This window comes from Camelus bactrianus, chromosome X (genome assembly GCF_048773025.1).
Source record: "Camelus bactrianus isolate YW-2024 breed Bactrian camel chromosome X, ASM4877302v1, whole genome shotgun sequence".
Classification (NCBI taxonomy): domain Eukaryota; kingdom Metazoa; phylum Chordata; class Mammalia; order Artiodactyla; family Camelidae; genus Camelus; species Camelus bactrianus.
The window spans coordinates 98,836,380-99,989,812 of NC_133575.1; the positions used below are offsets into that span (position 1 = coordinate 98,836,380).

The window sequence follows — 1,153,433 nt, forward strand, 5'->3', positions numbered from 1 at the left end:
AGAATTGAACAACCAGGTAGAAATGAACAAATTTTTGAATCATACAACCTGACAAGACTGAATCAACATGAAACAGATATTATCCACAATCACTAGTAGTGAAACTGATTATGTAATTAAAACAAAAACAAAAACAACAAAACTTCAGCATACAGAAATCCAGGGCCAGAGTTTCAAAGGGAAAAGTATGAACAAATTAAGTTTATACCTATCTTTCTAAAACTATTGCAAAAAAAAAAAATGCAAGGGCACAGAACACACCCACCTTGATTCTATGAGGACACCATTACTCTGACATCAAAATCAGACAAAAAACTACAAAAGGAGACTATTACAAGCCACTAACATTGATGAGAATAGATGCAAAAATACTCAACAAAATAGCAAACTGAATCTAACAGTATATAAAAAGGATCATAATACCAAAACCAGGCAAAGACACTACCAAAAAAGAGAATTATAGGCCAATATCACTGATGAACATATATGTCAAAATCCTCACCAAAATATTAGCAAATAGAATCCAACAACACATAAAAAAGATTATACATCATGACCAAATGGGGTTCATCCCAGGGACACAAGGGTGGTTCAACATATGCAAATCAATCAATGTAATACATCACATCAACAAGAGAAAGGACAAAAACCACATGATCATCTCAATAGATGCAGAAAAAGCATTTGATAAAATTCAACACCCATTTATGAGAAAAACTCTCACCAAAGTGGATATAGAGGGAACATATCTCAACAAAATAAAAGCTATATATGACAGACCTACATCCTATTCAAAATAGTCTTGGAAGTCCTAGCCACAGCAATCAGGCAAGAGAGAGAAATAAAAAGGATCCAAATTGGAAAAGAAGAGATAAAAGCATCACTATATGCCAACGACATGTTACTATATATAGAAAACCCTAAAAGGTCCACACAAAAACTACGAGAGCTGATCGAAGAATTCAGCAAGGTAGCGGGTTACAAGATTAACGTTCAAAAATCAGTTGCATTTCTTTACACTAATGATGAATCAACAGAAAAAGAAAGTAAAGAAACAATCCCCTTTAAAATAGCACCCAAAGTAATAAATACCTAGGAATAAATCTAACCAAGGAGGTGAAAGAATTATACACAGGAAACTATAAACCACTGATGAAAGAAATTAAAGAAGACTTTAAAAAATGAAAAGATATCCCATGCTCTTGGATTGGAAGAATCAATATTGTTAAAATGGTCACACTGCCCAAGGCAATCTACAGATTTAATGCAATCCCTATCAAATTACCCAGGACATATTTCACAGAACTAGAACAAATCATAATAAAATTTATATGGAACCATCAAAGACCTAGAATTGCCAAAGCATTACTGAAGAAAAAGAAAGAGGCTGGAGGAATCACTCTCCCAGACTTCAGACAATACTATAGAGCTACAGTCATCAAGACAGCATGGTATTGGTACAAAAACAGACATATAGACCAATGGAACCGAATAGAGAGCCCAGAAATGAACCCACAAACTTTTGGTCAACTCATCTTCGAGAAAGGAGGCAAGAATATACAATGGAATAAAGATAGTCTCTTCAGCAAATGGTGTTGGGAAAACTGGACAGCAGCATGTAAAGCAATGAAGCTAGAACACTCCCTTACACCATACACAAAAATCAACTCAAGATAAATCAAAGACTTAAACATAAGACAAGATACAATAAGTCTCCTAGAAGAAAATACAGGCAAAACATTATCTGACATACAACTCAAAAATGTTCTCCTAGAACAGTCTACTCAAGCAATAGAAATAAAAGCAAGAATAAACAAATGGAACCTAATGAAACTTACAAGCTTCTACACAGCAAAGGAAACCATAAGTAAAACAAAAAGACAACCAACGGAATGGGAGAAAATTTTTGCAAATGAAACTGACAAAGGCTTGATCCCCAGAATATATAAGCAGCTCATATGACTCAATAAGAAACAACCAAACAACCCAATCCAAAAATGGGCAAAAGACCTAAACAAGCAATTCTCCAAGGAAGACATACAAGTGATCAATAGGCACATGAAAAAGTGCTCAATATCACTAATTATCAGAGAGATGCAAATCAGAACTACAATGAGGTATCACCTCACACCAGTCAGAATGGCCGTCATTCAAAAATCCACAAATGACAAATGCTGGAGAGGCTGTGGAGAAAGGGGAACCCTCCTACACTGCTGGTGGGAATGCAGTTTGGTGCAGCCACTGTGGAAAACAGTATGGAGATTCCTCAAAAGACTAGGAATAGACTTACCGTATGACCCAGGAATCCCACTCCTGGGCATATATCCAGAAGGAACCCTACTTCAGGATGACACCTGCACCCCAGTGTTCATAGCATCACTATTTACAATAACCAAGACATGGAAACAGCCTAAATGTCCATCAACAGATGACTGAATAAAGAAGAGGTGGTATATTTATACAATGGAATACTACTCAGCCATAAAAACTGACAACATAATGTCATTCGCAGCAACATGGATGGACCTGGAGAATGTCATTCAAAGTGAAGTAAGCCAGAAAGAAAAAGAAAAATACCATATGACAATGCTCATATGTGGAATCTAAAAAAAACAAAAACAAAAACAAACAAACAAAGCATAAATACAAAACAGAAATAGACTAATACACATAGAATACAAACTTGTGGTTGCCAAGGAGGTGGAGGGTGGGAAGAGGTAGACTGGGATTTCAAAACTGTAGAACAGATAAACAAGATTATACTGTATAGCACAGGGAAATATATACAAGATCTTATGGTGGCTCACAGAGAAAAAAATGTGACAATGAATATATATATGTTCATGTATAACTGAAAAATTGTGCTCTACACTAGAATTTGATACAACATGGTAAAATGATTATAAATCAATAAAAAATATTTTTAAAAAAAGGATAATACACCATGGTCAATGGGATTTATTCCATGGACACAAAGATGGTTTAATATTTGGAAACTGATCAATGTGATATACCACATAAACAAAAGGAAGGACAAAATCACATAATTATCTCAATAGATGCAGAAAATGCATTTCACAAAATTCAACATCCATTTGTGATTAAAAACTCTCAAAGTTGGTAAATAGGGAACATATCTCAACATAATAAAGGTCATTTATGACAAAATAATAGCTAACATCTTTTGTACTCCGTTTATGGGATTGTAAATGCGACAACTACTATGAAAACAGTATAGAGATTCCTCAAAAAACTAAAAATGAAACTAGCATGTAATTCAGCAATTCCATTTCTGGGTATATATTTGTAAAAAATAAAAACACTAATTCTAAAAGATATGTGCCCCCCAATGTTCAAAGAAGCACTACTGGCAATAGCCAAGATATGGAAGAAACCCAAGTGTCCTTTACCAGATGAGTGGATAAAGAAGTAGTAGCATATATATAATGAAATATTACTAAGCCATAAAAATGAGATTTTACCATTTGCAGCAATGTGTATAGACCTAGAGAATATTCTTACAGAAATAAGTCAGACAGAAATACAACTATTGTTTGATAAAAAATAAACGAATGTATACAGCAAAACAGAAATTGACTCAAAGATACAGAAAACAAACTAGTTCTTACCAGTGTGGAGAGGGAGGGTGAAGGGGAAAGACAAGAGAATGGGATTAAGAATTACAAACTGCTATGTATAAAATAGATAAGCAACAAGTATATATTGGACATCACAGGGTCATAGACATTATTTCATAACAAATTTTAATGGAATATAATCTGCAAAAATACTGAATCATCATGCTGTACACCTAAAACTGATATTGTAAATCAGCTATACCTCAATTTTAAAAAAAGATATACAAAGCCATGTTTTATAAAAGTAAAATATAACAAAACAAAGTATAATATTTATAAACAAAAAATATACCAAACTGAATGAAGAGTCCAGAAATATACCATGTATAGATGTTAACATGAAATGATAAAACTGGCAGCATCAATCTGTGTGTACATGATAGAGTATTTGATAAGTTATTTAGTAGACAATATGGGAAAATTAATCAAATCTTGGAGATATCTATTATTTTAACCATTTGAGTAACTTTTTTAACTTTTTATTTTGAAATAATTTGATAATTACATAAAAGTTTCAAAAAGTGTACAGAGAATTCTCATATTTGTTTTAGATGTACAGCATAGTGATTCAGTATTGTTATAAAATATACTCCAGTAAAAATTATTACAAGATGATGACCATAATTCCCCACACTATATAATACATCTCACACACACTGAGAACCAGGAAAAAGCAGTAATTGGAAGGAGCCAGGGTAATACCTACTTGCTGAACTTAGAAAGTCTCTTGGAAAAGCAGCTGGCAAATGGGACTCACCATGGTGACATAAAGTTGGCAGCAGCCATTTTTGAGAGGTCATTCTACGACAATGGCTTTGGTGCTGGTAAGCACCATTTTAGAATTCTTCCTCTAGCTTATTAGCACCAGGATTAGGAGCCATCTACCAGCTGATCTGAGCAGTTCTGGTACACATCAGGCCAAGCGTCTAGCTGGGTTGGGACACCCCTACCTAACAGTGAATCCAGGACCTACAAGACTCTGCATCCAAAGACTCTGAAACACAATTTCATACACCAGTGGGGAAGTACAAGCCCGAGGACAGTCTAGACTCTAGCCCTGCCCACCAGCAGGCATATACCAGCCCTGGAAATATTGCAAGAGCAAAGCCAGTGATGCCAAGATCCAACCTATCTACCAGTAAGCCAGCAGCATTCCAGGATTCCCAGAGGACTGAATTTGTGCATCAGCAGGCAGATATCAGCTCTGGCATATCTTCTGCCTAGGAACGAGCCACCCCAGGATATAACTGGAACCATCTACAGGCTACCACCAGAGTCAAGATATCCTGGAAGCTGCAGCCAGCCAAGTCAGGAATTGGCCCCACCGACGAGCAGGCCAACATGAGACTCATGACACTGTGTGTCATAGTCCCATGCATCAGGAGACCAATAATAATTCCAGGAACCCCAGCCCTGCAAACAAATGCCTCGTGATGGAGCCCAGGCAACCAGCAGACTGACATCAGGACTGGAATGGCCCCATGTATCAGGGTCCATCAGCAGCAACACAAGTTAGGGCCTGATAACAAACAGCATTGGAGGCCAGGCATACGTACCAGCATTTCCAAAGTACTCAGCCAGCAACAACAAAGGACCTATATAGCCCACATAGAGGACATCCCTAGAGCATATAGCTCTGTTGAACAGAGATGAGTATGCTTTGGACCCCACAGGTTGTTTCCTACATAAGGCTACTTCTCTAATATCATAAAATATAACCTATCAAACACACAAAAATAAAAACAGCAAATTGGGTAAAATGAGATGACCAAGAAATATGTCCAAAACAAACAAACATGATAAAATCTCAGAACAAGAGCTACATAAAGTGAAGATAATCAATCTATCTAATAGTTTAAGATAATGATCATAAAAATGATCAAAGAACTCAGGAGAATGGATTGATACAGTGAGATTAGCAAAGAATTAGAAATTTAAATAAAAAGCAAACACAGACAAAGAATATAGTAACTGAAATTTAAAAATATACTACAAGAAATCAACAGTAGATTAGATGATAAAGAGGAACAGATAAGTAAGGTAGAAGATAGAGTAGCAGAAATCATTGACGCTAAACAGAAAATGGAGTAACTAACAAAAAGCAATGAGGACAATTTAAGAGACTTCTGAGACAACATCAAGCATCCTAACATTCACATTAGAGGGATTCCAGGAGGAGGAGAGAGAGAAAGGGTCAGAAAACATATTTGCAAACATATTTGATGACAAAACTGAAAACTTCACTAACCTGGGAGAAAAAAACAGACATCCAGATCCAGGAAGAAAAAGGATCAACCGAAAGAGGATCACATCAAGACACAATGTAATTAGAATGGAAAAAAATTAAAGATAAAGAGACGATATTAAAAGCAGTAAGGGAAAAGCAACCGGTTATGTATAAGGGAGCACCCATAAGGCTATCAGCTGACTTTTCTGCAGAAACTTTGCAGACCAGAAGGGGGTAAGACAATATATTTAAAATGATAAAAGGGGAAAATATACAACCAAAAATACTCAACCCAGCAAGGTATTCATTCAGATTTAACTGAAAGATGAAAAATTTTTACAGACAAGCAAAAGTTAAGAGTTCAGTACAACCAAATCAGCTTTACAAGAAGAGTTAAAGGAAACTCTCTAAGTGAAAAACAAAAGGCCATTAACTAGAAAAATGAAAACTATGAAAGAAAAAAAATCTCATTTGTAAAGGCAAATTATGAAAGGAAAAATCTTGTTTTAAAACAAGCACATATAAAAATTGTAGGAAGGTTAAAAGACAAAAGCAGTAAAATGATCTAAATCAGTAATAAGTAGTTAAGGGAAAAACAAAATAATATAAAATGTCATGTGAATGACAAAAACAGTGAATGATAGGGGAGGGAGTGAAAATGTAGGGTTGTTAAAATACATTTGAACTTAAGAGATCAGCAACTAAAAATAAACACACACACACTGCGGTGGGGGGGGTTGCTATCTATAATGACTCAGGAAGCTAAAAAATCTCAAATGAACAACCTAATCTTATATCTAAAGTATCTAGAGAAAAAGGCCAAAAATCAAAACCCAAAAGTAGTAGACTAAAAGAAGTAATAAAAATCAAAGCAGAAATAAATAGACTAAAAAATAGAAAAGATCAATGAAACTAAGACATTGTTATTCAAAAAGATTTTTAAAAAACTGATAAACCTTTAGACAGACCCATCAAGGAAAATAGACAGAGGGCCCAAATCAAAATCAGTAATGAAAAAGAAGTTAACAAGTGATACCACAGAAATACAAAGGATCATAAGAGTACCAGGACAAATCATATCCCAATCAATTGGACAACCTAGAAGACAGGTATGAATTCATATATACAATCTCCCAAGACTGAATTGTAAAGAAATAGAAAATATGAAGAGAAAAATTACCAGTGATGAAATTGAATCAGTACTAAAAAATTGCAACAAACCAATGTCCAGAATCAGAAAGCTTCACAGGTGAATTCTATCAAACATTTACAGAACTGTTTATATCTGTCCTTCACAATTACAAAAAATTGAAGAGGAAAGAATGCTTCTGACATCATTTTACAAAGCCAATATCGCCCTGATACCAAAACCAAAGATAACACAAAAATAATAAATTACACTCCAATATCACTGATAAACATAAATGGAAAAATTCTCAACAAAATATTAGCAAATAGAATTCAATAATACATTAAAAGGCTCATACATCACAATCAAGTATGATTTATCTAAGAATGCAAGGTTAATTCAGCATGCAATATACCACATTAAAAAACTGAAGAATTAAAATCATATGATCATCTCAATAGATGCAGAAAAATGCTGACAATATTTAATATCCATTTATGATAAAGCTCTCAACAATCTAGGTATATGAAAACTAAAATCTCTACATAATAAAGGCCACATATGACAAGCCACAGCTAATGTTATATTTAAGGGTTAAAAACATGAAAGAATTTCCTGTAAGATCGGGGAAAAGAAGAGGATGCTGACTCTTACCACTTTTATTCAAAATAGTATTAGGAATTCCTACCCACAGCCATCAGACAAGAACAAGAAATAAAAAGTATCCAAATTAGAAAGGAAGAAACAAAACTGGCACTGTTCACAGATTACATGATACAAAACATACAAAATCCTACAAATGGCACCAAAAAAGTACTAAACATCAAGTAATTTGGTAAATATGCAGGATACAAAATTAATATACAGAAATATGTTGTTCTTGTATACACTAAAAACAAACTATCAGAAAAGGAATTTAAGAAAATAATCTCCTTTACAACTGCATCAAAAAGAATAAAATAACTCAACTACGAGGTAAAAGACCTATACTCTCAAAACTATTCCACAATGATGAAAGAAACTGAAGACAATGCTGATGGACTGGAAGAATTAATATTGTTAAAAATCAACATAGTACCCAAGGCAATCCACAAAGTCAAAGTAATCCTAATCAAAACACCAATTTCATCTTTCACAGAATCAGAATGAATAATTCTAAAATTTGTATTGAATCACAAAAGACCCTGAATAGCCAAAACAATAGTGAGAAAGATGAAGCTGGAGCTATAACACTATATGATTTGAAACTGTATTACAAACCTATAGTCATCAAAACACCATGGTGCTGGCACAAATGGAGACACATAGTTCAATGGAACAAAATAAAGAATCTGTTGTCCAACCTCAAACCTGTCAGAATGACTGTTATCAAAAAGACAACAAATAACAAGTATTGGCAAAGATGAGGAGAGAAAAAAATGTGACAATGAATATATATATGTTCATGTATAACTGAAAAATTGTGCTCTACATTGGAATTTGACACAACATTGTAAAAGGATTATAAATCAATAAAAAATGTTATATTGTTCAAAAAAAAAAAGATGAGGAGAGAAATGAACATCTGTGCACCATTGGTGGGAATGTAAATTGGTACAGCCAATATGGAAAACAATATGGTGGTCCCTGAAAAAATTCAAAGTAGAACTTATATTTCATCCAGCAACTCCACTCCTACTTATTTATCTGAAGAAAACAAAAACACCAATATAAAATATATATGCACCAATATGCTCACTACCTTACAATAGCTAAGATATAGAAGGAAGTCCCCGTCAATAGATGGATTGTTTCCAAAAAAACGCATTACATATATGCAATGGAATGTTACTCAGCCATAATAAAAATGAAACTTGCCATTAGTGACAATGTGAATGAAACTAGAGGGTATTATGCTACATGAAGTAATTCGGATAAAGACAAATACTATATGATTTCACTTATATCTGGAATCTAAAAACACAAATGAACAAATAAAACAGAAAGGGAAGTCATAGATACGGACAACAAAGACTTGGCTGCTAGGGGGTGGTGTGGGGAGACAAATAGATGAGGGACATTAAGAGGTACAAACTTCTAGTTACACAATAAAGGAGTAAAGGGTATGAAATGTACAGTGTTGAGAATATGGCCAATACTAATGTCATACCTCTGTATGGTGACAGATGGCAACTGTAAGACTTATCTGTAGTGATCATTTTGAAATGTATAAAAAATATCAAATCACTATGTTGTGCACCAGGAAATAACATAGTATTGTATGCCATATATAATACTTCAAATTAAGCCAAAAATTTTATAGGAAAATAGATCAGGTGTGCAATTACCAGAGGTGAGGTGTAGGGGCAGAGGGAATTGGATAAAGTTAGTCAAAAGCTACAAACTTCCAGTAATAAGATAAGTACTACAGATGTAAAGTGCAACATGATAAATGTAATTAACATTTTTCTACGTTATATATGAAAGTTTTCAAGAGAGTAGCCTTAAGAGTTCTCAACCCAAGGAAAGATTTTTTTCTATTGCATTAAATTTATATCTGTATGAGATGATAGATATTCACTAAATTTATAGTGGTAAACATCTCATGATTTATGTAAGTCTAATAATTATGCTATATACTTTAAACTTCAATGGTGTATGTCAATTATGTTTCAATAAGAGTGGAAGAAAAAAGAAAAATGAACAAATAAATATGTTTGGTTTAAAACTTATGAAACAATTTGCTTGATCAAATGCTTCACTTTTCAATTTTTGTGTCAAAAAGACTCAAATTGGTCTGTGAACCAAAGAGACATATTAAATTTTCACTGTTTTCAAAAATTACTTTGAGGTGACAAATTACTATATTTGGTTTATAGAACCATAAATACCACCACTATCATTAAAATTTATCATAATTGATGACAGTGATTACTGAAATTTTCCCTTCATATTTGATCTTAACTAATAAATTTTCCTGACAAATCCAGTCTGTTTATTCCCCCATTCTTCACTTTATTTTCACTTAAATACAAATAACATATATAATTTCATTTTACACAAGTTTCTTCATTTTTACTCTAGCTAGAATTACTGAGTCCATCAACATTATAATTACCCGATGAGATTAAGAAAGTATCTATTTTCATTTAATTTTGTTGAATAAACCCAAAAAAAGACCTCTATTCTTTTCTGTAGACTGTATGCTTAACTCTAGAATAACCATCTCATGAATGAATGTGATAAAAAGCAAAGAAATATGTATGTAACCACCTTGGAAATAATAACTACCTGTCCATTTTGTAAACTGTACTTTCCTTAAAGAAAATGATTTTTAAAAAATAAAATAAAAAATAGAGAAGATATCAAATGAGACTGTTATACAATTATTGTTGAAATTGTCCATCATAAAATAGAAGAAGATGTTTTAAAGATGCTTGCAATTTAACTGCATTTCTATTTTGTTTCCTTGACTTGTTGAGTGATCTGTTCCATAATGTGCTTTTATAATTGAGGTAGATGAAAAGTGAAATTGATAAAAAGGCATAATGGTTTCTCTTTTTATTGGGTGCTTCTGTTCAGAATTTTATGTAGTCTTCCTGCAGAATGTTAAAATTCAAAGAAGATTTTGCAGATGGTATTTAAAATGCTTTTTCTCTAAGTTGTTTCAGTCCACGGTATTATGTTCAATGTCTTAGAAGAAATAATTAGTCTTAAGAAGCAGGATGATCTTGAGATAGGTTGGGTTTATTTTTTTCTAGCTTGAATAAATAGAACATAAATGGACATTTTAGAAGTAATTTACATACCTTCAGTTATAATCAAATACTTTATTCATTCCCTAGAAATGTGGATGAAATTCCTCACAAGTAATTTTGAACCATAAAAAATGGTTCCTCAAATAATAAGCAGCTCGGTTTTAGAGATTTCCAAGAGGGACATCTTAATGATATTTCAGGTTAGTTATATCACATAATGTTTCCACACCTGTCTTGAAGAAACCTGGGCTGCTATACTCAATCAAATAAACCCTTAAAATTTGGTCATATTCCCTCCTATTTTATAATTATTAACCCATAAAACATAAAGAAGTACATAAATAATCAGACAAATTAAACAGATAAATAAGTATAAATTAGAGCCTCCTTAAACTTGGTCTTGTAACCCATACATTCTGGACATGGAATATGTCAAAATATTCAAAACACAGGGAAATATATACAAGATCTTTTGGTAGCTCATAGCGAAAAAAAATTTGACAATGAATATATGTTCATGTATAACTGAAAAATTGTGCTCTATACTAGAATTTGACACAACACTGTAAAATGACTATAACCCAATAAAAAAACTATAACATTAACAACTTAAATAAATAAATAAGTAACTTAATTTAAATTTATAGATAGAAAAGAAAAAAGAAAGCAACAAAGAAAGCAAGCAAGCAAGCAAGAAAATGATAGCTAGATTGGACGGATGGTTGGGTATATACAAATATTAAGAGAAAATACTGCCTTAAAATATAAAAGGTATAGAGTACCATAGCTCCCTACTGAAGTCTTTTGAGGATCTTGATTAAATAATTCAAACTAAATTGCTTCAGACATGATGCAATTCAATGAGAGTGAGAAGAATAATATTGTGGCCTCTGATGTTAATAGGAAAACTTTCAAGCATAGGTAAATCAAGTTCATTTGATGATTTCTTCTGTCCATGACATATACTTAGTTCCTACAGTGAGCTCAGAGTCAGAGTAAGTGCTCTGGATGGAACATAATATAAGCGAAAGCCTTATTCTGGTCCCTAAGGCACCTTTATTACTTAGAGAAGCAACATCAGACATGCATATACACATAATACCAACATATGCTTTAAACATGACTAGACAAAGCTTATTAATCAATCTACGAAAAAATATGAGAAAACATTACCTTCTAAAATTCCTATCCATTAAAATACTTATTCTCATAATATTTATTATTCTTCTTAAAGGAGGTACAAACAATATTTTAGAAAAAAGTAGAAATAACAGAGGTATGAAAGAAAATGCTGATTTTTTAGATTTTATACTGTAGGAAATTGATTTTTCCTATATTATCCTCTTCTTTTGCCCTTTTCTCTTCTAATGAATTTGTCACTATAAAATTGATTTCAAACATTAATATCTATTTACTTGGCCAAATCTTATTATATCATCTTGGCTTTGATTTTAATTATTACAAAGTAGCATTTGATAATCTTCTGGTGGAAAAAAAAAAAAACTACTCTGAGCCTGATTGATTGTTAGGTTATGGTGCTGAGTGAGGTGGTTTTAAATATTTGTTAAGTGCTTTATGATGAATAACTGTTAAATACAGTTTTGAGAATACTGGTTTTTAAACCCAATCATGCTGTTAAAAAAAGAGAAAGAAGCAAAAGAGTAAGCTAATTGTACGATGTGGCTAAAAGAAGCTAATCTATTCTTAACCTTAATTCATAAGTGACAGCAAAATTAAATGGAGACAATCATGAATCACAGGAGGATGAGAGTTGGGTAACTAATTGGCCTATTTTCCATGCTGTCAGAATCCTCTCAAGCAATTTTCTTCAATTATAACTGCAAATCAGCATGCTATTTCCTCCACATGAACTATCCATTGCCTGAGGACTAACTAGGTATCCTGGGATAACTCATGATGAATTGTTAGAGACCATTTTCCACTAGTGAATCATTACAGGGAGTTCGCAGTGAAATACTAGAATAAAAACCCTCTAAAAGTCCAGGTGAAGAAATCCACAAAAAATGCATTACATGTAAAAGGCTGACTGCCCTGCTCATCAACAAGAAATTGACCAATCTGCTAGCAAACTCTGTGAAACAAACAAACAAAAAAAAGCAGAACAGAAGTCAAAATATTGCCGCCATATACTTAACTCTCTGTGGGATAACTCTGTCTCCCTGTGTACCAAATAAATGGTATGTTGGCCAGAGAATGCTGGTAGTTTCACATTGGATCGCACATTTTTTCCTGTAATTTTAATTCAGTCAACTCTGGTACTCAGAGTGACTTATACCCTCTCATGTATTACCCAGGTATATGGGTTCCTATGATATAGAACCTTGTCTTCTACACATCAACATCACTATCATGTTCTGCTAGAAGTGAAAAACAGAACTTTTGTTTCAGGTTGTCACTTTAAAAAACACATACACATATTAATTAGCCAAATGCTCTGAATCTAAACTTCATATTCCTTTTATGCACATAAGTCAGGTATGTGACAGGTGGACAGGTTTCAAGAACTATCAGGGAAGTGACTATATCATCTATGGCAAACTGTAGTTGCAAAATAAAAAAATTAAATGTTTTGAGAGAACGATAAAAGTATAGGCTAATTATTTTTATAATAGCCCTTTTGGGTTTAGGAGTCTAAAGTGTCATCCAATATATGAAAATCCAATCAATAAGAAGACATTAGCATGATATCATATCTATTATATTATGCCATCATGTAGTTTAATTGGAGTTAGTTAACTCTTACTATAATGATATTACAAGTGTATTTTTAGCTCTTCCTTCAAAGCATTTATTAGGGGATTTTGTACAAAGTATTTAATAAATATTGTTGAAGAAAGATTTTTAAAGCATAGACTTATTAGGTATGACACAGAAATTTACAGGTAAAAGGGTGGGAAGGTACATGATGAAAGTAAACTCTTGGCATTTATATGACTGCTCTTTGGAAATGACATTGCCTTAAAAGTCAATAACTTTTTAGACATCTGAAGCAAGAGTTAAGGAGAAAAGAACACATTTTTAGTCTGTTAAGAATCTTGTAGATGTCTAAAAATAGAACTTGAAAAATGTAAACACATCATGCATTACTGAAACGAAGTAGATTGAAGTCTCTTAAGATCTATTCAACACCTCAATAAATGCACACTTATTCTTTAGTTTAGTTAGGTTTTGTTCTGAGATTGGTTTAACTATTACCAAAGGAAATCTGCATATCTACAACTATGAGGTTATTGGTGGCAGAATTCATTACCTTTTGGCTTCATAGTTTTTTTTTTCTCTAAAGGAGATATCTACATTTTCTTTTTAATTTTAATTTTATTTTCTATTTATTTGGGGGGGGGTTGGTTTATTTATTTATTTTTGGAGGAGGTACTGGGGATTGAACCCAGGACCTTGTGCATGCTAAGCATGTGCTCTACCACTTGAGCTATACCCTCCCTTCATAGAGTTTTATGTTGTCAAGAATGCTTTTCAATAATTGGACACCACATTCAAAAGAATTTAATTCAACCAGAGTATCAAAACTTGACACTTTTAAAACAACAGAGCCAAGCTTTTTTCTTGTGAGTTAGTCAAACTCAAACCATGTATATAATAACTGGTTCTACATAGGACATTGAGAATATTGATTATTTTTGGAATTGCAGTTATACTAAAATTGTATGATCTAATACTCAGGAATCTTTCCTAGATTTTAAACTTTGAGGAGGCAGAGTCTTTCCTTGATTTGTTTGCCTCATACCAAAGTTCTAAGATACCTATTAACATAGTGTTTTCTCAATAAATATGTGTTGAATGAATGCTTGAATGAGTCATTAATACAGAAACAAAATGCCAAGATGAAAAAGCTTCATAAGAGTGACATCAGCATCATGGCAGCATGAGATGCTTTCTTTGGCTCCCCTCGTCAGTCTACAAGTAGTAAAACACCCAAAACTCAATAAATCTTCCACTGCCCAACACACCAGGATGCCAGAGAGATCCATTCATCTGAACATCTGAAAGTGGATGGATTGGAAAACACAAAAGTGGAGGAACGTCGGGAAAAGTGGAGACCGTGCCCAAATATGGGCACCCCAGCAGCAGTGGCTCAGTGTACAAACTGAGAGAATATGGTAACAGTAGCAAAAACAGTGCACATGATTCCAGCACGCCAGCTACCGGAGCACCCAGGATCACAGGGAACTTGGCAGCTGTAACAGCAGGGCTCATGATTCTTATTCCTCCAGCTGCAATGGAACTTGCAGCTCTGGCCCCCCTGCGCATAGCAGTGGCATTTGTGACCTAACAAACCTGGATGCAGCAAAGGAGCCATGACCCAGAGTCCCCTCCATTACTCTCCCCCTGCCACAGCAGTGGTGCTCTCAACATAGGCAAACCTGAACACAGCAGAGGTGCTCACCACCCTGGTGCCCCAGCAGCAATGCCAATGACAGCAATGGCACCAGCAGCCGAACAGACACGAGTAGTGACGACATCTCTGGCAGAGACAGAGGAGAGTGGAAAGTGCCGGTTCTCAAAAACAGTCAGAGGCAGCTAAAAGAAACCAAAAATTAGTACAATAGCACCACCAACTAAAAAACAAAAGAAAGGCCTCAAATTACCAATCTGGTAAATTGCTAGAATTAAAGCAAACAAAGCTTTGACTAAATGAGAAAGGTATTTCCTAATTTAAATGCAGCAGCAGAGAAACAACACATTAAGCACCATGAAAAACCAGAGTAACATGGAATCACAAAAGAAAATGACAGTTCTGCAGAAACTGAACTTAAAAGTCCTAGAAGATTGTGATCTAAATGATAGAGAATTCAAAACAGCTATCATAAGGAAACTCAACAACCAATAACAAAACCCAGAAAGCCAGTTCAATGAGCTCAAGAATAAAACTAATGAAGAGACAGAATACTTTACCAAAGGGATTAAATCTCAAAAAAAAAATTATTCAGCTAAAGAACTCAATAAATGAGATAAAGAATGCATTAGAAGTGGGGGCGGGGGTCTAGCTCAGTGGTAGAGTGCATGACTAGCATGCATGACGTCCTAGGTTCAATCTCCAGAACCTCCACTAAAAAAAATAAATAAACCTAACTACCCCCCCTCAAAAAAAGAATGCATTAGAAAGTATTCAAAATACAGCATACCGTGTAGAAGACATAATTAGTAAGTCTAAAGACAGAAATCTAGAAATGATTATGGCAGAAGCAGAGAGAGAACTAAGATTTTTAAAAACTTAGAAATACAAGAACTATCAAACTCCACAAGAAAGAGCTACCTAAGGGAGGGTAAAGGGTGTACCACAAAAAGAAGAGAGACAAAGGGGCAGACAGAGCTTATTTAAAGAAAAAACAGCTGAGAACTTCCCAAACCTCAGGAAGGAAATGAATATAAAAGTTCACAAAGCTAAGAAAACACCTAATTATCTCAGCACAAAATAGATCTCCAAAACACACAAAGCAAAAACTGTCAAAAGTCAAGGACAAATTTGTAAAGGCAGACAGGGAAAAAAGAAAGTAAAGTATAAAGGAACCGCCATTAGGCTATAAGCAGATTTCTCAGCAGAAACTCACCAGTCCAGGAGAGAGTGGAATGACATTCTCAAAATATTGAGGTAAAAACTGTGAGCTAAGAGGATGCTATTCAACAAAATTATCATTCAGTACTGAAGGAGAAATAAAGGCTTTCCAAGAAAAAAGCTGAGGGACTTCATCATCACTATACCTGATTTATAAGAAATGTTGAAACAACTTATTCTAACTGAAATGAAAAGGCAAAAGCACACAAAACATTGAGTTAGGTGAAAAACAGAAGCACAAAATTTCAAATCTGTATTAAAACAGGTAAAAGAAATTATAGCAAAAAGGTTAAGTATAAAAAAGTATTAAAAATAACAATACATACTTCAGTTAGGTAACAAAGCCACAACATGAAAGGAATAATCTGTGACAATAAGAACATAAAAAGGGAAGAGGAGAAGGACAGAACCTGTATAAGCAATGAAAATAACATTCTATCAACAAGAAAAAAAAGGTTATTTTATCCATGCGATATTTTATACAAACTTCAGGGTAAACATACAACATAAATCAAGAGCAGAGACAAGGAATATTAAAAAAAGAAGAAACTGAGAAAAAAAAATCACAGAAAACCACCAAACTGAAGTGTCAAATAGAAATATAAGGAAAAGAAACAATGGAGATATAGAATGACCAGAAAACAAAAGATAAAATGGCAATACTAAGTCATTATCTATCACCAATCATCCTAAATATAAAACGATTGAATTTACCAATCAAAAGACACAGAGTGGCTGGATTGACTTTTTTCTTTTGTAACGACCCACCTGTGCTGTCTCCAAGAAACTGACCTCAGCTCAAAAGACAAATATGGCTGAAAAATGAAGGGAAGAATGATGATTCTCCAAAGAAAAGGCAGCCAAAACAAAGTGGGTATATTCATACTCATATAAAACAAAATAGACATCAAGCCAAAAAGCTAACAAGAGACAAAGATGGACTTTATGTAATGATAAAGGGGGGCAATATATGAAGAAAGCATAATATGTACACACACAAATACACACACACACACACCCCTAGCATAGAAGCACCAAAATAAAGTAAGTATTAACATTTACAGAACAAAGGGGAGAAATTGGCAGCAACACATTAATAAAGGACTTTAACAACCCACTTAAATCAATGGCTAGATCATCAAGACAGAAGGTCAACATGGAAATAGCAACCCTGAAGGAAACATTAGACCAAATAAACAATACATACATACAGAACATTTTATCTAAAAGCAACAGAATATACTATCTTCTCAAGTGCACATGCAACATTCTCAAGAATGGACTATGTATTGAGACACAAAACAAATCTCAAAAAGTTTAAGATTAAGACGATATCAAACATCTTTTCTGACCAAAATGGTATGAGACTAGAAATCAACTACAAGAATAAACCTATAAAAAACACTAATGTGTGGAGATCAAATCACTAATGTGTGGTGACTAAACAACATGTCCCTGAATAATTGTTGAGTCAACAAAGAAATCAAAGGAGAAATCAATAAATACCTGATGCACAATGAAAATAAGACATACCCAAATCTATGGGATTTAACCAAAATAGTACTAAGAGGGAAGTTTAAATCAATACAGTCTTGCCTCAAGATGCAAGAAAAGGTTCAAATAAACAATCTGACCTTACACCTTAAGGAACTACAAAAAGAAGAACAAACAAATCCCAATTTCAATAAAGGAAGAAAATAGTAAAAATCAGAGTAGAAATATATAGAGACCTAAAAGGCAATAGAATAGACCAATGAAACTAAAACGTTGCTCTTTGAAAAGATAAGCGAAAAATAACAAACCATTAGTTAGATTCATGAAGAAGAAAAAGGGAGAATGTTCAAATATGTAAAATCAGAAACAAAACAAGATAGGTTACACCAGATACCAGAGAAACATAAAGGATTAAAAGAGAATACTATGATCCACTATACTCCAGCAAACTGGACAACCTAGAAAAAACAGATAAGTTTTTAAAATCATATAGACTTTCAAGATTGAATCATAAAGAAATAAATCTGAATAGATTGATCACTAGTAAGGATACTGAAACAGTAATTAAAAAGCTTCGCAAAAACATAAAGTCTGGGACCCTACGCCTTCACTGATGAATTTTATCAAATATTCAAAGACTTAATACTTCTTATTTTCAAACTCTTCAACAAAAGTGAAGAGGATGCAATGCCACCAAATGAATTTTATGAAGACAACAATGCCATGATAACAAAAAAGGGCAAGATGAAGACACACAAAAAAAGAAAATTATAGGCCAATAACTCTAGTGAACATAGATGGAAACATCCTCAACAAAGTATTAGCAAACCAAATACAAGAACATATTATTAAATTATCAATAAATCCCATTATCAAGTGGGACTTATTCAAAGGATGCTAGGATGATTTAACACCTGCAAATCAACCTAATACACCACATTAAAAAACTAAAGGATAAGACTAATACGATCATTTCAATAAATGCAGAAAAGTATTTAAGAAGATTAAAAATCGATTATGATAAAAACTCTAAATAAAATGAACACAAAAGGAATATACCACAATTTTAAGAAAGGCGTAAATGAAAATCGCATGTCTAATATCATAGTCAATGGTGAAAAATTTAAAGCTATCCTTCCAAGATCAGGAGTAAGACAGTGATACTCAATCTTGCCACTCTTATTCAGCATCTTATTAGAAGTATGAGCCACAGCATTTAGGCAAGAAAAAGAAAAAGGCCATCCAAATTAGAAAGGAAGAAGTGAAACATCACTATTTGAGGATGATATGATTTTTGTATATAGAACACCCTAAAGACTCCACAAAAATGCTATTGGAAATAATAAATACATACAATAAAGTCTCAAGGTACAAAATCAATATACAAAAATCTGTTGGATTTCTATATACTAAGAGGAAACTAGCAGAGAAAGAAACTAAGAAAACAATCCCATTCATAACTGAAATTTAAAGAATAAAGTGTCTAGGAATAAATTTAACCAAAGAATTAAAAGATCTGTACACTGGAAACTACAAGGCATTGAATAAAGAATTTGAAGACACAAAGAAATGGAAAGATATTCCATGATCATGGATTGAAAGAAGTAACATTGTTTAAATATCCATATTACCTAAAGCAATCTACAGATTAAATATAATCCCTATCAAAATCCAAAAAACATTTTCCACAAAAATAGAACAAAAAAATCCTAAAATTTGTTGAGAACCACAAAAGAAAACAAGTAGACAATGCAATCCTGAGAAAAAGAACAAAGCTGGAGGCATCACACTCCCTAATTTCAAATTATGCTACAAAGCTATAGTAATCTAAATAGCATGTTACTGGTAAGAAAAGAGAAACTCAGATAAATGGATCAGAACTGAGAGCCCAGAAAGAAGCCTATATATATAAGTTATTAGGATGATCAAAATCAAAACCACAACAAATTATCACCCTCCCTATTTAAAATGGCTATTATCAAAAAGACAAGAAATAATGTGTCAATAAGGATGTGGAGAAAATGAACCCTTAAACTCTGTTATTGGGAATATAAATTGATGCATCCACTATGGAGAAAACAATATGGAGATTTAAAAAAAATAGAACTACCATATGATCCAGTTATTTCACTTTTGGGTATTTATCTGAAGAATATGAAAATGATAACTTGAAGATATATGCAACTCTATGTTCATCACAGCATAATTTACAATTTTCAAGATATGGAAACAACCTATGTGCCCACCGATGGATAAATGGGTAAAGGCAACAATGGGGTATAATACGTACACACACAATGGAATATTACGCTAAGACCACTCACCCCCACGCCCCCAAAAAGGCCATGAAATCTTGTCATTTGCAACGACATGTATAGAAATTTAGGATGTTATGCTAAGTGAAGTAAGTCAGAGAAATACAAATACTGTATGACTTCACCCATGTGGAATATATATTTAAAAAGCACCAAATAATCAAATAAACAAAACAAAACAAAACAAAAATATATAGATACAGAGAACATATTGGTGGTTACCAGAGGGGCAGGGTGTGGGGAGGACTAAATGGGTAAAAGAGGTCACCTGTAAGGTGATAAATGTAAACTAGATTTTTGGTGCTGTAGTGTGACAGAACTCAAATTGTAATGCTGTACAAATGAAACTTATCTAATCTTAAAAACCAATCAGTGTTACCTCAATTAAAAAACAACTTCATAAAAAAGTAAAAAGTTATGCTAGTTTTCAAACTTGAAACTTATCTATGAACCATTGTAGGATAATATAACTTAAGAAATGTTAATTACTTCTGAGAAAGACTTGAATTTCTAATAGTGTCACAAGTAACTTGTATTTATATATACACACAGAGATGTTCACACTACACTGTCACATTGTAGGGAATTTGCATATTTTATTACCTGTGTTTGAAAGTGTGTGCATTATAAACAGCTTTTTAAGGTTATTTGAATGATAAACTCATTCAGCATTGTTTCCACCTCATTTAAGAAAGACAATGCTAATTAAGTTAACCATGTGTTTTTTTTCCCTTAACTCAATAGTATTTCTATTAATAATTTTGTAAAAGTTATAAATGTCAACTTCTACATGAATGGTAGTGACAAATTAAGTAGGGAATAATTTAACTCACTCAAAACTTAAAAAATCTTAAGATTATTTCTTTGAAGTTGACTAAACATAAAAGACAAAGTTACTGGCATATTCTGGCAATAATATTTAATTATTCTTAACAGGACAAGTTTTTAAGGTTCAGGCAAATGGAAGCATTTTCCATGTACAACTTCTGTTTGAATTCTATGACTGATAAACTTAAGGATTTGTGTTGTTGTTGTTGTTTTTCTTGTCTGTGATCTTTCTCATGAAAGACGTTTTTGTGTATATCAATATCAAAATGTCATGACTAATACTGCCACTTATTCTTCTACTAGTACAACTAAAGTACATTTTGTTAATATCACAAGATCGATTGACATGTACATCTGGTACTTTATGTGGGTAACCACATAACCTGAAAAAAATATTTGAAGATTTTATTGATAAGCCTAGGTGGATATGAATAACAAAGCTGCCAACTTGAAGGGGATAGTAAAAAATGTAATACTAAGCTCAGCCTAAGATCCTTCCTGAAATGTTTGTTATCACGTTAAGAAGCATGAGATAAGCGACAGCTCTACAAAAGAAGAAAATTCTTCTATTACTACTAAAAATAAAGCAATGCCAAATCTTCTACTCCAAGCCTCTTTTTCCCTAGAGGACAGCTATTTTTATAAATCCCAATGTGTTCTACATGAACTTCTGGGAAGTTTACTTATCAATTATTACTGACTGTGCCTAAATCAGTTAACTATTAACAAGCAGAGTAGTTAAATTCAAAGCATTAAATCAAAGTCAAAATGTATATATATAAATTGTGATTAATAATTCAATAAAATGTAATAGAAACAAAAATAGATAATAATCATAATTCATTCATGTATTTCTATTTCTAAAAGCACTACTATTAATATTTTGAGTGCTTACTATGTACCAGGTTCTGTGAACACTATATGGATTATCTCATCTTAAAATCATACTATTATCTCCATTTTACAGATAAGGAAATTGTCAGATGTTGCAGCGTTCCAGTTGATATAAAAAGAAATTGTGAAAAAGCATACATTAGAAGTAGTAACCAAAATTTATTTTTCTTTGGTGGGACACAATTGTAAAGCCTCCGTTATCATAATAAATTGCTAATAAATTATGCTTAAATATTCTTTAACAAATGGAAATTGTGTATGAAAAATATTGCCAGCCATATCAGTAAACAAAGAATGCTGTGGCCATCAAGTCATCAGCTGCTACTGCCACTCCCCTGACAGTGAGCAGAGGGAACTCACAATGTAGACAAACAGGCAGCCTAGGCTCTGCAGCCACCCCCAAAGGTACCCCCTGAGGGAACCCAGGATGGGAAAGAACAGGATACTGGCCCTAGATACCTAGGTCCTTATCAAAGGAATGATTTAAATGAGCCCAGACCTTTGCGCCTTCCCATACACAGAGAAGTGCTCAATTCCTTAACTTGAGATCTCTGGCTTTCTTTAATTAACAGTAGTAATCTTTTGATGTTCCAACTTTCTGTTCTTTGTTGTGAAAATTCACATATCCTGGCTTCTACCTTGCCACTTTTAAACAGCCTCTTGGAGTGATCTGAGATGCTCTGTCCTGGGCTCAAGTCCTAAGAAAATCTGCTAAATAAAACATAATTCTCAACTTTTAATTTAGGTTGTGCATTTTATTTCTGGCAACAGAATTAAAACATCAACAAAAACTATTGGCTTGAAAGGTATTTAACTGGCCATGTTTCACATTTCTGAGCTATTAGATCATATTAAATGTATGATTTATCAGCTATTACTGGATACAAAGGAGGTGCAAATCCATATTTATAGGGGATGACCTAGACCATGAATGACTAAGAATTAGAGACTAGAAAGGTAGAAGGTAATGAGCAACAGTAAATTAAGGACGTCCAGACAAATAGGAAAATAGGAAATTTACATATGAAAGGTCCAGCAGTCTAGAAACAAACACAACAAATTAGGGCCTTTTAGTTTTTCAAGGAGTCAAATGTTAAACATTTTCAGGTATGTGGGCTCTTCTAGAAATCTAACAACAGGTAATGGCTACCCAAACATTAAAGAGCCTGGTATGGAGGTAAATATTTATAGAAAATTGGAAGCACCAAGGAGCAAGAAAGAATCCAAGTTCCTGGACAACATGGATATCAAGGCGTAAGGAACAAATCAGAAACTCAAATACCAAAACTAAACAAGAAGGTGGTTATTTGATTACAAGAAAGATACAAGAGCCAAATTTTGGGAATAGAGCATCGGTTCAAAATTGGACCAGTGGAAAGTTGGCTCGGTGGTAAGTAAGCTGATAATGGAGGAAACCTTGGTCTTTTGATTTCCCCTACTCTAGGGTCAGATTGTTTCTAAACCTATGAAGGTTTGAGCTTGGATATAATGGAAAACAATAGTGATGTCTGGAGATTCCAGGAACAAAGAATCTAACTCAATACTACAGAGTGAACTAAAATGAAAGGATAAAAATCAGGAAATATGTTTTACAATCACTTTTTCTTCTGAAAACTAAACATAAGTTATCTGTAGTATACGCTTATCTACACGTTTTTTAATATGACTAAGAGGGAAGTAGATTAATGTTATTTTTCTGAGCATTTTCTGATTGATGAACACGATACCAGATTTTTTGAAATGCTATCATAATTTTTAGTCAGACATTATGTCCACTAGATAGCTTCATAATGATTTAAAATAAAATTTAAGAATTTAAGCTTTAAAGAATATAACAAAAAATAATTTCACTAACCAATTTTAAAAAATAAAACTGAACTGAGCAAATCTAGACCTATCAATCATGTTAATGTGTGGAAACACATTTTCTTCTACTCTTTTTAGTTTAGGCTCCAACACTAGGCAGTGGATTATAGAGAGACTAGAACTGATTAGCAAGAGTGACAATCCTAATGCTAAACCAGCCTAGCCAGGTCATTACAACGAAAATTGATTTGTAAAAATATTCTACCAACAAGAGATGCTACATTGTAGTAAATACATTACTACTATACTACTGTAACCTCAATGTTTATGTTATTTTGACTTCTAAATTAATTTGTGTTGGGGGTGAATTTTTGTATACTTTAGGAGTATGATTTTAGAATATGGTGTATTTAATGATATAGTTCCTGGATATAATAATATTCTGTCCTGGAAATTTTAACCAAAATCAAAAATGTCCATAAATAAAATAATTGAAATTATTTACCTCTAGACTATACAACATATTCAGAATCCAGTAAGGGATCATTAAATAAGATATGTTCAGAGTATACAAGATCTACCTCAGTAAATGTTTGGCTGTGAAAATGTTTTAATAGTGCTATGTAAATTTTAAAAATAATTTTGTACCAAAATATTTGGTTTTGTGGCTCTAGCGCTCACAGAGGGCTGATACTGATTGAGCACTGATTCATCATTAGGAACTTCTAAGATGCAGAGAAGTAAGATATTTAAAGTTGGAGGACTCCCTTCCGACACTGCAATTGGGATGCTACTTCTATCAGATCAAGGATACAAAAACACGTGTGCGTAATGATAGCTACACAGGGTAGCAATTCCATTTTTTCTAAAAAAATCTATAAATGGGATCACCTTTTATTACTCTTTTGACTTGAGGTGAACTTGAAGTAGACTTGACATTTATATCTATTCAGGTCAGACACACTTAACTCTACATGGTGCAATTCCAAGAGTCCCTCAGGAAATGCTGCTCAGTCTTAATGAATGCATAGACTTGCTTTATGTTTTCCCAAAGTCAAGCAAGGCTCAGTTCAAGCTTGGCTAATATTCAGGTTCGGAGAGCAGAGAAACATGAGATGACTGTGAATATATTAATCAAAAATGCAGAGCACTGCAAGTATTAAGAAAATAAGAAAAGAGATAGTAGGTTGCCACTTCAAAAATTGTCACGGGCATCTATTCAACATGTCGCACACAGACCTAGCTAATGCTTAAGCAGCCCTCATAGTTCACAAGAACTCATCAAGGCAAGCTTAAATGTGAGAAAATTCTGTAATACAATTTACCCAGGGATCAGAAATATTAAGTTACTTCACTTCATAGACCCTTCTTTGTGAAGTGAAGACCTGGATTTTGAGTGATTTGAGAAACCAAATTTGAAGAGGGCACAACAGAGTCACTTAAGTACCGAGAACAATATTTACACAATACAAAGATTTATTATTATTTAGATCAAGCCATTTATTCCAACTCTATAAAGCTTAATAGACATAGAGAAGTTTAGTGCCACAGAGCCTGAGAGGAACTGGCAGACTGACAATTATAATTTTTCAGTCTGGAAAACTTCTGTCAAAATATATCAGAGTGTCAGCCCTGGTTTAGTAACAATGTGAAAACATATTCAGTTGGCCATTAAGACATCTAAATTAATCAATTTTAATTTTTAAAAAATTTAACCTAATATTTGAATCTCTTGCAAAAGCAAGAAGCATGCATTATTGAATTGAACAAAATATACTGCATATCTACTATGTACTGAGTGCTGCAGGAGGTACAAAAGAATTAAAACATACTCTCTTTCCTCAAAATTTTTAAATTTATTACAGAAAATCAATATGTTCACCAGTGCACAGCTAACTAATGAAGAAAGGAGTTAAGTGCTTAGTTGAAATATATGTTCTAATAAAACAGCCTACTAGCATCCAGTTTGTTGATTAATTATAAAGGTACCTCTCCTTAAATGAAGTTTAGAAGTTTTGAATCTTGTAGGATTTTCCTCTTTATTTCCCATACTAGTTTTTCCAGACACTGAGAAAAACGTTTATTTACAATCAGAGAAATGATGCTATGATTTTTATGTTTCACACTGGTGGGGAGTTTCACTACAATACTAAAAGAGAAACAGAAGATAACTAAAAATAGAGAAACACACAATATACTATAATTTCTTTAGTTAGACTTGTTGCTTATGTAGTGTATTGACTGAGGCTATTTTTTTTTATTTAGTTAGTAAATACTTACACAGTTCTTATTCTGTGTCAGTCGCTATTGCTACAGCACCGTCTCTTGCTCTGCCTTTCAAATGAACAATGCTTTCAAGTTACTTCTCTGCTCACTGGTGTATTACTAGTGTATTACTCCACTCTTTCCTGTACAACTGTTCTAAGGACTCTAGTCCTTTTCTCTGCTGCCCTCAATAAAGTACATCTATTTAAAGGATTTTCGGGTGGTGGTATGCAAATACATGATAACCAAAGGAAGAGGTAGCTAATGTGTTTAATCACGTACTTACTCTAACAGCTGCTCTTCTTAGAGGCACTGGGTTAGATTCAGGCACTTTACTAGTTACTCTGTTGTCTCATTTAATACCCACTACAACACTGAGAGAGACATGCATTCTCACTTCACGTATGTGGAAACTGAGACTCAAAAAATTAAGATAACGTTACTAAGAATTGATACTTGAACCAAGGCATCTCTGACTCCAAAGCCTGTGCTTTTTCCACCCCAAAGATATTCTGTCCTAATCCTGAGCTGGAAAAGACCTGGTATGTATGCTTCCACTCCTCTCTCCCATGTCCTTGGTAGTCACTGCTGAATAGTCACAATCCCTTTCAGCACAGTGTGCTAGCTGCCTCTGTGAAACAGACTGAAATTGACATGGGAGATGACATAGTTTCATCATCGTTGCCATAATCCAAATGCGAAAATTTTCTCATTTTATACGTTTAAATGCTTTTAAATACTTCTATTAAATGATAGTCTATCCACAACTGTTTACAGGTAACACTCAATTGAGGCTGATGAAAGAGAAAAAGAGGACAGAAAGGGGATCAGAGCTCAAGTTTTAGCACTATGGCAGATTTTCCAAGAAAGAAATTTTATAGGGTTAAAAATAAGCTAAAACAAGTATTTTTTCCTACATCTAGATCAGCAATATTCTTTGCTGAACAAAATTGAAAGACAATTTTAATCTTAGGGTGATGATGCATAATTAAACACATAAATGTCAAATTCAGAAATAACCTCAAATTCAACCATAAAATGTATATTTTAGAATAATTATCTCAGTGCTAAGACATAAAAATGTAAGAAAAGTGTGAGAGCCACCTGTTCCTTTCTTTCCCCACTTAAACAGCAAACATGACTTTCAGTCAAATCAATATATTCCTTTAAATGAACTCAAATGCTCTAATGCACTTTGAGTAGCTGCTTTGCTGCTTTTTAGCATTAAATGCATTTCTAGGACTCCGTATCATAGAACAGGCATGTATATGGATTTTTTGTTATTTGTTTATATTATATTTTTATTAACTTTTAATTTATAACAATTAAATCAGTAGGGAATATAAAAATTTAAACTTATTGGGGATCAGTATATATTATACTGAAAAATACACGTTAATTTATTTTTCAATTGTAAGATGTAGCAATACGGTGACAGCATGTACATTTTTTTCTGTACAGTATTCTTGCCAAAATTGCCACAAGAATATTCCAATAATTTAATTTAGAACATTTTCTTGTAGATGTGTAATAGTAAAAGCAGCCTTCTTGACAACATTTCTGTTGGAGTGGTACAGAAACCAAATTTGTATCACTGACAAATAATAGTAACAATTACAAAAACAGCAGTGACATTCTGATATTTACATGCTAGTTTTTAGTTGATGAAGCACTCCACTTACATGTTGCTCATTTAGTCTTCACAATAACCAGGAGATTACTCATAGTGTATCTCAGTGATTCTCACTTCAGAACTATGATTCAGTGGACCTAAATTTTACATACTCATCTACAAGTAACTGCAAAGGAGTATTGCTACCCAGAGTTCTGGTCTACTCAGACCAGCAGAGTGAGCATCACTGGGGAGCTTGTAAGAAATGCAGAAACATAGGCCCCACTCCAGACTACTGAATAGAAATTTGCATCTTATCAAGATTTCGCCCAGTGATTCATACGTACATTAAAGTTTGAGCAGCACTACTCTAACCACACTTTGAAGGTAGGTTTGGTTATCTTCACACTGATGCTTGGTGTCCTTATCTGCAGATTAGCAAGCTTTCAGTCAAAGGTCTCTGCTAGCATTATCATTCATTTATGTAACAAATGTGATTTTTTGTTTGTTTTTAACTGAATACTCACTTCAAACCATAGACTCTGTTAGGTGTGCTCTATAAGATGGCAATGAAGAAATACGCAGTCCCTGCCTTTACAGAGTTCATAATCTACCGCAGGGTTTACAGCCATCATCATCGTTATTGTTAGTATCGTTATTATTAAAGCCAGATATTAAAAGGATGTAATGGAAATAGACTGAGAGGAGGAGGACCAAATGCTTTCAGCCAGCAGTGTCACACAAGCAAAGGCAAGGAAAAGTTAGCATATTAGTTTGGCTCCCAAGAGAGAGGGGTCATGGCAAAAGGTACCTCCAGCAGAGGAAGAGTATGAGAGGGGAATGAGGAGAAGGACAAGAAATCAATACATGTCTTGAAGTACGTAAGTCATTTTCACAAAGTCATACAGAGTTCTCTTTTGATACAGAAAACATTTTGCGTTGGATATAAGAGACAATAGGGAAAATAACACGTGTGAATTCTCTCTAGCTCCTGCCTCAACATTTTCTTACTTCTGGCTTCACTGGGGCTGTGTGCCCAGGGCTTACTGACTTTTGAAGGCTTCAGAAACAAGTTCTATCCTGCTGTGGTTATAAGAGGACCGACTGCACGTGAATCAGATTTCACTTCCCAGAAACTAAGTCTCTCTTACATGAATGTATGAATGCCAGAATCTCTCTCTCTCTCTCACACACACACACACACGCACACGCTTGACCTAATGCTGGAGGGATGAAAAGGCATTCTTGGACTGAATTTCTGCCTGCCGCAGAGTACACACCAGGAACCCACTGCTTGTATTGACAAATCTCTTAATTAGAAGATAGGATTCACTCTCAATTAGAGAAACAGATTGAGGTGTTTCCTTTAAAGATAAAGCCATTGAAACGTATGGAGAAGTTCGGTAGTGAAAAAGGCAATTAGGCATATCACCTGGAGCCTCCTTGCATTTGCAGGCGTGAATGCACAAACAAAACAATTACTCCACTCAAGAGGTACTTCACCGTGGCTCTGAGAGGGAAGAGGATGAATCAGTACTGATGAGTATTTAACAAATGTCCTCTGAGATTAATCCCCACACACAAAAAAGGGAATCACTCCAAGCCACACTACTTTAGTATACTTTTCCTGAAACCCCACTGAATTTCTGTAAAGGAAGATGAAGATCATACTTAGAATGCATGCAGGAACAAGCACTTTTTTATTTAAGAATTTACTATATTTTAAAATATCTCCTGTTTTACTTAGGTAGCCAGCTGAATTTTGTGTCATTTCATTCATTCATTCATTCATTCATTCATTCATTCATTATTCATTCAATGAGTAGCATCTATAGTATACACAACTCTATAATCACATTCAAATGTGTGAAAGAGTAATTCACTGTCCTCTAAGGTTCATTAGAAAGACATTTGCTAAGACATTTCATCAGATAATGAAAGAGAAAAATTAAGTTCATGGGTTAGAACACACGTAATGGAAAGTTGGGGCATGTGTGTGCATGTGTGCACACACACAAGAGAAGTCCCAGTATGAGAAAAATTAGAACATGTAGAATACTTAGCAATATGTTGGAGATGAATTGAAAAGGGTGCAGACTTTGAATTTGGTCACTTTTAGAACAAAAGTCACTTAAAATCTAAAAATCCAACTATAAAATTAGACCTTTTCTGTCTATATGATGTCAATTGTACAACTTGGTATTTTCATTAAATTTGATGGGTTATCCTAGTGCACAATCATTTTTTTTTACTTCCTCTGATTGGTACTAATACATATTTTCATCCATAGGTTACTCATTATATAAGTAATCCTTGTATGTAGGCAAAATATGCCCTCAGAAGATCTACAAAGATCTGCTGCCCAGAATAAATAATTCTTCAAATGTTTTTTTGCTGTCTGATATTACAAGAGAAGAAACTCTTTTACTGAATAAGAAGAAATAAGGTTTAAAATTGCAATCGAAAAAGAAAGAGAACACAGAAGTTTAAATATATTCTTATGTCCAAATGAAGCGAACACTAGAACCTGGAGATTTCACCCATGACCCATCTTGTTGGGGAGGATGTCCACGCTGAGTGGCTTGGGGGCGCCTTATGACTTAGTAAACCTTAGAAATGTGGTCCAAATTCCAGGGGCTACAACAAACTACAATATTTTCCTCTGTTCATTAGACATGACAAAAATATTGTCAAAGTAGTTTCAATTAAACAATTTGTCAAATATATGGTTTGCTTGATTTAAAATTTTTACTCTATTCCTTATTAGGCATTATAGATAGGCATATAGATAGTCATCTATAAGAAAGAATAAATCAAATGTCCTAGATATTTAATAAGCATATTGCAGTCATGAAGAGAGAAATCAACTCATTTGACAGTTTGTTGACTCTTTTGATACATACTAGAATTTAAAAATAAATGTCAGAGAAGTTTCTACATGTATGACTATCTACTATGATCAACAAACAGTTGTCAAAAAGTACCAGACAACCAAGAAAGTTTACTTTTACTTTGCATTTCCATTTAATGTAGGCAACACAACTCATACTTTTGTGTTGAAAATATGTCCTGCTGATATTTACAAGATGCCTCGCTATTAAAAAATCAGTTTTTCCTATTTCATGATTGCGAATCCCAGACTCAAGAGAGTCCCTTGATGGGTGCTTATTAACATCAGATTTACAACTTACTCTCCAATCAAAAGAAAAAGTTCGACTTTTTTTCCTCCAGGGGAAAACACTAACTTTAACAAAGTTTTGTGAACTCATGCCATCCATATTTATTCCTTCTTTTGCAACTATGATTCAGCTGGAGATGTATAAGACATCAATTTTCAGTAGCACATAAACAATCTTTACACTGCTTTAGACTTAATTTTATTTTCCTCAATTGATTTGAGCTGTTATAATCTGAACTCTAAGCATAGCCATCTGACTTTGAAGCTCTAGATTTTGCACAATGTGCTCACCCCAAAGGTACTGTTGTCGAAAAACACATTGGTAATAAATTACGGGGAGTTCGATGCAACCCATCCTCACTACAGGAAGTTCAATACAAAGAACTTATTACTAGTGATGTGTCAGGGACAAAATCTTTGGCCCAAACAACAGAAAAGAATTGTCTCCTTTTCCAGTCTCATTTTTTATTATTTATACTTTATGCTCCAACATTTCCAATTTCCTTGTGTCTCCTTATACACATCACAAGGATGCCTGATTTAGGCTCTCCTTAGCACTGTCCTCTCTGAAAACTCGTTCTTTGAAGAACCTACTTAGCCATTAACACATGGCTCTTACCTTAGCTCTTTCAGGAAGCCTTTCTCCCTCCTTTAATCATTTCTTCCACCTCCACCTAGGCTGACTGAATTCTCACACCTCTGGTTCTCTTAGCCCTAGGTATGCATATATCATTTTAAGAGTGTATCACCTTAAGCACGTAAGGCTAAAATAATGGAGAGTCAAAAAGAAGCTTTGAAAAACATCTTCCTTAAGAGGATGTCCCACTGAAAACAAACATAAATCATCCCAGGAGCCACCCACCGGATTTTTCTTTATTCATCAAGCATGATTAAAGTATTTTTTTCTCAAGGTCTGTTTCAATCATATCACTTGCCAAATGCATGATTTGCTAGAATTGAAAATTTCACTCTGTTGTTTACTAATAGAGGCAGGCATTTAGAAACAAAGGTGTACTGAACTCTCTGAGATGCCTAAGGTTGGGTGAAGAGAAGAAAGGCTTGACACACACAGTAGCTTCCATAAGTAGATTGGGGGGGAAAGGAGCAGCGAGTCACATCAAATAGCAAAACAACCGTGTTGTTCTCTTTTGGGAGCCTAACGAACCACACCAGTAGTTGGAAGGAGAGGGACAGTGATAGTAAATAATACAGAAATCTCTGGGAAGAAGACAATTCCCACTGATCTCCTAACCCCAAGTCTCCAAGCTGGTCTCCTTCTCTCCAGGTACCTAGAGTACCAGGTGGCATTCATACATGAGTTCATGGGTCGCTACCCCTCTGGTGATCCTGCAGTCCTCGTGGTTGCAGTCATCTCCCTTTGTGACTAGTGATGACATTTACGAAGCAACTAGGGTAGAGAATGTGGTAAAGAAATATTTGCTTTTTCATCCTCTCTTTACATAGTCTCAATGTTATGGGGAGTCTAAAATTGCCTCTCTGCAAAATAAGGTTTTAAGATTAACTGAGGCAAACAAACAAAGATAAAACGACTCCCAAAGCCTCAGGCTCTTCTTGGCTTTTCTGTCTCAGGAACCACCTCTGGTGCCACCTTGTTTCTCAGCCTCAGCTCCTCATGTTCAGATTGCACCTCTGGCGCCATCTTTTTCCTTCCCTTCTATGTGACCTAGGCCTCCATCACATATACCCTCAAATGCCCCATTCTAACTCTCCCATCAAACTTCTCCCTTTCTCGGAAACTCTCCCACCCGCATTTCCTCTGAACTTGTCAGAACATTTCACTTAAAAATGAAGTCCTCTTAAGGATCCAGAAGTTGAACACTTAATTTATTTTACGCCCTGGACCAAAGCTGAACTGTGAGCCATAGTAAAAGATTCTCCCAAAGCATCCAAAGTTCCTCACCAAATTGCCAAGGAATTTACTACAGTCGTCTAAACTTACCAGCCTGGTTTCTCTGACTTACATCAGCTGGTTTATACGCTTGTTGCTGCAGACCAGGCTCAGCATTAGATGAAAATCACTTGTTGGAAAATCCTGAAAAGTCTTTAGGATTACAACTGGGAGACTGACCCACTAACTTACTATATGAACTGGTTCCAGCAATCACTAAGTGACTTCATCAAGAAATTCCTAAGGCTTTTCCAAAGCTTCTTGATTGGAAAAAACTGGTATGACATTACAACTCCTTTTGATGTTTTTGTGGAAGCGTGTATACCTAAGGCTACTTTGGCCCAAACAGTTGAATTATACACGTTTTACACAGGCTGGTATTTCAGCCAAGGGAAAAACTGTCAATATTTATACTGATAGTAGATAACGCATCTGCAGTAGCTCAGGATTTTGGAGTGTTGTGGAAGCAACGTAGCTTCCTTTCTTCCAGGGGAACTAAAATTTGAAATGGCCCCTGTGCTCAGAAATCACTGAATGCAATACATTTACCTGCCACTTTAGCTATTACTAAGCTTCTGATACAGGCTAAACTTGACTCTCCGGAAGCTGAAGGAAATCAACTTGCTGATATTTCTTCAAGGAATCCTGCCCTTAAAAGACAAACAGCAGACAGACCTCTGTCATGGTCCAAAGGGATATTTCTCGAAATGATAATTTTGAAAAACTGGCTACAGAGGCACAACACTTGGCTTCAGTAAAAGAAAAACAAGATTAGAAATTCAAGAATTGTTGGTTTGATTTAAAGAAAAAAAAAGAAAACAAACCCTGGTTTGGGGCAAATGACAACCCAGTTCTACTGGCGAATCTAAAATTCCCATTCCTCACCATTGTACAAGCATGTACTGGTCTACTGACAAAACGATAGTGTTCATGAACCAATATTCGTGAGAAAATATTAACAAGGCTGCAAAAAGTGTCTACCTTACTAGTTCCACTTGTGTAAAGACCAACCCAGGGAAGCCTGTTCACACTACTTCCAGACATTTTGAAACTGCCTAAAATGGACCACTCGAGGTCTAACAAATGGTCTTCATATAACTTCCTCCATCTCATGGATGCAAATGTGTTTTATTCATGGTCTGTATATTTTTTTTACAGTGGACTGAAGCCTTCCCTTGCAGACAGGCTACTGCCTTTTCTGCGGCTAAAATCCTTTTGAGAAAGATTATTCCTACCTGAGGAACTCCTATTGAACTTCATAGAGATCAAGGAAGCCATCTACCTGGCCAGGCACTTTGTTCAGTCTGTGCTTTTTGGCCAGTGTTACCACTTTCATCGTACTTACCATCCTCATTCCACAGGCTTAATCAAACGCACTAACATCATTTTTAAGGCTCAACTGGCAAAATTTGTAGAGGCTCTCCATAAACCTTGGCCACAAGCACTGCTGTTGCTCCTTCTGGATCTCAGACTCACCCCTTTTTGGAATTTGAAAATTGCACCTCTTATGGAGTGATGGAAGTATTAGCTATCTTGACTGTGGATTAGTTTCATTGGTGTGTACATCTACCAAAATTAATCAAATTGTACATCTGAATTACGTGTAGTTTACTATACAGGAACTATACCACAATAAAGGTGTTTTTTAAAACGCTGCTTTCTTTTATGATATTTTCATCACTTTACTCCATCCTACCAAAATTTCAGAAATATCACAGAAATTTCAACCTACTTTTATGAGACCAATTAGGAGTTCTGTGAATAAATACTGACAAAAGCTGCCGCTAATAGGCTATCCTCAAAAAGTCAGAGTATGAAAAGGGATATACAATACACCTCTCCAACAACTGATTGAAAATTAAATGATTCAGGTAGGAAATCTGGTGAGTTGCAGATAACTAACTCGAATAATTATTGTTACACATCCAAGTCAACAAAATTTTATTTAACCCAAAATCTGTAGCCATGCAAGTGGCAAAACTTGGGGTGAAATATAAAAGGGAAGCATAATATGTCACCCTTGACTAGAAGAGCCTCCAATCTCATTTGACTGACAACATTGAGAAATATGAAACAATTAGAAAACAAAAGAAGATAGTATGAATTCAAATGCCAGACTGAGGGCTGCAAGTAATTAACTATTTTGACACTAGCCGGCCCCATAAAACCATTTATCTACACTCCATCTTTAAATTGTTCAAGCCAAAGGTTTCTCCTTAAATAATCTTGTCATATCTTCACTAGGATCTCATATAAACAAAGATGATAAATTAACATGGTTCCCCTAACCATACATGGAATAACTTATCAAGAAATAATTTAAAACAAAGAAAACTTATACCAAGAAAGGAAATTGTATTATATATAAAACGCTGTCAGTTCCACGAGTGGAGATATGCGGTGGCATGATCTAAATATATCCAACACCCCAGATGTCTAAAACCAAGCCAACAAACCTTCACCCCCATTTTCTTGGCCACTCAGAAAACATTTCTAAACTTCAACCATAAATAATTCTCGTTGTTTGATGTGATCAATAATTGATACCTTTTTTCCACTACTGATTTGTAAAGCAATTGAGGGCTACGGGAGCAGTAAGGCAGCTTTAGAACTAAATGTCAGCATTATTATTGATGGAGCGACTGAAGAACTTGCATTCGGTTTTTCTCAAAGGTGGAATTCTTAATCCTGAACCCTAGTAACAGACAGAGTGTGGTAAAATGCTGGCCTCTCCCTTCAGGGAAATAGCCGGGCCTTGAAGGTAACTGAGCGAAATGACTGTTCTCTGCAGAGAGACTGAGCTGAAGGAGAAAGGGAGAGGGTGCTGACATCCTCATGCCCGGTTCTTTCTCTTGAGTTTACCACTGGGACAATTAACTCTTCATCCTTTGAGAGAGGGATTCAATAAAGGAAAGAACAGAAAAGCCAGGAGTTTCCTAATTAATGCTCTTACACATAGACATTCAGGATGAAAGAGATGTTTCAGATGCTTCCTGCTCTTCTCCTTTCCTTGTAACATATACTTTCAAGCAAATGCTGTTCCATGAAAAGGTAGTGCAACAGACAGAGAGTATTAGTAATGATAAAGATCTCAGGCTCAGGAAGCAAACACAGAAAGGTATGAGTTCCAGCTCTGCAACTTACTAGCTATGTGACAGGATGCAAGTTAATCAGAAATCAGAGTATAATTGTAACACATAATCTACAGAGTTATTTTGTGAGGATTCTATTAGTCAATCCATATAAAGCACCTAGTAGACAGACATGTGACAAAATACTCAATGATACTAATTTCAAAGAATAAATGATTTCAGTATAGAATGATTAAAAGGATGTTTGAAAGCTTCCCCTGTCTATGTAACCCAGCCTGGTATTCTGCCATATTTCCCTAAAGTTATTACTGTAAGAATAACTTTATTATTAAATTGAGGTTTGGAGGTCTACAGAAGACCAATTTGCAAATTTAACCCTTGGAAAAGATAACCCAGAAGTCCATGACATCACATGATCACAATAGTGTGGTTTCACTGGTTACTCTGCTAGTAGAGAGTAGGGCTCTAACAGGGTAGGGCATGAATTACATCAGATTTTGATAAGAAAGAGGTGTAAGTAAGTGTGGACAGCAAGCCTGGTTGGAAATAGTCTAAGAACAGGGATCAGGAAGATGAAAAATACACAACTTATTTTTTTCATCATTATGTTTTAGGCTATTCTAAAATACACGAGAGACATGTGTGTCTAACGCAACTGGTTCTCCCAGGAGTAATTTGCAAGAGGTAACAGTGTCTCTTCCAGCAGAAGTATTTCTTAACAGCCTACTGGAGACCAGCCCCTAATTATGTCTTCAGATACAACTTTCAATGGTTTTCTTACGTCCTCTTGTATATGACCATTCAGTTCTCAAAAATCTGTAAAATCCCGGTCCTGTGACATAACTGTATTCAATTAACTGATTCTAAACACACTTACCTGATTTCCACTGATACGCTTCTACTTTGCTTAGCTGTTTAGGAACAGACTGAGTTTGACTGTACAGAAGTAAAACCAGAGCTCGCATAAAAGACATTAGAATTCAACCTACAAGTTTCCTATTCCCTAATGTACTTCTTTTCTTATTTAATTACTAGCTCCTGGCTGTTCACTTTTTCACCTAGTTTCCATTAGCTCCAACTTGTCCAAATAGCTCTTCGAAAAGAAATGCAGTTATTGTTAAATATAGATTTGAGAAAGCACATATTTAATAGTCATTTTTAATTGCCAACCCATTTTGTTTCTGATCTCTCTCTGATATAATCATAAAGGCTTCCCATTATCTGTGCCCCTTTATAATCTGACTGCTTTTGTGAGCATGAATTCATTTCACTTTTCTGCTGCCTTTATCTCTTTCCCAAAATTCTTAACTGTTGCAGCAGACTTTTATTTTATTCCACTTTCCTTTTCTCCTCCTGTTTCCAGAACAGATTTTTCTTTACCTGGAGATCTTTGAACAGTCCTCTGGGAGGCTGCAGTGAATTCGTCTTGCTCTTTACAATTCCTCTGAAAAAGAAAAATACAATCTGTTGTGCTTTAATTATAATTTCCCTTAGGATATGCTATTCTTCCATAGTCAGGAAGCTTAACACTTCTTCCGAGCAAACCAGATTCACTCAATTGCTTGCTTCCTCCAAACCTTAAAGCATGCTACAGTCTGAAATTCCATTTCTAACCCAATTTAAGTGGTCCTGGTCACTGGTTTCCTGCTGACTGAGTTTCCCACATTTCCAATCGATTTCCCAGGTTAAAATTGGTTTTCTTCACAGCCAAGAATTGACTAAGATCCATTAACTTGACTGCATTTGTTACTCATATATCTAGATATATTCTGCTTTTTCAAATTCAAATGACTCGGAGAGAGGTAGGTCTCTATTAGTAAAGTCTGGATAAAAGAACAGTTTAACCACGGTGGTTTCACTTTTAACTTGTATTAAAAAGAATACATCTGTAAAATAACTCTTAAGAAATGTCCCTACAATATTTTGTCAAATAGAGGTCATTCTTGAACTATTTGAAATGAATAGGGTAAGAATGATAAACACTGTCTTGAAAAATTAAAAATTTCAAAACTGCTAAAAAAAAAGTATGTTTTCTTAATTAAAGCAGGTAGAGGTTATCTTTCCAAAATATATAATATATATTTATATAATACTGAATACACATATATTTGAAATATAGATACACACATATTCTTTAAACCTTTAAACCTTGGTTAATTTTTAAAATTCCTACCTATTCTTCAGATCTCAGGGGAAAAAACGACCTCTTTTATTATAACCTCACCATGAGAGCAATTGGTGGTTCTCTCTTCTGTGGTCCTTTGGCACTAATGAATACCTGTGAAATTGTACTTATGATACTGTATTGGAATTATTTAGTCACAGCTGGCTGTAATCTCCGTAAGGGCAAAGACCATCTCCCATGTACATTTCTATGAGTATTACTCCACCTCTAGAGTCTGGCATGCTAACTGACATGTAGTAGCTCTTCAGCATAAATCAAAACAAAATCTCCACATTCACTGCTTCAATTTTCAGTCTAAATTGGTAAAATCAGAAAGGAGTAAGTAACTTTAGATGTCCCAAAAGAGTAAAACCACAGCTGTTATCCCAACCATCTTACTGGATCCAACACAGGCTGTCTACTGTTGGGGGAAAGGAAGAGAAGTGAATTTGAGCTCCTCAGTCTTTGCCACGACTCTGATGATGCATCTTTATGAAGCCATCATCTTCTAGTCTGAGGTCAATATAATATAACCGACCAAAAGGAACACACTTTGGGAGAAACCGTAAGGTTTTGTAGAAAACATTTGTCCAAGTTTCCTCATATCATAGGTTTCTTTCTATACTATGTCCTAATATCAGGAGACTGTAAGTGGCACACACACACACACATACTTCCTAAACTAATAATTATAAGAGACTGAGTCTTTGGGTGATGCATTTCCTTCAGTGAGGCAGGAACAAAGAAACGGTTAGACAGCAACTTAGGTAAAATCTCGCACCTCTACTCCCAATTTGGGTTTTTAGATAAACATATGCTCGATATGAGCTAGGAACTTGATGAAACTTCAGAAAATTAGGTTGTTTCAATAAACGTAAAGCTTTCTATCTAAGGACGGTCTAATTCCCACATGCAACTGGTAATCAGGCTGGATCGACACAGTATTAGAAGATCATCGACAAACTAAAGAATCAAAGGAGGCCATCCAGGATGGTGAGAGGTCTGGGGAAAAAAATGTCAAATGTAGAACATTTGAGAAAAGCCTTGATAGGAAAAGATAGGGACAGGAAGTGGGTTTACGTCGTCTGTTTAACAGTAAAATCTTATAGGCAAACATGAGTAACATTAACTTAACTTTTCTTCTATTGATTTTCAAAGAACAAAGAGGAACAATGAATAGAATTCTGGGTGTGTATTATGTGCCAGGCACTTCACATATATCCTCTCATTTAATACTCATAGCAAACCAATGAGTGATACACTAAGATTATCCCCATTTTCAATAGGAGTAAATGAAGAGTCAGAAAATTAAGTCACATGCCCAAGGGCATATATCTAAGACGGGGCAGAGATGGGAGTCTAGATCTGTCAGAATCAAGGGCAACTGCTCCGATTATATCCTGTTGCCTTCTGGATCAATGGTACTTAGAACTCTGTAACAACAGTTTAAAATAATGAACTCACCATTGCTGAAAGTGTTATGGTCACATGTCTGTATCTGACATGGCTGCTCTAGAGGGAGCACATTGTAATGGAGCAATGAATGTCAATGTATGCTCTGTAAAACCATAAGAATTCTATGGATCCATATGAAGGCTGCCATGCTCTAAGCTAAGTGAGGGGCTGCGGCTCAGAGATGTGCACATCCTCCCTTCTCGCAATCAGAGCCATTCTACTTTCATCTGAAGCCCAGCATTACTGCATCTTTACTACGCACTGGCCACTGTTTTAAAAACCTCACACGTATTAATCCATTTAATCTCTACAACAGCACTTTAAGGTAGGTGCCAATATTTTCCCTATTATATGGATGGCAAAAAACCAAAACAACAAGAACTGAGTCATGGAGAAGCGAACGTCTAACAAGGTGATACAAATTGCATAGGTGGGAGAGCTGGGATTTGAAAACAGGCTGTCTGGTATAAGAGCATTCACTCCTTAATAAATCAGCCTCTCAATTTCATTAGAAATAAACTTCTTTGAAAGAATTTTTATGAACAAAAAGTAATATAAATTAAAACTGTGTTGAAAATTACATCCTCTGGAGTTCTCTTTAGAATTCTAAAAGTCTGATTTCAAGTGTCATTGGCTAAGTAACAGTCTTCTAGGTTGAGCTAGGAACCCCCTATAAATCTTTCTACCCAACTAAGGCACTGGCTACAATCTCTGACTCTAAACTTGAATGTTGCCTTGGCTTTTCTAAGCCATCACTTTCAGGGTTTGACCCTGCTGGTATCTGCAAACTAAAAAGTTACCATGGCCTGACTTGGTCTCCTGGTTCCACAATTTATTTCCTGGTTCACAGGGCTTGGCTCTAAGCCATGGTGTTTTTATACACTAAAGCTGGCTGGCTGGCTGGCTGGTCCACTGATCCAGCCTAGTTTGAGCACAAACTGGGATTAAGGTTCATCGGACACAGCTGATGAACTGGGGGTGAGCCTGAGAAGCCTCCTTGGTGAGGACTCTTACTTGGAAAAGAAGGAGCCATGCAAGAGTGATGAGCCGACCCCAGTAAGAAAGCCCCAGTCACCAGAGCAGAGACGAACAGTCACTGTGCACCATGGTTGTCCACCATTCAGATTTGTCTCCTGGCCAAGACAACCACGGACTCATGACTCAGTGCTGTGGAGAACAGGAGAGAGGCACATAAAAACTCAAGAGCACTGGTTCATGGAGAACTGTGTAAAACATCTGGATGCCAGCTACACCACCCCCCCAGCATAGATCGTGGAGTCTCTGGAATTGCTCTAAAAATAACAGTTGTCTTCTTTACCCAAGATCTAAACCATTTGAAGAAAAAAGGACAACCACTGAAAATCAAAGACATCTTTGTGATTGAAAAGTTTAAGTGGGAAGAGATAACTTTGTGTGAAAGCCAAAATGAACTTCCAGAACCCTTCCCTGCCCCAGTCTAAAACCTGTAACAACCGACTTGAGGGCATATTTCAGTTTATCATATACATAATTGCATGTATGGGTTGCTGCCACCCACTGGTCTTGGAGAAAAAGAACACATTCCCCATGCTTAGAATTTTGTGATGTTCATCTGTAAATTATTCTCTTGCAGAGTAGACTATAACATAAAAAAAGGAAAGACAGATTTGCTACAGCACACTGTGGCACCTTCAGTGCCCAAAGTTTGTTAAAACCTAAGTCTCCAACTGAATACCCCATGACCAGCAAGAGACGGGGGAGTCCACTGAAGCAACAGTACCCTCTAAAGGTGTATTTCCTCACTCAGAGAGACAAGGTAAGTGACTGACATAAAAGCAACCAAGAGTGACTAAAATTGGATTATCATTGCTTCTTCTGTTCAGATGCTGGAGATATTTGGGGAACAGCAGGTAACTAAGTGTGCATAGTACTTAAAAATTATTCACTCCATTAATATAGCTGATGTCCCAATTTATACAAAGGGTCACCCGATACACTCATTTGTTTCTATCTGTAGATTGATGAAAAGGTATGTATCTTAAGGAGAGAGAAAATGCCATATTTATGAAACTCCAGATACTAGTCACACATGTAACTAGATTGTAAAGACATTGAATAAAAAAACATTGCTAACAATGTTTATATAACTGATGTAACAATGCTGATCTAAAACAATGTTTGATATAGTGTTCCAATGAATGAACTACTCAGCTACAGACTAGTCATTTCCCCTGAACCATATTGAAACAAACAATATTTAATTCAGTAAGGTTAAGAGAAGTCTTACAGTCATAGCCTCTATATCTTCCCTTCAAATTTTGCACTTATCATTAGTATTACTATGCATACTGACTCTTTAATCTCCTGCAATTTTACACTTATAAAATAAAACAAGAAGATCCAAGGACAGAGAACACAGACTTGCCAGTTAAAACAAGCAGCCAAGTGAAAGACATGTAACTCTAGGGAGCATAGGATAATTATTGCCTAAGATCAGAGATTCTTGATAAATTGACTTTTTGAATGTGCTGCAGCATAAATTGGATGAACACTGCCTTGAAAATTAAAGATTAAAATTGGACTGAAAGCTTTTCCTAGAAGCTTACACCCAGAGAAGATGCAATCATCAAGAGGTAGTAAATAGCCACCTCTATACTTTCAAAGACTTCAATAACTTTCCTCCAATAGCTACAGTACCATAAGGGGTATCTTTACTCATGAATGCAAAGCTTCTTTAAACAGAATTTAAAATCTTAATTAAAAATGAAATAAAAATATTGAAACTATACGGTAAACCGAAGAAACAAATTATGTAACGATTGAGAAATAATCATTTGTACTTGACGAAATAGTGTATAGGTGTATATAATTTGTCACAATAAATTTAGATTTTTCAAGACACACATTATAATACTTAGAAAAAAACAGTTTCATTAGGTCAAGGCAATAAAGAAAAAAGGCTGACTTGTAGATAAAATTTGTAATTTTTTTTAGCTTCCACATAAGTGATATCATATGATATTTGTCTTTCTTTGTCTGACTTACTTCCCATAATATGGTAATCTTTAGTTCCATCTTTATTTACAAACCAGAGATAGTCTCACAGACATAGAAAACAAACTGGTTACCAGCATGGAAAGGGGGTGGGAGGGATAGATCAGGAGTTTGGGATTAATAGCTACACCCTACTATATATAAAATAAATAATAAGTAACTACTGCATAGCACAGGGAACTATATTAAATATCTTGTAATAAGCTGTAATGGAAAATAATCTGAAAACATATATATGTATAACTGAATCTCTTTGCTGTGCACCTAAAACTAACATTGTAAATCAACTACATCAGTAAAAAAAAAAAAAAAAAAAAAAAGAATTAAAAAAAGAAAAGTGGGTGAATCTCAGCTAGAACAGAAAGCTTTGTAGTGTTTTAAGTTGCCTTATTCATGTAACCCCCTCATGGCAGCGGTGAAAACAGGAACCGTCATGGTGGAAAGCAGCAACTAGAGGCAATAGAAAAGGTTAGATTATCCTTCAAAGATAAATTTCCCACTAACCGTCATTATCTGATTTGGAGGGTGATTCCCTAGAAGACACCACTCACAAGTCTGTCTTTATTATGCCAGATTTGGAGCTTGCCCAATGAGAACAGCCTTTTTCCCCGGCGAGTTCATCAGAGTAAATCTTCAGAGGCAATTGTTGAACATCTCAGCTGCCCGAGGTAGTAAATAAGAGATGGAACAAACACTATGCTATCCTAAAAGCTCAAAAGGAAAAGGTGGGGAATGAGACGTGCATAGGAGGTTTTAAAAGCTCACACATATTCCTAGGTACCTAGAGGGATACACACATGCCTAGGGCTGTGCACACGTGTGGGGCTGTACATGTGTTCAAGAAAGACTTAAGAAGGTACTAAGATCTTACTTCTGACCTTGAGATTCTGCGCAATCAGGAAGGGAAGGCCATGACAGAGTTATAAACTGCCTGGCTAAGCGTTAAAAATGTACACCAATGCACAGAGACCTTTGGCAAAGACTGGGAGACATATAGGTTCTGGGCTTTTAAGGAACTCTCAGTCTGATTATTAGATGACCACTAAGCAAACTGTGTAGAGCCTTCAGTAGCCATAGACAACAAAGAATAAAAACTTTACAGAATAAACTTAGAAAAGACTCTCAATGAAAATATTCATCACAGCAATATGGGGTTCACTTCAGGTTTCCCTAATCATAATATATCCTTCTTGAATTCTGAAAGAAATCAATTTAACTTCTTAATGTTTATATAAAAGTAGGGATGCTAGGGTTGAAAGAAGAATGTATGATTTCTTCCCCAAATCACCGATCCCAGTGACTAAATTATACCTTAATAGAAATGGCGGTTCATTCTCCCAGAAACACACACCCACAACAATTTGCAACCAATATATCCTCCTGTACACGTGTCTGCATAAATTATCTTTATTCACAGTATAACAATTAGAAACACATATAGGTTATACCTACTGAAACATGTATGTAGTATTACTACAGATTTATCTGTGACACATATTTTCATTGGTATCTAAAATAAATGAATTATTCACTAATATCATTCACCCTTTTTTAACTGTTTTATCACCCCCAAACCATCTCTAAGATTTTTACTCGAAAGGACTACGTATTAAATTTTATTATTAATTTTGCTTCCCCCATAGGACTTAGTCCCCATAGTGCTTAGTACATTACTAATATGTAACATTAAATAAAAATTAGTTGGTGATTAATCATATAATCTTCTTACTCAAACGTCGGAACTACCAATCACAATAGAATACGTCAAGACAGGTTTATTGTATGAATATAACAGACAATCTTACAGACATCGAAGGATTGAACCCAACATACTATTTGGCCAGGTGGGACTGAAACTGGAAAGTCAGGAGCTTAAACTACTTTTCCTGTCTCTCATGGCCCATAAGTTTTCTCATCTCTATTCCTATCTGTGAATATACTTAATTCTCCTATTTTTCTTTGCTGATTTACTTTTGCCTTATGCTCATGGATCTCTGATCCTCCCTACTTCCAACCTTAATATGGCGTAGACTTGTTCAGGAGTTAACTGGACAAAATTTCACATGGCTGTTTTCTTTAAGCACACTTTGCGTAACTGTCCTACTCTCTCAGTGCCTCAGCTCCAGACTCTAAGGGAAAATACATATTAGCTGATAGGACCACTTTGGGTCAAGTGTCTGTCTCTAATCCAGTCAGCTAATGGCCAGTTAAAGGTGGAGCAAACACTTGCAGCAATTTTTGTGTAATATATTAATAAATTTATTGTATCTAAAATATTACATACGCATATATCCTAAGTCAGGTAACTGTCACAGAATCATTGCACCTTAGCATCAAGAGAACGTCCTAATTTTTTAATTAGAGAACCAAAGATTAGTGATGTTATAGGACTTGCTGAAGTTCATGTACTTGTCAATGTAAAGTTCAAGTAGCACAGCTATGACTGAAACCCAGGTCACTTGACTCTTGATCAATATTTTTTTCTGCTGTAGCTCACTATACTAAAATACAGTATGAATGGCCAGTCTGAATTAATAAAATATTTTGAGGCAAATCCAGCACCAGGATTTCAAATAAGCACAACATCATTAATAAGTCTATATGAGTATTGAATAGTCAGTTCCTCGGGACCAGCTTCAATGTACAGATAAAAATTTACCATGATTAGTACAACAAATTCTGACTGCAAATAAGTACTTTAAAATTTTTCTAAAGAAACATTTTACTAAGCAGTGTAAATAGTCCCTTTCTAATCTTTCTCACTGTATTCATTTGCCTAGAAAACCCTTTAATTTCCCCAATTATAGAGAGAAAGTAACATCCTGCACAATCTCCGAATAAATGGTTGGAAATGCTAGGATCCAAGTTAATGAATTTTAACTGTTTATCTGATAAGATATTGTGGCACAATGCAATTCTAAAACTATGGAAGGCAAATGGATTGATATGCTGCAAACACAGGCTGTTATCTGTGTAGAAACAATAAAATAATAATGTACCAGGGAGCAGCATGCAGTTAAAGCAAGCATAAAACAGATGTGCAATAAGTATGCATCAATGGCATTAAGACCATAATGTTGATATATTTACATTTCCAATAAATTATGCCTTCAAATATCCAGTTGTTCTGCATGTGACCAGCATGGTTTGCAAGTAGAAAATAGACTTTTGTTTTGGTATCATCTCTCTTTCTGCGGAGATCATGCTAAGTCTCGCAATGAAATGACAGGGATTTCTCATACAGCTTACTGCCATTTCCTGTGCTTCGGGACTGGAAGCCCTGTTTGAGGGACACAACTCAAAGTCAGCTAGATAAGAAGCCAATAGTAGTCTTTTTTCTTCTATAATCAATCATCTCACGCTATGGCAGGGCAAGTAGCTCTTTTGTCATCAAGAATAAAATGAGAGAAAACAAGATGCTTCCCCATCCAGCAGACCGATGGCATCATTAAATAACCCAACCTTGGATTTATTAATGCTATGAAAATATAGTTTACGAATTAGGATTACTGTGTATGAAAATTGTAAAATGGGATATTCTGGAAGTAAGGACATAGGTGTTTCTCTGTTAACTGACATGAGAGAAAAGGACATTAGAAGTATCAGTGTTACGAAGCTGAAACATAAGATGGAGGGTGGATAGAGATTGTACCCAGAGGAAAGTTATTTGAATTGTCAAGTAAGAGCCAGCATCTATAAAGGCTGGAGAGCCAGTCTACACAGAACATGGATTGAGAGGCCTTAAAAGGGAGATGGGGAAGATAGGATCCTCATTAAAGTTGGAGATTCCCAACCGGGACAAACAAGTGCAAGTATCAATAAATTTTTCATGGCTTTACACATAGACAATGCCTCTGAACAAGCTATTTCAAAATGAGAGAGTTCCACTGACTACCATTCCATAAGAACTGTATCTAGTCTTTACTTATCTACCAAAAGTGTCAAGAGTTGTCCACGAATGTTCTGCAGTGACAAGAAGCCAGCACTAATTACTTTCTCTCCCTCTCCCTCTCTATTCTCCACCCCCATCTCTATCTCTACTCTCCTTCATTTTTTTCCCCACAGGGACCTGGGGCTGGGGAACAAACAAAAAAGCACTTGGAGACTGGAGAGTTTCAACTCAAACTCAGCGTATTCTTTAATCTCAGTTTTGTTCCTAACTACTCTAAGAGTAAAATACTCTAGCCCACGCTACTTAAGTAATCTTAATTGATATTCTGATACTCTACTCCAAAGCAATACAATTAGGGACTGGTATATATTCTTTGATAATGAAACAGAAACAACAAAGAAGTTAGAGCTAATAGTTCACAGTCTAATCTGGGGAGAAAAATTAAGAATATTTGAAAAGCTTAAAGAATACTAAGAAATGCAAACTAATACAGCTGAAAGGAAATGCAAATACAAGGGCTTCAGAGACTAGAATACAAAGATTACAGATGGGGGGCGAGGGGGGAGTAAAGAGTGGAGCAGCAATAGGTCACTGCTCATCAGGCAACGTTCATACTTGCATCCAGATCTAGACTTGCAAGAGATAGTTTGTCGTTATTCAGGGACAGAGATGAGCAAGTCTGGAAGACGTATTTTTTTTTAATTCTTACTTTTGATGCAATTAACCAAGTTATTCAGGATAGGCAAGGTTTTTGTAAAAATTCTCTGGGCAACTGCCTCTCTTTATTTTCTCTCTGAAGCTTTGGTCTGGATATGTTACAGATTAACTTGGTCTAATATTCCCTGTGCCCCTTTCTTATTGATGAGAGTTGTTTTTCAATCTGACCCCTAAAGCATTCTAGAAGGATGGAGTCAAATGAGAGTACCATCTTCTTGATAAGCCATTATCCTGAACTTCACAAGCCGAGTAATGAGCAGGTGAATGAAGAGTACAATGCTCACTTCTCAGGCCTTTCCTTGTTTAGCCATCCCCCCAACCCCCACCCCTTCTCCTTGACATACACACTTTTCTCCTAAAAAGCAAGGCAGATCACTGATCTCTAACTTGTTTTTTTTTTTTTAATTCTTTTCCTGTTCTAAATCAGGTATGGGGAGACAGAAAGAGAAACAGCACAAGAGACTAGAAAATTTGTGATATTTAGCACATTCATGGACCAAAAAAAAAACAAGAAAGAAAAAAAAAACCCTTTATATAATCCTTTTGCTCATCTTTCTCAAAGGCTTTAATTAAGGATACAAAAGGCAAGGCAGATATTTTTTCTTACTTCTTATAAGAACCTGAGCTTTGATCTTCCTCTGACAGGCCAGCCCTAAAGGCATTAACTCAAAAAAAGTCAGAAAAGAGACTGGGGTCAGAAATAAAACACCTACTTGGGACTCCTGTCTCCCTTCTGTGTAAGCTTTTTCTTTCACAGAGTTATTACTCAGCACAGCTATAGAGAAAGTTTTTATTACAAACTGACTTGAGCCAATTTGATCATGAACAACTCTCAGTTTCTTTTCTGTAGATAAGGGCTGTCACTAAGGAAGTCTGAGCTAAGGTTTAGCTACTTTCTCCAACCCTTACTTCCAGGTTATAATGAAACCAAGTATAAGAGCAAATTCTGCCACATATACATTAATTAAAAACTCCTTACCAAGTAGACAGAAATTGACCACAGATCTGTTCTGGAAGCTCTATAAAGGCTTAGCTCTCTGTCATTTTAGGTGCTCCTATCACTACCTTGCATGAAAGAAAACTTACAGCAGATCCAACACTATTCTAGAGGCATAATTTTTTTGTCTATAGTCAATATCAGGCAACTGAAAATCCTCTAGAACCAAGGTAGCAGCTGTCCAAACTGTATGAAACCAACTTGACAGTAATGACTCACTGGATTCTACAACACTTTCATCAAACCTAGAGAGAAACTCTGACATACTTCAGCCAATATTCGTATCTGTATCTTGAATACCTTTCATTTCTCCAGCAAGAGCCCATTTCTAACAATCCGTCATGCTAATTAACTACTAATGAATTTCACCAACAAAAGCTGATTTCTGACATTCTGGATGATATTTAGAATAAGCACTTGGAAAGTCTGGCTCAGGAGTCTAGACTTTCTGAATCTAGTTGACAACCTCTGGAGTGTGGATTAGTCCTGACTTAAATGGTCATTGTGGATCTTTTATTTGAACAGACAACTGCCTCCCACATTGATATTCAAGCTGAATAATATATATATAATATCATATGACCTATGTTGAGGTATAACATATATTATAAAACTCCCAGCATTTAGCTGTCAGAGGAATAGTATACTAGGTTAAAAACTGCACAGTTACCCACTCTGGTAAATGAAAGGGAATTTCCTGATTGTTTAGAGGATGAACTCAGGACTCAATGTGAGTGGGGTTTGGGCGTGTGAACCCTGAGATCCCTTCAAACCTACAATTTTAGTGTAAATTCATTGCTTTGTAACTGCATTTAGGGTTATGTTGTCAGAAATCTTTCAGTGGCTCTGGAGAGATATGACCACAAATATTTTCTAAAGCAGGCTCTCCTGCTCCACTTCCAGTAGGGCGAGTGTGAGTTTTCCTTGTAGTGGCAGGCACAGGTATATAATGGTGCAAAAGATACTGGGTTCTGGTTGTTGTTGCTAATAGAAATAACTTTCTACTTTATAATCTTCTTATACAGCAATATGTACACTTTTTTGAATTAATGAATAAGCATTAGGGCACCTCAAGAGAAAGAAAGAAGTTTTAGAGAAATAGATTTCAATTTGCTTGGCCATCAGCTTCTGAATAACTCAACAATTTTTATTTAAATAAATGAGGATTTCCAAATATAGTTGGCCAAGGGCAGTATCCAACAGAAAAAATAAAATCAACTTGCTATTTTGGGGGTAAGGGGAGAAAAATCATGAAAACAACCACAATAAGGTAAGCAGCACTGTTAAACAGTGTTACAAAAGGTAAGCTCTTAAGAAGGCTTTCCTCTGAATATCTCAGCATCTTGATTGCCTCTCGAGATTGCTGCTGAGCTGGGCCACTTGTGTGTAGGTCTAGATGGTATATAACTGCGCAATGTCTAGATGATATGATTTGAAGAATGTCAGTAAAGACGTCCATGATGAACAATCTCTCCCCATTGGACTGCTCTTAGTACTTGAAATTTGGAATTTTCCGCACTAATCATTACCTTGAGTCAAGGCTCTGAAAGCCCCAGCGCAAATGCACACATGCTTTGTAGGAAAGCAAACGCTTAAAAGCCTTGTCAGTCACTGACATCCATTTGGACCTCCTTTAGTTTCTCAGGAAGCTGCCACTCAGTAACTCAGAGGCATGACCCAGATGGATGGGAATCTCAGGAATAGAGGGGAGTTGGACTGAGGATAAGAGAAGGAACAGGCAGATTCTACAGTAGAAACATTCAGCGGGAACTCTATGAGGATCATTACAAGGGCGTAGAGCAAAGGAGAGAACGTGAAACAAAAAAAAAAAAAAAGGAAGTCTGTCTAACTTGGCGACTTGAACATTTTACCAAAGACCAATCCTGTGACCAAGAATACAGTATGTGTTACCCCAATGGAGGATAATTAAGTCCGTATAGTGCACAAAGCTTGGTCCTGTTTCACATTTGCAATAAAAGTTTCCTGAAGGGTAAGACAGGAGAGAGCATGCAGAAAGCCTGGGAAAAACTAGAGCCCCTGTTTTCTTCCTTTTTCAACAAGAACAGGCTACTAATTAAGGTGTCCACACTAATTGCAGACTCACAATTCTCTGTGAATGTTATTTCTTTAGAGTGACCATAAGTTGTGAATCAAGCTTTGGTACAGAATTTCTGTTTAAAATCTCCATGCATCTTCCTAATGTGTCATCTGACATTTGTTATTACTTGGCTGTGGACTGGCTTTGAATAACTTATGAAATATTTATGACAGCGAGGGCTGTGGGAATCCTATGAACAAAGCATATACATGCAGCTAAAGATTACGGACCATAAGTGATGTGGCAAAATCAGTACTCAGCCTCCATTTTCCATTTGTTCATTTCTAAGTGTGCTCGATTCATGTCTTTCATTCCCAAGTTGCACTGTTTAAAGACATTTGCTTACCATTCATAGAATGGCAAGTTGAAATAAACTCGGGATTTTTATTAGAAATTGTGTAAATTTACTATCCTGAACCAGAGAAACTTAGGCCATTTGGACCCAAGAAATTTTTTGGAGTTTCCCTTCTGTGATTGACAGCAGATGTCAAAATGGGGGAGAACTGAATCTCAGACTAGAAGCTGGCAAACAGGCCTGAAGAGGAGAGGAAGAGTGCAATAAAGAATATAATTAGGATTCCAGAATCAGGATAGGAGGATATGGATGTTCTGTCTTGAAAACACTAAATGTAATGTGCACCCCAAGCCACCAGCAGGGCTATGAGCTATTTCAGGCCTTCAAAATCATCTTGACATTGATGTAAGATTATATGCCAACACGTGGGAAAACTGGAGTTCAATCCTAATTTCTCATGTGCCAGGATCTGTGCTTTTTATTATTATTATTATGCTGCAGCTGTTACATCATAAGACTGCTATTTTCAGCAAGGAGAGAGCAGAAGCCCATAGGTAAAGCTAGCTAACCCTTCCTTCGTGCCCGTTCTTGGTGACTGAAGAGTCTTCTGTGACAGCGCCTACACCACTTTCTTGTTCTACCCTGCTGGCGCCTAGTCTGGGTCACTTGGTACAACCACCATCTGCAAGTACAAGAAACTCTGAGCTCACTTGCTTAAAAGAAATAGGGGCTTATTACTTTCAAAAAACAAAAGGTCTGGGAGTATGTTGTTACTAGTACAAGTGACTGATGCTGGTTCGATACTTCAGCGATGTCAAGGACACCGTTCCTGAAATGTTATTAGCATTTCTCTCAGGACCACAAGATGGTTGCTTTATTGATCAAGGTTCTCCAGAGGCAAAACCACTTCCAGATTCTCCAGACAATGCAGCGTCATAATGAGGGCATGGGAACTAAAAGCAGTCGGAGAAAACATACACGGGGCAACTGAAGGGTCCTTGAGTCAAACCTCATCCTTCTGTAATTTTACAAAGATTCAGGTTTGCTATTAAAATATAATGGAATTGGAAATCTGAAGCTCATGTAAGTGCCTTGTTTTGCCTTTCAGGGATACTTTAAAAACTAGAGTCTAGAAAAGATTTCCTGTTGCCCTGGAGAGGCAATAGCAAGCTGGAAGGAACGGGGCAATTTACTTCCTGAATTTTGAGTGATAAAAATCACGTACTTTTGGCAGACAATTGGCCAAAGGCCTCTTTCAAATGTCAACAACAACCCTCATTGATACTGAGAAAGTATAGTTTCTGTCTTTAAATATACAGGTCAGGCAAGAAAGCGGAATATTACAAATTTCCACCATGCTCATTTAGAAGTAAGAACTTGTCAAATGTACTTCAGTGCATCTGGTGTGGTATTAACTAAAGCACAGTTAAACAGAGCAGAGAGCAGCAGGTGAATGTAGGAATGGGATCTTAACAATTAACATCCACAGGCACACACATATTCAGGAGATGCCTTGTCACCAACGGATTACAGAGTCATACAGTGCAAGTATACACAGAATGATTTCTAGATTCAGTAATTAGGATCCAGCAAAACAGGGAGCTCCATTAATCAGAAAAGCTAATATACCCTCATTTTGTGTTGAGGAAAGCAAATAAGACAGCATCACCTGGAGTCAAGTTAATCATCTCCTTTTTCTATATTTTTTGGTATCTTAAGAGGATGTGCTGAGTATGCTGCTAACCGCAGAGGATTCAGACATGAAAGGCAGGATGTGCCCTCAGGCAGCCCACAGTCTAGTGGACCAGGGATCTCCCTTTTTCATTTCCTGCATCAGCTCTGACAAATATGTCTGTAGCCCCTAGATGCTTCTTGTCATTGAAATAGGTTTAAATGTAAAGGACATAGTATGATATTTTTGTCATTCACAGGTACAAGGCAGTTATCTTCCCACGAGTTCTCATCTAACTCTAACTTTTATACTTGAACATAACTTCTATTGTTTAAAACAATAAAGCTCTTGATTTAAAACAGCCATACCTTGGGTTATTTTTGTCTACAAGAGAGCAAGTTCTCCCCTAGTTAAAAAAAATTTTTTTTAGAGACCTGATCTAATTGTCCCCTATCACCTACAGAATGAAGTCCAATCTCCTGAGTGTGTTATTAAACACCTTCCACGATGTGTTTTCGGTCTTACTTTGCTAGCTAATCTCTCGAGGACCTTACACTATATCCGAGCTGAGTCACTGTATAACCCTGCTGGAAAGCAAAGTGGGGTCTAACTTCATTGGCCACTGGCTCCCATCCTGTGTGAAAGCCCTATTTATTGCAAATGCAGTGAGGTTCAAGATCTTACCTTGGGCCAAGGAGGCAAGAGGCAAGACGTGAAGGAGAGGACGAGGCTGGTTGGAGAACAAACAAGCAATCTACTTGGGGAAGGAGAGAGACACAGGCCATGACCCATGTCACCAGCCTTATCCAATCTCCCTGGATCTGGCCAGTGAAACATGTGCCAAGTGCTGGGATAGTCTTATCATTACTGCTCTTGTCCTGGAAAAACCTTGACAACTATCCTTCGAGTGCTGCCAAACTGTAGCCAGGGCCTTGACGGATTTCAATTGTTCAACCAGATCCCTAGCAGGTTAGCCGAACAGGCCGGTCCTTGTCCTTCCTTTAATCTGTCAAAAATGGAAATCCACATTTTACACAGTCAAGGTTTTCCGGGGACACCACTCATTTTGTATTATAAATTTGTCATTTCCTTTCCATGAACAAACACACCCATAATTTTCTCATATTACTGGCTGTCCTCAAACTATCTCCTGTTTATAATGCCCTCGTTAGAATTGTTTCAGTACAGTCTCAAATGTCTCTCTCTTTTTTTTTTAAAGACCAGGTATTAAATCTTAGGCTTTGTGAGCCATATGGTCTGTGTCATAACTACTCAACTCTGCTGTCAGCATGAAAGTAACCACAGACAATCCCTAAATGAAGGAGCATGGCTGTGTTCCAATAAAACCTTATTTACAAAAACAAACAGTGGGCCATATTTGACCCCCAGGACCACAGTTTGTCCACCCTTAGTCTTAGCTGTTTCCTTCCCTAGTGCTCTAGCCAGAATTAATACGTCTCCTTTGAAATGCACAGAACTTTGCAGAGGCCTTTCTGACAACAGTTATCAAAGTCTCCCTTGTAGTTCTTTGTTCCTTTTATTTTTCCTCCCCTCTGAATTGAAAAATCCTTTATCAGTGTTATTAGGTGCTAAATAAGCTATCGAATCCAACAAAGAAACACTGAAGAATACTCTTATTTTTATCTAGTAACTTGTAGTATACAAGAAAAAAAATTCTCTCAATCCTGTGGAGTAGTCTTGGAGACCTTGGAGATGCCTAGTTTGTGAAATATTTGGTTTACTCCTGTTCCTTATTTAACTACTGATTTTTAGCTGGAAATATGGCTGACTGTAATCATGACTATAATTTTCAGTTTCCCTTTAAGATAGATGTGGCTATGTGACCATCTTCTGGCTACAAGGATACAAAAACGAGCATCATGTGCAACTTGTGAGAACTGTCCTTAAAGGCAGTGGGCTTGTCCGCCTTACCCCACTGACTTGGACAGCTGTCTGGGCTCCAGTGATAAAAAGTTCCCATTGACGAAAGCAGGACAGAAGCAAGAAGGAGCCCAAGTCTTTCGTGAGCACGTAGCTGACATACCAACCCGAGACCTTTGAGTTTCTTACACAGAAAAGAAAGAAACTGTATTTTATTTAAGCCACTTATATTTGGACTATTGATGGCCAGACTCGGTCCTTAATGCCATGAGTATCAGCTCTCTCAATGCAATCAAAGTTATGGCCTAGTTCTGAGTCACTTCCCAGGGTCAGAGGTCTTCCTGGGCTGGCCCCACTGATTGTGCAGTTCTTCACAATGACAGGAGAGCAAGAACGAGGAAACCTGTCACTTTGACACACTCCTTCCTCGCTTCAGTTACGTCCAGCACTCAGTGCACCCTGGCTCCAATTGAGTCACTGTTGGCATGATATTTCGTCTTGTTAGTTGCTGCTCATTTCTCTCTAAATAGTTCCACTGGGTACGTAGAAGGCCTCAACTAGCTATTTTTTCTGTACCCCTATTCTTTGAGTGTTCCAAATCCTGAGTCATAAACAGTAAGTGAATAATATACACGTATATATGGGATATGGAAAGAGAGTAGGCTACCCTCCACATTCCCTCTGCCTTCTTCTTCAACAATCATATCCCTGACAACTACCTTTTTTTTTTTTTTTTTCCAGAAAGGGTATAGTTATCTGGGTGACTAAATTACCAGCTTGGTTGGCTTCTATTCTCCCTCCTCTTAAGGCTCTTCCCTCCCTCTTTTCACCTGAACAGCTAATGAACTCTGAAAGGATTCAGCTATTGGCATTTTATAACTGCTATCCATCCTAGAATTTTCAAAGCTCCTTCTTGCCTGAGATTATCTTGAAGGGGCCTGAACTCGTCTATTTCTTCAGAACACTTAGCACATTTTCAACATAAGAAAACTGATGGGGTTTAACACATGTTTTCTTCACAGAATATGTGAGAAAGTCATTCCCGCTTGCGTATTTGTCCCTTTGTATTTTTTCCTTCTCCTTCCCTTAGCCCATCTGTCCTGCCAGGGAATGTAAACACTTAAAAGGCACTGGGAGGTCCCCTATATAAAGAAATCAGAATTTTTTTGTTTTAGTAAACTAGAACATCCTTTCAATATTATGAATGATTGATACAAGTTTCTCTGTTTCATCAGTTGGATTTTATCCTATTGGTTAGAAATTTCCACCTACATTTTTCCCATATGTTGATCTCTTACTTGCTTTTCTTGCTTTCAGTTAGAGGAAACAAAGTATGCAGCATCAATGTTCCATGTTTCAAAATTTCTCTGCGCTGATTGAATTGCTCGTAGGAAATCCATAAAAGATTACCAACACAAGTAATAAACAAAGATATTAATGATACCAAGTAAACGAAGGGCCCATGAATTCAAAGGGTGTGCATGTGAGCACATAAAATCTAATCAAACTTGAACTATCTGGACATAATGAATTATATATGTATTATAGTTGAAATAATCCAAAACCAGAAAACTATGTACCTGCTTTGGATTCTAACTTAATATTCAATACTGTTTACTGGAAGAGAAAGATAGTCATTAACAGACTGATGTGTCTTCAACAAGTCAATGACCACTTAAAGAAGCCAGTTTGCTTACAGGATGAAGACAATGTTTTAGAAAGCTGAAGATTTCATTTTTAACAGTGTCTAAAAACAACAAACACTGCTTCCTACAGTATGCCCAAACTAACTTGGATAAAACCTGAGACTCTAATAATCTCTAGAGTGTCAGCAAATCTTCTAGTCCTATACTATAATATGTTCAAAAAGGGTTATCTGGTATTTTTACTATCATTACTATTGCAATTATTATTTGTGGTAATAATTCTTTTTTGGTAGCTCCTGGATGAAGTTTAGAACATTAAAGGACAATTTACAAAAACCTTTCACAATCATTGCCTCATACAAAAATCCTATAACCTAACTCGACAAGAACTCTCAACACACTTTGAGTCTTGGGTCTACTTTCTGCTTCCTGGATGACCAGTAACTCCAACCAGGACATTTCACACATAATTCTGCCATCAGCTTATATGATAAGCTTGGCCCCAAGCACAGGTATTTTTGAAAAGCACCTCAGGTGATTTTTTAATGTGCAGCCCTTATATATGTCTGCTCCACCAATCTTCATATGTTATTTTATCTCTAACCAGTTTATGTTCTAATGTGGCTGTTAGAGATCCAGACATTGCACCCACATTCAGAGGGAGGATTTTGTTTTTAAATCAGGGGGAGAGGTACTCTGCCTACCTATTTGACCCTTGTTTCGGGAACCTTCCCAGAAATTTTTCCCAATAAATTGTATATCCTTACCACTTTTTAGAACTTTATCATATGGCTACAAAAAGTATCTGAATAGATCAGGCGACTGCATTACAGAGATCCAAAATGAATAGCAAACACCAATAGAACTGTAATCTCATAAATTGCCTAAGGCAATTTTGCTCATTTGTGGGTCGCTCTCTTCCACATGGAGAATCCAGGCTCCTTCCATCTTCTACTGCTGTCATTCCCTAAAGCCTCATCGGCAATATTGCATCTGGCATGTGGAAAGGGATAAAGAATGTGGGTGGAGAGATCTTATTAAAAGCCTCAGCCGAGAACTGGGAGGCATCCTTTCCACTCACGTTCCCTCGCTTAGAACTCAGTCAATATGACAAACACTAATGGAACAGGAGGCTGGAACATGGAGTCCAGTTGTGTGCCCGAGAAGAAAAGGAAGTGGATTTTTGATGAATCATCTCTTACACTCTAGGAATTATAATCTTATAGCTGAATATATGATGATACCTAATAATTTAAGAGTTTTGTTGGTAAAGAAGATGGGAAGAATGGATGTAGGATAGGTCTCTGCTACCTTGCTTTCTTTTTTATTTCCAGGATACAGTATAGAATTGCTAGCTCATCTTACAATTGTAAGAAAAGATATGAAGCAGAAGTGAGATGACCTGGATTCTCATCAAGGGTTTATATTAATACTGAAATGTCTGATCAGGAAAATGTCACTTCAACATTGTTTTTAATTTCCTTATCTGTAAACTAGGAGTAGTTGCCCCTACTTGACCTATATCTGAGAAGTGTTGTGATAATCCAATGAGAATATGGGTGTTAAAATATCTAAAAAAGACAAAGCAAGCATATGACCATCAGAGACGATGCTTTCCTCTTTAGGCTATTAATGTAAGTGGAAAGTATCTCAGAGTCTAGAAGGCAAGATAGAAATCAGGGAGGGAGAATACAGTGAAGATCTATGAAAACTGACTCAAGCTTCAAACCAGAAAAAGAGCCAACAAGGTAGCTTGTCACTGCAGAACTGTAACTCAAAATAAAGGAACCAAACTGCCACTTGGTTTCACAACAGCATGTTGGTTTGTGACATAAACGGTTGTCTCTGTAGCATAAAATGGATGGTCCTGAACACAGGTAAAAGATTGGAAATGCAGAGTGGCAACTAAGGTGACAAGACAAAGTTATTCCAAAAGGCTAGAATGCAACATATGACTTAGCCTCAGGTCACAGCTGAAAAGGGCAGAGATGTCATATTTGGGCAAGGTAAGTGAGAGAACCACGGTGGTGCTCCTTCCCTCCTACAAAGTGCAGTTACACTTCTGGAGCGAAAAGGTGTTGTTCCTTTCTTGGACTGATAACCTCATTCGAGTATCCCACAGAGAGCAATTTACACCTCTTTTGGGGGAGGTAAGAGGCAGTATCTGTACAGGAGTGAAAGGAATGACAGCCAGAGGAGGGGAAGAGATGAGGAAGGTGACTTGAAAAGTCAACCCGTTCCTCTCAGAGTCAATCGTCCAGTTACAGAGTTATGATGGTGTTCGCTGCCCAGGATACAGACAGGTGTATACTGAGGAGCTCGAGGGAGATCCGGCATAAGGCAGCAGAGCTGAGGGAGCTGTGGAAAAGGTTATAGTGAGCGTTCATCCCTTGATGCACCATATTCATCACTCACTTTCCCAAACCAAAATCTACTTGTATAAAAGGGTTAGATTTTCTTCTTGGTCTCTGCAGACAAAATATATCTTCTCAGGAGCATAGAAAGATCCACTAATACATAACCCATATTTCATACTTCCTTTCCATCCCCACTCCCAAATGCAGAGAAGTCTAGCTCAATGCTACGTAAAGGACAGGTACTTACTGAAAGCCTACTTAACTCTACAACACACCAGGTTCTTCTAGGGGTCAGTGGCCTCATGACAATCAGGCTCCAATTGATTACTTCCCCCAAACTCATAATCTACTTGGCATCTGGCTGTGCAGATTCCAGTGACCACCACAACATCTACTAAATCAGAATTGTAGGATGGGTAAAGGACTTGATTTCTACATTTTAAACCCCTTTGGTAGTCCTGATGTATCCCAAAGTGCATAAAACAGGGGTTGTTAATCTGGGGTGCAGAGCAGAACCGTCTGGAAAGCACTTAATTTTTTAAATGTAAACATCCTTATCTTAGGCATTCTGATTCAGGAGATCTGAAATGAAATTGAGGGATTGTGTTTTGTAACTCTGTTACCACTGGTTAAGAAACTTCTCAACACCCTTACTGTCATTCTCCCACTACACTTCCTTCAGCTAGAATCCAAAATCTTCCCTCCATAATTTTATCACTAATCAGGCCCCACAAGGCCTCAGGCTCCCCAGGCACCATCGCTACATCCACAACCCCAGGGAAAAAGAATCAGGCTCAGCGATGCATAATTTGATGATCTACATTGTTTAAAATTGACAACAGTTTTGATCATCTCACAAGGAAGTGGGAGGAGGGGGCTTAAGCAGGGTTCCTTGTAATACATTTGTTGATCAGACTATAGCCCAGGCATATTCATTCCAACAGTTTGTTTGAAGTTTATGCATCTCCTGATGCAAATATGTAATTTGTGCCACTGGTGATGGGAATTGCAGCCTTTCAAAGAGGGGCCTTGTAATGATGGCTCGGGAGAGTATATTGACAACACAAATGTTAGCACAATTATGTACAATCTCCATCTGCTCCCTAGCCTGATGTGTTTAGGTATGCTATTTATATCACAAGAGCATCTGCAGTCACATATTTGGGGAGGCTGCTGTAGAAGAAGTTTCTATCAGGTCTCTTTAACTGGGAACATGGCAAGTTTGGCCTTTATTCGATAGTAGAGCACTGTAATCAAAGTTCTGTTTTCCTGTCATTGTTTCTAACGCTGATCATGGGCAAAACCAGGACACCAAAGTTCGCCACATGCAATCAGGATGGGATGTTGACTTTTCTGCCCCACCCTGCTCTACTGAAATTAATAATAGATGGCACTGACCACCTACCATGTGCCATGCATTTTTCAAGTGTTTTTATGAACACTTCCATTTTCATTTCACTCTCACAATATTGTAACGTAGATACAATATTACCATTATCTTAACCAACCACATTTTATAGGCGAGGAAACTGAAGCACAGAGTTTAATTTTCTCTTAATCACTGACACACTAGACTTCAACTCCAGCCATCTAGATTCACAGACAGTGCTATTAATTGCCACGGTATACTTCATCCTAAGGAAACCTGCTATAGTGAAAACAGAATGTGCTTTCAAATCAGGCTGGAACATACTTCCATCACTTACAAAATGGAAGACATTGGGCAAGTTACCTAACCTCTTGGAGCCTCAATTATTTCATCTGCAAAATGAGGATAACAAGATTATAGTTGAGTTACATTGTATCTGTACATTTAACTTAGAAGCTAACTTTAATAACCTAGCATCTCAATCACCCCGAGGTACAATTGTCCTATCTTCTGTAATCCTCATACCACACAAATTTGATAACACATACTAAAATTATGGAAACCTACCATAAAAATGGTGTAAAGTAAAAGGTGGAGACCATCAGCCACACTTTAAATTCTCTACTCATCCTCCATCCTTTTCTAAGGATCGGCTAACTATTTCTAAGGTAGTATGGTTTGCATGTTTTTAGCACCAGCATGTAATGTTTCCTTTTGTTTTTCTTCTTTCACTTAGTTTAGGTCAGGGACTCTCAGATTAAGTGTGCATAAGAATTACCATCCAGTGGTACATATACAAAACAATGAATACTTTTCTTTATGAGTAATTTAAGGGATTTTGATGGATGATTTTAAAAATCTTCCTATATTTGTGCAAAGTACAAATACTCAAGTACCCAATATCTCTCTCCCTATTTCAGAGATGTTTTGAAGACTAACTGATATAATAACATGTCCTGAGTAAATAACATAGTGCCTGACATATAGTAGACATTAAAAATGTCTAAAATATCTATGTGAGTATGAATAGAGTGCAGAATAAATTCATCATAGCATCATCGTTTAATTGTTCAAGATGAGAGGTCTAGGGAAAGATTCCCTGGGTTTACTTTATCTCCCTCTCACTAGCTATCTTCTGCATAAAAATTAATAATAATAACAGTCTTATATGATTGAAAGAATGAGGCGACCTTGTATTTGGAAATATTTAGACTAGGACCTGGCACAGCATAAATGCTAATTACTATCACTATTTATTCAAGAAGGGAATTTCTCCACTAGCTATTGAAAAAAGTTATAGCAAGAGATTGTGGGAAGAAAAGAGAGAGAAGTCATTATCAGATGATAGTAGGCACAGAGGACAGACTAATTAAGGTGGAAATAGCCTGAGTGGCTAGAGTCAGGGGTACCACTGAGTATAAGGACAGGAATTCATTCACTACATCCAGGTTCTTTAGAGACAAGTCCCTCTGTACGTGTCAGAATTGTGTGTAGCTCAGAGCAGACCAATTTGTAGCAGCTTTCTAGGTACTCAAGATTTCCGGTTTCAATTAGCTTAGCGATATTGCATCTTGCAGTCAATAGCTGTAATAGCACCTGTTTTCTTTCTAACTAGGATATAAAAACATCATTTTCTATCTTGCATGTTTATTGGAACCTCTCTGGTGTGCGACAAATAACTGCCATAAAGCCTCTGAGGTTGAAGACTGCCTTCCTTTCTCTTATGCACCCTTAAATGGGAAAAAAATAGATGTTCCAAGTTTAGCTTTAGATATAATATGCAATATAGCAATTTAATAGTCTGAATTTAAATAATTGAATGTATTTACAAGAGCTATTTTTTGCTGCTGGAATAATCTTTGTGAAGTTCAAAATATGAAGTACTAACACTAAACACCGTTAGTGTGTTAGGTCTCTCCTTCCTAAGAACCATTGTGGGCACAAAAATTCAGGTCATTTCTGTGATGACAAAAGGAGCAAAGCACAACGTCTTCGCATTTTGCTATGGAAAGTATGAAAGTCAGACCACATACAAATAAAGAGGAAAACAGCTGCTGTTGGAGCAACTGATTGCAAACTGTAGTATCACTAAACAATTTGCGCCCAGAGTGTTAATTGCATGGCCAGCTTTTACACTGGAAGTATAAATTATCTATCAGAGCCCTACCCTCAAAGAATTCACAGTATACTTGATGAGATATAATATTTAAGACAAGGATCACAATGCAGGATAGCATATATTCAAGTACCAGGTGGTGTGGCAGGGATGTACAGGGGCCATAGAAATTCAGAAAAGTGAAAGATCATTTAGAGTTGAGAGAGTTCAGGAAAGTCACATGGCAGACGACACTGAAGGGTTAGTATTTTGTGTGATAATTTATCAACCGTATAGTTTAACGAGAAAATTCTTGGTTATTTTTATCCCCACTGAAGAAAGAGAAGAGAGTCTTCAAGATCTAAGGTCTCTCTAATTCTAGAGAAGGGAAAGATTCAATTTTGTATTTTAGAGCAAATGAGGAGAAGTTGACATCCTGAAGATAAGCTCATTTGGGTGAGGAAGCCCCACAGAGGGAATGACAAGTTATTGACTGTTATGGACTGAAATGTGTCCCCTACCCACCAAAACTCATATGCTGAATTCCCAATGGCCAGTATCTCAGAGTATCACTGAACTTGGAGACGAGGTCTTGAAAATGGTGATTAAGTTAAAATGAGGTCTTTAGGATGTACCCTAATCCAATATGACTGGTGGACTTATAAGAAGAGGAGATTACGACACAGACATGTACAAAAGGAAGATTATGTGAGGATGCTGGGAGAAGACCGTCATCTATAAGCCAAGTAGAGAGGTCTCAGAAGAAACAACCCTACTGACATGTTGACTGCAGAGTTCTAACCTCCAGAAGTGTGGGAAAATAAATTTCTGTTGTTAAAGTCAACCAGTCTGTGGTACTTTGTTAAGGCCACCCAAGCAAGTAATACAGTGATTAAAAACACTGTTACAGAACTCACAATTCCTGCTACGGACTTCTTTTGTGCCAGGTGGGCTCACTCATACGTCTGCAGTTGCTCACAGCGGAAGCTGGATGAGTTAGGATGACCGCACTCACTCATCTAGATGTAGGTCTACAGCCTTTTGGCTATGATACCTACTTTTCCTCCATATGGCCTCTTCATTCTTCAGAAGACTGACTTGGGCTTCTTTACATGGTGAAGTGCTTGGTGCCAAGAGCCACAAGAAAGAACCAGCTCCAAAGTTTAAGTACTTTTCAGGCCTTGTGCTAGGGTCACATTTGCAAAGATCACATTAGCTGATGTAGCGCACATAATCAAGCCCAGATCTGAAGTGGCAGAGGAAATGACTCAACCGCTTGATGAAAATAACATCAGAGTTACTGTGCCAGGGGGCACATGTAGAAGGATGAGAAGAATGTCTGGCCAATTCGGGGATTTAGCACAAAGAGAACAGTCATTTGCTGTTTCAAAGGTTTAAGGGAAACAGGCTCATGTCCTTCTGCACCTAGATCACTAGAGACTGGTACAAGGACTGAACTGGAAGTAGAGGAGACTACGAGGGAAGTGGAGAGTGTGTGTGTGTGTGTGTGTGTGTGTGCATGTGTGTGAGCTGTGTGTGTGTGTATAGGGAAGAGAAAACAGCTGTAGGAAAAGAGCACCCAACAACTTGAGCAGAAAAGATGGTGCTAGCATATCACCTTAAACACAGGACCAAGAGGTTTACATTTGATCTAGTTTTGTTGCCCATTTGGCTTACAAGAGAAGTAAAATAAAGTATTATTTAGGGAAGATGGAAAAAAGTCAAGAATCTGGGTATTCTTAGGAGTGTCATGAAATTTTCATTAAAAGATCAAAAATAAAATTTCTCTTAATTCTCATTAATATAAAACAATAACATCTGCTATTTGGCAGCCGCAGGCCGGCGTGGGAGACACGGCATGAATTTAGATGCACGATAATAGAGCTTTGCTGGATCAGAATTCTTACCCAGCAGCAGTGCATTCAGTCTTGGATGTAATCATTCCATGGGGGTCATTTATTCAGTGCCCACTATGTGCCTAGGTATGTGTTAGTTTTTCTGTCAATCATGCAGCATAATTTAGTGGAAATCTGAGGGCTCAAAGACACAGAGGATTGATGTCTGGTCTTCTCTCTCTTGCATACTAGCTATGACATATGGACTCTGTTATTGATATTTTTATACTTCAGATTTCTCCTATGAAAATTAGAGAGATTATAACACTATATCTCACAGGCTGTTGTGATTAATAAATAAAAAGATATACATAAAGCACTCAGCATGGGCACTACTGATAGTTGGTACTTCCTAGTGTTAAGCTATACACAGAATAGAACAGTATCTCTCCTCACTTTTCTCACTCTCCCTGCCTGGGCCCAGGCACACAGAAATCCTCATATTAGCAATCACTACAGGAATTCAGACCGAGCGAAGTGCTCAAATGGACAAGGACAACTCAGATTTTTTTTTTTTTCATTTTCCATGGAAGGAGAGAGTTAAGAAAGAAGTTGCTTGGAAATATGTTTCTTCTCCCCCACAAAAAGGTTTTTGAGACCTCTTTTCAAAAACAATTCAGTCTGTGTCCTTGAGACAGTTAATGAGATATGCTAATTTGGGATAAATACGTCTGCTATGAATTCTAGATAAGAAAACATCTGCTTGACTCACTTTCGTTGTTTTCTAAGGAGGAAGTCAAGGTCTGAAGACAATAAGATATAAGGTATAAGACAGTGCCAAGAAGAAAACAATTTAAAACAATAATTATTTCTCAAGGCAAGCTCTAGAAGAAATAATGATTATATCACACATCAAGCAAAGAAAGATGACTCCTGAATTTCCAGTAATGAGACCCAGGAAACGCAGACAAAGGGGTTAAAAATGCCCTAACAACAAACAGTTAATTAGAACTGGAAAAGATCATGCTTGCCTGAATCAAACCATTGTAACCGAAGGGAGGGTACCTGTTTGTAACCAAGGTACATGGCCCAAATTTAATTTTCTCATCACTGGGAAATATTTCACAGAACCATGAGATAATTTTTGTTTTAGTTTTGTTTTCTCTTTCTCTCTCTATACACACACACAGAAATCCATTTCTCTGGAGAACCCTGATTAATACACTACCTTGCTTTTAGCTCCTATTTGCCTGATACATCTTTTCATCATTTTATTTTCAACTTTTTTCTATTATTTTAATTGTGTCTCTTATAGACAATGTGTTGTTGGTTTTGAAAAATCAGTTGAAGAATGTGTCTTTACATTGGTAAGTTTAGCCTACTTATATTTATTGCAAATAATGTTGTACTAGACATTTTCCTCATTTTTTCCATTTTCCTTTGTTAGTATTCTATTTTCCTTTATTTCGAGTTTTTTTTTATTTTAACTATTGATATTTTAATTTCACATACTTGTTCCTAATGATCTTCATGTTTCTACTTTATAATATTAATAGTCTCCTTTACTGCTTTGAGGATATTTATTATTCTTATTATAAACTCTTGGTTCCTTTCTTCCAATAATTCTTCCTTGTGTGGTATGTTTTCTTCACTTATTTGTCTTCCTATTATGGTATTTTTACTCCTCAGGTGTCTAGTTATTTTGGCCTTTGAATTCTTTATCCCACAGAGATATAATCTACTCTGTCTGGTTATGTGTACTGGGGAAGGGCCAAATTCCAAGTAAGTTTGTATCCCATCTGTTGCATTAAATGATAGTGAATATGTGCCAAGAAAGAGTGCCTACCCCAGGCACAACAGAACCATTATTAAACATATCTAGCGGCTGTCACTTCACTACACAACCACTCCAGTTTTGAGAACAAGCAATGCTAAAAGTGGCAATCTCCTGAGTCTAGGATCCGTGAGCTCTGAATTTTGTGGGTAATAGGGTGAAGGAATGAATGCCCTACACTGACTGGTCAGTCTGCACTTGTTCATACCAACTTCTTACATACACTGCCCTGACATTAACTCATGGGCACCAGAAGACTCTGGGCTGTTACTGCCAAATTCTATGGCAAAAGATAGGCAATGATCAGTCTAAGGCGATGCAGAGAAGAGGTAAGAGGATACAAAAGCTCTCACTCAAAACATCCCCTCACTGTTGTACCTGGCTAATCTATGAGGCAGGCTGAAATAATCTACACACACAGACACAGACACATACAGAGTTCCTGACAAATTTTGGCCTTCCCAGAGCTTCTTATATCTTTTCTATTAATAGCTCCAATCCATCTTCCTTATTTGTTTTTGTGTTTCTAGAAAATGGAAACCCAGAGCTCTGTTAGTTCACAATTCTTTCAGGAATTACACGTTGTCATTCTCAAATGTCACCTCACGGTGATGTGCACACTATAGGAAAACTTTGATGGAGTAGGAAGATGCTAATAAGCTCACCTCCTCTCACTAGCAGACCCAAATCTCAGCTATCTGAAGAACAATAACCCACGTACAAGAACAGAACCTAGCAGAACAGAACTACAATTAAAGATACAAAGAAGGAACTGAAACAAGATGTTTCGACGGGAAGGACTTGGGATTTAATCAGATCCCATAACCCTTAGGCAGACAACCTGCAAACTGGAGAATATATTGCAGAGGTAAACCCACAGGAGTCAGAGTTCCAGGCCCTATGTCAGACTCCCCACCCAAGGGGTCCAGCATGGGTAAGATGAGTCCCAGGAACACCTGGGTATGAAGGCCACTGGGGCTTGATTTCTGGAACTCCAAAGTACTGGGGAGAATAGAGACTAAACACTTAAAGGGCACACACAAAATCTCGTGCACACCGGGACAAAAGCAGTAATTTGATAGTAGCCTGAAACAGACCTACTTGCTGGTCTTGGAGAGTCTTCTACGGAGGTAGAGGCAGCTGTGTATCATCCTCGGGACATAGATTGGTGGCAGACATATTTGGGAACATTCAACTGCGTGAACACTGCTGCTTCTGATGGCTGACATCTCAACTCATCCCTAACAAGACCTGGCCCAACCGAACAGCCTATAGGTACCAGTCCCTGAGGTGCCTCAGGCCAAACAACTAACTGCCCAGGGACACAGCCCCACCCATCAACAAACAGGCCACCTAAGGATTTCCTGAGCTCTATACAGGGCCTTGTAAACCATTGAGCCAAGACCCAGCTCCAGCCACCAGTGGGCAGGCATAAGCCCCTACCACCAAGAAGCCTGGACAAGCCTCTAGACCAGCCTCAATGACCTGAGGAAGACACCATAATCAAAAAAATTACAGCCTGCAAATGGAGTCCATAACACAGGCCAGACCCTACCTCGGGAGTAGCTGGGCCCTGTCCCTGCCTACTAGAATAATTTTCAGGACACTTTGGGCCCCACACATAACTTTGGCAGGAAACAATCCCCCGCTACCAACAGTCTGACAAACTCTGGGATTACTGGGCCCTGCAGTCAGATTCTAGTGCCAGAAGTCCAGCACTAACCCCAGAATCTGCCTTAACTTACCAGAGGGTGGACAACAGCCCCAGAGTCTCTGGACCTTCATTCCAATCACCAGTGAGCTAGCACTAGCCCTAGGGACATGTAAGATTCAACAACCAGCCACCTCATGACCAAGTTCCACTAAACAGAGCTGGCAGCATCTCCACAAGGTGGACGGCCTGGCAACTAACCAGACTAGGGTCTATCCAAGCCAACCACACTGCCGACATAGAGAACCCAACACAACAGCCCTCTTCGGGTGAACCCTTAGAGCCTATAGCTTGGGTGACAAGATGGGAGTGCACTACTGGGACACAGAGGACATCTACTACAGAAGGCCACCTCCTCAAGGTTGAGAAATGTAATTAACCTGCCACATACATAAAAATGTAAGTAGCAACTTAGACAAAATGATGGGGCAGAACAATATGTTCCAGTAGAAGGAACACGGTAAAACCCTAGAATAACTAAGTGAAGTGGAGATAGGCAATGTACCTGAGAAAGAGCTCAGAGTAATACTCAAAAACATGATTAAAGAACTTGGGAGGAGAATGCATGGGTGCACAGAGTGAGAAGTTATGTTATTAAAAAGGAGTTTGAAAATAAAAAGGACAATCAGAGATGAAGAATACAATAACTAAAATGAAAAATACACTAGAAGGAATCAAGAGTAGACTAAATTATACAGAGAAATGGATCAGTGAGACAGAAGACAGAGGAGTGGAAATTACTAACATTGAACAGAAAAAATTAAAAGAAATATGAGGACAGTACAAGAGACCTTGGGGATAATGCCAAATTCCTTAATATTAGCGAGATAGTGGTCCAAGAAAGAGAGAGAGAAAGGGCCTGATAAAATATTTGAAGAGATAATAGCTGAAAACTTCCCTAACCTGGGAAAGGAAACAGTCACCAAAGTCCAGAGTCCTGTACAGGATTAACCAAAAAAGAAACACACCAAGACACATGGTAATAAAAATTACAGAAATTAAAGATAAAGGGAGAATTTTAGAAGCAGGAAGGGAGAAGCAACAAATAGCACAAAAGGCAACTCCCATAAGGCTATCAGCTGATTTTCGAGGAGAAACACTGTAGGCCATAAGGGAGTGGCACAACATATTTAAAGTGATAAAAGGGAAAATTCTACAACCAAGAATAATCTACATAGCAAAGCTCTCATTCAGATTTGATGGAGAAATTAAAAGCTTTACAGACAAGCAAAGCTAAAAGAATTCAGCAACATCAAATCAGTAAAAGTAAGAATAAAGGTAAGAAATCATCCCCACCCAAAGCTAGTAGGGAGGTTAAAAGATGTAAGTAGTAAAATAATATGTATACACAATAATCAGTTGTGGGATACATAAAACAATTAGATGTAAAATATGATATCAAAGAGTAATCATGAGGGGAATAGAGTACAAATGCAGAGTTTTTTAAATGTATTTGAAATTAAGAGATCAGCAACTTAAAACAATCATTCATATATATAGATATATAGATATAGATACAGATACAGATACAGATATAGATATAGCTATAGCTATAGATATAGATATAGATAGAGCGTGCTAAACAAAACCCTAATGGTAACTGCAAGCCAAAAATCTATAACAGATATACAAACAAAAAAAGAAAAAGGAATCCAAACATAACACTATACTTAGTCATCAAATCTCAAGAGAGGAGAACAAATGATGAAAGGTGGGAAAAAAAAAAACCCTACAAAGACACATCCAAATCAATGAACAAAATGGCAATCAGATCATACTGGTTGATAATTAACTTAAATGTAAATTGAATAAAAGATCCAGACAAAAGACACAGACCAGATAAATGGATTAAAAAAAAAAAGACCTGTATATTTGCAGCCTAGAAGAGACCCTCTTCAGATCCAGAGAAACATACAAACTGAAAGTGAGGGGATAGAAAAAAGGTATTCCATGCAAATGGAAATCAAAATAAAACAGGAGTAGCAATACTTATAAGACATAATAGACCTAAAAATAAAGACTATTACAAGAGACAAAGAAGGACACTACATAATGATCAACGGATCAATCCAAGAAGAAGATATAACAATCGTGAATACAGATGCATCCAACATAGGAGCACCTAAATATAGAAGGCAAATATTAATAGACATAAAAGAAGAAAGTAACAGTAAGACAAAAATAGTAGGAGACTTTAACACTCCATTGCATCAATGGACAGATCATCCAGACAGAAAATCAAAAAGAAAAAGGCCATAAATAACACTTTAGACTAAATGGACTTAATTGATATTTATATAACATTCCATCTGAAAGCAGCAAAATAGGTATTCTTTTCAGGCACACATGAAACATTCTCCAGGACAGATCACATGCTAGGAAACACAACAAGCCTCAGTAAATTTAATAAAATTGAAATCATGTCAAGCATTTTTTCTGAACACAACACTATAAAACTAGAAGTCAATGAGAAGGGAAAAAACCAAAAAACAAACAAACAAAAAAATATCCAAACAAACAAACAAACAAAAACCCCAAAACATACACACACGGAGGTTAAAAAATATGCTACTAAACTACCAATGGGTTGATGAACAAATCAAAGAGGAAATAAAAAAATACATAGAGACAAAGTAAAATGGAAACATGATGATCCAAATCCTATGGGACATAGCCAAAGCAGGACTAAGAGAGAACTTTACAGTGATACAAGCTTCCCTCAGGAAACAAGAAATACTCAAATAAACAAACATTACACATAAATGAACTAGAGAAAGAAGAACAAACAAAAATCAAAGTCATTAGAAGGAAAGTAATCATAAGTATCAAAGCAGAAATAAATGAAAAGAGACTAAGAAACAAACAATAGAAAAGATCAATAAAACTAAAGGCTGCTGGGGAGGGTATAACTCAGTGATAGAGTCCATTCCTATCATGCACAATGTCCTGGGTTTAATAGCAGTACCTCCATTAAAAAATAAATAAGTAAATAAACCTTATTACCTCCCCCCCAATATAAATGAATAAATAACTAAAACTAAAGGATGGTTCTTTGAAAAGATAAACAAAATTGGTAAACCTCTGGCCAAAACTCATCAAGAAAAAAGGGAGAGGACAGAAATAAACTGAGAAATGAAAAGGGAGAAGTTACAACTGACACCACAGAAATACAAAAGAAAAAGAAAAAAAGAGAGAGAGACTACTATAAGCAACTATACATCAATAAAATGGACAACATAGAAAAAAATGGACACATTCTTAGAAAGGTAAAATCTCCTAAGACTAAACCAGGAAGAAATAGAAAATATGAACACCAATTACCAGTACATAAAGTGAATCAGGAATTTTAAAACTGAACACACACAAGTCCAGAAGCTTATCACTTCACAGGTGAATTCTACCAAACATTTAGAGAAGAGTTAACACCTGTCCTCTGAAATTACTCCAAAATTGTAGAGGAAGGCACACTTCTAAATTCATTCTATGAGGGCACCATAACCCTGATACCAAAACTAGACAAAGATATCACAAAAAAAAGAAAATTGCAGGCCAGCATCACTAATGAATGTAGATGTAAAAATCCTCAACAAATTACTAGCAATGTGAATCCAACAATACATTAAAATGATCATACATCGTGATCAACTAGGATTTAACCAAGGAATGCAAGGATTTTCCAATATCCACAAATCAATGTGATAAATCACATTAACAAATTGAAGAAAATCAATGATTATCTCAATAGATGCAAAAAAAGCTTTTGATGAAACTCAATATCCATTTATGATTAAAACTTTGAGAAAGTGGGCATACAAGGAACATACCTTAAAATAATAAAGGCCATATATAACAAACACACAATTAACATTATACTGAAAGGTGAATAACTGAAAGCATTTCCTCTAAGATCAGGAACAAGACAAGGATGCACACTCTCACCACTTTAATTCAACAGATTTGGAAGTCCTAGCCACAGCAATCAGAGAAGAAAAAGAAATAAAAGGAATACAAATTGTAATGGAGGAAGTGAAACTGTCAAACTTTATTCCCAGATATCACGTCTTCTTCAATTGTATTTATTGCAAATTTATTTAACCATATTGTATCTTTTTTAAAACCAAATCTGTGCTTTATTTTGATAAAAAGAGGGTCTTCTTGATTTTATTGTAGTCAAATTTATCTGTGTTTTCCTTTATGGACAGAGCTTTTAATATCTTTAAAAGTTCCTTTAATGAGGTATTCAAATATTCTCTTCCATCATCTTCAAAATATTTTTAGTTTTGCATTCCATATTTAATTTTTGTATAGTATATACTATAATCCTAGAGGTTAGGATCCATTTTCGTATTTTCCTATCACATGGATAACCAAAACTCTTTCATTTATTCACTGAGCTGCAGTTTCAACAATGTCATAAAGCATATCTATTCTATTCCACTGGTTTGTCTATCAGAGAAAATACCACATGATCTTCATGAATATATTTGATAATATGTCTTGATACCATATGGTATAAGTCCCTTACACATTTTTCTTCTTCAGGAATGTCTTGGTTATTCTTTGCCCTTTGTTTTTACATATATGTTTTAGAATCTTTTTGTCAGCTTCTCAAAAAACCTTCAGGTAATTTTGACTGGGATATCACTGCATTTATAAATGATTGTTGGGAACCTGGCAAGTTTACAATATGGAGTCTTCCTTCCCAAGAACATGATACATTTATCTATTTCTTTTCATCATCAAGATGACAATATTTTGGTAAGGACTCCTTGATCGCCCTCTTCATTCTTTCAATTTTACACAGATTTTCTATCAACTACTGGTCTTCAGTGTACAGAATTAACCTTCGTTTAGTTTTGAACCTTAGAGTTCTGTTTGTATGCCTTACTCCTCTATCCCCCCAAAATTAATCAAAGACAATTAGTAAAAGATGAATATTATAATATTCCAGTTCTCTTTTTTATATTTCAATGTTATTACTTAAAGCAGTTAGGTGTTTTCTTTAAACGCACTTGAAAATGAATTATCTCTGAACCAGTGCCTACTGCTCATTCTGGTGTGAGGCCCACTCTCAGAGACAGAGAAGGCAGAAAAATGATAAGAACTAAGTCATTTTTACTTTGTTTCTGTCAACTTCCAGCATCAGATCCTCCTTGCTCTGCTCTTACTTGAGGCATAAATTTTAAAGCCCTTTTATTAATCTTAGCCATTTGTGTAAGCCCACATTCACTCTGAATCTTAGTCTTTCTGCTTCTAGTCTTATACATCATGCTATTAATATAATACTTCTTGGTTATTTAGCTTTTTCTTCTTCATTTGAATTGCTTATGTTTATAATTACACCTTTGGGTATTTTCCCCACTAAGTCTCATCCTTCTTGGTTGCAGAAAATGGGAGTCAGATATATATTTTCCTTGAACATTTTAACTGTACTTTTCTATATTTAGGGTTCATATCACAGCATCCTGCATCAGAAGCAGATGTTCAGCGTTTGAGTGGAGCAGAATGAAGGACTGTCTCAAGGAGAGAGTAGTCAGAACTGCAGTTGCAGGCCAGAGACTGCGGACCCAGGATAGTGATGTACCTGGGAATGAAAGAACTTGATCACAGAAAAAGCTGCCTTTATTCTCAATTTTGCTTCAGGCTGCCCTGATGGGAAAATCTCCTTCTAAAACTATACCCTCACTAAAGAATGCATCCAGTTACTTGGGTTTAAACTATATCATGGGAAATTGTCATGTCAGATTGTTTTCCTAAGTAGAGCTACATGCTTCAATTCAGATTGTAGAGGTAGCTCTGTAGTCTAACGCTGTCAGGCAGTAGCCTCTGGCTATCCTGACAATTTGGATCGCAGAACCACATCGACATTCTGAAAAGAAGTAAGAAAATGCATTCCCGTTCTCTTTTCTTAGCTATCTAAAATGCTACTTCAGGTAGATAGGAAGTTCAGGTCTCCACACTCCAGTGCTGGTTCCTCAGCATCCTTTTCTCCTTCTGCATATAGAAGTACTGCTTATTTTGACCTAATCTGATTTGCTGTATTCCAGAAAATATACTATTAGTAAGATTCATTCATGGGATGAGATGCCAGAAAATAAAAGGAAATCGTACTATTTTTCTTTCCATGAGGTCTCATCTCATTTCACATTTTCAGAGTGCGAAACTCAATTCACTGTACCTTCCACACTTCTGTCTACATTTTGCCTGATCTTGTCTCCTTCATTAGTATTCCCTCTATTGTAATTTGAAGAGAGAATACAAGTAAATAGGATACTGAAGCCAAAAAAAACAGTGGAAGCAAGAAGATGCTGTAGGATTGAGAGTAACTGAGGAAGGCTAGAACTATTCATTCACTACCTGTTTCATCTCAGTTTTTATTGTTATCAGGAGTTTTCAAACTTTGTTCCAAAGATATCCCAAACCCTAGGCAGAGTCTTAGAGTCCCAATACCTGAAAAAAAAATACTGGAGTTCCAATATCTCTGTGGTTTTAATTTTAAAAATGATAGAAATTTGTTTATTCATTTAATAACAATATATTGTGTACCTATAATACATCAGGCACGATTGTGGAGATAACGTGAAGAGTAACAAGGACCTGGATCAGTGATCCACGATAATTATTCCAAACTGCTTAAAATACTGCTCATTTCTACTGACTCCTAAAAAAAAAAAAAAAAAGGACACCCACTTTGACTCAGATCATGTATGAACTGAGGGCACATTCCTGCTATGGCATTTGGATAACTAAATGTCTGAGTCATAGGTCTGGAAGTAATCCAACTAGTTCCCTATACCTAGGATTACAACTCATATATGCTTGTTTCAGGTCAAAAGCTCTCGGGTTCTGTGATTTTCACTTAACTCTAATTGATGCTATTGAAATTTTCATCTTCATAGTGCAAAATTAACACAGTAGGGCCCCTTTATAAATCTGGTGTCTGGAAACAATATAAGTATTAGTCTTATAAGTTATTCAAATTCAGAATGTTGCCTGTGGAGAGACATGATTGAACCTACCCACTAATGATAATAGATATTATTATATTATTATTATTATTATTATTATTATTATTATTATTATTATTATTATTATTATATAATGGTGTTATAAATTTTTAAAGATCAATTTTGAAAATTAAATAATTCTTTTTTCCTGAACTATAGTTGATTTTTAAGAATATACTAGTTTCAGGTGTACAACATAGTAGTTCAATATTTTATAGATTATACCCCACTTAAGGTTATCATAAAATATTGGCTTTATTTTCTGTGCTGTAGCCCCTTTTGAGATATCTAAATATATATTTTAAAACTTGATAGGATCTTCGGCACCAAAAATTTAGTGAATAATTCAAAGCATCTATTATGTCATGACATCACTTACATGGTGAGGTGATCTTTCACTTCTATTTTAAAAAAGTAACCCGAGGATATATATTTGTTCCCCTCTGCTGTATCAGTCAATCAGAGAACTGGTATCTTTCCATATGCAGAAATAATACATTGTCATTGCTGTAGCTGAAAATATTAAAATTTAAATTACATTCTACCCTGCTGTCAAGATTGTATTAACCAAACTTAAATATACAAAAAAATGACAGTACAATAAAATACACAGTATGATAAATCACTAAGCTTCTCTTTTTCATGTATGTGGAGAGAGGGCTGAATTAAGGGCTTGAATCTCCCTGCTCAAACTTGTCTCAACGTCCTAACATTTGTAGTAAAGGGAGGGGGAATTTAAATTAGCACCCAATTCTTCCCTTAGAATACATTTCTTGCCCAGACAGAAGTTTTCTTCACAGTAGCACTGAAATCAATTTAAAATTTATATTCACCATAGGCCAAATTGGGTGTGGGAACGGGGTGGGTACAAAACAATTTAATTGAACAGTAGTTCTAAGAGCCGAATATCCAGAGTCACACTGATTAAGGGACTGGAATTGGATCTAGGTGTTCAGAGGTGTATTTTCTCCAAAACCAGAAATACAGCAGCAAAGGCTAACTCACTTCCCTTCCACTCATAATCATAATGGGAAATTTTAAAGTACATCATGGCAGATCAGTAATGTCTATGAAACCTGGTAAATTGGCACTGTTCCTCACAAGCCAAATAAAATATCACTTTCATGCCTACGAAGGTAAAATACTTTCCTTAATATATTCAAAACATATTTAAGGAGAACCTGCTATGTGTGTGGTACTGATCTATTTGCCAAGAGAGCATATATAAATAACACTGAAAAATACCATAATCACCACAGTTCACAACTCATATTATGCTTACTATGGGCATTCTGATAGGTGGCTTATATGTAATCTTTCATTTTATTCTCATAGTGGGCTTACAATTATTACTATTATTTTAACAACGAGGCACATGGACTGGCTGAAGTGAGTGATTTTCTCACAGGTACAGATGCAGTAAGTAGTAAACCTGAGATTTAAAACCAGGCAGTCTACTTCAGAGTCCACACTCTCAAGGAATTTATAGTCTAGCTGGAGGAGAGAGACATTAAAACATAAGTAAATGCATTAATCAACAAGACTGTATCAGCTAACAATAACTGTTATAAAGGAAATAAAAGAGGACAATGAATTAAAGATTGGCCAGTGAGTATCATATGATATGTCTTTGCTGACTTACTTCACTTAATATGATAATCTCTAGGTCCATCCATGTTGGTGCAAATAGTATTATCTTATTCTCTTTTTATGGCTGAATAGTATTCCATTGTATATACACCTCATCTTCTTTCTTCACTCATCTGCCGATGGACATTTAGGTTGTTTCTAGCATTATTAAATGAAGTAAGTCAGACAGAAAAAGACAAATATCATATAATATCACTTAAATGTAGAATCTTAAAGAGAGATACAAATTTTATTTACAAACCAGAAATAGACTCACGGACATAGAAAACAAACTGTGATTACCAGAGGGGGAAGGGGTGGGGGAGGGACAGATTAAGAGTTTTGAATTAACAAATGCAGACTATTATATATAAAATAGATAAACAATAAGGACCTACTGCATAGCACAGGGAAGCATATTCAGTTTCTTGAAATAACTTATAATGGAAAAGAATCTGAAAAAAAGTATATGTATATATATGTATAATTGAATTGCTTTGCTCTACACCTGAAACTAGCATTGTAAATCGAATACATTTCAATAAAAAATAAGAATTAAAAGAAAAAGATTGGCCATGGGAAGTAATATTAGGTAGGCTGGTGAGAGAAGATATACTTTGCATTCAACAAATATTAACTGAGCATAGACAACGTGCCAAATAGTACTCTAAAGCTCAGGGATCCATGGTGAAAAACCAGACAAAGTTCTTAAGCCCCTGGAGCTTAGATTATGATATAAGAGACCATTATTAAGTTATCCCCGCTAAAACATACAATTATAAATATTCTCAGTTTAGGTTGTAAGTGTTAGAAAGGAGATATAAAGGAGTAGAATGAATGATGATAACAAAAGGAGTTGATTAGAGAGGAAGTGGACAAGTAAAGCTGCTCTGAACAAGTTCCACCGAAGATGGCATCCTAAAGAATTAATGACACTTACCCAGATCAGGAGGAGACCATTCCACAAGAAGGGGAAAGCATACGTGAAGTCACTAAGGTGTGATCGAGCTTGATGCTTTCAAGGAACTTAAAGAAAGCCATTACGAATAAGTCATAGAAATTAAGGAAAGAATTATGAGTGGTGCCAAAAGATCACGAGGCTGCAGTGTAGACAAACAATTGGAAAGAGGAAGTTTAGAATTAGGAAGACCCAGTTAGGAAAGCATTCCTGTAATCCAGCCTGGAATTTCTCTGGCTCTCATTTAAAATCAAGTGTAGGTTGGGCCTTGGTCGCTCCACACTGCAGTGCTTAGAAGAGGTTCAAAATAGGGGAACTCTAGTACTTCAGAGCATGGAAGAGAAAAACCAAGCTTAAATGTCAGAGAATATTTTATTAACTATTATATTCCCGTGCTTGGAACACAGCAGATACTCAGTGATTGTTTGGAGAAGTGAGTGAAACCGAACAAGCCTAGAAAATGTGAATGAACAATTATTCGCCAGACTAAAATACAAGGTCGAAGGAGATTCCTCACCCTACACTGAATCATAAAAAAGTTGCTCTACCTGTTTCTCAACCTTTCCAGTGCGGAAGAATCACCTGGGGAATCTTGTTAAAAATACAGATTCCTGTTCAAGAGTTTGGGGAAGAGGACCTTCAGTTCTGTAGTTCTTACAAGCTCCCAAGTGATGCCCACTTGTCAATCCTCTGAGCACACAGTAAGCAGCATTTAACAAGGGCTCACGTGATTCATATTCCTGTTAAAGTTTGAGAATTACTGGTCTCAATGACCTCTAATTAGGCTCCTTTTCAACCCTTGGATTTGATCATTCTAGTAAGTATTTTTAGAGAAAATGAATAAAAACTAATTAAATTATTTTTTGCCAAACAAAAGAGCTAAAAACAAAAGCTAGTGCAAGATGAATTTAGGAAAACTCAAAGAATGTCAGATTCACACACAAGGGTTGTTACGAGAAGCTGGAGAGACTCTACCTAACCTCACTGGGGCAGAAATAAAACACGCAGCACAACTCCAAGGGTGAACTGTTTGTTTTGTCTCCTGTTCACCTACGACGACTCCTTTAAATGCATGACACAGCTCTCTGCTCTCCACCTGTCAGGTGCTGAGCCAGACTTCCCTGTGGCCCCAATTCTGCTGCAGTCACTGGTGGCTAGGTTGTGACCCAGGGAGGCAGCCAGATGGGGACAACTGTCACTCATCTGCATAAAATCAGCCTCCAGTGTCTAAGAAGAAGGCAGACATCTATCTTCCACCTCTGGGATCAAGCAAAGCCATCCATTTTCTGTTCTACAGAATGGTGTGCTCTAAAGGGTCTTGTCCTTTGGTTACTTTATTTCCCTTGAATACTGCCTTGATGTTAACCTAAAATTGGTTTCACCATCAATAAAGCTGACCTGAAAATATAGTTCTTCCTAGTTTCAAATAGCATTTTTATGTGTTCCTTTGTGTCTAGTAAGAGCAGGGGACAGAGAGAGAGTAGAAGTACTTTTCAGAATATATAGTGTGGTCCAAAGTAGTCTGTAGCTATGACCCCTCCCCCTCCCGGATCTGTTATCACTGTTAACTGTTACTCAGTTACATCCACCGTTTCCCTTCCAGGGAGAGTTCACAGCCTAGCACGTGAGTAAGGTCCTCCTGCCTTGCATATTGTCAAGCTCCTAACATAATCAGCTTTTCAATGACCACTTCCTAACAGGAGACACCCAGAACAGTAATTCGCCAACTTTGCAGTACATTAGAATCATAGGAAATATTTTTAAACATCTCAATACCCAGGTCACACTCAGAACATCAGAATTTCTGGGAGCAGTTCCACCCAGACAACAGTATAATGTAAAGATCTGCAAATGATCCCAGCGTGTGGGCAGACACGTTGGAGAGGCATTGGTGAGTGTCTTATTCCTTTCTTAAGAAATGCCTATACCTTTTAACTGTGGCTATTTGGAAACAAAGCTTTTAGATGAATTTTTTAAAAATTACATCTGTGGTCACTGTAATGGGGAAGAAGCAGGGGAAAAGAGATAGCCTTAGAACTCTGGTTCTCAGCTGGGGGTAATCTTGTGTTCCAGGGACATGTGCCAATATCTGGAGATGTTTTTATTACAGCTGGGGAGGTGTGTGGTACTACTGGCATCTAATGGATTGAGTTCAGGATACTGCTAAATATTGACCCAGAATGTCAATACTGTCAAAGTTGAGAAATCCTGCTTTAGACAGGCACAGGCTAGTGGTGCCCCACAAATCCCACCTCTTGGACATGTGCCAACATGATGTAAAATTAGTGCGTGCCATGACCAGAATGGCCAAAAGCCATCCAAATGGACTACATTGGCTTGACTTTAGAGGTATTTCTAATGTTCATTATATTTTTATCACAACCCATCTCGTTTATGTATGCCTATGTGTGTATGTATGTGTGTTATGTGTGTGTGTGAGAGAGAGAGAGAAAGAGAGAGAGGGAGGAGATTCTCAGTGATTTAGCTAAAACAGTGTAACAGTGGTATTTGGAATGGGCAGGAGAACCTGCCACTGATTTGAGATCTCATTTCTATTAACAAAATAGAATTTGTGGAAAGATGAGTGAGGTACCTCTCTCTTAATTCTCTCTCGTTTCTTTGTTGAAATGTTAGTGGCAGATTATATAACTCCCACCAGGCTACAAATAAGCTACACTCAAAAAGTGATGGATATGAGCACGTGAGCTGTCATGTAATAAAGATAAAGATTTCTTTCTCTGAAGATATATAGCTTCATGGAGAGACACAGTCTGCCTGAACTCATGCAATTATTATGAACATTCTGTAAGTGATAAAAAAAAAAAAACCCAGGCCTGTAATCAGCTTTATAAATGAGTGCCTGGCAGTTCCTAATAACTAATGCACACTGCATGCAAGGAAACTCTCTTGAGGCATGGTTCCTGGAATCAGATATTCAGTATTAATTACCAGGGAAATTTTCTTAAGCGGGAAATGGAAAATTACAGACTCAAAGATCTAAATATATTATCACTGTATATACATGGCTCGCTTAGATGGAGACATGGTCACCACAATATTGTGTAGCCACTGGCCACAAGCAAAAGCCCTCCCTCAACACCTCAATGCCTGTATGCAGTAGGTGAAGATGGAGTGGCCATGGAGAAAAATGACAAAACTGGGGAGCACAGAAAGAGGCAAGGGGAAGTGCCAAACTCTAAATTTACGTCTCACAGTTTTCCCAAGAGCTGGCCCTAGATATAGCTTATAGTTTACAGTTAACATTTATTATTTCTCTATGCTATTAACTGTGTGAAGCACGTTACATGCACTGTCTCACAATGACTCTGTGAGAAAGGTATTATTATACCCATTTTACCAATAAAGAAAACAGAAATTTGGGTATGCCGAAGGACTAGCCCAAGATTTTATTGTCATAGGGTGATCGAATTGTTCCTTTAACCTAAGTCTGACTCCAAAATCCATGTGCATAACAACTGTGCTATACTGGTACAATAAAAAATTAAGCAATGCTTGGGAATCATAGAATTCTAGAACTGGAAGGAAACTTAGAGATAAAATACTTTAGTCTCCCTTTATTAATAAAAAGACACCAGTGTCCAGAGGGGTAGGGTGATTTGACTAAGGACACACAACTCTAATTACTCCTTCTACTGTTCCAGCCTCTTCCAGTTAAGTGTATGTTCCTTAGAATGATCTAGTATCTGGCCCCCAAATAGATAATCTGGCAACCGGAACTAGGTACTAAGAGAGATAGAGGGAACAAAGATCGTATTATTTCCAGTGTCAAGGAGCTTCCAGTAGAATTTCAACAAAGAAACCCTTCCTTGTGTTTTGGTCATTTTATAATACTGCTAAATAAGGCAAGTCCATGTAACTAACATAAACTGCGTTTATAAACACAGAAAGAAAATGGAGGAATACTGTGATCAGAGCCAAGAGATAAGAAGGCACGTTGCCTAGAAGAGGTGGATGTATCTCCTTCACTTGAAGCCTCTAGGTGATAACAGGAAAGAATGTGCCACATCCAAAGTCACCTCCAGATATGTGACGTTAGGCATGAGGATGTTAGTGAGATATGGAGGGTCACACTTATTCATTAACAGGCTATACATCCCAGGACAAATCATTTTACCTCCATGTCTTGGTCCCTTTGTAGTGCATGTCGAGTTTATCATACTTAATGGACCTTACAAGGTCTCTGCCAGGATTGCAAGTAAATGTTTGCTATGAACTTGGAACAGCAAGAACCAATGTTGAATTCAACATACAAAACACTGTAATTACATGGAGGTGATTGACTGCTTTTTGAAAAGTTTTTATTAATCCTGTTTTTAAATTCTAAATATTACTACAGTGCATTAATGTTACACTTTTTTCAACTGCAAAGTATAAAATTTATTTATTGATTTTCTAGGACAAAAAGTTTACATAGTTCTCACTAAAAATAGACTTTATGTTGGATAAGGCTTTGGGTTAACCACGCAATTTTGAGGATCTTGTAACTCCAGATTCTATGAGTGAATTTTTACATATTATCCTGCCTTACCCATGCAAACTACAGTTGTTCCTCAATATCCTCAGGTTCCAGGACCTGTACAGATACCAAAATTCCTGGATCTTTAAGTCCCAAAGTCAGCCTTCTGTATTCAGATTCTGCATCTGTGAATTTAACCAACCACAGATCATAAACAGTATGTTTTTTTTAAAATCTTCTTATAAATGGACCCACACATTTCAAAGCCTTGTTATAAGGGTCAGCTGTGTGTGTGTGTGTGTGTGTGTGTGTGTGTGTGTGTGTGTGTGTGTGTGTGTGTGTATCGTGGAATCAGAAAGAAATCAAAGATTTGAAAATCACTTTGTTAGGAAAACAGATATTTGACTATAAGTCAAAGATTGTGCATTTTAAATACAACCATTTTGTGCCTTTCCCTCAAGTTGTAAGCACATTAATTTTTAACCTTAAAACAAGAAAGGAATTCATAAAAAATGCTTGTTTCCCAGGGTTGTGGGGTCTGTCTTCCAGTGGTCTTCTATGTGGAAGCCATTCCTCATTTTCTCAAACCTTAGGGAAAGAACATTCAATCCCTTAATAGACTTTTACCAGGTTGAGACCAGAGAACAGTGACAATTGGGATGAGAAGGTCTAGGGAGAACCATGATTATATTGTCAGAAAAGACACCAGAGAGGAAATGGTCAAGGTGAACGTACCACTAAATTGGGAGTGTGCCATTATGGTCAGTGGTATTAGAAAAAAAAAAAAAGGTTAATTACTCCAATCCGTAATCCAGAGTAGGGTTCCTTGGGAGTCAAGGAGACCTAAAATTATCCTTACAGTCAGGAAATAAAAAGAAAAGACAGCTTTTATGCACAGATAAAAAGAACAGTATGAGAAGGAGGCACAGTGTAGTGTAGACAAGTAGTTCCATCATACCGTGCGGAAACCAAGCCTACTGTGAATGAGAAGACGGAACCAAGGCGAAATCGTAACAGAAAGAGGACTCACAGTCTCTCTGGCTTTTTACAAAAGGCATGTCTCCACTGAGCAATACAAATGCAAAGAGACAGATGTATCTGAAAAATAAGTGTAAGGACAGCCGCAGCTACAACAATAGAAACAGCTGTACTTAAAGCAGAATCCTTGGTGCATTTCAAACTGGATTAAAGTGGGCACAAAGGGAGGTTGAGAGGCCCCCTACAGTGAACATCCTTCTTGAGCCATTATTTTTCAGATGCTAGACTCAGAAGACAACATCTTTAAGATCATAAGAGACACATCCAGTTTCTTAGAGACTTAACTTTAAAAGAAGCCCCACAGAGCAAAGAAGGTTTCTTTAATAAAAGGTGCTGACGCCACTGGTTGACTATTTGTTGCAAAATATGAACTTAGTTCTCACCACCTCAAGCCTCACAACAAAACTGTTTCCAGATGGATTAAAGAGTGAATCACAAATATTAAACCATAAGAGGACTAGAAGAAAACGTGAGTAAATAATTAGCTGGTTTTTCAGTGGTGAAATCTTGCTAAGCATCAAGGCAAAGGCAGAAATAAAAAGGAAAAATTTTTATATTTAAATACAAAAAATTTTCAACAAGCTGGGAGGCGTTTCCACTGTAGATTACAAAGGGCTAATTCTTCTTAATATATGCAAAACTTTAAGAATAATTAAGAAAGTGATAAATACCTAATAATGAACTAAATCAGGGGTTGGCAAACTATGACCCATGAACCAAATCTGGCCCACTGCCTGTTTCTGTGAGTAATGTTTTCCGGAACCCAGCCATGCCTATTCAGTTTTACATTATGTAATGGCTACTTCTGCACCACAATGGCAGAGTTCACTACTTGAGATCCAGACACCATACGGCCACAAAGCCTAAAATGTTAACTATTTGGCCCTTTACAACAAAAGCTTGCCAATTCCCGAACTAAAGAGATAAACAGAATTCACAGGACGAGAAAGACAAGTGACCAATCTTTTTCTAAATGTAATTTTTGATCCACTAGTCATCAAAAAATGCAAATCATAAAAATAGACACCAGGCACTATTGGTAAGGTTCTGGAAAATGTGTGTTCTCAGGCACCATTGAGCGGAATATAAATATGTAAGCTCTTTCTGGGAGATACTACAACAGTATGGAACAAAGGCTTTTTGCAAATGATCATAACCCTTGGACACGGTAATCCTAGAGCTAGCATTTTGTACTGAGGAAATAAGAGATGCACACATATCCATGCATAAGGATATTCCTGTAAAAATTAATACTAGTGCAAAACTGAAAATGATATTTTAGAAGAATATTTTAATGACACAGGATAATATTCACAATATGATTTTAAATGGAAGGGGAAAAAAGTCCAGAAATAGCGAATCCAGCTTAATCTCACACCTTGTGTTCTGCTGCAGATCACACATATCTGGTCTCATATGACAGCTAGTGGGGTGAACTGACCAGAAGTACATTACACGGGAGAATGAAGAACCTCCTTAAACAGAACTCATTAAGGGAAGAAGTTACGTGGAATACGTGTGGCCAAAAATGACAACATGACCTAAAAAAAGACCTCTGTCACAACAAGACCTCTGTGAGTCTCCATTCTCCACCATAAAATGGTACCAGGAAAGCCTTCTTTGCCCCATTCACCAGTTTATCAATCTCAGTTAAGATGCTTTATATTGAAATGCTTTGAAAACCACCAAGTGAATTATCCAAATAGGTCGGTCTTATTAGTTGAGGTGATCAGAGGCAATTCCCCAGGAATTGCCTAGTGTTTTCTTCAACAGCGGCAAATACTACTGCAATTAATTTGACCGAGATGAAGATTTTTGATACTGTTTCAGGTGGAACAGGGTTTCCTCACAAAGGGCTTAGTTTTTAATTTCCACTAAGGTTGAAAGGCAAGCGCCTAAGAACAGCAAGGCTTCTGATGTAGCCCAGTTAATGCTGCAGTGTTTTATTACCTCCATTTGTTATAATACTGCTTTTATTAATATAGTCATCTCCATGACTCATGCTACCGTACCAGCCACATGCGCCTGCGTTTAAAATTAACTTCTACAAGCCTTTCATTTTCACAGGAGTCTTGCATCTTTTTTTTTCTATGCTTAATTGGACGACACACATCCCACTGCCACCACCCCCTCCTGCTTACCTCAGTGCAGAAAGCAAACATCCTGATTCTTTGCCTTAACTATCAGGATAGTTTGGGGAAGCAGTAATGAAAATAACTTAGCACTCACTGTTAAGCTATTTTTGTGTATCCAGAATGTACCTGTTGAAAGTTGTCAAGCTTCAGAATGATGGAAAAAACATAAAAGTGATTCTCTTACTCTTTTCTTCTATGTCACCACCATTTTTTCTCTGAGCCATGCTCCAAATATGGGGAATACATTCAACTCTAAAATTCCCTATATCCTCATCAAGTAGTATGATTTTTACCCCTTGTCTCTCATGTTCCACTGCTATCATTTTAGTCCACTGGTTCTCAAATTTCAGCATGCACAGATAACAAGGCCCTACCCCTAGTTTCTGATTTAGTAGCTCTGGGAGGAGGCCCGATCATTTATATGATTAAAAAATCCCAGATGGCACTGATGCTGTAGTCTGGGGACCACAATTTGGGAACATTATCCTAATCTACTCCTTCTAAATGACTTTAATACCTTCTAACATTTATTCCTCCTCCAATCTGCTGGGCATGCCTACTCTGCACAGAAGAGGATGGTGGTCACAAAACATGCTCTGGAGTCAGAATGAACTGGGTTTGAATCTTTATTTACTATGTGACCATGCAAAAATTAATGTCTTTGAACCTCAATCCCCTCATCTGAAAAAATGCTGGCTGATGATAGTACGTATGTAATAATATTACTCTGAAGATTAAGTGAGATAATTAATACAAAGCACTCAGCACAATTCTTACTACATTGTACGAGATTAGTAAATCAAAGGTATGATCACTGTTTACCAAAGAACAAGTCTTAAAACATCTCTATACCAATAATAGCTCTACAGTAGTCAGCAACTGAAAATGGTTTTGACCAAGCAAGGCTACTGAAAATCCTAATGAAATAATAGAAGACATGCACAAAGACTTTGTGTAAAGGTGTGTACTGTCGAGGTAGGTATAATAGTACAAACTGGAAAGACATGACCAATGCCATTCAAGTTCTCAAATAAATTATAGAGCATTAGTAACAAAGAAATGCTATGCAACCATTAACAAAGAGAAGGAGTGTAGCAGAGTCTAGGCATGCAAGCAAGGCTGGGAAGCATGGCTGCATGGACTTAAATACCAGCTGCCCTACTGAATCGTTCTGTGACCCTGGATAAGATAAAGCAAACTCAAGTGCACCTGCTCCTAGTCTCATCTTAACTTCACACTCCTCTGGAGTATTTGGTATTTTATTTCTGAGATTAAACCATTGCCTTGTATCCCATTGCTGATAACAGGGTCTTTGTTGTATTCCTTGGCCCAAAGCCCCTTCCTTGACCCTTCCCCCGAGTAATTCATGACTTAGGGCACCTTGTTTTCCTCTTGGAAATCCTTTCCTTCCCGCAAACTAGAGTCTCTTTTTTCAGCTCTGGATTTGTTACCTATTGTTGTCTAGCAAACTACCGCAAATTTAGCAGCATAAAACAACACATGTTGCTATCTTATACTTTCCATGGGTCAGGAGGCCAGGCAAGCTTATCTAATTCCTCAGTTGAGAGTCTTACAAGGCTATAATCAAGAATTTGATGAGCCTGCATTCTTGTCTGTAGTCTCAATTAGGTTGTTGGTACAATTAGATTCCATTTCTCTGTAGGATGGACGGCCCTGGCTTTTTCTGGCTGGAAAATTTTCTGGTTGGATTTTTCTCAGCTGGAGGTTTCCCTCAGGTTCAGGAAAACTCTGTTTTTAGAGACCACCCACAATTTCTTGTCATATGGAATTGCTTTAACCTGGCTACTTACTTCATCAAGTTGGCAAGGAGAATCTCACTCCAGTCAGCTAAGAGAGTCTTATATAATGTTATATAATCAAGGAGTGACCATACATCCCTTCTGCCATATTCTGTTGGTTAGAGGAAAGTCACAGGTCTCACCCACACTCAAGGAGTGGCATCTACTCAAAAGTGTGAACACCAGGGGTAGGATATCATTGGGGTCAACTTAGGGTCTATTTGCCACAAGTACACACCAAGAAGCTGACAACCCGATGCCTGCTCACAGATTAGCTTGATGTAGACTATTTGCCCAGTTGAATATTACATGGCCCTTAATTTCCTGTATTCCACCTGACTATCCATTGGGATGCCCCATTTCCCTCCCCCATTTATTTTGAAAAAGTTCAAACTTATGCAAAATTTGAAGGAATATTACAGTGAACACCTGCATAATACCCTTCATCCAGGTTCTCCAATGGTTACCACTTTACTACATTCTCTCTCTTTCTTTCCCTCTCTCACATACGTATGTCATTAAAAAGTATACATGCATACACTTTTTGATGAGCCGTTTGAAAGTATATTGCAGGAATCATGACCCATTACCCCTAATTAAGCATTCATCTCCTAAGAACAAGGACATCCTCTTACATAGCTATATTATAATCCCACTTAACAAATTTAACATTCATAAATGATCTAATATACTGTCTATATTCAAATATTTCAATTATTCCAATAACATCCTTCATAGTGCTTTCCCTTCAGGATTCAATTCATGATCACGTTTTTAGTTATCATGCTTCTTTACTTTCCATTAATCTAGAATATTCTTCCAAATTTGTGCACACGCACATGCGTGTGTGTGTGTATCCTTGATGTCAATGACAATTAGGAGGATTATGAGCCAGTTGATTTGTAGAATGTCCCACACTATATGTTTCTCTCTGTCTCATCACAAGTGGATTCAGGTTAAACATTTTGGCAAGAATATCACACAGGTGCTATTGTACTTCTCAGTGCATCTTATTTGGAACCACCTAATATTACTTTCTTCCATACTGATGTTGACAGTATTCACTGAGTTAGGAAATGGTTTCTCTCATTTTCTTCAATGTAAAAGCATCTTTTTTTCTTTTTTTTTTAATTGAGAATAATCTTTGAGACAATGTAATATCCTGCTCCTTAAAAACTTTTCACCTTAGGGTTTTAGTATCATTGATGATCCTCACCAAACCAGTTATTAAATTGCCGATTAAAAAATGGAAACTTTTGAATCTTATCTTCCTTCTGTGTTTATGAGTTGGTATTCTTCCATAAAGAAATATATTTCTCTTCTCTCCACACTACCTTTTTTTGTGTGAATGTTCTTATGAAGTCATGGATTTTTTAATTTAATATATTATAAATCATTACTATCACTTTTTATGATCAAGTTTTCCCAAACTTGGGCATTGAGAGCCTCGTTATGCTGGCATCTACATTCTTTTTCATAGCCTCTCAATTTTTGAGAACTTTCTTACTTTCAGTCACTAGATGTTGGTCCCAAGCTCGCTTTGTACTTTGCCTTGAATTAGATATTTCTTCAAGGATCACCGAATCTGTGGCAACTGATACTTAGAAATGAATATCTGACTGCTACAGGTGCTCATTACTACTTGAGGGGATACCCCATCATTACGTACAAGATTTCCCTGCCACCAACTCTGCTTCTGTGTTCATATCTATGCCTGCTCACTAGGCCTCCATGGCTATACATGGCTCCATCTTCCTTCTTACATTCTTGTTTAGTACTGGCCAGCCACACCCATTTCTCTTATTCCTTAAACATGACTATATATTTCCCATATCAGAGAAACATGCTGGTTCCTCTAACTGTAGTCCCATTTCCCAGCAGGGCTGGCTTATTCTTATCATCCATGCCTTAGATGGAACATCACCTTGTCAGAGAAGCCTTGACCATCCAATATAAATTAGGGCTTCCCAATCAGTCTATCTCATCAGCCTATTTATTTTCATCACAGTCCTTTTCACAATATATAATAATAATCCTTCTTTAATGTTTTAACTGTGTGATTTCCCGCACTACTATGTAGGGTCCTTGAGAACAGAGTCTTCATTTGCCTTGTTCTCTGTTCTATCCCCAGCAAATAAAAGTGTTTCAAAAATAAAAGGTGTTGAGTAAAACATACTAAAGAAATACATGAAAAAACTCAATCAAAATAAATAGTGAGGGTGGAGGTGGAGTTAAGAACCACTGCTGGGTCAAAACTCTGTAAACTGTTGTCAGCAACGATATTCAAATTTGCTCAGTTATTCCTTTTTATTTCTTTAAATTCAAGGATGTTTTGCAATTTCTACATTAGTTTGGAGGAAAGAACACCACAGCACAGGTATGACAATTTACATAGTTGGTATCATGCAATATTATGTTCATAACAGGTATAAAGATAGTCTTCAGCTCTTTGGGAAGTTGGAGAAGCTTCTACACTCTGGTGTGTGTCACCACCTAAACACGTGGATGGTAGGTGAATGGGGCAGGTAGCAGGGGCTATTACAGTGAAGGTCATTAGGGTCAGGTGGGCCTTTTGCCAACTTAAAAAAAATGTATCATGTAAATACTTATGACTACAATCTAGCATCCAGTGCAGTCCTATCCTATAATCAGGGGGACCCATTCTCTTTTTGAAAGCTGTTAACTCTATAGCTAATAGGCAACCTGCTTGGGGACAGAGTCCCTTATGACTATTCTTTCAATCAAATTCATTCAGTATGTGTTTAGGAACACCTTCCAAAATAAATTTACCCCGGTGAAAATTAAAAAACAGGAGAAAACAGGGAGGAAAAGACTGACAACACATTTCTTAGATTTTAAGACATTCACATTTGAGGATAAATAGAAACATCACCAGGAGAAATGTATGTAGTAGGGACTTCAATATTATAGTGATATAGATTTATATCTCATTTATATATTTATGTACCATTTATTCTGAACAATCCCACAGGATGAATACTATTATTAGCTCTTCACAAAGGGGGATACAGAGTCAGGGCCATTAATTGTTTTTCCAGAACTTCCCTCAAAGCTAATTTGCACAGCCATGATTCCCATCAGTCTGTTTTGTGTCAAAGTCTGTGCTTTTTCAAATATATTATATTGCCTCAACAAGGGGTAGCAGAGTATCTCTTAAGGTGGAGGAAAACAGAATTAAAAGGGAAAAAAAAGGATTTTAACTTTCTAAGACAAATGCTCTCTTTCTTCAGGATTTCCCAGAAAAGAGACATAGGCCATCGCTTGTATATCCTGACACAGTTTTGCCATTGATTGGCTCTAAACTTGTCAAACTCATCCACAAAATGTGTTTACCATAATGAATTTTTTCTTGATTCCACTTTGAATCTCAAGGATTGAGAACAGTAAAGTAAGTCAAACTTTCTTCTAATATGATGAGAGAACAACACAGAACTCTGCAGAAAGAGAGACTGTCTAAGACCCATCCAGAATTTAGTTGCTGAAGTAGCACAAAGACCTCGCTATGGTTTCCTTTCCTGTAACAATAGCATGGCCCCAAGAACGAGGTTTCAGTGAGACCCTGGAGGGTACTATAATTTCATTAAATTATGTTTTATTATCTTATAACTTTCTAACCTTCACAAATAAAATTTCATTTCTAGCTGAAACTTGATGTCATTCTTTTCTGGCTGGAATGGGAAGATTTGGGGAATGGGTGAAAGAAATTTATTGAGTTGTTAAAAATATATGATCCAGGTCTTGTCTAGTTTTCACGTCCCTGGCTCATAAACACAGTTGCTCTCTTTCATGCTTCATTTCTGTCAATCACTGTGACAGGCAGAGCAGAATTCCCTTCTTCTGCCTTCTCAAACAAAAGCAAAATAAACAAAGTAATATTTTGATGTAGAACATCAGGATTTTGGTGAAGGTGAACTATTTTCCAATTCCAGTCCACCTTGAGACCTGCTGTCAGGTTGGGGGTAGTGGGGACTGCAAAGGTAGTCCCTGGCAGGGCCAGTGCGGAGGGAAGCCTGAGGTTGGGCGTTCATCTGAGCCGTTGGGGAATGTGAAAGAGCGAAGACCTGACGCAGTATGTGGGGCACAAATGCCTCTGCTTAGTGTGCTTGGCTCTTCCTCCCACATGTGGATTCAGAAAACTGAGAAGGAACCTGGCGGAAATGTTTATGCTTTGAGTATAGGTTCACAAAATCTAAAGGAATCCAAGGTGACACAACATAAAGACCTACCAGGCATAACTTTATGACTCAGTATTGTCAAGTCTTATCTAGCGTGTTCTGGTTTTTTTTTTTTCACTGAAGTACAGTCAGTCGATTTACAATGTTGTGTTAATTTCTGGTGCTCAGCATAGTGATTCGAATATATATTTCTTTTAGTATTCTTTTCATGATACACCATTACAAGGTATTAAATATAGTTCCCTGTGCTATAAAGTAGGACCTTGATGTTTATCTATTATATATATAGTATATATAGTAGTTAGTATCGGCAAATCCCAAACTCCCAAATTCCCCCTCCCCATCCCTTTTCCCACTGGTAACGATATGGTTGTTTCCTATGTCTGTGAGTCTGTCTCTGTTTTGTAACTAAGTTCATTTTTGTGTCCTTTTTAAAGATTCTACCTATAAGTGATATCATACGGTAATCTTCTTTCTCTTTCTGGCTTACTTCACTTAGAATGATGATCTCCAGGTCCATCCATGTTGCTTCAAGTGGCCTTATTTCACTCTTTTCTATGGCTGAGTAGTACTCAATTTTATATAAATACACACACACATACACACATACATATATATACACATACCCCACAACTTCTTTATTCAGTGATCTGTCAATGGGTATTTATGTTGCTTCCATGTCTTGGCTATTGTAAATAGTGCTAGTGGTACTTTTGTAGGAGCTGTTTTGAATTTTTGGAGGGTAAAATGTAAGAAACTTTATTACTCATAAATATAAACCTTGTTGGAAAGACTACATGATAGAGAATGAGCAAACAAATGGGGAGATACAGGCTGGTGGGAAAGCGTTTGTACCTTCTCAGAATGTCGGCTCAATGTAGGAGAGCTACCTTGGACAGTTTACTATCGAACCCAGCCCTGTCATGACCAGAGTGTATAAGTTACACCTTTCTGGCATAAATTCAGTAGGTAGATTAATATAGTCCTCAACTCATTGGTACATAAGACCCGAATCTAAAAAGCCAGCTGTGCATTCGATAATTCATGTCATAATCACAAAGATAGTGAGAAAGTTGTATTTTCATAAATACATAACCTCCTCCCTGATCCCTGGATCAACACTTTCACCAGATTTCCTCAAAACCTACATAATACATAGCAAAAATAAATTAGAGGTCAAAAGAAACCAAAGAAAGAGAAACCAAGGACACAAGTTTAACCATGTATATATACACCTAGAAGTCAATGGAGATTCTGGACATACACAAGTGTAACGCAAACCACAATGCATAGTGTTCAAAAACTGGAAACAAGTTGTTGAGTTCAAATCTTAGTTCTACTACATACTAGTTCTATGACTTTGAGCAAGTTACTTCACCTCTCTGGGCCTTCATCTCCTGATCTGTAAAGCCTTATAGAGTTATAAGGCTGAAATAAATCAACAGTGCAAAATGGTTACAACAGGTCCTGATATATAGTGAGTGCTAGGTAAGTGCTAGGTAAGTGCTATTATTCTAAGCTACAGGTCTCCATCTGCCCAGTCTTCCATATGTAACGGGCACAAAGAGATTATGGGCAAGTGAGTCTCTATTTTCAATTAGGTTTTGCCATAATTTGCATGCAAAGAAACAAAAATGACAGGCCAGCCCCTTAAACAAGCTGTTCCCCTCTATCTCAGACAATATGATTTATCTTCCCCTCTTCTTTGCTCATCTCCTTTCCTTCTAGTAATTTAAACGATTTAACTGATCATGCATTTCTCAAGGGAAAGGAAAAGTGTCCATTCAACCTGTAACACATGAAAGCAGAGTACAGTCTTGTAAGGCCAGGACGGACACCCAGTGCTCTGAAGAAGATTTCCATGATTCTCTTCATGGCCACCGCCCACGGTGATCTCTACGTTTCTTGAACTTACATAACAATGCATTGTGAATCATATCCCTAGCACTAAAAATTAGTAAAATCATCTCATGATTTTGACTGTGAGACTTGCCTACTTGCCCAACAGGATTATAAGGATTTTTAGGGCTAGGAATATTGTTCCATTTTGTCATACCTTCTGTAATAGCTACCACAGGGCTAGGCATGGTATAGGAGCTTCAGAGCTCTTGTTTAATGACTGACTGATTGACAACTCATTAAATTTTCCCCAATTCACTCAACAAACCATCTACCCTTAACATATTAATCCCACTGGAGGCAAAATTTGAAGTTCAGGGAAAAAAATAACAGCACAGTCTCGCCATTCTAGAAAAATGTAATTTGCCAACTTTCTAAAGTTTTCTTTTCTTCCCAAACCAGCAGATTATGAAATATAATTTCCCAGAGAAATGTGCCATTTCCTTCATTAGCAACAGGCAAGAAGATCTTGGTAGAAATATTACAAACTATAGAGATGCTATCGTTTTGTACAAGGGAAAATACTAGAATTAAGCATTATTTTAGCCAAAGTAGAGAATCTACAAAAGCTGAGTATTATGAGGAAAAAAGAAAGCAGAGGATGTCTCTTCAGTGAGATAATCAAATAAAGATCAACTTATTTCCCCCGACTCCTTCTTGGTACTGTGTCAACTGCCTAGGCTAGTTGATTACTCTTTTGCATCATTTCTGTTCAAGGGCTATGGGTAGAGTCTCAAATAGCCAGAGACAGATATGGACAGCAAAAAAGGAAAAGGTAACAATAATTTACAAACAGCATATCCTACATTTTATGGTAGAAACACCTTCATATGGGAGGAGGGTAAGGCTTTGAAGTGCATGCATCTGGAAAATGCACTTTAAAATACCTAATATAACTAAATCACATTCTAGATATTTCCATTCACACTGTGCTAGACTGCTGACCATTTTGAAATGATTCCTTTTTATCTCTTTAAGGATCAATAATATGTTCTTTGTCTTCGTTTTCTTTCTGGAATTAAAGTTGAACAATTGCCACAATTTAGAAAGAAAGAGATCGAATCACAGACAGAAGATCTGATTTACACAGATACTGTCAAAAGCAAATTAAAAGTGTTCTTGGTCTTTCAGTTTGAAACACAATGCATCTACTCACCTTTCTTCTTGTCAGACTGTCTTTGCTCAGGATTTCCAAGATGCTATAATCCTGAGAGTCATTCTCTTCTCTCCTCCATTCCTTATGGTAATCTAGAATAACAGCAAAAAAAATACACTAAACCACGGAGGAAAAATGAAATATCACACTGATTCATTCAACAAATGTTTAGTGAGAACCTACTATCTGCTAAGCACTGTTACAAATAAAACAATGAACAAGAAAAACATAGTCCTTATCCAAAGAGAGCTCAAAGTTCTGTAAGAGACAAGAGACTCAACAGTTACACACTAGTGTGGGTGCAGAGATGGGAAAAACGCAGGGTGCTCAAGAGGGACATCCAACTCATAACCCAAATGAGGGAAGGTACACGGGCAGGGATCAAAACACCCTCCCAGAAAATATAACATCTGAAGAGAAGAACTGAAGCACAGGTAGGAATTGATCAAATTACAGTCAGAATAGGGTCAAGCGGGAATGATTCAGATAGAGAAAATAGAATGTGTAAAAGGACCAAAGGAAGAGAGAATAATTCATTCAAGAATCTGAAGTATGTTTAATACATTTGTTCCATAAAAGGCTGGTACAACAGTGAGAGATAAGGGATGAAACTGGAGAGGTAAACATTTAACTCCTGAATCTTACCATGGCTAGTTTGTTTCCAGGTTTTGAGGGGCATATCACCAATTCTTTTCATTATGTTGCAATATCAGTACTTGAGCCACAAAACCCTAGCACACCCTTCAACATCATCTTGCCTAGGTTTATTAATTTCCTATCTTGCAGAATTCCTTCATGCAAAGAGCAAAATGTCAGAATTCAACATCGAAGAATAACTTTGGACATGTTGATCAGTTTCAAGGAGAGAGATTCCCAGTTTATAAAAGAATTAGCCCTCTTAGTTCCTGGTTCTGTACTGAATGAAGTAAGTGTCCCCTTTTGAGGGAGTTGAACATCAAGGATGACTTTGTATTTCAAGAGAAGCCTCGCTACAAAACATACGGGTATGTGGCTTTATTCTGAAAGGCACATCTGTATAAGCAACATGCAATCTAACCTAAGAGGCCAAAAAAACGTTATATCCAAAAAGCAACAAGGAAGTCATTACCTCACAACCAGCATTTGACAAAGCTAAATAGTTGAATAAGAGCAATGGAGAGATGACATAAAAATGACCTCTGTTAATGAAATGACAAGAACCATAAAAATAGCAAATTTCCCAGCCCTCAGCTCTTAGACGCCTGAAGTCTCTGAATATTTTTTTTTCTTGAAAAATCTAGGAATATTTCATTCTTTTCATGGAGAAAAATTTCAGAGCAGATTTCCATGTCAATCGGATAGAAACAACATTAGCATATACTGAGCAACTGTGATGTGCGAGGCTCTTTAGTAAGCATAGGAAAAGCAGATCTTGGCCTACGTACCTTCCACTTTAACGATGATACGAGTACAACCATGTTCACCATCAATTTATCATGAATTCTTTTAGTTTTCTCTTAAAAGGTAATCATGGGAGAAAAAAAAGGAGCAATGTGGTTAGTAGGAGAAATGGGACAATTACTTTCCATTTTCCAGATTGCATTTCACATAAATATTAGTATTCCAGGAAAGATTTAATTGATATCAGATTTACAAAGAAAGGAAAGGTGAGTTTAAAAAACTTGAACAAATCTCCTTTTTTACAGAATTTCTTAGAACATTTTATCTACGAATATAAACTATGAATCTCCAAGAAAAGAATATCAGATGCAATTTTCCTCAAAGGTATTTGTCCTTGTTTTTATAGAATTCCTCCCAAATAGAGTCTATAAAGCACAATGCTAATAAAATACCAGGAGTTATTTATTTTCAGAAGCTATGGGCTTCAGGAGGTTAAAAAAAAAAAAAGTAACATACCAAGTGTTTTTAGTGTTCGCTAATATAAATAAATGCCATACTTCAAGTACCCCACCTCAGTAATGAAATCTTCTTTCCTTAAGGCCTTGGGCCCAAATTAATCTTTTGAATCTCTCAGGTGTCATAGCTTTCTTTAGCTGTACTCCAATATAATATACCCAGCATCGTGTGCTGGAGAAATCATGAGCAGTAGATACAGAATCAACAGAGTTTTAGTCCTAGCTAGGAAATATGAGCAAATAACAGTGTCCTTGAACTTCAGTTCCTCCAACTATGAAATAAAGGCAACACTACTAGCTAAAATGAATTGACTTATGTGGGAATTGTAAAATGTTATATAATTATGCTGTAGGTATGTGTGTGTTGTGTATATATATATGTATATGTATATATATATACACAACACACACACACACATATATATGAGAGAAAGTCAGAAGGACAGAATATTACAGAGGACAACTACATATTCACACTTTGACTCAACATAATTCTGGTTACTTTGTTGTTTAAAATATTTTTGATGATAAATAGCACCAATATATATTTAAATGTTTAAAGTAGCATGATTATACCCAGAAGACATATTACACAATATTAGTATTTTTCTATGCTTTACAATGGCTTTGTTCATAAGATTTCCTCTCTTCCTCCTCTACCATGCTCAGTCTGCTGGAATTACGCTGGAAATGTGAGGATTTAAGTGTTTCACTTTGCTTTTTACTTTGCTGTCTATACAAATGAAAAATAGTATACTTCATGACGAATCCGACGATTCATTTCAACAATTTGCAAAATCCTGCATCTACAGTAATTCCTTGCATATACTTACCTTGAGAGTTACACATAGCAAGTCAGTAAATCCAAAATTCATCAGGATTACAGCAAGTAATAGTTGATTTTTAAAACCTAAGAGTCAGCCATGATGCAAGTTTCTCAAGGTGACTCAACAGTCAAGGCAAGGGAACAAAACTCAGAACTCTAATTTCCCATCCTGCCTCCCTCCGATTGTCCAGGCACCCTCCTTAACACAATCAGGTTTCACCTACAAGAATACTGGTTAATATCTCCTGGTGCTAAAATGGAATTGGGAGGCTTGAAAATGGAAATTGGTTACTTAATTCACTGTGAATCAATGTCTCTGTTGATAATGCATCTGTCAATGTAAGTATCAGGGATCCAGCTGGGTACCGGTGCATAGCTCCTCAGTCACTGTCTCAGGATATCCTTGTGACATTAGGGAAAAGATCAGATTTTCAATCAGGCTTCAGCTGTGCTGCCCTTTTTTCAGCACACATTAAAATGCACTTAGAGTGACCTCCCTACAAGGGACAAAGAGGTAAAAGTGTTCTTGAAAGAGTATTGAAAGAGTCAGGGACCATTCTAAAGAATAAATGTGAACAATAAATACTGGATGCTGATGATAGGCTCACAGACTGCTTAGACATTCAGTGTGCGCTTTGAAAAAACATCCTAAAATATATAGGTGGTGTGTACACACTGTTGAGTATGTATGCTTGCTGAGAAGGAAAAAACTGTCCCTAAGAATAATTTATAAGTTACTAAAGTGAATCATGGGCTACATGCAATTAAGATGTGAGAGAATTCTGTGAGGACAGGAACCGTGTCTTCCACATCTCTGAATCACTATTATTTAGCATGGTACCTGGACTGGAGTAAGTACTTGTTAAATGTTCATTGGACGAATGAATAAATCAATGAATGCACACAAAAGTAAATCACAAATACATATATTCAGGTAAATGATGTTCTTAGAAATTGTCCAACAGTTTTATCCCTTAGCCTCTGAGTTATTATTTCGGGATAATGCATTCCTCTTTATACACTGTCACATTAGAATATATGCAGAGCTCATAGGAATAGAGAAAGAAATCAGATTTCACTCAATATACGAGAATTTGGTACAAAGGTTTGCTTGTGCAAATATACTCAATTGGTACTCATCCAATGTTTGAGTAATGGGACATTCAAATAAAGTGAAAAGTCCAGGAGAGACTGGAAATCACATCTGCCATTTCTATGCACCTACTATATTCCACATGTGGTATCTATGCTTTATTGATTTAATTTCATTTAATGTTTTCAACAACCGAGTGACGTAGGGATTACATTCTGTATTAAGGAAGCTAAGGCTTAACAACAGTAAAATAACTTATCAGCGATCATAGAATAGGCAGTAAATCAATGATTTTATTGCATGTCTAATATTATAACTCGAAACCTTCTACACTGACTCTAGCCACCACCACTTTCCATCACACACACACACACACACACACACACACACACACACACACACACACACACACACACCACTGCAAATAGGATAAAGAAAAGCAAGATTTCTTCACAATTCATCCTCCTCCTTCTACTCTTTCAACTTCCCATGCATACTCTGTTCTGGCCACAACTTACTTGTCTTTTTCCTGAGAAATGCCATCTATTTGGATACATCTTTCTGACCTTTTGTTCATGATATTCCCCCAGATGAACTCCCTTCTTTCTGTTCTTTGCTTAGCATTATTCCAGATATTATCAGGTCCATTTGCAGTATCACTACCAGTCAGTGCCCTAAAATCTTTGTCCAAACTGATAGTACAGATGGCCCTTACCACAATGTAATATAAATGTAAGTAGTATAATATCTAGGAAAAGACATTATACATGGGATACAAACTGCTAAGCTGGAAAAACCAGCAATCTCGCTTTGATGACTTAAAAGGCACTTTAGTATCTCACTGCTGCATAATTACAGGGCAGTGTAAACGCTCATATTCTGGGGATAGTAGTATAATTAAGCCCTCATGTTTTAAAGCCATAGAGAGCAAAGTTGAAAATGCTAGCTCCATCAATTATTCACATGGATCTTGGGAAATTCACTCTAATTCACTGTCTTTCCATCTGTAAGATGGGATTTGATAATAGTTTCACTATCAATAGCTGTTCTGAATATCCAAAAAGATAATCTCTGCAGTATTTGCACGCAATAGATATTAGTTAGTAAGTTCTAGATGTTCACAGGTGCTGATCAATTGAGAAGCTGTACTATTAATTACCTGATCAATAAAAGTTTACATTGCAGATTAAGCTAAGTTGGGAACAGACATAGGCCAACAGCACATTCTCTCCATATTGACTGTAAACTAAGATTGTGCCCATATACAGAGGCCTATAAAAGGCAACTAGCAGCTAGTACCATGGGAATTCCTGAAACATTTCAGAAATATTCCTATCAGGAAGTCGATCTCCCCATGACAGCCATAAGGTGAGATGACATGGCGACTAGAATGAATATCAGCTAGGTCAACACCACAGGTAAACAGTGGTCTGCAGTCTTGACTTGTACTTCAGCCTAGTGGGGCAGGATGCCACAAGCTCCAACATACTGTTTGGACCAGACAGTCAGGAAATTAAAGAGTAATTTTAAGAGCTGCTTCAATAAGTTCATGGCTTAGAAACTTTGGGTTGTTCCACCTGGTCGAATGTTTGGCAGACAAGGTTAACTGGACTGCTGTCACATTAGAATCTAGTGAGCTATGTCATTGGCCATATATTGAAAATAATCCATTTGTAAATGGGCCAGCTGATCAGAAAATATAAAAATAATAATATTTTGGCTACGATGTGGACAAAAGGGAACACTTGTACACTATTGGTGAGAATGTAAATTGGTGCAAACAATATGGAGTTTCCTTAAAGAACTAAAAACAAAACCACCATAAAATCCAGCAATTGCATTCCAGGAGATTCTGGAAAAAAATGAAAGCACTAAATAGAAAACATGTGCACCCCAATGTTCACAGCAGTGTTATTTATTATAGCTAAGGTATGAAAGTGACCCAGCTGTCCATTAACAGAAAAATGGATAAAGAAGATTTGGTATATATACATATATACACACACATATACACACAATGGAATACTACTCAGCCATAAAAAAGAATTAAAATTTTCCATTTGCAACACTGATAGACCCAGAGAATATTAGCCTTAGGGAATAAGTCAGACAGAGAAAGACAAATACTGTATGATATCACATATGTCAAATCTAAAAAAATAAAATAAGTCAAATTTATATGCACAACATAAATAGGCTCAGATATATAACACATATTCCCAGATATATTCTATCTTCTACCTGCATCCTGAGTCATAAATCACCATTAAAATTTATCATTTATGTGAGTAACTTGTTAACTTTCTATTTCTTTCATTGTATTGTAAGCTCCAAGAGGGCCAATGACCATGTATATTTTGTTTATTGCACTGTCCTTAGCACTTACCTCAAATTCTGACACAGTAGGTACCTAATGAATATTTGGTGAATGCACTGATTCAATCAATATTCCCCTTGGCAGGGTCACACATGATTTTATGGCCTATTGCCAATTCCAAACTTCACACTGAGGGTCACTTCCACAAACTTCACATAAGTTTAGTAATCACAATCTTGAATCCTTATGGAGCATGTGGTAGAAATAAGTGAAGTGGCCCTGGTGTAAAACCAACTGAGAGTAGTCGGGATTATAGAGATATAGAGTGCATGCAGTGTCTAAAGACATTAAAAACTACTGGACTGGTCAAATGAAACACAATCACTGGGTTAACAGTTTGCGACCATTCTTTTGGCTCAATGAAGACATGCTGTCACCCGATACTGGAAACTTTCTATCATCCCCTGAAATCAACTGTCACATAGAAATAGGCAATTAGCCAAAGAGAACAATTTGCTACAAGGAATTCTTAGATATAGCTGTCAAGGTGTATTCATTTATACTATCACCATAGAATGAAATTAGGTGAAAATCTTTGAGTGGGTCCTAAAAAACAGAGAGAATAAAATTGAATGAAACAACAACAGGATGTCAGCCATAAGGCTATCAATTTTATTCCCCTGAGTAATTTTCCTCTAAAATTGTAATGATCTATGAAACTGAGTCACTTAAAAGTAAATAAACCAGAAACAAACAAATAAAAGAGGAGAAAATGTGAGAAAATCTGTAACACAGAATTGTGTATTTTCAATGAAAATGTATAGTATATTGTATCTGTAAAATATATTCTAAATGGCAGAGAGTAATGGAAAGGGAACAAAATAAAATCAGGGAAGATTTCATGATGACTAACATATTACTTAACTTAAAACTGTGATGGAGAAAAGTAATTATTAAAAGTATCTAATTTCACTGTGTGCCTGTTATAGTCTAGAAACCATTCTAAATACGTAACTTGCTATTATAGCTCACTTACTCCTCCCAGGGCTGGAGAAGTAGATGATATTATTATTATTATTATTATTATTATTATTATTATTATTATTATTATTATTATTATTATTATTATTATTATTATTACCACCTCATTCTTTAAAAAATAGGGGCACAGTAAATTTACAAAACTTTTCAAAAGTCACTTAACTAGTAAAGAGCACAGCTGGGACTCAAAGACAGGTTTTCCTGATTTAAAATCCTAAAGCTAAATCAACTAATTCCCCAATATTTTAATAACCAGACTAATGTATCATATACATACATACTACACACACACACACACACACACACACACACGCACACGCACACACATATTTATATCGAATCCTACAAAATGATATAGCAGATTTAGGAGAAATAATTTAAAAATCTACATATAAAGGAAGGATTTATAGAGTAACTCTATACTTATGTGTAACTTTTTATTGTCATAGAGAGAGGAAAACTCCTATTAATATCTGTAGAAACAAATCAACAAGAAAAAAAAATAAATAAAAAACAGCTTACCTAAAAATTAAATCAAACATAGCTTTTATTTTTAATATCTTCCCTAACATTAAAGGCTGGGAATCAATGAACAATGACTATGGAGTTTTGAGGAAAAATAAAATAGCAACAAAATTCTATACCCAGCCCAGCTATTATACACCTATAAGAGTAGCAGAAATACAGATATTCAGATATTCAAGGATGAGCGTATACAGCATAATTACTCTACATAAAAAGAATAACTTCAATAAATCAAGATATGAGTCAAAATTATGAATTTGAGAGTGGGGGTTATGCTACAAAATAAATAGTAATTAAAGAACAGGAAAATGTAGAGTATAAATAATTGTTAACAGAAGTATGAAATGTTTAAAACTTTTGTTATTATGAGAGTGAGATTTATAATGCATCTTTTGAAACTTGAGCTTGAAGTCCCCAAATTCCCTCAAATGCTCAGACCCTTCCCAAGACCCTGGAATGAAGGTCCCTAGCAACGTGTTCACCAAGTCCTATGTTTTTGAAAAAAGAAGCAAAAATAAGCTATTTTACCTATGACTAGTTTCTACCTCAACATCTGCTTTGTTAAATTCCCCCTTGTGTAAAGGTCATTGGAGTAAACATGGGAATTCTGGGAATTCATTTAAAGGAAAAGTGAGTTGGGAATATATTTTGTTTTGGTTTATTGGGATATATATATACTTTATATTATAAATAAAATACACAGGATATGCACATATATTACAATACTTTACATACACATATACACAATAGTGTTCACAGTTACTTCTATGTATAATGTTTAGAAGCCATTCCAGCGTAGGAAGGGCTTCCAGGCAGGCTTCTGGTGCCTACTGTGCCTTGGTGTCCGGGCATGACGGAGCAGTATGCATGACCATGTAAATATGTCCATGCCCTCCAGCATCTGGCCTGAGCAGTATGTGAGCAGAGGAGGAGAAGCAAGTTTTCAAATGCATGGACCTAGATGCTAGCCTGTGGAAAATTACTCCAAATCTTATGGGTCATATAGGAAAGAAATTTAACAGAAGTTTTCTGAAATTTGACCTCACATCTTAGAAATTATGTGACCTTACAAATAATCAGTTTTGATGCTCAAAATCATCCTAAATTACTATTTTTAAAAACCCCATCAACGATGCTACAGGAAAGATGAAATTACCTTTATAGCCTCTTGGATAAAAGTAAAAAAAAAACAAAAAACAAAAAAAAAACTCTTGGGTCATTTCTCATTGGTCAAAGAGTATCTGGCTAAAACATGATGAAAAAATAAATCACAGATATCTGCAAGGCAAAGGGTATGCACAATTCTATTGTTGGATATTGTTCAACCATCTTTCAAAGATTATACAACCCTATCAATTGTGAATGACAAACTATTTACAGTTTTGAATCTTCAACAAAATTATAGACAAAATATCTAATTTTAAATATTCATATTAATTAGGACTATATTATAATACAGGTTATCCAGCTAATGCTTTTTTTATCTGTGAATTATTAGTTCAAGTCATCTATGCTTTTTTATTTTGATCCTTTAAGCTATCACAATAAAAGTAGAATATATAACTTCTAACTCCTTAAATGTAAAGCAACCAAGGAAAAGATTAGATTATCAAGTGAGAGAAAAAACAAAGAAAAAATCAGGCAGTATTAAAAGAGAGAAATCAAACCAAATATACCAGCAGTTAATAAAATAATCCATATATAAAAGATAGTGACTTTTATATATGTCCTAAAAAGAAACTATCTTTTACAGGATACATTGAGAACAAAATTATTCATCTGAAGGAACGCTTGAAGAAGCTGAAGAATTTTAAGCAAAGGAATAATGTAATCAAATAACAATTTGATATGACTAAACTAAGATCATTTAAAATCCAGTGACAGTAGATGGAACAAAACAGACTGTGTATACATACATAAAAACATCAAATCTTTGGAAATTTCTTCTAAGATAAATGTGGCAATTATAATCAGCAGGGTAAGAGCATATCTATAATTCTCAATGGGACATTTTTTATATTTTGGGCAGGACATTTCCTCTTTATGCAGCATTATACCATATATTGCAGGATATTTGGCATCCTTGGTCTCTAGGTTCTAAAGTTCAGTAACACTTCCCAGTCATTTTGCCATAGAAAAAAAGTCTATACACATTTACAAATGTATCTTAGAGAAGAGATATTGCTTTTAATTGAGTATCAGTGGTATAAAAATGGTATGGGAAAAACTGGCTACCCATCTATAAGAAGAAAGTTAAAAATAAAATTAGGTATTTCAAAAATAATTTCATATTAGACATGGAAACAACCTAAATGTCCATTGAAAGGCGAATGGATAAAGAAGATATGAGATACATAGATATAGATATAGATATATGAAATATTACTCAGCCATAAAAAAGAATGAAACAATTCCATTTTGAGAAACATGGATGGACCAAGAGATTATCATATTAAGTGAAGTAAGTCACACAAATATCATATCACTTATATGTGTAATCTTAAAAAATGATAAAAGTGAACTTACACCTACTATATAGCAAAGGGAATTATATTAAATATCTTGGAATAACCTATAATGGAATAAATCTGAAAAAGCCTATATATATATTATATATATAAAACTGGATCACTTTGCTGTATACCTGAAACTAAGACAAAACTATAAATCAAATATACATCAATAAAAAATTAATAAAGCTTTAAAAAATTTTATACGGATTAAAGATTTAACATTAAAAAGTGACATCTACTGGAAAAGTATTTTGAATGATTATTGATCTTGAGGTCTGGTATCACGACCACAATGGGTCTAATTATAAAGACAACCACTCATAGGTCTTTATCGGCTATTAACACTAAAAAATCCTAAACAACCTTTATATGTGAATGACAAACTGGGGAAGCATTTTCAACATAGACCCAACATAAAGAGTTGGTATCCTTAAATTATAATAATCTTACTTTAAATAACTTAAAAGTATGCCAGAATTTTTAAAAAATAGTTTGAGAATGCAAACAGCAAGCATAAGAAAAATATTCCCCTCACAAGTAGTCAAGTAAATATAAATTAAACCATGTTTAATCAACTGACAAAGATTAAAAATAATAACAATACCTAGAGCCAGGGTGGGGACAGGAAAATTGGCATGCTCATACACTGCTGATGACATATTCTGAAATATGTAACAAACGCCTCAAAATTTGTATGTTATTTCAGTAAGAATTTTTACTCCTTGGACCTTATCCTACAGAGATAATCAGACGTTCATAGATACAATGTGATCATCATAGCATTGCCTATGTAGGAACTCAGGTTATAGGTTATAAAACAAACAGACCCGGACATCTACGGCATGAATAACACAGACGTTGGTGTTTTCCTTATGTAAGGAGTGCAGGGCTGGCTCAGCATACTTCTAATCTCATAGTTTTGATCTCTGGATGTAAGGCTACTACTGTTCCAGTTCTCATCACCTTCCAGCCAAGAGTAAAGATGGAAAGGCCAAGGAAGCACTGAGCATCAATTCATTTTTAGGGACAGAACTAGGAAGTGGAACACACCACTGCCACACATGTGCTATCCGCTAGAAGCACACAGCGAGAGTTGTAAAGGAGGGCGGAAAATGTAGTTTGAAGTTGGGCAGCCATAGATCAAGCTAAATTTTTGAGTTCAATTCATAAGTCAGAGAAGAATGGAGGCTGATCTATACCTATCAGTCTCTGACACAGTGAAATACTATAAACAGCCAAAATGTCCAAGATTTTGAAAGCAGGCAGACAGATAGCTGTGTGTCAGTGTGATGGAATATTCTATAACCATTAAAATTAATGCTGTGGAAGAATACTTAATTACCTGGGTAAAAGGTCCTTGCTAAATTCTTGTCCAATTGCCTTACAACACAGCAGACAAAGAATCTGACAAGAGCAAAGTGCCTTTAAGTAGTCCAAGTTCATATCTGACAATTTTGTTGAGGACTTAAACTTGAGTCAGGCTTCAGCACATACTTGGGCTTTATTCATCTGAACTACTTACCTACCCTCTGCTACATTTTTGTGTGTTCCCATTTGTGGACAATCCAACTCAGTGCTTCCATAGCAGGGTTTGATGCAATAATGACTCCTTTTGATTGAGTGCTTAAAGGAGACCATTCAGAAAGTCAGCATTTTCCCATCATTAAGGCCTTTGTTCGGCAAACACACCCAGTAGGTAGATACTAGAATCATCCTCATTTTTGCTCACAGATTAGGTAACTGCAGCTCAGAAAGGTAAAACCTGCCCAAAGGAAACAGCTAATAAGTGGCAAAACCAAGGTTAAAATTTTTCTCTCCTAAGCCTGTTCTCTATACCATTGCATTACTTTTTGCCTGAGAGAACACGCTTCACCGAAAATTTTTATGTAAACATACAATATTAAGTCAATTCATTATCTACACAGATAAATATTTTAAGGAAGGTACATGTATCGGAGACAAGGGAAGAAACCTCACATGATGCAGTCCAAGGCCGAATTTTGCCCAGATGGCTTCTCCCTCCCACTAATGCTGATGGGTGAAGTTTGGCACTAATTATTTAATAAGAAGAGGCTGAAGGGAATTTCTACTTCTTATTTCATTTGCACAGAGTACTATACCCCAGTGAAAAGATAATTACTTAACAAAGGGGAAAACATGTCTTTAAGAAAAATTATAACTGGAAGTACTTGGAAATACAAATTCTTCATGCATCATCAGTATCACACAATCTTGACTATAAAAGAATGAGAGAAAGTCATATAAAGGCGACCACATCATATGGCAGCATTGCCCAAGTCTGGAAAAAAGAAAAGAAAATCATGCTTGTCTTATATACACTGCCCTCCCCGATGAAACTCACCACAATCTCCAACCCTAAGCAATGTACAAGAAAAGAAGTTGACCATGAACACAATTCTGTATCTTAGCTATTGTGATTTTCTGAGTGGAATCTCTTCTTCTCTATCTGACAGGGAAATGAATGAAACTTGTAAGAATGAAAAATGAAATGTGATTGAATAAGGGAACTTTCATGAAAGAAAATTTCATTTGTTTTAAGACCCATAAATACAGGCAGACACAATGAAATATGAACATAAGGTAAGAATCCAGCTTACTCTGTGAAGCTCTAATGCTGGCACACTTCAGCAACCACATGTCCTCATGGGGCTTGAATATTACCAATCACACCTTCCTTGGGTAATACCTAAAGGCACCAATATCGCTACCAACATTTTAATGCATTTCTTCTGTGTCCCATTTGTTCAGGACTGTGTTCTCTGTGAATGGAGGCCCATGAGTTCATAGATTATGCTATCACAAATAACCTACTTGCCTTTAAGCAGTGGACTCCTGGAGAGGGTGATTTATTCCACTGCAAGAGGATCTAACAGGAATTTCAAGCATCATGGCGGACTGGTGAGTTCCATTGTATCAACTACAATGCCGAAGAAAGGTTCAGCCTGTTCCCTCCTCCCCCTTCTTCTTCTTCTGCATAGCATACATGGGTTTACATGAACAAAATTTCAATTTGTGTTCAATGTTGAAAACTTGGAAAATGTAAAAAGGCTAATGGAGAAATTAAAACTAACACAATCATCTAAGTATTTAATATTTAGGGTATGTACTTGATCTTTTGTTCCAAAAATGTCTGTCTACTTAAATGTTTATACAAAACTATAACTATTAACTATGTATTGTTTTATAAACTGGTTTATTTCAATTAAGAGTACACAGGTGTGTTTTCCTGGATGTTAAGTTTTTCTACAGAATAAATTTTAATAGCTTTACTCTATTTTTCCCCTTCTCCAAATCAATCAGCTTTATTAGCATTTGCACCACCACATCTACAAGGTGCACTGGTTTGTGGCCATCCTGTTTATACTGTTTGACGTTGTAGCATTTCAATTGTCACTTCTTAGAAAAGGGACCTTCTTACTGTATTTTATTCTTAGAATTCTATCTGGCAAAGATAACTGGCTTGAGTAGTAGAAAGGTTTCTGCTGTCATTAAACCTTTATAAAATCATAATACAGACCGAATGAAAATTAATATTTTATCTTTAAGTGCAGCTTTAGAATCTTCAGTTTCCACATTAATAAAAATAGACATGGCCACAAATTATCTGTGCTAGAGTGACCCTTATATATTTTGCAGTCTGACTCACTAAATGTCTGAATTGGATTGCAAACCAACCAAGGCTGCATAAAGTACACTATCTTTCCCAAAGTTATACAACATGTTAGGATCAGAGCTGAGACTTGAACCCAATATTCCTGACTCCCTAAAATTCAGTGCTATTCCAGCATATCACACTGATATGTTGTAACCATGGGCTCTGGGTTTTAGAGGGAATTAAAAAGCACTGAATGCTTTTTGTCCTGGTCTAGTCTATGAGACTGCTGAAAAAAATGACCTACTTCAATCTCCTACTTCTCTAAATGGCAATAAGAACCAAAACCATTCATCCACACATCACCCTGCTACTATGGGCATAAAAATGGCCTTGTGACATTACAGCTGACCACAGAAATGCTAAGGATCAAACAGACTACCATGAAAAATTGTACACCAACAAATTTGAAAACCTAGAAGAAATGGAAAAATTCCTAGTAACATACAACCTATCCAGACTGAAACTTAAAGAAATAAAATATCTGAATAAACCAATTACTAGTAAGGAGATTGAATCACTAATCAAAAACCTTTCAACAAAAAAAGTTCAGGACCAGATGGCTTAGTTTGTAAATTCTATCAAACATTTAAAGTAGAATAAATGCCATCTTTCCCAAACTCTTCCAAAAAACAAGAGCAAGGAGTACTTCCAAGTTCATTTTATGAGGGAGCCAGTATTACCTTGATACCAAAACCAAACAAGGATATTACAACAAAAGAACATGACAGGCCAACATCCCTGATGAATACAGATGCAAAAAGCCTGAATAAAATATTAGTAAAGCAAGTTCAACAACATAAAAAGGATCACACACCATGATCAAGTAGGATTTATTCCAGGGATGCAAGAATGATCCAACATCTACAAATCAATCAATGTGACACTCCACATTAACCAAATGAAGAATAAACATCCTATGATAGTCTTAACAGATGCAGAAAAAGCATTTGACAAAATTCTATATCCACTTATGATAAAAACTCTTAATAAAATGGACATAGAAAGAACATACCTCATCATAATAAAGGTCAGATATGAAAAACCCCAAATTAACATCATTCTCAATGATCTGAAAATTGAAAGCAATCCCTCCAAGATCAGGAACAAGACAAGGATGCTCATCCTTGACATTCTTATTCAACATAGTATTGGAACTATTAGGTACAGCACTTAGGCAAGGAAAAGAAAGAAAAGGCATCCACATCAGAGAGGAAGAAATAAAACTGTTTCTATTTTAAGATGACATGACCTTATATATAGAAAACCCCACAAACTCCACCAAAAATTATTAGAAGGAATAAACGCATTCAGTAAATTTGCAAAATATAAAATCAACATACAAAAATTAGTTGTGCTTCTATACACTAATAACAATCAGAAAGGGAAATTAAGAAAGCAATCCTGTTTACAATTGAATAAAAATAACCTATGAATAAATTTAACCAGGGATGTGAAAGACCTGTACACTGACATTTATAAGACACATATGAAAGAAATTTAAGACACAAATAAATGGAAAGTTTATAAGTTGATGGATTGAAAGAATTAATATTGTTCAAATGTCCATACTACCCAAAGCAATGTACAGAATCAATGCAATCCCTGTCAAAATTCCAATGACATTTTTCATACAAATAGAAGCAACCATCCAAAAATTTACATGGAACAACAAAAGACCCCAAAGAACCAGAGCAATACGGAGAAATAACAAATGTGGAGGCATCATACTTCCTGATTTCAAACTATAATGCAAAGCTTTACTAATCAAAACAGTATGGTTGCATAAAAGTAGACATAGATAAATGGAACAGAATATAGAGCCCAGAAATATATGGCAAATTAATTTATCAGAAGAGACAACATTATATAATGGGGGAAAGATAGTCTCTTCAACAAATAGTGTTGGGAAAACTGGACAGGTACATGCAAAAGAATGAAACTGGATCTCTATCTTATACCATACGCAAAAATCAACTCAAAATGGATTAAAGACTTGAATGTAAGACCTCAAACAATAAAACTCATAGAGGAAAACATAGGGGGTAAGCTACATGACACTGGTCTTGACAATAAATTGTTTATTTGATTTGACACCAAAAGCAAAGGCAACAAATCAAAAATAAACAAGTGTGAGTATATCAAATGAAAAAGCACCTGCACAAAAAAGGAAACACTCAACAAAATGAAAAGGTAACCTATAGAATGGGAGAAAATATTTCCAAGTCATAAGTTTGACAATAGTTCAATATCCAAAATATATAAAGAACTCAAACAACTCAATAGCAAAAACAAACAAAACAACAATTTGATTAAAAGTGGAAGGAACTGAATAGATTATCTTTCCAAAGAAGATATACAAATGACCAACAGGTACAATAAAAGGTTCCCAACATCCAATCAACAGGGAAATGCAAATCCAAACCACCATGAGATATCACCTCACACCTGTTAGTATGGCTTTTATCAAAAATGCAAGAAATAACAAGTATTGGTGTGCATGTAAAGAAAAGGGAACCATTGTGTACTCTAAGAGGGAACGAAAATTGGTGCAGCCACTATGGAAGACTGTTATGAGACTCTTCAAATAATTTAAAGTAGTACCCCTATATGATCCAACAACCCTACTTCTGGATATTTTCTGAAGGAAACAAAGTAACAATTTTGGAAAAGATATTTGCACTCCCATGCTCCTTGAAGCATTATTTACAATAGCCCAATGAATGAATGGATAATGAAAATGTGGTACACAGACACAGACACAGACACACAGACACACACACATGAATATTATTCATCCAAAAAAAAATGAAGAAAATCCTGGCATTTCCAAAACTATGGGTGGAACTTTAGGGCATTATGATAAGTGAAATAAGTCAAAGAGAAAGACAAATACAGTATGGTACCACTTATATGTGGAATCTGAAAAAAATCAAATTCTTAGATACAGAATTCAGATTGGTATTTGCCAGAGGTGGGGTGCTCTAAAATGAGAAAAGGTGGTCAAAAGGTACAAACTCCCACTTGTAAGACAATTTGCCATAGCTACACTAGGCAGACATTAAAAAGAAACAAAAACAAGAAAAACAATGAGGTATCTAGGAACAAAAAAGAATTATAGAAAATACAAAGGAAATACAAAGCAAGTTTCTATAGTCTTTCTGAAGTAAAAAAAAAATATATATATATACATATATATATTATATATTTATATTTATATGTATATATATATATATATTTTTTTTTTTTTTTTGCTATCCACCATCTTGATTAAGATTTCCTTACCCTTCTGGGAATGTTCTGCTCAAACAAATGGTTAGATTGTTTATTATAGCAACTTCCTGAAGGATTCATCAACTATTCAGTGGAAAATGCTCTTAGATTCCTTGAATCCCTCACCTTAAAATATTCAATCTTCTGTTTTCACCCATCTTAGACTATTGCATCATGGTCCTTACCCATTCCTAATCAATTTCCCACATTGAAAGACCCGCCTTAAGTCAACTTCTCAATAAATTCTGACCTTCCCTTCATGCCATCTGAGACACTTCTTAAGCCTTGTAGAGGTGATGTTCACCCTTGCTGAGGGAAACAATAAAATCAGGAACATCATCAACAGATTATACTGGTGGTTTGGGGGAGCTAGCTCTTCAATGCAACTTTAGAGCTACAGACAGGACGTCAGGACATCTTTTCATCAAGGGTTATTTCAGTAAAGCTCTTACTGTCACCACACAGCCTCTGCATGGGGCATTGGGGGGAAGCACGCTAATGCAGCACTGTCATCAGGATTCCAGGGGAAGCTCGCTGCACAGAGCTGTTGTTCCGGTTTCTGTCGGATGGGACATTTTTTAAGGAATGAAGAATTGTATTTCAACTTGCCCAGAATGACACTAGCAAGAGGAAAATAGGCAATCTTTATCCTGAGCAATAGACTAAAAGGTATAAAGAACTGGGAAAGGAGCAAACAAATGCTTCTCTCTGTGGCAAGCCAGTGCCAGAGAATGTTCATTCTCTGACACCTCACCTATGGGACCAGAGCTGAGGAAAAGCAGTGAGGCCATTTTGGAGTCCTTGACTCTTCCAGAGACACAGAAATCAGATACATTATTCTGGGTTAGGCTGTTGTTACCAGTATACTGAGTTCTTACCTGTCTCCAGGATATTGAGCACATTTAGCACATTCTAATGCCAGTAATTGTTCTCTTGGTTGAAAATCAAAGCCTATGAAAGGCTGCAGAAGTAGGGATAAGGGTGAGTCAGGTGAGTCTTAGTGGTGAAGAGGGATAAGGATGAACTTTTTTGGCCAGACAATCAGCTGTGGAAAACAGATGCCAGAGAATTCTGTTAAGGTGATGTGTTTTTCTTTCTCCACCCATCTCCCACCTCCAATGAAGGAATTCCTCGGGAGAGGGGAAATATGACAGTGTGAAGGAATGAATGAGTCTGTCTTGGTGCTCCACAGGTGGGGAACAGCTTGTTAGCTCCTCAACTTCATCACCTAGAGCATCATCTAAGTTGTCATTTCATTTCCCTTTTCCTCATACAACACACACACACACAAACACACAGAAACACATACTGAAAATAGAGACTAGCTGGCTTCACCAATCTTTCTCTGCAGACTACGAACTTCACAGTATCTCTGCAGGCCCCTATTCATACATTTTCTATAGCCAATCTTAGAAGACAATTTGAGGAGATGAGCATCTCATTGGGCCCAACTCTCAACTGGAAATTGGTGCAGTACCTAACTCATATAATTGGTGTAAACATTCCAGAAGACAACATATGCAAGTCCCATAATGCACAGACACAAAATCGGTGTTTGAAAAAGAGTAGTCCCACCTCACTGACCAACTCTCAAGAATGTGGGCCGAAAACCATTTTCACAAAATGATTAAAGGTATTAGTTATGCACTGCAGCTTGAGCAGAATCATGCTTTTCATCGGAGTGTAGAACTTGTTCGGAACAGGTAATCATCCCCCTGGCAAAATACAAGGAATCCTGGAAGAATTAGCAACTTGAGTCATTCTAATGACATCACAATCTATCCCGGGGGATGAGCACTGAACTTGTCATTTTGAAAAGCAGCAGAGCTCACTCATAATATTTCCTGAATCATGAGGAGAGAAAACTTATCTTCAAAGTATCCAAAATAAGATAGCAAAATATCTTATCAAATCTCACCATACTTTTCCCTTCCTAACTTCCTTCCTTCTCTACCAAGTGACAAAGTGTAGCTAGGCATCGCCAAGAACTCTTGCCTCCCTTCCTTCAAAAAAAAAAAAAATCCCTAATATTATTTTTAAAACATAGCTTTAAACGAAAAGATTGAAAATAACTCTGAATCAGAAGTAAGGACATATATTCTCACCTCTAAATTAACAATGTTTTAACAGATTTTACTTATTTGGGATTTAAATAAAGCAGCAACATTTAAAAAATCATCTGTCCTCTGCTGTTTGGTGCCAAGCTTGAGCCTTATGGGATTTCAAACAGTTGAACTAGTAAACCTAGGGAAAACACCGTTTCTGATGGAAACAATGGCAGATCCTTTACCCTAACACTACCAGGAGCACCGAGCTCTGCGGCAGGTGATGTTTCACCTTAGGAAGGGCCAAGATTTCTAGGTCTGTGTCTCTTTGAGGGATGGGGATGGGGAGGTGTGAACAGTAATTCAAATGCATTAATCCTGTGAGGGAACGCTTTTAAAAGGAGAAACCTGCTAGGAAACATTTTTTCCAAGTGCTACCTGAAGAGAAGGCACCGCACACCACTGCTCTCTCTTGCCTCTCTCGTTCTAATTTCCTAACCATCCCTCCCTTCCCGACTCCTCACCTGTCCTGCAGTCCTCAGAGAGAATCCAGTAAGCTGGGGGGAGGGGAGGGCTAACATATTTTAAAATCTGTTCGTAAGGCTGAAATGATGAGCATGATTAAGTCCCCAGGTTCCCCCTTCCTCCTCCCTGCTGCCTCATTTTACATAGTCTTTCTAATAGTAATTAGATCATTTGAGAATTGAATCGTCCAATTCCTAACCAAGGTCTGTTCACAGAGCTAATTCCCAGGACAAAAGAAAGGTTTTTCTCTTCCATGTGATTTTTCAACAATCACTGATAGTCAGCCTTGACAGCAGTTAGAAAATCTTGGTGTAGCCTGAATATTCCTATTGATTAGCTGATACATGGCCTGAGAGTTGGCTGGGCTGATTGCTTTATCACTAAAGCATTCAAGAAGTTCAGATTAGTTAGGCATCCTTGTAAACTCCCATTTATCCAAAACTCAAACCCCCAGAAAGTTCAAAGAGTCAGCATTATTTCCAGGTATTGTACAAAGGAAGAAACAACAAGGCAGGAGTCAAGAAGGCCTTCTGAATCACCACCACTTCCCTCTGTCTCTTCCTCCTCCCTTTCTTACAACAGGCTTTAACTGAGGACTTCCTATGTCTCTGAACACTGGACTAGGTTCTGGGGATAGAAAGATCCGTAAGATATGGCCCCTGTCCTTGAGGAGCCTGCAGTTTAATAAGGAACCTGACATGCAAAAAGGCAACTACAATACGGTGAATTAAGTGCAGTGACAGAAAGGTGGCAGTACGAAGGAGATGGCATCCTTTTGCCCAACTGAACTATTAATGGTGTTTGAGTGGATTCCAATCCTTGGAAAATAGGTGATCAATGTACCCTAGAAGACTGAACACTGGCGTGGGACCTAGCTGTGTCTGAGTTCCCAGTCTGATGCTAATATAAATGAGCTGTGCAAACCTGGCAATCACCATTTCTGAACGTCACTCATTATTTCTGAGCTTTTCTTTTTCTTTTTTTTTTTTTAATATGAAAGTACTAGTACTTACCTCACATGCACTGTCTTCTTAGTTTCCCATAAGGGCAATAGTATTCGTCTCTATTTCACAAAAGAAGAATTCACAGTCCAGAAAAATTGAGCAACTAGCCTAAGGACACCCACAGCTTGTTCATGGCAGGTTGGCTGCTGCCAACTCCAATGCTCTTTCCCTGCCTTTCTTGATCTAAAATATACAGGTCACTAAATTACACTGATTATGAAGGAAATAGACATCATTTTAGTAAGGTTTTCGATCCTGAAAGGTGAAAGAAATGGGATTTGTCAGTTGTTGAGAGTATCTCATAAAACAGAATCCTACCGCCAAGCACACACTCTCCCACTGCACACACAATCCCTGATTCTTCCTGCTAATTAAAGTGGTAATACGTTTAGCATGGTCTTTATGACTTTTAAGCAGAACTTTCAGCTCTACCTTTGGTCTCTAAGTCCAGACAGTGCACACAGCCAGTTAGCCAGTGGTTTTGGCAGGCAGTCGCTCCAGCCACGCATTGTTCACTTTCTTTCTCTCTGCTGGCAGGAAGTGAATGGGAGACACCTGAGGTTTCTTTGATCCCCTTGTCTCCTAATGGCTATTTGACACGTAGGCCTGCTCTGGCTCAAGTTAGCAGCTGAGTGCCTACTTGCAAAGTCAAAAGTCAGGGGGGGAAAAAACTACCTTAATAATTTTGATGAACAGTACTTCCTAAACTTAAAAAAAAATTTATTTAAAAAACTCCATTGAAAATGTGCTGATATCAGAAGCCAGGGAGTATCTTCATACTAGTAAAATGATGGCAATAGTTTTAGGTTAGTGAACTGGAATGAGGAACACCTGCCTTGCCTCTGATGCTCCTGGCATTTGGGAATAGTGATAAATGACTGGAGGTTATTAGACATGTCCTGCAAAATGGTGCTGAGTTGGAACTTGAAGTTTGTCATTTGCAAAAGGGAACGGACTTCCCCAATTGGACCTAATTATGACAGCCATGATAAATAGCCTTTCCCTGTTGGCATGTTTATTTCTCAGGAACCTGAACAAGGAAATTGGCTTTACGCATTTCTGTGGATGGGAAGAATTACCATTTTTATCATTCCTTATAACAAATTTATCACCTGATAATCTGAAGGCACAATCAAATTGCAAACACAGATGACTTCCTAAGCATTTGGTGTCTGTTCAGCAAGAAGAATGGTTCTCAGAAAGGGAAAGGGAAGTTTCTCTTCCTTTATATTCATAATGACCCTGCGCTAGGTAAACCTCTCTCCAGCACTCAAATCTTTGCCTTATAATTGACAACTTCCTATTTGCCAATAGGGTTCTTCAGGACACATATGGATGGGGAGAAAGTGGAAAACTTTCAATTTTTAACCAGTTTTTCTCCATTTGGTTACATAAACATGCCAGTTAATTTCTCAGTGATCTCGGGCTTTTCATTCCCATTTACTGATGGAGAAAACATGAAATTCTTGGAGATGACTGCTCAACATAGCAACAAATTATCTGACACTCTAGTCTTGGCTACGGTGCATAGCTTATTGTTAATGATATCAATAGTTAGATAGATTGATAAATAACATTTAATACTGAATAGATAGACCAAATACTATGCTAATATTTTGGCTCAAGAGCCCTATGAGGTAGGTCTAATTCCCATTTCATAGAGTAGAAAAGAGAGGCCAGGAAGGGGTACTATTTTTGGTAATTCATATTTTAGTATCATTAGACTTTAATATTATGTTCATTTATTAAATTGATTTTTGAAATTAGTTTTTAAATACCCAGGATGAGTTCTGGAGCCTGATTTTAACATGTCTTCACTGACATAAGAATTATCTGAGGTTGGGCCCAATTTCACAGTTTTGTTGTTTGGCAGTGTTTGGTCTAGAATTTTCGAAGTCCCAAGGCTATACAGACCAAGAATAACATGAATAGTGAATCTTAGTCATTTCCACAGTATATTTTGACATATTTGGAATTGAACTCCCTGTGATACAGAAATGTTGATACACCAAGATCCAGCAGGAATTGGATCCAGAGAGGATACGATCTGGCATTGTACCTGCCCACTAGGGGAAGATAGGAAGATGAAGGAGGCTAAGATGACAACAGAAATTAAGACTGTGAATCAAGGCATGTTATTTCCAAGGCAAGGGAATTTTCACCAGTGTGATACAGAAAAATAGAAGTATGTCATATTCAAAATAGAGTGAAGGGGGAGGGTATAGCTCAGCGGTAGAGCACGTGCTTAAAACATACACAAGATCCTGGGTTCAATCCCCAGTGCCTCCATTAGAAAATAAAGCTAATCACACCCCTCACAAATAAATAAAAAAATCTTTCAAAAAGAGTGAAATTTCCAAGTGGTAGTCTTCTTTGTTGATGTTGCACGAACACGTATTGGGTACCTTGATATTCTTGTTAATGGTGCCCTTGATAGAGATGCAGTTTCTAGATGGGCAGTTTCCAAGTTCAATGTTTTAGCCAAATCTCATTCAGTGTAAAGGAACAGGAAGCCATGAAATGTAACTCAAGTATAAACCACCCTTTAGAAGTTAAATAAAGGAATAGCCTTCTGAGAACAAGGGTGTGTAGTGAGGGTAGGTGGTGAGGGCAGCAGTAAGCATTAACTTGGTGAACTACATGAGGATTCGTTGGTCAAAACCAGGAGGAAGCCTGTGAAAGGCTCTAAGTATATAATGCCAACATAAACTTAATCCTCCTCTCACCAGGAGCAGAGTTCGGGATCGCTTGTTAGGGACAGCAAATAGACAGTGCATGTGTTCTCTCCTCCAAGGCCCATGACAGCCATCAGTAATTGATCACAGCACCACAGAAGTCTTCTCCGAAGTGTTCCAAGTAGTTATTGCTAATAATTGCATGTTGGAATGGGATGAAATCATTTCCCATGACTGGCTTAAGTATTTCCTGTATTTCATCTTGACAATGAAATACAATACTAAAGGTGCAGAAATCAGTGAACCCAGCTCTTCAAAAGCTGACTCATGTAAAAACACTACAAATGAGGTGAGCAGGTTAAGACAGTAGAAAACATCATATGTGTGTTTGGGTATGTCTCTCTGCACTCTTCCAACTCATACCCACCCACCACAGAAATCAGCACGGCATGTACAGGAACTAGCACACCACTTGGAATCAAGCACCTGTAGATGGAAATCCAGATTCCACAATTTACAAGCCTTAGGCGAGTTATTTAAATGTTTAAGTGTCAGAAATTCATCTGTAAAATGAGGCTATTCAGATCGACAGGACCAGAGTGACAAGATGATTAAATTATCCAATATATGTGAAAGCTTGGTACCTAGCACATGGTCAGTTCCTGATAAATACTAAACAAGGAAGAAGTGCAGAGTAAAATGATTTGAAAACTGTCAGGCAAACCCCAAATGTTCATGATCACCATTCATTCTCTGAATTCTCGTGAGCACCCAGGAGATTATATAAAAAACAAATTTTTATAAAGCAGCATAAAGTCCAGAAAAGGCAAATCACAGGATGATGTGATCTTGGCCCAAGTCCAGTTCTAAATCTAGGGAAAAGCCAGGAGTTGTGAATCCCACTTGACATTTACGAGTGGTGCCTGTGATCCCTGGATTTAACTCTGGCCTGGCCTGGAAACGACTCTACCTTGCCTCTGGGATTTCCTGGAAAGTGATTATTTTAGACTGTCAGGGATCGCCAACAGATCCGGAGGTCATACAAGTAGCACCCTTCACTAATGAGGCAGAGAAACACTGCAGGTCTCCACCTCGCCTCCACTACCCTCCACTGGCAGAAATAAAACACAGACCAAATTCCACATTTTAGCTTCAACTAGGTGGCGCCTAGAGGCTCAGTGTCGTACAATCACTTTTAGAATATAACCTAAAATTGTACTTTCCCAGACACATTTCTCAGGTCTCTTGCAGGATCACAAGGTCAAAACCACATTTTCCCCCCTTAAAGGTACCTGGAAAGTCTTTTTTGCCTTGTGTCCCAAAGGGAAAATAAAGAGCTTCCTAGCATACAGCTGTAATAATTGGGAATCCTTCAATGCTCTGCAGAGACTAATCTGACAGCATACCTTGTTTGCATCAAAAAGCATCACATTAGTCAAAGCCTCAGCTATTTGCAATGCAGTTCAGTGCTTTCTTCTTTATCTGAATAGGCCCATCTTGCATGCCAAACAACCCTTGATTTTTCATGGTTTTGGAGGAAAGTCACAAAATTTCTAAAAGGGGAAATTGTATAAACACATTCACATCTGGCTCTGGGATGTATGATATTTATACAGATTTTTTTTTTCCTTTGCTGCAGCTTTACCTTCTGGGATTTTGCTTGGATTAATAATAAAATTAGTACATTTGCTAATGAGAATCATGGGGTTATAAGACTCCGAATGCTGGATCTGGGGCATTCTAAATTGGCAGCAGCTAATCCATAAAGTGAACACCACACATGGAAGCAGTTGAGAGGTAACATTATTCACAAGAGGAGGTGCGGAAGATAATAAGCCTTCCGTCTACTGCAAATAATTTTCTATCCCTCACTTTGGGGTTCTCAAAAAGACTCTTCATTTCAATGCCATTAATTTTTGAGAACACTTCTTGCCCTCTCTCCTGCTCAGTCCTATCGGGAACCAGGGAGCCTCTGCCAAGGCTCTCTGCTCGTTCTTTTCTCTGAAAGCTTCTGCCTGCCTTACTCTACCCTCTTAACAGCTCCGTTCAACTGGCCCTTCCAAGTGAGACAAATGACCTCAGAAAATGTTGAGAGAGTTGCCGAATAAGACACCGAAGACCCAAAGCCATGTGAAGTGAAGACTTAATGGCTAAGCTTCACACAATGGCTGCACTCCAGCCATCCAGAGAAACAGCCTCTTGGTCAACACTTCTACACAGAACAGATTTTAGCCCCTTCCTCATTCTAACTGGCTGCAAGAATGCCTTCCAAATCCACTCACGGCATCCCTAGGCACTGCCCTCACAGCACCCAGAGCAAAGACAGGACATCGGATCTTACCCAGGTCGTTGCCTTTTACCCCAGGAGCTCCTTCAACTAAGTACAATTCAACTTCATGAAATGCCTGTCTTAAAGTAGAGCTTAAGTGGACCATGGGATTTCTCTCCTTCTGCACCACATCCCAGGCTCCCAGCCCCTTTTTCTTCTCAAACCGTAGAGGCTACTGGGATTTTCTCTCTCTGGAAAAAAAAAAAAAATGAATAGGCTAGTAAAAGATCTAGTCTTCCGGACAGTGATCTGAGGAATGTGGGGAGAGTGACTCTGTAGGCTATGTCATCAGTGCTCGAATGGGGCCTAGCTTTGACTAAGTGCTGGGCAACTCCTCACACATCTCAAAGGACAATGTTAAGTCAGAAACAGTCAGGCTCTTCTCCTTTATAAACTGCCTCCATTTGAGCCCCAGAGATCAGACACGGGCATTTTTCATGGTTCATATACCACTTGTATCTCATCAACAGCTGATGAAGAAGATTGGAAATTCCTATTTAGGTTAGGGCAGAATTGGAGCTCAGGGCTTGAACACATGAATAGTGAAGGAATATACAGAGCCAATGTGGGCAGGGAGCAGGAGGAAACTGTGCCAGATTCGTTTCCATTGTCCCTCTTGTCATTCTCTTCTGACTGTTCTCATGCTACTTGTATCTTTTGTCCTTACACAGATGCAGGGTTTCCTGCAGTGCCGCCCTCGTGCCCTCCACTGAATCTCATTTCCCATGCTGCCCAGCATCTTTTCCCAGCTACTTTCAAGTGCTGGGACAGCTTTCACTTCACAGCTGTGCAGGCCTAGATTACAAGTCAGCAACTGGGAAAGAGGTCAAAGTTCACCCTCACACATAACCATAACCCATCAGGTTCACACTGGGCCTCCTGCTATTTCTTCACCTTTATATATGTAACTGCATGAATGTTTGTATGTCTGAGTCTGTCCTATATCCTCAACTGGAGGAAACTTAGTAGAGTAAGGTGATATAATTCAGTGGATAAAAACATGGGCTTTGGAGTCAGATAGACAAGGATTTGTGTTCTGGTTCTAGAATTTTCTAGCCACGCAACAGTGGGCAAGTTACTTAAACTCCTCTCTGAAAATAGAGAAACGAATAGTGCCCCATACTGCTGTTTTGAGGATTAAATGTGATGATGCATGTAAGGGGTCCAGAATTATACTTCATTTATAGAAGTAGCTAAACTAAGCTATTCAAAGGTAAAAACCTGATTTATTATAGAAGATTTCTTCCCAAGCTCAATCCCATATATCCTGTAATGAAGAGCAGTCATGATAGATTCCAGAAGATTGAACTGGAAAGGGCCCTAGAGATCGGGCTGCCTGAGCCTCTCATTTCTCTTATTAGGAACCTGACAGGCAGAGCTAGAACAGACTTGCCCGAGGTCATTTTGGAAGAATGTGGCATACCCAGCATTGCAACTCAGGACTCATTATCCCCCTTTCTTTTGTTCCGGTTTGTCTCAGTGATACAATTTCCAGAACGCTTTTCTGCATTAGCTTTTCCAACACAGTCTGGTGGGAAAAGGGAGTGACATACCGAGCTCTGGCTGATAGAGACCAAAAGCACAGGGGGCTGGCAAAAGAAAGGCAAACACCCCAATGCTCTGCATGGTAGAAGCCTGCACGGTTACTGGAGAACAAAGATGAACATACGTGTGCACATCACACAGATGACATCACAGGGAAACGCACACTCGACAGAAGAACACTGGCCAGGCAAGGGAACAAAACGCTGCGAGTTGTAGTGCAATCTGAGTTCATGAGGGCTGAGTGGACTAATTCAAACAAACAAACAAACAAACTTCAAGGCTGAACAGAGGATGACATTCTGGAAAGAAATGAAGACTAAACTCTTGCATTAACTCTGCTAAAATATCTTTCCAAGCATTTTAGAATAATAGGAGCAGCAGAGGACACTGCCCTTGTCCTCCTACCAGAATCTCTTTTAGCCCCTAGAGCTCCATTTACAAGGAAGACCACCTTGGATCTAAATCTTGGTTTCTGTGTCCTCCAAAGGCAAAGACTTTCCACACCTGCCAGGCTCTCCTGCAGCCTCCTCAGTCATCAGACCACACATTTACCACAAGAGGCCAATGCCAGAGAAGGTTTTGACAGAAGCCATTTAGTTAAAGTGCACTTTCAGCTGCCAAAAATACAAGGCAAACTACCCTGGCCAAGTTCACACTCCTTGGGATGATCGCCGGCCCCAGGCCCCAGGCCCCAGCTCTCCCATAGAGGGGTCAGACTGACCCCTGCTGCAGGCAGCTTAATGGAGAACAGACAGCAGATTTCAGTAATGGATCAGTTCCTCTCCTCAGCATGCCCGATCTATAATGAAAATGAATTACTGTGTTTTAGTTCACTCAGAATAACCAAGTATGGATTAGTCTTTGATTCTAACTTTGCAGATGCACAAATCCTATTGTCTAAGGCTTTAGCAGGACACTGTAATGTTTCAGGGCCGGATGTGGGAAAGGAAGGTGTGCATAGATTAGCCAAATGTCCATTTATTCACTGACACGGCAGGATTCAAATAATAGATCTTCAAAAACAATATGCCCTAGTCAGTCTCCTTCTCAGATGCGAACTTCCCTTCACAGGCACTAGAAGAGTGTTCTCAGCAATGCAGAGCTGCAGAATAAGCAAGGTGTCTCTGCAGGTCTCCGCATCCCTCATTAGTGTCCTGCCCCCACGTCACAGCACTCACCATGCCTGGAGCCCAGGCCTCCCCACTGCATGCCACAGCCCAATCTCTTTTACTTTTTTAATAAATCCAACCAACATGTACTGAATGGCTACTGAGGGGAATCTCAAGTGTTATCCATTATTTGCACTTCCAGGGAGAATGCATATTATAGAATCTGAGACAAGATACACAACTGGGAAGCCAGGCAGAGACCAGATTATAAAAAGTCTGGTACACTATTATTTGAAAGTGCTTAGACATTATCATTTACGAAGTGGGTATCTTTTCGAGGTTTTAATATAGGAAACTCATTGTCAGGTTTAGAATAACTGTGATGAAGATAGTGAAGATGACAAAGTTGACATTCAGTATCATCGTTTGTTGCAAAGGGTAGTCCGGAACCAAAGCCAGAGTTCCTGGAGAAGGAGGGTCAATTTTCAAACTCAAGCCAAATCAAATATCAAGGCCACAGATTGAAAAAATGTAGAAACTATTACAAAATCAAGCCAAAAAGATGTCACTCATTGGCCTAAAGTGAGCTTCCCTGGCCCTCCATTCTAGTAAGGGTAGTTCAATCCAATCCTGGGGGTGTGGTTGGATTACACATCCTGAATGATTTGCAGAAGGCTTCCTTCCTACTTAGGAGGTGGAGAAGCAAGGAAAAAAAGACATGAGAAGAAAAAAATGAGAAAGTTTCAAACAGTTTGATAGACAAGAAAATACTTGAGAATGCCTGCACTCGTATAAGCATCCCAGCCACTCTTCCAGCCTTGACTGACAGAGAGGCACTTTGACCACTAGACAGAGCCTGGAAAAAATGACTTCAGATTATAGAACTGTCCCATTTCAATTCTTTCCCAATTATTCGAACTTCCTTTCTACAAAAGTGTGAGAGAGCAATAGGCCTGAGTAAGGCTTATTATAAACAAATCTCTGTATCTATTTACTTCCACAAATAAGGAGCATATGAAACCACTGAACTTTCACCATTGTGATTTACGATGTATTCCAGAGGATTGAGTTATAGTCGTAGATCTTCACAGTGATTTTTTATTACTCTCTCTACATGTAAGTAGTGTCAGAGTCAATCATGAATGTGAGAAGTTTAGGTAACTATTAGTCTGCTGAACTGCTGTAACAAAACATCACAAACGGGGTGCCTTAAACAACCAAAAATTTTTATCTACCGGTCCTGGAGGCTAGAAGCCTGAGGTGAAGGTGTTGGCAGAGTTGTTTCCTTCTGAGGGATGTATGAAAGGATCTGTTCCGGACCTTTCTCGCAGCTTCTGGTGGTTTGATAACAATATTCGGTGTTGCTTGGCTTGTGGCTGTATTACCCCAATCTATCTTCAGGCTCACACAGCCTTCTCCCTGCGTGCATGTCTGTCTCTATGTCCAAATTTGATTTTTTTTTTTTTTTAGTTAGACACAGTCACATTGGATTAGTGCACACTCTGCTGGCCTTATCTTCACTTGATCATCTGCAAATATCCTAGTTCTAAGGTCACACCTGCAGGTACTGAATGTTACAGAGCGTCAACCTCTTTCAGGAGGACACAATTCTACCCATGACAGCAATCGGCAACGTGTTTTCTTACCTTACTCCTTCAGAGGTGCCAGTTACTATGTTACATACTCTGCATATATTCTCACATATAAATCCCGCAACAACTCTCCCAGGTTAGCGTTATTACTCGGGTTGTAGGGTAGGCCAGAGTGTAAGCTGACCCACTGGGTCAGATGAGGGAATGGCAACTAAATGCGAGAACAAGGCAAGTGCTGTTTGTTCAACAATTAAGCAGGTAGTGATTTTTTAGAATGACTGTAACATATGAAGTATGTCCACAATTTGGAAGTCAATCCACAGACGAAGTACAAGGGCAACCCAAGTGCCACAAGTAAAAAATTCAAACACACTCTTACTTCAAGATCCAAATACATCTTCATACTTGTGACCAGTGGAAGCATGAGCACCGCTGAGTCTCAGGTGAAATCCTGACTCGTAGATGAGATGACAGGAAAACGAGGGTTCAGAGAGCAGCAGCCTGAGCAACTGAAGAGACCTGGGTCTCACCTATTAAACTTGATGTGCTCCTGAAATGGAGGCTGTCTTTGATATTCATTTCACATTCGCTTTACATACATACATAAACACCCCCCCAATCAATCAATAAGCAGGCAGACAAGCAGACACTATGTGTATAGGACATACACAAGTGGGACAGAATTGCACCGTGGGCGAGTGCACGGTGTCTGGAGCCAGATTTGCCTGTGTTTCTATCCAGGCTACAACACTCCCTTGTGCTCATACTTCCACTTAGATATGTCACAACATCCCTGAGACTTGTTTTCCTTATCTATAAAATGGGGACAAATTACAGTACCTTTCTCATGGAGTTTTAATGAGGATTAAATGACTTACTATATTTAAAGTACTTACAAAATTCACAATACATAGCAAGCATTCAGTAAGTACTATTATCTCAAATATGCAAAGTACATAGATTCAAATAAACACAAATATAGTGGATAGGGGAGCCCTGATATCCCTAGAGACTGTCACATATTCCAAACTGGTGAATTTACCTTTTATAATTTCCCTTTGAAAATGGTACAAAGTAAAGCTTGAGATTCTTTATGATCCCATAACAACACGGCCATAATCATTTCTAAAGCTGTGAAAATACATTTGGCCACTGAAATCAACTCTCTTATTTTGTAGTATTAACTGAGAACTAACCTGAATCTACAAATCTGAACCAAAAGTGATGAGGAAGATCAGCTCATATACTCGTCTGAGATTCCTGCACAGTACAGGAAATGCAAATCCAAGCCCATCTGTCCCATCCACTGGAAACATATCTCACTTGAAATTGAGAAGCAAATCATAACTTCATTCTTTCCTCACAGTCTGTCCCATGATTCAGTAACTCAAGGGCTGACGACCTAGTACATATTATCTTTTGGAAGCAACCAGAGTGCATTTTCTCTCCATCCTCACATCATTACTATTTTTCTGTCTACAGAGACTCCCAGAAAACACTTAGTTAGTCCCCACAAGTAAAATGTTATAGGCAAGCATGAAAACAAGACAAGATTAAAATGATAAGTAAAGAACATAGAAATCCAACCCAACTAATTATGGAGGTTACTGATAAAGACATCAGAAACAGTAATCAAAGTCATGAATGAAGAAAAATTTTCTGTGTTTTTTAAAAAAAGGCAATGAAAAGAGGCCTGAACTGAGACATAACCTACCCAAAACAAATTTGCATTAGAGAATGAAAAAAAAAATCCTACAAGTATGCACATTATAAAATATACTGGTTATCTATAAAGCTAAAAAATTTAAGCTAGCTTTAAACATCTCAGGCATAACACACTATACTTCAAAAGGCAATGAATGAAGCGAAATCAACAGGATCATGAGGGGAAATATTGTGAACTAAGAATTATATACTAAGCATAATTGCCTTTTTTTTTTTAATTGTCTTTCACCTATAGAGGAACAGAGTCTTTCAGGTAGTCAAAGACTCAGACACTACAAAGGCTCAATTGTACTATCATATATAAACCTTATAATAAACACTTGGACTATATATAAACAATGGATGAATATTTATGACTCAAAAACAGGGAAGTTATAATATAAAAAGAATAATTCCTTGACTACCATAGTCAAAGACTCAGGAGCCTAACATTAACAATAGCAACACACGAAATTATGGTAGAACATGGTACTAACTGGAAAAAGACCTGTGTGGGAATCCAAACTACATCACTGTTATTTGATTGCAGAGGTCAGTAATCTGGCTCAAACTATATTTGCATTCATATCCATATTTATATTTATATTAAATAAGCTTAATCTAGTTTGAGCTGTATTTCTGTCCCTGTAACTTGTGTAAGTCTTTGTTTCTTCTTTTATAAAATAAAGATAAACAACCTAAATGTCCAGTGACAGACGACCGGAAAAAGAAGTTGTGGTGTGTATGTATGTATGTGTATGTATACATATTTACATACACACATACACACAAACAATAGAATACTACTCAGCCATAAAAAAATAAAACAAAACCATTTGCAGCAACACAGATGGACCTGGAGATTGTCAAACTAGTGAAATAAGCCAGAAAGAGAAAGAAAACTACCATGTATCACTTATATGTGGAATCTTAAAAAATGACACAAATGAACTTATTTACAAAACAAAGACAGACTCATAGATACAGAAAACAAATGTATGGTTACCAGGCGGGGAAGAGGGTGGGAAGGGATAAACTGGGAGTTTGAGATTTGCAGATACCAATTATTATATATAAAATAGATAAACAACAAATTTCTACAGTATAGCACAAGGAACTATATTCAATATCTTGTAGTAACCTATAATGAAAAAGAACATGAAAAGGAATATATGTATGTATATGTATGACTGAAACATTATGCTGTATACCAAAAATTGAGGAAACGTTGTAAACTCACTATACTTCAATTACAGAAGGAAACAAAATTTTTTTAAGTAGAATAAAGATAACAGCCATGACAATATCTGTATCATAGGTTTACAGTGAGGAAAATAAAAAATTTAAGCATATAAGCAAAATGCAGTTTTAAGAAAGCACCATAATTCAGCCAGAATGCTTGATTGCAAATTCTCTAGCAAAATCTAGAGGGGAAAAAAACATGGTTTGTACTGTATCCTTTTGAAAGGGTATTATTCATGTCATTTCGTCCCTTCCTTATCTACAGTTATTAGTTAAAACAACATGCCACATAAGATGGCATAGTCCTGGCTATGCCTCTTAAATAACTCCTAGATTTCTCCAAATGTTTAATGTACCTCGTTATTCTACAGAAATACCGACCTTCTGCCTGATTTACAAGATCCTTCAAATATCAAAACACTTTGTATATCCACTGTTATTTCTGACTACCCATACTAAATCTCTATCCTAGCCTTTGTTCCTTATACATAGATCATGCCCTATCTGGATGAGAATATATATTAAATGCAATTCTCTTGATCTAGACCGTCTAATTCATTCTCTACTCCTAAGCTATACTCTGTTCCCATATAAATTCCACCTTTGCTATGACAAATTTCCCAATTTTCTACATTTTTAGAAAATCAGAAAATTTGAATATTTTAAATTGATCATTTGAATAATGCAATCATAGTTTCAGCTTAGTCATACACAAATTGTCATAGTCCTAATACAAATAGAGCAGAGTCATAATACAAATTGATTGTGTTACATTTTTTTTCCTACACCATTCATTGTATTGTGTGTATTTGTATCACATCCCCAAATAAACTGTAACTTCTTGGGGAAGAAAAACATGTTCTTCATGAAAAACTGTTAATGATGTAGGAAAATGCTTATTATTTGGTGTTGAATGAAAAAAGCAGTATAAAAATTGTATATACAGTGTGATCTCTACTACATGAAAAATAGAAGTAAGAAAGGAAGCAAATATGCTAAAGTAATGACAACGTTTCCCTCTGGGTGGTGGAATTATAGGTGACTGCTGCGTTCTGCCTTAAACTTGCCGATTTTAATTTTTTCATACGGATGCATAATTTTATGCTCAGGAAAAAATGCTTAATGTTACACACATTTTAATTATTCATCCAAATTTTACTCATGGTGAAGATCTGTTCAAGCAGACGCTTTAGTGTTTCCTCTAACAGTTGCATCATAAACATGTTTGAATGGCTGCCTGGTTTTCTCTCAAATCACATTTCTACCGAGAATCACATGTTTCCTATGCATATATTCAAACCTCAAATTAGCCATCTATATTGGTTAGGGTGCTTGTGATTTATGGTGAGAAATAAACCTGAATAAAAAGGTATCTTAACAACATAGCCTATTGATTGGTTCAGTGAACAGAAATATCCAACATATGGCTGACTTTGACAGAGTTTGATCAAGAAATTCAAGACATCGTCCGGGTTTCAGCTCTGTGGTCACACAAGTCTCTCTTTCTGTCTTCCTCCTCCCTCAAGCTTTGTTCTCAAGCTAGCTCTCCTCATGGTGCCAAAAATGGCTGCAAGAATTCTAAACCATGCATTCTCAAAGAGTATTCAGACCAGTGGAGAAGAGAAAAATCTTTGACCCAGGTGATATTCTCAGCAAAACTACTGAGGTTCATTATGATTGGATTGGATCACATTATGTGCCTACCCATGACCCACTTTTTAAGTGAATGCCGTATACTGATTTGTTTAGGCCAATCTGGACCCACTGGAAGCTAGATGTAGAATGAATCCCATGTAAATCACATGGCTGAGGACAAGTGAGAACTGAGGAGAGGGTAAATTCTAAAGGAAATCCGGAGTACAGTTGACCCTTGAACAACGTGGGAGTTAGGGGCACATACCCTCAGCACAAAGTTCCATGCTCAACTTACAGCTGGCCACCCATATATGCAGTTCCTCCGTGTTGGAGTTTCTGTATCTAACCATGGTGCAGTACTACAGTATTTACCATTGAAAAAAATCCACATGTAAGCGAAGTCCACAGTTCAAACCCTTGTTGTTCAAGGGTCAACTGTACTGTTATACAAAAGAGGAGAGACTCAATACTGGAGAGCAAAACCAAGGCCATTTTTTAAGCGTTCAGTACTTTTTACCTCTCTCTTGAAGAACACTTTACTTGTTGGAGCACTGGCTGAAACAATTTCAGGAGAGAAATCCTCTTAGTTCCACATAGAGTATAGAGGGTGAATTAGTCACATCATATATTGAAGTATCATAGGTTCTGATGCTTTATTCTTTACCAACAAAATCTATTGTCCAACTCAGAACTCCCACTTACTTCCCTTTTTTCCATGTATCTCCAGCAATAGCTGGAAAAAATGTGTTTTTTTCACATAAAACAATTTTTTTTATGAAATCTAATTGGCACTGATGACTATGCCATTCATTAATTAAGGATTCTCTCACGTATACTTGCCTTGCAGTACATGTGATTTAAATTTTGCATTAGTAAGATTTTGAAAATCACTACAAGTAATGATTTGTTGGATTACCCATGAAGAATATCCCAAACTGTGAACATTTGAATCATCTACTGTATGTTAGATTAAATCACAGCAAATCACCAATATTTGACTATTTTTGACTTACAACAAAGGTAATTTCATTCGGCTCAGAATAAAACACACACATACACATGTGCACCCTGGTAATTAGGAGTATAGTTACACATCTTGGAAAACTATAAAGGCCATTTTGATCATCTGATTACTTCATATTTTATGCTATGACTGATGTGAAAGGCAAGAAAAAAACACGTTTACGGCTCTACAGAGGAAATGATACAGTGCAATCCTTTTCATAAAAAAGCACCCGATAAGCAAACTTTACTGTTTTTCTACTTGGTCTTATCTTCCCCTAAATTCAAATCTGCCAAAGCACTTCTTGTGGTTTCTTTTCAGTACACTCACTGAGTGACCCTAAATGACCTCTGCTAACACCCTCAATTTCCTTCCTTGTCAAAGCAGATAGGCAGTCAGCAGCTGACGACTGGGTGACTTTATGACCCCAACAACAGAATGACAAATCTAGTTTTCTGAGAATGGGTAAGCTGACAGAAATGAATCATTCACATCTGTGCACTAGAAACAAACAGAGAAACTACCAACACATGCCCCCAAACTGTTCAGCTACTAATGATCTAAACAGAATTTGACCTGAAATGGAAAGACATATCCCACCAAGTAACTTTTTACATATTTTGTCTGAAAAAAAAATTCTACAGCAGAAATCTTTATTGACTCCTTAGCTGGTTTTGTTTTGCAGTGATCCAATTTCTCCCAGCCCTTCTTTTCCCTTAGAATTGAGGCTGACTAATTAGTGGTAAATAGGGACAAAAGAATTTACTTGGAAAATCGTTTGACAAGTACAGGAATCGAATGATCTATAGATAAAAACTAGTGTTTTCCTTGCTTTTTCAACATCTCAAACAACCACAAATTTTAGTAAGTGGCCTTCCTCTCACAGCAGTCCAAAAGAACAAGACCTTCTCCACATTGTTACCATGATGAAGCCTCTGCTTAGAGTAGCTGTGATCCCAGAGGAGTGTGACAGTGAGGATGGACACCAATCAGGAAATGTCATCTTGAGAAACTTCACTGATCACATGATGCCTTCTAGCACTGAAGAAATAGGCAATGGAGAATTTGGCATCCTATTCAGAGTTCACAGATGACTAGCTAGGCTGGTCTCCTTTTCCTCACGGAAAATATTTCAGAGCCCTGTTTTAGTTCCTCATCCTCTCTGCCATTACCCAAATCACCCACATAGCATAGTTAGCAGCCCGGACATTATCTAGAGAGATGAAAGTCCACACCACAAATGCAACACAGATTCAATTTAAGTGATATTTGAACGAAGGCAGAGCTGTGGCTGATATTCTGAAGTAAACAACATGAAATATTCACAGGGAGAGGGTAAAGAGCTGATTACCATTCTCTTTTGCTTTCTTGGGGTAGAACCACTGAAAATCTATGACTAGAATTATGTTTAATTAAAATTAAGGCATCTTTGAAAATTACTTCCTCTGGAGACTAGACACTTTAAGAAACTGATTAATGTCTAAATTAGGTTTTTTTTTACAACTCCAGGTGTTATAGACAGTTTACAAAGTTGATTGATGCAAAGAAGACCATTATGTATGATTTTCAACATGTGTAAGGCACGGGCAAAGATGTAAACATATGAAGGAAATTTGACAGGAAGGATTTTATTCTACTTTATCAAAACAAACAGGAAAACTGACTCAGAAAAAAATCACAATTGTCACGGAAGAATAAAGCTAGATCACAGTATCTCTCTCCCTAAATGAACAAATGAACAGAAGAAATTGTATAGCAGCACCTATATGGATAAAATAGTAATAATTTCTATAATAAAAACAATTTCTGTTATATGCTTTGAAAAGTAGTAGCCAAAGAGGGAAAAAAACATTACAGTGTAGTTCTGTGGTGCTCCTATAAACTCTATTTTGCGGAAAGGTAGCAGATCAGCAAGATCCAGAGTATTCTGATGAATAAATTCCAAATCTGGACAAAAGTAGATTGACAAATCCGAAAGAACAGTTGCAAAATATTCCAGAATAGGAGTTCATACATACCATAATCAAAAATTCACCACAGGTGAGAAAACCTGACATTTTTCAGGGTTCCAAAACGAATTGTAGGATTGAGTCAAAGTTCAAGCATATTCTGATAAAAAATACAATATATTCTCCAAGTTGGTGGACTGAGTCCAGAGATAGGACCTCTTATTCAATCTTTGAAGAAACAGCAGAATCCAGTCCATCCACAGAAAGGTCTATCCATGAGCAATGGAGCTCTTCCCTTCTACCCAAAATATACTTGGGAGATAAAGAAAAACAAGATCCAAACACAGTAGGAAGAAAATAAAAGAAATTTCATCTACCTTACATAAGACTAAATGAAGGATCTGTACAGAGATTACACATGTTAAGCATGACCAATAAGCACTATGAAAAGGAACTGCATGGCAGCTAGGAAACCTACTAAAAATAATACACAGAAGGAATATAGCAAGTGTAGCACAGAGTGTTAGTGCTCCACTAAGATCACGCCAAATCCTTTCTTACACATTTTTTGGTGTCCTTTGCTTTGATGTAACTTTGTTTCTAACAACCACCATCTAAGGCTTTTTCTCAGGGGTCTGCCCTTTGAGCTACTGGGGTCCAATTTGCCTCTAGTCCAGCAGACATGGAAGCGCCCCAGAATGTATTGATCTCTCTCCCTCTACCCCAATCAGTTTGGGCTTAGCCAATGGCTGATGGGTGAAAAGAGTATGAAAGTTCTTCTTGAGTTGGTTTCAGGGAACTGAGCTGTAATGTACATTCTAGAACCTAACTGCATCAATAGGCTGAATACACTCTCTACAAGGTTTTGCCTAAGACACATCTTTGTGAAGTTTCTAACCTTCACACTCTTCATTCCCCTGGGATTTCCCCAGGAGTACTTCCTGCTTTAATGAATTACAAACCCAGGAATCCTCCCTCTCATGGGCTGCTGCTGAAGAATCCAACTTAAGACATGAAATTAGGATTGAATATTCCAATGAAAGGAAGAACATTCCCTGTGTGTACGTCATGCTATGGAAGAGTTTAATAACAATACGATTTCAGTAAAATAAGGTCTCAGAGACAAAAAAATAAAACACCACATTGAGATGACAAGTGAGATTACTGTGATAATACAGCTAACTGAGGATCAAAGCAATACCATTACAGAACTAATGAACAATAATAGTCACAAAACAGACTAGTTATGGGTTAAAATCTAATTACTGAGAAAGAGAAAGTACCCGAAATAATTACAGAGAATGCAGGAAAAAAGATAAATAATAAAGCAATTAGAGAACAGATTTTGGGTGAGTTTGTATGTGTGTGCATTAGGCAAAGACAATCCAGTAAGAGATCCTAATAAATATATATACATATATATGTATATACATATATTTATAAATTTACCAGAAAATTTCTCAGAAGAAAGAACTTACTCTGCAGAATATAGAACATCTTGTTTCACAAAAAAATTGATATAGAAAATTGACATGGAGACTCAAATCAAAGCATACTCTGGTCGAGTCACTGATTTTACACATTAATAAAAAATATTAATGCATTTAAGTTTTATGCAGACAATGTGTAAGAGGAAAGATTTTGTGCATACCAGAATTCTCCAATGCCAGAAGACAGTAAGACAATATCTACCAAGTTCTATGTGAAGTCAAGGGTCATCCAGATAGATGATACCTAGTCAAGTTGCCCTGCAGAATAAAGGCCACAGAATGTCTTCTGCAAGCAAGAACACAGAGACTAAAGCAACTATTAGCTTTTTCTTGACAATTACCTGAGGAAAAACTCTGGTTAAATAAAGATAAATCAGATAAACTGCCCCAAGAATGTAGACATTGTGGTAAAAGGGCTACTAATGTAAATTAAATAAAGTAAATCATAGAACTACGACAAAACCACTAAGGGAATTATACTGTTAAGCTTTTAAGGATATTTGATTTTAGAAAACTTGGTTGAATCATATAGGCACATTAATCAAGGCAACAAACTTGTCTGGGAGCAGGATATGGACAGAATCCCATTCATAATGACTGATGTTGAAAATTTAATCACAATAACATTACGGTGTTTCCATGCTTACGTAACCAGTAGAGAATCATTTTGCCAGTACTGATTCCTTCAATTCACTGAATGCCATAGGTGATCTTATCGTCTAGTACAGGGAATGGACAAGATTTTCCCCCCCAAAACTATACATAATCTTTGTTACCCTGGCCTTTATTTTCAACTGATCATGTAGACGTTCAATAAATACTGGTTTATTCTTCCACCACCACCTCCTCCCCACTTTGTCAAAAAATAATTTTAATAGTTATTTTGCGACCAAAATGTCAATAGGCTCTTTTCTATATATCATCTCCTTTCATATGTGCAATAATCCTACAATTTACAGATAAAACAGAGGTTCAGAGACATAAAGTGAGGAAGAGCCAAGAATCTCGATTTAAATCTAATTCTTTCCATTATGAAACATTCTGCCCTCTTTGAAGCTCCTGGTGTTAAGCTCTGAATGCAAAGGACCTATTGCAAGTGCTTTCCTACCCTATCAATTCGCCTCCTATAAATTCGCCAGTGCCCCAACAATTAAACTCTATGAATTCAGAATTTCAACTACATGTTAAGTGACCTTATGCTTTGCCCAAGTGTATTAGAGATGCCAATGGAGCCGTGCCAAGGTATAGAAAAGGGGGAGTAAAATGAGATGGCCACAGAAATTTCAGTGTTATTATAGCAAGTCAACTATGCACCTTTGCCCTCTCCTCACTCCAACCTAAGGTTCTATGAAGGTAAAATTAACAAGATAGGTAGAAATTTAGGAAGTCAGCTCCTATGTGTGTGATTGTGGAGCTTAATAATTGTGTGTGTGTGTGTGTGTGTGTGTGTGTGTGTGTGTGAGGAGAGAGAGAGAAGAGAGAGAGAGAGAGAGAGAGAGAGAGAGAGAGAGAGAGAGAGAGAGAGGGAGGGAGAGAGGGAGAGGGAGAGATGCATTTGTTTTGCAGGCAGAGAATGATTTAATGTATTTTTCCATCTGGCTGTATTTTTCATTCAAGATTTCCCTTAATCACCAGGTAGGAGCTGTTCTGATTAAATGGGCTATTCTTGTCAATTATATGTCACAAATACCAAACCCCAGATTGCTCAGGATTGCTGCTAGTGTGACAATGACACCTATCACAAAGGCAGTAGCAATCCTGTTTTTCCTCCCCCGGAAAGTTCAGAATTGAGACAAGACGACACAGAAAAGAAATGCAGACCCACTTAAGCTGCAGCCAGAGAAGAGAAAAAGTCATTCTGCTCTAATTAACTCTTCTTCACCCCATCAGGACTGAGAATAGTATTTTCTCAGCCTTTCACTGTAACTGAGGCGTGAGAAGGTGACACAAGCCTATTCACCTCCTCTGGAGAAGAAAGAGCCAGGATTAGAACATTACAGCCCAATATCGCAACCTAGGAAACAGGCCAGAGCCTGCAGCTAAGAGCCCAGAGGAGACTGGTGTCTGAAATTTAATCTATTGAGTCAGAAACATTTCCTGCCATATTGTCTCCATCCTCCAATTTGTCACAAGCATGGCGTAAGTCAGCAGAAAATACCCCAACCTCACTGCTGCCTGCAAAGTGTCATGGCAGAGTGAGTGAGCATGTGTATAGCGCTCAATTCTGGGGAACAGTGGAAGATTTATTTGTTGTAAAATATCCCTTCTCCCACTCCCGAGAGCCTGGAGGCCTGCAATTAACACCCTCCAAAGAAACATTTACCAGTCCTTCAAGTCAACTGCAAGTCCCCCAGGTTAAGACATTCTGTGACCTAAGATGGGTGACATCCCATTGAACTAAACTAGCTAAAGAAACTAAATTGTCTCTCATGTGGCAGAGAGAACCCCAAAGGACTCTTTGGTCAATGACAGAATTAGCCTAAGACAATGTCCAAAATATGGCACCCTGTCTAGGCCTTGAGGGACACCACAAGGCGATCCCTGGAGTTCAGGCATCAGTATGAGAGCCCTGGGCTAGTACCAGCAGGATGAAGGGGGAAAAGGCAAAACCCTGCCAGTAACTAAGAGGACACTGACAAGAAAGGTATCTTTTTGCCTGTCTGTGATGAGAGGTAAAGTAAGTTACATAAAAAACTGAAAGATACAGAAATTGTTGGTACATGTTAAACGTGGAGAAGACAAAGAAACCAGAAGGTACTTGGAAAAATCTTAACACAGCTTTAGTCTGATTTAACCTACAGAGAGTATGTTAAATGAATATGCTCCCCTGGGTTCCAGGCTTCTGGAGTCATTTTGAATCCCTGTAAAGAGGCACAACTTAGAAGTGAATCCCATATGAATATCCTTAAACTGAAAGGGTTCCAAAAGTATTCTTGGGATGGTATTAAGATTTAGAGGCTATGATGAGCACTACTATGTTGATATAAATGAGACTCTAGCTCAATTGTGAAGGACAGGATATGTATTTACAATTGTTAAACTACTCAGGTTAGTCTGTGAGAAATGACCGGCAATGAGAAAGGTATCTGAAGACTAAGTATGGGTAAATGGCTTGATTTTCAAAAGCAGAAAAATGTTGGATTCTGGAACAAAAATCCAGAGAGATAAATTTTGATTTCCAGCAAAATTCAAGAATGGGTTAATAAGCAGATGACTCAGAGGCATTTATGAAAGCAGCAAATGTGGGGTCTCTAAAAATTCATGTTCAGTTCTTTTTACTGTAGTGTTACTTAGCTGGCAGATTTGCTGGCAGATTTGATGAATGCTACAATTAGAGTTCATGGAGATTTCAGAAAAGAATGTAGTAACTCTGGCAACTACACAGAACGAGGCTGACTGGATTCAGCTAAGTACATACTTACAAAGTTGGATGACCATTGCCAGAGTGTGTACCCTAAAGAATAAATCAGTGGCAACGGAGATGAACAGGTTTCTGGTAATTCTTTACTTCTGCTTGTTACAGAGAAAAAACAGGGACAGGGACAGCCCTGCTTATTATTTAACTCCTCTTCATTCAGAGAGTTAGTAAGCATATACATAAGTCTTATCCTACAAAACAGACTTTGTTATACACTGGTTATTATTCTGAAGGTATCTATTTCCACAAGGAGCCCAGAGTCCAAGGTGAGTGATGGACACAGGCACTAGGAGCGTGTTTTGCCTGAGGACTGGACACACTGCCTCAGCTTGCAGACATAGCCCTGAGTGGAGGCAGAACCTACACGATACTGATGAGTTCCAGATAGGAGCACCATTGCTTCAGTGCCTATCAGTATGAGTACAAAAATCACCCCTGAACTCCTTCATATTTGAGCTTGAGTTTTTGTTTGCTTCTTTTCTTTCTTTTTTTTTAATTTCCGAAATCCTTACAACTCATTACCACTTAGATGACAATCCTGCAATGACAGATACTAAACAGAAGTTTTGATAGGGGAAGCATTACACACTGTGGAAGAAGGTAAAAGTACAGGGGATCAGAAGCAAGAATGCAGATTGCAGAATAAGGACACACACCAGTCTTTGACTCACATCTCAGTTCACGGTTGGTACTCAATATACATGTGATGGATGAATGAGTGAATGCATGAATGAATGGGCAGACAAGATGGAAGAGTGCATACCTGTTTGTAACATGCTGTCTATATGTAGTGATACCTCCATTTACCAAACCCCAACAAGTATTTAAATTGTCAAAAAGATAGAAATTCTAAAACGTTAATTTTAGGAGTTACTGAAATTTAGTATCAGTTATTTTCAGTATTTAATTCAGTTAATTCAGTATTAATTCATCCCGGCAAATTTAACCAAGAAGGTTTTCCCTGTTTTTTTATTTCCATTTTCTGCAGTTGGAACGCTTTCCCAAAGCTCTATCTCCATTCTGATGCAAGGTGTCCTGCTAGTCTCACTTCATGAAAACTACCCGGCACAAAATAACAGAACGGCAGAATCAGAATAGCATTTAATCCACTTCAGTTTCTACGTAGGTTCCTGGTTTCCATCATGTAACTCTTTACCATCATGCATTTATGTGCTAAGGGTTATTATATCTAATTGTCTATTGAGGGTAAACACATGTAATCATATAATTACAATGTGTAGTATGTAATTATGATGTATAATTACGTAAATATCACCAGAATGGTGTTATAAAGACCTTCAGAGAACTGTTGGAAGGAGACAAGTTTTAGTCTCTGGCAGCTGTGAATACTCAGTTTCAAGGTGTATGTGCCTGTATGCGTATGTGCGGGCAGGCATATGTGCTAACGTGGGGATGTCAGAGGATCACAGAGTTCAATATCATCTAGATTGGAGACTAGAATAAGGGCAAGCAGAACTGACTGCTTCTGAGGGGTTTTCCACTATGGTTTCAAATCTCCATCTTCTTGGAACATGTTAAACATGCAGTTAGCTAGCACTGAGCCAGTTTAAATGTATGTGAAGGATTGTACCCAAGGCAGGCATATATATGGATGATTCAGAAAATAATTAAACACTTTTGAAAATTAAATATTCAGTAATTATGTAATATATGAACATATAGCCAAACTAATTTATTAAAAAATCTATCACAATTATTTTTATAATCTTGCAAATGCTCAATATTTATTCTTTATTACACACGCACACATTCAGTCTTATAGTAATTTATCCCAGACTGTCATGGTAAGGACAGCAGCCAGGTTGTGTTTTTTGATTTCCTCAAGCCTTCAAGAAAGAGGTGGTACAAAACACAAAGTTCTGAACATACCGCTACAAGAAAAGATTCCCATAGCATGGTAACTGGGGATCTGGGCGGCGAATGCTTTCGAGGTAAGTCAAACCTGTGAACACTATACCTAATCTAATGTCATGTTAGATTTTTATTAGGGGACCTCCAGACTTATTTTGGAAATAAAACAGAGATTCAACCTTCTGGAAGTGAAGTTAATAGAGATACCCTTTTAACATCTTCATCCGATATAGGATTCCTATCAAACTGTCTGTACAAAAGATAATAGAGCAAATCTCATGTGTGAGAGATAGCACAGATGTTAACTTTTGACAACTCTTAAATGTGTCATGCTGGTTTCTACTGTCTGATTATGGTGGTTCACTTTTTCACTTCAGTAAAATGTAGCCTCTTGAATTTGAAGTAATATGCAAAACTGATTCATTTCCATATAACTGAAAACTGCAAAAGTCGTATCACATTGCCTCATCTGCCTCCATTACGATCTTTGCCAGATGTAAAGGCCTGTTTAATTTTTAGCAATTTATGGAAAATATGGCAAACCAATGGCTGAGAGATGCCTGGTTCCCTGCTAGCTTTTCCTGGGACTGCTGATGGTGACAACGATGTGATTGACTACTATCTCAGACACACCAGACCACTCTGTGCTAATGCCCTTTCCAGATGCAGGTTTTGCAAGCCATCTGTTTGGAGCAGCAGTAAACATTGTTAAGACCTACAGTGGTTTGTTGCGTAGTACATAAAATGATCTCTGCACTATAGACATAGAACCAACTTCAGCAAGCACTAACTCACAAAATTGGCAGATGTACGTATATCTCTATAATTTCATGCATATTACATGTTAATATATCGTCTAGTGACTAAGAAATAAATCTATCAAATTTACAATTCTTTATGTATCACCCTGTATTTTTTAAAGCTCCACAGAATATTCTGATGGGTAGACGAGGGTTTAGAGGCAGCCTATAAGCAAGACTGTCCATACGTCCACAGTTTGAAGGGAATTCAGACTTCACAGAAAGTTGACTTTATTTGCTTTCATCTGCCAATATGATATTTCCACAATTATATTCACTTGGTAAGAGCCTTTCTGGAGATTTGTGTATTTTAAATAGATTAAGCTGTCTTTTATTCAAAAAAAAGTAACAGGTAATGAAATTTACATATCCTTTTACCTGATTAATCTGTCAATAGTCATTTTCTTATAAGGACCACAGAACCCTGATGGGATAACATGAAAGGTAGATGGGTTTGATTTTCCTTAACTATTATTTATGGAGCAACTATTCTCTGCCAGATACTATGCTGGGCTTGTGGAGGGAAATACTTACGATTAATCAGTATGGCCTTTGCTAAGAAAGGAGCTCACAATCTAATTTGGGAGGCCTACTTGCCTGACAAACTGTTTTGATGGGTAGGGAGAGAAACGAGGATCTCTGGAAACAGAAACATAGCTGGCAGGGTTACTGCCAATTCCCTCAGTGAACTGCTGAAGGAGATGGTCCTCAAAACAAAGAGACCCCTAACAGACTCAACAAAAATGAAGCTTCTGTTCCTGAGTTAAGACTACATTATTTTCAAGACTTCAGCATGCTCTGCCTCGTATCTGCTGAGAAAGGCAGATATATTTCATCCCTTGCCCAATTTCCTGGAAAAATATTCAACTGAAGAAGAAAAAGATAACAACTTGTTGACACTGATAAGAGAAGGCTCCTGGCCTGGAAGACCTGACATGACCATTTATGGTGCTGTAGTGACTTCTCTACTTGTTCATGCTCACAGTTAGACGCAGCAAGCTGTTGATTTCATACTTGAACGAGATGCAACTAAATTTCTTGTTGCTTCTGTGGATAAGGAATTTTGATGAACAATCAAAGGCTCAAACAAAAAAATCAACATGGAATTTGAAAAGTATCTTAAGAAGAGAGTGACATCACAAAGATGGCAGAGTAGGAGACCCCAGCCTGTCACCCAACAAATATAAACACTTAGCCAGCTATCCACGAACAAAAATAGCTCTCTGAAAGAGTTCTACAGTCTAAATAAGAAACTTCAGCAATACAGTGGAACAAAAACCCAGGAATAACTGCACAAACTGGGTAGGAAAAATCGCTTCACATTGACTACATCACTCCATGCCGAAGACCAGCATCACACAACTATATGAGGGAACTCCTCAGCTCAAAAGAGTTCCCCTCACTAGGCAAGGCAGAACAGTATGAGAGATTAGCTTCCACAGCTTTCTGAGGCACCAGGTGAAGGACGTGCTTTAGTTCACTTGACCAAGACACTAACAAAGCTGGGCTGTACAGAGACAGCTAGACATGAGAGAGAAAAACAGGGGCTACCAAGATCAGCTACACAGTGGGAACAACTAGGGTACCCAGGGGCCTGCTCTGCAGACAACCCTAGCAGGATTCACCAATGGTCCACACAGCCACCACAGACCCCCTGCAGAATTCACTGGTTCTTGTTCCACAAGTATTCATATCTGCTGACTCCAGCTGCCTGAGTCCCTCACTACTACCTTCCCACACTCTACCCCCAAGAGAGTTCAGACATCTACAGCAATGCGAGCTCAAGATACCAGCCTAGAACTCCAGAGCTGAGCCCCACCACCATGCCCTGACTTGGTGGAAGTCCCACCCTCATGTACTTGCATTCTACTGTCCTGACGCCTGTCACCTGCTTCTACTGCGGCATGCACACCCACAGTGAGATCTGAGAGCTGCAGAAATACAAGTCAATAAATAACCAAGGTCCCTGAGCTGCTTGGGGGCCCAAATTCGGCCCAATCTCCTGTCACTGGCCTGCATCACTAGGCTCACTTGCAATTACCTCCAAGAAGTCCACCTCCGTTCCCTGAGTCCAGTCCCCATCACAGGCTACCACTGCTGTGTGAACACCCACACGGATACCCTGCAGCCACAGGAGTGCACACTGACAGTGAGGCATCCCACAGCGGGCTTGTGGGCCCGGATCTGGCACTGTCTTATATCGCTGACCTGCACCACTGGGCTCATCTGTGGCTATCTGCTCCATCTGTGCACCTGCACACTTCGAGTCTGAGTCCTAACACAAGCCTCCACTGTCATGTGCATAACTGCAAAGAGACTGTGCAGCTACATGAGTGCGAGCCAACAATCAAGACCCCCACAGCCATGTGTAGGCCCAGATCCAGCTCTGTCCCGTAAATGGCCTGTATCACAGAGCTCACCTGCTGCTAGCCTTTCCAACTGTACACCTGCATTCCACTAGTCTGACTCCAGACACTGGCCTCCACTAGCCTGTACCCATGGGGAGAACTAGCAGGAACTGTACTGCACGGTGACAATTCTAGCCCCTGCATCTGTCAGTATCTACAGTTGGCCCTGACCCTTAAAGCTTTCCCTGGCCCCAACCACTACATATGTGTTTGCAAAAGCCACTGTCACTATACAGGCACTAGCAGCTGGCTCTCACAGCCAACCATATGCCCATCACTTAATCGAAGTGCCATCGATGCCTGCCATGGTCCCTAGCCATTGAACCTGAAGTCATTACTGAAAAAGTACACTACCGTTATAGCCTCTGTGAACCCCCTGCAGTGCTTGCCAGAGACCACACAGTCGTCGATGTTATGGACCTCCATTGTCCATAAAGGTAATGGAGTCAACAAGTAATCATGGACCTGGTGCCACCATATATCCCCAACATTTGGTGCCCTGCATCACTGTACCCACAGTCATTGACTATATAAGCATGCCCTCATTCACAGGTCTTCACTTATCAAACTCAGTCCATCATGTCTGGAAGAGTAGATGGCTCCTTCAAATGCTCAGTCATCTACACAAGGCTACAGGAATCATAAAGAACCAGTAAAATATGGCTCCAACAAAGGGATACAATAAACTTCCAATTACTCATCCCAAATAAATGAACGTACAGGAATTTCCAAGCAAAGGATTCAAAATAATCATTCTAGAGACACTCAGAGATAAAAGAGAATACAGATAAACAATTTAATGCAATTAGGAAAATAATACAAGAACCAAATGATAAGTTCAATAAAGATGTAGAAAACAAAAAAACAAAACTCCACAAGAATAGAAATTTTGGAGCAGAAGAATACAATTACTGGTCTTAAGAATTCAATAGAGTTTCAAGAGGAGACTGGACCAAGCAGAAGAAAGAATTGGTGATCTCAAAGACAAATTATTTGAAAATATCCAGTCAAAGGAGAAAAAAAAATGAAAAGGAATGAAAAAAGTCCATGGGACTTAAGGGGCACTATAAAAGGAAACTGTCTACTTATTGATAATTGGAGTCCCAGAAGGAAAAGAGAGAGAAACGAACAGTAGGCTTATTTAAACAAAGAAGGGCTGAAAAACTCCCAACCTGGGGAGAAATTTGGACATTCAAGTTCAGAAAGCTAACAAACTACACCAAGATTTCAACATAAAACAATCTTATCCAAGACACATTATTTTAAAACTACTCAAAATCAAATCAAAGAGACAACTTTAAAATCAACAAGAGAGAAAATTTTTCTCATAAAAGGGAACCCCCATGAGATTTTAAGTGAATTACTCAGCAGAATCCTTACAAGTGAAGAAGAAAGTCATGATATATTCAAAATGCTGGAAGAAAAAAATGCCAAGAATACTTTATCCAGCAAAATTTTCCTTGAGATATGAAGGTGAGACAAGGGCTTTCTGTAACAAACAAATACTGAGGGAGTGCATAAACACAAGACCTGCCTTACAAGAAATGTTAAAATGACTTCTTCAAGATCAAATAAAAAGATGCTAACTACTAACAAAAAAGTATACAAAAGTATAAAACACACTGGTAAAAGTAGGTATATAGTCAGATTCAAAATATTCTAATACCGTAATATGATATATTACAACTTAACTGTAGTATAAAGATTAAATGACAAAAATATTAAAATAAACTATAGTTAAAATAATTTATTAATGGATACAAAATTTAACGTGATGTAAGTTGTGTTACCAAAAACATAACATGATTGAGGGAGTAAAAGGGTAGTTTTTTTAATGTAATTAGAATTAATTTATTGTCAGCTTAAAACAAACTGTTATACCTATAAGATGTTTCACATAAAGCACAGGGTAACCTCAAAACAAGAACATATATGAGATATATACAAGATTAAAAGAAAGAATCAAAGTGTATCACTATGTAAAATCATCAGTTCACAAGAAAAGACAGCAAGAGATAAAGAAAGGAACAAAGGAATTAAAAAACAGCCACAAAAAAAGAATTAACAAGATGGCAATAGTAAATCTTTACCAACAGTAATAACTTTAAATTTACTGGATTAAATGATTTAACCCAAAGTCACAGAGTGGATGAATGGACTTAAAAACAAGCTCTAACTGCATGCTGTCTACAGGACGCAGTTTTAAGCACACAGGTAGGCTCAAAGTGAAGGGATGGAAAAACATTCCACACAAATGGAAACCAAAATAGAGCAGAGGTACCTATACTTACATCAGACAAGACAAAGTCAAAAACTGTAACAAGACTCAAAGGAGGTTATTATACAGTTGACCCTTGAACAACACAGGGGTTCGTCTACATACTTAACAGTTGTCCTTCCATATCTGCAGTTCTTCCACATCCAGGAATTCAACCAACCAAAGACTGAGTAGTACTATAGCATTGATGATTGAAAAAATCCCCATATAAGTGGATTTGTGCAGTTCAAACTCACATTACTCAAGGGTCAAATGTATAATGATAAAAGGATCGATTCATCAAGAGGGTATAAGAATTTTATTATGCATCCAATATTGGAGAACATAAATGTATTAAGCAAATACTAACAGATTTGAAGGGAAAAACAGACAACAATACAATAATAATAGTGGACTTCAATATCCCTCTTTCAATAACGGATAGATCATCAAGAAAGAAAATCAATAAGGAAACATTAGACTGAAATTATACTTTAGACCAAATAAACCTAACAGACATGTACAGCACATTCACTTCAACAGCTGCAGAATACACATTCTTCTCAGGAATGTATGGAACATTCTTCAGAATGGATCAATTCTTATGTCACAAAACAAATGTTTGCAAATTGTAAAAGATTTAAATGATATCATGTACCTTTTCCAACCACAATGGTATAAGGTATGAGACTACTAATCAGCAAGAGGAGGAATACTGGAAAATTCAAAAATATTTGGAAATTAAACACCACACTCCTGAAACCAGTGGGTCAAAGATGAAATCAAAAGGGAAAGCAAAAATATCTTGAAATAAATAAAAATGGAAACATAACACATCAAAACTTACAGGATGCAGCAAAAGCAATGCAGAGGGATGATTGTAGCAATAAATGCCTACATTAACGAAAAAGGAAAATATCAAATAAACTGCACGCCATATGATCCCACTACCATATGATTGAGCAATCACCTCATGGGTTTATATCCAGAGGAAATGAAATCAAGATCCCTAAGATATATCTATACTCCTTGTTCATTCTGAAGTATCATTAAAACGAAGTTAATTAATGTATCTATCACCTCACGTATTTACCGTTTTCTTTATTTCTTTTTCTTTCCTTGGGCTGAAGGCAGTTGAGTTACCCTCTTAGCAAATTTCAAGAGTACAAAACAGTATTATCAACTAAATTCACCATGTTATACATTAGATCTCCAGAGCTTACTCATTATGAAACTTTGTACCCCTTGACTAATATCTCAGTATTTCCCATTCCCCCAAGTCCCTGGAAACCACCATTCCACTCTCTGATTCTATGAGCATGACCAATTTAGATTCCGCATATAAGTGAGATCATGTAGTATCTGTCTTTCTTTCTCTGGCTTATTTATCATAATGTCCACTTATTTCACATACCATAATGCCCCCAGGACCATACTAGTTATAAAAATGGCAGGATTTCCTTATTCTCAGGCTGGGTAATATTCCATTTTATACAGATAGAGATATAGGTATCATATATTCTTTGCCCATTGACCTGTAGATGCATATTTGGGCTATTCACATATTATGACTATTGTGAATAGAGCTGCAATAAACATAGGAGTACAGATACCTCGTGGAGATTCTGATTTAATTTCCTTTCAATAAATATACAAAGTGGGATGTTGAATTACACGGTAGCTTAATTTCCATTTTTTTGAGCAACCTTCATACTATTTTCCACAATGGCTTTGCCAATTTACATACTGATCAATAGCACGCGAGAGCTTCCCTTTCCCCAAACCATTGCCAACACTTGTTATCTTTCATCTTATTGATAACAGCAATGAAATAACAGGTGTGAAATCATATCTCATTATGGTTTTGATTTGCATTTCCCTCAAGTTTAGTGATTCTGACCATGTTTTCATTTACTTACTGGCCATTTTTATCTCTTCTTTGTAAAAATGGCTACTCAGTTCCTTTGCCCATTTTTAATTAGGTTATTTATTTTCTTGCTATTGAGATATACGAGTCCCTTATATATTTTGGATATTAGCTGCTATTCAGATACATGTTTGGTAAATATTTTCTCTCATTACACAGGTTTTTTTTTTTTCACTCTGGTGATTGTTTCCCTTCCTTTGATGTCCAAAAGTTCTTACTCCACAGTGCAGCTCAACACTAGGAAAAGGCCTGCGGTGGCTGAGGGGAGTGCCCAGCTGTGAAAGATGTAGCTGGTTCAAACCCTGAATGGTATGTGAATGGAGTGAGGGTGTTCCTTACTGGCACCTATAGAGTTAATGTATCGGGAGTGGTCCAGGGCTCTGAATGGGGCTGGGATCACCACATTGTACTCCCTGAACCATATGAAGTGAATGCTCTGACCCCTTTTACTCCAGTACTTCTCTTCTCTGGGCCAAAGATACATAAGCAGGAAAGGAGAAGAGCACGTACTGAGAGGGAATAGAGCCAGCCTGAACCAAAACCTCAGGGCTACTGCTACAGCAACTTGGGACTTACCCCGACCCCTATTAGGGTAGTGTTGACCACTGAGCAGGGAAGAAGCACCAGCTAAAAACTGGCTCTGACCAAGTTGCTGTTTCTACAGTCCAAACTTCTGGCAAGGTGATAGCTGCCAGAACACCTTACAGAAACACAACTCAATCACATCAAATCTAGCTCTCCCACCAAAGCCACTGGGTGCTCACAGGCTATATAAGGATGCTCCCACAAAAGATAGGCTTCCCAGACAGGAATTGGTAACTGTTTCACCTACTTTCATAGAGATAGGAAGGTCAACAAAATGAGAAGACAGAGGAATTTATTCCAAATGAACGAACAAAACAAAACTCCTGAAAAACAGCTAATAAAACAAAAATAAATCATTTACCAGAAAAAGAGTTCAAAGCATAATTATTAAGAATGCTATCTGAATTAAGATAAGAATAAATAGACACAATGAAACTATGAACAAGAAATTAGAAGAAAAATGAATGAGAATTGAAGAATACAGAACTGAAATGAAAAACAAGTGAGAAAAAATGAATAGCACACTGGGTAATACGGAAGAATGTACAAATGATCTGGAAAATAGAATAAGGGAAATCACCCATTCAGTACAGGAAAAAAAAAAACAATTTTAAACAATTAACAGTTCAAGGGACCTCTGGGACAATGTCAAGTGAAACATTATTTGCATTACAGGGGACCTAGAAGGAGATCAGAAGGAGAGAAAGGAGTTGAAAGAATATTTGTTGAACTTCTGGATGAAAATTTCCTAAACCTGAAAAAGAAAACAAATACCCAGATACAGGAAGCACAGGGAGTCCCATACAACGTAAACACAAAGAGACTCACACCAATTATGATATTTTTACATATCAAAATTAAAATGGTAAAAGTTAAAGAGGAAATTCAAAACGCAGAAAGAGAGAAACAGAAAGTCACATACAAAGGAACCCCCATAAGGCTATCACCTAAATCTCCTGAAGAAGCTTTGCAAGATAAAAGATAGTGCCATAATATATTTAAAATGCAGGAAGGGGAAAAAAATCTGCAATCCACAACAATCAATGCAGCAAAATTAGCACTTAGAATTAATATGAGATAATTTCCCAAACAAGCAAAATTGAAAAGAATTAATTAATACAAAACCAATCCTAAAAGAAATAATACAGGGTCTTCTCTAAGGTAAAAAAAAAAAAAAAAAAAAAAAGGCTACAAAAAGAAAAATCTATACTAAAGGAAAAATACCACTAATACAGGCAAATGTATGGTACAGACTATGGATCAATCACTTAAATAAGCTACTATAAAGACCAAAAGACAAAACATGGTAAAAATCAACTATAACTATAATAAAACAATGAAGAGATAAACATGAAGACATAACATAAAATATGACATGAAAACACAAAATATGGTAGAAGAGAATAAAAAGCTTAAGATCATATAGAAACCGTTGGAGCTTAAATGACTACCAGTTTAAATATGTAGATATACTTATAGGTAAACATTTTAAGAATGTTATGGTACCCCTAATCAAAAACCTACCATAAATATACAAAAACTGGAGACAAAGGAACACAAGCATACCAATAAAAAGTATCATCAAACCACAAGGGAAGAAACTAGAAGAAAAAGAGAACTGCAAAAGCAACCAGAAAATAAGTGACAAAACAGTATTAATTATATACATATCAATAATGACTTTAAATATCAATGGACTAAATTATCCAATCAAAAGACATAGGGTAGCTGGTTGCATAAAAAAAAAAATCAAGTCCCATCGACATGCTGATTATAAAAGACTTACTTCATAGCTTAAGACACACAAAGGCTGAAACTGAGAGCATGGAAAAAGATATTTTATGCAAATAGAAAGAAGAAAATTGGCGTAGTAACACTAAATCAGACAAAATAGACTTTTAAATAAAGGACATAACAAAAGACAAAGAAGGGCATTATATAATGATAAAGGTACCCAAATAAGAAAAGGATATGCCACTCATTAACACATTTTCACATAATATAGGAGTACCTAAATATATAAATCAAATATTGACTGACATGAAGGGAGAAATAGACAACAATACAAGACTATTGGAAATTTTAACTTTCCAATTACACCAATAGACAGATCATCAAGAAAGAACATTAATAAGGACAGAGCAGACTTAAAGGACACATTCAACCAGTTGATTTAAAAGATATCTACAGGTTATTCCATACAAAAATAGCAAAATGTATGTATTTTTCAAATGCACATGTACGTTCTCCAAGATAGATCACAGGCTAGGCCAAAAAATATGTCTTAATAAAATTGACAGAAGTAATATCAATAATTTTTCCAACCACAATGATATAAAACTAGAAAGTACAGAAATGAAAATGAGAAAAACACAAATACATGGAGACTAGACAACATTCTACCAAAACCACCAATGGATCAATTAAGAAATCAAAGAGACAACCAGAAAATACCTCAAAAGGAATGAAAATTGAAACAGAAACTTACAAAAATCTATGGAATGCAGCAAAAGCAGCTATAAGAGGGAGGCTCATAATGAACCACAAGAAACAAGAAAAATTGCAAACAATCTAACCTAACACCTGAAGAAATTAGAAAAATAAGATACTTTTCGACAGTATCGTCAATAAGCGGTTTTCAAAAAAAAAAAAGCTACACCTAAAAAATGAAATTAAAGCATTTCCTCACATTATATACAAAAATAAACTCAAAATGGATTAAAGACCTAAAAGACTGAAAAGTGAACATCCCATAGAAGAAAACATAGCCAGAATATTCTGACAAAAATCATTGTAATATTTTTGCATCAGTCTTCTACAGCAAAGGAAACAAAAGAAAAAATAAACAAATGTGATCTAATTCAACTTAAAAGCTTTTGCACAGCAAAACAAACCATTGACAAAAAAAAAAAAGGCAATCTAAGGAGTGAGAAAATATTTACAAATGATATGACCTGTAAGGGGTTAATACCACAAATATATAAACAGCTTATAAAATTAAATACCAAAAAATAAATGATCCCCATTACAAAATTGTCAGACGGCTTGAACATTTTTCCAGATTTACAGATGGCTAACACACACATGAAAAGGTGTTCAACATCACAAATCATCAGAGAAATGCAAATCAACATCACAAAGACAAATTACCTCTCACCTGTCAGAATAGCTATCATTTAGAAGTATATAAATAACAAATGTTGGCAAGATGTGGGGAAAAGGGAACCCTACTCGCTGTTGGTGGGAATGAAAAGAGCCACAATGGAAAACAGTATGGAGCCTCCTCCAAAAATTAAATTAGAAATACCATGTGATCTAGCAATTCCACTCCTGGGTATATATTGAAGAAAATTAAAACAATAATTCCAAAAGAAACATACACCCCAGTTTTTATGGCAGCACTGTTTACAATAGTCAAGACATGGAAGCAACTTAATTGTCCACCAACAGACAAAAGGTAGATGTGGTATTTATACTGGAATACTCATCTGTCATAAAAAAGAATGAAATGTTGCCATTTGGAACAACATGGATGGCCTTAGAGGGTTTTATGCTTAGTGAACTAAGTCAGAAAGAGAAAGACACTCTGTGTTTTCACATATATGTGATACTAAAAAATAAACAAATGGATATAATAAAACAAAAACAGACTTTCAGATATGAAGAACAGACTAGTGGTTACCAATGTGCCGAGGAAATGAGGCAGGGACAAGATGGGAGTAGGAGATTAAGTGGTACAAACTAGTATGTATAACATAAATAATCTAGAAGGATATGCTGTGCAGCACATGAAACATAGCCAATATGTAATAATTCTGAATGAAGTATAATCTATAAAAATTTTTAGTTATACGTGAACATACACATATTCATTGTCACATTTGTTTTCACTGTGAGCTACCACAAGATCTTGTATATATTTCTCTGTGCTATACAGTATAATCTTGTTTATCTATTCTACGTATGCCTGTCAGTATCTTCAAATTTCGAACTCCCAGTCTGTCCCTTCCCATCCCCCTCCCCCCGGCAACCACAAGTTTGTATTCTATGTCTATGAGTCTGTTTCTGTTTTGTATTTATGTTCTTCTTTTTTTTAGATTCCACATATGAGTGATCTCATATGGTATTTTTCTCTCTCTTTCTGGCTTACTTCACTTAGAATGAAATTCTCCAGGGACATCCATGTGGCTGCAAATGGTGTTATGTTGTCGTTTTTTATGGCTGAATAGTATTCCATTGTATAAATATACCAGCTCTTCTTTATCCAGTCATCTGTCGATGGACATTTAGGCTGGTTCCATGTCTTGGCTATTGTAAATAGTGCTGCTATGAACATTGGGGTGCAGGTGTCTTTTTGAAGTAGGATTCCTTCTGGATATATGCTCAGGAGTGGGATTACTGTAAACATTTTTTTAAATACTTAAAAAAATCTTTTAATCACCATACAGTACACCTGAAACTAATATTATGGTGTAAATCAATAATACTTGAATAATGAAATTATAATAAACATTCTTGCTATGTTTCAAAGTGATTATGCTATTTAATAGTATCACCAGCAAAGTATGAGAGGTCTAGTTGCTACTCATCCTCTGGAGAGTTGGACTGGCCAGGAATTGCTTTTTCATTTTGGCCATTTAAAATAATCTACTAGTTTTTTGTGTGGTTTGATTTGCAATTTCCCTAGTAAGTAATAATCTTAAGCACCTTTTTCTGTGCTTATTGCCATTTCTATACATTTGTTTTTTGCCCCAAATAAACTGCCTACCAGCATTCCTTTTTCTGAGGTTCTGTTTTTCCAAATATTTATTTGCTTCTACTTTGCTTTCTTTGTGTTTAAGTAATATGCATTGTATGATTTCAATTAACATTTATTTAGATATATTTTATAGGCCAGAATATGATACATGTTGGTTAACAGTTCTTGTGCTCCTGGAGAAAAACTTGTATTCCATTGCTTCTTAGTCAGTTTTTCTCTATCAATTAACATAAATTGATTGCTAATACTGCTCCAGTATAATACATTCTGCTGATTTTCTGCCTGAACGTTCTACCGAATGTGACTTTGTTATTTACATGGTATAATTTGTTCTACCCTTTTCCTTTATAACTATCTACATCTTTATATTTATGGTTGGTTTCTTATAAACAATATAATTTGATACATCATTTAATTCATATGTTTAGACAATTTACATTTAGTATAATTATATAGTTGGATTATGATCTACTGTCTTTTCCTTCTGTTGTTTCTTTTTTACTGTTTTGCTCGCGACTTTTGGATTTATTGAATATTTTACATAATTCTTTTTTATCCCCCAACACCACTGAAGGAAGCCTTTTCCTGTCATCAGCTCTACTCTATTTCTCAAGAGCACCTCTATGTGATGGATATGTTAATTAGTGTGAGTGTGGTAATTATTTAACAATGTATACATATATCAAAATATCATGATTCATACCTTAAATATATACAATTTCATCTGTCATATATGTATATTTCAAAGCAGCTAGTGTAGCTAAAATAGTCATCATGGGTAATTGTGACTATTCATTAAATGAGAGGATACAAAACTTGGCCCTGGACACACGGTGACCTAATCAAAACAAAGTCACATCCTTAGTTCAGGCTAACTTTTCCCATTACTATGGTACACATTAACAACTACAGTTGGCTGAGTTACCAGGACAGAGGCAACGTATATGGTTTTGATGATGAAATACATATATACCCGACTGTTGACTGAGGGATGCAGCTCAGACATAGCTACACTGAACTGTTAAGACTGACTACAGCTTTAAATAGGCCCCATATAAGGAAATCCTACTGAATACTCCTCCATCAAACATTCTTGGTGGACATTTCATAAAAATAAAATATTAGTTAAGTGTTCTTCAGTCTTTTGAAGATTAAAAGATACTTTTATTGAAACTTTTTTGAGCTTCACTAACTTTCCGTGCTTTGTTCATGCTATTTCAGTTAGAACAACTCAGTAAGGCTCCACTTTTGAATTTATAACAAGGCCTAGGGATAAAGTAAAGGCCTAGTGCAGAGAGTGACCTACATTGTACATAAAAAAAAAAATTAGTGACCTTTTCATGTGGTCTAGAATATTTCTTTATCCTGACCAAACTCCCGTTTAGTTTCACCTAATCTTAGAATCATTTAAAAAGGAGAAAGATTAAATGACTGTCTTAATTGCTTAGGAAGTAAAACTTCAGTACAAATGATAATAGAAACTCCTGGACAACAATAGTAAAAGTTATCATTTAGTCAAGCTGTCAAATTTATTTAAACTTACCAAATTCAATAATTTTTCACCTAATACATTGTGCTCAGAATTTTCATAATTGTTGGAGGAATAAATAAATAGACTAGACAACGTCCTGAACTAGCTTATCCAATTGTATGAAACAAGACACATGCAGAGGAAAAGAGAAAGAATAATGTAATAAAGCTTGTGCTGTCAAGATATTAGATACTAGGATGTTCCAAAAATATAAAGGATGCTCTAAGGACTAATCAGCTATTACAGAGGTTCACTGGCAAACTTGGCATATACATCTCTTTTGTTTAGTAAGAAGAGTGTCATTTTTGTTTTAGTTTTATTTGGAGTCTACCTTTAATATTAAAACATTCTAAGACATATAAATTGTAATGATAATAAAATTAATTCCAACAAACTTTCACCTAGATTCACCAAAAGTTAAAATTTTACCCACTGGCACTCACATGCTCACATGTATTTTCTCTACTCCACCACAGGATTATCTCCCAAGTACAATAGTATTCTTTTACTCTAAAGTGTAATTTATCAAATTTAGACAATGTAACTTGATACACAATCATCATTTAATATAAGCTATACATTCACATATTGTCAATATTTCCCTTTATAGCAGTTTTAAAAAAATCAACTATCCAATCTAAAATCATGTATTAGATAACCTTTCCATACCCCTTTGGTCCAATTTAAAGTAGAAAAGATCCTCAATTTCTGGTTATCTTTCACAACAGTTAAACATTTAAATTGTCCACACAAGTTTCTTTTTAATGAATTTGGGTCTTCGGTTTCATTTTGCCACAGATCTCCATAATGAGTGACGCAGGGTTACCATCATAGTCTATATGAATTCATGAATACCACATGAATTAAACTGGGAGAGTCAAACTTTTAAATTAACTTTTTGGCCAATGGAAATATTGAAGTTTGAGTCACAATTATGGAAGCTTTCTTGGTCGAAATAGGATGGTTTTGAGAAACGACTAAGGACATCCAAGGTTTGTAAAGATTTGTCATTGTAGATGAACACAGTATACACAGGAGGTAGTCAGAAGAATCCTGCAAGTGTGCTTGATTAGTCAAAGGAACAAGTTACCTATACGTATGATCTGCATATTGTATTTTCATTGTTTAAATCAATATTGAAATAGCATTATCTCTGAAATTTACCTTAATCAAGACATAGAAACAGAATTTCTATAGGTAACTATAAAAATCAATTCAGATATAAAGACAACAGGAAACAGCAAACTATTAAATAACTTTGACTATGGACATAGTGTAGTAACAAGGACCACACTTAACTGCTCAACATAAGTAATAAAAAAACTGGACGAAGTAACTCAAACATCGGTTTTCACACTTTTGACAATGAACAGCATTGACCTAGGATTCCTGAGTGAAGGGAAGCAAAGTGAGCCCCACAAGAGATCCACCTTTCAATTTGGAGACAATTTCTACAATAAGGGTATAGAATAGAGAATCCAAACAGGGCTCGGTGGCCTCATTGAGATGAAGAGATGGAGTATAGAGTTCAGAGATAACTGAGGAGGGTGCAAATTATAAGGCAGAATTCAGGATAAGCAAGAGCTACGCAGAATAAAAGCTTCAAACATCTATATAGCACTGACTTCCAAATGTATAATGCAGACCCTTTGTGGCTTGGTAGAAAACCACTAGAAAGATGCAAGCTAAGCAATACCTAGAGTTCACAGAAGTGATGAAAAATTTAAGGTCCAACCAGTCAGAGCAGAGAGATGTTCATGATCCCACGGATATTCACTGGAAACCCCAGAAGAATAACTCCTTTGTAATACAGTTTAACCATTCCCTGAAGTAAAGGTTACACTAGAATTCCTTTAGAAACTATTAAAAACAGGTTTGGGGGCATCAAATTGATCTGCAGCTTATCTTGTATCAAAACAAAACCCAACATCTTTCACAGAGAATATAAAAGTCAAACAGTCCACAATGTAACATTTACAGTGCCCAGTATCCCAATAAAGAAAATGATTAGACATGTCAAGATATAAGAAAAAAATGACCCATATATTCAAGATGTCAAATTTCCACAAATGCATGTATGTTTTTAATGCATTTTTAATAAAAATCCTAGCAACATTTTTGGAAATGGAGAAAAGCTGACTTGAAAATTTATTTGGAAAGGCACAGGCACAGGAATAGCAAAAGAAATTTTTAAAAAGAATATAGTTGGAGAGCTCACTATCTGCTATTAAGATGTAAAAAATGCACTATGATAATCAAGATACTATGATCCTGGAGAATAATATACATACTGATAAAAGGAATAGAAGAGAATCTAGAAATGGACCGACACAATTGTTTTTTTTTACTGAGGAAACCTTGGTTTACTAACAATATGTAAGTTTCATGTGTACAGCATTATATTTCTACTTACTGTATAAACTAAAGTGTGCTACCCAATAATAGTTTATCTTGCTTCCATCAACACACAGTTGACTGTCTTTACCCATTTCGCCCTCCTCTCAAAACCCTTCCCCTTTGGTAGCCACTGTTAAAAGTCTCTGTACCTAAGCATTTGTATTTATCTTGTTTGATTTTTTTAATATTCCACATAAGAGTGGAACTATCTGGTAATTATCTTTTCCTTCTGACTTATTTCAGATATGATAATACCATAAAGGTCCATTCATGTTGTCAAAAATGGCAAAATTTTATTTTATTTTTTACAGTTGAGGAGTATTTCAGTATATGCGTGTGTGTATGTGTGTGCACACGCAACACCTTATCCTCTCACCCACTGACTGGACAATTAGTGTGTTTGTATTATCTTGGATATTGTAAATAATGCTGCAATGAACATAAGCATGTGTATATCTTTTTGATTTAGTGTTTTGATATTATTCAGATAAATTCTCCAAAGTATAAAAGCTAGCTCACGTATTTCCACTGATAATTTTTAAAGGAATTTCCATTATGTTTTCCATAGTGGGTACATCAATTTAAATCCCAAGCAACAGTGCACAGGGATACCCTTTTCTCCAAATCCATGCCAAAACTTGCTGTTCGTGGTCTTTTTGATGATAGCCACTCTGACAGTTGTGAGATAACTCATCGTGGTTTTAGTCTTGATTTGCATTTGCCCAATAATTATTGATGTTGAACATCTTGTGATGTGCCTGTTGTCCATCTGTATGTCTTCTATAGAAAAATTTCTTTTCAACTCCTCTGCCAGATTTTTAATCAGGTTGTTTCGGGTTTTCTCGGTGTTGAGTTGTATGAGTTAATTACATATTTTAGATTGGATATATGATTTGCAAACATCTTCTCCCATTTAGTGGGGTGCTCTTTGTTTTGTTCATGGTTTCCTTGCTGTACAAAAACATTTAAGTTTGATGTAGTCCTGTTTATTTTTGTTTTTCTTTTGTTCCCCTTGTCTCAAGAAATATAACCAGAAAGAAATTGCTAAGACAGATGAAAAATGGTACTGTACGTTTTCTTCTAGGAATATTATGATTTCAGGTCTTGCATTCAAGTCTTTAATCCATTTATGCTTGATGTTTGTGTATGGTCTAATAGCGATCTAGATTCATTCTTTTTCACGTGACTATCCATATTTCCTAACACTATTTATCCTTTGTAGAGAGTATCCTTTCTCCATTATACGTTTTTTCCTTACTGGTTATAAATTAATTGTTGATACATATTTGAGTTTACTTCTGGGCTGTCAGTACTGTTCCATTGACCTGCATGTCTGTTTTTCTGCCATTACCAAGTGCTATAATTTCAAATGACGGACTCTGATAACGCTACCTCTTTTCCCCTCAGGATTACTTTAGCTATTCAGAATCTTCTGTGGTTCCGTATACATTTTAGAGGTTTTTTGTTCTGTTTTTGTGGGAAATGTCATTGAGATTTTGATAGAGACTGCATTGAATCTGCAGATTGCTTTAGGTAATATCAACATTTTGACAATTTTAATTCAATTCATGAGCATGTAATATCTTTCAATTGCTTTGTGTTTTCTTTATTTTTAACACTGTCTTATAGTTTTCAGCACACAGGCCTTTCATCTCTTGGGTTAAATGTATTCCTAGGTAATTTATTCTTTTTGTTGCAATTGTAAGTGGCATTGATTACTTAATGTCTCTTTCTGTTACAGTGTTGTTAATGTATAAAACACAACACATTTTTGTACATTGATTTTGTACCTTGCAACTTCACTATATTCATTATGTCTAAGATTTTTGGTGGAGTCCTCAGGGTTTTCTATATATAAAATCACATCACCTGGAAACAGTGACAGTTTAATTCTTCCTTGCCAGTTTGCCTTATATTTCTTTTTCTACCCTATTTTCTCTGGCTAGGACTTCCAATACTATGCTAAATAAGAGCGGCAAGAGTGGGCATCCTTCTCTTGTTCTTGAACTTAGAAGAATAGAAATCAGTTTTTCACCACTGATTATGATGTTAGCTGTGAATTTGTCATTTATGGTTTTTATTATGTTGAGGTACATTCATTCTTACACATTTTATTGAGAGTTTTTATCATAATTAGGTGTTGAATCTTGCCAAATCCATTTTCTGCATCATTTGAGATGATCACACAATTTTTATCTTTTGTTAACGTGGTATATGGCATTGATTGATCTGTGAATGCTGAACCATACTTGCATCCTGGAATAAGTGACTACTGACCATGGTGTCTGACTGTTTAATGTGTTGTTGTATTTGGGTTGCTGGCATTTTGTTGAGAATTTTTGCATCTATGTTCGTCAGAGACATTGGCTTGTAATTTTCCTTTTTGTGTTGCCCCTGTCTATTTTGGTATTGGAGTGATGCTGGCCTCGAAAAGTGAGTTAGGAAATGTTTCCTCTTCTTCATTGCTTCGAAAGAGGTTGAGAAGGGTAAGTACTAAATAATCTGTGAATATTTCACTGAATTCACCATTGAAGCCATCTGGTCATGGACTTTTGTATTTGGGGAGTGATTTTTTAAATTTTATTTATTATGATTATTTATTATGATTATTTATTATTATTATTATTATTATTATTATTATTATTATTATTATTATTATTATTAATTTCCATCTCCTTACCAGTGATCAATCTATTCAGATTTTCTATTTCTTTGTGATTCAGTCTTAAAAGGTTGTATGATTCTCAGAACTTATCCATTTATTCTAGGTTCCCAGTTTGTTGGTATATAGCTGTTGATATTATTTTCTTATAATCCTTTGTATTTCAGATGTATTCATTGTAGTCTCTTTCATTTCTGATTTTACTTGATTCTTTTTCTCTTGTCTTAGTAAATTTAGCTAATGGTTTTCCAATTTTATCTTTTCAAAGAATTGTTTTAGTTAATTCAATCCTTTCTATTTTCTTTTAAGTTTCTGTTTCATTTATTTCTACTCTGATTTTTACAATATTTTTTCCTTCTACTAATGTTGGACTTTGTTTTTCTCTTTATAATTCCTTTAGGTATAAGGTCAGATGGTTCATGATTTTCCCTTTTTTTAATAGTCATTTTACAATGTTGTGTCAAATTCCAGTGTAGAGCACAATTTTTTAGTTATACATGAACATACATATATTCATTGTCACATTTTTTTTTTGCTGTGAGCTTCCACAAGATCTTGTATACATTTCCCTGTGCTATATAGTATAATCTTGTTTATCTATTCTACATATGCCTGTCAGTATCTACAAATTTTGAACTTCCTGTCTATCCCTTCCCACTGCCCTCCCCCTTGTCAACCACAAGTTTGTATTCTATGTCTGTGATTATATTTCTGTTTTGTATTTATGTTTTTTATTTTGTTTTGATTCCACACATCAGTGATCTCATATGGTATTTTTCTTTTTCCAGCTTACTTCACTTAGAATGGCATTCTTCAGGAACATCCATGTTGCTGCAAATGGTGTTAGGTTGTCGGTTTTTATGGCTGAATAGTATCCCATTGTATAGTAGACCACATTTTCTTTGTCCAGTCATCTGTCGATGGACATTTAGGCTGTCTCCATGTGTTGGCTATTATAAATAGTGCTGCTATGAACATTGGGGTGCAGATGTCTTTTTGAAGTAGGGTTCCTTCTGGACATATGCCCAGGAGCGGGATTCCTGGGTCATGTGGTAAGTCTGTTCCTAGTATTTTAAGGAATCTCCATACTGTTTTCCACAGTGGCTGCACCAAACTGCATTTCCACCAGCAGTGTAGGAGGGTTCCCTTTTCTCCACAACCTCTCCAGAATTTGTCATTTGTGGACTTTTGAATGATGGCCATTCTGACTGATGTGAGGTGATACCTCATTGTAGTTTTGATTTGCATTTCTCTGATAATTAGTGATATTGAGCATTTTTCATGTGCCTATTGATCATTTGTATTTCTTCTTTGGAGAATTGCTTGTTTAGATCTTCTGCCCATTTTTGGATTGAGTTTTTTGGTTGTTTCTTATTATGTAGTATGAGCTGCTTATATATTCTGGAGATCAAGCCTTTGTCAGTTTTACCGTTTGCAGAAAATTTTATCCCATTCTGTAGGTTGTTGTTCTATTTTACTTATGGTTTCCTTTGCTGTGCAGAAGCTTGTAAGTTTCATTAGGTCCCATTTGTTTATTCTTGCTTTTATTTCTATTACTTGAATAGACTGCAGCTGGAAGGACAGGGTATCAGGCCCCATTGCTTTATTGTTGCCAGGTTCCCTGTGGCTATGAGCACCACTGCATCAAGGAGGCTGGAGTTGTCTGTGCTACCTCCCCGGCTGCTGCCAAGATTTTGGGGGCTGTGGTTCAGCTGCCATGACTAGGAGGATGGGGTAATAGGCACTGCATCCACTATTCCCCTGGTTCCGTCTCCTGTGTATGTTGCAGTCCACCCAACTTTAGATGTACAGATGTGTGGAACTCTCCAACATTTGGGTGTGTTGGGCAGAGGAACATTTGTTGAGTAATGTATATTTTACTGGTTGCAGAGTGAAAGGGAGAGACAAAGGCAACTTCTCTTCCCACCATGATGCTTATGTCAGTCCCTCATCAACTGATTTTTGACACACGTGCAAAGCCAATTCAATAAAGAAGGGATTGTCTTTTTAAAGGAGAGTTCGAAATTTGTAGATACTGACAGGCATACGTAGAATAGATAAACAAGATGATACTGTATAGCACAGGGAAATATATACAAGATCTTGTGGTAGCTCACAGTGAAAGAAAATATGACAATGAATATATGTATGTTCATGTATCACTGAAAAATTGTGCTGTACTCTGGAAATCGACACAACATTGTAAACTGACTATAACTCAATAAAAAAAGTCAAATAATAATAATAATAAAATTTAAAACAGTTCAACATTTTGGGGAGAGAGAAATGAACCTCAACATGAACTTCTACATACATTTGAAAAATAATATATTAGTATCTGAGTCATGCTCTTTCATCAATCTGTAACATACAGTCTGTGCACAGATTAATGTATACTCTGCAATCATTCTGAATGGTCTGAGATTGACAATCACTGAATTTAAAGAACATTAAATCTAGTAGCAGCAAGTAATGAGTTAGACATGCTATTTCATCAATTTACAGGCACTTCTGATGATACACGTATTTCCTTCTGAAAAATTCATGCTACTGTACCACCAGGGACCTAGATTAGTAGAGAGGAGGGGTCTGGCTCAGAGAAGACACATTCTCACTTCTAAAAAATAAAGAGCTAAAAGTTAGTTTAATTATTTTAAGTTTTAATTCAAATGGCAGCAAGAATTTTTCTTTCTCTAATGTAAAACATACTGAGTGTGTACTATGTGCTGAGGCTTCCTAGCATAAATATTAGAAACAAGGCACAGATATTGGTAAGTTTACATGGCTATCACACCAAAATTGAAAATTTTTTTGTACCTATACATCTTTTAACTCCTGTTTACCTGAACATTCCTTTCATGATTTCTAAAATCAAGGAACGTTGGTTGAACATTGCATAATTGTGAAGGCAAAATTTGTATTAAGTACAGAAACCACTGTTTCATTCATCAGGATTGTTCCCAGAGTGATTGATGACTTTACAAAGCATCCAATTCCATTGTTAAACAAGTCAGGTAATTATCAAGTCTTTAACCTCTGAAAATTTTCTTCTACTATCTACTTGGGACTAAATTATAACCAATGGCTATCTATGAATTCTGCACTTCTCTAATTTTGCCATGGCACAGATGAGAACAATGCAGTCAGAAAATAAAGTGGAATAAAAGAAGGGGAAAAAGCAAAATAAAGTGATGTTACATATTTGGTTCAGGAGGGAATTAAGAACAAAAATATTTAGTTAAATTAAATATTTGGCATAATGAAAATTAAACTCCTAAGAAAGGCATTGAGGACACTCCAAGATTGTAAATCCATCTCCTTCCCTTTCATCCCAGCATTTGCCACTATATACTCTAGTCTACCACTCATTCACATTTATCTTTCCACTCATGTGACTTGCTAACGTAATTTTCTCTGCATGACATGCCTTTCTCTAATTTCTGCATACCTAAATTCAATTCACTCTACAAGGCCTAGTTTAAATGCTTTCGGATTCATGGAATCCTCCAGATTAAACAAACAGAAGTATCTTCACATTTCCCTGCATTCTCCCCCACATTCCTTTATATGTACCTCCTCCACAGCACATAGAAAATTTTATGGTATATCACAGGCACACGTGCATGTTATTTGGTCTTTCCTGTCAGAAGTTTTTAGGATGAACACCATTTTTTCCCTTTGTTTTGATCCACAACTACAATGAGTTAAAGTAATCACTTGTCTCATTTGAAGGAAAACTGTCATCATGAGTTCAGGGTTCATACCAAATGTGCCTTTGTATACTCAACAGTGCCTTGCCTATAGTCCTGCCTACAATATATATTCAAAAAAGTTTTCTTGAGTGAATCAATGAAATGAGTAAGTTAACTTTGTGAATTGACTCCACTAACAATATACCCCTTATGATTACTCACTGATTCTTGAAACTTCTTGGAGACTTTCTCTCCAAGTTAGGGCAGACTACTTTCTGATTAACATATCTTCCTGTCAACAACAAATAGAAAAGAAAAAATGATAAATAATCTATTTGAAGAGACTGAAAAATTATTATGACAATAAAGATTTGAGGGTCTAAAATTCCAAGGAAAAAATAAGAACAAAGAGTTGAATCCAAAATTAAATTCCACTTTTCCCTTTGTGGTACTTGCCACTTTTTTATAAACAGGAACACACTAGTAAATGAAACAGAATTCAGTGGTTGGCAGGTTGCAGAGATATACTAAGCTTTCAAAAACCCCATGGAATAAGAGAGCTACAAAAAATAGTGTTCACACCCTGTCAAGGAAGAACAGTCTTAGAAGGCATGCCTGTCATACACTGAGACCCCTACAAGGCTGGCTACTCTCTAGTAATAAGGAAAAATCAGAACCAGTCTAGCACTCACAAGGAATGAAATACATTTTTAAAATATGCTCAATTCTAGACTTGATTAAGGTGATCTTGCCCTTCCTTAATTATCCAAGTAAAAGTAAATCATCTCTGAAGGAAGAAAATACTTGCCATACTCTTAAATTATGGCAACAATTGTAATACAAAAATTATTACATTAAATACAAAACACTAGGCATATCAAGAAAGGATAAAATGATCAAAAAAAGTAATAAAAAGAGGAGAAAGTAACACAGAAGAGATATAATTTAGAAACAAAAGCTATGTATCTTTTAAAAGTATGTGAAAAGCTAGAGAAGTTTAACAGAAAACTGTAGTTAAGAAAGAATTAAATGTAAAATATAAAACTGAGAAATTTGAATTTATTTACAGAAAAGAGACAGACTCACAGACATAGAAAACAAACTTATTGTTACCAGGGAGGGGGAAGTAGGAAGGAAGAGATAAATTAGGAGTTTGAAATTTGCAGATACAAACCACTATATATAAAATAAATAAGTTTCTACTGTATAGCACAGGGAACTATATTCAATATCTTATAGTAACTTATGGTTAAAAAGAATACGAAAACGAACACATGTATGCTCCTATATGACTGAAGTATTGTGCTGTACACCAGAAATTGACACAATATTGTAAACTGACTATACTTCAGTAAAAATAATAAACTAAATTTTAAAAAATTACACATTCAATGAATGGGTCTAGTCTCAGAGCAGAAAAGAACCAACTAAAAGGATAAGTAGTGAACTGGGAAATAACTCAGTAGATATGATCCCATATATCAGAATCACAAAGAGAGAAAGAAAGATTAAAGGTATAGAAGAGAAAATAATGGATGTAATGGACACAGAGAAAAGAGCTAAAAAGTGTAGTCAGAGAGCAAAAGGGAGAGAGAATAGGGCAGAATAAATATTTCAACATATACTAAAGAAGAATTTTGCCAGTTTTGTTACAAATCACAAGCAGAAAAAATATAATAAAAACAACATGTTGCCACTGCACAGACTAAAGACAATGAGAAAAATATTAAAACAGAATAAAAAACCACATAGCTTTCAAGAAAGCAACAATAAGATTTATAACTACCTTCTCAAAGTAACCAAGGTAAAGCAGAAGATAATAGAATGAAACATCAAATCTAGGAATGTATACCTAGTGAAAATATCTTATTCAGATGAAAGTGAAATGGATAAACTTTCTGAATACCAAAACTGAGAAAATTTTTCAGATAATTTGTAGGCCATGCCGAAAGAAATTTTAAAAATATAGACACTTAATAATGATAAAGGACCCTCCCTATGCATAAAAAAGATGTAACAATCCCAAAATGTTAGTGCCCAATTCTTTATATAAAGAAAAAATATACAGAACAAAAAGTGATAGATATCACAATCAAAGAGAAAGATTTCTAACCTTTCTTAATGACTAATAAAAGCAGCACAAAATCAATAGTAACGTATAAGATGTAAGTACTATGATTGAATATCTTGACCTAATTGGCATATTAAACAGCACTACACCCAGCAACTGAAAAACACTCATTTTACTCAAATATAAAATAAATATTAATCAAAATTGAATAGGCTGGGCTGTATCAGAAATCTCAATATTTTTCAAATTACTGAAATCACACGAAAACATGTACTATGGCCACAGTGTAATGAAGCTGAGAATAAACAACAAATGACAACAGAAAAACAATAAAAATTAAGCAACACACTTCTCAATATCCCATGTGCTGAAAAAGAAATCACAATGAAAATTGTTCCATGAAAATTGAACTGTTTTGAATAAATAATAAATACATCAAATCTTGTAAGATACCTTTAAGGCCATGCTTAGGGGAAAATTTATCATCTTAAAATATTGTTAAAAAGAAGGAAGCCTAAAAATCAATTCACTATCTCAAAAAGATAGTAAAAGAACAGCAACACAAATGGAAACCAAGTAGTAGGAAGGAAAGAATGAAGATAAAAGCAGAATTTAATGAAACAGAAAACAAACATACAAGGGAGAGGATCAACAAACCAAAAGTCGATTTTTAAAAAACATTAATAAAATTGATAAACACTGGTAAGGCTTTTGAAGAAAAAGAAAAAAAAGTACAAATAACCAATATCAGAGCATGAGGATAGTAAAAAAAAAAAAAAAAAGATTACAAAATGATTTCAGTGGTTTTTAAATGCCCACAAATTCTTTGATACTTCTACCTTGAAGAAGAATGTTCAAATCCTCCTCCGATTAGGTGTGGACTGGACTTATTGACTCAAATTTACCAAAGAGAATGAAGGGGAAGTGTCGGTGTGCAACTTTGGAGAATAGATCACAAAGGTACTTCAGTTTCCCACTTCTTCTCTATCTTGAATTACTTGGTCTGGAGGAAGATAGATGCCAAGTCATAAAGACACTCACCTATGCAGAAGCTAGGAACTGGGGCTTCCAGTCAACAGCCAGTGAGGAAATGATACTTCCTGCCAACAGCCATGTGAGTGAGCCCTCTTGGAAGTGGATCCTCCAGCGGGAGTCAGGCCTTAAGATGACTGCAGCCCCAGCTGATGTATTGACTGCAACCTCATGAAGACACCTTAAGCCAGGAACACCCAGAAACACTGCTCCCAGGAATGTGACCATCTGAAACGATAAATAATAAATTTGTGTGTTTTAAGATGCTAACTTTTGGGGTAATTTATTATGCAATGATAAGTAACTAAAACAAGGGTATAAAAACATTGATAAAAATTGCAAAATAAGTGAAATTTTACATTAAAATTAACATTTAAAAACTTAATATTGGCACAAGAATAAATATTTGAAAAATCTTAATAAACATTAAGGAAACTAAACCTGTAATGACATTTCAAAGATCAAGTCAAAAAACATCCAGGAGGAGATGAATTCAGAAGTGAACTCTTTCAAAAATTAAGGAAAAAAAGTATCCATTCATAAATATTTCTAAGGAATTAAATAAAAACTATTTCTCAACTGGTCTTATTAGACAACAATTACTGAGATACCAAAACCTGGAACAAATTTTAACAGAAGGAAAAAATATGTGGATTCTTTTTGATGAGCACATATGCAAATTACCTAAACAAAATATTAGCAAACTGAATCTAAGAATTTTAACAAAGCATGCTATAACAAGATAAACTGGTTTTACCCTAGAATACTTGTTTAGTTAATATGAAAAAGTCAAGCAATGTAATTCTTCACTGTAACAAAAGAAGAAAAATTATATGATCATGTCAGTAGATAATGAATAAACATATTATACAACTCAACATCCATTCACAACAATAATTTTGAAAGACATTTAACAAAGTGACAGAAGGGAACATTTAAAATTGTTCAGATATATAAAAATAAAGAAAAATTCATATTTAATAGTAAAATATTGAAAAATTAATTAAGCTAAACTAGAATTGAGAATAAGATAAGGATACCTATTATGACTAAGGACATGCAAAATTATGCTTGAGTTCTAAGACAATATAGGAAGTTTTTTAAAAAAGTGTAAGTGCCAAGGAAGAAGAAACAACACTGTTAATATTCTTAGGCAACATGAGTGGGTACATAGAAAATCCAAAATAGCCTATAGCTAGAAAATTAGAATTAATAACTAAGTGTAGTCAATTCACCAGATACAGCATCAATTTATTAAAAGAAACATTGTATTTCTACATATTAGAAATAAGACATTAGAAAATATAATTTTTAGAAGGTATCATTCTGTTTTTATAAAAATTTACAAATAGATAGCATTCATGATACCATCAAACATATCAAATACCTAAGGATAAATCTTTTAAAATGCACGATACTTCAACACAGAAAACTACATACCAATATTGAATGATATCAGAGAATCTTAAATAAAAGGAGAAATATACCAGAGTCATGGATTAGAAGACTCCATATTTTAAACACAACAATTACGTGTAAATAATGTTATGTTTTAAATGAAATCCCCATCAAAGCCAAGCCTAGCAGGTTTTTGGGTTGTGGAACTTGGCAAGTTGGTTCTGACAGTTTCATATAAAGGCAAAGGACCAAGAATAACTGAGACCATTTTTAAAAAAAAACGAAAATTGGAGAACTTATATTACAAGATATTAAAACTCATCAAATGACCATATTTAAGACAAAGGGTTCTCTATAAATGCAGAAAAAGAGAAAACTCACAGTAGAAAATCCAGAAACAGATCCACATAAAGTAATCTGATTTATGTCAAAGGCAAGATGACACATCATTAACTGGATAGATGACAGACTTTCCAAATAAGTGGAAGGGATCAATTGGTCATATATATGAAAAACTGAATATTGACTTTTATCTCATACTATACAAAAATTAATTCTAGATAGATTGTTCATATAAATCTTAGAGGTAAAATAGCAAAATCTTTAGAGTGTAACACAGGACAGAATCTTCAAGAGTTTAATTATCAGATATATTCTAAATAGGAAACATAAAACATCAAGGAAACATTGATAATCTGGACTTTATTAACACTAAGAATATCTGTCATTAAAAAAAAGCATCAATAAAGTGAAAATGCTACCCAGTGTATGAAGAAAGATTTTAAAATTCATTTATCTTATTAAATACTCATACACAAAATACATAAAAACTCCTACAATGCAATATGTAAAAACTGGACAACCCAATAGAAAAGTGAGCACATGAATGGCTGGTGAAAAGATGAGAGACACTCACATTCATTAATTAGGAAGGAAACACAAATTAAAACCCCAAAGAGATACCATTAAACACATATATCAAAATGGCTCTAACTAAAATCTGCTATGACAATATCTCAAATGATTAAAAACAGAATTACCATACGATCCAGCAATTCTGCTTCTAGGGATATACGCAAAAGAACCAAAAGTGGGAACTCAGATATCTGTGCATTCATAGCAGCCTTATTCAGAATAGCCAAAAGTAGAAACAACCCAAATGTCCAGTGACGGATGAAAGGATAGACAAAATGTGGTGTGTACATGCAATGGAATATTAAAAAGGAATGAATCCTTAAAAAGGAATGAAATTCTAATACATGCTACAATATGGATGAACTTTTAAAACACTATGCTAAGTGAATTAAGCCAGACACAAAAGGACATGTCCTTTTGTGGATTCTATTTATGAGAACTATCTGGAATAGTCAAATTTATACCAATAGAAAGGAGAATAGTGGTTAGCAGGAGCTAGCAGGAGAGGGGGCTGTGGAGATACGGTTTGAAAAGCAAAGAGTTTCAGTTTGGGATGATGAAAATACTCTGTGTATGGATAGTAATGATGGTTGCAAAACAATAAGAAAGTATTTAATGCCACTGAATTGTACACTTAAAATGGCTACAATGGTAAATGATATACATATTAAATTTAAAAAAAATTTTTAAAAAGACGTCAAATACAAAATGTTGGGGAGAATGTACATCAACTGGCATGCTCATATACTGCTTGTGGGAATATGAGTTGACACAAGCACTTTGGAAAAATGTTTGCAATATTTATGAAAGCTGAACATAGGCATTCTCTATAAAGAATTATAGGGTTATCACCAACATAAACCAATTCCTGCTGTCTACACTAAGATGCATGTATCTCACACACAGTATTGAACAAAACAGTATATATCACATTATTCCATTTATATAAAGTTGAAAAATAAGCAAAATTTATCTATGACATTAGAAATCAGGAAATCAAGCTACTGGTTACCATGGGGTGGAGGGGAAGGAGTGACTATGAGAAGGCATGAGTGGTCTTCGGTGCTGGAAATATTCTGTTTCTTGATCTGATACTGGTTACTTTCAGAAAATTCATGGAGCTCTATGCTTACACGTCATGCACTTTTCTGTTTCTATGATGCACTTCAATAAAAGTGTTTCTTAAAAATCAATCATCTGGCATTCTGAACATTCTAAAATGTAATCTGAACATTTCCTTTCATCTACCCAATCATGTAACAGAACAAAGGAGGCTTTCTAGAATTCTTTCCTCAATGGAAACGGTTGAAATAAGCCAAGGCAAAATCACTTGAAAACCAATCTATTTTCTAACTTTGGAGCAAGTAGCAGATTTTACATGCCTGTGGACTTAGCCACTCACATTTGACCTTAAGCAGTATCACAAGGACATCTTGTCTCAGCAGGCAATAAACTATCAAATTTTTATGCTATACGTTTGTGATGAAGCTAAATTCAGTCAGTCACAAAATAAATCTGGTGTGTGTGTGTGTGTGTGTGTGTGTGTGTGTGTGTGTGTGTGTGTGTGTTGGGATATGGGGCAGGACATTCAGCAACGAGGAAACAAAACCACTTTAATTCTCCCAGTTTAGATAAAGGCTTACAACATCCTTCAGGGTTAACAGTGAGGACAGGGCATTTATTTTTTAAACATCAAACAACAGAAATTTTGTATGATCAAAGAAAATGATTGGACCTCAATCCAATTAAATCTCTTTTGCTTTTCTACAAACTTTTGTTTAGAAAAATTTAAATCTCTTTTGCTTTTCTACGAACTTTTGTTTAGAAAAATGACAAGTATTTCTACAAAATTCAGGCTTTGTATTTCAGAGTTATCCTCATCGTAAATTAAATGATCACATGGCCTTCTTTGTAGCCTAAACTCTCTTGAAGAATCAAGAAAAACCAAATCAAAGAGGAGTGAATAAACTTTTTAAAAGGTGAGGAGTACAAAAATCAAGAGAGGAAAAGCAGGGAATAAAGGTAAGAACAATGAAGAGAACCAGTCAAGAGGAAAAGAGGAGAAATTAGGAGAAGAAAGAGGACACTCAGTGAAGAGGAAAAAGAGAAAGGAAATAAACAATCAAAGCAGTGGGAAAAGAACAAAATAAAGGAGACCAGTGGGAAGTAAACAGACAGAAATCTGGATGTCAAATAAGACAAACACAGAATAAACTGAAAAGTAAAATTCCAAATCACAAAGTTTTTCACACTTTACAAAGGAATTGTCATAAAAAAAATTAGCGATTCCAACACGTCCATCCCCACTACGAAACACAAAGCTGTATGCCCACTGCACTCTTCCACTTATGCTACAAATAAGAAACCAGTAAGGCACTCAAGAATTAGACATGAATAACTCTCACAATCTGAGCTCACAATACATTCTTAAGGTACGAACGATACACTAACAACTCACAATGTCTTCCTTCTGAAACCAGCAAATCCACGTATCTAAGAGTAATGGCAAAAGAGATAAGCACAAAAACATTACAATAGGTTAAGTTCCTTCAAAAAGAGCTTCAAATTTTGAAAGGAAAGAAGAAAAGGGGGACTTTTACCTCTCTGCCTTTCATTTGAGTTCACTTCCACTATCTCATTTTGTATTAAGAAAATTCAGTTTAGAATGTGAAGTCCCAACCCCTGAACAAACGTAAAGAAGTCATTATTGGCCTTACAAAAGTGATTTTCCTGTTTACAAAGTAATTCATAGGAAAATTCTTTAAACTGTGAATTTAAGCGTTGGTTTACAGATTATTAACTGCTTTGCAGGGAGGCTGAGAGCTAAAACTTAGTCAGTATCCTGTGAAGACCAATTCAAAATACGGATAAATGACTATAGAAATAACAATGAAAATCAACAGTAAAAAAAAAAAGAATAGAATTAACCAAAATGTTGCAAATGTCGTTTCAAAAACATGGGAATAAAATAACAAGGCAAGCTGCTGTAATCCATCGCTATGGGAGAAGAGCAGAAAAGGGAGAAGGGAGGAGTCATGACGTGGCAAGGGAGAAAGAAAGAGACCAAGTTAGAAGTTTTAGAGAAAGAAAATATATCACAGTGCTACAGACTTCTTTCAGCTCTTCATTCTCTCTCTCAGGGCTGGCATTTTTTGTAACTGCAGTGAAAGATCTTAACCAGTCCCACAGATACCCTTACTCTTAGGTGAAATTTGGTGTGTGGGAAACAATTCAGTAAAGTTCAAGTGAAACCACAAAATAGACTTGGTCTTCACTAATGTATTAGACATTTCTTGTTACTTTTTTTTATTTTAATTATAGTTGATTTACAATGTTGTGTTACTTTCTGTCATATAAAATAATGATTCAGTCATAATTATACATCTTCTTTTTCATATTATTATTATAAGTTATTATAAGATAGTGAATATTTTGTAATAACTTATGGTGAAAAAGAATATGGAAACAAATATAAGTATGTTCATGTATGACTGAAGCATTATGCTGTACACCAGAAATTGACACAATATTGTAAACTGACTAGACTTCAATAAAAATATATTAAAATATATTGAATATAGTTCCTGGTTCTATATACTTCAGGAATTTTAACCTTTGTCACAGCCTCAGCTACCATCAGGACAAATTATTCCAGGTGGATTGTGACTTACTCCACGTGGGTAAACCCGGTAACACCTATCCTGTTTTTCTGGGGCGTCACAATTTTTACCAGGGTATGAGAAATTAGAGATCTTTTCAGAACAGAACTCCAAAGTGCAGGAGGAATTAAGGCCCCGCTGGCTTAACTTAGACCAATGGAAGCTAGGTGCTGGAAGATGAATCATTTCCCATTATGTCCCTACATCTACTGTCAAGAGAGGTACTTGCTGACACAGCTTCTCAGAAGACAGTCCAAGGAACCCAAAAAAGCTCTTGGTATCAAGTGGTGAGTGACCAGCTTCGCCCTTGTAATGGCTCACCCTCCTTCCTTGTCTCACCTTATCCCTCACCCCTTCTCCCTGAGATTGCACTCCCTAATTAAGAATCTGCTTCACGCTCTGCTTTCTGAAGAACCCAGCCTAAGATGGCACTCAAAAATACTAAGATTCTTTGGGATTATATACTTAGGAAGCACAACACACAAAGTGAGGAAAACAAGAGCCCCAGAGCGGCCCACCACTGAAGCGAAACTAAGACTCTCTTCATTGATACTTCTCCCTGATCTCAAATGCTACGTTTAAAATTTTAACTGGTACAACTAATTGAGGAAATTAATCCACAATTTACTTCTCACTGTGTAAAATAGTTATTCAACTAAGAAACTCAAGATTGGTACTACATATGAAACATATGCAAAGCATCTCTTTTGATTTTTTTTTCCATTATGTGCTCCCCTTTCTTAAAGCCACTTGACTACAAGAACCGCACCCTTGATACATTCCTGCCTTATTCCTAGTGACTTTATCTCCATCTTAGTTTTAGCAACATCAGCCTAAGGCACTGTCTTGCATTTGCAGGACCTTAGAAAACAAAAGTCTTCCTTCAGAGTCCTAAATTTGTGTCTGCATCCCTGCTACCAGACTTCCTGATGCCTACCTGCGTGGGGAATTCTCTGACTATCAACTACTTTGAGATTCTTGGGCATGATGCTTGATCAATTTTTAGGATATCTCTATTACTTCATGTTAGAGAGCTTGCTTGTGATTGTGACCTGCTATCTACTCATCAGTAACATGTTGAATTGAGCCAGTCTGTTTTAGCTCCTCCCTCTCTGGCGCAATTCCAGCTGGAGTCATTGATATCTTATGTCTACATCTCATATCTGTCCGTATCTTGAACTAGTCCTGGCCTATGAAAACAATATATGAACTTTCGGAAACACAGAATCTATCACACACATAGTCAGCCTTGAATGTCCATCTATTCTCAAAATTTCAGTTTTCCCTTGCTTCCCTCAGAGTTGGTCAAACCCAGACAACTGGACTTCTGCTTAATTTTTATCATCTACTTCTCTTTTTTTGTATATATTTTTTTTATTCAAGTCTAGTCAGTTTACAATGTGTCAATTTCTGGTGTAGAGCATAATGCTTCAGTCATACATGAACATACTTATATTTGTTTCCATATTCTTTTTCCCCATAAGTTATTATATGACATTGAATATAGTTCCCTGTGCTATACAGTATAAACTTGTTGTTTATCTCTTTTATATATAGTAGTTATTATTTGCAAATGGGGAGTTCGAGATTATCACCTATCTAAAGTCTCCATGAGGACAGGATATTTCAACCTACCTGGGCTGGCCGTACACATACATATTACTAGGAACCATAAAAGCATTTCCAATCTTGGTGTATCACCTGCTCCCTGGATTCTACATGCAATGCCCTATCCACCAGGATGAAATACTTTCAAGACTAATACCTTTTAAAAACAAGCCCATATTCTCCACATCTCTTCGAATACTGTATTATACTGCCCAGTTTCCCTTGCATTGATCAGCCTCAAGAGTCACATTTTCCCAGTGTCTTTCCCCCACTAGTCACAGCTTCCTCAGTCTTTGGTAGTCTGTCCCAGCATGCATCTTGGATCTGCCTGAACTGTGACAAATGGAGCTGAATCATACATCAAGTAAGCACACAAGCTACTACAGGGTCTTCAAGAACTTGGTTTCTAGGAACTGAGGTAAAACATTTTACTCACCTTCTCTACATTTGTGATATTATTTATTCTTAGCTGATAATCCTTCAGCTTTACCTATTTTGGGAGTGGGGGCAATTAAGTATTTATTTATTTATTTATTTATTTATTTATTTATTTAATAGAGGTACTGAGGATTGAACCCAGGATCTCAGGCATGCTAAGCACGTACTCTGCCACTGAGCTATATCCTCCCCGCCAACCCTGGCTCCAGCTTTGTATTCCAGCTTTGTATTTTTAAACTGAAGAAATTACTTCTTTTTAGGATGCCCATCTATGCAAATCCTCAATTTCTTATCTTCACATTTACTTTCTCTGGATATTCTCTAGGTATCTAATGTTTTCCTTACCTAAGTGAAACAAACTTTGATAGATAATCAGGCGAGATATTTGATGGAGTAAGCTATAGTATGAGGATGCTAGTGAGACAATAAATGAGATGCCAGGAGACAGGACTCAAACTCTAATATCATCTTTCATAGATACATCCTAGGAACCATTGTGTATAGCAGTCAGAGTTGAAAGTAAAGGGTAAAGAAATAAAAGCTTCTCAAATTCATACAGGAAGGCCAGTCTGTACGGGGCTAACCTAGTTGCTCTTTTTTTCTTTTGTACCCTCCTAGCTAAGCTCAATACAATGGATGTCAACTTGAAATAACTATAATTATGATTAGCCTGGAATTAGAGGTAACCCCAAAGTTACAATCTCACACAGCAACATGAAGCTGAATGGAAGGCTTCAAACAAACTTCCTCAGAAAAGACTTCATTAATACATTTTCTTTACTGAAAAATCTTGAGTACAAACATTTGCAAATGATTTCATGTTGTCAATGCTGAGAATGGCAATGCTGAGAATGGCTCCAGTTTGTGTGATTCTCCTATCTTGACTCTTGTGTATTCTTTTTGAAAACTACCTACATCAAGGAGATATGGAAAAAGGAAGGTGAAGAAGAATGAGAAATCCTTTTATGAAACATTGTGAAATGAAGCACTTAACATAAAATAAAATATAGACTTTTTAAAGAGGTAAGTCCACATGTGCTCATACCAAATAAAAGTCAATTTTAAGAGAATTAAGAGAAAAATCTTGACTCCACGAAATGCAAGACACAGACTTGTAAAACCAAATAGGATGTACATTTAAAGAATACTTGCTCATTGACCCAATAAGAATAGAAACAATAACAATGATAGATGATGATGTACACTTTTGTACATTTGTTCTTACCAACATTCAGTGCAGCTCTACAACAGTGTCTACCTATGGTCTCTATCCTTTGGTGATGAACATTTCTCTGCATAACCCAACAAGACCATTCACTAGCCAATTGACAGGCCCATTTCCCACTGATTTTCTTTAAGATATGTATTCCTGCTAATGCTAAATGGAAAATGAAGCCAATCCTCAATAGTTAAGTTAATAATGATCACTAATCTTTCAAACAACATAAGAGAATTAGCAATAGTACAGAATGTTTACTGAAATAAAATCTAAATCCCTTAGCATGAAATTCAAAGCTATGGGGCCCACATGTTCTCAATTTCACTAACCACTTCCAATTATCTGTATTTTATTCAATTCAAGGTATACTGCTATCTCTCCTCAAGCAAACCTCTGTCATACCTACCTCCAGGACTTTATTCATGATAATTCCACTTCGTACAATGTCCTCCTCCTATGGCTACCGATCAAAATCATATCTGTCCTTCAAAGTTGGTTCAAATGCTGTCTCCTCCATAAAGACTTTCATAAATGTTTGACCTTGAAGAGCTCTTGATCATCTATAAATTCTGGAAGCATTCAATATGTATCATTATAGGTAGGCTGAGTACATCTTCACTTCTCTACGTGAGAAATTCCTGTTGTACTGATATATCTAATATCAGTGCTCCCTGTACTCTCAAATGCAATCTAGTTTAGACATTACATTATGTGACAAACATAACTGTATTACTGTAGTATTCATTATACTGTTCTATTTTTTATATTTCTATGTAAATTTCATTCCCTATACTACATTGTAAACCTCTTTGCGAACAGAAACCATAGGCACTTGAGGCTAGCTCTTTTCATTTGGTTTAAGATGTATTTATTGAGTTAATCAATGGAAGAGCAGCTGATTTTTTTCCCTTAATGAGGTCCTAAGTCATCAAATATTTAAAGACATATCTTGAAGAACAATGACTAGGCATTATTAAATTGATGCTAATAATGAAAAACTCAGAATCTTAATTATAACCAATCACAGATCCAAGATAATTTATCCACTGCTTGAAGGTTGAATTAGAGTGTTACATGGGTCCCTCTGAGCTCTTATACTTGATGATTATGACAAGCAGATATGGAAGTGATATACCTTCTTCTTCAGGCTCTAATATGCCTTCACACCTTCAACTGACTCAAATGATGACCTTGGAGTAATTCTATGCTTTTCTTCCAGAAAGAGAATTACACCAGGAAGAAGGACAGAACTCCTCCTGCCCAATGCTTCGTATATTTAGGGAGTAATGGAATGGTTTTCATAAAAAATAAAAAGCTAACATCTTGCTTTTAATTTTCTTCCATATCATATTTAATTCTCCCCACATCCTAACAAGTCAGATAAATCTAATAAGGTTTACTCTGTTAAAATAAATTAACCACAGTAAAAGCTTATCGTGTACATAGTAAAAAAAAAATTCATCCACACGAGTGTCACCACAGTTTCCAGTTTTAGAAAAGCAGATATTAATCCAGATTCAAGCAGTAATTCTCATAGATAACTAAATTACCTAGGAAATACAAAACAGACCTAATTCTTCAAGTGGAGCTACAAAATAACCGGTTCAAATGGATTTTTCAGATCTCTGCTGCTCCTGTTTTCAGGTTTGTGACTTGAAAGCCAAAAGGGAAAAGGATAAGGGGAAAGTCAATTTGCACCATTTACCATGCTCAGGTTCGGTTTCCTTTCACCCCCTTTTCCTTTATATAGCAATCTCTACAGCAAGTGGAGATCAGGAAACCCTAATTTTCTTTGGCCTCATCCTTTATATCACTTTTCTCGTATTCAGTGAGGCAGTGTTTGATAAGAGTGTCAAATTAGTAGAAAGCCTGAGGTCTAGCAATTTGACAATGACATAACTGTCACAATGGGTCTACTTTCGGCATATACCAGGCATAATTAGAATCAAATATCTACCTCTTACCATTTCCCTTGGTTTCACCCAACTCTGAAAGCTATCAGGCCATTAACGCATATCAATTAGTAATGATTTTCCCCAGGCCCCAGCAGCTAGTGAAGCCTACATTTAAAGGTGATCCCAGCAGTCAAAATTTTAATGTGTACAATTCAAAACTATCTACTTGGATACACAGAACAGTATCATCTGAAAAACTCCACTTCCTTAATATTTTATACTGCAGCCATTAAAAAATATATCACCCTTTTGGATGAATGTCCAATGAACATCTTCATACCTATTAAGAAATATTAATTATATAAAGGTTTGGAAAACATACAAATCATTTAAAGTAGAAATAGGATATGCAATAGCCAGGAAGAACTAATGTTATTACTTTTGTGGCCAGTTGAACACATTCTTAGTATAATTGTTTTCAACTGAGACTTCATGACCCAGAAAAAATTACTTCCTTTGGGATTTGACAGGTGGGGGCAGAAAAGACACACAGGAGATATTACAATTTCAGTATATTTTAAATAGTCACATTAGATATTAGTCAAGTTTTAATCAACTAAGTCAAATACACTCTAATATACAATGTTTGAGAAGCAATCTTTTACAGATTTCACTGGGTAACAGCCCTGTTTCCTAGCGAAATTACAGCATGAAAACTGAGTTGATTTCTATCTGAAACAAAACAAAAATAAAAAAAGAAAGAAAGAAAGGACTTATGCTGATTTCACGGTCTTATGTACAGACTGCCTTCAACACAAATATACATGTATGATGGTATTCTTTGCCATAAATTGGAGGTATGTTGAAAGTCTAACCAAATTAGTTAGGGATATTGGTGGTCAATAGGGATAGGCCTACTCCTGGGAAGGTCTATGGGCAAGGAATTAAGGCCAAAAAGAATCTTCCTCACTGAACTACTTCAGGAGCTAAAATTACATATAAATTTAATATCTCAAAATGATTAATTTAGAGGTCCAAATTATGGCATAAATATTGCATATAATGAGGGGTGTGTTCAGTTCAAGTAAACAATCTGATTAGTTGGGTAAAAGCATTACACTAATTTGGTAAGAAACAAACTGAATTAAGTCTGATAATGAGGTCAAGGAAGCTAGGAGACTGATCTTCTTTGGGTTCTTATATTTTGCAAAAGCTTTAAGCAAGGCTACCTTTGGGAAACTGAACTTGAGATGTATGGTTCTGGAAGGGGACTGGTGGTGTTTCTTTCCAGGAGCCTCTTCAATTAATTGGGATTCCCCCAAAGAAACAGAAGCAATATGATGAGTTTATAGAGAAAAAGATTTATTATAAGGAATAGCTCTCATGATTGTGGAGGCTGGCAAGTCCCAAGGGCTATAGAGTGGCTCCTGACAACACTCTAAGAGATGATGGCTTAGTCCAAGTCTGACTCTGAAGGCCTGGGAACCAGGAAAGCCAATGGGGCACTTCTAGACTGAAGGCCGGCAGACCCAAACCCAGGAAGAGCTGATGTTTCAGTTCTGGTTCAAAGGCTGGAAAAGAGCCTATGTTCCAAGTTTGAAAGCTATCAGGCAGGAAGAATTCTCATTTACTTGGGGGAAGGTTAGCTTTATTGTTCTATTCAGGCCTTCTTCAGACTGAATGAGAGCAATCTGATCTACTCACTTTACCAATTTAAATGTTATATTCGCCTAAGAATACACTCATATAAATGTCTAGAATAATCTTACGACTGACTATCTGGCCACTGCATGCATCTATCTAATTGACACATAAAACTAATGCCACAGTCCTTTTCCCAAAGATATAGATTATGTTAACAAAGCAATATGAAATGGAAGAAATGGAGAAAATGGAAGGGAACTGACGCTGGGTAGATACAAATGCATGGTTGAAAAATGATAAAGAAGCACTTTTATGTAAAAAATTACTAACTATATTTCATCCCTGGGTCTGGGGGATAGGAAGCATGAGACTATAAGCTCAAGGATAGTTGCGGCTTTATCTATTTTTTGATCACTATATTCTCAGTGCCTAATAATATACACCATTAAATAATTCTTCATTGACCCATTGAATACATGAATGAAAGTTCAAAAACTTTACAGAAGCTAGAAAAAGAGCACAAAACTTCATAAACATCAGAGAAGCTGAGTTGAGATCAGAAATTCAGATGAAGCTAGAGACATAAAAGTTCAATCTGGTAAAAAAATGTCCAGAGAATTTGGGACAGTGTCTCTACTGAGGACAAATATTGCTGTATAAACAGTAGCACACATAAGAACTTAACTGAAAAATAATGAATTACTAATGACTCTAGGACAGAAAATTTCTGCTCTCCATTTTTATGTTACTGAGGCTGTTTTTTATATTTGCATATTTTTTCCCGCTGAGGTTACCTCCTTTAATACTAACGCTCTTACTAGAGCAACTACCTTTTATCATACTATCAAGACACTCAGCTGAAGTTTCTTTCATCATGAAAAACTGAATTTATCCTCAAGCACCTAGTCTACCCACGAGCACATGAATGGTTGCCAGGTATTATAACTTTCCATTCTGGCATCCCACTGCCATCTAGACTCAAGGCTACTTTCTGTATATATCTTGAGCTGCTGACTTGGACATTTTTCAGGAGGTTAAAAGGTTCAGAAAGTGTTTTGTAGGGATTCAAGCAAGAGTCTGGAAAACATTTTTCCCCACTCAGTGATAAAAACTAAAATGTACATTTCCTTGTTAAAAAAAAAAAAAAGGATGGCATCCATCTATCCAGTCATTCATTCAAAAAGTACTGAGAAACTATTACGTGCTGGGTAGTTTTCTAGGCACAAGGGAGAGGGTGGTGAGTCACACAGAAGATATCTGCTCCAGTGAATCTTATATTCCAATACTACATCAATCTAGAAACAAAACAAGTTATTTATTTTAGGCCAGAGGGCTAAACTGTATACATTCAACAATCCAACTTGAGAGAGCACGTTGACCCAGCAGAGCTAGTGAAAATAGTCAGCCATTCTTAGTAGCTTTATTCCCATTCCAATATCCCAAATGCCTTTTTCATTTGTTATCATAAATTATGGTTTATAATTTAGATCTCCTATTCTATATTTGGCCACAATCACCAGTAGACAAACCACGGGCTTCCCACACCAATGCATAAATTTCTAACTGGAACATAAGTTGATTCCACCCTGATCTTTTCAAATGCTTTTGACTCCACCCACTCCAAAGAGGTCTTATTTCTATACTGAGTAACATAATACAGAAAGAAAAAATACAGATGGATTAAAAAGACAAAATCCAAAAAAAAAGTGATTTAAATAAAATATGTGATGATGCTGTGAGGTGCTATAAAGTTTTTATTGCCACTTGTTTGGGAAGACCAGCATAACTTATGTTAGTGCTGCCACTTATAAGTAATGTGGTCACCACAAACTCACTGCAGTAAAACCTTCAAACATCTCCACCACCACATATTATACACGTACGCATACACCAGTAATTTAGTAACTTTTCCAGCTGCCTTCCTATGTGAAATACTTTATTTCTTGATGCCCCTTCTTAATGGGACAAATTCATTTTTAGCACAGCGTGTGGCTGATTAAACATAGAGCTCTAATCATTTTTTAAATACGGTTCCAACAATTAATTCACCACATCTGACACTAAATGTCTACCTCAATAAATACTTTAGATGAATCTTCCCTATGTTAACCACTGCTAAGTAAGTTGATGTTTTCTCCAATCCTGGTGAATAAAGATAAGGTTCACCTTAACTGAGTCACTTGGACCTGTTGCCTCAATGTTGCACACTATGTGAATCATGGAAGATCACAGTGTTGAAGGGCCTTAGATTTTAACTAGTAATTGTTCAACTATGTTTTAGTGAGCCTATGGACTGATAGATGGTTTATACAGGATTGAAGAAATGTAGCTTTAAGGAGAACAGCTCGATTTTAATCCTTTCTATACATGGGAGTTTGACACAAGAAGTTATTTGAATAAAAATTTATGCTATGAAAATGTACGCAGAAACACAAACATATAAACAACCTACCTAGAAAATTACTGATGTGGACAAGTATTACCACTCTCTGTTTGAAAGATGAGAAAATAGATCCCTGAAAAGGTTAAGTGATAAACACACATTCACACAGCCATTGAGCACAATGAGCATGAGGGTAGTTAGTCTCTGGTACATCCTACGATACAACAATAAATTACATAATTGTGATTAAAATCATGTATGGTATCAGTAATGTTGGCGTTGGGCCCAGTATCATATGTGAGATAAAATATATTGGACATAATGTATTTCACTAGTGAGAGCACATTTTGATTTCATTCGTTTTCCTGAGTAAAGACAAGGGTAGATACTAAAACAGAAATATTCCAACTTAGAACTTTCAGAAAAACATGGCATCTCTGGGAATGAAAGAAGGAATATAAAATACAGGAGGCAGTACAGCAGAGTAAGAGGACATGGAACCTATCTCCCCCCATGAACACATACAAAATACATCTGCATGTGGAACACTTCTCATCAAGAAATAACAGGAAACTGACAAAAGGAATCCTAAACAATCAAGGATTTAAAAAAGAAACACCCATAATTCAAATGGATGGGACAAAAGCATCAGGTCAGAATGTGTGCTCTGGAGATGGGGCTAAGTGGGAAAAAGACACTGCATAGGCAGACAACCTGGGAGACAAGCCACAGACTGGGCATACCAGTTCTGGAGTCCTATGCATAGGAAACAAGTCACTTTAGCTGCTTAGAAAACAGCTGAGAAAGATGGAAATGCTGGAGAAGTCTAGACTCCATCCATGAAGAGTGCGTGGGTGCAGGCTTACCCTGAGCAGGGCAGAGAGAGGTCTGCCTTAGCTGCTATAACCTCATAGCACTCCCTAGTCTGACCAAATGAAAACTCCAGAACAGCTCACTCAACATCACAGGTTAGCACTAGATCTAGGGCATCCAGGACCAAGGAAAAGACTCGACCTAGGGAGAAAGAGGTAACGTGGGGACCCGGATCACAACCCAGGTAGGGCAGCAGCAGTCATTGTTTGTGCTTCCTCAAGCAGATCCCCCAGAAGCAGCCCACACTTCTGAGGGTAGCATGGCTGTTGGAACTCCCACAACAACCCAGCTGCATGCCCCAGCCCAAGGCAATGAACAATCCAGCCCTGATCATTTCCACTTCACAGTCTAGCATTAGACCTGGGGCTGCCATGGCAGGGAAAAGAGGCAGCCTTGAGTTACATCTGAGCAGAGCCATAGACACCTTCAAAGCAGGACATCAGAACTCTGTAAGTGCCCAAGCCCCACTTACTGCAGCACTCCTGTCCTTTGGGGCAAAGATAACACTGAGGGGAGAAGGAGAGACACACAGTTAAATGGAACAGAGCCAGTTGGAGCCTGACACTCAGGACTTCTGCTCCAGCAACTTGAAAGCAGATCCCATTCCAGATAGGAGAGTGATGGCCACTGACCAGAGAGGAAATCCCACTTCACATCCTGAGGGGGCTCTAACTCCTCCATCACCAGCCACACCCACTACCAACTGGATACCTACCAGCACACCCTGAGGAAATACGTGGCTGGCGTCCACGTCAAATCCAGCCCTACCAACAAATGCATTCGGCACATGCAGACTACACAGGGACACCCCACGTAAGAACACCCTGTCAGGACCAAAATAGGTAACTATTTAACATACATTCAGAGAGAGAGAGAGAAACAAGTAAAATGAAAAGAAGAATTGCCATTAATTGAAAGAGAGGAAAACCCTGAAAAAATTAAATAAAAATAAACAATTAACCAGATAAAGAATTCAAAACATCAGTAATAAAAATATTAACAGAATGAGGTAAGAAAATTGATCTAAACACAGATCATTTTAACAAGGAACAAGAAAATATATGGAAGCCCCAATCAAAAACAGAAAATTCAGTATCTGAGATAAAAAGCACTCTAGAAGCAATTAAGAGCAGAATAAATGACTCAGAAGAATGTCATGAGAGATCTGGAAGATAGAATAATGCAAATTACCCAATCAGAAGAGCAGACAGAAATACAAAGGAAATAAAATGAGTGCAAGATGAAGAATCCCAGAGATAACATCAAATGTATCAAAATTTGCTTTAGAGGCATTCCAGAAAGAGATGAAAGAAAGTAATGAAAAATTTTTGCTAATAAATTATGGCTGAAAACATCCCAAACCTAAACAGTGAAAAAGATATCCAGGCACAGAAAGGATAGAGCACCCTAAACAAAATGAAGCCAAAAAGACCCACAACAAGAAATATCATAATTAAAAGGACAGAAGTTTAACATAAAGAGAGAATTCTAAAGGCAGCAAGATAAAACAAAGAATCATACACAGGAATCACAATAAGGCTATCATCTGATTAACCTGCAGAAACTTTGCAGGCCAGAAGGGAATAGAACAACATATTCAAAGTGCTGAGAGGGAAGAACCTGAAAACTAGGATATTCTACAAAGCAACAGTCATTTAGAAAGAAGGAGAGATAAGAACTTCTCAGACAAGCAAAATCTAAAAGAATGTAGCAATAATAAAACCTACCATAAAAGAAATATTGAAGGGTCATCTCTAAATGGAAAAGTAACTATCTGAAGGAAAGGGAAGATCTCAGTAGGAAAGGAAAATATATAGTAAGGACTGAAGGTCACATAAATAGGCCAGTATAAAGATTAAAAGATAAAATAATTATAAAAGCAACTATAATTACAATAAAATGTAAGAGATAAGCATGAAGATGTAAAATATGACATCAAAAAATAAAGTGTGGGGGAGGGGAGTAAAACTGTAGAAGGATTAGACTGTGTTTGAACTTATATGACTATAAGTTTAAATCAATTAAATATGATTATGGGTCAATACACAGGAAACCCACAGTAACCACAAATCAAATATTAAAAATATGTAAACAAAAACCACAAAGAAAGGATCCCAAACATACTACTATAAAAATTTTCAAAAAACAGTGGATGAAACAAAAAGAAATGAAGAGGAAAAACTACAAAAATGACTAGAAAATAAGTAATAAAATGACAATAAGGACATATCTATCAGTAATTGGGTTGAATGCCAATGGAATCAATGCTCCAATCAAAAATCTACAATAGCTGATTGATTTAAAAAAGAAGACCCTTTAATATGCTACCTACAAGAGATTCACTTAAGTGCAAGAGACACAGACTGAAAGTGAGAAGATGGAAAAAGTATTTTATGCAAATGGAAACAACAAGATATTAGGGTTAGCATACTCAGATAAGACAAACAGACTTTAAAAGAATGACTAACAAAAGACAAAGAAGAGCATTATACAATGATAAAGGGTTCAAAAGGAAAAAACAAAAAAGGATATTATACTTCCTGATATATATGCAACCAACATAGGAACACCTAAAAAGATAAAGAACATACTGACAGAAAAAAGCAAGAAACCGACAATACAATAAAAATAGGAGACTAACACCCATTAATATCAATGGACAAATAATCCAAATAAAAGATCAATAAAACAACAGTGGTCAAAATAACACAATAGACCAGTTGTACTTAATAGATATTCACGGGACATTATAACCAAAAACAGCAGAATACACATTCTTTTCCAGGGCACATGAAACATTTTCCAAGATAAATCACATACTCATTCACAAAACATGCCTCAACCAATTTAAGGAGATGGAAATCATATCAATTTTTTCCAACGGAAACAACATAAAACTAGAAATCAACTACAGAAAGAAAAAATGGGAAAAGGATGAGGATGTGGAGACTAAACAACATGCTACTTAAAAACAGATCAATGGTAAAAACCAAAGAGGAAATCAGAAAATGCCTACAGACAAATGAAAATGGAAATATAACATTTCAAAATACATGAAATGCAGCAAAACCTGTTCTATAAGGGAAGTTCATAACGATACAGGCTTTTTTCAAGAAAGAAGAAAAATCTCAAACAATTTAACCTATCATCTCAAAGAACTGGAAAAAGAAAAGCAAACAAAGGCCAAAGTCAGCATAAAGAAGGAAGTAATAAAAATCAGAGGAAATAAATGAAATAGAGATAAAAAGAAACAATAGAAAAGATAATGAAACCAAGAGCTGTTTTTTTCAAAAGATAAACAAAATTAATAAACCTTTAGCTTGGTTTACGAAGAATAAGAGAGGATCAAAATAAAGGTGAAAAAATGAAAGAGGAGAAGTAACAACTAATACCTTAGAAACATTAAAAAAAAATCATAAGAGAATACTAAAAAATTGGACAACCTAGAAAAAATGAATAAATTTCTAGAAACATAAAATTTTCCACAACTGAGTCAAGAAGAAACAGACAATTTGAACAAACTAATCACTAGAAATGAAATAGAATCTGTAATATAAAAGAAAACCTCACAGATGAACTCTATCAACCATATACACATAGAAGAACTAAAAACTATGCTTCTTAAACTAATTCAAAAAACTAAACAGGAGGAAAAAATCCCATGTTCATTCTACAAGGCCACAATTACCCTGATACCAAAAATTAAACAAAGACACTACAAAGAAGGAAATTACAAGCCACTGTACTTGATGAATATAGATGCAAAACTCCTCAACAAAATATTCACAAACTGAATCCAACAATACACAAAAAGGATCATACACCATGAACAAGCTGGGTTTATTCCAGGTCACAAACATAATTGAACATTCACAAATCAATCAATGTGATGCACCACATTAACAAAAAAGAAAGACAGAGATCACATGATCATCTAATTATGTGCAGAAAAATATTTCACAAAACTCAACACCCATTCACGATAAAAACTTTAACCAAAGTGGGTAGACAGAACATATCTCCATATTATACAGGTAATATTTGACAAACCCGCAGCCAACATAATGCTCAATGATGAAAAGCTGAAAGCCTTCCTACTAAATTTCGGAGCAAGACAAAGATGCCCACTTTCGCCAATCTTTTCAAAATAGTATTGGAAGTCCTAGCCACAGCAGTAAGACAAGAAAAAGAAATAAAAGTTATCCCAATAGGAAGGGAAGAGGTAAAAATCTCACGATGAAACAGAACATTCAGGAAATAAACCCACACTGACAGTCAATTAATCTACAACAAAGGAGGCATGAATGCATGATGGAGAAAACATGGTCTCTTCAAAAAGTGGTGATGTGAAAACTAGACAGCCACATGTAAAACAATGAAATTACAACATCCCCTCACACCATATAAAAATAAACTCAAAATTATTTAAAGATATAAATGTAAGAATGGAAACTATAAAACTTCTAGAAGAGAATATAGGCCCAATACTCTTTGACATAACTTGTAGGCATATTTTCATGGAGAAGTCTTCCAAGGCAAAAGAAATTAAAGCAAAAATAAACAAATGGAACCTAATTAAACATAAAAGGTTTTGCACAGCAAAGGAAACAACTGAGAAACTAAAAAGACAATCTATAGTTATGGAAAAAATTTTTCAAATAATACAACCAAAAAGGGGTTCATATTTAAAATATACAAAACAGCATATACTACTTAGTATCAAAAAAACAAACCACGCAATCAAAAAATGGGCAGGAGACCTAAATAGTTTTTTGAAAGAAGACATACAAAGGGGCAACAAGCACACAGAAAAACGCTCAATATCACTGAAGATTAGAGAAATATAAATCAAAACCACAATGAGCTATCAACTCGTACCTCTCAGAACAGCAATCATCAAAAATTCAACAATTAATAAATGTTGGAGAGGATGTGAAGAAAAGGAAACCCTTGTACACTGTTGGTGGGAATATAAATTGCTGCAAGTGCCATGGAAAATAGTAAGAAGGTTCCCTAAAATATGAAAAACAGAACTACCATAATATCCAGCTTTCCCCATCCTGAGTATATATCTGAAAAAAATGAAAACACTAATTTGAAAAGATACATACAACCCAATTTTCATAGCAGCACTATTTACAATAGCAAAGACATGGAAGCAATCCAAGTGTCCATCAACAGATGATTGGATTAAGATATGGCATATACATACATACATACACACAAACTGGAATATTACTCGGCCATAAAAAAGCATAAAATACTCTTGTTTGCAGCAACACAGATAGACCTGGAGAATATTATGCTTAGTGAAGTAAGTCAAAGACAAATACTGTATGATATCCCTTATATGTAGAATCTAAAAAAGTACTACAAATAAATGTATATATAAAACAGAAACAGACTCACACATACAGAAAACAAATGTGGTTAAAAAATGGCAGTGGGAACAAGGGAAAGACAAATTAGAAGTAGGAAGTTATCAGATACAAACTGCTATGTATAAAATAGGTAACCAATGAAGATATACAATATAGCACAGAATTATAGGAATTATCTGGTAACAACCTATAATGGAGTGTAATCTGCAAGGATGCTGAATCTCTATGCTGTACATCTGAATGTAACATAATGTTGTAAATCAACTCTACTTCAATAAGAAAGGAATAAATGTAAAAATGACCATATTTAAATACATTACTGCCCAAACTGTCCAATTTCCTAACCATAATATGGCTTGAAGACAAGTCCTTTCATAAACCCCTAACTCCCACATATGCCACTTGTCAAGAGAAAAATCTATCTTTTGCACATTTACCTTTCTCTTTTATTTGATTGTTGAACCCCAAATTAACTAAGAGTGTAGAACCTGCTTGATCTCACTTGAACATGTCTACTCAGAAGATCATTGTAAGTGACTGCAGAGAGAATAATTCTCACAGAAACTATTTCCCTGCCAATATGCAGAGTTGACTCTGCAGGGGAATTTTACTCTTAAAAATGCATTTTCATAAGGTGACACATAGATTGATATTAGCTACTAGGATTATATTATCTCATTGTAGGAAAACACCTACATCTTACTATATATGAAGATAAAGTAAGCTGCACTATATAAAAGCATGTTAATAAGGGAATATATTTGAACATAGGCTACATTCAATGACGGTCACCTTTCAGTTTTTTTCCTCAAAAACATAGGCATCTATGTAAATACGGTCAATAGGTGCCATAGCACAGAGTCCAGGCTGAGCCTTCTATAAGAATCTCAAGGCTATTAGCTTATAAGAATTATTTTCAATTTATCCGATTTTGTAACCTAGCTCCATAAGGTGTATTCACTATTGCTCTGACCTTGACATCTGGTTGCCTTATCTCTCTGGTGATATTGTCCAAGTGCTCAGTGGCCCCAACCAAAATGAGCAATCAGCCTCTAATCTTTTTCTCAATTCTTTTACTTCTATCCCTAGGATGAACTGAGCCCTAGGCTACGTGCTTAGAGAATCAGTTGCCATCCCCTTTTATTCAGAAATTGCAAGGGTAACCTGGATTTTGATAAACTATCCGGTTTAGCTGTCCACACCAATCAAAATCACAACTGGGAAACATCTACACAAATTGAGTCCAAAAGCTCTAGAACGGGCTGATTATAGGTCCTCCTTATACATAAAACTACTTCTTCAGTCTCATTAATATCTGGGTTTTTTTTTTCAGTTTATACAACAGGGAAAGAACACATTAAAGATATAAAGTATTGAAAAAAGTTTTGAAAAAATAGCGAATCGTAGAACTGCGGGTCATTAACGGAGGTTGAGATTGTTAGAGGAATAGCCCAGCTGTGTGATCTTTAAAGGTAAAGGAGAATGACCTTTCTGCTCTACTTGAAAGACATCCTGGCCTATTTCCATCAGAAGTATATCCTAGACTTGACAGGAAGGAGGGCAGGTGGGAAGGTCTCATTTTGTTTGTTTCCTTTGTATAACTAGAACCCTGAAAGGATTTCTATCTTAATATTATACTAAAACTACATAAACTGAAATAATTTTTTTCTTTGAACATCTAAGACAGGGATAAAAAAGGGTTAGATAGGTTAACAAATATATCCATAATGCTGAAGACTATTTCAAAATTTATTAAATGGGCCAAAATTGAAACCTCACCGGTGATCTGATGGGAATGTAAAATTCACCCAACTAACTGAAAAATATTGGCCTGTATTAGTAACCAAGCAGATGGAAATCTTGGCTCTGAAAGCCTTTGGTTCAATCTGCATGTTGGAGAGAGTGTGCACACAAGACAGTTCATCATCCATACAATAGGCTGTAAATTATTTGCATGACATCTTCTTTGCATTAGATGCCATGGGCCTGTAACAGGTTAGAGTAATATATAGACCATTTAAGTGACAACAGTCATAAGTTACAGATGGAAAGCTCTATTTTGACCAGCCACTGTGCTCCCTCTTATCCCAATTTTCAATATGAAAAATCACCACTGAATACCAAAAATGCCTTCTTGGAACATCAGCTCTGATCTGAGGGATTTGTCATGTTGTAGCTCATCCACTTCAAAAGCACTTCATTCATTTGTTCCATATTACCAAGACTGAGATTTCACTGAATAATTGATGGAAAGAGAAAACTATGAGCCACCTGATACTCAGTAATTATGGTTTTGATACTACCTTTGTGAAAACGAATGACAGTATTAGCCAATAAGCACACAACCTAAATGATTTAAGAGGCAATTTATCAAAAGGACTGTCTATATTCCTACTGACATTTAAGGATCAAGGCACTGACCTTTCAGTGCTGATCACTGAAGCAGCTTTAAGTTATACAAACGTGGAAAAGGGAATGCATCTTCAAAGCAGTATGTGAGTGAGTGTGTTTGTGTGTGTGCACGTGCGTGTGTGTGTGTATGTGTGTATGACTATCATCACAGTACTTTACAATGTTTATGATCTTAGGCAAGAACAGATAAGGAATTTAGAGAAAACTACAAAAAATAAAATAGCATTTATTCTGTTTATTGTTGTGTAGCAAGTTATGTGTATGGAGCTAGTCTTTTAATAGTCTTATCAATTTTGTAAAGTAAATATTATAATCATGATAATCCCCTCCATCTACATTGCTAATTCCCAAACTGGTATTTAATCTTCCTGTACTTGGATTAACTCAAGATGTGCAATTGATCATTTCAGCTTCTATTACATCGAGTGTAGATGACAAAAACATGTGGCTGGTCAGGAAGTACCAGCACTGTATTTTCCATCAAGCAAGTAAGAGAGGCATAGACGTAGGGAGGCAATGTATGGGTTGTGTTCAGGGAGATTCACTAAGGTGGAGAGCAGCTGGCAGGTCGTAAACGGCTAGGTAATCAGACAAGATTCAGAGTCCAGAAAGTTAAAAGGGTCAAAAAAATCAACGTTAATGAGCAGATTTGAACTTTAACACAAGAAAGAGATGATTTGCTCTCTGTCCTGTTTTATACTTCCTCATGGATGTTAAGAGCCCTGAGCCCGTTAACTAGTCATCATCTCCAGAATGAAGCCAGATCGGTTTATTTGAACTCTGCCTCGAACAAACTGAGGCCGATGTACTAAAATCTGAGCATGGTATCATGTAACTGTACCTTTTAACACCACCTCTCCCCATCCCCACTCCTACTCTGGCTGGCACATTGTGATTCGGCAGTAACTTCCTCCCTCTCTTTTCCTTCTTTAATCTTACTAAGGCATTCAGGAGAAGTAGAAAGTGTCTCCTCTAAATTCAAGAGCTTTAACATCTAAATGAAGGGGAAAAGTATGGGTAAATTAAATCAGTAAAAGTATATGAAGAAACTTATACAGTGCCATGTAAGATAAATGTACATAAGCGCTAATGAACAAAAAGAGTGATCACAGACACTTGTTAAACAACATATTCTACTAAAGGGCATGTTTTGAGTATCATGAATTTCTAAATGGCTAAAATGAATTCATTAGGTAGTTTTCTCTCTGTCAGCAGGTGTCAGTATATGTAGTTTAACTACATCTATTGTACTGTTAAATAATCCTTCCAATCACAAGCTCTTAGTGAGTCAACACATTTTTACAATCATCAGTGAGGTTCACAAAAAATATACTTTGGGCAGAGAGAAAAGGAGAGTTATTAAGAGATAAGGATGAAGTACCTAAAAGCAACCTATGGAAAGAAAAAATAATTATAAATTATACCTGATAAGGTGTTAATATGTAAAATATAGAAAAACTCAGACCACCCAAAGCAAAACAAACAAACAAAAAACAAAAATAAAAAACTAAAACCAAAAAAGCCCCATAATAATCCAAATTTAAAAATGAGGGAAAAAATACCTGAAGTGACACTTTACCAAAGACGTTATTCAAAGGGCCAAAAAGTTCATGAAAGATGCTCAATATCACAAATCATCAGGGAGACTCAAATCAAAACTACCTCATGCCTGATAGAATAGCTATCATCAGAAAGACAAGAGGTAACAAATGCTGACAAGGACGTGGAGAAAACGGAAGCTTTGTGCACTGCTGGTGGGAATGTATATTAGCACAACCACTATGGGAAATAGCGTGGAGGTTTCTTTAAAAATACAGCTACTATATGATTCAGCAACTCCACTTCTGGGTATATATCTGGAGGAAAGGAAAGCACTATGTGGAAGAGACTCATGCACCCCCGTGTTCATTTCAGCATTATTCACAATAGCCAAGACATGGAACAATGTAACTATCCATCAATAAATGAATGGATAAATAAAACGTGAGACAGGTATAGATGTAGATGCACATACATATACACAATGGAATACTATTCAACCAGAAAAACAAGGAAGCTGTCATTTGCAAAACACTGATGAACCTGAAGAATATTATGGTAAGTGAAAAAATTCATAAAGAGAAATACAAATAGAGTGTGATCTCACTTATAGGGAGAATCTAATATTTAAAAAAAAACATAGATGAAGAGATTAGATTTTTGGTTGCCAGAGGCAGGGGGTAGAGAGTAGGGGAACTGGAGGAAGGTGGCCAAAAGGTATAAACTTCTGGTTAGAAGATAAATAAGTACCATGGATGCAATGTACAATATGATGACTATAGCTAATAATGCTACATGATATATTTGAAAGTTGCTAAGGGAGTAAATCATAAAAGTTCTCATCAAACATAAAACAAATTTTGTAAGTATACGAGGCAATACATGTTAAATGAACTTGTGATAATCATTTTACAACATATATGTATGTCAAGTCATTATGCTGTACACCTTAAACTTACACAATCTTGTATGTCAATTGTATCTCAATAAAACTTGAAAAAAATAAATTGTCCTCCGGAGAGGTTAAAAAAACAGACTGTGAGAACACCCACTTATCCAGAAATAGTCTCTACGCTTAGCAGTATACATAGTCATTATTATTTTTGACCCATGATATACTTAGCAGACTTCCATCTAACATCACAAAGTCATGACAGCCGAATCAATTCAAGATAGGTTCACTTTTACTGTTGCTTGCCTGGAGGTTGCAGTCTCCTACCCAGATGATCCATATTGGATTGTCACCTTCATCTTTTTCAGTGACAGGGATGAACTCACCTTGAGCTGATGGATCTGAAAATACTGAGGCTCTCCAACAGGAGAGGAACATTGCAGAGCTGATCACTGAAGCAGCTTTAAGTTATACAAACGTGGGAAAGGGAATGCATCTTCAAAGTACTATGTGAGTGTGTGTGTTTGTGTGCGTGCATGTTCAACAGTAAAATCATTTTCACATTGATTTCAGCAACCATTGGTTTTCCTAAAGTTGACCTACACCCTATTTTTCCCATTGAAATCCAAAACACCTCCATGGTTCTATCAGCTTAACTGACCTCATTCGTTTTTCTTTTTAGTTGCTTTTTTCCCCTCACAGAGGAAATCAGACTTAACTGCTTTAGAACACAATTAAGAACATACTTGTCTAATGGATAGTCACACTCAAAATTGTGCATTCAGTTATCCTTTACATACACTGAATTGAACAGGTTTAGCAATTGCATATGTAGTACTTATTTCTGTATATGTTATACATGTACACATATATCCACATATAAGTCCATGTGTTTGTGTGTGTGTGTGTGTGTGTGTGTGTGTGTGCGCGCGCGCGCGTGTATGTATTTTTTTCCCTTCAGGCATACTCACAAGTTTCTCAAAATCTTATCTGTGTACCAAAAATAAAATTTCTAAGCCAATGTTAAGGTACTCTTATATGCCAAATTAAAAATATGATTTTAGAAAAGAAATGCACAAATACATGTTCTGAAGTGTCTCTATTAGAGAAGTACAAAATTTTATATGCTACATAAAAGGGAAAATTATTTCCCAAGAAATTTTTCTCTTTGGGTATATATATCTAATCCGTATATCTAAGGTTAGTTTTCATCCAATCAATGAACCTAGACCTTCAGTTCAGGCCTAAACTTTTCCTTTGATCGCATCTGAAAAACACCAAGAGCAAAGCAGGTCCTCAGGGAAGCAGAAGATGTATCTGCAAAGAACTCTCTCTTTGTAGGGATGCAAGGAGAAGTGTCCGTGTAACCAACTGCTACTGTTTGTGCCCATCAGTTCGAAACAAGCATTTTGAAAACTTGCCAAGATGACCCAAATGACCAATATGATCAGATATCCAGAAAAAGAAAAACAGGTAACCTTACAGACATTAGAGCTGCAGCCTGCTTGTACTGAATACGGGCTCAGTCCTTTCCTAGTGGTTGGTATTAAACTACTTCCCCTTAAAAAAAAATTGCTTCTTTGCTCACAGTTTTATCAACCCAGCCAGAGTGCTTCGGAAGAGTGAAGAAAGCAAGTCAGAATTGCAGGGGAATTCACAGAAGATTCTGGTTGCATAGGCAGTAGATTTTACATAATCTGTTTTATCTCTACCAAAAATACACTTCAGAATCCCCAGATTGTTCTGCTTTCCTTACAATTTTTAATTTGGCAAAAATCAAACTATGAACTCTTGGTTTGGCCACTGTTGCTTTGACCAGTTGGGTCACTTTAATAAATTAAGGCTCTGGAAAGGAACGTTATGCTTTGGAGAGTTTGTGAAGGATTAATTGCTATGAATCCCACAATAACAAACAATTCAATTTATCACTGCATGGGTGAAGGGTATGGAACTGAAGTGCCCACGTGACTATCCACTCATATGGAGATAGCACATCTCAGGTCACGATAAAAATAGACTGGGAAAAAAACTGGCCATGCCTCACTGAGATTTCACATGCGAAAGGGCTGTGTACACAACTGGATGTGGATGAATACGTTTAAACAGAAGAATAATGAGCCACTGCTGCTGAAGCTGAAGGTGCCCAGGGGACATCTTGCATAGACCAAGCTGATAAATTTCTACTGGTAAAAATACATCTATCTTGCACCCATCTATATGTGAAGTTGTTTGGAATTCTGCATCGAGCAGTAAAACTTGATGCAATCTTAGGATACCTGCATTTTCCAACATGCCGTACTAAGGAGTCAACCAGGAAAACTGTATTTTTCATATAAATTCAAACAAATTTAACTAAATTAATCTTACCTCACCATATCTTCTGTTTCCAGTTTTATGTTCATACTAAGAGAAGTCAGAGTTCCTATCCTAGAATATCTTAGAGAATACTTAAATATTACTAGTCCGTAAGCTCCTTGAGAGCAGAGATCAAGGCTTATTGATATCTTTTGTGCCCAGTGCCTTAATTGTGGATTGAAGTGAAGTAGGTGATTATTAATGGATGCTGAATAAATGGACGAAGAAGGTGTAGGTATGACTTAATATGACCAATACTATACTGGATAATTAGGTACTAGGATGCACAGGATAGAAAAAAGGGTAAGAAATATGAGCCTATTTATAAAGGTCAAAGATGGTTGTACCAACAGACGGCTGTAAGTTTAAGCTTTGGAATATTCTGAGAACTTATCAGATTGATTTGCTAAATTCAGAAGAAACCCCCATTGAACTCAGAAAATAACCCCACTGAAGCAGTGCGAACTGTCCAAATGCACCCTGTTTAAAAAAATAAGCTATTTCCTTTCTTTCCTCTCTGTTTCAGTGCAGGATCAAGAAGTGACAGAGGGACATGGAAAGAGAGATCACTGACCCTGCGTCATCTGAGTCAAGTATGCAGCCAGGCCTGACTTACTCCAAAGCCACTTAGTCTTAAACCAATCTACATTCTGTCCTCCACAGATGTTCCTACTGAATTGGTTTAGGGGTCAGGTAACCAACATGGCAGCTTGGACAGAGAAGTGCTAGCTGCTGCTCTAATAATTCGAACAGGGCTAATCCTGCTCTTTTCAATCCACTTTTTAACAGTGCATGCCCTTCCCTCTACCAGTTCTCTTCCTTTTCAAAGGCAGAGGGCATGTGGATATGACTCACTACCTGGGCTGTAACGATAAGGCAAAGTCCAGCCTGTGTGCATTTGTACCCATTTCTACTTGGCACTTGAGATAAATCTCCTTACTTTCATCTCAGAGAGTGACATTACTCGCTTTATTTCAGCTGCTAGAAAGGATGAAAGCTCTTCCAGCAAAGATGTGCCTTTGAGCTACTAAAAAGTAAATGATTGATATAGAGTATAAATCTTCATTCTTCTGAGACAGATTTGTCTTTGAGACGGGGGAGAGAGACAGAGACAAAGAGAGGGAAAAAAAGGGAAGAAAGGGAGGAAGGGGAAGAAAGGAGGGAGGGAGGGAGGGAGGGGAAAGCTATCCTTTGGGCAAAAAGCACTGAGGTCTCTTTTAGAAGTTAAAGTTATTTTATAGATACAACATGACATGAAAGAGTTCAATACAAGCAGAGACTAAATATATCACTCAAACTTTGTGTTCCTGCCAAAATTCAGGAGTTCCAGAATTCTATCCCAATTTAAATTTTGTATATTGTAAAACCAGGCTCCTGATATATTTAAGTACGTTTTTATGGTTCATTAATATTTACTGGAGGGGGTTCTTTTAAAATGCATATTCTGATAATGGGTACAAATCTGTATGAGAGGATTTGTTGGGGGGTAAAATGTTGAGATGGCTGTCCAGCCAGGTATGCCCTCCTGGCTCCTATTCCAAGCTGCAATGGGCTTTTAGGGATTTACACGTTCACCAAATACTCAGATGTTGCATTTCATACTTTACTCCACCTGCTAAAACTGACATTTGCTTGAAAATCACTTGTGCACTAAGGGAAAAACGTCCTTTTACTCAACTCCCTGATTCGCTCTGCTCTATCAGGAATTTGGATGCAAGTAGAGACAACAGTCCATGAAAAGCACATATCAAGCACTGCATGGAAGGGGGAATTTCAACTCTAAAGAGTGAGATGCTGGTGACTAAAATGGCTGAGAAAACTACATCTGTCTGGCCAAATTTCTCCAACGTGACCAATAAGAAAAAGACAAGCTAGACATTTTAGATGAGGTAAACAGTTATTTTAGTGTTTCATCAAATAGGAGACTTTTCTTGTGAATTTAACTTGTATCTAACTAACCTCCTTAGAATCCTTCAATGGTTTAGCTCTATCTATTGCTTCACAACAAATTATGTCAAAAAGATGTCAGAATTTTCTGCCTTAAAACAACCACCATGATATCACATCTCAAGAATGCAGGCAGGACTAGGCTAGGTGATTCCGCTGCTTCAAGTAAGCGGTGTCAACTAAGGTCATTCAATGGTATTTATCATGTGGGTAGACTTTGTATGACGTGAAATGGCTTCATTCATACATCTGGTACCTTGGTACGGATATTTGGAAAGTTAAAGTCACCTAGAACTATCAAGTGAAGCACCTACACTTGGACTCTCCAGCATGGCATGCTCAAAGTAGTTAGAGCTTGTGCATTGTGCTTGAAGGTTTCCTGAGAGTGTATTTAAAGAGACAAGAAGTGGAAGCTGACAGTTTCTTCTGGGCTCAGCTTAGAAACTGACATACCATCATTTTTTCCATACTCTTCTGGTTAAGAAGTCAGAACTGGTTGAGATTCAGGAGAAGATGGCATAGACTTGACCTCTCAGTGGGAGGAGCATCAAATCATTGATGACTATCTTCAACCCATCATAGGTTCTTCAAGGCTCTCAGGGTAAATGGAGGCTATACAGTGAATAAAGACCAAGAGCTCTAGGCTAAACTAATTTTCTTTGAATTCTAGGTCTATCCCTTAATGATCTTGGGCAGTTATGTAATCTCTCTGAGCTTCAGTTTCTACATGTGTAAAACAGCTATGATAATACTGGATTGTGTGGTTGTGAAGATTAAATTAGATAATGCATATAAAGTACATATAACAATAAAACGTATATAACAGTAACTTACTAGCACACAGTAAATCTCAATAAATACCAGCTATTATTTACAAAATCCAAACTTCTTAGCTTAGCTGACAAGACCATTCATTACCTGACTTCTGCTTTCTTCTCAAGCCTCATATACTGTAATACCTCACAGGCACCCTCAACCCAACCCAGCCACACTCAACAGTTGTCCTCTGAACATGCCCAGATCTTATACCTCCATGCCACTGCACATGGAGCCCTGTCTGCCTAGGTGAATAATCTTCTCTTCCTACTCCTTTTCCTGGTTAACTCCTACTGCTCTTTTAAAAAGCCAGATTATAAATTACTACCTCCATGTCACTGAATCTTAACCTCCAGTCTGGATTAGGTATCCCTGCTCTGTGTTCCCATAACATTCTGTGCACACCTTTTTAAAAGAATTTATCACTATATTATATGTGCCCACTTATTATGCCATACACTAAACTTGTATTTCCTATAGGCAGACATTCTACCTAACCTCTCTGAATCTGGGGCTTTTAGCAAAGTCCCTAAAACCTAGTAGGAATTCAGTAATTTTCTGTGAAATAGAGAAAGATGGTTAAAATAAGAATTGATTTACAGATAAATCAAGATAAATAACAGCCTTATCCCCATAAACCAGTATTCAACAACACAACAGTTATGGAAAATGAAGCACACCTAAGAGAAGAATTAAACTTCACTGACTTTTATCATCAAGAACTCAACAGCCATGAAGATGCATCGACTAGGTAACTGAATGTAGTGTACTCACATAAAGCTGGAGGGGAGGGGGAGGCACAATTGAGTTTGTCAAAAAAATCAGTCTAGTTCATTTCAATTATTTTCCAAACTGTATTTGAGAAATGAATCTTCTATATTAAAGACCAATCAAATTTCCATAATGGTCCCTGTATTAAAAGTTCTGCTGTTTTACTAGAAAGCAAGCCTCAGTTCAGAAAGACTAAGAGGTAAATGGAAAGTGATGTGGGTCTAACAAATCATCCTGTAAGCCAAGGGGTATCTCTGTGGCTCTGCCTCACAATGAACATTTCCTGCTTCCCTGGAGACAAATACAGCTTTTTACCATCAATGTGTGAAAAATTCATCATGTTGTGTGCATTATTTCTTGGTACGGATTTTTTTCTTAATTTCTAGTGTCAAAAGTAACCTGATGGATTAAATTACCTCACTTTCTCTGACACCCTGCATCTATTTCATTGACAAATTCTGTCAGCTTTGTCTTGGAAATAACACAATATGACTTCGCACCACCTCTACTTCTGCCATGCTGGCCAAGCTGTCATAACCTCTTCCGGGATTAGTATAGAAGTCTCCTAACAGCTCTGTCTGCTTCTATCCTCGCCCTGAAACAGTCTATCTACGATTTGATTCCATCTTCAAACAATTTTGTTACGGTAGAGATCATCTCTTTCCTTTACTAAAGAGAAGACATACATACACAGGGAAGAATGCGTCCTGGGTTATCCATGTAACGGTATAGAGCCGCAACTGGAAGGCAGATCTCCTATCACCAAAGTCTATCTTCTTTCCCTTACACCAACACACTGTCTAGTAGTAAAACTAGAGCCAAATCATATTTTCCATTTTATAAAATCTACTTTTTCATTTGGATAGGCCCACTAGGAAATTTGGACATTAATGTGAGAAAACTCACATTAGTATTCAAATATCCCAAAGACACCTACCTAAATAGTTCACCATCAGAGGCAATTTTATTCTTATAAATTGGCCCAGTTGAATGGCCTTTACCTTGTGAAATCCTAGAGATCAGTGTTTTATTATTGTTTTTGTTTGTTTGCATTTTTAGCAATGAAACCCTATTATCTTTCTAATAAAACCTTATACAGAATCCCCCGTTATAATGAACATATAAAAAGAGAGCATTTTTTAAAAAGAATAAAGGAGGAAGTGTCCAGAGATTCAAGTCCGTGGTTATCTACTCAGCCCGACCCCCCACCTCCCCAGTTAGTCCCTGAGGTGTCTACACAGAATCTCAGGCTCCAGGGGAATCCAGTTTGAGAACATCTTCTATACAAGACTGATGGCATTCAGTGTGATCCCCAGACCAGCACCATCTGCATCACCTGGGAGCTGGTTAAAAATGCAGAAACTTGGGTCCAAATCTGCATTTTCACAAGGTTCTCTCTAGTGATTCATATATGCGTTCAAGTTTGAGAAGACCTGCAATCTAGACTCTTGAAAAGGTCTTCTAGTCAAGATTTTAATGTGGTTCTACTAACATAAGGTCAGACTCCAGAAACTGAGCAGAGTAAAATATATATCCAGACACCTAGCCAGATGTTTTATGTTGCTTCTGTGTATTCTTCTGTATGGCAAACACAGCCTACGTCTGGATTCATCCTTATCCATAGTAGACCAGGCAGTCACCTCTGGGGGGGGGGGGTGAGTTGATGGGTACTAGAAAGGTATCTCAACCTCATGTTTCTCTCCTACTAGCTTTATCACAACTACAAGAAAGCTTACTTTATTCACTTCCATGAGTGAAGGACAGTGAGAATGTAGTTTTCAGAAATTTATTACACTGGTGATAACAGGTCATCAACAAACTTAGCCCAAATACATTCAGGATGAAGCAGGCCTTAGAGCGATGAGTTGCACAGGCAGATGAGAAAAGGGCCACATTACAACCAAGTGAAATACCATTGGATGTTCAGGAAGGGATGAGGGAGAGGGAAAGAGAAACACAGCACTCAAGGCACACCTGATCTCCTTAATCAAGCTGCCTACCACAGGCTCTGCCTGGGTCCTACACTCAGCCCTTAGACCGTTCACCCCAACTTACACAACGGTGAAGGAAGCAAATCAATCCACGCCGAGTGACATCATGGCTGATGACAGGAAGTGATAGTAAGGCTGGAAAAATCAGTGCCTTTATTCCTACCCAGAGAAAAGAGTGGTTTTGCTTCCACTCATCACTGTCTATGCACTCATCTTTATTAAATACCTCTATTTTATCTTCTAAGGAAATGGTAATGCATTTCACCATTGAGACATTCCAACATGGCACTACAAGGAGGCTTCATAAAAGGAATATAATGCCAAGGTCCATAGCACTTTTTCCACTATGCTTGCAACAGGTGCAATGCTTACTGGGCTCAAATCGTTAAGGGTTCCATTGTCAGAGAGAAATGTTAAACTGAGGATTTATTCAAATACTTCAAGCCAAAACAGGCCTTCACCTGAAAGGTCTAGGAAATAGAAGCAATTGAAATGTTTTGACTTGGAGAGTCCAGATAATGAACTCGGTTCATCTCTTTCATTTTCCCAGTGTAGACCTGGTCTGATTAATCCACTAGCCGTAAAATCACAAATTATCCAGATTAAGTCTATAACCTTTGAATAAGCTTTTGTAGTACTGGTATCAAAATGCGTCATGGCACACAGGCCAGCATGATTTAAGTAGATATATTCTTGACACCAGTGTCTAAATATTCCAGAAATGCCAACCTAAATGTTTTATTGGCAAAGGCAATTTTATTGTTATAAATTGGTCCAATTGAATGGCTTTTGCCTTAAGAAAGACTTGAGATGGTGTGTCTTGTAATTCAAAGCAGACTTAGAAGAGAGGCAAATGTATCTTAATAATGGCAGACTCCTTTTTCCTTCTTTTAAGAGCCAGGAAAAACCTGTGCTGCTAGGAAAACTATCATTTGCAGGTATGGTAGATTAACTAGCCTCTAAAGCTTAATTCCCAGGGCATGTAGGAAGGAAATAATCCCCAGTTCTCCCTGTTAGGAAGACTGAACCGGAGTCTGAGAGAGAAGCCTGAAAGTTTAAGGGTGGCAAAATACAGTAAGGAACAGCAGGACAAAACATTGTCACCCTGTGAAGAATGCAGGGTTTTTTAGGGAGCGGGGCAGGATACAAATCTAAGGGATGAGAACGAAGGGACTATGTGGATGGAAGGGGACGTGACTACAGAGATCCTCCTCTTCAGACACCCAAGCCTGGATAGAACTACCCTTACTTGGCACAAGAAACTACTAGGTTAGAGTTCCAACCTCTGTTCCTTGAAACTAAGCTATTGTTCTAAGATCTATCTGACACTTTATAAAGAACCTGTGACTATACATTTTTTATAGGCCAACACATTCGGTCTGGGGGAGACTGGTGGAGCAAGAAGTACTCAGGGAAGAATGTAAACACTGAGCAATAATCTTGCAGGAGCTCTACAGAGAGGGCTGAGGGAGCATCAAACTGCGTATAGATCATTGAGTACGGTCATCCATGGCCATTAACATCTGTGGATAGGTTCATGGGCCAGTGGTGGCAGAGAACCTTCCCCCATCCCTACACACACACAGGGCTTCAGGTTTCTCATCTTTAACATGAAGACCCAAAGGTGATGATAATAATAATAATAAGAGTTAACATTTATTGAGCCCTTATGTGAAAGTATCATTTGTATTGATTATTTTATAAGCATTAATTATTCTCCTTCTGGAAACAATTTTATGACCATGCACGATTTGTGATCTGTCCTGTAGAGATGAGAGAATAAATGATTTACACAAAATGCCACCTGGGTAAAAAGTATTGGAGCTGAACAACACAAGAACTATTAGAGCTAATAAAAGAATTCAGCAAGGTATCAGGATACAAGATTAACACACAGAAATCAGTGGCATTTCTTTACACAAACAATGAAATATCAGAAAAGGAAAGAAAAGAAACAACTCCTTTTAAAACTACATCCAAAAAATAAAATAAAATACTTAGGAATAAATCTGGCCAGGGAAGTGAAAGACTTATATGCAGAGAACTACAAAACACTCACTAAGGAAATTAAAGATGAGCTAAAGAAATGGAAAGATATCCCATGTTCTTATTGGAAGAAATAACATTGTTAAAATGGCCACACTATCCAAAGCAATCTACAGATTAATGTGATCCCTATCAAATTAACCAGGACACTTTTCACAGAACTAAAACAAATAATCCTAAAATTTATATGGAATCACCAAAGACACAGAATTGCCAAAGCATTACTGAAGAAAAAGAATGAAGCTGGAGGAATAACCCTCCCAGACTGCAGATAATACTACAGAGCTACAGTAATGAAAACAGCATAGTATTGGTACAAAAACAGACATATGGATCAATGCAACAGAATACAGAGCCCAGAAATAAACCCACAAACTTTTGGTCAATTAATCACTGATGAAGGAGGCAAGAACATACAATGGAGCAAAGACAGCCTCTTCAGCAAATGGTGTTGGGAAAACTGGACAGCAGCAATGTAAATCAGTGAAGTTAGAATACCCCCTCACGCCATACACAAAAATAAACTCAGAATGGCTTAAGGACTTAAAAATGAGACAAGACACGATAAATCTCCTAGAACAAAACATAGACAAAACATAATCACACATACGTGTCTGCAATGTTCTCCTAGAGCAGTCTATCCAAGCAATAGAAGAAAAAGCAAAAATAAAACAAATGGGACCTAATTAAACTTATAGGCTTTTGCACAGCAAAGGAAACCATAAGCAAAATAAAACAACAACGTACGGATAGAGAGAAAATATTTGCAAACAATGAGACTGACAAGGGCTTAATCTCCAGAATACATAAACAGCTCATACAACTTAAAAAAACAAACAACCCAATCGAAAAGAGGACATAAGACCTAAATAAGCAATTCTTCAAAGAGGACATACAAATGGCCAATAGGCACATGAAAAAATGCTCAATATCACTAATTATCAGAGAAATGCAAATCAAATCTATGATGAGGTGTCACCTCACACCACTCAGAATGGGCATCATTCAAAAATCCACAAACAATGTATGTTGGAGAGGCTGTGGAGAAAAGGGAACCCTTCTACACTGCTGGTAGAAATGTAGTTTGGTGTAGCCGTTATGGAAAACAGTATAGAGATTCCTCAAAAGACTGAAAATAGACTTACCTTATTATCCAGCAATCCCACTCCTGGGCATATATGCAGAGGAAATCTTAATTCAAAAAGGTACAGGCACCCAAATGTTCATAGCAGCACTATTTACAATAGCCAAGACATGGAAACAACCTAAATGTCCATGAACAGGTGACTGGATAAAGAAGCTGTGGTATATTTATACAATGGAATACTACTCAGCCACAAAAAAGAATAAAATAATGCCATTTGCAGCAACATGGATGGACCTGGAGATCATCATTCAAAGTGAAGTAAGCCAGAAAGAGAAAGAAAAATACCACATGATAGCACTCATATGTGTAATCTAAAAAAAAAAAAAAAAAAGACAAATTTATTCACAAAACAGAAACAGACTCACAGACACAGAAAACAAACTTATGCTTAGTGGGGGGGGGGGAGAAAGGGAGTGGGAAGGGATAAATTGGGAGTTTGAAATTGCAGTTACTAACTAATATATATATAAAAAATAGATAAGCATCAAGCTTCTACTGCATAAAAAATGATATACAATATCTGGTAGTAATTCATGGTGAAAAAGAATATGAAAACAAATATATGTATATTCTTATATGACTGAAGCATGCTGCTGTACATCAGAAATGGACACATTGTAAACTGACTATACTTCAATAAAAAATATATATAAATTTTTTAAAAGTATTGGAGCTGAGATTCAAAGACAGATGTTTAAAATGCCAAAGGATATGGGTGTTATACACTGATATGATGCTTGCTGCTTCATCGAGGTCTAAGAATGATGCTTTCCTACCTCCTCACCCTACTCTTCTTCTAGACCTTCTCTTCTACTAAACTTGCTCTTCAAACTCGCCATTATGTATGATCTGATGCCAACTCATTCTTCTAACCGTCATGTCAGGGCTTCTTTCTCCAAAGCCACACGTTACATTTGGCAGAGCCAGGCCTTAAAGCTCAGTATTCTGACTCCTAGGCCAGAAATACTTAGTCTATCTACTATACTTTCTGAGCAGGTAAAATCCCGGAGTTTCCTTTTGATCAGCCATGACATAACTTATGTAATCACAGAAGGAATAATAGGCAACACTTGTAGAGATCTTATTGTTACGTCTGGAACTATTCTAACTACTTTACAAGTATTAACTCCCTTAATTGCCACTAAAATCTTATAGGGTAGATACTGCTATACCCAATTTTACTGATGTGGAAACTGAGGTACACACACAGGTTAAGTAAATTCACCCAGCTTACAATAGAGTTAAGATTTGAACTAAGGCAGGCGAATTTCACCATTCTCTGGTCCTAACCACTAAACTACCTCATAAACCAAATATCAAATTAAAGATGTCTATGTTTTGACTTTCATATCTGTTTTACATAGCTCCGTCTCCCAGAAATATACAGATTCACCGAGAAGAAACACACTACATTACTATCAGAGGGTTCAAATTTTATACTGGGGAATAAGAGAACCAACGAAAAGCACTAACTCCTCTATATAAAGTGAAGATGAACTTCTAATCCTGCCACTCCACAATGGGGCTTGACGTCTCTTTCCCAGGGGACATCTGCGTACTGTCAGATACTCACAAGCTGTGCAACAGAATCACAAAATTGACTGTGACTGTGCCCTGGGGACAGTTCCAACCCTTAGAGTGCACACTGACAAGAATAGACCAGTCTCCCACTATAGAACTGAGCTGTTTTAAGAATCTACATGCCCTAGGGGGGTGTCTTCAAGTCTTCATAAGGAAGATGGATTTGGGATGAAAGAGGATGAAGAAGAGGGATCAAATGAGCGAGAAGTTAGGATTAAATATCCAAATCCCTGCACCATCCAGACCAAGTTTATTCCTCTACACACCACATAAATGAACACACACACACGGACATACAAACACCCTGAAAATCACAATTCAGAAGGAGAGGAACTTAAACAACAAACTCAATTATATTAGCCATTACTCCAATTTCCTTTTCACTTTAAATTAGTTTTACCTCCAAAACTCCCATAGTCTGTGTGTTCTTATAATAGCAGGACACTGCCCTGAACAGGACCTGACAGTGCTCCTGGGAGACCCAAACACCTCCAGGAAACAGACAAGTTATTTGAAACACTGTTTACCACAGATAATTTATGTGACTATGGACAAGTCATTTAATCTCCATAAATTTAATTGTATTCTTCTGAAAATGGCAGGGGGCAACTGACTCCGTGATACATGTATCAAATGGTTAAATAAGTGCTTGACACATAGTGGGTTCTCAATATTTTTTAAATGAACAAGCAAATGAATGAACAAACTAGTTCAAAAAGATAGTTTTAATCACAGAAAAAAATACCTTGATCTTAATTTTTTTTCCTGTGTACCCACAAAAAAGACTTTGATCTTATCTCCTAACAAGGTAATTCTATATAAAGTCAGGCCTTCCATAAGCAGAGAATTGAGCCGATTACCCGAGATCCACAATAATACAGTTTTAGCTCTCTACAGTGTTTTACCAAAAGAAGAGCCTACATACCCTGATCTTGTGACATACGTATTGGAAAAGATACCCACCACCTTGTAGTCTCTGATTATCTGATTCACACCCCTTGTTTTATCTGCTTCTATTATGACAATGCTGCCACCTTTTGAAATAAGATGCTCATCAGATTAACTAGAAAACACCTATAAGTCATTGAACTGTTCCCACTTTTACTTTGAGACAAGATCTCACAGTTTTGGTTTCATTTTATGGGAAGGGGTATAAAGCATGAGAAGTGAGAAGAGATGGAAAGATTATAATAAAAACTCATTTCTGTAATCCAAGGGTTTGCAACCAGTGACCCATGGACCAAATTTGGACTGCAATCTGTGTATGGTATGCAAGCTAAGAATGTTTTTTTATATTATCACATGGTTAACAATTCTTTTAGAGGCTATTTGATAACATGCAAAAATTATATGTACTTTCTGTCACTGCTTTCATGCTGTAATGTCAGAGTTCAGTAGTTGTGCCAGAGACCAAATGGCCCACAAAGCCTAGAATACATTACCCGGACCTTTACAGAAAAAGTTTGTGGACCCCTGATCTATTCTCTACAGAGGACCTTTTCAGAAGTAACAGTTTGGAGGTCCATTACTGACAGAAGTCTGTGAATTTGTCTTCCGCAGACCAGAAGTCTTCTTCAAAAGTGATGTGTCTGCGATTTCTGAGTTGAAGAACAAGATCAAGCATGATAAATAATGTACGAGGATGCTGTCTCCCAATATGAAGGAGTAGGGAGTGGGCTTTTTTTGTTTGTTTGTTTAACTTTCTTCTACTAGCAGCAGAGCCTAGACCATTTCACATTTGACTCACAAACACGTATTACCAGTTTCAGAGGGGATCGCTACCCTAGAACTTCTTTGAAGAACTCTTCATCTATGGTGTCCTGAAGCATCCGAGCTCTGTGCCTACATAATTCCTATCTGGCCTCAACATCAGTGACTAAAGCTGATATCCACAGGAAAGCACATCTCTATAAAAAGGTAAAAACAAGCCAAGGTTTATAAACACTAGGGTTTCTGACAGTGGGGAATTATAGAAAATGCAAAAATGTCTCCCTCTTTGAGGAGATACATGTCCCAAAACTTGCCTGCAAGGCACAATTCTATATAAAGGATGTAATACTTTTCCATTGATTTTCATTGTAAAATTGATTATGAGTTTCTTTGGGAAACAATTTGTTTCCAGGCACAATCAAATTGCTATTTTAAAAAGTAACACGTTTTTTAATGACAATATTAGAAGGGAATAATCTTTGTTTCTAATAAACTTTTAATAATGAATTTTGCACAAAATGCCTGATACAAATAAACATACAACAAGCAGGTTGTTCATAGTTTGGTTTCAATGGCTTCAAGCAAAAATAATAATGATTAAGCAAAAAGAACAAGTCGACCAAAAATTTCCTCCGCTTTGAGAATATCTTCTAAACAACATTTACAGCAAAATACATAGTACCTCCTTTTTACCAGAGAAAGGCTTTATAGAAGCTTCGAGAATTTAAGGCTGGCCAAGGTAATACACGTTGAAGGAAAGACCAGACACTAAATTTGCTACAGAAGCAATGATTTCCAATAATGACCTAAAGGACGCAATGGTGCTAAATGAAATAACTGTAAAGATACTTATAAAACACACAAAAGAAAGACTTCAAATAAATTTTAGGTCCCCGATGTAGAGAATTTATAAAAGCATAAACTTTGGCATGTTGGCTTTCAATATAAAATTGTATCCATTTATATCTCAAGGAAGTTATGTATGAAAAGCACTTGTTTGGGAAATAGTCTAGAACAGGGTTAAGAATGTAAAGCCAGATGGCCTGGTTTTACATCCCAGCTCCTCCACTTGCAATCTATATGACCTAGGGCAATTTACAAAATGTATTCGTGCTTAAATTTCCTCATCTGTAAAATGGTGACTATAATAATTAGACTACCAAGCAGGGAAATTCTAAGGATTAAATACAAGACGTACAACAGCACTGAGCACATCACAGGCATTCTGTAAATGCTGTCTCCTCCACCTCCTCCTCTTCTACCTTGTCTTCCTGCTCCTACTTCTACCACAATTCCTCATCATCATCATCCATATAAAATTCCTGGAAGACTGTGTCTTAGTATGGATTCTTGTGGGTACTTCCCCCAAGTACCTAGGTATACATTTGTCATATGGTATACCCTGGTCTGGATTTGCTATAAAACACCTGTTGCTCCACAACACACCTGAACTCAAAGGGATATATTACTTACATGATGCTTACTCCATCTCTTACTTACAGAAGTAGTTTGGAAACCACTGGAGTTATATATTTCTGATTTCAAAATTTCCCCTGTCTCAAACCCCAAATTCACAGCTCTCAACAGGGCTTCTGAAAAAATCCCACAGAGGACTGTTATAACAGCTGGGTAGCCAGGTAAGTTTTGGAGCTTGCATACGTGTCCCCTAAGTCATGGTCACCAGCCAACATAGCATCCTGTTACTACTAAAGATCCTGCAATAACCAATTTTCTCACTATATTACATGTTAATCCTCTGATAAAGTTTCATTTTCTCACAAATGAGATATAATCTTGTATATAATTGTTTAAAATGAACACAGTTGCCGATTTTCTTAAAAGAGATTTGTAGTTGATTTCATTCTTCTACCAGGTGCCATACACTATACTGACTGCTGAGGGGAGAGCAGGGAAGGAATGAGATATAATCTGCAATTATGCTTTTGTTTCATTTTCACTTATTCATTCAGGAAGTATTTATTCACTTCTTCCAAGTACACACTGGAGATACAAGTGCCCCAAATAAACAACATGTAAAAGCCAAACAAATCATTAGCCCTGTCATCTGGGATATTACCATTTACTACTTAACATTTTTTTTTAAATGGTAAAACGAATGCCTTTAACCAATCACTTATTCTCGTGATTACTATGTAGTAACAACGTAACACACTAGCAATGAAACTGGATTTAGAACACCGCCCTCCTATTGCCAAATTCCAAGCACTCCTGGCTCAGACTAAATCCAAATTCAAAATTCAGCATCTCATTTCTAATATCTGACATTAACATTCTATCAAATCCATTTTTTAGCCAAACCCATTTTTAACATGCAATCATTTAAGATAGTGTATCTCAAGCACAAAATTAATTGATTCTATTAAATTGTTTTTTTAATTTAGACTAGACCACAAGGGAATTTTTCCTCTGTTCTATTATTAATGATGCACATTTTAGATCACATCCTCTTTTAAAAATGAGTAATTATGTTATTACACTGTGTTTTCCTTTGTTTCTCAACAGTTACAGTGTGTTTTGACACTCAGAAACTCATGAATTCAAGTAATTGTATGAGATAAAAATATTTAAAACTTGAAGCTGAGACGAATAAATAGCTGAACACTGTATTGTAAATTGTAGATTACACAGTCAATAGTTTTGAAGCTGAATTTTAGTACTACCTTTCAAATAGTCTCCTCGTGTTCACATCTCTTTTACGGCCCAATCTATTATACACACCACTACAAGATTATTCACTGAAATCCCTAAAATGCCACTTCTGTCTCCTCACCTCAAAAATGCAGGTGGCTTCCCACTGCCTAAAAAGGCCAAATACAAACTCCTGGGGTAAGGGAGTGGGGAGAAATCATGGTGGGGTGGAGCAGGAGGAGGCTGAGTTCACCTCCCCCTGGGAACATATCCAAAATACAGCAATTCACACTGAAAACAACCTGGATACTGGAAGAAGACTCTTGTACAACCAGGGCTGTGAAAAAAGACCCACACAAAGTTAGGCAGAAAAGGGAGAGAACTGATCAGGTTGAGAACTGGGCTCCCAGGAAGAGACACAGGAGGAGGGAGATTACAGGGTCTGGGAGACCCACCCTGGGGAGTGAACAGTGCGAACCACATAATGGACACTCCAGCCCTGGGGTTGGACAATGGGAAGATGACTTCCTTTTCCCAGTATGAAGACCAGTGTGACTAGTGTGAGAAACCTAGTCTCCACTGGTGAAGAGCACACACACACTTGCTTGTTACCAAAAGGAGTTGGCAGAAGCAGATTGGAACTGCCCGGATCTCTGGCTTGTTTACCACAACCACCCCAGCCCCTGCCCTAAGCCGTACCCCTCCTCCAGCACCTCTGGCTCTGAGGCAGCCCCACACGAGGGTGAATGCTGTTCCTGATGAGGAGTGTGTGCCAGCTGTGGGCACGGAGCCGGCTCAGACCCGGCACCACATCTAAACGAGGGAGTACAGCCATTACGGGTGCTGGTGGTGGCATCACATTGGCAGCAGTCTGGGACTGTGACCGATGTGCACAGTGCACCCCAGCACATCCCTGGCCCATGCCAAGTGCTGGCTCTGGCACCTCTTACTCCACGGTGCAGATCAACACTAAGGTGAAGGAGACTATTGCCAAGAAGAGGGCACAGTTGTGATGGACACAGCTGGCTCTGACCCGGCACTACATCTGAACGGTGCATGGGCAGCCGTCACCAGTGCTGGCAGAAGCAGCACTTTGGAACTCTGACTGGCATGCCAAAATGGTCTGAGAATGATTAAGAATGTGCCCCAACCCATGACAATTGCCTGCTCTGGCCCCTCTTGCTCCATGGTGAAGCTCCCTCCTAGGATCAAGAGTGACATTACCAAGGAAGGTGTGCAGCTGTGTGGTGCTGGAGCCAACCTGGACATGGCATAACATCTGAAAATACTGGGGTGACTACTGCTGGTCCCTTGTTGAGATGGCAGATCAGAAGTAGTCTGGAACTCAACCTGGCACGTAGGGACATCCAATCATGTGTCCTAGCCCGCAATGGGCTCCCACTCTGGTACCTCTTGTTCTGCTCCCCTCTGAGGCAAAGGTGCCAATGCTGGTGGGGAGAGTACACACTTAGAAGGAATGGAATCAACTTGGACCTAATCCTCAGGGCTTCTACTCCAACACCATGAGATTAGACCCTGTACCCACTAGACCAATGTCAGGCACTGAGCAGAGGAAAATCCCCAGCTCACACCTTCTCTGGCTCTAGCATCTCCACCTCCAGCCCCACTTTCCACCAAGGTGATGGCTGATAGCACACTCCTCGGAAGACATAACTATGTTCACTTCACATCCAGCTCACTCATAAAAGCAACTGGGGACACACAGACTGCACAGGGATGCTCTCACAAAAGGACACTGTTTCAAGATCGAGATTGGTAACTGTTTCACCTAATTTCATACCAACAGAGAAAGTTAAACAAAATGAAAATACAGAGGACTTTGTTTCAAATATAACAAGAAAAAATGGAAAAAAAACTAATGAAACACATAAGTAATTTACCAGATGAAGTATTCAAAGTAACACGAATGCTAACAGAACTTGGGGAAAGAACAGATGAGCTCAGAATTTTAACAGGGATCCAAGAAATGTGAAAACAGAACCATTCAGAACTGAAGAATACAATAATATAAATGAAAAATACACTAGAAGTAACTAACAGCAGTTTAGGTAATACAAAAGAATGCAACAGTGACGTCGAAGATAGAATAATGGAAGCCACCCAATCAGAACATCAAAAATGAATGAATGAATGAATGAGGATAATTCAAGGGACATCTGCAAGAAAATCAAGGGCACTAACATTCACATTATATAGGTCCCACAAGAAGAGAGACAGAAAGGGGTTACAAAGGTATTTGATGTAATTAAAGCTGAAAACTTCCTAAAGAAGAAAACATACTTCCAGGTGTATGAAGCACAGAGAGTTACAAACAAGATGAAGCCAAAGAGACCAAAATTAAGACATATAATTAATGTGAAAAAAGTGAAAGAGAGGATTCGAAGGGCAGCAAGACAAAAACAGAGTCACATATAATGGAATGCCTATAAAGCATCAGTTCATTTTTCTTCAAAAACTTTGCAGGCCATAAAGAAGAGTGATAGTAGCCTTAAATCACTGCAAGGGAAAAACATGCAATCTAGGCAACTTTACTAAGAAAGATTATCATTCATTATCTGAATTGAAGGAGAGAGAAAGAACTTCTCAGATTACTAAAAACTAAGAGTTCACCAAAAATAAACCAACCCTAAAAGTAATATTAAAGAGTCTTCTCTCAGTAAAAAAGAAAAGGCTACAACAATAAGAATTCATAGGAAAGGAAAAATCCCACTAGTAAAGGGAAATATATATTAAAGACTGTGAATCAACCACTAACATAAGCTACTATGAAGATAAAAGGACAAAAAATTGTAAAATCACCTATAACTACAATAAACAGTGAAGGTATAAACATGAAGATGTAAAATATGATGAAATATGGGGAAGGGGAGTAAAAAATTCCAAAATTTTAGAATGTGTTTGGAGTTAAATAAATTCCAGTTTAAAACAAGAAGATATAGTTATAGTTCAACATATATGAATCCCATGGTGACCACAAATCAAAAAACCTATAATAGATACACAAAAACTAGAGATAAAGGACCACAAGCATTTTACTAAAGAAAAATATCCAACTACAAGGGAAGAAAGTAAAAGAAGAAAAGAACAGAGAAAAATTACAAAAACAACCAGAAAACAAGAAAATGGCACTAAGTATATATTTATCAATAATCACTTAAAATGTTAATGGACTAAAAGCTCCAATCAGGAGACATAATGTGGTTAATGATGAGGAAAAAAAAAAACAAAAAACAAAAAACCAAGACCAATCTAGATGCTACAAACAAGAGACTCACTTCATAGCTAAAGATACATACAGACTGAAACTCTAAGGATATAAAAATCTATTTTATGCAAATGGAAATGACAAAGTGGGCTAGCAGTACTTGTATCAGATAAAATAGAATTTGAAACAATATCTGTAAGAAAATAAAAACAAGGGTATTATATAATGATAAAGGGATAAACACAAGTAAAGGATATAACATTCATTAACCTGTATGCACCTAATATAGCAGAAGCTAAATATATAAAGCAAATATTAACAGACATACAAGGAGAAATTCACAATAATACAATAATAGCCAGGGACTTTAACAACCCATTGACACCTATGGACAGAAACCCAGACAGAAAACCAATAAGGAAAACAGTTGTCTTAAATGACACACTAGACCAATTGTTCTCAACAAATAGCTACAGAATATTCCATCCAGAAACAGCATAATATACCTTTGACAAGTGCACAAATAATGTACACCAGGATACATCACACAATGGGACACAAAACTAGTTTCAGTAAATTTAAGACGATAGATATTATATCAGGCATTTTTTCCAAACACAAAAGGATGAAACTAGAAATTAGTTACAGGAAGAAAAATGGGAAACGCATAAATGTGGAGAGTAGACAACACACTACTAAAAATGAAACAGTCAATGAACAAATCAAAAAAGCAATCAGAAAATATGTTCAGACAAATGAAAATAAAAATACAACTTTCCAAAACCTATGGGATGCAGCAAAAGTAGTTCTGAGATGAAATCTATAGTGATAATGGCGGAGCTCAAGAAACAAGCAAAGTCTCAAATAAACAACCTAACCGACCATTTATATGAATGAGGGGGAAAAAAGACAAACAAAGCCCAAATTCAGCTCAAGGAAAGAAATAAAAAAGATCAGAGAGAAAATAAATTAAAAAATAGAGGCTAAAAAACCAGAAAGGATCAATGAAACCAAGTTTTTTGAAAATATACCTAAAATTTCTAAGTCAACAGCCAGGCTCATCAAAAAAAAAAAAAAAAAAAAAAAAAAAAAACTAAGAGGACTCAAACAAAATAAGAAATGAAAGAAGAGAAATTACAAGAAATATCACAAAGATATAAAAATCATAACTATATTATGAACAGTTATATGCCAATAAATGAGACAACATAGAAGAAATGGATAAATTTCTAGAAACATACATTCTTCCAAGACTGAATCAGCAAGATTTAGGCAATCTGAACAGACTAATAATTAATAGTTAAATTTAATTTGTAATTAACAACCTCCTAGCAAACAAAATCCCAGGACCAGATCTACACAAGAATATACAAATTTAAAAAGAAAAGCTAATACATACCCTTCACAAAACTATTCCAAAATCTGAAGAGGGTACAAGATTCCCACATTCATTCTATGCGGCCACCACTACACTACACCAAAGCCAGAAAAAGAAATATAAAAAAATTGCATTATAGGCCACTATCTTTAATGAATATAGATTCAAAAATCTTCAACAAAATATTAGCAAATTGCATGCAACAATATATAAAAAGGACCATACACCAAGACCACGCAGGAATTAGGCTAGGGTCACAAGGAAGGTTTAATATTCACAAACTGATCAAAGCAATACACCACATTGTCAAAAGAAACAATAAAAATCATATAATCATCTGATGAGGTGCAAAAATGCATCTGACAAAATTCATCAAATAGTCATGATGAAAATTCTCATCAAAGTTGGAGTATGGGGAACATAGCTCAAAGAAATAAAAGCCATTTCTAAAAATCCACAGCTAATGTCATACACAACAGTGAAAAGCTGAAAACTTTCCTCTAAATAAGGAACAAAACAAGGATGCCCATTCTCGCTATTTCTATTTAACGTAGTACTGCAAGTCCTAGACACAGTAATCAGACAAGAAAAAGAAATAAGAGGAATTCAAACTGGAAAGGAAGACGAGGACAAGGCCAAGATGGCGGAGTAGTAGGATGCACATAGCTCACCCTCTCCCACAAATACACCAAGACTCACATCCACGGACCCACTCAGCCAACCAGAGCACCTGCAGAACTCTGACAGAACACTGTCCTCTTCAAAAGACAAAGGCGCCAAAAATCTGGTAGGAGAAAGGAAAAAAAGAAAGACGAAAAGGCAAAACAGTGCAGGACCGGTCCCGCGGGAAGGGAGCAGCAAAGGAGAGCTGGCGCTAGCTCGCTGGGTCTCCCCTCTCCAACCGAGAGGCCAGCGGGAAGGAGGGGGAGCCTCCAAGGCTCGGATCTGCCCCCAGCACCCCTTGACCTGCAGAACTAAGTTAAACGGGCACAGAGGGTCCCTGCGACACCCAGCCCGAGACCCGAGCTGGGAGCTGGGGGCCAGGACAGGCTGCCCGAGCCGGGTGGAGGACGGGACGGCTGCACCGAGGGACTGCACGGTGCTGCGCAACGTGGAAGAGTGGGTGCACAGGGCAGAACAACCTGGGCCCTCCATGAAACAGCACGGCTGATGTGCCCGGGGGATAAGGGTGCGTACCTCCATCTCTGAAAACCCACGGAAGGTTTTCGGCTAGGAGAGGCAGGGCTCAGGCGCACCGCCAGGACAAACAAGGAGCTGAGTTTGGACATGGAGGAGGGGGCGGGGAGCGGCTGTTCCACCGTCTTCCCTGGCCCGCCTGCGGAGCGCCGACCTGGGGTGGAGCGCAAGGTGCAGCGAAATGCTCTGGACAGAGCTGCGGAGCGACCAGCGCCAGGAGACAGCGGGTGCCCCCCCGCCCCCGCCTTCCCAGCAGGAAGGCTGTACTGGGAGGGGGTGCGATATGCTTGCCAACAGGCACTGGGAGCAGCACAGAGGAGGGCACCAACGCGGGGTGAGGGGAGCCCTCTGGAAACAGCAAGGTGAGCCTCCAAAACAGGATGAAGACAGAAAGACTTCACATTAAGAGCATACAGTCTCCAGGAGAACACCCCCTGCCCCCACCTTTTTTGATCTGTTTTTACCTGTTGTATTTTCTATTACCTTTTTAATTTTTACTTTTTAAACACTTATATATTCTCCCAGTTTTAATCCCTTTTAAATTTTTCTTTTAAAATAATATTATTATTTTTAAAAATCTACATCATGTCACTTTTCTCTTGGTTTTGATCTCCTGTTATTGATTATACACAGGTTTCAAATATATTTTTTTCCTCTCTTCTCCATTTTTAAAGGTTTTTAAGAGACATCTCAACCCGACTGCTATTCTGCTTCAACTTGCTCTTCAATTATTCATTATACACTGTTTTCAAACCCTTTTTTTTCCCTTTTTCAGAATTCTCTCTTTATGATAACTTTTTTATCTGTCCTATTTTTTCTTATCTTTTTAATTTCCACTTTCTAAATAACTATATATGCTTCTAGTTTTAATTCCTTTTTAAATTTTTCTTTCTAAACAATTGTATATGCTTCTAGTTTTAATTCCTTTAAAATTTTTCTTTTAAAGTAGTTATATTATTATTTTTTAAAAAATCCACCTGATTTCATTTTCATTTCTTTTGGATTTGATCTCGCGTTTTTGATTATAAACAGGTTTCAAATATCATTTTTGAACTTTTTTCTTCTTTTTAAAAGGGTTTTTATTAAAAAGATGTCTCAACTCGAATGCTAGTCTGATTCAAAATGCTCTTCTGTAACTGATTATACACGGTCTTCAAACCTTTTCTTCCTCCCTTCTCTTAAAATTATCTCTTTATTTTAACTTTTTTATATGTTGTATTTTCTATTACCTTTTTAATTTCTACTTTCTAAGCAAATGTATATGCTTCTAGTTTTCATTCCTTTTTTAAATTTTTCTTTTAAAGTAGTTATATTATTATTTTTTTTAAATCTACCTGATTTCATTTCTTTTGGTTTTGATCTCCTGTTACTGATTATAAATAGGTTTCAAATACCGTTTTTTGATCTTTTTTCCTGTTTTCTTTTAAGAGTTTTTGAAAAACAGGTCTCAACTCGAATGCAAGTATGATTCAAATTGTGTTTTTATAATTGATTACACACTGTTTTCAAACCTTTTTTTAAACACCCTTCTTTTAAAATTCTCTTTCTCTCTCTTTTTCTTATGTTTTAAGTTTTATTCCTACATAGGCATTAGATAAATAAATAAACTCCTTTAAGGACCACAATAGCTAACTGATACTCCATAAGCCACAGTGCCAGAGAGATACGAGCAAGATGAAGTAGAGAAACGATTCCTAATTAAAAGAACAAGAGAAATCCCCTGAAAGACCGATCAATGGAATAGACATCAACAGCCTACTAGATCAAGATTTCAAAAAAGGACGGATCAAAGTATTGAAGGAAATATAAGAGATAGTGTTTAGAGATATAAAATATGTCAAAAATTAAATCGAAGCTATAAAGAAGAGCCAATAAGAACTGGTAAAATCACTGGCTGACATGAGAACGGATCTAAAGGCTGTGCAAAGCACACTAGATAATGCATAGGAACGAATTAGTGACCTAGAAGACAGGACAACAGAAATCACTGAATCAGAACAACTGCAATATAAACAAATAAAAACAAATAAAAGCAACATAAGGGACCTATTGGATAATATAAACCGTGCCAATCTTCGCATAATAGGGGTCCCATAAGGGGTGAAAGATCAAAGGGGATTGAAAAGGTTTTTGAAGAAATCATGACTGAAAACTTCCCAAACTTAAATAAGGAATCAGATATCCAAGTACTGGAAGTTCAAAGGGTCCCAAACATGAAGAACCCAAGCAGACCCACACCAAGACATACCATAATCAAGATGGCCAGAGTCAAGGATAAACAAATGATCCTAAAGGCAGCAAGAGGAAAGCAAAGAGTGAATTACACGGGAACCCCCATAAGGCTCTCAGCTGATTTCTCTACACAAACACTATAGGACAGAAGGGAGTGGCAAGATATATTCAAAGTCCTGAATGAAAAAAAGATCTAGCCTTGGATACTTTATCCAGCAAGGCTATCCTTTAGGATAGGAGAGATAAAGAATTTCACAGACAAGAAAAAACTAAAAGAGCTTAGCAACACTAAACCCACGCTAAAAGAAATATTGATAGGTCTACTATAAATAGAAAAGCAGCAGGATGCTACAGAAATGAGAAACTCATAACTGGAAAGGTGATAACTCATGAATTACAAATAAAATAAACATGAAATTGTAAAAGAAGACATAAAAATCATTAAGAGTGGGAGAGGGAAGCAAGAAAATATAGAGTATTTTTTTTCTTTCTTTTTAAAATTTTTTGTTCTCAGTAGGATGGGTTCAAGATATAGTAACAGGCTAACAGACTTACAGAAAAGGGTAACTACAAGCCAAAAACTTACAAGGGAGTCACAAAAACTAAATGAAATCCATGATAATACAAAGGAAAATTACCAAACCACAAAAGTAAGAAGAAAGGAACAAAAAGGAAATACCAAATCAACTGCAAAGATAAGTTCAAAATGGCAATAAACACACATCTATCATCAATTACTGTAAATGTTAATAGACTAAATGCTCCAGTCAAAAGACACAGAGTGGCAGACTGGATAATAAAACAAGAACCTTCAATATGCTGCATACAAGAAGCCCACTTTAGGGAGAAGGACACATACAGATTGAGAGTGAAAGGGTGGAAAGGGATATTCCATGCAAATGGAAAAGCCAAAAAAGCAGGTGTTGCAGTACTGATTTCAGACAAAATAGACTTTAAAACAAAGGCCATAAAGAAAGATAAAGAAGGACATGTAATAATGATTAAAGGAGTGATACAGGATGAGGATATTACACTCAATAATATATATGCACCCAATATAGGAGCACCTAAGTACATAAAACAATTGCTAACAGAGATAAAGGGGGATATTGATGGGAATACAATCATACTTGGAGATTTTAACACTGCATTAACATCACTAGACAGATCTTCCAGACAGAAAATAAATAAGGCAACAGAGAAATTAAATAATACATTAGAAAAATTAGATTTGGTGGATATTTTCAGAGCATTACACCACCCCCCCCCATAGGATATACATTCATTTCAAGTGCACATGGAACATTTTCTAGGATTGCTCATGTACTTGGGCACCAAAGAAACCTCAACAATTATAAGATACAAACTATCTCAAGCATCTTTACTGACCACGATGCAATGAAACTAGAAATCAACAACAGAGAAACAAAGGAGAACAAAATGAAAGCATGGAGATTAAACAATATGCTATTAAAAAACCAATGGGTCAATGAGGAAATCAAAGCTGAAATTAAAAAATACCTTGAGACAAATGATAATGAAAGCACAACCACTCAAAACCTATGGGACACAGCAAAGGCAGTGCTAAGAGGGAAGTTTATAGCGATACAGGCCTTTCTCAAAAAAGAAGAACAATCTCAAATAAACAATTTAACCCACCAACTAAAAGAACTAGAAAAAGAAGAACAAAAAACCCCAAAAGGCAGCAGAAGTAAGGCAATTATAAAGATTAGGGAGGAAATAAGTAAAATAGATTTAAAAAACCATAGAAAAAAATCACTCAAAGCCAAAAGCTGGTTTTTTGAGAAAGTAAATAAAATTGACAAACCTCTGGCCAAACTCACAAAGAAGAAAAAAGAGAGCACAAATTAGCAAAATAAGAGAGGAAAATGGAGAAATTGCAGCAAATAAAACAGAAATACAGAATATCATATGAGAATATTACGAAAAACTATACGGAACCAAACTGGATAACCTAGAGGAGATGGACAAGTTTCTGGAAACATACAGTCCACCAAGACTGAACCAAGAAGAAACTGACCATTTGAACAAACCGATCACTAGAAATGAAATCGAATTAGCAATACAAAACCTTCCTACAAATACAAGTGCAGGACCAGATGGCTTCACGGGGGAATTCTACCAAACATACAAAGAAGAACTCATACCAGTCCTTCTAAAACTCTTCCAGGAGATTGAAAAGGAGGGAATACTCCCAAACTCATTCTATGAAGCCACCATCACCCTGACACCAAAACCAGGCAAAGGCACTACCAAAAAAGAGAATTATAGGCCAATATCACTGATGAACATAGACGCCAAAATCCTCACCAAAATATTAGCAAATAGAATCCAACAACACATAAAAAAGATTATACATCATGACCAAGTGGGGTTCATCCCAGGGGCACAAGGGTGGTTCAACATATGCAAATCAATCAATGTAATACATCACACCAACAAGAGAAAGGACAAAAATGACATGATCATCTCAGTCGATGCAGAAAAAGAATTTGATGGAATTCAACACCCATTTATGACAAAAACTCTCACCAAAGTGGGTATAGAGGGAACATATCTCAACATAATAAAAGCTATATATGACAAACCTACAGCCAGCATAGTACTCAATGGTGAAAAACTCAAAAGCTTCCCACTAAAAGCTGGGACAAGACAAGGATGCCCACTATCACCACTCCCATTCAACATAGTCTTGGAAGTCCTAGCCACAGCAATCAGGCAAGAGAGAGAAATAAAAGGGATCCAAATTGGAAAAGACGAGCTGAAAGTCTCACTATATGCCAACGACATGTTACTATATATAAAAAACCCTAGAAGGTCCACACAAAAACTACTAGAGCTGATCAAAGAATTCAGCAAGGTAGCAGGTTATAAGATTAACGTTCAAAAATCAGTTGCATTTCTTTACACTAACGAGGAATCAACAGAAAAAGAAAGTAAAGAAACAATCCCCTTTAAAATAGCACCCAAAGTAATAAAATACCTAGGAATAAATCTAACCAAAGACGTGAAAGAATTATACACAGAAAACTATAAACCAGTGATGAAGGAAATTAAAGAAGACTTTAAAAAATGGAAAGATACCCATGCTCTTGGATTGGAAGAATCAATATGGTTAAAATGGTCACACTGCCCAAGGCAATCTACAGATTTGATGCAATCCCTATCAAATTACCCAGGACATATTTCACAGAACTAGAACAAATCATAGTAAAATTTATATGGAACCATCAAAGACCTAGAATTGCCAAAGCATTACTGAAGAGAAAGAAAGAGGCTGGAGGAATCACTCTCCCAGACTTCAGACAATACTATAGAGCTACAGTCATCAGGAGAGCATGGTATTGGCACAAAAACAGACATATAGACCAATGGAACAGAATAGAGAGCCCAGAAATGAACCCACAAACTTTTGGTCAACTAATCTTTGACAAAGGAGGCAAGAATATACAGTGGAATAAAGACAGTCTCTTCAGCAAATGGTGTTGGGAAAACTGGACAGCAACATGTAAATATATGAAGCTAGAACACTCCCTTACACCACACACAAAAATAAACTCCAAATGGATCAAAGACTTAAACATAAGACAAGATACAATAAACCTCCTAGAGGAAAATACAGACAAAAGATTATCTGACATACATCTCAAACATGTTCTCCTAGAAGAGTCTATTCAAGCAATAGAAATAAAAGCAAGAATAAACAAATGGGACCTAATGAAACTTACAAGCTTCTGCACCGCAAAGGAAACCAGAAGTAAAACAAAAAGACAACCTACGAAATGGGAGAAAATTTTTGCCAATGAAACCAACAAAGGCTTGATCTCCAGAATATATAAGCAGCTCATACAACTTAATAAGAAAAAAATAAACAACCCAATCCAAAAGTGGGCAGAAGACCTAAACAAGCAATTCTCCAAGGAAGACATACAAATGATCAATAGGCACATGAAAAAGTGCTCAATATCACTAATTATCAGAGAAATGCAAATCAAAACTACAATGAGGTATCACCTCACACCAGTCAGAATGGCCATCATTCAAAAATCCACAAATAACAAATGCTGGAGAGGCTGTGGAGAAAAGGGAACCCTCCTACACTGCTGGTGGGAATGCAGTTTGGTGCAGCCACTGTGGAAAACAGTATGGACATTCCTCAAAAGACTAGGAAGAGACTTACCATATGACCCAGGAATCCCACTCCTGGGCATATATCCAGAAGGAACCCTACTTCAGGATGACACCTGCACCCCAATGTTCACAGCAGCACTATTTACAATAGCCAAAACACGGAGACAGCCTAAATGTCCATCAATAGATGACTGGATAAAGAAGATGTGGTATATTTATACAACAGAATACTACTCAGCCATAAAAACCGACAACATAATGCCATTTGCAGCAACATGGATGCTCCTGGAGAATGTCATTCTAAGTGAAGTAAGCCAGAAAGAGAAAGAAAAATACCATATGAGATCGCTCATATGTGGAATCTAAAAAACAAAAACAAACAAAGCATAAATACAAAACAGAAACAGACCCATAGACATAGAATACAAACTTGTGGTTGCCAAGGGGGTGGAAGGTGGGAAGGGATAGACAGGATTTCAAAATTGTAGAATAGATAACAAGATTATACTGTATAGCACAGGGAAATATATACCAGATCTTACGGTAGCTCACAGAGAAAAAAATGTGACAATGAATATATATATGTATATGTTCATGTATAACTGAAAAATTGTGCTCTACACTGGAATTTGACGTAACATTGTAAAATGATTATAAATCAATAGAAAAGTTTAAAAAAATTGGAAAGGAAGAGGTAAAACAGTATCTATTGGCAGATGACATGATACTATGTATGCAAAAGCCTAAAGTCTCCAACAAAAAAACAGCGCAACTAATAAATGAATTCAGGGAAGTTGCAAAATGCAAAGCGATTATCAAAAATCTATTGCCTTTGTATACCTTAATAATGAACTATTAGAAAAAAAAAAGCAAGGAAACAATCTCATTTAAAATGGCATCCAAGAAAAAAAAAAACACCTAGGAATAAACTTAACCAAGCAAGTAAAAACCTGTACTCTGAGAACTATAAAACATGAAAGAAGGAAACTGAAGATACAAAGAAATGGAAAGATACCCTGTTTTCATGGATTGGTAGAATTAATATTATTAAAATGGATATACTACCCAAAGCAATCTACATATTTCACGAAATCCCTATCAAAACATCCATTATATTTTTCATAGAACTAGAACAAATAATCCTGAAACTTACATGGAATCATGAGACATCTCGAATAGCCCAATCTTGGGAAGAAGAAAGCTGGAGGTATCACGCTCCCTGTCTTCATATTGTACTACATAGCTACAGTATTCAAAACAGTGTAATACTAGCCCAAAAAATGACACATGTATCAATGGCACCAAATAGAGAGCTCAGAAATAAATCCATGTACTTATGATCAATCAATTACATAAAGGAGGCAAGAATCTACAATGAAGAAAAGATATTCTCTTTAATAAGTGGTGCCAAGCTAACTGGACAGCTACATGTAAATGAATGGACTTAGAACATTTTCTCACACCCCTTACAAACTAAACTCACAATAGATTAAAGACCTAAATTTAAGTCCTGAAACTATAAAATTCCTTGAAGAAAACATAGGCAAATCATCCTTGAACATACATTGTAGCAATATTTTTTGTTTCAGTCTCTTAAGGCAAAGAAAACAAAAGCAAAAATAAACAAACAAGATGTAAAACAACTTAAAAGCTTTGCACAGTCAAGGAAACCACTGACAAAATGAAAACCTGAGGAATGGAAGAAAATATTTCCAAATTATTTGACCAATAAAGGGTTAATATTCAAAATATATAAACAAATTATACATCTCAATATCAAAAAAATTAAAAAAACAATTAAAAATGGACTTAACACCTGAAGAGATATTTTTTCCAAAGAGGATATACAGTTGGACACAGGCATATGAAAAGATGCTCAACATCTGTAATCACTAGAGAAAGGCAAATCAGAACCTGAATGTTATATCACCTTGCACCTATCAAAATGGCTATCACCAAAAAGTCTATAAATAATAAATGTTAGCAGGGATGTGAAGAAAAAGGGAACCTAGTGCACTGTTGATGGAAATGTAAACTAGTTTAGTACAGCCAGAATGCAAAAGAGCATGGTGGTTCCTCAAAAAACTAAAAATAGAACTATCATAAGATCCTGCAATTCCACTCCTGGGTATCTATTTTAAAAAAAATGAAAACAGTAATTTAAACAGATGAATGAATGCATCCCAATGTTCATAGCAGCATTATTTTCAGTAGCCAAGATATAAAAGCAAGCTAAGTGCCCCTCAACAGATGAAATGGATAAAAAAAGATTATATATATACATATATATACATATATATATATATACATATATATACATATATATAATTTTTTACACACACACACACACACACACACAGTGTAATACTACTCAGCCATAAAAAAGAATGAAAATGTGTCATTTTCAACAAAATGGATTGACCTGAAGAGTATTATGCTTAGTGTATTAAGAGAAAGACAAATACTGTTTGTTATCACTTATATGTGGAAACTATAAAGTAAAACAACCAGATGAATATAAACAAACAAAAACAGACTCACAGGTATAAAGAACAAATTAGTAGTTATCTGTGAGAAGGAAGTGGGGGCAAGACAGGAGTAAACCACTAAGTATAAAATAACTGAGCTACAAGGATATATTGTACAGTACAGAGAATATTACCAATATTTGATACTAACTTTAAATAGACTATCATCTAAAAAATACTGAATCAGTGTACTGTATACCTGACAGGATAAAAATATAATCTTGAAAATCAACTATACTTAAAAAAAAAAAAAAACCCCACAATGCTGAGGTGGAATTCTGAATCTTCTATGATTTTATTATGTTTTTATTAGTCTTGAACAAGTTACCATGCTCCTCAGTTTTGCTTTTGTTGTTATGTTTTATTTTGTTTTTCCTGAATTAATGTCTTTTATGATTGAATATGGGCAAAGAAATTGGAAAAGGTATAGTCTTCCTCCAAACACCTTTTTTCCGATTTGGAGATGTGTGTGCGTGCATATGTATATTATATATATGTGCATATGTATGTATATAAAATGCCTGGTTTACCACTTACTACATGGTCTAGTGATATAAATACAGATTCTCAAAGCCTTCATTGGGGTTTATTATGTGGAAGGCAAACAACAGTCAACCGAATAAGCTAGACTAGCTGTGAGATCTTTTCTTTAAAACCTCCTATATCCATGTCATGAACTGGGCAATTTTCCACTAAGTTTAAACAGGTTTTCCAAGAGTCCAGGTTACCATCCACACACACCACAAATTTTACAATATATAGTAACCAATCCTGTAAGTCACTGAAAAAGAACAGAACATAAATGTCACTTTATGCTCTCAGGGAATTTCTGCGTAAGTGCACCTTTTGACAACAGTGTGGGAAATAAAGTATACCTCTATTTTCTTTCAAGTCCAGATTTCTGTCATTCTATTCTCCACATAATCTAAATCAAAGTAAATATTTAATGTAAAAGATTCAATCCCCCAACATTGACCAATCTTTTTTGAGAACTTTAATATGTTTAATTTTGTCACCCTAATAGGTGTCAGAAAATAAAAACAAATAAAAATGCCATTATGTAACTTCTAATGGGCCAGGAATACTTTTTCTTCAGTAGCAGGCTGTCATGTGATTATTAATAATTTTATACTTTAACAAAAAATAAGCAAATGCCAATTGGGAAAATCAGAAGACCAATGAGGAAAATACCACCACTCATTCACTACGGTTTGGTTAGATGAATTTGTTACAGATGTGACTTTATTCCACAATATCTGCATTTAAAGAATGTCTTGCTTCATCACATTTTAAAATTATGCAATCTGCCCAAATGGTCCATTAACCATGGTGTTCATCATTTTGGTGACATGTCCCCCAACCCTCACAGGATTATGCCAGAATCCCATGCTTATGTGTTGACTTGAAACTGAGGGGTGATACAAAAGTCCATAGTACATAATAGCTATCATCTTTCAGTCTTATCTTAAGGAACACAATTCTGCTGTTAAGGAGACCAGCCATGTTAATTCAGTCATTTGCTGTGATGGATTCAGCTTGCTTCCTATGATAGTCTGCTTAACTGGCCAAAGTCCATGACACATACGGTCAAGCCTCTACAGTCCCATTCTGTAGTAATTATACCTCTAAAGGTCTGTGAGCAAGTAGATTCCTTTTTCTTTGCTCCTGGAAACCTTAAAGACACCTCTCAGACTTAGGAAAGCTTTCCACTAAAGCTCCACTCTCAGAGCTAATCCACTTCTTCCATATACTGGAATTTCCCCTCTTAAACAATCCTTCCAGAAAATAATGTTTCTGAAAATCAAATGGCCCGGATGGTGGTCACCATCTGCATTTCTGGAAACTACCTCTTTCGTAAACACAAAATGCAAGAGTCCTCCACTCTCAACACTGGCCTGACAAAACCGCCAAATTTTGGCTCTTTTTTCAGGATAGGGAAAGAAAAAAATGTCCATCTCAGTAAGAATAATATAGAAGTCAGTATCATAATACATTATTCTGTCACATATAAGTCACTGAATGTCATGGAGAAAAATACAACTCAGTTTAACATCTACTGCATGGAAGAAAAAATTTACAAATGTATGTATTATGGTTTAGCATATGCTTCTATTCTCAAAGTTGTTTTTACTATTATTGTTGTTAAAGTAAGAAAGATCCTGACTTGATTGGAGCAATTAATTTTAAAAATTACTTACTTTACTTTTATATCAAAAGGGGCAAACTCAACAAATATGTGTATTTCCTAACACCTGATAAGTCTGAAAATATTAGTTGCACAACTATATAATTAGTTTTAGGACTAGAAGTATAATCAGGAGCTTTAAATTTCTTGTAAATTTCTTGCACGCACCAGAGCCTAATCTTGAAAGTTCAAACAGCTCTGTACATACGTGCATATCTATCAATGGACTTGGGTCAGTGAATATGGCAAGAATGTTTACATTTGAAAGTCAGATGTGAAAAATGAGGTTCTAAATGTTTCAGTGCCCCGTATCTATTACTTAATCTTTGAAAAATTAAAATTATACTCCCTTTAAATTTGTCAACTAGAGCAAGGCAGCACTTTTAACAAATTTTATCATACACAAAAGTTCTCTTCCGTTAAATTATGCCAACATCGCCATCACAAAAATTACGACCTGGAGACAAGATGTCAGCCAAAGCAACCTTACAAGTGAAAGTGTGTTTTGCTGTTCTGACATACTGTCAGCTTGCGCATTCAGGGTAGCAAATTCTGCTTAGCACTGTCCATAAATGGTGGAAACTAATTATGATCCATAATTGTATTTGAGGTGATAAAACCCAAGTCCTCAAAATCAAAGGAAATGGCTTAAAGGGTGAGGTGAACAGGTCAAACCAAAAATGCAAACTAGACCAATGCAGCCTCTTCCCACCTGGGAAGATATTAAGCCTAAAGGGCTGAGCTCTGCAAGTTTCATGTACATTTCAGCAAGGCAAGACAATGGGGCATCAAGAATTCCTCAGTTGGAGATTGAAGTCTCCCAGTTCAAACAAAGCTCTGAAGCCACACAGCCAATTGCAGGACATCTGAAGAGACAAAGATGAAGAGAATCAAAGGAGTGGCTGAGTCCTAGTTTCAGATATTTCATTGTGAGAAAAGGGAAGAGAAGTAGGCCAATTACATAAGGAATGCTCATACTCACTTTCAAGCTCTGTCTCCAACTCATGCTTGTTCTTTTTCTCTTTGTTAGAATACCACACTGTATTATCCTGAAGGAAAGGAGCACAGGCTATTCAACTACAAACGTCCTGGACAAGACTCATTTATATTCTTTGACTTTCCCCAGGCAACTTGGCCATGGTCAGCATTCCAGAAGCAGATACAGGGCTCAAAAGCAATAGGTGAGAAGGAATAGCTAAGGGCAAGAACAGTTTGATTATTTTGAGATGTTAAAACACAGCAGGGACTTCCTCTTGGCATGGTAAGAGCCTACAAAGATGGCATGTCTGTTCAATTTTAACTTTCACAACCTAGAAAAGAGAGACAGAGTCTAGATAGGTTCAAAATGAAGAAAAAAGATAATTAAAGAAATGGATATGGGACATGTGAGATGAGAAATGATTATACACAAAAAACAGGCTACCAAGTTAACCTTTTGGATAGAATAAAGAAATCAATGAAATTGCTAGGGTGACTAATTTTATTAAAGGAAATAATTAGCTGTTTTAGGCAGGTATATATTCCAATTCATATAATTACAGCCAAAGTGAAGGCATCTCTTCTATAATGCTGTATTTTCCAAAATGCATTTCATAGTACAGTTTCTCAAAATCCTCTGAATTGCTGGTTAAAAAAATATATACTGTGAGACTCCTTCCCAAACCCTCGAACTGGAATCTCCGGAAATTGGGTGGAAAGAAGTCAGGATTTTTAATACCAATAATCATCATTATTTGTCATTTTCATTGGGCTGACATTTGCTCTGATGGTGCCTTGAATCCAGGTACTAGCAGCACATAGTACTATCAGTCACTATATTCTTCACTGCCATTCATTCTCAATAAATTCATAACAAAAGTTTCACTTAATAATCTCCCTGGTCAAGCAATAAAATTATTGATTTTATTAAATATTGAACCTTGAGTATGTGTCTTTTAAATACTCCATGGGACAAAATGCACAATCTGCATAAAGCACTTCTGACGTGCCGAAGTATAACGGTTGTCACAAGGAAAAGCATTTGTTTTACTGTTTGAGTTGCAAGCCCAACTAGCTCCTTTTCTCATTGGACACTATTTTCACCTGGAAGATGAACTATGATTATTCAGACTTGTTTATTTCTTGAGAAATTAATAAACTGAGACTGTCACTTCAAGGAAAACAAGAGACAGTATTTGTTGCCAATGATATTATTCTAGCTTTCAAGGGAAAATTTAAATTTTATGAAGTGTGTATCTGCAAATGTGAGCATGGCAGTTTCCTACTCTTAAATACTGTTCTAATAAGATCAGTGGATATCAATAAACATTATTGTTAATACTGTATAATAAAATATGTCCACATTCAGAAGACCTGTATAACTCAGTGAATTAAAATATTCCAAATGAACAATAAATGATATTATAAAATCATGCAGGAGGAAAAGGTCCCACTCTGAGTGCAGAATAAACCATAGAATGTTAATGAGACAGGGTATGTGATATGATAACTAACCTGTAAAAAATTCCCTCTCATTGATGACACAAACAGATGGAAAAGCAAAGCATGTCCTTGGATTTAAAGTATCAATATTATTAAAATGACTATAATATCCAAGCAATCTAAAGATTCAATGCAATCCCTAAAATAATACCAATGATACTGTTCACAGAACTAGAAAAAAATAATTTTAAAATTTGTATGGAAACACAAAAGACCCTAAATACCCAAAACAATCTTGAGAAAGAGGAAAAGAGCTGTAAGAATCATGCTCCCTGACTTCAGACTATTCTACAACACTACAGGAATCAAAACAGTGTGTCATCGGCACAAAAAAAGACTCATTGATCAATAGAACAGAAGAGAGAGCTCAGAAATAAAGCCACATTCTTATGGTCAATTAATCTATGACAAAGGAGGCAAGAATATACAAAGGAAAAAAGACAGTCTGTTCAATAACTGGTGTGGTAAAACAGGACAGCTATATGTAAAAGAATGAAATTAGAACAGTCTCTAACACTATATACAAAAATAAACTCAAAATGCTCAAAATGGATTAAAGATCTAAACCTAACACTGGATACTCTAAAAATTCTAGAGTAAAACACAGATAGAAGAAACTGTGATATAAATCATAGCAATATTTTTTAGATCCATCTCTAAGTAAAGGAAATAAAAGCAAAAATAAAAGCTTTTGCACATTAAAGGAAACCATCAATAAAATGAAAAACCAACCTACTAAATGGGAGAAAATATTTTCAAATGATATGACCAATAAGGAATTAACATCCAACGCATATAAACATCTCATAAATCATCACAAAAACTCAATTGAAAAATGGGCAGTAGAATTGAATAAACATTTTTCCAAAGTTGAAATGCAGATGGCCAACAAGCACAAGAAAGTACGCTCAACATCACTAACCAGGGAAATGCAAACAGAAACCACAGTAAGATATCGCACCATACCAGTCAGAATGATAATCATCAAAAAGAACAAAAATAACAAATATTGGCAAGAATGTGAAAAACTGTAACCCCTGAACAATGTTGGTGGGATTGTAAATTGGTGCAGCTACAATGGAAAACAGTATGGAGATTCCCACAAAACTAAAAGCAGAACTACCATATGACCCTGCAATTCCACTCCTGGGCATATAACCGAAAAAACCAAAAACACTAATCTGAAAAAACGCCAGGACCCCAATGTTGACAGCAGTATTATTTACAACTGCCAATATGTTCACAGCAGTATTATTTACAACTGCCAATATGGAGAAGCAACCTAAGTGTTCATCAACAGATGACGGGACAAAGAAGATGAGGTATTATATACACACAATGGAATACTACTAACCCATAAGAACAACATTTTGCCATTTGCAGCAACATGGATATACGTGGAGTACATTATACTAAGTGAAATGAGTCAGACAGAGAAAGACAAATACTGTATGATATAATTTCTATGTGGAATCTAAAAACTCCAACAAGCTAGTGAATACAACAAAAAAGCAGAAGACTCACAGAGAACAAACTAGTGTCTATGAGTGGGGTAGGGGAGGGGCAATATAGGGGTGGAGTGTAGGGAGGTACAAACTACTGGATGTAAGACAGGCTCAAGGATGTATTGTACAACGTGTGGAATATAGCCAATATTTTGTGATAACTAAATTGAAAGCAACACTTAAAAATTGTATTAAAATAAATCAAAATGTTAAAAATACATTGCATACAATAAATTTACACATTATATGACAACTATATCTCAATTAAATTATGACTGTATAACCCCCAAATAAATTTAAATTTAAAAAATTAATACCTTTTGAATATCTAAGAATATCACCAATCATCTATAAAGACTATAAACTGTTCCCTCTCTTTCCAACTATGTCTCTGAGTGAGGCTGGATTTGTTTTCCCTATACTTCAAACAAAATAACATACTGCCACAGATTACATGGAGAAAAACATATGACTGCATAGCTGCCTTCTGATACACCACATATTAAAGAGAATTGCAAGGGGAAAAATCTGCATTATTTTACTTTACTGTTTTGGAAAATAAGATTAGTTTTCATAAAACTATGTTATTTAGGTAATTATGCAATGCATAATAACTTAGGAGGGGTCATCATAATTTTTTAAGAGTATAAAAGGATCATAAAACCAAAGCTTGAGAGCTGCCTCTCTAGGTAATTCTGATTCTCAATTACATTTGAAAATCATTAGTCTAATGCTAAAGCTATGAACACATGGAAATGTTTTAATAAGAGTATTGGTGTAAGCCCTTACCATCTAGTCTTCACCAGCATGTAATTCTTCAGAGATATTTGTAAAGTTTAGTCACAGATCTCCTCAAAGTAAGGTGGAGGAGGAGTCGATGGGAACCCTCAAGATTCCTCCCAGTTGTCTTAATCTCAATCAATTCATCTGAAATAGCTTCACTCTATATTTAGTTTCAATGTATTTTTAAACACTTATCAACAAGAAATTTATTCAAAGTAAATTATATATCTTGATCATGTTTCACAATCAAATAAATATAAACCCTCCTGTATACAGGAACTTTTAAGAACTGCTTGGTAGACACAAACACTATATTTGAATTTCATTTTACGCTGGTTTCTGCAGAGTTGCTTAATTATACAGCTAGCCAGTCAACAGGGGTTCAGGGTAGATAAAAGCTCTGCTGAGAAATAAGAGAGAAAAACACTCATTGGATACCAACTCTATGCCAGCCTCTCTGCCAGGCATGTGTTTCTTTCCTCCTAGGGCGATAAAGTCTAGTGAGCAAAAGATGTTTCCAGAATCTTCCCTCTGACTATCTGTTCTGTTGTTAAATCTGTTCCTATAGTTGACACAGAAATCCGGGAACAAGCTAACTTTTAAAATTTAGGAACCATCACTCCCACTGTATTATACGGCTGCTAGGACTTTTCTTTCTCTTCCCCTGCACACAGTAAACCCTGGTACCGCAATTAACTTCGTTATGGCACAATATGGTTGTAGGATAAATTGGCAAATCTAAATCAAAACAAGTTTATATCAAGATTATGAAGCCCTGCTGCATGGTGACTAAAATCATAGGTTTTTGATCAGAGCCAAATTTGAATCATCTCTTCCACTTAGTATACAGGTGGGTCCCCCTAATAATCATACCTGGCTCACTCTTCTGACCAACAAACGAGATATTCATCTAAAGCATATAGAACACTGTTTAGCATAAAGTGCCCAGTAAATGACAGCACTCCTGTGTTTCTTTTTTTTTAAAAAAAAAAAACTAACTTACTGTAAATATCTTTGCTTTAACACATAAACTCTGACAGATCACCATACATTATTCATTTTATCTTTCAGAGAATAGCAGTTAAAATCTTTCAGTTTTTGCCTCCCATACCTCTGAAATACATGCAACCAAGTTACACATTTTAGTGTCTGGAAATTGGTAAAATACATTCATGATCTGAAAACCACACCAAGACCAAGAAGGCATACTGTGTGTGATTTTGCCTTTTCACAGATGAAGAAATAGGGAGCTCAGAAAAATTAAATGACGTAGCTAAGGTCATACAGGTAGTAAATAATGGAATCACAAGTCAAACCCACCTCTGTCTGATGCTGCCGCCATGTTGTTTTAATCTTTAACTGACAAGGATCAATAAAGCTCAGAATAATGGCGGGTACTCCTGAAAAGACCATTCATCAAAGGAAACATCAAAGAGCAATTCAATTTGATTCACTAGTGCAGACACACTGGGCAACAATGTAGATTTAGACAGTCTAAAACTGAATGTCAGTAAAAAGAGAAACAAAATTGTTTCCACTAGTTTTTAGACAATTAACAAGGAAATAATTTGAATTCCTCCATTTTCCATCATTTTGTTTGGTCGAGGCTGTGCCCCATGTTTCTCCCCGGACTGTGAAAGAAGCTCTAAGAAAGAACAGGGAAGTATCGAACTTGATGCAGTGCGACAATCACAGAAGCACTTTAATCAGGAGGCACTTTGAACTTTTATCCTGAAAAGCTGAGAAAAAACGTTGAGTTGTGTGATTGGTGTAAACAACCTTTGATTTTGTAGGGCCCTAAGAAGCCATTTGAGATCCTTTCATGGAGGATGAAGTAAGAGGTAGGCAGTAATTGCTTTGGCATCCTTCAGGAAAAGTCAATAATGAGTATGAGTGAAGGGTCAAGGAAAAAATAACAGACCCACGCTGGGGGTTATCAGAGAATGCAAAAATCAGACTAAAGAGAATTTGATCAATTGTAAAGTGGAGGATTGCTCTTTGTCTCCTTGGCAGTGATTAGGGAAAAGCGATGCATCTTACAAATAAGGAAAGAGCCAAAGTGACAGTAATATCATAGAATACCCAACTCCAGGATAGATTTATCTTCTAAGAAGTACAATAAAGCTTCAGTAAGTGAGATGCTAAGGGACTGGTGTGTTGTAGCTAATTAAATTGCTGTGCAAGTGAAGCTTGATCTGAGGTTTCCTTTAATCAATCCTGGCTAGTGAACATATTTGAACCTGTCTTTGCTAAGGAAGGCTGGTGCAAAGCCTTAGGGCTGTCATACTGTATGCCACTGCCCAAAGTCCAAGCCTATGGAAAATGGGATTTTCACCTCCAAGTATTTTTGTCATATACAAATCGAATTTATTAGTATTACTTTGTTCGATCTTTCTACTTCTCTTCTTTTCTCTCTCTCAGTCTGTGTCAAATTCACCATGTCTTGTCCAGTCAACCTCATGTATCTTTCTCACTTTCTGAATATCTGCCCCCATCCATTCTATTCCCATGACCACCTCCTCCTTTCTCTCCTGGTCTAAAACAATAGGCAACTATTTCTTCTTCGTTCTTCTTAACTACTCTAGTCCAGCCTCCATACTGCACCAGAGGTATCTCTCTAAGCTGCAAATAAAGCCATGACTTGTTGCATTTGAAGATTCTTCAGTAACTCTCCATTGTCATCCAGAGACAGTCTAAATGCCTTAACCTGACACACATTCTGAATGATCTAGCTTTCTGCCTGCTGGCCCAACTGCCTTTTCTGCCACCGTCCAGGTCTAAATGTGTACTACAGTCCTACTGAACGACCTGCAGTTCTTACTGTATTATATGCCTTTTCCCCTTATATTTCTCCTCTGCCTAGAGTGCCCTGGGCCCCTTTTGTACCCCTTCACTAGGCCTACTTTTGTTAATACTTCAAAATTAACTTCTTACGTCACCACCTCAGGACCCCTTCCCTGATATCCCCATAGTCGTCTGTCCTATGCATTCCGTAACATCCCATGCTTGGGTCCACACTCAAAACATTGCATTGAAATTATTCATTGATCTACCTGTCTGACTCTAATTTGAATGCAAGGACTGTGTCCTTTGTCAGTATGCCCTGTGCCTACTACTAAGTTTATGAATGAATAAATTAACTTACTCAATACTTGCTTGATACGGAATTGTTTCCAGCTACCTATCATTTTCTCCTAAACCAGAAGCATCACTAAAATATCCCAATTAATTAAATAGTGCACTTAACTGCACTCTAGCGTTTGAGGTTTTAATGTGATTTTTCCATGAAAATATCTTCATCTAGGGACAGAGATATTCTCTAACTTAGACTCGACATTTTAACCAAGCAGTGACTAGTTTAACCACTAAGCAAGCCAAAGAAATATGTGAAAATATACTCATTGCAGTCTCAACCACAAATGCCAGCACATTTAGAAAAACTTCTCTAAGGAGAAAAAGTCCTACCTGTTATACTATCTTGTCCTTTCCTTCAGCTTTAAGTCTGTCTGTTGATCTGGAGTTATGGTTCAACAAAGCAGAAGTCACGTCTGTTGTACGAGTCACTGAGATCAAGTATAGCCCATGTTACAATGGGTAGAAAACAATAAAATCCTAACCTGTTGTAACCAGGGGGAAATGCCAAACAATCTTCACTAAGGGACGCTATGGCTTCCAAGCTTTGGACATTACAACTTAGATCCACTGTGGAAGTTAGTTTCTCCACCACAATAAGTGGACAATTTAAAACACTTTCCATCTTCACAGTGCAGACAGGGGCAGCTTCATAGAAAACACCAAATACTCACAGGAGAGAAATAGAAAGCCAAAGGGCCAAAGAAACATACAAGGAATGATTCCCAATGTAATATATAACACACAAGAGGCATTTCAGAGAGGATCCATGGTTTAAAAGGAATAAAATTGATCAGTACTCTGAACTGAAAATGATTTTTGGAGCAAGAGTTTAATCAGAGGCTAAAATAGGGGGCCCTAGTATAGAACACCCCCAGGGCAGAGCAGCACAGGGCAAGAACAGCTTCAGGCACTCTGACAAACATCAGAAGAACTTGGACAACTCCAGAATTTAAAAAATGTGGATCAGATGAGAACATAGAAATGTTTGTACCTTCAAATGGCTAAAGCCTTAAAAAAATTCCTTCTACAGGGAAATTATTCATATCAGAGAACTACCTCTTATCATTTACAGAATATTGTATGTACACAGAATGCTGTATGCAAAATTTCCACTTAGGAAATTGTCATCCCATTGTGTTTACTTACTCCAGCTAAACTTTCTGTCATCTCCTAAAGTTCTGTGCTAAAGAAACCCCGTAGAATTTTTTAAGGAGAGTTATCTAGGACGGTCAAACCCACTTGACTATTGCAATCAAGGTTCTGGCATCCAGAGTAGCTGACAAGTTAAGCAACACCCTTACACAAAAAGACTTTAACAATGGTTTGCACGCCTGGGTATGCTACGCATTTCACAAGTATGTTACTGACACTTGAGACACAGGACAAATAGGTAACAAGACTATGTCATATCTGAGAGGAAAAGCAACCCTTCCTAATACTTGCACTAGATAAGATGTCTTTTTCTTCACTTGCACTGCAATTATTTTTGGAGAGATTTTGAGAAGCCTCTAGGATAAAGAAGAGAAAAGAGGGTAAACATCTTGGGACCCTAGCTGATAAAAGAAATAGGTTTTCATCTATGTGACAGTAATATGGACTTCAGAGAACACATTTGTTTTTAATCCTAAATCACTCAACTGACTCTGGGCCTTTATTCAATATCATAATAATCACCTTACATAATCATGTTTTCCTTTCCTACTCTATTAGCACCATCCAAGGGAAGGAAATAAGATTCATCTAAAGGTGTTATACAATCTGTACACAATTGTGAATTCCTTTCAATATGTTGCGACAGATGAGGTACAAAACATCTCTGCTCTATCCAACCTCATTTTCAGAAAAATGGTTGTGAAATTAAATATGACAGGGGGAAAGAAAGAAAGAAAAGACAGGTAATTACTAAGCAGACTCTTGGATTTCTGTGCTCATGGAAAAAAAAAACAAGAAATCAAGAGAAGTAAAAAGTCATTTCTCAATGACCAGGAAAGAGGATCTGTTCTGAAAAGTATTTAGAAATAAGACTGGGGGATAATAGGAGGTCCTTCCATTTCTACTTTGCTTCACAATTTGTAACATTCAATGGATTGACAACCCCTTTATATTTTATTCCCAGTCCACTCTTTCCCATCAGTGTATGTGTACCATGAAAGGTATACCTAAGATCTCCTACATAGATCATAATGTTTTGAGTTTTCTCCATTTCTCCAGAGATAACAATGGATATAATGCAGAAAGAAATGTGTGGTGCACATATACGTTCACCTGTTTGCATATTCTTGATCCCACTTGTCTTCTCTTAAATGAACTCATCTTCTAAACACCAAATACTTTGTTCTAAGCTCTTCTAAGTTTGCAATAGTATAGACGTAGTTGCCCACTCCCTTCTATAAATGTTCACATCCCAGCAGAGTATCATGTCATCTTCAATCTCCTTCCAATTCACTGACAACTAATCCTCTTCATTCACATAGTTTTCTCTCTATTCCACTATTTCGGTTATTGTCAATCTCATTTACCTCATCATTTGAAATTGACACTTTGAAGACAGCTTTGACTCCATCCTCTAATCCATCTATAATACACATGATTCATTCAATCCAACCAACAATTCTAACAAGATGCTTCTCTCTCCAATTTGTTCCTTATGCCTCCTTTCCACTGTCACCTATCTAGTCTTCACATTATGTATCTAGTCTTCGCAACATTATCAGATTATCTTAATAACCTTCTATTTGCTTTTCTTATTTCACAGAAAGGATCATTTAGTTCAACCTCCACTTCTGCATTTTTTTTTCAGCAAATGAGAAATCTGAGCCCCAAAGAGGATAAGGGCTCAAAATGCCACAGCTAATCATAATCAGAATCAAGGGTAAAAGTCAGATTTCCTAACGCTTAGTCAAGGTTGGTTGGGTTTTTGTTTTTACCATGACATCATGCATCTCTGGCCCTACACCAACTGCAGAACATCCTGCATGAAACTGCCTACCTAATCCATCTTAGACTTTCATTTTCATTAAACTATTCCACCTTTCAAAACCTTTGTATGGTATCCTATTTCTCATTAAACCAATCTACCCTGCTTAGCATTGAAATTCTATCTCAAACCCACTTTCTCAAAAAAAAATTTTCTGTGAATTCTTGCTTCACATGCATTGGCTCTAATTGGTGAATAATAATAGGGAGTCACACATTTACTGGCAACATAAATGACGGTGACCTGTTGAGATGGATGCAAACTCTCATAGTAGTCCTTTCATTGTGTCTTCAAAAAATCCCAGCCCTATTTCAGGCCCACTTCCATTAGAAGGATCAGTCTTCTATAAGTTGCTATTTTCCAAGAAAGTAATATGAATGTTCTTTAAGTTTTAAATCTCTATTAAGGAAACTTGAAGCAGCATTCAGAGGCTGAAAGAAAACAGACTTGGAGTCAAGTATACCACTGAAAAGAACAGCAATGCCATATCCTTGCAAATCATTACCTCTAAAGCTAACAGAATAAATCAATTAAGAAAAGAGATGAGAAATGTCGGAGGTAGCCAGTCACAGAGTATCTTAACAAGAATAGAACTATTAATGCCCTGAAACTCACAGTTCTCACCTAGCCAAAGAGGCCTTTGAGGAGGGGCCAGGAGCAGTGAGTAGAAGGAGGCATAAGAGATAAAGGTACAACAGAAATTGACACGTTGTAATTGACTATGCTTCAATTAAAAAAAGGAATAAAGTAAGGTGAAAATTGGTGACAAGGCATAGGAATGAAGGAACAAGTAAGAGGGTTCTGAATCTAAATGGCCGAAGGATGCCTACCAACTTCCCAAACGAATGAATGCACGTAAAGGACAATAGCAGTAGCACTGCTGTGTATGGACGACTTCACATTGTAAAAGATACTTTTCTATGAAGTATCTCATCCTATTATCACAACAATTCTGTGAGGCAGTATTTGTTATTCGTTTATTAGAAATGAAAAGAAAAATGGAGGTTGTGAGTAGGTAACCTCTCTGAGGACACACAGCTTGAGCAAGGGTTTAAAGCTCATCTTGATTTGTCATTAGCAATGCTAGAAACATGTGTAATTACTTGTTCTGTGACTGCCTTCTTACTAGCTTTTACATCCCATGAGGGCAGGAACCACATCTGTCTTGTTCACCATGATATCTCCAGTGCTTAGTACAGTGTCTGCCCCAAGGCAGGCTGTTTAAAAATCTTTGCTGAGTAAATGAAAGAACAAACATGCGTTGAAGGTTTCTTCATAGAAAATAAATTATGAAGCACAATTTCAGTTTGAAAACCCCACCTAAGATTTGCGGTGACTTCATATTAGCAATAGAAATATATTGAAGATCCATTAATGTCGAGTTATTCATTGCCCTTACTAAAATCTCAAAGAAAATTTAATTTAAAAAATAATTCAATTGACAAACCACACTGTGTTCTGACTCAAGACAAATACCATTTGGTATGTAAAACAATACTGGCATGAGATTCAGAGTTATTTCCTGTTCCCTCAAATAAGTGATGTTACTCAGATGACTGTTCTCATAATTAATATTTTCTGTGAGTGAGTTCCATTTTCTTGGATTATGAATATACTTTATTCCATATTATCTATCTCCACTGTAACTTAGGTTAACTCTTTCGTGTTATATAATACCAGTGTTTGTTATTTTGTGATGACTGCAAAAATTCATAATGTAATTAAAAATCGTAACAAATATTCGGCCTGAAGAAATGCAAGTTGTCTGACAATAATGAAATTATACTAATTTTTATTAAGGTAAGGATTGGAGGAATCAATTTTAAATTCACAAAGAAAATGCTTCATAGATTGTACATGCAAGAAATTTAGGAAAGAAATTAACATGGGGCTTAAATTTATTTCCCCTTTACCCACAGCCCTTCTCTTGCATTTCTGGTGTTTCAAATCAGCCTGGGACTTAGTGTCACCAAGGAACTGAGCAAACTGGACCAAGCCCTGGAGTACTAGTCTCACTCCACAACCCCATGGTGCTTGAAAGAGTGAGTTTTAAAGAAAAAGGAATTAGAACTTGACTGTAACTCATTGCCCAGAAGGCCAAAATATAAATCAGTTAGAAAGGGCTTAGATAAATTTATGAATGAAGAGTCCATAGAGGGGAAAGGGAAACCAAAGAGGAAGGATTACAATCTCAGACCTTAAAATGGGAAAGGATCTCAGGAGAGCATCTGCTCCAGCTGCCTGCCCCTCAGGCAGGTAAATATAAATCCCCACTTTGCTGATGAGGTAACTGAAACTTAAGGAATCTCTTGCCCAAACCACACAGCCAGTCAAAACAAAAAGGACTTAGAAACCAGGATTCTTGAATCAAGGGGCAGCATACATTTTACTGTCCTGCCATACTGCTTCCCCCTCAATGAGATCCAAAGTGTGTCCTGATGCTGGGCTGAATCAGCCAGTGGTTTTATCTTTGGAGATTTTCATTTTGCTTTGGACCCTTTATCCAGTCATCTTTGTATTCATGTACCATGGCAACCTTAAAACAGGAGTTGTATCTTTCATAATTACCTTACTTTAACTAATACCATTTGATCTATACTCTAAATCTTATTTCTTCTGACAGATGCAATTTCATCAAAAATTAAAACTGAATTCCTGGTATATTAAAAGACTTCCAAGATTCATACAATGTTTAAATATCTGTATTCCGGGCTATAAATTCAGGCTGGACAACTGTTTGGAGTTTGTTATAATGATGTATCGTGAACATTTCAGTTTCAATTAGCAAGGAGAAAAAAATGCACTAGCATTGCCTATATACAGAATATTTTCCTTTGTATGCATTCCACATGAATGGACGTTGATTAGTACAAAGATACAACTTGCAGTCCAGAAGGCAATGTGGTAGAGTCAAGTGTCATAGAATTTGAGGACAACCTTTCCAATATAACCTAGTTTGTGATTTGGGACAAGTCATTTCATCTTTCTAAAACTCTGTTCAATAATGTAAAACTATAAAGGGATTGTAATATTTTCCTCCTTCCCAGCATGAAAATATGCTTCATAAACTGGGAAGTACTATACAAATGTGAAGAAATACTATTATCAGGGTATAACCCCCCAAACATACTCTCTCTTTTTATATATATAAATATGACTCTAATATGCATTTTTCTTTAAACTTTCTCTATATATAATATATGACTCCATTTACCAATTGAATTTTCACAACAGAAGTCTATATAGGGTTGGTCCTTGAGACTTAATGATAAATAAGTTAATCTTGCTTTTTGCAAACCCATATAGATACCTAGTATTCTCAGGCTGTTCCCAACTGCCAAGACTCACCTCTGAAGACCAAGGAACCTAGGACTGTCTTCTCACTACCCTCTCTCCATCTCACGTTCAGGAGTCTCTCTCTCCTTTCATTCATAAACCTTCCTGTTTTACAACCCCTTCTCCAGGGCCTTTCTCTCTGCTTTCCAAGGACAATGGAATAGTACCTAACAGGTATCTGCTCTGCATTACCGATGGCTAATAATGAGTCTCCATCCCATTTGCAGTAGTTTCTCCATTGCTCCAGGCCTCCTAGATAGAGGATACTTTATGCCAAAGCAGTGACTTGGAATAAAGGAGTTTCAGACACTGAGGCAGAGTGACTACAAGATACCTTGGAGCCAGGAGTATTTTATAGTATCCCATATCACAGCCCAAAGATATGTCCTGAGCAAAGTCTATTCTCATAAACACTTCTGACTTCCACGCAACACTACAGGCATCAAATAATGTCAACTGTCTATTAGTCCCATGAAGAGCCACTTTAAAGTGAATACTGAGGGTATACCTTGACATCACCTATTGTTTCTCTTATATACGAAGGCATTTGCTACTTAGGAGGTAACTCAAAAGCTATATGTTTAAGTTACTATTGCTACAAAACCAACTATCCCAAAACTTAATGGCATGAAATAGTGTGAATTTTACTGTATCTCGTGAGTTCTGTAGGTCAGGAATTCAGTGAGGACACAGTTGAGTGATTCTCTGCTCCAGGTGTATCATCTGAGGTCACTTAGTGGTACTCAGTGGGAAGATTGCAGCCTCATGGGACCAAGATGACTGCACTTATGTATCTTGCGTTTTGTCAGAATCTAGAGGCTGTGCTGAACTGGGACCGACAAGCGGAGCACCAAAAATGGAATCTGCAGCATTGTGGACTCAGGGTGGTGAGACTTCTTACATGGCAGCAGACTTTCCCTAGACTGAGTGTCCCCAAAAACTATAAGGAAGCTACATTGCCTCTTAAGATCTAGACTCAGAAGTCACATATTAAAGAAGTTATAAGCCAACCTGATTCAAGGGAAGGAGACATAGATTCTTCCCTCCCATATCAGGAATAGCAGTAAAGATGCTTGAGATAATTTCTATCTTCTTAAAATTGTTGAGGCTTCTTTGGTGCCCAAGTACATGATCAATCCTGGGAAATGTTCCATGTGCACTTGAAAAGAATGTATATCCTATTTTTGGGGGGTATAACACTCTGAAAATATCCACCAAATCTAATTTTTCTATTGTATTATTTAATTTCTCTGTTGCCTTATTTAGTCTCGAAGATCTGTCTAGTGATGTTAATGTGGAGTTAAAATCTCCGACAATGATTGTATTCCCATCATTATCCCCCTTTATCTCTGTTAGTAACTGTTTTATGTACTTAGGTGCTCCTATATTGGGTGCGTATATATTAATGAGTGTAATAGCCTCATCTTGTATTACTCCTTTAATCATTATAAAATGTCCTTCTTTATCTTTCTTTATGGCCTTTGTTTTAAAGTCTATTTTGTCTGAAATCAGTACTGCTACACCTGCTTTTTTGGCTTTTCCGTTTGCATGGAAAATCCTTTTCCATTCTTTCACTCTCAATCTATATGTGTCCTTCTCCCTAAAGTGGGTCTCTTGTATGCAGCATATTGAAGGTTCTTGCTTTATTATCCAGTCTGCCACTCTATGTCTTTTGACTGGAGGATTTAGTCCATTAACATTTACAGTAATTAATGATAGATGCGTGTTTATTGCCATTTTGAACTTATCTTTGCAGTTGATTTGGTATTTCCTCTTTGTTCCTTTCTTCTTCCTTTTGTGGTTCGGTAATTTTCCTTTGTATTATCATGGATTTCATTTAGTTTTTGTGACTCCCTTGTAAGTTTCTGGCTTGTGGTTACCCTTTTTTATAAGTCTATTAGCCCATTATTATAACTGTTTTTATTAAACAGATAGTAATATGAATAGCAAAGAATTTGGAACCATTTGGAGCCATAATGCACTCTTTGGATAAGAATTATTTCTATTCCTGATGAATGCAAAATATACTCAACTCCTCCCAATACTCCTTAAGTGTTGTATCCAATCTAGGCATCGGGCTGAGGTGTAAAGTCCAGGACTTTGTCATCTTAATCAGGTCCAAGCAAAGAGGAGGCTCCTGGGATTCAGTTCCTCAGACATGGGTCCTTTCAATGTGAAAATCTATGAAAGGAGACAAGTTACCTTCCACTCAATGAAAAACAGTGTGCAGACATAATAGGAACAGATACTTCCATTTAAAGAGATGGGGGTATGAAGCACATAGCAATTCTAGGTTCAAGAGAATTCTGAAATCCAGAATCTCCATACACTTTCTTTATTAGGGTCCATTTTACTCCCTGTCTCTTGACTCCACTCCCTAGAGTCTTGGTTCTGCCCTGAGTCACCCTTCCTTTTTCATAAACAGTAACCTATGTTTGGAGCTGAGTAGTTTTCTCAGTGGATTTATTTCCTGATCATAGATGTTTTACATCCAAGGCTCTCTTTTAATTTTATATTTTCTCTGTCCCTTTCAGTCCAAGCTGATATAATTGTTTCCAAAACTTTGCTAACTTCGTATTTATTGATTTCTTATCCATTCCATTAGACAGAAGTCATACCCCCAAATTGCTTCATGATAAGCCTTTCAAATATGTTGTGCTCTCTGTGAAGCTGAATCCTTGGAAAGCCTTTTGTCTGTCTTAAAGGGTCTGATGCCAAGCCTTAAGTCTTTTCTAAGATTTAACAAAGAGCTTTAAGGCCGCACCCTTAGCTTCGCGTTTTGCCCCAAAAGTGTATTTCTTGGATTTAATCTTTGCCTTGAAGTCCTTTCTTAGTATGAGAATCTTCTACTGGTATCGACTGGAGATGAGAAATAGTTTTATTTTTGAATCCATTAAGTTCTGGCTCTATTGTATGTCTTCTAAATACTTCTTGAGAACTAAAGAACTCTTTTTTCAGTTTATTTCTATTTATACTGTATGACAGACAACTAAAAGGAACCACTTGATACCCTCAACACTCTGCATGGAAATCTCTTTAGCCAGAATCATCATTTCAGGTATGTTTCTATTTGTTTTGTTAAACTTTCTGCCACTGCATACTAACATGTCTCCTTTCCTCTAGCTTCCAACAGCGTTTTCCTTTAAGCTCTAGCATCCTCCTGAGGCACAGCAAAGCTTCCCTAACAGTCTCCTCAATGTCCTTCTAGTTTCCATCTGCTGCCTGGACCCAAAAACATGCTACGGGTTTTCAGTGTTATTCCATTACCCTAGTACTAAGATCTCTTCTAGTTACTACTACTGCCTACCACACTCTGTAAAACAAAGTTTCTTAAAACAACAGCCATTCTATTATATCTCATGGATCCTGTAGGTGAGAAACTTGGACAAGCCTGGCTGAACAATACTTCTGCTTCCCAAGGCATCAAATGGGCTTATTCAGTGGTACTAAGCAGGTATATGGGGTGGGCTACAGGGTCGAAGACAGCTTTACCCTTTCACTCACACACCTGTGCCTTGTGGAGATGTCTGGAAGGCCGGATTCAACTGATACCAGAGCACCAACGTTCTTACAAGGCTTGCCTCAGAGTGTTCCAGGAGAAACGGGCAGAGCTAGGTTGCTTTTCAAATGCAGCCTCCAAGGCCATATAGCATACCTTCCTTTCACCACGCTCCGCTGTTCAGAGCAGTCACAAGGCCATCCAGACTCAATGGAAGGAAAGCTAGTTCCCAGGTCTCCATGTGAGGAAGGCCAAAGAATCTGTGGCCATGTTTTAAAACTACCATATTCTATAATCCGTTACACTCCTTTCAGATTGGTAAAGATGGTAATAATAACCGTGAGATAGTATTGAAAATTCCTTATATTCCAGACACTAGTCTAAATACATGCATTGTCTCATTTAATCTATACAAAACCTCTATGAGATGAAAAGTGCTGCTCTCCCAATTTCAGATGAGGAAACTGAAGGACAAAGAGGATAAACAACTTGTCCAAGATCCCCCACTTTATAGCTGACAACACCAATTAGCAAGATACACTTAGATATACTTAGATCAACCTATACAGCTTATGCCTTCCTTCATGTAATTTCATGCCAAGAGATCATTGATATACAGTGTGCTTGCAAATTACATCAAAATGTAAATCAGGATGAAAATTTAATAACTTTCCCTCATAACCAAGCAATATTCTGTTACTGTAACAAATGAGAAAATGAAAGAAAAAAGTGAGATATTACAGTGACTGGAAATAAATGTGAAGAATTTATCACTTTATATGCTTCAGGATGGTAGAGGAAGAGTTTAGGGACACTGATATTATTAGTCAGGTTTCATTTATTTATAAAAAGACAAAGTAAAGTAATGGAATGTCAATAACTGTAAATTCTAAGAAGAATTTATATGAGGATAGTTGATATAGTTTTTAATTACTCAAAATGATAATTGGAAGAATTAAAGTCTCCAATAGTGCCAACACCTAGAGAAAATCACTTTAAATATTTTGGCGCATATTTATCCAATCATTACAAACTATACACAGACACACACACACGAACACACACAAACTCATTCTAGATACTGTTTCTAACCTGTATTTGTCACTTAACAATATGCATGAACATATTTTCCCATTTTCAATACTATTTGTACTGGTGTCAGAGTATTTGTACATGATGCCCCATTAATACTGAACATTTAGAATTTTTCAGTATAAATAATGCTTACGTGAACATTCTTTCAACTTGAATCTTCATCCACATAGCCATGATTATTTGATTAGCATAAATTCCTCAAAGTAGAATCACATGGGAAAATGATATGCAAGTTTTCCAAGTTTTATATCATATAAAAGCAAATTATAAATAATTAGTGTCTATATATACACATATATGAGTGTGTATCTGTTTGCACACACACACACACGCATGTAGAGAGAAAGAGGGGGAGAGAGAGAGAGAGAGAGAAAGAAAAGCAATTTCCTCAAAGTTTCCTGTTTTACCTTTTGGAGGACTCAAATTATTCGCATGTCACACTGCTTCAAGTTAGGTACATGCAATGTTGGCCTTTGACTCTCAGAAAGGGCTTCCCCATGGGAAAGGCAAGCCTTGAAGAAAAGAGGCCTTAATAAAATAAGACCCCAAAACTAGAGAGCTCTGTGTCCAGATCTACTGCCTTGTCGTAAAATAATTGGCTCATTAACTAGCCAGCCTGGCCTAGTCCCATTATCAAAGGCAAATCGGAGAATAGGCTGTGGGATCACATACTCTCCCGACATACCAATTATTCTCTGGATACAGTGCTGTGAAGACAGTGTACTTTGATACTGGGGAAATGTTAAGTGCACTTTAGGCCCTATGCTGTGATCTAGGCACATACAAACAATGGGAAGGGATACAGGATATGATAAAGGGAGGTGGCACTGAGAGGCACGGCACAAAAAAGGAAGAGGAACAAGAACTTATTAAGGCCAGGACAAAGGTTTGGGCCCTCTCTTTTTATCTGTGTAATTTTTGAGTTCATTTGAGTGGGTTTCAAGAGAGGGTCATTGGTGATCTGAAGGGACACAAATTCTATGCTTAGGGAGATAATTGCCATCAAGGAAACTACCTCTGTCAGTAAGCAGGATCTTCTACCTTGCATCCCCAAATGCCACTCACCGCTTACCACCTTGCACCCCAAGTCAGAACTGGAAAATGATGACAAAGAAACGATACAAAGGCAATGGACTTACAGGGCTGCATACCTAAAGAACCCTCCTCTTTCGGCCACAGAGCCTGCTGTCTGAGGCACATGGAAGGCAGTAGACAAAATCAGATTAAAGGAGAAGTGAGCAGGGAATTGCCCTGACACTCACTTATAAGAGATGCTCAAATATAAATGGAATACATTGACTAGTGTAAACTCTTCATACCCCAAAAAGTTAGATAAGAACTTTAGGTGGAATTTAGGAAACGAAACCAAAATCTTCATCCATCCTTTTCTACAGATCTATCCCTGTTGAGTGACTGTGTCAATCGAGTCATACAACTAGTACGACTCAGTTAAAACAGAAATATTGGTCTTCAGACTTCTATTCCAGGGCTCTTTTCACTGCACTGTGTGGGTTCTCTAAAACAACATACATTTGTTATCAAGTTATCTTTCAAACCACCAAGTGGAGAATGAATGGGAAAGGTTTTATTTTGTTATCCCCACTGTCTTATTTTCCAACATACACACTTGATTTGAACTTTTGAAGTAAATCATTCTCTTTACATCACACCCTGACAAACACAAGGAACCCCTGAATTCTTTCTTTGCAGTCATACCCTTCCTATGTTACATGTTATCAGTACATCTTTAGTTATGCCTTGTTTTATCCTTTGTCGGGAAAGTACAGACTTTGGAGTCAGATATCAGTTCAAATTCTACCTAAATAAAATGTGTTTCATCCATGCAGTAGAATATTATGTATTCTTTACAAATTATGATGTAGCTACCTCCTAGAAATCTATGAACTGATATGGAAGAGCATATATAATATATTGTACAAGGAAAGGCAGATATCACATCAATGTACATAGTATGTTATGATTTGCATTTTGAAATATATGCATGAATATTATATACAGAGAGAGGACAATTGCTGAAAGAACAGATGCCAAAATATGAACAGTTGTCAGTTTGGGCGACAAAAGTAGGAGCAGCATTAATTAATTTTCCTTTCACATGTCTGTTTTGTATATCTATGTGTGTCACTATCATGATTTACTTGTATAAACTGTTTTAATTCTAAAACCGTTTTAAATTACCAATCCTGCCCTTGTTCTAGAAGAAATATGATTTCTACTCAGAAGGTTCCTGACAGATGTTATCACTCCACAGTTTCTTATCTGAAGCCCGAATGGGAATATTAGGTCCACTGTTGTTAACTGAAGGCAGTCACATGCCAAGACAATTAAAGCATTTCTTAGCTCTACAAATAATAAACTGCTCATCTGTTGAAAGAACAATTGCCCATCAAGATCTGAAGGTTGAGACCTCTTTTGCTGTCTTAGTCCTAATCTTAGGTTGTCTATTATTTTGTCATTTTCCTAAATTATTGCTAGGATATAAGTTCAATTACAACTATCTTATATTTTTAGATCATTTCTATCCATGTTTTCTGAATGACCACATTTCCCCTCACCCCATCTGGCCACAAATATCCTCCTCTGACACCTGTGAGCATCATTATTCAGTTATCTCCCCATCATTCCATTTTCTTGGTAGAAAGACCAATTTCTTTCGGGATATGGGTATGACTCCACTTGATAGCTTTGTCTGGCCTCTGGCCTTCTAGATATAGAGTGAGAGCCCTGGCCGATAGAGTCTGATTATTTTGGTGACCCCAGAAGTATCAACCACTTTGTAGCTACTGAGGAAACCCTATCCACATTTCTCATCAGGGAGGTTCCAGGTTATAGATGCCTGCACGTGTCCCCAGTGGCTCCAGTGGCTCTCAGCAGAACACTGATAGGATCCAGGACACACTGTGTGCCTGGTTTTATACACAGTCCCCATGGCAGGTTGTTTGTCTGAGTCTGAACTCCAGCCCAGGCAGACGTCCACATTAATATGGAGAATAATAGAGTTCTCCGAGGTCCGTCTCTGCCTATGTTTTTCTCAATCTGTCTCTAACTCCATCTGTCTCTCTTAGTTTGATTCTCTTTTCGGTCTGTGACTGCGCCAGTGTGGTTTTTCTCTTTGATTCTGTCTTTCTCTCAAGCACGCTGTCTTAGACTGTGTCTCAAAGGATGCAGAAAGAATTTCTGGGAGTCAAGCCTCTGAGAAATGGAGCTCCGAGAGTGTTCAGAGGCTTTGATTGATTCCCTTTCTCCACCTTGGTGCTCCCTGTGTTATTCGTTTCTCTTGCTCAGAAACCTGTTTGCACTGCGTGGGAAGGCTTGTGCCCGGATGGCTGTTACTCAGCGAACATGGGTCCTCAGCTCTTTCCCAATTGCAGCCTCCAGCACCCTCTTCCAGGAGCTCTAAGCCAGACAGGGCACGTGGCACTTCAGCATCAACAACAGGCCACTCACAGATGAGAAAGCAACATACACAGACATTATCCTCCCTCTGGAGAAAAGGTCTGAGCTTCCAAAAGGTCAGTAAAGTCCATCTCTAAAAGCAGAAACATAATAGTGCCCTTTCAAGAGCTCCTCTCAACAAATGTTCTGCATCTGTTTGCTACAGAGAAGGGATAAGTGGCTACAGAAATAGTTATTTCGAAAGATGTAGGCACTGGCCCTGGATTTGGAAAGACTGCAGTAAAGAGAATAATTCTGCATAGAGAAAGCAACGGGGGAAGGTATGCTATTTACATGTAAGCTAGCAACTGCTTTTAAGTGATTATAATGGCAAGGCATAGCCCTTTAAATAGTAAAATTACTGGCATTAACCACCACCACCAAAATGCCATCTGCCTCACTAGGTTTGGACAGGGAACAAGTAAGAATGTATATTATCATGATGTATTATCTGGTAAAGTAGAATACAAATAAAAAGCTATATCACACAGGATAAAATCCACATATAATGTAGGGCTTACTATGAACCAGGTAGTGTTTTAGATGCTTTAATTTCATTCAGTCATCTCACTCACCCTACGAGATGGCTATTGTGATCATTTGTTTTAAAAAGATGTTCAGGGTCAGAGAGGATAAGTAGCTGGCTCAATGTCAATTATCTACTAAGTGGCAGAATTCTCTGGTATATAGATTTGAAGATGAAAATGTTACTGTGTATCTCTGTCACAAGCAGGGAGAAAGCAAAATGTGGCTGAGGTGGAGAACAATGCTCCAATTTCTTTGTTCTTCCTCTTCCAGACATTAGGCCCTACTTCTCAATCTTCTAAGCCCTTTCCCCTTCTAGCATCTATTTGGGTAACCTGCATTCACCTTATATGCAAAGCAATCCATCCATCCAATTCTTGCCTTCTCTGAGCACCCACAAACCAATAACCTCACTGTCGCATAAACACTTAAGACTGTTTCACAAGCAGCATCTCTTAGCATCAATGGTACAGCAGTCAACTATGAGCATGAAGAGTAAGCTGTTTTCACTGAAATAAGGCTCACTTTGCAAAGACTTGACCATTTGCTCCAGCTAAGGTTAACTGACTTCCACAAAGAAACAGACAAAAAAAAACAACAACAAAAAAAAAAAAAAAACACCTTGCTAATTCCTGCTTTAAGATTTTAAGAAGTCTCTTCTTCGTTTTTATCTATAATTTAAGCTCTTCTTCTTTCAGTTCAAGCCCTTATCTGCCTCAAACATACATCATAATGCATCTCTTTCATGAAGCATCTCAGATTAACCCATACAAATTCTGACCATTCTTCTTGCTCTTCCTTTAGGATCAAGTTTTTGTAAAGTTATTTTGCTCTCACAACAATGGTTTCAGAGTTGTCCTCAAGCTGCTTTATTTCTATCTGTTGAGTGTCCCTTAACTCCATGGTGTACTGGCTCCTACCTAGAGATAAGGATCACATATAATGGAAATGGCATTAAACTTGGTATCTAGACTAGAATCTGAAAGATCAATGTGGTAACAAACCATGGGACCCTTTGCACCTCAATTTGCCCATCTGTTAAGTAAAGAATTATATGTTCTCTAAGGTCTTCAAGGCTTCTTTCAGCTTCAGAATTCTATTCTATTAGATTTTCTAACTTCGTGGTGCTCTTCCCACTAAAGTACCCAAGTTATTCTTTCTTTCCTAGTAGGATGAGATACAGTCATAGTTCATGGAAGGAGATCTGTGTAAGTGGTAACACTGTCTGAAAGCGAAAAAGAAATGTCAAGATCATGAGGGAATGTATCAAGGCATAAGGCATTTAGTATATAATTATTTTATGAACTATGAAATGTTTTCAGGCAAAATCCAGACAATAGCTTAAAGACTATTCAGCATTTACTGAGTACCTATGTGTCCAAGTTCAGATCTTCTATAGCACTGGACAAAACATGGTACCTGACCTCAAATAACATATATTCTAATGGGGAAGGGTGGGGACAATTGTATTCAAATAAATTCAACCACACGTTTCACCTGACAGTGTTCAGTGCTATGTAGAAAAATGCAGGAAGCTGGAGGTACTGATTATGGAGGGGATACAGTTTTAAACATGGATTTAAGAACAGCTTCAATGAGAGAATGAGATTCGAGCAAAGACCTGAAGGAGATGAGAAAGAGAGTCACGTAGATATTTGGGGGAATATGTTCCAAGCAAAGAAGAAAGCAAATGCAAGTCCCTGAGGAGCATGCCTGCCATGTCTGAGAAACAGCAAATGACACGGCAGGATGACTGGAGTGGAGTGACTGAGGGAGACTGGGAGAGGAAGTGAGAGAGATCACTAGGGCTTGATGATGAAGAGTCTTACAAGGCTATGTAAGCACTTTAGGGTTTGCTCTGAAAGAAAGGTCATTAGAAGATGTTCAGCATTGGAAAGTCAAAATCTAATTGAGGCTTAAGCAGTCACTCTGGTTCCTGTATTGAGAAAAACTGGTGGGAGGTGGGAGCAAGGGCAAACGTAGAGACTTATTTGAAGGCTACTGTAATCATTAAGAAGAGAGAAAGCACTGATTTGGACCAGTTCAGTAGACGTGGAGGTGATGAGAACTATTCAAATTCTGGGTATATTTTGAAGGTAGAGCCAGCAAGATTTCCTAATTGTTTGAGATGTCAATTGGAGGTTTCCTGCCCAAGGACAGATCTGGAAAACCCAGGAGAAGAACAATAGTAAAACGACAGAAATACTAGAATAGGAATTATTGCTAACACATAGCATTTACTACCTACTAGGCACTATCCTAAGTGCTCTATGAGCATAAATTCATGTCATCCACATAAAAATCATATGAGATACGTACTGCTTTAATCTCAGTTTTATAGGTAAGGAAACTGAGGCATAAACAATCTCCCTAAGGTCACACAGCTGGTATATGGTACAGCTTGAATTCAAATCCATGCAGTCTGATTTCAGAGTCCATGCTCTTAAACTCAATGATAAATTCTTTACTACAGTTCACAACACAGCACAAATACAGGTGCATGTAAGGAAAGACATTCCCTATTGCCTACTATGTTAGAAAAATATTTTCAATTGAGGACTTAACTTTTCATTGCCCTTGCCACAGACTTCAGTGTCCTCTTAGTAATGTACCTTCTTTTTAAGCTACAAGCGTTATCAATACAACCGGCCAGGCCATGCCAAATGGCACATTGAATAAATAATGTCCTTTGGAAACATTTGAATTGTTCCGGTGTATATTTAGAGAAAGCAATGAAATATAGCTAACCATTCTGGAAGAAACATTACTATTTCATGTAACAAGTTTTCCTTCATATTCTGTAGGAAATCTCCAAGGCCTTTTCAGATTTACCAATTCTTTGGGCACCTTCTGCAGTAGATGTAAGCAACTATACTCCTATTATATAACTGGGAAGCTGAGTGTTCTAAAGTTAACTGGCTGGTCCATGGCTAGGATGAAAAGAGATGAGACCCATGACCCAAAGAAGTCATAAATGTGGTCCAAGAAACCACATGCAAAAAGACAAGAGAAGGTAGGAAGAGTATGACTTAGCATCACATGTGATACTCCTCCCAGTATGATCAGTATGAGTCAGCATTGATCAAGGACCACCAGTCTAACCTAATACAGTCTAACCAGCAGTATTAAACGTACGGTATTTAAGGAAATTATACGGCTGGTCCATTATCCTCTGGTCAGATCACACTTGTAGTATTTCATTGACTTCTGGCTACCACTCCTTCCGAAGGCTGTGTACCAACTGGGAATGTGTTCAGGAGAGGGAGATCAGGATAGAAGCCCTTGAAATCTAGTGAGATAATCATGACTCTAATAGCTACCACTTATTAAGCACTTATCATGTACTCTGCTTAATACTTTAAACATATTATCTCATTTAGTCCTCACGACAGTTCTTTGAGCAAGGCTACTCTCTAAGGCTCAGAGATGTTAGATAACAATGTCCAAGCTCAAACAGTCAATAAGATGTGGTGCCAATACTTTAATCAATGTCTGGATGATTCCAATATACCATGTTGGAATTTATAGAGGAAAAAAAGAGCGTCTGTCACGTGCCAAAACTTTACACAAATTGTATCACTGAATCCTCAGAACAGCTGTATGAGGTATCTTGTTACTATCTCTATTCGACAGATAAGGAAACAGAAGCTCAGAGTCGTTATAAACTTGCCCAAGGACACATGGCTAGGAAGTGGCATAAGCAAAGTATACGATGAAGAACAGTTGGAGACATTATGGACGTTTACCTAGAAAAAGCAAATACTGGAATAGCATTTCAAGATGGAAGTTTGGCAACAATAACTTTGAAAATTACTGGTAGCTTTCAAATTTGGAATTCTAAGATCAACCCATTGTGCTGTGTACATGACTCATTTCCATCACTATGTATGCATATATGTATTCATTTGACAAATGATGTTTCCACAAATGCATGCTGGCAACTCTGCTCTGCACTGGGAATGTAGGAGTACACAAGACACATAAGGTACCCGCTTGTAGGAAACTTGCATTGTTAGTCTGCATTTTCTGATTTTACCCTCTACCATCCTATGTTTTTCAGCTCTTTGAAAACTCAATTTCACCTAAGAAGTCACTTTCCTCTCTCCAGGAATCTTCAGTAATAGGTTCACTGCTCCACCATGCACACAAACACAAACTAGTAGCATGCATTTATTCTTCTTGTATTCGATTACTTTGTCATTGTTGTTATTGGTAGTGAGTTATTTCCTCTCCTTCATTCATCTGCATATTTATCCACTGATTATTTACTGAGCACTTATTACAGGCCAAATAGTATCATAGGGGCTGGGGATGCAACGGTGGTAAAGAATGACGCTACAATATTACTCTGCCTTCTCAGCTTTATTGATTTACTTCTATCTTTTGTCCTACCTTCCACACTTCTTACCTAGCTAGCTGCTTCTGATGCACCGATATGGAACACTTTAGGTGCTCCCAGAGCACTCTGAAATCTACTGACCTAGTTAAACCACCCGTCCAGTGCAGAAGTCCCATATGCTAAATCTCAGGCAGCTGGTCACCCAGGTTTAACTAGGATTTACACAGTAACGATGAATTTACTACTTCTCACAACAGTCTGTTCTAATGTCACAAAGTCTTTTTCAGACTGAATTTAGCTCCGTCTCATTCTGGTTTTCATTTATTGGTCCTAGTTCTGCCTAACTCAGTTCCAAAGAAAAGGTTAAATCCTGTACAGCATCCTTTCAAATATTTGGAGACATCTATTGAGTCTCCCATTTGCCTCCTCTTCTTGAGGTTAAATGTCCCCATATCCTAAATTAAAATGCTTTCTAACCTTCTTAAATACCTTAAACAGCCTTCTCCAGACACTATCAACTTTGGCAATATTTCTCAATGTATAATTTATTTTGTTTTATTTGTTCATTAAAAAAAGAGTATATACCCAGCTAACACCGTCCTTGAGTACTGTATGACTCACATTCTAATAACAAATCTACAGTTAAACATTTTAAGGAATTCTACTTCATGCTAATTACAGGACTGAAATTTTTTCTAAGAAGCATTTTGGGTGTTGTACGGTAAAAGTTAGAGGCCAGAAGAGCAAATGGCGTTGCAGCATGAGTCTAAGATGGGATTCTGACATACCGTGTCATGCTTGGGAGGCTGGTGGCCTACTTACTTGAGGGCCCGAGAAATCTCCTCGGAGAGATGTTTTTCCCAAGTGAGGAAGTAACCAGGCCCAACCAACTGACCAGAGAAGCAAAGAGTGGATGAATGTGAGTACAACTGTGGTGCGCTTCTTGACCCGGTCCACGTTCAGTTCATGTTTGACACTAAGGGAGAACACGTCAAAACCGAACTGTTATGCTAAGATGTCTGTGACATGTTGGGACATCAGCATCGGTACTCGGGTATGCCTATAATTTAAGGGAGCACTGAAGGGAAAGTGGGGATCAGTTTGTACTTGGCAATGAAACACAGTGCATCATTGATATCTTAGGGGTTCCGGTTCATCAGTTGTGACAGAAGACAGTGCTACCTGACAGACAAGGCAGTAACTGGCAGGGGGGAGAGTGCTGTAACAACCTGGGGATGCATAATACATGTTTAGTGGTAATTGCTGGTAGGTGACGATCAGCAATGGCAAACTTATTCAAGACTACACATCAAAGGCCTGGGGAGTTCCCAACACTATCTTAGCGGTGACGTTGGAGGGGATATGGAGAGTCTATGTCATCAATTTGGCAAGAATTAGTGAAATTTATGCTATGATTTTTGATGCAACTCAAATTATCCCCATAGGCTATTCTTAGAAGTAAAAACGAATAAAATGTTCATAGTGAACCATGCTTACTAACCAAAGTATATCAGTATAATCTGCACTGCATCCTTTCAAAACATCAAGCCCAAGAACCACCCATGAATCTCCTTCTTTAATAGGTAGGTTCTAGCAATCTGTATCTTGAAAAAGCTCCTCCTACAAATGTGTTGAACATCTCTAAATAAAAACCAGTGATATAGAGCAGGTATTATCAACCTTTTGTAGGGGAAAAGGACTAGATAGTAAATATTTTGGTTTTGTGGGTCACAATCTCTGTTGCAATTGCTCAACTACACTGTCACAGTGATAAAGCAGCCAAAGACAACATGTAAATAAGAGCATGACTGCATTCCAATAAAACTTTATTTACAAAAACAGGCAAACAACCCATGGGCCATAGTTTGTTTGCTGAGCCCTGCTATACATGAATGATAATTAAATTAATGGAAGGTCCTGCATGCCAAATTGACCAGTGCAGCTTAGATACAACACATAATTAGAATTCACTGGAAGTACTGGGCGGAGGAAAGTGATAGCACTAAGACAGCCTGAATGACACTGTTGGTATTTTTTTCTTGCTCACGAGTCTGAAAGGAAAAACCTCACATATTCCCAGAAGTTTAGAACTAAGCTTTCTGGCCACATTCCAAATGTGAAACTCCAGGAAAATAGCTTTGGGACCAATAAACTGAAGTTGTAGTGAACACAGTGTTCCAAGACAAGAGGCAGGCAGATCATATAAACCAGTTCAAGAAGAGTTTCAATAATTCAGCAAGGGTCATCTCTCAAATGGGTTATAAAGGGAAATGTGTGTTGTTTAGGAGATCCCTTAACTTAGAGGATGATGTCAGGAAGGACAGGAAGGTCTACCCCCAAGACACCTTTGGTTTGGGGGTCCAAGATCTTATAATTCTACTCAGAAGGAAAGTGAGACTTCTTTACAGGCGCTTAGGCAAGGATGCTGATTGGATCAAAATTTTCCCTAACTGACAGATTCTGGCTAAATCGTCAGCTCTTGAACAATGGTAAAATCCTCTAAGGCCCATTCCAGCTCTAAAATTCTATGATTCCATTATGCATTCTCCTTTCATATCCATCCTATGGGACCTCTTCATCTACCAACAGGAAGGCACCACAATGTGATACAACTGGGAAACAGTGGAGAAAATGCCCCTCTGCAAACCCCTCTTTTCCTTAAGGAAAAAGTGCCAAGCACATGGCTATGGCCTCACTGGGCTGCTTCGTTGCTCTTCTCCTCCCTCTCCTGTACAGCACTTGAAGAACATAAGGGATTATATGAAGTAAGGTCCGAATGTATTACTAAGTCAATGACTAGATCCCGTATCAAGGGCGACTTGGTTGTAAGCTACTCACCTCGGGGGTAAATACCCTGTTGGCACAATAAATCCCACATCACTCGATCCTATTTTTGAATTTGTCCCCTTTCTAACTGAACTGGTCACGAACGCATCATTTCTGCCTATGGGTTCCCCATTAAGGCTGTTGAACAACTGTCATTATTTGGGGGAGGGAGCAACAAAGGGCTTAAATGACTTTCTTAAAAAGGAAACTTTGAATAGACTACACTGTATAGCACAGGGAAATATACACAAAATGTTATGATAACTCACAGAGAAAAAAATGTGACAATGAGTGTGTATATGTCCATGAATAACTGAAAAATTTTGCTGAACACTGGAATTTGACACAACATTGTAAAATGATTATAAATCAATAAAAAATGTTTAAAAAAAAAAGGAAACTTTGAAGAGTAATTGTGCTTTTCCCCCCTCCCAGCTATTACTTTTCTGCTTTTAAATCTTCATGTCTCATCTGGATGAGCACCTTATCACTAGCCAACAGGGGAAGGTGGTGTTTGTATTTGTATTTGCATTTATATGGCATTTTCACCCAGCATATCTCATGCTGCTGACAGACCAATGAATCACAGGCCTGTAGCCCCCTTTCTACAGGCATCATGGGGGCAGCCAACTTCCACATGTTCTACAGTAGCACGCTAATTAATCTTTCCTAATTTTAATTCATAAAGAAGATGCTGTGGCCAAGGAAGCCTGAAAGAGTATGGATGCATGGTTGGCTGTTTCTCCCGACACTCAGGAAGTTAGAAAGATGAGGAGAGCATCACACAAGTAACCACGATTCCGCATAGTCTGTTCTTTGCTGACATGGTTACCTGCAGGCTCCTAGGCTGGATGGGTCATTGCAGCTTTGAGATTACTTTAGACATCTGTCTTTTCGAAGCTGGTAGCAGAAGGGACCCACAATTAACCTACAGAATCATCCAAGGAACTGAGTTTGGGTATTGAGTTTGGGTATCATATCTGTTCCTCTTTAGAAACAGCTGTCATTCAACAAATATTCATGCCCTTTTTTCTAAAAGGCCAAGTTTAAGGCTCTATGTCATTAGGAAGGTGCTACTGGTGATGGAAGGTCATTTTGGAATTCATTCTATGGAAATGTGGACCATCTAAGAACTTGGAGGTGGGCATTAGGAACTTACTGCTCAAAATAGACATCCTTACAACAGAAGATCAACTTCCCCTATCTCACAGAGCCCCATTCTTTCCCAAATTATCCCAAGTGCCCTGTCAGAGGTTACACACCGAGCTGGATTGCACAGGCTGACTGGCACAACATTTACTGTGTTCCTGGATAGGCTAAACTGCAAGCACCCCTCAAACACAAGAATTATGTACAAACAGAAGCTCCCTTCCCCACAACATTGACTCTCTCTTGGCTTTCCTAGGGGAGGTAGCCTGGGAATTCTTTTGAAACTGCCAACAAGCTGTAGCCTTGCAGTAATTAAGGAGCTAGTGAACTTGATCTTTATGGCAAATCCCGCAGGTTTTCACTATCCAGAAAGGACATAATGTTACAGCATTTAGTAAAATGAGTAATTAGCTGCACATGGTGTAAACATCAAGGCCACTCTTGACCTCCGTTACTCCCTCCACTGCCTTGCTGCAGATGTCCTGCCTGGAGGCTCTACTGAGGATGCTTGAGTAAAACACAACCTAGGTACAAAGCCAGCAGGGTGAAGCCAAGAAACTCCTCAGGCCAGGTACAGTGGTGGCTCTCCCGCCTACTACACAGATAAAAATCAGCCACAGAGGCTGCACAAGACATTTACATTAGGGTCCATGATAGGAAAACAAATGGTTGGCTGAGATAATGGGGACTTGTGTGGTATGCTGAATTCCTCAGTCTTTATTTTAGCCAATTAAAATTAATTCCTTCAGCCTCCCAGCCCGGAAATCCCAAGTTCCCAGACATGTCAAGTTGCGGTTCAATTTCGAGACAGAGGCAATTCCTCAAGAAACCCCAGCCTGACACAATCAAATAAGCCTTGTCAAAGTCCACCTAATCAAAAACCCCTCACTTAATCACATCAGCTTCTTGAGCTCAAACTAGACAGATTCCCATCAGGGGATGGGAGCTCTCAGTCAATGCAGCCTGTTATTCAAATGGTCTGAGCTGCAGCTCTCCTGAACAGCATCCAGGTTATAGGAAATCAGCTGCAACTAATTAAAACCGGTGTTCTGCTCCCCACACCCACGACCCAGCCCCTCCTCATGATCAGGCAAAGATCCGAGCTCTGCTCCAATCATGGCAGTGCATCAGGAACCTGGACCAGACAGTTAATGAGATCATGGAAGCCAGAAAGTCAGCAAGTAAAAGCAAAGGTAAATTCTGCGACGGGGGAAGGGAGCTGAGAGAAAGGCATGGCTCAGTGAGACACCTTCAGGAAACATCTTCTAGATTCACGAGCTATTTAGCACATTGGCAAACTTGATCTCAATAGCACTGATGTCTCTTCACATCTCCAACATCTGCCACTCCCTCAAACCATTTGCTTTATTGAACCGAGGCCATCCTCAGTAACAGGATTAGGTTATACAGTGGTTCATCATAACTCGAATTCAAATTGACCACTCAGGAGTCGTTTACAGCAGACTGCTGAAATACAGAGGTGAGGAAGTTTAGGTCATGTTAAATACAGTGGAGTGACAGTTTGTGTGTGATGGGTTCTGGCAGTAAACAGTGGGTATTTAAATCTTGTCTCCAACAGTCACTGGCTGTGTGTTCTTAAACCATTCTCCTTCATCTCTGAGCCAGTTTCTTCATGTACAAAATGGAGATAATGGAAAACAGTTCATGGAAACTGCTTTCAATTTTATCTTGAAATAGTAAATGGGATATACATTTTAAGTTGGTGGAGAGAGAGAAGGAATCCAGCACAGTGGGTTATGTAGAAAGCATTCAACAAATGCTAGTTTTCTAAACCTTTATGTTTTCTGGAAAAATCACTCAAAGCTCACATCCTATTCATATTGGATACACGGTAACTCCTTGTAGAAGGTACAGAAGTACTTGTGAATCCATAGTGTATCTGTTTACTGTCTGTCTCTCCTAAAATACTATCCATTCCATGAGAGCAGGCACTTGGTTTTGTTCACTGCTGTATATCCCCTATTCTTCAAGCAGAATGAAAGCCCAAAACTGCTCAATATGTTGAGTAAATGATAAATCCAGTTGCTGGCATCCCCGTTCTACACAAAACCTATCTTCATGAAAACCTATCTTCATGAAAACCGTGTGTAAATTAAAATATGTACTAAATATTTCTTAATACATGGGAGGCTCCCTATGGGAGAGCCTTTGCTTTTATTCACTCATTTAGCAAATATTTACCGGGCACCTGTGACATGCCAGGTGCCGTGCTGGGCACAGGAAGTAACAGTGAAAAAATACATGTGTATTCATTGCCTGCATGGAGTTTAAAATGTAATGGGAAGTCTACAGTTTTAAAAACAACCCTGAATAGTATGAGAATCTATTTGGAATATTTCAATCATTGTATGTTTACTTTAAACAGAACCAAGCGGCATTAAAATGATCACAACCAATGACGCATAGTGCTTGCCTTTGACATTTAGGTCTGAGTTAACTAGTCCTGACTCATTCAGTTCAACTTCCAATATGTTTGAAAGAGCCTGTCTTGACACATATGAACTCTCACTGCCCCACTTGCTCTTTGCACCTGAGAATTTCCCTGGTGCATTATTCACTCTCTGTCTGTTTTTTCTGGTCTTACAAGAAGACATACTCCTTCCTCAATGCACACAGCGCCATTGGCTGTATTGGCCTGTATTAGTTTCTTACTGCTTCTGCAACAAGTTACCATACAGTTAGTAGCTTAAACAATACAAAATTATTATCTTGCCGTTCTGCAGGTCAGAAGTGTCACACTGGTCTCCCTAGGTGAAAAATCAAAGTGTTGGCAGGGCTGTATTCCACTCTAAACGATCCCAGGGAAAATCTGTTTCCTTGTCTTTTCCAGCTTCTCCAAGCCACCTGCACGCCTGCTTTGGCGCTTGCCCCCCTTCCTCCATTTTCAAAGCCAGCAGGGTATCATCTCCACAAGTTCTTCTGACTCTGACACACTGCCTTCTTCATCACATCTTCCTCTCACTCTTTTAAGGCTCCTTGTGATTATATTGGGCTCACCCAGATAATCCAGGATAATCTTCATGTCAAACTGTGCAGCTTAATTATGTAGTAGTGAAGAACAAATCTGACTTCATATTAGATCTGCTCCTTTGGCTCTAACCCTGGGCTCTGTTTCCTGAGCTTAGTCATGCAGGCTCTGCACCTTTTGTGAAAGAATGTTGCCTAGAGCCTGCAATATACATGGTAGCCTATTCTCAAGGCTCTGAGCTTTATGAGTATAACACTTTCCCATTCATATAAACATAACAAATTGCAGAAGAGACAATAACATGTCTTGTTGGAGGTTTACAAGGACATCATGACCAGACCTATGTGGACAGCTATAAGAACAAAGGATTCTGACACCAAGAAGTTTGCAACAACCTACCACACCCCGTCGTCTTTTTAGTATAAAAGGAGCCTGAATTCTGACTTGGGTAAGATGGTTCTCTAGGACATCAGTCTCCCATCTTCCTGGTCTGCTGGCTTTCCAAATAAAGTCATTATTCTTTGCCCCAGTACCTCTCCCTATTGGTACCTATTGGTCTGTCGTGCAGCGAGCAGTACGAGTTTGGAGTCGGTTAACAATCACATCTGCAAGGTCCTTTTTGCCAAGTAAGGAAACACACTCACAAGTTCCAGGAATGCGGATGTGAACACTTTGTTTCTTACCTTTGACATTTGAATTTTAAAAGTACTCATAACTTCACTCAATAAAAATAACCCTTCTTTGGGCCATTCTGCCCCTTGAGTCCTATTTCTCATACACTTCAACTACCATCATCTTGAAAGAAAAAGTTATACTTGCTTGTCACTAATTTCTCAACCTCAGTTCCCTGTTTTCTTCTCCCCACTTCTCATCCTACTTATTTTCCACTTCTTCTTCAGCTTTTTCATTCGCTTTTATCTTCTATAAACATGTGCAGGGCCTCAGTCCTAGGCCCTCTCCTCTTCCATCTACATGCTTACTTCCACACAAGATATGGTATATACCAAAGCTGCACCTACCCACCTTGACTCACTCAGCAAATATTCATGGAACACCTACTTCACTGTGCTACGCAGTTCTGTTGATATTGGAGAGAGATGGTCTCCAAGTGTTCAGTCCAGTTCTAATGGATTATGAATCAATTCACGTCTCTCCATCCCCACTGCCACAGCCATCACTTGGCCAACTAAAGCACCCATATGGCTAGTTCCCCAGCATTCTCCATTGCCCTAATCAAGTCCATTTCACATCCAGCGCCAAAAGTGATTTTTCAAAAATGAAATCATGATTTAACTTTCGTGCTTCAAAACTGTTCAAGGGTTGCCCATTATCCTCAAGATCATCTTCAGATCCCTTAGTTTGGCAAAAAAAAAAAAAAAAAGCCTTTCACAGTCTAGGGCCTGCTTTTCTTTGCAGCTTATTTTATCACCTTTGCCTCCCCTTGTGGTCTACACTCCAACCCTGAACAATTAAGTTCTGTTCTCTAAAAAAGCTCAAAGCCTCTGCACGTTCTCCTGCCCCTCTTCCCCGCATCCCTAATATAACTTTCTTTTCACTCTGTCTTCCTAACTCTCTCACACACACTGCTGGTTCCTTGCAGCTTCTCCTAGAGGGGTTTCTTTATTTAGAAGCCTTCCCTGAATACCCAGGAGTAGGTAAGGTATCCCTCTTCTAAGGACTTCCTATTAATAGCAATGATAACATGATATGATTAACATGGAAATAGATATATATTTTCTGCCTCATTCCCTAGTTTCACACATGCGTTCTAACCATCATTATCTGCCCAGTAGCTAGCATTATGCTGAGTAAAATACGGTACATGCTCAGTAAAGATTTGTTGGATGAATGAATGAATGAATGGGTAAATTCAATTATGACACAGAACAAAGGCCTCACTAGAGTGTCAGAATAGAATGAGACTATTTCCAACTACCCAATCTCTATTCTCCCTCGTGTACCACTATGAGGTCATTTCTATCTTTCTCTCCCAGAGTCCATGCTAGGATTGAAGAGGAACAGAGTCTGCTACTATGTCAAGTGGGAAATCCTACAGGAACCCACCCTGACTGACCTCGTACCCCAAATCCCCACATTTTCATTATCATTAACTCATTACACGCTGATGAGACAGGAGTTCCAATTCCAATTTCAGTTGTAGTTGCACCAGGGTAGAGAATCTGTCAAATCATCTGTAGTTGTGGACATCATCATGAGAACTGCTTTACCACAGGATCACAGTGAATAAAACAGAGCTCCTGTAGGATGAAACATCAGCCAGTACAATTCGACATGAGAATCTGGGGTAGCAAGTGCAAAATATTGAGACCTGGGAGGAGGGCAGAGCTTAGGAAAAGACAGCCCTACAGTAGCCAGGATTCTGAAGGTTGTTAGGTTCTTGGGATTAACCTGGGAAGCAAAATGCTGCTTCAAGGGAATGAGTTGGGCCAAAAAGCCAAACACGTCTCCAGCCTTGGTGCTAAGAAAACAAAATTCAAGATGGTATGGCTTTCAAGAGTACAAAGGGGAGAGAGAAAAGGTGCTGATCTTTTTTGGAGATTTCAAACGGACGGTGTATTTGAACAAAATGGAATTATTATTTATCTTCAATTTAGCCTTCACAATTAATAAATCTTATTCAAAGCCCTAGAGATTAAATAATTATTTGAATCCAGATATATTTAAAAAATACAAAATCAGCTCATTGGTAATGAAAATAATTATAAGTCACTGGAGGAAGATGAGAGATGTGACCTTTTAATTAAAGATTAGCAGTCTCTGGCAAGTGTGCTAAAATCATAAAGGCAACATGACCTTTAAATATCTTCCCTAAGGCTGTAAATGGGGTAACTTGTGAGTGTAAGAGTGTGTGTAATTATATACACACACATAATAAAATGGACCGTCGCACATAATTTAAAGATACACTGATACACCCAAATGTGGAAAAACAATCATGATTCTCAATACTGTTAAGGTAAAAAAGAAATTGAACATCTATTTTGTTTTAATATTTTCTAAAAAATGGGCTGTGCAGAAAGGTCATTTATATCATCTTCATAAACACTAGGCAAATTTACAATATAAAATATCTATCCAGTTTTTAAAATGTATTTTAAAATATTATTGTTTCTGCTATTTTTTTTCCATTTAAATCAAGATGAAATCAACTAGCTATCTTATTTAGAGTTCATATGTTAGCAAGGAGCAAAAAGTCAATGAAACTTGCTAAGACAAAAAAGGATGCTGGAATTTACTAGAATATAGGAATATGTCAGAGACCCTAGGTAAGGGAGTACAGGCAGGTTTCATGAGGACCTGGGACCAGAAACAGTAACAAAGATACACTTAATCTTTTTTTCTTTGGAGCCAGATGGTGTCTTGTCTCTTTTTTTTTTTTAACTGAAGTCAGTTACAATGTGTCAATTTCTGGTGTACAGCAACAGACTTGCAGACATAGTAAACAATCTTGTCTCCTCTTAATCTCTGTCTAACCCTTTTTCTCTCCATCATCTCAGGTTGCTATTAGACTGGGTGACTTAAGTAATATTTACTTTTCATTGTTCTGGAGGCTATGCAGTCCAAGATCAAGGTACTGGAAGAAATGGTTCCCAGTGAGGGCTCTCTTCCTCACTTGCAGACATCTGCCTTCTTACTGTGTTCTTACATAGTTTAGAGCACAAGCATACTCTGGTCTCTTCCGCTTCCTATAAGGATACTAAATTTCATCACGGGTTCACCCTCATGTTTTAATTAGACAACCTAATTATGTCTTAAAGGCTCTACTTCCAAATTCCCTGACATTGGAGGTTAGGTTATGAACATGTGAATTTGGGGGAAACAAAATATGTAGTCCATTATATAAAACCCTCCGCCTCTCTCTCATTCTCACTCTCTCTGTCTCTCACTCTCTCTCATTCTCTTCCTCCTGGCTTTCCCTGTTCCATGTGCATACAACCAAAACAAGGCTACTCTAGCCTCAGCCACATATGATGCCCTAGTTTGTGCAAAAAAGATTAGTTGGAATCTCTGGTCCTGATTCCAATTTTCCAGGAAAATCTATTTAACTCAATCAGCCTGTCCTCTGTAGACTTCAGTAGGTATCATGTGGGGTGTCAGCCAGGCCATACATATACCATTCTCAAAAAACTGTTCTGGAGATGAGCACCTGCACCTTGGTTTATGTTAATCCCTGGGCTCAGCTGGCTGGGAAAGATCTGGATCTCTGAGCCAAAGGACGCACTGTAACATTTAAAGTTATAGTTTCTATTTATAAGCATATTGCCTAGAAGGAAATAATCAATCTTTCAAAAAATGATAGAAACCTGCTATCTGGAGTCATGATCATTTAATTAGGAAGTATTCATTTCATTCCAGGATACAACAAAATAGAATGCCAGTCACAGAGGTGAGAAAAAGGAAACTTTGCCAGACACTAATTCAAAATTCTATATCCAATTGAAGCAAGAGATTGTCGACCTCAACTGTAGGAGGAAAAATATCTGCAATACTTATATGAAAACTTAAAATTTTTCCACGATGACTAGAAGTTACACCTGCTTCCAATGGTGGTCTGACATTAATCTAACACCCTCCTCTGAAAGGCCAGAGGTGTGATTCAGATATCATTTAATTAATCCATAAAATAACTCTCTCTGAAAGAAAAGAAACAGCATCTAGTTGCCTAACTTTAAAGACAGAAATCGAACTTGGCATGCTACTGAAATTCTACACAATAATCCAATTACTGTCATCAGACCTGTTTAAAGAAATCTGTTTTCTGGCATGGTCAACAGATGTGGTTAATCTAAGATTCAACTTCATTGTCACCATTCTGCATGAGACAACTTTCAAAGACTAAGAAGAGAAAATATATTCTATACTGAAATAAGACAGAAAAGAGCTTGAACTCTCTTTTGATGATTCAGAAGGCACTTCATGAAGCCAAAAGGTCTCAGGGCTAACGTGGTGAACATCAGTTCTCTTTGAATAGCAACTGTGGAAAGGGAGCAGTTAATGGAGAGTTATTGGTGATAGGAAGCCAGGTAAATCGGCTTTTAGTTATGCAGTGAAATATGGCCATTAAAATATTCTATATGTATTTTTAACTTGTTTTGCAGGAGGCTGCATTCTTGAGGATTTTGTTCCAAACTAGATGGTATACAGCAATTCAGAAATCCCCAGAGGTTAAAGAACAAAGGACTATAAAGAAAAATGTGTGCCTTGTAAGCAGTGTTCTCAGTAATTTGTTTAAGTTGTGAGCAGACAGCCATGCTATATCAGCAACAAACTATGAAGACTGAGCCGACATATAGAGAGATCACTGCTGTAATCCAATAAAACTTGTAACAAAGTTGTCATCAAATGGACATCAAATGACCTATGTAATTATTACTATGCTACATGGAAACTCATACTTTAAAAAAAAAACATACAGTTACTGAATATTCACTCTGTACTAAATGCCACGCAGAATGTTACGAGTACAAAGACAAGTAAGATACTATCCCTGTCCTCCAGGAGCTCAAAGTCCACAGGGAGAAGACAAAATGATAAAACAATTTAGAGGTACTGGGGTACAAATATGCATACTGTGTTTTGAAAGCCCGATCTGGTCTTGGGGATGTGGAGCTAAGTCTTTCTGGAGGAGGTGATACAGAAGTTGATTCTTCATGGAGAGGCAGGAGCGCACCAGAAAAAGGATGGGGGTCCAGTCAACACAAACTATAGAAGCACAGACACAGGGGCAGAGAAAGCACTGCAGAATGTATGTGAGGAAAAGGCAAGCTGCTCCTCACCAGAGAAGGATGAAGTGTGAAGCGGCAATATGGAATGAAAATGAGGAAGCACGAGATCAAGAGAGTACTAATGAACAGAGCGTGATGACAATGCCTTTGTCAATTTCTCTTGGTAAATTTAGCTCTTTCACATCATTGGAGACATTTTATCCTGGCCTCACTTAGTCATCATCCTCACTACACAAAAAGATTTTAGCCCTTAACTTCTGAGTTTCCCCTGCAACGAACTGGTCTTCCCTTTTGTTTCAGGGTCAACTTCCCTGTGCTTCACACATTAATGGCCAAAGCACCTGGCTTCTCTCCTCCCCTGGCCCTGAAACCTCAAGGGACCCAGTCAAATAACCTGGATGCAAGATGTCCTGAGGCACCTGAAATGAGGGCCCTGCGAGATTATATAAGTCACTCAAGGTTTGACAAACAAAATGTGGAACAATTCAAATCCAGGTTATTCTATTGTTAAAGTTGAAACATTATAAAATCTAGTGGCCTAGCAAGTGGTGGGGAAAGGGGCAACTATAGGAAGCAACTCATTATTTGACCATGATCCCTATGGATAAAGGAGCTCCCTTCAAGCATAGCAAGAGAGAAGTGTTTGAAGTCTTTCGGGGACGAAGGAAAAGCCTCCTTAGCCCCCAAATACCCTTAATGCCACACTTGAACTGGAAGGAAGACAGTAAATTTACTCTGCTGCTGAAGACTTAAAATTTAGTGTTTGTACACAGACAGGGGTTTGAATCCCAGCTCCCCTTCAAACAAGCTGTGAAATTTTGGGGCAACCTTTCTGAGTCAGGGTTTCAGTGTCTGTAGACTGAATGCTATAATAACCACATCATCATGCAAGTCTATCATGAGATTCAAATTAGAATACACAGGAAAAGCATCTATCACAGAGTCTGGCCAAGAAAAATGCTCAAATTGAAAAAATATATGTAACCATGTTCTCTGTCACTAGTATCCTCAAAACCCTCACTCCTGTATCTTTCACATGTGCTTCAACCAAACTCCAAAATTAAATTGTTTATTAAGATTATTCAAACGTGTGTTTACCCTTTTTCCCCTCCTGGGGAGCTGAACATTGCTGGGGAAACTTCTATGAATATCATGATGGGGTATTTTACATGAACCCTTGCTGTCCCACCTTCAGTGGACTTTCAGAGCCTATTAACAATGCTTGTATTTTCACCAGTCCAGCTTAGCTGGAGAATTTTTCAAGGAACCTACACCAAAGGTATTTCCACTTTTCTCAGGTCCCTCAAGCTTTCAGCAGATGAGCTCTTCTATCTACTTTTCTGAGGAGGGTGGGAAACGTTTCATATGAATTCTTTCAGCTCTCAGTGATCCAACCACAAATGTCCCCTATACTTTTACCATTATTTCCTTTCATTCTTGCTTTGTGTTTCAAAGGGAGAAGCGTCCACCTCTTTGAAGACTAATCCTTCGATTTCTGCTGTCCCTTTCTACTGGCTTCCTCTAATACCTTACTCTGTGAGTCCAGTCCTTCTGTCTCTCACATTTTCAATCTCACTTCTTTGCACTGATCCCTTCTCTTTGGCCTGCAAACCTATTCAAATCTTCCGTTAATTAAAACATCCCAGCATCCAGCAAAGTGCTTTGGAAATAGACAATCAATGGATATTTATGAACGCATCAAACTGCTGGTGAAAAATCCCCGGCATGAAAAAACTATAGCATCAGTCTCATTTTCTTCGCTCCAAGTCATAGTTCAAAGAGCAGTTACAGCCAGTTCTTTTCCTTTATGCCCAATTCCCATTCACTACTCAAACTACTCTAATCTGATTTGTGGCCTCGCTTCTCCACAGATATTGCTGTGACCAAGTTACCAATAAATGACCTGTCACCACGTCCAGTGTCATTCCCAGGTGCAATTCTATTCAACTTCAGGGCACATTTATCACCTCCTCTCCTCTGTGAATAGTAGCCTTCCCTAATGGCTTCTGGGATATGCATACATCCATTTGGCCAGCATTTCCTGTGCAACTATTATGTTGAGACAGAATAATGAATACAACAAAGCTCCTGCCTTCAAGGAACAGACAGGCCTATAACTGTGAGCTTATCCCATGATCAAGTATCCTTCATTATTCATGTTCTAATATCCTTCAGGAGCTCTTCTCCCTCCTCCTACCTCCTCAATACAGGAGGACTTCCACAAGGAAATGTCCTCAGTCTTCCTGTCTCACACCTAGAACTCCATTTTTAGAGATGCCACCAGTCCTATAGAGTCATTGGTCACAGCTATAACAGTATCTCCTAAATCCGTATTTTTCCCTCTGAATTTTCTCCTGAGACTCACACTACATGCATGTCCAGCTGTGTCCCAAACACCTCCATCTGAATATACAAGTAACGACTAAGCTCTGCACACCCCAATCTTTTCTCCTCACCTATCTCCTCCAATAAACTGCTCCTGTGATTCCAAATCTGCTTTATAAATTACTCTTCTCTCAATCATCAGAACTGACATACTGGTATCATCTTTAAATCCTCCTTCCCCTTCATGTATCAATTCGAGTGAGTCACTAAAATTTGGTAGACCTTCTTCCTCCTGTCTTTTACTCTGTTCACCCTTCCATCTTTTCTGCCGGTGTACCTGTTCAGGGCATCATCACACGTCACCTAAACAATTAGTCAGTTCTTTAATGTTTCCCATCCTTCAGCCTCCTCCACTTCAACCAAACATTCAGAATCCCATTAGACTAACCTTCCAAAATTAGAGCTTCTCATTTTAAAAACAACTGATGTATTAATGTTCCGTAAAGGGGAAATTTATTAAATTTTTCTGCTAATAATAAAAAGTCTCGGTATCATTTCAAATAACATGCTATTCATTTACTCTACATTCTGGCCACATGAAACTGCTCACTGTGCTTGGAACATGTTCTACACTTTGCTTTTAGTACATCTTTCCCTTGTAGTTCCTTCTGCTCATAATGTGCTTCTTCAATATTTTTATTTCCTGGGTAATAAACTTTCAAGTCCCAATTAAAAACCTGCTAAAAATAACCCTCTTTCCATATATTCCTGTTATAGTCTGAATTTTGTCTATTGCATGCTTTATACTGTTGTCTCTGAGTTATCTTAGAGCCTGCCTTTCATTTCTTCCATTTCAATCTTAAGTGGTTAATTTCCTGAGGATGGGCCCAAGACCTATCAGCCTTTCTGTCTGCCACATCTAGCCCAGTTGGTACCCTGCAGGCAGCAGAGGCTCAATAGCCATTGATTTGAATTGACATGAACTACAAACACCACCTGGCAGAAAAATCATCCTCACAGGAATGCAGTGAAAGTAAAGTGATCAAATTATTTCCTGGTTAATTAAGAGAGGAGGGTAGAAAGCAGCAAGGGGCTGAAAACTTGAAGGAGAAGAGTGCTTCACAGGGCAGAGAGCTCGAAACGGGAAGGCTGATGCTTCCCAGAAAAACTCACTGACTGCATGGATGTGTCCCCTGCCCGCCTCACCTTATTTTCACTTCAACTGACAAACAAGGATTAGCGGACCAAAGGTACTTGCTGCCCTGGCCAGGAAAGCTCATGTGTATCTTAAACTGATCACTGAGGCACAACTGAAATCCATACCCGTTGGTCTTCCAAATCAGAATTTATGCCGCTCACCACCAAGGTAAATTGTGACGATATGATCACTATTATAAAGTGACTTCAATGTCTTTGATAAATGACCCATAATCCTGTGTCCAAATGCATGCAGTTTTTCCAGTGTAGCCATATTCCAGAAGTGCCCTGTGCAAATCAAACTTACATACAATGAACCACACTTGAACCCTACTTGCCACTACCACACCACCCTCTCTGCCAGCCTTAAAGCTACTGCACACTACAGGATTCAGACAGTACAACTCTGCCCAAGACAGAAGGCTCTTTTCTGTGTCCCGATAAAATACACACCATTCCTACCCTCCTAGCTTACAACTTAAAGAACTGCGTGGTCCTCCCCTGCCCTGTATCACATTATCAGAACACCAGAAAAGGTCAAAAACACGGTACAGTCCTCTTAGACACTTGCCAAGCTGCACCTCAGATCATAGGATCCAAGTGGAACCTTTGTACATATTGACATCTATCCATTTAACAAATATTCATCTAGTGCCTAATGTCAGCCTGGCACTGGGCTAGGCAGTGGGGGTCCTGGGTAGACATGGTCCTTGCCCTCATGGACTTAGTGATGTGTAACTAAAATAACTCATGTAATTAAAGCAGATAAATGTATTCCTATGTCTTTATATTATTCATAAAATAACCATTTATTTATTGATTAAACAGATGCCCACTATGTACCAAGCACTGGACAAAGGGCCAATTTACCTTTTAGAAGGGAGACAAAGGAGGTAACTCAGACCCTCAGCAACTACCTATCACTCCAGTTTTCCACTCCGATTAGCAGCTTTCAGTTATTCCACCTCAACACCCAGTTTTAGACTGCGAGCTCTCCCTTCGTAGAACATCTGTCAATGCTCAGAAGCTCTGAATCGTATCTGCTACCGACTTACTTGTTTGAATGTCTCTGACCCCTGGTTCCTAACTAGTTAGCTAACATCCCCCCATTTGCTTTCCTCTGTTCTTCTAAGTCCTAAGGATCACCTAATACGCCAGTATTTGACAAGGCCATGACCTTGCTCCTAGATTTCGCTCTCCAATGGTTCTATATCTGATTCTTGTGTGATTACCTTCCTACTCAGAACTTGTCCAACCCTTCTCTTCTCTTTCGTGACTATCCCAAACTTGGATTTTTTCAGCTAGTTCTGACCTGTAGTCAGCCTTGAAGTCTGATACCCTGGTGACCCTGGGGCCCTTAAGAAAGGACCTTGGCTTCTTTCCTGGGGTACCCAATGTGCTGCCACCATTTCTCTCACTTATTTCATGCTCAGGCCTCTTTTCGCTAGGAACAAGGTGCATGTATATGAAATGTATAGGAAATGCAGGTCGCTACCTACTTAAATTGGTTCAAGGAACTTCTACAGCTATGGAAGACCTTTCAGTGCTATTCTCTTCTGTATCAAACTCCTGAGCCTTTTTTTTTTTTTTAACATTTTTTATTGATTTATAATCATTTTACAATGTTGTGTCAAATTCCAGTGTTCAGCACAATTTTTCAGTTATTCATGGACATATACACACTCATTGTCACATTTTTTTCTCTGTGAGTTATCATAACATTTTGTGTATATTTCCCTGTGCTATACAGTGTAGTCTATTCTACAATTTTGAAATCCCAGTCTATCCCTTCCCACCCTCCACCCCCCTGGTAACCACAAGTCTGTATTGTCTGCCTGTGAGTCTATTTCTGTCCTTTATTTACGCTTTGTTTTTTTTTTGTTTGTTTGTTTTTGTTTTTGTTTTTTAGATTCCACATATGAGCGATCTCATATGGTATTTTTCTTTCTCTTTCTGGCTTACTTCACTTAGAATGACATTCTCCAGGAGCATCCATGTTGCTGCAAATGGCATTATGTTGTCGGTTTTTATGGCTGAGTAGTATTCCATTGTATAAATATACCACCTCTTCTTTATCCAGTCACCTGTTGATGGACATTTAGGCTGTTTCCATGTTTTGGCTATTGTAAATAGTGCTGCTATGAACATTGGGGTGCAGGTGTCATCCTGAAGTACTGAGCCATTTTTTAATCTACATTTTAAAGCTTTTTTTTTTTTGAGGGGGAGGTAATTAGGTTTATTTATTTACTTATTTTTAGAGGTACTAAGGATTGAACCCAGGACCTCATGCATGCTAAGTAAGCATGTGCTGTACCACTGAGCTAAACCCCACCCCTCACCCCTCAATGAGCCATTTTCAAGCTATAACTCAAAGGCAAGGAGCTATGTCTGAAAGTTTGCTTATAAGGCACTCTGCAGTCGCAAAGCTCTCTGCCATTAATATGTTTATCAGCTTAAGTCTGGATTCTTGTTACGGTCAAATTTGTATATTTTCATAGAACTGTAAAATACCAGGTTGATTTACATAAGGATTCTAGGATATTCTAGAGACCTGTGGATGGTAATTTTGTCACATTCTCTACATAAAATTTAAGATAATCCTCTAGAAGGCTGTAACCAAAGGAATGCTACAACACCTAAGGCCAAACAAGAGCTCATACCAAGCAAAGGGGATCTAGCCCCAACAAGGGGTCTCAAGGCACTGTCGACTGTCTCAAGGCACTGTCGCACTCTCTTAAGAATCAGAGCCCTGACTGGTATCCCTGATAAGACTTCTCCGAACAACTCTAAGGAACAGTAGTTGGGCGGCCTTACAAGTTGTAGCAGTTAAAGAATACAGCCCACTGAAGGGCGGCCGCACAGCGGAGCGCCGCAGAGTCACCATTTCAGGTGAGAGCAGGCTCAGGAACACAGTAGGGTGGTCCGAAGAGAGACTAGAGTGAACTCTAGACAGTTCTGGAATGAGAAGAAGGGACTGCACTTCCGAGAGAAGTTCCTTAACACTCAGACTAGGATGTTTGGGGACCAGCGTTTTCTCCTCAATAAAGAGGACATTCCACCTCTGAGAAGCTACATCCTGCCATTAGGTACCCTGTCGGGGAGGTGAGCCAAGACACAGACACTCAGTATGGACATAAAGAACATGACATGATGTTCCTAAGTTCCAGAGGGAAGACACAGGGTAATGGGAAATCCCGGTACGCCAAAGGTACCAAAGGAAGAAATCAAGTAAAATAACACAATAAGAACCCAGTTTCCACTTTGGAGGTAGACTTCCCAATGATCATCAGTTTGGTAGGACCACTAATACACTTGGTCCTGGGAGAGAAGTCGAGGCAATGCACTTTCCCATCTTACTCAAACATCTTATAACATCCCCATCAAATCTCTGAAAACCACAAAGCAGTAAGTCATTTTGTCGTAAAGTTGTAATACTGTGAAAAATCTTTCCAACGGCTGTGATCAACAAGTCCTTTGCCTTCCTTTAGCAAGTTCAGATTCTGAAATATTGACAAGGGGAGCTGGGGGAGGAAGGCTGCAGTCGAGGGGAAGAAAGAAAACGATTTCCTCTCCCAAGTCTCCGCGAGCCAGGCTTTACCCACCTAACCCTGAAGTCAAAGAAAGCATTTCCACATACTTTCCCACATTTGTTTCCCCTCCCCAGTCTCCCAGAGGCTCTTCAGTCTCAAACGGGAGATAATCTTCAGATCAATGCGGGCTGATGTCAAACTCTTACTAAGCCATGTTTTCCCAGCTGGGGGTAAATTCCGCTTGCCTGGAAGTAAAACTTCCTAATTAGAAATGTCAAGTCTCTGTCTAAACAGCGAGGAAGGAACCAAGAGTGGGAAGTATGAGGCTGTAACAATTTTTTTTTAATTAACTCTTCCTTGACTCTGAATTTCAAAGCTTTTGGGCAGTGAAACTTGTAGCGTTGAACTTTGGGCTGATTTTCATTCATTTTCTACTGGATGGGGCTTGGGGGCTGCAGGAGTGTGGGACAACAGAAAAGGGGTAGGCAGCTAGGAAAGCCCTGAACAATTGCCTCTTGAGTAGCCTGAGAAGACAGTGAAAACTCCTCTGTCCTAGATTACTGTCAATTCCATTCTTACTACACTGACTCTGCATCTCCAAATTTCTTACTTCTCTGCCTAAAACCATGGAAGAAGGTCCATCAAAAAGGTAGAAAAATATCTGGGAATGGAAATGAACTGTCATTATTTGACATTAACACCTTCCTCCAAAAGTTTTTTTCATAGCAGCATAGGAAAGTATGGAGGAAATGAAAGAGAAGGTATTAAAGTATCATCTCATCTCACTGAATAGACATTTTTCCAAAGAAGACATATACAGATGGCCAATAGGCACATGAAAAGATGCTCAACCTCATTATTCACCAGAGAAATGCAAATTAAAGCCACAGTGGGATATCACCTGACACCTTTCAGAATGTCTATAATTAGAAAGAACAAAAATAACAAATGTTGGCAAGGATGTGGAGAAAAGGGAACCCTTGCACCCTGTTGGTGGGAATGTAAATTGGTTCAGCCACTATAGAAAGCAGTATGGAGGTTTCTCAAAAACTTCAAAATGGAGCTACCATATTACCCAGCAATTCCACTCCTATGTGTATACCTGGAAAAACCAGACACTAATTCAAAAAGATACATATACCTCAGTGTGTTAATAGCAGCATTCCTTACAACTGCCAAGATATGGAAGCAACCTGAGTCTCTATCAATAGATGAAGGGATAAAGATGTAGTATATATTCATACAAAGGAATATTACTCAGTCATAAAAATGAAATCTGGCCATGTCCAGCAACACGGATGGACTTGGGGGGCATTACGCTAAGCTAAGTAAGTCAGACAGACGAAGACAAATACTGTATGATATCACTTATATGTGCAATCTAAAAACTACAACAAACTAGGAAAAATAACAGTTGATGCATAGAGAGAACAAACTAGTGATTACCAGAAGAGGTGGTGAGGAGAGGAGCAATATGGAGTTGGGGGGGTACAAACTATTGGGTGTAAGACAGGCTACAAGGATGTATTTTGACAACATGGGGAATAGACCCAATATTTTGTAGTAACTATAAATGGAATGAAACCTTTATAAATTGTTTAAAATATCAAAAAATAAAAACTAAAATCAACTTGAAAAAACATCACGTCATCTCATTCTTGAGGTTGGAGGAAATACTGGAAGAGGAGACAGAGTGACACAATTTGATTATATCCCCCTCTAGTACAAAAAAGGGTGTGTGGAGCTAGCAACTGGCCTGTTAGCTTGTATAGTTCCCAGGATGGTTAAGAAAGAGTTGGTAGCATTTCTCAGATTCAGAAAGTGGAGAACTTCTCTTCTCCCAATGCATCTCACTTCTCCAAGTGGTTCTGAGCCCATGTCAGACTGTGATTTTTTTATGGGTTCAATTACCAGCTGGCTTTTAGCATCTAAGTTGTTTGCACATGGGGCTTTCAAAATTATAGGTCAAGCTGAAACTGATGAGTCTTTTTCTCCCCCTAAATGCTAAAGAAAGTTTGCCTCATATTTTATGTTTTTCCAGATATAAAGGAGAGCTTGCCAGGTGGCATATTCAGGTTCTAATTGGGAGCTGGGTAACATTTATCATAATTAGCTCTGTCCCCAGTGCCAGTCTCAAGCAGCTTTCCTGTTGCGTTTCTGGCCGAGGCAGGCATGCCAAGCAGAAGGGGAGGCCACCCGCCATCATGGAGCCTCAGTCTATGCCAGGTCCATCTCATCTGCTAAGAAACATGGAAACCTACAAGATGTTCAGTGCATGACAGGAACCTCACGTACCACTGCTTGGGTTTAATGGGGCACCATGTCCAGTTCCCTCATATCAGTAATACTGCATTTTTTGTTGAAGAAGAGGGTATACTTCAGAACCACAATGGCTAATTGCTTTCTTCCTTTAATGTCACTGTATCAATACTGTCCTTAAATATGTCGTTTTCTTTTAAAATGTGTTCATAAGAATGAAGCTTTCACATGGCACACACTGAGGACTTTTCACATGCAAAGAAGTCAGTGAGAAAAAAAAAAAAAGCCTGCAGTCAACGAGCAGCAGAAGCCAGGAACCTAAGAGTGATTGAAGACTCAGAATCCAGGCGTACTTGGACCCCGGGGCTGGACTACAGACTTAGGCAACAACACTAATCACTGAAAATAAAATTCATGTCTCTTAGAGGTGTCGTCAGAGGCAGGAAATATCTGTAGAGAAAAATTTGAGGCAAGTCTCTCTAAAACAGCTACCCTGGACCATTTTCATCAAAGGAAAAGTGACTTTGCACTTTTCTTCAGGTGACAGAGCTCTGCGAATGACTATGCCCAAGGCTGGGACAGGGACAGCTTGAGCGCTGTTGCTGGGATGATTTATTCCAGTATCTGGCCGGCCGCTGGCCAGGAGACGAATGGCCTATCTCCTACGTCCTTCACGTCACCTAAGCCCTGGTCGAAACAGAGAACTTAGGAAGGCAAAGCTCGCAGCCAGAGTCACGTAGTTTTTTTTTTCCCCCTTAAATTAAATACTGGACTTTTGAGTTCACGACATTCCTTATTTAGTCTGTGTTTTGAAAAGGGCTTCTTTACTAGTTTTGCTTTCTGACCCTGAATGCTGGCAGTATTAGCATTCCCCCATTCTAGACTAAAAACATTTCCTAGCAGTATCTTGCATTTTCCCACACTTATCAAAGTAAACCAGCAATTAGATGGCAACCCTCTGCATGTCGCCCTGCTTGGAGATAGCCGGTGGGCTCGGCTTAGAATTACAAAAGCTTTTTGGCATCAGACCTCTGGACGTGATTCAGATCAAAGTCTCCAAGGGGCCTTTCTCTGATAAATGGTCCCAAATAGCCAAAATCAGTATTTTACTTATATTTTGATGGGTACTGATTGCTGGAAGTTGTTTGAAATTATAAATGATAAATATTGAAGCATTTGAGAGGGAAGTAAATACACGCTGTGTGGTTCTGCTCAATGATACGCTGTTCACACTTAACTGTAAGCCAAGGGGCAATAGCACCATTTAGTCCCTGGAACTTGAAGAAGTTTCCTTTTAACTTTCATTTACCTTTTGATGATGATCTGTGGGCTGAATGAAGCATGTGAGTTGGAAGTTGCTCAGCATAGGATGTGATAATCCAATTTCAAATGAATTTGTATCCATTCCTAGAAAACCCATATTCTCTCCTTATTCTCTAGAATATAATTTTTTATTATTGTAATACACACACTCCTTTCTAATTTTATACTTTGTATCCGTTAAAGGGCTACAAAGGGACCAGAAAGTTTATTCCAAAAAAACTAGCAAATGAAAGATGAAAGAATGATCAGATCAGGACTTCGCTTTAGGCTCACAGTGAGCAAGAAACAGCACCATCACCAGGTATGGTACACAGGGATGGGACCAGCACTTTGCAGTGTGCAATGTTTGTCTTTGTCCCCATCTCCTATTTCCAGATGTCCCACTGTGGCCAGTCCTATAGGGTCTTCTTCTTAGCAGACTACTGACTGATACTGGCTGAAAACATACTCCTCTAAACACTATTAACATTTTCATAGGAAACGGAAATGAATCTCTAAAAGTGAAATGTCAGGGAATATGACAAGCCCTAAATCTAAGTCTTCATCCTTTTCTAGCAATTGTGAAATTGTGTCCACTAGGCTGAAAACTATTCTACCTACTCAACAGGTTAGGTGCATGCAGAGTTATGCCTTGCCAAGTATCCAGAACCTGACTAAGCATGCAAGTTACACAAATTCCTACCTATCTACATAGCGATGATGTTGTGAGATAGACTGAGAAGTCCCCAAACACAGAATTATTACCAACAAGATTCATATACTAAATTGCATGAAGTTACAAAAATTTTTTTGAAAGTCTAACTTCAACCTTAAGTTCTCAAACTTTCCTTATTCAGTATCACACTATCACCTGGAGGGCTTGTTAAAACAGAGTTCTTTATTTAAAACTTCTTTTAAAAAGACAATATACAATGGAATACTACTCAGCCAAAAAGAAGAATAAAATAATGCCATTTGCAGCAACATGGATAGACCTGGAGATTACCATTCTAACTGAATAAATCAGAAAGAGAACACAAAGTACATACTATATCACTTATATGTGGAATCTGGAAAAAAAAAAAAAGGATACAAGTGAACTTATCTACAAAAAAGAAACAGACTCACAGAGATAGAGAACAAACTTATAGTTACCAGGGGGTAAAGGGTGTGGGAAGGGATAAATTGGGAATTCAAAATTTGTACCTCCTGGGGAGTGATGGAAATGTTAGCTATCTGGACTGTGGTGGTGGTTTCAGTGGTATCTATCAAAATTCATCAAATTGTACATCTGAAATATGTATAGTTTATTGTACAGAAATCATACCACAATAAAAGTGTTTTTAAAAACACAGATAGCTGGACTATACTTCTAGGATTTCTCATTTAGTAGGTCTGTGGTGGGGCCCCCAAACTTTGATTCCTATCAAGCTTTCAGATAATGGTGATACTGCCTTTGTGAACCAGGCCCCACTCTTTGAGAACAACTGGTCTACCTCAACAGAATGCAACTCACTCTAGGAAACATAACCCATGCCATCATTTCTCCCTTATTGGTATTGAATTAATAAACTGAACTTCCTAACCAGAGGAACTTGGGAAAGCACACAAATGTCTGGTTCCTGATAGAGAATGAAGGGGGAGAGGGAAAGAGGGAGAGGATGCTTTAGGGAATAGAGAGGAGGGAGAGGAGAGGAGAGGAGAAACTGCAGTGTTACAAATTTCATTGCTACCAGAATTCTTCCAAGGATCAACCTGGTCCAACACAACCCAATTTCTGAGAATAGGATTTTCTCATGGGATATCAAGTTGAGCCAATAATTATTCAATGCCTACTACATGCTAGGCATGGTAGGACTGAGTTCAAAGAAGTCTGTTCTTCTACCTCATTTCAAAATCAGAAGCAGAACTCAGCAGGGAAAAGTTTTCATTTAAATGTAGGAGATAATTAATGTATTAAGAGGACATGGTGTTAGCCATTCACAATTCATGCCATTTAGGGATTAAATGAGTGAACAAGTGCAGACAAAAGAGAGAAATAACATAGGTTTGCTTTTTTTTTTTTTTTTGGCTGCAAGTTATCCTCGTCAGGGCACTTAAGGTAGGATAGGCTAGTATGCTAGCCTATAACTAGCTGCAATAACAAATAATCCTCAACTCTCAGCTGCTTTCAACAACAAAGGTTTATTTATATTTCACTAATGAAAAATGTGTTATACGCCCAGGTGACTCTCCAGGGTAGCTGTTTTCTATGTAAAAGCTCATTACTAGACCTCCATATCAACACCTGCCTCCACAATCTTGTCACCAATGGATGAGAAAGTTGGTAAGTCAAGAGCCAGACAGTAAATGTAACTATGTCACATCTGCTCACATGTCATTGTCTAAAGACAATCTTCCCGCGTGTCCAAAAGGAAAGAGAAACCAGATATTCAGACGCTTCACTGTACCAAAAAAAGATGCAACAAAGCTTTGACATTGGTGGATAAAATCTGCCCTTGATCCTAATAACAACACTCAAGCTTCTAGAGAGATGGTGATTCAGGAAAATAATGATATAGAAAGTATTTAGGCTTTTGGCCCTAAATGAAAAATTAAAAGGATCTCTACCTAATTTGCCTCACAATGATTGGGAACTCTGATCCAGAATTATGTTTCTTCAATAAACATCTATCCTCACCCCCCCCCAAAGAGAATATGAAATTTCAAAAAGGACAAAGGAACTGTCTCACCGTAAATGGTGATACCAAGGAAAATTATAAAATGGAAGACATGAGGTCCTGGGTGTGAATTTTATTAAAGATGCAAGAAATTCTGGTGCAAGGTAACATAAACAATGCACTTTCTTTAGTAATGTTTCAATTATGCAAACACAAGACACACATATACACACTACATACTTGGCACAGCTTTCTGGCTTTACCAACTTTAATAGAGAAGATGGGGAAATCACTATTACAGAGACAAACGATTTCGCCTTGCCAGGAAGCTTTTCATTAAAAGGTTCTAAATCCATCATAAACTATTCAAGTCCTGACTCAAGGCAGAAAATCTGTAAGAGAGGCTGTTTTCATCCATTCCCTGTTTATCACGCTCAATTTCCATTACTGAAATTCTTATGATTGCACATATACTCAGTACCCAAAACTCCCTAATGCAACCAAATGTAAACAAAGTATTGGTTAAGGTCGGTCTGCTACATTAAGCCAAATCAATTTAGTAAACATTTACTGAGTGTGCACTATGTTATGACACTGTGCAAAGTGGTAAGGGAAATTCAAAGTTCATAGGATTTTCCTCAACCCAGACTTCTTACTGTCTAAAATAAGCTGTTAAGAAGACCAGTCTCTTCATGCTTGGTAGGGCCAATCAGTGCTTTAGATCAGAGTCCAGAGCAAGGGAGGACACACATCTAGCAGCTTCAGTCAAGAAGGGCTTCGGGGAAGAGATAAGACTTGCCCTGCGTCTCCGTTAACAGGTCTGCCTTGGTTAGGGACTGACAGGGGAAGGAAGTAGACAGCCTATCGTCAGGAAAGAGCATGGAGAAAGTCACTGAAAGGGAAAACTCAACATGGCCAAATGTGTAGAAGAGATTGGTGATGATTAAAGGAGACCGAGCTTCTTGAAAACTTCTTCCTTAACCCAAGTTTCTGGACATAGAGTGGAGTATCAGGGACTAACCTTTCTGAAAACACCCCACACACACCAGTGAATCTCAATTACTCAAAGCAAAGTTGGTGATCACATCGCTGCACTATTTGTATCTTTGCTCTTACTAGGGTCTCTTTCCGGATTGTCCTTTTCCTTCAACTCTGTCTATCCTTCAAGAACCAGCCTAATTGCAGACTCTTCCAAAAAGCCTTCCTTGATTTCATGTTCCCCACCATGACAGGTAGATGAGTCCTCTCCTACTGCTGTGATATGGGAGATGCAGGGAAACATGAGAGCTGAGGTGTAATGGAGTGTTGAGGGATCTAGAAGGAAGGAGCATCGATTTGCACCAGGAGTTTTCTTCATTTGAGTTGAGATTACCATGTGAGTGTAAAGTAGGCACTTAATCAACAACAAAGTAAAGACGGCCAGGCCCAGAACCCGATGTAACACTGATATCACCAGTATCACGTCTCTCCAAAGCCAAATTATTAAACACTCCCTGTCATTCCCTCAATACCTGGAATACAGTAAGTTTGATGTTTTTTTTTTAATTTAAAGAATGAATTTATAATCAGGGGTCTATATGCTTTTTGTGCAATCACTGTAGTATCTGGCACTATGCTGGTTTACAGTAGACAGATCATTTCAAAATCTCATTTCAACATTTTTGGATACCTCTGCCACGCCAGACACTACTGATGACGTTAGGCACATAGAGACTATTAGCTCATTAACCCCCTTCTTTTCAAGGAACGGAGGAGACACGTACTGTAATAGCAGGCACAACGAGATTTCTGTAAGTAGAACTAAAAGCAGGTGCGGAGGGAGGGTGAATGCTAATGAGCAGAAAGAAAAAAGTTGAGGAGTAGCAGTTTTTGCCGGTTGGTTTGAATCTGAGACGCAGAGAAACTAGCGATAATGTCACCTTGGTAGATTCTAACCTTTTAGACCCCTGGTGTCTAAAAAAAGAGCCTCTGCTTTCTATCTCCGCATACACTGCAATGAGTGTGCCCCGAAATACAAGTAGGATTCTTTGTTTGGGCCAATTTGGCGACAGAGGAGCCTTGTGAAGCGCCCCCTTGTGGCTGTGGAAAATACAAGCAAGCAAGAGGGAAGCCATTACCTGATCCAATCCTGACAGGAAAGTTAAGGCTGGAATATGAACTATATGCCTTGTTGTGGGAGAAATGGTAAAAAGAAAACAAAGTGATTAAAATGAAGAAAGAGTTAGAACGTGTAAGGTATTCCCAATATTAATTTAGTTTGAACTCTCCCACCTCCAATCCCACGGCCAAATATGAGCCTATGAAGAGGAAGGCCATAGCTGCACGAGATCTCTTCTTCAGAAGGAGGGGGTAGACCAGCCGACCTCTTTAATGTGTTCAAACTCCAGAATATTATGATCCTGTAATACAACTTTTGTATTTCCCAGGGTCTACCAGGAGGCTAAAGGACAATGCTGACTTGTGGGATTGCAAAGAAGGAACAAATTACTATCCCCATCACCTAGCAACCTCAGGCTACTTCCTGGAGAGAGCCATAGGAAAGAAAGGAGAAATTAGGAGTTACAAAACATCTGCAAAATCTTAGTTCATATCCGTGAAGCAGCCGAAGCCCTGGGGACCAATAGTACGGACAGGAAATCAATATTAAATACTCTTTGTACATTAGCTCCTGAAAGTTCACTATCAACTTCTGAAAATGATCCTCTACAAAAGGCAGCTAAATCTTGGGCAACCTTCATGTGGCTTGGTGACAGAGAGGCTAAAGAGTCCCCAGGGGACCCATGGAAGTCAAAGAACAGGAGCTATAGGAGACTTCTGCATCGTGCCACCGGGGCTCTGGGCGGGGTCACTCAGCCTTGCATTTGCATACAATAACCACTTCAACCGCACCCTCAGAGGGAGGTACTCCCTTGCTGAGTCAGCTTGCTGAAAGTTGAAGATCTGCCCTACAGGAAAGAAAGTGGGAAAGGTAATGGCGAATAAGGAAGGGCCTGAATCAGGAAGATGGTTCAGTCAAGTGCCTCCTTCAATTCCCTCCAGGGACAGAAACTCATCCCCTAAGCAGCTGGTACACTGTAGGAGTGAGGGAACAGAATGGCACCTCTCCCACTGGCCCACGCTCTCCTGTCACTACATCCGGATATCCCCCTCAGGCTTAATTTGGCTGCCAGGTGTTCCAAAGCATATGTGTGTGCATGTGTGTGCATGAGCTCTTGTGCTTTTGAGAACACATGTGAGTTATTATGTGTCTGAACTAATATAGGGAAGGAATTGAAGGGTAAAGAGCCTTCTTGAGATTAATTGGGCCTCAAATGCCTCAAAACCTGAAGCCGAAGTTGAGCCTAAAGTGGCCCATATATATTTTAAGCTTATTTTCTGTAAGTCAGCAGCTGGTGTCAAACAGAGTCATGTACATAACCTTTAACTTGGCCATTATCAGCTGACATACTGACTATTGCTGGGTGGATGGATGGACCAGTCACCTGTCATCATATCCCCAATGTTCACATTCAAGTGAAAAAAAAAAAAGCTATTTCATTGCTTAAAATAAAGGGGGAAAAACAGGCTGATTTTCTATTTATCTTCTCCCCAAATCTATTTGTGTTTCTGCATCCCAAGATACTGACAAGTGTTGCTCTGTGAAACAGGGAAGGAGACTATGTCGGAGCTTGCTGGCTAAGTCTAAATGGCAAGTAAGGTTTGCTTACATACCAGTTTATGCCTATTGTCCTGGCTTGATTAATAGCATCCCTTTCCACTTTCAAAATCAACCCAGTTTGAACTATGAATAATATGGTTAAGAGATAAAGTGACTCCTTCAGTCAACAGGGTTTTCCCCCCTTATTTAATGAATATTTGGACTTCTGTCTGTGTCTCCACCACTGGATATACAAACTGCATTAAACACTGGCAGGGCACCTCTACCGCTTGGAACCTCTCCCTTATGAGATTATTTTTTTTTCCTGCATCTTATTTAGGCATTCTTTGTTCATGACCTTGGGAGCCAGGGTGTGCTCCAAAATAACATTATCTTGCACCCCAACAGTACCCTGGCAACCTTTAGCTATTACACTTGGAAATTGAAATCAATTTCCCTCTCCCAACTCTGCCTTTAGGGCCAGGTGTCTGTAAGGTTATTTTGTAGGTAAACATCTCTCCACAGTTCAGTGGAGCTGATGAACTGGGATGCAGAAAGCCACCCCACTGACAAGCCCATGCACTTGAGGTTGAAATGAGAGACGTGCTGTTAGTGAATGGGTTATAGGCTGGCATTCAGATCCAGTTATAAGACCAGCATGTGCAAGCGGGAGGCACTGTCCACACATTTTCTTCTTAAATGCCCTCGCACTCCTCAGGGCATGGGTGATGTACATTTGCTTTAATTACTTTGATGGCTTCAGAGTATTTCTCTTAAATGACTAGCAGTTAATTCCTGGGTACATAAAAGTTCCTCTCAAGTATCTCTGGGAGACACTAAACTGCTCTGGAAGCAGGAAACAGTAAGATCAAAGAGGACTCAGGTGTCTGTCTGGAATGGAGGAAGAAAAACAATTAGAGCAAGGGCTCCTTAATTTCAGTGTGATAGGAATGCAGCTTCCCAGGCCCAACTTCTCAGAGAGTCCAATTCCTTCGATGTAAGACGGGATACAGCAATCTGCACTTAATGATAAGAATTACTGTGAGCAATTCTGAAGCACTGGCCTCATGACCTCTAAGAAAGACTAAATTAAGAAGTTTTAATTCAGATGAGTCATAAAAATGAAAAGGTGACAGAGTTCAGATCAAGGGAAATGAAGCTCATAGGAAGGCAGGCAACACTGACCCGGCTGGACAAAAAGCAGCCGAAACAATGGGAGTCCCAGCTTGGCCGACCAGCTAACCAAAGGAAGTTGGCAAAAGCTGCATACACTGCATTAACTATCTATAAAGGCCTGTTCCTGTAGAGATTGATGCCCCATTCTAATCTCACCACCTGCAGTACAATAGCAAATGCAGCAATTATACAGACAAACTTCAGTGCACAGTACTCAGTATGTAACAGATATTCAGTAATGGACTAATGGGTAGATAATGGGTAGATAGCAAAATGGATTTTTTTCCATGGAGGAACCTCAAGAGACATTTAGGGTGGGAGGAAGATGTGATTCATAGGCTATGGCCACAAAGCTCTCTACCATCTCTGGATGGTGGAAGAGTCAAAGAACAAGAAATAAGTACACAGCTAGCACCTATTCCCACAAGGCCGGCTCCCAGAAGACTGTTATTTTTGGCAACTACACTGACAACTTCATATTTTGTGGCCCTGCTCTCCAATCCTTAGTTTTCTGCCCCTTACCTACTTCTTACACATGCTGTACAAATAGACAGGCTGGATTTCGTTAAACTTAAGTCTTTGCCTTAGATAAGGAGCTGCACTGGTACACTGGTGATTCAAAGAAAATCAGTTTTGGTGCATTTCTAAAGGAAAGAAAGTGCTAACTGGGGATGGACCCTGAGAAATTAACTCCCCTCCATGGGATCTCAGGACAATCCGTTTTCTATTGCAGAGTAGGGAGGTAACAACTCTTACCCCAGATTACTCTGAAACATCACAAAGCAGAGGCAATAAATCTGGGAAAGCAGGAGTCACTGAGGCAACACAGATAAGCATGTGATCTGAAATGTAAGAGACCTGGATTTGAATCCAAGCACTGCCATGTGGAAACTGATAGACCTTTGGAAGGAAATTCAACTCTTCCACGTCTATTTTCAGATCTGTAAGATGTGAATGACAATAATAATAATACGTATCTTTTTCATGGATTATTTGGAGCATAGAATAAATGAGATTAATGCAAAGAATTGAACATAATTCCTGACACTTAATAAGTACTCAACATAAGAAATCATCCTTACAATGACATGCCATAAGCCGTAGCCACGTGAGATCATCAGGTTTGTAAGGACATAGAGAAGCATCTCTGTCCTGTCTACGTTGCCTTGCTGATAGAGGAACGTGGCTAGGGATTTGTGTACTGATGTTAATTACACATAAATATCTCAGGTAGTTGTTTTTGTTATTATTGCCATCCGCTAGAGGCTCTGACTAATAATTCCTTCCCTTGTCTCCGTGCACTGCCTCTTCAATCCTCTAACGTCCATAGTGAGAGTGAGCCTCCTTGAATGGCTGGGCCTCAATTTCTCTGTGTCCAGATCAACTTTGGCTCAAATGCAAAAACTAACAGCAGGTAAAATCTAGGTAATACCAGGAAGAAAATAGAATCACCATCAAGTGGTAATATTATAACAAAGTAGACACTCTCAACCACACTTTTTAAAACACAGAGATTCACTAATTTTACTGGTATTTGTTATCTCCATTCATACACTTATCAATCCAAAACATGACCTGTAGAGCGTGTCAGGGAAATTATGCTAGTATTTTTGTTTGTTTTCCTGCATTACTGCTGGGAGTGTGACACACTTTCAGAGCTGGTAGCAATGGTACCACTTTACGTTTGTATGAAAATTGTTTTCAAAGCACTTTCACATATCACTTTTCTCATGATAACTCCAGGGGAGAGAATCTGCAGAGAAGTGACCCCCAAAAGATAGAAAGTCAAAAAATGACAGGTTAAGAGGCTGAGGCAAAGTGACAGACTGCACTAAAGAGAAAGACAAAGACAAGCAGGCAGAGGCAGAGACGTGGAGACCGAGAGAGGTCACCTGAAGTCACCAAATGTGAGGTAACAGAATTCAACAGCAGCCACAAGTGTCAACTAGGCAGGAGCCATCAAAGCAGAACGCAGGTGAAAGGAAAATGCAAAGGGGCAACAAATCAAAGACCTTCTCAATGAATAAGCCCTGAGCTCGGCCCTTAAAGAGGGCAAGGCGCTGTCACCAAGGCACTCTTCCTGGTTGTCTTACTCAAAACATCAGTGACCTCAAACGGCTAGCAGACAGGGAAAATACATGACCGAGGGAGGCCTGAAAGATAAAGCTGATTTTCTCAATTTAACTCTTTCCTCCTTCCATAAACATACAGCACAACTTTTCCCGCTGTTGTAATAAAGCCACTTTGAGGCGGGGCTGGCCACCGGACCATTTGATACAGGGCAACTTGACTGGGGGCTACTGATTTCCATCAGGCAAGAAAAATTGATCAAACTTTGCTTTTGACGATTAAAACTGCTATAATATCAAATATTGTTCTCTTAAGCCACATCTTGCCCCTGCCCTCTTTTGATAGACTCTAGTCTTCACACACAATTCCCTTCCCCCCCCATCCTCCAAACACACAGACAAGGAAAAACTCACCCATCCCTCGAACCTCACTGGCCCAGGCATTAAGCTCCACGTGGGATGCAGCCTGTCAAGCAGGACAAAAACTTCAAGTGAGGAGACTGTTGTTCCTCTGCAAATAGTCAAAGTTCACAATGGTGCATTCCAGTAAGAGTAGGTGTCAACTCTCCCACCCATCTTTTTGGCATTCTTCGTAATGCCTTTCCTTCTGGCATCAACAGTCCAGGTCTGAGATCTTAGGTACTGCTGTGGCAGAAGCTATAACGAGATTTGATGCCCTTTTTAAGGCTTAAAAGACTGTCTTTTCCTGGCGAAAGCGCTGACCTTCAGATTACTGTTAAGTACAAGAAGACACCGCTGCTACTTCATAAAACCAAGGCAGCGTGCCCACTGCCGCCCATCCTCGGTGGGTGAAGGGGTCCGCTGGCAGCAAAGTGCAACTGATGCCAAAGGAAAGTCATTAGAAACAGAAGCAGGGGGCATACAAACAGCAGCTTCCAACTGAGCTCAGCTAAGTTCCCCTCCTGATAGATGGGGCCAGGGTTCGGTGCTGGGCGCAAGGAAGGAAGTCGGTCCCTGACTTTGATAAGCCTTCTGCAGAGGTTACCATGTCACTAGAATGAAGACCTGGGGCAGGGAGTCAAAAGGACTGATAAAAGCCAGAACCGGATAGGCAGGTGGCTGTGACACTGGACCCCTGCCTGGTCTCTCCGCACCAACAGGCAATCCCTGACTGCTGTGTGGGAGGGAAATAACGCTGGTTCATGTTTTGCGGCACACTTCATGGAGGGGAAGAAGTAGCAGGGAACGGAGACACAGGGCAGCAGGTGGGAGCGGGGAGAGCGGTGCTGAGCGATCTGCATTGCGCTGCAAATGGCACAATGACCGGAAAATTGAAGTCCCTGCGGGGAAGTGGCTAAAGGGCAGTACTATTAAGTATGGATCTAGTCCACCTGGGAGACAATGACTTTGCTCTCCTCACTGCCTCAGACCTTCCCTTGGACAAGTCTGGGGCCCTAAACTCTGACCACAGCCTCAGTCCCTCATCTTGTCCAGCTGTTTTAAAAACAACATCAGAGAGCAGACATAATAGGAAGCATCTATTCGCTCCATCCCAACAGCAAGATAACCAATTCAAAGGAACAATGAAGGACAGTAGGCGAAATGTATTATGTTTGTACAAGAAGAAGAGCAAAGAGAAAATGTGCTTGAATAAAGGAGAAAGAAGACTTGCCTTGGAAAGCTTCAGATACAAGTTCCTCCCACAGGGCCCAGGGTCAGGTAGATTGCTATCTTTGATTTATTGGCTAGATGTGTACAGAGCGATGCCCACGTGGACACACAGAGACCCCCCACCTATAACGCAGCAGAGAGGGAGTCACTGATTTCTCCCACCTTGTCAGAAAGCCTCGCTGTAAGTCAAAGGAAAACTTGATGTGGTGGCTGATACGCTAACTGAAGCATGGCCGTGCGGGAAGAGGATGTGAATTTTTGAGGAGCCCAGTCTGGAGAAGCCTGGGTTCAGCTCCTGGCCATCCCCTCGTCTTCAGTCCAAGACCTTGGATGAGAAGTCTCCACCCTCTGAACCTCACATTCCCCATCGACAACACAAGATTTCTAACGATACTTATTTTGTAGAACTAGTGTTAGGGTTAAAGGAGATACTGTAGGTAAAGCTCTCAGCACAGGTCACAGCACAAAATACTGGCAGTTAACAATAACTATTGTTATTATTGCCACCACGACCGTTAACAGTTCTCTCCATGGTTACCAATAGAGTAGAGGAGAGACACTGTTAAGAGCTCAGTTTTGGCAGCAAGACTTAAGTTTCAGTATGTTCTCCACCACACCTGTCTCACAGAATTGTCAAGATTGAATAAGCAAGCATATGTGCAACACATAGAAATAATAGCGCCCGGCACAAAGGAAGTGCCATGTAAATCTGAGCTACTATTATTAGTATTTTGGTAAACATCTTGAGGGCTTGGCTTTTGGGTCCCAACAGTACCTTCAGCTCACAGCACTGTGTCAGTCTGTATTGCTAAACCTATGAGTTCCACAAAAAGCCTAAACCTAACCACTAAAGCTTCAGCCCACAAATGAAGGTTTAGAACCACATCTAGTCGTTAAGATTCTGTCAGCAGAGGCAGAGGCCAGCGTACTCCTCCAGGATCCAACCCTCTGTCGTCTCCCATTTACAAGGCACTGAGATACCATAGTTGCATCTGTCACAGTGGATTACGTTATGTCAGTAGGACAACGCAACAACAGAAACAACTGGTTGTGGCATGTAAGAAAATGACAAATAAGTCCCAGGAATTTGAAAAGACAGTTTTCTAAAGGGAAGGAAGGTGCTGAGCCAGGATGTGAGATGAAAACCACTTACAAATTGAAAGATGGAGAAAGGGTCTCTTCATTCTAAACATGGCCCTTCGCCAAGTGGGAAATCCACATAATTTATATTTACAACCTTCCTTCTGTTCTCTCAAGTGGCGACTGGATGTCTGAATCGGTGCCTGTAGTAACCCAATTAGTTCTGTCTTCCCTAGAAGGGACCCGTATTCCAGAATGTTCCCTCTCAGCACCCTCCTGTCTTACTGAAAATCCAAAATTTTATTCCTTTATTATGTGACCTGGGATATACAAGGCGGATCAGATCTTAAAGCATTACTCTTCTCAGAGGTATTTAGCAGTTTTAGCCTGGGAAAATGTCTGAGAAAAAAAAAATTCAGGGACTTTTCGACAGATAGATATGTGAAGACATTGGGCTAGTGGGGACCTTTGGAAGTGCCTACTGTATTTTTTCATTTGTTTTTTTCCAGCAAATATATATTGACACTAGGTGTTAACTCTTTCCCAGGCATAAGAACTTCAACAATAAAAAGAAAAAAAAAAAGATAAGGTCCCTGAATTTAGGAAGCTTATGTATCTAGTTAGAAACAGACAAACAAAATATATATAGATACACATATATATAATTTTAGATTATGTGAGCATTATGAAGGGAATTTATTTAGCAGAGTGATAGAATAGAGGAGAACAGGGGTGAGGGGAACTGGAAAAGCAGTTGAGGGATGATTTCTATAAAGTAATGACATTTTACCTGAGATGTGAATGGTGGGAAGAAGCCTACCAAGCAGAGATTCGGATCGTGGTAAAAACCACTTCAGCAGGGAAAACAGCAAATTCAAAGGCCATATGAGGGGAATGAATTTGGAATTATAGAGAAAAATGAAGAAAAGCAGTGTGGTGAAAGTAAAGGGAACAGGCAGCGGAGTGGCCAGACAGAAAAGCCCGGAACCAGATGATGTCATAGACCTGTAGTCCAGGAAAAGAGAATCTGGATTTAACTCTAATGGAAAGACTTTGGAGGGTTTTAAATCGAAGGATGATGTGATATGATTTATATTATTGATAAATAAAGCAAAAATAAGATAAGACAGGAGAAATAGACACAAAGCAGGTCATAGCCAAGCTTCATGAGTAAGTTGACTCACAACACATTAGTCCATGAATCTTACATTCTTCAGAAGGAAAGTGGAGAAAAGCTTCTGGGATCTGGACACCATAACTTGGAAAGAGTCATCTTTTCGTGGGCAAAGAACACTTACTTTTCCTAGAAGACAGCTTTTGAAGCTTGTTCATGAATTCCCAAAGACTCTGGGCTAACGAGAACCTTAAATGACCTAGTCTACTTTCCTTGATAATCCATGCTATATGCATGTGTAAGACAGTGTTTCTAAAGATTCTCCACATGGACAATCTGTGTAACACCTAGGTCACACTCACCTTGTGGCTCTTCTTTAAATGTAGATTCTTAGTCCCAAATGCCAAACTTACTGAATTAGACTATCAAAGAATGTAGCTCAGGAATTGGACCCATTTTCATTAAAGATTGACTATTATTTTACTATGTTGTTCAGTGAAAGCAATTAGGAAAGAGAAACAAAACAAAACAAAGCAAAACCTATTTGAAGACACTAAAAAGATACCAAGAGAAAATATGGAGGGCTAAAATCTGAAAGAAAGGAGAAGTCAAGAGAGGGGAGCCAGGAGTTTGGGGTTACTCTTCTCCTGAAGGGTTTGCCAATTATGAAACAGAAAATAGCATACTGAAGCTGAGAAGCTAAAAAGAGTGTTCTGTAATCTCACAGGGCTGAAAGGAAAAACACTGGAATTTGGGTCCTATGAAGAGGTTTTGTTAAATCTTACAGGTTGACAATTGGTATCTTCAAATGTGATGTCCTAACAGTAAGAATGAAGCAGAAATAGATGAAGTCTCGAATGGCTGAAGCCCAGATTTGAATAACTTTACCTCCTAGCCTAACTGCATACTAGACACAAAAAATAAATCCCCTCTAGAGAAAGGTAGCATCATTCAGAGTAGTGAATATCTTTATAATTATTAATATGCAATATATGATATTCAATAAAAATAACCAATCATACTAAAGGACAAGAATTACCTAAACACTAAGAAAATGAAATTGACATACACTCATAGGAGACCCAGATATTAAAAGATACACAGGAAATCAAAATAACTATGATTAATAACAGGTTTCTGGATTTAAACAACAAGATGCAGCGTTGTGATAGGAAACTGGGACTTATAAAAGAAACTGTAAATTTTTAGAAATGGAAAGCACAAATTAGTCAAATTAAAAACTCAGTCTATGGGTTGAAAAGCAAATTAGACAACCCAGAAGAAAAGATTAGTAAACTAGAAGATATCAAAGTAAGTAATATATAGATTTGACCAAACCTTGAATAGACAAAAGTTGGACAATACTGAATGGACTTAAAGAGATATTTTGTACACAGCAAAATTTCTAAAAAAAAAAAAAATGGATGACATGAGTCCCAAAAGGAGAAGAGAAGTAGAATGGGGCAGAAGTGATATTTGAATAAATAATAGCTTGTATTTTCAAAAGTGAGGAGACACATCAAGGCACAGATTTGAGAAGCCACAGGTTCCAGTTACCCAAGCAGAATAAACACAAAGAAAGCCACATTTACAAATATATCATAGTGAAGATGGTAAAAATTGACAAAGAGAAAGTCATAAAAAGGAGTTCAAAGACAACATTAAAACTGATATATATATATTGTAACTGACTATACTTCATTTAAAAAACTGATATATAGAAGATATTTTCAAAGGCAGGGAGGAAATAATTGCTAACCAACAATTATGTCACTGTATTTATCATTCAAAAATAACGACAGAATAGAACAATACAGGAAGGGGAGAAAAGAGTAACTTTATAGTAGAGAAACTTGGCAAATGCTACTTTAGTGAGATGGATCACAATAAATGTCAACAGTGATAAGTCATTTTACTGTGTTTTTTTACCCTAACCCCATCACCTTAGTCTAATGATGAGGAAAATGTCAGAGAAGTCCCAAACAAGGGACAGTCTACAAAATACATTGTCAGTATGGTTCAAAACTATCAATGTCATTAAAAATTTTTTTTTAAAAAAGCAGGGAAAGGATCCAGGTACAAGGGAAAAACTAAAAACTGAGGGGGGGAAGAAGGAAATCTGATAACATACTGGCTTTAACAATAATATAGCAATATTGGTTCATTAATTGCAACAAATGTGTCATACTAATGTAAGATGTTAATAATAGTGGAAAACAGATACAAGTGTATATGGGGATTTTCTATCGTATCTTAATGATTTTTCTGTAATCTAAAACTCTTCCAAAATGAAAGAAAATAATAAAGAAAAAAGACGATGGAATAAACATTTTAATGCTAACAATTTGACAGAAATAATCATCAACAGACCCACATTAATGGAGATGAAGTTAAGGGTGAAGAGCAAAGAAAAGATTAAATATATGGGTAAATCCAAGTAAGTATTCACTATGCAAAGCAATAATAATACTAACTCCTTCTGGGGTTTAAAATATATATGATATTAAAATATGCAATGATAGTAACCCAAAGAGGGGGGTGGTAGATAGAGTTAAAGTATCCTCAGGGCAATGCTTTGTCTATGAAGTCAGAAAAATGTTAACTAATTTAACCTTTAATAAGTCAAAGGAGCATGTTATAATTTCTATCATAATCACCAAAAGAATAAGATAAAATATATATCAAATAAACGAATAGAAGGGAAGAATAGTCAAAATATACTTAATGCAAACAAGGGAATAAATGAGAGGTAAGGGAACATATAATAGATGGGACAGATGACAGATAAAAACAACTAGTTAGAAGGTACAGACAACCCTCCACATTCACAGATGCAGAACCCACAAACACGAATGGCCAATTGTACTATGATGTTTTGTATAACGTACTTGAGCATCTGCAGGTTTTGGTGTCCACAAGGGTTCTGGAACCAATCCCCTGCAGTTACTGAGGGATGACTTTATACTTAAAGCTAAACAGATCAATAATTTCACTAAATACATCTGGCAAAAATGCTCCAATAAAAATATATAGATTATCAAACTTGATTAAAAATAACTATATGCCACTTACAAGAGATTTACCTGTAAAGACACAGAAAGGCTGAAACGTAAAGTACAGAATACCTGAAACAAAAGAATGGAAAAGATACATCATGCTTCCATTAGAAAAGGAGAGCTGGTGTACTTCTAGTAAAACAGAAAATGTAGACGTTAATATAATATGCATGACTGATGACAGCGACCAATTTTGATGAAACATTCTATCAAGATATAATAATTTGTAATTTAAATGCTTCTAAGAATATGGCATTGAAGTATTTGGAAAAAAATTTAAAAACTACAAAAAGAAATAGAAATCAAGTTAGATTTATACCAGGAGTGCAAGGCTAGTTTAACTTGCAAAACCAAATCATTGCTATTCAATACATGAACAAAATCAAGTAAAAATACCTCAATGAAGCAGACAAAGCATTTAGTAAAATTCAGAATACAGTCATGATTTTTAAAAGTAACTCTTATCAATCTAATAATTAAAAGGAACACCTTTAGTGTAACAAAAGACTTAACATAGATCTCACAGCAAACACAATACTTTAAGGTGAAATGCTGAAAGCTTTTTTCCCTGAGATTAGGGGTAAGACAAGAATGTTCCCTCTACCTGCTAGTATTCAGCACTGTACTCAAGATACTTACTGGAGCGAAGAGGTCAAGGAAAAAACTGTAATTTTAAGGATTGTAAAGGAAGAAATAAATTCCTCTATATTTTCCGATAACAGAATTGTACACATAGAAAATATAAAGGAACCTAAAAGTAAACTATAATGATTAATAATTAGCACCATGACCAGAATCATAGTCTATATACAAGATGGATTTTTATATAGTATCAACAAATAATGTGAATATATATATTTAAAGATACCATTTACAAGAGCAACCAAAAAAAAAAAAAAAAGCCAAACACCTAGAAGTAAATCTAATAAAAGATATGCTTTGTACAGAAAAATGGTAAGGCATTATTGGTAGAAAGAAGACTGAAATAAATGGAAAAATACACTAAGTTCGTGGATTGGGACACTCAGTATTTTAAAAACGTTCATTCTCCCAAATCTACCTACAGATTTATTACAATTCCAGTTAAAACCCTATAGTTTTAGTGGAAATTAGCAACATAATTCTAACATATAAATGTAAATACAGCCAAGAATAGTCAAGGCAATCTTTAAAAGGAAAACAGTGTTGGAGAACTTATACTACCAGGTACCCAGTGCTTATTATGAAGCTACAATAATTAAGGTGGTAGAGTGTTAGTACAAAAAGATCAATAGAACATAACATGGAGTCCTGATATAGATCAACACATCTACGGATACTTGATCAATGACGAATGTGGCACTGGAAAGCAGTGGGAAAAGAAAGTGTTGGATTACTTAGCTATCAACAGGGAAAAAGTGAAATTTGACCCTTACTACACACCATATACAAAAATGATTTTAAGACAGATTATAGTTCAACATGTGAAAGATGAAACAAAAATTCCAAAAATAACAAGGGGGAACACTTTTAAGAATTTTGAGTAAGAAAAGACTTCTAACTTGAAGGAAAATACAATGAATAGGTGTTTATTAAAATTAGTAGCTTCTCTTTAGGAGGACACCATTAAGAAAGAGAACATGCAAGCCACCAAATGGCTTTTGCAACATATAACTGACAAAGGGAGTATATCCAGAATTAAAAATATTATCAATACAATGTTGAACGAAATATTCCATAGAGTACAGACTATATAACTTACATTATATAAATTGAAAATAGGCAGTTAACTTAATCTATTGGAGACAGCAATCAGGATGGTAGTTACCTCTGGGGAGATGGGTGGGATAATGAATATCAGGAGTAAAGGAAGTTTCTGGGACCTTGTAACACTATCTGTATTCACCTGTGTAATGGTGTTAACAGGCATTCTCACTTTGTGCTCACTGACTATCATTGTTCCTGTCTGGGTCAGGCAATCACTTCATATCACATTGGACCTTCTACAACCTTCTTGGTGACTCAGTGCCCTCACCATCATGGCCATCTCTCCATTACAAGTTTAATATGATGATCAGCACAAAGCTTAGCATTTAAAGAGGGACTGACTTTTTTTTATTGACCTGAGTGAGAGGAAGAAAGTAATAGAACAAATTAAGAAAAAATGTAGCTATGTATGAAGGACAAAATGCATCCATCAATGCAAGACTATTTGAGAACACATTATCAAAAAGCACAGAAATCGAAACATGGAAGACCAGTAGCCATTGCATAAAGTCTGGCCAGAGTGATTATAATCACTGAAGGAGTTTGTTAAGTACAGATTCACAGGCCTTCCACCTGGAGAGTTTCCATTTTAAAAGTACCATAGGAGAGTCTGCCGCAGGTGGAGAAACACTGATGACACTCAACACCCTACCTTCCCTGAGAGTGACTATTATTGTGCTATATATATTAACTGCAGGCCTAATTTTTTAAAATTTATTTTCAAGGTAGAGAAAATCTATAAAATTTACTAGGTATCATAATAATTCCTATTTTCTGAAAACTTGAACTTGGATTTGATTATTTTGCAATAGAATACCATTGTAACACACACTAAGGGAACCAGCTATTTAAAGGAAACCCATGGTGAGTCCTTCTGTAAAGTGAAAAATTATCCCTTGATTTGTTTGTTGCATAAATCCTGATTCTCCTATGTGAGTTTACCTGCTGGGAAGAAATGTTCTCCCCACTGTCTAGGTCCTCTTGGCTAGCTTTCTGCTCAATATGTGACCTTATCACAATTCTGTGATTTACTAGGAACTATTTAGAGAAAACAGAGTGGCATGTTAACTAGAGTGACTGGATTAAAGGACTGCCAGGAGTCAGTAAGACAAAAAGATAAAAGGAGCTTAGCCCTCTGTACGGAAGGAAAACAAAATAAAAGGAAGGATGTTAAAACCAAGAGAAAACTTCTATACCTGTGAAGGGATGTGGCTCTGAGGCTCAGGAGACCTAGGCTTGACAGCTTGTTTTTTTTGCAAACTGTACAAGGAATGAGGGCACAAGACAGTCACGAGTTCCTTCAATAGCAAGGTAAGCTTAGGGACATGTCTCACTGGATATAAGTTATGACCATGGAGGAACTAGAAAGTGAAGACTAGTTAGAGAACCAAGAAGGGAAGGATGGAGGTCACAAAGAGTTCCGATTTGGAGGATATTTCAAGTCCATAGTACCAAGGTTGTTTGTATATTTGTTTCTCTTAAATACTCCGTGCCCTGTGATAGCCTCAGACGTACAACAGATTTGTTAAACTTAATGAAAGTAGTCAAAAAGGGTGGTATCAAAACCACCTACTGGGGACAGAATGCATATTGTATCTTGAGGTCATAGCCCAAAAGGAAGCCATGATGATTAAGTCATAGCACCAAGGACAAGAGGGGACTTTTAAAATCATGCAGTCTACATAATAAGAAGCCAACACTTTGGCAAGGAAGATCTAAATGTCTGTCATGAAACTTGTGACACTGGGGTATAAGCACAATACATGAGATGACATAGAAAAGATTTCAACAATAACGTGCAGCATATAGAGAATGTATAAAATTGTCAGTTCCCTTCCTCTTAATTCCCTACCAATCTCAACTGATTTTCAACAGCCAGGATGCCTTTTTTTTTCTCCCCCCTGGGAAAATAGTTTATTAAAATTCAGCAAGTGAGAAGTTCACAACAGACATGAATTTGCCAGATACATTTACTTTGTAATAATTTTAATATTCCATTGAAACTGGCTAGTCAGAAAGAGAGAGAGAGAGAGACAGAACATGAATGGGAAAGAAAGAGTACTGTGGTGTTTTTTACTATATAAATTACTGTTATAGAATAGGTTGATAATCCAATTTCATGATTATTCATTATGAGTTTTAAATTTAATTTGGTACTCCAAGCAATTGTACACATTCCCTCTCAATTCTAAAAACAAATAGATTAAAAAAAACAATGAGGAATATTATTGTTCTTTGCCCTTTTTAGAATATGAAAATTAAGGCTCAGAATGTAGAAATGACTTGCCCATTTTATATGACTATTAAGCAGTCATAGCTTTCAAAACAAACTACTCTTTACTCCTCTGACAACTGCTTTTCTAACCACCGCTCTTATCTCCTATCATCTTAATACAGGAAAAATGGATCATGATATTCAGAAGTCCAGAATCTGTCCTTTGAAACAGAAGTTCTTTTAGCATTTGATGGTCACTGGAGCAGACATAACCATTTGCAGTTGGCCCCTGTTGCCTTCCCTCAGTCTGTCAGGAAGACAATGGACAGTATGGAGACTAGTGGCCAGAGAGAGCATGGAAACTGGTGGCTGGCTCCACAAGTAAGGATGGCAAGGGAACCCGAACACTTATGATGTCTGTTGGCAACTCCCGTGGGACTGTAGGCAAGGTGTCCCTGGATCCTGCGGGTGTATGACCAGGGGGGCCAGGCGCTGTCCCTGAATTCATGCTGGGTGACCTGACCGGCGATGCCGTCTCCAACCACCGCTGCCAGGCCCTGCGGGGCGGCTGCCAGACGCTGCTGGCCTGGGGCCAGCACTGGGAGTCCTTCCTGCACTTGGAGGCCACCGGACTGCCCTTCAGGCCCTGGACCACCATGGAGGAGGGCATCCAGCTGGTGAGGGGGCCGCGCCTGCTGGACTGGATCCAGGATGCCTTTTTTAAAATAGGGAATACAATACTATGGTGGGCCATGGTCTACTTTGGCAAAAATTTAACAAGTTATTTCTGCAAACCTAATATCTGCCCAGAACCATGGAGGACACAAAGATAAACACAACACAACTTCTACCTTAAAGGAGATAATTATTCATAAATCAAACAAGATGTGCAGAAATGACCTCAATTCGAGGAAGAAGCCAAAATGTGATAGATTTCTATTAAATTCCAGGAAACCCAGCGGTTATTTTTAATTACTCACAAGAGTTCATCAGAAGAAGTGTCTAATTAATAGGATTTTATTTCTTCTTAATTGCTAGCAGCATATCAAACCAATCCATCTGAGAGACAGCTAGGGTCCTGAATCACATCGGCGAGCACACTCAAGATCAGCGGAGTACAGGAAGCAAAGAAAGAAAAGTTCAGGATGACAGCAAATAGTAAAGTCATCCTAAACTCAAGTGCCAAATGGTTCATCACTCACATCTGGGGGAAAATAAAGATGAGGAACTAAGAGCTGGGTTTATCAAGTCCACCTCTATCTGGAATTGCCCCTTTGGCACGTTGTCCTGCCCCAGGCAGACGCACAGTCCAACAGAACTCCACAGTCAGCCATAAACAGAAAGGGCTACATTTCCCTGAAACGCCCTCCTGCCCCCAGAGTCAATCTATCAAGAATTTAGCCTCTGCCTCCTTTGGAATACATTTCTCTATCTCGAATTCACACTATCTTTGTGAGTTAACAGTTGAAACTTATTAAAGCAGGGCTCTTCCAAAATTTACTTTAGAAATGGAACTTTTTTTTTTACCCTAAATGGTCAAGAAACCAAATATATCAAAGAAATCAAAGTGAAGCTGGTGTGCTTGAAGCAGGGCTGTGGACATGCGGGGCCTGCTGCCCATGCCCCCGTCTTCTCTCCCGTCCCTCAGCGGCTCCTGGGGGCGCTTTGCAGCACCACTAAGAAAAAGGAAGCCTTTGAACTATTATTATATCAGTGTCAAAACGTTATTTTAGTAACTGGGCAGCCTCCTTTAGAAAAGGAATGATAATATTTTTAACAAAATATCTTGATAATTAGGTATAAAAGGTGAGATCAGGAGGGCCTGGATTGGGAAGAACACATATAAAAGTAGAGCAAATTAAACCTCCCCACAGAAGAATTAACTAAGCCTTTGTTGTGAGGGGAGAGGAAAAAGCATATTTGTGATACAATGGGATATTTATGATGCTGCGAAATTGCCACAAATACAAAAGCTCACCCAGATGGTCCCTGACTTTCCATGGTTTGACTTGATTTTTCAGCTTTCCAATGGTGTGAAAGCAACACACGTTCAGTAAAAGTCATAATTCTGAATTTTCATCCTTTTCCAGGCTAGCCACATGCAGTAAGGTCTTCTCTGTAGACGCTGGGCAGCTCTGGCGAGCCACGGAAACCAGTCAGCCACGTGACCACGAGAGTAAACAACCACTAGAATTCCAATTCTGTGCTCGTACCGCCACTCTATCTTCACTTTCAGTGAATAACATGAGATAGTCAACACTTTATCATAAAATAGGCTTTGTGTAAGATGATTTTGCCCAACTTTAGGCTAATGTACGTGTTCTGGGCATGTTTAAGGTGGGCAAGGCTAAACTTTGATGGTGGGTAGGTTAGATGTATTAAGTGCATTTTCGACTTATGACACTTTCAACTTACAGTGGGTTTATCAGGACGTAGCCCCACTGTAAGCCAAGGAAGATATGTGCCAGTGGGTATTTGTTGTGCAAATCAAAGAAATACAACTGAGCTCCCAATTCTGGATTGGCATGAGACGAAGGAAAGAGAAAGAAAAGGGAAGAAATGGACCAGTTAAGAACGAGAACTCAATGGAAAAGAAAACTCTGAACCAGAAGTTACAATAAAATGTGATTCCTTTTCATTGATACCAAAAAAAAAAAAAAACTGGGCAGGCAATGAACATCCCACAAAATGTAGGATAACGCCCTGATGTAATTTTATCTAAATTTCAAAGAGCACGACTTAGATTAAGGTCCAAAAACCTATTTAGCACATGAAGAGACTGTGACATATCTGTGTCTGAGGTTGGAATGAAAAACTAACTTAAAAGATTATTTTCTTCTCCCTAATTCTCCTTCCAAGTTATCAGTCTTTACAACGAGAGAGAGACAGACAGACAGACAGACTATGGGGACTTTAACACTCCCAGAACAGAGAGAAAAGGGTGAAGCAGAAGTAAGAGTAGGGAAGGAGAAAAGGTAGGAATAAAAATAAAAAAAAAAGGAAGTATGGCATAAAGTAAGACAAGTACAAGACTAGAAAAAAGGAGAAAAAGTAAGGTGAGGATAAATTTTCTAGCCAAGTTGGGAAAGCTCCTTCCAAAACTCAGATGACTGTGGCCCACACGTGCACTTGGTTATATGCCCTAGTTGTTTTTATCTCCAGAAGCCAACTATCATCTCCAGAATTTCGAAAGTTCTACGGAAATTTCTTCAATTTCTCATGGCTCCTACAAACCATATTGCAGCACTCTGCACAAATGATGCCCAGGAAATGTTGTTTAAATGAAAAAAAAAACTCACTCCTTGGTTCCCCGATCTCTGTGTCCAGGTACATGTCTTTACACCCTCCAAGACTAACGAACTACCTATAAATCCGTCAGCACGTCATGCTATTTCAAATCCCCATGACGTTGCACATTTTAGGTTTTGCTGCCAGAAACGTCCTTCCTCACTTTGTCTATCTGCCAAATTCCTAAATTCTCACCTTATGCCCACTTCTATTATTTTGTACATCATCCAACACATCCATTATCTGTATGTTTGCTTCACACACTGAACTGTGAGATTTAGGAAAATAGGTCCTATGTCTCTCTTAGCCAGTGTGATATTCCCAACACTTCACTTCGTTCATTCAGTCAAAAAGTATTTGTTATTTATCTATGCCTAACGTCTCAGTCAATTTGTGAACATGACAACAATGACAGTATTATTGACACAAAGAGATGACTAGAACATAGCACAGACCCTCACACGTGCCAGGTGTTCAGGAAATATTGATTAAATCGATTTAACACGGCAATTGTAAAAACACTGCCAATCTCTGTCTATAACTCGAATGTCTTACGTGTAAAAGACCAGCAAGTATAAAGATTTTGGAATCGCCTTTAAGGAAAGACATTACTATTCCTGGAGCTTTCTTCCTTCCTTAGAGAAAGATTATTTTCTGTTTCTGCATTTAGCATTAAAAAGCCTTGTATTACTGTCCATGTACAACTCGGGCGAGTGAAGTGGTTTAAAAAGAAGCGGCAATGGAACCAGACAAACCTGGGCCTGATTTCTCACTGTGACTTAGTACTTGTGAGATCTTGAGCAAGTTACCTGATCTCTGAGTCTCAATTTCATCACCTATAAAATGTGGAGAAAAAGAATTACCGATTACACACGTGCAATATGTAGCAAGGAACTGGGCAAATAATAAGTGATCAATTAGCATTAGCCAACAATATTGAAAAGTATAATCAAGATTCAGTGTTTATCCCAGAAAAAAAAAAGCCACAGGACCTGAATGAAGCACAGTGAGAGCTGAAATGGAGCACTTTCAACCAGGGCCCGGGACCCGGGCAACGACTTGCCGGAGCCTCCGGGACACGGTTCTGTATCACCAGGCCTACCTCTACATTCAATACAAAATATCCCACAGGCCACAGTCAAACGAGGCAACTTATTGTCTGGAGTTGGTCTCCCAGTGAAGCAGCAGCTTCTCTCCGCCATTAAAAAATAAATCTTGCTCTATTTTGAGTATCTGTGTTTCATAAAATATCTTCTGATACAAAATGTATGTGGGACCTTTAAAAAATCAGACGATGAGGAGAAATAATGCTCGAATTACAAGCAGGGAGAGAAATTGCATGCAGATGGCCTGGCAAATGGGGAGAGGGGTGCTTAGCAGCCTGGAGTGACTTGGAAGCCGGCAGGCAAAGAAAGGGCTAATTGGAAAAGGGCCATTTCAAGGATTCACTCTGCTGACATGAAGCCTCAAAACATGCCATCCATCTCATTTTCTTTCTTTCTTCTCATTCCATTCACGTGGATGTTACAGGTTAGAACAGACTTTAGGCTCTAGGTCAGGAGTTGGGAAACTTGATCAGTAGCAAGCTAGATTGAAAATTCTTTGCAGACCACAGGGTCTCCATATCACCTACTCAACTCTGCTGGTGTCACACATAAAAAGCCACAGGTAACAGGAAATGGAGGGTGATGACTGCGCTCCAATACAGCTTTCTTTACAAAATCCGCCTACGGGCTAGATTCGAACCACAGGTCAAAGTTTGACCACCTCTGCTTTAGAAGCCAAGAAAAGCAGCACAGGAAGAATATTTCTGGGAAATGGGGACAACATGGGCAAAGCCAAGATCATGAGGTTCTGGCCTCTGGTTACCTCTATGACCTTGGATAAAGTACACCATCTGTTTACGGCTCAGTTTCCTTATCTGCGAAATGAAATCATCTCTATGACCCTTTCCGTTGTCAAAATTATGACTTTTCTGTCACAGTAGTGACTGTCAAATATGTTGCAGCCTTGATTAGATTTTTTTGTTTAACAGAGTCTAATACAGAAGCCCCAAATGCAAAACAGATGAAAATGGAGTTAGTCTATGGTTAGTCTATTTGAAGCTGTGGAAGGAAACCTGAAGTTCAACTTTTTCTATTATCAGTGCAAATTACTGACCATTCTCAAACTCTTGATTCTCATCCATAGTTTTAAAAATTCCCTGTCACAATAAGGGGTTTAGTGATGTTCACAGCTTCATTATAAAAAGTATTCCATCTCCTAATCCTTTATAGGCTATGAATATCTTTCAAATATATTTCCTCTAAACCAAAACTTTTGAAGCTAGTCTATCTTCACAGAAAGGAATAACTTTGGACATTTCAGGAAATGTGGCAAAGGAAAGAGGGGGTTTATTTCAACAAGTATGCATGGATACACTTCACCTTATTGTCTCAAAAGACCTTCAGAGCAGAAGAGACTGGTAACATTCTCTCCAATATGTGAGCTACTTTGGCAACATCAGTCAGAATTTTTAATGAATGTGACACTTAACATGACTAAGTAATCACTGTGTTGGCTTGCCTGGAGTAAGTTTTATCACAGAAGCCCACCATGCATTTCTGCAGTCTGCAATTAACACATTGCAAGTTGAGCTTTCCTGTAGCATCGAGGATGGGTTGAGGTCTGTCGACACCCTATATGATGTTTTAGCTTGTCAGCTTGTGTGTGCCTAAGAGAAAAAAGACGAGAGGGAAGGATGGAAGGAGAAAGAGAGGAAGGGGAGAAAGAAGAAAAGAGAGAGGGAAAGTGAGCAATTTCATTTATTTAGAAAATGGAGGAAGAGGAGAAGAGGGGGGAATGAATTCAGGACTGGACTGAATAATAACTGCTTCTGCAAAACCATTGGTGTTAAATGCAGCAAAATCGGATCTAAACTGGGATTTTAAAAACCTACTATTATCTCATCTGTTATTCTGAAAACCCTCAAAAAGCTGATAATATCGTGGCTAGCTGGCATCTAGAGGGCAATTTTCTTGAAGCCAGCTGGTTTCTCCTAACAGCACCTGCAAAATTAAACTAACTAAAAGACTGCCTCAAATTATTAGCACTGCCCACAGGGACGCAAGCAGTTGTGTAGGATGATTTCAATGACCAAAATAAAGGGAGAATATGATCAAACCATCTCACTTCATTTAATTTCACCATTCATAATGGTCACTAAAGGCCAAATGAAAGGTTCCATGATTTAGTGACTATTTCTATCCCTTCTGAGATCTTACTGTCAGAAGCAGATTATGCTGCACCATACTGGCTGTGCAGGGAAAAGCAGAATACAGAAACTGAGTATGCAGAGTGACTTGAAACCAACGACAACAAAAAGGAAATTACTGGAATGGTGTATCATGAAATGGAGAGAAGAAACAAAGAACTGTAACCAAAAGGGGCAGGAAGCAAGTTAGTTTCAGGGATGAAGGTAACAGAAGCTAACCAACAGTCTTCTCACAGCGGGCCAGTGGATGCCAGAGAGGTGACTGGCTGCCGTCTTCTTTTATGTCATGTTGCTGCTCATATGTGAAATGAAATGCTATGCTAACACAGCTTCAAACCTTTGTCACTGAACCTGATGATCACTTATAAACCCCTCCAGTACAGAAATGAGTCACTGGAAAGCTCTTTGGAATGGATTTTCTGCTTCTATCCTTGTGCTCATGGGAACAAGAAAGTCCCAGGACTGGGGAGGTGGGGGGAGGGAAGGAGAGAGACAGGGGTAGATATTTAGCTTGGGCTTGAAGCTCACCCATTGGATAGAATAAGCCAGGGTATCTTAACTATTAGTCACACCACCATTGCACAGGGAGGAGAAAAAGCCCATACCCTTGCAGGAAACTGAGAGCGCGTTTCCAAAGAGGAGAAAATGAATAGAGGGGGCAGTAATATAAAATTAATATTAAAATGAAAATATATACATAAACAGACACATGAAAAACCTTCTAAGTTACTAAGAACAACTTCAGTGACTAAGAACTTGCTGTTTCTTGAAGTAGTATCTTGTCAGGTTCTGAGTCTTAAAACTTCTTCCTGATCTTGTCCTGATTTGTCTCATTATAGCTTTAGCCCACTGGCCTACTTGCATCCTTTCATCACTACCCAGGATAAATCTTCATCTTCTGCCTCAGTCCTTCAGGTATTTGGGTCAGCTTTCCTCTCCCTTTTCTCCAACCTTTTTCTTTTCTGGGCTTTCTTCAGTCATGGCTCACAGACCTTAGAATTGCTCTCACTTCGCTTATAATCCATGTTTTCCTAGATCCTGGAATGCCTAACTCACTGTTCAGATTTCAGTTAAAATGTCATCTTCTCATAGAGATTATCTGAGCACTCCATCTAAAGTAGCACCTTCTGAGTTACATTTTGCGATTTAAACAAATTTAAATATGTATGTATAACAAAATGAAATACACAACATGGAGGTAAGATATAAAGATACAAAATGAAATGAAAATGCATGTCACCATCATTTGCTTTAAGATAAAGGATATTGCCAATAATATCGAAGCTCTTGCGGACCCAACCTTCTCCTGCACTGACGTAACCACTTTCCTAAACCATATTGATTGCATATTTTTACTTTGCTTTATGGTTTTACTAAATTCATATGAGGCCCTAAAATATACACTCCTAGTCTCACATGTTTTAATTCATATAAATGGAATCATAGAATATACATTTTATATGACTTGTTTTTTACTATCCATCATATCAGTGAGAATCATTCGCACTGATATATGCAGTCATCGTTGATTCTTTCCCACAACTGTATAGTCTTTCCTTCAATGAACATAACATGTTTTACTTACCATTCTGCTGCTAATGGATATTTGTTTCCATATGTTTGCTATTAAAAATAATGCTGTTGCACACAGGACTTTTAAGGCAATGAAAGTATTCTGTATAATCCTATAATGGTGGCTACATGTCATGATACATTTCTCAAAACACATAGAATGTACAATACCAAGAGTGGACTCTAATACAAACTATGGAATTTGGGTGATAATGATGTCTCAATGTAGGTTTATCGACTGTAACAAATGGACCACTCGGTGGGGGATGTTGTTAGTGGAGGAGGCTGTGTGTATGTGTTCGGAGGCAGGGGATATACGGGAACGCTTGTACTTTCTGCTCAGTTTTGCTGTGAGTCTAAAACTGCTCTGAAAAACAGTCTATTATCAAGTAATGCTCTTATGAACACCTATGCATTCATTCAACAAAGAGTTATTGAGCACTTACTATGATGTAGGAGCTAATCTAGGTCCATGGATTCCAGTAGTCAAACAGCAGTCAAAATTGTCTGGCCTCATGGAGTTTATACTGCAATGGGGGAAGACAGAAAATAAACAGGTCAGTAAAATATTCAGGATATTAGATGATGCTAAATGCTATGGATAAAAATTAGAGCAGTAAAAGAGGTTAAGGAGTGTTGGAAGGGTGTATTTTCAGGTTCAATGAAAAGGAGATATTTGAGTAAAGTTCTAAAGTAGGTGAGGGAGCAAGCCATTCTCTTCTGGGTAAAGAGTGTGCTAAGTTAGAGGCATTTTTGAAGTGTGAAGCAAACACCAAGGACTGTTATGAGGTTGATGCGCTAAGCGAGGAATGGAGTAAAAGGGCATGGGATCAGATGGGCGTTTAGAAGGTGAGGTGGCACAAATTCTATAGAGCCCTTTAAGCTACTGTTAGCCTTTGGACTTTTATTCAAGGAGATATGAAAAACTACTGAAGATGGATCTCTAGAGTAGTGAGTGGTAAAATTTCTAAGGCATAGTGTAGGTGTATCTTTAACTTGCTAATAAATGGCAAACTATTTTCAAATATAACCACAAAAATACACTTCCACTAGCAGTCTATGAAGAATCCTCACAGTTCCACGCTTCACCAACATTTGATATTGTAAGGCTTTGAAAATTTTGCAAATCTGATGGATTTAAAATATCTCACTGAAGTCATAATTTTTATTTCCATGATGACATAGATGGAACTTTTATTCATTTTTTCCCATACAATAATTTTATTCTAATTTTTCACTTCCATCAATGTACTTACTTTTCACCAAAACCAAAGCTAATTTTTGAATGTTATATTTACTTCCATTTAAGCTGTTTAAAATAATTTTTTTAAACCTGAGCATGATGATGTCAGTAGAAATTTTATACTAAAACTAAGCTTTTCATTTCTTTATTTCCATAAAGTAATCACTGTCAGCATTTATAAGACTATTTAAAATTGAGGGATAATTTAAATGCAGTTGAAATGCACAGACCTTAAGTCGTTTTTGGCAAATACATACAGCTTGTGTATCCCAGATCACTATCCAAATAGAAAACATTCCATTGCCTCATAAACTTCCCTTTTGTCCCTTCTTAGACCCACCACAATCCCCTCTATGTGAGTTCTATCACAGTAGAAGTTTTGCCTACAGCAGAACTTAATATAAATATGAGCATACACCATACATGATCTTTTTACCCAACGAGTTTTTCAGATTCATCCAGAGTGTTGCATACATCAGTACTACTTTCGTTTTAAATGGTAATATTCCATTGTGTAAATACACATTTTGTCCATTCTCCTACTGATGGACATCTGAGTCACTTTTAGATTGATATTTTTATTCATTAATCTGTGGTGAACATTCTTGAACTATGTTTATTGTGCACAGTGTTTTCATATCTCCTGGATGAATACCTAGGAGTGTAACTGCTAGATCATAAGAGTAGAATCTTGTCGATTTTCTTACGTGGTTTTATCATTTTACATTCCTACCACCAATGTATGAGCTCCAGTTGCTCCAAAACCTTGAAAACATTTTATGCTGTCAGTCTTCTTTACTTTAGCCATTTTAGTGGGTGGTATCTCATTGTGAAATGGTATCTCATTGTAGTCTATACATATTTTTTATTGAACATTTATGTTTTCTATTCTGAAAAATGTCTCTCCAAGCCCATATTTCTGTTTTTATTTGCCTGTTTTATGAAGGGGAGATAATTAGGTTTATTTACTTATTTATACTTGGAGGAGGTACTGCAGATTGAACCCAGGACCCCGAGCATGCTAAGCATGCACTCTACCGCTTGAGCTATACTCTCCCCTCTCTGAGCCCATATTTGTATTTAGATGTTTGTCTTTCCTTTTTAAGTCAGGGTAATAATTGATATTTCATGGTCCCTGATCCCTTCTCTGTTACATGTGTTGCAAATATCTGTTTCCTAGTTTTGGCTCTTTACTTTCCCAAAGATGTTGTTTCATGATCAAAAGTTCTTATTTTACTGTGCCCAAATTCATCAACCATTTTACTTTATGGTTTGCAATTTTTACTAAATTTTAACACCTTTATTGTGGTATAATTCCTGTACAGTAAACTATACATATTTAAGATGTACAATTTGATTAATTTTGATAGATGTAAACACCTAAGAACCACCAACAGGTTTGCACTTTTTAAATTCAGCTTTTTAAGTTTCAGGAAAAATCTTCCTGGGATTTTTTATTAGAGTTGATCAATTTGGAAAGAATTAAATATTTATAAAATTGAGTTTTCCTAAGAACAAGATGAATCTGTCCATTTAATGGTTTTGACAAGTTTAAAATATTTCTCCATAGTATATCTATGGAGGAAAATTGCACATTTAAATGGTGGCATTTTAAATAGTAGCTTTATTTTAATTAATAACATTGTCTAATTGTTTGTTGCTGGTGTCTGGAAAGGCTGGCATCTAGATTTTTGTATATTAAATTTGTGTCCAGCCGTCTGGCTAAACTCTTATTAATTCTAATAAGTAGATTTGTCTTTTCAATTGCCTAAGTCATCATTCTACCTGCAAATAACATTTTTTGTTTTTATCTTTCTAACCCACATAACTTTATTTTTGTGCTTTATTGCATGGCCTAGAACCACCTGCATAATTTATTAAAAGCGATGATAGTGAGGATCATTTGTTTCTGATTTTAAAATAATTCCTTCTAATAGTTCATGATTATAAGTGTTCCTAAAGGTGTTTTGCACATACTTCTTATTAAGGAAGTATTCTTATATTCCTAGTTTGCTGAAAGTTTTTAAAAATTATGAATGGACGTCAAATTTAATCTCGTTTTGGTGGCATATCTTCAGGTGACTGAAGGTTTAAACATACAGGTTTAATTCTTTAAACTGATAGTGTCAAATTACAGTAAAAGAGTTTCTAATGTTGAACTAAAACTGGATTCCTGAAAAACTTAACACAGTTATGAGATATTATTCTTTTAATAAACTGCTTGATTCATTTGCTGATATTTTGGTTTTTATTTTTGTATTTATTGTAGTGAGTGAGCAAACCTGTAATTTTCCTTCCTTATATCATCTGCTTTTTTTTAAACAAGGTTACATATAGGTTCACAAAATAATCTGACAGTGTCTCCTATTTTTCTATATTATGTGTAAGATTGGAATTATATGGTGCTTAAATATTTTACAGATCTCAACTATAAACCATATGGGTATAGTGATTAATTTGGGGGGGATTCTAAACTAATAATTCACAATTTCTATTTCTACCTTTAATTATCAAGCTACATTCTCCCACTGTACAGTTTTACTTATTATTAGCTTTTAGATAAATTCTGTTTCTATGCTTTCTTCTTTGACCCATGAGTGACATAGTAACATTTTTATATTTTCAAATATAAGGGGGTTGGTTACATTTTTGTTACTCATTTCTTAACTTAAATGCATTTTGGCTAAAGCATATGATCAGTATGATACTGATTAATTTTTAAATGTGTTTTAGGCATAGTACATGATCAGTTTCTTGTATGCTTAAAAAGAACCTCTATTCTATGATAGTCAGAAAAAGTATTCTAATTATGTATGTTCATTAAAGTTAACACTTTCGTTATTCTTTTTTATTCTTTTCTTAGTCTCCTATATTATTTCTGAGTTTTATTTTCTTGATCTATCAATTACCTAGAGGGATATACAAAATTCTCTTACTATGATGGTGGATTGGTCAATTCTCTGGATATGGTAATACTTACTTCCTGCTTCCCTATCAGCTCGCTTTCAAGGGGCTCTCCACTCAGGTGATCCAGAAGATGACCTCTAAAGCACAAGATCCCGGATAATCACACCTGGGATCCAGATTTGGAATGACACTTTGCCTAGTAACAGTGTCTTTTGAAATCTGCATACACAGGCGGGAAGTCAAAGCCCATATGGGAAGGGGGCAGTGAAAGTGAGCCATCAGGGTATTTCAGCAGTTCCTTGCAAAGCACATAAGGAACTACCCATTCACCTACGTCCCTGGCTATGATCCAATTCAGGACCCCAAAGCAAAGCAAACTCCACAGTATTTAATCACTAGTGTTTCAAATAAGGAACTTCCCCTCTTTTTCATATGCTGTAAACAATCCAAGAGATAAAAATAGAACAAAACTAAACCAAAAAAAACAAGGTGACACGGATGGAGAAATCTAAAAATACATCCAGACCAAAATAACCAGGGTGATGGGTGATTTCCATAAAGTAAAGATAGAATGCCTTATGCATGTGTATGTCAAGACATCGGCCCAAACATCAGGCACCCCAGTTTTCAAGACACATTTAGCTACTGGCAGGCTCAAATTAATTACAAGCCGTTCATCCCAAAGAGAGAGAGTTAGTTTTAAAAGGCAAGTTCTAAAATTCATGGAGAAACTGAGATGGAGAAGGCACTCTGGCTGGTTGATGCTGATCTATGTTCAACTGACCCATGCATCCACACTCCTTCTCTGTCAAGTTTGACTTTCCTTTCCCCTCTACATACATCTCTCAAGATCTACTTATCATTTCCTTTCTCCTACAAGATAGATTTGATTTAACCTGGATTAATAGATTTATATGTATATGTAAAATATAAAATGCATAACACATGCTAGGTAAATATATACGTATATAACCATAATATATATAAATATACATGTGCACATAAATGTGGTGATGTATGGGAGACAAAGGTGTATGTCCCAGGCTCATTCATCCATGACACCAAGTTTAAAGGCAAGACATTTAGCATTAACTACATTTCCTGGGGAAAAATGACTGTCATTCTGCCCCCTCCCAATATAGTTCAGCCACTCTTATTAGAGTTGGCTTTTTGACTCTCCCAGATAAAAAGAACCCACTGGTGAACCATTTAGCACCTCACAAAATGCATCTAAACATAGCAAAATTCCTTTTACCCTTCTCAGAAGAAGGGGGAAAAAAGCTTTAGCGGGGAGGGTATAGCTCAAGTGGTAGAGCGCAAGCTTAGTATACACGAGGTCCTGGGTTCAATCCCCAGTACCTCCTCTAAAAATAAATAAATAAATAAATAAATAAATAAACCTAATTAACTCCCCTCCAAAAAAATGTTTTTTTTATAAAAGCTTTGACAAATAACTATCAAGAACTAAGATCCTGGATTCCCTAATATTCAAAAGATTTCATCTTGTCTTGCTCAGGAAACAGAGTAGAATGAGATAGCCAGGGATAAAATGGTTAATCAGAGAAGGGAAGAGCTCATACAGCTTGACCAACCTCAGTAATTGACCTGTTAAGCTAATGTGTGTCATCCTAACACTGGAAGTTTAATCAACGGGGACCAGTTCCTCTTAGCATCCCAAGTTCTATAAATCACCATGTGTCCTAATTAGAATCATCTCTCAGTAGACTCCCCAGATTACTCTGCCTCAGAGATATAGACAGGAAACCAAAAATCATGAGATTGTGGCCTCTCATTTCTGTAGATCTCTATTTTTCACTTAACGGTTATTTACTGAGTAACTACTACATGCAAGCACTGTCTTCAACACAGCAGTGAAGGAGTACTGCGCTCAAAGCGTTTACTAACAAAAACATGTGCCCCGCCAGCAAAGACTTTGCTAAGAAAGAGACAGATAAAAGCTTGAGAGAATTCAGACAAAAAGATATGAGGGGATCTCTTAAAGGGAAGAAAGAGAAGACATGATTGTATTCAGAATAAAACCCAAACTTCTTACCATACCCTGCAAATGCCATACATGATCTGACTCCTGCCAATCCCTCGAAATTTCGCAACAGCCCTAAGAAGAGGATGGCAATATTAGGCCCATTGCACAGAGAGAAAAATGAACCCTAGAGAAGGAGGACATGACCTATTATATGTCAGAACTAGCCATCTCATATAAAAACAGTTATGGCTTTAATGCAAGGAGTTTAAAAATAGACTGGAAAAAACTTAATAAGATCTGAAGTTGATAAGGCTGCAGAGCAAGGGGCACTTTCATGCACCATCATGTGACTTTGTCATGGTGTTTTGGAGGGAGATTTGGCAGTGTTTACGACCATTTAAAAATGTGTCCTTTAAGTGACTATTCGTATTCTAAGTACTATCCCACTTACATGGGCACGTGCACTCATCTATACATGTCAATGTACAAACAAAGGTCGGGGGAGGGCATAGCTCAGTGGCAGAGTATGAGTTTAGCATGCAAGAGGTCCTGGTTTCAATCCGCACTACCTCCATTATGATAAATAAACAAACCTAATTACCTCCGACCCTCAAAAATATGGTAAAAAATTTTTTACTTAAAAAAAAAGTATGACTGAAACATTATGTTCTATGCCAAAAGTTGACACAACATTGTGAACTGACTATACTTCAATTAAAAAAAAAAATCAGAGAGTGTGCAAACAATTCCCTTCCCAGTGGTTGACTCTGGGGGGGGGGAAGAAAGTGAGAGTGGGGCAGGAGGGGTCAAGATGGGCTTCACTTTTTACTCTATTTTTCGCTAAACATTTATGGGTAGGATATATTTGAGGTTGTCTTACGTACTTTAAATCAGTATTTCTTTTTAAAAGAAATAAAACAGGCTAGATGAACACACTGGAAAAGTCTTCAGTGACGGCAAGATTATGGGTAACATTTCTTTTGTCTCTTGAAACAGGATACCCTTACCCTTACGTTACATTTTTGGAAATTTTGATGGACACAACAGGGAAAAGCTATCATATAAACACTGCAAGCGGGTTTCTCTGTCTCCCATGGTAAGGACTAAAGTCACCTTTGGGGCAGACTGCTGTTTTGTTTGGACAAGAGTCCCCTGAACAGCCCCTTGTTACAGTTAAAAACATCAATTTTACTTGGAGAAAATGATCAAGTAATCTGAATGGACATGTTTTAGATTCAAATGTAACTCTTCTTTTCCATAATGTGAACTGTAATATATGACTGAGCCAGGGCTGTATCTGCAGATTTTATTGCTGTGGAATTGGTATGGGGGTGGCTTTGTATGCCTTTAGACTACACTGTGCTTGGATTGTTGTCTGTTCACTTGGAGATGGGGAAGTGTCCAGCGATACCTCACGAGACAGCTTTAGTGGAGACCCAGACACCTACAGGAGGGCAACACACACATGAACCTCACCTGCTGCAGAGCTCAAATTCTTATAAAACGAGAACTGGGAGGTTTCTGTGGCTTCAACTGCACTGAATTGGTAGGATTCTATACATTGTACTTTTAATCTGAAACCATATGGCCCAAACTTTGGGAAATGCACTGATGCTAAATAATCATCTCCTGCTATCACTGTCTTTAGGGTTAAAGAGGAAGGGTATAATTCCACAAGTTTCCAACAAGACAGAGTGGGAGTTGTCTCCTTGGAAGAGGTGACATTGAATTAGCAGTCAATAAAATGACAGGACTTGGGGGAGGAAATCAGAACATGGGAAGCTAATTCAAGAATAAGGCAAGTCAGTGAGCAAGCTGGCCGAGTAGATCAGCGTGAAGTCAAGTCACAAGGCATGACAAAGTCGTCAAGTCTTTCTTCCAACATAGGGTCTGGCAGCATCAGATACAAGCCAAGGGGTTAAGCCAAAAAAAACTTCTGCAGCCAAACTTTCAAATACTATCTGATTCCTAGGAAGACAGTGCTTTTCTCATTCGTTGCTATATCCCTAGTGCCTACAACAGTACCTGGAACATAATTGCTGCTTAAGAAATATTTACTGACAGAATGAATACATGAAACACGGGAAGCGAGCTTCTTAGGTCTTAAAGGAACTTCTCTCAAAGCTACCTAACAGCAGTAAACCTTCCGCAGATCCACCTGTCTGATTTGAAATGAGTACTCCACAGGTTCAGTTCTGCTCCCTCAATATCCAAATTATCAGGCAAGGCAACCACTAAGGAAAGTGGAGACTACCCAAGGGGAACTAATCCTGGAGATTACAGCTGGGGGGAAAGATGGATGCCACCCGATGCTAAAATAAAAGACACCAAGTCAGAAGCGCAGATGTATAAATAGGCTTTAAAGTGAAGGCAATGCTTCAACTCACTGGAGATACATCCACAAGGAGGCCTTTTGTAAAGACTTGGTTTTCCTTTTATTATTTTTTTAATGTTCCTTCTAAATACATAAGGGGAAGGAGATGAGTAGAAGTTGATAGATAGGTGGCAATGCGATTGTTTCTGGGTTCCACAAACCCCAGGGATGGACCCTGAGCCACGCACACCCCTGAAAAATTCTGACTGATCATATATAAATCTATATTTTCTGCATCATGAGGTTGGGAACCTCAAGATTTTAAAACAATTACTTCAACTCTCCATTTCCCTTTGCTTGTTTAGACACAGATTTAGTGGCCATTTCAAGATAGGAATGTTCTGATTTCTTTCACCTGCCAGGATGCCATTGCATTACACCTTTTTATTCAAGTTTTCATGTCATTAATTTCCCCTCTTTAATCCTGTGAGGAGCCAGTGTCCTTTAATGTCATCCATCAAATTTCCCAGGAGTGAACACCTTGTTTTTTCATCTTGCAAACATCTACTAATTAATGGTCATCACCGCCTTCTCATTAATGCTCAATACAGGAGGCAATTAATGATCACTCATGCACCAGATGAGATTTTCAGGCACGGCTCACTCCAATAGTGCTGGAGCTTTTCTGACCTCAGTCTTAATTCTGTTTCTGTGTCCTTTCTGTAAAGAGAAGGATGCCACAATTTTACTTTCTAGACTTCTCCCAAACAATAGACTCTTTCCAACAGTCAACAAATATGTTGTCATCGCCAGATAATATTTACATATATTTTTTCTTTAAAGTGCAAATGCAATACAAAGGGACCACAGCCCTTCAACTTTCTACCTCCCTCTAGCTATTATGTCCTCTCTTCATAGCCAAGCATCTTCCATAAGTAAGCTACTCTCACTGTCCTTACTTCTATTTTAACTGCGTATAATCTGGTAACTGAAATACACTTGCTACTAAAATTACTTACCAAGCTCAATAATTATCTCTAAATGCAAAAATCTTTGGATTCTTTGTGCCCTATGCTTCTACTGATTATCTCTTTATTTTAACTAATCATTCTGGTGATGCTTATAGTACCTTTTTTGTTTGTTTGTTTTACTTTCAAATTTCTTACACGGTTTATCCTCATTTTCCTTCACTTTGTCCATCACTCAACTATTGATATATCCCAGTCTTCTTCCTTGGCTCTCTTTCCTAAAATTATCTTACGAAAAACCACCTACTCTTCCGTTTTTAGCTAATCATTTTTGAAATTGCTGCCTTGTGTCCCATTTTATTTCCTGAGTCTGGGTTCATTATCTCGCTGTCTACTGAAAACCTCCACTTGGATGACCCACAGAGAACTCATGCTCAGCGGCTCTCAAACTACACTCATCATCTGCCTCACCTCAAATATATTCCTCCTCCAGCGTTCTTAGGGCATCACTACTCCTGCAGGTGTTCATGTCAGAAATGTGGAAGCCAATCTTTATTCTGCCATGTCTCTCATCCCTTCACGCACAATCCAGTCTTAACACTACTTCCTAATGATCTCTTAAACTCTTATCTTCCTTTCCCCACTAATAGTTTACCCCCATCAGTATGAAATCCAAAATCCTTATGACAACCATCCAATGCTCATTTAACAGCTGTTTATTGTCAACTCTTGGTCTAAGCATGATACAACATACTTTTCATGTTTAATCCCGTAACTACACTGTAGTGTCATCTCCTCCTATTTTATCCAACCTCCTTGCCACTTTCCTTGCTTGAAACATAACAACTTACTTACATCTAACTAAATGCATACCTCTCTCTTGCTTCACTCTCTTTGTAGAGATTCTTTACTGTGATTGAGTTTTGTAAACATTCAGTTTAAGTCAAAATAATTAAATATCAAGCGACTCTATTCTTTTTGTGGCTACACAAGGGTACCCAGATATATTCTTTTACTTCCTGGGGACAGTCCATGTGCTTTTTAATCGATCAGACCCACTGCTACTACAAGGAAATGACTCAACTGGCCTGAGGAGTTTTTGCTGGAGGCCAGCAAAGTAGGTTAGATGGACTTGAGGTGAGGAAGGGAACCAAGGGTGACAGTTCTGCCCAGGATGTCTTCCAGTCCAGCCAAGAAAAGCTGGACTAGATTAGGCTTAAGTTATCCAAATACTTTTGGAGTACACTTACTCAAGACTTTAAACCAAAGAAAATCTTTGGTACAGAATATAAATCCTGATTTAAGACCTAGAAGAGAAAAATGATGAGACTGAAAGATTTTTGACCCTCATCACAACAAGGGCGTGGGCTCCACGTCTTTCTGGGTAGTATGCTAGCACTGAAAGGGAGAGAGAAGGGTAAGGGATTCTAATATCTCTTTTTTTTCTATTTCTTTAAGCTTCTCATTACCCAGGACTACTCCCAGATCATCCCCTTTACTAAAGTTCAACTTGTTCTGTCAATATATCCTTCAGTGGGTGTTCCTCACCTGCTGCAAATGCTTTCTTTACAGAGATTATTTTTCAATCAAATTTTCCAGCCTAATACTCCCCTCTGACCATTCCTGACTCTCTTACTATTTCCACTCTCAGTTAGGAGATCTCCCTAGGATTTGATTAAGCATGGAAAGAAAATATAGTCATTTTCTCCTCCCCCAGGAAAGCCAGACACAATCCTAATGATAAGACATACAATCTGATTTGGGGCGGGGGTCTTTCCTCTGATATATATCACAGGTATTCAAATCATTATCAAATCTTCGTTATTTAAACCATTGTTTCTGCTGCTCATAATTTGTAACAACTGCATTACTGGTAAACAATTGCCTTAAAATCCAGTTTCTACAACACTATCTTTCAATTTCTTAACACTAACAAAAAGCATGTATGTCAGACTTATAATGCACAAGGCATTGTTCTAAATTGCCTATGAGTCAGGCATCATTATTACCCAAACTTTACTGATAGAGAAATAGGCACAGAGAAACTAAGACACTACCCAAAGCCACACAGCTAACAAATGTCAGAGACATACTTCTAAGCGCGTTTCTTCTAAAAGTCGTCTGGCTCTCAAGTGCACATCTTCAAGTATTATGTTTTTCCTGTCCCCTTTTGACTATCAAGTCAGAGGTAAAATTCACCTGACATTTCACATTCTCTCCCCAGCAGCCTTTCAAGATGCTATAAAGACACACTTCGTAATATCTTAATTGAAACCCCTCATTTGAAATATCCAATACAGTAGCAACTAGCTACATGTGGCTATAGAGATCTTAAAATATAACCAGTGCCACTGAATTTTTAATATTATTCAATTTTAATTACTTTTCACTTAAAATAGCCACGTGACAATGACGACTGCCTTGGAAAGTGCAGTAGCCTTGGTTGTTTTTTGTTGCTGTTGTAGTTTTAGTAATCAGAAAATGGATGTTGAGTAAACACAGACTTCCCACTAAAAAGAAAACAAATTGATGAACATGGCCTTTTCCTCCCAATATAATACAGCATAATTGGGAACCTAAGACACAGTGAAAAATACGTAACAATCTAATGTTGCTGTTGAATTGAGAGTGATACTAGGACAAGGCAGAACAAGAGAAGTCAGGCCACTGAACCAATGCACAGATATGTCATGTTAGGTTCATGGCAAACGAGTTCAAGGTTACAGCCAGAGCACTAGAGGACAAGATCAAGAGGGTTCAGGTTGACCAAGAGAAAAACATGCATCATAGTTTTGGATGTTAACCTAAACAAAAAGGAGATCATCCGTGGTGTACAAGCTGAGGCAAGACAGAAGTCTCTGTGAGGCAAAAGGGCTCAGGCATAGCACAGACTGAGTGTATATGCAATAATTAACCCATACTGGGCACCACACAAGAGAGAATAAAATCAAAATAGGAAGAGATGATACATTTAAAAGGAAAAGTACCAGCAAGCGGGTCAACCTCAGCTGCTCCAGCTGAGGACCGCAGATCGTAATGGTAACAGGTACTGCCTAGCGGGCACCCAGCCAGACACCGCACTACGTGCTTCATATACACATAATGCATTTAATCTTGCAAGGAAAGTATTATTCTTAGCTTCATTTTATAGATGAGAAAACCGATCATTATTGAGGTGACCTTCCAAGAAGCACACAGCTATTAAGTGGTAGAGACAGGATTTAAACCACATTCTGTCTAATTTCAAAGTCCATCAAATTTGCGCTACTCTATAATTATCTTTAGGCCTAGAAAGAGGGAAAGTTTCTTTAGGGGAATTTGCCTGGTCTAACAGGAAAAAGGAGCTCTCTTCAAAGAGAAGTTCAGAAGAGTAAGAGCCTGAAATGATATGTCCGATAAGGGTTAATATCCTATACACACACACACACACACATATAAAGAATTCATATATTAACATCAAAAAACCAATATGATTAAAAACTGGGCAGAAACAGACTCATAGACATAGAATACAAACTTGTGTTTGCGAAGGGGGCCGGGGGTGGGAAGGGACAGACTGGGAGTTCAAAATTTGTAGATACTGACAGGCATATGCAGAATAGATAAGCAAGATTATACTGTATAGCACAGGGAAATATATACAAGATCTTGTGGTAGCTCACAGTGAAAAAAACATGACAATGAATATACATATGTTCATGTATAACTGAAAAATTGTGCTCTACACTGGAATTTGACACAACATTGTAAAATGACTGTAAATCAAAAAAAATGTTTAAAAAATATAATGGAAAAGAATCTGAAAAGAGGGGGAAAAAGAACTGGGCAGAGGATCTGAGTAGGCATTTTTCCAGAGAAGACAGAGATGGCTAACAGGCACATGAAAAGATGCTCAACATCACTACTATCAGGAAAATGCAAATCAAAACCACAATGAGGTATCACCTTACACCTTTCAGAATGGTTATCACCAAAATCTACAAATAACAATGTTGGCAAGGATGTGGAAAAAAAAAGGGACCCTTGTATACTGCTGGTGGGAATGTAAATTGGTACAACCAGTATAGAAACCAATATGGAGTTTCCTAAAAAAAGAATTAAGACTAGAACTACCATACAATCCATCAATTCGACTTTGGGCTATTTATCCAAAGAAAATGAAACCACTAATTCAAAAAGATTTATGCCTCTCTATTATCAATGCAACATTATTTACAATAGCCAAGATCCGGAAGCACCTTAAGTGTCCATTAACACATGAATGGATAAACACATAGTACATATATACAATGGAATATTACTCTGTGATAAAAAAAGAATGACATTTTCCAATTTCCAACCCAATGAATGAACTTGGAGGGTATTGTGCTTCAGGAAATGTCAGGTAGTGAAAGACAAATACTGTATGTTTTCACTTATGTCTGGAATGTAAAAATGAAAACAGACGAACAAATACAATAAACCAGAAACAGACTCAGAGATACAAAGAACAAACTAGTCGTTACCAGAGGGGAGGGAAGAGGAATCAGGGGAGAGGTGAATTAAGTGAAGAGAATGAAAAGCACAAACAGTTATAAAAAAAAAATAAGTTACAAGGATGTAATGTACAACACAGGAAATATAGTCAATATTTTATAATAACTTTGTATGGTGTATAATCTATAAAAATATCTAATCACTATGTTGTACACCTGAAACTAATATAATACTATAATTCAACCATATTTCGGTAGTTTTAAAAAAAAAAAAAAGGAGTCAGAGGCTACATGATGGGCATATGTTATAATATCAGAGATGAAAGGAGAGCTTTCATTGGGGGAGTGCCCGATTGTTTGACCAAGGACAGTGTAAGGGCTACACTGGAGGCAACAGCAAAGGGTGGAACACTGTTAATATTAGCTTCCATTTAAACGTGTGCAAGCCACTGAATGAGATATTTCCCATAGAACTAGAGGATTTATAGCTAATATTCATAATTCTCATTTAAATTATTTATGGGAGATGGTGATGAGCTGTATGTCACAGGCGAAGGCTAGAGTACATGAAAAGGCATGTGTTACAACCCAGGCAAGTCCAGTTCTAAAGTCATACTTTTTCCTTGCTGAACAAATGGCTTCCATGAAAGGGAGCATGGAAGGCTTTGATCTTTCTCTGTCCTTCAAGTGTTCCCTTCTGGGACTTCTATTATTCAGATCCTCTTTTAGGTTGGGTGTATGTTTCAATGGCCAAATGTCCAGACCATCCAGGATCTCTTGGCCTCTGAAGATTATGTCCTCTTCTCAGCTATTAATTTTCATAGGAATCAACCCAGTGGTAACTGTAGAATTTCTATATGGTGAGGGAATGGGGGTATGGTGATCTGGTTAGAGACCTACCTAGGGAATCTGTCTGTAAGCTGCATCACCATGGTTCTTATTTTGATTTACATGAAAGTTTCCACTTCCTGATTACTGGCCTAGTTTTAAAACGTTGTTTCTATTGAAGCAAAATTTATGTAAAGAGAAATGCACATGTCTTAAGGGTACACATTTAATTAGCTTTGACTAATGTGTAACCTCCTGCAACCAATACCCAAAGCAGGATATGGAATATTTCTATTGTCCCAGAAAAAAGTTCCCTTGGTACCCCTTCCAAATCAATCCCTCACTACGACCCGTAGTCCAGGTAACCACTGTTTGATTGTTTTGTCCATCCTTGAAATCCATTTAAATGTTAAGTATATAGTTTTCTGTCTCTGGTTTCTTGCACTCAACCTTGTTTGTAACAGTGATCTTTTTACTAAAGAGAACATTCTTTCCCCATCATATATTCTTAGCCAGCCTTAAAAAATTAAGGTAAATCCTGTCATTTGCAACAACATGGATGAACCTGTAGGATATTATGCTAAGCGAAATAAATGAGGCAGGAAAGAATGGACACTAAATTATCACCTATATGGGGAATATAAACTCAGAGGCAGAGCACACAACTTGTGGTTACAAGGCACTGGAGGCGGGGCAGGGGGAAGGAGAAACTGTTGGCCAAAGGGTACAAAGTTTCAGTTATACAGGGTAATTAAGTCCTAGAGAGACATCTATAGTACATCATACTGCATACAGTTAACACTGAATTGTACACTTAAGATCTTATGTTCTGTTTTTAATCCAAACAAATACGTAAGTAGGAGGAAACTTTTATAGGCAATGGATACACTCATGGCATTGATTGTGGTGATTTCATGGATGTATACTTATCTCCAAATTCATCAGACTGTATATGTTTAATATGTTCAGTGTTTTGTATGTCACTAATACCTTAATAAAGCAGTTTAAAAAAAGACTGACCTATATTTTAGCCTACATCAGTAATCCATTCTTTTTGCTGAATAGTATTCCAGGGAATGGATATAACATAACTTGTTTATCCATTCCCCTGTGGTGGGGTATTTGGGTTGCTTCTATCTTGAGGGTATTTGAAGAAAAAAGACCTGTGGGAAACATTCTGTACAAGTCTCTTTTGTGGACATGTATTTTCATTTCTCCCGGGAAAAGTGCCTAGGAGTCAAATGCTGGGTCACAGAGAAGGTGCAGATTTAAACAGAAGAAACTGCAAGGTGGTTTTCCAAAGTGGTTGTAACATTTTATAGTCTTTCCAGCCAAGGACAGGAGTCTTGGTTACTTCACGTACTCACAAAGCTTTGGTATTGCCAGTCTATTTAATTTTAGCCACTCTGGTGGGTGTGTAGTGGTATCCTACTGAGGTTTTCATTTACGTTTCCCTGATGACTAGTGACATTAAACATCTTTTCATGTGCTTAGTGAGGTTGGAATAATTTTTATAGTGGTAGACAGCACATATCTTCTACCAATTAAGCTGAGACATTATTAGCCTGATGTGTTTTTGTATTGAGGATGGCAGGGCTAATGGAGATGAGGGGATGGCCTCATGCCCCTCTGACAAGCAACCTCTTGCCATGTTCACGGTGCCTACCCCAGGCAAAGACCCTGCTGCTACTGCTGCTGCTGCCTTTAAAACTAGAAAACAATGGTCGTTTTCCTTCAGCAATTACTTTCTCAAGTCTCTGAATTATCATTCTGTTTTTTAAAACCTCTTATAAATCAACCCCAAAGCTACAAAGTCCATCCAGGACTTAAACTTTAGTTTCCAGACAGGAAAAGAGGGAGAATCAACTTTTGAAATTCACAATTCATGGATTTATGTCCCCCTCATCAGCCCACAGCACTAGAGATGGTCTTAATACTGTATAACTGGATTATAATTTTGGTCTCACTGAGTTAAAATAATGGCAGCTTCAAAAGAATTTTTTTTTAATTAGGAGAGAAGGAACAACAAAGATGTAGAGAAAAATCAAATAAATGAAGATAAAGCAACATGGTCACCTCCATTTTGTTTGAATGAGTTAGCTCAAATTGACGGTATGATTTTGTTCTCTTTCGGCCAAATGAATTTTGTATAGCAAGTTTTAAGGCGAGGAGAGGATTAACCATCAGCTGATACATTTCAGAAACGTGAATGTTGTACATTGAAGACATCTGCTAGGTTACCAAATACAACTGCCTGCAGACTGCAGGAATCAAGTCATAGAACTCAGGAATGCTTCTATCTTTTGAAGTCCATTGTTCATAATATGAGCCCCCGGAGCCACACAAAATAAATCTATTGTGTTCTATATATGAGCACTTCATAGGTTACAAAAGGTGAGATGCCCCCCACCCTCAACTCAGCTTTGACCCTCTCAGTTTCTTCAATTGATGCTTTATAGAAACCATTAGCCATCATAGTCATCTCTGTTTAACAGACTCCAGTTTGTCAGTAGTCTCCCTAAAATGTCCCCAGCAAACAGTATTTTATGTAAGTCATCTGACCAGTAGAGATCATACTGGGTCTGTAACCTTCTAGAAGAGATGCAACATACTCTCAGATTAAATTAGCTTTTTGGTTGCAGCATTAGCATTGACTGGTTTTGCCACTAGACTCAGCGAAAACCCTTAGGCTTTTTCATAAGCAGCCACTTCAGTCCTGGCTTCCTCACTTGAGACTTTTTTTTTTCTTTTTTGGAGGAGGAGGAGGTTGAGTCGAGAAGTTTTCACTAAATTAGTCTTTATTAAACTTCATCTTGTTAGTTTCAGTCCACTGTTCTAACCTGCCAAGATTCTGTCATACCATGTGAAAATTCTTTGTACTTTCACTCTTCATTTTTGTTGGAATATATTTCCCTAATATCTCTGCACACTTCTCTGCTTTAGAATCTAGAAGCTAAAGGATACAAATGATTCATTCCTTGTTGCCTCAAGTTCTTAAAGCGTCATCAGTGTGAGTTTCAGTATTTACTGCCCAGGACCTTTGGAACATAGAAGATATAGGAGGTAAGAACATTGTATTGCAACTGTATTGAACCCAGGACATCCTACAGAGGTATTTTTGTTTCACTCAATTCCTGACGTGACATCCTTTTACTTATTTTTCTTCTTCTTTCTTCAGAAAGGGAGAGCTAATGGCAATAAACCACAATTTTGTGTAACTAAGGGTCCAATTGGATTCAATTTAATTGGGACTCTATTGGAATGTAACTTAACCAAGTTACCACTATGTAGCATTTAAATTTCAAGTGATGTTATTATTTACTCACTAAGAAAAATAAAATCAGGACAAAGAAATTCCATCGGAAACAATTTCTCAACCCATACACTTGTAAGGAGATGGGTGGAATAATTTGCTCTTTGATCTAGCTTCATAAGTCCTTTAAGATCAGAGCTTTCTAAAAAACTAGTATTATTGTAGTAAACATAAATTACAACATAAGTGAGTGTTTACTAAAAATTCACCTATGCAGAAAAAACTAAAAATGGTATAATGCAAGTATTTTCATGGAGATGTGACATCTTCCACATTATCACTCAAGAGAGTCCATTACCAAAGGAGAATTCACGATGACTATGTTAACACTTAATAGATGCTTTTGACATAATGCACACCCCTCTCCCACTTGCCTTTCAATCTAAATTTTCACTGTTCATCTAGAACGCTCATTGCCTGAAACTAATCAAATTTCTCTGAACCTTAGTACATATCTTATTTTATTGCCTCCCTTTACTCTTATCTTTACCCAAAATCTTAGTTTGGATAAAAGTCTAGTAATTACACGTACTCAACCAAAGGAGGTTTACATCCACAAAATAACTGCTCTCTGATGCATACTAATTAGGCAAAAATTCCACTCTTTGATCAGAAACAACTAAAGCCCTAGGACAAGTTTATTAAAAGCAAATTCTGGTTTTGATTAAACATGTTGCTCTCTTCAAAGTTTATTCATTACCTATGATATTTGTCATCTATTAAAATAGTTTTAAAAAGAAATTTAGAATTTCTGCCCAAGATTGTTTGGAAAGTGCCAATTCTCCCAACCTATTTCCACTTGTCAGAACCTAATAGAATATTTCAAAGTTACTATATACTGTTGTGTGACAAGGGCATGACGTTAAGTCAGATCTGATTTCCAGACTCATCTCAGATTCAAGTTATCTCATTGTTAATATTAAGATAGTATCTGTCTCACTAAGCTGTTGTTAGGACAACTTCTATAAAGTGTATGGTATGTAGTAGGTGCTCAAAAAGACCACTTTCTTTACCCCTTACATCTACTATCATTCCTGGGTCAAGGTTAAACGCTAAACGTTATCTGTAACAATAGCAATACAGAGGAAATCCAAGAATAAGATTCAACTTACAACCCTACTGTCAGGTGAACATTTGTTTTAAGTAAAATGACCTGTCTTCATGAAAATTATCAGTCCGTAACAAATGAGAACAATATTTGAATTTTAACACACCCTGCATTATGTAGAATAAACTCAAGTTCAGCTAGCCTCATATAACTAGGTTACATGGACTTACTTAGACACATTCTTTTTAAAACAATAATATAAAACTCCAATTCGTAGATTCAATCTGCAGTTCTTTGTTTTGGATATGTGTCAACTTGGTGTGTGTGTGTCTGTGTATGTCACTTCGACATATATATGTGTTTCTGTGTGAGTGTGTTATGTATGCTTATATTTTTGGTTTTCTCTTCCTCCTAAATCAAGCTAGGAACCTTCTGAGATGAGGGATTGTATCTCCATGATAAGAAGGCCCCCACCATGAATAGCATACATGTCTTCCCACTAGACTGAACTTTCCTGGCATACAGGGACCAAGCACCCTCACCCAGGTCAAAGTCTTACCTACAAATGTTGCTAACTGTCAATCTGTTGTCCATTCATTACGTGCACATAGAGCAGAGCCTGGAGATTACTGATGGATCCGGGGAGCAGCTGAATTCGTTATCTCAGAGGCCTGTGTCACACAACATTGAGCCCTAGACTTAGGATATTCATAATGAAGCCATTCCTGGGTGAGGTGCTTAAATGGCTCAAGAAACTGCAGATGTTCACCTTGCAAAAATAAAATTACAGCCAAATGGCCGATAAAATGCAGCGCTAGGAACAGGACTGCTGGGAAGTTTCTTGGAATATACACAGCACTGGGCTGGCATTCAGAGACCACCTAGGTTTCTGTGCTGACTCTGCCACTGACATTTCCGTGACCATGGCTAATTTGCTTCATCTATCCGAGTCTCAGAACCTGGATCATTAATGAAATGAGTCTATGAGACTCTAAGTTCCTTCCCAGGTCTAACAGCCTGAAGTTTAACATTAAATCAAAATGGATGTTTCTATCTCAGAATTAAAGGCTAAAATTAGAATCTAGATGATCCAGGTTAGCGCATGCTCCATTGCTACTTTGTGCTATGCTTATCACACGTTCAGCTTGTACCCCAGATACAGGAATCATGGCTCACACGTGTGTTGAAGGCCAAAGCCTAGGCCGTAGCTACTTAAACTAGTCCACGCTTTTAAAAATATCTGTGTGTAGCCGTAGCTACTTAAACTAGTCCATGCTTTTAAAAATATCTTTAAAAAGATCTGATTGATCTGGAAAATGAGAAATCTAACTACTGTTGTGGCCTCAGAGCTGTGATGTCGAGATTAGCAAGGTAATATGCATTAACACTGGTACTGCTTTGAGTTGAGAAATAAGAGATGGTGTAAGTTCAGAGTAAATGCACAGATGAAGGTCAATTTTGTGTATCCTTTGAAACCTTTCCAGTGCTCAGCAAATGTTAAATAACATGATGGGGTCTGCTGGCTCTTTTGAAAACCTTTTTTTTCCCCCAAGAAGTCTGGTATTTCTGTATCTGACCATAAAAGGATAGTTAAGAAGAAGTTCTTGGAAACCTAGCTTAGTAGTAGCCACTGACATCAGTCATAAGTGGTTTGCTGTGAGGGAGTCAAGAGATGTCCTCAGTCTCCAACTCTATTCAATAGCCTCTCTCTTTATAGCTCTTCATAGTTACTGAGATTCTAATCTTCGAGTCACCTCTGTGGACAGGATAGGCAAGACTGAGTCAGATGGGATGATGGGAAGAAGGACAATATGTCCAGGGCACAGAAGGAGAGTAAGCCCAGGAAAGGGGCAAGAGGAGGGCACTCAAGGAAACAAGATATGTTATGCTATAGCATTTCTTTTCTTTTCTTTTCTTTTAAAAATTGCACCAGGGCTAGAACCAAAGTGGGGAGAGGTGACCAAAACAGAAAATATACTTTCTCTCTCCTTCAGATCAAGCAAAATAACAACTTAAAGATGACTTATAAAGGTGACAGTTGTCATTTTATTAGACCCTGGGTGTATAATATAGCCTTTGACTTCCTCAGTGGAATCCAAACACTTTTCACCATCTCTAGTGCTACAACCCTAGTCCAAGCCAACCATCACCCCTCACCAGGATTTTTTTTCACTGAAGTATAGTTGATTTAAAATGTTATATTAGTTTCAGGTGTACAATATAGCAATTCAATATTTTTATAAATTACAATTCCACTTAAAGTTATTATAAAAATATCGACTATACTCCCTGTGCTGTCCATCGCATCCTTCTACCTTATTTATTTTACAGCTGGTAGCTTGTACCTCTTAACGCAGTCCCCAGTCTTCCCCTTCTCCACCCTGCTCCCCACAGGTAACCACTAGTTTGCTCTCTACACTGTGAATCTCTGTCCTGCTATAGTCATCATTTGTTTTATTATCAACCTCCTTAACTAGTCTGTTTCCACACTTGCCTCTTACATTCGCCACGCAGCAGCTAGAGTGATCCTTTCAAAGCATAAATCAGATAATGTGACTACCCGGGTTACAACTCTCCAGTGGACTCCCATTGAAAGTGGAATGAAATCCTAAGTCTTTTTCATGGTCTCCTGACTATCTCTGCGACCTTACAGCCTCTCGCTCTTCCTGTCCCTTTGAAGTCCACCTACACTACTTTCACTCAGTCCTTTGAACACCCTGAGCTGTGTCTTATCTCAGGTCATCTTGCACTTACCCTTCTGTATAGAACTCGCTTTTCTGAAAATATTTTTTATAAACATTTATTTTCCACATTTCTTCACTAGGTGATAAACTCAGACGGAATGGTCCTTGTCAGTCTTGATCTTCGTTTCACCCTCAGTGTTTGGGCCACAGATGAAATATAATAATCACCTAATAAAGGTTAGTAAAAAGAATGACTAAATGGCAAAGGGAGCCAGCAAGTCATGAAAGGAAGTGCAGGTGAGTCACCAAGAATGTGCAGCTGCAATAAGCTAGCCTGGCTACAGGGAGTCCACACATCATGGTTTTGTTACTTTCTGTAGAAATGCTCAGTACCTCAGAAGCAAAAAACAAAAAATTTTTTTAATTGGATGGTGGAGGTTATCCAGGTTTTGGACCGGCAAGGCAAGAACTCTGACAGACTGTTGAGGGGCGAAGGAATCCCAGTGAGGACATCATCAAAACTGCCACCTGCAGAGCCCAGGTGGATATGATGATGGGACCACAAAGACAATATCCAGCAGGGAATGAGTGGTAGAGAGCCATGCAAGCACAGGAGACTGTGCTTAAGAGGAGGACCAAACTTCAGGATCGCTGATCAGGGCTGTTCTCAGTGGTGAGGGAAGGTATGTCTAACAGAAATGAAGGGAGTATGCAGCTGCGGAAGTGAGTTCAAGGCAAGGCTGGAAAGACCCCCTCAATCATTCAGTACTATCTCACTTAGCTATAAATGTCGGCCCTGACAACACTGTGAAACTAATGGACCATTCAAACTTGCACTGGACTCCCGACTCCTTCAGGCAGAGTCTCCCTCATCACACAGGGCTTAACTAGCCGAGTTCCAGATACAACCTGTTCTCTGACTTTGGAGAAGTCTTTCATCTGCCTATTCTCCAGCTCTGAAGCCCTACCCGAAATTCTTGATCCTTCTTTTTCTATCTCAAAACAGACGCCACCTCTACCCCAGGGTCCTAACGGAGCTGAGAGCTAATCTAATTCACAGTAAGATGAGAATGACTGCAAATGACTTAAAGCCTTACCAATGCTGCCTTACAGGAAAATTTTGACAGCGTCCTTCCTGTCTTAATGCCAATCAATAAACAGTAAATACAGTGAAAATTTAAGGCCATTGTCAGTGCCCACTTTAGACGGACTTAAGGTCATCTCCAGCAAGCACTATCCCCAGGCTTCTCCACTGTGCTATGGAATATTCATGTGGAATTAGGATCTCTTGGCAGCAATGCCATCTCTTTAGATTAAACCTGGATTGCAGGCCCTCTTGACTACACGGGATCAAGAATGGCAGTGAAATCTCAGAGCAAAGAAAACGACTCTAATCCCCACACGTCTATGTGGTGATTGGCATGCCCCCCAAGGAGAAAGTGTCCCTCCCTGGAGCATTAGGCCCTTAGGGACAGATTTCCCAGTGCATCATTTTTAGATCTATTAGGACTAACAGGCACGATGTTTGCTAGGATACTATAAATCAGGAAGGAAAACATACAACAGGAGGTGCAGAGAGGCAGGCGCTGGCCTGTTTTGCAGACTACGAACTGGGCCGTTACTTATTAGCATCATGATTAGGATTATTTCCAACTGCTCCTGTCTATTTTCCTTCTGGAAGCTAGGATGTGACTGCATTTCAACTGGTAAAGAGTTTATAATTCATATTTTTTGAGAAGTAATTGAATTTGCAAAAGTTGAGCCTCATAATTTCAACTGAAGAATCTATTAATGAGTCAGATGGAGGTTGGGGTGTGCAAGTGGGTGGTTTTTCCCTGACTATTAAATGGCAACTTCAATTTGGGAATGAAATCACCCTCCATTGATTTCCAGTGTATTCTGCCATCGTCCAGATAGCACTTCCAAAGAGTTCTGTAAATGAGATTTGTAGCCGAGGTAATTGCTACTGCAGAAGCATGCAATAGAAGGCAAGCTTTCTAACTGCCACTTTCTTGATGGAACTTAACTACCTCCTTTCCAAATCAAAGCTGAGTGAGAGAGATGAAGTTCTGCTTGATTTCTGACCTTGCCTCTTATCTCCTACAGAAAGGTGACACTTCAGACAATACTTTGATCCACATCTCACTTTATGATGTTAATTATCTAACTAGAAACAATTTTAACAATATTTTAGCAAGTTGTTTGGTATTAACGATCACAGCATAATTACTGTTAGCTTTGGGAAATTCTCTTCAAACTAACAAACAGTAACCAATTGTCTTGTGATGATTTTTCAATGATATTGTCCAACAGAACATAGTAGCTCCTGCCTGGATGGGACTTGCTACTTCTAAGTACAGTCCTTTCCGGATAGTTGGGGAAAAACTAAAAGTCATCTCCATAGGCTGATTCTGCCTACATCTGAGTGTCTGATATTCGTTGACAATGGATACGCTCTACCTGAGTCAGTTCTTCCAAAGCATGCTGTACATCAACCACCAGACCCTGTGTCTGAAAGTCTGGGGAGGGCTCGTTTGGAGAACACAAAGCACCTGGGACAGCCCCCTCCACCGCCAATATTACAATTAGAAACGTCAGGTAGGCTGGTACCATGCTGGGATTGTAGCAAACATCCTTCTGCGTTCACTAGTTTTTATTATAAGTAATTGATACCAACCTGTTTCCCACTCTATTTTTTTCTACCTCTCACCATAGTTTCACGTGTTTTGTGGGGAGGAGGGCAAGTGTTGTTTATTTCATTGGCTGCCCACAGTCCTTATAGATTTTTGCACCTAATAAGTACCTGACTAATGTTTAAATAAATTGTGTCAGTATACTAAATATTAATAAGGTAAAAGTATTCTAAGTGCCTTTACTGTAAATGAACAGTAGTAGAGAAGTCAAAAATCTCTTATCATCTAAAAATAAATTTTAGCCATCTCTGAAATCTTTCCTGTGTTTTTTAATAAAGAGAAACGGGAAGGTAAAAAGCATTTAAAATTAACTTTTTTCATTCCCCTCTTTTTCTACTTTAATTTAAAACAAACAGGAAAAAATCAAAATGAAGACTTGAGCTCTGCCGAACACAATGTCATATCTGAAATTAGCCTGAATAGTAATAGAATGGATTTTTTTTAATGCTTGAATCATCTTAGTTTATAAGAGCACATTCATTTATAAGACTTCTTTTAACTTAAAGATTTAAAATGTATTTTAAGGTTAGGACAACTTTAAAAACCAGTATCTTACTCCCTAACAATTAGAAAAAGCCTATTTATAAAAGAGCTTTCTCCTTTTTCAACTGTTAGAAGACAGAAACGTCAGACTGTAAAAGTTACTTTTAAATTCTAAAGCAAAAGATTCCAGAGATGATGATGATAAAAGAATGGTGTGTAAGTGAAGGTTCTCACTTATCCGAGTCAGATTTCCTTCCCAACTAGATCCTTTGCTTGCTGGAACTTAAGGTCTTATCATGCCCCTTAACATTGTCAGAATTGGGTCAAATTCCCTAGGAAATAGATTTCTTCAGTAGTAGTTAATGCGGAACTGCTCCCAGGAAAACTGTGCAGCCTAACTGAGGAGCCATCGGAAATGTAACAGAAATGTCAGCCTGGAAAGTACCTGTCATAGTAAAGTATCTACCATTAAACTTCCTTGACGGAGGAAGAAAGACTGGGCTCTTTCATTTGTTTTTTCCATTATTGGTACAATCTGCTAAGAATGACTACACACTTGTAATCCCTGAAAGTCACAGGAGATGACCACTGATTGCCAAGTGTTTAGCGATGGTTCAACTCAGCTTGACACAGCAGTGGGCTAGCAGTCTGACGGAAGGACTTGCTTCCTTACAAGTGACTGAGGAGACCCCTTTACTATCCTCTATTTTATCAACTCTAATTCTTATTGCCTCCTATCAGCTGTCTCCGACCATTCAACCGATTTGCTTGGCAAACTAAGTGAAGAAGAGAGAAAAATGAAGCAGATGGATAGATGTGGGGCCAGGCTGAGTCAGGAATTCAGGATTTCTAGAAGCAATTCATGTTGTAAGAAGTCAAGGGAGAAACTTACCCTTGAGTCAGGGAGTTCTTGTCGTCTGGGCTTTGTATACACAGTAGTTTTCTTTTTTTCCTGGAAATGCAAATAGTGTCTGGGTGTGGGTGTGGTCAGCCTGGAGAACCAAATTTGTAAGCAAGGGAGCAGGTGGCGGCAAGTCAATCATGATCCAGAGACAAAACTGAGAGCTAAGCTTTCAGAAAAGTCGTTTCCCTCAAATAGAACAAAAATGAAGTAAGTGGATTTTACTTGAACTAGTTTTAAAAGTATGGTCTGGGTATTCCTGGTGGTCCCTGAGATGTTTTTTGTGGAGTCTACACAGTCAACACTATTTTCATAGTAATTCTGAGACATTCCTGGCCTGTTCCCAGCATTGACATTTTCACTGGAGGTGGCAAAAGAAATGGTGGTAAAATTACTAGACCCTTAACATGAATCAAAGCAGGGGCACCAAACTGTTATTAGTATCATATTAAGTATTGGCTTTCTATACTACTACTAATAAAAATTGCTAATATAAGTTCATCAGTATACTTTCTTTTTCCAAAAATCTTGAAAAGAGGGTCTATCTTTATTGAAAATGGTATGCCCGTGAGAAAATGTTTTTGACTTTGGCAGAGAACTTTAAATTCCATCAATCTTTTATGTCAAAACAGGATTCTCAGATACACCCTTCTGTATATTGATAACTATTACACATTAAAATGTAGTTAATAACTAGTTGCAGCCATGCTAACAGCGTTATTCTTCATAATTAAGGTATAAACATGCATACATGTAACGGATAAAGATCAAAGAAAAGTCCAGTGTTTCTACCAAGTAACAGCTATTTTCAATTCCTTACATGGAGGCAGAATAACTTAATAGCCCCAGAAGACTCTGTCAACAGTCAGCCTGAATGTGAGTCCCAGCTTTGCCACCTCCTTGTGCTTCAGTTTCTCTATTTTTCTTAAAGAGCTACCAGGATTAAATGACTTAGTGTCTGCCAAATGCCTACAACAGTGCCTGGTACGCAGTGAGTGCTGTATGTTAATTATCAATACGATTGGTGAATTGTTTGTAACTGAGATCACGTGTGACTACCAAGCACAGCTTGTTTAGAAATTTAAGATGTGAGTTTATAGAGGCCAAGTTTATGTCTTGTACTTCAGCAGGTATCAGTGAAATCAGGTGAGCTCCTGTCTTAGACTAAGAAAGTGTTGCTTCCTTTGGCCTGTCACATTTCTACTGGGCTTTCCATGGTTTGAAACTGGTCTTTGTTATTCCCTAAGGAGGGGACAAGCTCAGTAGTCAATCACATGCAATATTTTCCTCTGATTTTATGCCAACTTTGCCAACATACTAATCTATTTTCTCCTGCTCCCAGATTTCATTTACCAGGGTTACTTCCCGATTCCTACTTCTGTAACATACTATTTTGTAAATCTGCTTTTACAATATCCCCCTTTCTTGCCAAAGTATCTTTTTTTCCTAAAATTATTCACAGGAATATTTAACAAAATTAACTGCAACATACTCTTTAAGAAGAAAACTCAAGGAGGACCTCTGGGGTGGTGACAATGGTCTGCTTCATGACTTGGGTGTTTGCTTCATGATAGTTTATTGAGCTATACATTCATGGTTTGTACACTCTGTATGAATTCTACTGCACGACAGATTTAAAATGAAAAACAAGAAACAGAGGGGAAATGTCATATTTTCCTTTAGAAGGAGATACAATCTGGCTATAGTTTTTTAACTCAAAGTATGAATTATGCTATGACACTGACTTTTAAAATATTAGGTATTCTCGCTTTAACCTTTGACACAGCTCTAAATCTATCACACACACGGCTCCACTTCAAAGGAGAGCGATTTATTTCCATTATTTTAAACCTCCAAATAAGATGGTTGTTTTCAGAAGCCAGTCTCAAGAAAAGGCACAGAGAAGGCTATCGCATTATTTGAAAGTGTTCCAGCAGCAGCTTACACTGGCATAGTCTTTCATCTCCAAATATTGTCCATGGCCACTGAGAAAGGTGGCTCTGGTCTGAGCAGGGTACCTTGCCTTAACACCATCTGGTGGAGGAGATTGCTGGTTTTCAATCTCCATGCCTTGCTTCAGCCCCCCACAATGCTGATTCTGAAGTCCAGTAAGATGTATAAATAGAAAATGACAGTTGGCAATTGGCTACTATCCAACCTTGTAAAAGCATTAAGAAATATATTTAATACTTCAAAAATTTAACCATCCTCTTTGCTCATGTTTTCCATTTTATCTTGTAATGCTCTAATTTCTGCCTTCACTTATCTCTGGCTTTTCACAGTTCTGACAAACTATATATTTGAATGATGCTAGCTTTTATGGAGGTGACCACAATTCTTTCAATTTTCTTCATTCCTTATCCTTTATTCACCTGCCTTGGTATCCTTGACTTCTATTTTTGAGAAAGAAGTTTTGGGAAGATAATCTGTGAGATTTTTTTCCTCCATACTATGATTTTTACATACTACATTGTATTGCCTGACACTTTCCAACATGCGACTACTGCTTTTAACTAATATTCCAACTCATGCTCTTTTATTAACATTTTTATTAGTGATCATGCTCCATGAACAAGATATTATAGATTAGATCATACAAATGTGGTTTAGGGATGACTTTTAACGAGGTTATGTCAGCAGGAATGCCAAAATGAGTACCTTCAAAAATGCACTCCTCTAGGAAAGCAATGAGAGCACCAGCAAAAAAATTTTTAAATCAACTTTTTGAAGACTCTGGAAATTAATCAAATACCTGCAATGATCTTATGAGCATTCATTTAAGAAAACAATTTCAATATTGGTAAGAGCGATGAGCTATGTGACATTTTAACATTGCCTAGTCCCATACCATTTCCCCAGGTCCACAATAGCCTTGAAAACCAGCAATTTGGATTCACAATGAAAATCAGCAGCCTGACAGCCACTAGAGTTGACAGAATGGGGTTGAACCTCCTTCAAAGTCCCATTTCCAAAGAAGTGTCATTATTTGACCCGTGCAATAATACTTTCTGAAATATCCCACTTGGAAGTCTTCTCTTTAATTGACCTGATTAATAAGACATCACTCCGTGTGAATAGCATTTTTCTGAGAGGGATTTGTTAAAAAACAATATTGGCAATTGTTTAGATTTAAGGCTGCTTGATGCAATGGGTAATAGTTGGACAAGTGATAGGCTAACCAAAAATCTTAAAAGAAAAGGGTAGGGAATTACTTATAGGAAGCTTTGAAAACCTCCTGGATATTCAAAGAAATCTAAAATACTGTGCACACATCCCAGTTTGTATACATGCTCACAAAATACCTAATGCCCGAAGGCTCATATAAAGACCCTGAGTCATGACTTGTACCAGACCTTGAGGGTCTCAATAAACAGGAAGTGAAACCTAAGATAAAGTTTTAAACAGCCTGGCTGACTGTTGAAAATGTACCCCAAAAGGCACAAAGAGCCATTCAGCCAAGACTGAGAGTTAACAGAAGTTCCCGAAATTCAAGGAAATTTGTGTCCAATCATTAACTGATCACTAAGATAAATGAGCGCAAACTTTAGTGACCATACCCAACAAAGAAAATAGTTTACAGAATTAGTTCAGAAAAGTAACAAAATCACCACAAAAAAATTCAGCAACAGAAACAAACCCTCAGAAGAGGGAGAATCTAATTTTCAGAGTTTACACATTATTTAAAACATACACTCTCCAACAACAACTAATAGGACATACAAACAAAAAAGAAAGGATGGGAAATATATAGGACAAGTCAATAGAAATTGTCCTTGAGAAAATCTAGACATTAAATTTACTAGACAAACACTTTAAACCAGCCATTATACTCATATTCAAAAATTAAAGGAAATTATGTATAAGAAATAAAAAAGGTATGAGAACAATCTTTTACCAAACGGAAGATATTAATTAAGAGATAAAAATAAAAACTATAAAAGAAATCTAGAGCTGCAAAGTAAATAACTGAAATGAAAAATTCACCAGAAAACCTCAACAGATTTGAGCAGGCAGAATAAAGAACAGGGAACTTGAAGATAGATCCACAGAGATTATCTGGTTTGATAAACAGAAAGAATAAAGAATGAAGAAAAATGTACTGAGTTGTGAAGACTTGTGGGACATGATCAAGCATACCAACGTATATGTAACTGGAGTCTCAGAATGAGAAGAGAAAGAAGGCAGAATATTTTAAAGAAATAATAACTGAAAAAAACTTCCCAAACTGGATATAAAACATTAATCAACACTTTCAAGAAGCTTAGTAAACTCTATGTAGTAAAAATGCAAAGGTTTCTCCACCTCGACAAATCATAATCAAATAGATAAAAGCCAAAGATAAATGAGAGTAACCTAAACCTGCAAGAGAGAGGCACACCTCATATGCAAGGGATCCTCAGTAAGATTAACAGATTTCTCACCAGACAACAGAGCCCTGATGACTGAGATGAAAAGGGCACAAGACAGTAATTCAAATCCACACAAAGAAATATAAAAGCACTGATGAAATTAACTACATATGTAACTATAAAAGACTGTGTGTATATATACTGTTTATAACTTTTTTCTCCTATCTGATTTAAAATACAACTACATAAAGGAAAAATTATAAATCTATATTGATGGTATATAATGTATAAAGATGTGGTTTTATGATAATTGCAGCACAAAAGAGGGTATAAATAATGGAAATATATAAAAAAAGTGTTTTTTTAACATACAATTGAAAGTAAATTGTATTTTTCCAAACTAGATTGTTATGTGGAAACATATTAATTTTAATCCACAGAAAAACTGCTATAAAAATAACATTTTAAGAAATACACTAGTTAACCACTATATATAAAAACAGATAAAAACAAATTTCTTCTGTATAGCGTGGGGGACTATATTCAATATCTTGTATTAACCTTTAATTAAAAAGAATATGAAAAAGAATATATTATGTATATGCATGACTGGGACATTGTACTGTACACCAGAAACTGACACACTGTAACTGACTATATTTCAACAACAACAAAAAAAAAATCCAAAATAAAGTGAATCAAATTAAAAATAAAAAGAAATACACTAAAAGAAACGGTAATTAAAATGGGCTATAACAAATATATATTTAACAAAGAAGCAGGCAATAATTGAGGCTATAGAAACAAAAGACATTGAATGTAAATGGATTAAACATTCCAATAAAAAAAAAAAACGATTGACAGAATCAATTATAAAATTCCAATTATATGCTGTGTAACGTAAGACTCATTTTAGAGTCAAAACACAAAGAGTTTGAAAACAAAAGAATGGAAAAGATGTATCATGCAAATAACCAAAAGAAAGCTGAACTGTGTATCCTAATATGAGGTTAAAAAGGACTTCAAGACAAAAATTGTTAATACAGACAAAGGAGGACACTTTATGATGGTGAAAGAGTCAATCCATCAAGATTTAACTATAAACATAAATGCACATGACATATGTCTCTAAAACACCTGAGGTAAAAACCGACATGACTGAAAGGAGAAATGGACAGTTTAACAAGAATAGTTGGAGACTTCAATACCCCACTTTCAATAATGGCTAGAACAACTAGGTGGATGATCAATGAGGAAATAAAGTATTTGAACAACACTATCAAACAACTAGAGACCAAAGCTAGAGGTATCACCCACCCTGACTTCGGACTATATTACAATAATGAAAGCTGAGGCAGTCAAACCTGCATGGTACTGGCAGAAAAACAGAACCTAGATTAATGAGACGGAATAGGGAGCCCCAAAATAAACCCATGCACCTAAGGCTAATAAATACACAAAAGACATGACAAAGGAGGCAAGAATATACAATGGAGAGAAGACAGTCACTTCATCAACTGCTGTTGGGAAAACAGGACAGCGTCATGTAAATTGACGTTAGAACACTCCCTCACATCATTTTCAAAAATAACATTAAGATGGTTTAAAAACTTAAATAAGGCATGACACCATTAAACTCCTAGAAGAAAACATAAGCAAAACATTCTCAGACAAAAACTGTAGCAATATCCTCTTAGATCAGTTTCCCAAGGCAAAAGAAATAAAAACAAACAAATGGAACACAACAAAGAAAGCCATGGACAAAACAAAAAGACACTCTACTGAATGGGAGAAAATATTCGCAAATGACACCAACCATAGATTAATTTCGAATATATACAAGCAGCTAGTACAACTCAATATCAAAAAAAGTCAGAATGACCATCATCAAAATATCTACAAATAATAAATGCTGGAGATGATGTGGAGAAAAGGGAACCCTCCTACGCTGCTGGTAGGAATGTAAACTGGTACACCATGATAGAAGACATTATGGAGATTCTTTTAAAAACTAAAAATACAATTACCATATAATCAAGCAATCCCACTCCCAGGCATATAACTGGAAAAGACAAAAACTCTAATTTAAAAAGATACATGTACAGCAATGTTCGTAGCAGCACTATTTACACTAGCCAAGACATGGAAGCAACCTAAATGTTCATTAACACATGAATGGATGAAGATGTGGTATGTATGTGTGTGTATGATGAAATACATAAGTGATCTGTGTGCATATTTATACATAATGGAATATTACTTGGTCATAAAAACAATGAAATATTGCCATTTGCAGCAAAATGGACAGGCCTAGAGATTACCATACTGAATGAAGTCACACAAAAACACATATTACGTAATACTGCTTATATGTGGAAATGAAAAAATAATACAAATGAACTTATTTATAAAACAGAAACAGACTCACAGATATAGAAGACAAACTTATGGTTACCAAAGGGGAAAGGGAGGGAGGGACAAATTAGGACTATGGGGTTAATGGATATACACCACTATATATAATATAGATAAACAGTAAGATTTACTATATAGCTCAGGGAACTATATTCAATATCTTGTAATAATCTTTAATGGAAAAAATCTGAGATATATATGTATAACTGAATCACTTCGCTGTAACCTGAAACTAACACAGTATCATAAATCAACTACACTTCAAACAAACATAAAAACACAGAACAAATGTGATACACCACCTGAGAGAGGTGGAGCCACAGAATTGATCTAACTGCTCGGCACAGTTGGAGTTATGATTTAAAGACATCTACAGAAACACTTTCATGCTGGTACTAGAAGATTAAAATTCTGTTGTTAACAAACTGGTATTCATTTGGATTAAGCATAGCTCTCTCCAAATAGGGTCTTCTAAATGTAAAGACTTTAGTTAAAGCAGTTACTAATAATAACTTAATAAATATTAACTTCTTATTGTAAAACCCCCAACCTGGGTGTAGCCAGATCTAGTTCTAGCCCCAGTTCTGTCACTAACTTACTGTACTTCCGTGGCCAAGTCACATTATTTATACGTGCCCCAATTTCTTTACTTCTACATGAAGTTAAACTTGATGAACTCAAAAGGCACAAACATTTTCAGCTCTAATACTCTATTCATTAATTTACTTATTCAGTTTAATTTTTATTAGGAGCCAGATCACACAGTCTTATAAGTTGTAGGTACACATTTGGATATTATGTCGGTTACAATGGGATACCATTAAGAGGTTATAACGAGGGTTATGATAGGGTCAGTTTTATATCTATAAAAACATTAATCAGGCTGTAGTGTGAAAAATGGCTTGCAGGAAGGAAAAGAATAGGAGGGGGACACCCAATATGTAGGCTTAGAACTTACAACACACTTACTTTAGGACATTATATGCTAACCTGATAATGAAAACTGGTTAATGTAACTTTCTCTCTGAAGGGTATAACTCTTCAAGATTGCATAGGAAATTGGCAAGAACCCAAATGCTGTGACAAAATAAATTTGCATTTCATATAAGAAGAAAAATATCTATATTATGCACCTTATAAAGGAGTCTATTATCAGTCCATTGAGGTGCCTTTTAGAATTTGTATACATAGCTTAACACTACTCAGAAATACAAACAGAACATTATGATGATACACAGTTTTCTGTTTCTAAATTAGTGTTAAATCTTAGACTTGGGAACAAAAGAATTAGCAGTGATACAATTTATTGTTAATTTAGTAATATGTTAACATCCTTGACTGAAGACTAGAGCCCTCATGATATTTATTGCTTCAACAAACATACGACTAGATTGGGAAGGAAAGATCAGCCCAGCTGGCATCTACAGATATAGTGGTCCTCAATTGTCATTAGCCAGAATTTTACCTGCTGTCAATGACATGTTCTAGGGGTAAATCTCTACTGCCTGGAAGATTCACTTTTACGGAGTAACTCATAGCCCCAAAGTGCTTTACATTCTTATTGTAATAGCAAGAAAAAAAAAAAACTGAATTACCACTGGCAGCAAAAATACCTACTAACAATATTAGGCATGATTTATCTCTACAGGGGAAAAAGGGATAATAGTTCTTATTTTGTTTACCTCTCTCAATGTGGGATGAAAGTAAAAACAAGAAAACAACAGATGGTAGCCTCTGAAGGCTTCCTACCCCACAGCTTTAAGCTTTACATCAAAAAGAAAAGGTATATACCAAATATTACTGTATGTACCTACTTAAGAGAATCTGATGCTACAAAGATTATAAATTCTCAAATTAATTCTTCTAATTTTCCAATCATTCTGTATTTTGACATGTAAGATTTTAGCTAAAAAACTAGATAATAAGGATATGGTACTGAGACAAGTCACTCATTTTCTGGCAACTGTGTAAGAGAGCTCAGTAGAAAAGCACTCCGTAGAGGCTGCTGGGCACAGCTAAACTTGGCTTTCACCACGGGTCAAGGGGCTTGATGAACTTAAACTGGGAATTTAAAGAATAAGGGAGCATGTTTGCATATATACAAAGGGCAACAAAACAGCGCGCTGCTTTTGAGAACTGTGCCACTAAGTGTATGTTTAAGCTGGAATGTGGCCAACGATTCTATCTGTGAGAATTAAGATGACTGTCAGTGAGTGTGTCTAACAAAAAAAAAAACATCAAGCCAAGAGAATGGTCCAATATTGAATTTACCAATTTTGTGGAAATTGCAACATGCTACAGCTATTTATTTTTGTGAAGCTGCCCACAGGGAGAAGTTCTCAAACATTTCATATATATCTTGGAAATGACTGGTGACAGTCTAAGGTTCCACAAAACAGGAACATGTACCCATGTCTTCGCTTGTGCAGTTTTGTCTGCCTGGTGATTGTTGCTACGTCAAGGCCCAGCTCACAGGTTGTCCCCTTTTTCTGAAAGTCATTGTCCTGGTTCACATTATCCTCCTCCTCGAGAAGCAAACTGATCGCCTTTGAATATATATATGTATGTATATATATTCTTTCATATATATGTATGTATGTATGTATGTATGTATGTATGTATATTCTTTCTTTCAAAAGTTTAACTTTCCCAGAAAATTTTCCATGATAAATTCTTCCCCTCCAATACCACTCAAACATCCTGCAATACACCTATAAACCTACAATCATTTGTGTAACAAATTCTTCTGAAAGTTTGCTATTTTTTTCGATGTGGCAATAGTTTACTTTTCTTGCTGTATTTTCTTTTGTGAAGATGCCAGATTTTATTTATACATTTTACTATTGACGTATAATTGAGAATGTTCCAGTTACTGATTTTTATGCACAGTGCTGCTGTGAACAATCTAATGTATATTTTGGTAAGCATATATTCACTTTTTTGTTGTGAATATAATTAGGAATATTATTGCTAGGTCATAGGATAGCATATATTCAAATTAATTTCTACTGCAGAAAGTTTACCAAAATAGTTATACCAATTTACAACTCACACAAGCAATGTAGGTACATTCCAGTTACCCCACATCCTCACTAACACTTGTTATTATCAGGCTTTTATCCTTAGCCATTCTGGTGGGTGGATTGCACTATGATAGAAAGTAGAAAGACAGGGGATATGTCTAGGACAACACAAGAAAACAGGAATGGAAATTTAACAGCACAAAGTTGAAAGCAGTTATTGAAGAAAATTAAAACTGTTTCATATTTGTACCCACTGAAATTACACTGTTTAATAAATCAGTTACAATTCCTTAGGCATTGGTCTTCCTCCCATACTGATTACATTCAAATAGAAGAAACTATACGTTTCCTACTGGCAGCTTACACAGGGCCTGACTCAGGCACTCACACAGTGTTTGGAGTTTATTGGGGTGGGGAGTTAGGTTTATCTATTAATTGGGGGGGAAATTATTAGGTTTATTTATTTATTCTTTTAATGGAGGTATGGGGGATTGAACCCAGGACCTTGCATGTGCTAAGCACGCACTCTACCCATGAGCTATACCCTCCCCCACTGAGTGAATAAATGCTCTAACACCTACTGATTTGAGAGACACTACATCTTAAAGATGGAGAAAGCAAACAATGGACAAACTTCAAGGAGCAAGAGAACATTAAAGGATTCCAGAAGAAGAAAAAAAACACTGGACCCAAAAGTGACCAGTTGAAAATGAAACACACATAAAGGAGAAAATAGAGGGCTAGTTTTGAAAAAGTTGACCAAGGGGTCTACATTTAATAGCATCGCAAGGAGATCCCTGTTACCAGAGTGAGAGAAAGGTAAGTATCTTCAAGATACTGAAGACCTTTTTGGACAAAGCCTTCAAAACACCAAATCCTACGGCAATCTCTACTGGAAATATGCATGGCCCTAACCAGAGATCATCTCAGCCAGAGAGGATTTCCAATCTTCCAAAAGAATTCAACAGACGATTTTTCCCTTCTGTTTGCTACAGAACTATTTGTCATTTTCCTTTTCAGTCAATAGCCACAGTGTCACATGCCACCCAATTCCAGGCCAGCCTGAGTCGTATCAGCAAGCTGAGTTTGACACTGACCTTTTCGGATTCAGTATTTGACTGCTGGGCCCATCAGTGTCTCTCTGTTTACAACTTCACTAAACTGTAAAGAGGGGACCGCCAGTCAAAATACCACGAGCTGAAAGGTCACAGCAGACAGCTTACTATTTGCCAATGATTTTTAATCATTCACTCTGCAATACACCCGGGACCCTACAGTTAATTCCATTTGTTACTGACAAAGAATTTCACCCAGCCTTTGTTTCTAGAGTTTAACAGAAACCAGAGACAAATACAATAGAATCTCACTATATTGTGGGGATTGGGGATGATTCAATTCAACAGGATTTTCTTTATTACTTTTAACATGCCCAACAATCTGTTGATTACTCTGGAAACACAAAGAAAGCAAAAACCTTGCACCTTACGTTACTGAGTTTTGGGAAAGTATGGAGAGAGACAAGACATATCCATGTAACCCACATCATTTCAAGCCCTTCATAGCCTGTGGGTATTCAATGAAGTCACCAAGGCACATTGGATAAATAAAATCTAACACTGTCTTCGAATGGAACACAATGTATCCCTCCAAAACAGGGTTTCTCAATGTCAGTCCTACTGACTTTTGGGGCCAGATTGTCTATTATTGCGGAGAGGTGTCCTGCACATTGCAGGACATTGAGCAGCATTCCCTAGCCTCTGCCCACTGCGTGCCAGTAGCACTCCACTCACCAGTTCTGACACCAGAAAAAGCTTCAGGTACTTTCAAATATTCCCTGGGGGGCAAAAGCACCCCTGGTTAACGAACATTGCTCTAAAAATGAAATAGATTTCGATTCTTGACATATTATTAGTGGAAACTGAAAGCTGCAGAAGACTCACATTCATATATAGATACATATTTTATACATATATGAGAATGAATGGATGAAAGAGCCTTATGCATCTTACACTTGTAGAAAATCCATTCATATATATATATATATATATATATATACACATAATATATGTATATACATATATGTGTATATGCACACATGTAAAAATCTCTATCTTGAACTTTTCACTAATATATATTATGTATGTATAGTATAGAAAGTCTAGACAAATGACTCTCAACCCTGTCTATACCTTATAATTACTAGAGGAGTCACAAAAGCAATCTTTGGGAGTAAGACCTGGGCTCTGGTTTTTTTTGTTTTTCTTTTCAAAGTTCCTCTAGTGATTCTACTATTATTCAGCCAGGATTGATAACAATCCAGAGGGCTTGTTAAACACAAATAGCAGAGCCTTACCTCCAGAGTTTCTGAATCAGTAGGTCTGAGATGAGGCCAGATAATCTGCATTTCTAACAAGTTCCCAGGTGACTCCTAAGGTGCTGGTCCAGGAACCACACTGAGAACCAGGGCTCTAGAAGTGAGTGCCCCAAATTACTGATGGTGATCTTTTTCTCTCTTAAATGGAATCATAGGTCAGAGGAACAGGGAAAGTTCTAATCCTAAACTTTAAGTCTTCTATGTTGTTTTTATGTTTATTATAGGTATGTAGTTATAAGGCTTTTAAATCGCCAAGAGTACATTGCCATCATTTGAAGTCCCATTTATGTTCCTTCCAAATTTCCACCCCAGTCCTTTCACCAAAGATATTTACTACCCTGAATATTTTGTTAATCATTTTCTCACTTTATAAAAGTAGTTTTATCACCTATACCTGTATCCCCAAATAATGCATTGACTAAGTTTGGCTACTTAAAAAAAAAAAATCCTGAAACTAAAATTACACTATCTGTACTGATCTATGACATGGTATTTTTTGGCAATCACTGTAATTTTTAGATTTGCCTATGTTGGCGTGTATAGCTGTGGCTTACTCATATTCATTCACTGCATTATTTTCCCCAATGTACTTATAACTGTAGTATGTACAGTCATATTATTTCCAGGTTTTCTCCATACAAACAGTGCTTCTATGAACATTCATACATGCACATGTTTGTATTTACTTGTATATGCCTCTTTCATCCCTTCACTTTCAAGTAGAAAGCACAGAATGCATCAGAGGACAAGTGATTATTTCAAGTCATATAGCAAGTCTGTGTCTCAGCTGAGAATAGAATGCAAATCCAGTCATCTGTTCAGTATACCAACCCTGACATTCTGAGAACAGGCCTGTGAAGGAGATTCAGGACAGAAATCTCTGATAGGTGGAGGGGAAGGAGGATAAAGTAATGGGCCTTCTGAACAGGAAGTCAGCCAGTACTGCTCAGGCCCAGAAGGCCATGCCCTGGGGTGCAGTTGGCATCACGGAGGGAAGATCTCAGGGCTCCCATCCACGACTGAGGTTATCAACCCCAGGGTTGTACCAGGTTAGATTGGTCATTGAAAGACCGAGCTTTCTCATGGGGTAGTTCCCAGCTATAGAGTAACCTGCCAGCCACCTTGATGGGGGCTTCCAGAAGGCATTGTTTTAAAGCAGGCACCATAGCACTGGCTGAAAATACCTCAGTCAGATTATCATGCTTTTAATTAGCCGTGCATGATGGCAATCAATTAAGGGTGGCATAAAAGCCAATAGAAATAATGCAGCTCTCATTAGGGATTTCTCATTTGTTATATGAGCGTGTCTACTGGATGAGTTCCCATTAAAACAAACCGGGGCCTATTATTTAAGCCATTTCAGGAGAGTGCTAGGTTATCTTTCCATTTGACATTTATTGTACCTGGCATAAAGGTTAAAAACAATTATGTTCACTTGGAATATTTATTATCTTATGAGATTCAAGTAGGGCCATTATGTTTGTTTCTTCTCCTTATCAAAGCTGGTCAAGGGGAGACTTTTTAATAAGCTTGAGCTAAATATTAAGGAAATTTTCCCTTTCCTGCACTCAGAGATAAACCCGCGAATAGTGACACTCTGTAGAAGCTCTGAGACGTGTCATTTATTCTTTGCACACTGCTGCCGGCTGCTCCCTGTGCTTTGGGCCAGCTTCCATTGTCTCAAAGAGTCATTCTCAGCATCCCCAGGGAGGCACAATCAAATTAGTGGAAAGAACACTGCACTGGGAGATGGGGGTGCTGGTTGAAGACCTTCTTCCACCAACTTCCTGTCTAACTTTGACAACTCCATTTCTCCCATTGCTCAGGCCAGAAACCCTGACTCATTTCTTTCTTTTATACCCTACATTCAAACCTTCAGTCAATCTTGTTTGGTTCTATCTTCAGAATAAATCCAGAATTTGATCACTTCTTATCTCTTCCACTAAAATGGTCCATCAAGCCAATGTCATCTCTAGCCTGGATGAGTATCATAGCTGCCTACCTGGTTAAATCACTTAGGGCTCTCCAGAGAAACAGAACCAACAGGGAATATATAAGATATACAGAAAGAGATGTATTATGACTGATCAGATCACACAATTATGGAAGCTGAGAAGTCCCCCAATCTGCCGTCTGCAAGCTGGAGGCCCAGAAAAGCTGGTGGTGTAATTCAGGTCCAAGCCTGAAGACCCAAAAACAAGGAGGTAGATGGTGCAAGTCTCAGGCCAGATTTGAAGGAATGAGAATCAGCAGGGTCAATGCTGAGGGCAGGAGAAGATGGATGTCTTACCTCTAGCAGAGTGAATTTGCCCTTCCTCTGCCTTTTGGTTCTGTTCTGGCGTCAATGGATTGGATGATTCCCACCTGTATCGATGAGGATTATTTTCTTTACTTGGTCTACCAATTCAAATGCTGATCTCTTCCAGAGACACCTTCACAAATACATCCATAAATGTTTTACCACCTCTCTGGGCATCCCTTAGCCCAGTCAACTTGACAAAATAAACCATCACACCGATCTTATGTTTTCACGCTCACTTCCCCCAACTCCACACAATGGTCTATCTTCAACAGTGGAGTCAAAATCTAAATGCAAGTCATAACACACCACTTCTCTGCTCAGAATTTGCAATGGTTTCTCATCTCACTCACAGGCTTCCCAATGGCATTATAAACCCTATGGCATCTGGTACCCCATTACCTCACTTCCTTCATCTCCTACTATCCTCCCCATCACTAACTTTTCACCAGACAAGCTGGCCTTCTTGCTGTTGCTAGAACATGTCTGACTCAGGGATTTGGATGAACAGTTCCTTCTGCCTGGGAAGATTTTTCTCCTGGATGTCTCCAAGGCTCACCCCCCACCTTCTTCAAGTTTTTTCTTTTAAAATCTTAACTTCTCAATAAAGCCTAATCTCTTGACCCTATTTAAAGTTTCAACACTTGCAAGCCCACACTCCTGATTCCCCTTTAACCCACTGTCCTTTTGTTAGTCTTTTTCTGGGGCATTATCAATTGGTAACATTAGCATAATATTAGGAAAATTGTTACTACAATTAGGACAACATTTTTCACCTGTTTTCACTGATTTATCGCAAGTGCCTTCAATCGTGCCCAACACAGAGTAGGGACTCAATAGTTATTAGCCTAATTTAATAATATTTCTCTAATTTAAACTATAGTTTCTCCACTTATATAATGATATGGTTGAACAGGTCCAGAGGTCATCGCATTTTTTTCTGTAAAGATCCAGATAGTAAAGTGTTTTCGCAACCATATGGTCTCTGTCACAACTACTCAACTCTGCCATTGTACTATGAAAGCAGACATAGGCAATGCACAAATGTATGGGCATGGCTGTTCCAATTACACTTTATTTACAAAAACAGGCAAGAGAAATCAGATTTGGCCCCAAGTCATAGTTTGTCAACACCTGAACTACATGATCTCTAAGAGGTCACTCGGTTCTGATGTTCTGTGACTCTGGAGTATGAAGGATCAGGTTTGGTTTTAGGGAATTTGGGGTCATCTTTCATGTCATACCACATAAGAACCACCTATTCTGCTTGTGCTTAGACCTGGACGGCCCACGGAGGAAACAGAGTAAGCTAGGCAAAGTGCCAGGATGCCAGACCACTGAAAAGTGTTTTATGTGCTTAAGTCACTACCTCCCTTCTAGACAGAAATAGTATTAGCGTCCTCGGTGGTTCCCATCACAGCATACTACAGGCTGGTAGAGAATCAGGAAGAGAATGCCCCTGCCACACAGAGGACTGGTATAGTGAAGAACTTAACTTTGCCCACAAAGAGGTCTGGCTTTTGCCCTTGGCTTTTGGAAGGTAACTTCTAAGCCTTTGGAATATCATTCCTTACATTCTCTGTCTCTGTTTATGTGGGGGTCTTGGTCACTGGAGAATCTAACAATAGGATTACTGACAGGGACTTTGGGCCACACAGTATCCACTTTACTTCAAGAGGGACTGGAGACTGAAGGTGAGCCATGTGACATCAGTCCTACCTCTAGAGTGCCTGGAAAGTAAGGGTCAGACACGTAGGCAGTCAACCATAGAACCGGAACAAACTCTCTGGACACCAAGAGTCAGGTGAGCATCCCTGCTTGAAAATACCCTGTGTGTACTGTCACACACTGGGGATGGTCACACAATACTGCCCAGGGTTCCATTGGAAAGGACAACTGGAAACTGCGTTTCCAACTTTCCTGGACGTGGCCCCATGCATCTCGTCCCTCACGTGATTTTAATTGATCCTTCTGTAATATACCTTAACCTTGAAGATAATAGCTTTGAGTGGGTACTGTGAGTCCTTCTAACAAATCATTGAACCTGAAGGTTGTTTAGGGGAGCCCCTCAAACTTGCATTTGGTGTCAAAATTGAGTACAGTCCTGTGGAGCTAAGGAAAGAGAAAGAAATTGATTTACCTTCCCCTGCTCTCTTATCCTCATACTAACGTTCTCAGGCTTTTAAAATGACTAACTTTGACTCTGTGGTCTTTTAGACCCCACCAAAGGCAAACTCCCAAATATTATGAAGTTGCAGAACCACTTCAACAAGGAAATGCTATGTCCTTGATGTTGACCATCAACATCCATGAGGTCCCAATGCTGAGGTCATAACGTAGAAATGCAACAATTCTGATTGACAGGTGACCATCAAAGGAGATGCTGGGGGCATGTATCCCAGGCATTCTATCACAGAAGCTGGCTGAGCCAAATCTACGAGGTTTCACTGCCATGTCATTCATTACCCCCACCTCTCCCTCCCTCCCGTCTCTTGCCTCTCTCATGCATGTGCAAGCTCGAGCTTGCGCTCACGCGCTCTCTCTCTCTCCCCACCCCCCCTTCCTCTCTCTTGCTGCCCTCCCTTTTTCCCTATTTTTGTTATGGTCAATTAGGTCATTTAAAGCGCAGCAATGATATAGCCAAACTGAACTGTTTATCCATCCCAGCCATCTGAAAACTATGTACTATTTGAAATGTCAGTCAGAATAGTTGAGTAAAATATGATATATCCACAATGTAATGCTACTAAGCCATTAATATGGTATTTGTAGTGTTTTAATGACACAGATAAAATGATTCAAACTTACTGGGAAGAGGCAGGATTGGAATTTTATATACAGTGTGTCAACTGTATATGTTTCTATACACGTCTCTAGTGCAAATAATAATGTAGGAAATATACACAAATATTCAGTGATTATTTCTGGATTATGAATGATTTCCTTTGTTTTACTTTACATATTGGTTCCAGAGAACTAATATATTTTAGAGATTAAAAAATATTATTTTACAAAGTAGAAAGTGTATTGATGACCACAAGGGAGACAGTAGTTGTCAGTGCCTAGAATCCTTCCCCCTTCCAGAGACACACCTCACAGTGCGCCATGTGTGTCTTTCACGTGGCAGAGGCCGTGTCGCCTCCCCTTCACTGCTGAATCCCCATCCCGTCACAGAGAGCACAGTATAGGGCCACCGATTGCCCGGGAAATGTCTGCAGAACCATGGATACAACGGTACAAAATGGTGACTTAGTTTCCAAAGGTCACAAATGACACTCCTTCAAGAACCTTTCCACTGTTCTGCTGGCCTGAGAGGATCCAAGAAAACTACTTGTCAGTCTCTTAGGTGAGAAATACTGCATAACACAGAAGAGAAATACAATGCTTTTTCCACACGACTTAGTGCAGGCTAAATTCTCTTCTCGCCTTACAAGCACCGTCTCTCTGGCTGCCCAGATACCTTCTTCCCCGCCACCCAATTAACAGTGCGTTAAAGACCATTCTTCTAACACCTTTAACCTTAATCACTCACTGCCGTGTGGCTTTCAAACCCGTTCCACTTACACAAATGCCAAGTCATACCATTCTATTTCTTGGAACTACTCGTGTAGAACAGAATTTGTTTACTGCTATGGGAGCCAATTCTCAGCATTTCCGACAACCCCGAGGGGTTTCTGGCCCAGCCAGTGACCTCACACTTACATACAATGTTGCTCATTTGTGAGGTCCTCTGGTGTCTAAAGGAATCTCTTCTCCAGTCTTCCAGGGTGCAGTCAGCCATGGGACCAAAAGAGGCACCACTTTATGGGGGCCTTGTGAATAATTCTGAGAAAATTTCCAGCACATTCTTGATTCTTATCAAGTCCCCACCCAAGAAAAAGTAGGAAATACAAGGACTGATTTTTGCATCTTTCCTTGAATCCGCTTTAGGAGATATAATGAAGTGGCTACTGAATTACTCACATTATGTCAAATGGCCACTATGTGAAAAATCAATTTTAGGAGCTTTAGAGGTGACACTTTAAAAATAGACAGAAATGCTCCTTTGTCCCATGTTCCTGAAATCCTGACAATCTAATTTCCGTGCAAGCACTTAAATAAGAAAAAGGTTGACTGTTCCTCTACAAGAACTAGAAAATGTACTATCAGAAAGTCAAGCAGGAATTCCAAAAACTCACCTGGATGAAAAAAAGTAAGCAGGGAACCACTTCTAGGTCTTCCACATTAACACAGAGTATGCACCATTCCTGACCCCTGCTCTGGGCCGAATATAACCGGTAACATTTTTTATGAGCTTCACAGGAGAGTGGGAGATTTCCAGGTCTTTGGTCCACAAATTAGAGAGTCCAATCCTAATCAAGATGGCTAGAGATGAGGATCAACTGGTTCTAGGGTTTCAGGGTGACCTAACCAATTCCACTAAACCCTATATATGCGATTTGAATAAAAACCTCAGTATGTAACAGTATTCCAGTGAAATATCTCTAAGTATATTTCTCTGTAACAGACTTTTGATACCTAAGTTTCCCAGGGGTATAAATTTAAACAATAAGAAATGCATAATTCTCCAGTAAGTATTCCAAGTACAATTATACCCTGAGATGGGAGAATCATTTCCAGAAGAAAATATCTACACAGTATTACTTGATCTATGATATTGGCCATTTAAGGTTACCTTTGTTAATATATGGAATATGGGTAAAAAATACTAGAGAACTGAGAACTTTTCCCTCCTCTGCACCTTTGCTTCCTGCTATTTATTTACTTAATTTCTGTTATTTTGTCCTCCCAAAGCTAGTAATTTCCCTGGCATCATGGATGGCACTAAACATTGTCCCAAGGAACACACACACACCCGCACCACACATGTGTGTGGCTGTAGGCATTCGAGTTGCACCAGTATGTCTCTTAATACACACGTTTAGGTTCTCTGCAAAGACGGAATTTCAAACCACACTGTTTCATTTGGGCTGAGCCAGTTAGCTCCTTTGGTTAGAAACCAAAATTCACAAAGCTAAGATAGAAGTTTGACAAACACAGAGAGAAACTGTTCCAGTTGCTACAGCTAGGGCTCTGACCTAGGCCACAGATGGAATCCTAACCTCAGCTCAGTGAGTCACCTTGGTAAGAGGGACTTTAGCTTAAGTGAGATTATAAGGATGGCTCAAGGCAAATCCACAATGACTACTGGAGAAAAACTAAAAGAAGGCTGCTACTGGCTCCCACGTATGCCGTTTTTGTATATAAAGGATACACAGCTGATTACTTCCTTTGTTCAGCGAAATGTAAACCTCTCCAGACCCCTCCTTACTTCTCGCAGCTCAGTCTGTGCTCTCTGCTTGTAATGACTTTGGCTTTTGGGATTAGCATAGCTTTAAGGCTACTGAGTTGGTTTATTTCTGTTTTATTTCCCCTGGACCCATGCAGAATGTGCACAGAGAACACAGTCTTGACCTTTGAGCTGCATAATGCTTTTGTAATCAATACCATAGGAAATGCATCGCTTTATCTTTTCTAACACTTAAAAAAAAAGTATACACACCGTTTGTAATGTTGTTGTCAGCCTGCAGATAAAGGGATGGCGACTGGGTCTGTCTGTGATGGTCCTCGGGTATATTTCTGGAGAAAAAGCATCACTTCTATATAATGACAATAGAGCTTAAATTCCTGGGATCTGAACCCAGACCAGTACCCTGACAGAAGTCTCTGTAATCAGTTTTCAGTGCCAGCTCATTTGAATCTCACACCCCATCTTGAAGCAAATAGGGCAGAGTTTAGTTTTCTTCATTTTTAGAGGAGAGAAAAAGAAGTGACTCACCCAGGCTCACACAGCCGCTTACTGATAGAGCGAAGACTGTCCCAGGTCTCATGGTTCTCTTGTGTGGCTCATTTCAACAAACAAGAGCAGGTACACAGATGAGATAGGCTCTCATTCAAAATTAGAGCAATCTCCCAGAGTCGGTCATACTCTCCTTTCTCTTGGGACAAATGTATCCTTATGGATACCTGGTTATTCTATGTGCCAAGATTCTTGGAGAAAGTTTAACAGAATTAGAAGAATTTACCTTGAAGCTAATTTGTTTTTTCATTTCATTTTTTTTTTGACGTACAGTTTACAATGTTGTGTCAATCTGAAGCTAACTTTGAAATCACAAAGCTTAGTGGGATTTTTGCACCCCTACATTTCCACTTTCTTACTTCTCATTTTTCCCCTTTCATCGTTCCCTGGTTAGCAGATAAACGTGTCTATTTCCTTTTCTCTCATTTTTTCCCCCACTGCCTTTAGCCGTTTGCCTCAATGCTCAGGCTTCCGGTGGCATTGCGTAATCTGTCCTGGATACATGGGTAATGTATGTTTCTTCCTATTCCCAGCGCTCTTCTTCACTATTTCCTGCAGGAATTAATTCCAATTTATCACCTTCTACTGACACCAGTGACAGCCACCAATCCCACATCTAGACTCTACTTTCTTTAGAATTCAGGGATCTCTATATGTTTCAGCTTTGAAATTTGCTCACCCAAAGGTTTGCAGCTCTTTTTTTCTTAGAGTTGTTTCCAGAAGTCCTGATAGAGTTGAGATTATATTTAATTCCCATTGGAAAAGTGATTGCAAGCCTACCAGGTAATGGCACAGATGTGAAACGAAAAACCAACAAGGGCAGCCCTTCAAGTTTAGAAGGGAGGCTGATGTGTGAGCAAAACCAAAGAACAAGATACTATCCTTTACCCATGCCCTCCTGCCAATCAGAAAAGCAGAGGAAGATTCTTAATCTTGATTGTATTATCAGAAAACATGAGAGATATGGTAATCCAAAAAGTAACTGGTCAAAATTTTCAAGCACTTACAAGAATTACGTGCCCATTTTCAAAGATTTTCAGTAAGAACAATTACGCAATTTTTCTCTGAGGTGGTCTGCAACTGGGCAAATACATCAAACTTAACAAAAAACATAAGGTATGTGGACATGAACTCTGAACATAAATCTTATCCAGACTGGTGGAAGACTATTTTTAGAAATAGAATATGTTTATTTACTGAGTGATAGGCTCAGTCATAGGACTCAAAAAATAATAAAGAGGAATAAAACAGAGCTTTGCTTCTAGAGGCTCACAGTTTCCTTGGGGAGCTCCATAATGAGCATGACAGGCACTGTAATAGTAATTTGCACATAATTCTATAGGATCAAAAAGGAAAGAAGCATCAAATCTGTCTAAGAGGGTTGGGGAAGGATTTGTGGTTGGATCTCGATGACTGTACAAGAGAGTGCTAGGTGGGAGAGACAGGAAGACTTAGAAAGGACACAGCAGGGTTCAGGGTGTGTTTGGGGAGCAAGCACACCTATGTGACCTATTTTTACAGATTATTTCAGTGACAGAGATGAAGTTTTATGATAGTAAACGTACTGTGGTAGCCTTGTAGTCCATGATGGGAATTTAGGACTATATACTGTACACAGATTTATAACAGAGAAGTATATGGTCATATTTCCATTTTAGAAAAAACCACAATGACTTCCAGACAAAGGTAGTGCTAGAGGAAAGAGAATAAAGGATGTATCACAGAGTCCAAGTTGTCAAGTACCTGCCTGGAGCTGTCCAGTGGCTGAAACAACCTAGCAGTGCTGAACAGTTGAGTTCAATACTAATGGGAACAAGAGGCAGGGGGAGAAATAATAAGAAAATTTCAATGGGCAATAAACCATGAAAGAAAAGGGAGAAAGTATCAATGCTACAATTGATTATTTACTATATACTATGCATAGAATGAAATGTTTTATACCTACTATCTCATTTAATCCTTTCAACAATCTGATGAAGTAAGTATGATCATCCAAGTTTACAGATGGATAATCTATAGCAGAAAGTGACTGTCTTGCCCAGGGTCATGTACAAAGTGGGTGATGAAAGAGAATTCCTACCTCCACTTGTAGTTTCTTACCTAGAGAAAGCAAGAACACACAAAAGAGAGTGGCACAATACAGGAAAAAGAAACATGAGGAAAAGTAAAAGAAAAAAAAAATTAAAGAAGAAAATGGTGAAAAGGAAGCAGATTATATTGATGGATGACCTTACACAGAAACTCGAGAAAAGATTTCACTGCATCTTGCCTTGAAGTCTCTTATCCAAGGTGCCAAAGATTAGTGACCAATAGCATGAATGTATATTTCCGTAACAATTAGCCAAGGGTGTGTATCTGAGTGCAGATCCAACTGTTACTTGGTTAACCCAGACCAAATTACAATGTTTGACCATTTTTAACCTATAAAAACAGCATCTTAAGAGCTTCCCATCATACTAATTTTAAAGTGAAATATGTTCCCAGCCAAAGGTGACTTCCTTACCTTTAAGCCTTGTTACCCTCAGCCCCACAAACCTGCCCAGGGAAACTGGACATATGCCAAGCTGCAATGACTAAGAGATGGTTCACAAGTGGATCAGCCTAGTTTAAAAAGCCATGGGCAGTAAACAGTAGGAAAATGTACTCCTATTGTGATTGTTTTGCTGTGTGGAGTGGAGATGGTAAAAGTATAGAGAGTTGTCAGAGGACTAACTAAACTGAAAATGGGACCTGGGAATCACTGAGAGGTGTATATTTCTCCCATCAGGGCTGATAACAGGATGTGATTATATTTTTGTAAATGGTGACTGCATTCAAACCCACTTCAATCTTGTTTTACAGGTCTTCAAAAAGAGAGCTATTTTAAGACTTCATATCAATTAACAGGTTCATTAATAAAAGCTTTCTCTCCAAGAAGAAGATTGCTATCTCCATGGATAGACTGCACTTTTAATTACATGAAATGATCTCCAAGTAAAGCTGCACTGAGCTGTCTGTGCACCAGACCAACACCTCTGCTGTTTTGCAACTGGTGGCCTTTAAGAATCCTTTTTTTTTTTTTTTTTTGAGGACTTTCATTTTCTTGAATACTGGTTAAAGGATGATGGGAAGACAGGTGGAAAATCAAGATAGGAGGCATAAAAGCAAACTGCTACACATTTGATTTTTTTCTGTTTATCAGAAGCAAATGAAAGGAGGAGAGGAAAAATCTCTCTTGGCAGATATGAATTAATTCTTTACTTTTTTTTCTTTTTTAATAAACCATCTTCTCCTGGGGAAGAATCTTGCATTCAATATTGAACACTAACATTTTAGAGCTGGAAGGAACTTTAGATATTTAGTTCTACACTTCATGTCACAATTAGGAAACCAAGATTAGGAGAGAATATATATGTTGGTCAAGGTAAGTAAGTGGCAGTCAGGCCAAGAACCAACATCTTGAGTTTCCACCTTTGTTCATTGCACTGGGTCAGTTAGTTTCTGATCCTACATGATAATAACTACTAACATGTTAAACACTTACTAATCTCTCTCTACAGTAACGTATTTAACCCTTACAAGAACACTTTCAGTTAACTGATTATTATCCACTTTTACGGATAAGGAATCTGAATCCCTGAAAAGTAAATTGAATTTTCCAGAATCATCTAGCTAGTAAGTAAGGTGAAGTCATGCTTTAAAGCCTGACAGTCCAGGTCCAGGGTCTTTTATTCTTAACTCTTCCGCTGTATATTGTGGTATCTACCTTCAAAGATGCATATTCTGTTTCCTCAACTAGATATAACCAACAGTACCACTTGTATCTCAAATACCGAGCAGATAGAAAGCATGGGATATCTGTTTGATCCTGAGGAAGGTAGTAGCAAAGATAGGAAAACAATGATTGTAGCAGGTGACAAGGTGAATTTACATTATAACCACCACACTGGCGCTATCAGTGGGCTCCTACTGCCTGTCCTGGGCCTCTCCCCCTAGTAGAGATAGATACATAATTGGATTCAAGTTTTTCCCAAACTTCCCTTTTCCATACACTAAGCTGTCCTTACAACAACTTTATAATAAATGGTGCCTGATGGCTTCCCGGAGAAAGGTTAAGGATTTGACAACTTGGCCTTTTCAGCCTGATGACTTCAATACAAGAAGAGAGTAGCTGGACCGTTGGCCCCACCAGCAGAACTCCAGTTACTGCCCTCAAGAAGCAAGCTATCAGCACGTGGGTGACCAGGGAGAACTGAGAACTCTATCAATTCAAGTCACCAAGCATTTCTCACGTACCTCCTGTCTGCCAGTCACTGTGCCAAGTGCTGTGGGAGACACAGGGATGAAAAGGACACTGCGTAGTCTTTGAGGGTCTCTCACAGATTAGTGGCAACAGACTCATCAATAAGTGACACTTGAAGCAGAATAACATGCATGTCTCATACGGGCGGCAGCCATGTGCTGTGGACACAGAAACCACTTCCTCTCACTTGGAGACATGGGAGCTTCAAAGATCAGGTAACATTTGAGCTAAGACTTGAAGAATGAGTAGATTTCGTAGATGATGAAGATGATTAGAGAGAGGGGAAAGAGGATGATTCTAGAGAGAGCAGTAAGAGCAAAGGCCTGTAGGTAATAAATGTCCAGGTGCATTATGATGAGCCCCCAGTTTGTTCTTAGGAGTGGTAGGAAGGTCAAACTGGGAAATGTAATTAGGGACCCAAACATGGAGAGCCTTATGTATGTAGCTAAGAAATTGGCTTTATTATTTTGAAATTTTGGATCATTTAAGAATTTTGAGGAGGGGAAGGGTATAGCTCAGTGGTAGAGTGCGTGCTTAGCATGCACCAGGTCCTGGGTCAATCCCCAGTACCTCCATTAAAAAAATAATAACAAATAAATAAACCTAATTACCAACCCCCTCCCCCTCCAAAACACAGTCTTTGAAAAAAAAAAAAAAGAATTTTAAGCAGAGGAATTGCAGGAGTTGAACTGTGACTTAAGGCAATCTGGTCTCACCATGTAGAATGGATTAAATAGGAGAGGCTAAAGGCAGTAAGAGAGTTTGGGAAGCTGTTATGGTGGAAAATAAAATGATGCGACCTGGGCAGAGTTGTGATAAATAGTCTTTCTTTGGGGGTACTTCCAGAAGAACCCACAGAGCACCTCACCCCCTTTGCCTACCCCCACCAAACAGCTGTCTCAACCCAGGCTCTGTTCCCCAAGGAGCCTGCTATGTGAACAGGAGGGGAGGTGGAATGAATTCATCATGTAAATTCTAAACGTAAATATCCAAGAACATAGCCTTCCTCAGTACTACAGCCAGTATATTTATTCATTGATAGGGATCCCGTGAAGACAGTGGCTGGACATCTACAGTCACCATGAGCCAAAGTGAGATGGAGATGTCGCAGCTTGATGACGTAAGTGGTCAGGCAGAGGCACCAGCCATGCTAGGCTTTAGATGATGCCTCAGAGTACAGGCCCAACAGGGAAAGAAAAATGATTTGTGAGCTGTGCTTCTGTGCTCTCCTGTCGTCCTAAAATGAACCATCATTTAACTAAAATATTCCAATGGAATTAGAGCTGTCCTAAGGGGAAAAGTGTTTCTATAATTTGCATGTATGTTTGAATTTGCCTATCCGTGCATTTCAGAGTGAGGATCCAGGCCGGAAACTATTCTCATCACCCCAGCAAGTAAATCAAACTGATTTACAAATTTTTCTCTGCTCTGCTCATTGCCTTCTATGATAGACATGATCAATTCCAGTTGCTCTGAAGCCCAAATAAGGTCAGAATTTCAATACCATTAGGGGTGGATTTATTGCTGCAGGCCTCTGCTCCTTGCAAAAAGGTGGGAAGGAAAACACCTGAGGGACTGCTGCCTTCAGGAGGCACTGTGCTTCACAGTGGTTTGTGTGGCTCATCGCGGGCATGAGAAAAACGAAGGCAGTTAAAATTTGTCTGCAAATCTGTTGTTTCCTGGTTTGCTTCTAGGAACACACACCACCATCTGTCTCACTGGTCTTAAATCAAAGCCTGTCGCTGTAACACGAGTGCTTTCTACCTCTCTGTATTCTGCTTTCTGGTGTCATCCTTGAAGAAGTTCAACGGTTGTGCTTTGTGAATCTATACTTCCAAAGAAAACCAAACCACCCCACCTCATTTTTTCAAAACAAAGGCATATGGCTGGACTCCAGAAGACGCCATTTAGAGACACGATAATGTGAATGGTGCCATCTGGAGTTGGGTAACACTGAGGCCCTACAATTCCACATGCCCTCCCAGACCTTGATCTGGAGAAAACATAAAAAACAAACAAAAGAAGGAATTGTGTCATGGTTACAGTGGCTGTCCTTTGTCATCCTCTTCATTCTGCTCACTCTCTAACTTGTGTTTTTCTTCTGTGGCAGAGAAGATGGTACATGCCCACTAAAACCCACGTTCTTCTCTCCTTTCCGAGCACAGCCCTAGACTGTACTTCCCAAGGGCACCATGGAACGAAGTCTCATCAACGAGCAGCAGTGACATAGGTCACTTCAGGGCAAAAGAACTTAAAAGTGGATGCTCCTTCCATGTCCCCTGCCTTTACATGTGAGAAGGATGCCGGCAGATACTCAGCCTACAAGATGGCAGAGCTGCTACATGGAAAGTGGCTGAGGCCCCGATGACTGAGGGGAGCAGGGCTCTCCTGCAGTCCCACACTGGACAGTGACAGGTCAGAGAGATATGCTTTGAATGTGTTATGCCAATCAGATGCAAGGAATTTTTGTTATAGCCATGATGGTGAGCCAACTTACACACCTTCCCAATGTCTTCAAACGTAAACTTTGTCCTGACTGCACAGGGCCTTCCACTCCAGATCCCCACCCAAACCTGACCCCTCAGATCCTCATTGGAGTATTTGTGCTCCCAGTTCCTTTCTAATGGGTCTCTATTCTCTGTGACCCCAGAATTTTTCATAAAGTAATCCAGAATCTCATGTAAGAACCATTCATGAGTTACTGGATGTCACTTCCCTTGGAGGAAAACAAAATCAGATGAGGACAAGGCTCAGAATGGTTCACATCTGTCACAGTGTCACTTGGGATTTGGTGAGGACCGTCAAGTAAGAAATGAAGAGAGAATGTAATAGTTTTGCAAGTTAAGTGCACTAAACTGAGAACTCTCTGAAGCTAGGCACTGAGTCCACCTTGAAAGTCAGAGGGCTGAGCTCAACCTCAACTTTGCCATTTCTGTGATCATAGGGAAGTAGCTTCTCTGGGTGGCAGCCTCCTACTTATAAGATAGGAATGACTATATTAGCCCCTTCTTTGGGTTATGAATTAAATGAGAAGAGGTGTGTAAAGCACTTAGCATACAGCCTGGCACAAAAGAATCCTTCAGTCAAAAATGCTTCTTAGAAGAGGATGTCTAGCATGTTAGAACCACTCAAAACCTCAGGATGATTTCATTCCTCTTGTGTCCAGATAGTGAGCTAGTAGCCCAGATGAATGACAGGGTTTTTCTGTTCCTTTTCTGAAAACTCAGCTGCAAAGAAACCAGTTCCAAGAAACTTTCAGAGACTGTTCTCCCCTGAATTGCCATGGCACTGGGACATGCGATTTGTGTCGTTTTTCCTTCTGGACTTGCCTCGGTTGAGATGCCGCTGTAGCAGTACCTTCTTGGGCGGTGTGGTGGAGGTGGATGGGGAGCAGACCTGAGAACCATAAGCAGCCCAAGGAAGCCCAGCTCATCATCCTCCGGCACCAAACAGCAAACAGTGGTTTCCCTATCCACGATCTCTACTGGCCAGACTGGGGGTCTGAAGAGGACAGTCAAAAGTATCTGGTTTTATTTTTATTTCCAAAGAAAAATAATCCTGGTATACTTCTTAAGTCAAACCTTAATGAACTGCTTAGCTACCAGCAGAGGATCCATTGGCTACAACACATGAATCTAATGTCTTTTTTTAAATAAGTGTCTCAATTTCACCCTTCTCTATCAATTATTCAGGTTTGTACTCAGGCTCCAGATTAGTCATGGCAACGAGTTCCTACTCGAACAGCAACACAAGCAGCTTTTCTCCCCCTTTCCTTCTCAAAGCTATAATCAAATCAATAGCCACAACTCCGTCTTCCTGGCCTGGGGCTGAGCCAGCCACAGCCACTAGAAGAATGGCAAGGCTGAGGGCTTCGTTATTTTTCATAGAAAGAGATCTCACTATTGATCACTAAGGTAAAGAAAAGCTGGGGGCAGGATGGGGGAGCTAATGGAAAAAGATGAGATAAAATCCAGCTGGGCACCCCTGAGGTCATTCGGTGGATAACTGAAGGAAGTTTGAGTGAGAATCTGAAAGAAAGCAGATAAAAGGACCCCAATTCTGCAAGCACTGCACGGAGTATCTGACGGCCCTTGCTGTCTTGGTGTATGTTATTTTTTTCCAGCTGAACTACCTAATGATCAAACATGACACACCTCATGCTTACTAGCCTTTGTTCAGGAAATATCTGAAATTTGCTTCCCAGCTGGAGGCTAAGACTGTGTACATTCCTTGCACTTTATTGGAAGGCACTTTTTCAACAGAACTGCTTCTGTGTGTTGTTACTTCTGTGCAGATGTGCCTTGCTTTTACGCAAGTAGGTTCCAGAAGAATTCCCTAAATTGCATTTTTGTAAATCAAACTCTGTTTCTTCCCTGCTACACCATATAATGCCATATAATCACAGGTAGGCTGTCTCATCACTTGGGCTTAAGCCTCAACTCAGACGCTGGAAGATTTTTTCCTGGTTCTGACCCCATCCCAATGTGTGACATTTAAAAAAAGGACTTCTAGCGCAAGGAAACCTGCTAATGCTGAGGACTCTGTTAGAAATAACAATGTCAACAGCTGTCATTTGGAGGTGACTGCCTATGCATCACACTAGGAAGGTGACATGTTATCACATTTAATCCCAAAAGTACTGTTTGAGTTAGGTGTCCTTATTCCTAGTTCACAAGTACAGAAGAGTCTCAAAGAGATTAAGTAATCCTACCAAGTTCACAAAGCTCCTTAGCAGAAGGGCAGAGCTTCTAAATCATGCCTCTGTCTGACCTCAGAGCTTTGCTCTTTCAACTGCTCTACTACCTCCCTAATTTATGAAATTTATCACCAATCTATCTACACTGTTAACATGGGGGAGGGGAGGGTCTCCTAATATTCAAAATTGCAGGTAATGATTAGTCTTCATTCTGCCACTAAAATGCTATGTGAATTTCACCAAGCAACTTCCCTCTCTAATTCTCTCACTTCCATCACCTGTAAATTTAGGAGAGTGATCCAGATAATCTGTAATGGCCTTGCCACCTCTAAAGTTCATGGCTATATGCTTTTAAGTTCCTAAGAGAAACACATTAATCATTAAAATCCACTTAGGTGCCGTCTGGTGCCACAAGTTTTTCCACAAATGCTTCCAAAATGGGTATTTTCCCGCACTGATCAGCTCTACCGTGAAACCCATCACTGTGAAGTGTTTTCATTCGTGTCTACACATGCAAACCCTTTTAACCTGATGTTTCAAATACATTTTGTTCAGCTCTCAGAATGAGACCAAATGAACAGTGTGAATGAATTTTTCACTTTTCAGTGGATCATTTCGATTTCCTTGTCTAAATGTCCTCTCTTTGCCAACAAAATCATCTCCTACCTGAAAAATGGCTTTCTGTTTCCAACTGGCCTTTTTGAAAGCAACAAAGCGGCTCTGGCAGGCCTGCCATGAAACCTGGGATAGTTAAAGTAGGTTGCCAGTTGCATCTCAAGCACCTCAGACCCACTGTGCCTTGGGTTTGGTTTTCTCCCAGCTCTGCTGCACTTTCTGGAAATGATCTGGAACACCAGCCTCTAAAAGGAGCTGCATTCTGGCATACCCAAATGCAGTTCAAAGCCATGTAAATAAATATACATGAACTGAACTGGAACAGCTGGGGAGTTCTCAACAGGGACCTCTAATGACCTCTGAATGAAAAGGGACACAGCTGATCAAGGAATCATTACTAAGATTAAAGGCTTATACCAAAATCACTGCGAGACTTAAGCTACTGAATTTACAATGTTGATGGCATAAACAGGAAAGCACTAACTAGCCATATTAATGTGCTGCTTCAAAGTCAGAGGAAGCGGAGAAAGCTGGGTCACTTCTCTACCCCTTTCTGCTTTTGCAAACAGCCAGTAGGAAGCTGAACTTTCGGGGAAAAGGGCTTCGTTTCACAGCCTCACATTATTGTTAATGCAGCAGCGCCTTCTGTTCCTTCAGGTAAATTGTTCATAGCACAGAGCCGAAGGAGTCAGTGTTTGAGTTCCACCAACACTGTCCATTTCAGGAAACCTGGCCACCAGGCATGCCAGGATCTCAATGAGAAAGCAAAGAAGGTTCTAACAGGGGAAGTGGAGAAGTTTGAGGACGAAGGAAATGACGGGGCTATGTGGCTCAGCTCGGACACTGTGGCTGTCAAGTAGGAGGCTCCTCCCTAGTCCAATAAATGCTCCAACCTCATTTGATGTGGGTTTGAGTAGCCACCTCGGAAAGGATGGGGGATGAGGTATACAAGATGGTGCACAACATGGACACTCTCCAGACAATGGCAATACTCAAAGCACCATGGTTCCAGACTGTTTGAAGAAAAGATTACAAAAAAACCCAAAAGATTGAGTGACAGGTTTCAGCTCCTAAGGGGAAGGGTTTAACACTTGGGCTAGGTAGTGGGTAAGGGTCACAAAGCCAGGTGGGATTTCGGGAATACAAGTCCCAGCAGAGTAGCTAGGGGATTAGGCAGGAATCATGAGGTCCACAGTGAGCACACCTGATGAGGGGAGGGGCAGCTGAGATCACTGGGCTTGTGACTGGGGCATACCACATACGAGCAAGTGTTTTGTTTGTTTTTGATTTTGCATTAGTGGTCAGGATCAGCTCAGAATCTCAGAAACTGAGCAGCACAAAGTCATTAGGTTGAAGACATCAGCTGAGAAGGGCTAGTAAACTCCCACCAGAGGGTACAAGTAAAAGTATACAGATTGCAACTGATTCATCACTTTTGGGCCATACATTGCTCAAGGTCCTAGCCTCACTGCAAAAGAACAACACATCCCGTTACCATTAATTTTCTAGTGTGCTTTTTGTCAATCAAAAGGTGAGGACCAGTGCCCTGGCAAGCAGCGAGGGGAGGAGAGCTACGGCAGACTTCTGCTGCAACAGAGAGGGCTTCTGATCTTGAAGAAATTCAGTGAGAATGGTTTCCTCCTCCCAACTCCTGTCCCTTGCCAAGACCCGACCTCCAACCACCTCAGTAGAGCCGATATGGGCTTATGTTTTTTAGAAGAGCCATGTGCCAGGGGATGGGATGGGGGTGGGTAGATATATCAGGATCAATCACAGGTCATTCTTTCTCTCCTTTAACCTCAAAAACTCTAAGACTTGCCTTCAGTTTCACAGGACTATAGACCTATTTAGATTTTGGGGGTCCTCCTGATCCCTTCCCAGATCTCCATATTTGCTTGCTGAGGCCTGAAGTCCCTTTATAAAAGTTGAAGCTCATTGTGGAATGAAAACCTTAAACTAAAAAGGCCTGCAGGCAATGAAACACTTTGGGATAGATAAACTTCTCAGTCAATCCCATATCAAAAGAATGACATCATTCCTGTCTTATTTGGTAAGAAGAGAAGTTGGCTATTCAACCAAATGGAAGAGGGACCCTATGGGACTGGCGGGGGGTGGGGTGTTACAAGGGAGGCCAGTCTGCCTGAGGAAAAAAAAAAAAAAAACAATTTACAAAGAGAACACATTCCTGCCTGGCTATGTGGGAAGATGTCTTTCAGCTGAACGGGAGGACTGAAGTGGGAAGTAGGGACGCCAAATGAGAAGCTATGCACCAAAATATTTCTATCAGAAGACTGGAAAGCAAATTGTTTTACATGACTTACAAAGCCTTCACTGTTTGGCCTTTTAATCAGCAACATTCAAATAATGGAGCTTCTTTGCCGAGGGTTTTGCTGCAAGAAATATCTTTAGGGATCAAAAGAGAAACTCACACTCCCCATCGCTTTCAGGGCATTAGGAAAATGCAAAGATCCTGAGTCCTAAGAAAGCATTCCTCCGCACACATGAGTCTCCTACTATTAACAATATATTGTATGATCAAGAGCAAGGCCTGGCAACCTGTGAAAGCCTTGGCTGAGTGTCCTGAGCCTGGTGTGCATTTTCTTCCAAGTGATGGGATGCTCAAAAGCAAACCATGGCCATCATACTCCAGCATGGGGCAGTGCACAGAGGAAGCAGGAGCCGGGAGGCCAAGATACTGGAAGAATAAGTTATGGCCAAAACAATTAGTTCATCCTTGGTTTTAAATACTGATCCCAGTTTATGCCAAAAGGATGAATAGGCAGTGAATAGTTACACTTGCATCTAACCTTTCTGGCATACCTGTTGGGTATGATCTCCCTCCTCAGAACTGCGGGCGATGGGGCTACCTCTGACATGGTGTCTGAGTTGAGAAACAGTATTTCTTTCATGAGGATTCACCTGCATGTTTATTCGTGCTGCTATACTATGAGCTTGGATGTGTTTCCTGGGCTTACGGGGTACTGTGCCCACCCTTGAGCTTCTCGCCTGGGTTGGTGAGATGTTCTTCATGGACCAACCACTGCCCAAAAAGGAGCTCAGGACTCTAGCTGGACTTTATAGGCAATGTGGTTTCTGTACCAGAAGTGATCATTATCTCTTCAGGTGAGGCCCTAACTGCAAGCCTTTTGTAGGACTCATATAACACAGTTTAAGCAGTATTTTTTTAAACTATGGGTCAGAATTAGCAGTTTTGAATGGAATGTGATGGAAAATAGAGTATATTCTATGGGAAATCTAATAATGTGTCACAAAGGGTAAAGTGAATCTTAATTTAGCAAAAGCTTTCTTTCACATAGGTCTATGTATGTTAGGTTACACTATGAAATACACTTCTTCCTTGGGTCATAGATGAAAGTTTGAAAAACACTGGTTGGACTTTTTAACCAAAATTGATACCACTGCCATTTCCCTCTGAAGACTTCCCTGAACTAAGTAAAATCAAGTTCTATTAGAAAGTTCCACCACAAAAGGAAGACAACAGTGCTTGGATCCAAAAACACCAATGGACACATCCTGACAAAGACATGTTCTTGTTTTTTGAGTTCCTTTTTTTTTTAATATTTTATTTATTTATTATTGTATTATATTATTTTATTTTGGCAGGGGGGCAGGTAATTAAGTTTATTTATTTTTGGAGGAGGTACTGGGAACTGAACCCAGGACCTTGTTCATGCTAAGCATGCACTCTACCACTTGAACTATACCCTCCCCCCCCTTGAGTTCCTCTGTTTCTACAGTAAACGCTGGCTTACCTCCCTAAGAGAAGTCCCTCCTTTCAGAAGTACTTTGAGATCTGGCTCTCAGGTTTCCCATACATACAATGGAAACAATGGTAGCATCTATCTCCAACAGTAAGGAGAAACATATGACATGGTGATGATAGTTAACATTTATTGAGCTTCTGTTGAGCATTATGTACTGGAGATATATGGGAACTCAGGTAGGCAGACATCGTAAGCAGTCACTAACTGTTAGTCTCTTCCTCTTACCCTGCCTCTAAGGCCTGTTTCAAACTCAATAGTGTATGATTCCAGAAGAACCAAAGCAATGGTAAATGCTGACGGATCACTCTAAAGATCCCAGGCTCATGTAAGGCACCCAATGGCTTGGTAGAGTTGGAAGCTGTTACAGAGAACAATGAGACATCAGTGATAGAAATCAACCTTTCTTGGGGGCAGCAAGAGAGACCACAGTAAATAAATTTAAACGTGGAAACTGTAGCCACAGGTGGGCTTGAATAAGCCCTGCCCACCTCTAGCAGCAACCTGAAGGCATCACTATCTAGACTAAACTATTTCAGCAGCTCCTCAACTGCCTCTGAAAGAAAACTCAAGGACCTTAACACATCCTCTAAGATCCTCCTTGGTAGGGCTCCTGCTGGCCTCTCCAACCTCATCCCTGCCAGTCTTATTCAGGTACCACACTGGATAGACACACCATGCCATGACCATTCACCAATGCAGTCGAATGTTCACCCCTTATGACTTTGTTCATGTTGGCCACTTCAACAGAAATGCCTTTCTCAGCTTCTATCCAGTGAACTCCAAATATTTCAAGATCCAGGTTTAAGAACATGTTCTCCAAAGAGTTTTTACTGGTGTCATCACCTCCAAAAGAGCCTGCACACTTACAAAGCAAGTTCCTACAGCACTTTGGGCCCACCAACATTAAAGTGATCATCTAGCATTCCAACTGCTTGTTCCTATGTCTGTCTCTCCCAGTAAACTGAGCTTTTTTAGGACAGGGACCACATCTGGCTTAAGCATCATCACCTCCTAAACAAAGTATCTGGCTTAAAGTAGGTCTTCCATAAATGTCTGTTGTATGAATTGGCGTGGACAAGCGTGACTGACACGGGAAACAAAGGACCCGATCATAACCAGCAATAAACAAAAGGAAGCTATGATCACATTTCTTTTATGTCTTCCCCATTGCAAATTCCCTGACAGCAGTCACCAACTTTGTCTCATTCATCACTGGATTCCCAGAACCTAGCCCAGTGCCTGGAATACTGTCGGTGCCTGGAATGACTTAATGCATGAAAACCTAAAGCAAGGTTTCTCCACTTCAGCACTGCTGACATGAGGGGCTGGATGAGTCTTTCTTATAAGGCATCTGTGCTGTGCACTGTGAGGTGCTGAGTAGCATCCATAGCCTCTAGTCAAAAGATAACAGGAACTCACAGAACCCCAGCTGTGACAACCAAAAACATCTCCAGAGGATGCCAGAAGTCCCCTGTGGAGCAACACCGCCTCTGCCTGAGAAACTCGGGTGTGGAGAGAGAGCTATCAGAAGATGGCGGAGATTCATTCTACCTGCTTCTCAGAGAGTGGGCTTATTCAACATTTAAATTAGCACATCTCTCTCTTCTCCTATGTTCCCACAGCATACAGAAGACGGAGGGAGGTGAGATGAGCCTTCCATCAGGCAGTTTGGCTGGGAGCCAGGCATGCTTGCTTCTGGTCTCTCTCCCTCCTTTGCAGACAGCTGTTACCCTCATTGACCAGCACAGCCTTCCTCCCACCTCACTCCACACTGTGCTTTCCCAGCTATAAAGACAATTCTGTTTGGGCTGTGAACATTAGTCTTTACCCTGGGTGGCTGCCTACCAGGCACTCAGTTCTCCACAGGACATTTGATTAGCACTGTGTTTGGTGAGCACCCACTGCCTTCATTAAGACCAGACCAGTTAGAGGGAGCGGCTCTTCTGTGGGCGGAAAAACAATGAACAATCACGAGGGTTTCCTCCCATTGCTTTCCGAGGCCCCTGATTCCTGTGGCTTTAACCCAGGCCTTCCTGTGTTTCTCATTCCAGAGCTCTCCATTCTACAGACTTACCACTTCAAAGGCTACTCAGAAAATGAAAGCCACGACAAGAACCACGTTGCTCAGGGACTTCACTTTCTGTTTCAAATCTGACACTTGGGGAGTGAATGAATGAATAAATGAATGATGGTGAGAGAGTTGTACAAAGATTAACCAAGCTGGGAAAAAAAAAAAAAAACTTCATGATTACCTGGCCTAAACACCTTATGTGTCATGGAGGAAAATAAAACCTAGAGAAGAGAGATGATTTACCCAAGATGATAACCAGTGAGTGGTACAGGTGGACCTAGAGCCTAAATTCCCCTGTTCCCCATCTAGTATTTCTTTTTCTTAATCAGCCTTATATTTATAGGAAAAAAAGTGAAGGCACCCCTCCATGAAATCAGTAAGATTTCTCTGCTGAGATCAGGCTGATGCTCATTACAGGTGAAGAAGGCAGGATGTTGACGCCCAGCACAGTTTTTCATACATGGCAGGTGCTAAATGGCTGTGGACTAAATAGTTGAATAAGATAAGATGTAAGTATGGTGTTAGGGGCTTTGCTAAAAAGCTCCATGTTGCAGTCCTTGCTTTCTCCACTCCTAAATTCTACCTGACTACTTCCTGAAGGCCGTGTCATCCAAGGCAGTGTCACTTTAGGACTGCCCACTTTATCAGGAAAGAGGCTCTGGAATTAATCTGACAACAAGAAGTCTGGTATCTGGACTGAGATGCTGCCATATCCTGACGATTGAGGCACAGCTTATAAATTAGCTTCTGCCTTGGTTGATGTTTAAAGCACATTTCTGCTTTGGGATCACAGTCCTATCTGAACCTCAGGCCATTTGGCAGGTACCCTGGATCGACTTCTACCTTCTGCCAGCCTGTTCCCATGGAAGACAGACCCACATTGTCCAGGGTTCCAGTGATCGGTCTGGGTGGTATTCTAACCTAGATCACTGTCTTAACTATGAGCACGTCCTTGAGAGTCCTGCCATTCTTCACCCATCAGCTTCCCCTCGTCTCCCATTTAGCTACCAGTGCTGCTCCGTAGCTGAATCTCGACTTAGTGATAGTTTCCTTTTAGACCCCCACCTGATTGTACAACTACAAGCTCAATGTGATTTACAGATAGGCCTGCTTATTCGAGTTACAGCACCTCGGCTATCGGACACAACATCAGATACAAACAAGGTCCAAAACTCTGGGTCAGTCACTGGATTTTCAGAAAACCTCCTTTGAAATGAAGATACTAAAAGGGGAAGGAGCTGTATATGAACGTCAGTATTCCTCACAGACTCTCAAAACAGATGACCTTCCCCAAAGCCTAGAGCCTGAAATCAGACAACCTCCAGAGACATGGAGGTCCTGGCACATGAGAAAGTTGGAAAGCAGTGACAGAGGCTGAACATGACGACGAGCTGTGGAGAAAGACGAAGTTAGGGAGGCATCCACTGTGGAAAGCCATAGGCAGCCATAAGAGAAAAAAAAGGGGGGTGGGGAAGCTTCCTTGAGATATGGTAAGGGTCCAAGTAGTTCAATTTTCTGGGGGCCTGGGGAAGTAAATTTTGCCTCCTCATTGTTTAACAGAAGGTTAATCCTGTCCTTGGTAAAGGGAGGAGCTTTCACTCGATGGGGACCACGTTACAGAGCATGAGTGGCCCGTGGTTCCACATGCGGGTTCATGTCTACTGTCTACGTGCCTCTCCTTCCCTTTGCACCAGCATGTTTTCTGGCCCCTTCAGCATCCACAATGATCAGGTTTAAGATGATGCCTTACAAAATCTCAAAGACACTCACTCTGCTGGCCTTATCACCACTCCATTATGGGAGGCCGTTCGGTCCACTTTGTAGCATATATGCTTTTAAAGGAAGTGAGGTCTCTAACAAAAGCCTATTAATAGGTAACACACAGAGGGCCAATAATTGTTAGTGAGTAAGCATAATTATTAAACCAGTCTTGATAGATAGCCTCATTAAGTTTTCATACAGGATCTGTATTAATAAAGTCACTGTCCTCTTCGAAGAGGAAATAGTGGTCATGGGGACACAGGCTGGGATAATGTAGCCGCTTAATGAAACATACTAGGCTAAGTCCCATTTTTAAAGAGGGAGAGGCAAAATGAGGTAAGTGACCTGGCTTAAAAAAAAGCATGGAGCCAGGGATCAAGCAGTGAGCCATTAGACCATGGCCCCATGGGTGATACTCAGTCCTGTTCAGCTTGTGTCTGGAGGTGCCTCACCTCTAAAACATTGTCTTGAAGCTGACAATCCATGACTACATCAAATGTGGGTAAAGATTCAGATTTTGTGGCCTTCTACCTTAACTGCAGACACTCAGTGGCCTCATGTTCCAGGTGCTTGAGACCCCACACTATGGTACCCCATATAGATTTGCTCGGTTCCCGAATGTCTACATCTAGACTTTTCCCCTAGACCCAACAAAAAATTTCTGGCTTGTGTCACATTATCTCTGGCCTGGATTTCTGCTAGGGTTCAACTTATAAGACTGGTGTTATCAAATTGTTTTCAGGTGGAGAAATACTTGAAAGTCACAGCTCTCTTTATGAAACATTATGAAATACTGATGCTATAAAAAGAAATGTCTGGTTTTATGCAAAATGTAATTCATAGGGAACCATATAATTACAGTATTTTCTGCACATTCTGCCTATATGTGGTTAGCCTCAGGTATCAGGATTGTTTCAAGGCAGTCTTGTACAAGGAGGAATGTCAATTTCCCAGGCGAGAAAGATCCTTAGAAGACTCTATCCCTTTCTCTGGTCCTCGTTCTACTTGAGCTCCAGGTAAGGAATCCTCTCCTCCCTCCACACAGGCAGAATCAGAGAGGCTGAGCTTCTGAATATTCTTTCCCTGGTAGATAACGTCTTAAGACTCTATCAAGTCATTCCTTGGGGGACAAAGGACGAAAGCCGAAGTAGGTTCTGCACAATGGGTGAAAAGTCAAAAGAAGATATACAAAACAGCAGGACATACTTTCTGGAGTAGGAGCAGGTTATGACAACAGTCAGAAAGATACCTGGAAAAATTTGACCTTGAAGTCTAAGATGTGCAAGGACTAGTCAAAGTCTATGGGTCATTCCGGTGTCAAAGACAATGGGAGTGAGAAGGACAAGGCCCAAGAGCTAAAGTGAGGAAGGCAGTGGAGTAAGTGGCCTTGAGGGAGACCTGCCTGCTCACCTGTGTGTGTGTCCCTGTTCATTCTATAAAAAATAAAACAGCACAAGTGGAGACAAAGTGCTATTTATCCAAAGTACAAGCATTGTCTAACATTCACAGAGTGAAGACCGACTAACTAGAAGGCAATTTACATATCTATCTTGCAGAGTAAGTATGATGCTTCAAGCTGTAGAGCCCCGGGAAAGTTATTTAACCATTCAGTTTTCTTATCTGTATAACAGAGATTATAACTAGACCTAGTTTCTACAATGGTCATGAGGATTAAATAAACCAGTGCACACAAAGCAACTAGTGCAGCATACATAATGTTACTCAATATACAGATGGCTATTATTACTATATTTGTAACTAATACATTTAAGTAGGATGACGAACTCATGGTAAGTCTCAGTACAAAATTCATTTACCCAGGCGAGGATACCATTAATACCATGTGTGAAACCAAATACATTTTTAGATATTTTTAGTAGTCAAGTATTACATGGACAATTACAGATTTAAGAAAAGGAGACCAATGTACTAAAAAAAAAAAAAACTACCCTCAGCAATAAAAGTTTGGATAAGACCCTCAAAGTTATCTGAAAATGTTTATTTTATGTGTGTAAGTATTCACAGTGCTCTCTATTGTTTACACACCACCAATCATCCCCCTAAAAAAAAAAAAAACCAAAACTTGGCTCAAAACTCAGTCTAATTGACAACTTGGAATGAGGAAGCGGACGTAAAAAAAAGAAAAAAAAAGTCATACTTGACTGAATTCAAGCATTTAGGGATGGTCTGTTGAATTAAATTTACTCAAATTGTGTGCAGAGGCACAATTCTAGCAAACCCTAGGGTCTTAAGGGAAGGCTGTTAAAAGTCCAAATTTGGAAAAAGCTGAACTAACTTGGCAGACACTGAAGTGCCAAAAGTGTTGTTGAGAAGTCACAGTACTAAATGCCTGTTAAAAAATCAGAAATCAGACGGCGAACCGTGTGGAGGACAAGGTTAAACACCATCAAAGAGAAGGATTGAAAGAAGGTCAATAATTGCCTGGACGGGAAAAGAAGATGAATAGAATGATTTTTTCTTGGCCCACACCACCACAGACCTCTGCCAGACGGAGAAGTATTGATGGAGTTTGAAGTGACCAGGAAAAATGCAGGTGTGCCCTCAGCTTCACAACTTGAACCGTGAAATATAAGAAAAACTGGTAGCAGGTGGGGGGTATCGCTTTTGGCTCCCACGTCTGAACGTACCCAGTTGAAAGTCGAGAGCTGCTACACACAAGACATTTGATGTACAGGGAACTGATATTTAACATGAGATTTTCAATCATTATAAAAAGGTTTGCTAATACATAAGGGACAGACGTTGAGTTTAATTAAATTTGCTGGATAAAGGCTGTTTAACCTAAAACTACAGTTGCTGAAAATCTTTCAAAAATTCAAAAATTCATTTGTCAGTTTTCCGTATGCGTGTGCCTACTCCCTTCTAGACACTGTGCTAGGTGTCACAATGACTCCAAACATTAAGAAATCATTGCAAGGGGGAGGCTCTAACTCAAATGGGAGAATGAGTGCTTAGCATGCATGAGGTCCTGGGTTCCATCCCCAGTACCTCCTCTTAAAAAAAATAAATAAGTAAACCTAATTATCTCCCCCAAAAATAAAAAATTAAAGAAGTCACTGCTCCTGCCTTCAATGAATGAACTCATAATCTCTTAGGTGAAATCATTAGAACCCAATATACTCACTAAAAACAAACAGCTACTAGGGTTACAGTAGGAACAATCGCTAACATTTCTTGGGGGCTTATATGTTGAATCTAAGTGATTCACAGACATTAACTCATTTAATCTTCCCAGTCATTCTACCACATGGATATGACTAGTATCCCCACTTTACAGGAGAAGCAATTGATATTCGGAGTATTTGAATCAACTGTCCCAAGTCCACCCAGAAAAGTGGTGGAACTGGGAATTGAACAGAGGGTGATCCCAAAGGCCATGCTTTTGAATTGCATACTCTACTACTTCCCAGCAGGAGGATGTCTTTGATTCAAAGAAAGAAATCCACTTGGTCCAGAAGTTCAGGGAAGGTGATCTAGAGACGTGAAAGTTTGCGTAGTAGCACCCAGATCAGCATTCATGGTCGGATAGCTCCCCAGCTGCCCCTACAACTATTCTGCTACCACACAGCTAAGCTTGTTCCCAGCCTGATTTCACTTGATCTGTCTAGGGCATGGTCCTTCCTTTCCCAACTTTGAGGATTCTTCTGGGCCATCTCAAGCATCTAAAAAGTAGATGCTAAAGAAACCTTCCTTCTTTAATTTCGAAACATTGTACTTCTCTGTTTTTACACCGGAATCTATAATCACCCTTCACAACTATGCAATGTAGCCAAAAGGGTCTCATCAAAGTCAAAAGCAGGAAAACATGGATCCAGGTCTTCACAAAATGATACCTAAAGTCATTTCAATATCATTGAAGGACTAAATTGTGGGTCTACCAAGACATAGATTTAAATTATGATATTTCACATGTTCTTTTTATGTTACAATTATTCAGTTCTTTTGGGCTAAATTAAGATTGGGATCTTCAACCTCTTTTGACTAATGCCTATTGTCAATCTCAGTTTCCCCATAACCATGCATTTTCCAGTACTTACTACGCTGTCCTTTCTTTGTGTAAGGATATTTCACAAAAGGCAGGGTTTTCTGGCAGCCACAAACAGCTACCACCAATGCTATGGGAACAATTTTATAGAAACCACATGGCTAATTAACAGGATGCTCATAAAACAAGAGAGTCCTAAAATATTGAAATAGAACACTGGCTTCTAAATTAAGAAACATGGGGCAGGGGTGAGGGAAGGAAGAGATTCTTATATGATGACTGCTCCTCTCCCTCCATTATCTGAGTTGATCACATCCCTTGTGAGAAAAAAAAAATTACTGTTTTAAAATCTCTTTAGCTATAATTAACATCCCACTGGTCTCTTCTGGCTTTTTTCTATGACAGAGATTCTTTAACATGGACCTCTGATGGCTAAACTGTAAAAGATCTATAATCCCCAAAAGCTGTGAGCAAAATTCTGCATATCTAAGTGTGGGGAGAAGGTTCAAAGCTGACTCTGCTTAGCTTCTCAACGTGGTCCTACCCCAAATCACTGCTCTGAAAGTTGTTGTAAAGCCTAGTGAGAGAACACATCCTAGATGATATGAGACCATAGCTAGCATTCCACATTTCTCCTCTTGATATTACTACTACTTCTGATTGCTGGAGGAAAACTTTAGAATCACACTAAACAGGGGAAGTTTTAGTATATTTAATTACAGTGGAATTTCAATTCTGATATTTCAGTCATTGTGGCCAACTAGGAAAAGCTAACCCCAAGCCATTAACACTGCATTTAAATTTTGATTCTTATTTTGTAGTTGGCTTTATTCCTTTGAAAACTATGTAAGTTTAAAAAGCTAAAGATCTAATCTGTTCTTAGAAACAATAATTAGTACATACACGTAAACTAAAAAAGAAGTGCAGTATTTACAGGCAATATAATGTGTATGTGCAGTCAAACTGTAATAATTCCACATAATAAAACTGAAAAAGACAAAAAATCCTTTTATTTACCACCAAGAAAAAATTAATTAAAAATTCTGTCAATTAACAAAAATAAAATAAAATAAAAATACAAAAATAAAATATGATAGGAAAAATGGACCTCCTGGAATGAATGCTGGGTCCAAAAGACCATTATTCTCTTTGATTGGAGTCTTCTTTCTGCTTTGGTTTTTGTGCTCTAACCTAGAACCCACTAAAGGACACTCAGAGGGAAAAAAAAAAAAAGGATATTTGCAAAGATTAAGGAAGCTCAGAATTTGTTTACAGGGCATTATTTGTACCACACTGTATATTCACTGCCATGAAAGCAGAAAATAGTGAAATTAATCCTCACAAAGCAAATTAGGACAATATTGTGCTGGGTCACGTTGGTGGATTATCAGATTTCCATTCATCAATCTTGAGCTATTGCTCTGCAAATACTCAAAACCTAATTTGATACTCTACATAAAATTGGGACAAAGCCAATTGTATCCCCTCTCATTTGTCAGGATTTCATTCTTCTTAACAAAAAAGAAAAACCTAAAGAAATTGAAACAGGTGTATGATACAATGCTTTTCACTGTGCATCGTGGATGACTTTCTTTTTAGGTGCCATCTTTCCGTGTTAATTCATGGGTAAAGTGGCACTGAGAGGAAAATACCATCATTTAGTGGCCTAGGGGAGGACTGCATTCACTTTTCGCTGGAACACAGCATGGCTGTCATCCATTGTATCTCAGGAGGAGGCCACACCATCCGCTTACACATCGATTGGAGCCACTATTCCAGAGGGAGAATCAAACCCATTGTACCTTGTTACAATAGAAGCTCAGATCATAGGACAGCCTTCTGGAGAAGCCAAGCAGGCAGTCAGCAACCAAAATCAAGCACCCACTGTGTGCAGAGCATGAGGCCAACGAATAATACATGTAGGCCCTCTCATGAGGGGATGCTCATTGACACTGATAATTGACTCAGGCCACGTGGCTTAACTCAGTATCTTCCCATTTAAGAGTAGTACCGATTACTGTACTCCTTCAACTCCATCCCTCACCTGAGTTCCCCAAACCTGCTTATTTGAACATGATTACTTGCTCCACATTAGAAATAACAGCCCTCTATTAAGATGGATGTGATTTTCTCACATGCAAGGAGACAGAGTGCCTGCCATCTGGGCTCTGAATGGAGTGTTGGCCCCTAGAAACAGGGATTGAAAAGACAGCTCATCTATTTGTGCGAGGCACTACACTGTGGTGAACCTCATTGGGATTCTCCTGACTTCTCACTTTTCGACCCCCTTCTCATGTAATTCCCCTGGCCTCCAGGAATCAACATCATCAACACTGCCTCTGAGCCTGGAGACTCAGAATGCTTTCCAATCATATCATGGGGTGATCTCCACCCCTCCCCAATTATACACAGCTTGGGCAGGGCCAAGGAGGAGGACACTTGTTTTACCATCCTCTCTCTCTTGCCATTTCAGAAAATGCCCAGGAAAACAGCCAGGATTTGCATACTTCTCTATAGAGTTGTTTAAGTCATGCCATATAAAAAAGTACAAGGATCTAAGTTTACTTAAATTATTCAACTAAATGTGCATTTATTTTCTATTTACTGTTAATTATTTCTCGCATGGGAATGAACATAAGAACGAAGAGTTGTCTATGAAATCTGAAGCGTGTTAACAAGAAATCAAGGGTGCTGTTAGGGGCATGACAGTAACATCAACTGGCCTGGGGACCAAGTTTCTCAAGCAATGTCAACTCAGAAGTACTAAAGCGCTGTTTCTATGTCTTTAAAACATTTTTCTCACATACAAAAAGAAATGGTCTCTTTCCATTCTTTCACAACCATGCTGTGACTATATGTCTACTTTCATTGCATATAGTGTCATTATTACACATACTGACTGTCAAAACCAATAAAAGGAAAAGGAAGGGTGATGGTCCTCAACTGTCAAGTCTCCTGCATTCCAGGGGAGAGCAAGATGGTGGAGTAGGAGGATGTGGAGGTCACCTTCCTTCCCAAACACATCAAAAACACATCTACCTATGGAGCAGTTCTCCCTGAAAACTAACTAGAGACTGGCAGGAAGACCCTTATACAACCAAGGCTATAAAAAGGATCCAAAGGGCATCAGATAGGAAGGGAAAAGAAGCAATCAGATCGGGCCTGTGCCCCCATGAGGGCACACAGAGAGGTGAGGAATTAGATGGGCTCAGAGATCCTCTCCGGGGAGTGAGTCGTTTAAGCCACATTTTGGGCACCCAGACCTGGGGTCTGACAATAGGAAAAAGAGCCCTCTTAGCTGGATTGAAAGACACTGGATCTAACAAGAGGTCTCCAAGTACCCTAGAGTCCACTAGTGATGTGTGCAAACACACTTGCTTACCCCCAAAACAAAGAAGGGGAAGCAGATTGCCTGGAACTCTGGTCAGTTCCCCAGGACCACCCCAGCACCTTCAGTAAACACCACTGATGCCTACTATGCAGATACTTCAAATAGAAATACCACATAATTTTCCCAAACTCAAGTAGCTTGCACTCTTTAAGGAGGAAACACATGAAAAAAAAATTACAAACCAGTATGAGAGAAATCCCCTGAGAGTGGTATGAATTTGTTTTGAAATTCAGGGGGCAGTTACATCTGTTTTCACAATGGGAACAACTACCTTTTATTGGGTGGTTACTTAAAGGCCAGGCATGTGCTAAGTTTTTCATGCATTACAGCTTAATTCCTCCCCACAAAAATAATAGAATCTACTTCACAGGGCTGTCGTCATGTTCCGGGTTAGGAAACTGAGGCTCTAAGAGGGTAGGTAAGCTGCATCAAGGTCGCAGATCACAAGAGGTAGCTCATCCTACAGTAGTAAAGACATGACGTGAGGCTGGGGAAGGGACTCCAAGCATCATATATGACGAGATGTTTATTGACCTACAGCCTACAGAACACCAGAGTTTATTGCTGAGTAGGGATAAGGATGTTGTCAAAGGCAAGGAAAATTTTAAATAAAGCCATTGTAAGTGGGGAAATCAAGATTTATTCTAAAAAGCATGATGAAGATTTTTGACTAAAGTCCCTAGGGAGTCACTGGGACAGAAGGTCTGGGACAGATGATGGCAGGCCTTGATAAGTGTATATTCAGTTGACAACTGGGAATCACGAAGCTTCTGAGTGGGGAGATGAAGTGATAACAGCAATGATTTCAGCAGATTCATCTGGCAAGGTGACAGGATGCACAGAGGTGACAGAGGCTGGAGGTAGGGAAATCAGTTAATAGACTCTAAAGTATACAGACAATGAGGGTGACTACTGAGGGGAGGAAATACATTTATAAGACACTGTCAAATAACAGTCACCAGACCTGGTGACTAGGGATGAAAAGAAAGACAGAATCAAAAAGCACATGAAGCCAAGAAGCTGGCACAAGCCTCTACACCAGCCTCACCCACCAGGGCAAAGAAACCAGAAGCAAGAAAACTGTGATCCCACAGCCTGTGGAATGCGTCTGCAGACACAGGCCAGACCCTACCCTGGGACCAGCTGGCCCCTGGCCCTTGGATGATGAGAGGAGAGTGCACTGCTGGGATGTACAGAACGTCTCCTCCAGAGGGCCACTTCTCCAAGGTCAAGAAATGTAACTAAACTACCACATACATAAGAAAACAAAAAGAAATTCAGACCAAATGATGTGAAAGAGGAATATGTTCAAGACAAAGGGAACAAGAAAAAAACCCAGAAGAGGAACTAAGTGGCAGGGAGAGAGGCAATCTACCAGAAAAAAGTGTTCACATTAACGATTGTAAAGATCATAAAAGAACTTGAAAGGAGAATAGATGTAACACAGCAAGAAGTTCGAAGTTTGTAACAAAGAGTTATAAAATATAAAGAACAACCAGAGTTCAAGAGTACAATAACTGAAATCAAAACTATACTGGAATGAATCAATCATGGACTAAGTGAAGCAGAAGAACAGATCAGTGAGCTGGAAGACAAAGTAGTGGAAATCACTGCCACAGAACAGAAAACAAAACAAAAAAAGAATGAAAAGAAATGAAGACAGATGAAGAGACCTCTAGGACAACATCAAGTGCACTTAATAATATTCACACTGTAGGGGTCCCAAGAGGAGAAGAGAGAAAGGGCCTCAGAAAATACTTGAAGAGATAATAGCTGAAAACTTCCCAAACATAGGAAACAGTCTCCCAAGTCCAGGTTGCACAAATAGTCCCATACAGGATTAACCCTAAGAGGAACACACCAAGACATATTGTAATTAAAATAATAAAAATTTTCTGATACAGAGAAATCTGTATCTCTGATACAGAGAAAATATTAAAAACAACAAGAGAAAAGCAACAAATACCATACTAGGGAACTCCCATAAGACTATCAGGTGATTTTTCAGCAGAAACTCTGCTGGCCAGAAGGGAGAGGCATGATATATCTGAAGTGATGAAAGAAAAAAAAAAAAAAAAACCGACACCAATAATACTCTACACAGCAAAGCTCTTCATCAGATGTGATGAGGACATCACAAGATTTACAGACAAGCCAAAGCTAAAAGAATTCACCACCACCAAACCAGCTTTACCACAAATACTAAGAAACTTCTCTAGGCAGAAAACGGTATAACTAGAAACAAGAAAACTATAAAAGGGAAAAGCTCACTGGGAAAGGCAAACATGCAGTAAGGGTAGGATATCATCCACACAAACTAGTGGGGAGGTTAAATGAAAAAAGTAGGGAAATTATTTGTATCCACAATAAGCAGTTGAGAGATACACAAAATAATGAGATGTAAAATATGATACCAAAAACAGTCATTCTGAGGTGAGGGCAATACAAATGCAGAGAATTTGAAATGAATTTGATAATAACAGATCAGAAACTTAAAGCAATCACATGTATATACCCTCTATACCAAAAAGTTACATTAACTGCAAACAAAACAAAAAAACTGTAATAGACACACATAAGAAGAAAAGGGAATCGAAACATAACACTAAATATACTCACCAAATCACAAGAGGACAAAAGAAAAGGGAAAAAAAGACCTACAAAAACAGATCCAAAACAATTAACAAAATTCCAACAGTAACATACATACTGATAATTTCCCTAAATGTAACTGGATTATATGTTCCAACCAAAGGACATACACTGGCTGAATGGATACAAAACTAAGACTCATACATTTGCGGCCTACAAGAGATTCAAGATCTAGAGACACGTACAGACTGAGGGTAAGGAGATTAAAAAAAAAGGTATTCCACACATGGAAATCAAAAGAAAGCTGGAGTAGCAACACTTATATCAGAAAAAAATAGTCTTTAAAGACTGTTACAAAAGACACAGAAGGTCACTATATAATGATCAAGGGATCAATCCAAGAACATATAACATTTGTAAATACATATGCACACAACACAGAGCACATCAATATATAAAGCAAATGTTAACAGACATAAAGGAAAAAACTGAAAGTAACAATAGAGGGGGATGTTAACACCTCACTTACATCAATGGACAAATCATCCAGACAGAAAAATCAATAAGGAAACACAGGCCTTAAATGATACATTAGAGCAAATGGACTTAATTGATATTTATAGAGCATTCTATTCGAAAGCAGGAGAATACACATTCTGCTCCAGTGCACAAGGAGCATTCTCCAGGATAAATCACAAGCTCGGCCACAAAGCAAAGCCTTGGTAAATTTAAGAAAACTGAAATATCAGGCATCTTTTCTGACCACAACACTAGATTAGAAATCAACCGCAAGGAAAAGAAAACTGCAAAACACACAAACACGTGGAAGCTAAACAATATGCTACTAAACAACCAATGGATCACCGAAAAAAATCAAAGAGGACACCAAAAAATACTTTGAGACAAATGAAAACAAAAACACAATGATCCAAAACCTATGGGATGCAGTAAAAGTAGTTCTAGGAAGGAAGTTTCTAGCTACACAAAGTTACCTCAGGAAACAAGAAAAATCTGAAATAAACAATGTAACCTTACACCTAAAGCAACTAGAGAAAGAAGAAAAAACAAAACCCAAAGTTAGTAGAAGAAATCATAAAGATTAGAGCTAGAGATAGAAATAGAGAAAAGATCAATGAAACTAAAATCTGGTTCTTTGAAAAAAGATAAACAAAATTGATAAACCTTTAGTCAGACTCATCAAGAAAAAGGGAGAGGGCCCAAATCAATAAAATCAGAAATGAAAAAGGAGAAGTTATAACAGACACCACAGAAATACAAGGGATCGTAAGATGCTACTACAAGCAACTATTCACCAATAAATGGACTACCTAGAAGAAATGGACAAATTCTTAAAAAAAATACAATCTCCCAAGACTGAACCAGGAAGACACAAAAAATATGAACACATCAATTACCAGTACTGAAATTGAATCACTAATTTTAAAAACTCCAACAAACAAAAGTCTGGGACCAGATGGCTTCAGAGGCAAATTCTACCAAGCATTTAGAGAAGAGTTAACTAACACTCATCCTTCTGAAACTATTCAGAAATACTGCAGAGGAAGGAACACTTTTGAACTCGTTCTGTGAGGCCACCATCACCCTGATGCCAAAACCAGACAAAGATATCACACAAAAAAGAAAATTACAGGACAATATCATGGATGAACACAGACACAAAAATCTTCAAAAAATACTAGTAAACCAACTCCAGGAAGACATAAAAAGGATCATACACCACCACGATCAAGTGGAATTTATCCCAGAGATGCAAGGATTTTTCAATACCCACAAATCAACATGATACATACACCACATTAACAAAGTGAACAACTAGAACCATATGATCATCAGTAGATGGAGAAAAAGCTTTTGATAAAATTCACCACCCATTTATGATCAAAACTCCAGAATGTGGGCATAGAGGTAACATATCTCAACATAATAAAGGTTATATATAACAAACCCACAGCTAACATCATACTTAATGGTGAAAAGTTGAAAGCATTTGCTCTAAGATCAGGAACTAGACAAGGATATCAACTCTCGCTACTTTTATTCAACATAGGTTTGGAAGTCATAGCTACATCTGTCAGAGAAGAAAAAAACATAAAAGGAAGTCAAACTGAAAAAGTAGTGAAACTCTCACTGTTTGCAGATGACATGATACTATACATAGAAAATCCTAAGGACGCTACCAGAACACAACTAGAGCTCATCAATGAATTTATAAAGTTGCAGAATACAAACATTAATACACAGAAATCTGTTGCACTTCTATGCACTAACAAAATATCAGAAAAAGAAATTAAGAAAACAATCCCATTTATCATCACGTAAAAAGAATAAAATACCTAGGAATAAACCTACCTAGGAAGCAAAAGAACTGAACTCTGAAAAGAATAAGATGCTTCTAAAAGATACTGAAGACAATACAAGGAGATGGAAAGATATACCATGTTCTTGGATTAGAAAAATCAATTATTGTTAAAATACGCATGCTACCCAGAGCAATTCATAGATTCAATGCAATCCCTATCAAATTACCAATGGCATCTGTCACAGAACTGGAACAAAAATTTTTTAATTTGTGTGGAAACACAAAAGACCCCAAATAGCCAAAACAATCTTAAGAAGAACACAGCTGGAGGAAGCATGCCCCCGACTTCACACTATACTACAAAGCTACAGTAATCAAAACAGTATGGTACTGGCACAAAAATAGACACACAGATCAATGGAACAGGACAGAAAGCCAAGAAATAAACCCACGCACTTATGGTCAATTAATCTATGACAAAGGAGATAAGAATATACAACGGAGAATCCATTCCATTCAGAAATCATTCTACTGGGCATATATTTGGACAAAACTCCAGTTCGAAAAGATAGATGCACCCCAATGTTCATTGCTGCACTATTTACAATAGCCAAGATGTGGAAGCAATGTAAATTTACATCAACAGTTGAATGAATAAACACGTATATATGTATGTATATATGTAGGTGTCTGAGTGTAATGGAATATTATTCATCCAATGCCATTTGCAGCAACATTGATGGGCCTACTGATTATCATTTTAAGCGAAGTAAGTCAGAGAAAGACAAATAACATATGGTAACACTATATGTGGATCTTAAAAAACAATAAAAATGAACTTATTTACAAATCAGAAATAGACTCACAGACATACAAAACAACTTATGGTTACCAAAGGGGAAGAGGGGAGGGATAAATTAGGACTTAGGATTAACATATACGTGCTACTATATATAAAATAGACAACAAGGACCTACTGTACAGCACAGGGAACTATATTCAGTATCTTGTAATAACCTCTAATGGAAAAGAATCTGAAAAAGAATTGATATGTAATATGTAGAACTAAATCACTGTGTTGTACACCTGAAACTAACACAAAACTATTTAAAACTATATATAAATTTAAAAAATTTAACAAAAAACAAAAAAAGCAGCTGAAAAACTGCTGGATACAGTAATAAGTACACCAAGAAAAGGAGGTGGTGCGGGGTAGAGGATGGTGAGTTTGTTTTCCTTTGGTTTGTATTTGAGCTGTCTGGAACAACTAAGAAATTCAAAACAGCAAATACTGTCCTTTGGACCTGAGTGTTGTGGATTTTCAGACATTCAAGTTGGATATCACAATCTCCTTCAGAGCTTTTTGAACAAAGTAGACATATTTCAGAAAGTCGTATCTAAGTGGAAAATGGGTCATCTTCCCACAAATCCACATTCAATCAGTTCACTGCTTAGCCATTGCAAGCAATGCCCCTGACAGCGAAATTTTTAAAGAGATGTCTGCCTCACAGAAACATTCCCTTTTGTAAGCCTGTTAACAAAGAGCCATTGCTTATTTCCAACTTTTTCTTTGTCAGAACACAATGTAATGTTGGCTGGTCCTCTTTACAGCAATACTTTTCTGATCGGAGTTACATGGTTTTCTTGGCAATGTGGCTGTCACTGAACATTCTTTAATCTTATCTAAAGCATCAAATAATAACAAAATCCCCAGATAGCATTTGTGTAGTACATTATAGTTCACAAAGAACATCCACATATATAGTATCTTATTTGGTTTTCACAACAAAGCTATTGATGTATATACCACTGTCTTTATCTTATCAGTGTAGAAGTTGGGGTTCAGGATGTTTTGTAATTTCCCTAAGGTCACAGCGTCTAATAAATTACAGAGCAGGGATTCGAATCTAAGTTCTCTGATCTACTGTTCTTCCTATACCACAAATCATCCCTCTTGTATAACCAAATGTAATTACTTTTTCTCAAAAGAATGACTTTTAACCACCACCACGATCCCTGGAAGCTACTGCAAAATCAATAGAGCTCTAGTTTATCCTCGGTGAAGTTAACTACAATGGTTCCTTTGAATTATCCTTAGTGTGCCATTAAAATAAAGGATTGATATTGAGCAGGCATTGGGAATCATCAATTACCAACAATGTATCAAGTCTTTCATAACTCACTGCTAATATTAGCTGCTATTTATTCATGTATCCATTGGATAAACACTGAGTGAGGACCATACTATGCCCATGCACTGTGCTAGACAGATGCTGGGGATAACATGAGGTCTATAGCTAAGTAGGGAGAACACTGGATCAGAAGTCAGGACTTACAACTTCAGTCTGGCTCCATCACTAATTATCTATGTTGCCTTGGGCAAGCCATTAAATGTCTTCTGTGCCTCATGTATTTACATGACTCCATACAATTCAAATAAGAAAATGTGCCTGAAAGAATTCTACAAATGCTAACCTCCAGAAAATTGGGAGGTTTGATCAGGAAAAAGAGGACCACAAACGGACACAGTAAGACAAACAGGGATGGGGTGGGAAATCCAATCACTAATTTAAACAATCAAATTTTTAAAATAACTTATGTCTCATTACTGTTGAGTACACACAATAACAACAATAGTGACTGACTACACTGACTACACACACACAGGCTGAATTAAGTCACACAAGAAATATCCAATTTCTTACTAGTACTTTCAAAATGACTTCTAAATTCAAAAACTTCAACAGCTGCTTTTTGTTCCCTAAATAATCTCTGTGCGAAAACAGATCTTGCCAAAGATTCCTAACACGGTCCTACCCAAACTGCTTAAATTAATTTCTGGACGTTTTGGAAGAACATTAATTCTTTCTTTCCAAATAATCTTAAATGGAACTGCTCTTCTCCAGCCCCACTACAAATGCCTTAGTTTGAGTCCCTGTCACCTTTCGCCTGAGCTACAACAGCAGCTTGAGTACCAGCTCCGCCACCTACTAGCCATGTGAGCGCTGATGACTTACTTAACTTCTCTGAGCCTCAATTCCCTCCTCTTTCAAATATGGAGATAACAGTAATACCTACCTTATGGGATTGTTGAGTAAAATGGGAAAAAGTATAAAAAGTACAGAAGACTGCAGTGTCTGGCACACAGTGAACACTTTCTGGACATTGAGATACACAGAGATGTAAACGTAGAGCAGAAGTGATTTCAGAAGTTCGATTTCAGAGGAGTTGTGGGGACAGCAATCTGGTTGGAAAGGGGCTTGAAGCTGTTTGCATAGCACTTTTTAACAGATGGCTGAAGTGGCTGTCATGGGAAGGGCTGAAGAAGATTGCAGGAGTGTTAACCATCACCCCAACCATTCCTTAATGCAGCCTGATATGCACATGAAGGTAGAAACAGTCTCAAGGAGAACACATCACCCCGCTATTTAAAAGCCTTTGAAAACTTACCACTGTATATGGGTTGAAATTCGTATTTTTATAATGATTCACAAAGTCTTCTACAATTTAACTACAAATTCCTTTTCTAGTTTCTTACTCTGATATTTCATCCCCTAGCTACATTAGGGGCTATATATCCCTGCACTGTCTCTATGTTAGACTGCTAACTCTTCTTAAAATATGATAGACATTTCCATTCTTCTGGGTTGTTAATCATATTATCCCTTCTACCTGTATTGCTGTCCCCTTTCATGTGTTGCAAATTTCTAACCATCACACAAATCCCAGAAGCAAACATCACTTTCTTGAAGTCTTTCCCAGCATAAAATACTACAATTGTTAATAATGGTAAACTCAACAATCGGGAAACAATATGTATTTGTTATCCTCAGTTTAATAAGGTAGGGTTGCATTAATCTAATTTCTTAAGTGGGAAAATTATCTCCTTAAAACGGTAAAGGTAAAACTCATTTCACATTTCAAATGAGTTAAGTTTCAGTTATCTGGGATTTCATTTGTGTGCCACACCAAATTCTCTGATTATTGAAAATAAAAGTGACATTACTATACCTTCAAGATTCAAACAGGAAACACACTATATATCATTATTCATATATAATATTAATATTCTAGAAAAATATATTCCAGAGCTCTATTCATCATCTAACCAACATACAAATGATGGCCCTTCATTCCATATCTGTGGCTCTCAAAGGACCTCAAAGAGTTAACATGTCTGTTTCACACTCCGGTCTGGAACGCCACTCTTCCTTCCACTACTGGAATTCCGTTCCAGCATTAGATTACCGAGCTTCCCGAATGCCTGCCTATGGGGATGTGGGTAATGGTGCCATCTGACACTTATCATAATTTCATTCAAAGTCATATTGCTTTTACATTGTATTTCTCTTTGCCATTCTGGCTCGTAAGTGCCAGCAGCAGGCTCAAATTTTACCTAAATGCGAGCATTTTGACTTGGGGAAAGAATATTGCTCAGTGTCATTTGCTTAATAGTATACATTACTACAGGGGGAGGGTTCTGACCCAGGGCCAAGTCCCCTGCATCCAGAGGGTGGGAAATTTGAAGGGCAAGGCAGCAGCCCCTGCAGAGATGTGAAAATCCTCGCTGAGCAGCGAAAAGTGGGAGAGGAAGAGAATCTCACTGGAACCTGTCACCCCAAATCAAGGCTGGCCCTCGGGCCCCAAGAAGGGAGGAAGGAAAACAAGTACCCCTCAGCTGCCGGGTAAGGGAAGCTTCACCATCCCTCCTCGTGAAGGTCCTCCGCACAGGTAAGGCTAAATCAGCTCTAAGTGCTCATCAAAGAGACGCCACAAAAGATTTTAAAGAAGGCAGGTGATCCAAGCAGGGTAACAAGAACCAAGGGACAGATAAACGGTTTTAATTCACCGTAAGATACGTTCTAAATAGAGCCTAGAAATAGAGACGTCTATAATGAGGGAAATGATAAGCCAGCCCTATGAGGTGGTAGAACTGCAGATGTGGAAGTAATAAGATTACAACCTGAAGGGCAGAGGGAAGGGGATTACGCTGTGCATGTTCAGGAAGCAGTCAGGCTTCCTGCTGTCCAAGAAGTTGAAGGCATTTTCAGCGCTGGTTGAGGGTAAAGAGGCAAGAAATCAGGTCGGTAGAAAAAAAAAAATGTACTTGGAGAGAGGGGAGATGATGGGGGGGCCGGCAGGGAATTGGGAAAAGAGGGAACAGCCAAAAACAGAAGCTTCTTTGATCTGGGGCAAGTGGAGTATGGTGGCCCCTTACTCCTTCCGGCCCTTGTCCAGACCCTCATTAAGAATCACCTCCTGCCCCCGACACTCCTGAAGGTCCCCGGAGCGCCACACAGCCTCTGTCTCAGGGTTCCCACTGACTGCCTACCCCACCCCAGGGGGCCCTACCCCAGTGGACCAGAATTTCACAATTTGCCGTCCAAGTCAACGTCGTATTCCCTCCGGGAGGGCTTTTTAGGTGTCCGGGAGGCATGTGGGTTCCCCAGAAGTCTGCTTTCACCCAGTGCTCGCTCACAGCAGGGGGGCCTTGCACTTCTCTGCTTCAGCTGAAAAGCACTACTTTTGTCATTTTATATATAAAGGTGCAGGATAATTCTGTCCAAAAGCAGGTCACTGTTCACCAAGATCTGAAAACTACCGTGACAAACACACAAGCCACTCCTACTGCGAACGCCCCCTTGAATGAAGCACTTGACTAGCTGACAAGGATGCGTGCGGGGAGGGCCTCTCCCATCACATTCTACGGGCAGCCATTTAAGGTTCATACCAGCTACAGATACAGGACTGTCAAGACCAGGCTCAGACGGTCGGGGTCCAAACAAAACAAAACTTGTTCAGAGCCCTTACAATGATGCATTGACTAAAGACCTTCACACAAAATTTTCTCAATAGCTCTGTCCTCTAGTACAGCCAGTCATTCCAGCAGAATTAATAGTCTTCTCCCCTTTATTTCTCTGAGATCGTACATTCCTCCTTTCACCACAGCTTCTTACAATCCTTCCTGGATCTTTTATAGGCACGTGTACTATCTTTAAATCTCCAAGGTGACAAGCTGAAGGCATCCAAACATACACTGTGTCTTTCCAAACACATTACACTCTAAATCTAGGCCCCCTACAGCAAACCAGTCCTTTGCCACAACTGCTGAGTATTTGGTTGTCCCAAATTTCAGGAGATTCCACCCTCTCTTTCTGTGGTTTTTAGATTTGATTCTCTCACTGAGCTAACACCATAAGACCAACCAATCACAGCTCTCACAAAGAATGAGACTGACATATTATCTATACACAAAGATCCATATTTCTTAAGTGGTCACTATTTCTTTCTTTATTGAGTGCTTATTATTTCCTCTTAAAATCCAAATTGCTGAGCACCACTTTAAAGATTCTCCATGATTTTGATCCATCAAAATCTCCAACCTTCGTATCTCACAGCATCCTTTTGTCTGTCTCTATTCTAAACACTCTGGTCTACTGACGAGCACTTAAAACTTTATACCTCCCCTTCCTTTGTTCTTGCTAGTTGTAGTGCCCTTCCCCACATGCTAATCATTTTCCAAGGCCCAGGTCAAATGCCACTTCTTGATAAAATTTACCTGATCCTTCCAGTGAGACAGTACCACCTCACTGTGTAACTACTGGCATTTTCTGCTTGGAGCTCTCCTGGGCACTTCCACACTCTACTTTCTAATCATGTACTTGTCTGGATCCTGTCCCCTAAGAAGTGCTAAGTCCCAGAGGGTAGAAGTCAGGTCTAGTTTGTTTCAGTTTACCCACTATGGCCTCACAAAAATGCTTCTTTTAAATGAGAATCACCGGCCATAGCCATGCTTATTTCACCATATGACTGAAGAGAGCCTTGCAAAATGTAATTTGTACACCTGGCAGTAAATCTGTTTTGAAGAACACTTTTGCACATATATTTCAATGACTCAAGAGGACTCGGAGAATCCTTTAATCCAGGACTTGACTGTGATGAGTGCACCAGTGGCATAAGCAAAGAAGTCCCTTCTGTGGAAAATGTTGTAATGGGACAAGACCTTAGACTGTGAAATTCTTTTCATTTGTGGGTTTCTTCCCCCCAGGGGGTGCCTCAAGACTTGATAGCATCCGTAAAGACATTGTTTTTCTCTGTTCCCTCCTGCTTTAAAAACAAAAGGTCTTTTGAAATTCCATCTCATCAGCTGACACAGCCATGCATGTATCATTGTAGTTCAAAAAAAGAAAACCCCTACAGATGGAGTCCATTCCCTCAAGAATTCACTAAAAGTATAAACTATTTTCCTACCAAAATATTTTAACATAACTATGTTATTTATTTATGCATCAAATTCCACAAAGAACTTTATAATAAGAACACACTTAGTAAGATAATGATTAAATATAAAAAGGGAATTGGGACTAGGACAGATACAAATTATACCTATTTGTCAATTCACCTATTTGCTGTGTCAATCTCCTACTTGACAATAAGCTCTTTGAGGGCAGGGTTTATATCTGCTCCATTCACCACTGTTTACTTAGCACTTGGTATATAGCAGGTACTCAATAAACATGGGTTGAATTAATGAGTTTTAAAATAACATTGGGTGTAGACCATAAAGCAAAATCTGCATGCTGTCTTTAAGCCTCAAACTTGGATGTGAACTCCCTGGAAGCCAAAGCAAAAAGGAAGGTGGATTTAATTCTCAAAACAAGTCATTCATACCAGTTTGTCAAGTGAAACAAACCTTTCTCTAGAATTCACTTTCAAATAAATTGCTCACATGGGGTTTATAACAGGCGCTGAGTTATATACCAAAGGACACCCTTAACACTACTTCTCTGACTTTCCTTCCGCTGTTTATTATCACATACTTTGAAAACAGCAGAGGCCAGAACGTTAAAACATGAACTGAGTTGAAGGGGAGGCTCCAGTGAGAGACTAAGAAAAGAGAGATGTGTTAATATATACCCTTCTGCAGACCTGACTTGATTCAAGCATAGAATTTTAAATTCCTTTAGATCCTCCATACTGCCAACACAATACTTCTCATCCATTATATGCTTGCTGCCAACTAATCAGTCATTTTAAAATATCCAATTGTTTTCAGTGAGTCCCACTCTTCACTTCCACCTGTGTTCCTTTGCTTTTGTTGTTCCCAATATCTGGAAAGTTTTCTCTACCTTATCTCCATCTGTCAAAGTATAACCTATCTTTCAAGATTAACCAGAAAATGCTACTTACTTTTTTCAAACACTTCTCAACTAGCTATATGATTCTTTGACATCCCAAGGTATAATTTACCTCCTTTACTTCATATTTGTATGACTACTTTGTGTTAAAATCACCTAGAAATGTTACCTTTATGCCAGGAATTCGGTGTTGCTCATGTTTAAATTCTCAAAAGGACCTACCATCCCATGTTGCACTAACAAGGCATTTACAAAATATTCAGTTAAATAACAGTGGGTTGGTAATTGCCAGATTTGGTTAACCTCATTCAGATAATCACATTGGCAATTCAGGTCAATCCATAAATCCTGGAAATTTTTCAAAAGGTATTATGAAAGTAGTAATACTTAGCAAGTTGGGTGTAAACAGGAAAGAACATTTATGAGTATGGGAACTATGATGTTTAGGACAAAAAACAGGGATCCACCAAGTTCAGAATTTCAGGATGGCATAAGCCATCTTACTCAGTTTTGTTATCACAGATTATAATCCTGATTGTACCATGGCCATGTGCCTTCTTTAGGAATTTATAGTGCACTGAACCTAACGGCTAGAAAAACTGCTCTTTGGGCAAAGACTCTGGGCTTTGGGGGAAGAATCACTGGATGCAATCTCACCCTGAGAAGACTTATAACATGTCATCAGCAGCCTCAGTTTCTTGACTTTGTGCACAGAGACTTCCAGCTGCTCCTGCCCAGCGTATGCTCAGTTTTCATGTTGTTTCTCTAACCAATGCTAGACATCGAGATCTGACCACTGCATCTCAAACTCATCCTACCACCAGTGCCTCTAGATTTCTTCCACTCAGGCTTCATTTTCACAGAAGTTGTAGGCTGTTACCAGCTGAATGTATTGCATCTCTTTTCCAGCAATCTTACGTTTCACGAAGGTCTGGAGGCTGTGCTTATAAGAGAAAGGAGAGAAAGGATGGCAGGGGCCAAGGGACCCAATTGCTTAAAGAAGAAAAAAGATAACAGCTTTATTGAGATATAGTCCACAAACAAAATTTTCCCTTTCAAAGTGATTTTTAGTATAGTCACTGAGTCCTACACCATCACCACAATCTAATTTGAAAACATTCCCAACTGCTGCCTTTTGGTGAATGCTTTTGATCACAAATGGGACTGAGAAATATAGCATCCAATGCCTAGCCTCACCGTAGAAGACACAAAGTGTGAAACATCACGAATAGCACCATCTATGAAAGAAGTAACAAAGACACTAGCCCGAAATTCTGTTCTTTTGTATGAAAGTGACATGCCATCCTTTTTTGAATATCTGACAAAATGTAATTATGAAGTACTTTTACATTCAGATATCTCAATGAGTAATTAAAACCACAAAGAAGGCAAGTAGAATGTGGATACTAAATATAGCAGCTGAAAATTGGAATTGTGTGAGGTGGTACCTACTTAGTTGATCAATTAGAAAAATAAAGATGTATTGATGGGACCATTTTTTCTGGTCATCTGTCAAAATTACCATATATGCAATTTTTACTAATAAGCATCTTATTTTACTTCTGTGTTAAGGATTCTAGTTTTGATCTCCAGCTGAAAACAACTCCAGAGTTCCTATGGTTGCTAGGGAACCCACAAATATGATTCTTCAAGCTCTTATAATATAAAGGTATAATTATACACTTGCTTACAGGAAAAGGAAAAAAGGGGGGGGGCCATCCAAAGATTTTTCTTCCCTAAAATGAGATTACAATGCAATCATTTCTATACAAAAAATAAATAAAATGACACAGGGAAACAGCAGTAAACATGATAACAAGGAAATCATCTGAACTTTCTGTTGTTCTCTCCCACCCTCCACCTCTTCACATCTATTCTTTATGATGGAATCATTTTGATTTGGGCCCCAATGCAAGATGCCGTCTTCTGTTACTGCCTTCAGTAATATTCCATTTAGCTCCCCTCCAAAATTAGAAACAAGAAGCTCATTAGAGTGGGTTATGAAATTTACTCCTGATAGATTCTCAAATTTGTTATTAATATTTCATTATTGTGATTGCTGATGGTCTCGGGTTCAGGGGGAAGCTTTTCTGGGATAATCAATCTCCTGTCTTTATGAGAAACATTATTCATAAACTTATGTAAAAGGTCTGCTCTTTCATTATAGTATAACCAGCTAACAATCTATCTGTGGGTGCCCATCTGACCTTGCAATTACTGGCTTATCTCCATGATACATTGCAATGGAGTTATTAATTCCACTTCCTTAAGACTTTCATTCTTTTGCTCTCTAGGTCAGCCAGGGAGAATGATAGAGATTCCATTAATAACAATTATCAGCAGCTCAGGAGGCATGTGAAAAACATTCTTTCAAAAAGTGAGGATTTGCTCCTGAAGAAAAGTAAATGTAACTAACTCCAATTCCAGGAAAACCCTTTCTCTGAACTCAAGAACATCAACTTGAAGGTAGCGGTTACTGGCTAATGAAATGAAGACAAGAAAATTTAACAGCATCCTGGCCCTCAGCTGGAAATGGACCACTCTGTTTCTTGGGAGCCTTCTGGCAAAATCCCCAACTGTTGCCTTTACCCTGTTCCCAAGGGTCCTGCTTGTTGCATGACTTCCCACTGCTAGCCAGCCAGTGAGAGAGGAAGGAGGCAAGTCTCCAAACTGCTGTCCCAAAGTCTCAGCTGTGCAGACAAATGCCCCATTCCAACAGTGAGCATACATCCAACTTTGCTTACAGTCCATTTGTCCCAGTCAGAAACGCTCTTAGTGCCCCTTCTACTTCAGGGGAAGCATGTTTTTCCCGGAAGTTGATTTATTTCTCCTACCATCCTGGACCACTCTCTGTTTGCCTCCTGACAGGGCCTAACTATTTCAGGAACCCACCCCCATAGTGGCTTCACTTGCTCAAGGCACCAGCGCCGCTATCCACACCTTCAGATGGTATCCTTTTGTGATGACACAATAATCTGGAGCAGTTCTCTTCTGGTTCCAAGTATAGTTATTACTCAAGAACAAGTATTTAGTAGACATCTGCTATCACCCGGCACCATTCTCAACACTAAGGTAGCACAGAGAACAAAAGAGACCAAAATACGGACCCTGATGCAACTCTCAACTCATTAGGAGATTGAGCTAAAAAAGAAAAGCAAGGAAACATACAGTATGTCTAATGGTGGTCCAGGCTACAGATGGGAATAACATACAGATGCAGGATAACAATTGCTAGGGCAGGGTTTTGGGTAGAAAGGAGAAGCAGTTATAACTATCTCTTGATTGCTTTTTCAAAATGTGTTTTTACTGCCCTGTTATGTGTGTTTACCTATATTCTTCTTGGAAAGAATAGAGCAGGATTTATAGTAGAGATAAATAAATACATTTATCCTATATTATTTCTAAATTCCTGTACCTGGTTTTTAGGGTCCTCCACATTCTGATCAAAATCTACCTTTCAGTATTTCAGTCTCAAATCACAGAATAGGAAGACTATGCAACCCTCTGACATCACTCTTGCTGGTGCAGCTTGGCTAGTTCAGCATAAACTTCCCACTCAAAATTCTCTAACACATTTCATCTATGGTAATATCATAAAAGGGTGCCAGGGCATTCCTACCATTTAACGGGAAGATAAGACCTGCCCATGAGGCTTTGGATGCTGGAGGTGGGGTAGGTAAGAGCCCACCCCCATTAAAAGAGCAGCCTGACAGGCTAAGACTTAAGTTAGATGGAAGAGGCTGGAAAAAGCACATGCTCACTGCCTGCCAATTATCCATCAGTACACGTGCCTTCATTGCCAGCCCTGGAGGTCAACACATTGGCTATAAGGCAACAGCGGGAAGAATCTTTAGGAGGGAACCTTTCACTTCATGCCACACCTCTGCAGTGTGTACTGAAATTTGAACCGAAATGTTCATCCACAAGACACGTTTCTTGCGCTCCGTGGGACTGAGTATACCAAGTTAAGGTGAGACACAAAAGACAGATATCTGAGATCAGCTGAGAATTAAGCCAGACTTCTCTGGGGAACACATAAATAAGAAGGGCCGCAACAAAGAGAAAAGGTACAGTCATAAATATAAACCATATTTCCCTAATCCTTGAAAAGGACAGGTCATCAAAAGTCCCAGAGAGAAGGAACTCCTTATAAGAAAATATCGTAATCTGTATGAGAAAGAAGATTCACAGCTTGACTTACCAAATCCAAGACTAGTAACGTCAGCTAGGAAGAAGGATTTCACTAACATTTGAAGTCTGAAAATACTTTTAAAAAGAATGAGTTCCTGGTAAAACTGCAAGGCAAATCCCTGAATATGCACGGTATATATGGATGAGGAAAGGCAGTTCAGAAGGTGTTATCATGACCAGAATGTATGGTGCCTTAAGTTTCTAAGATTTATAAAAAGCAGTGAGAAGGAAAGAAAAATCACTGTTGATACGCTTGTATCCAATCAAAATTGCATAATGATTAGTTTGCCAGTAGAATTTAGAGTATAAGAAAAAGGCATCAGATTTCTTCAGCAGAGGAGAAAACTAGTAAGGGTCAATTGACCAAGGTCAATAAACCATCTCTATTTATACCCAACACGTCCCAGGGGAACATTGTGTAGACTCAAAAGGGGGAGTTGCCATAACACATCATCACAAACTGATGGTTTCGGGAGATATATTCTCTCATTGTTCCTAAATCAAGGTGTTAGCAGGGTTGGTTCCTTCTGGAGGCTCCTAGCTTCTGATTGCTGCCACTATTCCTTGGCCTGTAGTTATATCATGTTACTCCCTGCCTCCATTTTCCAATGGCCTTTTCCCCTGTATTTCAAATATTTCTCTCTTTTCTCATGTAAGAACACCAGTCATTAGACTTAAGGATCACCCTACATCCAGGACGATCTCATCCCAAGGTCCTTAACTTAGTTGTATCTGCAGAGACCTTGTTTCCAAACAAGGTCACATTCATAGGTACTGGAGGTAAGGACTTGGACAGATCTTTTTGAAGGACACCATTCAACCGACTACAGAGTTGATCAGAAGGAGAAGGGTAAACTCCAGCAGCAGCTCTGGCAGGGCAGGCAGTTCAACAACTATCTGCTCCTTATCAAAGAGCCAGATATCCACTGGTCTAGGGGAAATTAGTAGTAGTAGTTTTGAGGAGCTTGGCTCTTTTTCAAGGGCTTCTTCAAAGAGGAGGGCACCTAACTCCAAAAATGCAATTTGTCAAGAGCTCTGTCCCTGAGGATGTCACATCTGCAAACTGCCCCATCCCTCTGGTGCTAATAGGTGCATGCCCTTGTCTGCCAAGGCTCTTCTTGAGTCTAAGGCAAAAAATACCTACGACAAAAAAACCCTAATGGGTACATACATCATGACACTCCAGAAAAACGCAAATGTGTGAGGGCAACATTAGCACCTTAAATAAAACTAAAAATGGTTAGATAATGAGTCCAATTATGTGTCACTGCCTGTAAATGTCTAGCTGTCTGGCACACAGTAGGTGCTCAACCAAGACACATCAAGTGTTTGAATGAACCACAGATTTTTGTGTTTAAGTCAACATTCATTGTTCAATTGTGAGAACAGGGCACCAACAAGGATAGAGATGTAAAACTGACTGCCAGGCAGACTGGGTGGCTGTGCTCAGAAAAGTTATACTCCACCAACAAACAACTCCTGTGCCCTAATACAAAAAAAAAAAAAAAAGGCAAAAGATATCAATGACTGCACACAGCAACCAAGAAAATGAAGGGTGCTTTTGGCTGCCAAGTTTGGAACCTCAGGAATATAACAGATGGAAAAATATATTCCAGAATATGGCAGGAAGCCAGCTGTAGACACACACGCATGGTATCTGGAAATCGGTTCCCCTCACACCACATTTCATTATCAGCAAGACACTCTCGTTCTTCCAGTGCCAATGACACGTGTGATGTATGATCCCAGTACATACACGTACACTTCATTCTGGAGTAAAATTATTACAAGGAAATAGCCAATAGTCCTCATATATCCTATTATAATAAAGCCTCAAAAGATGGATTAACTTTGCAAACAGGATGGCTGTAAACAGAATACAAAACTCAACAGCCAATTAGCCCTTTCCATAACATTATATGACATGAACTGAAACATTCTCTATCCTAAATGCTGCAAGTCTTAAATGGAGGAGAAACTCCACAGAGTCCCTTATCAAACACCTGTCACATTCTTTCAGGTATAAGTAACAACAATGAAGACCTAGTGCCCCCTTCATAACTCGATGGTTTGCGGGACTGCTCCTCTTATGGCTTCTGTGTAGGTAAAAAGGTGTAAAAAGTTAAAGAAGCCCAAGTTGACAAAACCGGTACCCTGACACTGGAAAATACCCTTCAGTATTACCCAGACTGCCCTGCACTACAAAAATCTGGGCTTTTTCTTCAGCATACTTGGCAATTCAAACAGGCTTGGCTAGAAAAGTCACTGATCCATAACTAGAAGGCAACAAAATGTCATCAAATGTTCCTTTGCCCAAGAAGAGTGTGCGCACGTGCGGGGGGGGGGGGGTACTTGGTTGAGCGCTAAAGAGGCTACAGTGCGAGCGCTTTAACGCAACACAAATTCTGTTGCCTTCAAGCAATACACTGCAGGGCTGACACCTTCCCATGCCTGTTTTTGGGTGTGTGCCTCATTCTAGCAATTAACCACGATAGCTTTATTATGGTCCATGGAATAGCTAATCAATCGGGTGGGCTGCTGGTTCCAGTCCACAGCCGGTCCTGGGTGCCTGCATAATGCCCACAATTTTGTTCCCAGCTGTTCACTCTAATCCATTTATAGCTGTTTATGGCTCACACTCAGAGAAATCATCTATTTACAGCTCATTCATCATTCTTAACATTTTCACAAATCCAGGCCGAATGCTCTGAGGGTAGGAAATCAACCCAGACTTCCACGGTCCCCTTTGCTATCTCAGCCCACCAAACTTCCTTTTTCTCTGAAAGCAACACAAACCGTATTTTGTGACACTCCAAGTTTACACGCAACTGGTTTCACCTGACCCACGAGATGATACTTATTGAATTTTAAAAAGCCAATGTGTAATTCTGATTTCTCTTCTACTGTACAGGGGCCCAGCTGATTTCACAGTGGTTGCACTAGGTCTCTGGAAGTGGGGTAGGATGCGTACAGATGAAAGTCAACAACCAGTGTGAATAATGCTGGAATGCTAATGGGAAATCAGACTAGAGAAGCAGTGTCACTTAAGAGTGTCACCAATATAGTAAAAAGTAAGTCTCTTCAAAATACTCACTCCAACTCTCCCGCCATTTTTATTCTACAGATTGGTACAAGCTCTATGTACATCATTAGCGAACAAAAGTGGAATGTCAGTCCCGTGCCTTGTGAAACCAGTGCTCTGAAAACCTGCTGAAATTTTCTAATAAAACTTACAAGACAAAAATTTGTCTTAACTGGGGGAAGATGCAATTCTATGTCACCTAGGAGTCAATGCCCTCCAGGCAAAGACCACCAGAGACACATCTATCGTTGCACAAAGTTAAATATATTGGTTTACTGCAATGAGGGGACAGTACACCATGGAGAAACTGGAGGTATTTTCGAGAAAGAATGTGTCACAAAATTTGGGCTGGTCCTGGGTTATTCTGAAGAGGGTTTAAGTACTCGGGGCCATGCTCTGGATGAGGCTCTCTAAGGAAGCAGCAGTAATTCTAAGATTGGAACGCAGTAATTTTTATGGAAGAGGAACAAGGAAAGCAGTGGGGCTACGAATCTAATTGATGGAGCAGGAGCCGTCATGTGTATTCACCGGGAGAGGAAGATGTTTGGTCATTTTTGTGGTTTGGAAAGCGGTCTTGTTTTTTGTCTGGGCTCAGCCATAGTTACCAAGTGGTCTTGTTTTGTCTTGCTCTCTCTTGATCACAGAGTGTCCTTGATCGATGCTGGTGTTCAGAGAAATTCTTTTCTGTTCAACAGAACACCCCGGTCTACATCAGAGTGCCAGGACAGCAGCAGGCACCCAGCAGTCAGGGGCCATGCTTTTCTCACTGCCATGTTTTGTAGAGGGAAGTGAACTGTCAGGAAATCTCATAAGCAATGACAGAGTTTCTCAACACTAAGGGGAAAAAAATGTATTACTGTACCTGGTACCAAATAGCTCAGCCTTTCTGAAAGAATCCTGGCCTGTCTCCATATTTGCTGAAATACTGACACAGATGTTTCTAGTTTTCATAGCTTTGGTTTCTGAGGACTTGTTTCTGGCTGCTGATATGAGCTTCCTTCTATTTGGTCTCTTTTCTTATAGAACTAAGCCAAAAATTAAAAATTCAAAGAATAAAAAGAAACATATTAAAAGGAAGCCATATTTTGAAGTTAGGGAGAATGAGTTTTCCCCCCCATAGTTACTCTGTTCAAAGTATTTTCAAGCGTACACAACATTCCTTATTAACCTATACAAATGAGGAGGATACAAACATATAAAAGGAAGTTTTCCAGGGAAAAAATACCAAAGAAAGAAAATGCCACCCTGAGTACATACATCCCAGGTCTAGTCCTGGGCTCTAAGGTCCATTTCAGAAGATTTCTCATCTTCCCAAACATCATTTCTTTTAAAAAAAATTTTTAATTGAGATAACATTGCTTTATGATATGTAAGTATCATGTAAAGATTATATTTTTACTTCTGAATACACTATGCTAAATTCAACACAAAAAATCTAATTTCCATCCATCAGCAGTTAACTTCCTTTATCCATTTCACCCTCCACCCTCTTCCCCTCTGGTAAATGCTACTCTGTTCTCTTTATCTACATGTTTGTTTTTCTTTGGTTCAGTTTGTTCTTTCCTCTTTTTTTTTTTGTTTTCTTCTATTCTACAGGAGTGAAATAATACAGTAGTTGTCTTTCTCCAGCTAACTTATTTCACTCAGCCTACTCCCCTCAAAGTCCATCCATGTTGCGAATGGAACTATTTCATTGATTTTTGTGGTTGAGACTTATTCCATTGGATATACATGTACCTCTTCTTTGGACGAATACCTAGAATTGGAAGAGCTGTGTCATACGGTATTTCTATTTTTAGTTGAGGACTCTCCATGTGGTCTCCCACAGTGGCTATACCAATGTACCCTCCCATCAACAGTGTTACGACGGTCCCCTTTTCTCCATATCCTTGCCAACACTCATTTCTTCCTTTTTGATAACAGCCATTCTAACAGGCATGAGGCAGTATCTCACTGTGGTTTTCATTTGCACTTCCCCAATGATTAGTGCTGTTGAGCATCTTTTCTTGGGCCTGTTGGCCATCTGCATGTATTCTTTGGAAGAATGTCTACTCAGCTCCTCTGCCCACTCTTTCTAAAGTGAGTTTTTGTTGTTGTTGTTGTTGAGTTATATAAGTTCTTTATATTTTTTGGATACTAATCCTCTATTGGATATGATTTGCAAATACCTTCTCCAATTTGGTACGTAGTCTGTTTTGTTGATGTTTTCCTTTGCTGTGAAGAATCTTCCTTTTTAGTTTGATGTAGTCCCATTTGTTTAATTTTGCTTTTGTTTCCCTTGTCTGAGGAGACACTTAAAAAAAAAAAAAACTGCCAACAGTAATGGGAATCCAAGAGAAGAAATGCCTCATTCTACTACAGCTCAAGGTATTAATAAATAATCTCTTCTAGGAGTACAACAATAGACCTTCTTTCACTTATGTCTGGGGTTTAAATTTTTATCATCCTCAGGATACCCCAAACTAAGAAATTAAGTTAAAAAGATCTCAGGTTAGAAACAAGTCTTGACACCAAGAAGTAAACTTTCTCAATAGGAAAGCATCCTTAACCCAGACCCTCAAAATCCACACAAAATGAATTCAGCGACAGCAAAACCATGCTTAGAATTAGCAGAAACAAGAAAATACTTACTGACTCCAAGATATCAAAATTTTATAAGATAAAAACAGGCAGATTTGAAAGAAGCAAAATATAACATCTAGATCTAAAAATGTGACTGAAATTACAACTTACTGGATGAGTTCAACACATTAGATACAGCTGAAGAGAATAAGTAAATGGGAAGATTAAACACCAATAAATATCCAAAATAAAATAGAGACAAGATTTGGAAAGCAGGAAACAGAAATTCAGAAATTTAGAGGATATAATGGGAAGACTTGCGCTATATCTAAATAAAGTTCTTGAAAGAGAATTAAGAAAACAGTGGAAGCAATATTCAAAGACATAATGGCTGACAAGATGAAAGAATTAATGAAAGACATGCTTCCTCCCCTTTGGAAATATGCTACATACTAAGGAAACAGACACACCGTGGTATAACTATAAAACACCAAAGAGAGAAAAGAAGATCTTAAACACAGCCACAGAAAAAAGATGGGAAACTTACAAAGAAAACTGGACTGAGAATAGGATTCTCCACAGCAAGAAGGTACTGCAGAGCACGGTGGAACAATGTCTTCAAAGTGCTGAGGCAAAGGAATCAATCTAGAACTGTGTAGGTATGAAAACTATCTTTTTAAGAATGGCAGCAAAAATTCAAACAAAAATTGTGTTTACCACTTTTTCAGAAAGAAAATTATCCCAGGTATATGACTAAGTTAAAGGAAAGAATGGTGAACAAATAAATTGGCAAACAAGGAGAACAAATCTAAATAAGCATAGATAGTAAAAATAATAATTACTAATTATGGGGATAAAAAACACAAATAGTAACAACAGTATATAAGTTTAGAGGTGACTGGAGTTCCAGTATCGTTTACTGGGGATTGAAAGCAGATACTAACTGCTATATATAAAATAGGTAAACAACAAGTTTATACTGTATAGCACAGGGAACTATATTCAATATCTTGTAGTAACTTGTGGTTAAAAAGAATATGAAAACTAGTATGTGTATGTTCCTGAAATTGTACAGAAGTTGACACAACATTGTAAACTGACTATACTTCAATAAAAATATATTTAAAAACAAATTATGTTTAGAATTTGATATATATGCATGATACACTTTTAAAGGTGAATCACCAATATAGAAGTAGACTGTATAATTTCCAAATAAGTAGAAATGACAAAATGCATTCGTGTTAAAAAAAAAAAAACAGTCCAAATGAGGGCAAAAAAAGGAGAAAAGAAGCATAGAAAAAGCGACACAATTCAAAAGCTTAAAATAAGTTGGAAAAAATGTATCTAAATTGATCAGTAATCACAATAAACATAAGTGGCCTAATACCCATAGTGCAATAAAGCAAAGCATTTTCTGAATTAACACCAAGTAGTAGTAAGAAAACATCTTGTTTTTCTCAGTTATTTATTTAAATCTATCATTGAGATGTTTATCCAAGTCCCTTTGAGATTATGTGTCCTGAATTACACACCTTTCTGGGGAAAGATTTCCATAAGTTTGTCCCCTGCTGTGTGAGGAAAGTTGCCTTCCATTCATCCTGAAATGACCTTTCAAGACTCAGTAGGGGCCCACTGAGGTCTAATATTCTGGGAGTCTCAAAACATTGCTTCATTGCCCTTTCAAAACTCTTTTATGATTTCCATAGACATCAAATCCTATTATTACCTCACAGATTCCCCATTCTCAGAGTTAAAACTTCTCATCCATTTGTTTCGTCTGGAGACTGAGTTGCTCTCCACATCCTCTAACCATGGAAGCAGGGAAATAATCCAGAAGCTGCTTCCTTAATGTAAAATTCTAATTCAGAAAATGAAGCCTCATGAATCTTAAAACAAGTATTTTAATTACAGAAAAGTTTCCACCCACCAAATACATAATGAATCAGACAAATTTCTTACATGACTTATTTTCTAGAAAATTATTTTCCACACTTTTTTGGCCTAATAAATCTCTCAAGAAATATTTTAAAATAGTGTTTGTTGTTTCTTAGAAGTATTAAGGGAAATATTTTAGGTAAAAACATATTCAATGTTGATAGCATATTAGTACACAAGTCACCAAAAAATTTATTTCTAATGTAATGTTTAATTATAATTTAATATGTTAGAAATACTTATTAATTTACTTTATGTAACATTAGCATGATGTCAACTTATAAATCCCTTTTGCATTACTTTTGGTTTGGGAGCCAAATGACTACACGAAGGAAAGTTGAAATTTTGCTTAATGTTATAGCATCAAAACGAGGAAATAACTGATTTTTTTGAGCTCTTGCATTTTGTACTTAAAGAACTGGTCTCTTTTTGTAATTTTGCTGCTTTTTAAATAAATGACAATCTAAGAAAAATGAATTTGGTGTTTTATCCACCAGATTTTCCCTCCCAAATAATTTAGTTTGCATGTAGTCTTCATTCCAAATGAAAGAGCAGAAGTGGATATAGTGCATGCTTATTATATGAAAGAAATGAGAAATGGGCTAAAGTCAAACAGGATGATAAAGATAATTGACAAGTAAGGGTTTGGAGGTAGGCTAAGCACGCTTGTTGCCATGAAACACTGAGACTAATTTTCAACAAACAGAAATGGTATCCCTTTCAAAGTGATCAGACTGGGAGGCTATAGCTCCTTCCCATGATGCCATTCAAACTGCTGTGTTACAAATATGCTTAGCAAGGAGGCTTAACACCGTTTTAGAAGCATACAAAGAAAGCTCCCCCCTCTTTTTTTTTTTTTTTTTTTTTACTACAAGAGGGATTTATTCGGTTTAATGAAACACATTGTAAAGTATACATTTAAATGACTTTGCTTTCAAAATTAAATATAACCTCAAAGAATACAGCTTTGTCACAAGGGAAGAAGTCTAAAGGACTGAGTCAGTGTCAGAAGGCAATTTCAAAGGCTGAGTGTCAGCAACGTTCATAGCTCTGGCAGACTCATGATGGCCAGCGCCAGTACTGCAAGGGATGCATGTAAACGGCAATGCCAGTCAATTAGTTATAGCAGCTTTATGATTTTTAATTAAATCTAGCTAATTATTCACTTATGGTCCTATCTCACAGAATGTTGCCTCATCTTTTAAGATTCTAAGCACATACTTCTTGAGACTAGGGAAAGGAACTCTAGCTCTCCTACACTGGGAAACTGTCTTCACACCTTCTCTAACTTAAGGCTGTCCAGTTTTCTCTAGTTAAGGCTGACTCTCTAAAACATACAGAATTAAAATATGTCTTTCCTACCCTCCCATCTCCCTTTCAGGGCTACTCCTTGTTCTAACCAGATCTGTCAGATACTCAGGATCTTCATTCTGGCCTGGCTTGCCAAGGAGTTATGTCACACATATATGCCATTCAGCCTGGCATTAAATACTCATAGAGAAAAAAAACAAAGGAATCAAGTTGCATGTCTTCAGCAACTACATAATACATTTTCTCCTGCAGCTGGCAAGGAAACCATCTTCAGGGTTGATGGAATGGGGACTGAACTATCCAGGCCCAGCCCTTGGCAGACTAATGGTTTCAGACAACAAGCAGCAAGTAGACACAACTGAAGAAAAATCTCAGACGACCCAGCTGCTAAAAATGTATGTCATACAGAGATTATGAATAAAAGAAATAAAACCTATTTTTCAAGGAAGTCACCTACAGGTCAAAGTAATACTAGAATGACTACTGACCTTTGCAACTAGGATATCACACTGTTCTTTATATATAAAAACCTGACACAGCGTTTGACACATAGCAGAGTTAACACATGGTACATAATAATTTTTAAGCTACCTGACTCACAGACATAGAACCCAAGATCTCCTAATCACCAAAAGTAATCAGACTTGCTCTGTCTCTTCTCTTTCATACACACAGCACAGCAAGAAGGGAGTAGGGGAGAGTCCAAGATATCGAAAGTCCATAAATACGGTTATAAACGCACATGAAGAGTGTAATTTATCCATCCTTTCCAGCCATAAATTCACTTTTGAACTTTAACCACTGCACCTCAAAAGGGATTCCCAGGTTCTCCAAAAAGTGTCAACTACCACTCTGCTTTTTGTCTTCGTAAGAGGAAAAAGAGAAAAAGGACGAAAGGAAAGAAATGTAATAAATGAAGAACCAAAGGAGCAAGAACTTTAAAAATGAACGTCTGGCGTGCCAGGAAGAGCCGAGCACTAGAGGGCAGGAGACGTGGGGTACTGTCCAGATGCTGCCACGCGCTAGTCAGACAACTCTGCACATTATCACTGCACCTTTTTTTCTGAGCCTACATTGAAACAAAGAAAAAGACAGTCTTTGTCAAACATACTTCTTTGGACAATGTTGAGGATCACCTGAGATAAGGGATAGGAAAGTTGTGGCCCAAATATACAGTGCTATAAAACAAAGTTGGCTAATACAATCATCCTTTTTCAAGAGTCCCATAAACATAGTTGACTAACTTTTAATTGATAAGGACCCAACCATGAGGAGAAATTGATGACGACTGAAATAAGACAGACATAGTAACAGCATGGGGAAATAGGCTCTATTAACCAGCTAGATTGTTACCACTAGCACCAAGTTTTTTTGTTTTTTTTTTTTAAACAAGGCACCTGCAGTATTCATGATCCCTGCAGAAACACCCAAATTTTTTTCAGCAGTTTGAAGCTTAAGAATGCAATTCGGTTGATGCTATATTGGCACTCAGCATCTCTGAATTTGCTTCTATGTTCAAGAACTTCATCTGCATTAAAAAAAAATCCATAGCTGCTTTTACCGTAGTAAATATAAAATGCTACCATACGTTTAAAGTTGCTGTTCTTTACTTAGCATTGGTTATCTTTGATAAATTAGAACCTTTCCTTGGAAAAGATAAGTTGTTAGTCACAACCTATGTAATGAAAAGGATTCAGAGACACCTCAGGACACTGACGGTGTCACAAGGAAGTCACCATTCCTCCTGAGGGTGACGATGAGCTGAGGCATAGCAGTAAAATGCTTGAGGGACCCTGGCTGATCCCATCACAGTCAGGTGGTAGTTTGCTCCCCAGTTTGTCGTTTCCTGTTTTCGTACCTTTTAACTTGCCGCTTTGTTAATACCATATTGCCACTTTCTTCCTTTTCAATTCCCCTAGCCAATTTCATATGCCATTATCTTCTTTTATGAGAAACTCCTTTTCTGAGAAGCTGGCCTATAATCACCTCACCATTTCTCTGCCTTCTTTCTGACATATGAAATGCCTACTATCAATTCACCTTCATTCATTTTTGCAGTTTCTCTTTTCTGCCTTTAGCTGCTCGTTTTCTACGCCATCTCCCATTCTCATTTGTATGGCATTTCCCTTTCCCTTTCACTAAATGTTGCCTTCATTTATTTCAGTGACCTCAGGAAGCCTTGATCCTGACATTCATGTGATTATGAAGTGTTTATTCTTCATAATATAAATAATTCTGAACACTTAGCAGGGGCCTGTTTTCCTCAGGTTAACTCCTTTAAGATACGCTGAAGTACACAGCCCAGTGTTACATGAGTGTTTTGAAATGATCATCGCAAATAATACGGGGAAAGATTTTAGAACAAGAACTAGATAACGTAAGCTTGAGTCAGAAGAAACTTGTCATCTATACATTCAATAAAGGACATATTGGCTTTCCAAAAATATTGGGTATTTTCCAGTTATCAATAGCTCCAATTTTAGCCATAATATTATTATTGCTGAATGTACTTAGATTTGACTGTATATTTTCAGGAGCCACTTTGGAAGCAATAAAGAACTACTGTGGCGACACCCACAGGTGGAACAAAAAACTTTCGCCACTTAAATACCATGTATTTTGTGCCTTTACGTTTCAGTTGTCTGCTAATTTTGTGTGTTGTTTTTCAAATATCCAGATCTCATTTTGGTCATATGAGATGAACTTCTGCCAGTGACCCCTTAACTAGAGACCTAAGGTTCACCTTTAAGGAAACTTTGTATCATTTAGTAAAATCTCCAGTAAGCTACTGAGCCCCACAATGGCAGCCATGGAGAATCGTCATCCTCCACTCACAACATGACCCTCTCGGAGAAACTGTACTAATAACTGGGTTGACCTGCTTTCGTTCGCATAATAGCTGTTTGGAGAATCATTTCTTACCTCTAATCAGTATGATATTTTTATACTAACTGCATCTAAACCACATGATACCATGACCCAGATAAATCCCAACTGACAGACATTCCACAGAACTGTCAAGGTCATGAAAGCAAGGAAATTCTGAGAAACTGTCACAGCCAGGACACAGGAGTCTAAGGATAAATGACAATTAAATGCAATATGGTACCCTGCATGGGGTCCTGGAACACAAAAAGGAAATTAGGTAAAAATGAAGGAAATTGGAATGAAGTATGGAAACTAGTTAATAATAATGTATTGATACTGGTTTATTTATTATGACAAATATATTAAAGTGTTAATAATATGGGATAGTAGATGTGGTGCATAGAGAAACTCTCTGTAGTATCTTGGCAACTTTTCTTTAAATCTAAAAACTATTCTAAAATGTTTGAAAAACTGTTTACAAAAAAAACACAGCATCCAGCAAACCAAAGATAACCATGTAAAAAAGATACATAAAACATTTGGCTTATAGAAAAAAAAGATAAACAGAGAGAAAGAGCACAAAAGATAGAAGAGATTCACAAAACTTACATAAAGATTAAAAGGTATAACACACTGTGCTTAATATTTTCATGTAAATAACAGTCAACTTGAAAATTTTAGCAAAGAACTTGATATTATAAAAAGAACACAACATTCTTAACCCTAGTCAACAATGCTGTACATAAGGTTTCCAGAACTTATTTAGCTGATAATTGAAACTCTGTATCCTTTGATCAGTATCTTCTATTTTCACCCATCCACCAGCGTATGTTAACCACCATTCTACACTCTGATACTGTGGAATTTTCAAAGACAGTAGATCACAAGTATTCTTATCACAAGAAAAAAACAACTATGGAAGGTGATAAATGTGTTCATCAGTTTGAGTCTGGTAATCATTTCATAATAGACACATATATGAAAATATACTGTACACAAAATACATGCATTTTTATTTGTCAAAACAACATAAAAACATAAAAGCTTGAAAAAGAATCCAATAAAAATTCTAGAACTGAATAGTTCAATAACCAAATTGAGGAATGTAATGGGTAAGCTTAACATTAAGAAACTAATGAAATGGAAATTATAAAAACCCTACTGAGGAAGAGAAAAATTTAAAGAAAATAAGAGAAGTAAAAGATATAAAAGATACAGCAAAAAAGTTAGCATATATGAAAGCAGAATCCCAGAAAGAAAGGCAAAAATGATGGATCAAGCAGAAGAAACCATCTATGAAGTACAAGACAGAACATTTGAAAGTATAATGTTAGCAGAAACAAAGAACAAAGAATGAAAGTGAGTGAAGAAAGCCTCCATGAATTACAAGACACAATTAAAATGAACAATCTATGCTTTATTGAAGCCCCAGAAGAAGACAGAAAGGGAGAAAAGGTAAATTTAGAAAAATAATGGAGGGGAAAGTATAGCTCAAATGGTAGAGTGTGTGCTTAGCATGCACAAGGTCCTGGCTTCAAGCCCCAGTACCTTTTCTAAAAATAATTAAACCTAATTACCTGACCCCCACCCCCCCCCCAAAAAAAAGTAAAGAAAATAATGGATGAGATCTTCCAAAATGTGGGGAGATATTTGGATATCTAAGTTCATGAAGCCCACAGGTCAGCGAAAACTTTTAAATGAAGAAGATCTTCTCCAGGACACATTATAATAAAAGTGTCTAAAAACAAAGAGAAACAGAATTTTAAAAAGGCAGCAAGAGGAAAATTTCTGACATACAAGGGGACTGCCATAAGGCTATCAGTGGAGTCCGAAGCAGAAAACCTGTACAGTAGGAAAGAGTTCAATGATATATTCAAAAGTGCTAAAACTACCAACCATGAAGACCTTACCTGGCAAAGTTTTCCTTCAGAAATAAAGGCAAGATAAAGAATTTTCCAAACCAACAAAAGTTGAGGGAGTTTGTCACTACTAGACTTGCCTTACAAGGGCTTAATTTCCAAAATATATAAGGAATGCCAACAGTTCAACAGCAAAAAACAAAAACAAAAACAAAAACAAAAAGCCTTAGTAACAGTTTTTAAGATGGGTCAAGTTCTTGAATAGATGTTTCTTCAAAAAAGCAAACAGCCAAGAGATGTATGAAAAATGCTCAATGACACCAATCATCTGGTAAATACTAATCAAAACCACAATGAGCCATCACCTCACACCTCTCAAGATGGTGATTATTTTTAAAAAAACAAACAACTGTTGGAAAGGATCTGGCACACTGAAACCCTTGTAAACAGTCGGTGGCAATGCAAAACAATGCAGCCACTATGGATAACAGTATGTAGATTCCTTAAAAAAATAAAAATAGAACATATGACCTTGCAATCCCACTTCTGGATATTTAATGACAATTACAATTATTTAAATTAAAATTGAAATAAGGATTTCAAAGAGACATGAGCATTCCCCCACTCATTACAGCACTATCAACAATAGCCAAGACATGAAAACAATTTAAATGTCTCCTGCCAGATGTGAGGATAAAGAACATGTGGTGTGTACATACAGTGGAATACTATTCAGCCTTGACAAAAGGCAATCCTGCAATATGTGGCAACAGGCAGGAACCTTGAAGACACTGTGCTAATAAGTAAAATAACCCAGTCACAAAATGGGAAATACTGCATGATTCCACTTATATGAGGCATCTGAAATAGTCAAATTTATAGCATCAAAGAGTAGAGTGGTTGCCAGGGACCAGAGGCAGGGATAAGTGGGGAGTTAACTCATCAACACATTTTCAGTCAAGCAAGACGAATAAGCTTTAGAGACCTGCTGTACAAAAATGAACTTACAGTCAACAATAATTTTACACTAAATGTTGGTAAGAAGGGAGCTCGCATGTTAACTGTTTTTACTATAGTAAAATAAAGTCAAGGATGGATGTTATAATTTCTAGGTTAATTACAAACAGATCAAATAAAGAATATATAGATAGCCAGGGGGAAAACAGAAATATAATACAATCAACCCAAATCAATAAACCCAAAGTACGTTTGAAAGGAAAAAAAGCAAAAAAAAAATTTGAAAGAAAAAAATAATAAACATAGTACGACAGTAGATTTAATCTCAAAGGTATCAGTTATTTCACTGACTTGTCAATTAACTTGGCATTTTAGTTAGACTCATAGACTGTATTTAAAAGAATATGCTGTGTAGAAGAGACATATCCAAAATATAAGGATACACAATTGTTGAAAAGTAAAATGATTGAGAAAGGCATAATATTCAAACAATGACCAACCAATACGAAGTGGATCTAGCTTTCTTAACATCAGATACAATGCTTCCACAAAAAGCTTCTTTAGAGATAGTAACAATAATAAGTGATAAAACAACTCTAAACCTATCACCTTATAATACGGCTATATTATTAAAGACTTTTAATATTTCAAAACATGACAGAACTCGAGCAATTCTCATATATCCACAAAAATAAAGCAGAAATCCAAAATACCAATAAATACTTGAAAAAGTGTTCAATCTCAATAGTACTCAGGGAAATAAATATTAAATTTATGATGATATACTGCTATACACCCACCAGAAGAGATAAAAAGGCTGAAAATAACAAGTATTGATGAATATGAGGAGCAACAGAAAATCTTACATTGCTGGTAATGTATGTGAATTGTATTTAAATTGGTACAACCATGTTGAAAAACCACTTGGCATTATCTTAAATGTGAACACCAAAATATATATCCCATGATTATGATGTCCTATTTTATCAAAGATTTTTTTAAAGTAAAAGGGGAAATATAAATAATTACACCAGGACAATAGGTATTAACGAAAACTGATGTAAGCAAACCAGGATTATAATCTCCCTACACACGACCCCACAATCCTCACTCTTAAGTATAAAACTAACAAAAACGCATGTGCGTACACAATAAAGCATTATTCATAATAGCTAAAAACTGAAACAAACCCAGGATCTATTTCCTAGAGGCGAATGTGGTCTATTTATCCCTAAACAACAGAGAACGAACTACACCAACACAGGAAAATCTTGATGTGTCCCAAAAATATAATATTGAGGGGGAAAAAAAGACACAAAAGAATAAGTACTGTATAATTCCATCTATATAGAATTCAAAAATAAGCAACGTGTCAGGGTTTAGAAATATAAATATAGATGCTAACACTATAAAGAAAATTTAGGCCACAATGACTATAAATATGAAGACAGAGGTTATCTGTAAGGAGGAATGATGATTGAGTACTTGAAAGAGGGCGCATGATGGCGTCCGGAGAAAACGGTGGCCTTCAGTCTCTTCATCTGAGCTGTGTGGTAATTACTTGTTGAGTGTTTACGGTGTGGAAATTGATAAGCTATATATTTTGTGCACTCTTCTATATGTCTATTATATTTTACAACAAAAGGTTTTAAAAAAAAAGAAAAAATATCAGGTGCTGAGCAAAGAAGTACTAAGTAATAATGTATAGAGGGAGTGAAGAATTGGTACTGAAATATATAGTCTTCAATCTGAACAAAGAAGTCCTCTTGAACAACAGCATTATCTTAGTTCTACTTTTGCTTCAAAAAGCAATTGTAAAATGAATAGCATTTTTAAGACAAGAATTCCACTAGAAAGATGCACCTTGTGAGGCGATTGAATAGTACACTGGAGCAATGACAACCCCTCCAAGGGTTTTTACCCAACAAATATATCAAAGGAACCTGTTTATAGCACAACCTAGCCCTTCTGAATTGAACCCCAAGACAATGCTAGAAGAGACATGGGTGTGCTTTGCCCATCTTTCTGAACAAATGGTATAGATAAATCTTTTCTCTTGGGATATAGGTCAAACAAGATAAAGGAAAAGAATTCCAAAAAGGGATCCTCTCTCTTACACATCCCCACCTCCATCAGCCTCAGACAAATCTCTCAAGTTCCAAGATGTGGTCCTATCAATGTGTCATTTGCTAAGTAAATATGACAGTTTGATCTAAGTCTCGATTTTATGAGATTTGTCTATTTTAAGCAGGAAGTAAAATGTGCCAAATTCTTACTTCATTTTCGCTCTGAGGTTTAAATGGGAATAACCATTCATCTAAGTGTTGGACCACACTGAACAGAACCACTTAAAATCCAGGAACATGTCACTTGCGCTAATGGTTTCCGCTAGCATATGAGGAAATGTTACTTGCAGCTTGCTCACCACTTTGGATTGATGAAGGCAAAGGAAAAAAAGATATCTCAAAGGAACTTCACCTCTGTCCTTAAAATGCATGGAATCAGCATGTTGAGAAGATTTGAAATACATGTTATTAATGAATCTTCAAAAACCTATTAGGGACATGTTTCTCCATTAAAAATTAAATCTGTGCTCTCAAAGGACCCAATCAAGAAATACTTTCACTATAAAGAACATTAGTGAGACAAATGACAACATTTGAATAATGATTATAGATTAAAAAACACTATTTTTTATTATGACAATTGTACTGCGGTTATATAAGAGATTGTCCTTGATTTTAGGAAAAACATACTGAAGTTTTAGGGATAAATGGACATCTTATTTGCAACCCAATCTCAAACAGTTCAGAAAAAACTCGATTTATAACTATATCTATCTGTCCTTATGAAAAGAGAGAATGTAGCAAAATAATAACATTTGAAAAATCTGAGTGAAAGGTATATGGAAATTTTTTGTACCATTATTGTAACTTTTTTAGAAGCCTAAATTTATTGCATAATAAAAAGCTAAAAATAAATGAGCTCATGAGCCAGGATCTAGGGTTAAGAATCATCATGTGACTCTGATAAAAGTGTACAGGCTCAAACAAAAACAAATTATATGACTGGGTCTCAGTCACCTTTAATAATAATAAGCTGATTAGATGGTATTTGGGTCCCATTCCACTTCTAAATATCATGGCTCCAGGTCCTCTTATTTGCCCTCCATAATCTCCTTTTCAACTGGTTGATCACCCATTGCAAGTTAATACATGACTACTGACAACAGCATTTAAGAATTCCATGGCAAGACCTAATATTTTGTAATATAAACTCATTTGATCTTCACTGTATTTGTATGTACTATTACTATATGTAGCAGAAGAAACTGGGGGCACAGAAAATGACAAAATATACCTTAGGCAGTGGAAATGGTAAGAAGAGAGAGCTGGGACAGGAGGCTATGTTCACATCCTTTATAGGAGAGGTCAGCAAATGTTTTCCGTAAGCGGCCAGATGGACAGATGGTAAACAGTTTAGGCTTTGTGTACCACTTAGGTCTCTGTTGCATATTCTCGTTTTATCTATATAACCCTTTCAAAATGAGGAAAAAATACACTTTGACCACAGGCAGTACAAAACCAGGTATGGGGCCAGATTTAGCCTTCAAGTTGATTGCTGTCTTTTACTACCTTGCTTCTTGCAAGAGGACTGACAAGTCATCAAGTGATGTAACTAGAAAGGGACCTAAAGTGATCACCTCTTCTAACTCATTTTATAGATGAGGAACTAAGATATGAACTCATTTGCCTAAGGCCATATTGCTCATTAGATTAAAACACTGGTCCTCTGGCTCCTCACTGAGTGCTCATGGAATCACAGAGCACTTAAGTTTAGACACATCCAGGGGAAACTCAAAGTATGTTATTAACTTAAATTTGCTTTTATGGCCACTGAAAACCAATCAACCACTTCAAATCAAGCTAGAAAATAAGATCTATACAAAAGCTGTTAATGATAATAAATGTTACACAATTATGTACTTAGCTATTTAAACTGATTCAACTTCAATGTTTTTCTGCCTAGCATTTTAGAAGAATGAGAAGAACTAAGAGTATTCTGCCTTCAGAAGACAATCTGTGGAGAAACATGAAAGTCTGAGTAAAATACAAGAAATGAGATGGGGAGGGATCAACGAGGGTTGCAGCAATCCCAGGAGTTTCCAACACATATATAAGTGCAGACAAAGCTAGAAGGAACGGGGTAGGCCCTTTGGGGAAGACTTTTGCACTGCAGTTGCATGGACTTGAAATCAACAAACATCAAACCAAGACTAAGGGAAAGCATGTGTTATAGAATACAGTGACTAAGAAGGTGTAGTCTCAGCCCTCGAGGACCTTGAAATCTGGTGAAGACCACATTTTCACTTGTGGCATCCACCGTGATTTGAACACATGCCTCACAGTAGTTCTCCTGAAAGCTATGAACTTGACATCTAACACAGAATACAGAGAGAGTTAAAAGAGGAATGAAATTTAATGGTTGCACAGGAAAATGGCGACTTCAAAAGCAACTGATGAACCAGGTTCTCAATAGCTCCCTCAGGGTTACATCTCATCTCCCTGACTTTTTTACTCTGGGGCAGGAAGAAGTGTGGGGATATCAGAGAAGTCACATATCCAGTCCATTTGAGCTGAATCTGCTGTCACTGTGTAAAATTCAATGTGATGCATATATGCTGTCTCGTTATTTGTTTGCCAGTATAAACATCAGCTGAGCGTATGTACCAAAGCAATCTTTACCCATCAAAGTCCATAAACTTTCTTCAGCCCTCCTTTGTTTAACATTTTATCCCAAAATTATGAGATATCTTAATGCTGACTCTAAAATTGATGTAATATCAAGCACACTTAACACTTAAATATTCATCAGTTGTTCATATCTGCATGTGACTGTCATGTTTTCATAGCCTTATAGCTGTCCGTGTAAGCTACAGAGATGATACTAACAGTAGTAGCACCACGAAGCAAAGTAAAGTTGTTGAGCTGGTGGGTAAAAGAGGGAAAGGACGGAGAACTCTTACAAGAGCTTTGAAATGAGTGCTAATAAAATGTGAGAGTGCAATACAAAAAATGACTAGATAAGAAATTACAAGATCCAGGTCTGGGCCTTGGTTCTGCCACTAATAAGATATGAGATGGTGACACAGTAAATTTCTTAGCCTGCAATTTCCTCCTCTGAAAATGAAAGGCTGGGTGAAATGAATTCTAAAGGCCCTTTAAAATCTAATAGCCTTTTATTCAATGGATTATGCATATTTTAGTATAAATAAATGCTGAAGGAGAAACAAGTTCTGGCTTCTAAAACTATTACAAATCTACCAGGGACCAAAATACTAGACTGTCAACACTGAACAGGACCTAAATGGTCATCTAGTCCAGGGATTGGCAAAATTTCTGAAGAGCTATAGAGTAATATATACATTGAGGACCACCTACCTCTCACACATATTCTTATTTTTTCAAACAATTTTAAAAAGCATTCTTATCTTGCAGATTGTACAAAAAGCCCAGATGTGAGCTTTGAGACAATTTACCAGCTTCTGGTGTAGTCTAACACTAACTTTCCATCTATAGATGTTAAGTGACTTGTGTCAAGTCACAAAGCTAGTAAATAACAGAGTCAGGAGTAGGTGTCAGGGTTCATGGATCCCAATCTAGTGTTCTTTTCTACCTCTCAAAAGATGACATAGCTTTTAAAGCTCCTTAGCATAGTAGAATTTGGGGGGAACTTTCTTACACTCATATCCCTTTTGGCAAATTATCTTCATGACACATGACCTCACGATACCTCCTGATTACCTAGGGTACCAATATAGTACTATATACAAACCTGACTTTTTCTAGACAGTACCTTTTGAATCAGACTTGTATTATTTATTCTTTACACTTTATCTAACCTTAGCCACCCAACACCTCTTTCTCTCAAGGTCCTATTTTCTGTAATAGAAAACAGACTTTCCATCATGAGAATGTGGGTAACTAAGACAAAGTTTTTCGCTTTCAGTTTATAGTCGTAATGGTAATTTTAACACCATACACTTAGAAATATCTCCTCCGTAACTAGAAAAAACAAACTTATTAAATGGAAAAGCTCAATGGTAAAGGCAAACTTACAGTAAAATCAGGAATTCATCCACACACAACTAGTAGGGAGATTAAAAGACAAAAGTAGTAAAATAATCTGTAGCCACAATAAGCAGTTAAGGGATATAAAATTTGATACCCAAACCAGTAATCATGAGGGGAAGAGAATACAAAAGCAGGGTATTTAAAATGCATTTAAAATTAAGAGATTAGCAGCTTAAAACAATTGTAGATAGACTGCTATACCAAAAGCTTATGGTAACCACAAAAAATCTGTAACAGATATACATACAAAAAAGAAAAAAGAATCCAAACATAACACTAAAGAGTCACCAAATCACAAGAGAACAAAAGAAAGGGGAAGAAAAGACCTACAAAAACAAATCCAAAACAATTAACAAAATGGCAATAAAAATATATGTATCGATAATTACCTTAAATGTACATGGATTAAACGCTCCAACCAAAAGACAGAGACTGACTGAATGGATACAAGAACAAGACCCATATCTACGCTGTCCACAAGAAACCCACTTCAGAGCTAGACAAACGTAAACACTATTATCCTCATTTTACTGTGAAGAAAATACAGTTTCAATCAATTGCCTAAAGTTACACAGCTAGGAAATGGTGAAACAAGGATTTGCATCCATGTCTGTCTGACTCCAAGCTGCTTAAGCAGTAAAGTTTGTAGATTCAGAGCAATTCGCTTACAGAAGTATAACAGGGTATGTCACAAGGGACAGGTTCTGTAGGAGCCCCCGGGGTACCTTAGAAATAGTTTGTTTCCTTTCCTTAAGAAAACACCAATCATGAGGCTGAAACTTAGACCTGAGCAGTTACCCTGTCCCCATGCCTCCAGTCTGGATTTCCCAATCAATATGGCAGCTCCAACAACACTGAATAACCGAAAGCAGTGACGGATAGTGACGGCCTTTGGAAACGGAGTGCACTGGGCAGCCAAGTAATACAATATCCATCAATTAAAACAGAGGGATTCTAGCCAGTGCAGCATTTGGAAATTAAAGTAAACCACTGAGCAGGTGGTGAGAGGTACTTGATCATACCCATCTAATGTCTAAATTTAATCATCTCCCCAGCTGGGCCACCCACAGTGGATACAGTATAGAAGGTCTTCTTGTTTGTAGAGGAACACAGTGCCCTGTGGTACAACTCTTTATCAAAGCAGTCACTACCAGACGTTTGTTACCCCCAAAGCCCTCAGGAGTTGCTCCTGAACATCTGTTAGTGAGGAATTCATCCTGATGGATGACTTGCATGTTGAAATAAGCATGTAATACCTAAAATTGAAAGTTCCATTCTCACTTCATTACTTTCATGTAATGGTGGAAAATATACTGAGCTAAGAATCAGAAAGCTTCAGTTCTGTCCACTGCTACCCTGTAAACTGACCGAAGTGGCTGAGTGAACTTGAGCAAGATATTTCTTCTCTCTGGGGCTCAGTTTCCTCTTCCCCCGAGAAAAGGGGGAGGGTTAGGTTTAACATCATCCAAAATCCTTAGTCAGGTTCACAGATTCACACATCCTTCCCTTACTCCAGACTCTTACTCTTCACAGATAAAATTCAAACCTGACCTGGTATACAGGCTTCTCCATGATACACGCTAACTTTGCCTGTCCTGTTCCATCTCCCAACCTTTCTTAAAAACATATGGTCAGCTCATAGTCAGTTGCTTGCTCCACATAGAACACATACATTCACTGTTCCTTGCCATGGCCATGCCTTAATTCAGGCCCTTCCCCCAGCCTAAAATGTCTGCTCTAATCTAACTTCGGCCCCACCCTTCAAGGCCAACTTCATTCTAATGTTCTCAAGAAACCTTTCCTTCAGGAGAAAGAAAGAATATAATCGTTAAAGGACTGCTAGGGCAGAGTTTATTCAGAATCCTATAGCTCCATGTTGTGGTGGTTGTAGTTCAACTCGCTGACAGCCCAAAGTCAGCCAAAAGTCAACCAATCGTAACTGAACGCATTCTAGTGTCTTTACTGTGGTGATACCCTGATTTTACAAAGTTTTCCAAAGACATAATGGTATGTATACCTTTTAAAATGGTAATAACTAAACTTCAAGTCCTCTTGACTTTAGCACATCTATAAAAATATTGGGTTGAAGATATTATCAGATCTGGGGAGAATACTGCATTATATCATAAAATATGAGTTCACAGGATTCTTAGAAGCCAGCACACCAACATGACCATCTAATGCAGGATCTCCCTGAGAGATGGTCATCCTACCTCTACTTGACCTCTACTTAAACACTGACAGAGATGAGAAACTCATTACTTCATAAGATCCCTCAGAAAACATCTGTGAAATTACTAAATTTAATTAATTCATTTAGTATATAATTACTGAGGACCTACTATGTACCAGGTACTATTTTAGGTATGAAGGAGAGACAGTGGCAAACAGCACAAACAAGGTCCCAACTCTCAGGGAGCTTACAGTCAATTGGTAAGGAAAAATTTAACAAGTACATTAATAAGACCAAGAAGTGTTATGTGATAAATAATAAGAAAACGTGGGAAGCAAGGGGGCTAGTATTCGAAGGGTTGGTCAGGGAAGACCTGAGGGGGTGACAGTGGAGTGAAGACCTGAATAACTAGAAGATAACTATGCAAATATTTAGGAGAAGAGTGTTCCGGGGAGGAAGAAGGGACAAGTGAAAAGAGTCACACTTTAGGTCAGAGTGTACCTACTGTGCACAAGGAACAGCAAGCAGACCACTGTGGCTGGACTGCAGTGAGCAAGAGGGAACAGTAGGCAATGAGGTGAGAGAGAAACAGGCAGAAGCAAATGCTGTGGGGCCTTGCAGGTCATAGTTAACCTGGTGTTCACAAGGCAATGGGCTGTTCTGCCTTCTAGGATAATATACACCAATGTTATCCCTCTCCCATGAGACAGCTCTCTACCTATCTTAAGACTGCTTATACCCCTCCTCTAAGGCCTCTCTTTTATGGGCCAAAAGTCACCAAATTTTTCAGCCACTCCTCCTGGATTGTTTCCAGATTCATTACTCCAGTTGTCCCCTCCAGGCATGCTCCAGTTTGCTAATGTCCTTCCTCAGCTATATAGTTGCACATATTGAGTGAGAAATAAATGTTACTTAAGGGAATAAATAAACAACATACCATGCTCAATGCACGGTACAGTAGGACAATTTCTTTCACTGTACAGATTATAGTTGTTATTCTAACCCAAGTAGAATTCATTTTTAAAGTAACACACTCCATTTCTACCTTTTCATGTGTATCAAAGATGACATGGATGCTGATTTTCATTGGTGTATGAACAAGCAATCACATCAATGGAATCTCATAAATTTTGATTCAAAATGTTACCATTTTATACTGAAAGAACATGGTAGTTGGACTGCAAAAAAAATGGCTTAAATTCTTCAACCATCAATGGATCCATACGCTTTGCCATGGGACTTTGCGGTATTTTCCCACTTTGGGTGAAGTGTTCTTCCCCATGCCTTCATTTGGGGTTTGGACATGTAACTTCCTTTCCCTAATTGAATGTAAGCAAATGTGACACAAGAGGAGCCTGTACTCATTTACGTTTGCTCTATGAGGCTCTGTCGTCTTATGAACACACCAACGCTAGGCTGCTGGAGACATTCAAGAGAATGTGGAAACGATGAAGCCATGCTAAACAAACCAGCCCCCAGGTGACTCACAGATGAATACAGGTGCAGGAGTGAGACCAGACAAACTGGTCCATCAATTCAACAACTCACCAGCAATCATATATGGCTGTTGTTTGTTACACAGCAATAACACTGATACAAAGAGCTGTCAGTCTATGGTGTCCAATCACACATCTCCTTCCCCTAACACACATGTGCACATACATACATATTGAAGCAAATGAGTTTGAACTTTGGTATATTGGTTTGGGAAAGTTTGGGACTTTTGGTCTAAAACATCACAGATGTAATAGGATTTTGTGTCTATGTAACATAGGTCATATTCATTAAGCTACCGAAATATCACTACCACCTTTGGACTCAACTGAATCCTCATTATGGATAGCACAGGGACGTGAATGGTATGTAACATGCTAAATCAACCAAAACTAAAAACAAGTGTTACATACACAAAGCCTACACCTGCTAAAAGTGTGCTTTTTCTCCATTTTCCCTCAGATCTATATGAAATTATGGACCAACTGTAGAGAAAAAATGATTTCTTGGAAGAGCAGAGTTTCCCATTATGTCTAAGATAACAGAAAGGATATTACCACTCTGCCAAATCTTCCCACAGTTGACTTGCTGTGAATTGCAACAGTAAAGTTAAAGAAAATTATTATTAGAGTTCAAAAAAACAAGTTGTTTTAAATAAAGTTTACATTAGTCTGCAGACATTTCACATCACAAAAACCACTTCATTTACAATTCCCAACAATTGGTCAGGGCTTATTAGATGTTTTTATATTTGGATTCACACAGTTTAATACTTTTTTTTTTGGTTTTGTTATTTATTTTGTGTCATCAGAAAAGAAATTTAAGACAAATTAAATTCAATCTTGTTGCCAGCGATGTGTCTGGAGTAAAATAACTGACTTATAACTACATGTTACAAGAAAACAAAATAAAATAGCTCCAATCTTGAAGATTCTTTTGAGCTATAAAAATGTGGAGTGTGCCAAAGAGAAATAAGGACATATGTTCTCAAACTTTGCTTGTGAAAAGTACATACATTTTATTCTCTAGGACCCATTAGAAGGTCATGAGTATGATGGTTAGAAGTAGAAAAATCATTACTAAGAATAAAAACAGTGTGGAAGGGGATAGGTCAGACTACTGCTCTCCTACCTCAGATTAGTGAATCCTTGGAAAACTTCAGAGAAGAGGATATCATGAAGATGAGGATATTATTCTACTTAGAATTCTACCACATATGCCTAGCCTGGCTCCCTAAGCTATACTCTACCCTTCTTGCAAGCCCAGTTCTAGGACTCAACTTAGTCCTCATCAGGAAGGATTTTGGTGAAACCTCGTTTAGTATTCAAACAGCCCATCATTAAACGACCTTCAATACTAGTCACGTTCCGATCACAAGGCCCCAGTCTAGTAACTGAACTTCTTGCTAAAAATTCTGTGTGCCTAGTTTCCTCACCCCCCAAAAAAATGCCATAAGGTGACTTAAATGAGATAATGCAAATGCCTGGCACATTATAAAAATGTGATAAATCATCTGCTTCTAGGTTACTCCTATTACTAGTGGCCTGGTGGTAAACTAGCTCGCTAGGAAAAAAAAAAAAAAAGCCCTAATTTATACTGCTTGCTCATTCTCATGGTGCAAATACTGTTATAGCTGATGTCAAACAACTAATGTGAGGCCAGTGGATGAGGAGTTAGCAAGCAAAGTACGCACCATCAGCTCTAGTGAGCCAATGTGAGCCAGCTCCAACACACCATCACATGCCCCAGACTCCACTTTATAATCCACTTCAAGTCATGGCCCCCATGGATTTCCCCTGTATCTTAATCCTGATCATTGAAAAACTCTGGCCCTCTCTTGCTCTCAAATAACATTCTGGAATCTCAGAAGTGACCCCAGCCCATGTTATCTGTCAGAACTCTGATCAGACCATCCCCCTTCTCATCTGGAAATTAGCATATCCTGCTTCCCAAGGGTCTGTCATCATGCCACAACGTTTGTCAGGCTACTCTGTCCTTGAGGGATCTGTCTCTCTTCCTCTGCATGGACTGCCACCATCTTCTAGTTATGGCTTTAGTGAGGGCTCTAAAGCCTGGGGTCAAAGACAGGGCCTACTGAAATAGGGGTACAGTTTATGCCTTGGAACCAATAAGTTCACTCATCCACAGAAGTAAAAATCTATTCCCTTAGTTTAAGTAGCACTTTATTTTTCCTATCTGGATACCAAGCACAACTTCTAGGTACTAGTAGTTGTATAAGCCACCATAAACACACTAGGAGTTTCAAGATGCTATACACACAGCCCATACATCAATAAGAGAGGCAACATCGCTTTCATGAACAACTCACAACATATAATCACACTCAAACGATGAACTCCAAAGTTGGTTCATCATATAGAGTAAACCAGTGCCAATAATTTACTCATACACTAATATGGCTGTCAAGTCTGTCATTTGGTAACTGGCAAAGCTGAAGGCATACTGACGCAATTATCTGTGCAAGTGAGTGATCCAATTATTCGTACAAATTGTGGCACAGCATTAATGCTGATAATGACACGAAAGATGATCCCAGAATGACTGAACCAGAAAAGAGGAAAAAAGTAATTTGATTCGGAAAACATGAAGCCATTGAGAGCATCTGTGGGCAACTGATAGCTCTTGAATACTCCCATGAACAGGGTCGGGATGTCGGGACAGAGGAAAGACTCGCCCAGTGAATTTTGTATTTCAGTTAATAGAAACCATATACCTTACACAGATTATAAAATAACAAATATTTAGGACACATTGAAACACATGCAGCAGAGAATCTGAATCTGATCATAGTCTTATTTTAACATCTTGAATGATCTTAGCATTACCCTATGCTTATGAGTTCCCCTCTGAACTATGTAACTGTGCAGAAATGCTGAGTGGTTAAGAAGCTCCTGAATTTCTAGCTTTCATGAAAATAAGTGCTTATTTCCAGCCTGGTCCCTCTCTTAAGACCCTACACAAAAGTGATGAAGCTCAGTGAAGTCTGAATCAAAAGGTTTCTATAGAAACATAACAACTAAGTCTCACCCAAAGGCCTTCCAGCTTCTCCTATTTACGTTGCAATTTATCATTCCTACCTGGCCAAACTCCCTCTTCATGTATCTGGCTAGTCACCTCATCCTGAGGCTGGATCAATCCCCTGATTGCTGATTCTTCCACCTATTTATTTGATTATATAATCATTATGGAACATCTCCTATGTGGTGGACACTAATGTGTTTGGGATTAAATACCCACATACAGACAAATGTACATACCACGGTCAGTGTCCTCAAAGGACAAACAAATCTAGTGCAAGAGACAGACAGGTAAACAGGAAATCACAAAAGAATGGAACAGTTTCATTTTTGTGTTATCATGGGACAAAAAAATAGGAGCCCAGAAGAGAAACACTAATCTAAACTAGAGAGTCAGAGACAGTTTTCTGGCAGAAATAATCTGAGGAAAAGGACCAGTAGGAGAGAGCTAAAGAACAGAGCAGTGGCCATAACAAAGTCTTCGCCTCCAGAGGTCTGTAGTGTAGGGAAAGAGAAATGATAATACATATGGAGGGGCTTCAAGATGGCAGACTAGAAGGATGCAGAGCTCACCCTCTCCCACAAAACATTGAAATACATCTACACATGGGATAATTCTCACCCAATACCTACTGATCTCTGACAGAAGATCTTATACAAGCGGAGCTACAAGAAAAATCTTCACCGAACTGGACAAAAAACAAGGTCCTACTGTATAGCATAGAGAACTATATTCATTATCCTATGACAGCCTATTAATGACAAAGAATACAAAAAGGAATATATATGTATAGCTGAATCACTGTGTTGTACACAAGAAACTAACACAACATTGTAAATCAACTATGCTTCAATTAAAAATAAAATATAAATGTAATAGTATACACATTATAATACGTACATATTCTGTAAATAATGTAGGTTATATACACATATATGTATGTAATATGTATTATTAGTATACATAATAATAATATGGATCAGTATGCATAGATCTGGTATAAAGAAAAACAGAACAGGGTACAGAGACAGCATAATAGGGGTGGGTGCACTTCAGACAGAATGTTCAGAGAAGGCCTTGCTGAGATGTTTGAGTAGACTTGAATTACATGAAGGAGCAAGACATGTGAGCATCTGAGAGGAATATTCTGGGACAAGAAGCAGGAGCACGTTTAAAAAGTTCAAGGACCAACACAAAAAGCAACACAGCTGAAGCTGAGTGTTGCAAGAGTAAAAGAGGTGGGAAATCACATCCGAAGGCAAGCCAAAAGCCAGGTCACAGAGGATCTTGTAGGCCACGGCGAGGTGTTTATTGTTTCGGATTTTTCTTGAACTTCAGGTGTACAGAATTTAATCGATCATAATTCTTGCTTCAGGTTACATTATCATTGCTTTATGAATTATTCTTTTCATTGATTTTAGGGTCTTAATAAATATCCATGAACCCACTGTCCAACCCCCAAATTGGGTATCACCTTTGTTTCTTCACTACCCCATGCTCCATGGCCTCTTGAAGGTAACCACTATTCTGAATCTTTATGTATTATTCCTTTTACTCTTTATTAATTTAATCAAGTGTAAGTGTGTCCCTTAAAAATGTGTTGTACTTGCTTTATTTCATTTCAGCAAAAGATCATCACGTCGTGTGCTGTCTTCTGGATCTTGCTTCTTTTCACTCAGTATCACATCACTAACCTTTATTCAAGTTGCTGCTTTTCACTGACATAATATCACATTCTGTGAACATTCCACAAGTCATTTCTGCATTTTCTTGTTAATGGACATTTGGGTAATTCCCCAAATTTTGCCGTTACAAACAATGCCACAAACATCCTAACACATGTCTCCTTGCGTATATGTGGTAAAATTTCTCTCGGAATATGTCTAGTATTGATGCTAGGTCAATGGATATGCATATGTTCAGCTTTACAAAATAATACCAAATTGTTTTCCAAAGCAGTTGTAGCAAATTATACTCCCAAAGCAATGTAAAAAAGAGCTCTCATACACATCCTCTCTAAACACTCTGCTTTATCAGGTTACCTAAATTTTATCAAATGGATATAAAATGGTATCTCATTGTTGTCCTGATCTGTATTTCCCTAAGTGAGGTTGTGTATCTCTTCATGTTTATTAGCCATCTGTTTTTCCTATTTTCTGAAATGCCTAGTCCTCCTTTTTGGTTTCTCTATTCACTTCTTTTAGATTTATTTTGTATTGAGGTAACATGAGTTTATAACATTACAAGTTTCACATGTACAACATTGTATTTCCACTTCTGCATACCCCACAGTATGTTCAGCACCAAAAATTTATTTTCCATCCTTATGAAATTTGTCTTTAAATTCTGCCTATGGTATTTAGTGATAATCAAAAGATTTTTAATTTAACAATCCTTTATACTATGGCAAGGGTCTTTATGTTTTATTTGCTTACTCCAAGGTGAGAAAAATAATCACTTATATTTTCTTTCGAAAGTCTTAAAATTTTGCTTTTGGTATTCAAGGTCTTAATCCTGGTAAAGTAGATTTTTTTTTTAAATATGTATGGTAGGCATCAATTTTCACTTGTCCCCATATGTACAGTTTTTCCAGATTAATTCATTGTAGTTCTTTTCCCCTGTGATCTGCTATATCACCTCTGCTATATGTCAAACTTCACTGCATACATGGATCTGTTTGTCAAATATCCTATTTCACTGTCAATGTGTCTGCCTGTCCTGATTCCATACTGTCTTCCTTACTCTCATTTGAGATCGTTCCTTCTTGCCAAACATCACCTACAATCAGCTACTATTAGCAATCTTTGGTTTGGAAGGCCATAGAACCCCCTTCTTTTACACACTTCTTTATAAAGTAAATATTTTATGTACCTCATTGACTGTATCTGCCCAAGTCATGGCAAAAACCCCAACGTCAGGCTCACATAGCATGTGTGTGTGTGTGTGTGCTGGCTTGCCATTAAAGGAAGGGGCATTCCCTCCCTTGTCCCTTTCTGACTCCCTGCAGCCTGGAATAAGGATGCATTGTCTAGAGCTAAAGCAACCATCCAGGAATATGCCGTGACCTTGGGAACGAATACTGCACACAAATGAGCAACAAGATAGAAGGACCCTGGGTCTTGAGACGGTAGAGCATCCTAGCAGCTCCGTAAGACCTAGCTCCAGTGTCTTCTATGAGTGAGAAATAAGCTGTCTTGTTCAAGCCCTTGCCATTTGGATTCTGCTACTGGCAGCCAGACCTAATCCTAAGTAAAACAATTCCCGTTAACTACAACTTATGCATCTCGCTTTAATCAGCAATACAAAATCTCTGCAGTTGAGACAGTTGCTAGACAGCTCAAGCTTAAATCAATAGCTATCCACCTTCTGCCAAAAGGCAAGTTAAAGCAACTAATAGTCAAGAACTGAATAAAAGACAACGCTATTCATCCATCCCTTCATCATTCTACACTGTCTGCATGCACTCACATCAGCACAAAGCAGTACAGTCTGGCTGTGGTTTCACTCCTCTGACGAAGGCTTTTCACTCAAGTGTAAGTTGATAACATGATCTCTCATCTGGAGGGGGTGGAGAGCAAAAGGAATTGTATATAAAACCCCGTGACAGAGCAGGAGAGTTAGTGGAGTGTTCTGCAGTTTTCTCTCCGTTGGTTGGATCAGGATTACCTGTGGCACTGATATTTAAGGGAAACACAATTTATTTCCAAATTAGCACACTTTTAGGAGTGAAAAAAGACACTACTAATCCATACATCAGGAAACGGGCGTAAGCCGGGACTGTCCTGGGCAAAAAGAGATGCATGGTCACCCTGGCATGGAGAGACAGTTCTCTTGGTCAGACTTAGATTAAGTCAGTATACATTTCTTTACTAAAATACCAGTGACACTGCCTGAAATTCTTATATTGTCACAAAACTGCTGGAAACCAAAAAACAAACAACAACAACAACAACAAAAAACTAAACAGCGAAAGTGATCTGGTCAGACAGCAAAGCCCAAATTAGGTTAATTTAATTGCAACTGCTATAGAAGGGAAATATTCCAAAGCTGAGAAAAGAGGCTTACCATACATGTGACTGATGCAATATAAAGATTTAAACCCTCATCCCTCACTTTGCCTTTAAAAATGCTTTGCTGAAACCGTTTATGGAGTTTGGGCTGCGGTGGGGGAGGCATAAGTCTGCTCCGCCCTGCACTAAACCTTTCTCTGCTCCAAAAAAAACAAAACAAAACAGACTAAGTCCAACAGAGTATGTAAAGCCATTCAAATATTATTATAGTCATTTGGTTGTTATTCATGAACTCATTCAGAAACTACTCCACTAAGTACCACATAGGACAAAGTGAAAGGAGGCTCCACAGCTCTTGGCAGCTACACGTTTCAAATGTCATCCTTTTTTCTTCCTTTTTTAATCCTTCTCTTCTTTCTTCTCCTTTTTCAGACAGGTCTAGTGTCAATTTGGTTTTTTTGTTTTTGGTTTTTTTTCAATGCTATCTATCATTAGTCTGGTTATGACCACTTAACCCTGTCTGTGCAGAATAAATACAGGCTTAGCAAATATGCTAGATGAGTTATCTGACTTTGGGCTTATGCCCCAGTAGGCTGGTGTCCAACCCCACTTCCATCGCATCCTCCAGTACGGCAGAACCTCATCCACAGACACAGATGTGCATCTTTCTGCTTCTGAACTCGTCAATAATGAATATAGTTCCGTAGGGCTTTATTCCCTAGTATCAAAATCCTTGCTTTGGTAACTATATTATCTCACACACACACACACACACACACACTCCTAACTAGTCCACATACAGTATTTTTATTATATCTATATTTAAAATAGTCTTTATATAGAGACCTATAAAACATCCTAAGGTGAACTCATAATTCAAAGCACCACTGGCTTATTTAGCATCATTTAGCCAGTATTGATACTGAATGCTAACCCATTTGATAGCTTATAATTCACTGTTTGGAAATAGAGGCCTTTAATAGAACTCAGGCTCGGGGCCCACAGAAAAGAGAATTTCATGGGAAATATTTTTTGATGCTTTAACTTTAAAATGCGCTCCTTTCAACCCCAGCCTGTCAAGCAGTTAATGATCATAAACACATGCTTGAATGCACTCAAAAGATTGCTATTTAAAGCAAAATTACAGTCAATCTTCCAGTAGAGCAAAATTTTTTCCTGAAATGGGAATAATCATCCCCTAATTCATATATTTGGAAAAAGTTTTATATCTATGGTTTCTGAAAGCTTCACTCTTCCTTCAATTCAGGTCAACAGGTATTTACTAAATGCTTACAGTCATCTCTCCTCCCTTTCTCATCTAAGTGAGCAGGGGGCACTTTCCCGCCTTGGGTCAGGTGCCAATCCCTCAAATAATCCACAGTGTCCAAGAGGTGGGATCGCATTGTAGCAGCTTGGTGATTCCTGTGGAAACCATGTAGATGTGGGAGGCGAATGCAGAGGAACAGATCCTAGGAAAGGGGGTGCGTGTTCCAGGCATAGAACAGTTGCCCACTCTAGCCTAACATACAAAAGAAGCTTATAGTGCAGCTTGTCTTTAAGAAAATTATATCATTTTCCCATTCCTGAGATTTTTTGAATTAAAAAAATCTTTCTAAAAAGAGACGAGAATCTTGACTGTTCCATTAGGAGAATCAAGTTTCAGCTCTATCAAAATTCAGGAAGGTGGCTATTTCCTTGGGTCTTCAGTTTCTCATCTATCAAAACAAGGAGGCTGGACTAGATGGTTTTTAAAGTCTGTCATCCTTCCTACCTAGTGATATTGCACCATTCTATCTATCCACCCAATGGCTCAAGCCAGAAATCTAGAAGTCACTCTGAATTCTTTCTTTTTTCTCATCCTCTAAATCGAATAACCCTCCCCACCAAAAACCACTGCCCCCAGTCTCCCTAATCTTAGCATGTGATAATTTTAATTTCTTCCAGTTGCTAAGACTGTATCATCTTTGACTCCTTTGTCCTGTAACCCACAGGTAATTAACTGATCAGTAAATTCTTTACCTTCAAAATTTACACAAAATCTAACCTTTTCACAATCCCTTTGCTGCTGCCACCCAAATCCCAATCACCATCAACTCTAGTCTAGATGACTGAAATAGCCTCCTGAATGGTTCAAGGCTTCCTCTGTTGCCCACTTACAGGCTGTTATTAACACAAAGCTAGAATGATCCTGTTCAAATGTCAACTGTTACAGACTCCTGCTCAAAGCCCTCCAAGGGCTTCCCATCTTATTATCTGAAAAACCAAGGTTCTTACAATGACCCAACATGAGCACCCCCAATGCAGAACACCTTAATCTCGGTTATCAACACTCTCCCCCTCACCCACTCTGATCTAGACACACTGGCTTCTCCTCTGTTCCTCAAAATGCCAAGTACATTCCTGCCTCCTGATGTTCTATTTGCCTAGAAAACTTCCCCAATATGACCACACAGGTTGCTATCTTATTTTCTTCAAGTATCTGCTCTAATGTGACTTTTTTGAGAGCTTTTCCCTAAACCACGCTTTGTAAAACAGGAACCCCAAACCCATCCCAGTATTCTCTTGATGTCCTGCCCTACTTCATTCTTGTCTATTACTCTTCTCTCATCACCACTGGCCATATTACACTTTACTTGTGTGTTTATTATCTGTATCTTCCCACTAGTCTATAGGCTCCATGAAGACAGGGATTATGTATTTTGTTCTCTTATTTGTCCCCAGTACCTACAACAATGCTTGACACAAAAGAGGCACTCCAATATTTGGTGGATGAATAATTAAATGATTATAATTCATCAGCAGTTCCTCTCAATTCTAATCCCAAAATGTATGCCAAATTGGCTTATTTCTCTCCAACCCACTGGTGTGACCTAGCTTTAATCTCCGTATCACTCTTACCTGGACCTGTGCAGTAGTCTTCTGCCTGGCCTGGTCTTCCCACCTCCATTCTCACCCACCTCCTACATTTTTCAGAGCTGTTTTCTAACAATATCTATCAGGTCACATTCTCACCCACGTCAAACTCTCTAACGGCTTCATGCTGCTTTTAGGATCAAATTCAAACTCCTTCAAAGCCAAACATGATCTAATTTCTGCCAAACCTTCAAACATCATTGGGGAGGGGGGGATTAGGTTTATTTATTAATTTTTTTAAACGGAGGTACTAGGGATTGAACCCAGGACCTCATGCATGCTAAGCACACACTCTACCACTGAGCTATACCCTCTCCACCTATAACCTCATTTTAAACAAGCTTTGTCAACATTTCTATTTTTCTATCCCTAGAAATAACCATCTGGGAGCTTTACATTTGCTGTTTGTTCTATCAGGGTCTCTTCTCTTCTGACTTTTCCTTCTTCTTAGAATGTATTCAAATTTGTAACAAGAATTGTATTTGTATGTTTACGGGATTAATGCCTGCCTGTGCAGCTTCTCTAAGCTCTGTGAGGTCCTTATTTCAATCTTATTTGTTTTGTTTACCACCAAGTATCCAATGCTTAGCTAAGTATTTGGAATACATTCAACGAATCTGCATGAAATGATTTAGTCTAAGCCAATGAAATTTAAGCCTATGTTATTTGTTAATGTATATAACTAAGTTTCTCGTTAAGTTTCCAGTTTTGAGGTTAAGCTCCAGATAATCTCTCATAAACCTAAAGAAAGTATAGCTTTCTTATTTGACTTTGCTCTTTGCAAGTAAATAAAGACCCTTGTGGGAAATGAAGTGCAGCAGTGAAGGTAACAAGCAGTTCTAACTGTTAACTCTTTAGTCACGGCTACTCTTGAGGTGGGGGAAGTCTGAGAAATTTTCTATGGGACTTCTGTCTATATAAGCAATTTGATTTAAAAATGGATCACAAAATGAACAGGCCAATGTGAAATACAGTGATTTATCAATGAAGATTAAGAAATGATGGGTACAAAAGAGACACTTGTGTATTTGTTTCTTGTCTAATCTATGTGCATGAAGATTCTTCTTAGTGTTTGGGTTCCATCTCCCCTTATGCTTTATTGTCACATATGCCACTCTTGGCTAATTTCACATTGGCCACCATGAGAAGAACAGTGATGCTGTTATTCATGCTGCTGTGGCTCTTCAGAACCCATCTGTATTGAGATGATGTAGATCTATTTGACGCTGATTACATCATTGCTTATGATGCTGTGTTATCTATGCATGCCCCACTCCCATTAATGCTTTCAATTACTCTGAGAAATTGCTATTGTGTTTCATTCATGATGATCACAAATGCCAACCCTGTCCAGGGTATGCAGCAAAATTTAAATGATGATTTCTTCTCTGGTGATGTTAAATTTTTACCATTTAGGGTTTTACAGCATAAACATAGAACATCATATCCCCCACTCAGGTCTTTTTAGTATTTTAAGCCACAATTATTGCATTCCTAGAATATGACTGCTTTCGGTGTTGACTGCACCCTTGACTTTCATACACTCACACCAGCTGGGAGGATAGGCAAGGGGCCCACGGACAGCATGAGTAGAGTTGTTCTACTCATGCAAGGGATGTCTGTCCCTCATCTGGCACAGCTTAAGATCAGCCTCAGAGAACAAGACATCCCCATGTCAGTCAGAGGCAAAAGAGGACATGCATAGGGAAAACCTGTTGGTAGTACACAGCAATGATCTCAAAAGTCCTGAGAGGAAGGTGGGACCATCCACAGAGGACCATGTAACACATGACACAGAGCCTGTGGGAAAGGATGCGGTGACTGTCCTGGGTGCCAGCAGTAATGGAGGGAGCTAAAAGATACTTGCAGGTACCCCCAATGCCCTCTGGTGATAAAGGCATAAGGCTTATTCGTGGTTGGAATGTAGATTGGAGAGCCAGCATGTAGCTCAACGAACACAGGATGAATTTAGGGTTCCAATGTGAGTGAGGGTCAACCCAAATCAACATCACAGTACCAGTAGTGGCAGCCTAAACTTCCATAGTTGTGGGAAAGAAATACTTTACCAGCCAAAAGGAGCTATTGGCTTACCAGGCCACCTTCATAGGAAAGAATGCAATTCACAAGCCTGTGAAAGGATTTTTACAGGAGTCCTGGAGCAACTTGAGGCATCTGGTCAACCCCAGGGCGAGAACATAAGAGAAAACAGTGCCCTGACACAGAGAAACAGGGACTGAGACTCACAGTTACCAGCCCACACTGAAGGAAGCTCACCTGGACAGCCTTAGCGATGCCTCAGAAAATCTTGAGGAAGTCACTTGAAGTGCAGGGATCCCTGAGGTGTGGGCTTAGCGAGACCTTAGACTAGCCCAGGTCTAAGAGGGCACTGTGTGACACACACACACAAGCAACAGCTTTATTTTCTTTATTCAGGGTGGGCAATTTCTCCAGCTTGTCCTTTGCCGAGTAGCCAGAAGCAAAGCCCAAACCCTTTCACTGTCCCAGCTGATCAATAAAGAACAGCAACTCCCCGATTTTCTATGCACTATGTACGTTATGTACTATGCCCAAGAGACACTAGTTTTGGGTTCAATTGTAGGTATTATTATAGATCTTGTATACTGTCTTTCAGGAAATATGCCAAAGGTGCTAAGGAAGTGCCTGGCAATCATCAATGTGTTCCTCACCTCTAATTTCCAGGCCTTTTTAGTCTTCAATAGCTGGACAAGCAAAGCGGTTTCTTTGCTCCCAAAGGGCCAAGGACATGGGGATGGCTTGGTGAAAGACATCCACATCAGTTTAAAAAGAAAGTACAGAAACAAAGCAAACGAACTAAGAAGTTTGGGCATCCCAATCAGATCACTCTCTCCCCCAGATCACCGCCTTCCCGGTATACTTCCTTCTATAAAACGTTAAGATTAGCAGAAAATCAAGCTGTCCCTTTGAGTGCATTTTCCTCTTTTGTCTAAAGCCTGTGAATTAAAACCGCTATTTTTGGCAGATTTGAAAATAGGATGTGGGTATTAGAAAAGATGCCATGGGTTTTCTTCTTGAGCCATTTGAAAGGAAGTGCTGAGGAAGGCATCGTTTTTAGTGCTCTTTTAGCGACTTGGGAAGAATTCGACTTTTTTACTGCTTGTGAACACACAGACCCCAGGGCCCTATATTCTTAGGGAAAAATGAGCTTTGGGACCTGAAGAGCCTCCACAGAGGCCCCTTTTATTGCTTACAAACTTCCTCTGTGATTAAGATTCATACTGGACCTCAGCAGTTAGGTAGCACAAACCCCCACATCTGCATATCTGCCAGCCAATTTCCTCTCGGCCTAGGGGTTCCCAGACAAGTGCGAGAATTGGGTGGTTTTATTCCTTTCGGAAATGAATTGTAAGGCTGGTATCTGGAATCTATTATAATGAACACCTTAGGTCTGCTACACAATGGTCCTTTGCAAAGTGGTTTCTCTTTTAGGCAAAGGCAGTTGTGGCTTTAGAAAGTGGTTTTCTTTTTTTCCTTCTGTGTCTTTTTTTTTTTTTTAATCAGACTATGAGGGCAGGAGAAAAATAGAAAATTTGTTTTAATGCAGCTGAAGGAAGGGAAGCAGAGTGGTGTGTGGGGGGGGTGGAGTCTAAACTTTCTCACATAGGCACCTGAATGCTGTGAAAAGCCTACCCGGTTAAAAAAGAAAGAAGTTTTGTATTCCACATGAATTTCTATGCCTCACATGTGAGTCAAAGATAACAAGAGGTAACTTAGCTTTCCTCGGAAAGGCAAATACAGGGGCAAGTTTCTTTAACAGACTATTCAGTGCAGAAAATGCTAACTGCATTTCATTAAATGAAAGTAGAATTCACCAATCTATGATTAAATTTTAACATGGATAAACAAAGAGCGTGTGGTTTGATTGAATTATAAATTTAAAAGGTCAACTCTTGTCTCTCAAACCCTTAAAAGTTTGTTCTCTTAGAACGTGTCTACACAGGTACTGAGTCACTGTTTGCAACGTCATCAAAATAAGCCACAGACCTTACTGCCTGTGATACAGCTTCGCTACAACACTTATTCCTTCTTTCAAATTGATGGTGATCTCATCCCCTCTGCCAGTTGTCGAGCAGGGTGGGTAGAGAGGTGAAGGTCACATCTCCATCCGGGCACCGCGGCTTCGGTCCTTACCTCCCCACACGGCAGCTCTGACACAGGTCCTCCGTGTTCCCCCAATGCAACTGGAATTCTCACCTGCACTTGAGCTTACTTCCTTCCCACTCCTCACCCTTGAAACTCTCACCCTTTAGCTCAGGTAACATTCATCCCTGATTTTTTTTTACCTTCATGCCTTGACCGCTCTTTTCGGAGCTTTGTTTTACTTTGTTCTTCTCTGCCTACTCTTTAAACGTTGGTGTCCTCAGGGTCCTGTTCTCAGTCCTCTTCTTACAGTTTTACATGCTCTTTTGAGATCATCTCATCAACAACTACCTATTTCCATTTGCTTGCTAAGTCAGTCGAGAGAGAAAGAGACTGAGACCGCACAGGCATATAAACTTGAGAAAACTGGCTGAAATGGACTCAGCACCCTGCAAAAAACCCACACCCATCCTCTTGTAATCTGTATCTCAGCTAAAGTTACCATTCCTGCCAACCGCTGAGAATCATCTGTCATTTCATCTTTGACCATGGTTATCTGTCCTTACCGCTATCAATCAAGAGCTAAGAGAACAATCCTCTAAGCCCCACTGAGTTCATCCCCTCATAGCCTCCTTGTTAAAGAAAAAGAGGATTCTGACACTTGTTAATAAAGTATGAAGAATTTATTCGAGACTATTGCAAAAGGGGTATAATAGAGGAGAGAGATGGGGGTTCAACTCTAAATGCAGCAAAGACTGTTGGGGAGTTTTAGCTAATGAGCAGCGTGAGGGGATCAGTGGATGAAAATTACTGAGTGCAGACTTTAGAGGTGGGGAGATTCTTGTTAAATGGACTTCACAGGATTCTTGGCGAAAGCAGGCCAGGGTGACCAGATATCAAGGGTGAGGGGCTATCCTGAAAGCGACTTAGGATTCTCACTAAAACTGGACTTAGCAAGGATGGACATGGAAGTCCCAGATCGAGGCCTAGCATGAATAGGGCTCAGAGGAGCCTCATTCAAGTTTGGTCAAGGAGAGAGTCTTTATCACGCTGCTCCACTTCTGTCCAGGCCCTTGTTATCTCTTTCCTCAGTTGTTGTACTAGTCTCCTAACTGTGGCCTCTCCCTCTAGTTTCTAACCCCTAATACCTCTCCTCCTCATTCTAGCCAGAGCAGTCTTTCTAAAATATGTTTCTGATCAAGTCCTTCACCTTCTCAAGAATCCAACTTCAATAGACCCCCACTGACTACATATATAATTTAGTATCTTTACAGAAGAACAACAGTTACAACTTATTGAAGACTTACTATGTCTCAGGCCTTATGCTAGGCACATGGCAAACATTATACTTTACTTAACAAATTAACCCTCACTACAATCCCATAAGTTGTTCCAATTAGTATTCACATTCCATAGGTCCTCATCCAAGATACAGACTGAGTAACTTGCCCAACGTCACATAGCTAGGGAGTAGCAGTGCCCAAGTTTGAACCTGTTCCATCTGATCCTGAACCATATTGTTATATAGCTGCTCTCCTTCACCATCTGGCCTCAGCTGTCTTTCCAGCCTCATTGCCATGATGCTCCCCTACATTTTGTCAGCACTCCAGACACCCCAAACTATTCAGCATTTTGCAAGGACACCATTATGTCCATCTTTCATGCTTCTGCATCTTTATACGTACTATCCCTTCTGCCTAGAATATGTTGTTCCATCTCCCAGACTTTATGAATTTCTACTCGCCCTCCCAGAGCTAGCTCAAAACTCATGACCACAGTGTAGACCTGCCCGACCTTCCCAGTTAAGTCATTTCATCGTGTTGAACTACATTGCCTCGTACACACAAAGGAATGGAAGCTCAGTGGAGACAGAGGCTGTCTTCTTTAGGCATTGCTGTTTCTCTGGCATCTAGTACAGTACTTGACACAAAGAAGGCAGTCAATAAATGTGTGTTGAAAGGGTGAATTTAAAATACCTTTCTCGTATCACTTAAATACAACACTGGAATTAATTCACATGGCTATCTCTAATTCTATACTTTAAGCCCCTAGGGTGGAACCACATTTTCTTGTCATATCCATTGTTCCTAATGCAATGTATGACTCATACTAGGTATGGATTAAATATTTATTTAAAAAATAGATGTCTGAAATTCATACTATAGACAGCCATCCCTTGGAATAAGGTTTTGTGGGCCTAACAATTTCTTCTTGACATGCTATTATGCCTGAGGAAAGCACAGAAGCCACACTTTGGCAATTATCGGGTATAAGGACCTGTAGCAGAGACTGATCAGCCAGACTGACTGCCAGTGTGACAGCTGCTGGCAGGTGGGTCCTTGGATAGGACAGAACATTGTGCGGGACAACAGGTCCATAACAAGGGACATGGTTAGAGGTCCCGGCGCTATCTGAGGGTTGCCTCAAGGCACTCAATGTCTTAAGGAAGAAAAGCTGGTGTACTTGTCAATGTCTCTATGTATCACGTGCCTGAAAGTGGAAAGTGAAACAGATGGTCAAATCAACTGGTTGCTAGTTGGATGAGGAAGACATTGGCCTGGAAAATTCACAGGTGGAAAAAATTCTCCTACAATTTTACCATTCTAAACAGATAAGTCTTACACGGAAACACCGACAGCAGACACCAAAGAACACATACTAAGTGGATATTCTGAAGAGAGAGGGAAATGTCTCCATTTTGCTGAGTGCCGACCCTGAATTAGGCTTTGTACCACTCACTCAGGCCTGTGGCTGCTGGCAAGGGCCCCAGACACTGCATGAAACCAGCAAGACCACCGACAGGGTCCCTACTTCCTCGAAGGCGCGTATCAAAAAGCCTCCTTGACATTCTCATTCCACAGGGAGCACCTGGAGTTCTTTGGCTGGAGGAAGGAAAACTGATGGAAAACTCAGCTTTCAGCCTGTTCAAGAATTAGATTTATCTGGCTGCACAGTTTTTCATGCAGAGTTAAAACCACTTAATGGGTCTATTCGCAAAGCTTCTTTTCATCGATTTTCAGCAGAAGTAACTTTCTAAGGCTCTTTGCAAGATTTTGCATAGTTATGCCTCAAGGAGGCTGGAGAATAAAGTTTCCGGGGAGAAGGAAAAAAAAAAAACAAGCACACAATTCACAAAGGCCTAAATAGATGGGCCAGAGAGTGAAAATTCAAGAAGTTGCAAACTATTGGACCAAAAAAAATGGGGGTGTCATTACTTCTAGGCCACAGGGAACCATGGCTAATCCCCAGAGCTCTGAGGAACAGCATCCACCTTGCACCTCAGGGAAACCAGTAGCAGTTGAATGTCTTTCTGGTTTAATTTGAAGTCCAGGAAGCCCTTCCTTCCCTGCCTTGCCCTACTCTAGAGCTTTCAATTCCCATCATTACAGTTTGGTGGGGTTTTTTTTTCCCTTTGGGGTAAGGCACTCAAGTGAAATGGAAAAACACCCCAGGAATACGAAGGCATTAACTTCTGGTTAGATTTAACTACCTTAGCACTGATTCACTTAATAGTTACCAGGGGAACAGCCTGGGAAGAAGAGAGTAAGGCCTTGAAGGCACAGACTCGGGTGTCAGAATAAAGGAAGGGAAAAACTGAGAGTGGAGCCGGGCCCGGATTTGGGGAACAGGAAATGGTTCACCAGTGGTTAGGCCACCACACCACGAAAGATGCCTGCTGTCACAAGTTTTCAAACCTAGCTCCAAAGGAAACCTTACAAAATGAGATTGGCCTCTTCCCTCACTCCTGTAACTCCTCCATACTTCTTTTAAAATACTCTTTTATTTATGTTTATACAAAGGCATTGGAAGGCACTACAAATCCTCAGGAATAGGGAATCTGTCCATCACTAGAAAGAGGACTGGGAGGACACGCTGTGCTTCGCCTTGAATAAAGGTCTTTGATGTGGGGTGTCACAACTCAAAAAGGCTGTCCTGTCGTCATCTGGCAGGAGCCCCACAAAGCCATACTGATGCAGCTCTGAACTCCAGCACACCAAGCTCTCATGAGAAGTCTAGCTAGCTTTTGCCAACTACGCCCGTCCCTGTCCTCCCAGGGCAAGAACCACCCACCCCGCAATTGGGTTCTAGTGTGAAGCCTTGGGACCTTGTGTCCTTCATCCCCACTACTCACCATCACTCTTGCTCACTGAATCGATTTGTCCCCTGTTGTGGCACAATCGTCTGCTTTCTGTAGTCCCTCTGGTTCCCTGTATTGTGCCCTCGGGAGCCTCATTCTACTGTCAATAGCATTTGCTGTATTGTCTGCCTTTCCCCTAGTGTTCCCCTGCCGCCTGCGGGCTTCCCCCTCTGAGATCTCTGCTTCTCTCAGGACCACTTCAACAGGCTCGTCCCCTTCCTCGCAGGGCCAAGAGAGTCGTTCTACCAGCTCCTCACTCATCTTGGCTATCTGCCTTCCATGGTGATACCACCTTCCTTCAACTCCCACTCCTGTGAAGCTCACACTGTAATCCAAGGACACCTTCCCCTTCTCATCCCCCGCACGGTCACGTTCCTCAGCTGGGCTCTCCATGCTTCTGGTCACTTACTCACTGCCTGTCCCAACACTCCTAGCTTACGCCCTGCTCCCCTCAAGCCCCCAGGGCCACCTGTTCTTCACATTTACAAACAACAATGATTTAAAAAAAAAAAAACAAACCTTATTTGGACACCGCCTTCTTCTCAATTCCCCATTTCTCATTCCTTTTACTGACAAAAATTGATGAGTAGATTTCGTCTTGCACACCGCTTTTACCACACACGCTCTAATTAAGTCTTAGCACTATACTTACACTGTTCACTCAGAGGTAACTAACGATCTCCTAATTGCCAAATGCATCCGCCTCTTCCCCAGCTCATCCAGCTCAATCTCTCAGCAGCATTTGATAGTTTATTACACAATTTGTTAAAAAAAAAAAACTTCTCCCCATCACCTCCTCCTTTTCCCGTCTCCCCTTCCCTCTCCCCCACTAGAAATATCCTTTGACGTCATGAAGACAACAAGGCCCTCAACTTCTCCAGCCTTGCCCGGTTATTTTGCTGTTTTACTTCATGCAGCCTACATGCCCCCCCCCCAACAACATTCACACAGCACTCCCACTCCAGCTCCAAGAATTTCACTTCCTCTGCCTTCTGCTGTATTTGTCCCTCCCAAACCCAAGCTTGGACAAACACAACTGTCCATTTTCACTGTGCGAGCTTCGAGGTCACCAAGCACAGGTGGCAGAAGTCATGTCGGGGCATGAAGTACCTCTGAAGCACATGTGTTTTATGAAACAGCACTCGGGTTCTTAGTGTGACTCCACCAGGTGACTTGGCTCAAGCCAACCTCCTTGATCAGGACTCCCTAGAGTGTGTTCCTTGGAATCCTAATGATAGGGAATCGTAGAAACTCCTACGTGCAGAACTGATGATGGATAAATAAGTTGGGAAATGCAGGATAAACAAACACAGGTCATTTCTCTATTACAGAAATCCTAAGAGTCTCTAACATCCTCACATACAATGTCAAAGGTCTATATGATGAATTTTTTAACCTATCCGGCCTTAGAAACATTTTTCTCATTGTCTCCTGGAATAATATTCTGAGGGGGTATCACTGCCTAAAATACTGCCATGTTGCATTCAGCCATTTCCATTTTCTCTTCTCAAATGTCCTCCCTCGACCCATTCTCAAACTGCCTAAAGCATTCTGAGTTTCCTTACTCACGATTTTTGCACCCTACCTCACTAAGTAACAATTTATATCCAATGTACATGAAATCCCCTTCAATTGATGATTCATCTCTCCCTAGGGTAAATGTAGTTCTTCTCTGCTATAAAGCCAAATCTTGCTTTATGTTTCTGATCTCTCATCATCGCTCTAAAAGTTGCTCTTTGCACCCCGATCACTTTTTTTCTGCGTTCTCCCAGAGCTTACACCCTCTGACCCAGACACCACCTCACTCAAGTTCTTCCCTAAAATAAACGAACCTACATGCCCTGTGAGCTGTCATTTTTATTCATGCCCTTCCTGCCAAATTCTTTAATTTTTTGGGGGGGGGGGAGGATGATTACGTTTTTATATATTTATCTTTAACGGAGGTACTGAGGATTGAACCCAGGACCTCATGCGTGCTAGGCATGCACTCTACCACTGAGCTATACCCTCCCCTCCTGCTTCCTGCCGAATTGTTGAAAGACTAGTCTAAGATATCTGCCTCCTTGTCACTATCTACTCACTTCTCTACCCCTGCAGTCTGGCTGCCAACCACACCATGATCTGTAATTGTGGACCCCAAGGTCTCCTCTCGATTTTCATCCCAATGACCATGTTAAGGCATCTAGCAGTGTCCATCATTTACTCCTCCCAGGACTTACACAATTCACCCTTCTTTTGGTTCTCCCCTTAAATCCCTGGCTACTCCTCACTCCTTCTCAGTCTCCTCCCCTGACTCCTCCTACTTTGCCCACTCCCTCAGTGCAGTGGTTTCTCAGAGTTCTCTCCTTGACTTTCATCTTCTCACTCTGCCCTCCCCATCTAAAGTGAGCTCATTCCGTCTCATGCTTCTGGTCTTCATCCTTCTCCTGAGCTTCAGACATGATTTCCCAATAGCCACTAGTCATCTCAGTTCACTTGACTGGAACATTCCTAGTCACACATGCCAACAATTTCCATGTCATTTTTCATTCCACCCTCACTCAGCCAGTCTCCAAACACATTCCCACCCACAGGCAGCCCAAAGAGTCACTAAATTCAAATTCTATCTCCAAAATGTCATTTGTCCCTGGCCTCAATTCCCATTTCCAGGACCCTAGTTTAAGCCTCCATCATCTCTTGCACTATGTGAAGGCATCCTGATTCAGGTGTTAGCAGTATGCTATGTACATCACAGGCACCTAGGACATGCTTCTTAATTTAAATGCACAACATGATGAAACCACCGTGCAAAGAACAACCTGTCTATAGTTAAGAGAAAAAGCTTTGGAGCCGGACTTGCGTGGATTCATACTCTAGCTGAATATGAAGGGGTAACTTACTAGCTTTTTAGTTTGAGCCATTTAAATAACTGTTCCTTTGTACTTCTGTTTCCTCATCTGTAAAATGAAGATAATGGCACTTACCTAATAAACTTATATGGATTAAATAAGCTAATGCGTGAAAAATGCTATAAAAACTGCATGGCAAGTAGTAAGCAACCCAGAAGTGTTAACGGTGGTTAACATAATTACCTCCTTACACATTCACTGCAACAGGCTGATTCATAGAACATTTTCCTAACCTTCACGGTTCCTGCTTTCCCTGACATAGGATGGTATCTGCTTGAACAGAAAAGTCCTCTAGATCAAGCCAATCAAAGATACTGTTTCTGTCAGCACATCACTTAAAGTGACCACATCAATACTGATTTGAAAGCAAGATTTGGCCCACATAATTTCTAATCCACTCAAACTACCTCTGAAGGACCCAGTGTTGAATGCCATTAGGGATTTGATTATTCTTTATGTGATTTTTTTTAATCACAGACCAGAGCAGGAGTTGGCCAGAGAGGCCTCTGAGGCAGTCTTAAGGCACTAAGAATGGACATTAAGGACAAGAAGCCCAGCGGTGTGGCTCTGAGTCCGTCCAAGACAGGAGGCAGAGCCTGAGGACAGACTCAGACATCTAGTACATGTGAAGCAGTAGAGGTTCCCAGTCAGAGTTGGACGCTGGACTCAGATTGCCTAGTTTCAAATTGAAGAAGTGGCTTCATCTGAGTCTCAATGTCCTTGTCTGTATCATGGCATGACAATATAGCATTATCTCCTTCAGAAGACAGTTGTGAGGAGGAAAGAACAAAATCTATGCACACAGCTTGGCACAAGGCCTGGCTCAATGATTACTTTTAGCATCATCATCATCATCCTTAGTAACAGAGCTTAAGCCCAAAACACCAGCCCATAGTTAACCAGGGTCACAGGCAAAAGGCATCTGTAGGTTTCTTATGACAGAACATCCTACTTAAGACTCTACCAGGCTTCCTGTATCCTGATTTGTTCCCACCCCCAGTTTTTTCTTTTGGAACTTAAGATCTTGTCCCCATGAATGACTACATGGATTTGCCCTCTATAGTGGAACTTCGGAGTTCAACTGCCTTTCCTAGGTCCCCCATGACCAGTGCCCTCCTTTCCTCTTCCTCTTCATCTGCCATCACTCTCATTCTGATCTTCATCCTCTAGGTACATTGAATGGCTCAGTGTCTTCACATAGTCTCTCTGTGCTTTAGTTCAAGCTACTCCATATGCTTAGGAAGCCCTCTTTCATTCAGCAAGTAACTGAGAATCAAGAATGTTCGCCAGCACTGCTGCAGGTACCAGGGGATACACCCGTGAACACAACAGACCAAATTCACTTACCTTCCTGGCACTCATATTCTAGTGGGGGCAGAGAGGTTCATAATAAACATGTGAATAAAACAACACAATTACAGATTGTGATAAGTGCTACGGAAATGGACAAAGACTAATACAGAAAATAGGGCATTACTTTCAACAGGGTGGACAGGAAGGGTCTCTCTGAAAGGTGTCATGGACTGATTATTAGTAGTATTATTACCCCACTCATCTGTTAGGTTTCAGCCTTAGTCTTCACCCCTCCAGGAAGCCTGCTCTGAATTACAAGTCCGGATACTTTTCTTCTGCACTCTAACAGCACCCAGTATATGCTGCACACACGGCCTGACGCATATACTAAGCCCGTAGTAGAGAAAGGATTCTGAACCAGAGGACTATGGCCACTTAGGGAGTCCGCAGGAAGAGGAAAGTGCACTCAAAAGTTAGCCTACATATGCATTCGTGTATTTTTTCTGGTGTGAGTGGTTCACAGGTTTTGTCATCTTCTAAAAGAGTAAATGACCGCATCAAAGGGTAAGGCCCACTGCTGGGCTGACGGTCAGTGAACCATCACATTTCGCTCCCTTTGTGAGCACTGCATTAGCTGTCCTTGAACGAGCTCTGTCCGGGGGTATGTGTGGCTTAATGCCGAATTAGTGCCCATACTGATTCATTCCTTTAATGTATTTAACACCCTTTATTGAGCGGTGAAAATACACCAGGCACGATGTTAAGCACGGTGGGAGTTTAAAGAGATGAGATCCAAGTATAAAGCAGAGCAGAGGCCTCCCACCATTCCCTCACATACACCCATTCTCTTCTATTTGGTCATCAGCACCTGTAAAGACAGAACCCCTTGCTGTGCTTTCTTCTCTAGCTCCCTGTAGCTCTTAATGTGAACTCCTCATGTAGATGGTACTCGGTAAAAGGCTATTCATTTCTTGGTCACTTTTGTCAGAAGACAGGGCAGTGAGCTGAATTCTATCATAGCCAGTTAACAATGAGTCTGAGTGTATGTTCAGAGACGTGATTACATGTGATTTATAAAAGGTAACAACAGCTCAGAAAGCACAAAGCCTTCTGAATTAATGGTGTGACCCTGCCCTTCCTGAATTGGAATGGTGGGACCCATGTTATGGTCTGTGGGAAAATGAGTGAGGCTCCTGGGAGGGAATGAAAATAGCCGTAAACTGTATCTTGGGGCTAAATTCATTCCAATCAGAGACCACAACACAGCATTAGGACATAATTCAGAAAGCAGCAGGATTATTCAAGCCAAGGAGAGTTTGCTGGGGGAGCACTCAATATGGCAAAGGAAGGAAGATGGAGGGGAGGGGAAGAGAGCGTAAATCAGGGGAAGAAAAGGGAAGGGAAAGGAAAACTTGTGTGGCTGGTGACCACTGAGTAAACATTTTGGTCATTTGTCAAATGTGAAATAGATTTGTTACAGTCAGTTGACACTGTCACTGAAGTAATAATTCTAAATTCTTCTCTCTCTCTCTGCCTAATTCCTAATACTCTGGCCCATACACCTAGCTGAAAAAACAAATTGCATTTCTTCAGCCACGAGTAGTCTTCCTTAGAAGAATAATTAAAACCTTTATGCCTCAAAACAGTTACCCTTGTTTTCTTAGACCCCCACTGTAACACCATTTTGGTCCTCTCTGTTTTGTTAATAGCTCAGTTGGGGGAATTCACGATATTCAGAGTTGCCTTTTATAAGAATAAATTTTGCCAAATTAGGCAAAGTATTTAGGAAAAGGGTTAATTTGAATTTGTGCAAAGTCTACTTTTTGGAGCAAGATTAAAGAAAAAGAATACTATCACATATTAAGCACAAATGTAAACTAACCGCTAATACACTGCTTTAGGATAAAGACCCCCTTGGACAAGCTTTAATTAAGAGATATGACTCATTGGTAATTAGAATATTATTTGTAGGAAGGCAGGTGTTAAAAAAGGCAATTTGAGAACTGTTTTTAAAAAAGAGTTTAATTTCTTATATAGACTTGGCATGCCTCTTACAATCTTGTTTTACTGTTTATTTGTACATGCAAAGATATTTAAAGCCCTGGGTTTTCTAAATGATCATAAATTCTAAAATTTAGAGGGAGAGCTTACAAAAATGAGTGCTATGGTGTGTATGTGAAAAGGAACATGGAACCTTAAATGTTCAAGAAAGTCGTAAGTATCTGTGCAAAACCAAACCTCACATGATGGCAACATTTCATACCAGGTCCTACAGGAAGCTTTCCAAGGGTAAGATCCTCAGACAGGAGATGGGTTTGGCAAACGTCCCAAATTGATCACTGTGTCACCATATACCCAGATAGACTTCTATAATTCATCTCCAGTCTAGAACAAACCATCTCATTTGTAGACATTTTAATTCTTTAAACATATACATCATAGTTATTTTAAACTCTGTATCTGATAAATCCATCACTGGGGGCACTTGTGGGTTTATTTCTATTATCTGTGCTTTGGCTTAGTTTTTGGTCATGTGGTCTCATCTCATTCTCTGCCTGATTATTTTTGACTGACTGTCCAAGACATCACGTGTGAAAACCTGAAAAACTAATTTGAAGCTTAAGATAATATTACTTTCCTCCAGAGACAATATATATTTGTTTTTGGCAGGCATTAAGAGCCTAAAGGCACTAACCACTACCAGATCAATTTTAATCTAATCAGATATTGGAATGACCAGATGCTAGGCTTGAGTTCCTGTAAGGGGTAGCCTATTTCTGGTTTGCCCTTACACCTAGGATGTTGCTTTTCAGGGTCGCAACCCACAAGTAGAGGCTTTACCAGAAACCCTCCTCTTTGATAAGCCCTGACATTCAGGGGGGCCAGCCTCTGGAGTTGTAAACTCTTTTCAGTTCCTCAGCTTCACTTTTGGAATCAAGAAATATGGTGAGGGAAGATGTGGCACTAAAGTTAGGTTCACCTCTTTGGTCTTCTCACCTGTCTTGGCCTTGGCCCACTAATTCATCCCAGCCTTATCTGATCTCCAGTGTTTCAAATGGGTATTATTAATATTTTGAACAGAACTATTACTGTTTTCCGTTGAAGGGTTGGTCCAAAGTAGCAGGAATGACTTGTTCATTAGGCACAGTAGATGCTGTGTCTAAGGCCCACAATACTTTTAGGGGCCCACAAAAATGTTTTAATTTCTTTGAAAATTCAGAAGAGATGAACTTTTAGGTTGGATAAGATGTTTTAGTACGTAGTATTAACATATCCATCTTTATACCAATACTATCATAAAATACAATTTTTAATAATTTTTTTTATGGAGGAAAGAGTTAATGAAGGCAAAGGTGCCAAGAGCCCACAAAAGTCATACTACGGCTCTCAACACCAGCAGTCTGCCACTGCTGAAAGCAAACCTTCTCTGGATATACTTCACAGGCATTCATATTGCAGTATAAAATATCATGCAAATGTGATTACTCTGCCAAAAACTTTCTCATCCACCATCTTGTTTGAGACTCCCAAGAATCTGGAAAGCTAGGGGGCAGGGGGCCGGGGGTGGGGGGTAATGAGTTCTTCAGTTGAGGGAAATGGGACACAGAGTTCACTTGACTTGCCCGAGGTCACACAACAAGTCAGTAATAGACTCAGGATTCAAGCTCCCATCTAGAGCTGAACAATGTGCAAGAAATGCCTTGTACAATATAATTGCAGAACCCTTGAATATTTTGAGAGCAATATGACCTGTTATCAAAAATGCTATGGAAACACTGTCTTACATCAATAAGCATACTGATCAAAAAGTCATGAAATCTGAATTTTAATCCTGGCTCAGTACTAACACAGTGTGTTACCTTGAACAAGGCATGTCATGGTCCTGGGCCCCTTCTCTAAAACGAAGCACTTGGAGAGCTCAGTCTGAAGTTCTCCACCAGCTCAATTGTTTTGTTTGTTGTTGATCCAACAAGGCTAACAAGCCTAAACACTCATCCTGGAATTTTTTTTAAAGGATGCTGTGAATAAAAAGGCCAATTGTGATTCTTTAAGTCAACATAAATAACCTACTATATGATAGCCAAAAGTATCTAGTTGTCTTTGATGTAAGAAATTAAAGCTTAGAGGGGGAAAAAAGAGCCGCACCAGTGAAACCAGACCATGTCAGATAAGTACCATTTCCCCTATTATCAGCAGGGTCTCAGAGACAAATCAATAAGCATGGAGCCAGGTCCCTGTCCACACTGCCACTGTCTTTATTAATACTGCCATCTTCAATCCCATTAATATTGCAAATACCAGCAAACCATTTGTGTTTAAGCCTCTTCCACTCCCTTGTACTAAGATATGACAGCTTAAAAGCAAAGTTATATCTGCTTGAATCCTATATACTGGGATTCTGATTCTAGAATAATCCTCGACAGCCAAGTCATTTTCTAGCCACATCACTGAGTTACTTAAATCACATTTTGACCTAAGGGGAAGAGAGAGTACAAGAAGGAGGAAAAATCAGGGCACTGGGCTTTAATTGCCACTGCCTGAGGTGATAGTTACATTCGACGCCTTTCAGAACTGCCTGCTGCCTGTGTTTTGGAGGTAAGGCAGTAACACTCCTCTGGGACACAGGACACAAGGGTTCAGGGTCTACTCTGCCACAGACTTTCATTGTCTAAGTCTAGTAAACCTCTTCCCTCTCTGCACTTGTCTCCTGTTTGTACAGAGGGGAGTTTCAATTGATGATTTCTAAGAGTCCTTTTAGTTCTAAATGTTTGTGATTCTATTCTATGTTTTGCAACATATGGGCTCACTGTCCTCTTCCCCAGATCCATGCCACCAGAACTGCTCAGTCTCCCCATCCCTGGCTTTTCTCAGTGAGGCTGTGTGACACCAGGATACTAACAGAGCTAACACAGACTGCCTGACACTTTGCCAACTGTGCTGCCCACGTGGGTGGCTAAAAGGATTTTAAGAGCATCATCTACTGACAAGCCAAGATCTCTGAGGGGATGGGGGTGAGAGTGGAGGAAGGAAAGAAAAACCTCAAGATGCAGGGCTTCATTTTAAGCAACGTACAAGCCACACATTTTCCTTTCACGCCATCAAAGCCTTGCTTTGTGAGGAGCAGAATGCTGTTGGGGCACCTGGTGGCCCCTTTTCTGAGAATACATTTTCTTTCCACACTGATGGCCCTTTATCTTCTGTACAGCTCAGACAGCATGCGTTATCCACTGCCAAGGCAGGGAACTGCACCAGTTCCCAGAATGTAGATGCCCCGGGTAATATACATGAAGAATTCAGTAGGGACGGCACTACTAATGGGGCTGCGATGCTGTGGGAAAATAATGGAAGAGGAGAGCGGGGTGGGTGGGGGAGGAATGGCTGGAAGGGGGAGGCAGAGAAGGAGGAAGACAGACAGCAGAAGGGAAGAAAAAACATAGTAGCCTGAAAGAGAAAAACAAACTTAATTGATTCTTTATTAGTAAAAGGCATACTTCTTTATGTTCAAATGAAGGGATTTATTAAATGCAGTTTTTGGAACTAGGAAATGTATTGTGAGGCATATGAAAAGTGTTTAAAATTTAGACAAGAAAATAACTCACTCATTCCTGGCACACAGCGCTAGACCATTGGTTATTCTCTTTCAGATCTGCAACTGACTACTACCATTACTTTCGGTAACCGCCCGTCCTGGGGATTGGTGGCAAGGCCTCCAGTGCTTCATGAAACTTGGATATGTATTGCAAAATGGCTCAATGGCTATATATTAAATCTGGTTTAAAAAAAAAATGTTGTTTGTTGTCCCTGAAGCCTCTGCTTTGGACACGGTGGAGCCAGTGACATATGGGCTCACCAGTGGAAACCCAAGTTAAGTGGCTCCACACTTCGATTTCCCAGTGCTACATCAACCCCACAGAGCCAGATGCCTTCGGCAGCTACCTGGCTGGCCTGACCCTCAAACCAATTCTGCTTCCTGTGACTTCCAAGCACATTACCTCCACCGCGAGACCCTTTTCCAAATGGGCAAGAGTCTTGCAACCATTAAACGCAATAATGAACATAAAGCCCCGAGAACAGAGATGTTCACGCAACGCTAGCCGTCAGGATAATCGTTACCACGTGAGCAATAATGGTAAGGGCAATGGCTGTTGTTCTGATTGTTACTGGTATCCTCCCAGCAGCCTAGATCGGCTCGTTCCTATAGCCTGCAGTTAGGTGAGCCCCAAAGCCTCCGCCTCACCAGGTGAGTGTTGCCAGTTCCCAGGTCCCCTCCCTTCCTCCCTGTCCTGTCCTACTACCCACTGTGTGCTCCAGGCTTCTGTTCTGACAAACAAGCAGGCCGGGAGCCAGGACTCACCAGCAGGGATGAGGGGCTAATGGCCCTACCAGCTGCAGCACCTAACCCCAGGGAGGAAAGAAAAATGAAGGCGCCAAATATATAAATGGCCCCTGTCTGGACAGCTCATGAGAATTATTAGTTAAGCACTGAGGATGTTTCGTGCGCTCACGTCTTCCCAGTTATGGGAATGATGGTTGCGATGTGGCCTATCACCCTTCATTGCTTCAGCCCATCAATTACCTGCAAGGGAGGGGAGGGAGCATGGCCCGTTGCCAGGCAGGGACCTGTAACTGATGGTCACCTGAACAGCAGGGATCCAGTCTTGCATTCAGTATGAGCAATTAAGAAGAAAGTTACACTGCAAATGGGCAGGTGCTACATCAGGTTGGACTCTCCCATTTCAAAACTTGACCCTAGCCTTGCCACCTGGCAAAGTATTTTTTTTTGAGACACTCACAGACAAAGCCACAGTCACTCAGGAGTGGGTGGGCAGCCGTGCTTAGGCATCAAGTTCAAAGGCTCCTTCCCTGAGGTTTCATCTCAGATTGTGCCTCTGGAAGGAGTTGCTGAGAAATGAGATGCTCCTTCTTAAATACCCACTCACTGATTCCTCCAAAGGTAACATCCCTGTCTGCTCAATAAACCATCATCTGTCACAGTAACTGTACTAGAGCATCGCGGGCTCAGGACCAGAACCCGTAGCAAGCAACACTCCTACATTTCAATCTCCTACCTGGCTGCTGTTATGTCCAATTAAATGTTACCCCTTGATAGTTCTTGGTCCACTGGGCCACCCTGCCACCCCTCCTTATCTTTATGTTTCCTTTTTTTGCAGTGGAAATAAGCTTAACTACAGTAATTAAATAATATGCAATAGGACCTAGCACGGTGACCAGCACTAAATAGCACACGGCAAATATTATCTTTATGGTTTCTTTTCCACTGCTGCCACCTTTCCTCCCCTTGGCCCCAGGCCTTCTCCCACCCCGTTACACACCAGTGAGCAGCAACATACAGAATGGGGTCTGGGCCCAGGCAGCAGTGGCAGCTCAAGTGCACACATTCTCCTTACAGAGTCTTTCTTAGCATCCGTCACATAGAGCGGCTGTTTTCTGTCCAGGGGCTATGAGCTCTCTGAGGACAGGAAGCGTGACTTACAATAGTATCCACTACAAAAGGCGTCCAGTGCGGAGTAAGCCCTCGAAACTCGGGCGCAGTATCATCCGTCATCCTCATCTCTCATCACGTTCCCAGCACCTAGCACAGTGCCTGGCATATTAAAGGTACTAAATACATATTTAGAGGTCCATAATCATTTACCTAAACCCTTAGGGTCCATAAGTACCAATCTGAAATAATGTTCAGATTTCAGAAAGATAAGAGGGGCACATACTGTAAGTTGCAGCCCAGCAAGATGGGGAGCAGCATCACATAACCCAACACATTGATATACCTGTAGTGAAACAAAGAAGTACGCACCCTAAGGTGGATTAGTAAAGAATATAAAAGCCCTCAGAGATCAGATCAGGAAGGATTTTGCTGTCAAATGAGTTTGCGTGCCAAATTTACAAAAACACAACTCAATTTTTAGACCTCCGATTTTGGTTGTATGGATAGGAGCTTATGGATCTGTATTAAAGAAAGAAATGAGTGGAGAAGCACAGTTTAGGACCCCTTTCAGGGTAGGGCGATGTCACTAACTACCCTCCTCTAACTCCTGGGGCAAGGTCACCTTCTGTGTCTGATGACACAGGCCAGACCCTGTACAACGTAACTTCTAAGGAAGCCAGTTCTTCTCCCTCACCACGCTCAACAGTACGTAGGCAGAGAACAACGGGTGCATATGGAGAGCTGGGAATGCTGCCATTCACAGGGCTGGGGCCTTAAGCAAAGCCTTTACCTTTCCTGGCTGCAAACTCCTCTTCCGTACAACTAGGAAAGGGTAAATTGACTAGGTAAATGCTACTATTCACTGAGAACCTTCCAGAGTATGATTACTGCCCATATTTTACAGATTAGGTAACTGGGGCTCAAAGAGTTAGGGAAGCACAGCCCTTTCCCCCTTGGTTGGGAGTCAGTTGAGAGAATAGAGGAGGAAATACTGGAAGTCAAAGTGCTAAGTGTACACACAATACTCTCAAGATGTAAATAGTGTGACAGACTGGAAACTCAACTGCGGTCTCTGCCCACCACCTCCCTGCTAGCTTTTTGTGCCACAGCAACTGCAGCTGGGACAGAGTGTGAAGTTCAGCACTAAAAGGGGAAGTCATGGAACTGGAAACACCCCAGTGTGAGGGAGAAGCAAGGGCCACTTAATTGCTGAGATCAAGGTGCTCTATTTTACTCCTCATTGAGAATGCAAATAATGCCATCATCACCTATTCTTTGGCAATCTGTCTTAGTATTCAGAGTGCAGTTGTGTGGTCTGAAAACAATTTAAACTGAACAAAAACTAGTGCTGCTTTGACTGATTCTGATATTGGATTCTTCCCTTTCCCTCCCCCAACCCCAGAGTCTCTTCTATGAATACACAGTGAGTCAATCTGGTATATCTTGATGGTTGAATAAGCTCTTTGATTTTTGAATTATTTTAAGATTAACTGAATTTGAAATGTGGGCTGCCTGCAATGTCTTGCTGGCACAAAAAGATGAGCTTTGTTATTAACAGACTCGCACATGACATTTTTTTTTTAATCATTATTCGCCTGCGCTGAATTCGCGTTTGCTGTAGCCTGGCCCGGCTGCCTGGATGGGTGCTGCGAGGCCAGGTTCAAAAGTGCAATCTACAATCTTCTCTCTCAACTCCCATGAACTGCCACGTGGCACGGGGTGACTTCTGCCTGGGAGCCCAGACACATATTTCTTGCCGCAATCAAGGAACATTGTCCATTATATTAGGGTTTTTAAGAACTTGCATAATGTCCCAGATGAATAAAAGCTGTCATCCAAGAATGATATTATGGGTAAGTTGAATCAGAATGTCACTGGAGCTGTTCGAGGGTTTGTGTGTGAACCCTGCAATCTTGTCCTTGGTCCCAAAGGAAACTGAACAATTTCCTATCAGCCTTAGGGCCTCAGTCTGTGGACTCCAAGGTAATCAAGCATCCTCTATCTTCCTGATTCCCATAGTAACTCCCATTTTTTTCCCCTCTCTCCTCTTCTCTCCCTGTTTTCTTGATCCATGACTCTGCTATTTGTTTTAAATGATTCCTTTTCCTTCCACACTGCCACCTCGACTACCCTGCTGTGCCTTCTCCCTGGCCACTGACTCTGGTATTTATTTTCTCCTATTCCTTCTGGGCCAGCTTGTCCAATCTTATCCTTCCCTTCAGTTTTTCTTCAACGTACTTCCCTAGCTTTTTCATCTTCTACCTGCTCCTGAGCAAAACGCTGATTTGGCCAGTCCCACAGACAGTGGCTAGAGCACAACACATCTGAAAGCAACCGGGAGGTGATGACTAGCTGGTCTACTCAGCCACCTATGAGGAATTCTGCTTTAAGGCATTGATAAGAATGATTTGAAATGACCACGTGGTTATTTGCAGAGGCTGGTGCTTCTAAAGTGTTCCATTTTTGCATTCCTGTTATACAGGTTAAACCTTATGTACCAAGTGTTCATGAAAACACCAGCTTAGGGATACACAGCTTAGGAAACACCAGCTTAGGAAAGCCAAGAGGCCTCACAAAGGCCCCATGGGATACAAACCAGCCATCAATCAGGCAGTCCTTGAGCGTGGTAACAAGCAAGAGGGTGGCCTGATCACAATTACAACAATCCCAAGACCTACTGAAACCCCAGCCCTTCCAGAGCTCTCCCTCCATCTCAAGTTCAGGCTCAGGCAGAGTTGTGATGGCCCTGGGCAGGTGACAAACAAGAACTTTTTCATACATTGTCACAGGACAGCTGTGCCATCACCACTGCCCAGCCAATCAGCACAGCCCTGTGAAGTACTCCCTCCTCCTCATCTTCCCTGGCAGCCCCAACAGGTGCCAAGCTGAAATCAGTGGGGAGAAACCCCTTTTCTCTCCCAGTTATACTCTGCTTTTAGCTCCTCACACAACAAGAACAACTTGTGCTTCTAGGGTCATACATAAACTCTGCCCATACAGCTCTTGGCTATTATCCCTTCCATCAGTAAAACTGCAAGCAGCTTGAGACAAGAGCTGTGTCGTTTCTCTATCCCCCAGTGCCCCTAATGTGATGCCCATCACCCAGTAGAAGCCCCATAAATATGCATCAGATTGAGTTGGACTAGTCAGTACCATTCTCAATATTAAATTACTCCGCCGTGTGCTTTATTCACTACACACGTCTACCGCCCTCTCCTACTTGGTCTCCACTTCACTGCAAGACAAAGAATGAAACTGTCACTTTAAATTCAGTGGCCTTCCCTTTATGTAAAGCTAATCATCTACAAGGTTTTTCTCTCCCACAGATACCGTACAGGGAAACAATTAGCAGTATTTTTTTCTGATGTCAGTAAATGACCTCAATATTAATCTTATCAGGCTTGCCTCTTTGGGGAGTTTATTCAGAAATCAATTCAGGTTGCATTATAAATCAAAAGAAAAAAGCAATCCCCAGCTTTCTCTTCTACTAAAGTGATCAGTTAGGTAATAAATTGATTAAAATCTCAGGATTGTGTCACAAATGATCGACTCAAATTTTTTTTCTTTTTCAGCCATATATTTAATTCGCTAATCTGCTGAAATCATTTGTTCCACTACCTGCTGCAATATTTCCTATCTGTTTATTCACTTGTGCTCTGACATGTTCTTTTCCCCCAAGACACCGGACATACGGACCCCTATCTCCATCTCTGCCTATGTGATTGCCACCCCATAAGGGGCACAGCTTCAAAATCCAAACTCAGTTCTCAATTTAGGCAGTTCATTAAACATTCCTATTAGAAATTCCATTTCTTTCGTCTTCTTTCAGCATCAGCCAATAACCGTGGTGACTCCAATGACCTGCATAACTTACCTCTAACCCTGTTACTTTCTTGTACACATGCAAATTCAGAACATAAAGACTCCAACTGCCTTTGTCAGTGCACTAAATTCAGGACATTTTCAGCCAGGTTTCTTCTAGTTATTCATCTGGATGTCCATGACCTCTGTGACTCTTTCCACAGCAACGCGTTCTATTTCAAGATTGAAATGAGCCCAGGGTATACAAAAACATAAACTCTGCATTCTCAGAATTGTCTAATTAGTCGGTAATGATCCTGTTTATACAGTTTCCATAACCTCCACTTCTGCTGAGGTCCCCTTCTTCTCAACCTCTCGGCCTCTGACACAAAACAGATTTCATTTCCCCAAGTCATATCAGAGGAAGTCTATTTTTGATTGCCTTGTGTGTATTCTTTCCCTTCTCTGATCAATGTCACCAAGAATTAGATCAGTCTTTCTGGAGCCTAGTACATTTGTTAAGAACTTCTGGCCATTTGCTAAGCAACAAGTATTCTCTACAGTAACTTCATTAGAGACTTTCTAGTCAGTGTCACATGAGAATCCTGGATCAAATAGCTCCTTCACTGAAAGATTTTGACCCTAAGGGTTTTATGATTTGCTTTATGTTCTAACAAGACCACATTGGCTGCTGTAAGGAGAACAGAACATACGGAAGGATAGAAACAGAGATACCAATTAATAGGCTCTTGCAATAATCCAGATGAGAATAAACTGTGTTTGAATGAAAATGGTAGCAATAGAGGTGATGAGAAGCACTCAGATTTGGTATATATTTCAAATGTGAGGACAACTAGATTTCTAATGGAGTCTCCAATTACTGAAATGAGAAAGAAGAGAAAGAGGAAGAAGTTTAGAGCAGAAACAGGATCAGGAGTTGGATTTTGAATATTTTGAAATCCAAAATTTGAGGTGCTTTTTGGAAATCCAAGTGAGACATAACATTAGGCAGTTAGCTATTTGATTCTGAGCTTCGGGGAAGAGTCTGAGCTAAAGAGAAGAATGGCTGCGTAGTTCACATGTAGAGTGAGACTGGATGAGATCATCAAGGGAGTGAAAACAAATGGACGAGAGGTCCAAGGAATGAGGCCTAGAGCACCCCAGCAATTAGAAGTCACAGAGATAAAGAACCACCAGTAAAGAAGATTGCTAATGCGTGACTAAAGAGAAAATAGCATAGACATGTATCTTGGAAGTCCAGTGAATAAACTGCTCCATGGAGGAAGGAACGATCAACTGTGACAAATACCACTAAAAAGGCCAGTAGGGTGAGGACAGAGAGTTAACTACTGGATTTGGCCATTTATTGATAATTGGTGACCGTAGTGAATCATTTCAGTGGAGAGGTGAGTATAAAAGCCTACTTAGAGTGAGTTCATGAGAGAAGCTTTCCAGAATCTCTGTCCTTTCCTACTAGTGTCCCAATTTGAGGGAAAACACCTCTACCCAGTTTTGGGGAGGCTTAGCAGAAGTATAATGCTCAGCTTCACCTGTCTCCCCCTGCCTCTCACTATGAATATCCAGGAGTTCAGATCCTTTTTGTACCAGCCCTCTAATACAGCTAGGGAGCAGTCATGTGAGAAATGCAGCCAATCAGGTGTCTTATCTGGAGTTTGCATTTTTCTTTAAAAATCAGCAAGGATTTTTGAACGGTAATCTTGTAACTTGCTACCTTGCTGAATTCTTCAATTAGTTCTAGTAGTTTTTGTGTGGAACTTTAAGGGTTTTCTATATATAGTAAAACAAAATGACAACCTACGGAATGGGAGAAAATTTTTGCAAACAGTGGAACCAACAGAATATATACGCAGCTTATATGACTTAATAAGAAAAAAACAAACAACCCAATCCAAAAATGGGCAGAAGACCTAAACAAGCAATTCTCCAAGGAAGAAATACAAATGATCAATAGGCACATGAAAAAATGCTCAATATCACTAAGTATCAGAGAAATGCAAATCACACCAGTCAGAATGGCCATCGTTCAAAAGTCTACAAACGACAAATGCTGGAGAGGCTGTGGAGAAAAGGGAACCCTCCTACACTGCTGGTAGGAATGCAGTTTGGTGCAGCCACTGTGGAAAACAGTATGGAGATCCCTCAAAAGACTAGGAATACACTTACCATATGACCCAGGAATCCCGCTCCTGGGCATATATCCAGAAGGAACCCTACTCCAAAATGACACCTGCACCCCAATGTTCAGCATTATTTACAATAGCCAAGACATGGAAACAGCCTAAATGTCCATCGACAGATGACTGGATAAAGAAGTGGTATATTTATACAGTGGAATACTATTCAGCCATAAAAAACAACATAACGCCATTTGCAGCAACATGGATGTCCCTGAAGAATGTCATTCTAAGTGAAGTAAGCCAGAAAGAGAAAGAAAAATACTATATGAGATTGCTCATATGTGGAATCTAAAAAAAAAAAAAAAAAATACTAACAGAAACAGACACAGACATAGGATACAAACTTGTGGTGGCCAAGGGGGAGGGGGGTGGGAAGGGACAGACTGGGAGTTCAAAATTTGTAGATACTGACAAGCATATGCAGAATAGATAAACAACATTATACTGTATAGCACAGGGAAATATATACAGGATCTTGTGGTAGCTCACAGTGAAAAAAAAATGTGACAATGAATATATGTATCTTCATGTATAACTGACAAATTGTGCTCTTCACTGGAATTTGACACAACATTGTAAAATGACTATAACTCAGTAAAAAATGTTAAAAAAAAATCAGCAAGGAAATAAAGGTAACATGTGTGGCCCAAGTAGTGGTGGCAGCAGCACTGCCCTAACCAGGCGATCCCCACTGAGACACAGTGTTACTATGTTCACTGGAGCTGCTTCAGTTTCTGCTCTTTGCAGACTTGGTTTCCCAGCTTCCTTTCAGTTTTCTGAGTCTCTGCTGTCCTTCACAAATATCTCCTTTAGTTTAACATAGCCTGAGTGTGTTTGTGGTGCTTGCAGCCCAGAACCTCAACTTACACAGTTGTACAACCTCATCAGGAAGCTAGACCACTAGCTGTAATGGTGAGAGTTGGCAAGGTACCTCAAATTTTAGGTAATTTGCCTTTCATCCTCAAGAGGCCAACGGGCCAAGGGTTTTTTTCTTCCCCCTTGAAGCTTTTTCTGAGACAGCAACAGAATCAGCTTAGAACTAAGCACGTTATATACCATTCAATATGGTAAACATTGATTATACCAAGTACTTGAAACTCAAGTGAAAAGGAGAAATAAAACCAGTGAGGGATGGACAGTGATGGAGCAGTGAGGGGAGAATTCATCCACTCCTTTCCCTAACGTGTTCTTTCGCCAGATGACATTTTAAATACTTGTGATAGAGTTAGATTATAGTCAATCCTTTCAAAAAAAAAAAAAAAGAAAGGAAGAAAGAAAAACTCTGTCCACTGAAGGGCAATCGGAAATGAAGATGAAGTAGCTCTGAAATGGCAGTGTCAATCAGTAGGGACGGATCATCAATTTCCATAGGACTTTTCAAGGCCACATTAAACGTTCATCACAGACTAAACCTCCAGTTTAAACTCTCTATTTTATCTTCATTTCCTGGGACTATACACCTCTATATTTATTCTGGAACAGTTCTCCAATCAAGGGCCCATAACCAAAGACTCAAATTTAGTAACTTCATGTTGTAAACTCTAAGCTCCCCGAGGGCAGTTCTCAGCACAACGTCTGACCTACGGTAGCTATTCAATAACTATTTAGTGAGTAAACAGATTTTCTTTTAAAAACTTCTCCAGGAAAATAAGGACACTTTTGCACTGAATTTTGGGTGTACCATCATTTACTTTTTTCAGAAAATTCTCAGCACTTGACTTAGAGTAAGTGATAGTTTGGATTTTGTTAACATTAACACAATAAGTGATAACTTAAAGCCCAAAGCAAAAGAGACTTTTTTTTTAAACCCAAAGCAACTCTTCCTTAAAAAAATACACAGGAAAAACAAAGCAACTCTTCTACCCTATGTGTGAACCACCAGATATAGAAGATAGTGTTGTTTTAGGATAATAATTATCATAGGTAAAAATTTGTGAATGCTCACTATATGCTAGGAATTGTTCTAAGTGCTTTACATATAGTATCTGATTAGTATCTGATAATCTACTCCTAGCATGAAGAGGAGAAGCCAAATAGGAAAAAGATGGATAACAACAATTATTGTTATAGCAATCATCATAATAACCACAATACTACAACTACTTATTGAGCACTTACTATTTGCAAAGAATTGTTGTGTTTTGCATAATTATCTATCTCATATAATCCTCCTAAAAACCCTATGAGGTAGGAACTATTATTCTTCCCACTTTGTAGATGAAGGGGACAACACTGAGAGGTTACGTGACGTGCCCAAGAACATACAGCATGGGAGTGTTGGAATCTGAACTTGAAGCTCAATCTGTATGACTCTAAAGCCTGAACTCATACTGACTCTGCTGCATTGCCTCTCTTCTGGATAGCTCTTTGTCCTCAATCCAACTTTGCTGACTTAAGTAAGACAGTATGTGGGAAACAGCTTTACTAACAGGTCACTACTATAAGATTACAAGTGTTCACTGTCATCATTCATTTGTACACTGAACATTTCTGCATTCTTCTTTAGATACTAGAGATGGTGTTAGATGCTGGAGATAGAGCTGCAAGCAAGAAAAACAGGGCCCCTACCTTTAGGAGCAAACAGTCTAATGGAAAAGCAGAGATATAAACAAAGAGATCTAATCAAATGGAGGAGGAGAAATAAGAGATGTGTGTGCAAATTATTATAGGACTACACACACCAAAAAAAAAGGTATTAACCTACCCTGGGAATAGGAAGGACAGACAGAAACTATTTCCTAAAGAAGATCTATTGTGCTGTAGAGCAGAAATTGGTGCAACATTGTAAACTAAATATACTTCAGTTAAAACAAACAAACAAAAAGACCTAAGATGAATCTTAAAGCTATGTCTTGGGCCAGGAAGGTATAGGGAGAGAAAGGCATTCCAGACAAAATGGAATAGTATATGCAAAGTATACCAGCAAAAAACAGCATGGTATAGGGAAGGAATGAGGAATATGCCCAAGGCAGGCCTGGACAAGTAGGCAGCACAAGGTCCTGGAGGGCCTTAAATGCCTTCTTAGCTAGGTTGAACTTTATTCAGTTCGTAATGAGCAGGCTTTGCAGAGTTTTAACCGTAGAAGTGATATGATCAGGTTTTAGTATAGAAAGATCTTGCTGATGGTGGTGTGTAGAATGGACTGGAAGGGAGAAGATCAGAGGTTAACTGGAAAACTATTATTGTAATCCAGAAGTTAAATAAGAGCGCATTGGTAGGGATGCGGAAGAAAGGACAAATGCAAGGAACATTCAAGAAAGAAAGTCAACTGGACAGTGATTTATTAGACATATGGTGAAATAAAGAAAGGAATGAAAAATGACTTTCCAATTGGGTGACAAAATACAGACATCCAAAAAAGGAACAGGTTTGATGTGGGCAGTGATGAGTTCCACTTGGGACATAAAGAGTTTGAATTGCCTATGAGACATCCAGCTGGAGGTGCTGGCAGGCCACTGAATATGTAATCTTGACATTTCAGAAAGACATTGGGGCTCAAAATATCATCCGGGAATCATCACCACATGGGCGATGAGTGGATGGCACTGCCCGGTGAGAGTGTTGACCTTGGTTAAGAGTCATTTTGATGGATAATGGCAGCAAAAGCCAGTTTACAGTGGAACAGAGAGGGAATAGAGGTGTGAAAGCAGAGGCAATGAATGTGACCGACTTAAAAAGTCAGGATGAGAAGAAAAAAATAAGAAGGGATAAGACCATAGGAGTCAAGGATGAAATTCTGTTCATAAAAGAAGAGACTGAAACATGTTAATTGTTGCTTGAAATGTCTTTCAAGGCCCCCATTGCGATGGCAGCTCTACTGGAAATGGGCAAGTTAGATCCCTGGGAGTGGAGCAAAGGAAAGAAGCCCAGCTCTCCCCATGTTCTGAGAAATTTAGTAATGATGGTTCGGAAAGATGAAGTTGACAGAAAGGGATTATTTAAGAATAAGACAAATAAATTGGTGATCCACTTATTGGTATTTTGGGATTGTTAATAAATGTTTAACAAAAAGGGGCTCAATAATTCAACATCCCACATTAAGCCAGAAAAATATGTTAAAGCTGTCTGTAGCTGCCCATAAATTGAATCATGCAGCATGTGATCGACTTCCTGCCAAGAACATGTGCCAGTTCCAACTTAGTCTGCTTTATCTAGATACAGTAATTATTTCATTTTGGCAAAGATGCTTGTTTGAAATTAGCACTTACTGACCCCTACATCTTCCCCCCTTCGGAGTTCTCCACATCTCCTATTGTCTGCTTAAAAAACTCTGTTTATGACAAGGTCTCTCTACAACAGAGGCCTTCCAGAAAACATTCGGCTCCAGATAGGGACTCACAGGAGGGGAGCCACGGTACTGGTCACACTGGGTCTGGTACCCAATGAGCAAAGGACCACACAGCCAAGCATCTGACCCACCGGCAAGCAGCCTCTGAGCAGATGGTGACTGCTGCCCTTCCCGACTCAACCCAAGATTCTGGGCCTAATCACATCAGGTCATGCAAATGGTAGGGACAGTGTCAGGGGAGCTTGGCAACAACTTGATTTAGTCCTGACAATTTGTTCCACAAGTTAGTGGTCACTTCTGCCTCCATCTCCTGATCTCATGGGGACACATTCCAGATAAAAGGACAGCTTGCCTACTCAGGGGACTATTTCTTAGTGTTCACAAAGCTGCAAAGCCCAAATGGCACCTACTGACACCAAGCCCCCTGCCCCAGCTGTGTGTTTTTTTGTCACTTGAGCCCAAAACAGTAGCTATTGCTACTCCGAATCACGAAGACCCTCCTCAAAACAACTCTTTTTGCTTCTGTGTGTAGTCTTTAGGTCCACAGGGGCAAAGAAAGCCAGTCCATGGCGTCAATAAGGGTCATAGATGCCGTAACAGTATTAGTTACCATGATCTGAGGTACTTACCACATACACCTCAGGCACTGTTTTAAGTGCTTTATACATATTGGTATTTTTAATCCTTTCTACAACTCAGTGAAGCTAGCATTTATTAGCATCTCCATTTCACATGTAAGGCAACAGAGGCACAGAAAGGCTAAGCGATTTGCCCAAGATTTCTTAGCAAGTAAGTGGAGGAGGCAGCATTAAAATCTAGGCATCCTGACCCCAGAGTCCATGCTCTTAGCCACGATGCTCTGTTGCCTTTCTGGGTATAATGTCCATTAACCCTTCTGAGTCTGGTCACCTAAGCTTACTTCTGTCATGTCTCCTCCCTGCTCTGCACTTCAGATAATGCAGCTTGATACCAAATGGGCCACTGATTCAACATAAGGCCAGATTATGAATCCAAGATCAGGCTGAACTAGGATACCCTACTATATCTAAATGAGATCATGTAAATAAAGCTTCCCAGAGCAATGTTTGGAGCATAGCAAGCACTCAAAAATACCTGTTTGCTAGATTGTTTTAAAAAAAATAAATAAAAAGAAATTTCTGGTGCCCAAGCAAATCAAAAGAAAACAATCTAGCTTAAAGGCTTTAAGGAGGTAGGAGAAAGGACAACTAAGTCACTTTAAGTAGCCCCTCCTACTCCATCCACACACAGATGGCGTTATAGATATGGGCCACTGGAGCCTCTTCCAGCCTTGAGGTCCAATTTAAGGGCACTTAAGAAGCTTTTTAACAGAAAAACAGCCAATGTGGACATGGATGAAGTGAAGTAAATCAGATAGAAAAAGACAAATATCTCATGGTATCACTTATCTGTAGAATCAAAAAAAGATGATACAAATGAACTTATTTACAGATCAGAAATAGACTCACAGACATAGAAAACAAACTATGGTTATCAAAGGGGAAAGGAACAGGGGAGGGACAAATTGGGAGTTTGGGATTTGCAAATACTAACTACTATATATAAAATAGATAAACAATAAGGACCTACTGTATAGCACAGGAACTGTATTCAATGTCTTGTAATTACCTATAATGTGGGAATCTGAAAAAGAACATTCATATATACATATATAAATGTACAAAGTGAACATTTATATATAAATATATGTAAATGAATCACCTTGCTGTGCAACTGATGCTGACACAGCATTGTAAATCAACCATATTTCAAAAGAAAAATAAATAAAAGAAAATAAAAATTAAAAATAGTTCCCCCCCCCCCAAAAAAATGTAGACATGGAAAGAAGGTGGGGAGTGGAAAGGAAATGACATGCTCAGTAACAAGAAGTGCTCTGTCCTACAAAGCAAACCTCTACCACTTCCCTCTTATTGAGTTAAAAATAAACCTCAGATGTATTCATCATTTGTATCTAAGTATAGATGATCCTTTCCAAAAAGAGGGCTAGCTATCGGCTGGCTCCCCTGGAAAGTGGGAGATCCCTGAGGGGCCTGATGATCTAAGGTTGGAAGACAGAGCCACAGAGGCCGTTCTTCCAGGCTTTGAAAATTTGTATTGCACTCGACCCACAAGCCTCCTGTCACAGGCGGGGCTGACTCCTCCATTAAGCACAGTAGACAGGCCTGAGGCTAACAAAGATGTTTCGTTTTCTTTTAAAATTGTAAGAAATACGTGAACTTTAAGGTAGAAGAAAATTTTTGCCATATAATATTAATAGATTCATCTTCATAATAACACAGTCATAGGATAAAATCTGTAATATTTTTCATGGAGGAAGAGGCCCACGGAGGCAAAAGGGCATTGGGCCCAGGAAAGTCATAATGGGGCCCTGGGGGAGACGGCCAAGACGGAGGAGTACGACGCGGAGCTCACCTCCCCCCACGAATACACCGAAAATGACATCCACATACGAACAGTTCTCACGGAATACCTACTGAACTTTGGGAGAATATCTCTTATAATCGGAAATACAAGGAAATCCTTACAAAACCAGATAAATGACAAGTTTCTACTTTATAGCACAGAGAACTATATCAATATCTTGTAGTAACCCATAATGAAAAAGAATATGAAAAGGAATATATGTGTGTATATGTATGACTGAAACATTATGCTGTACACCAGAAATTGACACACTGTAAACTGACTAGACTTCAATAAAAAAATAAACATGTGGTGCTGGTCCAAGGCTGGGTTCCCAGGGAGCAGACACTGAGAAAGAGCTCAGTGTCCAGGATGTTTTTGAACATGTGCCTGTGGTCGCAACACTTGTAGAAGAGAAGGAAAGGAAGCAGAAAGAACAAAGGGGAAGACTGAGCTGTAAGTCAAGTTCTAGGACAGATTCAGTTGGCCCCACAGGCAGCTCTGAAGCTGGAATGGCCCTTCAGAGTTGTTCCCAATTAGCTGAGATGATAGTCCCAGCCCCTTTGTTTCCACTTCTGTTACTGGAGATGGGGTGTTCCCGGAAGGAGGCTGACCTGGGGGTGAGGTGACCCTCTGCGCTGAAGCAAACCTCGAAGGGGCCGATAGCTGGAGGCCATAGGCGGACCTCACTCCCAGTGGCTGAGCAGTGAGCCCTGATTTGGAGGATATGGGCCCTGTCCCAGAGCTTCCCCACACGTCTGACACTCACCCCAGCGGGCAGGATCTTTTGTGGTGAGGAATCAACACCACCTCTGCTAGCTGAAAGCAGGGTCTAGAGGCATCATAGCCCCACTTCCTTCCAGTCTCTTAAGAACAGCCACAGGAAAGACCTCATAAATTAAATCAAATACATTATGTAGCGCATTTATTTTTATCTCAGTCTAGCCCTTGGGTTATTTTTATCACCTTTTATAAAAGAAAATTCAGCTCTCCCTGGCCATCCCATCAATTTGTCAAGTTTGAATTCTGAAATCTATATATCCATATAAAATTTACACCCCCTCCAAGCACATTTTGATCCCCACATAAAATTTATGTCAGCAGTGTTTTGTCAATATGGCTGCCATAAAAGTTTTGTTTAGACTGAGAGAGCGAGTTCTATACATTCGAGATAATGATTTCCTTGGTGCAGGATGGCCAATGACAGAAGTTATAGGATAGAGTGCTTGGCTGTTATGGGCACACATTTACTGGCATAAATGTGTTCATCTTCTGATTAGATAAGAAACAGGCCAGTTCTTGTCTTATCTAAAGGCCTTTCTCAAGCCTGTGTTGCACGGGTAGTAACATCCAAAGAAGGGAAGGAAATCATCATCAAACCAAACAGAAAAGTCAGTTGAATAAAAAACCTGCTTGAGGAATGGTGAAGACAGAAAGGGAGGAGGGGTTGCATTTGGAAGTTTGGACAAAGGTGAAGGTTTCAGGAAACATTACCTACTGATTTCTCACTTGCAAGTGGTAGAGGAGAGATCTCTGGTTAGATTTTTTAAAAAAAATATGATTATGATCAGCACCATTTCAGGGAAGAAACAGTAAGACGGAAATGCCCATTTTCTTTAGTGAAATACCTGTCACGTCCTGCTTGGCTCCTCTCCTCCCTAGATTTGATTATTCAGAGGTAACTTATGAAAAGCAATTTCAAAGTCTGTACAGTATCAAGCTCATTTTCCCAAGTATTTCTTTTAATGGGTTTTGCATGTCCTGGGTTTCAGATTACGTAATCGTAGGCAAACTCCATGATCTGACTCGAGCAACTGACAGACAGATTTTATTATACAATCCCAAAAGGCTGGGGAAAGCTTTTCTTCTTCTTGCAAAGCCGTAATTGCCTGAGCTTTTCTTTGCAGCTGCCTGCCTCTCGGCAACCCAGTTGGGTTGCAGTTTGCAGACTACTAACTTCTAATCACCAACTCCAGTTTTCGTGATGAGGAGAACATCCATTTGGCACAAAAACAAAGTGCTAGGACCATCCTTTTCTGTCATAAAAATGGTCCAAATACCAGTTCCCATTTCTACCCCACAAATGCCTCTTTTTTCTGGGCATTGCAAGGCGCACTTATTCTAGACTTCAAAAAAATCTACTTTAAGAAAACCCAAATTGATAAAGCACTAGGGGTAGATGATATGGGTGAATATAAGTGAGAAGGTAGAAACGGAAAATGTAAAAGTATGTATTTGTTTTAAATAAAGGTTACATGATGGTCCCTCTTCAACACCAGCACTCCCCAATACTCACAACTGGTACATATAAGTGCACCCACACTTCTTGATAAGTGGCCTTGTAACCTGCTTGAGCCTTTCTTTACTTTATATAGCTTTAGTTTTACCAACACAATCCCCATTCTAGGGCATAGGAGAGCGGCCTGTATACACTTGGTTCTCAACATGAGTACATGACTTAATGAAAGAATGAATGAATAAATATGTACTGAATACCTACCTTAAAAATGGAATTACTGATAACCAAAAGTGAGAGTATATGTGAAAACAGTTAACAGAGGTCCTGGCACTTAAAACACATTGTTTTCGCTTTTTAGTGCAAAATATATTCAAAACATACTTGATGGAAGAGAAGACACAATCAGAACCTCAAATTTGATTCCTGAGATGCTGAATATTTTCTTCAAAATAATTCCAAACTCATAAGTAAAACCAGGGAGCTCTCTGTATAAGCATGAGTATCTATTTCTACAGTATCTCAATTAAATTGTGGAAGATGGAATAATCAATTTAAGAACACTTTAGTGACCAATAACAATACTTGTGTATAGACGCATACACACATACAAACAAAAGGGAAAGGATAATCACCATAAATTCAGACTTAGTATGTGATAAATACTGTTTTCCATCTTAAACAAGGAAACTAAAGATCTTAATCAAAATCTTTAATCCATGGTCCATTACTCGCATATTTATATTCTCTTAGGAGGACTGATTACACAGTGACCAGTGAGTGCCTAATGCAAGGAGAAAATCCACATGGAAACTAAGTGGAAGGGCTAGTGTTCTCCTTTAACTAGTAGTGGTTGCTGGGAGGAAGAGATTATACAGAAAAATGCAGCATGTATGCACCCCCACACACAGACTCTGGATTTTTGACAATACTTATTAAAATTTCAAGAGAATATAACAATATTCAGGTATCATAGCCTGTGTTCAGGTGCTAAAATAAAACATCAAACAAGAGACAGATTTGTGCATCTGCTGATTCACCAAACTAATATTTTCACTACCCTAAGATAGTATTAGCTAGTTCCACCCCTAGCTGTGCAACTACAAAGATTGATGAGATAAACTTGATGCTCGACTTTGACATCTGTTAAAGTTAAGTTTGAAGCTTGTCAAAAGTCTGACAGTTTCTCTTTAAAAATAAATTACCCAGAATATTAAATGATGTTTTATGTACAGGCGCATTCAATTTGATTTCTGCAGTATCATAGAAATTACCAAGCATGGCGTTGGAGGTTTTAGGTGGAAAAAAACCTTTCAACATTTATTCTGAATTTGGATTCTGAACCCCTGAGGGTGGCTCCTTTTGAAAAATCTTTCCAGTTACAAAGGTCTTAAAGGCTTCATTACTAACTGTGCTTGGTTGTTGTTTTCTTTGAGGGGGGGATAATTAGGTTTATTTATCTATGCTTAGCGGAGGTACTGGGGATTGAACCCAGGACTCCGTGCATGCTAAGCATGCGCTCTACCACTTGAGTTATACCTTCTCCCCAATAACTGTGCTTTGAAAGCATGAAACATCATACGCTTGCTTGTAATCTAGGAGGCTCTCAAGAAAAACTGTTGAAGTGTGCTGTGACTTTGTCTCCTCTTGAAGATTCCTTGTATGGGGGGACAGGGAAGAGGACCTCTTGGCTCCAAAAATTAGAGATCTACTAAGAAACTTTGACACAGCTTTCCCTATTGTACAGTTCAGTGGAAGAAGAAACAATGCTGGCAATTTGTAGCATCAGTGCCAGTGTTGGTCAACCAGATGATTCTCAATAGCTGTGCTCCAGAGCTGAGACCTCAAGTCCAATGGAAGTAGGAAGCACAGGCCTCTAGGATGGGGACTGGAGAGCTCTGAACCAGTCTAACATTTACCTTCTTGTGCTGCTTGAATCACTGCATCAAAATCACCTGGGCAGTCATTACCAAAGCAGATTCCTGAGCCATATCCTAAATCTACTGAACCAGACTCTAGATTGGGGAAATGTCTTTGAACTGCAGGTTTAGCTATCACACTCTAGGTGACTGTCATGAATCATAAAGTTTGGGAACCACTAAATTGATGCTTCAGATAGTGGGCTAACATCCCAAGGTATAGATCTTCAAGGATGCTTGCCATGTGAAAAGGACTTTACTCATCTTAAAGCAAAACCTGAAAATGGCAGCCAAGACTACAGAAATATATGAGTCGACGGATAGGAGTTTGGTAAGAAATTTCATCACTACAGGCTTTCTTCTCTCCATCAACAGAGCTTACATATTACTGACTACATTTTCAAATGTTCTGTCCATTTTCAGTAGAGAAGCTCAGGACTATGACTGAAAAAGCAGCCACCACCATGACCCACTCAGACTTAGTGGTCACTTCTGAAAGCTTCATGGACTAGATTATGCAAAGTGGGGGCTTAGGGTCATTTCTAATTTCTGGTTAACTATAGATTAAGCAGAATTTAGATGCAACTTCCAATGTGGGAAATCTTTCTCAAATGTCATTTCTTTTTCTGTATCTGAAAGAAGTCTAGACTGGTAACTATATCTGAATTACTTCTAGAGTACCCACAACTCTGCTGGGCCTCAGGGTCTCCTGAACGTACCGATGGTCAGGAGCACAAGACTACATCCGTATCAGAGACAGGAGCGCTGGCTAAATTATTCTAGCCCAGTAAATTCCAGGACAACATAGTTGTTGGTTTTATTGTAATCAAAATAATTCTGAATGTTTTTATATCCCCTATCTTCATTTTTTTAAACATTTTATTATGATTTATCTTTCTTCAAAGAGGGTTGGGGACAAGGTAGTTGAAGGGGCAGAACCAGCAAAGACATTGGTGTAATTCTGGGCTCTAGGTAATTGGGCCTCAGTTAGAAAAAGAGTTGACTGTATCTGAGACATTAAGTGGCTACACTTTCACACGCTGTCCAGCATTTCCCAAAACTCACGTCTCCTTCCCAGGATGTGAATTACACGTAAAAGTCGTCAAGTTAAGTTTGAGAAACATTGAGCTATTCAAAGTTAACTGATTTCTTTCCTGTAGAACTTCCAAGAGCTTTTATTATGCTAATCTGTGCTCAGAATCTCCAGGAGAAAACCAGAGAATGTAGCTTTGCACAGTCCTTTTCCATAGAGCATCTTATGGGAGTGGTTTCCCACCCCTTCCCACAGCCACCCAAATGAGTCCTGCTCTGAGAGACTGTCCTGACCATTTTCTCTAAGGGAGCCCCAATCCCCCAATCCCCCAATCCCACTCTGCTCTATCCCTTTAGTTGCCTTTATTTGCTCCTTGGCACTTACCATTACCCAATCAAAATATGGTCTTTTCTGTTTTTAATTGAAGTCTACTCGGTCTACACCGTTGTGTTAATTTCTGGTGTACAAAATAGTGAGTCAATTATACATAAATATGTATGTTCCTTTTCATATTCTTTCATTACGGGCTATTATAAGCTATTGAATGTAGTTGCCCATATGATACAGTGGGACCTTGTTGTTTATCTATGTTATCTATAGTAGTTTGTATGTGCCAATCCCAAACTCCCAATTTATCCCTTCCTACCCTTTGGTGACCATAAGATTGTTTTCTATGTCTGTGAGTCTGTTTCTGTTTTGTAAAGATGTTCATTTGTCTCATTATTTTAGATTCCACATATTAAGTGGTATCACATGCTATTTTTCTTTCTGGCTTACTTCCGTTAATATGATGATCTTCAGGTCCATCCATGTTGCTGTAAATGGCATTATTTTATTATTTTTTTAATGGCTGAGTAGTATTGTGTATATATGTGTGTGTGTGTGTGTATACACACACACACACACACATATATATACACAACTTCTTTATCCAGTCATCGTCCATGAACATGTTTGCTTATCTATTTTTGTTCATCTCCCCTACTAGATCAGAAGCCCAAGACGAGAACTTGTGTCTCTTTGATACAACTGTTATATTTCTAGTGACTAGAACATTGCCAAACATATATTAGGAACCCAATCAATATTTATCGAAATAAAAAACAGATTAAACATCTGATTAATTCCCTTTTGGTCACCAGATACCAAGTACCATTAACCTTGAAACCAAATGATCAAACCAGTATTACTGCCCAATATCATATCATACAGCGCAGATAAAAAGTCTTCAAATTCTTCTGAAGGAGGGAGGTGGCCTTTCCTAACTGCCTCGTGGGCAGGTCCAAACTATGCTGCTCTGCAGTGTCAGCTGAATTGTCACATTTTCCCAAATCAAACCTTTGAGATTTAGTCTATCCTGAAAAGTTTCCTGAAATATCTGTCTTGCATCCTGGTCCTGTATCATTTAGAGAAGATGACGAAACAGTATTTCTATGTTCAGTAACAGAATAACAAAGTGAATTGCCTATACTGTTAACTTAGTTTCTAGTGGCTAATTCTCACAAATCAAGGCCAAGCTGGTATTACAGTCAATACCCTAAACCACATCACAGACTAGAAAATGGAGGATTTTAGCCACCCTGAACATGGGAAAGTGTGAAGATAAAGGACCAAGAATTACAGCACTTCATAAATAGAAATGAAGCTAGATTGATGAAAGAACGAAAGGAAGGAAGGAAGGCAGGCAGGCAGGCAGGCAACACAAATGAATTCTAAGGGTAAGATGGTAGAATGAGGATTGTTCACACAAAATCTGTGACCAAAATTTAATGAATAATAAACATAAATTATGAAAAAAATAGGCAGCCAACAGAGCGGCTCATCTTCATGCCACAATCTTTGAAAAACGGCAGCCAAGAGCAATGAGAACTAGAGGATTCTTTGAATCTTCTACAGCTCTCATCAAGCCCTTATCTCCCACAGATCAGTACAGTGGAAAGAAGGTGCGTGGATTAAAACCCTGAAAGTTGAAAGTTGACTGAAAGGAAAAGATTTGGAAAATCTCTCAAGAAGAGGTCACCCCTTACCACTTCGGTATCTTGCCAGGATACTGAGGGAAGTTCAGGAAGGTCAGAGAGGCTTCATTTTGGTTCTTGTGGTTAGTACAGATAGTAGAATGAGAAATCAAGACAAGCATAGCAACCTACAGATAATTTTTTCTGGCAACAACTGAGAGGAGGCAGAGTAGTAAACAAACAAGAAATTAAATAAGACCAAATTGTTTGAAGGAGTTAAGGGCTCAGAAAGAAGAGGCACACGGACATGCCCTGATGAATTCCCCCTCAAGTATGCAGGGTAATAGTTGTTGGTGGCCGAAACCCAAACGTTTGCATTTTGTTTTAGTAACTGTCTAAGATAGGAGGGTGAAGTGGGAAAAGTTTGATTTGTGGCATTAAATGCTTGTTGGAAGGGAAGGTTCCAGGCTTCATCTTGAGTTTGAGGTCCACCCAGAGCTGAAGGCATCTACATGGAAGAAATGGTTCTGCCACGTGGGGCAGTGGTTCCCAGTCCTCAGGACACACTGGAGTCGCCACCTGGGGAGGTGCTGAGTGTACCTGGCCAAACTAAGGGAATCAAGCTCTTTGGAGTGAAGGCCCAGGCACTGGTACTCTAAGAAAGTTTTCCCCCAGATGACTGTGATGCCTAGTGAGGATAAAAAAAAAAAAAATCACTGAACGGGGTACGAAAAAAATCCTATTATAAGCTTTTTTTTTAAATTATGGTCATGAAAGTCGGGATCCACTAACTGTGACTGCCCTTGCGCCACAAAATGTGAATAGAACACCCAGTGCCTAGTCTTCAAACTGATGCTCTTCAAGAGACACAAAGTGAGAGGGCGTGAAGAGGACATCATCACGCTACTTACAGAATGTCTCAGACAAGCCTGTAACTTATACGTGAATACAAGGAAAAGCTGTAGAACAAGTCTGCACAAGCACGACAGGAAAGGGGTGGGGAGAAAACAAGGGAACGAAAGAAGGGAGTCCGTGCTTGAAGAAAACATTCCCCACTCAAGAGAAGAAATATTTCAAGAGCACATAGTCACTGAAACGAGACATCAAAGCCAAATGATAAAACAATAGAATGATAAGAATGAGATCAAAAGGGAGACTACAGAGCTAAGAAAACAAACTGAAAACCAAACCAGCATTACTGAACTCTGAAACATATGATGTATCCAAAAAAATGATGACAGAAGAAAGCAGAGGTTATGATATTAATATCAGGAAAGATTGAATTCAAGGAAAAAAAGCGTTTTGATAAAGGACACCATCCGCAATGAGGACCTAACTGCTATAAACATTCATATACCAAACAACAGAATCCGAACACATAGAACATAAACTATATAAAATGCAAGGAGAAACCTCTAAAAACCAGTAGGAGTAGATCGTAACACATCTGTCAGCTAAGACAAAAATATCACCAACAATAGCCAGGAAAATTCTGAAAGAGGAACAGCCTAAGAGAACAGAAGTAAGAGCATTCTGAAGCTGCAAACATTTAAAGAGTTTAATAATGGAGAAGAAATAGGTAAATCAATGGAATACAGGAGAGTTCAGAATTAGACTAACGTACACATGAAGATTTAGTGTAAGACAAAGGTGGCATTTCTTATCAGCAAAGAAGACATGTTTAATTTATTTCATGATATTAATGTGATGTGACTCTCAGAAAAGAGCTTACTTTCTTCCTCATTTATTATAATAAAATAAATCCTCAACGGATCAACTATTTCAACAGTGAACCATAACAAAACCATAAAATTGTGAGGTGAAAACATATGGAAATTATTTCATAAATGTGAAGTTAGAAGCCCTTTCTAAGCTGGATACAAACCTCAGAATCCAAAGAGAAAAAAGACAAGTAAAATTTACTACAAACAAATGTAAGGGTTTTTTTTAATTGAAAATGTCAAAAACAAAAGACAGACTGGAAGAGTGTTTGCAGCATGTATGACAAATGACTATGTCCCTTCATTTACAATAAGATTGTGCAAATCGATGACTAAAGAATGAACACCCCTCAAAGAAAATCAGGCAAACAATTTTAACAGGCATTTCTCAGGAAAAGAAATACAAATGGCCATTAAACATTTGTAAAGATGCTCAACCTCATTCATGATGAATGAAATGCAAATACAAACAGCAATGAAGGTGCCTTTTTCACCCATCAGATTGTCAATAATTCAGAAGCTCACAAGATGAGGAGTAACAGGCACTCTCATACACTGTGGGTGGAAACACAAGTTGGTCCCACCTCTGGGGAGGATAATCAAGCACCAGGGGCATTCTACGTATCCAAGAACAACTACTCCTGGAAAGGGGGCCACTTGCAGGAAATCTTAAAATGAGAACCAGAGTACCATAGATTTTAAGTTTAGCTGGAATTTTATCTTTAAAAAATACTGTCTACTCATATTTTTGGAAAAGAAAGTCTTAATGTAATTATACATGCATTCTTTGAACAATAAACAAATAAATGTTGCTTGGGGATTTCTTTGGTGTGACTTTTCTAAGAAAAATGACATGATATTACAATGAGGCATCTTTCTTATTATTTTACAACAGGATCATAAAGAATAAGCTTCACAAAATATTCAATGGCTTCATCAATTTTCCCAAAGACCTCTCTTGATGCCTGAGATTTCAGTTATTCTCTTTCATCCTATCCATCTCGTCACTACTGTGTGAATTTGTTCTTTTTCTCAAGAATCAACTTTGCCAAGTCGTCACCTGCCAATGGCTTCATAGACGTCAAGCCACTCTCCATCACTTTCATCAGCTTCATTACGTTTTGTGTCTTTTACAAAATTTGAAATTTCACATTACAATTGATTTGTACTCTCCTTCCTTTGTAGAAACTGCCAGACATTTATATGATGGGCAAGGATAAACTCCAGTACTAAGCAGGGAGGAGTGTTGAGTGAGAAATAATTTCACTAAAGAATAAAACTGTCACTGTTTGTAGACGACATGATGCTATACATAGACAATCCTAAAGATATCACCAGAACACCACTAGAGCTCATCAACCAATTCAGTAAAGTTGCAGGATACAAACTTAATATACAAAAACCTGTTGCATTTCTATAATACTAACCACAACCTATCAGAAAAAGAAATTAAGGAAATGATCCCATTTACCGTCATATCAAAAAAAATAATAAAGTACCTAGGAATAAACCTACCTAAGGAAGTAAAAACCTATATCGGGAAACTATAAGACACTGATAAAGAAACTGAAGATGACACAAACAGATAGGAAAGAGGTACCATGTTCCTGGATTGGAAGGATTAACACTGTTAAAATGACCATACTGCTCAAGGCAATCTACAGATTCAATGCAACACCTAGCAACATACCAATGGCATTTTTCTTAGAACTAGAATAATTCTAAAAGTTGTGTGGAAACACAAAAGATCCTGAAAAGCCAGAACAATCTTAAGAACAGAGCTGGAGAAATCACTCACCCTGACTTCAGACTATACTGCAAAGCTACAGTATCAAAACAGTATGATACCAGCACAAAAACAGACACATATATCAACTGAATAGAATAGAGAGCCCAGAAATAAACCCACACACTTATGGTCAATTAATCTATGGCAAAGGAGGCAAGAATATACAATGGAGAAAAGACAGCCCCTTCAGTAAGTGGTGCCGGGAAAACTGGACAGCTATTGGGCTCCTGCCCACCTCTCTAGGCTCATCTTTCCCAACTCAAGCCTTTGCATCTCATGTTCCAGCAATCTGAATTATGTAGCACTCCCGTAACAAAACTTGCTCTTCTCCTGGCCTTTGCACATGCTGATCCTGCCACATCAATTACTTCTTCCTCCTTCTGCCTTTATGTATATCTAGTGAATATCCATTCATTCAAAAAAAGCCAGCCAGAACTTCTCTCTTCAAAGAAGTCTTCCCTGACCTCCTAAGTTCATTCATGCTTCCTCTGTGGTATCTCTGTACCTTGTACGTTTTCTCTTTTTACTGCACTTATTGACTAAATATTCTCCAGGTAAGGATTTTTGTCTTGTCTTTTTTCCCTAATGCCTAATACATAAGCAGCACATAGCAAACACTAAATAGCTGAAGTTAATTGAACATGGACTGTATGTGTGAGTAGAAACTAACAGTATACAATACCTACATTCTTATGTGTAATTTTTCTTGGGGAAGAGAAAATATTATCAAGACTTTATATATATTAGGTCCATTAACTGCCCTGAAAGGATAGCATATGAATATATATGTATTTATATCTAATAAACCTTCATGCTGCTGGTTGAAAAGCTGCATAAAGCTTTGTCTCCCTGGGACACAGCTAAATCTAGGGCAAACAGACCTTTTTTCTCAGAGCTAAGGTTTCAAATCCGCATGGCACTGAAGGCAAAGACGATGCAATTTCCCAGCAGTGAACAAACCAGCCATTTGGTGCCCATGCAAGCGTTCCAAGCCATCTTCTCAGGTCACATGAAGGAAGTGGGCCTAGTATACCAAATGACAGGAAGACAATAAGAGCAGAAACATCTTTTCCTTCTGCGTGAAACTTTCAAAAGCACAGGTATCAATTCTGAGTTAGCAAAGCCTAGCTACCCACTGCCATTCAGTCCTAGCATTTAGATGAAGAATCACTAGGGTCGTCCTCCAGGTGCACAGAGTGGTTAATAAAATAATAACTATAGCTTTTTTTTTTCAGCTACCTAGGGCCCCTATAAGGGCATTCATCACTGTTAGGCCCAGTCAGCACCACATCGTTTCTCTTCAAAGACCCTTTGGGCACCGTCAAGATTTAGCCCTTTGGGGGATCCCTAATCTTCACTCTAGTGATTTTCAAGTTGTTTGGATCACTGCCAGGGTCACAATCACCTAGGCTTATCTAGGACATTTCTGACGCCTGCAAGGGGTCCTTCCAGAACCTTTCTTTTGGAACATCAGGAGTTAAAAGCAAACTACCCATCCTTCAAGGTCAAGCCAAGTTCTATCATCTCCATGGAGCTTTTCCTAGTTAATCCCACTCCTTCCTCAACAAACCGTTGTCAGCATCCCTATAATGTGTACAGTCCATAGCCCATGACTGAAGGCTTGATGACATGGTGCCGTGTATTGTTATCCAAGTGTTTCATGTAGGTTATTTTTTCTCCCTAGAGTGGTAGGAAGCTCCCTCAGGGTAGAAGTCAAGACGTCCCTTTTGAGCCCAGTTCAACAAATGTCATCTAGCACTTACTATACCCTAGACTGTACTGGCTATGACTCTCTTAGTTGCAAACTACAGAACACCACTTGAGTAGCTTAAGCAGAAATGGTGACTTAATTATAAGGATATAGAAATGAAAGAATACAGCTGGGCCTGAGGAATGGACTGCTTTAATCCTCCTCTCATTCTTTGCAAACCAGTTTCCTCTATTTTGGGGACCAACATGGTAGAAAACAGCTTCAGGTAACCCCTGAGCATACATTACTGATCTGACCCTACAAAGGCAGGATGCTTCTCCACGTCTCAGTTCAAATTCCCATAGCATGGACTCTGGCCCAAGTTAGGTCAGATGATCAGCCCTGAGCCTGCCAACACTGCTGAGAATATAGGTGGCGAGATAGACATATAATAAAATAATTTGAATATAACATGGTTAAGTGTTTTGTAAAAAGAGGTAAATGTACAGTGCTATCAAAACAAACAAGAGAGGTAGGGAGGAAGGCATTTAAAACTGAGGGGACCTGGAATAAAGGAAGATATGGACACATCAAACTGAATTACATGTCTGAGGATCTACAAGCAGCATAAAATGGGAGACTAACATCTTTCAAAAGAGGCTGGAGAGGTAAGCAGAGGGGCAAGACCATCAAAGTCCTAGAATGAGGTATTAGGAAAATGTGGTATCACCTGATGTATGTTCTAGGTCACTCTGACAGCTGTGTGGAGAATGGACTGGAAGAGAAAGAACCCGCCCCAGAAACGCAGCACAAGGCACACATTCGGCGACACTGTATCAAAGTCTGGTGGAATGAATGCAATGCATGGCATCTAATTTCTAGCCCACAATTCCCCAGCAGATAATCAGTTATTTGATCACTGGTGCCCCCACCCCCTACCTCCCAAGTTCCAGGTAGGGTTGTTTATGTAGTCCAGGAGTTTTAGATTCCAGGCTGTTATGGAGACCTCCCTGGGGCAGGACAAAGCCATAATTAGGAATCAGGGACCTAGGGCTTAAGAAAGAATCCCTAGCCTGGGGCAACAGGAACTCCAGTTGAGATCAGTTAGCCTGGGGCTGAAAAGAATCTTGTCAGGTCACCTGATAGGAGCCTGTAAAAAAAAAAAGAAAAGAAAAGAAAGAAAAGACCTGCCTTCCCCCAACTCTTCACAGGTATACTCCCAGAGAGGTCTTTCTCTCTCCTTCCCGCACCACGACCCACTACATCCACCCCAGCCACGTGCAAGTAGCCCCGACACCTCTTTGGTGCCGGTAATCTGACGGTCAGCAAGTAAGAAAAGGGGGCCCTCCAACTGATTGTTCCAGACAAAGGTAACATCTGCCCAGACCAGGCCTACAGAGCTGGTTCTGCAGCCACGACATTCTCCTGTCATCCTCTCAAAATCCTGTCACCTAACACACTCAGTGACAGTTCCCACCAGAGGAATTATTTTAGCAGAGCAGACCTAGTCCTCCATCTCTCCATGACTGAAAAGCTTTCAAGATCTGATGCATTCTCTTTTTCTCTCCCTCTCAACAGAACATTTTATCTGAGGAAAAGAGAAATCAATCCCAACTACTACTAAAGTTTACTACTCAAGAGACACACTCAAAGGTCACCCAAAGTTAGCGCCTGGTGTTTGCTGTCACAGAGAGTGGCTTTCATGTGGAACCACACAGAGATTTTAGGGTTTGCTCTGTCTGGGGTCTATCAAATCGCCATTTCCGGAAATAGAGTCCTGAGGACGCACGTCAGAGACCAATTCCCTACCTGGTGGCCCTTTTTATCCTGCCTTCCCTTCCCTCCCAGCCTCGTCTACCCGCTGGTGGTTCAGGCATCCAGGACCTTCCTTTCCCACTATCCAGGCCCACTCCCACCCTCACTCCCCCCTTCCCTTCCCACCTTCTCTCAGATGCAGCTCTCTCAGCAGAGGAGCTGTTCCCTCTCCAAGGACAACGGAGAGAAACCCTCAGCTAACTCAGCACCAACATGGAAAGCTGTATCATTAGACGCTGGCAACACTCTCACCCCAAGAATATAAATACATATGGCCATAAAAGTACAGCCATGGAAATGCTGAATATGTAATACACGTGTGTGCACACGCCAACACATTATCATTCTTTCTATGGCTATTTCACAGCTAATAAATTAAGAATGGATTCAGAGAGAGAGAATAAGACTAGGCCAATCTAGGGATTTGGACTCTCACAGTGGACAGTGACTTATTCTCAAGGGAAACCTCTGTGCACACAGAACACAATTGTTAGTCTACTCCTCTTCAGGGTAAGTATGGGCGTCTCACTTGAAAGTAATTCAAATGTCGCAAGCTGAGAGCTGGCTTCAATTCAAAGCCAGAAGCAGGCAGAGGCTTCGTGGCAAGAGCTTCACTCTCTTGCCTCCTCCAAAGACCCTTCCTCCTTCCTACTCAGCCTCTCTGTGCTCTTCGGAGGGCCTCTACTCAAAGGATGAAAGGGACTAACGAAGACCTTCATACTGAAAGCATCATGACAACCTGTTACTCTTTTCAAGGGTGTCTGCACTTCAAAGGAGAACAAAGAGTATAACCCTAAGGAATGAATCCCTATTAGTGGAATTTCAGAAATATGGTACCTGGATGAGGAAGTTTTAACTGGAGAGGAAATAGGCTGGAGGGGGCTTTCCACCATTCTTCGAATTACATACTTTTTTTTTTGCCTGTATGTAAAAATAACATGGTGTTGACCCCTTCTCAAATTACTTCATTTATCACCACTGTCTATAAGATAAAGTCCATGCTCCTTAGTCTAACACTCAAATCTTCTCAAGTTTTCTAGCCTCATCTTCCAGAGTTCCCCTGCAAAACTTCTTCACTCCACTCATTTACTCTTAAACACTTTCACGTACAAATTTTGCTCATGAGTCTTCTGCCTGGAATTCCCTGCAATTCTAAAATCTTCCAACTTCAACCCCATTCACTCTTCAAGGTCAGCTCAAATTCTACCTCCTCTATAAAATCTTCCCTTTGCATCCCAGCCAAAAGTAAGCTCTTGCCAAATATTTATTTGCATTCTCGCATTGTAATTAAAATTCAGAAAAATACAATACAACACAGTTAGTGGAATGGGATGGGGCTGGTGTCATAACCATCTTCTATCATTTTCTACAAACAGTGTGAACTGGGTAAGTAGCCAATCTCTGTGGACCTTATTTTTCTCATGTTTCAGAGGGGGAAGATAACTATCTCACAAAGTATTAATCATTAAATAGCATAATTCATAAAAAGCACTATCCCAGTGCCTGAATAAATAATCACTCAATGTATGCACACCCTGATGACAAGTCTATGAGGACCCTGGAGTATTTCATCAAGGCCTTTCTCCTTGCTTTACCTACTGCCTCTGTACATCTTCCATCTTGCCTTCCTAACTTGAATTGTGTGTGTGTGTGTGTGTTAGATATTACTAGCTGCCCACTAAAATCTGTTCTTCTCGTCTTTCTGGAAACACGGAGAGAGACTATGTTATCTAAACTTTCCTGCAGTTAGGTGTGGCTTTGTGACTACACACACGTGAGGCTTGAGCCCTAGTTTCATCTTTCTCAGTACATTTCTAAAAACCTTGCAAAAGCCATTTTACTTCCCTTGATTGTTCTGTATTGTTCAGTATTCTCATTTGGGAGATGGGGGTAATGAATTATAATGACTATGGCATCAGAAATAATCTTTCCACATTACTCTGCCCCCAAATGCAGGGACTGGGTTCCTTAATTTCTAAGTGATCCCAAATATGTTGAAATATTTCATAACCATTAGGGGCTCTATAAACTTAGCCACACAACCAAAGAGGCCCTAGATGACACACACGACTGCAGGTGATTAGGAGAAAGATGCCAGAATGCATCTGTCTCCACTTTTAAAAGCCCACTGTAGAGTATTGTATCAGAATTAATATCCATGAAAGTCAACCCTTAATTATAACTAAAATAAATATTATTATAACTGAATCATCTTTCTTCACTGACTCAATAAACTATCCAACTACCATTATTCTAAAAACAATCTTGAAACAAAGAGAAGATTTTAATTATTAGAATAAACAAAAGAGGGGACATTACCACTGAATATAAGGAAATAAAAATAATTTCAAGGGAACATTATGACTAACTCTATACCAACAAATTAGATAACCTACATGAATTTGGCGAATTCCTATAAAGACACAAACCACCAAAACTGACTCAAGAGTGAACAGAAAATCTAAATAGACCTGTAATAAGTAAGAGGTTGAAATAATAATTTTTTAAACTTCCACAAAGACAAGCCTAGGCCCAGACGGCTTCACTGTGTGACTATCAAACATTCAAAGAAGAATTAACACCAATTCTTCACAGACTCTTTCAAAAATAGTAGAGAATTTTTCCCAATTCTATGAAGCCAGTATCATCCTGATACCAAAGTCATCCAAAAGTAACACAAGAGAAGTACAGACCAATATCCCCTATGTACATAAACAGAAGTGTTCTCAACAAAATACTAGCAAAGCAAATACAGTAATGTATAAAAAGGATTATACATCATGATTAAATGAGATATATGCCAGGAATGTAAGTTTTATTTAACATGCAAATCAATGTAACATACCATATTAATAAAAAACAAAACACACATGATCACCTCAATAGATGAAGAAAACCATTCAACAAATCCAATACCCCTTCATTATTCAACAGACAATAATAGGAGGAATTGCCTTGATCTGATAAAAGGGGGTCTAAATGAAATGCAAAGCTAAGACAATAATTAATGATGAAAGACAATTACCTTTCCCCTAAGATCAGGAAAAATGCAACAATGTCTGCTTTTGCCACTTCTACCCAACGCTTTACTAGAGGTTCAAGTCAAGATAAATAGATAAGAAATAAAACGAATCTAAATTGGAAAAGAAGTAAAATTATCTGTTTGCAGATGACATGATCCTATATGCACAAGACCCTAAAGGCTCTACAAAAGAAAATTGTTAGAAAAGTCAAATTCAGTAAACTTGCAAGATACAAAAATCAACATGTGAAAATTAGTTGAGTTCCTATATATTTGCAACATTATCATTTAAAAAGGAAATTAAGAAAACAATCCTATCTAAAATAGCATCAAAAAGAATAAAATATTTAAGAATAAACTTGACCAAGCATGTGAAACACTTGTATGGTAAAAACTACAAGATACTGATGAAAGAAATTAAAGGAGACACATCTCATGTTCATAAAACAGAAAATTAAATAGTTTTGAAATGTCCATACTACCCAAAGCAATCTACAGATTAAATATTATCTCCATTAAAATCTCAGTGTTTCTTACAGAATTTTTTCTAATCCTAAAATACATGCAATACCACAAAAGATTCAGAATAGCCAAAGGGATCATAATAAAGAAGAACAAAGCTGGAGGAATCACACTTCCAGATTTCAAAATATATTCCAAAGCTACTGTAAATTACAACGGTATGGCACTGGCACAAAAGACAGACGTAGAGACCAATGAACACAACAGAGAACTTAAGGGGGTGGGAAGGGATAAACTGGGAATTCGAAAAGTGCACCTCTTGGGGAGTGACGGAAATGTTAGCTAGTGGTTTCACTGGTGTATACATCTATGGAAAATTCATCAAATTGTACATTTGAAATATGTATAGTTTACTGTACAGGAATCATACCACAATAAAAGTGTTTAAAATTTTTTAAATGATAAAATAAAATAAAGATTACTGTATAGCACAGGGAACTATATTCAATAGCTTGTAATAACCTATAATAAAAAGAACATGAAAAAGAATATATAAATGTATAACTGAATCACCATGCGGTACATAGAAACTAGCACAACACTGGAAATCAACAATATTTTAATTTAAAAAAAGCCCACATATATAGAATCAATTGATCTTTTTGACAAGGGTGCCAAGAACACACAATGGGGAAAGGAGTCTCAAACAGAGTGTCGGGCAAACTAGGCATCGACGTGGAAATCAACTATATCGGACCCCTATCTTACACCATACACAAAAATCAACTCAGAATGGATTAAAGACTTAAATTTAAGATCAGAAACTAAAACTCCTCAGGGAAAAGATAGTAGAAAAGATTCTTGACATCGATCTTACAATCATTTCATGGTTATGAAACCAAAAGCACAGATAATGAAAGCAAAAATACCCCAGTAGGACATCAAAACTAAACCCCTTCTGCACAGCAAAGGAAACAATGGACAAAATGGAAAGGTAATCTACAAAATGGGAAAAAAATATTTGCAAGTTATCTATTTGATAAGAAGTTAATTTCCAAAGTACATAAGGAACACCTAACACTCAATAGCCGCCCCTCAAAAACAGGCAAAGGACTTGAACAGGCATATCTCTCAAGAAGGCATACAACTGACCAACAGGGAAATGAAAAGATGCTTAGAATCATTAGTTATCAAGGAAATGCAAATCAAAACCATAATGAGATATCACTTGGTTATACACCTGTTGGGATGGCTATTATTTAAAAAGCAAAAGATAAGTGCTGATAAGATTTGAGAAATTGGAACCCTTGAACCATACTATTGAGAATGAAAATTGGTGCAGCAGTTGTGAACAGTATGGAGATTCCTCAAAAATTAAAAACAGAACTACCATATGATCCAGCAATCACACGTCTGGGTACACATCCAAAAGAGTTGAAATCCAGATCACGAAGAGATGTCTGCACTAATGAATAGCACATGTTCATTAAAATGCTGTGTATAATAGCCAAGATACAGAAATAGCCAAGTGTCCATTAATACATGAATGGATAAAGAAAATGGTCTATTTATGACTGAATAATATTACGTTGCACGAAAAAGGAAAACTTGCCATTGGCACTAACATGGATAAACCTTGAGGACAATATGCTAAGTTAAATAAGCCAGTCACAGAAAAGGACAAATACTGCATCATTCCACTTACGTAAAGTATCTAAAATAGTCAAACTCATAGAATCAGATAATACAACAGTGGTTGCCAGGGACTGGAGGGTGAAAAAATGTGGAGTTGTTATTCACTGGGTATGAAGTTTCAGTTATGATAGATGAGTAAGTTCTAGAGATCTGCTGTACAATATGGTTACTAAAATTAACACTATGGTATTGTGCACTTAAGTTGTTAAGAGACTAAATCTTACGTTAAGTGCTCTTACTACACAGACACACACAAAGACACACACCAAAAAAGGGACACAAGGAAGCTCTGGGAAGAAATTGGATATGTCTGTCTTTCTGGTGATGGTATCGCTGGTATATGCCTATGTCCAAACTCATCAAATTGTACCCATTAAATACATGCCGTTCTTTGTATATTAATTAAACCTCAATAAATCTGTGAAAAAAAGACTGACAAGGATAGATATATGTATTAGTCAAATAGAATTGACATCTGCTGGGCTTGTGTGACAATACTGTAACTCAAATGACAAAAGGTCAATTGGCAGTTCTGTCTACATGTCATGAAGACATCAGTTTTTTTCCCAGATTTACTGAGATAAAGTTGATATATAACACATATAAGTTTAAGATGTACAACAATACCCACACATATTGCAAAATGATTAACACAATAAGGTTAGTGAACACCTCCATCATCTCACATCAATACGTAAGATCTACTCTCTTAGCAACTTTCAAGTATATAATATGGTATTATTAAGTATAGTCACCATGCTGTAGATTGATCCCCAAAACTTATGTATCTTATAAATGGAAGTTTGTGCCCTTTGACCAACATTTCCCCATTTCTCCCACTCCCCAGCAGCTGGCAACCATCATTCTACTCTGAGTTCAGCCTTTGGGTTCCACATGTAAGTGAGAACATGCAGTATTTGTCTTTCTTACTTATTTCACTTTGCATAACACCCTAAGGGTTCATCCATGTTGTTGCTAATGTCAGGATTTCTTTCTTTTTTATGGCTGAATAACATCCCTGTGTGTGTGTGTGTGTGTGTGTGTGTGTGTGTGTGTGTGTACACACACACACTTTCTTTATCCATTCATCCATAAATGGACACTAAGGTTGCTTCCATGTCTTGGTTATTGTGAATAACACTTCAATGAACATGGGGATACAGATACTTCAACACAGTGATTTCATTCCCTTCAGGTATATACCCAGAAGTCAGACAGCTAGATCATATGTTAATCCTATGTTTAATTTTTTGAAGCACCTCCGCACTGTAATCCATAGCAGCTGTACCAATTCACATTCCCATAAACAGTACACAAAATTCCCGTTCTCCACATCCTCACCAGCACTTGTTATCTCTTGTCTTTTTGATGATAGCCAATGTAACCTGTATGAAGTGATAACATGCTGTGGTTTTGATTTGCATTTCTCTGATTGGTGATGTTGAGTCCCTTTTCATGTACCTGTTGGACATTTGTGTATCTTCTTTGGAAAAAATGTCTCTTCAACCCCTCTGGCCATTTTTTAAATCAGTTTATTTGTTTTTTATGGTATTGAGTTGTATGAATTCCTTATATATTTTGGATGTTAAATCTTTATGAATTATATGGCTTATAAATATTTTCTCCCATTCTGTAGATTGCCTTTTCATCTTGTTTTGCTGTGCAGAAGCTATTTAACTTGATGTAGCCCCACCTGTCTGTTTTTGCTTTTGTTGCTAGTTCTTTTGGAGTCATGCCCAAAACATTTATTGGCAAGACCAATGTCAAGAAGGCTTTTCTCTTTATTTTCTTCTTCGAGCTTTACAATTGCATGGTTTACATTACTTTAAGTTGATGTTTGTGAATGGTGTAAGGTAGGGTCCAATTTTATTCTTTTGTATGTGAATATCCAGTTTCCCCAACACCATTTACTGAAGAGATTATCCTTTCCTCATTGAGTATTCCTAGCTTCCTTGTCAAATATTAGTTGATCATATATGCATGGGTATATTTCTGGGCTGTCAATTCCGTTCCATTGGTCTATGTGCTACAAACAACCAGTTTGACTGGGTTGAGACCAATGTCTGCTCACTGAGCTGACCTTATTAGCCACTTGTGTTGACACTGTATTAAAATAGCATGACTGAATCCTTGCTCGTTATTGTCTGAAAGTTCAAATTGATATGAATCTCATGAATCATGCCTTTTTTTCTAGGTCATTCAGCAGCACAGGATTAAAGTAGCCAGTTTACCTCAGATGACCAATGCCTGGCTTTGAGCCTACAGGCACTGTCCAGTATGGACTGAACTCTGGAACATTTGATCCACCTTCCAAAACAAGGTTCACATGCAAATAAAGGCAATGAAAAGGCCCTTTGAAAAAAGGGCAAGTGCAAATCACACACACTTAATTTACATTAATAATAATGAGAGATCACCTCATTGCCACACACGGTCCATCTCAGGGCTACCTATGGTGTCTTAAGTTCCCATCATGTAAGTCTCTCTTAAATATCAGTATCTGAGCAGAGGAGCAGACCAGATCATACCCACCCATTATCACATTAGTCTGATTTAGTATCTCAAATTACCTACCTCTTTACTCTGAAGGTATCCTTCCATTCATTCAGTTAATAAATATTTAATGAACACCCACTCAATTCAAGTTCTCTTTAAGTACTATTGATAAAGCACTCAGGGTTGAGAGAGAAGGAGCTGGACACCACAGTTAAGGCAAGAATAACCTCCAGGTTATCAGGCTTTTAGGGTTTTGTAGCAAGTCACTACTCTATAGACCAGTGTTCTACTCAACTAAGTTAACTGAACAGGACCCAAAGTTCTGCTAGAACACAGTGCTGGCGAAAGCATGCGGCCTGGCATCATACCTGAGGTGGAGTAGGTACTCAGAAGAACCTGGTGTTGACATATTTTCCAAGAGGTAAATGTACATGAATGGAAAACATGAGAACTCGCACTCAACGAAAAGGTAGGGAAACATCTTTCAACAGAAAACCAGTGTATAGATAGTAAAAACTGTAGCCATTCTAAAAGAGCAGTAATGAGAAGTTACACAAGATACATAGAAAGGGCTGATAAATTTAAAAAATATATATATATATATAAAATCAGCCAATCGGGAAGGAGGGAGACATAAATCATGTGTCAAGCCCAATGTGTTTGGTTTTTTCCCAATGTAAACTGTACAAAAAGGGAAACATAAAACTTCAATGAATCAAGCCTTAAATGTTAGTCCTATAGAAAGTTTCAACAGCATACTGGTAATATACCAAGCCGAATAGCTAACATAGCTCCAGGGAAAGATATTTTTGTAAGGAAAAATGTGAGGGAGCCAAATTTATGAACCAACTTGCTCTTTAAAGGTGAATGAACTTCAACCTTACTACCGTATCTCCCTAACTAGCAAACACTCTCCCCCTGGTTTTATTTGTGCACGTTGTCAAAATAAGGATAGTGACACATTTCCAGCCAGCAACATACTCTGATATCAATGTCGGATGAATATCACCCAGCCACCGCGTTTAGAAAAGAAATGTGGCTCATTCTTCAACTGCCTCTAATCGATACCTCCAGAATTTATATTCTGTAAACATCCACACTTTGCTTCTAAACAAATAATTTCATCATAAGCTAGTTCTCAGTAAAAACTACAATAAGTTTTCACAATATATTATGGGAGCTCTGGCTCGTCAGTTCTAAATAATGGCTCCTTTTGCTGGACAAGTAAATTGAAATTGATTTGTTTCGGCCGCCTGTCCTAGAACACACAATGCCTGCTTACAACAAGCCTATTGACTTCTGCAAACAGTACTCCAGCCTGCTTCCTCAAGGACTCCAGGCAGGATTTTTAAATCATCCCACCTTCTCTCCCCAAATCCCGAGAACAAAGCATCCATCTCAATCAGGACTCTGCACAATGTGTCCAAGAAAGGGAATGTGAGGGAACTTCCATTGAGATCAACCAAGCAGAGCCCAAGGTGAGAAGGGAGCCCTCAGATGGAAGACGAGGGACACAAAAAGGGGAATGATTAAAAGTCAAATCAACCACTCCTTGTGAATCACAAGGTGAGGAGAGAGTGAGAGACTCCCTCCTTCCCCCTTGGGACAGTGCCATCATGGAAACAGTTGAAGATACAAAAAAAATATCCTGAGAGAACACATTTCTGGAGGGTGACTGTGAGCAGCCAAGAAAACAGTGCAGGCTTCTGGTAAATGCTTTCCAAAGATGCTGCATACAAAGTCAACAATGCCTCCTGGGCTCCCTGTCACTCAGGAAGGAAGGCTGGTGAGGCAGAATGGGAATCTCATTTTAACCGTTACTGCAGAGGAGTCTGGGACTGGATTCTGGGCCGCACGGAGGTTTCTTTCTATAAGTATATATCTGAAGGCAGAGGTTGGCTCTAGTAGCCCTCCAGTCATGAGCTCCAGAGACACCATGAGCTTAGCAAACAGCAAAATGGCCGTCCTTGGCCAACTGAGGACCCCTCTATGGATTTTAGAGTCTCCAAACTGATGTTTCTTTCTATAACTCTTTTCCCCACAATTCTGTGAGGGAGGCAGGGCAGGTATCATTCTTCTCATCTGAAAATTTAAGAATATGAGGCCCGGGGGGGGAGAGAAAAATTAACAAAGCTCCAACAGCTTGTAAATGGTAGTCCAGAAATTTGAACCCAGACCTTGTGGCTTTAGAGTTAGCATTCTTCACGATATTTGTGTTCTGTTCCTTCGTTCTATCATCCATTCATTCAACAAACATATATCAAGTGCTGACATTGTGCCAGGTAGCGGGAGCCCCCACATTGTTCACTGTCTAGAATTGCCCTTCAGTACCATCTCTTGATGCTACAGAAACCTCTCCAACAGCACCTACCACCAGCCTCACCTCACTAGAAGACCATCACTCACTAGAACTTCAAACCCATTGCTTTCTAAAGACTGCTGCTCCTCAGCTGTAGGGCTGCTATTGAGGTGGGAAGCCCCATAAAAAAGACCGGCAGGACCCCCAGGCAGGGCCACTACTCTCCTGCCAGCACCATCCGGTTCCCTGGCCCAGCAGCTTTATCTCACTTTTTGCCTCTGAAACGTCTTACTTCTAGAGAAGTGGAACTTATCCCTAAAATTCTATTGGTTCCCTGAGCTAACTCCTGATTGGTCCATTTGTAGTGCTTTATTTGCATGGAGCTCACTCCTGATTGGTTATTTCTCTCACTCCTGATTGGTCCATTTCTATAAAGCTTGTTCCTAATTAGTCAACCTTTGTTATACCTTATTTGCATATGATGTTACAAAATGTTGCGAAATCTAGACTGGTAGCCCATAAAAGCCTGTGTAAACCTACAGATCAGGTCTAGAGCTTGGAGTGTTAACTCCTGTGGGCCCGCTGGTGTAATAAACCTGAGTTCTCCAACTCTCCGAGTGCTGCTTAGCCTCTCGCCCAGATCCAGGCTGCCGTCACAACTGAGCTGTAACACCGAGCTATAACACTGAGCTGTCACATGCTTTTCTGCAACACTATGACCTGACCCAGGAACACCTGTGAAGCTGACACAAGTCTCTCCTCTTTCCACACCCAGCAGTGACCCTCTGCCCCTAGCACCACCCACAGGCACACTGACAAGCCTTTTCCCAATACTATCATCTAGAACGTTCCTGCTCCCCCTCACAACTTCCCTGCCCTATATTCCCATTCTCTGAGGCTCTTTCCCTGCTAAGGAGGCAGTACAAGTCATCTCTACTGAAGTCACTCCCCTTGATTTAACATACCTGCTTTCTCACAGGGCCCTGCGACTAACTCATGTCAGGAGGGGCCTGTGTCCCTTACTTTTTGGAACAATGAAATGAACATGCGGTAATAGTCATGCTGTGGGGACTCGGTGCAGGTATTAGAAAGTGCAGGGGAAAGTCGGACCAGTCAGATGTGGGCCACACAAACCCTGAAAGGATAAAACCTACAATTACTTCTTCCTCTTAACCCTTCATTCCGACAGCCTGTCAGGCCTTGTCCTCAAAGAGCCTCTGGAGAAAATATTTATAGCAGAGCTCCTGTCAGTCTGGTCTCGAGTTACACGACCCTTGTCAACAAAATCCAGCCAAAACTGCCTGCTTCACTTCCAGCTTCTCCAAGGTCTGTCGATGACCTTGTGTTTCAGCAGTGGTTACTATCTTACCTCCGGGGCTTATGAGTGACCACTTGTCCCCTCCTTTCAGAATTTTATATACCATTTAGAACGTCACCTTTGGCCCTGATGGCAATATAAGGGAGGGTAGCTTCTCACACAAGGTTATAATAGCCGTCTCCCTTCAGAATCTGATCTTCAGGAGTTTAACAAGAGCTTAAAAATGCACCAGTGAGAGAAACCTTGGCCCCCTGCAGACCCGTAGCCCTTCGGGATGAGGTGCTATGAAGGAGGGGCGGAAAGACACAGGAGGACCTTCAATCGGTTGGAGTCCTGCTGTTTCCCCCTCTGATTATTTGCTTTCCCAACCCTGTTGCCACCCTGATCCAGGGCCTCCTCCCCTCACGCCAGTCTTCCAGCAGTTGATATCTGCCTTCCTCCAAGGTTCTCTCCCCTTTGATCCATACTCTGTACTGCTGTTAAGATGAGTTCTTTCAAAAACACGTTATTCCTCTGCTCAAAATCCTTCACTGACTATTTACAGAACAAAGCCCAAGCTCCTCTGGACAGCGTTCAAGACCTTTCATGCAATGGACCCACCCTACCTTACTGACCCAACCCTATCCTCACCTCCTTCCTTGCATGAGACTTCTGTCCTGCGAAGACCAGCTCTGCATTGTCCTGGGCATGCATTATGCTTCCTGTATCCTGGGTGCCTTTACTGAAGACTGCCTCTCCCACCCACTGCACCACAGACTCTCGCCTAACTCTCCTCGGTCCATCCAAGCCTAGGCTTCTTGTTTCATGCCTTCTTCCTTCAAACCTTCCCCAGTTGCCCCTAGCCTACCATGAGTGCTATTAGGAATGCCAAATATAAGACCCCTTCCCAGACCTACAGAATCAGAGTCTGTGATTTCAAGATCCTATATATATTACAGTTTGAGAAGCACTGTCCCAAACAACACTCTGGTTTATATCATTAAAAGAAAAGAAACTAAGATCCCCCTGACTGCAAATTATGACAGACAATCCAACTCCACTCTGCTCTTTTCCCCAACTCCACCCATCTCCCATCTTCGTTATGGAGTCCTTCTAGTTTATGGAGATACAAATCATAAGGTAAGTGTGTACCTTCCCAACTAGCTACATCCACAAGCTGTCCCTTCTACCACCTTTGTATCCTTTAAGGACTCAAAGCCCCTTGTTTTTATTTCATCAGGCTTCCCTCTTCTGGGATCACAATTTCATGTAATTAATTTTGTTGCCAGCAAATTATAGCTACACTTGTCTACACTGCCTCCTCCTCCAAGGCAGAGCAAATTGTTGATTGGGCCTGGGAGCCTCGGCTTCGGCAGCAGGAAGGAAGGAGTCAGCAGGCCGGATGAATGTACTCTATGTGGAGAGTCTGACACCCGGGAGGAGCAGGGCCAGCGCTGGGATGCCGCTGGAGAGCGGGAGGTGGAGGATTTGCCAAGATCGGCTGGCGGCTCCTGTTTCCAAATCACCCTACGTACCCCAAGCCACATCTAGACTCTAAGAGGACATCAGTGCTGGAGAAATTTGATGAAGTCCCCAAGAAGTCGCCAAAGCAAAAGAAACCAAACATCTCAGAAACTTGTTCAGGCTCTCCGTCTATCCCTTTGACAATTTTTCTGTTTCTTAATGTCTCGCTCCCAGCCCTTCTCTCCTCTTCCCTCTTTTCTGACTTGCAATGCTTTGAGCTTGATGAAAATGGGATTTTTCCGGGCGCTGGGGTAAAGCTGGAGAGATCTATCAAGAAGCACCAAAGTCTTTTACTTCAAGTTCAGCTTTCTTGACAACTCAACTGCTGTTTGCCGCTTTACACCCCCCACTTCACAGTCTGTAATTCTACTCTAGTCAGAAACGAATCACTTAAGTAAGCTGCAAGGCAGTCGATCTAGTCAATCTGAATTATGGACTTTTTTAAAAACCAGAAGTAGATTTTCATTCTGCCATTCAATATTAACCTAAATTTGGGAAAGCAAGCATTGTGTATTGAGAGGCTCTTATGGAATTTACCACAAAGAGAAGAAAAGACATCAGAAATGCACAGAGAGCATTAAATTTTAGTACGCAAAACAATAGTCCAACCATGATTGCAAATGCCTGCTTCTCCTAGAATCAGTTTTCTCCTGTACAGGTAAACCATTCTCCCTATTTTGAATCAGCTTGCAACAGTCCACTGCTAACTCGACCCTCTCATCACAGACCCCAAAAGAAATCGCAGCTCAACTCAAATCAAAGCGACCACACAGCCCAATCCAAGCGATGTGACATAATGAATTGTTACTGCAGTAGTTTTGAGCACCAGTCGCATCAGAACTACCTGAGGGACTGGGACTTGTTAAATGCCCGGATTCCCTGGTCGCACCTGAAATGGAATGAATCCAAACCTGCACATTGAAGGCGGGCATCCCCATGTGTAACAAGCTCTCCAGCTGGTTTGGGAACCTACTTTCACGTGTGCCTAAGCCCCAGACCTCTTGGACTGCCTGATTCTGCCACCACTGCAACTGTTTTCTAGTAGATGTCCCCTGGCAGACACCAAGGGCACTTCCTGTCTTCTTCACAAAGCTGCACTAGGCATCAGTGGTGACACTAAAGTTGAATGCCTTTAAAAGGGTTTTCCTCTGAGACCTTTTACCTTCTCGGCCAGCAGCCAGTGAAAAACTTGTCCTCTCCCAGGCGAGAGGCCTGGCAGCAGAGTCAGACCTCCAGGTTAAGCAGCATCCTACGTGACCGGACTGGGAGTCCCCACATGCAAAGGTCCTGACTACCAATGGGATCTGGAGATTGCTCAAGGTGGTTATCACTTCCAAGGTTTCAAGGATGGAGGAGACGAACATCACAATGGTCATTAAACATGTGATATTCCAAAATGCCTCCTTTTAAAATCCTTCCAGGCAAGAAGTGCTGGATTCTACAGGAGATATGACAGAAAAAGCCGTGAAGTAGGTGCGGTTTGTTTCTGGTGTCCCTCAGTCTCCACGTTCTTTTCCTGCATAGTCCGTCTGGCAGGGCCTGATGCCCCTGGGCCTCCGGGGGTGGCAGCTGACTCACGGGTGTCCCTTGCCGGGACCTGCTCCTGACCTTCCCTTCCTTCTGCCTCTGCCCCCGCTACCTTCCAGCTCGGCTCTCCTCCCTCAAGGCTGTGCTCTAAGCACAATGTAGTTGGTACTGGGTTACATAAGTGCCCTTTGGGGTTTAAGGAAAAGTTCAGCTGGAGGCTAATTTGAACTAACCATTTCACCAAAGGTCAATGATCCAGGTGATTTTCACTATGTCCCCTAGTTCCTAGCTAACTCTAGCCCCAGACTGAGCACTAACCCTGGCCATCTGACAGCTATTTATGGTTAGATACTAAGAGGACCCACACACACACAAAAAAAAAAGTATGATTGATTCAGAGGAACCCCATGCCCCACGAGTAGAGACACAATTCAAAAGACACATCCTGTCTAATTGACTATAAATCAGCAGTGTTACTTTGCTATAGGAAGGATATCAAGTTATCAACTAGAATTTATAATCCACCAGTAAAAGTCAAAAGAGATGGGGGGTGGAGAGGACTCGCAATAGAGTCTATTATGTGAGCAAAGGGAATTAGGCCGAACCTACTCCACCGAGATCTCAGAGCCTCACGGTCAACATCATCAAGCTGTGTTTTTTAGTGTGTTTACTGATATAACCCTGACTCTGCTCATATTGGAAAAATAGGAACTGAGCCAGGGTGCCAGAATATTTATGGAAGTAAATATTTATAAGCAGAACAGACAATAAATGTCTGAGAGCAACAACCTTCGGAGCACCCAAACGTGAAACATCCAACACCGTTGCCATTTGTTGTAGCTTTGAGCTGTAAACAACAGTTCTTAAAATAAATTTCAGTCTCCTACTGGCATCTGAAACACGGGAAAAAAATATCTGAATGACCTCAAGGCGGTTCAGTCTGAAACAACTGTCAAGTTCTGCCTGCTATTAATTGTTGGAGATTCATTCAAACGTCTTTTTCTAAGAATCTCTGAATCCAGTCGTTTCTCAATTATTCCCCAGATGCTAATCACTCCTCCCAGCTCACTCCTGCCATCAGGCAATGCGCTGCCAGGAAGCACCCCTAGGGAACAGGTGCATCTCTGGCTCCACCGGCCCTGTAGGCTGACAACAGATGAACTCCTAAATAGAAGCACGAATGGTGAATGGAAACTGCACCATGTCCTAGGATGGGGGTAGTAATTGTAGCCCTCGGCAAAATGAGAAGAGAGGTGAAGTCTGTCTTCACCATCTTCCTCCCCACCCTCTTTTCTGCCTGTCTCCTAGGCCAGCAGCACGAAGTCTTCCCAACCCCCACCTCTACCTGGTCCTGCACCAGCGCAGGGGCCTTCTAAGTATAACCAGCAACATGAACAAGGAAACAGGGGACTTGTGTTCAAATCTGGACTCTATCTAGCTCCATGATCTTGGGGAAGTCACTTCTTAGTCTCAGTAACCTCACTAATAAGATGAAAGGAAGGAGGGGCAGGGGCAGTAAAATTTACAGAGCTCTTACCACGTGCTGGACACTGTGTTCAAGGCCTGCTCATGTCAGTCACTCCCTTCACCTTCCCAAGCAGTTATCACAATGCTTACTTTACACATAAGGAAGGTTAGGTTCTGAAGGGTTACATGACTTGCCCAAATCTGCCAAGTATATGAGCAGCAGGAGAGGGAACTGCATCCCCACTCGCAGGTCTGACCACACTGCTTCCCCGGGGAGTGGCACAGATGGTCCCAAAAGGCCCCTTCCAGCTTGGACACCACACGAGTCAGTGAAATCCTACTATGTACTAAGCTGTCCACTCCACCTTTCCGAGGTGCCAGTTCCATAGACATTTGTTTTTCTTTCTTTGTTTTTAAAGTTTGGGTGATATAAACAAGAGATATTGAGCAAAGAGCATTTGGTGCCTGGTTTAACAGTGAGTAAACCAAGAGAGGGGAGACCTGAACAGGTCTTTAAAAGATAATGTGTCAGCTAAGTTTAAAAACAGGTGCGACATGCCCACCTCTGCTCTATGAGAGAAAGGGAAATAAGCTACATGGAAGCTAAGATTCTGTAAATCACTACCCACCACCACCTTCCATCGAAGAAAGGAACTGGTTCAACTCCAGACAGTTTAATGGACTGAAAGTGGATGCTGTCTCCCCACCAACTGAAACGAGATGAAGGGTTTGGAAGGGGTAGGTTTCTGACTAATGCAAATCAAAGGACAGTAGAATCATTCCCTGAAATTGGGAAGCTAGACCAAGAGCCAGAGTTGGAGGGAAATTCATGAGTTATCACAAAAAGGAGTTTGCCTAAAATCTTCTCTCATCATGAGTATCTCCACTGAAACAAGTGCCAATTCACCACTCCTGTAGGGTTTCAACCTGTGATTCAAGTCCACATCATCTCTCCCTAAAACTACTGTAATAACCTTCTAACTGCTCTTCCTGCCCCTAGCCCTGCGCCCTTCCAATCCACCCCCACACTGCTGCCAGAGAGTTTGAACTCAAAGGTAGATCTCTTCATCCCATTCCCTTGTTTAAAGACCCTCAGTGGCTCCCCACTACCCTCAGTGTAAAGGTCTAGCACCCACAAATGATGCATAAAGCACTTCATGAACCAGCCCCACCTACTTTTCAAGATTCACCTCTCCAAATGCTCGGAGTTCCCAGAGCACACTAAAGCATGTCAGATTTGCGTGACTCTGTTTATGCTGCTCTCCCTAAAATGCTATCTCCTGCAACCCCATCTGTCTGGTGAACACCTACCCAAAACTCACAAGTCACAGCATGTGTACCTTCTCTCTCAAGCCTTTCATGACCTCCTTACCATGACCTAATGTGTGCCCCACAACCAGGATGTGATTCTATCATAATACCTTTATCACTTTATAGCACTTGATTGTATACAATTACAGGTATTATGATAGAATCACCTACTGGTTGTGGGGCACAAAGTAGGTCACGGCATTCTCAGGGATTGGTTCTATCTAGGACCCACTGCAGATACTAAGATCCCCAGATACTCAAGGCCCATAGTCAGCGCTCTGTATCCATGGTTCCACATCCACAGATTCTATCAACGTTGGATCACATATTACTATACTTACTACTGAAAACAATTCTCATGTATATGGACCCATACTGTTCAAACCCATGTTCTTAAAGCTCCACTGTATACGTTTGCAACCTCACCACTAGACACGGTGGCCCTCAAAGACAAGGACTATGCATAGAGCTTGGCGTATTTCACTCGTAGTGAAAGTCCACCGAATTAACAAGTGGATGGATGATTAAGTGGATAAAGCAGCTGAACGGACTGATGAATAAATGCGGGCAATACTAGCAAAAAGAAGATACAACCCAGGACATGTTCACAGTGGATCACTGTTTACAAAGCACTTTAAAACTTTCTCTATTTGTTCCTGATACTATTGTGAGGCAGAAAAGGCAAACAGACGCTGTCACCCCGTCATTCTAGAGGTGAGAGACCTGGGCAACTTTCAAGGTCACGGATCTAGTACATGTCAGAGTCAGGACAAGAACTCAAGTGGCCTGAGGTATTCCAGAATTCTCCCTCTGGTGGCTAACCAAATGCTAAGGCAAGAAAAGCATTAGATAATGGGAAAGTTTTTCTTTTAAGACCTTTTTCCTCCCCAAATTAACGTGCCCTGTGCACTCAGCAGCCACCTCCTCAGTACCACTTTGATGTTTAGACTTTCTCACGTTTGACAAAGTCAGGTCAGCGCTGCCTGGCCTTGTCAGCGCTCCCAGGGCACAACAGTGCAGGGCACTCAGGAGGAGCCTCCAATGCTAAAAGGCCCTTCGCGAGTCTCATCGGAAAGTCACATACATAACTCTAAAAATATCCCCCGTGATCTATGCATATAACCAGGGTGTCTGACAAATTCAATTAAATCTGTCATACATCATTCTCCACAGCGTTATTTAGAGAGACATAGTAGTATCGAATTTTAATTATTCAGCTCCTATTGATCCTACCATCATCTGGTGAGAATCATTTGCAAACTGACAGTCCCCTCAGGAGACAGCCACTATTATCTAATTATAAATCTCACAGTGTCATTTGATAAAATGTTAGGATTTTTCCTTCCCACAAGAAAAGCCCAAATTTTTGCCAAAGTCTCATCTAGAAACTGAAATAATGCAACAGATAACTTAAGCTGAGACAAGTGGAGCCTGGTACATTATTATATTGTGTTCACCACTCTAACACTTGGGGCCCACCATAGTTCCTGGCACATAATCAGTGTTCCAAAAAAATCTTTGTTGACCGACTCAGTGACTGGCTGGGTGACTGTTTACTCTTGGGCTAGTCCTTCAGGGCGCTCTGGCAGTGGGGATTAAGTTGCACCTGGAGGTATTTCTGTTCCCAATGTCTCCCCAGCCCTTGGTCAGGGACCTAAAGTTCCCACCATTCCTTACTCTTCTGTGTTGAGACTTGAGGACACCTGTGAGGATGCAGAAATGGTGGCCACTGGTGATTACCAGCAGAGAGAGGCTTTGGCCTAGATAACAGGGCCCTTTGGGATGAACATTAGGCCAGCAGGGGTGGAAGGGACTTGGTAGAGAAGTCCTACAGCATAAACTCTGGGGAGGGTGTATGAGGGCAGTGCCTAATCACACAGCCATTTATTCAAGGTCACCACCTGGGAAACTGCAGAAACGGAGCAGCGAAGAGTCTGGCAAGGAATATCATCAATAAAAATAATTTCAGAATCAAAAATAACACCATAAGCTGAGCGTGAAGGGTAAGAAAGATTTTACCAGGCAGAGATGGAGAGAAATACGTTGCAGGCAGAAGGGAGTGCATCAGCGAAGACACAGGTGACAGGAAAGACCAGGGTGTATTTCAAACATAGAGCACTGGAGGCAAGAGGGAGAGAAGTCTGGAAAGGTAGGCTAGGGCCAGTCGGTGGAGGGCTTTAGATGCCAAGTGGTGGTTTTGGGGTTTTATTCTACAAGCAGTGAGGATGAAAATAGTGGCAGTTATGAAAAGGATGGGGACATAATGATGGCTGTGCTTTAGAAAGATGACTCTCATGAGCGTTGGAAGTGCAGATAGAGAGAGAGTAGAACAACTTTGGAGGCTCCCGAAACATACCAGAGATGACTAAAGCCTAATCAAGGGCATAAGCAGTAAGAGATGAAAGGAGAGGAAAGAAGTGAGGGATGCTGTAAAGCATCTAATAATGTTTAAAGGTTGTGGGAACTGAAGGAGACACAGGTGATGTGAAGTTGCACTTCTGGTACCATTCACCGAATTAGGGAAGAAGAATGACATTTGGTTCTTGTCTGTTTCATTATTGTTATTGTTGTTCGGGGAGTGAGGAGCTCACTTTGAGAGTATCAGTTTACGGTACCTGCAGGATATCTAAGTGAAAATGTCCCATAAGATTCTGAACTTCAGATCCAAATTTCAGGAGAAAGGCCAAAATTAAAATATGTAGATTTGAGAAGTCTTTTGCAAAAGTGTATCTGATCATCCACCGGAGTGAATGAAGGGCAGAAGTAATGAGGAGACTAGGACCAAATTTCCAAATGAGGAAGTTATCTTGGAGGCCCAACTTGAGTCATTTTCAATAAAGCACTATGTGTAGCAAATTTTATTTTTGTTTTGTTTAGTTTCTACTTATCAGAACCAACTACATTGGCCAAGTGATCACGAGAGTAACTCGCTAGAAATAAACTGGTATAAGGAAGAGTACGTTCTCTAAAAAGAGGTCTTGGTTAAGTCATGTTGACGTACATAAAGCCGTGCATAATATTAAGAGTTAAATCTTGATTTTGCAATTGGGGAACTCAAGTGCCAAAAAAGTGAGGTGACATCTCTGAAATCACAGTTAGCAAGACTCAGAGCAAGACTAGAATCCAGTTCTTTTGCTTTGGAGCCCAGTGATTCATTTTCGCCCCCATGCCACTAACTCACAACTAACAATTGACATGGTGGATTACTGCACTTGATCCTAAGAATTGCAAACAATTTCAGGTGTTTGGTGGAGACAAGGCATCATGCACCAGGCTGACAGTTGTCTACTTAATATATGGTTAACTGTCAATTACTTCTGCCAAAAAGGAAGCCATGTCAAGAAAAATCCAAAATACTGGGTATATCTCCAAATCATTTGAGTTTAACACATTTTTCAAATTTATATCATTTAAAGTAAGCCATGTGCTCTTGAAAGGTTATCTGCAAAAAAGCTATTTGTAAAGTGAATCATCCTTTCTCCCTTGATTTATAGTAATTTCTAAGATATGATCTTAGAAAAAGATAAAATACACTTTTCAAGACAGCCCAATCCTTTCAAAAATCATTAAGATGTCTTTAATATACGATGAACACCTGAAAAACACTCCTTGGAGCCTATGGGAAAAAATTCACACCCCATAGCATGCCATCCAAAGTTTCCAACCTCAGATCCCCAACCTAACTTTGTAAATCCATCTCCTCTCACACACATCTACACCAACCACTTCTAATGACACGAACCCATTAGCTCTTCCCCAAACACACTATGCACACTCAGGTTTTCTCTATTCCTCTGCTCATACTGTTCCCTGGTTTTGAAAATTACCTTCTCCATCATCACTGGTCAAATGTCCTATCTGTTTTTCAAGATCCAGCTTGAAATTCACTTCCCCATGAAGCCTCCTCTGGTCACTCCATAGAGAAGTACTCTGTCCCTTCTCCACACCTCCCAAAGGAAGAGCAAGCAGAATTCGAGAGCAACCTAGTTCTGGGACACATTTAAGGTATTACTTCCCCTTAAAACGTAGGTCAAATCTACCATTCATTCATCTGTCCTTAAAATGTGCTCTGTACTAGAGGTCAGCTCACTGTTAAGAATATCACGATGCACAAGAAGAAAGAGTCCATGCTTTCAAGGAGTTCACAGTCAAGCTGGAGAGGCAAACAACTAAATAGGCAATTATAATTAAATTACAGTGAGTGCTCTGATAAGGATAAGTTCTGGACTTGCTCAGGACCTGTCACATCTTCTCTAGTATTTCTCCCTTTTGAAATGGCAATGTATGTCCTCTGACTGTCTTAACACAGTACTTTGGAAGCATGGAACTTGTCTGCTTTCAGAGTCACAGATGGAGAGCAGTTTGCCTCAGAATGAATGTATCTTGAATCCCATTCATATCTGATTTAGATGATATTTAGATAAGACTTTGGGCTTTAGGTTTTTAAGCTGATGCTGGAACAAGTTAAGAGTGTTGGGGCTATTGAGATGGAATGAATGTATTTTGCATATGAGAAGAACGTGAATTTTGGGGAGCCAGGGGACAGAATGCTATAGATGATTGAATATTTAATTTATGTGTCCCCCAAAACTTGTATTGTGAAATCAAATCCCCAATGTGATATTTGGAGGTGGAGCCTTTAGGAACCCTCATGAATGGCATTAGTGCCCTTACAAAGGAAAGCCCTCCCCTTCTTCCACCACGTGAGGTTACAGTGAAAAGATGGCCGTCAATGAACAAGGAACTCAGCTCTCACCGTACACCCAATCTGCCAGCACCTTCATCTTGGACTTCCCAGTCTCCAGAACTATGAGAAATAAATTTGTGCTATTTATAAGTCACCCAGTTTATGGTACTTTGTTACAGCAGCCTGAACAAAGACAAAGACAAATGGTGAAAGAGAGAAGAAAACCAAGGATTATTTTTAGAGGTCTCCAGCTGGGACCGCTAGAAGTTATTTACTCCGACAAGAAACACAGGAAAAGAAGTAAACTATGAAGACAGATTGAGAAGTGAGGGAAGATGATTTTTTTGAGGTATGCTGAGTCTGAGGTCCTTGTATCACTTAGCACTGCATCTGGCATCCAGGAAAGATTCAATTCATATTTGTTTATTTTTTAAAAACTGATTTTAAAGAGACAAGTAGACCAAGATGAGCTCATAAAATAGACTGACAAGGGATGCCAGTAAGGTTGGAGAAAAAAACGAAACAGTGAGTAATTTCACCAAAGTCAAAAATAGAGTGTATTTTAAGATAAAAGTTCTGGTCTAACAGTCAAACACTGCCAAGATGTCAAATAAAATATTAAAAATCATCTACTGAATTTGTCAATGAAATGTTGTTGGTTTCAGTATCATGAGTGTAGAAGCCAAAGTTGAACATGTTTAAAAGTAAATGTTGCTGGGACTTCCCCTTCTGGCCAAGATGGACTAGCAGGACCCAAACATACCCTCCCGCCTGAAATAATTAATAAAAAGGAATAAAATATATGAAAAAAATATATGAAACTGCAGTTTTCAGACACTGGACACCAAGCAACAAATGACAGTGATCCTTGAGGAATGGGAAACAATTGAGGTGAGCCTGACACCTACGACTGCCTGAGCTTACTACCTGAAAAGAGCTTCTAGGCTACGGCACAGGGAGGGTAAACCCAGACCTAACTTAATAGAATTTTTGAGTTGCTAAGATGGAGCTAGAAGTCTAGAGAGGTCAGGAGGTTAGAGTTTGTTGAGCAAGTTTCTGAATAGCAGAGAACACCACAGAGAGAACTCTGGAGACCTGGGGAGTCCCCCTTGAATATTCAGTTGAGTATTGATTAGCACATCCATGCGAGGTAATTTCCCACTTCTGGAGGGGAAAAAAAACATTATTAAAGGATTAGCGCGAACAATACTAAGAGCTCATGCAGGGCAGGAAATAATGCCTGTTCACAAAGAAAGGAAAAAGGTTATTTCAGAATGATAAACAGGTCAATTTAAGAGGGTATAACAGTCTTAAACATGTATGCACTTAACAACGGAGCTGCAAAATACGTGAAGCAAAACCTGACAGAGGTGAAAGAAGTTTAAAAACCCTCAAATATAGTTGAGAACTGTAACATCTCCCTCTCAGCAACTAACATTACTACCAGACACAATATCAGTAAGGATAGGAAAGAACTGAATAACATGTAATTGATATAGATAGAACACTTCACCCAACAACAGAAGAATATTCTTTTCAAGTGCACATGGAACATTTTTCTAGGCCATAACACAAGTCTCAAATTTAAAATAATTCAAAAATCACAGAAGGCATTTAAAAAAAAAAAAAAGCACCAGAGTGCAAGTAAGTTAGAATTCATTAATAAAAAGATCTCTCACAAATATTTATAAACAAGACATACTTATATGTGACCAATGGATTAAACAAGGAAGCAAAAGGGAAATTAAAAACTATTTTGAATTGAATGAAAATGAAAACACAGAATATGCAAATTTGTAGGGTGTAGCTAACATAGTGGTTAGAAGAGGATTTATAGCATTAAATGCGTACATTTGAGAGGAAAAACGTCTTCTACTTATGAAACTAGAAAAGAGTAAATGTAACCCAAAATAAGCAGAACAAACAAAAAGAAAAGAAATAATAAAAACTAGAGTGGAAATCTGTGAAATAGGAGGCAAAGAAACAACAGAGAAAAATCAATGACAACAAAAACTGTTTCTTTGAAAGGACCAATAAAAATGAGAAGCCTACAGTGAAGCTCATCGGGAGAAAAAAAGAAACAAATTAACAATATAAAAAATGAGAGCAGTGACACCAGTACAGATTCTACAAATATTTAGAGACTATTAAGAGAATATTATGAAGAACTTTTGCTGAGGTGAAACTGACATATTCCTTGCAAGACAAAGTACCAAAGCTCACTCAAGGATAAATAGATAACCTGAATAGACTCATACCTATTAAAAGAATTGAAAGCGTAGTTGAAAACCTTCCCACTAAGAAAACTCCAAGCCCAGATGGTTTCACTGTAGAATTCTAGCAAACATTTAAAGAATACTACCAGGAGGGGCCAAGATGGCAGAGCAGAAGGACTCTCGTAGCTCACCCTCTCCCACAGATAAAGAATAAATACTACCAATTCAATACAAACTCTTCTAGAAAGTTGAAGGGGAAGAAATACTTCCGAACTCATTCTATGAGGCCAAAGATATCATAAGAAAACAAAGCAAAATTTAACCTCTCAAATCTAAACATATTTAAAAGGGATAGTAAATCACTACCAAGTGGGGTTTATCCTAGTATTCCAAGGTTGATTTAATATTTGAAAGTCAATCAAAGTAAGTCACCATCAATCAAAAAAGTAAAGACATACGATCACCTCAAAAGGTGCAGAAAACACATCTGACAAAAATCCACCACCCACTCCTGATGAGGAAAAAAAAAAACTTACAAGTTGGTAAATAAGGGAACTTTCTCAACCTGATAAAAGGCATCTATAAAAAAATTACAGCTAACAATCTACTGACACATGCCATAACATGGTTGAAGTTTAAAAATATCATACTTAGCCAAAGTCAGATATAAAAATGTACATGCTACACTCCATTGACTCCACTGCTATGAAACTCTAGAAAAGACTAATCTATAGTGACAAAAAACAAAAGTCATTACCTGGGGCTGGGTGGTGGAGGACTGACTGGGAAGGGGAAACAGACTTTTGAGGTGATGAAAATATTCTATATTACGACTGTGGTAATGGTTACACAACACGTATGTATTTGTCAAAATTCAATGTACATTTTAAAAGTATGCATCTTACATGTAAATTACACCAATAAAGTTGAAGTTTAAAAGTACACGTAGGTGAGGAGGCAGAGACAGTTTACCCTAGTCTTTGAAACATTTTGGCTAGGAAGAGGAATATGGGATTAAAGGCCAGGGGGTTTTTTTGTTTATATGTTAAGGAGTCGACTTACTTGAGACGGGTTAAAAACTGAGAAGGGAGGAAGGGACTGCAGATACGGAAGACAGCCTGCTGTAGTCCTACCATCTCTTCCAGCGATCCAAATTTCAGACTTCCCTATGAGATAGGAGTCTCCTTGTAATCAGTCGTGTTAAGATTTGGAAATGTGTGTGAAGCTATCTGGACTTCCAATGAGAAATCTCAAGCAGGCCAAAAGTTTGTCTCTGGGCAGCATATGTGAAATACTCTCTCCCTTCTAGCAAACCTCAATTAATTACCTAGGCCTCGACTACTGGTAAGAAGTGGAGAATTGCTCCCCTCTTTCCCCAATTTTGAGAAGACTGCCCTTTTAATATCGAAAGTTAGCTCTCACAAATGTTGCAAGATTCTGAACTTGCATTAAATGTTTTTTTAACTATCAAGTGAGACTTACTCCATTTGAAGTCTTCTTTGTCCAATTTCTGGTTAAACCGCTTGTTCTTTTTTTAACTGAACTATAGTTGATTTACAATGTTGTGTTAGTTTCTGTTGTACAGCAAAGAGACTCAGTTATACATATATGTGTATATATATTCTTTCTCAGATTCTTTTTTATTATGGTTTATTACAAGATACTGAATATAGTTCCCTGTGCTATACAGTAGGACCGTATTGTTTATTTTATATATAATAGTTTGTATCTGCTAATCTCAAACTCCTAATTTATCCCTTCCCCCACACCCTTCCCCCCAGTATCCATAAGTTTGTTTTCTATGTCTGTGAGTCTGTTTCTGTTTTGTAAATAAGTTCATCTGTATCACATTTTAGAGTCCACATATAGGTGATATATATTTGTCTTTGACTTACTTGACTTACTATGATAATCTCTAGGTCCATACATATTGCTAAAAATGGCATTATTTCATTTGCTTTTGTGGCTGAGTAGTGTTCCATTGTGTGTGTGTGTGTGTGTATACACACATCATAACTTCTTTATCCATTCATCTTTTGGACATTTAGGTTGCTTCCATGTCTTGGCTATAGTGAATAGTGCTGCTATGAACACTAAGGTGGCATGTATCTTTTCGAACTAGAGTTTTGTCCAGATATATGCCTGGGGTGGGATTCATGAATCATAGGATAACTCTATTTTTACTTTCTTAAGGAATCTCCATACTGTTTTCCATAGTGGCTGCACCAAACTACAGTCCCATCAGCAGTGTAGGAGGGTTCCCTTTCCTCCACAGCCTCTCCAGCATTTATCATTTGTGGACTTTTAAATGATGGCCATCCTGACCGGTATCCTTGTAGTTTTGATTTGCATTCTCTGATAATTAGCAATATTGAGCATTTTTTCATGTGCCTATTGGCCATTTGTATGTCTTCTTTGGACAAATGTCCATTTAAACCTCTTATTCACTTTACCCATCAACCTGTGGACTGCTTTGAATTTTAAAAACAGTTTAATTTGGTTACTCAGGATGGAACTCCTTTCCCAAATGCATTTTAATTCTCAGCATCGATATACTAGGGAAGTTTTCCAAGTAAGATCTGCAATTAAATAGGGGCTATCAATGTCAAAACCCAAAGGGGTGATTCTAATGCTGGAGGTTTCAAATGCTTTGGCACACCAGTGGGCTAAATGATTCAGGAATGAAAGAAGCTTTTAGTACTAGGTGCCATTTGCACAAATGGCTCTCATGACCATTGGCCTTGGAAGCTTAAACATAAGAAAGTGAAGCAAGACAAACTAGCCAAGATTGCATCGTGTCTTTAATAAAAAGAATGTCAGACACGTTTTCAAAGAGAACTTACACTTTCATCCTAGCTTCTAACCTCAGAATTAGGGGCCACATTTCTCATACCCTCACTTCAGCCCTGTGGCTTCTAGGATAAAAGTATATATATACATATATATATATATATATATAGCATTTGTTATCATATGAAAACAGGTCACTCCTGTCCTATTAGCCAGGTAAGCATTATTGCTTTAGTGGAAGTAATGGACAAACACTACAGCATCCTTAACTTCTTTCCTGGTCCCTTTTATGACCCATAATACATGTATCTGAGGTAGCTGGCCAGGGTTAGGGCTCGGCATAGGGACTCACTTGTGACAGGGTTAGAGTTCAGCCCATGATCAAGGTCAGGGTCTCAGCCTCAGGCTGAGACAGAGACTACGTTTAGAGTTAAAACCTATGGCGTGGGTTCAGTCCGTAGCCAGAAGCAGACTCAAGCTACCTGGCCCAAATTAGAAGGAACTTACAACCTTGGTCTCATTAGCACAAGACTCTGACCAGCCGAGTTAAGTAGGCAGCGTCTGCTCTGGAAGAGTCTGAGCATGCGCCCTGGGAGCCACTACTTGTGGGTCCTTCAACCTCTGCTGACAATTAGCTGAGAAAGCCATTTCCTCTCACCATGCTTCCCATTACCCAATCTTCCGAGTGCGGAACATGATCATTATTTCTCACCATGGGATGAGGAGGTAGAGTGGGAGGCGAGCAAGGAAGGGGCAATGAGCTTGAATTAGTATCTGCAGCTTGTTTCCTCCCCTGTCCTACAAGCCTTTGTCTCATTTAAAACAAAGCCCAGCTTCCGATTTTAACCCTCCAAGCATCATCAGCTCTTTTATGTTGCTCCTACCCACAATTCGAGCACTTCCTGGTTTTCTGACATGTGAGTGTCTTATTTCCCCCTCCAGCACCATAATTGGTTCTTTTCTCTGTTGTTTGTGTTCCTTTCTGACCTCCCTCCCTCCGCGAACGCATGCATGGATATACACACACACACACATTTTGCAATCAGAAGTGTTAAGTGTTGCAAAGATTTGCAATAACATCTGGAGTCCAGTTAGAAATCTTAAGCAAGCAGAGAAGTACGCACACTGCTTCTTCAGGAGTTAAAGGGTCCTAGCCCTTTCAGAAAGAAATTCACTTAACAGCATCTTGATGCAAGGCGATGACTGTACTAGACACTAAAGTGGAAGGACGTGCAAGATCTGGCATCATTCAATCACCCTGTGGGCTAAAAGTTTTGCCTAGTTCCCAGGCTGCCCCTGACAGCACACCCCAGAACCCCAGCAGCTCCTGGGGTATGAGTAGCTCCCAAAAAGTTTCATCTTGGTCCTTGACAAGTAAAACTCAAAGTGCACATAACAGGTCAAGAGGAGTACTTAGGCAACAGAACTGATGATGTTTTTGCCGCTGATCACGATGATTTTAGATCATTTAAGGTTTTAGATCAGGATATTATTTGAAATCATTTTTCTCCTGGTAGTGCCATCTCCACCCCAATGACCACCAGTGCTTCCCCAACTCCACCAGTTCAGTGGTTCTGTTTATTTCTTCAGGGAAGAACACAAAACAAACACAGGGGGGAAAGTTTTTCAGCTTTGGTGTCCAAAAGCTTAGGTCCTGAGGGCAATTGAGAGGAGAAAGGGTAAAGTCAGTAAGTTTATTGAGGAGAGAAGTATTTCCTATTTCTTGAGACTAGAAAACCACCTTCGCTGTGATAAGGGAAGAGACCAAGAAACAGTAAAACTATAGATGTGACTCGAACCCAGTGGGGGGGGGGGGGGTCTTTGCAACCTACTTTATGACCAAAAGCTCGAGAGATGGAGAGGAAAAGAATTCTCTGAGCCTGATTGTGGCCTGGAAGAAGCAAAATGATTTCCAAGTCCTCAAATGAAGCATGTAATTATCGGAGGAAGCCATCAGGGATTACGGGGATAGGTGGAGGGAGGGCAAAGGGGATGGTAAAGGGGCCGGGTGTCTGGGAGACGACACGGAAGATCAGATGGCTCCCCAGTGTCCACAGCCCTAGGAAGAGAAGGAGGCATCCTTGAACAAAACAAGAGAGTTCTGCCAGCTGAGGGCTAGAAGGAGTCAAGAAGAAATTAAGTCACACTAGACAAACCTAAATTTGTGGGCTGAGATTTGAACACACCAACCCAAGATGTAGATGTTGACCGTGTCCCTGAACTAGTCCACTTTCTGGGTTCCTCAAATTTAGCTGAAGCTGACTCTTGGGCGTAGGGGGCAGTGTTGTTGAGCAGTGTCAACTCCCAGTTGGTTAGGAAAACAGAGGTCCCGAAACGCATCTCACAGGTGCAAGTAAGATCAACCTCTAACTGCATGTAAAACTTAGACAGCAATTAAACGAGGACCATGATCCTGCAGATGGTACAGTTTTCCCCAGGAGAACCTGTCTGTCAAATTTCAGCTACATATACGGAGGTGTCATCAGACACTTGTAGAGTATAACTCATTTTCTTGTCAGTTAAGTATCTGGTCTGAGGCACACAGCAGTGTTTAACTTACAGCTCTAGACACACAGAAACTGGTGCTCACTCGCACACACGTGTGCACATCACAGTGTTCAAAATCAAAGCCTCCAGGTGCACAAATATCCTCTCCTCCAGTAATTACCTTAGTTCCAGGTACACTTTTAAAGTACGAACACAAATAGCAATCATAGGTGACTATTACATGTTCGTCTCAGACTATTTCCTGGGACACTTCAGAGGGGATCCCTGTTGTCAACAGTCTCCCTCTTTGTGTCTTACCTCAATGCTCTCTTGAGCTTTGTCACCTTCAGTCCAGACATGACTGGAGGCCCAGCTTCTCTGGACCATGCTCCACCTCCGATAAGTTGGCTCCATCTTTCATTTCTTCAATTCTGACACCCAGGCTACGTTTTCCCACTTCCCTCCTCTGACCATTTGTCAGTCTTCTCCCCACAAAATTACCAGCACTGTGATTTTTCCTAGATTTCCCTCACTGGTTCCAGATGTCTGTGTCATCTCTTTGCCGACTTACAAGGTTCTGCCTAAGGAGGCAGCAGAGGGTCATGACCAAAAGCACCAGACTTGAAGTGCTTACACTCAAAAAGCTTCAAGTTCAGGTGTCTTCCTGCCATGTACTAGCTGGGAACCTTTGGACAAAGGACTTCATGGTTCCCAGGCCTTGGTTTCCTCATTGAAAAATTTGAGGGTTGAATGAGACCAAGATCCTGTAAGCTAGAGACCAGTATGGTGAACTGGGCCCACTGATAGATTTTGTTTGGCCTACATGGTGTTCAGTTTTTTTCATGATTATAGGTAGAGAATACATCCTATTCTTTCCCAATGTGCCCACCACTCTTTTAATGCCTTCCCCCCAGCTTCCCTCATGAACACCACACTTAGGACCACTGGGTCAGGCCCTGGGTACCTCATGTCCGTTCAGCTCTGATGGCTCTTTATGCTTTGTCATTCTTTTCCTCTTCCGACAAGCACCTCCCACTCTGCAAGAGCTAGGACTAGGCTTTTACAGGTGGTATTTGGGACTTCAGTTGTCTGTCTAGCCATCATTCACAAAGAATGCACCCCACGCACATTGATCCACAGCTCTCTTCTGTCTCTGCCCCTTCCACAGCACCAGCCAGTCACGTGACATGAGACAGTCTGTCCCAGGATGTGCCCCTATTCAGTACCCTCTGGAGTTCTGAGTCCAACAACAACAGGGAGCACCACCCGGGTTTCAATCCCTTCAAAGAGAAAGCCTTTAAAATGTTCATAAAAGCAGCTCAGCAGGCTTTCTAGATATCAAATCTCTCTTACAAAGCAACATTTTGATGTGTTAAATGTAAATCAATTGGAAGCACATGGATTCAACAGGGCCTAAAATGTGCCCAGGCTTAAAAACGAAGGAAAACAGCTTAGTGCAGTGTCGGGGGATATTTGCTAGTTGAAAAATATTGGAGGGTAGAGGGTTTTGAGATTCCATAGAATCTCAGCTACAGTGAGGTTTCTGGATCCTATCCCCATCCCTTTCCCACCTTCTCACTCCAGTTCAGTCCAAAAGTAAGACCAAGTCAGTAACAAGAAATAAAAAGCAGACGCTGATGGTATCCTCATCCTGGGGGAGACGTGAAGTCCAGCATGGAGACCTGTATCCATAGCCCTCAGGTAGCCCCATGTCTGCCGGTAGACTCCCTAGTATAGCTGCATGGCTGGGAAGGCATTCTCTTCAATAACAAGTTTCAAATCTGATGGAGAGAAATTCCTGCTCTCAGGGAACTCCCTACCCAGCTAGTAACACTAAAACAACATGCAGAGCATATTTGATCAGAAGATCACAGAGATTCAGATCCTAAAGCTGGTAAACAAAGCAAAACTATGATTCAGATTGTCGCTAGATTCATAGTCTCTGCTACTTAGAATAATTTAATTTGTGGATGCCGATAATAACAATAATGCTCCAATAATGCAATGGTAATAATGTAATACTATTCTCTCTCCTCCTCCTCCACTACTACTACTACTAATAATAATAATAAATAAGGTCGTCCATTTATCAGGGCCCTTATGTGATAGGCACTGAACTAGGCATTTAATATCCGTGTGAATACCTCTTCTTACTTAATCTAGCCAGCAACCCTGCAAGGTAGGTATTAACAGCCCCACGTGGAAGACATGGAAACAGTCTGACAACAGGTTAAAAGCAGTTCATACATATGTAGGTGCTTTTGGTCACACATACTCTACCGACCACTGTATTTTTATTCCCTTTCTTCAGGAACAAGGCCAGCTAAACATTACGTTCTTCCCCTTTCTATATTCCCTTTCCAACAAAAACTTACGTTCCTTACTCCGCAGAAAGCCACGCATTGGACTCTAAACACCCTGGCTGTCCAATCCATAGTGGTAACTAAATGACTGGCTGACCTTCAGGTTTGAGTCTGTGAGAACCATACCCAAGCAGCACTGCTGGTGGCCAGGTGTCACACACCATCCACAGCACTGAGCCATGAGTCTGTGGTTGTCTTGGCCAGGAGATAAATCTGAGATCAAGACAACCCTACTGCACAGTGACTGTTCCCATCCCATCTGATGACTGGGGCTTGTTCACAGGGCAGGCCTATCACCCTGGCACAGCTCCTCCTTCTCAGGCTTACAAGTGCCACCAGCTCACCAGCTGTGTCCAACAAAACCTAATCCCCATTTATGCTCAAACCAGGTGGGAACAGGGGATCACCTGGTCTCAGTGTGTAGAAATGCCATGGGCTAGAGAGTCAAGGGTGGTGAGCCACAGAGTGAAGACCAGAACCAGAAGACCTGGGCAGACGGCAGCACCCCGCCAGGGTGCAGGTACCATCAGGGTCAAACCCAGCCAGTCTTGGCTAGCAAAGCCAAGGGCCAGATTCAAGCCTGCAGTCAGAGGTTGAGGCCAAGGTCTGAACTTGGCTAGGGAGAGTCATAGGGATTTCTTGACCAACCCAACCTGGAGGACAATGACTAAACCAATGAAACTTGAAGCTTCCAAAGGGCATAATTATAGTCCTTTTCAAAATTTGTTATCCCTATCACTCCTCATGCATATGAATTCTTGCCAAGAAACTCATTATTTCTCATAAAATTAGGGAGCTGGTTGACATTCTGCATGGGGAATACATGCCAGGAGGCCTGGGTTCAAATCCCAGCCCCAGCACTTACCCTAGCTGCCTGACCTTGGACAAGTTTCTTCACTTCTCCATGCCTCTGCCTTTCGCCACCTGTAAAACGGGTGTAAGAACAGTACCTCCATCAGCACTGCTGTAATGTATCAATGAATACATACATAGGAAGCTCATAAAACAGAGCCTGGTAAGTGCTTAATACACGCTGGCTTATTGTTACCATATGAACACCGAGTGGCACTGAGGGGAGGAGGGGTAGGTACGGGCATCCCAGAGCCCAACCCCGCACTGGGCACACTTTGAAAATCAGTGCTTGGGTACCACCTTTCACCAGTCCAAAAGCCTCCTCTATAGCACCTGACCTCTTAACACTTTCAGTGATGAGGACCTCATTACTTTAAAAACATGTCACCATCTCTAATTATTCCGAGCATCCAAGTCTCCTCATATTGACTCAAAATTTACCACCTGGTAGTGTGGGAGCTGCCACTAATGCAAGAGGCAAAAGGGTAGAGCAGAAAGCAGGTGCCCTTGAGTCAGAATTAGAATCCCTTCTCTGCAACATCTTAGCTGTGTAACTTGAGGGAAGTCACTTAATTTCTTTGAGCCTCTGTTTCCTCATCTGGAAAATGGGGTAGTAACATTATCTAAGGCACAGGCTTGCTGCTATTGACTGAATTGTGTCCCCTGAAAATTGCTGTGCTGAAGCCGTAAACCCCAATGTGACCGTATGTGGAGATGGGGTCTTCAGGATGTAAAGGTTAAATGAGGTCATAAAGGTGGGGTCCTAATCTGATAGGAGTGTGACCTTAGAAGAGGAAAAGAGGAAGTCTCCCTCTCTCCTCCCTACCCTACTTCCACGGCACACGCTAAGGAAAGGCCACGTGGTCACCTAGCGGGAAGGCAGCTGTCCGCCAGCCAAGACAGCCCTTACTGGGAACTGAATTGGCTGTCACTTTGATTTTGGACTCCCCCAGCCCCCAGAATTGCAAACAAATCAAATGCTGTGGTTTAAGCCACCCAGTTACGGCAGCCCGAGCTGACGAATCCAGCTGCCGTGAGGATTACGTGAGGGAGTATGTGTAAAGGGCCTGGCCCAAAGGCAGCACTCAAAAGGTGGAGTGATTTTTAGTTCTGAGCTCTGCCCTGGCCAGATAATTAAAGGCAGATGGCATGGAGGACCCGCCACAGCAGTTGGCCCGGCACAGCCAGTACTTGCCTCTTAATCTGGACTCATTACATGCCCCTGTCGCCTTGACTCCTCTGAGCTCCCTGAGGGCAGAGAATGCATTTCAGTCCTCTCTGTAGTCCCACTGCCCAGAATATCGTGGATGCCAGGGGTAAACGCCGGGTTAATGGATGGACACACACCGTACCTATTAGTGGGCATTTGGAAGCCACCTGGCCACAGAGACCTCCATCCTTACGCTCACAAGCCTGAGGATGATTTGATCTTATCTGGAGTTCTGAGGCTGACAGCAAGCTTGCCGCCCCCCAGCCACAGAGAACCCCGAGCAGGAAAAAACTGTCCAGCCGTAATTCCCAGGATCCTTTCAGCAACTGAGTTCACGAGTTTCCTGCACATGATGACCCCACATTTGCAAGTGTTCTCCCTCATTGGGAGGCATAACACGCCCTTCCCCAGAACATTTCCAAAAGAGGCAATTCCAAAGGATGGAAAAGGGCTATGTTTGTTCAACGCCAACTTTGCTAGGCAGCTCTTGTCAGATTTATCATCTTAATCCAGTATTTTGAGTGAAATAACTGCAGCTGGTTTTTTGCCGAACTGTCTCAGAGCTGATGGGCGGCATATTAGGGATAATTGTACTAAATGATTTTCACAATCTTTTGCAAGAACACAAGTCCACTGGGACACGGATTATTATTGGGGCCTGTGTGTGTAGTTACATTCTTCTTCTGGATGGGAAGAGATGTTAAGTTTGGAACAGTGGGTAATGAAGTTTGGGCCAACTGGGCTTCATAATATAATGCAAATCTTGTAATAGAACGTGGTGCTATAAAGCAGACACTGAATAGCACTTCAGAAAGATTTGCCCAGAACACAAGAGGCAGAAAGGAAAGAAAGAGAGAAAGAGGGAGGACATTAGAATGGTAACAGCAGTGTGATGAGAAAAGCCACCCTATGCCTAGAAGAGAGGATAAGCGACATGGACATGAATGTTTTTCTCCAACAGTAAGAAGTGGCTTTTCCCAAATTCTTCTGTTCCCCACAGGATCTCTGACAAATCTGGGAGCAGAGTAATGGTAATATAAATAACAATAGCCACAGCTAGCATTCGTCAAACGCTTACTGTAGGCCAAGCACAACACAAAAGCTAGCTCACTTCATCCTCACAATATCCTTGTGAGACATGTATTACCATCCCTGAGTTACAAACAGGGAAACTGAGGCTCAGGAGTTATGTGAGGGGTCCAAGGCCAAGAGCAGAGCCCTGATTTGAACCCACCTTTCACAGATGAAGCATCACTTAATTAAGCTGCCTCTCACCTCATCTACCGGATCAGGCTGAGGCCAGGATCCTTTTTGCCTTTCTCCCATCCTACAAGTGATTTTATTAACTCTGATCCTGTCCTTCCTGTCTTTGCTTTTAAAAAGAGGCAGCTTCTTCCGTCTGAAATCTGTTTTCCTGAGGCTGGACCCCTCCCTTCGACTATTTCCATTAAGTGTGTGGCTGCCTGGGTGTGGATTGGTGGGTGTTGTGTGTGAGTGAAAGGAAGCAGGGAGGGAGGGAAGATGGGGGTAAAACCAGGCCGTTCAGAGGCAGCCGTGGATGCAGAGATCTGTGGCTAGATGCCGCATGGCATTTCTCTTCCTGTTAGACAACCCTCACCCGACAGACCCCAAAAGCCCCCAGGGCCTGCCATTCAGGAAAAGCGGAGGCTGAAATGGCCTGGAAGCACCCGATGCCTGCTTCACCGGATGCGAGATTGGGATTCAGGGCGAATCTCAGGTTTCTTGGTGCCTTCCCAGGGAAGAGCCGCCCTTGAAGAGAGCTCGTTCCACTGTAGGGCACTGGCTCCTCCTGCCGGCCCGTCCTAGGAATGACCTCTGTTTGTAGCTCTGCTAGTCTGTTCTTCCCCTTGGAGATGAAAGATCCACCCCAGGCAGTCACCCTCCCCTCTCCCACTTCAGGCCCCCTCCAAGCTGGAGGGGAAGAAGAAAGCATCACAGAGGAAAGGACTTCCCCCCCGCCTTCCGCTCCTGGCCAATTACTCTGAGCCTAAGCAGCAACCCTGGTGGAGGGAGGTTTGATGAACTATTCATCACAGTCCTAAATAATTCATTTCCCTTTGAGAGCCAGCAGCCCACAGGAGCTGTAAGGTTTTCTTAAGTTGACACCTTTTGAGAGATGAAAAATAAAGCAAAAGCCCCCTTTTAGGGAAACCACAGTTGCTTTATATGCCGTTTCCTGCCTCCCCCACCCCCTCCAGTGTTACCGGGCTCCTAGGCTCTGCCCCGCTCCTCCTGATTGGTCTCCTATTGTTCGCTTTGCTTTTTTGTTATTCAAACAACTCTACTTTGTGGGACCCCCTATGCAGGCCCTGCTAGCATTATCTCTTTCTCCCCCAGCCCCATGGGCTTCCAGTGTCTAACAACCCAACTGCCTTTAAACTGAGGCTACAGGAGCAAGAGGAGGGCACAAGATCGGGGGTGGGGGAGGGGGACTGGTTGTGTCAAATGAGATGTGTCCCGTGCACTGCAGGGCGTTCAGGCGCTCTCCTCTGTGCTTACTTGGGCTGCCCTGACACAGCTCCACTACTTGTCATTCTGCAAGCATTTTCTCTCTCCATCCTGGATTTTGAGCAAGACCTCCACAGGGCTCTCCTCTGGGCCAGCCAGGGCCAAACACATGGGATGAGGCTTCTCTGCCTCAATCCCCAGCCATCCACGGACCGCAGAGACCCGTTTCACATACAGGAAGCAGGCCACAGGGGACAGTGCGGATGTAAGAAGGTGGGCTGAGGCTAACTGTCTTCTCTGGTATTGACCCAGCCTCCTCCTGCTGGCCTTGGTCTTCCAGCTCTGGGGCTCTGCTGATGCCCTGACTACAATGGCATTCCACTTGTCCCCATCTGGCACACTCCAGAGGGGACTGAACAGAGCAGGTCCATGCCGGAGCCCCCAGCCCCCCGCCCCCCGTTGACATGCCTGGTATCTTTTTTTCTTCTCTCTGCATCTTAGAGAAAACCTAACAGATTTGGAGCCACAGTAAAGAAAAGAATTTAGGATGAAGAATACAAAGAACACGTGGCCCCAAACAGTTTAGCCTTCAAACTCACCCCACTTCAGGCAAAATAACACCCAAGAAAACTAACACAATGAGAAACTGTGCTTACTTAACAAGTAAAGCAAAGGAAACCATTGACAAAAAGAAAAGAGAACTGAATGGGAGAAAATATTTGCAAATATTATGACTGATAAAAAGTTTAATATCCAAAACATATAAACAGCTCATACAACTCAGTATCAAAATAAAAAGCCCGATTAAAAAACTGGGCACAAGACCTGAATAGATATTTTTCCAAAGAAGCCATAAAGACAGCCAATAGGCACATGAAAAGATGCTCAGCATTGCTAACCATTCAGGGAAATGCAAATTAAAAACCTCACACCTGCCAGAATGGCTAGCATCAAAAAGACTACAGATAACAAATGTTGGTGAGGATGTGGAGAAAAGGGAACCATCCTACACTGTTGGTGGGAATGTAAATTGGTGCAGCCACTGTGGAAAATAGTACGGAGATTTCTCAAAAAACTAAAAACAGAACTACCATATGATCCAGTAATTCCACTCCTGGGTATATATCTAAAGAAAATGAAAACAGTAACTTCAGCGATTCTTGGACCCCAATGTTTACAGCAGCATTATTTACAATTGCCAAGATATGGAAGCAACCTAGGTGTCCATCAACAGATGAATGTATGAAGAAGATACGGCGCACGTGCGCGCACACACATACACACACACACACACACACACACACACACACACACACAGTGGAATACTACTCAGCAATAAAAAGAAACTATTCCCCTTGGCAACAACATGGATGGATCTGGAGGGTATTATGTTTAGGTAAAATAGGTCAGAGAAATAAATACTGTACATTATCACTTATCTGTGGAATCTAAAAAAATAAAAATGAGTATTCGAAAAAGAAAAATATTGTGACATAAAAATTATACAAAATTCAAATTTCAGGTTCATAAATAAGATGTTATTGGAACACAGCTACACTAAGGCATTTATATGGCTGCTTTCCTACTTTAGTGGCAAAGGTGGATAGATTGCATAGCCCAGAAAGCCTAACATATTTACTATCTGGACCTTAACAGAAAAGTTTGCCACACTCTGTCTAGATCTGTTTCTCACTGTCACAGTCATCACCGGGATCATGGGATTTGGAGTTCCAGATCCTGCCCTAAATGTTCTGAATATGTAATGGAGCCTAATATCCATGTTTTCAAAATCCCCTTAAGAACACCAACTCCATCCAGGTCCAGGATTTAAACATCGCAAATTCTAATGACACCCAAGTCTTCATCTCTAGCCCAGAATTCCCTCTTAAGTTCTAAACTCATCCTAGAGCCTACTTCACATTTCCACATAGACAACTAATTGACACCTTTGATCTAGCGTACCTAAAACTGGACTTTCCATTTTCCACCTCATGTGTTCTGCCAATCTTCTCCACCTCTAATCTTCCCTACTTCAGTTAATGGCACTAACAGTTACTTAGGCAAAAAACCTAGGAATCTTTGTTGATTACACTTTCCTTGATCTTCCATGTTCCATCAATCAGAAATCCTATTGGCCTTGCCTCCAACAAATAAGGAATCCAATCACTTAGAGCCATGTTCACTACCACCACTCTAGTCTAAGCCATTGTCATAGCTCGCTGGGACTACTGCAATTGCCCTCTAAATATGCTGTCTGCTTCCACTTGTTCAAGTTTTATATTCAATAAGGTAAACTTATGATTCAAAGAAATACATGTCAAGGATTTGGGCCAATGCATTAATTAATGCAGGAACCAGTAAGATCTTAAATCTGCTCCAAAGACCATTTGAGAAGCTAAATATTTGTAGTAACGTTAGGATATTATTTATGAGTTAGATACAAAACTAGTTAATATCCAACAAAGCCATAACTAGGTTATTTTTTTTTTACGATGGGCATGGCAAAAAAAAAAGTTATTTGCCTCTCTACTGGGCAACAATCTACACGTTCACCTCTGCTTGGACACATCCTTGTCCTTCTCTGTATAGATTATTATTCCACACAACAGCCCAAATGATCATTGTAAAACATCAATAGGGTCATAAAACTAAAACACAAAATCCTAACTAGAGCCTACAGAGTCTGTGTGACTAGACTCCTGCCTAGCTCTCTGACCTCCAATCCTACCAGTTTCTCACTCATGCACTAGGTCTTGGCTTCGCTGGCCACACTTCCAATTCCTGGAACACGTTAGGCTCATTCCTACCTCAGAGCCTTTGCAATTAGGCCACTCTTCCACATACCTGAAACCACCTTTGCCCAGATCTTCCTTTGTCTCCTCGTCATGCAGAACTCAGCTTGACTATCACATCAGAAGATTACCTAATTACCAAATTACCTACCTCTTCATTCTGTTAGTCCTTCAATCACCCTATTTCCTTCACAATAACTATTCCTTTTTGTTTGTTTGCTTATATATTTGATTATGTCTCTCTCCACCATTAAAATGTAAATGGCATGAAAGCATGGGACTCTGTCCTGGTCCCAGATATGTCCCTAACAAATAGCGTAGTCCTTGACACATTTTAGGTGCTCAATAAATATTTGTTCAACTAACTGATCTAGAATACATTCTGAGTTCTAGCCCTGTCTCTGTCTCTGACTGGCAACTCTGGAATTAGGCACGTCCTTCCTCTCCCTTGAACCTCAATTTTACCATCTAGAAGACAGTAGCATGGAAGGAAAGCATCTGTGAGGTACCTACCAGCTTTCTGATGCAATCAAAGATCAGTCAAACTGATAGACTGCAGCCACTTTTCAAAAGCAGCAGAGACTAGAGCAGCAGGCATCTCACCATCACCTACTACACAGTAAGCATTTCTTCAGGCCCACTCTGCCGGGCTCTATGCTGAATGTTGAAAATACTAAATGGATAAAAAATCCATCCTTCATAGGGATGGTAATCAAATTAGGAAAACATTTCATATACAGGCAAAGCTAACAATACAAAGTACTTTACTAATTGCCAGATGAGTTACAATCCTAATCATTTCAATAGCTAAAATTTGAGAGCTTACTATGTACCAGACATTATTCTAAAAAAATTTTATATATTAAGTTATATAAGCCTCACAGCAAACCTGTAAAAAAACAAAGGACCATTTTCAAAAGCCCTAGGAAATAGGCACTAGCTTTACTATGGCTATCCATAGATAGCAAGTATTACTCGAATTTAGAAGATCTCACTGAAGACTGAGTACAGGCAGTCTTGGCAAGGTGGCAGCAGTGGGGCAGACAGAAGCTGTGCCTCAAGTGAAGAATGGGGCTTAGACAACTGCAGTGGAAGAAAGAGGCCATTCCAGGAAGGATCAACTTGAGGCAACACCTTAAAGGGGAAAAGCATTGAACAGTTTGAGGACACAAGGAGCAGAGTGATTTCACTGGAGTAGAATTGTCTGGTCAAACTATTGACAGACAAGTTTTGAGAGAAAAGTGGCAACTGAATTGTGGATGACTTTGAATGGCATTCTAAGGAATGTGGCCCTGTTCCTGGAGATATTGAGGAGTCATTGGCATTTTTGAGAGTAGTTTTACGTTCAAAGTAACCATCTAAGAAGATTAACATGGCAACTAAGAGGCTATCACTTGACTGGATAAAGACATTATGGTATGTATACACAATGAAATACTACTCAGCCACAAAAATAATGCCATTTTCAGCAACATAGATGGACCTGGAGATCATTCTGAGTGAAGCAAGCCAGAAAGAGAAAGAAAAATACTATATATCACTTACATGTGGAATCTTAGAAAAAAAAAAAAAGACACAAATGAACTTATTTACAAAACAGAAACAGACTCACAAACTTATGGTTACCGAGGGGAAAGGGGATGGGAAGGAATAAATTAGGAATTGGAGATTTGCAGGTACAAACTCCTATATATAAAATAAACAAAAGTCCTACTGTATAGCACAGGGAACTATATTCAGTATCTTGTAGTAACCTATAATGAAAAAGAGTATGAAAATGAATATATGTATGTTTATGTATGACTGAAGCATTATGCTGTACACCAGAAATTGATACAACATTGTAAGCCAACTATACTTCAATAAAAATAAAGAAAAAAGAACTATCAAAAAAAGGCTATCACTAAAATCCAGGTGTGAAGTGACAAAGGTTTGTATTAAGGTGGTGTTAACAGGAGAGAAATTGGGGCTGTAAAAGAAATTAGAAGAAAAATTAACTCTAATTGGCAACTGGCTTGACGTTAGAGGACAAGATGGATATAACAAAGATGACCCCAGTTTTCCAGCTGGGGTATTTTTGACAGAAATGAGAAAGTCTTGAGGAATGGGAGGTAAAAATCGAAAGTCACAGCCAAACTTTAGGCACATTTGTAAATGACTGATCACTGAGAAGACACAGTCATGTAAATAAATAAAGTTACTTGGCTTAAATTCACAGAATAAAGAATATAGTGACTGCATTATCAGATGCTCATGAGACATTAAATAACTTTGTCATAACCACTTAGAAAGGCATGAAGCCCCACTTGGTGTAGGTTTCATATTTTCTGCTTAGCTGACAACTGTGAGAAGCTATCTGAACCTAAGTAGAGCACGTGGTAGATGAGGATGTTCTATTCATATATGGCAAGATGGACAATTTCCACTCACCCCTCTAGATATACTCCCCAGGCTTCACCCTGCTCTCTGCCTTCAGAAGGTGACTTATATGGACCTTACCAACTGGCCCCTTCCCTCTAGCTTCAGGACGGATTTGGCCAATGCAACCTCCACTGGAGATCAGAAGGAGACAAAAAGTAAGGTCAGGGTATTTAATCCTCGGGCTTCCTCCCTGCAAAGTTTCTCTGGCCTGGCTGCGTCCCTTATCCAAAGATCATTGATCCTCTCAAGATAGTCTCGCTTGGGGGAGAGTATAGTTCAGTGGTAGAGTGTGTGCATGCACGAGGTCCTGGGTTCAATCCCCAGTACCTCAAGTAAAAATAAATAAAAAATCTAATTGCCTACCCCCTCCTGCCAAAAAAAAAAAAAAAAAAGAGATAGTCTCCCATTACACAACTCTCCCCTTCCAAGGTCTGGTAACTGGTACCTCCCTTTATTCCATGAGTGGAGGACTGGTCGTGTCTTCACTGCTACCATCCTTGAAGTATGACACAATCTCTTGCAGTTTCTCCACCTACGCCTTTATAAATAATCTCTTCGTAAGTAAATCTTCCATGAATGATGCTGATTTTCTACTTTATTTCCGTTGGGATCTGATACAGTAATTATTCCTTCAGTGGTCCCAAGAAACAGACTTTCAAAGTGAGATTTGAGATTCATGTGGTCACGCTGAGGAGTACTACAATAACCTCCTTGCTGAGGAAAAATAGGAATGGGTTATCTGTGGCATGCAGTGGCATCATAATCACTCAAATGACTACCCATCACAGCATGGAATGAAGTTCAGGTAGATGACAATGTCTTGGGAGATCAAATGGCCATAGCAATTAGTCCACAAGGGCCTGGACACTTCCTTCATCAAGTCATTAAGACAAACATCGGTGAGGGGAGCACCATCAATGAGGGAGAGTTCTGTGATGGCATCTTCTGTAGGTCATAGATGACAGTAAGGGATGCTATCATGGAACTATGTGTCCTGTTCTCAATGGGAATATGGGATCCCAAAGTGCTAATGGCAGGATGGTGTCACTTAACAATCAGCAACATAGTAGGTGCAATTTACACACTAAGACTCAGAAACAAAATGGTAATCAGTGTTGACCTGCAGGGATCTATAGTGATGGTTAATTCACCATGGAGGTCTCAAAATGAAATATATCAAGCCTACCGATGTGCTGCTGGGCCCATATAAGCAGAACGAATCTTGGTCTGCTAAGCAGAAACCTAACTCAGCTCACTGCAGTGACAATTCTTGGCCTCTTCTACAATTCCCAAATGAAAGTCAGTTCACAGGAGTGAAGCCCTTGAGGCTGCAGGAGTAAACTGTAAATCTCTAAGCCTTCTCCAGGGGGTACTTATGGCCATATACTAGGGAGAGAAAACCACTCAGTTCTCTGGGGGATTATTAGATAGAAACTCTAAGCTTACACTGATTCCCAAAAACCAAAATGCCACCATGGTCTACCTGTCACAATGGGGACTTCTGGAAGTCAGGTAGTAGATAACCATTAGTCCAATGGGACAGAAGCTTCATCCTCTGGCTATTTTCCCAGCCTCAGATTAGCTGAAATGGGAGTAGCAGTTTAGTAATTGGAAGATTCTCCTCTTTTGTTCCATGGCCTGTGCAGCAAGAACTATTACAGTAGGATCAATTCCTGGAACTGCCTCTCCCCCAACACAATAGTAAACCCAATGATACATCACATCCCTGGAGAGACTGCAAAGACTAGTGCCATGTTCAAAGAACTGAAAGGCACCAGGATGATGCTTTTCACCACATCCCCAATTAACTTGCCTGTGTGGCTGGTGCAAAAGCTCAGGTGGGTCTTGGTGAATGACAGCAAATATCATAAACTCCATCACATGGTGATGCCAATCACAACTGTGGTTCCAGATATGATATCTTTATTAGATAAAAATCAAAATATCCCTTGACACCTGGTACACAGCTATTGACCTGGAGAATGCTCTAGAATGCTTTCTTTTCCATCTTGACCACTAAGGAAAATTACAAGCAGTCCGAACTGACATGTAGGAACAATAGTATATCTTCACTCTCACAGCCTAGGATTGTCAATTCTCCTCCTGTCATAATATAGTCCAGGGGCCCCTGAACATCATGCTGCTTCATTACATGATAGTATATGGCTAATGACTTGATGAGAAGTAGCAAGAATCCTATATACCTCTGTGAGATAGAAGAAACATTTTTGCAGAAGTTCAGGGGCTTGCCACGTTGGGGATGTTTTGAGAAGGTTTAGTGATCTGGGATATGTATAGATATTCTTTCTAAAGTAAGAGACAAGTTGCTTATACTTCCTACCCTGAAGAAAGAGGCACAATGCTGGGCAGGCCTCCGTGGACTTCAGAAGCAAATCCATTCTACATTTGCATGTGCCATTCCAACACATTTTCCAGGTAACCAACCCATAAGACTACTGTCTGGCTTCTGATTAGATCTGGCCAATGGGGAGCCCAGAAAAGAAACTGAAAGGAGAGAGGGAGGTGAGGTGAGGTGAGGTGAGGTGAGGTTATTTATTCCCCTGGCTTCCTCCCTGTGAGGTTGCCTTGGTCTGACTGTGCCTCTAGACTAAGATAACTGGCCCCCCTTCTATCAGCCTCCTCTGTTTGAATCTCTCCTTCTGGGTGCCTGTAACTGCTCCCTCCTGTCCCTTCAACTCAGACACAGTAACAGCTCCGTTTGACATTACTATGCTACACTTTGTAGACCCTTTATACCTACAGCTCTGTAAACAGTCCATTCATGAGCCATCCCTCTTCAAATTATCTTAATCTGAATGTACCATGTGCTTCCTATTAGCACCTACTCACCAACACAATGGGAAGTGGGTTTGACATATGTGCTATATGGACTACATCATCTAGGTGTCATACTTTAGAGCTTGGGTTCTAGAGTCAAACGAACCCATGTTTAAATCCCATGTCCACCATTTACTAACCTGTGTGACTCAGAAATTTCTTCAGCTCTGAGACTCAATTACATCTGCAAAATGGGAATAGTACTAGTATTCACCTCAGAGTTGTTGCGGGGAATAAATAAGACAACTCAGGTAAAGGGCTTGGCACAGTGCCCAGCATGACATAAGTATTCAATTATATGAGTTATTCTCCTCATTCGTTTTATAGCTCATAGCATTCACAGAGGAGGAAAGTACAGTTTGAAAATTCATTAATTAGGGTCCTGTTTACAGTTTTATTGTTAACTCTAATTGCTTGTTTGAAATAGTCTCCTGACTTCATTAAAGTAATTATTGCCTGTCAGTAAATGATGGGTTTGAATTTCTGCACATATGCTAGAATTTCACGCATCTTGCACTTCACAGCAGGAACCCAGTCTTAGTCAACACTTTCTTGCTCTGACATCTGCACTCAATGCATAGGGTCTTACTTAAGCAAAGACATAATTATCCTTCAAAATAAAAGTGTAAACAGAATTGTGCAGCTCAGATTTGGTAACTTGCTCCTTTGTTGTGAACATTCTAGTTACATTATCTATACTGGACTTTCAGCATCACGGTCAGCAAATCACGGTACAAGGAACTAAACTCCAGGAAACTGAGGCCAGGCTGGGGGTGAAGGGAAAAATCCAGGCAGTAGACCTTACCAGCCCTGGGAAATTACCCAGGAGCCAGAGTTCTGGGCAAAATTTGGAGTCCTGAGTCGAGGGTTCAGATCTTCAATGCCGTATAAGCCTTAGAAGAATTATGTAAGCAAGGGTCAGGGGATATATCCAATACTTAAGAAATATCTATCCAACACCTATCATGTGCAAGAATTCGTAACAGGTAGTGAGTTACGCCAGGAGACTGGACATGGAAAATAAAGACAAAAACGGGTCAAAGTCTAAGAAAATATCCTGAACCAAGACATTTGTAGAAAAAGGCAAGAGTTCAAGTATCCAGACCAGCAACTGGGGCAGGCAATGTGGAGTGCTCCCAACAAAGGCTTTACTAACCAAAGCCAAATCCTCCTTTCTTTTCGGGGAACTTCTCATATGCTTCCTTACCAAGGAATGGCCATGTTCAAGCTCACAAATGAAAGAATCTTTTAAGAGTCACAGGGGACTGGAGGGAAGAATGAAGTTAAAATGAGAGAGGTAAATAAATCCTAGTACACGTACATAAAATGTACAAGTATAAAAAGTGTATGTTATACATCTTCAGTACTGCCCATAAGCCCAACAGTTTTTTTGCTTGTCTGTTTTCACTACCTACATTGTATTATTCATAGACTGGAATACTTTAAGTCTGATAAAAATCAGACAACTTTCTCAATTCCTCACCACCAATAAAGGAAAGAGAAATATATGCAGTACGTTTATGGGGCTGCAAAGGGAAATTCTGGAGATTCCATTCAAGATAGAGGAAACAGACATAGGCTGTGGATGAGAGAAAACAGCAAAAAAGACAACAGAAAATGAAACAAGATGAGGTGAGCTTTGGGTTATGTTGTGACCCCTCAGGCAAACACTATCCCAGGAAGACCTGAGTTACAGGGGCAGAAGGGGTAGGAAGGGATGAAAAGAGGTAGTCAGATCCTAAAACAGGTTTCAAAATCTTTTTTTTTTTTGGTCTTTATTTTTATTTTTAACACCTTTATTGTGGTATGATTCCTGTAAGGGTTTTATAATCTTTAAAGGTACCAACTGGCTTTATGAAAATTCCAATACACAAAATTGTGAAATTGCCCAACCAGAAAAGTGGGGTTCTATTTTCCAAATCATAAAAGAATTTTACTTTTTCTTGAAGATAAAGGCTTCCCCAAGTATACTTAATTAGCTGATCATGGACATAAACGTTTGACAAAAATAAACAATGTAATTATATTTGTCTATGAATGATAGTCATGTATTTTATATTATATGTGGTTTTCAAAATAAATCTGCCTTTGAATATACAATTCTATCATGTATCCTCGGATAACCGTGGGTTGATACGTCACTTAGGTTGGGTTCCCCCAGAAGCTGACCCTGAGACAAGACTGTGACATAAAGTGGTATATTTTGAGAGTGATCCCAGGAAGCACCAGTACGAAAATAGGGAAGTGTTGCAGGGAGAAAAGGAAGCCTATACAGAGTGATCACTGAGCAGGTCGCCATTATGGGTAACTGGGGCTCAATCCCACTGGGGACCTCTGTAAGACAGTACAGAACACTCCTCAGAGTTATCCCCAGAGAGTGGGAGGGATTTGGGGTATTTATCCACCAATTCCCATCAGTTCTTGGTTGAGGGCTGCTTCACTGGTTGTGAGACATGTGTTAACTCCCCAGCATAGGTCACATGAGCACCAGACACCAGAAAAAGCACACAGACAAGTGCTTGTAGTTCAAATATGTCAGATGGGTATACACAGAAATAAGTACCCAGGAGATATGAGTGGGGTTCATCACTCAGTGTGCCTGCAACCCCGCACAACTTGTTCCAGCTACCTGAAGGACGAAGGAATAAGTTGAATGGCAATTTCGAGGCATCTTCTTACTGTATAATTCTTCAATTATATAAAGAAAATATTGTTATAATTACTATAACATAGAAACATACATTGCTAGAGACTGAAAGTTTGTGTCCCTCCCCCAAAGTCTTATGTTGAAACCCAACCCCCAAGACAATGGTATTAGCACATGGGCATTTGAGAGGTGATAAGGTCATGAGGGTTTAATGCCCTTATAAAAGACACCTCAGAGCTCCTTCCCCTTCTGCCATGTAAGGTGACAGCAAGAACAGCCATCTATGAACCAGGAAGGGAGCTCTCACCAGACAAAGTCTGCCAGCACCTTGATCTTGGACTTCCTAGCCCTCAAAATTGTGAGAAATGTTTGTTTAAGCTGCTGAGTCTATGATATTTTCATTAGAGCAGCCCAAAGGATCTAATACACACATACACACACTGATGACAGAAGCCAAGGACCATGGGTGTCTCGTTCACTACTAGAACCCCTTGTTCAACCTGTACCCATCTGATTAATCAACAGCTGAACAAATGAGAAAGTAAGGAATCACAAAGTATTCAATTCAGCTCATATTTATACTTCTTTGGTTGACTAGTCATCTACAACCTTTTGCTTTTTGAACAGAAATCTCTTTTCTAGCGAAAGTCAGCTAATAGTCTATAGAATGCAAATTTTCAGTGAGGGAAAGAGTTCCTCTTTAAGCTAACAAATGCCTGTGTTTTACAATAGCATGACAGACAGGTTCTTAATTGATATGCTAATAGTTCTTCCCTGTGTATGGTCATTAACTCCAGTTGAATCTTCAGCCATTTACGCAATGTGTGTATATCTATGCCACATACAAATACATTTGCATACATATAAACAAACAGAAGACCATGCAAATGGGTTGATTTTATCTGTATCAATTTTCTTTTATGGTACACTCCCAAGTTTTGACAATTGGTTTAGCACAACTTAGCTGCAAGTATTTAAAATATTCTTGAATGTGGGGAAGTAACAAAATGCCTTTTCACAAGCTGCAGGAAGAAAGTTCACAAGAAAATTAGGGCAATTTTGCATAGCAACTTGTGTATTTACATATCAACAACCTATTTAATGAAGAGCACCAAAAATAGCAGATCGAGTGAGTCCAGAAGCTGCAAACACAACACATCCTGCTTAATTCAAAACAATAGCAGTTGAGCAAGCCTGGTTTGTGTTCTAATATTGGAAACATTCAATGTTTCTTAAAAAAAAAAAAAGAAAAATTCTGGCTTGCCTTCTTCAAACTAGGAGGTATGCTGATCACATAGGATGTGGTCCTTATCTACCAATCTCAGCCATCCTAGTGAACTCACTTCTCTTCTGAAGTGAGTCCTGGTCCTGACAGTGAATCAGTTAGCCATCAGTGACCAAGTGCCCTCTCTGAGCTGAACACGGAACTAAACATTACTGAGGGGAGACAAAAGGAACGAGGCTCAGTTCCTGTCCTTGAAGAGTTACAACCCTGTTGCTCACATAGGACACACATTTTATAAGAATAACCCCTAAAGATGCTTACAAAGCAACATTAGGCAGTGCCAGTTAGGAGCAGGGAGAGGAAGAGTGAAAGGGACTAAGCTCAAAATCTGCAAACCCATAAAGTGGGGAGATGGGAAAATAAATACTTTTTTGACAAATCTTAAAATACTTGGACTAGCAAGTCACTTGCCTCAGACAGAAGCCTGAGCCTATATGGCCAGCCCAGTGTGCTTCAAAAACATCTAAGTGAATGCCTACAGCTTCTGTCACAGCCTACTCATGTTACCTCTGGTGGTTTCACACATTTACAGTTACTTTCCGGCCTGGCCAGTGAAGACATCTGAATTTGCTGGCCCTGAATTAGAGGCTCACCTTTAAACTTGGAACAATGGTTGCGGATCTTGCTACTCAAAGTTGTCGTCCATGACCTGGCCGCAGCGACAGCATCACCTGGGAGCTTATTAGAAATACAGAACCTCGGGCTCCACCCCAGACCTGCTGAATCAGAATCTGCTTTTGAACAAGATCCGGACTAAAGCTGGAGAACTGCCGGTTGAGGATGCGTAGAAGAAAGCCCTACTTCAGCCAAGAATAATTAGAAGTTAAGACTGTGCTACCCACCAAGAGATAATGCTGGGCGAAAAAAACCAGCTTGAGAAACGCTGGCATCATACGAACTACATACAGTGGACCTTTAAAGCAGTGATTCTTAAACATCAGTGTTCATCAGAATTATCTGAAGCGCTTGCCAACTCCCTGGCTCTACTCAGGTGGAGATCTTGATTGAGGACATGGAAGGTGAAGCCTTTCCAAAGACCCACAAGTGATGCCGGGTGCTACAGGCCAAAGCGTGCTCCCCGCCAAATTCGTATGTTGAAGCCCCAACCCCACAGTATGACTATACTAGGAGGCAGGGCCCTTAGGAGGTACTTACAGTTGAATGAGGTCATAAAGCAGGGTTCTAATCCAATAGGACCAGTGGTCTTATAAAAAGAGGAAGACTCTCTCCCTCTAGAGCACTCAGAGGAAATGCCTTGTGAGGACGGAGCAGATGTGTGCAGCCAGGAAGAGCTTCCTCCCCAGAACCCGACCACGCCGGCGCCCTGGGCTCAGACTTCAAGCCCCCCGAACTGTGAGGAAAGGAATGTCCAAGCCGCCAAGCCTATGAAACTTTGCTGTAGCAGCCTGAGCTGACGCACGGAGTCCCCAGACCTCACCTTCACCCTGGACAGACCTTCTTGTAGCTTGAGTCTCACAAGGAATGTGGACTGTCCCTTGATATTTGCTATCCCAGGGCCTCTGAGGATTTCAGCAAAAGATCCCAGGAAAGTACAGCCCTTCACTCCTCAGATGAAAGAGGTGGGAGGGCCTCGGGATCAGTTGCCGCGGTCAGAGTAGGGTGGCCCAGGTCACGGGACAAGGTGCTGTGCTGGCTGAGGACAAAAGAGGGTTCCCACAGGCAAGGCCAGCGGGGAAGCGGAATCCAAGCTGCCCAGCACTCTGCCCACTCCCGGCCCGTGCACGTATCAGGTGAGCAGGAATTTGGTCTCACTTTCCAGTCCAGAGCCCTGCCCCGCCATGACCTCCATCCTCACCCTCAAACAGGATTGCTGTGGGGGTGGGATTCATGGCTGAGTGCAGTCAGTGGTCTGGGCTGGCTCATTTTGTGGCTGGTTTGCCCTGGGCTTCCTGCCCTTTTGCAATCCCAGCTCAAGGGCACAAATTCTAAGTACAAACCCTGGGTCCCTCCCCTCAATCTCCAGTTAAGCCACTGCATCTTGGGGTTCCCCAGCTCCCCTGCACTACAATGGTATCTCCCCATATTTCTCATCTCCAGAGCAACAGAACATGGCGACCTCGCCTCTGTTAGGGTAAGCAGATCAGGGATTTCCATAGGCAGAAACAGAGGCCAAGAATGTCCCAGTAAGTATAAAGACATCAACACTGGAGAACACTGCTTTTCAAACTTCATTACATCTCAGTGTCACCTGGACAGCTGATTATAATGCAGATCTGGGAGCTCCTATTCTGACTCAGTAGGTCTGAGGCAAGGCCGAGGAATTTGCATTTTAACCAGCATTTCCGCTGATTCCAATGCAGGTGATCAGAGGACCACACTTTGAGAACCACTCTTTGGATCCACTGCTCCAGAATCACAATCCTTCACAGAGATGAGACAGCATACCTCTGAACTCTGGTTGCAACAGGAGAGGTGAGTGCTTTCCCTGTAATGGACATGGATGAAGGCACAGCTCTCTAAGATTTTTTTTTTAAAAAAGCAAAGGATAGAAAATTCTAGGGGAGAGGCCTGAGGTGGAGCCTCAGAGAAAGTAGCATTTTATTCCAGACTTCCAACTTCTTCCCCAACATCTGAAAGCAGAACCTTCTGTTGGTCTCCCCTAGGTGACCTGTGATTTTGTCCCCCTCTACAACAGCTTTTTAAGTGACTTTTCCTTCCTGAATCTTTACTTGGCCCCAGGCCAGAACACCTCCACATGGTCACCAGATTTTTTCCTTTAAAAAAAATTCTGATCATGGTTCTTCCCTGCTTAAGAACCTTATGAGGATAGCGCTCCAACTGCCGTGTGCACTGGCTAGGAATTTATTTTTTAAATGCAGGTTCTCGAGCCTGTCTCCTGCCTCTTGCACACAAGCCAGCACACACATGCAGTTATAACTCTAGGTTTCGGGTAGGACCCAGGAATATGCATTGTAACAGGTTCCCCAAGTAATTCTGATGCAAACTCTGGACAGGCCAATGCTCATAAATTCAGGCAGGGTCTATCCCAGGAACCGTTAGCATTGTTCACTGGGGCCTTCAAGACACACCATTCAATTCTTAGGACTTCAAGCTCTGTGGGAGATGTTTGGGGCCTGAAAAACACAGCAGGGGAGAAGTAACCTGAAGCTGTCCTCAGAAAAGGAATGGCCGGGTCTCAAGGATCAGCTACTTTGTGAGAATCCAGGCCCAGGGTGTGTACCCACACTCCCTTCTCCTGTTGCACTTTTAAGTCGGTGGAGGGAGGAGGAGTTTTGAGGGAAAAAAGCCAAAAGAAAGGACGGGCTGGCAAGGAGGAAAGTAGAAAATACACTCAGTGCCTAGGGGATTGGCAGGGGGGCTTGCGGGGAGAAACAGATGAGGATTTAGAGCGAGGTATTTTTTTAATTGAGTAAGGAAATAATTCCACAGCATTAAGTACCACATCACACCCGAGACTGAGCAGAGCAGCCCGGCCCAATACCGCATGCCATATGGCGAGTTAGAAGCCAAGCGGACCTGGTGCCCCCAGGCTCGGAGGAAAGGCTACCTCTCGGAAGCTGGTAATTCCGCAGACCACCTGGGGTTCTTTTCACTGCAGCATCCCTTGGGACCCGAGGCTGCTTTGTTTCCCCCAGCCAGGGCTGGTGGCTGTGTCAAGCATAGGTGGTTTTTTTCAAACCACATGTTTCAGGGCAGCTGACAATGAGGCACTCAGCAGGCTTCACGGGAAGAGTTTGTGCTGATTTCAGTCCCTGAGCCAGTCAAGCTACTTGATGAGACATTGCCATGAATAAAACCTAACTTCAGGGATAGTCGTAAGGCCCCCACTGATGTCCCCCACTGCAACGATTTTGGATTTTCTAGTGTTGGATGCACTGCAATAGATGAGGTGTGGAACCTTGCTCTGGACTTATACCCCTCTATACACACACACAGACCCCATTCTAAAACTCTGCTTCCTACGTGCCATTAGACCAGGCATACAGGTGAGTGACTGCTATTCAATTGCCAAGTCCAGCCTAGTGTATTAAACGGGCACTAATGGCCAAATGATCACACTTAAATGTGTCAGGTAAGTAACATCATGGTTAGGGGCCAAACATAACTGGACCAGCACTTATGCCAGCGCTATCCCCTATTAGCTGCCTGACCTTGAGTGAGTCATTTAACCACTGTGTGCCTCCATTTTCTCATCTGCAAACCACAGAAATAACAGCACAGATCTCAAAAGGTTTTACCAGCATTAAATGAGGTAATGTATGTACAGCATGTAGTACAGAACCCATCAGATAGCAAATGGCCAGTCATTTTTAGCCATTTTGATGTTGCTGATGTCACTCCTCTCCAGCAGCGCTGGCACTTCAGCAGAAAAGTTCTAGAGACCTAGTAACCACAGTAATTCTGGGTATGAGGGAGAGCTGGTTAAGGGCAGCTGAGCTTGGGACACTTGTCAATTGCAGCACACCCAGAACAGAACTCATCAGAAATCCTGGATCTTTTCCTTACTGCTAGCCTGGACCACACCTTTTAATGTTTCCATCTCTTAACCACAAAATGGGATGGCACTGGGGCCAAATGGTCTTCTCTGTATGAAAGGAAAGAAAAGGGGCCTAAAGAAAACACGAGGTAGGACTGCTCTGATCCTTTGTGCTGCTCGGTGGGCTATTTTTGGCACTCTGTCCTCACAGTATGTCTCTGTTTTTCATTCCGTGCCAGAATCAAATTCCAATTAGGGGTTCATCAACAGTAGGAATTCTGTGGCAGAGAATAAAATAATTGTCACATGTTTGTCTTAAAGCTGATTTTTACTTAATAAACCATCTGTTGGGGATAAACTGGTACCATACAAAAAGTTCTTTTTTTATAGATCAATCAGAAAGTTTAAAGGTCCAAAGCGGTGTCTGTGCTTCGACAACCCTTATGCTAAGGGCAGAGCGTACATTTTTTAACATGTCAGACTACAGGTATAGCTGCTGATCAGGTGTCTAATTAGACTTCCACTCTGGGCAGGCAGTAAATGCCCTAAACCTTGTGTATCAAAGTGATTCACTGGGGATGACTAATGTAATATAGGACATTCACATGGGCAGCAGGAATCAACAAGCCAACTACAAACATACAGGGACTAAAATTAAAGAAGCAATCAGAAAGGATCCATCCTCTAGAGACACAACACAGCTCCCTCAAGGTGAAGTGATCAGTGGCCCTTTCAGACAAAATCTAGGTGTCACAAGGTTAGGCACAGAGGCCTGAGCCATCTACTAACAATTCTTCAGTGAGTCCCTTCTGAAGCTTGCCTTGATCCCACCACCCTCACTCTAACCTTGGGTTAAGCTGATCATAACTAAATTAATCTGGTCAATAAAATAACAGTAACGAGAGAGGAACCAATGATCCAGATTCATTTAATTTTTACTGGAACCAGGAGCCCCTATAGCCACGGCATCTAGGATCCTGCAGCAATAAATGCATATGAAATCTGAGAACAGAGACCAGTCTAGAAGAATCTACGACAATGTTATTGACGCATGGCCAACCCCATGTCATAAATGCCAATGTCTGCACTTCAAGCCTGTTTCAAGGAGAGAGGCTTTCACAAAGTTTTGATGAGCCCCACTTCCCCAGTCCCCTTCCAGTAAATATGATCCCTTCCCAAGTATAGCAGGCACATGACCCAGGGTTGATGGTGGAAGAACTCTCCCAACAGACAGTATAATTTAGTTGCAGTTACACTTTCCATGTTTGCCCTTGCTTGCCTCTGGTTAGATCTTTTCTAGCATCTCATCTCACCCACTGGTTTACAAACTCGGCCACGACAGGATTCCTTGTCACCACGTCAAACCTCAAAAATCCTCAATTCCAGGTATTTATGGACTGTATAAAAGAATCAAATTTTTTTCCACCTTTAACCTTACTTACAGGGAGGCTATAACTGGGTCCAAACCACGTGTATGTGGCCCAAGTATTTCCACTGAATTAGATGGAGAAGAAAGGAACAAAGGGAAGCGACAGACGAATGGTCATTTAAAGCCTTTCTGATTTTCTGATAATCAGGAATGGTGGCAGAGAACGGGAGATGAAGCCAAGTGTAAAAGGTTTCTGCACCCCACTCCAAGTTCACTGTTATGTTAGATTTCCTATTAATATTGTCATTTTTCATAACAAAAGAATTATTAATTATTAGGAGTATGCAGCAGTGGCCTTAGGAAAGATCACACTTGGGCTTTCCCTTTCTAACTTCCCAGGAGAGGAACGGTGGGTATTCTAGGGAAAGGAAGGGCACGGGTGCTGGTATAGGCCTTCTGCTGTCCATCAAATAGGCCCCAGGTGGTACCCGACCCAAGATAAAAAGCACTGCCCTGATCTCTATGCATCTCATCAGCCATCTTATAGACTATACCCTGCTACTCAGCCTCCAAAGCCAGTGCCCACTGAAAATCTGAGCTAATATTTATTTTGTCCAACTCAGGAGCATACAGTGTCAGCAGCCAGGTCCACCTTGCCCCTCTTGGCGTCACTACATTTTAGACCCCCAATGACATATCTAAGCACCATGGACGATCGGTGCTAAACCATCACGTTGTGGCCGGCTAAGGGTTGTTTCAGTAGCTGCATTTCTCCCAGTAAGGTTCTCCCTCCTGGGCTTTCAGCACAGAGAGAAACAAAAGCAAGACCCTCCTGCAGCTGTACCACTGCTAGTTTCTCAACAACTGGACACTAAGGCACAGTTGGCAGAGGCATGATCTCTGGCTTTGGTGACCCTCTATGTGCCCCAGTTACCCTGAGTCCAAATTATTCAGAGGCTCAGCTCCCTGGGAAAGGGAAGCATGCTGAGACATCTCCTCTTAGAGGCTTTCCCTGCACTGTGATCTGTGAGTCCACGATCACAGACGAACCCAGGGACTGTTTTTATCCACTGCCCCCGTCGACTCCCCGGGCCCCCAAAGAGACAGTGGTATCCATCAGGTCTCTAGAAGCTATTAATCTCAGGACCTTCCTTTCAGCCTGAAGAATGCCCCTTCACTGGTCCCTGTTATTAATGTATAGAGCTGATTCAAAGCACACTGCTTCCGTGCCAAGATTTCACTGTCGGATTTCTTTATCTTCTCCAGCCTGCTCTGTGCCTCACATCAGATGGTCTCCTATGGTGGAGGCGGGGGAGTGGAGGGAGGGCAGGGAAGCAAGGAGCCAGAGCAGAGGAAGGATGAAGAAACAAAGAATAATCAATGTTTTGGGTTGGTTTTTTTTTTTTTGGTAGCTAGAGCTTGCCTTATGACATATCTGGAGCTCCCTCCAGCCTGCACCAAAATCTGAAATTTCAAACAACATTCATCCTTTTGACTTCATTTCAGTTCAACAAAGATGTATGGGGCATTGACTTAAAGTAAGATACCGTGCTAGACTACATGGGGTGTGGTTCCCGGGCTTTAAGAAGACTACCATGGAAGGGAAATGAGAAGTAGACAAAACTAACTAGGAAATGCCAGAGAAAGGAATGGCCCCTCTAGTAAGCACAAGGACATCAAAGATAGGGGAACAAGGACACCTCGCGGGAGAGCACAGGGAGGTGGCCCTAGGATCTCAGAGCATCACTAAAGGCAAAGTGCTACAAAGCACAAGGGGAAGCACCCATACAGGACTCCTGTACCACTTCTTGAGGTCCTTCTCCAAATTGTACATCTTTAAAACATCTGAAATATGGCTTGCAGCCTAGCCTCACGTGTGATTAGAGTAGGAACACATCTCCAGCATATGAACTGAGAAACAAAGACCACCGCCTCACGTCAAAGTCCATCCCTGACCAGGAAACTATACAAACCGAAGTAGCCCACCCGGAGGGGTTTCTTCCTCAGGCCCTTTCCCAGTGCCCATCTTCCTCCAGAAGAGGTGAACAGGTCAAAAATCACTGCTCACAGTGCCAAGAGGGTCCTGATGAAACCTGAGTGTGCCAGGTACCCGTGGTGGAGTCGAGGGGAAAATGGGTGGGCAGCCCCGCTTGGGCCAGACTCTGCCAGATCACCTCTGCCTTAGCTTTGACTCCTGTCACCTCACCTTGGACAAATTACTTCAGCTTCGTGGGCATCAATTTCCTCACCTGTGTGGCAGTAAAAACGATGACACAGCAAGGCTTATGAGATGGTACTTGTATGGCTCTGGATAGCGCTGGCTCAGGAAATACTTCACAGTTGTGTTTACAGCGGGCCCGGACGGTGAAGAGCTACGTGGATGAAGGAAAAAACAATCGCCCTGCACCTTGCCGGGACTCCACAATAAAGGGCAGGGCTGGAAGGGCAGAAGTCCAAGCTTGTCTGTCAGAGGACAAGCCGATTCTAAACACTTCCAGAAGAGAATTCCAGCAGGATGTGGGGCCATGGGGCAGACAGAAGCCTGAATGGGAGTAGTTCAAGTGTGTCTGGCAGGAGGCGGCCACATGGGAGGAATCAGAGCTGACGCAGGGGCCAGTGAGGTATACCCCCTTCCCCTGGGCATTTGCCAGAGAAGGGGACTGAGGATGGAACTTTCAGGAATGGGGTCCTATAATGAACAAGACTACTGTCCCCTTATCTACCCCTCTGAATTTCTCTCTCATTTTGTTTTTGTTTGGGGTGGGGTGGTAATACTGTCTTTTGGTTAGTTGGGAGCCTGGTGTTAATATCTTTATACAGAGGTTTCATGCAACCTCCTTGGTTTCCCAAATGAGATGACCTGGGTGGCAGAATCAGTGTGATGGTCACTGTAAAATTCAAAACCAAAAGTGGCAACAAGAAGTTTCAAGCAAGAGAATCTTCTGAAGCAAACAAACAAAACTGCAGAGGGGTGAACACAGAAAGAGAGCCAATCTGGAACCGTGGGGGAAAACACAGCAGCTCCCCTGGGGCGGAGGCCGAGTGCACAGGCTAGCAGCAGGGCTTCCATGGCCGAAGGGCCACAGCTCCTCTCCTACCAGGTCCCTCGCTCCCCTGTCAACCTCCTTGCTTCGTCCTCCGTGGATTTGCCAATGTTGCTGTTAGACCTTGAGGCTTCATGTCCCAAACTCCCCCACCAGATGACCTTTTCTGGTGGACACCAGCGGGAATGCATAAGACCCCACTGGGCCTAGGGTGACTCTGCTAGCCTCTAACCGAGAACGGGACAGAGGCCACGCTGGACCAGGTGCTCTGGGGAGGAAGGATTCCAATCTAAAAGGAAGGAGGTGAGACTGGAATTTCTGACAACAAGGTATAATAACATCCCTGGATGAAGCCTGAATTTGCCAGCTCTGGAGAGAATCCTATGGTCTCAGAAGGACGGAGTCTGGGGAAAATACAGGCATCACTTGAATTATAGAAACATCTCTCCTATTTTCCAAGGGAGCGGAAGAGAAAGCATTTGCTCCACTACCTGGCTTCCCTGCCTTCTGCACTCATCACTTCATGTTCAGTCTCTCTCATAGTTGAAGCTGAAGCCTTACGATGTGTACAGAACACAAGCCCACAGCTATTCAATTTCTAGAATATTCTCTGGCCAGGCATGTTACAAAAGATCCCAGATCGTTTTGCTCAACTCCTCTGAGATGTTGTTTGATCAAGATAAAATTCCCATCATTTAGTCTCGCCATCACCTGAGTTTTACTCATTTTGTGGCTCTGGCAGTATTTTCAAATGATCACATGTTGAATTGTGGCAAGGAAGATGCCACAGTCCAATCACCCAGAAAAGCAGCGGGGAAGGGACAGCAAGACAAAAAGCAGCAGAAAGGGTGAGGGCGCAATGTGGTAGGAAGGCTGAAAGGGGGAGAGGAGAGATTTATTCAGGGAGATAAGCTTTAGCAGATCCACGCAGAGTTCCCTAAGCCAGCGGGGTCAATTTAGAATTGATCTGGGTGACAGGAAGTTTGAATACATTCTATACTTGTTTCTACTCCCCCACCAGCACACTGTATTTTGATGACTGGTCTTTTGGCACAAGCCTAGAAAATGCTTAACTGTGAAGGCAGAAAGCGTTGCACATATTAAACAGTGGTTGGTGCAAGACACATTCAGTGGAGCTCCCAGTGATCTGCATTTGCTCCATTTCAACCCACTGGACTGCCAGATAATGGCCATTGGAGCCTGAATGTCTAGGCTAGGGCAGAATACACCCCCTGGAATTTTTTTTTTCCCTGAATCTCTATTTATCAAGCTCCCTGACTGATGTGAAAATCCATACAGCAGAGACAGCATCAACTCTTCCCCCCCTCCCCAAAGAAGAATACTCTTTTTTTCAGGTAGTTCATCCTCTAGGCTGCAGACTGAACACAATTCTTCTTTTTAAGTCTGGGCATTAATTAGAGAGATAAAGAAATGCATCTCCTTTTGTTCAGGAAGAGAATTCTATTGAGCCTTTGACAATGAAGGGGCTTAAGGGACAGCCCGAGTTGCTCTGTCTGCTCAGAGCCTCTGTGAAAGATCAAGAGCTCGCTCATGGAGGACCCTGGCTTTGTGCCACCCTCTTGCTGCCTCCCCTGGACTCCTGTGGGAAGGAGCGTCCTACAAGTAAATAAAAGGTCCGCGAAGGCCAAGATGAAGCCAGGGACTTGACACCACAAACCTGAATGTTCCATCGGGGCACCTAATTGCCTCAGGAACTCTGTGTTCCTGTTTCAGGCCCCGCTCCTCTCCCCACCTATCAGCTGACAGATTATGGTGGGCTCGCAAAAAGACAGGCCACTCGGGAACCCAGCCAAGTTGGGTTTCTCGTTGGCACAGAAGACTTCTTGAAGCCACACAACTAGTTATTCAGGGGCCTCTGGGACGGAGGCCCATTTTGCCCATCGATGGACAGTTGCCTTTGAGAACAGTCCTCGGTAACAGAGGAGAACAGTAAACATCAACACCCTTGACGGGGATTAAATGTAGGGCCTGGGAAACACGGGGTATCTCCTGACAACGTGCCCAGTGCCTACCGCAGGCTCCCTGACTGCAATCCCCTGTCCTTTTCCCAGTTCCTTGTATTACAGTCCCCGCTGCCCTTTAGGCCACTCTCACACCTCTCACTGGATTCCACCTGGCAAGATTTTTTTCTTTTTTTTTTGGTCAGGGGGAGTTAAGAGAACTTTTTAATTGAGATATAATGTATATACAGGGTAATGCACACATCCTAAGTGTCCAGCAGAGTGAATTTTCACAAACTAAACACATCCACGTAACTGACACACAGATCAAGAACAAAAACCCTGCTAGCAACCCAGAAACTCCCCATCTTCCCTCCAGTCACTATCCCCACGATAATGAGGATGCTGACTTCTAGAAGCACAGATTAATTTCATCTGTTCTGAATTTTATATAAACTGAACCCTACAGTATGCACTCTTGGGTCTAGTTTCTTTTGCTCACTATTATGTATTAAGAGGTTCATTCAAATGTTCAAATACATTCTTAGCAACTTCCTTCTCATTTCTGTTAACTGCATATTCATCCCAAGTCATACAAACTTATTTATCCATTCTACTACTGAGGGGAACCTGGGTAGTTTCCCAATATGTAGCTGTCACAGAGTTGCTATGCACATTTTAGTACAAGTGTTCTGAGGAACATATGTATGTTCTCATGGACTTTAGTTTCCCCATGTCTGCCAAGCTCAAAGCTCTGTCAGATTCTAAATCTCACTAAACAGCGCTGATAGGACTGATTAATTATAGTGATTTTTTATAACGTCGACTATGTACACACCATGTATAACCCCCTCGCATAGAGTGTGGGTGATACTTGTGATTTGCTTCTAAATAACAGAACATGGCAAAGGCGGTCACACTGATGACTACATTATAGTTATACAGCCATGGGGATCAGATGTCACCCCGTGATTACACATAGGCACACACACGTGTAAAAAGGCCTACACAGAGGGCCACGTGCCAAGAAACTACAGGCAGGCTCTAGTTGCTCAGAGTAGCCTCTGGTCCGAAGCCAACAAGAAAAATGGAAACCTGAGTTCCGTAGCTGCAAGATTAAATCCACCAACAAACTGAATGATTTTAGAAATGGATTATTTCCCGGTTGGGATTTCAGATGAGAACACAGCTGGCTGATACCTTTGTTGCAGCCTTGTGAGGCAGTGGGTAGAAGACCTACTTAAGCCAAACCCAGACTTCTGACCTACAGAAACTGAGATAATAAATGTGGGCTGTCTGAAGTCATTAATTCTGTGGCAATTTGTTACACAGTGTATCAGCTTCCAATTACTGCTATAGCATATCACCATGAACTTACTGATTTCAAACAACACATATGGTAATAACTCTCAAGGTCAGAAATCCTAAATCAAGGTGCTGGCAGGGCTGCACTCCTCAGGGAGGCTCTAAGGGAGAATCGGTTCCCTTCCCTTTTCTAGCTCCCAGAGGCCACTTCCATTCCTTGGCCTGGAGCCACTTTCTCCTCTCCAAGTCTCCGCCTGTCTCTCTGACCTTTGCTTCTTTCATCACACCTCCTTCTCCGACTGTTTTATCACCATCCTCTTAGCAGGATCCTTGTGATTCCACTGGGCATACCCAGATAACCCAGAATTATCTCAAGATCCTTAATTTAATCACATCTTCAAAAGTCCCTTTCACCGTGTAAGACAATGTGTTCACAGGTTCTGGACATCTTCAGGGACCATTATTCTGCCAGCTACTTGCTGCAAGAGAAAACTAATACACCAAGGACTAGGGGAATGCGTCTTCCCAAATGATGTTCATCCCATTACAGAAAATAGTAGGTTACAGGAATTGTCCAAGCAGCACCAAGTCCTCCCCTAGAGCCCCTGTAATCTCTCAAAGTTCATATATTATTTCAACAAGTCATTTATAACACCTTCTGTAAGTTCATTCTGGAGGATCATCAATAGATCAAAAACACAAACTATAGGGAAAAAAGTCTCCTTTTTCCTCGTTTTCATGAGGTGGGGATGAGTATTTATATGGGAACATAATCGAGAAAGCTTTTTTTTTTAAACAGGCCAATGCTTTTTAATTTAAACAAGATAGAAGGGTGGGCTAACTGTTTGTAATCTTAATATACAGCCATCTAGATGTATCAACCAAAACTGTTTGGCTGTAATTCAGATCCCAAATACCTGTGGTTCAAACAAGATAGTTCGTTTGTCTGTTAAATCGAAGTCTGGAGATAGGCAATCTAAAATGCTCATGCTGACTGTGGACCATCAAGTCTTCAGGGACCTCACATGCATCCAGGAATTGAATGAAGATGGGAGGGAGGAGAAAGGGAGAAAAGAGAACATGCCAATTTTCTTCTAAGAAAAGGTCCCCAAAACTGCCATAAAGTTCTACTGTCATCCCATTGGCCTTATACAGCCACATCCAACAGCAATAAAGTAGTTCTTTTCATGAATGGTTGTTAAGTCCATTAAGAAGCTGACAATTTTATTATTATGGAAGGAAGATAGAATGGAAATCGGGGATAACTCTGTCTATGGAAAAGTCAAAGATATGGTTTCAATCTGATGAGTTCAAGTAACCACACTGGAAGCTGATGGCTTTCTTAAGACCATTATTGTTATAAAAGACACTCAACTGAAATGAGATCCTGGGAATTAAGAGCATACACATACACTTCTTGAATGTTTGAGAAACATCCTAAAATCTTCTGTTCCCTTTCCTCACATCACATTAGGCTCTAAGTTCTTTTGATTCTATCTTCTTCATCTAATTTCCTTGTTCTCCATTGCCAGTACTATAGTAAAACCACATCAGCTCCAATACGGATTATTACAACAACCTGTAGGAGGTTAGCAGAGACCCTGCTTGACTTCCCCTGTCCTCTTCCACACCACACCATACACCCAAGATACCATCCATATTGGTCAGTTGGTTGAATTTATACAAACCTGTCCATTACACTGCTCAGATTTATTTTGCCATATTTGAATCCGACAAACACTTCCCAAGTGGGTCATGCCAGACAACATTACAAGCCAAGATTTCTTATTTCTTTTCTCATAACTTTCCAGTGCTCTTTTGATTCATTAAGGTAATCATATCTGGACCTCTCTGAACAGAGTTCAGACTTTTCTACTCCTCCTAAGTTTATGACCACATCCCTGGAGGTCAGTAACCTTGATTGATTGATTGATTGATTGATACATACATACATAGATCTATGACAATTATTTATTCCTCATCCCCAGGAGCCTTCTTCTGATATTGACAGAGACTAAGAGTTAGTCTCATAAAAATGGAAAATGGTGACAGATGGAAATCTGGATCTACACAAAGGAATAAATAACACTGAAAATGGTAACTGAGTAGATATATGAAATACTTTTTATTATGAAAATTCCTTTAAAGATAATGGAATACTGAAATAAAAATAACAAGGTAGTATGAGGTTTATACACTATGTACAAGTAAAATATATGACAAGGAAGGCACAAAGGTTGGGATGGGAGAAATAAGGAAGTAAACTATTGTAAAGTTCTTGTACTGGACATGAAATGGTACAATATAACTTGAAGGTAGACTCTGATAAAAGATGTTTAATATAAACCCTAAAGCAACCACTAAAATGAAAAGTAATAGCTAACAAGCTAACAAAGGAAATTAATAGAATTGTAAAAATATTTAATTAATCCAAAATAATGCAGAAAGAGGAAATGTGAAGACTAGATGGGACAAGAAGAAAATAGCTATAAGAAACACATCTCACATCTAAATATATAAACAGATTAAAAGTAAAAGGATAGAAATCTTTCAGGTTAACATTAATCAAAAGAAAGTTGTGTCTATATTGATATCAGAAAAATTAGATATCAATTACCAGGAGTGAAGAAAGTCATTTCATAAGAATAAAGAAATAAAGTCATTAAGATTACATAACAATCCTAAACATTTATGCATCTAATAACAGAGCATTAATATACAGATGGTCCCCAGCTTATGATTCAACTTATGATTTTTCGACTTTACAGTGATGAAAAAGTGATACGTATTCTATAGAAACCCTACTTCACATTTTGAATTTATCTTTTCTCAGGCTACGGATGTGTGGAGCAATACTCTCATGACGCTGGGCAGCAATTGCGAGCCACAGCTCCCAGTTAACCACACAATCACAAGGGTAGACAACCAATAAGCTTACAACCAACCATTCTGTACCCACACAATTATCCTGTTTTCTACTTTCACTACAGTATTCAATAAATGACATGAGATATTCAACACAGGCTTTGTGTTAGATCATTTTGCCCAACTATAGGCTAAGTGTCCTAAGCGCTTTAAAGGTAGGCTAGGCTAAGCTATAATGTTCAGTAGGTTAGATGTGTTCACGACTTCACAACTTAATATTTTCAATTTAGAGTAGGTTTATCAGGACATAAGCCCATCATAAGTTGAGGAAGATCTGTACATGAAACAGATTGAAAGAAGACAGACAAATCCACAATTGTAGATGGAGATTCTAACACCTTTCTCTCAACAGCTGATAAAACAAGTAGGCAGAAAATCAAGCTATTAAATATTTTAACAACATTGCCAACCAGCTTTACCAAATTGGTATTTATAGAGCACTGCACTTAACAGCAGAATACAAATTCTTTTCAGATGCGCCTAGAACATTTACCAAGACAGAATATATTATGGGCCATAAAACAAGTCTTGATAAATTTTAAAGGCTTCAAGTCATAAAAATTATACTTCTTGTCCACAATGGCACTAACTTACAAACAAGTAATAGAAAGTTAACTGGAAATTCTCTAATATCTGGAAGATAAATAGTACATTATTTGACACCCATGGGCCAAAGAAGAATTCAAAAGGGAAATTAGAAAAAATTTTAAACAAAATGAAAATGAAAACACAACCTATCCAAGTTTGGGGTTACCAACAAAGCAGTACTCGGAGGGCTATTTATAGCACCAAAATGCCTAAGTTAGAAGACAGTTCTCAAATCAATGACTTCTGCTTCTACCTTAACAAACTAGAAGAAGAACATATAAAAACCAAATTAGAAGAAAGAAAAATATCAGAAGACGACAGACCGGGAGGCATGTATTACAAAGGGGTATGAGGCAACTTTTGGAAATGTTAAAGAAGCTCATTCTGATTGTGGTGACGATTTCACAGGTATATACATACGTCAAATCTTATCAAATAGCACACTTTAAATATGTGCAGTCATACTATATATGTCAAGTACATTTGAACAGATCGGTTTTAAAAATGCAACCCTGGGCAAAGATGGTGGAGTAGGAAGACCAGGAAGTTATCTGGACAACACCAAAATTACTACTATTTGCAGAGCAACTATCAATGAGAACCACCTGAAGACCAAGAGAAGATGTTCCACAACTGAAGATAAAGGAGAAGTCACAATGAGGCAGGTAGGAGGGACAGAGACATGGTATAGTCAAGACCCAATCACCAGGGAGGGGACCCACAAATAAGAGGATATTCACATTTTCAGAGGTTCTCCCCAAGGAGTTAGGGGGTCTGAGTCCCATGTCAGTCTCCCCAGTCTGGAGGTCCTGCACCAGGAAGACAAGCTCTCAGAATATCTGGCTGTGAAAACCAGTGGGGATTGTGTATAGGAGAGCCAGAGGGCTGTAGAAAAGAGATTCTGCTCTAACATGTCACATGCAAAATCTCACATGTTCTAAGACCCAGCACAGAGGCAGTGATGTGAAAGGATTCTAGGTCAGACCTACCTGCTGATCTTGGAGAGCCTCCTAGAGGGGCAGAAGGTAACTGAGATTCCCCCTGGGTACACAGATGCTGGTAGCAGCCATTTTGGGGAGCTGCTTCTACTTTGAGGACACCGATGCTGGCAAGCACCATTTTGGAGCCCTCCCTTTAACCTGTTAGAAATGGAGGCTTACCCACCCACCAGCCAGGTGGCACCAGTTCAGGGACAATCCAGGCCAAGCAGTCAACCATGCAGAAACCCAGCTCCACCCACCAGCAGGCCAGCATCCTGCACATGAGGCATGGCCTGGAAGCCAACTGGGCTATGGTCCAGCCCCACCTATCAGCACACCCACAGCAGTCAGCCCCTCCACAACAGAAGGGTCCATAAACCCAATATAGGCGGCACCCCTAGAGCACATAGTTCTGGTCACCAGAGCTGAGTGTGCTGCTGGGCCCCATAGGACATCTACCTAATGTCACCTCTCCAAGATTGGTAAATGTAATCAACCTATCTAATACATAGAAATTTAAAAAAAATGGAATTAGGCAAAATGAGGCAACAGAGGAGTAAGTTCCAAATGAAGGCACAAGACAAAAATCCCAGAAGAACTGAGCAAAGGGGAGATAAGCAACCTACACGGTAAAGAGTTCAAGGTATTGATCATAAAGAAGCTCAACGAACTCTGGAGAAGAATGGATGAACAGTGAAAAGCTGAACAAACATTTAGAAAATATAAAGAAGAACCAAATAGTACTGAAGAATACAATAACTGAAAAAAAATACACTGGAAGGAATCAACAGATTAGGTAATTCCAAGGAACAGCTCAGCAAACTAGAAGAAAGAATAGTGGGAATCACCCAAGCTGAACAGAAAAAAAGCAAAAACAATTTTAAAAAGTGAGGATAGTGTATAAAAAAAGCTCTGGAACATCAAGCACACTAATATTCCCATTATTCTAGGGGTCCTAAGTGAAAAAGAGAGAAAAGGGGACAGAGAATTTAGTTGAAAAACTAATAGCTGAAAACTTCCCTAAACTGGGAAAGGAAACAGATATCCAAGTCCAGGAAGCATAAAGTCCCAAACAAGATGAACCCAAAGAGACCCACACCAAGACACAGTGTAATTAAAACAGTAAGTCAGTAAGTTAATAAAAGAAAGAAAAGAAACAAAGAAACTGGAAAAGCACCAAGAGAAAACCATCTAATTACATATAAAGGAACTCTCATAAGACTCCCAGTTGACTTTTCCACAGAAACTCTGCAGGCCAGAAAGGAATGGCAAGATATATTTAAAGTGATGAAAGGAAAAAAACCTAAAACAAAGAATTCTCTAACCAGCAAGGTAAGGCTATCACTCCGATTTGAAAGAGAAATCAAAGTTTTACAGACAAGCAAAAGCTGAAGTTCAGCATCATGAAACCAGCTTTACAAAAAAATGTTAAAGGACTTCTCCAAACAGTAAACTCCACAACTAGAAATACAATACTTACGAAAGGAAAAGTCTCTTCAATAAAGGTAAATATACAGTAAACAATAGTACATCAACTTATAAAGCTTGTAGGAAAGTTAAAAGACAAAAGTAGTAAAATCATTTATAGTCACAATAAGTAGTTAAGGGATACACAAAACAAAAGGATGTAAAATATAATGTCCAGAACACTGAATGTGTGGTGAGGGGAGTAAAAATACAAGGCTGTTAAAATGCATTCAACTTAAGAGATCATGGACTTTATATATATATATATATACACACACACACACACAAATATATTTATATATAGTATTATATATAAACCTCATGATAACCACAAACCAAAAATCTATAATAGATACATACACACACAAGAGAAAGGAATCTAAATGTAACACTAAAGATAGTCATCAAACCACAAAGAAAGAGCAAAAGAAACAAGGGAACTATAAAAACCAGGAAAAATGGCAAAAAGTACATACTTATCAATAATTATTTTAAAGGTAAATGAACTAAATGCTCCAATCAAAGGACACAAAGTGGCTGAGTGGATTTAAAAAACCCGAAATCCATAAATATGCTGCTTTCAAATCCAAAGACGCAGACTGAAAGTGAAGAAGTAGGAAAAGGTACTCCATGCAAATTGTATCGAAAAGAAAGCTAGGGTAGCAATACCTATAAAAGACAGACCGTAACAAGAGACAATGAAAGATATTACATAATAAGACCATCAATCCAACAAGAAGATATAACAATTGTAAATATATATGCATTCAACATAGAAACACCTAAATACGTAAAGCACATGTTAACAAACAAAGGAAGAAAGTGATAGTAACACAATTTAACAGTATGAGACTTTAACATCCCACTTACATCAATGGATAGAGCATCCAGACAGAAAATCGGTAAGGAAACAGTGGCCTTAAATGACACTTTGGCATTTATAAAAATGTCAATCTGATCTCATCTGATATAATGTGTCCTATAATGTATATAGGACACATTCCATCCAAAAACAGCAGAACAGTCTTTAAGTGCACATAGAATATGATCTGTTCTGGAGAATATTCCAAATGACAAAACAATTACTCAAGAACTTAAGACTAAAATCATATCAAGCATGTTTTCTGACCACAATACTGTGAGACTAGAAATCAACCAAAAGAAAAAATAACTGCAAAAAAACAAACATAATGGAGACTAAATACACTACTCAACAACCGATGAGTAACTGAAGAAATCAAAGAGGAAATTTTAAAATACCTGGAGAGAAATGAAAACAAAAACACAATGATCCAAAATCTATGAGATGCAACAAAAGCAGTTCCAAGGAAGTTTACTGTAATACAAGCTTATACTAGGAAACAAAAATCTCAAACAACCTAACCTTACAGCGAAAAGCAATTAGAAAAAGAACCCAAATTTAGTAGGAAAGAAATAAGGATCAGAGCAGAAATTAATGAAATAGAGGCCCCCCAAAAAAGAGAAGATGAAAGAGCTGATTCTGTAAAAACATACACAAAATCTGTAAACCTTTAGCATGACACAAAATTGGTATCTAGAAATCTTTTGCATTTCTATACACTAACATATCAGAAAGAGAAATTAACAAAATCTCATTTACAACTGCACCAAAAAAAGAAAATACCTAGGAATAAGTCTCTAACCAAGGAGGTAAAAGAGCTGTAGTTGGAAAACTATCACTGATGATAGAAACTGAAGATGACACAAACAAATGGGAAGATAAACCATACTTAATTTGAAGAATTAATATTGTAAAAATGAAAATACTACCCAAGGCAATCTATAGATTCAATGCAATTCCCATGAAAATACCAATGGCATTTTTCACAGAACTAAAATAATCCTAAAATTTGTATGGCGGGGAGGGTATAGCTCAAATGGTAGAGCACATGCTTAGCATGCACAAGGTTCTGGGTTCAATCCCCAATACAATACACTCTCTAAAACTAAATAAACCTAATTACCTCCCCCCCCACTCCCACCAAAATATAGTAATTTTTTTTAAATTAAAACAGCAGGCTTGCTTTAAAAATAAATAAAATAAAATTTGTATAGAAACACAAAAGACCCTGAATAGCCAAAACAATCTTGAGAAAGAACTGGAAGAATCACTACCCGACTTCAGACTATACTACAAAGCAACAGTAATCAAAAAAGTATGGGCAAGGGAATTAAACTGGACTACTCTCTTACACCATATACAAAAATAAAGTCAAAATGGATTAAAGACTTAAATGTAAGACCTGAAACCATAAAACTCCTAGAAAAACACAGGCAGCATTTCTCTGACATGAAGCAGGCAGCTTACTAAATGGGAGAAAGTATTTGCAAACAATATATGTGTTAATACAAAATATACAAAGAACTCATACAACTCAACATCAAAAACAGCATGATTAAAAAATGGGCAGAGGACCTGAATAGACATTTTTCCAAAGAAGACAAACAGATGGACAACAGACATGAAGAGAATTAACCATCAGAGAAACGCAAATCAAAACCAGTATGAAGTATCACCTCACCTGTCAGAATATTATCAAAAAGATAAGAAATAAGTGTTGGTGACGATGTGGATAAAAGTGTACTCTCATGCACTGTTGTTGGGAATATAAATTGGTAAAGCCACTAAGGAAAACAGTATGGAGGTCTCGCAAAAAACTAAAAATAGACCTATCACACGATCCAGCAATTCTCCTCCTGGGTATTTTCTAAAGAAAACAAAAACATCAATTTGAAACGATGTATGTACCCGTACATTCAATGTCACAGTATTTACAATAGTCAAGATAGGAAGCAACCTACATGTCCATCAATAGATGAACAGATAAAGAAGATGTGGTATAATACACACACACATTTATATATGTGATAGATTACTCAGCCACAAAAAATTAAATCTTGCCATACACAAAAACATGGATGGACCTAGAGGGTATTATGTTAAGTGAAGTAAGTCAGAAAGAGAAAGGCAAATACTGTATGATTTCACTTATCTGTGGAATCTAAATAACAACTGAACAGACATAATGGAACAGAATCAGACCTGTAGATACATGAGGTGGTTGTCAGAAATAAATGAGGAAGCTTAAGAAGGGCTAACTTCCAGCTGCAAAATAAATGTGTCACGGGATGAAATGGACAGCCTGGGCAACATAGCAAATAATATTCTAGTATCTTTGTATGGTGACAGATGGTAACTAGACTCATCATGGTGATCACTTTGTGAAGTACAGAAAGATCAAATCACTATACCGTGCACCAGGAACAATCATAATGTTGTAGGTCAATTACACTTCAAAAAAAAAAGTTATCCAGATCAAATAGCAAATGTTCTGTTTCCAGTTGGCAGTGTATTTCTTTAAGTACCTGCCCAATTCCTTGAGCCTCTTCCGTGCCCAAGAAGGAGCCACCACAAAAATGGAAGAGGATGAAAACGCAGGCAGCTGTTTGCCAAATGCAATAAAATCTGATCCTGAGAATCTCACAGGGTTCTGTGAAAATCAACTGATAGCAGAGCTTGTTACAAAGTTCAAAAGTATTCTAGAAATGTAAAGGGCTTACCTCTCTAATTTCAGGTTGCCTGGTAAACTAAATAATAGGACCAAGCCAGATTTGTAAGTGGATCAAGTTTGTCTTTGGTCCTCTGCCAGCTGACCCTGATGCCCTCAGGCTGTGACTCCCAAGGCCAGGGAAGGCCTCAACAGGGGCTCATCCTGCAACTCCTCCCCCCCTCTCTGCTCAACCCCTATCAAGCTTCCTGTCTCCCCTAGACAGCATGCTCACAACTAAAGTGAATGCTAAATAAGCAATTCAGATGAAGGACTCTCTTAAAAGCTATTTACCAGTACCTTATCTGTGACTCCTAGTGGCTTACTCTGCCTTAACACTGGCTAAATACTAATTTCAACAAAATCCTTCACTGACTGGCTCTTACGAGGGGGTGGCATTTGGAGGTAGATGGCCCCTTACTCAGTTTGTCCTTTCAGAGACAAAGTACTTCGTGGCAATCCCTTCTGCTGAGTTTACAATGCTGCAGGTTTTCTGCTCCAGTTATTTTATTGTAAGCCAGGGATCTATTACACAAGCGTTCTAGAACTCTTATCAGCTTCCTTCCTCTTCCCCCACCCATGTGTGCACCTTTAGAAATAAGAAAGCCAAGCAGCTTCGATTACTAAAAGCATTGCAATGGACAATTTCATCCCTTGTATATCACTTCAGGGTTATAATTAAATCGTTAAAATGCATTGCTAATCTGTAAATCTGGTCTCATTAGCATAAGTGTGCTCCATGCTTCCTAAACACAGTGAATGTTTGGGACTTCAGACTTTTGGTCTAGTAAACCTTCATGAATGCCATGCCCTGCATGGTGGCCCAAGAGGTTCTGGACACGCTTTCTCCAATTCTGTCCTATACACCAGGCAGTGTTGTGTTTTTTGTTTTTTTTTTTTCAACAGGTAATAGTTTCATACAGGTCACTATTAGACCTCTAACCAGCTCTCTTCAATTTTTTTTTTAGTGTATCTAGTTTGAGGTTGTTCCTCCCCATCCTCTGGAATAAAGTATAAAATAGGCTTACTGATAGAATCAGTCTCCTGGAGGCATCGAGAAAATTCTAAGAGCATACAGCCAGTTGGCAACTTCACTGGCCTAAGCGTCTTTGAATCTTTTTCTTACCCAAATATTTTCTGGATGCTGCAGTTACTGCCTCATTGCATCGAGGGTGGTTTTTTGTTTGACTTCATCCATTAACTTTCAGTTTATCATTGTTGTTCTAGGGTGTGGCCATACCTGGGCATCCAAGGATTTTTTTTTGAGAGATGCACATACGATGTACTATGCACTGCTCAGCTCCATTGCCAAGTAGGTGTTCACATTCTTGGCCGGCTAGCCTTGGCTCACTCTTCCCCATGTTACTCTGCACTATATGTTCCTTTCTGGGACGTCATACCTCTCTCCCTGCCGTGAGATTTGGTTAGACACTTACTCCCCTCCACCAGGGGACCACAGGCCACCAGCCTCCCCAGCACTGATCACAAAGCTGAAAGGAAAGGTTTGCAGTGGAAAGAAAACTTTGTCTAACCTTTTGTCATCTCCCAGAGTGCTACTTTTCTGCCTTCTCCCTTGGCACATGTGATCTGCCAGCGCGAGCCGGGGGCAATAGTAGGGGAGGGTGGAGGTCATCACTGGTTGGAAATAGCTCATTCTCCCTCTCCCCAAGGTCACTGGATGGGTGGGGTAAGATTTGAAATCTTGGTTTCCTTTCTTTCAAATATTCCCCAATAGCTGGGAAATCCTCTTTTTCCAACTACTTCCTCAAAAAGAGAAAAATAATCCAACAAAGGAGATAAATGGTCTTTTGGAGTAATAAGATGCTAAATACAACTTCTAAATCTAGAAACAAGGAATCTTCCTGAATTCTCCCTAAAATGGCCAGCTGATGTGCTTCCTACTTTTAAAAAAATGTGTTATCAGACTCCTAATACTGCTCTTACAGAATCTTCGGGACCCAGAAGCACCTTAGTTTTGCACTGTCCTCAGAAGACGGGATAGTTTTTATAATTTAAAAGTTTTTATAATTCTAAACTTGTCTCAAATTCTGACAGATAATCTGGAAATGTTTCAAATCCACAAGAAAAAAAATCGAATTGAAGCTTCTGTGCCAATTTAAAAATACTGGAAGACATCTTTATATACTAGTTATATTTTCTAACATTTTAATTGGCTTCTGCAAGTTTGAATTTATACAGCATTCAAGTATTTATCCAAAAGCCTCTAAGAAACTAAAATTCTACACTAAGAATGTATACAATTAAGTAAGGATACTGGAAATAGATATACCAAGAAAAAAAATCTGAATTATGAGCCATGAATCAAAAGAGTTTGCGGCAAAACCTTTAGAACTTCGATTTATAGGTATTGTTTTTTTAAATTCATATGGAATTCTACTAGGCATCAACTTGGTCCTCAGTAGGAAAATTAAGATAAGGTAACCTCATTAAAATATTAATTGGAAAAATCATTTTACAAACTGCAAACTTTGTCTAACAGTACAGAGCATGATATATGTAATTGTTAAGGGAATGCTGCAATGTTATAAAAAGGAGAAGTGTGTGTAGCTCAGAAAAGAGCAAGAAATTAAGGAGTTTTAAGCATAGAATTCTGGAGAATTAAATAATATTTGAAAATGTGAAGTTCAAATATTACTGGAAATTAGCCAGACTTGGTTTATTCAGCCAATCATATACATAAATGTTACACCATCATACATGAAAACAGAACCTTATAAACAGCATCTGAAATTTTCCATCATCTTCAGGTAGACAGGTAAGTGGACCCTCCCCTTCAATTGCTATATAAGGGGAAAAAAAAGTAGTAGAAACCTTCACTTTAAAGAACTATCAACTGCTGAAGTCAAGGCCTTCAAACTGAAAGCAAACAAATCATTGAACAAAACCATCAGACAAATTCTTATTTAACCACACAGAATAAGGAGCTGAGTGATTTTAAAATAAAGAAATCTGACTGTGCATTCTTAGTGGGATGCAGCTAAGAACAAAAGGAACTGTATTGAAAATCCTGAACTTTATTCAATAGCATTTCCGTTCGTTTTAATATTGCATTATTATTTTGGAACTCTTGTTTGCCCAGATTAAGCAAAGAAGCCATTGTATTTATTGTATCAGGGATCAAAAACTTCCGAAGGAATTCTGTACCACTAGAAAAGAATTGGAATATCAACACGAAGTAAGAAAAAGCACACATCGTTTCTGGCTCTGTTCACTGAAATGACCCAAGAGCAATGAAACCCCCACAGTGCCCCCTAGTGCTCAGATTCTGATCTCCGACCCTATTTTTTTTCCACTAAGGAAACACGGCTCCTTGGAGAAATGAGTGATTTCATGTCTGGAGCAGAAAAGTATAAGATGAGCCTGGAAAATCTTGCTGTGCCAGAAAGCAACAAGGTTTTCAATGATTAGTGAGTCATGTGAGAAGGACACAGGAGCCAATTTAAAAGACTCCACTGGCCAAAGTTGTGACAATTTTCTAAGTCAATCATACCTCACTAAAGTGATTTTAAAAAGGTGAATGACCATAGTTAAATATGTAAAAAAATCATATGTCCATAATGACTGACACAAAGAGAAAAGATAACAAATGATTCTAAAAGGAGGTGAAAAGAATAGAATGCATTTCTCATTCATGAGGCATTTTTCACTAATTTACTGTGTCAATGGAGAATATAGGAATTAGCAATGGTCAGTACCATCAGTTGGAGGGCAGTTTCTGACTCCAGAGGAGTATCAGAATGGCCCATAAACCATGGTCTCAAATTCAACAAAGCTAAGTGAACTGTCTAGAACTCAACTGGTATAAATTTAACTATTCTTAAGATTGATATGGTTCTAAGAACATGAATGAATGTGAAGAGTGTTGACATACCTCAAGATCCCATCAATTTCCAAGTTTTTTAGAGTGAGGAGAAATACATTAATGCATTGTAAGGTTTTATCAACCAGATGAAGCTGCAGGCTTATTGTGTAATGTGTGAAATTTTAATCCAGGGAAATGGGCTAATTAGCTGAACACTCACTGCTGAAGGTTACAGAATCACTCACAGTACTATCACGAATAGGGTTCAAGATGCCTATGAGAGTCATGAATGAGAATTCAGTCGGCCTCCATACCTAAATCTCTGGCAGTAAATATCCTCATGTATCTGGTATGGTAATTCTTTATGTGGAATGACTTAGAATTAAGTATAGCAATATTTAAGAGAAGTAACCCATTATATTTATATCTGTGTGTTAAGAAAGCTGTGCATAATTTGATATTTTATATATTTGTGATACAGGAGAGAAAGTGCCCTGTTAGTGATAGCCTTGTCAATCTAATCTGAAACATGTAATTAATTCTGAGTTATGATTTCCAAGTGAAATCTCGTTATTTTCAGTGCTGAAACATCTAAGATTCTCAGGGTTGTCATTTTTATGAATTTAATTTGTAAGAAATTTTTAGTTCCTACACAGATTTGTCTGGAAGATCAGGTAACTCAAATACTACAAGGGGATAAGCTTGAGGCAACATAGCTGTTAATATCACTCCCCACTCCATCACCACCCCCCACAGACTGTCAGCCCACAACAGATGCCCCGCTGTCCCATCCCTGGGTTCTGTCCCATCCACAATGGGGCCTCTCTAAGATAAAGCCAGCTTGGACAGCAACCTGTCTCCACTAAATCCTGATGGGAGTCCGAAAGCCTCCATGTCCTTCCCCATGTAAAGCACACAGGGGTGAAGAGGGTAGTGTTATGGAAGAAATGTAAGATGCTGAAATCACACTGAGATTTTTCCAATACAGCATCTTCTCCGTGTGTGTGTGCACTACCCACTTTGCGCTGCTTATTATGCGAGAAAGCTACTACACTTGTGATACAGGGCTTTCTCCTACCTGCAAATTAATTCTATTGACTGTTTCCAGGAAGCAGGATACTCCCATGTCTTAGCTGTGTGACTTTTTTCAGGACGGCCCGAGGCTTTCCTCTGCAGTAAGGATGATGCTAGTACCATTGTTTCTGCAGTAAGGATGATGCTAGTACCATTGTTTCTTAAAAATGCTCCAGGAATTACTTCTCTGTGGATTTTCTTGGAACATGAACTCAGACCAAGGTTTTTGTTTTATAGGATAAAATGTCCCATATGTACCACATGTACTTAAAGGTGTTTTAAAAAAAAAAAAATCACATTCTGAGCATTTTCTTTATCACTCTCAAAGCTCTGGCAGAGTAGAAGCAAGACAAAATGAGATATTAAGCAAGGACTAAAAACATGTTGCCATGGAACAGGCCTTCAGGGACCTAAGGCCCCTCAAATTATGAGGAACCTATGAACTGCAAGTCACAACTCCGCCCACATGTAACTATCCTGGGGCCTCTTTTATAAAGACACTAATCCCATTCATCAGGGTTCCACCTTCATTACCTAGTTACTTTCCAAAGAGCCAATCTCCAGATATATATAAATTATACCCCAGCGGTTCGGTTTCAACATCAGCATTTGGGGGGAGTTACAGACGGTCCATAGCACATTCAGGTAGCCGTGTGGACTCCAGACCACCCAATAGAAACCTACCCAATTCCAAGCCCACCCCACCTGTGAACCAGAGAGCCAAAAACTCAAGCCACAAGCCCATAGAACAGGGCAAACCTAACTCCTATGCAAACATAGACACAACTGAAGATCTCAAAGCCTATATGGGAACCTTTAGGTTTCCAAAGCCCAGGGCATTTTTTGCCTAGAAGGGAAAAGGGAGTCATTCTTGGTATCCACGAATTCTTGAGGCGAAGACCACAATGAAGTCTTAAAGAAACGCATGGGTGGATAACACCCGGACTAATTACACGAACTGGGAACAACTGAGCTACTTAATACCAACCGGCGTCTTCTTCACCATGTTCACCTCGCTTACCACTGTCGTTTGCCATCATCTACGAGGAAAAGCTTCCTTCCCTGCCTTCACCTCATCCATCTCCCCTGAGCGTCTCTTATGGTGATCGTGAACAAACGTCATCTTTGCTGAAGCATACTCATACCCGAGTGTACGTACAGGTGAAAACGTGGGAACTCAAGTCCACCGAGGACAGAACATGAGGAAGAAGTTAGTTCCTCCACTAAAAGGCCGTGCCCTGTGTCAGTCATTGAGAAAAAGTGTCAGCATGATGATCTCAAATATTTCACTAGGGCAACAATGATCTCCCTTTCAAATGGATGTTAACAGCCCCTCTTAAATAGACTTCTGGAAGTTTGCTAACTTATGACTACTCCTTATAGCCTGCTGAATGTCACAAGGTCTTGCCATCGCCATCCAAGGATCAGAAGGACATTCATCCTCTGCCAGCATAAGACAATTCTTGGGAAGAAGTCTGAGGTCGTTGAGATTGTACTCATAGAAAACACAGCCTGTGATCTGTACTAAGGATCAGGGGTATGGTGGGCCTCAGCTCTGGCTAATGACTATTTCTCCACTGCCTCTTCCATATACTTCTTACAAACTGACAAAGACTTCACTAAAAATTCTGAGTCTGCACTTTTTTCCCCACAACTTCAAGGAAATTAAGACAGCTACATTTTATGCACACCCGAGGTGGGGGCTGAGAGTCACTTCTGCTGCAGGTGCATGTAAACAAAATGTCTCAAGATGGGAGGGTGAGGCAATTCCTACTGACAGCTTCTACAGGAACCAGGCTACCAAGTCTAAAGAAAGGTGAGAAGGGAGAGCCAAGAAGAAACCCAAAGGTAACTTAAAACACAGATGCACACCGAGCGATGCATGGTGCAGGCAGGGAGGACGATGGAGGCCGAAAGACTTCATTCCCCACGCCAATGAAGGCAGGGCATTTTTAGGTGCTTTCCTGCAGATGTGAGCAGGGAAGGCTTGAGATTAAGGGATGCTTTTTTCAAATATTTGTGTAACATTAATTTAGCAGGGGTGGGGGTAAAACCGATTTGCTATTAATAAAAATAGAGTCATTGATTAATTTACTCCCAGGGGCCCAGGCTATTTTAGCAGCATGTTTTCTCCTCATCTTTCTTGCTCCCCTTTTTCTTTTGCAAATTTCTGAAGCCCACAACTTCTTAAGAGTCATATTAAAGGGATTCAAGTTGAGTTAATAAACCTCCTGTTGCCATTACCAGCACCGTGCTGTGTGATTAGAGGGCAGCATCGCCACAGACTATGAGTGAAGTGTGTTTGTTTATGGTGGTGGCATTTGGGTTTTCCTTTTAATTTTTGAAAGAGGGTGCTGTCTACTTTGGAAGGAACAGAACCAATATGCATGACACTAGTTATGTGAGGTCATGTACATAAATAAACCTCAAGAAACTAGCACTAGGTTGCCGGTTTACCCCAGTCATGTTTTAGGGCCTGGGCTAGAGTGGCACCGTGGAAAGCCCCTAGCTGGCCACCTCTTCATTGGCCACCTGGCCTGGGTGGGCGGAGAGTGGCCTATGAGCCTATGATACCATGCAGGAGCAGACACTCCATCTCCCAGATCGGCCTTTGGAAAGAAGCTAAATGTCCTAGCCCGTTTCTGAGGTTTCCATGATTGCCCCTTGGACTGGTACCTCTCCCACTGGACCAGATGCTCAAGTTGACAGTGGCATCACCATACACCCAGCCCCTCCTTCAGTCTGCATCCTGGCCCTCTATACTAACAGCTGTGCTTCAGAAGTGGGTGGACATGGAGTCAGCCAGGTATGGGAATAAAGGGCAGGCTTGCCATGGAGCTGGTGGAAGGGAAAAAGATAGAGGGTGAGAGAGGAAGCAAGTGGCAGCAGAAAGAAGAGTTGTGTCCAAAGGCAAATCTCTTCAGCCTAATCCATTTCTTCTAGGCACCAACACTAACTCTCCCCTGCCCTGTTCACAGTGGTCCTTGGGTGTCTCAGTAGAAGGGCAGGAGCAGAAGCTCTTCCTTAGTAAAGACACTGTCTCAACCCTGCACCCAGTCATGTCTTTCACAGCCTGGAAATGCTCTCAAGTCTCTGAGGGACATGGAAATCAGATCACTCTTTGGAAAACTTAAGTAGTTTTGTACACAAGGCCAGGAAATGGGTCATGAATCCTAGGTGGTTAAATGAACTGTTAAAACCCATCAGGCATTGGGCTTATTCTCTGCCTCACCCAAGACAGAATACACACATATGAATCATAAAACAAAACAAGGCAGTATGCTAGAGGCCAGGAGGTACATACTTACTCTTCGTTACTTTAATGTGACGTGTGAATCCCCAAGTAAATTAAAGAGAAGACAGTTCTAGAGAGAGAAAGGAGAGTGATTTGAACCCTGAGTTCAGTAGTTCAACTGGGAAGGACTGGTCTCCTGGTGACATTTGGCCATGTCTGGAGACATGTCTGGTCTGTGGTCATCACAACAGGGGGATGCCACTGGCAGCCAGTGAGTAGAGGCCAGTGGGCTGCTCAACACCATACAGTGAACAGGACAACCCCCACGACACAGCGTCATTCGGCACAAAATGCCATTAGTGCCACAGCTGAGAAACCCTGCCCTAGAGCTGTGGTTCTCAATTTCTAGCAGGTATCAGAATTCCTCCCAAAGACTTGTTAAAACACAGATTGCCGGAACCCACCCTGAGTTTCTAAGTCAGTAGTTGTGAAATGGAGCTGAGAATCTGCTTTTCTAACAAATTCCCAGGTGATTCTGAGGCTCCTGATCTGGGAACCACATTTTGAAGAGCCCCTGCCCTAGTTCTCAACTCTAATTACCCTTCCAACTATCCACCTGCTCGGAAATGTGGTCAGACCCACATTAGCCCAAAGTCCCTAGATGCTGTTAAATGCTCACAAAAGGAGGAAGCAGAAGAAAAAGGGATTTTTTTTAAAAAGGAAGAAACAAGAGGCTCCCCTTTAAGCAAAGAGACTTCCCAGAGACTTAATTAAAGTTTGGGAAAGTATCCCAGGAGGCAGAGGGTGGGGGGGAGGGTCAATAAAATTGATCCACATAAATTCTTTGCAGATACAAAATAAAACTCACATGCACAAAAAGAAATTTGATCAATAAATTAGTAAATTCAAAGTGAGAAGGGAGTAATTAAGAGGCCCATTTAAAGTGCGGAATACATTAAATACAGAATGAGTGACTCCGCCGGGACCACTGAAGCAGGAAACACCGATGTGTTGGAGAGGCCTGGAAGATTAGAAACATATTTCAACACAGAGAAAAGAGAAAGGGGAGAGCCCAGAATGATGAGCATGCCAAGGGGGTGCATGGATCTGAGCCTTTGGTGCCTCCGATATTGAAATCCTATGAAAAGTTTAACGAAATTGCAGACACACGCTTGTGTATGTCCCAGGCATAGCAAACTGGTAAGTAACCTGCTGCGAGAGCTACCCGGGCCACACCTGGCCCTGAGCAGTTAATACATCAAGTCCCTTTATATCGGAGGAAACAAAAGGTTTATCCCCAGTGAGCTGAAGCAGAGGCAGACCTCAATGATCCCGAATGATCTTGGACACCCTGGCAATCTCTAAGACCCCTTGCCGGGGAAACTGCGGCCAAAGCAGACTCCACTGACAGTTCAAGCCAGAGCGGAGGGCCATAAGGCATAAAGGTATCAATTGTTGCTAAGATGGGCCAGGATAGACCTAACCTTTAAGTTAGAGGTATAGTAGGCTCTCGATAAATGTCAGATCCCTTGCTCTGAGGTTGATTTCAGAGTCTAGTTCCCCACTTCACCCCTAAGTGAGTCCCCTGGGGTTGCTGTCGGCAGTGGAAATTCAAATCAGACCAGCTATGCCCATGAATCATCGTGATAATTCCTTTAGAGCTGGTGTGGAACCAGACCTTGGCCACAAACTGCATTTCAGCAAGAGGCAGCCCTTTCTGGCTTCTCGGCCCCCTTACCCTGCCCCTGGAGACCTCTAGGAAACTTGAGTTACAGCTTATCTTCCTCTAAGGAAGCTCAGTCAGCCTAGCTCCATGAATTTCACTGTGGGTTAGGGCTGGGAAGTGGATTTTGCTTTCCGTGGAGCCCTTTCCAAGCTTGGGGAACCTCGCCAGGGAAGGAACCCAGAATTCAGCTCGTAAGACTCAGTTTGGGTCTGAGCTTCATTTTCTGCACGCGAATATGGGGCCCAGGCTTTAGCTTTTAGTGGAGTAGGGAGGGGGAGGCGGCTATGGTTAAAGCTGCTTCCTGTTTTTTAATTTCCATCAGGCCTTCATCATTAGCTGGCTGGGAAGGTTTGCAGAGCCAAACCAACAGCTGATTCCCTCAGGCTATGTCTCAGTTCTAGCGCTTTCCCAGGCTTTGGGCATAAGAAGCACCTCCCAGGGTAAGATGACTTGCCACACAGTTGGCTGACACCTGCCTATGAAGGGGGAAGGCTGAAACCACCTGCCCAGAGCAGCCCATGAGCCTTCACAAGTCAGCGCTGCCTTCAGCAGCCTTTCTTCCCCACCAGGCACAGATCCCGCTGCAGAGCTGGGGGACAACTTCTTAGTCCCGTGTGCCCTTCCAACCTGCTGGTCAAGCCTATGCTGTCACCATGGGTGGCTGACATGGTCCTCCAAGTGTGAGGTCAGTTAAAAGGCAGGAAGCTGCAAACTCCTGGACACTAGGATGGAGGAGGGGGTTGGCAGGCATGCTGATGACACTGTTTGGACTGCAACACGCTGGGCAGAGAGGCATCACACACTTGAACATCTCTACCGGAAAGAAGGAAGCTCAGCGCACCGTGAGGCGGCAGCGCTTCTGCTGCTGAACAGCTCTAGTGGTTCAAAGGCCATCCTTGTACCCAGTCCCCATCTGCCTCCCTAGGTTTCCCATGGAGCTGCATGCACTATGTCTGCCGCTCCTGCCATCTGATGCTATCTCCTTGTGTGCACTATGTCTGCAACTACACCAGATGGTTTATGAGCGCATGGACCACGTCTCCTGCTCCTTATGCATTCCCATAGTGTTGGTGGCGGGCTCCAAGGCTGCTGGGTAGTGTTCTCAATCGTGCTCCAAGTTTCTCCACTTATGAGCATCCCCTCCCACGGCCCCTTCCCGTCAAATCTGAATTTCGTTCACTCCAACTCTACCTATCTGCTCAGGCCAGGGTCACCCTTGAAGGATCACGTCAAGTTCACAGCCATCCTTGGGAAATGTCCACTGTAAAGAAAGTGATTTGCTTGAACTCCAACCACCTCATTTCTCCAATGCATGCACACCGGCACCACCACCCAACCCTTTGTCTTTGTATATCTAGGTTAATGTCATCCCAAGTCAACTTTAAGAATATCCCTGAAAGGTGAAAAGTCAGTCACAGAATGCAGTGTAGAACCTGAGGAGGATGAGCAAAACACAGAAAAGCAAGGGCACTTCACGCTCTTGCCTTAGGGCTTTATCAGCACAACAGCAGGTTCATCTCCCCCTCCCCCCCTGCGCCCCCCACCACTTGGTTTGTGCCTTAGCCCGCACGTGCAGCAGCCCACAGCCCACTTCCAAAAACCCAACCGACTATAACTGGGACACAGCAATGCTGCCCTCCTGGGATGTCCTTTTGTATCTGCTCTCCACAAGTCCAACTCCTAGCACCCTTCCAAACCCCGTCCCATCTGACAGCTTCTAGGAAGTGCCCTCACCTTTCCTGAGCTCTTACTGTGCTTCTCTATGCCAACACCTAGCATGTGCAGGAACATTCGATTCTTTCTTCTCTGTTAAAACATGTTTATGTTTTGTCTCCTCATGTAGACTATGACATCCTCAGAGGCCGGGACAAAGATGGCGATACTTCTGCAACTGATCATAATTGTACATGATGGTACAGGGAGGGGCACACAGCTGGTGTGTAATTAAATAAGTGGTTTAGAAACATCTGGAAAAGCAGGCTACCAGGGAGTGAGTCAGGTATACAGGTTAACCTAATCTTCTTGCACTGTCAAGGTATTGAGCACCTCCCACGTGTAAGGTGCCGCTCCATCTTAGTATAGAGGCCCACTGGCAAAAGATGCGCAAGTCTTCTCTTACCAACCCCGAACACAATCTGTTCTTCACTCTGCTGTTTTTCACACACACAATTCCAGCTAGTCACACCCTTTTGGCCCTTTGTCAATATAGCCTCTGTGAGCTCTGTCTCCAGCAGTAGGCACGGGTTTGCCTGAGCCATCCACAACTTCACACCAGGGACATGGTTTTTGTGAAAACAACAGGTGAGGCTAAAGTTACAGCTTGGGAAAAATGCCCCAATTCACAGAAAAACCTCATGATGTTCTGGTGAAAAAAACAATCAGCCTAGCCTCTAATGTAAGGGCCTTCTTAAAGTAGGCAAGGAAATGAGCCCAGTGTGTAAGGGAGCTGGTGGACACGGTTGGCATGGCATGACAGTGTAACAATTCCTGATGAGACTCCATCAAGCACTAAAAGCATCTGCATGTACAGAATGTATCTCCTGAGGACCTGGAGTGAGTGCGGCAGGCACGCTTCCATGTACTATGAATATGCCTCGAGGACTTCTACATCCTTTGCCTAGATCCATCCACCCCTTGTTAGTATCTTCTTGGTCCTCAGGCCTCAGCCTAAATGTCACCCAATGCCAAGAGGCCTATCTAGAGAAGCTCCTCCACCAATGTTCCTCACCTCAGCTTTCATAGCACTTCTCGTGATCTGTAATTTTATAAATACATTCATTTTGCCTACACCTCCATATACTTATATTCTCTATGTACTTAGAATATAGTGAGCGCCAGGGAAGACCTGCCTATGTCTACTTCACTCACCACTGTATCCTCTACAGGACCATACAAAATTGGTGCTCAGAACATTAAGGTAAATGATTATGAGACAGTATGGCACAGCCAAAACACAGGAAATTTCAAATCAGGTGATCAGGGTTCCAGTTTTAGCTGAGCCTTTTACCAGCTGCATAACATCTGACAAACTGCTTAATCTGAGCCTCCGTTGTTTTTTTTTTTAAATATAAAATAAAGTCACCTACTTCACAACACTGAAAGAAAAATTATGAATGTGAAAATTGGTAAAATGTGAAGTCCTGTACAAATGTGAATTATTATATGAGGCACCTAGAACAAGTACCTACCTCTGCTTTCTCTCTAGCACGCCCACCACGGGCACGTGAAAACCCCACCAGTCACGCTGCTTGCTGAATGCTCATCTCTGAGGCAAAATACAAAACCACTATGAACCTTCAGTGCAGGCATTTGACCTCATTACCTGGCAGAGAGTAAGGTCCTAAAACAGTGGGCTCAGGAGAGCTGGTCTCAGGAGGAGGGGAGACAATAGGAGAATCTTAAAATGCTTTAAGCGCAGAAGACTTTTAAAGAATAAACACAGGCCAAGGGGAGGGGGCCTAGTGGAGCCACTACACAGAGTTATTAGGCAGAGGGAAGACACAGAAAGGGGACGGGTTGAAGCACCAGCTACAAACTTTCTCTCCTTGGCCTGTGTATCTCAGGGACGTTTGACTTTACAGAATCCATGTGCTGGAGAGCGGGGAGGGAAGCCTGAGAGCAGGAAACGGACGCCAGGGGAGGTGTACTTAATCATAATAACCATTAGTATTGACTTTGGTGCCATCTTAAAGGAGCCATTTGTTATAAGAACCAATAGTCAAAACCCCAAGTCAGCCAGGCTTTGTCTTATGAGCTCTAAAAATAATGGTATTTTGCTGTTCATCTGTTTTAATTTTCCAAATTCAAATGCAATTTGAAATCAATTCAAAAATTGATCTCTTTCTTGTAAACAAAGAGACGTTAAAAGAAGAAAGGAAGGAAGGACAGACTCGGCTTTTCAGTGTGTCACATGACAATACCCAAAAAGCAGGAACCCAAGGCAGTAATTATTCCCCTAACTGAAGAAGTATGGAAGGAAAATGGGTGAGAATTATGACCCCACATGAACAATACATAAACCTCTCCAGAGCTTGAGGCTAGCAAATCACTTACCTACAGCTTCAACAATGACATGTAAAAGCCGGAAGAAACACACAGTTAAGGTCAACTGGCTCCTAGTTTTTAAGCCATCACCACATCTTCACCAGCCCCACCCAATGCCATTCTGCACCTCTGGCTGGCAAACGTCTACGCAAAATTAAGAGCTGTTCGCTCCTTTTCAAGCAGCTTGAAAACAAAGTAGCAAAAGTTGAGTGATCTTACAGTTACAAGTTTGGAAAAGGTCAGTAGATTGCTTTCCAGCCAGGCCTCGTGAGGGTGTCTGCACCTTGGTATGGTCACCACAATCCGAGGTCTGGCACTCTGCTTTACAGGACCTCGGTTCTGCAACCTTCCCTAGCCTCCAGGGACTGCTTCACAGGAGCCAAACTCAGACTGATGACCTGGACCACCAAGGTATGAATAGATGACGGTAGGATGGAGCCAACAACCAAAATACTTGGGCCCACTAGCCCAGTCTCTAGAAAAGAAATGACACTCATTTCTAAAAAGGAGAAAATAAACATCAACAGCATCCATTTAAGTCTAGGCTCATGGCTTCACTTAACTTAATTCTTTGGGCCTGGATTTTCTGGCAGAACCAGAAGAATTCTTACCGCACTACAGAGACTGCTTTTCTAAGGACTCAAAGCTTCCACACAGAGTCTGTCTCTTGGATGTGGAGAAATCCCAGAGGTCTAACACCTTTTTCAAAATTCCTTATGAGACACCACCAGCGTCCCTCATCCTGACATCTGCTCATGAAGCACACACTGCAGTGACCGATACTGCAGGGGCTCTGCCGTGACTGCCCTCCAGATGGACGCCTTCCTGGGGACATCACCCTGCCTGGCGTTCAGACCCACCCCCGCCCGCGGCTGCACCTTCACTGTCTGTCGCTGCTGCAAGATACGGCGCTCATCCCCTCCAGGAAGATTCATGTTGCCTTTCATCTCGGGGGGAGTCATTTTCTGGCCTGATTCCCCAATTCTGGGTGTGCCCCTCTGCTGAGAACAATGATGAGTTCCCACTCAGAGCTGGGGCAGGGAGGGGGAGATTGGGGAGGGGCAGTGACAGCACAGGATGGATGGTTCTAGACCACTGGAGATCAAGCAGTTCTCTGGGCAGTGAAAACCAGGCATCGTTCACTTTAGAAAGAAGCAAGGTGAGGGGAAATGAGGGGGCCCAAAGGCAAATCTCAGAAGCCAGACTGGTAAACCCAAAAGGGGCTCCCCAGTGTCCTTGGAATCAAATCCAAGCTGAGTTTTCAGAGCTCATGAGGCCCGGAGTGCCCCAGATTCTACCTGCTTCTCCAACTTCACATCATATACTCACCCCCTCCCCACCACCAGCTCCATCCACACTGACCTCCTTTATGTTCCTTCGACCTGCCAACCCATTCCCACCTGGAGTCTGCGAGCCTGTGTTCCTCCTGCCCAGGACCCTCTTCTCCTCTCACCTTGCCTGGCCGAGTCCTTCCCACCACTCAGGGGTCAGCCCAATGCCAGCTCCTCTTCTGCTGGCCTTGCTACTCATGTTGCCCAGCCCCTCAGCCACTCTCTCCCCCATCACCATGTTCTATTTTCTCCTTGGCACTTAACCTGACATTATATTACTTTTTCTTTACTGTCTGGATTTTCCTTTATAAGAGACAGGTCAGAGAACCAAAGTAGGAGAGACTGAAGAACTGCAAGTCAGACCAGTTAACAGGCTGTAGGGAGAGACAAATGCTGGAGGAATGAGCAGACTGGGTGAACGTCAACGGGCCAGGGTCAATGTGCCTGGGCTCTCTGCTTGGTAGCAGCCCCCCCGCACATACGGCTCCCTGCCTCCTATCTCCGTGGAGGGAGGGATGACTGCTTCAGTGCATAGGAGGCAACGGTATTAGAATCCCACACTTGGTCCTCTTCAAAGTAGGAAAAGCAAACGTTAGTTGGGCAACATTAACAGCAGGTTTTTAGAGTTACTTCACTGAAAGGATTAGATGGGCCTGCCTCTTTTCTCTCTAGCACTTTCCCAGCTTCTGAACTCCATTCTGCTGGCCCATCTGGGTGGGGATTCTCAATTACAAAAGAAATTCTCCATTCTTCTGCCTCGAAGCCTGTCATTTGGGATAGTCAGAAGCCCCATTCTGTCTCCTGCCTACCCCATACCCTCTGGTCCATCTGGAACAGAGAATCTGGTGTTTTGGATAGGCAGGACATAATAGAATGTGTGGACTTCGATCACTGAGATATTTATCTTGGCTCTGCCACCTATTGAGTGACCTTGGATAAATCATTTAATATCTGTCCCTTAATCTTCTCCTCTATAAAACAGGAGTATTAATAACATCAACTTCATAGGGTTGATACAAGGATTAAATACTGTGATATGAAATAGCTACCTTAAGTTTTATCATTAACAAGGGTTACTAAAGGTATGACAGTGATCTACGTCTAATTCCTTGTGTTTGTTGTCAACTGGTTAGAGCCAAGCAGGGTAACCAGATGAGCCTCACAAATCTCTGACATGGCCTGGAAAACTTAGGGAATAAACACAAGAAGAGTGGTGTGTGGGGACTAAAGTACGGTATTAAGAATCCAAAGCTTTTGGTGGGCCTTACCAGCACTGGTGTTCGGAGCCTTACATAGGGATTCACCTAGCATCCTCAAAGTTTGGGTCTGGGGCCATGATTTGCAGCTAAAGAGCTTGATTTGGGGTGTCTGAGGCCTTACAGGGATTTAGCCTTGGGAAAGAGCCAGGTGAGCTCCAGAGTCTGGAGAAACACTCTGGGGCACCTTGGACTACAAAGGTGGCAGAATTCCCTGAGCATGAGAATTCCCTGGGAAAGGGGCAAGGTCCTTACTAGAGGCAAACAAGCTGGTGTAACCATCACTTGATCCCTAGTATGTGAGAGTAGTTAACAGGCTCAGTCTTTTTTGTTTAGGGGGATTCCTCCTCTGCTCTATTTCTCAGCTAGGACTGCAGTCCAAGGTTTTAGACCACAACAGTAGCTGGATTCTTTGTGAGTTAAAGTGCAAGCATGTGGGATTCAGGGCTTTTAAAATTTTAGTACTGGTTCGTTAGATAGAATTTGGGGCAGCTGATGTAATGCTAGCTCACTTGATCTTGTCTGAAATAGCATACAGAACCAAGGAGGAAGACTTAGAGGGACAAACTTTGGGTATGTTTGGAAGGTCCAGTTTCCCTGGAATCTCTGCTCCACCTCCACTCAACCTATTCAGGAGGATGTGAGCGTGTTCTTTTGTAATTAACTGGGAATAAGCAGTCTTTTTCTAATAGGTCTATCAAGGGGCCTGACATCATAGAAGTGAAGGATGGCCACTTACTGACACTGTCTCTTCCCCATTCTCCTACTTTTCCCATTTTTCTTTGAAGTCCCTGTTGTCTTCTTATTCTACAGACCCTAAACTGTGAATATTGCCAGTATTTTGCCTTGTTTACTTTGCCCTTGTCCCACCCACACTCAGTAGACTCATCCCACTGCCAAAACTTCAGCTGTCTCCTCCAAGCAGATGATTCACTTACAGGATCCTACCTCCAAGTGTATTTCAGATTCATACTTCACAACTTCTATGTGCAGTGCTGTGTGGTTAAGGGCAGGGAAATCTGATTTCTAGCCTTTGCCAATTTCCATGCTGTCAATACCCCCACCACGGCCAATTTCAAGCTGTCATTAAGAGGTCACTGAACACGGAGTTAAGAGATATTATACAATCACTGTGGCTACAGGTGACCTTCACTTGGACATTCTGCTTTCACCTCAAACTCATCTCCAAAGATGAGCATCTCCCCACAAAACTTCTCTTCCAAGTCACCTTTGCTCTGTCCATGGTACCCATCAGAAGGAGCTAGCAGTTCCCAGGTTTCCCTGTGGCAGCTTCCACTAGAATAACATACACGGCCGCTCTGTGACCCCTCATCCTCAAGGCATGACTTTGCTTATTGGCAAGACTCATGAACAAACTGTTGAACTCATTTATTACTGTGCCAAAGGTTGGCCAACTCTAGACTGAGAATCAAATTCCAGCCCACCGCCTGGTTTTGTAACTAAGGTCGTATTGGTACACGGCCACACTTGTCCTTCACCTTCTGTCTACGGCTGCTTTCACACCTCAACAACGGGGCCAAGTAGCTATGACCAAGACCAGCCACACAGCCTGCAAAGTATTAGCAGTCTGCTCTTGCTTGATCAATCCTCCTGTACCACCACTTTTTCATGCTGCTTAAGAACTTATAATGGCCACCTACTGCCTGCGAAATAAAGTTTATTTCTGTGCAAACAAGGGAAGGGAGATTGTTTGGGGCAGGGGGATTTTGTTGCTATTTCTTAGAACTTTCAATTCTCTTTGAAAACAGGGATACACTTAATAATGGAAGGAGGGTTTTAGCGTTGACATTTTCTGGGTGGGGGCCAACTTGGGGCAATGTGTGCATTGTTAAATTGTCTCTGAAGAGGGTGTTCTAGCATAGCTGTGTATGAAAAAGATGAGAAATCAAAAATTCAAGGCAGCTTTCTGAGTTTGGTCAACTTCATAGAAGTAACTCCCTGTGTGGACCAATTTCAGACGCTTTAGGGGAAAGGACACACACGAAAGCGACATTCACAGAAGATTCGAGGGCCTCAATTCCCATCTCACAGGGCCCAGGTGGCAAGGATTAGAAAGGCAGATTGACAGGTGCAGAGGTAGGATTGGGACTTTCCACTGAGGTCTTTCATGAAGAGAAAGAGCAACTCTCCTGGGTAACAAAAGGCTGGACTGTTAACCCTTCTGTGTAAACAGAGCAACAAACTGGTGTAGTAGTGGCTTCGCCCTATCACCAAAGCAGAAGTCAGCCTCTCTCTCCATCTTCTCTAAGTCTACATTATAGAAGTTCTTGTTAAGGCTGAGAGTCAAAATGAGGGTCCAAGAAACCAATTGATCCACCGTGTTAGAAGGTACACCTTTCGGTGGAGGAGAAAAGGGATTATGTACATAAATAGACTAAGAGAAATGCTCTTTCCATTGCTTCTGGCTTGGAATGGTCTTCTTCAAGTACCTAACGGGAAGGACTCATCACTTGTAAGGCTCAACAGGACCACGGTTGAGCCCCAGGTAAAAAGACCTAGCAAGGACAAAGAAGGCCAGATCTGCTCTAGACTTTAGGAAGAAGGGTCCTATCTTCTTTTGGCTTTGTTTTTTCTATGCTGCATTTTCCAAGGGTGAGGATGATATGGAGAATCAAAACCAAGGTTTGGCCCTAGGGGGAAAAAAATTTAGAGGCTATTTGGTCTGCTTCTGGTCTAGATCACAGGCACAAAGGACAGAAGTAGTCCTTTCCAATATAAGAGATCTGGTTAATAAACCAGAGGAGAAGCTTACAAAGGGGTTACAAGAGCCTAGCCAGGAGTAGTACTGCTCAAACAGAGGAAGTATAGCTTGATGGTTAAGTTCAAGTTCTCTGGAGCCAGACTGCCTGAGTTCATTTTCCAGCCCTGCTTCTTCACTAGCTATGCGACCTTGGGTAAGTTTCTTAGCATCCCTGAATCTGTTTCCTTAACTAAAGTGGGGAGACTAACAGTTCCAGTTTCATGAGGTTGTTTTGAGGATTAAATAAAGTCATTCTTGTCAATGCTGTAGAACCATGCACTCAATAAACGTCACCTGTTATTATAGAACAATGTGTCTTCCCGGCTAGAGATAGTCCTTGGCAGATGTAGCAGCAGAGCTGCAGCCACAAGGTCTGGGAGGTTGTACTCCTAGTTGCATAGAGACTTGATCATCAGTGTGCCAGCCAAGTCCACCTCCTTACTGCTCCTTTCTCACCTTCTCAATTCTACCCTTGCTGTCTCAGTCCCTGCCGCCAAAAATGCCTTCCCCCTCCTTTCTCTCTACCTATCCAACCCCAGCACAATTCTACCTCCTACAATACCAGTGCACTTACAATCAATACTAAGCAATTTAACACTTAATTGTTCTTCAATCCTTTCATGATGCCTACAGTAATCACTCCTAAAAATTCAAATAGTAAATGTCACTGTTAAGAGGAAAAACATCATCTAGCTCATAGTAGGTGCTCAATGTATGCGCTCTCTGGAAAGAGGCTAGAGAAGTATGCAAACATGCCTCCGCAGTAGGTCATTATCAGCCATTAGTAAACCACTTGGCATTACAACCTGGTGATTTGTAGACAGGGGCTCCAGTGTCAGACAACCTAGGTTTGAATCCCAGCTCCCGTGCTTGCTAGCGGTGGGATCTTAGACAAGTCACTTAAACCCCTCTGGGCCTTGAGTTCTTCATCTGTAGAATGGCTATAATAGGAAAAATCAACTTCAGAGGGTTGTTGGGTGGTAATGAATGAATTTGTATTTAGCAGAAGGCCTCTAAGTGTCAGATTCCATTGTGTCGGTTGTTAATGCTAACGTAAACTGCTTTATCAAATTGAGTGAATGGGACCTCCTATAAATGAAACACAGACAATATACATTCTGATAGAAGGAATTGCTAAAAAAAAAAAAAAGGGGGGGGGTCAAAGCATGGGGTCAGGCATGGGAAAGGGACAGCCCAGGAGAGGAACTGTAGGGAGGGGCCCAGGGGCCTATGAGAGGCCATACTATGAAAGAGGACTCCTAAGTTTGGAGCACTCAACACAAACTTCAGCCTCTCAAGTTTACCTTAGGCTGGTTCTCAGTGACTCAAGTACTCTTGTCTGGCCCAAGTTGTGCTCTAAGAAAGAGAAGAGCTAACACTGCATTTTTGAAAGACTCCCATTTGGTTTATTAAGTAATTAACTTCCTGATGCACAGAGGACAAAGCACTGACGGGACTTCTGAAGCCAATTAAAGCCCAAATGACTGGATTGCTGCAAAGAATGGGTTCACAGGGAAAAGCCTCCCCTTTCTGATGCTACCTCCCACCAATATACTAATTAGGCTGGGGAGAGAAAAAGCGGATGGCAAGGTGGCAAGGAAATGCCAACCTGAAAGAGAGGTAGGAGGTCTGGGAGCCAAAAGGAAATTAGGAAAAGCTCAGACTCTCCCTCAGTAAGTGTTAAGCAGAAACAAGACAAGCCCAAAGCACCAGATCTGACCCTCCACTGGACCCAGAGCACCGCCCCTCTACAGAGGCCCAGAGCCAACTTGTGCTGCTCTATCACGTGGGTTACCCTTGGAACCCCAGGCTGGCCTCCCTGAGTCTCTGAGTATTCCTGAGAGGCCCAGGCCACTGGGACTCACCAGATAGCCATTCTAATGTTAACACAAATCAAGCACAGCACAGAAGACAAAGCCCCCAAAGTGAGCGAGCTGGGCTGGTCATAAGCCAGAATTTTATTCCATTTCTGTGTTATTTGAAACTGTCTTTTAAATTGTGTTGTACACCAGAAGTTGACACAACATTGCAAACTGACTATACCTTAATTTAAAAAAATAAAATGAAACTGCCTTTTAGATACATGTTGTTCTTCCCCACCGACCTGAAAGCTCAAACTGTGGAACCATCCCTCACCCATTTCTCTGTTCTCTATTCCCCACTAGTGCCTAGCATAGTGCTTACACCAAGTAAGTGCTCAGTGGATGTTTGTTGAATTGAAATATGTTTGCATCTCAAAAATGGCTAAGGACAGGAGAGGAATAGAACTAGGAAGAGTTTCTGATCATCTGCAGTAACATTCCTTCTCTTTGTGGATTTTCTGCTCAATTACCTTGACTAAAGAGCACCGGACACACCAACAACGATTTCCCAAGATGTGTGACAAGCTACACAAGCAATACAATGCATTGGGACCTAGATTTCCTTATGTTTCCCCACCGTCAATAATTGCCTAACTCTCTAAAAAAGCATTCTCTAGCAAAGAAAGAGACATAAATTTTTAATTTTTTTTTTAAATCATGAGATTCAGCTTTAGGTACCATGTAATTTGAGGCAGGCAGTGTTGTCTAGTAGAAAGAGCACAGATTTCGATGTGTATGACCTTGAGTAAGTTACTCTGAGCTTCTGATTCCTACCTGTAAAATGGCAGATTAACAGACCTTACACTTCATAGGATTTTGAGGTTTTATCAAGTTCATACTTCTAATGCACTTAGAAAAATGCCTGACAATAGTAAGCGCTTAGTAAATTTTAGCAGGTATTTTTATGATGATTAAGTTAAGCAAGATGAAGCATGTAGAACAAGGGTCCCAGCTCTTACCTAATTAGGACTCAAACATGTTTGGGTACATCTGGAACAATCTTTAAAGAACCCTAAAGAAAGCTATTTCTACCTCAGGTTCTTAAGAAAGCTCCTGGAGAACTGTAGTACAGGAAGGAATCAGACACACTGACCTTGATCAAGAGATAGAGCGGGTAAAATATCTCCAGCATCAGGGATCCCGAGGACAGTGTGATGCCTGCCACTTGGATCTGCTTCCTAGCTCAGTCCCACATATCCTATGTCTGAGTAGGGAGGACTGAAACAGGTAAGGACACTGTTTACTAGAGTGTTACTAGAAGCTGTAAGGGAAGGACAAGCGTTGAGCTAAGTAACTTTCGGAGGCAAGTGGAGGTTTTAAGATAAAACACAAAAGAAACCGTACATAATCATCATAGTCTATTTGAGAAAGTCATTTCCCACAGGGCTTTGGGTGAACAATGCTGGTATCACTAGACATGTAGACTAGAATTGAACAATTAAGTAAAGGCATGGCAGATGGTAGGAACCAGGCTTCTTGCTGTCAGAATGGCAGGTTACAGATAATCAAGGGGAGAGGCAAGAATGATGCATGTGGTGAGAGTTGAAGACATCAGTTCAACTTGTCCCAGTCAAGAGGAATCCAAGATGTGACTATTAAACATAACGTGGGATCCTGGATGGAATCCTCAAACAGAAAAGGAACATTAAGAAAAAAAGACGAACTCTGAATAAAGTACATACTTTAGTTAATAATAACACGTTAATACTGATTCATTCATTGTGACAAAGGCACCACATAATGTATACTACCTTTTTCAACTGTTCTGTAAATCTAAAAACTATTCGGAAATAAAAGTTATCCCCCCCAAAATTGTAAGGTTATCAGCAGTCCTGCTTGAAGACCCCTTCCCAAAAAATGTAATACCAATGAGAGAGGTGCGTTCTCCCTTACTTTGGGGCAAATTCTTCAGGTGCCCTGGTACCGTGAACATTTCTACACTTTGCTGTCATGCCCAGAAGAGCAATAGGGTCAGGAGACGTGAGTTCAGCAGGGCAGTGGCAGCAAGGAACAGCACAGCCTTAATGAGAGACAGAAAGAACAGGTGAATACCTCATCAACATCCAACAAAGCAGCATCAGCACATGGTAATGAGAGGAGACTTGTGGGGAGATACCCACTAGAGACTTCAAGAATTTCAGGGACACAGCAAGGGAGTGGGACCCTACAAGAAGCAGGTAGAACCAGAGCCAGTGGTACTGAATTATGTACCGTTATCATTAAGATGGTTGAGAACTAAGGAATCTTAGAAGTTATACATGCAAAATATACAGTGTGGCCCATATAGAAGTCCTGCAAAGTTCGTTTCCTTACCAATGTGCTGGAGGTGGTCTACTCCAGCTCAAGAGTCAATTGTTAAATTTTTGGACATTTTGTGAGCCAGTTTGTAAACACAGCCATTATTAAAAATTAATGGATCTATATCTCCAATAAACAAATCATATTAAAACTAAAGTTAATACTCCAAACACATTTCTTCATTCTTGTACTACATTTTACTATTATCTATGCCTTTGAGGTTATTTGTCTCTAGCATCCGTGTGGTGGAAATATCCTATTAGTAGCATGCTGCTGCCCATCTCTTCTGACTCCTCCTTCAGTTACACCACAATTACAGCCTGACAATTCAGTTCAGTTACTCCTGTCAGAGTGGGGAGTATTTACATCATGGGACTTCAAAAATCCTAGAAACCTAGACTCAATTTATCAGACTGTTATTGTCTAGACTTTTAAAAAGTGATGAAGTGTTAATAACAAGTTAAACTTAAAAGCATTTTGTGTAGCTGTTACATGGTGCCCACCACAAAATGAAGGACATTTTCTTTCAGTATTTGAACCCTTATTCAATTCAACAAGAGTTGTTCACATCGCTGATGAAGAAATGAAGTCCTGCCCTGCATCTCTGTTGTTTCCCTCTCATCTTACTCATCAACAGAATTGAAAATCTCAACCAACACTGATGGCAGGACCACATTCGTTCAACCCCAACTGTAGGTTGGCTAGGGATACAATTCTGCAAAATGACAGAAAGCGTCCTGTGAGAATAAACTGGTTAGGTTTTTCGAAATCGTGTGCTATTCATGCTTCATATCAATAAAGTGTAGAAATACACACCACACTCTTTTTTTTCCCTAGCGAGTTTGCTGTTAAACTTCTACTCGACAGCACAGGCTCCTTGTCCCTTTGCTCTGAGGACAATTATATATAAAGTATGTCTCAATCATCACTACAGTCCTAGTTCATTGCTTATGTCTCTCCAAATGACAAGAGGCTGGCTGAGCAACAGCTCCAACCTGGAAAACAGAGATGAGAAAGGAGGGACCATGTGAGGCAGCTAGGCAGAGGCTGGAGGATAAGAGATCGATTCCCCTGGAAATGGAAGGAATTAGCACCAAACCTCACCCACGTTCGGCAGTTCTGGCCCAGCTGGGCTCGAGCCGGCTCTCTGCCTCCCCCACCTGGACCAGGAGCGAGCAAGCATGCTCCTGTCACTCATCCTCAGCACCCAAGCTCCAGTAAACACATTCCATTTGCAGAAGCTTCTACTGGCAGCAGAAATGGCCTTACTCACTTAGGGGGAAGCCTTTTTCTGATGGATGTTGTGAGGGCATGGGGAAAAGGCGCTGCACAGCAGTGAATAAGGTAGTACTTGTTTCTATTTTGATACTGCCGCTCCCTGTCAGCTCTCCCAGGGCTAATGGAGAGACGACTGTGTGTTATAAACAGCAGCTCAGGGGACCCACCATCAGTGTACCTGACGCTTGACTCAGAGGCTCCTGTCAATTCGGAGACTTACAGAATCACAAGACCATGGTGTTTCCTGCTGTTTCTGCCTTAATTAATATGAAAAATTAGCAGCCAGCACTCACCCTTGACGCAATCTTGATATAACATATGTAGTACGTCTGTAAGAAAGACTTTCCTTTTTTTGCCTTTGAGCATGAGAAGGAGCTTTAGCGTTTCATTTTGGTATTGTAGTTATTGCCGCTGGTGTGGTATAGGGAATGGAGAGAAAAAGGGTCAAGCCCATATAGTCATAAGACTTAAGTTCAAGGCAATTGGATGCTGGAGCCAATTACCCACACCTCCTCTCAACACTACATTCAGTGGCTACAAGTTAGTAGTCAGAAGTCCACCCTGATGGGACTATTTATGCCACAGAAATCAGCCAACACAACAAATCAGGGCTTCTCCCCCTAGATATCCAGTTTATTAGCACCACACAAGCTCAAAGGTAGTCATCATCCAACATTATCCCTGGAAAATACTGAAGAGGATTGGGACATGGGAAGAGGGGGCAGGGGGAGCCACAAGGAGTCAATTTGCAATGAAAAGGGATGTTGAAGAAACCCTGCCCTCTTCCCATTCCCTAGGTGTTGGCTCTTGTTCCCCCTTTCTCAGTCCTGCACTTGAGAGTGTGAGAGGGGCCGCTTACAGCAGTCGTCATGAATATTCCGAGTGGAGAGCCACTCAGAGCTCAGCCCGAAAGGCACAGTCCAGCTTCCTCCACCTGCAGTATCAGATCCCAGAGGGACTAAAAGGCACAGCGGCTGCAGATCCCCACCCGGTCACCAGGAAAGCCCCACTCCAGCACAGCTCCACCCAACGGTCTCTGGTCACAGAGGAGCCACATAGAATCCCCCCTGCTGCTCAAATTGCTAGGCTAGACTCAAGGGGCAATTCCAGAAAAATAAAGGTATTCACCCACCAAGCTTCTCCGTACCCACCTCCTTGGCCCCCCTCACTTTCCCTGGGTCATTGCCCTGCACGCTGGGCAGGGGCAGGCAGCACTCCTTCCTCACCCCTGCCCCTCCTCTGTGGTAGATTCAGAAACGGCTCAGGACAGGTGTTAATGCTGTACCATAATCATCTAGCACTCAGGGCACACCCTGCCCTCCCCGCTCCGGCTCGGCAGACTTTCCAACCACAAACATTTAGAGCATCTACCATGCGCCAGTGATCTATAGGTGTGTTTCTCTAAAATGATACATGGCTAGAAAGGCATGGACCTTGCCCTCTCAGAGTTTACAACTCAAAGACGACATACATATGGTCCTCTACCACAGGACAAAATGAAATTTAGTGCTGACTAGTAGCAGAGGCCCAGAGATAGTTAAGTCCCTGGCATCTGGAAAGATGAAGGCCAAAATGAAAAATAGTAGCTGATGTTTACTTAGCATTTAGCACATGCCAGATTCCATGATAAACTCTTCACATCAGTCACCTCCTTCAATCCTCACAACCACCAGCAAGACAGCTAGCATCAACCCCACTTAACAGTTTAAAAAAAAAATCAAGGTGTAAAGAGATTATACAAAATCATACACCTAGTTTAATGTTGGAATGGGGGTCGGCAATAGACCAAAGGCTTATAACTCTCCCCAAATTCACATGTTGAAATGTCAGCCCCCAAAATATTAGGATGTGGGGCTTCGAAAGGTGATGAGGTCACAAGGAGGAACCCTCATGAATGGGATTAGTGCCCTTATAAAAGACACCCCAAAGAACTCCCTTGCCCTTTCTGCCACGTGAGAATCACGGTCTAGAAACTGGAAGTGGGCCTTCCCTAGAACCCAACCATGCTGGCATCCTGATCTTAGATTTCCCAGCTTCCACAACTGGAAGCAATATATTTGTGCTGTTTTATAAGCCACCCAGTCTATGGTATTGTGTTCTAGTAGCCTGAACAGACTAAGACGTGGTCTATCCCAGGTCACTCTGATTCCAGAACTCCAGGCAGGGTTCAAAGGAAGATGAAATGAGGTATCATACTCTTTTATAAGCCGGTCTCCACATTCTTATATAACAATTCATTCATTCTTTCAGCACATCCCAAGTACTGTTCTACAGCAGTGAAGAAAACAGACAAAATTCTCTGCTTCCATGGAAGTTATAGTACAATGAAAGGTAAGTCCTCTTAGAAAATTTCATGTCTTGGGACAAATACTTTAATAGCAGTGGAGCAGAAGGTGATAAAGCCCATCAGATAAATATCACAGACAGCCTTGTAGTCACATATTAGGCTTATTAACTTGCTACAGCAAGGGAGACTACACACCAGAGAAATCATGGCATACCTCACCAAAGGAAGTGACAGCATTATTTCGGATCAGGCAGGCAGGGTGTGGGGGAGAGTGGTATAGGAACAACTTAAGTGAAGCCAAGGTCTGATGGTCTCACAGTAGAGCAGGGCTGTGTATAAACGGGTGAATGTTAGCACTAGGCTGAGATGTAGCCTCAGGGTCCCACCTTCTGGAAAAATACAGAACTGAGATAAATGTTGAAGGTTGTCCCAAATCCCCTTCTGGGAAGCTCTGCAAAACCAATCAAGGTGTTCCAGCCAAGAATGGGATGTTCCATTATCACTGATGCCATTTCAAAAGCAAAGCTGTGTCAGCCTGAGATTTTAAACAAGGCCTTTCAGCACTATATGCTTCTGTTAATTAACAAGAAGAATGTTTTTTACAGGTTCACAAAGGTGATCCCAACCCTAACAACCAGAGTGTTAACAAGGCCACCAAAGAGTGAGGAAGCTGCTCTGTCAGAGGGAGGAAAAAATTTAATGTTGCCAAGACAATATGGGAGGGAGAGGTGAGCTGAGATGGGAGAGTAACAGGGAGAGGTGGAGCCAGTCTGTGGGGGTGAGTGATGATGTGATCCTGACCACACACAGACTGGGGAAAGTCTGCGCTCAGGGGTGGTGTCAGAGGATGGGGGCGGGACCTGAGAGGGCAGGGGTGGGGCCTGAGGAGGAGGTGGGGCCTATGTTTCACATCCAGTAAATCTAGTGTGGGACTGGGACAGTGAGCGACCAGGAAGTATATGAGGCTCCCTTGGAAGTTCACCAGAATCTTTGGTATGTGTTTGAGCTTCCAAAGGCCATGAAGTCCTTTCACATCTTAGATCACAAGGGCAGAACAAGCTGACGTCAACCATATAGGCCACAAAGCAAATCAAAGACCTGTTAATTCAACCTACAAGGAATAAATTCAGAGAACACATTCCCTCAAGAAGTGGCCACCTCGATATGCACTCCACCTCTATTAGTCAACAACTGACAAAGTCAGAAGTAGGCCAGGAGAATTCAAAAGGGCCAAGCAGCAAGCAGTTGAGACAAGCAAAATATGAAGAATCTTAAGAAAACCAAGCTAGCGAAGTCAGCACTATTTCCCTGTGCTGCTTCCTCAGGAAGCGGGAGGCTCCACGGGCTTCCTGTGGTCACTCTAGAAAGGCCAAGGCAGGAGACTTAGTGGCATCTGCTAATGGGACTCGGGTTTGTGCAGTTATGTTATCCCAGGAATGCCGAGGAGGAGCTAAGTGAGTGTGATGAGATAAAGATCATCGTAAACCTGACTTGAAAACTGAGTCTTAACATCATGGCATCTTAAGAACATCCATCCTCATGACTGGCTGAGCGCATGAGAAGTCACTGAGTACAAGAGTCGTGGTCCTAAGCAAGGAACCACAAACGGGCTGGAGTCAGACTTCAAGACTTTGTAAGACAAATCTGTTCTTCAGGGATATTTTGTCCCCCATAGTATCTTTTAAAATTTTCTTTAACTTTCCAACATTTAAAAAAATAGAACTATTATGTTAGGGGAAAAAAAATCAAATTACCTCCTCCTGAAGAATCGGGAGATCTAGCAAGACGTGGCCCAAGTTCCCATGTAGCAAAAGGAGGCTGGGGTGGTTGGGGAACGCAGCCTCTGCTTTCCTGAAATCCCCACCCACTCTCAAACATCTCATACTTAAGTCAGCTTTGCTTATTTATATTACCTGGTAGACTCTGGGAGGAGTTTCTAATTCCTGTCTGAAGTACCCAAGTTCATAGCATTTTGCTGGAAAAAAAAGTAAATATATGCCATCTGTTCACTCATATACTCAACACTGGTTTTTTTTCTCCAGCATATTGTGCCTTGTAAGGCTGTTTTTTCTGGGCTGGGCGCAGGGAATCGCTTCCCCTCCACCCAGGTTCCCTGCTTTGTTCACTGCATGGTCAGCTTGGGGTCTTCTGTTTGGTTACCAGCGTTTGTGAAGGACAGTGTGACCTCTGGGGCAGGAGGACCCTTGGAGTTAAGAAAGCCGTTAGCAAATCAATCCTAAAGTGATTTATTTCCCAGCAGTAGATAGCAAGGAGGCAGTGTATATTTATCATTTGGACAAGGCCTTAATAAAGATAAATTCGGAGTTTGAGTACCTCTAAGGAAGTGGCTTTAACTTCCGACATATGCCAAAATGCACGTCACAGCTAATTAGGCGGCATTCACATATGCCTTGCAAGTGGGTCTAGGCAGGCAGTGGGTAGGAATGACATGTTCGCCTGCATTGAGATGCACCACGGATGGGCTGAGAACTCAGGGGGCTTTGAGACCCATGTCAAGAGTGAAATCCAAGGAGATCCCCAAAGCCAATAATGAATATGTGCTCATTATAAAATCTATGGCAAGACTTTGTTTAGCTGCAGCTTAGAGGGCAAGTGAATAGGTAACAGTTACGTTCAAGGCATGGATAAAATTATGATTGCTGAATTTCATTTTTATGTGTCCTGTCTGCATGTGGAAAATCTCTGCATTTACCAAAAAGAAAGTGGGAGGATTTAAAGAGCTGACTGTTCTCCAAATGATCTCAGTAACTGGCACTTTGGGCTCTGTCTTGAGAATCGGGACCTGGACTAGGATAAGTCCAACAAGGCCCGTGGGGCACAAAACTGCAGGAGGCACTCACTCTTAGGGTCCTGCAGGAGCGGGCCCAGCATGTTCAAGGGAGCACCTCCTGAAATTCTGCTCCCTAGGGCTTGTGGCACCCTGGTTGGAACATCTTCATTCTTGAATTGTGATGCTCTAAGTTCTCACCAAGGAAATGGGAAGGCCAACAACGTGGAATACTTACAAGATCATGTATAACAAGTGTAGTAACAGCTTAGGACAGACTGTGCAGATAACATCGCAAACACACGGTCACAGGAAGGAGGGGCAGGGATCAGGAAAATCTAGTAGCATGCCTGAGTGTCCTTTTCTCAGTTCCAAAGCCCACTAATGGAATTAAGTGCTAACGAGGTACTGCAAAGGAGTACTCGAGCCTGCAGGTCGCAATGAGCCCCACTCTGAAGTTCTGTGGTTTGTAGTTGGGGCATTAGTAGATTGTACCAGTGGGGCTAACAGACAAACTCATTTCTTCAACTAGGCTAAGAATCTCTAAAATCTGGGTAACATGATTCATTTGCTTGTGAATTTTTTTCCCTATGGAGCCCCAAAGGGAACTTCAATCTTGTCTCTTTTATGATCATTTCCAAGTAGAAAATAGTTCTAGATAGGGGTTCCATCAGGCAGGCTAAGGAAGAGGGGCAGGAGACCTCAGATCTTACTTTGCTCCATGTGGCTCAGGCTAAATTACCAAGTAGCCTTGGTTTTAAAACCCCAGCTCACTTCATGCCCTCTCCCTTCTTCTAGCCCCAGAACATGACTACCTATGTCAGGATTGAGAAAACAGGCAAACATGGGGCCAAGCTGAGAAGTCATTCTCATCCAGCTTTCATTGGAACTGAACCTGAGACTTTCCCAGTGGAGGATCATTGCATGCTTCCAGGTGGGAAGGGTGGGGAACAGCCACCTCTTCAACAAAATTTATCGAACTGGCTCGGAAAGTTCTGTGGGCACAAAAATCATTCTTGTTAAACAGAGAGGCTCTCTGGAAATGAATTCCCAACATAGGGATTAGCATTTCTTTTGAAACGGTCACAGCACACAGAGGGGAAAAATCCTTGATCAAATGTGGTTTCCATTTGCTAAATTCCAATTAGCTCAGCCCTCTGACAGCTTCTCCCTTGGTTTGGCTGCAGGAGTGGGGCTTCCACGAGACCATTTCCAAACAAGTGATTGCACTCAGCATAGCCCAGAACTTGGCATTAAGTAGGGCTGCCTTTTCAAAAGTTTATGCTCAAACTTCTGAGTTAGTCGACACCGCTTGTCACTTAGTCAGGTATTTCTTAAGTACTTCTCAACGTACAAGACTCTACTCTTGGTCCTGGAGGGGAGGCAGGGCGAGAAAGATACCAAGGAAATCCCGAGTCTGCTATGAGAAATAACTGTCTAGTAAGGAGGTTAGGATATGCACATGAATAGCCAGTAAGGAACGTTACATTCCATCAGTGGGAAACAGAAAATATATTCAAATCTCCATACCCAAAGAGGATTCTGCAGATCCGCGCATGAGTATCTCCAAGGAGCTGGTTAGAAATGCAGCATCTCAGGCCCTGCTCAATGACTGATTCAGAGGCTGTAGTTTAAACAAGAACCACAGGTAATTCTGATACACTTCACCGCTGGAAAAGCCCCAGCCCAGAGCAATTCAGAGGAGAGAGAAATGGCTTTTCAGCTGAGGGGCTCAAGACAGCCCATGAGTCAGATTTTAATCATGTGGCACCAACTTCTAGTTGGCCACCAAAATTTGCCCTCCGTTTCTTCCATCCCTGTGGCTAGACTACACTGCCTAGCCTCTTTCACAGGAGTGAGTGACTAATTTCTTTTCGATGGGATGCGAGAAGCAGCACGTGCCACTTCCAGGCTTAGATCTTAAGGGAGTGGACCAGTCTTAGTCACTCTCTCCTCTCCCTCCAGCTGGAACCTGGATGAGGCGGGCCAGCCCTGACCACTCAGATGAGAACCACACCCCAGGGGATGGTAGAGCAACAGCCTGTTAAATGGACAACTTATAAGGAGCCTAAGTTCTTGAATGAAGACGCAGAGCCACTGTCATTCTGAAACACAACAGAACTGACAGGAAAAAATGAACTTCTGAATTTTTAAAGCCCTTCTCCTCTATGGTCTCTTTAAAAAAAAAAAAAAAAGGCCCTACTTTACCCTCACAGACGCAGACACGTGAAATGCAGATACAGAGAGATGGTGAAGTGTATTACTGTTGGTTGAAGGAGCAACATCAGTAGACACAGGGGTATGTGTGACTGTGCATGCAGTGTTCAAGGTGTTGCAATAGTTTGGCTGGCAGGAGCCTATGGTATGTGAAGTCCTAATAGCAAAAAAAACTGGAAAGGTATTAATTCAAAATTCAGATTATGGGATCTGGTATTCCAGGCCAATGGTTAACAGGGAGTCCTTGACGATCTCACAAGGGAAAGGCATAATGTCTGGGGGAAATTTTTCTAGCAACAGTGTCTGTGATAAGTTGAAGTGGGAAAGAGACGAAGCCTGGTTAAACTTTTGCAATTGTCCAGCTCAAAAATGGCAGTGAAGAACCTCAACGATGTTAATTCTAGGTCAAATATAGTGATCGAAGTGGCTATTCTCAATTTAGGTGTTCCCTCCCCAAAAAGTCTGGTAAGAAGCTATGCACTTTTAGAGGTAGAACTAATGATAGACTATCTAGTGTAGGGTAAATTTAGTTGTGCCAAATTCCATAGAAAAATAGTAAATCACCATAGATCTTTGAACATGGACTTGAGCAAAAAAAGAAAAAATTAGAATATGGAAGAATTTTCATAACAAGAAAAAGCTATTATGTGGAAATGTATACAAATATACTCATCTGAATTTCTAGAAGTTCAACTAGAACTGAATTTTTGTAAATGAAATGATCTTCCCAAAGAGCTCCTCCTTTGAGCTCTTTTCTCTTTGACTAATTGTCCACAGTAAACACCTAACGTCTGACCTTTAAGTTTCTTTGTCCCAGACTATTATACAGCTAAAGGTATGGGAAAGATTTTAATACACTCATCACTAAAGCCAAGTAGTTTTGTGTTTCAAATTTTAAATGCTTTTGTAATTTGGCTTTTCAGAAAATTTAGAGTTTGTGAGTTATGCCTTAAAGTATGTCTCAGCTATACTAAAAAAAAAAATAAGTGAATTTAATGATAAATATACTTCAAGTTGGTGACTGGTTAGAATTCCAGGATTATAGCAGGATCCAACTGAAGCACTCCTGAGGGTATGAGCACACAAACATTGAACTTGAAAATTACAGGCTTCAAGAGTGCAGAGTGCCCTAAAGAAGTTGATTGAAATCAATTACCCTCCTGAAAATTGGGAGGTATTCAGAGAACAATTAGGAAGCATTCAATCCATATTCATTAATACAGAGTGGGTCCCCAAATGACAGAGATATCTGCTGTGATTAACAAAGAAGTGAAATTTTTTTTCAAGACCGCCTCATAAGAAACAAGTGTGGGAAAGGCTTACAGAGCACAATACACAGTAACAGTAACATTAAGTTTTATTAGAAGGAAGCTGCAATCTCATTCATGATGAAATGTACTAATTAATACAAGCTGAAGTGAGGGGCCCCGATTCAGGTGTTACCCAACACAGGGAGGAGGGGACGAAGCCTCATTTGCCCCTCCCTATGGCTTATTTGATAACTTGATAATAATTCATCTGGTAGGTCAGGCCCCAAACATAGGCAGAGGAGGGAGGCTTATGTCTCTGAGGAGGTCCCTGGCCAGCAAGCTCCCTGCTGCTGAGCTACCATCATCTGGACAGTCTCAGAATTCACTTCAGCCTTAAGAAGTAAAGAATCCAAGCTCTTGGGTGCTAATCAAAGGCCTATCACCTACTTTCTCAGGGTCCTTGACAGAATCACCAATCTCTCTGTAAAATGGTGATAATACTCGTCCCACCGACCTCACAAAACAGGTATTAATAATAATCAAATGTGACTGTATGTATGAAAGGTGATCATTGCTGCACAGAGCAAGAAATTGCTTTATGACTTTGTTCATAACAGCATCTTACTATGTGCCAGGTTCTGTGCCAAACACTTAAATTATTAATTTCTTCATAACTACCCTGTGGGAATGGGTTCTCTCGTTATCCCGTTTGACAGGTAAGGAAACTGAGCCTCAGAGAGTAACATACCCAAGATCACACAGCTAGTACATGGTAGCACCATCATGTGAGACCAAGCAGTTTGATTCCAGAGCCTTATTCTCTAAACTGCTGTATTCCATTACCTCCTGACGTTAATATCTGACATGTGTGTACTATCTTGCCTTCTCTGGGCTAATTCCTGTAATGAACTCCTTCCACACGTCATGAGTACGGTGTACTTCCCTGCAGCCCCTTTAATCAACACCACTGTCTTGTGAGGCAGGGGAATTATTCCCTGTGTCATGGAAGGGAAACCAGACTCAGGGGAAGTGACTTGACCAAAGCCACACAGCTAGCAAGTGTTGTGTTCTTGCCAAGACACTGAAGCTGCTTTACCAATTTGGTTTCCTGGGCACGGGGAGATCAGGAAATGTTTCTGTAGCCATTTGATATGAGCATTCTATTCCCTGGAAATACCTTTCACCTTTCTTGAAGTGTTTTATCTAAGTTCTGTAGAATTTAGGAGTTGCAAGGCTCATGAGGTGTCAGAGCATTAAGACAATCACAGCTAAAACTCAAGTAAGGTGCCATCATGGGGACTCTGAGCACCCAAATGCATTCACCAATGACAATCCTAGAAGCTGTTTGAAGACCTAAGCCATTTTTGATAGAGTGCACCACCTAAGCCCTTCAAGGGTGAATCCATAGACAAGCATGCATGGTTCACGAGCACACCAAGCACAGCATACAAAAGGATTCCTTTGTGGAGATTTTAACTGCCAAGAGTAATTTGTTTGAATGCAGAATTCAGCATCGGTCAATGACTGAAGGTCAGACTTAGGTGACATCTCATCAGATTTTAAGTCAACCCTGAATCTCAGCCATCAATACATTCCCCATCCCCACCGCCCCCCAAAGGCAAATGAAGTACACCTGAAAGGCAGAGGAGTCTTGCTCCGGGAATGCCTTCATTCCCCTTCCAGCTTTCAGCTCTCCAGCTGCCCAGTGCCCTCCCGCCGCTGAGGACCATCTGGTACTGCCCTCCCTGCAGGACTGCATGTCTCTCACCTCCACTTATCTGTCTAAGTGACCCCTTTCCTTAGGGCGGCACATGGGACTGCAAGCAGCTCTGAGAAATTAATTACGACGATTTGTTAATGGCTAAAGAGGAGTTTTGTTATTCAGCCCACATGTATCCCACCCTAGCAAACAGGAGGGGGCATGGTACAGTCAAGGACAGCTGGCCTAAAAATCCACTAGGCTGAAAGTCGGGACAACAGGGTCCTAGTCCAAGGTCTCTGTTTGAGCTGTGTCATTTATTTGGTATCAGTATCTGAACCTCTTACCCATTTGTGGTACTCCCCTGCCTGCCTCCACAGTCTATCCCGGCCTCGCCTAAATTGAAGAGGACTTATTTTGGACTTTTATATGTTTTTTTCAACAGAATTAAGACTGGCTTTATTTAGGCTTATACACATTTTACTGCTCCCCAAAAGAGGGCTTCTCCTTCCTTTAATTGAGTCTGACTCTATAATTCAAATAATTGATGGAAAGTACATGTCCAGAGCATTCTTAGAGTATTTTAAATTTCGGTCCAATCTTAAAGAGAGTTGTAAATGCCAAGATAAAAGTTTAAGACTTGATTCTCTAGGACAGTAAGAAATCATGGAAGCTTTCCGGGCAGAGGAGTGATGTAAATACGGTTGAATTTGTAATACTAAGTACTTAAATTAAGATCACACTATGAGCTAACAACCATGCCCAGAGCCTTACACCATTACCTGATCCTTAAGACAACCCTGTGAGCCAGGTATTGTCTCCCACATTTTACAGATAAGGAAATTGAAGCACAGACAGGTTACAAAACTTGTTTAAATGCATCTGGGACATAATCCAGGTCAGTCTGATTTTACAGCCTATGTGCTTTACCACTATATTGAGCAGAGTCCATTTGCCTGATGAATCAAACTCCGTGTGCATCAGGAAGGAAACAAAATGCCCCCAGTCCCACCCCACCCTCTTCTCCCCACCCAAACTGCCAGCTGCTAAAAATGTCATATAGAGATTTATCCCACTAAATGATTCAGGTCCCCTCCCACACAGTGGCCCTTGGAGCTGCCATAGGTTATTCTCCCTTGATAGTTTTCCACACTCTGAGTAGAATGGGATAGAGGACAAGAGGCAGACTCTGGGAATCTAGGTGGTGAGGAAAAAAGGGATGGACAGACAGACCATCAAGGGGTTAAAAGGAATGAAGGAGGCTGGGAAGGCAGCGAAGAGGGTACCAAAGACAAATTTTTCTGACTTCCTGACTTGACCAGTGGTTGGTTTACATATTATAGAAAGCAACCTAAGTAATGTTCCTTCTGCCTTGGAATGAAAAAAGAATGTTCCTCAGTATTCCAAACCATCAAACTAACTCAAAGACTCTGTTTTACTACTAACAAAAACTGGCTAGGAAGATAGATTTCTCGAAACTTCTGCCTCGGCTAACAGCATCCTGCTCCCTGATCCTTTCTTTACCGCATACCTCACTCCTGACTCACATATACCACCTTCAACTTTGGAGCAGATTAAGGCCAAGTGCAGCTTGTCTCCTGATTTTGCGCATTTCTTGAGGAAGGCAGTGAGCGCTTCTGGTCCTGAGTAAAATTGGCAGCTACAGGGAGATAAGGGTCCTATAGCAGCCTCACCTGTCTAGTGCCACCAGGCTCTAATAGCCTGATGAGCCAAATTGCTTTCTAGAATATACCAACCACTGGCTGAATTACAAAGTCAGAAAAATTTGTCTTTGGTACCCTCTTCACTGCCTTCCTTCCTAAAGACCTCAGCTAAGCAGAGATCCTCACACAGTAGGGAAATGGCCAGAAGAATAGTAAGAGTCGGCAGCATCCAAATAAAGACTCATCTCTCACTCATCAGAGAGGCCAGGCCTTGATGCAGGAAAGACTATGGCTGCTAAGACTTGCTTCAGTAGCTGTACCCTATACGCTCTCTGAACTCCAGCAGAGTTGTGTAGAACTCCCCTCTTACTATTGTAAATTCCCCCCCAAAAAAGTTTTTACCTCTTACTATTTGTCAAGCAGGCACTGGAAGAGGCATGAGACCACAGAGATAAAGAAAACACAATCCCCAATAACCCCACCTTGGTCACCGTAGGATACCTCATATGTTATTGGACTCACCATTTCCTCGCAGACCAGAAGGCAAGATCCTGGTTTCTCCAGGGCCCATTGCAGAAGCGCAGTCTGTAATCAGGAAGAACAAATCTGACTCCGTACTGGTTCTGTTCCTTTTACTTTAACCTTTGTCTTCGATTGCTTCTGTTCCTTTTACTTTAACCTTTGTCTTCTATTGCTTTTGCTTAGTCTGACTAGCTCAAGCAGGACCCTGTGGGGGGGTCCTCCCTGGTATAAATCCTTTCCAAGTCCCCGCATTTCATGTTTGTAGGAAATAGGCCTCATTCAGCCTCCTTGACCTTCCCCGAGTTCTGAAGAGCAGATTCAAACAATCTCTCATCAAGGAAGGGAGGGACTGAGTGGGGGTTGGGGGGTGGAGGGGAGGAGGAGCCCTCAAGAAACCACAGTGCAACATTGGGGCAGGGTCCCAGTTCCTCCAGAAGGAATATACAAAGTACCCTTGCGTTGTTCCGCAGGAACTGAGGGGGGATGGTGACTTTAGGCTGAGCTCGAAATTCCTGGAAAACCGCCCTGCTGCCTCACCACCAACCAATTAGAAGTCACACATCCCGCAGCCCTCACCCCAAATTTTGCCTATAAAAACTCTTTCCCAATAAGTATCAGTGAGTTCGGGTTTTTGAGCACAAGCCCACGTTCTCCTGGCTCGACCCTGCGAATAAAGCTGTCTCCACTCCAACCTCCGACTTCCCGGTTTGCTTAGCCTCACAGTGCGTGGGGCACACGATAGCGATTGGTACGAAGCAGACAAGTTAATCACTAAAGGGATATTGCCTCTGGCAGCTTAAAATATACCTAATGGCCCCTTTTCCGGAACCCTGCCTCTTGCTAGAGCCTTAAGCTAAAATACATTTTTTTTTTTTAGCTCGCAGGAACCTCTTGACCTAGCCCAGGTTTGAAGGGCTGCAAGAAAGAATGTAACAAGTCCCCACCCCCACCCCCCCGGGTTCTGCCCCCACCCCCCGGACAAGAAATTTACAAGGACCTATTACTGTCTCCTCCCGGCACCTCCCCCTCTTTGTAGCACAAAAGAAACTAACATTCCAACCACGGCAAGTGGGTTCTTTACACAGTTCGCCATCTTCTCGGTTTGCTGGCTTTTCCCGAATAAAGTCGCTATTCCTCGCCCCAACACCATCTGTCGGTTTATCCGCCTGTCCGGCGGCAAGCAGTATGAGCTCGGACACCGTAACAAATATAGGTGGCAAACAAGATTATAAACAAAGCGAATCCTACTTTTACACCAACTCGAGAGACTTGAGCTTTCCTAGTAGATCTCCAGTGAGCAATAGCTGCAAACACTTTCCTTTTGACTCTTTTCAGTCAATGGTCTATATGAGAGGTTAACAAAGCATAAACGCATGAAAGAAGCACCTTCAATTTTAAGGAACCCTTTTGTACTCTAAAAAATAACCTCCCCAATAACGTAGCTGATCTTTTAAACAAGTTTGACGAACCTGGTCTTCCTAAAGTCGGGCCGCCTGCAGCAGCAACTTCTCCCCAGCCCCTCTTCCACAAAGCAACCTCCTAGATTTAAATACACCCCCCGAGGAAAACACGTTCCCTCCCAGCAATACTTGCGTGAACCCACAGCTGCTGCCTATTGTTAGGCATCAACGCAAAGCAATCAGACTTTCTTTGTATCAGCTGAAAAAACGAGGAAATCGCACATCTATGCCTAACTGCCTCACACCTGTGCTCGCAAAGGTGGCACCAGTACTGAGCATCTTGTGACTAAATCTGGAAAATTGTCTACTTCAAGCCAAGTGACTTTCAGCGCTTTAGGTAAGCTTGAAACCTCTCTACCGGCTACATAGGATTTGGAATACACATGTTTGTTCCTTTTTCCTGGTAGTCTTTCAAGTCTAAGCTCTGGGTACATGACCTCCAGACCATAGCTATAGGCAAACACTCCAGACATAGAACTTAAGTGGTGTGTCTGCAAATTAGCCAATAGGAACTCCCTAAGTGCAGAGAGGCCTCAAGAGAGAAACTGAAACTCAATCCATAAGCAGACTCTGTTTCCAAGTAATAATGGCAACAATTTATTGTGTGCTTACTATATGCCAGGCACTGTTTTAACCATTATCTCATTTTTTACAGGTAAGGGAACTGAGGCATGGATCTGCTAAGTAACCTGCCAAAGATTGCACAGCTAACAGATGGGAACCCAATTAACTCCATGTGTTTTTAATTAATTTATTCCACTTACTACTCAACACGGTTAAAAATACTTATGTTAAACCAATTATAATTTGCTGATTTTAAAATCAACAGAGCCTTTAACTAGTAGAATTTTTATTTGTTTCTATTTGCCATAGTATTTACAGTTTGCTTTAGTCAGACAAACGGTAATGTCCCTGCTGTAGGCGTAGCCAGCCATCAGGAATCATTCTAAATCTGCTCCTGTTCCTCTTTATCCCAACCTATCAAAATCATATATCCCCTCCAAGATCCAACTCAAATACTCCCTCCTCTCTGAACCTCTTCTAGTCATCTAATTAGGTATGATGTCTTCTTCCTTATCTTTCTGCTTTGGGAAATTATGATGGTATAGCTTTTAGTAGCTATTGGGATGACTGTTTTATCCTCACCTTCTATTCAACCATAAAATCCTCAGAGGCAGAAACTGAGCCACACTCACCTATGAATTGTCCACATAGCCTAACACAGTGCCTTGCAATAGTGGATCCAAATGCATATTTACTGAATTTAATTTCCAGTTGAGAACTAAAGTCACATCTTGCTATGAAACAAAGAACTGAGAACAGTGAGAGATGTAGGGGGAAAAATGTAAATTGGAAGAGATGTCAGAATGACATTATTAAGAAATAAGCAAGAAGGAAATACGTATAAGTACCACAAGTCTACATGGTGAAGGAAGCTAGGAAGAGTGTAAACCAGGTGGCATGGGAATGTGCCAGGATGAAAACCACAAGGTAATCAAGAGGACAGCTAGGAATTGCTAATATCCTGATCACAGGGCTGGGGGAACAATGGGAATCCCACATGATCCAGTAATTGATCAAATAATTGAAAGTGATAAATGTCAGAACATAAAGTCAAAAAGAGTCAACTAATGGAAAGAGAATAGACAAAACCATATAGAAAGTTTAATTACTTCATGCAGTATAAGAAGTCATCAGCTGGTTGAATGTCAAATTATTTCAGCAGAAATTGGGGCAAAGAGTATAATTTTGGAAGACTTATCATTGTTGACTCACTCTTCCAAAAGAGGAGAGGAGTAGCTTCATTTTGTAATACACACTAACAGTTTCTCTGATCACTCAGATTTTCACATCTTATTAATCATCCTGTTGCTCCTTTGGAAAGTCCCTCACTGAATAGTCAGCAGACTAGAGAATCCAAGCTAAACCTAGATCTTTAAAAAAAAAATTCTTAGAAACCTTGTCAAAATCCCATAATAAGAGGGAAGGTCCACATTTGGAATGAGGTCTATGAAGGGACCAGAGTCAAAGATCTAGTCCCTCGCCCATTTCTTACAGTTGGGCTCAGCTCAGACTCTCAATCAGTGGTTCCCATATGCCGGCTCATGGAACCGAGCCAGTCTGTGTACCCCTGCTGGGGATGAAATAAAAACAAAAAACAAAGATAACAAAGACTAAATTTAATTATGTTTTCATTTTTATTTTTTGATGTGTCTATTTTTAAATTCTTATTTATTCTTTTTTTCTTACAGCGACTTAGTCATAAAATTTAATGTAGTCAATGAAAATGGTTGTTTTTATTTTAGTACTCTGGCCTTCCTGCTTGCTTGTTATTAAAGTGCCTTTTCTTTCATAAAATAATAATAATAGTAGTTAGGAGTTGTTTGTGTGTGTGTGTTCTTACATGGCAAAATTAATTTCTGGCAATTTAATATTAGTTCTCTAAGTATATATCTATATTTATCTATACACACTCACACATACACAATTTTTTCTTTTTTTTTGCAACTGGCCTGAGAACCTCTGCTCAGAAAGATGTTGATAACTTTAACGAGGGTATGGAAGGATTAGAACAAACCAATTCCAATTAACAGCTGAACTCTGCAGTTAGGTAGCCATTTTCTTCAAGTACAAAGGACAGTAAATTTTATTTAGTTCAGTTATACAGTAATATTAATTTCTTGCAAGTCTATCAAAGGGAAATCTATGAATTAATATTGTTAAGGTCAGTGTTACGCTAAGGTATTAAGACACATGACTAATAATCATTCTGTTTAATGTGCAGAGCATGTAAATAGTGCTTCTGAACATTCTAAAGAGAGATGCATTTATCTATTTACCCTTGAATCAGGCACCCCCAGATTGCAGCATATTTGTATTTATAGATTTTTTTTCCCCTTGGAACGCAGCCTCACGGACACCTCAGGGCAGTCTCTCACCATCCTTTTGCAGCTTCCTGGTGGAGATGACATTTGCTTAGCTAGAGAATAGACACTTTCTGGCTGAGTTGCTCATCACACTGATACCCCAAGGCCTGGCTGATTTGCTGTCAGAGGACTCCAGCTGTTTAGCTGCCACGATGTGTCTTTCGTAGGAAAAGACATTTCTTGGAACATCAACAGCTTGATAGGGACTGGGGAGTGCAGGGGAGAAAACTGGAAATTTTGGAGGAACAGAATGGTTTGAACTTGGAGGAGGCATGAAGAGAAAGGGATTTGGGAGACTTGCCCCCACCTGTGTTTGAAAGACTCATTTTCAGAGCTAACCTTACCATTAGAGATGAGCGACCCTCCACAGCTTAGAGGGTCAAATGTTGGAAGAAGTGGTCTATTACTGACCCTAGGGGTGAACAGATCAGATGAGGATGGAAAACTCATCAGAAAAGCTAGAAAATGCCTCATGAAGTGGTCAACAATCTCAGTTCAATCTGATTTTCTTTGTGCCTTGATTTCTGAAAATCATGGGTAAAGAATACTCTCGGGCACGCTTCTAAGACCCAGAGAGCAAAACACTGGCCAAAGATCCTTAAATTCTAAACGCTCCTTGGGGAAGCAGAGTTGGTAGCAGGAACACGCAGGAGGGAGGGGCGTGCACGGGGCTAACAAGGCTGTGCTGGCCAGTCGGGAGCCCAGGTGGGCCAGTTAGCTCTGCTTTCTTCCCAGCCATTTACTGACCCCTGAACTCTGGCCAATCATCTCACAGTTCTATGCCATTGGTCACAAGGTTCGCCAAGAGAAGGTGGTTGGCTCAGTGAAAACTAACCAGCAGAGACAGAGTTCCAGGGGTCCCCTGTATGTACGAGGGGGCTGCACAGCCACACTTCAGGGCACCAAGTGCAATTTTACAGCCTGCCGAGTCCTTCTGCCCCCTGTACCTTCCACTCTCACTGCTCTTCTCATTCTCTTTTGTCGTTGTTGGCTTGCCCATTTGTTTCTCCCACTCAACTGTGTGTCTTCCCCCAACTCTGTCACCCTGGCGCCTCACACAGTTTTGGCAGAGTAAGCACTCAATAAATCTTTGCCAAATGAATGGTAGAATATGAGGTGCCAAGCTTCAGGGTTCCCAAGCATTGTTTATAACAACTCAGTGGGTCACCAGTTTCACCATAAAATTCTGAAAAAAAAATCCCCAAAGAAAATGCATGTCATTCACTCTGAAAATTGTAATAGATAAAAGTCTTTGCCAAAATATTACCACCTATGTGCCAAGGGACAGATGTGAATAGTAACAAATTAAGTAGTCTGCCAGGGTAACAGTTTTTGGTCCTCAAATGATCTCTTAATTTATTGTAAGTATCGCCCAGGTGTTACAAAACCTTGATGGATTTAATACGTTTTCCCCAAACCTTTACCCTAGGCTCTAATCCGTTTTTGAATTTAAAAAATCATAATCTGCATTCACAATGGTGGTACTTTGGCCCTAAATGTCAGATAGAGAAAGGTTAGGAGAAGGAACACCCAGTGAGGTAGCCACTATTATTAGCATGTCCATTTTACAGAGAGAGAAACTGAAAGTCAGTATCGATGTGATTTACCCAGTCGCTTACCAGCCAGCCAGGTATTGTGTTTTTTTCCCAAAATTTTATTTGGAAAATGTTTTAAAATACAGAAAAACTGAAGGAGATTCCGTGTGAAGGAGATAAGTGGAGGAACTTCAAGTAAGGTGGGGGTATACACACAGAAAGCATCAAGCAGTCGGAAAGGACAAAGGCTAAGCTGAGTGTGGTGGAAACCTCAAGTCCATATTGGAGCACAGTGGGAGAAGGAGCTGGAAAGACTGGGGAGGGCCATTTATGGTTCTATTTCAGCAGACAATAGCGAGGTAGAATGGACCTAATCATCACCTGAAACTAATTATATGTGTCAATTACAGCTCAGTTTAAAAAAAGAACCCAATCACAACCACACTATAGGAAAATTGAGTTTGTGGCATTCTATTCAGTTGAATCAACATTTTGCAGTTATCTATTACGTGCTTCATAAAGAGGACTGTAGGAAGGAGAAACTAAAGACTATGGTGAGGATTATGGGAACTCATGGGTTATCTGCTATCATTATCCAGGCTTAAAGCAATGAACATCTTAACTAATACCGTGGAAATGGTAATTGAAAGATGGAAACTTATTGAGGAGGTAGAACTGAGAGCCCTGGTGACTGGATATGGTGCTGGGAAGGGTACTAATCTCTCTTCTGCTTATAGCATATAGCTACCTGCCAATAGCAGCAAATGTTAATATTGGCCATAGTTCCCAAATAGAATGGGGCCTTCCTTTTGTGGAATTGGGTCTTTTTCCATTGTCTCTGCTAGAGTATGGCTCTCTCCCCACCACTCTGGAGTAACTATGTCTATTTGAACCTTTATGCTTCAATGCAGTGTCACAGGAATCACAACTACTTAGGCCACTGACATCCAAGTGAAGGAAAAATACTCACTAGGATTTTTGCATATGGCCAAAAAAAGGTGATTGTTTCCCAGGAACATCCAAAGGAAATACCAAGGAACAATCCTACCACCACCAGAAATCCTTCTTCCACTGACGTTTCAAATGCCTGACAGTTTCACCATTCAGTGAGAGAATTCAGAGACAAAGATTCAACACTTAGGCCCTTTTGGAGTCATGTGCATTGAAGTTATATGGAGACATTTTTCCTTGAAAGAAGCAAGAGATTGGCATGGGTTCATGTATCTGGGGCCTCAACGACCCTTTTTCATTGAGTAGAATAAAGCCCTCAGAGAACAGGACTCTGGAAGTAGTTAAGTGAGGATGCATGTGGGGATATTAAGAAAGTCCACAACAGGAAACAGGCCCAGATAGAGCTCCAGTTTGTGGGTGCATAGGTGCCTATGTCAGTCACTCGAGACTATGAATGAATGGGAAAATGGGCCCCTAGAAGGCAGTCTTAGCAGAGTATCTCCCTCAAAGGTTGTCCTGTCATCCAAGTGCTGGGGTATGAAAAGTCCAAAAGGGTAGGAATCACTGGCCTAAGTAATAAAGATTTATCTGCAATAAACCAAAGCTCTGAAACTTACAAATGCCAGTGTTATAACTTTGGTTCCTGGCCCAGGACACCTGACCATCCTCTGCATACATCTCAAATATTTCCCCCTCCAGGGCCCTGCGCTCTCGCAAAAGACAGTACTTACAGAATCACTAAGGAGAGCCTCATTGCTCAGCTCCGCTGCATACATGTCAGTGTACTCAGTGAACCCCTGCTAATTGGTTAAAGACACTGCAGCCTTACAGGGCAGCGAGGGGAGGGTGGAGCTCAAGGCACCCAGTGTCAAAGTAATGAACAGGGGAAGTGAAGCGAAGTGAAGCCAATGATCAGCAGCAGCAGGAGTTACAAAGAAGCCTTCAACCAACCTTCACACCTCTGACTTTAACTAAAGAGCCACTGAAGAAAAGGGGCCTGTGAGGCTTAGGACAAAAGGCAGGACTGGGCAGAGTATGTATTGGATCGATGTGCGTTGAGTGAAAAAGTCAGAAAAGTAGCATGGGGCCAGGTCGAGGTGCCCAGTGACCAGAGGTAGATATTTGCTTTTTTCAGAAAAAAAAAAATTCTCCACCTCCCCCACTATTTTGTAGCATCTGGTTTTTCTTCTAAATTCATAAGACTGTCTCTCTTTTGTTCCTTTATAAATACTTGAGAGATGCAGCCCTTTCTGTGCGATCTGACTGTGGGTGTACCTGCCAGTGACTGTAACACAACTTCTTGTAATCCAAAGAATGAGCCTGGTTTACACGAGAGACCCTTTGATTTGGACCCCACGCACATGGAACTGGTGATGACTTAACTAGTGGATACTATAAATAAGATAATCAGAGGGTTACTTAATCTATTGAAAGACATATCCAGCTAACAATTTATGGAAAACCCAAGAATAATTCACATTCAGATTTTTAAGTGGCCCTTCTAAGAATGCATATCCCAGGCAATAGAACATTAAAACGCTTCATTAATTCAGACTGGTCTCTGCTCAACATCTCCATCATTTGTTCCCAATCACTGATGAAATATCTTAGTTCACGAAATATGGAGAGTGATTTGGCTGCACAGGTATAGCTAAAGCTAAGTGGTCCCTGAAAAGCTTGGAATTTGAGCTGAGAGACTAAAAGCCCTTAGAGACTGTCTTAAAATGTGGAGAGTTCTCTGAGTTCAATGAAGGATATTCTCATGAGTTTAAAAAAAAATAAAAATCTTTATCCACTTCAGTTAAGCTTTATCACTCTACACACAGTTTCCACTTGTTAAATGCCACTAGGATCTGTTCTACCTTGGGAAAAAAAAAAACTTTTAGGTCTCTAGAGATGTGAAAAAAAGAATCAAGCAGCTTCTAAAATGAAGTGGATACTCCATATGGTTTCTCTTCCCTTTTATGCACAAAGAAGCCTTTCCTAAGAACTTGCAGAGAAGTCTTTAAAACATATTCCTAGGAAAAGAGAGAGAGAGACTGAGCTCAGGGAAGAACTAGGAGACAAGACCAAAATGTGAAGGCTAGAAATTCCAGCCCCTGCTTGCCAAAGTATACTGAGGCTGAGATTAGCAGAATTGGAATATCTTAACAAAGGTAATCCAGCTCATTATACCCCAGATGAGATTGGAAGTGATGAAATATTGGGGGAGGGGAAAAAAAACAGTCTGTCTCTAAATAACCAACAACAGCTTTAGTTCCAAAAATAAACTGTAAGATGGGCAGTCATAGCAATCCAGGTATATATTAAGGCAAGTAAGAATAAAAGAATAAAACTGAATGGAATATTTCCTCCTTATTGCGGCGTATGGCGAGAGGAACTGTTAACATGGAGAGACCCAATTTGAACGCTAAGGAAGAGAGAATGAGCTAGAATGCCAGTCTCAGCCTTTACATTGCCTTTCCAACCTAGCTTGCTTTTAGCATCTCAGAGAAAAGAGGAGACATACACAGCAGGGTAAGTGATGTATTTTTGATGATGAAACAGCTGTCAAGAGACCTATCCTCTAATCCAGCTGTGTTCCTTCCTGGTTGTGTGACCTTGGACATTTCACTAAACTTCTTATGGCTCCAGTCACCTGGTTTGTAAAATAAGAGCCTTGGTTTAATTGTGTAATGGTGGATACAATGCAATTGTGTAAAATATCTTGAAGATCCTTAAGTATTATAAAAATATTGTATAATATTATCATTGCTTTAATACTCTATGATTCAGTGGGAGAAGTTGCCAAGATGGCAGAGTAGAGGGACGCAGTGCTCACCCTCCCTCATGAATACAGCAAAAACAACATCTACATATGGAACAAATCTCACAGAATACCTACTGAACTTTGGCAGAATATGTCTTACAATCGGAAATACAAGGAAATCCTCACAAAACCAGGTAAACAACAAGTTTCTACTGTATAGCACAGGGACTATATTCAATATCTTGTAGTAACCTATAATGAAAAAGAATAGGAAAAGGAATACATGTATATGTATGACTGAAGCATTATGCTGTACACCAGAAATTGACACATTGTAAACTGACTAGACTTCAATTAAAAAAAAAGCAGCATGCAATAAAAAAAAATACTCTATGATTCAGTGATCCCACAGACCCAAGAAATAATTTCCAGACAGCAGAGATTCAGCTAAGGGGAGTATGTACATGTGTGTCCCTGCACAGAGGAGGGGAGGGGAAGAGCAAAGGAAAGAAATAATCCAGCATGAGTGCACAAGAAAACCAACCAGAAGAACATAGATGGTTTAAAAATAAATTGACATCTAGTTACGTTGATTTACTCTAAATAAACCTGCAACTGGGATGGGTCACAGCCTGAGAAGTCTTTCTTGAACACACACTCGAACTTTCAACACAAATCCTGCCTCAAAGTCTGGTCTAGAATTCTAAGCAATCAAGCAGTAGTGGTAGTGAGACCACAAATCTACCACATGTTTAACTGGCCAAAGTTAACTGGACTTAGAGCAGGTAAATCTATCAAGCAATGTTCCAAAAGAACTGTGCAAGAATATATAAGCTAGGTCGTACATTGAGGCCCTTGGAGAACAGCCACAGCACTTCTTCTAAGAATTACTGTTGCTATTACTTAGAGCTAGGATCTGAACCCAGACAGGCCGACTCCAGAGCAGTACTCTCCTCTACTGCGCATCTGCTGGAACAGTCCTTGTGAGTGACTTTACACAGGCATCTCACATTTTAGATTAACAAGGGTTTCCTTACTCTTTCTATAAATCAACTGCTATTTTCTCACTGATTTACATGAAAATTTCAGATGGACTGTCAATTTGTACTTGTTCTTAACAAATTAGTCTTAAGCTTCATTGCCTCCACCCTCTCTCCCCCAGTCTTCTCTGCCAAGTACTTAATGATGTGTAAACAAGCACAAATACGAAAGGCAGCCCAGTATGTAGAGGACTCCTTTAGCAGTCTTTTAATAGGCTGGAGAGTCCTTTCAAGAAGTGAGTGATTCCTCAATAGAACAGATCAGAAAGTCCAGAAATAAATCCAAACACATATAGGAATTTGGTACATGCTAAAAGTGGTATTTAAATCCATGAGGAAGAGATAGTTGAATAAACGGTGTTGAGACAACTACGTAGAAATCCAGAAAAAGTAAAGTTGAAGCCACAACTCACACCTAACCCAAATAAATTCCAAATAGACCAGGGTGTTAATACAAAAAATATAACCATGAAAAAGACTAGAAAAGCCAAATCATGTTTTTAATCATCTTTGAGTGGTGAGAAGTCCTTTCTAAGTATGACACAAAACCCAGAAGCCAAAAAAGAAGTTTGATACAGTTGACTACCTGAAAATAAAAATTGCTTCATGGCAAAAACTTCCATGAGGTTAAAAAAAAAAGGCAAACTGAGAAAATATTTGCAACACATATCACTGAAAAGGGGTTTTCTTTCTTTTTTTTTTTTTTACAGAGTAAATATAGCTCTTTATTTGTCCTCTTTTCTTTTTTTTAATATAAAAAGATCTCCTATAAGTCAATTTTAGAAGACCAACAGGCAAATAGAAAATGATCAAAGGACAATAAACAGATTATTTATAGAATATAAAATACCAAACATATAGTTGTTCAATTTTATCCATAATAAGAGAAATACGAATTAAAACCTCACTGAAATACTAGTTTTCACCTGTCAGACTAATGATGCGGAAAAAGTTTGCTAACACACTGTGCTAGTGAGGATGTAGGGAAACGGTCACTCTCCTAAGTTGCTGAAGGGAGAATAATTGGCACAACCTGTATGGAGATCAATTTGCCCATATCTATCAAATTTGAAACGCGCTTACCTTTGGACCTAGAAATTCCCCTTTTAGGAATTTATCTTATAGGTATGTTCATGTATAGTAAATGACAAATGTATAAGATATTAATTGGAGTATTTTTGTAGTAGCTACAGATTAGAAACACTTTAAATGTTTATCAATAGGATATTTGATTATCAATTATGGTAGAACCAAACATTGGACATCGACATGTTACTGGTGGAAAATGCCCTCCAAAATATATACTTAAGTGAAAAGCAAGGAACATAACAACACTTATAGTGTGCTACAATTTGTCTAAAATCTGGGGGTAAAATATATGTATGTGAAAGTAAGCAGAGCATAATGGTTAAGAGCATGGACTCTGAAGTCAGCCAGCTTGGATTTAAGTCTTGGCTCTACCACTTAATAACAATGTGCCTCAATCTCATCTATAAAGTGGGATAATTATATTACCTACTTTGTTGGGCCTTTCTGAAGATTAAATTACTTACTTGATATTTGTAAAAGTCTTTGAACAGTGCCTGACACATAGTAAGTACTATTTAAGAATCTGTTAAATAAATATGCAAAGAATATAATTGGGAGATTACGTAAGAAGTTTTATCTGGCTAAAGGATAGAATGAAAGATTTACGTTTATACCTTTTGAATATTGTATCAAAAGCTTAAATAATACCTGTCTTTTTAATTAAATGATTCTATGTCTAAATTATTTCAGCTCCCCAGCATCTTAGATTGGCCTCATCTCCTCCACCTATACTCTTCTTTGGCCCATAATTTCCACTTCCCATGCCTTTCACTATAGCTTTTTACTAATTTTAATATCCCTTTCCTTTCCATCACCTCCGTCTCCTCATTTGTCTGAAACTTCCTACACTCATTCATGATTTCACTACCTTTCTGCTGCTGACTCCCCAGGGCACTTTTTACCAAAATGCCAGCATCACAAGCTCAGCATTTCAAATCTACATACCTTGTCACCTCAGACTCAGTGAGCGTGTCATCCCTCTCTCATCTGAACCTCCCTACTTTTTAATCTCCTAAGCTAGAAACTGGGTTCTTTGCTTTGACTCTTCCCTCTACTTCATCCCGTAGATCCACTAAATGCATCAATTTATCCTTTCACTTATCTCTTCCTCACATTTGCTGTTGCAGGCATATTGCCCTAGGCCAGTGTTAATAACATGCATACTTATTACCTGGAGAGCTTGTTAAAATTCAGATACTGAATCAGTAGGTATGATTGCCAGCCTAGAAGATGGCCTCTAATGATCCCCATCTCCCAGTATTCACCTCCTGTGTCGTCTCCTCCTCTATGGTATCAGGGCTGGGCTGCATGACTGAAAAATAGGACAGAAGTAATGGGATATCCTGTCTCAGATTAGACAATAAGACAATGTGGCTTTTGTCTTGGTTGTTGTCTCTCTCCCTCTCTCTCTTAGATCACTCACTCTGGGGAAAGCCAGCTACCATGTCGAGAAGTCACTTAGGCAGCCTATGGAGAGGCCAACATAGCAACTAATTAAGATGTCCAGCCAACAGCTAGTGAAAACTAAAGCCTGCCAAGGGCCACACCAGTGAGCCTGGAAGCAGGCCCACCAGCTCCAGTCAAATCTTCAGCTGACTACAGCTCCAGCCAAATCTTGACTATAACCTTATGAGAGACCCTGAGCTAGAACCATCTGGCTAAGCCGCTCCTAGATTCTTGACCACAAAAATGTGAGATAAATGTTTGTTGTTTTAAACTGCCAAGGTTTGAAGTCATTTGTTATGGAGCAGTAGATAACTTACACAGTAGGTCTGGTGGAAGGCCTGAAAAATTCTGCATTTCTAACAGACACAAATGTTGATGCTGCTGGACCGTGCTTCAGTAGCAGGCCACATACCATTGCAACAGCTTGTCACCTAGTCCCTACCTCAATTATCTCTCTGCTCCAATCCCATTACATCCCTGTTTCCCAATGCCAGACGCTTCTCTATTACCTACCATATAAAGTCAACATCCTCAGCCTATTATCAAAATGACAAACGATAACAAGCGTTGGCGAGAATGAACCTTTGTGCACTGTTGGGAATGGAAATTGGTGCAGCCACTATGGAAACAGTATGGAGGCTCCTCAAAAAATTAAAAATAGGACTACTATCTGATCTAGCAATTCCCCTCTTAAATATATACCCAAAGGAATTGAAATCAGTATCTCCAAGAGATATCTACACCCCCATGTTCATTGCAGCATCATTCACAATAGCCAAGATAAGGAAACAACCTTCATCAGATGAATAGATAAACAAAATGTCATATTTTCATTTATCTATTTATTGGACATTAATCAAAATGGAATATTATTCAACCATAAGAAGAAGGAAATCCTGCCATTTTCAACAACATGGATGAATCTGGAGGGCATTATGCTAAGTGAAATAAGCCAAAGAAAGACAAATACTATATGGTGACACTTACATATGGAATCTAAAACAAAGAAATCTGATTTCATAGAAACATAGAATAGAATGGTGATTGCCAGGGCCTGGAGGGAGGGGAAAACAGGGTAATACAAGTCGAGGAGTACAAATGTTCAGTTATAAGAATATGTTCTAAGGATCTAATATAGAGAATGGTGACTATAGTTAATAATAGAGTATTGTATACTTGAAAGATGCTGAGAGTAGATCTTAAGCATTCTCACCACTAAAAAAAAAAGTTAACTGCGTTAACTATGCAAAATGAAGGGATGTGCTAATTATCTTGATCTTGGTAATCACTCTACAATGCCTATATATAGCAGATCATCACATTGTACATTTAAATATATACAATTATATTTGTTAATTATTCCTAAATGAAGTTTAAAAAGAAGTCCTCAGCTTGCCTTTCAAGATCCCTTAGAAGCTGGCTCTATTTACGCTTTAGAGTCATTTTTCCCACTGCTCTCCACCAGGCACTTTCTGCTCATGTCCACCTGATCTCCTCAGATGGTCTTCTGCATACATCGCATTTATTCCTGTTCCTAAGCTTTCTATTAGCAGGATTTCCCCTTCCTCCCTACTGCTACCAACATATGTATAACTCAAACGCCTTCCATCCTCCCCTGCTATCCAAACTCAACCTTCAAGGCCTAGCTCGGGTCCCGTTTCCCCCACAAAACTTCATTTTTTTCCCCACTTCATTTTTATCTAGTAGTTTTAGGAACTATTATTTATAGTGTTATTTAACTATTTATTACATAAATAAAGAATCTCAACTTCTAAGCTAGAGTTTCCGTAACTTGAGGTCAGGAATAGAATCTCGTTAAGTTTTAATAGCTCCAGGGTACCTGGCATTGGGCTAGACACAGACAAAGTAAGTAGATGTCAGTGGACTGACTCTGCCTGTCACGTTTAATGTGGCTTCATGCCTACAAACACTGCCAGCATGTTCTCCCGGCTTTTAGAGCAACAGAGAGAATCTCTGCAAAATCCACCCCTCCTCTTCCCTACCTCCTTCCTCTCTGCTAAATTATTGTCTCATTTATTTGTTCCACATCACCGGCAGGTAAGAAGGTACCATATTGAGAGAACAACTTTTATTATGGGCAGCAATGAAAGAAGAACTAATGTCACAGTTAATCCAAAAGCCATTTCATTTTGGATTTGAAATCCCTTCTATGATCAGGAAGGCAGATGTGCTGTGAACTCATTAGGGTTTCCCTGAATAGCGCTGAAATCATCTACAAGAACACAATGAGACAGGAGCCAGGGGAGACCTGAGAAAACAGTGGCTGGTGAAGAAAGACGAGCTGAGAAAGAGAAATAATCCGGAGATCACCCACAACAAAGGTAATGAAAATACCAAGTAAAACAGAGGTGGAGACAGAGGGAAGGATGGAGAGAGAGAGGACCCTGAGGCCTTGCATATTTCACACACAAGATCGTAAAGACCATTTTGCAAAAGGATATTATCCACTGTTTTTTGAGTGTCTACTGTCAGCCATCGTGCTAAACTCTGCACAAATCAACTGATGTTAACCCATACAACAATCCTTGTGAGAGAGATGCTCCTGTGGGGAGTCCTATTGCCCTGATGAGGAAGTTGAGGCTCAGAAAAGTTAAGGGATTTCTCCAAGATTGCACAGCTAAGAGTTATTTGAGCTGGGATTGAAACCCAGAACTATCAGAAGCCAAAAGCCATAGTCTCAGTCTCTACACTCTAGATCCAGCCCTTATCCTCATTTTAGTAGACCTTGCGTGGAAAGGGCTATAGCAGATTCTGGAAATTTGGAAAGCAGGAAAAGATTTCTCTTCGGTGCTCATCCACACCCAGACACCTGGTAACCTTCTGCCTCATGACTTCCCTCTGGCTACCCAGAGCACCTTATCAGGCTAGGAAGAAATCCCAGCCTTATTCTTCCAACAAGCACATGTACTCTATATTTCAGGCGCTTAATTCCACAGCCTGCGGGCTGGCAATGAATGTAATGAAATAATCAAATCCTGTTACCAGGTAACTAATGGGTTGCCCCTCCCAGGTAATATAAAGCATTAGCTCCATTAAAAGAGAAAACCCCTAAAGAGGCAATCTAATGACAGGGATTTGGACACTTTGGCAGGTCCACGGGGAGGAAGTTTTGGAGCCAAAAGATCTTTTCCTGCCCCCCATCATGTCTATTCTTCTTTCTGAGTCTGACGTGTGCCTTAAACACATCATTGCTTGCACATATTCAACAATCAGCAGTAGAACAAAACATGGCTTCTTTAAAAAAAAAATCTAATGCAGTTTCCAGTTCTCAATTAAAAGAAACATCTCTCCATCCATCTATTTATCCCTGCCAAGCGTTTGTGTTTTGAAGCTGGAAGTTTCATTATCTGAAATTTGCAGGCAATTACTAGGTCTAGTAACTCCCAAGATGTGAGCATTTTTCCAACAGTCTAAAGTGAAAAGTGGTTTTCAGTAAGTGTGTGTGCGTGCGTGTGTGTGTGTGTGTGTGTGCACGCTTTAAGGAGTCTGCTTAGAAAAGAAAGGTGTGATGAAGGCAGGTGGGGGAAGGGGCTGTGGGAATCATACAGGGCCATTTATTTGTCTTATTTGACATTGGGAGCTCCAGAAGTATTAATAAGCAGCCCTCCATGTCCCAGAGGAAGCTTTGGGATTTACAGCTTTAAACAACCACTCATCCTCATTTTGGCACAAAGTCAAACCAAAATTTGTCGTAGTTTATAATGCTTGTTAACGAAGAACATCAAAAATTAATGCTCATTAGGGTGCTCATTAATATGCACGGTGCTCGCCAGTTTGACTTAATTAAGTGAAGCACCACTTGAAGATAATATTGTGGTCCAGCAGAGAGAGGAGGCTGTTCAGGTCTGAAGGCGGTTCCCCTGGGACAGCATTAGCAGCAGTGCAGGGCGGGGCGCCCGCCAGCCTCTTCCTGCAACTCTTCCTGTGAGAAAACAGGAAGCTCTCAGAGAGCAAGTGGCTGTAACCCCTGCTGGGATGTCTGATTCCACACTCCAGTTCTCCTGTTCCATGACGTTATTTGGTGAGATGAATTGAATTGAGACCAGTGGTACAATCAGATCTTGGCCAAGAAAAAGACCCCTAAAGAGAGAAGGAAGCTCAAGGATTTGGGGCACAGGAGGGATGGGGAATTATTATTACAGAATTGTTATTATAGAAAATGAGCAACAAAAAAAAAGAGATCCCAAAGTGAAATAAAAAGTAGTGAGCAAGGGAGAAACAAGAATAAGACAGATCTTCAGATACTGTCATATTCCAAAGCAGAGGACACACAGGTGGGGCATTACTGTTTGTGTGAAGATTCATCCTTTTTTTTTTTTTTTGTCAGTTTGAGGTTTCTGAGTCTGTTCTTTAAATGTTCAGGGGCATTTCAAAATCATTAATTCCACTGGGACGCTATAGATAAAAACTAATACTTGAGCTCTGGAACATGTAGCCTGTGCTTTTTCAGAGAATCTTGAACTTGAAACAAAGGTAGGATGCAATGAAGCAAATGAGAGTGAGACCAGGGAATTTGGATCCCAGCTCTACTACTTAGTGTGTAAATTAGTGACCTTGGAGAAGCCACTTCATCTTTTTTTCTTTTTCTTATTGAAGTATAGTCAGTTTACAGTGTTGTGTCAATTTCTGGTGTACAGCACAGTGATTCAGTTACATATATATATATATTCCTTGTCATATTCTTTTTGATTATAGTTTACTATAGGATATTGAATATAGTTCCCTGTGCTATACAATAGAAACTTGTTGTTTATCTACTTTATATATAAAAGTTAGGATCTGTAAATCTGGAACTCCCAGTTTACCCCTTCTCACTCCCCTTTCCCCCCTGGTAACCATAAGTTTGTTTTCTATGTCTGTGAGCCTGTTTCTGTTTTGTGAATAAGTCCATTCATGGATTATTTTTTTTTTTTTTAGATTCCACATATAAGTGATACGTGGTATTTTCTTTCCTTTCTGGCTTACTTCACTTAGAATGATGATCTCCAGGTCCATCCATGTTGCTGCAAATGGCATTATTTTATTCTTTTTAATGGCTGAGTAGTATTCCATTGTATAAATATACCATAGCTTCTTTATCCACTCATCTGTCGGTGGACATTTAGGTTGCTTCCATGTCTTGGCTATTGTAAATAGTGCTGCTGTGAACATTGGGGAGAAGCCACTTCATCTTGTTAAGCCTCCATTTCCTCATCTGTAAATTATGAGCATGAATTGTGTGAAACTGCCACTTCATTTTTGAAGGTTCAAATGTTCAAATATCGGCAAATTTCATATGGTTCAACATAATAATATTAAAGAGAAAAATATATTTTAAAACAATTTTAAACTGTAAAATGCCACAGATCATTGATGATCAGTCATAACTGTTGCTACTTCAAAAATATGCATATGTATTACATTATGCTCCACTAATAAAAGCAGCCAGATCAGCTCAAACCTCTTCCCCAAATTTTGCTAAAGTCCTTCCTGACTTAAGATTCAAGGTAGCCACAGCCCAGGTCTAGCACTGTGAACCAATATTATTGACAATGTTTAAGATCATTTTAAAATGTCCTGCCTCACTGAGATAGATTTTTAACAGAAGGGGATTGAAGTAACTTCCCAGTGGGCCCCTGTGTGTCTGTGTATGTGTACATGTACACACACACACGGGTGCACACACACCCCGTAACCATCCTCCTCTCTCCTCAAATTGACCCAAAGCTGTGTTAGAAAAAGAGAGTACAGAGTTGTACAACAGAAGTACCCCTCATGGCATCCCTTCCAAGTTTCAATTACAGCAAGTCCAAGTACTGCATAGGAGAGAAGGCAGGCCGGCAAAGGAAGGCATTTCCGTAGCAATTAGGCAGGTTCTAGAAGTCACAGCCCACAATGGGTCAGGGTCAAGCAGACCTCACAAGCTAGAGTCAGGGCAAAAGGGAACAGGGAAGGTGAGGGCAAGTAGTGGGCCAGAAGCCTGATAAAACAAACCATAACCAAGAGGCCACAGATGCTGGAAGCAGAATAAGACACAAGCTGGGAGCTCTGTAAAAAGCAGAAATTCGAAGGAAGCCAAGTAGCCAAATGTCCATAAACTGAGAGATGTAATATGGGACAAAAGTACAATTCAAACAAACTAGAAATGTCAGTTGGGGGAGGGTCTAATTGAATGGGGCAAAATGTTGCCCCGTCTCTCGCATCTCCATCTCAGGAGATTGGGGTGCGGCCCGTGGAGGCCGGGATCACTCCTGGCATGGCCACACTGGGGCTCACAGGGAGAAATGGTTAGACTAGGGCTGGGGCGAAGGCAGAGAGGGTTACACAGAAGACCATGTCTGATAAAGGGAAGGGGGTTATTGGTGCGAAAGAGGGCTCTCTCTGCAGCAAAAGGAAAGCGTCTAGTGTTAGGGGAAGTACACAGAAAGCCCGCACGTGCGCGCGCGCGTGCACACGCTTCTGCCAAACAAGCGGTGAAGACTGGGAATCTCTCTGGGGGGCAGAATATGATATTGTATTAGAATGACTTTCCGTTCAACCCAGATAAGAGGCGAATGGCATACTGAACTGGGCACACATCTCTCAGAGAGAGAACGTGGCCTCCTTTGATAGGTGCATTGTATTGTGTCTGGCCAGCAGGCAATCAGGCCTTTTTCTTCCTTCCTAGGTCTGAACTTCCTTCTCAAATGAACCGACTGTAGGGAATTTCAGTAATGACTTGACACCCTGCTCTTTCCTTCTCCAAAACTCTCCCCTCTTTGGGCTCTTTGTTCAGAGACATATTAGTCTGAATTTACATTTGTTGGATTGCATTGTATCTTCATTCGCCGTAGCATTCTCCAAACTTGGGATTTTTGTTCACTGCATCGCCTTCCAGCTCATTAATGTAAATAATAAAGAACCTGCTTTTCGATGCCGTTCCCTTTCGGAGCCATATTAATAATTCATTTCCAGCTTGACAAAGTCCTTTCGGCAGCTGCTTTGTTCAAGGCTTTGCTCCTCCCGGCGGCAATAGGTCAATTGTCTTACGGTGAAACTGAACTGGAAGGCCGGAGAAGGGCATTTGTATTCACATGTGTGGCCTTGGGGGATTACTGGTGTAGGGGGGAAAATGCACCAAGTCCACTTCTAAGGCTCTCTCTGGAGACTCAGCCTCTTCTTCCCGTGTTCTTCTGATTCTGTTCTTTTTAGCATTAATTATGAAGACAATGAGCTTCATGCCAAGATGAGGGAGCTAAATTCCCAATTATGCATAGGCAACGAAAAGTCTGTTTGTCAGTCAAGATACCTTTTCTTTCTCGTGGAGCAGAGAATGAAAGAGTCCAGCGAGGTCAGCTCAGACTGCCTGGGGCATGTGGTGGCTTACGTAGCATCCTGTCACAGTAGGTACTTAGATTTCTGAAGATTGACTTGTTATAGTATCTAGCTGGGGAAAATGTTCCAGGGACAAGGATCAGTGGAGTAATATTCACCAAAATCCTCACCACTCCCCTTTTCCATCAGATATTCCTCAGGAATATTTAGTGAAATGTAAGTCTAATAGAAAAAATTGAAGTTTGGAAAAACCATAGGCAGGCATGTAAAAGAGTCAGTTGTAGACTGCAAATAATGGGTTGTGTGACATCAGGTGAAAACATTCTGGAGAAACAGCAGTGATCCTTTGCCACGTGATGCCAACGGAGAAGACGGTCACCTATAAAGTACAGTGTGAGGAAGAAGCAGGATGGGGAAAAGCTAACGGGAGCTTTGAGTGATCAGAGAGCAGCATCCAGTACCAAAGTATCCAGGGAAGAGGAAGTAATCCTGTCGGGGCAGCCTCCTGGAGCTGTCCCGGGAAAGCAAGCTCTGAATACAGAGCACGGAGTTGGTTTTAAGATGGTCACCCACGGCTTTCCCATCAGCCCAAGTCATTCTTTTTTCCCTGGGTGAATGGGAGTCCACTTCTGAGTATGTAAAACAAAATACATAAAATAACATACCGTAACATAAAATAGGATGAAAACAAGAAATGAGTCTGAAAGTGCCAATCACTGGAATGAAATGCGTACAAACTAGAAGAAACAGGCGGAAGCCCCCTTCTTTGAATGATGCATGTTTAGGGAGAGTAGGAGCTGGATTTGCAATCCTGGGTCTGCCATTCACTAGCTGTGTGTTCTTGGGCCTCTTTGTCTCCCTCTCTCTCTCTCTGTTTCCTCATCTCTAAAATGGGGATACTAGAGTTAGTACCCACCTCATAGGGTTGTTAAAAGGAACAACTCTCTAGAGTTAATATCTATAAGGCCATTAGCATATAGTAAGTGCTCATAAGTGTTTATTAAATAAACTTAGTTTATTAAAATTGCTTCAGAAAGCTCTTAAAGGATGATCCTTAATGATGGGGTTGAAGTTTTTGCAAGAAAAGCATATTTAGGGCACTCCTCACCTCACATGGCATGGATAACCATCTACCACTCACAAGGCCTTAAAACCCTTACAAATCTATTCATCCAGGTTGGATGAGTACCGTTCGCTATCCACCCTCAATGAGACTTTGTCATCTAGTGAACACATCCAGGACACAAGCTAAGAAGCAAAAGCTATGATTTCTCTGCCTCTGCATCTCCAGACCTTTGCCTCCTGTCTGCCTTTGCAAAGTGCTTTCAAGCTGAACACAAAACAGATTCAGCCCCGTTAACAGCTCTGCAGACAACAGCTGAGGCTCATCGCTTGGCCACCTCCACCCTTCCACTCACCTCTCTGTTTCCTGCTGAATCAACTCATGCTCCAACCCAGGCGGTTAAAGATGTGTCGGTAGGTCACTAGCATGGATCAGTATTTCGCAGTCTGTGGGGCTGTGGAGGGAGGGAGGATGCAAATGAACGAGACATCAGTCCTCATTTGTATAAAGTGACCAGTCCGACAGGAAACAAAACCCAAATGAAAAGATTTTGCCTCATACATAATAAGGCTCCCGGTGGGCAGCCTGACACCAGATGGATAGCTGTAAGAAAGCTATTGCTTCATTGTGACCGGAGCAAAGGCCAGAGACTGATGAAATTGATGGGATTTTAATTCTTCTGGTTTGGAGCTAAGTGGAAAAATCTTAGGAGAAGCAGGAGCCTAGTTGAGCACACTGAGAACCAGGGCTTTGAAAGTGTTTTGCTCCCACACCTTGACAAAGACAGATGACTGGCAGAAATAGGCAGAAAACCGAATGATTCACATTTTGAAGACCCTCATTTGGCAAGCATTTTGAATATAGATATTAGAGCCAGGTTTAACCTGAAACAAAACTGAGACATTCTTTTCATCATTGTTTCTGTCCCTTTGTCTCTCATATTTCCAGTGCCCTCATATTGACCCCTGGCTTTCTAAGAGTCCTGTCCCCCCAAATTTGTCACCTCAGAGAAACCTGATTTTTCCCATCACTGACCCGTGTATTGGCAACATATTCCCCTGCTCCTCCCTATTTTGCTCCCCTAATCTAGCCTATATCCTATTTTTTTGTAATCTGCCTCCTAAAGCATTAGCAATTTAATGAACAAAACTGGGTTAAGGTCTCAAAGGCTGAAAGTGAATTAGTGTTATCCTATTTGGTATAGCAGGGACTGTTAGCTGTCCTCCAAAATCTATTCTCCCATTTTTCCCTGGTAACATCACTAGACTACATTCCCCAGCCTCCCTTACAATTAGATGTGACCATGTGATTGAATCTGACCAATGACATGTGAGGATCACTTGTAGGCACCACCTCCAGGCCAAAGCTTTTAAGAAGTGGGTGTGACTCTTCAGGCTCACTCTTCTCTTCCACCAGCTGGGTGTAGATGCCAATGATGCTTTCGGGGATTGAGAGGCCAGAAGATGGGGAAAATTCAAATCTCTAAATGACTGTGGGGAGGAGAACCATTTTGGGGCCTGAAAACTCTCACAGAGTGCAAGCAAGTAATAAACCATTGTGTTGAGACATTACATATTTGGTTTTACTCATTACCACAAACTAGCCTAGCCTGCCCTTACTAAGACATCTGGAATATATGCATTTTCACAGGTATCTGCTATACACACAATCCTCTAACTCAAAGAGCTGAATCTGTACTAGCAATAGATTTCAGGTTATCACTGATGGAGATTTTGGGGATAGAGTTGTTTGCAGTACCATCACATCATCTACAAAGACAAGTCAGAGATGGATTCAGCCACAGAATATGATGGGAGAGGAAACTGGACCAAAACAAATACCCATTAACTAAGATAGGTGCTGAAGAAACCTGACCAGCAATGTACAGACTGGCCTCAGCCAGGACAGTTGGAATTTTCTGAGCCATGTCCACAGCTTCAAACAATGGTCAGAAGGAGGAGATCCAACCCAGCAATAAGATATTCTAGAAAAGTTCCAACCCAGAAGTCAAGCACAGTGTCTGTCAACATTATGACTAGTCCATATCTTGCCAGTTGGTAGAATATCAAGGAGTGGGCTGGGGTGGAGTCTAGAGAGAGATGATTGGCGGGAGGTAGGCAAGGTTCAGGAGGGGGACACAGCCCTAGAGGGAGACAAAGCAGAATTACTGGATAAACTGTAGAGTGGGAGATGAAAGCAAACATCACCTAGAAAGAGGGATGAGGAGCATTGCAAATGGGGGGTGGAATGAACGCATAAAGCTCACTCCTGGCTCAGTGTTTCAAGCTCCGTTAAAGAGGTCTGAGGTTGGTGGTGGTATATTTTCTGTCATTTAAAAAAATTGATTTAGGATTAGTATAGGGAGTGGTCTGGGCTGCAAATGAGTACCAAGGCACTATGGAAGGCCAAGGCAAGGGGAATGGGAATGTGAGAGGAACTGAGCATTTAAAGACCCAGGTTTCAGCTAATGTCACTGCTGGCAAACAAATCTTCATAGTCATCAGAAAGGCAAGGCTAATGTCCAATCATAGGTGAACAATTACGAATGCATAACATCGTCTTCATGAAATCCATACCACTCAAGACCAGAACTATTAGCACATTTAAGCATGCATGACCAGTACCTCTCTTACCGGTGAGTGAGCAAATCTTCTTTGTCCTTGCAAGATTCCACATTAGCCAGACTCAGAGAATTATCCAGCTAATATCAGCCATAGCCAGAGTTGGGACTTCTTCTGTAGAAATTGCTTAAAAAAAAATAGGCTTTCGGTCTTACTTTGCAATAGTGATCATTTCTGACATTGGATTGTTTGTTGTACATTTATTATCTGTCTCCCTCTGAGCCTTTTCACAGCAGCTGAAGTACTCCCTCTGATGGTCTCTGGGTTTCACTCACAACTAACAACAGGGCATTGTTCTGTTGGATTTTTCCTCGCAATGCTTCTAAAAACCCTCAAAGCCTGAACCCTGACAGCACTTCTTTCAAGCTTTGATTTAGCTCTTTTGGTCCCTTTTTTGCAAAGGAATAAAAAAAAAGAAACTGATCTGATCTGTATTGGAAGTTGGAAAACACACACGCACAAATATACGAGGTACATATAACATGCATAATTTAGCAACTTCACTCTCCTTGATTCTAAAAGACTTTGCTTACAGAACACTTTGCAAAACTCAAATCAATTTTAAAATGCTGTCTTTCCAACCTGGAATGGGGTAATATCAGTGGTGACTTTCAGAGGAAGGGGAATTGCAGTCTCCAATCACTGTGATCAGGCAGCCGACTGCACAGGGGGAGGTGGACAGCAAAAGGCCAGCCTGGCTAGACAAAGCCCCACGGTTCCCACCGTTCATGTCAGAGGCTGTGAGCACCAGGAAAAGAACCTATAGGCATTTCCCCCAGAGCAGCTGGGTTTGTAGAGCCCCTGTGACCCCCTCCACCACCCTTCCCCTCCGATCAGGCCTTATTGTCTTTCCTGTGCTCCACGCTCTCTTTCTGTGTCACCCGAGCCTGCCGTTACTGTCCTTTCCCTAAGACGAGCCCCATAGCCCCTTCCTACTTTGTTCAATAACCACGCTTCAGGCCATCATGAAAGTCAGGAATAGGAACCATGGCCCTCCCTTCTGAACACCACAGCAGTGCTCTGTTTAAAATGCCAGTTTTCCAACACTAGTTTACAAAATAGTGCTGGGCTGTGCTGAAGTCTTCCTGATTTTTCTTTTTTTTTTACAAAATTAGAAAAATAAGATCAGTGTAATGAGAGTTTGTCATAAAGCCAAATGTATGTAATTAAAAGGACTGTCCTTTATTCTGTGATCTATCCTTTCTTTCATTGTAGGGGGAGAGGGGCATTAAAGTGTCCTTTCTTTCATTTTCATAAATACTACAGTGATAGTAGTTGGTGGTTGAAATTCAGCTTGGATTTTTTTTTTTTTGGCTGTGTGTGTGTGTGTGTGTGTGTGTGTGTGTTTAACTTTGCAAAAATAAACTACCTGAGAGAAAGAGATAAGAGACAAAGACATTAACTAGTTGATCAAATTAGCTCCTTTAAACAAACCAGGAATGAGATTAAAACCAGGGTAGAAAGTAGGATAGATCTGTTTCAGTGGGAAGAGGAAACATAGATGGCCAAGAAGTGCTGACGCAGCTGAAACAGCACAGGTGGGGAGTTTTCTGCAAAGTGCGCCCTGAAGGCATCAAAAGGAGAAAGCGGATAGTCACAGAGGAGGACTTGGGCTATACTGAAGACAAACTCTTTTTGATGTTATATTGAAGCCCGACTATAACCACAGCCCTCTCATTTGCCTGATTACAGTGACTCTCAAAACTGCACACTGGGATACATTGCACTGACATCATTTGGAAATAAGACTCAAATTTTATTCTGATAACAATTAAATTCCTAATTACCTAGAAGGCAAACACAGTTATGCAAATTATAGATGCAGGCTGACTAATATTAGAACTCGAATGGTTATCACTTCAGAACTAGACATTTTGCATCTCCTTTTTTTTTTTAAGGCTGCAGTGAAATTTAGTTTAACTGGACTTGGTGAGTTACCGGACTAAACTCCATTAATTTTCTGAATATAAAATGTTAGTTTAGCCTATCTGAAAATTGATCTTCTCCCAAGACTATCCCCCTTAATCTTTTTCTCCCTCTACTTCTTCATAAATGTATTATCTAATTCAGCCACTATATTATTTATCATCTATTATTATTTATTAATTCACTAGCACTATCATATAATTCAGCAATGGAATTTTTGCCATAATGCTTTTCGGTACATTTGCATGCTGAATAAAACCATATTGATTCTTAAGGATTTTTATGCTCTAGAAATGCTTGCTGCAGACAAATTTGCAAACAAATTTTTATTTGGTTTCCAAAGACATTATTTTGACATGATTTCAACTGATGCCAACAAATCAAAACAAGTTCTGCAACAAATGCCTTCTTAATGGGTTTTGCACTATTTGTTTTAGTTGACACCATTTATTATAATTTAACAGCATTTCCTTCCTAGGAAAGTCCAAAATCAATAAAAAAAAATGGTGACATATGTTTGTATTTATTTGGAAATACAAATGCAACCAAAGGGCTCTGTCAATATACGATTAATAGACTACAAGATGTCGTGGTTTGGGGGCATCTGATCGTCTGTCTTGCAATGTGAATTTTTAAATAGCTTGGGATTCCTGCTCCCTGACTTTAGGTTAGGGTAGAATTTCACATTAACAATAAATCACATTGGTTATGTAGTTTTCTATTTCAATTTGGTGCAACGTAGCTTCATCTGTTCACAAGAGGGGGAGCGGGACCACAGGTGGGATGAGGAGAATAACAAGCTGGTAATAAAATATTAAGACAAAGAAATAAACACATTTGAAATGTTATTACTGTGACATATCTGTCTTTTCTTCCAACTATCACGGTGCACATTCTCGCAATGGAAATCCCAAAGCCCAAGACTGGGCACAGAGGTTCAACATCAAGTTTTCCTCACAACAACCCTCTGGCCTTTTTAGATCAATTCTTCTTCATATTGACAATAGGGAAATATGATTAAGAATTCCAAGGAGAAAAAAATAGCCTGCTCTGGGTCTAACTGCCAACCCTTTCACAAACACATTTTCAGGCTCTGCCTGTCCCTTGACCCAGGTTCAGTCCCTCAGTTCTCTTCTGCAGACCAGGTACAAATGAAATTCTATCATAGAATTATAACATCTCATGGTTAGAAGGATCTTAAAACTCATCTAGTTTAGTGGTTCCCAAAGGCTAGTCCAGGGACTAGTGCCAAATCCTAACGAAATTTTGTAGGTCTGTGAAAGATAAGAGCAATGTGGCAGAAAGCTAAATTTATTAAAGGACTTTGCTTCATTCTATTTTTGAGGTGTAAAGTGATGATGTTCAAAATGGTAGGGTTTTTTTTCCTAAGTGTCCTCATTAGAAGGTGAACTTTCATTTCTTGTCTTGGATCTCCACAGGGAGAAAGCTCCACTAAAATAATACTCCTCCTTCTCTCAACCCTCATTTACTTTTCTCCCTGGGAGGAGTGAGTTTGATTTAATAAGCTTGAAAGAAGGAACCTAGCATCTTCAACTTGGCTCCTCCTGAGTTTCTCACTTTCTGGAGCCATCTTGTCCATAGATATTCACATTCAGTGCCAAACAGTTGTGCACCTGGCACGATGGCCGGGTGGATAAGTGGAGCAGGGTTGAAGTATTAGCACACTCAATGGGCTGCAGAGCTAAAGCCACAATCTCCATTTCTGCTTTATCAGTGCTAGCGGTGGTATTTTTATCTTCTAATTAACTCCTGTATCTATACCTCCATTAAGAGCGGATAGCTAACACTTACAGAACACTTTTGATAAACACGGCACTGTTCACATGCTTTACACTTGAGGTATTATTGTCGCATTTCACAGATGAGGAAACTGACACCCACAAAGTTTAAGAGTTAAGGTTATTCAGCTAGTAAGTGGCACAAGTCTATATTCAGATGCAAGCAGCCTGGCTCCAATTTCTAATGGGTTTCAGACTCAGAAAGAGAATAGAAGTGTTATCTACTGCCAAAAAGTGTTATCCCTTAAATTTTATCAGGCCTCAATTGGTTAAAAAAAATAAAAAATTGGAAACCTATATCAGTACTTTCAGGTTTTCTTTTTTTTAACCTTCACTAACTAGTGCTATAGATCCAAGACTCCACCAACAACTGACTGGGTCCAAGCATTCACGCACTTCCAGAATCCCTACCTCCTTTTCCTACCCACTGTTCACCCCACATCTGTGTACCTGAAGACTTAGAATAGTAGGAAACACCATCAAGGCTGCCCTTTCTTCTTAGAGCAGCTGCAACTGATAGAAAAATTTGTCCTTACATCTAGCTGTAATCTGTTCCTAGATTTGTCAGAAGAAGCTACACACACAACAAATTTAATCCCTCATGGATAGAGCGGTCCTCCCTAAATATTTTTTTCACTCCTAATTAAGCTTCCTGAGTTCCTTATGTCATGGCTTGGAGTCGCCTCATCTCACTAGCAATCCTTTTCTGAAAGGACTTCATTCTGATTCTACCTTATATAAAGGATGGTGTCCAAAAGGCACCTAATATTCCAGGTGAAATCTGGTCAGTAATGATTGAGCAGGCTCATTTCCTTGCTGGTTTGGGATTCTACACTTCTACAAATGTCCCCTCCTTCTCTCTTCCCCCAGTTTAAATAAGTGATTTTTTTTTTTTGTCAGTAACTGAATCATCTGGAAGCCCACGACCTAGGCCACAGGAGTTTCCTATCTTAACTACTATCTTGAAATCAATGACCAACCAGTTCATATGTGACAAGAAGGTCAGAAGTCACTTATACCCACATATATGCCTGATACCACCTGGTACTTAGCTCCTGACCCAGGTCGGCCACCAGTCCCTCCATTCTTCCGTAGTTACTGATGTTTGATGCTGACCTGATCTGACAGTTGGTCTTGTCATGCCCTTTGGTTTCCTTGAAAAGGGATCTTGTTGAGTGTGGGGGAGCCTGACAGTGCCCTCGGGCCTAACTGTCAACAAGGATTTTCGCTATTCAGTTTGCTTATGTGGTGTGCACCTTGGGCTGTATCTATAAAATACCAAAACATCCAACATATTCTGTCAATAAATCAGGCAATTCAGCGGGTTAAGATTAGTCAAACCAGTTGTTTATCAGCACACATGGAAAAGCATAGTAGTCCAAGTGAAAAATACTTAATAACAAAGGTAAGGTAAATTTAGGTAAGACAGATCCTTAATGAATTGGGGAATAGTTAAGATTATTAGGGATTGTCCCAAAACTGTGAAGGTTAATGTCATGAAAAAGAAACATGCATCTTCCCACGAAATATCTCTTACTGCCACAGTTGAAGGTAGAGTCTTAGGCTATAGGGAATACTGATATGACCCAATCTGGCAGGTCTTAAATTCTTATAAAAACACGAGAAAGAGACAAAATTATTCAGAGAAAGGATATGAAAATTCAGAGTTCATAAAACTGGTGATATCATTGAATGCCAGTGAGACACCTTAAAAAAGCTAGATTCACCCATGAATCTCAAAGCATTTTCTAATCATTAATTCATAAGTTCACATAATACTATAAGGCAATAGGGCAATGATAAATTATTATTTTAAACATAACAACTCAGAGGTTATGTAGCTTGTCTAACGATAACAAATATGACATTTAGAAACTGAAATACATGAAATTCTCAGTCCTGCCTTTTATCAGTTTATAAAGACCACATGGCCTTGGTTGCCTCAAAAAAAAAAAAATCAGTAGCTATTAAAAGTTAAGTATTTGGCGTTTTTTCTAACTAGTTTATAAATTAAACCATCAGCCATATGCAAGCATTTTGGCAATGTTGTTAAGGAGGTGATGGAAACCTGAGCTTTAACTAAAATTCCTTTTTTAAATTTCTAATTTATATAATTGATAAAGAAGTTGATTTAATTTACTTTTTGAAGTCTCTAAGGAATTTTCATGCTGGAAAATTTGGAGTACCTTGTGTTAAAACGTAGTACTTAGTGGTGAGACAGCATCACTGAAGGTTTTAGATGCTGTTTTGCTCCATGGAAAGAGTGAAGATGTACATGCAAGAAATCACCCAGGCTTGGGATAAATCCATTTCCTGAGAAGACTAAAAGGAACAGTGGATTTACGGCAGAAGAGAGACCACAAACAAAACAACTCCCCCCCAAATAATCATGGCTTCAAGGCCATCTCAGAAATGTCTTCTTGGCACCTGTCTCAGTATTTGTAAAACATTCTATTTGGCAAAGGGGCTGGTACACATGGGAACACATCTTCAGGGTTCTAACGTGAGGCAACATAAAATAGAATTTGTCTTAGTCAACATTGTTGGAATACATCAATTTGGTCAAGTAACAGATACCGATAGAATGTTGAGATTAAAGAAATTTACTGTCCCAATGTCTTTCATTTACTAGATATGAATTTATTCCTAAAAGGAATGCTTAGTTTAAAATCTGAAGTAAAAAAAAATGGTTGAAGACATTTGGGGAGGAGAGGATGAAAGTGACAGCAGTAGAAAGATGCTTAACCAAACTGAGTTTTAAAAAATATTTTAAGAATAATTATTTTACTCTCTCAATTTGCTTATCATTTTCAAGGCTGTGCTTTCGATGAAAACTGTACCTTTTTGGTTCTGTTCCAAATTCATTGACTGTGTGTGTGTGTGTGTGTGTGTGTTCCTTGTTTTTTTTTGTTTGTTTGTTTGTTTTGTTTTGTTTTGTTTTTTTGTGTGTGTGTTTTGTTTTGTTTTAATTGCAGCAGCATGGATGGACCTGGAGATTATCATTCTAAGTGAAGTAAGCCAGAAAGAGAAGGAAAAATACCATATGATATCACACATATGTGGAATATAACCGCAATTTATTATATTCTGTAGCTCTTCAGCCTGTTTACCAGTGGCATGGATCAGTCAATAGGCCCTTTTCATTTCAGTACAGGTTATATGGGATTCATAGTTTGGACTACCAAAAGCTTTTCCCTTTCCCACCTGGAAGCCGCTTCCCTACAGGCAGGACTGCTCAGTGAGGTCCGCTGTCCCACCACAGGACCCTAAAGAAGATACCTTTGGCCTGAGGCCCCTCCTGCCCTGCCTCTGTGCCCTCGTTGCCTCTGCTGCCTTTTGCTCCCTGCCCTCCTTGAGCTGGTGCTTCTCCCAGGCTGCTGGGCGGCTGCACCTTCCCTTTAAGCCCCATAGCCTCAACAACCCTTTCCTCTTGAGTATTCCCTTCCTCCAGGGTCTTGCTCTCTGATTTTCGAGATGAAGACAAAATGTATGATAATTCAATACTCTCGCAAGGGGAATTTAACATAGTTAAGAGTTTCAGCTCCAGAGTCCGCCTGAAATGCATTAGAATCTGCAATGTAGTTGCTGAGGGATTTGTGGGCACACTACTCAGCCATCCTGAGCCTGGGTTTTCACGTACCTAAGTGGGGATGACACTTACATGATGTGGCTGTTGAAAGGAATTGCTGCAGAAAGGTGAGAAAGTGCCCGGTTCTCAGATTTTTTTGGCTTGAGTATCTGAGTTGGAGGGGAAGGGGATGACTTTGGAGGATATATGGTTTATGGTGCCTATGAGTCACCAAGGTAACGCTGCCCCTGTGTCAGCTGAAAATATTGGTTTGGAGCTTAAAATAGAGAGGTCAGAGCTGGAGATACAGACACAGAAGTCATCAGACGTTGCTGATACTGCGGAAATGGATGGGGTGGCCCAGGGGAAAGGTACAGTGAGGAGTGCACAGGGTTGTGGTCAGGGTTCTGAAGAATAGCAACAATTAACAGGTGATTAGATGAAGAGGACCCAACAGGGGAGACTGAGCAACGACCACAGAGAAGAAGAACCAGTAGGGGTGGGTTGTCAGTAACCGAGGGAGGAAGGCATTTTGTAAACAGAGTAGTCGTCAGTGTCAAATACCACAGAGGTGTCAACCAAGAGGAAACGGATTAGTTTACTGACTTTGACAGGTAGGGGTCAGTGACTTTGGCTAGTGTTGTTCTAGTGGAGCAGTTGGGGAGAATCCTAACTTATAGACACACATTTGGAAAGACTGGAAAGTCATTGTAATGCATATGGAAAATGGTTTCTCAATAGACAACTAGATTATGTTTCCATTAGAAGTGATTGACAGGTGCTAAGCAGGCAGTCAGGAGATGAGAGGCCGACCGTCTGGATGGGCTACCCCCACAGAAAACGTTCAGGAGGGGAGCTTTGTTTAAGCAGATTAAGCAACAGCTAATGACTCTGAGAATGTTGCCTCTTACTATGTAAAAGGAGAAGCTGGTTTGTGTACAGTGTGGTTAATAATGAATTAAAACTTTAAGTCTCTTGCTGCACACATTGATGATAATATAGTAGAGGATTAAATGATCGTGTTTGTTTTAACCCAGGTTTTAGCCCACCCAAAATAGCGAGGGCCATTATGTAAACTGAAGGATGTTAATTTGGCATAGAGCAAGTAAAAAGTATCTTTTCTTTAATTCAATTGTACCTATTAAATAAATAGGGCTGCAGGCAACACAGCTGAATCTGATAGCCTGGAGCCTTTTCCGTAAGCGTTTGTTGAGCTAACTTACACAGGAAGCTACGCTAAGCTTGTTGAAATGGAGAAGCCATGTCTTAGGAGGAGGAAATGAAAGAGCCAGGGACATTTAGCCTGGAGATGAACCAACTCAATGGAACATGAGCGAGTCTTCAAATACAGGACAGGTGAAAACAGGACAAGAAAGTTGTGACCCCAAAGCCATGCTAGGACTGACAGGTGAACTCTACATATATATAAATTTGCACTCTGTAAAGAAAAGTTCCCATGAGTAATAGCTGTCCCAAGATAGATAGGCCAACTCAAGGGTTAGTAAATTCCCTCCACTGGAAGTATCCAAGACAAAGTTCAATGGCCCGAGGGTGGGGGTATAACTCAGTGGTAGAGTGCGAGCTTAGCATGCATGAGGTTCTGGGTTCAATCCCCAGTACCTCCGGTAAGGAAAAAAAAAGATACCTCTTCAAAATCAAAAACAAAAACAAAGTTAAATGGCCATTTGTCCCAGATGCAATAAATACAATATAGATCAGTTCAGATTATATTCAGTTGTATATAACAGAAAGAACGCAAAAAAAAATCAGAAAATAAAATAATGGCTTAAATCATACATAGAGGTGTATTTCTCTTTCCGATGAAAGAGGTTTGGAGGAAGGCAGTGCAAAGCTCACAGACCTAGGTTCCTATCCTTCCATTGCATCATCCTATCACTTGTCTTCTACCTTCAAGGATTCCTCATGGTCCCTTGGAGTTCCAACCATTATGTCTTCAGTGTTGGCCTGAAGAAGGAGGAAACGCAGAAAAACGGAAAGGGCCCCTCTTAAGTGTGCCAAGTCCCTTGTAGAAGCATTCCTGGAAGTCCCACAGGAAACCATTGCTCTCATATCACTGCCTGAAAGTTAGTCTCCTGGCCTGGGCTAGCTGCAAGGAAGGCAGGAAAATAGGATCTTTTCTTCTGGGTGGAAAAGTATCCAACTGAAACTTAGCATTTGGTACCTAAAGAGAGAGAGGAGAAGAGATGTTGGAGCAGGCAATTGACATCTGTGACATGACTTCTCTCTGATGAGTTTGAGTTGAATGAAGTTTAAGATTCTTTCCACCCATTCGATTATGTTAGCATAGATAGAATGACGTTTCAGTAGAGCTGCTTGCAACATACTCTTAGTCTGGGAGATCAAACTGCTCTTTTATGCACCTCATCATCTGTGTAACCAGTTCCCTGCAAAGTATCACCTCTGTTTTAACCACTCATAGTGGCTGTCTTTTTTTCTGGTTGGACCTAGATTGATGCTGTGTCTGAAATGACTAATCTCTCTTTTGAAAGTCCTGATGGAATAAAATATAGAACAAGGAGGTTTTAGTGAAAATCATTAGGCAAGGAGAGGTGCAGGGAGCCTTGGGGCATTTCCTCAGTAGGGGAATAAAGCCATGAGAACAACTATTCAAATACCAAATATTTATTGAGCATGTGCTACGTGCCAGATGTAGTTAGATACTAGAAATAGAGTGGTGAACAAGACAGAGACGTGGTTTCTGGCCCCATGGAGCTTAGGGTTGGTAGAAGAATGAGAGCTCGAAAAAGCATGAGAAAAATAAGAAATTAAAATTGCAGCTGCGGACGTTAGTCCAAAAGCAAACTTCAATAACCTGATCATTTGGCCTTTGCCTTGATTCATGAAAGCAATTGGGAGCACGAGGGCTATTTAGACATGTCCAAGGAACCCTGACCTTGAAACTATTCCTCCCTCTTTGTGCCTTCCTTTGTGATTCCTTAAAAGGTAGTGTTCTTCTGTGCTCACAACTTTCCAGTCCTGCTTTCCATAATCTTTTTCCTTGCCTTGTACCGGGTTATGCAGCACTGTGTCAACCCACTGTAAATATTGATGCATTTGCAAGTATAATAACAAATTCCATGCAACTTCGCCTTTCCATATTGTCTGACAAGAGGCCATTATTGTCTTAAATTTGTACTTACATACTGTAATATTTGCATTTTGCATTTAATCACTGTCACATTTTAGTGACAGGAAGTGGCGCGGAGGACAATTGGTATTGTGTATTTTGACCTGAAATAGTAGCCAGAGCTGGGATGTTGCCCGGACCCACACAGCCTTCAGTGATTTGTAACTCAGTGATCTTAATGTGTCTGTTGACCTTCCCGAGAGTTCAGTAATCATTGTTTTGTACCTAACTTGCTTGAAATTGAAAACTACTTTATCCAAGTAAAGGGAATCAAGCACTGTATTTTTCAAAAGTCTCCATTTTAGATGGCTTTGACAACCTCCTCCCAGTCACCTTTTTAAAGTACCTTGACTCCTCCTATTGGTGCCCCTTGTTTATCTTCCTCAGGAATAATGAACAGTTTGCACCTGGCTATTAGTGATGCTTATTATATTCTCCCGTCCTTTCTCAAGAGGTCGTCATCTTTCTTCAGCTGAATTGTAAGCCATTCAAAGACAGGACCAGATCTTTTAATTCATTTTTGGTCAATCACACCATACCCCTTCTTTTTTCCCCATCTGTTTCTGTTTTGGTAAGCCTGAGAGTTTACCCAATCACCCTGTAACACTGCAGCCTTCCAACTCCTAGGCTGTGCCAACAACTAACCCTGTGGCCTTGGTCAGGTTGCTTAGCCTCTCAGAACCTGTTTTCCCATCGCTAGAATTGATCCCCATCTCTTAGTGTTGCAATTAGAATGAAAAGAGAATAACCTTTTAAACAATAGCACCTGATACAGAGCCTAGCCCATAGAAAGGATTCAGTTCATTTATCTTTCCTCTCCTTGACCCACACATCACCCAAAGAAACTTGTCTGTTCTGAAACTCACACCCTCAGAGTCCTATCCTCTGTTAACATGACCATGCCAGTGAGTGTAGTGCATTACCCCTGCTACATAATCTATTTATATTTTAAATGGAGTTGCCTCTACAGGAATGTCTTGTCTCAGTTGAACTGACGCCTGAGCACACTAATTGATCTCCCCCACCTGATATCTTCTATCATTGTTCCCCACTGCATTCACACTCATCATAGCACTTAGCGCAATTTGAAGTGAACTACTTTATTCCTTCACTTGTTCGTTGTCTGTCTGTCCCACAGGCTGTTCACCAAGGGCATAAACCGTGTCTGATTTAATCACCAATTTCCAGAACCCAGCAGTGTGCCTAGCACAGAGCAGACAATAAATATTTTTTGAATAGATTGGTGGATAGATGGATGGATGAATGGATAGACAGATATAAGTGGAAAAATTAACTGAATAAGTGAAACACTATGATAGAAATTTCAAGCTCATTGGAAGGATAGGAGTAATATTTGGGGGCAGACAGGTTATTTGTCACCTCAAGTTGTATGGAGATAGACTTCCTTGAAAAGGAAGGGTTAAAGAAACGGTAGACTGAGTGGAGCAAATAGATTTGTAATGATGGCAAACAAGATATATGTTGAGAATTTATGAAGAGAATATTGTGTTTAAAGGCACAGGAACTCCTAAACCATAACGCTGATCATCAAATACTTTTCATACAAAACACCAGAAGAGGCCTGACATATAATTTATTCTGCTCTTTCCTTGGTCTTTCCTGCCCCAAACTTAGCATTAAAGCCGACTGCTGGGACCCCCATTTTCTAGCAAGAGTCCTTAGCTTCTAAAATGAAAAATACACCACCACCAACCTGTCATGGCTGAGGAATCAGAAAACAAGTTAGGTTTTTGAGCTGTCAGATTGAAAAGGATTTGCAAGCCCCTTCCCACCTACTCTATGCTATGAAGACGGATTTCCAGAGGTTTGAGAGAGATTTGTACCGTGGCTCCAAGGTTTACAAAATGCCACCATCTGAGGAGTCTGAATTATTCCTCCCCTGTATTTCATTTGTAATGTAACTTTGCCAGCATAAAAAGTATTAAAAGGGCATTTGGAAAAAAGGAAAGGACATTTGAACAGTAATAAGTCTCTTAACACTTATGAACAGCCATTTCCCTTGTGATGCAGTCATTGTGCTGAAGGGAAATAACCAGTACCAAACTGGGTTAACCCCTTGTCTTCCAAAATCTAATGCTACTTAGGTTGTAGTTAGGAACCAGTGCCCTGAGTGATGAATTCCTGAAAGACAAAACAAATTGGATTTCCAGTTAAACATTTCCCATCTACTTCTTCTCTCCCTGACTCCCCTACCTCCTCCTCACTGGGAGGGAGGAATAGTGCACTTAAGAACCCTCCAAATTGGAGAACCCATCAAATTTAGGGTAAAATGCCTATGATTCAAAACATTTGGGTGAGTCCATTCACAATTAAGAAAATATCTGAACTGCATAATATTTTAACATAAAGTGTTTTGCTTTCAGGCAAAGGGCAGTAGAGTGTAGCTGTTAAGAACATAGACTCTAGAGCCTGGAAGAATCAGAGCTTTTTTCATAGTTAAGTTCTTTATGGGAATGAGTTCTATTTTATATGCAAATTAGTGTTTCTATTTGACAATTCGATTTTATAAATTGTGATAGGACTTTGCCTCTTGGAGTCAGTTTTCCCATCTGTAACATGGAGATTGTGATAGTGCCAACATCTCTGGAGTTTCAGATTTTTAAAAAATCTATGTACTTGAAAACATTTTGTCTGTTTTCAAAATGCACAGGTATATATTTATGATTGTATACTACTAAGGAAGAAGCTTGATGAAATGATATCTAGTTTCATTTTCAACTCCCAAATTCTATAGCACCAACTCCGTATCATCTGACACATTGATACTTCCGTAAGGAGCCAGTCCATTTATCTCAGGCCAGTGGAAATGCCTTTCTGGGAAGAGTCAGTTTTGGTCCTAGTTGCTTGTATTAGCTGTGGGACCTCTGGCAAGTTACTTAACCACTCTGAATTTCAGCTTTCTCAAATGTAGAAAGAAAATATACCAATAACTATTTAATAGACATTTTCTAGAGCTTTTAAAGAGTGAAAGTATATAGCGTAATCCTGGCATATGTTAGCTAAGTTACTGCTAATCTAACCAAGCGTGTCTAAGTAGAGTCACTTAGGAGACCACCTTTGATTAACGTCCTGCCTTAATAAGTTGACATATTTAATTGGGACACTAATATTTTTCATAAATGAGTATTTCTAAAGTGCTTGAAATTTCGCCTTGTTAACATTATTCTTCATTTGTTTTCTTTACAAATAGTATTGAAAAAAAGCACCTTCATGCAGCCAGCAATCTTAGTATCACCACAAACACCAATTAACAAGATTTTGCCATATTTTGATTTTTCAAAGTACGTCTGGGCATTGAAACAAAAAAACACAAACAAAAAGCATTCATTTCATAGTTCCTTGCTCAAATGCAAACAAGCATTGTCTTGAAAGGGGTTCAGGGGCTGCAGGTGAAAACTTGACATTCAGCCAAGTCTTAATTCAGAGTCAATAAAGTAATACTCCCATGCCTAGGCAGATGTGTAAATTTTCTCCACATGATAAATAAGCAGGCTGTGATTTCTATCAAATCAATCTTAGCTTGAGTCAGTCCTTCTCTAATCAATAAATCTGGATGTGCACTGAAATATGAAGTCAATATATGCAGCGTTACATTCACTTCAAACTCCTTCATCAAAAGTACCTAGCAATTTTTCTATTATTGCCATAAATTCAAAATACCAGGCTTATTTCGTTTTCTTTTAACTACCACTTTAAAAGGACAATGGTTTCTGAGTCTTGAAAAAGCTCTTACTTGGATCTGGTTAAAAATCCACATAGATTGTCTGAGCCAATCAATGCAGTAGCTACAGTTACACTGGAATGCCCTATAAAGCAGAATTGAGTATGAGGCTGTATTAGTGAAAATGGAGGTGTTTGAAAGTTATTGCTAAGATATTTGGAGTTTTTATAAGCAATTCTAAGAAATTGGACACTTTGGGGGAATGTGTGTATCACAGAAAAGATATCCACCATATTCTGGCCGAGGTGATGGGCCTTTCACTGCTTCCCTTAACAATATTCCTTTTCATCTTATGCATGTTTACAACAGAGCCAGCCTCATTGAAGCCTTCCAATCCTGGCAATGCAATAAGGAAGTTTGTGCAACTTCCTCAGAATTTTAAGATTGCTGGAAGACCCCAACCTGCTCATTCCTTCTCTGTGCTCCAAAGAACTGGAGTCAGCCCTCTGCTTCCTTCTAGACTTGTTTCCTTTTAGTAACTGCTACTGACACTCTTTACTAATGGCTGTAGGATATTTTGGAGATCAGTTCTTACCATCACCCCATATCACCACGTCAAAGCTATGTGTGACCAGGATCGGTGTCTATTCCAAGGTTATCCAACTCAGAAGGGGATGTCATTCATTTTGAACTGTTTATTCCATTGTCAAGAGATGCGTTTTGACTGTTGCACAAGACTCCTAGCTCCAGGGTTCTTATACTGGGGTCCATTAATAGAGTTAAGAAGCTCTGTGAATTTGGATGGGAAAAAATTAAATATGTATTTTCACTAACGTCTAAGTATAATTTAGCCTTTCCTTCAACTATGAATGTACAAATCATAGTTAATATTAGCAGTAACTGTGAGTTTGTCAGCAATAAAAAATTCACATTTTTCTACCACATTACAGGTGTTGTAGCTATCTCGAAATATCATTTATGCTCGTTGCTACTTCAAAATCATGATAATTATTAGACCCATCAGTAGATCTTATAATTTGGTAAATTATGCCTGCTGTCTGCTTTTGTAAATAAAATATTTCTTGGAAGACAGCCATGTTAATTCATATACTTATTGTTTGTGGCTCCTTTCCTGCTACAAATGGCAGAGTTGAGTGGTTTCAACAGACTATACGGCCCACAAAGTCTAAACTATTTATTATCTAGTCATTTATGGAAAGAAGTTTACCAACCCCTGATTTCATACCTTAATATGCAGGCACATTTACTCTTACTACATTACAATTTTTTTTAACATTTTTTATTGATTTATAATCATTTTACAATGTTGTGTCAAATTCCAGTGTTCAGCACAATTTTTCAGTCATTCATGGACATATACGCACTCATTGTCACATTTTTTTCTCTGTGAGTTATCATAACATTTTGTGTATATTTCCCTGTGCTATACAGTGTAATCTTGTTTATCTATTCTACAATTTTGAAATCCCAGTCTATCCCTTCCCACCCTCCACCCCCCTCGCAGCCACAAGTCTGTATTCTCTGTCTATGAGTCTATTTCTGTCCTTTATTTATGCTTTGTTTTTGTTTGTTTGTTTGTTTTTGTTTTTGTTTTTTAGATTCCACATATGAGCGATCTCATATGGTATTTTTCTTTCTCTTTCTGGCTTACTTCACTTAGAATGACATTCTCCAGGAGCATCCATGTTGCTGCAAATGGCATTATGTTGTCGGTTTTTATGGCTGAGTAGTATTCCATTGTATAAATATACCACCACTTCTTTATCCAGTCACCTGTTGATGGACATTTAGGCTGTTTCCATGTTTTGGCTATTGTAAACAGTGCTGCTATGAACATTGGGGTGCAGGTGTCATCCTGAAGTAGGGTTCCTTCTGGATACAAGCCCAGGAGTGGGATTCCTGGGTCATACGGTAAGTCTATTCCTAGTCTTTTGAGGAATCTCCACACTGTTTTCCATAGTGGCTGCACCAAACTGCATTCCCACCAGCAGTGTAGGAGGGTTCCCCTTTCTCCACAGCCTCTCCAGCATTTGTCATTTATGGATTTTTGAATGACGGCCATTCTGACTGGTGTGAGGGGATACCTCATTGTAGTTTTGATTTGCATTTCTTTGATAATTAGTGATATTGAGCATTTTTTCATGTGCCTTTTGATCATTTGTATGTCTTCCTTGGAGAATTGCTTGTTTAGGTCTTCTGCCCATTTTTGGATTGGGTTGTTTATTTTTTTCTTATTGAGTCGTATGAGCTGCTTATATATTCTGGAGATCAAGCCTTTGTCGGTTTCACTTGCAAAAATTTTCTCCCATTCCGTAGGTTTTCTTCTTGTTTTACTTCTGGTTTCCTTTGCTGTGCAGAAGCTTGTAAGTTTCATTAGGTTCCATTTGTTTATTCTTGCTTTTATTTCTTCTAGGAGAAAAATTTTGAAATGTATGTCAGATAATGTTTTGCCTATGTTTTCCTCTAGGAGGTTTATTGTATCTTGTCTTATGTTTAAGTCTTTGATCCATTTTGAGTTGATTTTTGTATATGGTGTAAGGGAGTGTTCTAGCTTCATTGTTTTACATGCTGCTGTCCAGTTTTCCCAACACCATTTGCTGAAGAGACTGTCTTTATTCCATTGTATATTCTTGCCTCCTTTGTCGAAGATTAGTTGACCAAAAGCTTGTGGGTTCATTTCTGGGCTCTCTATTCTGTTCCATTGGTCTATATGTCTGTTTTGGTACCAGTACCATGCTGTCTTGATGACTGTAGCTCTATAGTATTGTCTGAAGTCTGGGAGAGTTATTCCTCCAGCCTCTTTCTTTCTCTTCAGTAATGCTTTGGCAATTCTAGGTCTTTGATGGTTCCATATAAATTTTATTATGATTTATTCTAGTTCTGTGAAATATGTCCTGGGTCATCTCCTTTAAATCCTATGGATTCTATGGTATTCATATAAAAGCATTATCTTGAGAAAAGTTCCATAAGACTTCACCACACTAACAAGAAAAACTTACAAATGCCTGGCTACCTTGAGAATGAGTCTCAAGTTCTGTGACTGTGCATGGAGACTTCGTTTGTGGGTATCTTTTTGCCCTCAGCAAATAGGTTTAACTACCTAACTGTGGACTTTCTTCTGCTCTTCATTTGACTTGGCTGCTTGATCGCCTTAACCTCGTTTTATTGTGTGTTGCTTTATTAACTAATTTATTCATTCAACAGTTTATTTATTGAGTAGGCACCAGACACTGAGGATGCATCAATAAGCAAAACATCAGAATGCCTGCCCTCACAGCGCTTATATTCTAGCTGAGGGAGGTATGCAAGGAAATAAGTAAAACAACACTATGTAAGATGATGATGCATGCTATAGATGAAAATAAAGGAGGAAATATTAATGTACTTTTCAGTGGAAAACCAGAGATGGCCTCACTGAGAAGGCAGCACTTGAGCGAGGACCTAAAAGGTGAGGGAGTGAGCCATGCTGGGCACTGGGGACAGGCACACTGGGCAGAGTAAACAGCTAGTGCAAGGACCCCAAGAGAAGGGTGACCAGTGGGTCTCCTTCCAGCAAGGAGACCAATGAGACTGGAAGAGTAAGTCAGATAGTGAGGAGGGGAACGTAAGATCAAGAGGTAATGAGGCCAGAGATTCTCAACAATCCCTGGGCCTCAGAATCCCCTGGGGAACTTTAAAAAAAAAACCTGCAGATACCTAGACCACACCACATACTATCCTTCGTGGAGATGTGGCTTCAATTTATTTGGGGGCAGTGTCCAGATACTGGTATTTTTCAAAAAGTTTTCCAGGTGATTCAAATGTGTAATAATGGTTAAAAACCACTGGGTCAGGGCCATGGGCCATTGTACATTCTCTTTTGCTTAAAGGAGCCATTGGTGAGTTTTGATAAGAAAAATTACTTGATCTTACTTACGTTTTAACAGAATCACTCAGGCTGCTCAAGATGGGAGGGTTAAGGGTGGAATCAGGTAGACTAGTTAAGAGACTACTGCTATAATCCCTCCAATATTCATGGCAGGAATTGTTACAGTAGCCAAGACATGAAAGCAACCTAAATGTCCATTGACAGATGACTCGATAAAGAAGTTGTGGCATGTATATACACAATGGAATACTATTCAGCCGCGAAAAATAATAGAATAATTCCATTTGCAGCAACATGGATGGACCTGGAGATTATCATACTAAGTGAAGTAAATCAAACAAAGACAAATATCATATGATATCACCTATATATGGAATCTAAAAAGTGAACTTATTTATAAAACAGAAACAGAGTCACAGACATAGAAAACAAACTTATAGTTATCATGAGGGAATGGGAGAGGGGATAAATTAGGAGCTTGAGATTTAGAGATACAAACTACTATATATAAAATAGGTAAACAGCAAGGTATACCTACAGTATAGCACAGGGAACTATATTCAGTTCCGTGTAGTAACCTGTAATGAAAAAGAATGTATATAAAATATATATATGCATAACTGAATCACTTTGCTGTACACTTGTATGTCAACTATACTTCAATAAAAAATAGAAAAAAGTCATTTAACTAGGGGAAACAGGGGGGCAATTGCAATAATCCAAGCACGTCATAGTGATTGCAGTAAAAGGAATTAAAAAGTGGTTAGATTCTAATTCTATTTTTAAGGATAAACAACTTAAGATGGCTTTTAGACTGAGACTAGGGGATGAGAAAAAGGAAAGAGTCAAAGATGATGCCAAGGTCTGGGGCCTAAGCAACTGGAAGAATGAATGGCCATTAATTGAAATGGGCCAGGTAATGGGAGGATCAGACTGTGAGGAAAATATCAGCAGTTCGGTTTTGTTAAGTTTCAGATTCTTATTAGATATACAAGAGATAATACAAAGAGGCAGTTGGACATGCAAATCTGGAGTTTAGAAGATAAATTTTGACTGCAGATATAAATTTGGGATTCAACAGCATGTACATGGTATTTAAAACCACAAGACAGGATGATGACACTGAGGGAGTGACTGTGGATAGAAGTGAGAAGTCGTCCAGGGCTCTGGCATTAAGAAGTCGGGGAGAGAAGGAAGAACCAGCAGAAGAAAACAGGAGCAGCCCGAGAGATAAGAAGAAAACCACGTGTGATGCCCAGAAGAAAGGGAAGGATCCACTATATGAAATACGATTGATCTTTGAACAGTGCAGGGGTTAGGGGCACAAACCCTCTGCATCATCAAAAATCCAGTATAATTTTACAGTTGGCTTTCCATATCTGCAGATCTGTGGCCCGTGTAGTACTGCAGTCTTTGTATTTAGTGAAAAAAATCTGCGTATGAGTGGACCTGCATAGTTCAAACCCATGTTGTTCAATGGTCAACTGTATATTCCTCTCTTAACAAAACACTACTTAAGCCCAGGAAAGTGTATTCAATATCTCACATAACCTATAATGAAAAAGAACATGAAAAGGAATATAGACACATATAACTGAATCACTACACTGTACATCAGAAATTTACACATTGTAAACCAACTATACTTCATAAAATTTAAAAAAAATCAGCACTACTTAAGACTTCTTTTTCTTAAACAAGGTCCTACCGTATAGCATGGGGAACTACATTCAATAGCTTGTAATAACCTATAATGAAAAAGAATATACATAAATGTATAACTAAACCACTACACTGCACACCAAAAACTAATACAACACTGTAAATCAATTATATTTCAATTTAAAAAAAGACTTTTAAAAAATAAATCTTCCTGATCAAGTATCCTCCGCCCCATCCCAACCCCAGGTGCAGTAACTCTACTCATTCAGCCAATCTCTTGGCACTTAATGGATACATGTCCATATGGTCATGTTGGCATTTGCTCCTGTTTTCTCTTTTTATATGTCATTTCTGTACATTCCTACAAGGTCTCTCTTTCCCCAAAGGGGCAATACTAACTATAGAGGTTAAGAGCTCAGACTTTCAAGCCAAACTATCTTAACTTGTATCCCAGCTTTGTCAGTTGTAACTAACTTTAGACCATGTTACTTAACCTCTGTATCTCACTTTTCCTGTTTGTAAAATAAAGATAATAGTATTACCTACCCACAGATCATTGAAAGAATTCAGTTAATATACAAAAAATGCTTAGAATAGTACCTGGCTCATAATAAATTCATGACATATTTTTGCTTCTATTATTATTCCCACAAGCCATAAACTGTGTCTTCCAAACATTTGGCAGCACCACCTACCCAGCATCACCATGACCAAAACACCATAACACCTCCACCCTCTTCTCTAAATCAGAGCTTTATATTCAAGCACATTTTGGTATAGTATTTCTATGTTTCCTAGTCACCAGCCTGCCCACTGGGGTCATGTGTACAAAATGTAACAAAAGCCCTCTTTATCTCCAAGTGAACTAAAAGAAGTCTATCAATGGACCATTTATTCTTATCACAGTTGTGCAACTATATCTAAAACAATTTTAAATAAACAAGAATGGCTATGTTTATATGCCCAAAATTGTTTTATTGATATTAGTGTTTGTCAGTTGAATTTATTAAAACAAGATTTCATTTTTTTATCCTTCTCCCCTTCCTTTCTGTGGAGGATAAGATGGACTCTATATAACTAACCTCTATTTACCCTTCAGATCCTACGTTAGACGGCACTTACTCCAGGGAGCCTTTATCCCCTGCTATGTGATCCCTAAGGCCCTCTGTGCTCGGTTCATCTTGACACCAATCACACTATATTAGAATCACCTAGTTATTTGACCACCTTCCCACTCCATGAGCATAAGTATTGTGTCAATCTCATCCTCTAGTGACTATTACAACATTTAACACATAGTAGGTCCACAACCAGTATTTGTTTATTTCTTATTATAGCTGTGTTATTCTCAGTAGTCAGTTTGGTAGGATTTTTCCCTTTTCAACCAGGACCTTTAGTGTTGTATAGGTAGACTCACAGTCCAAAATAAAATGTGATGATACCAGGGGAACCTTATGTAATATCAGATTAGAAAGCTCTATCCACAGTGGGATTTGAAGGAAAATTAGAATGCTCCTATACAAATATCTCCTCTACCAGACCATCTACTTCAAGACTATAGATTGCCACAGGTTCACAGATTATAGGATGATAGCAAAAAGAGAGAGAACACGCAACATTCATTGAACGTCTACTATGTGGCGAGCATGTTATATGTGCTATGTCCTTTAATCTTCACAAGACTCCACGATATGCATATGACTACTCACATTTTACAGACGAGGAAACAAAGTCATAGAGCTTGAATGACTTGCCCAGGATACACAGAGAATAAAGAGCCAGGGTTTCAACACAGGTCAGCCTGACTCCAATTTATATGCTTCCTATTATTCCACATCAATACCCAGGAGACAGATAGTGGACAATTAAGTAAGGATGGAAGCAAAACACAACAAATAGCCCGTGAGGTGGCTTTCCACGTGGAGTTCATGGGCAAAAATGCTTTTAGGGATGAACAGTCTAATTACCTACTGTGGTGAGCAGAAGAATGCCCCCCAAAAGGTGTCCACGTCATAATCCCTAGGACCTGTGAGTATACCTGACTTGGAAAAAGGGATTTTGCTGATGTGATTAAGGTTCAGGAATTTGAAATGGGGAGATTCTCTTGGACTACCCCAGAGGGCTCTGTGTTATCAGATGGGGCCTGTATTAGTTTCCTGTGGCTGCTGTAACAAATTACCACAACTGGTGGCTTAACGGGAATTAATTTTCTTACAGGTATGGAGGCTAGAAGTCTGACATCAAAGTTTCAACTGGGACACACTCCTTCTGGAGGCCCTGGGGAGAACCCTTCCTCCTTTTCCAGCTTCTGGTGGCTCCAGGTGTCCATTGACTTTCAGTTGCATTACTCTAACCTCTGCCCCTGTAATCACATTGCCTTCTCTTTGTGTCTTCTGTCTGCCTCAAATTTCCCTCTGCCTTTGTCTTCTAAAGACACTTGTCATTAGATTTAGAGCCCAGCCAGATAATCCAGGATGAACTTTTGTCTCCAGATCTTTAATTATATCTTCAAAGAACCAATTTGCATTCACAGGTTCTGGAAATTAGGAGGTAGACATATATTTTGGGGGGTCAAAGTTCAACCCACAGGCCCTTAACCATGGAGAACCTTTTCTGGCTCTGATCAGGGAGAGATGTGACTACAGAAGAACGGTCAAATAGAGGCATTGTTCCTGGCTTTCAAGATTGTAGCACAGGACCACAAGCCAACGAATGAAAGTGGCCTCTAGAAACTGAAAAAGGCAGGGAAACATTTTCCCTGAGAGCCTCCATAAAAAAATATGCAGCCTTACCAGCACCTTTGGTTTGAGTCCAGTGAAACCGATTTGGGGCTTCAGACCTCCAGCACTGTAAGATATGCATTTGTGTTGTTTTAAGCCACTAAGTTTGTGGGAATTTGTTATAGCAGTGCTAGAAAAATTTCTGCCAGTATTAAGGAACATTAAGAGCAAATGTTTGGATCAGAACAAGTGTGGAAGCCAGAATCAAGAGGGCAGATGGTGGAACAGAAGATGTAAACGCCACAAGGCAGAGCAGGGCAGGTGGCAAGAACGAGGAAAGCCATGGAGGGAGATCAGGACAAAGACAGTAGAAGAATTGCTCTGCATTACTAATATGCAGACACATCCTTGACAATGGAGTGTCAGGCCAAGGGGCTGAGCCTAACGTAGGGAGCCCAGACCTTGTAGAGGGAACAGAGTTGGAAGCATGCTGTCTAGTTAGAACCCCTGTGGCAGGAGGGAGTGGCATCATCTGGCAAGCATATCCACAGAGAGATGTCTGCAAGTTTCACAGGACTCACTCTTTAGGTTAAGACATTGAAGGTCCTCCTTAAAGTTCAAGTTCCATACTAGCATCACCTGTGTAATACCAGAACTTGTTCTTTTTTGAATTGAAGTATACTCAGTTACAATGTGTCACTTTTTGGTGTACAGCACGTTTCAGTCATACATATACATACATATATTCCTTTTCATGTTCTTTTTCATTATAGGTTACTACAAGATATTGAATATAGTTTCCTGTGCTATACAGAAAAAATTTGGTTTTTATCTATTTTTACATATAGTAGTTAATATTTGCAAATCTCAAACTCCCAATTTATCCCTTCCCACCCCATTTTCCCCCATTAACCATAAGATTGTTTACTATGTCTGTGAATCTGTTTCTGTTTTATAGATGAGTTCATTAGATAACACAGAACTTGTTAAAAAGATTTCCTAGTCAGTCATTTAATAGGGTCTTGAGAGAAAGGCTCCAAGACTGATAAGTAAAGCAGATAAGAAACAACTAGGAAATTGTTTACCATATAGAATGTGAGTCCAGGACAAGGACTGAGCCTGGCCCGTGGTATGAACACAATTGTCTGTTGAATGGATGAATGAATACATGAATGAATGAAAACTCTGAAGACTCAGAAGTTTGTAGGACGTGAGGATTTAAAGAAAGAAGGATGCACAAAAATGGCACTGGGACTCCAAAGGCAATCTTGGCCTATATAACCACTGTCCTGAAAGCTGGTCATGAACAATACTTCCCTGTGACTGAGTTGTGTGTCTTTTTATAGCATTTATCTCTTTTCATAGATAATTTCATCATTTCTAATTCCTAATTTCAAAAGTAATATATCTCGAATGAAAGGGAAAAAATGCATGTAATCTCATCACCCCAAGATAAATATTTTGGAGCATTTACTTCTAGTCTTGTCTTTGTAACTCTGCCTCGTTTGTGTCTCATTATCTGTGTGTGTGTGTGTGTGTGTGTGTGTGTTTGTGTCCGTGCACGTGCGCGTGTAGTATTTAAAAACATGTTATCTTACTCTATTTCCTGTTTAATAAATTGTTTTGATTTTTTTTAAGCACAGCACATATTGTGGTTGCTTTTCTAGGTCAATAAATATTCTGTTACACTACTTTTTCTTAATTGAAGTATAGTCAGTTACAATGTGTCAATTTCTGGCGTAAGGCATAATAGTTCAGTCATATATATACATACAAATATTCATTTTCATATTGTTTTTCATTATAGGTTACTATAAGATATTGAATAAAATTCCCTGTGCTATTCAGTAGAAACTTGTTATATATAGTAGTTAGTATCTGCAGATTTCAAACTCCTAATTTATCCCTTCCCACCCCCTTCTCCCCTTGGTAACTATAAGTTTGTTTTCTATATGACATGGTTTTATATAACTACATAATATTTCAACCTATGAGCATACATAAGTTATTTAATGAATCTCCTATTGTCTTTTTCTTATAATTTTCTACCATTAAAAACAGTAAACATTTTTCTAATGAGTGCTTTCCACACATCTCTAATTATTTCCTTAAGGTAACTTCCTACAAGTAGAGTTGTATCACTTATGGATTTAGGTATATATTGTCATGTTACCCCATAAAGATATTTACCTATTTATATTCTGATTTCAGTATATGAAATTTCAGATTCCTCAAACCTTTGTCAACACAAGTTATTATCAACTTTATAATTTGCCAATGTGATGGATGGCTTTAGTTTGTATCTGTTTGATTGCTAACGGAGGTAAATATTTCTTCATTTATTTATTGGTCATTTTTTGCTTCTTCCTTTGTAAATTACCTTTTATGTCCTTTGTCCACTTTCCTATTTATGTTTTCATCTTCTAAAAATTAACTTGTAAGAATTGTTTAAGTAAGCCAACTATACTTAATATCTACTGAAAACATTTTCCCATTTGTTGCTTTCCTTTAATTTTTGTTTATTATGGATTTTTGATCTACAAATGGGGCTTCATATGTTTGTGTTTTTTGGTAGCATTAACTCAAGTTCTCAGTCTTTTCCTTCCTGATTTTATGACTTTGCTGCTATGCTTAGAAAGATATGCTACTATAAGAATACAGAAATACAATAAATACCTATATTTTCTTTTTGTTACTTTATAGTTTTCTTCTCACATTTTGATTTTTAAACCATCTAGCAAGTTTTTATTGAATGGTACAAGGTAAGGGTCTGATTTTAGTTCATTCTTAGTCGATAGCCATTTATGGGATAATGAATTTTCACCAGAAATTCACTGAAATAAATCCAGGAAAGGGTGTACTGACTCTCAAACTAGTGAAAAATTGTTTCAAAACCTATGTTTTCCATACTGGACCTTAGGTCTCAGCAGGTAATGAATTCTGATGTGCAAACACAACACAGCACGCCAGCGTTTGCAGATGTACCCACAAGCCAACAAAATAGCAAAGCTCCTTTGCAAGCTAAAGGTCAACTTCCCAGTGTGAAGCCTCCAGTTACAAACTCACATTCATTCTCAAATCACCGTAACACAGAGAAAACAGACATATTTACTTTTCACACGATTCAAGGATGAATTGTGCTCTGAAACCAAGTCAACAACCAAATCTCTCTTCAACAAGCTGAAGCACATTCCACGCTGGTCTCCAGATGAAAAGCCCTCTGGTAAACTTGGTGAGAGCAACAAGTAAAGAGGGATTTTCAGATTAGAAGAAAATTCTTCTATTTCACTACAGGCAATGTCTCGTGGACCTAAATACTCTTGGCTCTGAGTTATATTTTCTATAAGATGTTACCAAGGCAAATGCTCGGGGAAATAGCAGCTGGAGCCATTTGAGGGTTACTAATTACAGGGCATCACAGGTACAATTTATAATCCTACTTGACAGATGTGACCCATTACATTAAGCATTGTTGGCATGCTCTGCAAGCCAGATGTAGGCTGGGGAGAGGTTGGTCTTTGAGTAACAGCTTTCCAGCAAGCTTCCCCATTACAAACAACTGCTCACATGATACAATACGAAGATTTTTTTTTTTTAAGAACAACTGGTTTTAAAAGATCTCACTCCACTCCATGCAGTAATGCTGTTTTCAAACCCAAGTTAATGTGCCTGATGCACAGTGAGGCCAAATTGAAACAGTGGAGTCTGGATTAGAGAAAGGTTTATCGTGAGGGCTGAGCAAGGAGAATGGGCAGCTCGTGCTCAAAAAGCCCGAATTCCTTGATGGTGTTGGGGGAAGAGTTTTTCTAGGCAAAATTTGCTGGGAGGGCTGCAGGATACGTAACCCTCCTCTGATTGGTTGGTGGTGAGATTCCAGGAATCTCAATCGTCAGCCTTCTAGTTCCAGCCAGTCTGGGGTCCACCTGCTTGCGCTCAGCCTGAAGTTACCATCCTCCACCTGGGAGGGGAGTCTTAGTTCCTTTCGCAGAACTCAGAGATCTGTATCAGATTGTTATTTATATTTCTTGAGGAGGAACCAGGACCCTGCCCCATCACTGCATTATTGTTTCTTGACTGTCTCTCCTTTATTTCTGCAATTCCCTCCCTCCCCTAATTAGTAACTGTTTGAATCTGCCCTTTGGAACTTAGGGAAGGTCTAGGAGGCTGAAACCTTTTTCCTACAAATGAGAAATGAGGGACAGGAAAGGCTTTTGTACTTGGAAGGGCCCCACAGGGTCCTGCTCAGTTTCACTGATACACAAAGAAATGCCCAGACAGTTCTGTTAGATTATTAACAATGCCTATATTATACAATACCACTGATTTCCACATTTGGGTCAAAAAGATTTTTTCTGGGTCTGAGTCACAATGTTCCAATTAAAATATCTTTCAAATTAAAAAAATATTTCCAAGGATTTCCCTTTAGCTCATGATGCAGCTAAGTAACAGCTCTCCTGTACAGAAATGAAAGCTCAGTTCAAAGCATTTCACGAAGAAGAAACAGTTAAAATCATCATCATCTCTGTAGGCAAAACAGACAGCTGATCGAGTGACCATTAGACTTTCCAGTCTTCCTGAGATGGCCTGGAGATCTGGTCAGAGATTTCCTCAGCTGCAGATACAGAGAATGACTATCCCCGCCCCTCCACACCAGCAACAAAAAGACTCAAAGGAAAATCATGTACACCTTTAATCACTATTATTTTTCTAAGCTCTCCTTTAAAGATAGAGAAATCAAAAATAGAATTTATGTTTACAGTTCTGTGACACATAAAAAATATAATTAAAGTACTAAATCTCTCCAAAGAAATGTGATGTACAGAATTAACTTCAGGATTTAGCTGGAAAAGAGTCCCCTCAGAAAGATCAGGGTGATATGTGAGGGATTAATTTTGAAGTCCTGTTGCGGATTTTTTCAAGGGGTGGTATTTTGGTCAGCCCTACTCTGATTTCTCCTCACCACTATCAGTCAGAATGAATTACAGGACATATCACATGAATTCCAAGATTTAACATTAATAGCCCCTGATTTTTGTTCTTCAAATGCCATTTAGATATACAAAAGTCATTCTTTCATATTTCCAGCACCCTCTGACAAAGCAGCATTTAACATTTCCCACACAAGAGGGCTTTTTTTTTTTCAGTAATTGAGTTCAGAATACAGAAAGTTACAGAGTTTATTTATTTTTTAATCTTCTTTATTAGTTGCATAAAACTGTCAACAGCTTATGCTAGTCTTGAAAATATCAAGCTGATTTAAGAGAAATGTTCCGGAACTGGGTGGAGAGTGGAGAGAGGAGATAAGAAAATGGAAGAATACAGAGAGAGGGGCAATATTTTTCCCTAAAAGATTTTGATCTAATTTTTTTGGTAAAAACACAGTTCATCTCTCTAACACATTATTGGCTCTAATAAGGATACCACAAACTCAAAAGGGTCAGAGTGTAAGCTGGAAAGATTGGGTGTGTTATTTACAGTCTTGGGCACTGATGACATTTGCTTGCATGAATCTGGAAGAAGCTCTTTTGGCTCATCTTATGAAAAATCTATTGGGAGGCCATATATTTGAAGGTGCTGTCTTCCCGCCTTGTAGGATGGGAGCCCCAATCCATCTTTTCTGTTATGACCAGGTGTAAGTCATAAAACAGCAGTTATTACAGATTTTATGGAGCTGAGAGCTGGGACACTCACGAGGAGGATAAGTTCATAATAGCCTTAAAGAGCAAACTATCCTTCAAAGTCCTAGGTTTCCATAGAGAGGCTGCTCCAGTGATCGGCAGCCTTACTTTTTCACCAACATTTCTTACCATTAGAATACACTTCTGCATTCACCAACTCAGTTACATATCAAGTACTTATCCCGTACTCACAGCCTTGTGTCTTGGACAATATATAGTAGAAGAACCTGGTTGTCTCCTTCAACCTGTAACCTGTTGACCTCATGGGTGGAGATGCATGAAGCTCTTCAAGTATTCATATGCCCCTCATCAACTCAGTGTGGGGCTTTACCCATGGCTTGGAGCCTTCCTAAAAACTATGCGCTCAGCATCCGGCACCACACCTTTTGAGGTAATGTCTTTTCTTTGTCCTAAATTTGCCTTTTGCAAACATTCAAAAAGGGATCCTTAGTATCATCTAACGGAAGTGTGTCTTTACCATCAACTCCATCACCACATGGGGTGACATTTAAGACTGAACAGCTCTGATTTGGGGAAATATATCACTTAATAAAATTATGCTGCAAAATGTGAAGGGAGCTGACCTTATGCTTGGTTTTGCTGAAATGAGTTTTCTAAGTAAAGGAAGTTTTCCATGTAAAGGAAGTTTTCCGTGGAACGCCTGACAAACCCATGACCAATAGCCCCAAACCAAAGTAGCTGAACTCTGAATTAACCAGAGCATCAGTGCCTCTCCTTGTTCTTGTGATCTGGAAATATTTCTTTTTCTGCATTTTTCTGTTTGTATTGAGAGAGAATTAACATACGATAAAATGAACAGATTTTAAGTTTTCAGTTTGATATATTTTGACAAGGGTATACACCTCTGTAACCATCACTCAAAACAAGATATAGACTATCCCCATTATCCCAAGAAGTTCCCCTTGCCTCTTGCATTTCCATGTACATATACACTCAGAGACAAGCACTGTTGTCAATTCTTCGATCAGTATGGAGTAGTTTTGCCTGTTCTGGAACTTGACATGCAGGGAATCATACAGTATTTACCCTTTTGTGTCTGGGCAGACGTACTGGCATTTGGGGCAGCACACTTGAAGGCATTAAAAGACTCAGAACAACATTAAACAAGTGAGTAATAAATATAAAACAATCCCCACAGCAGTGTTTCAGTATCTCACTATGTTTATAAAAATAGCTACAGTTATGTATTCATTTCACTGCCCTGCAGCCCTAAATCATTTAAGTTGAACTGTTTGCTCCACAGGAAAAATTCTCATAGGTTCCAGGACACACATGATTTTTCCCTGATGTGACCTGACATGCTATGCCTATTATGGCTTCCTCAAGCAGGTGGCACTTGGCTGTACTTTCAAGCAGCACACGTTACTCTCAAAGTGTGATTCCTCATTTGCAACATACATGCAATTTACATGATGCTCACGATTTCACTGTGCCGCTGGGGAGGCTTGAAGGACACTGCTGTACTATACTATACCCACCAGGGGAAACCACAGGCGAGAGACATTCATGCCAAATAAAACAAGTGTACTTGCCTCCTTATGCCAGATTTTGTTCTACCTTCATTTCCTTACTAGGTCACTGAATAACACTGCCCATCATAATTGGTGGCACCAGTTGGATTTTCCCTGCCCCATTCAGCCCAGATGCTGCTGTTGTTTTCCACTCTTTAATCCAAATACAGAACACCACATTCTGTGTGCATCAGAGAGAAAACAGAACAGAAAAGACAGTTCAATATTGGAGTTAACTGGGAAGGGAAAAATAGGATGTCTCATATCCGGTGACTCAAGCCTTAAATATTTCCTTCTTCCAACACTGGGAAATAATTACAATTATATGATATTCTGTCTATGTAGAAAAGTCTAGAGCTATCATGCATAGATGCACATGCTAGCTAGAGACCAAAAACTGGTTCAAGATCACAAGAAAGGAGGATAATTCTCAGATATGTGACTGCTGTTTTCATTTATATTTTTGCCCTCAGTGGATTATTTTTTAACAAGAGCCTTCTGCCTCAATTTCTACCACCCCCTTAATGGATTACTGAGTAACCTGCCTGTCTGTGGGGAAACGGGACTCCTGACAAGCAAACACATTTTCAAACATTCTTTAGAAATCCAAACACACTTCCGTTTCTACTGTAGCTACAATCCTCTGGGGGAGAAAGTTTCAACTTGACCCCAGTTTACTAATTTGCGTTTTCTTCCTCTCTGCTAAATATCAGGCAGTGGGAAGTCTTTGGTCTCCATGTTCATACAGAAAAGATGGGGATGCCTCAAGCTAGGCTGGTTAAGAAACATATTTCACAGAGTCTGGAAATGTAAAGCCAAGAGTGGCCTTTGCCTTGAACATGACAAAAGACTATGGTTTGAGGCAGAGTTGTCTTGGATCTTGAATTTGAGGCAAGATCTGATAATTAATGCAGTTTTTTAATACATATTTGGTGGAGTAGCAATGTCCTACAGGTATGAGTTACTGGGTTCAGTTGCAGAAGAAAGAACCTCATGATAGTCTTGACACCTCCCTAGTCTCACCCCGGGTCTCTGGGAAAAAGGACACGTTCCCTTAAGACACTCTGCTTCTGTACTGGAGGCCACTTAGCCCATTTAGCTGGGGCTAGAAGCTAAGACCAAGCTAGTTCAGAGAGTGTCCCTTCCCTGTCCCACCACGAGCACCATAAGGGAACTTCAAGCCAGGAAATCCAGGCCCACAGAACAGAGCTACTCAGGGGTCCAGTCCTGGTACAGAATTTCTTAGTGATGCTCTCCTACTGAGTACCCCGAATTGAGTTCCTAGGAGCAAGGTGAAGGGTGGCAGGTGGCTGGTGTCTGGTTCCATGGCTTGTCAGAAGGCAAGCAAAATTTTCTCCTGCTCTAGACCCAGGGAGCCTTTTTCTGAATTTGATCTCAGAAGGGAATGTAGCTGTATGTACAAATTGAAAGAAATCTGGGAGAAGACAGGGGAGAAGAAACTTGCTGCCATTTACCATTATCTTGATAAAACGGCAGTGACACACACTCCGCCTGCCACAATTAGGGTGATAAATGCCCTTTTCTTTGAGACTTGTTTGAAAGTCAATTATGTAGATTATTTGGAGAATACTGACAGATGGCTTTCTTCCCTAGATGAGACAATCAAGCTGAACTTTGATATGTGCATAAAAAACACTGTCATTTCTCAAACAGAGGAGGACTCCCTAAGAGGCAGACCAGAGAACTGGATGGAATTTTGCCATTGGCCACTTCTGATGCACCCTGCCCTTAGCTCTTATTTCCCCCCCAGATCTCCCTCTTCTCCCACCCTCCATGGAAGCTTTGCTTCTTTTCATCTTGTAGTCAAATATTGATCCTCCAACCTGTCCTCAAGGTTTTGATTAACACAGAAGATTGCCACGTAAGCAGCTTTTTGTTTGTTTTCAGCTAATTCGTTTTTTTATTATTCACTTGCTGCAGTAAATCTTCCTTTTATTGTCCAACCACTGAACAGAGAAAAATGGATTGATTTGAGTAACTAAATAATTCAAGCTGCAATGTGTAGTGGAGGCTAGGGGGAAGACAGGAAGGATTCAGGGATGTCTGAGAAAGCTTGATGCAACATTGCCCTTCAGCTTTCTTAGTTCTCCCCTGGTCCCCAACCCAAATTAAGACAATTGTGATTAGATTCCAACGGGGTTTATGGAGGTAGCGTTGTGATACTGAAGTAGTGATTTAAATCAATAAGAGTTGAGAAAATGATTGTTTAAAAAGTCTTCCTTTACCAAACAACAACAGAGATTCACCAGATGAGATCTATTGCTTGCTACTTTTCATTATCCGAGGTAATTCCATTGGCACCATTATTTCAATCCTGTGGTGTATTTATTCATTTCTTCTTCTTAAAGGTGCAAACCAATCTTCCCTACTGTCATTTACTGGTGGCACCAAATAGATGGAAAAGTTTTGAAGAAAGTAGCCCAGCAGAACAGAGCCGAAGATATAAAATGGAACAAATCAAAGCCAAAAAGCAGCCTAACTTGTTTGTTAAAGGCATCGATTTCAGGATGAGGGAAAAGGGAGAAACAGTAGAAGAAAGAACAAGAGAGAAACAAGGATGAAGGGGGTATCTGTTTCCACCCTCTATCGCCTGCCCTTCTGGTCCTCCTTTCCCTCAGGTATTCAGCATGCTGGGGTTTCCTTAAACAAAACACAAACACACAAACTACAAATAAAAAGATGGATAGGTTTCACTATATGAAAATGTAAAACTTCTATATCCAAGATACATCAAAAACACATTAAAAAACAAACCACAGACTGGATTTATAAAGCATATAACTGGCAAAAGATAGAGAACAAGATTATACAATGAATTTTTGCAAATCTATAAGAAAAACAACCCAATAGAAAAATGGGCAAAAGACTTGAACAGGTGTTTCACAGAAGAGGAAATTCAAATCCCCAGTGCACATGTGAAAATACATTCATCTCAATTGTTACCAGGACAATACAAATTAAAAGAGCAAGGTGCCATTTCTACTACTAGAAAAATGCAAAGTCAGACAATACCAAACATTGTTAAGAAAAGAGAGAAAAGAGGAATTTCATACACTGGTGGAGTTTCGTATATAGACAAACCTCGTTTTATTGCATTTCTCTTTATTGTGCTTCACAGATACTGCATTTTTCACAAATTGAATATTTGTGGCCACCGTGTGTCAAGCAAGTCTGTCGATGCCATTTTCCCAGCAGCATTTGCTCACTTTGTGTCTCTGTGTCACATTTTGGTAATTCTCACAATATTTCAGACTTTTTCATTTTTATTATATTTGTTATGGTGATCTGTGATCAGTGATCTTTGATGTTACTACTGTAATTGTTTTGAAGCGCTGTGAACCAAGACCAAATAAGACAGCAAACTTAATCAATAAACGTTTTGTGTGTTCTGACTGCTCCACCAACCAGCCATTCTCCCCATCTCTCTCCCTCTCCTCGGGCCTCTCTGTTCCCTGAGACACAACAATATTGAAATTAGGTCTATTAATAACCCTACAATGGCCTCTAAGTGTGCAAGTGAAGGGAAAAAATCATGTGTCTTTTCACTTTAAATCAAAAGCTAGAAATGATCAAACTTAGTGAGGAAGGCATGACAAAAAATGAGACAGGCCAAAAACTAGGCCTCTTGAGCCAAACAGTTACCCAAAGTGTGAATGCAAAGGAAAAGTTCTTGAAGCAAAGTAAAAGTGCTATTTTAGTGAACACACAAATGATAAAGCAAAACAGATATATTGCTGATACGGAGAAAGTTGTAGTGGTCTGGAGAGACGATCAAAACAGCCACAACACTCCCTTAAGCCACAGCCTAATCCAGAGCAAGGCCCTAACTCTTTTTAATTCTATCAAGGTTGAGAGAGGTCAAGAAGCTACAGAAAAAAAGTTTGAAGCTAGCGGAGGTTGGTTCATGAGGATTAAAGAAAGAAGCCATCCCCATAATACAAAAGTGCAAGGTGAAGCAGTAAGTGCTGATGTAGAAGCTGCAGCAAGTCATCCAGCAGAGCTGGCGAAGATAACTAACGAGCTGGCCACACTGAACAACAGATTGTCAATGTAGACGAAGCAGCCTTCTATTGGAAGAAGATGCCACCTAGGACTTTCATAGCCAGAGAGGAGAAGTCAATGCCTGGCTCCAAAGCTTCAAAGGACAGGCTGACTCTCTTGTTAGGGGTTAATGGAGCTGGTAGTGTGAAATTGAAACCAATGCTTGTTTACCATTCTGAAAATCCTAGGACCGTTCAGAATTATGCTATATTTTCACTGCCTGTGCACAAATGGAACAACAAAGCCTGAATGACAGCACATCTGTTTCCAACACAGTTTATTGAATATTTTAAGTCCCTATTGAGACCTACTGCTCAGAAAAAAAAATACTACTTTCAAAATATTACTGCTCATTGACAATGTCGCTGGTCCCCCAAGAGCTCTGATGGGGATGCAAAATGAGATTAATATTGTTTCATGCCTGCTAACACAACATCATTCTTCAGCCCATGGATTAAGGAGTCATACTGACTTTAAAGTCTTATGATTTAAGAAATACATTTCATAATGCTATAGCTGCCATATATAGTGATTCCTCTGATGGATCTGAGCAAAGTAAATTGAAAACCTTCTGGAAATTTTCACCATTCTAGATGCCATTAGAAACATTTGTGATTCATGGGAAGAAGTCAAAATATTGACACTAACAGGAGTTTGGAAGAAGCTGATTCCAACCCTCATGGATGACTTTGAGGGGTTTAAGACTTCAGAGGAGGAGAACTAGAATTAGAAGTGGAGCCTGAAGATGGGACTGGATTACTGCAATCTCATCATAAAACCTTAATGGATGAGGAGGTGTTTCTTAAGGATAAGCAATGCAAGTGGGTTTTTTGAGATGGATACTACTCCTGGGGAAGATGCTGTGAAGAGTGTTGAAATGACAACAAAGAATTGGGAATATTATATAAATTTAGTTGATAAGTCAGGGACAGAGTTTGAAAAGATTGATTCCAATTTTGAAAGAAATTCTACTGTGAGTAAAATGCTACCAAACATCATTGCATACTATAGAGAAATTTGGGAAAGGAAGAGCTAATTGGTGTGGCAAACTTCACTGTTGTCTTATTTTAAGAAATTGCCACAGCCACCCCAACCTTCAGCAGCCACCACCCTGATCAGTCATCAGCCATTGACGTTGAGGAAAGAGCCTCCACCAGCAAAGAGATTACAGCTCACTGAAGGTACAGATGATGGGTAGCATTTTTTAACAATTAAAACATTTAAATTAAGGTTTGTATATCACTTCTTTAGACAGTGTTATTGCATACTTAGTAGACTACAGTATAGTGTAAAAATAACTTTTATATGCACTGGGAAACCAAAAAGTGCATGTGACTCACTTTATTGCAGTGTTCGTTTTATTGCAGTGATCTGGAACTGAACCTGCATTACCTGTAAGGTATGCCTGCACTTTGGGACATCACATAGGAGAGAGATTTGGCAATATCTAGTTAATCTGAATATGCACATTCCCTAAAGCTCAGTAGTTCCACTTCTAGTCATTTATTTATCTTAGAAAAACTCTTTCACACATAAAGAAATATGTTGGCATGTTCAAGGATATGTTGGCACAGCACTGTAATAGGAAAACAATCTAGGTATTTATCAAAAGAGAAATGAATAGATTGTGTTATAGTCACCATGCCAGCAGGTAAAATGAATGATGTAGATAGGCATGTATCACCGTGGATAAATAGAATCATAATGTTACGTGAAAAATGAAAGTTGCAGAATCACATGTATATAGGAAGTCATTTATACAAAGTTTAAAGAATAATAATACTGTATACTCTCTGTGAACACACACACACAGAATATATTATCACATATGGGAAGCGTACAAACCAACTACAGGATACAGGATACAGGATACAGGATACAGGATACCTCTAATGAGAGAGAGGGGAGCAACGTAATCAGGGAGGCTGGAGTACAAACAGGGCAACGACTCCATCCATAACATCTTATTTCTTACAAAAAGGCAAGATGTTAGCATTGATTAACTTTGGGTTAAAGTCATGGATGTTCATTGTATTGATCTTTATACTTTTCTGTTTGAAATATTTCATGATCTAAAAATAAATAACACAAGAAAAAAATTACATTGCCTAGCCCCCATCAAAATGCCCACTCCAATGCATTTCTCTTACAAGCAAATTCCTACTAAACTGTTTATCTATTTAGCAAATATCTATTGAGGAGGCACTATAAATACCCATCATTTGCATTTAAAAACAAATCATACCTGAATCCAGATGAATGAATCCCTAATCTTGGAGTTTCAGGTACCAAGACAGACCAGGAGTTAAGATTTAGGAACGAGCAGGAGGAGCCTTCATGGTATCTCTCATATACTAACCCAGATGTGCACAGAAAAGAGCAAGGAGAAAGTAGAAGAAAGGAAAAAAGCAAGCTGAGGAGATCAGGCAGTGAATTAAAGGACTACCTCGGAGCAGCTAGAGTTTACAAAGTTGTTACTGTTTTTTAGAACCACTTTCTCCCTGTGAGGGGTCCCCCTCCCTGCCCTTTATAGATCTATCCCAGTGCTTCAATACATCAGCAGTTTGAACCTAGGTGTTAAAACCTAGGCCTGTTAGTTAGCCTCTGGTCCTCCACATGTCAGCCCCAAAGCAGAAGGCAGAACTACACCACATCAAAAGAAAAACCCTCTATAAAGCAGTAGTGGACAGTGGAGATTTTGTTGGCAATTTTGCGATGAGGAGGGGGAAAGGTTTACATCAAAAACAACTAATCAAAATCCTCAATTCCTTGTGTATGATGTTTTGGGAATGACAAATCTTAGAAAGGGAGAACAGATTAGTGGTTGCCAGGGGTTCTGAAAGGTGGACAGGAGGGAATTGCTGTGGTTACAAAAGGCAACACGAGGAATCCTTGTAGTGATGGAAACATTCTACATCTTGATGTGGTGGTAGACATGCAAACCTAACATGTGATAAAATTGCATGGAACTAAACACACACAAACACATAAGGGAGCATATCACACTGGAGAAATCTGAGTTCGATGGCTGAATGGTATCAATATCAATATTCTGGTTGTGGTACTCTACTTGAGTTTTGTAAGATATTATCATAGGAGGAAACAGCTTAAAGATTACATCAGATCTTTCTTTATTGTTTCTTAATAAGAAATCAGTTAAAATAAATGAATACTATTCATAAGATGAAAAAAATCCTCAGTAGGCATTTTTCCCCTTCAACAACCAGCTGCCAGTTTGCCACTTTCTTCGTCTTTCCTGCTCCTGTCCTCATTCAACCTTCTTCTTTCTTGTCAAGATCAATTTAGCTCCATCACATCTCTCAATCTTAGGCAGTAGCTAAATTGATAAACTTCCAGGTATCTCATCACAACTTTCCAAAGTGGGTCTCTTCCTAGACTAGAAAGGCATTAGCAAGCATTATCCTAAAGAAACCATAATGAAGTTACTTAAAGATACCTGAAATGCCTCGATAAAATTAACAGATTGACCTGAAGTCAATTGTCAGTCACCTATTGCTAGTAAAGCAAACACAAATAAACAAAAAGCACTTCAAACTCAATGGCTTTAAAGAACAGCCATTTATTTCCATTCATGAGTCTGTAGATTGACAGTGGTTGGCTGATCTAGACTGAGTTCAGACCAGCAGTTCTGTGTCAAACTGCAGGTCCAGTGGGCTTGGCTGCTTATAAGGGACAGGCTCGGGTCCATGTGTGTCTATTTATTCTGGGACCCAGGCCTCAGGTACAGCTCTTCCTATGGTGATGGCAGAAGCACAAGAGACAAAGGTATATTTCAGGTCTCTGTTGACATCACGACTGCTAACATCCCACTAACCAAAGCAAGTCACATGATTGAGCTCAAAGTCAAGAGGTGGGAAGGCGTACTCATCCCATGGATTTGGGAGGAAGGAGTAGATATTTTTAACAGGAATCTAATCTATCACATCAAACAAAGTATATCATTTCTGTGCTAGAGACCTGTCATTCGTCTGTTCCTTTCCTGGCAAATATTTCCATCAAGTCTCCCCCACTAAACTTCTAGAAATCCTTATATGCTTTCTTTAGGAAATATTGAATTATATCTTTACTGGAGTGAAGGAGATAAATAGTTATTTGGCCTGAAGAGGAATGGGTGGAATATGCAGGCAAATCGTGTCACATTGATGGGTTAGGAATCCCACAAATTACCCAGTGAATCCTCATGAGAAAAGTCTTATAAAGAAGCCAGAGTATCAAAGAAGGTGAAAAGAAGCACTTTCATTGAATCAAAGTTGTTAACAGAGATAGTTTTAGTTGCTTGTTTTATTCATTCATGAATTCCATACATATTTATTGAGTATCTACTATGGGCCAGGCACTGTGCTGAGGGCACATGGTGAGCAAAACAGGTGAGCGATTTCAGACTGTGCAGTACCATAAAAGGAAGAAAGTGCTGTGAGAGAGAATAATAATTGTGGGAGGGGAAAAGGCAACTTGGAGTGGTTGGGTTGGGGGGGGGGCTCACTGAAGAGGTAGCATTTAGGCTGAGACCTGAGGAGTAATAAAGATCTAGCCACATGCTGAGCTAGAGAAATCACATAATCAAGAGGTAGAGATGAGTTTATTGCCTATAACACCGATGAGAAAAGTTAAAGGACCGAAAGGCCTTATATGATGGATGTCATTGTAACTGTTTAGAGAAAGATGCTGTGAGAAAAAAATCTATGGCATATAAAAAGGGAAGCAAAAGGGACGCAGTAGCTCTTTGTTCAGTCGTTATCCTCAGCATCATACCCTGCACTGACAGGTGCCAGAGGATATTGTACCTAGCAACAAAAGATTGATGTACTGCCCCAGTGCTGCTACTAAGGAGCTAGCAACCATGAGTAAGTCACTTTCCCTTGCAGATCCTTGATTTTATGATTAGTAAATAAAGAGATTGCCTAAATCAATTTTTCCAAGTGTATCCCTCAAAATCTTGTTTGCTGTGATGCTAGTAGATGTTATGCAAAAAAAAAAAAAAAAGACTGTAATGCTGGATAGAATGAAGCCAGTTTCTATACTGCACAGCTTCTCAGAATCTTAAAGTGTTCTCAAATAGACTGAGAACCTCTAAGAAGGAAACAGACCAGACTGTGTGTTTCCAAAACTTAACTGATTATGGAACTCCTTTCACTGTCGCATTCCAGAGAGAACATCCCGAGGAACACACTTTGGCACTCAGGGAAGTGCTGCACTGCTCTCCAAGGTCCTGTCCAGCTCCAAAAGGTTCTGCTTTGGACACAGTCACCTCAGAGGGAGACCCTGTTGGTACCAGATTTTCTCTTAAAGCATGTAATCATATCTCAGTTAACCAAGAAGAATTAAAATGAAGTTCAATCCTAGTCCCTTTTATACCAAAAGCTACTCTTTAGTCAATACTGTAATAGCAATATTGTATAGTATATATGTAGAACATAGGTTATAATTAAAAAGGAAAATGACTGTCAACCAGATAATAAAGACAAAATTACTCTTCTACTGAAGTTTGGAAGGGATGTTGTAAAAAAGAAATGGATTGAAACAGACTTACACTGAAAACCCTAAGAATGTCATACTTTCTTATTTAAAATACTTCCTCATTCAGTGTATTCTGAAGTCATGCCAGAAGTTTAGGAAATAACCCATGATTAATTGTGATTAAGTGAGAAGCATGGAACTAACTAGCTAGCCTTTAGTCTTCTTCAGGAGACCATCACCATATCAATCATTTCAGGATTATTTATTATCTTTCCTCATTTTGCACCATTTGGCCAGAAAAATGGTTAGCAATTTCTTTAAGCCACTTCTAATTTACCATGTTGATGAGTGTGTCAGCTTTGTCATTTTGCAGGTTATTTCCCAGGTAATAGACATTCATTCATTCTATATTTCTGTGCTTCTGCCATTCTTAACAAATAAAATCCAGGGTACTAGAGCCATCCATGTGCAACCAGATAACTGAGAACATTCATTTTGTACCCAGATTGTGTGACCTTGAGCAAGTCCTTTCCCTGACTGGACCTCAATTTCCTCATTTATAGAATAAATGATTTGGACTAGATATTAGCTAAAATTCCTTCTGGCTCTAAAATGCTCTAATTCTACTTTTGCATTCTAATTCAAATTACTAGAAAATTATACATTTTATTTAAAAAATCTCCCTTCCACCTACATATATTCTATTTTCTAAATATATTTTTAAAGTTCTTAAACTAGGAAATTTTAGATACATAAAAAGAGAAGTAATTAAACACCCTAGAACATTCAGATTTATAATCTTTTCATTAATGAAGGTAATTTCAGGCGGAGACAAAAATGAAATAAACAAAAGCTGGAGTGATGACAACTTAATAGCTTATACTTTTAATTGGATGGTATAAATATCAGCTTCTCTTGCTTCTCATGTGCACTTCAATTTTCCCAATATCTTCATCTCTCACTAATAATATTTTAACCAATTGCTAGCATTTAGTAAATATCTACATATGGAATGTCCATTCCTATACTAGTTTCTGCAGAGGATTAAAATAGACTTCAGTGACTTCAAAAAGCTTCAGTTGGGGTTGGGGAAGCAAAACCTAACCCCACGAAAGAATTAGACTGATATCAGACGGTACATAATTAGGTGCCAAATTGTGTGGTGTAAGTGAGCAGTTTTCAACTTTTTCGCCTCTGCAACATATATAATGAATAATGTTCCCTATACTTTGAATAGAGTAGGGACTCAATCATTTATTGAATGAATGTATGAATGAATCTTCACATGCTTAAGATAATCATATCCATCCGAATAAAAGTGATTGAAAGGGATGTCCATTGCAGTACTAATCCACTTAAATAACACACACGCACAAACATATAAACATATAAACTTACATATATGTGTGTGTATATATATATATAGAGAGAGAGAGCGAGAAAGAGAGAGAGAGACAGAGAGAGAGAGACCCTCCCAAAATAAATATTTTTATTACCAAATTATAACACATTTCACAATTGGTGTTGTATACTGTGGGTGAGAATACTCAGCAGAGACTGTAGGTGCCATAAATGCTCAGTGAAGACAGAGATTACCACGGAATGAAGTAGTTCCCAAGTGCCTTTATGGACGCAAAGGAAAAAAGACTTCTTGAAAATAGGTTAGAAGGCTGTAGATAGGCCTTGGGGAGTAAGCTGGGGACAATACACATGAGGTGAGCAGGAAGCGGTGAGGATGCAGACCTGAAGTGGAAGATCTGCATCCAGGAGCAAAAAAAGGCAGGTTGGATGGATAAGGGAGGACCAAGTTATGGCAGGCCACAAAATCAGGTCGAAGCATTCAGAGTTGATCCCAAAGGCAACAGGGAGCTATTGTAGAGACTCAGACAAAATCCTGCAGAAAACGGGTGTATGTGTTTATGTATGAATGTAAAAGAGGTGGGGTGAGAAAGATGAGCAGAATTTCCCTTTTTTATAGACCTTTTCTAAAGGGGTGGTAACCAAAGCCTGGCATTTTAAAACCATTTTGTGAGGCTTCATACATTTTAATTAATGTTAAACTGATTTATACCCTGAGGGAATATACATAAATGGTACAATCAAATAAAATAAAGGAAGACACATGTGCACAAGTTTGCATGTGTCTATTCGTATTTATAGACAAACCCTTCAACTGCATTTGACCGTGCTACTTTTAGGAGTGCCAGGTTCCACTCACATCCCAGTCTTCCTGGCTTCAATCAGGAAGGCAGAATTAACAACACACGACAATTTGGGGGGTTGATTGCCCATCACTTGATCTAAAACAACTTGAACAGTATAAAAAAGTGCTCCTCTAAGAAGAAAAGGGAGATTAGTCACGTAGCCCCTGTGCTGCCCACCCCCCCCCCGCCCTATTGTGCTTTCAACTGTAGGCTGTATTTATTTTTTTCCATCCTAAAATCAAGTTGCTTAAAAGCTTGCCATACATCTTAATGCCATCACTTGCATTCCTCCTTTGGGAAGGAAGGAAACAGGACTTTCCTCACCCCATAACAGAGAAATAGAGAAAATGTTATTCAGGAGGAAGCGTGTGTGTGTGTGTGTGTGTGTGTGTGTGTGTGTGTGTGTTGGCGTGGCAGGGGCAGTAAGGCACAGGGTTGGTTTTCTAACATCATGACCCTACCCAGCTCTAACTACACACAGACCACCTACATTCTGCTGGGGCAGGTGGCTGAAGAATTAGAAGCATCAAAGAAAGAAGTCTTTGAATTTATAAAGCATTTTATGCTTTATATCTTTTATCCCATTTGATCTTCACCCTACACATGCATGATAGAAAGGTCAGGGATTGTTTTCTCCTTCATTTGACAAAGGAAGAAACTGAGATAAAGAAAGCTTGAGTGACTTACCTAAAATCTCAGACAGGCCATACATATACTTTCAAAACAACGCTATTGAGATATAGTTCACTACTATAAGATTCACCACTTTAAAGTGTATACTTCAGTGTTTTTTAGTATATTCACAAAGTTGTGCCAGCCTCACTGCTATCTAATTCTGAAACATTTTATCATCTTGAAAAGACACCTCATACCCATTAGCAGTCACTCTCTACCTCCCGCTTCTTCCCAGGCCCTGGGAAATAATGACTTTATTTTCTGTTTCTATAGATTTGCATATCCTGGACATTTCATATAAATGGAATCATACAATGTGTGGCTTTTTGTGTCAGATGTCTTTCACTTAACATAATGTTTCAAGATTCAACCATGTTCTAGAATATGTCATGTTGTTCTATACCGAAATCATATTCTACCATATACGTATAACACATTTTTTTAATCCATACATCAGTTGATGGAAAACACACTTCTCAAAGATCCTGACCCTGCATAGGACCTGACTTCAGATTCTAGGTCCAGAGAAGATACCTTTAAGACAGACAGAAACGCATCTGTGATGGTTAATTTTATGTGTCAACTTGACTGGGTCAAGTGGCACCCAGATTAAATATTTTTTTCTAAGTGGGTCTATGAGGATGTTCCAGGTAAGATTGCCTTTTGTATCAGTGGACTCACTAAAGAAGATCGCCCTCCTCAGTGTGGGTGGACATCATCTCATCTGTTGAGGGCCTGAATAGAACAAAAAGGTCTGGGAAGGAGGAATTCACCCCTTTTGCTTCCTGCCAGCCTGCTAAATTGGGACATCAGTCTTCTTCTGCCCTTGGACTGGGATTTATACCATTGACTCTCCTGGGTCTCAGGCCTTCAGACTCAGGCTAGAATTAAACCACCATCTTTCCTGGGTGTCCAACTTGCAGATGGCAGATCATGGAACTTCTCAGCCTCCATTACTGGGTGAGCCAATTCCTCATAATAGTAAGGATACACCAGATCCTATTAGTTCATATCAAATATTGATATATGAATATATCATATATTTTGAAAAGATTAAACCATCAGATCCAAAAATAGAACAACAACCTACTAGTAGACTAGTAGGAATCTCTATGGCCAAACACACACTGAAAAGATGCAAATGGAATGACTGAAGTAAAGCATCTCCTGAGAGGCAAATGACTCGAAGGAAGCTTCTAAAGTTCATTTTGTTGTCTAGGAAGCGTTGGGAAAACAAAGGGAAAGATACGGTGTAAGAAAATCAAATCCCTATAGCGAGAGTTTCATTTAATGAAATGAATTCCTGAATATGTCACAAGTAAACGGAACTGAAAAGCAAACTCGACCTTCTTCACTTAACTCTCCCTGATGTTTTCTCTTCATTTTAGATGAAATGTCCATGGACATTTGGCTCTAACATTTTTTTTCTAAAGTTCTGCTGTCCCACACCAGAAACTACCACAACATTATAAATCAATTATACTTCAATAAAAAAAAATAAAGTTTTGCTGTCCCCTTTGGTCTTTTTCTCAAATACTTTTGCTCTAACAACATCCCATGTGTGGAGGAAGCTCTACATGTATAAGTGCCCAGCACTGAATCCTTTGGTCAATGAAACCATCATTTTATCATGGGAATAATCTTTCGCTAATTTGTACGTCTCCTTGGGTTGGATTAGTAGAGCATAGTTTCTTAAAGGAAGACCTATCTGAGTGAGTGTAAAACTGAAACAAGAGCATGGGGTCCTGAAAGCAAAGGTTGTCCTTTTGAATCACCCTACCCGAACATATAGGTGGACTAGAAGTAGGAATCCACATTCATGAGTTTTCTTTCCCCATTCCAACAAGTCCTTGCTGATCCTATGTCCCGTTACTCAGGATCCTAGTCTCTGTCACAGGAAATAAGAAATGATGGATTGGATAATCAGATTAAACTAACCCTTAATGACGCATGGTATATTTTTCTGTGACATAAAGTTTTCACCCAGTTTAAATACTTATTTCCTTGGCACGAGTCTTGCGGTGGGATACGTAGGATGCAAAACTGATGATGGGGATCTCCTCAGGCAGACTGATGAAGGAAAGTCCTTTAGCTTGAAAAGGACTCTGAATTCCCTTGACATCACCCATCAATTCTACCTAATGTATAAAGCCAACCTTGATCACAGATTGCAGTGTTCCCCAAATTCAGCCATCTGTATCCACCTACACAATTCTTTCCATATGTGAATTAATTGCCAGTACTATGATTTTCCATGCATTATGTATCAGCAGTACTATTATCTACTGAATATTTTCTTTAAATTAGTTTTCATTCAAACATCTACTTTGGTCTCATTCTATGCTGTCACATCTATAAATGATGGGTCTTTGTCCTAGTCATATGAAATCTTTTCAGTAGTACACAGATGAACATTTTTATTTCAGTATTTATGGATCTATTGTAAAAAAAAACTATAATAATTGAAATAATCCCCCAAATCCAAATAAAAATCTTCATCTGTGTTCTACCTAAAAGAATTTAGTATATTACTATTGGCACATATACCACACTTTGGGAAACTCTAAACTAGACCAGTCCCATCATTTTGAAGATCATGAGCTTTCATTAAAGATAGATATGCAAATGCCAAAAATGTATACAGTTCAGAAAGATCTTAAAGGCTGTTTCTCCCATGCCCAGCATCAGCAAGAGAGATACTGTACAACCAGGCCCTGATATTCTACAGCAAAATGTCAGCAATGATGGACCAGGCTTCTCTGAAGGCTCTGGAGCCCCTGACTGCTGAGGGTTAGTCAAGCGTGCCCAGTGTCAGACTCAAACTCTGGCTCATATAATAAAGTTTACATTAAAAGTCAAGGTTTTGATGAATGTCACACTTGGAAGCCAATTAAATGGGCTGAAAGGAAGACACAATTTCCCATTGTCTAATTGACTTGCAGCACCTTCAAGGTAATAAATTTGTCACATTGAATTATTAATGAGAAACGAATATTTGACTTGCTGCCTTGAATAGAAAATAGTTCATTATCGGGTAGCATTGTTCCTGCCAAATAATGAGTCTGGCATTAGAGGAGTTTGGGACAATGTGACTGAAAATTGTATTTTTTATCATCACTGTATTTCCCATACCATAAACCTCTTAAAAACAAAATCTTATGATCATTTCAATGATCAGAAATGGTACCTTTTATTTGGAGCTTAATTTGGCATTAATTTTCACTGTTGTAGACTTTAAGGTTTCTCCAATATTTTCAAACACTCACACATATACTTGTAGTTGGGAAAAGGAGTTCCCCAGACCTAATTATTATTTTTTCAACATTTTCTTTTAATCAAGTCCCTGGTTTACTTTTTACACCTCCTAAGCTATACTATCCATGAAATCATGGGGTTGATATATGAGTTAGAATGTTTTTCAACTACGTATCAAACTGAAGATGTGACTATTAAAATATAAAGAATCACCCTGTACACGTATAACTATCAGCTGTGCACTTTGGGTGACATTGCACATACCACATTTTTTGAAACACTACATTAAAAAAACATGTATTAAAGTGGATTCTTGAGAAAATAAGGGAGGAAGAAAGTCTATAAATCTAGAAAATCAAAATTTCAAAACATATTCTTTTGGAGGAAGAGACTCAAGACCTATTTCATTTGTTAAATAACTTTTTTTATTAAGAACTCCACTACTACCACCCCACTCCATTCCGCCAAAGCCTGTTTCCTACTTTTTTTAAAGCTGTGCATATTCTTCCTTCTTAAAGCCTTCCCTGACTCCCCCGATCAGTTCTGATCTTGTTTTCCTCTGAAATCCCATAATACTGTGTACTCCTTTTAAGGCCCTTCTCATATTCTGACATCAGCTATAGTAGTTATGTTTGCCTTGAGACTACCCCTCTCATTAGACATTGTATTCCCTGAAGTGGCTAACACAGTACTTTGAGCACAATAGGTGCTCAATAAATCTTCTTTGAAAGTGAATGGCAAAAACCAGGTTACTTTACCAAGTCTAGCTAACCTCATGAACTTTCTTTTATTGGAAATCTTGCATAGCCATTATCTGAACACCAAGTCTGTGTCCAGACATAGATAATGATGATGAAGTTATAGGAGATTTGGGTGAACATAGAGCGATGCTGTGCATCTTGTGTTGGATGCTGACAGTCTCATTTCAACTTCTAAGTGACAGTGTGTAGCTTTTTGCAATGCTCTTTCCATAAGCCTGCCTCCTGGGACAACATATCTTATTGGATGGATTCAGCAAGTAGCAATTAGGTTTTTTTTTTAACACAGACCACATTTCTTGATCACGTCTGTGCTGTATTCATTATGCTCACTCCCTTGACATCGATAAGTCAATTTTAAAGAGCATCTGATGCTTTACAGGGTATTATGGAAAAGCCTCTTTCTGAGTAATGCAGTTTTTCTCATCGTCCCTGATTATGTACAGCTCTTCAATAGAAAATAGGGTATCATATTTTCTGAAGATTTGTTCCTCTTAGCATCCCTCAACCCGATCTCCTAAACCTAAGGTCCAAAAGTAGAAGAAAATAATGTATATCTAGGATAATCAGGCCCAGATATAATTTAAGCATTTTGAAATATGCGTCATCAGGAGAGCTATTTTGTGCCCCTTTTCCTGCCTCGGCAAAGGACTAATATAAGGGTAATATGTAATGAATATCATTTGTTGTACAAGCAGACACATCATACCCATGCTAGCAGACAGGCAGTGAGTGCCAAGATGACATGTATTCTACCCCAAGGAAAGTACAAGAGGAGTTCTGGAATTGGTGTCTGCATACAAGGCTGCAGAAGGCCACTTACCCAGATGCGCATGTCCACTACGATTCTTCCCATTACAGGCACTAATGGATTATTTTCCCCCCACTGATTTATGTATTTATTTATTTTAGTAAAGGATTTGAGATACATTTTAATTAAAGATATGACAGGACAGAAACAGAGAAACATGAACAATTAAAGCCAGACTAATGAAGTCAAAGTTTTGTAATAAAGAGATATTTGTAAAATATAAATATAATTAATTAATATGACTATATAACGTGATTAATGATAGGTACAACATTTGTGTAAAAAAATTGTTCTGTGCTTCCTGGCAGCCAATGCAAGAGTGGTGTGGAGGAATTATGCAACACTCTTTACCTAATAACAAGGAAAATCAGATAAAGTAACTTTGTCCTAGCACTGAATTCTAAGAATTTTTTGGATGAATTATTTTATAGAAAAAAGTTAACAGCATAATTTAATCTATCAAACCCTTACTCAACTAGGGGCCTGGAATCAAAAACAAGTAAGACTCAACCACAGACCTTGAAGTGCTAACAGTAAAATTAGTACAGTATAAATGTGAATAAATGTATATATATTTATGTGTAGATACAAGTATGATTGTGTACTTGAAGTGAGTTCCTAAAGGAAGGATTCTGAAAAGCAATTCTCTTAGTGTTTATTTTTGGGTAGAGCCAGTGAGAGTCATTTAGCGAAATGGTCCCCAAAGTGTGGTCTCCAAACCAGCAGCATCTGCATCACCAAGGACCTTGTTAGAAATGCGAAACGTAGGCGCCCACTCCAGACCTACTGAATCTGAAATTTGGAGACTGGGGCCCAGCAATATGTGTTTTAATAAGCCTTCCGGTTGATTCTGGTGCAAACGTTTGAGGACCACAGACTTAGTAATACCAACCCCTAATCTTTATCACCCTCCTTGGGATCCACATATGAATTCTTTCTCCTGAGCAGGGGAAACAGATTGCCTAGCTGTTCTGACATGTTTGGCTTTTCAATCCTTGCTCCTACTCCAGAATGCTTCCTAAAGCACAGGACAGAAACACATAGATATATCCTAAAATAAATTTCCCAGGGCCCACTCCATACTTTACATGTATCAAGACTTCAGAATTACCTGGGATAATAAATGCAATTGCAAAAGTAAATTTGATCGCTTTTGAAGATAAAAGTATAGCTAGAGATCAAACAACATAAATGATTCCAGCAGTAGTATAACAAATTTTGGGAATTTCTTTAGACTTTGAAATAAACTGCCAAACAAATTATTCTACCAGTGAGGACTACAGAAATAACAGTAATCTCTCATATTTCATTCAACTTGAGATCATTTTTCCAGAAACCTCATTTATCTGCAATAAGGTGGAAATAAAGGAAAATAAGCAAAATAAAGCTAAATTAAATAACAAACAAAAAACAAGTTTCAAAGAAGCAAAAGTAGACATCACGATGTCTATGCTCTAATGTGGTTTAATTTACTCAAAGGGTAATTTATCAAGCTGATATTCAGATCCCATTTTTATTTTAGACATAGTTTTTTACCCCCAGCTTTACTGAGATATATTCACACATAGCATTGTATAAGTTTAAAGTATACAATATGTTGATTTGACATGTTTATAAACTGCGAAATGATTACCACTATAGAATTAGCTACCATCTCCATCCTCACGTAGTTACCATTTCTTTTTTTGTAGTGAGAATAGTTAAGGTTTACTCTCTTAGGGCCATTTAAGTATATAATACAGTATTACTAATTATAATCACCATGCTGTACCTTAGATCGCCAGACTTGTTAATCTTGTAACTGGAAGTTTATACCCTTTGACCAGTATCTCTCCATTACCCTCCCCAACCCTTGGTAATCACCACTCTACTCTGTTTCTCTGTCTTTTTTAGGTTCCACATATAAGTGATATCTTATGCCTTTGTCTGACTTGTTTCACTTAACATAATGCTCTCAAGACATCGTTTTAATAAGCATGATTTAATGGGACTGTTGGAGTTTATTGATTGACAGCAGCAAGAAATTCATCTGAAGGACAGAGAAGACCAGGGAGGAGGCAATAAACTCCCCAACACCAGCAGCAGGGGATATGCCATGTCTTACAGCCATAAATATCATCCACCATGTATAAGTCTGTCAAATCACCAAAATTTTGCCAGTCAGCTTGCTAACTGGCCTTAAGTTCCTTGCTTTTTCACATTTTTAGTTTTAGTTTTTATTTTGTCTTCATAACAGCATTTTGAGGAACATTCAATTTATTTCTGCCTTAGCTGCCTACTGCTACAGCTGGAGAATGAGAGGCGGAAAGAAAGAATGAAACAGAGGGTATAAGGAGAATGCATTCCTAGGAATATGCTGTTGTATAAAAGGAAGTCAATATTTTTTCAAGATTATCTTAACATGGTTACATTCACAAGAATTCTTCATATTCAAGAGCATTGTCAAGAATGCATTCAGCAAATATATGAGTCTTGTTTTTGTATCCATTCAGCCAGTCTGTGTCTTTTGGTTGGAGCATTTAGTCCACTTACATTTAAGGTAACTATTGACATATATGTCCTTATTGCCATTTTGTTAATTGTTTTGGATTTGGTTAGTAGGTCTTTTTCTTCATTTTCTTCTTTTGTTCTCTTGTGATTTGGTGACTCTCTTTAGTGTTATGTTTGGACTTCTTTTTGTGTGTATGTGTATAACTATCATAGATTTTTGGTTTGCAATTATCATAAGGTTTTGTTTGGTATAACATTCTGTATATATATATGTGATTGCTTAAAATTCAACATCCATTTATGGATTAAAAAAACTCTCCAGAAAGTGGACATAGAGGGAACATATCTCAACATACAGTTCATATATGACAAACCCACAGCTAGCATCATCTCAATAGTGAAAAGCTAAAAGCATTTTCTCTCAGATCAAGAACAAGAAAAGGATGCCCACTCTCACCACTTTTATTCAACATAGTTTTGGAAGTCCTAGCCACAGCAATAAAAAAGAAAGAAAAAGAAAAGGAATCCAGATTGGAAAAGAAGTAAAACTGTCATTGTTTGCAGATGACATGATACTATGCATAGAACCCTAAAGAGGCCACCATCAATGAATTCAGTAAAGTTGCAGGATACAAAATTAATTACAGAAATCAGTTGTATTTCTATCCAATAACAATGAAATATCAGAATAATAAATTAAGGAAACAATCTCATTTACCATCACATGAAAAAGAATAAAATTCCTAGGAATAAACCTACTTAAGGAGGGAAAGGACCTATACTCTGAAAACTATAAGACACTGATGAAAGAAATTGAAGATGGCACAAACAGATGGAAATATATATAGTGTTCTTGGTTTGGAAGAATCAATATTCTTAAAATGGACATTCTACTCAATTCAAGATACAGATTCAATGCAATTCCTATCAAATTACCAATGACATTTTTCACAGAACTGGAGCAAATAAATAAATAAATAAAAATTTGTATGGAAACACAAAAGACTCCAAATAGCCAAAACAATCTTGAAAAAGAAGAACAGAGCTGGAGGAATCACTCTTCCTGACTTGAGACTATACTACAAATCTACAGTAATCAAAACAGTATGGTATTGGCACAAAAATAGACACATAGGTCAATGGAACAGGACAGAAAGTCCAGATATAAACCCACACAATTATGGTCAATTAATCTATGACAAAAGAGGCAGGAATATACAATAGAGAAAAGACAGTCTCTTCAATAAGTGATGCTGGGAAAACTGGACAGCTACATGTAAAAGAATGGAATTAGAGCATTCTCTAACACCATATACAGAAACTCAAAATGGATTAAAGACCTAAATGTAAGAATGGATACTATAAAACACCTAGAGGAAAACATAGGCAGAACACTCTTTGACATAAATGCAGCAATATTTTTTTCAAACCAGCTCCTAGAGTAATGGAAATAAAAGCAGAAATAAATAAGTAGGACCTAGTTAAACTTAAAGCTTTTGCACAGCAAAGGAAACCATAAACAAAACAAAGAGACCACCTACAGAATAGGAGAAATTATTTGCAAATGATGCAACTGACAAGGGACTAATTTCCAAAATATACAAACAGCTAACACAGCTTAATATCAAAAAACAAGGAACCCAATCAAAAAATGGGCAGAAGACCTAAATAGACATTTCTCCAAAGAAGACATCCAGATGGCCAACAAAGCACATGAAAAGAGGCTCAATACCACTGATTATTACAGAAATGCAACTCAAAAATACAATGAGGTATCACCTCACACCAGTCAGAATGGCCATTATTCAAAAGTCTACAAATAATATATGCAGGAGAGGGTGTGGAGAAAAAGGAACCCTCCTACAATGTTGGTGGGAATGAAAATTGTTGCAGCCACTGTAGAGAAGAGTATGGAGGTTCCTTGAAAAACTAAAAATAGACTTACCATATGATCCAGCAATTCCACTCCTGGGCGTATATTCAAAGAAAATTATAGTTCAAAAAGACACCTGCACCCCAATGTTCATAGCAGCACTATTTACAATAGCCAAAACATGGAAACAACCAAAATGTCCATCGACAGATGACTGGATAAAGAAGACATGGTAAATTTACACAATGGAATATTACTCTGCCATAAGGAAGAATTAAATAATGCCATTTGCAGCAACATAGATGGACCTAGAGATTATTGTATTAAATGAAGTATGTCAGACAGAGAAAGACAAATATCATATGATATCACTTATATGTGGAATCTAAAATAATGATGCAAATCTTATTTACAAGCCAAAAATAGGATCACAGACATAGAAAATAAAATGTTTACCAAAGGGGAAAGGGTTGGGGAAGGATAAATTATGAGTTTGGGATTAACAGATACACATTACTATATATAAAATAGATAAACAACAAGGAGCTACTGTACAGCACAGGGAACTATATCCAATTTCTTTTAATAATATAATGGAAAAGAATCTGAAAAAATAGATATGTATGTATACATATAACTGAATCACTTTGCAGTACACCTGAAACTAACATCGTAAATCAACTACATTTCAATAAACAAAATTCAAAAACATGTATTCAAAGGCATATTTAAGAAAATATTTTAAATATAGCCACTATATTCAAAGAGATATTGAAGAATATATTTAAGAGTTTAATCAAGAACATATTCAGAAGTATAGTCAAGGATATATTCAATATTGTGTAGTAAAATCAGCTGAAAGCCTTATGGGGGTTCCCTTGTAACTACCTCTTTGTTTTTCTCTTGCTGGCTTTATAATCTTTTCTTTATCTTTAAATTTGGCTGTCTTAATTATACTATATCTTGGTGTAGGTCTTTTTGGGTTCTTCTTGTTTGGGGCCCTCTGTGCTTTCTGTACTGGAATATCTGTTTCCTTCTTCAAGTTTGGGATGTTTTTAGTCATGATTTCCTCAAATACCTTTTTGATCCGCTTTTCTCTTTCTTCTCCTTCTGTGACCCCTATTATGCATAGACTGACACACTTTATATTATCTCATCGGTCCCTTACATTGCTTTCATTGGTTTTCATTTGCTTTTCTGTCTGCTGTTCTGATTGGGTGATTTCTATTATCCTGTCTTCTAAATCACTTATTCGTTCTGCATTATTTAGTTTGCTATTGACCGCCTTTAGCTTGGATTTTATCTCAGCAATTGAGTTTTCTGATGTTAATTGGCTCTTTATAGTTTCTATTTTTTTTTTATAGTATTCTGCATTTCTATTCATAGTCTCTCTTATTTCCTTCAAGTGCTTTATCACCTCCTTTTTGAACTTAGGATCTAGTAGACCCTCGAAGTCTACTTCATTGTTTGTTCTTCCAGGGGACTTCTTTTGTTCTTTTAATTGGGAGTGGTTCCTCCCCTTCTTCATTTTCCTTATATTTCTCTGACTCTATGGATTTAGGAGTATTGGCTATCTACTATGGTCTTGAAGGGCTTTTTTTTTTTTTTTTCAAATGGGAGCACTCCTGTGTAGACTACGAGCATCTAACATTTTTGTCATGAAGGTTGTTTTTAGTATGGATGGTTGTCATGTCTTTCCTCTATGTGTACTGGCTATTATCCCCTTGATTGGGGGTGTGGTTGGTGTTGTGGTGACCAGAGCCTTCCCTGGTTATTGAGCGGGGCCTCCACTTTGGTCTGTGGTTGTCACAGCCACAACAGGGGCAGGGTCTGCTCCCCTGTTGTTGGAATGAGGCTTCCAGGCCTGTTTCTGAGCTGAGGTGTGATAGGCAGGGCTGGAGCACTTCCACTGGAAGAGGAGCCCCCAAGTATTCCTCCACAGGAGATGTCCACTAGGAAGTGCCCTCTGTGGTGTTGACTGCCACTTGTTATGTGGGCTTACAAAGTGCACTTTGTTGATGCTGCCCTTGTCCCCGTCTCAGCTGTGGCAATGTTGGCAACCTGCTCTGGTGTCCCCCAGGTTCTGCACCTGCAGAGCCACCAATGCAGATCTGCTGACGTCAGGCACTAGGACCCGCCACAGTGAGCATGTAGTCACACACATGGATCCTCGGTGTGCCACAGGGTCCGCGCAGACCCCAGCCCCACATCCTCGTATGGTACGCAGGCCCACTGTTAACACCAAAGCCGCCCCTGTCCTGCACCGGAACTTGACTCATTTGTCTTTGAGGTGCAGGTCCACAAAGGCACCAGTGGACCAAATCCGCCACTGCTGCTGGGTATGGAATCAAATCTCAGTCCTGCCTGTGGGGTTGTAGGACCCTTGGGTATGGATTCAGCTTTCAGCCCCACCTCCGGCGGGGAGTTGCACACCAGGGATTTTGTCCTGGTGCAAGCTGCTAAGATGGCTATGTCTGAAATCTGCCTGTCTTCTCACAAGAATGTGCGCCAACTCTGGTGCCAAGCAATACCCTCTGGGCTAGTGGAGACAGTGGCCATGGCCTGGCTGCATTGTGCCCCTTCCGCCATGCACACCAGTAGTACTGCTTTTTTTATAGGGGTCGCAGGCTGTTCTGTTCTGCACACACTCCCAGCCACAGCCCGCACCACACTCCGGCCCCCTGAGGCTGCCTCCGCACAGTCAGCCCCAGTCCTCTCCCCGGGCTCCTCCGTGGAAACCCGAGCTCCAGCAGCCCTGCTCAGCCTCTCCCTGCAGGCTCGCATCTCAGGCTGGGGATCGCAGATACCCTCTGTGCTGGTTTTTCTCCGTTCTGTTTGCCAAGTGGCTGCAGCTTTCTCCCTTGAGCCTCAGACGCTCCCTTTCTGTCCCTGCTGACCTCCCCACTGGAGAGTGGGCTTCCCAGCATAAGGGCACTTTTCCTCCTTTGCTGCTCTCTTTCTGTGGGACAGGTCCCAAACCAATTTCCTCTTTGTTTTTTTCCTACCCATTTTGTTGAGGACTCTTCTTGTATTTCCAAAGTAAGAGCTATTCTGCCGAAGTTCAGTAGGTATTCTGTGCAAATTGTTCTGTCTGTAATTCTTGGTGGGAGAGATGAGCTATGTGTCCTTTCACTCCACCATCTTGGCAATCCCCCTCATATCTATTTTAGTTATTAACCACTTATCATATTGTTTGTAAATATTTTCTGTTTTTTAGTATGATGTAGGTGAGGTGAGCTAGAAACCTTGTCAAATGAAAAGGAATTGAAAGTACTAGGAAAGTTTAACCTAGACAAGAAAAATGTTGAATGTACATGCAAATAGCCTTGAAATATAAGAAAGGGCTGGCAAGCAGTTGATGGATAGATTTACCATGCATCACTCAGGAGAGCTAATAATGGGTTAAAGTTGCAGAACAGTTGGTTTTATCTCCACTGTAGAGAACTTTCTGTGAGAGCTATCCAGAGTGGGAGTCTGTACCCTAGATGATAAAAAGCTGTCCCTGGAAGTGGGCAAACAGGACAACACAACATCCTAGGTCTCTCCGAACTCTGAGGTTCTGAGTCTAAGTTGTTCAACAAAAGTATGCATAAAACCAAGTGAGAAGCTTCTTTAGCTTAAAAACTTTTTCCATAACCAGACAGGTGCCTATTTACTCAATAAACACAAATACAGAGGAGATATTTTCGGGGGGGGGGATCAATACTTTTAACGACAAAACCCATCAATGTTACTTGTACCAAATGCCTAGAGTAAATTAAGTTTACAACTTCAGCAGACTGTCATGTGAAAGTGTGGCAGTGACTAACAAATTGAATTACCATAGTACTGCATCACTCACAAAAGTATTACTGATAGTGACAGAGGGATATTGAATTTAAATTATTCATTTTTATTGATTGAACATCATGTCTTAACTAGGAAACAAGAAGAGCTGAGATGTTAGACTTAGATTTTTACCTTCCATTGAGGATGACCCCAAAAAGAATATGTGTACATGAAGTTGAGCCCTGTAATAAGCATCAGTTAACTGAAGTTTCTTCTGGATACTCTTTGCCTCTGTCTTTTCTGTCCATACTCACCTAAGTGGGGACCTAGATACCCAGAGCCCTGTGCTTCAATGCACCCTCCTCCCTGAGCTCCCACCTTACTCTAGCAGCCTGGATTCATTCCTTGTTTCAAAATCATGTGTTGAGTACTTTTTCTGTACTAGACACCATGCTGGGCATCAGGGAAACACAGACGAGTATGACTTTCCCTCAAGGAAGACACAAGATAATGTAGGAAAAGAGATCCATAAAACTAAACACAGTAAAACAAACTGCAATAAAGTTGTACATTTCTTCCCCACCATTCAAAATCCCCTGTTCTAAGCTCAACTGTCCTCATATCTAACGAGATTCCTAACCTTTGGGGAATCGCAGAATCCATTTAAGAATTCTATATAAGCTGTGGACTCTCTCCCTAGGAAAAAAATTCAAGATAAACAAGGTCATACTATGTAGCATAGGGAACTATATTTAATATTTTATAATAGCCTATAATGAAAAAGAATATGAAAAGGAATATTTATTTATATATATATGTCACTATGCTGTACACCAGAAATTAACACAATATTGTAAACTGACTATGCATCAATTAAAATTTAAAACTTTAAAAATTAAAAAAATTCACGGATAGTACATACCTATGTATATAGATAAATGTTTCATTAAATATTGGGGAGTTCAGCGATCCCCTGAAGCCTAAATAAGGAACTCCAGAGTTAAATGCCTAGAAGTTCATGATGAGTAAGTAGTTACTGTTTTCCTAATTTCGGGACATTTCAGTGGTCATGGGGAACTTCTGGACTCTAGGGCATTAAGGCAAAAGAATTTTGTAACAATGGAAATGTTAGGATTCTTGAAAGGCCACCATATTATCCCAAACAGGTAGCCTAAATTACAAGATGTACTGTTTCTAGGTCTTGTTCAATTATCAACTGAATGCTTGTGTCTTCCCAAAATTCGTATGTTGAAGCCCTTAGCCCCCCAGTATGGCTATGTTTGAAGATGGGCCCTTTAAGGAAGTAATTAAGGTTAAATGAACTCATAAGAGTGGGGCCCTGATCAGATAGGATTAGTGTCCTTATAAAAAGAGATGCCAGAGAGCTAGGACCATCTCCAAAACACGCACACAAAGAGATTATGTGAGCACAGGGCAAGAAGGCTGCCACCTAAAAGCCAAGAGAACGGGCTTCAGGATGAAACCTAACTTGCTGACACCTTGATCTTGGACTCCAGAATTGTGAAAAATAAATGTCTGTTGTTTAAGCCACTCAGTCTGCGGTAGACCAGAAGACTAATACATTCACCAAACAAAAATTATCTCATCCAAGTTCTTTGCAGCACTTTCAGGCATCTGTCTGTCACTGTGAAAGCCTCCCTTGTCTCATTTTTTAATTAAACAAAGACAGGAACATTATTCCATCCCCCTCAGGAAAACAACAACACAATTTACATCCGTGAATTTTATAGTTGCAGAGATGTCTATCTTAATTGATTTGGGGTCTTTTTTAATTAAAACATGTATGGTTGTTGGTAGAGCTTGAAAATTAAGCAGCTACCATTGGGCTTCAGGCAAGGAAGTTTCTCTGCAGAAAAGTAGCCCCAAGTAAATAGCAATCACCTGGCTAGCTATGCCCATTACCCTTTTTTAGCTTAAGGCCTTGCTCCAAGTGTGGCTGATGGACAAGTTGTATCAGCACCACCTGGGAATTTGTAAGCAATGCAGAATCCCAGGCCCATCCTAAGCCCATGGAATCAGAATTTGCATTTTAACATGATACTCAGATGATTTGTGTGAGCATGAAATTTGAGAAAGGCACTGCCTTAAAGAACAGCTTAGTCCATACTGGGACAGCACTGGGTGGACTCCCAGGCCTAAGGGATTTGGACTATTGGGCACATAAGTTTAAGGATTAAGGTGCTTCCACTGGAGTTGTCACAGCACCCAGGAGAGTGCCTGGAACCTAAGAAACTGCAGTAAATATTTGTTTATTGATCTATTTAAAAATACTTGTTGAATATCAACTATGTGTGAGGCACTATGCAAGGCATTATGGATCCAATCTTGAGAAAGTCTTCCTGGAGCTTACAGTCTAGTGCAGTGTTTCTCAAAGAGGTGTCACCTTACCACGTATCCAAGTTATAGAGGGTGGGTATATGTGTACATTAAGGAAATTCCTGGGACCCATGACAGATCAACTGAATCAGAATCTGATCTGAATGGATGTGACCCCAGGAGCCACCATTTTAACAGGCACCTCTGGTGATTCTTTTGCACACTGGAGTCAGAGAGTTAGTGACTTAGTGGAGATGTTGGAAGATCAATGAATAAAATTATTTATTCAACAATTTATTGAGCCCCTACTGTGTGCTAGGCACTCTTCTAGGCACTAGGGATATAGCAGTGAATGAAATTGCCTCCCCTCATGGAGTGCACATTCCAAATGGAGGAGGCAGAAAATAAACAAACGCATAACATTAACTAGTGATAAGTGCTATGAAGATAAGTAGAGCAGGGCTAGTTAGTTAGTGATGGGGATGCTATTTCATATAGGGTGGTCCAGAAAGGCCTTTCTCTAAAGGTTATACTTGAGACAAGACTGTAATGAAGTGAGGGAATGAGCCATGCAGATATCTGGGGAAGAGTTTTCCAGGCAGAAGGAACAATATAGGCAAAGACCCTGTGTTGGGACTGCACCTGACATGTTCAAAAATAAAAAAGAGGCCAGGGGATGGGCTGGTGGGAAAATGATTGGATTCGAGTCAGAGAGGTGACACAGGTGTGCCAGTATGGACAAGTCCTGTTGGATTTTGTAGGCCATTCTAAGGGGATTGGCTTCAACACTGTAAGAAATAGGGATCCCCTAGAGAGTTTTAAGCAAAGAAGTAAAATGATATGACTTATTATATGGTTTACTCTGGTTGCTGTGTAGAATACAGATCGTAGAGGGTGTATTACTTAGGACAAAGCTAGGCTGCTGTAACAAAAAGACTCAACCTTATGGTAGCTTAAAGAACAAAGGAATTTGTCTCTCTCTTAACAGCCCTAATGTGAATACTTCAGGTCCAGAGGGCAAGTCTGTTGCTCATGGTAATTCATAGACCCAGATCCTTTCCAAATTGTTGCTCTGCCATCAACTAGGGCTTTGTCATGGTCTGCAAGGTCAAAGCCAGACTGTCAAGATATCCACATTCCAGCAGACAGAAAAAGAGGATGAGGGTATAGAGGAAGCAAGCCCAAATGTCACAAGCACCTGACTCAGAAATGGCACCTGTCACTTCTGCTAACATTCCATTGATGAGAACTTAGTCACATGCCTACAGCTAACTGCAAGCAATGTTAGGGTATGTAGTCCAGCAGGATTGCTGTGTATCCCATTGTATTTCTTTGTCTATATATAAAGAGACTAATGGGTTTTAAAGTACAGCTAGTAGTGTCTGCCATAAAGGGCAAAGGTGAAAGACAGGAGATGTTGCAGTCATCTAAATGAAAGATGATGGTGGCTTTGACTAAGGTGGTGGCAGTGGAGGTGGGGAGGAGTGGTTGGCTTATGGATATACAGTCCACCCTTGAACAACATAATGGTTAGGAGTGTCGACTCTCTATGCTGACAAAAATCTGAGTATAACTTAACAGTCCACATTCTGAACTTGCAGTTCCTCTGAATCCATAGTTCTGCACCCATGGATTCAACCAACTGCAGATCATGTAGTAGTGTGGTATTTACGATTGAAAAATATCTATGTATAAGTGGACCTAGGCAGCCCAAACCCACGTCATTCAAGGGTCAACTGTACTATATTTTGAAGGATTGGCTAGTAGAATGAATGTGGTTGTGAAAGTCAAGGATGCCTCCAAGAGTTTTAACCTGAATGACTTGAAAAAGGAGTTGAATGAATGATCAGATGAAAAATCTTACACCTGAACCAGACATTTCACTCTCCTCCCCATCTTCCTAAACCCAACACTACATCCTAGTGTGAAAAGGACTCAGGTCTTTCCTTGAAAGCCAGATTTTAAATTTCAATCTACTTATTTCTATGTGTGTGTGTTCTTAAGCAAATCATTTCATTCCACTGAGTCTTAGTTTCCTTCTCTATAAAATAGAAATAATAATATAAATATAATAGAGATAATACTATTATTTCCACATTTACTGTGGAGATTAAATAAGATAACGTATAGAAAGTACATAGCATAGTGCAAGACACACAGGAAACACTCTGTGAAAAACAGCCCAAAACATGCGACAGAGATTAAATGTGATTATATAAAGCCTTTGTAAAGCACATAACACAATTCTTGGCATGTGGTGAGTGCTCAATAAATGGCATTTGCTATTATTAAAAGGCTAGAGTTGCCAAAGACAAACTTAATGACTTCCCAAAATTTCCCAGAGACAGCACTGACAAGAGTATGCTCTCTCAACACAATGTAGAAACCAAATGAACAAATGAATGTTGGACTGTTTGAAACATTTCTCTAAAACCCCCAAGCTTCTGAGTATGAGTCATAGTGTCCCTGTCTCTGGTAAATGGGACCCTGACATCCTCCATCTTCTAGTGTCAGAGAGTAATATGAATAATCTTTATTCAAACCATAATGTTGCTACAGTTTCATTAACCACTCATAATGCCTGTGTGTTCAGGAGGAACAAAGCATCCATCAGCAACTGAACTCAAGCCAGTCTACGTGAGTGAGTTCTGGCACCAGACAGGCTAAAGAGACCTGCACAAACCAAACAGAGCAGGGAGAGCCGTGAGAGCCTCTAGTCTTTTCCTCCTGGGTCCTCAGTGTCATTCGTTGAATTTAAGCAACTAACTGTATCTCTGATCACGAAATGAGTTTTCTATTGTGACATATCTGTTTTAACCTGCATATCTGTGTATCATCCTACTCAAAACACTTTGCAAAACACTTTCACACATGTTGTTACTTTTAACAATCTAATGAGGTATTAATTCCATTTTACAAAAGAAAAAACTAAGAGTTAAGAGGTAAAATGGCTTGCTCCCGATTGCACAACTAGCAAGTGATCTAAATTCATTTATTACAAAGTAAGGAACGGCTACAGCTTGGATTTAAGATCTTTCTAGTGAAATTCTGAATTTGCATCATCATTCTTGGGTTTTCTCACAATTGATAAGGTTTCCTAGTGTAGGTGCCCAACCCAAGCTGGGATCTGTGAATCCTGCACCTACCCTCCCACCCCAGAAAATGAGTGAGACTTGTAGCATTTGAGTTCTTCGTCTTGTTTGTGTTTTTTCCCACCCATGACTAGAAACTGAGCCTTACCGGAGCAATATGTTCCAGAAGGTAATGTTTGTTCCACACCTACTGACCAGACTGACTCCCATGGCAGTACTTGCCTCCTGCTTGACGTGAGTTAAAACCCTGAGTTCACACCTTCTATCCGAGAAGCACTGTGCAAATTACTTTGAGTTTTTCTGAGCCTGTTTCCTCAACTGTAAAATGGAAATAAGAGTGGTATTCACTTCATAGAGTAGTTGTAGGAAATGAAGTAATGCCTATAAAACACCAGGCACATACAAGTCATCCAATAAACGACGACGGTGTGGTGGGGGTCGTAGTCCTAATTATATAGTTTCCAGATCATTCCCTTGCCACTTCCCATCAAAACATTTATTCCATTTCTCCTCAAGGTCTTGATCTGTTTAATCATCTCCCAACCTGCTGATAATTTAATGTGTTACCCTCACTAGAAAACATATATACATTTTAACAAGATACTTGAAATACTTGGCCCAAAGAATTACAAAAACAAAAGTGCTATCCTCCAAAGAGAGAGACTTGGGGGCTAGTTTTATTTTAGGTACACCCACGTTCTATAGGCAGACCCTTATTCTATCTGGTATAAATGCAGGCCTGACTGATGTGTTTGTTTAGCCCCAAATCTAAAAGAAAAAGAGGGAAGAATGGGTTTTGCTAGGTATTCTAGAAATTGACTTTCAAGCCAAGCTATTTGAAAGTGTTATTTTGAAAAAAACAAAAGAACAAAACCAAACAAGTCTTTGTTATTCCAACCTCCCTAGCTCCCTGACTCCCGCATCCTAGTCCTCTACCCCCCGACACAAACACACACATAAAGCAAATATTTCTAAACACCTAGTAAGCTGTGTAAAAGGTCATAATGTTCTGTCACGGTGGGGCCAAGGGTAAATGTTGCATTGTGCTGTAGTCAAATGTATTTGATAAGAAATAATGCATGAGAAGGGGAGCACAGGTGTTGTCAGAAATGTACAAAAATACTTCTGTGCGTCTCAGAATTGATAAACATAAAAAAGCTGAACACAGAACAAAATCAGTCAGAACCTTCTCTTCCTGAGAACAGTTGATTTGCTACGGTTATTTTTGAATACCCGGATGGCCGCTAAGGAATGATAAAAATCTTTTAGATGCAAGTTGATCTTTTCCAGAGGAGCAGAAGATCCTGAGCAGGGTATCTGGCTGCTGTTGGAGTTTTATATTCCATTCAGACACTGGTAAAGCTTTTGCATATAAGACAAAAGGGCTGGGTCCTATATTCATCTGAGTGAAATTGACAATGCAGAAAGCCACCCTATTCTTCAGTTTATAATCTCTTCCAGAAGGGTTTGTTGTCCTTGGTAACATTCCAAAGAACCTGAATCTGAATCCTCTTGGCTGTAGGATAGTACACACCTTCCAAACAAGAAATGGTTTTCCCAAGATGAAATTTCCCATGGATCCTGGCTGAGGTCTGCTTTAGAAGTCATAGGTACTACATCAGGCAATAGGACAACTAATTCAGAAAATTCTGAGTATAAACCTGGGTAGGCCTCACTTGGAGGTGGGGGTCTATGTTTATAATTCCTCATCAGCTGGCCATATAGTACTAAAATTCACTCCCTTGGAGTAAAACACAGAAGTAATGATTAAAAGTTATTGCCCCTAAAAGAGGAGCATGCATATATTAGTTTACCAGGAAGGGAGCTTTATCTTGATAGAGCCAGAGCATTGAGTTATGACCAATGGAATGTTGGTTTGAAGGAGGTCCTGGCTTCTGGAGTTTAGGGGTTGGAGGGCATCGAGCAGGTGCTAAAAGGACTTGTTCTAGGATATGAAATCACACAATCAACTAAACAATTTTGCCAGAGTCAGCTCTCTTGGCTCTCCCCATCTCTGAGAATCACATAATTCCCTCTTATTTTACAATAGCTCCTGAAAGACCCTGAACGATAACCACGCATTATCACCGTGGTAGGGTTTAAACAGACTTAACCTCTGGTAGATACACCTGGGATGCAGTTTTAGGAAACTCACTTATCCACAGAAATAAGCTACATTTTCTAATATCAGCTTACTTGGGAATAAAGGGGCTAGTTTCATTTCCCATCTGCCTTGCTCTTTTTTCTTAAATATCTGCTGGTTCAGAAATCAAGGTGTTACTCATTGGACTTCCTCCAATCCAAACACCTGATGCACTGGGCCAAGGGCAAGGAGAAATAGACAAGAACTAGAATTAGCAGGCTAAAATAACATGAGAATCTCTGGGAGGAGCCAGGGAGGGCACATGGCTACAGGCCTTGGACTTCAGTATTTAGACAAGATATTTTGAACTTGTCAGTCTGTTGAAGTTTACATCAGGCCAAGAGTCTGGATTTTATAATTATGCAATTAGCTTTTTAAATATACAAAGCCAAAATTAACTGCTTGGTGAGAAATTTCTCTAAATTGAATTTAAGTTCACAGACCATGACTCCAGATATTTGGATAGACTTGCACCCTCGGCAAGTTAAAAGCAAGATTTCTTCCATCTATCTTTCTTCCTTCAGATAATATTGAATTTCTGCTACAATCTTTAGCAGTTCTGAGTACTGGATATGGACAATATAATTTTGCCTGGGATAACTTCCCTAGGGACTGTGGATTGGCTTATGTATCAGTTGTCTGTCACTACATAACAAATTATGCCAAAACTTAGTTGCTTAAAACAAGAACATTTATTAAGTCAGTTTCTGTAGGTCAGGAATTGGGTGCAGCTTAGATAGGCTGCAGTCAAGGGGTTATTCATGGCTACAATCACCTCAAGGCTCAACTCAGGGGAACCCACTTCCAAGTTCTTTCACGTGACTATGGACAGCATTCAGTTCCTCAAGGATTGAGGGCCTTAGCCTTGCTGGCAAGTTCCTTGCCACATGGCCTCTCCCTTGGGCCGCTCACAACATGGCAGCCGACTTCCTCAACTCAGGCAAGTGAAAAGAGCCAGGGAGGGAGACAATGCTACCAAAAGGGAAGTCACAGTCTTTTGTAACCTAATCATTGAAGTGACACCCCATCACTCTGATGTATTCTGTTTGTTAGAAGCAAGGTCCAGCACACACCCAAGGGAAAAGGATTTCACCAGGGGTGAATTCTAGGAAGCAGGGGTCAATGTGAGCCATGAGGTGACTCTCATAGCCTGTTGTGTGTTTGTTGGCTAATTGGGAATTATGGGGCCAGTGATATGATTATCTTGTTGGTTCTATTAATACTTTGAACCATGTGAAACATCAGAGACTTGGCATTGAACTATAATAAACTCTGGGGCCCTGAAGTGACCACACCCACTCCAGAAAGAAACAGGACAGGCTAAAGCTGCTAAAGAACCCCAACGCTACACAGGCCTTGAGAGCTTTCCTAGTTAAGATTGAGCAGAATTAGAAGCTAGGGAGGTTAGCTTTTGGTCTTTAATTTCTTTGTGCTTTCATTTGTGAGGACAAGAAAACTATTTTGAATTTTAAGTTCTTTGAATTTTAAGAAATGTGTACTTTGATTCCTCTCGACTTTAACAAGTACAAGGGAGTTTAATATTTGGATATTAACATCCCCTTGGAAATGTGATAAGGGCAGATTATATTCAAATGAGTGGCATCTTATGGTTGCACATTATTATTATAGCACACTGTTATTGTGAATGCTGTTCTTTGATGCAATTGTATATCTTCTGATAGGCAACTTAAGACACTGCAGCTGGACATCATTTGAAAAGAGAAATAGAATAGGGAATAAGTTTCCATCCTGGAGCATACATGATCTTGATATTAATTTAATTAACATAGTCTTCAAACACATTTAGGAGCCTTCTGGGTGCACTCCCATCCACAATGCCCACCAGTAGTCCCAGTGATGGCTGTTGGGGAAAGTGGGAGAGGACTGTGCTCATAAACTGCTGACCTCTTCCCTCTATGGAGCTGGCTTGACAGTTAAACTCAGTGAGTCAAGAGAAAAATGAACTGAGGAATATGGGTGACTCTTCTTCCCACTCTGGATATTTCTTTCACTGAGTTGTGAGAGACCTGTGGAGAAGAGCCTGTCGTTGATGAGCTTGGGACAAGGAACTGTGCATGCAGAGCTCGGTGCAGGACATGGCAGACTATGGAGGAGTTGTGTGCTGCTCTGATTTCTGCCAAACAGTGAGAGGGGCCTGACCCTGTTGTAGGGTCCTGCAGTGGTCTGGCACAGCTTGTGACCAAGGGGGTAAGTCTTCTGACATAGGGGCACAGTACTGAAAAGCCCATCTGCTAACAGACATGAGCTAACAGACCCATCCTAGCCTTTATCCATAGTGAACCTAATATTTTAGACTCTATCTTCAGATTCTTTTAAATTTCTCAGTTGTTCAGAACTCAAGGCAAGTAAAAGTGCTGTGCTATTGACTGACTTCCTGCTTGCTCACAAAGAGGAGTGGTCTGGCTATGAAGGGTATTTGCTTATCAAGATGGCAGGGGATAGAGAGTTCCAATGAGGAAGACATGGCGGAGGGGACCCTGCACACACAACATGAAAATCTTGGAAGGTTGTCACCCAACGTAGGGAGTAGGACCCTCAAATGGGAGATGAATCTTAACCACTTGGCTAAGGGCTGGCTGTTAGCTCCCAGACTCGTAGGACTATTCTCAGCACTTTACTTTTGAACTCAAAAACCCCTTTAAGCCCCACAAATGCTCACTTTTTAAAATTCTCCTGATTCAACAACGTCTGAAGGCTGAAGCAGAATTGAGCCACTGTGATAAATAGCAATATGATCAGTGGCTTATTTGCTCTCACCAATTCCTATTGCCTCTGGGGACTTTCCTGATACTGGGGGACATGAATTTGAAAATAATGTCTTTCTTTGGGCTTGGAAGAGTTCTCTGTCATTTTCTTCATTTTTGTTGACATTTCCCCAATAATTTATGAGCTTCCCTTGATACGTGGAAGGATCAATAGCTATGTGTATCTTTGGGAACTAAGTGACAGAACAGTACTAACATGCTCCAGGAAAAAAATCACATTTCTTTTGTCGTGGTCAATATTTGAAGCCGGTAAAACATAGATGTGAGTCTTTCTTTGTGTATAGCTGTGTCTCCTCAGATATTCCAAAGCATGGATCTCTTTCTAAATGCCAAGGGCCAGTAGTTTTCCCAAAGAACTAAAGAACAGCAATTAGAGGTGTCAAAGAGCCCTGTCAGGGGCTGCCACGGAAAGAGTCAAGAGGCAGCCTCCATCTCTTCCCCAACTGTACGTGGAGCATCTTTGTTTACATGTGTTTCATACATTGAGATTCCCTGCAAAACTTCATTTGAACACAGAGTCTACAAAGAAAACACACAATTTTTAACAGTTTAAAAATCCAACAGCAGAAATTAAAACAGCCCAATTAAAAAATGGGAAAACGACTTAAAGAGACTTTTCTCCAAAGAAGACAGACAAATGGCCAAGAACCACCAGAAGAGATACTCAATGTCACTAATCATTAGGGAAATCCAAATCAAAACCACAATGAGATATTACTTCACACCCATTAGGATGGCTATTATCAAAAAAAAAAAAAAAAGAAAATGACAAGTGTTGGTGAGGATGTGGAGAAATTGAAACACTTGTGCTTTGCTGGTGGAAATATAAAATGGTGCAGCTGCTGTGAAAATGGTATGGTTGGTCCTCAAAAATTAAACACAGAATTACCATATGATCCAACAATTGCACTTCTGGATATATATCCCTAAAGAATTGAAAGCAGGAGCTTAAACAGAGATTTACACATCCATGTTCACAGCAACATTATTTACCATGGCTAATGATAAATGGATAAACAAAATATGATATATACAAACAATGGAATATTAATCAGCCTTTAAAAGGAAGGAAATTCTGACACATGCTACAACATAGATGAACCTTGAAGACATGCTGAGTAAAATAAGCCAGTCACAAAAGGACAAATACTGTATGATTTCATGATTTCACTTATATGAGATACCTATAGTGGTCAAATTCATAAAGACAGAAAGTAGAATGGTGGTTGCCAGGAGTTGGTGGGAAGGAGGAATTAGGAGACACTGTTTAATGGGTATAGAGTTTCATTTTGGAAAGATTAAAAAGTTCTGGACATGGATGGTGATGATGGTTTCACAACAGTGTGAATGTACTTAATATCACTGAATGGTACACTTAAAAATGGTTCAAATGGAACATTTTAAATAATTTTTTAAAAATCGAGCAATCAATTTTATATTAGATCTTACAGCTTTGTTAGTAGTGAGAAATCTTTTGCAGTGTATGAGGTAGCCCACCTTTCATCAAATGATACCAATGTGTCCTTTAAGATGAAGGATTTAGAGACAGTCTACTTTCTAAATGTAAACCCTGCCTGGCATGAACCAAACATAAACACACTGAGATCTCAGCACAGATTCAAGGATAAAATCCACTCTAGGGGAGAGTTCAGGAAATGGGACACAGAATATGTGTAAGTATAGAGACAGACCTAGAGATTTGAGGGCTGGCTGGTACCTAGCCCCAACTACTGGGGTCAAAATTGTTGACCTGTGTTACCAGTAGCTCCCATAATGGTTTACTACAAGTACACATCAATAGATAAGGTTCTGAGACCAAGCCAGGGAAGAAGAAAAGTTGAAAATGAGAGGGTAAAGTGGATTCAGTTGGTTGCAGTTAAACCCAGCTGCCAAAGTTGAAGCCTGGACAAAAAAGACCCAGAAACTGAAGAACAGAAAGAAGACAGTCAATACATAGGGCAAGGAAGGACAGAGAGACAGGCATCAGTGTAGTGTGACAACATCAGGGTGGTAGGAACAGTTGTCCTGAACCATCATTGAGTATAGGGACACAGCACTCCCAACGCTGTGCCACTGGTGACGCTTACTCAACCTCTCCCCCAAATTCTGAACCAGGTGAGGTGAGACATCAGTGCCCTTGGTTAAATTACCATCTCATTTAACACTGCATTTAATATACTGGCCGGTCAGCCAGGAACATGTTTCTGTTGTTCAAGTTGGATAACCAAAATAATCTTCACCCAAAGTTATAGAGAAGCATCTTTACCTTGAGAGCCTTGGCCCCAAGGGTAAGAGCAGTAGTTAATGAAAAAAATGAGTCAATGCATATAAACTTCAATAAATACAAATTGTAATTACAGTTGCACCTGTCCTATGCAATAGCTGAGTCCTGAAGAATTGTGGATAAATGTAACTACATTTCCTCACTGACCGAATTTCATAGCTCAGAATCATTTTATTTTTATCTCCATTTGATCCTAAATGGTTAAGGGCTCCTCAGACACTGGGTCTTGATTAAGAACATACCATATGATCCAGCAATCCCACTTCTGGGTATATATCCGGAGGGAACTCTAATTCGAAAAGATACATGCACCCCAATGTTCATAGCAGCACTATATACAATAGCCAAGACATGGAAGCAACCTAAATGTCCATCAACAAATGACTGGATAAAAAAGTTGTATATTTATACAGTGGAATAATACTCAGCCATAAAAAGGAATAAAATAATGCCATTTGCAGCAACACAGATGGATCTAGATATCGTCATTCTAAGTGAAGTAAGCCAGGAAGAGAAAGAAAAATACCATATGACATCACTCATATGTGGAATTTTAAAAAAATAAAAGGACACTATGAACTCATCTATAAATCAGAAACATATTTGCAGACATAGTAAACAATCTTATGGTTACTGGGGAAAGGGGGTGGGAAAGGATAAATTTGAGAGTTTGAGATTTGCAAATGTTAGCCACTATATATAAAAATAGATTTTAAAAGTTTCTTCTGTATAGCACAGGGAACTATGTAAAATATTTTGTAATAACCTTTAATGAAAAAATATAAAAATGAATATATATATATGTATATGCATGACTCGGACATCGTGCTGTACACCAGAATTTGACACATTGTAATTCACTGTACTTCAATAAAAAAAAAATGTGTGTAAAGCAAGTAGCCCGGTTCTAGGTGCTTTTCATGAATTATCTTATTCATTCATACATCACAACAAGCCTACGAGGTAGGTGCTGTTATAATCTCAGTTTTAAAGATGAAGGACTGAATGCGCAGAGAGGTTAAGTGGCCTAAAGTCACACAACCACTGAGTGGTGGACCCAGTGCCCAAATTCTCAGTCACTACCTGGCTTAATGGAGATTAAAAAGAAAAAATGATGAGGAAAAAGGAAGAGAAAGAGGAATCCATAATTAAGCTGATCCCTGTTTCCTCCCATGAAGCTGAATACATCCCAGAAATAAGAGAAGGAGGTTCCATATTGGCAATGCCCCAGGCCACTTTGGAACTTGATTGTGACCATGTCAGCATCAGATGCCACAGATCCAAAGTCAAAAGTCCTTGGCAGTTCTTAAAGGTGTGTTCTCAGAGGGGATATGGAATCAGCAGGAACTACTAGCCTCGCTCAAGGTCAGAAGAGCAAGGGAATAAAGTCCGAATTCTTTGACAATGTTTCACTACCCATTCACTGCTCTATACTCCAAAGAAACAGAACTGCTTGCTGTGAAAGAGGATATTCAAGGTCAGAAGAACAGGAGACCCAGAAGCCAGAATACCAAGTAACTGTTAGTGAGAAAATCCACCAAAGGAGTTTTTAGGTAGAGGCTCTGAACGGCCCCCCACCAACGACAAGGACCTGCACTGTACTTGAATGCTTCGCCTGCTTGTTCTTTTTGCCTCGGCAACATAGACTCTTCACTGACTTGATTTCCATTGCTTGCCAAGTCCACCCAAATTCACTGCCCTAGGTAAGTAAAAAAGAGGAAAAAAACCTATCCAGTCAGTTCTGCTGTAATACTATTAATATATTTTTAAAAATTACTGCACCATGCAAAATTGAACAACAGAAACCACAGGGTTTAGAGGGGGAATGGGGATTAAAGGAACAATAAAAACATCAGTAAAACATTAAATGAGATAAGAAAGGCAGCACAGATTTACACACGTTAATGGTTAAGAAATACATAAATACTACAATAAATACAGCACTTTACCTTGAAAAGACCTAAAACTTGTTTGTGGGTGTGAGTGTAGCAGGTTTGGAGTTATTGTGACGTAGTAGGTAGTGTTATCTGAAATCAGATGGAAAGATGTGACACTCTAGGTGAATGGGTGTGGCTGATAGAGGGCTGAGGAGTGTGTTTTCCGTTTTACCGCCCAACTCAGTTCAGCTGGGTTGTGTTCTGCGTGCACCTAGTGTTTCTTGCTGATGGAATCATGCACAAGCAAACACGAAATTCATCTCATGTTCAAGTTGTTTCTTAATTTATCAGTTGAAACAAACTCGAGTTTTCAAAACCGGCATCAGAGCAGAACTGACTTACAGTGATTTAGCTCTTAAGAAGATGGAAGACAGAGGCAGAACAGGGTGTTATCAAGGACAATCCGGTTTCAGTTAAAAGTCCAGTCTACCTTCCCATGCGACTGTGAAGGCTGCACCTACAACTAAAGAAAGTATCCTTTTGTATTTTCTCCTTTGTTTCAAGATCCTAAAACAAAATTCTGTGGGGGCTGCAGGTCTTCACGCTCTAGTGTGAGGCCCTGGCCTGGACCTGCTGCCTCCCCCAGATACATAGGACGGGTAAGTAGGCGTCTCCGGAGGGTTATTTGACATTTAGGGAAACTTCATATCAACCGGTGCTTGATAATAAGCCTAACTGAACTAAACAGAGACAGAAACAGCCCTAAGTGTCCATTTTTAATTCTTTCCCTTGATTTTGTCCCTTAGTGTATGTGATTGCCTCCACCTGGAAGCGTCTCCTCGCCTTGTGGTGACTTTTAAAAATATGTCCACAAATTCTTTGCTACTTTCCCATTTTAAACTGTGAAGTTGACCTCCTCTCCCCTTGAGTATGGCCTGGACTTACAGACTCACTTCCAACAAGTAGAATTATAACAGAGGTGACGGTACCTCACTTCTGAGATTAGGTTATAAAAGATTATGGCTTCCATCTTGGTTTTCTTCTCCCAGCTGGGTCATCGGCTCTGAGGGATGCCTGTGCCTCGCTGAGCGGTTCCCTAGGGAGAAGGCCACATGACAAGGAACAGCCCACAGAAAATGGAGGCGGGCTGACAATCATATGAGTGAGCTGGGAAGCAGATTCTCTGATCCCAGCTGGGCCTTGAGATGACTACACCTTTTTGAGAGTTTGATTGCAACCTCATGAGAGACTGAGCCAGATCCATTCAGTTAAGCCTCTCCCAGACCCTTGACTCTCAAACACTGTGTGAGGTAATAATGTTTACTGTTTTAAACTGCTGTGTTTGGGGGTAACACGCTAATAGCGGTTATCTATGTGTTAGCAATTAGATAACTAATACAACTCTTCTCTATGTGGTCTGCTTCCATTTGTTCTTAAAGCAGCAGCTAAGTGTAACCTAGTCCATGAAATCATCCTGACCACATTCTGCTAATGAGTCCATCCAGTGATTGTTTTTTTTTTCCTTTTTTTTTTAAAATTTTTGGTTATTGTATATTTTTGGTTCTTAAACTTCATCTGGTGATTGTTTATATTTTTAAATTTTTTTTTGCTGAGGCTTTCTAGTTTTCCTTTTCTTTCAAGGATGTTGCCTTTACTTGGTAGTGTATTTTTCTAAATAATAGCTGCTTTAAAATCTTCTCAGCTAATTCCAACATGTCATCTAGGACGGCATCTGTTGACTATCTTTCCTCATGTGGATTGAGATTTTCCTGAGTCTTCCTATGCCTAATAATTTTGGATTGTATCCTGAATACTTTGGATATTGCCTCATGAGACCTTGGAATTTGCTTAAATCCTATGGAGAATATTGATATTGGCATGTTTGTTTTAGCAGGCAGTCAGTCTGTTTAGGTTTAGGCCTAAGTTCTGACCCACCTTCTGTGGGTTGTGGTTCCAAAGTCCATTCCATTTTCAAAGCCTTTAAAGAGCCATCCAAGTATGTTCCACGTGTCCACACTCAGTGAATAGTCTGGGGCTTGGGCTGTGATCTATCTGTTTAGTTTTCAGTCTTTGGTCTGCTAAATAGGGTCTAATCCATACATGTGAAAACAGAAGAAATTCAATACACGACATCAGGAAATGTGTAATTGTGAAGAGTATTGTAGCGGTTCGGAGGAGGTGCAGATCGGCGCGGGCAGACCCAGGGGACGAGGAAGGCCTTGCGATGAGTCTTGAACTGTGCATTAGAGTGGCGTCATTGGAGATCTTTTTAGAAAGATTAAGCAGCCCAAGCAAAGGTGTGAAGGTGGGGAAGAACAGACAGGCCTGACCAGACAAACGACTGTTTATTAGATGAGCCGTGGAAGGCTTAGTGCTGTATACTTACTGCTGCGTTCTGGCCATACTGTCAAATAATATTAAAATCTCAGGGCTGGGAGGGATCTTCACTTATTCAACTTTATCCAATGCCTAAGGCCTTTTGTGCAGCCAGTTCCCCCACCGTCTTCCCGATACACACACAGAGAGTCCACCCTCTTTTGGCCACATCGGTGCATTTAGAATCAGTGTTTCTCCGAGGACTTTTTTGAGAAACATCAGAAAAAAATTTTCTCTCCCTGTTAAGGTTGCTAGGACACCACATAGAGAGAGCCTGAATGCAGAATAAAGGAAGACAAAGATAAATAGGGCCAAAAAATGATGAGGTCACTGGAACCCTCTAATCAGCACCCCCGAAGTCACTTCCTTGCTTTATGATGCATCTACTTTTAAGCTTTTAGAATTGGGTTTCTGTCATATGCCACCAAGAGTCTTGAATAACATAAGCCTTCTCCACACTCTGCTCACCAACTGGTTAGGCAGCCAAATGGCTTGGAGTCCCCAGATTATAGGGCAGTCATTTCTTTCTGACGCACTCTATTACATCTTTAGACAGCCCTGATAGAGTGTCATTCCTTTTATTGAGTTAAAATTTGCCTTCATGTTACTTCGTCTTCTTGGTTCAAGTTCTTATCTCTGGAACCAAACAGAGCAAGGGTAATTTCTCCGGCACATTCATTTGAGGGCAGCTTTTATGACTTCCTTGAGATTGCTCGTATTCAGTTCCTCATGGCATAGCTGGCATGACTTCAAGTTCCCCTATCATCTTGGTCACACTGCTCTGAATTGGTTTCAGTTTGTAAAAGGTATTGCCCCGAGCCTAAGTGAAAAATTCTAGGAGTAGTTTAACCAATACACATTACAATGGAATTATAAATTCTCTCACATTCTGTTATCACAGTGGTTCTCAACTTAAGGTTTCCCTTTGGAATCGCCTGGGGAGCTTTAAACATACTGAGTCCTAGGCTCTGCCCCCAGAGATTCTTATTCAAATAATCTGGATTGAAGCCTGGGAAGCCAAAGGTGTGACCCATCATATTAATGTATCTTTAAAAATGCTAGCTTACATTTGAGCTCACTGTTTATTAAAACCCTTGAACATTTTTTACATGAGCTCTGCTAAGCCACACTTTGTATTTAGGGAAAACAGTGTCTTGGACATCCCCCCTAGTGTTTTATGCTTACATCCGTTACATTTCATTTTGCAGATTCAGACTATCTACCAAACCTGTCAAAACTTGCAGAATCCTAATTCTGGCTTCCCTTGTGTTTACCAGCCCTCTAGTAAATCTGATGAGCCTGTTTTTTTTTATAACTTCAACCAAGTCATTAATAAAAATGTTTAACAGGACAAGTTTGAGGGCAGAATTCTATAGCTGGTTTCTAGAAATCATCATATGAACACTGTCCAGACCTGTACCCATAGCTTTTGGGAATATTACTTCAACAGGATTGATATTAAGTTTGCCAGTCGGTGTTTTGTGCAATCAATCCATCATTATTTCCTTTCTAAAGACTAGAATTTCCTCTGGTCACTTAATGACTTCCTGAAAATGGGTAAAATTAAGAGTTCAACTTCTTCTTCAAGTTTTATAGTCTGCAGAAGTACCTAGAAATTAAAGTCTATGATCATATCAGATGTGTGACTTTCACTTCTAAGGTAGCTGTGGTCTATTGAGAATTGAGACACCAGAGTAACTAGCCTCTCCTTGCACTCCAACTTTCTGCTCCAAAATCGAGCACTAAAGACATTAGCAATCATCAAAACACCCCATCAGGAACCAAAGAAAGGCTCCTTTTCCCATCTTAGCTCAACGGTCTTTTCCTTTCTGGTTCATTGTATTTGCTATCATTGTGCTTCTCCAGTAGGGGTTGCCAAAGCGTATGTGTTGGTGAGGGGTGCGATTTCCATGTCATCAACTTTTACCTGGGGCTGTACCGTAACTTTGACTGTTTCGCTGTTTTAGCATTCTCTTTGAGCTGGGAGCAAAGAGAGAGGCCACATTACTATTTAGTAGAAGCTGCAATTGAAGTGTCTGGGCAGCAAGCAGAATACGGAGGAGCAGAACATTCTTTTGTTCTCACACAGCTGCTTGCTTTTTCCCTCTATATTTTATATGTTTAGATCTTGCCTGTGAAATGCTTTCATGTCTCGCTCCCTCCCTCCCTCTCTCGTGTTCTCTCTTTCCTTTTCTCCACCTTCTTTTTCTCAGATACATTTCTATATTAGGTTCTCAAGGCAGAGCAGGGTCTCTCAAGTTGATCTGAATTCATTATTTTTGTCAGTTTTATTCCAATTAGATGGCATTTCTTGAGCACGCAGGGAGAGGTTGCTGAGATGGGGAGAGGCACTCTCGTGAGGATGGCTGGCCCGAACATGATTGGTTGATAAGCAAAGTTCATCTTAGGTGCCACTGCCCTCAACAACTCCTTCCAGGCATCCTCTGCTTACACACAGCTGCTCCCCTACTTCCCTGAGTCTGGTCTTGCAGATCGAGGGCCAACCTGCTCAGTGTGCAGGGCTTGTACCTACTGTACTACTGCTTGCACAGCCCCTGGGGAGGAGGCCCTGGTGCAGGAGTATGAGCACTGGCCTGGGCAGCTCAGCCCTGTCACTGATGCGCTGTGTGTCTCGGTCAAGTCATTCAACTTTTCTGAGCCTATTATTTCCGTTGTGCGTTGGGATAACAACAACATTACTAACAGTAAGAATGCTGACCCCATGAGACTGTTCTGAGGATTGAAGGGATATAAGGGAATTCCATAAGCTTTGATCAATGACCTAAGAAGAGTGGGCTACTGAGTCTCAAAGCCCTCATTTGAGCTATGCATATATAAAATATTTTCAATTATAATAATGACAGCTAAAATGTATGAGGGTATCTGCCAGCCATTGTTCTAGGCACTACATGCACACACACACACACACACACACACATCATGAGTGTCCATGTATACCCACGGAAGTAAAAACCAGGGGTCTTCCGAAAACCATGCCACCTGCCTGTGCTATGTTAACTCACACAACAGAGACACTGTAGTACACAAGAAGGAGCATGAAGTAGGCCATCAGGAGCCCTGAACTATAGCACCTGCTAAGCCATGAATTCACTCTGCAACATCAGGCAAGTCACCCTGCCCTGACCAGTGGCGAACTAGGCAATGCCTACAAACCCTTCCTCTTACACAGAGACTAAGAATATAAAGGGACACAGCACTAATGGCAATGCAGGAAGAATCCCTGTTTCTGTGCCTCACTGGGCACACGGATGGGGAAGAATTGGTTCCCATGCCAATTACCAGGCCTGGTCCAGCCTTTCTGTTCAGCCAGTACAGTACACTGGTGTCTCTCCTGATGAGGATGAAGAGGATGAGGAAGATGAGTACCAGCTCCCTGGTGACCTGTGGAAACCTACTGCCTTCAAAGGAATAGCAAGCAATGCCCCAGCTGTGACTACAACAGGATTCCTGTTGCTGGTTTTACCCAGATTCAAAGCCATCTCAATCCTCATTCCATTAAACACTCTATAAAATGTCTCAAATACCAACCTCCAACCCCAGAACCCAAGTGGTCGAGGCCCCATCACCGACAGCTGAGGCAACTTCGACTTCTGCCCACCCACTGATGCAAAAGGCTAACAAGAGAAGGTTACACCTCACTGTAACCCTAAGATTGCCTATCTTTCTCTAAGGAGGCTCCAAAACATAGATATTTTCCAAGTGGCCACCCAGGTGATGTGAAAAGAAAGGCCATCTACTCAAATTGCTCTCTTCCACAACCTAATGCCTTCATGCATGAAATTCCACTGTACATCGTTATTTTGAGGGCAGTATCCTGTTAATATGTGGGAAAGGTAATACATTAGATCATTAACACATTAACCTATAGTTTGCTTCATCAGGTAAGTTTGACAGACAAAAGGTCCCAAAGGCAATGGGACACAGGACAAGGAATGTTGACAGTAATGATGGTGAAGACCGTAAGGAGATATACAGAGTTGGAGGACACGCCTTGAATTGCAAGCGTGGCCTGAGAAACATGAGGATATGTGGAGTATGTGTGAAAGGGGGAGGGGCATACTAGAGGAAATCTGTGCTTTTCTAATTGCAAATACCTAAAATCTCATTTTTTCCTTATCAGTCTCAGGCCTGGTAAATAGAACGATAGGGATCCTTGCCAGTTTTCACAGATAAAGCAAGGCCAAGAAACATGACTCTGCCCAAGGTCACTGACTTTATCAGAAGTGCAACTGGGAGCAGTGGGTGGTAACACAAATCCAAGTCACTCTCCTCTGAACCTGTTTCACCATATTCCAAATAAGGAGACTGGACTAACCAACCCCAAGACCCCCTCTAGCTCTAACTTCCTATTACTAAATTCTCAAGAACCTGCTGATGTCTTGTAAGAGCAAGCAGAAAACGTTTGGGCTCCAGTGATACTTCCACTTTGAGACAGGTAAATTTTTCTAGTCAATATATATTGAATGCAAATAACAAGTTTCTACTGTATAGCACAGGGAACTATATTCAATACCTTGTAGTAACATATAATGAAAAAGAATATGAAAAGGAATATATGTATGTATATGTATGACTGAAACATTATGCTGTACACCAGAAATTGATACTACATTGTGAACTGACTATATATATATATATATATATATATAGAGAGAGAGAGAGAGAGAGAGAGAGAGAGAGAGAGAGGATGCTTAATAAGTGCCAAGCACTCTGTCAGGCACTACACAAGGCCCTTCATATGTATCATCTCATTTAATCTTCCCCAAACCCTATGAGAGAAACACGATTATTAATCCCATAAGGAAACTGAGACTCAGAGAGGTTAAATAAAATTTCCAAGATCACACAGTTGATAAATGATGGAGTCAGAATTCAAATCAAGGGCTGTCTGATTGTATGTCTTGGCTCTAACCACTGTTTCTCAAAATGATGGTAGAGTGCATATTATCAAACTCCCAGAATGGCCAAAAAGGCACAAAAGGTAAACAGTGGCTGTGTGATGTCATGGAAAACACATGCTTTGGATTCAGACACATGTGGGTATAACCTCTGCCTCTGTTCATTTCCTTCCTCTAAGTCTAGGTTTCCTGATCTGTCAAATAGGGACGAAAGGGCCAATGTCAGAACTAAATCAGAGTCAGCACCTGACACATGGTAAATAATAACCCAGAGTTTTCTTCCACTGTAAAGTCCTACCGATTAAGCTTATACACCAAAGAATAAATGCAATCATAATTCTACTCCTTTCCAGGCTCCACACGCTGTGTGGTTCTAAAAGACCACCAAGAATGATGTAGAACTGCCTTGTTTTTGCAAAACAACATTGGGGCCCATGAATCTGATAGAAATCAGCTAACTAGACATATTTTTCTTATTGAAGTATAGTTGATTTACAGTGTTTTGTTAGTTTCTGGTGTACAGCGTAGTGATTCAGTTATACCTATATATATATTCCTTTTCATATTCTTTTTCATTATAGTCTATTACAGACTATTGAATATAGTTCCCTCTGTAGACATTTTTCTTTAGTCTCTAGTCCACAAGCTCTGCATTTGAGCAAGTAGTGAGGAGAACGCTAAGAAGCCAAAAGCAATGTCAAGCCAAGGGCAGCCTGCCACTGCTTCAGCTCCTCAAAGCTGACTTGCTTTGACACCTGCCTCTCTGTTGTCAAGGTAATAGGATTCTTCGAGTCCTAAGCAGATGGTGTATGTTGTTAGGATCCTCCTACCCATGTGGTAGAAGAAGAGTGCAGAGGAAAGTGTGAGATTGCTGAGCCCAGGCTGTATCAAAAGCCAGAGATAGTGACATGGAGTGGCCTTGACCCATCTCCCTGATGACTCCCTCTCCTAAGGACTATAAAGAAGAGAATACTGCTGGTGACTGCTACTAGCTACTAGCTTGCTGAATATACTCAGAGTAAATAACAAGAATCATAAGATTCCTTTAACCTTGACAGAGCTCCTGAAGTTCACAACAATGCTGTGAGGGAGGCTGGGCAGAGATGATCACCCCACCTCATATTTGAGGAAACTGAGGCTTAAAGATGATATGTAGCTTACCCCTCGTCCTGCAAACATGAAAGGATAGAAATAGTATCCAACGCCAAGTATGTCTAGATTCTACTCTAAAGTTTACCATGTGGGAAAAAAACAGAGTCATGAGGAGTGCCCCAGCACACGACCGTGTGATCTCCGGCTTCCTGTCAGCAGAATCCATGCCAAGAAACCGATAGACACTGATGCTGCATTTGCAAAGGGGACCAAGAATGACAAACTTAGTTGAAGGAAGTAGGAACTTTGATGCCTCATGCAACAAGTTCTCACCGTGCTCTGAAGCCTCAAATAAAACTAGTAGAATTTAGCAGAACTAGCAGAACTGGAGATAAAAAGGAAGAAAATCCCATTTCTCAGTAAGAACTACCTTTCAGCAGAACAGTCCTGGAAACAGAATAAGCAGTGAAGAGAGTAGAGACTTAAAAGATCTCCCTAGGCTTTAGAATTTAAAACAAAAACATATGTTCACTTAAATTTCATGTGAAAACATAGGAAGTCTTCAACCCAATATTTACATGGTTAATAATCAGTCTACAGTTGCAATAATGTTGCATAGCAAACCACCCCTAAACTAAAAAACCTGAAACCACAATCATTTTATCTTTACTCACATGTCACTCACCTAGGTTAGGCTTATGTGGGCTTAGCACCAAGCTGTGGGTTGGGTCCAGGTATGCGCCATATGCCTCTCATCGTCCTTGGAGTAGCTGGGTCCCTGGGACGTGTTCTTCTCATGGTAATGACAGAAGGGTGAGAGGATAAGCCCAACCACAAGGCACATTCCAAGCCTCTGCTTTTGTCATGTCTGCTTAGTCAGATGGCCAAGCCCAAAGTCAAGGTGTAGGAGAACACATTCCAACCACCACTCAGCCCAAGCAAATCACATGGCCAAGTTCAACGTTAATGGGGTAGGGAAATATACTCCTCTGACAGAGATTGGGGAGGAAGGTCAAGTGAGTGAATAGTAAATATACCACAGTCAGTAGAATTTGCAGGTGTGGGGCAGAATTTATTTAACTTAAGAAGGCAGCAGTATATGGTGTTGAAAAGCTTAGCCTATGACATTAGGCATACTTGAGTTGAAATCCCACTTTTCCACTTAGCGTACTGGCCTTTTGCATTTCAATCACCAGCTTTTATGTGTCAACTGGAGAATAGGGAGAGAAGAGGTAGTTGAAATTAGCAGAATGTTTGTTGTACTTAAGGCATCACCCCAATAAAATCTTAAAATTGCTGTAACCAAGAAGAAACATTTTTATGTACTCAAGAGTTCCAGTTAATTAAGTTTTAACTTTTTTATTTTGCTTTGATTTCAAAAAGAAAATGAATCATTTCCTGCAACAAACCAAAATTACTCTAAAGAATGGAATTGAAATTTGGCCCCAAGTAAGTTGGAGTAAGTAAGACTTTTCTCTTGAAATTAACCACAAAACCCAGGCAGACTGAATGGAGCATTTATTTGAAAGGTAAATAGCAGCAGGGATAGCAAGGAAAAACACCAGAATTTGAGGCATCACCAATCCAGCAGTGAGTTTACCATTTTATCCTCTCCTAGATCCCCTGGCCAGAAATCAAGGCAGACAGAAACCCAAAAGTAAGCACTGTGGTACAGACAGAGAAAGCCCCCAAAGAAGCTCTTTAATTCTGGCTGGAGGTACAGGAAAGGAAACTACTAATGTTCATAAAGTGGAGTAAAACCCTAGTTTTTTTTTTTTCCTTCTCTGTCATTTCCATAGTACCAGCCTCTACGTGATCATGCAGCTATAGCAATGGCAGTGGCAGCAGAACTTGGCTCAGCAGTTTATGGGAGCCAAAACTTTGAAGAAGGCAACTTGTCTCTCCATTCAGCTGAGGTGTAGATCTAAGAGAGCAGGGCTAAGTTCATTATTTTTTTATATTCTCTCTGTCCTATTGCTGCTTGGCCCTGACATTAGTACAATTATGAAAGCAGGCGGTTTCTGGTTAAAAGACCAAAAAGGAGAGTCTCGGGGAACCAGGAAATACTGGGGGAGATTGAAGAGGGAGGAGCTCATGAATGCAACCCTATAAAGTTGTTTATGAACTCCTAGCCTCACTCCCAAACTATGCATATGTGGTTCTGGTCTGAATTAGCATGCCAATGATTTCAAGAACTGAACTAAAAGATAGACCACTACCCAGGTCCCAGTCTGGCCACTGGGTGGCACACATGCAGTCAGATTCAAATAGCACTGCAAATGTTTTAAAAACTAAACTGACATAGGAATCTCAGCCCACAGAAAGACTGTTGATACCTGTGGTCTGAACTGAACCAGATGGAGTACCTGATTAAAAACAAAAATATCAACATCTCAATAAGATTTAAAGACCCAGAGTCTCATAATGTAATATTCAAATTGTCCATGACAAAGTCCAAAATTACTAGGCATACGAAAAACAACAAAAATCTCCACTCACCTAGGAAGACAAACAAGAGGTCAGTCATGAGATGACACAGATGTTGGAATTATCTGAAAAGACTTTAAAGCAGCTATTTAAAAATGCTCAAATGAGCAATTATTAATGCTTTTGAAGCAAATAGTAAAATACAAAAGTATTTGTAAAGAAATAAAAGATATATAAAAGAACCAAGTGGAAATGTTAGAATTATAAAATATAATAATAAATTTAAAATTCACTAGATAGACTCATTAGCAGAATGGAGAGGGCAGAGGAAAGAATCTGTGAATTTGAAGATAAATCAACAGAAATTACTCATTCTGAAATGTAGAGACCAAAAAAAAAAAGTTTTAAAAAAGTGAACAGAGCCTCAGAGACTTGTGGTACAATAAAAAAAAAAAAGGTTTAACAATAGTGTCCTCAGAGTCTAGAAGAAGAAAGAGTCAAGTGCTGAAAAAATATTTGATGAAATAATGACTGAAAACGTCTCAAGTTTAGCCAAAAATTAAAAATACAAATACAAATTCAAGAAGCTGAGGAAACCTCAAATTGGATAAACCCAATGAAATATATGCCAGTATATATTATAGTCAAAGATCTGGAAAATAAAGAAAACAATCCTGAAAACAACCAGAAAGAAATGATGCATTATCTATGGGGGCAATGTTACAAAAGATTGTATATTTCTCATTAGAAATCATGGAAGAGAGAAGGAAGCAGCATGGCATTTTTAAAGAATTGTCATCCTGTAATTCTGTATCTGGTGGAAATATTCTTCAGGATTGCAAGTAAAATAAAAACACTCTCAAACAAAAGAAACTAAATTCATAAACAGCTGACCTGCTCTTAATTGCTAAAGGAATTTCTTCAGATACAAGGAAAATAATACTGGGAGGAAATTTGGAACCTTAGTTATAAAGGAAGAACAAAAACAGTAAATATCTCGGTAAGTATAGTAGAAAGGAGCAGAAGAAATATTTGAAGTAATAATGGCTGATAGTTTGCCAAAGTTAATGATAGATCCCACATCACAGATCCAAGAAGCTCAGAAATATCAAGTCAGAAAAATACCATAAAATCTACAACACAGCATATCATATTCAAACTGAAGAAAACCAAAGACAAGGGGAAAATCTTGAAGGAAATCAGAGGGGAAAACTTACCTTACATGCAGATGAATGAGGATGAGAATTACATTGGACTTTTGAGAAACCATGCAAGCAAGAATAGAGTGGAGTGAAATATTTAAAATGTTGAAAGAAAAAAGAGCTCACTTAGAATTTTATACTTAGCAAATTTATCCTTCAAAAGACTCTCAGACAAAAACTGAGGGAACTTGTTGCTAGTAAACCTGCCTTGTAAGAAATGTTAAAGAAGTTATTCAGAGAGAAGGAAAGTGATATTGGTCAGAAACTGAGGTCTACATGAAAAAGAAACAGTATCAGAGAAGGAATACAAGAAGGTAAAACAGAACATATTATTTTTATTACTCTTGATTGATCTAATACAGATAATTCTTCAAAGTAATAGTAACAACATTATATTGGGAGATTGTAGCATATGAATAAGTGAAATAAATGACAACACTATTTTAAGGGACAGGAGGAAGTAATTGGGAATACTCTGTTAAGAAGTACATGTACTACCTGTGAAATGGCATAATGCTATTTGAAACTGGACTTAGATTATTTGTAAGTGCATATTGAAAACTCTAGTAAAATTTTTAAAGAAGCATAATTGATATGCTATGAGAGGAAAGAAAATGGAATCATACAAAATGCTCAATGAAAACCAAAGAAGCCAGAAAAATAGAAGACAAAAAGAAACAAAGAAAAAATGCAATGAGTACAAAACAGTTATGAACATGGTAGATATTAATTTACCATGTAATATCAATAACCACTTTAAATATGAATGATCTAAATATATCAATTAAAATAAAGAGACTGACAGAGTAGCTAAAATAACAAGACCAAACTACATGTTGTCTACAAGAAACTCACATTAAATATAAAGACATAGCTAGATTAAAAGGATGGAGAAACATATGCTATGCTAACACTAATCAAAAGAAAGCTGGAGTAGCTATATTAATTTCGGACAAAGCAGACTTCAAAAAAGGGAAATTATCAGAGATAAGGTAGGATACATGATGATAAAGTGGTCAATTATCCAAGAAAATATAACAATTCTTGACATATATGCACCTAACAAAAGAGCACAAAAATACATGAGGCAAAAACTGATGGACGAATCCACTCCTCTATCAGTAACTGACAGATCCAACAACCAGAAAATCAGTAATGACATCGTTGACTTGAACAGCTCCATCAATCATGTCTAATTAACATTACAGTATAATTCACCCAACAATAGTAGAATACACATTCTTCTGAAGCTCACAAGGATATTTACTAACACAGGCCACATCATAGACTATGAAACACACCTTGACAAATTAAAAATATTAGAAATCATAAGGGTATACTCTTAGATCACAGTGGAATTGAACTAGAATTCAATAACAGAAAGATAACTGGAAATATACCAAAGTATTTGGAGATTAAACAAAAAACTTCTAAATAAAACATAGGTCAAAGAAGAAATCACAAGAGAAAATTTTAAACATTGTGAACTAAACTAATATCAAAATACAACTTACCAAATTTGTAGAGTGCAGGAAAAGCGATGCTATGAGGAAACTTATAGCACCAAATGCATATGTTAGAAAAGAAGAAAGATGTAAAATTAACAATCTAAGCTTACATATTAGGAAAATACAGATAGAAGAGCAATATAAGCATAATGAAGGCAGAACAAAATAAATAATAAAAATTAGAGAGAGGAGAGAGAAGCAAGATGGCGGAGTAGAAGGATGCTTGTAGCTCATCCTCTCTCACAAATACACCAAAACTCACATCTGTGGACCTACTCAGCCAACCAGAGCACCTGCCAAACTCCGATAGAACATTGCCCTCTTCCAAAGACAAAGACGCCAAAAATCTCGTAGGAGAAAAGGAAAAAAGAAAGAAGAAAAAGCAAAACAGTGCGGGACTGATCCCGCAGGGAGAGGCAAAGGAGGACTGGTGCTCTTTCGCTGGGTCTCCCCCCTCCAACAGAGAGGCCAGCGGGACAGAGAAGGAGCCTCCGAGGCTCACATCTGCCCCGAGCACCCCTTGACTGACAGAACTGAGTTAAATGGGCACAAAGGGTCCCCGCGACACCCAGCCCAAGACGCGAGCCGGCAGCTGGGGCCGGGACAGGCGGCCCGAGCTGGGCGGAGGACAAGGACTGCTGCACTGAGGCGGCCCCGGGGGACTGCAGGGGGCTGCGCGCCATGGCTGGGAGGGGATACGGAGCCGAACAACCTCAGTCCTCCATAAATTGCGAAAAAAGCAAAGCAACATGGCTGGTGTGCCCTGGGGGGAGGGGCGCTGTAGCCTTTGTCTCCTCAGACCCGCGCCGCCATTACTGGCGCTTCTCGAGAGAAGAGAGGCAGGGCGCTGCCACAGCCGCCATCTCCTCCTGTGCGCAGCACCTGGGTGGGGGCGGGGCCGCGGCCTAAATCTACACCTGAGGGCTCCGCAACCTCCTAGGCAGGACTGAGACTTGTTTACAGCCTAAGGCAGATAGGATCTTTCTGCCCTGGCACCTCAGAGAACTTGCGCAGCCAAGACAAACAAGGAGCTGAGATTTGGCACGGAGCAGGGGCGGGGCCGTTCCCAGGTCTTCCCTGAGCCCACCTTCGGAGCTCTGACCTGAGGCGGAGCGGGCAGCTGCACAGAGCAGCGGAGCGATGGGCGCTGGGAGAGGGTGGGCGGCCACCTGCCTTCCTGGCAGGAACACAGCACCTGACCCAGTGTTGGGAGGGGCACAATCTACTAGCTGACAGCCACTGGGAGCAGCACAGATGAGGGTGCCAACAGAGGGCCTCTGGAAACAGCAAGCTGAGTTTGCAAAACAGGGCGAAGACACAAAGACCTCTCAATAAAATCATTAAAAGCACACCATCTCCAGGAGAACTAGATAACTGACACTCCTTAAGCCAATATGAGCAATATGAAGAAGCAGAGGAACCACTCCCAATTAAAAGATCAAGAGAAATCCCCTGAAAGCACGATCAAGGAAATAGACATTGATGGCCCACTAGATCAAGATTTCAATAAAGGAGTGATCAAAGTACTGAAGAAGCTAAAAGAAATAGTGTTTAGAGATATAAAATATGTCAAAAATGAAATTGAAGCTATAAAGAAGAACCAAGTAGAATTGGTAAACTCATTTGCTGAGATGAGAGCTGACTTACAGGCTGTACAAAGCAGGCTAGATAATGCAGAGGAACGAATAAGTGACCTAGAAGACAGGACAACAGAAAGCACCCAATCAGAACAGCTGAGAGAAAAACAAATAAAAAACAATGAAAACAATATAAGGGACCTATGGGATAATACAAAACGTGCCAATCTTTGCATAATAGGGGTTCCAGAAGGGGAAGAAAGAACAATGGGGATTGAAAAGGTATTTGAAGAAATCATGACTGAAAACTTCCCAAACCTAAAGGAATCAGATAGCCAAGTACGAGGGTCCCAAACAGGAAGAACCCAAACAGACCCACACCAAGACATATCATAATCAAGATGGCCAGAGTCAAGGATAAATAAATGCTCCTAAAGGCAGCAAGAGAAAAACCAAGAGTGAGTTACAAGGGAACCCCCATAAGGCTCTCAGCTGATTTCTCTACACAAATACTACAGGCCAGAAGGGAGTGGCAAGATATATTCAAAGTCCTGAATGAAAAAAAGATGCAGCCTAGGATATTCTACCCAGCAAGGCTATCCTTTAGAATAGAAGGATAGAATTATACATTTAAAAAATTTTCTCCTAGAAGAAATAAAAGCAAGAATAAACAAATGGGACCTAATTAAACTTACAAGCTTCTGCACAGCAAAGGAAACCAGAAATAAAACAAGAAGAAAACCTACGGAATGGGAGAAAATTTTTGCAAGTGAAACCGACAAAGGCTTGATCTCCAGAATATATAAGCAGCTCATACGACTCAATAAGAAAAAAATAAACAACCCAATCCAAAAATGGGCAGAAGACCTAAACAAGCAATTCTCCAAGGAAGACATACAAATGATCAAAAAGCACATGAAAAAATGCTCAATATCACTAATTATCAGAGAAATGCAAATCAAAACTACAATGAGGTATCACCTCACACCAGTCAGAATGGCCATCATTCAAAAATCCACAAATGACAAATGCTGGAGAGGCTGTGGAGAAAGAGGAACCCTCCTACACTGCTGGTGGGAATGCAGTTTGGTGCAGCCACTATGGAAAACAGTGTGGAGATTCCTCAAATGACTAGGAAGAGACTTACCATATGACCCAGGAATCCCACTCCTGGGCATATATCCAGAAGGAACCCTACTTCAGGATGACACCTGCACCCCAATGTTCACAGCAGCACTATTTACAATAGCCAAAACACGGAGACAGCCTAAATGTCCATCAATAGATGACTGGATAAAGAAGATGTGGTATATTTATACAACAGAATACTACTCAGCCATAAAAACCGACAACATAATGCCATTTGCAGCAACATGGATGCTCCTGGAGAATGTCATTCTAAGTGAAGTAAGCCAGAAAGAGAAAGAAAAATACCATATGAGATCGCTCATATGTGGAATCTAAAAAACAAAAACAAAAACAAACAAACAAACAAAAACAAAGCGTAAATAAAGGACAGAAATAGACTCACAGACAGAGAATACAGACTTGTGGTTACCAGGGGGGTGGAGGGTGGGAAGGGATAGACTGGGATTTCAAAATTGTAGAATAGACTACACTGTATAGCACAGGGAAATATACACAAAATGTTATGATAACTCACAGAGAAAAAAATGTGACAATGAGTGTGTATATGTCCATGAATAACTGAAAAACTGTGCTGAACACTGGAATTTGACACAACATTGTAAAATGATTATAAATCAATAAAAAATGTTTAAAAAAAAGAAGAATAGAAGGAGAGATAAAGAACTTCACAGACAAGCAAAAACTAAAAGTTTAGCAACACTAAACCCATGCTAAAAGAAATATTGACAGGTTTACTCTAAATTGAAAAGAAGCAGGATGCTACAAAAATGAGAAACTCATAACTGGAAAGGAGATAACTGCCATGAATTACAAAAAGAATAAACACAAAATTGTAAAAGAAGACATCTAAATCATTAAGAGTGGGAGAAGGAAGCAAGGAAAGCCACTGTGGAAAACAGTATGGAGATCCCTGAAAAGACTAGGAATAGCCTTACCATATGACCCAGGAATCCCACTCCTGGGCATGTATCCAGAAGGAACCCTACTTCAAAATGACACCTGCACCCCAATGTTCATAGCAGCACTATTTACAATAGCCAAGACATGGAAACAGCCTAAATGTCCATTGATGGATGACTGGATAAAGAAGATGTGGTATATTTATATGATGGAATACTATTCAGCCACAAAAACCAACATAACGCCATTTGCAGCAACATGGATGTCCCTGGAGAATGTCATTCTAAGTGAAGTAAGCCAGAAAGAGAAAGAAAAATACCATATGAGATCGCCTATATGAGGAATCTAAAATAAATAAATAAATAAATAAATAAATAAATACAAATCAGAAACAGACTCATAGACATACAATATAAACTTGTGGTTGCCAAGGTGGTAGCGGGTGGGAAGGGACAGACTGGGATTTTAAAATTCAGAATAGATAAACAAGATTATACTGTATAGCACAGGGAAATATATACAAGATCTTGTGGTAGCTCATAGTGGAAAAAAATGTGACAATGAATATATATATGTTCATGTATAACTGAAAAATTGTGCTCTACACTAGAATTTGACACAATATTGTAAAATGACTATTACTCAATAAAAAAAATGTAAAAAATAATTAGAGAGAGACCAACGAAATTAAAAGCAGTAAATCAATAAAGAAAATCAATGAACCAAAAGCTGGTTTTTTGAAAAGAACAACAAAACTGATAATCATCTGTAAGGCTAACCAAGAAAAAAAGAGAAGGCACAAATTACTCATATCAGAAATGAAAAACAGATCATCACTACTTTTCCCATGATCATTTAAAGAAAAATGAATAGTATTATGAATAATTCTATGCCCACAAATTTCATAACTTAGATGAAACAAACAAGTTTCTTAAAAGACACAATTACCAAAAGTCACATAAGGAGAAATAGGTAATTTGAATAAGTCTATATCTATTAAAAATATTGAGTCAAAAATTAATAATTTTCCAAAAAAGAAAGCACAAGGCCCAGATGGCTTCAGTGGTGAATTCTAACAAACATTTAAGGAAGAAAGTATACCAATTCTCTACAATCTCTTTCAGAAAACAGAAGGAGAGTACATTTCCTAACTCTTTCTGTGGGGTCAGCATTAACCTAGAACCAAAAACAAAAAAATATTATAAGAAGGGAAAACTATAGACCAACATATCTCATAAACACAATGCAAAAATCATCAATATTACCAAATTGAATCTAACAATGTATAAAATAAATTATGCACCACCAACAACTGGGATTTATTACAGCTGTTTTCAACATTCAAAAATCAAGTAATGTGATCAATCACATCAACAGGCCACAGAAGAAAAATCATATAGTCAATCAACAGATTTTTTAAAAAATTTCACAAAATCCAACCTTCACTCACAATTTAAAAAAATCTAAGCAAACTAGGAATATAGGAAACCTTCTTAACTTGGTAAAGAACATTTAAAAGAAAAACTTATGACTAACAACATAGTTAATAAGTAGAAACTAGATGCTTTCCCTCTAAAATTGAGAATAAGACAAAGATATTCTCTTTTACTATTCCCATTCAACACTGTACTGGAACATACCAGAAGTCCTAGCTAATGCAATAAGACAAAAAAGGAAATAAAAGGTATACAGATTGAGAAGGAAGAAATAAAACTCTTTGTTCACAGATGACATGAGAAAATCCCAAATAAGAGACAAAAAAACCCAAAACTCTCCTGGAACTAATAAGTGATTATAGCAAGTTTGCAAGATATGAGGTTAATGTACAAAAGTCATCTGGTTTCCTACATATCACCAATGACAATTTGGAATTTAAAATTAAAAAAAACCCCACAATACTAGGGCATTACATAATGATAAAGGGATGAATCCAACAAGAAGATATGACATTTGTAAATATATATACACCCAACATAGGAGCACCTAAATCCATAAAGCAAACACTAAGAGACACAAGTGGAGAAATTGTCAGTAACACAATAATAGTAGGGGACTTTAACACCTTACTTACCTCAATGGATAGATCATCCAGACAGAAAATCAATAAGGAAACATTGATATTAAATGACACATAAGACCAGAAGAACTTAATCTAGATATATACAGGACATTCAATGCAAAAACAGCAGAATTTACATTTCTTTCAAGTGTACATGGAACATTCTCTAGGATAGATCACATGTTAGGCCATAAAACCAGTATCAATAAATATAAAGAAGATTGAAATCATATCAAGCATCTTTTCTGACCACAATGGTATGAGACTAGAAATCTATTACAAGGGAAAAAATGAAAGAAAAAAAAAACACCCCAAAAACACGTGGAGTCTAAACAACATACTACTACACAACCTAGGGGTCAAGAAAGAAATCAAAGAGGAAATAAAAAAACACCCTGAGACAAGTGAAAATGGAAACACAATGTTCCAAAATCTATGAGACAGAGCAAAGACAATTCTGAGAGAGGGAAGTTTATGGCAATTCATGACTACCTCATGAAACAAGAAAAATCTCAAATAAATAATCTAACATGACACCTAAAGGAACTAGAAAAAGAAGAACAAACAAAGCTCAAAGTTAGTAAAAGGAAAGAAATAATAAAAATCAGAGTAGAAATAAATGAAATAGAGACTTAAAAAATAGAAAAGATCAATAGAACTAAGAGCTGATTCTTTAAAAAGATAAAATTGGTAAATCTTTAGCCAGACTCATCAAGAAAAAGAGAGGGTTCAAATAAGTAAAATCAGAAATGAAAGAGAGTAAGTTAAAACCAACACAACAGAAATACAAAATATTATGAGATTACAACAAAAAATATGCAAACAAATTGGACAACCTAGAAGAAATGGATAAATTCCTATAAACATATGATCTTTCAGGACTGAATCAGGAAGAAATATAATGTCTGAACAGACACATTACTAGTAGCAAGTTGAATCAGTAATCAAAAAACTCCCAACAAACAAAAGTCCAGGAACGGATGGCTTCACAGGGGAATCCTACCAAACATTTAAAGAGTTAATACCTATCCTTCTCAAACTATTCCAAAGAATTGAAGAGGAAAGAATACTTCCAATCTCATTCTATGAAGTCAGCATCACATCAATATCGAAACCAGACAAAGATACCATACAAAAAAGAAAAATATAGGCCAATACCCCAGATGAAAATAGGTGCAAAAATCCTCAACAAAATATTAGCAAAGAGAATTCAATAATGCAGTAAAATGTTCATAAAACATGATCAACTGGGATTCATCCCAGGGGTGCAAGGATGGCTCAATATCTGCAAATTAATCAACATGATACACCACATCAAATCACATAATCATCTCAATGGATGCAGAAAAAGCTTTGACAAAGTTCAACATCCATTTATAATAAAAACTCTCAACAAAGTGGGTATGGAGTGAATATGCCTCAACATAATAAAGGACATAAACAAAAAACCCACAGCTAATACATTCAATGGTGAAAAGCTGAAAATACTTCCTTAGATATCAGGAAGAAGACAAGAATGCCCACTCTCACCATTTTGAGTCAACACAGTACTTGAAGTCCTAGCCACAGCAATCAGACAAGAAAAAGAAATAAAAGGCACCCAAATTTGAAAAGGAGAAGTAAAATTATCACTGTTCGCAGATGACATGGTACTATATATACAAAATCCTAAAGACACTACCAAGAAAACAAAAACAAACAAACAAACAAAAAAACAAGAGCTCATCAATGAATTCAATAAAGTTACAGGATACAAAATTAATATACAGAAATCTGTTGCATTTCTATTCACTAACAATGAACTATTAGAAAAAGATATTAAGAAAATCCATTCACAATCACATTAAAATGAATAAATAATACCTGGGAATAATTCTAACTAAGGAGGTAAAAGAACTTTACTCTGAAAACTAGAAGACAGTAATAAAATAATTGAATACAACACAAATAAATGGAAAGATATACCATGCACATGGACTGAAAGAATTAATATTGTTAAAATATCCATACTACCCAAAGCAACCTATAGGTACAATGCAATCCCTATCAAAGTACCAGTGGCATTTTTCACAGAAGTAGAACAAATAATCCTAAAATTTGTGTGGAACCACAGAAGACCCTGATTAGCCACAGCCTAATTGAGAAGCACAACCCAGAACCAAGAAGAATGATAAGCCAACCTCACACTCATGGTGCTCCAACTCCACTGGGGTCATCTTTCAGTGCTTTGAACACACTAAAATCATTTCTGCCTCAGGACCTCTGTATCTGCTGTTGCCTGGTTCCTTAATTTTTAGGGCTGAGTTAAAATGTCACCTCCTCAGAGAAGCCTTCCCTGGCCACCCTATGTAAAGTAGTTAGCTTGCCTCTCCCTCACTCTTTTTCCCTTTGTCCTGCTTTTACATAGCCTTTATCACTGAAATTGACTTGCATGCTTGTTCGTTTACTTCTATCTCATCTCTCCCCCTAGGATTTCAGGGTCGTGAAGGCAGGGAATCACGTCTGTTTTGTTCACTGCCATGTCCCCAGCATGTAGCAGATGTTCATAAATATCTATTGCATGAGGGAACAAAGAAACATTTAAAACATACTGAAAGGACAAATTATATGAACATAAAATTAAAGGTGTATGTGGAACATGGGAATTATTTCTGAATCAGTTAAGGTTAACTAGGGAAGTCTTCATACAGTAGGTAAACTTCATTAAATGTTTTGAAAATGGGGAGGCATGTGTATTTGCAAAGAATGGGGAGAAGACATTTGAGACTATGGCAATTTCACAGGCATGCCGATTAAAGATGGAAACATAGCTTAAAAGCATGGTCTCAAATGGGCCACATCTAAGATTCAATTACATCTGGCAGGTAGAGTTACATGATGCCTTCTTTACCACTCTCCACTCACAAGCCAATTACATCGATTGATTTGTACTGGTACAAAATCTTCTGTATTGAGGACACCAACCATATCTCTTCTAAGATTTCTATTGAATGGGTGGAGAACCCAGGCAAAGACATGTTTCTGAACAGATTGTAGGGCCCCTGGGAACTAATCCGGCAAGGAGCGTGTCAGGCATAGTGAGTCAGATTTAGCAAGAGAGGTGAGAATGAGGGGCAGGCAGAGTTTCCAATTATAGGATAGTTGTTGCCTAAATCCATCTCAGCCCAACTACTCCGACTGGGCAAATGTGTGCTCTGGGATTTAAGGGCTGTGAGTAAAAGTCAAATGAGCTGACAAAAGTTTGTAGCACCTCAGGACCCAAATAACCACGCCATGAGATTCCCCTAAGGGAGCATAACGCGGGAAGGAGAAAGCCATGACCCTTCTGACTTTGCCGTTGATTGCTGAGGTCTGATTGCCCTGTGAGGATGGAGAGCACGGGGAGCCAGGACAAGCAGATGGATGCAGCAGGCTGGCAAGGCAGCAGCCGCAGCACTGAGAGTCTGGGGCACGGTATCAGCAGCAGTGGTGGTGGTCTGGCTAATTCGGAGCTCATGTAAGATAACCCCCAGGGACTCCCATAAATAATTTGGTAGGGCCTTTCTGAGAGTGACGGGCTTAAAATGACTGTGTGAGCAGACAGGGGCCAGAGCCAGGGTCGGCTGGTTACAGCCATAAATCAGACAGGCTAGCACAATGAAACACGATACAAAAATAACCTTCACACTGGAATAACTATACCATTATTTACTCTCTGATAATGGCAGTTGTTTTCTTGGTGTCATTAACTGATTTGCTCATATTAAAAACCTAAGAATTAAAATGACAAACTCACATGAACAAGTCGATTAAAGTCTTCGGTTAATCAATTTCCTACTCAGTGCATGTTACTGCACTTCTGGAAAACCTGCTTCCACTTGGACATAGCGAACATGTACTTTATCAGTTCCAGGACAGAAATGACACATTAAAATAGGAGTCTTAGAACCACATACAAATCCAGAGAAAGAAACATTAAAAATGGGATAAATATAGGAGCCCAACTGGATGTCATAGGAAATGTCAGTCATCTGATTGGCTGGCTTCTTGGAGCTAGGTAAACACTTCCCAAAATGCTTTTTATGTGATTAAAGTCACTTTTATACAGAACCATGTTTCCACTTTGGGCCAGCTCTTGAACTAGAATAATGGCCAACACATAACACATATTGGGCTTACTATGAGCTAGATATCATTCTAAATATTTACATGTAAAGTGCATCCAATCCTCCCCAAATCCCTGTTATATAGGCATTTATTACCCCTATTTTGCAACTGAGCAAAATAAGGCTCAGAAAGTTTACATAGTTAATGAGTGGCCGAGCTAGTATTCCAACCCAGGAAGTCTGATGTCAGAGATAAAGCTCTTAATTTTGAATGTGTTCTGTGTGCACCTGATGTTTGCATCCTACTTCTGGCTTCCCAGAGTCCTTGAGTGGTACTCGGTCGCAGCCTACCCTTCCAGGCAATCCCAGTACAACATGGAAAATAGGCTAAACAAAAATGTGCCTGTTCATGAACTTGTCTGTCCAGCCTGCCGTCTCCATGGGCAAGTACTTATGCTGTTTGATTGGAAACCTATGCTCTTTCACTCCAAGCAAATATGTGAGCAGCATAATTCTTCCAGTACCAATTTAAGATACTTAATCTGGTTTATAACACAAAACTGTTCTATCCAGCATGTGGACATGACCCCCATGACTGGCTGTTAGTAGGACATTCATTTTAAGTTGGTTCTCCAGCATAGAGATGGCTTTTTACCAAGTCATCTGCATTCTCTACTCTGGCCCAGGGCTCAGTCCCACAAGGAAATTGGCCATAAAGGATAAATAAATCTTGAAGACAAATTTTAACCAATTTATCAAAACTTTCAAAACTGTTTCTTCTATTTCCCACGCTTACATCATTGTATATCAAACACCTGATGATCTAACTATTTTTCATTTCCTGTTTTTGTACAGATAAACCTAACTTAGAATCCCAGCTCTGCCATTTCCTAGCTCCATGTTTGATCCTGGGTAATTTACTTAACTTTTCTGTGACTTAGTTTTCTCACTCTAGAATGGGTACACAGATGTCTCTTTACAAGGGGTTTAGTGAGGAAAAAATGAGCATACATGTGAAAACATTTGGCAAAAAGATACAAAATAATATATTATCATTTTGTTATAAATTGTGTAAATTCTCAGAAGGACAAAGAGTTTAAATCAAAAGTGACAATAAAATAATCTTGTAAATCCAAGCAGACAGGGTTTTTGATGGATTACAGTTTCCAGTTGTCTATCTATGACCCCTCACTGCTCAGTATTAATGATCTGGAAGAGCCTGTCATTTTCTTGGCATTCAAAAAAGACCAGAGCTCAACCAGTCTTCAAGCCGTCTCCAGTAACTACACAGGCAATTTCAATCCTCATAAATTCAGTTCCAAGTATCCACCATTTTAACCAATGTCTACACTAAGCACTCAGGTTTTTTTTAAGAACAGTGTATAAGCTCAGTATTGGTCCAAATTTCCAGAGAGTGGGTTCAAATGCCAATTAAAATAGAGTATAGGGAATCATTAACGGGCCATTTAGTTGCTCCAGAATGCTTCAAAGCACATTATTAGTCTTTCTCTCACCCTCAGGCATTCTGGAATACCAGAGTCCAGACCAGCATAAAGAAGTATGCTTCTGAAAAAAGGGAAATTCATAATGAGAAGTTACAGAAGGAAATTGAATCCATCAGACAAATTTTCAGCAAGAAATGAACATATGCTGCATTCGCCAAAAAGGATAAAGCAACCCATTCCCCCAAATATCCATATTTTAAATTAAACCTTTATTAAATATTGAGATCAGTTGAGTTCCCATCAGTATTACACATGTCCTGCAATATCATAACATACATATTTCATTAACTATATATCCACAGCTTTCTAATAACATTTCCATTTGGACTTCCTGTCACTGACGCTTATATTAGCAGATAGGCACTTGGAGTCCATGAGGAAGGGAAGGAAAAACACAATAACCAAAATATGCTTTCATTCTCACTGTCAGCAGGAACTGTAGCTTGAGACACATAATTGAAAAGCAATACTGGCCTGAAATACTGCATTAGACAAGAAAAAAAGACAGTGGCAGATTCGGAAGAGAAAAAAGAAAGCATAACATATTGTTTATCACAGCTAATTACAGGTTTTCAATATTTTTTAATCCATTAGTTATCATTTCACCAAATTTCTGGTGTTCATTTACATGAAGGAAAGAACTCTGACACTTGCTTCTGCAAAATACTCATTATCTGGTAGAATTTTGAAAGCTAGAGCGCAGACCCAGTAAGAGGCACAGACAAGCGGCCATCAAGTTACAAACCAATGACTCACAGAGTTCTCTTATTTACTTGCTTAATTTCTGACACTTGCCTTTCAAGCCATCTCTTCGATTTGAATGGATGCTGCATGCACTTAACCTTCACCTTTATTTTTTTCTCAACCATTTTTCAGGTCATGCTTGTCTTAACTTGACCAAGTAGAGCAGAGCAGGGTCATTGTGAAATGTCAGAGCCAGAATAGATTCTCAAAAGCAAAACCAAGGATAGGATGGGATTTTTTTTGCCTGGAGAACATGGGCAGGCTGCCACAATCTGGTCTTTGAGCCAAAGAGAATTGGGAGCAGAGTTAGGATCAAATATAGGGTCATCTCAGCAGGGGATGACAGATCCAAGTGAATGAACGTGAGAGTCACCATCCACAGGCAAAACAGGCCAAAGCTATAAAAGGCCTGACAAGTAGGATGGATACAGACAAATCCTATGGACAGCATTTCCTTGTCATCAGGCACCTTTTGAAGGCACAGTTAACCAATCTTTTAGATATGCCTTTATCAGTATGAAGAGCACAGATCTACACACATTAAACTCCTCCCATGATGCTCAGCATACAATAAGTGCTTGGAAATTGTATAAATAGTGTGTTAAATACAAGTCCATGATCCTTTATATGCAATTCCAAAATACAAAGGACTCTTGGAAAGATACTGATAGCTTATTTGGTATTAAAATCTGACAGGAACAATTGCGAGGTTATTTATAGTCTATATTCTTCATAGAGTGAATATTTATACATTTTGCTTCAGAAATATTACTATTTGATCATAAAGCACTGCCCCACATTTTGCTGAGGATATCATAAAATCTTTGATACATACACTGAATTACTTCCTAAAATCTGAAAAATTCTGAATTTTGAAACACAACTGGTCTCAGGAATCAGATAAGGGATGTGGACCTGTACTGAAAGCAGTTGTCTCTGAGTATTGGAATCATATACTTTATTTTCGTATAGTTCCCTGTATTTTCAGCACTTCCTATAGTACATATATTATTTTTATAATTATAAAAATATCTTAATAAAACACCTATTCATCACAGATATTTCAGGACATCTATCTACCCAAATTCTTTTAATAGCTAATCCATTATGTACACTTGAAAAAAAAAGCATCATTCTCCAAACATTATACTATCCATTGGGCTTTTCAGCAATAGAAACTTTCTTCCACTTTAATTATTCTCAATGAGGAGTCCAAATGAGAGGTATTGCATCTAAATTTTTCTCTCCTAACTACTCACTTCCCTTAAGGAATGACTTGAAGCCAGCATGCTTGTTTTAGAGGGAATTCATGTATCGGGCAACAATGCCTTTCAAACTTTTCTGCCGAGGCGGAAGAAGATGAACAGGTACTTCCAGGGACCTGAGGGCATGAACCCTGTCTGCTCTGTTCTCCACTGTAACCTAGGTGCCCAACTCAGGCCCTGGCAGGAGCAAGCAAATGAGTGAAAAAGTGAATAAGCGAATAAGTAGTTTTCTTTATAGACCATTGTCTAAAAGTAATCCTGCTTGCAATAGTTTAAGGATCAAAGAAACTCCTCATGGGTACACACAGCTTATTTCCATGTTTCTCTGGAAGTTAATCAGCGATTCCTATAGAACCAGGAACTTTCTCGGTGGTTAACCTAGCATTTCCCAAATGGCCTAGGCATTTTTAAGCAGAAGTGATGGGAAAGGGAATACCAGCAGTTTGAGATTGTGTATACTTATCCCTGTAGCCAAATCAAGCTTCATGAATTAGAAACCTAGAGTAGAAACCAGGAGCTGGGCATGGCTTGCCTGGGAAGTGTGTCTAGGTGTGTATGTCAACCTTGGATTTTTTTAAAACTCTGAATATTGGCTTGAAATCAAAGACTTGGGTCCTGGAGGAAACAGGCATAAACTGAAAGCAATGTCTCCATGCCAATAAAAAAGCAGAACTCAGACTGACACGATTTCTTCCTTGCATTATCTCTGAAATCCTAGTAGGTCTGTTGAAAAATAGAGTGGGCTAGGTCAATTAGATTATTGACAAGACTGGATTACTAAGGCAATATGCAAGTAGGCTTAAAGAGAAGCTTCTTCTCTTTCAAGGAAGGGAAAGCTTGCTTCTGCCCATTCTTTTTCAACTACTGTGGAAGAGGAATCAGATGCATCTCATGGGCCATATGCTCAGCAAAGAAAAGTCTTTCACGGAACCCTGCCAGTAGACTGGAGCCCTGGACAATGCTCTTGGCAACACAATATTCCATGCTCTTGACAGCATAATACTCTTCTACTTGGAGGCACTGATCTTTACGTCCAGGGTCAAGTTTGTAAGTAGGCAGAGCTACTACTGTGAGGTAAGGAGGTCTGGGAAAGACCCTCCTGCCCATTCATTCATTCAGTCGTTCAAAAAATTTACTGAGGGGCTACCATTGCCCAGGCTCTCACCGGGAAGATACAAAACTGAATGTAGTGAGAGAAGAGCACAGAAAATTATTACTCACCTGTTAGGATTTGATCTCAGAATATAAGAGGAAGGAACTAAAATGTCCCACCCTACCCCTGCCCCGAAACTCACCTCCAGCTAACAGATGCCTCAGTGTCCAACGGTAATACTTCATCTCATTAGCTAAAGGTCAGCTTCCCTGCTACAATGGCCCTTTGGGTTACATCAGTCACTTCCCCATAATGTTGCAGAAGTTTCTCATCCTCTTCTAGACCAGGATTTCACAGGGGTGGGGCAGAAGGAAGCTGAAGGGGTCTGGGAACCTGTCAGGGAGGGTAGGGGAGAAGGAAATGGAAGAAAGGCTGGCTCACCAAGAGAAAACAAAAAGAATGAAGGCAGCAGGTGGGAGTGAAGAACACCAAGAACAAACAGCTAGTGTTAACAAGTTTGCCCAAGAGTGACTTTGCAACTCATCCCAGAGCCAGGAAATGAGTTGGGGCAGTGGGGCACCAAAGGGTACGTACGGAAGAGAGGAGACAGACAGGTAGGTGGTGGATACTGCAAGGCAAATTCGTCTCTTCAAGGCCACATGATTGTTTGCACTTTACTTCAGGGTAACTGTAACTCAGACCATTGAGAATTAAGTCTTTCCTCCCTTTCCCTCTCCCTTATACTCCTGATAGGTTCGCAGACCCACCGAGAACTCTTATAGTCTGAACACCACTTGGGACTGTGTGATTATAAAGCAAGAGGCACATGGGATACGGTTCTTGCCCTTTCATGACATCAAAGCCACAAATAACATCTATGCATAAAGGCTTCCTTCACAGAATTAGGGTAAGACATAAAGTGTCACTTCCAGTCATAAATTTATGCAATTATAGAAGAGATTTATGCACATTTGGTGCTTGACGTTGGTGGATCAAACTCTCAGTCTCTCTCTCACACACACCTCACACATTCTCCACTGTCATTCTCATAAAAATATACCTAAAAATACCAACATGTCCCTGTCCAAACTACATCTTCAAGATTCTTGTGTCCTAAAGCATCCAAAACATACTTGACAAATAATTAGAAAATATCTCCACCAAAGGCCAATTATTTTTAAATCAAAAAAGAGTGCATCTCAGCTTTAGTCTGCACTCGGACTCTGGGCACAAACTCAGCATCTAATCTTAATTAGCCATCTTACAAATGTGCGATGAAACTTGTAAGGGGATATCAGTGTGGGAGTGTGAGTGACATTGAACAAACACATCCCTGAGGATGGAAATGCTCCAGAAAGCTCCTCTTCTTCCCAGAAGGTCTTTTTCACAAAACAGGCAGCACATTTTGCTTTCTTCGGTGAAACAAGCTGACAGACCAGTTCCAGAGCATGCCAGTGACTTCAGTGAGGGCTTCCCCGGCAGAAGACTCAGCACCCATGTTTCCATGCCCCTCAGCCCCAGCAAGAGGGCTGAAGGCAAAATCTAACAGGTTCAGTCAGTTTCAGCCTCCCAGAGGCAGAAAAATACCCAGCTAGATTTGCCTTCGTGAGATAGCACCTTTAAAAATGCTTTGGGTGTCTTTTTTTTTTTTTTTACAAGATCCCTCTGTTTGCTTGTGATCTGTTCCCTGCAATATAACACATGCATAAAACAGTGCAACTGTGTTTGTTTTAATAAGGCCATTCTGAGCAGCTGTTTAATGATCCATGTTGTTAAATGAAAACCACAGGTGTTCCAAATGCAAACCTTATGGCCCAGGGCCCCCCTTATTACCGCCCCACAATTAGCAGCCAACTGCTCTTAGGCTGCGCGAAGAATTGCCGCCATCATCATTACATTATTTCTTAATTTCATTCTCTGCCTAAGTGTCTTTCCCCAAAGGAAAAACCTGCTTGGCATGGGAAAGCATAACAGCGACAAAACTCAAAGGGATGAGAACACAAACCACTCCCTAGCCAAGCACAGGCCTCAGGTCAGGGGGAGAGAGCCCACCCAAAGGGTTAGCCCCTTGAGGCATCTTCCTGAGTGGCTTGATGGCCAAACTGAGCAAAGTCTTGCTGAAACGCCTGGTGTTCACGAGGAGCGCCCTAACTCTGTCTTCTTCATGATTCTCCAAGCTTTACGACTCTGCTCAGCCGAATTATCAGAAAGCTACATGACTGGACCCTGTCACCCTGGCTTCTGCTTTTACACAACTATAATTTTGACCTCACGACTTCAGCTTTCACTGGGGGGACATATAAGAAGCAGCAAAGGAGGAAGACTTCGGTATCTCGTGTGAAATTGCACTCTCTAGCATCATTCATTACACAGCTCAATACCCCTTACATAAAGATGCCCGAGACCACTTTAATTAGAGCTCAGGAACAAGTTTATCCTTTCATATCAGTGGCTGCTCTTTCTTCTACACAACTAGTAGTTCTCAATTCTGACTGCACGTTAGAATCATCTAACAGCAAACACTTTTACCCACCAGCTCCATCCTAGCCCAGTTAAATTCGGAGTTCTGGGAGCGGGTGCTGGGCAGGGGCGTGGAGTCGTGCAGCTCTGGGGGGGTCACCATTCACAATGTGCTTGGCCAAGCTCCAGGATTACACTCTGCAGCCAAAACTGAGAACCACTGCCCCAGAAAATGAGTGTTATAACTCACTGCTTTTGCCTCTTCATTTTGGTTACTAAGAAGCTCAAAACTGTATTGAGTTGCAGCTTTCCTCTGCCAGAATTTTTCAATATAATTTTCCCTCTAGATCCCCTTGCATTAATGTCAGCTACCAAATACTCTTTTTGTAGATAAAGTTAAAAAAAAAATAAAACACACACACACACAAGTAAATAAATAAAAGATCTGGGGGAGACAGAAGTAGATCAATATATGGCTCTCTAACAATCACCTCAAACTTAAGATGGTCAAAAACGGAATCCCATCACATTTGGAATCAAATATAAATACTTTGTTCAAAAGTCCCTTCATCATTGGGTCCCTGCCTACCTCACACTCTTCTTCACAAATCCCTTCCAGCCACATTGATCTTCAAACTTACCTTCCCCTCACCCCCCAGGTCCTTTTCACCGGCTATCTCCTCTACCTGGAATGTTCTTCCACTTGGTCTTTGCAGCCTCGCTCTTTTTTGTCATTCAAAACTAAGTTTAAGTGTCACCTCCTCCGAGTAACCTTCCCTGACAACATAATCTAAGGTTGCTCCCCCCAGTCACTCGCTATCATAAAACCCTATTTTAATTACCTACATACCATGTGGCATGATGAGAGATTATCTATATAATTTTTTACATATTATATGGCTCCTCTACTCAAGGTTAAGCTATTTGAGGGCAGAGGCCTTGTCTGTTTCACTAGCTGTTGTACCTACAGCATGTAAAACAGCTCCGGGAAAAGAGCAGGTGCTCAATGAATATTTGTTGAATGACTCAATCGCTCCCCAAGTCATGCTTATCTCTGTAAATCTGCAAGTAAATATAACAATAGTGGATGCTTCCAGCATAGCCTAGGGGATTGGACTAGAAGACCTTTCAAGTCACAACAAATCTTAAGCTTATATGGTTTTCCAGCCAAGTCTGTACATTTGCACCGCAGTTTTCCATTTGCAAAGACGTTCACAATGATGACCACTTTAGATCCTCACGAGGACCCCGTGGCGGCATTTCCAGGGCAAGGTGTTAATACAGAGGATGAAACTACTTTTTATACTTCAGGCCAGGATAAAGGAGAGGCAACAATTGAGAAGAACGCCTCTGCCAGCACACAGAGATGTAAGCAGTGTGAGCTAAGCCCTTCAAGGTCCAGACTGCTCCCCAGTCCCTTTAAGACATGCAGGCACTAACACCGATGGTGTGCACCAGCCCCAGGCAGGCCCCTGCCCCAGCCATCTCTTTTCCCCTCCTAATCCAGACTTCCCTATCTGATCTCTCTCCACTCAGCTGCGTCTGGTCAGAAAAATTCCTGTGACTAGACCATGACCTTTTCCCAAAGCAGTTTGTTTTCCTCCTTGTGAAAGGAAACAACCTCCAGAAATGAATGAGGTGTGATTCTCTGGCTGGTGTAATGCACTGGAACAAGTCCGGACCATGGTGAGGGGCGTATCTGACCGATTCGCTGTCTACAGGTAAGCAGAGAGAGAAACAGATGGGCCAATTTTCGCATCTTACAAAAAAAACAGTGTTTTCAATATGGTCTCCAATATGGAATTTTGGTTGGGGACTGGATGGCCAATGAAATCGTTTCAGGAAGACAACAATAAACTCACTTATGGGCAAGCAGCATGCTTTTTGATTGATAGCATTCATTAAACTGTGGACCAACAAATGAGCCAGACTTCTGCAGGGTATAACTGTCCTTGGAAGAAACTTCAGGTAGAGACTGAGCCTGTTGAAGCATGCCCAAATGTTCCACCTCCCACCCACCTGCCGGTGCTTGGAGGTCTTCCCCGAGATCCTTGCCTCTGCTAGTTCTGCTAACAGAGTTGGTGCTTGCCTCTGGACCCTGAAGAACCCTACCTGGTTCTAGGGAAGATTGTCCACCCTGGCCTTACCTGTTCTCACTGAGAAAGGGGTTAAAGTCAGAGCAGAAGAAAACTAACCCTGCTCTATGAGACAGCAAGCCATCGGAGGGGTTCAGAAAACACATTAAATCTTAAGTCTGGGGAACACTACTCTCGATGAAATGTAACGGGGAATGCAGATGACCACCACAGCCTGTTTGGAAAATAGGAGCTGCATGATGATGGAGAAATTTAATAAGGCTTATCTCCCAAGTCTCCCACCGCCAACAACCACCACCCCTTGGGTAGACCTCAGTGTATTCCCTCAGTTCCAAATGAGAATTCCTCTTTACGGTTACCTTAGCAAGTGTGATCTGTTAGGGTACAGGTATAAAACAAGCATAAAGAGAACATAAAATTGCGTATGGGTGCAGAGGAATTGAAGTTTGGAGAAACAGAGGGGTCTGATCATGCAAGATGTCTCATAGAAGGCTGAGGAGTTTGGACATTCATTTAATGTTAACTCCTGACATGGCCAGGGGAAGTTGGTGGGCAGGGGTAACTACAACAAAGAAAGGCTACTTGTGAATCCTAGCTCTGACTTCACTCACAAGTACAATAAGCTGTTTAAATATAGGAATTTGAGCAGCACCTACAAATTCCCATGATTTGTCAATATCCCACTCCCACTGACCCAGCCACTACCACACCTGAAATCCCAATAGTAATACAACAACAACAATAACAATATTAGTCACTAACCTTTACTGTGCACTTTTTTATATTCCAGGATCTCTTCTAAGCACATCAGATAGATGATGACTCACTTCCCTACTTCAAAACCTTAAAAGTCCCTGATAAAATGCATAAGTTATCTGGGCATTCATCCATTATCAACCACTCACATCTCTAAATATTCACTAGATCATCGTATTAATGAAGGGTGGTGTGCAGAGAAAGAACATGAAAAAAGTTTCTAGAAGATTCATTTGACAGCAGTGTAGAGAATCAATTAGGACTAGAAAGAAGCTCCAGCCCTGCCCATGAGTTAGGAGGCGGTTTTATAGGAAATCCAATCATCAAATAAAAGATTAAGTTGTAATTGATATATCGAATACGTTTTATAAATTTGGAGATGTGTGTATTTATGTATACACACAGACACTTTATTTATGTATGTGCTATAAAACAAATGCAATCAGATGGGCCCTTTTAAGCAGTGCATGCACAGCTGTGGGTATGTACTAGGAAGCCCAGAGCTAAGTTTTGGAGTTAGTTTGGGCACTAGAGATTGCCAAATTGCTCTGCACAAGAAAATGTGTAATGCCTTTATATTCCTCCTGAGAGGAAAGGAGCAAAAAGTAAAGAAAAGGGGAGAGGCCATGAAGAGAAAGCATGAAAGCGAAACAACACGGTGGGAGACTGGAGCTCGGGTTTCAGAAATGGCCGAGGGACTTGAAGGACAAGAATGGCTGCCACTCTATTTGAAGTTGTCTGCCCGCCTGTGGTTAAAAATCTCTCTGCATCCCCCAAGCTTTAGTAACATCTGCCACACCCACTTCCCTTGTGTGAGTGGGTTGTTGGGAAATGAAGAAGAGGGGCTGTGTTCTGAATTTGAGTCAACAGAGTACAGAAGAGAGACAGCAGGCACAGCACAGAAAGAAGACCGGGAAATGAAACAGACTCAGAAACGGCATCAGCATCCTGGAAATTCGCAGCTTGCAGAGGGCTTTGGACTTCCCACAATCTCTAGGATAGAGGTTCCAGCCAACCTTACTTGGATTTTAAGGATGATGAAGGTGACCCTAGCTGACGTTTGGATATGTATCAGATTTTCTTAAAATGAAAGGCAAAAGCAAAAGAAACTAGGAAGTTTTCCGAAACAATTCAGTTGCCATAGGCCTCTGAGCTGTTTTTTCCTTTTTCTTCTTTACTTTCTCCCCCCCCCCCTTTGGTGTTTTCCCCTCTCACTCAAAGCAGGAAATGGTAAATTGAAAAAAAAAAAAGGTTCAGTAATTCCATTTCTGGGTAGATTACACCTGAAATCTACAATCGGTGACTAAGCTTTCTGAAGAAAGAAAACTGATCAAGGTAGAAGCTTGCAAGCCATATGCCAGTGTCAGGCAGGGAAGCTGCAGCTTCACTATCAATTAAAACATTCTAATACCCGGTTATGAAGACTGACACTTTGGAAGTAATTAAGTTTTAGATATTTTTAGGTAATTGCTGCTACAGGAACACAGGACCTGTGCATTTGGGAGATCGAAGACTTGATAGTGACTTTTTCCATGGAGGCTGCACTATCTTAATTGTCCCTAATCATTTTCAACACCTCGGGTGTTTCATGATGGCCTCAAGCATAGCAATTGGTCAAATGTGAACCAAGGGGGAACTGCAGCCTCTTCTTTTTTGCTAAGTATCATGAAAAGCAGCAGGGGCATATTGGAATATCAGACTAAACCACAATGACAGAAATAGCCCATTGACATGCTAGATTCCCATTAAGAGCATACACTGCTACAGCTAATTTCCTATGGCGAGTAGGGGATTCTAGGAGGCAATAATCATTCTGTCAAGATGCTGAGATTGTCAAAGATGTCTCTTTTTAGCTGGGGAAAAAAAAGAGGAAAATCTTAGCTGGTCATTATTTTGGTTAACATATTGGAATCGCTTATCCCCACCGTGTGATCAAGCCCTAGGCTACACATTGTAGGGTAAACAGAAGGGGCCTCAATACCAATAACGAAGAATTCACAGCGGCACATTTGCATAGAATGATAGAATTGTCAAGTTGGAAGCCACCTTGGGAATCAGCTGCCTCAGTGGTTCTCAGCCTGTGGATCTTAATCCTTAATCATCCAGGGGCTTTTTAAAAACTATCATGCCTAGGACTCACCCCTGACCAATCAAATTATATTTTTAAAACATATATTTTATGTATATTTTAGAGCTCCGTAGTTGATTCTAATGCCAGCCAGGGTGGAAAACCACTTATTCATCCAACACCTTTATTTTCCAGGTTAGAGAACTGAGACCCACAAGGTCACATACCTGTGACAAATCTACACTGGGAATCAAGTCTCTGGACTCTCAGTGAGTGCTCTTTTTCCCTCATGTGATGCTGTTTCCTATCAAAGGGACCAAGACTTAGAGAAGGTAAGGAAATTGCTCAAGGTCCCACAGATTGTGGGGCAGAAATGAGATTTGACCTCAGTCTGATTCCACAGTCCTGTGTTTTAGCCACTATGCTGTTTGCATCGCAAAACAAAGCCAATCAATAGGATCAACCTTAGTGTCAAATGATGATGAGACCAGTAGTGCCGAAGGGGTGCAGAGGAGGGAGTGGTGCGTAGAAGGAGGCCAGACTGGAGCTGGGCTTGGAGATCCAGGGAAGATTTGGAGAAGCGAACTTGCCAGGTTTGGGGGAATCATGGTGGAAGTGATGTCAGTGAAGGAATGAAGATGGGAATCCACAAAGTGTATAAGAGTGCCCTCATTCTTGAAAAATAATATCAAAGTCACAAAAATAGTACAGAGAACTCATGTGTACTCGTTCTCTCTCTCTTTCTCGCTCTAATTATATATACATACACACACATATACATTGATCAGCTTTGTTTTGGGATGCAGATAGCATAGTGGCTAAATGCACAAACTGTATATACATACATGCATGTGTGTGTGTATATATATAATTTATTATATATATAATTGATTTCCATATAGAAAATTACATTTATTTAATATATTCATATGTAATTTATTTTCTGAGCCACTTTAAGGTAGATTACATACATCAATTCCCTTTACCCCCTAATACTTCAGCTTGTATCTCCTAAGGATGAAGATATTCTCTTAGATAACCACAGCACAGTTATTAAATTCATGAAATTTAACCTTGTTACGATACTTTCATCTTATCTCCTGCCCATATTCTTATTTCATTAATTGTCCCAATAATGTCCTGTGTGGCACTTTGGTCCCTCCAATACAGGAAGCAACTCAGCATCATGATTACTTTTAGTTGTCGTGGTCCCTTTCTCTAATCTCAAATCGTTCCCCAGCCTTTCTTTGTCTTTTACGACGCTGACGTTTTTGAAGAGGAGAAGCCCATTATCTGATACACTGTTCCTCAATTTTGGTTTGTCTGACGTTTCCTTATGATTAGGTTCAGTTTATGCCTTGCCAGCCAGAAAACTACATAAGTGATGTGTCCTAATCAGAGCATCACGTTTGGAAGACACAATGCCTGTCTGTGATATTGAAAACTGGTCACGACATTGGTCAGGTTTCCCATGTATACTTTTTTCATTTCATAATCAAAAGGCAATCTCTGAGGAGACACCTTGAGGCCATGGATACATCTAGCTCCTCACTGAAATCCCCTCTACCAAAGTTAGCATCTATGGATGATTCTTTCCCGGCCCCTTCTATACTATGATGGCACGAAATGGTGATTTCCCAACTCCACCACTCCCTCTACGTGTGTCAATCAGCATTCAACTGTAAGGAATCCCTTCTCTATTTGTTTGCTTAGCTCTTTATTATTGCTGTGCACCTTAATGGTTCCTATACCTGGCTCTGCTATTCACAATAGGGACTGGCTAAAAATATTATGGTAGAAGCCTGCAGAGTTTCCAGATATATACAGAAGGGTTTTCACATTTTAAGAGAGAAACAAGGCATGATTATCTGGAGATAAAGGGGAAAAAAAACCCTAGTAAACCTATAGGAAGTCCTGGTGGTGTGTTAAACCAGACATAAGGCCCATTAAATGCAGCAATTCTTAGTAATAAACCTGAAATGCAAACAAAAGCATGTTGCTGTTTGCTTGAAAGCACTGTACCTATTTAAATGTAGCATCTCAATTTTCAACCAGCAGCCCAGCAAGAATTATTCCAGGAACCTAGTTTTGTTCAAAAAAAAAAAAAAGAAAAAGCATTCAACTAAATGCATCATGACAGTTAGATTTCTCACAGCTCCAGAAATAGATCTATGTTCTTGGGGTGGGTTGGCAGAGAATGAGGGATTGGAATACAGGAGGTGGTAATTAATCTGATAAAAATCACTCAAACTGTGAAAAAATTAATCCTGCTGAGATTTCAGGGTGTGTTAGCAGTTTGGTTAGGGTTTGTGCAAACCGCACCACCAACATTGAGATACTTTAACAATTAAGAGCTGATGAGGCCCACGGGGGACTTTATTAATAAGTAAATTGAAAAATCAGGACTGCAAATGCAAAGATTACTTTATAGACCAGTGCATTTAGGTTCAGGTTGAAACAAGTCATGTGAGGAATATGCATCAAATTTCTTTTTTTAATTTCTTTAATTTTTAAAATTTATTTTTTTAAACATTTTTAATTGAGTTATAGTCATTTTACAATGTTGTGTCAAATTCCAGTGTAGAGCACAATTTTTCAGTTATACATGAACATACATATATTCATTGTCACATTTTTTTTCACTGTGAGCCACCGTAAGATCTTGTATATATTTCCCTGTGCTATACAGTATAATCTTGTTTACAAATTTCTTTATTAAAGTGCACAATGAAGGCTTTATCTTTTCCCAAGTGTCTTTATTTTTCCCTCCTATTTTACCCTCTTCCCAAAAGCAGACTCAAATGTGAGTCCCTTTGGTCACAGCCAGGACTGGGTAGGCCAGGTAAGTGTGGGATTACCTTCTGTCTGTGTTCCCCTCATATAAAGAACCTCCAAAGCAATGATTTCCTTATATTTTCTGAAGCTGAAAATCCCAATTATGGTAAACAAAGTGATACCAACTTCGGCTCATGCTACCTTAGGAAAGATTTTTGTGCCACCTCAGAATGTAAATAGTTGTCAGGAGGATACAGTCTGATGAGAAAATGCTGGAATGTTTTGGAAATGTCAATAGCTAATGAGTTTAAGAGGACAACTTTTAAAAAAAATCTCATTGCAGAAAATTCAGAACTGATGTACACATATAAAACAACAGGGATTTCGGGCCCTTATTTTATTAGGCTGTGGTTGCATTTTTAAGCCTTTGGAACAAGGACAAATGCTTTTAAGGTATTAATTGTAGCTGGTGCAGGTTCTAAAAGCCAGAAGTGAGTTCCTTAACCTCGAACTGTACAATGGGTCCATGGGTCCATTGAAATGTTTCTTTCACACTAACAAAACCTGACTTCCTGAGTTCATCCACCATGAGAAGCTTGAACATTTTGTTGATAACCAAGTAGTGAGTTGATTCTCTTCTTGGGAAAATTTAAGTTTCAGTTCCTGGAAGGTCCGAAGCCGAGGAATGCTAGTGTTATGCATAAACCAGTCACGGGATGTTTTAAAGGACTCTTGACATATTGGAGACACAAGATTCAAATTTGTTATTAAGCTGCTGTAATATTGTTCAATTTCTGAAATGATTTTGTGATCTTTAGAATGATGGGATATCTCATAGAGTTCTTTGGCCTTGAAACATACTTATTCACAACATTTGTCATATGCAGCGACATTCAGCTACAGCAGAGTAAATAGGTTTAAACCCGTGAGTTCTTCCTGCTGGAATACTTTATCATTACGCCTTGGCATCCTCAAATGCAATAAATGTGGAAATTTGGAATTGAAGGGCTTGATTTCCAGTCTCATTGGCCTCTCTCCCTTTGAATTAATGTGGTGCCATTGAGTTAAGCAATAAAGCATTTCATGCTAACAGAGAGAAAATATCAACTTTCTTCCTGTGCATATGTGAATTTGGCAAAATATCAGTAAGAAGGCAATATAAAAGTAAAAATGATTTAGCCGTCATGAATATGAGAAGGTGAGTTTAATGCATAACTAACACCCTACAGAATTTGTGGTTCTGGCATATCGGGGGAGGTGAGATATTAATTGAGTTAAGCTTTGGAAGAAAACCATTTTTCTAGTGATAAAAGCAAAGCAGTATTCTAGATGCTTTTCTCTAAGTAATGTTACATTTAAATCACCTTAACATCATCATCATCATCATCAACAAAGAAGTGCTGTTTAAAATTTTCTGTGTCTAGAGGGGAGATTGCCAAGATGGCAGACTAGAAGGATGCATAGCTAAACCTCTTCCATGAATACACCAAAAACCACCTACATATGGGACAATTCACACAGAATAACTACTGAACTTTGGCAGAATATCTTTTACTTTGGAAATACAAGAAAAATCCTCACAAAAAAAGGGTAGGACAAAAAGAAAAAGGAAATTAGTGCAGGACTGGTACCTTGAGGAGGGAACAGCAAAGAAGGAAAAACATCCTCACTCTGGGACACCCCCTCTCCAGTGGGGACAGAAAGAGAGCTTTCAAGGCTCAGAGGAGAAAGCAGTAGCTGCTTGGCAGACAGAACTAAGAGAAACCAGCCTAGAGGGGACCTGAGATCCCTAGCTTGAGAAGTGAGCCAGCAGGGGCAAGCTGGGATTGGGTGCTGGAACTCAGGCTTCCACGGATGAGCCCAGGGAGAGGACTGGGGCTCATCGCGCAGAGGAAGCCTCATGGGGCTGGAGTGTGGTGCAGGCTGAGGATGGGAGACAGCACAAATCAGCCTGGGTCCCTCCATAGATTGCATCACTGCTGGTGAACATGGGAGGAGGGGTACAACACAGCCCAGCTACAGCAGCTGACTCCACTAGCCCAGAGGGCATTGCTTGGCACCACTGCAGCCAAGTGTTCTCTGAAGAAGAGAGGCAGGGTTCAGATACAGCCATCTTCTTAGCTTGCTCTACAAGGGCACAATGCTGGTGCGTGGATCCCGGGCAGAGGCGAGGGTGAAACCTGAACTCATACCCAAGGGTCCCGCAATTTCACAAGCAAGACTGAGATTTGATTCTAGCCCCAGGCAGCAATGGTTGATTTGCTCCACTGGTGCCTTTGTGGACCCGTGCCTCTGAGACAAATGAGCAGAATTCTGGTGCAGGACAGGGGCAGGTTTGGTGTTCACAGTGGCCTGCATACTGTATGAAGACATAGGGCTGGTGTCTGTGCTGACTCTGGGGCACACCAGCTATGTGACTGCATGCTCACTACAGTGGCTCCTAGCACTTGACATCAGCAGATCTGCACTGGTGAATCTGCAGGTGCAGAACCTGGGGGACACCAGAGCAGGTTGCCAACATTCCCACAGCTGAGACGGGGACAAGAGCAGCATCAACAAAGTGTACTTTGTAATCCTGCAAAACAAGTGACAGACAACACCAGAGATGGCACTTCCCAGTGGACATCTCTCATGGAGGAATACTGGGCGGCTCCTTTTCCAGCTGAAGCACTCCAACCCTGCCTACCACAAAAGGCAGCTCAGAAATGGGTTTGGAAGCCTCAATTCCAATAACAGGGGAGCAAACTCAACCCCAGTCAAGACTTTGACAACCACAGAGCAAAGAAGAGGCCCCGGTCAACAACCAGGGAAGGCTCTCGTCACCACAACACCAAACACACCCCCAATCAAGGGGATAACAGATGACACACACAGAGGAAAGACATGGCAACAATCCATGCTAAAAACAGCCCTCATGACAAAATCATTAGACACAAAATAAAGCAGGAGGAGGTTTAAACCAGGGAGGAATGCTCCCACATTAAAAAAAACAAAAAAACAGCCCTTCAAGACCACAGTAAGATAACTGTTACTCCTAAATTTGTATAGTCAGAGAAATATAAGCAAAATGAAGCACAGGAACACTCTCAATTAAAAGAGCAAGACAAGTCCCCTGAAAGAACAAACAATGAAAGACCCTTCAAGAGTCTACTAGATCCTGAGTTCAAAAACGGGGTGATAAAAGCACTGAAAGAACTAAAAGAGACTATCAGTAGAAATGTAGAAAACTATAAAAAGGAAATGGAAACGATAAAGAGTAGCCAATTAACATCAGAAAATTCAATTGCTAAGATAAAGTAAAGCTAAAAGCAGTCAATATCAGACTAAATAATGCAGAAGAACAAATAAGTGATTTAGAAGAAAGGATAATAGAAATGACTCAATCAAAACAGCAGACAGAAAAGCAAATGAAAACCAATTAAAGCAATAATAGAGACCTATGGGATAATATAAAGTGTGCCAATCTATGCATAATAGGGGTCCCAGAAGGAGGAGAAAGAGAAAAGGGGATAAAAAAGGTATTTGAAGAAATCATGACTGAAAATTTCCCAAACCTAAAGAAGGATACAGATATCCAAGTGCAGGAAGAATGGAGAGTCCCAAACAAGAAGAACCCAAACAGACCTACACCAAGACATGTTATAATTAAGACGGCCAAAGTAAAAGATAGAGTAAAGATTCCAAAGGCACCAAGAGAAAAACAAAGAGTTAGTTACAAGGGAATCCCCATAAGGCTTTCAGTTAATTTCTTCACACAAACATTGCTAGCCTGAAGAAGATATATTCAAAGTCCTGAATGAGAAAAATCTGCAACCTAGGACACTCTACCCAGCAAGACTATCCTTTAAAATACAAAGAGAAATAAAGAATTTCACAGACAAGCAAATACTAAAAGAATTCACAATACTAAACCTATCCTAAAAATAATATTGAGAAGTCTTCTCTAAATAGAAAAGAAGCAGGAAGTTATAGAAAAGAGAAAACCATCATTGGAAATGCAATAACTACAATGAGCTGCAAGAGAATAAACATGAAAATGTAAAGAGGACATCAAAATCATTAAATGTGAGAGAGGGGAGCAAGAAAATGTAGATTTCCTTTTCATTCTTCTTAGAATGTGTTTGAGCTTATATGACTAGCAGTCTAAAGCAAACAGTTATAGTAATGGGTTGACAAACTTGAAAAACAGGCTAACCACAAATCAAAAGCATACAGTAGAGTCACAAAAACCAAAAAGAAACCAAGCTAATACAAAAGAAAATTATCAAACCACAAAAAGAGAAACAAAAAGGAAGAAACAAAGAAGAAATACCAAATCAACTAGAAAACAAAGTTTAACATGGCAATAAACACACAATAATTACCATAAATGTCAATGGACAAAATGCTCCAATCAACTGACATAGAGTGGCAGATTGGATAATAAAACAAGAGCCTACAATATGCTGCCTACAAGAAACCCACTTTAGGGTGAAGGACACACATAGATTGAAAGTGAGAGGATGGAAAAAAGTATTTTATGCAAATGTAAATGACAAGAAAGTGGGACTAGCAATACTCATATCAAACAAAATAGACTTTAAAACAAAGGCCATAAAGAAAGATAAAGAAAAACTATATAATGGTAAAAGAAGCATTTTAAGAAGATGATATTACACTCATTAACATATATGCAGCCAATATAGAGGCACCTAAATATATAAAACAAATGCTAACAGACATAAAGGGAGAAATTGATGGGAATACAATAATAGGAGATTTTAACACACCACTAACATCAGTGGAAAGATCTTCCAGACAGAAAATCAATAAGGCAATGGAGATACTAAATGACACAATAGAACAGATGGACTTAATTGATGTTTTTAGGACATTACATCCCAAAGAAACAGAATATACATTCTTTTCAAGTGCACATGTAACATTCTCTAGGAGAGACCACATACTTGGACAAAAAAGAAGCCTCAGCAAATTTAAGAGGGTAGAAATTATTTCAAGCATCTTTTCTGATCACAATGGCATGAAACTAGAAATCAACCATAGAAAAACAAATAAGAAAAAAACAACTGCATGGAGACTAAACAACATGCTATTAAAAAACCAATGGGTCAACAATGAAATCAAAGAAGAAATGTAAATATACCTTGAGACAATGAAAACACAATCACACAAAATCAATGGGATACAGCAAAGCAGTTCTAAGAGGGAAGTTCATAGAGATACAGGCCTTCCTCAAAAAAGAACAATCTCAAATAAACAACCTAATCTACTACCTAAAAGAATTAGAAAAAGAAGAACAAACAAAACCCAAAGTCAGCAGAAGGAAAGAAATAATAAAGATCAGGGAGGAAATAAATAAAATAGAGATTTAAAAAACAATAGAAAAAGTCAATCAAAATTAGAGCTTGTTTTTTGAAAGAGTAAAAAAAAAAAAATCAACAAATCTCTGGCCAGGTTCACCAAGAAGAAAAGAGAGACGATACAAATAAACAAAATAAAAAAGGAAAATGGAGAGATTACAGCCAATACCACAGAAATACAAAAAAAAATAAGAGAATATTATGAACAACTATATGCCAATAAATTGGACAACCTAGAAGGAATGGACAAGTTTATAGAAACATACAGTCCACCAAAACTGAATCAAGAAGCAATAGATCATTTGAACAGACCAATCGCTACAAGTGAAATAGAATCAGCAATAAAAAAAAAACCTCTCTACAAACAAAAGTCCAGGACCAGATGGCTTCACTGGGGAATTCTACCAAACATACAAAGAAGAACTTATACAGATACTTCTCAAACTCTTCCAAAAAATTTAAGAGGAGGGAATACTCCCAAACTCATTCTATGAAGCCACTATCACCCTGATACCAAAACCAAACAAAGACACTACCTAAGAAAGAAAATTACAGGTCAATATCATTGATGAACATAGATGCAAAAATCCTCAACAAAATATTAGCAAACAGAATCCAACAACACATAAAAAAAATCAATCATTATGATCAAGTTGGATTAATCCCAGGGACACAAGGATGGTTCAACATACACAAATTAACCAATGTAATACACCACACCAACAAAAGAAAGGACAAAAATCACATTGATCATCTCAATAGATGCAGAAAAAGCATTTGATAAAATTCAACACCATTTATGATAAAAACTCTTACCAAACTGGGTATAAAGGGAACATATCTCAACATAATAAGAGCTATTTATGACAAATCCACAGCCAACATAATACTCAACATTGAAAAATTGAAAGCCTTCCCACTAAAATCTGGAACACGACAAGGATGGCTACTCTCACCACTTCTATTTAACAGAGTATTGGCAGTCCTAGCCATAGCAATCAGTTAAGAAAAAGAAATAAAAGTGATCCAAACTGGAAGAGAAGAGGTAAAATGGTCACTATATGCAGATGACATGATACTATATATAGAAAACCCTAAAGGCTCCACACAAAAACTACTAGAGCTGATAAAAGAATTTGGCAAGGTAGCAGGGTACAAGATTAACATACAGAAATCAGTTGTATTTCTTTATACTAACAATGACATATCAGAAAAGGAAAGTAAAGAAATAATCCCTTTTAAAATAACATCCAAAAAAATAAAATACTTAGAAATAAATGTGACCAAGACAGTAAAAGACTTATATGATGAGAACTACAAACATTGATTAAGGAAATTAAAGATGACTTAAAGAAATGGAAATATATCCCATGCTCTTGGATTGGAAGAATTAATATTATTAAAATGGCCATACTACCCAAAGCAATCTACAGATTTAATGAGATCCTTATCAAATTACCAGGGACATTTTTCATAGAACTAGAACAAATAATCCTAAAATTTATATGGAATCACAAAAGACCCAGATTTGTCAAAGCAATACTAAAGAAAATGAACTTAGCTGGAAGAATAACCTTCCCAGACTTCATACAATACTACAGAGTTACAATAATTAAAACAGTGTGGTTTTGGCACAAGAACAGACATATGGGCCAATGGAACAGAATAGAGAGCCCAGAAATAAACCCACAGACTTACAGTCAAGTAATCTTTGACAAAGAAGGCAAAAATATACAATGAAGAAAAGACAGTCACTTCAACAAGTGGTGTTGGGAAAGCTGAACAGCTGCATGTAAATCAATGAAGCTAGAACACTCTCTCACACCTTACACAAAAATAAACTCAAAATAGCTTAAAGACTTAAATATAAGATAAGACACTATAAATCTCCCAGAAGAAAACATAGGCAAAACATTGTCTGACATACATCTTTGCAATGTTCTCCTAGGGCAGTCTACACAGGCAATAGAAATAAAAGCAAAAATAAACAAATGGGACCTAATTAAACTTAGAAGCTTTTGCACAGCAAAGGAAACCATAAGCAAAACAAAATGACAACCTACAGTATGGGAGAAAATATTTGCAAATGATGTGACTGAAATAAGCTTAATTTCAAGCATATATAAACAGCTCATACATCTTAATAACAAAAAGCAAAAAAAAAAAAAACCCAATGCAAAAATAGGCAGAGGATCTAAACAAGCAATTCTCCAATAAAGACATATGAATGATCAATAGGCACATGAAAAAATGTTCAATATCTCTAATTATCAGAGAAATGCAAATCAAAACTACAATGAGGTATCACCTCACACCAGTCAGAATGGCCATCATTAAAAAGTCCACAAATGATAAATGCTGGAGAGGGTGTGGAGAAAAGGGAACCCTCCTACACTGTTGGTGGGAATGTAGTTTGGTACAATTGTTATGGAAAACAGTATGGCGATTCCTAAAAAAAACTAAAAATAGACTTACCAGCAATCCCACTCCTGGGCATATATCCAGAAGGAACTCTAACTTAAAAAGATACGTGCACCCCAATGTTCATAACCGCACTATTTACAATAGCCAAGACATGGAAACAACCTAAATATCCATCTTCAGATGACTGGATAAAGAAGTTGTGGTATATTTATACAATGGAATACTACTCAGCCATACAAAAGAATAAAATAACGCCATTTGTAGCAACAAGGATGGACCTGGAGATCATCATTCTAAGTGAAGTAAGCCAGAAACAGAAAGAAAAATGTCACATGGTATCACTCATATGTGGAATCTAAAAAAAAGACACAAGTAACTTATTTACAAAAGAGAAACAGACTCACAGACATAAAAAACAAACTCATGGTTACCATAGGGAAAGGGGATGGGACGGGACAAAATGGGAGTTGGAGATTTGCAGATACTAACTACAATATATAAAAGAGATAAACAGTAAGTTTCTACTGTATAGCACAGGGAACTATATTCAATATCTTGCCATAACCTATAATGAAAAAGAATATGAAAACATGTCTATGTATGTATACGCATGACTGAAGCATTATGCTGTACACCAGAAATTGACACAACATTTTAAACTGATTATACTTCAATTAAAATTTTTCTTCCTTTGTCTAGGCATGCATAGCATAGAGAAGGCAGTGTACTTATTTTCCCTTTACTAGCTCTAATGTTTTGCCTGGTTCCTCTCCTCTCCCAGGGCACCACTTCCTGCAGCTGAAGCCATTCACAGAGTGATTCACAAGCTCTGGGACCAACATGTTCCTAATCAAAGAGGAAATTGACAAAACAACACTTCAGGGGTTCAGTTGATGGTCTTCCCTGCTCCAACTGTGAGGGACAGAAAATGTTAGTTATCCTCAACTTTCATTCTCTCTTCTTTCTTTCAATTTCAAAGCCACCCAACCCAGTTGTCACCAGGCTTCTGGCTCACCCAATGTCTCCTTGTGTTTGTGCTTTCTTTCTGCTTCTAAGCTCTGTGGTGCTGTTCTCCTCCTCCTTTCGAGGACGATTGTGCCCTTGATGGAGCTCCCTGATGACAGCTATTTACCCGAACTGCTTCCTGTTGCCCGTTCTAGCTTTCCCAGACCTGAGTCTGTTATTGTTACTAAATACTAATATGCTGGTTTAGTCTCTGATTCCAAATCTCTCTTGCTGTGCTCTATCCTGCTGTTTCTAACACTTCTCACACCGTTTCACGTATATACCACTTTAACCATACCCTGATTTTTATGACCAATTATTTATCTATGTGTTCTGGATCAAAGTCAATTCCCCTGCCTTTTCCTCCCCCAATACCTATTAATCACAACTCTCTCTTTGTCCTTTTCCCCCAGTGCCCTTTTCTTGTCACCCATCAAAGTTGAGGCTTTCTTCCAAGAATGCGAGCTCCATAGGGCCAGAAACCATGTATCCCTGATACTTAGGATTGTAAGCGCTTAGTACCAATTGGTCTAAAAACAATTTGTTGTAAGTGATTTCTTGCATATTTATTTGCTTCTTTTCTGTTTCATTCACTGAAAAGATCACATTCACCACTGTAAGCCCAGATCATCACACAATGCCTGGTATACAATAGGAGCTCAAAGAATGTTTGTCAGATGAGTAAAAATGAGTTCTTCCATTGCAATATACTTCTGGTGGGTAGAAAGAAGCAAGCATATGCAAAAGATCAGACCAAGTGGCCCAAGAAAACCTGTATTTCAGGAAAATTATACTCGTATAAAGCACATAAAATTTATCTCTAAAATTCCTACCAGTTATCAAAGGCCAAGGCAAGTGAGGGATTCCCCTTGGACACAAAATGTAAAGGGGCAGTAAAAGATTCAGAATTAAGATAAATAATATTTTAATGCAAGATTTTTTAAAAATCGAAAATAATGTAAAAATGCACGATGAACAAAATATCAAAATTTTAAGTAAAGACAGGATCAGTATCAGTTCAGTGTCTAGCCATATTGGAGCCTGAGACAAAAGAAAAATATCAGTAATACTGATTGTCATCTTTAATGTCCCCTTCCTTCTAAAGATGATAATTCCTCAGCTATTTCTTGAATCTGTCTACTTCCTTCCATCTCTACTGCTACCATCACCTTAAGTTATCACCATCACCTTCCACCTTAACCATAGCACTAAACTTCTAACTGATCAAGATTTCATCTTCTCTGCTCTCCAATTCATTCCTCACACTGCAGCGACTAAGCTTTCTAAACATTTCATGTCACCCCCACTGCTAATACAGAGTCTAAATATTTCAAAATGGCTTGAGTCCTTCACAATCATACCCCAGCATTGTCTTTTACCATACCCCATTGTACCCAATCCACCAGATACTCTAGACTTCTTTAAGTTTTTTGAATGAACACAGTATGATAAAGTGGGAAAATTTTAAAGCATAAAGGTAGCACTTAGGGAAACAGTTGTAAATTCAAGAGCTGCACCTCAAAATTATAATCATTAAATGACAGTGGGATAAATGAGAGACAATCAAGTCTACAATCTGCTTCATTACCCAAACTACACTCAAAGAAATTAATTTGGTTTATGGTATATCATTTTTTCTTGTTTCATTCTGTAGTCCAAGTCACCAATAGTGTGATATTGAAATAAACATTAACTTTTTTCTTTGAATTATAAATGTCTTACATAATGATAGAACTCTGCTTATTATGAGCAGAGAAGAAACATTAGCAAATTCTTTGATCAAAATCTTATTTACATTTCTTTTGTGAAATATTCATTTCTCTGCTCCAAACAAGATAGATTGCTCTCATTAAAGTCATTAATGCCCATTAGTAAAGGATAATGTATTTAAACTTTCCCATATCCTTAGATTGACCACAGAGACACATAGTCCACCAAGGCTGGCACATGCTTATCTAAAATCAAGGTGCAGGGCCTATCTAAAGCTAACGAAAGCCTATTCTTCTCAGCAGCGCTATCAACTGCACACAGACATATGGATTTGCTTATTGTTCTTTCTTTTCCTTAGGCTTTAGTTGCTTTTGAATCTGGATACTGACCTAAATTCGAGTGCTATGCTGTCCAATATGATAGCCTCTAGCCACCTGTGGCTATTTATTTTTTAATTAATTACAATTAAACAAAATTTACAATTAAATTCATCAGTAACACTACCCACATTTCAAATGCTCAATAGCCATAGATGGCCAATGGCTACCGTACTGGGCAGTGCAGATACGGAATACTTCCATCACTGTAGAAAGTTATAGGACACAGCTGCTCTCATATGTTTTAAAGCATCCACCTCCCTGCTCCACCCAGTACAGGGATTCAAACGGAATTCTAATTCCTCAGCTTCCCCCCTCTCCACATTCTGAAAAGATTTAGATTTTTTTTTAAATCCCATATTATACCTCAGCTTTAGTCAAAGTAGAGACTCTGACAGTTTTATTACTACCTTAACAAGTCACTTCATGATTTAAAAAACATTACTATTGTAAAAAAGCATTTATCCAGACCGGATTTGGTAGCTGTATGAAGTCTATTCATTTAATAGAAGCTCATTTCCAGCACATGATTCCTGGCTTCCTTGCCCCCTAATGTGCTCTGTACCCAGCAGCGCTCACAGGATATGTCCTTTCCAAGAAAGCTTCCTTCCATCAGCCACATTCAGACCCATTTAAAATCATGTTCAGGCATTTGCTTTATGTTTTCACAGTCACAGGAAATTACTTCTTTCACTTGAGTTTCATTTCTTGCTTTCCTTTTTTTTTTCTTTTTAAGGAAAAGACTATCTACTGTGGCAATAAAGCATTTGTGTTCTCTGCAGCTAGATAATTGAAGAAGAAATACTGACAGGCATATTGCTATATCAATAATGCACTGTCCTTCACAGACAAAAGGCACAGCTGCTGATCCACCTCCAATAAAGCACAGGCCTTGAACTGTGTCTCCAGTGGTGAGAATGGGTTTGTCTTAACCCATCCGATAATGATCATTTGTGTAATACCTGCCTGGAGTTAGGGTGCCATCTGTGGCCAGATGGGGGCTCAATCTGTGACCAGGGCCAGGTCTCATTTTTAATTATAGTTAGGAAACAATGCTGTGGCCAGAATCACTGCTCAACTTATATTTGATGCTGATAGCCAGGAAATACATGAGAATTAGGGATTAGTAGGCCTGTGTTCTAACTCCTTTAACCTAGCAAGGTGCAGATAATAATAGTCTGGGGCAGAAATATACAACTTTCTCCTCTACCCCAAGGCTAGTACATTTCAAAGCATGCATGCCTTCAACTTCCCATGCTGTACCTATAGAGCAGACATCATTAATCGGTCTTGGCTTTCTTTCCTGCTGTGTTCACATGAGACCTCAAATGTCTTCTCACCACAGTGCCCTTTGCAGCCACTACCGTTCAATCAGAATTGGCCCAAAAGATTAAACCTATTTATCATTGCTCCAGAGAGGTCCATGGACCAAGCAGCAGATTACTCCTGGAAAGAAGATTGTTATGATTCTGACCATTTTTTGAGGTCAGAAGAAGGGAACAATCAACTTAAGGGGAGGGCCTGAGGCAAATAAAATATGTGTACAAGCACTCCCCTCGTTCAAAGGTGAAGAGTTGCCACAGGCAGCCTGAGGAAGGATGAGAAAAAGGCAGGAAAATGCTATTTGCAAGCCACTTGCTCTAGTCCTAAATTTGCATACTGTTGGAAACAACATGGTTTTGTGCCAGTTGGGTATATTTGCACCTCTTTCTACCTTTTGCTGCATGAGTTACTGAATAGTTTCAGCCTCCTTGTTTATATGAGCAGCCACTGAGAAATCCCCCTCAAAAAATTCTGAAAGATTCAACTCTTTTTACTATCCCCTAGAAATGACTGACCAATAGTGGAGACTGAGTCTCAAGAGACACCATTCTTTTCTGGGTATGCCCTTCAGTCACCAGAAAGCATCTTCCTGAGCTGTCTCTTTTCAATTTTAGAACCACACATACTAGATTTACTATCTTTCCAAAGACTTGCTCCACAATTCTACCAAAAGCTTTCATTTCATCATACTTGAGAACTGAGTGCTCCTATAGTTCTAAGCTCTCAAACTTTCTCCAACCACAATTCCAAAGAATCTCAGTGTTGGGGTAACCCTTAAAATTTACCTAGTCCAGCCATCCATCTGTTACTTGGCTCTCCACAGCATCCTCAACAAGTTGTCATTCAGCAATTCTTGGACCATTACAGAGCCAGGCCAACCATTATTTCCCAAGGCATTCATTCCACCAACATCTTGCACTGTGCCTTTCCATATTTGCACAGTTCCCATCCCATTTGTATACATTTCTTCCTTATATTGTGCCAAAAATCTCTCTTCTGGTTCCTTCTAGCCATTGGCCTTCATTCTGCTTCATGATACCTTACCAAAACAAAACAAACAAACAAAAAACAGAAGAAGTAATCTGTTCTTCCTTACATATCACAGACTTTGAGATGTCTGTGGACAGTTATTAAGACCATTCTTGTGCTTTCTCTCCTCCAAGCTAATCAGGCCCTATTCCTGTGGCTGTTAGCCATCAAATCCCTTCCACACCCTAGTCATCTTTTACTTAACATGCTTTGGCTTGTCAATCTCACTCTTCAAGTCTCAGAACTGAATGTTTCTTTTTAAAGTTTGACTTAATCATAGCTGATTAAGGCAAAGCTGTTATTTTTCTTTCTCTATAGATATTACATTTCTATTGACAGTTTTTAAACTGGTATTCCCTTTATTTGGAGATCATCTTGCATTCTTGACTTATTGAGCTTTTATTTCTCCTCCCCATCACTGCTTCCAATCTTTCAGGTCTTCTTTTAAAATAGTGCTTGGGTCTCTCCTTGTCTTCTGTTCAAATACCTCCCACCCATGATTTAGTACTAATCACCACTTGTCTGGATTATTAAAATGGTCTCCTAACTGACCTTCCTTTCTCCTAACAGATTTATTCTTTCTCCTATTCCAGTTCATCCTCTGGCCTATTAGCACTTCCTAGTACATCACCTTGGTGGTATTTTAGTATAGTCATTCAGGGCTTGGGCTTTGGAGCCAGACTACTGGGTTCAGATCTCAGCTGTACTATTCATGAGTTCTGTGAACTTAGGGAAGTCATTTAACCTCAAAGAGCCTTATTTCATTCATCTTTCAAACATGGCTAATAATGGTATCTATCTCACAGAGTACAGTAAATGAGGTACCAACTATAAATTAGCCCCAGGCTTGGTACATAGTAAACGTGCAATAACTGTGAGCTATCATTTTATATCTGCTGTTGTCACTCTGCAGGCCAAAAATCCCCCATGTTTTTCATTGCTTATCAAATGAACTGAAATATCTTTTACCTAATATCTAAAGCTCTGTATAATCTAACCCCAAACTACTACAGATCAGCTTGATTATTTTGGAAAAGTTACCTGTTTCTTCACCTATGAGATTAAATTATCTCCAATGCCCCTTCAAGACCAGACACTCTATGATTCAACATTTCTAGTCATTTGGCCCCTTCTATCTATATATACTATGCATAGCTTCCTGAAAAACTCTTGTTCTCTCCAGCCTTTGCTCATGCCATTTTCTCCACTGGAAATGCCTCTCCATCTTGGCCTTCAAGATACTGTTCAAATGCTATCTCCTCCATAAATCCTTTTTTTAAAATTTTTAAAAAATTTTACCTTTTTTTCGAGAAGGGAGGTAAGGAGGTTTATTTATTTATTTATTTTAACGGAGGTACTGAGGATTGAACCCAGGACTTCATGCGTGCTAAGCACGTACTCTACCACTGAGCTATACCCTCCCCCAACTCTTCCATAAATCCTTCAATCCAAAGAGATCACTCTCTCCTCTGAAACTCCTAAAACTATTAGTTTCTTTGGTTCTTTCATACTGATCACATCCTATACATCTCTTATATCCTCTACCAGACTGTATAGAGATATATAGAGACTGCACCATTTTCAGCTATGTATTCAGCTCACTGTATCCAACACTGTGCCTCCTATATTGTAGGATATTACAGTGCTTATTAAATGAAGAGTGAAGCTTTACATATAAGCTTTACATTTACACAAAATTTTCACTGTGTCAGTATATATATTTTCAACTGATTCAAGTTTCTTTGGCATATATTCTTAACAAATACTCGGGAAATTGGCAAATACCCACCATGCAACTCTAAGCACTAGTGGGGCATTACTTATTTCCTTGGAAACTTCTAATTACAGATGGTTAGACAAAAGCACTGTTTTTCAATAAAATAATTTGTTCCCCCAAAATGAATATGTTAGAATAGTTGAAGTCTAGAACTGTAACTATAAAGTCTAGCAACAGGTAAAGTCTAGAAAATTGAGTAAGAGGAGAACTTGGCCAAATCAAGGGATACTGAGAAAATAAGAAAAAGCCATCCTACCACCTGTGGGAAATGGCTGCCTGCTCAAGAAGGTGGCCTGAGTCTTCCATGAAGACCTCTTGTGATGAACCTCTTTAGCTATAACATCTTAAAATATCAAAATAGTTGAGCGTGCTTGTGTCTCCCTCACACACAGCCCAAACCTTCCCTTACATGAAGCCCTATATCCCACCTGCCAGCCTGTGTGACACAAACGCCCAGAAATCCCCACCACTGCTCATTTTGTCCCATGATGATACTGAAGGCCCTGGTTTCTGATTGGATACTGCAAAAAAGGGAAGGAGTCTGTGAGATGTCACAGAAGGAACCACTTAAGCCATAATTTTGTCAAAAATGAGAGTTGTAATACTCTGAGTTTTGCGAAAATTCCTGTAACTTCCTGTGGGAAGCAATGTCCTTGTTCTCCTCCCTTTTTATGAAGAGAAGTCCTCTCAGCCTATGTGGCATACCATGGGGATGGAACATCTCAGAATTTTGATTTTTCTCCCATACTCATAATTATCAGTGCAAAGCCATAATACATTTCAGTATTTCTCAGTTACCTCTCAGTCACTTTCTGCTCTTCAAAGCACTTTCATACACATTTTTATTCATCTTTTAAATACAGTTGCTCCTTGAACAATGCAGGGGTTAGAGGTGCCAATCCATCATGCAGTCAAAAATCAACGTATAATTTATAGTCGGCCCTCTGTAATCCCAGTTTCACACCTGTGATTCAACCAACCATGAATCAGATTATGTAGTACTGTATTATTTACTATTGAAAAAAATCTGTGTCTAGTGGACCTGAACAGTTCAAACCTGCATTGTTCAAGAGTCAACTGTACTGGAAATAATGGCCAGTCACTGTACTGAGCACTTAATATGAATTACATCATTTAATTCTCACATAAACCCTATGAGGTAGGTGCTATTATTATCCTCATTTTATGAATGTGCAAATCAAGACACAGGAAAGTTAATAATTTGCACAGACAGCTAGTAAATGATGGAACCAATATTCACAATCAAATCTGCCTGACTAGAGTCAGTGTTATTTAACAAAAATACCATACACACACACACACATATATATATGTATATAATCATAGTATATTTATACTTTCTACCCTGCCTTTGAAAAATGTTGTAGAATCTTTCAATGTCAATAAATATAGCTCTACATTGTCATTTCAAATGCATTTTTAGTGTTTCATTATAAGGCTGTACCAAAATTATTTAATTTCTTTTTGATAGACATTTTCTGTCTAGTTTTTCACAATGTAAATAGTATTGTGCTGAAAACCTTGTATGTCTATACATCTTCATGCACATGTATTACTATTTTCTAAGAAGCTGTAACAGGAGAGACCTGCAAACTAACATTTCAAGGAAAGTCCCCAAGGGAAAGAGCCAAGCCAATGGCTTTATAGAACCAAAAAGAAATTCCAAAATGCAAATGTACTTAATGGGGAGCAAAGAGAGTAAGAACAAAACTAAAACAGCAAAACTCAAAGAATGAACAAGAAGAATTTGTATACAGAGAGTCAAGGACATAAGGGAAAAAGAGAAAGCTAAATCAAAACTAAAGGCAGGACCTATGAACATTTGAGAATGAGTGACTAAGAAAGAAGAATATTGGCTAGTGGTGGCCTTAATGGACAGACTGAACAGATTGACAGTGCAAAAAGAGAAATTTAGATCATGGAGTTCTTTTCAGAATTATTTTAGGAGCAGAGAGAAGGGAGGGGCCGTGGTGTTATGTTGAGGCACCAATCAAAGGAGAAGGAGACAGCTGATAGAGAAACTGACATGACAGCTCCAGAAGTGAGCAGCAGGATCCAGTTGTTGAAAAAGAGAAATGCTCTCAGCCCTACTGGCCTCACTGCTGAGTTCAACATGACTTTGGAGGATACGAGCTTCAGCAAAGTTTTGAAGACTGCTGTTTTCAGTGGCACCTGGGAGAAAGGGGAAATGGCCATCAAGGTGACACAAGAAATCTAGCTGCAGAAGGTGCTAAAATTGGCAGAAGGCATACCCCTCAAAGAGCTAGAAACAGCGACAAAGGGATAGGCAATATTTGACTGACAAGTACTAGGGTTTCTCTGAAATTCTTTAAATGTCAAAGGCTGTAAAATGTGTCTGCATCAAGAAAAGGCTTTGGTATATGATTTTCTTCTCAAACGCTTGCAGAGAAATGAAATGCCAGGTGTATTGATGAAATTGAAGAAGATAGCAAATAGCAATGGGTGGGTAAGGGAAGAAATTGAAGTAATAGTGGAGTAAGGAAAGCTACCATTATATGTGGTCTGCTATACCTCTCTTATGGAAAATGATGCCATGTTTGAGAGAAGCAGAATGTAAGGATGAAAATGGATGGTTTATATCTAGCCAGTTACACATTTTACAGATGAAATCATCCTGGCAATATGCACAGAAGGCCAGAGAAGCTGGAGTCAGACAAAGTGAAAAGTTATAAATATAGAAGCTAAAAGGAAATATGCTAGTAGCAAAATTCTCTAAGTGGTGAAAGTTCTTGGCATCTACTCTGTAAGGAAAGAAGACATAGGAAGAATTTGGGAAATCAAAATAAAGCTCAGAAAAAATGTACTAAATGTGAAGTGTTTGGAATTTATTAGAATAGAAGCTAAGATTGAGCAAGTAGTTTTGGTGGTGTATGGTCATCCTGATGAGAACCACTGAGGCAGCTATCTGAAACAATAAATTTGACATTCAGGAAGCTCATATTTCAGCACCTAGAAGAAGAAAGGCTTATGTTTGATCAAAGTGGGGTTGTTAGAAGAATTAATTGTAGTGAAAGAGAAAAAACTTGAGTTTAGGCATCCGATAGACCTCAGCTTACATCTCAGCCCTGAAACTTACTAGCTATATGGCCTTAAGTAAGTTATCTCTTTAAGCTTTGGTTTCTTCATTTGTAAAATGGGAATTAAAATGGTATGGTCCACTGAGGGCTATTGTGAAGAACTGATGAGATAAGACACATAAAGTTCTTAGAAGCGTTCCTAGCATATAAGAAGTGCTCAGTAAATATAAGGATATCAGAAAAAAATGTTCACCAAAATTGTTCAAAATGGTAATTATCTCTTGGTGGTAGGATTTGAGTTCTTTACTTTCTTCTTTAATGGTTTTGCCTCTTGAATGGACTTTTTCAATAACATCTTATTTTGAAACAGTTTAAGATGCACAAAGATGCAAAAATAGTACAGAGTTCCTGTGTACCCTTCACCCAGTTGCTACCAATGTTAATAACTTACAAAACCATAATATGTTGTCATAACCAGGAAATTAACATTGCTAAAATACTATTAACTGAGGTAGGCTTTATTCAAAGTTCATCAGTTTTTGCATATAACTTTTTTGCATACAGTTCAATAAAATATTTATATGTGTAGATCTGAGTAATCATCACCACAATCAGGATATAAAACTTTTGATTAGGCATTTTTATAATATTAGCACCTTTTCTTTTTAGAGAAAAATATAATGGTAAAATTATAAATTTTTTTCCTTTAAAAAATCTCTACCAAAACTTATGGGATGCAACAAGAGCAGTTTTAAGAGGGACGTTAATGGCTAAAAATGCCTACAGTAAGAAAAAAGAAAGATCTCAAATAAACAACCTAGCATTACACTTCAAGGAACTAGAAAAAGAACAAGTTAAGCCCAAAGTTAGTAGAAGGAAGGAAATAATAAAGATTAGAGCAGAAATAAGTGAAATAGAAAATAGGAAAATAATAGAAAAGATTAACAAAACTAAGACTTGGTTCATTGAAAAGATAAACAAAACTAACAAACCTTTAGCTAGACTAACCAAGAAAAAGAGAGAAAGGACTATAAAAAATCAGAAATGAAAGAAAAGACAGTATAACTGATACCACAAAAATACAAAGGATCATAAGAGACTACTATGAACAATTATATGCCAACAAATTGGACAATCCAAAAGAAATGGATAAGTTCCTAATAATACACAACCTACCAAGAATTAATCATAAAAAAATTGAAATTCTGAACATAATTATAACTAAGAAGATTGAAACAGTAATCAAAAACCTCCTAATAAATATAAGCTCAGGACCAAAAAAAAAAAAAAAAAAGTTAAAGAAAAAAAACCATATAGAGATAAATTTAAAAAAATAAAAGGATATATATATATATATGGATCAGATGACTTCACAGGCAAAGTCTACCAAACATCTAAAGAATTAATGACCATTCTTCTCAAACTCTTCCAAAAATTTGAAGAGAGAACACTTTCAAACACATTACATGAGGTCAGCTGTATCCTGATACCAAAGCCAGATAAGAACACTACAAGAAAAAAAAAAAAAAAAAAAAAAAAAAAACCAACTACAGGGCAATACACCTGATGAATATACATGCAAAAATTCTCAACAAAATACTAGCAAACCAAATTCAATAGCACATTGAAGGGATCATACACAACAATCAAGCAGAATTTATCTCTGGCATGCAAGGATGGTTCAACATACACAAATCAATAAATGTGATGTATCACATTAATAGAATAAAAGATAAAAATCATATGATAGCCTCAACAGATGCAGAAAAAAGCATATGACAAAATTCAACATCCTTTCTTGATTTAAAAAAAACACTCAATAGAAGGTAAGAAAATAAAATAACAGAAAATTTCTAAAAAGTAAAACAAAAGTGATGAGCCAGAAAATAGAAAATATTAGTGCTGTATAGAATCAATCCAGGAAATCTAACATCCAACTGATTAATGCTGGGTCTTGAAATAGAAAGAAGAGAGAGTGAAGGAGAGGAAATTATCACAGGAACACCGTAAGAGAATATTCCAGGCCTGAAAAACATGAGACTCAGATTAAAAGTGTTCATGAAGGGTCCAACATAATGAGTGTTAAAAGGTCCTAAACCAAGACACAGTACTGAAACTTCAGAACATCTGGGGAAAAAAAGTTTCCAAAAAGAAACTCATAAAGGAATCACAGAGAAAGGGAAGGAACATTACATTTGAAGGAATAAGAATCAAAATGCCATGGAACTCTTATCCTCAAAACATTTTGTTTTGAAAATGTTGAAGCTAGAAATTAGAGTAAAGATGAGTAGAAAGATATCATTCACCTAGATTCATCAATAGCTAGCATTCTGCTACATTTGCTTAATTTCAATAGTTAGGTTAGGCAGGTAGGTGGATACAATTCAGAAAAATAAAAAAGAATATCCCATCATGAGACCGGTACAACAGGATAAGGGAGTAATCAGTCCAGGTAGGAGGAAGAGAGAAAGAGACCTTAAAAGAGGGAAATCTTCAGTAAAGGGGATCTTATGATAGATGAGTAAATATGATGAAATGTTGGAGAGAGGAGAAAAGGACAGATGGGAGGTATATTTGATGGAACAACTTGGAAAAAATTAAAAAATACTATTTACATTATTATAATAATATAAACCCTGATACCATTTAATAAAAAATAGACATAACTATCTTGAAATAATGACAAAAATGGGGTGAAATGTATAAGAAAGTTAAATCCTTATCTACCACCACAAGAAATCAATAGATATTAAAATTTTAAAGTCAATAAGCAGCAGAATGAGCATTTGTCTAGAAACATGGAAGTAAAAAGTAGAAAAAAGAGCTGAAAATATTGAAAGTGGTTTCTTCCAAAAAGTGAGACCCAGGAGTGCATAAGGAAGGGGCAGGAGACTGTAGATTTTTGTCCTAAGTCCTTTAACTTTTTTAACTATGCAAATAAATTACTTTTATTTAAAAAAAAATACATGACTTCTGCTTCTTAGAAGATGGAATAAATGTATTTTCCCCTATTCCCTACACTAAGGACAACTAAAAATCCTGGAAAACACATACAAAACAAACAGGAAAATTCTTGAAGGTGGAGAGAAGAAGGCAGATTAGCTAGGGACCTCAGGAGCTGAGGAACAACACAGTGGTGAGTTTCTTGAGTTTTCTTTTGCTTCATATATCTCAGACTTGGAGATGAAGAAGCTGTCAACCCAGAAACACAAATGAGTGTAGACAAAAAGAAATCACCAACTAAAGCCTGCATTCATTAGCCCAAGGACCAGGAAAGCCTAGCAAGACAGAAAACTTTAGACAATTACCACTCTACTCTAGTCAAACACCACAGAAAAAACTGTAGCCCCACCCCTATCTATGCCAGCAAAGTGCCCAGGCCTAGGCTTCCACTCTTACAAAGGTGTAAGGTGCTGCCCCAAAACCTCCACTGTGTTGGTGCCAAAGAAAACCATGTAGGGAGTTGGGATTTCATCCTTGCTGGGTGATAATGAGGCCACTATGGGTGGAGATCACCTGGTGAGCCTGCACTTCCACACACCCCCAGCAGTAATAAAGTGTCCCTCCCTCTCCACACTAGGGTGGTGTTAGAGGAAGCCTAGAGGAGAGGCAGGAATTTCACCACTACCCAACAGTAAAAAGATCAGCCCCCATACTTGTAGTATGAGTGAAGGTTAGATGGGGAGCAGGATTAAGATCTTCCTACCCCTCCCATCCAGAGACTAATCAGTGGAGCCCTAGAGGGGAGATGGAAATCCTACCCTTGCCCAGCAGTAATGAAGATTCCTCCCTTGGGTGTCAACAGAGGTTAAGTAGGGAATATGCACTTCTACCTCCACCTGGAAATAATGAGTTGGCACCCCTCTTTTCCTGCCAAATCAGTATCAATTAGGGCCAGCTAAAGCAGGTTTAAATAAGAGTCAGAGCTTCACTATATAAAAGCCAGAATGTGTAAATTTCAATCAAGAATTACTTCTTGTACTAGGAATCAGGAAGATCTTTGAGTGAGAAAAGACAATTAACAGATGGTAACCTCAAGATGGCACAGATGTTAGAATTACCTGAAAAAGATTTTAAGCAAACATTACAATCATGCTTCAATGGACAATTATGAACATACTTGAAACAAATGAAAAAATAGAGGCTCGGGAAAAAAGTAGGAAGTCTCAACAAAGAAATAGAAAATATAAAGAATGAAATGTAAGCTAGAATACTCCCTCACACCATACACAAAAATAAACTCAAAATGGATTAAAGACTTAAACATAAGACAAGACACAATAAATCTCCTAGAAGAAAATATTGGCAAAACATCTCACATACATCTCAGCAATGTTCTTCTAGGGCAGTCTACCCAAGAAATAGAAATAAAAGCAAAAATAAACAAATAGGACCTAATTAAACTTACAAGCTTTTGCACATCAAAGGAAACCATAAGCAAAACAAAACAACCTACAGAATGGGAGAATATTTTTGCAAAAGATGAAACTGACAAGGGCTTGATCTCCAGAATATATAAACAGCTCATATGACTTAATAGGATAAAAACAAACAACCCAATCCAAAAATGGGCAGAAGACCTAAACAAGCGATTCTCCAATGAAGACATAAGAATGATCAATAGGCACATGAAAAAGTGCTCAATATCACTAATTATCAGAGAAATGCACATCAAAACTACAATGAGGTATCACCTCACACCAGTCAGAATGGCCATCACTCTAAAGTCCACAAATGACAAATGCTGAAGAGGCTGTGGAGAAAAGGGAACCCTCCTACACTGTTTGATGCAGCCATTGTGGTAAACAGTATATATATTCCTCAAAAGATTAGGAACAGACTTATCATATGACCCAGCGATCCCACTCCTGGGCATATATCCAGAAGGAACTCTACTTCAAAAAGACACCTGCACCCCAATGTTCACAGCAGCACTATTTACAATAGCCAAGACATGGAAACAACCTAAATGTCCAGTGACAGATGACTGGATAAAGAAGCTGTGGTATATTTATACAATGGAATACTATTTAGCCATAAAAATGACAACATAATGCCATTTGCAGCAATATGGATATCCCTGGAGAATGTCATTCTAAGTGAAGTTAGCCATAAAGAGAAAGAAAAATACCATATGATGTCACTCATATGTAGAATCTAAAAAAAAAAAAGACAAATGAACTTAAATATAAAACAGAAACAGACTCAGAGACATAGATTGTGGACTTGTGGTTGCCAGAGGGGAGGGGGTGGGTAGGGATAGATTGGGAGTTCGAGATTTATAGATACTGACAGGTATATATAGAATAGATAAACAAGTTTATACTGTACAGCACAGGGAAATATAGTCAAGATCTTGCAGTAGCTCATAGGGAAAAAGAATATAAAAATAAATAAATATATATATTCATGTATGACTGAAAAACTGTGCTGTACAACAGAAATTGACACAACATTGTAAACTGACTAATTGAGTGACTATAACTCAATAAAATAATAAAATAAAATAATTTTTTAAAAGAACAAAATGTAAATTTTAGAACTAAAAAATAAAATAACCGAAGTACAAAACTCAACTGATGGTCCCAACGGCAGAATAGAGGGGATAGAGGAAATAATTAGTGAACTAATAGTTAGAACAATAGAAATTATCCAATCTTCACAATAGAGAGAAAATAGACTGAAAATAACAAACAAATCTGCATGGACCTATCAGACTATAACAAAATATCTAATATTTGTGCCATTGAAGTCTTTGAAAGGGAGGAGAGAGAAGGTGGGGTTGAAAAAATATTCGAAGAAAAATGGCTGAAAACTTCCCAAATGTCATAAAATATATAAGCTTAAAGACTCAGGAAGCTAAGTGAATCCCCAAAAGTGTACATTTAAAGAAATTGGCATTAATATACATTGTAGTCAAACTTAAACTAAAGTCAAAGAAAAAATATTGAAAGTAGTGAAAGAGAAATGTTCCTTACCTATAGGGGAAAAACAATTTGAATAATATCAGACTTTTCATCAGAAACCCTGAATGCCAAAATAAAGTGGCACATTTTTCAAGTGCTGAAACATAAAAACTATCAACTTAGAATCCTGTATCCAGCAAGAGTATGTTTCAGGAATGTAAGAAAAATCAAGACATTCTCAGTTGTAGAAAAACTAAGAGAATTTATCACTAGCAGATCTACTTATAAAAATGGCTAAAGGAAGTCCTCTAAGCTGAAAGGAACTAATGAAAGAAGAAACCTTGGAACATCAGAAAGGGATAAAGAACACAGTGACCAAAAATATGGGCATATACAACAGACATTTCTTCTCTTCAGTCTTCTCAAGAGAACATACTTGAAAGTGTTTTATGATTGAAGCAAAAATTGTAACATGTGGTTCTAAACATAGGTAGAGGAATATTTAAAATAATTATATTATAAATGCAGAGATAAAAGGGAAATAAAGTGTGATAAGTTTTCTATAGTTCATTCAAACTGGTAAAAATAATGACACCAGTAAATTGTGACATTATGTATATGTCTATAAAATGTAATACCAAGAACAATCACCAAAAATGTTACATAATAAGATACACTCAAAAACACTATGAATAAACCAAAATTGAATTCTAAACAATGTTCAAGTAACCCACAAAAAGGTTAATTAATTAATTAAACATAGAAAAAAACAGAAAACAAAAAATAACACGGCAGACCTAAACCCTAATCACATCAAGCGTAAATGATCTAAATACATCAATTAAAAGACAGAGATGAGCAGAGTGGACTTAAAAACATGACCCAACTTTATCTTGTCTACAAGAAACTCACTTCAAATATAATGATATGGATAGGTTGAAAGTAAAAGGAGAAAAAAAAGATATATCATGCAAACATTAATCAAAGGAGACTAGGAAGAGCTATATTAATATCAGATGAAGTAAACTCCAGAGCAATTATCAGAGACAGAGAGGGGCATTACATAATGACAAAAGGATTAATCTACCCACAATATATAGCAATACTAAATGTGCATGAACCAAACCAGAGAGCTGAGAAATTTATGAAGCAAAAACTGATAGAATTGGTTTTAAAGTTGTAAAGACAGAACTCTTTCTCTATTTAGAGAAATAGACACATCCACAATTGTAATAGTGAACTACAAAAGCCCAGTCTCAACAATTGACAGAAAAACTATACAGAAAATCTTCAAGGATGTAGAAATGAACAGCACAACCAACTAATAGGATCTAATGGAATATACAGACCACTACACCCAATACAGCAGATACGCATACTTTTCAAGTGCCCATGGAACATATACCAAAATATATCATATCATAGGCCATAAAATAAGCCTCAACAAATTTAAAATAGTATAAATCATACCAAAAGATCAAACAAGAAGTCAGTAACAGAAAAATAATACAAAAATCTTAAAACACTTGGAAACTAAATAACACATTCCACAGACAGAGAATACAGACTTGTGGTTGCCAGGAGGGTGGAGGGTGGGAAGGGATAGACTGGGATTTCATAATTGTAGAATAGATAAACAAGATTACACTGTATAGCACAGGGAAATATACACAAAATGTTATGATAACTCAGAGAGAAAAAAATGTGACAATGAGTGTGTATATGTCCATGAATGACTGAAAAATTGTGCTAAACACTGGAATTTGACACAACATTGTAAAATGATTATAAATCAATAAAAAATGTTAAAAAAAATAAATAACACATTCCTAATAATCCATGAGTCAAAGAGGAAATCTCAGGGAATACCAAAAAATACTTTAAAATAAATGAAAATGAAAATACAACATATTTAAATTTATGGGACATAGCAAAGCAGTGCTTACAGGGAAATTTATAGCATTAAAAGCATACATTACAAAAGAGAGAATGTATCAAATCAATAATCTAAGCTCCTGGCTCAAGAACCTAGAAGAGAAAGAAAATAAAACCAAAGCAATAAGAAGGAAAGAAATAATAAAAACATAAGTCAACAAAATTGAAAACAGAGAAACAATAGAGAAAATCAATTAAACAAAGAGCTGGTTCATTGGAAATACCAACAAAGTTGACAAACTTCTAGAAAAACTGATAAAGAAAAAAAGAGAAAACACAAATTACGAATACAAGGAATCAAACAAGAACTATCACTACAAACCCTGCAGACATAAGGGAATACTACACACAACTCTACACACATAAATTCGACAACTTAGGTGATATGGACTGATTCTTCAAAAAATACAAATGGGCTTACAACCTCATCCAACATTAAATAGATAATTTGAATAGGGCTATAACAAAATTGAATTAGTAATTTCAAAACTCTCCCAAAGAAATCTCTAAGCCCAGATGTTTTCACTGAATAATTATACCAAACATTTAAGAATTAACACCAATTCCACACAATATCCTCCAGATAACAGAAGAAGAAGGAACACTTTCCAATTGATTTTATAAAGCTAGTATTATATTGATTCCAAAACCAGACAAGGCCAGTACAAAAAAAAAAACTGTACAGACCAATTTTCATCATGAATACAGATGCAGAAATCCCTGACAAAATATTAGGAAAAACAATTCAGAAATATATAATTATACACCATGATCAAGTACGGTTTATACCAGGATGCAAGGTGGTACAAAATTAGAAAATTCAATCAGTATAATCCACCATAGTAAAAAGCTAAAGAAGAAAAATCACATGATCATATGAATTGATGCAGAAAAAGCATTTGACAAAATTCAACACCCATCATGATAAAAAATTCTCAGGAAAATAGGAATAGAAAGGAACTGTCTAAACTTGAACAAGAGTATCTATATAAAATCTATAGCTAATATCATATTTCATAGTGAAAGACTGAATGGTATTCCTCTAAGATCAAGAACAAGGCAAGGATGTCCATTCTCATCACTCCCATTCAACATACTGTTGGAAGGTTTAGCCAATGCAATAATACAAGAAAAGGAAATAAAAGGTACATAAATGGAAAAGGAAGAAAGCAAACTGACCCTACTTGAATATAATGTGATTGTCTGCATAGAATATCCCAAGAAATTTCACCAAAAAAACCCTCAAAAACTAAGTTTTTTGTGAGTTCAGCAAAGTCTCATGATAGAAAATAATCATATAAAAATTTCTTGTATTTCTATATAATAGCAATGAATATGTGGACACTGGAATTACAAATATAATACCATTTTAAATTGCTTTTAAAATGAAATATTAAGTGTAAATCTAACAAAACATAGACAGAATTTATATACTGAAAACTACATAAGACTGATGAAAGAAATCAAAGACAACCTAAATAAATGGCGATACGTAACATGTCCATGGGTTGGAAAACTCAATATAATAAAGATGCAAATTCTCCCCAAGTTATATATAGATTTAACGCAATTCCCATAAAACTCCCAGCAAGATTTTTTTTGTAGATATGGACAAGATTATTGTAAAATTTATATGGAAAAACAAAGGAACAAGAATAGTTAAAACAATTTTGTTAAAGAAGAGTAAAATGGGAAGGATCAGTCTACCCAAATTCAAGACTTTCGATACAGTTACAATAATCAAGAACGTGCGATATTGGCACCGAGGTAAACACATAAATGAATGGAACAAAATAGAGAAAACATAAATAGGCCCACATAAATATGTCCAACTGATTTTTGACAAACGTGCAAAAAGTAGTTTAATGGAGGAAAGCTAACTTTTTAAACAGATGGTGCTGGGGCAATTAGACATCCATAGTTAAAATGAACCTTCACCTAAATCTGACACCTTATACAAATTTCACTCAAAATTGATCAAGGATTTAAATGTAAAACATAAAACCATGAAACTTTTAGAAAAAAAATAGGAGAAAAATTTGGAATTTAAATAGGCAAAGGGCTCTTAGACTTGACAACAAAAGCATAGCTCATAAGAGGAAACTTGATAAATTGGGCGTTATCAAGATTTAAAATTTTGCTTTGCAAAAGATCCTATTAAGAGGATGAAAAGACTAGCTACAGAGTGGGAGAAAATATTTGCAAGGTATAATATCCAACAAGAGACTTTTATCTAGAATATATTAAGAACTGTTAAAACTCAAAGTAAAAAAATCCAATTAGAAAATGAGCTAAAGGCACGAAGAGACACTTAACCTAAGAGGATGTACAGATGGCAAATAAGCACATGAAAAGGTGTTCAACATCATTAAAACTACAATGAGGTATCACTACACACTTATGAGAACGGCTAAAATAATAAAATAGTGACCCCAATGCTGGTGAGGATGCAGAGAAACTAGATCACTAATATGTTGTTAATGGGAATGTAAAATGGTACAGCCATTGTGGGAAAGAGTACTTTCATTTAAATGAAACATGCAATCGTCATACAACCCAGAAATTGCATTCCTGGATATTTTTTCCCACAGAAATGAAGACTTATGTTCACACAAAAACCTGTCCACAGTTATAGCAGCCTTATTCATAATAAACAAAAACTGGAAGCAACCCAGACGTCCTTTAATGAGTGAATGGTTAAACAAACTGTGATATATCCACACCACAAAATACTGCTCCGCAATAAAAAGGCTTAAACTATTGATACATGCAGCAACCTGGATGAATCTCCAGGGAATTATGCTGAGTGATAAGAAAAAAAGTCTCAAAAGTTTACCTATTATATTATTCTATTTATCTAAGATTCTTGAAATGATAAAATTTGAGGAATGGAGAACCGATTAGTGGTTGCCAGAGGTTAAGAAGTGGGTGGAGGCAGAAGGGTAGTGGCTGCGGCTATAAAAGGACAGCACAAGGGATCCTTGTGGTGATGGAAAAGTTCCATGTCTTGACTATACCAATGTCAAAATCCTGGTTTTGATGGTTTTTTAGAGTTCTGCAAGATGTTACCACTGAGGGAACTTGGATGAAAGCTACATGGGATCTCTCTGTATTATTTATTACAACTTTCATGTACATTTGTCTCCGAATGAAGTTTAATTAAATAATAGTTATTGGTTTGAATTAAGCAAAAAGTGAAGCCGTTATTAACTCCAGGGTGAATAAAAAGTTGTACGTAAAAAGACGTAGTCATCATAATATGCTACTCGGCTCAGCAGTGAACCGCACTTACATAGTTATCATAAGGCAAAGACAGAATACTGCTTTGAACAAAGATGATGATTTAATTATGTTGAGGGTATTTAGGGAGGAGAAAATGACCAGTGATGTAAAATGCTAATTATTCATAGGCCATAATAGAATGTCAACAGATGTTGTCTAAAGTCCATATATCAAGAAATAGTGCTCAAAGCCTATTATTTATACAAATGGAAATACCACAAAGGATAGTCAGGAGAGTAGGTGTTAGACTTCCAGCAAGTTGGACATGAAGGGAGAGAGGGAATGGGCAGGGGCCTGCTATCTGGAAAGCCTTTTGGTACTATTTTACATTTTACCATTGTGCATGTAATACTCTGATAAGATTTGTTCACGTTTTTAAAGAAATTTGGTAAAAATCTTTAAGAAAGGGGAAGCATTCCTGATGGGAGCAATGTGCCTTCTCCCACCCCAACCCTCATATTTGTATTAACTGCTCCCACTGTCAGCGCAGATCTCCTAAGTAACAAAGCCAGTGTCCTCTTCTCTAGCCCCAGCTTCCTAGACCACTTGGCAGCATTTGACATTGTTGATTATTGACTCCTCCCCTGACTGGCATGACACTATATCTCTCCTCACTCTCCCGTCCTTTACATTCCCTCTGCTGCGATGCTAGTTCAGATCTTTAATAACTCTCACTTGAATCAATGCAATGGCCTCCACCCTCCTACCTACCTCCAGGGTGCTGTCAAATAAATTTTTCTTATGAAGTAGCTCTCATCCTGTGAATTCTCTACTACAGTGGTTGGTTACCTAGAACCCATTGGCAAAGTCCAGATCTCTACCTGCTTTGGTAAATAAAGTCTTATTGGAACACAGACATGATCATTCATTTATCTGTTCTTTATGGCTGCTTTGGAGCTACAACAGATTTGAGTAGTAAGTTATTACAGACATCTTCCAGCCTGCAAAGCCTGAAATACTCACTGCCTGATCCTTTACAGAAAAAACCTGTGGATCCTTCCTCTACTGCAAGACAAGTGTGGATCTCATTGCTCAGAAGTCCCTTTGTTTGTTCCTAGACTTCTCTTTCATATGAACCACAGTAGTTACTTTCAAAACTTCTCCAATATCTTTTAAGCCTCCTACCCTAATATCTGTTCCTTTGGTCACAGAGAAAATAGAGGTTGTCAAATAAGAATGTTTCAACTATATTCCCAACATCCCATCCCTACTTGTATGTATTTGCTCTTCACATACTCAATCTTTCTAGAATTAATTTCCCCAGGGCCAGGAATTTTTGTCCTACTTCTATAACTGTTACACTTCAGCACCTAGAACAGCATCTAATCTTTTGTTAAATGAAATTCTCTTCAATTTCAGTAGAATAGGTGTCACTCAGCCTGCCTCAAAGCTTCCACCTGTGCTCTGGATCGCTTGTTTCCACCTCTCCAGTGACCACTAGATCCTTTTTTCCCCTACATTTTCAACCTCACCCTCTCCCTCTGGCATACAATGTGCTCAAGTCTCTCCTGGCATGCATACAGATAGAAATAACCAACAGCCATCCAACTGCTCACCTCTCATTCACAACCAAATTTCTTGAAAGAGTTGTCTACACAGTTTCCATGTCCTCTCCTCTGTTAAATTCTCAACCCACTGTATTTTGGCTTTAACCCCCACCATACCACTGAACAGGCTTCTTTAGTTAAAGTTAGCAATCCCCTCTATGGTGCAAATTCCCACAGAGTCGATACTCTTCATCTAACTCTGTAGCGGTTAACACAGTTTCCTGCCAACTTTCTCTCTCCTTTTTCTCTCTCTCTCTCTCTTTCTCTTTCTCTCTCTCTCTTTCTCTTTCTCTCTCTAAACACACACACCTGCCTATTCTTTATACTGCTCCCCTGGAGTTCTGTCTTTGGCTTCTTCCTGCACTCTACATACTCTCTCTCTATGTAAACTCTACACTCACTGTAATAGGTAATTACTATATATATCAAACGTGGAAAACTGACTGCTTGAAGCTTCATATGGACTGTAGCTAGGTTTTGTTTGGCTGGTTTACCAGACTTTTAAAAAATGTGAATGCCTTTAGGCAGGGCCTATGTGCACATTTTGTCTTCACCCCATATCAGCCCTAGCCAGAATCATCCATTTATGTGACCTGCCTGGATCCTGTAGACATTTAGATTTGCAACTCTTGATACTGTGACTCAAAACTATATCTGCTGCCCAATCTACATTCCTTTAGTACAAATATTATATTCAACTTTTTGCCATTATCTCCATTTGTATATATGACAGGCCCCTCACACTCAACATAGGTAAAACAAAGCTAAATTCCCCCTCAAATCTCATTTATCTGTGTTCCTCCTCTGAGTGAATGGCACTCCCTAACATTAAAGTTCAAACCTGAGATTCACCCTTGCACTCTGTCATCCACCTTATCACTCACATTCCATTGGTTAGCAAGTCCGTCACTTCTATCCCCTAAATCTGTCCCAAATGTATGCCCCCCCCAATGCTGTATTTGTAATTCAGGGTCACAACAGCTCCACCTAGATCACTGTAATAGCCTCTGTAAGACTTTTCACGATCAGGTCCCTACAGACCCTCCAGTGTTATCTCTTTACCACTCAATTCATACCCTAGGTTAAAGGCCAGCACTCTCAGAAACTCTCCAGGTTCTCTACACCTTGGTGACTTTGTATGCTCTCTCTGCTTGAAATATCCCTCCCATTTCTCTGCCTGAAACACCCTTCCTATATCCCACATTTCAGGAAAACTCACATTCTCCTTCATATTTCAACTCAGACATTACCACCTCTAGAATGCCTCTCCTGACACCTCACATCTTGTCTAGGACAGGTGCCCTCAGCACTTCTCACCCACTGCCTCCACTAAACTAACTTCCTTGTGGGCAGGGAAGGTATTCATCACTGTACTCCACATGCCTTTTTTAAGTGCCTGGCACACAACAGTCCATCAATAAGATTTTTAAAGTAAATGATTCTCTGAGTAAAGTCTATCTCCATTAGATTGGTGCCCAAGAGTCTTTGCAATTCAATTCCATATGTCCATTTTCATCTGTATCTCACACTATACCCCTACAATGCTCCAAACAATGTAAACAGTCAAGAATATCACATTACAGGTTTTGACTAGGGAGAAAGTCTGTACAACCCAACCGTTATTATTCATAAATTGAGATAAATTGCCACTATGATTGTTGAATAAGTAACCAAATTGGTCTACTTCATTCCCTGAAGCCCATGTGCTGGTTTCCCACATCTATCATTGCTCATGGTTTCCTCAATATCTTTTCTTATAATAAGTCTATCTCTCCTACACCAGATTATATATTGTCTTCCTGAAACCTGACCAGCTCTACCTAGCCAGAAATAGAAGTGATTGCTGCTTTCCCTGAGTGCCTTCATATCTTGAATTCTCTGATAACTATCCAATTTTGCCTTTTTTCATAGCTGTTTGTGTGCATAGCTCTTATTCTCTTTCTGACTATAATCTCCCATGGAGCAGGTAACATATATTTTGACCTTTGAATGCCCTATGGCATCTTGAACTTAGCAGGGACTCAATGCATATTTTAAATACATATTAAACAAAATCAGATCAGGGAGAGCATTTCACCTAATTACAAATGCATTTGGCATTTGATTATCATCCCCCAGGCCAACTGCTTTGTGAATTTGAAAAAATAAAACTCTTCCATGGTAATCATTAAGTATTAATTATCATGGTGGTTTCCCATTTACAAATATTAACATAAGAAAAAGGGGTTTTCAAAGTCACTAAGAGGAGCAGACACTGGTTTCCATTTCTAAAACCAAAGCTACAGAATCCATTTCCATGTGGTCTGCTTGGACAGCGAAGGGATCACTTCAGCTTCCAACTGAAACTATATTGGCAACTCAGAGGTATCTCTTCAAAGCCTGAGTCAGTCCCCTGGAGCCTTCCTGAGATAAAGAGCTGTAATTTAATTTGCCATTGCATAAGCCAGTCACGGAAAGCATGAAGGAGCTCACGTTTTCATTCCCTTCATAGTAGACATTTAATTATATGATAATTACTTACAGCTTGCTGCTCAGCTTCTACTTTTATGAAATGTAAATTACACTTCACTCAAAAGTGCAAGATGAGCATTTAAAATACTTCACTAAATAGATTTAAAGACTTTTCAGACATTTTTTCTCCCCCTAGCCAAGAATTAGAAAGGCAATATACCTTTAAAGGAAACTTTCATTCAGATACCAGGAAAGTTGAGTTCTTAATGAACACCTGAAAAAGAGAAAAGCTTCTAAGGGGAAAAAATGTATATTGGGTTTTGAACAAGCTCAGAGGCCAAAGCCTCAGCTCTCAGAATAAGTCAGCTACTCTATTAACTGTGCTTACTGGCAGATTCATTAACTGAGTTTTACTGGCAAGGCTGAGGAAAAGAAAAGTGATGGCAATGATAAAATGATTTGAATGTCTACTTTTGGAAATGAATGTCAAATGTGTCTTGTTATTCTTCTAGCATTATTTTCACCTGACGTTAGAATTATGACCTCCTAATAGAGGTCAAGTGACTGGGAAAATCATTATTTCCACTGCTACATTATGCATCTAAGTAGAAAACCCAGTCTGAGGAATGCAAAGCCACAGCTGACTCAAAGGAATCATGAACCAGTCTCCTTAAACCTTTTGAGGCTTTGCCATTGTTTATTGCCAGCTCAAAATTTAAGAGTGTTCAAGATTACTCTCCATGATACTTGTCTCTGGTTTCTCATCCAAGGCCTTGATAGAAAAGTTCAAAAAAACTAGGAAATGAACAACAGCCAGAAAAGGAGAGACGTAACAAATTTTTAAGTTGGAAATAAATATATAGAAATTTAAAGCAAAATTTTTGCCGCTGTTTGATCAGGAAATAACTAGGAATTCAATTACCACTGATAATAATAAAAGACCTTACACTTGTAGAGAATTTTATTATTTTCAAAGCATTTTCACACAAAATCATAGCATGTTAGAACTGTGAGGAACATTAAGAATCATGCAGTGTAACCCTCTCTAATATATTCATCCTTATTTTATTTTTATAAACTTTTAATTAAAGCATAACATACATGCAGTAAAGGTAAATCTTAATTGTAGATTGATTAGTTTTTATAAAATCAGCACACACGTGTTACCACCACCTAGATCAGGACTTAGAACATTAATCAGTATCCCAAGCATCTCTCTAATGTCCCTCCTGGCCTACCACTATTCTGATTTCTATCATCATAGATTAATTTTGCCTGTGTATGAACTTAATGGACTCTTTTGCATCCAGCTTCTTTCTCAACCTTATATTTGTGAGATTAATTTAGTTGTTTGGTGTAGTAGTATTTTGTGCTTTTTAATTGCTATGTGATACATCATTATGTGAATATACAATTTATCTAGTCCAATGTTGATGAACATTTGGACTGCTTTCAGTTTGGTACTATTACAAATAATACTGCTATGAATATTTTGCACATGTCTTTTGGTGTGCACACATACAATTCTGTTGGAGATATCTATATCTATATCTATCTATCTATCTATCTATCTATATATACACATACACAAATTTGTAAGGTTACTGCGTACACATATATTCAACTTGAGTAGTTACTGCCAGTTTTCTAAAGTGGTTGTACCAACCAGACTCCAAAAACAGTGTATGAGAGCGCTAGCTGCTCCTCATCCTTGACAATACTTGGTATTATTGGTCTTTTTAATGTTAGCTATCCTGACAAATGTGTAGTGATATCTTTTTTTCATTTTTAATGTATTTTTTAATTGAAGTGTAGTTGATTTACAATGTTGTGTTAGTTTTTGGTGTACAGCATAGTGATTTGGTTATACATATATTCTTTTTCATATTCTTTTTCATTATAGGCTAGCTTTTCTATGTAACATGTGCCATAATGGAAATGAGTTATTAAGATGATTGTCAATATCATTTTCTCCCACTGGTTTGTAAGCTCCATAAGGATTAGTCCATAAGGACTAATCTTTTTTGTTCATTTTTATATCCCTACTGCCTCCCAATATCTGACATTTAGAAGATGTAAACGAATGTGGAATAAGTGAATACATGAAGGAAAATCTTTCCATAGTTTTGAAGTAACAATGCAGAAGTTATTTTCTGATCTTTCTTTAAATTTATACAGAGGTGATAGCTTATAAGATGAAAATAGACAATGCATTGACTATTATTGTGCCAAAAGAATTGACATAGAGTTGTTTATATTATTCTTTTATTATCTTTTTCAACATATATAATATCTGTAGTAATATCTTTTTTTCATTCCTTGTATTGGCAATTTGAGCCCTCTCTCTTGGACTTCATGAAATAAAAAATTCCTATTCATCTAAAAAAACACCATTAAGGGACTGAAAGGAAAACCAGTGTGCGAAAAAATTTTTGTAATATAGATAATGGGCAAACGACTTGTATTCAGAATATATAAACAACTTCTATAAATCAATTAAAAATATAGATAACCCAATTAAAAAGTTTAGACTTGAACAATTATTTCACAAATTAGGATATCAAAATGATCAGCAAGCTTCGTTAGTCATCAGGGAAATGCAAATTAAAACCAAAATTACTAATTCAAAAAGATATATGCACCCCAATGTTCATAGCAGCACTATTTAAAGTAGCCAAGACATGGAAGCAACCTAAATGTCCATTGACAGATGATTAGATAAAGAAGATGTGGTGTATAAATATACAATGGAATACTGCTCAGCCATAAAAATGACAACATAATGCGATTTGCAGCAACATGGATGCAACTAGAGATTGTCATAGTAAGTGAAGTAAGTCAAAGAGAAATCATATGATATCACTTACATGTGGAATCTAAAAGAAAATGATACAAGTGAACTTATTTACAAACCGGAAATAGATTCACAGACACAGAAAACAAACTTACGGTTACCAAAGGAGAAAGGGGTGGGGAGGGATAAATTAGGAGTTTGGGATTAGCAGATACACACTACTATATATAAAATAGATAAAACAACAAGATCCTACTGTATAGCACAGGGAACTATATTCAATATCTTGTAATAGCCTATAATGAAAAAGCATATTAAAAAAACAAAGCAGGACACTAAACACAGTAGGTTTGCTACATAATGGAGTATATGAAATGGATATATGTATATGGAATGATATAGTAAATATATTATTATTGAAAAGCAAAAGTAGAAGGAACTCAGACTATGTATTTGTTTGTGCATGTAAGCCTATAGCTATAGAAACACAGAAATTGTCTGGAAAGCTACATATCCATCAAACAAGGGGGTTATCTTATGAGGGCAGGAGCCTGGTTAGTGTTGAGGAAAGGAGTAGAGAAGGGAACTCTATCTGGATCCTACTTGTTTTTAAGAAAGAATCTTTATGTACATAATTTCATATGTTGCTGTGTAATGAAGATAGTATTTTAAATATTAAGAAAAAATACAATAAAGCCAAGGCAAAAGGAAACAAAGAGCTAAACTTCTGTCCTAAAATAGAAGTGGCTCTGAGGTTTGGTACCTCAGAAAAAGAGGTACCTAGAGCTTTAAGACAGTGTCCTCAAGGGACAGACTGGGAATTCAAGATTTATAGATACTGACAGGTATATATAGAATAGATAAACAAGCTTATACTGTACAGCACAGGGAAATATATTCAAGATCTTGTAGTAGCTCACGGTGAAAAAAAGAATATGAAAACGAATATATGTATATTCATGCATGACTGAAAAACTGTGCTGTACACCAGAAATTGACACAACATTGTAAACTGACTATAACTCAAAAAAAAAAAAAGACAGTGTCCTCAAAACTGGCAGGGCTACTGGAGTTGTATAGATTCTACAAGTAGAGAATATAGGCAGCCTGTTTTCTGATGGTACAAAGGGAGGTAACAAGACCTCAGAGGATAATGGCAATGTGGTATCCAAGGAAGGCCAGACTCCAGGTCACTCCAGGGTTCCCATCCTGGACAGAAACCCCTCTGCCTCAGCCTGGTCCAGGATCAGCAGAGCTGTTAGCCTTGAAGAGACCATCCAGTGTGTGGACTGAAGACCTGAGGACTCACTGTGATTGTCCGAGACACCCAGCACTTAACGTGAGACTGGAGGCCTCAGTAAGCACTGAGATTGGATTTTCTACCAAATTTGGGGGGCGGGTGGTCTCTAAGCAGATTCAATCATGTTTAGAGAATAAAAGAAATACAGTATTTCTTTTGACCCACATTTTGGGGTAAAAAGCATGCCTACCACGAGCTTTAATACTGGGAGGAAGTAGTGGCATCTGGAAAGTCTCAAAACAGTTTGAGCTGAGCTACAGGTGCCTTTATAGGATTCTCCTGGTCATCAGTGAGAAAGGAGCCATTACAGGTGCGGGGCAGGTGCGGACAAATGCTCAGTGAATGAAAGGGGGACTGGTCCTAGCCCTTTCAGGGACGCATTCCAATCTCCAGAAAGTCGTCCTTCCTGTCTGACTTCCATCTCTCCCACAGGAGAGATACATTGAAAGTTGGGCTTCCTTACCTTAATCTATTGCTTCCCAGCAGTGAAAATAGGCCTCCCAAGTGGCCGCCAAGGTTATAGGGGCAAAATTGTGCTTCACACTTAACAGGGAAAGAAGCTCCTCCTTGAGTTATGTGTCATTAGTGGATCCTAATGTCATTAAATACAAGAATCAAAATTTGCATAGAAATCATTGCAGGGAATTGTTTCTTCTCCATGCCAGCATTGATTTCCCAGCACCGTTAGCTGCTTAATGCTACTGCTTTTAATTGATTACTCCAGGGGAGTCCCTCAATAGCAGGATTCTTCAATTGAGACACTAGGACATTCATTGAATTTGATTCGACAGCCCCAATTGACTCTGGAGACCTCTGCCTTTCTATAGCTAATCAGAACAGCCCCACACAGTTTAATAAATCATGTGGTCCTTCCAAATGCAATACTCAGGCTACAGCCCACTTAAAAATATGAACCTGTCCAGTTCTGTTTACCTGCTCAAAATCAGTGATCAAGTCATACATTTGTAAGTACACACAAAGTTGGGTATGTGAGGCTTACTTTAAAACCTCTTCTGGTCCCCACATTTGTATGTATGTGAAAACTCTAAAATGCCTGAATTCACCCTCCTGCCTTAGTAAGCAGTTGCGTGACCCTAGCTCAAATCTTCTTTGGCTAACCAGGGGGATTGCAGTGTTTGGTATTTGCAACACAACTTTCATTACTGAGGACTAAAGCCAAGTGCTGGGTTGAAAGCATAGAAAGGGTAAGACAGCGCAGGGTGCTCTTTAATATCTACTCATTTCCCCAGTCCCCAGAAGGAGTTTCTTGTCTTCTGATTCTCTTAAATGTTGGCCTCAGGAAAAAGGCTTTGGTTCATCAAGTCAATCCAATTGACCAAATATAGTGTGCCTTGATGGGGTTGATATAAATATCGAACCACAAATTCAGATGCACAAGAATTTTTTTTCTTATAACTTAGTCTATTTTGAGCCACCATTCCACCAGGTAGTATAAAACTTAATTTCAGTCAGTTCAAGCTCTTCCCACAATCTCTGGGGTTGTGGCCAAGACAAAGAGAAAGTATTTGATCTTTAGTTTTCTGCTGTCCACCCTGGAATCCACTGAGAGGTATGCTGACATATATGTCTTTTGTTGGCTCTGCGCATGTGTTGCAGGGATATTCAAATTCCACCCAGGCTTCAATCACAGTTTGACTCAGATCACTGCTGTGCCTCCTTAATGCTGAGTTGAAGTTTTCTCAGGTCTTGGGGTCCCTCATGGCTATCCAGAAGACACTTTGTTCATCCCGTACCTCACCAGCGTCCAGGGAATTGTAAGGCTGCCTCAAGCCCTGTCCTGAGAGATAACACCTTTGGCCAACACTACTCTACTGCTCCGAAGACAGGCTGGGTTCAGGGGAACTCTTCAGGGCTTGTTGCCTCCCTATGTGTCGGGAGAGGCCAGGCACAGTCTCATCTGCTCAGATTTCACCATCCCCCTCCCCCTTGAGGACTACATTGTTTCTTCCACTTGGGTCTTGTCCCAAAAAGCAGGTTACTGTACCTCTGTTAAGGGACTTACTAAGGACTTTTGTTCTAACTGTCACTCCTCTCACATCCCATGGAATTTTCATCCAGTCTGGAGGAAAAAAAAAAACTGGCTTGGATTGATCCTGCAGCCTTTCAAATCTATTATGTATGTCATGAAGTGTATGTCCTGGGTTCTTGAGGGCTTAGGCTTTTGAAGCTCAAAAGCCCTGGTTCCTGTAACTCTAAGTAGACTTTCAAAACTCGAAGGCTAAGAATTAACTTTTTTTATTTTCTACCCTTCTACTATAATAACCTTTCTCTTGGGTGATGAAATTTCTTTGCTAAATATAGATGGGAAAGGCTAGGTGTAGGGATGGACACACACACACAAACACACACACACAAACACACAGGATAATTTATTAAAATATTATCCCAACATGCTATTATATACTTAAGGCCATAGTAGAAACTAGAGGGGACAAAATAAAGACACGGTCTGTGTGCCAAAGAGAATACAGTTTCATTATAGAGACCATGATTTATATATCTGAGACACTCAAAAAATACATTGTGACATATAATTCAGGGATAGCTCGAATGATACTCAAAATGCTATAAAGAAGCCAAATAAGAGAGCTATCAGTATGAACCATAGGGGTCAGAGACAGTTCCATGGAAATGATTGACCCGAATGGAAGAAGGTAGTAGGAGGTTTTAAATGAATTATTTCATCCTGAAAACTTTTCTCCAGTCAAGTGTCAAGTCCCTTATATTAGGCTTTTTATGGTGTTTTCACTGTCCTCCTGCAGGTTTGATGAAAAAGCCTATTTATGTCTTTCAAAAACAAATGTGCCCTAGAGCTCAATTCACTTAGTATTCAACACATACTTATTAAACACGTACAGTATGCTGAGCCCCATGCTAGGTACCATTAGGGCTATTTGCCTAGAAGGGAATCACCTGGATCTCATACAATATCCTGGGCAGCGTGGTGGAGAGCAGTGGTTTTCACACTTGAGCTGCCTCAGAATCACCTGGAGGACTTGCTAAACCCCAAATTACCAAGCCTCACCTCCAGAGTTTCTGACTCAGTAAGTCTTTGGCAGTGCCTGAGAATTTGCATTTCTAATGAGTTCCCAAGTGATGCGGATGGTCTGGCAGAAATGACTGGCATATAAACTGACTATCCTTCAATAAAAAATATGTATATACAAAAAAAATTGGAAAAAAGAACCCATAGGATTTTTTAAAATTTATTTTTTATTGGTGAGGGGAGGTAATTAGGCTTATTTATTTATTTTAATGGAGGTAATGAGGGTTGAACCCTGGGCTTCATGCCTGCTAAGCAGAACCCACAAGATTTAGAGTCAACCAGACCTGGGTGTGAATTCCAACTCTGGTACTTACTAGCTATGCAACCCTGAGGACATTATTTATCTGCTCTGAGCCTCAGGCATTTTTTTTTTTGTCTATACCTCACGATACAACAAGATTCAGCAAACCTATTGTGAGATCTGTGTGTTAGGGTACAGGGGAAATAGCAGTGAACACGATAGACATAGATCCTGAGGGGTGACAACCATTCAACACCATCACAAAAAGTAGTGTGTAATTACCATTATAACTAGTCCTGTAAAGCAGGAGGGCAACATGCTATGGAAAACAGAGAGAAGAGCTAATCCAGGCTGAATGGTCAGGGAAGACATTACTGGAGCAGGCTGATACTTGAACTATAAGTAAAAGAGCCTCTGTACTCTAAGTAGTACAAAGCTACTATTCGTAGCTGCTGGTTGGTCCAAGGTATGATGTGGCTGGTGGTGGTGGTGGGGGTTCCGAGTGTGGCTAATAGGGAGTAATAGGGAGATGGGGCAAAAAGGAGCATGAGCTATAGAAGGGGTGGATGTGGCTGGTGGTGGTGGGTGGGGCTAGAGGGTGTGGCCAGTGGAGGAGGGCATGGTGGTGGGCATGACAGTGGGGAATTGTGGGGGCAGGGTGGGATGAGGATACTGGGCTGTAAAGCCTGGTGGAAGCGATGCATGGGAGGTGGTGACTTGCTGCTCACAGTGGACAAGGTTAGTGGCTGTGACTTGTGATGCTGGTGAGTGCAATCGTTATGAAGAATAAGGGGGCATTCCTTTAGATAAACGACTCAGAGAAGGGAGTTACATTTAAGCGAAGACTGGAAGGTTGAAGGGAGGTGATATCCACTCCAAGCAGGAAGAACTGCACATGCAACAGCTCTGAGACAGTAGGGAGCTGAGGCTCCTATAGAAACCCAGTGCAGCAAGCGTGTCAAGAGTAAAAGAGAAAATGGTGGAAGATGAGGTTAAAGAGGTGGACAGGAGCCAAACCATGCAGAGCCTCGTAGAGATTGGTAGAGTCTAGTCTTTTTCCTAAGAGCAAGTATAAGCTAAACATGTTCAATAGCTCACTCTGGCTATAGTGTGGATAACAGGCAGGCTGGAGGTAGAGGGCACCAGTCAGAAGTTTGGAGGAGACTGAAATAATCCAGCAACTCAGCACTAAGTCACATTTTTTCTCCTGACAGAATACAGGGACCTCCATAATCAGAGCTCTTCCATGTCCTTCCTCCTGATTCTTTGCCTGGTACCCAGTTATGGGACGATATCTCCTACACAAAAATCTGTTTCCCAATCTGAATCTGGATCTGAATCCCTAATACCCACTACCATGATCCCTTAATAGTTAACCACCAGCTAATCTGGACTCTGCCAACTGCCAACTACTGGGAGGACCATTGTCAACTGCAATGGCACTTCTGCTTAGCCAACAATCTGGTTCTTGGTTTAGTTTGTAATTGTGGATACTTGCACTCACACCTTACCTGCTCTTAGCCCTCGTAGTATGATTTGATTCCGAACCTACCCTGACTGGATTCCAGCCGCCAGGTACTCAAGCCTATAATAACTAAATTATTAAACCCTGGAATTACATCCTTGTCCCAGCCCCAGCCTTCCCCTAACCCACTAAGCCCTCCTGAATTCCCAAGTCTTGTCTACTCCAACCTGGCCTGTTCTACCACCACTCAAGCCCTAGCAGGTACTGTTGAAATGTTAGAACACCATTCAATAATTAACACAGCCTGAGATTCAGATCACATTCTGAATTGGATGTGGGCTGTTTGATATTCTTGGGCTCTTGTGATTATACAATTTAGGCCTGGTAAACAAGACAGAGATGCTCCTTTATAACACCTGAGCCCCCTCGTCCAGTTCCTAGGAAGTCAGCACTCATATTGAATGGATTTTCCTGAGGCTTCTTAGAAGTTTAATAAACAAATCTATTACATATCCTAGACTATAGGCATCACTTGGGTGACATCGCTGTATTCACTCCAAGGCAATTACCCTGGGAGACAGGAAATCTCTCCTTCCTGAGTTGCTGGAAGACCATGTCAACCGTGTAGATCAGAGATGCACCTCTGAATGTGTATGTATAGGCCCGACTGATCGGGTCCATGCTCTTCATATTCAAGTCATCAAACTGCAAGTGAAGATGGCGGGAGGTGGGGGGGAGGGAGACGTGAAGCTATTAATGGGTTCAAAGTCCCTCCACTTACTGGTCTTCAGCATTAGCGATCTCTGGAGTTAGATCAAAGGAAGGGAAGGCAAGTGACCATGGGTGATGTTTGCAGACACAGAGGGCAGGTTTTTGGATTCAAGATCCTTCATCTGTAAATCTAGTACTTCTCATTGTAAAGACCAAAATACTTTGGCGGGGTGCAGTGGGGAGGAGGATTCTCCCCCAGAATGTCATCTCACTAGGAATCTGGGAGGTCTCCTGATCCGGGCCTGGTGATGGTTTTCATGCCAGGGCTTGGCGGCAAGAGTTTACAGGTTAGAGCAAAGAATTCCTGGGAGCAGGAAACGCAAGGCTCTAAGAATAGAAATGAACCTGGCAGGTCCAGACCAAAGAGCTGAAGTTAGAGGACATCAGGGGTTCGCAATAAACAGTAGAGGTGGCAGGATGTCAGAGTACCAGAAAGAGACCAAACCCAACAGGGGCAGACTAAAGACATCCAGCCCCAAAGGCAGGGAGTTTGTAGGACTTGGCCAGCACAGGAAATTCTTTTTATTTCTTTAAGCTTACTGGGAGCTCTGTGAGAGAGGCTTGAAGCTGGATTAGTCACAAAGATGGTGCTCACATCCAAGGTGTTGAGTTTTTCACGGGTTGGCCCCAGGACAAAGTATAATAGAATTTAGTTTTTAGGTTCCCTCTCTTCCCTTTTGGCACTCTCTCATCCCAGGCATCACTTGCTGTATCCAGCCACACAGATCCCACCTATCAAGTCTATCATCACAATGCCCCAGGGCCCAGAAATCCCTGCATCTTGGGCCCCCTTCCATGCTCTCTGCCAGCAGCCAAATCAAAACATAACAGACTGAATGCTGCCGAACACATTTTTCCTTTGTATTTTAGTGGAAGCTTTTAACAATTGTGTCCTTTGGTGACAGTCCCCAAAAGGATAATTCTAATATTGGGAACTTTTGGCTGTCTAGCATATCTGGGAGAATTTGTAGGACTAGTTTAAAACAACAGAAATTTATTCTCCTATGGTTCTGGAGGTCAGAAGTCTGAAATGGGTCTCAGTGGGCTAAAGACACAGTGTAGACAGGGCTTCCAGTTTCCTTGTGGAGGCCCTGAGGGGAAAATCCATTTATTTTGCCTTGGTCATCTTCTAGCAGCTAGCTGCCTGTATTCTTTGGCTTTTGGCCCATTCCTCCATCTTCCAAGTGCATCACTTTAATCTCGGCTTCTGTCACCACATTGCCTTCTCCTCTGCCTCTGTCTCCTCCTGAGTCCCCCTTAATAAGACCCTTGTGATCACACTGGACCCACCCAGATAAACCAGGATAATCTTCCCATATCAAGATCCTTAACTTAATTGCATCTGCAAAGTCCTTTTTGCATATTAGGTAACACATCAAAGTTTCCAGGGATTAGGATGTGGAAATATTTCAGGGTACCATTATTCACCCTGCCACAGGGAACATTTCAAATTGTACCACAGTTCAAAGTTTTCTATGTCTGTACATAGTTTATGAATTAGAGATTTTAAAGAAATGTGAAATAACTCAATAACTCAGTGTTACCTTTACCTGATGATAACAATCATCATTTTCCAAAGGCTGTATATGGACGGAAGGAGGTGATGGTGGGGAGGGGTGCATGTTACAAAAGCTCTGCACTGGGACATTTGGAATTGGCCTCTTACCTGAGTAACTCCACTGCCAATTAGGACCAGGCTCTGCCTTGTGCTTTCATTTGAAGCCTCATTTCATGACAATTCATTTCAGTGCTTCTGCTGCTTTTCCAATACAATTTACTCTTGAGCCCAAATGGTGCTCTCAGCCTGGTTGGAGATTGAAGGTCAGCTTCCTTCAACTCTGGCCTTGATGGTGGAAATAGGAAGTGGACATTTGGAAAATTTATCTGGGGAGGGAGGGAAATTAAAACTGAAGGGAATCCAATTGTTCTTCAGAAACGTCTAAAGAAATTAGAGAAACGGTGACTGAAAATGACATCCTTCTTAATTTACAAGCTCCCACTTGTTCAGCACTCTGTGGGGCGGGAGATAGCCTGAGTGTCTGTGCCCAGGGAATTGGCACGAGCCTCAGAAGCTGAGGGCAAGGACACAGTAGTGAGCAAGACGGGACACTATCCAGCACCATCGCTTCCAAATGTTTGCGTTCTAGGGAGAAATATATATAATAACTACCAGTGATTATGCACTTACTATACACCAAGCCCCGTGTGAAGCACACTACATGTGCCTTGTTCTTTAACCTAACCTTCATGACAACCATGTAAGGTGGTTAATATTACCCCATTTTATAGGCCTGGCACCCAAGGCACAGAGATATTAAGTGACTTGCCTTGTGTCTAAAAGTTCCTACAAGGCAGAGGTAATATTTGAGTCCAGGCAGATCTGACTCCAAAGCCCACACTGTTAGCCACTATCCTCTGTGGCTCCACATGGACCCCTGGTTGGGGAATTCCGTGTTAGAGATGTGGAGATTCCTGGTGCCAAATAGGTCAGCATACCTGCTCACTCAAACTTGTCCTCAAGGACCTAATTTCCACATTGGGGGAAGCACCAGGGATGATTTCAGCAGATTTGTATGAATTATAATATTGGAGTAATAAGTGAGATGTATGCATCTATACCTGTCAGAACCAATTATGTGATCATATGCTGGCCAAAGCCAAAGGTAATATGGTATCTATATTGTGCAGGGAGAAACCCCCTTCTGGAAGAGAACTGCGTCTGACTAGGCTTTTAATTCCAACAAACATCCCACTTGGAATGATCCTCAGGTTTCTCCTCATATGCATTTTTAAATACCTTATATCATCATTCCCTGCACGCCTTATGAATGGAAGGAAGCCCTAAGTCTCAAGTCCTCCCATCAAAGCTTCTATATGTCTAGGGGTGGGAGATTGGGAGGCACAAACTATCAGGTGTCAGGCTCAAGGAGTATGGTACAACATGGGGAACAGAGCCAATAAAATACAATTTTAAAAGCTTCCATATGTCATCTGTTTCTAACCACCCAGACTGATTCAGAGGTATGAAGGTCTTCAAGGGCCTTGGATCTGAGATTTTAAAAAAGAGAAAAAAAGAAGAAAAACAAGGTATGTAGGTACCTAACTCAGAAGATTTAGAAGAGGTTGTAATTTGGAAGACTGATCACAGCTAAGGTTGTGCTGGGCCCTCAGCTTAATGATAGAGGCAGGGCGTTGTTAAGACCTGCTCCTTGGGAGCTGTCCCTGTGTCTCAAGCCAGCACCCCCTCCTGCATTACGAATTGTCTCAACTCCAGCAGGTTTGGGTCACTCATTTAACGTATCTTTATTAAGGACCAGTTATGTGCCCAGCACTGTGCTAGACACTGCAGGGGATACAAAGATGTACAAGGCACAATCTTGCTTAAGATATTACATCTATCTTGCTAATCAGACTCCCGAACAAGTACCGGAACCATAGAAAAGTGCAGAAACAGTGATCAAGTTCACTTAACTCTGGGTCATTTTCCTTCTTGTCTTATTTTTGCCCTTGTCCCCTTCACTCCACAACTCCTCTGTTCTCATTCCTTGAACCTCAGATTGCCTTTCCTCTCCCCTCCTCAAGTTATGGCCCATTTTTTGTCCTTCAATACCTTCCTGCTGCATTATGAAGATTTACCCCCAACTCCCTCTGATACCTGATACCCTCACCTATTCACAGGTATTGCACTACCCCAATCATAACACATACATCACCACCATCAACAACAAAAACAATGCAACCTGTATTTGGAATTTAGAGACCATGCGAATCAAAGAACTGGCAACCACTTGGTGGCAGCATACCCAAATTCAAACAGCACTATTTCTAAGTGAGAAGGAACATCTTGAACTTACAAAACTAAAGTTAGAAAATGCCAGATATGCAAAGTTAAAGTCAGAAAAAGATAACCATGTCACAGCTATAAAGTAGTATCAGCTATACTCAGGAAGACTGAATTGAGAGTGTTGCAGTCCTGATAACTGCAAGAGAGTGAAAGAGAGAGAGAGCAAAATTTATTACAGGAGTAGGGAGTACATCCTCCAGGCCATAGCTACAAAAAGAGCCCTGAGTCCTAATGTTTTAATACTAAATGCAGAAAGCCTATTGTCTCCATATTCCCTTAGAGAAAACTGAAGTTAGACTAATTGAATAATTCAGACTATTGGAAGCAATGATAAGCCAAACAAAAATGCACATATAGACATTTTTCTTTCTGGCATAATGGGCCATTAATAATAGGATACTTAAAATAATACAAGCAGCAAGTGTATGGCTTTGGGGAATGCACTCATAGGGAGTCAAATCCTCCTCCGGGATTTGCGTCAAATGTCAAATGAGCTTCCACTGATGCTGAAGGCAGTGGGCTGGCACAGATGCCCTGCTGGGGCTCTTGAATTCTACAAAAACACAGAGATCATATTCTAGTTCTTAAGAAGCCAGAACGTGATCATTATATTAGCAGTCCAGCACAACAACCTTTCCCTGGTATCTTTAGAAATGTGGGGCTCAGAATAGCTTTGCAATTGGCCCCTTAGTCAAATGATCTCCAATTGATTAAGAAATGTCTATGCCTTGCATCCTACATGCCTGAAAAACAAACAGGTTCTCCCTCTCTCATTAGAGCTTTTCTATCTTTAGAGGAGTCAGTCTAGAATTTTCATCCATAATAAGACACCCAAGCCAAGAAGTTCAATGCAGAAAAGTATGGAGTATTTTAGCTCAGCTGACATGCATATAGCCAAAGCCAATCAAAACGCCTACTGAGCCCCTACTATGAACCCATCCCGTGCTAGCTGCTATAGGGGAGACAGGAAAAGTACACAGTACCTGGCCTCAAGTGCTTACAATCCAGTTGGAAGATAAGATGAACATCTAAAACAATTAGACAAAAGACAGAATGTGTTTTCAGTTGGATGCTTCAGAGAAGAGGTGCTATGACATTGAGCAAAGAGGAATGTGAACATGGCCTAGGGTTGTCAAGAACTATGAAAGGTCTGAGATTTTACTCTAATTACAAGCCAGCAAGTTAACCTGCTGCAGCTGAATGGATCCTAGTAGAAAATATGAGACTCCTGGAGTAGAGATGAAGGATTATTGCTCAGAGCAATAGCAGTAGCAGGCATAGCTGCATTTCGGCATTACTTCCAGAGTCCCAATTCCCGCAGGGCAATGTGAATAGGGCCATGTGACACCTGCCCATGAAGTAAGTTGCATTACAGGAGAAGATCTCTGAGTTTAGGGAACCCAAGCTTATAGAAGCTTTTGTAATAGGCAATAAGCATGCCTGCCTGCCTTTTGCTCCAGAGGGAGACACTATCTCTCTATGGCAAGGCTTTTCCTTATACAAACATCCTTTAAAAAGACAGTCCAGAACAATGGGCAGTCAGCACCTCCTTTGTAAGACATTCAGATACACAAAAGACTCGATAGTTGGGCGAGGGTTCATGGTGTCCTGGCTCCAGTACAAGGTGCAGATCACAGCACAAATGGCTTATGTAAATCCATATCCATTACAGAGCACATGTCCTAGAGATGAGGGATTTCCTAAAATGGCTAATAAAATTCTAACAGGTACAGAGCTTCAGAACTTTGTCCAACACTTTCATTTTGCAGACATGGAGACTGAGTCCCAGAGGTCACGTGACCCTAATATAATTGTGATGTATGACTAGCATGTTTTCTAGGTCTGATTAGACAGGTATATTCTGTGCCCACTGAACAGCATCCTACTTTTCATAGTAGGATGCTGGTTGAGCACCTCATTAGAAATAAAATTACTACCTGCACCAGGTTTACACTAATGTATTGACATCTACAGCACTCACTAAATGAACTGTAAATCCAATACACTGAAGGCATTTTCCACTGAATCAAGTCAGGCTTCAGTCAAAAGAATTAGCATTGTGATCCACTTAATGCCTGGCATTTGCAGGGGGCCTCTGACTAGATCATTTTGGACAAAGAAAAAAAGAATTGTGGAGTCATAAAATAGTGCTGACATGTAAGTCACACGGCAAGCATCCTAACCCAGAGCTGGGAGTCTAAGGGCAATAATCAACTCACATTGATAACTTGAGTATACTGAGTATACAGCAAGAGTATACTGGCATATAAAAGCCATCTAAGGATTCACAGTTCTTTGTTTACTAATCTGTGTGTTCTTCACAACTTGCTCCAGATCACAAGTGTCATAAATTCTACTTGATTTGTCTACGAATAGCTTTGACCCTTCTTAATTTGCATAGTAGCAGAACTGTGGGAAAGGGTGAGGGGGACTATAAGAACTAGCCAGAACTAAAATGGAACCAAAGTATAGATAGACCTTCTTGTATTTGTGGGGAATCTGGATAAGAATAATAATCCCAGAGAAAGAAAGTAAATCAAACCTAAATATATTTTCTGGTTGGGTTTCATGAAACCTGCCCAGAAAGTAAGGAGCGAGTGTTGAACAAATGAAAAACTCATGAGTTTCTGATTTTGTATGCAAATCCTGCCACAGTGTGAGAAAATATAACTCTTTTCAAAAGCAAGAGTATACTGGCATATAAAAGCCAAACATGGAATGAAGTTAAGTGTATCCCTCAGCAACCCCCCACCATCCCTTCACTTCTAGGCTTCCAATGCCCGAAGGTTGACGAAATAGTCATGACCATATGTTACTGGCTTAAGATGAAATGGCTTTCCCTGGCTTCATAAATTAACAGGAGACTAGTGTCGAGATCAAGGGAGACGATAATCTCATTACACCTGGCAGTCCACACTTGAAATATCTTATTCAGTTGTGGACACCATATGTAACAAGAAACCTTGAAAACTAGTGTATCCAGAAAGGATCAACCAATACGATTAGGGGACTTGGAGGACTAGTTGAGGAGCCTAAAGATGTTCAGCCAAGAGAAGACTTCAGGGGAAACCATTGGTAGTATCTTCAAACTTTGGCAGGGTTATTATTTTTAATAAATCACTTAGTCTGGGTGACTCCAGAGAACAAAAATAAGGCTGTGGACGTGGTTGAAAAAGAAAACAGAATTCAACTCAGTGAAAGAAATAACTTTAAATAACAGAAGCTGTCTAAAAATGGAATGGTAACCACATAGAGCAGGATGAATCTTCTGAGTAGAAGGCTCCATTTTCAGTGTTACCCTCTCCCAGGGGGCTTATTACACTCACAGGGTCTGGGAGTCAGGACCTTAAAGCAGCATGCATCCACTAGACACCAGGACACTCCAACCTCTGGCTGCAAAGCCTCTGGCATTTTGAACCAATTAGAATAAAAACAATCCATCTCTGAGCAGAAAGTCCAGATCTTGCAAATACAACTTTTAGGTTTTTTTTTTCCTTAGAAACTTCCTATCATAGGACCACAGGATGTTGGAGGAAAAGGACCTCTAAAATCATCTAAGCTTCTGATTAAGTCCATATTTCAGACTCTGTGAACCAAGGATGCCCAAGAAAGTTGCAGAAGAAATACTTGTGGACAACTTGAGATGTTACATCAACTTACATTATTCTTGCCTTTAAGTCTATATACTCTTAAGTTCCTTTAAAAATTAAATTTCTACTTTCTTTGTGCCAGGCTGACAGTGCCAATGATTTTACTCTTTGCTTCTTCTAGCATCTTCTATCAGTTCACTGGAGAACCAAGCTGAGCTGTAGCCCAAATCACAGCGTTGACTATGCTCTGTAAGCAAGAGCCCCTGACACATGTAGTATGACTAATGCTCCCTGTAGCTCCTGCTGGGCTGTAGACATTTCTGAATAGTTTTCATACCCTTCATCCAGCTCTCTGGCCCATGCAGTGTATTGCATGTTTCCCCTCCACTACAAAGAGCCCCACTGCAGGTATAGTAACTCTCAACTCAGGGTCTATACCAACAAAGAACCAAGGCAGTAGATCTTCTCTCCGTCTTACGACATTTTCCACTCATGTAAGTATGCTGAGGTGCGCCTTATTGGCTCAGGACCCACTGCACAGTGAAGAGGAGAAATTAAGATATGCACATGGCTAGTCCTGCCTCTCTTAGTTTTTCTCACAGTGCAGACACAGAAGAGAAGAATGTTCCCCCTTCTGTTTTCTGTCTGTTCAAGCCTGGCTGTTGATATGCTAAAGAGGAGATTTACAGAATTTAGAAAAATCCTTTCTCCACAGTGTCTAGCTTTTAAGCTGTATTCTTTGTATTGAATTCTATTTTGAAGGTCAAAAGCTGAAGGTTAATGTTTTCTTTCATATTTTATTCTCAATCTCCTTTCCTTAACAGTAGATGGATGTCTTGAGCTAAGAAAAAAAATCACGTACCCCAAAATGCAAATAAGAAAACTACATTTATATTTTTTCAAGCTATTTCCTCTATTACATGTATTATCATTTATTCAGCACTATTCATGGTATATGCATTTTATATATGCTACAACACTATGTATAAGTCATGATTCTTTCAGAAGCATATGAGAGAAACCCAATTCAAACTATTTAAACAAAAATAGGGGACTTATAGAATAAAATCATGCCATTTGCAGCAACATGGATAGACCTGGAGAATGTCATTCTAAGTGAAGTAAACCAGAAACAGAAAGAAAAATACTATATGATATCACTCATATGTGGAATCTAAAAAAAGAAAAAAGAAGACACTAATGAACTCATTACAAAACAGAAACAGACTTGCAGACAGTAAACAATCTTATGGTTACCAGGGGGAAAAGGTGTGGGAAGGGATAAAATGAGAGTTTGAGATTTGCAAATATTAACTACTATACATAAAAATAGATTAAAAAACAAATTTATTCTCTATAGCACAGGGAACTATATTCAGTATCTTGTAGAAACCTATAATGGAAAAGAATATGAAAGTGAATATATGTATGTATATGTATCACTGAAACATTATGCTGTACCCAGAAATTGACACACTGTAACTTACACATTGTAACTGACTATACTTCAATTTAAAAAAATAGGGGACTTATAAATTAGGAAGCTTAAAGGGTAACCTGCTTCATTCCAAAAGTGGAATGAAGAGCTCGAGTACTCTGTCCTCTCAAATCTATGTTCTGTGTATTGGATTCACCCTGTAGACGACTCTCCATGTACAAGGGAAGACGATGGCCCATAGCCCCAGGTTTACATGCTCCCAGTTTAGATATCCAAATAGAAAAGTATGTTTATTTCCATCCCAGCACCCAAAAGCCAATCCAGAGAAGACACATGCTTAGCCCTGCTTAGATCTATTGCCCATTTCTAGACCATTGTGGCCAAGGGATAAGATGCTGTAAGAGCCTCATCCTAGATTATACCATCACCACTATAGCCAGGGTTAGGGGGCCTCATGATTAGCGACCCCACCAGAATCACACGGAATGGCGGGACAGTCCTTCAAAGGATATAGACGGCTGGATATAACAAAACATCAGATTTTGATCACACATGCATCACCTCAATCCTTAAAATTCTTCAACTTATTCTCATTTAATTGAAATAAGCTAAATATCTTCCCCAAAGTCACCTAGCTGTGCAATAGAGCTGAAATTCAAAGCCCATCTTGACTGATTCCCCATGTCCTTTCTCTCTCCCCTACATCTTCTATATTTCAATGCCACTCCACCCTCCTTGAGTGGTATCCAGTGCCCTCTGCTTCCAGCTTTTAATCTTAGTCAAAACCTACTCTGAGAAAAAGAGCTGACAAACCTTCACAGTCAGCTTTCGGACACCGAATGCCTGAGATCCAGGTATTCCTCCCAGGGAAAATTGCAATTTAGCATGTATCAACTTGAGGAAGCAAAATGGCTTCATAATTAAGGGGATGAATTTGAGATTCAGACAAACCTGAATTTCAGTCTTGTCTCCAACACTTGCTAGGTGTGTGATCTTGGGAAAGTTGTCACTTTGAACTTCAGGCTAATTCATCTGTAAAATGGGAACAATAGCACACACCGAACAATGATGTAAGGATTGACTGAATTAGCTATGTTAAAGTTCCCAGCCCAAAACCTATCACACAGTTCATGTTAAATAAGTATTTATTTCCCCTATTGCTAAGGAATAATTCAAGTTTTGTTTTTTAACCCATAGGTGAGGAGTTTGGGGAATGCCAGAGGCCCTTCCTGTTCCTCTGAAATCATATCATGGTAATGTCATATGTATATAGCCTTAGAGTCTTAAAATAGTTCGCATATCTTAGCTCTTTTGATCATTTTAACAACCCATAAGGGATGCAGGGCAAACCTTATTAAGTGCTATTTCACTGACTAGGAAATGGAGGTCTGGGAAAGTTGTCACTGAGGTGTTTTGCCTTCTAATCCAGAACTATCTCCTAGTGGATAAGATCATATCTCTTGGTTGTCATGGTGGGAGAGAAAACACTTTCCTCTCTCTAGTTTCTCACATGGAATTTTTTCTCCTCCTCCTCCTTTCCGAACCACTAGGTTTTTCAGTCTGGGCTGTTTTCATGAGTTTATCAGGGATGCCACAAAAACTTCCTTTACATATAAAACTCACTTCAGTGAAATAAACCAAAGAGCACTTCCTTTCATAGTTGATAATAGCTTTTGTTGTTGTTTCAAGTGATAAATTTTGCAAGGTTAAAATTATTCAGTCTTTTTTTACATTTGATTTCTTAATTTTTATTTTTTAATTGAAGTATAGTCAGTTTACAATGTTATGTTAATAAATTATTCAGTTTTAAATGTCATGCCATGTGGAATACATTCCTTCCACAAACCTTTGCTTCTGGTACTTCTCAGCAGGGATATGGTGCTCTCTTGTGAGTCTCTGCCTCATTGATTGTCTCTCCCACTAGAAGGTCCACCTGAGGACCAGGCCTGTGTCTGATTTATTGCTGTAATCCCCAGCTCTCAGCACAGCGCCTGGCCCACAGGCTGAGGAACTAAGTTAAGCCAATACTTGTCAAATAAAGTGATCATTGCACAAGGAGAAAACTGTTCTATTGATTTAACAACAATTAGAGGATGGGCCCTGCCCTCCGGGAGCTCAGTGCCTACTTGAGAATGTTTTATGTCCCCCATTATAAGATCCTGGAGATCAGTGGCTGGGTCTTAGTCATCTCTGTAACCCCATCACCTAGAATAATTCTTGACACAGCCAGTGCTTCTTAAAGTTGCCCAATTAACTCTCCTAATGGTAGAGTAGATACCTATTCCTGAAAGTGCCCTTCACAAGCAGAATAGTCTTTGAAGCCTTGCACTCTACCTTAAAAATTCATATAAATATTATAGTCTACTCCACAACACAGCCATTTATACTTCTTAAAAATGTTTAAAAGTACTTAATACTGAGTAAAAATATGCTCCAGAAAGATGCCCATGTGACGCTAACTCAAACACCCATCCAAGTAGGTAAGATGCTGTAGATGCCCCTTCACAGGCCCAGTGGAGGGCTTGGTGGCAGTTTTCTTGAAGGACCTGGTCTTCCCTGAGGCTGATTGGCACAATTAGGAGTGAGGATGAATTGTGCTTGAGTGTCTGTCTAAAGTGATTTCCCAAAATGTCCCCAAATGTCAAACTTCAATTGCTAAACTAGGCTGCATTCCAGAAGCAGGAGAACACAGCTTTCCTTGGGGAAAGAGGAGCATGGAGTAGGGATGGTGGAGGAAGGACTGGCCTCCCTGGGGGCACTTTGCTTTGCATCAGACTTGGGGAACTCCTGTGGTTCAGTCACTGGCCCCATCTGAAAATATCTGCTCTGACAACATTGTGCCTGAGTGTGTCACAAGACCATCCGTGTGCTGAGAGTGAGGGGACATGGCAGACAAGAAAAGAGCAAAAACAACTTAAAAAGAGAGGGGAATGTGATGGTACTACTTAAAATTATTGTTCTACAGAAAAAACCAAAAACAAAAAAAATCAGTTGGGATGAAGTAGAGAAAAATAAAACAGTTTTCAGGAAACCAGTAATGATTCCAAGGCCAGTTTTGTTGTTGTTGTTACTCTATTTTATGGCCTAGACTGAGCCCTGGTCCCAGGCCTTCCTGAGTTCCTAACCCAGGCTATAGTCCGAGACCTAACTCCAAAAGTCATGTCACAAAGTGAGTGCATGGCCACAAATGGGACAGCTAAAATAAGGTGAAAGATGCAGAAAGACCAGCACTGCTCAACTTTAATGTGCATATCAGTCACCCGAGAATCCTGTTAAAAATGCAGATTCTGATTCAGGAGGTCTGGAGAGGCGCCCAAGATTCTGCATGGTTAACATGCACCCTAGTGATGCCCAGGCCTGCTGATCCAAAGACCGTATACTGAGCAGCAAGGGTCTAGATCTGGACCTCTTCCCAGTAATGCTCACCTCCTGCATTCACTCCTTCAGTTCTGACAGTCCCTATGGGAGCCCTTGAGATTTCAGGGAAAAGGTGCAATTTGAATTTACAGCAATCAACTTTTACTCCATGCTCTCCTCATACTTAAGTGCTTCTTTTTGAGCACAATGCACTGCAAATAACCCTGTCTCCCAGAGTGAAGAAAAATACATCGGGAGCAAAAGAAAGCAGGCAACAGGCAACAAGAACGATAACAATTTGGGCAAAAAAATTATCTCTAAGTTACTAATGCCTGTGACCCAAGACACTAATACAAATCTAATACAAGTATGGGGGAGAGGAATAAAATGTATGGTGTGTACTATCTTGTAGGTACTCTATGACAAATACTGACAGAGACAGCTCAGTTAACACAACCACCAAGGGAAGTAAGGGGAAAGACTCTAAGCATGCTGCCTAGCACATAATAACTGTTCAGTAAATAGTAACCTCTCAGTAAATCTTTAAACTAACAAAGACAGTTTTCAGAAAGGCAAGACTGGTTTGGGCAGGAGCAGGGTTACATAATGGGAACCAGAAAACCTTAGAAATACGGAGGAAGTCTGTGTCAGCCAGCATTCGCCAGAGAAACACAACCAATATATTATACATTATATGTGAAACATATTTATTTTAAGGAATTGGCTCACATGATTGTGTGGGCTGTCAAGTCCGAAATCTGTAGGCCAGTCTAGCAAACAGGAAGCAGGCAGGAGGTGATAATGCAGACTTGAGGCAGAATTTCTTCTTCTCCAGGAAACCAGTTTTTGCTCTTAAGACCTTCGACTAATTTAGATGGCTCCCACACACATTATCAAGTATAATCTCTTTTACTTACAGCCAACTGACTGCAGATGTTAACCATACCAAGTACTTCACAGCAACATTTAATATTTGATTAAATAATTGGTTAATATAGTCTAGCTGAGTTGACATATAAAATTAACTATGACAGAGACTATTCAAGGCCATTGTTTTTCAGTCCCAGCTTCACATTAGAATAACCAGAGGCTTTTTTTTTAAATTCTAAAGCCAGACCTTATGCCCAAGAGGTTCCATTTTTTTTTAATTGAAGTATAATCAGTTACAATGTGTCAGTTTCTGGTAAACAGCATAATGTCCCAGTCATGCATATAAATACATATATTCATTTTGATATTCATTTTCATTAAAGGTTATTACAAGATATTGATTATACTTCACTGTGCTATACAGAAGAAATCTGTTTTTCATCTATTTTTATATAGAGTGGCTAACTTTTGCAAATCTCAAACTCCCAAATTTATCACTTCCCAGCCCCTTTCCCCTGGTAACCATAAAATTTTTACTATCTGTGAGTCTGTTTCTGTTTTGTAGATGAGTTCATTAGTGTCCTCTTTTTTCTTTTTTCTTTTTTAAGATTTCACATATAAGTGATATCATATGGTATTTTTCTTTCTCCTTCTAGCTTACTTCACTTAGAATGATGATCTCCAGGTCCACACATGTTGCTGCAAATGGCATTATTCTATTCTTTTTTTTTTTTTTTATCACTGAGTAGTTCCATTGTATAAACATACCACAGCTTCTTTATCTAGTCATCTATCAATGGACATGTAGGTTGCTTCCATGTCTTGGCTATTAGTGCTGCTTCGAACATTGGGATTCATGTATCTTTTCGAATTAGAGTTCCCTCCAGATATATGCCCAGGAGCAGGATTACTGGATCATATGGTAAGTCTATTTTTAGTTTCTTGAGGAATCTCCATACTGTTTTCCATAATGGCTGCAGCAAACTACATTCCCACCAACAGTGTAGGAGGGTTCCCTTTTCTCCAAATCCTCTCCAACATTTATCGTTTGTGGACTTTTTAATGACGGCCATTCTAAGTGGTGTGAGGTGATACCTCACTGTAGTTTTGATTTGCATTTCTCTGATAATTAGCGATATTGAGCATTTTTTCATGTGCCTACTGGCCATTTGTATGTCTTCACTGGAAAATTGCTTGTTTAGGTCTTCTGCCCATTTTTTGATTGGGATATCTGTTTTTTGGTTTTTTGATATTAAGCTATATGAGCTATTTGTATATTTTGGAAATTAATCCCTGTTGGCAGAATTGTTTGCAAACATTTTCTCCAAGTCTGTAGGTTGTCTTTGCATTTTGTTTGTGGTTTCTTTTGCTGTGTGAAAGTTTTTAAGTTTAATTAGGTGCCATTTGTTTATTTTTGGTTTTATGTCCATTACTTTAGAAGATGGATCCAAAAAAATATTACTGTGATTTATGTCAAAGAGTGTTCTGTCTATGTTTTCCTCTATGAATTTTATAGTAGCTGGTCTTTCATTTAGGTCTTTAATCATTGATCTTTTTTTTTTCTTTCTTCAAATATTTTTCTCTCTCTCCTTCTGGGACACTCATCATATATATGTTGGTACACTTGATGTTGTCCCACCTGTCTCTGAGGTTCTGTTCATTTTTTTCTGCTCTTTTTTCATTCTGTTCTTCAGATCCCATGATTTCCATTGATCTATCCTCAATTTGACTAATTCTTTTATTCTGCCGCCTCACATCTGCTGTTGAGCCCCTGTAGTAAATTTTTCATTTTGGTTATTAGACTTCTTACAATTCCAGAGCTTCTATTTGGTTCTTTGATAAAATTTTCATCTCTTGGTTGATAGTCACTATTTGATGAATCATTGTAATCATATTTTCTTTAATTCTTTAAATATGGTTTCCTTTAGTTCTTTGAACATATTTATAATAGCTTCTTTCAAGCATGTGTCTGGTAAGTTGAATATCTGGACCCCCTCAAAGACAATTTCCACTAATTTTTTCCTTGTGTATGAGTCACACGTTCCTGTTTCTTTCATGTCTCACACATATTTTTGAAAAAAATTATTTTTTAGATTAGATATTATAGCAACTCTGAATTCTAATAACTCCAGAGGTTATTGTTATTGCTGTTTTTGTTCATTTGGTTTGTTTGTTTGTTTGTTGATGTGCTTAGAGTAATTCTGGCCTATTTCCCCTGCAGTGTATGGCCTCTGATGTTTCTGCTCAGCTTTTAAAAAAAATTTTTTTAAACCTGCCTTCCTGAGGATTGTCCCTGGGTAAGCATAACTTAGTGGTTAGCCAATAATTGGTCAGAGGTTATGCTTAAACATCTTTAACCAGTAAGACCCATTGTCAATGGATTTGTGTGTGGCTTAGGGAATGCTTTCAAATTCAAGCATTTACAAACAGCCTTTTGCAAGGCCTCATGTTCATCCAGGGAAGAGTATCTTGTCAGGGCCCTCTCTGGTCTCTCCTAAGTAGGCACAGCTTTGCACATGTGCACAGCCTTCCAGACCACCAGAGATATCTGGGGTCTTAGCATGGATCCCTTTGGATGTCTAATTCCTGAATCTCCCTGGTAAATCTCCAGTTTGTTGATTTTTACCCAACCAGTAACATGACTTCCCAGGCTAGCTACAATATTGGCCTTTCTAATTATTTGCCATTGATTTTCCTATTGTTTTTGACATTATCCCAAGCCATGAATTTTTCCAGACTATGCTCCAAACAAAGTCAGCTCCATCAGGCTGCACTCACTGCCTTCCCTGCCTTCCTAGGCAGAACTTCCTTGTCATGAAGCTGGAAGAGATTAGCAACTCCGGGCCTCTGTATATTAGCCCTATGTTGTTGACTTTTTCATAGCAGGCTGGGATCTATGGGTTAAAAGCCAGTAGGCAACAAACTGAAATTTTTACATAGCCAATTGTTTCAAATATAGCCCAAATAGGCACATATTTAGCCACTGAGAGAGAGCCTACCTGCTTTGCAGACCCTGCAAAACTGCACCTAACATCTGCTAGCCACAGGTGAGATAAACCCTATATCTGTAAAAGACCACAAGCCACCGCTGCCCTTCAGAGCTCTCTGCCCCAGAGGCTCCCATTATTCGGCTGAGCAACAGCACCTAGATGTGTAAGCTCCCTCTCCAGTGCCACTCTTCCCTGGACGTTCCTTGCCCTCCTGCCTTTCTGGGTGGTGGCCCTTGTAATGTAGCCTTTAGAAGGTCTCATGCTGTGAGGGACACGCCCTCCTCTCTACCATGCAAACCTGTCCAATTGGCCCCCAAATCAATCTTATTGGGTGTTACTGCCACCTGGTGGTCATATTTTTTTTCTTAATCAACCCTGACTTGCCCTCAAACTCACTACAAGGAGGACTCAAGCTGGCTTGAGTTTCTGCCCTCCAGGAGTTCTCAAGTTGATAGGCGAGTTATGACAAATCCATTCAGATCAGTGGCCAGCTGATGGATATAAATTGTTAGTGATCAGATTTGGGAGGAGGGAAGAGGTCACCGTGGGCAGGAGTGTGTCAGGACTAGCTTCCCAGAAGAAGTGGAAATTGAATTGGGTAGTAAGAAGACTAGGCAGAACAAAAGATAGAGAAACCAAAAGATGAAACCAAGAGAAAAGGGGCCAAACCACTCATCAGTGGAGCGATGGTTTCAAATTCTAAATCTTTTTGAAAGACCTAGTAGAATTAGATTCCCTGACAGAAACCAAATATTGAAAGCTAGTTTCTACCAAGTAGCTCTGTATCTAAGTAGTGTCTCCAAGGTTGTTTTCCCCTCCAATGGTCACTAGAATAAAAACACTGCACATGAAAATGATCACAAGCTAAGTAATGTGTGGATCACGCTACAGAACAGCTTGAACCCACCTGTCTTCCTGGGTCTAAATAACCTCAGAGAGAAATAACCTTTTATAAACACAGTGGAAAGATTACATCCCACCATGGCTTTTCAAACACAAAAGAAATGCTCATAAATATTCTTTGATTTCACTGGTAACAGTAGCTGCTCACAGGAAAATAAAACCATCCTTCCCCTGCTGTCCCCAATCTTCCAAAGGCATCCCACTGCCCTCCTGATCAAGTTATCCTCCTTTGAAACAAAGTAACTTTTAATAAAGTGGGTCGCTGGCAGGGAGAAACTGATACGATCACACACCTGTTATAATAGGATTTAATTCTGCTTCAGATGTGCTAGTTTTAATAAAAAAGGATTGAGCAAATCGAAAATAAATTACACTGAAAGGTCAGGCTTATTGCTTGTACAGTTATGTTAACTCCCCCACCGACACTTTTAGAGACTATATTTATGAGACCTTTTGATTTGGGAAAGAGAGGTATAAAATACATCTACAATTTCCCCATTATTTGCTGCAGTATTTCATTTTCAAGTGTCAATTCCAAGCACTTAAGTATGGCATTCTTTAACAGGAGTAAATCTAAAAAGTATGAGTTGTTTACAGAATGCTGTTATTCACTATATTAATAAAACAAGCGTTTCTATCCAGTGGAAAGTTAGAAAAATCCTTCCAGAGTTTACGCAGCATGCTAATTCACTTGAGTGCATGTGGAGCATTTATTAAGAATGTGTTGGCTCCTAATATGAATGAATATATTCCTCTGACACAGCATCTCCTCCACCAGAAGGGGAGCCTGCTCGATTTACTAACTGGGGATGGAGGGACCAATGACTCACCCAAGATTATTTTCCTGATCTTTCTAATGGGACATTCAAGTAGATATAGTGAGTTTCTATCTTTGCTTGGCTTCAGTTTAACTAGAAGTGTTACCATAAGCGACTCCAAATGTCTTCCTCTGTCCCTAGGTTGGTTTCATGATCCACCCATCACACATAACGGAATGTTGAAGGGGACTTCTCCTATTGCCCCCAAATTGGTGACTATGGTCCAAAACTGAGGATAAGCAATAATAACAATAATAATAGTAAACTTGCATGACATTTATTATGTACATGGCACTGTACTAAGCACATTACGAATCTTAGTCCAATTAGTCTTTACAATAACCCTATGATGTATATACTATTATTACTTCCACTTTAGAGATGAGGAAATTAAGTCACAGAAAATGTAAGTGAGTAGAGAATTCAGGATTTGAACTCAGGCACTTTAGCTCCAGGCTTGAAGTGTCTTGGAGCCTAGATGCTCTCACAGTCGAAAGAGAGTCACCAACAGACGAGAGAGACCAGGTGTTTCCCCAGGGTTTACTAGACATACTGTCATCTGCTACCCTCTACCCCTCTCACCTCCAGTCTACTTCCCTGAGGTCTGGAGGAAGGGAGAGAGCAACTTATTAGAGATTTCAGCCTGATGGAAAAGAAGAAAAGGTTTTTCTCTTCCCTCCACCAAAGGCAAGGGAAGTAGGGGTGGACCCCAAGAGAATCTCTCATAGATTTGAAGAGAACCGGAAGAGGAGGAGACTGGTATCTTCAGACCGGTACCCTCCAGCAGGATGCTGGAAGAGCAGTAGACTCTGCACGCGCACCCTCATACCTTTGGGTGCAATAATCCTTAAGAGAGTGTGATCTAGATTCTCTAAAGGCAGAGGGTGTGTGAATCCTGAGGCTGGGCCCTGCTCCTCACTTGGAGATTTCTAAAGCCAGGTGACTTGCTGGAATAGCCTGTCCCAGTAGGACATGAAAGGATTGTAGTGCCATTAATGTGGAGGAGAACAGGATAATACTGGGTGGTACTCCCACTCCCAGATCCCTGCTGCCCTTGAAAGTCACAGAAAAGGACCACAGCAGTTCTGGGACTCCACATGAAGGAGCACGGAGCAGAAGAGCAGGAGCCTGAGTGCTACCCAGACAGCTTCAGGGCCAAAGTCATGGCCACCCATCTAGTGAGGATGTTGGGCATGTGGGCTTCTGGGAATGACTGCAAAAGACCAGGCTGCCCCTCTCTGAGGGAGTTCTCAGTGGGGCCAGACAGCACTCCCATGAAAGCCACAGAGGCTGCCTGCGCACACAGAAGGTAGCCCAGCAACAGGAGCTGCCAGCAAGAGCTAGAAGCAAATCTGACCAAGGTGAGACCAGGGGCATCTCCCTACCCCTGACAGACAGCTAGGGCGCCGTGGCAGAGGAGCTAAATTACAAGCAGGACGGGGAAGAAGAATGGGGGCGAATACCACGCCCCTGCATCTGCTTCTAGTTCTCCTATCCACCCCTCCAGACAGAAACCTGGTAGGGAGCAATCTTTGAATCAGACATGAGATTGGAATTTTTTTAATAGAGTAAATTTTACTAACTGACAAGGACCAGAAGATTATGACTAAAAAGAGGCACTCAGCAAAGCAAGGTCGGAATCAGTGTTCAGAAAACATGAAAGCTTTACATGTTAATACTCTACTAACTTAATATTCCTCAGTGAATCAATTACATCAGAATTCCATGGGGGCAGAGTTGGGGAGCAGGTGTCTCTTTAGCAGGCTGTAGGAGTGTGGGGATTACTTCGAAGATAACATATCTATGTAAACATTCTGACCTTCCACGGTTCATTTTCAGTTTGTCATTCCCGGATTTATAACCAACAGGTGTTGTCCAGACCACCAGCCTAGGGGAGAAGACCATCACACACAAAGACAGAATAACAGCGTCATCCTTCTCTGGCTCAGTTCCCACTTGCAGAATTGGAGGAACTCGAGCTGCATCCAAATTCTTCCTTCTGGCTCAAGTTAGTGATGGCGAAGAACAGATGAGGAAGGATCCTTGGAGTGTTTTGCAACTTCCACTTTAGGACATATTTTCACATAGTTCCTGGAAATCAGGTTCTGACTGCTCTTTCCGGAACCTACCACATGGTCACTGCCCAAAAAGCCTACTGCTCTTTGCTGTCACAGGACTTCACCTCCTTGATATGGCTAGTGTCATCATCACCATGGTAGCAGGCCTCTTCTGTATTGGCACAATTCGTCTCATACAGAAATACTACACCAGAATGTGATGGCACATTCCAGATGTCACATGGGAGCCCTCTCTCCCTCAGACTCTGACATTTGTTCGAAAGGAATGTGCCAGCAGCCTATCTGAGTGCCAGCCCACCGCAACACCCTTGATAATTCCTCTCTCCACATCATACCACTCACCCTACACTAAGGTGGTGGATCCCAGCTCTCTGTTACCAAGGTGAGCTCCTAATTATATTAGATATGTATTGTGTAAGCGCTCTGTGGTCAAGCACTGTGATAACTGTATTATCACATTGAATCCTCAAAACGACTCTATTAGGCAATTCCTGGTTGGAAAACATAGGAACAAAAAGGAAGTAATGACTTAAACAACATGAGGCTTAGTTTCCTCTCATGTTCAGGTAGGACTGGTGTGATACCCCGCGGTGTCAGAGACCTAGATTCCTCTTCCATTGCTCCATCTAGTGTGTTGCTTCCATTCCCAGTGTCATTACACAGTACTGGCTGGCTGCTGGGGCTTTAGCCATGATGATCCCATTCCATCCAAAGGAAAGTGGGAAAGGGATGGGAAGGGTTTGTCCCATTAAGGACGCTTCCTACAAGTTGCACATACTGCTGCTGCTTACATTTCATTGGCCAGAACTTAGTCACGTGATTACACTTAACTGCAAGAGTGGCTGGGAAACGTAGTCCTCATTCTTGATGACTTTGTGGCCAGCTAAAGAACTCGGGTTCTATTGCTGATGAAGAAAAGGGAATACATTTGGGGGACAATTAAGAATCTCTACCACAGGTAGGTACAAGCTTCCCACATATGATTGTGCATTTTGTGGATTCAGAAAAGTTGAAAGATGGAAGATGAAATGTAGCCAGTGCCTACTAACAAAACCAGCGTGCTCAAGGTTCAGTCAGCTCAGGAGTGTCTTTTGGATTAGACTGCACCATATGAAATGATCATTTTCATAGATCAAAAGTGATGGAGTAGCAGCAATTTCATATGGTTCAACCTGATAATAATATGACTATACGACTGCTCTGTCTAATGGGGAGGGAGCCCTTATTCCCCACTGGCTAGATGCTAAATGTTTAGCAACCATCTCTCTGTGGTGGGTGGGGGGAAGCCCTTATTTCTAATATTTGCTGATTTCCATGGTGTAAATGCTCCCACCATGGCCGATCTCAAACCTCCAACTTGACATCACAGAGTTGGGAAGATGTATACAGTAATACAAAGGTACATAGTATTTCCACATACAAAGGTAAGTATATAATCTCAAGAGCATACAGAAGTAAAATGTAGTAAAACAATTAGGAAGTGATGAGTTTGGCCTATGTGTTTTTAACATAGATTTTAATTAGAAGTTTATATAATTTAATTTTTAACAATGGCTTAAAAATTGGCTTGCAAAATTTCCCAGAAAGTTAACCATTGGCTCTTGTGAGCCAGAACAAGCTGGCTCTCGCATACCCTCGGCTAATGGTCAGAGTTCAATCCTCCAGTCATTTGACCTGCCCAGCAAATTCCTTGCTTCCTTCTGTAAACCAACACAGAGGCACCCACCTCTCCAGCCTTCCAGATGTATACGTGTTAACTGAATATTTATAACTTTGCCTGCACCCTGAGATCTCTGTCCACATATCAGCACTTCTTTAACCCCTTCTATTTATCTTCTCAGCCTCTACCACCCCTTGGGGTAATAAAAATGTATATGTACTCCCTACTGGATGAAGTACACATTTCCTGAGTTTATTTATTCTACAGTGATCTCATTAGTCCTCCAGCTTAAGAAAGGGCCCCCTATTGCTCTTTCTAGGATCCAACAGCTCCATTTTCTCCTCCCCAGGCTCCCACATTCGGATAACAAAAATCTCTGTCCTGTTAGCTGTTCTTTCTCTACATAGAAGCAGCCTAGTATTTTGCCTTTGTGGTCAAATTTATCCACCTACCCATCCATCCAGGAAACTTATTCCCACATTCTCTTTGGATAGTCTCACTGCCTCATCATGGGATAGAGATTAGACTTAAAAGTCCATATAAGTTCCTTCATGAGCCCATATAAGTCCTTTCCCAGGGACTTCAAATATTGTCACTCCCTACCTCACCTTTTACGTTTCAGCAACACTGAAAAGCCTGGAGTAGCTTCCAGTCCTCCACTTACACTCTCCCAGGGTTTTCTTGCCTTGTGCTGCTGCTTTTCCCGCTGGGTAAAAGGCTCTCTCCTCCTCTCCCCATCCCACACAATCACAGTCCCTTGTCAAATGCTTGGTCATCTCTCTCCACCTCCTCCACGAAGCCTTTTCCGATACCTCAAGACAGAATTCATTACTTTCTCCACTGCACTTCTTTACTTCTTTACTCTGTACATACTTCTGCATGACATATAGGGTTGCCAGAGTTAACAAATGAAAATACAGGACATCCAGTTAAATTTGAATTTCAGGCGAGTAACGAAGAATTTGTACCATGTCTCGTGTGATATTTGGGACAAAGTTATGTTAAAAATTATTTCATGTTTATCTCAAATTCAAGCTTAACTGGACATCCGATATTTTTTCTAGCAACTCTGGTGACACCACGCTAGCGCCCCTCGCTGGCAGCTTGTATATGTGAGTTTCTTGAGGGCAAGGATTTGGGCTTGTTTATCTACGTATTCTTAGCACCACGCAGTCCTCAGCACATGGTAAGAGCTTAACAAATGTATTTGGAACTACATTTGGGGACTGCTTTATACCATTTGAACTAGTTTACATACATCATTTTACTGAGTCTCACAAAAATCCAGTAAGGTTAAAAAAAAAAAAAACCCAGACATGATTATCTTCATTATACCAATGATAAAATGGAGGGCCAGAGAGAAGTGACCCACCCAAGACTCTTGCAGTGCAATCACGACAGAGGCAGAACTGGGACCGGGTCTTCCTGAGTCCCCAGTTTTTTTTCACTAAATCACACTGCTGTTTTCCTGTATGTAGCCACGGATTTTATGCAACTTTGCAATTTTCCGAACTATTTCTAAGCTTTAAATAAATGATCATGCTTGCTTTGGTTTTAAATGATATTATGCCTCCGTTGGTATAGCACTGACTTTAATATAGTTTGAGGTGCTTGAAGTTGAGCCTTGTGAATTTTTAATTAGGTATCAATCAAACTGAGAGTCTGGTTATAAAGCATCATTTTCCAGTAAAGTCAGCAACATGGTAAATGATTTTATTGGTAAACCATGAGCTTCTTTACATATTTATTATTATTATGTCAATACAGGTTTCCTCTATCTGCGTATGTATAGTAGTTGACAATACCAGCCACATTATTAGTTTGGTTTCCTCTGCTTGGCTAGCTTTTCAGTCGTGGTGAGTGAAGTCTGTATTTCCTGTCTCAGCACTTTCGAAGAAGTGGCAGTTACAGTAAAACTTATATTAACTTGCACCCAAGTAATGAGCCCTCTGTTAATTGAAATTTTTCTGCACTTAAGCACTTATGAAAAAAGGAAAAAAGAGGCAATTACGTGAGGATGGGTCGACAAACACTTTTTCCCCCAGAAACATCTGACACTAGTCTCTTCAGTCCAATTCCCTGTACTGTTTCCATCCAGAGTCCCAGACCGTAATGGGTGATCAGCACCTTGGCCCTTAAGAAAGGTCCAGCTCTCTAGGAGCCATGGGGTTCAAAAGAGGCAGGAAGAAACTAATGTTTATTAAATGACTACTATGTCCCTCTCTGGAAAGGGTCTCGAGAAACTGGTGACCGTGATAATCTCCTGGGAGGGAAACTGAGTGATGGAGGCGGGGTGCGGGGGACAGTGATAACAGGGAGGCTTTTTTTGCCCTACAGTCCTTTGTGCCCATTTCAAAATTTTTATCATGCACCTATATTACCTAATCAAAGAAATAAATTAAACATTGTTGTATATGCCCACTATATTCTTTGCATGAGCTAATACATTCTCATAAGGACCCTTTGAGATAAGAACGGTTATCTCTATTTTTAGAGAGAGAAAACTGGGGCTCAGAGAATTTAGGTCACTTGCCTCAGCTCACATGAGTTAAGTGAGAGACTCAGAATCTGAACGAGCGTCTGCCTCACTCCAAAGCTGCACTAACTTTGCTGTTCCCCCAAAAAGATGAAAACCCAGTATTTGTACTCAAGGGCAATCTTGATGGAGAACTAAGACATAAAACTTTGAAGGGTTAATTACTGTAGCTTATTGATTCTAAGAAACACCCTTTAAATGTTCTGAAATCACTAGGATGTGTCCTCCAATGGATGGCAAGTTGTAGATTTCATGGTGTGTTATTTTGCTTGGTGAGTCATAAGATAATGGTGTGTTTTTCCACCCATGGTATCTTGGAGTCAATGACATATGGTTCCAATAGGATGTAGAGAATCGAAAAGTCCGAATAGGCAAGTAACTGCTATAGGAGTTCTGAGGAAGGAGCATCCTCGCCTGTAAGAGTTGCTGGGAAGGCTAGGCACTGATTCGAGCTAAGCCACAGCGACTGGGTAGTATATCTGGTATCTACTTTGACAATAGTTCTGTGCAATACACCATCCCAAAACTCAGTGGCTCAAAATGACACCCATGTATTTATTATTTCTCTCAAGTCTACAGTTTAGCTGGGATGTTCTGATCACCTGGGCTAGATTTGTTCCTAGGTCTACTGTCAGCTGCAGGTCAGCTGACTGGTCTCTGCTGGGCTCACTCATGTTTAGAGATCAGCTGGCTGTTGGCTGATCTAGTTTGGCCTCAGCTTGATTGAGTGGTGGCCGGGCTCCATTCTGTGCCTCTCCTATATCTCTGATGGGCCAGCTTTAGCACGTTCTCACGGATCTTGCAGGGAGCAAGGGCAGAGGGGCAAGAAGGAGCAAGAGGAAACAGGCGAGCATTTTCCAAGCCTCTCCTTGCAATATGTTTGCTAGCATCCTATTGGGCAAATCATGACATGGTTTAGCCCAGAGTCCTGAGATCGGGCAGAACACCCTGCTTACAACAGGAGAAGTAAAGAATGAGGTCCGTCAATGCCATCAATCTGTCACCAATAAGCTTCAGATAATGCAGGTTGAGGAAAGGAAGGCTTTGGTTGCTGGCTTGGAAAGACCCTCCAGGAAGAGGAGAGTCATCCAAATAGAGTGTGTATGTTTGAGGGGTTGTTATATCAGCAAAGACAAAACCAGGCTAGGCTATAACTATGAGTTTATTTAGAGAAAATGTTCACAATGACAACACAGAATTATTGTTTGAAGTAAGGATAGAACCAATAGTCCTATAAACTCAGCCTCCCCATCTCTGCACCCAGATGCTCTCGAGACTCACCCGTGGAACCCTAAGTCTCTACCAAGTACAGATGGAAAAGTCCTGCATGTCACCCTTGGTCCCAGCAGCAGGCCTAGCCTGCCTTTGTTCACCTTCCTAAGACAGGCATAATGAATTCAGCTTGGAGTGCAGGCTCTCTGACCCTGGGGAAGTCATCCTCCAAGTCAGCCATCTTGTGAAGCCAAGGTGCCTTCCTCACCAACCAGGGCATCGTTCCTCATGTTCAACTCCCTCCAAGTCCAGAAAGAGGGTCCCACTCCAGTGGATGAACTTTAGAAAGAACACGTGAACAAGCCCCACTGGGATTCCAGTTTGCACCCTAACAATGTTTGCAGAACTTTCTTCCCTGTAATATTGGTAGATAATTAAACACCTCTCAGCTCTGAATCACACTGAGGATATGCACAGCACTGAGAATTTTTCTTTTGAAAACAAAAGGGAAATCAATTTCAGCCAATTCCGTTGTCACCATTTTATGAAGTTAAGATGCTCAATGTAAATTAATGTTTTGAATGTATGCCTTTGATCAATAGGTGTAATTATTGATTGAAATCACACAAAGCCAAAAGAAAACCAATCACTCCTGACACTGTAGGCTTTATACCATGCAGATAAATCCCAAACACAACTGCACTAAGCTCAAAGCTGATGTGACCCCACCCCACCCCCAATGCTACAAGTCAACTCTTAAAAAAGAAGCAAATATTCACTCTTTGCCTGCCTTCCTGTGCAACTCCTCTGGATTTGTAACAGGTAATGTCCCCATTTACAGATGAGGAAGCTGAAGGCCAGAGGAAATAAGTAAAGGTCACAAAGCTAGTAAGTGGTGACCAGGATTCACACCCAGAACACTGATTCTAGTGCCTAGAGGAGCACCATCTCTTTACTTCCTTTGCCACTGATCTTAGATGCCTTGCTCCTCTCCTCCCCAAATATCACTTTCCATTCTGTTTCATGGAGTTCTGCTCACCCCTAGAGCCTGGCTGCAAAGGTGACACAAATACCCAGTTTCTCCTTCCCAGAAGACCTCAAACAACCAGAAACAAAGGATCATGCCAGGAAATGAGTAGAGATAGTATCATCTGGTAGATGAAGGTGCAGGATCAGTGACTTCAAGACGTAAGGCCTCATACATGCTGCCAGAACTACTGAACTTTAGAGGAATCCTTGAAAGACATGAAGTGGGTGGGATAGCATTAAAGAGAGAAACGACAGCCCACGACATGGGTGGTAAAATTCTGCTGTAGTAGATGAGAGCAGTCCAAAGGCTGCTTCCTGCCTTCAGGTGGTGGAAACAGGAAGAGCTCAAGAGAGACACCAGTACAACATCAAATAGGAGCCCTCCCACCTCTTCCCTCTACAGGCCAGGTGGTCTCAACAATAGCAGCACAATATCTGCTTCTAGTTGGGAGCCATGAGTAGGGAGCTTGAATCCAAGAGACATCAAAGCTTTAGGTATAAGACTGTCAGACAAATTATAGGACACCCAGTTAAATTTGAATTTCAGATTTAGCAATGGACTTTTTTCCCACAACTATGCCCCATATATTGCATGGGACATACTTACACTAAAAAAGCAATTATTGTTTGTCTGCAATTCAAATTTAAATTCAAAACTTCTAACATTTTAAGATTTTAACGTACAATATATGGGTCATACTTATATTTTAAGAGGTCATTACTAACCTGAAATTTACTTGGGAATTCTTTTATTTACTTAGCCTGGCAACCCTATTGATGAAGCTTACAGCCTCCGAGAGGAATAAAGAACACTCATGTCAGGAAGAACACTCACCCATGTCCTCCTCCAGGAAGATCTCCTACTCTCCTTTAAAATGATCACAACGAACAGTAGCAACTTCCATCCAGTCCCTCAACCAGACTGTGCAGACAGAGGCAAGAACTTCGAACATGTAAGGAAAACTCATACCATTAAAGAGAAACAACAAAGTCAGTAAGTAAAAGAATTTGAGTTAGAACAAACAAAATTAACAGGAAAATCAGAATAAGACCTTCACATACGTTTGATTTATTCCCTCAGAAAGAAATGGAAGGATATTACATCCAGAAAACTGGAGTAAATGGTTTTGAATAAGAACTAAAGATTATCTTTAAAGCTACTTAGAGATGTTGAAAATTAAAATATAACTATTAAAATAAATAGCTCAACAGATGTGCTAAATAGTAGATTAGATTTACATGAAATGCAAATAAGCAGCAAGATTGAACTGAGAAATTATCCAGTAGAACCCAAAGAGTTAAGAAGGTAGAAAGTGTAAAAGTACAAAGACATAGAAGACAGACCTAGAAGTCTGGATATCAGTCTAATAGAAGTTCCAAAAGAAGAGAGCAGACAAAATGGAGAGGAGGCAATGTTTGAATAAATAACAGTCAATATTTTCCCAGAACTAAAGAATGATGAGTTTTGATTGAAAAGTCCCATCAAGTGCCAAGGAGGATAAATTAAACATACACACACACACACAGACACCCTTAGACACATTATAGTACAATTTCAGAAACCAAGGATAAAGTGGTAAAAGGTACCAATGCAGAAAGAGAACTCAGAGTACCAGAAAGGAATGAGAATCAATTCGACATTAGACTTCCATCTGCAACAATGGATGCAAGAAAACAAGGAGCATTCCTATTGTTAAAGGAAAATAATTCTGAACCTAGAACCCTATCAAGAAGTGGGGTAAAATAAAGACATTTTCAGCCACATAAAGACTCAGTAATGTTATCTACCACAAACCTACACTGAAAGAATTCCTGGTGGATATATTACAGAAAGAATATTGATTCCAAGAGGAAGCAGTGACATTCAAATCCAAAACTATCAATATGAGAATTGGGGATGGAGAGAAGAGGGTAGTAAAAGCATGCTAAGGTTATACTTACTAATTACAGTGTTAGAAAAAATGTAACTTTATGTGTATGTTAAAAATTTAAGGGTGGGGGAGGGTATAGCTCGGTGGTAGAGTGTGTGCTTAGCATGCACAAGGTCCTGGGTTCAATCCCCTGTACCTCCATTAAAAAAGAAATAAACCTAATTACCTCTCCCTAAAATAAAAAAAATTTGAGTGATTAGTAGAACATAGAAATAAAATGTATAATTTTCCAACTTGAAAGAAGGGTAATAAAAAAACTCAATCCATTCAACAAAAAGCAGAAAGAAAAAAATGAATAAAGTGAAAGCATGATATGGTTATAACAGGAAATAAGAAGTAGGAATAACCTCATACACATCAGTAATCACAGTAAATGTGAATAAATTAAACTTATCTATTAAAAGACAGTAAAAATGATCCAACTAGATGTTACATGCAAGAGACAAAATAAAATACCTATAATGAAAAAGAATATGAAAAAGGAATATATATGTATATGTATGACTGAAACATTATGCTGTACACCAGAAACTTGACACACTGTAAACTGACTATACTTCAATAATTTAAAAAATTGCATTTGACAGTTGAAGCAAAAATTATAAAATAAAATAAATCAATCCTTTTTTTGCTCATTGAAAAGAAATTGACACATTTTACCAAAGCTTCAAGAAAGCAATATTTAAATGTAATGAATAGAAAAAGTTCTGGAAGTCTACAAACAAACAGATAATAGTGATTACTTCTGGGGAAAGGAGGTGGAAATTATGATCAACAGGGAGATAATAAATAATATTTTCATTTTCATAAGAAGAATATATTCATGTATTTCTTGTGTAACTTATAATTCCTTTAAAAGTTGCCCTACAATTTAAATGCCAAAAAAGGTCTCAATCTGTACCTAAATTGAAGACCTAAATGAAATGGACAATTTCCTTTTTAAATTACCAATACTGGCTCAAAATCCACTGCTTCCCAGCTGAGTGAGCTTTGGCAAATTATTTAACATCTCTGAGCTTCAATTTCTCTATAAATAGTGAACAGTAATAGCGCCTTTCTTATAGGTGTTATAAAAATTAAAATTAAATGAGTAGACAATGGAAAGTGCTTAGCACAGTGCCTGGCATATAATAAGTGCTCAATAATTGTTCATTGTCACCATTACTATTTATTAATAAAATAACAATATTGAGGAATTACAAAGGCACAAAACCTTACAGTGATCTCACAGTCACCATCCTTAGTGTGTAATTCCCAACTGCCTTCTGAGTCAATCCCCCCTTGGAATTCTGTCTTGTACTCTCATTCTTGACTGTTGGCCTTACTCTCCCTCCCTACCCATAACCCTGACCCACTTCAGAGAAAGTCACATGGGTTCTCCTTTCTTGTTTGTTTCCTTTTTTAAAATTATTGTGGTAAAATACACATACCATAAAATTTACCATTGGAATCATTTTTAGGTGTAGAGTTCAGTGGCATTCAGTACATTTACATTGCTGTTCTATCATCACCACCATCCAATGTAGAACTTCTTCACCGCAAAAAAATTCTGCACCCAGTTAAACAATAATTCCCCCATTGTATATTCTTTTTCCTGAAATTCCCTCTTCTCTGCATAAAAATACTAAGCATTTGTCTCCAAGGACACATAGCATCTCTAAAGCTCTCCTTACTGGATGCCTTCCAGTTCTCCAAATTTCTAGAATGATGGTCTCCAGGCCTTTCCTCATAGTCAGTACTTTCAATGAAAGTAGGGAAGGCATCTTTTAAAATATATTTACAGGCCATTTGCAGCAACATGGATGGACCTAGAGACCGTCATTCTAAGTGAAGTAAGCCCGAAAGAGAAAGAAAAATACCATATGATATCAGTCATATGTGGAATCTAAAAAAAATAAAACGGACACTATGAACTCATCTACAAAACAGAAACAGACCCACAGGCATAGTAAACAATCTTATGGTTACCAGGGAAATAGGTGGGAAGGGATAAATTTGGGAGTCTGAGATTTGCAAATGTTAGCCACTATATATAAAAATAGATTTTTAACAAATCAAGTTTCTTCTGTATAGCACAGGGAACTATATTCAATATCTTGCAATAACCTTTAACAAAAAAGAATGTGAAAACAAATATATGTATGTATATGCATGACTGGGACATTGTGCTGTTCACCAGAAATTGATACATTGGAACTGACTATACAATAAATAAATAAAAATATATATTTATATTTTTATTTATTTATAATATTTATATTTATTTATTGTATATATGTATATATGTGTGTATATAAATATATATATGTATATATATATATTTACAGGGATAACAAGCCATTTTAAGTCATTCGAATCTTACTGACCTACATAGAACCTGTTATGGGTTGAATTGTATCCCTCAAAAATTCATATATGGAGGCCAAACCCCTAGTACCTCAGAATGTGACCTTATTTGGAAATAGCACTGATGCAGACCCTAATTAGTTAGGGTAAGATGAGGTCATATGGGAGTAGGAGGGGCTCCTAATCCAGTATGACTGACTTCCTTATAAAAAGAGCACCATCTGAAGAGACAGGCATGCGCACAGGAAGAACGCCATGTGAAGATTGGAGTTTTGCTGCCACAAGCCAAGGAACTTCCAGAAGCTAAAAGAGAAGCCTGGAAGAGAATGCTTCACTAGCATCTTCAGAGGGACCATGGCCCTGCTAATCCTTTGTTTTTGAACTTCTGGCTTCCAGAACTGAGACAATAAATTTCTGTTGTTCCAAGCCATCCAGTTTGTGGTCCTTTGTTACAACAGTCCGAGGAAACTAATACAGTCACCTACTAAAGAAAATGGGAGGGGGAAAATTTGAAGGCAGTGGAGGGCTGTTGGCATGTATTAGTAGTTTATTGAACTGGGTAACAAATTACTCAGAGAATAGGGTACTTTCAGAGAGAGTCAGCTTAGGATAGAGGCCATAGTTGGGGGCTATGGATAGTAGGGGCATTATAAAGGTCCTGGAAGACTCAGAATGTCAATAAAAGCCAGGCCTGCTTACTGCCATTTTCTTAGTGTTTCCAAGAATACTTTTTCTGGGTCCATCTGATGACTCCCTGATGCCACATGATGTATAACTTCTTCCTTTTTTGTGCTATTTTTTGTTCATCTAAAGAGAAGATCTCTTGGGAGCAGACAGGCACTTGACAGGAACCGTCAGAGGAAGGCAGGCTCTCCCATATCTAAGCTGCCCAGTTTGGCATCATGAAATACTACCTAGTGTTCAGCTCACATCTTGTTTAACTGGAGGCTGATTTTTACCTTTTGAAGGGCAGTAGGCTACCCTGGGTATTCGGTAGGAGCTTTGAAGACATGAATTTGGAATGAGTTGTGATATTCACTCTGCCTTTCCTGGAAGACTGGAGGCAGGGCCCACTTCTCTGTCAACCATGGCATGGTTTCCTTACTATAGACCAGAGGCTCAGGAATCCAAGAAGATCTTTCAGCCAGCAGCTGTTGTCTAAGAGGTGGGACTGGGGCCACGGAGGCCTGTCCAGAAAGCTACTCTGTAACCCTGCTGAACTGCCTCGTGGCTGAAAAGGCAAGGACCTTTCTCCAACGCTTGAAATTGGCTCCTCTGTTTTATCGGAAATGAAATTCACAGAATTTAGAAGTTCATGAGGCCAACCTCATGTTCACTTGCTGATTTGGCCCTTAATGATCTCTCACTTCTCATCTGTGTCTTCCTGTGTTCCAGCCTCTTGCCAGTGTGCCCATAATACAAAGAAAATAGCCCCTTCTCAGCAAATATCTTGAGGTTTATAAATGACAAATAGCTGAAAAGGGAGAGAGCTGGTACCTTAGTTGACTATATAAGTTTAAAATGTGCCATCTTTTATTTTTAATTATCTTTTGTTTTTTAATTTCCCCAGTGAATCTTTGCAGAAGTTAGGTAACCGTAATTACAAGTCAAAAGGAAAGTCTTCCCCACGGAATAATTGGCAAGATTTTCAGCCATAATCATCTTGACCAAATATCTAATCATCAGACAATCATACCCTGGGCATTTGCAAAGATTTTTCAAGATCTAAAAGTGTACCCCTTTAAGAAGACACCAAATAAAAAAAGTAAAATGAAGGAAATATGGCTAAGTTTTGCATTGTCACTATACTTTGTTCAGCTTTTTGAAAGATAGTATAAGCTCTAATGTATGGTGTGACTCGTGTATTCATTCAACAGACATTTTTAAAGAACTTACTATGTTTTAGGCACCATGCTGCACACTGAAGATACAGTGGTAGGCAAGATGGACCCTGCTTGCACGGGCTTATGGGTTAATTAGGAAGATACACAACTAAAGCAGCAATTATAGTAATGTGTGATGCATTCTATAAAAAGTTAACCTTTCAAGGAGATGTGAGACTGTGGCGGGGGAACATTTTCTCTGGACTTGGAAGTGGGAGTGGAGTTATGAAGACTTCCCAGGGGTGGGGACATTCCAGTTGAGACTAGAAGGATGAGTTAGTCTGGCAGTATGTGTGCAGATGGGAGTTCCAGTCAGTAGAAACCCATTCAACAGGCTAAAGCTGTGAGGCTTTGAATAGGGTACATACAGGGAACCGAAACAAGTTCACTATGGTTGGAGTATTACTGTAAGAGAGAGTTCCTGTTTAAATAAATGAGGTTGGACAAGTGGACAGATGCCAGGTCATAAAAGGTTTTCTAAAATGTGTTAATAAATGTAGACATTTCCCTCAAGCAATGGGAAGCCACTGAAGGCTTTTGAGCAGGGAAGTGACATGGTCAGATTTATGCTTTATAAAGCACAATCCAGCTGTAATGTAAAGAACTGACTGGAAATGGGGAAAGAATAGAGGCAGGGAGATCAATGAGGTTACTGCAGTAGTCCAACAGAGAAATGATGGTGGCCTGGAGGGGAGTGGTAATCTACAGTGCAGTGATGGAAATGGAGAAGAGTGAAAAGATTCAAGAGATATTTAGAAGGTAAGATGAACAGGACTTAATGACAATATCGGAGAGGGGGATAAAAGGTGTCAAGGATGAGTCCTTGATTTAGGCATGGAACTTTAGGTGGCTGGTGATGTCATTCACTGAGATACAGAACACAGGAGAAGGTGCAAACTTGAGACTGTGGGGAGGAGAAGGAGAGGAGTTTAGTATTGGAAATTTGGAGTTTGCAGCACATGTGGTATATCTAGATGGAGATCCCTAATCAGTAATAGAGGAGAGGCTTGGGCTGAAAATAAAACTTGAGAGTCACCATCATTTAGATTATACCTGAAGTCACCAGATAAGATTGCCTAGGCAGAGAATGGAGAACAAGTAAAAAGGGCTGAGGCTCAAGTCCTAAGAAATCCAACATTTAGATTCTAGGTGTAGGAGAATGAGCACCCAATGAGACTGAGACAGAGAGGCCAGGAAGAGGAAAATCAGAAGAGGTGTATCATAGATGACATAGGAAAGGAGTGTGTTTAGCAAAAAAGAGTAGTCAACAATGTAGTAGGCTACTGAGAAGCCAAGCAACATGGGGACTGAGTGTCCACAAGATTTAATGATATGGAAATAATTTTGTATCCATATCTCAGCTGGGTTCATTTTGATCTTGCCTAAATTCAACCAAAGTACTTTCACTTTTGTTTGCCTTACAATATTGGGCTTCTTAACATAAGATTCCATCTGAAGAAAAAATTCCATGGATTTAAAAAAATTGAATGAAAACAGTAAGAAGTAGCCACTAGACTAAGAATTCCAGCTTCAGCTGAAATATTAGCAATGCCTTTCCAGCTCTAATATTCTGTGACTCTGTCCACTCAAGATACACCCCAGTCTAGACTTACCCTATTTTACTAACGTTATCTCCAAATGGTTCCTAGCATGGACCTTCAGGCCTATTAGTCATCCTCCCTATATTGTCAACCTCATGTCAGTTTCTTTGTATCCCTTTCTATCCTCTGTCCATAAAAATCCTTCCATGTCAAACTTGAGTTCCCCTTCTCTCAGAGGCCTTCCTTGACTCCATGTCATGCTGATGGTCTGCTCCTCTGCTCTTGTTTTAGCAATTATTACACACTACTTCTAACTTAACAGTTTTCTGTTTGAGACATGGCAGTCTTATCACCCTAGTGAGACTATCAATTCTTCTAGAGCAGCAGCTATGTATTTACCTGTATGTCCACTCCCACATGTGAGACACAGGCTACATGCTCAGCAAATACCTATTAAAAATCATTTTTCTCCTGAAACTGGCACGCAGCTTTCCTTTTTAGCTGTTAAGGCAACAAGACCAAGCCCTACACTCTGCTATCTGTGGTATGCTTATTGCAAAGGATCTTCATTCTATGACATTTGCCATAGTTAATGGGGTGAGGCAGGGAGATGTCAGTATTTTAGTTGCAGTAAATCATCAAAAACAAAACAAAACAAAACAAAACAAAACAAAACCCAAACAAAAAAACCCAGGCAAATGCCACAGGAAAGAAAACAACAGCTGGTGCTGTGTTCAGGAATCTGGGACTTTTGTTACAAACCCTCAAACCCTAGTGTGGGCCTGGCCTTGAGAATGAACATCTCACACTGAGAGGCACTCACTTTTAAAGAAGGTCATGTTTGAGGTCACAGCTAGTGGACTATATTGCTTTAATGGGGACAATATAAAAATCATACATTTTCTACACAAGGGCTGGGGAATGATTTTGCCTTGGCTTATGATGCATTTACCCTGGAAGGAAAGCAGGTAAACGTGGTTGAGACTTCCATTAAGCTGTAAAACTTGATGGAGCCAATTATCTCCCTCTGAAACTCAGCCAATATAAGGAGGAGGAGAAGAGAAATGGCTTGGACATGGAAATGGGACATTGATAGAGATATGTGGGGCATCAGGAGGTCTGAGATTTTCATAGTGGTCCACAAAGAAGAGGGGGTCCTGAGAACAAAATTTGACTGAAGTCAGTGAGCTTTTACTGAGCCCCTTTGGCTCCCACAAGCCTTTGTGTTTAGCCCTTTTGTGGATGATATTAAAATACAGGGTTCCTGGTCCTTGCTCTGTAGAAAACTATAATGTAGTTGTTAAAGCCAAGACAAAGATAACCAAATTAACAAAAGAACATTTACAAAGTGGTATGAGTGGAAACAAAATATAAATTAGCTTCAAGCACCTATGAAGTGGGGAGTCAGAGAATTACAAGGTGTGTGTGTCCACAAGTGTACGTGTGCCCAGTTGTGTCTGCTAGGGAGGTGGTGGTGCAATAATCTGGGAGATGGAGCTTCAACCTGAGGAAGTTTATGAGCTAGATCACTGGAGGAAATGAAGCCTTCTCTGTAACTATATCAGCAGTGGGTGCAGAGGCAGAAATAAAACAGGGCATGTAAAGAAAAGGATTTTAAAAATCAGGCTATTTAGACCAGCCGGTCTTTGTGAGCATGGCTGGGATTGGGGAGTTGGGCAAACAGGCATGAAAAGGTTGGTAGTGGGGAAAAAGTTGGATGATCAGTTGAGACTAGTTAAAAGAGAGCCTCAAAATCCATAGCTAGCATCATACTTAATGGTGAAAGACTGAAAGCTTTCCCTCTCAGGTCAGGAACGAGACAAAAATGCTCACTGTCACCAATTCTATTCAACATTGTACTGGTGGCTCTAGCCCAATCAGGCAAGAAATAAAAGGCACCCAGAGTAAAAAGGAAGAAGTAAAACTATCTGTATTTGCAGATGACATGATCTTGTATATAGAGAACACTAAAGAATCTACTAAAAAATCTATTATAACTAATAAATAAGTTCAGCAAGGTTGCAGGATACAAGATGAATATACAAAAAAAATTGCATTTCTATACACTTGCAATGAACAATCAAAAAATTAAATTAAAAAACAATTACATTTACAATAGCATCAAAAATAATAAAGTATTTAGGAATAAGTTTTTTAAAAAGTAAAAAACTTATACTCTGAAAACTACAAAGCATTGTTGAAAGATATTAGAGATTTAAATAAATGGAAAAACATCTCATTTCATGGATTGGAAGATTTCATATTGTTAAGATGTCAGTAATCCCCAAATTAATCTACAGATTCAACATAATCTCTACCAGAATCCCAGCCAACTTCTTTGTAGAAATTGACAAACCGATTCTAACACTAATATGGAATTACAAGTTGCCCAGAATAGCCTAAACAACCTTGAAAAGAAAGAACAAATTAGGAGGAGTCACACTTCCTGATTTCAAAACTTACTAAAAAGCAGTGGTAATCAGGACAGTATGGTAGTGGCACAGGATACACATATAGATCACAGGAGTAGAATCATGAGACCAGAAGTAAAACCATGTGTCTAGGATCAACTGATTCAACTGATTTTTGACAAGGGTGCCAAGACCATTCAATTGGGAAAAAAATATTCTTTTCAATAAATGGTGCTGTGACAACTGGATAGCCATATGCAAAAGAATAAAGTTATACCCTTACCTCACATCCTACACAAAAATTACCTCAAAATGGGTCAAAGACCTAAATGTAAGAGCTAAAACTATAAAATTCTTAGAGGGAAATACTGAGGTAAATTTTCATGACCTCAGATTTTGCAAAGTATTCTTAGATATGACACCAAAAGCCTGGGCAACAGCAACGACAACAAAAATAGATAAATTGGACTTCATCAAAATTTAAAACTTTTGTGTTTCAAAGGACACCATGAAAAAAAGTGAAAAGAGAACCAATAAATGGGAGAAAATTTTTGCAAATCATGTATCTCGTAAGTGATTTGTATCCAGACTATTAAAAACTCTTACAACTCAACAATAAAAAGTCAAATAACTCAATTTAAGATATGGTCAAATGATCTAAATAGACATTTCCCCAAAGAAGATATACAAATAGGCAATTAGCACATGAGAAGATGTTCAACATCATTAGTCATTAAGGAAATGCAAATTAAAACCACAAGGAGACACCATTTCATACCCACTAGGATGGCTACAATAAAAAAGATAACCAATAACAAGTACTGGGGAGAATGTAGAGAAATTGGACCCCTCATACATTTCTGGTGGGACTATTAAATGGTACAGCCACTATGAAAAACCATCTGGAAATTGCTCAAATGGTTAAATATAGTTGCCATATGACCCAGCAATTTCACTCCTAGTTATTTACCTAAGAGAAACCAAAACACATGTCCACACAAAAGTTTGCAGACAAATGTTCAAGGAGCATTATCCATATAGTCCAAAAGTGGAAACTCAAATGTCCATTAACTGATGAATGGATAGACAAAAAACAGTGTATCCACCATACGAGGGAATATTATTCAGCTATAAAAAATGAGGTACTGATACATGCTACAACTTGGATAAACCTTGAAAACATTTTTCTAAGTGAAAGAACAATCACATTGGACCACATATAGTATGGTTCCATTTATACGAAATGTCCAGAGCAGGCACATTTATAGAGGCAAAGAGTAGATTAATGATTACTTAGGGATGGGACAGTAAGAGGGGAAATAGGAAGTGTCTACTAATGGGTATGGGGTTTCTTTTAGGAGGAATGGAAATTCTAAAATTAGATTGTCATGATAGCTACACAACTCTGTGAATATACTAACAGCCATAGATTGTACACTTTAAGTAGGTGAATTACATGGTATGTGAGTTATATATCAATAAAATTGATATTATGACTTGAGTTGAATTGTATCTCCCAAAAAGACAGGTTAAAATCCTAAGTGCCAGCACCTGTGAATATGACCTTATTTATAAAAAGGGTCTTTGCAGATTTAATCAAATTAAGATGAAGTCGTGAGGTTGGTCCATAACTCAACATGACTGGTATAAGAGAGAAATCAGGGGAAATATCATAGAGATACAGACTGGGGTGATGCACTTGCCAGCCAAGGAACACGAAGGGTCAATGGCCACCACCAGAAGCTAGGAAGAGACAAGAGATGATTCTATCCACAGTCTCAAAGGAAGCATGGCTCTGCTGACACCTTGATTCAGGCCTCTAGCCTCCATAACTGTGATACAATAAATTTCTGTTGTTCTAAGCCACCTAGTTTGTGGTATTTTGTTATGCTAGCCCTACCAAAATAATAAAGCTGTTTAAAACATAAATAAATAAAACAACACAAAAACTTTCAATTTGTGTGAGATATCAGAAATAACACTGGACTAGGAGTTAAAAGACCTAAATTTTGTCACAATTCTCTCCTGATTCACTGTATGACATCAAGCAAGTCACTAGAACTCTGAGCCTAAGGTTTCCTGTTTATAAAATGCAAAGATTAGTTTACATAATCACTATAGGTACTCTTAAGGATGACATTCCTCACCATTAATATAACTCATTCATTTTACAATTCTGAAAATGTTAGCATGGGGCTCCAAATTCATATGATACCAGTAAAAAGTATTGAAATATTTTATAATCAAATTAACTCCTTCCATCTTGAAGCTCTTTTGCTCATCTTGAAATCTCACTGGAACTAAAATCACTCCCATTTCTTCTTAGCTCCTATTGGAAAACAAAATCATTCCCCAGGCTTTGTGGGACATACCATAGTTTGTGACACACAATACATTTGTGAATTAAACTCCACTTGTCCTTTCTCTTATACCTTGTAAAGGTAGAAACTCCCTTCCAGCATTGTGTTAATATAAAACCTATGTGAGGCCAATAACTATGCCTCATTTAACCAAATAAAGAAAAATAGCACTGCCCTAGTTCTTGTTCTGCCTTGTATTCAAAGATGCCTTATGTAATGTATAAACCATTGGTTTTGATATACATTGCAGAAATCTTGACCTGATTTCCCCTTTGTTATTAAAAATGTACAGCATACTGTTGCACAACACAGTAAGTGTTCAAAATGACCTCCCCCTCCCATTTCTACGTTTTAAAGATTTGGAGCATAATACCCTTTCCTTTATGTTTCCTTTACGGTTTTTCAAACTTCCTTTCATCTCTCCTGTGGTCCTTTCTCTTTGCAAAGAAAAGTCATTTGACCCTCTTGACACTGGCAAACTCCATTGTAGCTCAAGAAATGGAGTATGGGTCAGTTGCTGAATTGTACACATGCCATAAAGATGTCTTCTTTAATAGATAGCTCCATGTTTAAATTAACTTCCAAGATCACCACAAACCGGCAGAATGTTTTCTCACAGGCTGACTATTCAGGAAGCAGTTTTAACTTTAGCTTCAAAATAATGAACTCTTCTAAGTGCCAATCATTGGCTTTTTGGCAACTCATTAAGGTTTCTATTTAGTAGCTTGCCTGTTGCACTTAAGATTTTACAACTTACTGTTGTTAATTTGTATCAAAACATTTTAATCCTGCAGGTATTTATAAAATGGCATTTTCAATTTCATGCTACAGTAGTTAGCTTTATATTCATTCTTTCAGTCACTCATTCATTCAATATTTGTTGGGTATGATGTGAAGTTTCATACAGACTGAATTTTTACAAATTGAACCACATTCCAGTACAAATCATGAATGGCTATTCACACAAAACCTAGAGTGGGTCCTTCTGTAAAGTAAATAATAATTTGATAAAGAGATACCTCTACTTTAATGTATGAATTCTACTAAACATTTAAAGAAGAGTTAATACCTATCCTCCTCAAATATTTCAAAAAAATTGAAGAAGGGTAACTTCCCTTGTTTTTGTTCTACAAGGCAGCATTACTGTGATACCAAAATCAAACAAAGACAGTACCAAAAAAAAAAAAAGAAAATTATGGGCCAATATCCCTGATGAACATAGATGTAAAAATCCTCAACAAAATACTAGCAAACCAAATTGAACAATACATTAAAAGGATCATATAGCATGATCAAGTGGGATTTATTCCAGAGATTCAAGGATGATTCAATATCTGCAAATCAAACAACATGATCCCATATTAACAAGACAAAAGAAAAATATCATATGATGATCTCAACAGATGCAGAAAAGGCATTTGACAAAATTTAACATCTGTTTATAAAAAAAAAAACTCTCAACAAAGTGGATATAGAAGGAAGAAAGAAAGGAAGAAAAGAAAGGAGAAAGGAAGGAAGAAAAAGGAAGGAAGGAAGGAAGGAAGGAAGGAAGGAAGGAAGGAAGAAAACACTAATTTGAAAAGAAATGTGAAAAAAGAAAAAAAGAAAAGATTTGTGCACCTCTATGTTCATAGCAGCATTATTTACAATAGCCAAGATAATGAAACAACCTAAGACTCCATTCATAGATGAATGGATAAAGAAGATGTGGTGTGTGTGTGTGTATATATATATAAATATTACTTAGTCATAAATAGAACGAAATCTTGCCATTTGCAACAATATGGATGGACCTAGAAAGTATTATGTTATGAGAAATAAGCCAGAGAAAGACAAATACTATATGATTTCATTTATATGTGGAATCTAAAAAACAGTATGAATGAACAAACAAAACATTTTGTGTCAAGCTCACATAGCTAGTAAGTGGAGAAGCTAGGACTAGACCCTGGAGGAGTCTGATTCCCCAAACCAATGCTCTTTCCCCCAATCATCATGCCTCTCCCTGGTCTCTAAAGCCCAGCAGGAGTGTGAGAAGTTGGGATTTCCTGATGTCTAGTCCAGTGTCTATTCACTAGACTACTTCACTTCCCCAAAGAGTGATAACCATTGTTTATGACTCTAACATAATGACCCTCATTCCATAAGTCACACACAATCGTCATGTTGCTTCAGAGTCATGCTTCATACTTTAATAAATCTGAATGGGGCATTTTTATTACTTTATACATTGAAGAGGTTAGCAAAAGGAGACATTTCTTGAATAAAGCTCCCAGCTCCCTTTGCATTTTTTGAAGCCTGTATTCTTTCAGTTTGAACTACATAATGCAGTTCCTTCCAGCAAATACACTTCAACTGCTGAAGAATCTACCAAATGTAATTTTGTTCTTTGAGTGTTCAGGGTAATACTTTGCATCCTATACATTTTACTATCAGTTGATGAATTCTAGCTTGTTTCAAGACCTCATGTGTTCTCTGAATGTATGTTCATTTCGGGATCTTATTATTTACTCAATCCTTGGATCAGCCACTGCACAGCACTCTGGCCAGACGCTATACATCATGCCACATCCCTACTGGGAATGAAAACATTCAACAATGTTCAGTTTGTTTTGAGGTTCTTTTCCATTACAGCCCTGTAGAAGACTCTAATAAATGTGTTTCTACTATGAAATCAGTTCTTCTCTGTAAAGGAAAGGGGACTATTTTTCCTTAGGTGAGTTTTCCTAGAATATACTACTAACCTACAGGCAATCAACTCATTCTGAGTTGTGACCAAAATTTATTTTTCTGGCAATAAAAGGGTGAACCTAAGGAAATATTATCACATAAAAAATGCCTCTTTAAATACACAATTTCTCCTTTTTTTAACAGAAATAAATGGTGAATGTTTTAGAAATGCAAACTTTATAGAAAGACATGTTGAAATTGCTTTAAAAGAAATCAACCAAACTATGAGATACCTAGTTTACAACTACACTAATGCAAGTACACATAGAAAATATTGTATATATGCTTTTTGTAATATGGATTTTCAATCCTCTTTCCATGCAAGTCATGGGACTGGTGTTCAAAATATTTAGCAACCAGTATGGCACAGACATCAGCCAATCAAACTGGAGGCCAACACTGGCTCTAAGGTAGAAGCCCAAACTCCTCTGCTAAACCACAAATTAACTATTTAGTTGCTGGGCAGTACAGAAATCTTGGGGTTCCGTGAGAGGGATCAGGTCATCTGGGGTTGGGGAGGCACTTGAGGGAAGGAATTATTTTCCAATCACTAAGAGGTATTCAGTGTTTTAATAACCAGTACAGCTGGTTATTAAATAGTTACAGTAGTATACTTGAATTTATATTTTAATATTATTACTGAATTAATAAAAATAACCAGTATGGTGGGTGCCATCTGGAAATCAACTCTGCCAGTCAATAAGCTGTACTCAACACGTTCATCAGTGCCTGCCAGGCCCCAGGCCCTTTGTCCAACCCCCCTACCCTGTGCCCCTGCTGCCCAGGCAGCCATGTTATACACCATATTACTCAGCCCTTCACTGACCACAGCCAACATGACTCAGGATGGACTCATAATCCAAAGGCTGAAAATCCACAGGCCAGCCAGCAATGCTTTTTGGCCTGACACAAAAAGATAACCTGGCCAGCCAATCAGATTTCTAGTCTTAGAAATTTGAGTTTGGAGACAGAAAAAGACTGATGCCAGAGCAGCTAGTCCTTTCCTGGCAGGAAATGAGAGTGGGAAAAGTGATCACTAAATCCACAGAGGATGGGAGGAGCTAGGGTTGGTCACAAGTGGTGGTGATTATTCACGGCAGTGAGTATGGATTATCACAATCAGCACACAAGGAAGGATGGCAATCCATGTGCTGGGAGGGACAGAACACAGGGAGACCTCTGCTTCGGGTTTAAAAATATAGGGGTTCCCAGGAACACAAGTGACAGATGACCAAAAGAAATTCTCCTAGATTGAAACTACCAACAAAACCCGACTTCTGCTTGACCACCAGAGGCCTGATTCAAGCACCTTAGAATGGTGGTTTTTAAAGTGTGATTCCCCGACCAGCAGCATTGACATCACCTGAGAACTTGTTAGAAGGCACATGCCCACAGAAGCAGGAACTCTGAGGGTGGAGGTCAGCAGTCTGTGGTTTAATGTGCCCTCCAGGTGATTCCAATCCAAGCTCCAGTTTGAGAACCTTCCCAGGGGCAGTGTCTCCAATTGGTCGGATTTACTGGACAAGAAACTCCTCTGGAATACATATGTGCCTACCAGTTCCAATATAAAATTCACCATCCCCAAGCAGCTGCACGATGCAGTACATACTCTGAACCAGCAATCATAGGCCCCAGAATGGCAGATTTAAAGATGCCACCTAAAAGTTATAGACACTGAGTCTGATAAGCAGCTTTTAATGTGGTCTTTTCATGTTACTTTTAGATGAAACCCAGTTATCTTCCTCCTGGAAGTCGGGGGAGCAGGTGTTTGTGGCTGAGATATAACAGGGAAACTGTTTTAGGCAGAGACAATTTTGGTGCTGCCTATAGGAGAAAGGTTGGTGTATCAATGCGCAAGAAACAAACCATAGGGACATGTCAATTACTGCCTGCTAGCCTACTGCCTGCCTGTACCCTCTGCTGCTCATGCTGCCAAGTTTTATATCACATGACCTTGCCCTCTAGCTGCAGGGTGTCCCCCTGACCCAGGTATAGTCAAGTCAATCAAAACACTTACCTACAATGTGACCTGACGTTGAAGATGATCTGTAGTCCTGTGATTCTCTCACTCGAAAATCTGAAGACTGAAGCAGTTAGAAATGACAACTCAAGCTTACCAAGAATGCCCGGAGGAAGAGAAGGACCTATGAAGGATCACAGCAAGGCAAAGTAACCACAAAAGCAGAATGCATTGCACAGCACGAGGTACCAAGAAACACAATCAAGGAGGCCATCCATTAAAGGTATAATCACGTATAGAGAGAAGCAGAGATACTGAGAGAGAATGACAATGTCAGAGACAGTGAGAGAGACATCATAGAGTCCTGGGAGAGACGGAAAGCTTAAGTGCCTGGATTCCTGCTGGCTGGCGGCCCTACAATAGCCTCCTTTTCAGGTTTGGACAGTCGGAGTAAGTTGCTAGAATGCCTGAGGAGGGGGCTATTTAAATTAGTTTGAGTGTAAGAGCAGGTGAGGGCGATTAACAGGAGTCCAGGAGAAAGACAAAGACAATGAAAGAAACAGAGAAATACTCACAGAGCAACAGAGACCGAGAAAGTTCCTAGGGATGCAAAGTTTGACGGGCATTTTGTCAGAGAAGGGATCACGGCCACAGCTCTTTCTCCCAGGAGTTTAATCTTAAGTCCAGTTAAATGAAGAATGAATGAATGAAGGCACAAATTTTAAGTGAACATGTAAAGTTAATGACGTTTGTCAGGATGGACAGAGGGGACTCTGGCCAAAGCCCAGTGGCACAAAGAACAACAAAGCTTCTGGGATCAAAACACTATCAGAATAGAAAGAGGTGACCCCAGTGGGCCAGACCTCGCCCCAAGCCAGTCCACTCAAAGAGGAAGACAAGGAGTGGATCTGTGGGGCGGCAAACCCAGTAACCAAGCTCACCCAGCTCTTCTGGTGTCCTGAACAAAAGTTAATGTTTCTAAAGAGCTCAACTTTTTGAATTTCAGCCCAGTTTTTGATAGCGCACCTTTAGTCAGTGGTGGCCTGGGTGAGGATCTCACCGCAGGGCCAGGGAAGTGATGGGAGTGGGAGTGTTCCACCCCAGACACCCCAGATTCAGTCATAACAGATGACAGCGTGCAACCCAGCACCAGCAATGTCGACAGTGGATCACAAGGGATCACAACCTTGCCAACTTCAGTGGCAGCAAAAATGGCATGGAAAGCCAGTTCCGAAGCAAACAATTTAGGTTAGCAAAGGTGGACGTTTCCAGCCTCAAAAGGGCTTATCTGAATTCTGGCCCAGTGCCGAGAGGAGCAGCATGAGCAGCCTGGGGCCTTGATAAACATGTGGGACCTTGGGGCATTCCCAGACAACACTGGACATTTGCTCTTACGGCCTATATTCTGACCGTGCCATTTTGACCCCAGGACATTTTTGTTCTGAATTTGGCTCTTTCCTCAACCTAGCGTATGGACTGTTCAGGTTAGAAGAATTCAATTGTACTAGGAGTTTAATACCTCTATTTCAACTTATAAAAAATTTCTTTGAATGTATAAATACAGATTTGACGCCTTGAAAGCAGCTGAGCGCGGGACAGGAACATCGTGTTACAGAGTAGGTACATGTTGTGTTAGGGTCTCTCCTCAGAGCACTCCTGCTGTACCAGTTTAGAGCAATGATAACCCGGAGGGTGATGCCGGAGAAAGGGAAAAAAAAGGCAGCCTCGGAAATCTGAAAGCCGGCCTGATGCTCACAGCCAGGCATGTTCTTCTTCTATTGGACATTAATCGGTTCACATAATACCAGCTTCAAACAAGGTTATCCTGAGAATGTGAGACAAACAAAGCCACTTCATAATTTTGTCATAAGCACAAAATCAAGGTCATTATGTCCCAAACAAACCACCAAACACCATCCGCTCTCGGCTAAAATGAGGAACTGCTATTTCTTTATCAGTTAGAGCTTGATCCTCTGTCTAGCTGGCGCTGTCTATAAAAAAAGATTCTATTGAGATACCCAGTCATAGAATCGTCCCTGATTTCTGACAGCTTCAATCTAGAATGAACCCTCGCTTCCTTAGACGCTCCCTCCATCACCTAACCAAAGCCCAAATCCTATAATAGGCTCCTTTTACTCTCCTCTCACTGACAGGCCCCGTGGCTCCCCATGGTGTGTATTCACTCTCCCTGCAGCAAGTAATAAATGCAACTTGTTCAACTACTGGTGTGTTCCTGCTGGGCTTTAGATGAAGGGCACTGCCATGCCCCTAAAATGCATTCCTTTTTCTTTTCACTGAAGTATATAATCAGCTTACATAAAATGCATTCTTTTACTTGATTTATCTTTATTGTTATATTTATTGAAGTGCATGTGCTTTGCATTAAAGGTAGGAAAACAAACTTTCAATATCATTTTTATGATTTGGGGAGAGTAACAGAGTTTTGTATGTTGCATGTACAATAGCTACAAAGAGTTTAAGGAGAACAGGTAAATATTCATAACTGTACTGGGAGAAACTGCCTAGTTAGGTTGTATTATGATAAGTAATGTTAATTATTAAATCACTTGAGTCTATTTTAATGGAAATTTTGTGCTGTTTTAACAAAATTGGTGTCAATTTGGAGGCTCAGGGGTGCATAACATTTTTCCCATTTAAAGTAATGGTAATTGCAATCTTCACTTAGGAGGATTTGCACCAAAGGAGACTGCCAGGAACAAACCACAGGGGGAAAGATTATATTCATAAGCTTTGGATGTGCAATAGCATAGATCCACCCTGAAGAATGGGAAAATTCTGGAACACCTGAGGGAAGTTGTTCACAATTTCCTCACGGAAATAACCAAGAAACTAATATCAATTTCCAAGGCATAATGAATATAACTGTTAGAAGTAATCGACACAAAATAAAATGGTCAATGTCTAAAACGGCACATGGTAAAATTTATTAGAAATAAAAAAAGCTGAAAAAATACATGTCATTTGTAACAATGGAAACTGAAAACTGACCTGAGAAAATTTAGACCTGATGGAAATAGCCACAATAGAAAAACATGACAAGTTGTGAAACTGCACAAAATAAAATTTGTTATTAACTCTAATTTTATGGAAAAATCACGTTCTTAAAAAATTTAGATCTGTATAATTTGACCCAGGGAAAAAGACTTTGATAAAAAAAAATAATGTCCACACATTATAATTTACAATGCAAAGAAAATTTTACTACAAGAAATAGTTTAGTGATAAAGCAAATCCTTATTGTAAACTTAAAGTGAAACTAATCAATCCTAATGAAAATACTTTCCGTAGAATAAAAATACAAATGAAGAAAAGTCTGTACAGTTTAGAAAATCGATCAAGGACTTTAGCTGGCTTAAGGGAATTTACTTCAATAAAAACTTGATCAATAAAAAGGCATCAATGTTGGGGTATTAGCTAGGATACAGCTCCATATACCAATGACAACAAAAATAAAAACAATAGCTTAGCGGGGATGGGTAATAATAGCTCAATGGTAAGTGCCTGCTTAGCATGCATGAGGTCCTGGGTTCAACCCCCAGTATCTGCATCCAAAAAAAAAAAAATAGAAAAAGATAACCAGGTGGATATAACTAAAGTGAAAAACAAACTTCATCAAAGTTTATTGAGAAGTGTTAACTTACTGGGGGAGGGTACAGCTCAGTGGTAGTGCGAATGCTTAGCATGCACGAGATCCTGGCTTCAATCCCCAGTACCAGCACTTAATAAATAAGTAAACCTAATTATTCACCCACTCTGCAAAAAAAAAAAAAAAGTGGCTTAAACAGATGGGAAACTATTTCTTTCTCCAGATAAAGAAGTCTGAAAGTGGGAGTACCCCAGGGTTGGTCAGGCAGTTCCATGGTCATCAGGGACCCAGGCTCCTTCTATCCAGCTGCTACACCATCCTTGATGTGCATCCACATAACTCAAGATCTTTTTAAATAGACTCTTGTCCAGGAGATAATTTGAGCTTTAGGAGTGATGGGAGGCAAACTAAGAAAGAATTAGGAAATTAAGCAAAAGAAAAAATCTTGAGGTCTTAGAAATCAGGATGGGCATATATAAAAGGAAAAAAGGACATACCTACCAACATATACCCAGACCTAACTGTAATCAGCTATCACAAATGTAAGGATGGCCAAGAATCCAACTGTAAACAATATAGCTAACACACACTGGGGAACAGTAAATGGAATACCATGCCGATCTTAGGAGAAAATGGGTAAATTATCATATTTTGGCAGTGCTCTCATATGGCCAGTACAAAAAGTAATGGCATTTGAAGACTTACAGTTGATTCGAGGACAGAGATAAATAAGGTATCGATCCCAATTAATGATGATGGTCACATACCAAATAGTCTTGCAAAGGTGGGACCTTATTCAAAGATTTTTTTTCTGTCTTGGATATAGCAAACAGGCTTTGGCCTCTACCTGTGAAGGAGATACATTAGTTCAAAACTGTATGCACGATGGGAAGTAGACAGCTGGACATCAATAATACTCACCATCAACCTCCCACAGATATATGGAGACCCTAAAAAATAGACCACATAATTTGATAGTCTTACATATGGACAAATTCTCATATCTATCTCACAAAGAGAAGATCAGAAATTAACCAAGCATGTCTTGAGGGCAATATGGAAGGCAAGGTGGAAAGTCAAGGGAAAGATATAGCTTGAGTCTGAGTATAGTGGCCTCGATGAAAGTTCTTCTAGTGGGAAAGCAATGTATCAGGAAAGGGACAAATACTCAGGTCACTAGACCAACAGAAGAAAAAGGCAGTTATCACCAGGTTCTGTAATGGTTATATGCTACTATACAGTGAGGAAGGCCGTCACTTGGTCCAGTTACCTAAGTAAACCACCGCTGCAGGGAAGGGGCACAAACCATCATGGAGAACACAAAGAAACAGTAGCCTGGGCACCAGCTTTGGCCTTACCAAAAACTTGGGAACCTTTTAACCTCTGCCTGATAATAATTTTCAGTACCATAGCTATTAGTTATATGACAAAGTCGCATTTGTTAATGGAGAGAAATCAGAACCGAATACTATGTACCAGTGCAAAACATCCTGGGCCAGTCACGTCACACACTAACTGCCCACAGAGGGGTAGATCTAAGAACAGATCAATGATCTACTATCCAGGCATTTCTCTCCTTAAACACCCTACAACTTTTTATGAAATAACTAAGGGCTAAGAAAAGCTGTGCATACAAGGTGAGGGTCTGAATTTGGGTTTCCTCAGAAGCAGACCCAGAGACAACAATTGTTAATGCAAGGAGTTTATTTTGGACTTGACCCCAGGAAACACTCCTAGGGAAGTGAGGAAGTGATACAGGGAAATGAAAGCAGTCAATAAGGAGTGTGTTGTCAACACAGCCACTACTGTGGATGACAGGGGCTTAGTCTCATGGGTAAAGTCTGGGGAACCATACAGATAACACACCTTAGGAGACCTCGCTGAAGGGGTGAGTGCACTGCTGTGCTCACACACCAACTCCCATCAGCTTTTGGTTGAGAGCTGCTCTCAGAGGCGTTACCCTCTTAGCTCTTCCAGCCTACCATGCAAAGGGTAGAAAAGCCTTCAAGGCCTCTGATAAAGTCCTCAGATAAAGAGACACTGGCAGTCAGAAATCAGCTGGAGCACACAGAAATAATAACGCAGGGGACATAGGAAACAAGTGTTGCTACGTGCATTTGAACCACAGGAAAGTCTTGCCCCTTGTGTACTGGGAGGGTAGCTTAGGCAGACTAAATTCAGGAGACATGAGGTAGAATACTGATAGAAGTCTGAAATCTGACGACAACTGGAGGATTTCAGAAGTCAAGAACACCTGGAGAGAAAGCAATGTGGACACCAGCATTATCAATGAAAGCGGCCCAGGGATCAGAATGCGCTGCACTGGCGACCACCCATAGAGGAGGAAGAATAGACCACTGTGGGGGCCTTTGCCAATAATTTGGAAATAGTGGCATTTTATTTTGCTGACAGTAGATAGTTTCACCAGTTGGTAGAGACTTTTCAAACCAAACACCTAGCAACTAAGAAAGCTGTAAAGATTCTAGTTCAATAACTTAGTGGAGAAGTCTCACACGATGGACCAAACTCGGGGGCATATTTCATGGGAGAATGTGTCATCTGACAAGAATCCAGGTTTTCCAAACAGCATAAGCACCTGTAGGCTAGGGAGCCAGGGAACAAGAAGAAATTGTGCAATAAAGACTGAAAATGAGAGCTTTCTGAGCTCTCTGCCTTCTTTTGATTCCAAGGAAATTAAGTCCTGAGGATCCAAAGGCTCAAGACCGATGCTTTACGAGGGCCTCTTGGGAGCCTGAGAGTTATTGGGAAATCTAGTCACCTCTCTTCTTCCTGGAGTAAGGGAAACCACTCAAGAGCGCCTGTTCTACCCACTCCGCTCCTCACACGTTCTCTAGACAAGGAGTCAGGATGGGTCAGATTCTAGTACAATCTATTAGACCGCCTGCTCGAGGGCTGGCTCACCTTGCACATATGATACTGCATTCACGGACACAGCATTCTCTCCCGCTGCTTCCGGCCTCTGGGCAGCTGACGGGGTAAACCGACTATCCTGCTCTTTCTCCCGAACACAATGCCAGGTCTAGGGTCACTACCCAGCAGTCTAGGCCTCTCATTGGAAATGGGATTTCTTGGTTGGGACTTTGAAATTTTCCATGACACTTTCATTTCTCTGTGGAAAATTGACAATAAGAGAGGTTCCATATAGAGACTCGGGGGCTTTCTGTCATGCTTGGACTGTGCCATCATCTGATGTTCACTGAATGGGCCTCCTTGGCAGGTTATGTTCAACAACTATACATAATCTAGGATGAGGAACAGAATAGATGATGAAATTTTCACTAAATATACCAAGTCATCTTTAAGTTACTGTCCTGAATAAAATCATTTCACAAGTTCCTAAGGATGACATTAGAGGCAATCACTGAACATCTTGGAGAGCTGAATACCACATCTCCTCGGTTCAAGAAAGAGCCATGATATGGTCAGAGAAATGGCCCCATGAAAAGACTATAAGGACTTACCTGCAGATTTTCTCCCCTAAAGGAGATAGTCACATAGAGCTTAGCTATTAAGCCCTTTGGGTTAACAGAGAAAGAACAAGAAGTAGAGATTGTTAGGTTTCCATGAAAGAAGTTCAAAGATCCTAGTTGTGTTTGCTCCTGCCCTCCATCTTCATTCCTCCCGAAGGGAAGAAATGTTGAACTGATCTGTCAGAAGCCAGGACCCTCTTTGGGCTGTTTTTCAGTGCACAGAACTTGGGGGTATTAAATAAGACCCTTTAAGGTATCATTTTCCACATCTCAGGTGACTGTAGCTTTTAATATCATGGCAGTGGAAAATTCCAAGATTTTATTTGAGGTTTAAGAGCTCTGGATTGAAGTTTGAAGCCAAAGCACCAGCCAGTGAAGTGTTACTTTGCTTACCTTTGCCTCCTTTGTAGACCTTACAGAAATGGCTGATACACCAAGGACAGATTTGGATATCTCTGGGTCCCTTGACCTAACATCATCATAAACTCATTGCTTAATAGTACCCCAATTTCACGTCAACTTCCAACAGAGTATAAGTCCTAATTGTGGAAACAGTCAAAGGAATCCAATCAGAAGGGTAGCAGTAAGAAACATGAAATCTGGACAATGAATGAAGACTTGAAAGAGTCCAGCAGACAGAGGATTGTCATTCTAGAAGATCTATTCCTATATGCAGAACCCCAATGAGAATGAGGATGTGAAAGATGCTGACTGGCACTCAGGGTTACCAAGGTTTGCCAGTAGTACACTAAACAGAGCCTGACAGGAAATGCAAAAGATCTTGGCAGGGGGAGAGGGCAACTCTAATGGTCCACCTTTGTTTTGATAATTAACACCACTGTCCTGCATTCCCAGCTTTGCTTATCTGCTATGTGTTTCACACTAGATTCTGATCCATTTTCCATGTTCCCTTATAACCTGACCTTGACCCTGATTAATTGCACACTAACAGTTTCATGTGACAGACCCAGGTTCTTTCCTGAGATGACAACCCCTGGGGCAGAGGCAGTAATGTAAAACATTCCATTGGTTCCCCTACGTTTGCCAGCCTCTTGCACATACACAGGACCATGTGACTAGTTTTGGACAATGGATATAAATGGATGTGACGTGTCACTTCTGGGCTGAGGCAATAAAGAGCCTACAGGAGATTTTCCAGCCTCTTTTTTCTCCTACAGCGGCAGCCGAGTAGCCACGTGTTCCAGATGGTACAGCTACAAAACAGGGGAGCCTCGGGCAGCCTGGAGCCTCGAGTGACTGTGTGGGGCAGGTCCCTTCCCACTCTCACGGCCCTCTGACCTGTGCGGGCAGGACCTGTGTCGGAAGGAAAGAAACTCTTGGTGTGCAAAACCTCTGATCACTTTGACTGTCTGTTATCCGAGCATACTTGTACTCCTATAGAAGACCCCCCACTCTTCTGCAAGCATAGTGCTTATTTCATACTCTTAACTCACTTGTTAGTAGATCTACATGTTAGACCCAGAGTCCTCTGAACTGGCTTTATGGGACAGAAGAGCAGGCCCAAGTCAGCAAGCCAAGCTTTAACTTTCAACCAAATACATAGTTGTGAGCAATACAATTCAGTAAACACAACTATTTTCTGCTGCACAAAAAACAGGAAATAATTAAATTTCTTATAGACGTTTCTTTATTATATTTTCCCACTTGAATATTTAGAGAATAATTTAAATGTAATGCATACTGACAGCAAGCACAGTATCAAATATTAGTTTTTTTTTAATATTTTTCTGTTCTCACCCTTTATTCCTTTAGGAAAAATATTTAGATGACCTCAAAGAAACAATTATTATGCTAATCACAGTATGCAGTAACACGTACAAGCCCATACTCAATAGAAAAGAAAGCAACAAAGAAGTGAAAAAGTCTTTCTCCTCAAATCATTTTAATTCATTTTTCCACAGCCATATAAATTTAAAGTATGAAACAACAATAATACAGCTATAGAATCTAGGTTCTCTTTCAAAGCAGCGGCATATAAAACATAGAAAAGCTAAAACCTCAGCACAAGCTTCAAAAGAACAAGGACTGAGAGGATTTTGATGAAGACATGAAATGCACAAAATACAGTACACAAAAATACTAGAATGCATAAAATATAAAGCTACACATTTCAGGTAGAAAGCATTGTAAAATATATAAAATATGCAAGAAATCAAAACCAAAGAGATTTTTCTTAGAGTACCATGAATACACTGGAACTGGCAATTAGCATTTGAAGATGGGAACAAGAAAATAGCAGTTTCCCATTTAAAACTTTATTTCTAGGCTTTAGGATTTCACCTTCTTGACATCCTTCTTTCCAGAGCTCTCAGTAGCTGACTCTGCTTTTCTTTTCTGTGACTAAAATGGAAACAGATTTAATGTTCTGCTCCAATATGCACATTTTTAAATGGCCCAACAATGTTAAATCTAGGATGTAAATGCATTAAAAAAAAATTTTAACATGAATATTCACTTAAATGTTATACTCACAGTTAATGTTCTATATAGCCCAACAAACTATATAACCCAATGTAAAATAACCTTCAAAGATGTTTCTTTTTAAGAAAAGACATAAAATACCCATCAAAAATAGTCATCAAGTTTCTACTTACACATGGTACTATAAATGTACGCTTATCTTAAAGAGCTACTTAATACTTAAAGTTTTCTGGGCAAACTTATTTATGAGTGTCTTATTTTGTAAAATCTTATGATAGATGTTAAAATGCCATATTTCATATATTCTATGATGCACATTTCTCTCCCACTTTAGCATCTCTGAAGTCGGGATGAATCCTATAATTGATGACAAACCATAGTCACTTGGCAGCAGTTTATCTTAGTGGTACATAAAATAAAGCCGTGTCTTACAATGGAAGGCATCTTAGACTTGATGAAATATGGTCGTTTACTTAACCACACTCAAATAATGTATCTATTAAAGAGTATTTGAAATTGTAACTATACAAGGTAACCTGACTGAATTAAAATCAAGTCATCTTATTATTCACAGGTTAACTAATTACCAAGTAAACCAAGTAAAGCTTTGCTATCTCCTCAAAGTTCTTCTTTGCACTCATAGTTCCACAAAGATCAGAAAATTTATTTGGTCAAATCAAAACTCCCAGTTTCAATCTCAGCCCCTCCCAACCCACCTCGGCCCTCTCCTACTCCTCATGACAACTCTAGTCTCAATTCAAAGGATTTTACTTGCATTTTACTTCTGTTTAAAAGTCACGAGGAATTTCTTTAAATACTGAACCCTGTTACTAGGGAGTTCCTAACCATACGTTCTACAAATAGGAAACGTGGTTGTAGTGTAATTCTTTCTCTGTCAAAAACAAATCGGCACTTCATAAAATCAGTTTTTATAATAGATATCACTATGGCATTAAACATAATATAGGCATTTTAATTATGTAAAAAAATGGGATCTACCTAAAAGTTAGGAAAATGCTGAAAATTTTACCATTGGAGTTTTAGTTGCCCGTTTCTTCTTTTCTGCTCTCTCTCTTTCCTCAATTTCCATATTTTCTTTCTCGATCAATGAAATCAGAGTATTACAGCGTCTCTGGAATTCCTAAACCAAATAATAAAAGACTTTTAATTTCTGCAATCCAGGTACAATCTTTAAAAATTGGTAATTCTTTAATTGTATCATTTCTGTGATACAGAATTTTTAAAGTTGGTATTCTTCAGAACAATATTCATATGGGGTATTCCACCAAAAATATGGGGAGTAGATAAATGTCATTCAGTGGGTGAATGGATAAACAAATTGTGGCACATCCATACCATGAAATACTACTTAGCAATAAAAAGGACAGACCTATTGGTAAACACAACAACCTGGAGGAATCTCAGTGGAATGATGCTGAGTGAAAAGAGCCAACTTCAATAGGTTATATACCACATTGTTCCATTTATAGAGCATTCTTGAAACTACCAAAGTTTCGAAATGCAGAACATACCAGTGGTTGCCAGGGGCTATGGATAGGGGGAGAGTGGGTGTGACTATAAAGAGCTAGCACAAGGGAGTCTTGTGGCAGTGCTAGTTACACGTATCTATACGTGATAAAATTGCACTGAACTACACACACATGCATACATGAGTGCATCCGTAACCCATGAAATCTGCATGAGCTCTGTGGATTGTACTAATGTCCATTTCCTGGTTGTGACATTGCACTGGATTTATGGAAGATGCTACCATCTGGGAAAACTTGGTGAAGGGTGCATGGGTCCTCCCTGTACATTTCTTTACAATTTCCATGAATCTGTAAGTATTTTGAAATAAAAAGTTAACAAAAATCACATAAACAAAAAAATAAGGGGATGTCCTACTGTGAAAGTATGTTTGGAAGTACTCAGTTTACAAAAGTCAAACAGATTTCTTTACTACAGGGCTTCTCAGAGCCTTTAAGTTCCTCATGAGCACTAGGGTGGTGGGAGATTTAGGAAGCAAGCAATTCCCAAAGCTACTCAACCAACAGAACTCCTTTCTCAAAGGACGTCTTGTGAGATCAGAGTTCTGAGGAGCATGTATCAGGAAACACTGCTGCATTTGTTAATTAACAGCAAACAATAGCTGAAAAGATTCCACATTAACCTTGCCACTACCTATATTTCACTGCCAGCAAGTCAATGTATACAAACTATAAACAGTTTTTATGAACACATAGTGAGCATTAAACATAAGATTCATTAGTATGGATGCTCATGTATATTAACCCTGTATACCTCGCTGTATTTTAAAGGTAAATAACAGTTTAATATCAAAGGCTAGAGAACATCTTAAAATATGGTTTCTTTTCTGTGTAAGCAAAAATATCTGATAAAATATAAAATACCTAAACGTTCAAATAAAAATGTAGGCTTATTGGTAGTACCCAACCAAAAAAACAGTCAAAGTACAGGAATAGAAAACTTATAAAAAATTAAAATATCCAACTACTAAAAATTTTTTTCACTCAAACTAACGATCAAAGAAATGCAAAGTAAACGAAAGATAACTTCATCAGATGAGCAATGACACGTGCACGCATTTGGGGGGGTGCATGTGTGGGTGTGTATCCAGTGCCGGTAGTGAGATGGTAAAATGGGAACTCTCATTCACTGATGATGTGAGCCAATGTTACTACCTGCTAAAAAATTGTGTCCTCCCCAAATCTGTAGGTTGAAGCCTTAACACCCCCACAATGTGACTGTGTTTTAAGAGAGGGCCTTTAAGGAGGTGAGGAAGGCTAAATGAAGTCATAAGGGTGGGTGCCCAATCCAACAGGCCTGGAATTCTTATAAGAAGAGTAGGAGACATCCAGACATGTCTCACTCTACACTTGACAGAAAGGGTCATGTGAGGACACAGCAAGAAGACACCATCTACAAGCCAGGGAGGAAGGGCCTCATCAGAAACCAACCCTGAGGGTGACCTGATCCTGGACTTCCAGTCTCCAAAACTGTGAGAAATTTCTGTTTAAACCACCCCATCTGCAGTATTTTGTTACAGCAGCCCAAGCGGACTAATACACTATCTTTCTAGAGAGTAGTTTGGGAATATCAATGAAGCATCTTAAACATCCCATAACCTTTGATCTTACAATTCCACTCCTAGATGCTTCATGTAGGGAAATAAGAGATTTACAAAACAGTAGAGCAGTGTTGTTTTTAGCAAAGAAATACTGGGAACTAAATTTTTGGTAATTTGGAAATGGAATACACAGACACATCTTACTATACACATACATACACAGAAAGAGCTGAGAGGGGACTCATTATATAGAGAGTTACTAGTGGTCAACAGCAGCTATTTCTGAAAGTAGGACCAATGATAATTTTTATTTTCTTCATTATACCAGCATGTATTTTCCAGATTTTCTGCAATGAACATTTAGGTATTGGGCCATTTGTAACATTTTTAAGAAATGGCAAATGTTTTTTAAATTGTTTTATCTTTCTAAATAAAAGCCAGAAAATGGCATACAGAAAGGTTACCAACTATCCAAGCACTTTCTACTATGTAAAATTCAAGCCCAAAAAAGGAGGCAGAAAACCAAAGACAGTCTAGCCAGAAAAAAATTCTTCAATAACAAATTATTGTTTAACTATTAAAAATAACATAACAAAACACTGGTACATTCACGTTTCTTATGCATCCTCAATTACACAAGGTTAAATAATTTAGGAAAAATAACACTGGAATTTTCCTTACTTACCAAAACAATAGTAGTATCTTTAACATGCAGACCAAACACACTTCAGAGCTTCATTCAAGAACACACATACAAATTAAACAGCATGTTATTCAATTTATCTATTATAGAAAGGGCTAAGTTGGCCCTGATGAGATTTGATTGTTGGTTTCTAGGGAGAATAGATAGAGTCTTTATGTGAAGCTGATTCTTAAGTCATTAAGCTATACCCTCTGGCTATTATTATTCTCAATAAGTAATAGTTGCCTGTGACTGTAGATATCTTTAGATACATATTCATGGTTCATATGGGTGGTTCAGAAAAAAACTAATACTTTTGAGATGATCTCATGCAGGGAAGTGGAATATCTGAAAATGATTATAAATAGACTGTATAATAAGTTCTTACCTTCATTCCTTTTAACCTGTCACTAACTACTCCAGACAGAAAAATAATCGAACTCTCTAGAGAAAGGCACCAAGGAATGGGTGAGCATAGATGTCACCTTCCTAACAGAGGCAATGCCACTTTCTCCAGAGACACCAATCCCAACTTTCATTCACACACTTAAAAGACTGCCTAACTAAACAGATGGTATCATAAACAGAACACTGGCAAAACCCAGAAATTACAAGGAGGAAGGCCAGATTACCAATAAAACAGTGATTCACTTTTTGAATAACTAAGTGACTATAAAACGACTATAAGAAATTTCATGATGTCAAAAGCATTTTTATCTCACGTGGTTTTCTCCTTTCACATACATATTCCCCTAGATTCTTGTACCTTTTTATCGTCCTATTTTCCTCGGGTTACAGGGAGTGGTTCATACAGTCTTAAACTGTTCTGTAGCCTAATTATCTCTTTCTCTCGTGATTTCCCCATGCTCGATTTAGAAAGGAAATTGGAGGGAGAAAAGTAGCACACAAGAGGAAGAGAGGTGATGCAAAAACAATGAAGATAACAGAAAGAGCAGGAAAATGACACATGGAAAACTGCTCCGCAGCATTAACAGCTGTGGCCAAAGGGGGAAAAAAGGACTTTGTGTTCACACATGTGTAGGAAATGCTAGATTTGAAAAAGGTTAAACAAACTTCTTCATGGCAGGACTTCTCAGAGCTTTCAGCACTCGAAGGTAAATTGGAAGTGTCAAGGGCAGGAGTCAGTATCAGCATTTCCCAAATCTATTCAAACACAAAACCTTGTTCTGCGTATTGTTTATTTACAAATCCTGGAACAATGTTTGGTAGAAACCAACTTGGGAAATGATGTGCAGGGTCAGAGTGACGGATAAGACTAAGTTTCAAAGTACAAAGAACCTAGAAGCGAAAAACGAAGAACTAAGCAAGTTTACTTAATTCAGTTGACAAAAGGATCTCACTGACAATTCTTAAGCAGGAGGAGTCACGTAATCAGAGATGTATTTTGTACTCTGAAATCTTCCCCTGATACAGATTCTCAATAGTGGGAGTTCATAAAATTACAGATGCTCAGGATTGGAAGGGACCTTTAAAAATCACTGAAGTTGATGCTGAATCCCTTCTACTAGGTCCTTGCTAATTAGTTGTCCAGCCTGTCTGAATTTTTCCAATGATGGGGTACTCACTACCTCCCAAGGCTGTCTACTCCACCTGTGGACAAGTTAAAAATGCTCCCTCATGCAAAAAGCTACAATGTGCTACCTTATAGTTTCCAAAAACCGTTTCTAGGTCTAACTTTTGTTTTTGTAGTCAGACTGAACAAGCTGATTTCCTCTTCTGTGTGACAACCTTCCAGATATTACAAGGCAGCTCTCATGCTCCCATCACAATCACCACAGTCACCACCAGACCTCCCAAACCTCCCTCTTTCGGGCTCCCCTTCACTCACCCTTCATTTAACACTTTTCTTGAAGAACTGTGTAACACTTATATCTACCTCTGGTTATATTATTTCTTTCCTTCCACCTTTTTTACACATTCTTTTAAACCAGAGGTCAGCACATCCTTTCAGTGAAGAGACAGTAAACAGTAAATACTGCTGGCGTGCCAGACCACACGGTCTCTCATAGCTACTCGGCATAGGCAATGAATGCATAAATGAATGCGCCTGGCTGGGCTCCAATAAACCCTACCTACAGATACAAAAATCTGAATGTTGTACAACTGTCACATGTCACAAAAATAGTCTTTTGACTTTCTTCCAACCATCTGAAAATGTAAAATTCATTCTTGGCTTGCAGGCCATACAAAAACAGGTGAAGGGCTGCAGTTTGCAAACCCCGTTTTAAACCACAGACTTTAGATCGACTTTAAACAAACTGTGCTGCCTTGGTTTTCCATATCTTTTTAATGGTTTATGATTCTATTCAATGCAAAGTCACCCAAGTTTCAACTTTTGAATACTAGGACATGTATCTCTACCTTTATTTAATAAATGATGGGCTGTCTGCAGTAAGTGGTGCTGCCCCGTGCCGTGTCGTGAATATCAATCACGCCGGGCACCAAGTCCAAACATCCTTTGCCCCAATACTCAGCTTCAAAGCATCAATTCAAAACGCACAAAAAGCATCAGCAGACCTGAAGTGACTTATTGAAAGAGATTAAAGAGACTCCACATTACATTTCCTATGTACTAGAATCCTAAACACTAAGCCTGCCTAAGTCTGAATGACATAAGGTCTGTGCCCATTATGGTTGAAAGTCAAAAGCAGGTAAATGAACAAGGGCAAAAAAATTAATAAATAAATCGCACTCCATATTTGTGCCTCTAAACTTGTAGGAAGTACTACAAAGTCAGAATTTTCTTCTATAGTTCTTAGTAAAATAAAATGGGTGTTTTTTCTCCTTTGCTCTTTTGTAAGCTCCCTATATTTTACCTCCAGAATTGATTCCTTCAACTATATATTCTGTGGTATATTTCCTAGGTTCTTTGTCACTTTGGAACCTGTATCATACTAACAAAAAGCGATGGCATTCTATACTAGAATTTCAGGGCCCAAGTACATTGGCAGTTAGATGGGAGTTAGTATTCTAATAAATATATCCTATATTTCTTAAACAAGTATCAAATGTTATAATGCTTTTACCTAACTGCTGCTGCTTAAACATCGTTATTTGTAAAATGTTACATCACCTCCTCACAAGATAACACATAAGCATAAATACATAAAATGAAGTCCTGTTAGTGAATTTATCATATTTCAGGTTGTTAGAAGTGTTCAGTCTTAAATCAAACACTACAGATGCTAATAAAACACATGATATGTACAACTGGCTACTCAAACTTAGTAAAAACAAAAGCTGCAGGGATTATAGCTAAGTAAAGTCTATCATTAGAAAAAGGTACATAAAAAGAGAAGAAAAGTAATGAAAAGAAAAAAGAACTCACATAGAAAACAAGCTTATGGTTACCAAAGGGGAACGAAACGAGTGGAAGGAATAAATTAGGAGTTTAGGATTGACATACACGCACTACTATATATAAAATAGATAAACAACAAGGACCTACAGTATAGCACGGGGAACTATAGTCAATATCTTATAATAACATACAATGGAAAAAATCTGAAAAAGAATGTGTGTGTGTGTGTGTGGATATGGATAACTGAATCACTTTACTGTATATCTGAAACTAACACAACACTGTAAATCAACTATACTTCAATTTAAAAAAAGAAAAGAAAAAAGAACTCAACCCTGTTGCTACATTTCTTCACATTCTATCCAAATCTGATCCAACTTCAGGGGTCTATGAGAAAGAAGCAAACTAAAGTACAAAAGTTCCATGATATTATGCTGATCCGTTTAGATCTAACCATTTGAACTTGAAGGTTAAGAGAGCAGTAGTAAAAAAAATGATTCTGGGGCAGATGATATATTAGCTAAGGGAAGAAAAAAAAAAAAGAGGAGGAACATAGAAAAGACAGAGACAGAAATTTGGGAATGATCAGCCTATATGGTAATTGAGGTTAGACATGACCCTACTTCCACAGAACAGTATTTCTAAAATGTCAGTCTGACCATGTCACTGCCCTGGTAAAATCTTTCAGTGACTCTCCGTTTCCCTTAGAATAATGACTGAAGTTCAATACAGGGGACAAGGCCCTTCGTAATTTGCCAGCTATTTCCCCATCGTCCAGTACTTCCCTACTCATGCTCGACCACACCAACTTGCTTGCAGTTTCTGCACATGTTGTGCTTGTCTCTACCTTTGCATATGCTGTTTCTACAGTCTCAGGGCCAACTCATTCCTAATCTTTCAATACTCAGTTCCAAGAAGGACCTCTTCCGTGAAGCCATTGCTCTGACATAACCCTTAAGGCAAAGTTAAGCATTACTTCTCTTTTTTTTTTTTGGTTATTTTATTTATTTTTATTTTTAAATTATTTTTAATTGAAGTATAGTTGATTTACAATGTTGTGTTAATTTCTGGTGTACAGCATAGGGATTCAGGTATACATATATGTATATTCATTTTCATATTCTTTTTCATTACAGGTCATTACAAGGTATTGAATATAGTTTCCTGTGCTGTACAGTAGGACCTTGTTGTTTATCTATTTTATAAGCACCACCTCTTCTATATATACCTCCATATAGGACCTTTTTCAAAATTAAGGCTGAAAAGGGACATTTTAGTTTCTCAATCACTTGAGGAAATAAACATAAATATATTTTAATATTTTAATAATTCTATAGTCAAGAAAACCCGTAATTTTACAGTTTATTATTTTATGAATAATGTATTAATTCATATTCTCACATTTCATTAAGAATGTACTGCTGTAAAATATCATTAGCTGTTATCGCATAATTAAGGACTAATACACAAAATAAAAAATCATGAATGGACTTCTTTATAAAATTTCCTAGGCTATGTTGCATAAGCAATAAAGTGTTATTGTGACTACAGAATAGGTTGGAAATTTTTGACTTTGACTTTCAGTTTTTTAAAATGTCTATAAAGAAAATCCTTCTCTGACTGGACAGATAATTTATAAACTATCCTGTGCTGAACTAAGAACTTAGTTAACATTTTCTATTACTGACAAAAAGGGAAGCAAGCTAATAAAGAGCTATAGCGATATTTTCTTAAAAAGTATTTTTTCCTCCTACCATTCTAATGAGGAATGTCATTTTCTCAATTTTAAATAAGGAGCACTATCATTAATAATAAAGTTGTAACCTGAAAACAAACAGCAATAATATGAAATTTTTATTACATTGTATACAATAGTGTGTGATTCTCTCTCTGAGATACTACCCACAAAATTCATTTAAACTACTACAAAAGGCAGGTTAATTATAATAACTAATTATGAATACTTTGATTCAACTGTCAGGGACAAGGCCACAGGCTATGCACACATAGCTTCTTGAGCTACAGGAGAAGGAAAAAAAGGCTCCGTAGAGGCTAAAAAGCAAGAATATTTCTTGACTAAAATTAAAAGTCAAAGCAACCCTGCAAAGGAAGCAGTAAATGATTATATCAAAAAAGTTTTTTATCTCAGAGAATTAAATTCTGCTTTTTCTCCTTTAAGTACTTAAAAGAACCTAAGCAGGTCCAAGGAATTACTTGGATATTTTCCAAATGTCCTTTCCAGTAAACTTCTCAGAGTCTTCTCAAATCTCCCAGTCATGTTAGTCTGTCACTAAATGAACAGAGAGAGGACCCTGACATTCACTCCCTAAAAGGAATGACAAGAGAATTAATGAGCTAATGTTGGTAAAAGGATTGGTAAGCATTATATGAAAGGTACTATATAAATACAAAGTATTATCTTTTCCTCTTGCAGTCATTTGGCAAAGGTCCTTTTAATTCTGATAGTTTCTGAATGTCCTAAGACTAAGACCCCATCACACTTTTTTCTTAGAAGGAAAATGGTAGGGTGATTCATGTGCTCTGAGCTTAAAAATCTAAGCTGATCATACCCTTCCTACTTGCTTATGTAGTTCAATAGAGACTGATTACTTACTTAAAGACCACACAAGTTCTCAGAGAAAGAAATCACAATCTTTTTAGCACAGAGAAACGAACTAGAACTCATTTTCTCTTTTGTATAGCCAGCATTTTTAAATGAAGAAGAGCCTCAAAGAAATCGTCAACCTTTAGCTGAAGGCTTTCAAAATGAGGCACATTCACAAGTGGAGGTTCATGCCTTTAAGCACTTTAAGACTGTTAGCTAAGTCAGAAGCAATGAATTCAGTACTTTTGAGTTCTCCAAATAAAATGTAACTACCAAGGTTTCTATTTTTTTTCTAAGTATTTCACACTACTTATTGGTGTCTCTGGGAAAGAGTCATCTTTAAACAAGATTATGTTTTTAAAGATAGCTTCTTTAGTAAGCTAAGTTTAAAGTTTAATCATAAATAAAATTTTAATTTGAACACAATGACACACTCACATAATGAATCAAATTACATCTTCTGTATTTCTAAGATAAGGTTTCTCAATGAAACAAATTATTTCAGTTTTGGAAATCACAATGCTTCTTTCAATGGGGAAGTTTCACTTCCTAGGTTGTGAATATGATTCACTACACAGGACCAATTATTTAAAATGAGTGGGGCAAAGAGATCATCGAGGAATAATAATAATAATCCAGTTCTTTAATTCCCTAATGATTTATATTATCATGAAATATTTCAAAAAGATGGTCTAAATATATGCATGCATATTTTAAAATATATTACATATAATGTAAATCCAGAAATATAAGCAAAAATTATCCATTAACTAGGAGGGAAATAAAAACAATATGGTTGAAAAGTTAACAAATAAAACTCTGGATTAAAGTATTTAATATGAAATAAACTATTAATATGTTTTTCAAGATTCTTTAGAAATCATAAATTCCACCTTCCAGAACATAATAAAGGACAGAAATGTCTTCATTTTTAAGAGACAAAAGTTTCATTTTGCAATCAAGTATGTAGTTAGTATCTGTTCTTTGGAAACATGTATTAGAGATTTAAACCTCTTGGTGAAGAAAGAGGTAAATGTTTTGTAGGAAGAAGATGGAGGAAAAAAGGATTCTTTACACAGGAGTTCAGAGACATCTAGTGGTTGTTAAAAATATACTGGGTTTTCTCCTGGAGAATGAAATAAGGTTATAGAGTTCTACAGTCATGTTCCTATTACAAATAACATAAGATTTTTTTGCACTTTCTGTTTCAGCCTACTGTTTCAGTTTAATGATTCCAGAAACTGAAAACAGCATTAAACTCTCAACCTTTTAAAAATTAGTAAAATATCACTGAAAGAATACTCAAAATTCAGCAAATGTTCTATCACATAAAAGGGCATGTATGATCTAAAAAGATTCATCAACAAATGCAGGTGGGCATTTGTCTTTTACAAGCTGTTGGTGCTGCTCTAAATTAGATCATTATACACATAAAACCCCAAATGGCTAAAAAGTTTAAATGAATGGCTTTTGAAAAGAGTTCCCTGCTAAACATGGTGATAGATGCACTGTACTAGAAGGCACCTTAAAAGGCCAACTAGCTCACTGCCAAAGTCTTCAGACCATCAAAATGGAATCTCATTTTCAAAGCTAATAGAAAAGCTATTTTACATTGTTCTTCAACAATCTATTTCAGTGGACCAAAGAACCCTGTCAAACAACTCTGCCCTACATCCAACTTCAGCCCTTTATGCTACAGATTAAGTCTTAGCTTTTTTACTCTTTCCTCAAGTCTTCCTCCTGTATCATATTAACAAATACACCTCTTCATATTCTTTTGTACAAATATAGCACTTTACATTTATCCCTATTAACTGTCATCTTGCAAGGGAGATTCAACTGACCCATCATTCCAATTTCTCCAGTTCCTTTTGGATTTTTGATCCAAAGTATTTGCTACCTCTCCCAGCATTATGGATTCCATAAACTTGATAGACACATTGTAAAACCATCAAAAACTCTAAAGTTGTATTAAAATTTTAAGAAATATCTGATCTCGCAAACGTTCACCAAAATTAGCATCCCAGTACAGCAACTCAGATTTTTTCTTTTTATTCAACTTGAACTGAAAATATAAAATGGGTCAAACAAAATATTAATAGCCATTCCTTCACATCTCGAACTTTTGGCCAAGAAAACTTTTATGATAGACAGAAACTACTTAAGAAAAATATCCATTGTTTGGATTGTTAGTTTCTGGCTACTTTTAATGTTTAGGCTGTATAAATCTATTTCTATCTTAATTACCTCAGCTGACAAAAGACTGACGATGCCAACATTAAAAACGTGTTGCATTTATTCCAGTATCATCAAGAACACTGCTAAGCAGCACTAGGATTTAACAGGAATACAATTCATGTTAGAAAGTAACAGGGTAAATTGCATGAAGCAAAAATAAAATCCCTTCTACTTAATTATTCTCTGTCTCATAACATTCTTATAAAAATTCAACTTTAGCAACAATTCCTTCTCATTAAAAATAAATCCTTAAGTTATTCACACAGTCTCAAGTACCACCTGCTTAATTACAAAGGGGAAAATGTGCCTTTCAAGTGGAGAGCTCTGGCGGTCCCCATTTCAACTAAGTGATCAAACTTAGCATCACCAGGAGTGTGACAACCTAACATAATGTGCCTCCTGATGTGATGCAGTAAGAAGTATACATCACTTATTTCGCATTCTTGCCAAAAATGCTTAACCTAAATCTAATAAAGTGCAAACAATGAGATAAATGTGGAACATTCTACAAAACAAGCCTGGGCACCTTAAAAAAGTCACTGTTGTGACAAACAAAAAGTTGTAGACTGAAAGAGACTAAAGAGACTGAACCAAATGCAATATGTGAAACTTAACTAGATCATCAATTTTTAAAAAACAGCTATGAGAGACACTTTGGGAACAAGTGGAAAATTTTATACATGGACTGTACACTAGATGACATTACTGAATCAATGTTTACAATTTCAGGTAGGATAATGGTATTGTGGTTATGTAGGAGAATGTCCTTAATTTTAGGAGATAAATGTTGAAGTGTTTAGAGGTGAAAACTCGTGATGTCTGCAATTTACTTTCAAATGATTCAGAAATACAGATCTGAATATTAATAAGTATAAAATACAGACTTATATTTCTGAATATAGATATGTTTCTGTATTTCTGGATATAATATATAGATTCTATATATAGATTATATGTATGTATGTTTAAATATATATATCCATATGTTGGTGGGAGGAGAAAGCCAATGTAGCAGAATGTTAACAATCAGAGAACCTAAATGAAGAATATATGAAACTTGATATTTTTCAAAATAAAAAGTTGGAGGAAATCAGTAAGAAAAGAATACATACCATGGCAGTTCTAGACTTGATAAACCAGTCAAATCTAAACTGAGGAGCATTCCGAACACACTGTCTTAATTCTTCATACACGTTTTCTCTATCAAAGCCCATTTTGTGTAACATACAAATCAAGAATCTATCTTCTTCCTCAGTATAGTTCTTTCCTTTGCTGGTTCCATACTGAATACGTAACTGATGAAATGGAGCCTTGTATCTTGCTATCTGTGGATTTAAACAAAACAGTGCTTTTAACTAAATGTGCAACAATAATAAATCAAAGCTAATTCTCATTTAATCATCAATTAAAACAATCTATTGGTAATTTGACAACTATGAAATATAGTACTTTGGCATCCAGGGCTTTCTTGATACTGATCCTTCGTTGAATTCTTGCTTCTCCACGTTCAATTTGAGCCATAATTTTCTCAATGTCCTGTAATTCATTGCAACGTTCCCAAAATACAGCTGAAAAACAGAATTATTACTTTATAATTCTATCATCTTAAGCAAATGAATCCAAGGAACTGAAGAATAAAGAATTAACAGGAAAGGAAGGACACAGTGAGCTTACACTGTATTTAAGTGTAAATTTAAAATTAAGATTCAGACTCATCTGTATGACATATGTTCAATTATGAAATAACCCTAAGGGGTAATAAATGAGGAGTATTAAATACCTCTTTTCATTTAAAAGTAAGATCTCAACAAGATTTTAGGTTAGTGATTTTCCTTTCATAAAATATTATGGAGTTTTTAATTATCCATCCCAAATGACTTGAATTTCAAAAGATATTACAGATACTGATTTAAGCTATGCATATATGTTTGGTGCCTTCTATATAATGTTTGAATAAAAGTATAAAGTGAAACAGAAGAGAGAGTGGTCATATGAACTTAGAGAATATAGCTTCCTAGTAGCAGAAAGAGAAATGAAATCATTATCAACAGGACAATCAAACTTCCTATAAAGCAGCAATTTCTACTGAAACTGTTATTTCACTTTTGGAACCACTCATTATTCTTACAATATTTCCAGTGACATATAGCTTGTTGTTTAAACTTACTTGGAATAGCCTTTTCTCTTAAAAAAAAAAAAAAGCCAAATCACCCAAATTTTATAAATGAGCTAAATAATCTGGCTGCATTAATATGTCACATCTTATGACTTGAGGGCCTTCTAATGATATATTCTACATTCTCAATTTTTTTTTTCATTTTTGGAGTCTACCAAGAAAGGAATGTTAGTACTCTGACTTTTGTAAGTTCCTGTGTTCATTTATTCATTTTCTCACTTATTCATTCAACACATATTTAAATGCTTCCTATGTATAAGATACTCATGAACAGCCAATGGTACATATTTCTTCTTTTACTGCAACTAACTACATAAATTCATTCAAATCTCCCCATCCTCTGTCACGGCCCCAGTTAAGCTGCCCCAAGCAGGAACATTTGACATGATACCCTTTTTAATCATTTTTTTTTTCTTGCAACTTCATACACACTGATGCTATCTTCCTTTTTCTACCTCTTGAAGAAAATTCTACTTCAGAAAATCTCTCTGCGCATATGCTTTTACACTCTTTTCATTCAACTCCTGCTGCTAAAATTCTCTATTTTTTCCCTCCTTAAGCCCCCAAATACCCTAAACTTACGTGATAAAGTCTAAGAGCAGTAGTAATGTTCCGCTGGTATCAAAAAAAAAAAAAAAAGGACATTCATGGACTTGATCTTATGCTACACGAAATAAAAACTCAACATGATTAATCTCTAAAGTCCCTGGCAATCACCAGAAGACCTTGTCAGATTTTCAAAATAAAAAATATATGTATCTATTCTCTAATTAAACATGGATTTCTTCAAGCATTAGTGCTAAACATAGATTAAAAGTTGTACCTAGTCTGCGTTAATCTTTGGCATATTAGTACTGTAACGTTTCCTCCCTACTATTCTTCACTGCAAAAATAAGGAATTTCAGTTGTTAGGCGAAAAAGGCTTTGAGGGCTACATACCTTGTAACATTGCTTCTATGGGAAAAACTGCCCTAGATTCTATACAGCTGATACTCAGACTAAATTTGAGAGCTCAACCTAATTGGACTTGAGAAACTTCCTATGTTCTACATAAAGAAAACTTACTAGGAACATTTACTTATTTTTAATAAGATTTCTTTTCAGAAATCTGAAGTTGGATGCTCTGTGACATGGAAATTAGTATTAACTCCATGCACTTCAGCAGGTAATCTACTTCTGGTCAACACCAAAACCACAGCTGAGTAAGAGAGCAAGCTGATTCCAGGAGCAATCAACATATTTATTCAAGCAGTCTTTTTAGATCTATTCTAGTCTGCTTGGAGTTAATGGAATCCACATGACCTGCCTGGACCAAACTGGAATCCTGAGAGTATTTGAGGATCTAAAAGGGCCTGATTAGAATTCTCTATTTCAAGGACAACCTAGAAAGACACTAATTCAGTCCACTGAACTGAAGTCTCAGACTTGACTTGCCCAGAAGATGACCAAATTCCAGAGGTGGGAACGCGGGCATTTTACCAACGCTCATCCAATAGCTACCCTTGTTTTATGAGTGCTATACTTGGCTCTATTAGCCAACTAGTAAGGATGATAGCAATCTGTTTTGATGAATCTTAACTTTCCTAGAAATACAATTATATTTTATACTTTCACCTAAATTTTATTCATAAAAGTCTAAAAGTCTCTGAACAAAGGTACAATTAAATTGACACTAAAGAAAATACATAAGGTTACAATTAAACGCCATTTCTGAAGTATACAAACCTGAATACTCCATGACCTCCTCAGGGGATTTGCCTTCCACCTCTCGAGCTATGTTATCAATGTCATCTCTTCCATACTTCTCATTAGCTTTAATAAACTGGTTAAAATCTCGCTTAGTCCAGTTTGTGAATCCCTGTGAACAAAAAATTAAGCACCATCAACAAAGGTTAAATTAACAAATCAAACTATTGTTCTATTCAGTTCTATACAATGATACATTTAAAATAGTTTCAAAGGCTTAATATTTGCCTCCTTATAAAATCCCAGTTTTTTTATGATGGAATCAAAAGTTGAGTTGAGTTATTGTAAAAATAACTGCTTTTCTATCATGAAGACAAGGTACTTCTCTCCAGGTACTAAAAACTGACTTAGAGCTCCAATATACTGTGTAGTTTAAAATTCCATATTTTACAGATGCCTAGTACATTAAAATACAAATGCATTAAAATAAAAATGCCAATATAAATGCTGAAGTCCTGATACTCCAGTACTTTGTTTTTTTTTTTTTTTCACAGACCTGTCCCCATGTAAATTAAGAAAAAAATGTGGATACATTAAATCAAAAAAAATACATGAAGGGGAAAAAAAAGAGACTGCAGAAAAATTTTTGTAGCTCTTTATATCATTCTAAGAAACTGTGAATAAATAATTTCTGTTCAAATTATATTCATAAATAGAATGCCTATCAACAGAATTTTATTGGGCCCAATTTCTTTCCTAAAAGATAGAACAGTTCGACCAATCAGTGTTTTAAGTTTCTTTGGTATTTATTAGCATGCCTCTGAAGTCACAAAATCAAAAATTTGTTTTCCACTCCTTACTTCCCAAGCCACGTAAATGTGATACTCTCGACAGTGCAAAACTCTATCCCTAGCCTTTAGCTGATAAGGATTTCCGATGACCCCACATTTTGTTCCTTTGTACTCCCATGACTTTTTTAAAGATTAATAATTTAGGGCAGTAGAAAAAGATGATTAAAGATGACTTCAACTACTGGGAGGGGCAAAAAAACCTGATTTTGTTTATAATTACAAACTAAAGCAATTTCTCAGTTGAGACTATATTTTCACAGGAGGTTGTGCATTCATAATATACTGCAAGCCAAGTAACATTCAAAGACCATAACTTTATTTTTGTGTTCAGGAAACAAATTTTGAAAATAAAACATGAATATTTAAATGTTTTATTTTATTCTGTGGTAAGTCCTAATATTCAACCAGCTGCAATTATATTTTCAAACTAAACTTTGTCTTCCAGGCATTTGGCTCAAAAACTTATGAGTATAATTTATAAAAATTCATTTAATCAAATCACATTATAACAAAAAAAACCTATATAATAAATAAGATATAAATATAAAAACTATATTTCAATAATTAATGTGGAAAATTTCCTAGCACTGTGCTTTGCATATTGTTCAAAAGAATGTACTGAATGAATAAATCTTGCTGGCAACTTTATACACTAAGGGGGTATCATACTTTGGAAGTAAGCCACTCAAAAAACTCATTAAAGCAACAATGACCAAAAAGCATTAGTATGTTGTTCAAATGGAAATATTCCCTATTTAGTAACTATTTGCTTTTAACTATACAATGAGCATCTTAAAAAGTTTCAGAAATTTCTCATCATCATATCACAATTCTTTTCAAGAAAGGATATAAGGCATTTTGAGAATTATGAAATCATTCCATAAAGTTTAGTAGAGTATAATTTCAGAAGAGAGTTCATAATCAATAAAATAAATTTAAATTTGCAAGAATATGCTAGTAATTCTTGTCTTTCAGGATTCATATGTGGATGAACTGACCTTATTATGATTGATAAAATGTATGTCTTATTTCTAACAATTGACACTTATATTGTATATTCATGTATTTTCCATTATTTTGAAAAAAGTGTACTCTATAAAAGGGAGAAAAAATAGGGATATTTGGTCTAAATGAACGTTTACAAAATAGCCCTGATTTTGCTGGTGCATCCAATCAGGGTACCAGGCCCATACAACCAAAAGTAATGTGATCTATATTTTCTTTTCTTCTGTTGGTTGACTAAAAGTCCTTCAACCCTTAAAATATTTTACTTGTGTGAGAAGTTTTTCCTTTTCTTCAGTCTCTTCCGGTGTAAGAGGTTCAGCTCCATCAATCTTTTTCTGCTCCTCTCTTTGAGCCACAGCTGGATTTGGGATATCAGGATTCCGTGGGACCTAAAAACCAACAGATGTGTTATGAGTAATCTGTTGAAAAAAATTAATGAAGGGTGTATATACTCATATCAATATTTAGAGTTATTTCAACAGTAAACAAAATAAAGTCATACCAGAATGACACATGATCTTTTCCACATTTCTACCACCATGATATTACCAAAGTAAAACTGCTCTTAAATGTGCCACATGGTATTTTAGAGTTCAAAGCCCATTGCTAAGTGCCACATTATATTCTAGATTTAATTATACTGTGGAACAAAAAATCCTAATAATATTGTAATATATGGTAATAATAATCATATGATTATCCCCAACATCAACATTATACAGTAAAATCTCAAGCCCCAGAAACAAACAGTTTGGTAGTGTGAAAAGAGCCCATATTCACCTGGCAATATAGACCAGGGCAGATAAGTGGCAATGCACCTGAAGATTGCATCCAATGCTCTGATCGGTTCAACGTGCAAAAAGAAAGGAGTGCTTTTATTGCCTGCCGGGGTATGGAAAGAGAGAGCATCTTCACATCAAATGCAAAGACCGAAAGAAGTGACAGAATAAGGAAGCAAAAAAAAAAAAAAAATAAGAGACTATACATAAGAGGGAAGGGGTAAGCAGAGCACACAAACAGCTGTGATGGGACCCGCAGTCAAGGAAAAAAGACTAAGTAGCAGTGACCAACAGAAAGGATAATGTATACTATACAGCTGTGTATAGTATACAGAGCCGCAATACACTGACAACTGAGAAGAGAGCTCAAGTTCAAAAGACTGAGGACAGAAGCTCAGCTCTCCAAGGAAGCAAGCAGTCAGCCAGTCACCTGTTATCTCAAAACCGTAGCCCCAGGGACCTCAGTGTGTCACCGTGAACATAGACAACCCATACAGTTGAGCAGTATGGAGCAGCAGTCACTGTATGGAGTGACAGACTAAGTCACTTGGCGCAAAGCCTCACACCATTTCTATGTGCATCTGCAGTGACAGTGCAGCACGCTGATTTAAGAGGGCAGGTATATAACATGGATAGTACAGTTTATAGCATTCTGTTACATGTGAAAAGAAAAGGGTTGACAGCAAGCCTTCCACTATTTGGAATGCCCACCTATCATAAATGACTCATCCTCTGGGGGTATCAGACAGTCTGGGTTTTACTATAATGTAATTGTAATACATATTAGGGTACATTTCTCTCATTGTTATACCTACTTTATAGAGTTTGAAACTACAGCACTGTAACTTAAAAGTAAATATTTTTAAAACTATTGGATCCAATAGTTGTTTAAAAATAAAACCTATTAACTGGGCATAAAAAGGAAATACTGAAAAAATACATTCATTTGTATGTAATCATCAGTATCAGACAATCAAATTAGTAAGTATTGACTAAATGTCTATTTTATCCATAGCACTATGACAGGCAATCACTAGAATACAAAAGAAGTAGTGGACATGGTCCTTGCCCACAAAGAGCTCACAACCTAGTTGTGGAGTTCTGAGCTGCACTCTAAGAACTCTAAGGATTTGGGAAGATGGAGAAGAGAGAAAGAATATTCTAGACTGGAGCAGTATAAGCAAAAACAGTGAAGGCAAAACCAGGAAGGAGCATACAGGGTTTATGTTGAGAAGGGTAAGAAACCAGGCCAGGTAGAGACAATTAGAGGGCCTTCTGAAATTACACAGGAAGCAACAGCAAGCCATTGGAGATTTTTCAACAAGGGAGCAAAATGTCAAAATGTAGTGTTTTCAACTATAAGTCTTGTGCTAGATGGACTGAAGTGGGCTAGCAACTAGAGCCAAGAGTACCAGCTAAACTGTCATATTCTAGAAATGAGATATGATCACTTGGCCTAGGATGGTGGCAAATGGAAATGGAAAAGAAGGTGTAAATTAAAAAGGAAATGTAGTCCAGTGACACTCATGATTTAGAATAACTTTTTTCAATGGCTAAATTCCACTTTTAAATTACAAGCACACCAGCAATTCCATTCCTAACATATCTGTACAAAGACATTTAGGAGAATGCTTGCAGCAGCTTTACTCATAAGAGCCAAAACCCAGAAGACAGCCCAGATGTCCATCAACAAGAGACCAGATAAGCAAACTGTGGTATATCCTTACAATGGAATAGTACTCAGCAATAAAAAAGGAATGAACCACTGATAATGGGACAACATGGATGAATCGCAAAAACATTATGCTAAGTGAGAGAAGACTTACACATAATGTATGATTCCATTTATGTGAAATTCTAGAGAAAAAAAACTAATCTAAAGAGGAAAACAACACCAGAACAGGGTTGTCTCTGGGGAATGGGTATGGGGATTGATTGGGAAGATGCGCTTTCTGGGGTAACAGTAATGTTCTATGTCTTTATAGTGGCTTCCATTATGTAGGCATATGCATTTGTCAAAACTCATCAAATTGGTACACTTAAGATTTATATATTTCAATATATGTAAATTTTATCTTATAAAAAGAATCAAATATTGAACTATGGCTAATGATATGCATGGTGAAGTGTTTCCAGGTGAAATATACATATGTTTACAACTTTGAAATGCATAAAAAATAAGAGGGATATCCATTTGATAGAAGACTGGAGCAATGGACAAATAGGTAATAAAGTAAATAAATACAGTAAGATGCAAACTGGAGAACATATGTGGTATGTATATGGGTGTTTACTGTACAATTATTTCAACATTTTTCTCTGTTTGACATTTTTTCATAATAAAATGTTGAAAAAAAATCACAGATATAGCTTTAAAAGTTTAATATACCCCTTAAATTGCTGGCCTCAAGTTTTAATTGTAATTGAGGGAAACCTCTTCAATCTTAAGATATTTCTCTACCAAATAGCTTCAAACTTTCCACATCCAACAAAGCATAGTTTAACCAAATAAAATAATTTCATAAACATCTAATTTCATGCCAGAAAATGCATAATGTACCCACCCAAAATAAACTGTTTATTCCTATGTAGATATCCCCAATACTGAAAATTTCCCCCTTGAGCTTTAATAAAAGCAAAATTAGAATATTATATTACTAGATTTTTAGGAGCCACTGTAGACTACTTCTTCCACATCAACTGCTCATATTTTTAATACAGCAAAATTTTAGAATGACTTCATTGTTACGCTGACTATTTTCATTCTAAAAATTACTCACATAAATAGCTGCTAAAATTTTCAGAATTAGAAATGACTCAAAATTCCTAACTTCCTGTATCTCCTCCTACCAAAAAACTCCTTCTTAATATTTATTATTTTTAAAAGGTTTTTATTATTTTTTACCTCATGAAGTTTTTATCAGCTTTAAACTTCCTACAGTGATAGAGTGATTTCAAAGTGCTAAAGAAGAATTAAATAGACAAGCTATAGAACCATAGTACTAAACACAGACACGCAGAAGGTCTCTCAAGTACTCACACTGTGTCTATTACTGGTGGCCCCCAGCAACACTTAGCAGAGCTATAATATACAAGAAGTTCTCCTTCCAAGGAAACATCTCAATTATTACTTGGATTTCTGGTCAGATCCTAGGGAATTTGTGATTAAGAGATTCCATGGAAAAGTGAAAAACTTTTCTTGCTCTTGTTTCTTAGGAGTTTCAGCAAGCATTTCACAGAAATATGGAATATTGAAATAAATGTGACAACATACAAAATGAAAGCAGTAACCTTAAATCAGCTCGCTGTATTTTGAGTTTCACCACAGCAAAACAGGTGGCCCATGATGACACATTACCAAAACTCACAAAGATTACAGAACTTTCTGCATTTGTCAAATGTTTATACCCACCCCTAAAGAATTTTTTACTAAAGATATATGTTAGAATGTTCTACAGCTTTCTTCAGCTTCTAATATGGTAACTCTTTCACTTCAGGTCTTAGACTCAGTGGGATTTCTGGATACTATGGATTCTTTCAGTTCTGCAATTGAAATTTCAATTTAGTCACCTTCTTCCAATAGAAAGATTTTAATGAACAAGTGACTAAAAGCATTAAAGTAACTCCTTTAAATCTCAAGAGTAATGGAGCTTCTGAATATGTCTAATTTGCAACAAGGTCGAAGCTTAGACAGCAAGGAAAATTGGCACATAATGCACTGCTATCCACCAAGTGGTTAAGGCAAAACAAACAAATACTTCTATCAGCCTCAAATAAAACAAAATTCTTTGATTCCACATCTTATTATCAGCAATATTGCTGTGACCTTGCTATGCTGAATACAGAGGGGAAAAAAACAAAATAGAGAATAAAAATGCAAATAAGCAGGCCTTGGGGAAAAATGCTATTTACCAATTGCTTCAGACCTACTGGGCCCCTCACCAGCCATGCTCCCAATCACTACAGAATGCGACGGTGGGGACTCAAAATGTACAAAAAGGTACCATGCACCACCGTGCTCCCAGCTACAGACAGCACCTCTCTCCCCTGGGCTAACAATCATTTAAGCAAAAAGGGGGAAAGGAGTCCCTTTTTGAGACCCTAACTGTGCATAGAGAATACCAGGAAACTCCACTACAGCAGTCCTGTGCATCTGAGAACAAACTATTGCTCCATTCACTTTGTGGCTCAGGTGAGTTTTCTGGAGGTTTAGTAGGGGGGAAAGTCAATGCTAGGTATGCTTGAGAAGATATGCCCAACACTTATCAGTATCACATCATCCTTTACAGGAAGCTTTTGCAGATGATTAACATGCCATGCTCATCTGTCTATACAGTCGGCCCTCCGTATCCGCGGGTTCTGCATCCATAGATTCGAGCAACCTCAGATCAAAAATATCCAGGAAAAAATTCCAGAAAGTTCCATAGAGCAAAACTTGAATTTGCCACACGTGGCAACTATTTACATAGCATTCACATTGTATTTATACCTATTTACATAGCAATTACACTGTGTTAGGTATTATAAGTAATAGATGATGTAAAATATATGGGCAGATTTGCATAGGTCACATGCAAATACTATGCCATTTTATATAAGGGGCTTGAGCATCCACGGATTGTGGTGTCTGTGGGGGCTTCTGGAACCAATGCCCCGCAGATACCGAGGGACAACTGTACTCTTAACTCAAACACAAAACCCACCCAATTCAAGCACCCACCTTAGCTCAGGTCTGTAGCCCCTGGTAAAGAATGGAAGAGACAAGGTTCAGAAAGAACCAACATCCATAACGTATTCTTCTTTGTCTTGTAAATCCTCAGCTAAGTATGCATACGGAGGGTCAAGGCAAGTCTTAAGACAATATAAAGGCAATGCAGGATGGGGCTGAGGAGAACACAGGGCTAGTTGTGGGGTGGTAGGGGCTCGACTCTCTTTCCATCCTCACCGCCACCACCACACTCTGAGCCACCACCAGCTCCTCATCTTCACCCTGAAGCAGCCTCCTGGCTGGTTTCCTTGGAGAAACTCAACATTCTCTGTATTGCAGGTAGTGATTTTTAAAAATGTAAATCTAATCAAACTCTACCACTTACAAGCTGTTTGATCTTGAATTAAATTACTCAGGGCAAATTACTGAACCTCTCTATGCCTCAGTTTCCCTACCTGTAAAATAGGTATGGAGGTCCACAGCTCCTAGGAGGATAATGAGCTAATCATTTTAAATAACTAAGAAGAATAAGCAACATAAGTAAGGACTAAATAAGTATCTGCTGTTATGATTTCATCACCCACCAAACCCTCTGCCTTAAAAATATCTCAAAGGTTTTCCTTTACTCTAAAGTTCAACCTAATTAGTATGACCTATAATTAATGTTCAGTGGTCCACATGATCCGACTCAACCTGTTCACCAGTTTCATCTCAGGTCATTCTCCTCCTCACCACTCCCGAGCAGCACTGGCCCTCTTTCAGTTTCTCAAGGGGAAATCCCCCTTCCTACCACAACATCTTTGTACCTGTGACTCCCCTACCTGAGTGCATCTCTCCCACACTTCACTTGGCCAATTCCTGTGCATCTTTCTTGATCTCAGCTTAAATGGTGGTCCTTAGGGTCCCCCTCCCTGATCTCCCAATCCACATTAGATACCCAGGTTACACTCCCTCATAGCACCCTTTGTAAGCTCTGAAAACAAATAACATCTGTACTATCAGTTTAATGTCTGTCTCCTCTATTAGAATGTAGGTTTCATGTGCTGAGGAATGCTATCTGTCTTAATCTGCCAGTTTATCCTCCGAGCTTGGTATGGGACCTGGCACAGGGGGGCACTCAATAAATATGCATTAAATGAAAAACAGCCCTCCTTTCACCCTGACTCTCTCTTCTGTCACTCTTCTCGGGGAAGAGAGGAAGAGAAAACAGTAAGGTGCCATGGCGTGGGTCCCACAGCATCTTCCCTCTCCTCATTCATGCCTGTCCTCTCTTCTCACACCTTTCTCCTTCCTATCACCTTTCACAGCTGTCCCTTCAGCCCTCCCTCTCCTAAAGTTTCCTCTCCCCTCCATCTCCTTTCAGTTGGTCACCACCCAAACGTCAGGTAAGACCCCACCCCCAACCACAAACTGCGTGTAATGAAAGGCACTGTTTAGATTAAAATCAGAGCCAGGATGAGAATGTGGTGGGTACGGTATTATCACAGGGAACAGAATTTCAGTATCTCCAAAGAAGGAGCATAAACAGTTATATTAGCAGAGATGATCTGTTTATTGCTGCTACTTGACTACCACTTGGCTCACCTCCCAAACAACATGTCAAACCACTGTAAACACAGTCCTTATTTAGGACTGCAGAAAGAAGCAGGGTTATGTAACATGCAGAAATAGCCCAGAACGTCTGAGTGGAAAGAGCATAGCACTTGCACGCTGAGAGCCTGTGTTTGAGACCAGCACCCTTGGCAACTCTGTTAGCTACCTGACCTTGAACAGCCATTAAACCTCTCTGAACTTCAGTTTCCTCACCTACTATATGGAGGTGATAATAACGTCTATCTCACAGGGTTTCTTAGAAATCAAATGAACAATGTGGTAAAATATTTCTTCATTTATAAAATGCTCTACACAGATATTTGGTTGATTACTAACTGAGGTCTAACATTTCAATTTCATTCTCCTTTCAAGTCTCAGCAGTAACAGTTAATAAAAATAACAGAAATAATGACCTAAACTTAAAATTTTTTATAATCCTTAGTGAGTATATATATATACACACATATTTGTTTATCTCATGAAATCTTATTAACTACCCTATTAACTTTACCATTTTTATTTTACATCGTGAACCTGTAACTTGCCTGTTTCTTCTAACATATTGCTGTTTTCATTTTCTTTGAAACTGGTTTTATGCCTGGTCTCAATGTTCAACCATGGTTCACTTTACTCTTCTACAACTTCCTAAGAGGGATTTTATCCAGTCCTTTTGGTTAAATACACTCAAATTTAATCGTATTTCCTTAACCAGATTATAATTAACCACTTATATTCACTATAAGTCTCTTATTCTTATTTATATATATTTCCACTTATATTCACTCTAACTTTCTTGTCCCTATTTATATATGTCTAAACTTTGGTACATAAATAGCAAGCAAAGGTTTTTTGCTCTACTTCAAATGACAATTCTCCAACTCTGGACAAATAGTAGAAACACTCTAGAGATCCACTCGGTTCCAAAATACTAACTAACTAAATATCTTATACATGTGGAGCTTTTCTAGGCACATTACAGCTACTAATCAAAATAACTGGCTATAGTTCCACTTGTGATAAAGGTTCACAAAATACTGTTTAAAACGTAACTTCCAATTCATAAAATAGAAATCTTCATCAAGTTATAAGTGTTAATAGTTTTACAATTTTGTTCATACTATTGATTATTACACCTTTGGTCATCCTTTTCCATTCACTAGAAAGTCAATTTCACCATACAGAAATAACCTGGTATGCCCAATCTCTCCATGTGATAGCTTTAGTACAACAAACGTTAAATTTCACTCACTATAAATGATTCCTATCTACCTATATAAATACGAATTTTGAATTCCAAAAGGTCATTTTAAAATTATATAATTCATTATCTTGTTTATCATTATTTTAACACCTAAGTGATTGCAACCTACTAACCACCAACAGGGCTTCCATCAATCTATGAGCAATAAACACACAAATACTATTTCTGGGTCATTTTGAGGAAAATAATAAAAAATTTCCTATCACCTATAATACATTCACTTCTAATTAAACACATACCTGTTGTTCATTCTACATATTCTTTGAGCACTTGAACACTAGCATTATTAAAATAATATGTTATTATTACTATTTTGAAATATTGGACAATTCTCCTTTAATCCCATTTAGTGATGATGCTACTGGTGATTGGGCAGTCTGATGCTTTACTTCTAGTTAAACCTCCTCTTTGGTTTTAAAAACACCACTATTTTGATTTACTCTTAGGTTCATTCACATTAAAATGGAACGCTTCCTAGTCTAGTTCAAAAGATTATATTCGTTTAAAAGATTATGCTAATCTAAAAAACTGAAAAATTACCTTATAGCCTATTGTCTTCCTATAGTAAAGAATTTCCTTTTCAAGGAGCTCAAATAAGCGTGGTGGGAAAAATTGAAAATCCTGAACATTTGGCTGTTTTGGAGGTCGTGGAGCCTGTGGAGGAAAAAATGCATTATATATATATTTGTTTCTAGTATATGAAGTGAACATACTTATCTTTTTAAATTTCTTTTCTATATAGAAAAATAAATACAATGGAATCCATTTATATGGCTGAGCCATGTCAAGTACTTTTCTGTACTGTTGCTGTATTTTAGGGACTAAGATGTAGCATTAATATAAGGAAATCTCAATCAGAGACCATGTTACATGAGAATTCTGCTGTAGGACATAAACCCTGGCCTCATACTGTTTTACCTTTGGAATCTTTGGCTCGCTGACACGTAATGCCTCTCTGAAGTAGGCGTCCACTGCATAGTTCGCTTTGCGTTCTCGTTTGGGAGGTTCAATCCATTCCACCATTCCAAGCTATATACAGAAACAAGAATGAGGATTTTAATTACTCCAAACTGTTTTATAAAAGTCAAGCACATCAAGGTTGTAGAAGCGAGAGAAAATCAAAGCCATTAGGAAGAATCAAAACTTGCTTTATAAAACTCTAATTAGAAAAGGTACATGCACCTCAATGTTGACAGTGGCACTATTTACAATAGCCATTGTAATGACACTGAAATAACCCAAGTGCCCATCAACAGACGACTGGCTTAAGAAGATGTGGTATACAGATACACTGGAATATTACTAAGCCATAAAAAAGAATGAAATATTGGCATTTGCAGCAACGTGGATGGACCTAGAGAATATTATACTTAGTGAAGTAAGACAGAGAAAGACAAATACTTTATGATACCACTTACATGTGGAATGAAAATAATACAAAGGAATCTATATACAAAACAGAAACAGACTTCACAGACAGAAAACTTATGATTACCAAATGAGAGAGGGAGGGAGGGAGGGATGAATTAGGAGTATGGGATTAACAGATACAAACTACTATATATAAAATAGATTAGCAACAAGGATTTACTGTATAGCACAGGAAATTGTGTTCAATATCTTGTAATGACCTATAATGGAATATAATCTGAAAAAAGTAACTGAATCACTTTATTATATACTCGAAACTAACCCAATATTGTAAATCAACTATACTTCAACTTAAAAAAAACTTAAAAAAAACAAAAGCAAAAACAAAAACTTACTTTATATGTCACAATTATACATACCAAATTCCAAAGCTCTGTACTGTATACCAAGTTTAGGTGCAAGAACAAGGATAGTTTTCTTTTTCTTTTTTTTTTTTTAAGTAATGGTGCCATTCCATTTGACCTTATCTGCAGGTTGTATTCTAACCTTGGTATATCAAGAGTGGATGATAAGCTAAGATGACTAGAATGGTCACAAACCTATAAATTCTCAGTGTCTAGAGAAGTAAAGACTAAAGAAACCCAAAATAGTGGCATCCACATATGTAAAAGCCTATCAAATAGGAAAAAATCATTTCTTTGTTGATTCATGAGATTAAAACCAACGTGGAAAGTCAAAGGGAAGTAGACTGCCACTCGTTTCTGAGAACCAGAGAACATAAAACAGTGAAATGAAATATCCTGAGAGGAGTAAGAGTCCCAACATGATCACATTCGAACAGAGGCTAGATAACTGTCCTAGAAGCTATAGGTGAGATTTCTTAATTACAAAAAAGGTTAGACTAAATTAAGGTCTCTTTTAACTCTAAGAGTCCATGAGATATACTCACATATAGTATAATGTGAGTTTACGTAAAATGAGAAATACCCAGAACAGTGAAATGAGTTCTGTTTTGTTTTTCCCCTCAGAAGGATTGATGTGAGATGATAGTAATGGAAAAGATATTTTTACATAACCAGTATTTTATTTGTCTCAATTGGGGTGAAAATAATAATAAATTAACTTTCTAGAAGTAATGTATTTGGCCATTTAACTTACACTTGTTTGAAAGTCTAGGTATTCAAATTTGAAGTATTAGAGGCCAATTAATGAACTTGCAAAAACAGAATAAATCATGCTGAATTACTTTGTTTCAGATAAAGTACATTAACACAAACTTATTCAGATTAATTTATTCAGAATCAGTGTCACTTATGACTTAATTCACAAAGTATGGTTATAAAGTAGTGCAACTGGTTCAACAAATCATATATGAAAATCTACCTCATTGTGCAGTTCCCATAATATCTATGAACAATATTCTTTCAGGTTTTCAATTCTCTTCAAAAGATAATATGAACTTATTTTAAGAACCTATCTAGAAAATACGGAAAGACATAAATATAATCTCAACTCAGAATATTCAGAAAAATTCTGATCTAATGAGACATTCAATTATAAAAGCACAAGTCATCATTTTGTTATTAGTAAAATTTCCATATATCTGTACATCATTATTTTGCTAGAATTATAAGCACAGGAAAACCTGCTTTATTAAAAATAGACAATTGTAAAATGATTATAAATCAATAAAAAATGTTAAAAAAAATTAAAAAAAAATGTTTTCCCAATGTCCATGATAATAGAGGAATAAAGTTGTTTTTTCTCTGAAAAAAAAATAGACAGATATTTTACTAAGCCTAATTTTCTTCTAATAATGTAGATAAGAAGCTCCACTGATATTTAGATTCTTCGCTGTTTGATATTTTCCACTTTATAAAACACTCAAAACCAATAAGCCCACAGGAGTAACTGTAAAATTAATAAAATTTGTATCACATAATGAGATCTAAAAAGCATATTAGGAAGGCAGTTTCTACCCTGTGCATGCAGGCTATCACCTCATCAGAATAAACCATAAGTAGTCTGAATTAAGGTTATAGATAGAATAATCAGATAGATTTTGGTCAGATACTAAAACCTAACCAGAAATAACGGTAACAAAGTATTATCAGGATACTAGTTGCAATGCAAACTAAAATGGCTGACCTCTCACTTTTCAGTAAAATCAATACCCAAGAATAAGCTTTTTTAGTGTTAATAAAATTTATTCTGCCAGTTAAAAAATAACAGCTTTATAGAACAATTTGAGTAACAAAATTAAAATGAAAGAATTGCATTATTAACTCAAAAAAATAAAATAAATATCCTTAAGCCCATGCTGATATAAATAAATGAGTGCATAAATAAATGGGGAGAAAGGACAGATCTTCCCTACAGAAAAATTCCAATTAATAAATGTAGATGGAATGAAGGAAACACAAGCCATTAGGTAAACACCACAATAATAACTATTGCAGGCAAACTCCACCAAAAGATGCTAAAACCAGTGGGTAAAAGTTTGAGGAGTATCTCCCCCAAGATATTTATCAATTACAATGGGAAAAATGGTAACTTTACAATGGAAAAACCCAGCAGACACCACCTCAACTAAGTGATTAAGGTTAACATCCCCAGTAACATGACATAGTGACATCATATGCTCCCTGGTAGGATGTACTGAAAAAGATGTAATATCCCTTCCAAGGCATTCTTGCCAAAAATGGACAACCTCAGTCAAATCATGAGAAAATGTCAGACAAACCCAAAGTGAGAGAGAAACTACAAGACAACTGACCAATACTTTTCAAAAGTGTCAACGTCATGAAAGACAAAGAAAGACTGAGAACTGTCACCGATGAGAAGAGACCAAGGAGACACACCAACAAAATGCAATGTGGGTCAAGAGAATGAGAAGACAAACCACAGACTGGGAGAAAGCGTTTGCAAAACACACATCTGATAAAGGACTGTTATCCAAAATATACAAAGAACTGTTAAAACTCAATAATAAGAAAATCACCAACCTGATTTTAAAATGGGCAAAGGATCTGAACACATACCTCTTCAATGAAATATACAGATGGCAAATAAGCAAATGAAAAGATGTTCAACATCATATGTCATCAGTGAAATGCAAATTAAAACAAAGATATACTACTACACACCTACTAGAATGGCAAAAATCCAGAACACTGACACCACCAAATGCTGGAGAGAATGTGGAGCAACAGGAACTCTCATTCACTGCCCACAAGAATGCAAAAACAATATGGCCACTTTCAGACAAGTTGGCAGTTTCTTACAAAATTAATCACCTTTTTTATTGAAGTATAGTCAGTTTACAATGTTGTGTTTAATTTCTGGTGTATAGCATAGTGACATTTGTGTGTGTGTGTGTGTGTGTGTGTGTGTGTGTGTGTATATATTCCTTTTCATATTCTTTTTCATTATAGGCTATTACAAGGTATTGAATTTAGTTTTCTGTGCTATACAGTAGGACATTGTTGTTTATCTATTTTATATGTAGTAGTTAGTATCTGCAAATCCCAAACTCCCAATTTATCCCTCCACCCTTCTTTCCCCCGCTAACCATAAGTTTGTTTTCTATGTCTGTGAGTCTGTTTCTGTTTTGTAAATAAGTTCATTTGTGTCATTTTTTAAAAAACACATATAAGTGATATGGTAATTTTCTTTCTCTTTCTGGCTCACTTCACTTAGGATGATGATTGCCAGGTCCAACTATTTGCTGAAAATGTCATTATTTTATTCTTTTTATGGTTGAATAATATTCCATTGTATGTGTGTAGTTATATGTATCACATATTCTTTATCCAATCATCTCTCAGTGGACATTTAGGTTGCCTCCATGCTTTGGCTTTTGCAAATAGTGCTGCTATGAACACTGGGGTGCATGTATCTTTTTGAATTAAGAGTTCCCTCCAGATATGTATGCCCGACAGTAGGACTGCTGGATCATGTAAGTTTATTTTTAGCTTTTAAAGGAATCACCATACTGTTTTCCATAGCAGATGCACCAAACTACATTCCCACTAACAGTGTAGGAGGGTTCCCTTTTCTCCACAGCCTCTCCAGCATTTATTGTTTGTGGACTTTTTAAATGATGGCCATCCTGACTGGTGTGAGACGGAACCTCATTGTAGTTTTGATTTGTATTTCTCTGGTAATTAGCAACATTGAGCACTTTCTCATGCGCCTAACTGGCCACTTGTATGTCTTCACTGGAGAAATGTTTGTTTAGGTCTTCCACTCATTTTTTGATTAAGTTGTTTTTTTGTTATGGCATTGTATGAGCTGTTTGTATATTCTGGAAATTAAGCCCTTATCAGTCGCATCATTTGCAAATATTTTCTCCCATTCCATAGGTTGTCGTTTTGTTTTGCGTATGGTTTCCTTTGCTGTGCAGAAGCTTATAAGTTTAATTAGGTCCCATTTGTTTATTTTTGCTTTTATTTCTATTGCCTGGGTGGACTGCCCTAGGAGAACAGTGCTAAGACTTATGTCAGGGAATGTTTTCCTATGTTTTCTTCTAGGAGGTTTATAGTGTCTCATCTTATGTTTAAGTCTTTAAACCATTTTGAGTTTATTTTTGTGTATGGTGTGAGGGAGCATTCTAACTTCAATGATTTACATTCCGCTGTCCAGCTTTCCCAACATCACTTGAAGAGGCTGTCCTTTCTCCATTGTATATTATTGCCTCCTTTGCCAAAGATTAATTGATCAGAGATGTGTGAGTTTATTCCTGGGCTCTCTTTTCTGTTCCATTGATCCATATATCTGCTTTTGTGCCAGCACCACCCTGTTTTGATTACTATAGCTCTGTAGTATTACCTGAAGTCTGAGAGGGTTATTCCTCTAGCTTCGTTCTTTTTCTTCAGTATTGGTTTGGCAATTCTGGGTCCGCTCTGATTCAATATAAATTTTAGGATTATCTGTTCTAGTACTGTGAGAAATGTCCTGGGTAATTTGACAGGGATTGCATTAAGTCTGTAGATTGCTTTGGGTACTATGGCCATTTTAAAAATATTAATTTTTGCAATCTAAGAGCATGGGATATCTTTCCATTTCTTTAAATCATCTTTAATTTCCTTAATTGGTGTTTTATAGTTCTCTGCATATAAGTCTTTCACCTCCTTGGTCAGGTTTATTCCAAAATATTTTTTTGACGCAATAAAGTTACACATATTCTTACCATACAATCCAGCAATCGTGCTCCTTGGGATTTAACCAAAGGAGTTGAAAGTCTATGTCCACCCAAAAACCTGCACATGAATGTTTATGGCAGCTTTACTCATAACTACAAAAACTTGGAAGTAATCAGGATGTCCTTCAGTAGATGAATGCATAAATAAACTGTAGTACATCCAGAAAATGGAGTATTTACTCAGCACTACAAAGAAATTAGCTATCAAGCCATGAAAAGATATGAAGGAACTTTAAATGCATATTACTAAGTGAAAAAAGTCAATCAGAAAAGGCTACATACAGTATGATTCCAACTATATGACACTCAGAAAGGGCAAAACTATGGAGATAGTACAAAGATCAACTGCTGCCAGGGGTTAAGGGGAGAGAGGGATTAACAGGCAGAACATAAAGAGTGTTTTTAGGGTAGCAAAACTATTCTGGATGATATTATAATGGTGGATACCACTCATTTATACATTTGTCCAAACCCACAGACTGTACAACACCATAAGTGAACCCTTATTAAACAATGGACTTTGAATGATAATGATGTGTCAATGTAGGTTCTACTGTAACAAACATACCACACTGGTGACTGGTGTGGGATGTTGATAGTGGAAGAGGCTGTGGGGTGTGGGGCAGAAGGAATATGAGAACTCTTTGTATTTTCCACTCGATTTTGTTTTGAACCTAAAACTGCTCTTAAAACTAAAACTCTGCTTTTTAAAAATTGCAAAGTGGGATCCTGGATTATAAACCCTGGAACAGGGAAAGGAAATTAGGGGGAAAACATGTTAACTTCCTGGATTTGATCATTGTACTATGACTAAGTAAACTGTTAATATTAGGGGAAGCTGATGGAGAGGGTGTGGAGGAAAGGGGACTCTCCTATACCGTTGGTGGGAGTGTAAACTGGTGGAGTCATTATGGAAAACAGTATGCAGATTCCTCAAAAAACTAAAACTAGAGTTGGCATATGATCCAGCAGTCCCACCCCTCAAACTAGAGAAAACTCTAATTTGAAAAGATACAAGTACCACAATGTTCACAGCAGCACTACTTACAGTAGCCAAGACATGGAAGAAACCTAAATGTCCATCGACAGATGAATGAATACATATGATACACAAGATATGGTATATATACAATAGAATACTATTCAGTCATAAAAAAGAATGAAATAATGCCATTTGCAGCAACATGGATGGACCTAGAGATTATCATACTAAGTGAAGTAAGTCAGACAGAAAGATAAATATCATATGATATCACTTATATGTGGAATCTAAAAAATGACACAAATGAACTTATTTATAAAACAGAAACAGACTCACAGACATAGAAAACAAACTTATAGTTACAATAAGGGGAAAGGGTGGGGGAGGGATAAATTAGGAGTTTGGGATTAACAGATACAGACTACTACGCATAAAAGAGATAAACAACAAGGTCCTACTGTATAGCATACAGAAATATATTCAATATCCTGTAATAAACCATAATGAAAAAAATAAAGCTTCTAAAATCCTTTTTAAAAACATTAGGGAAAGCTGAGTGAAGGATATATGTGAACTCTGTACTATTTTTTGCAGTAAAGTCTAAAGTCATTTCAAAATTAAAAGTTTTTAAAATTAGAGCCATAATTTTAGTTTAAACAAAATAAACTACCATTTCTTCAAAAAACCTTTATTGTCCATGAAGTATAATATGACAAGGCATTATCTTATAAATGAGACCACCTGTAGCAAAGTCCTTCTGGCATTTAAATAATTATATGTTAACAATATTGTTACTAATACAATTAACACTAAGTGCCACACATTTTGTTCTAATTACTCTATGCTGTAGTTACTACAACCTCCATTTGATAGGTGAAAAAACTGATTACCCAAAGTCACTTAATTAGTGACACAGTTGTGATTTCAGCTTCAGAATCTAGGAACTCAACCACAATCCTATATTGCTTCTCAAAAACAAAAGTAGTGGTAGTAGTAGTAGCAAAAACAGCAAAAATGATAATAATAATGACAATGATGATAATAATAATAATATAATAACAATAATAAACCAGCAAAATACATTAAAGTTAGCCCTTGGATAAGATCATTTTGACCTACATCACTTTCATTCTATAGCAGAGTATTGTAACAGGTAAGTGCCAATGTTTTTACTAATACATAATTGTTATGGAAAGAAATGCTAATTTGAGCATATAATGGTTGAGGGTAAAAAGTTACCTTCTGTTTTTCTCTATAATCTTCTCCTTCAAACTTGTATAAACTTTGTTCAGTGTCCATTCTAAAATTTCTCAGAGAAGACTCTCCCATTTTCTGCAAGCGTTCATTCATCTCTGCAGTCTAAAATTGAATGCATTGAAATTAGAAATTTATCACTGAAGTTACTTATAAAAACCTGTGGATTCTCTACCTTTTTAAAAATCAGTTTCTGACATGAAATATCCAGTCTGTTAATTTACAAGGTAAGAATGCAATGCTAACATCAAACTTGAACATAAATTTAATTTGCCCCAAGTATTTTAAATACTTAAATGGTTCTTATGAAATGTTCTCATTTAGGCTTTCTTTAAAATCTTTTATCATTGAAGATGTAGCCATTACTATTTTAACCATAAAGGCAAACTTGGATTAAACAACATTTTGCACACTAATATGAAACATACTAACACAAGATTGCTCAAAATTCAACATATGGTCTCAGATATATGAAAAGGTGCTCAATATCACTAATCACCAGGGACATGCAAATCAAAGCCACAATGAGATATCATCTCACACCTGTTAGAATGGCTATTACCAAAAAGACAAGAAATAACAAGTGTTAGTGAGGATGTGAAGAAAAAGGAACCCTTGTGCACTATTGGTGGGACTGTAAATTGGTACAGCCACCATGGAAAGCAGTATGGAGGTTCCTCAAAAAAATTAAAAACAGAACTATCATACAATCCAGCAATTCCACTCTTGGATATTTATCTGAGGGAAATAAAGACACTAACTAGAAAAGATACCTGCACCCCTATGTTTGTTGCATTATTTACAACAGCCAAGGCATGGAAACAACCTAAGCGTCCACTGATGGATGAATGAATAAAGAAAATGTGGTGTCTATGTATACAATGGAATATTACTCAGCCATAAAAGAAGGAGATCCTGCCATTCATGACAACATAGATGGAACTTGAGGCTATTATGCTAAGTGAAATAAGTCAGACAGAGAAAGACAAATACCATATGATCTCACTGATATGTAGAATCTAAGAAAAAGAAAACCAAACTCACAGATACAGAGAACAGACTGGCTGGTTGCCAGAGGTGGGGGGTGGGAGGTCAGTTACAAAACAAAAAATCTTGGGGACGTAACATAAATATATGGATGAATATACATAGATACCTAGATATAGATCCTCAGAAACAGAAAAAATATAGTCTGAAAAGTAAATCCAACCAATTTATAGGAAATACAGTAAATAAGTAAACATGGTAAAATACCCCAGGGGGATGGAATCAGCAAAATCCAGACTGTGAGCACTCAAAAGGCAAATAATCCACTTTCTTCACCAAATAAATTATAAGGGAAATAATATATAAATGGAGGAAGAGCCTACAGATTAAAAAAAGATACAGATGACGGATCAACCAATGACAATGTATGGACCTTACATGCATTCTGATCTTTAAAAAAAAGAAACCTTTTTTTAAAAGCATTAGCTATTTATGAGATAACTGGAAATATGAATACTACTGGATATTTGATGTTAAAGAATTTTGGGGGGTTTTCAGGTGGGATAATGCCATAATGATTATGTTTTTAAAGAGTTCTTATATTTTAGATATATATAGTGAAATATTTACAGCTGAAATGACATGTCTGAGATTTGCTCCAAGATAATCCAGGGAAGGAGGAAGATGAACTGGGAGTGTGAATGGGGCAGAACTGGTTGATGGTTGTTGGAAATGGATGATAAATACATGGGGGTTCATTACACTATTCTGTATACCTTTGCTTATGTTTGAAATTATCCATAATAATTTGTGAAAAAAAGGAAAATTCAACACAAAATCGCAATATTCCAAAACAGCTTATTATACTTTAACAAATAATGCTTTAATATTTAATGAAATGTTCACAAAAGACTTTGAGGTAACACAATGTATCAGTAGACAATTTCAAATCCCATGCAAAAAAAAAAAGGTTATAAAAATGCAGTCCTGATATATGTGATTAAACACAAAATTTATTTGACTTTAAAGTAAATACCAACATTGTAAGCATGAGGTATAAGGTCATTCAGTTTCAAACTCTGGTTCTTAGTCTTTCTCATCAAAAATTAAACTAAATAAATTCTGAATTACTTGTGGATATAAATCTACAAATTCTTATAGAGAATATCAGTCGTTTGAAACATGCATTTGAAACAACACAATACAATAAGCACACACACTGAAGTATGCTGATCTTAAATCCATCGTGAAAACAAAATGCCATTTTAACTAACCTTCTTTTCCCCTCTTTCCAGAAGAGTTGTGATATCTTCATCTGTCAGCTCACTTTCTTTAGAAGCAAAAACATGGGTGGCTCCATGACGTATCATTTGCAACATTTCCTCTTTTGCCATCTTGTTAGACTGCTGGTCAATGAGTCTTCCTAATAATAAAAATAAAAGTTGTATATATTCAGTGATATTCCAGAGAAAGCAGAGCATAATGGTTCTAAACAGACAATACATTTAACCATAAGTAAAGTTTTGTAACAGAAAATTAGTGAGCTTTAAAGTAATTTTTAATGAACAACTCTACAAGTTTTTCTTCTACCATACCTTCTATTCAATATGAATTTCCTTCTGTAAAATTCAGTCAAAACATAGGACAGAAAGAAACATTTTTTATGTTCAAACTTCATTTCACAGGTCAAACTTCTCTGTATGAAAAGGCATCTTCTAATACAGGTTTTCAAAATTTTAAACCAAACATTTTATCTGCTAAATAATATCAAGTACTTCAAGAGACATGCCACTGACATTCAACTATAAGCCAGTGATGTTCACCTACCTACTCCATATACTGAATGCAAGGCTTCGAAATAGGAAGATTTAAATTAGCATTTTTTAATTGACTTTTTTCTGTCACTAAATTTGCAGATTTTGGTCAATTTTCATTAAAAGTAATCTCCTTTGAAGAAAACTGCATGTGCTTTTTGCAAAAAAAAAAAAAAAGCCTAATTAAGTTTATACATATAAATACCTTGCTGTATGACAATCGAGTCAAGTCTCAGTTTTATCTCAGCTCTTTCAACAATCCTTTCTTCAACAGTGTTGTCCGTAATGAGACGAAACACACGTACTGGCTTCTTCTGACCGATACGATGTGCCCGATCCTAGTAGAAAGAATCCTAATGTAAGACACTGGGTATTCTGAATAACTCTGGATACAGTGTGTGGTATAGCCATCATATGCTATAAAATTCTGAAAATAAAATTAGTTCCTGATCTCTCTAGACCTGCCAGTTTTGAAAGGAGGATAATGAATATTAAGAATATCTAACCCTGGGAACAAAGAAATCTGCAAATATTCTACCATGCCATGAATGGAAACTTCCAGAAGGACAACAGACAAGGCCCCTTTAAGATGAGGACTAAAGGGAGCTGAAAGCTTCTGGATTAAGTTACTAAGTAACTTTAAGCCACTAAATACAAACACCTTCTACACTAGAGCAAGGAGTTTTTTAAGTGAGGGGCAAAGTAGTTAACAAGGGTTGCTATGGTGGCAAAAGTCAGCTTTCCCTCATCAGCAAGCAGTTCTTTCTGTTTACTGAGGCAATTCAGGAATCTATAGTAAAGGGTCATAAAAATTAATAGGATATTAATACCCTTACTATATGGTCTAGAATTGGTCCTATGGTTTATAGTTGGTAAAGGTGACAGGTGGCAAGTTCTGATAACATAAAAACAACTAGGGGGAGTGTTTTTAAAACACAGAAGCTGCCAGAGCAAATAGGTGAAGGGAGGAGGGGAGTCGAGAAAAAAAAAAAAATCAAAGAAACAAGGTTCAAAACAGTCCTTGTATTGAATGTAAAAACACCGGAGCCCAGTAACAGTTTCGAAGCAGCGCACCGAAAGAGAACACAACACCCCTACATATATTTACATTTCAAACTCAAATCAGTAAATTGTGAAAGATCAGCTATATTCTAACACTTTTAAGGAAATGAAGCGTTATCAATAGGTTTTCCAGTTCAGTAACACTGCAACTTACTGGGGCTTACTCCTACTTAGTCACATCAAACAGGAAGTTCAGTACCACGCTAAAGTAGTAATAATTATGCCAAAGCATGTTGATTTTAAACTGTCCCAATGGTCAATATTTTTCAATTCTCTATTACAAAAGAAAAGGAAGAACTTCTAGGGTATGCCTCATCATTGGCATATAACTTTAATTGTTTCCAAAGACAGTCAATTGTCCCACAAATTCTCAAGATTTTGAATGCATAGCTGTTTTGTATCTGTTTTACTTCTGAAATTATATTGATCTTAAAATGTGAGTCACAATGACTGAAGTTAGAGCTCTAGTTCAATAAATGACACCATGATGAAAGATAACAGACAGCTCTCTGAAATTTTTTTAAAAGGTAGAATAGTTTCTGATGGTGTCCTTAGGTAGCAAATGTTTTCCTGGAATATATTCCTTTGTTACCTTTTTACCTTCTGGCCCCAACTGTTTTATTACAAAAGTTAAAATTCTACCTCTCCCAATTTCAATGCTAAGGATTTTAATATATTCAGTTGTTAAGCAGCATAATATTGAGAGATTAATTTTTAAGCCTTTTTCACTAAAACATATGTATGTGTCCTCTTCAATACTCAGGAATGAGAAAAAAATGACATTTCTGTTTCATGATAAAAGCCAAAATTGGCACACAAATTCTATAGTTGAATTTGGGGTGCATTTGTTTATTTTCATTCCATTTGTCTTTGCACTTAGCACAGCCAACTCTGTTTTCCAGGAAAATCTATTATAACATCTACAAAACCTCCCCCAAATTGTTGTTATCCTTTTATCATTAATTATTTTTGTGCCCTATAAATAACAATAGTTTTCTGAGCTAAGATACATTTCCGACATCATTAGAAATTACTAACCATAGCTTGCAGGTCAACCTGTGGATTCCAGTCTGAATCATACAGTATAACCACATCAGCACTTGCCAAGTTAATTCCGAGGCCTCCAGCCCTGGTACTCAGCATAAAGATGAACTTGCTACTATTAGGAACATTAAAGGCCTCTATTGCTTCCTTTTTTTATTAAGATTGACACAGGAGATGGAAGAAAAAGAGAGAAAAATCAAATTATACTACCAGAGTCCTTAAGAAAAAAATATACATTTTTTAACATGCATGCTCAAAACCCCACTTTTTAGAATAATACTTTATAATATTCTTTTTTATAATATTTTAATAATATTCTTTATAATACTCTTCCATCTTCAAAAATATTTAAGCATCTATCTATAAACTGTACTATGTGAATTGCTATAAAAAGTATATTACATAAAGTTCTAATCTTTAGAAGCTTACATCAATAAAGACAAAGAACAATCACAAAGACAAATTTAACTAAGCAAGTAATAAATTATTTAAATTATTTTAAAACAATAATAGTGAAAATGTTTTAATTGAGTGAGAGTTGAAATATATCTAGGGGGTAAAAGTGTCAGAAATCTCAACTTCATTCCCATTAGTTTATGAAGGATTAATAAAGAAGATATAGTTTAGAAGACCAATCAAGAAAGAAAAAGGTTTAGAAATGGGAATGAGAGCAACAGATAAAGGGGGAGGTAAGTAAACTTATTTCCACATGGTGAAAAGGGGCAGACAGGGAAGTAATGAGGAAAATTAGGAAGGTAATCCAGGCATATTTAGTAAAGAGTCTTAAAAATTAATAGGATGTTAATATCCTTACTATATAAAGATCTCATACAAATTAGTTTGAAAAAAACACTAAAACCCCAAAAGAAAAATGAGAAATATAAAAGAGCAGACAATACACAGAAGAACAAATACAAATGGCTAATAAACACAAGAACAATGTTCAATCTCACTAGTAACTCAATAAATGCAAATTAAAACAACATAATACCATTTTTTGAAGATTAAAAAAATGATAATACTCAATGTTGACGAGGGGGCGGTGAGACGGGCACTCTCATACATTGCTGCTGGGAGTGTAAATTGGTACAACCTTTCTGGAAAGCAATTTGGCAATATGCATCAAGAGTCTTAAAAGTGTTCATACCCTTTGACCCAGTAATTCCACTTCTAGGAATTTATCCTAAGGAAATAATCAGAGATGGGCATAAAGATTTATGCATAAGGATTTTTACTTACGCATTATTTATAATAGTGAAAAATTGGAAACAACCTAAATGATCAACAATAGGGGGATAAATTATTTATAGTATGTCCCTAGGATGAAATATTACATTCAAATTATTCTTAACAATGATTTTTTTTACTCACATAGTACAACTTAACTGAGTAAAAAGTGCAGTGTATAGCATATAATATCAATTACTTATATATGTTATAATGCACAAAAAGATTGGCCAGAAATACTTTTATTTTCCAAATTTCCTTGGCAATCATATATTACTTTTATAATCACAAAATACAGGAAGTTGTATTTTTTAAGAATGGTCAAAAGTTGCAGGCAGAGAAGGTGACTCTGCCGCAGCCCGCACAGCAGGTAGAGGGGCGGTACAGAAAGCAGCATGGTGTAGTGAGAGGCAATCGGTGTAGAGGAAATAGCAAAAACCTGGGCGTGAATCATAACTCTACCATTTATTACACATGTGGTTCTCAGCAAGCATTTAACCTCTCTGAGACACAGTTTCAAATGGAGAAAATTATGCCAATACTTTACTGGGCTGCTGGGAGAATTCAACTGAACTGTAAGTTGCCTAGCTTATAGTCGTTGCTTGATAAATGTTAGTTCCTTTCTCTATAAAAGCAAAGAGGCCAATAAGTAAAGGTGACAGGGACTGGCTGAATTTAGCTGCAGCAATGGAGAAAGGGCAAATCTGAGGGCTAATGAGAAAGAATTGCTTATTATTCTAGTTGCTGGCAAACAACTAGAATAAAGACTCAAATGAGGTCTTCCCCTTCTTATTGGGAAAATAGATGAAATGCTTGTCTGAACAACAACATCATGGGAAGACAGGACATTTCCAAAACAAAATGAACAGCTCGCACTCTGCTGTATCTAAAGTCAAAACATGCAATTCAAAGTCTCTGAAGGGAGAACATTATTTGACATTTTAAGAAGCCAGATAATTTGGGCATAATTAGGTAATGTCCATATTGTTCATGAGCAGAGAGATTAGTCAGAAATGCAAATTAACTATTCGAGATCGGAAAGCACCTACTCTTCTGCCTTCAATTCATCTTCATTCCAGAAGAAAGGCCATCTTGAATTGTACTCAATGGCCTATGCTTAAGGTGGATTTGGAGAAATTCATTCTCAGGAATAAATTAGTAAAAGCCCAATAAAGCTTCAAGTTACCATTTCAGAGAGTAAAACGTTATAGAGCAGGGAACAATGTAAGCTTTGAAACATCCCCACATTTATAAATATTACAACTGTTTCCCCACAGGGGGCAGCAGGGAAACCCTTAATGTGAAAAGGGCCTGCGCTCCTGCTGTGACACTACGGTATATGACAGCCAGGTTTCACTAAGGAAGCACACAAGGGATGGAGTGCCCACTGTAGGTATGGAAGGAGAGGGACACAGGCTGAGAGTCTCTGTGGCCTGAGAAAGGGTCCTAGAACTGAGAGGTAAAAAGGCCCATGTGCAATTTCATGACCTGTGGTCTCTACGTACTGCACAGTACAAAAACTGTGTTCATATCTATTATATCCAATGATCCTCACAACGTTGTCAGGAAAACAGAAGCCTAGGCATTAATATTACCCTTACACTACACAGTTACAGATACTGAGGCTCAGAGGATTAAATAGCTTGCACACACTACATAGTGGTGGAGCTGGTGCTAAAATTCAGGTCTTCTGAAACCAAGTTCAAATGCATTTTCCACTATACCATGAAATCACGATCTCTGCCCAGAGCATGAGTATAGACTTAAAACAGAGGCCAAAGACAGAGCCCTAAAGGATCACAGAAAAGAGAAGATAAATTAGCAAAGCCCTCGCCCAAAAAAAGTGCTTTAAAGGGTTTAAAATACATTAGACCCCTGACATTCATGAGAAATAATCTAAAAATCTTCAAGAATTTCCAAATTAGAGAAAGATACTGGGTGCTAGGTAGGCTTCCTCACTAGCTACGGGACTCATTTCTGCACCACAATCATTTGGTATTCCAAGATCCAAATGCGTGATAAGCACCTACACCTCTGTTGTTCCATTGCAGTTTTACAAAATTTCTATAGGACTGAGATTATTCCCTTTACATACTGTCTCATGAGTTCTTAGGGTTGCTCATAAAATGAAAAAATCTCAATTGTTAAACTCCACGAATGGCGAGGGTCTACTGTAGGAGGCAAATCAAGAAAAGAAAATGACATAGAATCGGGGGTCAAAGAGTACGTTGAGGAACAGTAATTCAAAGGTCAGAGACAGCAGTGGTTAGATGAGTGAGAATGTCTTTGAAGACCTTGGAAAGAATGATTCATAAAGAGTCAGTGTAATGGAAGTCCAGCTGAAGATCTGAGAGAGAGGTGGTAGCGACAAATTCAATGCACCCAGCTAAAGAAAAGGGCAAAATTCAAAACTACCTAATGATGAGAAACATAGCTTAACTGAATTCTCATTTTTGAAATCTTGTTTTATTTTCTCTTCCTCACCTCTCTTTCTTCATGTGGGGTTTGTCCATCCAGTCGACAATACTCATAACCACGCCACATACAATAATCCTCCAAAATGTCCAGCAAGCGAGTCATCTGGCTAAAAATGAGAACCCTTGAACCTAAAACATTTCACCAAAAAAAGGCAAGTTATTCCACCTGTGTAAAACTAACTTGAAAGTTACAAAAATAAAACATCCTAAGCAATATAAATACATAGCACATGAACATTCCATTAAACACACACACACACACACCTCTTCAAGGGATACTACAGAATTACGCATTTCTTGAGTTATGCATTTTTAAAGCCTTCAAAACCCTCCACACACATTGAAATCATTTAAAGTCTGCCTTTATTCTGCCCTGAAGATGTTTCTACTCTCTCATCCTCAGTAGATACGCCCATACTGGTCCAAGCTTCTCTTCCTAATGCACAAGTCTGTCATGTCACTGTCCACAACCAAATCTTCTATGACCATATCCCACCGCCTTCAAAATAGTCCAAACTCCTTAAAACATAGTTGAAAAGGCCTTTTGTAATTTGGCCCCATCCATCTTCCCAGACTCATCAACTACCACTCTATCCAAATACCAACAGCTCCGCACTCCCTTCTTTCACACCTCTGCTTCACTGCCCTGGAAATCCCTTCCCTTCCTTTCTCTCATGGTTTACTCCTACACATTCTCCAGTGCTACCCTCAAACGTCATCTTTGTGAAAACTTCCCCAAGTCCCAATCTCTCAGCACTGATCACAAAGAGCTGTAACTATTCCCCCTCACTTCACTGTGAGCATCTACAAGGCAAGGACAGTTGTCTCACGCATCCTTGTATATCCAGCCCGTAGGACAGTTCCTAACAAACAGTAAGGATTCAACGATGTCTGCAGAACAAGTGGATGAGTGAATGACGAGTGATTATGCAAAATGTTATTCATATACAATCTTAAATTATTTCATGTTAATTTGAGGATTTGTAACTCACCCTGTTCTTTAAGTTTGGCCAACAGTTTATCAAGAACTACCATTTTACCACTGTTGCTAACGATGTGCTCATCAGTGGTATAGGGTGGACCAGGTTCAGCACCATCAAACAGGTAAGGATGATTACAACACTTTCGAAGCTGCATCAGAATGTTTAAGAGTCGCATCTTGTCCATTTTGCCAGCAGAGTTTAAAACATCAATATCTTTCATCAGGATCTTGGTATACCTAAAATTTTATACTATAATTAATCATCGACTATTAAAAAAGCTTAATGCCATCAAGAAATGTCCCTTTGGTGACCAGCTTAGATTCCTGTTTAAAGATAAATAAAAAGATTTGATTTGAGACTAAATCTGATCAGCAAAACCAAGAAACTAGTGAAGATTTGAACATTTTAACTTGTATGTTGCCTATTAACCTGTTTCCTCCTGCTTTATCCATTGCTAGAAATTTCCATCAGCTGATGACAATTCAGATAACTACATCTGATAATTATTTAATAACTACAATATTTGCTGAAAGTTGGTATCCAACTTTTACTGTTTGAGCTAAAAACAATTTCTTATACCTGTCTGTACAGGTCATTTTTTTCTGATCCTATAAACATTTTTATTATCTTTTCCAGACCTTCACCCAGCTGAAAACAGACCTATGTATCCTCCTGGACAGTCATAATATTTCATTATAACCACAGCCAACCTGTACTGAGTGCCAGTGCCAGGTATGTGAATCATCTTGTTAAATCTTCACAATTCCAAGATAAGTACTAGGGTCACCCCCATCTAATAGACAGAAATTCAGGCAGCTAAAAGAAGTAAAACAACTTATTCAGAGCCAAAGAAAGGGACAAATCCAGGGTTTGATCTTATGACTGAGTCCAGAGACATATACTCTTCACCACTACCAGATACTGGCTTCAATAATAGAGAATTCACTATATAAGTGAACTAGTATCATTTATATAAGCAACATTTTGTTAACATGTCTAATTTATGATTCCTTGTGACTCCTCATGTCAATTTCCTGCTCTGTTGGTATTTATCAAACTATTCCAGTTTCTATTTTTGTAATATCCACATCGCTGATATTTTCATTCATCTTATTATTACTTGTCATTATTATCATTATTACTATTTTCATTGATGGAAAAAGCAACAATAACAAATGTGCCAGTGACATTATCCCCTTTAACTCCGACATCATCTCTATAACCTAAGTATTATTATCCCCATTTTACAGAAGGGACACTGAAGTTACATAACTTGTCCAAACTAAATACCTACTAAGAGGCAAAGCATGGACTCAAACACAGGTCTATAGATGTCCAGGTCCATGCTCTTTCCTAAAGGTTAAATAAAATACTCCTCAATTTTCTATAAAAATATTTGGACTACATAACTTGGCATTTAAACATAAAATGTAATTTATGAACTAAAGGCACAATTGAACCACTACAAAGCTAATTTTTAATAAATCCTTATACATAAATAAATTCTAATGGAAATAAAATAGCTCACCATTCTCGCTGCATTTTACTCAGTCCCAAGTAAATCTTGATTTCCTTTTTAGGGGGCAGGCTCTTCTCTACATCAGTTTTTATACGACGTAACAAAAATGGTTTCAAAACCTAAGAAGTGATAGTTTTTATAAAAGTTTATAAAACATTCAATGTTATAAGCCATTTATTTCATCGACAACACCCTAATGTGAAATTTACTTCCCACTGTATAATCTGAAAAACACTACCAACACCAGCTGCTAACTTTCTTGGTAAAAAAGAACCAAGTAATGGCCCATTAGAAAATCAGAGTAGGGGACCTAAATTAGACATTCATGATCTGATGGCACAAAAGACATTAAAAATTAAGACAACAAGATTACTGACTACTGAAGACGTAAAAAATAACCTTTTAAAAAAATTTGCTGTCGTATAAGATTTTTAAACCTTAGAGGAAATCTGAGGTCAGAGTAGATTGGAAGGTCTCTAAAAGTGAAATAAAAATTCAGTTCATTTCAAAATGGTTAAATATGTAAATGAGGAGAAAATGCTTCAATGTTAAGAAAGATGTGAATGAACAGAGAGAAAACATGAAATAATCAGTGTACACCTGCAAGGCAGATTCTATCACAAGGGAAAAAAATCTGTAGAGTACCTGCAATGTACCAGACACTGCACCATGAACTTTATTTTACATAAGAGTATTAAATCCTTACAATAAATCTTTTGAAGGAAATGTGATTATTTCAATTTTAGTAATGTCACCAGTCACTTTGCCAGTAAGTGGTAGAAGCAGAATTCAAACCCAGATTAGGCTGATTCTACAGCCAGCTCAGTCCCTGAGTAGCTGTTATGAGCTGGGCAAGTTGCTTAGCTTTTCCAAGCCTGTTTCCTCATCCATTCATCAAAAATACATTTTTGGTATATGCCCAGGCCAAGCATTTTTAAATGGAGATAAAGATACCTACTTTCAAGGCTGCTGTGACAGTCTGTGGTCGTGCCGTGTAGGGCTTGACCATGGCGAGTAAACTGCAGCTATTATTATTAAAGTTACATGAGAGGTAAGGAAAAGGGAAGTGCAAAAGAAGACTTCTGGTTTCCTGTTTGGGCCTCTTAAATTTGTCTAAGAGGCATTTTTAAGAGTTTAAACTGCCTGTGAGACATTTAGGTAGAAGACTCAGAAGGCAGAGGGACATGTAAATCTAGCTTAGGCGAAAGATAAGGAGAGAGAAATCTGGAAGTTGTAAGCTTCGAGTGGTAGCTGAAACTATGGGAGTGGACCCCCAGGGAGGACATGTATGAAAAAGAAAGTCAAAGACAAAGCCCTACAAAATAGGAAACTTTCAGGGACAGAAAAAGAAAAGCCTGTAACAGGGACTGAATCGAGTAGTGAAAGAGGTTAAGAGAAAATCCATTCCATAGCCCGGATACTAAGCAGGAAAGCACTTCAAGCAGGAGTGGCTAGCGGTGCTAAACATTAGAGAGAAGCCAGGAGGCTGACCAAAGGGTATACCCTGAACCCAGCAACCGAAAACTCACAAACACTTGTGAGACAAGCTTCAGTTGTATTTAATGGATAAAAGTCAGTGGTCAGTGGATCCAGGAGTGAATCGGACCCACTAGAGACAGAGTAAGCAGCGCCCAGGGCTGCCCGAGTTCCCGCTGTCAGAGGCCCAGCGGTGCTACAACCTGTGTTACAAGATTCTTAGAAGACCTGTCCTCTACTCCTCTTCTGCATTCTCACAATAAATTCTCCATTACGCAACGTCATTTGTTTCTTGACTTGTTCTGTTTAACTCTAAACAAATATTGACAGCACGAATGACTGTTAGGGCTTCAAGTCAATAAACGTCTAACGAGCAGTTACTCCGGCTCAAGCGCACGGGGCACAGTGCAGGGGAAAACAGACGGGACCTCTGCCACACCAAGGGTACATTTTGCCAGGATCGGAGGAGAGAGAGAGAGTGGGACAATATGTTGTCGTTTTTTTTTTTAATTTGTAAAGAAGGCTTGAGATGCTTATTAAAAATAGCAGACAAAAAAATAGTGAAACGCTTCTATAGCCACTTCCACACAAAACTCCGCTAAGCCAATTAAAAAAGTTATAGGTGTACATCTGAAAAAAGAGTGACTAGGAGATTTGGTGGTGGAGATAGAGAGGATAAACCAATGTCTCAGAAAGCTTAACTAGCAAGGGAATAAATGAGAATCATAGCTACAGAGGGACACTGTGTTGAGGGAGTAATGTTTTGTATATACGTGAGGGTGGGTGGGTCTCAGTGTGGGTTAGGACTTAATGACGGAGATACTTGAGCATGCTTACATGTTGAGGGAAAAGAACCAATACGGAAGGAGAGGTAGAAAATTCAGTCAATAAAAAGGATAAGTCAAGGGGAAAGGTCCATATGGAAACAAGAAAAGTTGAGATCCAGGGTTTGTGTTGGAAGGATTAGCCATTGCCCAGAAAAAGAAGACTTCTTCTACTCAAACAGAAGGTAAGAAGCACAAATACAGCTAACCTTGGAAGATGGATATCCTTGAAGGAGTTCCTAGCTAAGGACTTCCATTTTCTCTTTGAGAAAGGAGTGATGTTCCTTGCTGAGAAAGGAAGAGGGCAAGGAAGACCTGGAGAAGAAGTCTTGGGGAGATTGGGGAAAGTCTGAAATAGCTGTTATACAAGAAAAGGGAAAGGATGCTGAAGAAGGCCATGTTGAAGGCTCACCAACATTGTCAAATCCCAGCTTATGTTAGGGTAACAAAACCACGGTGGTTCCAACCTGTACGGTGGGTGTAATCTTTATCAGCTGAGCAGCCCCAGTACAGAGCAGGTCACTCTGCTCATAAGGGGTAAAAGTAGAATTCTAACCCAGAGGACAGAGACACAGTTACATAATTCCAGTTTAGGGCTTTTAGGGCAGAACTGGCAGGTCAAGAGAGCAAGGGAGTTTGAGATATTGGCCAAAATGGCTCAAGTGATAGCAAATGGGCTCTTTGCTGGGTACAGAAGAGGTAATAACAGAAACGGGCTGACAGATAGGGATGGAAAGCAGGGGTCCAGGGACTGGGTATCTCTGTAAGGCAACAGGACAGGTACAAGAGGAGTTACATGAGTGAAAGAATTAGAAGGGTACGAGAAGCTGTTATCAAAGAATGGAAACCTGGTGTTCAATGAAAGTGAGGAAGTCACCTGGTAATGAGTAGAAGACAGAGAAGACAATGGGTGGAGGGTGGACTTGCAAGATAACTCGAGCCCCAAAGGAAGAGTTCTACACATGACCGTGGAGAAGAAGTGGTTTCGAAACAGCACTGGGGAACTAGGAGAATACTGATGCAATACCGAGGATGTGCTGGGTGCGGGAGAGTGGACAGCCTCTATGGGAGAGGGCCTCATTATCCACGGGGGAGAGTCAAAGCAAAAAAATCGGTTTCCACAGACAGACTGAGGACACAGTGTGAGTTTGTCTCCCAAAGAGGCTGTCAGAAAGGTTGAGAGGGAAAAGCACTGAGATGGAGACAAGACGCAAATCCACAAGTTCAAACAGATTCTACGGCAGTTGGTTTTCTGGCTCAGTTACTAAATTTTGTCTGCTATTACTTACTGCGTGAAGTCTTTCCACAAGTTTTTGGTCACCAAGACAATTTTTAGTGTCAAACCAAGAATCAAAGTCCTGTGGAAGGGTAAAAATTCTACAGTAAGTGCACAGTTTTTTAAAATGCAATATTCTATAAATTCTTACACAACTCATATAGCAATAATTCACTTTAAAAGCACTTTCAAAAATATGTTAACTGTGATGGCCAATGTTATTTACTTCTGAAAATAGATAAAATAGTGGTACAGTTAACAAAACTTGAACCCCATTATATAGGCACTCCATCAGCAGTTTTTCCTTAAAAGCCTTTTATTAGGCTTCCCCATACCATAGGAGCATTATATCCAGTTAAGAGGAGTAGGAATAAGAATATAAAGTCGAAGACATACTAATGAAAATATGAATTAAACAACAAAAATGAACAAAAGCAAGATAAGGTATACAAACCAATAGATAGCTGAACTTGGTACTTTTTATTATCAATTAATATCAGTAATGAGGAAAATCGAGCTCCAAAGTCCTTAAATCATTCAATTCAGTTTGCTGCACTAGCATAACCTTGTGTTAATGATAAAAACAGTATAAATCATTCATTTACAAAATATGCTGCTTTTCAAATTACATATTATGAGCTCTTTAATACTCACCAAATGTTAATGCCTACAATAATCAGATTATTTCAATCACTCCATCTGCCAAACTAGTATGCAGAAAGCCCTTGCAATGTATTTACGAGAAAACGTATTTTATGTATTTATTTACTTTTAAATAACTTTTACAACTGAAGTATAGTCAGTTACAAGGTGTCAACTTCTGGTGTACAGCACAATGTCCCAGTCACCAATGTAATCACAAGAAAATTTAGAATGCACTGTTCTGAACTCAGCCTACTTCATGTCGTAAGTTGTGGTAGCAATGTGATAGAGGCAAAGTTTAACAGGCAGGATGATCTCAAAGAAAAGAAACATTATTTCTCTAAATATCCCCATTTGAAAAACTTTCTACTCAAGAGCTCTTTTCTGAGAAAACCAAAGCACACAGATAAAAAACTACAAATGAAAAAGAACTATAAATTTCTATTTACATTCTGTGCTTTGAAGACAGATGTCCATGAACATAAGAAAATTATACTTAAACGTATGACTCAAACTTACATCTGCAGAATTAAAGACATCAGGCAATAGAAAGTTGAGTAGGGCCCAGAGTTCATGTAGGTTATTCTGCAAAGGTGTTCCAGTTAGGAGAAGACGGTTCGTTGACTTGAACTCACGAACAATCTCTGAAAGCTAGAAAAGTAATAGTTAACGTTGTTTTATTTCTTACAATGTTCAATATTCAGTTCTTCATCCAACCCAATATACTTTTTGAGTACAATAAAACTTGAAAATTAATCTTCTATGGAAAAATATCCTAGTTAAGGTGACACTGCCACCTTAACTTGAACAAAAAATTCGAGGCATTTCTACACTTAAAAGAATGCGGATCAGAGTCACACCTGAGACTGTTCCCCTACTTCAAAAAAATTTATTTTGTCCATTTTGGGTTCACCGAAACAGTCAGAACTCCATGGAATCCAGGCTAGTCAGTTTACACAATAATGCGTCCTTCTTTGGGCATGTTCACCTACATGCCAAGCCAAGTTCTGTCTTGGTCTGGTCACAATTTCTAAGCACCAGAGTTGAACTCTTATATTCAATTTTTAAATATGATACTACAAAACTTAAAGCACAAAAAGTAGAAAAGAACTGCAATCTTATCAATAAAAATGCACATTTTTATAGTGCTCTTAAATTAACAAGTATTCTCTAACATGCATCCTTCTTATCAGGTATTAATTCCAATTTGAAAACCACCACCTGGTGGTTTTGCTTCAGTACTGACCGTTTCTCCCAAAGTAGCCCAGTGATCCAAAGAGAGGTTCATCATAGTAACTGATGCTTTTCCTACTGTTAATGGAGTTGAATGGCAAGAATGTTGGTACTTTTCAATGTTAACACCACACTCTAATTCACACAAATCAGATAATTCTAGGTAATTAATTTTTTAATCCATATGAATACACATAAGGTGGTTCCTCAATAAAAAAAGAAACCAATGCAAACAATACTTGTACACCAAACACTGCCAAAATATTAACATACTGTAGCATAAGAGGATTAGGCCACAACAGGTATAGCAAATGAACACCAAATTTTCTTTACATTAAAAACTGTGCTCAATTTTCATTTGCCTTGCATTCAATAATTTAAACTTCCAAACCACTTTAAAAAACTGATTTTCATTTACATTCTGTGAATACAATCACAATCTTCCATCACTTTTTTATTCTGAATTCAGGAAAACAAACAAACCTATGTGGTAGTTAAAGGAAAACTTTTAAAAAGACATGGAGAACTAGCTTACCTTAGATTTTTCATTCTTTATTCTGTGAGCCTCATCGATGACCAGGTATCGCCAGTGAAACTTTTTGAATACAGATTTTTCTTTAATTACCATCTCATAAGAAGTAACACAAACATCCCACTCTCCTGGCATCATTTCATCACGAATAAAAGCAGCCTGATGCAAAATAAAGTTCCTTATATTAGAATTTGCTGACAAGATGTCACAGAATTAAAGCATCAAGAGAATATTAAGAACTTTAAGAGACCCTAGGAATCATTTGGTCTCATCTATTTTAGAGAGAGGAAATCTGAGGCCCAAAGATACTTTTGTGGTCAATTATCTGGATGACATGCTAATATTTTCACCAACAAAAGAAAGGCAAAGTCTTCATTAAACAAATACAGTATATTCAGTGAACTGGAGAAGTTCATATCACCAGAAGATGACAATTACTAGGCGCTCTCTTCACACTACATCGTGTCAAAAGGACATGGGCAAAGGAACTACTTTCCGAATACCATATTTTTACCAAGATCCAAGCATTACCAACGCCATTATCATTCCAATAAATGGAAAAAGCTCAATATACATGAGTGATTCCAACCTCGTGAGATGCCTTGTATGTTTCCTTCACTTTCCAGCAGGGGTGAGTCAAAACCTTTGTTCGAGGGTCATGAAAGCCCCCTAATGTTTTTGTGAAATCCCTGATGTTGTTATGAGGCAATGAGTGTGACTTTATAAAGGGAACTTTATCTAGTACAGGAGTCTATTTAAAATGGTGAGACTACTTAAAACTATTTTTAAACCTTCATAGGCAGTGGCCAATGTGGTAGCCAAGTTGACTGAAAGCATTTTTAATTTGTATGAACTGAATTCTAGATTATTTTTATCATGGGTCAAAATAAAACCACAAAGGTTAACAGGGAGCAGCAAAATCTATACTGAAAAGGGGTTGATTAGCACTGTAAACCCAAAATTACAGTGCATAAACAAAATTAACTGTTCACGTTATAAAAATCATTATTTCACAAATTCAGTTATGTACCAAACACCAGGGACTCTTTCAACAAATACTCAATGAGTGCCCATTATGTATAAAAGGCTTGCCTGAGCTGAAGTAGAGGACAGAAAAAAGGCTTCTGTAAATCTCGGCTGCACCCTGGGAAGTGGTCAGTCAAAAAGTTATCTAAGATATTAGGGAGTTAGAGGCAAAATAAAAAGAACCAGGGTGCCAGATCCCATTTGGTTCTGCAAATATCTTATCTTTCATTCTGTGTAATATTCAGTTTAATGGTTCCTCCTACAGTTTCATGGAACATATACATATTTTAATTTAAATTAGCTCTGCTTTGAAATTTGTGTAACTACTTGACTTAGAGTTAAATATCTTGACACTAAAGATCACATAATCCAAAAGCTCTCATCTTACAGGTGACAAAAATTAAGGCCCTTCAAGATTCATTCACATCACAGCCAGTAGCAAAGCTAGAACTAAAACCAGATCTCCTGTTTCCATATCCATGACCTTTGATGCCTCTGGAGTGGAAAAGGAAGAGGTTGAAAACTGTGTTTGGAAATCACACCTCTAAATACTTCAGGACTACACTAGTTTTAAACAGGAGCAGGATTTTCTCTAATAATTTCCAAACTTAATTACCTACTGTATTACCATCATATATTTTACCAAATATTTTACTACCAAAATATGAGCTCATAAAATGTTGACAGAAGGCCAAGAAAATAGAAAGACCCAATATATCTATCCTGTGTGGTTACAAAGGTTCAAATCTGTCTATAAATAAAGATCTGGATTTTCCCTATATATAATGACACCTATACGTGTCGCATATGGCACAATAATTATTTATGTAATTACAATTACTGGTTCTCATACTCTTTTGACAATGGCCCACAGTAAAAGTGTATTTTAGGTTGCAATCCAGTATACACATACATATTTGAGAACGTGAATACTGAAAGAAGCAATACGTATCCTCACTACATATGAAACTCTGCTATTTTCTATTATATTCTATCTCAATGTTTTAAAAAAATTGTAGTCACCACCCACTAAGCTGAATTCCCAACCCATTAATGAGCGGCAGTTTGAAAAACACTGACTTTCAAGATTAGTTTTCAAGATTAAGATGTTTTTGAAGTCTCTAGAAGAATTTCAACCACCCGTCGGGTAGAGATAGGGCAGTCACCAATAAAATACATTCAGTCTTTCCTGAAAATCCCCAGAGATACTTCATGAAACCCTTGGATTCCATTAAATATAGTTGAAAACCACTGATGTACATTTTTACTGAGACATGATGAAAATACAAGCCTACATATTTCTCAGTATCTACGACCTTCAAGAAATAATTTTAGCAAAAAAAATCAGTACTTTAGAACTGCAAAGTTTTATAACAAATAGTATTACATTAAATAATAACAGTGATCAGAAAGAGTTCTAAGTGACTAATTTGCTACTGGGAAATATTAGCCATAAGGAAGAATCAAGCCTGTAATTCTAAATTTATGAACTCAGTATTTCAATATTTAAATTATTTATGTTAAATTTAAATAAATTTAAGTAATTTTTCTTCAAGCAAAATGATAAAAATGAAATTACATAATTCATTATGCTACCATTCTTTTGAGGATATCTTTTGATAACCTATCTAAATATGTAAAATAGAATAAATCTTTAAACTGTGTTCTCTGGAGACAAAATAAAGACAAAGTTTAATAATATGCTTTCTAAGCTGATTATTCATTTTGGTATTTTTGCATAATTCATTATTTTTAGATTAATTCAACAGTCCTAAAATAATTGTAGCCTACTATATTTACACATTGCTAACTTAAACAAGAACCCAGAGTTTATAATATTATCTAAGAATATATGCATACATGTATTTTTCTATTCAAAGATCAAAACTAAAAGCTGTGTCTATGCATAAACACAAAACACAAAGCTCTCTGTACAAACAGAAAAGGTTCCATTCATGTGTATGTGCATGTTTACAAGTCAAAGTCAAAAGTAAAAAATTTAAATAAAAAAACTGACATGGAAATTTATACATTTTTGGCATCAAAACAGCACAAATAATAGAATCGCTGATAAGATATACTGTTAATAAAATAAGACTTTTTAAAATAAAATGTCACTTAAAAGTGCAACTTAAAAAAGCTGAGGTTAATGAGTTAGTTAAAAGTAAATGCAAGTAAGCATAATAATGGATTGTCCATTATGAACAGGTTAACACATCTACCTCATATAAGTGTTAAGAGAATTAGCTTAATTAATATATAAAAAGCACTTACAACAGAGCCTAACACAGATTAAGCACAAGTTAAGTGTTATTTAATAGTAGCAGTCAACTCAAATGCCTTTTATAGCAATAGGATACAACTTAACACCAGAAACGATGCTATTCTTGATTCCCTTTTTAAACCTGTTTCTCACTTACTCTCGCATCCTTGTCTCCAACAAAACAAATAACACGAAGAGATGGGACCCATCGTTTAAATTCATTCATCCAGTTGTGTAGAGTAGACTTTGGAACTAAAACCATGTGAGGTCCAGGAATGTTTCGGTAATGTTTCAGGTAACCAAGCAAAGCAATCGTTTGTAAAGTCTTACCAAGACCCTGCATTATCATCACAAGGAAAAAAAAATCCATAAACGTTTTTTATTTAATGCAACATTTTATTAGTAGAAACATTACAAAAGGTATTTGCCAACTATCTCACATAGGGAAAAGTTAAAAGACTTTTTTTTGAAGTGAATAACCATTCCAATTCAATACTTACCATGAGCACAAAAAGAAACCAAGAACTTGCAGTTAGAAAGTTACTCAACAAAGTAACTTTCTATTTGAGAGACTTTTACTCCTACAGGAGCAAGAAATGTATATAATTTTTCCCACTAGTTGCAAAATTAGTAATTTTGTCTACTTCACAAAGACACATTTCCTTTACCAGCCTGCTTAGATATCATCTTCCTTTCCCACTGTCCCCAACATTATTACAGCCCTGGCATGAAATATTCAGACTACACATCTCAAGGGGCATGTAGCTCTGTACTTGCATTTCACACCTTGTAGACCTAAGGAACCGTAACAGAACAGAACATAAAAGAACTTTGCAGCCAGAAAGGACCCTAGAGAGATTACCTAGACCAGTGGACTTTTAAAAAAATAATATACTGACTGAACACCTGTGAACCCACGACCTAGCCCATGGGAAAGAGAATTCCGTCCTATGTTGCATGACCATTTAAAACAGCCTCTGGCTTTATCTCTACATGAAGTATGTATTTCTTTAACAAACCTAAGTTTGAACCTATTTTTATAAGAGTTACCATATCTGATATTTCACTTATGAGATGGGTTTTATGAATGCTATGTATCAATATCTTAAAATGTTTATACTCCTTAACCAAGTAATTCCACTTCTAGAAATCCCATGGAAATAATATGAGAGGTGCAGAAAAACTAAATTCTCATAGGGTTTTCATAATAGTATTATTATATATCAGATATACATATATATGAACAATATATTCTATATACAGATACATAATATATACTATATACATACTATACATTAACCAATCCAAATGACCAGCAATAAGGGAGGAGAGGAATAAAATTATGGAACCTCCCTAGGATTAATTATTATGGAGTGGCAACTATATGTCCATCATTCCTTAGCTTTCTTCCTGACTCCCACCTGGCACTCTACTGTCAAGACTCAACACTGCTCTTTACTTTTTTGTTCTTTTTCCCATCTATTCACACTTTCTGATTATCACACATGGCGGCATTTATATTCATTCATGCATGCATTCATTCATTTATTGTTTGGTTTATTCATTCACTCAAAAGTACAAGGAGTTTTTTTTTATACCATTTGAGGAAATTTCAATAAGCATTTTGTGGCCTGTGAAACTGTATGTTCTAGAGGGTACTTAAAGAAACAATTCTTGACTTTACAAAAGCCTTTCCTGTTATAACTAAATAAAACAGCCTCCAAGCCTCAGCGAAGCAGTTCAGCTCAGGTATTTCAAATTTACATAAAAATTATTGATAACTGAGAATGTGTTTTAATCTACCAACTCCTTACCATTTCGTCGGCCAAAATACCATTGACTCCATTTTCATACAAAGAGATCAACCAGTTCAGTCCTCGAATCTGATAATCTCTCAGTGGTCCCCCTTTCACGTCTGAAAAAAAAAAATCAAGGATGTCTCTCTCGTATTTTCATTAATACAGCCAAGTAAAAATTTTCTAAAACCAAACGAGAAACAAAAATACCAACATGATGAAGTACTTACACGAAGGTGATACCTCAAATCTAACACACACATTAGATGTTCTCCGACTCTCCGAGAGAAGCTCTTCATCTTCTTCTTGTTCTGTGCGCCTGTGACGGTAGCTGAAATGAAAAAGTACTTTCATATTCAACCCAAATGCTAAGGTGTCCATTAAGTCACTAGACATTGTTAATATCTTTTATGAAGAAAGAGTTACCTAGAGTCTTGCTTAGAAGTTGGCAGAACCAGCCTATATTTCTACTGATTGACTTCCAGTGAGAAAAAATATTGTTGCCTCCAGAACATATTTACACTGACAATAACCTTATTTTTTGAATAGAAAATCACACTGAATAAGTGAAGAAGGAAGGGAGGTATGAAGGGAGGTAGGAGGGAGGCTGGGAGGAAGGGAGGGCAGGAGAAAGGGAAGAAAGCAGAGAAAGATGGCAACGTACTCTCCGGCAGAAATTAAGCTCTGCTTGTCATCCTTCTTTATTCGAGGGCGCCCCAATTTCATGTTTAGAGGAGATGTTGGAGATTTCTGTGCTGAAGGTTGAATGAAATGTGCAAAAAGTTCTGTCTGCTTCAGTAAAAATTCAAATCTCTTTGCTCGATCTGCTTTCTAATTTACAAGAAAAAGAAAAAGTAATGATTTCCTTTTGTGTTCATTCAAATTTTAACAGATATTTATATTGCACTTACTTTGTACTATAGTCTAAGCACTTTAAACATACTAACCCATTTAATTCTCTTAATAACCTGTGCGGTAGGTACCAGTGTCATCCCCATTTAATGATGATAAAACTGAGGCACAGAGATGTTAAGTAAGTTGCCCAAGCTCCCACAGCTAGTAAGTAGCAGAATTTGAAAATGGTGTTTTCAGATAGTTTGAATAGAGGTCAAGTGATCTGACAGACGTGATAAATGTTGCAGTAAGAAGCATCCTGCTGAAAGAGTTGGGGTCAAAATAGCAAATTCTGAGTGGCTTGGGAAGCTAACCAAGAATTTTCAAGCTTCATCTAGAAATAATTTAAATCTTGGAACAGTGTCATCTTGCCTCGAAATATTTTCAATGTCATGGCACAATAATGTAATAAACATTTCTCTCTTCAACTATAGTGATCTGGAAAATTGTGTTTTATGCTAAGAGTATATAAAGTTTCTCCCCAAAGTGAGGATTTGGAGAAAAAATATATACACACACATACACAAGTGAAATAGTTACTATATATCAGCAATTAAAAATTGATACATACTAAAATTTCTCAATAAATTGTAAAAGGTTGTATAACTTACACAGTATAAATGCAATAAAACTTTTGTTCATTAAAAAATCTTAAAAGATCAAAAAATGTCTACATCATTCCACATAAAGGAAAAAAAAGGTGACTTTTTAATTCCTAGTCATTTTCTGACCACAGGGTATAGAATATTTGATTGCCAATAAAGGATGCATAATTAATAATACAGAAACTTACAAGAATTCATTAACATAAATACAAGAATTAGACAAACACATTCAGACCAGTAGCTGGACGGAAGCCAAAACCTTTCCACTTTATGTTATCCTCACTGGAATGTTGTTTTTAGAGTTGTTAAAACATTAACTGTCTACGTTAGATGTGGTCTTAAACATTAAGGCATGGAGTTTTGTAAAATCACCATGAGCAACCAGAAAGTGTACTTTATCTCTACTTATTTTTATAATATTACTGCAAAAACAACACCTCAGCAATCCCTCAAAGAAATTCAGTTCCAGTTCCAACTACTGGTAATTTCTCTTTTGAGTTAACCGAGTTCACTGGTTTTGAAAGATCCCAGGGCATAAAAGTCTAGTTAAAATTAAAGCTAAAATATGGGTTTTAGTGACTAAAAGTTAGATAATTAAATGTATATCAAAGCTGTAGGTGAGCATAAGTGAAGTTATACTGCTTGAGTATGTAATATTTTCACACACTGGGCAAAATATCTATCAAGAAAATGTATTACCATATTACATGTTTCATAATGCGTAGCTTTCATTCATATACCCAAAGCAAGGAGAGAAGGAGAAAAAAAAAAATCAGTCTGGTTTTGTGACTTACTTTCTCTCAGCCATACTGATACTGCCACTGATATTTTTACTTTGTGGATAAAATATTCTAGCATAAAATACCCAATTATGGGGTAAAGAGTGCTAAACAAAAGCAAAGAGATGTGGCTTCTGTTCCCAACTATTCCATACAGTTTCTCTGATATTCTATTTCCTCATCTGAAAATGAAGAGATTCACTTATCCAACAAAAACCTATTACGGTGGATTATATATTAAATTACTTTCCAATTCTAAAACCTATGATTCTGTATTCATTATATATACCCATGCTTATGTATTTTTTCATCTTTCACATCTCTTCTATAAAAACCAACTACTACATTCACTATCCTACCCAAGAACGTATTTACCATTTTCTCTTCATATTCTGGATCCATCTCCTTTTCAGATTTAGAAGCTTTAGCAGCAAGTTTAAGTTGAAATGGAGAAACGTTTTTCTAGAATTTCAAAGAAAATAAATCATCAAATTGCAAAGCAAGGTCAACATTCTCATTTGAAGAAAGAAAGAAGCAATTAAATACTAAATAAATAAATCAACATGGGCCATGCATAGACCAATGGTGAGAGAATGTCATGAGCAGGGCTTATGATTAATCCAGTTCTGTGCACCTGAGGTCCAATTAAAAAAATGAGAAGAATTGTGAAAGCAAGAGAAATTACAATAATTGAAATGAAACCGAAAAGATGGAAAAATGAGCCTTTCCACCTATTCTCTAACGTAAAGTGTAAGAAAGAGAATAACCACTGAATAGGAGATTTAAAATCTAGAATATTATCAACCACAAACCAAAGAATTCAAGGAAAGTAAATAGTAATTCTCAGAAACATTTCTTTATGTAATGGAAACAAGCCAAACTTTTGGAAGAAAAGACTGCGGTTTTTGTTCCTGAAAAGACACGATTTTTAAATATTGTTTTCATATTCTAATCAGAACATTTAAATTTTTTATGTAATGTAATGTGATTGTATTTAAAATAATAAAATAGTACAGTTTCAAACTTTTGGTTTATGTTCATTTTGTCCAACCGGAAAGAAACTGTTTTAAGCTATATTACATAAACATTTTGTAGAAGCAGTTTCTCAGAGTTATTAACTATTAAATTTTGATATTAAAAAATTGTAATTTAGTGAAAACTAACACAAATCAACTAGTTTAAAATACTGAAATTATCTAGGGGGTTATCTCACACATCCTATCCTTTGTAAAGCCAAGCTCGTACTTATAAATATAAATAGATATGAAGAATACATCTCCTTCCCTATAAGAAATCAAGAAATAAAATAAAAACACAAATCTACCCATTAAGTACCAAAGTGTTTCAGTTTTAACACAAATTTTGCACAAGTCAGGATACAAATCTGTTTGATAAAACTAAGGAAATTATATCCATTTGATCATGGCTTTTGACACCCGGTTCCTGCAAATTTGGGTCACAAATCAACAGAAGAATGTGATCTTAAACAGAAGAAAAACATGGCTCCAAATAGTTAATGAATGTTCTCCAACATTTACTAAAATTTCTATTTTGAGGAAATCCAAACTAAGATTATGGAATTTGACCCTGGTCAATGTTATCCTTTGGAGCACTGATCAGATATTGTTCAGTTATTCTTAACCCAAATAACAGCCGTCTTGATTTACAGCATCTTATATGTATATATCATCTATATGGGGTGTTGTGAATGTAATTTTGGATGGATGAGAATAGAAACCACTAAAATCCCCTCAATCCCACACTTTCAAACTGTCACATATACTATAAATCCTATTTTATTTTCAAAGCAACAAGTCAGGAAAACTGGGTAACAAAATCCACACCTTCATTATTCCTTGAAAAGCTAAATGAAATCTAGTTTTCAGGTTTCAAAATTACTCCGCCTCATATATACAAGTATATATCTAATAACGTCGGATGTAAATTTCACTTATAGAAAATTAAAGCCTTAATATTAGAAAAACATTTTACTCACTACTTTTTTGCTTACCTTGTGTTAGAATACCATAAAATTTTAGTTATATGATAATTAAAATTCATAATCTTGAGCACTGCCATTAAAAGCTGTAGGTAATTACTTAATTGGCACTATCTTCCACAACAAATTTTAAAATACCTACCTTCTAAACCTTCACATTTGTGTATGTATATGTTTTCACAAATACACCTCTCATACAAGAAAAGATAAAAGGTGACTAACATACTCTAATGAATGCCTTATGGATACTATCGTCTGGTAGTCTAGATGCCATGAGAATGCTGCACAAGGTCACCAAGATGCCCTCTCTTAAAGACCATGACCTTTTTCTTGACATATTCATTACCAAAAATACCAACTCCAACTTTCACAGCATTAGGTTATCCAACTGTCACTTAAACCAAGGAAGTTCAAGAACCAGAAGGTAAGCAAAAATACCTTTCTGTAGCTCAATGTCACAAGACAATCCACAAGTCTCACCTACTTCAAGCACCATGAAAATGCTCTCATTCAGTCTATTTTCTTTTATTTGATATACAGTTCCAGCAAGTTTGATAGTATGGCTTCCCACTCTACAGAGAATAAAATAAAGGCAGCAGCAAGTGACACAGGAAAGACCACTAGAAGAAGGCACACTGTCAAGAGCAAGAAGAGATGACAGCAGGCCAGGACTAAAACTTCAGCTCCACAGCAGCGACATCCCTTCTTCTTGGTGTTCAGGTGAAATTATTTCCCTCTCCCTGCTGTGTTCACTTGTATTTTTGTATTTTACAGTTGTTTTCAATGAAAAGGTTTTGTCATACCTATGTCCTATATCGTAAACCAATTCTCTCTGATTAAAGTAGATGAAGTGTTTAAAAAGTGATAGCTTGAGAATTGAGGGAGGAGGCTGAAAAATTATGGAAAAATCAGCACAAGACTGGAAATGTCTGGGAGGTGATTATTTAATTGACGGGAAACACCCTCCTAGATCTCAAATGCCTATGTGCCACTGTCAGAGTACAGTCACTGATGGACAGGAGGAAAAGGTTAATCTGTACTTTTAGTACACTGTTTAAGCGGTCAAGGCAGTGCACAAATATTTAGATGAGGGGTACTGGATTACTTTGTTTGGCAGAAAGGTACAAATGAAAGCACTCAAGTAGATGTTTTGGTACTACTCAGATTTCTAAGAAAAAATTAAAAATAAAGAAGATGCAGTGACGAAAGTAGTAAACTTCAGATATCCAGAAAGTTCCTGCCGGGCAGCACCTCATTTCCTGAGCAGACAAATGAGGTACTATTAGGGCAATTTCTGATGAGGCCACAGAGTACATGAATATATATGCATCAACTCAGTGCTTATTATACAAGGTTTTTTTTTAATTGATTCGCAATCTCTTCACAATTCAAAAAATGTATACACCCTGGATATCTGACAATCTTTACTGCCATACAAAAGACGGCTGAGCACTTACATCTGCCCAGTCTAGGGAATAAAAGGCACCTAGACACATTCCTCAATTTCCCAACGTTGATTTATATTGATATGTGGTATTTGGCCCAGCTTTAATCATCCATATTGTCTTATGGATCCAAGTACCACACAGATCTTAAACGCGTTTGTTTTCTATGGTTTTCACTTAGCACTACAATTGTCTTTCTGTTTAGTCAGCCTTGTAACAGTAAAATATGTCACTTAAGCAACTGCTGAATTTAAAATTACTCTAATTCACGGCAAAAGGTGTTAATTTCCCTCAAAAGCTTTTCGTTTGGTCGTATAGGATCATATAATGATTCAGACAAAGCCACTTGAGATCTCTAAAGCATAATTTTAATTACCTACCGTTTTTTTAATTGCGATATGTCTACTCGTAAACGGGAAAAAAATCCAGCCATAAATGATCAGCTCCACAGTTTTATTATACATGAAAAATCCTTATGCCCCATCCTATTTTTTTAATCTCAATTTTTCAACGCATTTCATAGTTTTATTTGCACATCTCGGTCCATATGAAATATACCTTATGGAGATAATACATATTTTTCTGGATCTGGCTTTAATAGGTGTCAGAGCGGTCCCCTTAGTACGTTAACACCAGTTCATCCTGGCGACGCTGGGTTAAAAAAAATTAAAAAAAAAAAAAAACACCCTGCGTGTGTCCAGGAGCCAGCAGCGCCCACTAGGAAAGGGAGGCGGAAGCCTGGAAGGCTTGGGGCCGGATTGGGGGACCATTTGGGTGGCCCTGGAGTGAAACACTATACCGTCGGGGGCGGGGCAGGAGAGGGTGAGGGTGCACACGTTGGAAATTTTCCTAAACCACCGTCCACTGTTCCTCAGTTGGGGTGTGGATTTGGGGAGGCGGGGGTACAACGCCGAGAGCTCATTTTCTCGGGGTGACACCCCCCCCCGCCTCACTCAGCAGGCGGGGACCAAACGAACAAGGGATGATTTTTTTTTTTCCCCTGCCACCCAAAGGGCCGACACTACCAGTCAGAGAAATCAAAGTCTCTCCTATCGTCCTCCACCTCCCAACCACCGGCACCTGGAAATTCAGACTGAAAAAAAAAAAAAAAGAAAAACAGTAAAACCCTTTTTGCATGAGTGTGGGATTGAAGGGCCCTGATTTCCCAGGCAGAGGCCGACGGGAAGGGAGGGGGGGGAGAGGCAGCGAGCGAGAAGAGAGGGAGAGGCGGAGGCTTTTTCCTGCACGGCCCCATCCCCCACCCCGTTACCCCAGTTCCGGGAACGCGAAGGGGGCCGGGGGCTGTCCAGGGGCGCCCCAGCCCCCAAGCCCCGGGATAACGGGCACCCGCCACCCCGCGCCGCGCCCGCGCCCCAGCCCCGCCCCCGCCCTCCAGGCGGCGAGAAGGAAAGGGGGAGGGGAGCGAATGCTAGACTGTTCCGCCGCCCCCACCCCGCGCGCCCGCCTCCCCCAGCCCCCAGCCCCGCCGAGCTTCGTGGGTACATGTCGGCGCCCAAAGGTCAGGGTTTGGGCCCCTTGGAGGGGCGGTACGGGATTTGTCCACTGCACACACACCCCCTTCCTATTTACCTCCTTCTTCTTCTCGCCCTTCTCCGTGGCCACGGTGGCTTCGGTGGCCGCGGTGGCCGCGGCGGCCGCTCCCTCCTCCTTAGAGGTGGACGGCCCCGGCTGCTCGTCCTCTACGACCACGATCGTGGCGGTCGCATCAGAGGCTGCCACGGTGGCTGCCACTGCGGCGGTGTCCGGCTCCATGGCGTGGGAGCGGGAACGAGGAGGGGGACGAGCAAGGGGACGAGGGCTCCTGGGCGGCGGCAGTGGCTGCACTGGAAAGAGCTAGATGGAGCAGGGGTGGGGAATCACTCGCTTCCAACCCCTTCGCTCGGCCCCCCCTTCTTTAAATAACCCTCAACCCTGCCCCACTTCCGTCCACCCACCCTACGTCATGGCCTCCCCCCGTCACCCTCCCCCCTTCCTCCACCCCCCCCTCAACGATCGCGAGACTCCCCCTCCCCACCCGGAGCCCGGGCCGGCCCCGCACGACCAACTGTTGCCTGAGCGTGGGGCTCGGACAGGGGTGGAGGCGGGAACCCGCAGCCCGCGGCCCCCAGAAAATCTCCTTTCCCACACGCCCCCACCAGTCAGCCTGAGCTCCCCTCGCAGATGTGTGCAGAAGGAATCCTCTTCCCCTTAAATCTGCTCTTTGTACCTCGGGGCGCTCTCCCCTTCTTGCACAAAGAACTTTTCCTCTGCTTAATAGCTCTACTGTAGAAGGTCTGTATCACCATTTGCAAAGCCCAGAACCCCTTTGGGGACTGCCCTTTCCCAGGTCCCCAAACGGGGATTGGTGGTGCACTTCCCACCTTCGTAAATTCTGCAGAAGCAGAAGCACTCCTTGAATCTCCTGATGGCAGCTGCGAACATTCACTTACAAGGCAAAGCGTGACTCGGGGCTTTAGGTATAGTCGCTCTATTTTGAACTCATACCTCTCGATGGCCAGTGTGCAGTAGCCCTTCTTTTGCTCTCACCACTGAATTTTTAAACTCCTGGGGGGCAAGATCAAGGTCCCCACAGAACCTGTGGCAACTCGTGGTAGGTGCCTTAATAATAGTAGCTGGATTGAGTTATTGTGATTTTTGGTGTTCTCTTCGTATCCCTGTTGTTATTTAGTAGTAGTTCAACACCAATAAAATGCAAGATCATGGATATAAAAGCATTTTGTAAAAAGTATGCAAATGTCAATTATTAAATACTATTCTCCTATTTCTCCCCACCATTTATTTTGACGAATAAAGGGAAGATTTACATCTTAGTTTCTAAATTTCAGATATTAGGGACAAAAGATAGAAAAATGTATAGAAAACAGTATACCAAACAACAATCACAAACCCTACAATTTCCGAAATGAAGCAAATATTTTCCAAAGTGTAAAGAAATCATGATTAATTTCCCTCAACACATCTTCCTAAATTACCAATTTGAAATCAAGTGTGATTTCTGCAAATAGCAGAAAGGCACACAGTTGCCCCTGCCCCCAATATATCCCTTTTTCCTAGGGATAATACCCTAAATTCCTTTTTGTTTTAAAGCTGTGACTCCTTAATACACAAAAACCTTGTGACATTTTAGCTAGTATTGGTCATTTACACCTTAGAGTGAAGGAGTGTGAGATCCTGTTCAGGGACTGATTTTGAACAGAGAAAAAGAAGCCAAGAGCAAGACACAGGTGATTGAAGGAGTGTGTCACTGAGAGGAAAGAAGAGGCTGGTGGTGCTAGCTTTACTCTGAATTTACTTTCATTATGTTCGTCTCATTTACTTTAGATTTTGCCCCCCACTCCGTGCTCATGTTTCTCACCCTGAAGTACACATGTGTACTATCAAATGAATATTTGGAGTATAAGTATTAAAAATAGTTCTTATTTCTGAAGCATCGACTTTAGTCCAAAAGTGGGATGGACCTAAGCCACTTAACAGGTCATTTGAAACACGATTTTTCTACTAAAATGCGCAGATGTATTAAGGACTGAACTGCTGAATTTGAAGTGCCTCAAAATAAAAGCTTGAGACTTCTAGTTGGATACCCTACCCCTTCCCCACTAACTGTCCAATGCCCTTGGTCACTAAGGGTTGTGTGGTGGGAAAGTTTGAGAAGCACTTGAAAGAGAAGGATGCTGTAATACATGCAACCACCTACCTGACTTGAGAAAGACCCTTCCAGACAAGGGCAATGGAAGAGTTCTTTATCACCAAACTGCAGCTATGGGAGGATAGAAATCACCTTTCATTGCCTGGGGCTTCACAGGAGAAAGGCTTAAGAAATATCTGTTGTGTATGTATGTGTTCCTGCTTGCAAGGGTCCTTTATTCGATTGTATTTCTCATTGCCAATGTATGATATTTCAGTTACATCGTTAGCTACGTGCACTTTTGTGAGGAAATCTGGGAAACTCACATCCTGTCATAACACCTTTTCTCTGGGAACATGTGTTCCAAGTTCCCAAAAAAGAATTTAGAAATTAATTTGGGGGACAAAACATATCTGTACATTGGCAATTGTCCCTGTATGTATAATGTAATCCTTCCTTTTCAAGATAACACGGCTCAAAGTGCTACCGAGTATAAGTTTGGCTGGAGAGGTCAATGCTTGGTCCATAGACCTTGCCACAGGATTCATGTAAATATTGCCCTTTGGCTTGTGGCAACAGCTGCTATTTACAGAGCATGTGCTATTCTTATTTGCAAATCGGCCTAAAATTCATGATCTGTAGACTTTGTTCTACAAGTCACCTCCTTTCTGATCCTACACAACATCTTGCTCTGTCTGCTATGACTTTCCCCTATTATGTCTTTTCATTTGAAATGATCTTGAATTGCTCTGCTCCATTGAGATTGGAGAACAAAGCAAATTTTTATTTTATTTTATTTAGAGAACCTTTAGGTCGTATTTGGGAATCTCAAAATGAATCCTACTGTACAGAAGAATCTGTCCATTTTGTCTGATTATGATCATTGTAGAAGTTATCCAATAGTCACATTTTCACATAGCCAAACTTGTTGAATAGCTACCAGAACGCGTGTCCAGTGACAGTATTAAATACGTTTATAAAGTTCCACAAAGGCAAGGTCAAGGGCTTGGTGTTCCTTCTCTTATCCTGTATCTGAAATTTATCACTGAAACCACAGTATGACAAAAAAAAACACATTGTGATCCCACTAATCAATGTTCTTCAGAAACTGGCACAAAAGATTCTGGGGACAGTATCTTGCTTACCACTGTAGTAACCATTCTGTTCATATCAGTGAGCTTCTGCACCATTCTTGTTAAAGACATTGATGATAGTGACATTTTTGAAAATGGGACATTTCCTCAGTACTCTGTATATTAAGGAAAAGGTAGTGGTAATAGCTAGTACACATCTCCCAATTCTTGAGCACTCACTATTGTATCAGACACTGTGCTAGATTCTTTCCATATGACATTGCTAATCCTCCCAGTAATTTTATGAAATAAATATTATTATCCCTGTGTTACAGATCAGAAAACATAAACTTAAAGAGGCTACATAACTCATCTAAGGTCTCACAGCTAGTGAGTGACAGAAGCCAGAGTCAAATCCCAGATTGTCTGGCTCCAAACTTCATCTTTCCACTTCACCTTTATTAAGTAATCTCTACTTCACAAGGCTTCCTCCTGGACTGTGGAAATCATATTGAGAAGATGACTGAAAAATATTTCTGCCAATTGTCTCCATGGTGTGCCCCCTGAGTTTATGAGAAGAAATTGTCACTCTTAAGGCTCTGGTACTATGGACAGCCAGATAATTTCTTCAGCTCCACATAGAAGTTGTTGTAAGGTAGAAGTTGGAGAATAATTTGGGATTCTTGCATGTACCCAAAGTCAAGTCTTGGAACAGTAATGGACCCAGGACAATTTGAATGCAGGGAGGGGGAAAACCTAACAACTTAGATGTCCAAGAAGAAGTGTTTGGAGAATATTGTATAGTACGTTCATAATGGAATACTATGCAGTCAGTATGAATGATTATGTATATATGTATCTGATGACATGGAAACATGCTTCTAATAGATTGTTAAGTGAAAAAAGGCAAGCAAGAAAATAGAGTCATCTCATTTTTGCAAAAAAAGAAGGAAAGGAAAGAAAGAAGGAAGGAACTATTTATATAAATAGATTTCCACAAAGGAGAAAGTCTGGAAGATTATACTGTAAATGTTAACAGCAGTTACAGCAACGTGGTAAGATTATGGGTGACTTTTTTCTTATTTTTGCTTTTCTACTCCTAATTTTCCTTGATGAAGGTGTTCATTCTTATAGATAAATAATGTTTCAAAATATATATATATATATATAACTGAATCATTTTGCTGTATACCTGAAGCTAACCCAATATTGTAAATCAACTACACTTCAATAAAAAATACAGGAAAAAATAACATTTTCACAGATGAATCAAAAAATATTGCTCAAAACTGGACAAGTTGAAAAATACCTAATAGAAAGAATAGGAGCCAGTAGATAGGGTAAGTCAAAAAAGTGAAAAGAATAGTTTCACACTGAAGAGACAATGCAGTGATGTGTAATGTAATGGAAGAAGTATAAATCACTGTGCTGTTTACAATAATGTTACCTGGTTAAGGAACTGGTTGTGTTTGTTTTTTTTTGACATTATCATTTTAAGTTGCACGTGAAAGGATTTTTTACTTTTAAAATTTATCACTCAAACCCTAGCTCAGGAAAAAGATACAGCCAGATTTTTTAAATACTTCCCTCCCTGAAATTCTACACACCCATGCGTGCCCTGAAACATAAAACACATGTTAAGTAATGTGAATTGGGTTTGCTAAAAGCAAATGGTGAATATTATTAGAGGGAGAATAGCACAATTATTACCAGCTTGGGCTCTAGAATCGGAAAGGCTTGGAGTTCGAATTCTACCAAATTGTTTAACCTCTCTAAGCTTCAGATTTGCAGCTGTAAAATGGATAAAATAATACCTAACCCAAAGTGGCTTTATGAGGACTTAATGTAAAAGTATACATATGTAAAACATTTAGCATGGTCTTGGCATGCAATATGCACTCAATGGATGATAATTAACAAAAAGAAAAAAGCAAGGTGATGCTTTGAGCCAAGGAAGAAGCCAGGATATGAGAAAGTTAGTCCGAAAGTCGGTCCTAAACTAAAGTGGAAGTAAGGCAGAACTGTTGTTTGCCAAGTGATTTTCTCTGTTCGTTATCATTTACTGGGGTCAGCAGTTTGGTGCAATTACACTTCCTCAAAGGTAAGTTATGAAGAAAGGCAGTAAATGAGGAAGAAGAAGGTCAGGACACTTCGCTACTTAGACTGTGACCTCCTTGAGGACAGGGACCATGTCTGATACTTCTTTGCTTAAAGGCTACATGATGTGAGGTGGAGGGAACGGGATCAGGGGCTGGCTCCCCAGTGACAGTGTGTCCTCCACCTTCCACACGTACCCTTCAGGTGTTAAGTTGCCCTCCGGTTTCTCCCACTTTGCTTCCTTTAATTTTGCCCTAGGTGTCCATTTTGAACAGATTTCTCATGCATAATAATATATTTATAGAACACTTTTTAAGGCTCTTTTACAGCTTACTCACTACGTGTAGAATAATATATCAAGACCAATAGGGAGGAGGGTAATAGTCAGTGGTAGAGTGCACGCACAAGGTCCTGGGTTCAATCCCCAGTACCTCTGTTAAAAAAATTAATCTTCTGGAAGAGTTTGAGAAGGACTGGTGTGAGTTCTTCTTTGTATGTTTTGTAGAATTCCCCGGTGAAGCGATCTGGTCCTGGACTTTTATTTGTAGGGAGGTTTTTTATTGCTATTTCGATTTCATTTCTAGTGATCGGTTTGTTCAAGTGGTCAGTTTCTTCTTGATTCAGTCTTGGTGGACTGTATGTTTCCAGAAACTTGTCCATCTCCTCTAGGTTATCCAGTTTGGTTCCATATAGTTTTTCATAATATCCTCGTATGATATTCTGTATTTCTATGTTACTTGTTTTAATTTCTCCATTTTCCTTTCTTATTTTGCTAATTTGTGCTCTCTCTGTTTTCTGCTTTGTGAGTTTGGCCAGAGGTTTGTCAATTTTATTTACTTTTTCAAAAAACCAACTTTTGGTTTGATTGATTTTTTCTATGCTTTTTTTTTTAATCTCTATTTTATTTATTTCCTCCCTGATCTTTATAATTTCCTTCCTTCTGCTGCCATTTGGGGTTTTTTGTTCTTCTTTTTCTAAATTCTTTTAGCTGGTGGGTTAGATTGTTTATTTGAGATTGTTCTTCTTTTTTGAGGAAGGCCTATATCGCTATAAACTTCCCTCTTAGCACTGCCTTTGCTGCTTCCCATAAATTTTGTGTGGTTGTGTTTTCATTTTCATTTGTCTCAAGGTATTTTTGAATTTCAACTTTGATATCATCATTGACCCATTGGTTTTTTAATAGCATGTTGTTTAATCTCCATGCTTTCCTTTTTTTCTCCTTCATTTCTCTGTTGTTGATTTCTAGTTTCATGGCATTGTGGTCAGTAAAGATGCTTGAGATAACTTCTATCTTCTTAAAATTGTTGAGGCTTCTTTTGTGCCCAAGTACATGATCAATCCTAGAGAATGTTCCATGTGCACTTGAAAAGAATGTTTATCCTATTTTGGGGGGGTGTAATGCTCTGAAAATATGCACCAAATCTAATTTTTCTATTATATCATTTAATTTCTCTGTTGCCTTATTTATTTTCTGTCTGGAAGATCTGTCTAGTGATGTTAATGCAGTGTTAAAATCTCCGAGAATGATTGTATTCCCATCAGTTTCCTCCTTTATCTCTGTTAGTAACTGTTTTATGTACTTAGGTGCTCCTATATTGGGTGCGTATATATTAATGAGTGTAATAGCCTCATCTTGTATTACTCCTTTAATCATTATAAAATGTCCTTCTTTATCTTTCTTTATGGCCTTTGTTTTAAAGTCTATTTTGTCTGAAATCAGTACTGCTACACCTGCTTTTTTGGCTTTTCCTTTTGCATGGAATATCCTTTTCCATCCTTTCACTCTTGATCTATATGTGTCCTTCTCCCTAAAGTGGGTCTCTTGTATGCAGCATATTGAAGGTTCTTGCTTTATTATCCAGTCTGCCACTCTATGTCTTTTGATTGGAGCATTTAGTCCATTAACATTTACAGCTTACCCACTATGTGTAGAATAATATATCAAGACCTGTAGGGAGGAGAGTAACAGCTCAGTGGCAGAGCACATGCACAAGGTCCTGGGTTCAATCCCCAGTACCTCCATTAAAAAAAATTAAAAGATGCCTTCTTTAATAAAATAGGAACTCTGATGACTTGCAAAGAAAATGGACTAGGTCCTTGTCCTGAGCCTAGACCAGTGGTCTCAAACTTTAACACACGAGCATCACCTGGAGGGCTTGTTAAAAACACAGATGTGGGACCCACTCCCAAAGTTTCAGAATGGATAGGTTTGGGGTGTGGCTAGGAATTTGCCTTTCTAACAAATCTCCAGGTGATGCTTATGCCACTGGTCCCGGGACCACACTTTAGAACCAGTGACCTAGAACAGGGATCAGCCAGCTTCTTCTGTAAAGGGCCAGAGAGTAAATATTTCAGGCTTTGTGGGCCGTAAGGTCTTTATTGCAATAACTAAACTCTGCTGCTGCAGCATGAAAGCATCATAGACAACAGGTAAATCATGAGCATGGTCAGCTTCTAATAAAATTTTCTGTATGGACACTGACGTTCAAATTTCATGTAATGACATATTATCTCTTTTTCGACTTTTTCAACAATTAAAAAATATAAAAGCCATTGTTAGGTCAAGGGTCATACAAAAATGAGCATCAAGCTGTGTTTGCTGAGCCCTACCTGAGACTAACTATCCCAGGAAGACAAAGCAAACACAAGTGGAAAAAAGAGACATAACAAAGCAATAAATATGTGAGTAAGTGTTTAAGCTCGATAGCAATCAGGGCAATGCAAATGAAAACCACAGTGAGATTCTGCAATACCTCCACTAGAATGGCTGCGACTTTGAAAAGATGAACGATACCAAGAGTTGGTGAGGATGAGGAGCAGTGGGAACTCTCGTGTCATACAGCTGAGGGTGCAAATTGTACAAGGACTTTGGAAATCAGTTTGGCGTTCTTTGCCAGAGCTGAACACACATGTACCCTATTGTGAAATGGAGAGAGAAACGGAGATGTGCCACCCAGATTCCCCTTCAAGGAAAGACATTCTGCGTAGATATGGGGAATGCCATCAACAGATAGCCTACAGCTGCCAGCTCCTTGAAGGTCTGCTTTAGCTGCAGAGATTTGCTTTGCCCAAGGTCATGCTCTCCCGAAGATGAATGAGCAATGCAGCCGTGTAAATGAGCGAGGCCTGACGCAGAACACACTGATGGGCACTACTTGTTCCAAAGCTCCACACCAAGTTGGTTCAAGCTTTATCAGACTTGGATCACAGCCCGTCTTCTCCCTCTGCCCAATCCTTCTTCCCCTGCCTTTCTTTTGCAGATGTTGGTCCTAATAAACATCTCGCACTCAACATCCCATCTCAGCTTTTGCTTCTGGAGAGTCCAACTGGTGACATCTTTGATCCAATAATTCCACTAAGATAATCTACCCTAGAGAAAATCATTCTTTATGTACACCAAAATCTATGTATGAGAACATTGACAGCAGCTTTTGTTTGTAATCACCGAATACTGGAAACCACCCAAATGTCCATCAACAGGAGAATGAATGTGACATATTCATGTGGTGGAATATTATACATCAGTGAAAATGGTGGCTTTATATATCTACATGCATGACATAATACTGAGTGAAATAAGCAAGATATAAAAGAGTACATATTGTATGATGCCATCCATAGAAAGTTCAAAAACAGGCAAAAATATCTGTGGCTGCATTCATAATTGACAAAACTCTAAAGAAAAGCAAATAAATGATTACCACAGAAGGCAAGATAGTAGTTATATCCAGAGATGATCTTCAAAATCTTTAATGACTGGTATGATTCAAATCCAATCAGACAGGAGCTTTATACCTCATGAGAGTATGCTAGCTCTATACCAACCCTGGTTTAATTCTGGGTGGGGGAAAAAGGGGTGGTCAGAGAGAGAGGCACCTGGTTTGGGGGTGTCTTCCAAAATGCTAGCAGTGTTTGATTTCTTGACCTGGATAGAGGTTACATGGGCATTCACTTTGTAATAATTTGACAAACTGGACATATATGTTTTATGAACCTTAGAAGAAGGAAAAGTAGATATATTATAGGAATATATAAATAAATACTTTGTAAACGTTTACTTTAAAAAGTGTAACTGTAAAGCACTGGGGAGATGGTGGAGGAGTAGAGATAAGAATGATCAGACCTCATGCAGAGCTCAGCCTGTGCTAGCTCATTGTGTGCTTGTTTATTCTGTAACAAAAAGATACAAAACAGACCTTGAGAAATTCCAAGAAGTTCTATAAAAGGTACACAGAGAGAAAGGCTGTTGTTCAGAAGAGGGAGCATTCTTTTCCAGCTGAGAGGTAACTGGAGAAAAGCTTCAAAGAGGGAGGACTATTTGAGGTGAGCAATGAAGAACAGGGAGGGTTGCAGCAGGTACAGCTGCAGAGGAGGTTGGGGTGGGGGTTGGGGGAAGACAGCAATACTAAGATGGGTGTAAGAATGAGTAGTATGTGATCAAGAAATTAGTCAAGTTGATTACAGCAGCATTTCCCAACGTGTTTTGCTGCTTAACATCCTTAGGAAAATTCTAAATCACGCATTGGTTTTTATAAGGGCTACCTGTCTGTTCCACAGACTCCTATCAAATAACTATGGTGCTAGGTCCTGGGTGCTCGGTGCTCAGTATACAGCCGTAGCAAGACAGACAAGGTGGTGGAGTTTACACTGCCTATATCTGGACTTAATTTCTCTTTACTGGCACCATTCTTCCCGAGAGCAGAAAACAATCTAGACTTATCCATGTAAATTCAGTCAAGTCAAAGTTGTGTGTGTGTGTATTCCATGTTTAAACTCAATCAGATTTAGGAGTTTCCCCTTCTCCCTCCTTCTTGACCATCACGTTGATTTTGAACTCCAGAGTTTATGTAAGACTGAAATAGCAGTGGTGGGGAGGAGGTGTTCACTTCTTAGGCTCTTGATATATTCTTCACTGGCCTTCCCTGAGATGTCCAGTCACCCTGTCACCCATCCCTGCTGCCACCCGTTAAGGCAGCCAACTCCACATCAGGCCTCTAATGGCCCCGGTCCCTCCTGCCACCCAGTGCTGCTTCCCCTTGTTATAACCACAAGATTCCAGCTTCTAAGATTTCTTTTTCTACTCGCCTCCTTCTCAGCTCTGAGGCTCTTATCTTAGGATGGAGGGATGGGGTGAGGGACATAACATGTCTTACCCAGCAAGTATTCTTCCCAAATATTTCTGTCTTACACCCTGGACTGCGACATAAAACAGTAACCTAAAAACCAAGAGTATGTTCTGTCCTTCATTTGCGACATCTGCGTTGGCCTTGAGACCAGCCTCGTGTGTCACGTCCTGCCTCGAAAGGTCACAGGTTTGAGGGTAGAAGAGCACTTGGTTAATCTTTATAGATCAACCCATTAGATCCATCACAGTGTAGATGAAATGCCGCAAATAGACAACTGCTTTCAAGACCTGACTGGAATTCTTGAATTTTGTGCTTTCAAAAATATTGGCTTGTTTACTTTAATAATATTTGTGTTTAACTTCTAAACGATGATATTAGAGAGATGGTTTCACTTGGCAAATGTGGATAATTTTGATTCCTGCTAAGTGAAAAACTGACTTGACTTCAGCCATAACTCTATTTTCTCTTTTAGGGTTTTCAAAGTACCAGAGAAATAGCTATGTGCTGTGTAAGAATTTTGATCAGATAAATGCAGCTTATGGGTCTGATGAGTATCTCTTTGAGAATTTGTAGAATTTTAATCATTTTTACGAGTCTGTATTTCAACATCAGCATCTCTTTGATTCTTTATGGTTATATGTTAAACAGCTTGTGACCAGTAAAAATAACTTAACACTCTATAAAGGTCAAGACCAAGATAGCAAGTTAGAAGTATTCAGCTGGACGATCAAAGGAGTATCTGGGTCATGAGCATGCCCGCCTGCTTGCTACTAACCACTGCACTTGTTCAGTTCTTAAGGGAAATGCTGGGTCTGGCATAAGGTTTGTGAAGAGTAGTCTTAGGAGGTAACTCTGAAAAGGTTTGTTCAGTACAGAATCCTTTTTAATAAATTTGAACTCCAATTTATGAGGGAAAGTAAGCCTGGGTGATGCCAGACCTGGCTATGGGATTTGTGAAGCAGAAAGGGGAGCTTGGTCAAGGAGAATGAAATGGAGGTGGAGGGTGAAGGGAATTAAGAAACTAGCCAGGACTGGAATAAAGCAGCGAAGGGAAGGTGAGACGTAGGGGGAGAAGGAGGGCCTTTAGGGCCTCAGGTGCCAAAGGAGACCAGCTCCCCTGCTCTGCCTGTCCCCTTCAAATGAGCCTTTCCCACCCCAAATTCTATAAGGAATGAAAAGTAGAAATGGAAATATACAAGTACAAATGAGCTCTTCTTTATGCAGCTCTGCATGGAAGGCACTATCTATGTTGGATTTGTGTAGAATAAAAGCGAGGCTTTTCAACTAGTGGTGATTTAAAACTCAATGAATCATTTATGCCTCTGCTCAGCCTGCCTTCCAGCCACTGGCTGCTGACTCACCTACGCGAAATCTTCCTCCCCAGCCTCATCTATGTTAGCCAGGCCTGCTTTTGCCTTTGCAGGCCCTACGCTCTCTTGCTTGTGAAGACTTCAGCCAGCAGCGTATGAAACGTATTAAAATGCACCCCCATCCTGCATTAAAAATTTATATTTTTGCTATAAATTTTTGAAAGGGCTTTTGTAATTTTGCTCTTGAAATTATTGGTCTGTGCATAACTAATTTCACTTATAATGGCTGTGATTTCTCCATAATCATTATGCATACTTAGAAATTCTTGGGAAGTGAGAAGATCCAACCTAAAAAATTGTCTTAGAAGACAATGGATTTTTTTTAATGAAAGTGAAATTTAATAATTAATGAGCTTGATATAAAGTTATATTTTGTGGCCTTTTAATTAAATTATTATTTTTTAATTTTCCATTTTCTTTTCGTGTTTCATAGTATGTTTCTAAGAGCTCACTTTTTAAATTTCATCTCCAGAAAGCCTGTAAGTCCTAAGCACTTAGTTATAGTTGTTTAACGAATAAAAGACAGGCACTGAGCACCCATTTACGTGTGTGAGTGTGTGTGTGTGTGTGTGTGTGTGGCGGAGAGGGGGTTGTGGTGATGGTGAGTGGTGAGACTTGTGTTTTCTCAAAGCTAGAATTTCATTTATTTGAATTTTGTTCAAGGACCATTTAACTCTCTCCTTTGGATGTCTTATGTGTAAATACAAGCATAAGGCATAAGACCTTTATTCAGTTAGGCAAAATGCCATCTGATGAGGATAAGTGAGAATTACCAGAGCTAGACATTAAGGAATTTACTATAGAATTGACAAAACTTGAGTTATGCGATATCAGACATGAAGGAGAAGCAGGGTTCACAGATAAATCTGAAGTTTCAAACTTGATAACTAGTTAAATCATAGTATCATTAGCAACCATAAGTAAGTCAGAAGGCAGTGGTGAATAAAATAATGATTGTAGCCAACTTACAAAAAATTACTTAACACATACAGAAGCATGTAAGTAAGCATGATCCTGGAAGAGATCCTGAAAAAAGAGATACAAAAATTCGCTGCAAGATCAGATCAGGCCCAGGGAAATGATGAAATTAGTCAAGCTTGCCTTCATCCCCCTCTGCTGGCCCTAGGCTGAGTGGATACATATCTTTACCCAACTTTGACTCTGGGTCAGTATACATCCTAAACACCACTTCAGACTCCCTCACCCCATGACCTTCTGCTCTGCCTGCTATACTAATTCCCAAGCCTACTGCACCTTCTTGGGATAGTTTCCCTACTCCTGATTTCCATCTGCCAAGTATTGCCAGAGAAAGTTACAGACCCATTCTGATGTGGACCACTACGGAAATCCACACCATCTGCCTCCAACTGAGCGCTCTCTGTTGCTCTAAAACCCTTTATTAACTTTTCTGGAATCTCTACCACTCTCCAACAGTGCCTATTCCCCTCTCCTCTGCCTTATTCAAGTCCCCAAACCCTCTCCTCTCAACTTCAATTTCATCAGAAATTTCATCAGATAAAATGTGATCATTCAGGTAGAGCAGTTACCATAGTGCCTGGCGCCTAGTGGGTTCTAACTAAAATACTTACTGTTACGATGGTTAATATTGAATGAATGGCATAATGTCTTATTTAAAAATTTGGGCACTGGAGTCAGAGAAACCTGAGTTTGAATCCTGATTCTGCCATTTACTAGCTAATGGGCAAGTTGCTAAACCTCTCTGAGTCTGTTTTCTCATCGTTAAAATGGTAACAATCATATTACTACTTTACGGGGATTTAGTGAGAATAAATGAAAATATGTACTTGAAGCCATGAGGAGTGTGTCTGTCACATGAGTGTTCAATCTTAGGTGCCAGGATTATTATTGTTGTCATTGGTAATAAAATATGCACTTACTACTTTTAAAAAAAATCATCATCTCCCTTGTGAGAAACCACAGTTTTTAGTGTCCTCACCTTAATATAGTTCCATTTCTTCATAACCTCTTATTCTTTGCAACAAATATTTGAGTCCATCACTATCTGCTGGGCGCTGTTCTAGGTGCTGGGGAAACTGTAGCCTTGGAGGAAGAAATATCTCTCCTCTTCTCTAAGGTTGATTCCTCTATCTGCGTCTTGGATCCTTGTCTTTCCCAATCACCAATGGATTTTTCTTGCAACCTTTCTGCCTCCCTCTTATAGTGTCTTAAATGTCCTCCTCTTCCTTGACTCCTTCTTTGCTTTAAAGTGGCTTCAGGTTTTGTCATACATTTCTGTTTAATCCTTCTAACTAATGTAATTAAAATTGTATTTCGCTCCTTTTTATTTCCAAACTTCTTCAAAACATGGTCTCTCGTCTCCATGTCCTCAGTATACAATCTCACCTCAATTCCCTGTAATCTTGTTCCTACTTATACCATTTATTGAAACCATGGATTTTGTGGTCTCCAGTGGGCTCCTGACACATCCAGAGAAAGTCTCTCAATCCTCATTTTCCTTGTCCTGTTTTCAGCATTTGATGTGGCTCTTATTATTTCTTTGTTTTTCTTTCTTTCTTTATCTTTATTTTTCTTTATTTTTTCCCATATTATTTATTTTTCATTTTCATTGATTGCAAACATTTTCAAATGCAGGAAAGTACATGGAATGACATTACCAATATCTGTACCCTCCACTCAGATCTATCAAATCTGGCCACATCAACTTTCAATTGTGTTTAAAGAAATAAATATTACAGATGGAATTGATACTCCCTGTACGACCTTCCCCAGTCTCAGTCCTCTTGGATTTGGTGATGATCGTGCTCTTTCAGGTTTTATATATTATTACTATTATATCTATGTAGCCATAAGCAACATATAATATTTTCAGACTTTATTTAAAGGGTCTACTGTGCATGTTTTATAATTTTCTCTTTAAGCTCAACATTATATTTTGAGTTTTAACTCTGTTTATACATATAACTTGAGTTATTCATTGTAATTTCAAAATAGTATTCAACTTCATGAACACCATGATTTATTTATTCATTCACCTACTGATGGACATTTAATTTGCTTCCATTTTTTTAGAGTAACAATAATGCTGCAATGAACATTCTTTTACATGTGTCCTCGTGCACAAAGGTTAGAATTTTGCCCTGGTCTGTAGCTAGAAATGGAATTTCTGGGTATTACCTATACAACTTTATTATACAATGTCAAATTGCTCTTCCTAGCAGTGATCAGAGTTCTATCTGTTCTACATTCTCAACAACACTTGGTGTTGTCTGAATTTTTAAGTGTTTGTCAAACCATGTGTAATAGTATCCCATGGTTTTAATTTTCAATTTCCATGAATAGTAATGAAGTAAAGCATCCTTTCATGTCTTTATGGGCCATCTGAGTTTCTTTGACTATGAATTGCTTATTTATATATTTTGTCAGTTTTTCTACTAGGCTTCTTTTTTTTCTCACTGATTTGTAGGGGTTCTTATACATTCTGGATATGAATTCATTCATTCATTCACTTAATCAATATTTTTCCAGCATCTACTCTGTTCCAGGAATGGTTCTAGGCACTGGGAATGCAGGAATGAACCAAACAGACAAAAATCCCTGCCCTCATAGAACTTACATTCTAGTGGGGGATGGTAAACAAGAAACAAAATCAATAAGTAAAATAGATAGAATAATGGCAAGTGATAAATCCTCTGGAGAAAAATTAGCAGGGAGGAGGGATAGGGAGCATGTGTGTATGGGAGTGGGAAAGGAGATTGTTGAACTGCAATTTTAAGAAAATTGTCTAGGAAGAACTCACTGAGAAAGTGTCATTTGAGCAAAGACCTGAAGGAGGTGAGAGTGCAGGCAGAGTGAGCAGCATGTGCAAAGGCCCTGAGGCAAGAGTGTGCCTGGAAAGTCATAGGAATAGCAACAAGCAGTGGATTAAGCAGAGTGGGTTGGAAAGAGTGGTGGGAGAGGAAATCACAAAGGTGATGACAATTAGATGTGTAGAACCTCAAATTAGCCCTTGTCAGTTATATGCATTGAAAATAACTTCTAGCAGTCTGTGGCTTGTCTTTCAACTTGTTTAAGTTGTCTTGAAGTGCATGTATTTTGAAATTTAATGTAGTTAATTGTGTCAATCAATTCCCTTATTGTTTTTGCTTTTTAGTGTCTTAAGTAATCATTCTCATTCCCTATTCCAAAGTCATAATGATATTCTGCTATTTTCTTCTGAAAATTGTCAAGATTTGCTTTTCACACTTACATCTTTAATCCACCTGAAATAATTTTTTTCTCTATGGTGTGAGGTAGGGATCTAATTGTATAATTTTCCACATGGATTATCAATAGTCCCAGCACCATTTAGTAGATAATCCATTTTCCCCCACTGATTTGAAATGTCACATATGCTGCAAACCAACTTTCCATACACATATGGATCAGTTTGGTTCTATTGGTTTGTTTACCTGCATACCACACTGTCTTAATTACTATAGCTTTAAAATCTGTCTTGATATATAGTCCATTGTAGATTCTTGAGCAAATGAAACACAATTGAAACATTACTCTGGGAAGAATATTCTTATGACTGTCAAGAGAGTAAAATGGTCAAAGGAGATATCACAAGGGCTTACAGTAAAGTGATGGCAGTGCAAATGGCGAGAAAACAAGGAATCTAAAAGTCATTCCAAAGAAGATATTAACAAGACATGTTGGCTGATTGGATACAGAGAAATTAGAAGAGAGGAAGGAAGCATATGGCTTTGAAGTTTCAAGCCTGGGTCGCTGTATGAAATAACGATGAGTTAGTCTTGTCATTCAGTGCTGGGGTAACAATGGGTTATATTAGGCAAGGGATCTGGGCCAGGGATATATATGGCCTTTGCTTGCTTAGAGGTGACCTTGAGAGGGCCAAAGAAAGAGCAAAGGCTTGAGCTTTGGGGATTTTTCCAATTTACGGGATGGAAGGGGGGGGGCACATCGGAGAGGTAGCCAGCACGGTGCATTCGATTAACCATACTAAGGATTTTTGAATGGATGACGTGGGTCCTACTAGCCCCAACACCTTTGAGTTCCCGCATAGGTATGACTGCTTTGTTTACATGGCAATCTTCAAAGTCCCCAGAACAATTCTGGTGTCACAGGCCGCACTGAAAACGTATTACTTGCTGGACGTGGTGGTGACGCCCCCGGTCCGTCGGGTCTCTTCCTGCAGTTCCGCAGGTTGGCCGCAGGGGGCGGAATCTGCGGCGGCCTGGAAAACTGGCGGGGGCGGGAGGCGCCGCTCTCTCTCGGGTCAGGCTCCCGGTTCCCGGCTCCCGGCTCTCGGCTCTCGGCTCCCGGCTCCGGCTCCGGCTCCCGGCGCCCGGCGCCCGGCACGGAGCCGTTACCCGAAAGACGCGCAGCCGAGGCGAGGGGGTGTGAGGACGCGGGAGGCAGTGTCGTCGGATCCGCCCGCAGTCCGCAGCCCCGCTGAGCCTGGAAGCCGCCGGGATGGAGCCGCGGCTCCCGGTCGGAGCCCAGCCCCTTGCCGTATCCGCCTGAGAGAAGGGGGAGGGGAGGCCGCGCAGGGCGGGGGCGGGGGTCCGCGGGACTGCGGAGCGCGGCGGAGGGGCGGGGTGGGGGGCGGTCAGGCCTCTAGGCCGAGCCGAGCGGGGGAGGGGGGCCGACGCGGGAGCTGATGCCTCGGACGCCGGGGACGGAGGGTGGGCAGAGTGGCGGGGGCCTCCCTACACCCCGCACCGCGAGTCCACTCCGTGGCCGCGCTTCTAGAGGAGACCCTTGACTGGCGCCCGCATACTATCGAGGGTATGGAGATGAAGGGTCCTCTCCGGGAGCCCTGCGCCCTGACCCTAGTCCAGAGGAACGGGCAATATGAGTAAGTAACCACCTGATACCCACAGAGGAGGGGAGCCTGCCATTACCTCCCAACCCCAAACCGCGACCAGCCACCCATCCTCCTCCCACTGAGGCCTCGCAGGCAACAGGTTCGGGCTCAGGTGTGAAGTGCCAGTGCTCTAACCAGCGGGCTTTGTCCCCAACTTCCAAGCTGGTAGATTGATTGCTTCTGGCCGTGTGGCTCAGTGGAAGGACTCAATGGGCGGGGAAGCAGGAAGCCTGGGTTCTTGGTTCCTGCCCCTGCAACTGACATGTGTTGTGTAATCTTGCAATAAAGCTCTCTGGGCCTTAGTGTCCTCATCAGTTAAATAAAAACAGTAACTGCCTTACCTTATAGCCTTTGGAGTTTTAACTGGGAGACTAATAAATGTGAAAGTGGTTTACATAAAGTAAAAGTACCATAGAAACGCTTCATTGTTAACCTTACAGAAGTGCCTTTTCTTAACCTCATTCAACTGGTTCCTCCAGTCTCCCCACCCCCTTATTCCATTTGCTTGAAGGCATATTCATTAATTCAGTAATGATTTTGTGTAGGCCAGTAACTGCCTCCCTTATTGACTTGACTGTTAGAAAAAGTAATGAAATGCGTAGAAATGTAGACGACGCTTGGGTTACCTTCCATTCTGCCTTGCACATAGGAGCTCAGTAAAGCCTGTTGACTGATCAAAAGATTTTTGAGAAGCCATCACTACAGCTGCTGATCTCACTCCCTTGCCACTAATCCCTCATCTTAAGAGAATCCCTGGTGACCATCACATATCACAAGTCCCTGTCCCTGTGTGCCCATGCCACCTCCCTTAGTTCACTGGTTTCTTGACATCAGACTTTAAAAATTGTTGATCACTTAAAACCTGCCATCTCCCAACATTGGATTCTGCCTAAAAGTAGAGTTTTTCTCAGTCCTGGTTTTAGATTGTCCAGACTCAGTCTGTATCTATGCTGTCCAATTTACATAGAAGAAATTCCCACTGGCCTAGCCTGCCCTTTTCTGAGACTCCTGGTGCCACTCTAACTGGACGTCAGCTGGTTCTATGAAGTAGCTCTTCCCTAGGTCCTCCTTGGTCAGTTCTGCTGATGTGAAAAATTCATTTTATTTTTCCCAGATTTCAGCAAACCCCGAAAGACGAGTTTAATAAAAAGTAAATTCAACAGAAAAGTGAATTGGAAAGTGAAACACAACTGCCACTTTCAAAGGCAAGAATAGGGTGGGAAGATACCAGCCTTGGACAAATCGGTTTCCTCTTCTTAAAAACAAAATTAGGAAGGTTAAATAAAATAGCTACATTGTTGACATGACCACAGCCCAGGATCTGGTCCCTTGGTTCAGTAGGTTTGGAACTCTCTTCAGCTGATAAGGGAGTGAGCAGCTGGCCTTGAGATAAATGCCTCATTCTATCTGGTCTCTTGTTTTAGAAGAATTTTTAAACTTGCAGTGGTAGCTCTCCTGACTATTTGTGTCTTCCCTGTAGAGAAATCAAATTCTGTGTTCCAGTTGTATATAAGCTATGAGCATCGCACAGCTAACACTCAGTGGCTTGGTATGCGCCGGGTACTCATCTGAGCACTTTCATGAATTAGTTCATTTAACCTTCATGTGAAGGTTACTGCGAATTCGTAGTATTATCATCATCATTCCCCTTTTCCAGATAGAGAAATTGAGGCGCAGAGAGGTTAAGTCACTTGTTCACAGTTGGGAAGTAGCATAGCTGAAATTTGAATCCCTGTAATATATCTCAGAATTACACTGAGAAGTCTCTTTTGAAATTATATATTGGAGACATCTAATACAGTCATCTCATCCATTGTCCTTAAGTTCTTGTCCTGTGGGTGTCTTCTCTGACTTGGGTGTCCAGAACTTTTATTTTTACTTTGGGCCTTTTTTATCCTAGAACTTGGAGCCGATTGTAATCTTTAGTCCTGTAGTTCCTGCTATCAACAGTAGGAGAAATTTACTTTAGAGACTAAATTTTTTGGCACGCAATGAATCAAACACTGACACTCATATTTTCAAGGCAAATGGATTATGAGGCAACCTATTGTTTCATCTTTAACCTTCCTTGAACAAATCAAAGTATTTCCTAGGGATGGTGCTGAATCTGCATTAACAATTTGTTACTCTTTTCTGTTTCCAGCTACCAAATTCTGATTTCTGTTGTTTTGCCATGTACCTATTATTTTTCATCTTTCTGTGTTGTTAGGAATGATTATACCTAAGTAGAATTTTTATATTTATTTCTAGCTCTACTCTCTTGCTATAATTTATTTAGTGACTAACACATAGTAGATGTTAAATATTTGTGGAATTGACTTAAATTCCCAGTTTGTCTTTGTTTGGTGATGGATTTTTGGGGAAAGTTTGCACTTCTTTTTTTAAATTGAGATATAACAGTATATTAGTTTCAGGTGAACAACATAATGATTTGATATTTGTATATATTGTAAAATGATCACCACAGTTCGTCTTGTTAACATTCATCACCACACATAGTTAACAGTTTTTTTCCTGTGATGAGAACTTTTAAGATTTGCTCTCTTAGCAACTTTCAAATACACAATACACTATTATTAACTATAGTCATCATGCTCTACTTTACATCCCCATGACATGTGTTTCATAGCTGGATGTTTATACCTTTTGACCCCCTTAACCATTTGACCCACTTCTCACCCCCTGCCTCTGACAACTACCAATCTGTTCTCTGTGAATTCAGTTTTTTTGGTTTTTGTTTTTAGATTTCACCCATAAGTGAGATCATTTGTCTTTGTCTGACTTATTTCACTTAATGTAATACCCTCAAGGTCTGTCCGTGTTGTCTGTTTTGTGATGGTTTTTAACAATCACAGTGAAGTCCAGTTGAAGCTTTCCTGCTAATGTTTAACACCATTTCTAGTCTATGTTACTTGGAGATTATATTGGTTTGTGTTCATTTGACTGAAAATAAGCTCTTCCTCTTTGACCCTTGCTTTGTCAGCCTTGTCTAGTTTCTGGTCTCCATCTGGGTTTATAGGACTCTGCTCGACTCATGAACTTTGCAGGCTGAAAAGGGCCTGCCCTTTATTCCTTTATTCCTTCTTTTTTTAAATTGAGATATAACAGTATATTAGTTTCAGGTGAACAACATAATGATTTGATATTTGTATATATTGTAAATATATACAATTTATATATGAGAAGTGTATATTTACAGTATAAACCCCTGCACAGTAGGCAAGCCGGATCAGAGCAGAAAGACAGCATTAATACGTTTATTTCCCTTAGTTTTGTCTAAGCAGTTCCTTTCCCCATGTTATCTCCTTGAAAGGAAATTCAAAAAGCTAAAACAACAAGCCCCCAAAAGACAACAAAATAGAACTCAAACCCTTCAAAACAATTACATTTTTAACATCAGAATTTGAACAAGTACATTTAGAAATTCATCTCTGTTTATAGCTGAAGTTTGTTTATTCAACCAATATTTATTGAGCATCTATTAGGAGACACAACTGTATAGGATAAAGTCTTTGCTTTCAAGGAGGTCAAATCAGTGAGGGAAATAAATGTAACTATAATGGAGTGTGTTAAGTGCTCTATTTGAGGGGCAAGCAAAGGGCATGAGGCCCCTAGTTCTGCTTGGGGGTATCGGGAGGGGCTTCACAGAGGAAGTAATATTTGAGCTAGGTCTCGGGAAGAAGAGAAGTGTGTTCCTGGCAAAAAGACCCACCTGACGAATGACTTGGGGAAAGGTAGGAGATGTTCAGAATGGCCATTTACCAGTAGGTTATACCTTGATTCTGGGCCACTAAGGACAAGTAGTAAATGAAAATTAGTATTTCAGGGAAGGGATAGACGGGATTTTAAATTTGTAGAATAGATAAGCAAGATTATACTGTAAAGCACAGGGAAATATACACAAGATCTTACGGTAGCTCACAGAGAAAAAAAATATGACAATGAATATATGTATGTTCATGTATAACTGAAAAATTGTGCTCTACACTGGAATTTGACACAACACTGTAAAATGATTATAAATCAATAAAAAATGTTAAAGAAAGAAAATTAGTATTTCAGGAGCACATAGGAATATAGAAGTCTTGCCATTTGGTACTGGGGGGCCGAGTTCAGTCATGTTTACTTAGAAATACCAACATGAAATTGGAAATCAGGGTTAAAACACAAGGAATATAAAGGCAATCTGGTTGTGATATCTACGCCTTATTGGTCACTGGGATTATTTTGACTGATCCAGCTGGCTGGGCAACTTCTCTTACTTCTCCATGAACCTATATACTTGTTTGAAGAGATAGAATCATTCTTTGGTAAAAACCATGGGAATATAATCAGAAAGCTAATTAATGAAATTTCTAATTCATTTATTCAACGAACTTGAATGACTGCGATGTGCCAGGCACAGTACTTGGTGTTGGAAATACTGTGGTGGAAAGACAGCCATAGTCCTTGCCCTGGTGGACTTCACACCTGGCTGTTAGTTCCTCCCTCTGGTATGCATGCTCTGAAGGTGTGTGCACTGTAATTCACGCTCTTAAAATGGTAAACTGTTTTTAAGACATAGACTATTTTATGTCCTTGATAGCATGGAACAGTGTGGGCATTCAGATATTGATCACCACTAATATCCTTTTAGACCTAGAGCAATATGTAGCTATCATGATGCTCAGATCCAGGGAACAAGATACAGCAAGTCTAATAAATACAGACTAGATTTGTATAACAGGACAGCAATATATTTTATTGTTAAATGTTTGAGTTTTTCAGTAGCTCTTCGTTGATGCATTCTTCTGTTTCCTAGGCTAATAATCCGGTTGCACAAGAAGGAACAGCATGTTCAAGATATCATTCCTATAAATAGCCACTTTAGATGTGTTCAAGGTACTAACTTTAATTGCTTAGCTAGCTTTATAATGTTTTCCCTTGGTCATTATTGCATTGTGTAATATATATTGAAATTTGTCACTGCACATAAAATGAAATGTATTACTCTTTATGTAGAAAGATAACATTACTTATCTACCATTGAAAAGATGATAAATGCTTCGTCTAAAAGTGCTGAAGGACTATATTGAAAGATACATATTCTCACCTACACCCCTGGCTGGGGTTAGAGATGTATGTAGTCTGTTATCTATGTAGGTAGTCCTTTATTGCTGATGGACCTGTATGTGGATTTAAATCACATTCTTGGGTTTAAGTGACACTGCTCATTGGAAAGTTATCAAGGTCACTTGGATTCACACGCATTCAGCACTTTCCCCCCACACTATTTGAAGTTAAAACATTGTAATACCTTACACTTAATTGTGCTGATTCTCAAACCTTGACATTGGTGACTCATAAGCAAATCGACTCTGGGGAGGAAATATTTGGCTTCCTGCCCTCAAATTTGGGGAAAGAGAACAGAAAATCTGTTGTTTCATCTGCTACAAAGAGACTCAAAAATTGGGAGGTTTGTGTGGGAGGTGTTGCTTCTGTCATCTCACACTGCTCCAGAAAGGAAATTGATGATTAGAGAAAAAAATGCATTATGTTTCTGGGAGGTCTGTTGGCTTCATCAAATAGACATTCTGTATCAGTCGTAGCTTCTCAGAAAACTCGAATCCTACCTTGTGTGAATTCTTTTCTTAAACTATATTCAACTTTTATGATCATGAAAGTAGCATATGTATACTGTAAAAAGTTTGGTAAGAACAGAAAAGTATAAAGAAAATGAGTAAATTCACATTCTTTGGAGATAAATATCTAACATTTCTCTTCTTTCTACACATGTAACTTTCAGGGTGAGTGGGACTCATACTGTATATAGTTTTTGGTCTGTTCCACATGCCATCACATTATGTATGCTTTTTCCATGCTGTTAATACTGTATACTATTCCATTTAATGGTCTATAACATAATTATTCCCTGTATTTGACATTTGGGTTATTTTTCATTAGGATAAATAAGTAATAAAACTTCCTGCACGTCTCTTATTTCCTTAGGATTTATTCCTGTAAGTAGAAATACTAAGTGAGCATGACTTTTTAAGAGAGCGTGTATTAAGAATCAAAAATCCCACAAAAATAACATCCACATTGTATAGAAGAATGAAGTCTTTTATTTAGCCATTTAACCTGCCCTGTGTGAGAGAGACATACTGAACGGGTCACCTGCATGTGGTAGTAAGTCACTGTGCTGACCTCACTTTTCATGGTGTAGTGCCCTTTGTTACCTCCTCAGCTCTTTAAGGAGGAGAAAAGCCAAAGAACATGGCTTTAGTATCCTATCAAATCTGTATCTTTTTGTATTGCTTCTAGAGTTTCTTTTACCCTGTTTCTCTTAGTATTGTTTTTAATAAGAAATAGGTGGGAGATGGTTAGATTGGAATCTAGGAAAATATGTGTGCGTGCACACAGTAGTTCCTCACAACAAAAGGAACAGTGACCTCCTCGAGTTTTCACATCCTTTTTGTTTCCTGACCTGTACATCTATTTTGAAAAGTCTGTAAGTGCTTAGATTTTAAAGAATTAAAGTTACTGAAGAGCAGTGGTGGACATATAATACCTATGTCCTGATGCACTATTGTCGCTTGCTTCATTCATCATGCTAGTGAGAGCATTGAGACTGTTCTCTGTTATTAGACAACCTAGTTCCTTACCAGTTACTTCTGTTGTGCCTGAATGATGGAGCCAAATATACAATCCAGGCTTGTGAAGCAGCTAGAAAAGGCTGAGACTGCTCCATCTGGCCAAGGTACATCCAAACTAATCCTAAGGGGTCAGTACCCAGAGTTTAAATAGCCGAAAGGGTCTAGCAGGTGCTGTTGGCCAAATCCTGGAAAGTCAGAGAGGAAGAGATGGGTTGGGCCTAGACACTAAAGGTTAGGAGGGAAATCCGGGCGAGCCATGGAGAGGAAGGAGAACTCTGAACTTGCAGGCTGTCCTTTGCCCCATTTTATACTTCCTTGTTGGGTGTGGTAAGCCTTGGACCCACGGATGTTAATGGTAGCCTGAAGAGAAAGAACTTCAAGTTTTCTCTGCTTCTGTATGGGGCAGCGGTGGAAGAAATGAGATCACTGGGGAATTTTCAGAGACTACATTTCAGTTCAGAAAGGCCTCTAGGCCTTTGGGGTCACTTTGTTGGCTTTTTATAAGAATTATCTAAATGACAGAGTCAGATTATTTTAAATTAGTATGTTATAGTTGAGGGGAATTAAACTCACCTTCCCTTGGATTAGCATGTTATATTCCCTGCTGTCGTCATTGCTTGATTTGCTTTGAGGCATTCCATTTGGTTACTTGTTCAGTTCTTTTTTCTTTTAGTTGAATTGCTCACAATCTTTAGAACCTAGTGCTATTAAAAACCTTTTTAAAAAATGGTAAACAAAAAAACAAAGGATTTTTTAATGTGTTCTAAAATCTAAGAGTGGTGGTTGAGATAGGCAGTTATTTAGTTAGCTGTCTACTTCTTTTGGTTGTAATGAACAGGTTTTTCTCCCCTGATCCTGTTCTTTTTTCTTTTCCTTCAGAAGCGGAAGAAACTCTTTTGATTGACATAGCTTCAAACAGTGAGTATCTTTCTGAATGGAGTTGATTTTCATTCAACATATACTTACTTGAATACCCACTGTATTTAAGATACCCTTTTTACATATCTTTTATCTTATCATCTTATCCTGTATTCTCCATTTTCTTAAGGGAGCCATACATATTAGCACTGCCTTCCAAAAATATTTAGCCTAAGCTTAAGAAAAAAACAGGTGGCTGGTAAGAATCTTTAAAAAGTTGAAAATCTGATCATCTGCTTTTCTAATGCTGAACTTCTTTGAGCTACCAGTATTGTTGCTCTCAGTTAAGTCATTGCTGTGGAATTGAATATTGTAGGAAGGGCTGGAAAATATTTAAAGCACATAAGGTTTATGAGTGTTTTTTTTTTAAACTGCTGTTATGTTTTAAGCTTTTTTTCCCCCACCCACTTTTTATTTTTACATGTTAAATCATAATGTTTTCCTTTATTTGTTATATTATTTTGGGAGGCTACAGAGTCCCTCTTTTACCAGGGATATTTTTTTTCTTAAAATAATTTTGGCCTTTTGTTTAAGTCTCATCCTCTCAAGGCATTCTTGTATTGCTTGGTTTTTTCTGAGGAGAAGGTAATTCGGTTTATTCATTGATTTCTGCTTGGAAGAGGTACTGGGGATTGAACTCAGGACCTCTTGCATGCTGAACATGGGCTCTACCACTTGAGCTATATCCTTCCCTCCCCTCAAGGCATTCTTTATCAGAGAGAATGTGGTCTTCCTTCTCACTCTTTCCATCTTATTTTTATATGTTTGAAGCAAATCATCACTGATTCTCTGTGCAAGTTGTTCTCCATTTATCATCTAATTGTACTATGTTCACATGGGGAGGAGAAAATGGGCACTTTAATGCTACCATGACTACTCTGTGGTTGCTATGGAAAACAGTAAGTGATCACATGAATCTAAATCAAATGAGTTGCCTTATCTCATGGTTGAGACCTTGGATGAATGGGGCTTGACCCTCAGCTTGGGGCTGTGGGTTTATACATAGTTTTGCTTAGACACAGTCCCTGGCCTTGGCACCATTATTTAGTATTGAACAGTTTAAACAGGCTTTTTCTGGTTTGGGTTTAATTTTTTTTTCCTTTGGTCACGTATTTTGGAAGTCTTAAGGGCTGTTTACTGAAAGGCTAAGTAAACCCAGCTTCTGGCTTTTACTGCAGATATCCAAGAAAGCAAATAGCATAATATCTATGTCTTATTATGCTTTAAAAGGAGAAGGCAAAAATAACACTAAAAAAGCAAAATTTGAGCAAAAGCAGTTCAGCAGTGACTGATGTTGCTGCTGAAATAAGATACCTAAATGTCCTGTTCTTGGTGTAGAGATAGGTATTTGATCCAAAGCTGAAAAGTAAACTGAGCTGTGCCTTTTTATCTTATAAGCACCTAATTTATGGCATTCGTTTTGTTGGCCTCTCCTGCATAGAAGTTAGCCATGTGTTACTCTATCCGCAGTTCAAGTTACTGAATCATAGATGGGAAGTAGTTAAGTAACCACTTGAATAAAATCCTTTGTTATTTCTACCTGTTTATTAATATTTGCAGTGAAACCAGATTTTCTCTTGATCCTTGGACTTCATATATAAACCTTCAGAACACACAGTATGTTGCCGGAGGGAGACCTTGGGTTTGTTAGGAAGGCCTGATTTTAATGTAACTATGTATTTTCCTGCTGTCTGGATGTTGGTATTAAACATTAAAAATTTTTTTTTTCAATTATAGAGGTAATACATCTTCATTATGTACAATTTGGAAAATTCAGAAAAGTTCAAAGTATCAAATTAAAATTATGCTCCTGCAACCTAGTGATCACCACTATAATGAACATTTTTATATATCTCCTTCCAGTCTTTTATTTATGTTTTTACATAATTAGAATCCTCATATGTGGTTTTAATCCTGCATTTTCATTTAACATTATATTGTGACCTTTTCTCATGTAATTTAAAATTACTTAAAAACATAATTTTAATGGCTAATATAGCACCATAGATGTGTGCCAAGTTTTATTAAATTTACTCCTTTATAAAATTAACTCACTGTCCAGGTACATGGTATATCTCTACCTGTTCAGGTTCTCTTTATATCTCTCAGTAACATTTTGTAGTTTCTTCATATATATCATACATTTATGAGTTAAGTATTTTATAGTGGATTTTATTTGTTTGCTGCTATTGTCAGTGGAACCTTTTTTCTCTTATCTCCTAATTTCTTATCACTAGTATACAGAGCAGGCTGTTGAGTTTTAGATATTTATCTTTTATCCAGCCACTTCACAGAAATTTATTTTTGATTTGAGGGGGCTGTTTATTTTGTTTTTTGGTTTTGATAGACAGTCCTGGTTATCTGCAGGTAATGCTTTTGTGTCCTTTCTAGCAGCTGTAACTATTAGTTTGGCTTCATGTCTCATTACACCAACAAGAATTTTGAGACCTATGTTAAATAATGATAATGATTTATGGTTAGCTCCTGATTTCAGTGAGAATGTCTCAAGTGGTGCTTCACTATTGAGGACATTATTGCCTGTTTATTTGATTGAGTTTTTAAAACCATACTAGGTAACTGCATTTATTTCAAGTTTGTGTGGTTTGTAAAATCGTGACTGTATATGAATTTTATCAAATGTCTTTTCATTATTTATAGAGATGGTTATATTGGTCTTCCTTATTTGACCTGTTGATGGGCTATATTATACTAGTTTCCTAATGTTAAACCCTCTTTGATTCATTATTCAACAGATGTTTGTTGAGTGCCTTCTACTTGCCAGGCACTGCTCTAAGTGCTGCACAATCGGTAGAGAACAACATAGATAAGGTTGCTGCTCCTGCTTTGGTTCTTGCTTCTGTGCTATTTGGTACTAGTATCACATAGATGCCTATAATCCATTAATGCATTCCATAAAAATATGAATACCTTTCATGTGCCAGGCATTGTGCTCTAGGGATATAGCAGAAAACAATATGGTCATGGTACTTCATGAAACTTAGTGCAGGAAACAGACTTTAAACTGATAAGATACAGTCACATAATGGCTGTTTTGATAAATGTTATCAAGGAGAAATACAGAGAGTGTATAAGAGTGCTAACTAAATTAGGCAGGGTGCTTAGAGAATGCCTCTTTGAAGAAGTGACATTTAAACTGAGACCAGAGGGGATAAGTAAGAGACAGGTGAAAATGGGAGAGAGAAGAGTATTCCAGGTAAAAGGAACCACATGTGTAAAGACCCCAAATTGGGAAGTAGCTTGACACTTTGTTTGAAGTTAAAGAGGGCCAGGGTGCCTGAAATAAGGCTTAGGCGCCAAGGTAGGACAGGCTAGGACCAAACCTAATAGGATCTTGTAAGCCGTGATAAGGAATCTGGATTTTTTAATTTAAAAAATTGGAAGAATATGAAGGATTTTATGCCAGGGTGTCATCATTTGCATGGCAGCCAGTTAGGAGGCTGTTTTAGCAGTTCAAGCTGGAGAGTATGGTGTCAGTAGAAATGGAGAGAAGTGGACAGATCTGATAAGTGTTTTTGGAAGTTAAATCAACAGAAGTTAGTGTGGGTATAGGGGCTGAGTTGAAGAGACATGTCAAGGATGAATCCCAGGTTTCTGGCATGAATGTGGATGATGGTATCATTTGCAGAAATAAGAACATTGCAGGAGGAATGAGTTTTCCTTAGGAGTGGTCATGAATTCAATTTTTGCCTGTGTTTAGTTTGAGATTTCTTTGAGACATTCTAGTGTAGATGATAAATTGGCAGCTGAATGTATGCGTCTGAAGCTCAGAAGTAAGGTCAGGGTCACTAGCACATAGATGGTATTTGAAACTATGAGAGACGAAGTGATTACATATAGAGTTGTGCTATCAGATACAGTCACATGTGCCTATTTAAATTAATTAGAACAAAATTAGAAAATCAGTTCCTCATTTGCCCTAGTCACATTTCAAGTACTCATCAGCCACATGTGGTCATTAGTTACCATATTGGACAGTGAGGTTAGAGAACATGTCCATCATCACAGAAAGTCCTGCGGACAGTGCTGATACAGAGTGAGAAAAAGGTTCAGGATTGAACTCTAAGGAACTCTACTTTTTAAAGTTCAGATAGAGGAGGAGGTACCTCAAAGGGCACTAAAAATGTGTGACCAAAGACAGAGAGACAAACTAGATGACTATGGTGTCATGGAAGCCTTTGGAAGAGATTATTTCAAGGAGTGGTCAACTGTTGATTTCTGCTGATAGGTCTGATAAGATGACTGAAGAGTATCGATTGGATTTAGCGACATGGAGATTATTGGAGACCTTAACAAAGCAATTTCAGAAGGGCGATGGGAGCCACAGTCATATTGGGGTGGATTAAGGAGAGAGACGGGAGGGGAGCAAATAGCAACTGTATGCTTTTTAAAGCTTGACTGTGGAGGAGAATATAGAGATGGACAAGTTAGAGGGAGATATGGGGTTCAGGAACTTTTTTTGTTTTTTAAATGAGGAGGATTTAGAACATGGTTTATTTTAATGCTGATGGGAGGGAGCCTGTGTGAGGGAGAGGCTAAAGATATTCGGGGATGGTGTCTAGGGAATGATTGTGAAGTTAGGATTCCTGAGAAAATCAGAGGGGTTATAATTCAAGGAGAAGGTGGCCTTTGATCAAGAGAACTTTTCCTCCTTGTGTCAGAGGGGAAAGGAGAAGATGCGTACAAATACAGGTAGGTTTCCATGTGTAGCTTCCGTTTTCTCTGCAGTATGAGGTAAAGCAGTCTGCTTGGAAGGAGAGAGCTTGAGAAGAGGGGGATCCAGAGATTGAGGAAAAATATGGAAGCAGTGGGTATAGCTCGGTGGTAGAGCGCATGCTTAGCATGCACGAGGTCCTGGGTTCAGTCCCTAGTACCTCCATTAAAAAATGAATGAATAAATAAATACATAAATATGTAAATAAATAAAAAATTTTAAAAATCAAGGACTCCCAAAAATTAAAAAAAAGAAAGATTGAGGAGAAGGTGTGAATAGTTGTTCCAGATAGTAGCAGGAGACTAGTTGACTATGGAAACTTAGATCGCTTCTTATCATAGAGGGCCCAGTTGAGGTTAGCAATCAATTCATAATGGTGTGTGTGTGTGTGTGTGTGTGTGTGTGTGTGTGTGTGTGTGTGTGTGTGTGTTTAATCCCTCTTGTTGCTCAGACATAAATACAGAAAAGGCAGTTAGTTGGATTTGTAAGGGTTGGAAGTTAGCCAGGTAGGTGTTGTGGAAGAACAGAGCGGTGAGGCAGTTCTGGGTTTTTGCAACAGAATTTAATGATGACATCTGTTTGATTTAAAAAATGGAAGTGAAAGCAGGAGGGAGCAAATGGATACTGAAAAAGCGGAGGGATCAGTGGGCTGGAGGTTCCCATAGGAGCAAGGAAGCTAGAATGAGTAACAGTTCAGAGTGGGACATTTGAATTAGAGATTTAAGAGGTGGTGGTGTTTCTATGATGAAAGAAAGGTCCAGGGACTGGAGGGTAGGTGGCTGAGATGGAGGGGCAGGGTTGTTGGATGAGGAAGTCAAAAGTGTTGGCTGGTGCTAATTTTGAAGGGACCCAGGAGTTTGAGAGGAAAGGAAGTCTTATAAGTCAGGTAATGAATCCTGGATTCAGAAGTTTCTGGGAGGATGGTACATGATCTCGTGGAGAAAGGAAGGGAAGCCCAGTGGGTGAGCCTCAAAGGAGAAAGGATTTTTTTCTGAGGGAGAAGAGGGCATGGTCTGAAGATGGCCATGAGGAGAAATAAGGACACCAGTCTTAAATTACATAGGGTGTGGGGGACTTATAAATAGCCTCTACTTCAGAGGGTCACTCAGGGAGCGCTGCTCTCAGGGGCCGGCCAGTTTGCAGGTGACTCTGATTTTCAGTCTGGATGCACTAGAATCACTTGAGGGAGTGCTTTTAAAACTACCAGGGCCTGGGGTTCACCCCCAGAGCTTCTGTTTTATCGGCATGGGATGGGGGGCCCAAATGTCAGTATTTTCTGAAAGTGCCTCCGGTAGATTCTAATGCAGCTATCCTTGAGAGCTACTGAGAGATGCAGGGAGTGTTCAGGGGAGAAGTTGAAGATAAAGGAGTGTTTGCTGATCACAGAGAGGCCAGAGGGGCTTGGAAGAAGGGAGGAGAGTAGAAGGTTGGGTTGCGGGGCTGATTTGTCCTCTTTCCCATGAAACATGCTGAGAGAGCATCTAGTGTTACTTTGTAAGCAATTTCTGGAATCTTCTGTTTGTTAAATGGGTCAGTTTAGTTTTTATATTTGCTAAAGTATATCTTTCAAGGATTGTGGGAGAGAGAGGATATGTGTTCTTGTTCTATCAGATAGAAACTGCTCTTTTCTTCTCTTTTTAATATAAATTATCTGAGAAGGAGAGGACTCCTTGTGCCCTGAAGGAGGTTTTCTCTGTATATTCAAGGCTGTGCTAATTGACAGTTCTTATTCATGCCCCCTTTTTTTTTCTCCATCTTGCACCAGTACCCTCATTAATTTTCTTATCTCTGGTCTCTTGGGTTCTTTTTCACTTTTTCCCTCATTTTCTATTTTTACCTCATTTTTTCTGATCACTAAATCTGTGAAGATAGAAACATAAGGAAATGCAAAGGGAAAAAAGATCCAAAGGCTCAGAAGTGGATTTCTACCCCAAGAAACTAGGGTTTTCATTTTATTTTCTCATTTCTAATTTACAAGTGTGAAAGAGTCCAGTTCTAGAGTCATTAAATGCCTTCTGTCTCTGAAGTCTGACGTCACTGTTATCAAGAAAGTGACCTGCAATCCTGGTTTGCCTGGGACTTTCCCGATCTTAGCTTTGAACATCCTGAATCCTGAGAAGCCCCTCAGTCCCAGACAACCCCGGAAGACCATCGGCAGTGTTGTGTTGGATAACCCATATGTGCAGCCTGCCTCTTGCCTGCAAGTTGCCATGTGAGAAAGCAATATATGTAATAAATCAGTTAAAATAAGAAATAAACAAGTACGTAGGTTTCCTAGGTCACCATATCCAGACAGTTGATACAGATGATAACTATAGGGCATTAGAAAAGGGGAGACTGTATGTTATATACAGAAGAAGCTGAAGTCCTAAATAACTTGGCTTCTAATTACACAGTTTTCCAATTGGCTATACTTGAACCAGACCACTCCTGGACATAGGTCATTATATTGCTTTTGTGAGTTTATTCAAGACATACGTTTTTCACTTGAGGTAAATGAGGGATAGATGCTTCTTTTCAGAATAATTCAAACCAATCTCATTATTCTTTTCTTTTTTAATTAGTTTGTAAATTCAATTGCCTGGGTACAATCTGTACCTGGGAACAAACCACCCTAGTTCCTTTATTCCCTTCACGCTTCCAAGACTCTTACTACATAATTCAGATTTTGAAATGGTAGGAATTTCAACTAGGTGAGGGGAGGATGGTGGTTGAGGAATTAGTCTTCTGCTAGAATTTGGAGGTTCTTACATTGACATCTGAGCAATATATCAGAATGTAAGAAAGTATGATTTTTGTATGCATCATAGCACTATATTGGACTGCTCATTTGCACAGTTCATCAGTGTCTTAGATTTCCCTCTCTGCATCACCCCACCACCACCACCTCACCAAATCCCGTGATATTACAGGCATGCTTCGTACATTAGAGGTCTGGAATATTTGTGATCTGGACTTTCTCCTATTAAATTGGTAAGTTGAAAATATGGTCCCACATAGCTACAGAATAGAATATGTGTGTGGATTTCCATTCTTTTTAGGTGGCTGCAAAATTCGGGTTCAGGGGGACTGGACCAGAGAGCGCCGCTTTGAAATCCCCGATGAGGAACACTGCTTGAAGTTCCTCTCAGAGGTCCTTGCTGCTCAGGAAGGTAACTCAAGACTTGGCAGTTTTCTTTCTACCATTTGAACAGGACATGCTATACAGAGGCAAGTGGCCATTAGCAAAGTACCTCACCCCTTGAACCTTGATAGGCAATTTTTTTTTCTTCAGGAATGAACCCAGGGATAGGTTAGGGAATAAGTCTTTTCGGCTTTAAGAACACTGAGTCAATTTCCAGAATCTTCAGCGCCATGTCTTGGACAGTTTACTGCAGACTATAATCCTCCTCTGGTCCCAGATGATCCCAGAGCTACCTGCGTTTTCTTAGTTTCTTCCTTTGTATTCAAGAATGGTGCTAGCCCCTACACTTAAGGAGTGCTGAGTGAACGGCCTTTGGTTATGGTAAATTCCATTCAATGAAGGGCACCTCAATTTCTGACCATGATCCTTATCTCTTCAGCTCAGTCACAACTTCTTGTTCCGGAGCAAAAGGACTCGTCCAGCTGGTACCAGAAATTAGACACTAAGGATAAATCTTCTGTTTTTTCAGGTACTGAAAAGATTCTTTTTTTCCCTGATTGCTATGATCCTTGCAGAGTCAATAGATTTTATCTGAATGGATAAAATAATGTGGATTAATGTCAATGTCAGATACCTTCTCCTCTGGAGTGGTTGTATCAAGTCTATGGCCACTGACTAATGTTCACTCCTGATCCTTTAAATGGCACGTTAGCTGTTCAGGAGCCAGCTTGGCAGAGGGGTGCAGACTCCGGAGCGAGACTACCTTGATTGAAATCCTAGTTCTCCGACTTACTGACCTTGGTCAAGTTACTTGACAACTCTGAGCTTTTGTTTCTTTTTCTGTAACATAGGAAGCATTTTAATAGTACCTGCCTTGTGGGGTCTTCGTGAAGATTAAGTAAGATAATATATAATCCCTTACTATCAACCAGGGATTGTGCTGAGTCTTCTATAAATACTAGCTCTTATTATTCAGTTTCCAAATTAATGTGACTGACTGTGGTCTAGTTAATATGTCAGTGCTTCAGGGAGAGATGTGCTTCTCCCCCCAGTCTAAGTTATTGCTACCCTTATACCTTTCTGTTTGGTAACGCTGCTAAGCAAATATTGATCAAGTCAAAACTGCTGATCAAAGCAAAGTCCTGTCTACCTAGATAAGTTGAATGTTGTCTTTTCTCCCTCCTTTGACTCTGGGTTCTGTGTCCTTCAGGGCTTCTTGGATTTGAGGATAATTTTTCATCTATGAATGTGGACAAGAAAACAAATTTGCAGAATCAGCCTACAGGGGTTCATCGGGAACCTCCACCTCCACCCTCTTCCGTGAATAGAATGTAAGTCCTGTGTTGAAACATATTTCCCACGTGGGAGACTTTTCTATTTAAGGCTATTTCACTTTTGAATTCCTCATTTATTTGCTAGGCTTCCACGTGAAAAAGAAGTTTCTAACAAGGAACAGCCCAAGGTGACCAACACCATGCGGAAGCTCTTTGTACCAAACACCCAGTCTGGGCAACGAGAGGGTCTCATCAAACATATCCTGGCAAAGCGAGAGAAAGAATATGTCAACATCCAGACGTTCAAGTTAGTCTCTTTTCTACTTACTGAGGCTAAAAGTTAGTAGGTATAGCAGAAAGTGGTCTTTTGGTATTTAAGGTATTAATTTAATTAGCTTAACTAAGAATCAAAGCATAGTATGTACAACTGAATCATTATGCTGTACACCAGAAATTAATGCAACATTGTAAATTGACTATATGTCGATTTAAAAAAAGAAAGCATAGTAAAAAGGAATGGTGAGCTGTTTCAGGCCCCTGTCTATGCTGGTCAATAATATACACATCCATGATAATGCAAATTCTACATTTTCCCTTGGATTTTCTCATTACTAATGATTTCACATCTACTCATGTTTCTGTCTACTCTTAGAGAACCAAAACAAGCTCACAGGTACTAGGGAATTGTCTCCTAGCACATTCCATAAGCAAGTGTGTTTATCTAGCCGGCTTGCTGGCAAAGTCCACCGTTACCACTAGATCTTAACCTACCTGCTTTGGAAAGTTAACTAAAGGAAGTTTCACCCAATCCTCTTGATTAGGAGATCTGTCTTGGATTCTTTCCTCTATTATATTTTTCACTTCATCTTTGCTTGTTGATATCCTCTTTTCTGGACCCACTGTGTGTGGTATGTATCCTGATGTACAAAGCAGCAACACTGTTCTTTGTTATTTGCTAACAGCATGCACCCTTTTAGTCCAAGATTCCAGTCCCATCTGCTATCCCATTATGCCTCATTTCTTCTAACTCAGTCATAACTACATCCCTGTGCTGAAACCTCCAGTTCTTCATATTCCCCACGATGCTTATATTTGTATGTAAACAGTAAAGACAGTCATGAGTTTTCCCTTCTGCTTTCCCCCTTAATACTGTATCTGTCTCAGCAGAATTTCCTACACAGATGTCTTTGTAATCCTTTGGGAAGTAAGTTTTTGGATTTAACTGCAGCTCCTTATGGAACAGTTATCCGTATTAGGTATCCTTACAGCATGAAGATACCTCTTTCCCATCCACAAGCTCTCTCTTCAAGTATAAATTTGGATGGAGTTTCATTGAAAGGAAATGTGGTAGAGCAATTAAATTTGTGTTTTTAAAGTAGAAACTTGGTTCCTTTCTGTAGGTTTACCTGATGTAAAACTTAGAATAAGCCCCCTGCCTTTTCTTTCTATGTGCAAGGGGTTTTTATGTGTATGTGGCAAAACAGTTTGAGAAATTATGTTGGCTTATTGTGAACATACCCTTGTATAGAACTTCCATTGGTTCACACTTGACCTTTGTTTTTAAATTATGTTTTGGTATTATCTATTAGATTTTTTATTGGAACTTGGAACGTGAATGGCCAGTCTCCAGATAGTGGGTTAGAACCTTGGCTGAACTGTGATCCGAATCCTCCTGATATCTACTGCATTGGGTAAAATACATGTCGGGAATTTCATTTTGGCTATACGTTTGGTGTTAGTTTACGTGATATTTTGCCTTCCCTTTTTTTTTTTTTAACTGTGTGTAAAAACCTACTGTAGACTTTATCTGAGAGTTAACTTGTGGGTCAGATTTGTGAGATCAGAAAGGAACAGACCTAAAATGATGTAACGAAGCATCTAATCCTCTTGAAATCCATAGAAAACTATATTCTTCACAGAAACTGAGACTCGAGGTTAATTCCAACAATGGCTATTGCTGGGATAGATAAGCAAAGGTCTGCTATTATCCCTTTTGGAGGTGTTCTTTGGTTTGTATTTTACATAGCCTCTGTGTATACTTGTGGGGGAGTTTTTCGAAAAGAAAGCTACTTGTCCTTACTGATCACCTGACTCAGCAGAGCAGTTCCATAAAATTCATCTCTCTCCCATTCCTTTTTTCACCTAATGGCCCAGAAAATGGAACAGGAGGTAGTCAAAAATAATTATGGGATGTGTATAGACATCACATCCTCTTGTTTTCTCAGATTCCAAGAGCTGGACTTGAGCACAGAAGCTTTTTTCTACTTTGAATCTGTGAAGGAACAAGAGTGGTCCTTGGCTGTGGAGAGGAGTTTGCATTCCAAAGCCAAGTATAAGAAAGTAAGCTGAATTTAATTATCTTTTTTTTTGTATACGACTAAATAGAATTCACTGCAAGTTATTCTGTTATCTATAGCTTGTTCCAAAAGAATGGTTTAATTGAATTCTTCCCCATGTATATGTAATACTAGAATAGGACACACTAATCATTTTTACTCCTATTTCATAGAAAAAAATTTCCCTAAGCTTCCTGATCCTATAGTTTCATTGCTTAGGTAGCTTTTTGGAGAAAAAAAAAATTTTATTGTTCGCATAACCATAATTAAGTCAAAATGATTACATATAAGGTAAATGATTTGTGTAATAAGAGATGAAGATTGAAATTGCTCACTGACATGGTCAGAACTGGATGCTTTCCAGGAAAGCAGTTTGAAGCATGTGGGTGCATAGGGTAAGCTTTGGAACTGGAGCAAGAACAGAAGTGTTGTGGAATTTAAATGAGCTCTAAACTTGGTTGTAAGTCAAGAGTAGAGTTGACTTTAGCAAGGTGGGCCAATTTGTTGGACTTTAGAAAGCACATGGAGGCTACCAGAAGAGTTATTTTAAGTACAAGGCTACCATACTAATCCCTTTAAAAGGAGTTGTCTGTCTAAATAATTTTCGTCTACATCCTCTTATAGCTGATGTAGGTAATAAGACTCCTGACAATGTTATTCCTCTCATACAGGTGCTTGCCTAATACAGATTTTAGACATATTTCTAGTCCTAGTTCACAGAGTAATAATAATCAAAGTAAAAAGGATTGCTATTTTATAAATGTTAATTCCTTAGGATATTGTAAATTAGAAATTAGGAAGGAGAAACAAAAGGAACACACTGAGATAGAGGCTTTATCTTTATTATTTGAATTTTTAATGCTGCCTACTCATGGTAGCCTAAAAAGTGATTAAAATAATGATTAGAGCTGAGTGTACTCATTGTCCCTGAAGACTTTTTACTGGTCAGAGACAGATTAGAGCTTTCCCAGAAAAATACTGTTTTCTCGTTATGGAGTCCAGTGGGAAATTAGAGGATTTGAATTCAGATTAGGGCATGATTGTATCTTCTTGGTGGAAAATTAGTTGTGGGAAGTTAGCTATGTGGCAAAGAGTAGTATCAACAAGAACCTTTTCTAACTCCCTGGAACTCATAGGTTCAACTAGTCCGCCTTGTTGGGATGATGCTCCTGATATTTGCCAGAAAGGATCAGTGGCGATACATCCGTGATGTTGCTACAGAAACAGTTGGAACTGGAATCATGGGGAAGATGGTGAGTTACTTTGAAAATGAGCTGGATTATGATTTATGTCCATGTGAAGTTCAGGTGCTAGTTGTGTCTTTGTACTAACTGTGAATAATTACTCTTGCTAACAGGGAAACAAAGGTGGGGTAGCTGTGAGATTTGTATTTCACAACACTACCTTTTGCATTGTCAATTCCCATCTGGCTGCCCATGTGGAGGACTTTGAGAGAAGGAATCAAGATTATAAGGACATTTGCGCACGAATGAGTTTTGTGGTCCCAAATCAGACCCTCCCACAGCTGAACATCATGAAACATGAGTGAGTGGTTAAGTCTCCTTTAGCCTTTGTTTGGTTGGTTTTATTTATTTTTTTTTGGTGGGGGGAGGTAATTAGGTTTATTTGTTTATAATTTATTTTAATGGAGGTACTGGGGATTGAACCCAGGACCTAATGCATTGTAAGCACACACTCTACCATACCGAGCTATACCCTCCCCCTCTCCTTTACCTTTGAGTAGTGGGGCTGAGAAGAAATTAAAGGTGATATGAAACTATAGAAATGTGAAAAGTGAGAGATTACTGTTTAGGGGTTGAGGTCACAAAGATGAGGTGGGTGGGGTTGAGGAATAGCAGATGCATTGAGTCTGAGAAATTAGATTTATTATCAGAGGAAAGGTTAGTTCCATTAGTGGGCATATAGAGTAATGATGGGGGAGGTCTGTCAACTGGAGTCAATTTTTATTATTTTTTATTATAAAATAGAAATGTTCATAAATGTAATAAAAAGTAAAAGTAAAACTCCTTCATTTCTTATCTCTACTCTCCCCAGCTAGTCACTCTCTCCAAAGAAAACCATCATCAACAATTCTGTGTGTTTCCTTCTAGATCTGTGCTGTCCAGGATGACAGCCAGTAGCCATAGGTGGCTGTTGGGCACTTGAAAGTAGGTAGTCCAAATGGAGATGTGCTGTAAGCGAAAACTATACACTGATTTTAGTAGGGACAAATTGTAAAATGTCTCAATTTTAAAATATTGATTACTTGTTGAAATGACAGTAGTTTGGATATACTGAGTTAAATGAAATTTGTTGTTCTCGCTTGTTTCTTTTACTTCTTTACATGCAGCTACTAGAAAATTTAAAATTAAATTTGTGATGTGCATCATATTTCTTCTGAATAGTGCTGTTCTAGACTTTTCTCCGTGCACATCCAAACACACACATACTCATTATATAGGACCGTATTATCCTATTTATTGTGAATCTCTTTCCAAGCCAGTAAATATAGATCTACATTATTCTTTTTACTGGCTGTGAATCAATAAGAGTAGAGGTGGTGGAGACTTAAAGACACCAATGGATAATATGAAAGATTAGTGAAGAATGGGACTTAATAAGGGTAGAAACAGAAATCAGTTGAGGAATGGATTGTTAGTAGAAAATAATTAGTTGTAAGGAAATTAATACTAGTAATTGAAACCCTGAGAGAGTGATGAGATTTGGAACAAGTGGTTTGAGATGTGAATTAGTAGGAAAACAAAAGATAATTTAGGGGTATTAGAATCAGTAGAGAGTGGAGTAATTGAGGAAAGAGAAGGGAAAGGTAGCGATGTTGGCCTGTTTCCATGTTGTCTCAACAATTAGGATCATACGGAATTCTGTTTCACAGTGGTCAAACAAGGCCTTGACATCAGTGGTCATAAAGTTGCCCTGGAATTCCGTAAATTTATTTCCCCAGGATTCCATAAACTTCATGTTGCATTTAAGACTGGCAAAGAGAGACCCATCTAGAACTTGAGACAGCTCACAAGACAACCCATCTTGCTGTGGTAATTTCAGGTCTCCTCTGTGGGGCTCTCAGCACACCTAAAGGCCTGTTGCTGTGATTGGGGGCCCGAGGCTCCCGTGGCACGCCCTTCCCCATCCTGCCTGGGACTCGGACTGTGGATCTGGGCAGGGATAAACATCTCGGCTGCAGGAGAAAGCCCTGGACCAACATTTGCGAGTGAGCCCTGCCTGAGCGAGCTGTCACTTAGACCATGCAGAGTTTACTGGAGAGCCTGCGGAACATCAGGGCTCGGAGAGGCCGCAAACGTTCAGATTCTCTTCCCCTAGAGACCTGGCAAGCAGCCAGGCAAAATTTTGAAGCTAGTCCAGCAAACAAACTACACGCTTCTCTCAGGCAGTTAACTCCTTGGCTTCTGAACCCCACACATACACTGTATTTCCCTGGCTTTGTTTTCCATGTGTGGACTGCCCGCCCTCCTGCCTGTCTGTAATCCCTAGTCCCTTTCAGGTGTTGGCAGTGCTTGTCCCCAAAGGATAGTTATAGCTTAAACCCCTCGTCAGATAGTGATAAACGAATGCTTATCGGTAATCTGCCCATTTTTCTTCTCTCCATTCTCCTCTGGTTGACTTTTATGCTCATTACTGCTGCTTCTATTCATATATTTCTTGATCCCCAGTGTTGTCATCTGGTTGGGAGATTTGAACTATAGACTTTGCATGCCTGATGCCAATGAAGTGAAGAGTCTTATTAACAAGAATGACCTTCAGAGACTCTTGAAATTTGACCAGGTCAGTAAATTTTTATTTTATAGGTACTTTCCTTGATAGCAGATACAGTTGTTAGGTGGATGAGGTAGACCCATGGGAGGTGTATCTTACTCTAGAAGTAGACGGAAAGGTCTCATTGTCTGGGGAAAACATTGTGACTGGTGATGCAGTGAATACACACAAAGTAGGCAGTGCTTTTATTACACGCTCAGATGGGAGGAGAAGAGATACCGTTAGTGATGAAAGTAAATATAATGTTTCTTCATTAAGTCTTTATCAAGAAGAGATTTTGGAGATCTGTATAAATGAGTTGGAGAACGGGTGGGGTTAATTGGAGAACACTTCCTGGAGGAAGTGGGCCTTCAGCTATGTTGATGTGGTTTGGCAGATGGAGCAGGGAAAGCTGCTCTATGATTACTTGGCAGGCTTAGCAACAGCTTGGAGGTAAAAGAGGGAGGCCCTGTGTGGGGCTTGGGAAGCACAGAAGAGAAGTTTGTCTGGGAAAAATAGCACACACAGTGGTCTAATGGGAACTGATTGAGAAGCTGGGGTTAGCTGGTTTATAGATGTTAAAACCTGTGGGAGAAGCATTGATTTGGTAACATTTATATAAAACTTGATATTCAGGAACCTAGTATTCTGTAAATTTGCCTTGGAACCTGGCACATGACTTGAATTTTTACTTCAGCATATGGATACTGGCTGCTAAAACTGAATGCTTCTTACTGAGGGAAGAAAATGTCTCCACTTGATTGGAATCTTTAAATCCTAATGTGAGACTTTTGATCTTCAGACATAGTCAAAATCCTGAAGTTTTGCAGTAGAATGGTTTTTACAGTGAGCCCTTCTTGGCTGTGTGTACCTTCACATTGAGGTTGGCTGGCCAACTTCTTTGCATTTCTTCCTCAGTCCTGCCTCCAAAGTGGGTACAGTTGGAGTAAGTTCTGAATCTTATGTAATACTGCTAAAATATTTGAGTGAGGGTAACTTTCAAAATGATTTCTAACTATTCACTGAATTTGGCTTTTGGAATTATCCATTCAACAGTTGTGTGCTTTTTTTTTAAATTAAAATTGTGCTAACTTCAGGGAACTTATGATTATTCAGGTTTTGTTTTTTCATTTTACTCTGACCACTGTTAGCAATGAAAAGTTAGTAATGTACTCAAATAAGCATCCTTTCTGTGGGTAAGTTTAAGTGCTGTGGGAATGTCAAAATGTACTTCATAAGGCGCAGAAATTTTATGTATGTACTCTGACAGTTGCAAAAGATATGGAACCTAGATACTTAGAAATGGCTGATCAACCTGATTATCACCTATATTAAGATGGTGTTACCCTGCTTATGTGATACTTTTTTTCTATCTCTAGCTAAATATTCAGCGCACACAGAAAAAGGCTTTTGCAGACTTCATGGAAGGGGACATCAAGTTTATCCCCACTTATAAGTATGACTCTAAAACAGACCGATGGGATTCCAGGTAAGATAATGAGAAGCTCCTCATGAGATAGGTTAAGACCTGATCTTATTTCCATCTGTCTGTGTTGATGAAGAGCTGGGGAATGTTTAGGTCTCGCCAGAAGCAGATATAAAAACATAATGTCTCAGTGCTATTACAGAAGACTTTTTAATTCGTGTGTACTCACAGGTGAGCTTAACACAGGGCAGTATTAACTGCTCTGTCAGGCTGTCGAAGTTTTCTGGGCCACCTGCAGTGCCTTATTTTTATCACCTCAGCAGAGTTGCCCAAACTGTTTTTCAACTCTATCTCAGGGTACCAGAGGTGAAAACAAAGCGCCATTAAGGATTCTTCCAGCACAGCGGTTCTCAGTCCTGAGTACACATTAGAATCTCTTGGGGAACTTTTAAAAACAGCGGTGCCTGGGCTCGACCTCCATGGCTGCTGAAGAAAGCTGAGAACCACTGTCTAAGGGGCCCTGAGACTTCCTGATCACCCCTAGTAAAGTGCCCCTGACAGTACACGCCTGGTCTTCTCCCTACTATTTCTTTGTTTCCTATGGTTTCCTAGCTGACTGAGCCCAGAAGTCTGAGAGAAAAAGAGAATCCCTGGACATATTAAGCTTCTTTAGCCTCAGAGAGAACTAGGGTGGGGTGGGGAGGAGTCTGTATCCCTGTCCTCTGAGGGAGATGCTCAGCAAGTGAAAAGTGACTCTGACAGATCTTGTACACTTCGCCTTGTTTCTTCCACTCACCTGACTTGAGAGTCAACTGAATTCAGCTACTGATAAGAACTTAGTGTCACCATCTGGATCAGGTGTACAGGTGTTGCTTTTTTAATAGAGTGATAAATAGGCTTCTCCCTTCCCCTTGGTATTCTTATGGACTGTTAAATATTCAGACTTGCATGCTTAGATGTTAGTTCAGCTCGATTAGAAGAAGCTAGACTTGTCCATAGAAGTCCAGGTTTAAAGAAATCTCTACCATTACCCATCTCCAGTGATTAAGCCCAGTTTAGGAATGAAAGATTGGGTTTTTAGATTTTATTAATTGTCTATCTGTCATTGCATTTGATCAAGCAAATGAAGAAGAAGTGTTCTGAATATAATCCTGACCTTCAGAGGGTGTTTTAAGAAGGTTTAATGAATTTATTCATTCATTAGATAACTATTCACTGAGCACCTGCTTTGCACCAGATACTGTGTTAGGGGATGGGAATTGAGTGGTGAACAAGCAGGCACAGTCCCTTCACGGAGCTTGTGGTGTGGTGGGGAAGATGACAGTTGGGGCCATTAGAGAAGGAGAAGCATACAACAAGAGGGCCTAACTCTGGTCAGACCCAGTGTGGTAGGCATCACGTTCTTGTGTGGTATAGCCTCCTTCTAATTCCTTTTCTTTAATTTGCAGTGGGAAATGTCGGGTTCCAGCCTGGTGTGACCGAATTCTTTGGAGAGGAATTAATGTCAATCAGCTTCATTACCGGAGTCACATGGAACTGAAAACCAGTGACCACAAGCCTGTTAGCGCCCTCTTCCATATTGGGGTAAACACTTGTTTGTTCATTCATTCATTGGTTTGTGTATTAAGTATCTATTCTGAGAGCATTATTTAGGCTCAGAACAGATCAGTAATTCAGTGGGCCATAAATGTTTCCGTAACCAAATAATCATTTGCAGCATTGAGAAGTTAGTGCCCTCGGCCCTCCTAAATGCTATCCATATGGCTCTTAACACTCTAGGCCTTTTACTGACTAGACGTTTCTCATGCTGCATAGGGGCTGGGGAGTAACCTTAGCCTTCTAAAGTCATTATACGTAAAGAAGAGTTCTAGGCTAGATCTTCAAGGATGTAGCTTCTTACCAGATAGATAGTAAGGAGGGGAAGCCCCAAAAGAGAGGTCCAGGTGGAGGGGTGGGTACGGCAGTGGCTCAGACTGGTCAGAATACAGCATTATCTATTACCTTAAGAGCATATTGTTAGTCCTACTAACTTAACTAGATAGTAAAGTCTTCCCCTCCAGGAGCACAGGTTTGAAAATTTTCTTTTATTCGATTGCATCCTGGGCTGTATTAATGGCCAGTTAGTTAAATTTTTGTCTCTGTTGTGAGTAAAGTTTTTGTTTTCACGTTGTGTTTTCTAACTGTGTGTTATTAGTATGCAGGTTTTATCTTGGGATCTTGTTGATTCAATTTATAAAAGCTAGTATATTCAGATTATTTCTTGTAAGTTTTCCAGACCTGTGGTCATGTAATCTGTCAAAATCTATATAGTGCAGTGCTTGACAGAATGGATTTTATAGCTAGACTGCTTAAATTTGCGTCCCAGCTCAACCACTTTTAAACTGTAACCATGAAAAATGTATGTAACATCTCCCTGTCCCTCAGTTTCCTTCTCTATAAAATGGGGATAACAATGGTACCTACTTATGAGGATTAATGAGGTAAGACATGCAAAGAGCATAGCAGGGTAAATTTCTTTCCTCTGTATATATGCTGATTTTCTTGGCTTCTGAGATAGGTTATCACCATTATGTCTTATCCTACTACTGTCTTAAAGGGGAATGACTTTGGGGCATTTCCTTTATGTACAAAGTTAGTTCTTGCTCTTAGAATAGACTCTAAATTTTATTGAGGCAATCATGACTTTTGTCCATCTTGAAATATTTTTATTGACCTATAGTTGGTTTACAATGTTATGTTAATTTCTGGCATACAGCATAGTGATTCAGTTTTATATATAATATATATATATTATATGTATATGTTCTTTTCCATATTCTTTTTCATTATAGGTTGCTACAAGAGATTGAATGTAGTTCCCTGTGCTATACAGTAGGACACTGCTGTTTATCTATTTTATGTATAGTAGTTAGTATCTTCAAATCCCAAACTCCCAGTTTATCTTTCCACTCCCTGCTTCCTCCCCGGTAATCATAAGTTCGTTTTCTATGTCTGTGAGTCTGCTTCTGTTTTATAAATAAGTTCATTTGTGTCATTTTTTTAGATTCCTTATATGAGTGGTATCATATGGTATTTTCCTTTCTCTCTCTGGCTTACTTCACTTAGTATGACATCCCCTTTATTATTTTTAATGTGCATTAAGGGTTATGATCATGATAACCCACTGAGAAAAGCTTTGATTTTATTGGGTAACCACTCCAAATTTTGGACTGTTGGGCTTGCTATGATTGGAGGCTTTAAGAACCATGTTATATTTTTACCACTATTTGCATCAGTGACTGTTAACAAAAGGGACCAAGTGCTTGGTGACCAGTTAACTTCAGACTTGCTGTGGGCTGGCTGAGATTGAGCTGAGATGGGGTTCCCACCACTGCACTTGTGGGTGGGATCTGTTGTATTGGTCCTCAGACTTTGGTGGACATAAAATTGCCGAAAGAGCTTTAAGAAATGCAGATGCGTGGACCCCACCCCCTGCAGATTGTGATGAGTGGGCCGGGGCTTCTTTGTTTTTAAGACCTGCCCAAGTTGGTCCTGTTGCGTACCTGGTGTTTTGGAAAAGGTCTTCAATGCTAGAGGTCCACATATCACCTCTGCTCTTAACTGTGGCCGTGGGCAGCTTAGTCAATCTTTTTGTATCTCAATATTCTCCACTATGAGAAGAATAACCCTTGCTTTGGTATTCTCACAGGTTGTTGTGAAAATAAGATGGCTTATGTAAAATTCTTTTTGAAATAAAGAGTTGCAAAGTGTTGTGAAAGTATTTTAAAAAGTACAAAATTCCTTCCAAGCTAACACTGCAGCAGGGACCCGGACATGCTCGGGGTTGCTTGCCGCTCAGCTCCCGCAGCATTGTGGTACAGACATGTGAAAAACGCCCCAGTCCGTGAGGCGCTGGCCTCAGCTTTGCTGTTCTTATTTTCTGCACTGGCTTTCCAGCCTCTACTGCATGCATCAGTCTTTTCTTAAAGTTGATTTTGTGAAGTTTTGTATTCTCAAAAGAAACTGGGATGTTAATAAGTGAAAATGCTATGTTAATTATGTTCATTTGGGGCATCGATTTGCATAAAGCTTTAATAGTTAAAAAAACATAGCTGTATCAGGAAGCTGAGCATGCTGTGTCAGATGGGAGGTTTTTTTGATCTGTTAGTCAGGTTGGCTTGTTTGTCTGTTGTCATGCTTTTACTCTAATCTGGGACATTTTGTATCAGCTGTTTTCTAAAATGGCTGTAGGGTTTATTTACTAGCAGACCTTTATCATTATATAACCTGAACATTGATATTATGATTCTTGGCAGTGTACGTAACAGCTAATAGAGTTAAATCTATTACTCATTTTTTTCTGCTGTTTCAGAACTTTTATGATCATTGTTAGAAACAGTCATAGGTAGGTTTTGACACTGTCAATTTGTGCAGCGCAGGAAATAATTTTTAGCACAATCGTCACATTTTCTCCACCACCAAATAACAATGGAACAAGAAAATATTCTTCCCCAAAATTTATTATTGCCAAGCTTCTTAGCACAGAGATTTAACTTTTCCAAAAAGTTAACCAGTTAACTTTATCTTTATCTTCAGGTGTGTGATTCTGTCATGCTTAGTTTAATTTATGTCTGTTTTAATGACCTTTTAAAAATGGTTAGGCTCTTAGAAATATATACATTGAGAGTACATAAGACTAAAATAAGGATCTGTTTGGTTTTTTCAGGTAAAAATTTGTAGATGGACGAGATTTCAGGAAGTGTTTGAGGATGTTGTTTGAACCACAGTTTATTTGAAATCGTTTCTAGAATGACTGGTTTTAAACTGTTAGGTAATCTCAAAGAAAGATGAGCTTGGAGCACGTAAGACTGAAAAGAGGGCTCGTTTTCTTTCAGGTGAAGGTTGTGGATGAACGGAGGTATCGGAAAGTGTTTGAAGACATTGTACGCATCATGGACAGAATGGAAAATGACTTCCTTCCTTCCTTGGAACTCAGCAGGAGGGAGGTGAGCAGAAATACGCGGCCACCTGTCTGCTGGCCATCGTGGTGAGCACAGGAGACACCATGTTAGTAGGAGAAGGCGGCACAGCCAAGTGATGAGGGCTGTGTGAGCCCGAGGCAGACTGCCTCTGTCCCAGTCCCAGCACTGCCGTCTAGTAGATGTGTGACCACGGGCAGGTGTTTTACCCTCCAGAGGCACACTTTCTTTTCCTGGATACAGGGGTGGTTGGGAGGATTACCCGAGTCAGTACCTGTGAAGCTCTTCAGACAGCACCTGGCACAAAGTAAGCCCTCAGATGTTAGCCACTCGTATTTAATGTTTCAGAGTTGCTGGTTAATTCCTGTCTCAGGAACCAGGACTTGGTCATGGGATGAATGCCTTGACCCGAGGTTGGGTTATCCTCTTAGGATCCCAGGAGCAGAGTAGCCTAGAGAAGTAGCAAAAGCTGCCTAACTCCTCCTCTGCCGTCGTGAGTCTATAGTACGTGAGAGGCGATGGTGGACAGCTGGCTCGTTGGTGAATGCGTACACCTGGTTGATAATGACCTTATTCTTTATTCATATTCTCTATGGAATAATCCAACTGACTTACCTCCCCTACTAGTGATGCATGGTTGTGTCTGTCTGTTATTCCCCAGTTTGTGTTTGAGAATGTGAAGTTTCGGCAACTGCAAAAGGAGAAGTTCCAGATCAGCAACAATGGACAGGTTCCCTGCCATTTTTCTTTCATCCCTAAGCTTAATGACAGCCAGTACTGCAAGCCATGGCTTCGGGCTGAACCTTTTGAGGGCTACTTGGAGCCAAGTGAGTGTTCCCTTTACCATTGTCTCTGCTTGCGATGTACCATCTCCCATCCCCTCCCTTTAACTTCTTGTTTTCTAACCACACGTCTCTTACCTTCACTGTTATTATATCGGGGCTCCCTCTTTGGGGTATCCCATCTCTCCTTCATCACTTGATGGTTTTTTTAGAGGACACGTCTTCTGTGGGTTCTCGTCCCCTTTTTGCTTTTCCACTGGAAGTTTCTGGTACCATGTGGCATCTCTTACATTTCAGATGAGACCGTGGACATCTCCCTTGATGTGTATGTCAGCAAAGACTCTGTGACCATCCTGAACTCAGGGGAAGATAAGATTGAAGATATCCTTGTCCTTCACCTGGATCGAGGCAAAGATTACTTCTTGACCATCAGTGGAAATTACCTCCCAAGTTGTTTTGGTACATCCTTAGAGGCTTTGTGCCGCATGAAAAGGCCAATCCGAGAAGTTCCTGTTACCAAACTCATAGACTTGGTAAGAGCATGCTAAGACATGAATCTCCTTTAGGACAGAATTTTCGCAGTACTTAAGTGCCGTCCTCCTTGTCTCTGTGCTTTCTCTTTTGTCAGGGCTAGGGGAGGGGATGGATGGCAAGTGATAAATAAGAATAAGAATGTCACTTTACTCTAGCACGCCTTTCACTGGATTAAGCCTAAAAAGAAAGAGGAGAGGGTAATCTGTAATTGGCTCTTGTCAGGAATATAATATAATAATACGAAGTTCACTGAATTAGATTACAGCCTCCCTTTTCAAAAAGATAATGCTTACTTGTTACTCTCCTCATACTTTCAAGTCATTTTTGTATAAATTAGCATGTAGGTGAGGTCCAGGAAGTGGAGCAGGGCGGTGTTATCCTCATTAAGCGTATGAGAAAACTGAGGCACAGAGAAAATAACTTGCCCAAAGTGGAATACGTTAGTTATGAATCTGTCACCCAGATTTTCTGACTCCCAGTCCAGAGCTCCTCACAGCATCATCCTGCCTAATCCAAGTCAAACTTGGCTGCTTGTTGGAGCCTAGACCATAAGTGAACCTCAGAGTACCTGTCCCAGGACCCCCAGGGGTCCTTACACAAGCACAGGCCCCTCCACCACTCACCTCTGGCAACAGAATCAGAATCCCAGGTCGTGAGACCTGGGGATCTGCATTTTATCAGCATTCCAGATGATTATAATGTGCATTGAAGTTTGATACAAGTTTAATGTGACTCCCTTAAGAAAAGAAAGGAAGAGGATTTCCCTTCCCCAGCACCAAGCTATAATATCAATGTTCTTGTGGAGGAAATGCTTCGTATCTTCAGGAATGTAAATTTATTTAGTAATAAATTCATCCTATGAAGAACCTTTCTTCTAAAAGAAAATATTATCGGTTTTGTGTGCAGACCCCTTTGGGCTATCAAAGTATATTCTTGGCCTTTTACCAAATAAACTTAGCTGACGTGACAGCCCTGTGTTATCATCCCCGTTAGCATTGACGTTGGTCCTTTCAGCCTAGCCGAGCGGTGATGGTGTCATCTTGCGGGGAGGGCTAGACCGGCAGGCAGGCTGCTGGCTTGTCGGAGTGTGATCTGTTCTGTTGCCATGGAATTGTTTTAGCGATGACTCAGATGGCAGATTAAAACCCTTGAGTTCAGTCCCAGCATTCTTTCTTGGAATTATGACTGAGCATATTACCTCTGGTTGAGAGGACCAATTTCTTCAGAAATTCATATCCTGACATTCTGTTATTTTTCATGACACTTATTTTTCCTTCTACCACCATATTCCAATCTTTTAAATTTACTATTTCACCTTTTAGAATATTTTCTAAATGAAGTTGTTTTCCCCTTCCCTCCATCCCAAGCATAATTTCCCAGCTTTCCGTTTCCCGACTTTCATTATGAAAATGGCAGATGTGCAGAAGAATTGAGAGAACAGTACGTCAACACCCACATGCCTTACACACATATACAAACGTATACTTTTTTTTTTTTGCTGTGCCATTTGAAATTAAGTGGTGATGTGTCACTCCACCAGTGAACACTTCGACCTGCCTCTCTTAAGAAGAAGTATCATTTCTATGTAAGCACAGTGCCATTATTGACACCTAAGAAAACTAGTCCGTCGGTATTGAGATTTCACCAGTCATCCCAGTCATTTCTTTTATAGCTTTTTTAAAGCCAAGATCCAATCTGGATTCATGCAGTACATTTGGTGAGGTCTCTGCAGTCTCTTTTAGAGAACAGTTGTCTCATTTTTTTCCTTTAATGACATTGAGTTTTAAAAAGTCCAGGACAATTGTCCTGTCAAGGATCCACTATTTCCTAAATTTGTCTGATTATTTCCTCTTGGTACTTTTTAAACCTATCTTTTTGTGATTCCTCCTCTCACCTTGTTTACTATAAACTGGAACCTCTTGGTAAGAGTTGGCAGAAGCATTATACTACCCTTTACTGTAATTGTCCCATATTAACTAAAGTGACTGGAAGGAGGCTCAACCAGCATAAACTATTTTATTTTATTTAAAATATTATCAGGTAATTCAGCCACATTTGACCATGAATAGGAAGTAGCCAAAAATTTTAGTGGAGTTAGTGGCTCTGTAGGAAGCCCTTTTTCTTCTTTTTGTATACAAATGATTCAAAGTTTAAAATAGTAGACCCCTGATCATTTTTTCATTACAGAATTGCTGAGTTGTTTTTAAATTGTATGTGTGTGGTCACCATTTATTCTGTTAAAGCTTCTATTTTGTAGGATTTAGAGTTCTGATTCTTTTCACAGCCCGTTGCACTTAGTTATTATTAAATTCCTGTATCTCATTGATGAGGAAATTATCCACATTAGTGCAGGGCAGTAAACAAGAGATTGAAGATTATCTGTACCCAGGTTGTAATACCTTCCCACTCTCTTTTGGCTTGATTTTGGCCTTCTCAAATGCTTTCTTAGGTTTGTTTGTTCATGCTTATTACAAGCCCCAAGATGATATTTCAGATCCCGTGAGACAATGCTGTTCATAATGGTACCTATTGTCCTCTTTTGTATTATTTACTGAAAAATTTGGATGAAACCAGAAATGAGTTCAGTGCCTGTGTTGACTGTCCATGTTCTGGTTCAGGAAGATTCTTGTGCTACATGCTCTTCCTCCCAAGTGCAGAGTGAAGTAACTGGCATAAGTCCTTTTCATTCTTCCTGCCCTGCTCAATGACAGTGACTGCCACGACTAGAACCGTTGGGATTAGCACAAGTGGCAAACAGAGGAGAATCTGTTTGTAATTATCTTTGTTCTTTTCCAGAATTTAAGATAGATTTTTCTGGTTTATTAACTGGCATATCAAGTAGCATATAATCATCAATATGTATTCATTGTACATTGTATACGAAGTATTATGGAGTTTATGTGGGTTCTTGTGATTTATTGGTGATGAAAGTTTACTTGTATGTACAATATGGCTAAATTCTAAATCAAGGTTAATGAGGAGTTTGGTTAGAGATAATCTAAACATTAACCATCTTTACTGGCTAATGTCCAGTGTGTTTGGTAACTCAATATTCTGGAAAGTCATTTAGAATAAGAATTTTGGCGCTTATAATTTATATTAACTATAGATTCCTTTCCTGTGCTGTTTACTCAAGCCCTTATATGCTATAAAAGCTTATTGATTGATCAGCTAATCTCTGTGAAAATTAATCTCAGAATCAGCCTGTTTTGGCTTTAGTGAATGTTTGATGCATATAGCATTAACATGACTAGAAATAAGTTCAGCACACAAGAATAAAGTGGGCTAGGAAAGTGATTTGGAGTTTCTCATAGAAGTATTTTAAGTCAAGTCCAAGTTTTTAAGAAATATGTATTAATATACTGGGTGAGCAGGCTCTTCCAGGCATGGGGACATCATGAATAAAGGTTAGAAGGTGAAAGTGAAAAGACCACATATGAAAAAGTGTAAGATTCCCCTGGGGAGAGTAAAGGAGAAGGATAAGGTGTGTGAAGCTGGAGAACTAGGATGGGAGCAGGGGATAGAGAGTCTTAAAGTCAACAGATGAGTTTATCCTGGAGCCAGAGGGCATCTAGAACCATCGGAAGTCTTTGATGAATAGTATGAGGTTGTAAGTTGGCACAGTTGGAGGAACATTCTGGTTTGCATGTAGACTGGACTAGTGGAGAGGTGACCAGGCTCGGACCCACCAGATCTAGTTAAAGGTTTGGCTTGTAAATACAGAGATGAAAAAAGTTGACAGGTGGATGAGGGAACAAGCTATATTTGCTTGGGGGCATGTTTATTAGGAGGTCAATATCAAAAATTTGAAATAACAGAAATAATTTGGTGAGTAATTTGTCCCCAGTCATTCCCTCCATTAGATGTTTACTTTGTCTTACTGATCTGACCACAATTTTCTTACCCTGTTAGGTGTATGGTTTCTGTTTCTTTTTACATTTCACATGAATGACCTCTAGGAAGGTCTAGAACTTCAGTATCTATTCAGTTTTCTATTTTTTGTTTTTAAATTTGAATCTGCCTCCAAATGATTCTTTTATACACTATTTTGGCTTCATTTACTACTGGGAGAACTCGCAGGGTGGCTGTTATGTGAAGAATGATTTGCAGCATATTCATAGGTGCCAGGATTGCCCTGCTGGAGAATCCTGAACTCTTGCCCTTTTGTAATGTGATGAACACGTAGCCTTTTGCAGAGAGTAGGGAAGTCAGTGGAACTAAATGATTAGTAGCAGCCTCACGAGAATGCTCTTTATTAGTGGGGGCTAAGTGATATTTCTATTTTCAGAGTTGAACCTAGTGTTGAAATAAATATAATTTACATCTACTGTCTGCCTGGGGCCAGAGAAGTAACTCTCAGTGTAAATCTGCTGCCCCTTCCTTCACCAGTGTCAAAGTCCTTTTAATTCTTCATTCAGAGTTTTCTCTTGTATCCATTCATTTTTTTAAGATGCTGTTTTCCCATTATTAGTGAAGGTGCTTACTCTCCTGCTTGACCTACCTCGGCAGCCTTTTAACCGTTCCCTTCACCTCAATTTCCCTAGCCTTCTGTTTTTCCTCTTCAGGGCTCTCAGACTGATCTTTCTGTAGTAGAGCTTTGGGGCCTATCACTTCCTTGCTTAAAGGTAGACATGTGGCTCCCGCATGCCTGCTGAAGACATTCCAAATTGCTTTACCTGTCATTCATGGTCTCGCAAAGTCTGACTTCAGCGTACCTTTTTAGATTTATTTCCTGCTGTTTTTCTCAGTATCCCTCCATGCTCCCCACGAACCAGATGACTAGCTTTTCCCTAGTCTCACCTTGTGATTTGCCTTCTCTCCACCTTTGTTTCTTTCTGCCCTTTTCCACTTGTAACATCCCCACCCCATCTCTACCCTTTAAAATCCTGTGACTCTTTTAAGGGCTAGTTAGGTCATGTCTCCATTGTGAAAAGTCCCCTGACAGCCCCAGTTGAAAGCCATCTCTCCTTCCTTTGAGCCCCTGTTTTTGTTTGTTTGTTTGTTTTAACCATTTATCAAGAACTCATATTGGTGAATTGGAGTACTGCCAGGCCATAAATTCAGGGCCTCCTTACCTCAACTCAGTTGGAAACCCAAGTCAAGGACCACGTCTTTCCCTTCCATGTAGCCTCATTTTTCATACACCCTCAACCCCTCAAAGACATTTGGCCCAGTGCCTAGCACTGGTAGATGGTCACTGCTCAAAGGAAACCTTTTCGAGGGCTTGGTCTGACAGGTTAGTGTATAAGGACTCTGCCTGGTGTTACTCATCATATCATGTGGCGAGTATTCATGGAGGGGGAATAGAGAAGTTGGTCAGACAGGCAGATTCTCGACATGTTAGTAAGTAGTCCTAAATCTTAAAAAACTGAGTTAAATTAGATGTTTGGCACTTAGAATTAACTTTCATATTAAAAAGTGATTACAGTACTATAAATATTGTATACTTTATGAATCACCATTACTCTGATTATTTTTATTTCATTTTATATGTGGTATTTAAAAGTCTAGGTGAACCTACAAAAGCATGTTTAATTCATAATGTATCTAATAATACCAAAAAACCTACCCATCATACGTAACAGTTATTTAGGGGAAATGCATTCAGCATTACTACTTGGAATGTGAGGGAACACATCCTTCCCCACGTCCAGCCTCCTGCACTTCTCTGGTGGTGAGATCGGGATTTCTCCTTTTACTACCAGCCCGAGACGTAGGATTTATATTGACGCTCTTGGTGGCCCACGGCAGATTGGGAGATGCCAGTTGGGAGGTGTGGGGAGCTTTGAGAGACTCAGGCCTGCTGCTGGCATCCTGCACCACCACTGCCCCACCTGCCCTGGGTTTTAGGCTGCTTCCCTGTCCCTGTGGGGCAAAGGTTAGTATCCCTGTTTTAGAGATGAAGAAACTGAGGCTTTATGAAGTTTAGTAACTTGCCTGAGGTCCGTACGAAAGTAATAAGAGGTAGAATGAAGATTTGTCCCCAGGACTGTCTGACAGCAGCGTCTGTACTCTTTCCACTAATCATGCTGCCTTGTAACCGTCTTTACCTGCTCTGGAGTAGAATACATTCTCGCAGCTTTCCCCTGCCTCTCTGTCCAGGAAGCAGTTTATCCTTTTTGAGTTATCAAAAGGGAGCATAGTGGTAATGACTGGGGAATCAATCTGACCAGAGTTCTAATCCTGATTCTGCTGCTTAATACCTAATAGTGTGACTGCCGGCAAATAATTTCATCTCCCAGAGCCTCAGTTTCCTCATCTGTACAATGGGACTAATATCACCTTACTCACATGTGCAGCCTAAATGACATTGTGTAGGAGCCATTTGCACAGTTAATGCTACAGGGCAGATGCCCTCTAAGTGGTGGCAATTGTTATTGTTCTGTTGTTGTCATTGCGCTGTAATAATAACACAAAAGACAGAGACGATTAGAAAGGTACCTTGTTCCCTCTGCCCTGCTTCTCTTTTTTCTCTTACGCCCTATAGGAAAGCACAGTAAGGGATAATGATAAGTCTTATGGTTCACAAAGGTCTGAAATGAAATGAATTTGCATTTCAGAGAGACCTCCATTTCTGGGGACTCTAGGGACCCTTGAGGAGGGGAGTGGGATCAGGGAGATGGAAAGGACTGTGGGATAGTGCTTAGGAGGCTAGCTAAGGTGAGAGGCGAGGCAGTGGACAGGAGAGAAGCCTACCATTGCCTCCCAAATGGCCACTGTTAGGCTCACAACCATGTTCTTCCATTGAAGTGGCCCTCAAGTGAGGCACATGCTGTGTAGCCGCAGGGCCTGCCTCTAAGCAGCACATGGAAAGGAAACATCAGTGGGCATTTGGCTGGGTCAGCTGGCAGCTGCCAAATGACACAAACATCTTAGGACTGCACATGTGTGTTTCTCGAGTGATAGTCTCAATAAACTGCATAAAAATTTAATATGCATAATAGAGAACTTTGCATATGTGTGTTCCATTTGCAACAATCATGACTTATTTGAAGAATTTAAAGCTGTTTAAAGTGTATGTATCTAGTAAGCTAGTGCATTCTAATAATACTGATCTATTTCTAATTCTGTAAATTAATTCTAATCATTTTCTATCTGTCAATGACTTTCTTTTCCTGCTCTGCTCTCAGGAAGAAGACAGCTTCCTAGAAAAGGTATGCGTTTCCCTGTGCTTGATTCACACTTAACCATGGTCCCTGGAATTTCCCCCTAGGCTTTCCCATATCAGAGACCTCTGACTCCGTGAGAATCCCCCAAAGTCCTGCCAGCTGTCTTTAAGTGTGTCTGAAGTACAGGAAAGATATCTCCTGCACCAGTCCAGTCGTTGAGACCCAGTACGTAAAAGCAATAGGACTCAAGGTTCCAGATTTGTATTTTTGAAATGAGAAATGATTAAAGAGCTGTTTTGATGGATGTGAAAGCTCAGAAGATGAAGGCGAGTACGGCTCAGCTGTTTTCCATTTCCAATGATAGTAAAACCAGAAGTGAATTCCTGTTGCATTAAGAGTGATTTCAAATGCAACATTGTAAACTGACTATACTTCAATAAAAAAAGAGAGAGACCACAAAAAAAAAAAAAAACACCAGAGTGATTTGGGAGTAGTGATAATAATAATTAATTACTGAAAGAATATATAGAAATATGGTCAAGAAATAGAGTGTAGACTAGAACCCCAATGAGATCATAAGGGGTCATGTGGTAGAGCCCCCGTCTTCATTTTCTCCATCCTAACAGATGAGACAACTAGGCCCAGGACAGTTGAAAAACTCGCTAAAGTCAAACTGCTCCTGACATCGGGAGAATGGGGCAGAGGGGACTGGAACCCGGGTCTCCTGGATACCTAGTGAAGGAACCAATGAAACCCTCCTCCTGTGGTGCTTTGCTGCCTCTCCATCTTCAGGCTGGAGGGTGCCTGGCTCCACACACAGCCATCCAGTTGGAAAACATTCTTAAAGCACTTTCACACAGTCTCTAACATGACCTCCCCATTTGGTGGAGTTTAATGCATTATGATGGAGGGGATGGCGTCCTGTTTTTGTGTTTAGTTATTAGCAGTGACGTTACAGTGTGAGCTTATCGGGCACTGAATGTGTCCCATTGCAAGAAGACAAAGTGTGCCTGGTTTCCCTTTGAATATTAGAGTTCAGGATCATTTGTGGACTTCTTAAAAATATTATTTCTTGTGCATAATCTTTCTCTAGACTTCAGAGACGCAAGTATGACATTTCATATCACACGAATTTGCAGATGCATAGTGGATGGTGTATATAACCTACCGGCATTTTATTAACCTTTTTAAACCACTGAGGATTGAGACGGCTCTGCTTCCTAGCCCTTCTCTGTTAATAGCAGGCCGTGTTCTGTCTTTTCATCCTAAACGGTGCCGTGTGTTGCCTCAGTACAGGAAAAGCGCTAATTGGATGTCAGACTTTTTTTAAGTACATGAATCAGTGCTGAATAATTTATATGTGGTAAGTTTGGAGGTGTCTGCTAAAGAATCTGTACATGTGTTGCATTTGGTCCAGCAGGTGAGCAGAGTGCACTGTGGACAGTGTTTTGGCTCAGGTATCGTGTGTATGCCTGGGTTTCATACTTGGAACCAGAAAGAAGTTAGTGAATGAACCACTGATAGATGTTCTGGGCGCTCTAGCGACTGTGAATATTACGTGATAGAATCCCATGGAAAGAGAGAAAGGAAGCAAAATTAATGCGAAGAAGATTTTAAATAGTAACCAACTATCGTGCTGCCTTCTCTTCCTTATTCCCTTAGAAAGGCAAGGCAGCTTTAAAAGGTCACCCATGCTTGTTGAAGAACAAAATGTTAAGAAGAGCCCTCTGCTCTAGTGAACACGGGCTCTGGAAGTAGTGAAATGCTTCTTTTCTTTCCCTCAAAGTAACATGGCTGAGGGTTATGGACAGAATTTACAGCATTTCCTAAGTGAACATACATAATTATATGACCTTAAGCTGGAGGTGTAGGAGGACGAAGATGCCAAAAACTGGTCACCAGGATTTTCTGAAGGCTGCCTTCAGATGTCCTTTAACCTACGTCACATATCTTTTTGATATCATTTATATTTGACTATATAAACATAAGATAATTGAGGTTATTCCCCAGATATTTTCAAGTTCAGATTTAGTTACTGCTGTAATTTATATCACTTCTGGGCTTTTCTCTGAGATTCTTTCAGGAGAATCTAACAGAGCAGAAAGTTAGGTGAAGGGAGTCAAAGCCCCAAGAAATCTCTGCTGAGCTATTACTCTAAAGAGTAACTTCTGCGCTCAGAGCCGAGACTTCTCATGGTATTTCCGGCTCTTGGTGTGCTGTATTCATTTAACTAGTTCCGGATCTTAAGGCTGGTGAGTTTTAGTGCCTTAAAATTAGACCTTTTTACCAAGCCTGAAATATTCATGAGTGTAGGTCTAATGTGGAGAATTGTCTTTAATTCCTGAGAACCAGAGAACCTCATTTAAATCAACAGTGAAAGCTCTGATTGAGGTAAGACCTGAAAGAGAAATAAGTTAAAAGTCAACAGAAACCTAACTAGGTGCTGCCCTCTCAAAGTGCTGTGCTCACAACTGTAATTTAATGGTCCGTGAGTCTCCGGCGATGTGTGGACTCTACCGTGACTGTATTGCCGGTTCTGTGTCACCCTTGAAAGGATTTACAGCACACTGTGCATCCACGTGATAAACGTAATAAACGCAAATGGAATGCTTAACGGTTAAGTGAAGCATCTAGAAAAGGAGATCGTTTAACCGTGGGAATCAGTCAGAGTGCCTTCTGACCAACAGTGTCCCCAGGGAGAAAAAAACGAAAAATCCTAAGAGATGAAGATCAGATTGTACCCACCTAAGCAGAATTTGGAGATTATATTACACACAGAAGTTTTTCCTGAGACCCCTTTGATCTCACCTCTTGTCATCTCTTAGGAGAAATCCCTTCTGCAGATGGTTCCCTTGGATGAAGGTGCCAGTGAGAGACCTCTTAAGGTCCCCAAGGAGATCTGGCTTCTGGTCGATCACTTATTCAGATACGCTTGTCACCAGGTGAGTGGGAGTTGCCCACCCTGCAGCTTTGGGAGGTGGGAGTCCAGCGGGAAATGATAATACCTTACATCTGTATATAGAGTGCTTTTAACTTTCCCAAGCTACTTCACTGTCACTTTGCCAGGGCAGGTGGAAGCATCCTGTTTACAGATGTGAGAGCTGCAGCGTGCAAGCTAGGGGGTTTATCTCAGACCACAGCACAAGCATAGTGGCGGAGCTGGGGCCCGAACTGAGCACACCTGTCTCCTGCCTACACACACCTTCGCTGCGCCGCTGAGCGCCTGGGCCCGTGCTGCCTGCTTTAGCTGTCATGTGGGCATTGCAGATGTCAAAGTCCAAAGCAAACTTCAAGCCCATTCCTTTAATTTAGTCCTGACTTTTAAATCCTACCTAAAATACCTGCTACCCTCAACCCAGTCCCCCCAAAAAAGAACAGTTTCTTGGGGCTAAATTGAAGGATAATGTTGTCTTACCTGCTGAGAAGTAATAGAATTTGAAAGCGAGGTTTGGTGCGGACATGCCATTTGCTCCCACCCTAGTGTTCTGCAGAGCAGGGTTTGAATGTGCTTCTCCTGTTACAACTCTGCCTGCTACCTGTCAGGAGGCTGGAAGTGGGTCTCCCGATCTAGCCGTTCAGTTCCCCGCCGAATCAGGTACAGGCTGAAACCTTTGAAGATAATTTTCTAGTTTGAAACAGTTTCACACGGATGAGATGATGAAGGGAAAAGGTGCCCTCACAGCTCCATTCCTCATCAAGACTATGCATACCAGCCTTCCCTCTGCTTCCCGCTGCCCTCCTGATCCCTGGGTGCTCGTCAGAACCCGAGGGCTGATTATCTTGCCTTCTTCCATTCATTGTGACCTCTTTGGTAGGAGGACCTGTTCCAAACCCCTGGAATGCAGGAGGAGCTGCAGCAGATCATTGATTGTCTGGACACCAGCATTCCCAAGACAATCCGTATCCTTTCCAACAAAGGCTTAGGAAGCTGGATGTGTACCTGCCCAAACTTCTTCCCACTTCCATTTGATTTTCATGTTTCCATCTTTATTTTCTTCGTAACTGTCTTTTATTATAAAGTAGTCATTGACTATACAGTTGTGTCTCAGTTCACCTCAGGAAGCTTCGACCCCTCTCTCTGTACCAGGCTCTTACTGAAAGGAATCAGAGGTGGGTAACAACGACGTTTACTGGGCATGGAACAGAGGACCCACCGCACTGGCACCATCCTAAAGACAGGGAGGAGGACGGGAAACATCGGTGACTAGTTTCCAGTGTGAACTGTCATTCCACAAGCCACGGTCCCTTGGCTCTCAAGTTGGGCCAAACCTCCCAAGAGGTTTTGATCAAGTCTATAACAACTCAGCTGCAGCATTCCTGGACCAGAAAGATGGCCAACCCCAATTCAGATCAGGGTACCCTGAATGAAAGGAAGGAAGCCGTCCCTGAAGGAGTTTGAGGAAGGGAGCAAATCGGGTCTAAGCATGACCTTTTTCCTGGAGCCTCTTTCCCTTGACAGAAGTCAATCCAGCTGGCAGTAATCACTCCGTGGCTGAGGCACTGCTCATTTTCCTGGAAGCCCTGCCAGAGCCCGTCATCTGTTACGAGCTGTATCAGCGATGCCTCGACTCTGCTCAGGATCCCCGGATCTGCCGACAGGTGAGTTTTGCTGCTCTGAGAATGGATTTGAGGCAGGTTCCCTCACAGAGAAAATCATTGATTTCACAGAGCCGAATGGGCAGCCAGCCATGTGGTAGGGTGGGTCTGGATCTGTTGTTCATGGCAGGACACCAGCATTAAGAGCTGGGACCCTTACATTTTAGTTGTGTTATTTCCTGTTGTATTTGCCACCCTTGTTCAGTTGGCCCCTCGAGTAGGGTGGCTACCTCTGCTCTGGGGTGAGATCAGTGAAGCTGATCGTACGTGGAATTCTGGCTGACGTTGCCAGGAAGGGTGGGTGACACTCGTGAGCCTTTCATTTTGTCTCCTTGCTGTTTGTTTTTAATCTTGAAATGACTTTGATGCACAGTAGCTGAGAATACCTCCAAATCAGACTAGTGAGTATCGGGAGGAGCCCCCATCGTGCTCAATGACATTGCAGAGAAAACCATTCAGCTGCTTGGCAGATACCACAGCTACCTGTCTGGGAAGATGGGAAAAGACCAGGTTAACACCGACCTGCTTGTGAAGTGGGCTGGGTGTGTCAATGTGTGGTAATCACATGGCCTCCTCATTGAGTGAACGGGGCCAAACGGTATGACAATCTCACCTTGGAAGTTATCATTTGACAGATATTGTGTTGATCTGGAGCAAATAAAGGAGGGTTGTGACAGATGAATGGGGTCCTGGAAGGGTTGGATTGGTTGGATTATAAGTTACCTGTAAGGCAGCTGTGAGTTCTTCTTACTCCCTACCTCCACGTCTTCTCCTCACTGCCCACCCCCCTTTTTTCAAAAAAACAGGTGATTTCCCAGCTTCCAGGGTGCCATAGAAATGTTTTTCGTTACTTGATGGCATTCCTTCGAGAACTCTTAAAATTCTCTGAATACAACAACGTCAACGCCAACATGATTGGTAAGGGTACTTCATAAGAATGGCCACGTAGGGGTGTTAGTCAGGACAGCGGTGGACGGGGTACCCAGTGTATTCCCTCCTTAATGTCCTGGTGTGTGGTAGTCACCTCCCTCCCACTGCCTGCATCCCCTGGCCCCCAACCCCCACCCCTCAGGCTTTGCTTAGGTTGTGTCTGACCAAGGGTTTTCCCCTTTTCTTTCTCTGGCCGTCTAGCTACACTCTTCACTAGTCTCCTCCTGAGGCCTCCACCCAACCTTATGGCAAGACAGACTCCAAGCGACCGCCAGCGTGCTACCCAGTTCCTGCTGTGTTTTCTGCTTGGGAGCGATGAAGACTAACAATAAGCCTTTGTCTCTTACTACTCTCCGAGATTCTAGAGGCGGAAGATCTTGGGCACCAAGTATTCCATAGTGGTTGGAAAAGTCATGCCACAGGAAGGGTCTGCTGCAGAATTTCGAGGCTGTTGGCATGAAAAAGTTGTTTCTAGTGCGAAAGGAAGAGAGTTTCCTAATCCCTCCCTTAACCGTACCCTACACAGCAAGATACTTTTAGACTTATATTGCCAAGCCAAAGTTACCATATTTTGGTGTTTTTGTGTTCTCTCTTTCTAAGGCGAAGAGCTCTGTATTGACACATCTGGGGATGAGTGTGTTGCCCTCCTGGCCAGCCGTCCTGACTGCCCTCAGCACCCTAGGCCTAGATTCTGAGCTGTCCCCATTCTAGGCCTACAAGCACTACTTGCTGTCGCTCAGACTTGTCTGTAGTCCTGCGTCTGATGCACTTTGGCCCCACCCCGCTCCGATCACCCCTTTGCACGCTACTTTGCTAATACTATCATGTCAAAGGGAGTCTGGGTGAGGCTAGTGACTCCTTGTGTCCCCAGCAGTGAGTTAACCATCTCTATGTGGTCGGTACATGGATTTGTGTGTTGCTACTACAGTGGCATCTGTATATTTCTGTAACATTGGCCTTTTATGGATCTGCGATGGGTGGAACCATATTCTCTTGGCTTAGGCCACACTTGGTAGCAGAACATTCGGGACTATTAGAGATGATATCCCATTGATGTGAGAGGCTCACAGTCAGAGTGGAAGCACTATGAGTATGGCAGGAGTGAGAATATTCATGTTTGACAGGTCCTGCTTCCTACCATCCCTTTCTGTTCTTACTCAAATGTTACACAAGAACCAATCCTGGGTGTCTGGGGAACCCACCCCCCGCTTAGAACTCCACCTCCGGGGCGGCGCTTGTACCACAGTCAGACAGGGAGTCGGTCCCTCAAGTGTGCCTCTCTAAATGCTGCTCCTTCCCCCAGCAAGGGTACGAGGGTCACCCTGAGAACCCCCTCTCTGGTCTCCGGAAGTACCAGGGGGCAGATGTCACCCCCTCCCTCATCAGGACCCACTCTGGGCTCTATAGCCAGCTCCCCTTGGCTCCCAGACACCCTACCCAGTGCAGTGAAAAGGAGACTGCAGTGGGACGAGCCAAGCACCTTTCTCTCCCGCCCTAGACAACCCTCTGAGCTTGTCATTTACTCAAGCTCCTGTGGGGCAGCCCTCTTTTTAAAAATTCATCTCTGTTGGCTGGGAAACCAGCCACCAGCCAATGATTGCAAAACTGCTTGATGCAGTTGGCTTCCTCCTGGTTTTCTTTCATCAAAACCGCCCTGAGTTGGCTCATTCTTACATGTTAACATTAAATCCAAGGAGCCCCATGGATAGGCTCTCTATGCAGTCTTGGGCATTGACTCCTGACTCTTCTAGAGCATCGAGGGAGAGAGCCAGGGAAACACCACCACTGAGTAACCAGTTCTCCAATTCCCCCATCTCTTATGCATTGAGCTCTTTGGGGGTAAGAAAAGATATGTATCCTGTGATATTCTGGTCAAATCCTTTCCTGTTTGGGAGTTATGGAAGTAGGACTCAAGTTATTGGTGCCAAATAGCTGCCGATGTAATACGTCGGGGGCAGGAGGCTGAGCTTAGTTAATGGCAGACTGAGAAGAACACTTTTGTCGTCTCCACTAGGCTGGAAAGGGATCACAGGAGAGGCCGATGATAGAAGCTGGGCAAGTCTGTAACACAGACACAGGGAAATGCCTGTCCTGGACACATTTTCCAGTCTGTTGCCACCTGGGAGCTTAGTGGGGGCTGTGGGCAGCACCCTAGCTCGCTCTTCTTAAGGCAGGTGCACTCGGTTGGTTTGCTGCCTCAACCTCTTTTCCAGCTCTGGTCCTGAGATGTACAGAGGGTTGAGGGTTTTAGACAATCTCTAGGGGAGGGAGACAAGAAATAGAGTGGACATATGAAATCTGCTTCCCTCCTGTGCCTCCTCCAGCACCCCAACCTCTAAGTCCTGAGTACCTCTGATGTACCATTTCATAGCTCCTCTGAAGGCAGGAGTTCAGCTCCAACTGGTAGGGAAGGACTCTGCATCTGTCATTTTAGGGAAGAATGGTTCAGCCCCATGTGGTGATGTGGCGTTAGTCTCCCTTTCACTGTTTCCTGATTCTTTTTCTGTAATTGTTTGTTATATTTCCCCAAAATGTCTTGGTCACTAAGCAGAGCTGCTAGTGGGATTCTGTATTTCGTGTCATCTTTTTTTTATTATAATTTATTGCAGATTTTTTTCTGAATAAATATATGTTGTGTGAAAACTCAAAGTGTGACTGATCCTAGGAAGAACCTAGGAGGGGGCTTGTGTAACGGGGACCCACTTGACTGCCGCGGTCCCCACAGCTCCGCCTATGCTGTCTTGTCCTGCCTCACAGGGAACTGTCAGAAGAATTTCAGTATTTTGCCCTTGGAGAGGAGTAGCCACATGTTTTCAAAGGCTAATAAACAAGTCCCAAGGCTTTTGGAGGCCAGCCAAGGATCCTTATTTTAGCCCTGGGGATTCAGACAAGAAAATAACACTGTTAGGAGAAAAGATGTTGATTCTTAATGCACATAAATGTCACACTGGGTCAGATCCATGATCGCTGCAGCCCTAGAAATCTGACAGACTCTGCTGGACACATTTCGGGAGAACCCAGTCGCCCCTGCCAACACAGCCTCAGTGCTAGCCTTGCCTCCCAAAGAATGTTTTCACGTCATTCATTTTGCAACTTTTGAAAAATCAGTTTTGAATTTGTATTACCTCTTGGGGTGACAAAGTCCGTGAATTTAGTACATTTGGGGGGCTCTCATCTGAACTCTAACGCTTTAAGAGGAAACCCCTCATTTCGGCATGGTGCCTCTGCTCCCCTGCCGGCCTCTAGTGTGAATTTGGGCGTTCTAATCCCTTTCCCTTTGAGATGGATGAGGCCTCGGCTGGAGGGTTCTTCCCATCCGGGGCCCTCTTCCAGTTCCCTCTGACTGTGAGCTTGACCCTGATGCATGTGCTGATTCAGTGTTGTCGTGAGCCGTTTTTCTAGCCCCACCCAAAGCCTTGGCAGAGGAAGGTATTTCCTTTTGCGCCTGATTCCCCGCAGTGGACGAGACCGATGGCAACCGTGTTTACACAGCAGCAGGCAGCGTGACAGAGCGGCCTCAGCCCCCTTCCTTGAGGTTAGAAACTGTCCCCCGCTGCTGTAACAGGACAACCCTGAGGGCCTTCGTGGCCGCAGGACAAGTTGGAGACCTGGCTCTTGGTGTAGGCTAGTCATCTGAAGCCACACACCGCCACAGCGACACCATCGTACAGTGTTAGGGAGAGAACTGGAGTGGTGCTCTAATCCAATCCCATTGTTCTGATGCACAGAGTTGGGCTCAGAGGGAACAATGAGTGACTTAATGTCACTCGGGTTAGTGATACGGCATGGCACAGTGGAGAAAAGAGCTTAAGCTTTGCCGTTAGACCTAGTTTGTTTTTCCAACTTTTTATTACAAAATTTTGAAAGAAAGATACAGCAAACACCCTATACCCTTAACCTGAGCTCACCAACTGTTAACATTTTGCCACAACTGCCTTATGTCAGAGAGGCCTGGTTTTAGATCTAGGTTCTGCCACCGCCTCCTTGTGTGTGATCTGGGACTGGCTAACCTCTAGTCTCCTGGCCTACAAAGTGGAGTGGGCATAGCGCTGATCGTATATGACAACTACGTCAGTCTCATCACTGCCGTCTTAAAAACCCTTCAGTGACTTCCCAGTGCATTCAAGAAGAAAATCCAGGCTTCCCCAGGTCCTGCATTATTAAATGAGAAAGAAACGAAGTGGGGCGCATGGGACCTGACGCATCGTGTAGATGTTAACCTGTCCCTGCCCCCTGACACCCTGCTGTCCACCATACAGTATGGCGTGGTCTTGGCCACACTGCCGAAGGCTTTACGGCTCCCATCTGATGTTAGCAACCTCATCAGTCAGGTAAAATCAGACCCCGTGCTCAGCCTGCTCCACCGCCCTCCTTCCCCCAACCACAGACACCGTCGCACCACTTTCCATACTTCTATATTTCAGAGTTTGGCCACAAATCATTTTGGGAGTAGCGGGGGAAGTGTAAATTAAAGGATGAATAATGAGGTGCCAACACCAGCAGGTGACACCCGGCTGCAGTCGAACCTTGAGCCTCAAGAACCCTGTCAGCCTCCTTTTGCTCATTCCTACGCCCTAGTCCTCCTTTTTCTGCCTGCTCCACAGATAAATCCCCCCTCCAGTTGCCACCTTCACTGCTCCTCACCTGAATTGATTCTTTCCCAACCAGTGCTGCCTCTGCCTTGCCTCTGTGCTGTGGAAGCTGCTCCCGTGCCCGGTTCCCTTGGAGGAGACGAGGGCCTTGCCTGTTCCTTGCTCACACTTCAAAGCCGTGGTCCTGTGCCCCATCTTCAGTTCAGATGAGTGCTTCTCAGCCTTGGTACTGATTAGAATCATCTGGAGCGCGTTTCTCAACGTGTTGGCCCCAAACCGGCATTACCTGAAAACCAGTCATAATCACTGTTTCTTGGGGGGAGGGTATAGCTAAGTGGTAGCGAGCATGCTTAGCATGCATGAAATCCTGGGTTCAATCCCCGGTGCCTCCATTAAAAAAAGAAAAACACTAAATCAGTGAGTTTTATCCCTGGCTGCATAACGTGGGGTACTTAATAAAATACCAACGCCTGGGCTCTGCCTTGGACTCTTCAAATGCCGACCAGTCCCTCTTCCCCGCCCACTGCCACTATACTCTGACACTGAACTTTCACTCCTCCCAGCGAGCTATGCTTTTCCCCACCTCAGGGCCTTTGCATATGCTGTTCTCTCTGCCCAGAAACCCCCTTCCTCACACACTTCAGAATGCCTCAGCCTCTGTCTTTGTCTTCCCTAACCTGGAGTCATCCCCCTCCCCGTCCCACTCACTCTCTTTGCTCCCATTCCTGGGCTTCCTGGCACAGCATGCTGGCTGACAGACTGCCGCAGGGCCTGTTATGTACCACTCATTACACAATCCTCCTCCTCATCTTGTGCTGTCCCTTCATAGACCCATGCCTCAGGGACCAGGGAGGCAGGAAATTGCAATGGTGCTTCCCACAGTTTCCAACAGACAGACTGCCAGGGTTCAAACCCCAGATCTGCCATGTCCTAGATGTCTGACCTTGGGAAAAAGTTAATTGACCTCTCTGGACCTCAGTTTCCACATTTTAAAATGGAAGTAATAAGAATGCCTGTCCTCATAGGATTGTCATGAGATGACATCAGCTAATACGTTTAAAGGGCTTGGAGCCATGCTAGATAAATGGCAGCTAGCATAATTATTCCAAAACCCTCCACCAGCCTCAAGGCCCAGACCCCTCTTCTGCTGCCATCAGCTTTCAGCAGGTGCCTGCACCCGTTACTTTGTGAAAATGTCAAAGCGGTCAGCCGAAGCAGCCCTCTCAGAGCCCTACCCTGCATATCAAAATGTCTCCAGCTTTCCCTCTTCCTACCTTCCCCGGACTTGTCCCCACCGCCATCACCTCTCCTTTTGCATCTTAAACATCAGCCATTCATTCAACAAGAATTTATTGCGTCTCCTGTGCACTGGGTGCTGTTCAAGATGCTGAGGATATTAAGTCAACACGGTCCAGTGGCTGCTGTCACGGAGCTTTCACTAGGAGGTCGGGGCGGTGGGGGGGGTAGACATAAGAATAAACGGTGCACAGGTAACTGGAGGTCATGACAAGTGCTCTGGAGAGAATAAAGCAGGGCGACGTGCCAGAGGGTGCGGCAAGGAGACTTGGTCAGGGATGGTCACTTTGAGGAGGTGATGTTTGAGCTAAGACTTAAATCTCAGGAAGCCACAAGATGCTGGATTTTGATTTGAATGATGATTACACAGTATATACACCAACCCCCAGACACGAGAAAAGCTAGCCACACAAGATCTAGCAAAGAAACATTCAAAGCAAAGGAAAGAGCAAACGCAAAGGCCCTGAGGCAGCAAAGCTGAGTTTGCAGACAGCCAGTCAGAGCACAGTGCAGGTTGGTGCTGGATGAGAGGTAGGCAGGGAGGGACCTGATCGCGTAGGAGCCCGGGGCAGGAGGCTGCCTTTTATTCACTCTGCAGCAGGAAGCTGTGGATGGAGTCACATGACTCATGCTCCTTCTCCTACCCTTAATAATAGTAATAATAATGAATACCTGTAGCTATCATTTTTCCCAGTTGTACAAATACATTTAACCTCGCCTTTAGCCTTGACAACCACTTGATAGACTACTAATTGACACTGCTTTCATAGGTGAAAAAAACTGAGGCTCAGGGAGACTACCTAACTTGGTACTCAGCTAGTGGCGGGCCAGAATATGATCCCAGACCAAAATTTGTGCTCTTAAACACAGCCACTATCTCCCCAGCTGGACTGAGGGTGAAGGTGAGGATGTGCCTTAAGATTCCTCTCTCTTCTAGCTATATCCCAAGGTTTCAAATCGGCTGGATAACCTGCTAGTAGCTCAGATTCAACCTGGCTTTGACCCTGACCAGCTTCTCCTGGCATCCCCCTCTCTCCCAGCACCCAGGCTTGAGCCCTTGGTTATCTTTGGCTCCTGCCCCACTTCTAATCAGTCACCAACGACAAGCCAACATGTGTTAATCAAACACTTGCTAAGTGTAGGCCACAATGCAAGGTTCAGAAGGAAACCAAAATGAGTAAGACTGGTCATCATAAGATGTATATATAATATTTAACAAAAAAAAAAAGGAAGAAGGAAGGAGAAAGGAAAGGGAAGGAAGGACGTCCAGGAAGGGGAAGTGAGGGAAAGGGAAAAGGTGTGATGGGATATCCACAGAAAAGGGGCCAAGGTCAAGTCACTCACAATCCCCTCCATCCAGCACACCCCCACCCCCTGCCTTTCCGCTGCCCACCTCCCATGCCCCACCATTGAATTCAAACCCTCATCACCTCAAGCTTCGGGTAGCCCTCTTAACCCCTTTCTGTCTAATTTGTCAGCGGCCAATATCTCTCCCTTTCAGTCCATCCTACACACATCACACCCAGGCTTATCTTCCCAACACACTGCTTTGATGTCATTCCCTAAGTCAAAACCCCTCCGGCCCCTCACCACCACTTACCACCAAAGTGCCAATGCTTCAGTCTGGCATTAAAGCTCTCAGTCTCTCCTGCAGGATCTCCCACTCTTGACCTTCTCATGCCCTCCCCTCCCCTAAACTCACAGATAGTCTTCTCTTTGGCTCGGTCTGTACCATCCACCTGGAACCTCTAGCCCCTACCACTCCACCCGCCCAAACCCTATCAAACCCAATGTCACCTCCACCTGGAAGCCTTTCCCCAGGACTACTGCCTCCTATGAACTCTTAGAACTTTCCCTTTATACAACTATTTTAACACACTGCACACCAAAGGGTGTTGTTGCCACTCTGGGACCAGAAGTTTCATGAGAGTGGGGGGTTCCCCCAAACTAAGCTAGGCATATTTTGGGTTTCCCCACAATGCCTCACAGAGAGCAAATGCTCAACAATATTTGGTTAACAACTATTGTCCCTCAAAGCACTTAAATACATAAGTCTGGATATGATAGGTGTTCCTGAAATATGAAATGTATATACATTTAATTGTTCACATTGAATTCTGTTAACTTTAGAGGAGTTCATGTGTGTGTGTGTATGTACTTAGTAAATTATATTAATGTAGTCCAAGAAGATAATAGCTTTTAGCAGCCATCCAGTAGTATTTTCTATTGTTTTGTAGGGCAATAAAACCAGCCTTGCTGAATTTGCTTCCTAAAAGTGATTCTCAAAGGTCCTCCAAAATTTCAAAATGCCACTTCTGGGTATAGATCCAAAAGAATTGAAAATGGACTTAAACAGGTATTTGCACACCTGTCAGTCACAATAGCCAAAACATAGAAGCAACCCAAGTGTCCATTGACAGATGAACGGAGAAGCAAAGTATAGTATATGCATGCAGTGGAATATTATTCAGCCTTCAAAATGAGGAAATTCTGACACATGGTACAATATGAACAAACTTTGAGGACATTCTTCCAGGTGAAGTAAGCCAAGCATAAAAACACAAATACTGCATAATTAGATTTATAAGAGACACTGACAGTTGTCAGATTATAGACATGGAAAGCAGAATGGTGGTTGCCGGCGGGCTGGGGGAGGGGGAATGGGAAGTTGTTTAATGGGGACAGAGCTTCAGTTTTGCAGATGAAAACATTTTGGGGACCTATTGCACACTACTGAATCGTGCATTTAAAAATCAACCATTCAAAAGGGCAAAAAAAAAAAAAAAAGAACCAGCAGTGGTAAATTTTATGTCAGATTTTTCACCACAATTTCAAAAATTTTAATGAAAATTAGTGATTCTCAAAAGGTAAATTTGACCACACCACCCTCCCTGCTTAAAACCCTTCAGTGGCTCTCTGGAATTCTTCCTGGGACCCACAAGGTCCCAGGGGTCTGAGTGTCACTGACTCCAACCTCCGCCCACATCCTGCCACCCCCATTCTCTTGGCTTCAGCCATGTGGGGCTTCTGTCCTTGACTGCTCTCGGCTCCTACTCCCCACAGAGCCAACTCCTCCTGTGCTCGGCTCTCCTCACACCCTCTCCTCTCATCCAGTGCAATCACCACAGCTCCTAATTACACATTTATTATTTGATCAAGGTCACTCTCTCCCACCAACTCAGGAACTCTGCGGAGGCAGAGACCACAATCTTTTTAAAAATTCACTTACTATGGTGTCTCCAGCACATAGCCTATTGCCTGGCACCCGGTAGTCTGTGTCATCTTAAACTTTGGTGTTGGCAAAGGTGAGGGAAAGCAGGCGTGTCTGCCGCTTGTCAAAGGGTAAATGAGTTATCACCATGCTCGAAGCAATATGGCAATGGGTATCGAGAGCCTGGAAGCATTCATAGTGGTAATTCTGCTGCTAGGAAATGATCCTAGAGGAGCACAAAGGTGTAGGTCTACGGAGGCTCAGCCTAGCATCATTCATTAGGACAAAAAACTGGAAACTGTCTACATAGCCTTCCATACCGGAAGCTGAGTCAACACATTGCAGATTGGTATGGATAAAATATTATGCAGCCTTTACAAATAATGTTGCTGAGGAATGGTGACAGGGAAAAATAAGATGTAACATTGAGTGGAAAACAAGATATAAGTAGGTATGTACCAAATGTCATAAAATTTAATAAATCAGATATAAAGATAATACATAAAGCTAAGACATGTAAGGTATGCGGGCTGGCTATCATTAACAACACTGTATTGCATATTTGAAAGCTGCTAAGAGAAGAGGTCTTTAAAGTATTTATCACTAGGGAAAAACTTAAAATGCTGTGCGGTAAGGGTGTTAACTAGACTTCTTCTGGTGATCATTTCACAATATATACAGATAGTGAATCATTATCTTGTACACCTAAAACTAATATAGTTATATGTTAATTACAGCACAATACAAATAAATTTTAAAAAGATAAACACATAGGCACAAAAATGGTGACGGTCAACGCTGTGTCCAGTAGACAGCAGTGGTGGCACTGTGGGCAGGGGGGGCTCCAGAACATCTATGAAGGAAGCTTTAGAAGTCACTCAAAGGGAGGCTAGGGACTTTCTCTTGAAGCTGCAAGCTGTCTTTGCACAGCAAGCAGAGCTTGTCCTTAAACTGCGTGTGCTTTCAGAGGGGCTCTGGGGTGCTTCTGGAGATTACGGTACAGCCCTCCAAGACACCCTCTGGGGCCAACCTCAATGCTTTCCTTTTATATTTGCTTGGTTTTCTAAATGTTTTACAATGAGCCTGCATTGCTTTTTATATCAGAAAGAGATTAAAGAAAACATTAGTTCATAAAAGAAAGAAACGTCTGTGTGTTGGAATGAACGGACACAGTGTCTGGCTGCGGCACGTAGGCGGCTGGAGAGGGCCTGGCGGGCGCGGAGCCAGGCCCACTGCCCGCCGCTCCCCGGCAGCCCAGGCTTGCACTGTCCTTCGCATCTGCAGCCATCTCCCCTCTGGCTTCTGCCACTTCAGACCAGAACGCCACAGGGTAGCTTGGCGTGCCCCAGCCGGCCAAGGTCCCATCTTGACTGTGGGCCTCGGGGCTCCACTGAGACCTGTCGCTCTAAGCCACATGCACATACAAAGACACCAGCAAGGGCCATTCAGCAATCCTGGACCACTCCTCTACCTCTAACGGTGGCACCGGCTCCAAAGAGCAAGGCTTCTTTAAGTGGCCAGTAGATGGCAGAGGAGAATGATGCTTGCCAGCTGTGAACTGGGTGTTTAAAGCTGCAGTAACTTTTCTGCTTTCATGAGCATTTCTTTCCATTTTGAGGCATTTGATGGCTATTTTCCTTACAATCTTTTCCTTCTGGCCTGAAAAATCCACAAAAACAAAAACATTTTTTCAAGATTGGATTGTCATCATCTAAAGTCCCTAGAGGTTTCAGCCCGAACTTTTGCTGAAAACCAGGTGGCATTAAATCGCATTTTCCCCTCTTGCCCCCTTCACCGTCCCTCTTCCAAGTTATTTAGATATTTTCACTGTGAGTAGGGAGGTGATTTTGCCTCTGAAAGCCAAGGAGTGAGATCGTCTCTGGAGAGGGGTCAGCTGGCAGGGAGGGTGGAGGTGACAAGGCCACTGGAGGAGGGGGAGACGCAGACATGCACAGGGAGAAACTGGATGATCCCGGGCCAGACGACTGGAGAGGAAGTGGAAAGAAAAGAGATCTAAGGGCTGGTTATAGGTTGAATTGTGGGTTCCCTCCTCCACATATTCTCATGTTAGCATCCTAACCCCAAGTACCTGTAAATGTGACCTTATTTGGAAACAGAGTCATTGCAGACGTAATTAGTTAGGTGAGATGAGGTCATATTGAAGCAGAGTGGGCCATCATCACACATGTCTGATGTCCTTCTAAAAAGAGGAAATTTAGACACAGAGCCATGACAGGGAAGGCCAGAGACAGCTGGCAGACCACCAGAAGCCAGGGAGAGCCTGGAACAGATGCTCCGCAGTAGGAACCAACCGTGCCAAACTTGACCTTGATCTTCTGGCCCCCTAGAACTGCTAGAGAATAAGTTTCTGTTGTTTAACCCACCCACTCTGGGGTACTGTGTTACAGCAGCCCTGGTGGGCAAGGAGCCCAGGGGCTGGCAACAGTGGGCAGAATTCCTTAGCTCACCCCCGGAACCATACTACCTGATACAAAGGAGTCACAGCTGAAGGATAGAAACCTTTCTGTTCTACCATCTGTCCCCTGCCCCCCATGGGCACACTTCTTGAGTCATCTTCACTTCCCATGCCCACTTTCTCACCTCCACTCGCCCCTTGACCCATTCCTGGCCTGACCCTCTGACACTGCTCTCACCAAGGTCACCAGCAACCTCCATGCTGCCAAAGCCAAAGGTCATTTCTCAACCCTCACCTTCTCCGACCTTTCAGCAGCATTCCACCCCTTCTTCGGGAACACTCCTTCCCCCAGGCTGCTAGGACCCAAACTCCTGTTCTCCTCCCACCTCACCCATCAGTCTGTCTCAGGCTGCATTGCATCCCCGGACCTCCTGCTAAATGACAGCGCACCCTAGGTCCTCAGCCTCGGCTCAGGATGCTTCTCTTCTTACTCTGTATTCTCGCTCTGCAAACCCCACTCACTCAGCATATTACTCCCACTCAGTAAACCCCACAGAGTGGCCTCTGTCTGCCACATGCGCACTAGTGAATCTCAAAACGCTCTCTGAAGCAGTGTGGCTCTCGCCATCTTCTACTTCGATTTACACTGGTGTCATATCCCATTCAGGTCTACATTCGAATGTCAGTTCCTTTAGGCAAAAATTGAATATACCCAGACAATCTCTTAAATACTCCCAAAGTGAAATAATGTTCCCAGGAAGCATGGCATGCTCATGCACACACGCACCCCAAGTACAGTGGCGTCTGTAAATACATGGCCCATACTCAGCCCATGGAGATGGTCCCACCAGGACAGGCGTGGAAGAACTGAGACCCACTGAAGAAACAGCCGACCCACTAGACCCATTTATTAGTCTCACATCCATTCCAGAGCACGTGCTCACTTGGCCGAAGGGTAGGCGGCCTCACTAGAATTCTTTCCTTTCTCGTTTTCTCTCTTTCTTTGGCAGCGTGAGTAGAGTTGAATTCAGGTATGTGAATGCTTGTAGAAAATTACCTGCTGGAATCCCTCCCCCGGGATGTCCCGCAGTCATCTTAAAATCCACATAGCCCAAACCGAACTCATTGTCCTCCCCCAAAACCTTCTCTTCCTGTGTCTTCCATGAATGGCAGCACAATCCTAACCCGGCAAGACTCAAGTCCCTTCTCTCCTTAGGCAGGGCCAGGGGTGGCCCAGGGTTGGCTGGCGATGTGCTTGGCATCAGGCAGTGAGTTAACACAAACGGTTTGGCACAGTCAAGGGACAGTTACCTATGTGCAGTGGCCCTGGTTGAGATTCAGACTTAATCCAGCCACAGTCTAGGAGACCCTGAATGCCAGGATGGCCAACTCTGTGGGGACAGGCACAGGATAGACTGTTGAGGAACCCAAGCCAGATGCCCCACCCACCTACCCAGCCACATAGGCCCATTTAAGATGTCCACAAAGACTCTCAATGACCTTATATTTGTGACCAATGTGTAATTCACTTCTGGATAAAACTTACAGGATTCTATCTCAGTTGTACTCAGAGGTTGGCAAACTATGGCCCGAATGTGTAATTCACCTCTGGATAAGTCTTGTAAAATTCTGTCTCAGTTGTGCTCAGGGATTGGCAAACTATGGCCCAAGGGTCAAATCCAGCCCATCATCTGTTTTTGCAAAAAAAGTTTTATTGGAACACAGTCATGCTCACTTCTGTACATGTTGTCTTGGGCTGCTTCTGTCTCTGGTGGCAAAAGCAGCGTTGAATGGCTGTGACAGAGACCTTGAGGCTGTAAAATCTAAAAAATGTACTATTTGGCCCTTTATAGAAAAAGTTTTCTTACCCCTGCTCTAGACTGTGGTGGTCTGAGCCCCCCCCCACTGGAGGCTGGAGCCCCTTAACACAGCACCCACAAACCTGGAGGTTGGCCCTGATGGTAAGTATGTATCACATGGCATTTAACTTGCAGGAATTCACATAAAAGTGCTCAGAACAAAAAAAGAGATAAAAACGACTATTCAGTGCAGCGATCTCACCCCCCTACCTCTCAGCGAGCACATACCTAGGATGAACATGAGCTACATGGGAAGTGTGGGTGTGCTGGTCCCTCAGGCTCAGTCCCCCTGTCTGAGCATCTCCCCATGCTGGGCGTGATTCTAGTGTTCGCTCTCTGATAAACCACATTGGGGCAGCTGGGTAGCAACAAGGCTGGGTTCATACTTCCCACTCAAACCAGGACAAATGCCCTTCATCAGAGACTGAGAAATTCTTCCCCTGCCTGAGGAGGTCATTGGCCAGGTGGTCGGGTTGGAAACATGAATGATAAGTGATGCCTGGTGGAACCCAGTGTCGCAAGGAATCTGGGTTTGACGGGGCTATTCTGCAGCAGGTGGACCCCTTGGCTGAACAGAAGGCAGAAGGTGGCCACCTTGGGCCTCCCAAATGTGTGTCTCTCAAAGGAGGCCAGGAAGTGGGGCTAAAGCAGAAGGTCTAGGTGGGAAGCCTCTGGAGGGTATCTTGATGTCACAGGCAGACCACAGCCCCTTATCCCGAGACATCAGGCAAACTGTTGTTCATTAGTCACTGGAAGATAACTGGTCTCCCCCACTGCCCACCCCGCTCCACAGACCCTCCAGAGGTCTTCATTCTGAGACACTCCTAGCCCATGGAAAAGATGGAGTGATTCCTGTTTCATTTTTCAAGTAGACACGTGGAGACCCAGAGCGGGAGCAGAAGGCAGAGAGCTTGAGACCCAAGCTGGTGTCTAGATCGTTGCTGAGGCTCAGTCTCAGGCTCTGAGAAATATTCATCATCACAACAAAGCAACTGACATGAATTAACTCATGTACTGTGAGGTGAGTGTTATTATTTTTATTATTCCATTTCACAGATGAGGCACACGATAAGTTGCATATTTCTGCAAAGTCCTGGGCCCTGGAAAAGAGGGGCCAGGGCCCCCAGGGGCCCTGGCAAAGGCTGAGGGCCAAAACCTGCTAGAAAGCAGAGGGCATGCCATTCCTAGGGGAAGGCTCACCATCTCTGGCCAGACAGCGCTGGAGACACCAGCAGTGGGTCAGTGACCTCCTTGGCCTTCCCACCACAGGCTGGGGTGTTCAGAGGGTAAGAGAGGGACCTGGATTGCCTGAGCGGGGCTCCTCAGAAGACTTTTTCAGTTACTCTAGACCAGCCTTGCACTCCAGCCATCGAGGTCACCTGAGGCCCGATGTCTCTCAGCTCCCTGGCTTGGGGCAGAGAACCTTGGTTCTGGCCAGCACTTGCAGGCTCGGGTATGGAAGAGAGAGCCAGTGGAACATTTGCTAGTTTCTTGATGACGGGCTGTGATGCCAGAGAGGGCTGTGTTGTGCTGGACAGTTGGGCCACCATCCATCTCTGGTGGCTCTGGCTGGCCACATGTACATCATTGGGAACTCATCTGTGAGACCCAGCCACATCTCCAGTTTTCTGGGAGGGGATGTCCACAAGCAGGCATTGGAGTAGGGATGGGGTCCTGTATTTGTAGGCTTGTTCCTCTCAAATATGGAAGCCTGGGGATTTGAGGGCCTCGGGTTCAGTTCAACTTGGACAGTCTTCCTGAGTCTGCCAATAACAGAGACCTCAAGGCCTAGCTGTTCAGTTCTTGGGATGTCTTCATATGTGTCACCTCTCTCCCAGCAGGTCCACAGAAGAGATGTCTTGTTCAGACCCATAAGAGCTGAGGACTGCCAACAGCATGCCTGAGGGATGGCCACCAGCAGGGGCAGGACCCCTGTGCCCTGCCAGGGGAGAGATCAGGATGGTAAAGCTATTCCTAGAAACCAGCCTAAAAACCAGTCTCCTGGCTCACTCAGCCTGCAGTGTGCTGTGTGGCCACTGGGAGGCACTGTTGGCTCACAAGAGGCTCTGAGAAGCCAGGCCACCATTCTGGTCCCAGGTTTCTGGGGTGAGAAGGCCCCTGGGGAAACTGATAGCATTCTGGAAATGGCTGGGATTTTCCTCCGTGTCAGGAAAGATCTGTCCTAGTCAGCCGTGCAGGCCTGGGCTGGGTGCCTCATGCTAGCTAGCTAGCTGTGAAGTGCGGAGCAGAAAGGCAAAGAACCGGGGCCTAAAGGGGTCCTCGCTGGACCCCAGGCACCAGGCCGTGGCTGATTAGCTGGACTGAACAAGGGATGAGACCAAAATGCAGAACCAAGCAGGTGCGGAAGCAAAGGGAGCCAGGCAGAGTCAGACCAGAGCAGGGGCGGTGTGTATGGTGATTGGGATGGGATGCAGCCCAAACTGAGACCGCGTGTTATGTTTGACACCTCCCTCTCACTTTCCCTCATAGTTCTTTCATTTCCAGCTCCTGAATACCCCTTGAATTTTTCCAGTTCTATCCAACTCTACCACCTCCATCCTAGTCCAGGCCTCCATCATCTCTCCTTGATGACTCTAAGATAGAGTTTCCAGATAAAATATGAGATGCCCAGGTAGATTTGAATTTCAGATACACAAACAATAATTTTTAGTATATCCTGTACAATATTTGGGATAGGTTTATACTAAAATTTCTCCTCTGTCTGAAATGCCAATTTCAGCAGGCATCCTGGTTTGTTTTGTTTTGTTTTGTTTTTAAATCTGGCAAGCCCCCAAGGGCCTTGCTGGCCTGATATTTCTACAGCCCATCCTCTACAAAGCAACCAGAAGGAACTCAGAAATTCATACCTAACCATGTCACTGCCCTGCTCAAAGCCTTTCCAGGATTCCTAATCATCCAGGGATTGAATCCAAGCCCTCCGCCTCGTGTCCCCACAACCCACAGTATGGACCCAGCATATGGAACATTCCATCATCCCTTACATGTGCCCCGTGCCTTCACACACACCCATCTCTGTCCAGAAGGCCTTTCCCCAGCCACCTAAAGAACTCATTCATCAAACTCAACCACCACCTCTTCTCGCCAAGCTCTTCCTGACCCCTGCCTTCCCAAAGCACACCTCCTTTACGCCACGTACTGACCTTTAACAGAACCCTTATTTAATTGTACCAAAATGATCTCTGTGTGTCTGTCTGTCCCGCTAGACTGCAGCCCTGTAACGAACGCCCAGTGGTGAGACCGGGGAAGAATCACGGAATGGGAGATACACACAGTAGCCAATGTTCAGTTCACGAATCACTAGGTTAACTGCACCCAAGTTGCATGACACACAGGTTGGTCAGAGTAGGGGGAACAGGGAGGGGGGTGAGGAGCCACTCCAAGGAGAAGTCCGTAGAGGAAGGGTCTCCACACAAGCATGGGTCTCCAGTCCGGACACGGGTCTCACAACAAGTGTGAGCAGGAGTCGCCCTCTGCTCCCACAGGACCTCCGGCAGCGACCCTCTGAACAGCTCTCAGCAGCGTGGGGCCCAGCCCTCCCGTGAGGAGCCTTCAAGTCGCTGGGCTCCGTGGTCCCTTTTCAGGAGTCCGTCAGTCGGGTGTAATGGTTCCGCCCCATGGGGGGCTTGTCTCTATCAACTGCTCCTGTCCTAGTGCAGTCTTTCTCTGGTTGTTGCCAAACAAATCCCTTCTCTAAAGTAAGACTGACTTATCCCTCTAAGACACTCGCAGTCCTATACCGGACGTTTCACAACAACTAGCATGGAAGTTCACAGTGGCCACTGAGACTCCAGCTGCAGTTACCTAACAGCTTAAACCCTGTAAGCTTCACACAAGATGAGTAGGAATCATAACACAAAAGAAATCATGTCATAACAAGTCCCCTGCAAGGAGAGGTCCTAGTGCTATTCATTTGTATCCACAGAGTACAGCACAGCTCCTGGCCCAGAGTGGGGCCCCCAATAAATGTGTGAGGAGTAAATGAATGACCATAAGTTATTCTAAACCTCCTGAAACCTAGACGGCCACGGGCATTGACTGCAGTGGCAGAGGTGTCCACCAGGGGGCAGAATAACCCTAGTTTTGCTTGGCTTGTGGGCGCGGTCCAGAAAGCTGTCTCCCTGGTGTTTGGATTCCTTCTCCAGTTCCAAGTTTTCGCTGGTATTTTGTTTTGTTTTTAAATCATGGAAACACAGAAGAGGAAGGGACCTTAAGAGACCATACGGACTAGCACTCTGCTTTCAGACAGTTTAAAAATTCTTTATGTTTCATTTAACATCTGTTTTCAGGTATTTCAAAACATGCTTTGGTTTCTTAAGAGATCAACCACAGAGAGGTTAGGAGACCTACTCCAAGTCACACAGCGAGTGAATGGTTCAAGGAGGCCTGGGGCCCACAACCTGGCAGACAGGATCCCATTTCATTCTCCTGCAGCCCAGTGCGGAGGACGCCGCCATCACCTTACACCTGAGGACACACACACAGACGACGTCAGGAGGTGGGGGGTGCTATTTCCCTGGTCACTTTGCTGCACGCCTCAGCTGGGGCCCCCTGGGGGAAAGTCTGTCTGTTCTGTGCCCGCCCATCTGAGTCCAGGTCAGCTGCTGTGCCAGCCCCAGACCCTGTGCTCCCTTCCTCCAGCTGCCGGGTCAGCCTGACCCCAGAGGGGCCATAAGGAGACCAGGGCTGCGAGAGCTTTTTGAGGAAGGTCAGGTGGGTGGCAGGTTTTCGGGGATGGTGTTTCACATTGTGTAGCTGGTTCATTGTGGGGTCTCAGTTCAGTGGGATACAGACACACAAAGCTTTTCTTCTTCTTCAGTCACTGCCCCCAATTTGGGAACGCTCTGGAGCCCCCTCCCCACTCACATCAGAGTTCTTTGATGGCGGAGAAGCTATTCGGCCACTACCGCTTCCAATCGACACCCCCGACACCATACTTAGACACACCTCCCGCCAGCACTATCTCCCCACCAGCCTTTGCTCCTGGGGTCCCCTCACTCAGCGACCAGTCCTCTTGGGTAGCATAGGGTAAGACAGTTCCAGCTTCGCTCCCTGCTGAGGCATCCACTTGACCAAGGAAAATGCACTCTGCCTGGTCACACCACTGTGCCCCTGCTGGCTGCTCTGTCCTGTCTCTCACTTCCCCTCCAGTTGGCTCTTGTAGGCTTGAGGCTGAGCCACAAGTCTGCCACCCAAGCAGATGTCCAATCAGGAATGGCGTGCCACACTCCTCTCTTCACAGGCCCCCAACCTTGATGGAATTCTCTTGGAATCCCCCTATCTGGCTGCAGGCTCAGGAGAGGGGAAGCCACACCACCATTCCAAAGCATCCTGAGCCCAGTAATGCCCCAATGACGCTTATAGAGACTGGGTGGGAGGGCGGTCGGAGCAGTGGAGCCTGTTCAGTAGGTAGGCTCTAATCAGCCCTCAGGGAAGCGTCCCCCACCCCCACTGCTGGAAGTTCCTTGGCAGCCCTCTCCCGTAACTTGTCTCCAGCCCTGGGCCCTAGTGGCCAGTTCTAGGGTTACAGAAGTCTCACTCACATCCTGCTGAATGGTAAGTGCATGGCTCTGTATGCCTCTGCTCCAGCTCCCAAGGATTGGAGCTAGAATGTGTCCTTTATTGACCTCAGCTATTTGCAGTTCTGCTTAAAGAGGCTTAAAATTCCATGGTGCCAGGGGAGATTCACTGAGGCCCAGTTGGCAAGTGAGAGGCACCTTGGTGTAGCAAAAAAAAAAATTCACTCATTGGATGCATGCCTCCCACAACTCATGGAATTCACTGAGCCTGTTTCTTCATCTGCAAACTGAGAATAACACAAATGTGTCGGGAATGTAGGAAAGATCAGGTGACATCAAGTAGGTAGAAGCTCTATATAAACTGGGGCGTGCTGGTCCAAGGAGAGGGGCTAATTATTTTTAGGGGAGATTAGAGTTGAGCTTGACTTTGGAAGAGAAGAAGAATGTGGAAAGTAAGATGGAAGAAGATGCTTGTAAGTAAGTCTTGCCAAGCATTTAAATGAATGAATGAATGAATGAATGAATAAAAGCTAGCCCCCAAAGTTCACTTCCTTTCTCTCTCAATGGATAGTCTAAAGAGATGGTCATGCAGGTGGCCTGGCCCCAGAAGGGCACAGCAGTGCCAAGTCACAGGGAACCTGAAGTAGTGAAATGGCCCTCCTGCTCCTGATGAAATTCAATTCCTCTCATGGGTAGAAGAGAACCAATCCTCGGCCAAGTTGTGTGGTCTGCCTCTAATTTGTGACCCAGGGTCGGAGACCCTGGGCCCGTCCCTCCAGCCTTCCCCTGAGAAATGGATCCCTAAGAAAGTGCCAGCTGGTTGTCAGTGGATAAATGAGTGACCCCTTCCAGGGAACTGGTATGCATCTCAATGGGGGCTGTCTGGAGACAGTGCCTTATCACCCAGGGTTTCCCAACTTTTAGCAGCTGGAGCTCTGGTTCTCTGACTTGAAACCTCAATGAACTCCTTGAGCCAGCTTATGTCTTCATTGTTGGCTGAATCCCAGGACCCAGAAAGCACAGTTTGCATCTGTCTGAGTAGCCGGGGCTCACTGGGTCCCTACACAGTCTTGGAGGGCAAGCCGGGTAGAATGAGAAGCTCTGACGGCACTCCTCTGCTTTTGCTCTTGTTTGGACAAACACGGTATAGACAGACCTTGGCCTTTTTTCTGCTGCCATGTGTTGCTCAGGGTAGGCGAGGTTATGCTGCAGTAACCCAGAAACCCTGAAATCTCAGTGGTTTAGGAAAGGCTGATTTCTTGCTCACACAAAGTCTAATGCAGGTTGGACAACAGGTAACCAGGCTGTCTGGAACGTGGCCTCTGAGATCTCCAGGACAGGGGGAGAGAGAGATGCGGAAGGAAACAGGTGTCTTAGTCGGCTCAGGCCACCGTGACAAACTGCAACAGGCTGCGTGGCTGAAACCACAGACGTGGGCTTGTCACAGCTCTGGAGGCTGGTGAGGCTCAGATCAAGGTGCTGGCTAGTTTGTTTCCTGGTAAAAGCTCTGTTCCTGGCTTGCAGACGGCCACCTTCTCACTTTGAGCTCTCTGGTCTGTCATCTTATAAGCACATCAGTCCTATTAGATCGGGGTCCCAAGCTCATGACTTCATTTCACTTTAATTACTACCTTAACCCAAATCCAGTCACACTGAGGGGTAGGGCCTCAACATAGGAATTTGAGGGGGACACAACTCAGTCAGAGCACGTAACAATTCTTGACCACCTCAGACCCCAAAATGATGTACATGACTTCCAACGACTCTCCCTTGGTCAGACTTCGTCACGTGGCCCCAACTGAACTGCATGGGAGGCTGGGAAATGGAGGCGAGCAAGTGGATATGTGCTGAGCACCGTGTGTGCTGCCCAGGGGTCTCCTGGGCCGAGCCCGCTGAGAAGAAACGTCTTAGGGCCAGAGCAACAGCACCGCGAGTAGAAGGCAGGAAAGACTCCTAAGAGTGCCTTCCAGGCGGGTGCTGGGAGCCAAGACCTGGGCCCTGATTCTGAATTGGGTTCTTAGGGGTGGGGGTGGGGTAGGAAACGTGTCCCTGGGTTTGGTATATTTTGAGGTTTACTGTGTCTCCTGCCCAGGATGTGAACACAAATGTTTCCTCACAGATATATCCATAGAGACTCAGGAAATTCAGATGAATCGGGCAGAGACCAGGCTTTGGATTCAATTTTTCAAAATTGATGTATTACAAATTTCCCTCTCCAAAGTTCTATTTCTTATTATTTTTGAAAATCATTTTCCAGCACATAGCAATAGGCAGAGAGCTAGCAGAGGGCTGCCAAGGAGGAGGAGTCAGGAACCTGCTTTAACAACTAGCTATTTGAGCACTATGTTCTGACAGGTCGTTGGAGGGGAAGGGCTTGGGCACGTGAGCTTGTTCTCCGATGGCTTCCCTCATGGGCCTTACAGGGCCCGCGCCTGCCTCTCTGGCCTCGTCCCTCTGCCTGACGACCCAGGCACACTGGCCTCCATTCAGTTCCAAGGGACCCCAGCCCCCTGGCCGCTCCGGGGCACTTGTGCTGGCTGTTCCCTCTGCCTGGAAGGTTATTCTCCCAGATCTTTGCAGTCAGCTTCCTTTTCATCTTTCAAATCTCAGCTCCATTGCTGCCACCGCACAGAGATCTGGCTACCCAGGTAAAGCCACAAATTCTCCCACCACCGCAGACACAGATACTCTTTAGCATTGGCCAGTTTCTTTCTTTGGTAACAGTGATCTCAATCTGCACCTCCCTGTTTGAGGACTTCCCTCTGAATGGCTTGCAAGTGAGTTCTCAGGGCTGGACCTCCTAGACTGAGTTTCCCCAGGGAAAATAGAGCCTGAAGTCTCTATATCATTTGTCTCCCCGATAGGAGGGAGGGACGTGGCTGACTCCCCTATGGAATATTTGAGAATACCTGAGTCCTAACGTAGCGGGAGTGTCACCAAAGCCCTGGGTGAAAGTCACACGTGAGATTCAAGCACCTACTGTGCTTAGGGTTAGTGCTCACCGTGTTCTAGGGCTCTAGGCAGTCACGGTCCCTGCCTGTCTTCATGGAGCTCGTGGTTCCAACAGAAGACACATCAATCGAGTAGTGACACTCCTAATCATCATCATCATTGTCGTCATCATCGTTGTCGTGGTCGTGATACTGATAACACTTAACAGCTAATGCATATTCTGCTTAGATGTCACCGTGGACATTGGGGAAAGAAGGATAAAGATCCACTCCTAGATACATTCATTGTCTAGAAAGAACCATACAAATAAGTGACACTTATATAGTGCTTACTGTGTACCACACATTGTTCCAAGCATGTTACGTCTACTCATTTGTTTTAAGCCCTACAGCAACCCTAGGAGGTAGGCACCTTTATTACTCATTCGTTTTAAGCCCTATAGTGACCCTAGGAGGTAGGCGCCATTATTATTCCCATTTTTACAAACAAAGATACTAAGGCTCAGAGAGGTCAAGTAAATTGCTTGAGGCCACCCAGCCAGTGAGTGTGAAATGAGCTATTATTAGTCACTGAGCGGGAATTCCCCTGTTTCTGTTGTGGTCGTTGTTGACCTAGGTTGCTTAGGAAGTGCTCCATCAGCTCCTACTAAACTTTAGATCCCGTCTGCTGATAGTGGTGGTAAACAATAATGCTGGAGGAGACCTGTGTGCGCCCAGAGCGCTCCTGAATTTTCTCATTGATCTTGTACGTGATGGAATAGCTTTGAACCTCAGTGAGGCCCTTCCTTAACAGTGACAACTGCAGTTACTGATCTTGGCAGGGAAATCATGTTATAAGAATTTTTCTTTGTTTTAAGTTAGGATCTCACCCTGGCCAGTTTAATGGTTGTCTTCCCAAACACCATGCCTACCCCTGGGAATGGCTGAGAATGCGTGAGAATGGAAATATATTTTGCACCATGCTCAAAAATAGTAGAAAGCAGTGAGTTCATTCAATCATCAGATTCTTCCTGAGCGCCAGTGCTATGCAAGGTACTATTCTTGGTACTGGGGCTACAGCAGTGAGCAAAATAGCCTAAACTCCCTGCTTTCATGATCCTGACAATGTGACACAGAGAGACAGACAATAAAGAAAATAAGTAAGTACAAAAATAATTTCATGATAAATGCTATTGGAGAAAAATAAAGCCTGGGGAGAGCAGGGGATGGGTGCGATTTTTAAATAGGGTGTTTGGGGTAGGCCTCCCTGAGAAAGTGACCTACAAGCAAAGATCTGAAGGCAGGAGGGTGTTTCCTGTGGCCTACCTGGAGGCCCTTGTATGCTTATGCCCTTGGGCATTGGCTGGATTGCCAGGGTCTGGGAGGTGGATCTCCTCTTTCTGACTGTTCTTGTGTTTGGCAGCTGTTGGGTGGGGCTGGGCACCAGTAGCTCAGACTGAGGGCACCCACCTGCCCCGCTACAGGTGCTTGGGAAGCTGCTGTGTTGAAATGACCCCACCCCCATGCCTCTCCTGCAACTGAAGGGACAGGTGGACAACCACAAGAGGCCCCCAAAGTCTCAAAGGGGCAAACCCCCTCCGCAGCGCTCTGTTTCCTGCTGAGAACCTCAGCTGGTGTTGGTCCTTCTGGCTTTGTATTTTTAGTGTGAAGGCAACCCTGTCCTAGGCCAGCCCTCCCCCTCCAGCCCCCAGCAGCCTGCTCTGCAGTCACTTCCCTGCTGGGAGCTGCAACATTTGCACCCAAAGCCTGAAGTGTGTGCGTGTGTATGTGTGTCGTACATGTGTGTGTACATGTTTGTGCATTGGAAGGGGGGCTGTACTTGGAACTTCACATCAATTCATGCCTTGTGCTTCAAGCACAGGGCCAATGAGGTCATTGTCATGAATTCCAGTTTCTTTCATTCCTTCCACACTAAAACATGGGGTGATGAGCCTGACTAGCACAAGACAGACCTGAACTTACATACTAGTCCAACCATATACTCCCTCTAGGACCTCAGATGAGTCACTTTTAACCTTTCTGAGCATGCATATTCTCATCTGTAAAATGGAGTGAAAAAGCAGCACCTTCCTCATCGGATGGTCCAGATTCAATGAGGTAATCCTTGTGAGGCACCGTGCACGTGTTCTGGAAAGAGCAGCTCTCATTACCATGAACTGGCGAGGCCTTGCTGGGCCCGTGCTGTGTGCCGGGCACTGTGCTAGCTCTGGGAGAGCAGGAAGCAGGATCAGAGATGAGCCTGACAACGGCCAACTGGGCTCTGTTCCTCACCCAACCCGGGAGCCAGCCGCCTCACCCACAAGACCTTGCAGTTAGGTGTGCAAGCTCCTGGTGTGGGTCCCAGAGTCCAGGCCAGAGAGAGTCACTGAGTGGGTGCACCACCCACACCCCCATCTTCCACACTCCCTCCATGGCTAGAGCTGGAGCTGGGTGCGCATGCGCAGGGAGGTGGGGTGGAGCCAGCCGTGCATCTGATGGGGTAGGGCGCCAGCGCCCGGAGAGTGTAAGTAGGGCACTGTTTCTCTGTACCTCTCCTCGGCTTCTTGGCCACTGGCAGCGTGTTGTCACTTTCTACCTTTTCTTGGGAATTGGCTTCCTCTCCTTGTCACAGACTTCCTGTTATCTCTTCTGCTCTTTTCTTTTAGCCACCTGCCCACTCCCCAATCCCCATCCTGAGTCACCGCTAGTCTCAGTGGTCACTGGATCCTTCTTGTCGATGGTGAGGCTCATTGGATCATATCAGTACGTCTTACTGGACACCAGAGCATGGCGCATCGTTGGGTGCTGTTGGCAAGAGGAGGGGAGAGGAAGGAAAGGGAAAGGAGGAGAAGGGGGAAGGGAGAAAAAGGAGAGGACTTGGCTTCCGCCCTGGCTGATGGAATGTGTCGTCTCACGCAGGACGGAGGTTAGGAAACCCAAGGGGCATTCTGTAGGTAGCCCAGTATGAGACTCTACCGCCTGTACTTTATGCCGTGGAGAAGAGGGAGAGAGCTGGGAGGGCCACTGCAGAGGAAGGGGGATGGGGGCTGGACCTTGAAGGAGAGAAGGGATTGGGATGGGGTGGGCAGACTCAATTCTGGCCCGATTGGGATGCAGTCAGCTGTCTGAGGGCTGGTCGAAGGTCCCAGTGGGGCGGTGAGGAATGAAGGAGATGTGGCTCAGGCACTGGCAAGAGGCAGAGTGCCCAGGTGACGGCCACAAGTGGGGGCAGCAGAGGGCGCAGAGGGACTTTTGGCCAGATGGCTGCCAAGGCTGGGGATGGGGTAGCCCTTTCTCTCCAACCCTCACTCTGTTCTCTCCATAGCCTTTCTTTTCTGCACCACTCCCCCTATTCTGTCTCCCTCCTTTGGGTCCCATCATCATCCTTCCTTTCTTCTAAGTCTCAGTTATTTCATCCACAAAATAAAGGTGCTCATATTGGAGGCTGGAGGTCCGTGGTGTCCGCTCTCCTGCTTTCCATTCGCCTCCGCCCTGCGGGCTCCTGAGGATGTTCCCGGGGCTGGGGGTGGGCTGCGACAGGGCACGAGGGTCCAGACCTTGGATTCCCTGCTCCTGCTTGCCTGCCGGGGGTTGTGAAACAAGCCTGTTTCACTTCTCTCCCAGGCTGGAGACGAGCGAGCACGCCGAGTTTGGGAGTTGCTTTTCTTCCAGAGTCAAATGGCTCCCTCTCAGCACCAGTCCCTTTAAGATGAGAGGGACGCCAAAAGAGGAGATCTTTGATGTTGTTCAATCGAGAAATCTGTCAGGTGGGAGCGAGCAGGAAATGCCAGAAGGGCAGGGCCCCGTGCTCCCTGCATCGGGCGGGAGCGCTGCCTGGACTTTGTTTTCTGATGGCAAATGTTCCCCGATGTAAACACAGGCAGAGCAGGGAATAACAACATTCATCCCTAAACAAACAAAACAGGAACGGGACCTGCTCGCATGGGTGACAGCTTTTGCTGCAATGATGCAGCTCAAGGGGCCTTCACTGTGGAATTTCCTGCCTTGAGTATGACAGATTTTCCATTCTTGTCCCCGAATGAACACCTGCCTCAGCGCTTGGTGGATGGCAGGGGGTCGTGGCGAGGCCCCCTGAGAAGTGGGCAGCACCCTCTCAGCTGGGCCTGGATCCAGAGGGGCGCACCTCCTCTCTTGAGTCGGGTCTGAGGTGAGCACCACTGCCTCCCTCAAAGCGCTGCGAGATCCGTTGCCCTCAGGCGCCTGAGAACTTATCTGGAAACCACCTTCCTTTTCTGGCCCATCTTGGACTTCTCCCTTTCATGCACCAAACACTCCAGTCATAACAGATTCATCTCTGCTTTCCAGGAGGGGGCCATCATCTCTTGCATCCCTGACTGTCTGCTTATTCTGTTCCTTGGACCACTCTGACCCCACCTCATTTCTGCCCATCCAAGAGACAGTATAGCCTAGTGGTGATAAACATGGTCTCTGTCTAGGTTTGATTCAGGGCCCTGTTGCTTACCATCTGTGTGGCCCCTGTGCCTCCAATTGCACATCTGTTCAATGGGGGGTAATAATGGCTCTTACTTCATAGGATTGTGGTTAGCCCTAAATGAGTTACCATTTGTAGTGCATGTAGAAGAGTATCTGGTATGCAGTAAGCGCTATATAAAGTTTTAGGAATTAATATCCAAATGCTACTGCAGTTCAAAGTTCAGCTCAAATGCCACCTCCTCCATGAAGTCTTCCTGATCCCCCAAGTGGAAATACTCTCTCGCTCCTCTAACTGCCTATAGCCTTATAGCTGGATCTGTCCTGAGGAACTAATTACTTAGTGTCATAACAAGATATGTACATGTCCCAGTTACCTAAGGGCTGGGACCCTTCCTGGAACTTCCACAGGGCCTTACACCCAGGAGGTGCTCAGTAGATCCTTAGTGAATGATTGAATGGAGTAGAGAATGGCTGATAACAGGACCCAGGGGTAGAGCACAGCTGCTCCCTGGGCCTGGCTGGCCTCCCCACAGGAAGGTGAGGGACCTGTCACCAGTGTGTTATGTGGGCACCAGTTGGGGCTGGTTCACACCAATCTATCTACTCCCTGATTGGGCCTTCCTGGCAGGCATTGCTGAAGCAGGGGCCCGGTAGACAGCAGACAGAGTGAAGGGATGCCCCCAGTAGCATCCACCATATTGTGCCCTGACAGTAGTCGTGAGGCACCCTGGACCGCATCTGGGCTGCTTTACCCCCCCTCATCCTGGGATTCTCAGTCTACAGTACAGCCAGATTGGTCAGGCTCTCAGAGCCCAACCCTGCACATTTCCTTCCCCCCAAATGCAACCTGCTGCTCCCCTTCCCACCTGACTGACCCGGTTGCTGCTGACCTTGGGCCTCCAGATGCTGCCCGCTGTCCTGCCCTCCTTTCCCTCCTGGCCAGCCATTATGGAGGCAGCTAGCCCTTCCCTGAGTCAGGCCCACCATTCACTGGGGCTGGACTTGGGCCCTACCAGGGTCTGCGTTGTCTTCTTGGTGGCCCCACGCACCCCCACATACCTTTAACTACTCTACCTGGAGTTTTGTTCGTTGCCTGTGCCACCTCTTGCTGGGATGACTTTTCTGTGGGCTTCCAGCCCACATGGTTTTTCTGTACATGTCACAGCACCTAGCATGGCGGGGGGACCGTGCCCTTGCACTTGGTAGAGGCTTCTTTAATCCTTTTTTGGTTCAATTGCTGAATTAAGGGGAGGAGGAGGGAAATAAAGCTTCAGTCACTCTGATCATATTCTTCCTAAGTTTTAAAATTCTGATCATACTACTGGATTCCTGAGTTCCCAGGTCCTGCAGGCCCCTTGAGATCTAAATGACATTGCTTTGAACTCCCTCACCCTGCCCCCTGTGCCATGACCCAAGGTATATGTGAATTTCTGGGAAGACTTACAGTCTCGTGGCCTCCTATGCCACCCAGGTTCCTGCATTCCTGCAGTCTGAGTCATGGTCTCTGCTTCCACCACATTGACCAAGGTGGGAAACCTAGAGCCTTCCTCAGTTCTCACCAAGAAAATGAGAGTAGAATTGACTGAAGGTCTTTGGTTGATGGAATCCTGGGGAAGGGGTCACATCACACACAGCTCACAGACTGCCGCCACCTCCCTGCCTCCTCTGTCCCTCATCCTCTCTGCTCCTCACTCTTTCCCTCCAGGGTTTCTGAGGTTTCTCCAAATTCTTCCCCCACATCCTGAAGCCTTTGGTGTGAATGAAGGTCAGGGAGAGTATCATTCTACCCTCAAGAACTTATCTAAGTCTTTTTACCAACATAGTAGTTCTTGCTTGTGGATTCTTATCATTAACTAATAAAGTGTTTTCCACCTCATTATATAAGTAAGTGCTTTTCCCTCTCTGGGCCTCAGTTTCATGACCTGTGTAATGGGGTACAATCACTAGCTCAACCCTGTCCAGTAGAAATATAATGCAAGCCACACACGTAATTTTAAAATTCCTAATAGCCACATTGAAAAAATAAATAAACAGGTGAAATTAGTTCTTGCTTATCCTCTCGGGTAGCAGCAGTGTAGCTACTGAAGAATTTTTTAACAGCATTATTGAGGTATAACTGACATATACTAAGCTGCACATACTTAAGGTATACAGTTTAAGATCTGACGCATGTGTACACCTGGAAAACCACCCCTACAATCAAGATAGTGACTATATTCCCCACAAGCAAGGGTCCTCGTGCCCCTTTGTAATTTTATATGTTTAATAGTATATTTTACTTAACCATTTTATCAAAAAATGGTCATTTTTACATGTATGCAATATGAAAATTGTTAATGAGATATTTAATATTCTTTTTTAATATTTATTAAAAATTTTATCAATTATAGCTTCAAACTGGGAACAGTCAAAATGACCATTAATAAACTGTGATGCAGACATATCATTAAATGCTACTAAGCAATGAAAAATTCTAACACCTGTAACAACATGACTGAATTTAAGAGAATTATACTAAGTATAAGTTCCAGACATAAATAGCCATGTATCATTTGATTCCGTGTATATGACTTTATGGGCAAGGCAAAATTCTAGGACAAGAATCTGATTGGTGGTTTCCATGGTGTGGGATATCAGGAAGGAGACTGACTGCCAAGGGGTATGAAGGACATTTTTGAGGTGATGTAACTGTTCTATATCTTGATTGCAGTGGCGGTTACATGAATAACATTCTTTTTTTTTTTAATGCTAAGTTTTCAAATTCCAGTGTGTTTTTTTTACCCTTGTTTTTTTTTTTCTTTTTTTGAAGTATAGTCGATTTACACTTTTGTGTTAGTTTCAGGTATACAGCATAGTTATTCACTTGTACCTATACATATATATATATTCCTTTTCAGATTCTTTTCCAGTATAGGTTATTACAAGATATTGAATGTAGTTCCCTGTGCTATACAGTAGGTCCTTGTTGTTTACCTGTTTTATATATAGTAGGGTGTATTTGTTAATCTTAAATTTCTAATTTATCCCTCCTCACTTTCCAATTCCAATGTGTTTTACACTGATGGGGCACCTGGTTTTGCACCAGCCACATTTCAAGTGTTCCATAGCAGCACGTGGCCACTGGTGACTCATGGACAGCAGAGCTCTACATGACCTCTTGGCACCCTTTGCTCTCTCTCATTGAAGAGCTGCCCGTGTCTTTATCTCTCCCAGGCATCTCCTGGTGCAGAGTCTCATCTTTGCTCTTTGGGCTCTGCAGCGCTATGTGCCTGGATCATTGAGTTGGTCCTCTTGGAATGGGCTCCAGCTTGGTGGCGTGAACCTCGAGGATGGTAAGCAGGCTGCTTCCCAGTGTTCAGCGGGGCTAGAGCCAAGCTGTTGCGGCTGTGCGCGCAGCCCGGGTGCTGGCCCTTGGTGCAGCCTGCCATCTGGACTCATGGTCACCCCTACCCTGGCTGAGACATCCATGGGAGGGCCACTCATTGGAACTCCTCTAAGGCAATGGAATTCCAGAGCAGGCTCTGGATGGGGCCATTTTGTCAGCAACAGAATTGAGGCAGATCCGCTGTGAGGTGTGTTACTAAATAATAAAGTATCAAAGTTTGCAAACGAGTGACCTTTTAATGATAAAGGAGGTTGGATTCAGGGTGATTCTTATTTAAATAACAGTGGGGTCAGAGTTACTGCCAGAACAAGGTCACTTTCAGCCCAGCAGGACTTCTTAAATGGAGGAGAAAGGGTGGGGTTACAGCTTCTGCGCTGGGAATGTGCAGGACCCCTCGCCTGTTTTCCCTATGCAGAATCCTTAAGCAACCATTAAGGACCACTGATAGGTGTGGCCATGATTACCACATATTTCCGTGTAGCCGGGTTGTTATCACAACCCAAGTATGCGGATGGGAGCACACTTAGAATGAGTTGGGGTGCAAAAAAGATTGAGAAGTCCTGGAAGAGAGTACTAGGATGGAGTAGGCTGTCCAGAATGACAGACCGCCATTTGCCTGCGGCCTAGTGCTGTTCCCTGAGGCACTGACATGAGGTGAAGATGTGGAGGCCGAGGATGCCCAGCCAGACACCGCTGGGATGGGCCCCTGGGGCAGAGCGAGAGGACCAGCAATCTTCCAGACCCCAAAGCCCTCAGAACTAGCCCCTCTTTTGGCAAAGGCAGCAGAATCCCAGGGTCAGGCAGGGAAAGAGCTACAGACGGTCCCCTTAAACCAGCCCAGCTTCCCCTTAGGCCTACGGGGCGCCCTGCTTCGGGCTGAGGGAGCTGCCTGCTTTCCTCAGGGACAGGGAGGGAGGCCGGGGCCCTCCAGCTCCCAACCTCTCGGATGGCCACTTGGGGCCAGAGGGAAGCTGCAGCCTTTGCTGTTGCAGCTGCGGCGGCAGTGAAGAAAGCGGGAGGGCATCCTGAGGCGGGAAATGCCGATCAGTGTCATCCCCAGCTGCTTCCGGCTTCCTCCTTCAAGGATTCCGAGGCTCCTCTGTATCCCCGCCAGCCCCTGTCCCCTGTCCCAGGTTCTGGCCGGCAGCTGTGCACCCCCCTTGAGGCCCACATCACAAGGCCTCCAAGGGGCTGTTGGCTCCCCATTGTTCTCGGGGCTTCTCCGGCATTCCTTTGGCTCAGGAGAGGAAATGCCTGAAGCTTCCTCCCACCTCCTCAGAGATGCTTGGCCAAGTAGTCACTACCAGTTCAGGCCCCTCAAAGGACACTGCCAGGGAGGGTCTGGCCAGGCTGGCCGCAACACAAGTACACCTGCTGGGGACCAAGGACCGAATCTGAAAGTCTCACTTGGTCCCTGCTCCTTGGGCTCACCCTAAAGGCCCCTCTCTCCCTCCTGAGTGCACAGTCACCCCACAGTGACACACACAGCTGTAGCTCCTACCCATTTGCTCTCAGGTCCACCCACATCTCTCACACACACACCCAGCCCCTGCTTCCTGGGAGGCCGTCAGCTGTGGCAGGGCTGGAAGCTACTTTTGCTGTAGATATGGATCAAGACTCTTTCAGAAAGCCTGCCCTGATGATAGCACACCTTCCTGGGTGGAAGCTGCCCCTCACCCCACCTACTGTGTGCCAGGCTCCTAGGCACTGGGCATACACTACAGAACACACCAGAGCAAAACCCCAACCTTCTGGAATTTGACATTTTAGTGGGAGGAAGGGGAAGAACAGTAAACCAACAAGTAAAATATAGTCTATGGTACATGGTGATAAGGGCAATTGGATGAAAAATAAAGGAGGGAAGAGGAATAGTGACTAGGAAAGGGTTTGCAAGTTTAAAGACAGTGGGTAGGGGAGGTTAACCAAGAAGGTGACACTTAGGCAGATACTGCAGGATAGGAAGGAGTAGGCCATGCTGATGTCCAGAAGAAGAACCTTCTGGGAAAAGGGAGTAGCCAGTTACAAAGGCCCTGTGGTAGCAATCTGCCTGGAGTGAGCAAAGACTAACAAAGAACCCAGCATATTTGGGATGGAGAGTGGAAGGAGGAGCAGCGGGAGGTGAGGCTGGAGACAAATGAAGGCCAGATCCCGTAGGGCCTTACTCATCATTGTAATGAGGGAGATGGGGGTACCAGAGGGTTCTGAGCAGAGGCCTGACATAACCTGACTTAGACTGTAAAGGAGTATTCTAGCTGCTGTGTTTAGAATAGAATGTAGGTGGACAAGATCAGAAAGAGAGAGATCAGTTAGGAGCACCTTGAAATAATCCAGGTGAAAGGTGGTGGTGTGGCCACTGTGGTAATGGTGGGTGGGACGAGGCAGAATCTAGATGCATTCTGAAAGTAGAGTCAACAGGCTTTGCCACTGGATTAGATGGGGAGTGGATGTGAAAGAAAGGGAAGAATCATGGATGACTGAAAAGATTTCCACCTGAGCCACTTCGGAGTTGCCACGTACTGCCGTTTACCACAGGGGGTGGAGAATCAGGTGCTTGGTTGTGGCCATATTCGGTTTGAGAAGCTTATGAAACATCCAAATGTGGAGGGCACGTGGGCAATTTGGGTACATGAGTCTGGAGCTCAGGAGAGGAACATATTCCTTTCCAATGCACTTTGTTTATGCTTTTATGATGCATTGTAATCTATAAACCATTTCTAGGATTGCTTTATGAGTGTTTAAGCTTTATATAACTGATGCTATGTACATATTTGAGATTTATCATTATCATATTATTTATCCAGTTTAACTCTATAGTATTTCACTGCACAGCTAAGCCCCAATTTATGTACCCATTCCCCTATTAAGGGATTTAGGTTGTTTGAATTTCTAGATTTTTTTCTATTTCTGTGGAGTGTGATGCAACACTTTCTGGTGCTGGGCACACAGACACTAAATGATTGAACATTTCTGTTTACCTCCATCAGTGTGTCTGGGATCATTAATTCCCAGGCAAGAGGGAACAAATCATATTTAGTGACTTCATTGTCCCCTATTCACTCAGCCGGGCCCAGCCAGATTTCCCCCGATGATGTTTGGTTAGTCATCTTGTCCAAACTGCTGGAAAGTAACAGCAATGATTTGAACTTTTCAAGTTACCCCAGAACTCCACAGATTAAGACAACAAGCACTTACTATATCATGGTTTGTGTCAGTCAGGAATGGGGTATGGCTTGGCTGGACCCTCCATCTCGGGGTCTCTCCCAGGCTGCAGTCAAGATCTTGGCCAGGTGCAAGCACCTCAAAGTTCACCTGCAGGAGGATGGCCTCCAGCTCTCTCCTGAGGCTGTGGCAGGGAGGCCTTCAGGTGCTCACTCGCTATTAAACTCAGAGCTTCTGTTTCTTGCTGGCTGTTGGCCGCCCTCAGTTCCTTGCCACGTGGAACTCTCCATAGGGCAGATCCCAACGTGGCAGCAAGCTTTCACAGCACCAGCAAGTGAGAGATGGTGGGAGAGTGCGAGAAAGACAGGAGTCATAGTCTTACAATCTAACCTTGGAAGTGACAGCCCATCACCTTTGCCATGGTCTATTTATAAGAAGCAAATCTCTAGGTCCAGCCCACACACTAGGGGAAGGATTAGACAAGGGCGGGAATATTGGGAGGTGGGGCTCATGGGGACCATCACAGAAGCTGCCCACCACAGAAACCAGAGGACTTAGGTGGGTGCAGGATCAATGGGACCACATGCCTGCAGAGACATCAAGGAGGATGAAGGGTGAAGTGGGGCGGGGACGGGAGGAGGCCAGAGAGCAGGAATAGGAGGATGGACCATGGGCTGAGCAAATGAAGGCATCTGGCAGAGACCATTTGTCTCAGATTTGCGGGAAAGTGACGTGCATGTCAGTGGAGGGAGAAGGAAGCTCTAAGTACAGCCAAAGGGAAGGAGCCAGTGGAGAGGTGAAGACTGCAGATGGTGGAGGTGAAGCGGAAAGTGCAGAGCCAGATCTTGGGACAGGAGGAAGGGCATCCTATTTTCTGCCTCTGAGCATGATTATAGCACACTGAAGGTTACAAGTGCTTTTATCCATACATTCTTATTTGATCCTCATGTCAATCCAGTGAGGCCAGCAGAGCAAGTTAGAGCATCATCCCCATTTTACTGATGAGGAAACTGGTGTAGAGGGGGGATGTCAGCCAGGGCTAGAATTCAGGTATTCCATCTCAGAGTGTTCCAAGTCTGGGGCTGGTTCCTCACTAGGTCCCAACACTTTCAGGCTGACTCTCCCTGCAGAAGAGTTGTCCCCATGATTTCCTCTCCCAGCCACTCAGTGCAGCTGGCTCTCCAGAGTTTGGCAACATTTGGAAACTCACTGGGGAGATGGTGGTCTCCCTCAGGAAATTTCTGCCTGCAGCCCCACTCCCTCCCCCATTCTGGCCTTAGCCTTTCCCCAGGTAACCTGGAATACCTTGAGACTGGGGGTGAGTCTCTCCCAGCAGGCAGGGTACTCAAGCCCTAGGACACACACAACTCACCCTGACCGCTGGACAGGGAGCCAATGACAACCAGCCACCTAGAACCGCCTGAGCTACAAGGGTCCTCAAGAGCCCTTTGAGAGCCTCATGCTTTTATTGTTTTTTGTGTGTGTTTTTTTTGAGGGGGGAGGTCATTAGGCTTACTTATTTATTTATTTTTAGAGGAGATACTGGGGATTGAACCCAGTACCTTGTGTATGCTAAGCATGCACTCTACCACTTGAGCTAGACCCTCCCCCGCCAAACCTCCCTTTTTAGATAAGAAAATTGAGGTACAGGAGAGGGAGGGGTTTAGTCCAAGATCACAGAGCTACTGAGTGGCTGAAGGGGAGGGCCATTGTTTGAGGGAGACACAATGCTAAAAAAGAAAGGACGGTTGGTCAGACAGAGAAAGACAAATATGTGATATCACTAATATGTGGAATCTAAAAAAAAAAAAGATACAAATGCTATTTACAAACCAAAAACAGACTCACAGATATAGAAAACAAACTATGGTTACCAAAGGGGAAGGGCAGGGAGGGATAAATTAGGGGTTGGGGATGAATAGACACTATATATTCATATTACTATATATAAAATAGATAAACAACAAGGGCCTAGTGTACAGCACAGGGAACTATATTCAATTTCTTGTAATAACATATAATGGAAAAGAATACGAAAAGAAAAAATATGTATGTATGTATATGTATAACTGAATCACTTTACTGGACACCTGAAACATCTTTGTAAATCAACTACACTGTATAAAAAATTTAGAAAAAAAAATTAAAAAAGAAAAGAAAGGATGGTTACACAGCTAAGGTGGGAGTTTTAAGCAGAGGGTCAAGGGGTTGATGCAAGCAATGCTTGAGAAGGCCTGGGAGTGGCATACGGCAGGTGCTTAACAAACGCATTGTAAATAAGTGAAAGTGATTCTTGCTGCAGGGGGAGGAGGAGGACCAGGCCACAGGGGTATCAGACTCAGCCCTGCTCTGAGGCCTGCTGGCTCCAAATCAGTATGACTGGAGTAGCCTGGCTGGGCTTTCTTCCCAGGGGACAGAACTGGAACCAGAAACTCGGGTGGGGACAATAGGGGAGGTTTAGAGGGAGGGAAGCCCTACCCTTAATCAGGATGAAGATCTCCCCTCCTTGCTTTCCCCTTCAATTTTTTTAAATCTCATTTGAGTCAATTTCTTTAAAAAAATTTTTTTTATTGAAATATAGTTGATTTCTTGCACTTTTTGTTTGTGTTGGGGGGAGACAGATTTGCTTATTTATTTATTTGTTTATTAATGTCGAGATACTGGGGCTTGAACCCAGGACCTCATGCATGCACACACTCTACCACTGAGCTACACCCCGCCCCCCATTTCCCCTTCAATTTTTATTGAGCACTTACTTGGTGCCAAGTAGTATTAGAAACACATACACACACATACACACACACACACACACACACACACACACACACACACGGCAGTGACACACAATATCAACACCTACATTTTACAGATCAGGAAACTGGCCCTGAGAAGTTCAGGACCTCGCCCACAGGTCTCACAGCTAGAGCTGGCCATCTGGTTTCAGTGCCTGTGCTCCTAGCCGCGATACCATGCCGCCTTCTGGCCCTAGGGACAGCAGCACCCTAAGGAGACTATACTGGGCCAGGGGGTGGGGGGAGAAGTGTGGAAAAGGGAGGAGGAGGGACATAACAGTGCAGTTCATCACTCTCTCTATTCTCTTAACACTTATTAAGCATCTACTATGTGCCCTTGCAGGAGGCAGAGGCTACTTCAATGGGCCAGAGAGGCCTATCTCTGCAGTTACAGAGCTCCCAGCCTCGAGAGGCAGAGCGGCTAGCAAAGAGTGACACCACCGTGTGACAGGGGCCAGCAGAGGGGCAGTGAGAGGGCTGCAGGGGCACAGAAGAAGGTCTCAACATAGATCTCAGCCTAACCTGGTCTGCTGCACCAGGGAAAGTCTCCCTAGGAACGTGACTCAGCTGAGATCTTGTTTGATTCTTGCCACAGCCCAGTTTACAGAGAGGGCAGCTGAGGCCCAGGGAGGTCAAATGATTCACCTGGGGACACACCATCAACTGGGACCAAGAGTCAGGGCTTGGACTCCCAGGCTCCCACTGCAGCCAGAGCAAACGCAGACCAGCTCCAGCCGAGCAAGGGCATTATGCGATGGGAGAGAGGTGTGAGGAAAGCAGGGTTAAAGGGACCATAATCCTACAGGGGATGGAGTCCAAAGGAAGGAAAGGATGTCGTGGGGAGGCGTGCCACCTGAGAGAGCTCAGTGCCTTTGGAGCCCCAGTGAAGCCCCGGGAAAGCCTCTGGCCGCAGCTCACACACTGGGGCAGTTCCTGGGGGCAGACACAGGAGGGCCACACCCACCAGGCCACCAACTGGGGTGGGGGGTAACTCCATCTGTGGCTGCCCCAGACCTTCCACGTGATGGACGTGGTGTTCAACACCTTCCTCCAAATTTCCATGGCAACTAGGAATCACCACCTTCCCCATCCCAGCTCACAAGATGTTCTGCCTGTTGGGGCCAGCAGCTGTGTCGTGAAGAATACCACCTGCCTGTCCTTCCAGACTGGATTTGCTTTCCAGTCATCCCTGATTCGGGCAGAGTTAAATGTGGTTTTAATTGGGGGGGTGATTGCTAAGGGGGCTCTAATGCTTCAAATGGATCCACCTGCCACAGCTCAGTGTCATCAGAGTTAGACCATGGGTCAGCATTCATCCCAGAATCCCCTACCAGAACTAGTAAGGCGGCATCCCTACCGAAGAGATGCTCAGCATTTAATAGACCCAATCTTCAGTTAACTCCCAAAGCTTTCGTTTTCTCATCTGCCAAATGAAGAGAATTATGCCTGTCTAAATAGTTTGTTATAAAGAAGAAATAAGATGACATCTTGCACAGAAAGCACGTGCTAGCAAAATGTCTAGCACACAGTAGGTGCTCAGAAATGTCAAATTTAGAAGGTCCATTTTAAACATTTTTCCCTGTCTCCAAAATGGAACCTTCTCTTCTCCCTCAGATCCTTATTATAACCTCCATTAATGGGTAGAAAGACAGAAGTCCCGGCAATCCTCAGGAATTCAAAGAGCTCGAGTTAGAGGTCACCCAGAAGTTCATAACACACTAGTTTATTGGGAGTGGAACTACCAGCATGAGAGTCCTGGATTTCAGTCCTGGCTATACAAATGATGGGCTGTGGGGCCTTGGGCAAGTCACCTGCCCTCTCTGGTCCCCAGTTAGTCTCTCCAAATGGACTGGCCCAAGCCAGAGGTTTTTCCAGTTATGTTCCACAGAAGCTTAGGTGCCTCAGGGGACACTGTGGTGGGGAGAAGGAAAAGACTGAATGAGGGGGCTCAGGACTCCGCAGTCCTGCTTTGATGGCATTCATATGGGCCACAGCTTTAAAAGTAGTTTGAAATCTCTGGCCTCACTCCTGGATTTGCTAGGAGATGGCGCCTTGGCTGCTGCCTCAGCTTCAGAGTGTGTGAACCCAGTGGCCTGGGAGTAGCCACACCAAGAGATGTCTCCAATCCCAAAGGTGTCCCAAACTCCACTTTCTCACATGCCAACCACCCTGAGCCCTCTTCCCTCCCCAGACCTTCTCCCTGAATCCCAACTGCCCAAATCCAGGCTTCTTCAGCCAGACACTCCAGACCAGTATGGCAAGGGGGCCTGTGGCAGAGATGGGGCTTCTAAGGGGGAGCAAGCCCAGGCTGGCTGACTCTTCCCCTTGGGGAGAAATGGCAGCAGCCAAGCCCAAAGGACACTGGGCCAGTGGCCTGCCTCCCAGGGCGTTCCTGCTGAGTACGGTGGGTGGGGGCCTAATCTGCATTTGGGACAAAGCCTACCCGGTGCTTGAGTGTTGTTGCCATGGAGATTCAGAAAGGTGTTATTAGCATCTTTTCAACTCGGTGGCCCTGTGTGGTCCGGTCCTGTGCAATCTTAGCAGTAGCTCACCATCACCCTGGCAACCCATTAGCCTAGTGTTGTTACCATGGAAACCCCAGCAAGGTCGATCAGCCCAGGAACTTCCCTGAGGAGATGTGCGCTGGGGGATCCGCCCATGGCCGTGCCCACTCCTCAGGCCTCCCAATTGACAGTGACCCACTCCATGGGCACAGAAGGTAGTTTAGGATCTTTTCTGGAGCAAACTCAGCGTCAGCGTGACAGGAAAGAATTTGGCCCTGCAGAGGTGCAAATCTATATGTTTCGTTACCATGGAAATGCTGCTTTTCAAGGATCTCAAAGCACAATGCAAAACTAACTCTTCCAGGAGATTGAGGCTAGAAGGAAAGGAGGCTATGAGCCTCCTTCATTTGTCCACTCATTCATTCATTCATTCAGCAGTTATTGACTATCTATTAATACAATGAGTGCTGCATATGTCCTGGCCTATCACTGTAGGAAGGTCTGCTCACTCACTCCCCAGCTGAAAGAGGAATAATGAGATGGGAGTAACTATTCTACTTCGTGCTTCAATCTCCATTTAAGGAGGAGGTATTGGCATGCCAAAGGGAATGGGGTCAGAGAGTCTGTGTGTGTTGCGGGGGCAGGGGGTACAGGGAGAATGTTTGCTTTCTGTAGTCTCCTGTTTTTAAACTTCACCATTCTTGAGTCTTCAGGGAATTGTTATCTTTGTGTAGTCTGGGTCACCAAAGGCTTGGCCAGACCTGCGGGAAGATTCTAGCAGCCACAGCTATGTGAAGTCAAAATAGGCTCCCTTGTGAAGTAATGAGCTCCCCATCATGGGAGGTATGCAAGAAGAGGCAAAACGACTACTCAGTGGAGGATTGTGTAGAGACAGTAGAGCACAATGATTAAGAGCACAGGATCTGGAAACCAATGGCCAGGCTTCAAATCTTGGCCCAAATGACTAGCTATGTGACATTGGGCAATTTACTTATTGAGCTTTGGTTTCCTTGTCTCTAAAATGGGGGTGATAAGAGTTTCTGCCTCGTAGGGTTGTTATGGAGATTAAATGAATATAATATATGTAAAGCACTTAGAACAGTGTATATAGAGTATATAATAAGAGCTCAATAAATATTAGCTTGTATTATCTACTGATGCCTCAGCTAAGGTCCCTGTCAACCTCGGGATTCTATATGACTGTTGCTTCCTGAACACCCTGGGGTGAAAAAGGGATCCTGACAAGGGTGAGGCTGCCCTGCTGAGGTACTGGCTAAGGGAAGCGCTCACCCCTTACATGCTTCTAGCAGTGGTTTCCTTCTCAAAGTGCTTTCAGAATCAGTGTCTCAATTGAGCCTCAAGACAACTCAAGAGGTACAATCATCAGTCATGGGTTATAGATAAGGGAGGCAGAGCTCAGAGCGGGAGAGTGACACAGCTACCAAGTGGCAGAACTGGAATGCAAACTTCCCCTCTATCACACTGGCCTCCGGGTCCTCAGGGCCAGCCTGTGGGGAGGAGGGCAGTTGGAAGGAGCAAGTCAGGGGGCAGGCAGAGAAGGGGCTCCTGCTGGCAGTAAGCTGTGGAGAGCAGCTCCCCACTGTTTGCATTTCTTCCAGGAGGAGCTGAGGCCAAAGCCCAGTGAGCAGGAGAGGGTGTTTCCTAGAAATGCTGTGGGTGTGGCTGGTGTCTCTATCCATGGGCAAAGGACAAGGCTAGGCCTGCTCCTGAGTACTTACTTGAACTTGAACTCGAATTTTCCAGAACCCTCATCCCTTTGATCTCACTCAGAAAGCTGGGCCTTTGGTCAAAGTCTAAGGGAGTCATTAGTCTCTGATCTGACATTTCTGTTCTCAATCTTATGGCACAAGTATTTAACCGATGGCTGATGGCCTGACCAAGGGATTTTGCTTGCTGAGACTGGTAAGGTGGACTAGGGTTTTCATGCCATTTGCAGAGGTGATGAGGGCTGTTTAAAAAAAAAAAAACTTTCTGTTAGGCTTCAGAATAAGAGTAATACCCTAAATCATGGTCTCAAGAAGCTCCAGGTTAAAATAGGTATATTACTTGGGAGCATAGGAAATGGACAGGGATGATTGAAAATCTTTAATAACCAGCATGGCATGGGCCAACCAATTGGAATGTTCAAGAACGCCCAGGAAAGCTGCACTAGCACACACAGGAAAAAAGCAGCCCAGGATCGGGCCTTGGCAGGTGTGGGGGTGCTCCTCTGGGCCTGTCCCATGAGCACGTGCAGAAATCAGATTTGCTGTTGCCTCCAGAGGCTAGGAGATTTCCCCCAGTAGCTGCGGAGGACACGGGGGTATACCTGCTGGGGGAAAACTGGTTAAACTGAGGGAAATGCTCTCTGGGACAGCCTGAGAACCAGCCTAGGAGAGTCTTGTATGGATGTAAACAGAGCCCCGCCTGGACTCAGAGAGCTGGTTGCTGCCCTTTGAAGCCACAGGCTGGAGAATTTCACTCTGGCATCCTTGGATGGCAACTTCTCTCCGTCCTCCACCTGCATACCGGGTGCAAGCAGGTAGCATGCACACCGGCACACTGAGGAGCAGGTGCACATACCTGCCCAGTCAGTGTTCACACACACAGAGCCCACCTGTGCCCATGACCTGTAGACGCACCCTCACACCCTCTCAAGTCATGGGGTGTACACACTCATACTCACAAAATCATGCTCAGACTCAGAGTCCTGCAGCAAAAGCAACTAAAAGAGTCATCGTTGACTAACTCCAACCGATTGCCCCTCCACACACACCTTGATCTCTGCTCTGTCTCACACTTGTGGAACAGGACAGCTGAGGTGACCTCAGGGGCGCTCCTTCAATGGCCGGTGAGAAGTCCCTGACATTCCCAGGCTCAGCCAGCAGGGGGCAGCCTCCCACGCCACACTGAATTTCGCCCAAAGACTAAGGGGCGTGGAGGAGAAAGGGAGGCGGAGCGCAAGGAAAGTGGAACATCTGAGAAGCTTGCAAAGTGTCCAGCCAGCCGGCAAGCAGTCCCAGGTGCACCCAGTCCCCCAGTCCTGTGGGTGTGGGGCCTCAGCCCCTCCCGTGCAGCTGATGAAATCGATAGAGCGTTGGCCAAGTTATCAGGAGAGGATGTTTTAATTACCACAGCAGGGCCCTGCTTTCGCATTGCCCAGCCCAGAGTGTGGAAGGGAATCAGCCAGCCCAAAGGAGTTAAGTGGAAGCTCTCATTTTGCAAGTCACAACCCCTCCCTAGACCCACTTCCTGTCTGGGAAATGGGTTTAAGAATAAATCACATACACTCACTCCCTCCTTTGTGTTGGGACTCAAGCTGTGTGCTCCCTCTGCTAGGACTTCCCTTCGGCTTTACCTCTAGTCACCCTAAAGTCCCCTACCACACACTTGTCCTCAAGGAAGCTTCTCTGACTCCCCTCCCCAGCTGGATCCTGCATTGTTTGTGGGTCCTGCACTTGTCCCAGGAGCGCTGACCACAGTCCTGGTCAGACATGCTATTGTGACTTTGGAATAACATTGGATCTCCCTCACCAGGTCATGAGGAATGCGGCACCCAGTAGTCGCTCAATGAGCATTTGTCCAGTGTTGAGAAATGAATTTCGATGGCACTTTGCAGATGACTAAGCACTTTCACATGCAAACTGGGCATCAGTGGAGGTGGGCATTGTTCACACCTGCCTCACACTCTTTAGTGGACCAAACCTCAACTTCAGAAACGTCACTTGAGTCTCACTACAAGCCTGTGAGAAAGCTGGGGATTAGTCTTTCCATTTTAGAAACAATAAAACAGGCTCAGAAAGGTGAAGTGTGACCCAGCCTTACTACTTGGAGGAGCCAGAATTTTTAAGCCTCTAGATCCCGTGCTGGGAGGTACAATCATTAGATTCCCCCATCAGTCATCGGTTTGGGCATTGTCACCTCCATTGTGGTGAAGGCCATGCTCGGTCTGGCAAGAAAGTGTATATTTCGCAGGGAAATGCAAGGGCTTTGATGGGGAAATGAACCCTGGTTCCTATCTGGGCATCACCTGCCTGTGACCTTCAGGGCTGGGGGAGCATCCTGTAAGCAGAGCCCTAGCAGCTAAACTGAACTGAGGACGGAAGCGGCTTTGAGGCTTCATTTGCCAATTAGCAGCTCGATGACCTTGAATAAGCCACTTGACCTCCCTGAGCCTGTTTCCCCATCAATAAATTGGGGATAATGATGGCTGTACTGTCCACCTCTCAGGGTTAGAGTGAACCTTAGTAGAGATAATATGAGCTCCCACTAGGAAGCACATCGCATGAGCCAGGCACTGTGCCCAACACTTGACCTGCATCATCACATCCAATCCCGACCCCAGCTCTGAGAAGTAGGCAGAGTATACTGCCTGATGCAGAAACAGGGCTCATTGAGATCAAGACACTGGCTTTTCATGTCTCACAAAGAAGTAAACAGTGGTGCCGGGATTTGAACCTTGATCTGACTCCAAACTTCCGCTTCCACTGAAAGCCCGATTATCATCAGATAACAAGGCACAGAGGCCAGCTCCTAACCAGTGCACTCAATTTCCTTAATTCTAGACCTTGCTGCAGAATGGAAGTCTTCCTGTCAGGCCCCAGATAAGGGCTCAAGGGCTGAGTTGAAGGCCTTGCTGATGCTTCACGTGAGACAGGGTTTGACAAACTGTAGCCCACCACCTGTCTTTACAAATAAGGTTGTCAAAACAAGCCACGCCGATTCATTTACATTTTGTCTCTGGCCACTTTTGCCTGACAATGGCTGACTTGAGCAGTTGGGACAGAGACCTCACGGCCTGCCAAGTCAATTGACAGAAAAAGCTTGCTGACCCCTGACTTGAAACAGTCTAGGAAATGTCCTAGATGCAGCTCTGGCCTTTGACTGCAGTGCAAGGCAGTAGTAGCCAGAGGAGGCCGTCTCTGAGCACTGGCCAGGGTGTAGGGAAAACTGGGTTTTCAAAAGAGCCCTTCCATGTGAGGGGTTCCAGGGAACAGAGTCAGCAGGCCCTTGCAGTGCCGGAACGGAAGGTACTAAGTCTTCTCTGCCATTCCCTTTGGCAGTCAGCTGACACAGGCTCACTCCAGTCAGAAATTTGGGGTTGAGAAATTCCAGTTGAATAACCACTAGGCCTGAAAAATAAAATTGTATAAGCACATCAGAATGGCTGTTTGGGCCAGGCAGCAGAGGAGCCCAGCCCTGGGGCAGGGGGTACCAAGTCAGCCAGGGCTTGTGGGAGAATCCCAAATGTTAGGCTTCAAAGTGGCTGTTGATTGTGGCTCATTTTATACCACACCTGGGGTCCTGAAATGCTTTGTGTGGTCTGAGTCTGTTTGCCTCCCAAATTCCTGTCATTTCAGGGGCAGCCTGATTTCTGGGTGGATTTGAAGCCCTGTTATTTTTCAGGTTCTCTGCCCACCCCCAACCACCCCAACCTCTTGGTCCAGAAACAATTGGTGAACAAAAAGTCAATTCCTTTTTCTTTTTTCCTTCTGCATTTTCAAAACCAACCCCGTACATTGATTTGATTGTATTTATTTGGTCAAGTCAAGATATCTCCAAAGGGTGGTAGCCTACATGTCCCGCCTTCTTTTGGTTTGATGTCTAATATATCTTCTCAGAAAAGCCACTGGCTTCCCTCCGCCTCATCCTCTGCCCCAAGGAGGTCAGACTTGCAGCCACCCACTAGCATTCAGTGATGACATAAGCCTGGAGGACCCTGGTGGCTACTCCCCTTGTCTCCACCCCGGCTGTCCACCATCCTCCTGCCAACTCAACCAAATGCAACTGGGTCTTCTGGGGCCAGTGCTAGTTGGTCAGCCTCCACTGGCCTGTCTCTCATCCCACCAGTCCACACCACGCCGTCTATTTCCATCATGCTTACTGAGAACACCGCATTTTGTACTTAAGTCTTCTCTCTAATTAGGGGAACTTCTGTAGTACTATAGAAAGAGCTTACACTCTAGAATTTGAAGTCCAGATTCTAGATTCTTCACTCACTGGCTGTGAGACTTTGGACAAGTTGCTTCACCTCTCTTAGCCTGTTTTCTCATTTGTAAAATTGGGATGGTGGTCTGTGTTGTCCAGTTGTCAGGAGAATAAAATGAATTGACTTTAAAAAAAAGGGCTCTGTAGCAGGGAGGGTATAGCTCAGTGGCAGAGTGCATGCCTAGCATGTACAAGGTCCTGGGTTCAATCCCTAGTACCTCCATTAAGTAAATAAATACACAAATAACCTAATTGCCCCCCCCCAAGAAATAAAAAAATTTAAAAGGCTCTGCAAACTGTTGAAGGGCTACACACCAATGGGTCAGTATTAAGTTGTCCTGCCCTGCCACCACCCCTTTCTCTTTGGTTTCATGTGAAATTAGAACTTTGGGGTGATTAAGGCGGTAACAGACCAATCAGCATAAAGCCAGCTCATCCCAAAACTCCTTGCCTAAAACCAGTTTGTCTAAAAGTCAAAGTAGTAATTTTGAAAGACGGCATTTTGTACCAATTTTCCTCAGAGGCATTTCCAACATAATGTATTTTTAAATCACTATGTCACAATCTGCAACATTTTGTCAATGATGAGATTGTTTTGTGTGCTTGTGGGTGGCATCTTCTATTTTATCTTTCATTGAGCAGTTTTATGACATTTTAGCAAGTGTCTGAAGACCCTTGTTCAAATTGTATATTTCTAGAACTAAATACTTGTCAGATCTGTAGAATTTCCCACAAGATTTATCAAATGCACCTTTTGGGTGACTCCTATCTCCTCACTGGGTTTTACTTTGGATTGTGTATGCCGGTGTGCACCTAATGAGTTGATTAACCAAATTAGCATGTACCCAATGTTCTCCAGGATATTGGCATTTTGACAACAAGCGTGAAGAAGTGAGACAGATGGGGTAGAACTGCATCGAACTCCTTGCATTTTATTTCTCAGGCTATCAAGCAACTCTACTTCGTGAAATAGAAAATGATATATACAAAGTCATGACCAAATGTATTTATTGCAGGAAACATAACATTTCTCAAGAAAGGCAAACTGGCTAAAAAGTCCCAAGACTGTTCAAAAGTAGATAAAAATAGAAGACACGCGCCAAGGATACAAAACCATTTTTAGTAGAAATCCCTTCTTTAGTCAGAATATTCTTAAATAAATTGCTTTTTAAAAATCCTTTAAATGACAGTGCAAAAGAAAAAAATCAGGACACTCAAACAGATGCCAAAACACCTAAAAGTGGACTGCATTTTTGTGAACTTGTCGTTAAGCATAGAGATTCCTTTTGTGAGTTTGTGGCAAATTAGTCTGAAGCCATTTGACCTGGAACCGATTTCAGATGCAGGCACTTTTCTCGCTGCACGTGAAGTTCGTGGGCGGGGAGATGACCATGGACGTCAGGGGAAAGGAGCGCCCCTCCTGAGCCTGACCTCCAAGAGTAAGGGCGAATTGTCAGCCTTTCACTCTTTATTATAAAGACATATTTACACTGAACAATCTTTACAAACACAGTGAACACAGTTATGGGAAGGGGACGATTTTGTAATGGAAAGGGCCTTAATATCTTTGTATAAATTAGTATAAGAATCATAAACAACCACTTTAAATAAGACAGCCCCTCAGCACCTCCTCTGCCCCACTCTGCCCTGTGTCTCCAGACTTGCCCAGCCATCCCTCCCCCTCTCCCGCACCCTCCCCGTGGGGCTGGGCATCTGGTATCAGCGGCAGGAGATGGGGGTGGGGGGGAAGAAGGCCCAGTCCCCGGTGGAGGCATCCAGGGCAGAAGGGGCATTTTGGGCACTGGCTGGCCCCTACTCTGGGCTGTGGGGTACTGGGGGGTGGCGGGCGCCCAGCCTGGCTCCCCAGGGTGAGCTTTGAAGCAGCAGCAGCAGCAGCAGCAGCAGCGTTAGCAGCAGCGGAGGGAAGGGGGTGCAGCAGGTAGGCAAATGGGGTTGTTGTGGGACTTGGGGGGCCCTGAGTCCCCCTGATCCCACCCATGCATAGGTCATCAGGCTCTTGTCTTCCCTTTTCTCCTTCCCAGGAGGCCTCTGAGAAGAAAGTCTGCTCAAACTTACACTTCCTCCCATCTTTCCTTCCTCCTTCCCTTCTCTCCCTCCCTTCTTCTTCCCCCACCCCCTCCCCAAGGAAAGGCCGCTGGGAGAGAAGGTCTGGTTAACACAAAGGGAAAGCTGTTGAGTCCAACTGGTTAAGGCCACCACCTGACTCCTGGAAACCAGTGTTGGGGTTGCAAAGGTAGTCTCGGTGCCTGAGCTGCCACTGTGGCAGTACCCAGGGTCTGCCCGCGTTTCAGGAATGGGGGCCATGGGCAGTTAGGGAACTTTCTAGGCCAGGTTGGAAAATGGACCAGTGGGGGCTGGCCAGGGAGGAGGGAGCAGCTCCATCCCCGCAACACCAGGGGGCAGTTCAAAGCCGGCTTGCCCCTCCCTTCGTAGCCATCCCCGGTCCCAACCCCAGGAAAAGGCACTTAATGAGTTTGGAAAAGGCATCATTGAGAAGGAAGAGGACATCACCAAGTGGGAGTCGGAGCCCTGGGCCCTCATCCTGGCTCTGTGGGGACACTGAGCGGGTCACCATCCCTCTCCAGGCCCCTGAGTTCGTTTGCAGGAGTTTGCATAAGGAGGTGGAGCTAAGTGATCTCCAAGGTTCCTTTGGCTCTGATTGGCTGTGATTCTTGGCAAAAACAATCGTCCTGCTTGGCTTTTGCTCCTGGGATGGTATAGAGCCACCTCAGGCCCAGTACCCTCCCCTCCTGAGCTGGAGCTTGAACTAGCTGGGGCGGGGGTGGGGGAATGGGAGTGAGTGGGAGGGACTGTTAGGGGACACAGAGAGGTGAGAGAAGTGACAGTGTACTCCATGGCCCTGCTCCTTGCCTCTTCCTTACTGGGGCCAAACACGAGGATGAGGAAGAGGCCACAGTAGCTATTCCTCCACTCCTCCAATGCTTCACTTGCCCTTTGCCGCTGGAGTACCAACGCCCCCTTGCAATGCCCTCCAAGGCACCCTGTCAGCATCCCAACGCCCCAGTCCCTCTCACTGGAGTCTCCCATGGCTCGGCTCTCCATTCCCCTCTGCAGGTGAGGGGAAGGGGTCTGCTGGAGCCTGTTGAAGGAAGGAGGTTCCACCCAGCCCCCATGGCAGACCTGAGGAAGGAAGGGCTGAGAGGAGGGTTCCGTGTTAGGGTGTTCGCTGGAAGCGGTAGGGACTAGAGCAGGGCGAGGGCCGGGGAGAAGGACAGCCTTCCAGTGCAGGGTCTCCCAAGTCAGGAAGAGGGGCTGAAGGGATCCTTGAGCTTGAGAAGGGGAATCGTCGGAACTAGGGGCAGGACACCCCCTTCAGGGAGGCTGGTGGGGAAGGAGAGCCGGGACCATCAGCTGCTAAGACGTGTGCCAGCCAAGTGGCAGATGTGAGGGCTCCAGAGAAGCAGATGGATCTACGGATCTACGGAGCAGAGAGAATCGCAGAGGGTGGGCATGTGGGGTCCTTTCAGTCCTAAAGAGAGAAAAATGACCAGAGAGGAGTCACTGAGATGTCCTAGGTCAAAGGAACCACCCGGGATGGGAGAGGAGATCACCTTCATCCCACCCCCCGCCAAGCCTGAACCTAAAGCCGGAGACCGCTGAGTTGGTGCTGCCCTGTCCTGGCGACAGGATGAAGGACAGCAGGCCAGGCCTTGGGGACAGGTTCAGGCCCTGCTATTTTGCGGCCACCTTGGATTTTTCTGTTCCTGTTCCCCACCGGAGGCCACCCCCAAGGCCCTCTGCCTCCCTCCCTTGTCTGTGAGGATCCACACTGCGCACCTTGTACACAGACCCTCGGGCACCCCTCCCCACTTCATCAAGGCCTCCCAGGACTTCCAGAACTTTCCAATGGGGCCGGCCTGCCCAACCCCAGGCAGCAGGGTGGAAGACAGCCAGCATCCAACTCCTGGGGAGTCAGGAGATGGGCCCTGTGTGTCAATCCCCTCTCTGGGCCCCGCTGCAGGGGCCAAATGGATGCTCAGGAAGCCCCCATGTTGTGTGTGGGGTCGAGACTGCCTGGTGCCAGTGTCTAGCCAGTAATAAGCAGCAGGGCCACGCAGCTTCCAGGCCATTCCTCCCCTGCCCCTTTTGTGCCGCCCACCAACCTGAGGCCCAAGTACCTGCTTCAGAAAGGCATGGGGCCTTTATGGGAGAGGCGTGGCCGCTGGCGGCGGAACTTCCTCCGACCTCCCTGCCAGGGCCCTGCTCCGCTCCTTGGCCCTCTGGGCTGCACCAGGTGGCGGATGTTGGCTTCCTCCATTCCTTTCCCGTCAGAAGTCTGCAGCAGGGGACCTGCAGGAATGAGAAAGCCCGTCATCCTGAAAGGCTGATGCAGACAGGCCAGGGGCCCTGGGAGTTGGGGGGTGGGAGCCCGGGGTCGGGGTGGGGTGGGGGGGTCAGAATGTCTCCATGAGGTGGTGCTCTCAGAGTTTGTCTTGTCTTCCAACCAATGAACCATTTGCCATGTTTATGCTGTCCTGGGGCAAATGGAACTAACATCTTGCAAATTATACAGCTGGCTTTCTGTCCTTTTGACAGTCCTCTCACGTTTCCAACAGGCGCAAACATGTTCTGTGTTTAGAACCTCACTGAGGTAGGGGTGAGTTTGGGGCATTTTGCCTGTATGCGGCTGGGGCACAGCAAACAATAACCCCGCATTGCACCCTTGCAACTGATACACTTCAAACATAGAATATTTCAATGAAATGAACCCCACACCACCACCACCACGTGCCCATCACCCAGATTCAACAGTTATCCAGATGGAGTTACATATGCTTTAGTTCGCCCATTTCTTTCTTTGTGGAAGTATCTGAAAGCAAATCTGGAACATCATGTCATTGTACTCCTACATCCTTTGATATGCAAGTGACCCACTTTTGAGTCCTAGAGATCTCATACCTCACCCCTGGGCATCTGTCTCATCAGTGCTCAGCCATCTCGAGGCTCACTTGCTCCTGTAGCCTCCCTGTGGGTGTGGCTGGGGGCTGGGGAGGTAAGGGGGTGTCTGTGACTCTGTGTGCCTTATGGTGGGTTCTATTCAGCCTGTGACCAGATTTGGAGGCCAATGAATATTGCACGAATAATGAGAATACAGATGAGTGAATGGTCACCTGAAGCAGCAAGTGTATAGGGAGGGGACTGGGCTGCTATTGTTGGTACCCTCTTTGCCCTACCTCCTTTCATCCCCAGATCATACCCTCATCTTGTGTCTCATGCAAATTCCCTCCATTCCAATCCCAGCTGGCTTTTTTTCTGCTCTAGGGGGCCCCTCTCTACATCTGTTCACATTTGGTTTAGAGTAGAAGCCTCCTGATGCCAGATCAAGCCCTGCCGACAGAATCCGAGTGGTGCTGGGTGTTTTGGGGTGCGATGAGGGACAAGGCATGTGGGAAGCCTCTCATGGAGGCTGCAGTCCAGCCAGAGCAAGCGAGCTGGCACTCCACAGACAAGCCGAGCCGTCGGAGGCAGGCAGAGCTGGGAGAGGCGATGGAGGTGGGCAGGAGGCCGCCTGGCAGAGTGCCTGTGCCATGCCCCAGACAGGGCTGGTCTGCAGAAATACAGCTTCGGAGGCCAGTGATCATGAATTCCTGTCTCCCTCTCCTCGCACCATCGGATTCACCTTCAGCTGTATCCCTGTCTCTTGAGACCTATTTCCATCCATCTGTGAATCTCCACTACCAGCTCACAGTTTCCATATAACCACTCACTGGCTGCTAGCCCCCCAATTATACCCTCGACAGCTCTCCCTTTCCTTCCTCCCTGCTTCCAGAATCCCACGCTCCCTTTCCTTCCTTGGCTATTTGGCGCTCGTGATTCCTCCTTCACTAGCACACAATTTCCAGGCATTTATCCTCCTCATGCGCCAAAAGCAGGCGAGGTTTGTCCTCAGGGCCCACCCTGCCCAGGCCCCTGGGGCTTGCTGCTCTCCACTCTCAGACATGCCCACGCACACTCTAGCCCTCTGCCCTCTTCCCTCCCGGAGAGAAGTCACAGGCCTGTTAGGCCCTCTCAGTTTACCAGCCACCCTTCAGGCTTCTGCTCTGTTCAGGGTTAATGTGTCAACTCCTCCCCTAATCCCATCACCTAATGAGAATGAAAACACAAATTTTATTCACCCTTTGGGGCAGTAGTACAGCGAGGGGCAAAGAGGCTGCTTCAGTCCATCCTTCATAGGACTACTCCCTGGGTGCCACCTGCAAAGGGGCTGGGCCAGGGAGGGAGAAGAGGGAAGCCCCCTCACTAAGCCCCCACCCCAGCTGCTTCAGCTTCTGCCTTCTGTTTTTGGAGTCCCCTCAAGGCTGTCCTGCCCTCTGAGAGAGGATAGGAATGATGCTGATGAGGAGTTTGGACCAGAGAAACTCTCAGGGCGAAAAAGATTGTGCTGAGGGTGTGGCCAGGAATAGGGGAGGACCACAAGGACCTTGAAGTTGTCAGTGAGGCCTTGGTTCTTGCGTCCATGACCTCGACTACTGGTGGAGGGGTTGGCCAATGGTACAGGCTAGGCCCCCAAGGTACAGTGGGCATGGAGAAGCGAGGCACGGTGCCCAGATGGGGAGGGTATCATCTCCAAATGCTCAGCACCCAGGACTGTGAGTGGTGGTGGCAGTTGGGGCGGGGGGGCTGGGGTAAAGGTCCCTAAGAGTCGGGGATGCCCAGAGCCAGGATGAGGAATATGGCTGCTGGGCTCACACTCCAGCCAGGGAGACATTGAGACTCTAGGCCTACAGAGAAGAACTCTGTAAGCTGACCGAGCTCTCAATCAGGCCCTGGAGAGCAGTCACCCAGCAGCCCCTAGCATCTTGCATCCCTTTGGGTAGGGGGCTCACTGTCCTCGTAGCCGGAAGTCTGCTGTTCCTCCCCTACCCTGATACCATCGCCCACCTGTTTCCTACTTTTGATTTGGAGTCTGGCTCATCCTAAGATAAGCTGACACCTGAAACCCTGGCTTTATCCTGTCTAAAGGGACAAATCAGAGGCTTTTGATTCTCATCACTGCCAAGGTCCCGGCTATAAAAAAGAATTCCCCTATAGAAACTGGGGCCATCCCCAGTGGACTTAAATATCTTCCTCTAACTCATCTGCTACTTAAAGGAAGGCTGGGGCAGTCCCACATAGAGTCTCAAGCCTAGAGAGACCAAAGTGCTATCAGCAATGAAGGTACAGCATCTCCACTGCAAACCACAGTCAGGGGTAAACAGGGTTTGCTTTTTATGCAGCGTGAGCCCTGCCGGTGCACAGAGAGGTGTGTGCCACTTTTCAGGAACATGCCGTCCTCACTCAAAATGAAGCATCTTTTTTTTTCTCGCTGTTCCACCTGTCTTGTGATGGCTTTAAAAGTCTACACAAGTGCCCTGGTGGCACTGGCTATGTCCCCTCCACTGCTCTGGGCTTCTGCACATGTCTTGAGGATAAGGTCCCCCTCCTTTGTCTGCCCAGCCCCTGGGCCAGTGCCCTGAACTGTCTTCCCATGCCAGCTGTGCTGCTACCATGGACACATCATGCCCTGGCAGCCCGGTCCTCCGCTTCACCTGCATTAGTCCTTGGCTGCTGAGAGGCCCGACTCAGGTTTCCTGGGTGCTTAGTGCTTAGGGGCTGGGGATGGAGTGGAGATGCCCCCTCCGTGAGACATAGGGGTACAGGAGGCTGTCCCCACGCTATCACGGTGACTGCAGGCCTTAGCTCAGACTAGGGAGGGGAGAAGGAGGAGGATACAAAGAGAAAGAGAGGTGGAGGTGCTCAAAGACCAAGGGCTACTTGGCCCTGGCCCAGCAGCTCTCAGACTCAGAAGAGCAAAGTGTATCCCAGGTCAGGAGGCAGCGGAGGAGTCTGTGTGTGTTGGTGGGGGTGCATTCCAAGTCAGGACAGAGTGTGTTGTGGAGGAAGCATGGGTTTCAGGCCTGGAACTTTGACTGGGGACTCTGGCTAGAGAGAGCACGCAAGTCTGGGCCAAGGGCAAGGTGGTTCAGAAGAGGTCCCTTTCTCTGACCCAAGACAGGAGGCAGGAGGAACAGGATATGTGTCTCTGGACCCTGGGCTGGTGGCCACCTGTACGGAGGTGACCCCCTCAGCTCTAGGAGAGGACAGGGGGTGAAGAGGCAGGCAGAGCCTTGGAAGATTCCAGTGCTAGGCTGAAACAAAATGTGAGGGCCACGAATTGACCCAAATCAGGCTGTGGAAATAGGTGACCTGATGAAGAAGGGTCAAGTGAAGCGGGAAAGGGCAGGGTCTGGGTCAGATGCAGCATTTCCCTCCTCCTAAAACCAGCTGTCCCTTTACCAGTACTGCCCAAGCAGCTGGACTCTGGAAGGGTCCGAGTGGTGGTCCCAGTTAGCCAAGGGTCTTCCCACAGCCTATGGAGGGGGCCCCACGTGGGCCGATCAGGAAGGCCCAGCTTCCTCTGAGATGCCCTCTCTGCACGCACTCCCTTTTCCCTGGAGGCACCATCTCAGACTGCCAGCAGTGGTGTCCCGTGGGTGTCTGGTCTTGCCAACTGCACTGGAGGGCAGGCTCCCGGAGGGCATGCCCCAGGCAGTGTCCTTCATTCATATGTTTTGCTCTCTTTCTGCCATTGCCTGCCTGACAGGAGTTTCTGAGAGAAAAGCCTGCTCCCTTCTTACCAAGGAGGTGGTGGACCCCAGGTTTGGGCCCTGAAGAGAAAGCCCACTGGACAGCCAGCTGAAGGCAGGGCGTGCTGGATCCAACCAATTCGCATTTGTGGGAACCCAGGCAGGGCTCCCAGGGCCAGGGCAATGCCAAAAGGCGAGAACAGACAAAGGAGGTGACATACAAAGTCAGAAGTGGAGCCTTGCCAGGCCCCTCAGAGGCTCCAGGGCTACAGGACATCCTCCTGTCCTAGAGGGTCTGGAACCAAGGAGGGCCCTGGGCCCTTCCTCGGGGAAATTTGCATCCCTGCTCTCTCCTTCCCCTGGTTCCCACCCCCCTGTGACTCCAGCCCTGGCAATAGCATTAGTCCACCTGGTCTTGGCCTTCCTATTCTGTGGTGCCAGGCAGGCAGCAGTAACAGACAGATCACAGGACTGTGGCAGCTGGAGGTGGGAGCTGGCGGCCCCAGGAGACACTGATACACAGAGGACAGGCAGCCTGGGTTAGGGTGGCTGGGGCGTGACTGCAGACCAGGCTTGCGGAGGGCAAGGGAGCACCAGTGCCAAGTATGCCAGGTAGGGGTGTGGCACAGGTGGGGGCGAAAGGACGCCTCCCGCCCCCCCCCCCAACCCACTCCCCCGAGCTGAATGGAGGTATCAGGTCAAGCGCTATTTCCTGGTTTGGTGCCTGGAGTGAGGGGGGACGGGGGACCGAGGTGAAGCATGCCCGTGCCTGGGGCAGAGGGGAGGCCGCAGCCAGGATCTCGAAGAACTGAATCCCTGGGGTGCGACGGAGGCCGCAGGGAGGGCCTTCTGTGTGAGAGCAGGAGAGCAGGCCAGCCAGGACGTAGGGTTAAGGGAGGAGACCGGCCCGGCCCGGCCCGGCCCAGGGGAGGCTGCCTCTGCTCACATGCAGGCTGAAAGGAGCAACAGCTGGTCTCCACGCCGCCGCCCCCGCCGCGCGCTCGCTCCTGCCTATGCAACAAGTGTCACGTCTGCATCTTGGCACATCATCCCCAGTGGCCCGCGCCCCCGAACCCGCGGGCGGCCCCTAACCTTCAGGGGCCAGAAAACCTTCAACGCGGGAACTCAGCCCCCTCCCCACTGGGGCTCAGGTCAGTTCCCTCCAATGATCCATGAGGGGAGCGGAACGGGCCCCCACCAACATGCCCTCCACCACATGGGGTGCGGGGCGCGGGTCACGGGGCTCACGCCTGCGGCCCTGAGCTCCTCGGAACGCGAGGGGCGGCCACGAGGGGCCAGGCGCCGGGCGAGTGACGCCCGAGGTCGAGCCGAGACCCCCCGAGAGAGCGGTGCCCGCGGCCGGCTGGTCCCCGGACCCGGGCGCCCTGTCAGTCGGCGGACCGGCGCGTGGCGGCTCCTGCGCGGCTCGAGCCCGGCTCCCGGGAGGCGGAGAGCGCGCGACGGTCGGCGCGGAGGGCGGGGAGGGCGCCGGCGGCAGCCCGGGAGAGCGGCGAGCTGTGCGCGGGCAAGCGGGAGGGCGCGCACTCACCTCCACACACCGCGCTCAGGGAGAGCCAGAGCAGCAGGAGCGCCTGCACGCAGAGCCGCAGATTCATGCTGCTCCTCGGCCGCCGCGGCGCGGCCCTGGCGGGGGGCGGGGGTGGGGGCGGAGAGGCCGGGAGCCCGGAGGCCGAGGGAGGCTCGAGCCGGGGCTCGTGCGGGCGGGCGCGGAGCTCGCGTGGCTCCCGGGAGGCGAGGCGGTGCGCCCCAAGCCGCGCTGCAGGCTGGCGGGCCGCCGCCTGCCCTCTCCCGCGGCCTCCCTCTCCCGCCGCGGGGCAGCGCCGCCCAGCTGGCCGTGGCGGCTCCGGGGGCGGCGGCGGCAAGCTCTTTCCAAGGGGCTGGCTGCTCGGCTGCGGCTCCAGCGGCCCGTGGCTCAGGCTGCCAGCGAGAGTGCGCCCCGCTCTCTCCGGGGGCTGCATTTTGTAGCCTGTAGCTTGGCCGCGAGCCCACTTGGTCATGTGGTCATCGGGAGGGCTGGAGGGGGGGCCAGGAAGAGGGAGAGGGAGCGAGCCTCCCGCACCGCCCCCCTCCCGGCACGCACTCGGCAGCCCGAGCCAGGGCGCGAGAGGGAACCTCGAGGTGGCCCCACAACAAAGGCTGCGAGGCCGCTCTGACAGCCCACAACTGCTCCCCGGACAATGCCCGCCTGGCCAGGGGCCAGAGGGTTTTGGAGACCTGAAGGGTTTCAAACACAGGAAGCATTTGGGGCGGTGGAGGGGCACACTTCACCCTTTGTCACCTCGCTTCCTTAACAGCCTTCGAGAAACATGGGCGCTGCCCCCACTCACCCCCTCTACTTCTGACTCGGTCCTTCCCCACCGGTGCGCTGCTGTAAAGGACTTAGCCAAACCCTTATACACTGGCCCTCCTCTCTCTGCTGCATGTTCAACTGGACTTGAATTGTGCCCAAGCCTGCCTACTTGCCCGGCGCCCCATTTCTCCTACCATCCCCCAGGAGGCACCCTCTACCTGGAATGCCCCTACCCCAACCTTCAGCTGAGTCTTCCTTCTTACAGCAGCACCTCCAATCCCATCTCATCTAGAAGACTTGCCAGGATAACAGTAATCCAGCAGAGGCTGCCCCTGGGTTCCTCCTTGCTGGTGGGACATGCAACAGCCCCGATGGCGTTCCCTCTCTTGTTTCCCTATCATCATGACAAGGGGCCATTTGCCTAACTCCAAACAGTCTAGGCTGGATTCATTTTGCATGTATTTGGGATTCCCCTTTGTAAGTGGGTCCTGAAGTTGTTTGCTCTCCCAGATGGACTGTCAGCTCCTACAGCCTGGGAGATCCCAAGAGAAGGGACTGCCTCTTTCACTGTGCTGGGAACCCCCGAAGATAGGACCTTGTATTCTCATTCTTCAGCATCTCTCTAAAGTCCCCAATATCGGGCTCTGCACATAGGTGGCACTCAACACATGTTAAAAGACCAAATCAGAAGGTGTTTCCACATTTCAGCCAGCCAGGCTGTATGCCTGAAGTGCAAGTCCAGATTTACACGAAAAATACATTGGACAGTGTGTATGTGTGCCAGTGAAGGTGTGAGAGACCACAGTAGATTCAACATATTTTTGAAACGTTAAAACCATCTAGTATGTGCACAATTTTCTATCAGTCTCCCTCCACCGTAATTGTCAGCTCCATAGCAAGGGTCTCTGCTTTGTTCACAACTGTCTCCCCGACCTAGAACAATGCCTGGGACAGCTTGGTACTCCCTACACAATTTTGAGTACATAAATGAACCTTTCAAAACGATTTCTATTGCCTAAATCAAGGTAATGGAAAAGGAATAAAACAGGGTTCTTGTTCAGAGCCTGTGACGCTGTTAGCCCCAGTCTAGTAGGAAACAGGCGGAGACAGGTGAAGCAGAGCATCTCTCTTCATCTGTGAGGCCCAGGGGGGGGAGCAGTGGGCATTGGTAGCGTGAGATCATTCCCCTGTGCTGCTTCCTGGAAAGAGCCTTCCACCCAGGAAGAGAAACACCAGACCTCTAGTCTCTACCCTTATCTGCTGTAGGGCCTTGCTCTTGTCACCTAAGTCTACCGGATCTCCTGGGGATGATCATCTCTGCACTACCCGCTTCAAGGTTCTTATGGGATTGAATGAGATCATGTACCTGAAGGCACTGTGCAAATCCAGGAATCAACTCTTGCAGGATGGTTTTTAGGAACCATGATCCCCCAACCCTGATTGAACCAGCCCGTGTGTTTGCAAATGAGAGCCCCTGTAGCTAGGTTTATTAACCAGTGTTCGCATTTAATTGCTCCTTTACTAGGGTGAGTATGGGCTATTTGCTACGTGGTTGGGGCTGCACTTTCCAATACGATAGATACTAACAACATTTAAAATAAAATGAAAAATTCATTTCCTCGGTGGCACTGGCCACATTGCAATTGCTCAGTAGCCACCTGTGGCTGGGGGCTACTGTATTAGACAGCACAGACTAGAACCCTCTGATCACTGAAGGAAGTTCTATCGGACAGTGCTGGGTTAGAGCACTCCATCATTCTACTTTTTTTCTCTGATTTTTTCCCCCACCTTACCTGGTCTTCAACACACACGAGGGAACAACATACAAAGGCAAGCCCAGTACAAATATAAGGCAAGCAACTCTCAGTAACTAGAAGGCAGGCATGTAGAGCAAGATTGAAAGAGCTGGCCACGTGAGAGAACTATGTTTTAATTCAATCCTTCTATCCATTTAACCAAATGACATCCATTTTTCCAGTCCTAGATCCAAGAGCTCATCTCCCTACTTTCTCAGGCCAGTCTTGCCCTCCGTGACTTTGTCTCCTTCCTCATAGTGATGCTTGGAACTGTCATCGGCAGTTATTCTGGCATGCCCTTTTATATCTGCATGCCGTGCTCTGCGGGCCTGCGGAGAGGGTCCACCCACCGTGTACCCATTCTGGAACCCAAGATCGTGAGGCAAGGGATGCAACTCTGAAACCCCGGTGGGCTCCTGTTGATCTCAATAGCATATTCAGCCGACCGGTTTTCATACCTGTCTCCACCAGACTTGAAGGTCACTGGAATGATAGCGGCCCGTGAGTGCCTGACACAAAGTTGGCACTTGGAGACGGCTTGTTGAAATAAATCACAGTTGGTAGAAATGTGTGCTGTCTTTTGTTCAGGAAGATTACACTGTTGAGTCAATCTCAGCAGAATAAATGTTTAAGAGTGTTTTCCCAGGGGTGGGGAGGAGGTACAGGAAGCCATCCCCACCCTCCTGCCCTGAGGCAGCAGTGGCCGTGAAGTGCACCACTGCACCTGGGGCTCAGGCCTGTGGTCAGGGGTCTTCATGACTCAGTTTCCAATCAAGTTCAAGGGCACTCCTGATGACAAGGGTAGGATTCAGTGTACTGTTGGTGACAGAGATGAGATAGCTGACTTATGTGACTCCAACCTGTGGCTTTTTGCCTTCCTTGGTGCTGGGTACAAGCTCTTCAGTTCCACTTAGTGTCCTATGTCATCACCGCCATCCACCGCTACTTGGTTGACGTGTCCGGCTCCCTGCCCTCTGAGTTTGAGTGAGCCAGGTGTTGTGTTAGAAAGAATACAACTCAACTTTGGGGATTTCAAACAACCAAATTCAAATCATGCTCCTCAATCTCATTCCTTAGCTGTGCGACTTTGAGGGAGTTATTTAACCTCTCTGAGCTTAACTTTCTTCCGCTGTTAAATGAGGGTAACAATAGTACATACCTTATTATGTTGGGAAATTAACAAAATAATGCCCCCAAAGGACTTAGCACAGGCCCCAGCCCACAGGAGTTGCCCATTCAATGTTTGTTTTCTCCTCTTCCTGGTATGTCCCCCACCCACCCTTGGGCTCTGGCCTCTGACCTCTTGGAACTGATTAGGAAGGAACAGCTCTGTCTTTGCTGTGTTCCATCCACACCTGTCTTCTTAGTAGCCATCAAAACTGCTCACTGTCTTATTCCCCCAAAGCACCAGTCTCCGCCGGGGCTAATCTGATGAAGGCACTTGATCCAGGGAGTTAAGGCATGATAGTGGTTTGAGGTTTTGCCTCCCAGGTATGGTATTGTGATAGTCATCCTATGAAGTATGTCCTATTCCCCAAAGTAATATCAAGTTCCACCTTTTCAAGCAAGGAGATATTTTAGTGACTTTCATTTGGCTGCTCTACATAGAGCTCACCTTGCTTCAAAGTCAACTCAAAAAGGGATCCCCTCTGGCAACTTACAACCCAACTTTCTATTTTTTTTTTTAATTTTTATTGAGGTATAGTTGATTTACAATATTGTATTAGTTTTAGGTATACAACATAGTGATTCAACATTTTTATAGACTATATTTCGTTTAAAGTTATTATAAAATATTGGCTATCTTCCCTGTGCTCTATAATATATCCTTGTATAGCTTCTTGTCCTTTTGGCTAAGATCAAGTATAATATATCCTTGTAGCTTATTTATTTTATACCTAGCAGTCTGTACCTCTTAATCTCCTTCCCCTATTTTGCACCCCCCTTCCCTCTCCCCACTGGTAACCACTAGTTTGTTCTCTATATCTGTGAATCTATTTCAGTTTTGTTATATGTATTCACTTGTTTTATTTTTTAGATTCCACATATAAGTAATATCTTACAGTATTTGTCTTTCTCTGTCTGACATTTCTCTAAGCATAATACTTTCCAGGTCCATCCATGTTGTTGCAAATGGTATTATTTCATTCTTTTTTTATGGCTGAGTCATGTTCCACTGTATATATGTACCATATCTTCTTTATCTGGTCATCTGTTGATAGGCAGGTTACTTCCATAACTATTGTAAATAATGCTGCAATGGGGCAGATGTACCTTTTCAAATTAGTGTTTTCATTACAACCCAACTTTCAACCCACAGGTTCAGCCACTGAAGCCTCAGTGCAATCCTGTTGCAGCCCATTCCTCTCTGCCTGTCCCCACAGAGGAGGAGGAGGGGGAAGGGGAGGAGGAGGAGGTGGAGGATGTAGCTAAAATTTACTGAGCATGTGCTACAAGTCAAGCACTTTTCTAAATGCTTTACATGCATTAACTCATTTAATCCTCAGACCTATGAAGTAATCCTACCCCTTAGCATTCCCATTTTACAGATGAGGCAACTAAGGCTAATGGAAGTTATTTCCCCAGGTCTACCTAACCTAGAAGCCCACACACTTCCATCGCTGAGCTTTGAGAAGTAAATTCTCACTTTTCTGGGCCCATATATCACTTTATTTGCACTTCTAAAACCAAACTCATAACTGTCTTGAATCAAATTAGGAAGCAGCGCAACACAGTGGTTAAGCACATGAGTTCTGGAATAAGGCCACTCTGTCACTTACTAAATGGGTAACTTTGGGCAAATTATTTATGCTTTCTGAGCCTTAGGTTCCTCATCTGAAAAAAAGGGCTTAGCTCCCTGAGTTATGGGAAGACTTAAACAAATCAGTACCTAGGAAGTGCTTGGTACACTGCTTGGTCCTCCTAGTAAGGCAAGCCTTGTATAAATGTTATATATTCTCATAGGTATTTGTGTATGTCTTACCAATACTACAAGATAGTAAGACTATGTCTTATTCATTTTTGTGTTCTCACCAGCAGTGCTAATGCCCAAAGCAAATACTCAATAAATATTCATTGACTGCAGGAAGGAATTGTATAGCCATGTTAATAATCACTCTGGGTTTATGATACATATCAAGTATCCTTATTTGGGCAAAATCACCATAGCTTGCCTGACAAGTTCTGAGATGGGTCTGCACCAACAGTTCGCAGAAATAACCTAAAGACGTGAACCCCGCCCCCACCCCGCATTGGTAGTGGCTATTTTGACTGGAGTAACATAAAAAGTGAAGTGGGGAGCGGACACCTGGAGAATGGTGAGCCTGGTCAGTAATCAGAGAAATCCCATAACAGAGAGTCCCATCCCCTTCATTATGGAGAGGCAGAAACTGAGGCCTGGAAAGAAATAGTGACTTGCCCAAGGTTACACAGAAAGCTGATGGCCAAGTCAGGACAGAGATCTAGGTCCAATTAACTCCTGCCCCCTGTTTTTCCCTCAGTACCTTCCCGGCATACAGCTCTTGCTCATTCACTGGCTAAGCGGTGATCCAGCTGACTGTGAAGGCACTCACCACGCTGTAGTTAGGCGCGGGACTCTCATTCCACAATCAGCCTTTCTGGAGCACCTCATAATAATAAACCTTTCCAATATCACTCATCCAATTTGTTCCTTATGACATGAGCTAAATTAATGATCAAAGAAGTTCAGTAGCAGCAACCTTGGTAAAAAATATTTAAGGAGAGCCTCAAAGTTTCCCCTGTCTCTGGAGCTACTTAACAGGAACTTGACAAGCAGCAGAAGAGGCCAGCTGCTGGTTGATGCCTCACTAACTAGCTCCTTGACAACTAGCTCCTGCCTTATTACTAAATATTTGCCTTTCTAATTCTATTGGCCAGAATTGGGCTTTCTAACTCATCTATATCCCCCAGAGCAGCCAGTACAATGTTTGCCATAGAGTGGATGCTGTGGGGATTAACTTTTCCACTTTGGGTGTGAGACCATGATGTTAATGATGTGTAAATTAACCTGAAACTTACTCTAGAAATCTAAAGACCCTAATGACCATTTGGAGGAAAAAACTTGGTTGCTTGGATTTGGGGACATTGCTAGGATTTCTTCAGCTAGCTGAATGATTCTCCCCTTGTCTTGGTGTCCAGTGCCTCCCAAACCTTATCACCAACTGGATCCTAACCCTGGCCACAGACTAAGATCTTGTCTCTCACACCTGCCCTTTCCCCAAGCATGCAGAGTCAAACACTAACCATCATAAGGTATTGTTTTTGCAAAAATTAGGGAAGTAGCTGCTTTGCAGCATAACCACACTTACCTCTGTTCACCTCCCTGGCATTTAATCCCATACCTCAGTCCCCGCACATGCTAAATCCTTCCACAGGGCACCTTTCAGCCACATCCAAATAGGTTCCAAACGTCCCAGAAATGTTTGTGCAACTTATACGTTTATTCCAACTTCCTGGCAAACTGTATACATTCTCAGCTGCTCTTATGTATTGAAGAAATCAGTGATCCCCTTACAGATGCACCTCCCTTGACACATAACTATGTTCCTGAAAGGTATTATGGCAATGGAATTCAGATAACCAGCAGTATTTACAATGTTTTCAATGGACTCACTGTTCAGTAGCCAAACTGGTCCTAAGAGGGATCCTCCAAAAAGGTAAAGAGTGGCTTTTTCACCCCTGCTGCCACGCCAGCCCCACAGAGTTGCCCCCTTTTCCCTGCATCCTGCCCAATTCCTTCTGATCCTTTGGCCTCGCCCAGAGGCACGCAGGTCCCCGTTCCTCCCTTGGTCTTTCAGAGCAGTTTCATTTCCTTTGCACATCCTCTATGACGTCTCCCAGGAGCCTCCATCCTTCCTCTCCTCTAGGGTCTATAAATACACTAGTCCCCCAGGGGAGCCCTGTGAATTCCTTCCTCAGGCAGCAAGGCCCTGTGAACTAAGATGGCCACTCTCGAACCATCAGGTTTATTTCCAAGGTCCAGGGGGCCATTGAACCTTTCTTCCTCGAGCTTTGCTGGCAAATCTTACCTACAGTTACGTCAGGTGGGATACTGTATGAGCTCAAACCTGGTACCTTTTTAAAATTTTTTTTGTTGAGATGTAGTTGATTAATAATGTTAGTTTCAGGTGTACAGCAAAGCAATTCAGTTATATGTATACATACATTTTTTTTCAGATTCTTTTCCATTATATGTTATTATAAGAAATTGAATATAGTTCCCTATGCTATACAGTAAGTCCTTGTTGTTTATCTATTTTATATATAGTAATGTGTATCTGTTAATCCCCAATTCCTAATTTATCCCTCCCTTGCCCTTTTCCCTCTGGTTACCATAGTTTGTTTTCTATGTCCGTGAGTCTATTTTGGGTTTGTAAATAAGATCTGTATCATTTTTTTAGGTTCCACATATGCTATTCATCTTTGTCTGACTTACTTCACTTAATATGATAATCTCTAGGTCCATCCATGTTACTGTAAATGGCATTATTTCATTCTTTTTTATGTCTGAGTAATATTCCACTATATATACCACAACTTCTTTATCATCTATCGATGGACATTTAGCTTGTTTCTTGGCTATTGTAAATAGTGCTGCTATGGAAATTGGGGTGCATGTATCTTTTCTAATTATATTTTTCTCTGGATATATGCCCAGGAGTGGGATTGCTGGATCATGTGGTAACTGTATTTTTAGTTTTTAAAGGAACCTCCATACTGTCCTCCATAGTGGCTGCACCAATTTACATTCCCACCAACAGTGTAGGAGGGTTCCTTTCTCTCCACACCCTCTCCAGCATTTATTACTTATAGACTTTTTAATGATGGTCCTTCTGACTGGTATGAGTCACCTCATTGGAAGCTGGTACCTTTGTGTGCTGAGACAGAGCAAAGACTGTTGGAGACTAGGTGTTGAGTCTCTGGCCAGTTTGAATATGAGCTTAGAGATCTGAGATAATGAGGTTAAGTCAGAGAGATCATCTCAGTCAGCTTTGCTCCATCCCAAATCTAAGTTTGTACCCCTACAGTGATCAGAGACATCACCACATGGGTCTTAACCCTGGCCACGGGCTGAAGTCTTCTTGGCTTCTCACGTCTTTTTGTCTTTCATACGTTTCCTGAACACATAAAGAGAGGGCCCAATAATCTACTATTCTTAAAAAGGCAACACTTTGGGGGAAAAAAAAAGAAGAAAGAAAAAAGAAAAGTAGCCGTTTTATAGCAAAATCCCACATATTAGTTTCCCAAGGCCGCTGTAGCAAATTACCACAAACTTGGCAGCTTAAAACAACAGAAATATACTCTCTGTCAGTTCTGGTGGCCAAAAGTCTGAAATCAAGAAAGCTCTAGGGGAGAATCATTGCCTCTTTAGGCTTCTGATGGCTCCAGGCATCCCTTGGCTTGGGGCTGCAATATCTTCACAAGGTCTTTTCTTCTGTGTGAACTCCCTCTGCCTCTCTCTTATAAAGATACTTGTCATTGGATTTAGGGCCCACCTGGATAATCTGGGATGATCTCATCTTGGGATCCTTAACTTAGGTACATCTGCAAAGACCTTTTTCCAAATAAGGTTACCTTCACTGGTTCCAGTGGTAAAGACATGGACATACCTTTGGGGGCTCCCATTCAACATGCTACACCCCACTACCTCCATTCACATCCCTAGTGTGCTGAAATCCTAAAAGCATGAACTTTCTGTCAATTTTTCCTCCAAATAGCTCTCAAATCTGTCCACTTCTCTATATTTCTGCAGCCCCAGCCCCATTCAAGCCCCAACAGTCCTCAGACATCATTCACCAAAGCAACTGGAATAGTCAGGCCAGTTCTGCTCTGCTTTCTGCTTCAAAGCCTTTTGTGGCTCCCCGTGGTGTAGAGGATCAAGATTCAATTCCTGGCCCTGGCCTGCAAGGCCCCGCCCACCTCGCCAGCCTTCTTTCTTTCCTCTCTCCCTCTTTCTATCTGCTGTGCCATGTCCCTTCCTGTCCCAATGCCTTCCCAATACTCCTCCCTCCTCTTGGAGAACTCTCTACCCCACCCCATCATCTCCTGGTTAACTCCCATCATCCATCAGCTCAGCTCTAAGGTCAAATAACACTTCCTCAGGAGATGCTCTCCCTGGCCTCCAGACTGGCTGAGATTCCCCTGTAATAAGGCCTCTCACAGTTTGTGATTAGATTTGTCTTGTGTTAATGTCTCTCCCCATCTACCTCCCCCCTAACCCCACTAGACTGAGCTCCATAAGGGCGAGGGCTATGGCTGTCTGGTTTCATCATTATGTTTCACACCTAACCAGTGCCTGACACATTAGGTGTTCAGTCATTATTTGAATGACTATATGAATGAATGAATGAATGAATCCAAGTATCTGTGTTCATATCACTCATGTTCCTCTCCTAAAAATGAGAGAAAGCATGCCTGTCTCACAGGATGAATAATAATCAAACCGAGATCACGGAGGGGAAGGGGCTTTATAAACCATGGGATGCCTTCCTAATTTAAGGAATCATGGTAATATTGACTGATGTTATCAGCCTTTTGGTAGACAGGGCAGTGCACTGCACAGGGCCTGGGATGGTGGGAGAAGCGAGGGTGGAGGTGAAAAAGGATATTTGAGGTCGACATTCCTCTGGATAAGAAGAGTTTATGTAGGCGCTCCACTGTGTAGGATAAAATTACAAGAGCACTCAATTCCCCTGCTTCAGACTTGAAGCTCCTAACTTATCACCCTCTGGGATCAAAAGAAAATGCCACTCTCCGCAGGTGTAAATATTGCCCAGAGTCACCTCAGGCATTTGGGGTGTTGATTGTCTTCCTTTAAAGCATCTGCTCCAGGTGCAGGCTGAGGATAGGGTGACAGCCTCCTGGGCTGGGTCCATCTCCGCAGGTACTTTCCACAGGGTGATCCATCAGCCGTGGCACTGGCTTAAGGCGCTGCCCAGCTGACAAATGACTTTGAAGCGTGCCTCTTGGCTTTTCATTCTTTCCCTCCCTTGCCTTCTTGGCTTTCACTGCAATCAGGCAGGGAGGGGAATCACCTCCTTCCTCCTGCTCCTGTAGCACGTCCATCTAAAAGTCATCCCTGGAGGTTTGACATTCCAGGTCTGCAATGTCTTGCATTTGATTTCCCCAGACCCCATCAAATCATAATCTCCTTTCCTGCAGGGAAGAGAGACTTCCACCTCTTCCTCCATATCCTCTCAGCTCCTTGCATTTGGGTCAAGAGACCTAAAAAGGCCATTTCTCATTTCCACCTTGTCTTCCATTGTTTTTTCCCCTGGGATGTCTATGCATTCACGGCCCTGAGATGCCTCACGGGTCTGGAATGTCCATGGCGAGCCAATCCTCTGAATCATAGATGTAAAGAAATTGGAAAGAGCAGCTCTCATTAGGCTGTCGTTTCCCCAGTTTCCTCCTCCGTCCGACCTGGACACCTTCCCGCTGGCTTGAAGAGACACTTCCCTGCTCTGTCATCCCACAGGGCTTTGAGGCTCTGTCTACACAGTCCCAGAAAGGTAAAGAACAAGGCATGTCTTTGAATAATTCAAGCAAAATCCCCAGTTTTGTCTCAATGATTTGGGCATCCTATTACAAAGCACCATTTCAGTACGAGGCTTCGGGATAATTCCCTTTAGTAGGTGTCACAGAACCGGGGCTGGAAAGGACCTTGCAGCTCATCAGTTCAAAAATCTGCTCCTTGTTTATAGCTTTTTTGGGATATAGTCGACATAAAGTAACCTGCACAGTTTGCATGCCATGTGTGCATGGCACACACAAAAAAATGTACAATTTGCTAAGTTTTAACATATACATACCTCCATGAAACCATCACGACCATTGCGTTTCCACCTGCCCTGTTGTAATCCCTCATTCATCCCCTCCCCAGTCTCCCACCCTAGGCAACCACTGATCTGCTCTCTGTTACTGTACAGTTTGCATTTTCTAGAATTTTACATAAATGGAATAACAGTATGCATCTTTTTTTGCTGACTTCTTTCACTTCGAAGAATTATTTTGAGATTCATTCATGTTGTTGTGTGTATTAATAGTGTCGTGCAGATCAGTAGGTTGTTTCTACTTTTCGGCCATTGTGAAAATGCTGCTATGAACCCTCATGCACACATTTTTGCATATACCTATGTCTTCAGTTCTCCTGGGTATATGCCAGTGAGCATTTACATTCATACAGTAACTTTATGTTAACCTCTTGAGGACCTACCAAACTATTTTCCAGAGTAGCTGTCCCATTTTACAATCCCATGAGGTTCCTGTTTTTCCTCATCCCATTGTCTTATTGTTCGTCTTTTTTTTTTTATTTTAGCCATCCTAGCAATGTAAAGTGATATCTCATTGTTTTGATTTGACTTCCCTAATGACTACTGATATTGGCCATCTTTATACATCTTCTTTGGAGAAATATCTATTCAAATCCTTTGCCCAGTTTAAAAATTGAGATATAATTCACATACCATCAAATTCACCATTTTATAGCGTACAACTCAGTGGTTGTTAATCTATTCATTAAGTTGCACAAGCATCACCACTATCTAATTCCAGAACATTTCCACCACCCCAAAAAGAAACTCCATATCTATAAGCAGTCAGTTCACCCCTGCCTCCATTCCCCTAGCAACCACTAATCTACTTTATGTCTCTATGGATTTGCCTCTTCCATACATTTCATATAAATGGAGTCATGTAATCTGTGGCCTTTTATGAATGGCTTCTTTCACTTAGTATCATACTTTCAAGGTTCCTCCATGTGGTAGTTTGTTTCAGCACTTTGTTCCTTTTTATGACTGATCAATATTCCATTGTATGGATGTACCACTTTTATTTATCCATTCATCAGTTGATAGACATTTCAGTTGTTACCACTTTTAGAATATTATGAATAATGATACTTTAAATGTTTGGGCACAATTTTTGTGCGAACTTGTTTTCGCATGTATGTACATACCTAGGAGTGGAATTGTTGGATCGTATAAGAACTCTATGATTAACTTTGTGAGTGACTGCCAAAGTGTTTTCCACAGTAGCTGCACCATTTTACATTCCCAGTAGCAAAGTATAAGGGTTCCAATTTCTCCCCAAACTCCCCAAACACGTATTTTCCATTTTTGTTTTTATTATAGCCATCCTAGTGCATGTGAAGTGGTATCTCACTGTGGTTTTGAAATTTGCATGTCCCTAATGACTAATGATGTTTCATGTGCTAGCTCACCATTTGTATATCGTCTTTGGAGAGGTGTCTATTCAGATCCTTTGCCCATTCTTTACTTGAGTTCTTTGTCTTTTTATTGTTGAGTTGTAAGAGTTCTTTTATATTTGGGGATACTAGACCCTTATCAGATATGATTTGCAAATATTTTCTCCCATTCTGTGCACTGTCTTTTCACTTTCTTGATAGTGTCCTTTGATGTACAAAAGTTTTTAATTTTGATTAAATCCAGTGTGTCTGTATTTTCTTTAGTCGCTTTTGCTTTTGGAGTCATATCTAAGAAACAATTGCACACATATTTACAACTATGTTTCCTGCTAAGAATTTTATAGTTTCAACTCTTACATTTAGGTCTATGATCTATTTTGAGGTAACTTTATGTATGGTGTTGGGAAGGAGACCAACCTCATTCTTCTGCATGTGGATATCCATTTGCCCTAGTACCGTTTGTTGAAAAGACTGTTCTTTCCCCCATTGAATTGTAAAGAGCATTGTTTTAAAACTTCAGTTTCCAATTATTTTTGTTGCCAGTATACAGAAATAAAAAGTGATCTCGTATTCCAAAACCTTACTAAAGTCACTTATTAGTTCTGGTAGCTTTCTTGTAGACCTCATTAGATTTTTCTGCATAAATGATTGTGTTATCTGCAAATAAAGTTTTATGTCTTCCTTTCCTATAAGGATGCATTTTGTTTCATTTTCTTTACTATTTGCATTGGCTAGAACTTCCAGTAAAATATTGAATAAGGGCAGACATCCTTGTCTTGCTTCTGATCTTATGGGGAAAGAATTTCATAATTGACCATTAAATGTTATGTTAACTGTATATTTTTCATAACACCCTTTATCAAGTTGAGGAAGTTTCCTTCTATGTCTTGCTTGCTGAGAGTTCTCCTCAAGAATAGATGTTGGATTTAATCAAACCCTTTCCCTGCATCTATTGCAATAATCAATCATATGGTATGGGTTTTTGTTGTTATTGTTCATGAATTTGGTGAATTATAATTGCTTGATTTTCTAATGGTAAACCAAATTTGCCTTGCTGGGAATTCTTTATATGTGTGTGTGTGTGTGTGTGTGTGTGTGTGTGTGTGTGTGTGTGTGTGTGTGTGTGTGTGTGTATATAGTGAGATTGATTTGTTTAAGTTTTGCATCTATATTTATGAAAGATATTGGCCTGTAGTTTTCTTGTTATGTCTTTTTCTGGTTTTGTTATCATGGTAATATTGATAATAAATATGAAATTAATGGGGAAGCATGCTTTCCTTTTCAACTTTCTGGAAGACTTTGTATAAAATTGGTATTACTTCTTTAAATGTTTTATAGAATTAACCAGTGAGGCCATCTGGCCATGAAGTTATGTTTGTAGTAAGGTGTTTAACTATAAATTCAATTTCCTTAATAGAGGGCTATTCATAGTACCCATTTCTTCTTGAGTGAGTTTTGTATTTTGTATCTTCCAAAAGATCTGTCCATTTCATCTAAGTTGTCAAATTTATTGTCAGAAAGTTATTCATAACATTCCCTTAGTATCTGTTTAATATCTGTAGAATCTGTAGCTATATCACCTCTGTCATTCCTCATATTGGTAATTTGTGTCTTCTTTCTTCTTTTCCTGATCAGTCTGGCTAGAGAATAAACAATTTTATTGATCTTCTCAAAGAACCAACTTTCAGTTTCTCTATTATTTCTTTCTTTTCTATTTCCTTGATTTCTGCTCTGATCTTTGTTATTTCCTTTCTTTCACTTACTTTGGGTTTAATTTGTTCATATTTCTCTATTTTCTTATGATGGAAGCTGAAAATCATTGAGACCTTTGTTCTTTTCTAAGATAAGGCATTTAGTGGCACCCCACAAATTCTGCTATGTTATGTTTTCATTTTTATCTATTTCAAAATACTTTCTGAATTTCCTTTTGATTCCTTCTTTGCCTTGTGGATTATTTAGAAGTGTGTGATTTAGTTTTCAGATATTTGGGAAATTTTCAAAGATCTTTCTGTTACAGGTCTCTAATTAAAATTCATTGTAGTCAGAGGATGTGCTTTGTATAACTTGGATTCTTTTAATTTTTTCAAGACTTGTTTTATGGTCCAGAATATGGTCTATCCATCTTGGTAAATGTGCTGTATGCTCTTGAAAAGAATATGTATTTTGCTGTTGCCGGGTGGAATGTTCTATAAATGTCAATTAGATCAAGTTGGGTGATAATGTTCTTCTTATCTTCTATATCCTTGCTGCTGATTTTCTGCCTACTTATTCTATCTCCTAATTATTGAAAGGTGAGAGTTGAAATCTCCAACAATAATCGTGGACTTTTCTGTTTCCACTTGTAGTTCTGTCAGCTTTTGCTTCATGTATTTTGAAGGTCTGTTATTAGATGCAGAAACGTTTAGGGTTGTTTTGTCCTCTTGATTGACCCCTTTATCACTATGAAATGAACTTCTTTATCTCTGGTAATAACTTTTGCTTAATATCTACTTATTTAATATTGCTGTTCCAATTTCTTGTGATTAGTGTTAGCATGGTATATCTTTTTTCCATACTTTTACTTTTTAACCTATTTTCAACTTTATAGTTAAAATGCTTTACAGATAGTCCCTGACTGGTTCAGCTTATGATTTCTTGATTTTACAATGGTGTAGTGATACATACACATTCAGTAGAAACCATACTTCGAATTTTGAATTTTGATTTTTTCCTAGGCTAGCAGTATATGGTATGATACACTCTTGTGATGCTGGGTGGAACAGTGAGCTAGAGCTCCGAGTCAGCCATGTGATCCTGAGGGTAAACATACACTTAGAACCATTCTGTACCCAGACAGCCATCCTGTTTGTCAGTTTCAGTACAGTAGTCAATGAATTACATGAGATATTTAACATTTTATTATAAAGTAGGCTTTGTGTTAGATGATTTTGCCCAACTGTAGAATAATGTAAGTGTTCTGAGCATGTTTGAGGTAAGCTAGTCTAAGTCATGGTGTTCAGTAGGTTAGGTGTATTAAATGCATTTTCACCTTACATTATTTTCAGCTTACCAAAGGTTTACTGGGACATAACCCCAACGTAAGTAGAGGAAGATCTGTACTTGTAGGCAGCATATAATTGGTTCTCGCTTTTATTTCCAGTCTGAAATCTCTGCCTTTTATTTGGGTATTTAAACCATTTACATTTCATTTGATTATTTATATAGTTACGTTTAAATCTATCATTTTTAATCTGCTTTCTATTTGTCCCATCTGTTCTTTGTTTCCTTTTTTCTGGCTTCTTTGGGACTAATTAAATATTTTTATGGTTCCTTTTTATCTCATTTATTTGTTTATCAGCTATGACTTTGTTTTGTTATTTTAGTGATTACTTTTTGGTATATAGTAAATATCTTTAATTTATCACACTTGATCTTCAAGTGGTATATACCACATAACCCATACTATAAAAACATATTTACAATATGTTTCTCCCCTCCCAGCCTTTGTGCTACTGTTGTCATACATTTTACATTTATGTATGTTATAAATCTCACACCACATTTATTATTATTATTATTACTGCTTTAGCAATCCACTATCTAAGATATTTAAATAATTTTAAAGTATTATATATTTACCTGTGTAGTTACTATTTCTTCCTTCCTTTGTGTAGATCCATATTTTCATCTGTTATCATTTTCCTTCCACTTCTTGTATTGTGTGTCTGCTGGTAATGAAGTCATTCAACTTTTGTATGACTGAACTGTCTTTGTTTGGCCTTCCTTTTTGAAAGATATTTTTGCCAGATATGGAATCCCTGGTTGATAGTTTTTTTTCTTTCAGTTTTTAAAAGATTTTGCTCCATAGTTTTCTCATTTGTGTTGTTTACAATAAGAAATCTTATCTTTCTTTCTCTGTACATAAGATGCCCTTTCTCTCTGGCTGCTGTTGAGATGTTCCCTTTATCACTGATTTCAAGAAATTTGATTATAATATGCCCTGGTGTTATTTTCTTCATATGTCTTGTACTGGGAGTAGTTGGAGTATGCTGAGTTCCTTGGATCTCTGGGTTTGTAATTTTCATCAAATTTGGAAAAATTTTGGCCATTATTTCTTCAAACATTTTTTCTGTTTCTACCTGTCTATTTTTCTCCCTCAGGGACTCCAACTATATTTAGATCAGGACACTTGAATTTTTCCTACAGCTCACTGATGTTCTGTTAATTTTTTTCATTCTTCTTTTCTGTATGTGTTTTATTTTGAATCCTTTCTATTGCTTTGTGTTCAAGTTCACTAGTTTTTTCTACTGCCGTATCTAGTCTGCCATCAATCCCACGCAATGTATTTTTCACCTCATATGTTGTAGTTTTCACCCCTACAAGTTTGATTTGGGTATTTAAAAAATATCTTCCATGTCTCTACTTAACTTTTTCAATGTCTGAAATACAGTTATAATAACTATTTTAGTACCCATTTACTAATTCTAACATCTGTGTCAGTTCTTGTCTGATTTCAATTAATTGATTGACCTCCTTCTTATGGGCCACAGTTTCCTGCTCCATCAATGCCAGGTAACTTTTTTATTGGCTACCAGATTGTGAATTCTACTTTGTTGGGTTCTTTAATATGCCCTTATTTATATAATCAGTGGTTCTCGATTAGGGATGATTTTGTTTGTCTGGAAACATTATTGATTGTTACAACTGGAGAATGGTAATTGGCAACCAACCATCCAATAAGTAGAGGCCAGGTATGATGGTAAACATCCTATGATGCACAGGACAGCCCCCACAACAAAGAATTATCCAGCTCAAAATGTCAGTTGTTCTGAAGTTGAGAAACCCTGCTATAAATATTCTTGAACTTTGTTCTGAGACTCAGTTAAGTGTCTTGGAAATTGTTTGATCCCTTTGGGTCTTGTTGTTAAGCTTTGTTAGATGAGACCAGAGCAGTGCTCAGTCTAGGGCTAATTATTCCCCAATATCAAGGCAAGACATTCTGTGTACTCTACCCAATGCCTCAATGTTAACTGGTTGGGAACTGGCACCATTCCCAGCCCTGTGTGAGTTCGGAGCACTGTTCCCTCTAATCCTTTAGTATGGTTCTCTCTCCAACATCAGACAGTTTCCTCACATATGCTTACGAACCTGCATAGAGTTTGTTCCATCCCCACTTCACCCCCAGCACCCACCATACTCCTCAGGATGTCTTAGAGATGCCTCACAGTCACTATTTCTACTCTCACCCCAACCTCAGATCTACTCCTCCTTCCATATCTAGGGAATGATGCCAGTCCCCTAAGGTTAAAATCCAGGAGTCACCCTCCACTCTTGCCTCCTCCCCCCACCATTCAATCAGCCAATTTGGTCTTGCCAGTGTCTCCTGCATTCTGTTCTTACTTTCCACCACCACCACCACCCCGCCCCCGTGCTGTCCCTGCCCTAACTTGGGCCATCATCACCTCTTGCTTGAACCCTTCACAGGAGAGCTCCAATTTGCATCTCCAACACCCCCTGCCACTCCTCCTATACACCCTCATTTCCAGTGCTACAGAAGTTTTCACTGCTTATCAAGCAGGCCATGTCCTTTCACAACTCTGTGCTTTTGCACATGCTACTCTCCTTGCCTGAAGTACAGTTCCTCTCTTCTTTGTCTGGCAAACTCCTTCTCATACTTCAAGAGCCAGCTCAAAAGTCACCTCTTTTGTCAAGCTCTCCTTGATTTCTTGAGACATCTATTCACTCCTGCCTCTCCATTCTCCTACTGTGTCTTCTCCAAAGTGTGTTCTGTTCACACTTTGTTAATAATACTGGTCACATCTGGTTGAATGAGGTCATAAGGGTGGAGCCCTAATTCCATAGTTCTGTGGCCTTATAAGAAGAGGAAGAGAGAGACAGAGCAAGAAACATCCACCCCTCTCCCTGCCATGTGAGGACACAGCAAAAAAGTGGCTGTCTGCAAGCCAGGAAGAGAGTCTCACCAGAACCTTACCATGCTGGCACCCTGACCTCAGGCTTCTAGCCTCCAGGACTGTGACAAATAAATTTCTGTTGTTTAAGCCACCCAGGCCATGGTATTTTGTTATGGCAGCCTGAGCTGACTACTACAATGCTTAATACCTGATGAATGCATTTCTAAGTGAATTTCTAAGGAAGGAAGAGAAGAAGGAGAGATGGAATGAATGGGAAGAGAAGATGAAGTAAGAAAGCTGGAAACAAGAGAAGGATAAGAAAAACTAAGGAAACAGGAGGAAGAAGGCAGAGGGTGGGACTGAGCTCACAAGGGAGCTAACTTCTCAGTGGAGACCATCCCATGCCCAGGGAACCACTGCCAATATGAAGGCAGGCGGGTACAGGCCCCAGGGCCAGTGCTGAGCATCCAGGCACAGGATTTTATAGATGTGCTTTTCCCCTAAAGGGGCTACAGTCTGCTTTTCTCAGAAGCTATGTCCTCCAGGAAAGGACCCAGTGCCTGCGGCTTTTGGAAGGAAGCACCTTGGCTCTTTGGCAGGGCAACAGCTGGGTGCCCTGGCTTCCCCCAGCTGCTGGAGAGACAAGGAGAGTGTTTACCCAATGGCCGGAGTGTCCTCAGAGGACTTGGCTCTCAGTTACACAGCAAGCAGCTGGCTCCGGAGGGGCCGTGTCCTGGGCGCTGCGACTCGGCGCCTCTGGTCATGTTTAAGCCTCCACCGTGAAAATGCTTCCTCCACCCTCATCCTCCCCCGGTGGGGTTGAGGGTGCTCCTTTACGAACTGGGACCTAGCAGGTGTTTTTTTAAAAAAACGCTGGTTCTACCCGAACACTCCCAAAAACGAACGCAAAGTTTTCTGTCGCCCCGGGCTTGTGCAGCTTGGTTGCAAACTCTGCTACCGGCTGCAGCAGACAGCCGCCGTCTTTCCAGTAAGAAGACATTTCCTGGCGAGGAACCAGGCCGGGACGGCGGGCGGCGGGCAAGGCAGTGCCAGCCAGCCCCGGAAGCCACGCGCTCCATCCGCCCCCAGGGACGAGTGCAGCGCCTCTCGGTGCCCGGCCGGGATCAGTCCCCCGATGTCTCCCCCGCCGGCCGGGGGTCGGGGGAGGACAGCGTGTCTCTCTCTGAGTCCTGCGACTTGGGGGTTCTGGCCCCACCCACCAATCAGGGCTCCTGGCCAAAACGAGCCTGACATTCAGAAACGGTATGATCACTTTGGGGGAACGGGGAGAGATTTGGGGTTGGGTGAGGAGCTGGTGAGTTGCAGGGAGATGCGGCTTTGAGACCCGTTCCCCCGCGCAAGCATCCTGCTTGCAATGCGTTTTCACTGCTAGGCCCAGCCCCGCGGTTAGCTGGGTGCAGGGACGAGACAGGACCGAGGGCTGGTTCTTTATCCTATTGTTTTCACGCATCAGAAAGGGCTCCTCGCAAGCATATTCTGCTAGTCCCAGCTTTCCTGATGAAATAGAGACCTTTGCTTTGCCCCTTCTATCCAGGATAGGGTTTTTGTGTTTGGTTGTTTTCTTTTCTTTCTTTCTTTCTTTTTTTTTTTTTTTTTTTGTCCACGCTAAGACCTTATTTGCAGCATCTACACTAGGATGTCGACCCACCAGCCTGGCAAAACGCTGAGGCAGCCGTTAAGTTGGGACTGTGGAAGAGTGGAGCCACACCCTCCCCTGGAAACTGGGAGCACCCAGAAGTCCACACTCTCCTGCCTGGCTCTTTAGCCATGCTTTTGAAACATTATCACTTGGGCACATCATTTGGGCTCTTTGTTAAAATGCAGATTTTAATTGAGAAGAGCTGGATGGGGCCTGAGTTCTGCATTCCTAACAGGCTCCCAGGTGATGCAGCTGCTGCCGTGGACCATACTTGGAGGAGCAAGGGGTAGAGCATTGCTCTTAACTGCAGCTGCACGGTAAAATCACCTGAGGAGCCCCAAACACTTTCACTTTGATAAGCGAGTCATCTTAAGTGTTCTCGCCACACACACAAAAAGGTTAACTGTGCAGTGATGGATTTGTCAACTCCATTGTGTAATCATTTCACAATGTATACATATATTAAATCATCATGATGAACACCTTTAAAAAATCATATTGTTTTAATATATAATTAAAATGGTAATTTTCATTATAGTAAAATAATAAATAGACAAATAACAAGGACCTACTATATGGCACAGGGAACTATATTCAATTTCTTGTAATAACGTATAATAGAAAAGAATCTGAAAAGAAAAGATGTATATGTATGTATATGTATAACTGAATCATTTTGCTGTACACCTGAAACTAACATTGTAAATCAACTACACTTCAATAAAATTTTTAAATAAATAAATAAAAATATTCTGATATAAAAAACATATTGTCCAACCAAAATATACATCCTTTAAATTTATCATTCATACCTCAATAAAGCTAAGGGAAAAACAAATTAGGCTAGGCCCTACTTCATATATTTCTGATTTAAATGATCTAGGGTGGGGCCAGACTTTTTTATTTTTAATTAGGCTTCTCTGGTGATTATAAGGGGCACCCAGGATTGAGATCCACTGGTCAAAGCAGCTGTGAAGAGGGACTTAGGCTGTAGCCAAGGACATTGACTCCATATTGGGCCCAACAGTAGGGTTCAGTTCATGGCCAAGATTCAGAATTCAGTTTGTGGTCAAAGAACATACTTGGTTCATATGGCTTCAAATACCTCATCTTACCTCACATTCATTCAATCATCAAATATTTATTGAGCCATTATATTGTGCTGGGCACTGTGCTAGCTACTAAGGATTCAGCAGTGACTAAGACGTGGAGCTGACAGTTCAGTGGTGGATATGGACAGAAATCAAATAACCACCAAAATAAATACAAATGTACAATTGGATGACTGCTAGGAAGAATCTGATTTAACGTGTATATGGGGAGAGGGGCAAGAACATGACAATTAATTACCTGCAATCCAAAGGATGAATTGTCACTATCTAGGTGAAAGGGGGTGGGCTGGAGGGAAGGGAGAATGTTCCAGGCCGAGAAACTGACAGCATGGGCAGTGTGGCCAGAATGCAGAGCTGAGGTGGCCACTTGTGTGAGGTGGCCACTTGTTTAAGGTGGAGATTGAGGGGCAGGGAGGTGCCTATATAGATCAGAGGTTCCCAACCCTGGCTGAAAATTAAAATCCCCAGAGAATTTCAAAAAAAATATACCCTTACTTGGCGTCCAACCCCAAAGTTCAGATTTAGTGATCTGGGGCCAAATCCAGGTACCAATATCTTAAAGTCTCCACAAGTGTCTCTAATGTTGAGTCAAGGATAGGAATCATTTGCTTTAGAGTCACATTAAGGCTTTTGACATTTATCTCGAGAATGATGGGGAGGCATTGATATGTTTAAGCAGAGAGGTGACAAGATCAGATTTGCATTTTAAAGCAGGCTGGCTGCAGAGTGAACAGATTGGAGAGGGCCGAGTGTACATGGAGATGTATTGCCTTAGACCAGGTGAGAAATGATAGTAGCTGGGGCTAGGGTGGTAATGGAAAGGAGTGGATGAATTCAATTTCACCTACTTAGGAGGTGAAATCAGCAGGACTCAATAATAGATCAGACGTGGGAAATAGAGAGGGGGAACTGTCAAGGATAATTTTCAGGTTTCAGACTTAGACAACTGATGGTGGTAGCACAGAGACAGAGAAGATTGGAAGAGTACCACATTTGGAAGGCAGGTCATAAGTTTGGTCCAAGTGAAGCTATCAAGTGTGTGGTTGGATAAGCTGTCTGAAGCTCAGAAGAGTGATCAGAGGTAGAGATATTCATTTGGGAGCCATCAGGATAGATATTTGAAGCCAGGGAGTGAATTGGTCACCTGGGGAAAGATCATAGAATGGCAAGAGCAGAACTAGGAGAGACCTCGAAGAATTCCAATGTTTAATTGCTTGCTGTCCCAAGATCTGTACCATTGGGCTGTGCTAATCTTTCCCCTTCCCAATCGCTGTCATCTTTCTCTCTTTCTCTCATTCATTAGAGGCTTTTGGTAAAACAGCTGATGATTTTCTTCTCTTCCAGAAGTGCCCCATTATCATGGGTGACTTGAATGTTCCTATGGATGTCCCTTCCAACGCCTTGGCCTCTGCATTCCTTAACCTCCTCACCTTTACCTTCTGCACCCCTCTCCAAGCCACACTTACACAGTGACACCGGGGGTCTTGACATCGCTGTCAACTGTGCTACTTTAAAAGTGACTCTCCAGCCTCGCCTCTCAGCTACCTCCACATCCTCCAGTTTGCTCATGTTCTCATTCCCATGAGAACTGTTCAACCTCTTCGGGAAGTCCAGTCCACTGATCCTTCTATTTTCTGCACTCAATCAGCCCTCTGCTTTCTTCATTTCTTCATTATCTAGCCTAGAGTCTCTGGCCTGTCACTCCATTACCATGGTGACTAAGCCTTCCCCAAAGATTGGCATTGGCACCCAGGCTCCCAGTAGATGCAGGGTAGGTGGGGTCAAGGCTCAGCTCTTTGGCGAGCCTGCAAAGAGCAGGCTTCTATGCTGCAGGTTAAAATTCAGACCTGAGCGCTCTGGGTATCAGGAATCCAGGTGGTGCAGTTATCATTTTTTTTTTTTTTGAAAATGGACATGCCTACCTTGCATTCTGGCTGGGACAAAAGGCTACCGCCCACATCAAGCTGCTAAAATGCTCTGGGCCGAGGCCAATAAGTTCCTCAAAGAAACAGCTGAGGATCAGCTCAAGTGTTTGAGCAAGTATTCAGATGGGGCACCAGAATATTGGGTCTTGGGGCATGAAAACATGATATTAGCCTGGATGGTTGGAGGATCTGATGTTTGAGTAGCATGGCCTTGGGCCTAGGGCTGGAGATAGGCCAGCATTCTAGCCAGAGGGAATGGCAGAGGCAAAGGTGAGAAGGTAGGATGTGGGCAGCTCTCCCAGGGGACAGGGAGCAATCTCGTTTAGCTGGTACAAGGTGTCCAGGAAGGAGTTTGAGACCCCACTGTCTGCCCTGATCCTGATCCTGATCCCAGTAGGCCTACTGCTCATTTGACAAACCAATTCGCAGGCACGTCATAATGACAGAAGGTAGGATTATTGGTGGGGGGAATCCCCCATCCAGGAATGGCAAGGATCTGCACAGACCGATTTAGCATGTGCAAATGTATAGGCGCCCCGGGAAGAAGTCACCTAGGAGGGCTGGGGCCAATTACAGCCAGACTGTGGGTGCTCTAACCTGGGGCTCCTGGCTTTCTTCTGTGACACAGACCCCTTAGCTGTCTGGTGAAGCCTGTGGTCCGCTTCTCAGAATCATGTTTTTATTTTTTTTTAATTATGGGGGTTTTTTGTTCTTTATTTTAAAAATTGTTTGCATTTTTCATTGGAGTATAGTCAGTTTACAATGTTGTGTCAATTTCTGGTATACAGCATAATGTTCCAATCATACTAGAATAATGTTTTTAAATGCATAAAATAGAATACAAAGGATTATAACAAAACCAATTATATTGAAACACAGCTATCAACACATTTTTTAAATTTGTGTTACATGTGCCTCAGTTTTAGCAATTAAATAACAAGAGCTAGCAGTAGCCTTATAACTGTCATTATTCACAGTAGCGATGAGCATATTGATATTTTAAGATTCATTCAAATATGATATGTGTGATTCCTGCTGGTGGCCAAGTCACAGGCCCTCTAAGATCATGGTGGATTGTTGCCTGCATTCATGATCAAAGGAAATGCTAAAATGTACTTAAAAGAGAGCAGAAATGAAGATTCAGTTTTCCCCATCCAAGTTCACAAGCCCTCTGAATTTTAGTCACAGACTCCTTAGAAGCTCAGGGGCCCAGGTTAAGGATCCACATAGTCTTCCTGGTGCTCATCTGTGGGAATCACCCTTTGCTTGAAGTCCCCTCACTGGAGGGCTCTTTTTCGGAGGCAGAGGTGGGACTGGAGACTGGATTTTTAGAAACAGCCTGTGGTCCCACCTTCTCTCCTCTGTGCTCTTAGAGCCCCTGCTCTTTGGTTTCTCTTGTGGCATGTAGAAGACTTTCCGTCTCAAGTGGCGTTCCTCCTTAGACGCGTGTCAGCTGAGTCAGATATACAGAAATATTGCCGCTGTGTGTCCCCAGCTGTGCTAAGCACAGTGCCTGGCGTATGGCAGGTGGTCTATAACATTTTGGTTGGTTAGATGAATGAATGAATAAAATGTGTTCTCAGAGCCTCAGAATCAGACAGATGTTGGTACAAATTTAAATGCTGCTTCTGCTATTTCCTAACTTGACCTTGAACAAATTATTAAACCTTCTGGAGCCTCAGTTTCCACGCCTTGTGGAATGGAGACAGCAACAATCCCTGTTCCCTGGGGTCGTTGTGAGGACTGTAGAAAGAAGCCACACGTCAAGTGCTTAGCACAATCCTTGGTGTGACCTCAGCATTCAGTAAATTGTTCAAAGCAGGACGAAGGCCCCAAGAGGGCAAGCCTTGAAGGGACACTTCAGAGGGCAGCCCCAGAGGGTGGGACGATGTCACCAGCCTGTCACGTGACAGGGAGCAAGGCCTAATGGTTAGGTTTCGCCCTCTTGAGCCGAACAGTCTGAGTTCATAATCCTGGCTGAGCCACTTAGTAGCTTACTTAACCTCAATGTGCCTCAGGGTGTTCTAAATTATTATTCTTTAATCTCTAAAATAGAGGTAATAATAAACCTACCTCATAGGGCTGTTGTGAAGGATTCAGCGAGGTAAGCTATGGGAAAGGCTGAGAACAGTGTCTGGTTCATACGAATGGCTCGGTGAGTGTTCGGAGCTCCTATCACGGGGCTCTAGGAGGGAGGGGGCGGCAAATGGGCTTCAGCTGTGTCCTTGACCTCCCCCAAGAAAAGACAGCGTTCAACCCCGGCCTGGCAGAGCCCATTTAGACAGATATGCTCTCCCAACCCTCTGCTCCCAACCCCTCCCCAGCTGCGGCCGTCCAGTTTGTGCAGCTCTCTGCAGGGCTGTGAGCCTTGGCAGCATGGGTGTGGGAGAGGCCAGCTCCCCCAGCGGAGGGCGCAGGAATGCAGCCCCCTTTCGCACTGGGGAGGTGTTAGCCACAGGCTACAGGCAAAGGGAGTCCAGGTCCCCAAGCTGCCTGAAGTCGTCTAGGAGCAGAGAGGTATCATCCACTGAGACAGTCCCAGAGGCCCCCAGGCTTCTTTTCTGTTCAAATGCTCCCTTTGTTGCTAAGAAGTGAACCTACCCCACCCCCACTGGCACCAGCCTGCCCATTGTTTTCCTAAGAGACCATTCCCAGTTAAGAGTGCAGGCTACCTCTGTCTCACAGAAATGGCAGCCTGGAGAAGCCATGGCAGTGAGGGTATCATTTAACCCCAATTCCCCACAGCTCAAGAGTCTAGAACGGGGCCCAGGGACAGGTGTCCTTGGGCAGACCCCAAAAGGGCTCAGAGAAGTCACTGAGAACATTTGGCCGGGCTCTTCCCCTGTGCTGGGCTAGCTATGGTGATTACTGCTTGGGGCCCTGACATCTGAGCACGGGGCACACGGCTAGAGTCTAATCTCAGCTCCATTTGAGCAAAGTGATGAGCCTTGTGGGTTTGTTCCAGAGGTGGGAAAGCATAAAATAGCCCACCAGGGAGAGAGAGAGAGAGATTTCATAAATTGGTGTTCCTTCAGGCAGGTGGAAATGGATGACTCTGAGGTGGAAAGGGCTGGAGGGGTCCTTTCCCCAAATGGGAGGGGCCTCTTTGACTCCCTTGCAGCTCTGGGCTCTGAATCTGGCCAGTGGACAGCCTGCCTCCGACTTACCCAACCTCCCCAACCCTCCTCCCCGTGTCAGTTATCTGCTTGGGGATTTCTTGTCACCTCAATACTCCCCTTCCACTCAGTTGAGAAAGAGGATAGAGGATTTCCCAGCTCTGTCTTCATCCACACGTTCTTGTTTCTAGAACCCTCTCTCAGCGTGTCTTCTGCTCAGTGATTCTCCATTACTAAAGGATAAACTTTCAACTTCTCTGAGGCTTATAACCCCAAATGACTTTTTAGAACTAGAAAGGGTTTTCTAAATCACACCATCCTTGGGGGAGGATATAGCTCAGTGGTAGAGTGTGTGCTTAGCATGCATGAGTTCTTGGGTTCAGTACCCAGTACCTCCATTAAAATAAGTAAATAAATAACCTCATTACCTCCCCAGCCCAATAATAAATAAATCATGTCATCCTAACCTCTTGTTTTCACAAATAATGAAATTGAGGCCCAGAGAGGAGAAGTTTCCTGGCCAAGACCACATGACAAGATACTGGCAAGGCTAGACCCCCAAAGCCAGATTTCCTGACCCCCAAATTCAAGCCCTTTGCACAACACTACTCTGCTTTTACCAACCTCATCTGTCTGTTGCTGTGTACAAGTCACCCCAAACCTTGGTGACTTAAGACCACAGCCATCATTTTATCATGTCTCATGGTTCCTGGGGATCAGGAATTTGGGAAGGGCTCAGCTGGATGGTTCAGGCTCAAGGATCCCTCCTAAAGCTGCAGTCAGAGAGTGACTCGAGCTGGAGCAGGAGGGGGTGGGGAGGATGGGGCTGCAGCAGTTGGGGACAGGCTAGGCATCTCTCTCTTGGTGTTGTCTCGGAGACTCTTCCTGTGATCTCTCCCTGTGAGCTGGCTTGGGCTCCCTCACAGTATAGCAACACTCAAACAAATCAGAGGGTGGCTTCAGTTTTCAAGAGTGAGGATTCCAGCAGGCAAGGTGGAAGCTGTATCTCCTTTTATGACCTCACCTCCAAAGTCACCTAGCCTCACTTCTACCATAGGAGCCTGCCTGGCTTTGGGAGGCAGGAACCTAGACAGCCCCTACACCTCCAAGGTGGGGGCAGTGCCAAAGTCACACTGTCAGAAGCACGTGTGGGACGGGAGGTATTTTTGCAGCCATCTTGGGAAAATACCACCTGACCCCTCAGTCTTACTTCCTGCTCTGCCCTCACGTGAACCTTCCTCTTCAGCCAGCAGGGCTTTTCCAGGCCCTTTGGACAAGCCTTCTGCTGTCTGGCTCTTGTACTTCAGCTGCCCCCAGGCCCCTGCCCAGGGTGCCCTCCTCTCTTCTTAGTCCCTTCCTTAAAGTGCCCTAAAAACTCCCATGAGCACCCCGAGCAGCAGTTTCCTCCATCCAAAGGATCCAGACACTTGCATGTTTACTAGGGCACAGAGTTGCTCCAGACCTGGTCAGAGTGGGTCTGACCAATGGTGGTGGGTTCCCACATCTGAGCCCTAAGCATCTGGATTCTGTGGGCTGAATGGTCCTCGTTCTTTCAGGGTCACAGAGCCTCAGGTTCACATTCAAATGGTTCCCAGCCAGAAAGGGCAGGACAGGGCCATGATCATGGTGCATTGAGCATCTCTCTTCCATGGTGAGCACAGGGGCAGACCAGGCTCCGAGCTTGTGGCCCTGGCAGAAAACTGTGTTGGCAAGAGCATCTGGCTGGGAATCAGGAAACCAGGGTCCTTGCACCAGCACCCTGGCCGGTTTGATCCACACATGACCTGAGGCAAAGCCTTCACTCTCTCAGTGGGCCTCGGTGTCCCCTCTTCTGTAATATGAAACCTAGAGCTTGCCCTTCCTAACTGTGCGATGAGCAGATGAGGGGATGGGAAGACCCCTCTGAGAGCAGAAAATGCTTGTCAAATGCTAACAATTCTTGTATTTGTTTCTTGTCGTAACTACCGCTTCTGTCCTCACCAGCATGTAGGCCTGGGGAGCAGGTGAGTGGGTGGACGTATACTTATTGAACTGGCATAGGCAAACACGTGCTAGGATTCAGGCAGGTGGGGCTTTGCAATATGACCATTCCCCAGTTTCTGAAGGGCTTGTCGTGGACAGGAGCTGAGGCTGAGCAAAGGGTTAGATACAGAGCTGCTCCAACACACCTCCCATAGAATACGCACCATCTGGAAGAAGGCACTCTCTACACCCTCTAGTTAGAAAGTTCTTTGTTAGGCTGCTAATTTAGCTGTGTGGCCTTGGGTGAATGACTTTCCCTCCCTGGGCCCTAGTTTCCTTAGAAGAAAGTGGACCTGTCATCACTCTTACCACTGGAAAAGAGCTTGATTATTTCTTGGCTCCATCATATCTATTGTGCAGGGGTGGCATGTGGTCTCTCTGGGGCTGGGAAACATTAAGTTGGGACAGACTTCATCCAAACAATACATGGTTTCCCCCAAATAAAGGGGGCCTCCTATGTTCCTTCACCTCGTGGGACCTAAGAGCTGCCCAGGAGTGAGCAGACCAGAGACAGAATTCTGGTCACGCAATGGCTAAATCAGAGAATCTCAAACCCTTGGAGCCAAAAGGCACTGCCCAGGTCCTCAAGCCCAGCAGTTGTCAGCGTCCGAAATGAACTATCCCAGATGGCATTCCTATGGGGGACCCACTGCCACACCAGGGCTGGGGTAGTTCTGTCTGTCAGCTGGAACTTCATCCATCTTCCTCCTGCTCTAGAAAGCAGATCACTTCTCTCAACTTATGAAAAGTACTTGCATGTGTGCACAAAGGCTGGTCGTTGCAACATTGATTGGAAAAGGAAAAAACCAAAAGCAACCTAAATGTCCACCAGCAGTGGATTAGTTCAGTAAGTTACGGGGCAGCTATAGTATGGGAATGCTCTGCAGAGATTTTTTTTTTTAATGCAGTAGGCATGAAAGTATGGATACAGAAAGTTATCCAAGATATATAATTAAAGTGAAAAAAACCAAGCAGTGTTTTTTTTTCATACAATATGTATTTTTCATACAAGGTATATGATGCATTATATAGGTTAAACACACACATACAACTATATATTTTATAGTACAGTGCATATTCATGTAATGTATATTCTGTATGTGTTTTAAGATTTTCCAGAGAAATAGGCTCAATAGCTGATATCTATCTGTCTATCCATCTAGATGTAGATATATATTTTTATGAGGAATTGGCTCACACAATCAGGAAGGCTGAGAAGTCACACGACCTGTCATCTGCAAGCTGGACACCCAGAAGAGCCAGTAGTGTTGTTCCAGTCCGAGTCTGAAGACCTGAGAAACTAGGGGAGCCAATGGCCTAGGTCCCAGTCCCAAGGCAGGAGAAAACCCACATCCCAGCTAAGCGGGTAGATAGGGAGAGAACAAATTGTCCTTTCCTCTGCTTTTTTAAAACATTTTTTTATAGAGTTATAGTCATTTTACAATGTTGTGTTAAATACCAGTGTAGAGCACAATTTTTCAGTTATACATGAACATACATATGTTCATTGTCACATTTTTTTCCACTGTGAGCTACCATAAGATCTTGCATATATTTCCCTGTGCTATACAGTATCATCTTGTTTATCTATGCTACATATGCCTGTCAGTATCTATAAATTTTGAAATCCCAGTCTGTCCCTTCCCACCCCCTCCCCCTTGGCAACCACAAGTTTGTATTCTGTGTCTATGAGTCTGTTTCTGTTTTGTATTTATGTTCTTTTTTTTTTTTAGATTCCATATACGAGTGATCTCATACGGTATTTTTCTTTCTCTTTCTGGCTTACTTCACTTAGAATGACATTCTCCAGGAGCATCCATGTTGCTGCAAATGGGGTTATGTTGTTGTTTTTTATGGCTGAATAGTATTCCACTGTATAAATATACCACCTCTTCTTTATCCAGTCATCTGTTGATGGACATTTAGGCTGTTTCCATATCTTGGCTATTGTAAATAGTGCTGCTATGAACATTGGGGTGCAGGTGTCATTTTGAAGTAGGGGTCCTTCTGGAGATATGCCCAGGAGCGGGATGACTGGGTCATATGGTAAGTCTATTGCTAGTCTTTTGAGGAATCTCCGTACTGTTTTCCACAGTGGCTGCACCAAACTGCATTCCCACCAGCAGTGTAGGAGGGTTCCCTTTTCTCCACAGCCTCTCCAGCATTTATCATTTGTGGACTTTTGAATGATTCTGGTGTGAGGTGATACCTCATCATAGTTTTGATTTGCATTTCTCTGATAATTAGTGATACTGAGCATTTTTTCATGGGCCTGTTGATCATTTGTATTTCTTCCTCGGAGAATTGCTTGTTTAGGTCTCCTGCCCATTTTTGGATTGGGTTTTTTGTTTTTTTCTTATTAAGTTGTATAAGCTGCTTATATATTCTGGAGATCAAGCCTTTGTTGGTTCCATTGTTTGCAAAAATTTTCTCCCATTCTGTAGGTTGTCGTTTTGTTTTACTTATGGTTTCCTTTGCTGTGCAGAAGCTTGTAAGTTTAATTAGGCCCCATTGGTTTATTCTTGCTTTTATTTCTATTGCTTGGATAAACTGTCCTGGGAGAACATTTTTGGGATGTATGTTAGATAATGTTTTGCCTATGTTTTCTTCTAGGAGGTTTATTGTATCTTGTCTTATGTTTAAGTCTTTGATCCACTTTGAGTTTATTTTTGTGTATGGTGTAAGGGAGTGTTCTAGCTTCATTGATTTACATGCTGTGGTCCAGTTTTCCCAACACCATTTGCTGAAGAGACTGTCTTTATTCCATTGTATATTCTTGCCTCCTTTCTCGAAGATGAGTTGACCAGAAGTTTGTGGGTTCATTTCTGGGCTCTCTATTCTGTTCCATTGGTCTATATGTCTGTTTTTGTGCCAATACCATGCTCTCCTGATGACTGTAGCTCTATAGTATTGTCTGAAGTCTGGTAGAGTTGTTCCTCCAGCCTCTTTCTTTCTCTTCAGTAATGCTTTGGCAATTCTAGGTCTTTGATGGTTCCATATAAATTTTATTATGATTTGTTCTAGTTCTGTTAAATATGTCCTGGGTAATTTGATAGGGATTGCATGAAATCTGTAGATTGCCTTGGGCAGTGTGACCATTTTAACAATATTGATTCTTCCAATCCAGGAGCTTGGGATATCTTTCCATTTTTTAAAGTCTTCTTTAATTCCCTTCATCAATGGTTTATAGTTTTCCGTGTATAAGTCTTTCACCTCCTTGGTTAGATTTATTCCTAGGAGCTTTATTACTTTGGCTGCTATTTTAAAGGGGATTGTTTCTTTATTTTCTTTTTCTGTTGATTCCTTGTTAGTGTAAAGAAATGCAACTGATTTTTGAACATTAATCTTGTAACCTGCTACCGTGCTGAATTCTTCGATTAGTTCTAGTCATTTTTGTGTGGACCTTTTAGGGTTTTCTATATATAGTATCATGTTATCTGCATATAGTAACACTTTTACCTCTTCTTTTCCAATTTGGATCCCTTTTATTTCTCTGTCTTGTCTGATTGCTGTGGCTAGGACTTCCAAGACTATGTTGAACCTTTCCTCTGCTTTTTGTTCTATTCGGGTCTTCAACAGATTGGATGGTGCCCACCCACACGGGGGAGGGTGATCTCCTGTACTGAGTCCATTGAGTCCAATACCAGTCTCTTCCTGAAATGCCCTCACAGACACACTCAGAAATCATGTTTAATCTGGGCACCCGGCAGCCCAGTCCAGTCGACACATAAAATAAACCGTCATGGTGTGCAACTGCATAGACAAAAGCTTAAAAGGGATTACCCAAAACCCTAACGATGCTTACCTTCTGGAAAGGGACTGGCTTGGGAAGGCAGTCTCAAGGAGATCTTCCAAAATAACTGAATTTTGGAATTTTTCCAAATGTGAGCTTATTCATCAATTTAGTTTCTAATTAAAAATGCAATTTAACAATAAAGCATATGGAAAGAGGCACAGAAATCTATTAGTAGTTGTTTGCCAGGGATTAGGGATGTCCGGGCCAGGGGGTGGGTGCGACTCTGAAGGAGTGGCACAAGGGAGCTCCTTTATGGTGGTGATTATGCAAAACTATACCCGTGATAAAACTGCATCGAACATACACAAAAACACGCACAAACAAATGAGTGCATGGAAAAACTCCTGAAATCTGGATAAGGTCTGTGGTCCCAGCAGATGGTGCACCGGTATCATTTCACTGGGCTTGATGTGGTGCAGTGGTTCGGTAAGAAGATGTTATCACTGGGGACAGCTGCATGAAGGCTATGTGGGACCTCTCTGTCCTGTTTTTGCAACTTCTTGTGAGTCTCCAGCTATTTGAAAATAAACAATTCAGAAAGGGGAGGCACAGAGAACCTTTTGAACCTTTTGAGGTGATGAAGATGTTTCCTATATGGAATGTGGTGATGGATACATAACTGCATACATTTGCTAAAACACATTGCGTTGTACACTTAAAAGGGTGAATCTTAATGTATGTAAATTGTGCTTTAATAAATCAACTTTTAAAAAGCCTTCTACCAGAGGACAAATGGGTGAAACTGATACTATTGTAGGAAGAATAGCTTTAAGTTATGAAAACAAGAAAATCATTCACAAACTTTTGCATTTTGTGGTTAAAAACTTACTCTCAACATGCTTCACAATAGCCAGCAATGCCTGTGCCCAGGATGGGGTCCCTGTCAGATGCTCAGCCCCCTCTGATGACAAGAAGCCCCTCACTTAATACTGCAGCCCACACCATTGTTGGGAGAACTGTGATAAAAAGATCCTTATTGGGCTACTAATTAGCTGCGTGGCCTTGTACTTTCCTTCTCTGGGCTTTGGTTTCCTTAGAAGAAAATGGACTAGATGACCACTCAAGTCCCCTCCAGCTCTCACATTCTGAGTCACTAAAAATTAGAATTTACCTCCTTGTACCTATTGACCTGGTTCTGCCTTCTGGAGTCACCAAGAACTTGGCTCTGTGTCACAGTAACAGCCAGAACATTGCACACTGGAAGTCGGCTCCCCTGTGCCCTCCACATGGAGAGGTGTTAAGGGGCAGGGGCTAAGATCACAGCATCTGCAGTATCAACCTGGAGTCTGACTCTGGACTCAGCCACTTCCCAGCTGTGTGACCTTAGGCGGTCGCCTCTGTGGGCTTCAGGGCCCCAGCTGTAAAAAAGGGACTAATAGTACAAACCTCATGGGGTGGGGGGATGGGGAATAAATGAGATGATATATGTAAATTGGGGTGTGTGGTCAGAAGAATAATGGCTCCCTAAAGAGGTCCACATCCTAATCTCCAGAATTATGTGTTATGTTATATGGCAAGGGGAAATTACAGTTGCTAATCAGCTAACTTTAAAACAGAGAGATGAGGGAATTATCCCAGATTATGTGGTGGGCCCAATATAATGAGGGTCTTTAGAAGTGAAAGGGAGCGGGTTACAAGAGTCAGATTCAGAATTGATGGGACATAAGAAAGTCTCAGTTGGCCATTGCTGGCTTAGAAAATAGAAAGGCATCATGAACCAAGGAATGTGGGCACTTCTAGAAGCCAGAAAAGATGGAGGAACCAGATTCTCCCTGGAGCCTCCAGAAGGAACACAGACCTGCTGACATGTTGATTTTAGTCCAGTGAGACCCATTGCAGACTTTTGACCTCCTGAACTGTAAGAGGATATATTTGTGTTGTTTTAAGCCACTAAATTTGTGATGATTTGTTACAGCAATGATAGGAAACTAACACAGGATGGCTCCAACCCTCTCCTGACTGGCCTCCCTGGACCTACTCTTGCCTCTCTCCAATCCATTCCTCACAATGCAGCTAAAATGGCATCTCCCTTATCTAACCAAGCCACATTCCATAATACAACTCTTCACCCTGTTCAAATGTGCCCCAGGACCCTTGAACCTGCTATCTCTGTTTCAAAGGTGCCACAGTCCCCTAGTAACACTTAGCCCTCAAAAATTGACTTAAAGATGAAAACTCTGATCCCCATTCTGGGTCAGGTTCTCCGGATCAGTGCTCTCACAGCACTCCGCACCTCTCTGCAGCACATGTAGGTTTCTAAATAAATACGTGTTATGTATCTGCTTCTGGTTTATTGGCCAGTAGGCTGTAAGCTTCCCCGGGGCAGGGACAGTGTCTGCCTCACTCAGCCCAGTGTCTGGCATGTAGGGAACATTCAATAAATGGCATCTGTTATCACTTTTTTTTTAAATCCTCACCATTCCTGGCACAAACACTCCCTAATTTTCAGTCCCCTTTAAAAAATGGTACCCCTGCCTTGATCCAGTCCTCCAGGGGTGGCAAGAGCAGCACAAAGCAGAAGCAGAAGATCCTGCTCACGGGAGGCAGGCATCCCACTTCTATTAATGCAGCTGAAGGCCAGGATCCTGCTCCATTAACTGCATCACACTCTCAGCTCCAGCTGAGCTTAAGGTCACTTGCACCACCCACACACCTGCCCTAATTTTTGTTCCCATCAGAACATCTGTCAAGCTAGCTTTCTCCATCCTGTTTCTGTATGGTTGTTCTTTGCAACCTAAGCACTGAGCTGTCCTCTCATCCTGGTGGGGGTTCCATCAGCTGGTGTTGGGCCCTCATTCTAACCTGTCTAAATCTTCCTGAGTCCTAATTCAGCCATCCACCATGATAACCCAGCCTCTTGTCATCTGCACACCTGGGCCATGTGTCCCCGTGCCTGCTTCCAAGTCCTGGATAACAAAGTGGAGCAGGGCAGGGCTAGGAACAGGGCCCTGGAAATGCACGCCAAGTCCCTCTGGGCACAGCACCGACTTCGAGGCTTTGAGTCCCCAACACAAACTGTGCCTAGGTCAAGTCCTGACTTTGCCGCCTTTGGCTATGAAATTGAGGTTAACAGTATATGAGTTTCCTAGGGCTGCCGTAATGAAGTACCACAAACTTGCTGGCTTAAAACAACAGAAACTTATTCTTTTACAGCACTGGAGGCTGGAAGTCCAAAATCAAGTTGTGTGCTGGGCCAGGCTCCCTCCAAAGGCTCTAGTTAGGATCCTTCCCTGCCTCTTCCAGCTTCTAGTGGCTCCTGGTGTTCCTTGGCTTATGGCAGCGTAACTGCAGTTTCTGCCACATGCCCTTTTTCTGGTGTGTGTGTGTGTGTGTGTGTGTGCGTGCGCGCATCCTTTCCTCTTCTTATATGGACACCGGTCATTGAATTTAGGGCCCACCTTGCTCCAGTGTGACCTCATCTTAACTCATTACATCTGCAAAGACCCTACATCCAAATAAGATCACATTCTAAAATTCTGGGTGGACATGAATTTTGGGAGGACACTATTCAACCCACTACACATGGTAACACTTTGTCATAGGACCTTCATGAGAATAGAGGAGGACAATGTAGGGCAGGGCTTCTCAAAGTGTACCAGGCACACAAACACCTAGGGCTCTCGTTAAAATGCAGACTTGGATTCAGCCAGCCGAGGGTGGACCTGCATTTCTCATGAGCTCCCAGGTGATGCCCTTGTGGCTCCTCTGCGCTTTGAATAACAAGGATGTAGGTGAAAGAAAGTGCTTTGAAAACAGATGTCTGGTAGGCTTATTCTATTTCTTTTGTAATGAGCTTTTCTCATGCTCCTGTCTCCCCACCCACCTGGCTCTCTTGCGAACTGTAGAAAATAAAGTGTTTTACTTTGGGTTTTCCCCAAGAGCAGATCTGGAGGCAAGGACTGGGATTTAGGGAGTTTACTGGGGGCGGTGGTCCCATAAAGCACACAGGCAGAAATACAGAAAGTGAGAAAAGGGGGAAAAGCCATGTACAGGGCATGAAATAGCAGTTGGTCCCAGGTGCAACCCTCGCTCCATCCTGCCAGGGACTGGCTAAGAAACGGTGGTGTCATTCCTCAGAACTGTCCTGCTGGATGCTGGGATGCAGTGGGGAGGGGAAGGCTAGAGCATTTTCGCACTTATTCCCATCCCCCATCAGTTGAAAGTTGCCCTGGGGTTGGGTTCCTACGTTAGGCTAGGCAAGCTCCAGAGATGCTGGAAAAAGCCCTCCCTCCATTGGAGAAGCTGCAGGCACTGGAAGTGGGGAACCTCAGCTTTCTGGAAAGAGCCTTCTGGTACAGCTGCTGGTGACCCCAGCTAGACTGCTATGGGGGGTGGGGAGATCATCGCCATCTACTACAGAAGCCTTCCAGGTTTGAATGTAATCTGTTTCTCTACCATTCTATTTTAAATGCATGAGCTCCACAAGCAAGCTCTCGCTAATATTTATGATTGTGATTGTCATCCAGCCCCAGTGGACACCTTGCCCATAGGAGTGTAATGGGAGAATCTGTCAGTGGCCCACTGAAACTCACAGGCACAGCACCCCACCCCAGCCCTGTCTTCCCACGGGGAAAATCATTTTTACTGTGGGTGCATGGCAAGAAGAACTCGCCCTTTGGGTAATGGAATTATGCTTCAGAGTCACCTTTGGAAGGACCTGCTGCCCTATTTCACAACCTCTACCTTCACCTAATTCAAAAGAGCCTCACTCTGAACGTTCAGTATCATGTTTCATCCGAATCACTCCCTTACAAGGTAGTTGCTTTGACTGTCCCCATTTTATAGCCAAGGAAACTGAGAACCAAAAAAGCTAAGTAACTTGCCTGAGATCACTCGGTAAGTGGCAGAAGTTAGTACCTATCTGAAGACAGCCTATCTGACTCACTGTACTCTGCGGGAAGATTCCGTTGGAGACACTAGGTAGTAGACCCCAATGACAATTAAATACAAATCTAAGCTCACCTCCATACCCCTCTGTTGGGTAAGAACAGTAAGACCCGCTTTTATTTGTATTCGGCTTCTAGTCCTAGTATAACACAGTGGGTCCATTAGGGTGCGATGCTTCACTTTGAAAAATAAGTGACTGCAAGTAAAATGTTTGTATTCCTTTTTATGAATTAATGTGTATTTACTTTACTCTGTATTGGAATTCACTCAGATGGATGAATTCATTAGGATGGATGGATTTTTCTTAGATAATTGGTAAATGAATAGATTCAGAGCCTAACAAACAAAAGATCATGGAGAAATGAAATGAATAAATTTAAGGTCATTAGTTTAAAACAATTTCACCATCAGATTTCCTTAAGTAGTGATTTTTTTCCCCCAGTGAGTGCATCAAATGGAAGATTCCACTCCCATACACATTTTAGGAACACACTCACAAAATAAGAGAGATCCACCCTCCAGTTACATTTGGGGCCATTTTCCCTCCCTCTCAGGGCTGCAGACTCCCTGAAGGAGGGGGTGATGGAAGTTCTTCACTACAGTGATTTCCCTGCACATCGCATGGCCGGGGCCACAGGCGTGTTACCTGGCGAGGTCTGGAACTCCTAAGTTCAAGTCAGCCAGCCCTTGAAAATGAGCCCATAAGGCTCTTGGGGAGAGAGGAAAGAGAGTGTGGAGTGGGAAATGTGAGCTTTTCTGCATTTCTTCAACTCTGGCTTATTTCTGTTTTTGCATACTCATCACTCGCAATAGAGAACACAGAAAAGAAGAGGCCTCGGTCTCTGCCTTGAAGGCATCAACAATCCATTTGGAGAGACAGGTGGAACACACTGGAAACAGCTCGTGTGCAGTACAAGAGAACTGAAGAGTCGTGTGAGAGCGCGGGGCTCTGCCTGAAAACGCGAAAGGGGCCTTGGACAGGAGCCGGGTGTGGACTGAGAGACACACAGTAACAGAGTCGCCAGGTTTCAGTCCCACTTTCCTGTGCTGTCTTGGAAATGAGGCAAATGTGACCCTTTCCAAACAGAGGAGGCATCAACACCAGAGGTTGGCCATCCATATTCCTCGAGGGGCCAGTTTGGGTCAGTTCAGATGGGATGAGGAGAAGGTGGGGTAGAGAAGAAAGCCCCAGTGTAGGCCTGGCAGCGACCCCCTGCCCTACTCCACAGTGAGACACCATGAATTACACTGTGGCTCCATCCGGGCCAGTGCAAGGGTGCAGAGGGGGTCTGGACCAGCTCCCTTCCACAGACTATTGCTACCCTCATCATCCCAACACAGAAGTGTGCAGGTCTGCACTAAAATCTGTGATGAGGATGGCAGGAGGAGTGGTAGGGGGAGACCCTTGGGACAAAATTCTAAGCCAGTGTCTCTGCTGCAAGTACCTTGGCTTGTTTATTAGTATGACTTCCCATGCTCACTGCCACCCAGAGTTCAAGCCCCCAGAGTCCATCTGTGGGTAAGATTCAAGCTGAATCTGAAATGGGGTCTGGGGTTCTGCCTCCGCCTGTGATTGTCCCACCAGCGCAGCTCACCGGGCCAGATGCAGCCTGGACCCACCTGCTTGGCCTCGGGAACACCAAACTCAGGCCAGCCAGAGTGATCAACCCCAGGCTCAGTCTTCAGAAACACCTTCATTAAAAGCTTTGTAAGATGCCAGTAAACAACGCACTAATGAAATCCGCAGATAAGCTAAAAACTGGACTGCTCAGAATCAGCCAAGACTGAGATTGAGTCTCCAGAGGCCCCAGAGGTTAGAAACATGGTTAGGAAATAAGCAAGTGAAATGCAGCCTGGACAGGGGCCAGCCAACCTCATGTGGAAGTTGCCAGATCCTCCCACAGTTATCAGGAGGTGGGAGGGCTGAGGGGAATGGCAGAGCTAAGGAAGGCAGGAGGCGGGATGTGGCAGGGGCTTGAGGGGCGGCCCCACCCCAGTCATTGGGGGTGAGTGTGTAGACATGGCACATGCCCCAGGGAACAGGCACCTGCTCATATGGGGCTGGCAGAATTCTGAGGAGGCTCAGGAGGACCAAGGGGTTCCAGGGAGAGCAGAGCTGTAGGGGTGCTGGACCAGAAGGGTGTTATGAATAAGTCATATTTGGGGCACTTTTGCATCAGAAGTACCAGGATCTCTGGTGCCCACCTGTCCCCTGGGAATCCACAGCAAGCCTAGGCCCCAGGAAAAGCTGAGTCAGCAAAGATGACAGTCATCAAGTGTCTGCAGTCAGACAGACCTGGGTTCCACTCCTAGCCCCGTTCTGAACCTGCAGAAGACTTGTTCTTTAGCTTTCTTCGGCCTCATTTTCCTCATCTGTAAAATGGGATGATATTTGACTTTCCTCATAGAGTGTCCTGTGGAAAAAATAAGATAATGCTTGTGAAACAATAAGCACAATTCTTATCTTAGCACACAGTGTCAGCCAAGAGGGAGGGGAGGAGGAAACTAAAGACTGTCTGCAGGAGCCCTCACCATGGTGTCCCTCCATATCTCTTCCCCTCAGAACCTGCCCCTGCTGGGGCTCCAGGAAAACCCACACTCTCCTCAGCTTGTAAATAACTGGTCCCTCCAAACACTACTCTCTGCTAAGCCTCAGTTCCTGAAAGAACAGGCACTGCCATGTTCATGACCAATCATGGATGAATCTTGCTCCACCCATAGCTCTTGCATTAATGGAGACCACTATACCTTTAGATCCCACTAAAATTTTGAACTTTGAGCTTTTTCCCCAAGATTTATAAAGCAAGTCCTAGTGGGTCATTTATGAGCAACAGACAATATCTAAATGTTGGGCTGGTTATCTTTGGTTGATGTAGCCCGGGGGGGCCAAGACCATGGATTCCATTCCAGCGTGGACCACTTTCTTTTATTTAGCCCTAGCCATGGACTCAGGCCTAATTCAACCATAACCCTAGTCTCAACCTGAACCCCAACCCTAGTCACCCTGCTCAAAATGGAGTGTGAACAAAAAAAAAAAAAAAAAAAAGGAATGTGAGAGGCTCAGGCCAATCCCATGCTCAACACAGGGAAAACAACCGTAAGACATCTCACAGGAACTGCATTTGTTAATTGAGTCCTCTCTCACAATTATGAGCTTTCACTGAATCTGAAGTTGCACAGAATAATCTCCCTCAAAGAATAAGAGAGTCTTGGAACCTGCCCTCTGGGCCCTTACAGTCTCAAACTGGCAGTGACAACAGCTAGAAGTCCAAAGGCAATGCATGAATGAATAACATGTTTTCTCTTATTGGATCAAGACTCAAGGACCTTTCAATTAAAAAAAATATATATATATATATATATATATATACATACAGAAAAAAAAAAAGACTCAAGGACCTGGAGGGGTGTGCTGCCATGGTGACAATGAGCCTCTGGGGGTGCCAGGCTGAGCTGGGTGAAGAGAATGCACTGCTGCTCTCATAGGTCCAAGAAGAGTTTCTCCTCCCTCGATACACCTGGGTTATGCCAACCTCCAGCAAGAGAGCCAGAGATAGGCCTACTGGTAAGACCCACTGCCTGAAAACTTGACCCAGCTCCCAGCAGAGAGACTGGCCTCCATCTGGGCTGTTCCTTACCATGAGCAGTTCCAGCAGGGCACTAGGAAGTGTCCTGTCGGATTTTCTAGGCCAGTCCCACTTTCCTACATCTAGGCCTTTGGTCAGACCATGTGTCCAGAGTTCTGGATCAGAACATGTGTTCCCCATAAATAAGAAGCCTAGAAAAGAAATGTGGAGCAGCTGGCTCCAGCCCGCTCTTGTCAACTCAGTCATTCGAATGTCCCCCTCCACACCAAAGTCTTCTGCAGCCAGCTGCAGTCAGCTCTGTTCTTGCTCAGAGCTTTCTTTTAAATGGATCCTATGTCTAGGTATTTCAGCATAAATCCTGGCGCCCCATCTGCTGCCTAAGGGGTTGTGTTTCCTTAGAAGGCTACCAGCTTTCATGGGCAAGGCCTACCCTTTCCTCCTTCTTGTGCTCCTGGGAACAGGGCTCTGGCACCCAGTGGATACTCTTTGTTGAATGCTTATTATGTACTGACTCTGAGCTAGGCTATTGTGGGGAATAAAATGAAGTCCTTGCCCTCACGAACCTGACATTCCAGTGCAGGGTGAAGGGGGTCAATGTGTGTGCGGGGGGGAACCAGGAGAAGGCACTTGTTCTGCCAACAGGTACTGGGCACTGAGTACTAGGTGCTGGAGGCACAGCATCAAAACAGGCCTGGTACATGGACCAGGAGGGACCAACAGCCAGGCCGGTGCTGTGCCCTCCTTCCAGAGGAAATGTTTTCTCTCAGGACCCTGGTTGCAGGTGACACCATTGGCCCTGGTCAGCTGCCCACTACCCACTGCCGCATCCCTTACCCTTTTCCCCACCACAAGCAACACAGGTTGGCCAAGGCCACACAAAGAGCTGTTCATCCATACATCTACGAGGAGCCAGACTGCTGTTTCCTTGAAGGCCAAGGGGAGGAGGAGGTGGCTTCCAGGTCCCCCTCAAAGCAGAGGGCACAGATCAAGGAGAGAAACAGTGGCAGCCTTCCTCGGAGAGCTGTTGTTGATGTCTCTACTGCCTGCACTGACTACATGCCTGGGGGTGAATCAAAGCCCACAGCCCCTCCCCAGTGTCCCCTACTCCTAGCCTGCTCCAAGAGGCCTTCCAGCAAGGCTGACGTCTGGGGCCCTAAGCCCTGTCATGAAGGTTGAGGAGCCCAGGCAGACTGTCTGGCCTGGCGTTCGGCTGGAAGGGGAGAAACTATTGCCTTGGGAATAAACCAGTGAGGACTGGTCCCAGGCAAGGTGGCAGAGCGGAGGTCCCAGGAGGCTGCAGGGATGGTGGGTGTGGAGATGGACTGCTCAGCTCTCAAGAGAAACTGCTGGGGGGAGTGGAGTTCACCAACAGCCCCAGGGGCTCTACTTTGAGATCCATGGTGGTGTTTACATCAAGGCCATTGTTTCCCCCAGGCCAATGACTAAGTCTGGCAAGGATACCAATCCCAGCCCATCCCTGGAACATGGGACTCTTCCAACAGGCTAACCTTGCTCAGGGATTTCCTGTCAATCTAGCCAAGACTTTCTCAGAACCATGCTGGGGTCCGAGACCCCTCCCACCCACATCTCCTTCCTTCCCCCTCTCCTTTCTCAGGTGTCAGTCCTTCACTTTTACTTCCTCTCCTGTATCCTTCACGGATGTCTCCCCCAATGCAACACTTGCACATTTAACTTTATCTTGATGTCTGTTTCTCAGACATCATTCTCTTTATCTTGATGACTGCTTCTCAGAGGAACCCCACCCCCACCAATCACTGAAGGCAAAGAGCCAGTGGGTCAAGATGAGTAGCCTAATAGATACATATGCCACTTGAAGCCCAGAAAGTCCACTACCCACTGGCAAGAGAACGCTGTTTCCCCAGGTCTGGGGGAGAGGCTGAGCATGCGCTCCTGCCCGATGGTCTAGAAGGGCTCCCAGCCTCGCACCTTCCCATCCTGCTGAAGAGAACCTGTACCAACTCTCCCCCTCAGCTCAGGGGTCTCTAATTTCCTCAAATAGGTGTCTTGGAAACCCCCCTCCACCAACATGTCAAAATATTTATTCATTTTAATTCAAAAAAGACATCCATATGTACCTCACTCTACCCAAGAGCTGTGTCCTTGAGAAGCTGAGTGCAAATGAAATTGGGGGGGAAGCAGATCCTAGTGTAAACGCCCCAAGAGGCTCCCAGTGAAAAGGAACTCTGCCAGTCAGCATGTCGTGCATCTGAGTTGACAGCAAAGTTGACGGCAAAGCTGATGAAGAAGGGTCCCCTTCAATGTGCCCCGAGGCATTTTTTCAAGGTGGGTTCGCTGTGGAGAAGTCAAACAAATAGCCCCTGCAGCAGGTCCCTGGCCTAGGGGAGCTCCCAGCCCATGGAGGAGACAGGAGCCAATGGAAGAACAATAGGCCACAGAGAATGAATTCGAGTAGCATTTGGGTGGTGACACCATTGCTAGTTCACTAGTTCTGAGGAGCACGAGTGAGTTTTGGCAATAAGAGGCAGGGAGGCCGCTGAGGGTGGGCACCTAGGACTGGCCTCAAGCATCCCTGCCACCACTGCATAAGGCTGTCCCCTTTCTGCCTCTCCCTGTCTATCCCAGCTACAGCCGAGTCCTCCTAACTCTGCTCCCTAGGCTTGGCCACATGGCTGGCTGCCTGGGGAGGTGCTGGCATGGTTCCCAGTGCCAGAGGTGGGGGTGAAGATGTGTGGGCTTCCTGGAGTGTGGCCAGCCCGCCAGCCCCAGCTGCAGGGCGCAGGGCCAAGTTGACAATGCCGGCCTGCGGAGACTGAGTGACAACTGCTGCCTGTCGCCTCCAAAATACCAGTTGAGATTTTCTCCTACTTTGGGGTTTTGAAACTATTTCTAGTTCTATTATGCCTTGGTTTGCCCTAGTTTGCCTTTTCTTTGTAATGGTGTTAATGGCCGTGCCTGGAGATGAGGCAGGCAGGGCAGAGCATCAGCCAAAAGAAGTGTGGTGTTAGCAGAATGTGCCCTGGGACCTGGCAACTTCTCTTCTTGTGCTGCATCTCCCATCCTTGGGGCCTAAGCCTCTGGGCAGTCCCTCCCAGGGCTTATCCTCGGCGGACAGGACCAACAGGGCTCCCATTTTATCCTATTATCTCCCCCATCATGATGTCCCTAAACTCTGGCCCATTCTCTCAGCTTCCAGCTCTCTGCTAGAAAGGAGGACATTCACTCTGTCCTGGGCTGCCTTCTCCTTTCATTGGACACCCTCTCCCCAACAGTCTCACCCATTCCCATGGCCCCATTTACCATGTATATGCCATAAATTCCACATTTATTTTTTCAGCCCCCAGATTTTCTCTAAACCCTGGGTTTACATCTCCAACTGCCTTCTCCATGAGGGTGGTTCACAGGCACCTCAAAGTCCACATGTTGACAACTGGACTCACCATCTCCACTCTACTCCACCATCAAACCACATACTCTAAAAAAAGAAAAAAAAATCTTCTCCTGCCCGAGTCTCAGTAAATAGCACTACCATCTTTCTCGTTATTCAAACCAGAAAACACGAGGACATCCTGAACTCTTTACTTCACCCACCACCAACATCCAATCTATCAGCAAGTCTTGCAGCCCCACCTCCTGAATAGCTCTAAGATGTTTTCACACCTCTCCAGTCCCACTGCTGCTTTTTTAGTTAAGCCCACCAGCAGCTCATTCATAGACAACTTAATCTCTTAATTGATCTTTTTGTCTTAGTATTTACCTCTTGCACATTCAAGAGACTACTAGAAGGCCACCAGCTTTTCCTTAAAAACAAATATGATCATGTCCCTGCTTAAAAATCTCTACTGTGACTTCTGCTTCCAACCATGTTGGAGTAAACTGCATCAAACTTTTTCTCCCAGTGGGAGGGTATAGCTCAGTGGTAGAGTATGCCCTTAGCATGCACAAGGTCCTGGGTTCAATCCCCAGTACCTCCAGTAAAAATAAATAGACATATAAACAAACAAGCCTAATTACCTCCCTCCCTAAATAAACAAATAAATAAATAAATAAATAAAAGCCTTTGAGAAAGACATTCAAAAACCTTTTTCTCCTGCCATTAAAAAAAAACCTAGAAAACAACAAAAAATGAAATAGCTGTTTTTAGACATTGGACAACAGGCAGTACAGGACTGCAACCTCTGAGAGAAGGGAAACAAATGAGGTGAAGTCTCTGATAGCCCTTGGTTTCTGCCAGGAGGCACTTTGTGGACCATGGTGTGAGAAAGGAAAACCTCAGAAGAACATAGTGGTCTCTCTGAGTTAAAGAGAAAGATATTAGAGTTTGGGAGACTGAGGTATCTGGAATTTGCAGGGCAGAGTTCTGGAAAGGAGAGAGCAACACTGAAAAAGAGTTCCAGATATCTGCGTAGGGGCTTGATTGAATTGCTCGATACTAAAGTATACACATATAGGGTGAAACTCCAAAAAGCCAAGCAAAGAATTACCGAGGAGTTGTAAACTGACATTCTCAGAGCCCTTACAGGTTTGACAGACATTTAATTTCCCACCAGTCAGAGTAGGGAAACCTTGAGAAAATCCAGGGCATTCAACAGAAACCCCAAGAAAGGTCATACGTTAGCAGTAGGGATAAACTAGCCCTAGAATAAATGCTACTGTAAGCCTGTTCTGATGAGCCTTAAAAACAAGCCTGGAAAGGCTCAGGCTGATGTTCAAGTAACTTAACTGCCTTGTAGAACAAAGTTAAAAAGAAGACATGAAATCCAGACACTCAATGACGAAACATGCACAATATTTAGGATCCAAAAAAAAAAAAAAAAAAAAACTAGACAGGTAAGGAAGCAGGAAATTGTGCTGCTTCCAAAGCCAGGGCAAAAATCAGTCCATAGAAACAGAGCCAGAAATAAGAGAGGGAATTAACAAGCAGGGACTTTAAAAGCACTTATTATAAATATACTGAAGCCTTGAAAGGAAAACATGAAAATAGTGATGAAAGAAATTTTAAAATTGTATATGTATATATATATATATCCAAGTAGAATTTTTAGAGGTGAAAATTACAATATTTGAAATAAATTCACTAGATGGGCCGAATAGTGGAGTAGACAATGCAGAAGAAATTATCAGTGAACTATAGAAGCAATAGCAATAGAAACTATCCACAATGAGTCACAGAGAGAAAAAGTTAACAGAATGAATGCATAAACAAAGTGTAGTATATCCATACAAAGGCATATTATCTGCCCATAAAAAGGAATGAAGTACTGATACATGCTAACACATGGATGAACATTTAAAACATACTAAGTGAAAGAAACCACCACAAAAGACCACAATTTATTATTCCATTTATGTGAAATGTGCAAAGTAGGCAACACTATACAGACAGAAAGTAGATTAGTCGTTGCTTAGGGATGAGAGGATAGCTAAGGGTATGGGGTTTCATTGGAGGAGAAGAAAATATTCTAAAATTGACTATGGGGATGATTGTACATATCTATGAATATACTAAAAGCCATTGAATTGTACACTCTAAATGGGTGAATTGTATGGTGTGTGAATTATATCTCAATAAAGCTTTTATTTTTTAAAATGTTAATGGAGCCTCAGTGACCTATGTTTCAATACCACACAGTCTAATAGAAGGATCTGGAGGCAGAAAGAAATATTTGAATAAATAATAGCTGAAATTTTGGCAAATCTTATGAAAACTATAAACTACAGATTCAAGAAGTTCAGCAAACCTCAAGAAGGATAAAAAATGAAGAAAACCAAACCAAGGCACATCATAGCAAATTGTTGAAAACTACACATGAAGAGAAAATGTTAAGCACAGCCCTAGAAAAAAGACACATTACATACAGGGGCACCAAGCTAAAGATTACCATGAATTCTCAACTAAAATGTTGCAAGCCAGGAGATAATAGAGTGACATCTTTAAAATATCCAAAGATGTACACTATAAGAAATGTTGAAGGATGTTCTTCAGGTTTAAGGATAAAGATACTGGATGCAAACTCAGACTTCCAAAAAACAATGATGAGCACCAGATATAGTAAACATGTGGATAAATATGAAAAGACTTGTTTTCAACCTTTGAAAAACATTTTCTTTTAAAGATAATTGACTGCTAAATGCCACTGAATTGTTCACTTTAAAATGGTTTATTTTATATTCCGTGAATTTCACCTGAATAAATTATTTCCAAAAAAGATAAACGACTCCTTAAAGCAAAAATAATAGCAATGTATTTGGGGAGTGGTTATAATATATGCAGAAGCAAAATGTATGACAACAGTACCACAAAGGATGGGAGGAGAGAAATCAAAACATGCTGTTTGAAGTTTATTACTTGTACATGAAGTCATATAATAGGATTTTAAGATGATTGTTATAAGTTAAAAATCCTTGTTTCATTTCATTTTATTTTTTAGTTGAACTATAGTTGCTGTACAGTATTATATGTTACAGGTTACTGTATACTGAATCACAATTTTTAAAGGTTATACTCCATTTGCTGTTATTATAAAATATTCACTATATTCCCCATGTTGTACAATATATCCTTGTAGCTTATTTTATAGTTAATAGTTTGTACCTCTTACTCTTCTACCCTTACATTGCCCCTTCCCACTTCCCTCTCCCCACTGGTAACCACTAACCACTAGTTTCTTCTCTATATCTGTAAGTCTGCTTCTTTTTTGTTATATTCGCTAGTTTATTGTATTTTTTAGATTTCACCAATAAGTGATTTCATACAGTATTTGTCTTTCTCTGTCTGATTTATTTCACTTAGCATAATGGCCTTCAAATTGATCCATGTTGCTGCAAACAAAAAATTTTCATTCTTTTTTTATACTTGAGTAGTATTCCTTTGTGTGTGTGTGTGTGTGTGTTTGTACCACATCTTCTTTATCCATTCATCTGTTGATGGACCTCTAAGTTGCTTCCATATCTTGGCAATTGTAAATAATGCCACTATGAACATTTGGGGTGCATGGGTCTTTTTTAATTAGTGATTTTGATTTTTTGGGGTAAAAGTGTTTTAAAACCACAAAGTACTACTGAATAGCACAGGGAACTATATTCAATATCTTGCAATAGCCTATGATGAAAAAGAATATGAAAAGGAATATATATGTGTATAACTGAATCACTGTGCTGTACACCAGAAATCAACACAACACTGTAAACTGACTACATTTCCATTTTTTAAATGTTTGCTTTAAACCCTAGAGCAACTTCACACACACACACACAAAGCCTAGTTATAGCTAAGCAACCAATGGTGGAGATAAAATAAAATATGAAAGATTTCAATTATTCCTAGATACTTGTCCCTCCAGGAAGTGGAGCTTAATTCCCCTCCCCTTGAATATAAGCTGAATGTAGTGACTTGCATATAATGAATAAAATTTGAAAAGGGAAAAACAGTTGGTTTATAGTTGAGAAGTCTGACAAATACCATCTTAACCAAGTAATCAAGGTTAACACCACCAGTAAGTCACATTAATGTCATGTGCCCCCTGATATAATGGAATGACAAGGGCACATCACCTCTATGGTATTCTTCCCCAAAGTACATAACCACAGACTAATCAAGAGCAATCATCAAACCCAAATTGAGGGACAGTCTACAAAATACCTGACCAGTACTCTTAAAAACTGTCCAGGTCATCAAAAACCAGAAAAGTCTGAGAAACTGCCCCAGCCAGGAGGAGCTTAAGGAGACATGATGACTAACTGAAATGTGGTATCCTAGATGGGATCTTGGAACAGAAAAGGAATTAATGGGAAAATCCAAATGAAGTCTGTAGTCTAGTTAAACATATTGTACTAATGCGAATTTCTTAGTTTTGATAAATACACTACCATGTTTATGTGAGATGTTAACAGTAAAGAAGATTGGATAAAAAGTATTTGGAAACACTCTGTACCATCTTTGCAACTCTCCTGTAAATCTAAAATTATTTCAAAATAAAAAAATTTAAAAGAAAATACTCAGTCCAAAAGAGGGAAGAAAAAGAGGGGAAAGCTGATGGAGTATAAATGGGAAGAACGGAAAACAAATAGAGAAATGGATGCCCTAAACCCAGCCATATCAATAACTTCATTAAATGTAAATGTACTCTAAGCAGTGCAATTAAAAGTCAGAGATCATTCTACTGTATTAAAAATAAAATTAGCCTCAACTTTTTTTTGCTGTCTGTAAGAAACATCTTTTGAGTACAAAGACACAGATAGGTTAAAACTAAAATGATAGATATATACCAAGGATGTCTATATTAGTTTCAAAGTAAGCTTCAAGACACAGAATATTACTAACAGTAAAGACATGTATAATGATAGAAGGACCACCTCATCGGGACAATATAACAATCTTAAACGTGTAAGTACCTAATAATAAGCTTCAAAATACATGAAATAAGAAATAGATAAAGTCACAATTATAGTTGGAGAGTTCAACAGTTCTCTCTCAGTAACTGATTATACAAGTAAATGGAAAATCAGTGACAATGTAAAAGACTTGAACAACGTAAAATCAACTTGACCTAATTGACATGAATAGAACACTGCGCCCAACATCTGCAGAATACATTCTTCTCTGAGCATATGTGGAACATCTCCAGGATAGAACACATGCTAGACCACGAAACTACACTCAATAAATTTTAAAGGACTGAAATCAAAGAAAGTATGTTCTCTGACCTCAACATAATTAAATTAGAAATCAGTAACAAAAAGATGTCAGAAAATCCTTAAATATTTAGATATTAGATGACACACTTCTAAATAATCCATGGGTCAAAGTATAAATCAAAAGGGAATTGGAAAGTATTTTTAAATGAAAGAAAATCAAAACAACATATAAAACTTTGTGAGATGCCACTAAAGCAGTCCTTAGGGGGATGTTTATAGTACTCAGTACCTATGTTAGAAAAGAAGTCTCAGATCAATAACCTCAGCTTAAAATTTAAGACGCTAGAAAAAGAAGAGAAAATTAAGCCCAAAGTAAGTACAAGGAAGGAAATAATAAAGGTAAGAACAGAAATCAAGGAATTAGCCAAAAATATAGAGAAAATCAATGAAAGCAAAAGCTGGTGCTTTGGTTGTTTTTTTCAATAGTTAAATAATTGTTTAATTTAATTACATATATTGGTGATATAATTGTATGTAGAATATGTTCTAATTTTAGATTTTTTTAGTTGAAGTATAGTGAATTGATAATGTGTTAATTTCTGATGTACAGCATAGTGATTCTGTTATACATATATATTCCTTTTCATATCCTTTTTCATTATAGGCTATTACAAGGTATTGAATATAGTTCCCTGTGTTATACAGTAGGACTTTGCTGCTTATCCATCAAAAGCTGGTGCTTTGAAAAGATCGATACTATTGATAAACTTCTAGACAGGTGGTACTAGTTACATGGTTGTATTCATTTGTCAAAACTCATTGAATTGCACATTTTTAATGAGTGCATTTTATTGTCTGTAAATTATACTTAAAGAACAGACACTTCACAAGGATGACATACCAATGACCAATAAACACATGAAAAGATGCTCAACATCATTAGTTATCAGTGAAATGCAAATTAAAGCCACCATGAGATACTAGTACACACTCATTAGAATGGGTGAAATTTAAAAAAAAAATAACAATACCAAGTGGAAGTGGAAGCAACTCTCTTACATTGTTGATTGGGGTATAAAGTAGTACAAGCACTGTGGAAGTCAGCTCAGTAGTTTCTCATAAAATTAAACACAAGCCAATGCTTTGGCCCAGTAATTTCATTCCTATGTATTTAACCAAGAGAAATTAAAACATATGCCCACAAAAAGCCTTGTTCAAAACAGCATTATTTATAAAAATCCCAAACTAGAAACAGCCCAGGTGCCCAGCACACAAATTGTGATATGTCTATACAATGGACCAACAGTCTATTGATATAATGGTATACCAATATACATTAAAATTTGTATCAGTATGCAGCATTCACAATGGCATCTTAATACAATGGATAGTCAGCAATAAAAAGGAGGAAGCTGATACATGCTACAACAGAGGTTACTTCAACAGCCTTTTGCTAATTGAAAGAAGCCAGACACAATAGGCTAAATACTGTATGATTCAATTTATTTGAAATTCTAGACTAGGAAAAACTAGCCTATAGGGACAGAAAGCAAGATAGTGGTAGTCAGGAGTGGGGAATGAGAGTGAGATTGATTGAAAAGGTCTTCAAGAAAACTTTTTACCATGAGGAAAGTGCTATAAATCCTTATTGCAGCGATGATTTTACACTGGCCACTCCTAGGGTGCTCAGAGCCTGGGAAAATACATTTTGCGTGGTACTTGTCTATAGGCACCATTTGAATCATCCAAAATCAGTGTGTCAGTACCATTCTGGTTGCTCAGTTTCAGGCAATTGTGTCAAAGAACTACTGTATTGGCTTGTGGAGCAATCTACTTGCCATGCTGCCCTCCTGGAACCAGGTCCCAAACATGAGACTCCCAGAGATTATCCCATAGGTGAGAATCTTGAAGTTCCTGGGGGTATCTGGTGGGCCCCAAGCATGGGGGGTAGGGGTCTTGAGGTTCAAAGTCTGCCTTAAAGGGGAGAAACATTGATCTGGTCCCATGTCAACCTGGGACCCATTCTGTACCATGGGCAGCCCATCCTGATGAAATTGCTGATCTTGGCTGTTCCCAGGAACTAAAGGGAACCTTTAAAAATTGTAATGAAGGTGTTGCAAAGCACAGCTCCCTCACCATTGAGATTCAGGGCACAGAGAAGGAGCCCCATTTGCCCAGGTCTAAGCTGGTACTGGTTACATGGGTATATATATTTATCAAAACTCGTTGAACTGTACACTTACAACAGGTACACTTTATTGTATATAAATTATGCCTCAATAAAGTTTAGAGTAACTACTAACAATTAAAAAACTCTTCTATCTTAGATTCCCAGGACCTACTCCAGACAAAATCAGATTGTTTTCTGTCTACACACTCTGGGAAACCCTTATCTGTCGATTGTCAATTGCCTACAGGATCACATCCAAGCCCTTTAGACTGGCATGCAATACACTTCCTAACTCAGCCTTAACCTACCCCTTCAGACTCAGCTCCTGATACTCCCTTCCCTACTCTCTGCTCCAGACACATTGAACTTTGACTCAATCCCTATCCCTGAACTTTGAACCAAACCCAATCACTCCCCTTTGTAATCACGTGCCTCTACATGTTAGGTTTCCCTACTTGAAATATCCTTCTAGTACCGCACCTTCTCCATCCAAGGAATTCCTACCTATCTTTCAAGGTCCATCTGGCATGTCACTTATTTCTGTGCAGCCTTCCCCAACCCCCAAACAGAGTTGGATGGTCCCTTCTCACTACTCCCACGAGTCTTGGGGCACACTCTTCATGACTATGACACTTGTCAACAGTGGACTCTTAGTACCTGTCCTGGGGTTTTCTCCCATACCAAATTGCAAATTCCTCTAAGGCAGGGACCGTACCTTCTTCAACCCAGCAGTCAGCACAGTGCCTGAGACGTAATAGGCTCTTGATCCAGCTGTTGAATGAATGAATGGATTGATGAGTCAACGATTGAATCTGTTCCCCTTTTGGGACTCTTAAATGGGAGTCTTCACTGGAAAGTGGCTTCACCACAAACAGTGACCTACAATAAGCAAGAAGTTTTAAGAGCTGACCCAGCCCAGAGAGAAGGAGTATTTGACCAGGGGTCCGTTTTTCCCCCCATTTTTTAAAAATTGAAGTATAGTTGATTTATAATGTTGTATTAGTTTCTGGTGTACAGCATAGTTAGTCAGAGATAGATACAGATATAGATATAGATATACTTTTTCATTACAGGTTACTACAAGCCATTGAATATAGTTTCCTGTTCCATACAATAGGACCTTGTTTCTGTATTCTGGTCATAGTAGTTTGTATCTGCAAGGGTCCATTTTAACTCCTCAGATTACATCACTGATGTATTTCAGCTTATCTGGGACCTGCTTTGGTGAGATGGCCCAGCCTGGGCCTCAGTCTGTGGCCAACATTGTCTTAGATAGCCACTTTGATCAGCATAGTAGTCACTATCCTTTAGTGGGCACTTATTATGTGTCAGGGGCTGATATAAACAATTTTGTATCTTGTCTCATTTAACCTGCACAACAGCCCTGGGAAGGAGTTGCTATTGGATTGAACCAACATGAAACTGGCAATATTCAAGCATTCAAATAGCATTTTCATGTGGTTCAACCTAATGTTACCATCCCTTTTTGGGAGCTGAGGACCCCAAAGTTTAAGGAGGTGGAGACCTTCACATAAGTTTGAACACTTAGTGAGGGGCTGAGGCCAGATTTGAATGTCCATCCATCTGACTCCAGAGTCCGGGCTACTTCATTCATATTGCCTAGCTTCCATCGGCTGTGAAATTCCTGCTATAAGCCAGTCCGCAGAGGCCAAGAGGTCGGACAGGGGCAGGCCTGGCTAGGATTTCAAACACTCTTTTGCAGGGGGGATGAGCTGGCTTGGTCTGCGAACGTTAGCCTTTTAGTGGTCATGTTTCCAATTTCTCTTTATTCTCTCCCTCTTCCAGAATCCACCTCCTTCACCACACACACATACACATACACACACACCCAGAAGGGAAGAGCCAAGCAGCTGAGTCACACACCACACTGCAGCAGCCTTGACTTTGTTCACGTAGGCTCAGAGGCTCGAGACTCCTGTCCCAGCCCCGGCGTTGTCCTCAATTGGCACCCAGAGGGGCTGCTGCGTTCTCCCCCACACAGTGGAGATGGCTGGACTGAGTGCTTTTGCCCTGGAGAAAGCCAGAGAAGTTGGCAGACGCTCAAGTCCTAAGTCAGAGGTGAAAAGGCAGGGGCAGCAGTGGGGAAGTCCTACCAGCCAGCTGGGTCTTTGGCCTTGCGGGGAGCCAGCAACAGGTAGTGCCGACCCCACCCCACCAACATCTCCCCTGCCGGTTTACCAAGCCCTGTGAGCTGCCTGCTAGGACAATAGGCCTAGCAGTGTTGGGGGCTGGGAAGGCAGGAGCCATGGTAGAGAACGCACTGGCCTGCCAGGAGGAGCTGGCAGGGACCCCAGTTCAGAGTATGACAGAGCACTGCCTGGACTGGGGTGGGCACGGAAAGGAGGGCCAGGGAATACAGACTTAGGCAGAGTCTTGTATGTCAGGTGGGCTTGAGAGGGCTGGCTGGGGCTAGAGGGAGAGGCTGGAAGCTCAGGCAGTGCCCCCACCTCGTGATGTTCCACCTTGAGATGAGCGTTGGGGTAGGGGCCGGGAGAGGCAGGCTGGCTGAGAAGTAGTCTGGGGCTATAGGCTCTGGGCCACAGGAGGAAAGACAAAACCAGAAGGACTTCCTGCAAGAACCCCAGAAGCCTTTCCTGGCAGAACTAGAAAGAGAAGCTGACAGCCCCCAGGATCTTCCTGAAAGACGACTGAAAAGCTAGTCTTCCTGTTTCCTCTCTCACGAGGAGGTTGCCTAAGATGCTGCAAAGCACCCTGGGCTGCAAGTTAAGAGGCCTGGCTGCCAGCCCATCCCTGCTTTCCAGAGCTTTCCCTTTCTGGGCCTCAGTGTTCCCATCTGTACAGGTGATGAGACAGGGTAGGTAGAGTGGAGTCAGTGCTTTCAGACTTTTCCAGTTTGAAGGGCTTTCTTTAAACAAAATCTGACAGAGCAGCTCAACATGTAAAGCAGATAAAAATAAGGCTGCTCCAAACCCCCTCCCCTCCCCCAGAGTTTCCCCCAGAACCTCCATGGCAGCTGAGCTCCTCTCTTATAGATCACTGGGTTAGATCAGTGGTTGGCAGACTTGAGTGTGCATCAGCATCCCTGGAGGGCTTGTTAAAATACAGCTTGTTGGGCCCCACACTCAAGTTTCTGAGTTAGTACATATGGGATAGGGCCCAGAATTTGCTTGACAAGTTCTCAGATGATGCTGATGTTATCAGTCCAGGAACCACACTTTGAGAACCACTGGGTTATATCTATGTGCCTTTCTATGATTCATGCCCAATCATCCAACATTTACATTAATCCAGCTCAGAGTTTTTAAGATATTCAAGCATGGGAGGGCACCTGGCATTGTGCCTGGCACGGAGTAGACACTCAATCAAAGCTGGTGGCATTGAATTCTAAATGCTTTGCCTATGAGTCTCTTCAGGTGTAAAACCATGCTAGTGACTGGTCAAGGGATTGACCAAGGCATAAGCCTTTCCTCTAATGAGTTTACAGTCTGTTGTGACCCCTCCACCCTCCAGGAAATAACTCCCCCGCTAATTCCACCCATAGAGGTTACTCCATGTTAAGCATTAGCCTTTACAGACATTCTCTTTTTTCTAGGCAAACTCCCTGGGAGTGGCTGGCCATTTGGTCACTGACCCCTCAGTGTTTCTCAGACGCTTTCCCCAGGTGCAGTAAGCATAGCCTCTAACCTGTGAGTTGTTCCAGGGCAAGGACCTCACGTGTATCATTCTTCCAGCATCTCTCATGGCTGCTGGTCCAGTTCTTGGCACAGAATGGGCACTTGATACAAGTTTGCTGAATAGAATAAAGAACGCATGAAGGCCCCAGTTGGACCCAGTCCACGCAGGTCGCCAACCTCCCCATCACGCCTGGCTCAGAGCCTCCAATCCCAGACTCTGGTCAGGGTTGCCCACTTGGGGACTTTGGAAGGGCATGAGGGTGTTTCTACATTCACCTGTGATTGCTGCCCCAAAGTTTTGGCAAAGTGGCTCCAGGAATGTACAGGGACCCCCATGCTCCACATCCTCCTTTTGAGCCTCACCACTTTCTTAAATAAATTGGCACTGACCCTGGTGACAGACTTGATCATTTTCCTTTGCTCTGTGATTGTGTTAAGCGACTGCCAAAGGCCAGTTCCTTAAGAGTCAGCACATTCCTCAGGAGGCAGGGGGAGCCCATCTGCTCCCCCGGCGCTTCCTTTCCTTTATTGTGCTATTTTGGCTTCGATATCCCCTTTGGACAGGAGCATCTTCCAGCCGGTGGGGAAGGGGAAAGGGTGGGGAGGAGCAGCACGGTCTTCCTTCGTTTCTCACTCATCTGCCTGGTTTCTCTGGAACTAAATCAACAATAATCATACTACGTGCGAGGCGCTGCTCTCTGCTCTCCACACGTATTCATGCAGTTAATCCTTACAATAGTGAGGAAAGGTACAAATCTTAGCTCCATTTTCCAGATGGGGAAACTGAGGCACAGAGAGGTGAAGTCACTTGCCCCAGGCCACACAATCTGTACTAGACCGAGTACCAGACCCAGGCAGGTCTGACTCTGGAGGCTGACTTCTTTCCCGTGGGCTCTGCCATCTTACAGGGCTTAGATTCTTGAGGCTCTGATCTGGGCCCAGTGGTACTTGAGGCTATGGCCTCTTTTCCTCTTTTCTGTCTATCAGCAGGACCTAAGGTCACTTGCATTAAAAATGAAATTCTTTGGGGGGAGGGTATAGCTCAGCAGTAGAGTGCACACTTACCCTGCACAAGGTCCTGGGTTCAGTCCCCAGTACCTCCATTAAAATGAATAAACCTAATTACCCTCGCCCACCCCCCAAAAATAACTTAAAAAAACAATTTAAAAAAATGAAATTCTTTGCATAGCCATTATGCCATTGTACACTATGCCATTATGGAAAACAGTATGGAGATGCCTTAAAAAACTGAAAATAGACTTACCCTATGATCCAGCAAACCCACTCCCAGGCATATCCAGAGGGAACTCTAGTTCAAAAAGATACATGCACCCCAATGTTCATAGCAGCACTGTTTACCATAGCCAAGACACGAAAGCAACCTAAATGTCCATCGACAGATAACTGGATAAAGAAGTTGTGGTGTGTATATATATAGTGGACTACTACTCAGCCATAAAAAAGAATGAAATAATGCTTTTTGCAGCAACATGGATGGACCTGGAGATCATCATACTAAGTGAAGTAAGCCAGAAAGAGAAAGAGAAATAACATATGATACCACTTTTATGTGGAAACTAAAAAAAAAAAAGGACACAAACTTATTTATAAAACAGAGACAGAGTCACAGACATAGAAAACAAAATATGGTTACTAGGGGTAGGGAAAGGCGGGGAGGATAAATTGGGAGTTCGGGATTTGTAGATACTAACTACTATATATAAAACAGATAAACAACAAGGTCCAACTGTATAACACAGGAAACTATATTCAGTACCTTGTAATGACCTATAATGAAAAAGAATATGAAAAGGAATATACATATATGTATAACTGAATCACTATGCTATACACCAGAAATTAACACAACATTGTAAACCAAGTATACTTCAAATTAAAAAAAAAAAAAGAAAAACCCTGAAATTATTTACATAGCAAAAGATGTTCCCCATCCCTTGGCAATGACCCACTTGTTTAATGTTTGAACTCCCAGATTCTAAGCCAACAGGAGAATGCAGATTCTAGGGTTAGTTGCAAGGGCTGATGTAATCATGCAAAACAGCTGCCAGGAACTGAGCACTCACTGTGTGCTCTTCTTTTCATGTGGTACATCACTGATGTCTCAAAGGAAACCTAAAGTCGGTTGCAGAGAGGGACAGAGGCTCACAGAGCTCCCAGAGAGCCACAGACCGATTCATTGCTGCAGTAGATGTTAAATAGCTAGGTGGTCCTTGCTGGGTGTCAGGCATTGTCTAAACACTCTCCTGTATTAATTCATTTGATCCTCACAACAACCCCAGGAAGTAGGTACCATGATTACCTCTCTATCCCTATCTCACAGATGAAGCAACTGGGGTATAGAGAGGTCAAGTAACTTGCCCAAGGTCACAAGCCAGGAAGCAGTAGATCTGGGATTTGAAGCGAGAGTGTTGATTTAGACTGTTGGATCGCTGATGTACATTCTTTGCCACTACACTATACTACCTCTTGGCATGGAGGTCATTTCAGGGCCATTGAGGTGCCATGTTACCATAACCCCGTCTATCCCTTCTTTTCCAGGTTGCTCTGCTATTCCAGATGGACTTGATCTTCCCAATAGCTATAACTGGAGGCTCTGGAGTTAGTCTTCGATTCAAATTACAGCTCTGTAACTCACAAGCTGTGCAACTTCTGTTTCTCTCTGTGCCTCAGTTTCCTGATCTGTACAGTGGGGATAATCATGGTTATGACCTCACTGGGTGATTGTGGGCATTTAGGTCACCACCACCTCCTCTTCTCCAGGCCAGCCACAGCATCCTGCAGGGGGAAATGGTGCTTCACGCCCTTGGACTTATCAGTCTCACCTTCCGTGTCTGTCTCTTCCTGTCTCAAATGAAAGGCAGCCTTCAGTTACAGATTCCCTAGGCTTTTCAAAACTTGGTGATTACAATTCCTCCCAGGAGATCAGAGAAACCCATTTCCCTCACATTCTAAGCAGGAATTCTATTGTCATTTGGTAACTCAAACATGTCCAAGGTGGCCCAGCCCATCTCCTTTCCTCCCCACCCTCACTATAGGCAGAGAAAAGGCAGCTTCCCTGAAACATACTCCAGCAGCATCTCATGGCCAGAGTCTCCCAGAGAGATGTTCATAGCAAAGGCACCTATTTCAAATAGTGATTTGGAATCTGAGAACTCCTTACTACGCCAGTGACTATAGAAGTGACCCTTTTCTTCTTGCCTTCTTTACAGAAAGTGTTTAAGTACTGGGCAGGGAATAGAAATCATCCAGTATCTTTCCCCACCTTCCTAAATGTCTTTGTCCTCTAATTCCAGTCTCCTCCAGCTGTCTAGTGTCTTGTGTCTCAAGCTCAGTGGGGTAGAGCATCAGGCTACCTATAAGCAGGCAGTCAGCATTGGAAAAGGAAGGCCTCTTCCCTTAGTTCTTCATCCGCAGGCTGAACCCTATCCCTGACCACTGACTGTCCTTAATCACATTCACAGCCTAAGTATACAATTGCAGAATGAGGTAACTTGAACCTAGAGAGGTAAAGTGGTCAGTAACACACAGAACCAATCCTCCATCCCAGCCATATATTGACCATGAATTTCAGCCCATGTTTTTTAGCCACGAAGGACAAGATTACAAGCATGTGGATGTATCTGTTCAAAGGGATCCCTATTACTAAGGTTCCAACTCAAGAACAGGTGAGTGGACCACGCATCTTTGTCTCTGAGGGGGAACCCACTGTTCCAGTGTTCCCAGAGTGCTGGGGCTGTTAAAAAGTGTTCTTTCCTAGGAAGAGTGATTTCTATGATGAAAGAAATCAATAAATTGCTATTGAATGCAGTCCAACCTCACTTACTCAAACTAATTGGAGGTAGCCCTTCAAATTAGTGAACCAATTTTATTGTAGGTTACTTGTAAAGAAATGAAGCTTTATTGCTTTGAATAATTCACAGTAATTCCAAGTAGGCTAACAAATTGAAGCCTAATCGAGGTCTTGGGAGACTTGCTTTAATGAAATGGAAAGACTTCCCAGCATCAATCATTTGTACGCAAATGGTGCTGCCAAAGGAGTGACAAAGTCTGCTGCCTTAAAGTACGGAGACTCAGTGCATGGAGCCCACTTATTCAGACGACTCTTCCTGCTGAGAGTGGGCAAAGTTAGGCCAGGTAGGGCCCAAGCCATCCCCACTTGGTACTCATGGAACGTCTTCTAATGAAGTTTTACTGTAAAAGGAAACGATTGAAGAGTGACCTTAGAAGTAGCAGGTGCAATCCATCCACTGATGGAATAAAAGATAGTTTTGGAATACTGTCATTTCCTTTCTTTTTTTTTTTTTCCTGAGAAGACATTAGGGGAAAAAAGTTACCAACGCAAGTCAAGTACCTCAGTGCTTTGTCAAAACCCGGAACAAACATTAAGAGGAAAAAAATCTGAAGGTCGAGGAAGGGAAATAAACAAGAAGAGTAAGTAAAGCATGAATCATCCACTACCACCTGATGGATCCTCAAAAATAAAAATAAAACAGTGGAAGGAAATAGAGTCCAGACCACAGTTTGGCATTTTGCTAGCGGACCTGGCACAGACTCTGTGCCCTTTTATTTCACAGAAGGAACTGACCTTTGGCTTCTGACTTGGATTGCCTTTTCCTCAAGGCCTCACAGAGCAGAGTTAGATGATGCTTGCCCGTAGCACCGGTACCCAGCTCTCTCCTGAACAATGGGAGTGGAGACAGGAGAAGTGCATCTTATTTGCATCGATTTAATTACTTACGCCTTATTTCCCAAAGACTTGAGGTGTCTTACAACAGTAAAATTATGATAAAATAGAGACAGAGAGTCAGGACCAGGGTAAATATCAATAGAACTTTTGAAAACTCAAGTGTGAAAATCCCTCAAGGCCATATCATATTGCACTTCAGGGGGCTAAAAAGAGCAGAGTTGGGATTTAACCCAGCTCAATGTAGTGGACCATCTTCTGAAGGAGCACAGGCTTCCCAGAGGGACCTTCTATAACTGATCTTGGGTCAGATAATCTCACTCCTCTGAGCCTCAGTTTCTTCATCTGAATGATAAGCCTAATAAATATCTATTTCATAGAAGATTCCAGGGGGTGATGTCTATAAACCACTGAGCCCCACTGTCTGGTAGAGAATGCATGCTCAATAAATGGAAGCTATGAGAACCAATATGAAGACAGCCTCACATTAGGCAATACAAAACTTTTGCCCATGATGGCTCTCATTTGATTCTCACCCCAGCCAGGACTTGGGCCCAGGATCACAGAGAAGGGAGAGAAGAGAAAGCAGGGAGGCTTTAGGGAAATCTTCCTGCAGGAGATGGTTCTTCGGGAGGGGTGGGACTCATGGAGATGAAAGTGCGGTACAGATGAGGAATGAAACAGCAGTGCAGACGGACAGTAAGAAGACCCTCTCTACTAGCCCAGGGGAACACGTAGGAAATGAGAAGGGCAGGGAGGATAGAGGAGGATTATGGAATTGCTTGACTCTGGCCAGATGGTGAAGGAATTTGGACCCCATTTGACAGGAAATGGGAGTCATTGAAAATTTTTGAGCAGGTTGAGCAGGGGAAGGATGTGACATGTTGAAAGGGATGTTTTCATGGGACCCAAGGGAGAGAGAGATGGCAAGAACTCAAGCTGAGGCAGTTGGGATGGAGAAGACAGGCAATGCCCTATTCCAGTTGGGGGAGCTTGAGAGGGAATGACATGCAATCGACATGCCTGCCATCTGGACTCAAAATTCCATGAGGGCAGGGACCGTGCTCATCATGGCACCCCAGGATCTAGCATAGCATTTGGCACATAGTCTGTGCTTAGCAAGTGTTGAATGAATAAATGAATGAATGCGTTCCTGCATACCTCCATGCAAATACTTAATAAGCATGAGAATGGTTGTTTGGCCAACAATAAGCAATAGTAGAAAGAAAACAAAATAGGTGACTGTCTTAAAAAATCCCATTGCTTTAACCAGATTCCTTTCACTGTCCCTGGACCTACCCTGACAGTCTGACTTAGGAAAGTGTCCCAGGAGAGAGTCAGAGCAGGCTGAGAAAGAAGCCATATAAAGCAGAACATGTATAGACATTAATACTCTGTAGGAATCACACCAAATACACATTCCCCAGACAGTTCATGCAATACGGGAACACCACAAAGCAAGTAAATTACAGATGAGAGGAGATTTTTTTTTTTAATGAGGATATTTACCTTACAAAAGAATTAACTGAAAACTCTCTTAAAGTAGCAAACTGCCTTGTTATTATACTTAAGACCAGGATTTGACTTACTAAATTTGGATTTCCATCCAAGACAATGTAGAATAATAATAGAAAGCCCTGACTGGGGAGGCTGGAGACCTAACCTTGGTCTAGGCGAGTAGTAGAATGAGGTGGTTAATAGCACAGGCCTGAGAATCAGGCTGCCTGGGTTTACATCCTGGCTGCACCTTGGGCAAATGGCTTAGCCTTTCTGAGCTTCAGTTTCCTGATCTGTAAAATGTGATAATAAAACATCTGATTCTGCCTCCTAAGGTTATTGTGAGGGTTAAGTGAGGTGATGTATGTAGGTGTTCAGCAGTACCTGTAGGGTCTCAGTGAGTGCTGACTTCTACTTTGAATCTTGACTCTATAACCTTAGACAAATCATTTCCCCTCTCTGGGTTTTGGTTTCATGGTAAGCCTGAGGCTTCTTTCATCTGTACTTTAGGGTGCTCGCTTTGGCAGCACATATACTAAAATTGGAATGATACAGAGAAGATTAGCATGGCCTCTGAGCAAGGATGACACACAAATTCATAAAGTGTTCCATATATTTAAACAATAAAATCCTACAGTATGGCACAAGGAACTATGCTCAATACCTTGTAATAACCTAGTAATGAAAAAGAATGTGTGTGTATGTATAGATATAGATATGACTGAATCACTATGCTGTACAGCAGAAAATAACACACCGTTATAAATCAACAATACTCCAATTAGAAAAAAAAGAAACACAATGTACCTTAGGAATATGGTCCCTATCTATACTACAAATTCATCATTGAACACACATAAAGGTTTTTCCACCCTCTAGGAAACTGGAAACTCCCAGTTGATAACTCTGCCCTTAGAAGGACCATGGGAACGCCAAGAAAAGTGAGAAGGCCCAAATACACACAAGACTAGGATAGATGCATTTTCCTTAATATACTTTGCAAACATCCCAACTCACTCACTCAGTTTCCACCCCTAAAGTCTAGCCCCTTTGGCCCCTCACAAGCGGCCCTACTTCCTTAATTGTCTTCATCCCAAACCCTAAGGGAGGGGGTCCCAAGGGCGCTTCTCTTCTCTGAACAGCTTCCCCAGCCCACCTGCATTTGGAATTAGGACCCTGAGTTCTTCCTTTAGGTTTCTCTTCCCCACCCCCATTCCAACCCAGGGAACTGCAATAGAACCAACCTCTGCTGCCCTCTGCTGTCTGGCTCCAGACATGCTGGCTCCAGTTGGGCGAGTGAAGTCAGTTCCTCCAGCCCTGAGCTGCCACCCCGACCTCAGGAATACAATGCTGATGTCTTCTGCAACACTTGCACTCAACCCTAATCAACACAAATGCACACACATAGTCTTTCCTGTTCAGATCTGATGACATTCCTAAGCCACAGCTAGTGTGGTCCATGAGTTTGGAGCTATTGTCTTCAGCAAAGAAGGCAGGCTGCTAGAGCCAGCCATGTTCCCATCTAAGCCTCCTTCTTGAACATTCCACAATCATTTACTGAGCATGAGCATTTGCTGGGTGCAGGGCACTACATTAAATGTTGTACATGTGTTATCTTAATGACCCTTGGCAACAACTTTGCAAGTAGATAAAACTATTATTATGCTCCATTTTATAGATGGAGAAACTGAGACTCAGAGAAGTAAATGTCTTGCATAAGGTCACAGAGCCAGAAAGTGGCAGAGACGTGACAATTGCCACAAACCCTAACTGGTTTGTCTGCCTCTACTCTGTTCCCTCCAAACTAACCTCCACACCATGGCTAGCGTTTTGAGAACCCAGAGTTTGGAACTGCTCTAGCAGGTTGCCTTCTTCACTGAAAGAAACAGCTCCAAAGTCATGGACCACAGCAGCTGTGGCTTGAGTATGTCAGGTCTGAATACAGAAGACTGTATGTGCATTTGTGTTGATTAGAGGAGAGTGCAGATGTTGTAGGAGACAACCACAATGATCTGTAGATATATTTAGGAGGTGGATTTGACCAAATATAGTGACTGATTGAATATGAGGGCAGCAGAGAGGGAGGCTCTGAAATGACTGTCAGAATTCTGGGTTAGGCAACTGGGAGGCTAGGGTTGCCAATCATGGAGATAAGAACATGGGAGATCATTGAATGAAGAAGATATTTGGGTCTAAGAGAAATGAAGAGATCCATTTTGGAAGGTGAGTGTGAAATATCCAGCTGGAGATGGTCAGTGGGCAATTGGTTTTATGAATCTCGAGCTCAGGAAAGAGGTCTGGACTGTCATCAACTTGTATATGGGTGAGATTTTCCAGGGAGAGTGAGATGTAAGAGAAAAGAGGGCTGAGACCAGAGCATCAGTATTTAAGGAGAAGAATACAAAGGAGTGTAGGTAGAGGACTAAGAAGCAACCATGGAAAACCAGGAAAAATTTGGCAGCAAAGTCAAAGATAGGGAAAGTTTCAAGGAGGGAACAGTTCTACTAGATCAACTACCACAGAGAGCTCAGCACCCTTAAAATGGTCCTTTAAATTTTGTCATTAGAAGGTTGTCCTGATTATCTATTGCTATGTTAAAAAAAAAGCCACTCTAAAACTTAGTGGCTTAAAACAGCAAAAGTCATTGTATTATCCTATTATCTCTTATAGTTTCCTTGGGTTAGGAATTTGGTGGGTTGAGCAGTCTGGCTCAGGGTCTCATACAGTTGCAATGAGGGAGTGGCTGGAGCAGCTGGGGGTGAGCTGAGTATCTTTCTCCATATGGTCTCAGGGCCTCTCTAAACCACCTCTCTGCGTGGGCTGCCTTAAGCCTCCTCACAACCTGGGGGTCTCAGGATAAGTGGACAGCTTCCATGGCAGCTGAAGTCTTCAAAAGTGAGGATCTCATATTTCTATATGCCAGCAGCAAACAATCCAAAAAGAACTTCAAAACACAATTCCAATAGCATGCAAAAGAATAAAATCCCTATCAATAAATATAACCAACAAAAGACTTGTATATTGGAAAGTATAAAACATTGCTTACATAAATTAAAGAAGACCTAAATAAATGGAAAGAGAGTTGGTGTTCATGGATAAGAAGACTTAATATGGTTAGGATGGCAATCCTGCCCAAAGTAATGTAAAGACTCAATACAGTCCCTGTCAACATTCCAATGGTCTTTTTTGCTGAACTGGAAAAACTGAGCATTAAATTCATGTTGGATTATAAGGGGCCTCAATAGCCAAACAATCTTGAAAAAGAAGAAGAAAGTTGAAGGACTCAGACTTCCAAGTTTAAAAACTTACTATGAAGCTAGAGTCACCAAAACAGTGGGATACTGGCATAAGGACATACGTATAAGCCAATGGAATTGAATTGAGAGTCCAGAAATAAACCATTGTATCTAAGGATAATAGATTTTCAGTAAGAGTGCAAAGGCCATTATATAAAAGTTAACTCAAGAAATGAATCAATGACCTAAATATAAGAAAAACAATTATAAAACCCTTAGAAGAAATCATGGAGGTAATTCTTCATGACCTTAGATTTGGCAATGGATTCTTAGCTATGACACCAAAAGCACAAACAACAAAAGAATAAATAGGTAAATTGGATTTCATCAAAGTTTAAAACTTTTGTTCATCAAAGGGCATTATCAAGAAAGTGAAAAGATAACCTACAGAATGGAAGCAAATACTTGCAAACCATGTATCTGATAAGGGCCTAATGTTCAGAATATTTAAAGAACTCTCACAATTCAACAACAAAAAAACAAACCAATTCTGAAATGGGCAAGGGACTTGAATAGACATTTCTGCAAAGAAGACATACAAATGGCCAATAGGCACATGAAAAGATGTTCAACATTATTGTCATTAGGAAAATCCAAATCAAAACTTTGAGATACCACTTCATATCCATTAGGATAGCTACAATTTTTAAAAATGGAAAATAACAAGTGTTGGCAAGGCTGTGAAGAAATTGAAACCCTCATACATTGCTGGTAGGAATATAAAGTGGTATGGAACACAGTTTGGTGATTCCTCAGAAAGTTAAACATAAAATTACCATATGGCCCAGCAATTCCACTCCTTGGTATATACCCCAAAGAACTGAAAACAGGTGGTGAAACAAAAACTTCTGTTTGGATGTTCATAGCAACACTCTTCACAATGGTCAAATGGTGGAAACAGCTCAAATTTCTATCGATGGATGAATGGATGTTGTATCCATGCAATGAAATATTATTCAGCCATAAAACGAATGAAGTATAGATACAAGCTACAACTTGGATGAACCCTGAAACTATGTTAAATGAAAGAAACCAGACACAAAAGGTCATATAGTGTATGATTCCATTTGTATGAAATTTCCAGAATAAGTAAATCTACAGAGACAGAAAGTGGATTAGTGGTTGCCAAGTTTGGGAAGAAGAGAGGGAGGGATGGGGTGCGGGTGTGGGGTTTCATTTTGGAGTGATGGAAATGTTTTGAACTAGATAAAGGTGATGGTTGCACAATATTGCAAATGTACTAAATTCCACTGAATCATTCACTTTAAAATGGTGAATTTTATGTTATGTGAATTTCACCTCAACCCCCCTCCAAGAAAAGAAAAAGAATATTCTAGCAAACAAGGTAGGAACTGTATTGCCTTTTCTGATCTCTTCTCAGAAACCACATGGTGTCACTTTCACCGTATGCTTGCTATTGGCCAAAATAATCACAAAAAGCTGCCCAGGTTCAAAGTCCCCCAGTCTCGGTGGGAGAACACGCAAAACTCATTGCTGACTCAAAGAAGAGCAGCTGTAGTGGAGTGGTAGGGGCCAAAATCAGGCCACAGTGGATGAAGATGAGGATGGAAAACTTGACCAAAGTGCCTAAAATACCTGAATCAATGAAAAGATGTGGTATGTTTCAGAATTAAAAGATTGTCTTATAAAGATAGAATTCTCCCCAGATTAACGAGTCCATTTAATGCAGTCTCAACTCGAATCATGACATAGATCTTTATAGGACTTGAGGAGCTGATCTTGAGATCATCTAGAGCAGAAAATATGCAATTATGACAAAGAAGTATTTGAAAAGAGGTGGTGGAGGGGAGAAGGCTTGCACTACCAGCTCTCAAAATACAACACAGACTATAGTAATGAAAAGAGTGTGATGCTGGCACAGTAACAAACAGATCAATGGAACAAAACAGAATGTCTAGTACAGTAGTACAGCCCCATGTATATGTGAAAATATAATACACACTAAATAAGGCATTGCACATCAATGAGGAAAGCTATGCTGGTCAATTGAGACAATTCTCAAATTGAGGGAAGAAAGCCACAATACTGTCGGATTTGTACTTCTTATATCCAAACATAAATTCCAGATGGAATCATGAGCTATAAACACACATGCACTCACACAAAATAATCTAAAACTCTCTATAAGAAAATATGGGATAGTATTTCCTTTTCAAGTAAGTCACAAATCCTAGAAATTATAAAATTGTACCTTGATAGATTTTTTTGATTACTTAAAAAAATTTAAGTCTCTAAAACTAAAAACAAAGCTGAAAGGGAGAAAATATTTGTGGTACATAAATATATGCCATATGTCAAACTGATAATGGAGGAATATGCAAAATATATAAAGATCTCTTCTTTAAAATCAAGAAGAAAAAGACAAACAATCCCATAGGAAAATGGGCCAAGGAAAGGAACAGGTACTCACTAAAGGGGAAGGGGGAGAGAGGGATAAATTAGGTGTCTGGGATTAACAGATACACAGTGCTATATATAAAATAAACAACAAGGACCTACTGTATAGCACAGGGAACTATATTCAATACCCTGTAATAAACTATAATGAAAAAGAATCTGAAAAGAATATATATATATATATATATATATATATATATATATATGTAACTGAATCACTTTATGCCTGAAACTAACACAACATTATAAATCAACTATATTTCAATAAAATTTTTTTAAAGGAATAGGTATTCAGAAATGGAAAAAATAAAAGGCAAATGAAAGATATAAAACATATCCAATCTTTACTAGCAATCAGATAAGCACAAATAAAAGAACGGGAGGCCAATTTTCACCCATCAAGTTGACAAAATTTTAAAACATTGATTAGATCCAGTGTTGATGAGGTTGTGGAAACAGTGAATTTCATACCCTGTTTGTAGGAGTGTGAACTGGTACAGATTTTCTTGGAGGGCAATTCAGCAGAATCTACTAAAGTGAAAAATGTACACTCTTCTATTTTTGCAAATGGGAATAGGACTAACCGAGGGCAAGTGAAAGGATTGCCAGGCAGCATCAAGAGGCCCGCCGAGGTTGGACACCATGCATCTGGAGTGGCCCCAACCCACAGAGTTGTGACATTTTCTCCTATGGTGAAGACAGATGATTCAAATGCCCTGGGGTTCACTTAGTCATTCAACAAATATTTCCGAGTGCCAGGCAGTGTTCTGGGCTCTGGGATACAGCAGTAAACAAAGTAAACAAGGTCCCTGCTCTCATGGAGCTTGCATACTAGTGAGAGAGATGGACAAAAATAAGCAAATATATAATATAACATCAGGTAAATACTCTGAAGATAAATAAAGCAGAATAAGGGGATAAAGAATGACAGAGATGCTATTTAAATAATGAAATTAGGGAAGGCCTCTCTGCAGAGGTGACATTTGAACAAAAGTCTGAATAAAGTGGAGTAAGCCTTGTTCATATCTGGAAAAAGAGCATTCCTAGTAGTGGGAACAGAGTGTGCAAAGGCCCTGGGCTGGAAGCACCATTTACTTGAAGATGGAGATTGGCAAGATGGAGGTACTGGAAGGACAAAGGGACAGGAGAGTTAAATGTGCTAGTAAAAGGGAGGTTGGAGTGATGGTTTATGCCATTTGAATCAAACAGAGAGGGAAGAGAGATCAGGGGATGCCAATAAATGGAGAGGAAGAGCATAGGGTAAGTGACAGGATATTTGGATGAGGTAAAAAAACAGGTGTAATAGGAATGAGGGAGGGAGGACTATTGCCAGAAGGATAAGAGGTTTGAGGTTACATCCTCAAGATCTTGGGACATCCCCAGGGTGTTTTTCACAATGCTCAGAGAGCCCTTGGATCTCTGACTTTCCTGCTGCCACAGGCTGCTCCAGGCCATGGTGCCACCTGCCCGTGCTCCCTCGGGCTGCCTTTGGTCATCGCCACCAAAATGCTCCTGGACCCGCCCCATGACCACTGCCAGTGGTGCCATTTCTGCGCCTCTCCTGCCAGCATTCACCCTGCTGTCACTTCCCAAGGCAGCCAAGATGTCCTGTGCGGCTCAGGCCCACTGGCTCTCACCTCGCTCTCAGGCCGTCCACGGCTTCCACTCTTCCAGAGGGTCCCACAGGAGGACTGCTTGTGGCCCTGGTGCTAGAGCTCCTGATGTGCTAGTCATTAACATGCATTTTCTCAGTCACAACATGAAATGGGCTGTAATCCTGATGGGAACAGTGACTCACGACTTCTATTGTCACCAAGCGGGAGAAAATGCAAGTTGGGCAGGCACATTCTGAGGGAAGTTAGGTGGTCATGGGTGCCCAGAGTGGGCAGACCTAGGTCAGAAGGCAGGGTGGCAAGCCTAAGGTGGGATCGGGGTGCCAAAAAAGAGGCGTGGACAAGGGGGACCCTGAAGAACAACTTCTCCAGTTTCAGAATTTGGCTTTTTGGCTGGCCTTGCAGAAATGGGCTGCCTGTGCAAGGCTCCAGTGAGCTCTGGTTCTTCCAAACGACTTTGATACAAGAACTCTTGGCCATTCACCCTCCCTGAGGCCATTCACTGAATCACTCCTTCCCATGTCAGGTGTGTTGCCAACCTGGGTTCAAGTCCCCCAAACTGATGAGTAAAGACGTTGGTTTCGAGATAAGGGAGCAGTTGGGCATTAAGGGAGGTGAGATCATTATCACCACCAGGACAGGGACCCTGGGGACAGAACCAGAGGGCTGAGTCCTGTGTACAGCCTTGGTCGTCTCTGAGACCATCCCCGGGCAGAGTCCAGCAGATGGGGGAGGGATGTCTGCTCAGGTTATTTTTTCCAGGGTTGACACTTCAGCCTAGCTGATCTTTGCTAAAACATTAACTGCCATTTCAGCAGTGTTGAATGCCAGGGGCAGAATGAACCAGGTACCGATGAGAATGGTTTGCGTTCTAGTTATATATTTGACAAACACTTATACAGCATTTACTCCTGATGGCCAACACATTCTGAGAGCGTCACAAACATTAATCCATTTGATCCCTATCCCACCCCTAAGAAGTCAATACACTTTCTGACCCAATTCCCAGCCGAGGCAACTGTGGGCTCAGACAAGTAACATTTGCCCAAGAACACGCAGCTGGCAGGGGACAAAGCTGGGACTGAAGCCCTGGCAGTCTGGCTCCTAGGTCACTGGTCAAGGCAGGGCTGTCTGTCCTCGAAGGCTGCCTTTGGGGTCCCTTCCCTGTGTGATCCCATCGAGTCTACCTGCTTGCCATTTGGGGTGGCTAATACAGTGCCCGGGGCAGGGAATGCCCTTTGAGGGGGCATTTCCCCGGTCCTGTGGCCTCTGGGGATCACTTCACTCCCAGCTGTGGAATGGGGCGGGCGGTAGGGAAACAAGGAACAGACTGCGGGAGGCTCAGCGGTCCTAGAACCACACAGGGTCTCCCAGGCCTTGTCCCCGGTCTGTCCTCTGAGGCTGAGGCTTATTCCTGAAGGTCAAGTTCCCTGAACCTCCTCACTCATTTAGACTCCTTTCCTTCAGAGAGTCCCACAAAGGCCCCCTTTCCCTCTTCGAAATGATTTATTTTATATTTGGATGGATAATTTGAAAGCTGCCTTAAACTTATAGATATGAGCAGAGTATAAATACATTAAAAATAAGATCAAAAGGAATGGGAAGTTTGCCTCTGGGGCCCTCCAGGCTAGATTGAGCCTGGGTCTGTCCACTGGGTCTGTTTGTCTCTTGAAGTATCCCTTTCCAGTGAAGGGGTCTAGAAAGCATTTACCAGGAGCTGCTTTGGTGCTGGTGCCTCAAGCTGCCCTCTGCTGCTGTTGATGGAGACAGGGATGGCCTCAGTTTCCCCACTTCCCCTGTCAGGAGCCATGCTGGTCGAGAGTCACCAACACCGAGGGGGAACAAAGACCTGTTCTAGAAGCTATGGCAGAAAGGGCATGTCCAGTTAACCAGATTTGTCTTCTGAGAGCCCCCAAACTCCCCTCCCCTTTCTGGGTCTTCTTCCCTCTTCCGTGTCATCCCCTGGTCCCTCCAAGTAGGCCTTTGGGCCTTTGTTCCTTCAGGTGTGAATGGCACGAACAGTGGAATGAAACATCACCGTCCCCACCATCCCCGGAGAAGGGCAGGCTTCCTTTCTGCTAGGGGCTGCTGGCGCTTTACATAGGGGACTCTCCTAAGGGGACTCAGGCTCAGTTCAAGAAAGTCACTCTCCAGCTGGAACTAACTTCCCTGAGGGGTGCAGTGGGGCTTCACAGGCACTGAGGACAGAGGACGCTGGTTTTTCCTGAGACAGGCCAGCTTGAAGAGGGAAGAGGGATAAACATCTATCTCTAAGCAAAAGTGGGGCTGGAGCCAGAGCCCTGGGTGGGGGAGCTAATGGGAAACAGCTTGTGGAGGGAGGAGGACAGAATTCGGGAATGGCCGGGGCTGGCTGCTAACGAGGGGGCTGGGAGAAGCAGGCTGATTGGGACCAGCTGCTGATCTGCTGTCTCGGAGATCTTTGGACTCTGCCCGGGGCGGGCTCACACCCTATTCCGGGTGCCTGAGAGCCAGCAGAGGCTGCCTGGGGCAGTCTTTCTCCACCCAGCCTGACTCCTGGAACCCTCAGAAACGAAAGACCAGAGGAGGACTCTCTATCCACCAGCTGGAAGCCTCCTCCCCACCACCAGCCCCCACCCCCTGGCTGCTCCTGACCCAGAAAGGCCTGGAGGAAGAGGCCAGGGAAACCACCCTGCCCACTCTCCCCTGACCCTCCATCCACCCAGCACCGGCAACTGAAGACCCCATGGCCTGGGCTCTCTGGGGCTGCTCCCCCTGGCTTGTCCTCCTCTGTGGTATGTGCATCCCCGTCTCTCTCTCTCCCACGCTGTGAGGGCAGGTCCAGCTGGAGAGCAGCTCCAGCCTCTCCGCTGTGGGCTCAGAACGGGTTGGAGTGAAGGCTGGGCCCAGGATGTCTCTTTTTCTCTTGGTCCTCCTGTCTTGAGGAAGGGGAGCCCCAGGGCCAGCTCAGCTCAAGTATGGTTTGGTCCCTTTCTATTCCTACCTGTTAAAGAGAAAATGATTCTACCACTTGTTAAAAGAGTAAGGAAGACTTTATCCAAGACTATTGCAATAGGGGTGCTACAATAGGGACGAAAGATCGGGCTCAACTCCTAACACAGCAAAGATGGCTGAAGGCTTCTTGTCAATGAGCAGAGGGAGGGGGTTGGTGGATGGCAAATTACCAAGAGAAGACATCAAGGGAAGGGGGGTTCTTGCTGAAGGCAAGCTAGGGTGATCAGATATCAAGGATGGGAGATGAGGAATTTGATCAGATAACAAGGTTTATGAGATACTAAGGGTGGAGAATTCTCTCTAAACTGACTTAGCAGGATTCCTGCTAAGACTGGGCAATGCAGGCCCAGCAAGGACAGGATGGACATGGAAGTCAAGGCCTAGTCAAGGAGAGGGCTTGGGGGCGACTAACTAAAGTTTGGTCCTTATCACCCCTATGATGTCCTGTTTGTCCTCTTTGATCACAGCTAAGTGTCCAGCTCAGCATCCTCCATGCCCACTCCAATCTGGCCTTAGGGAGGCCTCCCTTCCTTTTGCTCTGGGGCGGCAGGGCCCCACTCATTCATTCAGTACCCAGTTGCTGAGCGCCTCCCCAGTGCCAAGCCCTGTGCCAGGGACCACAGAGTGGTTCGACTCCCACCTTTGGGAGCCACAGCCCTGGCCTCAGAGAATTAGCAGTTGGAGTGTCCAGAGAGACATGGGTTGGCTGCATCTTCCTTATGTTGGTGTCTTAGTGCCACAATTTTGCCAGAGATCCACTCCTATAGAAATGAGTGTTCATTTTCTTGAGTCAGTAGAGTGAGTGTCATCTCCCCCTAGAGTTGATGAGACTGAGACAGACAGGTAGGGTATTCATGGTGTTAGAACCCAGCTGTGTTCCTTCCATCTGTAGCTAGATTCACTCAGAAATTAAAAGTATAGTGTCTCGGCAAACTCTGACCTCCATTACCCTCTGGGGAGAGCCCCACTAGAATGTGGGGGGCCGGAGCGAAGGCCTGTCAGAGACCATTGGACTTCCAGGGTGTGAAGGCCCAGAGCCTACAGGACTTAGCCCAGAGCTGACACTCAGCAGTACCTAAGAAATGTTTGCTTGACGAATATTGGGTGATTCTCTTTGGGACACACCAAATTTGAGGCAGAGCCCTAGTTGGAAAGTCTCTACACATTCTGTCCCTGCTGTGGCACCACCCTCCCAAGATTGGCTTTTTTGTACTCAGATGACTCAGGGGCGAATCCCTGCTCTAACATGGACTCACTGTGGCAAAACTTGGTGAGTTACCAAACGTAGCTGGGCCTCGGCTTCCTCCTCTATAGAAAGTAGACAATAATACCCACCTCACCAGGTTGTTGCAGGTGTCAAATGAGACACTATAGCTCAGTCCCTGAGTTCAGAGTCTGGCACATAGTAGGAGCTCTTTAAATGCTAACCCACCTTTCCCCACCAGGGGACGATGTCAGCCTGGGATTGCCTGTCTTAGGCAGAGATTGGGACTGTAAGAAATGGTACAAGTGGGCCTTGAATTTAAGTAAACCCAATATATACTTAATTAGATTTATAGAAGGGTAAAACAAAGGTGGGGTGATTATTTAACGAGATCCTCTAGAGCATTTAAGAGAAAATCTGATTACAAAAATTTAATTTACACACAACTTTTCCAGTTTGGTAGACCCTGAAAAGACCCAATTAGATTAGAAGGAAAAAATTGATTTAATGAACACTAAAACCCATCCAAAAGTGGCAATCACTTGTCGATGAAACAGGTTTCTTTGATTGTGACCCAGGGTGCCATCCAATTCAGCCTGATTTTCTATGAAATGTGATTATTTTTATCCTCAAGTAGAGTTGGACAGCATCTCGTGCTTCAAAGGATGGAGGCCCTGCGGGGCGGCTGGGGACACGTCTCCCTGCTCTCTAGGAGCTATTTGGTCTTTAAGTGACCCTGGGTTTTTCTCTGGTTTCTAGCTTGTGCCTGGGGCCACCCAAAGCCACTGGACCAGAGAGAGGATGTGAGAAACTGTTCAATCAGCCCTCCGGTGAGGCCCTGCCTCCGCCCCGCCCAGCCCCACCCCCATCCCCACCCCATTGCTCCCACCTTCCTCTCCATCACCCATGCACTCGACTGCTAACCTCTGCCTCTACCAGCCTTTCTCCTGATTTCCGGACTCTGGGGCCACTGTTTCTGATTAACCTCCCTCAGGGCGGGCAGCACATTCTCAGGTGTCGGACATCCGCCCCCATCCCTCCCTCCCACCCATTCCCACGGCAGGTTATCACCCCCCTAACCCCCCAACACCCCCCTCCCCGGCCTGGGCCTGGGCAACTGGCCTGGAGGCAGGAGGCCCCTCGCTGGCCTTTAGCTGAAGCTGGGCAGAGACCAGGAGGAGGATGGAAGGAAAGCAAACAAAAATTCTAGAGGAACAGGGAAGAGGGAGGCACTGAAGGGAAGAGGGTGGAAGACAGAGGGCTAGAAGAGCCAGCGGAAGGTCAAGAGAGGGAGGCCTGGCATGTGAAGATTGGGAGAAGACCTGGCATATCGAAACGGGAAGGTCGCCGGCTCCCTAGCTGGAGACCAGAGTGATTCTTTCCACAACCAGCTTAGAGTGCAGAAGAGCTTCCCTGGGCCAGAGCAGGCCAGAAGGTGGGAGCTCGGGGGCCTGCCAGCAGGTCAGTAAAGTCTCAGGACAAATGGGATACACCTACCTGTTTTGTCAACTTTATGAGACCACTGGGGAAGGCAGGTAGGTGGGCAAAGCACCTGACTTTTCTATGAAAACTAACCTGGATCTATCATTGAGTAGAAGGCAGAACAAAACAAAAACTCCATGCTTTTTAAGATAAAATCATCTTTAACAAAATGTCTGGCTTAGAGAGGATCTTTCTGGACAATGTCCCAAATTGCTGGGGGTACTCATTCACTCTTCTCGGCCACTTGGGACCAATGAGTGGAAACTTGAAACAAATCCGCAAGGTAGGGCTGCCAGATGAAATACAGGGCGCCCAGTTACATCTAAATTTCAGAGAATGGATAGTTTTAGTATAAGTATGACCCAAGTAGTGCATGGGACATACTTACACTAAAACATTATTCATTGTTTACCTGAAATTCCGATGTGACTGGCTGGGCACCCTGTATTTTGAGTTGCTAAATTGGCAACTCTACCTCAAGGTATCCAAAGAAGGCCCATCCCTTGGCCTGGCCCAGCACCAGGGCTCAGACCCTGCAGTTCTCGCCCACCTCTGACTCCAGACTCAGACTCAGGTCCCATTACTGTCGCAAAAAGTCCCTCTCCAAGCTCTTAAACACCTCCATCTCCACTCAGCCCAGACACCTTAATCTAGACTAACCCATGACATCAGCTGCTGCCCCATCCCTCTCCGGGCTGATCCAGCCTACCCACCCCCAACCCCTGCCTAAGGAGAGGCTGGTGGCTCCTCTGGAGGCTGGGGGCCCCGGTATCATTTTCTCTAAGCAAAGTGTGTCTGTGTGTGTGTGTGTGTGTGTGTGTGTCTTGGTGTCTTCCTGTCACCTGTCAGTACCTTCCAGTTACTGCGGTCAATACCACAGCACAGCTCACAGCCCTGCGCCAGCAGATGCATACACAGAATCTCTCTGCATACATCATCCCTGATACGGATGCCCACATGGTAAGGGACAGCTCCTCCCTGCGCCACCCAGCCCTCCCCCCCGCTACCCAGGTTGACCTAAGAGAACAGACCACAAACAGATGCTGTTAAGACAGAAGATGGAAGACAGAGGAAGGATTTGACAGGCAAAGGGAAGTAAGTGGGAAGCTTGGACATGAGTGTTTCAGGGCAACTGAGAGAATGTATCCCTTTACATAGGAGAGCAGACATGGCCAACTCTCCTTGACCTCTGGCAATGAAACTATAAACAACCTCAGAACGATTTTGATCAATTCCTAGATGGCAGATCAGAATGAATGTTTAGGACACCCCTGCCCTAGGAGGTTGGAATGTGGGCTGAGAATTGAATTAGAAGAACCCTGAGCTTCCTTCTGGCTCAACCCTTCCCATCACCTGGTGGATGGAGCGCTGAAATTATCCAGAGTCCAAGACTCCATGAGTTTGGGGTGTAGGCTGGGAGTAGGGGGTGCTGACAGGAAAGAAGGTGGTCTGAACCAGAGCTACTTTTCCCAAAGCAGCACCTCTGCCCACCCATCCCACCCTTTCCCATCCTAGCTCCACCTCCACCCCACCCACCTTCACAATACCAGCCCAGTTGGAAGAGAAGGCATTTTCAATGTCAAGCAGATTACTTGAATTAGTTTTCCCACCTGCTGAAAAGGCCTGAGAAGCTTGGGTAAGTGCCTGAACTTCTCTGAGCCTCAGTTTCCTCTACTGCAAAATGCAAATAATGAGATCTATCTTCAAGGATTATGAGAACCAAAACACAATAATGTGTAGAGCTCTCTGCAGAAGGTATTTATGATGTACCCATTATATTGTGCTAGACTGGGGGCGGAGGTGGACAGCTGGAGGGGAGAACCCAAAGGAATTAAAAGACATGATCCCAGACTGCACAGAATTTGCATCCTGGCCAGGGAGACAAGACTTCTTTGCAGAAAAGTCCAGTGCTGGACTATGGGGTTTAGACGCCAAGAAAAACAGTTGTTCAAAGGAAGGGAGGATCCTGAGAATTGGGAGAGTTCCAGGGAGCTTCCTGGAAGAAGTGCCCAGTGTGCTTGGGCTTGTAGGACTGGTTGAATCTGACTAGACAGAAAGAACTGGGATATGGTTGGGGGGCCTTCCATGAGGGGTGTAACTCCATAAAGAAGGCTAACGATGGTGTTGTTGATTTCCTAGAGCGAGTATATCAGCAAATATGACCAGAGGCGTGCGTGGATGACGGGCTTCACAGGGTCTGCAGGTGACAGCCATTACCCAGCCCCCAATGCTTCTGTTGGGAGACCCAGAGTGGTCATAGAAGCCCTGGTGTGGCTAGTTCTCAGCAGCCAGGACCTAGTGTCCAGAGGCCCCTGCTGTTCCATCTGCCTCCCCTCCACCACTCCAAAAAGGGTCACCATGGCCCACGGCTCATAGCCCACCAGCCACATTTCTGCATGAGGGGCACTTCTTTTCCATGCTTTCGGCCTCTGCACAGCCAGGCCCAGCCTGGGCTCCATTTCTGGGGCAGTTACTACCTCTCTATCTAGCCACTAGGAGCCCACTGATCCCCTTCACACAATGGCACTTTTGGGGACAAAGTTTTGCTTTGCTGGTCCTTTTATAGACAACATCACCTCACATGGCCAAATGAGACACAAACATAGAGGTCCTTTATGGGGTCCCAGTTGCAGAAGGGGCCTCCTACCCTGATCCTGGCCCCTTGAATGAAAACTAAGCATCACTTGCTGATCCTTAAACATCCCTCCCCTGGGCTTCAGGCTGCCTTGCTTGCCTGTCACAAGCCATTCTCTTTGCTAAAGCCACTGGGTTTGGCTTCCCTGCCTGTCCTCAGTTAAGCCCTCTGCATAGTGTCCCCATCAGCCACTGCGTCTTGATACTGACTGCCACACCTTCTTTCCTGAGAGCACCTAGACATAGCATGGGCTTTTTTTGGATTGCCAAAAGCAGACCCCACTCGTCCTGCTAAATGCACCCTTAGGAGAGGCCCTCGACACAAAGCAGAGATGCCCAACCCAGGACACCCTTCCAACTAGCTTCCCCCAACACTCTCTTTAACATCTCTTGCCTCACTCCTTTCCAACGGAGGAGAGAAACTCTTTCCAGAGGCCCCTTGTGACATTCTCAGAGCCAGCACCGCATCACACAGTCGCTAAATAAAGCCACCCTTTAGGGGGAACCTTCCCCCTCCCCTCCAAGTTTCTCTGCTCTGCCCCAGGAATTGCGGTAGTGACCATGGGAAAAGCAGCTCTCTGGACTGACAGCCGCTACTGGACCCAGGCTGAGCGGCAGATGGACTGCAATTGGGAGCTCCATAAGGAAGGTAAACGATGGCTTGGATTTGTTCCCCAAGCCCTGGAACTGGACTGGGTTCAGGAAGGTAGAGGTGAGGGGGTACCTGCAAGGCTGTGCTGGGCCCCTGGGGAAAGCTCAGGAAATTTGAAGCCATCCCTAAACTTTGCGGATGATATCAAGGAGGACAAACATAGCAGAACTGTCACAGACAGAAGCCCAGCTGGAGGGCCTGGGGTTGGCCCTGGAGGTGACCTCAATGTCTCTTCCTGTCTTTCTCTCAGTTGGCACCACTCCCATTGTCACCTGGCTCCTCGCTGAGATTCCTGTTGGAGGGCATGTGGGCTTCGATCCCTTTCTCTTTTCCATCGGTATGTTCTTCCCTCATCCCTGGGCTTGCCCACACCAGCTCGGGTGACTCAGCCCCCCGGGAAGTAAAGAAGCACACCTTGGTAGACGGAGGAGCAGGGTGACTCGAAGATCGAATATTTGAACTTGTGGTTGCAGAATATTTTGCAACAAGGATGTATTCCTGGATTGCATCTTGAAAATATATTTAAAAGAATAAATATAGATTTTTTTAGTCAGGAATGCAGAGACCCAACCTAGAAGACTCAGGGAATCATTAAGACCTAGCAGACGAGTAGGCCAGGATGTTCTTAAACCCAGAGCCAACCTCTGTGTTCTGGAATTCTACCAATTAGGGCACTAGAATCTTCTGGAAAGAGCTTGGAAGGGTCAAAGGAGTCAAGAGGGCTTCTGGGTAAAGCAGCACCGTCCCCTCCAATTCCAGGAACACAGTGCCCTGAGCTCTGATGCCCCAGTTAGCTGGCCAACCTGCCCCCAGGGGTGACGTGCTCATGAATAGATCCTGAAAGGCTCCCGCTTCAGAACTGACTTCTTTGCCAGCCTTTCCAGTGGCCTGAGTCTCCCATTCCTTTGGGCTGTGGCATTGAAGCTCAGTTAAATGGACAGTGTTAGAAGGAGGGCCCCACAGTCATCGGCACTTAAAAAGACGAGCTTAGACAACTGGTGATGGACAGCATTGGGTGGGCTCAGGGCAGTTAGGCTTTGAAAGCTGAAAAAGGAAGGTGAGAGGACATAGCCCAGGAGGGCCAGTCTGCTAGGACTGGCCCTGGCAGCTGGGCTGCAGGTGCAGAATGGGAGGCCAAGGGGACAAGAACTCACTTTGCCTTGGTCACAATTTTTTCTGAGGTATGAACAGGCAGGGGACAAGTGATTCCTTCCTGTCTCTGCAGACTCCTGGGAGAGTTATGACGCAGCCCTCCGAGAGTCTGACAGAGAGCTGGTGTCCATCACCATCAACCTTGTGGACCTGGTGTGGGGGTCAGAGAGGCCTGCGGTGCCAAGCGAGCCCATTTATGCCCTGCAGGAGGCATTCACAGGTGATTTCCCAAGTTGGAGCCACACGGGGTCCCCGCTGCTGCTCCTCTGGTTGAAAAATTCATCCTAACAGGTCCCAAAGCAATGGTTCTCAAAACTTCACGTGCACCTGAATAGCTTGGGATGCTTGTTTAAAATATAGGTTTCTAGGCCCCCTCCCCTCAAAGAGTTTGAATCAGAAGTTCCTTAGACCATATTTAGAAATTGCTGGAATAAAGAGTGTCAGGATTGGACGTGAGATGGAACAGGAAGGGAGGAAACAAGGGAGTCAGAGAAAGATGGGGAAAAAAAAACTTACCCCTTCAAAGAGAGAGAGATTAAAAAAAAAACAAAAAACCATGAGTTGTAGTAGTGAAGACTGGTTTGTACTGAATCATTCAGACCTTGACCTCTGGCCCTCCTGTGATGAGGAATTTAGATGTCAAATGGCTGGGGTCAGATGGGCTGGGGTGGAAAAAGGAAGCAAAAACTAAGTTCAAGGTCAGTCTGTGGCACAGATTAGGGTTCAAGTTTTGGTCGAACCACAAAGGAAAATTAACTGACCCCCCAGAATTCTAACATCAATAATCTTGACCCCACTGACACCATCTAAATGCATCATAAAAGAACAGTATGCTCTATGATTCTTATAAGTAGTAACTAAAATCCTGACCAGGACCAGGATACTGATTATGAATCAATGCCTTGGCCACCACCACCCCCTACCTCCCTAGGAATTCTGAACAAGCCCATGGATTCCTAGGATTATTGGGCAATCTGAGAGGCCGCTTACCACATGCAGGTCTCCGCACATTCCTTGTTTGGAAAGGAGTCCAAAAAGGAGGGAAATTTCAAAATAGCAGTTCTGATGAAACAAGTCAAAATTGTGTCCAATTTTCTTTATTCATTCTGATGTAACTTGCAGAATCATTCTTTCCGCATCTTGACACAGTTTTTAAAGGAACTTGCGATCCAAGACGGTTCAATCCTAAACAGAACTCATCCCATTCTGATAAAGAAGAGTGCAGTTATGTCAAGAAGAGGAGGGGATAAAGGGGAAAAACTTCCAGGGACTGGGAGAGAAGTCACGTGGATTTTATCACTTCCCACAAGCTGGGGGAAGCCACACCCTCGCAGGCTGCTAGCCTTCAAGGAAAAGCCATCTGGAGCCAGAGCTGGGCCAGGAAGCCCAAGAACAGAGTCTCTAAACTTATTGAGACAGGAGACACTTTCTCTCCAGCCACTCACAGGTTTTAAAGGGGCCAAAGGGAAGAACATGAAAAGTAGTTAGTCCAAGAGACCTGTGCGTATCAGACAATTTAAATTGGCTTTTATTTACTGCCTCAAAGATGTATCACATCCATGAACCTTGAAAGCATAATTCTAAGTAAAAGAAACCAGCGAAAACCCCATATTGTATGATTCCATTCGAGTGGAACATCCAGTGTAGGCAAATCCATGGAGACAGAAAGCAGATTAGTGGTTTCCAAGGGCTGAGGGTGGGGAGAGGGGAATGGGGAGGGACTGCCTAATGGCTACAAGGTTTCCTTTTAGGATGATGAAAATGTTCTGGAATTAGATAGTGGTGGTGGTTGCACAATCTTGTGAATGTTATGAAAAGCATTGGATTGTGCACTTCAAAATGGTGAAAATGATACATTTTAAGGTATGTATATTTTCCCACAATAAAGTAAAATAAACCTTGAAAAAAATGTATTGTACCCAAAGCTTTAGTTCTTGTTGAATAGTTTTACCTGTATGCAGAAAGATGTTTTTGATGGCATTAAGTTATTTATGCTCATCTCTGAGCCCACCTAGGACCCTTAATGCTTATGACCTTCCATCAGCAAATTCCTAGCCCTGCCTAGGGAAAGACCCTATATGCATCACCGGGAACAGGAAAAAAAGATGAAAATCAAAGTCCTAGCACCAGGATACGAACATCCCAGAAAGGACGGCTCTGTGACACAGAGTTTAAGGACAAGTTTGGAGACTAACAATGTTAGCAAGATAGTCCAGTGTCTATACTGATTAAGATCTGAACCACATAGTCAAACAGACCTGGATTCAAGTCTCACCCCTTGCCAACTATGAAAACCATAGATAAGTCACTTTACCTCTCTGAGGCCTCAATTTCCTTATCTGTAAAATGGGCCAAGTAAGGATTAAAACAATGTACACAAAGTGCTTAGCCCAGACCCAGGTGGCTTTCTTTTTTTAAGTATAGTCAGTTTACAATGTTGTGTCAATTTCTGGTGCAACAGCATAATAGTTCAATCATACACATACATGCATATATTCATTTTCACATTTTTCATTATAGGTTACTATAAGATACTGAATATAGTTCCCTGTGCTATACAGTATAAACTTGTTGTTCATCTATTTTATGTATACTAGTTAGTACCTGCAAAATCTCGAACTCCCAATTTATTCCTTCCCACCCCCTTCCCCCCACCGGTAACCATAAATTTGTTTTCTATTTATTTTATTGAAGTATAGTTGATTTACAAAGGTGTGTTAGTTCCTGGTATACAGTATAGTGATTTAGTCATACATATACATATTCTTTTTAATATTCTTTTTCATTTTAGGTTATTGCAAGATATTGAATATAGTTCCCTGTGCTATACAGTAGGATCTTGTTGTTTATCTATTTTATATGTAGTAGTTTGTATCTGCTAACCCCAAACTCCTAATTTATCCCTCCCCCCCCCTTTTCCCCTTTGGTAACCATAAGTTTGTTTTCTATGACTATGAGTCTGTTTCTGTTTTGTAAATAACTACATTTTATCATTTTTTAGCTGCCACATATAAGTGATATCATATGATACTTGTCTTTCTCTATCTGACTTACTTCAATTAGTATGATAATATCTAGGTCCATCCATGTTGCTGCAAATGGTATTATTTTATTCATTTTTATGGCTGAGTAGTATTCCATTATATATATCATATATATGATATATATTATATATATATATATATATATATATATACCACAGCTTCTTTATCAAGTCATCTGTCGATGGACATTTAGGTTGCTTCCATGTCCTTTTTTTTTCAGTTTTTTTTCTTTTTTTTTTAACATTTTTTATTCATTTATAATCATTTTACAATGTTGTGTCAAATTCCAGTGTAGAGCACAATTTTTCAGTTATACATGAACATATATATATTCATTGTCACATTTTTTTCTCTGTGAGCTACCATAAGATCTTATGTATATTTCCCTGGCTTCCATGTCTTGGCTATAAGTAAATAGTGCTGCTATGAACATTGGAGTGCATATATCTTTTCGAATTAAGAGTTTTCTCTGGATATATGTGCAGGAGTGGGATTGCTGGATCATAAGGTAACTCTATTTTTAGTTTTTTAAGGAATCTCCATACTGTTTTCCATAGTGGCTGCACAAGTGGCTTTAGTAAGCACTGGGTTACTGCAGGGGAGAGGATTATACATGGCCCAGTCCTATCCCTCTGCCCTTCTGCTCTCCTGATCTCTGTTCTGCATGCTTATTTATTGATCAGCAAGTTATACCAGACTTACTAAACACCAAGACACCATTCTACATTACAAATATTAATTAATTTGACCTCATAACTCTATTGAGGTAGACAGTATCATTATAATCCATCTATATTTTACAGATGTGCAGAGTAAGACACAGAGGGGTTAAGTAATTTTCCCAAGGTCATACAGCAAGTAACAACAGAGCTAAGATTTGAACCCAGACAGTCTGGGTCCAGAACTCATGCCCTTAATGACTACACAAGTAAGAGTTTGGTTAAAGAAAGGGTTCTACTGCTTGTAAAGGAATGGGAATCTATTGCCCTAAGGAAGACCTCTCAGGAACAGAGTGACAAAGAGAAGGGATGTCACCTATGCTCTCTTTGGGCTTTTATGTTTCTAGGGAGTACCTGGCAGGAGAAAGTATCTGACATCCGCAGCCAGATGCAGAAACGTCACGAGGCCCCGACTGCCGTGCTTCTGTCGGCGCTTGATGAGACAGCCTGTGAGTATGGATATGTGGATGCAGGTGGGTGCCTGGGTTCCCCTCAGCCTCCAAGCCTCCTGGGCCCTGCAGCACCGGACTCCTCCCACAAGAGTTCTGAGGTCTCCATGGCCATGGCCTGCAGGAATTAAGAAGGGTGAGGACAGGAGCTCATGTCCACTGAAGAAGGAAACCAGGAGTCCGCATGCAATCTGGGGCCAGCCTGCGGGCCACCAGCAGACTGGGTGACCGCAGCAGCAAAGGCTCCTGTCTCATGAAGGGGAGGAGGCCCAGCAAGCACCTCCCAGCCCCGCCTGGCCACGAGTCCAGGGCACTCACACTCCCAGCTTTAGCACCCTGTGTAGCCCTATTCTGTCCTAACGTGGCTCCAGGCTTCTCAGCTGACTCCAGCTCTGGGTTTCACATATTCCGGGGACCCACTGAAACTGTGTGCTGACTGCTGGCTGCATATCTATCTGCCTTTTCCTGGGAGAAAGGGCCCCTAGGACTCACTAGTGCTTCAAAGACCCCTGAAAGACAGAAACATTCAGGAGCAGATGATGTAGGTGTGCTGCTGGGGATCTTTGGGGCGAAAGCAAACAATTCTCTTCCCCAGGGCTCTTCAACCTTCGCGGCAGTGACATCCCTTATAATCCCTTCTTCTATTCCTACACGCTGCTCACCGACTCCTCCATCAGGTAGGGCTTGTCCTTGGCGTGCAGTCACGACTTCCTCCAACCCCTCACTGCCCCAATGTGCAGCCTTCCCAGGAGTGGAGTGCCTGCCCCAGCAGGACCCTCCAGGAAGCCTCTGATCGGCTTTTCCTGACTCTCTTGATCTCTTGTCCCACGTACTCCAAATCTGGTCTGCTTAGCTGTCCAGCGCGGGATTCCTCTGACCTCCGGGAATAAAGGGCCTCTAGTCTTTGGCCCTGTGCCTAGAGGCTCTCAGGACCCTCCTGGTCTTCCATCTCCACCCAGGTTATTTGCAAACAAGAGTCGCTTTAACTCTGAGGCCCTGCAGTACCTGAACTCTGGCTGCACGGGCTCCATGTGTGTGCAACTCGAAGATTACAGCCAAGTCCGTGACAGCGTGCAGGCCTACACCTCCGGAGACGTGAGGATCTGGATTGGCACCAGCTACACCTCATATGGGCTCTATGAAGTGATACCTGAGGTGGGTCTGCCAGGCCCCGGCTCATGCCAGGCACTACCCCCACCCCCCACCAACAGCCCTGTTAAGTCTCAGCCTGACAGAGTGGCCACAGCCCCTCAGTCAACAGTGGTGCAGGGAGTCCCCTTTTAGGCCTCTCTGAGAAAAGACGGAAGAAGAAGCAGGACGTTTGTCCACGGAGAGCTCGGATTGTCGAGGAGGCCAGGGGAACACAGCCTGGTAGAGCAGAGGCTTTGAGGTCACCAAACCTGAGACTGAGAACTGGCTGTTCAGTGACCGTGGACAGGGGACTTAGCCAATCTGGGCCTCTGTTTCCTCACCTGTAAGATAGCACTAAGAGTCACAACCTCCAAGGGGTTGCTCTGAGGAAAATTAAAGAGATAGTGCATAGAAAGCCTGGTGCCTGACACACGGCAGACGCCCAATAAATGGTAGCCGTTATGCTATGCGGTGTGTGGGAAACACACTGTCAGAACAGCCCATGGATGGGCAGGGGCCAGGCTCTGATCCTTCGCTGAGCACTGGCGGGAGCCGGGAACAGGAAGGGAGGGAGGGAGGAGGAGGGAAGGGAGGGAGACAGGGGAGGTTAGGCTGGACAGGGAGGACTAGGGAATCCCTGCACAGAGAGAGAGCATGCAAGGGAAGGGCATTGCCACCCCAGGAAATGGCCAGTCTCATCCCAGCTGGAGTTTCCTGCCAATCCTTTTCAAACACGGCCGGGCCGTGCCTTAGAGAGGGCTCCCAGACCTCTTCCTCTCTGCCTGCAACAGGAAAAACTCGTAGCAGATGCCTACTCCCCAGTGATGATAACCAAGGCGGTGAAAAACAGCAAGGAGCAGACCCTCCTCAGGGCCAGCCACGTAAGTCCAGGGGCAGACAGACGAGCCTTTGGAGAGCTCCTGGTCTGATGGGTTAGAAAGGAGATCCTGCTGGAGGAGCCTGAAGAAGGCCCTCAATGAAACATAGAAGAGGTCGCCAAGCTCCTGGGTACGCACTCACGCTCCATCCCTTGCTCCCAGCATGGTACTGTGATGCAGAGCCCCTACCCTGCAGCTATGGTGTCTGAGTTCAAATCTCAGTTCCTCCACTCACCTCCTAGCTGGGGGACCTTAGACAAGTCACTTCACCTCTCTAGGCCTCAATTACCTCATCTATAAAGTGAGGGTCATAACTGTAACCTACAGCATAGGTGGTTGTGAGGATCAAAGAAATATAGCTGTATTATATAATATAAATAATATGTAATAAATAATGTATGTTTAAATATATTAACTAACATACAATTAATATAAATATATTATACATAGTATATATACATACATTTACATACATATAAATATATAACTATAGAAATACATGATATTTATAAGTATATAGTTATATATGTATAAATATAATTATGTAATTATATATTTTATATATATTGCTTTGAGCACTGCCTGGCACATTCCAAATGTTAGATAAGTGTTATCTGTAATAATTTTCTCACCAGTGGAGGGGATGGTTCACCCCTTTGGATATTCCTGTTAAAATTAGGATAAGCTGCCTAGTTTTTTTTTTTTTTAACTTTTCTTGTGGAAAATTTTAAACATATGCAAAAGTAGAGGAAATAGCATAATGATCCCCAAACACCATCACCCAGCTTCAACAATCATCAACTCAACTTGAGGCCAATCTCATTTCCTCTACAATCCCACACTCATTACCTCTACCCCCTACCCCCTGCGGCTGGATGATTTTTAAGCAAGTCCCAGCTATTTTATTGTTTCTTCTATCGACACTTCAGTATCTCTTAAAGAGATGAACCCTTTTCAAAACATGACCACACTCTGATCATATATATAAACATTAATAAGAACCCCTTAATATTATCAAATAGCCAGTAAAACCCTCACGCTTTTAAATCTCATCTCCCAAAGCAATCACCCCATTGCCTTCATCCCGGAGCCCTGGCTGAGACCACTCCTCAGTCGGCTTCTCTGCTTGCCCCGCTCCAGGTGCGGGACGCCGTGGCCGTGATCCGCTACTTGGTCTGGCTGGAGAAGAACGTGCCCAAAGGCACCGTGGACGAGTTTTCGGGGGCAGAGCAGCTGGAGAAGTTCCGAGGGTGAAGGACCACAGCCATCCTCTTCAGCTGGGCTTAGTGTGGGGGTGGGGGGTGGGGGTGGGGGCTGGGAGGGGGATTGGTCTCCTTACTTACGGAGGAGGGAAGACCTTCTTTGTATTTGAGGGCTTCTGTGGAACAAGGAGTAATAGGTTCTTGGGTGGTCGGGAAGCTGGGCAGGGGTGTTGGATGACGTTCACCAGCTCGCTGCAAGCGGGACAACTTGAAGGGCCACAACCCAACAGCGCCCCCTCGTGTCTGATTCAGGCATGGGCCAGTCTCCTGGGAGAGGCTAACTCAGGCGAGGTTGGCCCCTGGACCACTTGAGAGTATCAGGTTGAGGAGGGAGGTTCCCTGAGAGTCCACTTGCCCCAGGCCTTAGGCAGACCGTAGGTTTGAGGCACTGGGGCAGTTTTCCCATACAGGGAGCTAGGCTTCTTCCCTCTTGCTTTACTAAGACCTCACTGTGGGACAAAGGTCTTGGTTTCCCAACTTGTAAAATGGACGTAGAGGACCCTCACTTGCCCTTGTTAGAAACCCTGGGGCCCAGCCCAGTCCCTGAGCCCATTCATTGACCACTCCTGCCTTGTACTTTCCAGAGAAGAAGAGTTCTTCTCTGGATCCAGTTTCGAAACCATATCTGCTAGTGGCCTGAATGCTGCCTTGGCTCACTACAGGTACTTCAGGAGAAATAATTTTCTGGGGCTTTCTGGGGTACCTGAGTCCACATTTAAGCCTTGAGGCCTTCAGCATTGTAGGGGATGGGGGTGGGGAGTGGAACCCAGTCAGAGGTGGGGAATATCCTTTGAATTAAAAGACTCTAGTAATTACCCCACTTCCCCCAACCTCAGCCAAGAGGCTGGGACTTTGTGAGCACTCAGGGCAGAAGGACCTAGAAGGGAGACAAAGCTGTTGCTGGATTTTTTCCTTGGCTTCCTGTAAGTTATGTTTCCTAATTCTTAAAGCTCACAAGCACATGGGGAGAGAGGCCCATTCACTCAGCCAAGGCGGGCCCAAGAGGTAGGCTGGCCAGATGTTTGGCTCCATAGAAAACAGAAACCTGCAGGCCGGCCTGATGAAATTTGAGGGAGAGGGGGAATGTCAAGCTGACCGGATGCTTCAGCCTGGTGAGGGCAGAGCTGGGAGAGGGCAGTTGCCCTCCAAGGGCTGGCCTGGCCTATCCCAGAATTCCCTCCCCTGGCATCCCCAAGCCTTCAGCTGTCTTGGCCCAGCCCCTTGTTCCCACTAGAGAGTGACATGGTAGGAATTCCTCAGCCCTACCAGCTCCTGCTCTCAGCCCCACCCTCCCTTCCTGAGCCCTGGCTTCTTGGGGCTCTCTGCTCCTGGAGGCAGCAGGTCGTTAGATAAAGCAATGGACTGAGAATCTGGGTCCAGGCCCAGCCCCCTCATGCCTTTCCCTCGGGGCCTCCCCTCAGCCCCTTCTCTGCAGGCCTGTTTCTCCTGATATGAAAGGAGATGGCTGGGCTGGGTGCTGCCTAAGGCTCTCCCACATTCTGTGCTCTTTCCTATCCCCCCTCCCTGGGTACCAGGGCCTTGCCTGGGCAGGTGCGGGATGAACAGCTGTGTGCTGAGGACATTAGCAGCAGAAGCTCAATAGTCTCCCAGGACCCTTTGGGAAATAATGATGCCCCCAAAGGAGCTAGAAGGTCAGCCCCTAGGGGTAAGGGGGTTCCTCTGCTTTTGCTCAGGACCCCCACCCCAACCAGCTCAGGGTCAGGCGGCTCCTTTATCACCATCTCTCCCCTTCCCAGCCCAACCAAGGAGCTGCACCGCAAGCTATCTTCAGATGAGATGTATCTGCTGGATTCTGGGGGGCAATACTGGTATGTACTCCTTGCCCAGCCCTGGCCTGGCTGTCTCAGCTCAGGCGTCCCCCCCAAAGCTTTCCCTTCCTGGGCTTGGATCCTTCGTCTCAGAAAGGAGAGGCTTGGATTGAATGTGCCTGAGTGTCCTTGCCATTTTCACATGTGGGAGTCCCTGCACAGTGGGCAACAGACAGAGGCCAACATGGTGGCGCTGCCCACATGTGCTACCCTGTGAGAATCAGGAAAAGACTCTCCTTGTAAAATGCTTTTTAAGCCCGCACATTATTACACAGTCCAAACAGCCATGCTCAACTGCCCTGCCTGGCTGCACAAACACTGCACCCATATTCTCACACCCACTCATGGACACCATGGACACGGCCCGCGTGCCACCAGCACGATGCACACTCCTCAGCCCCCTGTCCCCCCACTGCACGGTGAGATGACCATGTCAAGGGGACTGGGGACAGGATCAGGCCTCCAAGAGCAGTAGGCAGGCGAGAGACACAACCTCAGGGGATGCCTGCAGCACAATTGGGACAGGGCACACCCATCAGCATGGGGATAGGTCTGTGCATAGATATCTGTGTATGTTCTTCTGACCACATGCATGACCACAGATAGGGTTATACAGAAGGACACTGTCTCCTGCTCCAGGACTCCACAATCTGTGCATCCATTTGTGTATGCTCACTGAAATTAGTACGTACCCATGCAGTGAACGGCATTCCTTTAGATGGGTTACCCTTGTACAGTGCATGACCTGAACACTCAGACATGACAGCCATGCAGACTAGGCTAAGCCCATTCCTTTCAAATATAGGACCAATAATTCACCCGGGAGCTGATCTGAAATGAGCTGGAAGATTTCCCCCTCTCATCTAGGGAGCAAGTGGAGTGTGGGAAGTTTAGACAGGAGGAAAGGAAGGGATGTGCTGAACTGATGAAAGAACAAGGAATAGTTTCCCATCCTCTATCCTGTGCTGAATGTGCTAATGACAAAGGCTCTTTGCTGGGCTCTGGGAGCCAGCCTGGCAGGCGCGCAGCCCAGCAGCCTTTGCAGTCTCCAGCGCGGCGCTGTGCGTGCTTGAGATGGCCGATGCACAAAGGGGAAGTGAATTTGTGGGGCGTTGCTGGATTGGGGCATGCTCGAGCGGGGTGAGGCCGGGGAAATGGTCACCTCACTTCCTCTTCTCTCCTTCTGAGGAAGTCGGCACGCCCTGTGACCTGCTCCCAAGGAAGAGTCCCTAGGGCCCTGGGACCATTACCCCATTAACACCCCCTGGAGTGGCCACAGCGGCCAGCCTAGGGGAACGGCTGCAGGCGACTGTTTGGCTTCTGGCTTCAGGTCACTGGGACTCTGAGCAAATCCCTGGGGCAGATCCGTGTTTACAGTGGACAGAACTGTGCAGAGTTCGGTGCTTGCACCAGCCCTGGCCTCTCTGAGGCTCAGAGAGGGAGACGGCCCCATGGCTTCAGTTGCGTCATCTGTGAAATGGGGATAATAAAGTCAGGTCTGCCTCCCTTTCCAAGGAGCTGCAAAGTGTTCTGCAAACGGTCAATAAGTATATGAATGTGTGAGTGTTATGATCTCTCTGGATCTCAGTTTCCTCTTCTGTGAGAATGGGACAATCCTGTCCTGCTTCCCAGGAAGCCTGGAAGAGGCCTTGCTTTTAGAGCCAGGCTGGCCCAAGGAAACCCAGATTCACAAAACAGCCAAAATGGGTGGGGGTGAGGGTGGAGGATGTATGTGGGGAATCGGAATTATTAGACAACACGGTATTGTGATACCATGTGAACGTGATAGCTTTGCAGAGCCCCTTCCTGCTTAGACGCTGAGGATGGGAATTGCATGACAACAGCCATCTTGTTTCTGTCTGTCACCTCCCTCCCCGCCTCCTTCCCAGCCCTGCCCCTCAAACCCCCGTGGAAAGCACATGGGAAGCACATGGCCATGATCCTTACCCCAAGGTGCTCAGCAGAGCTGGACATGTTGATTGTCCTTCTCCATAGGGACGGGACAACAGACATCACCAGAACAGTCCACTGGGGCACCCCCTCTGCTTTCCAAAAGGTAAGCATTGGACCTGATTTCCCTACCCACGCTCACCCAAGGGGCACCCAAGCAATCACTCCACGAAGAGCCATTTGATTGTATGGAGGCTGATACTGAGGCCCGGGGAGGTTAAGTAGTTTGCCCAAGGTCACACAGCAAGGTTGTGCCAGAAAACCTAGTGTCCCTGATTACTCCCCAGAGATATTTCAGGCCCCCAACAGGGCCTCAGCCCAAGCTTATCATCTCATGTCAGTAGATCAGTGAACAAATATTTCTCTAGTGCTGTCTGTGGGCCTAGCCCTGTGCTCTGCAGAAAGGTGGAAGACAGGCATTCCATTCCAGGTGGAGAAAACTGACACCAGCCAAGTCTCAGAGGTGGAAGGGAAGAGGTGGAAGGTTTTCAGGAAGTAGCGAAGGCTGATCCACTTGGGGCTGAGGCGGGGACATGGTCTGTGTGCACTAGGGGGCATCTGTCTGAGGTGGAGAGCAGGGGACCCATTCATGCATTCAGCAAGCAGACCGTGGCTCAGACATTGTGCCAGAAAGAGAAAGAGAGAGAGAAAAAACAAACGCTGGTCAGGACTTAAGGAGCTTGCAGTTCAGCGGGTAGGTCCACTGCCCCAGACTGTCGGGCAAAGGATGACAAGCCTCTGTGTGTGTGTGTGTGTGTGTGTGTGTGGTGAAGGGGGTTTCACCACATTGCCACAGCGAGTGACCAGGAGAAGAGGCCACTGTCAGCCCACCTCTCTTCCCTCTTTCTACAAGGTAACAGGCCCAAAAGAGCAAGGCTGACCTGCCAGATAATCAGGCCTCATCCCAACCTTAAGAGAACTAATGTGAGATGGTGATAATGGCAGCAAAGGGCACTGAGCTCTATTTGAGCATTTAGTCTGTTGGGAGAATCTTACACGCATGAGTCTACCTACTCCTCCTCACCACCTTATGAGCTGGTACTGCGATTGCCCCATTACAGACGAGGACACGAGGCACAGAGCGGTTCAAGTCACTTGCCCAAGGTCTCAGTTTGTGAGTGGCAATGTCAGGATTCCAGCCCAGAGAGTTTACCTCCCAAACCCCTACTGTCACAGCCTCAACTCACCATCACCTACAAGCATCCCTGTGGACCAGCCAAAGGGATCTGAGTGGACCAAGCCCCAGCTTCGGGCAGGTCCTCCTCAGCCTCCTCCGGCTGTCTTCCAGAGCCTGGGTGACCACACACGCGTACGCGCCTCCCCTGCTTCATACCCCAGCCCAGGCCTGGGCCCACACACCTGTGTGCACACAGGCTGCGCAGCTGGAAACTCCCGGCTTCCTCCTCTCCCCATCAGGAGGTGTATACCCGTGTGTTGATAGGAAATATCGATCTGTCTAGACTTGTCTTCCCAGCTGCTACATCAGGTGAGTTTCAAAACCCAGGCTGGGCCCAGAGCCTTAGGCCCTGATGTCACTGCACCCAGACCCTGGGAGACCAGTGGGGCAAGGAATATATCATCATCCCATCCATTGTCTAGATAAAATCCAGCCCAGAGAAAGTGACTTGTCCAAGGTCACACAGAGGGTTAGTGGGAGAGCCAGGCCTTGAACCCAAGCCTGTCTCCTAATCTAACACAGCAGCTGGAGCCGGAGCTCAAGGGTGGGGGTGGTTAGCGTGGGCTGCAGCCATCATGGGAGGATTCCTGGAGGAGGCAGGTGTCTTGACAGATGGGGAGAAATTGGAGTAGAATCCTCAATCTAGGTAATGGGTACAATGTAGAACAGACTGGAGATAGGGCATGGTTACCTGCCTCTCAGGGGCCCCTTTCCTCAAGCACCATCCTAGTGGCTAGTCTAAAAAAAGAGAGCAGGAAGGGGCAAAGCCAACAGTCTAGGGTCCAGCCAACTGACCAGAAGCCATCTTTGTTCCAGGGCGAATGGTGGAGGCCTTTGCCCGTAGAGCCTTGTGGGATGTTGGGCTCAATTATGGTCACGGGACAGGCCACGGCATTGGCAACTTCCTGTGCGTGCACGAGTGTAGGTATCTCCTCAGCACTCCCCTGAGTTCCCCCTCTTATGAAAGAGGTGGAGCGTTTCACAGGTATGAAAACGACCGAGACCCACAGAGGTGCGGAGACCCACACAAGGTTAACCAGCTGGTGGGGCACTGGTGCTCCACAGGGTAAGTGAGAAATACTGGCATTCAGGAGGGCCCCAGAGACAGGAGTGGCAGGTCAAGGCCCAGTGGCTGACCGGTAGATTCCAGAGAAATAAAAGCCAGAGCCAACCTGGTTTGTCCCAGCCCCAGGTAGACAATAGTGTGGGGGACAAACGCTGCTAAAGATCCCCAGTTACCTGTTCTTCCCCGGAGCTGGCTAGTTTCCAAGCTGCTGAGCGCAGGAGAGCTGACACCATGCCTGCATCTCCCTTTCCAGGGCCAGTGGGATTCCAGTCCAACAACATTGCCATGGCCAAGGGCATGTTCACTTCCATCGGTAAGGTTCTCGGGCTCCTCCAGGACTGCGGTCTAGGGGACGCCAGCCTTCAGGGAGCACAACCCTGCAGAGGCCCACCCCGGCTCCACCACTGCACTCCCTCACCTCCCCAATCCCAAGCCCCTTCATCCCATACCCTCACTTTGCCTGTGGGATTCGGTTCTTAACTGTACATCCAAACTCCAGAGTCTCCAGTCAAGTGCTGAACAGGACAGTGGCACACAGGGATATGGAAGTGCCTCCAGGAGCCAAGTGGGAGCTTGAGTGTTCCCCGCTGGATTACAAAGGAGGCTGGAGGATCTGAGGCCTGGCAGGTTGACTCTGCATAGCTATTGAGCATCTGACAATTGGGGCAGGGGTCTGCCCAAGCCAACAGCAGGGGGGCAGCCGGGCCCTCCAGTCACTCCTCAGTTGGTACAGGAAACCTGGGCTTGGGACCTCCCCCTGCTTAATGTCACCAGCATCTCTTGGGTCTCCCAGAACCTGGTTACTATCAGGATGGAGAATTTGGGATCCGTATTGAAGATGTGGTACTCGTGGTAGAAGCACAGACCAAGGTAAAGTGCCACTGAGATGGGCTGGAAGTGTGGGCAGTGTGGCACTGACTTTGGGCTGCTGGGGACAAGGAAGATCAAAGGGGGAATGTAATGTGTGGGCATGAATTTATTTGGGGTCTTCCTTAGCTCCAGAAAAATTCCATAAACCAATTTCTTAAAACTTTTTGCACATTAGAATATTAGAATCATCTGGAGAGCTTTTTTTAAAAATGCCAATGCCCAGGTCCCACTCCAGACCAAATGAATCAGTACCCCTGCCCTAAATCACTGGTTCTCAATGCACATAATAATCACCAGGGGAGCTTGTTAAGTATAAAGATTCTATATAACAGCAACCAACAAGATAAAATATCTAGATACAAACTTAAAATGACTTACATGGATAAAATCTCTACTGAGGGAACATAAAGAAGATTTAAGTAAATGGTGTTCTCTGGAAATAAGCCTTGATATTATGAAGATGTCATTTCTCCCTAAATTAATCTATAAATTTGAGACAACCTCAGTCTCAACGCTAACTGGATGCTTTTGTAACTTCACAAGATGATAGTAAAGTTTATTTGTCAAAATAAACATGCAAAGATAGCTAGGTAGCTAGGATAATTCTAAAAAAGAAGAGCAATAAAGGAAACTAGCCCTTTCACATATTAGCACACACTACGAAGCTGCCATCACTAAGACAGTAAGACACCAGAGATGGGAGAGACAGATGGAACAGTGGAACAGAATAGTCCAGAAATAGACTCTCTGATTTCCATAAACAAGATGGGAATTTAGTTTACTATAAAGCTGGTGCTTTAGATCAGTAAAGAAGAGAGAGATTGTTTAATAAATGGGCAGAGGGACAAATGGCTAATTATTTGGATGGGGGGAATTAAACTTAAGAACCTCACTGTCACTAAAATTCCAAATGGATTGAGGTTTAAAGGTGAAACCACGAAAGAGCTAGAAGAAAACCTATATGACTTCGTTTATAATCCCAAGGTGGAAAAGGGTCTTTCTATGTAAGACCCAGAAGTCATGAGGAGAAAGATTGATAACTGACTCAATAACTAAAAAAAAATCTATACGGAAACAATACCATAAACAAAGTAAAAAAATGTATGGCAAGTAGAGCACGTATGTCAGAGAAGGGGTGAATTTCCATCTTTTCTCATAAGTTTTTAAAAATCAATAAGGCAAAAGAAGGGAAAATTTTTGAAATGGGCAAGACATAAAGAGGCAATTCACTGAGATCAACACCAATGGTCCATAAATGTGAAAAGATGCTCAGTGATACCCAGTGCTGGTGATATTTTGATGATACTCAGTGTCGGTGAGCTTGTGGGGAAACGGACACTCTCACACATTGCTGGGGGAAGTACAAATTGGTATAACCTTTCGGGAGGGCAGTGTGATAATATCTATCAAAATACATATTAAAAATGCCTGTACCTTTTGTCTCAGCATTCCCACTGCCAGATATATAACTTCTGGATATAGTCCCCAAAGGTCACCTCATCTAAAGATGTTTATATGATGATGTTGATTGTAGCATCATGGTAACAATTTAAAAAGCGGAAACAGCCTAACTATCCATCATTGTTTAAATAATCATCTGCATACTATGGACCCTTAAAAAGAATGAGGTGTACCTCTCTGTGCTAATATAGAGCACTCTCCTAGGTTTACTATGGTGGGGGGGGTGGCGGGGGAGAAGGTGCAGTAAAGTGTACAGGAGGATCCATTTTGCATGAATTTTTAAAATATATACATATATACTGTATATGCCAAATATGTTTTCAGGAAGGAAAGCAGGCAGGGAGGAGACTTTCCATTTCTGTTGGGTATCTTTTTGTAGTTCAGACTTTCTAAGCACAAACTTGCAAGAGCTCTCTGGGAGATGGGAATTGGGGGCTATTTTTTCCTTCTTTATACTCAGCTCCATAGATACATCAACGGATAGATACACAGCTAGAGATGTGGATAGATAGACAGAGATAGAGATAGGTAGATAGAGATGGAAATTAGATAGAAAGATATAAAAACCTAATACCTTAAAATTAATTAAATGTAAGTTCCCAGTCCTGCTCTAAAGAGTCTCACTCCAGTGGCCTGGGGGACAGACCCCGGAATCTACACATTTAACAAGCTTCCTAGGTGATGTGGATGCACACACTTTGAGAAATGCAAGCCTTAAACTTCAGAAATCAAGAGGGAAGCACCAAAGGCGGGTGGCTAAATGGTAGACTGGGGATGGGGGGTGGCTGAGGGCAGTGCGTGGGGCTCAGGCTTGACAAAGGCCAGTTCCCTGTGCCCAGGGCTTCTGGGTGGAGGGTTCCCTCCCTCTCTTCAGCCTAGCTCCTCCCCCTTGCTCACTCCCTGCTTTCCTGCCTTACCTGTGGCCCCCCAGTACCCAGGGACCTACCTGACCTTTGAAGTGGTGTCCTTGGTGCCCTATGACCGGAACCTCATCGATGTCAGCCTGCTGTCCCCCGAGCAGGTGAGCCACTGAGTGCCTTCTCCCTGGCCCAGGGCCTCTCTCGCCTCTTCTCCCCCTACCCCAAGGCCTTGACCCTTCCCCTCCCTCGGAAGGGTCCACACCAGTGACACCTATAGGCACACACTGGGGCGTCCCTCCCCTCCTCACCTGACCCCAGAGCTTCTAGAACTCTCCGGTCAGACCAGCCTGTCGAACCCCAGGTAGTGAACTCCTGGGGCATCTGAGACTTGGCCTCTGGACTGTCACCTCATGTCCTGAAACTAAAAGCAGTCCCTTCCTCTCTCTGGGCCTCAGTCCATTCTTCTGTGAAATGGGGATAATAATGCCTGCCCTACTCACTCTCATTCCTGGGCCTGAAATCCACTCCCACGCCCCACCCACCCCATGCACATCACTGCGACGTTAAACGGCCACCGTGGAGAAGTGCCTCTGAAGACCCCAGAGAATGCCTGTGGCCTGATGACAGCTGGGGACCTATGGGGACCAGTGGGGACCTGGGGCCTGGGGGCACTGGTTGGCACCAGGTCCTCACCTCTTGGCAGCTCGGCCTGGGGAGGCCCTCACCTCTCCCACCCTTTGCAGCTCCAGTACCTGAACCGCTACTACCAGACCATCCGCGAGAAGGTGGGCCCAGAGCTGCAGCGGCGCCAGCTGTCAGAGGAACTCTCCTGGCTGCAGCGACACACAGAGCCCCTGTCCGCCAGGGCTGCACCCGCCGCCTCCTGGGCCCCTCTGATGACAGTCTCCACTCTCGCCATCCTTGGCTGGAGTGTCTAGCGCCTCGAGACTACCCTCCTGACCCTCTGGCGCAGCTCCCCTCACCCCATACCACCCCCGCCTCAAGAGCCCCTGCTGATCCATTGCCTGGAAACCACTGCCCTCAGCCTCCTCCTCCAGGACCAAGCCCCTGGGGTGTGGGGCTTCTTGGTCCCAGGCAGGACCCTGCTCTGGGCTTAGACATTTCACCCTCAGCTCCCAACTCCCAGCCCCGGGACAGGAGAGCCAGCTAGTCCCTTTCCTCCTGTGAGCCCAGTAGATCGAACCTATGAGCTGGCAGAGCATGTTGCTCCCCTCACCTAAAAAAAGACCAATGCAGGGCAGTGCCCTCCCCGCCAGGGGCTCCATGCCCTGAGAGAGCCCCAAGCTACCACCACCTGCTGGATATAGCCAGACCCACGCCGGCTCCTGACTTACTGGTCTTCCTGCACCCTGGAGGCCGCCTCTGGCCACCCCCACTTGTCCTTGGCCCTACAGTGGCCTCTGGGCTGCAGCCCACAGGCTGAAGGAACAAGGGCTGCCTCCAGGCTCCCTGCTGTGCCTATAGAGGGAGAGGAAGGGCGGGTGGCTGAGTCCTCTGGCTGTGTTACCGCCACCCCAGGGTCAGGGAGATCAGCCAGGGAAGGGGCATGTACACCAGCCCCAGGGACATCCACATGTGAGCCCATCGCTCCTAAACCTTGGGGGGCTCCATGCCAATTGACAGCACAGGGAGCTAAGCCATAGGAATTTGGCCACGGGATAGGGAACCACTCTGGAATATGGCCCTAACCAAAATTGGGAACAGACTGATAGCTGTGTCCAATCACTATCCCAGACTTCCTGGCACGTGGGTACCTTTGAACTTTCCACAGTGAGCCACAGTGACAATGCTGTTGACTCCTCCAGCATCCTTGGATGACCTTTAACCTGTGTGGGCAGAATCTGGTTTCCCCATTTTACAGATAGAAGAACTGAACTCCAGAAGGAGTGGAACCTGTCCAAGGACACACTGTTTGGTTAGGACATGGTAGGGCCAGAATGGGTCAGCAGTCCAGCTCTTTTACCTTTGGCACCATGCAGAATCCCTTAGCCTACCTCTCAGCCCCTTCCAAGTTCACTGAGCCAGCTGCCGGGGGCAGGGGGAGGGTGGGGTAGAGTTTTCTCTGGCTAGCCCAGCGGTTAGCCACCTGGGCTCACATCCTGCTAAATGCTTGAAACAGCCTGGCAACAAAGCCTGGCAACAAAGCCTTCCTCTGGGTTTTGCATCGTCTGCTGTGCTGCCGGGGACTGCTGTTACCTGTGGCTTTTGTGGTGGGGGAGAAAGGGGAGGGGTGAGGTGGGGGTGGGGATGTGAGGCTCCCAGAAGCTCAGTTGGGGAGCACACGTGCTTGAGAATGTGCATGTGAGCATGCGTGCGTGTACGTGTATTCGTGTGCATGCCACGCCCAGCTAACCACCTCCTGTGCTAAAGGTCGTGTAGCCTTGTGGACGGTACAGAAGGGAGCCCCTTGCTGGGGGCTTGTCAAAAGTGGTCCCAGAAAGCACCAGAGGAGCACAGTCGGGGCAGGAGAGAACCAAGTCTCTGGGGCAGAGTACTGGGCAAAGACATCAGGCAGAGGAGTCCCCTAGGCGGTGACAGGTGAGGGTGACCTGTGACAGTTATCACTGCTGATGCTTGCACCCAAAGGCCCCAGTTCTGAGCCATGATGAGAGCCTGTAGCACCCCAACAGTGGGCCTCCCTTTGCTGAGTCATTTGCTCCCTCACAAGCTCACCCCATAAAGACAGCCACTAATAATATAATTAGTCATCATTGCCACCGTCGTCATCATCATCATCATAGTCACCATTCAGTGAGTGTTTAGTATGTACTAGGTACTGTGCTTTACATGCATTCTCTTAAAAATTTTTAATTTTATTGCAGTAAGAACATTGAACATGAGATCTACCCTCCTAAAATTTTAAGTGGACAGTAAGTACATTGTTGCATTTTCCCATTTCATCCCCACAACATCTGAGAAGATACTTCTATTGTTCCCGTTTTACAAGTCAGGAATGAAGCGAGGCTCATAGAGATTAACCAGCTTGCTCAAGGTCACTCGTCAAGGAAAGGAAAAAAAGCAGGGTTCATACCAGGCAAATGACTTCAGGATCCACTCTCTCAAAAAAGGGCAGGGGGTCTGGTTCTCGCCATTTTACAGATGAGAAAACAGGCTGAACCAGGATCACAGGGCTGACTTAGACAGCTGTGTTCTCCACACCAGCCTGCTTCCCCAGGGCCTGGCTGCCCAGGCCTTTACCTTTGACCCCTGACACTTGCTCCTGGGGTTCCCTAGGCAGCAGGAGAGCCTGGGTACCTGGCCAAGACCCACTCGCCAGTCTCAGCGCAGGGCAGCTCAAACGCCCCCACATTTTTCCTTTTAGTGCAAGACCCAGGGCTGCACCTCCTCTCCTCCCCACAATTTAACTGCCTCTTCCAATCCACCATTTTGGGACTGAGAACCCTGGCTCCAGAATCAGGGCTGCAAAGGGGGCCGCAGCCACCCCAGCACCTCCCTTCCTGGGCCTCAGAATACACTAAGCATCCTGCTTGAAGGGCTTCCCCACCCCCACCCTAACCCCCACCCCAACCCCCACCCCCATCAGGCAGGGAAGTGTTCAGGGCACACACAGCAGGGCTACTAACGCATGCAGAGCACTTGAGGCACCATTAGGAATCCAAGATACATAAATGCCCCCTTGGGCTCTGGTCCTTTGTTTTTATGCTGGAGAAGAGCACTTACTAAACCCCTCCTTGCCTGCTGATTGCCACTGTGGAGCAGGCCAACTTCCCTTTCCTAGGAGTTAGGATTCTAGAGTTCTAATCCCAGCTGTGGCAGCTGTGTGGCCTTGGTCACGTCACCACCCCCGCTCTGGTCTTCTGTTATCCCTTCTGCAAACTACCTGTACCATCTTCCTCATGAGGTTCTGGTGAGAGGCCCGGATGTGTCAGCGCTCTGTAAGCCAGGAAGCCACACAGACAAGAGATAAAAATGCTGCTATCTACCGAGCGTGAGTTCAACTCTTGCCTCACCATTGGAGGGAGGTAAGGAAAAGGTTTGGGACACAATTTTACATATAAATTGTAAAAACTAGATGGGCTTTTGAGCAGGAATCTAATTTGTATTTTCCCAGCTCTGCTCCCCGGAGCCTGAGATTCCAAAGAAATGCCACAAGGCAAAGCAGAGCCCTAGTACACCTGAAACTGACACAACACTGTCAATCAACTAGTCTTCAATTTGAAAAAAAAAAAGCAGGCAGATGGGCTTCCTGTAAAATTGTATCGGAAGTAATTGCAGGGCCACCTTCTTGGTGATTGACCTGTGCCATTGCGCAAGGCCTCGTGCTTAAAAGGGCCCACTCTTTATGTAATGTTCTGATGTCACTGTCCTGGAATCCTTAAGAATTTTTTTAACAAGGGGCCCCACAAATTCCGTAGCAAGTCCTGCTTAGGAGCCCAATGACCAAATAAACAAAGAGCAGGTTCGATACCTTCCGTGTCCAGATGGGGAAACTACAACAGCAGCCCAGAAAAAGGAAGGGAACTGCCCAAGGTCACGCTGCCCTTTGGGGCCACAGTTGGGATGAGGTCCCCAGCATCCTGACTCAGCTCTGGGCTGGCTCCTCTCACTGGCTCTCAGTGTGCCTCTGTCATTCCCTTACTGCTGCTAACGAGCAAGCTGAGGCCCGAGGAGACCTGTTTGAGGTCACACAGCTGTGACAACAGTGGTGATGATGGGACTGAGCTACATTTTTTTACACTTTAAATCCTCTTTGGAATAGAAAAGAGCCTGCTTAGATGACACATGCACACACACACAAAGAGTCTAAATGGTTCATTTTCAAAATTACAACTAAGTCAGTCCTCTCTCATTTGCCCGCCAGCTGCTCCAGCTGTTCGTGGGCTGGGGCCACAGAAGGGGCGGGGCTGGCTACTCTTCAGCCAGCTAAACCACGTCAGCAGTGAATTTTACCAACTCGCTGGGCACTTCCTCAAATCAGTGGCTGGGCACTCTTGGCGCAAAAAAAAAAAAAAGAAAAAAGAAATATGAAAGATTCAATAGCTACAGTTTCCTCTCTGTCCATCTCTGTCCTCCAGGGTTCTCTCAGCTGGAAGTGGGAGGCGCTCCCCAGCCCCGCCCAGCCAACCCTTGCCCTGAGGCTGGCCCATCTCCTCACTTCCTTGTTTCTTTATGAAACAGGAACTGAGCAAGCAGCTCAAATGAGGTAGGATGGGTGGTTGAGAAAGCCCCAATGGTCCACAGCAAGGCCATGAAACTGAAAAGCTAATTTCCCTCCCAGTGGTCCTGAGTAGTCCTAGGCACCCTTACTTGTCACACCTCCTGTGTTCCAGAATAGCTTGGACTGAGGGACCCAGCCCTTGACAAGGTGGAGACACAGGATATGGGCCCTAGGGTCATGTAGCAGGGATTCAATTGGGGCCCAGATGAGATGTAGAAGCAGGTGCCAAGGCAAGAGGAGAAACTCCAGATGGAGCCTGGAGTGAAATGACGTGGGGTCACCCACCAGGTACCAAACTTTACATGAGCTTCCACTGGGCTGAGAGCACTCTCTATACATGTCATCTGGGTAATGCTGGTTACACTTAATCACACATGCACACACACACGCAGATGTGCATGCGCACACACAAACACCACACTCCCCCCCACCCCCGCAAGGCCCACATTATCATTGTTACTGTCTTCACTAGAGCTCACTCCCCAAGGTCACTTGCCCGAGGTCATGTAGCCAGTAGGTGATGTATGGCAATTTGGATCCAGTTCCACCTGACTCCATTTCTAGGGGATGTTCTTCTGCTCCCCCTCTTCCCTAGAGCCCTAGACACTTGTCCCCATGGACTGCTCAGTGACTTTTGTTCTTGTAACCTTGGACAGATTCCTAGGCAAAGCAGCCCAGTCTCTCCGTCTCCCATAGAAAGGCTCTCCAGTGACTCGTGAGTGTGTTTTTATCTGAACACCAAAGCCCAGCCTCCTCTTCTGATGGTAATTGCCACAGCTGCCTGCAGGTGTTTTTTGTTTTTAAACCAAGACCTCAAAACGAATTCAGAAATTCAGAGATGACTGTCTTTCCCTTCCATCAGCCTCTGGGCTCCCCAGCGTTCCTTGAGCTGCAAGCTTGGTGGGTACTGTCTATGTCCATGAGGAAAGGATGCTTCCTGCCCAGGCCCCTCGCCCTCTTCTGCCCTCCTCCCACCTGCACATTTGCTCTCCTCACCCTACCAGCTTAAAATGACCGCCATGAAATCTGATAATGGGTCAGGCTACCAAGGTGGACTTCACCTTGGAAATGCCCAGGTATTTCCAAGGGACAATGTGGTCTCTGCTTGAACATTTCTCAAGACAGGAAGATCACTACTTTTCAGGGCCGAGCTAGTACCATCTGTATATTAACAATGTCTTCCTTGGACTGAACCCAAATCTCCCATTTATCTGTTCCCCATCATTCCTGGCCACCCAGAATACATCTCCCTCCTCTATACAACAGCTGTTTGAAGTCCACTTGCTTCCCCATCCCAACCCTCTAAGCCAGATATGACTGGTGTTGAGTACTGCCCAGGTTGACTAGGGCTCCCCTATAGATCACCCCCATTGAAACAACCTAACTATCCAGCTTTTATGCCTATGGTGCCACTTCCAGACGCCCTCCCCATCCTCTTCACTCCCCTCTGCTTCAAGGTGGCCCTGTGGCACCTCAGCCAGCATAGGGTGTCAATTCTCTCACCTCCTAGTTCAGGAACTCTGCATCAGAGGCACTTGAGCCACTGTGGTTAATAGTACAGGCCCTGAACCCAGACCAAGCCTGTGTTTAAAACTCAGCTCCCGCCCCTTCCTAGCTGTGTCGTCTTACAGTTTGCTGAACCCCTCTGAGCCTCGGCTTCCTCCCTGGAAAATAAGGATAACAGCAGTGCCTGCCTCATAGGGTTGTTGTAAGGCCCACCAGCATCTGCCCTGTAGTGTTATTATTTTCAACTGGATGCAGGTGGCAGGGAGAAGTGAGAAGAATCATTTGGGAAATTTTTCCAAATTTAGGTATTGCTTATCCAAACTCTTACGCGCTCTCTCAAATCAGGATTGTACCCATTCAGAGAGTGAAGGATGCTTTCCTACATGTCTGGGTCCCAACTGCCCAAAATATCCCACCCATGATCATCTGCCAAATTGGAATCTCTGGGGGCAGGTACAGATGCGGAGGGAGTTGCTCTATGTGAATGCAGGCTACAGTGATGACCTTTGTATATTTAGCAGCCCTGTGGCTGCCCTCTGAGGGTTCACCCAGATCTATCAGTAGAACACCCCCCCGCCCCCACTCCCACCCCCACCCCCCCGCTACCCTGCAACACACACACACATACACACATGCACACGCACACGCACGCACACACTCTCTCTCTCTCCCCACAATATTGCTGCTAAATCAAGGCTCTCCTGCCCTACATTTATACTGGATACATCTTCGCCATAATAATCCCAATTTAAATTACTCACTTATGGGGAGGGGGGAGGATTAAATAATGTTTTTGAAGTGACTAATGTAAGCTCTTGGCAAAGAACAAGTGCTGGGCAGGTGTAAACTTGCTGCCCCATCTAGGATGTAAGCTCCCAGGTGCAAGGGACCTTGACAGCTATTCATTTTGCATCTCCTCAGAGTGCCTGGCACAAGGCTGCCCAGAGAGCTCTGAGGTCCTGTTTGCCAGCCCATTATCAAGTTTGAGGTGGCCTTGTTCACAGAACTACTGACCTGGATCACTTCTTTAGCTAAGGGCTTTGTGTACCTGCAATGTAACCTATGAAATGCAAGTATGTTGCCTGGAAGGGAAACCTATTAAAGTGTTTAGGGCCCATTAGCCAGCTGGAGCCTGACCTAATGGGCTGGGGCCAGGGCAATCTGCTGGGAGAGAAAAGTTGGGGGAAGGCAAGTCTGGATGGGGGAGCCCTGGACCCCCAGAGCGGGGACTGCCTACCAGAAGAGACAGATCTGAAGAGGAGCCAGAAGGGCCAGAGCTCAAAACACCTGCTCCCTTCGGTCCTGGGGGCTGGTCGTCTCGTCTCTCCGTGCTTCTCTCGAGGTCCCCCCACCCCACCCCACCCCCATCCTCACCCCCAGCCCCCACCCCGCTGCCTGTTCCCAGGCCTCGGCGAGGCTGTCGCGTCCGCCCAGCGCTGGGGTTAGGTGGCTGCCTTTGAAGACTCTGCGGTTAGTGTGTGAGCTCGGCTCGCTGCCGGGGCTGCGCAAACAGGAAGCCGGCACATCCTGCGCGGGCCCGGGACATGCCGTCGCGGCGCAGGCCGGGAAAGTTCTGCCAGCGGCTGTCCCCACCCTCACCCAGGCCGCTCCGGCCGTCGGAGCCCCTGCAGCCGCGCCCCGCACCCAGCGCCCCCCATCGCGCCCGCCACCGAGGGCCCGCAGGGTCCCTCACACCGCGCTGCGCAGCCGCGGGCAGTTTCCGCGCCCGCGCTCGGGGCAGCCTGGGAGGGGCTTTCAGGCTGGAAAGCGCAGGCCGGGGAGGAGGGGAGTGGCGGGAGGGAAGCGTGCTGGGGGCGCCGATCTTTTGGAGGGTCGGCCTGGCAGGCTGAGTAGGACAAAGCCAAAGAAGTACGGTTTCAGCTTGGGGGAGAAGGACTTTGTCTCTCCTGAGCTCACCCGGACCGATGAATGGTGGGAGGGCGTAGGGCAGGCTGGAGAATAAGGGTGGAGGAAGTCACAAGAACATCTTGGGAAAGGGGAGGGCCAGCCTCTGATTTCACAAGTGCCCCAGAATGGAAAGCCTTAAAAAGATGCACACCTTTTACCCCCAGGATTCCCTTTTTGGAAATTTAGCCTAAGAAAAAATTCATGACTGTGAATTTTTACCTTAAGGATGTACCATGAAGAGTGAAAAATCAGCCAATCTAAGCTCATCTGCAGGGGCCTGGTGAAATAATCATGGTGCATTTATACAGTGGGCTGCTGGGGGGTGCATTACAAATCATGTAATAGAAGCACATTTCACGGCATGAAAAAATCTTTTTTAATTGAGGTGTAGTATGAGAAAATCTTGATACTGTGTTCAATTTGACAAGCAGATACAAATGCAGTGTGTGAAGTATGACTTTTTTAATTTTTAAAAATTTAAAGACAGGGTCATTTAGGTATAACTGAGCTACAATAAACTGCACATTTTTAAAGCATACCATTTGTTGAGTTTACATATGTACACACTGATGAAACCATCACCACAACCAAGGTTGTAAACGATCCATCACTCCCCAAAGTGTCCTGGTGCCTCTCCTGATCTCTCTCTCCCCGTCCCCCTGAACCATTGATCTACTTTCTGTGCAAATCATGCTTCGGGGAGAGAGAGGTTAAATGCTCAAAAACAGAAAAGAATATTCATTCAAATAGTGTAGAAGATAATTATGGAGAATTATGGAATTTTCTTATTTTTGTTTATCCGTGTTTTCTAAATTGTATATGATGAATATGAATTGCTTTTGTAATAAGAATAAGTCATTAAAGTTATTAAAATATCTGCCACAGATAACCCACAAAGTGAGCATTCTAAACTTAGCACAAAGACATTCTAGAAATGCCTGCTGCACAGGACATTTGCTGGTGGTGTTGAGTCGCTTGCAATTGCTTTTTTTTTTTTCATGGTGATGGCTGTGGTGGTGATAAATATAAGTGATGACGGCCAAGGGATGTTGATTCTAGGTGTGACTGCTTTGGTGAGGATGGCTGTAGGTGTGCCAGTGACAGTGGGGATCACAGCTTCAGGGTGATGACCGAGAGAAGATGGCTCTAGGGGTTATGGTTGTAGGGGTGAGGGCATCAGTGGGGATGACTGACTATAGCAATAATGTCTGTAAGGGTGACAGCTCTGAGGATGATAGCTGCACAAGTGATAGTGGCAGTGGCGAGGCAGATTGAGGCAGATGGCTGAGGGCTGTTTTAGCAATGATGTCTGTAGTGGTGCTAACGGCTGTGGGATGACTGCAGGGACGACAGCTGAAAGGTGTTGGCTGCAGGGATGCCTGTAGGATGATGGCTGTAGGGGGTAAGAGTGTCCTGCAGGTGACTGGCTGTAACATCCATAAGTGTAACAGTGGAGAGGACGATGGTTGTAACAATGAGAGCCGCAGTGAAAATTACTGTAGGCATGATGGCTGAGGGTGTCGGCTGTAGGGATGGTTGCTCTAGCACTGATGGCTGTAGGTGTGCCGACAGCAGTGGAGATGACTTCAGGGGTGCTGGCTGTAAGGTGATGGCTGTAGCTAGGAGTGATGGTTATGGGGGGATGGTAGAGGTAGTGACGGCAGTGATGACCTTGGTGTTGCCAGGAGACCAGGAGCACTGGCCCAACAAGCAGAGAGATGGTCCCACTTTTGGTTTCTGGATTATGATCAGTGAGACAAAGGGCTTGAGTAGGCCACATCATGTCAGGCTGATTGGCTGAAGGACCAGTGATGGTTGCCATGAGATGGCAGGGTAGGGACTTTTCTCTGCTTGTTCAACCCAAGAGCCGTCTGCATCAGAATCTCTGGAGACTGAAGCTGGGACTTCCTTCCTCCCTAGGGGCCAGCAGGGGCTGCGATTGCTGTAAGAGCAGGTCACGTGACAGGGCTTCCTGTATGCCACTGCCGCCTGGTGTCCATGGCCCGCACCCCCAAGCTGCCACTGCAGCAGTCAGAGTGGCAGCCAGAGGCTCAGTCCATGCCGTGCCTCCTGGACGGTGCTGGTGAGGCTGAGCAAGAGGCCTCCGCATCTCAACACCTACAAGAGCAGGGACGGAGTATCACCAGTGTAGAGGACCATGTTGCGCCGTAAGCCCTCCAACGCCGGTGAGAAGGAGCCCACTCAGAAGAAAAAGGTGAGGAGCATCTTTGGGAACTGATTGCTTCCTTCCCTCTGCTCTTTCAACCCATCTTCTCCAGGGCTCACAGAAATTGGAAGAGCCAAAGGCCATATGTTTAGTCTCTAGACAAGGGCCATTCTCCCAAGGGCAATGGGACATGGGCCCAGAGGTTACTAGAGTAACAGAAGTACAGAAGAGAGTTACAAAATTCTGAGAAACAGAGTTACAGATACAGTCTTAGAAGTCTAGAGTTGTAGAATTCAACCCTGCGATGCTGTAAGACAGAAACCTAAAATTCAGGACCAGAATCTTAGAGTTCGAGAATCATAAAATACCATTCTCAAGTTGAATCTTAAGACTGTACTTAATTCTCTCTCCCCTACACCGGTCCCGCCACTGCTTCTGCCTGAGCCTGCCTCTCAGGGGCCATCTTACTCAAAGGGCTCCGCTGGGCCACTCAGCTAGGAGCCATGATGCTCCCAGGGCCCCTGCCCTTTGGCCGTAGCCCAGGCTTTGCCCACTTGCTTCAACTCTGTTGTAGCTCCCGGGGCCCACAAGAGAGGGGGCTAACCTGGAGATGGGGCCCCACACAATTTGTAGACTCAGGGAAAGGGCCTCCAAACCTACAATGAGACGCAGGGGGCGTACAGCTTCGTCCCAGGAGGGGAAAAATTATTTGTGAAGGATGAGAAATGAAGCTGGTGAGAAGGGGAGTAGGAGTGAAGGCTAATGAAGAAAAAATTCTGTGGGGGGATTTTAAAGGCCAGGAAGAAAAGCAGCCGCTATAGGCAGCTGAGGTGTTCATCTTCCTGGAGCTATGAGGCCAGACTAGAAGATTCCTTGAAGGCTCTGCCCACACCTAGGTTTCTCTAGTTGGATTTGAGGATTTCTAGACTTAATTCTTTGATTCGACTGTAAGAATCCCCCAGGTAATCAGCCAGTACATGCTGCGCATCCAGCAGGATCCAAGGACCATTCCAAAGTAGACCTGAACCAGGTCCCAGAGGCCGAGCATAGCCATGGGTCAAGGTCTGGGGCCTCCAGGCCCTCACTGTGTCCTGCTGGTTTCCCCTGGAGCCCAGCCCAGGTGCTTCATGGGGAAGCCCCTTTGTCGGGGGAGCAGCCCCCAGGCAGAGACTGAGCCAGCTAAGTTGCTGAGCCTCAGGGCACTGGGGTGTGCATCCTGCCCCATCTCAGGTCCTGGGGTGGCTGCCACTTCCGGCTATACTCTCTGCACCCCAATGGCTTCGCTAAGGTTGCAGTGGAGGTGGGCGGGTGGGAAAGAGATTTATGATTCTTCACACCAGCTCTGTCACCCCTGTCCAAGCTCCGTGCGGTGCTAGCCCCAGCAGACTTGCCATTGGCTGCCCCTCCTTGGCGAGCGGGTACATTTCCCCTTGCTCTCCGGCTGCTGGGGGTGGGAAGCAGAGACCGCTCTAGACCTTGCTGGGCCCCAAACCACAGGGGAGCTGAACTGGAGGAAAGAGGCTGTGAAAGAGCTGACACTGGGACCCTGGGTCACCTCAGGTGGAGGTGCTCGGTGGCTCACAGAAGCCAGAAGTCCCATCTTCTTTCCCGACTTCCATTATCCAGATTCTGTGTCTGGTGACTGGGCCTCCGGGATTTTCCCCTGGTCTCTCCCAGGAGAGTCAAGGCCCTGGTAGCCCTCTGAGGGCCATGTCCTCCCGGGGAGTGCTGTCCAGGCCAACCCCACCTCACCCCTGCAGAACCTGGACTGGCCTCCAGAGCCACTCTCCAAGGCTTATCCCCATGGAAGTGTCCTTAGAAAAGACAACTTTTCAGAAGGTGGAGACAGCATCTTCCCCGGGCCTGGAGGCAGAGGCCAGGCTCCAGCACTGTGACTTGGGCAAGTCCCTTCCCCTCAGAGGCCAAGGCGACGTGGTGGAGGGGAAAGCCTCCCTCTCCTGCCCCAGTCCTCCCCTCAGGCCGACCAAGTAGAGATGTGCTGGGCACGGGACAAGAAGGTGGAGTTGGAATCCTACCAGATTCCAGCTGTAGGACCTTGGACAGTTCACTAACCTTCCTTGGGCCTCAGTTTCCTCACCTCGGAAGAGGGGAATCGTTACTGATTTGCCCACCCCAGGAGGGTGTAGGGATTGCCTGGAACAATAAATGTCAGCACACTCTGTCGCATGTGTGCATGTGCACACTAGGGGGTGATGGTGCAGGTGTGGGTGAAGGCAGGGAGGACACCGCAAAGAATGAACCTTGGTCGCAGCCCTGAAGTGGAGAAAACAGGACTTACTAGCCCATCAGGTCCCAAGCACTGTTCTGTGCACTCTACCCACCTCGTAGCTTGTCGGCTCTTCACGACAATCTTGTGAGGTAGGGGCAGGCATTGTCTTTATTTTATGCCTGAGGCTCAGGGAGGTGAAGGACTTTCCCAAGGTCACACAGCTAGTAAGCTGCAGAGCAGGGATCCAAGCCAAGATTTGTCAGTGTCCAGAGTCTTAACCCCTTCTCCCTCTATTCTCTTGTCTCCCTACTGATCTCAGAAGCACTAGAAGAGTCTGATAAGCATAAAAGACTCAACCTATCAGCAGGAGGGCTCTGCAGGGCCGACCCAGATGGCTATGGAATGAGTGACCTTCCAGGCAACAGAGTCGGGAACAGACCCTCCAAGATGGTAGGGTCAGGATGTGGCACCTACTGTGCATCAGGAAGGACTAGGGAGACCCCCAGGCTGGGGGGCATACCCTTTGGTTGCCTTTTGGAGACTTTCACCTCCATCAAGGTATCTCTGCACTCCCTCATTATCTGTTGAAGTGTAGGAAGTGGAAAGGGGTTTTTCCTGGAACCTGCCTCCCCTAAGGATGGTCCTGCCACACCACACCCCTACTTTTTGACTATACCCCAGACCTCACACCAGTGGAAGTGCAGAGGAATCGTTTCATTCAAATGCTCGACTGTCCCCTCCCTCCAGTCTCCCCCTGCCCCTTTCTTCCCCAATCCCAAAACACTACTTCCCTTGGGGTTCCCTTCCTACAGCACCCCTCTGGCATGACGCCCCCCTCTACCAGCATGCACTTCACATTTCCACTGGCTCCTCACTGCACACAGACTAATGCCCAAGTTCATTGACAAAGCTGGCAAGGGCCTTCCACGGCCTTTTCTGCTCCACCTCCCACCCCACACACTGGCGTACCCACCATCCCAACACCACGTTTTGAACATCCCTAACTCTCGCTCTCTATCAAACTTTTCCCAGATCCACCTGGAGAAATCCTGTCTCTCCTGCACACCCCAGCTCAAATGTACCTCCTCTTCCACGAAGCCTTCCCAAGCCCTTCTGCCTCCATGTTCCCACCTGATCTCCTGGTAGCTCCTTCCAAATAACATGCGCAGTCGCCATTGCCCTCAATCCACTTCTATACTGGTGGATGACTTCATGAGCTCTGAGCATAGCAACAAGCACAGGCTTCCAGAGTCACAGACATGGGTTCAAACTGTTGCTCGTCCCACTGCCAGCTGAGTGACTCTGCCTAGGTCATTTCATTTCTCTGAATCTCAGTCTCCTCTGCTGGGAAGTGAGGATGTAAGACATGGCTGTGGTGAGGCTGAAGTGAGCTGGCACACATGAAGTGCTTGGCAGGGTGCTGGGCACAGGGGAGGTGTTTAATCCCTCCTTACTGGATTCTCACACATGCACCTGCAAGCGCCCAGAGCCCAGAGGGTTCTCGGTGTACGACTGGTACGCTGAAGGAGCTGAGAGGGTCGCTGCAGAGACACCTGGGGAAAGCCAGGAAAGCCGAGCTTGCTTAGGAAGCAAGGAAAGAAGATGCCAGTGGGGGCAGTGTGAGACTCTGAGGAGGGTAATCAAGGAGGATTTCCTGCAGGGGGCGGTGCCTTTAAAACTGGATTTGAAAAACCTTTTTATTGAAGTCTAATATCCATCCAAAGAAGTGCATCAATCATAAATGTAGCACGCAATGAATTTCTATAAAGTGAGTATCCCCATGTAGGTAGCACTGAGATCGAACAGAGTACTTCCAGCCCTCCAGAAGCTTCCCTCATGCCCCTGCCAGTCACAGCATGCCCCCTTTCCCCAAGAGCAACCGCTGTCCTGACTTCCAACAGCTGGATTACTTCCGCTGGATTTTGAACTTTCCACACAAGGAACCATATAATATACCCTGGTGGCTGGTCCCTTCTGCCCCACAGCGTATCTGTGCGACTCATCATATTGTTGGGGAGAGCTGCACGAAGCTCACCGCCATGTGCTATTCCCTTGTGTGACTCTGTCACAATTCACAGATCCACTCTTCAGTTGATGGGCATTTGCGTTGTTTCCAGTTAAAGTGGATTCTGAAGGAGAGGAGAAACTACGGTTGACTGAGAGAAGGGCGGATTGTTCCAGGTGGGCATGCCCTTGGTAAGAGCCTGGAGGTGGGTCGTAGGGAAGGCTAAGCATGCCCGGACAGGCCATGAGCGCCTGCTGTGTCAGGCACTCGGCCCTCTCAGCCTCACAACATCCCAATCAAGTGGGTGCTGTGGTCTTCATTTCACCCACTGGGAAACAGAAGCCCAGAGAAGCTGAGGAACACACCCAGCTTTACACAGCCTGTCAATGGCAGAACCACGATGTGAACTTTTTCTTTAATTGACATATAAAAAAATTTAATTGACATATAGTTGAATTACACTGTGGTGTTAATTTCTGGTGTTCAGCACAGTGATTCGGTTGTACATAAGATGCAAACTCTTGCCGGCCAAAGCCAAGTAAAGAGACTGAGGTTTGGCGAGGTTATTAACTCACCGATGGCCACACATCCCAGAGATGAACTCAGCAATGTCAGGAAAGTAGTTCTTTGTGAGAGGCGTGTATACTCCGCTTAGACATGAAAAAGGGGCCAACAGTATATGGTATACCTTCCGCCCTGGTCAGGATCCCAAGGAAGGCGTCACCCTAAAGGGAGGCCAGGCAAAAAATCCAAAAGGGCTCAAAGATTCCACTCATACCTGAGTGATGGGGTCACTTCAGGCTCACCAAAAGGCATTCAGGATATTTGGGGCTGCTCCTGCCTTTAGAGGTGGGTGGCAAGGCAACCACCCCACCCCCTGCCAGCTGGCCCTCACCCTTAGTCCCCCAAAGAACTTGTCTAGTCCTTTCCATGTCCCTGGGCTGAGGAGCAGCTGGCCAGGCACAAGTCCCAGCACCACCCTTATGGCCCTTTTAGATTGTTTTCTCCCGTTTTGAGCTAAAGCTGAGACAGAGGGACCCTGATACAAGGTCCCAGGGGCCAAAGGCCCCCCTTCCCAGCCCCCCAACTGTAGATTAATGACAGGAAAAGGAAAGAACTGCAATTAGAGGGCAGCCTGGAGGTGAGTTTACTCTTCCCTAACAAAGCCCACTTCCGGCCTCACGCCTGCTCTGCGGTTGGCTTTCCAGGCTCCCCAGTCCCTAGGGCTTCAGGGGCGACTCTCAGCCTCCTGGTCTGCAGACCAGACTCAGGCTTGGTGGAGGGAAGGCCACAATAGGCCCCACTTGCCTAAAAATAGCAGGCCAGCCTGCCCTCCTTGGGCCCAGGCCAGCCTGGTGCCCACCCTCTCTCCCTGTTCCCTCTTTTCCAGGCAATAAGAGAAGGAAGTTATCCAGGCAGCTGCATCCTAGCCATACAAGAGGAGGAAATGAATGGAAAGTGGAGGAGAGAAGGGGAAAGCAAGGGAGAGAAAGAGGAAAGAACAGTGGGCAGGGAAAACCAGGGGATGAGGATGGAGGAGATGCGTGGGAATGGGAGAAGTCACCCCCCAGCCATGCTTTCTCACCCCTGCTCCCACTCAGCCCCCTTCCCAGCTCCCCCACATCATGCAGAAGAGGCTTTCTCCCTGAGGCTGCAGGTGCCTCACCCAGGAGGCCTTCATGGTGGTGGGTCTGCTTGGCCTGACCACGGACCTAGTTTCTGGTCAGCTGGCTTGCTGTGACCTCTAAGAAGGTGTGGCCGTTGACCCGATTGCTGACTTGCTTTTGGTCAAGACCCATCAAGAGAACTAGTCTTTGCAGTCCCCAGGCCCTGGCGGAGGTGGGGGGACGGCGGGGGTGGGCAGGTGATACTGCCCCTGCCCTGGGGAATTGTCACTGGACTCCCCCCCCCCCCTTTCGTAGGAAAGAGGATGTGAAACTTTAAGCTTTGTGTGGGTTTGGGGCTTCGGTTCCTCAAGCCCTTATCTCTGATGTCTGCAGCCGATCCCGCTCTATCTGTCTGGCCATCTGTGAACCCTGGTTCCTGTGTGTATCTCTGGTCTTGATTGTTGATCCTGATTCGGGCTCAGCCTCCACTTCTTGTGTCTAAAGTCTGCCCTCCTTACCTGGCCCCGGTTTCTGCTGCTATCTTGGCATGTGCATGCATATTCAGTTAAGAAAGCTCATTTCCTGAAAACAGTCTCATCCGCACTGTCAACTGAAAAAAAAAAAAGCATGACCTCAAAGTTGAGAATTATGTTTTATGTTTTATTCTGCGGACTTTCTGAGACTTCAAACCCAGGAGGGAGGAGCCAGGATACCTAGCAGTTTTGCAACAGAAACCAGGTAGCCAGAACATCAAAAGATTACTGTTAAAGGAAACTAGACATTACAAGTTAAAGAATTTAGCACTTTTTTGTGTATGGGAAGATACAGGAGTCTGGGCTCATTGAAATCATTCCTTTGATATGCACCTTAGCTGTCTAGGGCCAGTATCCTGTTCCTTTCCATCCTGAGTCCCCTCAGGGTACACCGTTGGGGGTGGCTGCAGTGGCGGAGGGCTTGGCCTCCTGTTTGTCTTCATCCTGAGCTCCCTCAGGCTCACCATCAGGTCGGTGGTAGTGGCTGATGGAGCATCCTTTGTTTGCTGATAACGGCAGGCAATGTTTTTCATTCCCAGCACAAACAATAGCTCTGGCCTAAAAGTCTGAATACTGGCACATGTCATCAATGCCCAGCTCATCGCATTACGACTAAGGTTAAAAGCAGAGATGAAGAGAGAGAACATGGTAGCTTTCTTTTACTATGTTAAGCCCAGTCATTTGTGTCCCAAGTCTGTGGGCACCTTCTCTGAATAAGTTTCTACTGTGGCTTTCCAGAAAGTGTAATGCCTGGTCGTAATGCCAGGTCTGGGGGTTCTCTTGCTCTTCTTGGGACACAGGCTGGAGGCCCCAGTGTGTTTGCTGCGATCACTGTCACAGGAAACCAGGCTAGGGGAAGGCTTAGGGCCTGGAAGCCAGGCTGCGGCGTTTGGGATTTACTCTGCTGTATTAAAACAGGGGACGCTGTTGTATGTGCTGCTGTGTGTTTCTAGTAGGACACATGCGTTTTCTCAGACTCATTGAGTCTTTCACTACAGGGTTCTGGGGACCAAACCTCAGGCACTGATGGAAATGTGGGCTTAATCTGAGGCCTGAGTGGGGCTGAGGCTCTCAGGCCACTTGCTGTGTGGTCAGCACGAGGCAAGTTCACAGCTAAAGAACAGGAGGAAGCCAGGTAGCCAGGAGGACGTCTTGCAGCTTCACCTGCTTAGCCCTGGGCCCTCAGGGCAGCCGTGACCTTGCCCAGCCCTGGGGTAGGGGCGGTGTGTTGGAGCGGGAACCTTGCTCCTCACTCCATTTTAGCGCCACTGATGTCGACACCCCGCTTCTTCCAGCTCTCGCTTCAGCGATCCAGCAGCTTCAAGGATTTTGCCAAATCCAAACCCAGCTCCCCTGTGGTGAGCGAGAAGGAGTTTAATCTGGATGATAATGTGAGTTTCGGAGCCCCCTGGGGGATCTGGCTGCGGCCCATCTGGGGGTGGGGAGTGGCAAGGAGGGCAGGAGGAGGGGGAAGACGATTTTAGGATCATTGAGGCAAAGTTTGTTTAAATATAATAGGCCCACCTCTCCCACCGATGAAAATTCTGGGCCCTAGGAACTCCTTGCATTCTTTTCAACTGCAAATTCATTGTCAATTTAAATGCAAATGAGTCCGGCTGAGGACAGGTCTGGAGCTAAAAGCAGGGGATGGGGGGCTCTCCTCACCCTTCCAGCCTCTGCCAGGACCCAAAGGCCTCCTTCTGCCCCCAAGTCCTGGACCCAAGCATGGCCACAAGGGTCCCTAGATCTCCACCTTTTTCGTCACAGATTCCAGAAGATGACTCAGGTGTCCCGACCCCAGAGGATGCTGGGAAGAGTGGCAAAAAGCTGGGGAAGAAGTGGAGGGCCGTAATTTCCCGAACCATGAACAGGAAGATGGGCAAGATGATGGTGAAGGCCCTGTCGGAGGAGATGGTGAGGCCTGGGACCCAGGGAAGGCGGGGGACAGGGAGGACAGGCACCGCTCTGGTCGGGTGTGAGCATGGCCACCGTGATAGCCACTGCTCGGGTATGCCCTGACCTGACCCAGTTACAGTCAGGAAGGTCCCTGGGGGAAGGGAGCTAACTTGGCCATGGCCATGGCAGGAAGGCACAATCCTAAGGGAGAAGGAGTGGGGTCTGAGGAGGGGTGAAAGTCTGGGTGACAGAAGCTTCTTGGCCAGGCAGGCCTGAGGAGATGAGATCGTCTGAGGCAAACTCATCCACCTCAAAAGTTTTGCTTGGAATGAGTCCTGGGATTGGGAAGGCTTGATTCAAGGAGAGGACCTATGAGAGCAAATAGAGAAGGCTGGCTTCAGCCCAGGGAGGGAAGGCGGGACAGACAGCTGTGGGCAGGCACATCCCAGTAGCTCAAGTCACACAGTGAGTCTGTGTGCTCGTGGCTCTTGGAGGAGGAGCCCTGGCAATGGGGTGCTGCAGTCAGCTCGTACTAACGGGCTCATGCCGGCTCAGGACAGCAGTTGGTTCAAATTTTCAGGAATTTTGTGAGCCAGGTGTGAGACACAACCATTATTGAAAATTCATTTATACAACTGAGAATTGAGTCAATTATGTTAAAAAGGAAAAGACTAAAGTCAGTCTTAAAAACTCCTGATTTCCTAATTCTTGAACTGACTTTCCCTGCTGTTCGTGCCCTTGAAGTTGTTGGCGTCTGCTGTCTGTGTTCAGTGACTGTGGTAGTTCGCCATGGGCCGTGGTGGGGAGTATTTACAACACAGGAGTCGGCAACTGCTACAAATCAGGGCTTTTATTCCCAACGAACCAGTTGTGACAGAGTTCCCCACACCAGGCCCACTGAGGCCCAGGAGCTCTAGAATCAGGTCAGCTTAGCTGTGGGCTCTCACATGGGAACATTTCCATGACTTCTCATCTGTAAACTTGGGATGATCAAGTACATATTCTTGAGTGAGGATTGAATGAAATTCTCTGGCACATAGGAGCACAGTCAAAAGTAGTGACTCTCTCATGCCATAATCTGCCTGCCTATGCCCTAGTAACAGTGCCGAATCCAGGGTCTGTCAGAGACCTTTGCTGTGTGTACATTGGCACCTCAAGCTGACAAAGGCACCCCAGTTGAGCCTCATTCCATGATGTAGGCAGGGCAAAGACTGTCAGTCCCACTTTACGGAAGAGGAAAGTAAGGCCCAGAGAGTGCCATGCAACCTGCAAGCGGCAGAACTTGGGCTCCAGCCAGGCCTCACTTGTCCCCTGAGCCCAGGCCTGTTTCCTCTGCACCTGGAGCTGCCTGTGTGCACCCCCGCCAAGGCTGCTCAGGGTTTCCTGCCTCCCCTTCCCTGCAGGGAGACACTCTGGAGGAGGGCTCAGCCTCCCCGACGTCTCCAGACTGCAGCCTGGACAGCCCCGGCCCTGAGAAGATGGCGCTGGCCTTTTCTGAGCAGGAGGAGCGGGAGCTCCCAGCACTCAACCGACAGGCCTCCACGGGTGAGTAGGAGAGGTAGGGGGACACCTGCTGAGTCTGGGGGAAAGGACTGGGTTAGGGCCATACAGGTGGCTGTCTGGGAGGGATGGTAAGAGAAATGAACCTTTACCATTTGCCTTCTGGGACCTTTCCCAGCCTCTTCACGTTAAATCTTCACAACAATCTCAAGGGGGTGGTACTATTATTACCCCCACTTTATTGATGGGAAAACTGAGGCTCAGGAGGTCAAGTGACTTGCCCAAGGGGACCCAGTAGTGAACTTAAGTCTGCCCTAGAGGAGCCTCCACTTGCTGGAAGGGCCCAATGGCAGAGGAAGAGCCCCATTGCCCTCTTGGACCAGCCCACCCTTACCTTTCCAAGGGGGGCTAGAGGCTATGGCTCCCTGGGCCTCTGACATCCAGGCTAAGGGTGGGGGTATAAGGTCTCCAGCTGTGAAGACTCAGCCTCATGGACATCAGCCCATGGTTTGCTGGGCTCAGGGCACTACTTGGCATGTTCTAGATGTCCGTGGGGGTGGACAGGAGCTTCCAGCAGCCCTGCCTAGAGGGAGGGACTTTGAACTGTCATCTGCAGACCCACAGAGGCACTCCCTTTCTCCCCCTCCTGTCTCGTACCAAGTTCTCTGATCTTTCTCTGGCTCCGAAGACACCTCCCTGCCCCCACTGAAAGCCACTTAAATGATGCCTTTCACCCTGTCCTTCCCAGAGAGTAAGAGCCTGTCTGAGTTTCCGTGCGATGTTGTAACTAGACACTGAGTCTTATTAAGTAGAGAAAGTAAAATATTGATGCAGGGTGTGACTTCCTGGGTGGAAAGTGACTCACAGGAGTACTGGAGTGGAAGTCAGGAAACATGACATCTAATGGACCCAGTGCTGCCCAGTTACAAAGTGAGAGGCCTTGGGCAGGTCACTTGGCCTGTCTGGCCTCAGTTTTCCTCATCTGTTCATTGGGATGTTGGTCCAGTTGTTACCTAGAGGCCTTCCCAATTTGCCCAGTCATCGGTCTGTGAGCCATTTCTCCTTCTATGGTCAACTATTTTCATGTCTGGTACCCCAGAAGGGAAGCTGTGCTCCTGCAGGGTGGCTGAGGGGTGAGGTCAGAATCCCTTCTGTGGTGTGAGACTTACCAGAGCCCAGCTTTCTTCCCTAGCATGTATCCTTGGAAGGTACCTGCTGGGCACTGACTCAGCTGTCCTGGGACAAAGGTAACCTTCCTCCCTGCTCCGTTTCCTGCAGGCAGTGAGCTGTGTAGCCCCAGCCCAGGCTCTGGCAACTTTGGGGAGGAACCACCTGCCCCCCAGTACACAGGGCCCTTCTGTGGCCGGGCACGAGTCCACACCGACTTCACTCCCAGCCCCTATGACCACGACTCCCTGAAACTGCAGGTAAGGTTGGCATCCGGGCCCCTGCTGAGCCTCGTAGGCTGCACCCATAAAAGAGGCTTGATTGAACCAAGGTAGGATGCTGTCAGCAGAGGCCAAGGGGCCTCGCTCCTGCTGCATCCTGCTCTCCTCTCCTCCCACAGAAAGGAGATGTGATCCAGATCATTGAAAAGCCACCTGTTGGCACGTGGCTGGGCCTGCTCAATGGTAGACTGGGCTCTTTCAAATTCATCTACGTGGATGTGCTGCCCGAGGAGGCTGTGGGGCCTTCCCGCCCCAGCCGCCGACAGAGCAAAGGCAAGAGGCCCAAGCCCAAGACTCTTCATGAACTTCTGGAGCGCATTGGCCTCGAGGTTTGAGCGGGGACTTGCAGTAGTGTCTGGGAGCAAGGGATTGGGGTGCCAGGGCAAGTCAGCTATGTGGGGAGAGAGGGTTCCCAGGTGGGGGTGGCTTGTCAGTGGCCGTGCTAGTGGCCTGCCTCCACCCACAGGAGCACACATCCACCCTGCTGCTCAATGGCTACCAGACCCTGGAGGACTTCAAAGAGCTGCGGGAAACACATCTCAACGAGCTGAATATCATGGACCCGCAGCACCGGGCCAAGCTGCTAACGGCCGCTGAGCTGCTGCTGGACTATGACAGTGAGTGGGCTTAGGGGCGGGGAGGGGGGCGGGGAAGGGAGGCGGGCCCTGGTCCTGCCCCAGGGCCCCTCTGCCATTGGCAGGAGCTTCCCAACACTTGAACTCCAGTATTGGGCAGAGCTTGTGGGGAGGAAGGGTTTTGGGGATCAGGCTCAACTCCCTTTGGGATCAAAGGGGAGACTTAGGGCCAGAGAAAGTGAGGCATGGAATTGAGGCCTCAACGATGGGTAATAACCAAGCCAGATTTCAAGAGCAGGTTTCCTGGCTACTAGCTCAGTGAGCTCCTGGGCGGGGGAACTGGCCTGGAAACCAGTCCCACCTGCTTCTAAGCCAGAAGGGGCAGCAGTGGAGAGGGGGTCGCCCAGAGGGAGAGATAGACCGCAGTGGACTTCCCAGGGTCCCCCACCCACATGGGCCCCCCAGGGCTTCTGAAGCCCCCCTCCCAGCTAAGGCCCAAGCCCCTCACATTCCTCTCCTTCCCTCATCCGTGGCAGCCGGCAGTGAGGAGGCAGAAGAGGGCGCTGAGAGCAGCCAGGAGCCAGCAGTGCACACAATGGCAGAGCCCAAAGTGGACATCCCGCGCGATTCAGGCTGCTTCGAGGGCTCGGAGAGCGGGCGCGATGAGGCGGAGCTGGCGGGCGCCGAAGAGCAGCTGCACAGCCTCTCTCTGGCCGGGGCCCCTTGAGGTGGCGACCGCACGGGCCGAGGCTAGGCCGGAGCAGCCAAGGCCGCGGGGATGGGGTGGGCCCGGCCTCCCATGGTGGCCTGGGTCATGGACTAGGACTGGGCGCCAAGCCCGGTCCCACTCCCCCCCGGGCACCTAGGGCTGCAGAGGCCAGCGGAGCCTTACAGGTGTCCAGCAGGAGTGGACACAAGCCGTGGAGTCGCATCCACCTGCTGGGCCACCTCCCTCCACCACCTACTGACAGCACAGCCCTTTGGGCTGCAGCCAAAGCAAGGGGGACATCGAGCAGCCACCCGGCCCGGGCCCCTCACCACCGAGGCCTCCAAACTCTCCAGCTCCACACCACCTTCACCTGTAGCGCTGCTCCTGAAAAGGGGGCCAGGTCAGTGTTTCGGGTCAGTCTCAACACCCTAGGGAAGCTGGCCATTGAAAAGGACTCTAATTGGTTACGGGTAAATCCAGACTTTTCTAAATCAGGTTTGAAGAAAACCATGTGTATCTTTCCTACTTTCCTCCATGTTAACTTGCTTAGGAGTTTAGCCACTAAATCACTGTGTCACTTAAACCGACTGCCTTCCCCAGTTGGGAGGACTGGCTAGGATAAGAATGGGTAGTCGCTGAGGGCCCTGCCAACTCTGACATTCTGTGACATTAAATGCCTGCTGCCCCATTACCTGTGGCCAAGGACAGCAGTGAGGTTTGCTGACGGGGCTTGAGGGGCCTCAGGCTCTCAAATGAAACAGCTCCTCCTGTTCACCCCTTCCATACCTCCCCATGTGACTCGGCCAAGCCGCCACTCCCCCAAGCTTAAAACAATGCCCATGCCTCAGACAGTACACGCCCTCCCCTTCCACTCCGGGCCCCTTGTGACACTTCCACAATGGCAGATGGTCAGACCTGGCTTCCAAGGACAGAACTGCTCCTCAGAAACCACTCATGAGTCCAGGCCCAGACTTGGCCTCTTGTGTGGGTCCTTACAAGGAAAGCACAAAGCTGGACACTGGGGAGTCTACTACTCTACCTTTGCTCTGCTAAAGGTTTTGATGTACTTTGAGCACCAGAAGGAGAGGGAGAGTATCTGTGGGTGGGGGCCTCCGTTGACCCCAGTACCAAGTCTGTGCCCTGAATTCCCAGAATAATCCTTTCCCGGGGCCCTAGTGGCCCTGGGACAAACGGTGCCCACCATGTCTAGGATTGCATGCTTAGTGGACACACTTCTCAACCTACTACCAGGAACTCTCACAGAATCTATCTTTGAATAGTTTGAGTGTAAATATGATGGGGGTGATGGGTTGGTAGCAATAAATAGAGGTAGAACTAAATTATTGTCTCTGGTTATCTTTCCTGTGGAAAGAGGGTTGTGGGAGGAACAAACTAGTCTCCTTCAAAGCTGGAATCAGCAAAATGTCCTCCACTGTCCTTTCAGGGCCATCTGCCCCTTTCCTGAAGATGCTCAGTGCTCTCAACTCCGCTGACTGCTAACCAGCACTCCTCAGCTCAGGCTCCCATGGCCACTGGCCTTGCTGGGGTCTCAGGGTGAAGGGGAGCCTTTTCCCACTTTCTAGAACTGTTTATTTAATAAGCGCCTTCCCCATTTCCCCAGTGAAGAAGGCTGCACTGGGAGCTGTCCAGGGTCCAAAAGTCAGCAGGACCTTCCCTCTGAGGCCACCTCTTCCTGGGTCCCACAGTGTGCCCACTGAAGCTACACCATCTCTTAGGAGGTGGGTTGGAGACGCGAGCCCCTGGCATTTGTTTCTCTGGCATTAACTGCATTAGGAAGGGCAAACGAGTGTGAGCCACCACCAGAGCAAAGACAAGGCCACTCGGCTTCCAGGCTTTATTCTCAGCTGCACTTGTCCACTGCCCTGAGTGGCTGTGGGGTCAGGAAACCACAGCATTAATCTCACCAAAGAGAAAGGAGCCCAAATGGCCTCAAAGCCTTAATGGTACTGAATGATTGCTGTGATTTCATAAGCACCAACACGTACGCTGGGCCCCACGCACTTTCCCTGTATCTCTCCTATGAGTCCTCATGCCAGCCCCTCCCTCTGAGGTGGGTACCATCGTCTCCCCAATTTACAGAGGAGGAAACTGAAGTGCAGACAGGTTGAAGACGTTGAGTGAGAAGTCCAACAAGCTTTCAGAGCCCACAGCCGTCTGGAGGGCAATCTGTCCTGTGAAGTACCTGACATCCTTTGACCCAGCCATTCCCCTTCTAGAATTCCACCCACACAAAGAGCCACACAAGTGCACACAGATACATGGACAGAGGTATTCGTGATAGTTTTGTCTGTAAGAAACTGGAAACAATGCAAATGGAGAATTAGAAACATGGTTCATTTGCACAATACCATTAGACATGATATAGAAAAATACTTGATGACATGGGGAAAATCTTCATGAATTTTTAATTGTTTAACTTGAAATTTAAAAATTTAAAAATTATACAAATAACATACAAACGTTCTAAAAGAAGTCTGTGCCATATCATGGAGAAAAAGTGAGCAATAAACCTTATTTATAGGACAATTCCATTTTTATTTAAGAAAAGGAAAACACACAAGAATAAAGACCAGAAAGATCTGCACCAAATGGTTACTAGTGGTGATCTTGTGAGGGGATGGGTGGGATTGGGGGAGTGAGGGAGAGAAGTGTGCACTTAATACACTCCTGTCTTATTTGAATTTCAAAAGTACTATTTTTATATGTATAAAAAAGAACGATATTTTAATTTTTGAAAATAATTAAAATAAACAGGCCTAAGCCACCAGTTTGGGGAAGCAGCAAAGACATTCTCTTGCTGCCTTTTAAAGCAGGCTTCTGTAAAGATAGGGAGTCAGGGTGAATGAGACCCGAAGTGCTTAAAATCCACATACACCAAGGGGAGCCTGTTGGGAGATTCCTACACCTTTTAAACCTCCTAGGTAATTCCTTTCTATTAGCTCCAAGCTGGGGAAAGGAAAATATCCAAAAAATAGGAATAACTGAGAAAAAGATATTTTGAAATGCTCCCCTGTCCTGGGGAGGAGGGCGGGGGTGTCTGAGCTACGGGGCTTCGGCTTGGTTTGTAGGCTGAAGACAGGCTGAAAGTAGGTGGCTGTGCAAGGGCTCTAATAACCACTGGACTTTGGGAGGGGCCGGTGAGGAAGGGCAACAAGGAAATTTACTACAGGCCAGGGCCTGAGGGGCAGAAAGGCAGTGCCTCTGTGGGTCTGCAGCTCAGAGCTCAAAGCCCAGGCAGGGCTGCCGGAAGCACCTGTCCAGCCGTACGGACATCTAGAACATGCCAAGTAGTGCCCGGAGTCCAGCAAACACAAGGATTGGTGTCTGTAAGGCTGAGTCTTCACAGCTGGAGATGTTATGCCCCCACCCCCAGCCTGGATGTCAGAGGCCCAGGGAGCCGTAGCCTCTATCTCCTCTTGGAACGGTCAGGGTGGGCTGGTCCAAGAGGGCAATGGGGCTCTTCCTCTGCCCTTGTGCCCCTCCAGCAAGTGGAGGCTTCACTAGGGCGGGCAAGGCCTAGCAGTCAGGAGCAGTTAGGAGCTCCAGCCTATGTGAATTCAAGTCCTGGCTCTGTCAATCATTAGGTGGGTCACGTTAGACAAGCCACTTAACCTCCTCGAGCCTCACTTCCCACATCAATATAGTGGGGATAACAGTACTAGCCTCATGGGGTTGTTGCACGGATTGAATGAACTGTGGTATGTAAAATAGTTAGCACGGTGTCGAGCACAAAATCCACGCTCAGTGAATGATAACGTGTAACTACCCTGCTACCTCCTTTTCACTCCTTTCAAGGCCCATCTCCCCTTGAACCCCTGGTTAGCGCTGGGACCCAGAGCAAAGGCCTTGGCGTTCAATTAAAGTGTCTTCAAATCCTGGCTCCACCACTTACTAGTTACACAATTTCAGGTAATTACATACATATTTTACAGAAAAGAAATGTATAAGAATAATGATCTATATCACAATATATGAATATATCAAGTCAACACATGGCACACCTTAAACTCACACAATGTTATATGGTAATTATATCTCAACTTTAAAATAATTTAAAATAAATAAAAATTAAATTAAACAAAAAATAATAATGAGCTAATAATACCTACCTCTTGGGGTTGTCAGAGAAATAAATGAGATAGTGCATAAAGTTCCCAGCACAGAGTGACAATAAACGGTGGGGTTTTTTGACCTTTTTTTTAACCACCAAGGTACCGAGCTCAAGGATGGGCATGGAGGCTGCGTTGACATGTGCTAGTCTGCAGACCAGCTGCTGTAGCCCTGAGACATATCCAAGATATCGAAGCTTCCAGAGGGTGTTGGGATGCAGGGCAGAGGGGGCCAGCTCTGGTGTCTAGAGAGGCTAGGGATGGGGAGAAAGCCCACCTGAGAAGCCTGAGGCAGCCCTGGCCTTGCCCAGCTCACAGTGCGATGATCAGCTCTGGGTATTATTAGATTTATTTTAGGCAACTCCCTTGGATATCCATGGGCTACTAGAAGGAAGAAGATAGGGCCAGATTCAAAAATAAAGAGTTTAAAGTCCAGCCAGCTTCTCCCCAATTCAGGATTAGAGGCACCTTCCTCCTCCCCAGCCCATCAGGGGAAGCAGTTGTGGGTATCGCCCATTGTAGCTAAACCATCTCCCCTCTCACTCGCTTTCTCTACCGCTCTTGACCCTACCCTGGACTTACTTCCCAGGTAGGTCCTGATCAGCTCCCCGACACTCCCACAACAAAGACTTATCACCTCCACAAATTCCCTTTCCTGTCCCCTGCCCCTAACCATCTCTCTAGCAACCCTCTCTGACAGGCCCCAGCTGCCCTTCCAACTCACTCACAGAAACCCTGCCCAGGTTTCTCATGTAAGTGCAGGCTGCAAGGGGGGGCTATTAGAGGCTAAGGGGATTAAAACAAAAGCTAAAACAGGTTTGTAAAGGGGAAAAAGGGCACTGATCACTGCAGTCTCAGTGAGGTTCAACATTTTCTCCCTCCCAAGTCAGGAAATTCAGGATGAGGTATGAGGTTTCCTAGCCAGGGACGAGAATTGGCTCTCCCACCTCGGCCTCACAATAGAGGCCACCCTAGCTTCTCACACAACTTTGTCGGCCACGTTCTATATTATTCAGCCAACAACACAATCAAGTGGGAAGGAACTACCTCCCCTAACACTCCTCCTCCAGGAAGGCCCTAAATAAGCGGAATTCTATAGCACTTGATATGTAAGCTTCACCTTTTCCTATAACTTCAGTTACCAATACAGCATTTGTATACCATTGCCCCTGGGACCTGCGGGGATAGCGTCAGAAAGAGCCCAGGGCGATGGCCCTCACAAAGGGACAGGCAATTTGACTGTGGGAACCTGGCGAGGCAACTTCCTGACTTCCTGTGCTAAAGAAACCCCACCATCAGTTCAACCTAAGTGCAGGGGTCTGGCGAGAGATTTGAAAGATTTACGTTTAAAACAAAAACCCAATAACCACCCCCATATCAGCCTGACTCTATATAGTCAGCCCTCTATATGCTTAAAATGGAGAGATCATTGGTAAACTTCATCCAAAATGGCAAAAAAATCCTAAAATCGTTGTTTCTTATCTCACAAGAGAATGGAGTCAGCAATGCAATTTCTCCAAAAGTTAACCCTAGCACGTGGTCAGTTTTCAACAAGTACTTATTGAATGTTAAATAAAAGGAAAACTCATTTCATTCAAGTGACACTTGGAATTATTCAACCCCCTTTTTCTGTCTACACTTGCTTGACTGAGGGGCAGCGGGTTATGCCGGAAAACTTCTCTGGACTGGAGTCAGAACATCTGGATTCTGGTCTCGGCTCTGCCAGTAACTGTCTACGTGACCTTAGCTAAGTCACAGTACTTAATTTTTTGGTGAGAGAGAGAGCAAGAGTAAGGACAAGTGACACAGACTACCTGATCAGTGCGTTCCTTTCAGGTAATGTCATGGACAGAGCCCGGGTTTATGACAACCATGTCTCTAGTTTGGGGCACAAAACTACCACCCACTTAGCCAAGCTGGAATGGGAAGATAGCTGAAGATGGGCAGTGGCTGGCAGAAAAGGCAGTGGGAGCGGGGCTTGAAGACAGCAAAGGGATATGGAAGGGTAGGGAGGTAGTTCTACGTCATGCTCCAGAGATGTATTTGTAAAACAGCTTCTAAGTCAAGGCCCCCTCACTTCCTGGCCATGGTGGAGGGTGAGCTCCAAGCTTTTATTTATTAACTGAGCAGAAAACCCCCTAAAACTAGAAGAAAGATAAACAAAGGACTTGGACAGCCAGCTCGCAGAATACAAATGGCAAGAAACATAAGGGAGAGGAGAGGTGTCAAAAATGTTTAACCTCATTATTAATGGAAGAAATAAAAATTAAGACACCGAGATACCAGTTTCCAGCTAGCAATCAAATTACCAGATGTTTAAATGAGATGTGTTGAAGTAGGCTCTCTGATACAAGGTTGGCAGGCAGGAAAAACTAGAACAGCCTTTTGTACAGGAATTTGGTCATATTTATCAAGAGCCTTTGAAAGAACTCCCTCCTTTGACTCAGTAATTCTACCTCTAGGAATCTATCACTGATATGCCCATACATAAGGAAGTTCATCACAGCAATATTTATAATAATGAAAAATTGGAAAACTCTAGAGGTCTGACAATAGGGGAAAGGTTATGTACATATTATGGAGTCATTGAGAAGTACTGTCAAATAACTTCTAATGATATGGAAAATGTTAAGTAAAAAAAGCAGGATTACAAAACTCTATTTGTACTTGAATTCCAGTTATGTTCAAAAATATATATGCAAAGAAAAATAGACTAGCAAGAAATATACCAAAACATTAACAGTGATTATTACATTTGGCAGTGAGTTTATGAGTGATTTTTTAAATCTTCTCAATTTCCTGTACTTTAAAAATTTTCAACATATGTTACTTAAAATTTTTTTTTGAGAGCCTAAAAGTTGAGAGTTACGTTTTATTTGGTGGACATTTTTGAGGACTTGAACTCCTTTGAGCCCGGGATGATAGCCTCTCAGATCACTCTGAGAAACTGCTCAGAAGAGGTAGGGGAGGAGCTAGGATATACAGGAGCTTTACAACAAAGACCAGGTAGTCGGAACATTAAAAGATTACTTGTTAACTAAAGAAAACCAGACACCTCAAGTTAAAAAATTTAGCGCTTTTCTATGTATGGGAGGAAGCAAACATTTGGGCTCACTGACTTCATTCCTTTGACAAGCACCTAGCTATCCAGGGCCAGTATCCTGTCCTTTCTTATTCTGAGTCCCCTCAGAGGGCACCACTGTGAGTGGCTGCAGAGCCCGGGCTGCAGGCTTGTCTTTACTGGGGGTGTTATTTTAAATTGAATGAGCATGTGTCACTTTTAAAATTTAAAAAGCCTATTAAGGTGCAAGGGGAGGAGAGTTTGTTTATTTTCTAAGTTTTCTAATATTTAGAGATAGAAAGGGACTTTAGAGATAATTCAGTCCAATGGTTCTCAACTCTATCAGTCCCAACCCTCCCTTGGTATATATGACATTTTGTAATGTACCCTTTGCCACCCTGGAATGAATTTCATAATTAATATAATCTGCTTATATGCATAGTTACCAAAATAGCAATATAATACACTAAGTATAGTGTAAAGGAGAAATATAAGGAAAGTAGTTTATAATAAGGTAATATGCATTTCAGTATGCAAATATCTGTGCAAGACTATACTAAAAGATCCAACAGTCAGATGCTTCCACTAACATATGTGGATTCACTGTGAATGCAACTGCTACAAAGGAAGACTGATACAGGTACAGTGTATTGGCCACTTAAAAATCCATTAATGGCTTTGCTGGTGATGACATGATTTTCAAAAGTCACAACTCTTGGTAAAGTTCTGAACAAAATAAAGTATCATCTTCTCTCAATTTACATAATTGTTGCATTACTGGAAATTCAGTGTATATATTAAAACTGCAAAAACATGTTTTGTGTTTATTTGTATAATAACTAGGGCCAGCTAATTATACTAGGTTTTTTCACCTACATGTTCTATAGGGCATTTAATGGTTTACAGAAGCAGATTTCTAGTTCTCATTCCCTTTTCACATTTATCTAAAACAAGAACTCCACAATGACTCTCTTTTTTGTGTGTGTTGGGCTTGCATCCTTTAAAACTAATGATGTTACAGTTTTAGCCTTTGAAACTATTTCTAAAACCTATTGCCTAAGAACAGCAAGCAGTTCCTAGAATGTATTATCAAAACTGACACAAAGGCTTCTTCAATTATTGGAAACACTGGTCTTCTTTAGTAGCACCAAGGCACAAGAGCAAATTATCATTAAAAAAAAAAAACATTTACTGTGATCCCTTGGTAATTTTCCTTAGCCCAGCCCTAGCCTCAGGGGTATAAAATGAACTGAGCTGGAAGAAATGGACTAACAGGACCAGTTCATGGGGAGAGAGAGGGGGGCTAGGTTGCTAGGTTACCACTTGAGCCAATCCAAGTGGTTCCAGAGGGGTACCAGACACAGTATAGGTCCCTCTCACTGCCCTGCTAGGCTGAGGGCCCTCTCAAAGGAAGGGGGTCAAAAGGTGGGGGAGGGGTCCAGTCACTCACACTAGGCACAAGTAAATAAATGAGGCAGAAGCACAAAGAAACAGACATCCCTGTATTTCTAAAACCATTCAAGTCTCCACAAATTGGCTGCTCTACCCGAAAAGAAGGATCTTTTTATTACGAAACACCAGAGACTGAAAAACCCACCACACATACACATTTGTAGGCTCACACAAAAGTGCAGAGATTTATACATTAAACTGCATTTAAGGTAGAAAATAGATTTAAAAACAAAATGCTTCTTTTTCCTCCAACAAGGTAAAGACATTTGGTCAGTAGGAAAAGGGGCCTTAGGAGTAAAGGCAGGAAGGTCAGAGCGGGAAGAAGGGAATTTAGCTGCTATAGAATTAAAGCCACCACTGGCACTGGGGGAAAAAGCAAAGGGGGAGATGATTTTCCCCACTAGGGCAAGGGGAGTCCCAGGGCCAAAATGGAGATGAAAAAAAGGCCCCAAAGAGCTAAATTCCACCAACTTCCAGGGGTTTTGGATCCGTGCCAACCATCCTGGGTGTATAGGAAACTTAAGGAATGGGGAGGAAGGGGAGAGGTGGAAAGAATGTCAGCCATTGAAAAGAGTCCAGAAAGGACTAATTCCTCAACCTCCCCTCTGATCAGAACTCAGACTAGGAACAGTGCCGGCTGGTACACAGTATGAATGGGACAGCTCTTTAAGCCAAGGTCTTAAATGCAGAAGACATAAAGAAGAACGAGGGCAGGGAGTAGTAAAAGGAAGAAGCTTTAAAAAAAATCATTTCACACTAGTGATAAGGAGTTTCCATTCTGACCCTTCACCTCAGAAAAAGAAAGCTTCTCTAACTGACCCAAGGGTCAACAGAAGAGTGGTTGAGGTGAGTTGAAGGAGGAGAGAGAAGATGGGCTGAGACAGAATGGGCTGAGAAATGACTCAAAAGGGGTTCAGCTGAGTGGCAGATTAACTGGCAAAATCTAATATCTTCCCAACTCTCCAGGTTCAGCCTTATTTTGAACTAACTAAAATCTAACTACAAGGACAAAACAGAGTGAGAAAAAGAATGGGAAAGCAGAGGCAGATAGGAAAGGAATCTGAGTCAGAGTCTCAGTCTCTCTCTCCCTCTCTTTCTAAGGATTGCTAAACTTGATTCCTGCTACAAGGAAAACAGGAAGACATAGAGAAAAATCTGGGAGCGGCCAAATTTCATTACTTCCAATTAACTGGGAAGAGTGAGACAGAAATTGGTAAGGAGTCTTGATTGTAGACCATTTAAAAAGAAATATACAGCATCACTTGTAAAAGAACACTAACAAAATATTTCCAAGGGGAGGCCCCAATGAGCCTATTTTAATAACCAAGGCTCATTTGCAATTAACAGCATCCATTTGCATAAAAACAATATCTTAACAAAGAACTTGTTCTCTTAAATTAATATAAATCCCGACCCTCCCAATCTTGCTAACACTGTATATGGCCTTAAAAGCCCTTTCTTCATAGTCCAGAATAAGGTAAACCTCAACCCAGAATGTAGTACAGATCAATGAAGGGTTTGGAAGCTCTCTCTCCAACCCAAGGGTCCCCTGGAAAATGGAAGTATGGGGAGTAACAAGCCATCCCTTCTACCCCCACCCCACCACACACCCCCACAAAGATACTCACACCCCCCATTGTGGTTCTTGAAATGGAAGGGGGAAGGAGGAGGCAGGCAGTTTGCATTAGACACAGTTTAATCACCTTCAAATAGATTAAAAGTTCTGGTTTACACTCCCCCCCCTCCCCATAAGTCATCCAGACAGGACCCTGGCTTAGAAAGAGAAAAACACAGGTGCTCTAGGAAATATAGCCACATATAATACATAAATCTTCTTCCCTGAAATAGAGCAGGTCCTGAGCAGAGCTGACTGGGGGCCACAGCCCACCCCCAGGGTGAAGTGGCTCTGGGACTCTGCCGGTGGAAGTGCTGGAAGAGCGGGGCTCGGAGGGCGCCCCCGGTGTGGTTACCAGGCCCGAGGCGGGCCAAGGCCTTGGACTGGGTTCCCTGGGAGGGCAGCGGTGCTGGGCTCCCTCCTCACTCAGCTGAGGCCTAATGGAAGTACTAGTTATCCTTTTTTTTTTCTTTTTTTTTTCTTTTTTGAGGGGACACGAGGGAGAGGAGAGGAGAGCCTCTCTGTGCCTTGGTTTCCCCATTTGTGCATACAGGGCCTCCACAGGCCTCACACAGGGAGTCTGAGGGGGTAGTGTTGAAGTGAGCACTGAGGCTTCCTCTGAGGAAAAGGAATCGCCAAAGTGCAGACTTTTATTACTGCCGTCCCTGCTCCTCATGGGAGCAGGAGTCAAAAGGACAAGAAATTAAAAGGGGCTAATGAGAGAGGAGGGAGATGAGACAGAGAGTGTGAGGGGCCATGCCATTGGCACCTCATAACTTCTTATTGAGAATGGCACAGGTATGGAAAAGTTCCTGGGTAGTCTATGAGAAATGTAAATTGTTATCTATAATGCAACTACTTACATGTATTTCATTGGATAGAGTAGGGCCCTGGGGTGTTAGAGAGTGGATGGGGGACAAAGGAGAAGCTACACGAATAAATACAACAAGTGGAAGCTACCTGCCCCATTCCTGAAAGGATTTGTTGGCAATGTTGGCACTTTGTAGCCAGGAGAATCCTTCAACCCCACTCTCCAACTTCCTCCATTCCGAAGGCCTCAAGAATCCAGTTAGAATTCCCTGGCCAAAGTTCTCTGTGACTGCCTCTGGACTCATGACATGCAGCAGCTTGAGAGGATTTGAGCCAGTCTCAAGAACCTTTAAGCCCAGAACTGGACCAGTGACTCCAAGCAGGAGAGCTGGGATCTGGAGGGAAGAGAAGGGAGTCCAAGGAGACTCCGTTGTGGCTGAGGCCATGGAAAACCAGAGCCAGGGCCCAAGGGACTCATTTGTCCAGTTACCAGAGGTGACTGACATCTTCTGCGATTGCTTGGAGTCAGTCCAGAATTTAAAAAAAGCTTGCAGCAAGAAAATGCCAGTTTGCAACTGGGTGAATAAAGACCAAAGAAAAACAGTAATAGGGACAGCTTACTTGCTCTCTGTCTCAGGTTTATCTTCTCCCCTTAAATCTCTCACAGCCCTAATCAAACACAACAAAAGTCTCTTCCATAGATAGGCTACTTCTCAGCTTCAGTCCCCTCCTGCGGGGGCTCCGGGGGCTCTGGAGGGGGCATCTCTTCGGGAGTGCTGGTGTCCTCCGGCATCTCACTTGAGCTCAGATGGTCTGTTGGGACCTGAGAAGGAAAAGATATCAAATTCAATACAAGGCTCTCCCTCAAAAGCCAAATGGAGAAAATCCATAGGCACTGAACTCTTTGTCTGAATCCATCAACCACACTGATGCTACAGATAACACAGCCACTGACACCAAATTCAGAACGAAGACTCAACTACTGTCTTCTCAGCAAAATGCAATTGAAGTTTATTTGAGTTCTATTCTTAACTGTATATCCTGGACAGATTTTCCATTCTTATTCATGATAATAATAAAAGGGACCACACATAATTACACAGACCACATTCCCTCCTTCACATCAGAATGTTATAGCATACTTGTCTAACAAGGCCTGACACAGTGGTTCTCAATTTTCTTTCTGCCCTAACATATCACTAGACTCACTAGAATCACTAGAAACAGTGATTCTAACCAAAGAGGCTAGGGTGGCAAAATCTTGAGATGGTATATCTGGTTTGAAAATGCCTCCTGAGTGATTCTAAAATACTACCCTTCCCCACATTCAACTGAGCATCATTAACCTATATTGTTATGATTTAAGATCAGAGCCATTAGAAAAATAATATTCAAAGTGGTAATAATGATATATAAACATGAGTTTGCTATACTTCAAAAAAGAACACTCAAAATTTAAGAAAGACAAAGTAATGAACAATTATCTACCTTACAAATAACAGTCACTTAAAAGTAGGATTTGATTTTAAAAGAAAGCTCCAGTCTATTAAAAATCTATTGGAACTAATAAGTAAGTTCAGCAAAGTTCAGGATACAAAATCAATGCACAAATCAATTGTATTTCTATATACTCCCAATGAACAATTTGAAATAATCTCATTTATAATAACATCAAAAAATAAAATACTTCTGAATAAATGTAACAAAAGAAGTGTTGAACTTATACTCTGAAAACTATAAAACGTTGTTGAAAGAAATTAAAGAGGACCTAAATAAATGAAAAGACAGCCCATGTTAATGGCTTGGAAGACTTAATCATGTTAGGATGATAATATTCTCCAAACTGATCTATGGATTCAATGCATTCCCCATCGAACTTCCAGCTGGCTTCTTTGCAGAAATTGACAAGCTGATCCTAAGATTCATATGGAAATTCAAGGGACTACAGCCAAAGCAACTGAATAAAGAATAAATCTGGAGGACTCACACTTCCTAATTTCAAAACTTACTACAATGCTACAGAATCCCAGACAGTGTGACACTGGCATAAGAATAGACGTATTGATCAATGGAATAGGACTGGGTCCAGAAACAAACTCTCACATTTACAGTCAATTGATTTTTGACAAGGGTGCCAAGACAATTCAACAGAGTAAGAACAATCTTCAATAAATGGTGCTGAGACAACTGGATATCTACATGCAAAAGAATTTGAATCCCCTACCTCATACTATATATAAAAACTAACTCAAAATGGATCAAAGACCTAAACATAGGAGCTAAAACTATAAAACTCTTAGAAGAAAACAGAAGCATAAATCTTCACAATCTTGAATTAGGTAGTTTCTTAAATCTGACAACAAAAGCACAAGCAACAACAACTAACAAAAAGATAAATCAGACTACATCAAAACTGGAAACATTTTGTTCTTCAAAGGACACCTTCAAGAAAGTGAAAAGACAATCTACAGAATGGAAGAGAATATTTGCGAATCATTTCTCTGAGAAGGGACCTATACAGAATAAAGAACCCTTACAACTCAACAATAAAAGACCCCAAACAACCCAATTTAAAAATGAACAAAGGCTCTAAATAGACACTTCTCCAAAGAAGATATACAAATGGCCAATAAGCTCATGAAAAGATGCTCAACATCATTATTCATCAGGGAAACACAAATCAAAACTACAGTGAGAAACCATTTCACACCCACAAGGATGGCTAGAATCAAAATTTTTGGACAATAATAACAAGTGTTGCTGAAGATATGGAGAAATTGGAACCCTCATGTGCTACTGGTAAGGATGAAAAATGGTGTAGCCACTTTGGGAAACAGTACAGAAGTTCTTCAAAGGTTAAACATAGAGTTACTACATGACCCAGCAATTTTACTCCCATGTATACAGCCAAGAGAAATGAAAACATATATGTCCATGTAAAAACTGGCATACTGATGTCCACTGCAGCATTATTCATAATCACCAAAAGGTGGAAACAGCCCAAACGTCTATCAATTGATGAATGGGCAAATAAAATGTGGTCTATCCATATAATGGAATACTATTCAGCCATATAAATGAAGTACTGCTACATGCTACAACACGGATGAACCTTGAAAATACAAAGCTAAATGAAAAGAAGCCAGTCAGAAAAGACCACATATAATACAATTCCATTTATATGAAATGTACAGAAGAAGCAAGTCCAGAGCTAAAGAAAGTAGATTAATAGTTGCCTAGGGATGGGGCTGAGGGATCTGGGGGGAAAAGGAGAGTGACTACTAATGGGTACAGGGTTTTTTTAGGGGGAAATGAAAATGTTTTAAAATTGATTGTTGTGATGATAGCACAGTTCTGTGAATATACTACAAATCAGTGAATCCTACATTTTAAACAGGGATTCTACGGTATCTGAACTGTTATTTCAATAGAGCTATTACAAAAAAAGAAAGTTCAGATAATAACTTTTTAGGAACATACTTTATAAGGCATATCTGAGCAGGACACTGGGAGAGTTTTCATAACATTTACATATTCCAGTGAGGAAGCTCCCTTCTACCAAAGTAATCACACCAGTAACTCCAACCCACTTCCCTGGCCCCTATCACAGCTCCTATAGCATTTCATGCTTCCCTCATCAAGGTGCTTTCACAACATTGACAAATAGCCTGTCTTCTTGTGTCTCATCCCCACTAGAAAATGAGCTCCTTAAGAGTGGGGGCATCGTGTGCCTTGTTCACTGGTGTATCCCTAGCACCTAACACAGTGGCTGGCACAGGATGTAGAAGAAATGACTAGATCTTTTGTTTTTAATTTTTTTTTTAGAAATGTCTAGATCTTAATCTATGTCAAGGGCACAAAGATCTTAAGGTAATGTCAGGGCAGAAGCAGAGACAAGGAAGCTGGAGTCACTGGACACAAAACTGCCTAATTATATCTCTAAGGTATAAATTTAGCCTACCCCTTCTATTACCGACTCAGTCTTAAAGTATTAAAAAGTCAGGAACACTTACTGGGCTCTGAGGCAAGAGGCTGCTACTGGTCTCTTGAGTACTGGGAGGTCGACTTCCGCTTTCCTCCAGGGGCAAAATACCCCTTCGATCCAGCACACTGAAGGAGATAGGAGAGTTAACAAAGCACTTTGCATCTACCTCTCCACTCACCCCACTGAACCTTCCTGTGGGTGCTGGAAAACGTAAACCTGCTCTTAGCAGTCTAGCTTGATCCTAGCACACATCTCCTGTCTTCCATTCACTTTTTCTTCCACAAACCAGGGAATACCATATTAAGGAGGGAACAAACAGATGAAATAAAAATGAAAGGTCATCCTTAAACAATCAGCCCATGGTCTACGGTCCACATAGATATGGCATCAAGGGACAATCCTTGGGAAGACTTGACACCAAGAAGTCACATTCAGAAGAATGCATCAGACCAGGTGACAGGATTGGGTTGAGTTGCCTGTCCCAGGAGTTCTGGGACCTTCCTGTTCACTGAGTACCTGGGGGGCAAGGGGCCACACAGCACTTCACAGCAGTTCTTCACAATGTTGCCGTGGCTATAGGGATTCTGGACACGATTCTTCCCTGTCCATGAGCCTTTGATCTGCAAGATAACAGCCAAAGCTTATATTAAACATTACGCTGAAGAAATACACACAGCATGGGAAGATGAAAAAGTTCTGGAGATGGATGATGGTGGTGGTTGCACAACAATGTGAGTGTACAAATGCCATTGAATTGTACACTTATAAAACGGTTAAGATGGTTCCTTTTATGTAATGTGTATTTTACCACAATAGAAAAAAAATATATGCATAGCCATGGAAAAATATTCACAATAGAGTGAAAAAAGCAGATAACTGAACATTACGTATCATTTCCATTTAAAAATACCTAATATATTCACATAAACAAACATGGGAACAAGTCTAGACAAGTCTAGAAAGCCTATAGATCATATCACTAACAAAGGTGATGTCTAGGAAGTAAAATTATGGGGACTTATTTGCTATTTTTTGCTCATCTGTATTTTCTGATTTTCTACAATGAATATGGGCTAATTGGTAACTTTTTAAAGGCAAAAATTTACTCAGTGCAACTGTCCCTCTCCATTCCAAGTCCAGAGGCAGCAGGTAGCTTTTAAGGACCTATGAACAGCTGAAGACCTCATGCTCACCCAACCATTCAATCTTTTCTTCCTAATTCCCTACAGGCACTCAGCTCCAGACAAAGCAGTCTGCCTTCTCTTCCACACATCCGATTTATCAATCTCTCATACCCGGTTTCTGCCTGCCTCAACCTCCCAAGCCCTGGAGACTGAGTTCTCTAGCAGGTAATTGGAGACTACGCTTTTGGTAGAAGAACACATGATAAGGAGAGAAGTTGACTCACGTCTTCATTGGTTGTCTGGTTGAGAGCCACAAGGAAAGTGTGGAATCCAGTCAGTCCCACAACGGACCAGAGTGTGAAGAAGCAAATGAGAACTTCTAGAACAGTGAAGTGATGTTAAGGAACGTTGAAGAAGCCACACCAGGGGACTTGATGCCTCAGTTCATACTCAAGGCATCAGTCACACCATCTTTACTCCTCGGAACATATATCACAAATGGCCAAGTATCCATATGTAACAACAGATGAATTCTAAACTCGCTGGCTATATCCCTTATGAAAGGTAAAGGACCTCTGTTTATTCACTACAAGTAGATCTCTAACATCTCTAGTGTATTCAAGTGTTTTTCTGCTTATTTGTCATTGGCTCTTTGAAGGGTACATTTAGGAGGAGTCCAAAGCTAAACAATGTTGGCCACCACTGCCAATGGGAAACACACCAAAGAACACACTTTATAAAAGAAAAAACTGGTGGGAAAAAACAGAGTATGATTTATAGAAATCTCATCTGAATCTCCTTTTCAGAAATGTAACTGCTGTACAAAATAAGCCTTAGCTGTAACAGGAAGGTAGGACTTCCAGTAAGTGACACAAAAGCTATATTGAGAGCAAACTGCAGCCCACTAGAGAAGTTAAGGCTGAGCCTGGGATCAGAATGACTCAGGAGGGAGGCAGTGGAGACAAGGGTGAAGGAAAGACCTCCCTTTAAGCCCTGGCCATCTTCCATTTTGGTTGCTACCACTAAGGCGACGTTTTTTTTTTTATTTTAGACGTTGGCATTCTCTGACATCTGAAAAATGAGACGGTGGAGAACCGCAGAAAGAAAGCACACTGAAAAGTAGTTTAAGAGGGCTTCCCAGAGACATACTGCCAAGGGAGGATATGTTCCAGGAGTTTCTTTCAACGTCTCCAGGAAGCCAATTTTCAAGGATTCTGTGAAATTGGGAGGAGGAGTAGAGACAAAGATTAGTAACTTTAGTAACAAATACACACTTATCCTAGTGTCGACTCACTTTCTTCCCTCCCTATCCCTAGTTACAAGCTGGCAAGAGAGAAGCCCTCATTCAGGCAAAGGACTCACACCTCCAAGCTGGTACTCCCTTGACTAAAGGGTTCACCTTTCCAATGTAGGACCCAACACTGGACTAGAGATCAGGCAGAAGCCAAGCATCCAGCTCCCGTCCCTTTTCCCTAGCCTCTAGCTACAGGCATGGAGGGGGATATTCATTTATAGATGAAAGAAATCAGAAATATCCAAGAAAAATCCTCTCTCTTCACCAATCTGTATCTCTCCATTGTTCAAAAGTCCAGCTCAGAACTCATCTCTTCCCAGGAAGCTGCCTTGATTAAGACCACTGCTTTAACTCCACATCTCATCTGCTTTTGGGCTGTTTTGTGTGTGTGTGTGTGTGCATGTGCATGTGCAGACACACAGGTGTATATTTTCTGTCTTCCAAAGTAGACCATGAGCTACTAAAAGACATTCTCTGGCAAAACCCCTTCTACCACCTGACACAAGGCAGGTCTTACAAGGTAGAGGAGAGGACACATACAGTCAAAAATACATCCCCAACCTTTGGGATCACCTCAGAAATGCCTAGTACTCTAGGTACAGACTAGTAATTGTGGTCCCGGTACCCAGCAGAGGGCCACTGAGGTGGCCAGCATACTCAGTAAGTATTGACTGATGTGAGCTGGGTTTAGAGCCCTGCTCAAGAGCAGATAGCAGTGCTCAGTTCTACTGGTCCTAAGGCGCCTTTGCAATGGTAAAGTCCCACCAGGACATGGAAGCACTCCCCTAAGCTGTCCTCAAGTCTTCTCCCACCCCCCAACTCTCTGACAATGACACTGCCCTGTATACTCACTGAGGGCCACATAGACGATGTTGAAGGCGAAGACATAGATCGTGAGGAGGGAGAGAGAAAGGATGAAGAGGTAGAAGTAGCGGTAGTTCCTCTTTCCAACACAATTCCCCACCCAGGGGCAGTGATGGTCGAAGCGCTCTGTGGGAGAAAGAGAGAGTCCAGTGCCAAAGCCTCCAAAATGAAGCACAACCCTGTCATCCACTTAATACCTAATTCAAAGACCCCTAGTAACACTGCCTACTTCAATTGTAAAAAAAAAAACACTGGTTTTTATTTCATTTTTTCACAATGTTTTCATAGCCATCTCATTTGATCCCCACAATCATCCTGGAAGTTGGGCAAAAAAAGATATCTTTTTCTCCATTTTACAGATGAGGAAACTGAGGCACTGAGGGGTTAAGTGATCTGTCTCACCACCAGGTAACAGCAGAAACCTTGCTTTTCCAAAGAAAAATCTTAGTAGGTGCATCTACTAACTACAGGAAGAACAAATAGGTGTAAATAGCCAAGGAAATTTTTGAAAAATGAGTAGCGTGGTTTTTCTTAACCTCCAGTTAGTAAAAAAAAATATAAACCTACAATACTTTAAATGGTGTGGCATAGCTCAATGGAATGGAAAGACTCTAGAATAGACAAGAATTTACAGTCTGAGAATGGCAGTGCTACAAAACCAGCGGTGAAAGGAAGTATTATTCCACAAACAACTCGGCGGCAATTGGCTACTTGGTTGAAAATAAGGTTAGATCGTTTTCCCCTCACACTATTTATGAAAATTAATTCCAGACGAATTAAAGAGTTAAATGAAAAAACAAAGTGAAACCTTAAAATAGCCATAAAGAATAGATGAACATTTGTCTCCTGTATGGAGAAGGACTTTCTCAGCATAAAAGTAAAGGAAGAAAAAAAAGTAAAGGAAGAAAACATCAACAACAAAGAAAAATAGATTTGACTCCATACACTTTAAAAAATATTTCATGTATGTTAAAAATACTATGAAGAAAGTTAAAGAGAAAAAAAATCCAAAGGAATGTATGTAAATTTTGTAACTCAGTCTAAGAAGTCCTTACAAATCAATAACAAAATACAAATACTCCTTCAAGAAAATAGTCAAAGGCAAAACAGCTAATAAATACCATATAAACAGATATTTAAATGTTTTCAGACTCACTAATAACTCTGCAATACTGATACAACGATAAGATACCTTTTTGCCTATCAAAATAAGAATAAAAAATAATATCCAGGATAAGTGAGAATGGGGTAGAATGTACACTCTAATACACTGTTTGTAGGAGTATAAATTGAGAGAACCTTTCTGGAAAGCAATTTGGTCAAATGTATCAAGAGCCTTAATAATGCTTATACCCCTTCAGCAGAATAACTCCATTTTCAATAATTTCTCATGAAGAAATAGAGATGTGCACAGAAATTTAAGTTCACTAATTTTTATTAAAATTTTTATTGTGGTAAAAGATATAAAACATACAATTTGCCACTTTAACCAATTTTAAGTGTAAAATTCAGTGGCATTAATTACATTCACAATGTTGTGCAACCATCACAACTACCTATTTCCAAAAATGTTCATCACCCCCAAACAGAAATGCACTACCCATTAAACAGTAACTCTCCATTTTCTCCTTTTCCCAGCCCCTGGTAACCTCTAATCTTCTTTCTGTCTCTGTTAATTTGCCTATTCTAGATACTTCATTTAAGTGGAATCATACAATATATGGCCTTTTGTGTCCGGCTTCTTTCACTTAGCACGCTTTCAGGCTCATTCATGTTGTAGCATGTACCAGCACTTCATTCCTCCTTATGATTGAATAATATTCCATTGTATGAATATACCGCGTTTTGTTTATCCATTCATTTGTTGATGGACACTTGGATTGTCTCCATCTTTTTTGCTTATTATGAACAAGGCTGCTATGAATACTGATGTACAAGTATGTTTGAGTTCCTGTTTTCAATTCTTTTTGGTATTGTTATGGACAGAATTATGTCCCCCTACCAAATTCATAGCCCTAATCCTGAATGTGACTGTATTTGTAGACAAGGTCTCTAAGGAGGTAACTAAAGTCAAATGAGGTCATAAGAGTGGGGCCCTAATCAAATGGTATCCTTACAAGAAGTGCGGAAGCACAGAGAAAAGGTCCTCTGAGGACATAGCAAGAGGGTGGCCACCTGCAAGCCAGAGAAGCCTCACCAGAAATCAACCCAGCTGGCGCCTCGATCTTGGACTTCTAATCTCCAGCACTACAAGAAGATAAATTTCTGTTACTCAAGCCATTCAGTCTGTGGTATTTTGGTTATGGCACCCCAACCAGACTAACGCAGGTATACACCCAAGGTTCCAGGGTTGGAATTGCTGGGTCATATAATTCTATGTTTAACTTTTTTGACGAACTTCCAAACTGTTCTCCACAGTGGCTGCACCATTTTACATTCCCACCAGCAATGTATGAAGGTTCAAATCTTGTCACGTCCTTAAATTTAGTAATTTTGATTGCAGCGTTATAATAATGAATAAAATGGAATTGTGAATAATATCTACTGGTAGGAGACTGCCTAATTAAACTAGAATATAACCATATGATGGATTATGCAGTCATTAAAAATAATATATTCAAAAAACATTGATTAAAGATGCAGAAAAATGCTCAGGATATAACGTTAAGTGACAAAGGCAGGACTAAAAACTCTATTATGTGTGATCCAATTTCACATACAAGAGAGAGACTAGAAGGAAATATAGCAAAATGGAGAGTAAGTTTGGGATTAAGTTTTATTTACACTTTCTGTACTTCCCATATTTTCTACAATGAACATGTACTACTTTAATGAATCATAAAAGCACAAAGAATAAAATACATCATTTTTAAAGCACAGTGAGCCATGTACCAACCAAAAAATAAGACTCTAAGAATGGTGCCTCTTCTGGTTAAAGGGCTACAATATATCTTTGCAGAAAAGGGAAGATAGCCTTACTATAAGTAAACTTACCATATAAAAAAAATCGGAAAATGTAGATTTATACAGATATATTTTTACCGTATTATAAATCACATCTTTTTCTGATAATACAATACATACTCATTGTAGAAAACTTGAAAATAATGTTTTTCTAATGAAGGAAACAAAATCACTTATAACCCCACAACCTATAGATAACAAACAATAAGCATTCTGGAGTACCTCCTTGCATATTTCTTTATATATACTTGTATTTTTAAAATGTGTAACTGAGATCACACTATAAATACAGCCTATCTTCTATTTTATTTCATTTAGCTTTCTGGTATGAGTTTTTCTCATAAAAGTCTACTGTATGAATGTCCCACAATTTATTTGACCATTTATGTACTGGTGGACAATTAGGTTCTTTCCAATTTTTCATTATGATAATAATCTAGAGATAAATACATCCATACATAAATCTTTCATCACATCCCTGATTATTTTCTTGGGCTAGATCCCGAGAAAGTGAGTCACTGGCATTAAAGGGTATACATGTTTTAAGGCTTTTATGAATCTTACTATGCTGCCTTCCAAAAAGTTTGTTCCAATTTACACTCTTACCAGTGTAAGATTAAGCATTATCAGGTTTTCCTTGCTAATTTTCTAGATTAAAAAAGATCCTGTTTTAATTTTTATTTCTTTGATTTTTCAGTAGAGATGAACATTTTTACTAAGTAATTGCATTTCCTGTTTTATCTGCTGTCCATATTTCTACTGAAATGTTAGTGCTTCTTTTTTTAAAAAATCAATTTGTATGCATTCCTTATAGTTAAGAATACTAATAAAGAGAGGGAACTCTTTATGAAAACCTTCACATCACACTTTCTTGAAATATCAAGTTTCCTGGCTCATTTAAAATGACTTTCAATTTATAAAAATCCTATCTACATATAGCTTTTTACCATATAAAGTAAGATACATCTTCCCAACCTTAACCTAAAAAGAACTGGCTAATAAGAGGAAAGCAATGTACTCAGGCGTGCTCCGTGGCGTATATAAAGAATGCTGGAAGGATGCCCGTTGATAATATAAGGAATTGCACATACATGCCTATCAATAGACATATTTACTGCCTGTCTTTTTCTCTTTTCCAGGGTTCAGCATAAATTAGGCAGTGATTACAACCAAGCCACATATATGCAGATAGAATCACAGACCCCTGTATTATGCACACATACAATCGCCACCCTTGCAGCAGAAGCAGAGAAAGAAGAAATGAGGGTTTTGGAATCAGACCCATTCCAGCTTCATCTCCTACTAATTATATGAACTTACACAAAGGTGCTTCACCTATTTCCTCATCTGTCAAACGGGGATACTGCTTATCTTATGGGGTTCTTACAAGTCTTAAATGAGAGAAAGGGATAGCACTTAGCACAGTGCCTAGAATATAACAAGAATTCAATAAATGCTAGCAATTTTCTTCTTAGGAACACTACTTACTTAGCCCTTCCTTCCCCGATACTGCCCTCCAGTGGACTAGGAGTCTCCTCCCCCTATGTAAGACAGGTTCCACTGGAAACAGATCCAGTAGAGGAAAATCGAGATTTGAAAAACAAGTAAAGTTTATTTCCTCATTTGCCAAAGAGGTTGTTTTTTTAAATTTTAGACTAGAATATATTTCAATTACGATCAGATCTACGGTAGTACACTGATTGACAATTGTTCAGAACCTTGTTTCCTATCTAAAGTTTCCTAACTAAATCTAGCTTATTTCCTATCTAAATCTATCTTCCCACCCACCACTGATTTTTCCTGAGAAGAATCACCCTGACCCTCTTCTTTAACTCAGCCTTTCCCCCAGAGAAAATCTCTTTGGTTTTACTCACCCACACAATTGTCACAGATGCTGCAATGAGAGGCCCGGGGAGGCCGGAAGATCTTGCACGTGTAACAGTATTTCAGTTTCACAATCTGGTTGTTTATCTGGAAATTCTTGATACGAGGGGGTGGTCGCTGGCCTTGGGGCACCGCACCATTGGTAGCTTCTGTAGATCAGTAAAGATAGATAACGTCACTGTTAGCCATTATATGAGCCCAAAAGTCTCACTACCTCTACAAGAGCAATGGGAGTAATCAAAAGTTCCCTAGGACCACTGTCTTCTCCAGACTGGTATTTTTAGACTAGACTCTCACCATCACAGAATATCCTCCCAAAATTCCACCGAGTGCCATGCAATTATTTTGTGTACATGTGAAAAAGTGTTTCTTCAAAATTTTGGCTGATTACAAAGGAAAACATTCATAAAAGAAGAAATACAAATGGCTAAAGAAATATGAAATGAAAACATCCACTTTCCTGATAATCAAAGAAATAAAAATGAACACAAACACACTATTTCCACCTCTTATATTAACAAATATTAAAAAGAATAAAAATACCCAGCGTTAGTAAGGATGAGGAGAAGGTATTTTTATACATTACCTGTAAGCAATATGACAGTGACTACCAAAATTTTAAATATGTGTACTTCTAGGAACTTACCAAAATTACAAAGAGACATACAGGATATTTGTCACAGAGTCCCTTTTAATAGTGAAAGACTGAAAATAACCTCAATGTCATAATAGGAGGTTGGATAAGCAAATTATGATACATGCAGGGGATGGAATATTATGTAGCCATTTTAAATGATGTACACATTTTAAATGACACAGGAAAATATTCATGACATATTGCAAAATGAAAATGTACACTAAAAAAGAACACGTACAAAGGATTTTATCTTGCAAAAGTAAAATACAGGCATGAAAAAAAGACTGGAAATACTTAGAATCAGGAAAACAGTTACTTAAAAATAGGGGTAATATATGTTTATTGTAAAACATTTGGAAAAAACCCAGAAAATTTAAATAAAAGACAAAAATCACTGACAGTCTCTCAATTCAGGGATATTTATGCATTTTGGTGTATTTTCTTCTGTCTTCTCTTAATAGATAAACAGTCATGATTTTTTTAAAATTTGAGATTATATTATAAATATAATTTTATATCCTGTATTTTTCACTTAACATTATACAGTGAGCATTTTCCCATGGTTGTTATTTTCTGAAAACATCATTATTGGCAATATAATATTCCATCATCTGCATGTGCTGCAATTTATTTAACCATTCCATATTACCGGGCATTTAAGTTGCCTCTGGTATTTTGCTATTTAAATGATGCTGTATGCAAAAACTTAAAACATTACAGATGAAGGTTAATCCCCTTTGATCTCCACCGCAATCCTAATTCCCTCTTCCTTTCCCAAAGAATATGTTCACATGTTAAAATTAATTTCTAAAACATCAAGAAAAGAAGAAAAACATGTTAAAGTCTGAGCAGTAATATATGAAGTTGCCGGCATTAATAGCTAGGAAAAAGGAAAAATGATGCATTAAAAATCCTTCCACAGTTATTTGTGAAAATCTCTGATTATTTCCTTTACTAACCCTGAGAGATGTGGAATTACTGGGTCAAAGGGTATGAACCCTTAAAGCCCATATTACTTATTGCTAAACTGCTTCCCAGACAGATTGTATCAATTTGCACACCCGCCCTTCTGCAGCATATGAGAGTGCCTGTCTCATTGCACCCTTGCTGTGCAGAATAATTCTAAAAACAGAATATTTTTTCAATTCACTTTGATTTTAAAAATATCTGCCATATGGAACTTTTTTCCTTTTTTTGCGGAGTGGAGTGGATGCTGTGAAATCAAACAATAACAGTGTGTCACAAGTCTTAAAAGGATGAGGATAGCTAGTCCTTAGAGGATGATAGAAGTACCAGCATGTACTTTAACATTCCTCTGCAAGTGCTTTCCATGAGGGCACCTGGGAGATAGAGTTCACGGCTCACTCTCCCCATGAGGCGCGCTATGATGCAAGGAAATCATACGTCTTCTCTCCCCCAACCAGCCCCGGCCCACAGCATATCCCGTACAGGGCTGAATCTAAGTTGACAGAAACTTGCTAACAAAAACATACATATGAACTCAAGAATGCACTCTTCTATTGAGAGAAACATGCTAAAAGCAGAGGTCACAACATGACAGCTCGAGCCGGGGCCTAGGCCCAGTGATCTGGCAAAAGAGAGCTAACCTTGCTAACAGCCTGCTGTGAGACACAAGATAAAGTCAAGGCACTGCCTTGACCTTCAGTTCCTCTATATGTGAATGGAAAGGGGATGCTAAAGGCATAATCCAGACGGAGAAAAGACAACACTCATAACTATCCCTTCCTATCTTGTTCCTAACTAGCCCAGGTCTCCCCCAAACTTCAGCTGTGCCAACACACTTCACCTCTGTTTCCTGCCCACAATTCCTTCCTTACCTCAATCCCTAAGCAGTTTGAGCTCAGATGTAGACAAACCTATGTCCCTTTGGTGCAGCTAAAACAGGCCAAATTAAAAAAAATCCACTAAGCTGAAGAGAAACACAGCTAAATAAACGAAAGAAATATGAAATCTTGGAGGCTTTCAAAGCACCCTAAAAGAGTATCAAATTAACATGTTGTACACCTTAAACTTACACAATGTCATTGTCAATTATATCTCAATAAAGCTGAGGGAAAAAAAGAAATCAAGTAGAACTGCAAGAAAATATTTCTTTGACAATAGCATTCATATAAACATTAGGGATAAACTCAATAGGAGAAGCATAGAAATTAAAGAAAACTATAAAAATTTTATTAAAGGGTATGAAATTCAGTCTGAAATTATAGAAAGATGTACAATCTTCTTGGTTAGGCACATAATAATTATACAAATGTAAATTCTCTCAAAAATAATATATAAATGTAATATAATACCTACTAGAACCTCAATACATTTGTCTTTTTAAGTAAATAAAATAATATTAAAATCTAGGCAAACAAAAACAACAACAAAGCACGTAAAAGAACAAAAAGCTAACCACAGACTGGTGCTCCACTGGCACAGCTGTTAGTCTTCCAAGTCCTGGGTCCCTGTCTTTTACTCTATGTGGATGCTGACTCTAGCTACTTGGGTACCAGATTCGAGAACAATTTAGGTAGGCACTGTTGCTGGATCTGGTGGGCTCCCAGTCCCTCCCAGTCCCTCCCAGTACTGGCATCAGAGTCTTCTTTCCCAGTATGAGCTCCCAGGATATCCCCTCCTTGAGCCCTGGGATGTTCTGCTTCAATTCATGAAGGCACCCTGGCTCCTGGGTATTGTAGCATTTTACCTCTGTCCCAAAGGACCCTACCCTGAGCTGCAGACTGCACTGTAATGAGTCTGTAACTACTCCCTTTACCATTCCTAGAATTTCCAATGGTTCCTGGCACCACAGTGGTCCCTTCTCATCTTGTGTATCCCCCTAAAGCAGGAATTCTTGGTTAGGAACCCATGAATGTGCTTCAAAAGATCCATGAACCCCTGAAATTACACACAAAATTGTACATACGTGACGCATATAAGAATATTTTTATGAAGAGAAGGTTTATAGCTTTCATAAAAAAAATCAAATGAGTTGATGACCCCCCCCAAATTTTTTTTTAAATCCTCTCGGGAATAGTGCCGAAGGACCTTGGTAACAAATCCCTCCTGAAATGCAACCCAACACAGGGAAGCATGAAGCTCACATTATTCACAGGGTGGTCACGACCTCAAATTCAGGATCTTAGAGGGAAAAGGCTAGAAGTGACTGTTAATCTGCAACTACTATTAGGATTCCATTCCCTTACCAATCAAAGCCACCCACTGCACAGCATACTGCCAGCTGGTTAGAAAACTCACCTATCTCCATTTCTATGAAAGCTGCTTCATCCGGCAGGGCCCGAGGGATCACTCCAGGGTCACTGAAGCTGGTCCTCAACAGTGTAGCCATGGAGAAAAGGAAGAGCATGGCAGCGAACACAGGGATGGCAGGAGACAGCTGGACAGCCAGGTAGCGGCATCTGAAGAAAGCAGGTTAATTAAACACTTAGTTATTCTGACCCTATATTGACCTCAAATTGTTACCAGTATGTGAATCTGGTCTCTACAACAAAATCAGCAGTATCTCAAGGGCAGAGACCATATTTTTTACTTCTTTCAAAATACTGAAAACTCCTCACACATGGTCCTATACATACTAGCAGCTAAACAACTACTTAATTGATTGATGCCGCCTATAACACACAGAAGATAATATCAAGGGACCTTGGCTACTCCCAAGCCCAGAACCCAGTCCCTCCTGTCAGCCTGCTGGGAGCCCCATCTCCCTGTGCCTGGGCAAAGGCTCACACCTGTTAAGGTCAGGGACGCAGCTGAGCCTGGACTGTACACACTACAGGTTGCTCTCACTCTGGGAATGTCTAGAGCTTCTGGTACCCACTCATCTGGTACAGGCCTGAGCTCGAGGAGAAGGAAGAAAAGTTGAGGACTCGTCATGAAGCAGAGTCCCAGTGTCAGACAGAGGGTATGCCCAGGGTGCTTCAAGGCCAGTGAAAAGCTTCAGGGCTGCTGACTGACTCTGCAACATCCACTTGTTCCTCCTCCTTCTTCAGTTAGCTCAGCCAGTAGGTGACTAGTGATCACCGGCAAGAGAATAAAAAAATTGGATCTCCTTAGCATCCCTTCCCAACATCATGTTAGGTCCCCTCTTTTCTCATAATTCATTCACCTGGAAGGCGGTTCCTCTTTCTCTCTGGATATCCCAGCTCTACTCATCCTTCAGGTCCAGAGCCATCAATGTCCTCACTGTCATCATCACAATCACAACCCACTGAGCACATACCACATGCCAGGCATTGCACTAAGCTCTCTAGATGCAAGATCTCATCCATTTCTCATCCTACATCTATGAGGTTGAGTCTATTATCCCTATCTGATAGCTGAAGAATCTGGGATTTATGAGGTCTTGCCTCCTCCAAAAGGCCTATCCTAAACCGCACGAACCTCTCCCTTCTCTACCATGTCACAGTCTTGTATTGTTTCCTAGCTGTTTTTCACTATGTTGACCTTATGTCCCCCAAATGAACTTTATAAGAGCAAGAACCCTGTCTCTTGGGAGTGGGAATGCCTGGGTTTGAATTCTGGCTCTACCAGCTCCCAGCTGGGTAACTTAGTTAACTTCAGGCTCCTTAACTGTGAAATGAGGATGGTAATAGTATTTCATAGGGTTGTTTGTGCTTCAAATGCATGAATATAAATAAAGTGCTTAGAACTGCCCTTGACACATAGTAAATGCTAAGTAAATGTCAGCTATTAACATTATCATCATGGTTCTGTATCTCCCAGAGCCTAATACAAGTATGGGAACTAAGACGTTATCAACAAATACTTGTCGAGTTGCGCTGAATTTCAAACCAAAAAAATGGGAATATGTGATGAGAGTTATCACTGGTGTATTTTTACTCTCCTCCTCCTGAGGCACATTTCCTCCTTGCACACAGAGATCCTCTCCTGGAGGCAGACTGTAAGTGCGTGAGCAAGGACCAGAGGAACCACGAAGAAAGTGAGCTAAGGTAAAAGGCCTACCTCGTTGGCTCGGGGATTAAGCAAGCTGCTGTACACTCAGAGCAAATGTTTAACCCTGGGTTACCTTCGCTGCAGGTTCGGAACAATCCCTGTGAGAGCCTCCCCCTGCCGCCTCACCACACGCACGACTGCATGGGGGGTGCAAACTAACTGTACGACTAGGCTGAGCAGTTTGTCATGAAAGCGAACGTAGAGTGAACTTGCAAAATGACTTTTGTGGCTTTTTGTTTGCTTGCCTGCTTTTTTTTTTTTTTAACAAAATCCTTGGTCTTAGTTTGCTTTTGTCTGATTTACTTCCTTCTCCTAAAAGACAAGGGTAGGTGCTGGCTAACTGAGTTCAGGGTAATTAAGGTCCTTGTATATCACCAGCTTGTAGATTACCTCCTTTTCCACTGTTCCCTTTCACTGGTACAGATAATCAAGAAGTGAATTCAGAAATGAAAGTCACCTCCACTTATTAGGGACCCAAAGGACACAGGAGAAACACGAGGCTCCATTTCACAAAGAAGCCAAGTGAAATTACCACACTAACAGAAAACAGCCATCTTCCTCATCACTCAAACTGCCCTGGCTGTAGTCTCCAATGAAAAGCCTTAGGAAAACCAGAGCCATCTGATGGGCCACCAAAGGGAGTTTAAATTGTTTTATTAGCGGGAAAAGATACAGAGAGAGTAAAACACACACACACACACCCCACACACATTAATGTTGTCCCCATGCACAGAAGGACAAGCTTAACTAAGTCCCATTAAGTCCCATTCCGACACCTGCTTGTTGACGGGACAAAAGACAACTTAGATTTCAATTATGCTACGCCATCAAGGATAAAGGTCTCTGTAATCTCTACACAGACTGTCTTCTGCACCTGCTAAAACAATCCACTCTGTATGTCAACAAGTACACAACAGGCCCATTGTATTGTTCTCCAGAGACGAGGCTACTGGCAGCCAGTTGTCACTAGTGAGTGGGTGTGGCTGGGAAGGCAGATGTGGGACCAGCAGGCCTTTCTACCCCGAGTAAAAGGAAACTTAGCCAGAGGCTAAGACCACTGTGAACTACAGCCCATGTGTCTGTCTTTAATAGTTATGATCAAAAATACCCCCACCCCAGGTTAGTTCCCTAATTGCAGTAAGCTAGAGATCTGTCTTGGAGAGGAATAAGCTATGTGAAGATTTGGTGGTAATTCCCACCAAAATCAACCTTCAAGTCAGGAGTAACCTCAAACATCACTAATTTGTCCCAGTGAAAGACTGAATTTGTTGTCCACAAATATAAGCTGTTTTTGAAATCCCGCAGTACTTTCCATCTCTATCACTTCTTGGAATGATGATACTCTTCCTGAAACAGAACTCTCCTTTGTCTTCCGAGTACCAAGAGGCCTTCCCCCTTCCGGGGGGTTAGAAGTTGCTTTTCTCCCTTGTGAGCTTTATAAATGCAACCATGTCCCCACTAAGTCTTCATTTCTGCCACCTGAAGAGACATGATGGTTTTAAGCCATTCTTTACCGACCTATTGATTGGACTAGACGACAGGACTCTCACACATCTCATGGGCCACATGGTGGTACTGACCAGCAGTAACCAGCAGTGCCAGGCTGGGCTGTGTGTCATGTCCCATCCCCCATTCCTAGCACGCTAGTTGGTTGGAGAGACAGTGATAATGACACAGACTTCAATTCACATGAAAAAATTCAAGAGATTCATGACTGGAGCTAGTAAGAAACCAGACAGCTTTCACGGCAGGGCCGCCTCATAGACCAGCAGTGTGGACTGGTGTTCTATACTCTGCTTCTAAGTCTCCCTAATAGCTTTCTTGTCATGTTTTTTGGTTGTTGTTCTTTTATCAGTGCAATCAATCAGCCAATAAGTATTTATGGGTCTAACAAATGAAGAACAAGAGAAATAGGAGTTAATTTTGTTGGGGAAAACATAACTAACATATGAAACAGCTAAATAAGGTAAGACTAATAATCAAGTGTTTGGATGGTGATTTGGACACTAAGGACTGTAGTGGTCAGAGAAGAGCTCTCTTGGGAAGCTGGTGGCTGCTTGAAACTGCTCCCATAGCAGCCATTCTGGGTGGCTTTAAGGAAGAGCTGTGCTTGGAACAGCAGGAAGGGCCCAAGGATTAGAGCCCCGCAATGGCCCTTGATCCCACATAATAGAAATAAGCCTTTGCTATAAGTCCTCCCTGACATAGATGGCTGTCTGTCCTCTCACATACTACCTACCTCTAGAGCTTAGTCATCGTGTAGAACCACCCATAAGACTGGTTCAAGATTCTTCTGATGATACTCAGAGTCTGATAAGAGGGAAAAAACTTCCTTGGACACAAAAACAGAATTTAAAATCAGTTTCCAGATTTACTGCTATGTGAAGGTCAGAGGAAAATGCATAACCCTGTTTTGCTCCAGTAGCAATGGGGAAAATCAACCAAACAGGAACACTTTGAATTTGGAGGCAATCAGCCATCCTCTCACTGAGGAAGGCTGAAATCTCTCCAGGCAAACCTGCTAAATAGGTTTGGCAAGTTTCAGTTATAATAACAAATTTCACATTTCAATTATAACATATTTCAAATGTAACAAATAACAAATAACAAAGTTCAATTATATTATCCTCTTGCACAAGAACTTAGAACGGTTCCTCCCTGCTGGATATTAAATCCGAAACTCCTCAGGCCAGTATTCTGAGACCCTCCATTAACTGGCCTTATCTAATCACCATCATAAGGTTCTTGTCTTCTCATTGCCCCATCCCAGACACATCCCCCTCGTTACCCTGAGTTCACTAGCCACTTTTTATTGCAAGAGGCATAAGGTGCCTCCTTTGTTCTTAAACACAATACCGGCTCTGGCATCTCGGAGGAGGAAGAGTTAGGACTCCCCTCCTTCAACAAACATCTCAACTGATGTCAGCATACTAGGGGACATCCCTGTTCTTTGTGCTCACTTTTCCCAAAATAGAAGATCACTATGCTCAATTAAGACTTATTCTCAGAAGATGGAGACTGACGGTGTGAAACTTGTTACCACAAAAGGTAGTAGAGGCTGAACATATACCGATGAATTCTGAATGACAGAACCATAAAGAATTGTCAAGGGAAAACACACTATTTCAGGAGACATAACCCAATCCCTCTCCAGGGGATGTGCTTTATCAGAAAGTTGCGTTTAGCTAAGTACTGTAACAGATTGGTATCAAAGAGGCAACTATGCCTTTCTAAAACTGTCATTTGATTGGCCAAGTCACAGACAGAATCTTGGGCTAGAAAAGCACCAGACTGAACCTCCATAGAGCAATTCTCCAGAGAATGCTCTCTTGGTTAGAGATCATGATAAAGTCACTTTCTTTCTTCCTAATCTCACCTAAGGAATTCAGAAACCTGGACCTTGTCACTAGAGACATGTATATTCTGCTGTGTCACAGTCTGGCTTTGGTCTGCATAGCCCTGTGTCTCCTCAAACCTGGTAACTTTGTGTTGTCAGATTGCCTCCTTTCTTCCGCCTCTCCATGGGGACATGGTGCCCCTTACATCATGATCACCCACAGAGTAACAGGGCAGAGTGTACACATCACTTACTTTTCCCTCAAGCCCTCCCCATCCCGGCAGCAGGGACGAGGAGTGGCTACAGAGGTGATGAGCCCTCGTAACTCACAAGCTTGCTTTCTAAGCCCACACTTAGAGATGGGCTTCTTTGTTCCTGTTAAGGCTACCAGAATGCCATGCTAGAATGCTGTTAGTGTTCCACAAAGATGCCTTCGTTTTCTGGGAACATGAGCTAAGGGAAGCCAAAATAACCTAAAGTCCACCAGGTAACACAAACACAAACTAGCAAGAACCCAGAACATGCTGGTCCAACATCTGGCACTGTGCACAGCTTTAGTAATCTGAATGTCTTCAGGATTCTGGATTCAAAAGGTAGCAATAAGATGAAGGGTCGTGTTGTATAGAGGCACTGGCTGGCCAACAGATCTTGATGAAATAACCCTACTTCGATAGACTTGGTTTCCTCACCTGCGAAATGAAGTGGCTAGTCTCGAAGGCCCCTTTTGGCTCTACCACTCTATGATTCTGTCAGTTAAGACTGTTACATTTTAAGTGCATCCAGAATGTATCAATTCAGCAGTATTTACTGATCACCTACTTTATGTAAAGCCTGGCAGAGGGCACTCTGGGGGCCACACAGACATAGAAGATAGTCCCTGACATTGAAAGAGCTCAAAGTGTAATAAACACAGAATGCAGAAATATAAGAAAGGTCATATAATTATGAGTTAGATGACTGGTATGTACAATTAGTCCCACGAATACAGAAATTACTAGAAAAGTTTCACAAAGGAAGACTCAAGAAAGGACTTGAAAAAGAGGTAGAATTTGAATAGGCTAGAAGTGGAACAATTACTAAGCAGTGCTACAAAGCTTTTTTCAGTTCATCCAATTCAATGACTCCTCTGTACATCAGAAGCACCCATGAGGGTCAGTCCAACAGGGTTTGATAGTGCCTTGATATGATTTCCTCTATATACAGCACAGTGAGGCAAAAACACAGACCAGAGCAGCAAACTACCTCTACTTCAGGGGTCGAGAGTCACACTGTCATTCTTGCCACAAGAGAAGTCTCAGGATCTTGACCCCACCAGTGATCTGGTCACAAAGTTAAAAGACACAGCTAGGAAGCCACTTCCAGGGGACAGTGCACTTGGTCCTCTCCCCAGGCTTTATCAGGAAGTTGAATTTGACTGAATACCACAATAGCCTTTCAGTAGCTGGACAGCTCACAGGTTGTCAGCGTTGCTCTGCTGTAGTGTCCTGACATTCCCGGCCAAGCTGCTGGCTATGTGTTTATCACACAAGCTGGACAGAGTTTGGGCAGAAAGGACTGAGACTAGTTCATGTGCTCAAAGCTGAAACTGGCATACACACTCACACTTCCTAAATCCTACACCCTAAGAACAAATTAGGAAATTCTTTTTTTTTTAAGCATTGTAAAATTTACACTCTGCTTCTAAATTCAAATACATTTACTGTAGATACAGTTCCATTTAAATACGGCTACCTGCTGGTAATCTTCTATCCTCTCCTTTTCTTTGTGTGTATTTCAATCTTCCAGACAGACACAAGACTTATATTAGATCAACAAGATTATACTGTATAGCACAGGGAAATATATACAAGATCTTGTGGTAGCTCACAGCGAAAAAAAATGTGACAATGAATATATGTATGCTCATGTATAACTGAAAAATTGTGCTCTACACTGGAATTTGACACAACATTGTAAAATGACTATAACTCAATAAAAATTGTTATTAAAAAAAAGAATTATATACAATTTCAGACTCTCAGAGTTGCAAGAGGCTTAGTGATAATCTAGCCCAATTTCCCATCCTGGGCAGGAATCCACTCGGTGACAGCAGCCCTGAGAGATGGCTACTCAGCTTCTTTGGAAACACTTCTAACAATGCAGAGCTAACTAGCTCCTGGATAGACAACCTTTTTTCATTTTACGTATTCAGCCTACTGTCTGTCCACTAAAAATTACAGGTCCCTCCTTTGAGAAGTCTAAATGTGTAAAGGCAAAACCCCAAAATAAAAAGACGTCCACTGGCACTACTAACACTGCATGTTTTTCATCAAGGGGCGCCCACATGCCTGACCAGATTTCTCAAGCCATCTGGCCAGCCCAGGGCTGTGCCATAGGCAGCTATAAATCACCTCGCACTTGTTCCTACGCACCTGCTGCAAGCAGGACCCTGTTACTAAAATGCAAGTCCAGATGTGCCTCAAGATCTGGACTTTTTTCCTCAAGACCAAAATGCCGCAGCCAGAGGATGTGCAGGCTATGCTCCCAGGCAGTTTTAAGAATGAAAACAGCCCTGTGTCACTGAGGGTTCAGTCGCCCTCAACTGCCTGAAGGCAGGGGGCTAGATCAGCTGACTTCCTGAGGTCTCCCTAAGTTCTAACACTAACGAAGAAGCCCATATTCTGCTCCCAATGCTATCCCCCACCATGCGGTTGGTAGTAAATTATAGACCCCAAAGAAAAAGGTCGACCAGAAAGACTTCCTTCCCCAGAGGCATGCTGGTGTCCTTTGTACAGCCTGGCATTGGTGAGGCAAATCAGCCACCACCTAGAGAGCCTGTGTGTCTGCACATGACAGACAGACAGACAGACAGACAGTCACGCATATGCACACTACTTATTCACAAACACAGATTCCACCATTCTCAGTAAAAAGGATTCATCGCCAGGGTCCTCTCCCCTTTGGTCAGATGCAGACTTCCCCATTCCACTCCTCAGCTAACACGGTTACTTCCTTCTCCCCTCCCCCCTTCCTACTGCCTCCGCCAGCCCTTCTCTCAAAAATATTTACTCTACCACACAGACCGCTGAAACTCAGGGAAGTTTACAAACAACCTCACCCTTCATATCTGAGGGCAAAGCACAAGAAATAACTTGGCAGAAAAAAGTCATTTTGGTAGAAAACCCAACCTGCCTCAGTCAAAAAGTAACTTGACTGATTATAAGCTTCATGCCACAGGCAGTTTTCTTCAGAAGCCTTCAGGGCCTAAGTGGAACAGATCCAAATCAGACTCTGTCTGGCTCCCAGATACAAAAAGGGCCGAATGTCAGTAGCTCCAAATTTCAAGTTCCCTTGGCCAGTCAAACCAGAGGCTTCCTGGGTCCAGAATTACCAGCTCACTCAGGGCCTAGAAACAAATCTCATCTCTGTTTTGAATGGTTCCAACAAGAAAAGTTTAACCTTGATGGGGAGGGGGTGTTGGTGGGTGGGGAGTGGATGGGGGTGGAGTAGTAAAAAGAGCCAGCCATTCAGCAGGAGAAGGAGCGAAAGAGAGAATGAGAGAGAGTAGAGCTCAGCTCTGCACTTCCGAAAACAAGCAAGGCAGGAATGAAGCAAAGAAAACTTGGAGAGAAGGGTGGAGAGAGGGGAAATATTTTTTAAATGTTATGCATATGCCTGCCTGCTTGCACACGCTCACTTGTACCAAACACAAGAACACACACACACACTTAGCCATGAACTCAGACTAGAGAGCAGCTAAGAAGCCATCATCAACCTGCCTGACTTTGCCAAAAACTTCACAAAGTCGGCAGCATCAGCAGCAGCAGCAACAGAAGTGCCTTTGACAAACAGGTCCTCCGATCTGATCTTACTTTCTTAGCCGTGTTGTAAAGTGGGTCCCCCTCTCCCCCTGCTGTTACTCAAGCCAGCTGCAACCATCAAAAAGTCTGGCACGGTAGCCCAAAAAAATCACTCTTAACACTGGGTAAGCCTGAAGCCCTTACAGAAGAACAAAAATGAGCCCCAAGAGACCAGAGCTCATTTTAATTACCCATGAAATGCTGGTCAAAGAGCCCTCTCCTCTGTCCCCTGGCCACGCCCCACAATGGGCGCTCCATTTCCAGGTCACCTGAGTACATGAATTACAGCAAGCTCATATCAGGTGGGGCTCACAGTCTACACACACCTCTTGGCTCCCCAAAGCCTTCCTGGTAATAATCCCAAACCAATTAACACTGCTGTCATCCCTAGAGTGTACAGCATTCTCAGCATACCCAGGAGTCATGCCACAGCACCCTAGAATCCAACTGGCCACCTCCCTAGAGTGGTGACCTACACAGACTTCAGACAGTGGCTGTAGTACAGGGTATTACATCACCGAAAAAATAACTCCAAGGCTGGTATTCGGCACACACAGAATACAGAGTTGTTTATGTTGAGCGATTTTGAGTAAAAGAAAGAGCAACTCACATTTAATAAGCTCATATGTGCCACACACGCAGCTAGACTGGCACAGCTGAGGCTGGAACCAATCTGCAGGTTCCCAATTCAGTTGGATTTTCAATTTAACAGCTAGCTAAGAGCTGAGCCCTCAGGAAATAGGACCCAGAGTAACAGAATAGGTGAACATCATGGGGTGGAGTTAACGACCATGAGGAGTGTCCCCAGGCTCAAGAAGGGTGGGGAAGAAGCAGCCTGTCACTAAGCGCCTAAGGAAACTACTGAAAAGGGGAGGTGAGTAATAAAGACAAACTCCTTTATTTCCCAAGTGTTCCGGGTTGGCCCCAAATCAGTGCTATAAAATTGGTATCAAAGGATTTGGTCTTTTTCGGAAGCACATACTCTGCTATAAGCACAAAACAATGAATTCAGTCAGTATGATCTATAGACATTGCTCAAGAGGACAGTGACAGCCATCCAAGGACTGTCCAGCAACTCCCCAGAAAGAAGGTTCTTCCCCTGGTCCCAAGGAAACCATAATCATGCAACTCTAATCAGTGGAAACTCACTCGAAGGCGAAGAAGAGTGTGCACGTCCCCAGGATGAGGAAAAGGGTCAAATAGAAGATGCCCTTTTGCCGGGCCATCATGACGCGGCCATCACAGCAGAAGGTGTTCCTGCCCGGGAGTTTCTCCCATTTCCGTGTCACCTTCTTTCTCACCACCATCACAGACATGATTGGAATTCCTGGTCCAAAATGGATTTTGATTACAAGAGATAAGAAACAGAAGCAGAGCCCAGCTTTGAAATCACGTTGCCTGCTATTGCTGCGGCTGGGTCAAACATCATCAAAAGTCCAATCTCTGACCCTAAGAAAAAGCACAAAAAGAAAAAGAAAATGAGGCAGGGACACAAAAACGTAGTTCGATCTTCCTTTCCCAGAGGCAGAAAGATGAGCACTGCCTGAAGGGGTGGGGGTAAAGAAATGGGAAAGTTTATTTTCAATCTGTTTTTGTCCCTTAAAAGAAGAAAAGGTTAACGGTTCTGAAAAAGAGAAGGGGGCTAGCAGACCTTCTTAATTATACCCCTATACTTCCAATACTGATGATTTGATTATCATAGAACTTTGGAACTAGAAGGGATTTTATAGGTGATAGCCCCAATTACTTTGTTTTGGAAATGAGTTAAGTGAAGACCAGAGAGAGTAAATAACTTATCCAGGGTCACAAAGCCACAACACTAAATCAAGAAAACAGGTCTGCTGACTTTCAGTCCAGGGCACTTTGCACTATACCGTGTTGCTCTATAATCATCATGAAGAGGACTCTGAAAATAACAGTAGCATTTCTTCCTTAAGGAGCCATTCCCTACCCTCTTCCACTTCTTCACCTTCTTTCTTCAATTAGTGACTCGAATATGAATCACACCAGGGAACAAGTCATCTTCTGGCAGAACTAGGAGGTTCTGGACACGTTGTACACAAACCCAGGTTGTATTTACTCAAAACAGATTTCGCCTAATCAAACCCTCCTAACTTCCTGAGTCCGGGAAATGAACCAATCTTGCTGGTCTAGCCTAACATTTGTGGGAATCTTAAGGAAACCACATCACAGACCTATAGGTGAAAGGCTGACTTAAGCAGGAGAGGTTCTGGAATGGCTGGGGGGAGGAGGGGCTTGAGGGGGTGGCAGCAATTAAGAAAAGTCATAAAGATGCTTTCTGGGACATTTCAGAGAAGTATCATCTCCACTTAGCATCCTGAATCACCAGGCCCAGCCTTTCTCCGTCACAGCCACCCATCTCCTCCACTCAGGTGTGGTGCTGTGGCCTCTACTTACTGATACCACATGCCCCGCGCTGGCCAAGAATGAGGCGGAAGCCTGCAGCCTGACTGACTGATGAGAAACAACCAACTCGAAATCATTCCTGGGCTGGAGAGGGCAAGGGTCCAAAGAGAGACTAGGAGCTGAGCAGGGAAATGAGGAGGTGGAAGGCTTGGGAAAGGGGAGGAGGCACTGGAGGCGCAGAGAACACTTCCTTTGTGTAAAACTAACCTGGAAAACAATCTCCTCCTGATAAACCGGCCCAGCGGGAGAAGAGAGACCAGGAAGGGGAGTAGGGCCTGGGAGAACAAAGATCAAAATCCGTCGAGAACCAACAACCGGCCCAGCGGCCCCGGGCCCGAGGCCCGAGTCCCTGGCGGGCGGGCGACGGGCGCGGCCTCTGGAGGCCCGCCCTGCCTCGGCCACGCCGCCGACCACCGCCCCGGGCAGGTTGGGACGCGCGCCACCTCCGCACGCTCGTACACACTCACACACGCCCCGCCACGTGTAGTCACCCCAGGCCAGGGGCTGGGCGGCCGCCGAGCAGAGAAGGGCAGGGCCAGGGTCCCCGCGTCCCGGTGCAGCGGAGGGGGCGGCAGCCCACCACGCGGCCGAACCCCGGAGACCCCCACCCCCACCCCACCCCTTGTTACCTGAACCCTGGAGACCGAACTCGGCAAGGAACTGAGGCCAGAAAGTGCACTGTCCCAGGGGACCGCGTCGGCCGCCCGAGGTGGCAGAGACTTCTCCCCAGCCCGGAGGCTGCCTCCTCCTGACAAGGGGCCCCAATGGTCGGGGCCCTAAACCAGCTGTGGCAGCCGCCCACCGCTGGCCGAATGGAACGCTCCTCACGTCACCAGGTCGGTCCAGTAGTTGCTCGCCCTCCATTGGCTGATCAGCCTCGGAGCCTCCGCCCCTGCCACCCCTGCCCCGAAAGACCACTGGCTTTCCTGAACGCCACTCTACTATGCCTCCGCCCCACACCCCCACCCATCTTCCGGCTTCATGCCCACCTGCCAAGCCACTGCCAGCCTCCCTGTGGGGTCTGAGCGCCAATACGTGAAGTGTCGCCTTCTATTAATACAGTTCCGCAGAGACTGGTGAAGGGTAGGGCCGATGGAATCAGGACGGATGGGGGACCAGCCTCCCCCCACACGCATGGTGAGACGCTGAAGCAGTACTGGCTTACAGATCCGGGTGCTCAGCCCAAACTAGGTCCGCCCTGGGCCTCTTCAGCCCTCCTTGCATGAAATCAACGGCGACTCAGGATTTTACTCTTCACCAGCATGAAAACAAATCCTCTGCCTCCCAAGTCCCATTCACTAGTTAGAGACCCCACCTCTGTCTATCACCCTGGCCTACATCTCTAAAGCTTTCGGAACAGAACAAACAAACGTAAAAAGGAACTCGAAAGGGATAACTGTCCCCAGGAACATGGAATCATTCTGCAGTATCGTAAAGAAAAAATTGACAGTGGCGAGGTTAGAGAAACTCTTCTGACAGGACATAAATTCTTCCAGGTAGGTAATGAAGTAAAGATTGCCAAAAATCTTGTGAATTATTAGCTTTGAAGAGCTTGTGATAATGGAGCGGGGAGGGATAGCGGGGACTCAAGGCAGAATCTCCACCCACCAGCCACATTGATTCTTTCCTTTTGCCACCTCTCTCCGCAGTTATTGCCACAATGAGCCACTGCTACTGATCTGAGTGAGTCGCATCCTTTAGAAGTTCAAGATTGGAGTGGGGAAAACAGTTGAGAACCATAGCATCAATATTATACAGCAGACTTTAAAAGACATTAGGTCTGTTTCCACTAGTATGGCTCTTGGCTTCCAAATAAAAGGGAAAATATGAGAAAGGGCTGAAGGTGGCTTTTTACCTGTCACACTGTTGGGGACAGTGCCTAGATTGTCAGCTATTTTCCTGAGCTTGAATAAAGTTTCCTTAGGGTGAGGGTATTTGCAATTAATACAAAAGAGACTGCCAAAGCTCTTCCCAAAGCAGTTTTTTTGTGTGTGTGTTAATGGAAGGACCATATACATGGTCAAGAACTATTTCTCCTTTTACAGTATTTGGGTCCCATGTGAGATGAAGCAAAATGCTATCTAATGATGATTACATTTGACACTTTCATGGCACCCTTCAATTAAAAAATTTAAAAGATTAAAAGATCACTAGGTAATTCTCTTATGAGAGAAATGTGTTATAATTAATTTGTAGGGGATAGTATGTCTTTATAAAGCTTCTATTGTTCCTTAGCACTCATGCAGATTATAATCATCGATTCAGTCTTAATAAACCATATGATCAGTATCATTACCTCCAGTTCCCCACTTTGAATCCTGGAGGGTTCATTTCATGCACTTGGTATGGAAAGGAGAGGAACCTCCCTCAGCTCCATCAGGCCTCTGGGTTCCCAAGCCTCTGTACACCAGATGCCCTTAGAAATGATACAGTCAACCTAGCTGCCATTCCCCTGACTGGGGAGCAGACAGAAATACACCTCCGTATCACCCAAATATACTTTGCCCATATCTCAGGTGCAGGTGAAGCCTGGGGAGTCCTGGAATTGATGTGTCACAGCAACGCATTCCTGAGCTCTGCCCCTCCCTGCTTTGGGTCACATTCCCTCTGGTATTAAGTGGCTGTATCAGTCAGGCTTGTTTTATTACAATCTGTTATTATTTGTGCTCACCTCTAACAGAAAAATAAGGAAAATGTATATGGGCAAACATTCCATGACAATTTCTTCAATGATGTCATTATACCACTTAATATAATCCCCAAAGTCTTAAGACACATACTCAACTAAATCGTAGCTATAAACGAAGATTCTTTTTTCTTTTTTCTTTTCTTTTTTCTCTTCTCTTTTCAACAAAACCCTAGACTTTATGCATCCAAATCACTGTTGATTCTTTTGAAGGGAGTTACAGTCACTTGAAACACCACTGGAATAAAGGTATAGGCTTCCATTGTGTGGTCACAAACATTCTGATGTGCTTGTTTAAAACTTCCTGTCTCCACATTTATGGTTGGTGTGTGAGTGTGTGTTCATGGTGCGTAGGTGTAAAGTGCTGTTTGACCAGCCTCAGATCCTGAGTGCTGCCACTGGGTTGCAGTTTGCCTGTTGCATTGCTCCCAATATCTCTTCTGTAAACACTCAGAGACCCAGTCAGTACTGTATCCAAGAACCGATCCCAAAACTTTGTCCCTGTCCTACATGCAAGCTCTTGATGCCCTTTTTTTTTCTCTGTTTACTTTCGCCTCAACCCTTCCAGGTCCCCTTGCCCTCCTCCCCACACATGTCCCTTCCCACATCATTTACCTGGGCTGCTCGCCTCTCCTTACTTTCTGGCTACAAATAAACATGTATTTGAGGAATGAATGGAGAAACAGAGTTCTTTCAACCACAGGACACCTCTTCACATGTGACCAACTAGTGTTCTTAAGCAGCAGCTGTTTCTCTGAGGCCTGGGCTGCTATCACTGACGCAGAGGAGGCAGGATGGTACGCAGAGTAGAAAACTCGAAAGCTTTGTAGCCAGACAGACATCGGTTCACAGTCTGGCTCAGCTACTTAGTAGCTTGTGTAAACTTCGGCAAGTAATTTCTCCTTTCTGAGCCTATTTCCTCATCTTTAAAACGTCTACTTCATACAATAACAAATGTCTGGCATATAGGAGAAACACAATCAATGCTGTATGTTATAATGACGTCTTTAGGTAACTGCCCTTTCCCACCTCTCTCCTTTATCTGCACTGCCGACTGGGGGATAGAAAGGCAAGACGGAGACCCATTCTTCACGTCGTTGAACCCATGTCATCCACGTGCCGCATGTTTACATAGCCTCTAAATTCGTCACTGAAGTTAATTCTTATCTGACTGGCCACTTTTTTTCCCAATCCCCGGGTAATCCTACCCCCGATTGGGAAAAGCTTGGGCTGTGATCTTGTTCTAGTTGAATGGCTGTTCTCTAGCACCATCGTCTCAAGTGAATCCTCAATATGGCCACCACATTATCTGTTTCAACAGGTGAGAGATCAGCGGCATCTCTTTCATTACACGCCTTCTATGTTTACATCACTTTGCTGGGATTGTTGGCTCCCATTAAAGACTGAGAAGCACCTTTAAGATGCCACTGTGTGGCTGCTCCTCGGAGATGGCCTGCACTGTCTATTAAGTGTGTATCTACTTTTACTTTAACCTGAGCACCTAACTCCCTCATGCCTTTCTCTTTCCTTCTGAGACAGCCTACACTATGTATCTCTCTAAATAAATCTACCTTTACTCAAAAAAAAAAAAAAAAAAAAAAAGGATGCCACTGTGTGAAAGCCAAACATTCAAGAAGCCAAATGAAAACCGCCTGGAAAGGTGATATCACAACACAACTAAACTGCTCAAACGGAGCCTCTGCTTCTGCTCTGGATGCCTGTCTGCTCCCACTGGTTCTGAATTTTGTTTCATCTCTAGACTATGGATTTCTGACTCCACCCAGAATATTATTAGGTGCTGTGCTTGAGCCCTCAACACTAGTCCTAAGACTACCCTTTCACTAGACAAGAGTCATAATAACGTCAATAGAGACCATTTATTAAGGCCGTCCCCTGAACCAGAGATGTGCTAGATGCTCACAGTGTAGGTTCCTAGATTATGGTCTAAACTTGATGTCCAAGTGAGAGCATCTGATAACTGATCCACCATAGCCCTAGTCTCCAACTCTACCCAGCCGTCTCATTCCAGGAGCTGACCTCAAGTGATTGTGTAGCCCAAAACTATAAACTGGTTTATCAGTCAATCATTAAGTATGTGTCTGGGCACCCACAGTTTGCCCAGCCTCTACTAGGCACTATGGGAAATACCAAAAAAGTTAAGTGACATGATCCCAGCTTCTAAGGAACTTAAAATATTCTAAGGGAGAAAAAAACAACTTATGTGAAGTCATTAAAGATAAATATGAAACAGGGCAGAGTCCAGTTCTCAACTGTGCACAGCAGAGTCCCCAGCCTTTTAAGGAGAGCTGGCCTCAGAAGATTGGACCCTCTCAAACACTGTTGATAGAAGAGTGAATTGGGAAAATCTTTCAGTAGGGCAGTTCAGTAGTATGTCTTAAGAGTTTTACGTTACATAATCATTGACCCAACAATCCTACTTCTGTTGAGACATATTAGCAAAAATATTCAAAGATACATGTTCAAAGATGTTCACTATAGCATTGCTCGTCATTGCAAAAGTTAGCCAATAAAAAGTCCTTTAATGATTGCACATCCATATAGTGGAGTACTATGCAGCTATTAAAAATAATGAGATGTAACATATACACACAGGAAAGAGCAGACTCTCATCTTTCTCTATGTGAATATGTTTCAATAAGTTTAAAAACCAAGTATCTAAGCTTGTATAAAATCCAAACTTTATAAAATAAAAAACTCATTTTGTGTATCTATATGTATGATTTTTATATACATATATATTTGTATATTTTAAAGTCTGGAAGGATATTTACTGAACATTGGTTACTGCTGGGGAGTGAGAGTGGTGAACAAACTTTTAAGTTGTACTTTATGCACTTCTTTAACATCTGAATTAGTTACAAGGAGCATTATTAATTTTAGGACTTAAAAATAAGGCTTTTAAAAATTATTATGAGGCTCTATACCACTTGTTCAATATGGCAGAATGACCACATGCATTTATAGTCACTCTCTCCTGACACACCGTTAGAATTATACTAAAGGGATTTAAAAGGTATAAGGCCACAACAAAGAAAAGAGGGACATCAGATGACACTATATTTCACAAATATCTGGAAAATAGAAATTGGAGGAAAATGTGTTGACTGGACACACAAAAACTAAGGCTGATTTTGGAACCAATCAGCCCAGAAAAATTCCATAGAGGACATAGAAGGAGGACTTCAGGGAAAAGGGAAGTCGGCAAAAGAGATGGTATGGGTAAGAGATAGGAAAATTGAGGCTACAATAAAGGCACAAAATGCAAGAAAGAATCCAAAAAGAAGCAATGAAGAAATGCCAAGAAAAACAAAATCTGTCCTAGAAGACCATGGATCAAATGTGAAGAATTGGATAGAATTAAGATAGGAAGTGGGCTTCTAGATGAATAGAATTTATTCCAAGCAGTAGACAAAATGAGAAAGAAGCTGGAAAATAGCAGAGATATGATAAAGACAGCATATGTTTAATCTATCCACAGGGGGGAAAAAAGGCAATCAAAAATTCAGGGAAAATACAAAACTGTTCAAAATGCCATTTTCCAATAATGAAGACAACTAGAACATGGAGCGACAGAGAATAATTGATAGAAATTATAACATGAAAATATAATCGAAGCCCATTTCTTGGCTTTACACTGAAAAGCATTTATATAATCGTAATAATACAAACACTATCTTTATTGGTTTCAACCTTTGGAATCCAACCTTGAGACAAATCGCAGGAAACAATTATGATCACAAAGTAAATATAAAGTAAATGTCAACAAACAATGTAAAAGCATAGGATACAAAAATTGGAAAGTAGACCAAAGTTAGGGGAGGTGGAAGGATGCATAGAGGCACTAACATTCTCATTTTAGAAAGTATAGAATCGAGAGATACTATCTGTAGAGAATGGAACACGAAGTAGAGATTTATGTGTCCTATTTAAAGACACAAAGATAACCAAAAAGACGTGCAAACAAAAAGATGCACATTAAAATGGTTGTCTGTGGGGAGGGGAACTAAATAGAGGAACTAAAAGGAGTGATGTAGTAGGAGGAAGAGAGGGGTGGTCGCTGCAGTGTAAGTGAGCCAAGTCCCATTTATTAGAACAGGAAGTCACTAGATGATGCCTAGGGCTAGTAAACCAAAGAAAGGCATATCATTTAGAGAAAATGGATTATTACAACACTCCCTTTACTGGTCTCCCTGCTCCCACCCTGGCCCCCTTTCAGTCTATTATTAACACAGCAGCTAGAGAGATTCTTTTAAAAGTTAACTCAGACCTTGCCACCCGCAGCTTGTCCAATGGTTTCCCATCTGTGAAATAATAGAAAAAAGATGTACTGGTCTCTGCCCTCCACTTCCTGGCACAGGGCTTCTAAAACCATTGTAAATTCCTAAGTTGTAAGAGCACTAGGAACATCTTATGTTCTGATATTTGGTTTTCAACCCGCATCCCTGACACAGGGCTCCTGAAACCCTTGTAATTTCCTGGGTGATAGGAGCGTCTTTTGTTCTAAGAAACTGACTCCGGATGGGCTCCTGGATGAAGACTGGTCACCAGTAAGACCAAGCCATGATTAGTAGCTTGGAATTTTCAGCCTCGCCCCCCATTCTCTTGAAAAGGGAGAGGGCTGGAAATGGAGTTAATAATCAATCATGCCTACGTGATGGAGCCTCCATAAAAATCCCAAAAGATGAGGTTCAGAGAGCTTCCAGGCTGGTGAACATATTCATGTGCCAGGAAGGTGATGCACCCTAACTCCATGGGATCAGAAGGTCCTGCACTCAGGACCCTCCCGGACCTTGTCCTGAATCTTCATCTGGCTCTTCATCTGTAGCCTTTATTGTATCCTTTTACATAAACTGGTAAATATAATATAACTGCTCCCCTGCATTCTGTGAGCTGCTCTAGAAAATTAATCAAACCCAAGGAAGGGGGTCATAGGAACTTCAGATTTATAGCCGATCAGTCAGAAGTACAGGTGACAACCTGCATTCACCATTGGCTTCTGAATTCAGATGAGAACAGTCTTGTGGGACTGAGTCCTCAACCTGTGGGATCTGACGTTATCTCCAGGTAGATAGTGTCAGAATTGAATTAAAGTGTAGGCCACCCAGCTGATGGTGCAGGGAATTGCTTGTTGTAGGGAACCCCACTCCCCACCACCACATTGGGTGTCAAAATTGTTGTGAGAGTGGCAGTACTTTGAGAGTAAAGGTCGAAATACAGTAAGGAAAGCCAAGGTTTTTCTAACTCACCATCTCATTTAGAACAAAAGCCAAAGTCATTACAATGCTTACTAGACCTTAAGCAATCATCTGCCTCAGCATCTCCCACCCCCTGCATCTCCTGCTACTTCCCCTTGCCCCTTCTGCGTCAGCCCCGGTGGCCTCCTTGCCATTTCTTGAGCGAACTGGACATGTTCTACCGCAAGACCCTTTTGTACCAGCTGTTCTTTATGCCTAGAATGCTCTTTCCTCAGATATTTGAATGCCCCTTTCTATCACCTCCTTCAGGTCTTTACTCAAATATCCCCTTCTCAGAGGGTTTTCCCTACAAATTTTAAATTGCAGGCCCCCGCCCCCAGGAACCTCCTATCTCTGTTTTCTGCTTTATTTTTCTCCATAGCAGTTACTGTCTTTCAACATACTGTATATTTTAATTATTTATCTTGTTTATTGTTGCTCTTCCTGACCAGAACATATACTCAGTAAGAGAAGAGGTGTTCGTGTTCTGTTATCTGCTCCATCCCCAGTGCTGAGAACACTGACTGGCACACAGTGGGTGCTTGTTATGGGCTGAATTGCATCCCCTCAAAATTCACCTGTTGAAGTCCCAACCTCTAGTACCACAGAATGTAATTATATTTGGAGATAAGGTCTTTAAGTAGGTAATTAAATTAAAACGAGGCCTTTGGGAAGGGATCATAATCCAGTATGACCAGTATCTTTATGTTTTTAACACCTTTATTGTTGTATGATTCCTGTACAGTAAAATACACACATTTCAGATGTACACTTTGATGATTTTTGATAGATGTATACACCAATGAAACCACCACTACAATCAAGATAGCTAACATTTCCATCATTCACCAAGAGGTGCAAATTTTGAACTCCCAATTTATCCCTTCCCACTCCCTTTACCCTCTGGTAACCATAAGTTTGTTTTCTATGCCTGTGAGTCTGTTTCTGTTTTGTATATAAGTTCATTTGTGTCCTTTTTTTAAAAGGTCCACATATGAGTGGTATCATATGGTATTTTTCTTTCTATTTATGGCTTAATTCACTTAGAATGACAATTTCCAGGTCCATCCATGTTGCTGCAAATGGCATTATTTTATTCTTTTTTATGGTGGAATAGTATTCGTGTATATATATATCACATCTTCTTTACCCAGGCATCTGTCAATGGACGTTTAGGTTGTTTTAAATTGGCTATTATAAATAGTGCTGCTGTGAACATTGGGGCGCATGTGACTTTTATTTTTTTTTTTTTTCAAATTAGAGTTTTATCCAGATATATGCCCAGGAGTGGGATTGCTGGATCATATGGTAAGTTTATTTTTAGTTTTTTAAGGAACCTTCATAGTGTTCTCCATAGTAGCTGCACCAAACTACATTCCCACCAACAGTAGAGGAGGGTCCCTTTTTCTCCACACCCTCTCCAGCATTTGACCAGTATTTTTATAAGAAGAGGAAGAGACACCAGGGCACATGCACAGAGGGACAATCACGTGAAGAAGCAGCAAGAGGCTGGCCATTTGCAAGCCAAGGAGAAAGGCCTGGAACAGATCCTTCTCAAATGGCCCTCAGAGGAAACCACACTTTCTGGAACCTTGATCTTGGACCTCCAGGCTCCAGAACTGTGAGAGAATAAATTTCTGCTCTTTAAACCTCCCAGTCTGCGGTATTTTATTATGGCAGCCCAAGCAAATTAACACAGTGCTCAATAAATATGTGGTTTGAATGATTGGATATACAGGTACATGGATGTGACAGGAACATTAGAAAAACACAAACCAGAAATAGTTAAAAGTGATAGGGCTCTGGGAATGGGACTACAGGTGGGGAGGAGCAGGGCAGGAGATAGCCACTTTTTGTTATAAGGAAGTCCTTCAGCACTATTTAATTTTTATCCACATGAATGCATCACTTTGATAAATATTTATAAACGTTAATTTTTTAAACTTTTTTATTGCATTATAGTCATTTTACAATGTTGTGTCAAATTCCAGTGTAGAGCACAATTTTTCAGTTATACATGAACATACATATATTCATTGTCACATTTTTTTCACTGTGAGCTACCACAAGATCTTGTATATATTTCCCTGTGCTATACAGTATAATCTTGTTTATCTATTCTACATATGCCTGTCAGTATCTGCAAATTTTGAACTCCCAGTCTGTCCCTTCCCATCCCCCTCCCCCTTGGCAACCACAAGTTTGTATTCTATGTCTATGAGTCTGTACAAACGTTAATTTTTAAAAGGGGGTTTTAGAGAACCAAAAAAAAAAAACCCCATAAGCTCATGAGGCTTTATATTAGTAGTTCTCAATCGGGGGTGATTTTGCCCCAGGGGACATTTGACCAGGTCTAGACATTCTGGGTTGTTATAAGTGGGCCGAGACCTGGGATGCTGCTAAACGTCTTACAGGGCACAGGACAGTCCCCACAAAAGAATTATTTGACCCAGAATGTCAAAGGTGGTGAGATTGAGAAACTGACATAAATGTGTGGATGATAGATCCATCACAGGCTATTAAACAAAGTTATGGCTGTTTAGTACATAGAATCAACCTCTGAGGAGAACATAATGGAGGAAGACTACCATACTATCCTACAATGCATTCTTTGGTGCCTCTGTTAGAGAAAAATTCTGGACTCAATGATGGTTCTGATGGCAGTGCTGGGAACATGGGAGGCACAGTAAACACAGAGGGACTGACGGCCCTCTGTTCATAGATTCTTATACAA

General features: G+C 40.5%; 6 protein-coding genes, 2 long non-coding RNA genes and 1 other non-coding gene across 19 annotated transcripts; 4 read left to right on the top strand and 5 right to left on the bottom strand.

The window, feature by feature from the left end:
* Positions 1-37,081: 37,081 nt before the first annotated feature.
* LOC141576222 (uncharacterized) lies at positions 37,082-578,871 on the bottom strand. Its single transcript, XR_012504513.1, has 5 exons — positions 578,636-578,871; positions 303,043-303,123; positions 163,486-163,704; positions 93,063-93,154; positions 37,082-37,161 (listed from the first exon to the last, which is right to left on the bottom strand). It is a non-coding gene; the product is annotated as an uncharacterized LOC141576222 (long non-coding RNA).
* Positions 578,872-805,675: 226,804 nt separating this feature from the next.
* Positions 805,676-870,866, bottom strand: SMARCA1 (SNF2 related chromatin remodeling ATPase 1). 9 transcript variants are annotated; one of them, XM_074359802.1, is made up of 25 exons: positions 870,531-870,866; positions 865,872-865,958; positions 863,883-864,049; positions 863,449-863,549; positions 863,237-863,337; positions 861,580-861,759; positions 858,137-858,292; positions 856,888-857,019; positions 855,740-855,808; positions 852,160-852,269; positions 850,641-850,867; positions 849,656-849,777; positions 847,092-847,127; positions 845,939-846,091; positions 844,044-844,176; positions 843,299-843,447; positions 841,023-841,142; positions 833,146-833,256; positions 832,768-832,881; positions 824,153-824,275; positions 822,070-822,202; positions 819,618-819,736; positions 819,281-819,493; positions 807,264-807,374; positions 805,676-806,590 (listed from the first exon to the last, which is right to left on the bottom strand). In XM_074359802.1, exons 1-25 carry the CDS (start codon positions 870,711-870,713, stop codon positions 806,564-806,566), a joined length of 3,177 nt encoding a protein of 1,058 aa, XP_074215903.1. In that variant the 5' UTR covers positions 870,714-870,866; the 3' UTR covers positions 805,676-806,563. The 9 variants fall into 9 exon arrangements, with proteins under 9 accessions (XP_074215903.1, XP_074215901.1, XP_074215907.1 ...); XM_074359800.1 differs by having other exon boundaries at positions 805,676-806,152; positions 870,531-870,865; XM_074359806.1 differs by having other exon boundaries at positions 805,676-806,221; positions 870,531-870,865.
* Positions 870,867-887,561: 16,695 nt separating this feature from the next.
* OCRL (OCRL inositol polyphosphate-5-phosphatase) lies at positions 887,562-933,877 on the top strand. 2 transcript variants are annotated; one of them, XM_074360030.1, is made up of 24 exons: positions 887,562-887,748; positions 888,024-888,094; positions 892,905-892,984; positions 895,618-895,656; positions 903,430-903,540; positions 903,952-904,041; positions 904,723-904,843; positions 904,932-905,093; positions 906,376-906,477; positions 907,012-907,126; positions 908,259-908,375; positions 908,480-908,667; positions 910,812-910,923; positions 912,273-912,382; positions 913,768-913,903; positions 917,194-917,304; positions 917,939-918,104; positions 918,357-918,592; positions 925,724-925,747; positions 928,528-928,644; positions 929,518-929,602; positions 930,174-930,301; positions 931,105-931,216; positions 931,430-933,877. In XM_074360030.1, the coding sequence occupies exons 1-24, from the start codon at positions 887,710-887,712 to the stop codon at positions 931,552-931,554; spliced, it is 2,697 nt and encodes an 898-aa protein (XP_074216131.1). In that variant the 5' UTR covers positions 887,562-887,709; the 3' UTR covers positions 931,555-933,877. The 2 variants fall into 2 exon arrangements, with proteins under 2 accessions (XP_074216131.1, XP_074216132.1); XM_074360031.1 differs by lacking the exon at positions 925,724-925,747.
* Positions 933,878-976,264: 42,387 nt separating this feature from the next.
* Positions 976,265-985,923, bottom strand: APLN (apelin). Its single transcript, XM_074359070.1, has 3 exons — positions 985,511-985,923; positions 979,513-979,684; positions 976,265-978,863 (listed from the first exon to the last, which is right to left on the bottom strand). Exons 1-2 carry the CDS (start codon positions 985,575-985,577, stop codon positions 979,518-979,520), a joined length of 234 nt encoding a protein of 77 aa, XP_074215171.1. The 5' UTR covers positions 985,578-985,923; the 3' UTR covers positions 976,265-978,863; positions 979,513-979,517.
* Positions 985,924-1,017,549: 31,626 nt separating this feature from the next.
* LOC141576227 (uncharacterized) lies at positions 1,017,550-1,067,274 on the bottom strand. Its single transcript, XR_012504543.1, has 2 exons — positions 1,065,369-1,067,274; positions 1,017,550-1,025,116 (listed from the first exon to the last, which is right to left on the bottom strand). It is a non-coding gene; the product is annotated as an uncharacterized LOC141576227 (long non-coding RNA).
* LOC123612324 (U6 spliceosomal RNA) lies at positions 1,047,445-1,047,551 on the top strand. The gene has a single exon (XR_006719544.1). It is a non-coding gene; the product is annotated as a U6 spliceosomal RNA (small nuclear RNA).
* On the top strand, positions 1,056,717-1,085,523 carry XPNPEP2 (X-prolyl aminopeptidase 2). Of its 2 annotated transcripts, XR_012504542.1 has the most exons (22): positions 1,056,717-1,057,034; positions 1,059,218-1,059,288; positions 1,060,790-1,060,900; positions 1,062,080-1,062,143; positions 1,063,119-1,063,223; positions 1,063,477-1,063,563; positions 1,064,452-1,064,598; positions 1,068,489-1,068,590; positions 1,069,186-1,069,267; positions 1,069,550-1,069,745; positions 1,070,513-1,070,602; positions 1,071,740-1,071,849; positions 1,072,446-1,072,523; positions 1,073,619-1,073,690; positions 1,075,686-1,075,746; positions 1,077,057-1,077,126; positions 1,077,634-1,077,738; positions 1,078,137-1,078,196; positions 1,078,677-1,078,753; positions 1,081,146-1,081,235; positions 1,081,818-1,083,965; positions 1,084,958-1,085,039. XR_012504542.1 is itself a non-coding variant. In XM_045505490.2 (21 exons), the coding sequence occupies exons 1-21, from the start codon at positions 1,056,986-1,056,988 to the stop codon at positions 1,082,010-1,082,012; spliced, it is 2,022 nt and encodes a 673-aa protein (XP_045361446.2). In that variant the 5' UTR covers positions 1,056,717-1,056,985; the 3' UTR covers positions 1,082,013-1,085,523. The 2 variants fall into 2 exon arrangements, 1 of the variants encoding a protein (XP_045361446.2); XM_045505490.2 differs by having other exon boundaries at positions 1,081,818-1,085,523.
* A 6,142-nt stretch (positions 1,085,524-1,091,665) lies between these two features.
* SASH3 (SAM and SH3 domain containing 3) lies at positions 1,091,666-1,105,698 on the top strand. Its single transcript, XM_010968414.3, has 8 exons — positions 1,091,666-1,091,903; positions 1,099,526-1,099,621; positions 1,099,998-1,100,144; positions 1,101,530-1,101,671; positions 1,102,905-1,103,053; positions 1,103,194-1,103,403; positions 1,103,541-1,103,691; positions 1,104,186-1,105,698. The coding sequence occupies exons 1-8, from the start codon at positions 1,091,847-1,091,849 to the stop codon at positions 1,104,374-1,104,376; spliced, it is 1,143 nt and encodes a 380-aa protein (XP_010966716.1). The 5' UTR covers positions 1,091,666-1,091,846; the 3' UTR covers positions 1,104,377-1,105,698.
* Positions 1,105,699-1,114,287: 8,589 nt separating this feature from the next.
* On the bottom strand, positions 1,114,288-1,141,687 carry ZDHHC9 (zDHHC palmitoyltransferase 9). Its single transcript, XM_010968416.3, has 9 exons — positions 1,141,481-1,141,687; positions 1,131,440-1,131,600; positions 1,127,532-1,127,690; positions 1,122,682-1,122,819; positions 1,121,701-1,121,749; positions 1,120,820-1,120,922; positions 1,119,928-1,120,031; positions 1,119,440-1,119,536; positions 1,114,288-1,116,249 (listed from the first exon to the last, which is right to left on the bottom strand). Exons 1-9 carry the CDS (start codon positions 1,141,645-1,141,647, stop codon positions 1,116,133-1,116,135), a joined length of 1,095 nt encoding a protein of 364 aa, XP_010966718.1. The 5' UTR covers positions 1,141,648-1,141,687; the 3' UTR covers positions 1,114,288-1,116,132.
* Between the last annotated feature and the right edge of the window lie 11,746 nt (positions 1,141,688-1,153,433).

Bases quoted from the DNA above. Each gene is read 5' to 3' on its own strand.
- SMARCA1 (XM_074359800.1), bottom strand. From the start codon at position 870,713: ATGGAGCCGGACACCGCCGCAGTGGCAGCCACCGTGGCAGCCTCTGAT. The intron at 858,293-861,579 runs GTAAGTGAGAAA...ATTTTGCATCAG, and splicing joins TTGGAGACAAGGATGCGAGA to GCTGCTTTTATTCGTGATGA. The intron at 819,737-822,069 runs GTTTGTATACTT...TCTGTTTTTCAG, and splicing joins GGAGGTCATGGAGTATTCAG to CTGTATTTTGGGAACGTTGC.
- OCRL (XM_074360030.1), top strand. From the start codon at position 887,710: ATGGAGCCGCGGCTCCCGGTCGGAGCCCAGCCCCTTGCC. The intron at 906,478-907,011 runs GTAAAATACATG...TTGTTTTCTCAG, and splicing joins CCTGATATCTACTGCATTGG to ATTCCAAGAGCTGGACTTGA. The intron at 918,593-925,723 runs GTAAGAGCATGC...CTCTGCTCTCAG, and splicing joins TTACCAAACTCATAGACTTG to GAAGAAGACAGCTTCCTAGA.
- XPNPEP2 (XM_045505490.2), top strand. From the start codon at position 1,056,986: ATGGCCTGGGCTCTCTGGGGCTGCTCCCCCTGGCTTGTCCTCCTCTGT. The intron at 1,075,747-1,077,056 runs GTAAGCATTGGA...TCTCCCCATCAG, and splicing joins CCCCCTCTGCTTTCCAAAAG to GAGGTGTATACCCGTGTGTT. The intron at 1,077,127-1,077,633 runs GTGAGTTTCAAA...TCTTTGTTCCAG, and splicing joins CTTCCCAGCTGCTACATCAG to GGCGAATGGTGGAGGCCTTT.
- ZDHHC9 (XM_010968416.3), bottom strand. From the start codon at position 1,141,647: ATGTCTGTGATGGTGGTGAGAAAGAAGGTGACACGGAAATGGGAGAAA. The intron at 1,120,032-1,120,819 runs GTGAGTCAACTT...GTTATCTTGCAG, and splicing joins ACCAGACAACCAATGAAGAC to ATCAAAGGCTCATGGACAGG. The intron at 1,116,250-1,119,439 runs GTAAGTGTTCCT...TTTCCTTCTCAG, and splicing joins GCCTCTTGCCTCAGAGCCCA to GTCCCAACAGACCATCTGAG.
- SASH3 (XM_010968414.3), top strand. From the start codon at position 1,091,847: ATGTTGCGCCGTAAGCCCTCCAACGCCGGTGAGAAGGAGCCCACTCAG. The intron at 1,099,622-1,099,997 runs GTGAGTTTCGGA...TTTTCGTCACAG, and splicing joins AGTTTAATCTGGATGATAAT to ATTCCAGAAGATGACTCAGG. The intron at 1,103,692-1,104,185 runs GTGAGTGGGCTT...CATCCGTGGCAG, and splicing joins GCTGCTGCTGGACTATGACA to CCGGCAGTGAGGAGGCAGAA.
- APLN (XM_074359070.1), bottom strand. From the start codon at position 985,577: ATGAATCTGCGGCTCTGCGTGCAGGCGCTCCTGCTGCTCTGGCTCTCC. The intron at 979,685-985,510 runs GTGAGTGCGCGC...TCATTCCTGCAG, and splicing joins CCTGAGCGCGGTGTGTGGAG to GTCCCCTGCTGCAGACTTCT.